Source organism: Sparus aurata, chromosome 19, assembly GCF_900880675.1.
Source record: "Sparus aurata chromosome 19, fSpaAur1.1, whole genome shotgun sequence".
Classification (NCBI taxonomy): Eukaryota; Metazoa; Chordata; class Actinopteri; order Spariformes; family Sparidae; genus Sparus; species Sparus aurata.
Genome location: NC_044205.1, coordinates 14,091,570 through 15,104,824, shown reverse-complemented (window position 1 = coordinate 15,104,824; position 1,013,255 = coordinate 14,091,570). Strand labels below are relative to the sequence as shown.

The following is a 1,013,255-nucleotide window of genomic DNA, read 5'->3' as shown; positions in this document are numbered from 1 at the left end:
TTATTTCTAAAAAGCGACTAGCAACAAATTTAGCGACTTATGCAGATCATCAGGGGAAAGGCGAGAAATATATTATATTGTAATTCTCCTGCTGCTCAGAGTCATCGCAGTCTGCGGCTCCCCTGCAGCAGCGCCGGCTCTCTGTCCTCTCACACGGCTGCAGGCGGCAGGTGTGTGGGGGGGCTGGCTGGGGCAGCAGGAGCGGACGCTGCGGCCGCTCGCTCTGTAGATTTGAGACCGTATAGCTGCCGTCTACTCTGTTTTGATCCGTTAATTCTCTGACTTCTTAGTCTTTCTAAATTCCACTGGTACTTTACCAGCGATAACCTGAAGCTGCTGAGTCTCGATCTTCACTCTCACTCGTTCTCTTCAGATTAGGATGTCATCGTTCATCTTGTAAAAATACACATAGTTCGTTTGATCTCCTCCCTCCCTTCACTGTTGTTACTTCAAATATATTTGTCTCTGTAGTGAGTTTGTGATTATTTGGTAAAGATTTCTCTATCAACCATTTGTATATGGCTTAAAATAATCTCTTTATTTAAAAATAAAGAGTAGTCATATCGTATCGTATCGATATTGAGATATCTGGCATGAATATCAAGATATGAAATTTTGTCCATATCGTTCAGCCCTAGTTTCAATGATCGATAGTTTTTTCAGTTCAAAAATGATCATTCCATCCTAACATCTTTCACTAAATCGTGCAGCCTCACTGTGATGTATTTAAATATATTCTGTGCAAGAAAACACCAGCCATGTGAAGCAGCTGCTAATCTGTTTTTAACTGTACCACAACTTATCTAACACCACAGAGTCCTCACGTGGTTACTGCCCTGTCTGGTAAGAAATAAACCACATTTCTACTAATGAGAATGTCCTTTTCTTTTTCCAAGAAATGGCTGTGGGAGAAAACGGTTGGACTTATCAGTTTTTAAGTAAACCACATGTTGTAATAGTCTGTGGATTCTGTGAAATGTGAACCGTTTTACTCTTAGCTTTTGTCACATTTAGCTTTTTGGTAAAAGGGTTTGTTCATCAACAGTGATTGGGGTTTTTTTTTTCAAAAACATTTCTTCATAATGTAAAGCAGTTTCTAAATGAAGCATAGGAGCTGTTCAGTAAGTTAAATGACGCTCTACAGCTGTTGGAATGTAACAAGTAAGAATGTTTGCTCAAGTACTGCACTGTAAAAGTCTGAGGTACTTGGGAGTGTTGGAAAAAGTAACCAAAAGTCATACCTCAGTAAAATAAAAGATATTGGGTTGAAATACTGTGGTAAAAGTGAAAGTCACGAACAGGAAAAATACTTGAGGAAAATGAACGGAACTAAAGGTAAAATTAACCCATCAGCCTGGATCTGATTTGATATTCAGCATTGATAATTTAATGTTTAAATTTAGTCATTCTTTGATTTTTAGAATCAAAGTAGTCAGTATTACAAAATCTGTATTTTTATTTTGGTTACCAATTACTTTGCAGATACAATACAATAATACTGCATGATCAGACATATTCTAATATGTTAAAGGATGATTTATTTAGTGGATAAAGATAAGATTTTATTGATCCTTTAGTGTACTTCACAAGCTACACAGCTTTATTCAAAAAGTAAAGTGAAAAATAAGAAGACAACACATTACTGTGTCGATAATTCTAATTCAGTAATCGAAATTATTCTGATCATTCAATCATTTTGCAAAAAGAGTACTTTTACTTTTTGTACTCTGACTATATTTTGATGCCAATACTTTTGTAGTTTTGCTTGTGTGTCATTTCTGATGCAGCACTTTAGCTTGAACCCGAGTAGTCGTGCACTGTATTGTATTGAAACTTTTACTTTAATGAGAGATCTGAGTACTTCTTCCACCACTGCACCACACGTCTGCAGTACATGGTCACGTCTAAACACACACGACCATCCAAGGCCCGGTGTGACTCCCACTCATACATGTAAATTCATGAGTGGGAGTGATGAGATACACCCCAGTTTGGTTGTGTGTGTGTGTGTTTTTTTTTGGGGGGGGGTGGGGGGGGGGGGGGGGGTGCAGGTTCCTGTTTAAGTAGCGTCCCCTCCTCCTATCTCTTGGTCAGGAATGATCGGGGAGAAGAGGAGGCAGGATGGTGAGGGAGTGCAGGCATGCGTAGGCAGCAGATAAAGAGATAGTGGTCACAGCAGTGGAAGCAGCAGGAGGCTGACGGCTGCTGGACTGTTGATGTAAATCAGCTGGCTCGCTCTCTCTGTGTGTGTGTTGGAAACTCCAATAAAAGAGGACATGGACTGTGGATCAAAGATGGTTTCCTTGTCTATGGACTGTGATTCCTGTGGTAAAACTATCTATCAGACTGAGAGGATTTGAGACTCACCCCCCTGCCGCACCTGGAACAGTCTCTCACTTTAGGGTTTTTGGGGATCGGTTCTGTCTTTAAGAGAGAATGTGACAGTGTATGAATCAAGAGAAAGTCCTTATCCATGCAGTACAATATCCACTGTGCATTCTGATGCTTTGTGAAAAAACAAATGCAGAACACTCACATGGGTCAATCAGAAGAAGGGAAACTGTGCTGCAAATAGTTGGCTGTTTAGAAGGTAAACAAGACTTCTGCAGGAAAAGCAAGAACAAATATTTAGTGGTATTCAAGCAGTGAGCTGGCCAGTAATTAGTCAGCTCTTTAAAGTAAATCTAAATATCTCCATTTAATTTACTGATGCGTCTCTATTCTTAACTTCTATTTCACATTACAGATGGAAATATTGTTTTGTTTTTTGCCATTTATAAAATGGTCAAAATTAACCCCATCCCAAACTGGAACATTAAAGCATAGAGCAGTTTCATTTTGCAGTAACATTTTGAGGACTTTCACTTGTCATGGCATATTTGTTCTCTGTGGTTTGAATCCTTCTACCAGAGCTTCTTCAAATTTTAGGCACCGAATAACTACAGAGCCAAGTAAGACAGGTTTCACACACATTCCTAAACATCCTGCTCAAAGTTAAGGACCGAATCCCACCAAGTTTGAGACACAGATCAAGTTTAATTACTGTTAGAAAACTGGGAGTTGTATGATGAGAACCAGCAGGCTTAACGGCCATAGAAAGAGAGGCCTTACACCTCTCAGTCGAGCTGTGTTACAGTAATGGCAGAAAACTGCGGGAGAGACAGTGAAACGTAGCCTCTGCTAACATTAAATGCATAAAAATATCAAATGAATTCAATTTCTGTTCTTGCACAAACGTGTAGAAACTGACTGACCTATGAAAAGTGATAATGCGGGAATCCAACATGAACAAATACACAATCAAAACAGAATAAAGTAGATAGAGACACACACACACTCACACACACAACACTGAGCAGCAGCAGTTAAAATACACAGCATTTTATTACATACCCTGTTCAACTCCACAACCTTCTTTTTGATACTTAAACATCTGAGCTGCTTTCACTTCAGCCCACTTTTGTACAAACCTTTGACAAAGACCACAGGAAAATGGTTTTAAAAAAATACCAACAATACATTCACCCGTCACTGAGGCAAGACATTTATATGCAATTTCCCTTTAGAATATGATCCTATGGACATCAATATAGTGCAAATAACCGGCAGTGCAAGGTCCACAGGAAACACTAAAAAAAAACTGAGGCAGATTTCTGGTGGTTGTATTGTGGTTGATTGGTTGACTGTAATCTGAAATGTAGCTTGTTTTCTTCACCGGAAGTAGATTTTTTTTTTTTAATCTGTAAACACAAAAATGAATGAGCCAATTATAGGAAAGGCATTGCGGTAAACAACTGGTCCTGTATTTCATCGTCTGAACAAACAACACAACGGATGTTTCCCTGTAATTATGCTGGTTGTTTACCTGATATTCCGTTTAAAAGGCTGGCAAGATAATCTGTCAAAAAAAGATACTAATTAAAAAAAAAAAAAGTATATTGCATTGATAGCTTGACTTTTACCATTTGTACCATCTAAAGCCCTGCTCTTTTTTACATGACTGTAAAATTCAAGATTAAATCCAATAAAACATTCAGCTGTCACAACAGGTAGACAACAAATTCATGGGGATAATACAAAAAAAAAAAAAACAGTGCAAATGTGATCGGAGGTGCAAAGAGCCCGTAGTAGTACACACTCCATTTCATTGGAGGACTGAGGTAGATACTTGATTTGCTGTATAGCTGTTTGAGGTACGTTTTCTCCAATGAATCGATGTAGTCAAGCGTGCATCTACTCATGGGCGAGAGGGCTCGCCATACGTTACAAAGGCTGATATCCTCCAAAACTCTGCAGTGCACACCAAAACAATCTAGATGGATAAAAAGCACTGCAGCTAAGGAGAAAAATATGTATTTGCACTGTCCCTTTAACCAGTCCACCTTTCTTGAACTAGAGGTAGTGACTGAGATTTAATTTAGGAAGGAGAATTTGCTGCAGAAATGTGTTTCCTTTGTGGATCTTAATTAAACCTGCGTCATAGTTTTTAGCATCTTTGCATTTCGGAGTGTGTCTCAGCCTGCTTAAAGGAGTCAGTGTCAGAGTCAGTCAGTACTGAGGGTACCTGTTTAAAGGAGGCCCGTTCTGCAGGCCGTACTGACTGGGCGGTTGATGATGTGAGTGAGAGTTCTGATTGGTCGGCACTAACGCGTCAAACACACTCTTATTCGGAGGCACAGACTGCAACATGTTGTCCAGGTCCATGATGAGGGGAGGTGCTTGGACAGAGACTCGCCCGCTGGGGAGGATGGGCCAGTAGGCGTGGCCTAAGAAGTGACCCGGTGCTACAGGAGAGCTGCCATAGCCGTAAAGAGGAAGTCCGCCGTGCAGAGGCATTAGAGGACCTCCGTTGAACCGCATGCTGGGTGGGGCGACAGCGTTTGGCGGGGCGTATTTGGCGTAGGAGGTGGGGAGCTCCCAGGGAGGTGCAACACTCTCCCGTCGGGCCGATTTGTGCAGCGGCGGTCTGTAGTCGTCGTACCCGTCTGAACCGGCCTCGCCATCAAAAGGAACACGCTTCCCAGACAGTGACATCCCCTTCCACTCCTCATCAGAGGAGGAGGAGGAGGAGGTGGAGGCCGGGCTGGCAGAGCTAGCCGAGGCACTTCGAGCAGAGGAGGCGTAGCGAGGTCGTGGAGGAGGTGAAGACCGCGGGCGCTCCACCTTCCCCCAGCAGTCCCTGGTGGACACATCCATGTCCCCAGAGGCACTTGGCGGCCGCAGGCTGTGCAGCAGAGAGTCGATGGCAAACGATGAATCCAGCTTGGGTCGGAACAAATCCTCTTGTGGTGGGGATGGGTTTCTGGAGTGCATAGGAGGGAGGGTGGTGACGGGGGCGGGGGCTGGGGGTGGGGATGGCTCCGATTCTGCCTTGTGTCCCTGCAGGATGTAGGGCGCCAGGTCCTGGGCGAAGATCGTCTCATCCTGGCGCGACACGGCCGTGTTTTGCCTCTTGAGGAGCTCCAGAGGAACACGGCTCAGCTCCACCGCCCAGAAGTTGCCTTTGCCCTGAGGTTTGCCCGGGTCCTTCAGCACCTTTGGGTGGAGGAGAGGAGAAAGGGAGGTGAGCACTTGGCCTGAGAACCTGGTCAGACAGGCCCTGCCTAGTTTCACAGTTAACCATCACAATGATAAAAGATTAAAAGATAAAAACCAGTTTGGAGATTCAATTGAAGCCCTCAGACGGTGTTTAACGTTAAAGAGAGAAGCAAACCTCTCCTCGGGACAGTTGCACGCAAATGATTGCTGATCTTTTTACATGGAACCCACTGGCAGGACCCAAGATGGAAAACATGAAGGTGCTGTGAACAGATTCCATCATTAAACTTAAGAAACAAACACCTAGAGCGTTTCCTTTCTTCTGTTGGTTTACATTTTGAATCTCTTACAAGCCAGAAACACCTTATGTTCACTGTTTAATTAACTTATTTTTACGGTGGCATTTTTTACAGCGTAATTCCAGCTTTTTGCCTTTTCAGGGGTATTCCTCTTCGTCAATCACACAGATATCTTGGTGTGTCATAGATGTTTGTCTTGCAGTGCATCACGTGTCACAAAATCGCTGTGCCACAACATGTAAGCAACGTATCCTGATAGTCTCTATGATTTCAACCCCTCAGTTCCGACACACATACCTTCACAAAGCAGTCATAGGAGGAGAGGTTGTGTCGCACGGAATCTCGCCAGCCCTTGTAGTTTCCTTTGAAGAATGGGAAGAGGGTGCTGATCTCCTTGAGGATCTGGAAATAAAACAGGATAAAACGTCTGTATGTCAGTCTGAAGAGGATGCTCCATATCACTGAATGTCAACACACACAGCTGTGGTTACGTTAATATTACAGTCTGAAAGTTAATGTTTAGTGCACTTCACTTAAAAAAATAATAATAATCTAAAACAAGACAAGAATTAGGGGATTACACTTGCAGTACAGGGGCTGAAGTGGAGTATGTATGAGACAGTACCTTAAATAGTATAGTTATCAATGATTTGCTTAATGAAACGTGATGTCACCGTGAGCTGTGTATCTTATCACTTCAGTGATACAGATCAGCGTCTGGTTTCACTGCAGTCCAACCTTATCAAACCAAACCAAGAGTGGCAGGGGGTGGAAGTCACCCGAGTGTCACCGAGAGGCTGCTGCTGTTTAGTGTCACTTTATGAACTGTGCACGGTCTCAGCGTGTTATCCATACATTCAACAGGAAAGTGGCGTTAACCCTCCGATTCAAGTTGTTTTCCCTGACACAAATACACGCGGAACCTTGTATTTCACCTGAGATGCATTTCAATAAAACACTGCAGATTTAAAAGTAGCTCCTCGCGTAAAATCCCCCATGCGCCGCCTGTAGCCAAACTACCTGCAGAATAGCGCTGTAGACTCGAACACGTGAGCAAAAGAAATTCATCTTACCTCCGATAGTGTCAGTTTCTTCTCTGGCGATCTCTGGATGACCATAGCGATCATAGCGAGGTAAGAGTATGGTGGTTTTGGATACCGCTGATAGTTCTTTTTCTTCCCGGTGCCAGTGCCACTCTTCTCCCGTCCACTGCTCCACGAGTCCCCGGCGATACTTTCCTGTTTGTGTGGGGCATCTTGAGGATTCCGGTATGATGCGTCTTGATCCATGAGTGCCGGCGCGCTGGTGAGGTGTTCGTGGCGCGCTGCGGGCTTCTCGTGACGCGAAGGCTGCTGGGGAACCATCTGAGCCGGGTGGTGAAGCCAATGCTGGGCTTGAGTGCTCCGCGCTACGCCGCGGAGGGGTAAACTGTGCTGCGCATTTCTGTGGAAGTCAAGTTGATGGTCGTGGTGTTCTCCAAGGTGGGACAGAGAGGGTACTGCCAAGAGGCTCTGCTCCGGCCAGTGCTTTGTCATGCTGATCAACAAGAGGGGGGAAGATCGGCCCGCACGTTCGTACAGGAGAACGGACTGATAGGGGGGAGGGAGGTCAAAGAGTCGGTCCTTAACTTCTGGCAGACTGCTGGCTCCAGGCTGACTCTATTTGAAGAGCAAACAATTAACAGTTTCATGTAAATCCCGCTGCGTAATCGAGGGGAGAATGACGCGTTATCTGAGAGCAGAATGAGTGATCATCCCGGGGGGCTGGGGAGGGTCTGTGTACGAGGAGGGGCGACAGAAAGACAGTAAACCTGTAAATAACCCTTATGATAATATCAACATGGCACTTTAAACGCAGAGATTCTTAAGGGTTTGCTTTGGAATCAGGGCTTAGGAGGTTTACGCACGAACGCCCTCGAGAATTACGCGCGTATTTTGGACCTAAAACAAGCAATGAAGTTGTTGGGTTTTTTTTTTTAACAAATCCAGAGACGATGCCGACATCTTCATCTTACCATCTCCTTTTAAATCACAGAACATGTCTTAACTTTTTTTAAAATATTAAATCGTTAAGCCTTTATCGCGAGGGACGCTTGGGCGCAGAGCAAAACTTGTGGGGGATGGGGTAGGGTGCATGAGAGCGAGGCAATTTCGATTGAGGCTTACATGCAATCAACAATTTTTGCTGAGCAATAAACATAAGGAAAGGCTAATATACAAAGGTGGAAACGTTAGAAGTTGGTTATTGGAACAAATTAGGAATCATTCCTATTACTTGTTACATCAAATGAGTTCCCCTCGAAATGATTTGAATTATTGGAATTCCTTTAAGATTGTGAGGAACAAATGAAAGTTGCCAGGTTGGTGATGTCGGTTGGATCAATAAATTCCACCCATGATACAGACTATTATATTTTGGATGAAAATATACAAATTGGACTTATAAGATGCAGAATAACAAGTATTTGGTGGTGCCGTGAGTGCGCAAAAGTCGGGGGGTGTTTTTACGCACAGTAGGGACTCCATGTGACTATCCAGGATGTCATTCGGTGTTGAATGACTAAGTTTCGGGGAATGCACGTCTTTTGTTCAACTTAACGTAGTGCTAATGTGCAAACTCTTTCTTCCCAGCAAGGCAGTGAAAACAAGTTGGATTAGCAGGAACCCCGTTGGCAAGCTGGAGACTGTCCCTTTCCCAGAGGAGCTGCTTAGCATGTGAGGAAATACAGGGGCTATTCAACACCATTTGTGGGTTTTCTGGCGCTTACAAGCTGTTAAGTGTCGTCGTTGGGTAGGACGTTCACACCTTAAAACAGGAGCCATCACGCTTTCCCGAACAGCCTCAAGATGCCTCTCAAACAAACAAAAACTCCCTTTGCCCAATCCAAGAATCAACAAGCTCTCTGTACCACAGCACACACTCTGAAGTCCAGCTCTTTATTCCAATAACGGATATATTATTACACCTGAAAAGAAACAGGACTATGTTGAATCACGTGATTGTGCCAAAAAAGATTTGTCACCAGAGCAGACACAAAAGAGTTGGAAACAAGTCCATGTTCACATTGTGAGACTTTTCTAACTGATATCACACAACTGCCCATCATTCAGTGACAGTCATCCTCCATTTGGACCCATCTGCAAACAATTCACCTTCACTTTAAAGTATCTTAATCTAGCCTGAAATGTCCAATTAACTGGGCAGATTGTAGAACATTTTTTCAGCTGATTGCAAAAGAATTTGACAGTTTGCAAAATTGTGCAAAAAAAAACTTACCACGTGAATTTGCTGCTTTTGTAATTTTTGCAGCAGAAAAAACAAAATGTTTGAGCTTCCCAACCATGGTGAGTGACAAACCTCCTTCACCTGCTGCAAGTTTGCATTTTTCTTCACTGGTTGCTTTCCACACACTGTTTGCATGGGGCCGGAGAGTGGGTCCCCCTCTAGTGGTTTCACCCAAACATGACAGGCCTGAAGAGATAAAGCACCCAAAAGTAAAGAAATCCTGTTAAAATATTATCCTGGTAAGAGTGAAAGTCAGTCAAATGAATGGCGCTTGAGCAAAAGTCTCAAATTATCTGGTATGAAATTAACATATTTTAAAGTAATTTTCTGGCAATAAATGGACTTAAGTAAGTAAAAGTAAATCGAACAGATATTTACATGTGGGCAAACTGTAGACTTGGCCAGTTATAGGCTCTGATAATCATTTTTTTTTTTTTTTATCTGATTGCAGTTAAAGTTTAATAATTTGGAAATGTAACTAGTAACTTAAGTTATCCAATAAATGTAGTAGAGTTAAGAAATGCAAGATTTGCCTCCAAATATATTGTAGTGGAAGTAAAAAGTGGCATAACAGTGAAATACTGAAGTACAGTGCAGTACAAATACCTCAACGTTGCACTTGAGTAAATGTATTTAGTTACATTCCATCACTGTCAAGCAGTGGTATAGAGAGCTTTCTCTTTTCTAAAGCTGAATTTGAGTTAAAAAAATGGGAATAGTGTCTTTTTATTTCTCTGTAAATTTAAACATGTGCGGGCGAAACTCCCTCACCCATCATACCAAATGTTTGGGCCCAATTTACATGCCTTCACGTAGAGAAGTGCTCACCGCATAACACGCTGATTTGAATACAAACTGTCAATCTTTCTCTTCCTGTCTACCAGAGGGCCGCTTAATAGGTTTTGCCTGGATTAGTGAGCCGCGCATGAGAAGAATGGGAAGCCATATGAATAGGATAGCATCCAAGACAAGGCTGTTCACATGGGCTGATTGTGTCCGGACAAATCCCCGCTAAGCTGCCCCGGGATGCATCCTGAAACTGACACGATGAGGAGGAATTAAGGCGCGGAGAGAGAAAGTGCTGCAGAGTTTTAATTGTGCTGTCACAGCTTAAACACTGAAAGAGTGTTGTTGTGTATAGTTTGACTTTTGTCTTTGTTTTTCCTGCAATTTATTTTGATTTTTTTTTGTTAACTACTGCAACATATATAGAGGAAAGCTTATTTCCATCTGTAAATCATGTGCAGAGGCCAACGGGGATGTGCAGGTTGACAAAGTATTATGTAAAGTATAATGCACAACTGAAGTCTTGTTCTGGGTGTTAAACATTGGTATTTCTGGTGTTCACACACATGTTTCAACCAGTTGTATCTGGGAAAACAACTTTGGAGATATCAGGCACCGAGTCTAGTTCTGGTACAACGGCAGTATAATGCAGGTACTCAGAGCTTGAGAAAGTTGCACGATTAAAAAAACATTCAACAGCAACAGTCTCTTTTCAGACATGGTTTCCAAGTTTCTCCACAGAACGTACGGTCAAAAGTTTTGACAGGGACTACTTTTCAGTAGAAAGAAGTTCAGATATTTAATTCAAGTCTGTAGTAGATTATTGTTTCTGAAAGGATGCATTGCTGTTGAAGTTTTTATATACTGAATGGGAATCCCTTTACCTCCTATTACCTCCAGCAAAGGCAGATACCTAAAGGATAGATGTGTAAAAACCTGGGCACATCAAACCAAACGTTTAAACAGAGCTGAGTTATTGTGTTTTCATTAGAAGTTAGGCTGCTTCATTGTTATTTCTGACAGGTGAAACAAATACTTGAATGTATTTTAAATGTATTCATATTCTATACTCAAATATTGCAAAAGTACAAACAAAGAATTTAACAATCTGTAGAAAGTATATTAACGTCATGCCCATACCAATCTTTGCAATAAAACTTTTGACACACTTACTACATAACTGAACTGTAGTACACTTCATAGAAACATAGGGGAGTAAAACCTCAAGGGAAAGGTTTGTGTAATTATGTGTAAATTGTACTCATTTGAAGTTATCAACTTAACGTATCGTTTGTATATTTTAAAATGCATGCTCAAAATTATCATTGTAACAGTGAACTGAAGGCATATTTTAAAAATACACATTTCAATATCCTGAAGTTGTAGTGTATTTCAAGTTATATTTAAGTTAATGGGCATTCATACTACTTCTATGTACTATGTTCTTTTCTACCATATTGTATGGCAACATTTCATTCAAATCTTCCAATATTTTAAACACTGTAAAGGTACTACGTTGTAAAAGTAGTTTGTGCTCCGAGGCTGTTTCCTCGTTGCGTCTGCGGTGTTGTTTGGTCAGTTCACTGCAGGGGTCAGCAGATCACAGGGTCTCACTATCACACTGTCTATCTGTTTCTCTGTATCAGCAGCTGGGAGCCTCGTGTGGTTTAAGAAACCAGTCAGACAATCCAGCAGCTTGAAAACTGGCCAATTGTTTGGGCGGTTCACTTTGTTTAATTGATGTTTAATTGCAGGGATGTTAAAAGAGCACGTGTGCAGGCTTGTATGGGAACTATGACCGAGAGGGTAAACACACCCAAACAGTTTACTGTGAAAAGACTGTATCCGTACTTGACAGCAACCTGTACAAACACATACTGATACACACAAACACACCTGTTGCATTCGGCTTAATAAGGTGCGTTCACACTATGGCATGTCACACCTGCTTGTTTTTGTCTTGACCATGTGCTTTCCTTTCCTAACGTGCTCTTCAAATTCAGATAGACTGAAGCTTAGTGATGTAACACAATTTCCAATAAAAATAATTACCTAGTCTAAATATTATATATCATACAGAAATTGTATGCTGTCACCCAATTTTTTTTAACTATTAACTTCACCTGGTGGGTGCTGAAGATAACATTGCCACTGCCCCCTCTCACCAAAGAGGCCTGTGCTGTGTGTCATCTGATAATTGTGCTCAAAGTGTGTGTGTCTGTCTCATGCTGATTCTATTGCAGGATTTTCAGAATGCCTAAATGTTATTTGTGATATTGCAGCAAACTGCTAGGGGGTTGAACACGACAGCAGTTCCAGCTTCATCAGGGATACGGAAAGGGAAAAGGCGTCCACTGTCTCACCCCTGACTTTGGACCACTGACAGGTCTCGACTGGCTGGATTATATTTCCTCCATGTTCATTTTAGAATTCAGTTTCTTTTCATTACTTTTGTAGCCCTCCATGGCTTCATATCATAGGTATTTGTGATTTTGGACTCCCTTTTCTGCACCAGTGCCCCTAAGGTTTGGCAGCCAAGTGTTGTAAGTTCACATGTACAAGATTGCTTTACTGTTTTAGCTCAAACACTGCAGTACAAACTTCTCCTCAGCATCATGACAGCTGGGTGAGTCTACTTCAATATACAGTGAGCCACATGTAACGGCGTTATCTCTCTATGATAAACCATTCCCTGAAATTCTTTTTGTGTTTCATAGTATCTTCTGTGCAACTGTGAATGACGCTATAACTCTTGAAAATTAAGTTTATACACTTACATCGTCGTCAACTTTTACACAGGAGCAATAGAAGGCAATCTGACTGGAAACATCACAAACTGGCATGGTTCAAGCATTTTTTCCCCCAACTTGATCATTACTTATGAAAGAACAAATATTAGATCTGACAATCAAATTGATCTTGAATCTAGCATACATGTCAATGTACTATGGAAGCCCATTTCTACCAGTTAAAAAATTATGAGAGAAAAAGGAAATAGCATGAATTTAATGTCATAATTATGGTTTACCAAGGGAACATTTTTTTCATCCATGTTTCATTCATTTTTCCATAACACTGGCATGTATGTAACATTCAAGATCCATTTGAATGTGTATTATTATCAAACATTGATAATGATTGTATACTGAAATGATGAGAAAAAAATCCTACTTTTTACTTTTTATCTCATTATTTGGACTTTTTTTTACTCGTAATAATGACTATATCTCTTAAGTTGGACTTTTTAAACATCTCATTTGACTTTCTGTATCTCATAATAATAATAATCTTTTTATGAACGCTAAGTTTAAAAATAATTTTCTTCTTGGTGGATATGGTCCTCCATATATAACAGTAACGCACCTACGGTACATGCAGCTTTGCCGCCCTCTGGTGGCGGTCGTCCTGCGGGAGGAGAGGGCGCAGGTCCGGTTGTTATGGTGAAGCATTTCCCCAGAGGGTTGCCTGGAGCAGGAGGACAGCTCAACTCATTCAGTTTCACAGCCGCGGACCTGCAGGAGCCACTGACTGTCAGCTCAACAGGTAAGATGTGTCCACATTGTTTCCTATCGCTCTACCTCGATGTTGTACAAGCCTTTGCCCGGTTTAAGTCGCCCTGTATGAGTTAAAGTAAGTCGTCCCTGCAGCGACGCAGCATTTAATTAGCTTGCAAACGGGTGTCTGCCGCGCGGCTGAGAGGTGAGCTAACCTGAGGCTAAGGTAAAGTTAGCATGACACAACGTCAGTGTAGCCGACTTTATCGCCGCTCAGCAGGTGTCCTCACCATTTTTCTAACAATTACGAGTCGCCAACGTAGGATAAACTCGCTGCTATTAACTTTATCCGCACCCTGTATCGCCATGAATGAAGCCAGGTAGCTTAAATTAAGTGCTTACGTTACCTGTCAGACTAGCCACCTGTTGAGCCCGTCTGTGGACCGCTAGGTAGGTTAGCTAATCTGCCGCTCACACTTAATCCTACAATCCCAGTGAAGGGACGAGAGAAGACGCTTCTGCTGTTGTTGTTGCTTCTGCTGCTGTTGTTGTTGTTGTTTTTTTAAAGCTATTTGAAGTGATTGTACACAAAATGTTGTAGTAAATACAGGCTAACAATTACAGTTTAAGTAACAACCTGACCTTTAAGTCAGGCTGAAGATATCACAGAGAGCTTTGTGATGGGGCAACTCGTGCAAAGTCTTACTGCTGTCAGTGCTACATAAGCTGACATAAATACTATATGACACTTTATATTGCTGGCCGCAGCTCATAGTACAGTGTCAAAGAGGTCCACTGTAATCCAGCACTGTAGCCCTGCAGTAATAATGATTGTTGTCATAATGTGGGTGTAAGCCTCAACAACAAAATCACACACTTTTTCCATAGAGTTTAATCAATATCCCTTTAACACACTGTCAGTAAACTTTAAACATCAAAAGCATCAGATAATGCAGAGTTGTTGTATTAAATTAGATAAGCTCGTACAGCTCCTCTAGAGTAATCACAGACTATGTTGATGGTTGATTTATCGGTTTGAGCAAGAAAATAAAGTTGCAATTCTACAATTCCAGCTTCTTAAAGGTGCACTGTGTAGTTTTGAGGAACAGTATTAATCAGAGGATAAAGATCTTCATTTTTAATGCCTAAACAAACTGGATAAGCAAAGCGTTAGTTTTCTTTACTGAATAAACAAACTGACACAATTTCATACTCTTTTACTTCATTTGTATGTGGTGGACCCTGCCACTTTTTTAGCTTCAGATAGTGTTCTGTGGACCCTGTTTTCCTGCCAAGAACAGCTTTTTTATTCAGTTATGGAAAAATAGTTTGAATTTCTTCTCCAAAAACTACATAGGGCCCCTTTTTGAATATTCAGGTCTTGTCGTTTCTTCTTCTGCTGTGACAGTAAACTGAATATCTTTTAGTTGTGGACAAAACAAAAACACTGAGTGTGTCATTTGGGCTCTGGGAAACTTTCATTGACCTATTCCAACATTTTTGACAACTTTTTTTTAGCATTTTATAAACCAAACGTTTAAGCAAAAAATGCCTTGTGTTGTAGATCCTCCAGTGTGAGGAGTTGCAGCTTTATGTAATATGTGGCAGTAAACAATCAAATTAGTTGCAACCCTTGTTGTGTGTGGAGACAGGCTGTTTCAAGTAAAAGAAAAAAAATATTATTGTGATTTGATTTTTGCTTATCTGTGTGTTTGTTTTCCCTCTAAAGATCCCTGACTGGAAGCCAAACTGTAGTTTATTAACAATTTTACTTAAACTATTACACCATTAACTAAATAAACTCACAAATATATTCTTGTCAAGCCAGTCCTGCCAATCATGCTCACAAGTAATGCCATGTGTGGTCAAAGTACTTCTTCAATAGCATTTCCTCGGTATGTATAGTCAAATATTTGCAGGTTTCACAATATAGACGGAGATTAGCTTGTAGGCTCCTTGAAACACAAAGTGGCGGCACATGCACAGACGTGCATGGTATCAAAGATCTGGGAGGATAATATAGAAGGTTAGATTATATTTCAACACTACTCATACTTTAATGGACTGTAGTCTCTGTGATGTCACAGGGAGGCACGTTGACTCAATTTGGATTTAATGTCAGCATCCTCCATTGCTTCAACAATAGCTTATCTCTACGAACAACTTTATTCGATACTGTAGAAGGACAAAGACCTGCATGAGGTAATCATTATACAAAGATATACTTGTCATCCTAATTTAGTGTTTTAATTCGTCATGATAAGATAATCCTCACAAGTCGGCTGACTCAAGCATTTCTTCAAAGGTCAAGCTGTCTTTGCTAAAGTTTGGCACTCTGTTACATTCCTTCTCGCGCATAAACTCCCCCTCGTTTCTCTCCATCATTCCTCACTAAGGCATTACGTATGTACTGCATGCTAAAAATGTGAGAGATTCAGACGGCGGATGTCCTACACATCATATCATCTTGTGGCGAAATTTAACGATTGTTTATTCTTGTTTTTCTCTCCACGTCCGTGCCTTCATTTGACCTTACTTCCTACTTAGGAGCAGTCCGAGAAGTTAAAGTAGGCTAGTTTGCCTGTCTCCTCCCCATCCTTCCTCCTTCTCCTCCTCATATCCTCCTCTATCCCCTTCACATTCTTTCCTCCACATCCTCCTGCCCGCTCATTCCATATCCTGTCCTCCAGGAAAAAGCAGTGACTCTTTGTCTGTTTGTCTCTATATCTCCAGATCTGTTTGAGTGGTGTGCATCATACATTCATACTCCCTCTGTTTTTCCCATGGCCTCTTGCTCTCTCCCTATTCTGGCTATTCTGCGGCATTACTGAGATTGCTGAGTGATTATATGGAGCAGCTCAAACCATTACACATGACAGGACTTAATGTGCCCACCTCTTCTCAAGCAGACCCCCCCTCCTGCTCTCAGTTTTGTCCTTCCTTCAAGGGCTCTACATAATGTGCTGGCAATTCTCGCAATTGATAGTTTGGGCTGTTTCTCAGAGCACAAGATCTTTTCTAGAAATGCCTCATTTTCAGTGGTGGAATACAACTATCTACATTTACTCATCTTAATACTTGAATATTGCAATGTGACGATTTTAGACTACTACTACTACTATATTGTACGTTGTTTCTTCCCTACATCTGAATAAATAACAATGCATTATTAAAGGTTAAGATAAAACTTAAGTGATCCCAGAGGACAAACTACCCAGCAGTATATAAAGATGGTTACCATCAGCTTCAGATTGACTTGCTGTAATAGTAAAGGTGCAATTTCTAAGATTTAGCCAGAATTTTAGTTTAAACATTACATAAATGAACGTTATCAGCAGAGGGGGAAGAACTCTTTAGTGTCTTTTGGAATTTGCATGCTATCCAGCCAGTCCCGGCCCCACATTCTGCAAAATACTCTCGTACTTGACTCTTACTGACAAAAGTCTTTTTACACAATGGTATTACTATTTAGATATTATTTTTTTTACATATTTTCATACTTCCCTCACCTCTACTTGTCAAGTAATCAACAGCCTGTTTCAGCTTCATTTCCTTTTCTAAATCCGTATTAAGTTGCACAATAACAGAAAAAGCAACCTTTCTGAATATTAGGCAGGCAGTTTAGGTGACTTGGCATTGGTTCAGATAGCAGGCGGGATCGTTCCCGAATCATCAAGCTGCATTGACTCAGCATTGTTTGTTCCAGTAAACAGGAAGGTCCTGCAGGTCACATCAAACAGCACACTGGGCTGGTGGTCAGACACAACAGCTGAGCGATGTCATTTTATGGTGGCAAACCATGAACGAGGCACAAAGCGCTGTTTGACTATTTCCAGTGAAGCCAGATTTAAGGCTGAGCTGGAGTTTTAGCTGTTGTGTTCTTGTAAATTCAGTCATAAGCTTGGACACCACCCACCTGATGGATGTATGAGCTTTAGTTTGTGTGTGTGTATTCATAGTGGTCTATTCATTCCAGCTGTTGAATGAAAGTTTATGTTCCTGAGCAGCTGAGGACGGCCCTTCCTGTTGGGTCATTAGGTGGAAAAAGTCAGACATGTACAAAAGTCAGATTGATGCTGGGACACACAAAATGTTCAGTCATATTTTTACAGTGTGCGTGTGCAGTGCTGCCATGCCACAGTTTGTACAATATGGATGAGCTCACCTCGTCTTTTCCCGTCCGTCTGGGCTCTGCCTGAGTCAGAGAATCACAAGGCTCTTACACAGTTTAGCCGACAACAAATTCCCCATTTGTGGAGGAGCTTATTTTGTATGGAACAAAATTTAGACTAATGAAATGCTAGTTTAGCTCGCTGCATCCACTAAAAGCAGGGCACGATTTCTGAGTCCGCCTGTTATGGTACAGACTATTGAGAACTAGCTATATTTGCAGGACACTGATAGATGAGGTAAGACCACAACATCTCAGAGAAAGTATTGCTTATATTTGTTTTCATTTTTACTTTTACTATACTTGACACTGAAGTAACCCGTTTTGTCATCTTTGTGTATTCTCTGTTTGTGAGGCTACTACTCTCAGACTCCTCTTCAGCCCCAGGCTCCAAAACATACTGGGCTGAGAGGCTATGTTTAAAATGTACAGATACACACCCAAAACCTGGCTTCAGGAGTTGTTAGCAGTCTGTATCACCCCAAACTTCTGCATATTCCTCATCTCCATTTTAATATATTTATTTGAGTTGCTGGATAAGTAATATGTTACGGGCCATAATGGTAATTTAATAATAGGAACATAAATTAGTTTAACACTTGTGTGCTGTGGAACTCCTCAGTCCAGTTTTGATACACTGTCCAGAGAGCAAGCACATGATGTACTGTTAGATTGTACAATGTTTACTTTACGAGTGTGTTGTGTCTTCCAGTGAAGTGTTCTTGCTATGTCAGTATAAAATATTACAAAATACTCTCCTCATCATCTAACCCCTTTCCTTTCACTTGAGCCCAGTTATTGTCCTAGGGAGATGAATCATGACTATACACTGCTGAACGTATTTGACCCTACTTTTATGTTTGTACTGTAATATTGTCCATCATTTGGCTGTCTTGCATTGCAGCTCAGTATATCTGAAATAGTGTGGAAGCAATGAAGTCTGTGGTTCATACAGAGATGGCAGTCCAGTCCTGTTTCAGGCATGTCAAGGGGAAAATGATCATTACTCTCTACTGCAGTGTGCAAGCAGAGCTGGTGTACTTCCAGAAGACAATATGCTAACCCTAAACTGTAGAGCTGCTGCGATTCTTTTAATTTTTGTAGTTGTTAATCTGATTATTTTAACAATTGTTTTGGTCTATAGAAAGGCAAGAAATTATGAAAAATGAGGCCCAAGAAGCCCAAAGTGACGTCTTTGAATTGCTTCTTTCAACCAACCAACTGTGTTTAAATCCCAAAAACTCTACCTTTCATTTCATAAATCATAAATCATAAATGACAAAGAAAAGCAGTAAATCTTTACATTTAAGAAGCTGGAACCTGTAAATGTATGATGTTTTTGCTGAAAAAGTGTAGCATCAATAATCAAAATAATCACTCGCCTTTTATCAACTGTACGACTGAGATGGAGCGGATTTCTATACAACAAAAAAGCATGGCTATTTGGACATCTGATCTTGGTTGGACATAATGTGTCTGTCATGTTCGTGACTAACCAGACATGTCTGAGCCTCGGCCTCAGCTCCATTCCCCCAATACTTCACACTGATTGGCTTTGGCTGAGATTTGAGTTGTCTGGCTCCCTCTGCTAAGACAGATAATCAGGAAGTGTGTGTGTGTGTGTGTGTGTGTGTGTGTGTGTGTGTGTGTGTGTGTGTGTTTGTGCATGTAAATGTGTTATGAGTGGGAGGATGAGTGTATCTGTGCATGTGTGGCTTTGCATGAGTGCATGTCTCGTAACAGATTTTTTTTCCCTCATTAAATCTTATGTAATGAATTAACCTGATTACTTCAGCCACTTACCTGACCAATGATCCATCAAATAATTTTATGGACCCACATTCTGCAAAGCTGATCGCTTGTGAAATGTACCAGCATATCATGATACAGCCTCAGTAAGGCATTAATCAACACTTAAAAGACTCCATAGCTTTTAAATTGTATTCAACCTGTTGTCAGGCACAAGATTGTGTCCTTGATGACATTTTTGAAACCAGACAGCAGTTTCTTGAGAGATTAGAACCTTTTTATGGATAGAAAAGGTCTTTGTTGGTTGTCTCTGTAAAATACCATGATTCTTTCAACATGGATTTCTGTATGTCTATGCAACACAGTGTGGCCCTGCACTTACAGCTAAGTGTACATTGTAAGAGGCTCAGCACAGACCTTGCAGTCAGGTGAGGCAGTGTGTTTTTGGTGAGGGTGGAAACGCATGAAACAGGTTTTATTGTCGTGATAAAAGTCAAATAGATTGTGAGACTGGAACACACTTAAGTTGTCTGCTTAGTATGTTACCCCGTCTCCGACCAGCTTTTTACACAATTTTAGAATAAGAACACAGAAATCTAATTCACCTCGAGCAGAGTGTTATTACTAGGTAATTCTCTTTAAGAAGAGCACTGTCAACAAATTCAAGCTGACGTAATATTTTAATTCCACTCGTTTGTTATAGCATATTCAGCAAACTTGTGACATGTTAATGGGCTCTGGTTAAACAATATAATTAACACTGGAAGCATCTTGTTTGCAAAAATGTAAAAAAAACAAAACAAAAAAAACATGTCGAGCTTGGTTGTTTTGGAAAATGATTTTTGTTGTTGGCTTATGTTTGGAAGCCATTTCTTCACCACTGCATTTCATATTTAGTCAAACAATTGTTAAATAAAGTCTGACGTGAGAAATAACAAAACAGGAGTCAATACTTTCTTATGAGGATATATATATATATTTTCTTTATTTTTTTATTTGTGTCATTTCATGAGCAACACAGTCCTCATGTTTAAGTTTGTGATCTCTGCTCCACTGATCTTTCAGATTGTGTCTGGTATTATCCCACTAATACAGCAGTTAAGTTCCTGCAGGGATTTTCCCTGTTTCTCCAATCCTTTCTCACTTTAAAGCCCCTTAAAATACCACAAAACATGCTCCCTTTTTTCATTTGTTCACTGTGGTTAAGAGCACCAACCAAAAACTGGTTGGACTGCTATATGGCCTGGCTTTAATTGTTCTTCAGGTGTTTGGCATATAATGTGTTTGTTTCCTGTTGACCTTTAGACATGAAAATGGACTTCGGATATCATGGCTTTTTCCTGTGGGAGGAAAACGGGTTAAAGAAAGTTGCCTCATGGATCATTAGCATTATGAATTAACCTAACATTCATTACCCATGTCTCGATCCTGTGTTTCAACTCAGTGTTCATGTGTGTTGTTTGAATGAATGATCCATGTGGTGGCCTGCCAGCCTATGAGAGGGAGTAAAGCTGTTGCCTCAGTCCAAGGAAATCCTTACATTGTCGCTCGTGACAAAGGGTGAGAGGTTAGGTACGCTAAAAATAGAAAAATAGAAGGAAGGAACAAATGACAAAACTCGGTCTATCCCCATGGCAGGAACCATTAAGAATTTAGTTTGCCAGGTAAAAAACCTTATGGAAACAGTGACTGGTAGGTCACTCTCTTATTTGTTAGGCTTTTAGATATAGCCCTTACTTTGTAATAAACAAATATATTACTTACTGTTCCTTAAGTAACAATTGTGTGATATAGCTATTCATAAAGGATTTATTTGAAACATTTTAACTAATGACCGTATGCGTGGTAAATAACTCCTGTACTAATGTCTTGTGTATTAGTTATATAAGAAGATGTTTTTTATTTTTCTGGATTATGCAGACTACCTCAACCAAATTCAACTATTAACTACTTAAAAGACTACTTTGCTGGAATATGTCTGTTCCTGGTTGTAAGTACAAATTCAAATTCGGTCCCTTCCTCATGGCTCAGCAGTCGAGTCAGCTAGAGGTAAATTAAGAAAGGGAGCGTCATCGGCAAAACATTATTTGTGATTGTTTCACAGCAGCCACACCTGACCTGCTGCCGTTTTTGCATCTCCACCACTTAGGGATGCACGATCTATCGGCCTGACATCAGTATTGGCCACTGTGGTGGGTGGTTGACTGACATCGGCCTATCGAAAAAAAAAAATGAAGCATACGTTGTAGGATTTCATTATTTGTTGAGCATATTGGGAAAACAATGTTAACACTTAAAACCCTGTAACAGCACTGGGGCTGCAATTTAAGTTTATGCTCATTGTCAGTTAATCTGGTGATTGTTTCACGATTAATCATTAAGTTGTTTGGCTCTACAAAGTGTCTAGAACATTTGTCCTGCATGTTTTAGAGGTTTCCCTGCTCCAACAGACCCAATTCAAATGATGAGTTCATTATCAAGCTCTGCTGAAGCCTGATAACAACCCATTCATTTGAATCAGGTGTGTCGGAGCCTCTAAAACAGAACAGGGGGCCACCAGGAACAGGACTGAAAGCCACCTGTCTGGAAAATGGTGCAAAATGTCAGTGATTCCTAAAGATGAAGATGACATCTTCAAATGTCTTGTTTTGTTCACAACCCAAAGATATTCAGTTTACTTTCATAGAAAAGTGATGGAACCAGAACAGGAATCACATATAAGAAGCTGTTAATCACAAACTTTCTTTCAAACTGACTAATCAATTATCAAAATAACACCTCTTCACTATCTCATCGGCTGATTTATGGAGCGCTGTGGTCCAACCACCTCCCACCTTTTCAACTAGTTGGCTGCTTGCTGCATTGGCTTCATGGCCGAGGACTACCGTCTTGTCAGTCACTCTCTCTATCTCACTGAGTGCCTCTAGTTGACCTTCCTCTCAGCGCTCACAGGCCCTGGTCTAAATAATAAATGAGTAGCCTGGAAAGAGCCAAGTGTGTATGTGAGCCACGTAACTCACCTGGGAAGTTAACGAAAGGTAATGAGAGTGATCTTGCTGACCGAGGTTGCCGTGCTCAGTACTTGCACTGAAACATGTTATACTAGCTTTTTAACTGCTTTTCTGCAACGCCTCCTCTCTCAGTGTTGCCCTTTACGTATGCCAGTGGTGGCGCAGTGTATGTCGGGCTGCAGGGTGTGTCAATCATTAATGAAAAGCGTCCCACCATCTCAGGTTTCCTTCGGGAGAGGAGTGGGAGAGGAGGGAGTAGGGGGAAGGAGCTCAGGGGTTAAAGATAACAGGATTAGGAGAGCAGTGTACGTACATTATACTGTAACACAGCACTCACATTTTCTCCCCCTGCCTTTTTTCTCTTCTCTCTCCCTTCAGACAGAAGACAATGTCATTGAAGAACAGATCATTGAAATGTTTGTACCCAGCTTATCCTGTTGAAGACCTGCCAAAAAATGCACCAACAACAACAACCAAGGGATGTGTGAATCCCGTCACTGTCTGCCTTAACTAAAATTGGCCTGCAAACACCCCTTTTTCTGTCGTTGCTTTAACTTCCCGGTTCTTCCTACCCTGTGCATTTGTCCTTCACTGCCACCATATTCTCACCATGTATACTCAATGATTTACCCCTCTTGGACACACTCGCCACCTCTTTGATTCAGAAGCTCAGATGGCACATCTAACATGGAGAGCAGTTTGACTCTGCCTTTCTAGGACAATATTTTTTCGCCGTAACTCTGTTTCCTCCCTGTGAATCATTGGCTAAGCTGCCCGGAGTTAATATGGATGGGAGGACTGACAGTTGCTTACAATCCAAAACTTGGATGCTTATGTTTTGGATACGCCTTTCCTCCATGGGACGGTAAGAGTTACCATCTGAAAGATGGGAAAGAGACATTGCAACTTATCTACGTGTTGCTCACTTTTGAAATCATGGAGATATCCGCCACCTGATCGTATCAAATAAGTTTTTTTGTTTCATCACTCTTTGGACATTTTGGATTATTTTTACAGATAAACTAAATCATCTTTTTGTGCTCTCCCGCAGGCCCTTGCGTGGGCCTTTTCGACCTTACAGAAGGACCTCTTTAAGAGGTGAAATTTACATTTTGAAACCTGAAACTTTTATGTTTTAATATCCTCCTGGACTAAGAGAAACAAAGAGAAGTGAAACCTCAACTTTTGCACTGGCATGGCAGCAGAGCACGGCGAGCTGCTGGCCGAGATGGCCACGGTTGGCCGTCTGAGTGCGACCGAACGCTTGAAGCATGCCCAGAAGCGTCGGGCTCAGCAGCTCAAAACCTGGGCGCAGATGGAAAAGGATGCAGCACGAGGGTCAAGGGCCAAAGCGGATAAGAGGAAGGCACGGACCACCAAAATTAAATTCCCTCATGCCATCACACTACTCGATGCAGCTGCGCGCAATGACGTAGAGGAAGGTAGGTAGAAACACATACTTACTCAGAGGAAAGTCACATTAGAGACCCTTACATTGTATGTACTGCAGAGCCAACTCTAAAAGTCGGGGGATTCTATGACCTCTGCATTTGGCTTCTTTGAGTTATTCAGTTGCTCTTGGCCTTTGCTGAGATATAAGCACTTATCAGCCTGTGGCTCTTAAAGACACGATTCCAAGGAAGTGATTGATGCATAACTACACCGGATACATCACACTTTATTGGAACAGTCAATTCATTTTTGTTTTCAGTGATGCTACTGTCGTTAGTAGGATCGAGGCTGATTATAGTAGCAAATATTTTACGTTGTAAGACACACACACACACACACACACACACACACACACACACACACACACACGCCAAATGGATATGATTTCTTAAGTCTATTTAGGGCAGACAGACGTACCAAGTGTTGTACTGTTTATGTGGAAAGGACTATGCCCGGGCATTCAGTCATAACACTGTGTGTTTCTCTGTGTGCATGTGCTTCACCCAGTGAGGGAGATGCTCAACAGTGGCATCAGCCCAGATCTGGTCAACGAGGATGGACTAACAGCCTTGCATCAGGTACACAAACACCAGCTCACATATACAGAGTTACCGGTGAAGTGAAAATGACATGATCCCTCACAGTCCTCCCACTTGCTGACATTGTTAAATATATTCACTGGAATTCACAATCAAGCCAGTGATATGGTAGCAGGAAATCAAGCCCCTGAATCAAGACACACCAGAAAAACTTCAACATCGTCCACAAAACATTTGTGGACCTTCACAGCAAAACAGAGTTGCAACATTCACCTGAACAACTAAAGTAGATGGGGAGTTGTTTCTTCTTAGTGAACATAAAAAAAAAAGCTTGTCCTACATAATCCAAGTCTCTGGAAGCCCCAAAATCTCCAATTTATTGGGGAAAAGGTTATTGACACCCTCAATGCATAGTTGAGCTTGAGCACCCATTTCGGATGGGTTGTGTGCTGACACTTTTAGCCTAGCAGCTGCAGTGAACATTTCACCTTAAAAAAAAGGCTGTAAATATCATCCCTTCAGGTCAGTTTGGGATATCGGGGCCTCTGGAGACTTGGATTATATACGATAAACTGTATGGAGCACTTGTAGGTTTTTACGGTAGTTTTATTTTTACATTTTAACACAAGTCAAGTTGTTTGGGAAAATGCTGCAAACATTCTCTATTTTACCGTGAAGCTCCAGAAATGTTTTGTGGCCTTCAGCTGACTTTCCATCAGTATGGAGAATAGATAATGACTGAATTAACATTTTTGGTGAATTTATCCTGAAAGTGTCAAATATACACAAGTACCCATTTGGTGCATTCGATGGGATGAGGTTAACTACACAGTTTTACACCAACACTTTGTGAAAGCCCATAATGTAGTAGGTCACCTTTTGTGCAGTGTGTGTGTTTATGTTGTGTGCGGTCACAGCTCTCAGTTCCCTGAGAACTGTTTGCCTTTATTTTGTCTGAACCGTAACTTATCTCAAGTCAGTTTACATGAACACAGTGATTAATTCCCATCGTTTTAGTTTGAGGGCCAGTGGCTTGAGGAGTTAGGACAGTTTGGTTTGGTTTACGCTCCTTTTCTGAACAGTTGTAGTCAGACTATTAAGAAACCATCAAATTAAGCATCATAAACTATGCACAATCTTAACACTTCAGATACTTTCTCTCCATTTCTGTTCTGCTCCCTGAGTCATTTATTGCTCTTTAGTTAAGTTAACACAAACGCATGCTACTATAAATTCCTGAGAGGGGTATTTGTGAGCACAGAAGAGTCTTTATTAAAGCAGTTGACTTTGCTCTTCCCCTTGGAAAACTTGGTGTTTGCACAGCAGAGGGCTGGGTCAAGTATGCAAATGTTTTCTATTACACTAACCCATGTATTAGTAGCTGTGAATAATCATGCCTAGATTTATCTGCTTATTTGTTTTTGATTGTTGTCTTTTCCTGTTTCTTGTTCTGTCTTGATGTCCCCTTGCATTCATGTGTATTTATCTTTTCACACATATCTATCCTCTCAGTGCTGCATTGATGACTTTGTGGAGATAGTGCAGTGTCTGCTGGATGCTGGTGCCTGTGTGAATGCCTGTGACAGTGAGCTTTGGACACCGCTGCATGCTGCTGCCACCTGTGGGCACACTGGATTAGTGCAGCTCCTGATTCAGGCGTGAGTTTCCCATCACTCATTTACCCTGTTTCAGTCCCACAAGTATGTTTTTCCTTTTCTCATGCTCTTCTTACAGTAATGAATCAAAACATAGCAGTTTAGAAGGTGATTTTGTTTGGAGGTTTGTCTTTATTCTTACAATCAGGCGGACTGGATATTATTTTCTAGACTGAGAGCTTTCTTGGCAAGAGGATCTACTTTAAATAAACAATGCAAATACAGCTGCGGCTCTACTCTCAAAACACTTTGCAAGTGTATGAATATTCTTTAGTGGCGTGAGTACTTCAGGGTGTGTCACTGTGCTGTACTCTAATCCAGTTATCTTTGCATATGTGTGCATGTATCCTTGTGTTTGTGTGTATGCATGCTTCTAGTGGGGCTGACCTGCTGGCTGTCAATGCAGATGGCAACATGCCCTATGACCTCTGTGAAGATGAGGCCACCCTGGAGCTGCTAGAGATGGTTATGGCTGAACAGGGTCAGTAAGCTGAGTCAAGAAAAAAACCTGTTGTTGAATTGTTAGAATTTATTTAATTTATTTCTTTTTCTTTTTCTTTTTCGTGTGTGTGTGTGTGTAGGGATAACCCAGGACCGTATAGATGAGTGTCGTGGTGCTAAAGAGGCGGCCATGCTGGCGGACACTCAGGCTCTGGTTCAGAGTGGGGCAGACTTGAACACTCAGGACGATAACGGAGCGACACTGGTGAGACAAAGGGACATGTACAATTTAAGATGACATTATTAATAATAATTTTTGTAATCCCAGGGTACATTCACAGTTGTGGAAAATGTGGTCTGGTCTAAATCACGGATGTAAATCTGCCTTTGGACATTGTATTTTACAATACTTAAACAATCCATGTCTAACATCTCTCCCAGCTCCATATAGCTTCTGCTAACGGCTACATATCTGTGGCGGAGCTGTTGCTTGAGCACAGGGCTCAGGTGGAGGTGAAGGACTGTGATGGCTGGACGCCACTACATGCTGCCTCCTGCTGGGGACAAGTAAGTGCTGCATGCAAACTAAAACACAAAAACCTTCCACTCCTCTTGTGGCCAATTTCCACTGGATACGTGTCCGCTGCGTTCCGTCTCCGCTACGCCAGCGGAGCTGATAGGTTTCACTTTAGTCTATGTGTTAATCCCCACCAGGTCCGCTGCGCTGCGTATCTGCTCCGTCCCAGCTCCGGCAGTCCGGAGCCCTCCAGAGCAGATACGCAGGACTTCTATTTCTGGCATTACATGTCACAATAATAGTGTTTGTGTTTGTATTACAGATCCAAATGGTGGAACTGCTGGTGGCTCATGGAGCCAGTTTAAACAGCAAGTCTATCCTGGAAGAGACACCTCTGGGTAAGACCAGAAAGTCCTTTTCATCCTCAAATAATGTAAATTACCTTTATATCACCCTTAATGACGTAATACTAATTTTCAGCCTCAAGTGTAATCACAGCCTCTGTTAAATGAGGAGCTAATTACCCTGACCCAGTTCGTAAATGTCACTCAATTATAGCTTTCTTGTGGCATCTTTACCTACCTATCTTCCTACACCTTCCTATACCATACCTTCCTATGTCTAAACCTTTTTGTTGCTGCCTTTTCAGATGTGTGTATGGATGAAGAGGTCAGAGCCAAACTGATGGACCTGAAGCACAAACATGATGCCATCATGAAGAGCCAAGACCGGCAGAAGGGCACGCTGCAAAGACGAGCCTCTAGTACTGGCAGCCGAGGGTGAGGGGACGTTAGGGCAGGATAAAAAGAGCACATGGGAACGATGACAATGATGGAAGAAACCCATAAGAGTGTAGTTTAGTGCCTTACTGTTCTCTCTCTGTGTCTATACAGTAAGGTGGTACGTCGTGTCAGTGTGAATGAGCGCTCCAGTCTGTACAGGAGGGAGCACCACAAAGAGGCCATGGTGTGGCAGGAGCGAGGCCGACAGCCAGAACCACAGGATGACGATGAGGACAGACAAACGGACAATGAGCTAAACCAGCATGCATCCACGGTGAGCAGGCTGAGTGTTGTTTTTAAGAAAATATGTCAAAGAGTTGAACCAGCTCTTTAATACTCCTCATTTGTTTCAGGCCACTGGTGGTGGAGCCACGTCAAGGTTAGAGGAGCTGGAGGCAGCAGACAGGAAGATCGTGTCCAGCCTTGGTAATGGAGGGACCTCTGTTTCTTTGTCCTCCTCTGTACCTGGAGAGCTGTGGAGTGGTGGAGGTCTGATGGAGCGCAGTGCCTCCTACCAGCTCAGCCCTGCATCCGGGTCTGGAGAGGGCGAGGGGGCGGACAGTATGACTCGGGAGAAATCACACCACACCCTGGCTGACCTGAAACGCCAGCGGGCAGCTGCCAAGCTCAATAAGTACCCTGCACCTCCACCACCCCTGCCACCTCCCTTAGAAGAAGAGCCGTCTTTCGCAGCGCCCGAGGCGACAACCACTCAAGCCCAGCCAGAGCTCCAAATGACCCCAAACACAGAGGAGGTTGCCTCCCCAAGCCAGGTGTACTTCACCCCAGCTAGTGGAGATCCTCCACTGCTGAAACTCAGAGCTCCTGAGGAGGAACAGTCTAACAACAAGGAGCCTTGCTGTGGACTGATGTAGACAGCCTGACACACATTAAGACACACACTGCCTGCAGAGAAGAGAATCTGGGCATGTTACAGTCCAAAGTGGCAAAAACCTTTCAAAATGCTTGAAATCAGTGAAGACTGTAAGTTAAGGCCACATGCCAATGAGGGTTTGATCTACACTGCACCCTTTGTCGAGTATCATGAAAACAGACTTTACACTATAGGTCCTAGCATTTCCTGTTGCTCCTTCTTATTTAGGGGCTCCATCAGGTGTCCATTTAGTGACTCAGATGAGAACTACAGATTCCAGTGTTGCAATCACAAGCAAGTACTTTCTTTATTCAGTCTTCGTTCATTAATTTACTCATTACACTACTCAACTACTGTAGATTGATGTTTCCTTGAAAAGCCTTAGAATCATGTAAACGCTGAATGAAATTTTGATTTGAGAGCTAGAGATGATTTGTTTTAAATGAAGAATGACGTTCTATTTTCATTACTGAGTGCTATTAACGGGTACGTGATCAAGGTTTGCGTAGATTTATATAATAAACAAGAGGTTTTTTGGAAGGGTTGGAAGATCGTTTGGTCATGATGGTTTCAAACTTTGACACTGAATTGAAATGTGTAAACAAGGACTGTTTCCTTGCTTGATTTTTTTTTTTTTTCTTGGACTGAAAATATATATCTTTTTTGTAACTTTTCCAGTGCACAAAAAGCCTACATTTCAATATTTGTAAAGCTGCAATTTGTAAATTATGATTGTATCTAAAAGAATGTGAGCTAATCTATATTTAAATCAGCCCATCATTATCACTTCTAGATTTCCATTTTTCTGTCAGTATTTCTATTTTTCTATCTCTGAATGGAATCACATTATTTATTCTATGTGATCCTGAATATGGCTTTTGCTGTAAAGTTCTTGGACCATTTTTTTAAGATGAAAGTATGAAGGTAAGATATTTATCAAAGAGGATGATATATAATTTCATTCATTAGCTTGTCATATGATTATTTGTCAAAGGTTGGTGCCTTGTTTAGGTGGCAGGTTTGATACACTGTAGGTTTGCAATGCTTGCACACAAAGTCCCACATGTTAGTTTGGTGAGAGGTGGGATCAGATAATCTGACATGGACTCCAACTTGACGTGCTGTCACGATGCACTCCAATTTCTGTATTGCATTTCAGTTTTGTTAGTGATTTTTACTGAGCCCTGTTTAGAAAAACAAAACATAAAAACATGTTTTCACAAATGATTTTTGTATTAGTTTTTAATTCAAAAGGTCTTTTTCATGTCTCTGGGTCCCTGGGTTTTGTTTAAAGTGAAGTTATTCAGCCTTTTTATAGATTTCTCATGATAAATGCCATCTAGGGGCAAATACTTTGAGGATGTCTCCCCCTTCTGGTATGATTGAGCAGTTGCACATTTTGCAAACTTATTCATCAATGTTTTTTCTCTTCCTGTTACATCATGTAGTCCACTCACTTCGAGCGCATCTCGAATGTCAGAGTCCGATGCATTTGCCAGGGCAGCACATGACACACATAGTGTTCGCTCCTGTACACTCAAGTTATAAAAGTATTACATGCAGATCAAACTATGTTCCCTTGTCCTGTGTATAACATTACAAGCTTCCTTATTGTCTCTGAAAACTTGTTTCACAGGTTCAGGTCGAACTTCAGATTTTCAGGTCTACACTCTCAGACACAGAGAGTGCACAGATTTGTAAAATGTCTCTGGTGTTTTGTGTGGCCTTGGTAGCAGGTGAGCTTGGCATGTGTTTAAAAATGGAACCTGCTTATGTACAGACATGTTATGACTGTGAGCCATGGCTACTGAGCTACTCCTGTAATTATTCAAATCCTAATGTTTTAGTAATAGGACAGCCTGTTTTTAAAAGCATGATCTATTATGTGATAACCGTCTTTTAAAATTAGGTACAGGAAAGTACGTACTGCATGACACACGTAAGTCACTGGGGAATCACATGCTTGTATGTGAACCGTTTTAGTTTGGGATATCAAATGTCTTTCCCAAGCCCTTTCCAAGACTGTGTCTCACACCCTGTCCCTTTCACACACTAACACACACCAAGAACTCTGTGGTTCTTGTTCTCCTGCCCAAACAAAATAAATATTTCTGCATGTCACTGTATAACCTTAGATTAAATCCTGCCCTCTTGCCCATCTTCCTCTTTCACATTATGCTCTGGCAGGTTTAATAAAGACCTGGGAGGTACTGTGAACCATGGAACAAGGCTGGAAAACGCAGAGATGGCTTGTGATTAACTCCTGGTCTAGACAAAAAAGGTTCCTCTGTCTTTTTTTCATGTTAACCCAACCTGACCCTGCCTCAACCCCAGTCAGTCACTTCTACGACCCCTAACCCCAACCATGAAGGGAGTTCCAAAGAAAACACTATTTTGAAGGGGAAAGAGACTCAGACTCTATAATAACAGGTATGGGCTACACTTAAATTATCTCAACTAAATTATTTTAAAGGTGCCGTTTGTAATATAATATAAGAATTGGCCACCTTGTGGGCAGCATATCACCTGAGCAACCACTAAATGCTGCTAACTGTAGCTGAAGTAGCTCAGTTATCCGCAAGCAATCCAGACTGGGAGCTCACAGCAGTATTACAAAACAGGACAGGCAAGTGTTGACTTGGAGTTCAAACTTATTTTTTAACATTCTCTTAATTTTGGTTACTTTAAGAATGCTTTGAATCTAAATTATTACATATTGGAACTCCTTAATGTCACATATTGTAGGAAGTGTCATTTCCTGTGTGTTAAAACCAGATCTAGGTACGATACAAATACTATAAAAGTATCAAAATGTTCAAGCCTGCACAAGGCCTGCGAGAGCTGCCCAATCAGAGCATACTTGTTTTTTCTAAAGGGGAGGCCTTAAAGAGACAGGCACCAGAGTATTCAGACAGAGGGTGAACAGAGTTGCAGCAGAAACAGACAGAATAAGAACAATAATGTGTTATTGAACATTAAAGCATGTGAACATTATCAATTCAAATACCCAAAATAAAAAAAGGTTGAATCTTAACATGAGTATATATATAATCTTATAGAATCTTTAACGATGTAGCTTAATAATGAGAATGTGTGTTAACTTTTGCAATCCAAGGGTCTTTCTCAAAATTCTCCTTGTTCATTGCGAGGCACATGACGGATTTAAAGTTCCCTAACAAAACATGCAGCCCCATGACTCCTGACAAAACCAACTCGCCAAAGCAGTGTTGTGTTCATGTCAATTACTCAGTTAGATTTTTCAGAACTTTGTAGTTGAACATCTTGTACTTTTATACAACTATATTCATTTAATGACTGAGCTCCTTACAAAACCATTATGAACAACTAAATGGTGAGGGATTATTTGTCAGGATGGCTGAATACAATTTCAAGAAGTTGCTCCACGCCTGTTTGCTGTGTTAATGATCAACCAACAAATTTGCCACTAAAACGTGAAATGTCAGTGATGTATTTATAGCTTGTTCCAATGCATCTTTGTACTTTGAAAGTCAATAGGATTGTTAGACTTCTGCATTTTTGTTTAAAACAAACTAAAAATCCTGTCAGGTAATTACATTTTTTAAGGCCTGCCTATCACTTGCATTTATTCTGGAATTAATTTAAAACTGATTCAAAAGCAGTTAATATCTAATTTCTCAAAAGCTGAACTATCCTTTATGTGGCCAAAAATGACAAAAACCTATTTTGAGATACAATAGTGTGTTGTAATCAAGATGAGGCTTTGAATGCAACAGCATTTAAAAGCTCTGTGTTTCGCATTTAGAATACATTTTCCATTGCTGCAAAACACTTGAATGACGAATCATAATACTCAGATTAGTCTGTTGCTCATAAAAGTTGCCTCTTAAACATTACATCATTCATTATCATTCCCGTCGTACACGCGACGTACGCTTTGGGGTAAAGTTTGTCCGACCGCGCATGAAGGCGTCACTTGGCACGCTGAAGCCTGAGGCGCAAAGTTAGTGAAGAATTCCAGCCAACCGCGAGCAGGAGCGCGCGGAAGGCGTGGCGTGGCGGTTGGGTGGGAATATGAGCAGCACGAGAGGCGCGCGAGAGGCACAACTGTCAGTGAAGACGACAAACAGCACGCGAGCCTAGTGAGCAACTGGTAAGGACTCACACTCTCTATCTGCTCTCGTGCAGCCACAGCTCCGACTTTCTGCTCACTCCTCAACCTCTCCTTCATGTTTCAGATATCAGTCCAGAGGGTGACAGCGGCGGAAAACAACAACAACAACAACAACAAAAACAACATGTCCCAGCAGGCGGCGAACGGGGTTCCGTGCCGGGGCAAGGTGCTCACTGTGGACAACATGAACCCCAGAGTGAAGAAGGTCGAGTACGCGGTTCGTGGTCCCGTAGTCCAGCGAGCGGTGCAGATAGAGAAGGAGCTGAGGGAGGTAAGAGTGTAGTGTTGGAGCTGTAAAGTTCAGAGCAGCGCTGATGTGGCACCCATTAGAGAGTGTGGAGGTGTTATGAAAGCTGTTTTCAAGTCAACCTCATGGTGTCATGTCTTAATGCGTCGCAACACATTTTGGATTTATTGTTTTTTAGTGATAAGTGTGAAAATGGATAGAGTAGATACAAAAGTGTATTTATTCGACTTAAAGTATAAGTTCATCCAAAAACTCAAATGTAGTCATTATCTACTCACCCACCCAAGTAGATGGGAAGTTGGGTTTTGCTGTGATGCTCCAGATATGTTTCCACCTGATCAGCATGACAGTGAATGGTTAATTTTCATTTTAGGGTGTAGTTATCCTTTAACTTGTAATCTTTCATCTGAAGCCGATCATTCCGTCCTTTCTTTCAAGCACTGTAGCTTTTTAATGAAAACGCCGCAGGTCCACAAATATTAAAAGTGCCTCTGGGTGGATTTTGGCACACACCAGCTACTGTGGACAGTGTGCACAAAAAAGTAATTTCCCTGCTCTGTTTCCTCATGATATGGTCAGAACTTCAAGAGAGAGGAAAGAGAAGTTAGTAGCCCAGATGTCAAAGATGCTTGCCTTGGATAGTTTCTGCCGACGCAGACAGTAGGTCAGCTTTTAAAAGTCCCAGCATGACAGCAGTGGTCTGGATGTTATGTTCCTCTTCTGCACTGCTGTACATAACAACTCAGATTACATCCTGCTGTACTAATATTGATCCACCGTGCTTTCCTTAAGAAGGGCAAGTAGTTTAAAGAGGAGTGTCTTTTTAACTGAAATGCAACCCTCTCTGCAAGCATACGAGACACGTGACTAGCTGGAGGGGGAAGTTTTAGTTTGAGTACATTACTCCAGGGTCCAGAGTGGAGGATGTGTATCGTGCAGGGTTATTATGTAAGATGAAGAGGGTACATTCTCTGTCCTCCTTTGTCTCTCTGGGTTTACCAACCTCCCTCCTCCCCATTGGGGAGAGAGTTCATTGGACGGAGCTGCAGCTGTGAGGCCCAGCAGCGTCACAGGCCTTTCTCTGAAGAAGCAGTCCTAGTTATGCTGAAAGTGCGCAGGTTCTCAGTAGTGCACTTGTTTTTCCTTTGAGCCAAATTTTCAGTGCTTGACTAGAGTTACTTAAAACATTTGCTGCTTCATAAAGGACATGACAATAGTGTGCTGGGTCCACTTTAGTTCCCATTTTATTAATATACTTATTTGTTCCAGTTTATTTTCACTGATTATGCAATGCAATGTCACAGTGAGTGAAAACAACTTGAAATGTGAAATCCTGGAGTTTTGTTGGCTGCAGCCCCTCGGTCATCTGCTGATGCTCTTCCTGTCAGATCCATGACTGGAACACTTTCACTTTTACTCAGCAGATTTTGTGTGTGTGTGTGTGTGATGATGACTCTTATAAATCCTTACCCACACCTCTGGTACAACAGTGCTTGCACTGCAGTAAGCTAATTTAGGCTTGGTTCTCAGCTTCTAGTAAGTCTGCATTGTCCCAGAACAAAAGAGTGGTGACAACAGAGAAACAGTTCAGAGTTCATCAGATCTCATTCCTACTTCATGTTATGTTTTATTAACTTCTTCTATTTACAGCGGCTGACCTCTGCAGAGTAAATTGGAAGGATTCAGGATTTTGATAGTGTCCCACACCTACATGCATTATTCCCTGAGAATTTAATGAAAATGTAGAAAAAAACACCCTATATCTCAATGTTAAAGAAGGTGAGAAAAAAAAAATCCTATTCTCTGCAAACCAACCAATCAACAAACACATAGACGGGTAAAAACATTACATCCCTGGTGGAGACAAATCTATGCACCCTTCCAATACCATGTAATCTGTAATCGGCAAGCAACCCGTGTAACTGCATAACTGATCTGAACTGTTAGACGGAAGTTGACAGTTTCATAAGACCAAGTGAAACGTGAATTCAGGCCAGGGTCTGTTAAGCCCCTCAGGGTTTCTTGGCCTGGTTCACTGGTCCGGCCTGTGTAATCAGTGCCTGGTGCTGAGTGAGCAGTAGGACGCAGCGCTGAGCCGGGGGAACCGACTGGCTCCACTCTATCCTGGAGAACAGCGGCCTCTTTGTTGCACGAGGACAAGGCGGGGAGGAGGACTAAAAAGGAAACGTGCTTCATCCACTTAGGTTTCAAACAGGCCCATATCTGAATTCACGCTGACCCAAAGCACATCTAGGCCTCGCTCTTGGAGTCACACAAGGACATAGAAGTCATGATATTGACTGAGTTCTAAGGAAAGCTCTCCCTTTGCCCTGTGAGGCCTTTTGCCAGGTATTTTATTATGTATGTAGAACAGACTGAATCATGACAAGGATCATGTCAAATGCAGAGAGAGATTCTTAATGTTGGTTTAAATCAAATAACATGTGTTTTCAGTCTGCTTAATGAGCACCTTGTCATGATTGCTCTCAACTGCATACACTTGAGGCAGGTTTCAACAAAGAGCTTGTTACATCACCATTATCTGCTGGCAAACAAGTGAAGACTAAACAGGTTTTTTTTCACTCGAATTTTTTGTCGAGGTTTTATGAAGGGGATCAGGCATAATGCAGAAATCTAACAGAGACAGGGCGAGGCAGTCTCAGTCTAAGTGTGTTTTTTTTTTATTTTGACTTGGGGTTTGCAAAACTAATATTGTTTGCAGTCTGTATATCTGGACTGCAAATGAAAGTCCTGATTTGGATGCGTTTAGTAGAGTAAGGCATCACACATCTTCCGTCACAGCTGGCCACAGCTGGGGGAAACTTTTCAGTTTTCTGAAACTTTTCAGTTTTGTTTTTGACGTTTAGAATTGTATCATTTTCACACCAGTGCGCAGTAAATTCGATTTATGAGGTGGTTTTGAATGCACCGTCAGAAAGCCCAAAAACATCCTCACAATTAACATGTTATCTATTGTTTTAACCTTAGTGCCAGGCCCTTGTGCGAAGTAGCAGGAGGCATCTGTTGTCACATTACATCATCTGAGAGAGAGCAACAGGTGCAGCACGTGACCAGCAAACAGACTCACAGACACCAATCCAGAATTTGCAGGTCCAATTAGACCAAAGAGATGAAGACGAAGGACTTGCTGAGTCAATGACGATGAATAGTGACGTGATGGGGAGGAACATAAAATGAAAAAAAAAAAACAACAACTTGAGTTTCGTCATGGGTCTGAATTAAGCCAGCAAGGCTTGAGTGAGTCCACAAGCAGAAACAGAGGGGTTTGTGTCTCTGTGAGCCCCAGCAGAAGCAGCGACGTCTTTCCTGCCCGGGCCAGCGCTTCCTGCTCAATGAGCCAAAACAGACTCTGTGCCAGGGTCTTTGTAAAACAAATGGCTGCTAATGAGAGAAGATGCATATGTGAGATGAATGCAAGTGTCTCTAGTCTGAGAGTTGAAGCCAGGGTTCCTATGGATACTTGAAGTCCTTGAAGGTTTGTGAATTTGAGAGAAAAACAACTCCTTGAAAACGTTTAAAAAAGTTTAACTACAACTGGAATATTGGAAGTCTGTGGATTTATTGTTGCAGAAATAGAGACTAAGTTATTTTGGTATTTCAGTGTTTCCAAAATGGTATTATTGCCAGCACCACTGTAGCAAAGAGAACCATGTTGTTTTGCATTTTACCCTGAGTTCACAGCTACGAACAAAGTACATGATTAAACATGAATTCATTTATTAATTTTCTCTATATTGGAGATGTGAAAGCTCACAGAAATAGTGCCAGCCTGACTTCATCTGCAGCCAGCCTGCATTTTCCTTTTACTTCAATAAAAGACTAAATTTAAAGTAAGGTTTAGGGAACCAATCAAAATGCAAATGGTGTCATTATTCTATAGCCATTTCATTGTGCAACCTTCATAACTGTGGTCTGTAAGGTTCTTTAAAGCCTGCTAGCATTAATTATAAAACATTTGTGTTGTAACTGTATTTAACTCTAATCCTTATTTCAGAATTTAAAAAATCCAATTGGGTCCTTGACTTTGAGGGAATTTGGCTTGGAAAGCCCTGAGATGGAATGTTTAAGAAAGAAGGTGTCGTAATCCTGCGAAACATGGGTTGTAGAAGAATGTCTACATGCAATGCCTCTGTCAATGAATCTAATACATGACCTGAGAGTAGTAATGTAGACTGGCTAAGCTTTTCTCCAGACAGCCAAAACAATACAAGCCAACAGTTTAGACACACAGAGCCATTTCTTTGGGGCCACACGGCTCTTTTACAACATGTTTGTTGCAATGTTTGTTGTCTTCCTTGATGATGAAAGAAAGAAACTGAAAAATGGACATATGAGGGGAACAAGAACTTTTCTCACTGTAGAAAGAAGTCCTCAAGTATCTTGACTCATACGTCTCCTTCACACCCACTTGTTATTGCAAGACACAACACCAAGTCACCAGGTTCTCACTTTTTTCCAGGTGTAGAAAATTCCTGTATTTTCTAAAATACAGTATTTTCTACACCTGCTCATGAGAGACTTCACTTCCCAGATTCTTACAGTTCTTTGTCTCTTTATCTTTTTCAGGGAGTCAAGAAACCTTTCACAGAAGTCATCAAGGCTAACATAGGCGATGCTCACGCCATGGGCCAGAAACCAATCACATTTTTCAGACAAGTAGGACCACTTTTTACATTCTCTCGTCTCAAGTTACTTGAATGCTTGTGTTTTAAAAAGAATGTGGCTGCATGTAGAACTTCCAGAATCATGCATTCTGAACGTGTCTAGGTGCTTGTTGAGATTTGCTGTAAGAATTTGTCATTTTCTACTGCAGGTCTTGGCTATGTGTAGTTACCCTGAACTCCTGAAAGACAACATGTTTCCAGAGGATGCCAAACAAAGAGCACGCCGTATTCTCGAGGCCTGCGGAGGCCACAGTATAGGTCAGACAACTCCCCCTCGCTCCACCAACCACATTTATTCCCCCTCCTGCCAACACAGGGACAGCACCCACCTCCATTTGTCTACACATTGCGCATTTATTTGGACAGTCCGTACACTATTTAAACAGAATGTGATCCCCTGATCAATGTAGCCCCTTGTGTTTGATTCAAAGTTCATTTCTATGTGTCCAAGGGGCCTACAGCGCCAGCCAGGGCATTGAGTGCATACGTCAGGATGTGGCGCGCTACATAGAGAAGAGAGATGGTGGAATCGCCTCCAACCCTGACAACATCTACCTCTCCACTGGAGCCAGTGATGCCATTGTGGTAAGCATTACAAGAGTTAATATGTTGCCTTAATTCATTACAAGCCGATCACTGTGACACTTTAATTTCCCTTTGGGATTAATAAAGTACTCTATCCATCTACCAGTATCCCATATAACTGGCAGTTTTAAAAGTGGTATTTTTTATTGGGTTCACTCTGTACTAGTAGCTATATCTACATACATTTTAAGCTAATGATCTTGACTAACCGCCATACTTTGGTGGTGGCATCACTGACTGATCCATTAATTTCAGACTGCAGCAGAAAGTGCCACTGCGCTGAGCTTCAGAGATGTTTGGAAAAATGTAGCTTGTGTGGATGCTACCGCACTACTTGGTCAATAAAAGAGCTAAGCTACTGAAAAGCTATTTGATTCAGAAAACAGCGACGCTACCACCACGCTACTGAGAAATATAGTTAAACTAGTAACGCTGCTTCTTGTAGCGATGTCATGCCCAACACTGCCGATTCGCCACAACATTAAAACCACTTGCAGACGAAGTGAATAATTTTGATCCTTTCGGTGCAATATTCTGCGTTTCAGGTTTTTCACACCAATATGCCAGGTGTGAGTGACATACTACATACATATAATTGGCCTATAAATCTTGTCTCTATTCAGCTTCTGTTAATCATACACCCAGCTGTACTTTGCACATTAGTGACCTTTGTCACTGTCAATACAGATTTCTCTTGTTTTATGCAACCTAATCAGACTACTGAATAACCCTAAGATACACTTTACTGCTGTACTGTACAAGATATGTGCTTTTGCTTGCTAAGCTCAACTGTAAGATTACTTGCCCACAGTGTGTTCACCAGATCAGATTGATTGTACAGAAGGGCTGCAGCGATGAGTCGATTAATCATTACATTTATGTTTCAAGCAAAAATGTCAAACATTTGCTGGTTCCAGCATCTTAAATGTGAGGATCTGCTGCTTCATATTGTCATTTACGACACTAAATATGAATCTGAGTGAGTGTTGGACTGTTTGTTGGACTAAAGAAGCAATCTGAGGTCGTTCCTTGTGGCTCAGGATGATGAGCATTTTTCGCATTTTTCACATTCTGTAGACAAAGTAATTACTCAGTTTATCCATTATGAAAACAGTCCTTGATTGCAGCACTGTTGTACATCTACCTTCCTTTTTAAATACTGTAAATGCTTTTTCAACACTGAAAGGAGCATCTTGTAATGCTATATATTTTACATCATGCCAGTTTAACTACTTTATTTCAAATCTGGCCAATGATCCGGACTTTTATATTTATAAGTAGACATGTAAAGCTCATCTCTATTTTTTTTTTTTTAGGTTTTTCCAAATATAATGACTTTTGCACTTTTTCTGTTTTCCTCCTCTTTGTTTATTTGTTTATTAGTTTTCACATTTGAAAAAGAAACATTATGTATTTAAAAGTACAGGAGGATTAAACAGGCTGGGTTAAAACTTTTTAATGAAATAAAAACATTTTTATGACTAACGACAGACGTAACTAACGAATGGGCTAATTGGCATGCTAACAAAATGATCAAAGAGCCAGAATATCCTTAGAAGCCCCCCATTAAGGCTAGGACTGGGCGACTAAATCAAATATCGTTATATTTTATGCATCAATTTTGTTACAGTATTTTCAGGTTGACTATTGATACTTTTACATAATATTAACACAATGAGACTTTTGATAAATAATCATCAGTAAGGTGGATATAATGACCAAAGTTGGTAAAGAAAAATATAAGAACAGGTTGAACTTTCTATCACTTGACTGTATTGCAGCCTTTAAAACCAGGAAAAGACAACACTTATGCCATATCGCAATAGAACAATACTCAGCTGTGTTTTCTTCTTTCCCTCCTTCTTTATCCAGACCATTCTAAAGTTGCTGGTTCGTGGTGAGGGTTGTGACCGTACAGGTGTGATGATCTCCATCCCCCAGTACCCTCTGTACTCGGCCGCTATTACAGACCTGGGTGCTGTGCAGGTCCACTACTACTTGGACGAGGCCAACTGTTGGAGCCTTGATGTCGCAGAGCTCAGGAGAGCCCTCAATGCAGCCAGGCAGCACTGCAATCCCCGTGTCCTCTGCATCATCAATCCTGGAAACCCCACCGGTATGTCTGGTGATATTACGCTCTGTGTGTTACATGAAATTTTGTACTTTTGTATTTCCTCACTTGGTTTAAATCATCAACCTATGGTTGTCCTGTGTGATAGGTCAGGTCCAGAGCAGGCAGTGCATTGAAGATGTGATCCGATTTGTTAAAGAGGAGCATCTTTTCCTCATGGCTGATGAAGTAATGCACCAATGTCCTTTCCTCAACACATATGTTTCTCTTTCATTGCTTCTCCTTTCTTAAAGAACAAAACTAGTGACTTCAAAGCTCCTGTCTTATTTTTCAAAGACTGACCACCTTGTTTGACATTGACGGTTTGTAATGCAAATAGAGTGAATAATAATAATAATAATAATAATAATAATAATAATAATAATAATAATAATAATAATAATAAGCTTCAAAGTTTTCTGCTGATTATCTAACTACGATTTTTAATGGAGAGGTGTCTCCATGAACCTTCCCCAGTAGATTATTCACATCAAGACAATTATTTATTGCATTGCAAGATTTATAGATATAATGTTTAGATATGAAAATGAGTTATTATCTTATTAAACTGCTCACATTCTCATCTTTTCCCAAAACAGACATCTAAACATTGGATGAAGCCAGGTTCAAAATTCTTGTTCGACTTTGCCAACCTCTTAGAGTTGAGGACAAACAAAGGGATTTTTGGAAATCTATTTGTTATTTATTTATAAATGAGAAAATCCTGTCAACATTCATACAATTTGTGCCATGTTTTTAAGAATAGAAAGTTCTATAAATCAGGCTAAGAACGATATATGAACAAACCCCTTGGTTAAAAACCCCCCCAAATATACTGTAAATTGGAATAACCCAGAAGGTTTGGTGTATGCAAGTGCCAAAACTCTTTGAAATAATAAATATCACTAAGAGGCTTCCCAACTTTACTACTGACTAGACTATAATTTGTTGTCTATCTGTCTATACAATTTCTATCTAATTAAAGGTACAGTATGTAGCTAAGAGCTAAGACTAAGAGCTAATTAACGGCAGCTACAGTTAGTGGTTACGTTGGTGATATGCTGCTTCCCATTTGTTCACCCATTTGATGTGTACAGTGACAGGTTTGACAGGTGGCCAGATGTTGCATATAATACCTCTCTAAATATTCAGATATATTTGTAATCTCAAGATTGACCAGTGCATGATGAAATAGTGCTTTCACCTGTAGTGTCTCCCCTTTAAAATCATCATACTCAGCAGATTGACAAAGTAAAGTCAAGAATTTAGCCATCAATTATCCTTGTTGATGACTACTGATTTATTTGGACCACTGACATATTTAATGCAATTCATTCCTTTTTTGAAAATGTTAACATACTCACCTTTTTTCATTAGATGTGCAAAAGTGAAATACAGTATGTCATTCACTTTTCATGACACATAAAGGTTCCCTTTTCATTCACCTCTGCACATTAAACTTCATTCTTTTGGGTACAGATTTTTGTTTTGAACTCTAATGAGGCCTTTTGTATTAAAGCTGTTTTTTTTCTATTTTAAGGTCTATCAGGATAATGTGTACGCAGAGGGCTGTAAGTTTCAGTCCTTTAAGAAGGTGTTGTTTGAGATGGGACCAGAGTACTCGAGTACAGTGGAGATGGCCTCCTTCCACTCCACCTCCAAATGCTACATGGGAGAGTGAGTATCCAGGCAAACACAGAGTTCCCTTTGCTGACATGTATTCACCTGTACTGTGGGTAAACTTTGTGTTTGGCGTCCTCTGTTTGCTCTCCTCAGGTGTGGATTCCGTGGCGGTTACATGGAGGTGATTAACATGGACCCTGAGGTAAAGGCCCAGCTCACCAAACTGGTGTCGGTGCGTCTGTGCCCCCCAGTTTCTGGACAGGCTCTCATGGACCTGGTGGTCAACCCCCCGCAGCCTGACGAGCCCTCCTACACAACATTTATGAAGGTCTGCGAAAAACACACGCCTGCTAGCGCACATCCTGGCAATGCACTGAGTGTATGCAAACACGGAATTTACTATGTAAACACTCGCAAACACCACGCCATATAATCCATGCATATAAAGCCTGTATTGAGTGTGCTGAAGTCTTCGAGGGCCCCGAGTTGGTTGTGAATAATCAGCTTTTGAATTGTGTAATGTCGTGGTGAAAACTACTACAGCACATGTTCAAATTGCGATGTTTTACGTCAACTCTTCAAGAGGAGAGAAGAGGTTTGACCTTTACAGACATTGTTATGCACTATGCATGCCGCCGGAAGCCTGTGTCCATCCAACCTACGGTGAAGTGAAAGCTTTATGGTCAAGGAAGTCATTAGGTTGATGGTCCTTAATGTGCCCTTAGGAAATATGAGTGTCCAGCTGGGAGAGATTTGTGTTTGGAGTTGCAATGCATGTTTCTGCATCGACTGTATAACCTGTCTGGCCAGAGATTTGATTATAGCAGGTGCCCAGATATTTCGCTTACTTGGCCAAAACTGAAACTTAGTGGTGGACCAAGGGCCAGAGACAAATATTTATTGTATTGTGTTATATTGTAAAGATGCAAAATGGTATAATAAGTTTATGTAATTGACTGAAAAAGTGTCCCTCTGAGCGCTCATGCTCTGATTGAGATCAATTCTTTAAGATGCTGTAAGCCTTAATTTTGTATTAAGATACGCTGTATACTCCAACGGTTTCCTTTCCCACTTGATCCAATCAGGACGGAGAACTCCATAAAGAGGCGGTCCTGTCTGCTCAGGCTACACGCAGAGAGCAGGATCCTCTTGTTCAAGACCTTGTCTATAAGGAGTCTGGAATGGTAGCGAGAGAGATTCCCATTTTCCTCAGTATGAGGCAGCCCCCTTTCTCTGACACCTCTCCGTAGATGAATGCATGTGTATAGGTCCTGTGTGTGCCTATTTCTTTTACAAACACAGTCCTGAAATATCAGGACTGTGTTTATAAAAGAAATAACAGTGGAAAATGTTGGCTGGAGGTGAAAAACTTGTAAAATTAAATGTTGACTTTACGAGTTAATGTGAATGCACCATTACGTTTTGTGTGAGTTCAACAATCTTGTCCTTTACCTGTTGCCTCCCCCTTTCAGGAACGGACAGCAGTGTTAGCAGAGTTAGCAGAGAAGGCCAGGCTAACAGAGCAGATCTTAAACACAGTACCCGGTATAACCTGCAACCCTGTGCAGGGGGCCATGTACAGCTTCCCTCGCATCACTCTACCTCAGAAGGCCATCGACAAGGCAAAGGTCTGCGCTTCACACACACACACACACCTCATCTCACTGACGAGATACACCTGTCTGTATGAATGTGTTTAAATGAGCATGTGTCCATCCACAGGAGGCAGGCCATATCCCAGACATGTTCTACTGTATGAAGCTGCTGGAGGAGGAGGGGATCTGCCTGGTGCCAGGTAGTGGCTTTGGCCAGAGAGAGGGAACTTTCCACTTCAGGTACGTAGTCCTACTAACAGTTAATTCCTTAACTCCTTACGGGAAGAAATCTTACCACAAAGTGATTTTTTTTTTTGGTCTAAAATCAGCAAATATTTACATTGCTTCTGGTTTAGCGACAATGATCTAACATTATCAACCACATTCTTGTTGTCTTCTGTCCAGGATGACCATCCTGCCGCCCACCGAGAAGCTGAAGGTTTTGCTGCAGCGGCTCCGCGACTTCCACCAGCGCTTCACACAAGAGTTCTCATAACAACCCCACCACCTCCATTTCTGAACCACACCTCAAGATCCAATTCATTCAGTGCCAGTATCTTCAAGTGCCTTTGTGTGAAGGAGGCGGCGTCACAACGTAGCCTCCTGCAGCACACACCTCTCACCTCGGGGCTGATTTCACACTAGATCTGATTTTTAAAGAGATTTTTAATGTTTTGAATCAGAATCATGGATATTTCTGTGTCTAGACAGCTAGTCTGTTCCTGCTGATGTGTATATGATGATGTGTATATGATGATGATTTCAGGGGCATCCCTCTCCTGCCAAGTTAGTTGGAAGTTTAAATTTAAACACGTTGGGTCACTACTTGAATAACCTGAAGGCTGTAGTAGAGCCATTTGTGTTACTAATGTTTAAATTGTTCTTAATTGTGATTAAAAACACTACTGAAAAAGTCGTTCCGTTGCAGCTTTACAGTAACAAAGAGTCATACGTAAGTGCTGGCCCACAACGAGGCCATAATTTTTTGTTTTATTTAAAAAGACTTGAAATCTTCAACAGTGCTTACATGCTTTTAGAAACAGAAGAATCTCTTGGAATGAACAGAAACTAAAAACGATGATTGAACATTGTAATCATCACGGTAACTCAGTAACACTGTTGTGTTCCTTCGCCTCCTCAGCGTCCTCTAAGACCCGAGCGTGTTATGAGTTCTCAGCTACTTGTCGAGACATTTTCAAAGTTCGTCTCTGTTCTGTGATAGCTTTGTGGCGTGCTGTTCAATGAACTTGCTGAGCCCCTCCAGTGTTCTGTCACCGCCTTCAAATTTGACGGGGCTCTGCTTGCTGTTGCTCGGGGCGAAGTATATCGTGGGGAAGCCCTCCACCTTGTAGCTGTCGTTTGGCACATCGTTGGCTGTGGAGTCCATCTTGGCGATCACCAGGTTCTTCTCACTCTTGTACTTCTTGCCAAGAGCCAAATAATCGGGCTCCATTTTTTTACAGTGGCCGCACCAGGGAGCATAAAATTCGATCAGGACGTCCTTCTTGGAATCCATGACGATCTCTTCGAAGGTCTTTCCTACCACGACCTTCACTGGTCCTTTGTTGTTCTTTGGCACTGGCTGGGATTTGATGATGGGTTTGAGCTTTCCTGAGGACACGGGAGAAATTGAGAAGTGTAAGTTTATTTTAAGAACGACCTTAGAACTACTTAAACTGAGTATTATATTACTAGTATAATATCTGAAATGTACTGTGTCATGGATTTGATCAGACTACATTATGTTATAGGCCATACTTTTGTGTAAGATAATATTAATGATCAGAAGCAGTTTATTTATTCACCATATACAGAATGTTCCAATGCAAGAGAGGCATTACTGCAACTAATCAGATCAGAAGTTGTGAATTGCTGCCATCACATGGTGGAAATATGCATCTACACCCATGCAGCAGACCACTCCAGACCTGGAAATAATGTGATTTATTTGACACTTTCAAAAGTCAAACTGGGCTTTTCAAAAAAACATTTAAAGCAGCTTTTAGGACCTTTTTTGTTTTTTTCTCCGATTGTGGTGATCCCTGATCCCCAGCTTTGTTTTTAACTTAGATAAAATTTTCAAAATCTGTGCGCTGACAGGCTTTAAGAATAAACTATATGGAAATATATCTTGCTGATGGTCTCGTGTTCAGGTCATGTGGAGGCATCAGTGTAAAATTGAGACTCTTTCATAACCTGTTAAAAATTCCTAGTAGCAGTGCAAGTTAGTGAAGGAACACTTGTTTTTTCTATACTTGTGTGAATTTCGAAACATCAAAAACTCACCTTTCTTAAAAGCAATGACAAAGTCTCTCAGCACATCAGAGTCCATTTCCTCTGGCTCCATGGCAAACTTTTTGCCTCCGTCTGCCAGAATTCCCACATTCACGTCCTCCCCGCTCTCGCTGAGGCCCAGGCTCTTCAGCTCGTCAGCGAAGTCCTCCTCATCAGCGATGGCGAAGATGTACTCTGGGAAGTCCTTGGCCACCTCGAGGACCTTGGACCTCCAGAACTGTGTAGCTAAAAAATAAGAAGTTCACCTCTGGTTATTTTATACTCCTGCCTCACCCTACTAGATTAATGGGCCACATAAACAGCGTGATGACAGCATTACAGACAACGAATGAGCAAAGGACAACTTTATTACACCGGCACACATAAGACAGCAAGATCTCAGGTGAACTTCAATAGAAGAAACAAACCTTTCCTGAAGTCAAAGCTGAAGTCTACTCCATAGTACACAACCACCAGGGGTCTTTTGGTGTAGCGTTTGGCATCATTGCTTGGTTTCCTGTGTCCCACCAGAGGAATCGCATGCTTTTTGAAGAACTCCTGCACTTCTGATACTGATGTAGAGTCCTAAATGATAAATACATTGCTTGTTGAGGTCATATGATAGAAGGTAGAGACTCTTGAAGACACGCTATAGAGCACTTCAGTTTAGAGTGCACTTCAGGTGAAACCTTTTATTGCTACTGTGCTCTATTTAAAACACCGATACTCGAACTGAAAGACAGCACAGTCGTGTATGATTCAGAGTTTCACACCCCATGAAACAAATTCAAATCACGAAAGATAAAACAGACAGTACCTTCACTGCAAGCGTGTGTGACGCTGGCTCGTACTTTGAGTGGAACTTTTCAGGCTGCACGATGACGATCTGACCTGGTGACGCTTTGAGCAGTTTGGACACTTCGGAGCTGAAGGTGTGACGGAAGGTGAAGTCTTCCCTCAGTGCGTGACCTGACAGACAGACAGACAGACGAGTGAATGTGCCATCAACGCCACACGTCCACTTAAAGAACAGCATTCTGCGTTTTCATCACACACAGATACTAGGACTTTGACACTGATGGATACTCATCTCGATCCAAGTTTCCTCTATGTTAGGATTGTATCGACACCAGTATCTGAAATGTCTGACACAGCCTAAATCGCTGGATCGGGTATGCCAAGTATGACAATTTATGCACCAATCAAACAGGTGTCACCTTAAGATTTTTTACTGCCCAAGTAGCCATTAACCCTAAACGCAGAGCAACTTGGGGTACATGTCTGCCCTTTAGTCATCCATTTGGTGATGGAATTACACCAGGTCATGAAAAAAAAAAAAAAACAATAATAATAAAAAAAAAACTACTTAAAAGAAAAAAAAAAGGTGCAATATTTCAGAATTGGCCACATGACAAATTCATACTCAAAAGCAAGTAATGAGCAGTATATCACCAGAGTAACTGCTAACTGCCTTTCACTGTATCTGCCATAGCTAGCTAGTAAGCTCAATTAGCAATGCAGCTAGTGGTCCAGACTGGGAGCGCAGTGACCAGATGTGTGTGATGACTGCTTGCACCGGGACATCCTGGGGCAAGATGGTTAGCATGCCAACTCTTCTGCAACACAGTACATCTAGTTTTCGTGTCACTCAGTGGTGACATCATTTGCCTAGGAACAGATCCTCCAGCTCATGGTACTCACAGGCCTCAATGTAGATCTCGTAGGCTTCGTCCTGTTCACCGGAGAACACGCCCACTATCACAGCGTCGTCACCGTCCTTGATGATCTCCTGCACCTGTTTTCCTGCCTGAACCTGCTTGGAGGGAGGCCCCGCCTGTTCACTCATGTAGTCGACAATGCCTGGCGGGAAAGAGAACGAGCAGGAAATGAAACTAAATCAGCTGGGACGGATGAAAGACAAAATTTGCACACTTGCTTTACACACTAATCTTAGCATATATGGGAAAACAGAGGCAACAGACTCGTGATGCAAGTGTGCTGTAATGACATCAGAAGGCAAGTGACCTACCATGCTGCTCTCTGGGTCCGTTGTAGTCGAACACTTTGCCTTTCCTGAAGATCTTGAGGGTGGGATAGCCTGTAACCTCAAATCGTGAGGCGACCTCGTTCTCCACGGTGGCGTCCACCTTGGCCAGAGGAATGGGAGGAGTGCGCTGGCTCAACTGCTTGGCTGCCTTCTCGTACTCTGGAGCCAAACGCTTACAGTGTCCACACCTGAAGGTCAGTCAGGTCACAGGCAAACAAGGAGGAAATGTTTGATTAGTCTTAGCAGCTGCTGTTTAAAAAAAAAAAAGCTCAAGTCGTTTATTTCTGCATTTGGTCTGCTGACTGACCATGGAGCGTAGAACTCCACCAGGATGATGTCGGCCTCATTAACCGTCTCGTCAAAGTTGTCCTTGGTCAGCACCAGTGTCGCCTCAGGAGGGGGCTTCCAATCCGGGGCTGCCACTTCTTTCACACGGGCCACGATAGCTGCAACAACAGGGATAGACTATATTAGTCCTAGTTCTTTTAAAAACTAGTCAGATTTGGTTTGAAAGGCGCCGAGGGGACTTCAGTGAATTAAACGTTCCTACCCTTCTCTGACCGTTCCCCGTCGTAGTCCACAGGCTCCCCATTTTTCAGGATCTTGATGGTGGGATAGCCCGACACTTCGAACCTGCTCGCCAACTCTGTGGCTACTGTCGCGTCCACTTTGGCCACAGATATAGGAGGGTCATTCTCCTTAAGGGTCTGAGCGATTTTTTCATACTCTGGGGCAAACTGTTTGCAGTGGCCGCACCTGAAGGGGACAAAGACAGAATTACTGACAAGTTTGCAGGGGGTATGGAAAGTAAGAGGCCCCTCCCTGTAACACAGGCGTGGGATAAAGCTGAGGAGAGACAGGCGTACCATGGGGCGTAAAACTCCACCAGGACTGTGTCTTTGCCTTCCATGAACGTTTCAAAGTTGCCGTCTGTGAGGATTGACACCCCGTTTTCCTCTTTCACTTCTGTGTCATCCTCGTCTTCTTCATCCTCCTCATCATCACTCTCCTCGTCATCAGTCTCCTCTTTCTCGTCGGCAGCATCTGACATCAATGAAGAAAGGGACACATGCTGAGTCGAGTAGAAAAAAGCTCATATAAAGTGCTTTCCCATCACACTGCTGCTTGTTTCACTCCTCATTGATCAAGGAAACAAAGCAAAACAGGTTAGCCACACATTTCCTTTTTGTAACTAGTGGATATACGTCAATATGCCGAAATGCAAGGATTTAACATAAAGAGGGCACGCTAATGTAAGGTTTGGGATATGTCTAATGTTAGTGTCAACGCCCGCAGGCCACGCAAACTGCGTATTTGTACGCGAGCTGCTGTCCTGTTGACATTAGCCAACTTGCCCCCTGTTAGCTCGCGTGCTAACAGAACTAGCAAAACCAACGGTAACTTTAGCTAGCTAGTTTGGGGTAGCAGTAACTTTCAGGAGAACGGCGCACGAGCTGCGACGCTGCTTCACCCAACAGCCCCCATTCCGCTGGAGCAAACATGCAAACATGTCAGATGGCTCTCAGACTCACCATCCTCACATCTGCTGACAGTCGCAAAATGTGCAACGCCGAGCAACACAATCAGCAGCAGAGCAACCTTCCTCATTGTCCACACAGGTGATGCGGCCCGCTGACAGTAACGACGTGCTTCTTCCAAGTAGCCGGCTAATGAACTTAGCTAATAATGCTGATGAATGTCATCAAAACACTGCTGCTCGCACAGACACGCTGTCCGGATCAATACTGACGTGTGGCAGTAAACGCCTTTGGCTCGTGCTTTCATACACACTACGGCGATCACTTCTGAAATCACGCCGCCGCCGCCTCCTCCGTCTGGAACTTGTCTGACTTGCCACGTTCCGATTGGTGCTCATCATCCGCCGTCCGCCAATCACAAGTCGCCACTCAATTATACGTTGGAGGACGCTATTGGTTGCTTGTATTTATTGTTTCCCTCCCGGACTTGAAGGTTTGAATGTGTGCCAGCGGGTGACAAAGATCGCACGGGCTATAAAAGTTTTATTTTGTGATACATTACATGAGACAGTCCACCTTATATGAAGCACAAACAATGTACAGTCATCACAATCCAGTCTTTGCAGCCTCAGGGGACAGTGTCAAATATTTAGATAGCAAATAAAGCAATATCTTGTGGGTTTCTTTCCTGACAATACCCAAGGAGGACTGATTACAAGGTTTAATTATAACATAGAAATGAGAAACAATTACTTGTATTGTTTGCAGAGAAATAATGCATTACAAATGTTGATTAATCACAACACAAATAAATAAAAAGAACCATTTGAAGGTTAAGGATCCCATCAGTTTCCCATATTACCCAGGAGTCTCTTAAAGGGTAACTTCGGCCAATTTTGCACATTAAAGTGTGTTCGCAGGTATTTGGGAGAACTACTGCATACTGTAATTGAAAAACAGTTGTGTAAACCCTTCTGAGGCTCCAGAGGAAGCTGGACGTAATCTGATAAATTTGCTTCCAGTGATGTCACTCACTGGCTTAGATGCATTGTGGGTAATGTAGGCAACAGGTTAAGAAAGGGAAAAAGAATGTGTGGGATAAAAATGGTTATATCTGTTCTTCTGCTATATTGATTTGGATCACTTTTTTTGTCCATAATAGGGCCCCTCCCTGATTCCTTCTTGTACAAGGGTATAAAATACTTTTAACACACTTTTTTTAAATAACATTTTCCATTAATCAATTACAACTAGATATAAAGTTTTTTTTTATGAAGACAATGTTTGTAGTGTTCCATCCAGAACTGCATCTGTATAAAGATCCTAATGTTTATCTGGCTACACTCACGGGTTCCTCATGGACCAGAACTTCCACCACGACTTCCGTATGAGTGCCCTGACTTTTACTTAAAGAAGAGTTATTTGTTGTAGTCCGTTCGTCATCCTTCTTATCCAGAACAGCTTCTTTCCAATCCTTGATGAGTGATCCAGACTCTATAAGGGAGAGGCAGTTCTGTGCATCTGAATAAGACTGGAGCTCATCGTCTGTCGGGTTTTCCTCAGCTCTTGTTCGAGGTTGTTGTGAATTATCTGATGCCACAACAATGTCCAAGGAATTGTGTCCACTTTGGCATCTCTGCTGCTGCATCTCACTTTTGGCATCATCTCTGCTAACCGTCTCTGGCTCAAGCTTGGACCTATCATGCAGAGGAATTAAGGAATTCGTAGCATTTTAGCAATTTACATTGAATATTTTGCTTAAGAATGGTCTCATAGCCTAAGTAGTTGTTGCACAGTTCTTATTACCGGCTCAGGAGAGATGCAGATAGTGTTCCTCCATGACCACTGACATCTGTGAGGTCACTCTTCTTCTCTTCTGTCATTTGTGTTCTGATAAAGTCCTACAGCAGTCACAAAGTCACAATATCAACACCTTTTGTAAAAAAGAAAAAATGTATTGAGTGCAAAAGAATGTAGTGTTGGCATGTGTCTGTGTGTGGTTTCCTATGGATATTTGACATGAAGCCGACTCACCTGTGTGTCCAGGTTGGATGGCTCCTGTCTGGGCGAGATGATGCTGCTGTCCTCCTCCCTGTAGCGATGGGCTTTGTAAGGCAGAGTGTGGTGCAGACTGTTCGAGAGGGCGTTGAGTCTGAACAGGAGTTCATCCACTAAGCTTTCAAACTCCTCAAGGTAATACGTCTGAAAAAAACAAAAGGCGTGTGTCATTTACTTTTACGTAAAAAAGTGTATTGATATCTGCTGTTTTGAGCTTTTTCTTCACCTTCCCTTCCACGCGATTTTCAGTCCATGCTTTTCTTCGCTGCCCGGTGAAGTCGGACACCCTCTGTCTGATGTAGCTGACTAATTCTGCTGCGGTGCAGATGTTTTGCCTGCTTTGAGATCTCTTGGCACGTCTGATCAACGACGACACCGCAACTTTCACCTTTAAGAAAGACAAACAACTATTAGACACTCATCTACACTCTGACAAATTGTGAGGAACTTAAAAAAATACACAGTACCACTGCTGTCCAGGCCACAGTGAAGGACAGATGGAGAACTCCATGGTAAAGGAAATCACTCCAGGGGACGTGGAGGCCTCTGACAGCCCTGGGACTCCATCGGTGACAGAGCAGAGTCTGGAGGAAGCGGGGAAGTGAGCTGAAGGCCCCGGAGCTTTGTATGAACACCAGATTCCCCTCGCAACACAGCGCCACCATTAGTATAAAAGCTGAAACCTAGGACAGAAGACAGGAGAAACCACTTCAGACTTGACAGTAGTGCAGTACATTACCAAGGCCGCAGATGATCTGACAGTCAGGAAGAACCTCACGCTGCAGCACAAGTGACAGTCAGTCATGCTGTAAAATATGTTTTACCATTGGCCAGAAAAGGCTGGAGAGCGAGCGGGTGAGGAGTGTAGCAGAGGCAGCCAACGTCCTGTTAACCCTCAGCACGGTCGCACACTTCAGGGTGAGGAGGAAGAGCGTAACGCCCTGAAGAGTGCGAATATACTGCGGAAACAAAAGACATCTTAATCAATCCTTTGTCGACCGCTGCTGTCATCTTCAAAAGCCTCACTTGTGTATTTAAAGGAACAGTTCATCTATAAATGAAAATTCACTAATTATCTACTCATCCGATGGAAACTCAGATGAAGTCATAGTCCACGAAACATTTCTGGAGCTTAACGGCAAAACAGCTTTGCAGCATTCTCCTAAACAACTGAAGTAGATGGGGACTTGCTTTGAGATGTTTAAAAACAGCAGAAGAACAGCTGCAGAAATATTTTGTGGACTATGAAACTTCCACTGCCTTCTCATCAGCATTGGGGTGAGTAGAAAATGACCAAATTTTTATTTTTGGGTAAACTCATCCTTTAATAAGGGCACGTTTAAAAAACAAACAATAAACCTTTCATAAAGTGTGTCTTGCTTTATATTCCACATAAATGTGAGCAGGATGTGCAGTAAATGTGTTCTTGCAACATTAAATATCAGTTTTCCTGTCTCTCCTTGCCCTGCCTTCATTCGCCCCTTCCCTTCTCTCACTTGTTCCCAGGTAGCCAGGACGCCGACATCAACATGTCCTCTGTGATTGTGTCTCTGCAGCAGCTCCGCAACCTCCAAGATAATGACGGAGTGATAGATGTAATAAACATAGTAAACAAGGGTCACTGTCAGCAAACTGACCTGTAAAAGAGAGAGAAACGGGTAAATCATAATGAGGTACATTTCTGTTTCTGCTGTGTGCTTTGACCTTCACTAATTCACAGGTTTGTTAGTTTAAGAGCTACAGGTTACTTTGCCCTGTCGGCTCGGTCATTGTGATCTTGTTTGCTTTGGTGTGCGGCCGAGCGTGTGTTTGTGGCTTTGTAAGCTGTATGTTCCAGCGTTCAAGTCTTTCAGTCTGTTTTTGGAATTATTCATATTTTTGGTTGTGTGTTTGTGTGATCGTTCACACGTGGGACACTCACTTCCAGCCAGTTGCAGGGTTTCCTCCAGTATCCCATCAGCCCTTGCTGTCCGACAGTGTACATTTGATCCCATAGTTGCAGCACAGACAAGAGAAGGAAGATGAGCTGCAGGGAAGGAAGGAAAACACAAGGAAATTTAAAGGGACAGTTCACCCCAAACCCCTTAAAATCACATTTTCCTCTATCTACGTATCGTGCTATTTATCTATTTAGGTTGCTTTGGTGTGAGTTGTTGAGTTTTGGAGATATCAGGTGCAGAATGTCAAATATAATGGAACTAGATGGCACTCGATGGTACTCAAGAGAAGGTAAGCTTCTCTACGGGCGTTATGTCAAAATTCAGCAACTCACACCAAAACAATTTAGATGGATAGATAACACCAGAGACGAGTCGAAAACAAAATCCAGATGTATGATTGGCTTTATGATGCCGTTGAAGCTTGTTTTTTTGCAGATGAAAGGTGATGTCACAGTTTACCTGACACACCATAACAGTATAGTCCCACACAGCAGGGGCGCGATACACCCTAACTGACTGGACTTTGGCAGAGGGCAGCAGGACACCAGTGGGGCTCTGCTCAGAGAGCAAGGTCACACCGGTGAACAAGTTGGGTGCAGGGCTGAACAATGTGAACTGGACCTTCAGGGCCACCGTCCGTCTGCCCAGCCAGCCACCTGAATGCAGGAGCTTCAGTTTGGACGCAGCGTGGGACCTGCAGGAGAGCAGAACGACAACTGAACGATGGCGGTGTTGCAGACCATTGATCTGTCACCACAGGGATAAAATTTGAAAAACTCAGATATCATTTCCAATATATCATTTGTGTGTTAATCTGTGCACTTCTCACTTTGTGCGACTGAGGCCAACTGTAGCACCCGGTCTTAAGTAGCAGCCCAGGTGACCACATGTCTTTGGAGGCATTGCCGTGGGAACAAAGACACCGGATTGTGGGTGAGTGGATGTTCTGCTCCCGGACGAGAATAGGCGAAGACATTCTGGGAGAAGAGTCAAACTCGAGACCTGAGAATAAAAGGCAACTCCTTTAGTAACTGAGACATGATGGTAGCTTTAATAAAAGTACACTCTAAACCTGACACACTCATCAGTGCACTAATAGAGTATACTGTATGTGCTTACAGCCTGGGTCCACATTTGAGAAACAGCGCTCTCTACAGAGGGAGTTGGTGCAAAACACAGCAGTGAGTGAGAATATCATGTGACTGATTACTTGTATCCCTTAATTTTACAGGTGCTGAATTGTCATGGTAATTAGATGGTAATCACCAAGCAACATATTTGAAATATCTTCAAAATGATCTCAAATTACAATAAAAATATGTTGCTATTTTCCAACAAGCAGTAAATAATTATTGTCGTAACTGGTGGGGATGCTGGTAAAATTAGTAAGTTTAGGTTAAATAAGTACAAGTGGAATACTACATGCAAAAGCAGAGTACATGCAAAGTCTCCTTTCGTTGCTTACCTGGCCCTGAAATGGACTCGACACCTCCGCCTTCCACAGGATTGGCTCACCAATCAAGATGTGTGACTGCTGGATGACACCAAATTATTGAATTATGAAAGAGGTGAAGATGTTTGTTTGGTTCCATGATGATTACATATAAAATACAGTCATTTACAATTTTTTCAGTGGGTTACAGAGACACAATTTCATGTTGTCATTGTTGTAGCCTACCTCAGGTGCAGCTGATGCATTCCTGTACAGAGAATTAAGGAGACTGCTCTGTGCCCACTTCCACCACTCGTTGTGCGTTTGTATGGACATAAAGGCATTATCACGGCCTCTGCTGAAAGATAAAACATGACCTTAATTTGTGTTAATCAGAGAGCAACATGGACACACAGAGTAACAATGTGTGTGTGCGTGTGCAAACGTTACCTTACAAACTGTCTTCTGACAGCTTTGTTGAGGTGGTAATGGTCCGAGAACGAGCTGCCATAGTTTATACACACCATCAGGAGGAGCATGGAGCCACAGACAGACAAATCCCTGGATGACGAGAGAAAGAGCTGATTCCTGATACAGCTTTTAACCATATGCAGGCTGGTGCACACAAATAGATCAACACACGCAGATTTACCTGAGGGTTTTATGGAGAAGTGCCTCTCTTCTTTTCTTCCCACGAGCTACCCTCAGCTCTGCTGCAGTTGGCGGGCGCACGAGACGGAGGTACCGTGCTCGCTGACGAGCTCTGAGCAGCTGTCAGTCAGAGATAATAGACTTGATTTATTAGAGCAGAACAGAGAACAATAATATAGAAGAGGGTCTGGTTCTGACCTGTTTGAGGTATGAACATCTGTCCTGGGAAAAGAGAGTTGTCCCGTCTGGTTGATGAGCACCATCGTGTGTCCGCAGCTGTAGAGTGTCCGTCTCAAAATCTCTTATAGTGGAGAAACTATGAAAGTCTGCTCTCTTCCCGTACCATAAGGAGACAGTCACTGCCACTGTAATTATCTGCAAAACACAAAGAGAATGTTCTCAATGCAAGAGGGAATTCAAACTTATGTTTACAGAATATATTCCCATTTATCTGAATTACAGTTTACAAAATGCTGGTAGTAGATTACCACAGCCGGCTGGATGAGGAAGATGCAAGACATCAGGGAGAAGAGAAGAGAGTGTATCCACAGCAGAACTTTGCTGCTGCTGAACCTAACAGACACAGACACAGACACACACACACACACACACACACACACATAGATTTTGATTATAACACAGGTAGGACATTAATCAAGTTGACCTACCTGACATTACAAAATAAAATCAAAAATTCAGTTCTGGCCCTCTAGTACAGAAAACTTTGTGCACCCCGACTATAAATCATAATCCACTAGGGCTGCAGCTAAAACATATTCTCATCCTTGATTAAAAAGGTACAACAAGGAGAAAAACAGTTGATTGGTGAGTGCCACTCCCAGGTTGTGGTATTTGACGATCCGAAAATGAAACTCAACAGTCAACTATTTTTCATACTGCACTTTTAATCTGTGGATTATTTTCTCCTTCAACAGATTAATCGTTTCATCTACGAAACATCAAAAACATTTTGAGAAATGCAAATCACAGTTTCCTTGAGCCCAAAGTGACGCATTGAAATTGCTTCCTTTGTTGGACCCACAATCCAAAACCGAAAGATTCTTCATTTATATCATAAATGACAAAGAAAAGCAACAAATCCAACATTCAAGATGCTGGAACTAGCAAGTGTTTGACATTTTTGCTTGGAAAATGCCAATTTAAACGATTAATTTTCTTTCAATAGACTTATCAGACCAGCTTTATAATTCACGTTATCCCTTATTAATCACCCATTTATCACATATCTCCTACCTTGTTCCCAACACAGCAGAGAGCAGCAGGCAGCAGAGGGACAACAGCAGACACAGTGTCCAGGCCAAATAGTGACACCACTGAGAGACTGGTCTGAGTCCTCTCCTTTTCAGCCTGTCGGCGATGTGATGACTACTGCTGTGGCAGGGCCACGCTGCCTGGTGATGCCTGCCCTCATTCCTTTTTCCTTGAGGATCTCCCTTCTTCTGAACTGCCTGACCTCCTTCCCTTGTACCAGACAAAAAAGCCTTCTGGGCTCCATAAAAGCTGCTGCGTTCACTCAAAATACCAGACTCTTTTCCCTCAGGTGCTTGGTGGACATTGTTGCCCTCGGTAATCAGCAGGAAACTTTGAAGTGCTCGTCCCGTATTGTCCTCAACTGCCTCCTTTCTCACGATCACATCTGTTTGGATTACAGGTTCGTTATCTGTGTTTTTATTATCCACTATCGTAGCAGACGCTGGAAGCATGTCCGTGCCCTACAACACAAGACGAGGGGTCAGAAAGGGATTTAAAAAATGATGTGGAGAAAAAGAAAAAGAGAAGACTGATGCTCGTAGTAAAACCTGGTATTTCTTCCTCCAGGTGTCCTGTGCCCACTGCTGCAGACCACTCCAAGAGAGATGTGGCTCAGATGTACTGTCAGAGACTGAAAGGGCATCTGTGAGGACACACAGCAAGGATGGAATGAGGAGAAACTGAAAGGGAGGTGGGGAGACAAAGAAAGAAATACTTTTTTCCAAAGGCAAAAGAAACGAAAGCAGCTGCAATCACAGATGCAGAACTTAAATTTGTACAGTACCTGAGCAAATATACTTAGTTACATTTCATCACTGTTTGTTTGTTTTGTTTTCTTTTTTATATATACATATTTCCATTACAATCCCTGTTTTGTAGTGCAATTATTCAGTTATTGCTGGTTACATTGAAATCCAATTGAAAAAGTAAAAAAAAAAAAAACTACTTAAGTAGAAACTTCACCTTCGAGTGACGCCTTTTCAGTCTTCCTGCCCGTCACTTGTTGGACTCCTGACCGCGTCAACTCGACATCACGCAGTCGAAACAGGAAGGATATAACTCCTGCAGCAGGCAACACTGCCAACACACTTAATACTCCTGCTCTCACGGAAACAGCTGACACATCAGTAAAACCCAACTCAAATGGCAACTGCAAGCAAGAGATAAGGAACAACATAATAATAATGATGGCAAACGCGTTTCGGAGCTGCCCTGATTCGCAACAGGTTTCATAAACCCACCTGATCATCCATCTGTGATACGATGGCTGCGTTGACACATGCGTACCCCAACAGGAGCAGCAGGTTCACGCTAAGTCTTTGAGTGTGTGTGAATGAGTGATGGCCGGGGCAGCTGAGCAAAGGTATCCAGCTGTGGTGGTCGGCCAAGTAGTCAGAAAGCTTGAGACGCAACATCTGCAAGGCGGAGACCCAGGGTCACATGGGAGTAGAAATAAAGAAGTGTTTTTTTTTTTTTACAGATCATGGAGTTTATACATCTGTGCGAAAGGTCTACCTTAGCGAAGCCTATTCCCCGAGTGCAAACTCGCAGCCTTCTCTCCACCTGGCCATCGCCTTTGACCACAGCCAACCAGCACCGACCGACAAAGAGCCACGCACGTCCCTTCACATGCCCTCTGCTCACCTGGAGACAAACAAATCATCTTGATGGTTAAAGTGAAAGTCCAAGCACAGAAGAAACAGCACATTAACACTGAATAGATAGACTTTACCTCAGATACCTCTACATAATTGAGGTACCAGTCTGGGGAGGGTCCAGAGTTGTCATGCCAGATGTGGACCCCCCACACTGGGCCCAGGCTGTCTGCTGCACTGTGGTGTCAGAGACAGAGAACCCATGGAAATATTCAATGCCACAAATTGCATCTTTTAAAGTTCAAAAAACACATTATGTTCATAATCCCTTCCATGTCTTGATCATGTCTTAAATCTACAGCAAGGATAATGTAGTGTTGTATTAAAGTGTAACATTCTGATTATTTTCTGAAAAAAAAAATGAACACCTTATTCCTTATCTGTTTGAGGGGGAACATTTGAAGATATTGAATTTTACCTGAATATAAAGGTGTCTTGAGAGTTCCTCCGGAACAGAGTGCATCCTGGGACTTGTAGTTCTTTTGTCAGCGAGACCCTGTCGTTACCATTCAGCACTATGTAAACCTGGCAAAACACGTGGAGATGGTTTCCAAAACACATTAATCCTAGATTTTATTGGCTTTTATGAAGATAGCAACCAGAACCCTTCTCTATATTTAAACCACTAATTTCATTCTGAAAGTAAACATTGTAGATTCTTTACTTGTGTGTATTTAAAGTGCATAATTCAAACTCCTCATCATTCTTTTTGTTTTTTTTCTTTAGCATCAGCTCTGTGTTCAAGGATGCTTGGGGTTATTTTTGAATTTGTTATCAAAGACATCTGTTTAGTTCTCATACAGCTCTTGGGTGACCTGTTTGCCGTCTACATAAAGACGGGTGCCTCATGAGACGTGTCAGACTGCATCTCGCCGACTAAGCAGTTGATACTTCATGATGAGAAGAGCCGCAGTTGTTCTGGCACTGCTGCTCTGTCTGCAGTGGACGTGGGCTCAGACAGATGGCGAGAACAAGAATGCAGAGGTTCTGTTTGAGAGTCGGAGCGCCGAAGCAACCCCTGATCAGAGCCGGACCAACGTCACCCCTGACATCTGGGCCAAGCTGAAGGAGCTGAGACACAAGATGGAGAAGCTGGAGCAAGAAAATGCAGGTGCTGCCCAGATTCATGTGACGTTTATTACTGGCATCAATTACTTTAGAGAGTTATCTATTGCTTCATTTTTTGTTTTGTGTGAATACAATTCATGCATGGGATTATTTCTCTTTTTCAAGCTCCAGAGTAAATGTGTGTATACTGTGTTTGTCTACTGGAATTAAGGTCTCAAAGTATACTTAACAGTAAAAAGAAGGGAGAACATATGTAAGCTTCAAAATCTAAATGTCAGATTTGTTATTATGCTGTGTATTAGCAAATACGATATACTAAATGAGACTAAGATAAAGGTTCATAATTAACATTTTTGTTTTTGCAGTACTGGAGGTCAGATTGAGGACAGAAGCCTTGATCTTAAATGACAAAAGACTCAGCTGAAACATTTTCATTTGAATGACTGTATGTGGTTGCTGATCATTTATCCTACCCACTGATTTCTCACTGTCCAAACTGACACAATAATTCGACTTGACTTTAAAAAGTTTAATGTGTTCAACAGCTTTAAAGGCCAAGATGAGCTCCAGTGTAAATGAAGTGGAGGAGATGAAGAGAGTGACTGCAGGTATGCTAAATAAGCCAAATTAAAAGTCAAAATGTCAGATCGTGTTAGTAGTTAGAATGGAACTAGGTTAAGTAAGTACAGCAGGATGCAGTCTAATATCAACGTCAAGGACTACGGCTATAAAATTAAGCAGAAGTGATGTTGCTTAGCTGTTACCGATTCTACTGGAATTCAAAGTCTCGGTCACATTTGTTCATAAACTCATCAGTAACGTTTCCTCTGTGTGCGTATTGAATATCCACAGACCCTACGAAGGTGGCGTTCACAGCAAGTCTAGCTATAGATGTTGGACCTGGTACTGATGCCACACTTAGATTCCTTAGAGTCCTCACTAATATCGGCCAAGCCTACAACCCAGATACAGGTAATCACCTTTACAAATGTACATAAAAGTTTTTTTTTGTTTTTTTACAGAGGGTGAGTTGTGATCGTATTAAGCTTTTGGTGGTACTATCGTTGATAAAGTAGTTAAACAAATACCCTCTCGTTTTGCTTCAGTGACACTAATTTGCAGTATCGATCTGTTAATAAACCCAAGCCAGAGAGATTAATTCAATGGCAACAAAAGCGTCAAGAGACAAACTCCCTTTAAACAAAGGGGGGAGGTCACGCAACAGTGAAACAAAGACAGTTTTAACGTGCTGATTTTCTCGCCTGCCACAGGTATCTTCACAGCCCCGGTCAGTGGAGCCTACTACTTCAGATTCACCCTGTGGAACCGTCGTACAGAATCTCACGTTGGTGCTTCTCTCCATCACAATCACAAGAGCATGATGAACAATTCAGATTTCAATGATTATATTGCCTATGTCTCTCTGTCTAATGGAATAGTTCTTCATCTAGAGGAAGGGGATGAGGTCTCCATGACTATAGATTCACAGTACAGTATTTCGGATACTGGAGATAATCGTACCACTTTTAGTGGTTTTCTACTTTTTCCCCTGTGAGTGCGGCTGTTAAAATATAAACGCATTTAAAAAAACAAATAACTTTGTGTGTTTTATTGTCTGGTTTGAGGAACAAATAGAATATTAAAATACAACATCTGCTCATTTTATCTGAAAAAAAAGGTACATTTCACTGTTAAAAACAGTATGATCTACAGTACCTGCAATAGAACATATTACTCTATTGATCCATTTATTGTAAGCATACTACTACAAGTAAGGGATGATGCCAGATGAGGTCATCATAATCAGGAATAAATGGACGGCGTGGAGGCCAGAAATAAATTCCTGGTAATGGACAACTCGAAGGCCATTCATAAATATTTTCATGCATTTTGCGATCCAAAGTTTTTTCACACAACATAACTCCATTTACCCAGAAACACTTGAGGGTCTGACTTATAGCTGAAACACCTTTAGCAAAAAGTAGTTTATTCAAGTGTACAACAAGTATACTTATTTTATACTAAAACTGAGGCAGTATACTTGAAGTGTACTTTTTATATACTATATTTTATATACTTAAGAAAAGTATAGTGAAGTATACTTGGCTTATACTGAAAAGTATAAAGAATAGTCTAAGACTAAGTACATTAATACTTAGACTTACACTTATACTTTAATACTTAAGCTTATACTTGTACTTTAGTATACTGTAATGCCCCTTGTGGACTTTTGGGTATTCTGTTGTTGTTGGTGTAATTATGGTTCGTGAATGTGGTTGTGAATAAGATGATGTGCAAGACGGTTGCAGGTTAATTCACATCCTTGTTCTGTGGTCAAATTGTGTCAAGTTAACAAAGATGATAAAAATGTTGGCACCGTGAGTGAAGGGGTTTTTTTCCGGGAGAGACTTCCCGTCTGTTAATCTGTTGGTGTGTGTGGTAATAAATGGCAAATTTCTGGCGAGAACTTGCCAAATTAAAAGCACTAATACTTAGTATATCTTGATGTAAGTACAGATTAAGGTCAAGTCATTGACTTGTGATTACATTTAAATTAACAGAATAAAAATGTTTTTCACTACACACATTTTGCATTGAGGTATTACCCCTGTTATAAACTTATATGGTAAACTAAAATGTGGAGTAGAAGTATATACTTAGTACACTAGTAGTATATAGATGAGTGTACTTGTTGTATACTTGAAAGTGTACTTCTGTAAATTCAAAATGACCTTATAAAGTATACTTAAAGTATACTTTTATAAACTTAAAATGTTCCAATTTAGTCCGAAGAAGTATTAAATTAGTATACTTTCTAGTACGCTACAAGTACACGGTCCATAGTATACTTGCTATACTTATACTTATACTCAAGCATACTTAAATAAAATGAACTTCAAGAATACTACTTTTTGCTAAGGGCAGTCTTTAACATCCAAAAAGGGTCCCGTGTCACGAAAATATTTGACGGGTTTAAAGGAACAGAAAATGACGTCACCTTTGCGCTCATACAGGCTGCAGAGCAGGGACCAGTGTGGACAGTCACAGCATAGAGAAAAGGGTCACACTGGGAGTTGTCAGAAAGGTAGTGGACTCTCCGATTAGCCTTGGAGATGACATCCGCCTTCTTGCACGCCACCAACCCCGGGATGAACAGGCACACACACAGCACCAGCACACCCAGCACTGTCAGATCACTGGTCACACTGGGATGACAGAGAGGGAGAGAGGGAGGAGCTGGAGGACATCTTCAAACTTTTTCACTCTTGGAAACTGATCACTATGACGCTGATTATCACACTGTCTTCGTTGTATTGTTTTCTCTGGTTAAATGTATTTCAGTCTCAGGATGAGGTCACCTTAGGAACGGGTCCAGATCGGTTGCGTCATGGCTGCTGTGGATCCGGTGCTGCACCACAGTCAGCGGCCTCAACTGGTGACAACTGAGACAAACAAGAAAAGAGCGATTCAGCTGTGTGAATCTTCAACTTGTACAGTTGCTTCTTGCATGTGCGTGAGTGTTTGTGTGTTTAGTCCACGGTTTACCTGCAGCTGACAGCAGTGGTCATGTCTGCTGGCTGTGTCCTGCAGCCGTGGTGTGTCCAGGCCCCCTGGTGGTTGTCCCAGGACAAACACAAGCTGCTCTCCACTGTGAGAGTGTAGCTCACCTCTTCACTCAGGTGCTTGTGTCTGGGGGCTTTCCCCAAATCAGCATTCAGCAAGGCCAGGTGAGCCACCCCTGCAGCTATCATTTATATGCTTTAGTTACTCCAGAACCGAAAGTTTCAAAACACGCTAATAGGCCTACTGTCAGACAATAATAACAAGTGAGGATTGTCTTGGTGACATTAGAAGGTTGTCAGATGGTGACAAAAACTCATAATCTCTGGTGTGATCACAACTGGTTTTCTCTCTTATCATTTCCTGTCACCAAAACACAGAAAATAGGCTTTTGACATTTGGATTATAGCCATGATAGGTATTTTTAACATGATACCTCTTTGATAATGTAAACATAACTTCACAATTGCAAGAGTGGCTATTTGTCTACTTGACATACTGCTGATACATACTGATATATGTGGTCAGACCCGAGCGCAGGCGTTAATGATAGCAATATAAAAATAGCAGTCTTTTGCGCTGATGGTCTGCTTTGCTGTTACAGGTCATTTACGAGAGGAATCACGAGACAGAAACACTAAAAAGTTCCTTGTAATCACTTTAAATATTCAAAATGACCTCAATGTCTTGTTGTGCGTGCTGTTATTTAAATGAAGGCACACATGCCTCTGCGCCTCTATGCGCCTGTTTACAATCATTTACATAATATGTTAAGAAAATAAATGTATTACTGGGTGCACCTTGATTATGTGCTGGTGCACCTGAATGAAAAAAATACTCTAGACTCCTGCTGACTTAAACTCTCTACATGATTTATATGAATGGACTAAATTTCTGCAAAGTAAGTTACACATTCTGTATAAATATTGTTTTCAAAAAGGTGAGGTTGATTAAAGTGCTGCATACTTTATATAATGATCAGGAATATGAAACACAGGGAGACCGGGAGGGAGAACGAGGGACAGAGCTTAAACACCGGGGACATTTCTTACCACTGAGGTAGGATGAGGGCAGGGTGAACTGTGTGGTGTTACTCTCCCAGCGGTGAGTCCTGTGCAGGTGGTGCATGCTGGGAGTCGGCCTCTCAAACATCCTGCCACAACAGAGACTCATGGTTTGTTTTTGTTTTTACTCAAAGGCTAATTTAAAAAAGATGATGATGGCAGCTGCAAGTCTACCTGAAGAGCAGCAGGATGGGAAATGGCTTGCTGAGTGGCGGGGTGAACGCCACACTCAGCTGGATGACCTGCTGCAAGTGCTCCTGGGTAATGTTGAAGCTGTGGTAGTTGACCCCGCAGCGCTGGAGGACGTACTCATGCACAGAGCTCTTCTGCAGAATGGATGTGAACACGTGGTTATCTACAACCGTTAACAAAGCTTTAAAACATCACATCTCCCGTGTACATTCCTGCCGGGTTGTTCAACAGTGAAGACACCAACTCCCATGATCCCACGCTACTTCACCACGTCTGCAAACTACCAACTGTGCTTTTTGCACTGTGCTTTACTGTAGTGACTTATTACAAATGGAGTCAACGCGTGCAGAGCAACAGGAAAAGAAGAGACAGCGACGTACGTTTCTTGCCGGTTGTTGTATCTCAACGTTTATCGGCTGCACGAGGGAGCGAACAGAGATCTTCCTCCTCGTGCTGCATTCGTACAGACTCAGGTCGATCACCGGTCCGCTCAGCTGGAAATCAGCAGAAGAAAAATTAGAGCAATGCCTTAGCCTTTTAATAAATATGTTCATCACATCTCGCCAGACTCACCCTTCTTGGATAGTGGGCCCAGGTGTAAGGGCTGTGCGTGAGCTCGGTCAGCATGCTGAGAACACACGGTGGTCGATGCCATCTGCTCTCAATCTCTCCATTGTGACGACCAAACAGATGCTGGATCAGGGAGGCAGGCATGTAGAAGGCGGCTGAGCCACTGCTGATGACCGTGGAGGTTTGGTTTTGGTATTCGGCGTATAAGGCGATAAAACCGGTGTTGACTCTGTGTTCCCGGGCCTTATGGAACATGATGTATTTCTGGAAAAAAACGAGAATTAATAGTAGAGATAAATGGAGGCAACATGTTCATTCATAAGTAAGAACATATTTGTTTTCTCTCACCAGCATCATGTCTGAAGCGGTCTGCAGAGTATCACCTACAAGCTGCACCACCTGCTTTGAAATCGATCCTCCCTTCCTGATGTAAACACCACTGTTTTCCTCACTTGAGTCTGATTCTAATGGCAGTTTAACATCAGCACTGTTGGACATTTCCGGTGTGAAGTCATCATATCTGACAGCAGCTTGTAGGCTATTCGAGAGCAGCACGATCAGGGTATGGAGCGTCTTCTCGTCCAGATAGTACCACACTGGAGCGCCGGACTCTGAAATTCCGTCCGAGATGGCCTGAACATGAAGTGTCACCTGTCTCGCACTTGCAAATGTCACCTAAATGGGATCAAGCAAATGTGAGAAACAATTTTCATCTTTCAGCTTGAACCTGTCGGCGTCTATATCGAAGAAAGTGCATAAAAGGAGACAATCTTCCACTTACCTGACTAGTAGCTTGTAAAAGGTGTTTGAGGATGCAGATGATGTCCACCATTGATGCCTGGGATTAAAAAAAAGACATGTAGTGGTAGTAAAAGTTTGTTGAAATCTGTGTGATAGAGCGTGTAACACACCGTGTTAGAGATGATTTGTTGACATCTAAACTGTGGTTGTGTTAATCTTTCAGTTTAGTATAATTCTTTGCGTGTGCGTGTGCACCTGTTCTCTGCTCTCGAGCTCACACATTGTGCGAATGAGGATACTGCGTGTGCGTCTCTGCGCAGGCGTGTTGGCCTCGGCGTCCAGGCTGAGTCTGTTCAGAATGCCGGCGAGTAGACTGATGTAGTTACGGACCTCCACACTGTTCCCAAGCTGCACCAGAGCCGACAGGTTCCTCAGGCCAGACTCTGAACTGGACAAAAGAGATACTTAATATCACAGCAATACTGGGATTAAATAATAAAACAGAGGAGGGAGAATTTTTAAATTTAGAATTTTTAACCACACGCACACACCCTTGGTGTTGCTCACTAAACTTCAGCTTGCGGCTAGTGTACAGTAAACTGGCATTTCGCGGCAGATAAACACTGCACGGAAGTAAACGCAAATGTTCCTGCGGTCAGATTTGCTTCACTGATGATGTATGCACCGTTAAACAACCGACACTGCTGATGACAATCTCTGATGTGATTCAGGCGCCTAATGTTTAAAAGTTTCATTCAACTTAAATCTCGTTCGTCAACTTCCCTAACGACGTGATCACACTCAGCGTTACTTTGAGTAAGCTTATGGATTTCTCTGTTTGAGCATAGTTGGAAACATTTGGGGTGAGAAAGAACACAACTCAACAAGTTAATCAAAGGTCTAGTCGTTTTTTTTAGAAATTTTAATGCAGGATTCTTACTTCTTATTGGTTAAGTTTATCTGTATTTCTATTCTTTTTTGTTGTCGTTATTTGTTGGATGTTGTCACTGTTTGTTTGTATTGCCTTGTCACATATACGCATATCTTTTGTGTTCCTTTTAATCACGTGTGTGGTACTACTAATAATTAAAAAGACACACATATTAAAAGCTTTCTGGCACTAATGGACTGTACCTTTATAGTAGGGCTGTACAAACAGTAATGCTCTTAAAAAACAAAAATACTTCAACATAACATATCCTGGTGTGACGTGTTGACATGATGACACTTACAGCTCCAGATCTGGATCAAGATGGGAAGAAGAAGAAGAAGAAGAAGAAGAAGTAGAAGAAGAAGTAGAAGAAGAAGAAGAAGAAGAAGAAGAAGAAGAAGAAGAAGAAGAAGAAGAAGAAGAGTTGTCTCTGAAGAAGCTTGGTCGGACTCGAACTGTGACAGGACAGGGTTTAGTTGCCGCCCCGTACTTGCTGCTTCTGATCTCCGTGTAAATAGTCACTGCAGGAGCAAAAATCAATCACGCAATGAATGAAAAGGAAATCCCTGCGATACATTGTCATGACAACGTATGCTTGCACACTGTGCGTCATAAATCAATGTGTGTGTGTGTTTACCTTTATAGTCATCGCTGGGGTCACCAGAAGGAAGACTGAAGTAGTACTCGAAGTCTCTCCCCTGGTACAGAACCCTGGGTGGTCCGTCGCCTGCATGGATGCTGTACTTATACACTAGGTCCTTCAGCACACACACATCCAAACAAACACATGAGAGTTGAAATGTAGCCTATAAATAAGAATATGACCTTAACTGAAGATCAAAACCGCTAAGTTTTTTGAGTTCATAACCTTTTCAAGTTCCCTTAAATGATCTGGCCATGAGAGTATTCTTTAATCCATTAAGTGTACAAAGCTGAAGGCCCTCCCTTTTAAAAGGAGAGTCACATTTGTCTCACATGTGAAGGAACTTTCTTTGTGTGTGCATGGGTGTGTTTTCGCTCTGTAAGACAGGAGATACCTCTTTCCCGGAGGCGCAGAAGATGCTGAAGTGTGTGTATAACTCCCTTCCTTCCGCTGGTTGCACCTGGCACGTCATGCCTTTCGGAGCAGGGTTGGTTCTTAAGAATAGCTGAGTCCGGCCCAGAAGGCCATCATCAGATTCTGAGTACAACGGATGAAAATCAGGTTAGCATAAAGATCCATCCCTTTTATTTTGATTTGGAAAAATAAATGGCTGATCTTGAAGGAATGACAATCACATCATATCCTTAAGTGCTGTGAAACTTACTGGCAGCGACCTCCAACATGTACCTGCTCCCAGGCCTCAGACTGAAAGGCCTGAAATCAAGCAAAGAGGAGGAGATTCCTGGAAAGAGAGATTGAAAGAGAGAAAACGATGACTAAAGAGAGAGGGTGAAAAAACAAAGGAAATGGGTGTCTGGGAGATTCCTGAATAACGTACCTGTGTAAGTGTAAGACTCAAAAAGTCCTCTGTCTACCAGGTCTCGAGATAAATCGAGCAAGATCGGCTCCTGGTTCACGACAGACGGCCTGGAATCTACCAGATCACTCCCCTCGTCTTCATGTAACGACGGCTCAGACACCGAATCATCTCCTGGACTGAGGTTCTCACCATCCACACCTGAATACATACACGTGTTAACGCACGACCTCCCACACTAGTGATTCTTAGCAAATAGAGACACGAGCTGTACCTGTTGGTCTTCCTGCTGAAACTCCCGGGTCTCCCTCCTCTGCGGTCATCCAGGGAACATCGTAATCCAAATCTGTCGAAGACTCATTTTTAAAATCACACACTGAAAACCTGCACAGGATTGAATTTAAAGATAAGATGGTTTAGTTTAAGTTCAAATAAAAATCAGTGCGATTAATTAAATGAATGCAAGACAGTCTTTGTCGGTGATGCCTTTCTTTTGTGCTAATTTTAGCCAGGTGTGGTACCCAGTCACCTATGAAGATGCTCTGCTCTTATTGTTAAACATCAGAAAAGCGTCAGAGTAAAATAAGCACTTATTCAAATGATACTTTAGAGTGATAATGATCCCTTGGCAGTACAACTGAAATTAAGTGTACAGGGTTGCAGCGCCTCAAATTCTGTCTCTCAGGCATCAAATGAAACAGTGGTGTGATTTTGATTGATTTCTTGTGCTTTCTACACCAGAGCGGCTTCACAGCTGCACACATCTCAGCTCACTTTCGTCTCACCTGATCGACCTCCCGAGCCACCGCTCTCCAAAACGGGGGAGGAAAACTCCCAGTCAGCGGAGGAATCAATTGTGAATTTGCTGATAACGTCACTCTGGCCAAAGTGGTCTAAATATAGGACGCCGCTGTTGTCAAGGGCGAGGGGCTGGTATTCACTGGGAGAGTACAAAGGCTCCGGAGGGTCAAACTCCCCCAGAGGGTGATAAAAGGGCTCCTCTCCTGGACATAAAGAGGATAAGCTGTTAAATAATTCATAAACTGTCCATTTTACTGTTACTGTGACCTTGCGTGTCATTAGCTCTTGTTGATTTTCCTCGTTGAATGCTTTTGAGCTGAACGTTGTGAGCATGGTAGATGCTATTTCGCACTTTTCTTCACAAAGTCCACCCACAGGATCGATTGATTTAATTTAAAACAGCTTAACCATGACAGTTTACACAGCTTACCTGATCCTGAAGAGAACGGCTCAGGCTCTGGTTCTGTGAAACCTGTACGAGGAGGACAAGAGAGGGTCTCACTATCTTTATTCCTATTTCGGTACAATCTGCTTTTACAGCACCAAGGTCTCTGTCTTTCTCGCACCAGTCACATTTAATTACACACCAGCCACAGTCGTCTTCTTCCTGGCATTCTCTGATAATGTTCCGCTGCCGGTCACGTTCAGATCTAGCTTCTGGATGCTGGATTCGGAGGAATTGTGGGTGGTAGTCACAGAGGTCTGAGGGGAAGTGGCAGGACCCTCTATAACGGTGGATGGAGCAGTGAGATCCACTGCGTAACAAAACGGGACTAGAGCAGAACAGAAAAGAACTCCGGTGAGATTTATTTCTTGCAAATTTTTAAAAAAAGGCAATTTTACGTCACATGTTCAATATATATATATATATTTATATATATATTTTTTTACCTTCTATGAGAGGCTTGGAGGACACATTGACTGAAAAGAGGCGCCAGGAGTACTGGATGTAGCTCGGGTCAATATCACAGCCTTCACACGAGGCGCTGACAGAGAAAGACTGATCCCAGTTCACGTGCTCTCCCTGGCAGTGAGGGCAGTACACTGACAGCCTCCTGGATTGGAAACAGTCAAACACACGAGTCAAGGCACGGTACTTGTTACTTGAAACTTCACTTCAAAGCAGCCAAGAAGGGGAAAAAGCCCAGTGTGTTTTCTGTTAATGCACATTCATAGTCGTCGGATACAGTGCTTGGCCAATAGGGATTTTCTTTGTAAACGCTCACCCGATCACGTTCGCTGTCAGCGTGAGGAAGGTCTCTGACGAAGCTGAGCGCTCGCCGCTGTGGATGGTGAGCGTGAACTGGAACTGGTCAAAGTTCTGCTTCAGAAATGTAGCTGGAAATGTGACCACGGGGAACGAGGTGGGAACGTCTCGGTGGAAACAGGAGCTGGCGATGGAGCTGACTGGCTTACATGACCAACTGAAGCTGCGGAGAGAAAATCAGACATTGTTCAGTTGAGTTAAATTTTCCCTTAGGTTGAGACAAATTACACCCACTGAAGTTCTTCCGTACCTGACTGGGCTCATGGGGAAGTCCGGGTCGTAAGATCTCTGCCCGTCCAGCGCGACCACAGTGGTGTTCCTGTTCCTGATGAAGACGTTGGTGCCGCCCTGGATGAAGGCCACAAGAGGGCTCGGCATCACCTGCACTCTCACGCTGTAGTTACTGTACACCACGCTTCCAATGACCTGAACCTGCAGGGCAGTGACAGATATGTTCAGTCAAGCCACCCTCACATTTATAAAGAGCCCCAGATCCCAGTTTGAGGTCCAGAGCGTCTGTCACTCACCCTGGCTCTGGCAGTGTAGGTGTCATAACGCAGGATGTAGCTGGGCAGTACCAGGCTCTGTCTGTGCGTGTCTACGAGGGGCAAAGGGAAGTCCCGTCCTGCAGAGTCCGACAAGGTCCAGGTGTAGCGAAGGCCTCCTGAAACGTCACAATCCACTTCCGTCTCATAGGTCACCCCAAGACGGATCACCTCGTATCTCCGCACCTTGAAGAGGGAAGGAGATGAGAAGATGACGAATTGTAATTATCTTTTTGGATACCGTATCACAGAAACACATTAAGGTTGAGGAAAATATACAGCACCTGTATTTTAAGAGGCCCCATGTGTTTGACTGGTGGAGGCTGACAGGGCCGGTCCACGGCAAAGATGTGACTGCTTAGGGAGGCGGAGCTGACCAGGTTGGACACGGTTACCGTCACTGTGAACTCTCCTGTGCTGAAGAGAGTAAAGAAGCACATACAGTGAATACACACGAGCAGAAACACACATTGCAGTGAGGCAGATATTTAAGATTAACAGGTAACCAAAGAAAAATGAAAAAGAGGTTCATTATATCAAGATCTAGGAGGGGAAATTCAAGGTCATCGGGTCCAAATAATTAGACACTGTAGCTCGACGGGCGCTGGATTTTTGAGGCAGATACTGATGTTTAAATTATAACTGTTTTATTTTTCAAAATGAAGTGAGAGCAAGCTCTCTTTTGCAGTATCCTGATTACAATATAAAATACAACACATATAAAAGGACAATACCTATAAAACAATTGAGGTGCATCAACAAGATACACAACAATCACTTTAAATATAACAAAAATAATGTATTATTATCTTACAATTATTAGTAGGAGAAGTATTAGTATTTAACAAAATGTATTGTTATGTCAAGAAAATAATGAAAATAAATAATAAGAAAATAAGAATAATGAATGTTATATTTTTACATAAACAGGTAACAGAAACAAACATTTTGGATAAGAATGCTTCAATTATCAATAGTTATTAGTTTTGTTAAAGAATTCTGACCAAAATATAATATCTTATTATAGAAGCTATTATATCAAAAAACATGTGCACCAATACTAATACATAAAACAGATGTTTGGTGCTGCAGGAGTACTTTCGAAGCGGTTTTAATAAATCGTATACGTGTATTTGCCAACTTAATGTCCCTTAAAATGAAATCATCTTGGTTTTATCACACATAAAGGTTTCACACTACACACTACCAATCCCAGTTTGTATGTTATTTATCTTGTGAAATGTCTTGTCTATGATCTGGACCTTGAGTCTGTAATAAAGTTGTGAACTGAACTGAATATATCTGGAAAACATCAACACTGACAGTGAACTTCACCTGTGGAAGATGTGCTGCTCTGTGCTCTGTCCCAGTCTGGATGATCCGTCTCCGAAGCTCCACAGGAAGCTAACGTTGGTCCCCATGTTGACCCGACAACTCACTGTCGCCATTTGGTTCTGCAGGACAGACGCCTGGTGCATCAGACGGTTGAGCTTCACTGCTCTCTGGACCACCAGCGGGAACGCATCGGAGGTGAAGGAGGTCCGGCCGCTTGACATGACTGCAACTACATCATACCTGCAGTGAAACGAAAGGGAGAGGTACAACTCTTACTGCTAACATGTCTTTTTTTTAGCAATATAAACAACTTTAACATTAAGGATTTTAAGGTTTTTTGGATATGAGGATCTATTACTAAAACTCTACACACACAGCACTTTGTTTACATGCCCTAGTATATGTTTAATGTACAGGTAACACTTCACATTACAGCTGATTAATTACATGGTAGGAGTGGACAAATAGTTCAATAAAAAAAAGAGGTAATAAATAATAATATATGATATATTTTCCAAAGTAATAACCAGGTAATATTTTGGTATCAAAAATGGTTTTATCTGGGTAATACTAGACTGAAATGACAAGATAACAAAGATGCAAAAATAAAAAGTGATAATGGGAAAACACATTTAAAGACAGCAACAAGGCAAAAACTATTTAGTATCATTATAGATATATTTTCAATATGTCAACCTGCTAACAATGAAATGGCTATATCAGTGCAGAATTTACAAATGGCGATTGTGGATTCTTGATGTAAGGGAGTGCATTTAACCGAATTAATCTGAAACAGTATTTTAGTTATTTGGAGTACACTGATCAAGTCAAGCGTTACAGGAGTCAAAGGTGCATCTTCGCCTTGTATTGAATACGTCAGCTGTTTCCCCATACCTGCCAGGTTTGTGGTATCTTGTGGTGGTGGTCCTTGAGGTGGTTCTGGCCGACGTCGAGTCTCCAAAGTGCCAGAGGAACTCCACGGGGTCTGCTACTTCAGTCACAGCCTGGAAGGTTACATCTGTATTTGTGGGGTAGGCTTGCTTTGATGCATAAATCCGCACTGTCAGGGGACAAATCAGTCATCACATTGTATTTATATTCATAACATTTTATTATTACATTGCAAAATAAATGTAAAGTAATCCTTTACAGTTACTGAGGAAAAAATATGCAATCAAATTACAGTTACTAGCACATTTTCAGCATTGCTTTTGATTGGTTCTCTTGTTTGCATTTGCAGTGCCTCATGCCTGACAAATGGACTTTCCTGTAGCTTGGTTTAAAACATTTATTGGAAAAGTGCTTAAAAAGTAACTAAATGTAACAGGTTAGCCTAGATCACTTCAATGGAGCAATTAGAATAGTTGCTAATTACATTTTAAACAGGCTAACAAGTAATGTTTAGCTTTTTCAATTTTAAAAGTAACCTTCTCTACACTGTCAGCGATAGATTAGAAGACGATACATGAGCGTTAAACAAACACTCCATTCTCTTCGACAGCATTAAAGATGCATGAACCAAAGCCAGAAAATAAAAGCTGGTCCTCAAGAGCTTAGCAGTATCACATTCAAATAAAAGAATGAGACCTTTATTGAACTAAATCTGCCTGAAAGAATGTGAGAAAAATGAATTATCAATTAATTCAAGAAATGTGAAGATTAAAGATCTGAATAGTGATTAAATAAAGAATGTGAGACATTTATATCAAAATAAAAAAAGTTTCACTTTTTTTGAAATGCTTAATTAAAGTCCAAATGCTCAGCGGGTGTTAGAAATCCCTCACCTCTGTCAGCCGGGCTGTGAACAGGACTCTGACTGGTAGGTGGTTGCCACGTTGGATTAACTCTAACTTGCGGTGACGGCTTTCTGTTTCCCTTCACACACAGCCTCAGGCTTTTCTTCTGAGAAGACACTCGGTTCTCAGCTCGAAGCTCCACCACAACCGTCTCTGTGTGGTTGCAAAGCAAAACCACTGTCGCCTGCTCTCCTGTCGTGTAACTGCTGTTTCTGTACAGCAGTGCTGCATTCACCAGCAGAGACAGGGTCACATTTGACCCTGCTGTGACGCTGAATAGAACAGAGTCTTTTTGATTTGCTGCGATCATGCTTGGAGCATTTAACACCAACCCTCCTACTTGATCTTGGGCAAGGATGTGTGTGGAGAATGATGCAGAGCTGACTGGGTTAAAGGCCTCAACTGTCACTTTATAACAGCCTGCCAGTGAAAGAGACGCTTTTATGCTCCACTCTTCGGTTGTCCTGTTCAAAACGATGTCATCGTCCAAACTAAAGGTCCAGATCACTCTCGACCCCACTCGGCTGGCATTGCTGAGGACCTCCAGGCTGAATTCTACGTGTGTTGAAACTTCTGACTTCCAGCTCCCAGAAGGCCTCAGTGCACATATATTCTTGTACAACATCAAGGTGTCAGAGAGCAGCACTGACGGAGGATCCCAAGTGGAGAGAACAGAAGCTGTAAGGTGATGCTGTCCTGCAGAGGGGTCAAGGCAGCAGCAAAGATGGAGGTTCAAATGGCAGCTGGAGCGGTTGTAGTTGTTGAGATAGGTGTCAGACAGTAGATATAAATGGGTGCCAACATGACAACGGATGTTATTGTGGTTTTGATTGAGACTGTGACCACAGCTGATGCTCCTGTTGTTACAGCCATGATCACTGCCGTTTTCCTGCTGAGTCATTTTGCTTGAACAGTTTCCATCTTTATCAATATGAGCTGTGTTGTCAATTCGGCCGTGCTCAGCGGTCAGTGTGAGGTTGAGGACGAGTAGGTGCATCATGGTGGCGAACAGCTCCACGTCGACAGGAACACCCTCTCCTGAAGTCGGCTCGTTCCCCGATACACTCACTCTGAGGTCAGACACGGTGGGACGCACCACCACCTGCAAGTGTTGAGATTAAAGGATGCGTTTGGTCATCATTTGGAGCTCTCTTAATGACCAAAAATCCCATGAAAATCCAAAACATCAGCAAATTGATTCCACTAATGTACTGGCTGCCAAGATCTGATATATCTAATTACTCTGTGCCACGCGTCCACCACACGCCACATTTTGTTGCTGCAACTGCATGCTAATTCTCCAATTGTGTATTAATCCGCAGCTGAAAATAGTCCCCTACAAATGCTCAATTTTCTCCGGTTTGAGAAACATTTGCTAAAAACTACAGCACCCAGCCTGTTATATATGTGTGTGTGTATATATATATATATATATATATATATATATGGAATTCTTCACTAACTTTTCGCCTCAGGCTTCAGCGTGCCAAGTGACGCCTTCACACACTGTCGGTCAAACTTTATATATATATATTGGACACATGTTTCAAGATTTATGTTTTCAGAGGTAACCAATGGGCTTGGTGCGGTGAGCCACAGACAGGCTGGGTAAGTCCTAAATCTTTGAGAGACAGACTAGATATTTTTGGTTTTGGTCTTTTTATGGGTTTTTAGCCAGTAGGACAAAAACATGAGGATAAGACTGCTGTGGTGAATACTTCCTAAAACAACAAATTATTATTAATCAAGACCTGAAAATAGTCCCTAACAAATGTGCAATTTGATTCTGTTTATGTAACAATTGTTTAAAAACTACAGTGCCCAGCTGTATTAGGAAATTACAGTGTCTTTTTTAAAAAAAAAAAAAACGAAAAAAAAAAACTGAAACTCCATTTTTGGGACATTTTTAGTAGGAGCCAGTGGGTCTTGTGCTGAGAGCCACAAACAGGCAGGGGAAGTCATAAAGTATTGAGAGACAGGCTAACACATGTTTGGTTTTGGTCTTTCAATAGGTTTTGTTGACAATGGTACAAATCTAAAATATCACCAACCACATCTTTTAATCCATTATAAACATGAGCAAAAAGACTGCTGCTGTATATATTAACTAACTCTGTGTATTAATCCACAGCTAGAAATAGTCCCCCAAAAAATGCTCAATTTGAAATGAGTAACATTTACTAAATTACTGCAGTGCCCAGCTGTTTTAAGAAATTACTTTTTTTTTAAATACAACTTTAATATTCGGAAATGTTTACTTTAGATTTATGTATCTTTGTGTGTGAACCAGTGGGCTTGGTGTCATAAGGTCTTAATTATTGGGAGACTGACCAACCTATTGCTGCTTTTTTGGGGTTTCATTTATTTTTTTGACTATAACACAAATTCAAAATATAACCAGCCTTATCACTGTCAATCAATATTAAACATTAGAATAACATTTCAGTGAATGAAGGCACAGTACTCACAACATGTATTCTCTCCTGTGTCCATCCAAAAGCACCTGAGGCGTTCACTGACACCCTGTAAACTCCCTCCGTTTCAAAGGTCCAGTCCTGGAGGCATTTAGAATTTGAGTTTTTAGTAAATCAGATTGAAAACATGACGGTGAGTCAGTGAGGAACATTTCAGATTTAATATATTTTTTTGCTTTCATTCTTTTTTTCTCTCTTTTTTTTCTTTTTCTCTCATTTATTTTTATATTACAGCATTTCTCTCTTTAACCCTATCAGTGCCTGTCGAACACTGGCGTTCTACCTGCTGTTTAAATACGATTTTCACATGAAGTGGGGATATCAGTAGTTTTGGTTCTCACATGCAAAATGAGCTATCATATTTGGTTGCAACCCCTCACTGTGTGTAATTATAGTGATCAAAGAAACACGCGTGGATCAGATTTGATCATGTCCTAAAAAGACTGCGCAAAATAATTAATTTGATAGTTGCCTATTATTGACTGGTTATGATGCTTATGAGAACTTTTACCATTTTAGGTGTTGACCCTTGACCCCACATAAATAAACATTATTTAAAATAAGTAAAAAATGTAATAGATGTTTATTATGTGTGAACAATTTGTGCCAGTGTCTGTGTTATATCTGATGAGACGCCTTCATGATTCCAATAAAATGCATATTGTAGCATATTTTTCTCACTAAACCTGACAACAACATATAATCAATCATAAATCTTGAATGTAATTATCATACACATACAGTCGTACACATTTTTAAGCAAGCCCGGTTATTTAAAAAAAAAAGAAAATGTGCCATAAATCCATAAGTGAAGCTAATGAGAAACTTTGAAAGGCAGATATTGTTTTTGGTTGTTTTTTTTTCATTGAAAGGGTTGTAATATTATAAAGCAGTCACAAACAGGCTGGACTATAAATTCATTGGGAATCAATTCTACACTTAAAAAATAAGAAACAAAAAAATAAAAGAGAACTCTTGTTGTCTTTGCTTCATTACGCATAGACTGAGATGGAGTTGTGTTGAGTCACTAGAGAAAAATCCATTATTGGACTGAAAAAAAAAATACATAGTGATCAATTTGAAAAGCCTCAAATTAAAAACCTTTAATTTAGTGTCTCAGCCATACTTACCACAGTGCCGTTCGCACAGTCAGAGCTGTGAGTGCAAACTGTCCTCTGATCCTCCATGTTTGTCTCTTTTTCCTTGTGAGTAAACCACCAAGAAAACTCCTCAGCTAGACCATCGCCCACGTCTGCCTGCAGTGTGACAGGGTCGCCCAGGTACACCGCCTCCACTTTAACACTGTTAGAGTCTTGGGGCAGGAAAGGGATGCAGGAGGGGACGCCCATGGGGCCGTGAAGCACAGAGATCACCGGGGGCTGAAAGACGGAGAGGTGGAGGGTGGAGGAGAGCGTGGAGAGGGGGTTGGAGACAATGACGTCTAAACAGAAAGTGTCAAGATAAGAGAGGAGAAGAAGAAGAGAGGATTACTGCATTATAATATTGAATATTAGTTGACTATTTATTCACCATCTTATTTAACAAACTGTTCTGTTCTTGCTGACTCACCGAGTTCATATTTTCCCGGCGTTTCCAAAATCCAGCGAGACGACACAACAAAGGAGCCGTCAGCCAGCACGTTGACACGACGTGAACTTTGACCTTTATGGGTCGTTTCCTGAATCTCAACGGTGACGTAAGAGAAGTCTTGCCTTCGCAGAGCCAGAATCCCTAAAGATCACAGAAAAACTTGTTTGAAACAGGAAACAGTAACAGTGATATGTGCCACAGATATTTTTCAATAATCATATAAACATTAATCATTTATTTGGATATGTTTTCTCTGGATGTAAATATGTTCTTTAATACAAAAACTCTTTAACAAGAAGTACAATTGAATTACACCATTGTATATATTTATGTTTATGTAATTAGGTATTTTAAAATGTGGTGAAATTGAAATAGTTTTTGTTGATAATTTTTCACCACGTTATACTATATGTCCACAGTCGATAAAAGGGGCACTTAACCTCATTTAGCTTGTCTTAAGTTGAGAACCAAACATGAAGAGTTTTTCCAGAGTGGCTTTCCCTTTTTTTTCCAGGTACATAATTTTTTGTGAAACAATTGAACCTTTTAAAAAATGTTATATAAAAAAAGCAACACATAAAGACTACATAAATTCTATCTTTTTAAAATTCTGCCTACGGTTAGCGCAGCACTGTGCATGGACAAACACACTTTCTCTTTGTAATAGTCTCAATAACGCTAATTATTATTTAAGATAGTAAATAATATGATACATGTACTGTAATTATATGTAATATAACTGATAATATATGAAATTCCAGTTAAGCAAAAACTCAGATTGTTTAATGTTAAACCATGAAGAAGATTCAACAGCCAATAAATAAATTGAAAAAATTTGCAACAGAGACACAGAGAACACATGTTGAGTCAATAAAGATAATAGAATAATTTCCACACTGCATGGTCAGAACTACATGTGTGTAAAATACAGCAGCAGCTGACCTGTGGGCTGGTCAGGGCGTCCAGTCAGGTTTCCTGAAACTTTCACAACAAAAGTCTTCCCAGCCTGCACTCTGTGTGGAGAGTTAGACAGACGAACCCTGTGCAGAAACGGTCCTTCAGTTCTGTAGAGAGCCACACATCCCCGTCCATCTCCTACAGGCAAGGAGAGGATGCTGGAAAAGGAAAGAAAAGAAAAGAAAAAAATTTAGATTTAAAGCATTCAGCACAGGTCAAACACAAAAAGTGTGAGGGGCTGTGACATGCATATGCCAGCTCAGTTTACACACATTTGAATATAATGTTTCACTCAGACGGACAACACATAGGTCTGTCAGACACAACAGATCAAGAGAAGACATGGTTGGGCACAGAAAGACAAAGGAAGAGGCAGCAGTCTGTCTCACCTCTGTCTTTCTTCCCCTGTGACGTCCTTTGTCTCTCCACTGGAAGATGAGTTGAAACACTGGCAGGACACCAAACCGTGCTGCCGGCTGCCACAATAACAACCCTCTGAGCTCACGGCTGCAACCTGGAACCTTCAACATCATATACTGACAGTTAATACAGCACTCTCCTGAACACAGTTATACAAAATTCAGGGCACATGTAGGGATGTCATGAGGCACTTTTAGAAGGAGGGTGAGCAAAAATCAGTGGAGCTTGTTTCTTTTGTTTGCAGCAATAAGCCACATGTGATTGCAAAGAATAAAAATAGACATTTCCAACATGAAGTCTGCCAATATCTCCAAGGCGGCCACTGTATTTTAATATTGAGGGCTTTATGAAAAAGCAAGAAAGGCAAAAAAGATTATAATTTCATGTTTTTACGCCCCCTTCAAAGACAGAACAAAACACAGGGAAATGTGGACTTCCACATCATTTATATATATTTTTCAAACTGCTCTGGTGTTTGAAATTAAATGTGTTTTAAAAGACTTCAGAACAACACAGCTGCACAAATGCAGGACTGTGTTTTTTTTTGTTTTTTTAAATCTGATTTTTAAACTCTACTCCAAGTTATTGGTGTCAACATGTAGAAATCCTGGGGTCCCCAATAGGGACTTTATTTTTATTTTTTTAATAACATGAGGTGGATTTTCTCAGCAACCCCCCATCGACCATGGCGCAAACAAATTCAGCTGAAATCCACCTGACTCAACGTGTTCTTGTACAGTCTCCCCCCGGCCCCCATCCCACCGAAAAAAACTCACCCCTCATCCAGGCAGCGCACGGAGCAGGCTACCGGGTCAAGGTCACGGGCGCCTTCGGGTGCTCGGAGCCCCGCACTGCCGGCGCTGACGCACCCCGTGAACCACGGAGCAGGCGCCGCCGCGGACAAGCGATGAAAAATGAGCGTGCAGACGACAACAGCGAACATGTCTGAGGCCCGAGAGAGAAAACGAGCTGACGAGGAGGACAGAAGGACAGGAAGTGCACTGAGGCCGCACACTGCATACAGTACAAGGTGTGCGTGTGTGTGTGTGGGTGCTGGAGGTGTGAACACAGAGACTGTATGCAAATTAAGCATCCACATAGGTGAGAGTTTCATACCAGAGGCCGTGGCGTTGCGCGTATCCGGTGATGCTGCTGTGAACTCACCCTGCGGCACTTTCTTGAATTTTTTTTTTTTTTTTTTTTTTTTTACTGTGTTTCATGCCTGTTGTGTCACGAGGGTGAAGAATCTAAATAAATGTGGATCTGCCCTTTAAATGGGATTCTTCTGCTTCAGAGTTATTTTATTTTTTAACGCCATGTGTCACACGCACAGTTGCAAACGAGTCTGCCCCCTCCAGACCTGCGTTGCTGCCTCTTCTGTCACGAACGCTGCAAAAATGATGCGTTCAAATGAGGCACAGAAAATACCACATCAAACAAACAAACAAAAAGAAAGAAAAAAAGAAGAAAGAATAGAGGAACGGGTGATCTTTTTTTCCCCCACCTCCAGCCTCGTGCACTCTTTTAATCCAGAGATGTGAATAAAATGACGCTGTTCATCTGTTGTCATCACACCGCCTCGTTTGGATAGATCCAACTGGCCCGAGAGTGACCTGGCCCCGTGCCCAGGTGCTTTGGAAAGGCCTCAAACTGGATGAGAAGAAACAACGGGGAATTATTCCTTTACAGCAACGCGTGAGACACGAGCCACGGAGCAAATCCAGTTACTGACCCGTTATTGTCCAACAGCCCGTTTGAAGCCGACTGGACCACTTCAGGGCCAGAACTGATCTCTGTTGTTTCACCAGCATTTAAAAAAAAAAGAAAAGAAAAAAAAAAAAACGCCAACTGGGAGTCTTCAAACTCGTCCTGAAGTGATCACGTATCTTATTTATAAAATGTGGCGACAACGTGTTTTATTAAACAGTTAGGCTGTCATCTGAGCCATTAAGCCTGCAAAGCAGAATAACACGCACCATGAGCTGAATCAATCGTTCATGCCGGAGCGTTCAAATTAGATTTTTTTCTGACGCGTAAAAGGGACAAAAATGGTGACATGTGTTACACCTGAGCGTCACCTGTGCGCATTAGTGCGTCAAGGTGCCTCTGCTCTTGCGCCGGGGACGCCATTTATTGTCTTAACTCAAGGAAATTCTTCCAAAAAAAAAATCTGAAAATGATCTCACCAGCAGTGGTAGCCCATTTTGAACTTGTTTTTTTTTTTTTTCTTTTTACAAAGGTATGACCGGAAGCTGCAGCACGAATTCCCTCTCATGACGCACTTCATTTTTTGCAGAACACCTAAAAGCTGTTGGACTGAAATATACATTTTTTTAAAAAGATACAAAAACAGACCAGTTTGCCCTGTGAGCCCTTCGGTGAAAAAAACCCGTCCTCGCAGTGCTGCTAACTCCACCGCTCCACCTTAAAAAACTCTTCCGGTTTCCCAGACATCCCCTTTAAGAGAATTGCGCGCTCCTCGGCGCGGCCGGCAGGGGGCGCTTTGAGACCGCGCCATCTCCTCGGGCTGACTGTACCGGAGAGAGGCACAGCGGGGGGAATCAAACACATTTTCTGTCCATTTTTCATGCGGAATACGCGCATATTTGGACGATTTCGTTTCGTGTCCGGCCGAACGTTTGGACGCAGTGAAAAAAAAACCCAGCGCGCGGACACACGGAAACACAAACCAATCACATTTTATTTCACCAAAAAAAGAAAAAATAAATGGTGGTAAGCTTTATTGTTACTCAAATATAGATTAACGGCACAGCACATTGGTTGAAATATTAAAATGTGGCACCTCATGATTCGGTATTATAAATCAGGATCGTTCTTGTATTTATTAATTAATAGTGAAAATTCATTAAGTATTGTTGGCCGTGGGACCCCCCGGAGTCCATTCAAGCACCTCCTGGAGGTCTGAGGAGCATTTTCTTAACCCAACCCCTCACATCAATATGCAGGGTTGTGCCCCGTGACAGTGTATATAAAGCCCACCCCGGGACCGGTATACCTCCAATAACCTGCCTCATTCGTTAAGCGCACGCTGGGTTTTCAACGTGCACACGCGGTGACACAATTAACAAACCGCCAAGTCAACGAAATCTGTCAAATAAAAGGGAGGGGAAGCTGGTGGATCGGCGCTGCGGCGCTGCGTAACGGTGGGAGTCGCAATAAAACAGGCAAAGTGCGCGGGGTCTCTCCGAGGACGCGGAGACCGCTGGAGGGACCGGTTCAGCGGACTCTTGCGCCCTGTGCGGAGCCGGGGCGATATCAAATATAGATAATGTCAGCGGAAGGGTTGTCGCAAAAAAAACAAAAAAAACAGGGACGTGCTGGAAGGAAAAGCAGCCCGTTAATTCAGCCTTCACACCTTTGTATTTGCATATATTTGTGCGTGTTTATCAGCTGACATAAAACCCTATGAGAGGAAATTAAAGAGTTACACCTCCACACGAAGATGAACAAATAATCCAAGCCGTCCATGTGATGATCCTTGACTGGACTTCCACCTCTTTATTCAGCAGCCCCATCACAGACTGAAGTTCTCTTCATCTGGGTGTAAATATTTGAAGAAAACTCGTTCAGTGGCTGCCCCTCCGCCAAAAATAGATCCGACAGGCTTCCGCTTTTCATACCAAATTATTTCTTGGCTTTCAGGAGGCTCCCTTTGCCTCGCATTTCAGAGGACTTTTCTACTAATTGATCTATTATTTAGTTCATTCATCTTTGATCTCAGCAGACACCACTTTCAGAACAGTGAGCCACACAGAAGCTCGGATACTTTTTTTTTTTTTCCAATCTATTAATGAATTTGATAAAGAAGTCGTACGCTGGAAGGTTTTCATGAAGAGAGTCTCTGGGAGCCTAAAATAAATACAGGACCCACAACCCCCTCTGACCAAACCTCACTCTGAAGCAATGGCACGGCCATTTTTTAAATAAAATCACGCGCAAACAACTGATAAAGATGTCCAGGTGTGGCCACGGATGTCCTCTTACCTCCTCCGTGGTCTCTATCTAAATATGAATTATCTGCGACCACAGGCTGTTCGTTTTATCAGCTCTGTGATGTCTTCAAAAAAAATGGACTCAGGCCAACGTTTTCTATTCGGAAGCGGACGAGAAAACGAGCTGCGTCATGTTGCCAAAACAGAAATGAAACAAGATAAGCAGCAGATTAGGCCGTCATGGCAGCGAGAGGCGAAGGGACGAGCCGAGCCTCAATAAAAAGCAAATGAATCATGTGGAAAAATAAAGTGTTTTAATCCAAGGAAGACTCAGGAGAGGGGAGAAGAGGCTGTTTAGAACCTTTCACAGAAATGAAGCAGCGTGTTTTGGCTTTATTCTTCTCTAATCTATTCACTTTTATGTATTTTAAATTTTACTCACATGTAAACTTTATATTTCAAGCAGCTGATTATTGTGGCTGTGCAGTAGTTTGAGTGTTTTTGTGTTAATCTGTAACACAGGACTTTCATCCTTCTGTCAAACATGAATAAGAAACGACTTATTGCAGATTTTGAATGAATTTAGTAAAGTAATGGACCCATATATAAAAAATATATATATAATGTCCTATGTCCCGTTAGTCAAAAGCCCTACGTCATCATGTGTCACCTTCTTTTTAAACAGGAGCTTAAACTGGAAACGTTATCTGCAAATGTATGGGCATGTTATTTGTAATTTTACAGCAAACAACAGCAGAATCTCAAACTGCCAAACTTTATTTCAATCCCCAGTCTATGTTTAAAATTAATATAACCTTTACAACAGGATCAGCCAAAGCTAAAGCTAAATAGGTGCCCCCATTTAAATAAAAGTCCATACCTGACACATGTTCTGCTTCAGCCTGTGCATTCATTATTGTGTGTTCTGTTCTTGCCCCATGTGCTCTTGAGGTACATAAACACAGAAATAAATGACATTTTCCACTGTGTGTAAGTCAATTAATGAGGCCGAACTCACAATTAAGACGTAGCCTAAGTTGTTATCCAATCAGCTGTCTTCAGGGACAAACGCTCCTGGGACCCGATGATGTTTTTTCTTTTTCTTTCTTTCTTTTTTTTTTTTTTAAACATAGGCCTACCTGATTCTTGTCTTTGTGCTGTTCAAGTCACTCAGTCGTTGCCTGGTCCTAAACTCCCTCTGCTCATTTACAAGCTGCTGGACCGAGAATCCAAACAGGAGGCCTGAAAAATTTTTCGAAGTTCAGGATAAACCAAATCGTCTGCAGAAAGGTCACATATTGATAAGTGACGATCTAGCAACGACCTAAAATTCACGAATGGATACTAACGAGAGGAAATGGCTGAGGTAATCGCGCAGACAGACAACAGAGCACGGATGGTTTGAAGGTCCTATTTGTAAGAAAAGCTGATTTTTGAGTCTCATTCCTAACTTCTCAGAAAACTGACGCTTTTTGCCTTCATCCCAAAACGTCAGTTTTTGACGATTTTAGAAACCCCGAGTGTCATTATTTGACGAGTTGGGAATAAGACTCAAAAATAAACTTAAAAATAAACAGCACCTTTAATGGGTCTATAAGAAAAACGCATATATTTGATTCTACAGCTTTAAAGCATGAAAAGCACCCTTATAATATAGCTCGCCTCTGTGCTTCAACGCGTAGCATAGAAGTTAAACATCCTTATCTTAAAACCTATTTGACGGACTCTGTCGCCCTTTCCTCTCCCCCGGGGGGAGGAGAGGGAGCTCTGCGGGCTCGTATTACCCTCCAAACAAGCCTCAATCAGGCCAAATTATTAAGGAGGATCCACTGTAACATGCAGATCTTATCAGAGCAGGATCACCAGGGTCTGACAGGAAGGGCCGGAGAGCAGAAAAAACACATCAGAAAACGCGTTTAACAGGATATTACATGACTGTTAATATCACAGGAAAGAAAGACATCAGATCAGCAGATTACAGGAACATCACGACGTTAAACAATATCAGTATTTTACGGCAAATGAAACATTCTGCTGATGCTGTATAAGGTTACAAAATAACCATAAACTGATAGCTCAAGGCAGTGCATGTTACCTAAAGGAATCGTGTTCCGTGGCACGAATTCTCAGTGTTTTCCGTGACAGCCCAGCACGACTTTAACATGGAGAATTCGTGTCTGTGTCCACGAACCCTAAAGATTTAAAGCACTACTTGAAAAACAGACTCTAACCTAAAACCAAAATCACGAGCTCTCCGTGCTCCTTAAGCAAAGGGAACTTTCTCTCACATGGAGTGTTTCATTCAGGCGGAGAAAACGTGTTGCACGCACGAAATATCCTGACAGTCGCTAGAAAGGTCAGAATTTGTGTCCATGACAGTCTCACCAGTTGCTGTGATGCTAAGATGGACAGAACTAACTTTAAAAAATAAAAAATAAAAATATATAAACATAACCGCCACATTTTAAATCTCTAGCACAGGATAAAGTGATAAATTTAATATGACCCTTGGTGCATTTATGGGCACTATAGAAATACCTTAATGATTTTTAAAGGGCACTTCTACCTATTTTTCATTCTAAGTTGAGCACACCTCAAATTGGGCCTAAATAAGCAGTTAGTTACAATGAGTCCCGAACTCACAGCTTTCCCCTTTGTCCCACATCCTGAACACTCAATATAAAGAAGCGGCTGGAAAAAAAGTTGGCTGAAACCTTATCTGGCAAAGGCCCAGACAGCCCCTTGAAAAAAAAAAAGTGTCCTATTATATTTCTCAACCACCCAATTTAAGAAACTTCACTTGAAGAGGAGAAGAAAGGAATCTCATCCAGCTCAAATGTGATTTTGAGGCATGGTGTCTCCTGCCTGCACACCCTGCAGCGAGGCAGCGGGCCACGTTTCTTCCCATCCGTCTGACGTTTGACGTGTAGCCCAGACTGAACAAGAAGGGCTGTAGGTGAGAATATCTGTCGACTTCAGTACTGACACAGTGATCAATAATCAACAAGCTGTGGCCTGAATACACGCAGGCCTCCGGTGGAAATCCAGCTCTCTTTCAGTCAGTCTTAAAGAAGGATTACGTCTTCTCCTGTGTGTGAATGTTGCAAATTAAATACATTTTTGATGTGTCAGTGTGGTTGCAGCGGTGGAGGAGGTCCTCTGATTGTGTGTGTGTGTGTGTGTGTGTGTGTGTGTGTTGGTAGCTTTTATCCCCAATCAAGCCTGGGCTCCTTGTCCTAACTCCCTGGTATGAGGGGTCAAAGGTCACCGCCGCTTGTGGCCAGTGTTCAAATCCCCCTATAGTGTGTAATGTTCTCAACATTATAAAGAGAACCAGTGTCCAGATATTAGTGTCCAGACCGTGGAACATTTTAATCAGCCAAAGTAAAGGATGATTGTCAACTAATTGTATAGCCCCATAGGACTGATTTATTCTTTTAATTTTAAACAGTAATGATGGTTTAATTCTTTGTAAATAGTTCTACAAGAGACCATTTTTTCACTCTTTTTAGCCCAATCACAAACTACTTTTTAATGGAAATTCCATTCCCCAGCACAGGTCAACCTTTAAATAAATGTGGCCCGCAAAATCAGTGAGATTAACCATTTTCGAGGTAATAGACTGTGAAATTTAAAGAGTTTCTCTGTACAAAAAATATGTAAAAATTGATTTGAAGGCATACCTTCAGATGCTAATAATGTGTCTTTTTCGCAAACAAGTTGTTTTATTGTAGCTTGCAACAAAGAAACCACTATGAGATTTTGTGTGTTCGTGTGTGTGTGTGTGTGTGGAGGAGGGTTCGGTTTGAAGAACGATCATATATTGATTTGACAAGAAAAACTTTTATTTTTAAAGGCCTTTAATCAACAGCAGTCCTCCCAATTCATATTTTCAGCGCGTTGTTTGATTTTTATTTATACATCAATGTGTTTTATCTGAAAGAAAGCAACAATATCAATTGATAATAATGAAGAGAGAGTGATAATCATAATCATGATGTTAATAGCCTGACATGTTCGGGACGGTTGTTGAAACATGCTCACACCCGGCACATGTTCAGTCATTCATGTAATGGGATTAGGCAGTTTTTGTTTTTTTTTGTTGTTGTTGTTGTTTTTTTTTTTAAATGAACAACAGGAATTTCAAAGTTGAGCTTTGTTTATCTAAAGTGTCAGTCACCACCAAGAAAACAACAACAACACACAAACATACGTTTGGGGTTACATTTTGTCTTGTTTGGTTAGTTAGGCTGCATGTCTTCATCTACACTTTTGCTTCCAACTGAAAACTAGCCTTCATTTCTTCTGTGCCACAAAACAACACCGACCTGAGTAGTGTATGGTGTTAAGTTAAAGGGGCACTATGTAGTTTTGGGAAGGAAATTCAAATTCAAACAATATTAATAAGGTGATAATCCAAACTCAGATTTTTTTTTTTTTTTCTTAGCTGAACAAACAAGCTGTTCTTGGGGGAAATTTAGAGTCGGAACACTGAGGATTGAAAGGCGGCAGGGCCCGCCACATATAAGTAAAACAGTATGAAACTGTGTTGTCCTTTAAGGTCGGTTGTTTATTTAGTTTATTTAGTAAAGAAAACAAAGAGAGTTTATTTAGTTGTCTTTCTCTTCTGATTAAATCTCTTCCCCAAAAACTACACAGTGCACCTTTAAAGTGCATTTTCTCACCCTTTATAAACATCCCGTCGCATTAATATATAAGAGAGATGATCTCCAAACACTTTTGCATTTGAGAAATGTGTAGATAGTTTTAGATCTCTAAACCGATGAATAGTTCATAGATAAACCTCTTGTTGGAAGCCAAAGGCTGCATGAACACGACAGAGAACAGGGCAGCATGGCAGGATAACAGCCCTAATGAGCGGAGACTCGCGCTGGTCGCCTCTTACGCGTCCCTCGAACCACGGGGCTCGTTGATCACTGATTGAATTGTATGTTAAAAGTTGCTCCAGTCGCCATGCCCCTTTCAACATTAAGGCTACATCTGGCTCTCTCCTGTCCGCAGAAAAGCCTTTACAAATGGAGTTGAGCTCCATGACCGAGCAGAAGCCCTCTAGTGCTGGTTTTCCCCTTTCCTCCCCCCAACATGCAGTCCCTCTGGCCAGGGAAGTCCACCAGACATCAGCTCCCCGGGCTCCCCGTGTCTCCGCTCAACGTGCTCTCAGCTCTTTGGGGTCAGTTATTAACCAGAGAGCGTTTTAATTTGATTTACACATACAGGCTTGAAATACTCCAGCAAAAAGTAGCCTCACTAATTAGGTGATCAGACATTTTAGTCAGAGTTGCGCTTTAGTAGACTACATAATATTTACAATGATCACAATATAAACTATACTACTAGATAGTTCTAAAACAATTTGAATGCAGGTTACTAATATTTTTGTAAGGTTTGTTATGCTTTTCTGGTCATATTTTATATAATAATAACAATAATAGTAATAATATTACAACTCACAAGTCTCTAATGGCAATAGGCTACATTTTTTGTCAATAAATAAAAAAGATATAATGATGAATAAATGAAACAAATAATAATGAATGTAATCTATTTTGCTGTTTCCAAACCGATAAGGTTCTGCAAAGAATATTTCAATACTAAATTTTTTAAAAGTTGAATGCCTCATTTTGCAGAAAACGCATGTCAACCCCTCAGTGCAGCTAAAGCGCGATTAATCGAATAGTTTAAACTGCGGTGATAAACTAACCGACACCTTCACCGGTACTTTCAAACACAACATTCGGCGTCTGAATGTGATTTTCAGGGGGAAACGCTGCTGCAGCATCACAGCAGCGGCAGCAGCAGCAGTGTTGCTCCACTCTCCTCTCCACACAAGCCGCCGTCCCTCCCTCTGACCCCGGCTCTGTGCAGGGGGATGCCGGGTAAAAACCCAGCAGAGGCAGCGCTGTTTCCCACGGCTGCCTCCACCTCCTTCACGGTGAGCCACGATCGCGCCGATGGGAGGCTTTACTGGCGAGGAATAAACACGTCGTTAGTGGAAATCTGAATGCACATGTGGGGATGTTATTTTCGGGGATTGTTCCATGGATCTGATTTAAAAAAAAATAAAAAATAAAAAATAAAATAAATAAAGGGCTTCTCACTCCTACTTCTGCGTGACTTCGCTCTTACGTAATGGCAGCACGATTATATTAATATTATAATGCCATGAGCCGCTGACCTTTGCACTACTTATTCTGAATTCATGGAGATCTGAACTCTCAGGCGTGCTGATTGATTGCTTGTCACCACACTCTTAAAAGTGACACGCACACAGGCTACACATGGAGAAGTCTTTTATTAAGAGATTTTAAGCCGAATTTACATTAAACTTGGGGTGGAGATAAAAAAATAAAAAAAAGAAAAGAAGTAAAACTGTAAACTTTCACAGCTGTTGAAGCATGAACCTGCTTACAGCTCCTTCTCCAAGGGGTCAACATTTTAATACACAGCGGAGAGACATACAGTGTTTTATTGTGCCTTTAATCCAGCCTGTTTCTCAGATGTGTAGCTGGTTATAGGTTTTTGTTATAGTGAAAAGCACATGGGTCACACAGACGAGCGCTGATGGCTGAGTCCATTAGATTAAAACAGACTTCACTGGATGGGGAAAAGTTTGTTTTACACCTTAAACAGAAGCTCTCTGCCGCTTCAACTCCCCGTCGTGTTTCACTTAATTAAATGACAGAGCTTTTATTTTGAAATTACACAGTGAAATCCAAGAAGTCCCCCCTCTATGAACATATACGTCCGAGTAGGAGCTGGAAAGTCTCTGTCAGTGTTCAGAATGTATATAACAATTCATTTGAGTTATTCTGTTCGAGTATCCTGAACTTTTTTCTTGATTCTTGACAAACAAGGGAACTTCTGGGGCTTTATCTTAATTGTAATTTGCAAATGTTATGTCACCCTTTTTGAGTTTTTGGTTGGGCTCACAGATTTAATCACACACACCCAGAGAGCATGAAAGCTAAATCTTGTCATTGCGTTAGAAAAAATAAATAAATTGATTAAAAAAATCAACGCACACAATCACGCAAATCTATCTAAAACTCCCCCCTGAGCGCGTCCCACGCGTCGAAAGACTTGTTTTGCTTATCAATATATATATATTTTTTTTTACACCTAAAATATTATGAGCTCCCGAGTGACCTTGCGTGAAGGGCCGAGTGGCAGGCGAATGCTTCACAGCTCAGGGATTCAACATAAAAACGTCCTGACAGCTTTTATCGGTCTCCGTGTATTTAATTGTCTCAAAGATCAATGCAAAGTGCTGACCCTGACGCGGCATGTGTCTGTCAGCATTACGCACAACTTTGTCCCCCCAAAAACACGCAGTCAGATATCATTTTGAGCTCTTTACAAAACATGAACTTTCTTTCTTTCCCTTTTCCCTTTTTATCTTTTTCTTTTATATATTAAACCAAATTGCGCCAGAGGCATGCTTTGTCCCTTTTCCACGTATTCCTTCTATTGTTATTCTATAGAAGTTACAGTCTACTGGTTCCCAATCCGCACTGGAATTTAACCCTGAAACGCCAGCAGCAGTATAATGGCCTGTCTCTGCTCCTAGTATGGCCCCTGCAGGCTCCAGCAGCAGCAGCAGCCATGCTATGCCGGGGCCAGACAGCCTGCCAGCCCCGGCTCCCCTTATCAACCTCAGGGCTTTGGCCCGGACCATATACCGCAGAGTCCCATTAATCAGGGAAACATCACGTCAAACATGGCAGACTGAGCGAAGGGCAAGTCTGGTCAGAGCTTCTTATGGAGAAGTTACATGGTCCTGCGCTGCACAGTATTGTGAAAGTCGAATAGCCTGAGGCGAGTTGATTCCAAACAGCAGGTACATATACTTGTGAATTGTTTATTTTATTGTATTTCATCCCCTAATGTCCCGCATACTCCGGATTTACACACTACCCTGGCACATATAGCTGTAGCTGTGCTGCAGGACTTGTAGAAGGAAAGTAATGATGTTTTTCTTTATTCTCACAAAAGAGCCTATTGCAGGCTGCTGCAGGATTGTTTCACTGTTGTTCGTCCAGCTTACTGCAGCGTATTAAACCGGGTAGGCTCGCACCACCTCATGCGCAGTGGTTGGAAATGCTGCATGCGTAAATATCTGCGGTTTGCCTCTTGTTATTATTGCAGGCTCCGCAGGCCGACCACTTCTTCCGTCACACAGCCCTTAAATACACCGGGGAAGGGATTCCCCCGGTGCTGGAAGAGTTGAACAGAAGTGATGAGCACGCAGCCGGCTCTTTGTGGTGTATTCGCCATCAGTCATCATTAGTTCTATTGTTAGTTTAAACTGCCCACAATGTAGATAAGCGCTACTGTAGATCTATTTGGGCTCTTTAACTTTCATTTTGACACCTCCTCGCCTCAGGGACGAAACTCTTATCTCGTATTTAATTGCAGACTGGATATGTCTAATTTACCCTAAACGCCCTTTAAACATTTATGAAATTACTCGTGTTGCGGAGTAAATTGAAAAGCTGGAGACTCAGATTTAATGACAGAGCAGTGAAAGACATATCAAAGATGAAAAGCAGCAGCTGTGTTCCCAAAAGATTTTTTTTTTTTTTTTTTTTTAAGAAAAGCAAAGGGAAACCCCATAAACACAGTTAAAACAAATCTTTGTTTACATAACCCTCTCCCAACGCAAATCCCTGGCCAATTCCCCCATCATTAAATCCGTTTAACCCCCCTCTCCTCCAAAACAACACACGATTGTCCAACTGAAAAGAAAGAGAAGGAGTCTGATAATTACACTCAGTCGCGTTTTAATGAATGCTTCATAATTATAAAAAAGAAAGGGAAAGTGCTTCAAGATCCGCCGTTCAAGTTTCCATTTCGAGTGCAGTTGTCCTGTATAGATATTCACAACAACAACGACAAAAAAAATCCATGTACAAGAAAACCCCAGAAAAATTCACAAAAATAAATATTCAGTTTCATATAAACAACCAGTGACTTCAAATTCCATGTCAAAAACCTGACCTCAAGTATTGTATCAAAAAAGCGAAGTAAATGAGTGGATGAGGAGGGCAGGGGGGAGGAGGGGGAGGAGGAGGACGAATGGGGGGAGAGTGCACGCAGCCCCTGGCTGCAGCACGATGCAATTGTTTACATTGATAGCGTCACTGTCAGAGAGCTATTTGTCTTAACGGTGGAAAGGCCCTCCCAACAGGCCATTACCACCATCTCCGTCCCTCAGCCGCGCATTGTGAGTACTGCGTGAGAATAGGCTGGTGCGTCAGGGGGGCAAAACCCGCACTGCTCTGGGCGCAGGCTATTCCTCTTCTTCCTGTGCCGTGCAGCCCATGCTTTTGACATGCGGATTAAAGGTTGAAAGCTTCGCTCTCGCAACACAGCAACTTCCCCCCTCTCAAACCCTGTGCAACCCCCTCAGTTCTTCTTCTTCTTCTTCTTTTTTTTTTTTTTTTTACTGCTAGCCCGCTCGCTCATATGCCAGCTTGTGTCATGGCTTCAAAAACAAACAAACAAAAAAAAGACAAGAAAAAATAGCCAGCTGAACAGGCTGAGAATATAAGTTCAAGTTTGAATTGTCGCTTCCAGCCGCAGGAATAAGGCCCATGGTGAGTTTTTGGGGCTTCATGGCTGCAGGGTGGTGCTTTAATCACATGGCTAAACATCTACCATATGTGTCCACACCGTGTTAGGCAGAGTGAAACTCACTTTTTACACATTTCATTCCTTTTTTTTTTTTTTTTTTTTTTTTACTTTTTTTTTTTTTTTTACAATCACCCATTAAATAGTTTCTACAATCCTCTGAATGAATGCACCCCTTTGCTGTGCTTGTGAGGGGGCTGACATCATTCACGGGCTTTGGGTTTGTTGTGATCTGGCTCGCCATAAGCTGGGCCTCTCTTTGTCGCGGACAGAAAAGCCTGCCAATTAGCAGAGCACGTCCTGCACTGCCATTAAAAAACATCTACACATTTTTACCTAAAAATACCTACATGTGGGTGCAGCCTCGACCGCTTGACTCACTCCTGTTTAAAAAAAAAAAAAAGAAAAAGAAAGAAACAAAAAAAAGAAAGAAAGAAAAAAGGTGTGTCCACTGGAGAAGCTGAGTGAAACAGGTCTGGGGGGCGGGGGGGGGGGCACTACATTCACTGAGCGGCCATATTCAGAAGGTGGTGACAAAAAGAAACATTTAAAAAAAATAAAAAATAAAAAAATGATTGTATTCTGGGTGTCTCAGAGAGGAACAGTGCCAATAATTAGAAATAATTGGCGTTTTTTCCCAACTAAAAATAGAATAATGAACAGCAGTGGCTTCTCGGAAATCAGCATATTATTACATTACAGGAAACCAGGAAATGGCATAGGAAAACTCACGTATGGGTACATCCTAAATATTCAAATAAATGAATGGAGTTTGGTCTTTGTATCTACATCCAAATGCATCTTTAGCTGTTTTTTTTTTCTTTTTTTTTCTCTTTCTTTCTATCAGCATCACTCAGACATCATTTCACAAGCTAGGCAGAAACCCTAAAGCTGAAACTAGACCCCCACCAGTATCAAAGTGCAATGCATTTAAGCCTATCTCCTGTGCTTTGTCGCATTGTTTCTGAGCAGCCAGGGTAGCTACAAGGTGTTTTCACGCTGTTTTGGTGCTGTCTCTCCCCCTACGGTGACTCCTGAATCACATCCCAACCATATCCTCTCTTGGGCATTGTTACCATCTCTGTGATTTACATTACGTCCGTGCTTCCAAACGCACACACACACACAAAAAGCAGGCTGATCCTGGCACACATGTCGATGGCCAGAGTTGGATCGGGAGGGGACGTGAACAGGAGTCTATCCTGGGACTTAACGTGCTGAGAAGGTCTGAGCCTTATTCCTTTTTTTTTCATTTGATTGTCTGTACGTAAGGCCTGTGTTGTGTCTGGGCCTGCGTCTGTGCGCACTCACACAAACCAGGAAATACTCGGCAGAAATAAAAACAAGGCAGAAAACCAGATCACAAGGACTCTAGAAAAAACCCTTCAACCACCACGAATAAATTCCTGTCATATCTAATAAAGGCTTAACCGTGAGTATGTATAGATAGACATTAGTGAACCATTCCTTTTTTTCCCTCAATAATTCTCTGAAATTGAACACTTGGACACGTGAGCTTCTGAGGCCAAGCCTGACAGAAAGAAACAGCTTGGATATATATATATATATATATATATATATATATATATATATATATATATATACACACACACACACACACACACCAAGTGGCACAGAAGGGGAAACCCTGATTTTGTTTTTGTGATTTATACAAGGTCAAACTTGCTCTCAGTCTCATCTCAAGGATTTATGTTTGTTTTTCTTTTCTTTAACCCTTTTCCTCTCTTAGACAAAGCACAAACCACTGAAACCCTGGCACCATACAATCCAACAGGTCGAGCATAGAAAATCGAAGAAGAAGAAGAAAAAGTAATAAGGGAAAAACAAAATGAAAAAGTCAAGTAAACACAATTACGAGAACCTAACATATTGCTTAGGACTGATAGCTTATTTTTTAAGTTCTTGTAAGCATAAATCCAGGAGCGGTGTCTCACAGTCCTGTGTGCGTCTGAGGCTCCAAAAAGGGCGATCTCGTGGATTTCTTCCCCCCCTCGATCAAACTTCAAAACAAAGCGGAATGTAAACCCATTCATAGAAAGAAAAAAATAAAGAGGGAGAAAAAATAATAATAAACAGCGATAAAGTTAAGACTCTGGCTGTGATTAGGTTTCATATGGACACGCTGGGGGCTTTTTTCCCTCTTCTCTTTAAAAAAAAAAACAAAAAAACAGCTCAGTATTTCCTCGTTCTCTGAGCGTGTGGGGGAGGGAGAATCTGGCCGCCTGGCTGCCACCTCCACACGGGGTGGGACGGAGGGGGAGGCCCGGGGCCCCTCAGCGAGTTCAGGGAGTAAGCGGGGCACAAATCCCCGTCGCTGCCAACAACCAGCGATGGCGGGGATGGGAAATTTGCCATGAGGCTGAAAGGCGTTTTTGCAGGCGATGCTACAGTGCTGGCGGTGCTGCGTTTGCGTCTGCTCGGCAATTCCTCCGTGGATGCCTCCTCGCAGCCCGCGGAACGAGAAGAAGAAGAAGAAGCAGAAGACGAAGAGGAGGAAACTGAGGAAGAGGAAGAGGCAGCCTTGTTGACCCTGGGCACGTTTTGTTTTGTATGCACCCTGGAAACTCGGGATTTCTTACTCCCTAGCACCGGAGCCCTACAGTTTTTGTTCCTGTGCTCCCCCTCGTCGATACATGGGCTTTCCTGGCCGCTCCAGGGTTCCTGAGGACCACAGGGGGACCTGGGGACCACATCAGGGCTCCTTTCTGTGGCTTTAACCCCGCTGCTGCTGCTGAAACAGTCCCCTTGTTTGATGGCTCCGCTCTCTGCCTTGTCTCCTTTACATTTGACTACAGTGGCCTGGCTCTGGTATTCATATTCATCGCAGCTTTCCTCCACTTTAACTTTCACATTGTGGAGGTTGAAGGGTGGCGTCGTGGCTGTACTGTCGCTGTCCGGGTGGGGGGCGGCGGTCACGCAGGACTCCTCCGCCTCGGTCTTTATCTTTTTCACAGGAGTGGGTAGCTTTAGGCTGGCGGCTTTCGCCTCCCTCCTGCCGGCACATTTGGGGAGGTTGTCGTAGTCACACCTAGTGCTCAGTCCCGGGGGGCACTTGGTGGGGTAACCCGGTGTCCTGCGTGAGGGGTGAAAGGCCTTACTCCGGTTGGGCCCCGGTGAATAGGAGGCCAGCTCGTCCGCGGGGTCAGTCCCGTTTGGATCAGCCTCAAACGCCCTTTCTCTTTTGGACTCGGTGAAAAAGCTCTCCCCCACCAGAGCCGAGTTAAATTTCGTCGTCTGCAAAGGTCCCAGGTCCTTTCTAGTTTCACTGCATATAAATTCACATTTCTGACGCCTCTGCTGTCTGCTGTCCACTGTCTGTGAGGTGGCAACATGACCCAGTGTCCCGTCCTGCCTCCCTTGTTGCTGCTGGTTGTTGTAGTGGAACGTGGGCTGCAGGACCAAAGGTGCTTTACAAGTGGTGAGAGTTTTCGCGAGGGAGCCGACCCGGGCCCGTCGGAACCGGATGCTCTGGACCGAAACACGGCTAGACACGGAGCTGGAGTCGGACTGAGAGGAGCTCTCCTCCTCCTCTGAGCTGACCTCTGAACTTTCTGACTGCGTGTCATCTTCCTCGTCGGCCTCCTCCTCCTCTTCCTCCTCCTCCTCGGAGCTCCCCGAGTTGCTGGTGGTGGAGAGGCCGGAGCCGAAGTCCGAGTCCGGGTACGCCCGGTCCGAGTAGGTGCTGGACTCGGTGTCGCTGCTGTAACTCTCCGGGAAACCCTGCTCGTGGTGGTGATGGTGGTGGTGGTGGTGATGTTGGTGGTGGTGATGGTGGTGAGGTCTGGGGTCGAGATAGAAATCCGGACCGAGGTGGAAAGCACCGAAAGACGCGCCGGGGCCGCCGGCTGATTTGGGTTGAACGAGCAGCACCGGTGGTACTTGGTGCTGTGCGTGTCTGCTCCTGCTCCACGAGTGCCTCGCGCTGTCCCTGCCGCCGCCGCCGCCGCCCCCCTCGCGCCTCCTCTTCCTTTTGTGAAGTAGGTCGCCGGCTGAGCGCGAGAGCCTGGACTGAGCAGTTATGGCGGACTGAAGCACCACCGGCTGCCGGCTCACCGCGCTCCGGAAAAAAGAGTGCCTTTGGCTCAAAGTAACACGGTTCCCTGTTATTTTCGTTGTTTCATAGTTTTTAAAGTGTTTGTGACCGGACTTGGTCACCGAACGGTATTCCCGTCCGTGGGTTTTGTGGTAAATTTGAGGTAGTTTGGAGTCGGTAAGGCAAGGAGGCAGCTCTCTCCTCCTGCCCGTTTTGTTGTGAAGTGTGAGAGTCTCCGGGACGCCGTGCAAACTAAACCAAACTTTTTCCCTCCACAGCTCGGCGTCGGCACGGAGGAGCCCCGGCGACTCATCCTCAGCCCCGGGGGAACACGCCGCTTTCGCTTTCCTTTTGTTGGACTTCAACACCCGCTCCGTCTTGCAGGAGAAATACAGAGCCTCCACGTCCTCCCGCGATATGAGAGTGCATTTAGCGGCGTGGAACGCTATAGAGTTTATTGCTTTGAGCTTCCGCAGCTCCTCCAGGTCGCAGTGGTGCTTCTTCACCTTCAGGTGGTCCATGCGCTTGTGCACCGTGGTCCGAGGGATGTTCTTCAGCAGGTCGGTGAAGACCTGAGACAAAGCAAACATTTGCTTGCCTTTGATGAGCAGGTATCCCAGTCTCACCCCTTGCATTTCCTCAAAGCCACACTCCAGGTCTCCCATGTTTTATGTCTCCGCTCCAATGTATTAATCCATGTATTCACTCTCAGTATATTATGGATTTACCAGTGAATGGCATGGGGGTCGCGGGCTCAAGGCATCCTGCTCATACCTTTAATCCATCCACACCGCTGCTGCTGCTGCGTCATGAAAATGCAAACTTTGACATGCAGAGTTAAATGGAGCTGCCGGTGTCTAATGGGCTGAATGAGCCGACAGCAGCATCCACTCGTCGCCTCTTGCCCGGGTCCGGCATGGTGGAGGAATGCGACGGATGCGTCCACCAAGCCGGGGCTGCTGCTACCTGCCTCTGCCGGCTCCACTCCCCTCTGGACGGCAGCAGGACGAGGGGTAGGTGTACACCACTGCCTCAGCCAGAGGGATAAAATAGCGAGAAGAGAGAGAGAGAGAGAGGGAGAGGGAGAGGGAGGGAGGGAGGGAGAGGGAGTTGTGAGGGTGGAGGGGAGGGAGAAAGAGAGAGAGAGAGAGAGAGAGAGAGTCCGAGACAGAGAGAAACAGAATAAGAGCTAAAATGCAGCTGCTATTCTGGCTGCTGGTTGAGCCACAAATAAAATGACAGAGAGGGGAGGTGCGCCAGTCTGGAGACACCTTCATCAATTAATGCCCTCGGAGTCGACGCCCATTGGACGCTGCTGACAGGTGATGCAATAAAAATGGATATTCCATCCCCACCCCCTTCCACACCCTGCCATTACAATAGTTTACAATTGTGCCCACGGGCCCCGCTGTTTGAGTAAATAACGCAGTTATGACAAGTTCATATTTCAATAGCTGAATAAAAAGCAAAATCAGAGCCGTTGACTGGTGCGTGTGCACGAGCAGAAAAGGTAGCCAGAGCCTGCACGTTGTCATGATAAGACTAGAATGTATGAATGTATGTATGTATGTATGTATGCGCTTTTCCCCTTTCGGTCTGCATCAGAACGCATGCGGTGGTGGTGCTGTATGGAATCGATTCTATGCTGGTAAAATGACTCCACGCTCCGACTACTTTAGACGGTCTGATGTGTGTCAACGCAGCGCTGCTTAAACAAAGACATTTGCTTTTTACACTTGGAGAGCTGCTTTTCCTTTTCCTTCAGGCTGCTGCCCTGACCAAGGCTCAACTCATCTGCTTTTGTTGGCTCAATAGCTTTTCCTCCATACGCAGTTGACTATAGACTGACCTACTTATCCTACAGTATTTGTCCGGACTGTGTAGGCCTATGTCCATTTTGTCTGCCTATACCCTAATTAATCCACCGGTATTTCCGATGGTTTTTACACCTTTTCCCTTTACAGTTGTGTGTGTGTGTGTGTGTGTGTGTGTGTGTGTGTGAGAGAGAGAGAGAGAGAGAGTCGGTGTGTCTCTCTGTGTGTGAGTTATAATTTGACACGTGCTGTAAAGCAGGGTGCAACGCTGTTAATATATCGCGTATTTACGCAAGCAGAAAAAAAAGTTACGTTACGTCAAACTTAAGAATTTATATTCTCGTGAATTTAGTGGAGTCGTAACGCTAAACAGGCAAACCCCTGTTAAATTGTATCCCACTTCTCGCCCTGGTGAAAACAACGTACACAATGATTGGACGGACTAAAAGTGCAGAGTCAGGGTTGCTTTTACCACAGGATTTTCCTGACAATGTAAGCTGCAGCCAATTAAATAATACAATGAAGATCTCGCGTGAAAAACCCCCACCATTTTCACGTGGTATACTGAGCAGCAATTATAGAATATAAATAAGACATTACAAGATTATATTTATAGTAGGCTAGGAGCAACAAGTAGCTTTCTATATCATGGGGAAAAGGAACATAACGTTGTCACTTACATGCTTTTTTCCCTATGAATTATTTGTGTGTCATGCGTATGAATCTTTACACATTTTCACATTTTGTCTATGCGCATGTGCAAACTGAAACACTTCTCTCTGTATATATATATATATATATATATATATATATATATATATATATATATATATATATATATATAAATATATATAGTGCTATTCTTTTCACGGAGCATGCACACGCTGGCACGTACGCACACATACGAAGAAGGAAACACACACACGCACACAGTCTGAAAGACGCACGCGCACGCAGAGATGCGCACGGACTCCATAGAAAGCAGAGGCTGCAGCCACCACCCACAACGCTGTCCAAATAATGTGACTGCGCTGTATATTATGTAGGCTAATTGTGTGAATTACCGGTAGGCCTAATAAAGCTAGTTTGGACGCGCTATTGTGTTTCGACCCTGAGCCGCATTTTACCAATCCTCCCTGCGTTATGTTCCCTCTTTGTTATCTATAAAACACGTGAATCCCTTGTGGCCCGCTCTTCACCGGCAGCGCTGCGAGCGATGGGGCCAAACTCGAGACTGGGCATGCTCATCTTCTCAACGTTAAGCCCGTTTACTTATTTACAGATTATTGACTGTACGTTGAACAGCAGCGATGTTACCTCGGTGTTTCATCAAACAGCGTGTTTTAAACATGTAGGCGTTATTATTATAGATGCTCGTTAAATCTTTCAATGTGATTGGACCGTGTCCAGATGAGCCACGCAATGATGGACTGTGGCACATAATCTGTAACATGGTGGACTCGGACAACACCGAGATAAAGGAAACAGTGTGTGAATGGGCCCTAATGCAAAATGAATCAATTATGTGGGGATATGAATGTCTGTAGACTAGATTTTGACCACACACTGCGGTACCTGTGGCCCTAACACGCACGCATTTGAAGGATTAGGGTCATAGTGTTGCACCTTGAAACGTCAGGCTATTTATAGGGACTACGCTTTGTAGTGGACCAAAACTGTTTATCTCTCTGTACGGGTTAAGCCTTTTGCTTCCAAATGATGAGCTTACATTACATCCGCTGTGCGTATCGCGGCGCAGAATCGTGGAGATAATTAAATATTATAATTATAGCAGCCTCTAGTGAGAAAAATCCCCCCCCTACTAATGAAGTAGGTTATATTGTAGTCGATAAGACGAGTTACTTGTAGACGGCCGGGGTTAGCAGTTGAGACACCAGCAGAGATCATTGCGTATGTGTGTGCCTGAGTGTGCGTGTGTGTGAATCTCGTCTCTGTCTTACATGCTTCCCAATCACTTCACAATCAGTTAACTCCAGTTTAACTGTTGGGTCACCCACGGGTCACCTGACCTGCATTCTCATCGCTTTAAATACAAAGAGCTGCTGAGCTGTCCTCGCGCTGGGTTGCAGCAAAAAAATAAAAATAAAAACTCGCGTTTCACGTACTGATTCCGTATGACAGCATTAATACACGGGGCATGTGGAGTTTTCACGGATGCAGCAGAGTGAAGTGAGAGGAGGGGGCAGCAGCTTGTTGAGGTCCGGATCCCCGGGGAATAACTCCCAGAGCCCGCGGTGCACACCGTGCCCGGCCCAGGAGATGCAGAGAGGAAGAGACAGTCGAGGCTTGTCTCATCTCACTCCCTGACCACTGCACCTTCTGAGAGTCTGAGTTTCTTCTTTGGTCGACCCAGTGCTTGTTCATTCTTTTACCCGGATCACACAGTGTAGCCGAGGGTTTCCACTGGAGACAGACGAGTTAGACCAAATGTGAACAAACCAGTTATATTCTATTGACCTAAATCGGTCCACATCCAAACTGACCTGTTTCTTTGCGTAGTCGTCCTGTTACACAAATACACAATACTGAGATTACACACAGCTGTTTGACGTTTGTAACGTTACTGCAGTGGAGATCTATAAACAGTTTCTCAACCCTTTTTTTCCCTCAGTGTTGTCACGGGTCTCTTTTGACCAACAGCTTTCAAACTCAAAATATATTAAATGACTTTAAGGAATGAGCGTACTGACGCAGTCTTAACACTCACATTGTATTTGCATGATGATCTGAGAATTTTCAAACATTTTTATTTTATTATCATTATTATTAAATTCCTGGAACATGAGCAATTTAAAAAAAGCATGTCAGAATAAAATTCCGGCTTCAATAAATAATTAAATAAATAAATAAATAAAATACTTAAACTGTCTTACCTGCGAAAACATCTGCCGGTGAAGTTCCTCATTCATCGCTGCTGTGGACATTTAAGCACCCCATGCTGGCCGCATGATCACTGTTTATGAACCAGAGCTCTAGTGTTATCCCAAGATCTGAATTGAGGGCCATCTAAAGACAATAATATAATATTGTCATAATTACTGAATAACAATAAACCTTGTGCATATATACATATTCGAGTATTTCCAATTAAGACCGGGGGACTCTTTGTTATGCAGATTCATGATACACCAGATGCCACAGGCCACTTATTCCGCTCTCTCCCTCTCTCTCCTGCGCCTGCACGGGATGTCGGCCGGGGGACCGGAGGTGAGGAGACGAGAGCGAGTGGCCGAGAGAGAGAGCTCATGCAAGGGGGAGGCTTCTTACAACAGCCCGCTGAAGGGGGGAAAAGCCTCAGACGACCAACTCTTTCAGGACATTGGTACACTCCTGTGGAGGCTTGGTGTGTGTGGCATGGCTGGGGGAGCCTGGAAGCATATTAAGAATATCTAAAAGTGATTTAAATGAATTAATAAAATGTGTATTTCAGATTTAAAGTCTTGAGATAGCCTAGTAGTGAATCCTGACTGTTGTTTCAGGCTACCTACTTCTTCTTTTTTTCTTTCTTTTTTTTTCCACTACTTCACTGTGGAAGACCGGCTTAATGGGGCAGATAGACGGATTACGGTAAGGACACTGCCTACACACACACACACACACACACGCACATGACCAGTGAGCACACACGACCAGTGCAGTGTAACCTACATTTCAACAGTGGTGGACTCATGGCATACAAATATGAATCGACGAAGCTCACTTCAGTTTAACCATCTTGTAAAATATAGTGTGCGCACACACACACACACACACACACACACACACACACACACACACACACACACACACACACATTTCATGCAATCGCGACGCGGAAACCAGTTTCCTGAACGAGCTCTATGTAACTGGTTTATTTATTTTTTATAAGCTCACTCTACATAAAATTCCGTCGGTGCAGGAGAGCCTCCCAAAAAAAAAAACAAAAAAAAAAAACAAAAAGCAAAAAAAACAAAAAAACAACTCTTCCCACTTTTTTCTCCAGCACGCATCAAACCCAAACGTGTCGCTCCCACAGCACCAGAGTCATTTGTTTGTGCATTGAGTTTTATGGAGACACTTGGTCAAGGAGGCGCAGGCACTTGTAAGAGCACGGACCTTTTATGACACAAACCCACTGCCCCATGCCAAAACAATGAATTCCTCTCCACCCCCCAACCACCCGGGAGAATGTGATTTTACATGCAATCCGAGCCTGAAGTGTGTGCGGACACTGGTGGGGGGAGGGGCTCGCTTCACCTTTCACCCCGCCGTGTTGGGACTATTTTTTTTTTCTTCCTGCAGGCCCCTGTGCTGGGTTAGACTCGCCGACGAGAGAGGAGACTATAGGTAAATACTGATAGGGAGAGCGTTATGTCTCTCTCCTGGTTTCCCACTATTCAGGTCATTTCAGGTTCCTCTCCACATTTCACTCTTTCACAGATCCGACTCGGGATGCAAAACACAGGCATTTCCATTTGAATTTGATCATTTGAATGTCTGCAATCAAGTGACACGAGTTGAAAAAGCGCATGGCCTAACAGCAGAAATTACATTAACCATCAACTGTCATAAAACATGAGAGAGACTTACACAATCAGCCCAAGTATGTGCATAACATAGAGATAAAAAAGAAAAAAGACCTTATAAAGGCAGACACATAGCCTATAATTACTGCCTTGATGAACACCAGGCTCCCTTAAATTTAATGATGCATGTATGGGGTTGCTGCAGGTGAATAATCTTAACTAGAAACTCACTGTATAAGTTGTATTCATGCAGCAGGGAGATGGACAGAAGAGATGTGGAACTTACACATGTGCTGCTAACTACACCACTGATCCGTCTCTCTTAAAGGGCCACTATGTAGTTTTTGGAGAGGAAATTCACACTCAGATTATCAATATTTACAATGTCAATCAGGAAATAATACAATCTGTCTATTTGTTTTTGTTTTTTTTCCATAACAGAATAAACAAGCTGCTCTCAGGGGTCCATAAGGTCCCCAGAACAGGAGCTAGAAAGGTGGCAGGGTCCGCCACATATAAACAAAGTGAAATAGTACGAAAAGGAAAAGAGGTTTTATTTTATTTCAATGTGTTTAGGCATTTTTTTTAAAAAAGTCAAAAGTAAAAGAAAATCAATCTTTCTCTTCTGATTAAAATTTCTTAGTGTACCTTTAAAGAACAAATCGTGAGGCTAAATGTACACATCAGATCACACTGTGTAAAAGCTGATCAAATAAGTCAAACAACACGCATTTTGCTCAACCTAACGTAAACAACGTGAGGCTGTTTATTTGGTTTAGCAAGGTCTACACGACACCCACGAGAAATACACTGCTCATTAATAAATTGATCTGAAAACAGGCATGCGGTGCCTGTTTGGGAACACAATTGCTTCAAAATAAAAGTCCTATACTTAGCTGTCAGTAGTCATTTGTTGAAGCTTATGAGCTCAGTCTGTGAAAACATTCCTCCCAGACTGCTTTAGTTTTCTGCGGAGTTCCCCTGCAATGCACACACATACACACACTCACACACACACACACACACACACACATTTGGGATGCATGTTTAAGGACAAGAATTCAGAGTTTATTACTTGTGTGATGTTACTAACAAACATTCCTCGCTCCTGTGTCTTTGGGAGAATTTAGAGTGGTCAAGAAAAACACACAAGGTGGAGTTGGGCAATCTATAAAGAGCAGTAACCATTAAACAAAATAAATAACATGCAGGCGGTTAAGTAGGTCCAACATTTGTGTATATACAATGCCTCAACACAATGCCATTTCAGCTGCGGCTTACATATAAGTCTGTGGGTGTGGGGGCTGCTTTTCCCAACTATTGCCTTTCTTCCCTGTGCTTCTACACGTTCCCCATTCTGCACAGGGAGACCACAAAACTTCTCTCAGCCTATGCAAACATGCCCAGAACCCAATCATGAGAGCCCTTCTGACTTTTTAAAATCTCAAGTGCTGCAAAGTCACCTCTCTGACAATTAAATGTAGACCAAAAGCGAGATGAATAAGAGGGAATATGAATGAGCGTACCGCAGGAAAGCCAATTAAGCTCTTTTATTTCCATGAACTGCGTCTATACAGTCCTTTTGAACGCTTGTGAACGGTGAAATCAATGAAATGGGGAATACCACAGTCAAATATTTTATTTTTATTTTTTTTAAGATGTTGTCTCAGTCTTTTATTTCTGTGCTCTCTCTCACAAAGGTCCAGCTTCACTACAATAATGTGCAAGTGAAATAGACTGTGCTGAATACACAGGCACAAAACTTGAAAACCCTGACAGAGGCAGTGGCCTATGACAGAAATCCGGCTCCATAGGCTACATTTAAATTGCAGGAAAATACGGGAAGGTTTCTTCAGTGTGTTACATTGTAATAATTTCTCATCCATATACATCTTTTATATAGCAAAACCATACAGCTGACTGTGGCTGGGTTTATCGATCCTCACACAAACAACAACTCTGAAATGAAGAATGAACAGCAAAGGTCTGACGTAGTATCTAGCCATTGCCTGGTTGTAATCACAAAATAACCTAAAATTATATAAAAGCTCTTAGTGCTACACCGTCTATACCTTGAGGTCATCCACAGTGTTTGAAAGAAGACAGTGTCACTGCAATTTTCTGTCTCGGAGACATCTCTTCTCTGACAGCCCGAGGAACATTATACATGATTTGAGCAGACTTTGACTTAATCAAGTGCAAGTTGTAAAAATCATTTGCCATTTTCAGTGTTTCAGTAGCTATATGGGCCCCTCCACAACCGCTGCCCCCTCCTTCGCCTCCCTTTGTTCTCTCCAGCTCTAATAGGTTTTCCCCTGCCACACACAATTCACTTTTTTTTCTCCTTTTCCCCTATGCTCCCCATCCCTCCCACACCCCCTTTTAGTGCAGTGCCCAGTGTCGACTGGAGCATTTGAGCAATTTGAAATTAAAGCAAACAATGGGCAGGCACTCCCAGGGACCTCTCGCTCACCATATTACACGGAGGACGCTCGTGTGCTCTTGCGCATTATTGGCAAGTCATTACGTTTCTCTGGAAACCAAGAGCGGGAGCTCGCTCAGAGGAATCGGTGATGCAAGCAGCAGCTGAGTGCTTGGAGTACGTGTGTGTGTGTGTGTGTGAGTGTGTGTGTGTGTTCTGGAGCATCCTTGGCAACAGCATGGGGATGCTGTCAAAACAAAACTGTACATTGACAGGTCTGATATGCAGCCTGATGTACAATTCTCAAAGCCTGGTTCATATTTTTTGAAAGATAGAAGGTATTCATCTTTACAATTAAAAGATTTTCGAATAGAAGTATGCAGTGTATTAGCTTTATGCTGACTAGGTCTATACCTTTTCAATTTACAATCATGATGAAATGGCACAGTGACAAACATAAAATATTTAAGTTACTTAAAAATGATGAGTCCCACCCAAACCGCAGATTTTTTCAACAGGTGTAGGTATACACACATTAATTCAAATTTGTTATATATATCAGCTATCATTTTGTTTCAAAAAATTATTTAAACGTGCATGTGTTTTTTGCCATCTAACTATTGTCGTGTTGTTTTGAACATGTTTAGGAAGATGCAATAAAACATAATAAAACACCCACAAGCCTAACATTTAAGGATGCATGTATGGATGTGTATAAGCAACAATAAGCAACTACTCAGCATTACAGCTTGATAATTAGTTATCAAGAATATAACCTAATTACAAACGTGCACCGTCGGACTATAGAGTGGTAGTAAGTGATGTGACAGTGATCTCAATGGCCTCACACAGCATACATCAAATCTTGAATGTGGAAAAATCCCAAAGTAAGGTACAATTAGTGTAACAACTGATATAGTAAGGGTTGCACTGTGGAATATATAAAATCATGATTTTCATACAGAGTGTGTTTATTTTAAGGTACTAAATTCCATTGTGGTTGTGTTATAAATAAAACATGTTTTAAGTTTAACATTGTTTTAAATTTCATGTCTGTCAGTACATAATAATAAAGCATTTCAACCAAAAATCCCCTCTGTCTTTATTCTCTTCAGGACACTTGTGATTTACAATTATAGCACATAAAAAAATTGTAGGACCATGATACTATGAAACAGTGAGACTTTCTGATAAGCTTATTACACCATATAAACGTCATACCATTGCAACCCTAGCATAAGTGTGGATAACCAAAAACTGGTTTAGACATTTTTTCCAGGCCTGCAAGTAACGATTATTTTCATTATTGATTGTTGGGCTAATTTTTTCTTGATTTATCAGTAAATGGTTAAGCAAAGGGTCCCCACACTTAATAGTTTTTAATTTGAATTTTTAAATAATTATCAAAACAGAAAATGTGTCTGACAAATTTTCCAGAACCCAAGTTGATGGATTTATTATAAAGATATAAAACATTATAATCTAAAAACCAAGCAAAACTGCAAATCCTCACAGTTGTATAATCCGTATCAATGATTTATAATTTGCCAAAATAATAGCCAATTCATTTTTGATCAACTAGTGGACTGATCGACTCATGATTTCCACTTTAAATTCAGCTTTTTTTGGCTAAATAATCAAACACGATGCTCACACTAAACGCAAAGTCTCTGATTTTTAATCTTGAACAGAAAACATTCACATTTGTTTTTAATGCAGCTGTGCTCTATGCATTTCAAATGTATCTTGGTCCACTCAGTACATGAAGAGTTACAGCCTTTGCAACAAACAAACACGTGGTAAAATCTCAAATCTGTTTTAAATAACACGTGGCCCAGTAAACACACATCTGTTTCCTAAACATGGTGCTTGTAACAGCTGCTGAGCTTGGTAGGTCTCTGTCAGTAATACGACACATCTTTGCCTACCTCCATGTTGCTACACTGTTGACAGTGAATCGAGTAAAGTTAAGCCTCTTAACTACAAAGTTTCAACCCATCTCGGCCATGTGGAACCAAAATGGAACGTTGCTCTCGGCGATCCAATCACATCCGTATTTCACTTCCTGTCAGGGGGCACGCACACACACGCGCCTTGCGTCATTACGCATTTCCTGTTCTTTACGAAGTCCCCCCTCTTCTCCTCTCCGTCGCGCCGTGAAGTGGATGTTTTGGTGAAAAATACGGTGTCTAAAGGGGACGTAAACACGTTTAAAACATGACATTTCGATCGAGTGGGACCTAAAGTGCCGTAGTAGGGGAAAGAGGGGCGTGTTCAGCGAAGGTTTTGTGTTTATTCGTGCATCGTATTCTTTCCGCATGTCCGCTTTCTTCGTAGATGGTCTCCGGCGAGCGTTGTCTGGCGGCGGACGACGAGTTCTCGACGAGTAATATGAAGGAGATGATCGGCGGTTGCTGTGTTTGCTCAGACGAAAGAGGCTGGGCGGAAAACCCGCTAGTCTACTGCGACGGACACGGCTGCAACGTCGCAGTGCATCAAGGTAAGCTGTGCCGTTAGCTCGGCTAGTAGTTAGCAGCTAGCTTGCAGGCTAGTTAGCGTTGTGTTGTTGCAAGGTTATGGAGCGCTCCGTGTGTAGCCACCTCCTCCGCCTGCCCTCACCAAGGCCAGGCTGAGGTCAGGCTCGACTAATGCAGCGGGGCAGTCCGCTGATTCGGCTGGGAAGTTCATTTAGGCTGTTTAATCCGCCATGGGTGATAGTTTGCAGCTACCTCATGAACACCCTCCTGGTTGCGAGTTGTGCTACTATTTTATAAGCCTGTCAGAAGCTGTCAAGTGGGACATATGGAACGAGGGAAATTTCAAAGTATGTGGATCGCCCCACTGTATACTTAACAAAACTCCATCCTGCAATCGATATGGATGCGGAACTTCATCAAACTCAGCTTTTTAAATGTTTGAAACCAATATTTTGAACGGTGCATACAGCAAAACAATGATTACAAATGACTACACATTAGCTGCCGGGACAGTAACAGTGATGTTGTGCTGCCAAACCAGTGCTCACCCTGGATGACTCAGATGATGACGTCCACTGTTTACAAAGTCAACAGCTGGCCATGTGCACATTTAGTAAACATAGTAGGTGTTACAGTGTGAACTTGGAACATGGGTTTGTTTGTAACAGCTTGTCAGTGATTGGATGGTTGATAGACCAGACAGGAGCACTTCTGTAGAAGAACAGAAAAACTGTTTGCTACATGGTAACATTCAGTTATCGTTAAATGATTTGTCTTCGCTGGTTCAAAGTTGCAGAACCTAACCTTACACCGTGAAAATGGTGATAGGACTTGGTGTTTTATTATCAGAGACACAGTTGTTTTAAATCTCGCAGCATTCTACATCGAGGTTGTATCTTATTGTAAAGGACGGTAGAGAGATACTGAGTCACACTGAGCAAAGTGAGTGAGCAAGGAATGCTATGTGTCTGGGCTTTGTTATACTTAATATCAAACGTACACTACCAGGAATCACAACTGTATTGTATCATCACAAGGTCTGTCCATAATAAAAGCAGAGCTTTGAAGCTTCAATTCAAAGTGTCACTAAACACTTAAAGCTGTTGAATGTTTTGGATATCAGACGTCAGATAAAATGCGTATCAAAACACAAACCTACTGTTAAACATCAAGTCACTTCCCAAATGTGGTCTGGTTAAATGTCTCTGCTTCAATAACTGACCATGGAGCACATACCATACTTTATTTCATGTGTAGTGCGTTGCAGAGACACATACTTGGGGATGGTGGGAAAGATACACAGGCAATGTGACATGAAAGCCACATCTTCATCCTTGAGTGAATTATTGGTAGCAGACAAGCTGCATTGTATTAGATAAGAATACACAGGATATTGATTCAGATAAGAAACGACACTCTGTCATATCATACGTTACCTTGTCTAGATCTGCCACAGACCCACAGTTATGACGGCTTCTTTTTAATTAAACATGTTTGACAGAATTAACTAGAGAGAGTCAACAGTGTCCACAAAGGTTGCAACAGTATGACATTTTCATTGTAAGGTCACTTCTAAGAAAATATCATGGTTTCTTGGCATCAGGATATTACACAATTATTATTTTTATGTTCAGTTAAAGAGTCTGTTATAGGAATAAAGACACATTTTTTTGTTTGATCGAACAAATGCTTTATATATGTATAATTTCACAAAACATGTCCTGACAGATAAAGTAAAACATGATCTAAACTCACATTTTTTAATCACACAAATGTCATACAATCCAGTACTGGTGATAAGCAGATATACACTGTATGATAACAGTTAAGTTTCATACCATTGCAGACTGTGAAATTGCTATACTGCTGAAACCCAAGAGCCCAATGAGTAGAAAAGGATTTTAGTATATATATATATATATATATATATATATATATATATATATATATATATATATATATATATATATATATATATATAATGCAATTTAGGCAGGGCTTGGGTATGAGTACTTTCCTTGTGAGTATGGCTGCATGCTACACAGGATGTAATAGACTTTCAGAAACAGGCACAGCCTCAAACATTCGATAACAAATCTATGATGAGTAACAACATGTCTCCTGTGTGTTTGAGTGCTCCTTTGAATCTAAGAAAAATGCTTAAAATAACAACAAAGAATTCAAACTGTATAATTAATGTGGCATGGGTTAGCGTGGCAACAAATAAAAAATTGTAGTGATTGAATCAGCCAGCCATTATTATTCAAATTAATCAGGCGTTGGTCCAGAATGTCCTTATCAACCAGGATGATTTGTCTGTAAATCTGGCCACCTGTTTCTTCAGTTGAACTTGGTCACCTTTGGATGTTTTGTTCTCAGGAATCTGGATTATAACTCTTTATATCATTGGATTATGGGCTCTGGTCAGATCAGACATAATCTGAAAATGTGTAGAGGTAGGCTATTTAGGGTAGTGCTGCCACATCTAGGGTAGCACAGACCGTATGGTGCACTGCATCCTCAAGTCTGAGTCGCATCAGCGTCAATAAAATCGAGTTATAGCTCACAAAGACAGAATTATGTGTGTTTTGAAGTTAAAGTCCATCTTGTAAATCATATTGTTGGCTAACCCAGTGTCATGATATTGAGAATTGACAGAATTTTGTAGAATGTATGACAGTGAAGAGACACAAATAGTGAGCGTATCTGACCTTGTGAGAACATTGTAACATAACCTCTATCTTACATTTGAAAACTGAATAACAAATCGTTAAAATAAAGTTTTTGCATCTGATAATTGTTTTGATCTTTTTCCATTTGATTATGTGGGGGAGACACGGTAAAGATTATGAACTGTTTGAAAGCAACATAAACGTAAAGCAAACAATAATCACTAATCACTACTTGTGTTGGTAATAATGCATCGCCACTGATTCTGCCATGGTCCCATGGGCTTAAGATATTTTCTTGCACAAAGTGTGTCAGCTGTTGGTAGCGTGATATGAAAACAACAACGGTGTGTTCAGCAGCCTGTCAGATCAAAAAGCTGCTCAGTTCTGCATTCGAATCAGCTCAGTCACAAGTTTGCCTTCTTGCAGGTTTGAAGGTAGTGTGATATTTGTTATTTTATCAGTTGTTATCAAGTTTGATGTGGTTTCATTATCACAGTGTTACTGAATTCTGTAGTCTTTTGCTGTGGTTGTAATGACTCACTTTCATGCCCTCACTCCGTCTCTCCTCAGCCTGCTATGGCATCGTGCAGGTCCCCACTGGTCCTTGGTTCTGCAGAAAGTGTGAGTCTCAGGAGAGAGCAGCCCGCGTGGTGAGTCACACGATCCAACTATCCATTCATCATTTATGAGTGAAGTCCTGGAATAACAGGACTGTCTGGTAAAAAAGGTGGCGCTCATGCTAATCCTTGAACAGTGCTTTCATTTAAGTAAAACTAAGAAAGCAGTGGCAGGTGAGGGCTTGTAGCAGACCAGTTGAAGTAGCACAATGCGTGATGAGGTCACTGTAATATTTGTCAATGTCTTTAGAGTCCCACTGTTGGCAGCCCTGTTCAGTGCCAGTCCTTACCTTTCAAGGAAGCACAACACCTAATCATCATCAACAGAACCTCTCTGGGTACTGAAGTTGGTACTGAATGTGATGTGTCCACTGTTTCTGAATATTTTAGCTGTCCGTTCACTCTTGTTTTTCCCCAGTTTCTGTCACTCTCCCTCCTCTCCTTTTTTGCCTCCTCCGTCAGAGTAAAGAACTAGTATCTTGTCAGTTAAGCTGAACTCTTTGTTTAATATTTAAACAGGCAATAGGAAAGTTTCTGCTGTACGGTCACATGATGAGGTAACGGCTGATCGTAATGACTTTACAATTCCGGTATCATTGACATTAGATTGGTTCCCTATAACGGTTTTGGATTTGCTTATATGTCTCTGTTATAGACTAAATGAATGAAAAACTCATGTTTTGTGTCTGGTGTTGTTGGATGTCGCTGCTCTGAGGAAAGGGAGAACAATGCCGCTGTCTTTGTGACAGTGCTGGCAACAATAATACCACTTGGAAATGCAACAGAAAAACTGTTTCCACTTTAAAATATAAATAAATACAATCGTACACAAATAAAGATATTGGTGTATTGCCCGGCCATACTGTAAGTCTTACTGGATGTATGTGGGATACGGCAGTGCAATAGTCCAGGTGTTTTGGAAGATGTCTATTACACTTATCACAGTTCACCTCACAGAGCTTTCATTTGGCTTTTTGGAAAATGAGGAACCTGAGAAGGACTTGTATTGTACTAAATAACACTTTAGATCATAGACCTGTAGTATGATTTTTGTTTGAGACTTGAAAGCATGCATGTGTTGTTTAGCCCTACATGTCTATCTTTATTCTATTTCTTTACAGCTTTGCAGAAGCTACTCTATCAAATGCATTGTAAAGAGAGAATTATATCAGAGGTTTGCACACAGCTGCCTCTTTACTGCCACTTTTTGTGGAGAAACGGCCTCCCCCGGCAGGATTTTCTATGGCATGTTCCATCTCCTGCTGTCTTTTGAGATTAGCCTGCCTGAACCTCCACGATCTGTATTTTCTGTACCAGTTACCATCATTTCCCACCACATGGTTTTTAATCCAGATTGAAATGCTCTGTAAAAGATCATCATAAATGCTGTTTAAGGGTTGCCAGCCACTATGGCGTGCAAACATTATGCTCTTAATTCTGCATCCGCATATGAAGATGTTACAGCCCAGGAACATGGGGCCTGGAAAGAACTGCATTTCTAACCATCGCTGCTCTCCACAGATCTCTGAATCATGTCACCATATTTTATATGTTTTTACTCAAACTTAGCACAAAAGCCCCAAACTGGTGAGGCTTGTTGAGTTTAAACTTAATATGACCTCGGCAAACATCTAAGAGGCTGTCGAGATTTTGTCAGGGTAAGATTTACTTACGTAGCTGTTGATACAGGTGCTTGGAATGATCTGCCTACTGGCTGTATTCATGTGTATGCACATGGCAGAATTTAGCGGGACAACTAGGTTTTCCTTGAAACACTTAATCTGATGAATTTACATGGCATTCGAGAAATTAGTTAAGGGCAGACATCTGACAATAAGAAGGTCGCTTCCGTGCATTGTAAATGCTTCAAAAATTGCAGAGCTCTTAAGTGTACACATTTCTTTACATTGAAGCTGATGCCTGAAGTGCTTAACAGCCAGACTTCCTTCACCTTGAAGGAATCTGTGTACAAACATGTTTTCCCTGCATTCCAGACAGACAACATTGGGGAGGTGGTCCTTTAAAGATAATAAAATGTTCTCGTATAAAATAGTTTATGGAAACCCATGTATTTATCTATATTCACAAGAAATGACATTATGTGGAAGGTTAGCTTGTAATTATGAGTAATTTTCTGATTGATAAAGTGCCATCAGGAAAATTAAAGGTTCATATAATCAAGTAAAATTCCCAACCCGTGCAAATCATTATTTGAAAGGAATGAGATAAATAATGACCACAAATCCGTATTTTACTCAGATTTACCAATTAAAGCATCAGCTGCTTAACCTGAATTGAGTTGTCTGAATTGAGTTGACCATTAGAGTTGATGTCTTGTGATTCTGTTTTGTCTAATGAAGGCTAATAAGCGAAGGTTATTTACACCGAAAGCATTTGAACAGTAAATCACGTCGACAGCCCACAAGTGCAGATTTTGACACATTTTGGATCGAAGAGGAGATAAAGACATTAAATCACACGCTTTCCCGAATAGAACTTCATAGTGAATAAAGCAGAAGCACAGAAGAACTGTCTTGTTTGTGAGGCGTGAACGGTGGGAAGAAAAAAAGAAATGAACAACAAGAAAGTCTTTCTGGTCCGTTACAGATCACACACACACAGTGCTCTTTGTAACATGTAACTGAGGCCTTAAGATGAGCAACACCAGTTTATTTGAGTTGAGGCTCAGAGCAGCAGAAATAATTGCATGACGACTGGCAATTGCAGACGCACACACAACGACATTGGAGAGTTTCTGCCCTTGTGCTCCAGTGGGGATAACTTTCAAGTTTATCTCCTATACTGTCATCTTTGTCATGCTTGTGTGTTTACCTTATTCTATAAGTAGATGAGGTTGGTTGTTTCTGATCTGGTGATTCCTCTTTCCTTGCAGAGATGTGAGCTGTGTCCCCACAAAGACGGAGCCCTCAAGAGGACAGACAACGGAGGTAGAATCCCTCTCAGCTGCGCGCACACACACACACACACACACACACACACACACACACACACACACACACACACACACACACACACACACATCTGTGTTGAGCCTCTTGTGTATTTTGTCATTAGTTGCATGTCACCGGCAAGTTTAAGGGGTGTGAGCGTGCTGGGAGAGTTATGTTGGTGTTTGTTGTGTGTGCGCAGTCTCTCTACCGTCCTTGCCATTCCATGGTTTATGAGTGTGTGTATGTGTGTGTGTATGTTTATGAGGGGGCGGGCCAGGATGGGTATAGTGCATGGCCTGTGAGGAGTCTCCTCTCTGGGTTCATTGGGAGGTCAGCTTGGTGGAGACTGTAAATATTCTGTGTGTGTGTGTGTGTGTGTGTGTGTGTGTGTGTGTGTGTGTGTGTGTGTGTGTGTGTGTGTGTGTGTGTGTGTGTGTGTCAGAGAGAGAGAGGCACAGCTGTGGGATTGTGTCCAGGCCTGCAGGGAGGCATCAGGACAACACTAACACACACCGTTTTACTACTTTCTCTTTTACTTTACCCTTCCCATGACCCCTCTCTCCCTCTCTTTTTCCTCCCATCATGTCTTTTTCCCCCCACCGTCCATTTCTCCGCTCATGTCAGTTCCTCATCACTTGTTGCTGTTATTTCAGGTGGGACAGTAATCAAGCAGAGCGAAGGTATTAGTCTGTATGATCCAGGATCTTAACATATAGCAGACAGAGAAGAAAGAGAAGACATAGAGCGGCTTGTTATGAGCTTCTTTAAGTTGAACCTGTCTGGTAAATGTTTGCCCTGTTTGCTATTGGTGCTCTAACTATAGCAGAAGTTTGATGATAACGTAAAAAGTTGAAAGAATTTGCACAACAAAATGTTTAGCATCTATAAACTGAAGTGGTTTAGATGGGAAATCAGGAAGAGGACCAGTTCCTACAAGTCAGTGCTAAGAATACTGACTTCTGGCAGCTGTATGGAAATTTTTAATCAGAGATTGATACTGTCATTCTTTAGCATATTCTTGGTTGTTCAGATTGGAGCTGCAACTACTGATTATTTAAGTTATTCATTAATCTGGCAGATAATCCCACTATTAATTGATTGGTTGAAAAAAGTCAACAAATTGTTCAAAACGTCAACAAATTGTGTAAAATGGTCATCGGAGTTTCACATAGCCCTGGATGACCACAAAACCCAAATACTCTTCGTTTAAAACCATAAATGACAATCAAGAGCAGCGAAAGCTAACATTTTGCAAGCGAGACCCAGCCAATGTTTGCACTTCTTCCTTGAAAAATGACCAAAACAAGTACCACATAAACGGTTTATTCAAATACATGTTTGTTTTCTTTTAAATAAGATGTAAAATAACAGGAGATTGTGATTTTCTCAATTCTTCAAAAAATCAACTACTAAATTCGCATAGATGCTACCACTGACAATGTTTAGTCATACTGAACAGATTTTTAGATGCACGTGCAACCAAAACAGTCACACCCTGGAGTCCTGTGTCATGGTTTTGGTTTACCACAGAAGCTCATAAAGGGCATTATCATGAACTGAAAGTCTTTTGTTTCTTTTTTATTTTAAAAATTGACATCGCAGTGCTTCAGATTGTTTATCATCAAAATTGAAGCTCCCAGTCTCCACACATCAGACTCCGATAACTTCTTGGAGTAAAGGATGTTTGTGAAGGGATGCTTTGTTGGGTTTTTAGGTGGTAAAAGTGTGAATGCTCAGTTTGAGGAGGAAGGCTGTGCCACTTTTATAGTCCTGTTTTATAGGCCTCTTTCAGATTCTTGGAGGAACTTCAAAACAACAACATGCCCCCATTTTACACCCGCCGCCTCCCCTCCGTCCCGCCCTCTGCCCTCCTCCCCCGTCCCGCTCACCAGGTCAAAGGCAGGTCAGGGGTTCAACTGTAAGTTTAAGCCTGTTTTTGTTTCCGCTATGGGGGAAAAACAGACACCTCCAGTGTGGCAGTAGACTCCCACCTCCATTTGACCTCCCACCGACCTCCTCCTGCTCCTCCTCGGCTCGTCGTCAATTCTGCTGCCACTCCACCATGCCCCACTGTCATCCCACCGCCCCCAGTTTGTCTTCACTGACAGGCAGCTGTGTGTGTGTTAGGGCTCAATAAACGGCTACTCAGATAGATTAACTACCAGTTTGCAAATTAAAAAATTTACTGCGCCAGACCAAGTTTAGGTTGTGTTTGGTTCTCTAGGTTGAGGCCAGTATTATTCATTATTGCCTTTTACTTTAGACCACTTTGGTCTAGAGAAAAAGTTTAATGGGCTGACAAGGAAATTCACAGAGTCTGAAGGCTTTATTTTATCTTCATAAATGGTCACAAAGAGGTTTAAAAGGAAATACCTTGGACATAAGCATTCATCAAAGCTCCACTGGACTCTGTGGACTTTAATAGCTTTGTGCAGATAGAGTCAGGGAAAATGATGTATAATGTGAGAACTGGGACCATTATCGGCTGTCTTGGTTTGATTGTTTGATTCATGGCAGAGTTCAAAAGGCGGCTTCTCCCCCCCAACTCAAATAAACCAGCCAAAGCACAGAAGCATAGCAAAGTCAGTTATGCATCTAGTGAAGAGACGTCACATTTTTTACAGTCTGTGTCATGAGTTACAACTCTAAAGAATGTGCGGCAAAGGGCTTGTTTTTTTGTTTTTTTGTTTTTGTAATTGGCTGATAAAAATCTGTAGGTGATGTATGTTTTGTGCTCTTCAGGTTATCAGCACTCTGAGCTTACTGAGTTTTGGCACATTGCTAAAACTCGCAACCAACCAATCAACTGCGAGGATAAATTACATAAATTCTTCACATGTTTGTTACAATTAAAGACCTTAACAGATGGTTTATAAATCTTGATGCAAACCCTGAAATGCTGCCACAATTACCTTGCTGTCATACACGTTCAGAGACTGATTGTTTTTGTGTGTGTCTTTGCAGGCTGGGCTCATGTGGTTTGTGCCCTTTACATACCTGAGGTCGAATTTGCCAATGTCTCAACTATGGAACCCATCGTACTCCAGTCTGTGCCCCATGAACGCTACAACAAGGTAACTGTACTCAGCAAATTGAGACATTTACAGTGTAAGAGCTTTCAATGAAAATTGTTCTCTGAACCATATGTGTGTGTTTGTGTAGACATGTTATATCTGTGAGGACCAGGGCAGAGAGAGTAAAGCAGCCACTGGAGCTTGTATGACCTGCAACAAACATGGCTGCAGGCAGGCCTTCCATGTCACATGGTGAGACACACTCACATCACATTAACCTCACAAAGACAAAGAAGCAGATTGTTTCTTCAGTTCTTCACTGAAACTCTACTAAAGGCTTACACATAAGACATGATGATGAGTACTGTAGCGCAGTGATGTTGATAGGTACGCGTCCTGCGACTCTGACGTGAGGACACGGTAAACTCACTATCCATATTTGATCAGTCATATTAGGCAAGGCAAGGCAAGTTTATTTGTATAGCACAATTCAGACACAAGGCAACTCAAAGTGCTTTACAGGCACACACAAATTACATTAAAAGACATAAACATTTCATTTAAAAGACATTAAAAATGGCATTATAAAAAAAAACAAAAAAACTCAGAGTAATAATGCAGTTCAAAGACTTGAATTGCTTCAGTTGAAAGCAGTGGCAAAAAGAAATGTTTTAAGTCTTGATTTAAAAGAGGTGAGTGTTGGAGCAGACCTGCAATTTTCAGTGAGTTTGTTCCAAATATGTAGCGCATAGTAACTGAAAGCTGCTTCTCCATGTTTACTTCTGACTCTGGGGACTGAAAGCAGACCGGTACCTGACGATCTCAGAGGTCTGGATGGTTCATAACGCGGCAGCAGATCAGAAATGTATTTTGGCCCGAAACCATTCAATGCTTTATAAACCAACAACAGGACTTTGAAATCTATTCTTTGATAGACAGGATATTAGATAGATAATTCTTTATTGTCATTGTACATGTACAGCAAAATTGAGATGCAACTCATTGTTAGTGCATATTATGAAAGTGCAAACATAAAAACATTAATACTAAGATGAAAATAGATAAATAAAAAACATAAATACCAAGGAGAGAGAGAGAGAGAGAGAGAGAGTTGAGGTGTAAAAATCATATTTTGTCATGTCCAGCACTCGCTGGTATTGTTACAATATTACACTGGAATGTTGAATGTATTTTTTGTTTTTCACATCCCTTCATGTCCTTCATACATCTCTCTGCCACAGCGCCCAGTTTGCAGGGTTGTTATGTGAGGAACAAGGATCGGATGCAGACAATGTCAAGTACTGTGGCTATTGCAAATACCACCACAGCAAGTTGGTAAGTGTCCTCTCATTTTTTTTGTCTTTTAATATTCTAGACTTCAACACTCTCTGACTGACGCAACATTAGACAATATATACAATACAATGTTCTTTTGTGTATTTTATTATGATTTGGTATTAATTTAATTATAATTAATCATTCACTGTAACAGGAGCAAGCATTTTTTTGTAAATAGGCTGGAATAAATGAACAATTTGACATTTTTTCATAGTACTGTACAAGTCTTGCTCTCCAGCTTTTATGAGACACGTATACACACTTTCCCAACAACAGAGCATTGATATCAGTATTGGTATGAAACTACGTTGACTTGTAGCAACACAGTGTTAGTTGCATGTGACTATACAATATATATGATTTCTGTTTTTTTCTTTCCACTAACTTACTATGTATTCAACATACTTGCTTCCCCTGAGAGATACCTTTCATCCTACTGAGAGATGACCCACCATTACTTCTTCCAAACCTTTTTTCATTTCTGTTTACGGCCCACTCCTTGGCCTCTTTTTTCCACCTCTCCGCCAATTTTTCCAACTTTTCCTCTGTTGTCAGTTTCCTCTCGACCCTCTCCCTCCTTCAGTCAGTTCCTGGTCTCTGCTGGCCTCTGCCCTCTTTCCCTCCATCTGTCTTTCTCGCCCATATTTCCTTCCTCTTTCACCAATGAATCAATTCCTCCATTGCTTGCCTCTGTTCCACCTGTCTTTTACCCTCCATGTACCCCTTTCCATCTACTCTTGTTCCCCCTCCCTCCTCATCTCTTAAATCTCTGTAACAGTGGCACATCACCCCTCCACTCCCGTGTCTATTAAGCCCAGAGTGGGCACAGCAGGTCGGGTTTGCAGGTGCTGGATGGGCCTGGTTTTTACTGTAAGGTCAAACCAGGCCAATAAGGTTTAATGATTATTTATGTGTTTCAAATTCCTTGGGAAATAGAATTTCCGCAATTTATGTCTTAGTTTTCCCACTGACGTGTCTCGTCAATTAGCTTTTATTATTTGGTGAGCAGGTTTTGTGCTGCTTTGCTTGAATTGGACACATGGTTTAAATAAAACAGTTTGGTCAGTTTAGGGCTGTTTTAGAAGCCTTGTCTACTCCTTTTCTCGACAGTATAAGAATAGTAAGAAAAGTAGAAATAATAATGTGATTTTGAAAGTGCGCAAAGGTTCACATACGTATGGTTTTTCTGTACAGTTTTTCTGACATACAATTGTCATTTACTCCTTAATGACAGAATTACTACTTTCTTGTCCATGGTCACACCTCATCTTCTGTAGTTGGTCTGTAGTCTGATAGGTGGATAGCGAGCCATTGTTGAGCAGAATTCAATCACATAATGGGGGAATGAAAAGGATAGGCATATCAATGTGCAGATACAACAACTGGATACACAGAGGAGACGTGTTTTCAGCACACTCATCCACTGTCGAGATGTCCTGTTGTGTTCCAGATGTTGTTCTATCACCGTTAGTTAACAACCTATCACAAGGTATTTTGGGGAGGGATGCAAATATTTACAAAAACAAAAACATGGCTTGATTAATATGATTTCTGGAACAGTAGTAGAATGGAACCACAGGACCGACTTTAGTATCCACACACACAAACATGCACACATACACGGATGACATTTTGCAATGTTAACAAACGCTGATGGAAAGACTCATGCTGTTATATTGATCGTGTATGAATGGCTTTGGATGAAGGGGCATAATGTCATTAAGCTGGGATTGTATGGATGACAGGAATGCACGAGAGGGAATCAATGATGAGGAAAGCAATGTTGTTAGCAGAGTGGGTTTCATATAACACCACTTGATGGATGTTTACGGCATGTTAGCAACATATGGGATTTGACTGGACTCAGTCAGCAGCTGAATCTAATTTCAAACTTAGATTATCCTTGTTTAGTCTGGACCGCAGTGTTTTATCTCAAGACAACGTATGAGGGGTGTCACGATTTCAATTCTGGATCCAGAATCGATTGAAATGAGCATTCATTTTCAATTATCAAACCAAAAGCAGGACCGGCGATTCTCACAGTGTTGTTTGTTTTCTCTCCATCCTTGCTGACTTGAATGCGTCCAGCAGAGAAACATTACTAGCAGCTTGTACACACATGCACGCAAAAGTGTCATTTTAGTTCCCCTCTTCTGTGTAGTGATTGTTCTTTTGGTTTTGTTTGTTCCCAATTGAGTGGGGATCTAACTGTATTTTAAATAAATATTGTTGATGCACTTTAGATAAATTATTTAAATTTGGCAATATGGCAAAGTGGTACATCAAAAAATATAGTTGTTCTGAGAAGAATTTGGAAATGTGAAATGAAACATATTGTCTTACGGTGCTTAAACATCAAGAGTCAAATGTCTAACAATGGTATAGCCGTAAGATGTGAAAAAAATACCTGATCAATTTATAGTTGAAAATAGGAAAATCTTGACACCCCTTTTATGTATTAATTTCCTTCAATCTAAGGAGTGTAAATGCACTCACTGATGCATCTGCTTTACTTTTTTAAGTCTCCATTGCTGGCACTTGGCTAAATTTCAAATCTTTGTTGATAGTTATTGGCAAATATTGTTGTATAACTTTGTGTCACTAGCTGTTTTGGTCTTTAGCAATAAAAATATGTTGGCGATTGAAAGTGTCTCAAAATAGATTGCTACAATATGTTGTTTTTTTTCAGCCTCCAGCTGTAAGATTGAATGATAATCTAGTGTTTATGAAGAGGTTTTTAGTGTCGTTCAGTAGGAGCAGTAAATTCTGAACTCTGCTACATGTTTACTTACAGCATGTCAACATGGAAACTAGATTTAGACTTGTACAGCAAAAAGATCGCCATGCGCGATCAGACAGTGAGCTGTCTGTGAGGCCAGAGGAGGCTCTTGGTGCCTCTGAGAGAATCAGTTTTTTACATGAAATGCCAAAAGTAACCGCGTCTGGTCATAGATCTGTACTTTTGAATAGAGACTGGATAAACATGAGCCTTGATCTATGCCTGGAGGTAATATGGCTGTAATTTGAGGATGTAGTTGTTTATCGCCATGGAAACGGATACTATGAGCTGAAGCGAGCTGGCTTGGGATGAGATCGATAGACCCGTTAAAAGTGTCCCATGATGCCTCTTTAGATCCTAGTTTTGGCAAAGGAGCTTTAAAACAGCAATAAAACCACAACTTATGGTTGTAGTTTCCTGTTTCCCTCAATCCTTTTTTTATAATGTGTAGAATTCATGGTTGTTCAATTGTTACATTTTGTCCGTAAAAGCTGAATATGGACTGGCTATTTTTCTTTTTTTGACAGTGGAGGAATAATGTATTTTTGTTTTAAATACCTACTACCATCATGCATTTTCTTACTCAGTAGTGACAAATAAGCTATTTTCTGTGATCAATGCTCAATCAGTGACAATGTTTTTTGAATGTTTTTACTTTTTGAGTTGTCTTTGAGTTCAGTCACTCTTTTTTCTAGCAAAAGTTTTTTTTTTAATATCACATAAGTCTCTTTTAAAATCTTATTTTAGCCTTTTTTTCTTTGGGCTTCATCCAGTAACTTGGAGTTCCTCTTTACTTTTTTAGCGAAGGAGCAGGGGCCGTGGTAGTAGGTCTCAAAGCTTAAGTGACACTTCCACTCAGTGTATGGATAGACCCCCAGACGAGGACAAGAAGGTAAGACAGCCCTCAGATCTTACCCTCTCTATGCCTTCAACCCACAGCTGCGACTCCATCAGGAACATACGCCTTCACTGTTACACGCTCACACTGTGGAGGGACAGGCAAATATGCAGTAAAAGCAGTGATCAAGAATCATTTTCAGCTGCTCTTACAATGACTTCATAATGAGCATTTGAAGCATTTCAGCAGTCTTAAAACATATTTGCAGTACGTTTATGGCCAGTGGAGTCTCAGAAGACAAATTTGTTTGAATTAGAATGGCAAACAAACAGTAGGTGTGATGTTTTTGGACATTTGTTGAAGAGTCATGTTCACAACAAAGATGGCAGATTTTTCAGGCTCTAACATGTTGACAACTAATCAAAATCCAACTAATAACTATCTTGTGTCTGGAACATCACTTTTAAGTCCCTTGGTTACATTAAATGATAATGAAATGTTTTGAAATGGATGAATGGCCTTGAAAGTAATGCACTTTGTATCAATATTTTCCAGAGTAGAAACCCAAGCTTTAGATGTTTTTGATTTGGGCATACTTATTTGACAGAGGCCTAGAAATGTGTTGTACCTGAGAACAGATTAATCTGTCCTTCAGTTTTACTAACGAAGGCCATTTAATATCACTGAAGTCCTTTTATCTGATGCTTGTTTGACTACAGCCAGCCTACACCCACCAGCCTCTAATGAATGCTACATTAGTGTGACTTCATCAGTCACAGCTGTTAGCAGAACATGTAATCACAGGCTGCGAAAAATCAGTATTTGCGGGAGGTGTCGAGTCATCTGTTCCACTTTTTTGATTTTGGTCATATGTACAGAGCCTGTTTCACAGCAGAAGCCAGAACCTAACTGAAACTGAATTATTGCCTCATGTTTAAGTAGTCATGAACACTTGTGATGGCTGAGACTCCCATGTCCAACTTTACAGGCCTGTAATTGAGTATAAATGGGGAGGTACTCAAGCAGACACATGACTGTCCCTTTACAGTTGAGTGAGTGAGAGAGTGAGTGAGAGAGTGAGAGTGAGAGAGAGAGAGAGAGAGAGAGAGAGAGAGAGAGAGAGAGAGGGAGAGAGTATATGTAAACAAACAGGCATTGTCGAGGTCAGCATCAATGATTGAGCTCATGCACAAATTGATAGGTCGAAATGATATATACGAAAATGCATTTAATATCAGTGGATGATTCATGTGACAGACCTAAGATTAGTGTGTGTAGTCAGGTTTATCAAGTTACTTGTAGCACACACAATTGTCGCAAAGTGCATTGCAGCAAACAAAGGACAGTCAGATAAAACAAACAAGGGCGATTAACATACTCAAACATGTGAGACACGGTGTGTGTGTGTGTGTGTGTGTGTGTGTGTGTGTGTGTGTGTGTGTGTGTGTGTGTGTCCACATGCTATTGAGCCCCTCTGCCTGGCTTTTGTTAATGCTGCCATATTTGCATCAGTTAGAGTACCCCCTTCTCTCTTTCTCTCTCAGACTCTCTCCCTCTTTTTCTCCCCATCCACATTCCAGGGTCAGAGATCAGTAGGCTCAGATGTGTGTGTGTGTGTGTGTGTGTGTGTGTGTGTGTGTGTGTGTACACATGCATTTGTAATGTGGTTTTGAGACTCAGATGTATACCCACCTCATGTTAGACCCTGCAGTCAAACTACAGCAGGGGCTAAAAGATCCCCCACACTGGCCGCTTAGAAAAGGCCTGCAGGAAACACACACACACACACACACACACACATACACACACACACACACACACACACACACACACACACACACACACACACACACACACACACACACACACACAAACACATCCATACATACACAATAGCTGGTCAGAAATCCTGCAGGAAACTGCACAGGGGAATTCCTGCCAGGCCAGGGCGGATTATTTTCCCCCTTACTTCCTGTTCCTCCGTATCCCCCCCTCGTCTTCCCTCGCCGCTCCTCAACCCCCATCACCTCTGTGTCTACACCCTCTCATCTTCCTCCTGAGGCAGCTGTGTAGATTTGTGAAGCATTTAAAATACGTTCTATCAAATTAACAGGCAATGATTTGTCATTGACACGGGCCTTCTATTTGTGATATAACAAAACAAAGTTTGATTAATTTAAATCTTGTCTTTTCACATTACAAAAATGAAAGGTAAACAATTAATGGACTGGACAAGTAACCTTTATTTAAGTGGTGTAGATAAAACATGCTAAATTGTATGGAATTTCTGCTTTTCTTAATTATATTTGATTTGTAGTTAAATACTTTTGGACTTGGGAACAAACAAGTGATTTGAAGATGCTTATCTGTTGGCATTGATCACAGTGTTCTGTCATTTTTTGATGAAATTATCAATCCATAGATAAACCAATGGCAAATATATTGATAATGATTATATTCGTAAAAGCCCTAATTGAATACATTTGATTATAGTGACCAAATGTAAAATGACACCAAGAAAAATAAAAAACTAAACTTGCATGCACGTGTTTTTAGAACTGTTAGGAGACTAGTTATATGGAATAGTGTTTATCTCCTGCAATTATTATTATCACTCATGAGAACCGAACAACTTCTAATATTTGAAAGAAAAAGATCTAGATGACGCATTTTGTTGGCATCTTCTGGTGTCGAAATTAGCAAGCGTTAAATAATCATTATCAGAACATAGAATCTTTGAATATGAGCAGATAGTAAAATAACCAAAGTGACCAAAGAGATTGATTTTTGTGGGTATCAAGGAATTCTTTTGAAGTACTTTTTTTACAACTGCCTTTATATGCGATGATAAAGGCTTCAGCAGTCTGGACATTTTTGTTTTCTCTTAAACTGTACAAACCCTGTGAAAATCAACGTTTTCAGAGCTGCATGGTCAGCATTGGACATAGACGGAGAGCATTTTCAGCCCACCCTTGTGTTGCTCATTGCTCGGGAGTTTGTTGATAAATAGACGTGGCCCTCGTCCTCTGCCACCTCTTATATTTACCCCACACAGTCTCAAAGAGCACTCGGACATGTCAAATGATTAGGCTGCTAATGGTCAGCAGCAGAGAAAGAGGGGAAAGGACACGCTGAAAGGCTTTGTCACTGCCTGTATAATCAATTGACCTGATTGATAAGGGTGTGTCAGGGTTACATTGTGTGTGTGTTATGTTTCCCACGCCCAATGCTTCGTGTGTGTATGTGTGTGTGTGTGTGTGTGTGTGTGTGTGTGTGTGTGTGTGTGTGTGTGTGTGTGTGTGTGTTTGTGTGTGTGTGTGTGTGTGAGTGTGAGTGTGTGTCTTTGTGTGTGTGTTATCTGACCCTCTCCGCTCAGCCTCTGTCCATCAACACCTACCTCTGGAATGTTAATGAAAAACAACAAGGGAATCCCAAAGAATTTACCTCTCTGTCTCTCGCGTTTTCTTTTCTCGCCACTATCATCTCTCCTTTCTGTTGCAGTTCACCATGTCTGTCCTATGTTTTCCTCTTGTTATTTGATTTTGTAGCCCGTTTTCAAGGTAGGCACTATTGGTTTAAAGAAGTTCTGGACAGTTGGTTGATGAGTCAAGCGACAGGAAATTATGGCCACTCCCTGAAAGTTGAGGACTTGAGTCGCTAAGCAAGAAGACTTGTAGTAATTTTTTTTTCAGTCGTACCGCTTCTCTTTTTTTTAGTGTGCATCCCTGCACATAAGAGCAGTGCATGAGCAACAGCATGGCATGCCATAAACTGGTAATCCTGATTTGGGGACAGCACAACAAACTGAAATTATTTTAGGACTAATTTATTGAGCAAAAGTGAGAACATTTAGCTTATTTCAGTCCCTTGACTTTTTGTTGCTGTTGCTTTTGTTTTACATCACTGATAAGTGATTATCTACAGGTCCAACTGTTTGACAAAGTAAGCAATCTAAAGACACCACCTTGGGCGTGTAAAGAGAGCTGCAAACAATTACAACTATTTAATGATTGACTAATTGTTAGAAGTCACTTTTAAAGGATAAATATTAAACAATGGCTGCTTTGTCATTTATGATGAAAAATTAAGAGTGTTTTTTCTCTGGGTTAAAGGGGCGTTGATTTGGAAAACAAAGGGCATTTTATATCTTATAATGTGTGATCAAAAACTAATCAGCAGATAATGGATAATATAAAATGTAAAATGTTAATTGATTATTTGAAAAAAGTAATCACCGTAGGTTAGAGCCCCTCAATAAACAGTGAAACGCCTGTAGTTTAGTCAATGCTAGGGATTGGCCATCTGGGCTAATATTGGGCTTTTTTCCAATTATCGCTATCAGATACAATGAATTTATTTAAGAATGCAATACTATGGCCCATGTGCGGCATTCTTCCAGTAATACCCTATTGACATTGAATAATCTCGATCTGCAACGTAACTATTGTCTTAAGTAAGAGGAGGGTGGAAGTATAAGCAGCAGGAAATTGTAATACTGAAGTAAAGCACCTAGAAAATGTACGCAAGTAAAGTACTGGCTTCATTAGTTGTTCTAAATCATGACACTAAGGTTTTTATTTTTTTCTTCAGTGGTGTATTGGTTCCAAATATAGTTATTTGTTTTTCTTGATTACTCGGATTCTGTATCGGCATTGGTTGGTAGATCCCTATCAATGTCAACACGAATTCAACCATTGTTTCATATCACACAACTCCTATTTTAATGAGAACCCCATGTTTGAAAAATTATGTCAGCTTTTTAAGGGAAATGTGTATAAAATCACCAAACTGATACAGAATATATACCACTGTCAGGCACAGTGGAATACGGTGATTTTAAGAGCTTTAAAGCTACTGAACAGAAAACGAAAACGAAAAATATTTGCTAGTTGCTGCCTGAGGTCAAGGATATTACAAGAAATACACACACCATCAGAACTCTTAACCCCTGAGCGTGAGCGGAAGCCAGCGTGCAGAGAGGTTACAGTATAGCTGCTATCTCCTGATTTGGCTGATGGTGTCTGTTAACTGCCAGTCACAGAGGAAGTCTGGTTAAACTGTCACCAGCCTCTCCTCAACGAGACCCTGGTGGGGAAGATGAAGGGGGAGGGGCAGGTACGTGTGTTTCAGAGTTGTCATGACACTGAACATTACAAGCATGTCGAGTCCCATGTCGTCTCTCAGGATCGCTGCATATTTCCAATGCTCCTCAGAGAGTGTGGGTTTGTGTGCGTGGGTGTGTGTGTGTGCGTGTGTGCACGCGGGTATGTGGGTGGGTGTCCACGTTAAAGTGTGCGAGCGTACGTGCACCTGTCTGCAGAGAGGTGTCAGGGTGCGGGGCGTGCGTGCGAGGTGTAAATGCGCTGGCACCCCGTCGCCACATCAGGGGTGCGAGAGGAGGGTGGCAGCACGTGCGATAGCAAGGGTGTAAATTGAGCTGTGATCGTCCAAGAAGCAGGATATGATTGGATGAAAAGACGAGACCTTGTGGGCTTCGGCGCGAGGCATTTATATACACTCTCCCTTAAACTGTAGCTTGCTGATTCCCCCCCCCCCCTTTTTTTAAAATCTGTCCTCCGTCACTCTCTTTGTGTTTGTGGATCTCCAGGCTTTCATCTCAGACCGAGCCTTTGAAATGCAATGCTCTCTCTTTCCGTCAGCCACACACATACTCGCTGTTCTGTGCCCATATCCTAATAACTCCTTTAGTTTGTTTTATTTTTTGCCATCTCTTTGGCTTTAATCTTCCACAGAACACTTGCGGTGGTCTCCACATTCAGAGTTTTTTCCTAATGTTTCTAAAATGCCCTAAAATAATGGTTGGAGAAGGTCTGATTTTCTCTTTGTGTCTGTCTTTATTTCTCTACTCCCTGTATCATATCTTAAGCAGCTTCACCCATCTGTTTCTCCTTTTTCTTTTCTTCTCTTCTCCACTTCAGAAACACAAGGAGCGGGACAGACACAAACCGAAACACAAGAAGACGATGGACATGTCGCCCTCCCTCGTCCTACCAAACATCATGGTCCCAGACAAGGTTAGGTCACTCCTCTACTCCTCACTCCTTTGTGTTTGTTAATTGGGGCCAGGCTGGTTAAATATTACAGCAGGGGCGTTTGGTTCACTTTTTCTTTTCTTCTATTAACCTTCATTGCTCTTCCTCTTTATCCCTCACACATCCTGATCTTCCATGGATCTTTCTCCCAATTTTGGTCCTCCCTGTTCCGTTGCGTCCTCCCTTTCCGTTCAACCATAATTTTTCATTGCACTTCCTCCTGTTTCACCTTCCTCCTCCAGACCTTCAACAGCAGCAGCTCAGGGGGAGGCGTCAACTCTCTGCCGGCGCCCTCGCAGAAGCGGATGGACGACGGCACGGCCCGTTTCACCACTGCCAACTTTCAAGAAGTGTCGTCCGCACTCTCCAGCGGCAGCTCCAAAGACAGCTTGGCTGCAGACGCTGGGAAGGTGACGTCCGAGGCGAAGAACAAGAAGAACAGCAGCGGCAGTCACGCAGTGGGACAGAGGGGCGGCCGCAAGTCTCTCACCTCCTCAGGGAAACCCCTCCCCTCCGCCGTGGTCACCATGGCAACCTCCTCCACGTCTGCCTCAGTTTCCACTGGGCCTTTCCACCAAGGTGAATTGATATCTGCAAATGGTCCTGTATGTTAATTTTCCCAAAGCTGGGAATTAACCATGCAGTTAGAAAAAATGAAATAACAAATCACCTGGTGTTCCGCTATCTGAAAATCTGCAAATGCAGCACATTTGCAATAACACATAAGTTATTAAAACTCAAATAAGAGTGTGATTCATGTATTTATGCGTGTGTGTGTGTGTTTGTGTGCTGTGTCATTTTCTGGATCTTGGCCAGACACCAGACTTTAGTGTGTGGCCATGATAACGGTGTTTCGTCTCGACTGGCCTCTGGCTCCTGTAATCGGGGGCCCAGTCTGGGAAAAGAAACACAAGCGCATACACAGAAAGAAAGAACATGTGGGGAGGTCAGGACCTGAAAGGAGTCGGTGCTCACACTGAGCTCCTGTGTTTTGTACTATCGGGACCTTGAAGCCCTTGTCAGGTGTGTGTTTGTGTGTGTCTATTAGACAAATGTGTGTGTATGTTTTAAGTGCATCCGTCCATTTGTGTGCTTTCAAGGCAGTTGGTCTTTTAATGGGAGGACTACATGATGAGGTAGGGCTGACTGTACTGCAGATAGACAGCGGGAAAGCAGATAAAATGCTTATTTTGGTTATCTTGTGTCTGCTGCTCCCATGATGATGGAAGGGAGAGTAATTTGGAAACTTTTGCAGCTGTAATGTCTGTTTCTCTGCTGCTTCTTCATCTCACATGCCGTTCCATTTTATCTCCACTTCTCTCTTTTGTCCACCTCATCCTCTCTATTTTCCACCTGTCTTTCATTCCTCCAGGCCTCCTGTTGACCAGTGCCAGCAAGACGCCCTCTGCTCCTTCCTCCTCCGACTTCCTAAGCTTCTCAGATTCATCGTTGCGTCCCGGGGGTGGGACTAGCTTCTCCTCCCCGCCATCTTTCAGCAGCTGCCTTGTGAAGCCGAGCTCAGAAGGTGGAGCTTCAGAGGGAACAACGACACTCTTTGGTTCTCTGATGTCCGCCACTACAGCTTCTGCAGGTACCAAACGTTAATTTACAACATCATTAACTTAGTTCTTTAATAATGTATCATTTTGGCACCACTAAACATTACAGCTGAGTTAAAAGCCAATCCAATAGCCCTAATAAATGTTGGCAAAGCAAGTTTCTACATTGATTTTTGCTGCAACTGTATGTTTTTTTTAGCTTTCATTTTTAGCTTTCATTATCATATGACAACACTGTGTGGTGTGGTTAGGTTTAAGCACAAAAACCACTTTGTAAGGGTTAGGAAAAGATCATGTTTTGGCTTAACATATCTCTTTTGGTCGCCACAAACATGGCAGGAAATTGTTCCAGCGCCTCTTTTTGAAAAAGTCCAGTGGTGTCACACTTACAAATGTTGAAACAAGGCAGGTAAGCAAAGTAATATAAGGTACCAGCCTGGTATTAATGTTGGGTATATTTCGGTAATACAATTGTAATGAAGGGCCAAAAACAAAGATTGATAACATATTTAGTAATTTAGTAATAACAATAGAATTTTGGTAACCATATGGTAACCTGATAAGAATTATGTGGTGATAATAATGTAATGACACTATATAGGTTGATGTTTTCACAGTTTTACAGAATTGGTAATTACCATTTTTATAAGGTTGAAATCCATCCAGTAGCACTCATTTTGTTCATTTTTGGCAATTATTACCTGGTTTCACTTTCTAAAATGTTAATTGCATGTTTTTTATGATAGTGAACAGACTGTGTTTGGGTTTTGGACTGATGGTGAGATAAAACAAGCTATTTAATTAAGTCAACCTTTGTTCTTGGAAACTGTGATGGGACTTTCCCAAAGTCTCTGACATTAGATCAAACAACTAATAGATTAAATGAGTTAGTAACCAGCCGATTGATTAATCTGAACTAATCGCAGCCCTGATTTACAAGAGAACTGATGAAACAGGAAGTTCTTTCCTGTTAAAGTAGATTCTTTGATGATCTCAGCCCACCAAACCACAACAAAACATCAAGAGACTGCAAGCTTTATGCTTAAATATTCAGTTCTGCTTTCTTATCATTTCAGTGGGCGGGAAGCTGTATGAGAATTCCCACAGTCTCACAGCCAGCGAGACGACAAGCCTCGGTGGGTCCGCTGGCTACAAACGGCCCCAGCCCTCCAGCTCAGGGCCAGGGATCGGAGCCGCCGCAGCAGCAGGAGGAGGAGTAGGGGATGATGGAGTGAAGAAGAAAAAGAAGGGCAACTGGCGAAACAGATTTGGACCTTGCTTCACCACGGACGTGAAGCCTTCAGAGCCAGCTCCTTCCCTGACTCTACCCGCCTCCTCCGTGGCCAACACCTCCTCCACCGCCTCCCCGTCCTCCTCCTCCTCATCCTCGACACTCTCAGGCCGGCCGGGCTTAGTCTCCAGCAGTGGATTAGGAGTGGGAGTTGGGGGGGGCGGAGGAGGAGGAGGAGAGAGGGGGCTTGGGGTCATGGGTGTCAGCAGTGGGATTCAAAAGTCCCCGTCACTCCTCAGGAATGGGAGTCTGCAAAGCAACAGCGGCTCCACAACCACTGGGCCAGGTGAGGGGGACACAGCCAGTGAACACACCAAACACAAAAATGTTTTACAATAGTGACAGTTTTTAAACACTTGGATACAAAAGAGCACACAAAAGAAAAACTCTCTCACATCTTGGATTTTGGAAATTATCTTCACAGTTTTGCTGTGGCTAAAAGCCAGAAATAATTAAAAATAGTTTGGAGCTAAAAAAAAAAAAAAAGGCAACAGGCTGGTTTATTTCAAGATTTTTTAGCAGATTATGTCCCAGTTGTGATCCACCTCCTGATGTGCAATTCACCACCAAATACTCATCAATGAAACAGAAAATGCTTGCGCCTTGGTGCAGCAGCATATTAACAGTACCAGTCACAAATAGCAGGGCTTTGACACACCTTTGTGATTGACTCCTTGTGTGCATGTGTGTGTATGTCAGAGAGCCGGGTCTGTGTGTTATTTGTTCACACACACGTGGAAGTGGTCTGTATGTTTTTCTCTTCTTTTTTTTTTATCGTGTTCTGTTGCTTGGCAACTGTCTTTATGCTTTGGAGTTTCCCCTCTGCTGATGGAAATGGCTCCGTCAGTGCAGCCCACACATCCCACATCTCCCCTTCCTTCCAGAATGGCCACCCTTTTGTTTCTCTCTGCTGCCTCTCAGCTGCTCTCTCTTACCTGCTCAACCCCTCGAATCCTCCTCTCACCTGTTGATGCTTTATGCAGTCGACGGTGTGTTAACAAGTGTAAATGTAAATTAAGAAAATAAATGCTCTAATCAGGATAATGTCCATCAGTAATCGTAAGGATCACCTGGTCCAACACTGATCACCAATTTGTTTCTGTTCTCTAATAACATTTTTAATCAGGCTTTTGCACGAGAGGCCCGTATGGTTCTTATCTGTTACTGAGTCTACTGTTTAGAGCCCAGCTGGTGCTGACACTGATATTTGTGAGTAAAATATATCGATATGTAGGCCAAATTTCTTGTATGTAAATATATATTCTTAGAATATAAACCTAAACACTGATCCCTCAAATGTGGCTATCAAAGATATGTTCTTAATTTAGGCAGGATATTTTATATTTTAAACAACTTTATTGTCTTAAATGGTATTATTGCATTGAAATGGCAAACTTATTATGAATGACCTCTGGCGCATATCAGACAACATACACCATTATCAGTTTATCAGTATATTGATCAGGCTTTGCTAATTTTGAAATAGTTACACACAGTATGTTTTTCCTTTTGCACTACTCTTTCCAAAGTGGTTCATTATCTTGTTATGTTTGCCTTTAACCTTCTTAGTCTATTGTTATGAATATTAAGACTTATAGCCCAGGGTCACATTGATTGGAATGTCCATAGAGTACATTAGATCCATCTTGTTTTTACTCATACAGTAGCAGTATAGTTCTTAAAGTATAAAAATTTTGCATTTGCTTAGTATGAATGTAACAATACACAGATTCTCAATTCATCAAATGCTCGATGGGCATTCAGGCGCAGAGAGTAAATTATGTTATAGTCCAGCTTATGAATTTATTTTTATAATTCATTGTCACAGTTCAGTGAGGTTAATTGTGAATTGACTGAAATTTCCCTCACGTATATCGTGTTAATAACAATTTTATGTGACTGAGGGAAATATCCTTTTAAAGTAATGTAATTTTGCGTCACTGCAGGTTTATTTTTAATTGTTATACACATTCTGTCTATCATACATATTGATATGCAGTCATGCCTTCAACAGTGTGTTTAGTGGCTGTTTAATATTTGCGTAGCTTTGAGCATTAGCTGGTGAGTCAAACCTGAGGACCGGTGCCGTTTGCCTCCAGAATAGAATTTCTTTCTGCAGTATTGGTCGTGGATAATTTTGTTTGTGATATTTTTGATGTTTGTGCTTTTCCCTACAGCAGTGGTAGCATTTCTGACCGCAGCTGGTGAAAGCAGATAGGGGAAACAAACCGGTGGTGTATGGCTGTGTGCATTTGCATTATATGACTGCGTGTGTGTGTCTGAGGATCATGTGTTCGTCTTCCTACTGTAAATATTTAGCTGAGGGTTAATGCAGGGCAGTAATGGGGAGGATCTCTCCCCCCCCCCATCCTGTCTGCTGACTCCACCGTGCTGATGGATAGATAGTTAGCCTGATATGTGTGGGGAGAGGCGGGGGGTTAGATTTTGGCTAGGTTAATGTTTGACGGCAGGGGGGTCACCGATAGGACGGGCGAGCTGGTAGAGCGCGGTGGGGGAGGTTTGGTGGACATGAATTTATTCATGCTGGTGGGTGTGTATAAAAGAATTTAAAAAAGAGACAGGATATCTTAAGATGCTGATTGCTGTTGTTTCATGTATTGATTTGCTTATTTATATGATGTTATGGTCATGTTTTTTGAAGATTTCTGTGGCTGTAGTTTTTGTTTCTTACCCCAGTGAAGACATAATTATCAGCAGCTTGGTCTCGCTGCAGGACACGTAAAGGGTAGTTGTGAAAAGCAGGGAGATGTTTACTGAACAGACTTCATTTAAATACCAAAATAAGCTTGTTGGAAACATGGAAACCTGCGTTTGAAATTTCTTCATCACTTCTTTACTATTTAAAGTTTGTGTGTGTTTGTGCCAGTGAAATGCTTTTCCGCATAAGCAGAAATTATTTGGATATTCATAAACAAAACCATCAAAATCACAATTTTATAAAAGTCTATTTTTTAGCTTAATATTGTAATGTTTTTGCTGTTCATTTTTAATCTGTGCTTTTAACAAGTGTGGTGGGTGAAGATTGAAATATTTTTGGAGAGCAGGGCATTCATCCAGAGCAAAGCTTGCTAAACACACTGTAGAAAAACTACACACACACGATGCAGAAACTCTCTAACAAACAACACATCTGAAAATTGGAGATGAACATTTTCAAAGTGACAGCTCTTTCATGTCCTAATCAGTAAACTGTGCCAAAAACATAAAAGGTAAAACAAAAAAAATAATATTTTCAGTTGGCATTGCACTAGTTCAATCACCCCTCAATTTGAAGCCTAAATGTGTTTTGTATCCATTTACCGTCTAACTGTGCATAATTGCAGACACTTGTGAATTTCATTGTCTGCACAAGCTGTCGTTGATTCTGCAACTGATGTGGCGTCATCAGTCTATGCTAAACTTACATACATTTTGTGATACATGCATAAAGACAAGGATACACATATACAGCCACACACACATACACACACACACACACACACACACACACACACACACATACACACACATACTCGCACAGTTACATTGCCTGCCCTCGATGTGGCTCTGCTCCCTCTACATGCTGTGGTCATGTTTGAATGTATTTCTGTTTGTCTTTGCTGGTAGAAACTTCTCAGAATGTCTTTCCGTTGCCTTGATGGTGTTCGATGTTTCCACATTCCTATTTTAATCCATGATTAACTGACTGTCTGTGCAGCTTAAAAAGTAAAAGACAAGCTGTAGGGCCCTGGCATCAGCCTGCAACTTTGATGTAAATTTCCTCTTAAAACAGAATTTGGAGCAAGTTCTAAGTGAAAACTCTGATTCAGCTGTTAAATAACAGAGTATGATGCCGTCCGCTTGGTTTTTAGATCGGACTTAACCCTCCCCAAACAGACAACATAGATTTCCTATGGAGATAATACCAGCTTGAACTAATCAAGGTGGATATTTTTGAGGCTTACAGACGTACTGAGCAGGAAGGGAAAAAAGGAACAGGAAGGTTGGCCGATTGGAGGCAGTTGTGCTTCAGGGGCTTAACGTTATTGATCACACAGATACAGTATAAATTTTACAAGCTAAGGCTTGTGTGTTAGAAGAAATGTTATTGGTCTTTTGTTACCCTATGGGATGTTTTAATTTCTGTCAAAAGCAGTAATCAAATAACAATCTTTTTATAGAGAAAAAGTTTGTCTGAGTAAAAGCATATGCAATTAAACTCATTTAGAGAAATGTTTTTTTATAGATTGCTTTTTAACTGAGCATGTAATCCTGCTTTTCACTTAAACCTGATATTCACCTCATCTAGAGCAAGACTTTTTTTTTTTTTTTACAAAAAAATTATAATATTTAAAACAAATGAGTGATGAAAATATAATGCAATTAATCCTTAGATTTAAAAAGTTTTAACCGATTTACACTTTAGTTTATGGATGTTAATGTTTTAAATTCAGCTGTCATTTCCTGCATGATTAGATTTTGCAGTGTAGTTTGGTTGTCTTATTTTGAAATATCCATGAATTATGAATTCTTTTTTTAATGCAATTACTCTTCTAATAATACAGCACACATAGGCTGTGATTCATAAATAGCAGTCAGTTTAGCGAGGTATTAAGTGACCTGTGCATTGTAACACCATAAAGTCAAAAAGAGTTCAGATGAACCTGTATTTTTCCCTGTCGCTGCCTCTGTTTTTGCAGCCTCTCATTGTGTTTCCCCTCCTTTCATCGATGGCGTGAGCTAAACTCTGATAAACTGTTGGTTTGGCCTCTAATCCAGCTGCTAAAAAATCTTGCAGGAGCTCGTGCCCCCTGAGTCACGGCAGCCCTGCTTTGGGTATCAATTTTTCTGGTGCATATTACAAAGCGTTATAAATAGTATGTAGGCCCATGTAGTGTTCGGATCTCTCTTGCTCCCCTCTCTCTCGCTCCACCCCTCCCCTCCTGGCACAAAGATCTCTTGTTCCCCCAGTGAATGTGTGCTGCCCTGAGCCATTCAGGCTTTTGTGGGGCTGAGGGGCCCTCCACCACCACCCCCACCTCCACTGCTGGGGTCAAAGGGGGGCAGGGGCAGGGCTTATCCCTGGTTAGTGGGCGAGCGCAGGGGTGTGTGAGGGGAGGGAAAGGGGGGAGATGGAGAGCAAAGAGATAAGAGAATGAAGCATGCGTATGGGTGTGTGAAAATGAAGCAATAAGTTTGCGTAGGTGATTTACAACCAGAATATATTTTAAATATAATATTCATGATTTTTTGGAATAAGTTGTATAAAATCATCTGTTTTGTCTGAATTGATACAAAGAGCACAAATAATACATGTGAAAGGCAGAAAACATGCCAATTGATTTTCCTCTTTGTCATCTGTCCCAATTTGTAAAAGCTTTATGCTAATGATTTGTGTCATCAGCCCAGTGTTTTTGAACATTTGAACATGAATTAAGTATAATGAAGAAAATTATAACTACTAACACACGTCATCCGACTGGACACTCAAACAGGCCAGCTGAACTAATCATGCGTTGCATTTGTTGGTTTTATAAATCATGCATTAAATTGATTAAGTCAACACATCTGTGCCTTGATTAAAACTTAAATTTAGCTGTTCCATTATCTCCGTAAATGATTCATGCTCTAATGTTGAAGCAATATGTCTGTTTCTCCAGTTATTAACATTCATTTTTTGTTATTTCATTGTGAAAAGTCTTTTAAAAAAATACAGAGATAATTAAGAAAGTAGTAAAAAAAAATAGTACAATTTTTAAATGACATGTTTTGATTATTCAGTTAAAATGTGTCAAATTCTAATTTTTATGATAAGAATATTGCTCAAAACTTCATCAGATGCTTCTAACAATTAGCAAAGTAATTCATGTACCAAACATCGGGATCCATGGCAAGAATCCCAAAGATTTGAAGAAATGGAATGGCGCCTAGTAGAGTGCATACCTCAATCCCAATAGTCCCCTTTAATTCAATCAAGCCTAATTCAATATCAAAATATATTTGAATCCGCCTGATCTTGATTTTTTTTAGTTGGATTCGCATCAAATGGTACTCCAGCCACCTTAACGACCCTGGGTTTTTTCATGAAGTGCAATATTCCCTGAGAAATTAACAAAAGTATTGGAAAATATCCCATCTCGCAATGTCAAAGGAAGTGAACATAATTTCCCGTGTCTGTCTCTTCATCTGGATCTATGCCAAAAGTAAATGGGGGTCTGTTCTTGGCCTAAAACCCATCATCCATCCAAGTTTTTGAGAAACTGTTTTGTATTTTTTGTTTAATCCTGCTGACAAACCAATGAACCATTTGACAAAAACAAACAAACTGACACAGCTGAAAACATTACCTCCTTAGCTGCTACTGTGACTGCATTTACAGGCACCAAATATTCTGTTTTTTACTCCTCTTTACATTGTATATTCCCCTTATAGTCTTGATTTCATGGAGCCATGCATACTCTGATTTAAGAGGATAAACTTAGTCTTTCATTCGTTCAGCCACATTTTTGAGAAAGCAGGTGAACGAATGAAAACTTGTTGATATCTTTAGTAAAGTTTCATAGCATATGTGTTTCCCATTCTGAACCAGAGATGTGCGCTTTTCTTTTGTGCATGCTACCTTACCCCAGACTTGCAGACTGCTGGCTATTCATCGCATAGCATGAGATATTCCCAATCGCTGTATACATGTCCAAAGACTGCTGCTACAACCCGAATAATATCTGCACGTCTTTATCAGAAAATGCTACTTTTGTCCTAATTCAGAATATCCAAATGAAACATGCTGTTTACACAACCTTAATCAAATTCTGAATATGGTTATAGTCGGAAAAATAGTGGAATATTAAAGGGAATAAATGGAGTCTATGTCAATGACTTGTCATAGTAGGAAAAGCTCAGGTGTTACTGATCACATTTACAATGACTATTTTTTATTCAAGTGTCCCTGTAAACCGTGACAGTGAGCCACTATGCACAATAACAGGACCCTGAACCTGCAACAGATAATTGAAACTCAGCCATGATATATTTTATCTATTTGCATTTGTGCTTTTCATATTGTAACAATTATGGTCTCTGTGGCAGTTTTTCTAGATGATTTAAACGTAGTTTTAGTTGAAGATAACACGGTTAACCTCTTTCATCTCTGATTTCTCTACAGGTGTTTTCTCTGGCGCAGATGGGTCATCGTCTGGGACAGGAGCCGTCGCCGTGGGCGGGGCCAGCTCCGAGTTGTCCCAGCAACAGCAGCCCACGCCTTCGCTAGCCCCTCCCTCCCCGTTCACCGCCACGGCACCACTAACCAGCACAGCCTCCACACATGTGAGTCCACACACGCAACCCCCTTTGCTCTCACATACATGACAATGCATGCTCATTAAACACACTCAATCTCTTTCTTTCTTCTACAAACCCACACACACACACACACACACACACACCCTCCCTCTTCATTCAGCCTCCCTCCACATCTGTCTATTCACCCACATCTCTTGCATGTTTGAGCTGAAGTGTAGCTGAACTGTGGGAACACAAATAAACCAAAGCACGCTAATTAAACGTCTTCCGCACCAAATCTCTCGGCACTATTATTAATCCAAAGCATGTTAATTATGTGTGAAATGTGTGTTCTGACCTTGTGTGGGTTTTGTTTTCTCAGCTCAGAGATTTTATAGCTGATTTTATACACCTGTAGAGGGTCTTTCTGCTTTATTCAGGGCGTAAAAATAAGTCTTGTTAATTTTTGTCACAGAATATTTCATTGAATCCAGGCTTCTTCAAAATATATTGACCTTAGTGAGTATGGTCTGTCTTATACTATGAAAGTGCCGTTTGATTATTAATGTAAATATGCAGAAATGTGTTTATGTGACCAGAAAGATAACACACAGGGAAATATTGTAAACCATCATGTTACATGCTACAGAAAAAAGTTGAAATTCAGTATCCAGTATAGAAGAAAGAAATTCCCAACGTATCGTTGTCAGATATGAAAACTATATAATTTTTTTTGTAAAGAAAAAATATGTTTGGGGTAATTTATATATCATTTGACTATAGTGAAAGTTTAAATTATCCATCCTCTGGTACCTGTGTTTGCTAACCACGTTTGAGGAATACTTATATAAAATGTGTGGATATTTGGCATTGTATTGATTCTTTTACTCCCTATTCTCGGTATCGGTGGGACACTATCTCTGACCTTGATTTTCTATTCTAAAATCACGTGGTGCACTTTTTGATGTGGAGAAACAGAAAATCTCTTTCTCCTTTCTTGGAATTATTTAAGATTTTTTTTATGTGCGTGAAATCCTTTAAAGAGTTTTTATACCACTTCCAACATATTCTGATTCACCCCTCAGATGTTGAGGCAACAGTTTAGCAGGTTTACCCAGATCAAAATGAATTATGGTGATTTACAGACATAGAAGTACAATTTTTATGCTTTTCCTCAAAGTGTAATAGTTTTTGGTGTGATCCATTGGCTTATATATGCTTATATTCAAAACTGAAGGCATTGACTCTGATTCGATCAGCTTAGCCCCCCTCCAGTAATCACTTCCCTCCAATCTCCCCCTAAAAATAGAAATAAAAACTCATCTTCAATCACTGACCCCAGTGTCTGTCCGTCTTTTCAAAACCTCCCCAAAGACCGCGTTCTGTCGCTGTCCACCCAACTCCCATTTTTCTCCCGTGTCCACTTACCACCTCTCTTTCTGTTTTTTTTTTCTCACTCACACACACACACACACACACACACACCCACACACACGCACACACACACACACACTTTCTCTCACCCTCGACCTTCCTTCTCTCTGTCCCCATCCATTTCTCTTTTTCTCCCTCCGTTGTCCTGTGATGTAATGACATCTGACAAGCACCACAGTAGGGATGGAGGGATAGATGGGAGGGAAGGATCAGGCCTGTGTGTGTGTATGTGATTGTATGTGTGTGTGTGTGTGGGGGGGGGGGGGGGGGGGGGGGTTTACTGGCCTGGCCTTCATCTTGCCCCCTCCTCTCTGTTCAGCACATATTATAGAGGACGGGAGGCCCAGGGAAGCGCAGGATATCACGCCTGTTTGCAGCATGTATAGATGAGTTTGGTGTGTGTGTATGTGTGTGTGTGTGTGAGGAAAATAGACGGAAAGAGAGCAGCGGAAAACCAGAGTGAGGAAGACTTTGATAGAGAAATAAATGTTTTTTTCCCCTTAATTTCCTTCAGTCACTCCAGATTGTAAAAAAAAAATGTGTGTTGGTTTGCATTGCTCTGGGCATCTGGGACACACACACACTCCGAATGGAAGCTGTAGAAATTACGCAACTATAGAAGGACGCCAACAACAGGCTTCCCTCAGAGTGTGTGTGAGTGTGTGAGTGTGTGAGTGAGTGAGTGACAGAGACCATTTGCTATTTTCAGTCCGCTAGCAGACTCCCGGCCTACTGTTATTGGCTATCAGCCCAGGACAGAGAAAGGGAGTGCGAGAGAGACTTTGAATGAAAAATGAATGAAAATGAAAAATGAATGTTGATGGGAAAGGGGGCAGGATTATGGCACTGAGGGTAGGAGGAGGAGGAGGAAGGGGAGGGGGGAGGTCTAGGAAGAAATCTGAAGTCATTTCAGTGAGGGGGGAAAATTAGACAGAGGGTACAGGTTCTTTCTGCAAATTTATCATTTAGCAGTGGTGAGAATTTCCAGGTTTTTTCCCAGATTTAGTTATTTTAGACAAACCACCATGAAATTGTAACATGAGAGTTTGACTTTCTGTGGTTTTCTTTAGGGTGCACCCTAAATTTCAGGAAAAATAAGTACTTTACAAGCAGTTTATAAGAAAGAAAAGCGGGCAAAGCATGTGCACACTGAAGCTTTGTTTTGTTTTTTATTTTTTTTTGGTTTTTTTATTGTTTTCGGGTTCCAGTTATTGAAGTTTTCAGCCTTCTATGTTTTACTGCCAGTCACACCATTCTTAACACCATTCTTAACACTTAACACATAAACCCATCAGGTGTTTATAAAATTGGGTTTCAACAACAAGTTAGAACTTTTTCTGCGGTCATTTTTAAAAGGGATATCTTCTTGTGCTTTTCAGCTTGACCTGAAACTTTAATAAGTTTCTGCATGCTCACATGCTTTGGTTGTAGCTTTTCCAGGCAGCCATTTTGTCCTTTTAGATAGACCTGATTCCCCTCCTGATTCTCCACCCTTGGTCTCCTCCTTCTAACCCCACCCCACCCGTCACTCCTCGTTCCTTATTTGGGAAATGCCTTAATTGGATTAAACTCTATGCATCAGAAACACTTTGTCAGCATGTCAGCGCACTGTCGTGGTGTCGAGGCTCTCTGAGCCCCGTGTGTTTGTTGTGTGTGTGTGTGACAGAATTATGAGCTGTAAATTCATCATATATCTACCGCAATGAGATAACACATAGATGTTTCTGTGACATGGCAGAAATTCTCAAACCAGAATGATCAGATTAGTTCGCAGCTTTGGGCTCATTAGATGTGTAATTACATGTCAAACAAAATAATACAAGAAATGTGAACTGTTGCAGCTGATTTGTTAAATCCACACCAAAGAAACATCTGTGATTTGTGAAACAGCTCAGTAACTAAAATTCCCTCTAATACATAGATGATGTTGCTTTAACATTGTTCTTTTTTGTTTTTAGAAACATATCGTGCTTAAACAATAGACCTAGAATCAAAATTACTGGTTTCATACTCTAAAGTGTAATTAAGTAAATAAAAACAAATTGCCCTATTTGTGACAACGTCAATCCACTTATTTTTTTCACCGGGCTCTGGAAAATTGCAATCAGCATTTTTCAACATTGTCTGATATTTTATACAATTAGCTCTAAATTTATGAACCAAGGTAATAATTATCAGATAAATATATAATGAATATAAATCATTGAAATAATTATTCATGAAAATCAGCATTTATTGTTGCCCTGAAAAATCTTTTTGTTAGGCTTGTGGTGTTCTTTTAAAAACACCATTTTACAGATGCTCTTCGGTGCTCATTGTTCCCACAATTTAAAAACCTCCTGATAGGAAAGCCGTTCAGACACGTAACACATAACTGCATTGTTGAAGCACTTCTTTCTCGCTCCTTGTTTCCTCTCTTTTTCTATAATATCAGCTAATTAATAGTGAACTAAGATTTCCATCACTGTTAAACATCTTGTGGCTTATTCTTCTCTGTCTGCAGGCGAGCGGTCTGCCGGGGTCCGTCTTCAACCTCGCTCCCTCCCACATGTTCGGTAACAGGCTGAACCCCAACTCGGCCATGGCGGCCCTCATCGCCCAGTCTGAGGCCTCACCAGCAGGTATGACAGCATACCTATTGTGACAAAAGTGTGTGTGTGTGTGTGTGTGTGTGTGTGTGTGTTCGAAAGAAAGAGAGGGAGATAATGGATAGGTCACGCCCCCTCAGTCCCACAAAGAGGTCAAGGGTCAGCACTCGTGATATTTTCAAGCTCCTCCTTCACAGCTCAAGTTACATACCACGATCGCCCCCTCCCCTTCTCTCTCTCTCACACACACATACACACACACATACACACACAAACAAATACAACACATTAGTTCACACACACATCATTTACATGTAAAACATGGAACTCTCCTCTAAGCTGTCGTCGGTATAAAAGAACAAGCTGGGTTGTGTGATGGAGGAGCAGAGTAGCTGCCTTCAGGGAGCTCCAGCAGCAAGGAAGAGGTGGTTTGTCGTCCGCCCAGCGCAGAAGAGCTGATGAAGGAGTAAGATGCGGCTTTAGTAATCAGAGCAGACACTTCCTGATAGAAGACATATGGTTGAGCAGAGCGGAGAGAAGCAAGAGAAAAGAAAGGAGAGGAGAGAGTTAAGAGCGAGGAGGAGGTGGAGGAGGAAGGTAGGTAGTTCCTGCTGCCGGTCAGCAGTCATCAGAGCCAGATCCACCCTGACCTGCAGGTCAACTCACTAATCAGGCTGAATGACAGGGGGCCACAGGGCTGCGTGCGCGTGTGTGTGTGCGCGAGACTAGGCAGGTTCTGTGTGTCACACAAGCGAGCTTTGTTTTGTGGCTTTAGAAACAAATTGTCACACCATAGTGGCATCGTTTTCTTTTTACCTTATCATAAAAATATTATATTTAGTCAGTAAATTACTTATTGTATTTATTAAAGTAGAATTTTAGATGTGTATGAGAAATTTACCAATACCAATCAATTGCTTGATAGGACATTTAGGACAAATGTCACACATTTATTGATTCCAGCTTCGGAGATCAGAGGAGTGTCTGCTTTTTATTTTAATTTATTCTTTTAAGTCATTGTAGAATAATTTATCAAAACCATCATCAGTGCAGGGCTGTAAATAACAATGATCATGTCAATTAATCCACAGAACATTTTCTCAATTAATTGATTAATTGTTCTATATAGGGGAAAAATGTCAATCCGCACAAGAAGACGCCCTCAGATGTCGATGATATTCAGTTTAAATTTTGATTATTTATTTAATTGATTTCTCAAATTTCTTTAAAAAAAGTCAAACCAGTTAATCAGTTGTCAGAACAGTTGCCAATTATTTAACAGTTGACAAGTTATCATTGGTGCTCTACATCACTTTTTCAGATCAGTCAATTAAGCAACTCACAATCCAAAGGGAAACATTTTTTAGTTCACTGTTTTTAAAGAAATTAGTTAAGAATCAGAGCAGAGAACTTTTGGGCATTTCTGCCTAAAAATGGACTGAAATGATAAATAGATTATCAAAATAATTGCTGTTTTTTTTTCTAATCGATCAGTCAACCAGTCAATCATTAAATCTCACTCCAGTAATTTAAATGACTGTCATGAATCCATTGTGATATGTCCTGACCGACACAGTCATGTACAGCTGCACAGGCGCAGCGCCGTGTTTGTGAACTCGTAAGGGTCGTGTGAGCACAAACATGCAAGGTGTGCATGTGTTTGTATGCATGTAGGCTGTTTACTTTGGCAGCCGCGTCTCTTTGCTTTTGAGTGTCTAGAGGGAGGTGCCAGGACGGAAAGGGTTACAAGAGAAACAGGGACTTGAAAAAGAAGGCGAGCGACGGACTGGAGTGGTGACCTCGTGGGGGTAAAAGCTGGGATTGACTGTCTTAAGTAGAGGGGAGTTTGTGTGAGTGTGTAAATGCAAAAGTGTGCGTTTGCATGTGTGTGCATGTGTGATTCATTACTCTTACTGAGGAAAATGAAAAGAAGCGTCTGGCCAGGGGCCCAGAGGGAGGAAGTAGAGACTCTCACAGAAGGTGGAGGGAGAGAGGGAGAGAGAGACGCACATGCAGTTTGAATGAAGGCTCGTGTGAAAGAGATCCAGAGAAAGAAAGACAAAGTTTTGGAAGTTGCAGATCCATAAGTATTACAGTGTGTCCGCAGTGCAGCAGATACATTCGAAAGCTTTTTGTGTTGTTTTGCCACCAAGTCTGCTTTTTCTCACCCCAAACTGAGCTGTTCATAGTGGATACATCTCAGAAGAACTGCACTGTGTTTCAGTGTGAAGGTGAAAATCATGTACTGTAAGCCTGTTCAGGGGCTGGGTGGCAGTAAAGTTAACCCTTTAGTTTGGTTAACACTGGCTTCACTTTCTCATTGTTTTACGATCCCACAGAAAACACTGCTGTGTGTGTGTAAAAAAAAATATATATATATATATATATTGATTGATTGATTGACTAAAATACAGTACTCACAAGTCACATGAATTATTTCTGCTATGATAAATTGATTAATCGAAAGAAAATTACCTGCAGACTATAATGATAATTGATTAACCATTTAAGTCGAGGCTTCTTAAATGTAAGGATTTGTTGCTTTTCTTTATCAGGGATTATAGTTAATGAAGAGTTTTTTGTGTTTGGACTGTTGGTGGGACAGAAAAAATAATTTGAAGATGTCACTGTGGATTCTCTCTTTTTTTTCTTCATTTGTCTTCATTTTATAAACAATTGTGAAAATGGCCGGCATGCATATGTGTGTTATGTATTTGCTACTAAAATCACATATTATATTATTATCCAGTTGTGAATTTAATTTTACAAAAACACGAGTTCGGAAAAAGTCAGAAACAAGGATGTTTCACTGTGATTACTTCAGCTACCAATTTCTCAGTTTAAAAAAAAAAACTATTCAGAGAGAACTGCAGAAATGTGCTTCTCCCTACTTTGCTCTCTGCTTTTAAGACTTGGTTGTTTCAGGAATTCAGAACACTAGCCCTCGTATTTAGGCTTTGAGATTCCCAAACAGACTGAAAATAGCTACAAAAATAATACGTAGACCTTGGAAAACCTTGTACACTCAAGGAAATTTTAAACTGTTTAACCGGGAATCAATTCAACTGTTTAAAATGATTGGACTTAATTGGACTTAAATGGGTTCTTGGACTGTTGCTTTTTGGTTGCCATCCAGAACAAATTCAGTACGATATCCTACATCATGCCATTAGGGACAATCAGACCCGAGCAGAAACTCCAGTACAGTGTTTTTCCTAGGTTTGTGGAAGACTTAGATGCAGGAATTTGGTGAGCAGTTTGGAAGGATTTCACATTCATTTTGAAAAAATATTGGAAAAACCAGAAAAGTCTTAATGTTCAAACTTGTTAAAGACATCCAGTGGGGACTAACTACAACCATTAACTCTGGAAAAAGCCATTAGTTAGTTTCGAAGCTCTCCACTTGATTTTCCATTCATTTGGCCCAATACAGCTCAGTTGCTGTGCTCAAACCTTATAATTGTAGGGAAAAAATCCTGCAATAAAAGCAATCCAAATACACACATTTGTCAAATAACAAATTGATATTGGGATTTGGGAGTGTTAGAGTTGTGTCAAAACCAGTCACAGATATAGAGCATATGATAATCCTTCCTGTCAACAGTGTTTTACAGCTGGAGTCATTGTCATTGTGTTTATTGGGATGAACAAATAAATAAATAAATATATATTTTGACAGATATTGCAATAGAGCTGTGAGTCATGATTTTAGTGGAAATGGTCATGTTCCTGTACAACTCACAAATAGGATTTGTTGTGTCACATTTTACCTTTATCAAAAATTTTGCAGCTCCTGCGCTTTGGATGTTACACTTGGCCATGTTGTGATTTTTTGGATAATAATTTTACTAATTGTTCCTCCATGTTTCTCCTTGTTCTGTTGTTTGACAGCAAAAACAGGAATAAAATGTAAATGAGAACATTTTAATTGTGAGTTAAAAAATCAGTTTAGGTGCAGTGGATGGCACAGAACCTGTTTAACCAGTATACACTCAGTACGAACGCGCAATAACCAGACTGCTGGTGTCACTCCTCACCAGATCTTGGCTGCTATGCACAGTTTTGTTGTTTACTCGTCAAATAAAACAAACAAGACTTTCAGCTCTGTTCCTCCTTGCAGATGAGAGATCTTTCCAAAAATGAGCTGAAAATGCAGCTGCGGAAGCTCGTCATGTTCACAAAATCTTGTTTTCAACTTTAGCCAGCTACGTGCGGACTTGGTCTTAGATGTACAATTGTGTGCGTGTGTGTTTGTAGATCAGGAGGCAGGAGACGGCAGCGTCGGAGCTCAGGGCTTCTCCATAAGAGCTTCTCCGAAGACCACCCCGCGGTGAGTACACACTCGCACACACTCACACAGATGCCCTCCCCATTTACATTCCTCACTGCCCTCCTCCCTCCCCTCCCTCCCTCTCCCATCCCCCCTTCTTTTTGCTTTTCCCTCCGCTGGCCCCTCGTCTCCTCTCTCTTCCTCTCACTCCTCACACACACACATGCACACTCTCCCTCTCGCTCTCACCCCTACAGGCAATTCTCGCTCTCCCAGCGAACGATAACTTGTGTTTTTGAAGGTGGCAACCATCCTTCAACTCCAGTTAGATTTTTTTCCCTCGGTTTAATCACACATGGAAGGACAATCCGATGATTTTCCGCATTGCCTACACTTGGGAACATTTGCACGGATCTTTCGTGATGGGAGTATTGACAATAGAAATCTGTTTTTGTTTATTTCTACGTCTGTGTGGGAAGGATAATGTCACTTGATGAGGTTGGTCCGAATTTTCATTATTTCGCAGATTTGATTTAATTGACATAATTTGTCTTGTATGGGCAGAATTTGATTTTAAATATTGTAGCAAAAAAAGTGTTGAAAGTAGCTTATTTGACATCATTTTCACTTCATTTAGGATTACTTAATGTAGTTAATGTCTGATTATAAATGTAGTTGATAAATTTTTTTAATCCAAACTTCAACGCTGTGGCATTGACATACAAAATCGCAGTGTGTTTACGTTTGTGGTGTGATTTGAAAGTGAAAAACGGATGGCAATAGCAACTTTTTTCCCCACCTTTTCTCCACATTGAGCATCTCTCCGTCCACTCTACTCTCCTGCTGTCCCTCATTTCCCCTCTTTCACACTCAACAGATTGTCTCAGCACACACACCAAGATTTATCACATTAAGACAGTCCACTTCCCTCTTTCTGTCTCTCTCTTGCACGTCCTCTTTCCTTCTCTCTCACTGTCTCACACACACACACACGCACACAGACAGAAAGCCTGGCCCCTTTTCATTAGAGGCCACTGTAACAACAAATTGATGTAGTTTTATAGCCAGCAGTGTCTATGTTTGTCTGACGTTTATGTTAGGTCGTTAATCTCCCCATTGACCTCTCTATCTCTCCTTTTCTACCCATGCTCTCTCTCTCTCTCTCCCTCTCTCTCTCCCTTCATTCAGCTCTCCCATTGGCGGCCTGCAGATCCGCTATGACTCCGCGGGGTCGTTGCTGGGGCCGGGGTTGCTAGGGGCGGGGGGAGGCGGCGGGGACACTGTGCCCCCGGTGGCCACCAGCATAGAGCAGCTCCTGGAGAGACAGTGGAACGAGGGGCAGAGCTTCCTGCTGCAGCAGGGAGCGCAGGGAGATGGTGAGGACACACACACACACACACACACACACACACACACACACACACACACACTGAAACACACCTGATGCAGCATGAGAATGTGCTCATACACACATGGCTGGGTATGATGCGAGATTTTCCAAGTCTAGTATCAATTTTTCCTAGTCTAGTATCAATATTATATCTATTTTGCTACCTGGCTCAGAGGACTCAGACGTTCTAAAGGATTCCTCAGCCAGAAGTTTCTTTGGTTCGTTTGTTTTCTTTGTTTTTTTTTTGTTATTCATTAGCATTTGTGATGTCGTTGAATGTTGCCTCCATCTTGATAAAGCTTTGCAGACTTTGGAAACACACAGAAAAGTGGTGGATAAAAGAGACTCTAATTCTTTATGTGAGGAAGTTTGATGTGCTGTATTTTATAAATATAACATTGTTAAAGAAACAAACCAAATCAGAATTTATAAAAATGTCGTCAAAAACGTAAACTAAAAAAACAAATTGTTAATAATGATAATGATATAATATCAAAATATTGTCAAGCCCTGTGAACAAGTTTACAAATCTGACAAGACATTCGCTGCCAGCTTTCGGTATTTGTAGCACATTTGGCACATTTCTGTGGTTCAATAGCCTTCAACACCCACACTACAGCTAGTCATTATTTCCACCTTTTCCCTGTTTGCCTCATTTCTCACTTCCTAGCCATTGATCCATCGCCCCTCTGCCTCCTAGCTGTTGCCATTTGCTCATTCTCTCGCTCCGTCTCCTCAGTCACTTCCTCACTTTATCTGTTATTGTTGCATCTGTCGATCTCTGTCAGTTACCTCCCTACCTGAGCATCGCTGCAGGGATCTATAAAGTGAAAATGAAATAGGGAAGGCGGCCCCGTTGTCCGAAAGGTCGTCCTTCATCTGGACAAGTCAGGTTTAAGTTTCTGTGTCGCCGACTCCTCTGTGCTGAGTCTGCACAGGCACCAGGGTCACTGTTCTGTAGCTGATCTTGACCTCTGACCTCTGTGGAGTATATCTGTCCAATCAGTCACTGAGTTGCATGGTTGTGCCTTAAGGAAGGAGTGGCATGTCAGGAAGTCAGGGCATCGTTAAGTTTAGGTTTGAAAAGGTCTGCTTTGACCTTGTCTTGCCACAGAACGATCACTTTTATTTATCTCACACACGACTGGACAGCAGTAAATATTTTTAAGCAGGAAACAGAAAGAGCTTCCGCTCCCCTCAGATCAATCACATCAGATCAATCAGTTTTCTCCCTCTCTTTCAGTGGTGGGCATGTTGAAGTCCCTCCACCAGCTGCAGGAGGAGAACAGGAGGCTGGAGGAGCAGATTAAAACTCTGACCATGAAGAAGGAGAGACTGCAGCTTCTCAGCGCTCAGCTATCAGTGCCTTTCACCCCCTCCACGGCCTCTTCTGGTACACAAACCTTAAACTTGACTTAACATTTTACGGTGAAACAAACGGTCCTGGTGTAGTCATTTGCAGTTACAGTTGTTATTAATAAAAGATTGTGCAGAAAAATCTGAATAAAGATAACATCTATTTATACTTTTCAGACAAAACAATTAATGATTAACTGAAAGAAGCAGAGACTAAAGCCAAAGCTAAGCTTTTGTTAACCTGTGTTTCAGATGTGAAAGGAGCCCACTATGGAGGGACTGACTCATCGTTACCTGCTGCAGCTCAGGTAAGAACAAACCCCCAACAAACACATGATGGTCAGCAACGAATCGCTAATGTAATCACTGAGTTAGCCCCTGATCTCCAATGATTAAAGAGACTCTTTCTCTCTCAGGACAGTACGTCATGTGGTGGCCACAGCAGTAGTGGTTCCACCTCGTCCCTCTCCACCCCTCCCTCTGTCTCCCAGAGCCCGCCCCAGCCGCAGCTGAACGGCATCGCCAACGTGGGAGCGGCCCCGGCTGGGCTGGCTGGCGTAGCAGGGCTGATGGGCGCTCTGGGTGCAGGGAGCGCGCTTGGAATGGGGGGAATCGTCGGGGCGCTTAACGGGGTGATCCAGACGCCGGCGGGCACCGCAAGCCCTCACACACACACCACAGGAGCATCTACGGGCGTCACGTTGCCCGTTAATAACAGGTGTGTCCAGAAAGCTTTTTCATCCTTGACGTGAGGGAGCACCCAACCTCATCTCTTGGTTTCTTAAGGTGTTTGAATGTGACCTTTATTGCATCCTCTCCTTTCTCTTTCCTCTTGCTTGCGTGTTGGATTGTAGCAGCTCAGCAACTAGTAAGAACAGGTGAGACAGAAGTCTGTTCAGTATCACAACAACCTGTAGTCTGTCAGGGGAGAGTGTGTGAAGATGTCACAATACTGCTTGTGTTGTGTGTGTAGTTATGTGCATTCATGTCCTCTTAAGCTATATTACTTTCTTGCAAAGTTAAAGTCGTCTTAATAAATAAATACATAAACAGCAATATATGCAAATACTTCTGTCGTCTGTTGGTTTATAAGTCGACATACTTATTTAATGTGTGTTGCTTTTTGCAGCCCCCGTGTAAACCTCTAATGTTTTAAAGTTGTGTAAAACAGTGTGTTTACTGTGTTGTGTTCTGTCTCGGAAGCGCTGCGCGGCTTGGCCTGCTGTCGGAGCAGCAGAGACTCATCCTGCAGCAGCATCAGCTCCAGCAGCTGCTGTCCTCGCAGCATTCAGCGGTACGACACACACACACACACACGCAGTTAAACATACACAAAGGCACTGAGCTACAACTTTGCTGCAAGATTAACTATTCTCAATCCCTCATTTCTTGTCCTCCTTCTTTCCTTGCCTGAAACTTTCACTTCCTCCTAATTTTATCCTCCTCCCCCCTCCCTTCCTTCCTCCGTCTCTCTCCCCCAGGAGCAGCAGCAGGTGTTGCTCTACCAACTGATGCAGCAGCAGCAGGACCTCCAGCAGCTGCAGTCCCTCTCCTCCTCTGCCCAGATTCCCTCCATCCCGCTCTCCTCTGCTCAGCTGCCCATCAACAACCTGCTGCCCGGCGCCCAGAGCCAGGGCCAAGGCGCCATCGCCGCCAACCCCTTCCTGGCGCTGCAGCACGCACACCCTGACACACACGCCTCGGGGGCACAGAAGCCACGTCTAGCAGAGAAGGCTATGGGCGTCGGGGGGCAGGAGAAGACATGACGGCAAATGCTCTTCTTTTTTGTTTTTGCTTTGTTTTATAAATAAATATGCAGAGTCTTCGGGAGATCTGACTGTTGGTCACCTTTTGTAGTTCATTGATGAGAACACTTTGTGTTCCTGGTAGATTTTTCTTTCCAGTAATCTGTGCTAATACATTAGCACGCTGTAGTTTACCTTTTTCCGGGTTTATTTTTACAACCTTTCAGGTTACTGTCTTCATTTTGTGTTCATTTTTATTATTTATTTCCATCCAGTTTTAGATTTAGTTTATTGCTTTAGTGCTGCTTCAGGTTATTATTATGTCACTGTTGAGATAATTATTTTCATTTGATATCACTGGTAGCAGCTTAGCTTCAGTAAATATTCACACGTTGTGTCCGTTCTCGTCTCTCAATGGGTGAGTTGACTAACAGGTCAGCTTTAGCTTTAGTTTCTTCTTCTCTAATCTCATTATTCTGCCTCCTCCTCGCATTTTTGTCTTTCTCTTGTTATTGTGTAACATTTTTTTTTTTTTTTTTGCTTCCACATTTCTCTCACCACTTCCCCATCCTCCACACTCGCATCCCTCTCGGTCTAGTCTCTCTGCTGTCTCACTCTCTCAGGGGCCTCAGCTATCACACAAGCTAGCACAAAACACACACACACACACACACACACAAACACACACACATCACACTGTACCACAAGTGTAAAAAGAAAAGAAAAAAACTATCAGATTACGTGAATATAAAAAAAAACTACAATTCCCTACCACAGGACTGAACAGTAGCAGATGTATGTTTGACATCTGTCTCGCAGCAGTCCTGAGGGGGAATTGTGAAAATATCCTACATGTTCTCGCCGTTGCCTCTCTTCCCGTGTCTCTTTCACTCCGTTTGCGCAGATCCATTAATGTCAGTAAGCCAAGCCTCGTACAGTCACCGCAGAAGCCTTGCTTTTGACTGTCTCTTCTCTGGGCCAGATTCAGGGGGCTCACTCAGGGAAGTGAAATGAAAGAAGAAGAAAAAAAAGAAAGAAAAAACAGCCAGTTGAATGTTTAGAGGGATTGCGTTAATCCACACGGCACAGACTCACAAAGAGAAATTATGCAGTTGGTGTTCAGCACGTGGAAGTCATTTCTATTTCATCTTCCTGATTGAGCCCCCCGCTGCAGCTACCTCTCGAGCAGGACCAGCCTATCAGGACCTAAAAGGCCGACAGCAGCGGCCGCTTCAAAACAAACTCACAAACAGTCAGGACTGGCCAGTCAGGGTCCAAACCCCAAGTGCCTGAGGCCAAGGAAGGGAAGGCAGGATTTACTTTTCCTTTTTACCTGTGTCCCTGTCACTTACATCGCTACTGGTAATTAAGCTGCGTTGCCACGGCAACACGTTACAAAAAAAAGACTTGTCTAACGTCTGGCTGGACGTGCCGTCTCTCTAATAAAAAACAGGAAATATTCTGCTGCATTCTCTAATATCAAAGCCAACTTTGTATTGCGCTTTTTATTTATTGGGAGTTTGTCTATCGGGCATAAGATGATATATTTTAAAAGCCTGCTGGTGTTGCAATCTAACATCATTTTGTACTACTGTGTAAAGTTTTGTTTGTCTTTTTCCTCATACAGTCGAATTGTGCTGTAAACCCTTTTAATGACTTCTATTCTGTGTTGTGAAAGCTAAAAGCTACTTGATAGTTGGCTGATTGGGGAGGGGGGTTGCGGCTGTATATAGCTGTTTGTAGGGGGGAGGAAATGTGTCCGGAGGGGTGTTCAGTGGCACAGTTTTTACCTCGTTAAGTGTACATAGACCTTTTCTCATTGGCCGTTGGTGTACATAAGTGATTGTGATTGGCCGTGTTGGTGTGAAGGAAAGCCAATGAAGCCTCAGTTTGTGTGTGTGAATCTTTAGGACCAGAAAAAAAAGGTTGACAGTGACTGGACACACAAAGTATTAATTTATTTTTATATGTTCAGGGACATTGTGTTTCTTTTTTAAGTTTTGCACCATTTTTTTTTTTTTTTTAATTTTCATTTTGATGAGAAGTCATTTTATACTTGGGGAGTGGGGGGGGCACCGTGTTTTCATCTGTGCACACATTTGTTTGGATCAATTTTGTACAAGTGGAAAAAACCAAGGGAGGGTGCGGGAGAAATTTTGACATTGTATTTCAGAACACCAAATTAAAGAAACACTATGGATAAAGTATCAAGTTTTGGTCTTTGTGTTCAGGAGTTTATATCATTTTGTACCATTAATTGTCAAGGTGGGAAATGTATTTGAAAACACAGAGCTATTTAAACGTGGATATTTCTGAATATACTGAAACATTAATGTGTTTTATATATTATATACAATTCTCGACAGATTTTGCTGTTTTAGTTGAATAAAATGTGTTTTTTTTGCTAACAAAGTCTGTAGATTTGATTAGTCGCAGGAGCAGCAGTGGCTTCAATTCAAATGAGCATGAATGTTTAAAGGTGCACTGTGTAGATTTGGAAAATAAATTCAGAAGCTATTCAGAAAGGTAATTTTTACAACACTGATCAGATAATAATGCAAACACAGAAATATTTATGAGTTCCATAACTGAATAACCAAGCTGTTCTCAGAGGAAAATAAAGTCCCCAGAACACTGTTTGAAGCCTGAAAGGAGGCAGGGTCCGCCACATATAAACAGTAAAACAGTATGAACTTGTGTTGTCCTTTAAGGTCAGTTTGTTTATTCAGTTAATTCAGTCATGAAAACAAACACAATTTGATTATTCTTTGATGTAAATATTTTTTTATTTAATTTCAATTTTATAAAATTTGACAGAAATTTCCTCCCAAAAACTACATAGTGCACCTTTAAGATGTATTGTTTCCAAAGATATAATACATATTATTGAATGATTACATTTTACACACGAAAACTGAAGTTGTAAGTATAGAAGTTAGCTGAAGTTAGCCAAGGAAAGAAGGCATCCTAAAATAGAATAAAAAATAACATGCAGCTTCGTACTACAGTACTCATACACCTATGAATAACACTCCACTATAATACATGGTAAACAGCTTCAGTCCATTCTAAATAAATGAAATGGACCCCAAATAAAAAGAACACTTTTACGATTCAAGTTTTTTTTGTTTTTTTTTTAGTTTTCAGGTACAAATCGTGACCCCATGAGGTGACTGCAGATACACTGAGGAGAAACCAGAAAATATTTCAGTATTATTTAAAATTAATTGACAGAGGGGTGTAATGGCTTACCTGGTTTATATTATATATCATTATTTATACAGAAAATTCTGGAGGAATTGGCAGCAGCGAGGTGTGATTTATTCAGTAACAAGGCGGAGGGAAATGAATAATCATGGAACTGAGAAGTGCCAATAGAAGCTGAACATCTTTAAATTTAAACAATGTGCTTCGAGGCTCCTGTCCTAACAAATATGCACACACACACACACACACACACACACACCCTGAAGCTGATGACTTCCAGCTGCCAAGAAACAACCAGATTGTGTGTGTGTGTGTGTGTGTGTGTGTGTGTGTGTGTGTGTGTGTGTGTGTGTGTGTGTGTGTGTGTGTGTGTGCGAGGTGGGGGCACCATTCTGCTACATCTGCTTCTGCCCTGGTAATTAAAAGCTCACTTTCCTCCTGCACCCCTGCTCCCCCAGAAATACCCCCCTTCCTCACCCCCCTCAGGAGTTTTAAGTCGCCCCTCCTTGCACAACACACACACTCACACACACACACACACACAATCTAACCTGCATTCAACAACACAACCCCCCTTTTCTCTTCCCCTTTCTCAAGCACTTGCTCACACACACCCCTCCCACTACCAAATATCCCTCACTGCGCACACACACACACACACACACACACACACACTCACTCACTATCAGCCCTGTCAATCACAGCCAGGCTGTTTAAACAGCATATACCCCCTCCCTCCTCCTCCACTACCACCACCCAGGACCATCTCTTTTATAAGCCTCCACCATCAGAGCTGCCTCCCCTCCTCTCCCCATAATAGCAGCACCACCCTGCCACACACACACACATAGGGCAGAGCTGCTGTGTCCATCATCGATCACACTCCCCCTAGAAACCCTCCCCAGGGGTAGCAGGGCTTACCAGCTGATGGAGGACCCCTGTGTGCGGCCCGACCAGGTGCCTGATCACAAAGTCAAAACACTACTAAGCCCTGGTGTTAGGAGACAGGAGGTTTCTACCTCACACACACACACAGAGCAGATAGCAGGCCAGCAGGAGGGTTAAGCCCTGGATGATTAGACAAATGTTAGGCAGATATCTGCGGCTTCAGAGGCCGAGCTGTGCTGCTGTCACCCAGGAATGCACCGCAGCAACATGGATACCTGCCTCCGAGTGAGCAGGCTCTCTCTGTGCCTGCCTTCATTATTCTCCCGCTGCAAAATGAAGCTTCTTAATTGTTTGGCATTTTATTTAGAGACAGCAAAGCTGGAGGACACAAGTGCAATCAAGACAGCTCTAAGCAGAGTGAAACCGAGGAGAGGAAAGCTGGATTTGATTGTGGATTTTATTTGTACAGTCTTGATTGGATCTATGAAAACCAAATGACACAGCTTGAAATGATTTGACAGCCGTGTAATGCACATGTTGCTACATTCACAAGTCAGGTAAAACGGTATAAGTTATCACAGGTTGTTATGAGGCTAATATAAGTGTTCTTGTATACTTATGAGAACAGGATATATGTCACGTATTATAAATATATTTAAAGGATTCTCTCATACCCAAGCTAACTGATAGAGCAGGAGAAAAATACCACAAATCAGTTTTTTTTTTAATACTGTATTTTTCTTGAAATTTTGTGTCATTTTAAATAGATCCCCCAAAATTACATTACTTAAAAACACACACACACAAAAGGAATGCAGAAATATGAAAAATACCCCCAAATGTTGGAAATTAATGCCAGAGAATGCCAAATTGGTGGAAAAAAAAAAAAAAAATTTTAAGAGTTCGAGACCGTGATTAATGCGAAGGTGGTGTGTATCTAACCGGTCCTCAAGACTACAGGGCCAGAATGCTGAAAGTTCATCACTGGTCAGATTTCGAAATTATGAATTTTGATAAAAACTTGGTTTAGGATAGTCTGTGTGAGAGACATCCATTTTGACAAACATTTTACAACAACACTGTCCATAGACAAACATAACAAGACATGACAAAAGTACTCATGGCTCCATTGATGAGGACTTAAAGGAGAAGTTCACTCAAAAATGCAAATTCAGTCATTAGCTCCTCACAACCATGCTGATGGAGACTCGGCTGAACTTTTTTAATCCACCGAACATTTCTGGAGCTTCACAGCAAAACAGCATCAGAGCATTCATCTGAGCTACTGAAGCAGATGGGGACTTGTTTAAAACTTAAAAAAACAACAAGAAATAAAAACATAAAATGGCTCTGTGCAGCTCGAAAAAATATGGTGAATTTCTTTTTTTTCTTTTTTTTAAATGCAATAGATACATACATTTGCAAAAGTTTGCTGATGGCTTGGAGATACATGTTTTTCACAGGACATTGGTCATCTCTTCCCATCCTGGAAAAACTCAGATGTCACACGACAAATGACAGCGAAACCGTAAAACAAGTTAACCAAGTGCCATGAGTAATTCCTACACGGGTTTTGGCGTATGTTTGGTAATTCAGTTAAATGATTTAATTAGACCTCAGCCTCAAAGAGAGGCAGCGAAGAGCAATAAAGCTGAGAGAGGCTCCGCTGTAATAAACCATTAGCAGGAGGAGGCAGCCGCTGGTGTGTGTACAGTAATGCAGTGTAAATCATCACAAGAGTGGCTGCCATTAGGAGGCTTAATCCTGGCCAGAAACCTGTAGTCAGCTGCTAGGGGCCCTGATCCGGTGCAGAGTGGAACCAGATCCGGCAAAACAGAGGTGTTTAGGAGGAAGAGCAGGAGGAGGAGGAAGGGTACAAGGAGAGTGTAAGGGGAACAGCTGAGGAGATTCCCAGGGTGTGTGTGCGTGTGTGCCCGCATGTGTATGTATGTGTGTGTGTGTGTGTGTGTGTGTGTGTGTGTGTGTGTGTGTGTGCGTGTGTGTGTGTGCCCCCCACAGGTCTCTCTCCTGTAGGATAATGGTGGCGAGGAGAAGCAGCAGGATTCAGCCTCATCCCTCTTCACTCTCAGATAGCTCGTATTCTTCTGCTCAGTGACACTCCTCTGTCACCCCCCGACAGACACACACACACACACACACACACACACATCCTTCCCTCTCTGTCTCTCCCTCCTCTCCCTAAAGCCTCTGCTGCCACAACACACATGCAGTGTCGTAAGGGTAAACACAAAACAGAACAAATTACAGTAATTACAGCGCGAGAAATGCACCTCAACTTATTTCACTTTGAAAGGCACTTCACATCAGTTGTGTTTATGTAGCCCAAAATACAAATATGTGTTTCTGAGGGCTTCACAGTCTGTATCTCTCTGATTCACACTGCACCATATGGGTACCTACAGTTAAAATCAGTAAAAAAAATAAAAATAAACCAGTCACAGTCACTATTCAAACTAAAACATCCTGAGGCTGAGCTGAGAGACAGATACTTATACAAATCAAGTAATTACAGAGATAATAAAACTGCAAGCAATTATAAAAAAACCTGCACAAATGTAACCCAAGTTCACAAGCTGTGAGGAATACTAAATATTTGGATTTGTAGCTGTATTCTATCTATCTATCTATCTATCTATCTATCTATCTATCTATCTATCTATCTATCTATCTATCCTTGTTGTATATGTATTTGCTCATATGTACAGCCATGGCTACCCTTAGGGTAATTGCTTATAAACAGCCTAAATAAAAAAAATTAGTTTCTCTAAATACATAATTATTGGTAACACAAGGGTAACTCTACTCCTCATGTATTGTAAATTACACTTTGGATTAAATTAAAATTCTTCTTTTTAAAAGTTTACAAATTAATAAAAGCCTAAAAAGTTTTTAAATAATATGAAAATGTTATTCAAAACGTAGAAACCATTAGCTCATGTGAAGTGAATCTGATTCTGTTGGCTACATGTGTGGATAAACGCTGATCAGCGGTGTCGTGTAGCCGCAGCGTTTTCCCGGGACTCAGCGGCCCCTCGTCTCGTCCTTCTGCCGGAGTGAAGCGCTGCGCGGCCGGCGAGCCGTCCCTCCTCCGCTGCCTGCGGCTCCCACTACCGGCGAGAAGAAAGGAGCTCCGAAAACCGCACGCAAGCGGTTAACAGCAGGGTAACACCGCCGAGTGCATACATTCAGTGGTGAAGGGGGGCGGATACATTTTTCAAAGCATGCATTATTTTCTGCAGTCTGCTATTCCCCTCTATCAGAAAGGGGAAATGCAGCTCTGCCGCGGTTTGTGCAGCAGGAAGAGTTCACGGCTCTGCGGGTCAGATCACCGGGCACACTTCGCCTCGGCCTCCTCCATACCGACCACATTTTTAACATTTAAAATCCCGTCAAATGTAGGAAAAACTCTCAAAATAATTAGCACACATTTTTCCGGAATAATTGTTACAAATGTTTTCGTCTTTATCCACTTACAGAAACAGAGACTCTAGTGGCTCTGGCGTGTATTTCATCTCCTTTATACTACACCTAGGATATATTCTATAATCTGAAGGCATTGTGATGTCATGATGTATAATTTAAAATGAATAAATAATAATAATAATAAAAATACACACAAGTCAGATTATGATTATGTGACCTTCAGTATTCCCCTCGTTTTAAAATAATATTTTCTAAAATTCATAAACTGACTTGTAGCAGCCACGTTTTAATTGAATCAATTGATTCTAAACTATATGTGACTATTAATTGGATCCAATTGTTTTCCTGTCTTGGTTTGTCCCTCTATTATGGCGACTTCCAGTGTGTTGTTTTATTTTGAAAACCATCCACCGCAGCGGCCAACTCCAGGGAAGCCACATGACCCACACACAACAGTAATGCACTAGATTATGTATAAATTCAATTAAACTCATCTCTCCTCTGCAAGTGGTATTTTCCCTGTTGTTTTAAAAAAAACATGATTCGTCCTAATTGTGGCGCAAATGTGTTTATTTATTTTGAAGGGACAAACAGCCACCATGCTGATATCACAGGGATGTTTGTATCCATAGTAACCTGTTAGATATGGATACAAAAAAATAGAATAACAAAAAAAATTAAATTAAATTAAAGGCACAAAAACACTAAACAACATGCACGTTCTTATTTAAGATATTTACATCCTGCCCGGATAAAAAAAGAGGAGAAAAAGCCAACATTGTATTTCCTGTATTGACCATCAGTGTGAATGGGCTGCGGGGTGAAGAATGAAACACCATTACAAGGACAGGTGGTGCTGGCAGAGATGAATGTGATCTGGTGGGGTTATAATGAATGTGACAGGATATAGATCTGAGATGAGATCTGGTTTGATCATCAGGTAAAAATAGATCAGTCAGCGGCAGATCATTACTGATAATTACTTCCAAGGGGGGTCTATTTTATTAAATAATTCCAGGCCTGGTTAGTGGTGTGTGTGTGTGTGTGTCCATATATAATAATTACAGTAAAAGCAATGTCTTTTTTGCACTTGCTGTCAGCTGCCAAATTTGATTTTAGCATTCATCAAGCAATTTTAAAAAAAAGCTTCCGCATGCATAACAAATCATAGATCCTCTGATATCCGCCCCTCTGCCCCACCTGTGTTTGCATATTTTCACAATTAGCTCATAAACATCGGAAGGGGTGAGGAATAGAAAGCTGCTGAGACAGGGAGGGTTTCACACACAAACACCTGGGGGCCAGGTGGAGGATAAGTGCCTTGCTCAAGGACACTGCAGTGGGCTGTAAAAAGGAAGACATCCCTGTGGAGACTTGAAAGTCATTTTCCAGGGCCGAAATCAGAACGTCAGAGGCTGAAGAGGAGTCGAACCGCCGCTGCAATCACGATAAATGAGCCAGCGACAAGCATGTAAAGAGACCTGGGAGTTCTCTGACGGCAACAGCTGTTATATGGTAAAGACCCGGGCTGCATAATGGTACAGGCTGATGTGTGTGTGTGTGTGTGTGTGTGTGTGTGTGTGTGAGAGAGAGAGAGAGAGAGAGAGAGAGAGAGAGAGAGAGAGAGAGAGAGAGAGAGAGAGAGAGAGCCCTTCCCCTCCCCTGTTCATCCACCTATCAGCAGGCCTCATTTATTATGCAGACTGGAGACCCCTGGGCTGGAGGGGAAGGCTAGTGTGTGTGTGTGTGTGTGTGTGTGTGTGTGTGTGTGTGTGTGTGTGTGTGTTTTGGAAATGTGGGGGGCTTACATGTGAGCACGCACACACACACACACACACACACACAGAAACACAGAAACACACACAGCTGATTCAGTTTCTTTGCCCACAGATACATGCTGTGGGAGCGAGGGGCCGAGAGAGGTATGAAGACAGCAGAGAGAGAGAGAGAGAGAGAGACAGGTGATTGTGTGTTAAACGCCCTGCATCAACTCTGATTGAAATGTGAAGCCAATGAAAGAGGGCTGCAGAGTTTTTAAGGTAAGTGTGTGTGTGAGTGTGTGTGTGTGTGTGTCTGTGTGTGTGCGTGTGCACTTGTGTAACTCTATAACAGGGGACCTCAGGATCGTAACACACACACGAACAGGGGACTTGTCGGCTAACAGGGGACATTTTTCAGGTCCCCTCTTGCACATGCCTTCAATCATGCTAGAATCATGCCTAAAGCCTGCTGGTAAATTTTTTTCATATTTACCAAGAGGGGACCTGGAGTCGTGTGAATGTTTAAATCCATACTTAACACTCTCCTGGCAGACTGGAGCAGGAATTGTAAGGATTAACTCACACACGTCGTATTTAGCACTCATGCATATGAATGGCCTGCATCGTCGGCGGGTCGTTCAGACTGCAGAGGGGACTGGAGAAACCAGTCTCTTAAAAGATACAACAAAATAGAGAAAGCAACTACACTGCATTAAAATTAAAAGGTACCCACAGAGCAGAACAATAATATTGATTTTCACAATTAAAAAAAAAAGGAAGAAACTGGAAAACCAGAATAAAATCACAAAAAATAAATTAGCAGTAAGATCATTTTGTTTTCTTTTTTGGTACAAGAAAATAGTAACTTCAACAACAATTATGAGAAGGTTTTTTCATAAAGCTAAATAGGTTTGTTAGTAAGCTTATTATCAAAAAAGATTCAGGTTCAGCTTTCGTGGATGTCTTAAGTTTTAAGCAAAAAACTACTGAAATAAATAGCCACCAAAAAGGCAGGAGAGCATCAAGTAATTTAGAGGAGGAAAAATAACTGGCATAAAATTAAAATAATTAATGTGAATACTTGAATACAAAGTACTGTCACATTAAGTTATATGTTTTTGTTTGGCAAATGTAGAATGTATATATGAGGGTGGCCAAGCCGAGCAGTATCATAACAATTGGATTGATAAATGTGAATGCACATAACAATACTGCATCAGGGTTCAAAATAATACTGTCTAATAGGTCTTTATATTTGGCTTTTTGTCCAAAAAGCTGTAAAAGAGTTAAGTTTGTCCACAGTGTAGAGTTGCATTAGTCCCTTTCTCTGCCTGTACAAAATTGTACAAAAAGTCCCCTGTTGGATGGTATTGAATGACACTTATCCTGTGGCTGTCTGTTTTTCTGTATATTTCTACAGTGTTTTCAGTGCCCAACAATGTTCATATTATACAATGTTCAGATTATTATAACTACAAATAACAAAAAAACACAGACGATTCAGAGCTGTGTTAAGCCAAAGTTTATTTAAAGTGCTTTTAAATCCACACACACTCATAAACTGAGAGTTTCTCTCTTGCTTCTGCTGTATTCCTAACAATGGAAATGGCTCTCCACATGATAAACTACATGGACAGATTATCACGTGGAATCTCATCTCAAATCTCATTAACTCACTATAAGAGCTCCCCCTGTGGTAGTACAGTCTTTCCTACCTCCAAACCAACCAAAACGTTTCAATGTTATGACAGAGTGCTGTTTACATGACTACACATTTTATGATACACTGATGCTCCGTTCACATGAAAAAACAATGTTTGGACCCTCACACTGATGCTCTGTAATGCGAGCTCCCAGTATTCAGGCACATAACAATGATAATCCAGAATGTGGCTCTCAGGATACCGGTGCCCAGTATTAATGGTCTTAATACTGTTGGGTCAACTGTCGCTTGACAGCTGTTACGTTATTGTGCACAAAATATTTCACTGCCTTCCAGTCTCACCCATTATCCCTTAGTCTGGTGTTCTTTTAGGAATCGCTGACATTCCTCTTTTCCTGGGGTCTTCATTTCCTTCAGGGAGCCCTTGAAGTAGTGTTCAACAAGTTCTCTTTCCATCTTTGACCAATGCCTTCTCTATTTCCCTGAAAATAAATGAAGAAATAACGTGAATAAATGGATGAATGAAAATGACCACCATTAATTATTGTCAACAAAAGTCATTATGTTTCATAAAGATAATCTTTCAAACTAGAGATGCACCGATCGATCGGCAACCGATCGCAATCGGCCGATAATGCCCCTATCGGTTTTGATCGGAGTTCTCAAAATAGATCAAATCAGGCCGATCAGCTGACGTTTCAATAAAGAGACAATGCACTGACTGCATGCAGGGTGGGAATTTCACGGTGGCCATGGCCGCTGTTGCCTCGCACTTTGGCCTTGATGCAGTGTGAAAAAAAAATCTCACCGTACGGCCACAGTGGCCTCTGTGCCCCTGGCCCGGTCAGCGTAGCGAGCTTGCCTTTAATTACAGCCACCCGAGTGCACAGTAGTCACTCACAGTAACTTCAGTGAGTCCACGGTTCGCGCAGGTGGAGTCTCATCATCACGATGATCTTACGTGAAAGCCTCTCAAACAGCAGCAGCGTCTCAAAACAGAAGAACGAAACTTACAGCACAGCGAGCGAGCTCAGCCGGTTTTGACATGATACGTAACTGACTTATGTGGTAGGATTTAGTCCGGTAAAGTTGGAAATATATTCACAGATTCGAACTTCCCGGATCAATAACTCATAAGTGAAACCTTGTTAAAACACAGCTGACGGCTCTTTCCTACCGTAGTAAGGAAGACAACGAGCTACAACTGTATGTTAATCAAAACGAGCGTCTGGACATTAACTCTGGTCTGTATGGTCAGCCGTCTGTGAGACGAGGGCGCAGGGACCGTCTACAAAGTGCAGCACTGAAAAGAGAAACTACAAAAAATATTCAGTAACTTCACTATTATTCAGAGTGTATTGTCACCAAAATCACTTCACACATCAGTGGTCTCCTGCTGTTATTCTACAGATTTTTTGTTTGGAAAAAATGTGCTTTGCCATAATTTTGGGGAATTTCTATTTGGGAGAAATATTCAGTAACACTAATATTCAGTGTGGTGTCACAAAACTCACCTCACCCTAACCCTACTTAAAAAAACTGTTTTGTAATGTAACATTAACTTGATATTGGTATTTTAAAAATGTTTTAATACATAATCCATGTCTAACTATAAATTAGGATGTTATGGTATCAGTCTGAAAGGTAAATCAACACATTTTACTCAGTGGCCTTTGTGCCCTGTCATGTGGCCTTGGTGCCCCTGAAAAAAAAAGTGCAGGCCAAATGGACTTGCCCCTAAAATGAGGAAATTCCCACCCTGACTGCATGCATTCCCACTAGTAATCTACAGTTACTCTATGTAAGCTGAGTCCAAGTTGTCTCTAAGAGTCTCTAGAGTGTGAAATATTGCACATTGCCTCAGCCTGCAATAAAACGGTGGTCAATTCATGATACTTTCTCATCTCCTAATTTTTATACTTAATAATACAATGTCAATGTTGTGTAAGAAGAATCATTAATTAAATATATGAAAGTTACACAAGACAACAATATAGAAGAATTTATGGATTTGACACTGTGATCGGTGATCGGCAATATCGGGATCGGCAGATACTGCTTTTGGTGATCGGTGATCGGCCCCAAAAATCCTGATCGGTGCATCTCTATTTCAAACCAATGGAATAACATAACGCTTTGACTTGATGGTGATTTCTCAACTTCCCCTGTTGACTTTCTAGAGGTAGCAGCCCTGTCTTCAGAGCCTCCATGCACTGAGTTTCATGAAACCATGAATAATTGAAAGTCACGCTGCATTTAGTGAACAGATTTTTCTTTACCTGGATACAATATGTTGTGCATCTTACCATTTCGACTTGAGGTTGCTGTCTGCTCAGGCAGGACATCTTCTGCATCTCTGTCGCTGTCCTCCTCTTCAGCTGCAACAAAATATTTAAAGCTTATATTACACACTGTCTTTGATTTCTTTAACAAAACAATAAAAACAGATATTCCTAATATCCTTCACTTACAGCTGATGTTTGGTATGATGTCTTCCAGGGACTTTCCTTTAAATTCTCCCAGTCCACTTTGTATGGCAAGAAGAAGTTTGCTCACTTAAGCTGTGTGCAGTGTTTCTTCAGGGAGTCTGTAAAAACTCTTATGGACCTCGACATCGTGTTCCATGAAACCTGCAAGCTCTTCCTGTTTGTAAATTGTGAACGATCTGTGAAACTGTGGCAATATGCTTCCTTAATTTCGTTGAGGAAATATTTTCTGGCTGTCTGGCCCCACATTCTTTGCATATCGCCTTATTGTGTCAGTTCCACAATTGTTTTCACAAGATCCATAATTTGGGCGGGGAAAAATGTAGGGATTGCTTGGGGAAATCCCAACTGCTTCCCAATTTTTTATCAGGAGGTCAACTGACTATTTAATATCATTTGGGAAGAGCACAGCTACCTTGCGGCTCCTCTTCTCTTGTATTTCTACCCTGGTGACTATCTTGCATAGTTCTCCCTCTACCTTTGACAGGCTGGCCAGAATTTCATCTCGCATACTCCATTTGTTTCGCTGCAGGAATGTTTTGAAATTCATCCTTGAAACTTCTCCGAAACGTGTCCTTGTAAAATCGATGTCACAGTCACAAGGGAATAGCGCAATTTCAGTGCAGTTGAAGGAACTGAAAACCGGCGTGTTGAGTCATCAAACCCAATCATCTACTTGACAGGATCAAGTACTGTGTTAAATTTTTCTTAGCTAATCAATTCCTTCAAAAAGACAATGTCTCTATCAATGTCTCTTGCTGCCACAAGAAGTCTTGCAAGTTCCCTCATCTTGTTTCTGATGTCTGACCATTGTCTCACATTTTCTCCGTTTTTGGCAAACATTCTGTCTTCCAGTGAAAGAATCAGAGTGTCAGATTTCACCACTTGGGTTACTGTGTCGTATGTCATCTGTCACCTAACTTCTTTTTAAATCCACTGGAAACTGAAGCATCCATGGGCAACATCAGGCAGCAGGATGTCTTGTTCATCTTCATCTGACATTTCCAGGAAAAGGAAAACTTGTTGCTCCATGTCCTAGAATAAAGAAATGTGAGTTACTTTTTAATTTGCACAAATTTATAACAACACCTTTTTCTGCAAGAATTGTCTTATACATTTGACCCATCTATGTTTATCTAATTAAAAGCCCTATTGGGCCATTCTAACACATAAATATGATTTGATCTAAACCATTCCATTGTAGCTCTGGCTGTATGTTTAGGCTTGTTGTCCTGCTGGAAGGTGAACTTCCGCCCCAGTCTCAAGTCTTTTGCAGACTTTAACAGGTTTTCTTCCAAGATTGTCCTGTATTTGGCTCCATCCCTTTTCCCATCAACTCTGTCCGGCTTCCCTGTCCCTGCTGAAGAAAAGCATCCCCACAGCATGATGCTGCCACTACCATGTTTCATGGTGTGTTCAGGGTGATGTGCAGTGTTAGTTTTCTGCCACACATAGTGTTTTGCATTTAGGCCCAAAACATCAATTTTGGTCTCATCTGACCAGAGCACCTTCCTCCACATGTTTGTTTTGACCCCCACATGGCCTGTGTCAAACTGCATGGCTTTGTTTCAACAATGGCTCTCTTCTTGCCACTCTTCCATAAAGGCCCGATTTGTGGAGAACATGACTAATAGCTGTCCTGTGGACAGATTCTCCCACCTGAGCTGGTGATCTCTGCAGCTCCTCCAGAGTTATCATGGGCCTCTTGGCTGCTTCTCTGATCAATGCTCTCCTTGCCCGGCCCGTCAGTTTAGGTGGACAGCCATGTCTTGGCAGGTTTGCAGTTGTGCCATATTCTTTCCATTTTCAGGTGATGGATTGAACAGTGCTCAGTGAGATGTACAAAGCTTGGGATATTTTTTCATATCCTAACCATGCTTTAAACTTCTCTACAACTTTATCCCTGACCTGTCTGGTGTGTTCTTTGGGCTTCATGATGCTGTTTGCTGTATGTTCTCTAGCAAACCTCTGAGGCCTTCACAGAACAGCTATATTTACAGAGATTAGATTACACACAGATGGACTCCATTTACTAATTAGGTGACTTTTGAAGGCAACTAGTTGCACTGGATTTTATTCAAGGGTATCAGAGTAAAGGGGGGATTACTACTTTTGCACACCACACTTAACTGTTTTTTATTTGTAAAAAAAAAAAGTAAAACCATGTATCATTTTCCTTCCACTTCACAATTATGCACCACTTTGTGTTGGTCTATCACATAAAATCCGAATAAAATACATTTACATTTGTGGTTAAAATGTGACAAAATGTGGAAAGGTTCAAGGGGGGTGAATACTTTTGCAAGGCACTGTAAGTGGCTTCCAGAGGAGAAGTGCAGGAGCAGCTGAGGTAAATGAACAATGAGCAAACGAGTCCAACCTTTTTTTAACACGTTTGACTCTACCTCCCCCAGCCCCCCTGCTGCTCCTCTGAGCAACAACTCCAGGACAAAACCCACACAGCTCCCACAACCCCACAGCATCCCCCGCAGCAGACACCACATCCCTCACGACCACCCCCCTGCTCTTACCCACCACAAACCCTGCCACACCCCCCACCCCTACATGACATGAACGAGGAGGAGTTGGCATGGAATGAACTTCAAATAAAACATACAGAATATTTAACGTGAAGAGAGTGTTAGTCTTGGCACTTACATGTGAAAACCTGAAGGCATTCCTCAATGGTTGGACGTTCTTCAAATGAACTTTTCAGCATTCTGGTAATAATATCCTTTAGGCTCATCCATTTTTCTTCACAATGAAGAGTGAAGTTGCCTATTAGGACATTTTGAGACAGCCCAAGTGGATCACTGGAGTAGGGTGTTCGTTCTGGTTTGATAGGGATGTTGCCCATCAGTCAGGATGTAATGCACCACGCACCCCGCAACCTAAAATGGAATGGAATGGAATTGAAATAATGTCAACTAACAGTCACCAAAACCACTCTTTACATTAAACTATTTGCATTTACCTAGTCAAATTGTAGAGAATGAGTAACAATAACAATAATTTAAATAAAAATCAATCATGAGTTCTTCTGACTATGCAAGACAACTTCAAATGGTATATTTTACATTATTACATTTGAGAAATTCAAACTCAGTGGTCATGGATCAAAATAGCATCATGAATTACCTTTAAATGAACACTTTCAAGCTCAACTCGCTTGGATATCTGATTCACCTAGGTTGTATCCACAGAGAGGGGAGACAAAATAGGCAAATTAGGCATCTTCCAACACAGAAATGGGTCGCAACAGATGCTCAAACTTGTTCCACTGCCCTTCATCTTCAGTGAATATAATTGAAGAAAGAAAGCTTAATATCTTTACCCTGTTGTCTGCATGCCCATCACAGGATGAAGCAGTGGTATTCTAAAACAAAGGACATTTAAAGCATGAAAACAATAATTTTACTATGTAAAAAATTTGACAGTATTTGGGAATAAGGTTCTATTGACATGTATAATATTAATCCTACCAACAGCAAGTGTAAATGTTGACTGATAAGATTGGTTACATCAATGAGATCACAACTATATGAGTGTAGACTGTCATATCTATAATCCATTTTCTCTCTTTGTTATTTCTCACATCAGTGACAGACAATTAAGATACCTTACAATTTTTCTCATACTTTCTCAATATTTTATACTGCACTATGTAATGGCAAGTCTACATTTCGAGTTTCAACAATGAGCTTAAAAAGAATTTAAACCAGTTACTAATCAAATCATATCCACAATATTGGCATGGATGAGAGTCCTTACAACTTAGTTAAATGATGAAATTTTGTGTGTCAAAGAAACAAAATGTGTAAATAGAAATAGACATATACATACATGTCGCCCTGGACAGTTAGGGTCTCCATAGTCATACACAAGTTCTTCTCCTGTGTATATGGCTATATCTTTGCCAGCAGCAATGAAGTGCAAGGCTTCCTTTTCAGGTTGAACCCTTCTGGATGTCATTTTTCTGTGGAGTAATTAAGATGATAATATACACGATGCACTGTCTTCACAAATAACAAATATATTTAAATTGGCTGTTTTATGCAATTTAATGACAAGCATGAAAGCCTCAGTGACTTCATGAAAGCAGTAGTAGTTACTGTACTGCCAAAATTATAATGTTCAATGGAATTGAAGTCAGGCAACTGGGGGGAAACTCAATGACAGTCAGGACTCCATTGGTCTTTAAGTACTTTAAGTACACTTAGTATGGCTAGATTAAAGGTTTATAAGGGGGCAGTACATCAAACTCTAAAACACTAGACAGAAACTGGATCAGTTTCCAAAACACGACCAGGTAGAGCCAAAGGGACCTCACCATCAGAAGATCAATATATCAATTAATTGGACCTTGCAAAACCATAGCTGTACTCAAAATAGGGATTAGGAATTTTTTCAATTTAAGACAAAGTTTCAGCATTTCTGTTATTATTTGTGTGTGTTCTAAGCCTCAACGATCACCTTTTTGGGTCAAAATAACCCCAAAAGTGGGTGTTTCACCTCTGGCCCTATATTTAGCTGTATCTGTGTAGTTTTATATGGAGGACTCAAACAAAAAGACTGCTTGTTAATTTACATGAATTTTCAGCATCAATTATTGAAATGAAAACATGTGGCCAAGCTTCTACAGGGTGTCTTGGATGTTCAGGACTAATTTCGATCCAATCCAGGAAAGGTGAAGGAGTAGCTTAGGGAAATGAACAATGAGCAAACAAGTTCAACCGGTTTTTCACCAGGTTTGATTCCAGCTCCCCCATCTGCAGCAACCCCGACTGCTCCTTGGAGCAACAAATCCAGGACAAAAACCACAAGGATTGCATCATACAAACAAAGAATCACTAAATGAGTAATTTTGGTCTGAGGCCTAAACCTCACAAATTCACTACTCAAAAAGTATTTGGAGTACAGCTGTAGGATTTTGCACGGTCTCATGAATTTTAAATAGGTTTCAACAAGATTATTTTCATGAAAATCCGTGAAATGAAGTCATAATGAAATTTATATTATTACATTTAACAAATATGCAAAATGGAGGTGTTTTGACTTGTGGAAAAAAACCTTTGCCTATACTGCATCTACTCTAAAGCATATTGATTTTAACAGACTCAACTGATTCATCCATACAGAGGTATATGTAAAAATGTTGAACTTACCTGTCACTTTAGCCGCGAAGCTGGTAGAAGGCAGAAATAGGTCAATGTTCGATGTTAGATTTCTTAAAGTCTGTAGTTGCCAAAGGCTGGCAAACTTTCTGTGAAAAAAGCCCAGAATGTATACAGAATCCTGAGCAGATATCTGGACAGTGATTGGTTCCTGAGGTTAGGGGATGCAAAGGTATGCTTCCACAGTGATGCAAATGATATTGAGCAGATATCTGGACAGTGATTGGTTCACTTGGTTAGGACTACGATGCAAACGTTCGCCTTTGTTTGCAAAACAAGGTCATGTAAATTCAAGTAGACCACAGGCATCTTTTGTCCAACTCTCAACTTGAGGTCACATCACTCTCCCTTTATCAGAGATAAGACAGTACGTTATGATACCTTTTGCCTAATGTTTTCAAGGATGACATTAGTTTTGGTAAACTCAAATCTGGCTGTGAAAGAGTGATCAATATGTCATCTGCAAAAAGGCATGTCTTAAACACTGTGTCTTTAATCCAAATTCCTCTTATGTCCTGGTCTTCTCTAATAGCCTGAGCCAGAGGTTCGATAAATAGTTCAAACAAGGTCGGACTTAAGGGACACACCTGCCGACAGGCTCTTTCAAGTGGCACAGGGTTGGTCAGACTACCATTTATTTTGATTCTGGCTGAGGGGGAATAATATAAGATTTTTAGATATGAGATGACTTCAATATCAAAGCCAAATATTTGTAATGTTAAGTGTAAGAATTCCCAACTAACTGAATCGAATGCCTTTTTCGGTATCAAGGCTGAGACCAATGGATTTATCTTTATTTTTGCTCATATGCTCCATTAAATGTAAAGCCCGTCTTACGTTATCTTGTGTCTGTCTGGTTTTAAGGAACCCTGTCTTGTCCTCATCTATTATATCCGGAATAATATTTTCTAATCTTTTTGCAATTATTGAGGCATATAGTCTATAGTCGAAGTTTAAAATCGATATCGGTCTGTATGAACTGCACTCAGATTTATCTTTCCCCACCTTAGGAATTACAGAGATGATGGCATGTTTCCAAGAAGCTGGTGTTTCTCCTCCATTAAGAGTAAAGAGGAGTAGAGTAGTTTTGTACCATTCTGCAGAGTATCCATTCTCACCTGGCATTTTATTTGTTTTGAGTCTCGAGATAGCATTATCCAGGTATGTTTCTGTTCATGTTTACATTTATGTATATTGTGAAGGAAGAAAAAAATCCTCTAAATTAATGATATGATATGTGTTCAAAATAATTTCAAATATTATCACTTGTAACAGTTAAAATTGTACTGACAGCAAATTTGTTTGGCCAGCATGAACAAAAATGTATATTTTGGATTGAAAATGGGCACTTACTCTTCCCTCTCTGCAGTTGCTCCACCATGCTTGTCTTGTCCGATATCTGTCACTCTCTCTGAGCATGCTCAAAGTCATGACATGATTTGTGATTGGATAATCAGGATCCAATCAGTAACCCGCATTGCTGATATCAATCAATTACAGAGTATTTATTGGTTTTGAGACAGAAATATGACATGACCATTCCAATGGACACAGGGTCCGAAGGAGTTAATTCCCCAAGTGTTTGTCTCCTTCCACTATTGTGTTGTTGTAGTTACTGTCTTGAAAAAAATCACCGCAATGGTCAGCCCTCCTGACCGAGACTACAGCAAACTTTCCCCAGAAAACAGCATCCCTCCCCACAAGTGAAAGAGTCAGACAGCGTCCTCTTTACTGATGGCGATTATGTAATTATGTAATTTAGAGCGAATAACGTAACTTTGTCACTTTCCAGGATGATTGGTGGGTCAACATCTTAATCACTACACATTATAGCTGCATCGATATGATTAAAACAGTCACCGGGTACATTAACAGGAGGACACTGGGGGAAAAAACACACATAGATCTCAATGTCATGATCTGTATCATCATGCCTCTTTTGGATCTGCAGCGCTGGCTTTCTGTGTGAATTACACACTGGTTCTTCTTTACACTGGAGCTGCTTGGTTCTGTGTGAACAAACAATGGCAGAGATTCGGCAAACCGCCACTGCGGTGATAATGCAGCGACTCTGTGTGAAAAAGCCTAGTGCTTGAACATGAAAACAACAATCTCACTACTGATCATCTTTATTTGAACTTCATCCAGGTTGTTCCTTTTTTAAATTCTTAAATTAACATTGGTTTTTTTTCCGCCTTCCCTGTACTCCTTCACTTACATAAAGACTGAAGCTTTTACCTGGGAAATCCACTAAAGTTGAACTTAATGTATTGTTATAAAAGACAAAATTTGAAGAGACAATTCAGTTGAGTTTGAGACACTCCATGTTGGAGTGTGAGTGTCACTCCATGCTATCCAAGAGGGAACTTTTGCTGTGATACACTAGCTAACAGGGGACTCCTGGGGATGTTTCAGTAGCCCCATCCTCACGGCCCTTTGAGTGCAGGAATCCTGCACCAATTCTCTGCATCCTACAATGTGTGAAAGTCTCAGATGCGGTGAGGGGTGAAATTCTGCTGCGCTCTTTTGGATTCAAATGTGAAAAAGGCTTGTGCTTAAGCATGAAAACAATGATCTCACTGCTGATGATCTTCATTTTAGCTTAATCCAGGTTGTTCCTTTTTTAAATTTTAAATTAACATTGTTTTTTTTTTCCGCCTTCCCTGTACTCCTTCACTTTACATAGAGACTGAAGCTTTAACCTGGGAAATCTACTAAAGTTGAGCTTAATGTATTGTTATAAAAGAAAACAATATTTGAAGACACAATTCAGTTGAGTTTGAGACACTCCATGTTGGAGTGTGAGTGTCGCTCCATGCTATCCAAGAGGGAACTTTTGCTGTAATACACTAGCTAACAGGGGACTCCTGGGGATGTTTCAGTAGCCCCATCCTCACGGCCCTTTGAGTGCAGGAATCCTGCACCAATTTCTCTGCATCCTACTATGTGTGAAAGTCTCAGATGCGGTGAGGGGTGAAATTCTGCTGCGCTCTTTTGGATTCAAATGTGAAAAAGGCTTGTGCTTAAGCATGAAAACAATGATCTCACTGCTGGTGATCTTCATTTTAGCTTAATCCAGGTTGTTCCTTTTTTAAAATTTTAAATTAACATTGTTTTTTTTTTTTCGCCTTCCCTGTACTCCTTCACTTTCATAGAGACTGAAGCTTTACCTGGGAAATCCACTAAAGTTGAAGCTTAATGTATTGTTATAAAAGAAACAATATTTGAAGAGACAATTCAGTTGAGTTTGAGACACTCCATGTTGGAGTGTGAGTGTCACTCCATGCTATCCAAGAGGGAACTTTTGCTGTAATACACTAGCTAACAGGGGACTCCTGGGGATGTTTCAGTAGCCCCATCCTCACGGCCCTTTGAGTGCAGGAATCCTGCACCAATTCTCTGCATCCTACACTGTGTGAAAGTCTCAGATGCGGTGAGGGGTGAAATTCTGCTGCGCTCTTTTGGATTCAAATGTGAAAAAGGCTTGTGCTTAAGCATGAAAACAATGATCTCACTGCTGATGATCTTCATTTTAGCTTAATCCAGGTTGTTCCTTTTTTAAATTTTAAATTAACATTGTTTTTTTTTTTCCGCCTTCCCTGTACTCCTTCACTTTCATAGAGACTGAAGCTTTAACCTGGGAAATCTACTAAAGTTGAGCTTAATGTATTGTTATAAAAGAAAACAATATTTGAAGACACAATTCAGTTGAGTTTGAGACACTCCATGTTGGAGTGTGAGTGTCGCTCCATGCTATCCAAGAGGGAACTTGTGCTGTAATACACTACCTAACAGGGGACTCCTGGGGATGTTTATAATAGATCCATTGTTAGCAATGAATTAAAAATGAAAGGAAACTATATTCCTTTTCCTCTTGACTTTATCCTGATTGTTTTTATCCTTTATTGGAAGTACTTGTTACTTCCTTTCATTCTGCTTGGCTCCTCAATTTAATGCAGAGAAGATCTGGTAAATGGCTAAGCCATCCACTAGAACTAAACCTTAATATTTTGATATTAAAACAGAATGACAAATCAGGTTTAAAGAATATAAATGGTATTATTTAGTAGATGACTATGCATTCCCCTTAAAATTAGTGTCCTGGTGTAATTGATCTCTAAAATGTAACTAAGTAGGTTAAGTTGCTTGTACTAATATTTGTGCATGCAGCCAAATCACTTCTGATTTACAGGTAAAACGTATTTTCCATTTTCCATGGAAATGTTTATATATTGATGACATCAAAGTTAATTAACAACTTCAGAAAGAAACAATGAAAATCTCTTTCGTAAACAAACTATCATTAGGTGAAAGAATGGGTGCAGACAGCTCCAATGCAGGATATGGAAGTCCCCTCTTTGATAGGTAGACATCGCTGAAGGATCCAAGTCCCCTCTTGGTTTTTTCTTTAAAAAACTTAAAAGAACACATTTGAAGTACTATTATGGTAAAAGACCTTAAAAGAAGCTATACTATTATATTTTTGTTTCTTCAAAATGACCAGAAACAGGAGTCCCCTCTTAGATATTGGAGTCCGACGAGTGCCCTGTTGCCCCTGTTCACGTGTATGTGTGTGTGTGTGTGTGTGTGTGTGTGCTGTCGGAGCATGTGTGTATGCAATCACGCAGACCTTGAGGAAGGCGCACAGAAAGGAGCTGTAAATGAACCGCACCTCAACCCTGACAAGCATCTGTGTACACAAGTAGCCTCAATACAAGATGTTTAATTAACTTGCCACAAAGATGACACATCAAAACAGCTGTGGCACCTCTGTCTCCGATAATGCACGGCATGAAAGGCGCGAGGTTTTATTCAAGCAGACAGATTAATAATTCCGCTGGAAATGCGATCCATTAATTGACTGAAAAATGTGCCTTTTTCCCATCGAGGGTTTGGACTTTAATGCAACCACAAACGTTCTAGTGTTACATGCAGGATATGATGATCCTCCCATGACGTAAAGCAGCTCGTAAAGGCACAAAAAGTGATGTAAAATCCTGTCTAATGGTGGAAAGGGACTTTTATTTGACAGCTATATTTACTTTTAATACACTCAACACACTATAATATACTCATAAGCTTATAAAATAAAAGCTATTGTGGTTTCCAACCGTTGCAGCTCCTTCATATCAAAGAGTTGTCGGTTCGTCCAAACAATTCCCCACTAAAATTCTCCATTGGTAAAAACATTAGCACATTTTTCACCCAAAAGAAAACAGGGTCGAAAATATGAAAACTAATTTCTGTTACTGGATTTTTTCCTTCTTTCCCATATTCATCTGGTGACCTACTAGAGGGGCTCAACCAATCAGCCTGGGATACACTAGACCAGAGGTTGGCAACCTTTTTTGACATGAAGCGCCATCTTAGAGTTTTCTTATCAGGTGCCATATGAACCCTGACGTCGACACTGAGTTTAGTCATCACGCTGTATCATGATTTAAATCTCGAAGGGATCTGTCATTCTATTTAATCAGTTTAGGCAAGCTGTCTAGCAACATTAAAAATAAAAACAATTCCTATAATCAGAACATTTTGATAATATATGAGAGCTGCTGTCTGTATCATCAACCCACCGATCGTGTTGATTAGCAGCAAATGTAAATAAACAGTTGTTGTTACTTCCTGTGGTTACAATCGACATGCACACTTCCAGTTTCAGCAGACTCTCTCGTTTGGCTGCAATGGCAGCAAATGTCAAGTGCAACAAACAAGAACCAGCACTGTTCAAGAATGCTGCCGTCCGCGTACAAAAACATCCACGTCTGGGTTGAAATGAGTGATCCTGTTCTTCAGGATTAAAAACTTCCACACTCTTGAAGACTCGCCGCTAATGTGCCAATGGTTGAGCTGAGGCAAGTCAATGGTGGCACACTTAGGTTTAGGTTGCTGACCACCGCACGATTAATTGCTTCACAAACCATTTTTTAAGGCCAGTGTTGCGGTTTGTAAACATCAGTATCAACCGCATGAACTACGTAGTATTTATAAAAGATTTACAAAGTTTTATAAATATTAGTTGCAACTTTTCAATAAACAATTGCCTAATACTTAAAACGTTATTATAGTGTGACCTTTGAATTCAGGATTTTTGCCCTTAAATACGTTTTTGTTGTTGTTGTTGTTGTTTTTTCTACATTATGGTACTGGTACTTTACTTGAATACAGCATTTAAATACTTCTTCCACTTCTTAAATGTGCTGTTTGTAAGAAAAGTTGATTTCAGAGTCTCGTTCCAAACGCTTTGGGATGGCCGTCGACAAGGAGCACCTTTCAAGTGTCTCCGTTAAACAAAGGATGACCAGGAAATGAGTGTTTTCTGGAGCGCCAAACACCGAAGTAACAGGTCTCTTGACGCCATTTTAACCATTACATTATGATACAACAGATTAGACCTTAACATGTCACTGAGCCCCAGTAGATCTAAGTTACATGGAGCTCAGTAATCTGTCCTGACACACTGTGGTTGTATAAGAGCATAAAATGACTAGAAAGTGTATTTCTGACGCTAAACACTAGCGTTCTTCATCAGTCTCCCTCATTCCAAGCTGTTGACATGCATTAGTGGCACAATTATAAGAGCTGCGGTCTAATCTTTTAAAAGTCCCAGGGTAATGTTGGAAGTGGCCAGAGGAGAAGGGGAGAGGGGGATGGAAGGGGGATAAAGGGAGGAATGGGAGGAGAGAAACTCAATCTAAAGCACCAGGTGCACCTTTTGTCGACATAATCTCCCAACCCTTGAGACTGCGCACACACTGGCCAACATATACAGCCTTTCATACGTACACATGCTGCCTTTCTGACCAGGGGGATTTGGATCCTGGGTTGGCTCTGGTCATATGTAAAAGGGGACTCTCAGGTCACTGCGCTGCCAGAACGTGGGTTTAGTCCATTTTTGATTTATGTAATAATTGACAGGACAAGGCCTTGAACTTTTTTTTTTTTTTTTGCATTGAAAGATGATATGGGTTTTTCACAACAAGTTGACACTGTGTATGAAATTGTTGTCAAAAGAATACCTGTGCAGGTAAGCGAGGAATCAGAGAAAAAGAAAAAGAGAGAACCGTCAGGAGAAAAATGCTGTCACATGTAAATTTAAAGCACATGTGCCCCTCTACACAAGTGTTTTCATGTGTGAACCAGCTCTCACATTGTATTCTGACATCCAGTGCTTTTACTCAAGGCCAAAATCCATGTGTTTTTGTGTGTGTTTGTGTTCGGCAGCTATGGATTAAACTCCCATTTATCATTATAACAGCAATAAACGAGTAATGAAACACGCTATGATGTAGTGAAAGCACATATAAGTACGTCTCATGGTGTTTACCAATGCATTTGTCAACAACTATAACTCAACATATGACTTCATGGGTTTTCAGCACATTCATTAAGAGTTTGAAACTGTTTTGAACGTGTCTCTGAGTGATTTATATAAACACTTAATACACCCCAATTTGATCTTGTATAAAAGCATGCATCATTATATATGTTTAGAGCTGTGATCTCCAGCGTGGAAGACTTTACAATGGTAGACAAATAAACACTCGAGGTGAGAATGTGTGACTTTTCAAAGAGGAAATAACACTCTCTTCCTCATGCAAATAAAATGTTAAATCAAAGGAGGGCTATGTAGGCTTGGGGAGGAAAATGTCATTAGAAGAGAAAAGCTTTATTTTTTTATGCCTAAACAAACAAAATAAATAAACCATCTTCGTTTTCATGATTGAATAAACAAAAATAAACAAACTCACCTTAAAGGACCTTTTTTTTTTTTGTTCATATGTGGCGGACCCTGCCACCTTTTCTAGCTTCAAACAGTGTTCTTGGGATCTTATTTTGCTCTGAGAAGAACTTGTTTATTCAGTTATGGAAAAAAATTATATAACTGTCAGTATTATTACCTCATTAATACTGTAAATAATTATAAAAAAATGAGTTTGATCTACATAGTGCCCCTTTGATAAGGGAAAATAGGAGGGAAAAATTTGGGTAAACACACTTATTCACCTTTATTGCTGAGAGTGAAATAAGAAGATCATTAGCATGTCTGCATGCTAAATATGAAGCTTGACTAGTGGCCAGTTAGCCTAGCTTAGCATAAAGGCCTGGAAACGGCTCGCCTGGCTCTGTCACCAGCTAGCAAAAACTACATATTGCTTCTTTAATAAGCAATAAAACACAGCCTCGCTCAGTTCAATACACACAGGGGTTTTGTCTCCACAGCCGTACTTTGTCTGGTGGCTAATGTCAGCTAATGTTAGCAAACTTCCTGCATATGTTGCCGTGACGTGTCTGAGCATTTGCTCCTCTCTACTTGCACATAGGTCAGAAATAGGTCACATGTAGACAGCAAACGCGCTGGATAAGATTTGCCGGTGGAGGGATTGAAAAAAACACATTCTTAAAACAGAAGGATATGCAGAGCAGCGCTGGCTGAATGAAGGGGACAGGACCTGAGCTCACACCCATTGTGAGCCTACAGACATGTATTGATGCCTGTCAGTCAGCCTGCTGCACTGCACAGGGAGGCAAAACAAAGATCTGCCTTTCAGAATGGCAGCAGCGGTTGTTGTGGTGCATCTAGAAAGCTCAAAATGTTTGAATACTTGCAAACACACCCTTGAATAATGCTGCAGCGCATGTTAATCAATGGCTCTTAGCACAGTGGATTTAAGCGGGCCGGGCGCCCCTTGTCCACAATCCCTCACCCGTCATCCTTTAAGCTCGACCCCTAAACTCCTGTAAAGCCTCAAGTGGGGACGAAGCCAAGGACGGAGCAGGCTGCTCATTGTGATTTAATCTCTCCTGGCCTCTCCCTCCACTGCCAGAACAAACATCAAATATTGCCTCCTTATCAGGCCCGTCCTGCTCTATCTATCTATCGCCAATCAATATCTGCTATTCTGTGTGTGTGTGTGTGTGTGTGTGTGTGTGTGTGCAGGCTTGTAGGAATGTGTGAGTGAGTGTGAAACAGGTCTCAAGGGCTGCGCTAACTAAGGTCAAAGATCAGGTATAACCCTCCAACGTGGAATGACAGATATGGCCGGAGGAAAACAAGATAAAAGACAGGGAGGGGAAAAAGACAGATTTATACCAGTTGCTTTTGTCCTAAACAACAGATCATGCAAAAAAAAAAGGGTTGTTGTTATTGCGCCTGTTGTCTCTGCTTACAGGTATAACATCACCTCAGGTTAGAGGCAGACATCGTGTCGGCTTACCTGGTTGAACATTGGCCTCGACCAGCGAGCTTTCAGCTGCCGAACGAGCAGCTGTATACGGCCGCACACACGTTGTGAACACAGCTCTTTATTGAACACCTCCTTCAGTCACAGGGAAGAGGAATGAGAATCAAGACAAGGCGTCGGCTTCTCGTGCTTCCTGTTTGCAGCGAGGAAGGAGAACCGAATGTGAGGCTGAAGCCTTCGACCACACACACTCACACACACACACACACACACACACGAATCCAAAGGTGGCATACATGCATGAAAGCCACTTTTCTCTCTTTCCACGCCACCCACCCCCCTGCATGGGCATGGATTTACATAGGAGAGAAAATAAGTGTATGCATATGCATCAAGATGGGGCTCCTGAGGTGATATGACACCCTGTGTGAGCCTCTATTCACCATGAAACAGCTCCATAAAGCTGCAAAAATGCTGCCAGAGCTGCTGCAGCCAGGCTGTTAGAGATAGATGGGAGAGAGGGGGAGAGACAGAGAGAGAGAGAGAGAGAGAGAGAGAGAAAGAGAGAGAGGGAGAGAGGGGAAATCCTTTGTTCTGTCAAGGACTTAACACAATCAGAGTGTACAGTGTGTCAGGAGCGCACAGGCATATATCAACTTCAATCTCTTTTTAATGAAAAATCCTGCCCTCTCTAATATGTGCAAATTAACCTCTTCTCCTCCCTACCTCCCTCCCTCCCTCCCCTCCTCCTGCCTCCTGTTTCCCCTCCTCTCTCTCCCCTCTCCCTTACAGAGGCCCCTCACTCACTCCCTCTGTCCTCTCTTCACTCTCTCCACCCTCTTCTTCTTCTTCTTCCTCTTCCTCCTCCTCCTTTCCCACCGTCCGTCTCGCTTCACTTTCACCAGCTTTTCCACGTCGCTCTCATTCAGAGGTGGAGGGCCCAGGGAGAGAGACTGATAGAGACGCATTTCCTGCTGTCCATGCGCTTGTTGCTTTGGCCCCGGCACAGCAATTATCTACACTCACAAAATGATCAGAAAGCAGCAGAAAAACATCCCAGAGTCAGTGTCCGGAATTTAAATTCACCCTCCATCCATCCATTCATCCATCCATCCATCCATCCATCCATCCATCTATCCATCCATCCAATCCGTCCTCCTCTACTCTCTTTGGTTGTCATCTCCGGCACACACACTCTGGATCATGCTATTACCCTGATTATCCTGATGAGTTGGTCAGATCCTCGCCTTCTCATTCTGCCCATGCTGATTGTAATTTAGAAATTACACCTAATGAGGAATTTTTTAAAAACACGGTGGCCGCTCTGTGCTGCCAGCTCCACGCCGCTCCCTGCCCTAATGGATTTCCTGGTATGGAATCCATTTTTCCCCCCTTTCTGCCCTGCAGGGGGTCCGGCTAGCCAGGCCCTCCCTCCCTCCCTCCATCCTCTGCTCCCACCCCCGTCCCACATCCCCTCCACCACCACCACCACCCCACACTCCACTAATTGGGGGCGACTGGTTTTGGTGAAAAGAAGTCATAATCATTGTTTCTGCTGCTAATTTAAGTGGTTAAGTGTACGGGATCGGCTCGCAGGATGAGGAAATGAGTATGATTAAATTTACATTTTTTAATCTTAACAGCTTAAAGTGCCAATTTCCTTCTTCTTCTTTTTTTAATGGTGTTTCTTGTTAAAGTTCAACCCCGCACAAGACAAAATGCACATGTTGGGTGTTTCTGTAGCGTCTCAAGAGACTTTTTCTGGTTTTGTTTGCTTTTCATATATTCTTCCTTTTTAAGTGGTTCAGACGTAAAAAAAAAAACAACAAAAAAAACAACATTGATTGAGACAAACGACAGCGTCACAGCATATAAATGAAATGAAAGGAATATTTCAATGAAGTGAAATGTTCCTTTAAAGACATCTCTTTTTTTCACATAACTTCTCTTTATTTTATAGAGGAATGTGACCGTGATTACAGTTTTACCTATTAGTCTCCCAAACACCTGTATGATGATGATGATGATGTGTGTGTGTGTGTGTGTGTGTGTGTGTGTGTGTGTGTATTGGTGTGGGGGGGGCAAACACACAAATAGGCACACATGCAAATCAAAGCCATCAACAGCTTGTGATGAAGTGAGACGTCGTGGCATAAACAGAGTGTGCCGTTACCATGGAAGCCACTTTCACCTCACAGGCCGAGAGACAGAAAAAAAAAAAAAAACACAAAGAGCCAACGAAGCAGGGAGGGAGTGACAGAAAAACAGTAACAGACAGACAGACAGACAGACTCAGGCTCTCCTTCAGCTACGTTTCATGGCTTTTCAATCCCCTTTCGGAGCTTTTCCACCAGTTTCCTTCTCCCTGGGAAAAAAGAAAGCCGCACTGTATTTGTACAGTGAGTTCATTGAAACGTTGTTTAATAGCTGATGGAACATTCACAAGTTTAATGAGCACACTGCAGATCTACAGAGGCAGATGCACAGCGGCTGTCGGAGGGGGATTTTTGTGGTTTCTCGGGAGCCACATCTGTCCCTTGTTTTGGTCCGCTCTCTTTTTTTTTTTTGCCAGGTCACAACCTTTTGGACTCGGGGCTCCTTGTTGGAAAGACAGCAGGTTTACCTCGCCGCACTTCGTCCATCGAAAGCGGTCGTACATGCACTCGCCAGGACAATCCAGTCCAATTTCCACCATCGCTTTTCATTTAAGAGGGGAGCCATAAACAAGATTCACTGGGCCAGAACTGGAACAAATCGCTGCCTGCATTTTCTGCATTGCTCCGAATGTCCACTTCACTCACCAATTTATTATAATAAAGCACGCTGCAGGAAATTGAACATAGCGACCCGGTCACATGACGTCACGCAGGCCGTCCAGGCGGAGAATCGCAGGCGAAAGGGGGACTCTTGATATCTCCTTTAATTTGGCAGAGGCACTGATGACAAATTTCCTTCCTTTATACTTTATAAATGATTCATCTGAGCCAAATGGGAGCCTTTATCCATTTAATCCGGCTCATTTTTTCTCTCTCAGATATGAAGGGGTTACATAACTTCCAGAAAAGGGGCAGCTGAGAGACCGAAAAAGACGGAGAAATGAACTTAGATGTGGTTTCAAAATGTTCTGCCATTGCTGGGAGAAAAATGTGCACATCTGCTTGTGAAGACATGATTTACCTTAAAGGTGCAGTATGTAGTCTCAATCAGAAGGGAAAAATCTTTTCTTATGTCTTAACAAAGTGACCCTACAGGACAATTTCATACTGTTCTACTGTGTTTATATTTGGTGGACCCTGCCACCATTCTATCTTAAGAACATTGTGCGTGGGACCTTATTTAACTTGTTTATTCAGTTAAGTAAAAATAAAAATTGCGTCATTAACCTCATTATTATCTAAATATTAAAATTCTGAGTTTGAATTTCTTCTCCAAAAACTACGTAGTGCCCCTTTAAGTCTGTCAGGCCAGTTTAATTGCCATTTTTCCCATCATTCTGCATGTTGAGATTCGCCACAAAGCCTGATTGCTGCCGAGTGAAGGAAGCAACCAGCCTCCGTACGTTCTGCCAGAAAGGTCGGTCGAACGAGTGAGGCCGCCGCAGCGAAGCTAGCTTTCAAGGTTTTGCCAGAGAGGCTACAGGAGGTAATCAGAGGAAAATATGTCCTCTCCTCCTCCTCCTCCTCTTCTTCTTTTAGACCTCCATTAGACCAGCCTGCCTCTGTCTGGGAAAATTGATTTTCTCTCCCTCCCCTCCTCCTCTCCTCTCCTCTCCTGTTTCTCCTCTTTCTTCTCAGGTTCCATTTGAGGCTTGCTCATCCACTCTCAAGAGCAGTTCTGCAAGACAGAAGGAGAAAAGAGAATAGTTAAGCCGCGACAGGTTGTTCACACATATAGTTACCCAACCCGCCCCCCCAAACGGCAGCCACCATGCAGGACTCCAGCCTCATCTCTGTCATCTGCTGAGGCCTGCAGTGGTTTCTTTCTTCCTCTCTCTTTTTTTCCTTTACTCATCTGCCTAATCCTTTCCTTCCTCTTCTGTTCTTTCCCCACCTCTTCCTTTTTCTGCTGCTCTTCCATCAGTTTTCACACTTTGCATTCCCCCCCCCCCCCCCCCCCCCCCCCCACACACACACACACACACACGCCCACCCTCCTCTCTCAGAGCCAAGTCTTGGATCAATGCACCATTGATTTTCCTATCAATGAACATTAGTATGGATCAGACTGCTGCCTGCACTGCCCTGCCCTGAAAACTACACTCTCACACACGCACACATGCACGCTCACACACATACATACATGCATGCACTAAGAGCGCCTGTTGCCACAGGGACCCCAGATTTCATCACTGGGTGCTGTGGACAAAAGGAGAAACAGCAGTTGAAATAAAGGAGGGTGGGATTGATAAAAGAGAGGTTCTAGTTGAAAGCACAGGAGCCAATCAATGGAGGGAGTGACAGAGAGGGTAGGAAATGAAATCAGACCAAGCGGGGTGAGTGTTTGTTTCTCGTCGTTGGTCAACTGCCTGCAAGTCCATTCACTCCGGAATCATTCAGTCTGTTTGGCAGCCGGCTTAGGCTTGTTGATCATGACAATGAATGGATGCATGTGCTTTAAATGCACCTTTGGCTGTTTATTCAGACAAACACGCACACACACACACACACACACACACACACACACACACACACACACACACACACACTCAGGTGGAGATTCACACTTTTCTCTCTGCTGTGCTCCTTTTGTGTCCCACATTGTGTTCATTCCATACAAATCAACAGCAGCCCAGAGAGAGAGAGAGAGAGAGAGAGAGAGAGAGAGAGAGAGAGAGAGAGAGAGAGAGAGAGCACATTTCTGAACACATCAACTACCTTTTGCATCGACAAACAAAGAATCCATGCGTGTACACTCAGCATCACCATCTTCAATTAACCCTGCATTTAGGGGAGAGGAGGAGAAACAGGATAGTAAATAATCTTCTGCTTTTATTGTGTGGTGCTTTAAAGGAGCACCGTGTAGTTTTTGAGAAGAAATTCAAACTCGGAAAGTGACTGAGATGATAAGACAAACTCAGAAATATTTATTTGTCCGTAATGGAATAAACGAGCTGTTCAGGAGGTCACCAGGGCAGCTTGAAGCTGTTTGAAACTAGAAAGGTGGAGGGGTCCACCAAATATACACAAAGTGAAACGGTGTGAATTTGTGTTGTCCCTTAAGGTCAGTTTGTTTATTCAGTTGTGAAAACAAAGAGAGTTGTTTATTTAGTTTGTTGTGGCATGAAGATCTTTCTCCTCTGATTAAAATGGCGTCCCCCAAAACTACATAATGTACCTTTAATAAATGAAAGACTAAATAAAGGATGCTTATAATCAATCTCTCCTTTGTCACTTGGGCCCGGGATGTCCTTGCGACTCAGCGTATGAATGGTCTTCTTTGGGGTTTTTTCCTGAGGTAATGTTGTCTCATTCATAATTACGCTTCCTCACATCCTCGTCTCTTTCTCTGGTCAAACACAGAGAGGAGCTGTGTGTGTGCAGACTGGTCCTGATAGAACAAAGAAACATCCTTCTTCTTTGGGAGAGCTTGCATGAAAGTTGATCCTCGACTAAGACCCCCTGCACAAGGAAACTGAGATGCCCCAGGGCCGTCCTTCGTCCTGCCTGATTGTAAGGCGTTTTAATTTGGGCTGCAGTGGACGACTGCCTGCCTGAGCACTTCAGCATGTGTGTGTGTCTGTGTGTGTGTTTGTGTGTGTGTGTGTGTGTGTGTGTGTGTATGTGTGCATACATACAAAATTAATAAACTTTACCAAAGAGGATTTTTTTTTAATTATTAATTTAGTCAGCATGAAGGACAGTTCATTTATTTTTTTGTGTATTTTTGTATTTCATTTATTAACTGTGTGCTGAATATTTCTTAATACAATATTCTTTATGATTATATAATTTCAAATGTGAACAATAATGTTTTTGGTTCTTCTATCTATGCAGTATGAATGGTGTTTAGTGTGTATAAAATGTTGCAGCTGCAGCAGAAATCTAGTATTGCCTGGACTGCTGCTGAAACTGTAGCCTGTACGAATGGATTTGTTTTACGAAGTTACAGGGAAGACATTTGAAACAGCCGAGAGAGATCTTTCTTGACATTTTTTATATGCCTGAACAAACTTAACACATAAACTCTTTGTTTTCATGACTGAATAAACTTTTATTACTTTGTTTATATGTGACGGACCCTACCACCTTTCTAGCTTCGAACAGTGGTCTTATGTCTTATTTTCCTCTGCGAACAGCTTGTTTATTCAGTTTTAGGGGAAAAAACATATTACTGTAAATATCAAAATTCTCAGCGTGTATTTCTTCTCAATAAAACTCCTTAGTGCCAAAAGTCAAAAATGTTGCTTATCATATTTTTTCCTTTCACAAAGTATGTTGTTTGTCTTATTATGGCTCTGTGCAAGCCTGAAGGAGAGTGCAGTCTGCAGGATAAAGAGGCTCACAGTATATCACAGACCTATATAGGTTCTGAAGGACATGGTTGGTTCCTGAATGGGCAGACGGCCTTCAGAAATACGAGGGGCTATGTAAGCTGACTTTCACACCATGTCACAAAATGGAAAAAAAAAAAAAGAAACACCGTCTCTTAGTGTAGCATCACAAAATGTCTTCCACGACAATGTAATGTACTCATAATCACAACAATCCCTTTAGCTGCCATTCAGGAACCCTGCTCCAGCCACCAAGCTGGCCTTGAGCTTCAACGGCTGTATTTCCCATGTGCTGATAGAAACAACGTTATATTTGCTGGTGTAACAACTTCACTTTCGCTGGGCTTCACAAACCCCCCCCTCTCATTCATTCCTCCTGGACCCAACACAGATGGCCAACCCCTGAGCGTGGTAGTGCTGCTGTGGAAGATGGGAGAGACAGGTGAATGGAGGAATATTCATGAATTGTATTGTTGGATCAGTGATATTATATAAAGCAATGCAAAGCTTTGACCCAACATTTACAAATTCTCTTCTCCTGCAAACTTCAGGACACACACACACACACACACACACAGAAACAAACAGTCAACCTGTGGGAGCTGAGGAGAAAGGAGGAGGGGGCCCTGCAGATTTTTCTGGCAACATGTCAACCCAGACTATAACCTTTGTAACCACAAAGTTCAATTACTCACTTAGCTCGCTTTGATCCAGACTTCTGCCTCTGATTGAGGCTTTAGCATGTGGACTGACTGAAACGAGGCTCAGTTCTGAATAAACCAGCAGCAGCACGGTGCTCGGTGCACGGTGGCAGCAGATCCCTGTGTGATGGCCTCATCATATGGAAAACACGACTTAACGCAGCGGCGGCTGCAGGGTTGGAGAACTGAGCGGGTAGTGATTAACTTCACAGGTTTTACACTGCTTTAGAACAGATGTGAGATCATGTAGGCTATGGGGTTTTTATTTAAGGTAAAGATACGTTTGTGCAACATACAGAGGAGGGAAACAATGTTCCTAATGTTGGCAGTTCAGAGCCAAATGTGTTGAACTGTGAGAGACCCGAGCTGCCTGCTCAGTCAGCGGCAGGGTAAACATGGCGGGTCCACCCTGAGACTGTAGGGGGGGGGGGGGAAAAAGCCCAACAAAACACATTTTTAGTTTCAGTTTTACTCTAAATACGTTTCATGACAGCGTTACATTCGCTAAACTATTCCTCTCACTTTGTCGCGCTCGTCGCCGCGCCCGGGAGCCGGTCGGGACGCGAGGGGGGGGACGGAGCTCCTGCAGCGGCTGCAGCAGCGACAGCAGCCGGCAGGAAGCTGCTATTCACCGGCAGGCGGGAGAAGGAACAGCTGCCCCTGCGCGGACACGGAAACACCGGCTCTCACGCCATCTATGCAGCCCGAAAAAAATTTAAATACCATTAATAATTTAAAAGACGAAATTCTAAATACATGACGATGAGTATGGTTTTGTATTTTAGCCAGTATATTAAAGGTTACAGACACAGTTAAATATATATTTTTTATTTTTTTAAATAGAGGCTGAAAATATTCAGGAATAAACTGCAAAATTACAAATAATTATACTGATATGTTTTATTTACTGTGGCTTAATTATCTGTATTTAAATTAATTGTCATCTAATTTTCAACATTGCCCATGTGTGATATTCGATATTGGCGGACTGTTCCATTGTTATATTAGAATATTATCTTATTTTCACAGCTATATAATATGCGACTGCAGTGCAGCACATATGAAAAGGTGAACGGCAGGTTAAAGACTATGATCCCTGTTATTGAATTCTACGTCAGGTAATATTTGCATTTAATATCCCGCCGCCACACATGGGCCTGCCATATTGTTACTGTGATAGACAGGCTTAAAGGGCTGTAATTGCAATCACATTGAACTCCGAAAGCTTTTATTGTCTGAGTACGAGCTCACACGAACGCACGCACGCACGCACGAACACACACACACACACACACACACACACACACACACACTCTCTCTCTCTCTCTCTCTCTCTCTCTCTCTCTCTGTCTCTGTCTCTCACACACACACTCACGTTAGAGAAGTAACAAAGCCTATTTTAGATGTATACGTCTATGACCTGGAGCCTCTCTCCTGTCACGTTCGGGGCTCCTGCCTACAGCCTATGACTGCTGTTGCCGCAAGTCATAATGGTAGCTGAAGGTGGTGATGGTGGTGATGGTGCCGGCTATAGAGATGGTGAATTAGAGCAGGCATGCGCGCTCTGGTAGAGGTGAATGTGAGCCATTCAAATTTCCATATATGTCCTGTCACAAGGGAGACCCCCCCCCCCCCAAACCCCGCCCCGCCCCGCCTTTTCCTCACATACCCCCTAAATACACACACACACACACACACACACACACATTAGCCTCCCCCCTCACTCTCCCTCCCTCCTTTCTTTGTTCCCCTCCGATGATCCCCCCCCTCCATGAGCTCCCCACAGGAGAGAGAGAGAGAGAGAGAGAGAGAGAGAGAGAGAGAGAGAGAGAGGAACCACGCCACTGCCACCCAGCGGCCGCGGAGGCGCGCGCGACCGTGCGCGCGAGCCCTCTGCTTCCCCCGACCTCCGTGACTGTCCATCAGCTGGGATTTCTCTTTTCTTTTTCTAAACAACTTTGCCACATCTTACAAGCATATTCACGCAACGAGGCCGCTCTCCCGCCATTTTGGTTATGTTTTTTTTTTTTTTTTTTTTTTTTTACCAGTGTCTGGGCTCGAGCCCGCTGCTGCGCCGACACACGCGCGCACTGCTGAAGTGTCGTTGAGCAAGACACTGACCCCATGCTGACCTCTGGGGACGGGGAGGGGGACTGGTCCTCCTGAGATGATCACATTAGCGCCATCAGACGGATGTGTCCGCTCTTCTCTCGCTCCTTCTCAGCACCATATCTGATGGATGACACACGGAAATGATTGAGTGAAGAGCAGCTATAGGCTCTGCAGGACAACAGTTTAATTAGCTCTATATATAACCGAGTTAATGAGGTACTTAACGGGGAGACGTTAATTACAGATTCTATATGGCCCCGCTCCTTTCTGCAGGGCACCCTCTCCTCTCTGCGCCTCTAAATGGGATTAATCAATCATATTTGTTTTAACCCATCCGTTCAAGATATTTCTCTTTTATTTATTTGTTGTTGCAGCTCCATCATATTTTGTGATTTAATCAGACGCATCACTCTCAAAAATAAAACAAGCCATCGTGCGTAAAAAAAACAAAAAACGCGAGGAAGATTAGGCTGTACGTCAGGGGATAAGATGATCAGCCTGTTAGTCAAATAATAAATAATTTAAACGTGATAAAAGCAGCAGAGGAGGAGGAGGGAGGAGGAGGCTTCTTTTTCCAACAGGGGGCAGAATCACTCTGCAAAAAAAAAAAAATCTCTCTCTCTCGTTTTCTCTGACGCTGTGTTTCTCTATCACACACACACACACACACACACACGGGCAATGCTCCTGGATCTGTTGTTTTTTTCCCTGCGAGCAATTTTCATCTCCTACCAAGCTGCCTTTAAAAAAAAAAAAAAAAAAAAAACTCCCTTAAATACACCGATCCCAGCCCAGAGTGTTTGTTTGCTCAACAAATAAACTTTTGAGCGAGATCACGCGAAGTGTAGATTAGTCCCGGGGGGGGGGGGGCGGGGTGTCCAGTCCTGTTTAGCAAGTGAAGCTGAAGGGTTGCTGAACCTCAGTGTTTCAAACGTGCTGAGATGATTAAACAGACTTCGATGTTTGACAAAGTGCAAAAGCAAGTTTTCTTGCCTTGCCTCCCGGGAGCCCAAATTAAGTTCTCCTCCACTTTTTCTGATTAGCCAAGAGATTTAAGATAATAACCAGATATGAACTTCGGTGAATTCAGTTATTTTTCTCCACCAGGGGCCTCGTGGTTACATCGGGGTCCTGACCCCCGGAGCTGGTTGCCTTGGAATTGTGGTTTAGACGATCTTACCAGCTTCATTGAGTATTATTTCAAGCAAAAATGTGTTTGGTGCTCATAAACCATAGAAGAAACATCGCTCATATTTCGTATCATTTCATGTATTCCTCACATGGTTATTTTTAAGCACATCATAAGTGGCTCGGGCAATAAATTAATCGCATATTCTAAATCAATGCAGGTGTGAGTCCGTCAAGAAACTACTTTTTTTTTCTCCACGTTGATTTTTTTTTTTTTTGGGGGGGGGGGGGGGGGGAATTCTGCTTCTCTGACAACTAATGTAGATACTTTTGGGTGCAATATGTAGGAAAACTAAAAAACAAAACAAGCAAACATTATCTTGAAGGAGAGCTCACACACACACACACACACACACACACATCCACAGAGACCTCGGTTTTATCAGAAAATGGAGCAGACACTAAGTCGGAGACAGGTGAGAGTGAGATGCTAACTGTTACTATAGTAACTGTTGAGATCTTTCTCTTTTGATATCAACATATCAGACAAAACCTTCCTCACTGAATTCGCGCACAAGTTGTCTGCGTGTTCACTGCGGGTATATTTAGAAGACAAGCTTTTTTCTGTTTTCCTTCCCGCATATGTTTAATAAAAAACGGTAAATATGAGGCTAGACGACTGCTTACCAGTGACTTTTTAGAGAGAAAATAACACAGTAAACTTCGGGATTTAAACGAAGCTGAGGGGAAACTTGATTTTTCTTTGCATGTGGGGTCTGTGGAGAGGTGAATGATTTCCGCATCACGACACAGTGATCTATTCCACAATTAAGAAAACTCATCGACTAAACCTTTTTCCACCGTCTGCACACACTGTTGATAATAACGACCAGATGTTCTGCTGAACTTCTTCAAAAATAATCAGAAACAGGACAGTTTAATGCAATAAAGCCTTTAATCCCCTGATCCCACTGAGCCTCAGTGGAAGCTATGACATGGCATGAAGAACATGGATTCTAACCTATTTAAGAAATGATGTTGCAGCCATCTTTTGTCAGTGTTAAAGTGAACTCTCAGGCGACCTGTATCTCTCTGCCATGACCCCGGTATCCCCGCTGTGGACTGTTGATGCTGTGCGGCGTTCACGGCCCTTTGAATAGCCTCTAATTAAGGTTAAGGTCAACCCGTTGGATCTCCACTCACCTCCTCTGTCTGCATGCAACTCCCCCTTTCAACCGCGCACAAACCTCAGCATACGCAGAGAAGAGGATCCATCCTGCAACTGTGAAATGACTGCTTCTGGTCAAAAATTCCTGATTTTACTGTTATCATATGCAGCTGTGAATAAAAAGGGGGAAACAAACCACCGAGCCAGACCACAGGAGCAGGCCCTGACTGACAGTTTATTTTACGAATCCTTAACGCCCACCGGGAGATCATATAAGCCTTCACTTTTCTTTTTCTTTTCTTTTCTTTTTTTTTTTGGGAGACATGTGCTACTTGTTTTTACGGTGGAGATAAAAACGTGGCGAGCAGAGAAAGGGGAGAGAAATGTGACAGTACACGAGTGTCTTCTAGGCTTGTGAGAGTTGTTGCAGTCATAATTAAATGTGCATCGAAACAGCTAAATGGAAGCACTCATTTGGACACTTCTCCTGCCGTAGGAGCTGCTTCTGAAAACGATTCCCTGTTGTTGACAATGCACACATTTCCCAAGGTCATATTACCGCAGCGTCCTCTTAAAGGGGATGTTTCCAGCGTGTCATTGTTAGTATGTCAAGACAGTCAGAGAGGAAGGGACTCATAACTGAGAGCAAAGTGATTATACGACTGTGTGGCTACAGTCGATTGGAGATTAACGACAAAAGCGAATGAAATAATGGTATAATTAATAATAATGGATTTTTATTCAGGTTAGACATCAGCGTGCCAAATCTGCATTCAAACAAAATCCGTCAGCAGGAGCCCAAAGATCAATTTTTCATTTCATTTGAAGTGCATAGATCAGTTTAGACCTAAAACTACAACATCAGTTTATTTCGAATGTATGTCCCTTTTGTGGCTTATCCAAATGTGACACTGGAGTGGAGACATCCGAGCAGTTTGGACTTTTTCACAACACATCTGTCGGTTTTGATTTGGACTTTTGAAGAGCTTCACAGCTCGACTGATGAATTCGGGGAAGTCACGCGTGTTTTTCAGTCAGGATATTATGAAATGTGTGTCCGATGTCCTAGAATAACTGTGACATAAACTACTGAGAGGTAAAAAAAAAAAAAAAGAAGAAGGGGGAAAAAGAAGAAGTGAAGTGGCTTGTTGGTATACCAACAGTGACACAGATGACACAGGATCAGCAGCAGAGCTATTTCTGACAACAGAAAAAATAAGCTCATGTTTCCGTTGAACTTGTGCGCTTTAATCTTTAAATAGCCTCATCAGAGAAGCAGCATAATGATGGAAAAGAAGCGTTGTGTCAGCTGTTCGGTTGTACGGTAAACAGATCAGGCTGAGGGCGCAGTTGCAAAGACAACCATGCAGAAACAGAACCAGGCGGGTACTTTCAGCCACGTAGACAGTGTGGATTTATCAGGATTGTCGATCCAGACACTCGATATCAGGATTATATTGCTCAGCAGGACTTTTATTTTGAAGGAGTTGCATTAACGTGTTAAGAAGCTGCACATGTAACCACGTTGGTTTGAATACACGGCAGCACACAAACAAAAAACGGGGAGACATTTGTCAAGCAAATCCATTCTGACACCGGGCTGATGACGCGCAAACCTTTACGCATAAAGATAAAAAGGACGGTGTAGGCCTGATATGACGTAAGAGACGTCGTAATGACAAGTGGGGATGCACATCGAGATAAGACACATGTCTTTGAGGAGAGAGAGAAAAAACAAAAACGAAACAGCAGGGAGAGAGTGAAGGTTAATCTATTTCACAACCCAACCCGGAGCCAAAATGGACTTTGGACAAAGCGCGGAGTCAGAGGTCACTGCGATAGCTGCTGCGTGTGTGGCCGCGCTGCCATGGACGCAGTCCTCCTCATTTATAGATAATGAACGACAGGCTGTGGAGGTTTGCACTTATAGGGGAAATGATGCAGCCCAAAATGCACGTCGTGGTTAATAAAAGCGTTGCATGCCGCCGGGACAGGCAACATTTGAGAGCAATGAAATAGTTTTTTTCCCCACACAGGAGTTTAAAACTACTGAGTGAGCGCTGAACAAAAAAAATCAACAGCGCAGAGGCTGAGATAGGGGTGTAACTGCGCTAAATAATGCGAGAATTAAAGTAAATAAAATGAATTTCTTCGGGACTGTTCCTTTAAAATCTGCACTTCTTCACCGAGGAGCAGTTTGTCCATGCGTGCGCCATGATAACCTGGAGGATCGGTGTGTTCTGCGCTCTCAGCTCAGTGAAAAGCAGCCTGCACCATCTGCATACAGCATAATCCTGCAGCTAATGATGCAGTCGCGTTTTTTTTTTCTCTTTCTTTTATGCAAAAGGGAATTTCCTTCTTCTGCAGAGTTACAGTTGTCACGTGGTTCCAGTCTAGGCTGCATTACACACTGATTACACATGTTTTAGCTGACATAATGGAAATTTAGAAGTGCTGCTCACCAGCGCTCTACCTGAAGACTGCCTCTTGGAAAACAACATCATGTGCAGGAGAAGAAAAGCAGAGTTAAAGTGTAACAGCCAGAAAGCGCTTTGGAGCTCATTCTGCCATCGCTGCACACAAGTCGAATGCGCGTTTGTTGTGAAAATGAGTTCATGTTGCGCATCCTTTCACCTCTCTTTAAAATCATTGAGCTCCAACTGTTGATCTGGAACTTTACCAGGGCAAATCAATAAAACTCATTAAGTTTTTGCAAGTTTCAAACCTTCTAATGAAATAGAAAATGATGTCAACATGGTGACACTGGTTAATTAAAGGTGCACTGTGTAGTTTTGACTTTGGAAAGTTTTGAATAAGAAAACCAAATTCAGAGCCGTAATATTCACCATATTAATGAGGCAATAATAAAAACTCAGATATTATTTTTTCTATCATTGAATAAACAAGCAGCTCTCAGAGGAAAATAAGGTCCCCGGGTAATTGTTTGAAGCTAGACGGGTGGCAGGGTCCGCCACATATGAACAAAATGAGAAATTATGAACTTGTGTTGTCCGTTCAGGTCCACTTCTTTATTCTCTTTATTCAGATATGAAAACAAAATGAGTTTTTCTCTTTTTTTTAGTTTATTCAGACATAAAAATAAAAAAAATCAGACAATGAAAATCTTCCTCTTCTGATTAAAATCTCTTCTCTATAAGTGCTGCTTTAAAATCCTTCAGCTCAATTTTTTGATCAGGGCAAATGATCAAATCATTCAAACCCTCTAATGAAAAGAAAATGATCACGCATTGATGATGCTGGTTAGTTAAACTGTAAAAGGTTTCAGTTGTCATTGTGGTACAGCATTTATTTGTAAAACTGTTTGAAATGTAATGTACACAAGCTGGTGCTGACTGTACAGAAGGGGTACAACATTCAAATGATCTTAATTGTCATGTCATATCAACATGTCTCATCAGCTTCATATCATCTCCATAGGTGATGTGACACTGTCTATTTCCTGGTGGCAGCTCTTTACTGTATGTAACGAGTGCCCCGGACAGTTTGCATTCAATGTGTCCAGGTATAGCCAGTGAGCAACACCCCATGAATTAAATATCATCAGATTTTATATGATGGCAGTGGCCACAGAGTCCTAATCCTGTTTTAGTTTCAGTTTTCTTTGAATGTGTAGCGCTAACTGAAGAGAGTGTGGCCAGAAGTATCCAATAGGACTCTCAATTTATTGTTGATTTCAACCTCAACATGAGCACACTCTTTCTGTTGTTTTTGTTTTATTCTATTCAAAGTCAAAGGTTGTCTTTAGCCTCTGTGTTAAAGTGCAATTACAGGGTAGTCTTAATCACCCAACCTGCACTGGTCACCTTACAGTTAAAACCTAGACTTCATTGGTTTTATTTTCATAATCTTGTTTTTACTCTTATATTCATATTTCAATTTTTATTCTTATATCATTGTGTGCATTGGTGTTTTTTGTTTATGTCATACAAGCTACTGGATAAATAAAATATCTATCTATCTATCTATCTATCTATCTATCTATCTATCTATCTATCTATCTATCTATCTATCTATCCATCCAGCAGTCCTCTTCTAACTAAGTTTAAACTGTTTCTCATCAATGACACAAATTAGACCCCTGGCCCCCATTTGATAAGACTTTGTCTCTGGGTTCTCCATCTGACCACACTTCTGCTTTTACATGTTTTAATACAAAACAGCTGTTAAACTCGTCCCTGAAATAGTCAAACATTAATTCGTCGTCCTATTGGAGGGAATCAGAGTGAAAATAAATGGTTCCTCTTTCTGCTGGTGGACCCTCAGAAGCATCCCCAAGGACCCATGCGTGTCCTCGGACCCTACTTTGAGCACCACGTGCCCTGAACATCTCTCCTCCGTGACGACCCTCCGGTGATCTCTCTCCTCAGCCTCTCCTCTGAGTCTCACTCAGCTCTTCAGCTCCTCAGCTTCTCCACACGCTGCATCAGCTGATCCGTCACGTGGTCTCGTGTCGTGGGTCACCCCTTTTACAAAATGGAGTTGTCTGAGTCTGTGCAGAGAGGGCTGCAATCCCTCGCCGACCCGTCCGCCTTCGACCAGAGCTGCTTCCAGGTGCTGGTGGACGTGTCTTTCCGGAGCCTGCTCTCCTCTCGGGGGGACCCCGGAGTCCTCGGTGAGCCGCCGCCTCTTCCCCAACCGCCGCCGACGACGACGCTTTTGTCTCCGCGGCTGCTTCCGGTTTCTCTCCGTGTTGAAAGTGTAGACAGGCTGCCTCGATGTTTGTGGGTTTTCATTTGCTCTCCTGCGAACCAGCGCTCGCTCCAAACCGGTGTCCCCCCCTCCCGTGTTTATGTGAAGGATCCGCACCGAGGCGAGGAGGATCTGCGGCAGACAGCCGCCCGTCAGCCGCCGGGGCTAAAGCGATGTTAGCCTCCTGTGCTGCCTGCTTTACATGCAGCAGCACACACACAATCACACGGCCACTCGGGGTGCCTTTTGTCATTTAAACCGGCACCAGGTCTCCTCTACACAGTATCAGACTATATCCATCACTATTAGTCCAAACTGTTAAGCGATACACATGCGATGGTTCGCCTTCGGCCGCTCCTTAGCAGGTCCTTGAACGCACCATCGCTTATTTTGAATTATTTCCAGGGATTTGAGCAGCGAATATTAAATCATGCTAAACGACAGAGGGGCTTCCCGTCGCAGTGGTGTTACAGCTCCTGCTCTGTCCTGGCTCTGTGTGTGTGTGTTTGTTTGTGTGTGTGTCTGCAGCAGTCCAGTTCTCTTTAATGGCAGAATGATGTAGAAAGTGAAATGTTCAGTATACAAACAAACAAAGGACACCCCCCCTTCTCCCTCCTCTCCCCTGGCTGATGCAGCTCGGGGGTCCATTCACATGCAAATCATCATTGATTTCCATTCCACACGTCAATCTAGAACGCACGAGTATGGGTCGCACATTAAAGCAATCAAACGCGTCTGTTCAGTCCACAGAGAGTAAAAAATACACACACACATATAAACCGCATGCTCCTCTTGACTGCACACTTGCACCCTCACTGCACCGTGTTGTCTTGCTCTGTGGTTTTACAGATCAGCCCGAGCTGAAGCGGCTCGACCAGATCATGCTCAAGCAGAGTCACACTGCGGCCACCACCTTCATACTGGAGGCGGTCAAACAGAGCGCGGACAAGTCAACGATAAGGTAGGCGTCATCAGACAGAGCAGGGCTTCCTTCCTCTGACATGCAGTGCTGCTGCAGCGGTGAGCCGTCTAAAAATAGGCTCATTATTAGCCGTCTGTCTGTGGCTCATATCGCACAGCGTGACAGGAAATATGTTGTTTCTGCAACTCCCAAAAGAGCAGGACTCTAACAAAGATCGCAGTAGTAAAATTCAAAGATTGCAGCAATGAATTTAATAGAGTGAATGTGTGAAATGTTGTCTTATTTTCCTGTTAAAAACGAGAAGAAACTTTGAGGCAGATAAATGTTGTAGAAACGAGCTGACTTGCAATGTTGTGTTCTGATTGGGTGGCCCAGATGTCCCAGATGTGTAGCTAGAATATGTCCTGCATGCATTGTGGTCAGAGAGGTTAACATGTTTGGAGCTTTTAATAGAAAGAAATTAAATAATGTGGTCTGTATTTATATTTGACACACTTGTCTTGGATTGGTTGAAGTTTAAATGAAAAAAAAAAATGGCAGCTTTGCCTAATTGGCCATCTGCATTGCTTTGTTGCATTAAGCTGTTTTTGTCATTGTCTCATGGGATAATATGAAAATGTAATGTCTAACATAATTGTTATTCAGATAATCTATAAAAATATTCTTTAAACTTTCTTAAAATCACTTGAACCTTCCCATTCTGCGAGGAGACAAATGTATAATTATAATAAACACATCTTCAATCTAAGAAGCTAAAATAAGTAATCATAAATCATATAAGATCTTCCTGCACATAAAAGATTGTAACCTCACCTACCTGATGATCTTTGGTTTGATTTTCCACACATATAATTAAGTGTGTTCAAGTCATGCCTTCAGCAGCAGTGACAGGCTTGGGCACTTCAAAACAAATCAAGAAGTCAGTGAGTTAGACATCTTACCTGTGAGGATATTCACCTTTAGTCCCATCATGAAAATTCACCACGATCAACTAATTGTGACTGTTTTTTTTTTGTTTGTTTTTTTTTTCAATTTAAATCTCAATCCACGATCAGATCTTTTACCGTCCCACCTATGCTTTGGGTGCTTGAAATTAGAAAGCGGAAGTGTTATTCTGATCACTGCCAGAGTGAAGGATAAAGGGCATAAACATTCAAGTGGTAGCTGTGTGTGTGTGTGTGTGTTTGATCATCCAACCAACAAGAACCAAAATACAGCTGAAGATTCATTTTGACTCATTGAGTTTTTTCCTCTTTTCTCTTCCCCTTGAAAAAGAAAAAAAACCCCATACTTTTAAGTGGTTGTCTTTTATTTCTTCCACAATCTAAATTGAAATGTGATTACAAACCCCTGTGTTCGCTAAGACAATGGAGACATCAACAGTCAGCCTACACAGGACCAAAGCACTGGCTCTTCTTTGGAAAGGGGGGGGGGGAGAATGCATGCTGGTGTAAACTTTTTAAAAAACGTTTTAAAAAAGACAAGTAAAGTTTGGTGAAATCGGTGTGTTTTGTTCCTACAGCTCCTGCCTAGAAGAACTCACGTTCAGTGCAGAGAGAATAGAAATATTCTACAGCACCTATCAGGTGATGGCTCCAGCACTTTAAAATCCTATTTATCTTTTCTTTTTTTGAACATACAGTCTTGTGTCCCATCTTGGCTGATTTTGTCCATCACTCACAGAAGCATGTTTGTGTTTCACAGAAACATAAAACAGAGCTGGACCGTCTGTTAGCGAGGTAAGCCTGCAGAGATCAGCGAATGTGGTGATGATTTTAGCTGAAGAGTTTAACCCTCACCCAGGGAGATTTTTAACACATTGCAGCGTTCTGACTGAAAAATTTTGCTCATTGATTGTTAAAAATGGAAGGTCAACGTTTTCCCCCTTTTTTTAAAATTCCCCTCTTAAAGGCGCACTATGTAGTTTTGAAGATTTTTAATATTCACAATATTTATAAGGTAATATTTATTTTTTCTTTAAATGAATATTTAAGCTGTTCTCAGAGGAAAATGGGGTCCCCAGAACACTGTTTGAAGCTTGAAAGGTGGCAGGGTCCGCCACAAATAAACAAAACAAACTTTTGTCCTTTTGAGGTCAGTTTGTTTACTCAGTTTATTCAGCCCTGAAAACAAAGAGTTTGTTTGTTTAGTTTGTTCAGACATTAAAAAAAAATCAGTGAGTGAAGATCTTACATTTCCTCCCCATAACTACATAGTGCACCTTTAAAGACATCAGATTAATTGCGATGTAAATGCTGTTTATTTTTTATGACGCGTCCTCAACAAAAACGTGTCTTTATTTGTAAGGGACAATTTGTCAATTCATATTAAACACAAACGGGTTTAATCAGTCACAGAAAAGTCACGGCGCACAAAACTTCGGTGCGTCGTTAAACCACCTCAGATGGCCCTCTTATTGAATCCTGAGAGGGTTCAGAGAATCGACTTTTTCGGGGACTTTTTCTAAGAACACGTGTCCTCTGTCCAACGCTTTCAGCATCCAGATCGTAAGATTATAGTCGGATTATAGAGGTGAACCTCCCCGAGCCCCTTCTTATTAAAGTGCATCTACTCTTATATACTCGAGGTCACAGATTACACAGTATAACTGTCACCCTCTCCCAGCATAGGAAGGTGTCCACCTCGGGTTAACGACGTGTCGTGGCGTCTACAATACCACATGAAGGTACTGGAGATAAAGTTTTAGATCTTAACTTTTGTGTTTTCTGTTGCGCGACTTCCTCAAAAAAAAATGTTTGTCTTCCCGACAGAACTCCCAGGTCGACAAGGTCAACGAGCCTGTCTACCTGATCTCACTGGACACTGAGGTGAGACTCGAAACACATCTTTATGCCTTTTCCGGGTTCCCTTCTGTGTGATGATCTTTCAGTGAACCGTGTCTTGTTCCTTTTCTTCTCAGAATGAAGGGTCCTCGGAGGATGTCAACTTCACCTGCACGATGGAGCAGCTACAGGTAGAGGAAGGGTTTAAGTCCATGTGTATTCTGTATCCTCCTTTTTTTTTTTTGGTAAATCCACTTGTTCTCCGCATCTTTTTTCTTTTTTCTTATTTTATTCAGACTAAAAAATAAAATAAAATGAAAGAAGTCGATCCATTCAAAAATAAAACATCTGGGAAAATGTATCTGAAAATAAATGAGAGCGGTGTCTGCGCATGAGGAGGATTTTCATCGCTGCAGAAAATAAATACACGGATCGTAAAACCGATAGATAACGTTGATGGTGATGCGGATGGTGCGTTTTCATATGAAAATAAATGTGTTGTGGACATAATATATCACCAACAATGTCTTTTTTTAAATAGAGGACACAGTCCCGGTCTGACCTGGTCTCCATCAGATCCACGATGATATATTTGGTGGATTCATTCAATTCAGCGTGAATAATAATAATAATATAAAAAAAAAGTCCGAGCGATTCTTATTTATAATGAGGACTCTTCACAGCGCTGATATGGTTTTATTATCAAGCGGTAATTATCATTTCCTCCGACTTAATTCCCTTCCTTTGTCCCTGTTTAGGATTTGGTGGGAAAGCTGAAGGACGCTGCCAAGAGTGTGGAGAAAGCCAGTCAGATGTGATGTCCTGCTCCCCGCGCCTCACAAAGCACTGAACTTCAGCAGCTTCCAGCGCCACTGCTAAGCTCTTAACGGCTCCTGTTTTTTTTGTACCTGGCATTGACGTGACATTTCATTCCAACTTGTGTTTCATTAAAAATAAAAAACAAAAACGCCAACAAAACGGATAAAAGTCCACCTCGTGCTTTGACTGATTTCACTCTGACCCAGATGTGTGACTTTCCCATCAGGTGGGAGGATATTTTCCACCGTCATGTTGTAGGTGTCGTGTGTGTGTGTGTGTGTGTGTGTGTGTGTGTGAGAGAGAGATGTGAAACGTGCGGTTTGAATATGGAGTCGGTTGAGTGACTGTTTTGCCTGAATAGGATTTTTTTTTTTGTGCTAGAGTTGCTAAAAGAGAATCAGCTTTGTTTTTTAAATTCTGCAGGACTCAGGCTGGTGATGGCGCATATCTATCTACATCTAGCCTATAAGAAATCTCTGACTTTTTAGACCGAGCTGGCCGTTTTTTTTTCCTCCTCTTTTATCCCTCTGCATCCACCTCAGCTGAAAGTTCAAAGCTCCTGCAGCTGAAGCGCCACAGCGGCTCAGATTCCATAAACATCCGACATGCTTTCATTTTCTGCGGCGCTGGCTGAAGGATAAAGACTCCGATTCATCAAGTGGAAGCTGTGGCGCATTTTTGTTTTGTTTTCTGTTTTTTTTTTCTCTTGCACATGTCAGGACAGCCAGTGACAAAGGTTTGACAGCAGAGCCATTTGTCACATGGACGTGTTTTTAAACCGAGTGTGCGTGGGTCTTTTTTTTTTTTTTTTTTTTTTCAAAAGCACCACGGATGAATGAGGTGGCCCCTTTGAGCTCCGGCAGACCGATGGAGAGAGAGAGAGAGAGAGAGAGAGAGAGAGGATCGAGGCATTTTGAGGGGTCCTAAAAAACGACATGAACGTGTGTGAGTGCGTGTGTGCCGCAGTTATTTTTAACCCCAGAGAGACGAGGGAACACCATCGGCAGCCTACTTTCCGCACGCCCGCGATCACAGAGCGAATTTGAGCGCAAGTAGGAGACGTACGAGTGCATGATTTGTGTGTTTTTCTAGCCGGAAAGTGAACCAAACTGCGTGAACGTGTGTGATGGGGGTTATTTAAAAGCATGCGTCATACATGAGAAAAGAGCAGAATACACCGACAGTACATTTTTTTTTTTTTTTTTTTTTTTACGCGCCCTTAACCAGCTGCCTGCTGTCATCGCGGCTCGAGTAAAGCACACGCTGCTTAGTGCTTTACGGTATCTAAAGGCTGTTCACATGTACATCTGTGCGTTTCGTGTGTTATTTTGTATCATGCGTAGTAGATTAGAGGGGAAAACAGCGTACACCGACAGTAATTCCTAGGCACCCTTAAGCAAAGAGACCACGTGACCAAAGCGGGGCGGTCGAACTACAAGCCATTTTGGGGACGGTGTCAGTTTCCACGGAGCACACACACACTGCTGCATTTTACTGGGGGTGAAGCGGATATTTTGGAGGCAAAGTTATCAGTGCCGAAGTGGGAGCCTTCCCGAGCCGAAGCCGGACGACCGGGCTCTCCAGACGCCGCGAATCGGATACGCACACGGCGCGCAGGCGGCGAGGAGAAGAGGAGTTTTTATTCGCACGTCTGAAATGCGCTCCGGTCCGCCGTGCGCTCTCCGCCACTGACAGCGTCTGCAGCCTGCTTCAAGATGGCGGCTCGGCTCCTATTCATTTTCTGCTGATCGCCTCCCAACTTTCATTGTCTATTCGACTCAAGACCCACCGTTCCCCAGCCGAGCCTCCAGGTACGTCTCATTCGATATCGTCTCTAACTAACGGGGGCAGAAGGCGACGCTCGGCTCGGGTGCTTTTGTGTTTTTGTACGCGGCGATCCAGCGGTGGATGTGGAGCTCTCAACGGTGGCTGCAGCGATCACCGACGTGGAGCTGCCGTGTGTGTCTGCGCACCACTTTTTTTGTGTGTGTTGTTGGTAAAAGATGTTCCCCGCACGGGCACACACGCGAATTAAGATCCACGCACACGCGCCCCGGCACGATCTCGCGTTCGGTAACGTGTCCGTATAAGTTGATCGCGGTCGGGTTTCGCCTTGTGTCGTTTGGATTTATGTAAAGTGGGAGATCTCGGGCGAACCAGGCTGTGTTGGCTGAGATCTTAACAGCAGCAAGTGCTCCAAATGCCCCTGCCGTGCCCATACTTCCACACAGGGTCTTCATTTTATAGAATCGGGTAGTCTGGGGTGTTGCGAACCGGGCGCTGTGTTGGCTTTGGGTGTAAGTGACCCGATGTCTGATTTATTAACTTAACTTGGACGGCTCCCATGGACGTGACAAGGAGGCGAGCCATTTTTAATTGTGCATAAATGTTTCGTGACTGCTGCCTGGTAAACACTCGGATCATCGTTCATCACGCACCCTGGCTAATCGTCCCCCGGCGTGCGATCATCTCAATTAAGAGGGGTGGTCGGCTTTTGGAGAAATTTTTAAAAAATGCAGGCGACACGTCGGCCAGGGGAAGCCCACAAAAGGCTGGTTGTTTCTCGCGAGCAAGCCAAACGCATGGGTAAAAAAAAAAATTCACTTTATTTCATGTGGGCTACGGCCAGCGTGGACTGTTTGTTGACATTTAGTCTCAATATGGATTTCCATATTTTCCCTTTCATGCGGCTAAATGCTGGAGGACAGTGTGACTCGAATGTGGTGACACAGGACAGGCAGACATGAGCCAGGCGGGCTCCTGCTCCTTTAGGGGGGTTAGGTCGGGGAGGGGGGGAGGATGCAAAAAAAAAAAAAAAAAAAATCTCATTGGACTCATGAATGCTGTTGGGCAGCCTCAGTGTGCGTAATGGGTTAAAATGAATGTTTCCCCCCCTCACTCGGGTCTGCAGATTGACAGGCTCACGGGGTCCATGTATGTGATAACGCAGCCTCACAGATCTGGGAGGCTTGCAGGGTGAGGTGAGCACAATTTAACCCACCGAATGACAGTAAACCCTGGTTTGTTTCTACTCTGGTTATTTAGAAATCTCCAGCTCTTCATTGTCTAAACTGACAGACAGCTGTAAATATGAGCTCTTGGTTTTGTGTGTGTGTGTGTGTTTTTTTTTTTTTTTTTTTTGCTCTCCCATTTTCCCGATTTTAATTGGGTTATTTCCAGCTGCTGTTGATTTACGTGCAAGGGGGAACCTTTACAAGAGGAACTGGGCTCTTTTTTGGGGAATAAATGAGGTCGGCACGACTTCTGGGTCACTGCAGGAACCGAAGGAGGGGAAATCTCTTAATTTGTCGCTGCTTTATTGGAGGAATTAAAGATTCATCTGCGTTAATTTGAGGGTGTGTTGCCAACGCCGGCTCCAGGATTAAACCGAACTGTCTTGACTGAGAGGATACGTGATGTATCTGCTCCATCTTTTCTGTGTGCAGCCAGTGCTTCTGTAGGACAGCTGGATCTATAACGGCAGTCTGGACCACAGTTTGGTTTAGGCGTTTTGTTGGTTGATGCTTTTTTTTTTTTTTTTTTTTTTGGTTGCCATTTCGCAAGCATTCGTTCCCACTCTGACCGAAACTTCCGTCCTTGTGGATTTGTGGAGTGATTGACCTGATGTCTTATAAAGTCAGCTCCCGCAGGACAGGAGGGAGAGCAGTTGTCCAAACACCAGCCAATCGATTAATGGCGCAACAGGCTCCCTGCGTATATGTAGCCCAGGACATTATCCATCATTATCCATGTGTGCGGCATCCCTTGGATCGGAGTCGCCGTTCCAAACTTTGTCTGCAGTGGTCTGTTGAGAGACGGCCAAGAGGAGAGGTCGGTCTGAGCACTGAAGCCCGGCCGGGGCTCGGGCATGGTGCCGGCTGTGGCACCATGAAGTGGCCGTGTGGGTTCGGGGCTGGAACTGGCTGGCTGGCTGTCACCCAGAGTTTAAAGAGGGTCACCTCATCATGTGCAGTCTATAGGCGACAGTCAGACTTTTAATGATGCCGTTAAATTATTTCCTTAAGGGCGCCCAGCTTTTGATAATGCGCGCCGACACGGATGGAGGTTTTCCAACCTTTTTACAGACAGCCTAGGTTTGCTTCATGGCTCGTAGTAAAATGGATAAACGACGATAACTTGACACCGGAGGACTCATTTCAGTGTTTCAGAGTGGTTTGTGTGGTTTGCCAGAACCGGGCTTGTAAAGTTAAAATATCCACTTGGCACGACCTGGGTAAAGTTGTCGCGGGTCTCGTGTGCGACTCTGGTTCGTAATGGCGCTGAACAAATAAGTATGAGCCAGTGTGCGCTTCAACTTCTTCAGCACGGTCGCTGCCGCCTGGCCATGTTGGTGCTGCACGGTTGCTGATTATCGCGCACACGCCATGAAAAACACGACGCGGAATAACAGCAGAGATTATTCTCCGACTTCGCCGCGCCGGAGCTGCTCCCCAGTTCCGTCCGTAAAGATCTGAGAAGCTCGCGTAAACTACCCGGATACTGTTTTTATTCGTCTTCTCTCGAAGGAAACCCCGCAGCCCGTCGAACCGATACGGGCTTTTTTTTTTTTTTTTTTTTTTTTTCTCCTCCACAAAATGGCAGCCGTGCTGTCGGCAGCCTGGCAGTCCAGCGGCTGTCTGTGAGCGCGGAGGGGACGGGGGAGCCTCCGGTCCCTCCTTGTTCCCGCTCCGCACACCGGAGAGCTCGCCCGCGCTGTTCTCGGTTGGAGATCCTGGCTCGTCGCGGTGACTGGCGGTCAGCCATGTGGGCTAAACAGCAAAGGGAGTTGCCATAGAAACGCGCAGGTTTCCCCACAAGCCTGTGTGGCACACCTGACGCAGCGAATGTGTGTCTCCTATCATCTCCCACCCCCTCTCACTCCATCTCTCACCCATGCTCACCCCAGGGCGCCACAGATTACGCACGCATTATTGTTTTAACCAAAATCTGGGCACACGTCTGGTTCCACAGTGGAGCGGCCAGCGACACAATGTATTCATTTTATCGGATATTTACCTCCTGGAGCGTCGCAGACATCTGTGGCGCTCCATCGGTCCGATCTGTGTTTATAACCGTATGGATTTCTGCCACTTTTTTATTTTTATTTTAAACCAAAACTGCATCATCAGCCCAGATTTTGAAGAATACTCCCGGGTCAGGATTGAGTTATGAAACCCAGAATGAATCCGTTTTTCTATATGTTTTTTATTCATGGTCTGGTGCCACCATGTGTTAAACGCTGTTGTTTTAGGATGAAGCCTCCATCGATCCCTCCGTGGAGGCGATTGATTTATGATCACTCACTGCGCCCCGGTCAGGTGACCCTGCTGCTGCCCATCAATCTGCCACCGTCGCTCCTTCCCCTTCGCTTATTATCGGGATTAGCATAAAAGATGATGTTGCTTTAACACAGTCAAACAAACAGCAGCCTTTTTTTTTCCTTTTCTTCCCCAAATGGTCCGCCCCGCGTTGTAAAAGATTGCGCTCCTCTGGTTGTCTCCTTCTGTCCCGCCACGCACGCATTGTTTTGACCTGCTCTCTCTCTCTCTTTTTTTTTTTTCATTTTGGTTTTGTTATATATTTTTTTTCCACGCAGGATTGTTGTTCCCTCCTCTCAACATGCATCGGACGACCAGGATAAAGATCACCGAGCTCAACCCTCACCTCATGTGCGTGCTGTGCGGGGGATACTTCATCGACGCGACCACCATCATCGAATGTCTCCACTCATGTGAGCAGAGCAACGACTTCTTTCCTTCGCAGACATGGAGTTGTGTGTGTGTGTGTGTGTGTGTGTGTGAATGATTGTGAGGATATGTTGCAGCAGCTCCTGGCCTGCAGGGACCTTCTCTGCAGGTACACTGTGTGAAGTGTTCAGCGCTGCAGATGAGATTCCTCCTCGGCATCAAGAAGCCTTTTTTTAAAAAAAAAAACAAAAACAAACAGATTTAGCGTCACCAGTTCAGATTCAGGATATCCTTTCAGATGACATCTGATACTGACTTTGCTTTTTCTTTCCTTTTTCTCTCTACTGTTTGCAGTTTGCAAGATGTGCATTGTGCGCTACCTGGAAACCAGCAAATACTGTCCCATCTGTGATGTACAAGTGCATAAAACCAAGCCTCTGCTCAACATTAGGTGAGACCTGTGGTTATTATCTTTATGGGCGAAGGAATCTTTCTTTAAGATGCCTCATCATGAGTTAAACTGATGCACCTTCGCATGCTCTTTTCTGTCCTTTCTAATATATGATTGGTGTGTGTGTGTGTGTGTTGCTGATGTTAAGCAGCCATGGCAATAGTTAGAACATAGCTTGTTACCTTTTTCTTGCCCCTTGTTTTTTTTCTCCTCTTGTTTCCCAACTCAGCAATGTGTAAGTGGTTTAAAATATTCAGACAAAATAACACTTTGTTTGTGTGTGTGTGTGTGTGTGTGTGTGTGTGATTCTGAAAAGCCTTGAATACCCATAAGGAATGTCTATATTTTTGCATACCAGCTGTGCCATAATGCAAGGAATGACTATTCAGGAATTTATGTACATGTAAGCGTTGACACTTCATCCGTCTTCCTTCTCCATGAGTTTAATAGAACAGCCGTTGGTATCAGTTGTGTTGACGCTGAGAATCCCAGTATCGCAGCTACTTGACTGACGTTTCTGTTCCCCTTTCAAGGTCTGACAAAACTCTACAGGACATTGTGTACAAACTGGTCCCCGGCCTCTTCAAAAGTAAGAGCATGACAGCAGAAGCATCTCTGTGTCTAACGCGTTTCCTTTGACTTTTGCATGCTTGTCTTTTGATTGAGTTGTCAGATCCACAAGCTGCTGGTAGTATCGAGACAGCACAACAACTGTGAACCTGTGAATAAAAAGTGTGAATAAGAAGCAGTTCGACCCCTAAAAATTAACAAATGTTCATACAGAAACATCCTTAGAAACATGTTTGTCTACAAGCTTTTAGAAGTGCGGTTGCTGAGCTGAGATCACATCTTCTGCTGCTGTCATCACGTTTGGTTGTTTGTGTTATTATTAAAGTGTTGTGTTTGTCTTTGTGTTAAAGGAGGACTGTGTATTTTTGAGGAAGAAATATTGATCTGAAGAGAAATGTCTTCATTGACTTATTATTTATTTTATTTTGTTTTATTTTATTATTATTATTTTTTTTTTATGCCTAGATGCACAACCTCTTCGTTTTCATGACTGGATAAACAAACTGACCTTAAAGGACAGCACACTGTCACACTGTTTTACTTTGTTGATATGTGGCGGACCCTGCCACCTTTCTAGTTTCACACAAGTGTTCTGGCAACATTTATTTTCCTCTGAGAACAGCTCCTTTATTCAGTTATTGAAAAAAAATATTCACTTGTATTTTTACCTCATTTATATTGTAAATATTTAAAGTCTGCATAAGTATTTCCTCTCCAGAAATATAATAGAGCCCCTTTAAGATGTTTATGCTGCTGAGCAAACCTCTCAAATGAGTTCAGGCTAAACTGTTTCAGTGCCAAGTCTCCATATTACATATAATGTATATATTACATCACAAACACTCATGAGGTAGAATAACATGGAAGTGGAATGAATGGCAGGTGTTTTATTTTTTATTCAACCAATATTTACGCAGGAGGTCCTTTTGAGATTGAGATTGAGATTCAAATCTCTTTCAGAGGGAGACCATGCGAGATAGAAGACCATTACAAAGTTAAATAAATTAAACGGAGCAGGTCAAAGAGGAGCACAAATCGTCCCAATTTTATAATTTTTTTCTATTTGTCAGTGTTGTTGAGGTGCATGCCAATGTTGCGGTTTTGAAAAAATCCATAATTTGATTTATCAGATGTATCGGCCGTTAATTTATTTTTTGTTGCGCTCTACTGTTCTGGTGTCATGTGTCCTGTTGTTGTATTGTACTTTTTAATTCTGTGCCAACTGAAGTCAAACAGACTTGCTAATAGCTCATCTCTCTCATTGTCCTCAGATGAAATGAAGAGGAGGAGAGACTTTTACGCGGAGCACCCGGTAGACGGTGAGTCAGAAAATGTGTTATTTAATTGACCTGCAGTCGAGACAGTGAGGTGAAAAAACATGCTTCCTGGTGTTCAGGACTACATCAAAGAGGCGTTTATTTGCAGTCCAGTGTTTCACTTCATATTTTTCAGTCATCCTTTTATTTTTGTACCTTGATTTTCGTGGTATTCATCCGTGTGTGTGTGTGTGTGTGTGTGTGTGTGTGTGTGTGTGTGTGTTCTCTAAAGCTTCCAACGGATCCAATGAGGATCGTGGAGAAGTGGCAGACGAGGACAAGAGAATTATCACAGATGATGAGATCATCAGCCTCTCGATTGAGTTCTTCGATCAGACAAGGTAGGCTTTGTTTTTTGGTTTAGCCCCAGTCACGGTGTTGTGGCACTCTTATTCATTCACACCATCAGACTTGATTAGTTATAAAAGACTTGGATGACGCCCTGCATTGTTGTAGATCAGATGTGTGCAGAGTGTTCCAGTGTTGCTGAACCTGTTCAGTTGTTGTGATGCATGAGAAAGCACGTTAGTTTTCCTGCATTCCAGCACAATATATAAACACACAGAATCAGTAATATCTGATCTGAGTTCGATCCTTAATACACATTTTCTGGAGGTTTCTAAATTGGCTTTTTTCCCAATAATGGTTTTTGGATGTCACTTATCCTTTTTCTGAGGAAGTAATTTAATATATTGTTCTGTGTTTCAGCCTTGATGAAATTTGTTGAAGATATTTTTTGAGTTATTTTATTTCTTTTAATAATTCAGTAAACATTTTCTTGCTAATTTATCCGCTTGTTTCAATCGTTGACAGCCCTACTCACTTCCCTGCTATACTGAATGCATATTACAAAGGCTGTTGGCATAAATAATAAGTTAGAAATGCTGGATGTGACAGATGCAGTCAGATAAGGAGAAGATATAGGAAAAAGGGGGGGAAAGCAAAAAAGTGTTTTTCATCAAGAGGCTGATTCTGTAGTTCCACCCTATTTTGAAAAGTCACATTTTCCTGTCGATAATCACATTTTGTCATCACGCGTAGCTGCGGTGTTGTTACATGAAAAACGCAAATATGACAGCTGTGAAGTCATTATTATTTTCTCTTGTTTTATTCTGAGCAGACTGGGAGTTGGAGTGGAGACCAAGACGACTAAAGATCAGGTATGGCAAGTTGATTTTTCTGCCACAGCATTATTGTTTACTGTCGACATCCTTTTGGATAATGAATATTTTATTTTCCACCTCTCTTGTGATACATTGTCTTCCCTTGACAATGCCTCATTGTTTACGTATCTTCCTGTTTTTAAGGTGGACCACACCGTACTCGTTGGGATAACTTCTACACATACACATTTGAAATTAAACTATTTTGGAATCCTTTCCTATTTTACAGGTGGCTAACAAGAGGTACCTGCAGTGTCCAGCAGCCATGACAGTCATGCATCTGAGGAAGTTCCTGCGCAGCAAAATGGACATCCCAAGCACCTACCAGGTCTTTATTAATCCACTCATTATTTATTCATTTCATATTTGACTAACAAACTGGACATTTAATCTCATTTTTAAAATCTGTTGATGCATGATTCTTATTTCATCTTTCTTCAGTGCAAATACATTTACTGATTTATTCCATTTAAATAAATACTTTTTTTTTCTCTCTCTCTCTAGGTTGAAGTCATGTATGAAGACGAACCTCTGAAAGATTACTACACGTTAATGGATATAGCATATATCTACACTTGGAGAAGAGTAAGATTATTTTTCAATACAGTACATGATAAAATAACTTTATTCCGATTGGTTTATCCTAATTTTCTTCATGTTACAAACAGTAGTAAATAATAAATGCTGTTAGTGTGCCTGTTAATGTATAGGATGTGCAAAAGTAGTCATAATTTTTAAATCATCTGCATTTTTTTTTTCAAGTTAAATGTGGCTATAACTAAAACCACCTGGAGTATACATTAAAACACCCTGTAATTTTTGGTTGAAAAGAAAAAGATGTTAAATAAAGGTGAAATAAAGGCTAAGAAAGCACCCATGTTGATCTTAAAATGATTGTTTTTACATTTTATTTAAAAAAATTAATAGCCAAAATTAGAGATCATAATTGATTCCGTTTCCGTGCAGAAACCATTTTTTACCTATTTACTTTTTTGCCTATTTTTATTTATTTATTTAGTTATTTGTTTTACCTAAAACGGGCTGACTGGAAGTTATAGGATAAGAAGTTTATGTACATTTCCACATTTTTTAATTTGACTTGTAGGCCCACACAGGGGTTATTCCCCGAGGATTGGAAAAATACAGCGGGGGGAGGGAGAGACTGTTGTTCCTGAAAATAAAGGGGGATTATGGCTTCATCCGTTGCATCAGAATATTTTTTGGGATGTTATGAATTGTTTGGCATGCCGTTTAAATTTCAAACATTTACAAACTGGTAAATGTGATCGATGCAGGCATTGCTGGAAAGTGAGTTGCTGTATTTTGGCTGCTTTAAAAGTTGTGTTTTGTGATTTATTTTTGTGTTACTTCTTTGTTGCGTGTGGATTTGTTTCATATGTTCTGTCACCTGATGATGTCTGTCTCCGTCCCTCTCTGACAGAACGGCCCTCTGCCGCTGAAGTACAGAGTCCGACCCAACTGTAAGAAAATGAAGGTGAGCCACGCGCAGCAGGAAGGCCAGAACAGCGCGAGCAGGTCCGGTCCCGAGAGCGACTCCGCCAGCGACAAAGCCGGAAGTCCCGCCGGGGCTCCGTCCACGTCCTCGTCGCTGCCGAGCCCCGGCACGCCTGCGCAGTCCCCGCACCCCCACGGGCCCAATAACGTCAACGGGACCCCGGCCGCCGCCCCCCCGACCCCCAGCCGGTCCTTCACTCAGTTCGGCAGCGGAGGCAGCGGCGGCAGCAAGCCCCGGAAGGTCTCCCTGAACGGCTCGTCGACCTCCTCCGGATGACGCGGGGCTCCGGACCGTACCGGACCAGCCAACGCCAGAACCCCGCTCAGCTAATACTGTTTTCATGCCAACGTAGTTCCATTGTGTAGACAATGTTCTCTCTCTTTCTCTCTCCATCTGTTGTTCTCAATATTCTGGCATCACGTGTAAGTTTAAAAACGTAGTGGGATCGGAGACATTTCAAAATAAAAGGAACGAGGAAGTTGGGTGAGGTGGGGATCTTTTTATTTTTTTTATTTTTTTAAATACGAAAGAGTTTTGATGCCGAGAAAAAAGAAAGTTGGAAAAGGACAAGCATTTATCCCCTTTTTAAAGCTACATCTTTATTTTACAGAAGTGACTGAAGATAGACTTTTATATTTTCGTTTTTTCTCTCTCAAATATCGTGTTTATCATGATGATTTCATGTGTGTTGGGATATTTTGAAGCTGTCAATTTAAACATGCATGCTCATGATAACACTTTTGTTTTCTTTTTCTTTTAATGAAAGGGGATTCTGCGTGTTTTCCCTCACCCGTCTCGTTTTGACGGGTTTTTTGGGAGTGTTTCAAGCGTCAACTTTTTTTTTTTTTTTTTGGTTTGTTTGTTCAGAAAGAAGACAGACAAACATGTTTGTGTAGCGCTGCTGGCTTCACGGGAACATTGCCTCTGGAGGAAAAAAAAAATCAACTTTAAAAATTGCCTTTTACTGGAAATAAAATAAAAAAAATAAAAAAAAAGAAGAAGAAAAAAAGTTTCTTGTAGCTGCAGTGGAATCGGATTGCTTATGCTCCACGTCTTTAACACGTATAAGCAGTTGTAGAGAAGCCACTTGTAAATAGAAACAAAATGCATATTTAATCAGCGATGATGTTATTTCTCTTATTCCCCTTTTGTTCTGAGGGAATGACTTGGGCTCCTGTTCGGCTCCATTTCATGCTCAATGACAGATGTTTTGATGTCTCCCGTGTTTTCCGTATTTGTATCGCTCGATTGTATGGACAACTTATTGTATTGTTACTGTTGCACAGTATAAAACATCTAAATAAAAAAAACATTTTACACTTATGAATAAAACCGGCTGTTTATTTTTCTTCTTTTCTTGTTTTTTTTTTTTTGTGTTCGAGGCTAATCAGTCAGGCTGCTGCTGCCATTCACCGGACTGAATAAAGGAAGAATAGAAAATGTGCAGCCGGGTGCAAAGAGTCACATCATGATGTAGATAACCGAGTTAAGGAGGCCAGCCCTGAGCACGGAGGAGGAGATCTGGCCGGGGATCAAATCATGTTTCTGAATACATCCAATTAAGATGGAAGCCATGTTGATATTTTTTTTTTTGTTTGCAAATGATTTATTACACGGATAATTGCATTTTAGTGCTCTGAAAAGAAGCGTTTTGAATGGAAACAACCACTGATTAGGCTGTTTTAAAATAATAATAGTAACGATAATAATAATAACTACCAGTATAATTTTCGTGCTCAAGTATGATTCTAGATATAGTGGATGATAAAAGTAGGACACTAAATTAAAGATTAAAAGAAAGCATTTTCATGACTACAATTTAATTTTATTTTTGTTTTAATTAAAACGTTTAATTAATATTTTATACCTCCAAAAATGAATTAATTATAAATGATATAAAAATCCCGAAACACACACAGTTGGGATTGTTCAATCAATCATCCACGCGGCTGAAAACAATTGGTTCACCCAATTAAATCCAGTCAAATCTGATAAGTAAGTTAAACAAGAGGGAACAAAACGACGTCATCAGATAAGCGTTTACGCTTTATTTTATACCCAGTGTTTCATAGACCGACTTTATAGCTTCAGAAAATTTAATAATTAAACCATAAAACAAAAATATATATTTCGTATTTGAGGAGCAGAACAATATGTTATTATGGGCTGAAGAGCTTAATAGTAAGGCTGATTCATTTGAATTCTATAGGCACATTTTCCGTCCAGTTTAAAAAAAAGGGACCTGAAACGGAATCAATATCTGTAGGGTTATATAGTGTAAAGACAAACTAACAAAAAACAAAAAAAACAAATAACTAATCAAATAAACACACAGTCTCAATCAATTCAAAAGTTCAGCATGTTGGTGGGTTAAATACGTCTTTGAATGACTCACATTTTAAAATACTTTTAAAGGAGTTGTCACGGATGCAGAAACTTTGGCTGTAAATAGATGACAGCTCAGCCGTCATCATCAGGCGATGTTGAAGAAAGAAAAACTGTTCACCCCGAATCTGCTCTTCTAGAATAACTTTCACTGAGCTATCTAGTAACACGACCGAGATGATGCAGTGTTATGTGTTATTGGACCTATATCTATTCACACCTTTGCGAAAAAAAAGACCTCGCGCATTCTTTTAGTCTACCATATTTCTCTTGAATCCATCCTGTTTTTTTGTTTTGTTCTTTGTTTGGTGTTTAAGCACACATACCATACTTTACATACCGACGTAGGGACGATCGCATTTCATAATACATTTTAATACTAGTGATTAAAGTTGATTGGCATATCATCTATCTTAAACGCGCTTTACAACGAGCTCGGGGTCATTTGAGGACATACTCCTGAGCAGGCAGGAGAAGGTTAAAAGTAGGGGGAACAAGAAAAATCTCTCATGATGAAATGTTGAGCGCCGCTCAGAATCGGCTCAACTAGTCAGCTTGTTCCCTTTATGAACCAACGGCCGCTGTGAATTGGCGCTTCTGTTTTTTTTTTTTTTTCTTTGAATCCTCCATGGTCAGAGTGTGCGGTTGTGTTTTTCGCGGGAAAACAAAAGACTGCGCGGACGGAGACGAGCGAGGTAGCCGGAGGAGCTCCCACACGCGACACGTTTTCCGGGAAACGCAAACACTTTGCGAGGGGCGAGCGTTTTGGAGAGTCGCGCATCCTTTTGCAGGAGACGATCTTCGGGCGAGCCAGCGGCGGAGCGTTGCGCTTCCTGTCTGTTGCCACGGCGACACGTAACAACAACACGACCTAGGAACCTGGAGACGACCGGGAGAGACGCTCCGCCGACTCCTGGAATACGTTCAGTGTGAAAATAAACCTAAAGAGCAACAATGAGTCAACGGCAGATCATTCAAGGTGAGCCTCGTGAGCTGCTTCCATCATTAAAGGAACATTCAGCTGAAAGTCAAACTGTATTTGTGTCTGTTTCGCGCTCCGCAGTGTTTGAGCAGTATCAGAAATCAAGGATGCAGTTCGTGCAGACCGTGGCTGACCTGGCATCCCGACCTCAAAACATAGACATCCTTCAAAATGCTGGTGAGAAGCAACTTTATAAGACTGTGTTAGCTTTAGTTGCTATTCCCAGTGTTTATTCCTCTCCTCTCCTCTCCTCTCCTCTCCTCTCCTCTCCTCTCCTCTCCTCTCTCTCCTCTCCTCTCCTCAGGTGTCTTGTCCCTGCTGCGTCCCCTGATGCTGGACTCGGTCCCCAGCGTCCAGCAGACGGCGGCTCTGGCCCTGGGCCGCCTGGCAGACCACAGTGACGACCTGGCCGAGGCCGTGGTGAAGGAAGACATCCTGCCCCAGCTGGTCCACTCTCTGTCCTCACAAAATGTTAGTATCTCAACCCTTTCGGTCGTACACACAGGTTGTCCCAGGACTCAGTCTCCACCCCTTCGGGCCGGTGTGTGAAAGACCCCGCAGGACCTCCGGGTCAGCCCCCCGAATGTGAGAGTGTGTTTTGGGCTAAATTGGCAGTTCGCCTGGGGGCTACTTCAAAACCTAAGAGCCCTTTACCACAAGAGCAACCCGGCCTTTGTTTTTTTCTCTCTCAGCCCCCCTCAGAGGCTCAGACTGGAGGGGGGCACTGTGTAGTTCTTGTTATTAAAGGGACATTGCAGTCTCATTTAATATACTCTTAAATCTGACACTAATTGGTTTATATTTTTGGACATTTCTCATCAATTATGGCAAGAATTCAGGTTAGTCTTCCACACTGGGAGTAAAAAATGTTTGTAATAGCTTTTAAAGTGAACATTGCTTTATCAGCTTGACAGCTCAAAACTTCAAAATTGTGTTAACACTTTACAATAAGGCAACAAATCATGTTTATTATTTCTTGATGCCTGACTCATGATAATGTAGGATGTGTCAAATGATCAAATCACTGTTTGTGAATAAACACTCCTTAACTGATGATCTACTGCAGTCAGTTTATACATGAATTGATATTCAAACAAATTAGCTGGATTCCTCTTAGATTAGGGTCTATTACAGGACCAAGCATTTGCTCAGTCGCTCTGATAAATAAAGTTGCTCAATATTTCTATTAGAATAGGTTATATTTTGCTTTAAACCTTATGAAAATCTCTTTATTCATATATATTTTTACCTCTCTCTGAATTCCACCACACATTAAAAAAAGTGCATTTAGAGTACAAATGAAGATTAAATGTGGATACATATTGATACCTTATTTCTAGCTAAGTTGAGCGCCTCCTTCTTAGCTTCAAAACAGAAAGCTCCACAGATAAAATCTCTATTAATGTTTAATAGGAAGGAGTGTGAAGTGGCTGCCGGCAACTTCTTTTTAGCAACAGTGCGTGCCTAAAACCCAAAGTTGAGGTGCGGTTCAGAGAGTTAGTTATATTCATCATAAAACACACGGCTTTGGCTTCAAATAGGTCTGATATATGAAGTTCAGAGCTCTTGTTGTTTTAAAATTACATTTGTGTTGTTGAAAAAAGTGTAATAGAGCAGAACATAGTATCGGATTATCATTTTGTTTTATCAGCAAGATAAACATGAAAAACCAAGCTAATGTGGTTGTGTATCAGTTAATGTGCAATGTAACTGTGAGTACACATTCCTTTACTGATGAGCTATTTCATCATTTGTTAACAGTTAGAAACAGGAAGTCATGATTCATCCTGTATTAAATAAATCACCAAATCACAATGTGTCATGCATTAGTACATCATTACTTACAGTAGATATATCATTGAAGTATGATTATAAAATGTCACCTAAAATGTTCTGAGAACTGCACATAAGTATGATTTTGAGAGTTAGACGTACTGTGCAGGTTAACTAATCCAAATCTGCAACATTTAACATCTTTCTATTTTCATCTATGTGACTTATTATTGTGTGTAGCACCACCACACAAGCAAATTTCCCCTTGGGTGACAATAAAGTATAACTTAACGTAAAACAAAAGAAATATGACTTAAAACTTACGTTTGTGGTTTCTGAATTATGTTTTTGACTAAAAGAATCTATATTTTATGTCTAAAGATTCAGGACAAATGAAAGAGCACATTAACCCTTACAGTAAATAAAACATATTTCTTCCTTTGGTGTTATAACAATGCTTTTTATAGTCATTTACACATTATGTCATTTTTCTCAGGGTTTTGATTTAAGCTCTTCTCTGTTGATTGGGTCAGAGGAAAAGAAAAAAACATTTCAAATGAAAAATTCTCATATATTTTCCTGACACATTTTTATTCATTTACATGTGAAATGAAGACAAAAAATCACGAAGGGTTAACAGTTCAGGGAAAACTCATTCATGCATTAGATTTTTAAATAAATGATTTGCTGTTACAGGAAAAAAATATCATCTCATTGATGATGTTACATGGCGGTTTGTCATGAAATCATAAACTGATATTACTAAAATGTCTGTTGTTGGTTTGATCCTCTGTGGTGGTATCTGTGTGTTTGCATCCAGAGGTTCTATAAGAAGGCAGCAGCGTTTGTGCTGCGTGCGGTGGCCAAACACTCCCCCGAGCTGTCCCAGGCTGTGGTGGGCTGTGGGGGAGTCGACGCTCTGGTCCTCTGCCTGGAGGAGTTTGACCCCTGGGTGAAGGAGGCTGCTGCCTGGGCTTTAGGCTACATCGCACGTCACAATGCGTGTAAGTGAGACACACTGACATGCTTGGATCTCTATCAATTCCCTTGGCTTTTCTTGGAGAACTATTTTAGCCCATGGTAAGATTATTCTCTCTCCTTTAAATCTGGGCACATGCTCACTGGACACTTTTGTCCATCACTGTGCAGCGTTGGCTCAGTCGGTTGTGGATGCAGGCGCCGTCCCCCTGCTGGTGTTTTGTCTCCGGGAGCCCGAGATGGCCGTCAAACGCATCGCAGCTTCCACCCTCAGCGACATCTCCAAACACACGCCAGAGCTGGCCCAGACTGTGGTGGACAACGGTGCCATCGCACATCTGGCACAGATGATCCTCAACCCAGACGCCAAACTCAAGGTGGGACAACCTCACTTAAAAAAAAAAACCCTCACTGCGTCATTTTGTGGAATGACAGCAACCTTTTTCTTATTTTTTCTCATTTAAGAAAACAATAAGTGTAAAAATACTGTTCATAAAATACAAGATACTGAAACAAACCAGTTAAAACAGGCACAAACAGCGGTGGTATGATTTGAATACATGAAGGGATACCAAAGTATTAATTTTTCAGATGCTTTGTAAAGATCTTCCAAGCTCGGCACAAACTTAAGGAACTTTTACTGCAAGCCTGTCATTGTCTCCAGATGTGATATAAGATGGCACCTTTGCAATAAGGGCCTTGTAAATAAACACAAACAGATGCCTATCATGTCTAACAGAGAAGAGAGGAACACCTTTTTGTACAGGAGCAATACACATCACCGGTGATAAATAAGATCAGAGTTGTTATCGGCGTCCAAGGGATTAAAGAGGCACTATGTAGTTTTGGAGAGAAACAATTTAAACTCAGAATTGTAATATTTCCTATATTAATGAAGTAATAATGGAAAACTGAAATATTTATGATTTCCATAACTGAATAAACAAGCTATTCTCAGAGGAAAATAAAGTCCCCAGAACACTCGTTGAAGGTAGGAAGGTGGCAGGGTCCGCCACATATAAATAAAGCAAAACAGTATGAAATGGTGTTGTCCTTTCTGGTCAGTTTGTGTATTCAGTTTATTCAGTCATGAAAAAATCGGTCAATGAAGATCATACTCCTCTGATTAAAATGTCATCCCCTAAACTACACAGTGCACCTTTAAGAGTAGAGACGGATAAACTCGTCACCACAATCTACAAGAGAAAAAGAAAAATAACTTCAATGATCCTCGTCCTACCGAACATAAGAACGTTAGTGCTGCATTCAGATAAGAAGACAATTTTTGTAAAGTAATTTGTTGATGAGATTTGATACAATTTGAGGTATTTATGTACTGTAACTCTCTCAATGTTGAATATTTCCACAGTGAATACAGACACGTTTTTGCTACAGTCATCTCTTGCTCTAGAAAACAACATACATTTAATTCTGGAGAACATTAACAGGATGAACTTTGAAAGAATGTTGCAAATTAGTTTCCTAATACCTGAGATATGCATGTTTAATATTCTTGTAACCTATTATTTTGATAATTAAAAAATATCATAATTTATTATAAAAGGACCATTTTGAGCAGATGGATGAAAATATATTTTTTATATTTATATTTGGACTATATTTAAATCTCATCTTGATGGTTTCTTTTGGGCTTTATGTCATTCGTTTGTCCTTTGTCCGTGTATTCTTTCCCTTTCCCCTTTGTCCAATTTGAAATCAATCTGATAAATTGTATATTAATTTAAGTGATATAGAAAGTTTTGTCTGACATGATTTTATTCAAAATAAATGGTATAAAATAGTTTGTCAGGATTACAAAACATTCTTCATCATGGACTTAAATTGAACATGTGCTTTTTGAATTATTTTTTTTTTTCATTGAGTACAAACTGTAGTAATTTATCATTTCTGAGTAAACATTGTGGATTATCAGTGTTATCAAAAGAGTAAAAAAAAATCATGCATAAGTCAAGTTTCTATGAGACGAGAAAGTGGTGAATTTTGAACAAAAAGCAGCACCTATCTTTAAAAACCATTTGAATTGAAAGAACCATTCTAACATTGACTACAGGTAGATTCTGTAATTATTACAGTCAGATTAATTTAATATAATCATTACAATGCATGATTCAAATTTAACTAGTTAAAGTTACAAATCAAAAACAGTGAAATGTACAAACAAGAAGCTGTTAAATTTTCTAAAATGTGAATTAAATCTTGTTTTTGTCTCCATCCAGAGGCAGGTGTTCGCAGCCCTCAGTCAGATCAGTAAGCACTCGGTCAGCCTGGCAGAGATGGTGATCGAGGCGGAGATCCTCCCGGCAGCAGTGACCTGCCTCAGAGATCAAGATGAGTACGTCAGGAAGAACGTCTCCACGCTGATGAGGGAGGTGGTGAAACACACACCAGAGGTATGTCAGGAAACACACACTTAAAGGCACACGTATAAAAAGGCTGGACATAAAGTAATGTGTGTGTGTGTGTGTGTGTGTGTGTGTGTGTGTGTGTGTGTTTTCAGCTGTCCCAGGTGATTGTGAACTGCGGTGGCATGGTGGCAGTGATCGACTATCTGGGCAACTGTCGCGGAAACCTTCGCCTGCCGGGGATCATGATGCTGGGATACATTGCGACTCACAGTGAGAACCTCGCCATGGCTGTCATTCTCTCCAAGGTGTCCATCTCTCCTCTTATTCCTCTCAACAAGCCACTAAAACCAGAGGGGCCCCCCCCCTCCATCAAGTCCAGTATGTAGGTCACGTTAACTGAGCTGGTCCCCTTGTGCTGTGTGTCCTCCACTCCTGCAGGGGGTGCCCCAGCTGGCCCTGTGTCTGTCCGAGGAGCCTGAACATCACATGAAGGCGGCTGCGGTCTGGTCCATCGGTCAGATAGGTCATCACACGCCAGAGCACGCCAAGGCGGTGGCCACAGCCAGCCTGCTGCCCAAACTGCTGGAGCTCTACATGGATGCGAGCAGCTCGGAGGACCTGCAGGCCAAAGTAAGAAGTGGTGGAGTGAAACTAAGTAGGTTTAGACTTATAGGACTGTATTCTAGTACAGATCTGAGGTATATACATATATATGTATTATACATTAAGGCTGGTTTTTAAATGCTGCTGTAAAATTCTACTCCAGTACAGTTCAAAGGAATACGTTAATAAAAATAAAAGAAATGTTGAATTATTGTACTTTTTACTCCACTGCATCTGAAATATTTAGTTACTTTACAAATTAAGATTTGTTGCACTCAATAAACATTAAAAAATTAAATTATATTTTTCCAAAGTGCAAAAACATTTCATGCTTCCAGCTGTGATGATTATTTAAATCATTGTAATGTATATACACATATATTGTAATAAAAAATATATAATTTAGAGATTAAGGGCCAAAAATATTCATTATTAAACTGTTTGTAAGAATATTTACAAACCAAGCAATCAGTTGAATCATGTAGAAAATAATTGTCAGAATAAAATCAAATTTAAAAAAAGTAGTTCAGTGAGCACTGTTATAATTAGCTATGATTAATCATTAATAGTTTATTCATGTTTAACTTCGGAAAACTGGATTTATAGTTTCTATTTTTGGCTAATAACCACTGTCAGTTGTGTAATTAAATTGTTGTGTTCCTGGGTGATAATTTATCAGCCTACAGTTACAGTGAAGCACACATCGCTTATGTCAGTAATGGAACTTTGGTGTGTTCTTAGTGAGCAGTAAAAGGCAACAAGATTAACTTTTTTAGAGCCCTATTTGGTGAGATTCCAGTCAAAGGAATAAAAGAACAAGAAGAAGAAGGTTGACGTGATTGTAATGGCTGTCGGCTTCCCTCCTCTCGTCTTTTAAAGTGTAAGAAGGCTCTGAAGAGCATCCTGCAGAAGTGCACCTACCTGCCAGGTCTGGAGCCGCTCCTCTACGACGCTCCCAGCAACATTCTCAAACATGTGCTCTGCCAGTTCAGCAAGGTGAGTGAGTGGGTGAGTCTACAGCCAGTATGACAAATGTCAATTCATTTCAGCTTTAAAAAAAAGTTTTTGTGATTCAGATCTCGGATTTCTAACTCTGTCCCTCCTGCCGTCAAAGGTGCTGCCGCATGACAGTAAGGCTCGCCGCCTGTTCGTCACCAGCGGGGGGCTGAAGAAGGTGCAAGAGATCCAAGCTGAGCCTGGCTCCCTTCTGCAGGAGCACATCAACGCCATCAACAGCTGTTTCCCTGAAGAGATAGTCAGGTGTGCTTCCCCCACCCCCTCCACACACACACAAACACACGTGCATAAACAGTAATCTAAGAGTGACTGATCAGATCACATGACCATAAAGAATGTAGGAGTTCCAGAGCTCTGTGATGACTCACTCAAGTTTTTTAGGACCATTTCCTCATTCCTCCCTGTCATTTCCTATAAATACCAGCTAAAACAATCCTTAAAAAATCAAACAAAATGAAACAATTTTACATTAGATAGATTAAATATAAACTAGCAGAAATTGGAAATTAGTACACTTCAGAACAGTATTTGAGTGAATTGTACTTAGTAACATTCTGTCTCTGGTTATTCTAAATTTTGCCAAGATTTCTTTTATTTATTATTTTACCACAAATGTATCTCTCCTCCAGATGCCAGTTATCAGTCTCCATGATGACCAATTATCAGTACCAGTACTGGCCCTGAAAAACTCACATCAGTATATCCCCTAATTAAAATACACAAATGTAGTGTAGTGCAAATAAAAAGGTTAAACTGGGTTTGTAAAAAGTCAATTTAAAAAGAAAGACAACATATTCTCAAGTATAAAACACATTTTTCTGTGTGTGTGTGTTGTTCCAGGTACTACTCCCCTGGATACTCGGACGTCTTGCTGGAGCGGTTGGAGACCTACCAGCCGGCTTGATGTCACTTCAAGCTTCCTGCTAAAACGCTAACGTGCATGCGTCTTTTCAGTAAATTTGCATGATTGTATCAAAAAGCAGCTTTCAGTCTTTTATATTTGTGTGATCGTGTAGTAGGAGAGACATCTCTGCCAATGTTGTCACTGTATGTTGAAGGAAGAGAGGCTGAAGATTTAATAAAAAAAAATAAGTGGCACCTTTAAATGGCACCCCACCCTTCTGAGGTGAGGAACAACCTTGGCCCTCCTTGATAACAGTCATTTCACAGAAACTCTCTCTCTTGTGCCTGCTACACAGAGGTCAAAGGTCAGGTTCAGACACAGCAGCCAGCTCGGAGTTGGTATTCTGCTGCTCAAAGACACTTAGGAAGGCTGGGAACTCGCTAAGTCGTTAAATTTGAACCTGGGTGTTTCAGGTTCAGCTCGTGCGTATCTTTATCTTACAATCGCAAACTGATCATTCATACACACTAATTACTATGTGAGATAATGCTGTAGTTTGCACGGGTCGCACTGCCCCCTGGTGGCCGCGACCGCTCACTGCACATCAGCTGTGTGTATGTGCGTGTGTGTGTGTGTGTGTGTGTGTGTGTGTGTGTGTGTGTGTTGCAGCAGCTGCAGCGCACATGGCGAGCCGCTCTTTGTTTATTGTCTGCCTGGTTTGTCTCTGCTTGTTCTCCACATTGTACTGATGGTGCAAATGAGCCTCCGCCTCTCACCGCAGTGGAGATCTGAGCATGTTATGGCTGCAGCTGCCACCACCCCCACCTCCACCTCCACCACCAGCACCACCTCCTTACATTATTTCTTTTCTTTTTTTTTTTTTTTTTTTTAAATCTGACTTTACATTCATACAGGGCAGTGTAAATGTTTGCTGTGTGGTGGATTAAATCTGCCCCTGACTTCCTCTATTCAACATATTTTAATACATTTAGGTTGATATATATCTATATTTAATTTAATATATGTTAAAAAAAAAACAACAAAAGAAAAACATTCAGGTATATAATAAAATTGAGTATATTGCATGAGAAGATTTTTTTGACAGTTTAATATTTTCTAAGCCCTGGGAGCCTAACACTGACATTTAACCAACATACTTCATTTGTTAGAACAAGAAGTAACATTTATTCTAATGCTTAAATGAAAATGTGTGAACCTGTTTTTCAAAACATGAAATTATACATCAAAGGCATGATATTCATATATATTTAAAAAATTATGTGATGAAGCTATGACTCCTGGGAAAGTGTTGGTGCGTGAGTGGCAACAGGAAGCAAAGCGAACGAGACTTTTACAGTCAGTCACAGGTTATGTTCACACATCTGTCGGGGTGATGTGTTCCAAGTGCAGGGCATATAAACGATCAAAGGGGGAATTCGTGAATGTAAACCTACAAGCCGGGGTGTTTTGGGAAGGGGGGAAAAATAGGCTTAACAAAATGGGAGTTGATTTAGTTGAACGACATTTGAATTTGAGTTTGAATAATTCAAATGAAAGCAATGGCGATTTTTTTCCCCCCGCAAGAAACAAAATCGCCCCAGCTCAGCCTGTGTTTTAGGTAACGTATCGTTTGTTTCTCATTTATTTGTGACATTTGACATGCTGCGTGTAGAAGAGACATTTCACCTCGGTCATTTCGTGTTCAGCCTTTTTTTTTTGAACAAAAAAACCCTAAACGCAGTGACGATATTTAGTTTTTTCCACTAACACATTGTCCTCCGTGTTTTACCTCATCTGTGTGTTTGAACAGTCCCATCACAGAATCTGCATTTTACACAATGCTCCCAAAGTGTAAATTATGCATGATGCCGTTCAAAGCGCCACGTCCTCATTCATTTATTTATGTATTTTTGCAAAATGTAACCGCATAAATGACGCATTTCAGAGATGGAGACATTATACTCATTATATACGATCTAGAGATGAAGACTGAATATTTCCTCACTTTGTGTTGAGAAGCGGTGGTTCGCATAAAGAAAATAAATGGTCTTAAACATATGCGATCTGAGGCAACGTGATGAGGTCAGAGCAGGAAAATAACCGCAACATGGCGAATCAAAAGTCACTTTATCTCGTTTGTAACACAGCATGCCTTATTAAAAACTATTTTCAGCACATTTTTAACTAATAATGTTTTTAGAAAGTGATAGGGATAAAATTGATAATTTAAAAAAATAAATAAATACCTCTGGTAATAACTGCAATTAGGCGAAAACCGAACTCGTTTGCGTTGTTGTTTTTTTTTCATGATGACGATCCAACAAACCGATAAAAAATACCATTACAAGCACTTCTTCAAAACCTTTCGTTATGGTTCACCTTTCCGTTTATAGTGGATACATTTCTTAAAAATAAAAGAAATAAATATTAGTTAACATGCATCAGTGGCAACGGCAGATTGTCTAAATGAGTTTGAGACTGACACAAATAAAACAAACCACGCCTCTAGTTATCTTGGCAAAATAGACAAACCCTGACAACCCAACCTGCAAAGCTTATTTTCTTCAACAGACAATATTTCTTTAATGTGAAAGAAATATGTCATTTTAACTACAGAGCACAAGTGTGAAACAAACGAAGGAATAAATGTGAGGCATGGAATCGTGAAGAACCAAAGAGGAAAACATCAGAGGTAGACTTTGAGTTAAGCAGAACAAGTGCTTTAATTGGTTTGAGTGAACGCTTATGGAATGGAGTGTATTATTATTATTATCATCATCATAAATGTGAAGAACAATAAACATACATCAACATTTTGGCCCCTCTGCCACTGAAAGGGAACTCTCACCAACCGTTGTCAGACAGCAATGCACAAACACACACTCACACATACACACAGTAACGCTGCAACCAATGCCCAAGTCTTTTTAGGTGTGTAGTTTTAAAAAGGACTCAGGACTGTTGTGAGACCGGAGCTCGATCAGCAGGAGGGGGAATGTTTCCCGGCCCGGTGTGTGTTCACCTCCCACATGCCTCAAAATTCAAAAGATTTACTGATTTTAAAATCTTAGAGCCAGAAGAAATGTTTCCAGCTCTGCAGATCTCGCCCGGCCTCCTGGTCAAATCTAATTTCCCTTAACACTTGATATATCACATGAACTCAGGGGCTGTTTCCCAGAACTTTGGACACTCCATCTCCCAGTACACGTTAAAACAAACAAACAAACAAACAAACAAACAAACAAAAACAATTTCTGTTCAAACGGACACATTTTTACGATACACAATGTTCTTCAAGCTCATGTGGGGTAGTTCTGGCTGCTGAAAGATGCTTTTGGCAAGTTAACAGTGGCAGCAGGTTGACTGATGGGTGAAGGAGCTCATTCATGAGAGAAGTCACAAAAGCAAAGGATTCATTTTACGGTACAGCAGCAGGGCGCGCGTGTTTTTTATTGTCTTTAATTTGCATCTGTTAAAGTCCGCCGTCGTCACCGCCTTCCTCGCATGGAGATCCAGAGTTCATCTTCCCAAAACAAAGCTGAAGAAAAATCACTCTCCCAGCATGCACTGCTCTGTTTTCTATTTGTGTGACTAAGAGGGGAAGCCTCCAGGGCCGACCAGAGCAAAGCATACTAGAAGAGGAACCCCTCAGTCCCTGTTTTCTGTATGACACAATATGTACAATATGAGCTACGTGACAATAGAAACAAAACAGCCCATTAATAGTGAAAGAACACAGAAATATCAACTATTCAATGACTCAGGATGAACTATAACCTCCCTGATAAACACGCACGTGATCTGGGTTACACAAAAAGAGATGGAAGCAAGAAAACGGAAACCTGTTTCACAAATGAAGAAGAGTTAAAGTGAAATGTTGGACAAAAGAACCCCCCAAAAATCACATTCCTGAAATGCGACCAATATCTGTGGTTAAGTGGTGATGAAGATGCTGTCGGATAGGGAGAACCAGCACAACAAAACACAATCACGACACGCACGTTCCACAATGCACTTCCACACACGCACGCACGTTCTTTATAAAGGCCGGACCAGCGTGAAATGAACAGGGGGGTTAATATCAGCGGACACCGCCGCGCGCCTCGAGGAGGAGAAGGCGGAGGAATGGGACGCCTGTACACACCGAATGATCAGAATGATGGATTTGAATTTACAGAACTGAATCCACCAAAATTTAAGACAGCTGTTCACTTTTTTTTTTTCTTTTTTGTCGGTTAAAACACAATCATTAGCATGGTTTTGTTTAACTGACTGAAGCTAAATACAAAGGTGTCGAGGGGTGGAGGGATGTTTGAGCAGGAAGGGGTTGAAAATAAAGTGGGAAATGATGCATGTTAAAGAAAACACCCTATTATTAAAATAACCTTTTTACTTTTGTTTTAAAAAAAGATTACAAAATATAAAATTAAATAATTTTGGAGTATAAAGGCACACATCTTGCACAGTGTATACAATGAAAAACAGTTATTTAAAGCATGGCAGGGGACTATTTTTTACGCCGAACAGCTCACGAATCTGGTTAAAGTGTAGGGACACGACGAGAACCTGAACAGCGAACAACACAGACTAGAGAGGGAAAAGGAAACTTAGTCCGGTGACATGCAATTTTTTATGACTTTTTTTTCTTTAGTTACATCTATAGTAAGCATTGTATAAATTCAAGCAGTATCATTCTTCATTTACCACAGCACCATCATTCATTCCTAAGGGTGGCTCCTTTTTTGTTTTTTGTTTTTAAATACAACTACATTTCATGACTAAAATTCAATGTAAAAATATAAATGTGAATATAATCTATGATATCTAAACAAATATCGTGATGGAAGCTTTTTGCATGGGTTTACTTGTTAAAGTAGGTTATCCACAAGTGATACACAACGTCACACGCACAACAGCTTTTTCTCACTTACATACGAGTATATTGCATTTCCCTTGTTAAGACCGTATCAACTAATTGGGGTCGTGTTCGTAACATTTGGTTCCTTTCCTCTTGTGCAAAATATACAAAAATGAAAAAAAAAAAAAAAAAGTCAAACAGAAATTATTACCACATAAATTCATAAAACCTCCAAATTCAAACACAGATAAACCACTTTTAAAAAAATGTCAACAATAACAACACACACAACGATGAATAACAGACTCACAGGCTAGGTCAGAGAAGAGAATGATGCAGTTATCTTCTCAACCTCCCTCCACCCCTTTCTTTTCCCAACCCTCTCCCTTAACAACGTTTAAACACTGACACACACATCGCCATCACTGGGTGTGTGCTGGTACGATGCTGGAGGTAAACAGTCTTCTGTCTGCTCTGAACGCACAAGCAAGCACACTGTTGCCTGGCCCCAAAACCCGCCACCACATTGCCAGCACGGAGCACTTCAAAAAGGGATTGGAAAGGTTAGTTTACAATAGCCCTGTAAACAGAACTCGTCCACTTTCCTCATTGAATATTGCAGTAAATTCTTCCAAACCAACCCCTGCAGGAAGTGGCACCCGTGGGTGAGAAATGGCGGAGGATCTGAGATCGGGCCTCTAAAGATTCAGAGTTCCATTTCCTCTTTGTTGCAGCGCATGTAACAGAAGAGAAGAGCTTCTAACCTCTAATAACAAATAAAAGTGCAACATGTTTGATTTTTACTCATAAGGTGCTGATGGCAACAGAAAGTTAAGGGCTGCTGATGTTTCAATGAGACGCCCCCTTTTTTTTTACAAAGATATAACAAGGACATAATCACTATAGCCACAAAGGACTTCTGGGTCTTTCCCTGCCACGGGAACAGAAACCAGGCCTACATTACAACAATGCCCAATGTATTCAGAGTGTGCTCGAATCATGCCTCTTCTCATTTAAAAAGGTCCTTCCCTTAATCATTCTTAACCGCGACAAAGCAAAAAGGGACAAAGCACCGACGACCACTGAGGTGCAACTAGCACTGGAAACAAGCGTTATAATTTACTGCAACAAGTGAACTCATCTCAGCTAATGAGAAGTGTTTGGGTATGTGGAAAGAGGATAACCTGAAACTGTACAGGAAGGGGAAGCAGGAGGGGGAGGCATATAAAGTGTGAGTGATGGAGGAGGGACCCAAATAGGAAGATTTGTTTGGCTGAGTACTTGTGGAGCATTTGGGTGGGGAGTCTGGCTCTTGCCCTATTGGAAGACTGCTTCCTACTTCCTGAAATGAAGCAACTGCATTAGTCGAGGCTCAACATAAACTTTCCTGTTAAGCCTTCTTTCTGCAAGAGGGACCTCACTTTGTGCCGCAATCTGACCTCTGCACTACCCTTGACCTTTTGCTATTCACACCATACCCTCCGCCCCTACCTCCCCTGCAACATCGTAAGGGAAACACAAATACAAACATCAAAATAAAATAAAAAATGCAGGGCTCGGGATGTTGTATTAGAGGGCAATAAAAAAGCCATATTACCACATAAACAGCCATACGGACAAAAACAAATAATATAAAAAAAAACAAAACGTAATGACTTGGACACTTACTTTCAACACCCTTATCATCCAAAGTAACACATGAACAAAACTCAACAGAGGAGAGGTTTAAATGTAAACGAATGATGGTTTTGTTTTTAGCTGCAGAGCGTGGCAACCCGCTGACAGAGAGGGAGACAAACAGGGAGGGGTGAGGAGAATGGATGAGGGAGAGTGAAACAAAGCCATCACAGCACCTTATTAAATCGATGTTTTTTTTCCTTCTCTCCGTTCACTTGTCTTCCCCAGCCCTACTCCCCTTTTGCCCTCCCTTTCCCCCATGTGCCTCTGTGCCTCCCGTCGCTCCTGGAGGCTATGATAGGATAGTGGTGATGAAATCGTAAAACCTCTTGGAGTACTGCTCTGGGTTCACCGTGGAGATTTCCGCTCCGGCCTGTGGAGGGACATGCAGATGACTGTCATTCACAACGTACATCGTTTTCTGAACAGAACCAATTTAACACAGAGTATTATTTCTGCTGCGAAGAGTCTCTAAATTAAAACATTACAAATGAGAAAGCAGTGTGGGATTATGGGAGTTGTGGTCATTTTTGTTTGTCTGACAATTTTTATTGCTGATGAAAGTGTATCTATGAGACTCAGGTAGAAATGATCATGGACAAGTTTTATTCACGCATGTTTAGTCATGTGCACTGGCTTCCTTCCTCCTCCTCCGACTCACCAGTCATAGTGTCAGGTTGCAACTTTACCATCAATCAATTTAATGTTTCTCTGTGTTTAATCATTGTTGCAAACATTAGGTATTTATAGCTCAACAATATATTCAACAAAGGTCTAGGTTTTACTTTTCGTTTCTTTTAGACATTTACATGTAAAGATTTAAATCTTCACCTCTTTAAATAGCTCCGGCATGCAGCTACAATTGTCTAAACATGTATTTAGCCTTCATAAAACCAGGTGAGATCACATTTCTTATTTTACAAGGCCCAGAATGATAGCAACATAGAGTTACAACAGTAAATTAAGAAAAACACACCAGATGAAACATTTTCACACAGAAAACACAGACTCAGTAGATTTCACCATAATTTCTAAAACTTATCAGTAGTAAATATTTTGAAGTTTAATCTCAGTCTGTTGATTTCTTCAAGCAGTGGGTGCCGAAAAACCTACAATCTTTCTTTCCAAATGTAACAATGGGAAGTTTGCCATGAATGGCTTTCTATATAAAAACATACCAGTGACAGAGGCAGCGAGCACCTAAAGCAGACAAATTTACTTTTGAGTGTAATACATAATGATGAGTAAGAGAACCACGGTTTGTAATGAACATACCCCATGCTTGACAGTCTTGGCGGCGTGGGCAGCTTTCTTCTTGGCATCGTAATGCTGAAGGATGTCTATGACAGCCATGAAGTACACCTCCTTCCTGGGAGCAGCTGTAATTTAAAACAAATGCACCATGAATTATGTAAATCAGGTACTGTTAAATAAGAAGAACAAAATGCTTTAGATATTTTTGACAGGTTGGAGAACTGGAATAAGGACTACAAATATCCAGTAGGGGGAGCCCTCAGTACTATATTTAATATGACGCAAAGATTGTATGGTACTACACATGCATTTGGCTGCTCACTTTCATTGCTTTTGATGGCGTAGACGTCAATGGTGGGATCAAACTCCCCAGGTGACAGAGGCTTGTTGCTGTCCAGGGTGTTGCTGGGACTGTCAGGGGGCGTTCCGATGCCCCCTCCGTCGCTCTCGCCCTCCTCCTCAGCCTCATTGTCCTCGCTCTCCACCTCTTCCTGCTCTGCTCGCTCAACATCGTGGATCCCCACCAGCAGACTGTAGTCCATGAGCTTCAGCTGGGCCAGGAACTGAGGATGGCGGAAGACGTTAGGACAGGAGATGAAATAAAAGTGAGGCGATGACAGGAGGACAGAGATGGGACCGAGTAGAGAGGAGGAGCCAGAGAAAGAGGACAGGTATTAATACAGACAGTAAGGACTGGCACAGAGGGAAGGGTTTTTTTTCTGTCACATCTCATTGTTAACACATACCTCCACATCTTTCCTGAGCTTCTCCAGGAACATTTTCTTGTTCTCCCCATCGATGTGGATCTTCTGCCCGTCATTGATGAAGTCATTGTCCTTGTAGGTGGGCAGCTCCTTTGCCTGCCCATTATTATTCGGGATTAGCGACCAAATAAACAACAGTCAAAACCACAACACTAGACTGTTCAGACCTGAGTGGCACGTTAGTGTAGGCGGCAGACCTGGGCAAAAATGTGACAGAATTCTGGTGCTCATATCAAGTGCTTTAGAAGATGAGTCCGTAAATATCACTCTATCCAATCACACTAAGTTGATATCATTAAATATTGATTGATATATTTAAGTTAAAGGTCAGAAATTGACTAGAAAGAAAAGGTTTACTGAAAGCAATGACACCAGCATCATTATTCATCATCCTTTCCCCCAGAATACTACTGTACCATACTTCGCATATCATTACACAGGACTTAAAGATAGCATATACCCGTCTTCTTCAACTGTAATCAAGAGGTATTTCAAAATGCATGATGACAAAGATTAATTCTAATCTCAGTCATTAGTCAAGTCAGCTTCTGGTTTTTGCCCGACAAGACAATCTTGCATGTTGAAATACCCCTCTGATATAAATGAGGCTTTCAGCCTGTGGTTTGTCAGGTAAGCCTGTTTCATTTAGCCAAATACAACTTTTATTTGTGGTATGAAAAAAAACAAAACACAGGCAGTCTGTCCAAACCACGGCTGACCTCTTTTTAAGTGATCTTACTGTGTAAAAGAGTACATGCAGCATGCTTAAATCAGGGCACAGATCCATCTGATGCATTGATTCGCATGTTTTCCATATTGTTTACAGTGAAATTTCATACTTCTTGTTACCATTTTTTGGTGGTACAATGCACAGATGCGGGGACAGCTTTTTAAATGCATCTGGTAGATCCATACACTTAGTGTCATGAAAGTCAAGCCATGAAGTGTCCATGTTGGCACTGGGATGGGATTTGAAAAGAATCCCTCCCTGAGACAAATCAAACAAACACTGTGCATCCAAGATGCTTCTTTGAAACCAGATTATGTTCTGTATCTAATATAAACTTTTTAAATAATTATCTCAAGCCAGCGTAATGTATCTTTGTGACGGCCTCTCACCGTTCAGCTGACAAGCAGCATCTATTTAAGTGTCTATCTACTGGGATTAATTTCCTTCTTAAACTGGCTGCTGCAGAACTGCTAGCAGCCCGTAGGGGGAAGAGGTGTTATGTGAGGAGGGACGGGAGGCCTAGTTCTGAGTCACAGAGGAAAAAGAGAGCAGGAAATGTGGTAACAGGGCAGCAGTAGCAGTTTAGCTACTATGGTGTTTCTATGGCAGCAGGAGAAGAGCAGCAACACAACAGCACTTTGAAGCACTAGAATGAGCTCAGACAGCACACACTGACACACATACATACACATACAGATTAGACCTTTACACAGACAAAGACAAAAATACATATTACAAGATAGGACACTTGAGCACATATATATACAGACATAGACCTCCAATTTGCTGTAAATATGGAATGTACAACTTGTTAGACTGGATAAAGATGCAACATAAAAAGTTAATGAGAACGCAACATAAGTCCGACTGCAAAAAGTGAAGATAACCTGACAGCACTACGCAGGCCTGTCGCCTAAACTGACACCTCAGCCTTTACATTCATACATCTCTCGAAGCTTTCATTTTCAACTGTCGTTTATTTCCATCTCAAACATTCTCAGTCTTTCTAACCGCTTCATTACGTCTTATGTCTTTTCACAGTCATGCATAGGGTTCTATCAGTTGGCCTGTTATAGATTTTCTGTTCCTACAATGACATGTGTCTGACTCCTGGCTGGTTCACTATATTGTGGAAGCAAGTAGAAAAACAGTAAGATACATTAGAGGCTGGAAGAAAGGGTGAGTTGCCGATGAGCCTTGTAAAGCTGTGTGACAGGTGAGTTTCTCCATGTCCTCAAAAAGAAATGAATCTCATTTCTCTTTCGTTCTCCCGTCAGCTGGTTGGAAAATGGATCTTGGTCTTTTGACAACACTCATGTCTTGCTGTGTCAGAAGGACAAAGGTTTGCCTCTTTGAAGGATTTGTGATACGCAGTTTTACAAATTATGAGTTCTGACTTTTACAAATAGCAGAATTCCTCTGGAACGTTTATCAGCACTCAAAAAACAGTAACTGTCAAAACTTCATTTACAAATCACTTCATGAGTTCATTTCATATTGTTATAGGGGAACACAGAGTGTAAGCTTTGTATACCATTATTTGTGCATAACTACTTGTTATGATAACAACTTGCCCTTGGAAAGAAAACTGAGAGTATGTAAACTGGGCATAAACAATACAAATCTGTTTGGTCTGCAAGTTAATTAATTTGCCATATACTGCCTTCAATAACCAGATTATTGCAGCTTCTACACTAAAAGCAGCTACATCTATATAAAACCATGATGGCTGCCATATGCTGGACTTGAAAAAAAATCCCCTGAAAAACTAGAAACAAACTAAAAACTGGGACACTGGTAACAACGCGACAACACTAACTGCTTACAAAACACTTACTATTTAAGAAGGCTGTGGTAATCAAAAACACATTGAATCACATTGCATTTGGGCATACTATACAGCTTTAACATCTTAAAAAAAGAAAAAAAACCTGATTTATCTCTTGGACTAGCTATTAACTAATGTCCCATGGCACCTGCTCACCCACTGCCAGATATACTCTATTTCACAAAACAAAGGCTGCAGCGGGGTGCATGACATCGAGCCAGGAAATATTATCTGCAATCCTAAAACCTTTCAGAAAAACTATGCTTCACTGATTTAGAAGACAAATCAAAATGTGTGCTCACTTTCTACTGCAGATCTAAGGAAGATTTTGTGTAAGTCGGTTTGAATCAGACTTTCAGTCAGTGACTTCTAAAAACAAAATGAAGAAATTCTCAGTCAGCAAAAAATATAATTTCCAGCAATGTAAAAAAGTATGTACTTTCTCTTCCTATCTCTGTTTCCTTAATTTCATTTTGACCATGCAGTCTCTCCTTCCAGTTCATGCCGCCACCTTTACTCTTCCGCTTCTCACTCTCAAGTCTTTCAGATGCATGGTGCCGTTGAGTGAATAGTGGCAACAACAACAACAAAAAAAACAAACTGTCTGGCAAAACTAAAACTGAACTAGCTGACACGTTGAGCAAAAGGTGACTGTAAATGGATGAAAAGTGTGCAAAATATGGCCTTGAAATAACAGTGTATCAGCTCAGAGAAGGCGAGGAAACGGGAATGCTCGGTCGTACAAAAAATAACAATAAAAGAAGATTGGTTTAATAGATCATGCCTGGTATATGAGCCCTGGTTCTCTTACATCTCTTACGTGTTTCATGGCGCAGTAAAAGCGCGTGGCAATCCGCAGTGTTTGCAGCCTTTGCTGAACGTTACCAGATTTGGGCCGCGGGGGCACATCCTCTGGTTGGGGCGGCTGCTAGAAAAGGGGGAGCGAGGGTAGGGACGGTAGGGGTGGAGGAGAGGAGAGAAGAAAGGAGAGAGGAAGGGAGGAAGGAAGTTGGAAGTAAAGGCAAAGTGTTTAAAATGTAACAGAACACAGTTGTTTTTTTCTTCAAATTGGTAGAGGGTTGGAAAGGGCATGAACGCGAACGAGCCGTACGACCAGTCTGGATGTTTATAATCCTCTGATGTCTTTACAATGGCTGGGTCAACAACGTGTTTATCAGTGTCCAACAGATTCATCCAATGACGACGTAAGTGTTAAGATTTTTGCTATCATACCATTTCGATGCTAGTGGTTTAGTAATTCAGCAGGATTCAGACTATGTCCCTAAAAATATTCCTAATTGCTCAAATAAAGGAGTTATATAGATAATGCTTTATAATTAAGTCCTTGTAATAAAGTGTTAGTTAATAGGTAATAAGTCCATGAGATGCTTATTAACAATAAAAAGACAAAGCATTAATAGCATCATATACATATTTATTGCTAGACTATATGACATATTTACTATTTTCACAAACATATTAAAATGTTTATAAACAGATTAAGTTTATGTTAATAAAAGCCTTATGTGTTTTGTTATAATTGTTTATAATAACAAAACAAACATTTATTGACTTTTTCAAACTTACCCATTATTTTATTGTTTAACTCAAAAGGCTTTCATTGACATTATCATGCCTCTATAAACTGTTTTTAAAGCTGTTCCTTATAAATGTTTTATAATCTAGCAATAAACTTCCTTATTATTCTATTAACACTATATAGTCTTGATAATAAGTATCATATAGGGACTTATAAGGGTCTTTATAGCTATTAACTGACACTTATTACAAGGAGCTTAATATAGAGCATTACTGTTATATTCTTGGTCTGCCTTCACTGGTATTATGACTGTTTCCTGGCATAAATGCCTGGTAGAGAAACAAAGTGCTACTGTAAGGAGGCTGGGAGGTGGAACTACAATGAGCAAGGAAACAACTGTATTAATATGCATATGAACCTGTATACTGCAAAGCATCTATTCAAGTGTAGCACTATTTCTAAGGGCTTACAATTACTGGATATGGGGCTACTAGTAAAATATCTATGCAGTTCACACTCATCCAGACAGATTAATGCCATGTGACTGCACCAGAAGATGCCAGCTTGTGCTGGCATGAGGAAAGAGAGGTGAGTAAACAAAAACCAACGAAACAACTGTGGCAGATAGCTACTGAATAGAGACCTAGTGGAGACAGGTGGTATTCCACATACCAAGGGCCAGTGGCTATCTCATAACATACAAACACAACCTCTACTGTTTCCAGGTAATATAAATACAGCGATCGCACATCTCCTCTAGTAGTGGGTTATGGACAGGTTTTTTAGTGGTTAACCACAAATAAAGGAAAATGAAGTATGATTTGAAGGGCCCAAGTAAGACATAATATACCTAGTTGGGGCTCTAGTCAAGATCATTTGAGAGTAAAAAAAAAAGAATGCTTAAACCCACTGATCATCTGCTTGGTAAAATGCAGAACATCTGTCAGGAAGCCAATTGCTGCTGTATGACAGTCAGAACCTGAGACAGCAGCTACAAGAACCTAAAAATGTATTTAATGAAAAGAAAAATACATGTCATATGTGGGTAGAACAGAACATGTCCACAATGTGCAACAGAATGGGGCTGGTGTTCATACACATCGGAATGTGTTAGAAATAACGTAACTTGAAAAAAGATGCAGAAAAACATTATATACCATGCAGACGCATGCATGAAAGGGAGACGGTCATGCAGTCAGGAGAGAATCTTGCCGTGCTTGTTGTTTGTGTGTGTGTGTGTGTGAGATGCAATTTTGTACACACATACTCTGTACCTTCTGAACAAAACACTTTTCTTTCTTCTATCATTTGGCATGATGCACGCTGGCCAACTGCAGTGTGTGTGCTTACATACTGGACTTCAACTGGAGAATAACTATTTAAAGGAAACATGTATTTGTAGCCACTGAGCACTTATATTGGGTAACAAACATAATTTTAGGCATGTCTGTATTTGAGTGCATGTACAGATGTGTTTCATATGAAGAAACCAGCATGTCCATTGTCAGATCATGGTCTTCTGGACCTTAGTTGGTCTCTTGAGACATGTGCACATTCCAAAGTATATATGAGATAACATACTGAGCAAAAACAGTGAATAGCTTCAAGCAATTGAAACTTTATGAAGCTTGATGTATTAGTTGGATTTACTGACGGGTATGATGGCAAATAATCTTTATTCGTGTCAGTTTGGCAAAATGCACTGTGATGCTTCTTAATTTCTATTGCTCGACTATGTGCGATGTTTCACACACAGCTAAAGTCACACAGTAGGCTCACATGAGTGTTAAATCCACAGCAGCTTTGTTTTTCCACTCATTTAACCCCTCACTTTAACCCCATTAACGTTTTGTTTCTTCTTCCATTTACACTAGGCTATATTTAGTTTGGGGATTCCCTGAAGTCTTCTATGCCTCACTGAATGGTGCCCAGCGGTTAAGCCCCTGTAAAAACCAGCTGGAAAGTTCAAACCCCTCTTGGTCAAAACAGTGACACTCATATAAAAACCTTTCTCATGGTCAGATGAAGCTTTGCAATGTGACACGTGGAGACATGCAATGAAAAATAACCTTGGACAACCATCCCATTCCAATACTGCTGAGCTGACAGTTCAAACGAAGAGTACTCCAAATTCACAGTGTTCAAGGACACTATCAGCAACTTCCGTCACTCAAGTCAAAGCCTTTTATGTATAGTGTTTATAGCAAATCATTAGCTAATACAATTTTAACAGGAAGCACAATGAACCATCGGCCTGTCACAATTTTAGCGGCCAAGAACCAAAAACTCAAAAATAGCCAGTCTCACACAAACAGCAACATTTCCATGACCATCATTCACACTAAATCTCATATAACATTTGAATATATTGCTCACACGCGCACATAGAGCTTGACAGAAAACACATCATACACAGGACTACTCAAAATCATGAGGCATCTGATTGAATAAATCTCTAAACATATACCCAGACACACATAACCCTCAAACTTTCACACACAGACAGCAAGCAGGGGAACTAATGGAACAGCAGAAGCGAGGTTAGAGGGGATGAAGCAAATTAAAGAGACACAAATAGCGTGCAGGGGCTAGAAACGGAAATGGGGTGATGAAGTAGGTGCTAACTGAAGGAGATGAATATCTGCTACTGTCATCCCCACCAAAAAGGAAACAAAAGCTGTCACTGAAGCTGTGTTTGTTGGGATTGTTGGGTGATGACAGTAGCCCTAGAATCGTTTAAAGCTGTGGTGGTTATTGGAACCACTGGAAACACAGTTTCTCTCTCTCATTCAATAATCGTCCACAAGGCTTTTAATAGGCATGGAGTTCAGTCAGAATACCGGACATTTTTATAATATTCATGTTTTGTGTATTTGTAAAAAAAACAAAAAAAAAAACCTTTATGATTTGCCCTTGCTCCCTACATGAAAAATGACACCAGTATCAAGACTTCAGCGGTGCGCAATTGCTATGTGTCCATCTGTTCAATCCACACTGACTCCGACCTCCACTGTCATCAGAATCCACTGTCACTTTTAGCAATGCACCTCCTGATGTGCTGAAAGGACACCAGCCTGTCTAATGGACAGACATAGTTTTCCACTAAGCTACATGAAAACTAATAAAAGAAGAAAATGGGCACTGTTTATGTTTACTGACTCACTTGTTTTATTTACTCCACAACAAAGAGAAAGTTGGACTTTGCTATATTGAGTGCACAAATAAAAGAGACTTTAAAAAGGGCATTAAAAATGGTTTAACATTGACATGGAACAATGTGGTGTCGGTGTGGATTGATACATTTGTAAGACATCAGTTCTGATGCTTTAAGAACAGCTGGGTGTGGACAGTCTTGTTGCTTTGGATGTACTAGTAAATGTATCATATGTTTCTATGTGTTTACTTTGTTTAAAAGCATTGTTATTATCGTGATTATTATTATTATTATTATTATTATTATTATTATTATTATTATTATTATTATTATTACTACTTTTATTGCTTCTTCAAAGTACTGAGTAAAGGCTAAGAGGTCCTGCCTGTGCTAAAGATTAAATTGTGGGTATGTATAACATTGTATCCTGGCTCACGACAGCTGACTGTACCTTCTCCTTGTCGCTGGCCTCTCTGGCAACAGTGGAACCCTGGAAACAAAAGAAAGGAAATTACTCACCAAAACCTAGTTTTTTAATGGCAGCACTGGAAAGTCTTACTTTAATCTTTCCTCAACTAACTTATCCCTGCAGATACCCATTACCCTGCGCATGTTTAACACAGAGGGTAATCCAATAAGAGATACACGGCATAATGTCTTATAACAGCTTAAAACGGCTTCACGCTGCCCTGGGACTGGCTACCTAAAGTCTGTTGTTGGACTAGCATTACCCGATGGATAATGCCTGCCATCTCAAACATGCATTCAAACCTTATGTACAGTCACAAAATATTTTTTAGAGGATTGATTTCTACATGACAATTTATAAAACATTTGGACTACAAGCGGGCTAGTCTTGGGAATGAACACTATCAAATTATTCTTGAACCAAAAGCAGGTCTTGAACTAAAAACAGGTCCCTAAAACAATGAGTGGCAACAAGCAATATCCTAGTGCAGCTATTGATCAGACTGACATAACTTAATCTAATACATATGTCATTTCTGATCACTTTTTCTTTTAAAAATATTTCTCCGCCTACCTTGAGATCATATTTTTTGTAGACGGAAAGCCGGTGAGAGAAGACATTGCGTGTAACAATCATGTAGGTCTCATCTCCATCCACAGTGAGCCTGTACATCCCCAGAAACTGAGGCAGCAGTGTGTTGCCATGGCACTCCACGATGAACTACCAAAAGAGAGTGAGGAATATCAGTTTATGGCCCCTTTATAGTTACAATATACATACTTACTACATGCCTCAAGGCTGGAGGCTGTGAGAAATAAAGGTTTATAAAACCTATGACTAACGGTCACTCGTGTTCAACTGTATGGTGATAAATAGACATTGGCTTATAACCTACTACAAGAGCTGTCCTAGGAAATCATATGAATCTGTACCCTGAGACTTTTCGACATTTATTGACCAGTCCAAAATCAAAAGGCAAACAAAAGTTTTAAGATCTCACAGTGAATGTTGACACTGGGTAAAAAGTGTTTGACTTGTGTGTGCTGCAGGCCTGAGTGGTAGGTTGAAATTAAACTTCTGCATGTGTGTTGATAATGTAGTCCAATTTGGTACAAGCTCTCTAGTGTCTCTAAAGTCCTGTGATCCCTCTCAGAGATTGGTGTTTCTTTCTATGAATCTATGTTTTAGTAGAGTACAATTCTGAGGTACTTGAGTGTTCTACAGATAGAGATGTTATCACCTGGTGGTATTTCTTTAGAATGTTATGCATCTCAGCAACATCCTCACTGCTGATGGTCTTGATAACGTAGCGTTTGTCATAAGAGGTATGGAAGCGGGCTCCGCTCCGTCCCTGGGCCTCACTGTTCAGGGGAGCACTGCGTGTCAGAGAGTTCTGCAAACATATGGAGCAAGAACAGAAGGACAAATAAAGATCATGTTTATCAGGATCTACACACTGAGATATGATCAGCTTGTCTTCTTGACATTTTGACAACACGTTCATCTTTTGCACTGCATTCAGAAAACCAAAATGATGAACTCATTACTTCAGTTTTACTTTTTCGAAAAGTCTGTCACCAAAGACAGAAAACATTTTAGTTTTTGTAGCTTATTTTACTGAGTCGGGACCTTTATTGCCATCTTATGTTAGAATAGCTGCTTTAGCTCTCGTAGTGTATTTGAATGGATCCCACAATACAGCATCTACCTCCTTGTTGTCTGACCACCTTCCAGTCACCAGTCTAAACATGTGGGGTTCTGACCTTTACTCCTGCTGCCTGTCCAAACCTACACACAGACGCAAACAGCTGCTGCCCAGACTTTGGAGCTCAAAAGTAACATGATCCAACACCCCTGGCTCAATGCCTCATTCTGCAAGAATTCCTCATGTCCTCTGCCCTCAGTTCGCTCTCCCCTCTTCCAGACATAGCATCTTTTGCTTGTATTGCAAAGTGAGGACTAACCTTTAAACCTGAACCAACTGTTAAGCAACATTAGTTTCTTATGTTTGGACCTAAAATTGGTTGAAGTCTTGTTTCTGGAGGATCTTAAAAAGCATGTAGAGGACTATTTACAGTCCAGTTCCTGGTATAAGATTGAAGTGGTTTGTGTCACAGGCAGAAAATGTTTAAGAGGCCCTTGGCCTGAGGCTGACATAGATTAAAAGCTTTCAACCTAATATTTTGGTTTTAGTTAGTCATTTTCTCCACCATGCATTAATCATAATGTGGGGGAAAAAAGGTTAATCTGTTTGCACTTCAGTTACGCACTGCCAAAGTTTAATTTAATACTACTAGAATTGCTCATTAAAACTAACACTGCCGCGTGTCTTCAAAAGAGAAGGCCTGCAGCTGGTGGTACCCATCGACTGTAATGAGGAATATTACCATTATAATTAGAAAATAATGCCAGCCAGCCTGGTTTTAGTGCAAGGGCAAATGCAAACCAATAAACTCACATTCACAATGTGACTGGTGCCTAATGTAGGAAAGGAGTTCAATGTTGAGAATGTCATGACATTCCTTTGCACTGGCCAGTGTCTTAACACCCCCAACTGCCCACTCACTGCAGCCAGCCGAACCCTAATGTAAACATGCAAGAAGGACAGCTGCACTAAGCTGGGACACAATGACCTCCAAATACTGCCAACTCATTGCCTGCACTAGGAGTGGGGATTTACTATGAAAGAGTATAAAGTTAAGGAAGGAGTGGGCTGAAACAAAAGACGGAAAGGAAAAAGTGCAATAAAGTAACATTTTACTAGTTAAGTGTGTGATCCAATTTGTTCGCCAATGTTTCAGCCTGCTTGTTGCATTAGGTGGTTATGTTTATCAGATACATAAATATCACATCCATTTAAGGATAATGTTTTGCCTGTAAAATCATCTGACTGTCCCTAGGAGCTGGCAATCTCTTGTGTGGCAATTCACAATAATCTACTAATACAAAGTATAACCAAAAAAAAGATTTCCGACTCAGAAATGGGAGTAATGTTGTTTGGATTTTCATACCAAGAAGTCCTGATCATCAATGCCAAACCTCTCTCTGAGGTTTCGAAACACCAGAGGGCAGTACTCCTTGAACTTGAAATGGCTGGGCATGTTCTCCCTGTGCAAAAATCAGAAAACACAAGTGACATGGTGTTTGAGATGCTCCATCTCCTAAAGAATATAATGAAGAACTTTGAAAATGATATATATTTAACAGTGTCAACATTGCAATCATATGAAATACTTAAAAAGACCTTACTTGTTGAAGAGGTGGTTGTCCACTTTGATCTTCGAATAGGCCTTGAAGTCGTCTGGCATGAGCATGATGGGAATCTGAACATGGCTTAACTCATTTATCTGGGCATAAAAAAGCATAAAGACGAAGGGGATATCAGTAATGTATCTGAGAACACAAATACGTCTAAAACATGTCAGTCAAATCCTATGTCAGATTAGAAATGTTACAGTTAGGAACCTAAACACACTGGGATAGTGAGGGGAGGAAATGGTGGGGCCTAATGTGGAAAAAACTGACTACTCCTTCATTTTATGCAAATTTGGTACAGGAGCTTTGCAACCATCACAGTTTTCTTTAAATATTTTCTATAACATGTTACTGTAGCATCTTGAAATGTTCAAACAGGAATTCTGCAGATATTCAACCATATCCTTTCTGTGAATTTCACGCCTCAACTCACGTAATCTTTTCATGATGCAAAATGATCCCACCTAATAAGGTGCCAAAGACTGGTGCAAAGATCAGCATTCACATAACTTCACATGAACACTCACATGACTATACCCTGCCTCTGAAAAAAACCCGAAACACATCCAGTGTGACAGTATGCACACAAGTATCCCTTGTGGTATTTGTAATAAGGTGAAAATGTTGCGGCGCGCAGGTGGTCGAGTGGTTAGAGCGCATGCCATATACGCAGCCGACCCCGGTTCGATTCCGGCCGGAGGTCCTTTGCTGCATGTCACATCCCCCTCTCTCTCCCGTATTTCCTATCTGTCTACTGCTTAATAAAGGTGTCTATGCCAGAAAAAAATCTTAAAAAAATAAAAAATGTTGCCCCAGATGCCAGTAACTATTATGTTAAATGTTGTGGCACAAAATCAATTCACATAAATAATGTCCCTTTTTCCTCTGAAGAAAACCAAAATGTGGTGTGTTGCAAAACTAATCAAAAAAGCACCCACAATAGGTACAAGGATGAACTTGCAACTGAAGATTTTTCCCTAAATCAAAACCGATGGGTAACAATTTATTGGCAGCGTTGTTCCAATACCACTGCCTAAAGTACTGGAATTGGTATCAGCAAGAACACAAGCTGATCAGCAATATCACATAATAAAAAAAAAACTGAACCCTGCAACTTCCCTGCAATGTCCTGTATACCTGTACGTTGTATGCCGAACGTATTTCTTTATACACAAGTAGCCAATATCCATAAACAGCGACAATCCATACTATCCATACTGGGTTAGTAGTATACAGCTAAGAATACAGTTGGGAAGGGAAAAATGGTATTTGTATATATCCAGTTATTGGGGTTAAATTATGATTCTGGGCAAGAGCTCTGGGACAGGTCATTGATCAATACCATTCTTGGCACAGAACACCTGGTGTTTTGAGCAGTGTACAGATTGGATTTTCCGGATGGTGTAGCCCACAGAGTTGAAGGACAGCTCAACGGGAAAGGAGAATGGAGAGGTTGCCAGAACTGCCAAAGCGTCAAGGTGTCTCCAATGTAGAGATAAAGACAAGATGAGAACTTGTAGGTTATAAAGCAGTGAGAGAGTGAGAGTGACAGAGAGAGGGCGATATGACGTGTATAAGTGAAAGCTGGGGTTATGTGTCGCTCGTGGAGGAGAGGTAATCTTAATATCCTGCAGTCTGTGATGCACTGCTGTTTTCTAATCTTCTAGTTTGAGTGTGTTCACGATTCAAGAGCAGATAATCACTATTCTCTCAATGTATGAGGACATTTCTCTTTATCAGCATTTCTGTCAACAGATGTTGAAATGCATTCTTAAAAGTAATTGGTGAGTTTGTTAAAATGGAGCAGTCATCTTACTGTTTTCAGATGAAATGTGTCACAAACAAATCAGGAAAGTAAAGGCAGTGCCAAGAAACTTGAGTTTACAGAATGCTTGTGTTATTTTAAAAAATTATATGACATTATTTGACTCTTTAGTGAAACTATAACTAAACTACATATTGTGTACCATCAGGTATCCTAGCCTGTTACACTTGAACGGTGATGACTGTTTGTACATTTATGGCCATGATAGCTATCCAATAAAATGTTAAATTTTAGACCATTTCAAGAATCATTGCACATGGAATAGACAGCGGGGCTTCACACACATAAGGTACATTGCAGGAGTTTCCATTTGGAGCTGGTCATGCGTCACACTGCTTTAATACGTAGACCTGACATTCGTTATGACTCAGGCACAGCTTGACACAAATATGATGTGTGTGTGTATGTGTGCCTGCCTGTGCATGTGCATGTGTTGTCGGCTGCAGGCAGGAGTGCTGGCAGGTTGCATGAATCTATTAATAACCGGTCATTCCACAAAGCACACTGAAAGACTCACATTTTGATTGACTAGAGCATTAATCACAAAGGGAATGTGTTCCTCTACATTACATTCCCGCATTTCACGTTCTTACATTTGCTCACAGTTAGGATTGTGCAGACAGACAAGAGGTGGTGTCATATCACTATTCTAGTAGCTGCCTTGAAGGAATATTTTTCATCATTGGAGATACTTTGACCATGTAATGCTGCAGGAGTATTACAGCAGATGGTGCAGAGAATGGCCTCAGCAGGACTGACTGACCCATGAAAGCATTTGGCATACTTCAGGTTGCCGCCAAGATGTATTATTTTCAAGACAGTGCACCTTAAACATGTTCATATTTATTCTTATACTTTAGTGTTAGACCAATACAAATACAATACATGGTTAAGATTTTAAATTGGATGATTACAGCTAACTTATGCCAAAAAACAGATTATGATTAACAGGTTGACCTGAAGAGTACCTTCTTGATCCTATGGCCTCCCAAATTAGTAAACTCCTGTAATTAGAACTAACGTTTTAACATTAAGGACTGCAAATAAGTCTGTAAGACACTTACTTATGTGAGTTAACTGACCAGTGAGAGAAATGGAGCTAGTTGCCAAAACATCTTTGTTTGCGTAGCATTCACGATACACACTGCAAAAAATAAGCGCACCAACGTTTTCTGAAGTTGCTCCATGTTTGCCCCTCATAGTTCACTGTAACTGGCTTACTTATAAAAGCTTGAACATTCAACACACTCAATACCCCAGACAGGAGCTGACAGCAAACAGAAAGTATGTGTCGGCAAAGGTGGTTAGCTGAAAATGTCCTATCAGAAAAACTTTACATATACCATACTCAACTTCTGTAAAAGCTACACAGTAAAGCACACTCTTGTTTCCTATGATTTGTTATGAGGACTCCTCAGTGAATACAATGTGTGTGTAAAAAAAAAGAAAAATAAGAACTCTGACCCCCAGCTTGACTGGTCAAATGTAAAACAAATCTTACTGCTGAAGTCTGCAAAAGCTTGACCAGTGATGGGCAAAGGTCTGCCTTTGTATGCCATTCAAACTAGCTCAGCAAACATGAACAAATTGAGCACAGTTGCTTTTCAAGAACAAAGCTGTTTACTTTGCGTACAGCACTCAAATACCCCTCCACTCTAAATATCCTCTAGGATTATTGTAAGATTTTTAAGCAAATTAAAAGAAAAAAGAAGACGCATGAGAACATAGACTTATTGTGTCATTTTTGGTCGTTTTTGGAAGGAAACCTTTGAGATAAAGACAGAGAAAATGGACAAGAAAGCACAGGAAAAGAAATGCATAAAGGAAGGCATTAAAGAGAAAGAGCAAGCATGGGATCTAAGTCCACAGATGCCATATCGGAACAGGTTTCTGTGCCCTGGTGTGACAGGCACGGACGTCACAGTGATGCTATTGCACAGATGAATCCCGGGTACTCAGTGGGGAGATGTCGCCTCATCACAACAAAGCTGTTTTTCACACAAAAGCAGAGACAAAGCCTGATCTTACCACGCACACATGCGAGGACACCAGTGTACTGAATACTAACGCCAGTCACAGCAATTAAAACACAAACATACATGCATGCACGTATAAAGATTAGGTGGGAATATCTTACTAAGTGAGGTATGAATGCTTGTCCCTAGCAGACTCAGAAAACAATCTGCATCAGTTTGAAATATCCCCAAACTAAACTCCTGCACCCATGTTTGTACTGTAACTGTTTAAGTGAAAAAAGTCCCTGTTCTTGCAATTAAATTCATGCTGCCCTAAAAAACTATGAAGACAGCATGAGTAAGACTCTGAGTGGTAATGACTATATAAGGCTATTTTCTCAGATCATGCTTCTGACAGGATCAATTTTTTTGTACTTTTTTTTGGGGGGGTAGTTGGCACAACACTGATTTTTATAACAGACACACTGCCCTTGTGTTACATGTTTTTGCAAAAATGGAGTTGTGGTTAATATCAACCTAACCATCCCTCTGAGCACCTTACTACATTAAATAACATTAAGTACTCAGATTTTATCTGCTAGACCCTTGTCATAGTTTCTATCTCTGGCATAGTGTAGCTATGTTTTGTTTAATCAGCTCTGCTTATCTTCCTGCAGCTAACAAACATAGAGACAAATTTCACACCACCACTTCCTGTTTGTCTCCATGGTGATTAAGACTGGTTTTCCGGCCCAGAGTGAAGCAAGTGTGCGCTGTTGCTCCATTGGACAGGAAGTCGGTGAAGAGAGCATGCACTGTCAGCAGCATAGCATAACCTTATCTCTCTGAACAATGACAGACAGAAGAGGCAGATGACAGCTCACTGACACTGATGACAGCAGTAAGATTACAACACAAAGACATTTTGGATCTAATAATACAAAGGAGGGGGTCATTTCTTCAGTGCACGGAATAGAAGGGTAATGAAACTATCCGAGTGGAGAGAAACCTCTCAAAAAGTTTGAGAGGACAGAAGCGAGACTAATCGGGCATGCCATCAGGATATGTAGCCTAGAGGGAGATATTCGACAATGAACAGAGAAGCTATTATTGTCACCCCTTTTTTCTTTTCTCATATCTGATAACTCAGGTACTGACTTGCAAGCTACAACTTGAATGAGTCACCAGTGAAAAAAAGACACTATAGTGATGTTGAAATTCTGTCCTTCAATATCAATGTCTTCAGGCTCTATCTGATTCATTCTTAGTACAATATTCTATTTCTATAAAACACCAAAGACAAAGTGACTGCATTATAATACACATCATTAAATGAAACTAGTGGCTGATGAATTCATTTTGTGCTCAATGGCTCACAATAATATAATTTAAAAAGATTGCTTTTCAAAAACTCTAAACATTTACTTTAATCATCACTGTACATGCGATAATTATACAATGGCACAATGCAGCCACAAGCACAGCAATACAGAATCAGTAACCACTCAACAAGTGGTTAAACTGACATTAAAATATCACTTTCAACAGCCAAGCTAAGATAAGTATAATACAACAACCCTGTTTTCAGACAATTTTAACATATCCATAGCATACTTTTGGGGCCCAATCTAGCCTTATAAAACACCGACCAAGTTACTGCAATACTGCTGAGGACAGGACAATCTTCACTCCTGAGTACAGTATTTATTGTCTTTAGGGCTGGGATGATGCGTCGACGTAATCGATGACATAAATTCGTCGACATGAATAATTTGCGTCGACGCATCGTCCCAAACAGGAAGTGGTAGTACCTGTGGAGGCTGAGAATAGCCCCTCTCACAAAGAGACGCTGCATTAACGCTGCAGCTGCGGTTCATCAATTCTCCGCCGTTGGTCATTCACACAGAGCGAAGCACCACTGGAATAAAGACGAACCGCCATGTAATTCACACAGAAAGCAGAAATGTGACGAAGAGTTGGTAGGACAGGCGGGAGGACAGATGCTGCTCTGCCTACAACGGTGGTATTTTTTTCCTCATATAAGTTACCAACGACAGTTACAGTTCCTACGTTACTTTTGTTTGGTCATGTAACGTTAAATCAATTATTAGATTAGTCGACTAATCGAAAAAATAATCGCTAGATTAATCATTTGAAAAATAATCGTTTGGGACAGCTCTAATTTTCTTATATATACAGCTCATGGCAGCCATCTGCTCTTGCAATTTTCCTTGAAGGTAGCAGGAGTCAGGGAAGTAAACAAAACGGAACCATGCCAATATATAAAATTGTGTTTCAAGTAAAGAAATGCAACAGCCAATAAGTGTAATGTATTACCACAGAAAAGGAGCTGCCATTTTAACTCAATCATGACTTACAAGAAAAATCGAAACTGTCAAGATGAACAGGAGCCTTGGGAAAAAATGAAACATAACATATTTTCTATTAGTATTATCATGCTCTAGTTTTCAAGCTGTCAATTATGAGGGGATGAATGTGCTCCGAGTCTGAAGAGGTGACTCCTAGACAGCGTGCTTTCTCCATGCCTATTTACAAGATGTTACAGTCTAAGTGGTTCTAATTAAGGTGTAATCAAGACAGACTGAACATGCAATTAACCAGTATGTAGAGACGTAAATACACTTGAAGCTCTCCCAAATAAGACACACATGCGCGCGCACGCACGCGCACAGTACCAAAGCACTTGTATAGCATCAGTTTTTTTAAACCATTGAGTGTTATATACTGGCTCAATGGCTATTTACTCACCACAACATGACATGATATTCATAACCAACAAGAATAATCATATGCAATAGATATTCCCAATGAAATGGAGATTTGCCCTTTAATGGTCAGATAGTGAGCATCAAAAGGTCACCTATAGCTGTACTAGATTGTATTGCATGTGGACTTGACCTTTCACTGACCAATAAACAAGACAATTACATCATCAACTGACGTCTTATGAATCCCAGAACTATTCATAGTATAACAATGGTATCTTGGTGTTTGTATCAGTGATTTATTGGCTAGACCGTTAAAAGGAATTAACACAAAACAGGGTGGGTAGAGAAAACGTTCAGAATGTGAAATTTACCATTATTAGTGTTTTATATAGCCTACTAACTGAACATCCATTTTAACTCTAAATACCTCAACATGATGGGGAAAGCAGGGTTTCCCGTACATGTAATTGACTGTGGCGCACTGCCATGGCAAAATAAAAGTCGCCACACCTTAAAAATTCAGGCATAAATAAATCCAGTGTTAGAGAAAGGAAATATTTTACCGCCATTTTCCACGGATTAAAATGGTCACTTAGAGCAGAGTCCTGCACAGGTCACCGCATCCGACCCGTTTTCCGACAGTAGCACAAATTACATTCCGTACCCGAGCCGATCCGCTATAAATTGGTACCGACGCCCGAAGTTAAATTGGACGGACGCAATGTTTAAAAGTAAGCCAGCATGGGGAATGGGAGTTCTGGGAGGGAGCAAGCACGCATGAATGAGCTCATATGAAATATAAATGCTTATTATTTGTGTCTGCTGATAAGTGACGCCTTGAAAATGGCAATCGTAAAACCCAACCGCTTTGCCAGGCGTCCAACCTGATCCGCATCTGTGTCCGACACAGTACATTATTTTTAACCCGTGCAGGACTCTGACTTAGATAACTCCTCTCTTGAAACAAATAATAAAAATAGTATTTCTTTACAATATTAGAGTTCATGATGACTATGTGAGAGCATTATAACCAGAGAAAAAAAATTAAATGCCTATGACATAAGTATAAATATTACAGTATGATGACCCAAACTGCACCAACCCCCCACAGCACCACAGTCTTAGAAAATACTGGGGGAAACACTGGAAAGTCTTAATTGCATGCATTTTATGCACATTTAATCTTAACATGGTGCAACATTACTTTAATGCTTTTGGAGAACTTTTAACTAAATTCTAGGAATAACAACTACATCTTCCGCTTTATATTACATGCTATGATTAGCCCTCACAATTTAACTACAAATGTGACCATGACCACCTGTCTATGACCTAATTCTGTGGCGCTACTTTGACAACTTTGGTGTCAGAGGTAGTTCGCATTCCCTTACCTCCCACTGCTCACAACCACAGCGTGGACAGGTCAGCCATAATGAGGCCACACAAATGATAAAAGTGGAACAGTGGTAAGGTAGAAGGACTGCTGCATCTGTGTTGGCAAGTGAGAGACAGACAGACACTGTAGCCGTTTTTAGACAGGGCACCAAGCCGCCAATTTGCCCGTCCTTTTGGCGGCTCGGTGTGCGGTTTTAGACAGAGGCCGGCAAATTAGGGGTCTGTTTTGGTCCGCCGATTTTCCGGCTCAGAGGGTACACTTATTTCCGCCTCACCTGCTATCTAAAAATGAGGCGGCAATGTGCCGGCCTCTGCGTGAGGTGGGCAAAGGTGTCAATGACCTGCACTGTTGTGCGACCCACAGCCGGGGAGTTTTAAAGCCAAGAAACAGCTGATCACAGCAGTCAGTCCATCATTTCATTCGCGGACATCAAGATGAGCAACTGGACAGCCCCTGAGATCCAGGAAATGCTAGCGTCTCCTCGGTCTTTGTAGCTGTCTTCGTTGTGTTAGCTTGTTGTTGTGTCGGCAAGCTAAGACCGGTCGCTACTTTCAAATGAAAAGCCCCCCGCTAAGAACCCAGTTCTAAACTCCAATGGGGTGCAATGTAAAGCTCTTATTTTGAAGTCATATTCGTTGTCACTGTTCACAGCCCAACTTCAAGCTTCAAGTCACGTCACATGTTTACGCCTACCTCAGAGGCGGCTTTTGGAAAAGGAGGAATATTACGCCTCCGTTTTAGAAAGACAAGCCGGCACATTGCCGTCCTTACCTTGGAGCAAATTTGCCGCCTTTTCAATCTAAAAAAGACTAGAGAGAGAAACACTTGCAACCAGCTACCCGAGTAAGACACCAGCAATTAAAAGCTTATAGTAGTCATCCCTTGAAGTGTGAGACGCTGCATTACATCTAACAGCCCATTCTAGTCTATTTTAGTCCATGTCACTCACTCAATCACAGAAATACACAAACACACACACTGTGCTAAGGAAAGGAAATGTGTTTTTCCAAGTGTTATACTACATTAAACTATGCCATGTATATCAAACCTAGTGAATATTAAGACAAAAATTAAATGTCAGCACCTCGTTGCAACAGACAGGCTCCTATCCATGTTGAAACACTAAATGACTAATAACTAATGTGGAAATAGGTTACACATACATTGTAGTTGTCATCAACAGCTACAGCTTGCTTGTGCACGCACACACACTCACTCACACACTCTCTCACACACACACACACACACACACACACACACACACACACACACACACACACACACACACACAGAGACAGCTCAGTGTGTCTGTTGTGAAGTCAGTACTATGAAAGGCCAGATATTAAAGGATATAGTGGTTTAAACTGACTGAGCAACAAACAGGCTTATAGTATACTGCCTATCCTGTTGGCTAAATCAAGCTACTCAGCAACATGTCGCATTGCATTTGGGTAAAGAGAGTGCCATAAGACAGTGACTTTGTCGTGAAGGACACACAAAAACACAAGTAGACACATCCAGACGTGTTTGCAAGCATGACAAAACCAAAATGTTTTGTTTAAAGGTTTTTTAAAACAATGTGACTGCAAAAACAAGATGCTTTCCATAAGTTTCTCTATCTGTCACTGCCTCAGTGTGTCAGGATTTAAGGCTTCAGCTTTTTTGTTTTCCTCACCCATAATCATCACACATATTAGCTGTAGGTTACTCCTAAAGATATTTATAGATTCCCCCTCTTATGCAATCTACAGAACCAGACACAGCTCCTGTGAGTCACACAGCAAAGAAGAGAGGGGAAAGTATGCCAGCCAGACAGGATGACACAAAAAAGGGGCAATCACCAAAACAGTGAATGTGCAGGATGGGGAGAGGTTAATGGAGGTACTGAAAGAGAGGAGTGACACACAGGAGCGAAACCAAAAGGAAAACCTTAAACCCAAGGAAGCCCAAAATAAAAGGACAAAGGAAAGACAAATTCTCAACCCCCAAATACAGTCTTTAGATTTAAGCAGAGTTTTTCAATTTAACAAATAACCTTATTTTTCAAAATCATGTCAGTGCACTAAAAAAATAAACTTTACTGGGAATTGATTAGTCTAATTCTCAGAAGCATCTTTTTCTGCATTCAATCTGAATAAAAATTAAAAACATCCATCCATTCATCCATCCATCATCCATTGCACAGTCGATGGGGTCTGGAGTTGATCCTATTCAATGGCCAATTCATCATAGGGCAGACTCTCATTTACAAATTGTGAAATACCAACACTTTGGTCAAATAGCTCAGGTCTGATGCCAACCCAAAGCATCGGTATCTGAAGACTTGGGAATGGGACACAACGATCATCTAACTTTCTACAGAATCACTATCACAGTGTTGCTTTAAACCTTAGAAGTAGAAAAAATAAGTGAAATAGTTGTTGGGAGGAATAAAAACATAATGTATCACAGTTATCATGATGAATTAAGTGGCTGCTACACTCATTGTTTCTCACTGTATTCTACTCAGGATTGGCTGAGTCACATGTCACACCTAGAGCTAAAATTAAGTATTACCTGACCGGTCTGGTATGTGACCTTATATACTATATCTAAATTGTACTTACTCTATGCCTGTTATAATAAAGCTTTGTGCAACATCAACTCAATGCAATCTTGTTTACTTTACAAGGACAGAGGAAGGTGACATGCAGCAACAGGTTAGGAGCTGCTGAACTCAGAAGGTTGGTGACACAGTAGGTGCCTTTCAGCTTTTCAGCCAGTGACAAATCTCATAAAGCATCAGTGAACACATTCTGACAACTTTCTATTACAAGAGTATATTCAGACATCCCTATGACTGACAGACAAGCTAGGACTGTATCTCTTTTAGGGATTCCAAAATGATTTAATGAAGGTGTGAAACTCTGATCCATTTGTCCGGCTGAAATAAACTCCTGACATGTGTTCAGCACCTTGAAGCATTTTTAGAATTAGCCTGTCATCGGTAGCTTAGACGAGTGTATCTTTGTGAAATCCAGTATTTTCACCTGATCCACCACTAACGGCAATGTGTTCCTGTGGTGGTTTTGCACCATTCACCCATGCAGATGTTAATTTTTCAGTAAGGGCCTAAATGGGCCACTAATTCGCCCCAGGATTTTTGGTCTTCTTTAATGATCATTTTACTTCAGGCCTTAATATGAGAATTAGTGTACATACCCAGGATTTACAGTGTTTTTGTTTATACTTAAATGTTAGAGCAACTATTTTCATATTCTTACATATCAAGAATATACAGTATATTACATGATACAACAAACACAAAAATGGTCAACTTCCTCACATATCCTGTGGGCTGTAATTGTGTTTAGTCTCTATTATGTTCATGTCAGCACATATCCAGCATGGGTGTGAAAGAATGATTATTCTTCTCAGGGGGAAAGACACTCATTTACAGAATACACTTTGAGGCAGCGCAATCATCACATGTGAACTAGGTGCAGCAAAATTTTTAAAAAGACAAGAGCAATTCCTTATTTGTAAGATCATGCAGACTTAGAACCAGGAGATGCAGACCCTAGTAAGTTTGAGCTTTTGCACACACTAAGCTTCAGTAGTTACAACAACAATTTCCTCAAAAAAGAAATACTTTTCAGCTTTGGCCTCAATTCATTGCAGTAAAACCATGAGATATGTAACCTATTTGTACCGAGGGGTGCAAGTAAAATTTCAAAGTATGAGGATTAAAGTAAAAATGGGCTACCTGTCAGGAAATATTATTTTCAGCAAGCTGCCACACATCTTTTGCCACACAACATATCTTCATATTGCTTATTATTGGCTTTTCTCATTGTCATAAAAAAGAGTGATTCTGATGACATATCCTGAATGTTCTGGGCCATATAAATGTCTCACTTATTTCTATACACCCTGGTAATTAATTTAAATCATTTTGCATAACCTCTTTGCCTCCTTAAACCAATAAAGAGGTGGAATCTGTGGTTCTTCTGTATTGCGCTGAGTAACCAACTAGCCGGTCTTTCTTCTAAGATTGTTCAGGTCACCACACACCAACACTGTAATAAGTCTGGTTTTCAGGGGAACCAAAGTGGATGCTATTGACTGACAAGCCACATATGGGAAGTGGGGGTCACATTTTGCAGAACATGTGCATGTGTTTGCATGTTGCCTCTGCATTCTGGTTGCATTCTCATGCCCATCCCCCTTATTCATTCCTTTGCAGTGTTCTGTTATTTACAGCTTGAGGTTACTTCTACAAATTCCATGCTGTAAAGCAACTTTACATTAACCCTTCCAAACTGCAACCAGCACACCCTCTGGCAATAACTGTGTGGCTCAACCTGGTTACCTGACATCAAGAGTCATTTTTACATTGCCAGTGTTAAGAGAAACAGAGTACCTTATCAAGTAATGGGAAAAACAGCAGGGGAGATAGCCTGAAGCATAAAAAAGGGAAATGTGCTGTTGGCAGTCCTGCTCTGTGTTATGCAATCAAATAGAACAGTTTGAACATGTAGATTCTCCAAACTTGTGTAGGTTTTTTCCTGGTTTTCAGTTGCCCATAATCCAGAGTTCTAAGACATCCTAATAAAATGGAAGAAGTCTATGATATGAATCTTTATTACTCACTGTGCTGGACGAACAGAATCTAACTCAGAAGATATCAAGTTAATTCAAAATTAGTCATTTGAAGACTTGACAGAGGCTGCAGTTTATAACTATAACATTAAAGAGAAACATATTGTGCGCTTGACGAGTCTACTTTGTGTCGCATTAGGAATGGGAATGGATATGATCTTATTGGTATCATTTTTGATTCTGCTTATGGGTCTGATTCTTTATCAATTGCCCTATAGATTCTTGATCAATTTTCTCTGTGGAAAAAAGTATGCTTTCACAGTCACATACATGGCAGTCCTGGAATTTAAGCCCATGTTACATAGAAGGATATTTCATATTTGCATGTTGCTTTTGTTTGCACGCTTAACTAAAATGATCATTTTACAGGCATTACAGCTAACACTCGTGTCATTGTTCTTCTCGAAATGAAGCCATTATTTTAACCATTGCCTTCTCCTTCTGACAGCTGTCAGAAAAAATGCTGGCATTAATAAATGTAATTGATACATTCAGAGGCAAACAATTCTGCCAGATTGGACAATTTGGAGTCAGTTCTCTACTGGAACTGATTCCATCTGATAATGAAATAACCGTTAGTGAGAGGATAATGTATCAATTTCCGTCTTTCTCAGGCTTACATTAAAAAAAATACAATGATTGCATAGCTGCATTGAGGTCAACCTCTACCTTATGTTGCCCCCTCAGGCTTAACTCCAAAGCCAGGTGCCTGTAATCTATTGACAGATTACAGCTTAGATGCAGAATAACAGCTTTGGATCTTAACTGTCTTGGCCACACATACTGTAAATCAGGCTATGAAGGCTGCGTAATCCACACTAAACTGCCACCCTTAACTAAAAGACAAAAAACAAACAAAACTGTCTAAAATTAACTTGCAGGTAGTGTCTGTTGCAGTGATGTCCATCAAACACCCCAGGTTTCCTCAACCGAATACAGAGATGTGGATTTAAACAAAACAGACTAACTAAAAATAGTATCTGAGTTTCAAAGTATGAGTTTTTAATGTAGCAAGAAACAACAAACAAGGATCAAAAACGGCCAAATCATCTGTGCACCAATCGCTGCTGCCTTAGCCTTAAAAATGCAATATTATTTTATATATCAAAGGGAACAGTCTCTGATGTCATGAGACATGCCAAACTGCATCAACAAAGAGAAACAGTGGTCAAAAATTTAAATGTAACGATGAGAGGATATGGCCGACATATACTGCTTCTAATGAGATAGATGTCCAAATAGAATTCCTCTGACCCACTTACATAGAACCAAATTAATATTGACGAGCAACTGCATGCTATGGAACTAGTCAAAAAATACGTATATTCTATCAATAAGGAATTTCGAATTAATTTGCTAAAGCAGTCTCTGCTCGCTCGCCTGTTTCATAATGTCTGCTAACCACAGCCACACACAACAAAACCAAGCAGGACAATCACAGACAGACAGATATTTCGCAAAATCAATTGTCTTTCCTCTGCATTTTGGCCTTTTGCAAACCACGGTTAGGCTCACTGATGAGCATTTGGGAAACAATAATGTCATCACTGCCATTCACACATGTCCGTTCCTTTTTTTGAGCATGCACCTGAACATCAACAGCGACTACCAATTTGTTTATGTTTTCCACACTTTACATACTGTGTTCTAAGTTAACAACTTAACTTTGCGGTTTACAACAGAAAAAGCTCACTAAGCATGCTGAGAATGCTTTTCTTTGGTGTTTGATGTATCATTTACGTAGACTTTATTGCTGCCTATCAGCTTAGCATTAGAGTGTTTGGAGTCATTTTTGCCTTCTCTTGTGTTAAGAGATATGTTCTAAAAATGACCAGACATTATAATATACCCACATATGGACAAGGCAATAAATAAAGGGCAAGAAAGCAGAGCAGTACACTGCATCAAAAGGCCTATACACCTTTTTTATTTTCCATAAACCATTGAATTGTCACTTTTTACACCATTAGCAACTCCATGGGAACTATTTCAAACCAACATATAAATAGACATTTATGTACTGAAGGAATAAATGAAAGCTGCTGCTCACTTATTGCTCAGCTCCATTTGTTTACACTTTGGAGCGCAGTTCTCCTCAATCTCAAACACCAGATAAATTCTTCAGTAAACAGGCTGGTTTTACTGTAATAACCACGTTATGATTATTAGCAGCAAGCTAAGTAAAGGATTAGGACAGGCTATATATTCATAATAAGATTGCAAGAGTGAAGGAACCTTAAGTACTCCAGATTATATGCCTTGGCCTGTTGACAGAGCGTTGTCTCTTTGAGTTCAAAAATAATGTGTGCAAAACATCGGTAAAGGGTTTAATAATTGGGATTTGGTGCTAAAAATATCTCTACATCCTCAACTATCCAACTTTGCTCTCCCTCCAACATATGAGTGTTGGCCCAGCGCAAATATTCAGCAAAGGAAGGGAAAGAGAGCAGAGCACAGAGATAAGCTGTCTTGCATGGGAAGATCTCTTATGACACAAGGCCCTAGGAGCTTATCCTACATGTGCACAACAGGAAGCCAAAGAAGAGTTCACTGCTCAGACTCAGACACACACACACACACACACACACACACACACACACACACACACATACAGTGTAGTGCTTACATCAAAACCATGCATATATCATGTGAGATATAATTGTAAAAAAGCTTACTAAAGCAAAAATAAGTAATGATTTCAGCACAGTCACTCATTTACACTGACAGTACCTACCAACCTCTGGACAGCTGTCATCTCCTATCTATCAATCAAATGCAATAACACAAAGGCACATAGCTGACAGCAAGTGGGACTTAATGTAGCACATCAGAGGGTCAAGATAGACACAACTGTGGGGGATCATAAGGACATTAGATGGTCTGACTCACCGAATGGTTGACTCCCCACATAACCACGCTGAGCAGAGGGTCGCTTGCACGGAAGAGCTTCACTTTCTGGGCAACGAAGTGCTTTTTCTTGGTCTTCGTTTTGCTCGCAATAGATGCAGCGATGCTGGCCGCCGAAGCCATATTTAAGCAAACTGGCTGGTTATTGCAGTCTGTGCGATTATCTTGAAAGAGTGTCTTCCCCTTGAGGTTGGCACAGCGGCCACCAGCTCACGACTCAGTATTACCAATACTATTCATTTAGCCAGCTTGCAAATCAAAGTGCCCCAATTCTTCTCTTCATCCGACGTCCCACACAGCTTGCCCGTCGCTATGGCCCTAACTCGACAAGAACTAATGTGAGAAAATAAGATGTCTTTAAGCTAATACTGCTGCTTTCCTTTGCCTAACAGTCCGCTGCTGTCCTCAGCCCACATCATAAGTCACCGCTCTTCCTTCCTTGACTGGTCTGGAGCTCTCCGCACCCCTGTGATGTGAGCTCTCACTGAGCTGGCGTTAGCATAGCCGATTAGCTTGCTAGCTAGCAAGCACCAACGATAAATTTCGTAAAATTAATAAACGTATAAAACAAAAAGTATGTGAAGCCCAGTGACAAACGACACACAAATTACGCGCAGCCGTACAATCGATTACTAAAATGACACATTAGTGATGATGAATGGCTAACTAAACGCTCCTGGCCATCAGCTAACCTTACTCCCTCCGACCTTCGCTAGCGAGCTACGTAACGTCAGCCAACTGACGGCACAAAGCAGAACCGGACTCCGTTCAGCTGCTAGCTACCATTAGCCTGCAAGCTAACTATTAACATTATCAGCTCTTAACTAGCAAAGCGGCTCAGCCCTCGTACGCGTCTGTTGTCAGTCCGTAGAGATGACAGGGGTACCGTGTCATATTCCTGCCCCGCTTGAATTGAAACGCCGAGGAGCAGCTATCTAGTCGTCAAAACCAGCGGCCAGTCAACTCCGTCTGCAGCGTAGAGGCTCATGTGTGCTGCTGTCAACTGACAGCTCGACGGAGGAGGGGAGGTGACAGACTGCGCTTTGCAGTGCCTGCTGCGCTGATTCGCTGCAACCCCCTCCCTCCGCCGGGTTAATGCTACTTTTTCTGTGGCGTTTAGCAGCAAAGAGGAGTCCTTTTTTTTCCTATCAGTCTAATTTTGCATTTAGATTTCAATTTCACGTTGACAGCTGAAAAAAAACAAAAACCCATTTGAGTGTGAATACGCAGCATTCGCTGGACATTTTCAGGTGGGCCGGTTCTATGAATGTGAGCGTGCATGCGTGCGTGGGCGAGCGTATTTGCAGCTCGTGTAATAATAATTAGCAGTAAAAACCTGTACATCATCACAGCCACCCCCCATCCTTGATTTGCTTTAGTTTAGATTAATCGGAGGCTCATTTCAGGCTGCAGAGCGATAATGTCCCACACCACCAGCGGTAATGTCTTTAGAGGTCATTTGATTTTCTGGTGCATACTGTGCTGTTTCCACTGGCACATTGCTGTGTCAGTGCCTCTCTAAGAGCAGGAGGCATCAAGTGTGCTGATGCTGTATAGAAGCTCATTTGTTTTATGACTCACCCTTCACAGCAGCGCATAGGTCCACCATTGCTATGACCTACAGATGAAAGCCCCGCTCTCAACACATACACGCACACTCTCTCTCACACAATGGCCCATATATTCCCTTGTCATTTTTCAATATAAACCCTGTTCATTTTTATGAAGGATTAGCCCACCTGTTCATGCAAATGTGAGCCATGACTGTTTATTAGTAGGCTAGATCAGCAGACCTAAATAATATAATTTACATTTTGTTTTGTCATCTTTTGCAACTTTTGGTGTTGTAATTTATCATTTCGTTGTACACTATACATATTACAGGAGTGTCTGTGTGACAAATTAAAATCGTTTAATTAACTGATACACTCACATTTGTGTTGCCAAAATATGCATGCAGCAAACCTTCTCCAGTCCACAATTTAAAATCAGACACGTCGGATATGTTTTAACACTAAACTGTCTGCTAATACAAAACTAGCCATAAAGCTAACAGGTGAAGCCCTCGTTAGCCCAACGTGGCATCCGTTGCCTAGCAACGCAATGTCAACCTCGTTTTCTAAAACACCAAACTAGCTACTAGCCTGATAGTTTATGCCGGCGGTCGTGGTTATTATACATCTTTAACTTGCTATTTAGTTTGGAGAGAAATAGGTAAGGGATATTGAATATTTTAGATGCGGAGCTGTTTGTCTGTTTCCTTTGAATGCGTCATTTGTGAACACTGCAAGTGTAGCCGGCTAAACTGTCAGGTTAGCTTCGGGGTTTAGCTAGCATGCCTAACTAAATTCATGAGTACAAGACAGAGTTGATTGCATTGAACAGCGTATGTGCCTTTCCCCGCCTCTAGGACACAGAATGGGGAAGAAAGTGAGAAAAGAGAGTGAAACTCCATGCAAGGAAACGGTGAGAGATTCCTGCTATGAAAACCTTATCATCTTTACCCCTTTGATGAATGTAGCTTGCGTGTTTGTGACGCGTTTATGGGTTTCGTGTCCGCTGAAAACGCTATCCTGAAAGCATACACGGGCACGGACACAATAATATAAAGATATAGCACAGATATAAAGCATTAACACATCTCTCCTCACGTTACCAGTTTGAACCACTACCTGTTGAGGGAAAAAACCCAGCAACAGTCGTGCTGCTGCTGAGCTCACCAGAGGAGGACATCCTAGTTAAAGCCTGTGAAGCAATCCACACATTTGCAGAGAAAGGTACAGTAGGGTTTCGCACTGCTGACACATTTGTCTTTGTTTGTTTATGTTGAGCAACTATGCAGCTGAAAAGCGCAAAATATATTTGTGTTTGACCACTGTCCTGTCTTATCTCCTGACCTTTACTGGGAAACCATCTGTTTCCATTCTACCCTCATAAAACACGTGTATGCTTTTGTATATTAGGAGCAGCTTACATGTTTAAAATGTTATTTCGAATCAAAAGTCACTGGATAATAAATGAGTCTATGTCTAGTCTTTTTCTTTTATGTTTAATCTCACTGCAGTGTTTATCCTCACGACTTCACAGATACACAATAAACGCCCACATGCACTCAGGTCTGTTGGGCACCACACTCAATTTCCCTGTTCACTGTCTCCCCCTGTTGTTAGGAGATGAGAACAAGGTTTCACTGCTTGGACTTGGGGCATTGGAGCCTCTCTGTCAGCTCATCAGTCACGACAACAAGCTAGTCAGACGCAGCGCCCTCATGGCCTTGGGCATCATGACCGCCAACAGTGAGTCAGACAACATAGGAAATCAATGCAGACTCGCCTTCTCAGTCATTTGGTGGCGTACAATGCAACCAAGTGACTGGAGTTTTGTTGACTTCCAGACTGAATGGTGGGTTGTGGTTAACGCTGTCTCATGTTTTCATTGAAAGGCGATGTAAAGAGTGCTCTGAAAAAAATTGATGTCATTCCATCAATCATCGATAAACTGTCACTTGAGGGTGAGTCATTTTGATCATGAGATGCATAGACCCAGAAGTATATATTTACTGTGTATACGCGGCAACAAAACTAACAAACGACACAATTTCCTCTCTCGTCTTCAAGAAGATGTAGTTGTCCATGAATTTGCAACACTGTGCCTGGCCTCTCTGTCAGTGGATTTTGTCTGTAAGGTCCAGATCTTTGATAGCAAGGGCCTGCCAACTCTGATCCAGCTCCTATGCAGTCCAGACCCTGATGTTAAGAAGAACTCGCTAGAGACTATATTCAACATGGTTCAGGTGAGTCAAAGAGGTTAAGAGGCTATATAATTATAAAACTAACAATTGTAAGGATCTCACAAGTCATAGTCTTGTGATTCAGAAAATTGTTCTTGCCTGTTTTTCTCCTCTGTTATGCTATACGTATGAAGGACTACCAAAGTCGCCAGGCAGTGCATGAGTTGGGCGGGATCCCTCAACTTCTGGAACTGTTGAACTCGGAATTCCCTGTCATTCAGCATTTGGCTTTAAGGACGCTGCAGAATGTCACCACTGATAAAGACACACGCAACACCTTCAGGGAAGAGCAAGGATTTGAGAAGCTAATGGATATCCTCAGTAACGCGGTAGGATTGTGTTCCAGAGAGAAGACATGCTTTTGTTGTGACACTCTCATGTATGCTTCATGTTGCCCTGTAGTTTTAATAAAATGCAATGAGGAATTTGAAATAATTGCTAATGTGTGTATCATTAAGTACAAAAAGGTTTCTTTTGAATCAGCACTTGTTCTCACCTCCTAATACCTTCTTGACCCCATTCGAGGTCTGTTTCCTCTACATCCTCTGACGCGCATCATTTTTAATTTTTTACAGGACTTCAGTGACCTCCATATTGAGGCCTTACAGGTAGTTGCTAACTGTCTGAATGACAGTGAGAGTTTCCAACTAATCCACCAGGGTGGAGGGCTGACGAGGCTGACAGAGTTTATTATCACCCCTAACATCACTGAAATCCAGTCCTGTGCTGTTAAATGCATCGCCAGGGTTGCTCAGAGCGGTAAGCAGAAAAGGAAACAAAAAGATAATAATTTTCTCTTTTTCTACTATAAGTTTGGAAATCGTAAGGGTACTAACTTAACATTCCAACTGTGTGTGTAGCTGAGAATCGCAAGCTGCTCCACGAGCAGAATGTGGAGAAGGTTCTGGTGGAGCTTTTGTCCGTGTCGGATGTCAGCGTGAAAACAGCAAGCTGCCAGGCTGTGTCCAAAATGAGCTTTCATCTAGCCTGCAAAGACTGCTTCAGAGACCTGGGTACATGAACTTGAACAACAAAAAGCCAACATAACATCAATACTCACTAAGATGATGTGTGAATGTGTTGGTTTTCTATGTGTTTCAGGTGGTATCCCTGAAATTGTACAGTTGCTGAACAATGAGAGCTTGGTGCTGAGAGAGGCAGCAACGCAGGCCCTTTCCAACCTCACACATGGAAACAAACTCAACGCATTGTGAGTGACAGACAACCTGAGGACATTTCTTTTTGTTATTCTTGGAATGAGTTTGGAATTTTGTGTTCCGTTAGTTATTTGAATGTCATAGCTACAATAAGTTACTGCAAAAAACCTAAAACTTTATTGATTTCAAAGTATTTTGAGTGTGTATTCCACAAAGTGTTAATGATATGTATACCTTATTGCCAAATGTGTACAAAACACTTTCTAATACCCAAATTTTAAAGTTGAGCAGTGAGCTCTCCTCTCCACTTTTTCACAAATGATTTTATGCTTCATCTGTCCTCTCTGTCTTGCTTCATGTTTCAGTACTACTTTCTCCATCAGTTATTGAGACTACCCTCACATGCATAATACCCTCACTACACTGACTCTAAATGTTTTCCCCTATATGCTACTAATTCATGCAGTCACATGTGACATGCAAGCACTACAGAAATACTATATTGTATGCCGTGTTGTAAGACTACGTTTATAGATTTGAAGCTGATATTCCATAATTTCTGCGGCATCTTCCAGTGCAGTGTACGAGGCAGGCGGCCATGAGATCCTCGTCCAGCAGCTCTATGGAAACTGTGCTGGGACGGTGGCCAATTCTGCCGCTACACTTGGCAACATGGCAGGACAGGGGGTCATCCGCTGCAGCATCTTGTTGCATGGAGCCATGCAGGCTCTGGTGGAGCCCTTGAAGTCCACAAATGTGCAGGTCCTGGTCAACACCACACAGTGCCTTGCAATGCTGGCCTGCGACACAGAAGCGAGGGCAGAGGTTGGTGTTTTTTGTGTTCAAAAGGCTGATTATTCTGAAATATGGACAGGTGTGTTTGTATAAAGCAAATATGATTTAGTCTTACTGTTACTGTTTTTGTTTTTTTGACGGAAAACACAATCTATAGAAATCTACCTCAAATTTACTCCCTGTTCTACATAGCTCCAAACTGCTGGAGGCCTTCAACCACTGGTCAATTTGCTACGCTCTTATCACAAGGAGGTGTTGCATAATGCATGCTTGGCTATCAATGTCTGTGCCAGTGATGAGCCCACTGCTGTTGAGATGTGCAGATTTGGGTAAGACACTGAGATGACAGATGACAATTACATCAGGGCGTGACTGATGAATCATGAAATGTAGAATTGGTGGATCATTGTTTAAATGTGTGAAGTAATTCACAGTAAAGTCAGAGTAGTATCTTAAGTAGCCAGTAGATGGCAGTATAGGACAGTATTATTGCCAAATACAATAATGTATGGGTCATTTTGTTCATGTGTGTATGTTAGTGTGTGCATTTTTATGTTTATTATCAATAACTGAATATCTATAGACGTGCTTGTATTTCTGTTCTGTTTGTGTGTGTCTCAGAGCCGTGGAACTGCTTCACGAAATCAACCAATCAGTGAAACGTAGGAGTAGTGTCAGCAAGCTGGCCATGACCAGCCTGCTTAACTCCAATTTGTCTGTTAAATACAGCCTGACAGGCCATTTGTCCTCCACTGACATTATTAGGGATGGCTTCTATGATGCTGGAAAGGTGAGTGTATGTGTGTATACTAATGCAGTTAATGTGAGGTAGATGTCTCCTGAAGAAAGTAAGCAAAAAGGAAAAAATCCACAGATGTGCTCATAATCTCATGTTCATTATTCTAACAACTGTTTATTGTCTAGCGGTAGACACACTGTTATAAGGGGCATTTGAACATTTTAACTTCAGGATAACTAATAATGTTTCTTTTAGGCTTGTGGAGGTCAGAGGATTCTGACTTTAGAGGAACTGTCTGAGCAGCCTGTCAACCAGCAACGGCCCATTATATTTGTTAACACAGCAGCTGAGTATGTTTTCCTGAATTTTTTAGAATATCTATGAAATAGAAGTAAACCAATGTTGGGGAATCTACTTTGAAGCTACCAATGACTTCAAGTGGAAGTAGTTTAACTACAGCAAATCTACCCAAGGGAGAACTCTAGTTTGGTTAAAGAGTTAGGAGTTAAGAATTACCCACCTGTTGAACTCCAAACAATGTATAATTTTTTCTGTTTAAATAGGTGTAAGAATATTTCCCTTTATTACATTTTTTCATGGCACTTTTGAGTGTATTTTGTTTATATATGAGAATTAAAAGCTTAGAGAACTTGTGGTATATAGCAAATTACCTCATGCAGACATCTGCTTGCTGTAACTGTCATATATGTTGATTTATTTATTATTTATGTTTAGTTATCCTTTTGGAATATGTCCTCCTGTGGGACAAAGTGGAATCAGGAGTCAGAGGCCAGAGCTAACTAGTTAGCATGCTAACTGCATTAGATGTCTCTGCAGCACAAGATGTCTTTTACACCAGGTCAAAATTATGTTGATCATTATAGTAAATGTTATAAAAGAAATTCTTGCATTGCACTTTAACTAAGGCTACTTCAACAAAGAGTTTAAAACTGGTTTGTAAAAGAAAATGATCAATCTGACTATGTACGTATGATACAAGACAAAAAGGTCACATGTCACATGGCAAAAAATGCCGCTCAGTTAATTTATTGCAAGTGCCCAGGTACCCCACTATTTATGAGCAGGTGCAAAGACTGTCAGTTTTGAGTTACAGCAGAGAAGCTGTGGTAAAATAAAAAATAAAAAAATAAATGAAAATATGCCTTTTCCTCTATGGCCTTAGTAGTGTAAAATAAATGGCAAAAAGTCATTATACAAATATGAATGTAGTTAAACAACCAACAAGCTACTGTAAAATGTAGTTAAACTACCAGTTTGATAACATGTAGTTCACTACCTAACGCTAACTTCACTTCTTTTTTATTTTATTAGTGTATCATATTCCAAACTAGTAAACTCGTCACATTTACAGCCAAACAATGACAGCAGCCTAGGCCTTTCACACTACAAGCAGAGTGAGACATTAACAAGAACAACCACACAGATAGTGATGAAGCATCGGCTGGGACAAGTTCCCTACACTACCAGCCTACTATGTAGTTTGTCAGTACAATTTATTGTAGCTGTTAGATTACTATCACACTCCCCTTGTGTGCTCCAATCCAGTGCTCCACTTTTTTTCCTTTCTCTTTTCCCCCTCTCCCCGTTGCCTTCAGTGTGCCCCGTTAGCAAGGCCTCTCAGGGTAAAAGATCCCATTTTTTGAGGTGGACACACACTCAGGGTAAAAGAGCCTTGTGTTTAGACAAATGGACTTAGACTCACAACCATGAAAGTGCACAAGTGCACACGTATGATGATTCAGCTGAAGACGTCTCCACGAGATACATTTTTTGTGTGTGCATATCAGCAAAAAATCCCATATGTATTAAAGGCTGTACATGCACACACGCTAATGCTCCCACAAGCTTTCAGCATTCTGATGAATTAACGTTGCCAAAGAGAGCAGTACCCCCTCAGGGTACCTCAGGTTCACCCTATTGTCCCCCGTTCAGCAAGCAAACACACACACACACACACACACATACACACACACACACACACACACACACACACACACACACACAACATCTCAGGCATTCTTAAACAGTGTGTTATGTAAGGTGGCTTAGTATGACGCAAGTTGAACTTTTTAACTTTATAAAGCAAAATACACCAGACATGTTCTACCTCGATCTTGTATATGATCATATTGTGTGTATATGATGTAAATCTGCAAAAAAAATGAAGAAAAAAAATTGTTTTGTGTTGGCACCTTCTAGTTTTCTTCTGTGATTGATTATTCATTATTATGCTCATATGTGTTTTCAGCATTTTGCATATATATACTCCTCTTGTAGATACTGGCAAACCATTTCAGAGATAGTACAAGATATAAAAGGATACAAAAGAACCTTGCATAATAACAACCATCGTATGTTGAAGTAACAGAACATGCTCTTGGTTTTGAAGAACCAAAATATAGTATATGCACAATAAAGCAGAGTAAATTACACCTAAATGTTGCACATATGGCAATAACTAAAAAATATACAAAAAAAAAAAAAAGTTGAATGATAAAATAACACTGCTGTTTTCAGTTACATAAAGCATTTTATTCTTGTCCTGTGGCAGAGAGACAGTGGATGTGCCAGATGAGAGCCAGAGCAACCAATCAGAAACAGACACCAGCAGTAAGAGAGACCGCAGAACATCAAGGTGAGAGTGGCTGTGCATGTGGGGGAAGGGGATACATTCAGTATTGTAAATGGACTTGCATTTCTATAGCACTTTTCTAGTCTACAGACCGCTCAAAGCACTTTACGACACTTGTCACATTCACCCACTCACACACATTCATACACTGATGGCAGGGGCTGCCATGCAAGGTGCCAACTGCTCATCAGGAGCAGTTTGGTGTTCAGTATCTTGCTCAAGGATACTTCGACATGCAGCTGGGGGAGCTGGAGATTTGATTCAGATTACTAGACGACCTGGTCCACCTCCTGAGCTACAGTCGCCCGCACAGTATCATCATATCGAACACTACATTGCATATTTTTGCTTTTTTTTTTAGTGTTTTCTTATAAAGATGTGCATAATTTAGGAACATATTTTTAACATAAAAAGATGCAGTTTCAGTTGTTTCATTTTAGTATAAGTTTAAGCATAGTCTCGTAAAATCACCACTTATTTTCCTGCCTATTTTTCAGACACTGACTCAGATTTTGGTTTAATAACTCCCCTTCTGGACAGGAAGAAGAAGCAGAAAGATGAGACTCAGCCTGAGTCTCCAACAGAGAAACAGTGGAAGATGATGGATGATGTCTCATTACCGCTTCTGGTTAAAGAGGTCAAAGAATCCATCCTCCCACTGAGTGAGGAACGGGAGCAGTATGCTGCCTTGGCAAGGTGATGATTACTGCAGCCAGCACATTACTTACAATCAGAGATGTTGCCAAAAATATAGAAGAAAATCAACATTACATTAAACGAATGGTAGTTATTGTTTTCAAATCTCCAGAATGCATCTGACCCACACATGCAAAACAAACAATACACATTTTGGTAGTTCCTGCGTTACAATGGATGTTGTTGGTATGCATTTTGGTGCCAGGCTGGTGAGTGAAGCCATGGGCGGAGCAGTGGAGATGGAAAAGTTGCACGAATTCCCATGGGTGCTGCACCTCAGCGAGCTCAAGTTTCAGCTCCAGTCTAATGTTGTTCCCATTGGTTTGATCAGAAGGGGAATCTACCGCCATAGGGCACTTCTCTTCAAGGTACTGCTGACTTAACTACCGCACAGCATCAGCTTCATCAGCATCTCTCAAGTTTCATATACACTATAACCATCTTCATTCAACCCATTTCTTGTTTTTAAGTAATCACTCCCTGACATGTCTCCTCTCTTTACCTTTTCAGTGTCTGGTTGATTGCATCGGACTGAGCTGCACACTTGTCAGGGGTGAATACAACCGTGCTTGGAACGAGGTACTCCTCTTCACAGGGAATCCATCCAGCAATGGAAGGTCATCACTGCCCTGTCGGTACATAGTGGACCTCCTGCACCAGCCTGGAAGCCTGCTGAAAGCCAACACCCCTGCGGCTGTGCAATACCAGACTATATAGACAAACACTGTAGTGTCAGTGACATTTTACTGAGATACATTATAGATTATTGATCTGTATTGTATGTGTATTTGCTGTATGGTAGCTCTTTAAAGCATACAGTATTAATCAAATGATCAGTTGATTATTTTCGTGCATGCATGAGCCTAAAAGGGGAGCTACCTATGTCAGTGTTTATCTTTGAATGTTGAAATGTGAATGTGAAAACAGTCAAACTAGAGTTGATATTATTATATTTTTGTTTTCACTTTAAATTTCAGTTCAGTTCAGTTTGCTTGTTTTAGTTTCATTTGTTTCGTTTCATAATTATTTTTCTTATTTTTAATCATTATATTGTGGGTATTTAAGATTGTAGGCGTTCAGAGTAGAACTAACTGACTGTCATGTAGACATCCCAGTAGTAAACATGCAGCAATGTCCACTTATGCTTGTTGTGTTGATGGAAAAGCGCTGTGAATGTGCCGTCTGCCACCCTGGTAGATAAAACATGATGAAGTGCCCACCCCTGTGCCCCTCCAGTAACCTTTGTGCGCTCAGGTGCCCATCTGTTTTTATCATACTGCATGCTAGAATCAATCAGCACAAAATAAAGTTTCCAATATGACTTCCCATTACACCTTTTGGTTTATAATGACTTGACAGTACTTTAACAGGACATGTAGTTATTTTAATGTTTTTTCTTTTCTTTTATTGTAACACATAGGCTAACATAGCATACCATATCATTCTACCCCAAGTCAACTTCATTTTTCTAGCCATAAAGCTACGATATATGATGCTCTTTGCACATTGTCCGGGCAGTAAAAAGCCAGGGAACCCACTTCACTTTGACCTACATGAGTAATAGTGTGAATTTTGACCGGGTCACCCAGCACACAGCCTGCATCAGCCTGCATCAGCCGGGGGGAGGACCAGCGCGAACTCGCCGCAGCCCGGACAATCCCGCCGCACTGAGCGCGCTGAGCTTCCTCTGATAATGTGCGCTTGACTTCAGAGCGCACTTGACTCCGCAGCTGCAAACATGTCCCGTCTCGTCGTCCGTCTCTGCGTGCGCGTTTCTCAGCAGGCGACAGCCAGATCCGCGGTGTCGCCGAGGAGGATCCCGGCGTTCATCCGTCCCGTGTCCACATCCGCAGGTTCGTTTGACTTCTTTTACTGTGGCGTCGGTCTTCTGTGTGTGTGCAGCCTGCAGGAGACCACAAGGCACATGCAAACTCAGGCAGGTGCACCGTGCTCCACTTTTCCCGTGAGTTTGAGGAGTCGGGCATTAAAAGAATCTAAAAAGAGGTGGTGGAGAGTTACTAAGTACATTTACTTTCTGTTCTGTTCTGTGCTTCTGTATTAAATTATTTCCACCTTCTACATTTACGAGGTAGGTCTCAATAGTGTCCTTTTTGAGTAAAAAAAGAAAACATGATATGCTCATATGGCAATAGTATGTAACTTATCTACCCAGTTGTTTACAAAGCAACTAGAATTGGCTTCACATTTTCAAAATACAGTATGTAAGTGCTCACGAGTGAAAAACATGGAATAATAAAACATTCTATAATAATATAACAGATTGAAGAAGCCATGCTGGCTCATGAGTACTTTCACTTTTTATACTTTTAGTACGTTTCGCTGACAATACTTTGGAATCATGACATTTACTGGTAACTTGGTATTTCTACTTTTACATAAGATCTGAGTAGCCTACTTCCTTCACCACAGCACAGAATGGATCTGAGAATAAGAAAGAGGCAGCCACAGGTTACTAGTTGTGCAAAGAAGAATGTAGTTAGGTTGTTAAATACTTCATTTTTAAGTTAGTTGAGTTAGGGCTCGATGATATTTAAGGACCGTCTCCTCTCCTCTCCTCTCCTCTCCTGTATACATCCAGCAAACAGTTAATTTTGCTCCAAATCCTATGTTAACAGTCTTCAGGGTCCTGCCATATCTCATGTTTTTAATTATTGATCAGCTGACACTTGATCGATCATGAACACAGGATTGAATGCCCTTCTGGTATGTTCCATGCGCACATCAGAACTCTACTGTGACTTCTGCTCTCTGCAGGCCTGCGCTCTCTCACCCGTTATGATGAGACCACAGACTGGCAGAAGAAACTGACCCCAGAACAGTATGTAGTCACCAGAGAGAAAGGGACTGAGGAGGTGAGAAGTGCATGCACATCAGCAAAAGCAATCTGTGTCCAAGCAGCAATATCTCAGTGTACCACACTGACATACATATTGTGTCATAACTATCTGTACAGCTCCTGCTGGACTTTGTTCATCACTGTACTGTTGACCTGTATCTGGTTTGACCTGCCCCGCTCCAGAGAAGCTGCTCTCAGCTTTAAACAAAGTGTCATTTCTACATGTAATAATGAGAAGAAGGAAAAGTTACTGTAATGCAGTAACAAAATCATGACTAATAACATGGTGAAAACATTTTTGACTACCACTACTGTGTTCATGCTTTAACACTCCATGTGTATGTGTGTTTTTAGCCCTTTAGTGGGATCTACCTTAACCATTCAGAAGTGGGGATGTACCACTGTGTCTGCTGTGATGCTCCACTATTCAGGTAACAATACTTCCTTTAATAATACTTTTATTCACTAACGTACTCTGCTTAGACTTGAAAAGAAAGAGGGAAAAATACCTCAGTCCATCTCTACCCCAATGACTTTGAATAGGCAGTCAAAGGCAGGACTCCTGACTGGTAAACAAGTTTAAGACAGGCCTGAGAGAGTTTTTGTGTTAGATGCTCACTGAGGAAATGTTCCTTCCTCTCTTAATAGTTCAGAGGCTAAGTATGACTCTGGGACAGGCTGGCCAGCATTCAAAGAGGCTCATGGGACATGGGAGCGGGACGAAAGCCATGCCTCCATCATCCGTCGCCCTGACAACAGTCTGGGTAGCACGGGGACAGAGGTCCTTTGTAAAAATGTGAGTTGTATTCTGAGCAATGAAGCCAAAGTTAATGTTTGCTTTGATATAGTTGTCCTAGTTAATAAAGCTCAGTGCATCTGTATCTCATTAATAATATGCATTCAGAATGTCATACTTAAGTTTCTTTTAAAAAAATCTCATTATTTCAGTTTGTTTGTGTGCTTGATACAGTGTGACGCCCACCTGGGGCATGTGTTCGAGGACGGACCGGACCCAACAGGTCAGCGGTTCTGTATCAACAGCGTGGCCCTGACGTTTAAAGCCAGAGGAAACGGCAACCCTGAGGAAAACTGATGAATTACACGGACTTGCAGAAATCTCTGAAAACACACTGTTTCACGTCAGGCCAGGCAGCATGAAGGTCCAGAGTCAGAGGGTTCAGTCCCTGTTTTTTGACCAACACCGGTCTAGAAGTGAGAGACATTAAAGTGTTTGAATGTTTGAATGTAGGTAGGAGTGGAATATCAAACTGAAAGACACTGAACTGAGATCTTTGGACATGTGCCCTGGAGAGAAGTCTACAAATCTGCTGATCCTACATGATTTACACAAACCCTCCAGTCACTTAATGAAAAACACACATCCCAACCAAGTATGATTGTTTTTTGAATCATTTTGAGAGGCAAATTTGATCACAATGAATCTTAAGTGAATGGTGTTTGTCTCTAAGAGTAGTTTGGATGAATAACTTGTATTGGACATAGTGGCTAACCCCACGATGTTACAGAAGTTCATAACGTTTGACCTGTAAAACTAAAAATGGCTGGCCTCTTAATGATCTATCCACTAAGGCCTTTTTAATAAATTATTTCTTCTTCATTTGATAACTTTTCTTATATATGGATTGCCTCTGCTTTTAAACAAGAACACCATTTATATCTTGATTTTTCTAGCTAACATTGTGTTACGTAGAGCAACCAGTCATCTCTTTTCTTCTCAATGTTTGGCTCGTCTTCATGTCTGAAAAAATGTCTCAATACACTGGGCCTGCATTAGGAAGACCTCTCTTTATGCAAAGCTTGCAAAACACATAAAGGTATGAAATTGCATCTCTCTGCTTTGCAGATCAAATTACTTGTCCGTGTTGAGACTCATGCAAACTTGACTCATAATTAGTCAATAAATGCACATTTTACTTGCTCTCTGAATCTACAGTTGTGCTTTACTGACTGCTGAGTTTATGAAGTTTTTTAAGCCAGTATTTAATGAGAATTTATGGCTGCCCCACTGCAGTGTGGCGGCATGTCACAATTTCAGCTGCAGCATGGCCTCATTTCTGCCTGTAAACCAAGTTAATATTTAACTTAAGAGGCCATCCTGTCTCGTGTTGTTTGTCTCCTGCTCCCTATCTATTCATGCATTTCGCCTGCGCCTATGTGTTTGAGTTCGAGTAAAGAAGACTGGGATTAGTTGACTGCAGACAGAGACAGAAGGGACAGAAAACCCCAATACAATAACAAGGGGATTGAGTTGAAAAAGAAAGAGCAACCCCTACGAGAGGAAGCGTGATTCTTCAGCGTATTTCTGAAGCATATTTACTACGGACAGATACACATGATGAAATTTTTATGTGCACACCTGACTGAACGCGCGATCCCCTCTGGGCTTGTGCTCGGTTGAGATGATAACAATTTGTGGCTGCCCCCTATAGTTCAGAGGCACACATCACAGTGCTGCAGCATGGACTCATCTCTGCCAGTAAACCGTGTTAATATTTAACTGAACGGGCCATCCTCTGCTTCACATGCTCCCTGTCTATTCCTGCATTTCTTCTGTGTCTGTGTGTTTGAGGTTGACAAGGCAGATTGGGAATAGTAGACTGCAGTTAGAGACAGAGAGCGACAGAAACTCCAACACGAAAAGAAGAGAAGAGTTTAGAAAATAAGACCACGGGAGCTTCAGTAATCCTACAGGAGAGGAAAACTGATTCTTCGAGCGTAGTATTGTCAGCGCTAGGATGGCTGGAGTATGGCGTTTCATGTTGGCAGCGGTGGTGTTGACGTGCGTGTGCCTGTGGGGTTCCACTGAGGCCGTGGGGGGGGCTGTAAGTCGACCGCGACCCCAAAGACGACCTCCAAAGAAGACCAAAGTCGATCCTATTGAAGTGACCCCATCAGCCCAGAACATAGACATACAGCGGGTAAGAAACGAGAGGAAGAGGCATAGCTATAGATCAAATACAGCAGCGTATGTCTGCTTGGTGTGTCTGCATTCGAGGTTATATAAATAATCATTTTGTAGTTTTTTATATTTATCCCGTGTTTCATTACTGCCTTTAAAACAAGTTACAGAACTAGACAGGCAGAGAGTCCAGACTGCATGTGGCCTTGGAATAAGGTGACCATCTTCCCCACATATTATTCAAGCCTTGTAACGATTAAGATTCCTGACAAATTAAGAAAAAACAAAGAGCAACACTGAAAAGGTCTCCTTTTGATTGATTAGAGGTCAGTTTACGGGCAGAGGATTGCAGCTGCAGCCTGAGAGCACCACGGTGTGCCGTTATCTGACCTTTGCACACTGACAGTTCGATTTTGTTCCTGACTTGTTTGTCAGCATAGCCAAAAAGTGCTAATATTGCCTTAAGAAGAACAAACTGGAAGTGGACTTCTTCTGTGTACACTTGCAATGTATTGACTAATCTCCTTATCTGACAGGAAATCCAAAACAGCTGGGATGTAAATGCTACTTCAGCAAACTCCTGTCCAAGGCTACTTACATATTTTCCCCTAAACATAGAAACATTTGAATGCAAGTCTGCTCGGCTATCGATCAGTCTGGGGGCTGGCAGTGTGGACATGCTTGTGTAATTGTGTCAATATGGTGTTTTAGGCAATAAGGTTGTTTTTTTCCCCAGAGAAATAATAATTGATCAACAGAGCAGGACATATGAAACAGATGTGCCCCTAAATATTCAGTTTGGGTTCATTGTGTCCTGGTACAATCGGGAAGGGGAAAAGGGATTTGCGGGATCTGGATCACATGATAACTTCCTGTTCTGAGAGGGCCTCACAGATTATTTTTCCATTTGGAGACAATAGGTCACAGTCTTAGGAGCCCTTGTTGTTTTTCCTCTGTGCCTGATCCTGCGTGTATGTGTTACAGATGACAGGAATGTGGTACCTGCTAAACACGGCCTCTAAATGCTCCTACCTGATAAATCATGGAACCAGCGTCGAGCCTACAGTCATGAACCTCACACGTTCCCCCGACTCCGACCAAATACTGTCTGTTAGCACAAAAACACGACAGTAAGTACCACCGTCTGCATGTGTGTGTAGCTCACTGTGATTCTTCAGTGGTTTGATGCATCAGCAGAGGGGGCAAATACACCACACTGACTTCATGCTCCGACCACATGTGTTCGATTTTATTTGCGTATCCTCAAAAACAGGAAGAACGAGGCAGAACAGTTAAATCCATCAGCTTTCCTTCATCGCTTAAAAAAACGTTAAGGTCACTCTGACCTGGCTTTCTCAAACACACAGGGATGCACAATTCAAAAAGAATAAGGGGCGTGTTGTTTTTGTGGGACATTCCGTGATATATTTGTTATGATCCGAGGGTTATAAATCCTGGTAGCTCAAGCGGGGAAGCAGTTTCTTGGGTTCTTTTCTCGTAAGATATTCGAAAGCTGAGGGCCTGAGTCATGTGGTTCGCAGTAGACAGAATTCAACTGTCAATCCACCACAGTTTACAATTCCTCGAGCAAACTATGAACACACACGCACGTGTTTTGAACAAGCCAAATCTCAAATCTACTTTAGAGACAAAGAATCTAGACTACGAGCTTCCAAACTTTTAAATAGACAGTTTGTAAATTCATAATCACAACGTCTGTTTTTACTGAATATTTGGTGCCTCATCAGACACACACTCTTCTCTCTGCAGTAATCACATGTGTTGGGAGATATTACAGGTCTACCATATATCACCCACCCCGAGCCGGCTAACACTTAAAGGTCAGTGCCTGTCTTTTACTACCTTCTCATAGTTCAGTGCAGCATCTCTTTGTTTGAACCGCGCTCTCTGCTGTCTCCACCAGGAGCTCGCCCGGAACTGAACACTGAGATAGTGATCGGGGAGACGGACTACGACTCCTATGCCATCATGTACTACCACAAACTGGGCAAGATCACCATGAAACTCTATAGTAGGTCCCTGACCATTTCTTTTTTGTTATAAAGTTGAGATTGCAGCATGCATTTGTAACCTCATAATGTTGTTTTTTGTGCTCTGTGTGCAGGCAGGACTGTAGACGATCTCTCCGAGCCAATGTTGACCAAGTTTGAGCAGCTGGCAGCCAAGCAAAATTTGGGACTGGCATTCCTTTTTCCCTTCCCCACTTACAGTAGGTCCATATTTACCTAAAAAATCAAATCAAACTATGTTCGCAACTGCAATATTAAATGTAAGCTGGCATAATAAACCATAAGAATTGAGCCCGAACAGATCTCCAGTATTCAGCCCATTTGTAAAGGTAAGTGCGTTTCTTAACTGTTTGTTATTTTTTCCCCCTTCTAGGCCACTGTGGTGCTGTGGACCGGGACCATGTGATCAGTAAGTCGTGAAATAACAGCTCGCCACAGTCCTTTGATAGGAAGAAATAGTCTGATAATTATGAGTCTAACATAAATAAGAGACACAGGCCAACATGTGTGAATTGCCACTTTCAGAGGAGAAGAAGGCTTTTCTGGAAAACAAATGAGTTTCAGTCAGTGTAGCATGCAGGCTTAACGTAAAGTACATTGGGTATTTTCACAGACCATTGCACACTGCAGTATGCTGTATCTCGTCCCCTCTGTAGTGCTTCAGACTTATTTCATCCCGCTCAGTGTAACAGCCAGAGCGTTCACTGTTTCAGTGAACATGACATGTCGATCATCATTTCACCTGCACAGCTGCACCTCTGCTGCGTGCCGGTGGTTGAATGCACTCATCGATCTTTGCTGCATAATGAAATTTGTTATCTCTTCTGTTGCTCATTACTACTACCATGTGTGCAATTATATTCAATTACAATGTGGCAACACGTTTCTGCAGTAAGGCCAATGAGCGATTACAGTACAGTTATTGTGACATTACATGTGGGAAATGTCGGCGCCGGGTTTTAAAATGCAGTCCTCCTGTAAGACTGTTGGAGCCATCATGGATAGTCTGAAAACAAATGATCAAACTAGATACAGCGGAATCAGATATATTGCTCTTTTCTTCCTTTTCAAAACCTCGCTCTGACATTACCCAACATGCAACTAAGCCACTGAGTGACATCACTGAAGACAGTTTATCAGATCACGAGCCTCTTCCAGTGGAGCTGCGAAAGGTCTTATACTCCTTTTTTTCCACATATGCAGTGACACTCCCCAAGACCTGTAAACACACTTGTATAATGTGTCCAATTGGTTACCCTTTAAGTCACAGTTTCCCTTTAGATAATCTTGCAGTTTTTAATATTTAAACATGTTTCATTCGAATATATAAGCAGTGCCTTCAATGTCAGCTTATAAGAAAAGGATTCTTGGTGAGGAATCCAATAAAAAACATGTCAGCAAAATCGAAAAAGCACAGGAAACACGGCTTAGGTGGAGCGAGGGGGAGAGAGACTGAGAGATTGGTGGAGAGCAGATCTTTGAGGAATCCAATGACCTGCTGCCATGACCTTCCCCAACAGCTTTCACGTTTGCCCCTCAGGCTGCACGTGTCGAATTTGACTTGTGTAACGATCAGTTATTCAAACTTTGTCAACAACATGTTATTCAACCTCCGCCGTCCAATTAAAACGGGAGCACCGTTTCCATGTGAGTTATTTAACCTGTTGCCCTTTTCTATGCAGACTGTGTCCCTACATGCTGAGGAGGCAGAGCCATGCAGAAGACAGACTCGGCCTCGCAGTGTTGGGCAGTTCTCAGCAAAATATCTGAATGTTGTATCATTAGTCGGACATTTACATTTGTAAAACTGTACACTTGAAATGTTATCAGTTGCAGATGAATAAAACAAAACGGAGCACGATCAAGTTATTGTCAAATGTGTTCAGTTTAAAAAAGAAAAACAAATCCACAACGAGCCTTATCTGCCACCGGCTGGTTCTGTGGTGAGTGTTATCATAATGTTAACTCCATCCTTTGTTTTTATCCTGAGATTTAACATTCACAGTGTGCCTGTATGCATGCATGCATGCTTTGGTGGGTGTGTGTGAGGACACAAAGAGGGGGTAGGGAGTAGGGCTAGAGTTAATGCAGCCCAGATGTGAAGCCCAAAAAGGGGGTTGACAGAGTTGAGTTACAAAACTAGGTTACCAAATGTGCTTTTTTACCACTCAAGCCTCTAAAGCTCCACCCAGCAACTCTGTGCATTTGTTACATAACCAGCTGATTGCAAGTCGGTGCCTGTCAAAAGGAGACAAAAGGAGCTCTGATAAGTCCGTCAATAGGTTCTCTCAATGTAAACTGCACGGGGTGGTAAGTAGGGGGTATTATTTGCCACATAATGCAGAGATTTGTGCAACATTTGATGTCAAACAAGATGATACAGCTCATCAAACGTCTCTTCTCAATGTCTCGTTACAAAACTGAAAAAGAGTGAAAGGCATCTCTGTTAAATTCCCAGCGTTTCATAAAGTTTAATGGAACTATTCACACTAGAAATAAGAACAATCCAGTCATTGTGTGCAACGCTGGCAGAGCTTTTTATGAGTAATGTTAAACTATTTTTCACAGGGAGTTCTTAAACATCACTGCCAGTTGGCTGCAAGAGAAAGCATATTTACTACAAATGATATCCAGAAAGTTCTAATTTGTATATCACTTCTAGCTGAGTTTATTGGCTATAACAGAGCTGATTTGAACTCTTTTTTTAACGATGCTAAAGCTCGGCAAAAGTGTCTCAAATCACTTCTTTCTTATCATCTATGTGGTGTCTTTTTACGCGCAACACTTTAAAGAAATGTGCGCTCTTACCAAACAGCTGTTTTGATAGTCCAGGCATGCAAGAGTATTTGTGAAGGAGGCGGGAGAAGGGGGAGAGGTGTTAAAAAGAACCCTATTATGTAGCCACTCTCCCTTTTCTTCTCTCCTCACCTCCCCCTCCTCCATCCGCACGTGCCAGTTGTGTAACGGCACTGATTTGCATGCCGGTGGGTGAGGGCCAAAGAGTTTTTGTAATGCACAGGCGAGCGGTAGGAGGGAAAGGGAGGAGGAGACAGGAGGAGGAGGAGGATGGGGAGCAGGACTCTGCAGGATATAAGAAGCCTCCACTGGCCTCTTCCTCCTCACCTCGTCCTGATCCTTCACTTCACTGCAGGAGAAGCCCCAGATAACAGCGAAGCCATGAGGAACACACTGCTGAGCATGCTGGCCACCCTGATGTGCACCCTGGCTGCCTGCATCGATGTTACGCCTATGAGCGGCTTCGACCTGGAAAAGGTAAGAGAGAATCCTTAAACTGCAAGAAATTTGGAAAAACACAGGAAAAAAAGCACTGACAAGTTCTTTGTATTGAACTCAGTGGTTGATGCATGTGCTGCTGATTAGATAGCTTCTCACCCTTTGTTTCCAATTTTCTGTCTCTCTTTCAGGCAGCAGGCAAGTGGTACATGGTCGGCTTTGCCACCAACGCTCAGTGGTTTGTGAACCACAAGGCAGGCATGAAGACAGGCACAGCCATGTTGGTGCCAACTGCTGGAGGAGACCTTGACCTCTCTTATGCCAACCTGAAGTGAGTGACTAATATGCCAAACTAGTTCAAATATCCTGAAGATTCTCATGTAGGAAAAAAAAAATTATGAATAACACTGATCTGGTTTTCTTTTAGTTCTGATGGTACCTGCTGGAGAATGACCCATCTTGCAAAGAAAACCGAGACTCCAGGACGCTTCACCTTCCGCAGCCAGGGTGAGTAGAGCACAAACACAAGCATTAACAAAATATGCGCAATGTAAACGCGGAGGTTCAACAGCCTGACTTTTGTATTTCTACTTTCCTCAGTCTGGAACAATGAGAACGACATGCGCATTGTTGATATTGTGTACGATGACTATGCCCTGGTCCACACAATCAAGACAAAGGACGGAGTGTCTGAGGTCCTCAACAAGCTTTACAGTAAGTCTGCGATCAGTCACACCACAGCAGCTGGTGTTGTGTGTCCCTGTGGGGGGGGGGGGGGCACTTTGTGTTGAATTGGTGGATTCAGGATTGAGTTTAAGCATCCCATTCTGTGTTTGCAGGTCGCACTCTTGAGGTCAATCCTGCCATACAGCTGAAGTTCAGACAGTTCTCACTGGAGACCGGCATCCTCGCCGACAACATTGTCTTCCTGCCTCAGAATGGTATGTCATAAATAGTGCTATGCGTGCATTTGAGCGGTTTCTGTAAACAGCTCAGACCCTTGCTCACTGACCTCTTCCATATGTGTTATTACAGCTGAGTGTCCTGAGGTCTGAGGTGTCCCCTGCTATTCTTCATCTCCTGCTCTCTGAGGTCGCAGGCTTTCATCTCAGAAGAGTCGTGTGCCCCCCCCCCCCACCGTGGTGTCTGTCTGCTGCATCACAAAGTTGCACCTGAGACAATGAAACTCAAGCGTTTTGCTCCGATCCCTGCTGCTTACCAAAGACCATCCCTGATCCCAATTCAGACCTCATTCTCTACAACTCACGCATTAACTGTGTGTCATCAGAGCGGAAGAACAAAGGGCTGGTCGTAAGACAAAGGGAAGGAATGGAGGAGACTGTGAAAGTTGTCAGTTTACTTGTTTGTTTTTTTTACAAGCGTGACTTTTTTAACTGCTGATTGTCTTTTTTAAGTGTTTGATCTTTTGTTGAAATAAGCCAATAAAATAATAAATACACATTTAATGTTCTGTGATTCCTTCTTGGCAGAGAAGATGCAGTTTTTAAAACTGCTTAAAACCATAAATCATGTTACATACATATTACCATATGTCCCCTACTGGTAATCAGCAGAGAAAAAAAAACCCAGATCCCCAGAAATACTAAAGGCCATTAGCATAGTGCATAGTGTTTGTTAGGAAGTTCTTTCAAATATTGCGAAAAGAAGCGTCTGTAAAACTGTGTTTACTTTTTTTGAGCGTCACAACCCCGAAGAAATGACTTGTTTGACTTACTTGGTGTGGCTTGGTCAGCTGAAGATCTGGGTATTTCATATCCAGGAAGTTGAGCTTTTTTGTCTTCAAAACCATAACACCACTGAGCAGCTTTCAAAGGAATGAACGCAGTGTCCAGATGTATAATGTCCTTGGTTTAAAGCCAGATTAGTCTGTGGTGCATTATGCATAATGGGTAATGTAGGTGATAGTTTTGACAAAGAATAGGACTATTAAGAATATTTGCAGTAAAAATAAAAAAATATATATGTATAAAAGGTGCCACTTTTACAAGGATGCAATGCTAATGCAAACACACACACACACACACGCACACACAGTTGAGCTCTGAGCAGTGGTCAAGGTTTGAAATCTCATTGGTTGTGAATGCAGGAGGCAGCAAAGTAGAGAAATCTCCCCTTAAAATCACCTCCAAATTGAATAAAATCAGGTAAGACTTTCATACTGATGTCTTACTCCATCACAGGCACACATTTGGTTATATTTCACTGCAGCAATTTGGAGAAATCTCACCTCATAATCACCTTCAAACGAATAAATTTGACCTTAAGTCAAATCAATTCCTTTACAGGTTAGGTCATCATCTTCTCCCTGATGCCTTACTGCCTTACCCTATCACAGGTACACATTTGGTTACATTTCACTGCAGCAATGTTGATGATGAACCTGCTGATGTGGTGTAATCCTGTTGTATACACTGGCCCTTACAGTAGGAATAAATACATTTGTATTTAATAGCACTGAATGCTGTTTTTCCATGTCTGAAAGAAGTTACACTATGTGACCACAAGGGGACAGTCTATCACCTGTCTCTGACAAACCCTCACATTTTATTGAACTGCCCATCATAAGCCAATGTCAATAACATCACGTGACAATAGCAAAGTAAGACGCTAAAGCCTGCACACACAAAATGAGTGTAACTTTTAAATGTGTTGAAAATGAGCTGCCTCTAAAATCCTCATAAGGACAAGAGATAGCTAGATAGATACACTGGATATACATTAGATAAAATTACAAAAAACGATTGTAATTTCTCTCAGAATGTGATGTATTGAGTGAGGACAGATAGGTTCAGACAGTTAATCACCAGTAAGACAATTTGTGTAGTCATATGCATTCCCTCTTCACATTTTTCAACTTTTGTTTAATAGATTTCAGGCCTGCAAACTCAACTGGGATGAAAATGTGCATAGGCCAGCGTTCGCTTTGACACCCACCGCTGTCAGTGTGGTTGTAGTAGCCGGGCCGGACAAAGTGAACAGATTCATTACAAAAAATGAGGTCGAGCAGGGGCTTTTCTTTAGTTCAGTCTGTCAGCTGAGCCAGAGTGAGGGCCACCACCAATGAATCTTCAGGGCATCACATCTGATGATGCTTTTGTGGCTTTGTGATTTATTGGTAACACCTAACCATAACAAGCATTAATAAATTGTACATTTATGGTTCATTAAATTGAGAGTAAGAGTAACTTCGCCATTGAAAAAAAAGAAATGCTCTCTAAAACATTTATTAAGCAATTGTAAAGGTTTATAAAACATTTGATGCAACTTTATATTGGCCCTCGAAATGATGTTTAAAGATATAATTATCAACCATTTAAAAAGTTTATCTTTTAAAATTAACATAAGTTGCAAAATTACAATTAACAGTTGCTTAATAAACAGCATTTCAGTGTTTGTTAACAGTTTTTATTAACTATATATTTACCATTTATCAATGGTGTCTATTACAGTAGTAATGGTTTTGACTCATCTTTTAAAATAAATGATTTACTGCATTCGTAAGATTCTTAATTATGTTTTTAGTCTATGTCAGTTTCACTACATTAAAGGCTGACATGTACAGCAGCTGTAGGTCATGAGTCAAATTGAAAGGCATGTTATGATTATTACTGTACGCAGTATAAGGCTCCAGATGTCCTATGAATGTCGTTTGATACGTGTCAAAGAGATGCACAGAATAACACTGAGATCAAAGATCAAACACTCTTTATTGAACTCAACAGAACTGAAAGAAAAACATATGAGTTATGGTTTTGTCTGTTGGAGCTGATAATCCGTTACCATCGTCGCTACGCTCTAACCACGTGTCAAGAATGTGTGTGCGTGTTTATGTATAGTCCGAGTAATATAATTATTCAAAAAAAAGAAAGGAAAGTCACTCGCTTGCCTTCATGGATGTGATGTGTGGACTGAAAAAGTCTTCTTTGAGGCCGCAGAAGAAGGCAGGCTGAGTTCACCAGCTGTCCTAATGTCTTCGATGAAGTGATCTATAGTTAGCACTCAACCACGAGGTGACGAGGATGTACAAAATCATTCATGAAACAGGGCGACATGGCAGCAGTTTCACCAGACAGACACACGGTAAAGCAAATTCACAACAAAATAACAAAGTTGGCAGCTGGTTTCCACTGGAGCACGCCGTTCTGTAAATGCTACGGTAAGGTAAACATATCCAACAATGGCAGGAAAAATAACACGGTTAGAAAATATACATTGTACATGTTTTGAACGTATGTAGGACAACAGTGGCACTGTAAGAGTGAAGCTCAATTCGGTGTTGACAAAGCAGCCTCCTCATCCTGAACACTTGTTCTTGAACGAACAACCTTGACTTATGCTCTATCCGGGCATGCATGTTTTGCGTGTGTATGTGCATCACAGAGCGTAGGTGTTAACGCCTGTTGTACCGTATAGGGTGCAGCTCTCCTGCACGTCAGTGTAGCTGATCCTTCTGCATAAGAACACACAGAGCTTTGTTTAAACAAAAAAGTCTGACTGTTTTTTGGATTTAAGAGAATTTTGCTGGATTTTTTAATCCGAGCATTCTGAATTCATGTCTGACTGAGAGCCATTGGTAAGTGAAAACAGCACCACTTAAATCAAGAAGAACAAAAACGCCTGAAAACTCTAATTAATGAGAATTCATGCAGCAGCAGTCACGTATTTGTAGTGAGCTTGTGTTAAGCAGTCAGGGCCAAGGTGACATCATGGCTCGACACCTTGAAGGCACACAATGGATTAGTTAGCCAATTATCATCTTAACTCACGGATCTTGAACAAATATTAGGTGTTAACAATTTTATCTGTTAAATTCTGCTAACCAACTGAATACATGGAGTTTAGCACATCAACACAGCTCATCAAGTGTCAGGAAAGTAGTCTGCTCTCATCTGTGTGACTTTCCAAAGTCGGAAAGACTTTTCTGTCTTTTCTGGCCATCTGTCTGTGCAGTAAAACAAATCCTATTCATCTGACCTTCACATATATGCGCAGGTGCATTCACGCACTGTAAACCCACTACCCAACGTCGGTCTAAGATGTAATGTCAAACTGAAAATCTAACTCTCAACGTAACAAATATCTGAATTCATTGGTAAATGACGTAAGACTCAAGTGTTTGGCAAAGAAAGACACCGACTACTCAAGTCTGAATGAGTAAAGGCTCCCAGTTTCATCCATTCCAGATTAAAAGAAAGCTGCCGTGCTGAGCTGAACCAACAATGGAGTGTCATGATTTCCCATCATGCTGTGAGAAACCCCTCGCTGCCCTTCCTTAGAAAGGAATGTCCCATACAATCGAATGTCATAAGATTCAAACATAAAAACTCTATATTTCATACATATATAATGTAATGGACAGACATATGATATCACTGTTATATAGATCTTCATCAGTGTTTATGTATCGGACTCTGGATAAATCTTTGAAAAGAAAAAAAAAAACCCACAAAATTTTGTATTTACAAAGTGATTTTTTTGGCATCCACATTCACCTCTATATTACCACAGGGTACTGTTGGTGGCATGTCGATATGTCGAGCGTTGAAAGACTGGTGCAACCACAGCCTGATAAATGATGGGGAAAAAAAGGGTTTGGCATGTTGATTTGATCATTTTTGATATAAGATTCTTTGTTAAAAAATAAAATTAAAATGCAACAGAGACTGGCATAAATCTGTGCTATCACACGACCCAGTAAGTATAATTATTTGTCATATACAGTATTCAAAGGACTCCTGAAAACTCCCAAGCACAATACAAAGAAGGACAAGCCGGTTAGTATATACATGTACAGTCTCTTACTGCTGTGCTCTGCTGCATAACTGTCCCTCTTCTCTTTCTAATACTCTGGATATATAAAAAAAAACAAAAACCAACAAACAAACAAAAAGATTTCTGTACACGTCTTCCCCACGTCCCCGCCCTCTCTCGGAGATTATTGTCCTATTGAATGGCCGTTCATTCATTTCTCGCGTGATTCGTCACTGAATTAAACCGCCTCCATCACTGTGGTAACTGGTGGTCTGACGAATCACTTCCTCTCTAAAAGTCCCATAATCGGCTGTTAGATGAACCACTCCTTCTTTGATTCGTCGATGGTCTCTGGGTTGTCCGTGCCGATGATGGCCGTGTCCGCGGATTCGCCGGCAGACTCCCCGCTGCCCTTGGCCTCGTTGGTGTGGTAGGTGCCTTTGTGACGGAACATGTAGCGGATGAGGAACACCAGAGTACATAAGATGGTGAAGATCACCACTGCGATGATACCTGCAGAGGACACGGACATCGAGTTATTGGGCATTTTCAATCACAGCGGCTACTTTTCAGCTCACTAACTTTGAAACGAGGTTTCAGGGTAGAGCTGAAACATTTGCTCGGTTTACTTATCATTTCATTGACAGAAAATACATCTGATCAGTCATCTGAGGCATTTTATAAAGAAAAATGCCAAACAGCCTCTTGTTCCATCATCTCAAATGGGATAATCTATTGAATGTCTCTGGTAATTAATTATGAGCATTTTCACTGCTGCTTTCACAGTTGCAGCCCTAAAAGACGGAACAGGTCGATTGCTAATGACTACCAAAACAACATATGTTATCTTTGGAGAGTAGGCCTCCCAGCGACAGACAGAGCGGAGCTTCGATGTCACATCATTACTGTTGTGTTTGCTTGGATTTAAGGCACCCGACTACTTGGTTAGGTCTCAGAATCAGATCAGATCATGGTTTGGGTTAAAATAAGCACGCTAGTCAAAATAAGAAATGTTTTTGACTTACATTGAAGATTTGCTTTAATCATAATCATTTTAGACCCACTGTAGTGTATGGCCGTGTCTGTATCTGTAACCTTGTTAAGGTTTTCAGTCTTTAAATAGTGGTGTTTCACAAGGAAGTCTGGCCTCCTCTCACAATGACTGATTGATGATTCTTTTAACAATCTACGTTAGAAGACATTTATTTTTCTGTGGTATGACATTATAGAGAAGGTCTAATACTTTTTACATTGCTTTACAACAACTCAGGACTACAAACATCTTAAATTACGTATCAGCACTAAACTAATCAGTGGTTTCTTCTGATGTCATCTTTGAGCGTGTAATATAAATTCACCTCTCGACACCTCAAATCTATACCTACCTCCAATGATGGCTGAGTCTCTGTTGACTCCATCAGGTATCACTCTCTCCTCATTGAACGGGAATTCTGCATCTGAGTACAGCAAGAAGGAAGAAATGTTAAAACCAAATATTCACACATAAATAGACTAAAAGAATGTCTAACGTGTTTTTCATTCATGCTAGAAAAATAACTAACATGAACACTAGCTACACTAGAGTAATTTGTGCAAATGGAAATACTGAAGGGATGGGTTTCAAGGTCAGTGAAATACACACAGCCACAGTACTGCTCGCAGCAACACAAAAATAAAGGTCGAAAAGTCACGTTGAATAAATGCAGGCATTACTCGTGCTGAATTATAACTAGAAAGTTTTGATTTTCAACATATAAGCAAAAAGAGAAAACACTTCATCATAGTAATAATCTAATAGCTCTGATTCACCCTTAATGGATAAGAGTGCGGGGCGAGTGAGTGAAGAGAGATGAGCAGAGTAGATAGTAACATCAGAACTAAGAAATTGTTGTTATCTCCAATAACAGTTTTTTTAATTTCACCATTTTGTCCTTACAGAAACGCAAGTGTAAAAGCATAGATAGAGCAGCAGACACGCATAATCAAACATTTTCAGCATGCAACAACCTGCAAACACGAGTACACTCCCACAAATGGCTTAACCCTGGAATGAGCTGTCAGCTATTTCTGCTGCTGACTGCATCGTTCTCCACAGAGCATGAGTAAGAAGGAGAAGAGGAGGCTGATGAAGGAAAAGGGGGAGAAAACGGAAGGTGACAGTGGAGAAGAAAGAGCAATCAGACTTATTATGGCATGTCAGCAGCTTGGGCGTGCTTGGCTAAAATGTCAAGAACTCATCATGTCTCAAAAGATGAGAGACTAGGACAGAGAGAGCAGAGAGGAGAGGACCCGTCAAGTGCAAACTTAAAATAAACAGAAAGTTCAATCAATGAGAAGACAATGATCATCGAGGGAGGACTGGATGAATTATAGATTAGATCTATCTATAGAAAATGTAAAGCAGAGTAAATACTGATCCTTCCTGTGATAGGATGGTGGAAAGCTGACTGGGAGTTTGGACCTGGAGCCCAGGTCAATGTATGTGATCGATCTCTGATAGTGCTCAGAGGATAATGTTCCCAAAGGCACTGTTGGAAGTGAGGCTGAGGAAAACAGTGGCATACACACTCTGAAATACTACACACTAGTGCAGTATTTGAGCATGTACGTGTATTTACCATGTAAGCCTACATGTCCCAGACAGAGGGAGAGTATGCAGGTATGAAAGGGATCAATTACTGAGGTTGTATGAGCACACAAGCTTCTTTATGTCACCATTCCCAAGACAGAACTACAATTCATTTGCAATTGTCTGGTGTGTGATGTTAAAGTAGGAAGCCACTACTCATCATTTCTTAGGGATATTCTGGTTAATCCTCACCTGTCTTGTCCAGACGCCAGGGATCTGTTGCAGCAGACATTGGTGGGATGGTTAGAGGTGACGCCCCACAGTTGGACTCCACCAGTTTGCCCTGGTAAGACACCGGCAAGGCGGCTTCAGGTTGTCTGTCCGGCTGAGCGGCGGTCGGCGTAGCCTGGGCCTGCGCGGCGGTTCTCAGTGCGGACTTGAGGGGGGCGACTCCGTTGAACTGTACCCGCGAGAGACAGCCGACGAAGCCTGGGGTGTTGTAGCGTTCGATGAGGACCGGGTCTATGTGTCCAGTTTCTGCACAGAGTTTAAAAGAAGCTGGGAATCACTGGAGTGCTTAATTTGATATTGGAAGCGAGGACAAGCAAGCACTGACCACAGCAGTTTTTAAAGAGAAAGCGTCAGCACTGACTATCCAAAAAACACCCCAAAAAATTCCACGCACACTCTCCATGAACACATACTCACAAACTGAGCTTCTTAGACACAAATACTGCTGACGTACAGATGCAGTAAACCATTAACTCTGCAAGTCCAAAACACTCGGTGAGAATATGACTGCAGATAAATTAGGAGGGAAGAGAGACGGGGATGATCTGGAGAAGGAGGAGGAGGAGGAGGAGGAGGAGGAGGAGGAGGAACATACACTGACCTCTAATGTCAAATTAGAGGATGAATAATGAATTAAAAATCCCTCCGCCCCCCACTCTTCTTTGTCATGTTTCCTATTACCTTAGTAGCAAAATTTTTTTATTTTTTAGTATCATTCTAAAGCAAAACAAGATATTTGTTTAATAATTTGACAACGGAAACATGTTGTCATTGCTGTGTCCACACAAGGTTTGTTCTCATCTCCATCTGTCCGCCCTGTACAAATATCTTGGTAATGTTTGCACTGCTCAAACGCAGACGGATGCTCGTATGTTCTCAACCATCATTTCTCCCCGGGTGTAACCTATTGTTCTAATACCATTATGAAGTGGTGGAAATAGAGAAAGAGCTGTGTTTGTTCAAATAAGAAATGTTGCGCCTTCATTTTCCTCAGATTTCACTTTTAGGTTTGCCACCTGAGCTTGACTTAAGTGTGGACTTTAAAGAGCTTATATAGGCTGTTTGTATGTTACACAAAGCATATTTTCCAGAGTTGGCAGCTATGGATTTTCACTAACTGTTGTTGTTCACTCAGAGCGAATTTGGCCAAAGGGGAATTCATTAAAAAAAATATCTTAAGTGTTAACACAATCATTCAGTGTATTGGAACACTACCTGACTTATGTGAGCTCACATTAACGGTCACATCACTCATCCAAAATGCTGCTCGTTGCTGCTTTGAATCATTCAAACGCTTCCTTACATCTAATAAATAAACTGAATAAATACAGTTAAATGATGATTCCTGTTGGATATTTACACACACACACACACACACTGCTAAAAAACAAACCATCCTCAGACACGCCCTGTTTCAGCACAAAACCTGGACTGATTTCAAAAACAGTCTTCAACTCTTTCTGCAGGGCTGCAAAATATCTTATTCCTTCACAGGAACTCTGGCTGTGTGTGTTTGTGTGCGTGTCAACTTTGTGTACAGACAGGGCTGGGTTCTCTGCTGCTTCCCAACCGCGCCACACCCAGACGGAACTGCTGTTTGGATGATCCTGCAGCAAAATATGAACAAGGGATGACTAACGAGAGTACTGCTCTGTGTGTGTGTGTGTGTGTGTGTGTGTGTGTGTGTGTGTGTGTGTGTGCGTGTGTTCTGTGTGTGTTATGTGTGTGTTTATTTAATGAATCATGTTATCTTAGATGACAGGGTTCTGAGCATCTGGACATGGCTTATAATGTAATTCTCTCGCTTCATTTCATTTTGATGGGTCCAAAACAAGTGTGTGTGTGTGTGTGTGTGTGTATCAGTGTGTGTGTTTGTGCACTATTGATTGTGATTCCAGGAATAGAGCTCAGCAGTATCTGAGTCTTCTATGTATTCATCATCTGACCAGACCTCCCTAGGACACTTGCATTGTGTCTGTTTCATAAATCATGAGGTTCAGGACGCAGCCCTTGCATGCATGTGTATGTGTGTGTGTGTGTGTGTGTGCTTGAACTGAACTGTGGCTCAGCATCACCAGTCTGATGAGGCACTGGACTCTTTTTCACACGAACAGTCACAATCTGCCATCAGTCTCTGCGCACCTTAAAAAACGGTGTGGATGTGTGAGTGTGTATGAATTTGCATATGCAGGGATGTGTGCAGAATAGGTGGAGAGACACGCGCACACACAGTAGGGTAAGAAGTACCTCAAAGCCCTACAGTAAGGACAGTGAGCAGAATACTGATAACAACAGTCTTGTGGATACAGAACATAAATATGAATACAAGTCCTGCCTCCTCTGTATGCCTCAGCATGTGTTGATCACTGCAGAGCCCTGTTTGTGAATACTAATAGGCTGTGTGTGGGGAGCAGAACTGGCTGCTTTGCATACAATGCTGCTGAGGATGAAACAGCCAACAAGCCTCCCTTGTTACTGATTGTTTGGGGCCAGTGATTTCACGAGAGAGCGTTCCTTAAAAGGCAGCTTGGTTTACAGTGAGAATAACACAATGTTTCACATAAACACATCACACATTTAATAGCCACTGAGTGCTGGGTTGTTGTTGGCCTTGATGGTTTTAATGGCATCACGTCCAATAAGAGCAACACAGCGTTGGAAACATTTACAAAAGATCCCTGCACTGTCCAGTGGAATCCAATACATGCAAAAAAAATAAAATAAATTGCAAAGAAACTACCTCTGTGAAGTCGTATTTGTGTGGACAGGTGTTGATTCAGCTCTATGAAAGGAAGTAATGCTAATAGATTATATATTGCTGAATGATATGGTAACAAAAATAATATTGATATCACACAGCTGACAGCCCTATTTGACCACTGTTAGAATTCATATTTGGCAAGAGCCAATCAGCTAAGTAAAGAGAAATGACAGTCCATCACTACTTTAAGAACTGAAGGTCATTCAGTCCGGAAAATTGCAAAAACTTTGAATGTGTCCCCAAGTGCAGTTGCAAAAACCATTAAGCGCTACGACGAAACTGGCTCACATGAGGACCGCCCCAGGAGAGGAAGACCAAGAGTCACCTCTGCTGCCGAGTCACCAGCCTCAGAAATCGCAAGTTAACAGCACCTCAGATTAGAGCCCAGATGAATGCCACACAGAGTTCTAGTAGCAGGCACATCTCTACATCAAATAGCTGCTAAAAAACACTGCTAAGGAAAAGCAACAAGCAGTAGAGATTTGAAGAAACACAAGGAAACACAATGGACATTAGACTAGTGGAAATCTGTGCTGTGGTCTGATGAATCCAAATTTTAGATCTTTGGTTCCACCCACTGTGTCTTTGTGCGACGCAGAAAAGGTGCCATCCCATCCGGTTTGTGGTTAGTTGGACCATCATTTATTTTTCAACAGGACAATGACCCCAAACACACCTCCAGGCTGTGTAAGGGCTACTTGACCAAGAAGGAGAGTGATGGAGTGCTGCACCAGATGACCTGGCCTTCACAGTCACCTGACCTAAACCCAATCGAGATGGTTTGGGATGAGATGGACCGCAGAGTGAAGGCAAAAGGGCCAAAAAGTGCTCAGCATCTCTGGGAACTCCTTCAAGACTGTTGGAAAACCATTTCAGGTGACCACCTCATGAAGCTTATCGAGAGAATGCCAAGAGTGTGCAAAGCAGTAATCAAATCAAAGGGTGGCTATTTTGAAGAATCTAAATAAAATCTAAAAAACATTTTTGTTCACTACATAATTCCATGTGTTCATTCATAGTTTTGATGCCTCAGTGAGAATCTACAATGTAAATAGTCATGAAAATAAAGAAAAACCATTAAATGAGAAAATGTGTTCAAACCTTTGACTGGTAGTGTATCTTGAGAAATTAGCATGCTAACCTGCTGGCCTGAGCCCATCCTGTCTCATAATACCACAAATTAGCTTCCTGTGTGGAACGCTACCTGCACAGCTAACTAGCTAACAGTGGCTACAATTAGCAGCAGTTAGCGATTACTTTGGTAATATGCTGCCCCCTAGTTTGGAGAATGAATTTGAGAGGCTGACCACTTCTTACATATGGCACCTTTGAAATATAACAAAACCACAAAAATGGGCCTATTAAATTACTAGTTGAATCAATAAGTGTATAACCGTTAAAAGCTTTCCTTGTCTTGCTATCACATGAATAAATGTAACACCTTTTAAGAATATTTTTCACCCCCAGCATTTAATGCCACGCAAAGTAAAAATGTGAATATCAGCAAGCAATATCAGCTTGTCCAAGCCAGTCACCACTCACTGATCTTAAGCCTTTATATCCCTTACTTTGCTTGCCCTGAGGGCTTCTAAAGAGGCTTTCCAGACTGATCAATACAACAGCAATACAGACACTCATCATTATTAGAAAAGAGCTAATCCATTTGGCTTGAAATGGTAATAATGAAATGTAAGATAATATATGACAGCTAGGTCGTATAGTCATGTAGTACCACGTGCCATATGTGACCCCTCACACATCCAGCTGTACAACACACACACAGACACACACAGACACACACACAGACACACACACACACACACACACACACACACACAGCCACAACAGCAACAAGGTCAGCATGTTGATCAGAGAATTGCACCTTCGGGTGGCGCGTCACCAGGCTAGCCAGTGACATCACATGAATAATTCAAGATGAGGCAGTGCCTGAAGCTGGGAGGAGAGAGCTGGAGTAAGGAGAGTGGGCTGGGGTAGGTTCAGGGGGGGTCGCATGAACGGGAGAAAAAAAAAAGCTGGATGAAAAAAAAGAAGGGTGGATGAAGAGAACTGCAGAACTAGCAGAGAGGGAGGGAGTGTGGGGCTGCTTCCACCCAAAAGGGCTGCTGGTGAGAGGGAAAGGTGAGAGATGTGAGGGAGGGAGGGAGGACAAAAGACAGAGTCAAGACAAGAGTGTGTGCATCTGGGTGAGTGTCTGAGAAAAAAAAAGAAGAGTGGGGAAAGAAATGGGGTAACAAGAAGGGTGCTCAAATAGAGGGGCAGGGTAGAGGAGATCAAACACAGTTGCCATGGCAACAAATGGAAGCTGATGCAGGGGTGAAGTAGAGAAAAGGGAGGAGGAGGCGTTAATGAAAGTATGATGTATTTGAGACACATCAAAAGAATATTAATGTCAATCCCTCCACCACACCCTTTGTGAAACAAAAACAAATATGTATCATGTTGCAATGCACACACACACACACACACACACACACACACACACACACACACACACACACACACACACACACACACACACACACACACACACACACACACAAACACAGTGGAGTACCACAGATAGGGGCAGATTAAAGGATGAGATAAAGCTGAAGAAATCAGAGAAATACATTAGAGTAGTGAGAAATGGTGCATGACATGTCCTCATTGCTCTATATCTTATAAATACACATATTATATTCTCTTCCAATTGATGTATATATTCTATTTGTTGAATTTTTCTTTAAAGAGTTTTTTCTTTAACAATATCAATATTTATACTTTTTCTCAAAATAGTATAATGCAAAATTTGATAAGAAAGCCCAAAACTCAAAACTGACCATAACTCCCCTGCCCCCATTTTAAATTTTGGTCCTTTTTCACTTCAGTATTTGGTCTTCTCGAAACTGAACAGAGAGACTTGTGAGGAGAGCAGGTGTGGAGTGTGTATGCTTCTCCATGCTCTCCTGGAATGATGAATTGTAAAAAACAACAGAGAAGGAGGTGGAGGTGGAGACAATTGACGAGAGGGGAGATACGCGCTGAGGTAGATGTATGACTGTTAGTTTAAGACGTGGAAAATACACCTTCCCTACTGAACACACACACGCACACACACACACACACACACACACACACACACACACACACACACACACACAGGTGTATTCATCAAAGCCAGCTCTAGCTGCTTCCTTTTTAACCAGGCTGTACAGACACCGAGCCAAGTGACACAGACATAACAGAGACGCAGCAGCAAACAGACCGATAAAATAATTAATTTCACACTCTCTGTGACGACTCACTTTCCCCTGTGACTCAGACGCACACCAGGGTGTGCAGTTTGCCTGCAATCTGATTAATTCAGGGGGTGGACTGCATTTAAAATTCAAGAGCAGCACAAATGTGGCTTTATTTACATAAAACATCATGAAAATGAAAGGCTATATTTCTCATGTTTAGAAGCAAATCCAATTAACATTTAGAATAACAGACACTAAGAATGAATCACTCAGACCTTGGCACACTCATGTACGCATACAAATGAAGACACACAGGTATATTAGCACACACATGCATCCAACTGTTGTTACCTGTCTGGAGTTTGCGTCAGAGTCTGTATATAGCTTCCTCCTCCTCGTCTTCCTCTCTGCTATGTGGATCTTTTAGCATGAAAAGCACTGGTAGGCATCTCTCTCTCTCTTTTTCTGTTTTTACCTCCGTCTATCCCCCTCTCTCTCTCTTTCTCTCTCTCTCTCTCTCTCTCTCTCTCTCTCTCTCTGCAGTGCAGTCCCACCCCCACTCTGACTGAGCAGCTGGAGAAAACCTGGTTCCTGGACCACACACTGCCAGGGATCAGGACTCAGCAGTATAAAGTACAACTAGTGGTGGTAGCCAGGAAGGATGGCATGATGTCATCCTTACACACACAGACACACGAAGCGGTGATAACAGCACAGGTACGTCCATCTCAAACTGAAGGGACGCTGAGATTATAGAGATTATAGAATTAGCATACAGATATACAAAGCCTGGAGATAGATAAGGGAGAAAACCACTCCATTTTATCAGGCTCATCTAACAATCAGGGTTCATCAGCACTTTAATCAGAGTCAGGACGTCTGCGCAAAGGTCACAGCACAATAGTCATCAAACCCTCGGATCCTGGAAGGGAGAAATTAACTTCAGCACGCCATGCTTTGGAAAGCTGTCTGCAGTGATCCATAGTACAGGGGGTTTACAGGGAGTTTGTGCATTGTCAGTTATAGAGAATCAGTGGAGGCAGCTCTATGGATACAGGCGCTGAGGGAAGAATCCTCCCAAAAAACGTCATCAGCAGAACAGCAGCCCAATGAAATGACTTGTTAATGCACCAGTGTTTAAAGTTTCCTTGGTATATAAGAGCATAGATGGAATGTAACTTAATACATTTTCTTCTGTATTTAAGTAGGATTTTAGGTACTTAACTATTTAACTTGAGCATTTCTTGAGTATTTCTCAAGTATACTTGAGTATTTAAGTATTCATATTTAATAATATACTTTTAGACTTTAACTCAAGTACTATTTGTATAGTGACTTTCACCTTTATCAAAGTAGTATTTGAACAAGATATCTCTACTTTAACTCAAAATGTACTTTGGGTACCTTATATAACACTGTTTAAGTGCCCTGACACACCAGCCTTCAGTAAGCATCTGTGGCCCTAGGGTGTGAGGTCACAGTTTTTTGGCTGACTGAGCTTGTGGTAGAGAGAAATCACTCTGATTGTTTGTTAAGCTAAGCGAGTCAGTGCCTGAAAAGATAAACGGAACAAGAATGTGAAAGCCTCTTGAGCCTGTCACTGTAGTATCCATGATATCATGATTCCACCCAATTCCACCCACATGGCTTCTCCTATTTTTTGCCTTCACCTCTTCTTTTAACTCTTTATCAAATTTATACTTTATTAGAAGTGACTATATTAGTGAGAATAATGTAAAAGAATGCTGCGTTATCAGAACAACAGTATACCCGCAGTTTCTTATTCCTTTGGAATAATGACTACAGAATTCCACCACCTAGTGGTATGGAGAAACACTTCCTCTCACGTAGGTGCAGAACGCACAAGCTCGCTGGCCATCTGCTGTAGTCTTTGTGGTGTGTTCAAGAGCAGCTTTCTGGCAAAGACAAGGCAACATTGGCCTCTGCCATTGCCAGTTCTATGATGTTGAATTTGTTTGTCTGGGCCCTACAATGGCAACTGCTGACTGTTGGTGAGGATTGGACAAATGTCAGTAAAATAGGGAGTTTCCTCCTGCTATTGCATTTTTTAAAATTATTTATGTTGATCAACCACACCACTGTATTTCAGACATGCTCATGTTCAGGTGAAAGGGTTTCTGAATGCAAATATACTTTCAAGTACTGTCAGAATATAGTATAGTATAGTATAATGGATATCATACATAGTCCTGAAATGATTCTGAAATATACTGAAGCTCTGCCTACTGCATTGTATTAAACATGTGAAGATTCTGTCATGATTACAACAATAGTATAAGTAATAACTTCACCATACTTGCAGTAAAAAACATGTAATGTTTAACTGTGATTGAAATGGATGTACTGAAGTTTAGGGACTTAATGAAGGAAATATATCATCAGTAGACAAGCTGTTCTGAGCTGAGGCCAAGAGGAAGTGACAAAAGACTGTTTGGTTTAATAGGGGAAGTGTATTCATGGAAGGTGCCAAACCAGAGGACGCAGGGTAAATGTTCGGACTCAGGCAGTGAGAAGCTAGGCAAGTCTCCTCACTACCAGCTTAAGAAATCCCTATTTAAATTCCCACTTTTAAAACAACCTCCTGTAGGATTGGGGATCTAACCCTTTATAACGGAGAGCTGGTGCAGTGACTCCTAGACAGGGGCAAACTCGGGATCTAACAGTACACAGTATGTAATTTCTGCTACTCGCTATTTATCAAAGCAAAACAAAAGATGTAAGTAGCGTGGGATTGTGGGAGTTGTCTTCATTGTTAAACAAACCACCACTGCTGATGAAAATCTATCTATGTGACTCAGGCAGAAGGGTACACAGCAAATGTTTTAAAGTCATATTCACGGCATGTTAAGTCGCATTCGCTGACTTCCCTCCTCACTCTCTGACTCTCTCACAGAATTTCTCGCGCCAAGCGACCAAATGAAATGCACCTACACCTTGACTGAAATTATGGATTTCTCTGGGTTTGAACATATTTGGAAACAACAAGGTATACAACAAATTTAATTTTAGACATTTAAATGCAGAAATCCTACATATTACATCTTTAAATTTGGAATTAAATATGTATATATACAGAATTAGACAAATAATCTTATTTGAGGGATTAGAGGGATTTTTTAATGTCCTTAATCACATTTTGGAGCTTTATCATATTTTCTATTTGGTTATCAAATAATGTCAGGCAAATATCATATATAACTACAAAACACTTGTACATAATACCTATGCTCTTTAAAAATTTATCTGATTAATTCTTATCTCTTGTTAACATTCAATCTGATTTCCATGTCAAAAACTGACATTATCTTAATTTGCCACACGACATATTGACAGATGGATTAATGGAGAGGGATAAATTATTCAGTGAACAGATCTACATGTGCAGTGATGACATTAATTGGTTATAGCAAGTTGTCGTTAAAAGGCTGTTCCTTTATCTTAATTACAGTTTTCTTAAAGGGAGGATTTTTTTGTAGTGTGGTTGTATGAGGTACTTTTCCTTAAAAAAGAAACATCTTATGTGTATACTATATAAGAATATTTTCACCGCTTCACCGTCGATGTGAAACTGAGGCTTTTACATCCATCTATGCTCTCCTCAAAGCCACCGAACTCCTTTGACAAAAACAGTAATTTTAGCCTGCAGAACATAAGGGTTGCTGATCTACCGCCGCTTCAGTGGGTTAGCTTGTTTGTCTCATTGTGTGACTTCAGCGTTTTAAGCGGTAAATTTAGATCTGCAAGGTACAATGACAAGTAATGTCAAAGGAGTCTGGTGGTGATATTCTGGCTTCGGTTCACTGCTGGAATGGGCTGTCTGATGGCATACATATTCCACATATGGAGTACACTTAAGCTGGTATTGAGCCTTTTCTGGTGGAATACATTTTGCTGCCTCCCCTGTTGACAGCAGTACTTTGCCTCTTACATCGGCACTCTTGTCTGCCTCTTCAAACTGGGGTGCGCCTACAACCATCTACTGTGAGTTATAGATTAACCAAATAGCTGGAACATCCCCACTTCAGAAAACAGCAGTATCCACTTTGAATTCCTTAAGTGCCTTACAAAAATGTGACTGCTGAGTGTGCCTGAAGTGATAAAAGGCGCAATTAAAAAATGAAAGCGTAAAAAAAAACAAAACAGAGAAAAGACCCCTAAATGTTGAAAAAGACCCAAAAAAAATTACAGTCAGTAGTCCTCAAGGTCTCTAAGAAAAAAGCCATTATACCTTAAAATGCCGAGATGACTTAGAGCCTGTGTGAAATAATTGGCAGCATCCACGGGGAGCTACGTGTGAAATGTGTGTGGAAAGAGTTAACAGCACGAGAGAGACTCAGGGAATAGAAGAAAAAAAAATAGATGAGAGAAACCAGAATTTCAGTGTGGGACTGATGTACATGTCCTTTACAAGCACCCTCAGGGCTACAATCATCTGTCTCTAATAGCACTTTCACAGTGTTGCTATTTTTTTCTTGCTCTCTCTTTCTGCCTTTGGCTCTGAATCTATTTCCTCAGACAGATACACTCATGTGCACACACACTCACACACACACACTCACACACATACACACACACACACACACGCACACACCCACACTCACACACACACACACACACACACACACACACACACACACACACACACACACACTCACAGACAGATTTGTAGCACTGAGGACTGGGTTGGGAGCGTGCCTGCTGCTCTGGCTAATGTATGACTCATCTCCCCCATCTATTCCACTGGGACACAGCGATCTAGGGAGGACAGACCCAAGCGCAATACATCAACCCACACACCGCACACCTAACACACACATACACTCACTCTCTCTCTCTCTCTCACACACACACACACACACACACACACACACACACACACACACACACACGGATTGCATCGTGGAAGGAAAGACATGCACACCTACATCCTAACCCTACACCTATAAATATGCTGCTGTTCAGCACTGATGCAAGTATACAGTTGCCCTCCATACACTGCACACTATAACATTAAACATCAGGCCGCGGCAGTTACAGCAGCACGCGGCACATGTGCTGAATCATCCTCGTGTTTCATGATCAATATCACTTAAGCACAATTACCCTTGGCGGCAAACACAGTAGAGCTCATGACCGTGAACCTGAAGATATTCACACCGACAGCTCCAACAAACATTACACAAACACAATTAAATAGACACTGTGCAGACCACAGCGATGTAGCCTGACTCTATTTTTATATACAGGAATAAAACACATAGATAAAACTTTGAATGTGAGGTGATGTCAGCTTTTTGCGTTTAACGCTACTTCAAGCAGTGTGGCAACATTTCTCTTGTGGGCAAGCTAACCTGGGATGTGTCATCAACCAGATGTTGCGTACTTGTGTAGAACAGATATGACTATTAACAGCATGAATACGACTTTTGTCTGCAGAGCAAGGTTGATATTAGAAAAGGAGGACAATAGAATTATTGCAACACTGTGAGTTGTTTTAAACGTGTCATCATGGCCCTATGTAGCATACTGACAATTCCACAAAACTTGACCTGACTTTCAAATGGGGAGGTTGAGGGGAGAGCAGGGGACCAACAGGCAAGGAGGCTGCCAAGCCAGTGTTCAGAGTTCCAGACCAAGTGTCAACATTTGAAAGCGTGACACTACTATATTTTTTTTAAGTAGACCGGGACATCTGTGACTGCATTTGTGGCGGCAAAAAAATGATATTCTTGAAGAGGGTCGGGACATTTCTGGCTGCGCTTGCAGTGACAAGACAAAATGTTTTTGACGAGACCCTGGGACATCTCCAGCTTTATTTTGTGGAAATTAAGGCAGGAATGTTAAGCCAAAACATGATTGTTACCTAACTCTAACCAAGTGGTTTTCTGTGCCTTAACCTAACTGACCATAAGCACAACATTGTCACAACATAAAATGTAAAATTAAACCCAAACAAATGAAAGGTTTCAATGTATCTGCAGTTTGCAGAAATCCGCATTGGCAATAATTAACTGACAATTAATATCTTATGCAACACATAGCTCAAACAAGTGCAACCTGCTGACAACAAATGTCTGCCCTCATATTTGCTTATTGTTCTGCATAGTATTAAACATGTGATGATTCTGTCATGATTACAATAATAATAAGTAATAACTTTGCCGTACTTACAGTACAAGAATTTGTAATGTTTAGTCGTGATTGAAATGGATGTATTAAAGTTGAATAATAAAACATGAATAGCTCTTGAGTCAGATACGGCCACCAGCCATGCTGTTAATGGCAGCTCTCCTCTAAATGATCTGTGCACTTGGTATGGTGCTAGGTTGGATTTTAGGGGCTTTTTACTTCCATCAACGAGACATAAAAATATCAGTGACTGAGGTGTGACACTTCCTCTTGTCAACCGAACAGTCTTGTGTCACTTCCCTCTTGGCCTCAGCTCAGCACAGCTTCTCTACTGATTTAACATTTCCTTAATTAAGTTTCTAAACTTAACACGTAGCTCAAACAAGTGCAACCTGCAGACGACAAACGTCTGCCCTCATATCTGGTTGTTGTTCTGAAGTCACATTTGATCCCACATGTTTCTGTTAGAAGTTTCTGCCGTCATCACTCTGAAATTGTTCAGTATCACAGCCATGTGCGCTCCTGTGTCTTGGCTGAGTCATCTGATGTGTGCATTTATATGATTAAAATGGTAAAAATCAGTTTAATCTGTTGTTATGTTAACAGTTGAGACTTGTAAACCTCGAGGCACAAAGGAAATTAGGGAGGAAAAAAGGAACTGCTTATGAGCACAGTGTCTGATGTGGAAGAGACAAAAATTGGTTTGAAATAATAAACATATTCCATCACTATACAGGTCGTTCATGGTATTTATACCCTGTGCAGCCTGCTTGCAAAACGTAGGATCAGTTAATGAAGGGCCGAATAAAGGGTTATTGGATTTTGGGGCCTGAATCAATAGTCTTTAGTGTTAACCTTGGGAGCAGACATAGGTAGACAAGCACACTGTACGGAATTGTTATTTAAGGAGTTAGTCAATGGAAAATAAATCCCACATTTTAACTGTATAATAATGATGACTTCAGTGTTGTTATATGTGCATCTCTATGCTCTTTATGCTCACTTATTTTCTACTATCTTTATTCTAGCCAACTTATTTTGTCCCACAGTCGGCAGACTGAGGAGATGGAGGAGACATCGCTGTGATCAGTGTGTGTGTGTGTGTGTGTGTGTGTGTGTGTGTGTGTGTGTGTGTGTGTGTGTGCATCTGCTGTACCAAACACAGAGTCTCTGTCTCCCAGAAATAGAGAATCTGATAGCAGCCTGACAGCCTCTCTTGTCTCTGTGGTCCCAACACAGAAGTGAAACAGATCTGATGAGATGTGTAAAATCAAATGATGGCTTTTGTTTGTGTTTCCTCTTTGTCTCTGTTTTCCTCATCACAACATTCCTGTCATCCTTCTGTTTTCCTCCTCCCTGTTCAATCTAATTACCTCACTTTCCCCTTGCTATGTCTATATCTATTATTCTTTTATGATGTTGCCTACAATTGCTGAGACTTGGCTGACTATGTTGAGTCTACTGGCTTCATATAAAAAGATGACTCTCTGAATTGTTCCTGTTTTTCTCCTGTGAAGTGACTTTGACCTGTGTGTCCTTAAAGCATCTGTGGTGTGTAAGTCGGGTTGGTTAGATGGATGGCTGTTATTTGTGTCTGCATGCACAGTGTTGTATTCCCAGGGGTTCTGCGGGTGTGTGCAGCAGTCGATAGTTCTGGCTGGTAAGTGAAGTCAGCCATTACTTCAACCTCACTGACTTTCTCAGCACTTGAGGTAGAGGACAAAAGAGATGAGGGGAAAAGGAGGGGAAGACAGGAGAAAAAGGAAACCAGGACAGAAAAGAAGAGGGCAAGCTGCACACATATTGAGATACAACCTTCTAGCTTAGGTAAAGTATAGGTAATTAATGAAGCTATAAAACCAATCAAAATCAAGCCATCAACTATAGCTAATACTTACAAGAACAAGTAATTGGCTGTTGATAATTAGGATAATTACTGTAATGTAAGTCTAAGGTGTTTGTGCAGATGATTAATGCCTTTTTTAAGACCTTTGGTCTAAGTAAATCCAATGGAAAAACTGATGCTAAACATCACATTTTAATCAGCTTCAGAGGGGTAGTGCTACCAGCAATCTGTCAAAATAGCTGTGGCTGAGTGACCTAAATAGCTACATCAAAGTAAACCTTGGGATTATTTTGCTCTGACAGCTATCAAAGCTGGTCAAGCATTTAGGGAATCCGACACCGGGGATGTGTGTGATTACTCGATTAAAGGTTGTTACCAATGTAAGTTGGTACCAGAAATACTAGTTGGTTAATCTCATTATCATTTTATAAGTGTATACCTTTACATTACAAACTGAAATACTTTGCATGGAAATATCATGCCTTCTTGGTCAAACGTTGCTCCGTTGCTCTCTGCTGCAGCTGAGATCATGAGCTGCACCAACAGCCGTCTAAAGTCCTCTGGTAGCCTCTGGTGGACAAAATCAGTAATTACAGCCAATTTTCTCATGAACAGAGAAGCACGTAGAGCTGGCTGTGGGTTGTTTGTGTGCATTTGGATTTTAATTAATTTATCTTTTTCTCTCGATTTGCCATAATTTGTGGTTTAAGGAACCATGAGTAAATCCACAGGGGTTTAACTTAGTGTGAAATTACATAAACAGAGCGGTATAACAACTATGTATACTTCATAAACACATAATCGAGAACCTAAATATGACAACAGCTGAAAAAACAACTCTGTGTTCACACTTCAAGTCCAGGTTTTTACTTTTGGATGAAGAAGGGATCAACTGACTACCTCTTGACACAAGTGGATAAACCTGGAGCTCCAGTTGGGGATTAGGTAAACCCTACATAATTCAATTACATTTTAATATCTGCGCAAATGTTTTATCATCCTGAAAACCCAATTTAGTGGGAACTGAATAACCGCATTTGGACACTTATTCATTAAAAATGACAATGATTAGTAGGAAGATTAGAAACCTGAGCTCCTTAACAATCTGACACACTCACTACTACACGAGTAGCTTGAATCATGATGGAGATAGAGTTCATTGTGTGAAGATGGTTCAAAAATGTGTACATTTTAAAACAACTGTGAGCAAGAGAAGGTTCAGACGAGCTGAGACACTCACCAAACACTTTGCCCAAGAACAACGTCTTGACCAGGTTGAACTGTGTGTCTGAGGCGTCGGGGAGGGTGTAGCTGACAGGAGGATAATGGTCCAGCTGAAACAGTGGGAGAGAGAGCAAGAGACAGAGACACAGAGAGAGAGAGAGCGAAGGATAATATATGAGTATCTGCATATTAACGAGAGTCTGGATCTAAAACTACTTACCACAGCCTTTTAAAAAGACCTGCGTCAGCACATTAAACAGAGTACACAAGACGATGAAGAAGAGACTGTAATTCATTGCAGTCAGGGTTTGTACAGCAACCAAACAGTACCATCAAAAAGCTTAACAGCTCCCCCTTGTGGTTTCAAAATGTCAGGGAATCCGCAAAATGTTCAGCAAAACGGAAACCACTCAGTTAATAAACCCTGATATTATTTCCATGAATTGGACACTAGGTCTGAAACATGTTTGTTATCAAAAACTAATCTGAGAGTCAGTTTCTTACTTCAAGGCATAAAGAATAATCACTGTCTCAGCCACACATCACAGATATTGTTCTTATCGCAGTATATTTTACTGTTTATCATTAAAATTCATTTCATTCTATTATCATTTTATTTTTAATCAATTTTTATGTGTAGTATTTCACAATTTAATGCCCGTCTTTATTTCTATTGCTAGTATTATCTTTTATTACCTTGACTTCTTATCTTTTATTGCTGTCTTATTCAATTAACCTTTGTGAAGGCAGGCGTCAGAGTGCATTCGTCTCGAAGGCCATTTTTGTTTGATTGAAAGTTTGATTGAGTGGTTTTAAAGACAGGTTATGCTGCACAGAAAATCAAAAATTTGGCATGTGAGTGACACTTTACATTACACGTTCTGGACACGATTTGCATCCAGATGATTCAAGTGGTACGTAAGTAAAGTTTTAATAAAGTCTTCTCTCAAAGAAATGTACCAATATTCTTAAATAAATTATTATTCACTTTATCTTTTACAACTTTTATCATCTTTCTTTCACCATTTTCTAAACAGTGTGAGATAAATGTGTGAAAATCCCCACACTGAGCGTCGTCTACAAAGCTCTATCCCTGTTAAAAATACCAATGAGGAGACATCTATCCTCACAGCAAATACTTTATGAGAACTGATCCTCACTTCAAAGCATCACTCAAGATGATTAAAGGAAACCTCTTATTTGGAAAGCCGTTAATTTATTTTTTCATTTTTGTTTAGTCAAGCCAGTCACAGCTGAAAGCAAACTGAAAAGCGATCTTCCATAATGACCCTGCAAACAAACAGCTCTTCACAAGAACTAGACGTAAATGAGCACACATCGGTGCAATCTCTGAAGTCTGGTGGGGTTGAAAGCTTCTCCCCAGAACCTAAAACACAGAGAGAACAAGCAGCGTGTTTACAAAGACGAGCGTCGGTGGAGATGTGAGAGCAGGGAGGGGTGATGGAGGGAGGGAATACACGACTTTAATATCCCTGCAACATAATTAACTTGTTATTGCTGTTTCACTGAAGTTTCTAATTAGCTTGAAGGCTGCAGCCGGTGCTATTGACGAGAATCATTTCAACCCCGCAAATTGGTTTTGGTGCGCCCCAGAAATAAAAGATCTTCCTTCTTCCTTTCCCTCGGCTCACAGGAGAACTGTATCTCGGTGTGCACCGGTCTGCAGCATGCATACCGACGGGCTGGAGCTGGGAGAGGGGAGGTTGATTGGAAACAATGACTTTTGTTAGCGTGTGTTTTACTGGAAATTTGTTCTATTCATGTGTTGAATAGCTGTCGCGGCCTGTTAGCCGTGAGCCAAGCTCGACCGTCACGAAAGGGTTGAGATTCATGTGTGTGTGTGTGCTCTCTCTTGTTTACAGGTTGGAGGCCTCCCATAGAGAAAAATCACTCCACCCACTATGCTTCCAGACTATTTTCTCCCTCTTTCTCACTACACACACGCGCGCAAACACACAGAGCATATCCTAATTTGATTCTTTCCAAAAGCCTGGTCTCAGTGGAGCATTGTGTGGGTTTTGTTTTCCACGGTGACTGGAGGGTGGGATAATGGGGCACAATTAAATTGCGCTCAGCTTATTTACTTTTATCTGTGAAAACAAATTGGCTTCACAGTCAGGGATGGTGGTCGGAGTCCCAAAACCCCACAAAATGGTCCGTGGAGTGAGACAGCCGGCGAAGAAACCTCATTTTAACCAAAGTTTGTCAATTACAACCGCAATTATTGGGATCCTTTCCTTTTGTGCTGCACCATTTAGACAACACCATTTTCTCCTTAGGTTACATAAAGCTTACATAAGCAAAGTAATAAGGGGTTAGACAAAGAGAAAATTAACAATGGGTGAAATCTATTTCCCTAACTATGTGCTAAGAAAGAATCTAATTTAGACAATGTGCTGTATATATTCAAAGTAATTTACAGTAGGCTGAGCGCTTTCTCTCTTTCCCCGGCAGTTCTGTTTGCTTAATGATATCTGAGGGACAAAAAAACACTCCCATCACAGATTAAACATTAGTGAAGCTAAGTGCAAATAAATGCTAATTTCTTTTCTTTTTAAGGAAGTGAAACATCATTATCAAGCGAACTCTTGAATTATTGTCTTGTTCATCCAAAGTGAGACATTCACACCACTGATGCCGACTGCAGCAACAACCATCAGCGACGTAAAGAGGAGAGGAGGAGACAGAGATGAGCTGTCTGGTGCCTGAAGGGATTCCTCACTTTCATCTTTAAACCCTCTCAGTGTGTGAGAGGTTGAGAGAAAAGGGAAAGCCAAAGATGGAGAGATGGGAATTTATTTTGATCCAGCCTTGGTGCGTCTTTGATAGCGAGCTAACCTGAAGAGACCTCACAGACAGCTTAAAAAACCAAACACCGGCTTTGAGCACTGCTCTGTGTATGTCTGCACGTACATTTCGGCAGGTGTTTGTTTGCATATGTAAATCCACACATTGAAATAAGCCCTCAGGACTATGAAGGTGTTAGATAACCTGAAAGCATCAAAGTGATCTTTGTTATCATATTTTGTGGGTCTACTTTCTTTATCCAAAGACACCATCTTTCTATTTCAACCCCATCCTCTCTGGCTCTCTATTCTTTTCTTTTGCGTTCACTTTCCATCTCTCTTCTGCTCCTTGTACTCTCAGATTCCAATTACAACACTCCTACTTGTCTTCCCCCTTGTTCTCTGTCGTGTCTTTAAACTAAACAGTTGCTCGTCTAAATGCCTTTAAGATTTGCAGCCCTGATAGCAGAGAACTGAGACCTCCGCAGCCTCAGGTAAACACTTGACTTGCTCTTTTAGCCTGGAAATTGAATTTGATCCACTGGCAGGCCCGCCAGCATAACTGACTTTTATTGCGTCTGACTCATATCTCTGCCTCTCACTCTTGTTGTCACATCTCAGATGAAAGCAGCTGCAATAAACTCTGTTGAGCATGTTAGCCAAATAATAATTACTTTTCAAATGCGGATAGTGAGCTGTAAAAATAATGCCATTTTAGGCTTTAATGCATAATACAATTTGTGATTCAGTTTCATCCCATTTTATGATAATTCAGTCTGAACATTAAAAAGCAGTGCAAGTTCTAAAAGCTCCGTCTGACGGATACATTATAGAAAAGGTCTGAAGATATTTGGCAATGACTATTTAAACCTGTGCTAATTACTTTCAGAGCCTCCTGGGGGCAGCGTAAAGAAGCCATAAACACAACGCTAACATATCACTGCCTTTGAAGTTGCTATAGCAATTAGCTGCTCATTTACTCATGCAGTAGATGCAGAGCAACATTAGCTTTCATTTGGAGTCTAATTTTTGGCAACCTGATGAGTGTTGAATGAAAGTTCAAAAGAAGTGACGTGCTGCTCTTCAGGTTGTTGTGCACTGAGTGCCACAGGAATTAGTCCTAAAACCTGGGAATAAGTTGGCATTTTTGAACTTCCGGTTTCATCACCTCTAAGTCAATCGTTTTTTGGTTAAAACAATGTCTGCTGAAACACAACTTAAGAGATTTTCACATTTTGTTTTACATAAAATATGTACAACCAACAGCAGATGCTAACAAGTGGCTAAGCGGCGAAATGAGACCACAGAGGTTGTTGGGAACATCAAATGTCATTATGCCGAAACACAGAGACTAATTTATTGTCCGTCTTTACTGCAATTTAGCTAATTTAGCTGCAAACTATTCTAGTGTTTCTGGTATGAATATAATGATAGTGGTGACGTTCATTTGTGAAAATGATCTTGCTGAACAAGAATCATAAACTTATTTTCTGCAATAATCCAAAATCCAACTGAAAAATCCAACAGGTTTTTTTTCATCAAGGGAACCACGCTCAGGTTAGCCTAAAGAAATATGTCATTCTGTGCAACACCATCCATTAAAGACAGATCATCCAATATTATGAGGGCTCTGCTCAAGACTGGTAGAAACGCAGCTAGTTTACTCGAGATAATTGAAATAACCTTGAACAAAACTGGCCCAAAACCCAGAGATAATTTGGTGGAGGAGGGCCGTATTAGAGCCATGAAAGTGAACCACAGCAGGCTGTTAAACCAGAACAATGAGCTGAAAGATGATTGATGATTCATGAACCCTTCTAGTGCTCATGCAATCCTTTGTTTACATGAAATAGACATTTCAGAGGTTCAGACATCTGACACATCACAATTCTTGGTCTGATATGATCATGGCATCTACATCAGGACAAGTGGATTTGATAGTGATAACTTTTCTGTGTATGCTGTATTTGAGAACCAAGCAAGCAGACTGAGAACTCCTGTCAGGGCCATGTTCTCACTCCCTAGTCTTGCTAAGCGTTTCTCTTGCTGCTGTCATCCCGGGCAGAAAATGTTCCGCTCCTCGCAACTCATTAGCGAGAATGTGAGCTGCAGTCATGGTTCCTGGCGAGAAGTAAATAAACTATTACCAGAAACCCCTCAAAGGCACGAGAAGGTAGACGGCGGAGGTATGGAGAGATAGGGGGAGAGAAGTAGAGTGGACAGACAAATTAGACTGAGTAAAGTTGATTTTGTAGTGTAGCAGTGTGAAGCCTTTGTAGTGAGTTGACCTGACAAGATCTTGCTTGTGCGTCTGTTGGTATGCATGTCCGCATCTGTTTACGCGTGGATGTTTGTACCTTGGAAAGAGCCCGAGGCAGCAAGGCAGCATGAAAAAGTTTCGCTCATCAAAGTTATCTTTGTTAGCACACCTTCTGACTCTACTTTTCATCTACTTCATCAATTTTTTTCTCTCCATACCTCCCACCACAGTTCCTTTACTGATTTCAGTTTTTTTTCCTGGAATCCAAATTATGCCCACCAGTGTTGCTCTTAATTCTCTGAACAGTCTTTAATGTTTAAGTGCCAAACCCATCATTTGAGTACAAAAATATTCAAAGGATTGTTATTTAGAGTGCAGCCTGGGCACGCGGGGAGTGGTAAACTGGGGATATGTGCCTGACAGTTAATATTTCAGTCACACACTGAACGCTGGGCAGAACATCGATATCTAGATACGACTAAACTGCGATCAACCAGTGGAAGAAGACAGGGTGTGCATGCATACGCGCGTGTGAGCCGCAAAGAGTCTACGTCCAGTTGCTCCAATCACTTTCCATGCCAGTAAAAAGAAATGTGTTATGTAAAAGTACTCCCACCGGGGTGATCAGCAGCTGCAGGATGTGATTTGCTTGGAAAATGAGGACGGCTTTCCATTGGATGTTTCGATGTAATTTTCTCGCTGTCGGAAATTTTTCACTGTGGGGCTTCAGTGCAGGTGATGAGATTCCAGTATGGATGGGGTCATAGATCCATGAGCATGTGCAATCTAACGATTATAGTTTTGTAACTGTACTGTAAATCGTTTTGGCCAACCTTATATTTCACCTTAATGAAAGCAACAGTGAAGAGGCTTCATTTGGATCTCCAATTATCACGACAGAGGGGTGACATCTTGACCACTGTTGCCAGAATTAGAAGGAACACAACTGAATATTTACTGTCTATTATGCATGATACGTACTGCACCAAACTCTTTATATAAGACTAATTCAATGAAGAAACTCATCATTTATTAAAGACCTGTCAGAGAGGCTCTTCATTGTAATTTCTAGATTTATAGTCTTCTATAGTATCTTTATTATTCCACTCATTCCCTTTTCATGTACCAAATGCATTTAAACGCCCTGCAAACATGTTGTAATTCATGTAAAACACTTGCGTTCTTCCTGTCATACTTAAATTCTTCTAACGTGGCAAAACAGCAATTGGATTATCCGTGCAATGTCTCCCCACTGGCATTACGTCTCCCTATGTTTACTTATACAACATCATATGTGCTGCATGGATAAGATGATACTGTAGATAAGATCAAACTTCAATGACGCCTGCAGGGAAATTAGGTTCTGTCAGCGTGAGCATTGCAATCCATACAGAATAAACAATGCAGTGTGCGATCAGATAGGTGGAGATATTTGTAAAATTGGGGTGACGCAAAATTATTGACACACTCCAGTTTTGCAGGGAGGAAGGGGAGTCAATGTTTCTGATTAATGCCATGCCGCCCTCTGTCCATTAGTGGGTCGGTGGGCTCTCCAAAAGTGAATCTGTGGATGAGTTACTCTCTGGATTCATTACAGAAGTGTAAGTGCATACAGAAATGGTTGTGTAGAGTTCAAGTCTTGACAATTGTACTTTTTGGTTCTCATTTTAGAAAACGACAAGACACACATAACTAGAGTTAGGGTTAGGGTGACTACCTAACTACCAATTCCACTACTTATGTTGGTCATTTTAAATGCATATCTTCATTTTGCACAAACCATACTGTGTGCCCCGGATTGCTTTTGGAGAAGAATTGCATTTTATATTTTTTATCAGTGTATTCGTATCCAGAAGCAACCGATAATAACAACTCCATTTTACAGGTGGTTTCCTTAAATTGCAGCCTGCAGCCAAATCTCAACATTTCAGCCCTGAACAAAGTCTGTAATAGTTTAGCTGAATTCTCACTCCATTCTTGACAGCCACTGACTGAGGCTTGGCTGTATTGATTTGCACTAAGCTGTTTAGCTGCAATAGCACACACCACCTCCCCCCAACACTCACAAACACACACATACAAACAAAGATACACACGCATATTTAAGGGCAAACACAAGCATGCACAGGCGCAAACATGCAGTCTTTCTTTCTCCATCTCACACACACACAGCCATGCATGCTCTTCAATAATAAATACATACATTCAAACACAAATATATGCAGCCACAGTCACACAACAGCCTGCACTCATGCAAACACACACAGATCGATGTATTCTCTTTTTTGCTATACTTAGGCTGTCTACTGGAAGTGGATTAACAGTGGCAGTTTCATCACAGTGGAGAACAGAGCAGGACACCACAGGACGGTGACTTAATGCAAACCACTGAGCTAACACTGGCCGGGTTCGGTGATTGTGTACTAATGACTGAGTGTGTGTATGTGAGTGTTTTGAAAGCACGTAGCTGGTTGGCAATCGCATGCACTCCATGGCTGCTTGTTAGTAGGAGCTTGAAATATAAACATAGATCTTTCTCGTTCTCAGCGTAAAAACAATTTTTTGGAGAGTGCTCAGGTGTGTGTGTGTGTGTTTGAGGTCTGTACCTGGATGGTGATGCTTCTGTCAACTCGCGACATGTTGATGCTATGTGGCTGTCCGTTGGCGAGGTTACGCTGGTCCACATCTATAGCAAACGCTTCCCTCAGACCTCCCAGGTTATACCGCACCTGCAACGAACCTGAAGACATACAAGCCAGGGGTGTGAAGAGTGGTGAGGTTGTATGAAACTTCACATCTCTGCTCATCAGCTCCTTTTACACTTCTCTAAAATGATTGAGGCATGAGATCTCACCAGTAAACACCTACGTTTTCTAGCAATGGCTGTAAAAAACATGATTGCAAACGACTCCACAGGGAGTTAGTGTTATACTTCTTGATGAGTTTTAGAACTAGACATATTAACATCAAGTTTGTTCACATTTTTTCCTTCTGAAGTAATGGTTGTGAGCAGGGATGAGGAATAGTTGGGAAAGCTTGGCAGGGAATTATAGCTATTTACTGTCCCTTGATTGTGTGGGGGGCCATGAACTACTCACAACACCCCTTGGTAGCATGAGTGATTTCTAATTTCATTTAGCTGATTGTAGACATTGATTGCTGAAACGCTAGATGGCACTGTAAAATTTTAATTCTACATTATCAAAGCCCTCAGCTGCCTGTCAGCGACTCAGTGGGAGGTCGCTGACTGAGGAGGATTTTTGGAGATTATAGAACTTTCCGAACTGTGCTGCAGGGACAGCCTTTAAAGACGTACTTTGCAGCACTAACAAGCATTACAGTGAGCCGTCTTTGGATACAGATTCCATGTGGGGACCTTACCATTCTGCCTTAAAACAACAGCCAGATAGTCCTGCGTCTTGGAGCTGACATACATCAGAATGGCTGGGGCACTGGAAGTGCTGAAGCTAAAGGCCACTTCCTCCTTTGTCAGATTCACTTCATGTGGTGTCAGCTGGTGCGTCACAATCTTTGTGTCCCTACTGGCTCCTGCAACTGCTTCAGGCATGAAGTTGTACTTGACCAACGTTCCTGCTTCGAAAAAACCTCCAACATCTGGGTGATACGACAGAAAAAAAAAAAAATATATATTTTGTATTAACACAAGAAATGCAAGCAGGTGAACAAACACAAATGCAATAATTATTGCTTGTCGATATGTCTACACCACAGACCGCAGAATTAACATATCTCATAAAGCTATGCAAATCACAACAGATTGCATCGACGCAAGCAAGGACGAAAGAACTGACAGAAGTAAAGATAGAAGGAAAAAAACAAAGATGAAAAACACCTTCCATCAGAGGGACGCCACAGGGAAACTCACACATTCCAAGACACAACAGGGTAGACTTGTTATATTGCCCGGGAGAGGTAAGCACACACATAAATATGGCTGCGTTCATGAGGTGTAGTAAAGTGGGTGTTAAATTGCTGCTCTCCAGCATCTGAAACCAAACAATGCATTGTTTACCAGTACAACAGACTTAATGGCATATTCCAGTTATTCCAGGGGGCTTATTGATTCTTGTAATCAAGTGTTGAGCAGAGGGGATCTGCTTTTTTCTATTCTCCTGTCACCCTCCTCGTGTGTGTCTGTGCGCATGCATGCACAGTGTCAGTGTGTCAGTAACAAGGGAGATAAAAGGCAAAATGTGCGTGAAATGAAGGAGAATGGCTTCGGCGGGAGCAGCGGCTCAAAGGTTGCGTGTGTATGTGTGTGTGTAAATGTCATGGAATATTTTTTGACATGTTTGCCTCTCCTTCAGTGGCAGCAGTGAAAATGTAAAGCTACACCCAGTGTGAGTGAAGAATACAAAGTGAGCACATTTACGCATCTCGCTTTAAAGCTTCACTTCACCCATCGTCACCCAGCAGACACATTACAATAAATACTTCAAGCTACATAACTTAAATTTAATAGGCTTATTACTAGAGAATAACAAGTTCTGTGACTAGTATCGGCATATAGGCTAAATCTCACCTCTATTTAGCTACACCCCAATTTTATCCTCTATTCTGCTGTGCACTGATATAATTTAAAGCTGGAGGGAACATTTTACCAATTGTTCTGTGTTAACTAGGCAGAGAGCTTGTCAAGATTTCAAATAGCCTGTTCGCACTTTATTTTGTGATACCGCTGGATTGTTCAGTGTCTGCCAAAATCCATGCTGCTGGGTATTAAATGAATCAGACTTAAATAAGACAAACTGCAGTATTTCCATCAAAGCGGCACGCTTCACTGAATTCTTCTAACACAATATCGACAAAACAAATGCACAAAACAAGCCACAGCATCTATGGGTAAATTGCTTCTTACCTCACAGCTGCGTTCATATGTGAAGACCTGACTATTAACCTCTTGTGATTATAATATTCAAAAGCACCGCAGCTTTTGCTCTAGTTCCAGTTTCACACTTGGTGAGACATACTGCTTATTGTTTCGAAATGCAAGTAGTACTTTGTTTTATTTAGAAATTTAAAATGAAGTATTTTTGTTTCAGAACTGCTATCTTAAAATTCATGCATTTTAGAGGGAGTCCGAAATATCTGATTAAGCTAACCTAGCTAACTTTATTAGGTCATTGGTAGTCTTGCTCACAACACTGACTGACTCTCATTTCACATAACTGCAGCTGTCAGTATGACCTAACTTTTTTTTAATTAGTTTTCTGTGCCAAGGTGACACTGATTGACTTTACACAAATCTAAATGGTATTTTATCTTCACAAAAAACATGCAAAATGTTTTCCTTACAAAATTGTTCTTTTAATCTACATACATTCGTGAAATTCATGGCACAATGCAAACAAGATCAAAATTTGTCTCTCGCCATTTAGCACTGTACAAATCTTTTCCAAAATAAGCTCCCATGTGGCACGCTGCGATCTATCTATCTTGCCACCCCCTTCACTTTAAAAGCTAAACATTCACACATTTTATCTTTTTTCCACACATATTGTAGATTATGTGTGGCCTGTCTGTAAAAAAAAAAGAAGAAAGACTCAGAATATCTGCCCAGAGCCTCAGCAGCAACACATTGTCTGGAAGCATAAGAGGGAATGAGAAAACTCTGCTCTAGGGCAGGGACTCTTTATGTGTGTGTGTGTGTTTGTGTGTGTGTGCGCGCGTGTGTTTTATGTCAGCGCATGAAGAAGTTTTGGAAAGTGGATTTGTGCAAAAGCGCAAAGCTCTACAGGTATGTATGTGTGTGTGTGTGTGTGTGTGTGTGTGTGTGTGTGTGTGTGTGTGTGTGTGTGTGTGTACCCATGTTTATGTATGTACATGTGCACACTGTGACCCTCAAGGGCAGAAAAGCAGAAGAATGAGAGTGTGTAATAATAATACGGTGGGGTCCCCTGAGCAGCGTGTAAATATGGATACAATGGAAATGCACTATGCAATTATGGCTGGCTTCATGCATTTTTCACTCGCTGGGAGAATGGGGAGAGAGGGGGAGATTAAAGAAAGTGAAGGGGAGAAATTCAGAAAGAGAAAACAGGAGAGGGGCAACTGGGAGAGGAAGGAACAAAGGAGAGGGCAGAGAGAAGAGACAAGAAGGGGGAAGAGGCTGGCAGGAAGTGGACATTTGCAGGGGAAAGAGTTAAAGAAGAGAGAGAAAGGGCAGTGGAGGCAAGAACAAGAGAAAGGAAACCAGACAAAGTTGAGAAAAGAAGAGGAAGGATAGACTTAGTGATGATGAAGGGGGGGAGAAGAAGGAAGGAGTAGGTGAAGGAAATGAAGGAAAAGTGCAAACAAGGAGAAGAGAAAAGCAGAGGTGGAGAAGAGCGAGAGGATTTTTATGGTAGGAGAGTGGCACAAAGAGAAGCAAAAATAGGGAGGGATGAGTCATAAATAAAATGGAAAGGAAAGGGAGAGGAGATGAGACAAGAGAAGAAGAAAATAAGTGTAAGAATAGTGAGGGGAAAAGGGAAACGCAAATGGAGGGAAAGGAAAGGGGAGAAGGAGGCGGAGATGAAGACCTGAAGCAGTGATGAGTGAAAGTGAAGGAAGGAGGAGACATGCACAGAAACAAACAGACACAAGGGTGTGCTCTCTCCCTTTCTTTGCCTCTATCTTCTTATGACATACAGACAGTCAAATACACACACACACACAGACACACACACACACACACACACACAAACACATGCACACACCCTCACGTAGACAGTAATCTCTATTCTTTAAATCCTGAAATGGCTGATTGGTTATGACAGAATTCAGAGGAGGTCTTCTCATGTCTTACACTAGCATATCACCACACACTGTCACCCTGGCACACACACACACACACACATGCGCGCACAAACACACTTTGCTTTTCTGTCATCTTGTCACCCCCCCCTGCCACTAGCACAGGGGAAAAACACTATTCGGCTTTAGGAAACAAATTAATTCACGTGTCGGGGATCAACTCTCTGACTGGGAGCTAGCAGAAAGCCTCTGACAGCACCGCTGCTTTTCTCCCCAGAGCGTTTTATGAAAACTTGTTTTGGAAAGTGGAACTTTAATGCTGTATCTAATGAATCCCTGTGAAACAAACACGATGTCGGAGCAATATGCCACAACGCAGGAGCCGTGTGACAATTCTGATCTCTGAACTTCAAAAAACCTAGAGATACCCGGTGCTTACGAAAGAGACTTGCATATTTGTTTTTCAGTTTGATCTCTAAGCTCTGTGTTTTATCATTCAGTGAGTGCACTTTAAAGTCGGGGAGAATTGGTGGGTAAGCACAATATCACTCTCAATCGATGCCTTTTATCATAAGCCCAAACACTTTCCACACAGACAGCTCCAAACTGAATAGGTAGTCAGGACAATCAGAGAGTGCAGCAAAAAAATCACAGTGGACTGTGAGGCAATGAAGCTCATTGTAACACAACAACACCAGCATTAATCCTGATGCTGTGAGATTCTGGTTTTGTGAACGGAAGTGTCACTATGTCTGTGATAAAGTGGTTTCATAAAGGTGCCCTTCCTCAGACAAAGGTTTTGAGCAAAGGAATAAAAGAAGAAAAGAATCTGTTATCTTCTACTGTTAGATACCTTAGGGAACTGCAAAAAAACCCTGCAGCGCTGGCAAAAAGAGAAATAAAATTGGACGTAAAAAAATAACTGAAAGCCCACACAGGGAGAGATAGATTTGTCTCAGAATTGAGGTTTTGAAGATGAGAAGCAATGTGACGCACTATAGTGGCATTTACGTACAGTCACATGATCTCCCATCAGAGACTGAAATCGTCTTTCATAAAATGCCTCTCACCTCTGGTGCAGAAAGGGCCGTCGTAGGCAGTGGCGGTGCAGTCGCACAAGTAGCCGTTGTACTTCTCCACGCACTTCCCTCCGTTCCGGCAGTACATCCCAAAACTAGTACAGTGGCCTTGGCAACCGGGCTTGACCCCAGGTGTGACCTTAGCCCTCTCGTCCAGATCGAGGGTGATGCCGTTCATCCGTAGCGCTCGAATACAGCCCAGGAACCCCCTCTGTCCACCTGCAGCACCTGAGAAGCGAGGGAAAGCAGCAGGGAAAATGTGGCATTGTGAGGCAGGAAAGAAAACAAATAAAGTGAAGGAAGGGAGGGCGAATGGAAGCCAGGGTCATGGGAGTCATTTCGAATGCAAGAGGCTGTTTTAATCTCTTTAGAAAACGTTAACATCCTAACGCCCGGAGGAAGCCACTGATGTCACGTTAATCGCTCCGACTGTGACGCCGTTCTTGAAACAACCTTCAACTCGTTCGATTTCTTCACTAATTAAAACACCCTAATGAACACAGTGTCTTAATGAACATCTCACACGCATAGACATGCAAATGGTTTCACGAATGCATGTATACTACATCCAACACACACATTTAAAAACACACCACACACAGCGCACCTGACTTGAAGGAGTCAATAGACGCATCAATGCTTAGCCTTGGGGTGTCGATAGCCATTCCTCTAAAGTGCTTCCATCGTCATTCTGGCCTTGCACCATTACAGTCTAACTACCCATTATATTGGACAGAGTAGGGGTGTTAAATAGATTAATGTGGACCTAAATGACTATAGCAATAAACACACTCATAAACATACACCCACAGGTATAGATTCTAACGTACACAAGCTCACCCACAGAGGATGGTTACACTGTATGGATAAACACACGAGTATCGGCACACACTCACGCACACTATCATTAACAAGAGCTGAGGGGCATTTTAGTTATTAAAACCTCCCAATTGCATCCTTTCGGATTACGTAGAAGCATCCATTCAAGAAGATGTGATAAGGAGACACACTCTGACACGCACAGTGTCCTTCCTCAACAGCTGCATTATCATGCACACACCTGCCAGGTTAACCACACAGCTACAGTACAGATAAGGTTACTAATAGTATGTCTTTTGACTTTTATGCAGTATTCACACATCACAATGCAGCTGCGCTTTCATACACATTCTCCTCTTTTCATTCCCACAATGAATTTGACTTTTAGTAGACCTGTTAATTAATCTATTTTGTACCACTGATTGGCTGGAGGTTTCTGCCACCTGTTTACCCGGGTCTAAATCAGTCTCTGATTAAATGGACAGCAGGCTCTGAGGCCTGCGGAGACCGAGGTGGACACGTACACACACACACACACACACATACACATACACACACACACACACACACACACACACACACACACTCACAAATACAGGTGGATGCGGTCTCTGTATAAATTACAAATGGTGTGTAATAGAGCCTGACTGATGCTGACTAGAGTCAATCTCGGCTAATCACCTGCTTTGGTAGATATGGTGGCACACACTGTTGGCAAAAATCTGATGTTGTGCAATATTTGGGTACATTTCTTACAAGAATTTGATTTCCAATGCATCTTGTAATTGTATGTTTACATTAACTGTAATTGTTGAAAATGTAGTTTACTCTTCAATTAAAATTGATCTCTTGTTGCAACCAAAGCTGATTGGAAAACGTCTTACCTCGCTGATAAATCATTATCAGATGTTTAATGTTCAATTCTCTTAAATCTCAGTATCAGCCTTATATATTGAGTATTGGTCAGGCTTCAGAGTTCATATTTACACATACACACAAAGCACATAAGAGCATGACTTCACAGAAATACTGACATGGACGTATAAATTCAGACTCATATGCAGTAATTTAAAGCTAAACACCAATGCACATGTGTTTCCACCTACATATCCATGGATGTGCTGTGTGTGGCTCAAGGGTATGTTACCCTGTAATGATGTGCTAATAAGCACACATATTTATATGCAGCCAACTTCCTGATTAAAAGAGAAATCATAGAATGAGACCTTTGACCTCCAGCGTTAAACTCCTCCACGGTGTGGATTCTACATTACTGAGTAATAATGCACTGCAGAATAAACCCCTGCAATATGTATACAGTTACAGGGATTAACATACACTATCTATCTATCTATCTATCTATCTATCTATCTATCTATCTATCTATATATCTATATATATATATATATATATATATATATATATATATATATATATATATATATGTGTGTGTGTTTTCTTTTAAGCCTGATCCAACCACATAGATAAATTTCCCATTTAGACTCACAGGCTTCACATCTGCTGCACCGCTTCCTTCATTATCATTGTATGAGTGGGTTAATAGAATGGTGGTATGCCCTATATATTTTCGTTTGTCTGTTTCCTGCTCAACATTGAGGAGATCCCCTGAACGATCTTTACCCACTCCATGTTTATTACTTTAGAATGCCATTTGTATTGGTTTTAGATGAGTATTTTTGATTCATACGGCCTAAATGCCATTCCAGAAGCCTCCCCTGCCCACCAGAATTTCCAGGGGGGTAGATATTATCATATAAATCCCATTTTACCGGCCCAGTGCTTTATATCTGTTGGGTTACAGCAATGTTTTTCTTCCCTGACTATCTCTCTTAAAGGTCCATAATGGGTTTACTTCAGACGGATCCCTGCATGGAAATTGTTCCCGTGTACTGCAATAAACAAGAGTCTACAGTAATTCCTCACACCTACGTGTTAATGTAGAGTATAAATCAAAAAAAGTAGCGCAGCGCATGAGCAGTCACATTTCAGAAGATAAATCCTGGCTTAACTTTAATCAACGCTGGAAGAAAATCGGATGCAAGAAAACACACTCCGTTTGAACTGTAGGTGAGATCTTCATGCATGCGTGTTCATATGTACTGTATCGTTATATTTGTATCTATGCCAGAGGGACATTTCATTTCATTATACTCATTAAATGTTACCTACTGTCTTGGCAGGTGAGCGAGGCTGGTTTCCCTGTGACAGGTGTCGCACACATGCAGTGAGTGGCAACAAGCAAGATGTCGATCCGTGAAGACAAAGGCGAGGCAAAGAGAAAATAAACAAAGTGGAAAAGAAAGACAAAACAATCCAACCATGAGAGAAAAACGCAAAAACATGCAAAACCATAAAACAAGTGTAAATGTGAGCATTAATCATGAGGGAAATCAAATGAACAGACGGTGGCATTAAATGAATAAAACGTGGAGAGATTTACAGTTATGTGCATGTATGAAGTGAATTGGTGAACTAAAAGTTAACAGTCTGAAGTAAATGACAGCAGGCTGATGGTATAACATTTACTCTCAAGGCCATTAGAGCAAATGAGCCACTGTGCAGTAAACACTAAAGCAATCAAATGCTTGATGAGGAGCATATTGATTGAGAAAGAGAGAAGGAGATGATACAGAGACGGATTTGAGAACAAGTTGAGCAAAATAAAGCTCCCTGCTGTATCCTTCTGTGTGTTTGTGTGAAATCGTACAAACAGATCTATCATTTTTCAAATTCTTTTCAAGTTTTCTAGATTGCATTGTTTTTTTTCTACTTCACTGCCTTCAAACAGCCACATCAATATCAAACAGAGACAACGTGTGAGGCGGCAGAGGATGTTACAAGGAAGAATCAGGCGAGTTCAGACAAAATCTTGATGCCTGCAGGGCTCTGCCTACTCCTTTTCTAAATCTCTCGATCAAACACAAAAGGATCCCTATCTTTTGTCACAGGCCAAATCTAAACCACTTCCCTTCAGTGGCCGGGTCACTTCCTGTGTGTCACACTGTAACTTCCCAAAAGCAATCCTCAAATGAGGATTACGAAGGGATTAGACATCAGATATGAGAAGGTGCTGTCACCTCTGTGACTGTTGTTACATACAAAGCTGTGACTTCACTGCAGGAACTTTTGCGAGGGACAACGAACATTTGGAGGAACTCAATGTGTTTCTACAGTGGGGAATAGAAAATTCCAGGGACATTATTGGTAGCACTTTTTCAAAAGGGACAGGGACATTTGAACATTTCTGACTGGTCAAGCACTTACAGCATTTTTTTCAGCCACCATTTTTCAAAGTCCTTTCAAAGCCACAAACCAGTCAGGCATACAGGAGATAGGCTGATGATGATCATGTGCAAAAACAGCCGCTTTCATACTTTGGACTTCGCCTAATCTCTGCAGGTTTTAAGGCCAGTTCCTTTAAAATACTACAAGGACAAAAGTTTGCGGTACTTTTGGTGAAAACACAGCTCAAGTCTTCTTTTTTTCCCCTCTTTCTTCCATTACCTTCTGTGTCTCTCACACACAGCAGGCCTGAACCTTCTCCTCTCTCCCTTTCTACAGAAAAAACAGAATACACAAATGCAAATGAGGTGATGGCCAAGGTGCTATCTGGAAGCCATTACGTCCCCGGTTTCATAGCTGCGAGTCGCACAGTGGCAAAATCTCTCTTGCCCGCCTTTCCATTTCACTAAATGAAAGTACAAATACACTATGAGGCAAATTGGGACATGATAAGGTGAGGATGTTTCAGCAGCGTTCGAATCAGCAAAAGTGATGAGACGATGGAATTATATTCTAAACGGGGATCAGGGAGGGTAAGACTATCACATCGGGATGCCTGATTGGACTTTGGAACAATCTCCTTTGGGCAGAACTTTTTCCATGAGACAGTAGGAACTCTGTGATCCGGCTCAGCACTTTCCCTTCCATCCGCAAATCCCTAAAAACTATTTTAGCCCTAGAGTATTGACAGCTCAGCACAAAAGGTAGAAAGAGAAAGAGAAGTGAAAGCATAAGGAGAAAGCTGGACAGATCTTCTGCCATATGAACTGCTGATGAGCTTGAGAGGCGTCGTGTGGAGAGGAAGATGAAGGCACGAGGAAAAAGCAGCCCTCTCTAACAAAACGAGGACCTAATTTGGTGTGATATTACGGGATCGATCTGTCTGATACAGAATGTTAACGTGTGTGTGCGTGTGTGGCAAAGTCAGAGGGGTTGATATCCTCTTTGTGCAATGACAGCTTCTTAATCCTAAAAATATATAGTCAAAGTATCAAAGGAACGACCTCTACAGTAAGCGAATTAAGTCACATGCCCTCACAGCCAGCACAGGCGCTAAGTTTCATCGTTACTAAAACTCTGATCAATTATACGGATGAGTTTCTGAGGATGTGCATGTGTGTCCACGTGTGCATATTCTAAAAGATGAAGTGTGTGTGTGTGTGTTTGTGTGCTGGATTAACATTAACTCAATTAGCAGAGGCTGTGGCTAAGCTGAACTGAAGCCTCTTAAGAGAGAACCCAGTGATTTCCAGGAAAGGCTGCTACATCTTTAACTTCTAAAACAATCCTCACAATGGAGGTCTGTATGAAGGGCAGTATTACTGCAAATACAGACGGCACAGATAGTTTATTAATTTAATCCAATTACATGAATGATGTGCACTTAGGCATTTGCTTTCCACTCATAAGAGCTCCTAATTACAGCCTGTTTGTCTGAGTTTCCCTCCTTCACAAAACGGATACTAAATGTTCAAATTGCAGTAAAATTGTTGTATGTGACTCATTCGCACAGATAAAGGCTGTCATTTGTTTGAAATGTGTGTGTGTGACTTACCCACGTAGAGCTGGCTGAACAGTTCAAGCCGTGTGTGCCCCTGTGCAGGAGCGAGCTGAGATGCCCGATACGTCTGATCCAACTGGAGGACTGCCTCCTTGACGTTTCGCTCGGCCATCACGCGATGCCACTGGTCGTCATTGAGGGGTGTGTCAGAATGCACTGTCAACTCCACCGGTCCGTTTCCAACGTCGAAGGAGAAGGAGACGACTTTAGGAGCTGTAGAGAGAGTGTGAGACAGAAAAATACTGAGTTCACCTCGATTCCTGACAAACATCAGAACTTTCTAAAGCCTATAACTCCCTGTTTCTGTCATAGTCCACTCTGCAGGTAAATATGCGCTCAATTTATAATCTAATGGCTCATTTGTTTCAAGGCCATTCGTTTGGCTGTTATAGATTTCAGCTTTGCAATACACGACTGCTCACAGCTTTGGACAGGGCTAATCTCACCGACGGTCAATAGATGCCAGGAACTGTTGGCTTTGCATGACATAAAGTTGTATCACAGCAGTTTGTGTGTGTTTTTTGTTTTTTTTTGCTGTTCTTGAACATTTAGAGTTGTCCACTCGACAAGTGAGAGACGAAAGAGCTGAAGAGAAATTACTGTGTGTAGATGAATAAAGAAAAGAAAAGAGAAAGGAATGAAATATGAGTGCAAAGAACAAAATGGCCTTGTTTTTCTGCATGATTAATTTTCATTATCTCATATTAAGTGGATCTGTGTGTGTGTGTGTGTGTATGTGTGTGTGTGTGCGTGCGTGCGTGTTTTGAATATGTTATGAGGAATGAGGCAAATTGAAATGCCGTAGTTCAGTAACCTAATATTTGAACGGACCAATAGGGGGCACTGTTATGCTTTTATGACCACAAAAGGTCAAGCATTGATTGATATTTTGGAATTACCATGTGTGTGTCTGTTTCAGCCCACCACCTGTCCATTCCAGATGTTTTTGCTGCTGCATTGTTGAGGTCAGGTTGTCTGATGGCTTTTAACCTCTCTGCAGCAAACAGTGTATGTGTACACGTTACGTCAGAAAAGGAGAAAGTACAAGTATATTTACAAGTACAAGAAAGTATACAGACTATTTAGGCGTGTGTGTATATGTGTGTGTATGTCAAACTCTATCCCAACTTGATGCAGTCAGATAAATAATTAATTTAGAGACACTACTAATGAGACATGATGGGTACTATACACTCACTTGCCACGTCATTAGGTTCACAATGCAACTGTTCTGCAGTCTATCTTCTTGATGCCTATAATGTTCTGTTATGCTGTCCTTGAAGTGTTGATTATATTATGTGATCGCATTGAGGTTGTAGTTAGTTACGTAAAATTTGGAGATAATCCTAGTGTAATGCAGTCCAATACAACTGCAACTATGACCTCAGCAGTAAACTTACAGGATAATTGAATTGAATCCATTTCCGAAAATGTCGGCATAAACTGAACGTTAACTAGAATTTATGGCTGAGCAGTTGTATTAAAACGCATCATATTGTAAAGGTGTACCTAATAAAGTGGCCACTGAATGAACATCTTTATGAATACGTTTTGAAGCTGAGTGTCGGTTTGAATCCAAGTTAGATAGCACGTCCGTGTTTCTGAACACACATTTGCTGTGTGGGGACGCGAGATATTGACTGAACGCTTGCCGCTGCAAAATATCTTTCTGCTTTGACCCATGAAAGGAATGAAGCAACAATGGGAAAACAATGAGGGAATTATTTTTGCTGCTGGAAAGACGATTTATAATTGTCAAATTAAAACCCAATTTGACTCTTTTCCTAATGGCTGGCACCACTGTGAGGCCGCTGTATAAAAGCTATATATTCTGGGTGCTGCCATATGGCGGTTATTGGCACCAGTGTGCTGCAGTCATAGAGATGATATATAACCACTTCATAGCTCTATATGTTACTGCTTCATTATAGCTTCATTAGGCTCAGATATTAGAGTGGATAATTTTATGTAGTAGTCAATGGGGAAATGGACTTTCTTCTTTCCCTTTGCCCAATCAATATGCCTGGCCTTTTTCTCATTTTCATATTGCTTTCATCTAATCATCTCTTTTCATCCCACTTATTCTTCCATTCTTCTAGTTCTCGCATCCCTTATAGTATATACATCTAGTTTTTTTCTTCCCTCTCTTTTTTGTTTATTCCTCCATTTTTTCCTCTCACTTCTTTGTTCTTTTGTTAGCTTGCTCTTTCTATTCTTTCCTCCTTTTATCCACCTGTCCCCTGAGTCCACCCCCTTTCCTATATATCATTTCCTTCTTTCTTTCATTCCTTCACAGTTTATTCATTTGTTTTGTTCATTTATTGCTTGCATTCTTGCATTCACTTACACATCCTTAACAAGTCTTATCAGTCACTTCCCTCCACTCCCTCACACCCTCCCTTCCTTCTTTACATTCTTTCTTGATCCAGCCGACAGTATCATCCCCACTTAGATGAAATGCAAACACACCAGAAATCATCTCACCAAAACACATTTCTGGACATGCTGAGTGCATTAACCCATAAGATAAATCCGAAAAAGTGCTTAAACATTCGACCGTCCATGATACATGACACAACACACGGCCGCATGCAGGCAAATGGCATAAGTCCTTTGGCAGGCTTAGTACACTGAATTAATGATGTCTGTATGCACAGAGCAGGTCTGCAGGGCAGAGAGGAGCGGCATCAGTTATTTTAAATGCTGAACGAAAGCCAAACATATATCAGATATATATATATACCGCAACAGAAACAAAGCTAAAGTAACACTGGACGGCATGTGAGTGTGTACGTGTGTTTGATTACCTGTGTGTTGTTTTAGAAGCACAGCAAAGCAAGATGGATGCCCTACAACTTTCTCTTTTATACTCTGTCCGCAGGCAGGAATGAAAACTAAAGTGCTCTCAGAGCACAGCGCTTGCCTCATTATTTGCATAGCCATGATGGATGTTGTAAGTGTTGATGTGTGTGTGTGTGTGTGTGAATGTAATTCTGTGTATGTTTGATACACTTGCATGTTGGCCTGGAGAAACCCCAGCAGAGCTTTTTATTTTCGCTATTTGTTTTTCTGTTAATCTTTTAATATGGAGGCTGCAAGAGCCAAATTCTAAATTATGTGTCAGCCCAGCACCACCAAACAATGATAAATAGTGAAAGAGATTGTGTAACGTGTGTGTCTTTGTCTTAATGATCGCTGCTTGTGTGGATTGCGCATATTTGTGGGTGTGTGTTATTCTAATGTGAAGTTTCATTTAGCTGTTTATCTATTTTCTGATGGCTGGTAGTGTATTATCCCTTCAATCTCTTTCCCGTTACACTTGATAATCCTTTGTATTTAGCCTTTTTGCTCCATGTTTTCCTCTCCTGGGACAGCTGGAACACTCTGGCCTCCTTAAGGAGGTAAACTCTCTTTAAGTGCGAGCCAGACTTGAAGTAACACAACAAACCTGCTGCTATTGAAGCTGAAAAAAGATTCAAAGCAACTTCTCAAAAGCTAAGCATCTCTTTGTGAAAAAAGGCTCTTAAAATAAGTTCTTCATGCTTACCAGTGAAAACCTTGCATTCACACAATTCAAGGAATGCTGAGTATTTCTAAGCATTAGTTGGAATAGATATGTTGAGATAAAGATCAACTTCTGAAAAAATAGTGGCGTCTAGATGCTTTTGTCTGTAGATGACGAAATATTACTTTAACAAATCACAAGGATGTATGACAACTTTGAAAAGAGCTGCTAAACTTCAGATGTAAACTTTGTGTCTGTCTCGACTTCACATAAAAAAAAGCAATAATAGAATTTCATAAGCCGAGGTCTCTAGCGGGAAAAGTACATTTCTCAGCGGGATCCCGGACTGAAGCGTTTATAACATTTGGGCAAGACTATCACTAAAGTTGCAGCCCCTCAAGGGCTCAGAGCATGGCACATACATACTTTCTGCTGAGCTTCAGAGCAACCCAGAAATCAAGCATTTCTGTATTTAGGGACCTTTCTATCTGTCCTCAATCCTGTTACCAGTTCAGTTCACATGGTTCTGAAAATGTCTTCAATGCTGCCCCTTCAAATGTGTCCATGCCAACTTCTCACTATTAAGTTTCAAAAAGGAATAGTGCCCACCTGAGTCTGCTAAGGTCACAATAATGTGCGCTTTGTACAAGGTCGCGTGTGTGTATGAGCTCCTGCAATAGCACAGCTATGCTATTCTAGCCTAATGCTAGTCATTTCATGCCCTGACGGGATTGCAGCAGATACAGTTTTTGCACCAGTGAGAGGGCAGAGATTATGTGTGTGTTTATGTGTGCGAGTGTGTGTTTGTGTGCGCGTGAGTTGTTCTGCGATCGTGTGTCTAAACGTGTGCTGTGGGGCAAAATGCAAGATGATAGCAAGGGAGAGGAGAGAGGAAATCGATGTGGGGGCATTTTGAAAGCCTCAGGAGACACACACACACACACACACACACACACATATACACACACACACACACACACACACGCTCCCTATCTCCTCCAGCCTGCTGTGCAGCCGTGACAGACTAGATACTTACTGCATCTCTGTGTGTGTTTCCTGTGCATGTTCCGAAGACAAATACCAACCCCCTTTGGCAAACTTCTCGCAGTACTTGCATGTACAGTATAGTGTCAGCACATTGTTTTTTCTGCAAGAATAAATGTGTGCATATATAAAAGTCTAGTTTAGCTGAAGTATTTGGGATATAAAATAAAAAACTTACTAAAGTTTTAGGCCACAAACCAGCAGACATAATTCAGTGTAATGGCTTTAGAAAGCACTTTGGCTGTCCGTTGACTTTGTGTCTATTCACTGGTTGGCTTTTTGACACAAAATGGTGGGCAAGGCACACCAGCAGGAAGTGGTGAGCGAGCGCAACGTTCAAATCCATTTGAATCCCAATGAAATGCAATTAGTCTGTCGACTAGCCCTTCTGTGCCCGGAACCCCCTTCACAATACAGCGCTACGATTAACTTGTGGCCCGAGATTCTAAAATTCTTGATCAGAGGGGCTTCAACTGAAGCTTGTCTAATTTGAGCCACTGGAACGAGATCATAGAAACCTGCTGTGCGACATTACAATCATAATTCTCAGAGAGGACTTACAAATTGTAAAATGGGGTGCTGCAAAGCTGTTCATGGGATTTAAAAGTTTCGTTCTCCTCTGCCTTGTCACAATCTTTCTAATTTCCTTCATAATATGTAGGTACACATTCAGCACTGAAATACATACAGTTTACCCATTTAAGTTACAGCATGGTGCATATGTGTATATGTTGTGAAAAGGTTGTGTAGGAGATTTAAGTGCTCCTATTTGCAGGATTGATTTTTCGAAAAAAAGAGAGAGAGAGAAAGAGAGAGAGACTGCGTGTGTGTGTGTGTGTGTGTGTGTGTATGAGAGCTTGTGTTTTGTCATCCCTGAAAATCGGTAATTTGGTTAAACAGAGGTTCATAATGGACATAATTATTGCACACACCAATTACCTTAAATAAATGATTGCTCTCTCTTGCAATCACACAAAGTAGTGCACCATAATCAGAAAGGCAGTTGACTGTTGTGTGCATCTGTGCGTCTATGTGATTGTACGAGCGTGCGGTGGCAGGTTTGCACCCACTGCTATCAGACTGGCCGTTGGATTAAAGCTCACACTGGACTGACTGCTGGATTAAACCTCACAGCAGCCTAGATAAAGAGTGATAGTAAGAGTGAGAGAGACAAACGGAGAGAAATGACTCTCGCAGAATCACTTGGATGCATCTTACATTTGAGTTCCAGGCGAATGAAGTCAGTGTTGCCCAAGTTTTCCAGGAAGACGCCGTAGGGTGCGCTGGTCTTGAAATAGAAGGAGATGTCGGCGCTGGTCTCACCCTGAAAGGTGGCGAAGTGCAAGTAAGACGAGGGGGTGGTGAATGATGCAGCGTTCCAGTAGTTATCTGTGGAAATAAACAAACAAGAATTACAACTTTGAACCGGCCAATCCCACCCGCATGTACCGTTCCCTCCATTAGCACTGTGGAAAAACACGATAATCCATTCTGATCTGATAAGCTGGAAATAAATTCATTGTCAAAACGGTTTCATTTCAAATGGTTATGCATCCATTTTCATTTCATTCCAAAGAGCGATCAATCTATTCTGGATAAAACATTGTTATCTCACGTCCATTGTTTAATGTGGCTCATTTAATATTGCCTCAGTAAAAATGATTTCATCACATAAAACTGTGGTTCAAACGTAGCCTGTAATTTCCTGCAACTTCAATAGTTTTCCAAAGAAAGTTGATCATATCGTAATAGCAGAGAGAAACCTTTTCTTTTCTCCTAAACGAGGACCTGAGACGAGGACAAGGGTACAGAGACAAAGTGTTGCAGGATTTTTGATGACAACTTTTCTAATGACTTTTATGAAGCGAAACCAGCGGCTGCTAATGAAGACAAAGTAGCAGCACGTTAAACAGCTGCTGATGAATTATCAGACTGTGGTTGATGAAGTGACTTCTCTCCTGTCTCCTCTCCTCTCGCTTTGCCATGTCTCTGTCTCACCCCTATCACTCATGGAAGATGAAGAGTTGAGAAGAACGAAGAGGAGGTGCAGGTGGAGGAGGAGGAGGAGGAGGAGGAGGAGGAGGAGAGGAGTGGATGGAAAGTATCACTGAGGGGAGAGAGGACAGAAGAAGAGGAGAGAGGCCAACCACGGGTGACAGGACGGAATACTGAAGAAGTGAGGGAAAAGGGGAGAGGTAAAGTCGTGCAGAGGGCAGATGACAGGTGAGGAGGAGGAGGAGCTGGAGGAAGAGAAGAGTGAAGGCTAATGTGGTATCAGCTGTGTGAGATCTCTTTGATGCCTCAGAGGATTGGCCTCAGGCTCTCAACCATAACCCTGGAGGAGCAGCGAACAGCAACAGTGGAGCAGAGGGAACATATGTGTGTGTGTGCAAGTGTGTGTGTGTCCAATGTAACTATCAATGAATCTTTCGATTGTTATTATCTGACTTCAAGCGATGCATCTACAAGATCACCAGAAGTATTCAATTTACAATAGAAAACAAAGAAAAATAGATCCAAACATGTGTCATTAAAAATGTGTTGTTGATGAATATTCTGTTGCGCAGCTCATGAATCAATTGACTTATCACTTCAGCACCACTTTGCTTCCTTTCATGTGTGATTTTATAGCCAATTATGCTGGCAAATGCATTCATGTGTGTGTGTGTGTGTGTGTGTGTGTGTTTGTGTGAGCGCGTGCCTCTAAGTGTAGGTATGCACCACTGTCCATGCATCTGTGTGTGTCTGCTGGGCCAGTGCGATAAGCACTCCCCAATGACAAGGCTGAGCTCCTCCCTTCTCCTCCTTGCCTCACATCCTGTCACCAGGGGCAAGGGCAGATAGCGGCCAAGCACGCACACACATGCACACACACACATTTCGCACACACACATTCGCACACGGGCACACATGGCCACCTACTGATGCTGTCTTTGTGATTAGTGTGTTTGAAGTTGGAATGCTGTTCATTTCTCTATGGGAAGCCCAGCCAATTATTGAACAGGGTTAATTGAGGACTAAACAGGCGGAAGTCTGCAGAGGCCACAGAAGCAAATAATTATCTGTTTACTAAGATGTTACATCATAGCAAGAAGGAAAACCAGGGCCATAAGTTGGTGACACTCAGATGTACAATCGCTAACTGATGACAAAGGAACCATTTTGATTTTTGCAGCATACGGTGTACAGAGACTGAATCCAAATAAATCAATGCACATCACTATTTCTTTGGTGTACACTGCATTAACTAAATCCCTCATAGTGCAAATATGTAATAACATCACAAATGCATACAAATGTCTGTTTGGATATACAGAATGAGACCTATAGACCTACTGAGCAGGAGAGTAAAAAGAAGGCTGACAAAGACATAGAAGCAAGAAGGACACAAAGATACAGAAACACAGCCGGGAGGCGAGTCACGCTTCAGAGGGAGGGAGAGAAAACAAGAGGGAAAGAGGGAAGTGGGAGGTTGGAGAGAAAAGGACCCAAAAGAGATCCATGGTGTGAGAGGCAAAGGAGAGAACAACAAATTAGGGGGCTGACAGAAACTGTGTGTTGGAAAGAAAGCAGTGTTAGAGAAATAAACATGCATGCCAAATCGTAAACCTCAGACTGCTTCTGTGCCAGAGCCACAGATGCAACTAGTTGAACTGGCGCTGTGGGACATTTATCACGGCCATATTCTAATGTTTATCAAACAATGTTTCAAAAAAATGTCTTTCTGAGTGAGACGCCACTAATATTACACTGTTAACCACAGTGCCTAATAACCTTGCTTAGTTATGTGTGTAGCCAGAGTTCTATAAAATGGGTTTGATACGAACGAACCTCTGACACACAGAACATGGTTAGATCGGCCATGGAAGACAGACCCTTCTTTCATGTGTAACCTGCTGTGTGCACTCAAGCAATGTTTATGCATTCATTTGTAGAAAACACACAAAAAGATTGTGAACCTTTTAAAGCCATGTCAATGCACAGGGTTGGGCGCTTTAAAGACTGGCAGTCTTCAAATGGAATCTGATGTGGTTTTCTTGACAAGCCATTTTTCTCAGGTATTCTAATCCTGTCATCACTTTTTCTCCCACATGCCCTCAGTCTCATTTTGTCGTGCGCCATTGTGGACAACACAGCCAAGAGTGGTTTATTTTCCAGGCTGTGGCCTCAGTTGCTGAGCTACTTGACCATCAGACATTTAATTTACAAGAGAGACAGGATAGTGGCCCATTAATATGCATTTTCTTCCTTCTTTAAAGGTTTGGAGCAAATGTTTTCTGGTCTTCTGCTGCTCGGTGTTGGCCTCTAAGTTCACCTTCATCATGTGGACTCGGAAACTGCTGACTGAACTGCATGCAGTTTGGTACAAACAAGATAACATCCTGTCCGTATCAAGAATTATCATGGTCGCAATCAAGAAACTCAGCACATCTGCAACTCCCCTGTCCTCTTCTTAATTATCATTAATATGATTATGTTTTGCACTCTGCAACTAGATGCTCTTCACAGACAGATGTTTCTTACATGCATGTTGTGAACATCTCTTGGACCCATCGACTCATTTGACTAAAACGAGCTGCATTAAACAGCTGCGTGCTGACCTCCGGATTAGGCCACAGGGACTTGTGTTAAAAAAAAAAAAAAAAAAAAAAAAAAGACCTCAAGCTCACTGAACTGTTGCAGCTGACATGATGTGAGATGTGGTTTGAGGTGAAGTTTGGGTCTGGAAGCCAACTAGATGATTCATCTGTCTATGCTTGACCAGATGGGTTATGTGCCAGTACCAGCAGATGGTAAGGATGACTGACTGCACTGTCTCAGGTCATAAACAAGGACATTTCCAGGCACACACACAAACAAGCACACATATAAAATGTATGCGTATACACATTAAAACATAGGAATTCTTGCATACCGTCGGCTGAAGGCAGGAGAGACCACACTTACTGCCACAATGGCTCATATTAATAACCTCATCCTTGCACATCGTGCATTTACTCACAGTTTGATAATCGATAATGTCGATGATGACATTTAGGGGCCACTTATTGCTCAGGCTGTTGTAGCAAAAACACGCAGTGGCTTCTTATTTAACTTTATGGTTGTCTGGCTTTCCATTCTGCTACCTACTTCAGGTACAAAGTTGTTGGTAGAGTTTTTCATCAAAGAGGTAATGATAGTGTCATGTAATAAGAGAGGCAGCAGCACTTATCCTGGAAGGTGATTCATCTGAGAAGGAAAGGGCCCCCTGAGGGCATGGCTCAGATATTATTGTTCAGAACACTTGAACCTACATATATAGATGTGAAACATGTTGCACTGTGGCACAGCACACGCTCTTCCTTGCTTATTTCTTAATTTCCATCGAGACCTGATTTTCATCTCATTTGTGTGTAATTGAGCCATTTGTGGCATCCAATTTGATGGTGTAGGTACGGTATATTCACACGAATACAGCATTGGAATTATCAGGTAATTTGTGTCTGTCCTTAGAGGCCGGCATAACCTTTATCAATCTCACTTTGTAATTAAGCTGCTTCTCTTTCATTTTTAGCACTATTCATTCAGAGGTGTAATCATATAAATGGAGATATAAAAGGAAATACAAGTCAAACTAAGAAAGAAAGAGAAATTATTTTCTTTTAAGTTATTTCTCTGGTTGGTAGTAAGGAATAGATGTCCACCGTCTTTCATTAATGTAATGCTATACTAAAAATTGCATGTGAATGCAGGACTGTGAAGTGGGTAACAACCTCCATCATGTAGTAAACATATTTACAGATCAACATCTTTGTAATCATCTTTTATTTTCCTTCTTCAGGGTCACTGGAACTGGTTGAGTTTCAACAGAAACATCAGCATCAGTTGTAGATAATAATCCTATGACCTTTACTGTTGACTAATTTTGATGACCTGTTCCATGTAGACAGCCACTTATCCACTTGTGATTATGTGAATTTCTAATTTCAATATACAAAAGGCTTATGCATTTTAATATCAGTATGTATAAAAATGCACTGGGTAAAAAATCACTTAAGAAAAGTTAAATCACAAAAAACTTGCTGTGCAAATTGCATTTTTAAAATCTGTCTTTTACCAACATCTTTATTTTTTCCTTTTTTTTAAAAAAAAAGAAACCTTCAGTAATAACCCTTACTATCTTGATAACTGTTTTAGACTGACATCAATTATGTATGCAATATATATTGGCATATGGACAGTGACAAATGGGTACAAACTAATTAATTAATTTTGAACCATCATAGGTGACCCTTGTATGCTTTCATTTAGGGCCAGTCTTGAACAAGCATGCCTCATAGCAGGTACATTACATTATAATAATAGAATATATGTTGCTTTGCTTCATTTGCTGTCATTTATTTTCATTCCCATCTATTAAAATGTCCAAACCCTTTTAACATCAATAAATGGAACTAATTCCTCTCTGTCTGCCTGTGACTCTATAGGCTGCCATTAAACTAGCCATGGAAATGGGCTTCATTAATGCTGGAGCACATACTGCACACACACACAGATGCACACGCACACGCACACGCACACACACACACACACACACACAGTGACACTCTCACTACATAAACACAGACAGTAATACGCACACAGAGGTGTGCACATGCACATGCACGCAGACACATAAGTACTCCAGTACGAAAACTTTCCCTGACTGCCCAATACATTAGTCATTTGCCTATGAAAACCCATTATATGGCAGCCAATCATCATTGGTCTTACTGAGACAGAGCTCCATGCACAGTATGAGTAGCATCAATCATACACAGAGCACCTATTCACGTGTGAAATTTTTAATATATGTTTAATATGCCTTAATGGGCCAATATATAATGTGTGCTCAATGTTCCGGTGCCCTGGCCAGCGGTACTGCAAACATACTTCAAAGTCCTTTTCATTTTAAAGTTAGTTTGTTAATCTGGTCACTCCATAAAAGAGGATAACTCTCCCTTTGTCTCTCACACACACTCGGACACACTCAGTGGATAATAGAGTGAGACAAAGAGAATATGGCTCCTTCCAAGTGACAGAAGGATCCATCTTTGGTAATTGTGTCTGCCATACTGCTACATGATAGAGCCACACACACAAACAGATGTGATGTCATGGGTCATTAAATCATGGTTTGTTTATATGTTGGCAGCTCTGTGATGAAGGGACATTAGCAAGAGTGGCACCAGATTGTTGATGAAGGTACCATAATGAGTGTGACACCAATGAGGAGTGAGGGTAGGTGTTCTGTCATGTTCTGCCCCCTCGACAGAACCAGGCCACTTCCTGTCTGCCGGATGAATGGACGGACATACTGATAAAATGACAGTGAAAAAGCTTGTGTTCAACATCTATGGTGGTCTTAGATATCCCGTAGCAGTTTAGAATACAGCGCTGTCTCTCAGCGGCAGAAAGTACATAGCTGCACTCACCGTCCACTGAGATTGCATAGCTCCACTCTATTACTCCCTTTACTATGAAAAATGAGCAGCCAATAGATAAAATATGAAGCATTATTATCGTAATGATCATACTGCCTTGCACTAAAGATTAAATCCATGTTTGCTTTTCCTCTCCGCAGGATATTACTTTCCACAAAACCTCTCTGGTATTTTCTTACATCACACAGCAGATGCCGGGGTTTCTACTTCTCTGTGCTGTTTTAATCTATTTCGTCTTAGGAGACAGAAAAAATAAAGAGAAGAGGATGAGGGAAGAGGAGGCAACCTCAAAAGACAAAACCACTTGATTGAGGAGCTCACACAGTTCTGTTCTGAATCCTCTCAGTGGGTAATCCATTTAGGATGTGAAAATAATTGAGGTTGCTTTCTTAAGTGTAGTTTGGTTCACTTGTTCCAAAAAATAACAAAACATGGAAATACCTTTTACTCTAGTCCGTTACGTGTTCAGGTCACATTTAGGAGGGATGAAAGAAACGACTCATAGTTGGCCTGAGGCATAGTAAGCTAACAAAACATATTCTTGGCTCTAAGCCAATTGGTTTTCTGCTCTACACCATATAGTGTGACATATATCTATTTTATAAACTGCACTATAAAGTTTATAAATATCTATGACCTTGCTTGTGCAATGCACTTTTGCTATGTCCTTACAAATGCCCCATTTTGCAAGCCAAAGGAGCCAGACACCAGTGGACATCCCCAACCCACAGTGCGTCCATCATGGATCAGACTTGTTGTAGGATATGCCACGTCTGCACAATCTGATTGGGATCTGGGGAATTTGGAGGCCATGTTGATGCCTTGGGCTTTGTCACATTCCTCAGGTCATTCCTGAACAATTTTTGACCTGCAACAGTATTTGGGCAGTACTGTCCATGTCTGGTGGCATCAATATGAATGCCAGGGCCTGAGGTTTCCAAGAAGGGCACTGCGATGTAATAAGATGTTCAAAGTTATTCACTTCACCTGTTCGTCCTTTTAATGATCATTTTGATAATCACCTTAGAGTGTTAGATAACCATCGGCAATATTAACTGGTCACTCAGTGCAGCAACAAAATTAGTTGTCAAGGTGCATTAACCAGATGTTGACCCTGGGCGGCAAATAATGAAAATGCTGCTTTTCTCAGAGTTGACATTCATGATGAAGTAGAACTGTGACTGACATGTCTTCAAGCGTCATCCTGCACAATCTTAAGGTGCCTTGCCGACACCCCTGGTGTGCAGGTTCACATGGAAAAACAGTGGCTGTGGGTGTTTTGCTGTGAGTCACATGCTGGTGTGTGTTTTTTCAGCCCTACAGCTTCTCCTAGTAATGGGAGCCATTCTTTATGGTTGTGTGGCTTTATATCATTAGGATAAGGCTTCCATCATCCATTTGACTTTTATGAGTTTGTGTGAAAGCCCACTCTGATTCAGAATGAGAAATGTTTCATTTACCCAAGTATTACAGATGCACCAGGAAGGTGAGGTAATTAATCCATGCTGACCTGACAGTCCACGCTGTGGGACCGACACACCGCAGGTAGGTTCCGGACAAAGTGAAGCAAAGTGAAACAGCAAAGGTTCAAGGGTGAGGAGGAAAGGAAAGTGGTCCAACTGATGGAGCGGCAGAATCTGTATGTGTCTCCTAGTTGACCCAATGTCCCACAGAGAGCAGTGTGCCAACACTGATTAGAATAATAGACAGGAAGAGAAACAATGAGGAATAAACTGCCTCCCAGTATGTGTATGTGTGGGTTTCTGCAGCATCTGATGTCTGGTGTATACCTGACAAACAGCCAAAACTAGAAGCACCACATAGATGTGAATAAAAAGTGGATTTGGCCACACATACATACATAAGCATCAATGCATTTGCCTGCAGACAAAAAACACACACACTCCCACACACCCCATTCACATAATTTTCCAGAGTAGAAAGACAGAGATGAAACAACATTTTCCCTGACTGATGGAACAATGTGAGCATAAGCAATGTGTTATTTTCACACTCAAGTGCAACCCAAGAATAACAATGTGTCCAATTGTACTCCGCTATGCATGAAGTGTTTTCTCTTGTTCTCTCTCACGTTAGTTTTTAATTGGGCCCCCATTCAAACCATCAACAGCAAATTCTAATTGTCAAAAGATGTTCGTTACTTTCCAAAAGTTTAGCTAACAATGTCTGAATGCATTGTACAGTTCAAGACATACTGATAATGTTTAATTTCCATTGGGAATAAAAGATGAGGAAAGAGGAAAACATTTAATTCCACAGTGGATAAAGATAATTAAGACCAAAGCAGCCTTTTTCTCTTTCTCTCTGTTGATTAAGGTCACATAGCGTAGCCAATTCTGCGTGAGACCATACCTTTTTCTATTGAATTTTAGTAACAGACGCAACTCCTTATTACCATGTTTTTCTACCAGCGATAAAGATATACAACAGGTGGATTTAATTACGGGTTTCCCAAAAGCCTAGATGTGTGACTGACTGCTTCTACATGGTGAAATACTGGCGTACACCACCATGCACACCATGTACCCTTCACCGGAGTCAGGCTTCTTCAGTAAATGGTACAGTGAATTTTATAAACAAAAAGAGAGATTACTTTCTCATTAACCATTCTCTGTATGTCCTTGCTTTAAATGATTTTTTTTTAACCAGCAGTAGGCCTATAGTATAATATTAAAGTTTCTATGCTGAGCTCCCCAAACTGCACAATATGCACCTGCCACTTAATATAATCAATTCAAGTAGTAATAGGAGTTTAGGTGTGTAAATGTAGGCAGGTATCATTCTCACACTCCTGGCACTTTGCTCTCCAGTATTACACAATTCTTCCAGCTTCCCCTTATTACATACCTGAATGTGGCAATAGCGAGGGAGACAGATGACACTGACTTGGTTTCTATGGGTCATTTTTAACCTCAGTACAAAAAATGCAGTGGGAAAGTGAACAGAAATAAATCCAATATTCTCACAGTTCATTTTATCCAGTCTTTTTTTTGTCTCTATTTTAGAAATATTCCACACTGGTTTTAGGTAACTTCCTTATATGTGAGGCAGATCTCCTGAGGGACCCTCTTTAGGTAAAAGATCTAGGAAAATGCGATTGTAGTATTTTTAGATTATGTTCCATTTTCCATGCAGTGCTACTTGACCTCCTCTAGCAATGGTATTCAGACACAACACTATCATGGTCCAACAGACACCAAGGAGCAATCTTAACAAGCAAGACGACCTTTATCTACTACTATACTGTTTAGCCTGGAGACTTTTGTTGTACGCACTGTCTCATTTACTCTATAAAGTCTGCCATGTAGTAAAATGATCACACCATATAAATTATTTCAACAGTGCTTTCTAGTGCCATCAACAATTTGACCAGGAATTTCCGACAGCTTGACATCTGATAAAAAAATGCCTGTGTGCTCTTCCAACTGTTCAAATGCTACACACAACATCAGCAGGAGCATTTTAATAGGGGCTGTATTAAAGAGACTGGAGGTGATCTCTTGATTCAACCTTTGATGAGTTGTTCACAAAGGTTATGCAGTCATGCTCCTATATCCAGCTGAGATGTATTTTGAAATGAATCCCACTCTTCTCAGCGGCTGACTTGGAGGAAGTCATTAACACACATACCGTATTTCCTCTCAATTAAGCCATTGTAGTGCAGATCTCTTGCCTCAAAGGTTCCTTTTTTCACCTCTCCAGAGTTCTGAAGCACAGCATGATTTAGCTACTGGCTACCTAACTGACCTTTTCATGCTCTTTGCAGATCCTCCTTGAAGTCCAAAGTCAGGACTAATGGGGAATACAGGCTGTCATTTTGGTTATAATACTGTTTATATTATTACTATATCAAAGCAACACTGTCTACAAATTTGGTTTCAGTGACATTTCTGAGATAGATTCCTTATCCGTTTTTAATTAAATTGTCATGAACTACTTAGCTTAATTCTAAATCAATAACCTCCACTATTATCAGCACAGCAAGAGCACTAATTTAACCAAACTGAATTATCAGCTAAAGTTTCTTATTGTATGTCCCAGATTCAGTCATTAATTGAATACGTTTCAAACACTTTGGAGCACCAATGCACCAAGCCAATCATCATTCTGGACTCTAACATGGCTCTGGTTAATAATTGTCTAGGCTTCCTGTCAGCCAAAAAGGCCTAAGATGGCTGCATAAGGTTGCATCAAGAGCTACAACTCCACAATACACATGTACATGACGCAACACTTACTATCTCCTTGGCAACGTAGCGGTCCGACAGTCAGCTTGGCCTCAGAGCCTGGTCTGTTGGTGTCACCCACAGCAACCTGGCTGACTGGCAGATGCTCTTTATTCACCAGAAGACCAGAATCTTCTCTCCTGAGTGAGTTAAAAGAAACATGCAGACAGTGGAAAGAGGAAAATCCAGGTTAAATACTGTTAAAAATCTGCAACGTCTGCATCTTCTGCTTGTATTTCAGACATGTGTGATTATACACACACTACTATTCACAACTATGCCAATGCTGCTTTTATAGAGTAATAATTGTAGTTTGTCAAAGTGATACTGATATGAAGGGCAGGCTACAGTTGAAAATGGAAAATGTTAGGATGGCATGGTGAACATGTATTGCAAATGATAGCTGTTAAATCATCTTACATTAAGCATAGCAATAGTTCATACTACTTAACATACAGTACACACTTTGCATCGTATCTATTGTATTGTATCTATTGTTATCGTAACAATAGAGGCACTGTGCAGAGCCAAGTCAACCAGTTTCATATACGGACGGGTCCAAAAGTCTGAAATCACCAGTCAAGATACTCCTATTTTGCATTTGTCGGATGTAATCCCATTTTATCTTCTTTTTATTACAAATGATAAATTGAATCTTTAAAAATATATTCATGAAAATCAGAACATCTTAGTTATTGGTATAGGGCTGATTGCTGTAGCCAAATAAATTCACGATAATGATATTATCGTGATATCTTATAAAGATAATGCAAGCTAAGCAATCAAACCCAACTTTCAATTTTATGGGTACGTATAGGAAGGTGGAGAGAGTCTGGATCCATAACTTATGAACTGAACTGACCGGAACAACTGCATCGCTGTCTTCGTGTGTAAATTGATTATTTACACTATTTTATCATTCGTCCATTATTAACACAATATCAGAATTGACATTTTTAATATCACAATTATCGTGAATATCTCGATATCATGCCACTCGTTAAATTTGTATACCCCCCTTTTTGCTTTATTGGCAGCATCTCCAGCTGGCATGGACTCCACAAGTTTGTGCAAAGACCTACTGACTCAGGTTTACCAGTCAGGGCTCCTTGGTCTCTGTTGGTCTTTAAGTACTTCTTGCAGGGCTTTAATGTGTGTATAGAGTCAATAATCCTTCTGCATGAAGAGAAAGATTACTATACTGGTTTCAACCTTTTGGATCCAGCTATATAGACATAAGTAATGGTATGTATGCATTAATAGTATTCTTCTGGAAAAAGGAATCTGGTGACCTACATGATCACAATATGACAATACATTTGCCCCTGTGCATTAACCTCTACAATATTTTTAGCACATAAATTGCGACTCTTTCATTACATTTTTTTAGTGACTTTAAGACAGTATGGTTGCATACAATATTGCACAGGAGTTTGTATTTATATATATTTGAAAATGTATGTCTTTTCTTTCTTCCCCCTTTATTGTCTTAAAAATGACACATTTTTAGTTTTGCATATATATTTTTAGTTATTGTTACTTTTGTAAATAATAATAATAATAACAACAATAATAACAATAATAACAATAATAGAGATGAGAGGAAAAAAAAACATTGGCCATTGTTGTAAAGACTTTACATAACTTTACACAATAATTAAAGAACGGGGTGTGTATAAAAGACAGCAGTAACACATATAGGATGTGGTTAAATAGTAACAAAGGACGGATGCATGCATGAATGGGTATCTAAATTAATCTACGGATGAGAAGGGCAGTGTACGTATTACAAACATTGAATATTTAAATCCCAGCCTTCAAAGTGGGAAGGAGTTTGAATAGGACGTGTTCCTAATTCTTCACATAACTATTTGACTTGAATTGTTTGCAATTCATTGCAGTTTGGAAGTAAAACAGTAAGAATCCAATTTATGGCTTTGTGCTTTCATATGTGGTTCTATGTGCTGCCTAAGTATGGGTAATGAGTGGAAATAGAGTTATCTGGGTAATAATTCAAAAACTCACTCAGCCAAACAATGAGACATTAATGCATATAATATTAATGGGGAGAACGAAACAAAATAAGACATGTGTAATCTAATCAGCTTCAGAGATGAGGGGGGAGGACATGCAAGCCAATGAAATCTCCTCTTCTTGCTAACATACAGTGCGCAAACATACAGCATGCACACACGAAGACAGCGATGCAGTTGGTTTAATGAGAAGATCAATCTACTGGCCAAAAGAGCTTCGAAACACAAACTGTTCAGGAGGCAAACATCCGTCCTAAATAAACGCATCATTGATGGTGGCATTCATCATTCAGTCACTTCAGCCTTTGAAGTTAGACACCTTGTCAGACAGTCCGGCTAAGGCAACGTCTGAGCTGACGGATAAATGCAATCGTTCGCATTAGAGTGGTGACAATTTTAGTTTCAGCACAGTGGGTGATGACATGTTTCTCTTTTAAGTTCAGTCGATAGAGCAATACCATATGGCAGTTTTTCAGGCAAGAGGTTCAGTTCTTTGTTTCAGAAATTCATGGGTGTTTTTCTACATGAATATCAACCAGAATTAAATTCTTCATCTACTTATGTAACATAAAAGGCTCTCAGATTGACACTTTACAATCCCTTTTAAAAAATAAATTTATTTAAAAACAGTTGCAAGCCTGAAGTAAAGTACTGTACAGTACTGAAAAACATTTATTATTGCTAAAGTTGAATTGAAGTTCAACCAGTTCACCTGACCAGCTGAGGGCATCTGCGGGAGGGCTAACTGAATGTCAAACACTCCTGTGTCCCTCAACCACCTTTGGCCAAGACATTTTAAGTATCTGCTGTCCTGTGGAGCTGCTTTCTGGCAAATAGTAAGAGTCCTTATTAGTTAAAAAGCATGTTTTCACTGAATTATTTATCATTGACTGTGATTACGGTAATTGACCATTCACTAAGCCCAATCCTCCTTAGTTACAGGTGCTATGTGTATCAAGCTGTACATTCAATTACTGGACGTTTGCAGTTTACATCAACACTTTCTTGGTCGATGATTGATTGGAGGAGCTAAGAGGAGCTTCCTATTTCTGGTCGACAAACTTAGAACTTTCTATTAAAATTACAATCATCCATCGCAGATTTAATCAGCTCTGGCTAGGTTGTATCAACATTCAGTATTGATTTTCCTAAAATATGAACTATATAGTTACATATGTGACAACGTACTAAAAGACAAATGCTAAAGCTACATGCAGAATACAGAAGCAGTATTGTTCTTGGATTGCAGTCAATTGCTTTTGAGTGTTATGGTTTATAATGACATGAACACGACCCATGATCTTTGGGTAAAACTCTGGTGTAAATGTACTTTTTAGACAGTGTATAATACCATTGACCCTCAGATAACCCAGATGTAATCCTGCATTAGTGATAGGGCACTTTATAGCGCTAGCTGTTGCTGCAAACTTTCTCTAAAGTCTCGGCAAAACTGAAAGTGAGGGGAAGTCAATCAATACGACATAAATTGTTTGTGCTCCTGCTGAACTTGTTCGTGATGGTCTGACTTACCATTGTTTGTTGTCTGCGTCACAGTTGCAGTCGTACTTTGGGTCAGTGCAGTTCCTGTCGATGCCACAGGCGCATTTCTGGATGCCGGGCAATGAGCCACCCCAGTAGAAGTGCTTCTCGCTGCCCCGACCCACCCACCAAGTGTAAGGGGTCCCATCTGGGGAGTAAACACAGACACAAACAAAAAACAATGTGTGAGTTCCTTTCGAGAGAACAGTCACGTCTCTCGTGGTTTATGTCTCAGTACTACTATGTTAGCTGTGCCCTTTTAGAGAAAAACACAGCAGAGACAGGGATACAAACTTTGTGAAGGCAATTAAGTTGTGTTATTAAACTGTCCAAACTCCTTCCCATTAGAAGTGATTAATTGTCAATTCATTAACTGTTTGAGACTTTTGTCACATTAATGTGATTTATATTGACAGCAAGCAGCTGCATGCTGAATGAAATTCATTTGTTCAACATGTTTAACACAGCTGGATGGTAAATGCCTTTGAGACTGGCAGGCACACTTAGTCACAGATCACACCTGTGATTTTAGAACTGATTAAAACACAGATTGAGTGCTACATTTACATCCATCTTTCGCATTATTATGTGTCAATCTTTGTGTAAATAAGTGTTGGTGTTAATAAGTGTTTATGCTGATGTAGGTACTTCTAAGCACAAGATGTGCACAACAGAGGTGCTAAAACACCTCTTTGTGTGCATGTGTGCCTGTGAGTGTGTGTGTACTTTAATGAGTTGATAAAAGGTGAAGGACCGCCGCTTTTCAATAAGAAATGCAATATTGTTTTCTCTGCCTTGGATAATGTATTCTGGCAGGAGACAGTAACTATAGACAGAGAGATAGGTGTAAATATTTTGGTGCCAGGATATACATCACAACAACAGCAAGAGAGAATGAAACAATATTACGTTTCCATCTTTATTCCAGGAAAATAAGCCGCATTGTCAATATCGCTTTGTCAAAGTCCATCAGACGATGAAATCTCCGGAGCCATATTTTTTACAGAAGGGGATTGAAGAAGACTTGATGCAGCACAATTGCATCGAGTCGTATGATATACTGTATTATTACACTTTTCTAGACTGGGGCTAAATTCCAGTAAACAACCACGGATGTGACTCTTTGTGTTTGTATATATTCTGTGTGTGTGTGTGTGTGTTGACCTTGGTGACCTGGGGGTTTATTGTCCTCATAAAAAGAATTAGCCTCATCTCTCTTCAGGCCACTGTTCAGACAAGCCATTGTCAATAGGATTAACAGTACCTCCTCATGAGACTTCGCAATCCTCTTCCTTTGTGTGGAAGCATGTGTGTGTGTGTGTGTGTGTGTGTGTGTGTCTGTGTGTGTATATGTGGTTGTGTTGCACGGCCATATAAGTGAGATCCAAGTTTGCATTTAAGACCTTCACAGAGAGGTCAGTGACGTCCCCAACCACACCCAACCAAGCTAAGCCTCTGCCCTCCCAAAACGGCAACCATCCTGCCCCCCAACCCAATTAGTGAGTGTCGTGTCATCGTCCTTGAAGCTGATGTGCGGCCACTATTCAAAGTGAATGGCGAGTGGCTGCAGCTATGCTGCCTGTAGGTCCTGTCCGATGAAACGATTGCTGCACAAGTAAAAAACTCTCATAATCTCCTATAATCAGTGAAAAGCTTTTAGCATCAATCATCTCCAAACTCCCAATCACACCTAAATAATACCTCTGTTTTTGCGAAGATGTTCCAAGATACTATCACCATAAATGGAATGTAGCTATAAATAGTGCTGTAATTAAGTACAATTATGATGTACTGAGTATGAGGCTGAGTATTTTTCTGCTACTTCGTACTTCTCCACAACATTTCATAGGGTATTATTGTACTTTTTACTCCACTACATTTGTCTGACAGATTTAAATACTAAGAAAATTCCGATTACTGATACATAATATAATCAACTGATAATTTATGATGTATTACTATAGAGCTACCCATGTGAATATACAAAAATAAATTGTGCTCCATCACCAACTGCAATATTAAAGTATTACAATATTTTAAACAAGTACTATAATAAATATTTTTCTGAAATGGGCCTTTCTGCGTACTGATTACTTTACCTTTGGTACTTTAATTCTATTTTGATGCAAATACCTTTGTACATTTACTTAAGTAAGGTTTTGAATTCAGGACCTTTACTTGTAACAGAGAGTTTGCAAAAATAGATGACTGAATAATGGACTGTCTTGCATTAAGAATCAAGTTGCAAACATGGACATGTAAGGGTGGGTGCAACTAATCATGAAAGACAACAGTCATGCTGTCTTGTGTTTGAGAAAGAACATGCAGTGTGCAACAGTGAGTGAAAGCTCATTCTCTCACTTTCTGCCTGGCCTCACTAACCCTGCCATGTCATAACACACCCGATTTGAGTCTTCAATCTGCTAAGTTTTATTGACAGGTAGGGATCAAGAAGTATGCCACTAATTTAATATAATAATGAGTAACTACAGGAGAGAGGAGGAGAGGAGAGAGCAGAAAGGAGAGAGGAGAGAAGAAAGGAAGAACAGCAAGGCATCAGGTGGATGGGGAGCTTTGTATTGTGCCAGTTTAAGCCTCCTGTGTGATGCTGTTCAAGCTCTGCCAAAACAAACCACTGAGGAGTGGAGAGTAAGGAAGACGGCGGAGGTGGAGATAAAAGGGGATGACAGCATGGATAGATGGAGATATATGGGAGGAGAGATAGAACCATGCTGGTGCAGAGTTCGCACAGTGAGCAGCAGATAAAGGGCAATGCCAAGATGAGGTCTAGCAACACGTTTGCATGTGTGTGAGAGGGACAGTGTGTGTGTGTGTGTGTGTGTGTGTGTGTGTGTGTGTGTGTGTGTGTTTACAAAAGTCCTGGGTTTTAAAAAGCAGGTGCACTATAATTATCAGAAGTCCCCCAACAGCATGATCAGCCCAAGGAGCTGTAGCTGTATGTACCTGTTCTCATGAAACATTAAAAACAAAAAGGGATAAAGACAAAAGGAGTACTTCGGCTTTGAATTTAGTAAAAGCAGTCTTGGAGGGGCAAAGGTTTTGTTCCACAGATTTTTTCGTTGAATAAAAGCAGTTAAAAAGGGACAGACGTATGTCTTGTATTGAGAACTGTAGCTTTGACCTATCGCACTTGCCATAGTGTTGCACACACTCATATCCTGGCAATAAGATGGCTGCAACTAATGATAATTTACTATAGATTAAGTTGTTGATCATCTTTTCAATTAATCTGTTGTTGTTATTGTTTGGTCCATAAAATCACTTCTTGAGGTGATGTCCTCGAAAGTCTTGTTTTGTTCACAACTCAGAGACATTCATAGAAGAGTCATAGAAGTGACATAAATCTGTGTTTTTTCTTTAATTAATGCACTCATCCTTGCAACTCTAGATACGACTAACAGACACATTTGGCAAAATGATGATCAAGGCCATAATAAACAAGAATTAAGCTGTGAAAGTTTCAAGGAGCCATAACACAACCACACGACAAATCACACAACAAATCACACAACAAACACACTAAATGGTCACAGGAGAAAAAAAAAAATAGATATGACTGTGATAAGGCCTGGGGCTGTGTTCATCTTCTGTCCGCAGGGACGGCAACACAACTTTGTGATGGCTTTATTCATTTGTTATTTTTATCAACACGTAAAAACATGCATGCACTCACAACTACAGACACACACAACTACTTATCCCCCCTTCTTATCTACACAGGTTAATGTCTCCATCTTCATCTTGTCTGCTGTATCACACAGACTCATACTCTCCGAGCAAAGACAGATAGAGTCGTGGAGGGAAAGACAAAGACACAGAGCAGGAGAGCGGGAGGCTGTGCGATAAGATGAACGGCAGCAAGAAAGCACAGCAATGAAAAAGAGACAGAGGGAGAGAGCACGATCACAGTCTCCATAGTGATAAGCTGAACCAAATGTCATTCTTATTGTTAACGTAAGGCCTTACCTGAGTGTGAGCACTAACACAGGTGCACCACTGCATGTTGTGACAGATTCATCAAATTCTGTTCTTTGAGAATTCAGTTGATGAAGATTTGGTTTTTGCTTTTAATTATTGTGCTCTTTATATCAAAGCAATGTGATAAGTATAATTTCAATCATTAAGCAATTATTTACAGGATATAATAGTATGCATAGTTACCTGTTAATAAGTGCATAGTAAAGGATCAACTAACCCAAACAAGGCATTGTTCTTTCTTTAGATCTGGTAGGTGTAAAAAACATTTAGTTAACCGTTAATATGCTCAAATTCATATGATAAAGTATTATTCAAAAGTTAAGAATGAATTTTAATAAAGCAACACAAAAGTTTAGTAAATAATTGACAATGACATGATGAAAAAAGAAATGTTTGTAACACTACCATAAACAATTATAAGGCTTTTATAATGTTAATAATAACTTGATATACTGGAAACAAGTTTCCTATACGTGCTCATTAAATGTCTTACCATCTTATTTATTTTGATGTTCTCAATAACCTTATAGGGGTTAATTCACTTTAAAGCAACCCTTATTATAAGCCACAAGAGCACATGGGCCACACTTAAATCATATCGCACCCCTGCCTGACACAGCGTGAACTGAAAGGTCAGTGGATCCAAAATGGCACTCGACATGCTGAGTCCCATATTTCCCCCCATCTGGAAAATAATGGTCTTTAAGAAAGGTGGTCAGCTGGAGCTGAAATGCCAGGAAGGTATGACCCTTGACTGGCTTTCTCATAAACCTCTCTTAGATATAAGCTGTACTGCAATCATTACAACTAAAAGGCTGATTATCATTGTCTTGACTGACCCTGGTAAGTGACAGGTGTATCTCAGAGTGCAAATGTTCAGTGAAAGCGCAAATGCACGAATGGTGTATGCATGCTCAGATGATAATATCAACAGTTCACCAGCTCTCTGCACTGATCCAAGGAGTGTGAAAGGAAATCAATACTCTTATTTCCTCTCTTCTAACAAGCAGCTACTGTATTATTCAGACAAAAAAAAAATAAAAAAGAAAGGGCATGAAGAAGTCTTAAGCACACTGTACTTGCTGGAAAACACCCATCAGGAGAGACACAACAGAAACGTGTACACACCCATTGACCGCTCTCGCTCTTTCTCATGGGCTCTGGACAATGACAAGAACACGCCCCCTCATATACACAGGCACACATACATTTTCTGTCTTGGAGGGTCTTTACGCAAAGCTGTGAATCAATTTGTCTTTGAAATCTCGCCGCTGGTTTCTGTTCTTTGTTGTCATCATTTGTTTGCATTTCTGTTTGTTGTGCACAGAGCCTAGTGTCTCCACTCCACACCCACTGGTCTTTGTTAGCCTCCTATCTTCTTAACATCTCAGTTTTTTTGTGTGAAGGCCGTGGAGACGCATATTAGCCATACCCCGCGATCTCTTGAGAGAGCTACAGATAATGCAGTGTGCGTTTGTGTGTGTGTGTGTGTGTGTGTATGTGTGTGCATTTGGAGGACAAGAGAAAGAGAGAGAATTTGTGTGCCTTTGTGTCTTTGTCTCTGTCTTTTTGTTTATCTCTTCGGGTATATGTGTGTCTGTGTGTTCTTCTCTCCGCTCCTTTTAATCTGTCTCAGTCTTTGCCTCGCTCCCCTGTCTCTTTCTATTGTCTCAATCTTTCTCCTCTCCCCGACCACCCATCCATCAATTTACTTTCGAGGAACCTCTCCTACCTCCCGACCCCTCCACCGTTTACTCCATCTCTAAGGCTCCCACATATTTAGGCCTCTCTCTTCTACTCGCTCCCCACCCTTTTTCCTTGCTCGCTCATATCTCTTGGTCTCAGAGGCCTCTTTCTTTATATCTTTCGTCCTATTATGTCTGTCTACCGTCTAACTTTGCTACCCTGGATCTCTTGCTCTACCAGGTCACTCTTTCTCCCACCTCTTCCGTATCTGCCTCGGACACCTTGTCCTTGCATTCTCGTATCAGTTGGTCTCAGCTGCCTATTTCTCTCCCCGTGCTTCATATCTGTCTATCTATCCCATGTCTCTGCAACTCTTTCCTGGCATCTAATCTCTTTATGTTCTCATTAGCCCTGTAATAATCTGCCTTTTAATCCATGCTAATTGCGTACTCCCTTTTACCCTGAATGTGATCTGCGTGAAGTCACATTTGAACCACCTCCCGCCCTCCCTGTCTATCCCTTACAGTCCGATCTGCAGATGACTATGATGCATACCAAAATATCGAACCTGTGATCTGTAAGTCTTTGTAAGTCTGTACACCTGATTGAGTGAATGTGGGTGAAATGAGTGTTGTATCGTTTTTGACGTAATTTAAATCTTGTGAAGTTTCTGACCGCTAGTAGCACCATGGAGCAATCTTTTGAAGAGCAGGGTTTCCTGCCAATGTTTGACACTATTCCACTGATCGACATTTGGTGGCGATAACAAGGGTCAAAGAATGAAGTGAAGCAGTAAAACTACAAATAACGTGAAAACTGCTGACACGCAAAACGGGTGTAAATGGATTACATTTACAAGAAATCTACTCTGCAAAGGTTTTATGAGGAGGGAAATGCAGTCAGCATGTCACATAACTTTGCCTGGTGGTTGGTATTGTCAAAACTCAAGCACAGCATTAAGAGAGGGAAACAATAAGTTAAAATGTATGAACAGATATCAAGGATATTAAGTATACAGATAGGAACAAAAGATGAGCTTAAGGTGGTGCAACCGAAACCCACATTTTGGCCTAGAATGTGAGGAAATAAACATGTTGATACATAACACGACCAAACTTTCCCACATGATTACTCGCATTAAGAGAATTATCCTTTTTAGTACACATTCTCTGATATTTTGTCTAAATATGCAAACTGGGCTACATAATTTCCAATTTGCATACACTTGCAGAACAGAAATCTCAAGTAAAATAAAGCAACTGCTATATTCATTTCACAGGTGAAGCTGTGCCCATTAGACAGGCCTGCTATTATTTTGAGTGCTGTGTTGAGGCCACTAATGGATCAATTCTATCATCAAAGGAAATAATAAACGTGGATTTATTTTCCCTTTGTCACAAAAAGCAAAAACAATTCTATAATCATTCATTCTGGCAGTGAAGGGAGGAGGTTAGAGAGGAACACAGTAGAAATTAGTTCACTGATGCTTGCAGTGCATGCGATGTCAGATGAGACATCTCCGTCGTCTACATCAGAACACACAGCAGAAAAGGCCCGGGAGGAGTAATGAGTTATTTCAACAATTTCTACCTGAAAGCACTTATAATGCGATCCAGCTTCCTGACAGTTCAGATGCCGAGCCTCCTTCCTCCGTCCGCTGTTCAGCACATAGCTATGCTCTACACTAAACTCTGCATACCCCTGCACCCATCTACAACTCTTCACAGGCCATCACGGAGTCTATTCGGCCATTAAATGAAAAACCACCCAGGAGAGGTGGAGAGAGGGGGAGGGAGGGAAAATTAATATCAATGGTTGTGTCCCTAATTGGCTTGTCTGCTTGATAAAGGACACAATAACCTGACTCTGCTGCAATTACCCCCTTTTCCTGAATCTAAAGTATGCACTCGAGTTGGCAAGTGAATCCACACAAACATGAGCACAGACTAAGCAGAATGTGTGCACAAACAAAAACACACACCTCCAGCAGCCATTGTAACTGACAACAGTGTAGGCTAAAGAACATAAACAACTATAATCATCATTACCGCAGGGTAATCTCAATCAGAGTGTGTGTGTGTGTGTGTGTCTCTGTGTTTATGACTATAAGTCAGATTTAGTGCCGTATCCCCTCAGGTCAAGGCCGATGGACAGATGTGTCATGAGGAAAATGGCTTCTGCCAAGACACACTCGTTTTTCACTCTGCTCTTTTACTCACACCATCCATCTCCCTGCATATCCGTCAGCTCATCATATGGATGGGGATACAGTGAACAACACTCATAATTACAGAGGTGGATGAACGGGGCATAAACAACCCCGCACAGATGAGGGCAAAGAGAGAGCGAGTAAGAGGAGGAGAATGGGAATATCAGAGAGGAAGGCAGGTGGAGGGAAAAAGAGAGCTGGAAACGAGAAAACAGAGCAGTCAGAAATACAGAGACAAAAAGGAAGTACATGAAAAGGGAGAAAGGGTAAAGCGAAGGATCAGTTGTGACGGAGGCGTTTGGAGGGATTGGGGTGAGAGAGAGAGTTTGCCACCTTTCCTTTACTGTGACAAGAAAGCCTGTCACAATTTGTGGGTGTCTTGAGAAATAATCATCCTGTCGTAAAAGGTTATTTATCGCCGTCAAACTTTTTCCGTCTTGATTAAGCAGTATCTAATTAATGTAGTTTAACAGGGCAAAAAAACAGTCCATGCTGTCATGTTATTTGAGCAATAAGTCAACACTTTTTAATGCAAAATCCCAAGTATAGCTCATGCAATTATTGAACTTCATCAAGTCTGTCAACGCTAGACATTTTTCTAATTTGCTCCTTCAAGAATAAAACTCCTGTGTGCGTTGAAATTGATGTGCCTATAGACTGTAGAAAAAGACAGCATCAAACAGTGTTACCTTAGACTTCACGTAAGCAATCATGATATCATGCAGAAACTGCAATAAGCACAAACTTTTCAAAGGTTAGCAATATCATAAAGGACTAATGATTTTTTCAAAGTATTTATCAAGACACTTTGACAGGATGTTCAACGCTCAGCTGTGATGTTTGCTGCTCGGTGAACAACAACACAAGAGGATTAGGATTATGTAGAACAGAGAGATGAAAAGGCGTTTTATAGCATTGTCAGTAGCATAAAAACCTTGTGTGACTAGTTGGAGCCATATTATTGTTTTCAGTAACAGTACATGGCTGAATATTTTGCATTTGGTGGAAGCTTTTTAACACAGGTCTCAAATTAAGTCATTTGACCAGAAAAAAAACTTCCAGTGGTTTAATTAAGATTACACAACAGCCTTAATTAAAAGCATCTGGCACATCACAGCTCAGCACAGAGGGCAGATGTAACTGATAAACCGACTGCACTTGGATGAATGCAACCACGCGCTCAAACACACGGGCAGGCATGCACACACCTACGACAAAGTCTGGATGTCTTTTGTGTTGCAGTGACACAATACAACACAGACAAGTCTCTCTACTGTCGCTCAACTATCAAAGAAGCTCTCGCAGCCTTTTAGGCTTCGTATTACTCATGAAGGGGTTGTGCATCCTGCTGACAACTCGGTGCTACGTACATTATTGCACCACTTTGTTGTCAGAAGCATGATGGATTTCAGGCTTTTGTCCTCGAAGACAATTTTTTTTCATGAATTCTGACTTTATTCCCTTCCATGGTCAAGCTGCACTCCCTTTTTACTGTCATGTGAAATGATTAAAAATACACAGGTATCAGGTCTCATCCTCGGGAAAATGTATGTGTACATAAACAATGAGACAGAGAAAGAAAATTAAAGACTAATTGTGAACAATCATGTTACTGTCAGGGTGCCATTACGTTTTACATGTGTGTAAAACCTACTACCACTCGAAATCTTTTATTCCCTCTGCGGTTGGTCCTTTATTGATTTGACTGTTTTTTATTTTACTAATTGATGATCAAAGTATTTATTAACATTTTCCTATATTATCGATTCCTTTATTCCAATCAACTACGTGGCACATTTTATTTCATTTAATTTTTTTAATCTAATACTCATCTATTTTTGTGGCTAAATGTTACTGTATGTTTTAGTGTGTGCGCAAGGCAAACTGTTCAAACAGAGCGCTCCTAGTGGGATAAACAAAGTCTTCTCAATCTGATTGAGAGAGGGCTGAATGCCTTTCTGTACTTTATATTTTGTGTCACTCCTGTCAATACTGATCTAAACACTCAGATACTCGGTACAGAGGTTTAGCCCTGCTCACGGCTTACCTTTGGCGGTGTAGGTCATTGACACTCAAAATGTTCTGGCCTCAAAAGTCTCAAGGATACAGTACAGTATCAGCCTTGAGAATTTCTTCTAAGCTTTTATTACAGTCTCAGAGACTGAGAGCCACAGCTTTGTAAGAATAAAAGTTGGGGCTGCTTCAGACAGCAGACATTTCAGAAGTCTACATGGTGTCTTTCAAGGGAGAACAAAGGATAACCTATGACTCTCTTCTCTCATCCTGCCTGCTACATTCTTCTCCTCTGCTTCATTTCTACCCTGTTCTTTGTTTGCTGTCGATCCGCAGGTGAAGAGGTTGACCTCACCGGTCCAGACACTAACCCGCTGGGCCTCTCCCTGGGCACACAAAGACCCACCAACCTTCTTTATCTTATACCTCTCCTACTAACTCTCTGTTTTCAGCTGTCGGCTCCTCTCAGCTGCTTTCTCTTTCTCCCTTTGGTATTCTTGTTTCCCCCTCTCTCCGTTCCCTCTCCCCCTTCTTTCCCTCACTGCCCTTCTGTCTCCATCTTAGCTTGAGTTATTGATTCGTGTAAAGGTTGACTGCGGCTGCCGCCTTCCTTTCTCTTTTCTCTCTAACTTCTTCTTCTTCTTTCCTCCCCTGCTTTTTTCTTTCAGCCTCATCTCCTCTGCTGAGTCTACTACTTTTTACTAAACCTCACATTCTGTTTTCTTTTAGTGTTTTGTTTTTGGTCTTTCCATCCATGTCCTTCTCTCTCTGGGAGGCTAAACTTTAGGCTCAAACTTAGTCTGTATTGTCTGGTCCTTTGTCTCCCACCCCTTCTCTACCTTGACTTGGCCTGGACAGAGTGTGCTGAAAAAAAAAACACTGCAACCTCACATTTTCCTCTTTCTTCAAACATAATTTCAAAACATCTTTCTCTATACCCTTCAGAGCAGTAAAGGGAATTAAACATACAAAATAAAAGCTAAATTAATGTTGAAAACAAACAAAACAAGTATTGTGCACATGTAAGCATCTATTTAATGGGCAACAGCTTGTATATTAAAGAAGGTTCAGTCCCTTGAGGCAGGTTTTAGGATGAAATATTGACAATGTGTCTTTTATTAGTGGATTTCTCACAAATATGGTAGATGGAATTCCTTATCCTTTGAGTGATTATTGTTATTGCTTTCCTAATAAAGTTTGGAAAAATCATTAAATAATGTATCACAATTTCTTTTCTAAATAATGTGGGTATACCTGATGTGACTGAAACATGATGATGGATATAAACAGCTTATCAAACCTCCTTCTAAGGGAGAATTTATCCAGGTTGTGATCATATTTTATCTACTCTGTGTCCTCAGCTAAGGGCACTCAGCATGATTTACTGTGACAGTGATTTGTGATAGTCGTCCACTTGTGTGACCTCATATACATTTATTTTTATCATTTTATGTCTCTCTGAGAGGACACATTGTTATGAACACAGTGACTTGCTTCAGAGGTTTTCCTTTAGATTTTGGAAGACGTTCCTGCATAGATCTGCATATTAATGAGGAAAAGCTGATACTGCTGAAACTGCTCCAACAGTTAATGCTTAAAGATAAAGAGCTCATATTAATGCCAGCCGTGTGGTATGTGCAGACAAGTAAGTTGTGCATAAATATGCATTAGTGCATTAATGGGCATAATGAATGGATTCAGTAATAGGTTAATAGGATTATGTTTAATACATCATGGTGATTATTGGGCCACGAGGCAGCAGCAGTGACTCTTCATTTAAAGGTATTCTATGTCTGACCCAATTGACAGGCTACATTTGGGCATTGTAGGAACTTCTGCAAGCCACGGATTCATTGAACTCTACATTTCTTTTTAACGCTTGTGTTTATTTTCGACTTTAAAGTGAAACTCTTGCCAAAATGCAACCAAGGCTTTATTTGTGATTGAATATGAGTCAAACCTTCGGGTAAATGCATAATTATGATGAAAGAGGCACTTTTAAGATTTACCGTAGTTTCGTTTTTGGGCAAGCTAATTTTGAACGGGAGTGCTAGTGCTATGTGCTATGTATAGCATACTGGCTTCCGGCAACAATTATCCATGCAAGATGTCATGTGACTTTTCCGGCTGCTGATTGTCGTATTGCTTGTAATATGAGGCTCCCTTTTCAACGTGGACGTCAATGTTGCTTTTCGCTAACGACAAAACAATGAATTATCCGTGCATTCATATGGAACTAAGCTTGAGGAACGTCCCACCATTACTCTCCTTCCTGATGGTTGCACTCGTGGATCGACACTTTTTGCCTGCCATGACGGCCGCGCGCCGGAGATGCAGCAGCTAACGTGAGTAATTCAAAAATCTTATTTTTCATAAACTTTGTGTACACAAACAATGTTCTCAATGCTCGTGTTCATGAGTAGAGACCCTGGTGATACTACGAGCAAAGTTTCATGTTGTGTCGAGCCTTCTTAGTGTTTTAAAAATAGCGATTTTGATGCCATCGTATCCCTGCCCCTAGCACTCCCGTTCAAAATTAGCTTGCCCGAAAACGAAACTACAGTAAATCTTAAAAGTGCCTCTTTCGTCATAATTATGCATTTACTCGAAGGTTTGACTCATATTCAATCACAAATAAAGCCTTGGTTGCATTTTGGCGAGAGTTTCACTTTAAATGTTATGCTGTGAGGAGGCTGTGCTTATGGTTTGGTTATGTTTGGGCGCGACAATCCCTTGGTTACGGTCAGGAAAGGACCATGTTTTGCTTTACCTGATTCAGTCACCACAAACATGCCTGGAAATTGTCCCAACATCTTGTAAAAAATAATAAGCTAAGTTGCCACAATCACATATCCAGTTCTTCTGTGCTTACAGATGTTGAAGCACAACCTTGAAAAGTGGTTTCTGTTATGCAATCACCAATCCCTTACATTAATGGGTGCCATCACCACTAACTTTACAGTAAATAAACAAGGAATGAATTGCACATTGAGTAATGTAGTAGAGAAACCAACAGCCATACTGTTTAATACATGAGAATGAATGGGATGCTACCCTCATCAGAATTGTGAAATTTAGAAATGCAGGCAGTTATGATCTAGACAATAAAGGGATATAAAATTGAAAACTTTAAATTGAAATCCAATATCAATCTTGATTGCACTGTCACTTGAAATTTCAAACCACCCAGAACTGCTTGACCATAATTTTTGGAAGATCTCATTTGGTATAAGATTTAAAATTGCGAAACATTCAGCAGTTGAGGGTTGTCATCTAGTCTAGTTTTTCGTCTCCCCACAGATCTGGACACAAAATCTGTCATCTGGTTAGATATACTTCTCATTATCATATAAATCATAAAAGATAAGTTAAAACTGTTGATATCTCAGAAAATCTCTATTACCTCAGCTGCACATTGGTTTTTATCCTTATTTGTTTCTGTAAAAATCACAATCCTGTACTCGCTCATAGATGCCAGCCACCTGAATACCCCAGATTGTCAAAAATGTCAAAAAAGGCCTTATCTTGCAATGTTAAAGAACTAGTCCCTTTATCTGGATCTGCACCAAAAGTTAGTCTGGCCTTTTCTGGGCTGAGACCCATCCTCCAGCCAACTTTTATGGACATCTGTTCTGTAGTCTTTGTGTAATCCCGCTGACAAACCAACCAACCAATTAACCAATAGACAAACAAACAGACACAGTTGAGCTAATACAAATATTTTCCCCTCAACAAAGCTTCAGAAAAAACGTTGAGGCAGTAGAATTAATCGAATATCAACACTATTATTTTACCATAGCTGTGCTTTGTATAGCTATTATTGCATAGGTCATGTTGAACTTCGATAAAAACCTGAAGCATTTTGCAATGAATTGCCAATTTATTTTCAGACGCATTGCTCAACTGCCTATCATTCCCTAATAACCTGTCCATGATGTCCAGGGGAACATGATGATCACATTAGTAATGAGGACGTGGCTGACAGGTGAGGCTGCACCTGGCTTCTGGAAGCTTATTACAGAGTCTTAATGATCTGCTATGTTCCATAATTAGGAAACTTTTCAGCTCTCTGTCCAATCTCACTGTTTGGTTGCTGTGTTGGCTGGGGGCAGTGCGAGAGCTTTGTTTTGGTTTGACAGCTCGAATGCGGTGCAGTGTGTCCCAGAGATTTGTGGAGCGCTCAATGGATGTGCCAGTGAGAGGAAGGGTCTGCAGGAGGGGAGATGAGGACACATACAGGATGATAATTTGGTGTGCGAAAGAGTGAGTTCGGGGCTTATGGTCAGAAAGTTTGTTTTTTGTTTTAATGTGTGTAATGAGCAAATGTGTGTATTTCCCCCTTAAAATGAGCTGTACGTTCTCTTACACTTGCCAGGAAAAGAAGCTTCTGCAAGAATAAATGTGGATATGCAACTGTGTGTGCACAGTACATACTACATGCAAGCCTGTGGGGGCAAAGCTCCTATGTTAATACTTGGGTTAGGTAATGGGGAGGTAGGTGTATGGGAGCTAGATGAGGCCCAATATGGAGCTGGCTCAGGTCGGTTAGGGTTAGGGTTGGGTTAGGGTTAGGGTATACACTTGTGTGAGTCAGTGAGTGGCAGAAGCATTGGGATTCATTTATTCAAGAAATAGTTCCAAGTTTATTGTTTTTTGGGTTGGGTATTTTGGCTTGACCACAAATATGACAACTACAAACAAAGCAGCTGATTAATTAGACCCACAGGGTTAGGGCTTTGTTTGCAATGAGGTCAGACAGCACTGCTGCAAGTTCTGAAACTAGATGAATTAACTGTTACAGTTATTTTTGTATGTGTGGGAAAGACATTGATGTACAGAAATAACTGTATACATGCGGGTGGATAGTTGAGGTATAAAGAGAATCTAAATTTGACTGTAGATTTAAATCCCATTAGAGTATAAAAGCCTGTGCGTACCTATTATGAATCACCAAAAGGTACTGTAGCAGGTAGTGTATTAAGTGCTTTGAGTGTGTGTGTGTGTGTGTGTGTGTGTGTGTGAGGCTGTGCCAGTTAATGAGGGCCGTTATGATTGAGTTGAAGTTTGCAGGTCCTGTCTCGCTGCAGAGGAGAGCTAATGATGAATACACTTCAATCATTTGGAGACAGGCCTTCATCATTTGTTGGAGCTGTCAGACAGTTATCAGGGCTCACTGTAGGCAGCTGGAGAGGACGCCTCGCCCATAATTGAAAATTGAGTTTAGAAATGTCACATGTATCCGTCCATCTGAATTTCAAGCCGGGAAATCCCCACTGGCGCACAGCATGTAGAGGCCTGACAGTACCTATCAATCCAAGCTTCAGCATTTTAGTCAATACAGACAATTGCCAGTGGGGCATTTGTTCATTTTTAACAAGGGGCATGTTGGGCAGCGTCAGTATGAGAATATGCCGCGGGCAGACCTCAGTACTTTACTTATACATCCTTCTTTGAAATAAAAGTTCTCTGCCTTCAGTTACATTGTAGACAATTAAAAAATTAGCACATCTCCTATTTATATAATGTTTTATACTATCTCTCGGGCCCTGCAATTATTCTTTGATAGCTACTTTAGAAACCAAAAACAGATGGTTTAACCTTTAAATCATCAGCTGAGTAACCTTTATATTCTTTGCTGCAGGACAAGGCTGCTTATTTCACAGATTAAAAAAAACAAAAAAATCTAATCAAAATGTGCCAAGGTCTGAGGCTAAGCCTTCAACTTTCCCATATGCTCTCTTTTTCCAAAATCCACAGTGAAGTCAGTCTCCAGTATATACATTCACCTTAGAGTATCCAAGGTCTAACTCCTCCGCAGTGGTTTCTAAGTGAGCAAAATAGAACGCTAATCTATTCTGGTGTAATCATGCTTTGACCTGGCTAATGGAGGCAGCATACCCTGGGGCAAGATGTAATCAGGGAGACAGTTAATAAAATGAACAAGACCGCTTTACTGATCTTACTAATGTCCCTGACCTTCCCCGAGGGAGACTTACACACATGCAGACTCACACTTATACATACATGTATGTGCCCTAATGCCCGTATACATCAGATGCGGTCTCAGACATGACCATTCAAACGGGCTTATTAATGTAAACACACGGATAACAAGGAGACGGCAATACCACAACTTAATTATCATCCTATAAACCTTAAACTGTCTCCCCATTATCTCCGAACTAAATCGTCTGTAAAAGTAGGGGTGGATAAAAAGGACAGATGAATCACCTGCCGGCACCTCACAAAAACTTTCACACAAGTTCACATTGTGAGTTGAAAGAGAGTTTCAAGGCGTCATCTATTTATGTATGTGTGCTTAGTTTACAGCCGGCAGGGGATTGTCTCTACTCGGGGTCACACATATCAACTCCAGGGAACATAGTCACGACTCCATACACAGCTGTCAATCAAATGTGTAATGACTGACAGAGCAAAAACTCATGTCACTTAGTGCCAGGCTATTTTTACATGAATAACACAGTAAACCAGAGGTGTTAATGTGGATCTACATACAGCTAGAGAAGAGGTGTAAGAATGGGTACATGTACCTGCAAATGCAGACACATGAAAAACAAGCTCTCATAACTTAAATAAAAGTGCTAACTTGAGGGGGAAAAAAAAACAATGAAGAAAAAATCAAATCAAAACATGTCAAAAAAGCTGTCAGTTCATGTTCTCTCATGGAAGTTAGACTTGGTTAGTGCTGTCATGACTGCAGTATGTGCACTTATAAATGCCTGACAGCTCAGCTGTAACATTTCACATCCATGTTTCCAATTAAATACTGTTTCACAGTCTTTCGTCAATATATCTCTTTTTTTACCTCTCTCCCTCACTGTTCACTGCATTTTTGCTACTACTGCACAACCAAATCTCACTGTGGGAGATCTCTGGCAATTATTTTCTTTATAAGCAATGTGTTCTTCCATTTTCTTTAATGTGATATTTTCCCACCTTGTTATCATTTACTTTTTAAATGCTAATACAAACGATCTCTTGCTCTATGTTATTTTCCTTTTTAAATACATACAGTTGAACAAAACTCAATCCTCACCCTTAACATAATAATCAAAACACGTAACACCAAATCAAAAAACAGACAGAGCCTTCAAGGTTCTCAGTTTTTTAAGGCGGACGTACACAAGTAATTTCTCCTGAATGTTGCTTCATATGAGTGGGGGGTTGAAACAAAAACAAATCTGCCTTTCCAAGCATAGTTATTGGTCTTGTGTGTTAACACTGTATAACAGAGAAGGAACATTTTATATGTATTTTGCCATAAACATGATTTAATACTGTACACTTTCTTGCTTGCTTCAACAAAGTGCTTCAACAGCACCAAGCGTGTTTAACAATGTAAAAGGCTTGATGTTGCAGTTTGCTACTTAGACATCACTTCTGTTTATATAGAGAAATTTAATAAAAGATCCCATAACATTAACATAATTGCAATGTTTGCTACAAAGAGCTGCTGGAGGGTTTTATGATAAGACACTCATAACATGCAGTACAGTTTGTGTGTCCATATGCTGAACCTCAGTGTATTGATAGACAACATTCACATTCTAATCATGGTTTTATGGTCTTAGCAGTATAGGTACAGCCGCAGCTCCATCCTGGTGTTGAATGTGCTCCAGCCACTTGGTGGATTACAGCAATGCATCAAGGTGCTTGCAGCAAAATGAAAATGTAATTCTCTGAGCGCTTGCGGGAAATACAAGACGAGAGGTCAGGAATAATTGCTTGTTGGAACATGATCACTGGCTGCCAAAGGGAAGTTGTCCTGTAGCTCTGACATTCCCAAATGACAAAGCCCCTGTTATAAGTTCATTCCAGGAATATGTTTTGCAGGAATATTATGGCTGATGAGTGATAGGCTACATTCAACGCGGAGGAGGGCTCTCTGTACGGTATGGAAGCAACCTTGTCAGCGCTGTATCACCTTCTGACATCTTTTAATCAAGGCATACATGCTTGAACGCATATTCATGGACACCACCAAATTAATATAGTCATGAGGGGGCATATAGTTGACAGTGACAGTTGACAGAGTTAAACACTATTGGCAGTGTGAACGGTTATTGAGTGTCAGCGTCTGTAAAAGCTGGTGTTAATGGAGGATGAAGGTGGGGGTCATTTAAAATAATTAGCTGTTATCCTTGAAACGAGCATATAGACTCTGAAAATGGCCTTCCACACCTTCACATCAAAACACTTACAGTAACTGATTCCTGTGTATTCATCAACAAAAACTATGTGTGAAAGTGTGATAGGTACATTCTGCAGTGTTATTACAGATGAGGATGAAATGCATGACAAGTGATACTAAAAATCAAGGCAGTATATGTAGCCTCATAGCTGAATTAATGACAACATCGACCTGTGATGAATCAGCCATCAAGTTGCTCCTCTCTACATACAGCTACATGACCCTCAAAAAGGTTAAAACTCCATAGAAAAGTGTAGAATGTGTACATTACATTTTAATAAGTCTTAATAACCTCATTGAACCAGAGCAACCCAGTCACCAGAATAAAAGCAATTAGCACAGCAGTTAGCACAGAATGCATCTGTGTTTTTACTCGCACATTGAAATAAATCAAATCAATGTGTATCGATCATCTATTCTATAACCTACATTGAATGACAGAGGAACAAAACAAGTATTTTAAAAATATATTCTCTTTTCTAAATAAAATCGGTAATATATGTATTTGATCCTATGAGGATGTTGAAAATACGGTAAGGAGCAGAGGTGTTCTTAATCGTGATAATAAAATTGTCACACTCATCTCATACATTATCCATCTTTCTTTTTTCTTTTTTTCATATAACTTACTTCCCATTATAGCTGTATGTATGTGAATTAATAATGTTTTTTTCACTTGCATAATTTCCATGATCCTTTCTTGAGATCTCCAACAAATGTACTAATTGCCTGACTCAAGTTGTGATGCACGAGTCAAACACGAACACTGTAGCAAACTACCCATAGTACACAACATCTGTCAGCTTCAACAGTAACGCAGTTGTGGGAGATTCTGTTACCAGTGGGTTTCTGCAAGTTTACTGCCATGATGGCAGGCGTGGTGGGTATACAGCGAGCATGAAGACACACTCGTCAACAACCACAGTGCAGTAGAGTGACAGAAATTTACACACACCAGAACAGTCGATTGTTTTGTGATAGGTGGAACAGTGGCAAGCAAAGGAGATGGACTGTCATGACCTTCATGATTGTTGGCAGCAAACAGTAAACAGAAATCATATCAGGGGGCGAGAGAGAGAGAGCAAGAAACAGAGTATACGGTAATTGGACTGAGGGGTTATATTTGAGAAGAGAAATACTGATATTAAATCACACTGGAGGGGTCTGGGAGCTGAATATGGCAGATTCCGCGCTAACAAGCCACAGCAACGCACAATTGATGCTCCTTGTTTTTCTTCTTCTATTGAATTCTCATTGTATTTCCGCTCCATGGCAACTTCTCTTATGTAACCTCCCTGCCAGTAAAGCCTCATGAATTCAGCTGCATTGAGCTAAGAGCAGATGAGAATGAATCCGGGACACAGACATGGGAAAAAAGTGCAAGTCTAAAGCTCAAATGCCAATCCCCTCTTTCTGAAAGTGTTCCTCTCCTTTGCCCTCTTGAACTCATCTTACGTTTATCTTTGTTTTTCTCCACATATAGTAGAGAACAGAGTACTGGAGAGAAAGGCTAATATACCAGAGCGGGAAATGATGACCTAGCTGAACTTATCTCTTTCCCTCATAAACTTGCTCTGTTTCCAGCTTTTCTTTTTTCTTCTTCTTTCTTTACTTCCTAATCTGATTAAATGTATTAAGTCATACACTTTACACTTCATGTTTGTCAATTTCTTTGCAGCGCTGGATTTTCGGATTTCTGTTTTCTCTCTTCCTCTGCAGTCCATCTGACAGTATGAAACACGACCTCTCACTTTGGTTGAAATCCCTGAAATCTCTGTTGTTTTTGTAAGAAAAAAGAAACATACACCAGGCAGGCATAGGCATGCGCACACACGCACACGCACTAAGACACACACACACACACACACACACACACACACACACACACCTGCACAAGTCCCAAATGCTATTTCCAACAGCTCTGGAGCTGGAGGAAGACAGGGGCTTATTGAGATGAAGCATGGGGCCTTGGGGGTGACAACGTGGGCATGATTGTCTGCCCTGCAAGCCCCCTCTTCCCTGAAACTAAACCCCACCAGCGACCACAGCTTGCCACCGAGGGAGGGAGAGAGAGAGAGAGGGAGCTGTATTTCAATTCTCTGCTTTTTGCAATTCATCACCGGCCTCTAACGGCAATCTGTGCAGTTAAGCTATTGCTCCCTGGAAGAAAAACAGGGATTCTTCAATCAAACTGTCTGAAGGAGTAGTAGTGCTGGTCAACCCAACTTATATCATTCCTGCAGAACAGCTTAAAATAGATCTTATGGAATTATGAACATGCTATGCTTTCCTGCTGCGACTATATTCAGAAAGTCTAAAAGTTAATGATCAGTGAAATTTGCAAAAAAAACTCAAACTCCGCACTGACAAGTCCTGCAGACGACTGTGACATTAAACACTGAGAGCCATTCGTGCAGCTGCCTTTGAAGAAGAGCTAAACGCTTTGTTTTGACAGCACAAAACATTTATACATTTTTTTGTGTATCGCAGTATAATGTTCCCTTGAGAAATACCTGAGAATCTTATTTGAATGCTTGAATGGTCTTGGCACTTAGCAAGTTTCTCATCCCACAACATATCTACTGACTTGTGTTTTCATGTGTGAGGTAGCGGTGCTAAGACTGTTTGATACATAACTGTAGGTGTGAGTAACACATTGTAGCTGCGCCAGAGGACAAAGAAAAACACAGGAATGAATGCGCATTTTTTTCCACAGTTATTATAATAAAAAAAAATCAAAAGGACAAAGGAAGACAATGCCAAAAGTCATCTTGCACAGGTTTGCCAAAGCCGGTCCACTGATGTGGCAGCTTTCACAGCACCAGGTTAGAAAATTATCCCTTTAACTTCAGCGTACCTGTGACACCTTTCACAGCATATTTATTAATATTGAAAGATCAGAGGGGCCATCTGATGTGCAAGACAAGTACAAATCAACTAAAGCAATGCTGCTTAAGAAAATCTCTAAAAAAATTGTCGAAAAAGCTTTGGCTCATCATTCGGCCTGTTTCACAGAGAAGAGTATAAAGCAGGAACAGACAGAAAGAGAGAACAGAGAAAGGGAAGACGTGAGGGAGACAACAACGAAAGCTTGATGTTGAACAGCACAAAGAGACAAAGAGATGGGCAGGGGGAAATCGTAACATTTTGAAGCGCAGATACAGGAAGACTGAACAACAAGGCAAAATCCACCGTTGGTGTTCGCAATAGTCATGCCACGTTATGTGATCCTGTTAGCTTGCCTGAGTTATTGTAGTGGAAGCATTGTGGGGCGGAAAGCACTGAGGAGGCAGTACGCTTCTTAGAGCCACAGGGATAGAAGGCTAAATGACAGATGATACACAGATTTAAACACCACAGGATAGCCCAAGGCAAGCTGGGAGCCACAGACAAGTATCCTTATATGGTAACGCAGACACTGCAAGTGCATACTCAAACAGATAAACTCTGAGAAACTTGCACATTAGACATGCACGCATGCTGATGTGCTTGCACACACTCAGACACACTTGCGGTGTCTCATTTCAAGGGCTGCTTCCTTTGAAATCTGCATTTTAAGAACAAATGCATCTTAATAGGCTGACAAGGTGCAACATTCTAAAGGCTCCTCAATACGTGGCCTTCACTGGCTCAAAAAAACAGCCAGCATATCCTTCCTGTGCCTCGGTTTCTGGCTCTACAAATTGATGATGACTGCTCAAATGCACCATTAGTTGTTACTGACTTACACTTGGCTTAAAAATACATTTTGATGATGCGAAACTGCTGCTAGGAGGTCAAAGGGTCAGTAAAAAGTTATCAGACAACCACCAGATTTGGCAGGCTGACTGAGAAATCACAAATATCTTAGGAACTAATCAGTATGGACTATTCCAATGGCTGGTTGCCCCTCTACATACAAGTTTGACGCACAAGTTTGTCACTAAACCGACCACAGCGTCCTTCAGTATTGCCACATTTTCCTGTTACATCCCTTGTTACACTACAAAAGTTATGTGGCCAAATGCATCCCACCTGAGCAAATGGTCTAAGTGATCTCAAATTGTCTAGGTGGTCATTTACACTTGTATTTAGCGTTGTCCATTTGTGATCTCATTGCCCAAGGTGTACTGTAAAACCAATGTAAAAAGTATCTATGAGAAACTCACAATGATTCATCCTACTACTTTATGTCCTCAGAAGGCCACACCGTCGTACATCCTGTCCTTTGAAGGCGCTGGCCCCTAAAATGGGACTCTAACTAACATCCCGTCTACATTTGCACGCACAGAGGTGCCTCGATATCAAGCTGTGAATCTAATCTCAGTTTACAGCCCACCACATGGCATGAGTCTTCCAGTGCACCCTGAAAATGGATTATGATAATTCCATAACTGCCTTGAAAGAAGCAGTCGGGAGTAGTTGTGCGGAAACATCAGTCGCCTCCTTATAACCTCCCGCAGAGATGCACAGCAGGAGGCATCAGTGAAGCGATCCACTAACACATACTTCTGTACAACCTTTCATGTTCCTCCTTTCTCCTTGTTTTCCTGCTCTGCATTTTATTTAAAGTCTAAACTTCCAGCATTCCCTCCATTCTAACTGTGTCCTCCTTACTGGTTTTCAGTCACTCCACCACTTCTGTCTTTATAAACGCACGGCACCTTTTGAAGTGTGTGAAAGCTTTGCGACAACATCAAGATTCTGTTGTGGCTCCCATTGTAAGTGTGCAATGTTGCTGACAACTAGGACAGTATAAAAACCCCATGGCCTCACATTGAAGCAGAACGTATGGAGAGTGACATGACATCTCTGAGTCTCTGGCTGTAATATTTCCCCGAGTGTTGTGATGGTGTGCTATTTTCCACTCCACAAGGCTCAAAAACCACCATGTACCAAACAATACATCCTTTAGTGAGAAGTTGAAGGTCCCTACTCGAGATACAATAAAAAAGCGTGAAAGCGCTAAAAGAAAATAACCCAAGTGCCGTTTCTTCCAAGCAGCTGTGAAGAAGCTGCATTTGTGTAAAGAGAGCGGGCTGATAATCGGGCGATGACATGAAGCACCGGTACACGAATGGAGAGGCAAGAATTTTAGTGTGTAGAGAGGGAAACATAAACTGGAGAGAAAAATGAACAAAATAAGTATCATCTTTTATTGGTTCATAAGTCAAACTGCAATTTTCTTTCTAATTTTTTTAACTTTAATGTTTTAAAATTATGGTAAAAAAACTGGCACGATGTTTGGATTACTTAATGAGTGCCAGGTTACCAAATGTGTTTATTGACTAAATCTCTGTAGAGGCATAAACTCAGCTCTGATATTAAAAAGCGACAGTAAAAACATGTTGCTTTCTCACCGCTCATCATACAATTACGCAAGCTCAAGTCATAGCAACGTGAATGCTGATTCTTAACTACTGTATTTCAATGAAGCTTGTTATTTGCAAACTGGACAGGTATGCTATTGGCATTCATCTTCTCATAAAACGTTCTGTTTTTTTTGACAATAAGCTTTAATGGATGTGATCTTCTCTTTATTCAGGGACTGCAGCAACTTCAACAACAGCATCAGCTGCTTCTGTGGGACGAGCTGAGGTTGGGTACGGTGGGACTGTGTAGCATCTGGATGGGTTTTACACAAAGAGATGAGGTCACTGCAGGGGGCCTTTTAATTTGTGAGCATGAGCAAATTTGGATGGATTAAGCCCCTATGAATTGTTCATTTTGTGTTCTCTGTTTGCTTTTTGAACACATCTATGGTTATGAGTTCAGCCCCTCTGTGATCTGACTTGAGTTTATCCTCTGAGGAAGTAATTTGGACATCAGCCCCCCGGCACTCTGATTGGACTCACACTTTATGAACTGAACTGCTGTCCTGAGTTGACACGTACCTATATGAGCAAAGAAGCGCTCACACATCACATCAAAATCTTTGCTCCTGTAATTGGATGGGATTAGTCTGGGCTGAGGAAAGCAGCCCTAAACATGGCTGAGCCACAGACACAATTTGCATAATTTAAAACCACAGGGGTTTGTAACAAGTGAATTTGAAAAAAGGAATAACAAAAGGGAGGGATTTAGTTACTCTAGGTCCAGGTAATCATCAAGCCACAGATGAGAACTTGATGTCATGGTCGGAGAGATTTGGCCTTGTTAATTTATACTCAAATGGAAAAATGTAGATTTAACAAAAGAAACTTAATCTCACAATCAAAGACTGGTTATTCTGGAGCAGGAGGAGTCGGTCATTATATCCCTTGGAGTAATTTACAATCAGTTCAATTGTTGGCTGCGATTTCTCCTTATTTATGTCTTGCAGGCCGCCATTTCAACAACCAAAATACCAGTTCAGTTTACAGAGCCAACCACACATTTTACCAGATACATTTTCATATTATATTTTCAAATACCTTTACATTAGAGAGAGAAAGAAACTTTTTTTATCTTCACATTATGTATTTTGAATTACAAATACAGGGTTCTGAGAAGTTATTTCTTTTGATGTTCACGCTGTATGTACATGAATGCCAGAGATCAGCTGGCCTTCAGATGTCGTCTTTGTGGAGTGTTCAAGTGCAGTCTTAAATAGAAGACATAAGTAGATGCAAAGAATTTGATCAATCAATCTATGTGGGTGTGAGGTCTTTGAGGTTAGCTCATGTGTCAGGAACCTGAGGCGGATTTCCTTAAGCAACCTCTACAAACGACATACGCAGATGTACTAGCATCGTAAAGGCAGCTGCCTCCTGCATTTCAAATATGATAACTTCAAATGCACCCACGGTATAATCAAATGATGTGAATTCACTTTACACTGTGAACAGTCAATCTCTTTACAGCAGAAACCCAACGGAGGAATAAGAAATCCATTACCTACACTAAGATGAACTCTGCAACACCTAATATCAAAAAGTGCTTTTCTATCCAAATGATAGCACTGCATTGAGCTTAAGTCATTCGGTTTCTTAATTGCCTTTCAGGAAAGCTTTGTATAGCAGGGTTGTTGTGGCGGCCAAGTCAAGGTTGAGGGAAAAGTGTGTAAGGAGGGTCCACTGCAACGCATCAGAATGAAAACAAATTGAAAATGGCTCCCACCTTTGTCGGGTCAACGATCTGTTAGTCATGTATGTGTGTGTGTGTGTGTGTGTGTGTGTGTGTGTGAGTGTGTGTGTGTGTGTGTGTTAGAGATAGAGAGACAGAATGATGAGAAAATGCATGTAGAGCACTTTATTGAGCAATGGAGTGCATCTGCATGAAAGGCAGGTTGAAATCTTGGAATCCTCATAGTTTGTTAGACATATAAATTGCCTTTCACGGTGCTACATAAATCAAAAAGGACTATGCAAGGGTGGCCCCTCTCTTTCTTCTCACCCTCCTCATTCACCCTTTTTTTCTTAGATATGCCTAAAAGAATACATTAGCCCTTCAACGCTCCTGTTCCTTCTCCTCCATTGGTCTTGGTGTGAGTGTGTGTGTGTGTATGTTTGTGTGTGTGCATGTTGTCTTCTGACAAAAGCTGCTCTCGACAAGCCAAGCCTGCCCCCTCTCAACACCCGTCTTATCCGCTAACATCGTGATCCATCACACTGGGGGTCCCCCCCCCCACTGTCCCCCACCCCCCCCTCAAGCTTGCCTGTCTGACCCAGCTCCATCCTCCCACTCACCTTCCTCTCCTCATCACACTCCCTCATTTCCCCGCTCCATGTGCCGCCCTCCCTCGATCCCACCCGTCTGCGCTCGATTTCCTCCGCCCTCTACTCCCTCCAAATCTCCCTCACTCCCTCTCACCCCTCTCCCCCTCCCCCTTCCCCTTCTTCAAGTGTTGATCTCGCCGCCTGCACTCCAGTCATCCAGGCAGCCGGGGGAGAGACAGAGAGCTCTCTCCCCCCGGGTTGCTGACCCTTGTCAGGGGGACAAACTGCCCACTGCTGCTTGCCTACACAGCTGGAAAATTAAGGACTTGTAGGGGCGAGAAGGTTCAGCGTGTTCATGCGAGTGTGCATGTATGTGTGTTATAGAGAGTGAGCGAGGTACTCATAGATCAGTCCGTGTGTGGGAAAGAAAGAGGTACAGACGGAGTGGTGCGAGAGCATTGAGAGTCTGTGCGTTTTTTGTTTGTGTGCTGAGGTGTGTGTGTGTGCAAGATCGGGTTAAACAGTCTTGTTTAGAGAGGAAACATGCTGCAGATGGTTGTGGGTGTCCAGCTGTTACTCCGTCTAATGATTTAATGAGTATCACAGATTTCATCCAAGTCACTATCTCCTCCTCTCTTTGTCTCCCTCTTTCAGATTAGCTTGTTGGCACACAACCACACAACTATTTCGCAAACAGAGAAAACAGCACAAAAATAAAAACCATTAAAACTCCCGCTCCATTTTTGTTCCCATCTTTGCATTTACAGTTGATGCCAAACGTTAACTGCTGTTTTATTTTTCTTCTTTCTGTGAAGATATAAACTACAAAGCTAATGCCCAGGTTCTGTTACTGTTGCGTAACATTACCGCTGTTCTTAGATCGTAATCCAAATCAATTGCACTCTGGGACTGCAGCAAACACTAAAGTGAGTCAAGATGCTTTGTTCTTGTTCTTTTCAGGGGGCTTTGATAAAACTCATTCCTATGTGCGGATGAATTTAATTGTAACACAATAACTACGTGAACATCAGCAAGGAAACCAGTTTTAAAGGGGTGAAATATGAATCATTCATTACGCAGTTTTAAGGAAGAAAATGACATGTGTATATATATATACACATATACACATATACACACATAAACACATACACACACACACATATATATATATATATATATATATATATATACACATATACACACATAAACACATACACACACACACATATATATATATATATATATACACATATACACACATAAACACATACACACACACACACACACATATATATATATATATATATATATATATATATATATATATATATATATATGTATATTTACATAAACATATAAAGTTAAATTGTGCTATTCCCAGCACACAGGAGACTCAAACTATATGTCTGGATCTTGCTGCGCCTCAGAGTAAAAACACACTTTCACTCAGATTGACTGCCTCTTTAATGTCCAGCCTGGTTTTGGGTCTTTTCATAAGGGACTAGTATAGATGTTTATTAGACAGGTGCCAAACCAAAAGAAGTTAAAGGTAAATGAATTCACCGTCTTCTGACTTCAACTGACTCAAGTTCAAGTACACATGCAGAGCGACAGCATGTGTGTCTGGAGTTGGGTCAAATTACTCTCGGCCAAGTTGAGGTTACATTTTCATGCAGTTTGGACTTGTCTGTCTTGACCAGGTGCAACATTTAATCATGCAAAAACAACTACATGGCTCTCGCCTGACATCCCTGCCAAGCTTTTTCATTCAGTCCAAGACCTCCATGTCTTGCCACATGGGTGCAGAGTACTGTACCCCCTCTCTTTCTCTACCTACAAGACCGGCTGACTGCTTTTTCTTGATCCAATTCTTTTTCTATCATCGTCAGCCTAGAGCTGCATGCTGTTTGTCACTCTCTGATGAGCTTTCGGTGATGCAGCTCTGTTGGTGCTCGCCAAAAATAATTTCTTCCAACTGAGCAACAATGTATTGACTGATTTCGTTCAGATTATATATAAAAAAAGGGTCCTAAAGGAATACATAGATAAAAGAGAAACAAATCTTTACATAATTAAATATTACTTGTTAAATAGCACACCTAACAATAATCATTAATAATCTTGGGACAAAAAGTGTAAGCTGCACAAGGATTTTATTGTACTTTTCAGAACCTGATTATTTTTGTAGTGTTTGTAATTAATTATATCTTTAAAAAACATTTGACAACAGCATTGAGACTCTACGAGACACAAATTAACAACAGAGAGCAATGGGCAACTCTGCAAGCAACACATCATTAAACAACTTTACAATGTAATCATATTATCGAAATAACTTCTACTTCTGCATAGCTGCAATAATAATTGTTTATGGATAAGGCTTGTAATATACTATATTTCATGGTCCATTCATTTGTCATTCTACAACACAGCATTGTGGGGGACAAATCAAGCTGTACTCCCTTTATGCTACGCAAGAAAAAAAAATGTTTTTCTCCAGTCCAGAGGATGAGTTAGCAGAAGAAGTTAGAGAGTCACAGCCTGAGTAAAGGAGCTGTTTACTTCTTTGTCTCTTCCCGGATGGCAGCAGGGTGAACAGACTGTCTGGATGGGGGCAGTATCTTCACATCCTTTGGACTCTGTGCAGACACTTCACCTCACCGATATTGCTAATGATCATTCAATGGGTACAAATGAGTAAAAGGGGGTAGAAGTATAACTTTTGGGGAAAAGGCATCTTAAACCTCAAAGTTTTTCATTTTAAGCGTTTTTTTTTTATCAGATTTGACTTGTGATTCAATACAGTACATGCAGTTTTTATGTCCAGGTGATAGGGAGGTTCTGGCTCTGTCTCCAATCGTTTGGATAGGAGCCTTGTCTTGAATGCTTGAAATAACTGCCCTGGGGCGTTGCCAAGATGGCTGCAGAATGGCAAGACTTGCCTAAAATGACTTTGATTTCATCCAGTGCTACAATGTGGATCTTTTAAATCTTCTTTTTATTTGTTTTTGCACAACAGTGGAGCTATATGACAGAGGATTGAGATGATTGTGCTGATTGAGCTTGAAGTCTCTGTTGACAATAACAAACTTCAACATCTTTTAAAGTTATTTTTTGAAACATCTATTTATTATTTAATGGTCAGGGCCACACTATACGACAGTTCTCTCAGAGCGGTATTGACTTACCGCTCTGAGAGAACTGTGTTTAGGTTTTGTTTTTGTGTTAATTTCTATTTGCACAATTTTAAGTGGTACTTATTAAACATCTTCGCACACAGGTTCTATTGGAAGTCCTATTAGAATTTGGTATCATGTAATAGTCTGTTAAAACGTTCCTCTTGGCTCCCTCTTTTCAAGTTTGAGATTAATTAGGGGGCCCACATCTAAGACTCAGATATTGGGAGCATGTCAAGCTGATGACGAAGCTGTCATCTGTAGATACCCAGGAGGACAGCAGTTTTCGGCTGTGTGTACAAACACGAAAGCAATATACACACAAAAACACACACGAACAATTGGAGCTGAGCAATTACAAGATGGCATGGTACACCAACATTCGATGAGATAAACATCATGAATATTCATTAGTTTGTTTATTTTCCCCGAGTAATAAAACTGTTCCAGAGATGTATGATGGGCTTAAATTAACATCGACACAGGCATAAACACACACACAGACATGCACATACACACACATACATCGATATAAACACCCTGGTATTAACATGCTGCCACGCACAGACATCAAGTTTATGACAAACAGAGCCAGGCACATGAACACTCGCACAAACACACACACACACACACACACACACACACACACACACACATGCTCCTCCCTCCTCTCGATATGATAGCTGTAAAAATCTTCTCCAACTTTGTCCCTCTAACTTTCCCTGGGTTTGTTTTAAAGCCCCTCAAGGTCAAGTCGGATAATCAACTTTCCTCCCTATGTTGCTTCATTAGCGCCACTGAGTGATATTTCCTCTGTTTTTCTCCCGTTGTTTTTCCAATTGGTCTAATCTCTCTGTGCCCCAATATCCCGCTGTAATCCGAGAGCTGTGTTAAAACAGCCTCCAGTGATCGCCGCACACACACTCGTAGATGCCAATAAACCATGCACTTGCTGATGCAGACACCGTGCTGCATGCACACACGCTAATGATGCTGGGAATACTTTTATGGTTAGTAGTATATATGAGTGTGTGACGAAGAGACAGGTAAAAAAAAAGGCAGTCGGTGCATTAGTATGAATATGCAAATGCGGGGATGTCTTCGTAATGGAGCGGGATCCTCGCGCTCGCGTGATCAGTTGCTGAAACCGCAATGTTTGATGATCGGTTTGTGGTCATACTCCACAGCTCACCGTGCAAGCATTGTCACCAGCAACCTTGGGGAGGACAAATGGAGAGCGGAGGATAGTCTTAGAAAGCCTCATAATTGAGATCAACCCCTCAGCTCGTGGCAAATGAGAAGACAATATTATAATTACTCCTCAAGCGAGCTGTTTCTATTTTTCCATTTGCCTTTTATCTTTCCGCCAGGCGGCGACCATATGGCATGTTGTTTATGTCTATGTGCTTGGTTGGCTGTGTTGGTGTGCGTGTGTGCACGTGAGAGGGAGCAAGTACAGCTTAGAAAATCCCATTAAGGGGGATATGTATTGGTTTGCTGTGTTATTCAAGGCTTTCTGGGACATTAGTACCGACGTATCTTTCAGTGTCAGAGCAAGCGGCAGAAAACAAACTAATCTGCCCCTCCTTCTACCCTCCTCCTTCTCTCTCTTTCCCCTCTTTTACTTGTTTTCTTTCCTCTCTGTCACTCCACATCAATCTCTGTCTTACGCACCCCCTCCTCTCTATTTCTTCCCCCTTCTCATCGCCGTGCTACTGCTTGTCGCAATGCTGTCCTTCGTCCATCTTTCTGTCCTTCTCTTTTCTTTGCACCATGAAAGTCTGAATTGTTAAGGTTATTAGGAGTTGTTTCTGGAGTTGGACACAGTTGCGCTTAATGTAATACTGTCAAACTCTGAAATAAGAAAAAAAAAGAAGATGTAACTGGTTTACCTTTCTCCAGTCTTGTAACGCTGGCAAAAAAAATTCAAATCCCAAACAACGCAGACAACAAAACAACGCAGGAACACGTCTCAGTCTGTGAGAGAAGCACACAATGGATTAAGCCCAATTATGATCCATGCAAACTAAAATCCAGGTGCTTGTTTTGTTCTCAGTAAGTTCACAAACAACAAAAACACACGAAAACACACCGAAAAACCAGCATACAAGCTGGCTGTTGCAACAGCTGTAGAATAGTTTTTACATAAGCACCATGCTGAGAATGACATGGCACTCCAGATGTTTTTCCTGATTTCAGCTATTCACAACCTACAACCTACACAACAGTGTCATTAAATCAAGTTAACATATCTGTTATTATGTTGTTGAAGGTTCTCAGTCATCCAGGTCATGGTAATTCTAAGTGCTACATTGCAGGCAGCTGGACTTGTTTCCATTGTTGCATCTGTTCTTTTAGTACTGCAAGATCACAATAGCTGTAACTGCAGAAACAAAAGCAGGGAAGAAAATGTAGAAGACAGACGGTAAAGAAAAATAAAATGTAATCAGTAATAGTAGAAGTGTTGCATGATATCCAAACTCTGTACAGTTACCATTAATAGACATGTATGTCCCTGTGTTGTTATGAACTATCTCCATCACTAAACACATGTAATGACTTTTGTTTGTCGTTAGCGCCTTCTTTATGTCTGACAAATTGTTACAGACCCAATCACACATACATGTACATATAATTTGTATCAGACATTCTGTTAATGTAACTTGCAAACTGTGATTTGTTGCTCATTTCTGTACACGCAACATCTATTGCATTTCTGTCCGTCCTGGAAAGAGGGATCCCATCCCTCTCTGTGGCTCCTCCTGGTGTTTCTTTCATTGTTTTTTTTACCCTGTTAAAAGCGTCTTTTTTTTTCCCATCAACATTGCAAGTTTTTCCTCACTCGAATCGAGGGTCTAAGGACAGAGGATGTTGTTCATTGTACAGATTGTAAAGCCCACTGAGGCACTGTGATTGTGATTTTGGGCTATATAAATACAATTTGATTTGATTTGATCACACACAATGACAACTTCTACATAATATTGTTAAGTTTCAATATTCACTTTGCAAATGTCTCTACCTTTATTCCATTTCTATGCATGTTTAAAAAATGCTTAATGAAAGTAACAGCTGTTGATATCTCACTGATGGGAAAGAATAAGAAAAAGGCTCGAAGAAAAGAAAGAGGCAAAGAGAGCTGCCACGAAAAATGAATGGAGTTGTGCCAGTGTGGTGATGTAGAGCAGAGGGAGGAGACTTCTGACTGCAAGGAGAGTATGTTAGTGTTAATAATAGTATTCGAAACACATTTATTGTTAGATTATAAGACAAGCACTTCAATAAAATGGAGTGGAAGCACTGCTGGGTGTAAATGGTGATCACGCACAGGTTCTCTTTGAAAACTTCTCTGCTTATTCCATTTTGTGAAGGGTTCATTGCAAGAGTGAAATATACAGTAGCATTGATTAAATATATGAAATGCATATGATTTGTGTAGGAAAATGACTTGATTCTATATTTTAATATTGATTTAAAATGACCTGCTTTAGTGAAAGCATTAAGACAAGTATTATTTGTGGTGTGAAAAACGTTGATCTAGGTTTAAAGCTGCTGTAAGTGTTGCTCATGTTGCTGCATGAGTGAGGGGAGGAAAGACATGGGTTACTGACCAAGTTCCTTGGATGTGGATCAATGATTATTAAGCTGATTAATCAGTACTTTTAAAAAACTTGTTATCAGTTTATAGATGCCTCATGAATGTCTTAGAATTGTTGATAATAGCATTGCAAACACATTTGAGTTTAACTAACTCAAATGAATATGTACATGAATATGTACTTACTCACCTGAAAATAGACAAACCTGGCTACATCATTATCACACAGAGTTAATGAGATTTTATCGCTAACAGCTTTGTCTTATCTTTAAAGGTCAGGTCCGTGGGTGCAGTAACACAATGTATGATAAATTGAAAAAAAAAAAAAAGTTTGGAGGGACATATACGACCTTGTGTTCACTTAATAGGTAGCTGCACCAACAAGCTGATATTCAAAAAACTTGGTGTATCCCGTCGAGCTACACACTGAATCCCCCAGAGCTGTGAAAATGAGAATTTCCCGAAGGAGATCAATAAGCTATCAGGTTCATTTTTTCATCGCTTACACCAGAAACCTCAACAACTTGAATGCAAACCGCGCAGTGGTTTTTCTCTGAGGAGCGTTCCGTTTAATGTTGCTGACTGACAACAATCTCCACCAAGTAATATCAGTAGCGCGGACATCCACAGGGGACAAACTCACAGTGGTAATAACCAACACACACAAGTGCGAACACACTCTCACACATTCCCATATGTAACGACATTGAATTGAATGAATACTTTAAAATGCTTACTATATTTGGTCCATCAGCCAGAGTACCTTATGACATGCACACACACACACATCCACACACACACACACACAGACACCAGCATCAACACAAACACCAATTTAATATATGCTGGATTGGCAATTCTTCTTTAAAGACATGGAGCCAGAGCAATAATACATATTAGATCTGCTGGAAGCTCTCAGTGCATTAATGTGTATACGTGTTGTGTTTGTGTGTGGTGCCTTTGTATGTGGTGCCTGAAGCCCACCCTTCAGCGTCAAGCATTTCAGAGAGCAGATGAGATAAGAAAGAAGAATAAATATACGGCAAACAGAGAGCAAGACATATACGGGGGGGGGGGGGGGGTGTGAAGCAAACAGAGAAGGTTACGAAATAAACAGAAAAAAAACATAAACAGAAATAATAAAAAAGAAAGATAAGACATTTGCGTGGATGTTTGTGGAACTGCATTGAGTGCACGTCACATTGCATGATTAAACTCCCTTTTGGTGCTTATGGGCTTGTGTTTTTTTTAAAGATAGTTCTGCTTTTTTGAATAATGAACGTGTGTCCATGAGTTGCAAGACCCTAATTTGACGTAGTGCAACTCATGTACTTTTTTGCTCTTTCTAGAAAGATCCTTGTTTTCTGGGAATTTCTTCTTCTTCTTTTTTATAGCCGTGGATTTATGCGGCGTATGCTCTCACAGCTAAAATATGAAGTAATAAAGACACTGACATCCTCTCCTATAACTCACCTGACATGCCTATATTTCACTCCCATCGTTAACACGTTTAATGTGTCATGTTGAACTGAAATGCACACAATGGCAGTAACAAAACCATTTGCAAATTGTTCACTATACCATGTGCTGAGTGCTTCCTTTTGTGTATGGATAATGGTCTCCCTTGTAGGCTCTTCCTATTGACTGATGTCTAATTTAGGCTGGAAAGAGCAAAGGCAGGCAAAAATAGTCTGAGCTGCGAGAACCTGCTTGAAACACTAGCTTGTAATCAGACATGTGATGTGCAGCATATTAAAGCAGCTTCATGTAACAATCTGCAGCAATTTACACTTTTTTTATCACTTTTTTTTATTGGCAGGTGTGAGTGGATTGTAACATGAAGTGAAAAATGAGATCTACACTATCTCTTTTGGTTGCCTATACAAACTTGCTGATGATTTGTGCAAATTGTTTATTGCTGCTGGACTGTGGATTTCTTTGTGGAGGACTTGGATTTTCCATAGTCCAAAGAATAAGGCTTTATGCACATTCTCAAGTGTCTTGCCTCAGTGGCTCTCTCCACATCGCTAACAGAGAGCATCATCAGCTAAGGTTATATTAGAAATGAAATTCGCAAACATAAACTTTGAAGCAACACATCACAGAAGTTCCACAGAACCCCTTTAAAACACCAGCATCCTTTTCACTGAGACAGGCAAACAGCCCTTTTTTTAATTTGCAAAACTCCTCAACTCCTATATATCTGTTCTATGTCCAACACTGACATAAATTGAGACATTTATAAAAGTATCATTCTGTAATTTAAGAGAAACCATTATGTGAATGTGTGAGAAAAAGTCATGTAGTGCTTCAACGACTATTGCTGTGATACCAATGACACAAAAACTCTTTGAAGGGTAGGATGGTATTAAGTTAAATTAAATTAAGCTGCAGTATTAATTATGTTCCAAGCCTTTTCTTTTCTTTCTCATGTATTATGGATTTAAAAGAAAAAGTTAATTAAGGACAAACGTGATAGAGATGAATGAAAATTGGAACAGGTTGTTAAACAAACACACAGATTTCATTCAGCATGTTCTCTTAGAAAGAACGGTTCACAGGCTTTCACAAAATACACAACGTTATTTAATGACAATCCAGTCGCTATGTCAGTGAAGAGACTTAGGATTCATATGAAAGTTTTCATCTTGGATGCTTGGCTGAGTTAGTTGAATGAGTTATTGACATTCTGATTTTCTCCATCTGTAAATCTCCATATTGCCTCTCTTTTCCTTAACAGTGCACCATTGTTACTGACAGTGTTTGATTTTTACCTCCAATTAAGTGCACCTGGCACTGCCTACTTAAAAGAGGTCGCATTGTGTCAGTCACATAGCCCACATGCTGAAGAAGACATAAGCCTACACATTTGTGCTTATTATTCTTCTGCGCTACAGACAAATAAATGCACGGCAAATGAGGACTTCACAGGACTGCATTTACCTTTAAGCGTGAACCAGCTTACCTCTCTCAAAGCACAGAGCAGCCCATACCATTTGATCTTTCGCTCTGCCTTGAAACCGAGTGCTAATTTCAGCTTCTAGACACTGCAAGAACATAACAAAGATTCCCCAAGAATGAAAAATATGACAATGTGTAAATTGGTTTGAAGGAAAGCATCGGAGCATCTCTCTTCGAAACATTGCTTGGTCGGTAATATTCTTGTATGACTGGAAACGCTAATTGATCCAGGCCCATGTCAGGAGAAGATACAAAATCCCTTCAGAAGATGCACTTGAGTTTTATTCAAGTTGGTACCAGAAGCGAAAATATACTCCTGCTTGATACTCAAAAAATATCCTTAACTTTTCTTGCACTATTAAAAGTGTCTTGTTAATTATTTCAGGTGTTTCAGATGAATGCATTGTTCTTCAGGTAAGTTCCATGATTTATGTCTCTGGTTGTATTAAAACAGAATTTGTGCACTCTGCCCAACACCTGGCAGACTGGGAGCAGAGAGTATTTAACATACTGGGAGAAAAATGACCAGCAGGCATGTACAGCTCACTTTATGGCAAAGCCAATATGCACACACATACACACACACACATGCAAACACGCAAACACACGCATATTGACTGAGAAAGAGACACAGTAGTGGAAAGCAAGTACATGATTATAATTTTGAGAAAACTGTTTTTTCCTCGAGTATATCGGGTTTCTGCTACTTCTCCCTCAATTCAGAGGCAAATATTTTACTTTTTACACAACTACATGTATTTATCAAGATACTTAACTATCCTCCAATTTAATAAAAGCCCTTTTGGTGGTAGAGCCTTTGCCCACAGAGCTCTAATTCTTTGGAATAACCTATGACTATACATCTTGGATGCAAGGTGCTGAGATTTTCAAATCCAGACTGGACACTTATCACTTATCTTATCTGGACACTTATCATACATGATTTAGAAGTTTTTTTTTACCTTGAGTATATTTTGACACACACACACACACACACACACACACACACACGCACACGCACGCACACACACACACACACACACACACACACACACAGACGGTAATAAGTTTGTGTGACGTTGCAGGAGAGAAAAACGGAGCACAATGAGAAAAAGAAGAAAAAACAAAAAAAGGAAGAAAGTAAAAACGCAAAAGCGCAACAAAGGAGAAAAAAAAAAGAGATACTGCCCTTGCAAACACCTTATTACTCCAACTTAATGTACTGTAAAGTGTTATATTCGTTCCCTTCGACACCGGCACCTGTGTGGCTATGAGCTGTAAGTACTGCACTCAGGTAGACAGACATGGAGCCGGATAAGACGCATGACTCTGTCAACACAACATATGACAGCATTATCTTGGGCAATGACGCATTACCACGGCAACAGCAACCAGAGCGCACACCTTATTGGATGTAAATGATGCGGGCCTCTCTGTGACAGATCACACTTTGTGCTCTATTTCTTGTACAGTCTCTCTCACTAAACACCACTTTGTTACAAAAAAACCCTCACCTATCTGCCTACCAACACACACATATGCACTCACATACGCCTGCTATTTCCCATTAGCGAACCTTCTACCACCACTGCAGATGTCATCAGTGTCTCCTGTTCTAACTCATCTGAAAAACAAGTAGAAAGCTTCCAGGCTAATTCCATTCGTTAATTTGCTGTTCTATATAAAACTTTACACGTCAACCTCAAATGCCTCTTATCAACTGAGTGAACACCCTCAGATCCGCTGCCTATAATAGTTGGGAGCCAAAAGTTGCCTGCAACCTTGAGGGGAGGCGGATTCTCATCAGTGCATTTAAAGCAGGGAAAGACGGAGAGGATAATTTAACGTTAATTAGCATCTCGTCTACGGGGGGTAAGAAAAAGAAGGGAAAAGAAAGGCGGACACTGGGGTGATGGGGAGAGCAAGAGAGTCGCCTGAGGACCCTGGTGATAGTCATCCTTTCTCTTGTCTTCGATATATTAGTTCTTGTTCTCGCTCTGCCCCCGACTCGCTTCTTGCCGCAAGTGCTTTCACAAATTAATGACACTGTAACCAGAACATTAGTCAGGTAATGAAAGACATGGCACAATCGGGCAGAGTGGGGGCACAATAGGCTAATAAAAAGGGATAATACATGAAATATAAAGGGATATCAAAATTGATAATGACATAATCGCAAACAGTAAAAAATCCAACGACAAGCTCCTTGATCAGCATATTATCTTTTTCTTCATCAGCAGTAAAACAACTAAAACTAGAGAAGTTGTGAATTCTGGCAGTTTAAAAGCCGATGCCAAATGTGCATTTCTGGCTTTACAAAGTGTATTAACAAACAAGAATATTTAAATAATGGGGAATAATTTAAGGTTTGTTGAAACTGAATTGCTCCCTTTGATTTATTTGAAGTCACATCCGAAGGAGCTTTGCAGGTCATAATGGTGAAGTGAAGCATTTAAAACATATCCGAGGCTGGGAGCTAACCATCATTTTTAACTTGAAATTTGACGGTGGTAAAAAGTCAATTAGTATGAACGGGACAGAAAGGTTGAATGCAGGCTTTAAGAACGAATGAGCAGATAAAAGCTAAATATAGCATAAATTGTTTGGAAAGTAGTAAAGAATAATACTACTACTAATAATAAGAGATACAAAATATAGTGTGTGTGTGTGTGTGTGGTCATGGTTGCATACTTACACGTGCATGTTTGACAGTGTTGATAGGTGTGTGTGTGAGAGTGTGTGTCAACCTGCACTCATTGGCAAATCCTTGCCCAGTTGGTATCAGATGCTGCAGTGATTTTACCTGCTCTTCACTCATAGGGCTCTTTTTATAGATTTTAGCTGAGGCTCAACTCAAATTATACTCCTTTTACCTCAGAGACAGCAGCTGCTACCACTTAAATGGCTTTATGGCATAAACTATGACAGCCTAGTGAGCACATTGAGTTTTTTTGTGTGTTATGTCAAAAATGTAGCTAGTGGAGCAGTTATGAGAAGTGGATGTGTATGCATGCCTCAAGATATTCTTGTAATAAGAATAGGAGCAAGTTGAAGAAAAGGTTTTTGGAATTCTTTCTGTCCTCCACATTCTGTCCCATGTTAAAAATCTGAAAATTGCTCAAAAATACAATGATGTGCAGTGTAGAATGAATGATGATAAAGAAAAAATGGAAATAATCTTTGTGAACGTTTCAAAATTTGAATGGAGTTTCTATGTGAATATATGAAGGACTGGTAATAAATTGAAAATGAGTGGGTTTAAAGTGTTTTCTAATTGACCTCCATTATAAGCAAAATTTGTAAGCTGTATACCAGCGATCCTCAATAGGCGGCCCCTATTCACTTTCGTTTTCAGAGCAGTTCGCGTATTCACATTTTGCCGGTGGTAAAAGATTGAAAATGGCGTGTTTCCAAGTAAACTGCTATTACAAAGTGGACAGTGAAAATCCGCGAATCAGAGAAGTTGGGATTTAAAATTTGCATTCATTCTCCCTCTGACCAGGACAAGACCCACATATTTTACAGTGCAGCAGTAACAAAGGCCAGACGTAGTTTAAGTAGTTCTACCCCATTTCGTCATGTAATATCAATCACGCAAACGTTGTAACGGACGGGGAGTTTCTCCCGGCAAATATCCTTTCACTCACGGTGCCAAAATGTTTATCATCCTTGTTAAAACTCAACTCCATTTAATCAAAGAACAAATGACGTGAATTAACCCACAACCATCTTACATATCATCTTATTCACAAACACATTCACGAACCATAATTACACCAACACCAGCAGAATACCCAAGAGTCATTGCGCCACAGTCCACAAGGGGCGTTACAATATGCCAGGAGAAGCTGTGATGAAGATTTCCAATTTGAAACGGCATTATGAGACGAAGCATAGGAATTTTGAAGAGACATTTCCTCAAAATTCAGAGATAAGCACAACAACAATAAATGCACTGAAATCATCATATCAAGCTGCAAGCAGGATGCTTGTCACATTTATGTCACAATGAAATAAAATAATGCATGACTGAAGTGATGGACACAATGTTTGAAGGCAAACAAAAAGAGGAAATATTCAACTATGTATTTTAATTTATGTTAAAATGGAAATTACATTTTATTTTAGTTCGTATTTTGTTGTTTAGAATGAAAAGGACATTTTGTTTTGAATATTACAGTATTATTGCATGTGGCCTGACCGACCTCAATACATGGACCTTTGAGTCATTGAAAAAAATCTTTGTGGCCCTTTAAGATTTGTATTTGAGTACCCCTGCTGTATACTATAAGTTTTGATGGGATTTAAAAGATGAATCACACCTGAAATATAAGATGTGGAACTATTTGAAGTTGAGTTTCTAGCGGAAAGGTTTTTGGAAGATTTAATTGAATGGGAAAAAAATGCCAGAAAAACACTGAATATTTCTGAAAGTATGAATACTGATGGAAGTCACGGCCAATATGTCCTAATTGAGCTGAATGTTTTACTGTTTGAATGAGGTGTGTACATTGAAAAAATGTGAAAGGACTTAAGGTCTCAAAAACGTGGCTGAATTCATAATCAAATATAAAACAACAACAAGGTAAGAGGTGTCACATGAAGGCCACACTGTAGATGAGTCAGGAACTGCATATTTTCCAATAAAACATAATTAGGAACAGACCGTCCAGCCGTTTCAGCCGGATGTCAGCTAGACATGTTCACAGCAGTGCACCGTTATTGCTACCCGTTATTTTTGCACAGAGATACAGGGGCTTAGGAGAGAGAGAAACATGGCAATGGTTTGCTGCTGCCTCTTTTGTAAAGGTTAATGATGAACATCAAAAACCAAAAGGAAGAGAAAAAAATAAACAAGTGGTTAACCAGCGCTGCAGAGTAAAGTCATTAGGGTGTAATGCAAGACCTGTGTGTGTGAGTAGGTGTGGAATATAACGGAGACTTTCTGTGACTTGTGAGGCAATAATTGAGTCCAGAAGTGCCCAAGGAATGGACTGTAACATTGCCACGCATACACACAGCCTCATTATCCTGAGCTGCACTCCTCTCTCATCTCTGGCTACCCTTGTTTCTTCCTCTGCACCATTGTCCATCCCTCTCTCTCCTCCTTTGGCTCTTATACCAAAGAAACATTTTTAAATCTTGTTTGCGGTAACAGTTGCTTTGAACCTTTCTTTAACCACACTTCATGAGCCATTTACAAAACATGCTGTTTGGACATGAGTCAGGTAGTTTGGTGCGTTTCATTTATCTGCCAGTGTGGAATATATCAAAAAACGAAACAAAGTCATATAACTTTTGTGCCATACGACGCCTGGAGGTGGATGGTTGCTCTCACCTCCAATCTTCTCCATACAGTGTCCTTCTGTATATATAACATGCTTGTCAGATGCTGATACCAGGATCAGAAGTCTATTGTTGGCCACACCATAATCCTTTTGTTCAACTTCCTCGGGGTCTCCTCCCGGAGGGACATGCCAGGAACACCTCCCGAGGGAGGCGTCCCGGGGGCATCCGAAACAGATGCCCGAGCCACCTCAGCTGGCTCCTCTCGATGTGGAGGAGCAGCGGCTCTACTCTGAGCTCCTCCCGGGTGACAGAGCTCTTCACCCTATCTCTAAGGGAGCGCCCTGCCACCCTGCGGAGGAAACTCATTTCGGCCGCTTGTATCCGGGATCTTATTCTTTCGGTCATGACCCAGAGTTCATGGCCATAGGTGAGGGTCGGAACGTAGATTGACTGGTAAATCGAGAGCTTCGCCTTTCGGCTCAGCTCTCTCTTCACCACGACAGACCGATACAAAGACCGCATTACTGCGGCCGCTGCACCGATCCGTCTGTCAATCTCACGCTCCGTCCTTCCCTCACTCGTGAACAAGACCCCAAGATACTTAAACTCCTCCACTTGAGGCAGGAACTCTCCTCCCACCTGGAGGGAGCAGGCCACCTTTTTCCGGTCGAGAACCATGGCCTCGGATTTGGAGGTGCTGATTCTCATCCCAGCCGCTTCACACTCGGCTGCAAACCGCCCCAGGGCATGCTGGAGGTCCCGGCTCGAAGGAGCCAACAAGACCACGTCATCCGCGAAAAGCAGAGACGAGATCCATTGGCTCCCGAACCAGATCCCCTCCGGCCCGTGGCTGCGCCTAGAAATTCTGTCCATAAAAGTAATGAACAGAACCGGTGACAAAGGGCAGCCCTGCCGGAGTCCAACATGCACTGGGAACAGGTCTGACTTACTGCCGGCAATGCGAACCAGGCTCCTGCTCCGGCAGTACAGGGACCGCACGGCCCTTAACAGAGGCCCCCGACCCCGTACTCCCGGAGCACCCCCCACAGTATGCCACGAGGGACACGGTCGAATGCCTTCTCCAAGTCCACAAAACACATGTGGACTGGTTGGGCAAACTCCCATGAACCCTCGAGCACCCTGCGGAGGGTATAGAGCTGGTCCAGTGTTCCACGGCCAGGACGAAAACCGCATTGTTCCTCCTGGATCCGAGGTTCGACTATCGGCCGAATTCTCCTCTCCAGTACCCTGGAATAGACTTTCCCGGGGAGGCTGAGGAGTGTGATCCCCCGATAGTTGGAGCACACCCTCCGGTCCCCCTTTTTAAATAGGGGGACCACCACCCCGGTCTGCCAGTCCAGAGGCACTGTCCCCGACTGCCACGCGATGCTGTAGAGACGTGTCAGCCAAGACAGCCCCACAACATCCAGAGACTTGAGGTACTCAGGGCGGATCTCATCCACCCCCGGTGCTTTGCCACTGAGGAGCTTACGGACTACCTCAGTGACTTCGGCTTGGGTGATGGATGGGTCAACCTCTGAGTCCCCAGCCTCTGCTTCCTCAATGGAAGGCGTGTCAGTGGGATTGAGGAGATCCTCGAAGTATTCCTTCCACCGCCCGACGATGTCCCCAGTCGAGGTCAACAGCTCCCCACCTCCACTGTAAACAGTGTTGGTGGAGGACTGTTTCCCCCTCCTGAGGCGCCGGATGGTTTGCCAGAATTTCTTCGAGGCTGACCGGTAGTCCTTCTCCATGGCCTCCCCGAACTCTTCCCAGACCCGAGTTTTTGCTTCCGAGACTGCCCGTGCTGCCGCACGCTTGGCCTGCTGGTACCCGTCAGCTGCCTCAGGAGTCCCCCGGGCCAGCCAGGCCCGGTAGGACTCCTTCTTCAGCTTGACGGCAACCCTTACTTCCGGGGTCCACCACCGGGTTCGGGGATTGCCGCCGCGACAGGCACCGGAGACCTTACGGCCACAGCTCCGGACAGCCGCGTCAACAATGGAGGTGGAGAACATGGTCCATTCGGACTCTATGTCCCCAGCCTCCCTCGGGATCTGGTCAAAGCTCTCCCGGAGGTGGGAGTTAAAGATCTCCCTGGCAGAGGGTTCTGTCAAACGTTCCCAGCAGACCCTCACGATACGTTTGGGCCTGCCAGGTCTGTCCAGCTTCCTCCCCCGCCAGCGGATCCAACTCACCACCAGGTGGTGATCAGTTGACAGCTCAGCCCCTCTCTTCACCCGAGTGTCCAAGACATACGGCCGGAGGTCAGATGACACGACCACAAAGTCGATCATTGATCTCCGGCCTAGGGTGTCCTGGTGCCACGTGCACATATGGACACCCTTATGCTTGAACATGGTGTTCGTTATGGACAAACTGTGACTAGCACAGAAGTCCAGTAACAAAACACCACTCGGGTTCAGATCGGGGAGGCCGTTCCTCCCAATCACACCCCTCCAGGTAACACTGTCATCGCCCACGTGGGCGTTGAAGTCCCCCAGGAGAACGACGGAGTCCCCGGTTGGAGCACTCTCCAGTACCCCTCCCAGGGACTCCAAGAAGGCCGGGTACTCTGCACCGCTGTTCGGCCCATAAGCCGAGACAACGGTGAGAGCCCTATCCCCGACCCGAAGGCGCAGGGAGACGACCCTCTCATCCACCGGGGAGAACTCCAACACATGGCGGCTGAGCTGGGGGGCTATAAGCAAGCCTACACCAGCTCGCCGCCTCTCGCCGCGGGCAACTCCAGAGTGGAAGAGAGTCCAGCCTCTCTCAAGGAGTTGGGTTCCAGAGCCCAGGCTGTGCGTGGAGGTGAGACCGACTATTTCTAGTCGGTACCGCTCAACCTCCCGCACCAGCTCAGGCTCTTTCCCCCCCAGTGAGGTGACATTCCATGTCCCCATGGCTAGAGTCACCATCCGGGGATCGGGCCGCCGGGGCCCCCGCCCAGGACCGCCACCCATATCCCTCTGCACCGGCCCCTTCTGAACCCTCCCGCGAGTGGTGAGCCCACGGGAGGGCGGGCCCACGTTGCTCGTTCGGGCTGCGCCCGGCCGGGTCCCGTGGGCAGAGACCCGGCCACCAGGCGCTCGCCTGCAAGCCCCAACCCCGGGCCTGGCTCCAGGGTGGGGCCCCGGTGACGCCGATCCGGGCGACGTGCACGTCCTTGGTAGTATAACTTTCATCAGGGGCGAGTGAACCGATCTTAGTCTGACCCGTCACCTAGGACCTGTTTGCCTTGGGAGACCCTACCAGGGGCATTAAGCCCCGGACAACATAGCTCCTCGGATCATTCAGGTGCTCAAACCCCTCCACCACGATAAGGTGCCGGTTCAAGGAGGAGCATATTTACCAGTTACATAAAAACTTTTTAAATGGCTGAACAAAAATTACATTATGACTTAACCTCAGATTGTCTATTTGCTAACAGGAATGGAAAGCTTTCCTTAGCAGAGAGAAACAGGCTAAATCTGCAGCACTATTATCAATATTATTTTAGGCTGATCAGGTTATCATGATGTGGATTGTGAGGCTAAATCTGCAATTGGCCAACTATTTCAGGTGGCATTCTCTTCTCTCCTGCTATCGGAGTTTTAGTGCTTTAAAAATCCCTGTTTCTACGGGAAATAACAACACAAACCTCAGAGCTAGTTATATACACAATGGAAAGAGCAAGTTGCTCTTACCTGGTTGCTAACAAGCTAGCAGTTTTGCCCTTAACTGTAGAAATCTAGCAAAATGAATACAAGGACTCGCCACCACACATGCAAACGTTCAACCAACGCAAGGAGCACCAACGCTGCATTCTGTACTTTGCACCATCCAAGACAATTGTGAAACAAGCCAGTGTTTTTTATGAGTTTGGTGTTACTTTTGATTTGAGTAATAAATCATTTTGAATGACTGAGTACATGTTTGGAATAACAGTTATGTTGTTAGTCAACAATGCTAAACCCTGTCAATAAGTTAAACTTTTACCATATGTGTAACTTAAGGTCTCACACTTACCAAATGATGAGTTTATGTCATTATCATGTTATTATGGACTTAATTGCACTTTTTAAGGAACAGTTCACTGGATTAATGAAGTCATTAATTTGATGGAAACATTTCTCTCTCCATTAGTCTGGATGCTATAAATGATTCTATCAATCGCTGCAGGCAAGACTGAGAAGTAAAGAGGGAAAACAACATGTATTTTTACGAGTTACCAAAAGCTCTGTGAGTCAAAGTTAGTGTGTGCACATTATGGGAATAGATTTGGCAGCATCTGTGTGAGTGAGAAAGAAATTGGAAAGAAACTGGTGTTTCAGTAGTTTTACTTAGTAAGGAAACACACTATGTTGGATGTCCCCAACTTTTACACATGTGGGTTAAAGTGAAGTGCAGAACAGTGAGTCTATAATGCTGTCGGACAGATCAGACTTTGATTTCATGAACATGACATAATGTGCATTTCCTACTGAAAAAAGGAAGCAAACTACTCTTTCCTTTCACATCAGACATTATGGACCTTACTGTCCTGACTGACTCTTTATCCTGCTCCTTTTTGGTCCTGAGTACGTGTGTCAGGGAATAAGAGATGTGTGTGTGTTTTCTATCTGGGTCTGCATCTGCGCAAGGGCTTGTTTGTGCGAACCTTGTGCCATTGGTTGTTTACAGGTTGTTTACGCTGAGAGGAATGATGCTAAATCATTAGTGAAGGGTGCTAATTCTCCTCTAAAAGCTGTGATTCCAACACTAATGGCAAGAGTGTTCAACTGGGTGAGTGAGAAGACAGGGGGAGAGAGATTGGGCAGGCAAAAAAAACGAGCTTGATAAAAGGAAGGCAAGATAAATACTATGAGATAATGTTGGTGGTAAAAAATGGGAGAAAGGCATAGATGGAGACTTGAAATAGTGAATGGGATGAGAGAGAGAAAAAGGGGAGAGCAGGAGAGGTAAGTGGGGAGTAAGGAGATAATGGATAGATATAATGGATAAACGTGGATACAGAATGTGATGGGAGGAAGTGGAGATAGGAAGAGATGTGATGGAAGAAGGACAGAAGATGGGGTTTCGCATCTCTTAGAGTGTTTTGATGCATGCATCAGCATCAAGCTCCTCCATTATTTTTTTCCCACCCATCTCGTGAATGAACTAATGTTGGCTGGAGACGAGCTCAGTGCGTGTGCTTGTGTTTTGCGGCCCCAGGACGTGTTTGAGTGAAAGAGAGGTGATAAAAAAAAAAGATAAAAAAGGATAGAATATGTGATGGAGGTGAGAAGGAGGTCAGACAATTAGAACAATTACTGCCCATGTTCCAAATTAGGGGTGTCACTGGTGGCAGAATATAATTCCCATTTAACGGTTCGTTTAGCTCTAAAATGCCAGCCCTAGTGTAATAGATGAGATCTGCATGGGAAAAAAGAGGTGGGAGTGGAAGGGTAGCAAGTGTGCATCTGTGTGTGTATAGCTGTATGTGTGTGTGTGTGTGTCTGTGCGTGTGTGCACCTTTGGTTCACAGTGAAAATGCTGTTGACAGTGTAATTTGATGAAAGCTGACAGCTAATTTATGAAGCATATTTTTGGGTAAATGATTTTTCCCCGTCCTACTTCCTCAGTCATTCTAAACTGGTAATTGGATTTCCCTAACTTGCAAGGTAGTGAATTGGGAGTAAACTAGTTAATGAAAGACTGACGGGCGTTTGTGTGTGTGTTCACATAACAGCATTTTAAGTTTGAATGTGAAAAAAAGGAGCGCACTAATAAAGTGACTGGATTTTGTGTGCGTGTGGATAAACGCACACACTGTTTGTACGTGTAGGTGCCATTTTTTGGTGCAGTGGAGGTTAATGGCAAAGTTTCGGACCGCTGCACTAATACCCAACTAATACTAAGCACCTATTGCTTTATTCCTACTCAGTCAATCAAGGACCATGGACACACACAAACACACGCACGCGCATACACACACACACACACACACACACACACACACCCACACACGTAACAACCCCCCAAATCCCCTCTCCCTCCCTCACCCTCTTTCTATCTCCTCTCACTCACTTTAATTGCCAGGACTGTCTTGTCTTTATGAAGCTCTCCCCAAGGTGGGTCTTTGTGTGCATGTGTCTACAAGTGTGTGTATTATGTGTGTGTGTGTGAGTTGGCCAGAGGAAAAAAGAGGAAAATGACAAGAAACGGTTCTGACAATGACAGCAAGCTTGTTATTCTCAAAGTGAAAAACACACAGCACCATGAATAATACTACACACAGGCACAAGCATACGAATACAAAGTTGTCTCCCTAAAACAAGATATTAGACTAAACACTAAGCGTTGGCAAAGACTGAGTGAAACAAGAGTAAAACACAGCTGCAAGCCCTCCTCTCTACTGCATAGAAAAAAAAAACTATTCAAAACTGTGTTGAAACTTCACTAAACCCAACCATAATGCAAATCAAACGTATCTAATCCAGGGCAAACCTGACACAACTCGACCATTTTGTAAGCCAGCCTAACTAATCCAAACCAAACTGACACAAAACCCAACCAGGCATTGCTCAAGTACATTACAGCCAAAAAGACTGGGTCCAAACAAATCTAATGCAAATGAATGTAATCCAAGTTAATCTACTCAGAATGAGCCCAGCCAGGCCACAACTCATTTCCAATGGTGTGTTTCAAAATTGTCATCAGTAGTTCTAGCGCTGGGTAAAGACAGAATGAAGGCAGCAGTTCAAACAAGCAGATGGGTGACAAATTAAAGAGGAAAACCAATACATGGCGTCAACCTAAGGTGTTTGGTCCCACAAAGCCACCAGAACAGCTTTAAAGCTCCTTGGTGTTAGGGAAATTGCCATGACCACACATTATGTGTCGTGAAAAGTAAGTATAAACGCTGGCAAAATTAAAACCAAGAAATATACACTGAATAAAATGACATGATTTGATTTAAAAAAGAAAGCAAGATAAAATGAGTCAATCCCTGACAATTACATTGTGTAGCCTTAACTAACATTTATGAGATGGAGGCAATGGTTTGGGGAAAATAAGTAGTAAGCACATTAATTGTTGACTCAGCAACACTGAAACATATCAGCAGAATTCTAGAAGGTACCTGTCAGGTTGGAACTGGCTGTCTTTCGGCATACGAGCCATAGACTTGTTCTTGTGAATCCAAACATAATCAAATCTGCACTTTCCTGGCAAGGTGCTAATTCACATTACTTAAGAAAACAAGCACCAACTCAACCAATGTATAATGAACATTACCTCATGCAGAGTACATGAAATTATTAAAAACAGTGCATCCAAACACGACTCTACAAATCCTGTTCTCTCTCCTCTCGACAGACAGCAGGAGATGGAGGAGAGCATTCTGTTAATAAGAATTTCTCGTCAACTTCTGACTATGTGACAAAAAGAACATCCTGCCTGTGTCAGTGGTGCGTACTTTTGTCTGAGTCAGTGGTGAATAAAGATACCATCCTCAGCCTTTACCTGGAGTGTTGAGCAGTCTGGACATGCGACAGCTGTAGGCGATTTGCTGCTCACATTTTTCTGCACTGGTGGTGATGGCTGTCACCTGGAAACACAAGCAGGGATATGTGTTTTCACTTTATCTTATTCCACCAGACAGGTTCATTCCATGTAAAAAATTATCGGGCAACAGAATGAGGCAAAGTGTGTGGTAATGTTTTAATTTAGCTGATTTAGAGGAGCTGAAAATGGAACAAGTGATCCATACAAATTATAATGGAACATAATTACAGGAAGGATGTGCCAGTCAGACTCTGTCGTCTCTTGGAACAGTAGTCTTACGCACACTGAAGGTAAATCTGCTGTCACTGCTCACTGGAGCGTGGAAACCAGTAAAGTTCACGCACTGACTGAGAGTGGTTAATACAATAGATAACCACTTATCAGAAGATATGTAGTAACATCACAGCAAACAAATGGCAAACAAAAGGTAAAACACTTGTTATGATAGATTATCATTTTGCATTTAGAGGAATAAGGAGTGCATAGTATGACGATCATATCAAAAGTCCTTATTGGTTTGTAGCATGAATATTCCCATAATGCCAGACTTCAATTACTGTGTGTATTTATAGCCATCACAAGATCCAGAGAGAAGTGACCACATCACTCTCATTGATAAAGACAGCGGAAACTTAAAAAAAAGAAAGAGGAAAGACTTTCATTTCAAATCCAATTTTTTTCTTCACCTGGATACAGAAAAACCCCAAACCCAGTTTGGTGAGATTCCTTACTCATACTCACCTGAGTTTGAAAAGAAATAGAGGGAATCTTTGATCAGCAAACAACCAAGAAGGCAGCCTGACTCAGGGGAAAACACTGGCCCAGTGGAGCGGGCATAGGTGTCAGACAAATGGCTACAAGTTTCAACCAACAATTGTGTTGGAAAAAGGTCTTGTTGAGGACCTTAAGTGCACAGTCGAGTTAGTCCTGTGTGGATATTGTCTCTTAGCATGAAACTGGGATGGATACAAGTAAACACAAAAACTTTTTTGTCATCTCACAATAAACCTTTTTAATAATAATAATAATAATAATAATATTTTTTTTTCAATTATAAGAACAAGATCACCTTTTTGGAAAACAGTGTATGATGGCAGTCAAAAATACATAGTGTTACCTACGTTACCTACCTTTTTTTTAATATATTTTTTCCAGTTGGTTTGTATGAATTTATAATGTAATATTAAATAATTTCCCAGTCTGGGATCATTAAAGTAATTCTATCTATCTATCTATCTATCTATCTATCTATCTATCTATCTATCTATGAAATATAAAATGTTACACAAAGCATGTTAAGACTTTTAAATATGTAACGCATGCTCATGTGTGTTACCTGGTCCATAGAGGCACTGTAGTTAACCTGTAAGACGGTGCGTCGCTCTCTGCTGGAGCCAGTCACTGTAGTTCTGGGTGGCAGGTTGTTCATAACTGTTGTCCACACTTTGTCCTCTAGACACACAAACACGATAAACATGTTAGCATGTCGACTGGAATGATCTACTGCAAGCATAAATACAGTTGGCTGTGGTAAATTATTCATTTAAGCAAGTGTACACACATTGCACACATTTACACAAACAGCGAATTCGACCACATGCTGAAATGTCAACACACACACACACACACACACACACACACACACACACACACACACACACACGCACACACAGAAATCTGCAGTTTAGCTGTCATGGTAGTGAATTTCTTCCTGTATAATCTAAGTTACAGCTATGAGACTCCAGGGTTTAATAGACACTTCTGTGCTGTTATAGCATGAGCCAGTCACTCAGACATCTCCCTGTTCATTCACACTGTCAGTCATGGAATGAATGTGTGTGTGTGTGTGTGTGTGTGTGTGTGTGTATTTCAGGTTTCTAAGGTGTGTGTATGTGTTGGAGAAAGAGAAACTCTTAACATTTCTGAGATGTGCGAGTGTGCCATTCAGCGTGACTAAGGGGCTAGCCAGCGGAGTGCAGTGACATTTCATTAAAAGTCTCGCCTTTGCTCTGCCTGCTTGCTCTGCTGTTCGAGACTTATTCCACTACGTGTGTGTGTGTGTGTGTGTGTGTGTGTGCGTGTGTGTGTGTGTGTGTGAAGGAGCATGGAGATGGGCATGTGCATGAGTCGGTAGGGGTGGGTGTCTGTCACTCAAACCGCTGGAGCACTCTTAGGTTTGCGGAACAGGTCCTTTTCATGTGTGTTAGCGGTGAGTGTGCATACGTATAAATGTGTCTGTTGTGGCTGCTCCTTCAGAGTTAAATGTCAATAGCTGTGGCTTATGTTGCCATGGAAACCCCTAGGCATAGCAGTTTAAGAGTGCCGCTGTCTGAGGTTAAGAATGAGGATGGCTGGATTTTCTTCCCTCACAGGTCACTGGGTCTAGACAGACACATATACGTATGCCTGCATGCGTATACACAAAGATGCATCGGAGATGGAAGCACAGACACAGAACAGTGACTTCAGGGCGCTCTCACACACACACCTGTCATGTTGCAGTTGACTTTGAAGGGGCCAAGGGGTCCACTACCATCAGGATCGATCCAGTAGGTTTCAGAGGACCTTCCCAAATGCTTGTACGCCTCACACGATGGCTCATAGATAGCTGGGGGTGGGGCAGGGGCAAAGAGAAACATAGGTAGGAGATGATCAGTTGGAGGGAACAAGACTGTAACTCAGGCTTTAATGCTCCTTACATACCAGACCCACTGCTGCCAAAAGGGTCTATTTTGTCCACCTTAATGATTCTGAGCAAACTTTTAGAATGAATAAAACAGGCTTACAATCTGCTTAACAGTGAACGCATCTTATTTCTTTGAACACCAATTTGCTTATTCTACGTTGTGTCATGCTGAGAAGTATGTTGTTGATGTTGGAATACTTTTTTGAATATGATTTCAAACAGCGCTGTAAAAAATGTATGGTGGCGGTGTCAAGACCATGTTTTTTTATATCTTAAATCAAGGGGGTTGATCCTCATCCTCTGGTAAACATGGAAGTTTTCAGAGATTTGCATGGCCGTCACTCTCATTTCCTCTCCTGTGTGTGATGCTGGAGTAGAGCTCATTACAGTAAGCCACTCAAAGCGATTTTCGGACATCTTGGGTAGGCTTAGGAATAACAGGGCATGTCATGATATTATATTATTACCATATGCTGCCCACAGTATGACACTAAAGATGATAAACCACTCCCAAGATAGCCTCCATCTGTTTCTCTGCCTGCATCTCATATCCACACTTGAATATATTTTTGTTGAGCAATAGACTAAAGATTAATTAAACTGGAGAATGGATCTAAAATAGCACATCAATGTCCGCAGTTATTTTTCTCCCTGCTTGCAGAAGGCAATTTCATGCGGTTGCCAGTCTCCATTCAGAGCCTGTCAACGAGCGCTGTCTTGTCCCACACTCTCTAGCAATCTATCTGACAACATATTGACGTTATGTTTGTGTTAATCTACACAAAGACAGAGAGGGGAGGAGAGGAAGAATTACACTTCAAAGAGTAATGTGAAAGTGCAATTCAGAGTGAAACTTTCTTGACTGAGGACTGTTCACAGGCTTAACAAAGAGTTTAAAATGAAAAAATAAAAAAATCCTTTCTCCCTTAGCTTTCTTAGTCATAGCTCTTAATTACACTCTGTATTTTATGTCTCTTTTTTCTTTTTTTCTGAGATTTCTTTTCTTGTTTGTTACATCCTCTGACTACTCTATTATTGTATTTTTCCACTTTGATATCCACCGTGCTCACACAGGAGTTAAGTGATGCAGTTGCTTGCTGAGAGGACATGCTCTTTAACAAAACCAGTGTTGGGAGGAACTGACCCTGCTGAACTATCTCAGAAGGATCTACGCAGAATTGTTGAAGCACCACTTCGGGTTTGAGGCCACTGGTCAAAGGCTGTAACACAGTGGAAGCTGAATAACCAGTAGTTCTCCTAGGACTGAAAGGTTAGAGCCACAGCTCTAGAGGGAATGTGTAATTAAAAATAATATGTTTGGAAAATAAACCTTCAGAGTAAAATGCCATAATATATCCAGATAAAAGCAGCAATTTCGGCGTGACCCCATGCTTCATTTTAACCTTAACCAGAACTGAAAAGCACAGTACTATGATAGATAGATAGAATGAGTGGAAAAATATCAATATTCTTGTACATACATTTTCTGTTGATCCACTAAGTGATTCAAACTTCTGGTCTTAACACTTCAGCTACTTACGTCGTCAAATATGATGCAGCAGAGGTTGAGATATGCTGACTTACCTAAGTGTCAAACTCTAAAAAAGACATTTCCCAAAATGCAACATAATATTGTAATTTTGTAAGACTCTCCCTGCTCCGTAAAAGGGTTTTACCTCATGCCCTCATATTGTCGGGTGCCCTGTCGATGAACATAGTGGTAAATGTGTCGCTAACTAGTATCCAATATCTTATCTGCTCTTTCCTTTGTTTTATTTTATCCTCTCTAGGTCCAAAGGAAGCACTAAAAGCACAACAATGGTGTTTTACAGCCGTACACACAGTACACTCACAGCCGTTTACAATTGACCACGGACCATCTCCGCTGAAGCAACAGTTTTGAACCGCAGGGGAAAGCATTATTCATCCAATCTCCCTGCCCACATCATTCTGGCTGGTCCCCAGATTAAACCCACGACTTTCAAGTCCCAAACGAGGCAGTTTGACAGGTGCCTCTAGCTCTCTCTTATTAGTGAATATTGACAAACACATACAAGGGAGATATGTGATCACACAAAGACATTGCTCACTTTTATTGTGTGTGTTTATTTCATTGTTTTATTGCATATGCTTTATTTCCTTTCTGGTGTTATTCAAACTCATCTGTCCCCCTGCCCTCCCATCCTACTGTCTTTTCCACTCACTCTATTCTTCTATCTTATGTTCCTCACACTTCATTTATATTAAAGCTGTTGATTTAGGCTTATTGTTCACAATGTTGCCAAAACATTTCTCTCACATCCTCTCTTAAAAGAGAACAATATTTGTGGCATATGGGAGGAAGGATGGCCTTCTCAAATATTTAAGCCTTTTCAAAAACCCTATTCGGCTTTTTCTCTCTTTCTGACTCTGTTCTCTTTGTGCACTGCTGCTTTTGGTTGGTTTGCCTCTTCTCAGACCAGAACAAAACACAAAACACAGTCAGAAAAGCCTAGCCTCTGAACACTTCAAAAGTTCATCTGTCCCTTTGCTGAGGATTGCGGCTTTGGAAGGAGAAACAGCTTAATCACTCAAAGGCGAACAGAGGAAGGCCAAATCAAACCAACACACAAGGAACAGAACACAGTGGTGTTTAAGTGAGGGACAAAAAAGAGAAAAAAAAAAAAGAAAGAAGAAAAACCAGATGGGCAAGGACACACAACTGCAGGCACAGACACTCACATACTCACAAGTATGACAGGTGGCTCCAGTGTAGCCTGTTCCATCACAAGTACAGCTGAAACCGTCCCACGTCTGTTTACACCGGCCGCCGTGTTCACAGTGATTAGGCATACACCTGGACACAGAATAAGAAAGAAAAAAAGAGAGAAAGAAAGAAAGAAAGAAAGAAAGGAAAGAAAAAAGAATGAAAGAAAGAGTTTTTTAGAGAATACTTTTTAATAGCAAAAATGCTAATAATTCTACTTAATGCATTAATCAAACTTTTTCCTCCTGATCTTTATTAAAAAATATGTCATTAAAAATTATCATAAATGACTGATAACAACTAAAATAAAATATTTTATTTGATCTTTTTCAGTGATATCAACCAGTCCTGGTGAAACATTTAGATTTTCTTAATGACACAAGATCTACTTTTGACGAACAATGTGTCGAACGTGTAATTCTCTGTGTGTTCACATATAGTGACTGTCATGTTGAATGGTATTGAGGATCTCACAGAGTGAGACCTACTGAATACTCTTGTGTATAATTTTATGGTGAATATGTTCCTCCGTGGGATATTTAACTGAGACTGCCCAAAAAAATAAGTTCCATATCCATAATGTATGCATTATGATTTAACTGACCAAATGTACATTGGTGTGCAAAGAATCTGGCAAATTCACAATTGGTGGAATTCATACTAGGTGGAAAAGAACACATTTAACAATAGAACAGCAGCAGTAGGATCTTGCTTGAACTTGCCAGATAGTGAGTGTGATTAAATATAGCAATCAGGAAGTGCTCCCATCATCTTAACTTACTGTGAAAGGCCTTTTACTCACAGACATCCTTTTTTCACATCAAAAAATGGGGCTTTTAGACAGCTTATTTGGAGGGGATCAACATAAAACACCACTGCTGAGATCAAAGTGTCAGCAGGAAAAAAATTATCAAAAATTGTAATACGTGTCAACTCAAACATGAGATGTAATTTCTCATTCTTTTTGAAAATGAATGACCAAACAAAACTGATGATTTTAATTGATTATTTAGCATCATTGAGCATTGAACTGGATGAGTCAGTTCAGCAAAGCTAAATTACTGGTCAACTTGTCAACGCTAACAGCAAGCAATTATGAGCTGTTATAAATCATTATTTTATACTTAATATATTGTGTGACGACATAAACGAAAATACGACAATTGATGACTAAATGACTAAATTACATGCCTTTTTTTAGTTTTCCATGTATATGGAAAACTATTCGAGTGATCATGGAAAACAGGATGTGACAGAATTGGAGTTTATTGTAAAAGATACACAATTATGTGTATTCAGTATAAAACTTGAAATTGGAAGTGTTATGCTAGTCAATTTAGTTATCCGCCTTCATGTAAAGACAGCATTAAGAAAACAGCAGTCAAGAAATCACTGCTTTTTTCTTGTCAAAATTTGAATACCAACTCAAACCCTGAAAACATCAAAGTTCTGTGGTTTGATTGGTCTACAGGCTCGCTGGGGATGGAGCCCGAGGCACTGTAGTCTCAGAGCTGGGATCTCCCACACACATACTCACATGTACATGTACTCAAGCACAAATTATGTGATTAAAATATCTGAGTTTGCTTATTTGAATGAATCAAAGTGATATCAAGAGGAAAGCCAGCTGGAGGAAAAACAAACATTGACTCATAAGAGCTGCAGGGGGTCCTTTAAAATGCTGAGTTCTTCTTTAGTCATGTAAGAAGTCGGGCAGTTTAGCAGCACAGTGTTCAAGTTCACATTCAATCTCCGGAGGGAGACAAGACGATTACTGCTGTCATACCTCCAGTCACTACAATGCTGACATGCAACTGTGGGCTTGTTCATATGATATACTTTGTGTTTACTGACAGAGGAGCCTGAACATTTTTTTCCAATGTATCTGTATATGAGCTCATGTGTACTTACATGTGTACATTTACACATGGGGATGAGGTGTGCTTTTCTCACTCTCTGAAGAAATGTTCTTGCAAAGCAAATAAACGCAGGTGTGCTTTTTGAATGTACTGTGCAATATGTGTACCTTAGCTATGTGCATGTATGTAAGCAATGAGGGAAATACTGTATGTAGCTGCTGTAGAAACATATGGACAGAAAAATGACATTTGCAAAATAATCAGACACTTCTTAGAATATCTTTGCTCCGACTGTTGACGGGTGCAGAGCCAGAAGACACTATGGGTAACACTACTACATGTGTACACGCCTGTCATATTAACAGTGACACTGCTATGTAAGGACAAGGAAGTTGCATTGACAAAACGTCAGAAACTTGATATAAAGATGAGCCCTGACCCCACCCATTGGTATTTAAATCATATTAAGCCTTAACTTTACTGCAAATGGAAATAAGTCTACTGTGCCAGTGATCCAAGTATCTAAGTTATGTAAATTCAGTAGGCTACAAGTGCTGATGAAAATTGATTAGCTCTAATGATAATAAAAGACAAGCCCAATGAACTAAACCCTGAAGTACACTGATTATACCTTAAAAGCTCTGGGGTTTGCATGAGGAAAAAGAACGTTTATAAACAGAATGGGAGACACCTCAATAGTGTGTGTATGCTTACATGTACCAAGCTGCATGTGTTATTATGGTGCCCTTGTAGAATAACAGTAAAGTTGTGGAATATTAGAATCTGCATGCACGCAGCCTTGTGTGTGGCAGCACCAGAGTGTGTCTGCGTGGATGTGTGTGTTTTGCTCCCTCCACGATCTCAGCCTGAACAGAATCCCACAGTGGAACAGCATTGATCAAAAGGAGGTCAGACAGGGCTATTGAACTGCTTTCAAAGACATTCTGATTAGTTAGATGGTAACACTGCACTCATTCATCTTCCATGGCAGGACAGGGCCCACCTCTAGTACTGCAGGCCTGCTACATAACATTTGAAGTAATTGCAATGGGCAATACTGTGAGCAGCAGGGATAGGGAACTGTTGTGGACATCTTAGTTTGTCTCAAAATGTGACAACACTCAGCCTGTTGCTAGCAACAATCAGCAGCACTAATGTATTACAATCTGCAATAATAATAATAATTTCACACTACATTAATTCACACTAGCATTACAAAGGCAAAACAAACGATAAAAGAAGGCTTCAAGCACAGACTGATTATCATTATAAAATTGCATGACAACATATCTAAAAGTGATGACTTCAATATCTAAGTTATAAAAAAAGTCTGTGTGAAACTAAAATTATTTTTTATAATTTGCAAAGCGTAAAGAAAGAAGTTAGATTTTTGAAAACTGAACTGGTATAACAAACCTGTTTCATTTGAAAATGCTCACACGTGACTGCTTTAAGCTGTGAGCGGCTATAATGAATATTATCATACCATCAACTGATCATATGAATGTATGTAATGTGGATACCTAACACTTCCCTATTTTGCATCACTCTCACTGCTCTCATTGTGTTGTTAACTTCTTCACAAATTGTTTGCTACCCCCTGGGTGGTCAAAAAATCTTCACACATACTGATTTCTGCATTTAAAGGCCAATAATCAATAGACACAAAAACTTTCTGTAGTCTCCCAGTTTCATATGCCAACTACACTAGAGGACTTCGAGAACATAAAACAAAAATGCCACTTCCTGTCATCTGACAAACAGTCAAATTATCTCTGTTGTGAGTTCAGCCATAGAAACACAAACCCAGAGACAGAAATGACAAAATCAAACATTTAATTGTTAAAGAAAACTTTAGGAAGTTTATCTGAGATTACTTTTGTAAAAATGTGTCTGTATTAGTCACAACGTAGCTGATGCTGTGGTCTAGCAAGTCAGACCTTTATTGTAGTAAGGACAACATTGAGCTTGAAACTCAAGCAGTGGCAGTTGGTCACTACACCTCTGGGCAGAGATATTGATGGTGGTAAGTGTTATCGACAAACCTGACCTGAAAACAAATCGCTAGGTACAGGGATAATGGTGTTCCAATCAACGGGGCCTATTCCTAATTGTAGCGTCTCAGTCTGGTTCACCTTCATGGTGTGATACATGTCATTTCAAATAAATCCTCAGTATGTCTTTTGCATGAAAGAAAACCACTAAACTGTTATCTAACACTGGACTACGCTTAATCCATTAAGTTTAAACCAGTCCATGAAATCTGAATGTTTTCATACAAGCATCTGGCTCAGTTTTAAAAAAACACTCAAACTGAGCTCCAGCCATGGATGATTCCACATATGGCACATCCATCCCAATGTGTGTGTCTAGTCTATGACAAGTAAATAAATTGAAATGTCAATAAGTTGAATGCTTCTAGTAAGCCAACGCTGGGATGAACTGTACAGAATTGTTGTTATACGTGGCAACGAAAGAAATGGCAAATTTCTTATGTTTGATTAAGATCATGCAGTGTTTGGATGAAACCGACAATTTTCTTTCCATTTAAAACAAAACAAATGTGTTATTTACACACATCCCCTCACACTGTGAATCCACCCCATCAATTATATCTATTTATCAGTATGACAAGTACACAAAAAACAGTCACACACACAAGGTATTCTTCTGCGGATACACACAACAACCAGAGCTCTGAGTCATACAGCTCTGGATTAGAATTCACAGACTCTGTTTATGTGACTCCTCCAATTTAAAACCAATTGATTTATGACACTCATGACACATTGCTTTAGTGCTTTGAATGAAAATTCTTTTCATTCACAAATGATTGTGTCCTGCATCCATGAATTATCACTCTTACCTGTCAATGATTGCACACATGTCGAGGCTGACATTCTCAAATGCCCCCACAGTGCCTTTTTCCACCGCATGCATATCAGCTGGTTGGTCATCCACCAAGATCGCTTGCATGCAGCCCTGGAAGGACCGCTGGGAGGGTGGGAAAAGTGTCTGGAGAAAATACCCTGAAACCAGCCAAAGAAAAAACAAAGACACAGATAAAAAGTTAGAGGGAGAGATTTGAGAAAAAAAACCCAGAAACAAAAGGATAAAAATGTACGGTACGTGTACACGAGTTATCATAAATTAATGCAAAACAACTTAAATTATGTAGTACTTCATGAACTATCAGGAATGGACAAGAATTAATGTATGCATTTATCGCTTTTCAAGATGGACCAGGTCATCATTTTATTCGAAGGCTACAAAAATGATGATGCAATGTTAATCATGTTTACAACACTTAGAATTCAGCAGGATACTTGTGCATTTTTTTGATGAACATCGTTAATAACTCAGAAATTATGAGGATTTAAAAGCCTCAGTTGTTGAATTAATTCATGAATTATTCTTACATTAAGTTATGCATGAGATGCTTTAATTCTTGTACATTACTGATAGGTCATGAAGTACTACAGTAATTAATTCATTCTTTTTCATGCGTGAATCTATGATAATAGAAGTACCCTTACCATAAACTGTGACCAGAAATGATATGAACAGCAGCTTGCGTTTGAACAATGAAGGAACCAAGGAATGATGGAGTGTTTTTGTCCATGATTTAAAATGCATTGTGAAGAAAAGACCTCCTGTAGAAGTAGATATCAGACTTAACAACAACATCAGCCTTGAAGAGGAACAACTGACCTGGTCATTGCCTGGTTATTGTCGCTTTTTAAAGCCATGAACCTTCATCAGTCCTTTTGTTTTAGAGCTTCTCCACAAGGCCCATTAGCCTTAATACCAGTGCTAAGGCCGCAATACACCAGAGGACATATAGGTTTTACTATACACAGTGCCTTTATGAGATACAAGAGTCAATGGTCCGTCCAGAGGTAGCACTGGGCCTTGACTGAGATGGGGACAAGGCTAGGACAAAACTGTGTGCATATGGTGTGTGTGAATGTGTATGTTTGTTTGTTTGCTCAATCTGTCGCACAAAATCCACAGATGGGAGGTCATGTGTATATTCTACATGTACAAATCTGTCTGTGTGCACATGTGTACAGTATTTGTTTACTGAATACAAAATGTATGTACACACACAGGTGTTATTATGGCGTACGTGCACTGTCAGATGTAGGAGATGAGGGCCTGGAATTCAATCTTTGCCACGAGCACACAGGTCACTCATAAAACACCACCGCTCAATGACATCTCCATCATTGTGATGTTATAAGCTGTCACGCTCTCCAGCCTGCCTATTAGCCTCAAGGCCAATGCATCAAAAAGGCTTATTATAGAGGGCCTATTATGCACTGTGTGCATGTGGGCACCAACAAAATTGTAGTTTATGTAGTTGGCTGACACGCCAGCAAATAAAGCAGCAGAAGAGTAAAATGCCTGTGTGTGTGTTTGAGCTGGACTCATTGTTTTCTTCACATCTTCAGATGATCATTTTTCCCCCCCAAAAGTTTCTGCTGTCATCCTCGCCATCTGCCTCCTCTCCTGCCACACCTGTCTGCTGTCTTTCCAGAGGAGTGGTAGACAGACAGAGAGAGGAGAGGGGGAGAGCTGGAAAGGAAGAGAGAAGATGGGAAGCGGAGCAGACTGCAGCTGGCTGGCAGCGGTTTGAGTCCCGTGGATAGCATATGAATGCAAAGGAAGCGCAGCTTTCCTGACAGCTTGGCAGAAGAAATGGAGCAATGCATGGAACGATGGATGGGTAGATGGATGTAGGCTGTGAAAGCTATCGGGGGGCTGGTTGCTCAGTTATTCTATCTAAACCACAGACAGGGTTTACCTTATTTAATTCTACCAAAATATCCTGTTTGTTGGGGTGTCATCTGTTTTTAGCCTATGTACTGCTCATTCTGTATGGAGAGAATTGTTAAGGCACGAAAATGTTAAATACTACTAAAACTTGTATTATTTACTTGATAAATCAATTTTGCAAGGAAAGCTCCTAACTGAACGACACAGCAAGGACACTAAATCCTGATGATGTCTGATAGCTGGTCTTGGATAGGAAAAAAACAAACAATGTAATGCAATTCACTATTCAAAAGCACCTCTCAGTAACTCCTGTATCCCCATGGAGAAATTAGCTGCTGTACTGGAGAGCCCCATTGTGTCACTTTGATTTAAACTATAAATGTTCGTCTGGGCACTGCACTACACAAATGTGCATATTAAATGAATATTACTGAGCTAAATAGGAGTAAGAGCAAATGTATCCCAACAGACCTCATGCTTTAAATTTGGACAAAGCACCATGTTTTCTCTTATTGTTACTCTGAAGCCATGACCAGCAACAAATAATGTCAATACTACTTGCAGTCCTCCTTTATATGAACATTTTCTCATAAAATGGCATTTTATGCTTTTCAAATATTTGGTACTGTATCATTAAGAATGCTGAAAACGCAGAGGAAGACACAGACCAGATTAGTGAGATGGAGTCCAATGGAGACAAACAACTGGCAAACTAGGCATTGATGTGGTCAAACATCTGCACATCCTCAAGCTATCACACACACACACACACACACCAAACAAGGATTGTCTAAACACATTCAATTTTTTTTTTCCTGAATGCAACGATGCTGTGTGGTTTTAATTTGTAGTATAAACAAAGACTCTCTATCTCCCATAACCCCTCGGAAACGGCAGCAATAAACCCCTGCAGGCTTGCTGGCACCCTATCATATGCTCCCTGTTGTGCCCAAAGAGCTTCACTTACAATACACACGGGAAGACCAGCACCAGCTCTCCACAAGCTGAACAACATCAGACTGGCACGGCTGGCTCTCAGGCTACAGAACACTTGTTTCCACATCCCAGCACATTTAAGCGGGATGTATCTACTTTCAGATGAGGTTGGCTGGAAATCAGCCAAAATTCTGAGATGTGCAAAAATTCTAACAAATATTCGGAGGATTCGACACAACATTTTTAGAAAGACAAAAAAAAAAAAGAAAGAAAGACAGAGACAAAAACTATTGCCAAAAATTATATTCTCACAAAATCCAAAATCTACGATAAAAAAGGACAGATAAATGCTACAGCACATACTTGAAACACTTCAGAGAGCACCTTCGAGCAAAAATAGGCTGCATGCCTGTCAAACATTACTGCACACGTGTCAACGACAAGATGTACCTGCTGTGAAATGTAAACAAGAGGGCACGCATTTATGTACACAAAAGTACACAAAGCACATGTACAGACATAGTAGGATGCTCTTTGATAAATGTGGGTTTCACAGAGTCTCATGTCTAATTCATCACAAGCTTTAAGATTAAGAAGGGGTGACAGTATGTGGAAGCACTGATGGAGGTGTGCTATGTCACAATGATCACCAATGCATATACTGTGACTGTCAATTCATTCTATACTGTATGTGTTGGGAGGGTTTTTCTTCACAGCTGAGTGAAAAATTGTCCATACTGAAGTGAGCAAATAAACCAACTGGAGTGAAAGCAGCATTGCAACACTTTCTTTTAAAAGGTCAGAAAGGTTTTACATCATAGTATACTGTATAGCGTAATGGGAAAGCTAAGTTTAAGGCTGTCAGACATTATGAGACTGTCATTTATTCATGCACATAAAATAAATGTGCAAGAAAAGAAGCAACGAGCTAAGAAATTCTGTGATACTGTGTGGAACAACTAAGCAGAGTTATGAAAATGGTCAGGAAGATTGCAGAACTAATAAAAGGAAACACAGAATCTTCCTTCCCCCCAAAATTATCAAACAACAGCATGCTTCAGGGTGGAACACCCCATAATTGACATCTCTCTCATTAGTATATCCATTTGTCCCACGCTCCTGAGGGAAGGAGAGCATGACTTTATGGCCTGGTGTATGTGCGTGTGTGTTTGTGTGAGTGTCCGTCTGTCTTGCCTCTTGAGAAATTCAATTTGTGGCTGTCTCGTGTCAGTCACTTACTAATTTCTCTAAGCGCAGTGTCAGGAGTGAGGAACTACTCCCCGTAAAATAGGCTTTGGGTTCAGGAGGCTGATTTTAAAAGCAGACGCTCGAAGGATAGAGGGGCAGAGATGAGAGGAGGCAAAAGAAGGGGCCGACCCGGTTAAAGAGGATAACAGGGATGAGCGGAAAGAGGAGAGGTGGAGGGCCAAAAAAGAAGAAGGGATGATAAACTGAGAAAGAAAAAAATGGGAGGAAGGGAGGAAAAGTAGAGCAACGAAAACAGAGGAGAGAAGAAAAATTAAGAGGGCGTAGTTGGGGACAGGATGACAGAGGCTTAGAGCCAAGTCTTGTCGTTGCTCTGACATCTAAAATATAGTATCCTGTAACCTTGGGTTAAGGCAGTGCCTTGTGCATTTTAATGCCATAGAACAGGAAAAGCAGGGCAAGTATATCTGCCTATTGTCATCTGGCCGGGGACTACAGCAGGATATTAGCCATGTTGGCTAAAGCTGCCCCTTTTTACTGTTGTTGATGCAGTTAATTAATTGGGATTGTCTTCGATATAATAAACTAATAAACTAAAAAAAACAAAAAACTAATCTACAGCTTACATCAGTGACTGGCCACTAGTGACCTCATCTGTCTGCCAGCTTTATGTATTTTTGTTTTCAAATGACATTAAAATCAAAGGTTTTAAGCTGCATATTTGTCACAGCCTTTAAATTCTTTGGGAATGCTACTCGAGCAGCGTAATGTCCCACCATAGTCATTAAAATACATTAAACATAACTGTTTGGTTAAATTAGGTAATTTATTACCTTAATTAAAGCATTAATTAGCAAATATTTTTATGTTGGCACGCTTGTCCTCATATTACACATTGCTAGTATTAATATTAATGCTGATTAAAAGCATTAAGGAACTCTGTTCAGTTAGAAAAAAAATGATTTTATTAATTAAAAAGAATATATCTGCATTAAAGTACTTCTGTATCAACTGCTGTACATAGGGAATATGTAGTTTAAATATTGCTTCTCATTTCTGTTGTAAAAGTGTCACAACTGATCACTGGTAGGACAACCAAACAGTAGCTGGCTTGTCTTTTTAGATTATTTTTTTAATTTCTTGAGCAAACAGTAAGAGGACGTAACCCGCCTCTGGCTAACTGCTTTTCTATGTTTCACATTAAATTGAGCAACAGTATTTGGCCAGCAGGAGACTAAAAGTAATTATGTCCCACTGGTTATATTCTGTCCCCCCTAAAAGGTAGGATCACTTCTGCCTTACCTACATGCACACACGCACTTTCAATATGATTAAACACAAACAAATTATTACCTTACATAATGCCCCAATGTCAACAATGTATGTGTGTGGGTGTGTGTATGTGTGCGCCCTAATGGTAAAAAGACCCATTACCCAGGTGCACTGATCCCCTCTCACTTAACCATAATGTATTACACTTTAAGTGTCATATCAAAACACTGAGCTTCAGACTTTGCATAATTGTGTGGGCAGTGCATGTACGTCTTTGTATAAGTGTGGCAGTCATGCTTCAATTAAATACTGATTACCCTTAATGTTAAGTTTATCTGGCAATTGGACATGGTTAATATACATTAAGCCACAATGGGGAAAAAAAAAACATAACATGAAGAAAATAGAAAACGGACACATAATAAAATTTAAATCTCCACTGATATCATTTCTTATACTGAGCAAACATTATAATATTATACTACATGCGCCACAATTAGAAAACAACCAAAACAACAACGACAGAAGAAGCAGCAGATATATTGCGATTGTCAAAGTGAGTGTATTTTAATCGGACAGATCATGTTGTAGTAGCAGTGTTACTTTCCTTACAAAGTTTGGCTCAGTCCGTGGTCACTGATCAACAACTGTTACCAATGATATCACAGCAGATTGATGCCTTAAAGGAATGGAATCTGAAGCAGATGGCTGGCTACCTGATGACTGAAACTACACAAATGACTCTCAGCAATTATCCAAGCCCTCCTCCCATCTAAATAAGAACATGGTTTGTTCATGATACTGAGGGGTGTCTGCTAATTGGGCCACACTGACAGAACAGTCAAAGCCACATAGAAACTGCTGATGGTATACTGTTAGAGAGCTTTAGGACAGCTTAATGTGCTTGGCCTCTATGACTCATCAAGCTGAGCGATCAGAGAGAGTAATTGAGGGCAAGCCAAAGGCTAAACTATCTTTTTGTGCACTCACTATATTATTCTCTTCCCTCTGTGCTGGGATGGAAATTGGCCCCCGAATGTGGTGAGGTGTGAATGTTGTGAATGAAAATTATGGATATTTTGTATGAGTGGTAAGTTATCTGGGCTTCGAGTGTGTATGTGTGCTTGGGAGTTTCAGAGTAGTGGTCCAAACCAACAGACAAGTTCAAAGGCTTCACACTAACCCACACAGGCACAGGTTCAGATGGCTTCAGGCCTTCATTGTAAATCTGAAGACTGGGGAGGCAAAGCATTGACGAAGAGAAAATAAAATCTGGTCCTGAAATTGGAGGACTGATATGTGCACTGATGGTTCATGCAAGGTAGGAAGATGGCAAACGTCACTATACATAACACCGTTCAAAAACATCGCCTTGTCCGTGAATATTTCTGCCTGTTTGTCTCATGTAGATAGATTTTCATTACCATTGGTGGTTGATGAACAATTAAAACCACAACAAGAGCTCCAAGTAAAATCCAAACCTAATTGTGGAAAAGCTAAAAATAATTCTGCAAGCTAAAAACAACCTGCAACAGCACACACACCTCTTCCTATTAAAAAGAAATCTCAAGTCTGAACTAAGAATGAAGTGGCTGAAGTGGTTCCAGAAGTGTCTTGCTTAAGACGTCTCCCATTGCCTATGAAGTGGTGGCCCAAATATTACTTTGTACTCTTTGCCATAATAATAATCAGTAGTTTTGAATTCCCAGCGGCCTCCACACTTCTGTTTAGCACCAGCCCTTCCTGCTCTTCGGCAAGGATTATGCAGACTTGCCAGCCTTAAAGAACGCTTTGGGGTACCACCATATGCGGCCAAAAATCTAATCTCTTATCTGTCTTTTAAAGCAATATATAATTGCTTTTCCAAAAAAATACAATCTTTTTTAAAAAAAAAGATAACATTCAGCGCAGGATTAGAGTTTATTCACTAAATTCAACTAAATGTCATTTCTAGAGAAGCAACAGTAATGTTTATAACGTCACCAAGAAAAGTCGATACTATCTCAATGGAAACAAATCTCAGATGTCAATAAAATCAGTTAGTATCATTTATTCCTACTGTCCTCTGTCCTTCTCCCTCTGTTTGCAGGTAGCTACCACTGTCAGAGGGATGAAGCCATATGTAGGAGACAAGAATTTGCCATATTCCAAGAGACCTGGCAAACTTAGCTAAACAGTAAGTCTACATACAGACGTCTTTTTGTATAAACTCATTGTAAAAACATGTTATTAGCTGAGCTAGCACACAGTTTGTGTGTGGTGGGTGTGAGAGGCTGTGAAAAAAGTAGCTTGAAAAATCTCTTTTCTACATGTTAACACGTTCATGCTGCAAATAGATAAAAGCCCTGTGCTTCATATTTTCCTCAGGATGAAACCAAAACAAAGGATATGTACATAACACATACCAAAGAGAGTGATGTGTCTCTCTATTTGTATGGATATTGAATACAAATATGTGAATTATGTGTTTTTGAAACTATATGTTTTCTTTAACAACGTGTAGGTACTGCCTCTGGGCATTTACTTCTCATTGTCACCCTTCCTTGCAGTTTCTCAGTTCCTACTAGGATATAGCGTTCACCTTCTTCTATTCTCTTACGCTTTGCACTCACTTACGAACCTGCTATCTTTTAAATTCTCCTGCCAAAAACTTTGCCCTCTCCTCATCTCCACATTCTCTTCTTTCCCATCTTTTATACATCTTATTTTCCCTTCAGTCTTCTTTTTCTCTCACTCTCTCTGTCTCCTCTTGAAGATCCTCTCCTCTTAGACACTATTGATTCCAAGCTCGCTTACAAAAATCAATAAATCAGCAATTGGATCAAAACGGAGAAAGGAAGTGTGAGAGGGAAGAGGCGAAAAGAGGAGACAGAGCAACCTGAGAAGACATACATAAAAGGAAAGATAGGGGAACAGTTAGGGTGAACAGGAGTAAGTGATTATAAAAGTGTTGATATTGAGTGATTTTGAAACACATCAGGTTAAGTAATCCAGGAATACCCCAGAAAAAAAGGAAAAAGTGATAGTAAAAAAAAAAAAAAAGTTGGACACTTCTTTAGTGATTGCAATTAGCATATCAAGGCCTCACAAAGTTGGATTCCATAAATAAAAAGTACAGAGTCATCATGGGCTTCAGGGGGGTTCACTCAACAGCAGCGAGGAGTAAATTAAGATGGACAACAGAATAAAAGAATGTGGATATGTGTGTGGGTGAGTGTGTGTGAGGTGCTCTGATCCTTATTGACTGGCCTGGGGAAATGGTTTGGCTTGATAGGGGAGATTTTACTCTGATAGAGAGAGAGGGATGGCGGCCTTATGGAGCTATCAGAGCCCATTTCTCTCAGTTACTGTAATTTCATACAGGTGCCCACACACACCAAATGTACACACACACAGTCACATATGCACACATAGATACGGACCATCTTCCAACAGACGGACAGCGGTGTCTGGCATCATTAACCTGGCGTCTTCCTAATTCAGACAGATTGTGTCTGTCTGTGTTCTCCTCTGCTTGGGTGTGTGTGTGTGTGGCTGTGTCTATCTAGTGGTCTAGTTGTGTCTGTGCCCTTGTTTAAGTGAGCAAATTCCTGAACTCTGGCCACTGCTATATAGATTTCTGGTGAGAAAAATCATTTGCAGACATATTCAGCGTGAAAACACACACACACACACACACACACACACACACACACACACACACACACACACACACACACACACACACACACACACACACACACACACACACACAGACAACATGGAACCCAAACATTAAAGACAAATGACAGCATTTCTCAGAATTCCCTATTGACTGAAACACAACCTGGATGAAACTGGCCGCTACGTTGCATTCTTACCTCTGTAGCCGCAGCCATCTTAAACTCTGATGCACCCCTTCCCTCCCTGATGGCCACTGGAGAGGAATGTCATGAGATGACGACGAATGGAGGTTGGAAAGCGTGTGTTTGTCAAATCTGTGGTGATGGTGTTGTGTTCGACCCTTACCTCCCAAGTGATAGGTTCCTCCCGTGGTGATGGTGAGAGGTGAAGTGGAGCGCACTGCAGATGCCTCCTCGCCATCTATCGTCAACATGGCAAAGTTCTCCTTGGCGACCAAACGTATTGCGTGCCACTGGCCATCGTTAAGCCCTGAACCTGAAGAGGGGGAGCAGAGTGTAAAGTGCCTTCAGAAAATGCCAACACACTTTTGAACATCATGTTCTTGAAGTGTAAAGTCCTCTTGGTGAGTAAAAGGTTTGGCTGACTTACTTCTTGGAACAACACATCCAAGTTTATCAAAATGCAGCACCACATTCTTTTGTCATTTGTGAGCTTTAAAACAGGTCTAACCCACATTGTCTTTTGACTGTGGTTGCTGACTTGTAGTTTAATCACACAAAAAAAATCAAGACTGATTTCTTTTACTGGGTCAGAGTTAACTTTCTTAGAGGAGGATATAGTATAATATCAAGGGCCTGACAGGGATTTAAAGAAAAACCACTGGGTGACTCATCTTGGGTGAGAAGTATGTGGGTGGTGAAACTAGGAAATGTAATTTCTATCTGTGATGTGTGGCTATCTCTCTCTGTTTACCATCTACTTTATCATACAGTTGTTTTTTCTCCACAATCACTGCATCCCTGTTCTTTTTTTACCGCTCGTATGGCTCCATCCTCAGACAGAGTTAAGACATCCTCGGCGGAGGATTGTATTCCTGCCTCAACCACATTTCCTCCTCACTTCAACACATTCTCTCATCTGTATGCCAATGCTCCCCAATTCTTCGTCCTTCCTCTTTTGTTCTCTCGCTCCTTCTTTTCTCTCTTCCCCCTGCTCCAAGCTGAGTGAGGCTTCCAGTCTCAAGGCCCCTGTGCCTCAACTCCATTAACTCTCAGAGAACCCTGTTTGCGTCTGAGTACCATAGTGCATGTGTGTGTGTTCTCTGTCTTTGCATGCGGGCTTTGAGCACTTGTGGAAGTGTGTTCGAGTCTGTAATGTGCTGCGTTGTCTGTGTCAGTGTAGAGTGTGTGTGTTCGTGCACAGGTTTCGTGCTCTCCTTTTCTCTCTCTTCCCTTGTAGCTGTGCTCCATTAAATTTGAGTGATGCTTTGGAAAGGGACATTACTACTGGAGCCGAGAGAGAAGCCAGCTCACTCTCATCACCCTCTCCTCTATACATCACCTCTTACTGACACCAATCTCTATTCATCCTGCCTCCCTCTCTGTCCCCGATTCTTTCCTCCATCTCTCCGTCTTTATTTCCTGTCCTGTATTTCTGCATTTTACTTTTTACTTTTTTCCCCTCACTGTCTTTGTATTCTTCTCCTCTGGTGGCCATCTGCTGCGTTGTCCGTCTTTTTCAATTAGGCTCTGCTCACTGCTTCACTGACTGTAATACATCGATGGTGAGGACACTGGAGCGGAGTTCAAGGTGCGGTCACGTGCAACTCAAGGATCTCAAGTCAATACACATGTACCTCAGCATACTGCATGTTTCAATTCATTTGACCCGTGCATGTTACAGAGTGCACAAGCTTTTGTTAGTGCATCTGTTTTGTGTAACAGTTTCCGTGTGTTTTCTATGAGGCTTTTGCATGGTTTATTTCTTCCCCGAATGCTATCGGAGACCTAAGCTTTGATGTCAGTATGGGGTCTGCACTAATTAATCTCAATCACCAGGGTGTCCACATGTACATGCGTGCGTCATCATAGCAGTGACCGAAGAAATGAAGAGCCAAGATGGCCCCCTGCTGAGGGGGTGACTGCTGTGGCCTCGTTCAGTGAAGTGCTGGTTAAATATGCACAAACACACACATGCAACACGCACACACACAGTACAATCATGAATGTGATTATGCATATTTTGACTCTGTCAGAGTAAAAAAACAATGACACAGCTGACAGCATTTTTGTTGTACTTGAAAAGCCATGAACTGAAAAGTAATATCGGCAGAAATATAGCGTCTGCTTTGTGTGAATGACAACAAAACATTCGGTTCTGGTAGAAAGTGACCTTGATGTGCTCCTCTGCTGATAATCACATTTCTGACTGTATATTGGTTTGATGTAATCACTATCAAGCACTCTGCTCCATCCTATCCCTCTCTATAACCTCTTGAGTGTAATGGAAAATAGATACTGTGTAACCTCGTGTCCTCTCATCTGTTTTACATCACCTGCAATAGCTTTGAATGATGAGCTTATCAGTGATAGCAGTGTTGAATCTTCACTCTGAAGCACAGACAAACGCAAATATGCGGTATGTCGCACATTCTCTCCCACCTCCCTCTCTCCCATCACACATGTCAAATGCACAGGCTCCAATCACGCCATGCCGGCTGTCTGCCACAGATAAAAAAACAGCACTGATAATGAAGGAGAAAAGAGAGAATTTTTCAGATTTGACTGGATAAAACAGTCCGATGGCTTAGAGTTGTCATTCAAGCCCAGGGGCCTGATTACAAGGTGAAAGGCTGACTGGTCAGTTTGCTCTGTTTTTGTTTTGAATTAAATGGAAATGAAGAAACTGAAAGGTTGAGGATGGTTTTCGTGTGATAAATTATTAAATGGGACCTACATTGATAATATCATTTGAGAATTTTAGAACATTGAATTCAGCCATTTAGGAACTGCTACGTTTTTAAAAAATTTTTTAAAAGCCACTGTCATTTCATAGAGGATTGTTTAACATTCAGCAGAGGCAATAGTTCAATGACTTATGCAGATTTTTATGTAACTAATTACCATAAGCATAAAGAAGATAAATCATTATGTTAGACAAACACTACTTAAGTGCAAAAGCAATAAACACAACTACATGTTGCATGATCTTTTTTGAAGATGCTTAATCGGTTTTGGCTGATATCTGTTGAAGTCGTTTTGGGGAAAAAAAGTTAATGGGAAATCATTCTTGCATTCACAGTTGTGGACATTGCATCAGCCTACGTTCCTACATATGGTCATGGACCACTGGATACAAGATAGTTTTCTTTGACCCCTGTGGCTCACTTAGAGTGTTTTAACAGCCTCTGCAACAATCTGATTCCATTTCATTTCTAAGAGGTTTTTCAAGAGCGGTTACAGTTTCACAATAGGGGCTCCTCTGCTGCTGGTGTTGCTGTTTGTTTCTGTCGTGGGCTCAAGCAGAGAGTGGAGGTGCCTACCAAGATTTACAGAAGAAGGATATGCGGGATGAGCTGAGAGCTTTGAGGGACATGGTGGTGGAGCAGAGGGTGGAACTGAGCAATACCGAGGCTGAACTTTAAACCCAGAGAGACACAGTGGCTGGTCTCAAGAAGGGGAGAACAAATCATCTGTGATTTATCAGTGATGGAGTGATTATTAATCAAAATTCTTCTAATTATTTACATCACCATTAGTGCTGAAATGTCCATCGCAACTTGTCAAAATCAAAGTTAGGGGAGCCAAAGAAAACCAGCAAATGCATCACATTTGAGAAGCTAGAACCAGCGGATTTGAGGGATTTTTGCAATAAAAATCGTTAAATGACTTAAAAAACTGCTGCAGATTTATATTCTATCGTTCGTTGAAACCACATCACCGAATTGATTTAGCTCTAGATAAGACTAAACCCAAATAAAGGGAATCTAGTCATTACTTTTAAGAATTTACATAAATGAAAAGTGAGCTCAAAACTTAATTAGACATGAATATATGTTTAAATCTCTCGGAATCTGATTAGCTGAATGCTGAAATCATCATGCACATTTGAGATTGTGAAAACTTGAAAAAAAAAAAAGAACTACAATACCTGACACTAAAGAAGCAGGGGAGTCAAAACAGATCTGTAGACTGGATGTAAGTTGAATATTGTTTCATATCAGCAGCAATAAACAATAACACACCAGAAATGTACTTGTATGAGAGAGGTTTTGAATTGCTTCTTTAGACAGCCTTACTTAAAGCATCTATGGTATTTCAGTGATGAGATCCAGACTGACAGCCACTGAAAACAATGTGACAGCAATTACAGCAGAGCTAGAAGCGACTAAGACTGAACAGCAGCTCCTGAAGAAAAATGTGGAAGAGGCTGAGAGGCTCATTTCTGGTATGTATTTACCAAAATCACAGACTTCATGATGCTAGAAAATCTCAAAAGTGCAGTTGAGAAATGACTGGCTTTATGTTTCTAGTGCAAGCAGCAGAACTGGCAGCTCTGGCCTCCCAGAGGGGTGGGAGGGGTGCAGGAGCACAGGAAGGTGGTGACAGCTCTCAGGGATGAGCTGGATATTTCTAGGACTGAACTTCAGCTCACAAAGAACAGAGTGGATGCGATAGAAAGGACAATTCCAGGTATCCTGATAAGGGACCTGAAATATATTCTTCAAATGCAGTCAGCTAAAACCATACATTCTAAAAATATATGTCTTTCCCTCAATGTTTCCATTCTCTTTTATTGCTGTATTCAAATATGTTACCATAATTTGGCACTAAATGTTAGTCTCTCTAATCTTTTGGCTCTGATTCGCTTCATTAAATGCTTCCATTCTGTGTTTGTAGACACTCCCAAGCTGGCTCTCTCTGCTGGTTTTACACACCTCAGGAAAAACTGGACCATTTAATATTGCAACTCTGCTCATCTAAAGTAGTCTTCACAAATGTAGGCAGGGCTTACAACGCAGTCAATTTCCACACACAATGTAGTACAGACAACGCTGACCTCCCTGATGGTCTGCGGTTGCAGGTATCTTCACAGCACCTGTCAAAGGGAGTCTATTTCAGATTCAGTGCTTTCAACAACAAGAGATGAGAATGGATGGCAGTAAATTTACATCATGATAATCTGAGAATTTTGTATGAATCTGAGGTGACAAATGGTTGTACTTGGATTGAGCAACACTGAGCAATTGTGCATGCTAATGTTTAATGTTATGGGTTATTTGGCTTATTATTTGTTGCTATACACAGTCTATGACCTTAATCCAAGTAACCTAATTACTTTAGGTTGTTTGAATAAAATATGTTTCAATAGAGATTCTCTTAAACAATTAAATCGAAATCAAGCATTGCTCTGCAATTACATGGTAAACAGGATACATGTGTATTGAATTATCCTCAATATTTAGGACAATGCAACTGACGGCATATTCATGGATGCATTTTTGAGTGAAACCCCTTGCATTTTTTCATAGATATTGACATTAGTGATCACATTCTAAACAAATACATAAAATATAATAATACAAAAAACAGGTCATGGTTTAGCCTTTTGTTTAGTTGTTTCCAATCTTTTGTTTTACTCTTCCTTTCTTTGTCTTTTTCCTGCCTTATATCCTGTGCACCTGTTAATTTGTCAGTTTTGTGAGCAGGCTTATATACAGGAATAGCTCTACAATGTTTAAATCATAGGTTTTGGTGAGGTTCAATGACACAACATCGCTAAGGCAGCTGTTGGCCGCATTTTTTGTCTCTCTCCATTCAAAATGTATTCCGAAGTAAGGTGTCATTGGACCAGGAGGTGTGTAACTTCAACTCTCTTAACTGAACAAATCTGACATTATGCAGTACAATAACACTACATGAAGAAATGTGTGGTATCAGAGGTCCGTTTCACAAAGCAGGTTTAGTGAAAACTCTGAGTCTGTTAACTCTGAAATGAGGGAAACTCTGAGTTTTCCGTTTCACAAAGGGAGGCAACTCAAACCAGAGAAAGAGGGGTAACTCTAGCCTGTTTCACAGAGAGAGGTAACTTAAGCTCTCGGTCAGTTACCATGGTAACATATGCTGATGAGGCCTAACATTACATTCAAAGTTATATTAGGTGGCGACTATTTTCACTACCATGGCATGTCCTTTTGATAATGATCCCGTGGATGAAGGTGCAGCATTATTGCGCAGAGAATTAAATATTCGTCGGGAGATGATTATCAGACCGCGCATAGATGTTCTTGCATTTCCAGACAATTATCTTTTCGAGCGGTACAGTTTCACGTCACAGTCCATCACAGAAGTTTTCCATTGCACAAAGTTACTTTCACTCCTGCCGTTGTGTTTGAATGAGACATGTGCTCTGGTATAAAGTAAACGTGTCAAAGAAAGTCTAGTGAAGCATAAAATGTTTGAGCCAATCCACAAACAGACAAGTGGGCCAGCCAGCAACACCAACCCTGACATCTGGGCTGAGCTGGAGGAGTGAAGAAACATAGGGATAGAACAGAGGGTGGAGCTGACTGTCACCAAGACTCAACTTCAGTGCCAGAAAGACAAAGTGGCTGATGTGTAGACTGAGAAACTGAGAAACCAGGCAAATACTATGTTATATCTAATGATAGAGCTGGCTGTACATGGTGTTTTCTTCACTTTAAATCTCTGTCACAGTGGGAGGATGTGCTTTGCATTTAACATTTTTCATTGAGTGACTCAATTTATGCAGTAGCAGGTTTAAGTAGCTCGATGCATACAAAGTCAGAAGTTTGCGCTGAGCTGTGCTCAGTATACCTGTGGTAAACAGATGGCTTTCATTATGTTCATCATCAGTCAAATTAAACTCTAGACAAAACTTTATTTTCAGTAAGTAGTTTGCCTCAGTAACATTTAACTGCATTTTGTCACCATTATTGTTTTAATTATCATCACCATTTTTGTCAGCCTGAGTCGGCAAATAAAAGCCATTTCCTGGACCGGGATAACAAAATGGAAAATAACTTTTTCCATTTATTGCCATTTATTACACAAACTGTACAGTATTTTCTAATATGAAGTCATTGACAATTAGCAAATTGCTTGGGATTCATTTAAAATACAGTGTTGGGGCTCAGAGAAGATCAGTGGCATCATAAAGTTAGAATGTCTAGACCCTGAAAGCCAACACCCCAGATCCATGTATATTTATCTGTCTGTGTGTAAGTGTGCAGGTATTGTATTGCTATTGATTTTAGCTGCAGTATATACTGCATACCATGATGGATCAATGATGTCTAACAGACAGGAGCATCGGACTGATGCAATTTTGTGAGCGAGGGAGAGCTAGACAAAGCTCACATAAATAAATAACAGGATTTTTTTTTGGTGAAGCAACACATAATAACTTAGGATGGCATGTCAATGTAAACAAGTAAAAAGGGCAAAGGTGAGAAAGAAGCGGAAAATCTCATAAAGAAAAATAGTCCATTCTTGTTGCAGGGATTTTGAACTGATTTGAGGAAAACTGATTGATAACTGTACAAAAACTCACTGAGATGGACTTGGAATGAAAACATCAGAAAAATAACAACTCTCACATGACGCTCTTTTTGAAGAAGAGCCCAATACTACTAATAATGCAGTTTGTTAACTATCTAATCCATATTCAAAGACAGCTGTAAAACCAAGAGTAGGAGATACGGATATGTTTTACAGGGTTTTAACCAAAGCAAGTGAGATGTTCACCACTTCATAAACTACTAAATACACCATGAAACAGTTACATGGGTCCTTTTAATGAAGAATCCCCCTGGTAAAATGGAAAATAGGAGGTGGGAGCTATTATAGTAGATAGGAGGTAGCCAGGTGAATGCTAATCAAATTCTCAGAGGCAGAAGCTGATTACATTGATTTCAGAAAGTAATATACAACACTTATCATATTATCACATTACACATGGGGAACAAATATAATTTATGGCTTGTTTATTCCTCAGTTTCATCTCCCTGTAGAACATGCTAGGAATATCGCACGGTGCACAAAATATTCTGAAACATTACCCTCCTGCTTCTCTTCCCTTTCTCCTCCTCATCCTCTCTCTTATTGTCACTGCTCCTCCTCTCTACTCACATTTCTTTCCTGTCCTCTCCTCCCCACCTGTGTCTATTACATATTGATCCTGTATGTACAGTATAACTGAATTTTGTCTGCCATAAATTTATGGGGCCCTCTGGCATTCATGAATTTATCCTCCCCCCATCTCCTCCACTCCTCAATATTCGGTCTTTCGAGGTAGCTTGAAGAGCTTTGCACGTCTTCACGAATGGCAGCATGCCAGCCACACAAAGCCTGAAAATATAACGTATTAAGCCTTGCCTACGCACACATACACACATATACACACAGACACAAATGCACATATGCATCGGGCTGCACAACCACACACACACACACACACACACACACACACACACACACACACACACACACACACACACACACACACACACACACACACACAGGGGGAATGAAACAATATAACATTATAATCAGGGTGGCTGAAGTATGTTTTTCCCCCTCAAATCTGTGCCTCAGGCCTTTCCATTATTGTAATGCCTTATGCTTCCTATTTGGACTGTGCAAGTAACCTTGTGTGTGTGTGTGTGTATATGTGTGTGTGTGTGTGTGTGTGTGTGTGTGTGTGTGTGTGTGTGTGTGTGTGTGTGTGTGTGTGTGTGTATGTGTGAGACTGATGGTATATCTGCATCTCAAAGGAACTGATGTTATTACTCCTGGCTGAGTTGATGGGTGTGAACACATGCATGCAAGAACACACACACAGTTTTCAACATAGTAAAATATTTCGGCTTTAGAGGTAGCTGAATCAAACTGTTTATGCTGCCCGTGGCTTTCTTCTGTTTTGGAATCAGCCTTGCCTCTCAACTGAGAGTAATCTGTGGTATGACAGATTGTACTGATGGCATTAAGTACGCTGATTTATAGAAATAATGAAGGAAAGAATCAATAAGCGCAAAAAGGGTGGTGACCAAGAGAGCAATGCAGATATACATATAGAAATGTTTTTAAAAACAAAAGACATTTAGAATACAAAGATTATTAGTGATAATAATGTGAAAATGATGCAAGAGACTGATAAAAGTATTGACATAAAATTAAAAAGCAATGAAATGTTGGACATATCAATGCTGTGACGCTATAGGACTAGATGATGACAGCAGAAAGATGTCTAGGAGTGACAAAAAGGCACAATATTGTCTTCTAGCTCTTCTGAATTTGCCTCATGTCAATCCTAAATTCTCTGTACAAATTATCTTGCATCTTTCTACTGGTCACTGTCAAAGAGTTTACAAGGAGGTGCAGAGAGCTAAATCATATTTCTAAGTAGTCATGAAGCCATAGTAACAAGATCTATTCAATTCAAGATTAATCACCAGTACTTACATCTATTGTCTTCTGTGACAATGAAACAGGAGTACAAAAACATATTTTCTCACTTTGTTGCATGAGGACCCTTTTGGTAGATTAGATTTCTCCGTCACTGTAAAAGCACTTGAGACACAAAACATCGTTTCCATGGAAACAGTGCTTGCGCCCAATAATTTGAGAATTAATCAAGAGGGGCGATCAGAGGATAGCATCTTCGACACACATGCTCAAAGGCAAATAACAACACTCACCAGTTATTTGTATCAGGTATAAAAGGAGCCTTTTTTTTTTTTTTTCACTGGCTTTGCTTTATCAGATCATTTCATGGTAGGTTAATGTGGAAAATAGGAGCTTGATTTGTATTTGGGCACATCAAAACATGCTTTGGTCCTGCTGAACTGCCATCAAGGCAACATTTTCCAGGCCGGCTGAAGCAAAGCTGTTGTATACTCTAATTCCAACAAATGAGTGATGAGAGCAAAAGAGAGGCGAGTTGGAGAGTTAATGAGTAAGTAAAAGGAAAGTGATGGGAAAATTAGATCAGAGTCCCTGCAGGAATCACAACTAAGTACTCTCTATTATCGCTCACACGCACATGCACACACACACACACACACTGTTAAGGGGACACCCGCAGTCTAATCTGGAGTGTTCTCTCAAAGGCCTCATCTTCCCTTTAGCTTCATCCTCTGTATCTCTGCTTGAGAGGAGGAAGTGGATGAAATGATAGAGGTTTTCTCAAATGAGAGAGGAACATGTTCCTGCAGGTCACGAACAGCCTCAGGGAAAGTTCTCGATCTGTATCACACATACAAGACTGAATATCTGCGGGGCACACACACATTTTTCAATAATGCTTGTATGCATATGGAGATAGTTTTATGTGAGTATCCAATAGCAATTACTGCACATATCGCTTTGACTCCAAAAGAGACAATAAAAAACGTTCGGAAGAAATTCAAGGTGATCGGATTCTATCAGATCCATGAAGTGTTACTCCACCACCTTGCCTTTTTCAAACTGCACCTGCTTAATCACCAAGGGTTAGCAGAGACAAATCCTTAAGAACAGAACTACTTAAACCTGCAGTTTCAGAATATGGCTCACAACACAGTCAAGCATAACAAGGCTGATGAATCATCCATTTGGTCTAGAACTGAATATATCCTTACAATATAAAACATGCAACACCACCACAAACATACACTTCTCAACAGAAACACTGTACAACACCCCCCCCCCCCCCAAAAAAAAAAATAAACATTGTGACACCACAAATCCAAAAGAAGTTTGGGTGTGCGCATTACTGACACACCCAGAGAAGAAACAGTGACATAGGCATCATATAGTCAACCAGTTAAATGTCCAACATTAATTAGCAGTATGGCCAAAAACATCTGGGTCTTATAGTGGCGGCTGTAGCTCAGGAGGAAGAGCGGATCATCTAGTCATCGGAAGTTCGCTGGTTTGAATCCAGATACTCCGGGCTGCATGTCGAAGTATCCTTGAGCAAGATACTTGCACCTGGTACCTTGCATGACAGTCTCTGCCATCAGTGTATGAATGTGTGAATCTGACAAGTGGTGTAAAGCGGCTTTGAGCGGTCAGTAGACTGGAAAAGCGCAATAGAAATACGAGTCCATTATTGTCTCTAAATTACGCTCTCAGTAAATCCATCTCTCTGCCTTTTTGTGCAAAACGGTAATTTAATAATGAGAGAAAATCTTCAAACTAGGGAGCTCATCCATCGTGGAAACAATCTTAATTTCATTTTCTGTTGATTCTGATGGCTCGTGTGGACAACAGCAGTACAGCCATTTTCACTGAGGGTGAAGTTGTTTGTAAAGATATTTATGGTTCTGTGCTTAATGTATTGTCTTTCAATCCTGGTTCTAGTGCCCTGCACGCTTTAAGCGTTTCTCTGCTCCGACACACTAGTTTCAAATGAATAGGTCGTTATCAGGCTTCAGCAGAGCTTGGTGATGAGCTGATCATTTGTATGAGGGCTGAGTCTTCGCTTCTTTAGTCTTGCGTACTGTAACGTGTTCACTGTCATCATGTCAATTCTGCAGGTGATTAAAGCTGCAAGGAAAATATAAGCTATCGATATAGAGAACTAAATATGATGATAAAATGCATTGTGATTACTTCTACAGTCTACACCATTCTATTAATGGTATAATAATGCAATTGTTTCACATATTCATAAAAGGTTCTACAATGTCACATTTATACTGCAATTAATTGTGGGTGAGTTAATTCCGTGAAGTCTGCAGCCCAAGCGGACTGCCTGGAAGTCTGCAGAAAGTCCACTTGAGGGCCCTTGTGGACTGAATGAAATGTGATTTTGGACAGCCCTCAAGACTCGCAGATTTTCCCAAAACAAGCCTGGACCAGGACTGAAAAACACTGCCTCAATGTATCAATCTTAAGCTAAAATAGTTTATATTTAGACAAGCCATCACGGTAGGTGGGAAAGTGCTCGAACACTTGGCTTATCAGTTTTCACATCACATTTGCACGTCTGTAAACAACAGGTTGTGCATGTGATGAGTGCTGCAGTACAACCATTCACCTAACCATGAGGTTTCTTAAAGAGTTTCTTCTGAGGACTGACACCTGATAGGAAATAATTACACCAGTGTGATACCATTTTCTGTGATTTACTTTATGTTAATAATGTATGTCAGACATACATTTATATGGTGGAAATGTCAAATGGGTTTAAATCGGAAAATGAAACCATCAATGGAGAGAGCCTCTCTGGTTTTTCCTTCCAGCAGATGCCTGATTATATGTCTGAATAAGCCGTCGCTAAACAGCTTCATAAACAAACTATCCCCACTGGGAAGAGAAAAATTGATTCTGCAGACTCCGTGAGAACCTTCTTTTTTCCCACTTCTTCTAAGTGTGTGCGCATCGACATGTCTCTCCCAAGTATATTTGCCATTAAGAGGGACTAAGCATTTCATTACAAGTCTACTGAGCTCCCACTGTGTTATTGAAGCCAGAAGCCAGTGTGGCTTTCTTTCTTAGAGATCCTAATAACAGAATCAAAGGAGGGTGCTTGTGTTTGAGTGTGCGGGTCTGTGTTTGTGTGTCTGCATTATAGTAATACTGATGTAATCGCAGGCTCAAGCCCAATTAGCCTAGAGGGTAACTCTGTAATAATCCCTACCCCTGGGCATAATGGCCTATTAAAGCAGCAGTGGACAGAATAAATGAGTGTGTCTAAGGAAAGGGAAAGAACGGGAGAGAGAAAGAAGGAAAGGCAGGAAATAGGAATAAGGGAGTAAGGGAGGAAGAGTAGGGTAGGATGGGAGAAATGAAAAGGAAGAGGGTGAAGACAGAAATGTTGAAAATAAAGTAAATCATTTTTATTTAAGTGATAAATGTGTATAGCAGTTAACTACAATAATAAATCGGTGTGTTCTTGCAATAGGGCAGCACTTATGCTCCAGTTAAACATGCTTTAATTAACCAGTTATGATAAAGATTTTTAGTTAAGAGTTGTTGATGTGTTTACTTGGGTTGCTGCTATTTATGTCTCAGGAAGCAGAAAAGTAGGATCCCATAGCTACAGCTTCAAAACATCTTCTATGTGTCTCATTAGTTGGAAAGCATACTCTGACTTTGGACTATTTATTAACGTTGCTGGGCTCAAGACCACATAAATTGAGGCCATGTTACGCTACGGTCTGTGAGGAGGTGAGATCCAACCCAAACCAAGAGGAATATCTTAATTGATATGACAAGAAAGATGGACAGTCCATGTTACTAGTCTGCATCTCAGAAAATCCTGAGATGTTCAAATATAAAACAAATATATATATATATATATATATATATATATATATATATATATATATATATATATATATATATATATATGTATATATATACCCTCAGGAAACAGTAAATGCACTTTCTGAGTGCATAACTTTTTCAGCAATTTTCAGAATTTGAAAATGTCCTCAAAACACCCGCCGTATAAACATACTGTATGCAATAAGTCATTTTAGCTTTTGTTCTCGGTTGATATGGCCTATTTTTAGGCTATATCACGATATGCAATATATGTCTTAATAATTTGAATTATGTTGTTGCTAGCACTGGGCAACTTAATCAAATATCACAATAATTTTAGACCTTATACCTTAAAAGGGACAGTGTGTAATATATCAAGTATTTAGCGCGATCTAGCTGTGAGGTTCTATATTGCAACACTCCTTTGCTCACCCGTCCCGTTCTGAAGACGTTGGAGACGTTCCTGAAGCTACGGTGGCCCTGACGGACAAGAAACTAATTTTCAAAATATGGACTCTTTCCCAACAGCGTTGAGTATTTCTACTGATTCAAGTAATGAGGTAAAGATGTAGTTAGTTATTGTTATTGTTAGTGACGAGCGCTTTCGCTGAGCTCCCTCTCAGTTCTGCAGTCAAGCTGGCTCTGAGCGAAAACGCATTAGCCTTACTACGTAGTACCACGTAGTGCTTTGTGTCCCTCTCGGCAGTCCATAGTTTTTTTAAAACCGGAAAGACATGAAAGTCAGATTGTTGGCAGAGGTAATTGTACACCAATGAGGACTTACTTATGAACGAGGACGTTGATTTGAGTTAATAAATTACTTAAATCGTTACACACTGTCCCTTTAATATTTATAATGAAACAATATTGTGGGGATTACATTCACAAAATATTAACACAATGAGATTTTCGATATATAATCATCAGTAATATGGATATAATGACTGAGTAGAACAATATTAGCACGAGTTCAACAGGCTGCTATGTTTAGAAAATGTATATCAATTTACTGTAATGCTGTCTTTAACACCAGGGAAAGATATGTCACAGCATAAAGACATCTAGAATCTAAGATGACATATAGCCTCATAACAGGATAACAATATATTTTTGTGAATTTACACGCAGCCCTGTGTTTTGTAAGAATTCCACATTGCTATTGGCCCAATTGTTTGTAGAGTTAACCAAAGTTGTACTAGATTAAACTTATGTAATATAAGATAAATGTTATACCAAATGAAACAGCTTCACAGTTAAACTCACCTGACGATAGGTCTACCCGGTTGTTGCTGGTCGTCCTAGTCACATTTATGTGAACTACAACCTTGCTCTCCTCAAGGGAGATCTCCAGCGTGCCATCATCAAGATTACTGAAGAGGAGGAGCCCATCCGGGTTCCACGTTCGAAACTGGAAGCTCACTGATATCGTGTTGTGATTGGCTCGGCCCGGCAGCTGCAGGAAGCTGGTGGCGTTGAAAAAGACTGGGAAGGTGTGGGTCTCGACACAGGAGAAGGACAGGTTACGCTGTCAAGACAGAGATTCAGAGAGAGAGATACAAGAAAAGAGAGATAACAGGAAGTTATCAATCAACCTTCAAAGCGACAAGTCAAAAGCAAAGCGAATCCTTTGAATGCGGGCTTGTATGTGAAGTTGTCTGAATATTTTCAATGCCCCAACACTTTAGATAATCACGCATTTATTCACCGAGCTTTTGTTGCTTTGAATCTAGCTTCTGCATGTTTACCTTCAGATTTTCCTGACTGAAGCTAGACTCAAAGACTGATGTTGTCTGTACACATTACAAAAATGTCGCTGTTTGGCTCGCCCTGTCTTTGAAACCAGGGCTGAACCTGGGTGATGTTTGTCTGCTGGAGGAAAACAAACACTATTGTAGAATTAAAGCACTAATTACCATTGAGCTTCTCCAACCTTGTGCTGTTAATCAAATCATTAACTCTCAATACTGAGCTGCCTTACCAGCTAAAGATGATTCCTGATTGCCTCTGCTGGAGGTTGTGTTTCTGATATTTGAGAGCAGGTCTGTTTTGATTAGAAATGAATGGCTGTGCGAGTCATCAGAGAGAATTAGAAGTGCGGCTTTAATGAACTTGATTAGTGCCTCCATTTGTTCAATCAGTTCAACAGAGATCGAAGAAGATACACTTGTTGTCCACTGGTTGATGAAGAGCAGGAAATGGGGAGAGACGAGAGCTCTGAGTCTATCCAAGGCTTTTCAGTAACTCATTTTGAGGATGGCAAAGCACCTCCACAGAGCCGTGCATTTGATGAGAAGAAGCAAGTCATTCAATATGTTTTTTATTCTGTTGAGATAGGTTTAAATTGTTCCGCAGTGAAATTCCCTATTCGTAGGTTGCAGTGAAATGGCAGCCAAAAGATCAAGAGGGAGGACAAGGACAGGAGGCAAACACACAGAGAGGCCACTGATGGATCAGCTGTATCTGATTAATTATGAATCTGTTAAACTATTTTCGCATGGTGGATTATTTGCCCTCTCACTCAGGTCAGATAAAGAGTTAGTGTGACAATAATGAGCATGTTCGGTATTCAGCTGCCTTTACAAGCGTGCTATTTCAGGCTCTCAGATTTGTATGTTTGAAAATGAAGTGTTGTGTGTGTGTGTTTACACATTTATATATGAATATATATATGTATATATATATATATATATATATATATATATATATATATATATATATATATATATATATATATATATATGCAGGTGGTGTCTGTGTCTGTGTCTGTGTGCCTGTGTGTGTGTGTCTGAGCATGCATGCACAATTTGCTTACAAAGCTGGAGGTGTCAAGCTTCTTTCTGCGAGCCAGGTCTGTAATGTTGTCTCCGTTGTAGTTGATACTTTCCATGCAGCCTTTAAAGTTCTTCCTGCCTCCTCCCACTGGCTTCCCACTGTATGGCATCCCCCCGAAGCTCAACTAGAGAAAACAGAGGGAAAAGAGGTAAAAACAATTACTTTACATAGCAAAAAGCAATCCATTTGCTTTGCTGTTAAATAGAACAGGAAATTAAAATGCTTTGTTGTCTAGCTATTCCCCACACTGAAAGGGATTACAGGAGCAACAGACAAATGATCAAATGAGGAAAATTGCAACAAATACTACAATAGGTTTCAAAACACACTCCCGAACTAGTGCCGCTTATGTTCAATTTCTATGGAGATTTTCATATCATACCATAACCCTACTTATACACATACCTGCATATTCAGTGGAAAACAGTACAAAGACAATATATTCATGTTTAACTATACTAACTTTATACATTTTTTGAATACATGCTTAGTCAAAATTTAATGCCAGCAACATCCCTCAGGTGAACAGGTTAATCGATGATGGTGTATGACAGGGGCATACTTGAAAGGCTTAGTCATTCCCAAGCAAGGATCGGGTAAGAGTTACCATTTTGTCTTTCTAAAAGGATAATACTAGACTGGATGTGAGAACATTTGGTGAAACCCTTGTTGGTAAACAGAGTTAATTTGAGAATGATTGCATTCTATTTTGTTGTTTTTTTATGTTAAACACAGTGTCCCAACTGCTTTGGAATAGGGGTTGTAACAGAAACCAACCACTGTTTATGGTAGAAAACATAATAGTGAAATTAAGTGAAGACTGATTATGATAACAAAAAGATAAGAATGAGGGCAGTTTGATCAATTCTACATGTATACTTAACATTTTTGGAAAATGTGATGACTTAAAACTAAGCTTATGCCAAATGTTGTACTACCACCCTTAAACTACCACCCAGTTACTGAATGCAAAGACAGCTGGACAAAGTATGATCCACAGTCACTCATCTAAAGTTATAAATAGGAAATTTAGTGTCAACCACAAACTAAATCCCAAGGTATTTGGTCTGCATTAGAAGGGGAAAATGACAAGTCTTTTACATTTTTTAAGCAAACACCTTGATGTAAGTATGTTATTGACATATACATTACATTCATAAAGGGTTGTGAGACAGCATTAACAGGAAGAAGCCAGTGGCTTGTGGGGAATAGATGCGATGACAAGAGAGTTGAGACAAAGAGATGGAGGCTAATAAACAGGCATCTGGTGGGAAGCGCTGAAGGACACAAAGCTGATGAAAACTGTGTTTCATATTTTTCTACAGTTGTACATAGGCTTTTTTTTGCTCCTTCAGACATAGCTGTGTGCTCTGAGGAAGCCAAGATGATGGAGGGAGGTGTGCAATTACCAGTTATGTGTCTATCTGTGTGTGCGCATTTGTATCTCTCCATGGTGACGCTCCAGTAGTCTTAGTAATTACTGCCAAGGGTAGACACAAATGCACCCGGATATTTAGTCTGCAGGTTCAAATTGGAGCAGAAAATGTACAGATGTGCACACACACACACACGCGCGTGAACAATCAAGATGGAGTGTGTGGACTAGATTGGAGTACAGTGGTACACTTTGAGTAAAAGCTGGTCACAATTTGCTTTTGGTAGAAAAACTCATTCAAGCAGTAACACTGCCGGGATCCATTCAGGTTTCACCACAGAGACACACACAAAACCTCCCGGCTGACTGTGTCTTGCAGATTTCCCTAAAGATCCCTTAATTCACCAGCCTCAGTTTAATTGGACTGTGGTTTGACCTGCCCCATTTCTCAGTATCCTACTTAACACTGGAACGGATCAGCCATATCAGCAACGCCTGATAAATGTCAGATGCTCACACACAAACATATCGATATATACACATGCACACACCGTGCACGGTCACACACATCCATGCACATGCTCACATTACACACAAGTGAGGGTATTTCATACCCATTATGCATTCCAAAATCAATTTCCTGTTTTAAGTATTATTAGCTGAACTCTTTGCATTCCATTACTGACTTGCATTAATTATGTGAGTTTTATGGATTAGCATTATAGCACAGAGTAAAACCAATATCCAATTTCCTGTGTGGTATCAATGCAAAGTTTGGATAGCGGAGGCCAAGCTACAACCTGTGATGAGTACTGCACTCTAGTTTTTAAAGATGCAGCTTCAAAATCAGTGAAGCACCTAAGGACAGGTAGAAACACTGAGATAACGAGCAGCTGAAGAAAGAAAACAGCATGATAAAGACAAACTATAAATAAGTAAAGGTGAGACAGTGTCTCTCACAGGTCTGAAATGATCAGACAGCACTGTTGAGACCCCCAGCAGTTGGAGGGTTCAGATTTGATTTGAGAACTGCTCACATTACCAGAAAAAGTATTCTGTTTTCATCACTGGGACTGCCCAACGGTCCTAAACCAGAATTCTTACTCAGTTTTCTGTTTGAGGACTGATATTCACCAAGCTCAAGTTCCAAAATACAAATGCACAACTTCTCAAACATTGATGAAATAAGGCCTGCAAGCTAGTTTCATGCCGATAACCCAAGTTTACCACTACACATCATGGTCCAAAACGGGTCCAAACAGGTAGAATTGCATGTCAAAATTAGCCATTAAATTGGATTGCATCACCTAATGAGCAAAAAACACAGCCTCAGCTGTGCCACCTATGCACCTTGGCATAAACAAGTTTGTTTGGAGCCAAGAAATTACCAAATAGGCTATCGGCTGAGGGAACTTGGAAAAGGACCATGTTTGTACTACCGCTGGCTTTGCCCATTTATAGGGCTTAACTAACTTGACTTAAACATTTACTCATTAAAAGTATAATGAGAGTGCACATTGTGACAACCAGCTAAATTAGCATGGTCATTGACAGATGCTGTGCTTTTACAATTATAATACAACTGTATTTGATTGAGAAAGTAAATATTCTTTGGTTTAACTAAAATGAATATATTTGTTCTTTTTTCAGTAGCCAATCACATGTATAATAGACAGCTGCTCTGGACTGGCACACATATTCAAGCTTTACTCAGGCAAAGCTTAGGGAGCTGAATAAATGAGTTGACATTTTAGTTATTCACTTCATTCATGGTCTACCAGTTTTTTTTTCATAATTTAACCTACAGTGACAGCTGTTGAATCATTTGGCATCCAAAGGCTTTGTTATTAATATGATGTCAGGCTGAGATTACCTATAAATGAAGAGCTGAAATGCACGTTTATGTAACAAACATGCTTTGCACAGCTGTACTGTACATTGAATTGTGTCTGTGATTGGACACGAATGTATGTATTATGTTCAAGAGCAGATTCATTCTTACATTTATCTCAAAGGGCAGACTACTGTGTTCTGTCTGTATTTTCAGTTTACATTATCTCTCACCTCGTAGTCCAAATCGAGATGGTCAAACTCTCCGTTTGTCCTGAAGTGCTGAGTGTGTCTGTCCAAGGTGAAGTTGACATTACGACGGTAGCGCTCGATCACCACTGAGTGCCAGTGACTGTCATCCAAGAGGCTGCCGGTGGTCACGGAGGTATGACCCAGGATAGAGCCATACTGATTACTGCCTGTAATTAAGATATCAAAATAATTTTAGGTACAAAACACAGTCATTGGACACTGTAAATGAAGACAGTCATTGGACACTGTAAATGAAGACCAGTTTTTGGCAAGCCTAAAATAAGGTTGGGTATTATGTGTGTGAGCAACAGTTGAATATGCCTTTACTCTTAAAGCTCAAGAACAACCCTTGAAAAATTAAAGTGTTTACAAAATCCTGGAGCTTAATAAAGACTAATGAATGAAACATGTATTATTCAGAAATGTATTAAACTCTGGGAGACATTCGCCAAAACAGCCACTTATCATTTTCACTGTTCAGCGAAAGGGAAATGACTTTACCTTGTCCACGTGTTTCCTAAGTTGGTTTTACACATTTAAACATTGTGCGTTAGTTTCACTTGTTTGCAAATTAATTCATACCCATTAGAATACAGTTCTATGCAACAATAACACATCTAACAATCAAAAGTGTGTCATAAGACACTGTGCTGCAGTGAGGCACAGGCTCAGCTGGTTGATAGTGAGTGATGCTCCACATGCTTATGGATTGTTGTGGCATTTGTTTACAGTGTACAGGGAAAAAAGCTGTGCCTGGACACTTTGTCTTTGCTCCAAGATAATGCTATCTTTTGGTCTGTCAAAGAGCTGTGAACACAAGTGTAGTGCAGCTGTATGCATAAGACTGAGTACCTTTAAATCCAAGGATCAGAGCAAGACCTGACCCATATTTACCTTAGACATGTCATTTGGGTAATTCATTCCCAATATTTAAAGACAGCTCGAGCTGTATTTGAGTTGTAATATGTTTTTTGTGACAGGAAAGATCAGCATAAAGAGAATCTTTGCTTTGCATTACTTTGTCTAAATAAATGGCATACATGTGTTGCTTACCCAGGTTTATCTGTAGCAGAAGCTTTGCCTTGCTAAGCTCAAGGGTGATATAGTCTCCCTGTTGGCCCTCCCCATGAAGAATCACACCCTCGCTCTCTGACGTCTTGAACCTCAGGGCAATAACATCCTTAATGATCTTCATCTTCTTCACCTGTGCAAAAGTGAACAAATAACATGAACTCAACAGGAATGTCTGCTCATTATATATACAGTACATACATATACATATATATATATATATATATATATATATATATATATATATATATATATATATATATATATACACATATATATACACACACACACGCACCTATGCATATATATATGTAGAGAGAGAGAGAGAGAGAGAGAGAGAGACAGAGAGAGAGAGAGAGAGAGAGAGACATAGATAAATAGATATATAGATTGGTAACTAATAACAAATGCATGTCAAGGAAGTAAATCCAGTACCTTAAAACGATATGAGATCACACCCTGTCCATCAAAGTTGATCACACCCGCCCCTATAAAAAGACACAAACAGATAGACACAATACAGGTAAACTGCTGTCAGAAATAGGTAAGTGACCTGGGTACCTATCTGACAGAGAGCATACTAATGCCAACACTTTTCTATATGAAAACAAATCCATTACAATATATATATAAAAAAAAATGTTCATATATTTCTGAGTTGTATACATTTTTGTGCATTAGAACATGTCAGCTTTATAGGTCATTACTGCTGCAAAATAAATGGTTATTGTTTCAAATGATTACAATGTCAAAATATCTTTTGGAAAAGGCCTATTGGACACACACTATGAAAAGCACAGGGGTAAGTAATAAAATGAATGATCGCTGAACTCCCGTTAGCTGCTGTTGTTTGGGTTCTGATCATGTAAATGCTGGCCCACCTTCACTTGGCACGTTGGGATAATTGACGAGAGCCGGGCCCTCGTTTATGCAGTAACACCTGTGCTTTTCCTAATTTGACAAGTCAAAACGTCTGCTGTGAAAAACGCTGAATAATTTCTCTAATATTTCCATTATACATGCAAACTAGATACAGGTGTAAAACACTACTGCTGTGTACAACACTAAGTGAGGAGTGACACTTACTCACAGTTAATGTATTGTATTTTCATACATACAAGGGAGACCTATATAATTCTGTGGAAAATAAATGATATAAATAAAATACTATTGATTCATTTACAATATATCTTCCCCATATAGTGACTTTGTAAAATTGAGGTGGATGAAAAGATGCTTAATGATTATGAATGTGTGCATGCGCATGAAACAAAGAAAAACATGGAAAGGCAGGATGTGACATAAGACGTCCTCCAGGTGTTTTCATGTATTAAGGCTGATCAGCTGTTAGGCTGAGCCAAAACTCTGCCAAGCTTCAACCTGAGCAGAGGTCTACTCAGACAGAACTGAAAACACCTGTGGCTCTATGAAAGCCTTATCTACAGGTATAAAAAGCTCAGGTGAACAGGTGTTTGACTTATAGTTCAACTCACTCCATACTACCACATCATACCGCTGAAGTTACAGATAAAACGTCATATACTCAGTTAACAAGCAGCAGGACATTTACGATACAATTAATGCCAAAGAAAGACTTACATGTTCAAATAAATTTGACTGAAAGGAGAGGGGGTGGAGGAGGTTTTCAGATCTTGAGAAAATAAATAAAGTGCAGTGCTTGAAGACCCAATCACTCCAACTGTTCTAGTTGTTAGTGGAGATTCCGTGTGTGTGGAAGTGTGTGTGAGTCTCTGTGGTATGATTGGTTGGAGAGGGTAGCAAAGGGCGACCAGATGGCAGGATAAAATAAGTAAGGAAAGATCGGATCATCTTATATGCACACACACTCATGCACGGTCACGCTGTCCCTCAGTCTTTCATGCTGTATGGCTTTTGTCACTTATATAAAAACACAAACACACACACACAACTTTGCCAGGCCTGTCCTTTCATGATAAACACCTGTGGAGCTGGCTTGGACTAAAATTACATTGGTTGCCTTAGTTCCAACTTCAGTGCTTCCCAAATGATCCCATGCTGCCTCTCACTGGGTAGAAATACATCTTTCCATCTCTTTTCCACTTCACTCTTGTTCTTGCACTAGTTCTTGCTCTCACTTTCCACTTTCATCTTTCTCTATGACTACCCTCTCTTCTCTACTCTTCTTTTTGCTTCCCTCTTTAGTTTCCCCTCCTTCTTTCATCACTTTATTCTGGCTCTCTCTCTGTACCACTCTCATCATCTTCTCCTGTCACGTTTATGGTGGAAACAGTGGTGGTAGTTGACAGTTTTCCAATTGTTTTATGAGATATTGCAGATGGAGGTGTGCTACTCAGAAAAGGACTGCCAGCTCAGCTGAGCGCTTGATGTCAGCAGGGAGGCTTTATGGAGGATGGAGAACGTTTCTACCATGTGCAGACCACTTTGAGATGCAGAGAATGAGATAGAAAGAGGGGGAGAGGTTGACCCACTGCGCTGCAGAAACAGGGGATGACTACTTGGGGTCTAGCCAGGGCAGCTGGGATGGCTTGCACACAAGATGGCCGAGGTTTTCAGACCCCGACCCAAGAGACTGCACCATTCTGGACCCTGACCCAGATGGTGGATTTCCACAGAGATGTGAAGTGCCAGAGAGCGACTGAGTTCAATGTGGAGGTTCAATACAGACAGCTGCATTTAACAGCTGATATAATCTTCAAATATATTATACTGGGTTGATTTACCAGGAACTGCAAATAAGAAGCTACTTTTACCCTCACACAATGTTGTTTCACAATGTTGTGCTACTAAATATACACTAGAAATCAGAAAGAACATAAAGATTGAACGCAAACGTTACAAAAATTATTTGTATATATTCTCCACTTCAAATGGCAAAGTAACATGTAGAATATTTACTGCCAATGTTGTCCTTCAGACTAACTATGCCTTCTGAATGTGTCACTTTGGATAATTGCCTGATCTTACGGTTTACAACAAAACAACACAGCATACTAAAGCCTCATTTTTTCCTTTTCTTATCCTTATAGCAGACTTGTCACAACCTGTTACGTGACAGCAAGGGGAATTAAAGTCTGCACAGTGGGAGAATAATAGCAGAGAAAGGCATGATTGACCAAAGCTGACCAAATGGTTGATCCATCTAGGTGTGTGTGTGTGTGTGTGTCTGTGTGTAGTCAAGGCCGAAATAGGTGACTCACATCAGAAAAAACCCCATAGAACTCCCATAATACAGCAGTAATTTACTTTTGTGTTAATCATGGCACCATGCAGGTCCCTGTACCCCCTGACAGGCCATGAGAGAGATGCACTGAACTGGTCAGTAGTCTGACTACATACACACATATCTGCAGTGTTCTGCTCATTATTTTTGCTAATCAGCCATTGTAAAGCAACACCACAGAGATGCCACCTGCATCACGCTGCCGGCAAATCGAGGGTGCACTTAAATGGCAAGTGGTGAAGAAGTGGTTATAATGTTAAACTGTATCCATGGCTACATGCGTCAACAGGGCTTACAGCAAATAAGGTGGAGGTGAGCACAAAAGCAGGTCCCTGGCAGTTTGACCTACCTAGACTCAAGGATTTGCATGCTTTTTATATAATTGGTATTTGTGTATTGGCTCTGTTGGACTGTTGGTAAGACAGCCAAATTAATGATATGTAAGATACTTGCTCTGGTATAATTGTTATCAATGTTTAATAGACAAGATTATACTGAAATTACAATAATAATCAATACATTTCTCCATAATGAAAAGAACTGCAGGTCTTTCATACTGTATTTATTGCAGTACATGGCTGTGCTGTACATATGTATACCAATCCTCAACCTGGAGGCTAAAATGATGCCCTTTAAACTGTTTGTCTTAGGGATACATGATATTGTTTTTTTTCCAGCCAATGCCAATAACTGATAATTACCTTTGTTATGACCCTAGGTCATTTTTGTTGTGTGTGTGTGTGGGTGTGTGTCGAGATGTGATGCTGCCCTGTTCCTCCTCCAAGTGTGTGAGCAGTCTGCTTTGAGTGTGTTTCAGATGATTGATAGCAGGTTGGACATGCTGATTGGCTGGAGCCCGCCTGATTGCTGCTGCCGGATTGGCCAGAGGCAGGAGAGGAGCCTTTTTTAAATCACTGGCTGGCTGCACTCTCCCTCTCTCCAACCATTCACCCACATCCAACTGGGACCAGTGTCTAGCCTGATAAGGATTTTGTTGTGTTTTGTGAAAGATGGTGTAAATTGTCACATTGTAAACTTTGTATGTTTAGTAAACTGTGTAGCCTAGTAGGAGGGAGATGCCTTTTCTTTAACCTTTTCTCCTGTTTTCATTGTTTAGGAGTTAAGTAAGCTTTTGTCTTTTTGTTAATATTTTGGATTTGTATAGGGAAGGTAGGGAGTTAGCAGATTTTGTTTGTTGTTTTGGCCTTCTCTCCCTCTGAAGACAAATAAAATGCTACCTTTAATTTAAAAGTTCCTGACACACTGGCCTTCTTGGGAGTGGGAAGAATGGGGAGCAGCATATCATGTTATGTCTCTGATTCCCCTAGATCAGGGGCGTAACACCTTCCTCTCATGGCCGATACCGAGAAGATAAATGATGACTTCATTTTTTTGCATTTTAAAAAAGTCATTCCTGACCTGAAGGCAAGAAAGACTAGGATGTCTTGCTGGTGGGGCCCATAGAGCCTATGCACTAGAGACTTCTGACAGAGCAGCTGGCTAACTTCCGGTTTACTTCCGCAACTTAATAAAATTAATTAATTCTGCAGCTTTTCAACTATCCAAATATCATTGGACCCTATTGGACTGTAGTATTTTGGGGCCCCAGTGCATAATGTGATAAGGTTATTACACTGTTCTGACCACTATGTATGTAATTGCTAAAAAAGATGCTATCTGTACACAAAACTATATAAATACATTGCTTAGACTCACAGCTGATGATGGTGATACATCATGTTGTAAACTGATTTAGAGTATTAGTGGCATAAACAGTTCACAGGTTGAAGTCAGATGTGATATGCTTGCATGCTTTTTAAATTCTACTCACATGAGGATAATTTTGTTTGTATAGAAAATTAAATTTGTACTCTGTTTCTGTCTGACTCCCCCTTCGCTCATACACTGGCTGTACTATTTCCTGACTCATCTATGAAATAATTGATTTTCTGTTGATCCTGTGTTAATCAAAATGGAAATGAGCATGTAAATTCCACAGCACGGTGGATCACAACTCCTTTATAGCCTCTAGCTCTGACACAGACACATACACACAGACACACAGATACACACACACACACAGACACACACAGACACACACACACACACACACGCACACGCACACACACACACACACACACACACACACACACACACACACACACACAGCTTTTCATTGCACAGTCCTACATGAGTCATAATATGGTATTGCATGTAATTATCATATATTTTCAAAACCTAGAATTATCATCTACAACCAACATATTTGGTGATTATGCCTAGAACATAACATCTATATTTATCTGCCTCCTTCTCCTCCCACTACTTCTCTTTTGTGCTTTCTTCTTTCATCCTTTTTTCTTTCTCGTTGCCCAACATTGTACTTCTCCTCTCTTTCATCTTTGGATGGGGAAAGCAGGAAAACATTTGGAAGAAGTTGATTCCAAGAGAACCAGAGTGTCTGGGAGTGAAGGATGTGTAGATGAACAGACAAAATGTATGAGTTCTCATTTTCTGACTGAATGCTGAAGAAAGCAGCAGTGACAGCGTAATCATGAGAGAGCGCTGTGGGCTTCAAAGCACAGCTGACAGACAACTCTGAGAGATGACGCATCCCCACGACAGGGAGTGTGTGTGTGCGTACATGTATAGATGTCTGTGTAAGTGTCTCTGTGTTATCTCTGATATCTGAGCTGTAAGCATGTGTTCACCTGATTGTATATTAATGTGTCTCATCTGACAGTTCTCAAGGCGTGGTGGACAACATTCATATCTGTCAAAAACACAGAAACGCAATGTACTTATTTGGCATGAAAATAGATAAGTTGTTTTGATGATATTGTAGTTTACCTCAATCACTGTCTAACAAATGATCTGTTTGTCTGTTGGATGACAGGATATCAGGGCCAGAAATCTATTCAAGTGGAGAAAGGGTAACATTTTAACTTAATAGATATAAACGTGAAACTTCCCCAGTTGATTTCTTACATGAAGACACTTATTACGTTTTTTTAGATTTGATGTGTAAATATGCAAATGAGGTAATATAAAATTAAACATTCTCTTTTTACATAAATCCAGGACAGAAATCTGGAGTGAAATGAACACCTTCATATACATTTTGAATTTAGAACCTTTACTTTAAGGTGCTGTATCATATAGCTGCTGACGTTAGCTCCAGGTGAAAATGGCTGACGTGATTAGTAATTGTTGTGAGGCAGATGACATGCTCAGTGTGGGTCTCGTCCAGTTTGTGCTTTCCAGCAAGGTCATAAAATCCGACCTGTGCCCCAAGATATCAGTTTTAAAATAATGCGCTGAGTTTTTTAATCGCTCACAGATGGCCTCTGCCTCCCTTCAACATACATACTACATAAGTAACATCTGCCTAATGTCCACCGATAGGAGCAACATTGGGATGTAACTATATTGTCCAGCTGAGGCCAGACAATCAACATTCAATATCAGCGGCAGACTCTCGATTATGCTGTCTCTGCACCGATACAGAATGTTCCACGTCCACATTGTGATGCATCTCATAATTGAGAATTTTCCACACCTCTAATAGACACGCAAGTCCATATACCATCTGACTAGGATGTTAGCAGGCTAGCTAAAGTTAGTAATGTTAGCTACATAAGATGAAAAAAATGCTCCCTGTCAGTGTTTAACAGTGATGTATTTGGATTAATATAACTACTGCATTAATCTTTGTGTTGCATTTCACTGCTGTGGATGTTTAAGGTAATCCTGATTATCACACAAGTTCCCATTCAAATCTATTCATCAGACACATGGTTTTCACTGGACAGGAACAGCATGAAAAATAAGAAAGTTACTAACGTGACTAAAGCTGTCAGACAAATGTTGCAGAGTAAAATACAACATTTGCCTTTAAGATGTCGTGGAATAGAGGTATAAAGTTCTATAAAGTGAACATTTCCCTCAAATACAGTACCTTAGTTAATGTATTTTGAAAGAAGACATGTTAAATGAGCAAACAGAACAAAATCTTAAAATAAATACTACCTACTTTACCTTAAATAACAGCCTTATTTAACTGTAAGAAAACTGAACTATTAAACCACACAATCTATTTCATCATGATTTATTTATTTCAAACACCTGAAACACAACTGGGATTTAAACGTAATTACAGTGTTCTCCTACTGACCCACTATGGGGCTCCAAAGTAGCAGGTCGAGGTCCAGGTTAACGTCAGCAGTAGCTGTTTTTTTCTTTTCTTTTTTTCCTTTTTTTCTTTACAGGCAGGATAATGTGAAACTCATTATCTTTTTGTGGCCGGATTTTGCTTAACCTCAATCTAATTCTACCGTTGGGGGATTTTGGAGAGCAAATTCTCTGTTGTACTGCATCTCCCATTATGTGTGATAGCGCTGGCTGAAGGGGAGTTTCAGATACAGAGAAAATTATGTATTCTGCAAGCAAATGGGCCTAAACTGGGTACAGTATCATTCAAAGAGATAAAACCGCCTTTGCATCATGTGAAAAATGCTGCAAAGGACGGCACAAGTAATTGTAACCTAAAGAGATGACATTTTAAGCGCACAAATCTGCCATGCATCGAGCCAGTAGATTTCAACAGACCTGCTATGGGAACATTTGTAATACCAGCTACACTGTCTGAAGACTACTGACAAGTCGGTGGAGAAGCTGCAGAATAAATAGGTCAGTTAAAATGTACATAAATCTAATCTTTAGTCAGTGCAGTTCCAAGTCTAAGTGTATTTGCTTTAACATTTAGCAAGTTAGTGACAAACAAGCAGATTGACAGCATTAAAAAACACAGATCCAACCTAATTTGCCAACTGTCTCTGTTGTCAAAGTCAGCTTGTAACCTTTTCTGAAAATGTTTGCTGGTATAGACACTGTTGCTGATATGAAAATGTAGAGTTTAGCACTCATGTACAGTAGTTGCTGGTGCTACACTTACCTCTCTGTTTATTTTTCATTGGACCGAGCCTAATAATGGTCATTTTGTTATACTGAAGTTTTTGGAAATGTGCATATCTTTTCTACCTTCTTTATTGTCTTTTAGAGAAGCAACGAATACAAGATCTGTGATTGTGAACCTGCAAGACACCATTTAAGTGTCTTAAAATCAAATGTGCCTTCAGGAAAATGCCACAGTAATTTGACACTGTTAAGACAATAAAGAGGTAGAAGCTATTCTACAGTCAAAAAATAGCAACAGCAACAAGTCGACACTATTCGAGCACAAAAGCAATCACAATTATTTCCTACTCAAAGTTGTTTGTGAGTGCAGTTGCGGTTTTGTTTGAGGGAACAGGTGATGAGTATAAACTTAATGTGGGCTTGATTTATGTGCTTTATTGTTTGTGCATTCATGTGTGCGTCTCTCTGTGTTCGTACCACATCTTGTTGTCCTTATCATCACTGACTTGCTTTTCTTTTAACATGGGAAGGAAATGAAACAAGGGAAATATAATCAAAGGGGTGAAGGCTGACTGGAATGCAATACATACCCTTGTATTCACACACACTGACACACACAGTGTAATCGCATCTCCGGAATGAAAGATGTACGTGTGTCACTTCTAACAGTAATTTATGCAGAACCTTAATTGAAAATTGTTATCAAAATCAATTTGGCAGCCTTTAATAGGATGAGAGCAAAGAGGCTGCGAGAGTCAGTTCCCTGGGTGATACATTTGTTAGAAAGTGAAAGACAGTGTGTAAGTCTGTGTGCATCTGTACGTGTCCGTCAATCTGTAACTGCGCTCTGCATATTTCTGCACGTGATATCAGAGACCAACAAACAATGGATTGTTGGAGCCGATGCTGATACCGATAAAAGGGATTCAAAAATTATCAATATCGGCTGATATTTTGATCGAAACAGAACATACTCATAAATCGTCTAATGGACGCAGGATATTTTACAGTTTGATAATAAACTTAAACAACAAGCATTTTTTTCTGCTTTTTGTCCTTTAACATTTTTTTCATACACTGAAACAGATCGATATATTGGTCAAGCTTAAATCAGTATAACAATACTGTAGTGACAACTATTGGTAGTCCTCAAGTGTTAACAACAGTTTCGGAAGTTGAGAAATGATGATGATGACAACTATAGGCTTATATGACGATAACAAAATCATATCAATATATTGCCCAACCCTAGCATGAGGATTAAGGTTGCTACAGGTGTCAGAGTGAATGAAAACAAGAGGATGTGGAAGGGAAAAAATGGATGAGTGCTAAAGACTGGGTGTGTTTCCGTGTGTTTGTCTCCACTCACAGTAGGAGCAGCCATAGACTTCTATGCGAAGACCGATCCTTCCTTCCTCACTCCAGTCCAGTGGGACAAGCCTAAGGAAGCGTGCCACGATTCCCTGCTGCAGCTCATGGCGAACTGCGCTCTCCGAGTTGGAGTTCCCAGAGAACGCCTGTGAACACAGGCACACACACAATTACACATACACAAACACACAACGAAATTAAATACATCAAAGACACGAGCCTGCAGTCAAACAAGCAGCTTTGGGACTAGGAGCAAGAGCATTTGTTCCACTCACCACATCCTGCCCTGAAGGTGCTCACTCACAAAACATACAAAATAATTATGGGCCTACACATCTAATATGCCTGCCATAAGACAATCTGACTGCAGGGGACTTAAATAAGAAATAACATATTGTATTCAACTTGAAGACACGAAGACAAGATTTCTGGGTCTCAGAAGATTCATGGAGGCTTGTAAGTGATTAAGTTTACAGTTCCTTGTCATATTAACACTGTGTTACACACTCAGAAGGTGCATTTTCTGCAAGCTCAGCCTCAGCAAACATGATGTTGTCTACAAACAAAATAAACAAGTGAAAAGCAAGTGAGAACACAATATTTCTCTGCAAATTTGTCAAAAGTCTGTTGATTTATTTAACTATGCACATACACAATAGTGTACGAGACACTGGCTTTGGCATTTGTGTAAATTAAATCAAAATAATGCACTCTACTCACATGCAGCTTAAAAGAACAAAGTTTGACTATGTGTCCGCAGAAACAGCATAGGAGCAATTCAACAATGTCAGTTAACATCAAAAAGGCACAAACAATAAAGTGGTATGATTTTGAGGACACCAGGCTATATGTGGAAATGTTTTCTGTTCTTGAGAAATGTAATTGCACTGGTCCTCTTGGAGAACAACATGTATTGTGGCCACTCTGAAAGCGTGGGCTTACGTCAATGGGATTCATTTTTGTTTTGATGTGATTATGACTGCCTTCATTTCTGCATTGCTTTGACAAGATCCACTGATCTATTTTTGCAAGGCAATGGCATGCTGTTATCGAGGGGCAGCTGAACGTATAAATGAACTGTTGTTTTTTTTTTTAAGATAAAACAGGAACGGTTTCATATCATACAGTAGAAGAAAACCTAAGAACAATGCAGAGTTCAATTTAACCCCTTCATTAAAACCGTTTCTTCCCTCCTCTCCTCTGCTTCTCCTGCTCACTATCTCTTCCTTCACTTCCCCTGGTACATAATGGGGAGAACTTCTAACCACCCACTAATCCACCTCACCACACTCCCTGAACTAGTTTGACTTCTGCACTCTCCCCTCCTCTCTGCAGCAAACAATCACACAACCACCACTGTCCCCCATGCTTTTCTTCTACACACATACGCACAGAACAGTCAGCAATAACCACTGGAGAGAGCCATCATTTTTAAAGCCTAGCAGGTAACTCGATGGAAGCAAGACACTGGACAACCATGTGTTATTTTAGATAAGACATGAAGTGGGCAGGGCTGTGTATGAGCGTAGGGAGAGAAAAGCTCTCCTCAGACGGTCTGCTTTGAGCTGACTTCTCTGTGACCCGAGTATGTACCCCTGAAGATATGCTTTCTGCAAAAGAGGAGTTGGTCAACAGTTCACACTAAGCTCAGAGCCACTGAACTTCCATGCTGGCTAAGGGAGTGGACATGAGGTGAACAGTGCTTCCATCTCCTCAGTGCCTTTCCTTCACTTTTAATCTTTATTCATCTAGACAAGGTTAACTGGGTGCACAAACACACACAAGCTTTTTTATTAAGCGCCCCGCTTCACATACACACAGCTCCACATGACTCATTGGGGAGCTCTTCAGTCCGCTTTAAGTGCACCTTCTACTCTCTGCAGGTGCACAGGTCCTGAAGATCTGGGTTAAGTGACCTGCTCAAGGGCAGCCGTGCTGTTTTTGATGGAGATGGCTGCAACTCCTACTCATACTACTGTATACATGTAACAGCCATAAAAATGACATCTCTAGTTAGGACAGGGTTCCCCTTCATGTTGTATTTAGTAAATGGATGCCATTCGTAATGTTCTCACTGTATTTCCTAGGATTTAATCGTCAAATTCATGATGATGAGCACATAGGATCACTTGGTTTTGTGGGGATTTTCGCCTTTTCCTTCATAGCACATTGTTTAAATATATGTACATATTTTTGGTTTTCCTAAGCTCATGGATAAAATAGAAACTTTGCGCAAGAGTATGAAAATACACTGTACGACCTTTTCAAAGAAACTTAATGGTTGGCCACAGGCCGAAAGCAAACACATATTGTATTGTCTTCAGATGAAGAATAGTACGAGGATCTCAGGTATCCTTTGACTGACTTCCTGGACAAAGTGTCACTCTGCCCATGCATGCTCTATTATTCCTGTGTTTAGTGATGTGTTTTTGTACTTTATGTTTCAGAGTTGCTTGGTGAGGCTGAAGTAATGATGTAGGCCACCTCCTCTGTTCAAAGATGGGTCATTCCAGTTCGACGTGGATGGGTTCTTTTACACGTCGCTCATACTGTCTGTCTTCTCTGGCCAAGATGTCCTCAAAGGAATGATTTGCTCCTTCTGATGTAAGTGGACAGACAGCAGACTCTTGACTTAAGGAGTTGACCCTCCTATGTTGCGCCATTCGTTTATGGAGAGCTAGTTTCTCCTCTCTGCTCTGGATCTTTTAAGGGATTTGAAAAAGGTCTGGGTATCCACAGGTTTTAAGTGCTCCCCTGATGTGCTTCTGTTCCTTCTACCCTGATGTGCTTCTGTTCCTTCTCCTTCCCCTCGGTCTTTGTGGGCACAGTTTCAGCCCGATGGTTTGGGGGCTCTGATGGCCCCCAGCTTGTGCTCTAGTGAGCGATGAGACTCAGAACAGCAAGTATAGATCTGTGTGTGTAGGCCTTTTTTTTTGCACCTCAATGTTGAGGCATTTGTCTTCTTCAATGTGTACTGTGAGATGTCATGTATTTCTTTATCATAAAGCAGGTCTGGGTGCTATATAACTACTGACGAAGAATCATAATGCACAATCCATGGACAGATGCACACAGTATTCACAAACTGTGCCTTCAAACAAGCCATCACTACTTAAGTAAGGTTGTCATGTCACAACTTGACAACATTACTGCCCTTAGCCACAACCCCAGCAAGGATGTGTTAATACAAAAAAAACCCCAGCAGATGTAGAATAACATTGGGCGGGTATCTGCTCAGGCCTTTGAGAGCTGACCAATCAGGGCAGACTAGGCTTTTCAGGAGGGGCGCCTTAAAAAGACAGGCACTTAAACTGAGCAATCAGACAGTGGGTGAAATGAGGTGCTGCAGTAATGGACTGAAAAAGTAAACATTTTGAACCTTCAAGCAAGTAAACATTTTCTAGTAGACCCCCAAAATCAAAGTACAGGCTTAAAAATGGGCAGAATATGGTACCTTTAAGAGTTACTGCTACCTAATTTAGGAGTTGAGCTAAGTAAATTCATAGTTAAATACACCTTTAAAACTACATGCCAAGACATAAAAGAAAATCTGAAAGAAGAAAAACTAGTTAAAACTCTCCTCAAAGCTGAAATATTCCTTTAATCACTGGGGCTAGCACAACCCTGTGGAGTTGTTGGTACGTCTCTTAGATTTTCTCTCATCCCACTTTTCTCTTTTCCTGTCAAATCTTCTAAATCCTCCTTCACATCCTATGCTCTCCATCACATGTTTGTCCTTCACTTTTCTGTTTCCAAAATGCCTGCGGTCCTGGCTCAGGATTTCGAAGCACAGAAAGCACAAATGTATCAATTTGCATGCACACATATGCTTAGAAGCACATACACACACAACCGCCCACACACCACCTTGCCATTTAAACCCCTCTGCAACGGTAAAACCTGATATCACCAGTAAGCTCATTTCATAGTTAAAGTAATAATAAAAAACTGTGAATACTGTATATCTACTGAGGATTTGGCTGACTGCGTGCAGAAGACTTTACTTCTTTTCGTCCATTTGACACTTTCCTCTCCTTACCATTGTCAAGGTGTGTGTGTGTGTGTGTGTGTGTGTGTGTGTGTGTGTGTGAGAAAGAACCATTTTTCATCTCCACCTAAAAGCTCCATACTCCCATCCCGATTTTCCAGCTTCCTTCTTTTATTTCTCTATTGTGTTCATCCTGCTATTCGGCACTTATCTGTGCTTGGCTGAATGAACAGCTCAATTCAAAGGCATTACTATGCAGAGTGGAGTGCAGAAGGCTGGATAGGGAAGAGAGGTAGAGAAGGAGGAAGATGAAGAAAAAGTTGTGTATGCTGAGCACCTCGCAAAAAGTCTGCCTAGTCAACCATTTAATTCCCTCTCCTCTAAAGTCAAATCATTAACCAGCAAACCAATGAGTAATTAGGAATTTGTATGTGTGTGTGTGTGTGTGCTCTTGTGTGTCACTTCGTATAGCGGTTAAGTGTTACCATTTATTTTGGTGTATGTGTGTGCAAGTGTTAGGCAACTTAAGAGCTTAGACACTTTGAAGTTTTGTTTAATCAAGAACTGAGGTAATTTGCGGCAACAAAGGCCACAAAGTACCCGAGGCAACTTTCAGTTATTACTAGGTGTATGTCTCTATATGCGTGCACACGCTTTTATGGATTTGTGTGTTTGTCTCCCCTTGATGGATATTCATGCAATGTACGTCAAACTACTTTTGAAATTTCAGCAATAGTATATAAAACAAAATTTTAAAAAATAAAAAACTTTCACTTGGGAATCCTTAGTAGATACAAACCGCAAAATATTTACTTCTGTTTTGTACACCAGTGGGGATGTGCATAATGTTTAAGAATATTAAATACCGAGCTTCTTGCGTTTTAAAAGCTAAAAAGCTAGCGAGGAAAAACCTTGAATGAGAATCAAAACAGTGCAGAGCTGTCACAAGATTTTAGCAATCAATGAGATCAGTGGAGAAAAAAAAAAAAGCAATGAGGGGAAACTTGACTTGGAAAACAAAAAATAATGAGGAAAGATGAGAGCCAGCCTGTCCTTGTTGGGCATTTGGAGCACCATGGCTGCTGTCATTCAACAGCGAACAAGCCAATCACTTCACTACAGCTGGTCAACAAAGACCCCTGTGGTCTGCTCCGTCTCACACACAAACACACATCGGAAGTAAACAACATACACACACATGTTGGCATGCCTGTATCCATAAACCAATCCTTGCAGTCAGACACACATACACAAACACGTACATATAAACCCATTATCTAGTTGTTCAGCTGCTGTCCCTCCTTCTTACACCTCAGTCAATTACTTATTCTTATTCCTGGCTGCATGTTTTCATTTCCTGAATGTGCATCTGCCTTTTCTATTTGTGTGTGTGTGTGTGTGTGCGCGTGTGTGTGTGTGTGTGTGTGTGTTTGTCTCTGTTTTGACAGCCAGAGACAGGCCTTTCCAGAGAACAGATCTCCAGATACTGAGAAACAACAAGTGGAAGCTATTTTCTGGTTTGCTTGTTGCTGCTGGAACCGTTTTTAGAGCAGCCCAGAATCAGTGCCACTGTGTGATTGTGTGTGCGTGTGCGTGTGTGTGTGTGTGTGTGTGTGTGTGTTCCTTGCTAACGGAGGCAAGGGAAATCAGTCTGGCCTGGTCTGGTCTTTTGTTTTTATCGACAAGTGTTCAGGACAAAACAGAGGGGCCATAGAGAAATTTGTGTTTTTGTGAAGCCCTGTGGGTGGTTGTGCTTGTGTTGGTATGTGCCACAGAAAACAGGACAAACTATAGTAATGCTTAATAAAAGTTAAGAATGTTTAAACTGTTATGATACGGGAGAAAAAATGAAATTATAGGGATTTCTGAGTGTTACAATGCAGGAAAAATGTATTCCAATTAGAGGGTAGAATAGAACAGTCTCCTGTTCTAATCAATAAGTGTAAAGTCACAGCGATAGTGTATGTGTGTCAATGCCTCCAACACAGGCTTATTTTATAGAATAATAGCAAGTCCATGGCTTTTAGTGCGGCCACTGGCCTGTGTAGCAATTACAAGATGTTTCCAAAATCCCTTTGTAACTTTTAAGTGTAACACCAACTTGAGAGGCTGCTGTGATCAATTCATGTCTTCCCCTACAAACCACTTACGAGAGGAGTTAGCTCCACTGTGTGGGCATGGCTTCGTCTGCCCTCTTTCCAACATACTAAAGCAGTTTATGAATCCAAAAAGGGTGATATCTGACACTGTGTGCCTCCAATGGTCGGGTTCATGTTAATCAGGCTCCTTGCCTGCAACTATATGTCGGTAAAATACAGCAGTTGGGAACTTGTTGAACAAGAAAAGATGCCTCAGTGCGTGCGATTCTTCATGTCCTCTGGCCAACCACTTCTTGACACTTGCACACAGAATTAAAATTCTGGGCTACACAGTCAATCAAGCCCCCCACTAGGGGTGGAGACCACAACCAAGTTCTGCTGCAGGCAGAAACAAAATGGGTTTTTGATCTTGGTCTACATCTCCAGAGAGGAACTTGATCTGTGCTATATCCTGTATAGTTTAGGTTTGAGTTTTTTGATTGTCTGCTTTCCCCTTTCCTGATAGTTCCTTGTTATTCCTTTAAATCTGTTTTTTCTTCTAATTACCAATGTAAGTGATGCTCATTATCTAATGTTCTTCCTCAATTTTCTATGCCTGTATGCAGCAACTTTGAATATCACTGATTATGGTCTATACCACTGGAAAGCTCACATCATTTCTCCTTTGTTCCTGCCTCTTTTTCTCATTTTATGGGTACTACTCCATTACTCTTTAATGCTATTTGATGAAGAACACACAAACTGCATATCTGCATGCTTCATTGTCATCATTTACTGGCTGATGTCTGGCTTATGCTTTGTACTTGTGTTGATTCCTGCTCCGTTATGGATTTAACACATATTTTTACATGCACAAGCAAGGTGCTTCCAATGTACTTAATGTTATTTTATTGGAGCTGGCACATTATTAAATCCTTTTGTATCGGTTAAAGCCATGTGCCGGAGCATTGCTTCTCAGTTCAGTGTCTCATTAACTGCTCTCACCTGCTACCAGGAGCTCCCAAAGAGCTGGCGACAAAAGGAACAGGAATCCTTTCTTTGCTTCACATACATTATTAGAAGAAAAATGAGAAACACTTCCAGAACATTTTATTCTGAAACATTTCTATGGGCTTCCATTTTGGCTAATTGCTGCGGCGTAATGAAAAAAAGAAATAAAGTGCTTTCAAACTCCAGGAACATTTTAGCATCATACAATCGTTAGTATTTCTCCAACTAACTTTAAAATTATCATTGGAGTGCAAAATATTCCCATGCACGGAATTAAATTTTACACACACACACTCAGGCATGCACGCACACAGGGGTGCACACACACATACACACACACACACATACACACAAAGCTTTAAGAGCCCATTACTCAGGCTGTGAACACTCGCACCTTCTCTCCCCTCTGCTCACCAGGAACAAGCGCTGATGGAGTGAAGGCTGCCTCCCTGGCTCTGCTATTAAACCTCACACAAGCACATGGAGCTAAGTTGCCATGTTTGTGTGTGTATGTGTCTGCGCCTGCTAACACTTCGCAAACCCATTATATGCAAGTGTGTGTGTGTTTTTGACATGGTTTTCAGGGGGCCATCATTTTCACACTCATTCATGGTTGACTCCTCCTAGTACATCACGCTGCCTACTCACTCAAAGCGAGTCAGACAGACGCCACTCATCACCAACAATCTAGGAGACCAAATAAAAAAATTCTATTTTAAGCGGTAATTGGGGCACCACCTGTGCACGATCTAGAGATAGTGCAATACATAATATGGCAAAGGTATAATTTGAAAAACTTTTCAGTGCCATGTCTCATCCACTGTCACACAAATGCAATGTTCATGTTCCTGACAGTACCATTAAAATTTCAAAGCAGCCACTCAAGTTGTATCATATGAGATTTCCATGACCCACTGGGAAGAGTCCTCTCTATCTATTTCAATTCATCATCCTCCTTATTCACACTCAGCAATTTTCAATTTCCATACAACTCTTATCTGCAATGGAGTAAAGTGACATTAAACAGACTGATGTTCGAGTCCTGTGAAGTCACTGTGGCGCATCAAGATACGGAGCCAAAAGTTGGAGGAGAATTTTTATCAGCGCAGATAAAAAAAAAAAAAAAAAAAAAAGCAAGAAAAGTCATAACCATGCTGCAATCAATATGTTCCTCTGTGGAATGATTACTTGATTTCAAACATTTTAGACTTTTTTGCTGAATGTAATAATTCCTTTACAATGGCAAACTGACAGCAGGAGTGAATATGCGTGTTGATGAACTTGTTTTGCATACATGTGGGTGCCTGGTTTCAGCAATTCATGTGGGGGTTGGTCAATATGAGTCAGGATCAAAACAAGGGATAATATCTAATTATACACACTTCAAACTGAATGCTAAATGTCTTAAAGATCTTACATTAATATAAAATGAATGCACCTCCCCTGATGTAAATGAATCTCCTTTGATCCCCTCTCCAATCCATTTCATCAGCTGGCACCAGTTGCTGTTCGGGTGGTAGCTATGGATCATCTCCATCTGCCAATTGACTTGTTACATAGTGTGTGTAGTATAGATTCCTCCTCTTCAAATTGATGCTTATCTTTGGAACAATTTGGAAATCAAGTAGAAATGTGCATTCAAGTCCACTTTGACAGGACAATAATGCTTTTCAACAAGGCTGTCTGTGTCCCTCGTGTCACTGGCAAAAGCAATCACTTAGCACTTAACTTAAGAAATTGTTAATTTTATGCTGCATTTATCATGACAACAAGGACAATGTCACTGATATGAAGCACTACTATATAGTACCACTAATGCTGTGCATGTGGTCATCTTGACAACATAGCAGGAGGTTTGGGTGGAATGTTGGGCTGGGAGAATTGATTTCCAAATGAGTACATGACAAGCTATCATTATTCTAACATCTGAGGCTTTTCTTAACAGCAGCTGCACATTACATGTGGTTGCTGGCTGGGTTGCGCAGCTATAATTAGAGCAAAGAAGTTTGCCAAATATTTCTGTAAAGAAAGGGTGTCTGTCTACTACTGTACTCCTGATATTATCACAGCAAAGCTGACCCTTCATTCTCCCTTCCCCTCACACAAACATGATTTTTGTTTTAGAAGGAACATGAAAATGGCCCATGTCTTTGTCATGCCAGACTGATTATAAGAGAAGCTTAAAAATACCATTGTGTTATGACACTTTCAAGAATTTACACAAGAACATGTTAAAGCATAGTAAATACAAAGAGACCCTATAGTAATGGCATTCAAATGATCATTCAGTTACAAGCTGACATTAAACAAACTGCAGGTTAAAAGGCATCAAAGGGGCCTCCCCAAAAGATTTGGAAATGATGGAGCTATGTACCTAATTCAGGATAGTGTATTGCAAATGTAATTCTAAGTGCTGTGTCTTAGGCAATTGGACATGTTTCAGTTTCTTGAAGATGTTTTCACCTCTCACCTCCCAGAGGCTTCTTCAGTTCTAACTAGAGGGGAGTTGCAGGCTTTTAAACTCTGTCTAGGAGTGTCCTTACAGAATCGTTAGGGACACATATGAGCTCTGCGTTTCAGAGTTGTTAGGGCCACTTGGGTCGTTGACTTCATGTGGTTTGCTAGGACTAAATGAGCCCAGGTGTAGCCCAGGTGTAAATGTTGTGGTATTACTTGTGCTAAAATCAGCTTGTCGTCATCTGAAAAATGATCTTATAGGTCACATATACGGTGGCCGACAAGGGCAAACGCGCAGCAATGGCCAAACGCTGCATATACATAAACGATGCAGAACCAAAGACTCCGAAAACACATGCAACAACCAAATGCTGCAAATACAGAAACGATGCAAACGCACAAAACACATGCAATAGAGAAAAACACATGCAACAACTAAATGCTGCAAACACAGAAACGATGCAAACACACAAAACATATGCAATAGAGAAAGCTAATTACAACCCATATTTACATTTATTGTTAGGTGGCAACTTTTGGTGGCTGTTGTAATTTTTACAGCAGTGAAAGAGAAATTCAGGCGTCATGGTAAAAAGTGTAATTAAGTATTCATAGGGAGGAGGACATGATGGACGATTGGGTCAAACAAGCTATGGACACACAAAGGACACCCATCAGGCTGCTGTTCTTGTCACACGTGAAACCAAAAGTCAATGTTGAGTTATTTATTTTGACTGAGTAACATACTTAACTTATGTCACATACATTATGTGGCCTAAGTTATGTACATAAAGCACACACACACGTGCTTTAATTAAGTAACCATTTTTTAACACAAACCACAATGTTTTTCACAAAGTCATTGCCGCTAAGCTGCAACGGCGACATCATTTTGGCAACGATCATATGATTTGTTTTGGGAGTCATTGGATGTGTTGGCTCAAATTGCTCAAACAGCAGCTGCTGCGCCCTTTAGTGGCCCAATGGTTGAGTCCAATACCATATATATTAATACCATGTCACCCAGGGGACAATTGTATGTCATACCCCTGTTGTCATACTCCTCTCTTTCTATCTGGTCTGACTCTTACACTGTCACTGTCTAATAAAAGGCAGAAACGAAGAATAATAAAGAATAATTTTAACCATATTTGCTCTTATTCTTCTATTAAATTGCTATATGTAGCCCGAGACTAGCCCGAGACTTGTTTAAATTGCAGAACAGTTTCCTGCATCTTTTTATGGCACTTTTATACATATATCAAAGAGATTTTGAGCTCTCTTTTTTAGTTTTAGTAGTATAAACATTTTATAAATTTTTCCTCATCCTAGTCTTTCTTGTTTCTAATTCACACTTAACTTCCTGGCTTTCCTAATGTAAGCCCCTCTGAATATAAGTGTCAGCTAGATGCCTACATATAAATGTATGAGGCACTCGATGTCTTGAATTTAATCAGATGCAGAAACGTGGAGGATGCTTTAAATCCTGGAAAAATCAGTTAAGTTAAAAAAGGTCTGTACTGCACTTTAATTTCTTTTGTTGCCTTTTTTCCCCTCAGTACTGATTGAAGTATCACTGATTAATAAATTATGCTCCAATCTTTTAAAAGCGAAAACCAGAGATAGGAAGTAAGTATGTTTCTGTTTTAGGAGCCTTGCTGGCTGCATTTTAATATATGTATTCAGAACTGAAGAAACCTGCTTTGAATTGCAAGTTGGAGTTTCTAATTTTTAGCAGGTCTGCCTCCAAGGACAGTCAATGGGTCTCCGAACTCAAGGACTAAAAAAAGCCATCTGTCATATTGCTTATTCTCCAAGTAGGGAACATTTTTACTAAAATATCAGTGAATTTCGAAGTTACTAATCTTATAATGTGATGTTAGAATCACATATTTGAGGTTACTGTAATGAGGTCAAATATAGAGCTGTGGCATTAGACACAACAGCATATGAAGAAGACGATCGCTATCAGAGCATCATTTAAAATGTGGCATTCTGGTTGTTCTAGGATCTTGTGGTGTAGTCTTTTTCTCGGTTTCTACAAGCCGCTAGGTTGGGGTTTTGAAAATTGCAATAATAACAATAATAATACTTTTTACAGAGGTGACCTAGTTTTATGAAATGACCCTCACTCCAGTGGTGAAAATCCTCTTCACAGTCTAGAGGACACTGGCAAAGAATTTTACATGTGAAGATCCAAATAAGTAATACTTCAGTATATGTGTTAGATTAGTAGGCCTGTCAGGGTTATGGGGAACTACAATTCGCTTGCCTTTTGCCCTGGTTTGTTTGAGTGTGGGCCAAAATAGCTCACAGGCCAGCTGACAAGATAACAGGGTCAGTAATGTGTTTCCAAGCACAGTGGATGTTGATTTACGGTTGAAGATTAATTTTATATACTATGCTTTTTCCTATTTTGAGGTATCTACTGTTAACCCTTTAGGCGCCGGGTTTTATTTTAAAAAATACTAGATTTTGACATCTAAATTTCAGAAGGCTCTGGCTTGAATGTAGTTTGAGATAGAGACAAAGTGTAAATGAGACAAATATTGAGAATGACCTAAAGTTTATGAAGGGAGTAATTTTTCCCATCTAATTTGCATATTATGACGTCATATGGTGGCGGCCATATTGGATTATGTAATTTCCATGAAATACCTGGTATTTTGAAAGAGAGTTGAACTTATTTCATCAGATTCATCCCCTCCATCCATTTGTTATGTTGTCCACACATCAAATGAACAGGGAAAAAGTAAATTGTAAGCCAATAGTCGTAAACTAGAACTATAAGTACACCACAAAACTCATGTAAACAGTATGCGTTTTTTTTACCCACCATCCCCCCCATTGGAGGACACTTTTTTTTCTTCCCTTTTTCTTGTTTTCTTTTCTCTTCTTCTTTATTATTATTATTATTATTATTATTATTATTATATGATAATAATAACAGTAGGCGTCTTTTAGCTGCAGAGGCCTTATCTGTGCCCATCTATCCAGATAAAAGTTTGTAATATTTGTAGAGTGTGGAGCCTCTCATTGCAAGGCATAGAATAGAGACAATAAGAATTATATATATATATATATATATATTATATTTACATTTACATCATACCATTCATGAAACCGTGAACTTGGAATTAGTTCATGTCAGCCTAAATACTGATGAGCATTGTCTCCATTGTTATGAGATTCCAGAAATCATCAGTCAGAAAGAGGGACAAAAAAACTATAAACCTTGAATCATTGCTTAGCTTTCTGTCACCACGACATCCAATTTGCTCATCAAAGGGCTTTATCCATATACTTCATCTCTCAAGTAAGCCCAGCCACCATTACCATCATCATCATCATCATTTCCAGCCCTGTTCTGCCTTCCCCTGTTGCCCCTACGACACCCATCAGCCTTTCTACGAACACTTTGCCCACGTCTCCCCCTGCTATCTCCTCTAGTATTGTGAGAAGAGTTGGACTCGTGTGTGCTTTGTGCTTCGTGAACACTGCTGCGTCGCATAGCTGCACCGCTGCCGCGGATGGAGGCTACGTGACCGTCGCGGTGGAAAAAGTGAACACTAACGCTGACACCCAGCGCTATTCTCACCACCCCCGCTACTTCTACCACATCCATTCGCTTCCCTACTGATACTAGGAGTTCGTGTATCATTTCCATTCCCACCTATTGGGCAAAGGATCGTGTGTCAGTGCTTGTGCGTTTTCCTCGCTCTGCGCGGCACCGCCATTGCTATGCAAAGACGCACCGCGACTAGCAAGCTCACTAATCAACCGACCGTCATCTCCCAAAGCTAGATTTTCCACTTCAGAATCAGAATCACCGAATAGGAGCTCAATCACTTCCCTAAGTGTCAACTTTTTGCATGCCATTGTCGTTTATTTCGTCTCAATAACGTCTGAATCCAGCAATACCCCTTCAGCAAAATGGCTTCCTGGCGCACTGTCTGCGCTCTCTCACCCCACAGTTTGCATGGGACTTCCTCGAACATTTTGCATTGAAGCAAGATGTTTTTATGAGCTAAGGTCTAAGTATAGGATGTCTGCCAACTAGTGGTGGGGAGTATGAATGACATGTAACACTCTATTGGGAGAAAACAGCTGTTTTGTTCAGTACCGCGGTGTGTCGCAAATTTGCGACTCTGGCGCCTAAAGGGTTAAGTGCCAAGATACCTTGGTGAGTATTAGCAACAACTACGCCTGAATACTATAATCAATTTGCTGCATAGGACATCATCATATATTCAGCACTTTTTAAGTCATGCACTATGTCTCCTTTCCTGTAGAATTATGGAAGCATCTAATCTGTGACACATGCACAAAGTGGGTTCAATCCAACCCTATGCTGTCTACACATCTCATACTGGGTAAAGGCAAACATGACTGGAACATGAAAGTGAATTCTTTTCTCAACACACACAATAATATACTACAGTAAGAGAAACCAGTTGGCAGTTTTGAGTTGCCATATTTATGAATTGTCCAAAGACCAAAAATAACATATAGAGCTATTTGTCATTGGCCCAGTGAGAACCCATTATTTCCAAGTCCCCTTTTGATCTTATATCAGCTCAAGATTTGCGACCTTGTCTGTGCTAGTTTATTGGATACATACATTACTGTCAACTGACCTGGTGTACGTGCAGCTTCAAGCTCCACATGAATAAACAGTGTGAGACTGGGCCTGCTGGCATTATCTGAACAAGAGTTATGGTAAACAAGTGTGTGGAAGTAAAACATGACTTAAAATGTTTGAGTTAATTGAGTTTTAATGGGCCGTCGGACAGATAGTGTGCTTTTTGTTTCTGTGCTTTCACATAATTCACTACAAACCACATTTAACTTTAAAAGTTCCCACTGTGACAGACATTAAATCATGATGCTGTTACTTGTTACTTAAAATGTCTAATGACATTAAGTTGATCACTTGGGTTATAAAGACATACAATTTGATGACAAATAGTCACCCTTCATTGAGTACTCCAATTTTCTGAAATACATGTTATGCTGTATTTCTTACAACTGCCTCTTTTTTACGAGGAAAGGTTTTAGGGAGGTGCATAAATAAAGTACATTTTTCATTGAGATCACTGTAAGAGGAAAAGAGAGGGCAATATAAAATACAAGATAATAAGGTGATAGATGATATTAACATGTATCATTAAGGTCAAACAACCATATTAAATTCCCTTGGTACCTCAAAAAACATTTGTAAAGTATTTTTTTCAGAATTCTTTGCATCTGCTTGTCATCCTCATTCTCTTTTGGTGCACTTTACACAGCGCATTACCGTCAGCTGTTATCAACTTTTGTAGCATAGCAGGAATACGTATAAAGTCACCAATGTGGTCAAATTTGTGTGCATCCTGGTAAAACGGATGGACCTGTAAATCAGCATTTTTCTCTGCAGCGCACTAGAGGTCAAAAATCCACTTTTCATTTACAATAATTGTCTATGCTTGGAAAAATGTTGCACCTTCCATGACAGCCAATGAATGTTACCCATCAGAATGATTATTGTGTAACTGATTAATTCAAGTTTGCCAGTATTGGCAGCCTCTTAGGCATTATCCTCTTGCACTTGGCATTTGAATTATCACAGCAATTCATCAATGTCATTGTGACGTCTCAGTAGTACATTAGTGAGGCATTAAACAACATTTTTCCCAAATACAATATTGCAATTGCCAGGACTTCACCAATTATCCTCCCCAGTGAATTACAGTCTAGAGTGAGCTAAGCTATCATTTGACACCGTTGCTTTGACTGAAAGTGTTTGTCTCAGTTTGACAGTGAAAGAGTTAAGTAATCAGTGCGGAGTAACGGTGGGCGGTGATTGGTGGCAAAATGTTCCTGAATAGGACCTTCATGCATAAGAGTGCAGGACAGGTGGTTTTCTCTCTGGGGATCGCTGTGTGAACCTCATCTTGCAGTGAATGGGATTGAGCCGAATGTGATTGAATGGGCTGAAACAGGGTCTGATGGTGGCAGTGTGTGTGTGTGTGTGTGTGTGTGTGTGTGTGTGTGTGTGTGTGTGTGTGTGTGTGTGTGTGTGTGTGTGAAACATTAAGTTGGCTTAAGCGGCCCATCATCCCCACCCGTCCCTTTGATCAATAGCACTGATAGCTCCAATATTATCACCACTTACACACAAACAGACACACACACACACACAAACACAGAGTCACAAAAAAGGTCTATACTTGTGCAGAGGCACATCTGTAGCTTAACTTAAGGCGCATGTGCATGCATGTGTCCCTCTAAATAAGACAAGAGACTGAGAGAAACAAATGGCTCTGATTTTGCTTGTTACTGCACCAGGGGGTTATTAATGGTCTATGTCCGGCTTAAAATGATTGGCTCTGTATTTTGTTTACATAAGCAATATTTAAAATTACACTGGCGATAAATTAAAAAGCAATATATATGTCACATTTCAAAGGCAAAATGGAAAAAAGTCAGCTATAGTTACAAAAACATCCAAAAGATGAATGTGTTTTGCAGTATTTTGCCAAAATATTAGGCAATGAATCAGGGTTAATGGCAGAAGGAAAACGCTTCTGCATATATAATAATGGGCAAACAATTATGATGTAGCACACAAAAACAACAACTTAATTTACTTTCAACTCCAAAGGATCCATAATTGTCACTGCAACCAATCCTAACAGTACATAAAGAGAGAATAATGATGAAGCTATTATGGGCTGAATGCAGAGCTCAATACCCACAGACAAAAATGTACTGCTACGTATTCATGTTTATGAAAACACACACTTACTAGAGCTTCTAATTCTGTGACTGTTAAACAAGATTACTGAACTTCACATGCTGGACATTTTCATCAAGTTTGTTGCCTTTTAAAATAAAAGGATATAGTAAGTTAAAAGAAACTGCCCTGAATTTAACCTGTCAGGAAACACTTGCTCATTAGTTATACAATAGGTTGTTCATGTTGTGTATTGACTGTACGATCCGGTTTTTACTGAGCCCAAGAGGATGAGTTGCTGAGAAGGCAAGCATTGGGCTACACTTTCAATTAAGAACACTAACAGGAGATGAACTTGCTAGTTTACGCTAAAAATGCTCATGATTATTTTACAAGCTTGAGGAAAATGGGATCAGAAAGAGAGAGATATTTGCACTGAAACACTGTATTTTTCCAGGAACAAATAAAAAATTATAAAGATGTGTGTGTGATATCCAATACTATGAACCTAATTTTATGGAAGGAAACAGTTAAATGTGTCATTTCTAGTTTGAAAAGATTATTTTCATTTCTTACCGATACTGAAAACAAAACCAAAAAATAATTTGATGTTAAGAGAACTACAACTTACAAAATATGGCAGCCAATTACTGAACAGCCTTGAATCTCCAAGCCTTGAGCAAATCAGACAGATTAGTAAAAGATAATCTTCTGCACTCATGACGTGTAACTGCTTGATTTCTTTTTGATTTGTCTCGGGGTCAGCTTTTGTTTATTCCATCTGTTTTTAATTTAATCACTTTCACACAACGCAGCACTATAACTAATCCAGATGATACATTTGTAGGTATATTGCGATAAAGCATGATATTGCAGGAGATGTATAATGGCATTATGAGTTTTCCTTTTCATTTGTGCTGCATACTTCTATGGTAAGTCCTTGAAGCCTTTTCACTTAAGCTGACACTCTTACATCATGCGGATGGTAATGAATGTGCGTTATACCTGACTAATAAAGTGAAGTACACAGACCTGATGGTCTTTTACAGGAAATGCTACCCTGTGGATTCAACACTGTGCCAATGCTTCTGCAAGATCCTCGTGGCAGATGAGAATCAGATGATCTGGGCACAAAAGAAACCTGACATATCCTATCTGACACTGTCGCTGGAATTAAGTATGCAAGCAGCGCCTCGCCTTTACTTCATGTTCTATATTTCTGCTGATGACAGTAACTTGGTCAATCAGGAAAAGGCTATTCATCTCTTCTTTCTTCCTCTAGCTAAAAATAGATCACCTGTAGATATTCACCATACAGCAATAGTGAATGGTGTGGGCTATTCACCTATCATGTAATCATAATAATAATAATATAATAGCTAGCTAATTGTCAGAGGTTCCATTCAAGTGTTTGCCTACAGTGAGGTCACAGAAGTCTGTTTGTTTGGAATAAGCGACGTATACAATAAAGAAAGAGACAGATCACATCAATAGAAATTCTAGGAATAAAGTGCAAATGGCTCATTGTATTTTACATCAAGAAGCCGTCAATTCTTGAATAAGGCCTTTGGTTGAGATGACATATCAAGGAAAAACCAAGCTAATTAACTGATGAATATTAATGAACCCTGCGCTGTGGTGCTCAGTTTTCCTCCCACACACTAAAAAATAATTAAACATCACTATGCATGCAAACAGTGATATGGTTATCTACTGTGATCACCCAGCAAAAATAAAAAATTAGCTAACTGTACAGCTCAGTCTTTGATTGTCTTCCTGTTTTTAGATGGAATGGCAGTGGCTTACATACACACCTACACACACACATTTTTTGCTCACTGACCCAAATGTTGCCATCTTGGTGATATGGTTTCCAGTTCCTTCCTGTGTCGCTGTAGAGGAGACGGTACCGCGTTGTCCAATCAGAGCTGCTGTAGCGACCCTGCGTTGCTATGGCGCTCACTTGCTTTCTGGAACCCAGGTCCACCTGTAGCCACTGGTAATGGTCACTGTCCAGAGGTGACCATCCACCTGCACCTGCACAGTCAGAGACATTTTTAGAATGATTGAGGTGTCAAAGGTTGTTTTCAAATTTCTTACATTACCTCAACAATATCTAGTCTGTGGATTTTATGGCTTGCCACATAAATAAATACATTATTAGCAAAAACTGCCTGTAGCACGTTTGGCTGAGTTGCTGCTGTCCACAAGCACAGAGGCAACACAGTATATCCATAATGATATTTTACAAAGGAAATGTGGAGGTATAGTCTGTCCCATTGTTAATGGTCAGTGTCCAACAGATATCAGCGGGAGATTTGCTTCCGTAATAGCATGGGAGATGTGATGTTTATTAAGAGCTGTGCATACAGGGCAGAACCCTGCTGGCTATAAAGTTGTTTCACAAGAATAATGATTACACTCTTCTTCACATTCATTATCACGCACTCTACAACACAGCAGAAATCTCGACTTACAGAGGAGTGGCATTAGTGTGCATGACATTTCAGGATGGATTCTTTTTTAATACTGGTATTCAAGGCATATGACATTTTATAAATGCTGAAGAGCCCTCTGCCATGCACATAAGTAGGGACATTTTTCGGTTTCAGCTCAAAGATGAAACTGGCCAAGAATGAAACTAAGGATGTATCTCCTGGTGTGGCATGGGTGACAGCTGCCAACCCCCCCACAAAAAAGCTACAATACAAGTAATGTCAAGCACAAATTCAATCCTTTTCATACTGACAGTTACATATGGTTATCTTCACTTATTTCCAGTGGAGCTCTGGGTTTATGTGCATCCTTGAGTGCAGAGTGACTGTGGAATATGCATTTTCATTTTCAGGGCACATATTGTCAAAATAGCTTTTTTACAAGTCTCAATGGACAATAAGAACAGGGTAGACTTCTAAGTGAAAATATTTGACCATCCTCTTAACCATCTGAATTGAGTACGGAAGGTAGCTATCAAGTTTAATTTTTATAAACTCCTTTACAGGCAACAAAGTTTGAAAACATTTTTCCAAGGTGAAAAATTGCCCTGACGAAAGTAACCATCTCTGAAAGCATCAAAGAAGAGCGTTTCAATACTATTTTCCCATGACTTCAGTGTTGACTGATGGAATAGATGGTTGTGTTTATCTCGTAATCCACTCAGTGGCAGTCTGTGTCCTTGTACTAGCCTGAAACCTCATGGCTCTGTCTATATTTCGAGACAGAAACTCGTGTCCTCCAAAGGTTGGTCCCACTTCACTCCTCCAGGTGTCTACCTGAGGCAGGGCCACACTCCCCTGGACCTTGCAGGGTAAACGAGCCTCAGGTTAAATGAGGCAGAAACAAAAGAGCATGGCAACTGCTTGGCAGAAGGCTAAGAAAGTCAATGGGCACAATCCCACTGACATGATTTCATCTGCTATTAAATTGTAAGAACAAAAACACAGGCTTGATGCCAACATTTTGTATGGAGGCAACTGTGAGAGTAGTCAGACCAGTGTGAGAAATACGAGAAAAAAGAAGACAGATTGGCGCGCAGGTGGTCGAGTGGTTAGAGCGCATGCCATAAACGCAGCCGACCCCGGTTTGATTCCGGCCGGAGGTCCTTTGCTACATGTCACATCCCCCTCTCTCTCCCATATTTCCTATCTGTCTACTGCTTAATAAAGGTGTCTATGCCAAAAAAATCTTTGAAAAAAAAGAAGACAGATTGAATCAAACACGTAAGAGCAGCGCACACTTTTGCATTCACACACACACACAAACACACAAACACACGCACACACACACACACACACACACACACACACACACACACACACACACACAGGTGGTCGAGTGGTTAGAGCGCATGCCATAAACGCAGCCGACCCCGGTTTGATTCCGGCCGGAGGTCCTTTGCTACATGTCACATCCCCCTCTCTCTCCCATATTTCCTATCTGTCTACTGCTTAATAAAGGTGTCTATGCCAAAAAAATCTTTGAAAAAAAAGAAGACAGATTGAATCAAACACGTAAGAGCAGCGCACACTTTTGCATTCACACACACACACAAACACACAAACACACACACACACACACACACACACACACACACACACACACACACACACACACACACCAAGCATTGAAGATGTATCTGTGCAATAAACAGCCAAGCCTGTGACAGAATGCTACTGCGAAATGATTATTGGGAAGAGTGGGTGGTGGACGGTCTGCGAACTGGCCATGTCATGGTCATCTCCTTTGATTCTCTGTGATGGATTTTTTTTTTCTAAAGGACACAAATACAGATAAGAATTTTACAGGCTTGAAAGCACAAGTGAAGGAGAGTGACTGATTTGGAAATGACAGGGAGCGAGAGAAAACAGAAACATGGGGACAAAGTAAGAGAAAGGGAGGGAGTCAGATCAAGAAAGTACGGGGGAGTTTGGAGAAGAGCGCCAAGTGTAGCGGAGGAGGCATGAGAGATGATAGTCTTATAATAAAATAGAGGGTGAGGCAGTTTGCGATGTATCCCTCCACGACAAAAATCCTATATCTTATCCAATTACAGAGCCATTACACTCTAGCCTTGGCCTTGACAGATAACCAAGCCGGTATCAGTGGAAACGTCAATACCTCAAAAACCCGTTGCAGCAAAGCCATTCCCTTGGGGGGATAAAACACTATCAAAAAGAGGAGAAAGGGTGAGGAATTGGGTATGGAAGGGTTGGGGTGATTGCGATAAGTAAACAGATAGCATAAAATAAAGATTAAGAAAACAAGCAGAGCGGACAATGACCAAGGAAGTGTGACACCACAAACAAGATCAAGGGATAGGCTGTTGGACATTATGACGTTGAGTGCGTTTTGAGACTCTGACAAGAGAGAGGATGCAGAAAAATGGAAACGAGGGGGTGTGTGAGCGACGAATGTGGTGAGGAGAAGAGGGAGTGATGAGGATTTTATGGCTCTGTAACTGGGGAGGCCAGAGATGAGATAGCATGCGTATGGTGTGAAAAAAAAACAGGACACACGGGGAGCAATGCAGTCATGGAAAAGACTGTGATAGATGAGGCCAAATGTGAGGAGTGGAGGAGGAACGGGGCAGAGTGGAAAAGGATGGGGAAACTTGAGAGAAAAAAATAAACTGAACCCATTCAACAGTCAATGGAGAGTTAGATTGCAGGTGGGTCCAAATGACATGGAACAGAGGGCATAGATTGGAAAAGTTATGGATGGAGCTCAGAACAATAGAGGAAAGAGAGAGATGCATGGTTAGAATATATGTGCAATGTACGAGGCCATTACTGTACATTCCTCTATAGCAGCGCAGTACATTGTAGCGGTGGGGATGTTAGCAGAATAAGGATTTCAGTGTCAGCTCATGTGAAGGCTGAGTCTAGATGTGTGGCTCTATTTTTGTACAGTATACATTCTCAAACATCGACATAACAACATGGTAACATGGCAGCTCATCCAATATCGATGAAATGTATGTACACGGGTCATAGCCATGTAGAAGAATTCCTAAAAATTATGTTTTGTCAGTATTGTCAGTATACCTATTTTTGTAAACATATAACCTAAACTTATAATCTCTCAGTAAGCAGTAACCAGGTTTGTTGCCTAAAATTCAAATGTAACTGTTGTGATACTTCATTGGACCTAACCATACAAAGTACATTGTCATAACATGACTTCTTCCTTTTTATTCATGACGTTACAACTAACAATGGCTAACTGAGACATTTTGATGAATACATGAAAAAGTTTTTCTTCAAAATGACTTCACTAAGTGCAGGCTGGCTTGACGTCCTCACGTCCAACTACGATACAATTCTCTACACTGAGGATGTAATTGTCAAACATTTGCACACTGTGCGGGGGTCACTTAAACTGGTTGCTGGGAACCGATTTTCAAACCTCAAATATTCTCTGACCTGTGCTGTATATGCTACAGCCACAGTGACCACAGTGCCTGTTAAAATAGGCATTTGAAACTTAATATTGCATGGATATCAAAAAACACAATAGAGTGCATTGGTATTTGGCATGACTACACATTTCTATCTGTATTCTCCACCTCAGCCACTTCACACAGCCCCAGAATTTCTTGAGAAATTTTGGGATCTTCCATTCACAGCTTGCATACCATACGCCCCCTGACTCTCCAGCATATCCCTGTCACACAAGTCCCACACCCACCAGCACACTGACACCGGCCCTCGGCCAAATTGGGAATGCTGCCGTTTACCTTTGAATATTTCTACTTGTACCTGCATCTTTACCTGAACCTGTACATACCTGCACCTGTTACCTCTGTTTGAACCTGCTGTCTGCACCTGCAAGGCAGTTCAACTGCATTATTTATGGTATGGGTCATTTTATTAAACCTGCTCTGGCTGTGAGTCTGCGTCTTCCCCGTTGCCTCGTAAATAAACCACGACAGTATAGGTTTATGGATTACAGCATGTGTTGCTGATGTGAGATAGTTGAGTTCAGCTGAGAGTACATCTACAGTGCCGTATGAGTTTGACGCCGTATCAAATGCACAATAAAATGATGAAATATGTTTCGCTAACTCTAACTCTTAATCTGGGTTTGTAGCACAATCATTGATCTTTTGTCCCGACAATCCAGGACTAAACATTAGAATTGCAGCATATACATTACAATGTAACGTATGAGTTTATATCGCCATTGGAGTGCACTGCTGGATGATGTTGCATGGTGTTGCGTCAAAAGTTGCGCTCAACTTTTCTGACGGGCAGATCTGCCTCTCTGTGACAGAGCCCGACTCCGTGGTGTGTCACTGAAGTAAATGAGGAGGGCGCCTTTTTGAAGAGGTGCTTCTGTCGGTTTGAACATGGCTTAAAGGGGTGAATGAAAGGACAGGGTGATTGGTAAGGCAAGAGGGGTTGAAGAGGACGGGTAGAGTAGGAGGCATGTTAAGGTTACAGGGTTACCAGAAGTAACAGATGGGAATGAGAGAAAGATAGATGGATTGAAAAGTCCACAGAGACGTAAAGGTTCAAAAGATCGTGCAAGTGATGGCAAGCATTTGGGAAAGGCGGACTAAAAAAAGGATTGAGTGAAGAGAGCTGTGGCTAAAGAGCCGGATGTTTGAGGTCAGCGGAGGAACAAGGGACAAGAATAAAGGAAGGAAAAGAAGGGGACCAGAGAAGTGAGATTGGCAAATGCTGTCAAAGACTGAAGAGGGGAGAAGAGGAGAGGAGTGGGCTTGAAAAGAAGAACAGATGAGAGGTGAGAGGGGAGGAGGGGCAGCTTGACAGAGGTTAGGAGGGGGGTGAGGAGTGATATATATAAAAAAAAAAGAACAGAGGTGCAGTGAAAGGTGAGAGCCGGAGGGAGAAAGCGCAAAGAGGTTGACAGAATAGAGTGGAGATGGAGGAGGAGGCTAGTGGTGGGGAAGTGGAAGATGAGAGAGAGTAAGAGAGGGGCAACATCAGTGAAAGAAAAAGGAGGAGAAGGAATAGGAGGAGAAAGGGGAGGGGTGGAGCGCCGGGGGAATGTCACTGTTCTCTCACCTGTCACATGCACAGATGTTTGGGGAGGGGAGGAAGAGCAGGAGGAGGATGGGGAGAGAACGGGGGAGCAGAGAAGGTCAAAGAAACCACCTCTGAGGAAAGCGACGAAGAGAAGGAGAAAGGAAAATAACATGGAGGAAAAGATCAGGGGATAGAGCTCAGGACAAAGATTTGAGAAGAAGTACGATCCAAGAGAAAGACAGAGGGAATAAAACATTGAAAGGGAAACAGGATAAGAGTAGAGGAGCACTGCCACACAGATTTCTCTCCACTAAAACTGATAGAAGGTCCTGAAACTGCTGCTGAATAAAAGACACTTAGAGCACCCATTTGTGCGTGTTTGTGTGTGTTTTGACAATGAGGCAAGCGGGGTGAGAAATGAAAAAAAAACAAAAAAAAGATTCAAGATTGCGATGAAAGATTGGTTATTTAATCCATTTATGCATTATTTCTTCAGTCTTGAGTCAACCAAAAAATAAAAAATAAAAAATTCCCTGCTGCAGCTCTCAAAATGTGAAGCTGTGGCGCTCTCGCCTGTTTCATGCCCAGGACAGTAAGAAAGTAAAAACATGAAGTTTTGGACTGTTCAACAAAAGCATGTTGAAGCAGCACATTGGCATCCAAACACTAATGGATCAATAATAAAAAAACTTAATCTGCTACCTGAAAGCTACCCCGGTGAAACTGTCTCCGTGCGATGCCCTTCACAGGTGTGCACTGGCAAAATGTAATTCACACAGAGAGGCTCCTTCTGAGATAAAAGAAACCAACAGAGGCCGAAAAACATGCCTGTATTTTCTCCACGCTTTCAAAACAAAGTTCAGGCTATCTGTGATGACACAGATAACCCTATATTGTAGCCGTGGGAGCAGCGGTGGTAATAGAGTCAGAATCAGACTGATATTTGTACTGATTAGGACCATAGATATTCTCACATAGATAAATGTATTTGTGCGTATTTGTATGTGCGCACACACAGACACAAAGATGCCTGCACACACACACACACACACACACACAGGTGGTGGAACGGTTTTTATCGCTTGTTTATTTTTTCAGTGGCATAAAGGCAGTATCTGTAGACTGCAAACAAAGTGCCAATAGAAAGTTAGTTATTGCCCATTTCTCATGAAAATCCACAACAATGAAACAGTAAAAGCCACAAAAAGTCATCTTGGGAATGTGGTGGACATAGATAAATGTAGCGACGGTAATGTGCTGACTAAAGGAAGGCAGGGGAACATAACGGAGAGAAAATCAAACGTGGGAGGTGCCCTCTGGGAACTATAGCCAAAAGCGTCTGTCTTTTGTAGCCGTCAACCAATGCAATCTATGTGGATATATTTCTTGTATCACATCACTCACAGCTCAATTCAAACTGTCTGAGGAAGCCTCAGCTACATGTCATTAGACTAGACCACAAGCAAAGATATGAAAGCTCCCTTTGGTTGCTTTGAACGTGAATCAAACACTGTTCCACAGTCTCAGCAAGTCTCACCACCGTCTTTCCTCTGCTCTGTTCAGGCTGTCAAGTTGACTTCCTCTGTTGTTCCTAGTAGAGAAAGATGATCACAGCTCACCTAATTGGACAAGTCACAGGGTTGTCCATCGCTCTTGGGCAGTGAACCACGAAAACATACAAACAGTACAGTGTGTGAATATAATCCGTGAACAGTAAGAATCTGAATTCAAGAGTGAACATCTCAGCATGTGTGTGTGATGATGACAAAAAAATGTCTGAACTTCTACAGCCCAGCAGGGAAATGTGAAAAATATGTGGTTTAATTCAACTGTCTGCCTGGGTAAATGGCTTTTACAGCACTGATGGTAGAAAAATGAGTTCGACCAAGAGAAGAAAAGAGTAAACAGGGAAGAAAAGCACAAGGAGCAAGGGAGCAACTCCGAACAGAACAGAACAGGAACAAAAGAAGAGATCTAACAAGTGTAAGTGACTGAGAGAGTACAAAAAAGGAGATCAAGACTCATAAAACACACAGTAAAGACTCAACTTCCGAGAGTAGGCAGGCATGGTCAGAATTTGGACGAGAGCAGCCGGTGACAGGCGTGACACAAATAAAAGTGACATCGGCAAAGCCGCGCATCAAACAAGAAAAAAATCTCTCCTCTGTCTCCCCTACTCTCAGTGTGGGAGTGTGTGTGGGTGGTAGCGCACACCAAACAGAATTTTGTTTCCGTGCGTTTAAACCCTTTCCTTGTCCGCCTTTACATTTGTTTGCTCCGGCACCCAAGAGAACATGTGCGAGCATGTTTATCAAGGTTGCTGTTTTTGACACAAAACCACATTAACAGAAAATACAACATCTTAATTAATTAAAATGTTATGTCGCCGGAAAGAGAGAGAATAGAGAAAACAGCTGGTTAGCCCTCTGCTGGTACTTCATCTTTCTGTCATGGAGCATTGGGAGCGGATGGAGACGGAGTAATTTAATTAGGAGCGGACCGCCATTATCGATGGATGACTGCAACGGCTAGAGACATCAAACAACTTTGCCAGATGACAGAGAGTGAAAAGCAATGCGTGAAGAAGGAGGGAGATCTGGTTAATTGTGCAGCAAGTCAGAGCGCAATTGTACTGCAGCACCGTGACACATCGCGTCTGAATATGAGGGGAATACAGTGCAACTTAATAAAACTTTAGAAAAACTTTGAAAAGTATGTATCGAGGTGAGAATGTGAGAGAAGAAAAAAAAATAGATAATGAGGTCTGGGAAGAAAGAAAGGGGACAGGCTGAGAAAATGGAGTGTGGGATTGAGAACGTTACTGTAGAAAATAGAAAGTGTAAGGAAGGAAAATGAGATGGAGAAGGAGAAAGGGGAGACGAGAGAATGTGACGGAGGGTAGAGAGGAACGAGGCAGAGCAGGGTACAGAGAAACACAGAGGAAGAGGGATAAGCCGAGAGAGCGAGGGAGAGAGAGAGAGAGAGAGAGAGAGAGAGAGAGAGGAGGACATGAGAAAATGGAATATAAAGATCAGTGGCCACGTGATTGTGATTAGAAGCTCAATCTCATGCTTGGCCACTTCTGCACGGCGCAGCAACGTGCATGCATATGCGCATGCCTTCCAGGGATATCCACGCACACACCATCGGTTCACCAATTGCTCTCTCACTTTCTTCACAAATAGAAGGTGTTCATTGCTCTCCCGTGTGCCCAAAGCCCAAATCACTTTTTGACAAGTTTTCTGTGTGAATGAAGGCTATGTAAAGCAACTCATTATCAAGTACAGTTTCCAAAGTAGATCCAAGGGTAAGAAGATGCACCTGCGTGAGCATTTGGTTAATACATTTGTATGATTAAGACTTGAGACCCCACTGTAAAATTTGCAGCCGACTTTCAGTATTTGCAGAATTTTGACTAATATTTCAACCACACATGACTTACCATTATTCATTACATCATTATTAATAATGAATTATTAAAACATTCATAATTGTCCTCTTATCTGTAGTGCTGTTCATCAATCTGGATTGTGTTGTTGCATACTGCTGAGTTTTGGAGTGATACCAGCTGCAGAGATATCTCATGATTTCTAGAAAGAAACATTAGTGTGAAGTTGTTCAAAAGTATTATATGTCGCTTTAAGGCAAATGTCAAATCTAGTTTCATCTTTTTCTAGAGAAGGCAGCCTTTCCCTACAGCCAATACAGTCAAACTTGGCATCTCACAACAAAACTATCTAGATGGATACATAGAACTACAGGTAAGAAAATAATAATAATGGACTAATAAAAGGAACACATTTTTGATTTGGGTGAACTGTCCTTTTTTGTGTTCCTCGCTAATCTTCACATCTTTATTTTTGTCTAGACTCACCCATTCAAGAACCTGTCTTTCACTCCATGTCTTCCATTCCTCTTTTCACTTCATTAAATCCCTTCCTCTCTCCTTTGCCATCACCCTCTCCACGCTTCTTCTACTTTAACCTGCATTCACAGGGCATCTGTCTTCAGCTGGCTGGACCGAACACAGCCTCGTGAGAGGTGCAGATCACAGCTCGTGTGGTTGCTATGTGACTGCTACAAACCATTTGGAGCTCATCACTGTTGTGTCAAAAAGTTAAAGGAAAATCTCTTTAAAACTTTTCTGGCATGTAGCCTTATTTTTTAGGGCAAGAGTTGTCAAAGTGTCATGTGAATTTGAGTTTCACTTATTTTCACAGTCTGGTCTTAAAGGGGCGTTCCAATGTTTTAGATGCCAATGTCAATTCACTAGTCATAGGAAGTATTACTCAGCCAAAGACAGCACTTGTCTAATTTCCTCTGTGGCTTGGAAGGAGCTATGCCAAGTCTAAGAAAATCTAAGGAGGAAACTGGTCTATCACAAATTTTGGTTGCTTGGAGTTTGACAGACGTGGGCGTTTACCAGACACACAAGGTCTAAAATGCCTCCCAAAGACACAATTTCCAAGAGATACGATTTAGTTGCATCAATGAAATTGCTTTCACAAACTAGGGACTAAAAGCAAAATATCTTAGCTTTTGTGGCATTATTTTTGGTTATGCTCTCTCACAAGTCCCCAAGCCACAAGCCTACAGTAGTGAACCTATGTGGTCGAGAGGTTTGACATGACATATGAGTAAAAAGATGCTGTTTTACTTTGTTTTAACTGTCATCTTATCTCTTTCTGTCTTCCTCCCTCTCTCCCTCTCTCTCCACACCCCCCTCATGATTTTGGCTAGAAGGTCGTGGGCTCACCTCCCCGTCTGTTTCACATTCTTGAGATGTGCAGGGTGGTATACAAGAACCAGCAGCAAGGAGAGACAGTGAGGGGGTAGAAGAATGTACATTTCAGGGAGAGTAGAGGAGGAGTCATGACCATGAGAGAGAAGAGCAGGGGTCGAGGTATGATTGAATGAAAATGGAGAGAAGGGGAGAAGATGAATAAGAGGGAACAAGTGCAAAGAAGGAGGTGGAGGTGGAAAAAAAAGAAATGGCAGAAACTAGAGGGTAAAACAGGGGAGACTGAGAAGGATGGTTTGAATGAGATATTAACAGATGTAAAGGGGCTAAAAGAGAGATTGAGTGGAGAGAGGCACGGAGACAAAAACAGAATCTTTCTCAGTCCGTTCGGTCTCTTAAACCCAGTGGCAGGAACTGATTTACCCTACTACAAAAAAAAATTATGGGAAACATCTAGCTCATACTGCTAATGGAATGACAGACTACAGCAGCTGACAATCAGATCGAGTTGGTCTTGAATAAGATGTCATGAGGTAATTCTAGAAATAGCGCTGCATACAGTAACAGCTTGTGACGAATGTTGTTTTACAAATGAATAAAAAAGACATTTAGCATTATGACGGTGAGCGTGTTGATAAAGAATGTGACCCTGACCTGAGGCATCAAGCGAACCTTATCTTCTAAACGAAAACATCAATAAAGCAATGAGCACAAGCCCATTCCTGGCATTTATTCAAACATGCACATAAACATACTTTCCTTTGTAGCAAAATCATAGCAAATACACATGCTTATATTATAAATGAATGGAGAACACAGTAGTCGACTTTCTATCAAATTGTCTAGCAAATTTGAAACGTCGCAAATCGGTGCACAAAGGAAAATGTGAATTAGATAAGTTTCTATCAATCAGTTCAAAGTGAATCAAAGTGGCTAAGCAAACAGTTGATCTGTCATGTGATATAGATATTCGGTACATAACAGCTTATTCAGAAAAGGTGTTTCCAATGCAGTGATAGTAAACTCTCTTTGAAAAAAAGGTCAAAACACATACAACAATTTTTGATATTGAGAAACCTTTCTGGACTCATGCCATTTCCATCGACATTTTCAAAAAAAATACTTCAAAATAAATTAACTCGGTTGGTCGGGCTGGTTATGTTTCGGTATGAGCGGTGAGATTGGCTGGGATTAGGGGAAGAATATCAGGCTAAGCCAATCAGAAAATAAATATTGCACACTGGATGGAAACACAGGGAGGGTACCAGGGCCCTGATGCTTTGCTGGACTACATCAGATAGCTGACTGCTGGAAAATCATTACAGCACCATTTTACCTCCCTCTTTCACGCACACACAGGAACGTGCACCAGAAATGGATATTCATACAGATGCACACACACACACACGCACGCACGCACGCACACACACACACACACACACACACACACACACACACACACACACACACACCACACACAGATGCCTATGGTCCTAAAACTCTAATAGCTGTCAGCTTGCACAACACAAGCTTAATATGAGTGGTGTGTCCCATTGATTTTGTGCCTCCCCTGTTTCATAGCAGTGGGAGATCGGAGAAGATTGGCTTCTCAACGCACAGTCATGCCACTGATACATTTGGCTGCCAAATGTAGCTGCTTGGAGGGACTCCTCCTTATGGTATATCTGTGTGGGCATGAGGTTGCGAGCCTGTGTTCTTTTGAATGTGTGTGTTGAAAGTGAGCAGTTCCATGCTGCTTCTGCTGCCGTATTGTTTTTAAGAATAAATGTGTGGGTTACAATCCTGTTTTTGCAATTGCATAATATTGAAGGTGTGGACTTCTGTTCTTCATGCCTTGTAGTTTTTGAGAACGTGTACATGCGTCATATGCAAGCTTGATTGCTTGTTCCCTGGTGTGCCGTTTGTCTACAAATGTTTCACTGACATTCTAAACATATGCAGTATGTACATTTGTTATGCTTGTTTGTTTGCATGCATGCGGATGCTTATTCATGATGTGTGTGCATTTGCGCTCTACGGTGTTTTCTTTTTCTACTTTCTATGTTAGAAACTGACATGAAAATAACATTGCTGATTTCAGTTCTAGGCAGCAGTTTCATCCACGGCAGATAGAATGAGATTTGATCTTATGAATAGAAAAGCTGATTTAATGAAAACTGTCTAATCCTAGTGGAAAAAGTTTTCTTAGGAAGTAACCTAATCATCCCTTCTCTGCCTTTTCATTTCCCCTCTAATTTTATATTCCACCCTTGTCATATGCTCTGTGCTAACGAGGTGATGACCTCATCATCTGAGCACAGTGTCATTCTCTAGAGGACATAAAGACATCGAGGATGAGCCAAAACTTTATGTCCTTTTCCCTTATTTCGCTCGCTACTTTGACATTTGGCCCAGTATGTATCCATTTCGGGAGACTTACCATTAAGTCAACATCTGATAGAGTTTGTCAATTTATTGCTTTTCATAGTTATGGCCCAGACTGTCATCGAATGTCCTTTGGATCACTGGAAATTGGAGATGTGTGAGAACTAGGTCTCGCTAGACATGCCTGGCTCCTAATTACAAGTCAAAACTGGCAGGTAGTGAAAGAGGGAGAGAGCTGAGTGGTTCTTTTTTTAGGCAGTAAGATACCCACTGCTAAAAAGTTCAGAAAGAGAAAATGTCTATGGACATATTCAGGCCAAAGGTTTTTAGCCATAGTACTTCTAGATTTTGGGGGTTAGCCGCCTTTACATATGATTGAGTCTGGTTAATGAATCTTGTAATTCTCTCTTAGAATTAGGTAAATCCGCCTCTGGGTCACAACATTTCACATTTTTAGCCCAAACTAAGTTCAAACATTTTTTAATGAGTGACACACTGGTAGATTGATCTGCCATATTCAGACATGCTTATTCTGAGCAACTAGTCCTTCATGGAGGAAAAATAAGATGACTGACTAAATGCATTTCACACTGCGTCTATGTGTCACTAACATTTCCGCACAACAACAATCCCCAAGGTACTAGATTTCTATGCTTAACCATTACACGTTCCCCAAGGAGCTCCATCCTTGAGGATATTTATTAAAAGGGAGCATGTGTGGAGAGAATGCACCAGCTGTACTGTATGTGTACACTCATCCATTATTGCTGTTGTTCATTTCTTTCTTTTTTTCTCTGTCTTTCTTTTTTTCTTGTTGGTAGGTGTCGTTGATGAAGGCGGGGCACTCCTGTACCTTTTCAGCAATAATTCTACTTCTTATGATTAAACACACCAGATTACCTTGGCTTTATTTGCCAGCTCTGAGCTCTGTTGCCTCAGCTGTAGTGCGACTATATTAGATGGAAAAGTATGAATTATTAATTGTATAAACAGAGAGGGGTGTAATTGTCTGGTCCTATCTCTCACTGCTGTGGACTGATGTGGAAATGAGCCCCAGTCTGAGTCGCTGAGATAATGACTGGAGCTGAGGGAGGGAGGAGAGAGTGGAGGGAGAAATATAGAGAAGAAGTTAGATAAAAAAAAAGAGAGATGGAAGCGTGCCGCTTTATGCAGACTTGGACATTTACCTCTCAGTGTGTCATCTATAAAATCAGTCATAAGGATGGATGAACATGAGAGCTCATGCGCATCACACATCTTTCTGTGTATGTTTGTGCATGTGTGTGTCTACCTCCTCTCCTGTTGAGCTTGGCGTATCCAGGTGCATATCCACTGGAGAAGACGGATGAGCTGGTGAAGGCTGTGTGGGCCAAAGGGGAGGCTAGAGCCTCGTCACACTTCTCTGTAGAGAGAGGAAGAATATGAAGACCCAGGGAGAGAGAAACATGAGAAGGAAAAAGAAAGAGCAGGAGAGGGAGAAAATGGGACAGTTAGAAAAAAAGAGAGGAAGGGAGAGAAAAAAGACAGAAAATGGTGAACATTAGTATATATTTACATTAATTAGAGAATATGTTCATGGAGGAGTTCACAGCAATTCTAAATTACAACTCTGTTAATTAAATGTTAAATAAATGACTTCTAGGATAAGAACTCCTTAACTCAATTCAAGTACTCTCAGCTGAAAAATCTTGAGTCTTGTACTTCTCGCATGGTTTCACTCAGTGCATTGTCTAAAAGAGATGTGCTCGCAGGAGGGGAAACACAGGCATAGCTGGAGGTTGTGGAAAGCTGTTTGCGGGTCAAGAACCAAGTTAGGTCAGTCAGACTTGAACCACGGGGGCATTTGAAAAGTTGCAAAGTTCACTGGTAAGAGTGCACTGCAAAATATCCACGATAACAAGCAACCTGGCCTTGACTTAGATGCAGATGCATAAATGATTAGGAAAAGAGGAAAGGTAAAGTGAATTAAGTTAAACCTTGAACTGCTCTTGTCCCATTAGATCAGGCTCAGCCAGCTTATTCTGCCTTAATTATGCTGCCATAATTAGACAGACAGCACACAGGTGACTAGCACTATCTCACACAAACACTGAGTAAGTGCATCAAACAAAAAAATGGTTGTAGGCGCTGGCATTTCATCCGGTTAAAGAAAGACAAAACTGAAACGATTGGATCCAAAGGAGAATGATTAACACATCAAAGAACACAAACCCGGCCTAAATTGGTGTAACAATTTGTGCAATCCAGAACTCAGACCTAAATTTTAACATTCAAAGAAGAATTACAAAATAAGCCTACCGTCACCTTTAGAATATATGAAGAATGAAAGGAATTATGTCTCAGCAGGATTTATAAATATTGTCCATGCATTTATCTTGAATGTCATGCTTGATTTACAGGCCGACCCATTTCAAGTCGATAAGACAGATGCAGCTGACTCAGAACAGTGCTTCTGGGCCTCTCACTAAGACCAGTAAAATGAGTCACATCACAACAGTCCTCAGATCTTTACACTGGCTTCCGGTTTGACAAAAAACTGACTTTAGAATACTGCTGTTGGTTTATAAAGCACTGAATGGTCTGATCTGCTGTACCTGTCATAACTCTAAGATCATCTGGGACAGGTTTGCACACTGTCTCCGGAGCCAAAGCTTAACATGGAGAAGCAGTATTTGCACTGTAAAATGTCTCTTTTCTATTTCAATCTTCTATTTTACCTGAAAACCTTTTTATGTTTGTCTTTTTTACTGTCTTTTCCATTGCTTTGTGTAACTTTTATATCTTGTCTGAATTCGTTTTATGTCTTATGTAAAGAACTTTAAATTGCCTTGTTGTTGAAAGGTGCAATACAAATACATTTGCCTTGTTTTGACTTGCATATTGTCGATTCTTGAATTCCTGAAAAAGTGAAATTCCATTTGAAATAGGGATCTATCTCAGGTATGAATATGAATAGAGCTCAAGAAAGAGAACAGCAGGTAACTGGTGCGAATAATAATCTTCTCACTGATGTTTGGGACATTTTGGAGTATACACTATTCACTGTATCAAGGTAAAACTAGTACTGCTGCACACCAAATGCTTTGCTTTGCATTGTGTTTTTTGTGCTACCCTTTTTTACTCTACAGCTCCTGCAGTACATTCATATATGATCTCAATCTTATGCTTTAATGTCGGATATTTGTACATTATAAGTTTGAGATTTTGCGTGACTCATTCATTCCTTTCCAAAAGAATGAATATTTTAAAACAACAGCTTTTGTTGACCTTTTCCACAGCAGATGACTTTGAGTGTAATCGTGCAGACTGAGTCCAGAAACACATTACCACCTTTCTAGCTGGATGAACTCTGAACCCAGTGACTTGGTGTGAGCAGGGAAAATAGTCAGAAGGAGTAGTAGTGCAGTAGTGTGCCCAATCCAAGCTGACCTCAATATCAACTTGCAACTCCTTCTACTCTCAAAAACTATCTTGTAAAAGCTATAAAGACAAAAAAAAGGAGGTGAAAAGGTCACAAAAGTCACCTCGGACAAATGCACAAATACATATTCCTGACATGCAGGCACACAGTCATTAAGTAGTTTTCCTTCCTTTATTTCAATTCCTCTTCACTCACTCATACACACAAACACACTCTTTCAGCACATTATGTGTCACTCAAAGAGAAATTATGAATGGTCTGTCAAGCCAGGTAGAGGCAGTCAATAGCTCTCTGTCGTGCCAAGAAAGAATTGTTTGTGCTTCTGTGCATGTGTGTGTACAGTATCGATGCGTGTCCATAGTACACTGAGGTTGTGTTTCTGTATGGAAGGGGAAATGGTCCGCAGCCTCCCTCATGGCATACGAGAGAGGTATATATATAACATGACAACCAGTTTTGGCAGACGCATACACATATTCTCCTTTATCAACACACAAAAAGAAATGAGGTCTCTGGAACACTGACTTTGGACTGGCGTAGAAGTAAAATCCACCAGCAAATATTCAGTGTCTGGCTCACTACTGCAGACATAAGCAGTGATATACTGTACACTAGAGGGGAATATCCTGTATATTCGGGCACAACATTAAAACCACCTGCCTAGCATTTCGTAGGTCCCCCTCGTTCTTCCAAAACAGCATCCAATAGATGCTCAATCAAATGTGAGCTGCAGAATTTATGGGCCAAGTCAACACCAAGTCAGGATTTGTCATGTTCCTCAAACCATTCCTGAAAAAATTCTTGCTGTATGACAGGGCATATTATCCTGCTGAAAGAGATGATTGCCATCTGGGAATACTGTTGCTATGAAGAGTCTGCAACAATATTAAAGGGATATTCCGGTGTAAGAATAATCCATGTTCTAACACACCGTGACACAGAGTAGGACCGCAGTTCTGCAGCTCAATGATGATCATTACTGCGGGACTCTACTGCACTCGGTAATCGACTCACAGGGCTTCCCCACAACAAGGAAGGCTTCTCGGGTGGTGAGATTTGTTTATCTTTTCCGACAAATACGGCAACTATATCAAATGTTTGATGCCTCAGAAGTTTGGTGCTGTTCTGAGCATTATTTGTGGCTTTTTGATGGCGGTTTATACGTGGACCCATTTACTGCAATGTATTGTTGTCGTGCGGTCGTTTCTGAGGTTGCTAAAACTACGTTAGCTAGCGGTCTGCAAACTTTATCTCTTGAGGGGGGGTCCTACTTGGTGTCACGGTGTGTTAGAACATGGATTAAACTTACACCGGAATATCCCTTTAAGGGAGGCGGCATGTGCCAAATCAAAATGGACATGACTGTCAGGGGTCAAGGTTTCCAAGGCGAACATCATCCGGAGCATCACACTGCCTAGACCAGCTTGCCAACTTTCCATATTAAATGCTGGTGCCATCTCTTCTTTAATGACACTCACAAATACCTAGCAATCCACATGATCTAAAATAAAAGGTGACTCAACAGACCAAGCCACCTTTTTCCACAGTTTCATGGTCCAGTTCTGACGCTCATGTGTCATTGTAGGTAGGGTCAGCATGGGTACAATGACTGGTATATAGCTATGCAGCGCCATACGCAGCAAGCTGCAAAGCACTGTCAGTACAGACACCTTAATATCATAACCTGAATCCACTTTTTTTAGCAATTTGTGCTGCAGTAGCTGCTGAAACGGATCAGACCAGGCGAGCTAGCATCTGCTCCTGATGCGCATTAATGACACTTGGCCACCAATGAGCCTTGGGCAGCCTTGACCCTGCTGTCCTACATTGAACCACTTCTGGTAGGTACTTACCACTGCATACCATTAACACTATACAATTCCTGTCATTTTAAAGATGCTCTGACCCAGCTGTTTAAGGATCAACATTTGGCCCATGTCAAAGTCGCTCAGATCATTACGCTCACTCATTTTCTCTGCATCCAGCACATTGACTTCAAGAACTGACTGTTCATCCCACCTTGTGTATACCACCCCTTGAGTGGTGCCATTGTAATAACATTATCAATATCATTCACTTCACCTGTAAGTGGTTTCAATGTTGTTGCAAGTTGCTGTATAATGGGTTATATTCGCATCTCAAAACAGATCCTAGCAGGAAAGGAATCTGCTCCGAATAAGATTAAAGTTCATTGCCAAGTAGGCTTTCACATACAAGTAATTTATATTGTGGTAGGCCTATATAACAGTAGACAATGTAAGGAAAGAAGTAAAAAAGTATTGCAAAAGTAATTTACAAGCAGTTCTATGAGTCGCTTAATAGATTGGTCAATCAAAATAAAATTAGTTGCCAACAATTTTGAAAATTGATTAATAACCTCCTTTTTCAAGCAAAATGTCACCTTTGCTTGTTCCAGCTTCTTAAATTCAAAGATTTGCTGCTTTTCTTTGTCATTTATGCTAGTAAATTAAGAGTTTTGGGGCTGTTGGTTGGACAAAAGAATCAATTTGAAGATGTTATTTTGGACTCTGGGGAATTAAATTGAATTTTGTTGAACATTTTTAGACTAAACAATTGACTGCAGGAACAAATCAGCAATTTAATCGACAATAAAAAATAACTGTTAATTGCAACCCTAAAATTAGCAATAAAAAATATAAAGAATAAATAAAAAAACTGTACAGTGTTTGAGAAAAGGAAGTCTAGCTCTGTTTTTTACTATCAAAGTGTTTGTGTGACTTGCAAGGCAGTTCAGTTCTTTTATAGGACTCAGATGAGCAGATGTCACAGGATGTGACTCACGCCAGCACACCTAGTGACAAATTCCTAATAATCTCCTTCTGCAAGCCAGCCATAGGTGCACCTCTAATGCAACAGCATCTGATCATGAAATTGGGAGATATCTTTGGTTAATGCTCAAGTGTCTCAGAAATTATTTCTGCACTTTGATTTATGAAAATAAGAGTTTGCCACCATACGAACAAACGTTACATTACAACTCAGACTCACATGTGCAGGCATACATTAATCCTCCTGCACAAACACTTGGAATGAAACAGATACAGTTATATACAGCCCACCTCTTATTCAGTCACACAGTATGCACACACACACACACACACACACACACACACACACACACACACACACACACACACACACACAATGCATTTTTCAGTCTCAAGATTGTCCCTCTAGGTTCCTCAGTGACTTTTTCCAACTGCACATGAACATGCCTTGTTGGGCACACACACCCACACAGAAACATAGAACTGCACCTAATATGTGCTGGGAGGGAATGAAGGAATGGGAGAGGGGAGTTAATGGGGAGAGTGGATTTTAAAGGAATGGAGGTGTGCAGAAAAAATATAGTGCATTTCTTCAGTGCCTCCAGTTATTTCCTCAGAGGCCTCTTAAGTCTCTGATGGGGGAAAAACCGGTATGTGAAAGAACTTTAGTGACCGGTTAATAAAAAATTATCCCTGCAATCAACCGGCTCATGCTCCCTTACAAGATATAAATGCTTTTGAAAAAAAAAATGCAGCATATCACTGGCTGGATAATGTGTGCAAACATGCTTGAATGAAAATATTTTTTGCCTGTGAAATTGGAAACCTGAATATACCCAGCTTTTATCATATAAACCTCTTGAAACCTAGGTTTAACAGTCTCTAATTGTGATAATGGCAATCCCCCCTGAGGCAGTGTTACCATATTACTGGATTTGTTTACAAAACGACTGATTAGATTTAAATATATTTTGCCCTCATGCAGCTTGCATTGATTTTGCCACAGTGCATGTGCGTTAAGTACTGTGTGCAGCATCCATTGACAAAGCTGATGCGAAAAATCTGCAGGCATGTTGGATAGTTTTGAGTTCAGTTTAGCTGCCAACACATTATCCTCTTTGTTGCCCTGTCTGTGAAGCTTATTCATCTACATGCTGTTATCACTGGTGGTGCTGATCCTTCACTCTCCTCCTGTTCTGGCTGCATAATAATAACACATATTATGTGATCCCTTATATATTGTATTGTATTATATATTAAAATGATATGTCTGCTGGCTTCTGTGCTGCAAATTACACGGCAATCAATCTGACTGCTAGTTCAATGTTTAGCATGCTCCTTGGATTCATGTGTGGACGAATGACAAATAGAGCTATATATTTTCACATCATGATGTACAGTATTCATAACTATATGTAGAATTTCCGCCTGTCAAGCTTTATTTTGTTTTGGCTACATTCAAATGAAACAATCATAGAATGGTTCATCTTCATATAAATCCTTCAAAACTAAGTCTGTAGTTTAAATATATAATTAGTTATAAACATATTAAATAACTAGCTTGATTGTAGCTTTAGCCTTTAATGTACAAAAGGCTGTTATAATTTGAATTTGTTACATTCACTGCAAACTGAGGCCAGCGACTAATTTTCCCAAAATTTAAATTTGCTTCAAACCCTAAGAATTGCACTGCTTTAGTACTGCACTGGACTGTGTAACAGTGTACAGATGGAATCACACAGTCCATTACACTGTCCTGTTTCACATATTCAGTTATTAAATTGAAACCTCATGCAAAGCTTTCACAAAGGAAACTAGATCATGAGAATTCTACACAAAATCGTAGAGTCCACCATTGCAGTAGTTGCAAACAGTTTTTCAAGTTCCTTTTGTCAAATCTGAAACACTTTGACGATGAATAACAATCAATTGTCTGCAGTGGACAATCTTTTGTACAGTGTTTCACATACATAATTTCACCTCCTTTATTTTTCCACAAAGACTAAGTGATAAGGTAAGATGTGTGTTTGTACTTTCATGCTTTTTGTGAACTTTAAAGTTGAAATATCAAATGTATTTTAAGTATGGTTAGATTCACATAGTACTTCCTGAATTCTTCGTTTTTAAACTTTACAATTTATAATTTTGGTCTGGTCAGGATGGTGGAAGAACAACAAAGAACCGAGGCACATATGACCTATTTTGTGCACTCTTTGGTACTCTACTTCATATGACAGTCTGCATTCCTCCAATATGTGGCCAATGTTTGAATAAAATGACCACATTTTCTCTGCTTGTCTGTTTTAAGTGTGAGTCTGCACAGGGGGTTTATTATGAAATATGACCAGATGCTCAGATGTCCTGTGACAGACTTTTTCTCCCTGGCTCGATCTGCTCTGTGCAGCTTGACATCGCTTCAAAAATACTCTGCATGTATTCTCTGCTGAGCTGTGGCACGGCTGGTGGAGCCACGAGCATTGTCTAGGGCGGCCACCGATGTTGTGGCCGGAACTGTTTGCAGACATGCCCAATGGTTGATTGATTGAACAATTTTGCAACTGTTAATTTTGGGACAACAACTAGTGCACACTTATTGTAACATTAAATTTAAATGTACAAGAAATATACGTTAACCTGCAGAAAATTTTAAATACAATGTAAAAACTGGAAACATACTACTTTTAAAGCTGAGCAGTAGGGCTGCACGATAAAACAATAATGATATCTATCGCGATAGACACGTGATCAATATCAGTAGAAAATACGCTCGATAAAGGAAGAAAACCCCGATCCAGATCCGCAAGGCATTCTGGGGGATGTAGGCAGAGGAGGAGCTTTAGCCTCTCGACCTCTCCCGGCCCAGCTAAGCAAGGTTGGTGGCTTGAACAAACTCACTCGCTCTTTGGTGACCTAGCAACAACCTGTTGAGTGATATGCACGGTAGCACTTTCACGTTTCGCCATCGTGCCTCATAACTGCTTTAACAAAAAGAACGGCGTGGAGTGAAAGGAGAAAATGAGTGCCACAACGCGAGAGGAAAGTGTGGATATAAGAGGAAAGGTCACGTTACAAGTTTGGCAGTATTTCGGACAGTGTTTCCTCTATATGCATTCTGCTGGATCTTCAGTGCCGCAGCAAAAACTAGACGTGATTTTTGTAGGTTTAATATCGCGAGTGAATGGCAAATTTAAGTTGCACACAGTGAAAGCACTACACCCTAAGTTATCTTGAAATAGATTATTATTGTCATTACTGCTATTTGTATCATTTCCACAATTCACCGTTAAGCTGAGTGACTGAAACCCTCTTCATCCTATTCAAAGGCTGCAACAGGCGACTCATCGAAACGGGGTGAAGTTAGTTTTAGGTCGGATATTCGGCGGATATTCACTCAGGTCCAGCCGCGACTTTAGTGAGGTTTGCCCAGTGTCGGCAGCAGGAGGACGGTTAGCTCACCTCCCAGAGTCTCGCACTAAATCGCTGGAGACTGATTTAGGGACCGTCATTAAATTACTTATCATAGATATATTAATACAAAATAATTGCAGTTTTTTCAATATCTTTCATGTCATGTGGCCCAGTGATTCCCAACCAGCAGGAGATTGTATTCGTAAACTGGATAGTTGAGACACACCGTTTTTTATTGTACTTTAGTGCTTCCTCTACTTTATATGAATATTAATATACATAAATTATGATTTTTTCTAAATAGAAACAGATTCTGTTTCCATAAAAAATATATAATTATAATAATAATATAATAATAATTTTCTAATGCTCAATTAGCAAAATTTTTCAAATAGGTAAACAAAAAAAATCAACAATTAGCGATATCGACTGATATGAAAAACTTATATCGTGATACATTTTTCAGCCATATCGCCCAGCCCTACTGAGCAGGGAATTTTGTTCAGGCTACAGCCTTGAAAATTACTGTCTATGTCCGACATAGTCTGCTTTACCATTTTAATGCACCTTCACCAATAATATTTATATTCAATAATACACCTGATGCTTTAACTGCTTTGAGATATCTAGCAGTACATAGTTGCCCACACAATTATGTGTGTGAGAAAAGGCAGCCTCTGAGTTTATCCTTACAATTCATCTCTGAAAAAGATCAAGGATCGAACTAATCAATATTCACTAATACAGTAGATCACAATGCAACCTGCTGCAGAACACATTTTGTACACCAAGGCAAAGTAAAGAAAAATAATGTGTGTTATTTAAGTAAAAGGAATGAAGAGCCACATGCACAAATGCACCAACAGAAGGCATGGTTACATATGGAAAATACCTCACATAGCGCATGGTTGCTGCTTGTTAGATGTGACCAGTACCCTGGAGAGTGGAAAAAATAGGTTGAACACATATATGAATGCAGACCTCATTGTTGTATACTCAGGACATTGTGAGATTGTAGTTGCTGATATTTGCCCATGTCTCAAGTGCAAAGTAGGGTTCTGTCTGTTTAGGTACTTTAGGGGAAGCAAATGACTACAATATCCAAGTGCAAATGTCAGCCAATTCCCCAGAGAACACGCGACAGATAGTTTTACGCATGATGGTACGATAAGAGAGGAGGAAAGGTAGGAGCAGTGAGGGAGGCTGGGAAAGAGAGATGGTAAGATGAAAAAAAGGGAAGAGAGGAAGACGACAGGAGGTGAGAGCAAAGGAAAATGGCTGCCTACCAAAGTCTTCTTGGTGACATTTCCTGCTAAGTAAATAACAAGTATGTGGGGGGAAAAAAGGAACCTTGAGATGTGTCAGCCGCCTGCCACCATTTGGGAGCAGAGCCATGGATTGACAGAGTTTGGCCGGCTCGTTCAAAGGGCTTTACATCGCTGCCACATCTCTGGAGCTAAAGGGAGTTGGATACAAATAGAGCCTAATACATTCATGGTGAAATTCATGACATCCTAAGATCAGCTGGCATAAAATCCCAGCCATTGCAGCCACAAAACTCAATTTTGGCACCCAGAATGCGGCTTGATAACATGGAAAGCAGCCAGGTCCAAACACCTTTAACAAATTGATGTACCTGCCACACAAGCCGTTCAGGAGGTTCCTTGGCACAAAGGCCTTACTCCACGCATATTTCCGAAAACCTTTTTATAAGAATAAATTACATTTGGTTGGACTTCTTAAGCAAGTCTGCTAAATTCTCACCCTTTGTATGTGTGTTGTAACAATAGGGTCAGTAAGTCAGCCAGAGTAGAACACTGTGTTCTTTGCCAGGCTGCTGAGCAGACTACTCAAGAATCTGTATTCAATGACTGTGAAACCATTGTGTGTGGAGTTTTGCTATGGTGCTGTCAAGTCTGTCCTCAACAATACTGAATTCTCAAGTTTGGGGACTTGGGGGCTTTTTCTGGACTCAAGTCATGAACACAGTGGAGGCTGTCAAAAGTGCCAACAGCTGCATGGAGATGCAGCCCGACTCTCCAGACTGCCAGTGAGTGTGAGAGTCTCCGTCTGTGCACGCCTTTGGTATCTGGTGTGGCTGGGAGAAGTCTAGGCCTGTTTTTCATGTTTTCCATTTTTTTTTACCACATTCATCTTTCAGTTTGACAAAGTCCATCTGGAGCAGATTGATAGGTGAACTTTGACTAAATTGTGTTTGCTGCTGTAAAAGCCTCCTGCAGTGACCTCGTTTCTTCTGTAATATTTATAAACTTAATATAGTCCATCACAGTTATTTTTGTCTTGCTGATCTCCCTCAGTCTAGGAGAGGGTTTATTCTGCAGGAGATGCAGGGATAAACTGCTGTTGCTGATTCTGCTGGCAGAAGGCAATATGTATTTAGTACTCAGTATTGATTACTGTTGGGATTACAGTTGTCTTGGCAGCCTACGAAAAATAATGCCGTCTACAAACCTTTGACAGCAGAAATATTTATCTTTTGTCGCACCAGAAAGCTGACACCCTCCAACTGTCAAACAGGTTAAATATGAACTATCTGTGCTACAGTGAATGACCATTCCTGTCTTGATCGAATGCCTTGTACCATATCAGTGTAACTTTGCCACATCGAGTTCTTCCCAGAGTTTTCAAACCTGGCACAGTAAAGCGATTCTATTTCTGAAGATTGCTTACAAAAACTCATTGAAGTTGCTCCTCTTTTTCATGGGGTCACAGAGAAAGAGTTTAAAAACCGGTCAAATGGCCATTCGCTAATTAGCAAGCGGTTACATATGCGTGTTGTCCTGTACACCTGGAATTGCATGACAGCTGGTCCCTGGTGGGCTTCGCAAAGAGGTATAGGACACAAATTAACAGATGTTCCGCAGCATAGAAAAGGCCTGGGTAATTGGCATTACAGATGGTTGTTCCTACAGTACAACTTGCCAGTGCTTGCACTCTAAAACAAAAATTGTGAAGTAAACACGTGGATGACTCACTATGTGACGTGATTATTGCTGACAGGGTAAATGCTGTACTTTTTTTGTTAAAAAAAAAAAAAAAAAATGTAAAAGTTTTAAAAGACTCATTCTGGAGTTTGTGCCCCTTAGTAGCACTATGTGACTGTGTTTTCTATTCTTTCCGGTTTTGTTTGTCTCATACACACGCACAAGGCATGTGAAGGCGCATGTGAGTGATGTCGTACACAGTCCTGTCAATGGTTTTGCATCTACCCTCTAATCTGTAGACAGCAGCGGGGTATCCAGAGATGTGCCATTAAAGACGGAGACATAGAAGACTGCAAGCCTTCAACATAGATGTGAACAATACCATATTTGATTGACGATATGTTTAAGATTTGGCCTTTGGAACTATTTTATGAGACAGGGAACACATTTAATACTTTGTTAGACTTCAAGATGCACACAATGCATTCAGCCCAACAAGTGTCGGATACACAGTCACAAAGTCTGAAGCTCATTTCTTGAATTAGGGGAAGAATGTCAGATAACCAATATACTTTCTAAAGAAAAAAAAAAGGCGGTAGTAGTGTCGCTGCTTTAATGTTCTACAGTCAGGAGCTTAGCAACAACGAAAGAAGTGAAAACACCAACCAGATCAGACTGATGACTTGAAGAAAACTTCAATGTATATTTGTGACTGTGGACTGTGCTCTGACATACACAGTGTAAAAAATATTTCCTGACTACTTGATTATCTCTCTGGTCCTCAGAATAAAAGACAAACAATTTCCTGACTGTGTCCAACGTTTTTCATTCACAGTATCCAAATCAAATATAGTTTACACATTCAGTGTGTATTTAGTTGTGTTTCGCATTCTGAAATACTGTAAATTGAGTATGAAGTCACAAGATTTTCAGTGACTCATAGGTGCACAGGTCTCCCACAGCCTTGCGGCAGGAAATAGCGGGTGTAGGTGGAGTGAATAACAATCATCTCGCCCCCAGGGTGTGAGCCCATGCAATTTCAATTCACACAATACCTTGCTGGGAATTAAAATGACCATTTAGCTCTATGACAAGGTGCCTACTTTTCAGAGCATATGATTTTTTTCTTGGGAAATAGAAAAGAGGGAGGAAGGGGTTATCACATTTTTAGAGGAATAAAATCCCCTCAGGAAAAGATAATACAAAATGTTTTCATTGCTAAAATACATTTACTCTAAATTAGATGATAATGAAGGCTTTCACTGAGAACAGCTATCTATTCAATAGAAAGCTCTCGTCTCAACCCTATTGTTGGTCTTGAAAATGAGTTGTTTTTCAGCTGTGTTCCTGGAGAATGATGTGTTGCTTTCCCCAACTCTCTCTATTTGTAAATGTGTATAGAGTATATGTGTATTCTCACTCACTTTGCCCGGGGGTTAGCTACCTTGTTATTATATTCTCTGTCTATTCATCTTTCTCACACTTATTTCACCCTTCTTTATAGCTTTCTTCTAATTCTTTCCGCCCTTTTCCATATTAGTCTGTGGGCTTACATTTGAGCGGGGAAAATTTCAGATGTAATTAGCTATTTTTTGCTCCCTGCTTCTTGGAAGATGCTTCATTAAAAACACAATCTCTCTCCATGCAGCTCATTCACTCATGCACTTTCACTCGGGCTTTCAACCCTCCCATCCCCTGCCTTTCCCAACCACTCTCCAACTACCCACCACCACCCCCGGGCTTGCCAGCTCTTTGCTTGAGCCGTTAATCTACATTTTTTGGTCCAGATTCATTTTTCATGTCTTGGAACCCTCACCAAACAATTTTTGTCAACAGATCTGGTGCCCTGCGCCAATGTGAGCACAGACCAAGCGCATAATGAGATGTTTTGGATGAAGCAACCACACATAAAGACAGACATCCTGCCACAGGCGCACTCACACACACACTTACCTTTTCTTGCCTGCTTCATTCTAAATTTACATCTGTCAAGTGACATATAAACTAACTTCTAAAATGCTGCAAAAACTAAAATATTTCCATGGTGTTTCCCAAAAAAATGTTGCTTCCTCAGAACACACAGCGAAACCAGGAAAAGTTGTAACAATAATCAGTGCTGGACAAGTGGATATTGTGCTTTGGCGTCAGCAAACGTTGGCCATATTTCACGCTGTCTGAAAACAAAAACTAAGAAACACATTTGGCAGCATTCAAATGCACCGACTACTACATCCATCAATGGGTGCTTTATGAGTTGCTGTCTTGGACGGAAATTTTACAACCAACATTTGGTCCCGACAACATTTGCGAATGTCAAAAGCCGCTTTTCACAAGTGTGACAATTGACAATTTGACAGATTATAATTTACATGAAATAAATCCAGTGGAAACCAATCTCTCAGTCTGTCCCCTCCTTCCTCTTTCAAAATAAATGAAATCGTCTGGCAGCAGTTCCCACTCTCCTAATCAAGTCCTCGCAGTCAGTTTGCTGTTTGTAACACTGGCCAACTCTTTTTTTCAGTTTGTCCAATGATGTAACCAAGCAGCCTACTCAGTCTAACATTCAGTTGGCCCGGCCAGCTCAATAAACCCTTGTGGGTCCGCTGTATAGGTCCATCTATTATTTATCCCAGTAATTAAAGGGCTGCTCAGGATGACTGATTCTGTGTGTCATTGGTAATCTATGGAGCCTTGGGCTGGTTTATGGGAGGTCGGTGGTGACAGGATGGCCCCCCTGGTTGGACTCCTCTTGTGTTTATTGATTCAGTTTTTGGAAAGAGACATTGGGCAGAAAGGAAGATGAATACATGTAATTTTTACCAAGTTACCAGGTTGTTATAGAGAGAGGTAAGAAAAGAGAAACAGAAACTAGGTAGAAAGGACATTAAAATGAAGACTAGGAGACAATGATTAATCATTACAACCACAACCAACGCCAAGTAAAAGGTCAAGCACGTGGACAAGCAGCACACAGCACACTGTGTACAAAAGGCTCGGGTAAAGCGGATTGTAGATCGGACAGGTAAGGTGAATTATTATCATCAGTCAGATGCATGCTTTTTTCAGTCGTTATGGTGCATGATAAATGAGCACAGACCAGATTCTTCAAATATCATTGTCCAAGAGGTTCAGAGTAGGCCAACAAAAAATGTATGGCATTGCTTTGCTGGCTGACCTGAATCAAGTGATTACTAAGCTGGAATACAATTAGATTTAGTTACAGGTGAATGCAATAATTACAGCAATAAAACTAAAAATGTGAGGAAATCAACACTTTGTTGAAGCTGTTGGATGACTTTTGTAAACAGTTTCCTCAAAATTGCTCTGTAAATTCTCTCAAATAATAATAAAAAAGTTGGAAAATGTTTCAGTTTTTGCCCTGATACGAAAAAGACAATGTTGCCATTAAGCTGTTAAGCGTGCGAAACATGGTTGATGAAAAATTAATATTGCATTTATATTCCAGTTTAAATGTATCTCCACTTACTCTGACGGTCCCCTCTTTTGTTAATTAGACCCCCTTTTTGAAAAGGTTGTTGTAGCAATATCTGTTCATAACCAAATCTTTTCTTAATGTTTAAAAGAAGGTGTTTCTTCTTCCAACTAGAAATGTCTCTACCTCAGCCTTGCAAACTGTTGGCTGGGCAACGCTGGCAGATTGAGAGATAAGCTGTCTAAAGAATGTTCCTAATACCTGAATATTACAGGTGTATCCCACATGTCTAAATCAGAATATGCTCCATTTGAAAAAAGGCCTCATTTTGAATATTCAAACAGACTATTCTGTTTACATGATTTGCATCAGTTTAAAATACTGTCAAACGCAGTGAGATAGGGTGCATGTAAACAGAGTTGCTGTTGGTGAGAGAAGGTGAGAGAAAACGTATTACTCGCTCAAGATTTAAGACCTGTGTGATTTTTTTTCCTCCATGCCACTGTGTCCCACATTTGGTGGTTTCTGCAACACAGGCAATGTGAAACTGCCGAGTTATAGTTAATGGGGTTATTTTGCAACAGCACAGTGATGCTCCTGTTGTTTCAACAGGGTTTCCAGGCTACAAGTCTTCTTTAAGACTGCAATAGCTTTTGTCACTGATCAAGTCCACATCTCTGGTTGAAAAAATTTAAGCATTTAAGGGAAATTATCTTTAAGACATGGAATCTCGTCTGATCTTATTTCAAAACAACAACTTCATCAACACCTCGTCACTCTGACTTTTTGTCTGTCTCTGTCACCCTGGGGCGATATGCTTGGCCTGCACACTTGGTGCCAGGTCAGATCAGTTATACCTACCTGATTCAGTGAACTCTCAACCAGGACTGTTCTGCTCAGAGCTGCATGAAGCATAACCCTCTGTCTCTCACTGATACATTCTACCTTCCAAAAACTGTATGCATGGGTGTGTGTCTCAGAGTGAGCACAAAGGAATGGTATGTTAAAATTGGCAGGGAAGGAGAGAGTGAGACAGTGTTTAGAAACATTTATATTTGAGCATGGCACAAGGGATGGCTGGCAGAAAAACAGAAAGCATGATAAATGTTTGTGTGTGTGTGGGGGTGTGTGGCCCTCAGCATGGCCATTAGTGACAATGTAGTAAGCTTAAGTGGCTCGCATAATAGATGAATAGGTGCGGTGAGGGTTAAGTCCATAAAAATTTGTGCCACAGCATTTATAAAATGTGCATTCACAATCTGAATGCAATTAGCACCTGCTTTACAAAGTGAACCACTCATTATGCAAGCAACGACTGGGACTGCCTATTCTTTGAGAGAAGGAGAGTTCAAAAGGTCGGCGCTTTCAGGAGAGGAATCAAAATGTAGTGATTCTGTGGCTAGAGTCAAATATGTTAACTTCCCAATCTAAGGCACTAGGAGTCATTTAAAAATGACAAATGAGACCTATAAAAAACAGCTTTGTATCTTATAAAAAGTAAATATAAGCACAGCATCCAGTTCTGCAGTTGTAGACACAAGTGACCCAATCGAGCAAACGATCCAGCAAAAGCACAGATTTGCACTCATAGAAGCGAGAACGGATAACAACTTCCAAGTTAACTGCACCGTAATGTACACTAAAAACGTCTTACAAAAGAAGAATGCAATTGCCAAAGTGCATTAGAAGCTCATGTTTAGTGAGCTGAAAAACTACAACATGATTGTGCTTTGAATCATTCATTACTGTTCTTTCTTTCTTCATGAAAATGCTTTTGTCCACTTGATGTTTTACTATATTTCTGTGCTCAGCGCAGCTTCATAGATGATTTCTTTGTGTGCCTTCATTGAGATTTTAGTGGCGGATAGGTTAATTGAGACTCTGCTCCCATGTATAATACATTGGCACTATTTTGCGACTTTCATATTACAGAATGTTATATTCAAATTGATAATACTGTTAATGTTAATCCAAGAGAATGCACTCAGCCACACTTTTCTCCTCCCGTTGTTGGTGCAATACTACCTCATGATGTGTAATATTTCCAGATAATGGTCAAAATGCGCATTCAGGTTGCTGCACCTGTTTGATACATTGCATGCACAACTCTAAGTGCACGATATGTGTAGGAATAAGGAGCAAACAGCTTGGCAAATCTTTCCCTGAGAGATCCTTGTAAGTAATTATGGCTTTTTCATGCTAATGTGGAGAAACAGAAAGGCGACTATGGTGGCCAAATGTTTTCTTCCAGTCAAGTGAGGTTGTTGTATAATGCTCATAACAGAGTATTATTAATTATTTCCCATAGTTCCTTGGGTGGGAATGGCTTCCATTCCAGAGGCCATTAAAATGCCATCATGCACAGACCATTGTGTGAATGGGGATTTGGCTTATTGGTTAGTGGGTATATTGGTATCAAAGGAGTTCAAACCGAAACACAAGCGCAAGGATTCTCTGTTTTAAGAACACTGCTGTTATAAGAGTAACACTACTAACACTAAGCTAGTTTGGTCTATAATAGGTGTAATAGTATACAGTATACAGGGCATCTTTCCACATTCAACATCTGGATTTGTCTGAATGCCTTTCACTGATGGGTGAGTAAGTGAGTTACCAAAAAAGTAAAAGTGTTACTATAGTCAGTGTAGAGTCAGCACATTAACATTCTTAGACATCAAAACTATTTCTTGAAAAACATGCCCCTTGCTCTACCTCGAAAAGTGGTTTTACATTTTCTCCAGCCGTTTACAGGATAAGAAATAGACAGTCTAGTGATCAGATAATTGGGGGAGTGAGATATGCGTTACAGCAATGCTAATTATGCACTTTACAGTATTTGGTAAATTAAAGGGCTGCAGTGGCTATTCATCCAGGAAAGCTGCAGGGTTGAGGAATTTTGAGCTGCCACTCCGTGTGCCAGTTGTAATTAGGTTGATAAGCATAGTCCATCATGGCGAGAAAGTAAAATGGAAAGATAATCTATACCTGCATATATCCTCAATTACACTACTGGATTCCAATTAGCAGCTTGAGAAAGTGAATTCATTTATACAGACGGGTCCTCCTGCTTACCAAGAGTGTTGTTAGACACAGAGTTAAAGAGATATAAACAGTTTAAACAATACCATTAATAATCAGTGTGACTGTATGTTAATGTAAATGTTATAATTTGATTGTAAAATATCACTTTGCTCGGAGCTGTGTATTTATATCTATGTCTACCCTCAGAGGACATAAGAATTAATTATCTGGGATTTTCCAGTATACTGATTACTAATCACACACATTTGCCATGCAGAGGTACTAACTTGCAGGCACCAACACATTCACGCACAATCTCAGCTTTCCCTCATATCTATGAAATTTAACACAAAACACGATTTCACAAGTGGAACTTTTAACAGACAGATGAAAGAAACAGAGAAAAGGAGAACTGAAATGCTAAATAACAAAATATGCTCCGTTTGTGTCCATCTTCCCCACTGTGAATAGCCGCAGTGGGGGTCAATATCAGAGCAATCAGTGAATCACTCGCTGTTGGTGTGGTCTGGATGGGCCTCACTCATTTCCTCTGTACAAGTCAGGGAGAAATCGTGAGGCTCTCTCTGCCCTCCTGTGTGCTCATAAAGATGATTTGCTGCCAATCTGGCAACTGAAGCCCATAATATCACTCCCTCCACTGCCCTCCACCCCTTTGTCAGCCCTAAACTCTGCCATGCTGAGAAACAATATGTTCTGACTGGCAGTAAAAGACAAGTACAGGGAGACGGGACGAGACAGAAAGGGTAAAAGAAGGGAGCTACTCGAGAGACGAAAAAAAAACCAGTGTGTCATATGTGTTGAAATCACACATGCATGCACCTGCTTCCACAGAGTTACATTATGCACATACCCAATCAACGTTCTCTACAAAATAGACCCATGCTGGTGTTCAATATGGCCAGTTTGCCTTACAAAAAGAATATGGACAGGCTGTTCTATGCAGGAAGACGCATAGGCTATGTTCAGAGTACCAGCCCAGATCTGTTCTTTAGCATAGATTGATTTCAGGAAGTCTGGACAGCAAAAAAACAAAACAAAATGGTCATGTATCTAAAACACTGAAACAGACAAAGTCTACTTTGGAACCCACATACTAGAAGTCCTGAATCATAGCTACTACAGTTTTAATTATTAATAAGTCATTCATGAAAGTTTAATGGAGAGGGTTTTTAATTTAAAAAATAATGTGATGCAATCTGTAACAACATTTCACCACAGAAAGTTCTGTTGGTTTGGTTGAACTGCAAAAAACACACAAATATTGGCGTTTCTTTTCTATGAGAAACGAGAAAAGACACCAACTTGAAAAAAATCACATTTATTTTTCTGTTTGAACAAGTTATTTATAGTAGTACTGTTAATTAGCTACAGTTAATATAATCTGTTGCTGGCATTATTTGTCTTTTTAACCATTAAATGTGACATTCAGCTCTTATTAAAGTCTGATACTTGAATGTTTTATACCTTTTCTCTTCAAACAAAAAGAGTAAGAGAGTTAAACCATTTAATAAAAGTTGTGTTAGCCTTGAAGCAACTTAAACTCAAACTTAAGAAAAAAGAGAACAAAAAATGGTATCAGCAATCAAAAGCCAATACTGGGCTACAATATGTTCCAACCTGTGGATTCCTCCTGGATAAATTTGTTTGTAGACCTTCACTTTTAAAGCTGACAGCGTGACGATCTAGTGGTAAAGACAAGATGTCTCTCTGTTTTAAGGTGTGTGCTCTGCTGATCGGTCCTTGAGTAGAATGTTGAATTTTCACAACAGCTTTCAGGGTGCTGCAGTTTAACCAACCCTGACTTTTGACTCATATCTGGCTGACTCATATATCATCACACTAAACCTCTAAGATCCAGAATAACTATGAATTCCTGACATATATTGAGAATCAGTGTGATTTAGCTGAACTCCTGGAGTACCTGGATGGCTTGAGTATTTAAAAAAAAAAAATAATAATAATAATAATTATCTTGGGCTTAGGGCTAGAAGGAGAGAGAACAAGGAAGGGCATGGATGACTGTACACGTTTGATAGCTTATGTAATCCTTATAATCAATAAGTCCTGTTTTCACTCCAACCAGACAGAGGGAGAGAGAGGGAGGAATAAAGGAGGGGAGGCAAGCAGAGAGCCAGTAAAAAAAAGTACGCCACAGTAGAGAACAGACATGCAGAGTCATAGAAACAGAACTGAAGAGATGTTGACAGGATACAGAAGGGAGAAATGGCAACACTGTATGAAACCTTCCATCTTTGTACTCATAATTAAACACTGTGGATAGTCTGAGTTGAGTTAGAGTCCACTAAATGAGCAGCCAACTGTTCTGCTGACACACAGCAGAGACATGAATGCAGCAACACAATCAAGTCAGCCAGCACATATATATTTTAGTGTTTGGTGTTGCATGTGCGTTCACACTAATGCACTGAGGTATAGAATACGCAGGCACGCACACATAATGTGCACTCATGCTAAGGGAAGTCCAGCAGTAATTAGAGGTGAACTCTATTTGCTCACGACCTTCAGCTCCCAGACCCACGGCAGGCTGACAAATTAGGGTTCTCTCTCCCAGCCACGCAGGGGCTCCCTCAGGTTAATGGGAATCAGGGGGCTGAGTGTGTGTGTGTGTGTGTGTGTGTGTGTGTGTGTGTGTGTGTGTGTGTGTGTGTGTGTGCATGTGTGCGAGACAATGCTTTTGCTTGCGTGTGTGTGTACATCTATACTGCCAGGCTAATGGAAATGCAAGCTGTGCTAAGCCCCTGCAGTGGCTGGGGTTCTCTAACGGGGATTTAGCATTGTTCTCTGTGTCAGTAATACCTGGCAGCGTTAACAGAAATTAGCATTGCTCCTGGCCAAGCAATACAAAACGAGGCTTATGGTGGTTAGCTTTGTTTGTGCTGTGGCAATAAAGCGCTAACTGTGTTTGCTTATCATGTATTAACTGATGTTTCTGGAGCGAGGGATGTTAACAATATCCGCAGCTCTCAGATGAGATTATTACCTTTGCTGCTAATAGAGAGGATTAGAAATTGGCTAAATTTGTTTCTGAAACACTGCAGTCAAGGCGGTATGGGAAAGCTCTGCAGGTTCTCACACTCTTCCTCCTCTCTGAATTTCTCTCGTGAACCTTGCCTCTTCAATACTCAGATATTATTTTCTCTTATCAATATCTACCCTTTCTCCATTCCCATGTTTCCCCCTTTTCCCTGCCCTGTTGCCCCCGTTTTTTCCTACACTTTTCCATCTACACTGTCATCCAGCCTGCTATTGCTGGTGATCCTCTCCCTCTCCATGTCTGTCTCTCTACCATCTTAGGGTAATTATTTTCAGAAGCAAAAGAAGGCGGAAATTAATTGGTTCTGAAGGCTGCTGAAGGCGAAGGAGAAAAAAAATGCTTAGAGTAGGAAAATGGCCATTGATGAAGGGCGACAGCAATGAAGTCGAACAATCATATAGCGTAAGAAAGTAAGAATACTGTGCATGGGAAGCAGAGGAAGAGTATAACAAAAATTACGGTAAGATCAATAACAATGGGAGATGAAAAGGAAGGAACATTCAGATACCTGTGCCGTGTGAACAATGGGGTGCAAGCAGCAACATCCCATGATGCACCAAGGCGTGAGTCATTTCCCGCATGACAGGAGGACACAGTAGAAGGTGTTATCCTGATGACAAGTGTGAGGTTTGATGTTTGCCCAAACTGAAGTAAGCTCCCATCACCTGCACCTCTTCGTCTACTGCAACAGCTTACTGTGGCTGCTTATCGGTTTGTCATTCCTTTTATTAAAATATTCGAAACTGATCTGCCAGGAAAAAAAAGGATTCCAGATCTAGATCACTAATTTCCACACCAGTTAACACACTGGCCTCTGATCTTGGTGACTAACTTGAATTCCCTGCAGCTTCTTCACTATAAAAAGGTTTCTAGTGGTTTGCAGGTAGGGGGGTTTAACAGTAATTCGAATCAATAGCTGGAACTATTTGGATCCCGGCTGAACGTAAGTAGACTTCATTATGACTCCAAATAGTGCAACACAGGAGATCTGACAAGAAAAACTGAAAGCTTGGGAGGTAATTAATCTGAAGAAAGTAAAACTCCAAACCCAGGCAATTCAAGAGTGTAATCTAGTGATCCTTCAGAAAACAATTCTGGTTTCTCGTGGCCATTTCAGTCACACTTGTTGCATTGGTCGGTTAACAGTAACCACACAGCTCGGTTGAGCGTGACGAAGGTCACATATTGGACCTGTCTCTTGGCAGTGCCATGATATTGTGGGTCAGTGTAGTTATCACCTGTTGTGTGGTCGCAGGGGGAATGCATGCATGCACAACCACATCAAGACACGGCGTGGGATCACTCGATGTGTGCCAGCCCTGAGGAAAATGACATATGGCGAGGTGGACACATGTAGAGCTTACCAGTGTGGGGCATTGTGCACAGCCTAAAAACATTTGGCTCATGAGCATTTTGGAGATCGCAGAGGACTACAGAGAAAAAATTATGTCTGGCGCTGATTTAATGATTTAAACGTCAAACACAGTAAAAGAGAAACAGACACAGAGAAGCCAAAACAAAGCTTCAAAACTGACAAAGCATGAATGTCAGCCTTTAATCTTTAAAAGATTTTGCAGACGCATCCACTTTTAACAAAAACATTACCTTGCTATGCTCCAACTTTTTTGGTAGAAGATGATTAATTCTGAAATACCAGTCTGAGGAGTGAGGAGTAGTTTGTCTCAATGCTCTTTAGCAGTGCAACCATGCAATCTGCAAAACACACACCATAAAAAAGAACAAGGAGCTCGAGGTTTTGAGAAAATGACACTAAATTATTAAAAAGAAGCAAATTAGAGTTTGTCTCACTTGCTTTTTTATGATTAAAGACAATGTCTGGGCAATATCATATTTTCCTTTACTGTGTAAAGAAATACAAACTACTTTGATGGAGTAGTGTAATAGCTACTGCGTTGCTGCCATGTCATTCTCTAGCCGAGACACAGTGAAATTTTTTAATTAGCAGCGTGGCGTATCATTAGCTGGCAATATTGTCCTGAGATATTTTGCCTTTCATGTGAAATTAGTCCCACTACGCAAGAAGCAGCAATTTCTCCCTGGCATTTTCCACATGGAAAAGGCATGAAATAAAGCCTCTGTGATGCTATTAGGGAACTGGAGTTAATGGTCTCAACATCCACTAACTGAAAGTCGTTCATTTCGGCTGAACCATGCTCTGAACCAATTTTCATTGTGGATGCATAAATGTAATGAACGTCTCTTTGCGGATTTACTTAACTCCTTTTCAGTGAATATGGAACCTCAAGAATACCTTCATTTGTTTTTTAATGTTATGAATTGCCATATACTGTTGGATTGCTTAAGTGGAGAACAGGACTTAAACAGGACAAAAAGTACACATAAGTTGTTCTCGAAAAACGTCAAACTATCAGTGCAATTGAGCATTCAGTACAACTGAAGCTGTGTATGTGTGTTACTTTATCAGGTCAACTGTGACAGCTTGTTATGACCCATATTTACGTGTCAGGTTTGGCAGCAATCTCTGGTGGCCGAGGAGGAAGTCAGGCAAAGTAATATAATGAGCGACAAGTTTTCGGTTTGGTCAAACGGGCACAGGACTTTCACCCAGGTGACTGCTGTTAATGTCCAGTGTGAAAGCGGAAGGTGAGGTCACAGTGATTTATTTTAACTTACTAATGTAGTCAACGTACATCAGGTGCATTATGTTGCTGAGGATACATAAGCTGTGAGCTGTAAAAATGTGAGCGTAGGATGGAGGAATGCCTGTTTTTTGGATACTGCAGGTCTCATGTCGTTTTGGGACTCACTGGCAATTGACTATTCAGTTGTTTATTCATGAAGATGTGTTGACAGGGGGTGGCCTGTCCATGTAAAGTCTAGGTGTGGGAAACACTGAGATGACATTTAAAGACAGCAGAGGCCGATGTTTATCTGTTGTGTCACATCAATATTGAACGTCTGTAAGCTCGCCAAATCCCTGCCATCAGTAAGGCCACGTAAGTAGTGAATAATTCTTCTTATTAAGTAGGTAGTTGTATAGCAGCTTAAAAGAAAGGCTTTTAAAAAAACCCTATACATGTGAAAGAAGGTAACATATCATACATTTACATGATCAGATTTGTAGTCTTTCAAAGATTGTTTAATGAATGACAAAAACAAAACAACTAACTTGTTTGCATGAGTGGATGCAAAAACACATGTATACAGACATGTTCACATGCCTGTCCTCTCCTCTTCTATCTCTTTTAATTGGAAAAATTCATTCAGGCTTAGATATGAATTTAGATAGAATTTAATAATGTTAACACATCTGAAAATAATTAATTCCCTATTGACTCTTTCTCATCGTTATGAACTGACAGCATAGTGAGTGTGTCCATGCATGCATATGTGTAACTGACACACTTCTTCCTGTGTGTCTATCACAGAGCCGTCTTTGTCTTCACTCGATGAGCTCTGAATTGCTTGGTGTGTGTGCGCCTGCATGTGCGTGATTGATGGAGCTGCAGTGGTACTGCAGAGAGAGCGAGAGAGAGGGATCAGATCACAGTAGCTGTAAATGCTGAGCAGTGGGCAATGAGGAAGGGTACTACAGAAGAAGTACAGAGGACAGTAGAGGAGTAAGCAGTCGAGAGAGCTAGCGAAGAACAACATTAAAACTCTTGAAAACAAGATGGATAGATTGCAGAACACATCTGTTGTAGCTCATAAACAACACGCGAACAGCTGATTTGGTGATGCATCAAACAAGGCAGATAGCGAGAACAGCAACATTAGTTCAGCTTGATGTAAGGCAAACAAATGCAGTTGATGTGATTTGACCTGCATCCTCTGTCAAGGATGTCATGATACACAACACACACCTGTGATCTTATTGATCCCTTAAAATCCCCTCAGATTTCCAAAGCTGCTTTTTTAAACTGTCTCAAGAAGTGATTCATTTCACTGCTTGCACACAGAGTCACGAGAAGATTTAAGTTTGGTGGAGAAAAACAAGACAGGGTGAACAGCCATGCATTTTTCAATTGTCAGGGATTATTTGCTATTTTAACTCTGTCTTGGAAACAAATGGTTTGCCGGTGAATCTTTAAATGGTTGACAAAGTGGGATTAAACCAATAATACAGTGACAAAAAGTCTCAATGGAACAAGATTAGATGTCAGTTCAGTTCAATTTGACGCAATAAATCTCAACATTCCTATGAAAATTGCTTTGTCTAAAAGTGCTAATGCTGCATTGTGGAGGAATATGCCTGATCATGCAGATGTTTTGTTTATCAATGACTGTGTGAAGCAGACAATCACACAATTGTTGTTACTGTTGCTGACATGTTTCATCAATAGGCATATACTGTAGGGCTTTAAGAAACCACTGCAGTCCATCTTTAAGTTTACATCTCCACAGGGGCTAGTATAAAAAGGAAGTGAAAGTCTGGGAAAGAACTGTATTTACATCACTATACCTAAAGTTTTTTTCAACCCTTTTTTGGGCATTCCCTCGCCCTATGCTATCCAGAGTCCATGTGCTCAGCACTGAAAATGTACTATTCACAACATGATGTGGCGGTTACAGTGGAAGAGTAAGGAGAGACAGAAAATGGAGAGGGCATGTTTTAGCAATGAAAGTGGGGAACGACAAAGGCACAGTACAGTATGTAGACTCTGGGGAGACTTTGGGAACTCACAGTTCTCAGACACAATGTATAGACTCCCTGTTGCAGAGCTGGAGTAAAGATTTGACAATGAGTTTTCTTTTCATTTCAGTCTTGAAATAGTGTCATGCCTCTGAGTTGTCGTTTTTTCCCCCTCCACCTCTCTCACTGTCAAAGTGGACCCTGGTACTTAGCAAGCAGGACATGCATGTTTTAATAAACGTGAACTTCCTTGGCATTGCTGCATAATGACAAGCATGTTATTATAAATCCCAACAGACCTGTGTGCTGGAAATGGGCACGTCAGCTGGTTTGGAAAACCATAACAATGAATTATCTCCTTTGGAGTGTCATTCACTTTGTCCAGTGTGCATCTATACATTATTGTCAGTGCTTCAGTGTATGTAGTGTGTGCGCAAGTATGTGCAGAAATATGTGGATCACATCCCTGTCATAAACATCCGTCATGGGTATATAGCCAGTGGTGAGAGTTTTAGGACTGTAATTCTGCAGAGAGACAAATAGCGAGGATGTTCTGAACGTGCCCTGGTTTCACATTGGGATAGGCTAAGGTAGAAATCTACATAGCGTTCATGTGATGTACAATCTGCAGTGAAACTCCATGCATGTGAAACTTTAGGTTGCCACCCTGGGGAATAGTTCAATAGCAAGAGCTGATACAGGTTTTTAAAAGAGCATAACATGATTATTCACCTCAGCTGCTTTTTCTCCAAGTTACCCCAGAAATTCCAAACTACAAGGCATCATGGTATTAAAAAAAGGCAGCACAGAGTCTGAATCAATTTATCAGACATCCAGCTGTGAAGAGCAGGTGTGTAATGAAAGAGTAAAGAGTCCACTGGGTGAAGTAGAAACAGCATTTTGTTCTCTTGTTGTTGATGGAGAGAAAAACGATCAATGACAATCTAAGAGGTGACACCAGAACTCCTTTCACTTCTAATCAGCTAAACATGATAACACTGATTCAGTCAGTGTTGGCTGAATAGTTTCCCTGCTCAGGGAGTTAGTTTAATACGATACCTAATTACTGGAGACAGAGAGATGCTGATATGTCTAAGGGCAGAGATAAACACAAATAATTATACATTGGTCATTTTAAAGTTAAAGACTAAATAAGAGATAATCTTGTGAGCAGAAACAAAAACCGCAATTTATTTTGACCTCACTATGAGAAGGATGTGAAAAAAGACCCATACAAGTGTCTGAGAAATCAAACAGCATTCAAAGGAATCTCCACACCAACCTACCCCTCAAGAGGCAGGTTGCGTGCTACCATTCCTTTGTGAAATGATGAGCCTGAGTAAAAGTCAAACACCTTGAGAAAGAGACCCTTATATAGTTCTTGAGGAGGTTGATGGAGCAAACCACAGATTAAAGATGGCTGAACACTGGACTTTAAGGTATCTAGAAAAATCATGGGCTTAAGGAAGCTTAAATCCCTTGGTAACATGTTGACTGTATGTTCACATTTGTGTGCATAGAGATAAAAAATATGAAACGCAGTTTTATTTAGCGGTTATGTTTTCCTACTGCTATGCTATTATGTTATCGAGGACAAGGTTAACATGCTGATGTTTAGCATTTATGATATTGACCATGTTCTCCATCTTAGTTTAGCTTGTTAGCATGTGAAAATTAGAAAATTAAAATTAGCTAACACAACTGAGGCTGGCAGAAAGGTCATCAGTGTTGCAGGTTTTTTTAATCATAGCCCAAAGTATTGGACACATTCAAATTATTACCTGACCATGGCTTAGCATTGTAGCACCTCATGTAGAGCTGTTGGTAGTATGACTAATAATCACTGGCTCATTCTTAGTTGTGTGGCAAGTAACATCCAGTCATAATCATGAAGGTGTCCAGAGAAAACATGCCATTTATCACTGTGACTGTGTTCATTACACCTATGCCAACGCAATTTGCCATTTCTCCACCTACCACCCCAACCTTCTCCTTATTTGGTAATTCATATGGCTGATTTGGATTTATGTGGATGTTTATTGTTAAGTGATGATTAGCTCTCCCAGCACAGTCCTCCTTGATGCTCTGATTCATTGAGACCTTCTTCAAACAGCACAAACTATATGACCATTTGCTACAAATGGTTATACACACAAGTGTCTCTGACTGATTCACTTGATAGATAGAAGCACTGAACTGTTGATGGGGCTGGAGGTAAAATCACTCATTACTGAATTATTATGCTTCCTCTTCTGGGGACCACACATATCTGTACAGAATTTACTGGCAATCCAAACTGAGATATTTCAGTCTTGACCTAAGCGATGGATTTACCAACTAACAGGGCAACAATCATATAACCACACTGCTAGTGTGGCTAAAAGTGAATCACAGCTTTAGCTTCATATAGCAATGAAATGTAGCCTTGATTTAAAATTACTTTTTTGTTTTGGTAACTTGTTTTCACTTGCTTTTATTTAGACACTGGGAGGATTTTCACAACTTGACAGATGGCACAGTGTTAAAGCAATGTGCAAATGATTGCTCTGGAATTCATCCCTTTGAGATGCAGTGAGAGGGAGATGTTAGAAAGGAGACAACAGCTGCAGCTTTGAGAAAGTCTCTAAGGCGGGAAAACAAGGCCTCTGATAGACGGCCTGTTTTCTACACAGAACCCTCAAATTATATTCGCCATCAGGGACAAGAGTCATATGTCGAATTAGAAAAGTATGAAAAATGCAGACTACACAAACAGCAAGTGGAGATTTTTGATGTCACTGTTATTCTCATGGGACCCTTTGTCACACCAATTAAGAACTTAAGCTCATAAAATGTTCTTAATGAACTCATATCTTCCTTTTCCTCTGGATGGATGGTTTGAGCATCTGCAAGTGCACTGTTGTGAGAGTAATGAGGATGTTAGCATATGTACAAACATATTTCTTGTATGCGAGAAGTGCTGTGTAACTCTGGAGGCAGTCAACGCCAAAAAAAAAGCAAATATATTGCTAAGCTAAAGGTTTAGTGCAGAAAATCAATATTCAGTGTGCCCTACAAAGGTCAGGAGGAATGCTGATGGTCAATCCTCAGTCCTAATTAAAGCTTGTAAAGCAGCCACAGCTGAAGGATGAATAGTTATTCTGAAATGTAGATGGACGTTGTTTATTTTATCCTACATCAAGTCATTAAATGTTTAATGCCATCTGATCATCTAGGTCTTGACATCGAGTTCTGTTTTTCAAAAGACTGAATTATGCAAAAATATCTTTACGTAAGCACACTGGCTAGTGGGGAACTCAAAACTAGCAGTACTAAAAGAGCAATAGTATTACCTGAGCAGGACAGTATCAGAAAATAGGGATTCACACTTTTACATGCAACTTAATATACCTGGTTACACCTTAAACCACACATCCAATTTAAGTATAGATGGTACTGGTGCAGTACATACACTTGTGAAGAATATTTACATCATGGTAGTATTGAGTTCCAATGATTTTATCAATAATGAATTGTTTACTTCAATAATGAATGTACTATTAAGTAGGTCTTCTGAAAATGTGAACAAATCTGTGGGGTCAAAAATATACATACAATAACTTGAACAATCAATTTAGATGATTATAGAAAGTTGTGTGAATCAAATTTGCTCTGTAGAATGGCCTCTTAACTTCCTCTGACTGATTATGAATGATAACAGCTGGTGACTTTTCTGTGCCAATTAGACTCAGAGACAAACAATACAATGGGAAAGTCTAAGGGGCTCAGAATTTATCTGTAAGAGCACATTGATTTCAACAGGTCCAAAAAGTCACTTGAAGCCCTTAGTTACAGGTCCCAAGATCAACTGTGCAAACAACTGTTTGCACGAATAAAGTGTATGGCACAGTCACTGCCATGATCAGGAAGAAAATGCAAACTATCACTTGCTGCTGAAAGAAAATTGGTCAGGAAGGTCAACAGTCAGTCAAAAACCACAATGTGGTTGGAAGTGGCTGGAAGTCAGGTGACAGTGTCCACAGTTAATCGTGTTATGCATTGCCACAAGCTGAGAGGTTGCCGTGCAAGAAAGAAGCCTTCATTCCAGATGAGGCACCTTGAAGCTCAACTTAAGTCTGCTGATGATCACGTGGACAAAGAAAAGTCCTTCTGGAGCGAAACTCTGTGGTCAGATGAAATAAAATTGAGTATTTTGGCCACAATGAGCAGCAATTTGTTTGGTTGCAAGAAGGTGAGGCCTTTCAGCCAGGAATGCAAATCACCAAAAATGTTCAAAATATAGCATACTCTTAAACAGATATACATTTTTTTAGGTGTGTTTGCTTTTAGGTGGCTAAAATACATCTTGCTGATGGTACTGTTTAAAGCAGTGCAATACTCTGCTTCCCTGTTGGTGCTACTTCTTCACACAGGAGGAGAGCTGACAGTCATCTACTGCAGGTAATACACTGACTACGGATAAGTACCTCATACAACCACACATCAAGAGACCTGAACTATCACTTGAGTGGACAGCAACTGATTCACATTGTAGTAAAAGCTCGAAACAGGATTTTTCAAAGCCAGGAATTTCTGTGGGTAGTGAAGCAATTGCTGAGTCACAGATATTGATCAACAAACCTACCAACCCCCCACTGATGTATTATACCTAACTATCATTATTACAGCTCACTTTGAGCTGTGTGAGAGAAAAAGGTTGGTGCATATTCTGACCCCCTCCAAAAAAAGGCCCTCTGCAGTAAAACCACCAAACAACTGATTTGTACTATGATGGTCCATCTTAAAGAAAGGTAGCAAACCATACATTACTGGATATGAGCAAACCTGTGGTCAATGAGAATTCAGCATTTCCTATTTTAGAAGTGGAAAAGCTTGAACCTTGAGCGGGGCCCAGAACATGCTCACAAGCTGTTAGATTTGAAAATACATTTGATGGATTATGACTCAGGTGATCAAGGATAATTACGCCCTGCTAGCTTTGCATAAGAGGCAACACAACACTTTGAAACACTTCTCTGGGAAACAGGAATTGTCATAACATTTAATGTGAACTTCAGCGGTTGACATTTATCCTGATGTGTTGAACAGGCATACCTGTTCCTGTGCTTTGGCCATTCAAAATGCTCTCAGCCTACACAGTTCTGTGGCAAGAACTACTTGTTCTGATTTACCACAATTATTAAATGTATTTATGGGTTATACCATGTCCATGGCCATGTGTCCTGCTACAATAGTATAAGGGGAATTTTTGCCTATGGGCTGAGGTCTATTTCTCCCACACATTACAGCAACCTCATCACATTCATGTGTGAAATCATTTGAACCTGAAAAAGCCACATTTCCTGCAGGAATATATATCCACAGTTTGCCAGTTTTCACACTGCAGCATAAGATTGACTTCAACTTCACTCAGTGTCAAAGCCCGAAACCTCCCAGAGTCACCGTCCAGTGACACCCAAGTCTGTGCCAACCTGTTGTCGCATAACTATTGCAATGTCATATGGGATATCCATAGCTCATTTTGATTTCAGTGCATTAGGCAGATGGGTTGGTCTATTTAGAAAGCGTGGGGCTGCTTGTAGCCTACAGTATAGAGCACCCAATTCTCCCACGCTTGCTGTTTAACTGACGCTGGAGCAGATTGTTTATGACAGCTTTCCGGCTGCAAACACCAGACTGTGTGCTGCAGGACAGCTTCTATTACTCCAGCACACATCAGCATGAACACACACACTCATATACACACACGACAACACATAAACAGGCTCACAAATAAAGAAATAATATCATGAAAATTCAGAGATCAAAGCGGATGTTCATACACATTTTCACCCACACAAGTTCACATGTACATACGTATATTGTAGAATAGAATACAAATACCTTATCACTCTCATGCATTCTCACTGATGTAGCCATCAGACATCCTTCTTTTTTTACATCAAACATCACTGCCTGTTCTGCCCCAGAGAGAGATGGATTGGACAGTTTTATAATTCTGCTCTTTTGACTGCTGTCAAGAACAGGTTTAGCAGCAAGGATTTGAAATGTGTGACACAGGTTGTCTCCTCGGCTGTTCTTTTCAGAGATAATAAAGCACAGACTTTGTATAGAGGAGAGTTCAAAATTATGTCTGTAACCACACACAAAGTGCAGCACTGTGCGGTGCACCGTTTTGAAAGGTCAGAAATGCTGAAACATGCAAAACATGCCAAAATGTTCCACAAAACCATTATAGGAATATGTCACATTAAAACCCACCATGCGAATATTGTGTACCATAAACCACTAGTACTTATGACTCATTTAATATAAAAAAAAGAAAAAGAAATTAAATTAAATTATTTAAAATTCTATCAAGATCACAAAAACTGGGTGGACTAGCTTGAAAAGTACCCATTAGCAAAGCAGCCACCATTATTTCTCTCTGAGAGACATTCTGGTGCATAATCAGCAGCTCATTTGCCTTTTCTCTCCATTTTTCCTCTTCCCTGTCTTTCGAAATCAAAGAAAATGCTAATTCCGGGAACAAGATGTACTAAAAAGATTTTATGAAAGATTTTTTTTTTTCTGGATGATCCTTTTTTGCTTACAGGTAAGCTCACTTAGCAGTATATTACATCTTTAAATCTCTAGCTTCGGGTCAGGAGGTCATTTAATATGCAGACAGGGTCACAGAAGATTTTGAAGGCTGATATACTGATTATTCAGTAATATGTCTCCATTAAAATAAAAGGATTCATCTTTTTCTCACTTTATATACTGTACTTATGTAAATCAGTGACTCCAACTGTTACTTCTAATCTTATGGTTCCTCGCCCCCTCTCTTTCCCACACCACAGTACTTGAGGCCACCATAATTCCTTGTCTCCTTATCGTCTGTGCCGCACATGAAGGGAGCTGAAAGATGACAGGTCTCAAGTTGAGAGAATTTCACTTTAAGACAGGAGAAAGGGGGGGACAAAAAGTAGAAAGGGATAGTAAAAAGTATGTTTACAGCTACAGCTTCCCTTGCATCCCTCTGTCCCTCAGTCTCTTTTTCTTGCATTTTATTTCCCTCTATGTTTCTGTGCTTTCCCCCCTTTTCCCTCGATGTCTCTGGCTTTGTAATTCTCACTGCATTTCTCTTGTTGTGTCAGTGTGACAGAAGAAGATGCAAGGCTGTTCCCATTGGCAGTGTGGATGAAACAGTTTACTCTGTGCTCGCGGGCAGAGTGAGAGTGCAGGCTGAAACCAAGACCGTCTCCTTTGCATGTGTTTGTGTGCTAGTGAAAAGTGTGTATCTCAGTGCATTTGTGTGTGTGAGAGAGACAGAATGCTTGTATAAAAGCCAAGGTAAGGAACTCACCAAACAGCATTCCCCTGTGACATCTCACAGCACGTGGGTATTGGGAGCATCAGTCTGTGTTGCTGGCCTGGACAATGATTGCAGATACTTTGGTTGTGTGCTTTTTTTTTTTTTTTTCTGGCCTGCTCTGTGTGAATTTAAGTTGGGCTGTCTGTGTTATCAAAAGTGGGAGATGAGCAAATGAGCTGGCCTACCATGTGTACAGGGAAGTCTCCAGTCTGTTTCAGGCTGGAGCTGGGTAGATTTGGCCAGCGTACAGTAAAGTTGCAGAGTTATAAAACAATAAGTGAGCTGTTAATGATGGCAAACATAATATGTAAAACCCAGAAGTTCCTTGTGCATCTTGTTTTTTCTGTATAAACCTATTCCAAAACTGTATAGTGACGTTTATATATGCAAACATATTGCTAATTTTAACCACATGTAAAGAAAATCGGCAAAAGAAACTGTGGACAAATGCAAGTTTCCACCCACTACCATTATGTGATTGTTGGATCACCATGATAAGCAGCATGTGGCACCGTTTTTTCAGCTAAACCATTGCAGAAGAAGAAGTTTCAACAAAATGATGTAGCAGTGAGTAAAAATCAAATGATGAAAAAACAATTTAAGACTAGGGATGTCCCAATCAGGTTTTTTTACCCCGATCTCGAGTACCTTAATATTTAGTAAATGCCGATATCGGGTCCTGATCCGATACTTAGCCTTAAGAAATATTTTCCTGGATAATACCGCTGCATTCAGAAAAAAAAACCTGCATCCGAGCAGTTCCTTAAAGCCCCTGTACGGAGTTTTTAACTGGATATAGTAAAGTCTGTGGTTTCTGCTGATGTGTCTCTGTTACCTACAACAGCAAATGAGCCCATCAGCGTGAAGATACGCTATTTCTAAGTAGTCTAATTCTATACCTCTGAAAGGCCTTGGTCGGGTCGGACCACTGACGAAACGATTTACGGCAGTCAGACCGGAACTGACGACATTCAGGATACGGCATAGCTGTTTTGTTGCTACGCTAGCCAGTGCTAACCGAGCTAAAACTTTTGTCATGGCTGATAATGAGACAAAGAAAAGAAAAAGAATTCGAACCGAAGACCAACGAAAGGCCGAGAGGGAATCCGATCGAGCTAGGGCTAAACACGGATAAACATTGGCGATTCCTTCGAGAGATGGAGAGAGTTGCGGGGCTTGAAGGGAGGGTCGGATCCAGAATTCGCCCGATTCCTCCTAGACAGGTTTGTACATTTTATTTCATTTATGAAATGTAATGCGGGACGTAGTTTACAGCAATACATGAATTTATGTTGTTACAACAAAGCTGGCTAACGTTACCACTAGATTAGCTTTAGATACTAACGTTACACTCGTGAAAACGACAACAAACGTCTTAGATCACGCATCCATTTCAGCTGTGTGTATCAGCCCAGCCGACCTGCAACGATGCATCGGTAATATCCTCTGTCATTATAAATGATTCAGTTTCTTACTTAGAACAAAACATCCATCACAATCACTGTGACTTTGCTGTAACGCTAGCTCCCTAGCACCGTGGGTAATATATATAGCTGGGAAATTGCAGCGCAACAGCAGCATTACTTTGTTTCACCGGCGGCATATTATATTAACAAGAAATACAAATAGACACAGTACCTCGTCCATATGCACGCTGCAGATAGCTACTAAAAAAAAAAAAAAAAAAAAGTTTTCAAAGCAAGTCCCGTCGTCTTTCCGACGTTTCCAAAACAAATCTACACGCGCCGGCCAGACAAACGTCTTCACGACAGTGGGCGCTAGAGCTCATGGGAAATGCAGTCTTCATTCCGGCAAAACACTACCGCTTTCGTCCAGCGGGGCCGCCAAAATCAACACTAAATGAAAAGTCTGTACAGGGGCTTTAATAGAGTTTTCTATTTTGTTGAAACAAAGTATATACTTTCATATGGCTCTTTCTTATTCTGCATATGCTATGATATGGAAATGGTCGTATTGCAGATGTTACATGTCGCTGCTGGACTGCTTTCGCTTTCTAATTTAAGTTATTTCCACAACGCAGATATTTTATCCACAGGTTTGCCAGTGGAACCTTATGCGTGTCTGAGTTCTGCCACATATTGTGCTCTGACGTAAAAACAAAAACTTGGGTCCCCGTTCAAAGTTGCTGATCCCTGATCAGTGGAAAAATGCCCATATAGGCCCCGATCCCGATCCTGCAGATCAGATCGGGACATTTATGTATAAATGTGTGGAAGGATACATCAGACCTGTATGAAGCAATGGGGAGATTGTTTTATCTTCTGTTTTTTTTTGGTCTTTGAGGCACAAGCTTCAGTCAGAGACACAGCTGATCAGTTAAATGCTTGCTGTGTCATGGCCTATTTGGAAAAGGTGTTTCATCCCCCATTGAGCACATTAACTCTTTCAAAGCCAGGAACCACTGATGTTTTTATTTTAATGTTTTCATCAACCATTGCAAAGCCTGAAAATGCGTGTAAAAATATGTTGATAGAAACACCGCTTATGACCCTTTCCAACTTCCCAAAGTTGATTCCCCAGTTAAAGTGAGAAACTCTCACCAAAAAGCAACCAAGGCTTTATTTGTGATTGAATATGAGTCAAACCTTCGTGTAAAAGCATAATTACGACGAAAGAGGCACTTTAAAGATTTACAATAGTTTTCGTTTTCAGGCAAGCTAATTTTCAATGGAGTGCGGGGGCACTTGTACGCTAGCATCAAAATCACTATTTTTAAAACACTAAGAAGGCTCGACACAACATGACCTAACAGGCAGGAGAGTAATGGTGGACCGCTCCTCAAGCCTTTCTCGCACTCGGGGATCGACACTTTTTGTCTGTCAAGACAGCGGCGCGCCGGAGATACAGCTACTAACGTGAGTTGTTCAAAAACCTTCTTTTTAGTAAACTCTGTGTACACAAACAATGTTCTCAAGGCTCGTGTTTATGTGTAGAGACCCTGGTGATACTACGAGCAAAGTTTCATGTTGTGTCGACCCTTCGTAGTGCTTTAAAAATACCGATTTTGATGCTAGCGTACCAGTACCCCTGCACCCCACTGAAAATTAGCTTGCCCGAAAACGAAAATATGGTAAATCTTAAAAGTGCCTCTTTCGTCGTAATTATGCTTTTACACGAAGGTTTGACTCATACTCAATCACAAATAAAGCCTCGGTTGCTTTTTGGTGAGAGTTTCACTTTAAGTAAATTTTGCTCCATCTTTGACCATTACAGCCATTTTATAAAGTAATTATCTTGTGAGCTGAAGGAAATATCTTCTTGTGTGTTCTAGTAGCTGTCACAACGGAGATGGACATGAGTTTCTTTGTTGAGGCTGAAAAATACCTGTACCTGTAAAAGACACAATCTCTGCATTGTAAGGATGGTTTAAAAAAGACTGTCTGGTGAGTCAGAACTGGGGAGATTGGCTATGCAGGGGAGGATTCAAGTAAAATAAGATACAAGGTCCCGATAAATCCAGCCCAACACTCAGGATTTACTTTATGAGATACATATTTTATGCGTGATATGCTGTGCAGTAATAATTAGGCTCATGTGGGAGCTTTTTCTTCTTCCCTGTGAGAGTCTAAGGTTGGAGGTAATGTGCATACCGTTGATGTTGTGAAGCCCTTGCGATGGCTAACAGTGATTAATGGCCAATAAAAATAGAACTGACTTGTGATTTAATAATGCAGCTTCATTTTCTTTTAATTCATGTTTGTTTTTTAACCACCTAAGTTATTATGTTTGCATTTTATTTATTTATTTGTTTCAAAGAAATGTTTTAACAGTAGTAGTGCACTTCCAATTACCTTGGCTATATTATATACTTTACAGTATTTCTACTTATACTGTATATTATTCATCACAATCAAAACAATAATTCTGCAATAGAAATACAGAAATTGACAATATTAAGGGAACACTTTCAGGATGTTTATAACCTGTAGGGTACAGATAGGGTCCACAACATATCAGTGTTCCACAGACATGTACAAAAACTTCCACACAAACATATTAACATACAAATACTGTAAACAGGATAAACTCATGTGTGAAATCTCTTCTTGCTGTTCGGCCATACTGTCTGATAGGAGGAACGCCTGAATAATACCAAAAAGGTCGAATTGATTTTTTATCTGCCAGCATGCAAGTAAGCCGGTTGGAAGTCATAAAATACAGCTGTTACGTTCTAAAGATGCCTCACTGATATTAAAATGTTGCACAGAGATTAAAGTCATTGCTATCTCTGCACATTCATTTTGTTTGTTCTTAACTACTAACAATATGCTTCGGAGTGTTGTTGTTTTTTTGCCTTACAGTAAGCATGTTGTGCATCAGAATCCACATAAATGTGCTTTAGCAAAAGTCTTACTTCCCCTCAATGACAAACCCAACCCTGATCTATAAAAAAGTGTGTAGATTCTAGCACTCTCAGGACTTCTCACTAGACTCAGTTATGGGATGTTGGATGATTCATCATGTTTTGACAGTGCAAAAAACATTGTGTACCGACATAAGAAACACATTTCCATGTAGCGTGTTTTCTTGTTTTAGGGAATGCTTTGTTTTTGTACTACAGCTTTGGTGTCTGCAGTGAATGGATTTAGGTTTTGACCCTCCTTCCAGGACTTTCTCTGTTGTGTTCTGGCATTTTGTAAAAGACACTGAGTTAAATGGCAGAAGCTGGGAGATGCTGTACTTGCATTAAAGCTAGACATGAATCAATCCTAAAGTAATGAATGTACTGTATATTCTACAATGGACTGTATTGCAGAACCCTCTCGATCTCTGGTATTGATTTCAGAGGCACAAGACTGAGTCCATCTGGGCAACAACAAGAAGTCTACTGATGACTGGCTACTAAAAAGGAACATTTAATCATTCATTTATTTTTTACATGTACTGTCAAGCAACCAAACACATTCAAGTGTTCACTGTGGTAAAACAAAGTAAAAAATGCTTGGTATCAATTGTTGGCATTCTTTATTCACGCAATATATTCTTTTGATCAGGAACACATATAAAGTATTAAGTAAGCGCAAGCCAACAAAAAACTATTTGATGTCAGTTTTTCAACACATATGCAAACAAGTGTAATGCAGCATTTGACAGTTATTTGGCACTAATCGGGCAAATAAAACAAAGCTTTGGCTTGTTTTGAGGTTATATTCACTTGTTTTGACCTAATATGAAGTTGCACAGCCAACACTGATATGAAAGAGAACAGAGGGGGGCCAGACAACACAGACAAAGAGATGATGTGTAGCTCACTGCAACATGAGACACCTAACTTGGCTTTTCAGAGAGTGAACATATTCTGACAATACACTGACTTTTGTAAAATTCCAACAATGAAAAATGTTTGTCTTTTAATAAGTTGTGTTAAATTGATATTAGGTGTAATTATAACTGTGTATGCATCATAATCGATCTTCGAAATCACGTCTTATGAATCTAAAGACGCCTACTTCTGTAAACTGTAAATGTCTGGTGATAAATATGTAGGTTCAGTGTTCTTGATGACATGTATTGTGACTTTGCAACAATACACTTTATTCCATGTCATGCGGACAGTAAATTGTATATTATGCCATGTTTAGAAGTGTAAGACTGGTTGCAGCAGTGTTAAGTGAAACAGGAAATTAACAGGCCATTTGTCTTTAAGAGTTTGCTCTAATTAAATGCCATGTAGTGATAAGGTTCTATAACTTAAGTAACATGAGTTCAATTCAGTGGACAGAGGCTCATGACTTATATTGTGTAGAACACATTTGAATTATAGTTTTTGTTCAGCATGGAAATATAATTCTGCTCCAGGGAGATCACTCTGAGGTCACAGTTTAATAGACCAAACGGAGAGTTGTACAGTGAAGCCAAATCAATTTATGTAAAGTCTTCACATTAAGACAATTTTAATCCATGTGCTGTATAGAGAATCAATTTATATTTAGTTGCCTAATTAGAGTGAATACATAAATGAATATATAAGATACAAAGGGCACAGAAAGAAAGTGAGAGGAGTAGAGAGAAAAATGAACTCTCGTGAAGATTCAGTAACCTTTATGCAGATTGAAAAACCAAAGTAAAAAGATCAGACAAACTTTAAAAATGTGAAAGGAAGATATATTGGAGATGAGTGCGCTGTCCCACAGCCGGCAACAATGAGAAAAGCACAATCATGCTTGGATTTTATCTCGGACTGTAGAAAGGACAAAATTAATTGGACGGAAGATCAAAGTGGTTTGAAGGTGGAATAGGAGCAGAGTAAAATAGAACCTTGTGCTACTAAGTGAAGGAAGGGCACAGAGGGAGAAAAGTTTTCACTCCCTCGGTCCAGTTAGGGAGGGAAGCCACTGGCAAACCGTTGCATACCATGTCCATAACTGCCAAGCACATTCTTGTTGAGGTCCAAATGATAAATGTGTAAAGGAAAGGCATGACAGATATTAAACCGAAGTGATAATCTACATCAGAAGACTTTGTGATGAATTTTAAATAGCTCTTGTGTTATTTTTCACTGAAATATTATAATATCTCAAATTTGCAATGAGCATGTGCAAAAGCGATCTTCAAAAGTGCAGCTGTAATCAAATATTCAGCACCAAATTCGCAGTTTCAAACATGGTTGTTGAACAACAGCCTTCTTTGCTATGCAGTTTAAATATTCAGCTAATCTTATTTCAGGTTTATCAATTATTTAATGTAAATGGGTTTGAGGCACAACTAAATTGCACATGGTCAAAAAAATAACAATCTAGGCCTTTTAAAATAGCTCACATGGTAAAAAAAAAAAAACATTCAAGAGTGGCTGACTAAGTTGTGCAGAATTTAAAGGTTAGATGTTTGTGATTGTTTTTGATCCTGACAACAGCTGTGTTCAAATTTCTGATTCAGTGAATCACGTTAGCAGTTTGACACCTTCAATTAAATTCGACAGCACGGCATTCATGGATATACAGCATCAGCCCTCCATGGCATTGTCAGGGTTACTGATGGGACACACATATGCACTATTGGCAATCTATTCTTGTAAAACCACCACAATGAAAACAAAGATGGTTGTCAGGCGAGAAATTGCATTAATCAGTCAAATAACACTTCTTCGTGTTAAATTATAACAATTATATTTATATAAATAATTATTCATACAAGCTTAGGGACACTGAGACACATCATTCGATACAGTTGTGGAGGTTATCTGCTACTATTTTATTATACTGTAATACTGTGTTAAGAGGGAATTTTTAATACTTGGCAAGATCTGTAAATTGTACTTTTATAGCCTACAGACAAACTACAAGATCTTGACAGCAATCAAAGAATACAAAACTAAGGTGAGATGCATTCTTTCTTAACTAATTAATGACCATATAAAAGTGGATGTCCATCCATTGCCTTCAGATATAGATGACAATAATGGGATGCAACTGTAACACATAACTTACATTTGTCAATTCTTGGCTCTCACGTTGCTCTGAAAACTTTTCTAAATCACTTGTTCCTTCTTCTAAATACTCCTATAAAACAAGGCATAATGAGAAGCATCAGCTCAATTTAAATGTGCCCCAAACCAATGTGGCTGCTTGATTAAAAATACCAGCTATACAGTTTCTACTCATGACTGCCTCCCTATCCCTCGGCTGAGCAATTAACACGCATATCTGTTCAGTGAAACCTTATCCTCGGGCGAAGGTTTGCAGCAGCAGGAACACACACACACTTCCCACAGCTCTTTATTTTTATTTATATTACATGCTGACTCTACATCCTCTGCCTCCCTTTCCATCTGCCACTCTTTATTGACAGCAAAAAAATCCAGCTCCCTTTCCTCGTCCCTATTGTCTCTTTATCCCTCTCCACCAGCAGAAGAGGTGACTCATGTTGTAATTTCGGATATTGATGTTTTTTATTGTTATTAGAAGAAGTTGGATGAGGACAGTTATTGTGTTAACGCAGTGTGAGTTGTAGACAGTGCATTCAGTTGTGTTTATTTTGTTACAATGTCTGTCACTCTTCCCAGCGCCATAACTGGTTTAGCACAATCCTCTTCACTAAAGCCAAACCCTCAGGCATGTTCCAGAGCAACTTCGAAAAAAGAGACACACTTAGCTTTTCTTTCCTTATTCATGCTGTGCGTATATTCTCCAACTAGTACACCGTTTTAGCAATTTCAGAAATAAAAGAAAACAGCCAGTTTTATCCCTAACTTTCTTCTTAAAGTGAGACAAAACAAATCTCTTCTTTCCACTTGAGTCCTTGTCTTTTAATATATTTGCCCCCATTGTTTCTACCAACAATGTTTAGTTTATAATGCATACAGATCAACAGACATTCATGGTCGAAGTTGTTAAATGTAACATGTGTATCTGTACCTGTCATGCATAAGAGTGTTTTGTCAGATGCTGGGTGACACTGTGGGGCTGTACAGTAGCAGAGAGATTCAGGTGAAACAACAAAAACATGATATAAGCTTAAACTTTTTAAAATGAGAACTGAAAATGCCTTGACTATGTGCATATGTATGTGTGAGAGAAACATGTCAAATGACACAGAGAAACTACTGATTTGGTGAGCCACAGTTAAAAAAAAGAATACCAAAAAAAAAAAAAGTTAGTGTTGCACCAGGAGGTGCTACCCTAAGCTAGCGGTTGAAAGTGGATAGGCCCAGAGCTAATACAATTAGAATTAAGTGATTAACAGTGTAATGAGTCGACTGCTGAAGAGCTCAACTAAAGGAAAGCTGTGAGAACTCAAATGGAATATAAAAGGTGACCAGTGGAGTCTCATCATTGTTTTCTTCTGCTGGCAAATCCACTGAATTGTTTTTCACTTGGTGTAGTGAATCTGATTTAAAAAGAACGGAAGGGATAGCATTACACCATGTTTGCATTGTATTGTTTGTAATTAATGTAACATGGTATTGTTGAATCTAAAATGAATATACAATGTTGAGTTAAAGGTGAAATATGTAAGAATTTTAGATGAAAGCATTCAAACATTAACTAAAATTGAAGAAAAGAATGTGTTGAAGTATTCTGTTGAAGAGAATCTACTAAAGTTAGCATGCTAACCAGCTAGTCATGGCCTGTCCTGGTCCGAAGCTCCCATACTAGTGCTGTAAGCACCTACACTGACCTGGTGCTCCAAACTCGGCGTCTGGACCACTAGCTCTATTGCTAGCTGAGCAAACTAGCTAATGCTGCCCCCTATTTCTTCTGATTATGGTGGCCAATTCTTACATACTGCACCTTTTAAATTGAAATTTAATTTAATTACTCAGAAATGAAGAGCCCAGAACCATGGCTCTTTGACCTTATCCCCAAACATCCCGACCTAACCGGAGCCCCAAGGCCAGCACCCATAGGAGTTACTCATAAAACAAAGTTTGACAGTTTATTACTTAACTTGCTTGACACACACTAGACCTTCACATGCCATATTGTCATGTCACACATCACCCTATTTCATGCCATCACATCTAACGCCACCCATCGCTTCCACCACAAATAAATTCTCAACCTGTGGGAAATTTTGTCTGACTCCTTACTTGAACTTAGACCTCAGATAGCTTCCAGCTGTGTGCTTAGATTCGATTAATAAAAAGATGCTGAGGCATAAAACAACTTGCTTAGGGAAGTGCCGAGGAATCCGTTTGTAACACACTCACCTGTGATCCATGGACCGAAAGAGACATTCAAAGTTTTTGATCAACAAGATCATGGTGCTGTACATATTACTCAGTGGACTAAATGGGGGGTTGACAAATATCAATGTGTTTTAAAACTCCTAATTGTTTGAACAGTCAACTCACATTATCTCAGCACACATACCCACCCTGCCAGACATGCCAGAGGTTTCTACAAAGTTCCTCAATCTATAGCACAATCACACAGCGCTCCGTATTGTTTTGAGCCAAAGTTGCGAGGAACTCACTTCCAGCTCAGATTACATGGGTTATGGTATATAAGTGCCTTCTGTATAAAAAAAGAATATGTAAAGTAATCTGTTAGCGAGGAAAAATGTTACTAGTCATCTTTCTGATTTAATGTGGTTGTATTGCCTTTATGTTTTGTGTGGACCCCAAGAGGAGTAACTGATGATGATGAAGTTCACTACAGGAAAAGAACTACCCCTGAATAAATAAAGGTTTGAAGAAAGGCATTTTAAATATCTATTTTCGTATAAGTCATACTTCACATCAAAATGTATTGATATACTATTTTATAAATTAGGCCCAAGGACTATGGTCAAAAGCCTGGTCAGGCAGCCCAAAAGGATGAGATGAGGATTAGAGATGGCATAGTTTCTGATAAAACTATCAGCTTGACTCTGTACTGTACAAGTAACCTCAAAGGACAATGTAACACACTGAAAATGTATTTTTAATCGGAAAGTCAGCTAAAATTACATTATCGAATAATTATATTCTCATTCTGAACTGTAGAAGAGGTTTGGTGGTATTTGCAAGAGAGTCCTATTCAGAATGGCCAAGACTACGACAATGTGAAATTTTGAGTTATTTGGAGTTGCTCTCTTCAGATGGTGAGAAAATACACAAATCAAGGAAATTCTGATTCTTATAAAGTAATTTGAGCTGACATTCCATTAAATTTTCTTTCCAAGAAGCGAAGAACATGATGCTATGATTTGCTCATACCGGCCGATACAGATGCCAAATGTGACTGACTGGAATACTGACATTTATTTTTTTTGTTACACTGCAGGAATATATTCTAAAATGTACTTAGTCATGCTTTTAGACACACACATTTACACAAGATTTAATTTCTCTGAATCTCCAATCCTAAAATATTAAGAAGCTAAAATGTGCTTACCGGCATGCACATTTAATTAAATTCTTCTGTCAACAGCACGCAAATTCTCCAAAATATTCACCTTTTGCTTCGGATAATGGATTGTTGTAGCATTTCCCCCCTCCACCTCATTTGGTCCAAGCTGTGCATTATGTTAATAGCATTGCCCTGAGGAAAATATGCATTTAATTCTACTCATGTACATGAAGAAAAAAGGCAAAATTCCTTTTGTCAGTTTTTATGTTTATAAAGCAAGTTATGCAGGATTAAGTGGAAGGAAGCAAAAAGGAATGAAAAGACATGTCCACACTTCCTGCTCATGCATGCACACACATACACACAAGAAGAAGACAGTTATGGCTACAGACAACAACCTGACACTATGGATCAAGAGGCTAACATGCTCTGCACTAAGTCTTGTCAGTCTGTAATTGACTTTGTCTATCATTAAAGGACATCAAAAGAGAAAGAGTCTGAGGTCGAAACTAAATTTACTGGAGTTTGGGATTGACCACAGGCTTCTGTCTTTTTCGTCAATGCTCTCATTTTTTTTTTTTTTTGGTTGCCTCTCCCTCTCGATCTTTTTGTGTCTCTGGAAAGTACTGTTATAGCCTGCGGTCAACTCTATCATCGCACTCCAATAACAACTCCAGCTGGCTCCAGCTTAATATGAGAGCCTCAACCTCTGGAGTTTCTTAAGTTTCGCAGTGGCTGATATGTGCTGTATGTGTGTCTAACACCTTGTGTCGAGCTCCTGTGAGCTTATACCTGACAGTGGTCTACATATACTTGCATGAGTGTCTGTGGCCTGTCAGTGAGTGATGGATTTGTGCTTTACCCACAGCAATGCACAAATGGGCACTCATGTGTGTTTGTATTTTTGCATAACCGAATACAGTGTGTCCATGCATACGCCTACATATTCATAGACATGTGCCAACATATACAAAACTGTGAATGTGTATACCATATGTGCGTGTGTGTTACATTGCTTTACCTGTGCTGTGCGCTCAGTCTGTGTGTGTGTGTGTGTGTGTGTGTGTGTGTGTGTGTGTGTGTTCCCAGTCTCCCGCTGCTCTCCAGTAATGGAGAACATGTGGTAATAACAGTGATCTATCACAGCGATGGTTTGGCACTGCCAACCACAGTGAGAGCAGAAGCTGCAACAGCATGGGACAGCGGATATGACAGAGTTGACAACAATAGAAAACTATGAGCTGAGTCAAGTGTAATGAGCTCACTCCTGAAAGTTTTGTACGAAATTTTAATCAATCGGATTGAGAACAGGCGACACTTCCTCTTAAAGTGAAACTCTTGCCAAAATGCAACCTAGGCTTTTTGAAAGAGGCACTTTCAAGATTTACTGTATTTTCCTTTTCGGCTCAAGCTCATTTTAAATGGTAGTGCTTGGGGCACTTTAGGGATCGCAACAAAATGGCTATTTTTAAAACACTAAGAAGGCTCGACACAACATGAAACTTTGCTTGTAGTATCACCAGGGTCTCTACACATGAACACGAGCATTGAAAACATTGTTTGTGCACACGGAGTTTACTAAAAAGAAAGTTTTGTGACAGCTTCGTTCCATATAAAAGCATCATTTCTTGCCAAAACATTTGCAGAGATGGCTCACAGTACGTATCAAAAGTTATGAGCCATACGCAGCTATACAACAAAAAACGACCTCCAAGAACCTCCAAGCTGCTGCTAAGTAATGTAACACATGACCATTTTATGAAATTAAAAAAGAAAATCCATACCGTCTGTTTACCCTAAAGCCAACAGTCATTTTTGTTTGCTGATCATGCCATGACATTATTCATCAAACTACAAGCTGTCTTTTACATTTAATTGAAAGTATCCCAAGTGAAATCAGTAGTGATAGACGTGTGATAGAGTATTTGGAAAAAAATGAACTAGATTAAGCCTGGCAGGCTCCCTTAAAGCATCCTTTCTCTTAAACAAACAAAACATGTGTTATTATCACAAGGTCAAACAATGTTGTTTCAAGCAAGCATAGAAGCATAATAAAGGTGTTAAAAAATTAAGCACCTCAACACGACACCTGTATCCTCATACAATACAGCTGCGAGGGAGTGACAGCAGTGATGGCTCCTCTTGATCGAAATAAAACACTTTTTCACAGACAAATGCATTATGCTCCCTTGGCCTGACCTCCCCTTTGAGAATGAACATAACTCAAAGAAACAAGATAGAAAGATCAAATCAATCTCACCTGGTGGGCGTGGAAGTAAAAAGCAAAGCAGAAGGACGTCTTTTTGGTTTAGCTAGAAGCATATAGGTAGCCCACGTTATAGCAATTCATTACAGCTGCGCATTCATTTACTTCCCTCAAAAAGAGTCTCTCTGACAAAGAACACATGCTTTTATCCGTTGTGTCCCTGAGGTTTTTATACAGGCTTAGAAACCCAACAGACAGAACTGCTCTCCATCTCCTACACCACACACTTGCTCACCCTTGTTTCATTTTTTATCCCATCTGTCTGAGCTCCCTTCATATTCTCTCACATGCTCCATCACTCATTTCCCACCTTTTCTCTCTTTGTCTATCACCTGTCTCCATACCCTTGTTTTATTTTTTGCTCCTCTTTCTGTTACTCATTTCTCATTTTCAACTGTGTCTTTCTCTCACATCCCAGCGACCTCCTTCATTGCCTGTCATCGCCCTGGCTCTCACAGCTCGAGTCTTTATCCCCTGCTGAACTGCTTATTTTGTGATATTAGTGGTTACCAAGGTTGGTCTTCTCTGCTTCTTATCCCCCTCCATCGACTTGTCCATCAACACAATTTAAAATACCCTCTACTGCAGAAATAGTAAAAAAAAAACATCTCAAGCTAAAGCAGTGGCAGATGTAAGGATTTGATTTTTATGAATGCCCTATCTAAAACAAATCATTACAAAAAATGACCTAACCCTAACCCTAACCCACAGATAATCAGAGTCTCTCTGACAGCAGACATTATCATTGTTTAAGTACTGAGATTTATTCATAGTATGTGCTGTCATTGATGTAGCAGGCGAGTCATATTTTGTTTTGTTTACATCCTCCACCAGGTGTTTGCTTGTTTGTGTTTCTCAATATTTTGTTGCCTATTTACCAACTTATTTGAAACATATTGCTGGCATCAAATTCAGAATAAGCATACTTTTACAAAGATTAATGAAGATGATCAACAAAGTGTTAAATATACTGTCTTTCTACGGTTTTCAGTTTGGTATATGTCAAAAAAGAATTAGCAAATGACCACATTGTGTTTTATTTATGTTATACACACCGTACACATGACAATGTACTCACCAGCGTGGATGTGGATTGTAGAGGTGAACAACATGATTATAACACAGTTATACAACAGAGTTAATGAGTCCAAGAAATACCAGCCTGCAAGCCCATTCAGTCATAGGCAACATAAACCTTCTTGTGTACGCTTGATTTAGAGCTGCGTGTGAATCTACATGACATAGGGAGGCAGGTATTGAGGTCAACTTGAAGGTTGAACTTCAAGTATCTGTGCAATGCAACACATGACTGAAATGGAACGGGGCTGATAACTTTCAACGTTCAAAAACCTTCACACCTATAAAAAGGCTGCTTGACACCGAACGTGTTCCGAAGCTGTTTGAGGTTTTTTTGGACATTTCTCACAGCAGAAATATTGACATATAAAAGAGACGAAGAGCACGAGCGTAATTAATAAGATTAACGATGGGTGCAATCCATTCAGGTGTTGTAATGCTGCGGTCATGCTATTGTGCATGCAGCCTCAATGCTACGGATTAGTGGCACACTCATATGGAATTAATCATTAATGTTATTAGTTACACCTGTGCTTTCACTGCTGTGACGAGTCAAAATGTCTGCCGCTAGTTACAGCCTTGATTCAACCAGGCACGTCTCTATGACCCCGCGTGTACGACACTGTTTTGTTCCCCTCTCCGCTCCCTTCATACCCCACTGGGAGCTCTTCAGGAGCAGCGGGTCAAGCCTGCCTGATATTCTTGACTTTCTCAGTTTGTGTTTCTCGTGCGGCCACACTGATATATCCATTGGCTTATATTATCAGCCGATATTGTAGATATATCTGTGTAAGCCTGTATGTTATCCGATATGCAATCATATGAAAACTTTTCTTTTTCAGAGAATATAAAAGCATAAAAAGATTCCTGGGTTTTATTTATAGATGTTATTTGAGACAAAGTTGATAGTTAACCCGTTCCATATCCTCCCTCTGTAGCATCTTTTTCACAAGTGTTTAATTGCTACATCTGAGGTGCATATTGGCTGATATATTGATAGTGATTATTTTTACTCCCTTATATTGGTTTTGACATTGACTCCTAAAGTGTCAGTCAGGCCAAAATGTATTTAACAATTTTTTCCCTAATTGCTGAGCTTCTACCATGGGTAAGTAGACTATAGAGTCAAATGCTTTCTTTTCTGTGCGTTTTAATTGTGGCTATCGTTGTTATTTCCGACCTAGACCCAGAGTCTGCACAATGTGTTTTATTTTGAAGACATGACCAGCTGCTCTATGCCCCTTCCATGTACTCTGCATGGTTCAATCTGCTCTGTGAATCGTGATGTGGCTTCTTTCTACTTCCATCAAAAATAGACTTGGTGATCTACCATGCAGCAGAGTGGGTAGTTGCTTCTGGGAGATGCCATGGAACATCTGGTGGAACCAAGAGTATTGTCTAGAATGACTTTGATCAGCTCCAGCGGCCGTGTCGTGACTGGATTTTAACACAGATGTGCCCTGTGGAAACTGGGGTTTAAAGATGCTCTTGTCTGCCAACCCTACAATGGCATTAAGTACAATATCATACTAGCCCGTGTTTATAGGACATTTTCAATAGATTCACAGTATTTAACTGATCAAAGAATAAGGAAGACATCATTGAAGGCTGCCATGGAGACAACAGCGTGATCTGCTTTTGGGCGGATTGGGGTATAATTTCTGTTCAACAACGTTAACATCTGGAAGGCAGGAAGAACTTTAAGGACAACATGACACATGCTCTTTTACTGTTCAGATTCTTAATAAATCACAAAATATGATTAATGGGGATGTCAAAATGACACTATAACATGAGATCTACTAGGGCTGCCCGATGAAAAAATATTCTGTTTACATGCGGCATGCATGCACCTTGAGCATGCCAACATTTAGCCTATCAGACGGAGCCCTGGATACAAGGGCCAATCAGATGAAGCCCCAGCTAGCCGTTAGCTTCCCTGACAAAATTAACCGGCATCAGTTCGGTGGTGATTGCCACGTTGTGATGGCTGAGGGAGGAGAGAAAAGCCATGAAAATGTGGTCGAGGAAGACCTTGTGGTGAAAAGAACCAGCACTTCTGCTACATGGACTTATTTTGGATTCAGGAGAGACGACGTGTTACAAACACAGGTACTGTGTAAAACATGCCGAGCAGTTGTTGCAACTTCTAGAGGAAACACAACCAACCTCCATCACCACCTGCAATACAACCATGAAGACCTACACGAACAATTCAAAATTAACGTTAGCCATCATTAACTGTATAGTTAATAATATGCAAACTTTAATATTTGTTTATTTATCACAAGTTATATCGTCATTGCAATGTTGAACAGTGTTATCGCACATTGCAGATTTTCCTCATATCGTGCAGGCCTAAGATCTACCTGCACAAAGTTGACCTGTCTATGGAGCTGGATACATGTTGAGTCATGAAATTATAGTATATGGCACATATACACACAAACACATACATAAAACAAATACACACATCTTATGTATCCAGTTAATGCTTTGTGGCACACTGAATACAACACAATGTTGTAGTCAAATATTTCTGTTGCACGTCTTCTTTTCCAACCGAAGCATAGCACACTGATAATGTAGAATTCATTATTTACTGCTATTTCAATAATGAACAAAAAGTTTTAGTTTTAATGAGCCTTGTGGAGTCGAGAGACTGCTTTAGTGGATAGTAACTTATTCGTAGCTTGAAGTTTTGAAGTAATGGCCTGATCCACTTCTATTAGTCCCCGTGTAAAGCCTGGAGAGTTGAGACATGACAATAGATTTAGCAGGAAATTAACATCTACCGACTGGCAGGCTGATTTTACTACCTCACAGAAAAAAAGTTAATATTGTCTTATAGTATATGCAGCTACTCAATGTCAAAGCAAAATTCTGACACATACTGTGACATATGATTATATGAATGGATAGCACATAACGCTAGGGATGCCGACACATTTTCTGTGTGTTCTGGCACCGCCATCTCTCTGTTCAGGGCACTGGTTATCGCTTGGGTCTTGTCTCATCTCCCTCTTGGCTCTCCAAGAAGAAAATTACCTTCCTGCTTTAGTCATAAATGACACTCCTTACCTTTGCAACAGAGGCTAGAATCTCATCTTTTTGAAGAATAACCTTAAAGCAGCCTCTCCCCATTTAATTGTTTTCCCCTAATCACACTAAATAATAATCTTCAGTATTTTTTGCTTAGTTTTTAATTTTACTTTTAACCTAAAAGTCCACAGTTTAAGCTGAGGTCATCATGTTATTGTTGCTGGGATATCATACAAAACATTTTAATGGTTCCCTCTTTTTTGGTGGCTCATAACTTGTGACTTATGTGATGTATACATTCCTATCCAAACAAATAATCCTTCAGACAAAACAAAACAAAAAATAAATAAATAAGACAATTTCAAGAACAATGTCTATTCTCAGTACAATCCTAACCAACCAAGGCTAGGCTACTCCCTGAGGCTCTCACGGAAAGACTTCCTGCTCTTACTATACATTAGCTCTCTATTCTGGAAGGCTTTTAACAGCACAGTGTGACAAAGGCCAGACTCACTCTTTCTCTTCAGCAGTGCTTTATCCCTGTGTGTGTTGTAGGGAGTTGCACAAAATAAAACAAAGCCACTTTAGATTTAGATGCACTCAGTAAAACTGTCAGTGTGAGTAAAGTCAAAAATCTATTCACATATTTAGTGATTGGACAATTTATTTTGTCCTCCCCAGGTACCTGAAAGAAAGGCTGATGTGATTTGGGCTTTTTAAATTTTAGACCACAGCAAAATAACAAGACAGACTTGAATATATTCAGGCATGATCAGCTGCCATTGCCGCTGAAGCAGTCCTAAGTAACATATAATCAAAACTGACAATTTGATGTTTCAACAGCAAATAACAACTTAACTGAAAACACAGCAGAAATTGTGTGTGGTTATTTATTGCAGGAAGAAGTTTATACATCTGGTGTCTAGCGATTGAATAGCCTCTTAGACTGGTAAAGTTCCACTCCCGTAGTTACAAAGTCAACACATTAGCTTGTATGAATGTACTCAGGACTCTGTGTTATAGGTTCATTGGAAAGGTAGAAAACAACCTTGTCAGTGAAGTACTAATATTAGATGGATGTTAAAAGCTAACAGCACCGCCTTTGTTTACCAGCGGTGCATTCATTTCAGCATGAGTGGCTCCAATAACACAAAAGATCCTCTTTGTATCATTGGCAACATTTTGTTACATGTACTGTCTTGTTTTTACGGTGAGAGTTGCAGATGCGTAATACATCTATATCGCAATTATGAAGTGTGACAACTTGTTTGACACAAGAATAATCCAATTAGTGAGTTTTATCAGACAAGTACGTAAATTAAATGTATAACCTCAAGGTCTACTTGATAATATATTTCACCCCAGGAACTGAAGGAGCATTCTATACTGTCTGTTGGTGTGCCCTCTTTCTCTCCCTGTTGTTAGAAGCTGAAATCTTCATTTTAGCTGCTAAGCTAAAAGCGTTGGTGCACACCCCATCTTTCATGACATTTTTTAAGACTTTGGGACTTTTAGAGACTTAGAATACACTTTAACAGCTGTATGAAGCCATTTTATGTTTTTTTTCCTTTGTTTATTTTTTTTTAATTCAAAAACAGGGCCCCACCTTCCTCCATTGGAGATTGCTATGAGGCTATTTTGCTGTGAAGTGCCAAATATTCTTTGTGGACTACAGAACTCTACCTTCAGACTCCAATTTTTCTCTCCAACCTTGATTTTACCCATCTTTTACTTTCTCTCTGTCCCTTTTTTGGTCTCCGCACTCTTTAAACTCTGTAAATTGCTAATGATAGCAACAGCCTTGAGCACACTTCCCAATGACAGAACTAATGAGAGGACGGCTGCAATGATAGCATATGTCAGTGTTGCTGCAGTTGTATTAGCATTATGCATTATGTATTCATGTTTGTGCTCCAATGGTCTTTAGCACCACTTGTGTGCGTTCTCCTCTGGAGCATTTTTAGCCTCTTCCCACCCTTCCCCACTCTCTGTCTCTCACTTTTCCGACATCCCTTCTTCTGTCCTTCATTTCCCAGCAAGGTGATGCATCTAATGAAGGGTGAGTTTTGCCCAAGGATCATGATGACCATCACCAGCTGTACTCCTCATCTCTTACACTGTCTATTACCTTGGCTGCCTTGCACCTACAGTACACTTCTCTTCAGCTACCCCCCCCCCCCCCCCCCCCCTTCATTCTTTCAGTCTGTCATTCCTTTTCTCGCCTCCTCATCCCTAATTCCACCTTCCACCAGCTGTTGGTGTCTCCTAATAGCTGTCATGGTGATGTGGACAGACTAGGAACCTTTCGTCTCGCACCTTGCAAATGTGGCTCATTAAAGTGGAGGGTGGGGTAGGGGTGGGGAAGGTGACAGGATTCTGCATCAAGCTGCTCCTTTGCCTGCATTTTTCTGACAAGCCGATGCCCGGAACGTCCCCGCAAGGTGGTCATAAATGTATAATGGCATTAAGAAGTGCTTGATCGCGACAAGCTCAAGGTGTTTCACGGTACATGGTGGACATAAATTGAGACAAGGTGATGAATACGATTAATAACTTGAGGAAGTTGAGTTTAAGCCAAGGGTTTCATGTGGGCCAAAATGAACCTGACATATATTCTATGACAAAACGGAGAATTCGCACTTATTGTACATGTACAGCTGGATAAGGCTGACGCAATCACGCTCACATCTACAAAGAAATGTGTGCAAAACGATCTAATCTCTACAGGCACAGATGTGACAAGCACGCATAAAAGCATGAACCCTTACACACGCATCTGCCATTACAAAAGAAAATCAATTTAATGCCATCTGCACGACCTTCCTTTCTGCCAAATTTCAAAGAAACTTGCAATTCACTTTGAAACACCTGTGACAGACAATAGAGCACAAGCAATAGCAATCACATCGACACATTTCTATCCAGAAATTTACCACAGATTTGTCCATGGTGCTGGACATGTAGAACTCATAATTACTACAGAAGACTATAACATGTACGTTTTCAATGCCTACATCTAACACAGGCTCAAAAAATGTTGCACGAATACAACCTTAAGTACAGTGTGATATATATACCAGATTGAATGATGAAAAGGAGGTGAAACATCGACAAAAGGACAGAAAAGTACACTAAGGAAGGAGAGTGTAAATTATGACAGGAGGGAGAAAGAGCCTGTTGATGTTTAATTACACATTTCACAAGCGAACCATGAGAAAACTAACCAGGAACACCTTACTCACAAGTACCCAGCTGCCACCCACCCACACTTCACCACACAGAAAAGAAACACTGCAACAAAACACAGAACAAAAGATCAGCTGCCACCTAGCCTTCCAATAAGAGTTATAACTTATTTAATCTCTTTTGCTCTGAAGCCATTTTAATGTAGGCAGCAGAATGAATGTTCATGGAGACTTAGTATTATTGGCAGGGTGCCACTCAGCAGACACACAAATGGTAGCTTCAGGGCAAAATCAAAAGAAAATCTAGTTAAAGCCATCAAAACCCTATTCAATGTGGATTTAACTTCAGCTTGTCAAAAGCAATCAGACTGATGCAATCCGTTAATTTAGCCCATAAATACAAAATAATAAGACTATAATTTTCTTAGAAGGGTAATCAAGCCACTATTGCGAAAACATTTTTTTGGTTTCTCAGTGTCAAAAGTTGAGTTTGGATTGTTGATGAAAACACATTTGATATCATTAGAGTAAGAAAGTAAAACTGCACGCAGTAAGAAAGGAAGACAAATTCACACACCAACAGCAACATACAGCAATCTACAAGAGACTTACCTGTGGATGTCAGTGGAGGGTTCGTCAGCAGGGCGCATGAAAGAGAAAAACAGAGATTTCTTTTAGAAAAAATCATTTGATTTTTTTCCCCAAAGTCCTCCAGTTTGCACCACACTTGATGTATTGGACAAAGGACCACAAACATATCTGAATGATTTTAAAAACCGCCTGACTCCACTATCAGTCAGACAGCTGTTTTCTGGAGAAAAGCAGCCAATTGAAATTCAATGTCAAAGTATTCCATTAAATAAAGTTAATAAAGTTGCACAGGGTTTTATGTTTTCTGGTTCCAGTTCAAACTCTGACACCACTGACCCTGTCTTACCACCTTAATATCTATTAAATGCTCTGTAAGTGTTGTTGGTTGCCCTCTACCCTAGGCATGTCTCACTTAAGTACACTTGCCTCAGACACTGCACTCATTTAAACCCGCCAATAAAAAGGTAGTAAGCAGCAGTATACTGTATGATACATTGTATGTAAGTTATGATAACTCCAAGCACACTTATTTTCACTCCTGACAACCTTTGATCAAATCTCAGGTTTTCTTTGCCCTGATCAAAACAATTGTTTTTCTTCATCGAATCAGTTTTAAGTTAGTTTTAAACAAGGGAGGTTTCATTGTGCTGCCTAAGTCAGGTATGCATCGAGGAGGAATCTCAGTTAACAACTTGAATATTATTCCCTTTTGTGTATTAGCACGTCTTTAATTTTCCAAGTTTTCCATTTTGTTCGATGTGTTCTTTGTTTGTTCTTTTGCATTTTTAAAGCACCCCTGGAGGCCTTATTTTATCTATGCAAACTACCAACTGTCATCTCTGATTTAGGAGTAAATTGGTTTGACTTTTCTCCCTCATCTCACAACATACAAGTCATTCTTCAGAATTATACAAAATGGTAAACAACTCATAATAACAATACACTAATTGTGCAAAATAAGCTTCAATAGGTCAGTTTCTAATGTGGTTGTGATTCTGGCAAGAGTCTTTCAGCACAACAGCAACTGTATGTAGGCAGTGTGTTACCACGGCAATGTGCTCATTAACAGCTGCTAAGCTTCATTACTTCCTGGTCATCAGCCCAGTGACCATGATCCCACACAGGCACTGAAGTACAGTATGTAGTCACACGTTCTCACACACACACACACACCCACACACACACACACACACACACACACACAGAGCTGTCATCTTGAAATCTGACAAATGGCAACCACTCTTCTTCAGCCCACATCTAATGTTGTCAAAGAGGCTGTGTATTTGCATGTGTGTGTGTGTGTGTGTGTGCACGCAGGGCAGAATGGACTCATTAGCAGCTCATTTAAGGTGCCATATCTCAGCTAAGGCAGGATGTGCAGTGCAGTATCATGGCTACCATAAATCCTGCTATAGCGTGCAGGTTGTCATGTTTTTGATTCACTGCTATATTTGTTGATGTAAGCCTGAAATATACTAAGAGTTTTATTTTGGGGTGAAATGCGTCTTTTTTTTAGTCAGATTTTAGATTTAATTATTTTTGCGATGATTAATGAGCAATTCTTTCTTCCCACCATTTCATGTTTGGAGTCTCTGTCATGAACAGAAACACAGTTAAAGCCTGGGTGTTCAGATGGTCTTTCAGATTTATTCGGCAGGAAATGCAGCTGCTCCCTCAACCCAATTTTAAACAGCCAGGCTTCCAACATGATGTTTGGTTGCTGAAGTCAGGTTACTAAGGAGGGCAGACAATTACCAGATTACCTCTAAGTATGTAAATGCAGTGAATAAGCATCACACAGTCTCTTTCACAGCTCTCTAGGCCATCTGCTAGGCCTCTCAAATTTTGATGACTAAAGCCAGAACAGGGATAGACACAATGGCATATGTGAAGAGCAGCCTCTACACAACCACACAAATACCTGCTCATTAATGCACACTATCAAACACACTTCACACATGCTCATACACAAACAATCCATCTCTTTCCGACCCTGCCAAGAAGTGTGTTTGATTTCTCTCTCTCACACACATGCAGACACACACACATACACATATGTGCACACACACACACACACACACACACACACACACACACACACAATCCTTCAATCCCACTGCACTGCTCTCAAAAAGACAGCTGAGGGAAAGTGAAAAAATGAATCACTGTCAGGCAAAAACATGTAATTATCAGGGACCTTAATGGACAATGAACAGTCTAAACTAGCTGCCTTGTCTTTCCTGCAGCAACTTTTTCCTTTACATTAAACTCTGGTTCAATCATGCAGTAGTGTAACATTCTTACAATTAAGTGTAGGGCTAAAAACTAAAACTAAATGAAACTTTGTCAAGTTTTCCTCAAGTTTTTGAGGGAAAAAGAAAGAAAATTGTGTGGCCATGCACAACTTGCCATGACATAAAAAGTTTATAGACTATATATATTTACACAAAATATGACTTTGCTGCATTTTCAGCGCTAAAGGGAGGATCAGGACGTGTCCAGTGTAGTTGAGGAGGGTGATTTCTCTCAGGATGTGTCCTATTGCTTTTGCTGACGATGTGTCCTCAGGCCCTGAGGAGCCTGACAAGGATTGCGCCAATGGGGAAAAAAAAAGCCTGGGAGAAAGAAGGGCAGCAAGGTCAGCTTCTCCCTGACCAGACAAATGCTGCAGCATCTCCATATGCAACAGCACCGCTATTCAAAGATCAAGGCATGCATCCTGTCACACTCAAGACCTGCCAAACTGTGAAACTCACAACCACTGGGTCAACCAATCAAACTGGAGGACACACCCCCTCTCCTTTCTAGGGGACTAATTATAGGGACAACACCCTCTTAATAAACATTTTTTAATACATTCTTCCTTTCAGGCAAAACACAAAAGGCCATCAGAATATAATTCATCCTTGCTATACTGGGACAAGTAACATTTACAATACTATTGAGGTTTCTCTGTCAAAGTAGTTTTGAGTAGAAGTAAATAAGTTAATCCCCCTGAGTAGGTGCAAGATGATACACTAACTGCAGCAAATTACTTTAATGAATTATGCACCAAAATAAAAGGATATCATTCTGTGATGTCACTACTGTCAAAACATAAAGCTGTTCAATGTCAAACAAACTTTGCATCCCCTCCACTTCCTCTTCACTGCAGGTTTTTTCCCTACACGTGTCATTCGGGGTAAAAAGCTTACCAGCAATGACTTAAGAAGTATTAGACATATAATAACTTATCAGATGTAACACGTATTAGCCTAATAGCTTGCTATCTTGTTGGATTGTCCTGAATACCAATTTGGAGCATTGAAGCATCAGTGAGAATTACCCCTGAATACATTTAAGCTTCGCCCCAAAAAAGGTATCAATCAAGTCTTTGAGAATACATGACAGAATCAGCCACTGTCCCTGCATCCAAAGTCTTAAAATCCAGCTTGCAGAATGAGTGAGAGCTTGGAGGATCAAGCTTGCACTCATCACAGCCACAGAGACCGCAGATGTGCACATGAGGCAGGAATGCTCCCCCTCTGGTTTTTATGTGCATGGGACTGCTTAAAATGGCCTTTGTTTTGAAATTCTGCTGTGTCTTTCCAAATGCACCACCTTCCTCAACATTCAAACAATGCTCGTGTCAGTCAGATAATGGCAAGCAGCAAGATGATGAGGGTATTTACTCGCCTCCTTAAAAATATTTAAGAAATATTTTGGGCTTGGGATAAAACGGGTCAACAGACAATGGGACTTCCCACTTAGCAGTCCCCTAACTTGCTCTCACTACGACAAATGAAAAAAAAAAAAACTGCATGTGGGCTGAAATTCAACCTTTTTGTTCTTTAGGGAGACACAATGACTTAAACTAGCCGTGAGTCAGGAAAAGTTTAAATCATGCATGTAATCTGTAAAGCATGAGTAGGGGAAACATCTGCTTACTGCTAGGCTAATTTATGTAATTTAATGTGCCATAGGCTTTAGCCAATAATGGTAACTACTAGCAAAGAAAACTGTTGTTTTGTCTCACTTACTATTGAGCTGCATTGCATACTCTTGATTAATGTTTTTTGTTGTCAAGACATGTTTTACATGGCTGGTGGAGTCAGTTTAAAGTAAATTTAAATGCACAGTTATTCAAAAGTATGTATTAGTTATTTTTCAATGACAAAAGCAGGAATTTGTGGCAGCTTCTTCTGCAGGTATGTGAAATAGGAAAATGGTCTAATATCAATTGTGGGCCCCTGAGTTGAACTGAATTGCAGACTTTTTGATATTGGCATGTATCATATCATTGTCAAAAAAAATTATATAATATTGTATGGTGATGAAACTGCTGATTTACACCCCTAATGGCAACAGTTTCAATCATTGAGAGAAGTGGGTCAGCCTAACCATCTTGTCAGATTTATACATACATTTATGCATACAAGAAAGCCTCTCCAGAAATGACCTCACAAGTAGGTAAACATGGAAGAGTCACAGGTTATTGGAAGTTTGCTCAACCGATGAGTTTGAAAACTGCCCAGTAACCCCACATCTCTTCATTCTCATGCCATCCCTCCATCTCTGCCCTTGGCAAGCGAAACTCAGTTTGACAGTGGATAGATGGATAGTGCAGATAAATGGATGGAAAAGAAGAGTGATGGAAGGACAAGCATAGGGCTCGCCTCTTACTCCCAATGCTGTGTCAGCTATGCCATCAACTCATCAAAACCGCTGACACACTGCTGACATCACTCTCTTTTCTATCCCTGTCCATACACATATACAGCACATTCCTCTATGTCCATCAGTTTATCTATCATCCATGACATTTGTCTAGCTGCCTTTTTCTGTCAGAAAAAAACTATCCATCTATAGATTTACATGCTGCAACACGAGGAGAAGGATGAAAAATTGCAAAGAAAACAGGAATGAGATAGGACAAAAAACATGGATGAGAAGTGAGAAGATAAGATTGGAGGCTGAAAAAGGGTCTATGTACGAGTCTATCTTCACAAGCTGACAGTGACATTTAGTGAATTGCTATATAAGTCCATTAAAAACACCCAGTATCAGAGACCACACACGCACACACTGCACACATCCTACACACACATACATTATGGATCTGTTCCTTTCCCAGAGAGATGGATTATTGTACCACTTCATTCTGATAAACAGAGAGAGGCCTGCAGGTACAGTCAGACAGGCAGTAGGGTAGACAGAGTAGCAGGTAGACAGATGGCTGTAAATACATGCACCAAGAGAATGAAGAGTCTGAGCCTCAAACTGCAAATGAGACCCATACAGAACATTAAGTGCTAGTGGGGAAAAACACACTCCAAATGACAACTTTAAGTGCAATATAAAGTGCTTCGAAAAAACAAAAGGATTGTGAAATGAGTCACTCCAGACAGTAGCTCTCTGCTAGAGAGCATTAAAGTTGCTTCCAAGGTAAAACAAGCAAGACGGAAAAAAGGGAAAAACACGGCGCCCTGCTTTAAGTGGAAACTAGATGACTGACTTAAACAAAACAGAACTTCACATCTGCCTACCTGATTTTCTGTGCTTCCTTTATGGGGTAGTTGGTTTTCACCTGCCCATACCTGCCTTTGCTTGAATCATTCATCTGTATCAATCAACAAGCTATTCTTTCTTATGTTAAAGTATCCAGTACCTAGAATCCAGCACAGACAGGAGTAGAAGCCTCCCAAACAAGGACAAAACAATACCACAGGCATGATCTGGTCTTTTGATCCTATCTGAGAGCAACCTCCCCATACGCACAAACAGATTTCCAAGTTTACTTCCCCGTCAACAACACTCAGCAGTTTGTAGTATCGCTTACATCTGTGTGTTGCTTTTAATTAGCCGTACGAGTGCCACAAGACAGCTCTGTAAGCTCACTAATTATGCAGTTCATTAGAAAATAACAATGTTGACTGACAAAATAAGAGGTTGGGAATTGTTTACAGGAAGGAGGCATTATGTGTGTGCCAATTTCTAGGTTTGTGCTCGCACACATACGGCAAATTCACAGTACGCTTTTGCTGCTGTTAATCAGACTGGGTTGCATATAAGACTACTTTTAGCACTTTATTCCATGTGCCATAGATCATTTAACCTGGGCCCTGCATCTTTTTTAGAAAGTAGTTCCAATGACATTGATGACTGTGGATTATCCAGGTAACTTGGACAGTGTTTCTGGAAAGACATGATGTTGATTTTTTCAAAGCTGATGGCAGCACAAATATCTAAAAAGGGCTAATGAAAGTGAACAGCATATCTATCCATGAAATTTGGTTGAGCCAACTTTTTAAATTCTATTGTTGGAAACAGGCGTTAAGTATGCTTCTGTATTTTGACTTATAGGATTATATTTTGCCAGGATTTTTATAAACAGTAACAAAGATCTGGCTGACATCCTGCTTGTCTTACACAGCAGCAGTCTGTCTAGCTGCAAACTTTTTTTAAGAAGCAGTCTCATCACACTGGTAGTTGCTCAAGGCCTAAGCTCAGGCAGGGAGCAGCAGTCAGGTATAAGGATGCCAGCGGCATATACATGGCCACTTTGATTCATAAGAGCTTTGAATTTGCTGTAACCAAAGTTTGTAAAATGATCTAACTAAATGTTTTTGTCCACATCGAAACACACCATATAGGTCAACCACACAGGGGCCTGCATAGATGCAAACACAGAGTAATGTACATTTATACCCAGAACCTTCGTGTTTTCTCTCATATAGACACAACCCTTCACACACAAACACACACACACACACAATCATAAACAGGCAAGCAAGCCTGTTTAGCAGTCCGAGTCCAAACTGTGCTGGGAGTCTCTTACTTTCCATATGACCTTTTGTCACTTTGCCAGTGACATTTTAAATATGCTCTCGCTCACCTTTGTCAGCAGCCTTGTCTGCCGGTTGCCAAACAAAGCAGAGCTGCTGAGGGAAATACAAAGAGAGAGAGAGCATGCGAAGACAGAGTGTGTTGAAACTACAAGAGATAAATACAATAGACCCAAATGAGAGGTAGGGGTCACAGCTGAGAGCAGGCACAGATAAAGTCAGGTGGAAAGGTTTAGCAGATGAGAAAGAGTAAGCTCAGCTAGTGAATGGAGAGGCAAAAACAGAAACAGAGAGAGAGAGTGCAAGGGGGGAGAGACCGCAGAAGGGAGAGCTAGCTATTAGGTGAGACGTAAATGTAAGAAAAGATAGGCTGAAAAGAAAATGTGATGACTCACAAAAAAACTGAGCGAAATGTCAAAAGGAGGGAAAAAAAAGAAAAGACAGAATTCAGAAAGAGGCAGAAGGGACTGATAACATGAAGTAGCCAAGAGCAGAAACTCAGAAAAGGGCACGGGTAGGAAGAGAAAGACGCGGACTGAGCGAGTATGAGAAAAAGACAGTGTAAGTAGGTGAAAATAAGAGAGTCAGGAATGGGTTCTGTCGCTCTGGAAATTACAGCCATCTGTGGCGGAAATGTCAGAGGTATGTGAGGGCCCATTTCGAAGCTGTGATAATATGTAAGCGCCATTCATCTCCAGCCAGAAGGTCTAGTAGGATCAATAAAGTCTTGGTATTAATAGAGACCCTTCTCCTGAATTAATAAGACAAACCAGTGCCAGCAGCACTCACTGACATTCAAGACATTTCCACTCTTTTCTATTCTCGTATGCCTGAAACATCACAATGTTGACTGCAGAGCAGGTGCAACATCATTTAGCCCAAAGGCCTAAGAAAAAGTCTAAACTCACCGTGGAGGTGTGACAAGTAAAAAAGATAGATTTTTTACTTTAGATCAATACAGAATCACAAAAAATGCACTGAAGTAGAGAATGTGCTCTAGCTTACAATTTATGTCAACTAAGTTCCATTTAAAGGCCGGGGCAGCATACTGATGGAGACGTGCGCTCTACCAGTGGTTTCAAATCTTCAAGAGCATGCATGTCCGTTTTAGGCCAGCTCCTTAGACGCAGGTGAAGGATATTTTTGAGAGGAAGAATGCGAATTGTAAAGGTCATGGAAGGGTTCCTTCCTCTGTCAGCATCTGTTTTGTCACTCTGTAACTCCCCGCAGGCTAGGTGACATTTTAATAAAATGTTCAAAAGGGCAATTAACACATCAGTGGCAAGACATGCTACGCTGTTCTTGCTTTCATTATCACCAGCATTAAAGTGTGATTCTTCCAAAAGTGCACATGTTTCTGGTTGCCGGCAGGTCGGCTATAATTTTCTTCTTTAGTCACAATTACTCTTGACCTTTGGCAAAGTCAATCCAGTAGGTTTAAAGTGATACATTTCAAACACACACTCATAACACATGAGATCAAGTGTCCAATAACCACACCTTTAGTGATCTAAGCAACTTTCGAGAGGTTAAGCGACTTTAGTTCCGGTTTCACGGATAACAGGTTGATTTAACAGCTGATATATAACACTTAACAATTTCTATTACACTACACTTACAATACACTTTTCTGTGCAAAAAAACACATTATTCCAATTTACTGCAGAAAAGAGAACACATTTATTTTTTGCCAAATACAGGGAAACATTTTCCTCAGCTGGAAAGAATCACCCTAGCCCAGAAGTGCTCAGACCAACGGTGGAGGATGTTCCCCCAGCATGTCCTCAGTCTGCACCTGGATGTCCTCCCACATGGCCTGCTACACCTCCAGAGAGAGCGTCTGAGGAGTGACCCCCCTTAGACACTACTGACCTCTTCACCTTGTCACTATCACTCAGTTTAGCCTAGTTAAAAAAAAAGGAGAAGCAATCTGATTATTGCCATTTTCTGGCCATCAGCTCGTTTCTAAAAATTCATTGTCACAGCCCCAACCTAATTTCCAAATCCTTGTCTATTGTTTTTCCTGTGTTTTCTTTCCTCTCCTGACCCGAAGATGTTTTATCTCTAAGACTCTGCTACTTGTGCTAACTGCTGTACAGCACTGTTAGACCCCTAACTCCTAACCTATTGCTTCATCCTACTGTCTGATACATACACTACATGAAAGTGAAGCAGACAGACTCGCCTTACTTTTTTTACTGCAGCCTTCAGATTTATGGCCCAGACTGACTGCTTATGTTTCATGAGAGTTTGTATTGTCCTCTGGTTTTTATCACAAAACAGAAACAAAAAGGTCAATAACGGAGAATGTACTATTTAAAGTATATGTTGAACTTTAAAGTGACTCAAATTTTGAAATCAGCAAATAAAGTCAGATGACAAATTAACAGATTTCTCCACATTTCCATTGGCATTTGAATGTAATCCCTCTACTGTCCGCAGTGCGTCTGTGGATGACTAAAGCTTTGATATTTCAGAACTTTACATGAGTTCAGATAACAGAAGGATTCAGAGGCTTTGATCAGTTTGCTCTACAACTTTGGTCGTATCAGTTTCAAAACTCCTACTGTTCCATGAATCAAAGTAGTAGCTTAAGTCTCCTGTGTCCATTTTAAAGCTCCAATCCCTGAGATTAAACACAATACCAAAATCCAAGAGACAGAACACATCTATATGCGTTCCCTCATTACCATATGCACCGTCATGATCCACACAAATTCACTAGGGCACACAGTGATATTAATGCAGTGAAAGTGCTTCATTATCAACTGCATAATTAACTAACTTGGTCAAACTAAACTTAATTTGCCCTGATGAAGCAAAGCAGCAGAGGAATTTCTCCTGACAGCATGAAATGGTACACTGTCAAACAATACACACTTGTGAATTTGCTGACGTGCTCGCAGACGTTATGACTCGCTTGCATATATGCACCGATACACACACAACTCACAGTGTTGTACCGTCACATATGCACTCGCATACACACACACACACCACAGAGAAGAAGAAGACCTGAGGCTGTCCGGAGGGAGAGCCGGTAATGAGAGAGGGAGCAGGGGGACAGAAGTTTTGAGTGTGTGAAGCAAGGAAAGTTGGTTCTCACTTCTGAGGCTGCAGAGCCCACACGGGGAACGAGACCGTGTCACGAACAGTGAAGCTCTGAAGGAAATGTCAAATCACTGGTGTTTGAAGCCGGGGATGTATGCATAGCTACGAGCGCAAATGAGTGCGTGTGCATGTCTGATAGAGAGATAGTTCAATAAAAAGAACTTCCAGCGTTGCATGCACAACTATATGCACAGCTGTGTGTGTGTGTGTGTGTGTGTGTGTGTGTGGTGCTTGTGCGTGATCTGGGCCTGCAGCGCACACTTGAGAGGGTAAGTGGGTGATCTGGGGGCATGATTTGATCAAAGGCACTTTGATCGTGTGAAGACTTGGTCCAGTACCAAATACTGTATGAGTTTGCTTCACACCAATACCCCCGTCCCCCCCACCACACACACACACACACACACACTCCCACACACACACACACACAAATGCTCACAGCCATGTACACACACATGTCCACTCGTACGAAAGCAATGGGATAATGGGAGAGCAATAACACTGGAGGCCCCATGTAATGGCAGCTAAATTTAATCCCATGACAGCTCCCCAACTTGAGTGGAGAAAATCAATCAATGCAAATGGAGGCTCAAATTGCCACAGTCAAATGTTAAATGACTGGCAGAGTGATGTGGCATTCTGCACAAGGCCAGTCTTGGTCTGTCTCATTCTATCTTTTTGTTGCCCCTCTCAGCCTGGTAGGTAGTGTGTATTATTCAATTTCAAAGAAATGCATCCCTCTTGAGTAGCAAAAAGATTATATTTACCCTGAAATATTAAGTGTGCAAAGCCATGGCATTGACTTCACAAGCAGTTCATTCTGACTTTGTATCAGAGGTTTTTACAAGCTGACAGGGTTTTTTTTGTTGTTGCAAATATTCAATTCACTATGTCGCCTTTGTCTCACCTCGCAGTGTTAGTAAATGTTTATTCTCAGTCTACATGCAGTAACCACAAAGGTAAAATGTTCACCTTGACACCTCTTTTATCAACAATATTTTTTCATATCTGTTTGCCTCCTAACACATTTGTATTGCCACCACATGCATCTCAGGCTTTATCTTCCTGCCTGGTAGAAACACAAACAATCTCCTCGATCATTTCCCGCTCACAGCAGCTCTTTTATAGGAACATCTTCACTCCATTTTTTTTTTCAATATGCTATTCCCCTTTTATGCCAATTTAACTGAAAAAAAGGTAATAGTCATACTGCTTTTACCTCTGAAGGTGACAACATGTGATAGTGTCTTGCAGTGGATTACAGTAGTGCTATGATGACAAAGAAAAAAGGGGGAGCTGTGATCTGTCAGTTGCTCGAGATAAATCACAATAATCAGACACTTAAAAAAAAAAACACAAGTGCTGGTGTGTTGTATTACTAAAGCCCCATTCAAACAGGATTAATATTCCAGAGTGACGTGGGTAATGAAATATCTGCTATGCTCCTTTGGAACTACAATCATGAATCTGAATGGTTTTCAGCGACTCGGAAATTACAAGAAATTGATATTCAGTGGGGAAAAAAACCCATAAAATTATTTAATCGACTTCAATTATTTGGAAATAGCTTCCAAAGGGTTCTTTCTGAATACATGTTAACATGCATTTTAATGTATGGACAGGACTGTCCCCGTTCCAAATGGTTACATATCTATGAGTCCAGGAAAAAGTAACTATAAAATCCTGCCAAAAACAGAAAGTGTACTGTAAGCTTTTTATACAACAAAGTAGTATGTCCCATTCCTCCTTTTCCTACTTGTTCCCAAACGCTGATATCTGTAGTCGGTGTGCAGCGTCAGTACCTTAGACCTCCTGCGTGCTAACAGATTCAGCTGACAGCAGATAGCAGAGTGCACTGGAAGCAAAGTGAGATTGAGAGGAAAGTGTGAATGTGTAGCGCTGGTGGTTCAACATGCTTTTATGGCGTGTGGAAGAGTCAACATCAGAGGACAAGCACATCGGCTTTCATCTGGAAAAGGGAGTGCAGCGGTGCAAACACAGCAGGCCAGGGATCTATGCAAAAGCCGGTCCAAGAAACACACATACACACACACACACTCACAGACACACGCACAAAAAACAAAAAACATACATATGCCTTGTCCACACAGTTTTTTTCCAGTGCACACAAAAAACCACACACATTAACACTAAACGAAAGCACATACATTCAAATTCTAAACTGATACATTATTCGTACATCCATGCATTCTTCATTCATACAGCCATGATGAATATTCTATTAGGAGATAAAAGGGGGTTTGCCCTGCTACTTCAGCTTGATGATGTAATCCTCTGACACAACACTGGCCAAATGAACACCACATACTGACAAAAGCACAGCCAACACGCCTGCATGTACAGGATGTGTGATTGTACTCTCTTCCGCACTTTGACTTCAATTTGCATGTAAGCCTTCAGACTGAGTGCATCCTGGATCGCCAAAAGAAAGGCATTTTCATTCATTGCCTACTGTATATTTGCCTCTATCTGCAAAATCAACTTATCCTCTGAGTGGGCTTCGGGAAAAGGCACTCAAAGCCATTTAAATGGTTTGTCTAAAACAAAGAACAAGGCTGAAAGGCCATTTGAGGGTTTTTTTAGGCTTGGTGTTTCACACAAGATTTTTCATACCCTGTATCAAAGCACTTTGATGCTTCCTTTCACTTATAATCCTGTAACCCTGCCCTTTGTGACAGGGTAATTGTGTATGTGTGCATGCTCTGTCTGTATATGTATATAGCTATAGACATTTCTTAAAATTCAGGGAGGAAGAAAGAGGAAGTGGCTATGTTTTAAACTTTTAAAATTGAGCTTGAACTTAGGAGGAACCTGAGAAATATATTTTACATGCACACAAGTGGCTACCAGACTAATAGGAATACAAAAGGAATTGGAGAGACTATACATAACATATGAACTCCTGTTACTTTCAGTGCTGGTTGTAGAACAGATAGGACTTTCATATCTCCTCCCGCCCTCATTGTTACCCTCTTTCCCTGCAACCTTCTCCCAGGACCGGGAGAAGGTTGGAGGAAACCACTTGTTGAGACAGGCAAAATGGTGGGTGTACAACAACAACATTTTGCTAAAATCATCATTGTACAATGTTCATGTGAGAAATTACACAGTCTTCCTGTTAGTGATCAAATGTGCTGTAAGGACAGGAGGAGGAAGGGAGAGTGTCATGTTGCTTGAGGTGTCAGAAGAGCCACAGGTGGGGGCACATCCCCAACATGGGAAGATACACAAGTTTAGATAAGATAACATTTGCTGTCCCATCTGTTACATCAAAGAGTCACTGTCCTGGGAAAGACAGGATATACCCAAGCATCAAAGAGTCATTGTTTATGTAAAGAAAATGTTTTATGGCTGTTGAAAATGTAGGTAATCTCCTCTCTGTTCTGTACTTAAGGGGTAACAAGAGTTCGACAGAGAACGCTTTTGCCTTCTTCTCCACGCTGCGTGTTTATTAAAAGAGATCTGACTCGTGCACTAAAGTCTGAAGTTCTTCGGAGACTTAGCAACTCCCTACCTCACAAAGGAGAACTTCCACTACATTCATTATAGATAAGAATTAATACCAATGGTAATGTAGCTGCTCACTTGTCTGATTCTTTATCAATCCCTTTATTGGTTCCTGATCAATTTCTTTGAGGAAAAAATGAAGCATTCACAGGTTTTCAGTGTCAATGCAACTGTTTTATTACCTCTGAACAAGGATTAGAAACACAGTTAAACTTGCCAAATGGCAATACTGCTACCCTTGGTAGCAGTATTGCCATTTGGCAAGTTTGGGAAATGCCAGAGGGGCTGCCTGAGCCACAGAAAAAAAAAGAAAAGAATGTATGATTCTTCTATTCTAGCTGTTTTTTAATCAGCCATTTTATTTGATTCTCAAAACATCTTTTCTCACGATACCCTTATTGCTAGCCTTTTAGGGTTTATTATTGTATTGTTTACAGAATGCCCTCAGACAATTTATGGTTAAATTTATTCAAAAAGTAATCCTGAAACTGGATTCAGATTCTATGACTGACAGGGATCCTGACAACTTGGCTGCATGTAGGTGAAATATTGGGGCTGTGTGACATAGTGTTCCTATTAGAGGTTGTATTGCAGCTTAAAAGCTAGGATGAGTCAAATACAATCTAATTGTATTTGTTGTTGTAAATCAGCATTCTTATCGTCTGGCATCTGAGGTAATCCTTTTTAAAGTGAAACTCTCGCCAAAAAGCAACCAAGGCTTTATTTGTGATTAAATATGAGTCAAACCTTCGTGTAAATGCATAATTACGACGAAAGAGGCACTTTTAAGATTTACCGTAGTTTCGTTTTCGGGCAAGCTAATTTTCAATGGAGTGCAGGGGCACTCTTATGCTAGCATCAAAATCGTTATTTTTAAAACACTAAGAAGGCTCGACACAACATGAAACTTTGCTAGTTGTATCACCAGGGTCTCTACACATGAACACAAGCATTGAGAACATTGTTTGCCTAAACAGAGTTTACTAAAAAGAAGGTTTTTGAACTACTCACTGTTGAAGCTGGATCTCCGGCGCTGCTGTCAAGGCAGACAAAAAGTGTCGATCCCCGAATACGACCTAACAGACAGGAGAGTAATGGTGGACCTCCTACCTGTTAGGTCGCAAATCTTAAAAGTGCCTCTTTCGTCGTAATTATGCATTTACACGAAGGTTTGACTCATAAACAATCACAAATAAAGCCTCAGTTGCTTTTTGGTGAGAGTTTCACTTTAAGTAATTAACACAGTTTTTACGACATAAACTTTCAAGGCAATGATGGACAATGCAATTTTTTGGTACTGTTAGCCTACACGCATTATACCTGAAACCAGTTCACCTGTTTTATGACTGAACAAATTCTTGCTTGTGGATATCCCACCTTACTGTTGTGAAAAGCGTGTGGGTTTCCAATTTTGATGCAGTTCATCAGAGATAGGTACAACTGCTTATATTGAAAACTGGACGGCTGTATGTCATAAATGCCAGGGCTGATTTTTGATCCAAGTCCTTCAGGCGCTTTTCGACAGTTTCTGCGCATACACACACACAGGTGTTGCAATGTGCAGCTGTCAGAAAAAAACATGCCTTCAATGCAGTGATTAAGGGAAGTGATAAAATTGGAGGCGTGTGATTCCAGTGGCTCGGACAATCTGGGACCAGCCCCCACATCTAATGCTCACACTGCCTTAATCACCTCCCCACAGGGTACTACTGTTGCAACTGGTCAAATATGTATTTTTACAATAGTTTGCTTCTTGTTTAATAGTATTTATAAGTCATGTCTGCTGCGACCTTGACTTCTTGTTCAGCATGACACCAACAGATCTGAGGCAGTAGTGAGCACACTAGCATTTCTCTGCAGCACTGTATTCAACAGCAGTCTGAGATGCCAAGTGGATTTCTTTTGGCTTCCCTCTCATTCTCCCACACACTTCACAAACACCATCTCCCAGCAAATTTAATCTGCCGGTTACACGAATACAAACACCTCTTACCGCACACAGGACACATGCACACTCACATACTACAAAAGCCTTTTTTTTACTTTGCCTGGTCTTAATATTCATGGCTTTAGAAGAGGAAAACACATTCTGAAAGGATTTCTAATCAAGGTAGCCTCTTAACCCCCACCTATGCTGCTCCATCCAACTACTGTGCAGACAAACATATGCTTTCATAAGTCTGAGTGTCAAAGAGAGTCAGAGAAATGGAAAATGGCTAAAATATTTTTTCAGGTTGATCTGTGCACTGAGAAAGACAGGAAAAAAACATAATAATGGACAGAGGGAGAGAATGATGCTTGCATAGAGCGAGAGAAACAAAGAGACAAACAGGAGGCCATTCATTTGTTTCTAAAGTGACTTTGTGTTAAAACTAATGGAAAGTGTCAGCACGCAGACTGTAGAAGAAAGATATAGCACAATAAAACAGTGTGGAGCACCAAGGGCAGATGACGTGCATCAGAGTATGTGGCTATTTCCTCTCTCATTGATCCGCCATTGCGTGCTTAACAGAAGTATTGATTACAAATTGAGACTTGTTCTGCCTGAGATGTGCATATCTACCTCTTATCAATAGAGGTCAATGGGCCGCTTTATCATTCATATTAGGTTTTAGTCGATGGTACAAGGGTCACTTCATTTGATTTACTCACCTCCTTTATCTTAAACTGTTATACACACACAGGAGGACTCTGTATTTCACTGTGTGCATGTTAAAACATTGACAGACCAGAAACCAAGAGGCTGCCAACAGGAGACGTTTCTCATCAAGATACAGAGACAAAAGCGGCTGTGATTATCCCCTTTAGTTGGGCCAGTACAAAGACAGTTTCAAAGCTGACCTTCAAAAGCTGGGCAGAAAGTCAAAAAAACTTTTCTCCTTGTTATCAGTTTGTGTTCAAACTTTTAAAACTCCCCTTCTTCAAGTGGAATAGAACTCTGTTAATAAGAGCAGAATGGTGTATAAAGTAAATTTATGTTAAATAAGGGGTGTCCAAAAATTTCCGCTAGGCGGGCCAAAACTGAAACATGGTGGGCCTCAATCCATCATTTCGTATCACTTTGTGTTTTATGAGACCACTCTTGTGTCTATGTGGTAAACTACAGCTATAGCCACCACTGGTTAGGTAAGCTTGGCATAAAGAATGGAGACAAGTTAGCATGTCTCTGTCCAAAGGTAGCAAAAAGTACATTTTGAGTGCTCTGTGAAAGTGTTAAAAAGTTGCGTTATGTGCCAGACTGTTTCTCAGCCAGAAGCAGTGACTTCCTGAAGTCTCTACATGTTGCTTGACAAGAAGTTACTCAACATATAAAGTGTTGATTAGTGTCGCATGTAGGTGATGCGAGGGAGATTTTGTTACCTAGGACACAGAATGAAGCATTAACCCCCTCTTTCCAGCCTTTGTGCTAAGCTAGGCTAACCAGCTGACTGCAGCTTCACATTTACCATACACATGTGGGAGTGATACTGTATCAATCTTCCCGTGTACCTCTTAGCGAGCTAAGTGATTTGCCATTATTCCTTTAATCTCTCTACCTGCCAGGTGGTAAAGTGTTGGAAAGTCCAAATTTACTTTGGCTTAAACAGCAAATCTGTTACATCCCAAAAGATTTAAACACTGCGCCACTATAAACACAGCACGTCTGTGGTGCCCAGTGGTTGAGTAAACCACTGAGTATTTGCATGGCTTTCTGCCCACATAATGTGGATGAATGGGTTCACTGTCCTGCTGCAAGGCTCTCCCTTCCCTCTGCAATCCAAGTAGGTAATTGAGTGCTAATCGAGTGTAACCTCAGAGAAGAAAAACAACATAAGCAAATGAAAACACAAAAGATTAGGCACCAGCTCGACATTTAACAGATTCAACACTTATTAACACACTATCATAAGGTATTCTCTCTGACCAAATGAGATGACAGGCTTACTAACTTTCTTACAAGCTAACGTCACCCCTCCTCTCTCTCTCTCTCCACGCTGTCCTCTGTTCTTTCAGGCTCCCCTGTCCTCATCTTATCTTTCTATCATCTTGCCATTACCCTCCTTCATATTCTTTTGCCTCACCCTTTCCTGTTTCAATTTTCCTGCCTCAAATTTGCCTTAGTTACGTGGTACTCTCAGCCTCAGTTGTTCATATCCTCTCCTCCTCCTCTCATTTTTGCATGCAGGTCACCGTAGTTGTGGGTGAAGTAGCACAACAGTACAGGAGGGAGCAAAAAAAAAAAAGAAGAACGGGACACAATGAATAGTAATTTATTGGCGGAGGAAGAAGAAGCAACGGCTTCCTTCCACCTCTCTCTCCTTGTATCACTCTCATTGCCCAGCAGGATTACACATAATATATGCACACCCACATAGTTGCTCTGAGACAAAAGGCCAAAAGAGATAGACAGAGAAAGAGACTGATGGAAAGAAAAATACAGAGAGGGTGACAGAAAAAGACAGACAAGAAGAGACGGACAAGTCAAGGTTCAGTTCACTCATATAGTTCCTCCGAAGTTAGTTTGTCAGAGAAGTAAATTCTCTCTACTGCGGCAATACTCATTTCATCTTTGTATGTAATTTCTCTCTGCAACAGCTTTCCAACTCAGACACAAACACCTCTTATCAACATTAAAGTAGAATAACAATTGCCATGGGAATACGCCAGTGGGATTATACTCGCCCTTTATAGGAGCACCTCTAGATTGACCTGCCATGCAAAAATTATAGCCCGCTCATATGGGATGTTGCACAACATGGAAAATGAGATCCCGGCGAAAACCAGTCTGACTGAGATAACGCACTAGTAAAACCGCAAGGGACCACCACTCCAGGACGATGTAATTTTTCTCTCAGACGAAAATCAAACTGCATGCTGATTGAAGTGTTCATACGACATATCTTAGTGGTTCAGACAGTTATATTAATACACTGTCTCTCTGACAAATATGCTCTTTGATTCACTACAGAGAAAAAAAGAAAAAACAGATCGGCAGTAGTCTTCTTAGAGTTGAAAGTGCTATCAATCTTCCTACTGCACAACAGTGAGGTGATCAAAGAGCTTAATTGCGTTCCTTCCTGGAGCAATCTATGGGATGGAGAGACTATTTGAGTTTGAGTCAGCATTTTGACCTGTGTCACACGATTTTCTCTCCCATCAGTCCTGTTTTCTGTAAAGAATTGTCACAAAAGTTAATCTAAAGTTGATATTCTGAGAAATTAATTAAATAGGCTCCTTTAGAGTCCAACTTCAGTTAGCTCATTTTATTTGAATCGATCGTTTAATAAGGACAGTATATATACAATTGATTTCCATAATGCATCAAATATTCCTCAGAGTGTTGTGTTCTCACACAGAGTTACGCCAATTTATCTTCTTAGTAGCCTCAGTGGCATGTTCAGCCTGTTACTGTGGCTTTGTTAGTTTAATAAAGTTCATACAGAATTTAACTGTAACATATAACAAATATGTTGATCAACCTCAGAAGCCACACTCTCTAACTTTTCTGCATCAAATGGTTCCCAGAAACAGCCTGTCCCTGCTTTTGAGCAGTTTGCAAAAAGCCAGAGGTATTTTTTGTTTTCCCCTCAGCCAGACACAGAAACAGTAGGAGCAGACTGATAAATGTCATACGCAAATGATTAACCTAGTTGTAGTTTAAAAATGTATCAATTCAGATTCCCAAAACTGAATTGACCTATTTTCTCATTTTACATTTTAAGAAATACGTTTTAGTGGATTAGTTGGTGAAATAACTTTCTGACCAACCTGCAGCCTTTTTCTAGGCTCAAGTCTGCACACTCAGTAACCTTACTGCCACTCAAAAAGGCATCTGTAAAATTCTTTCAGAGCTGTGGCCATACCCCAGCACGATAACTAGTGTTTTCGAGTGTTTCCCCTTCCCTGTGCTTCTATTGCTCCCCTGTCTGTCTCTCTCCGTTTGTTTTTGTGAGTGTGTTGGCGTGAGTATGGTCGTCCTCATTTTCCTGGCTCCTAGGCTGGCTCTTTCACACGCCTGCTTGCAAGTGGTTCATCATCTCTCCTGTATAAACCTAAGTTCTTCTCCCACTGTTCGTCAGATCATCTCTCAGCTACTGCAGTAGTTAAATGCTTCTGGCCCTTTGATTAGATTATGCTCAAAACATTTCCCTGTGTTAACTGTCTTTTATTCGTGTACCTCAGGTTCACCTCACATCACACCTGCCTGCTTGCCTGCCTGCCTGCCTGCCTGCCTACCTGTCTTCCCTTCACCTTTCTAGGCAGCTACACTCAGACCCTTGCCCCTGTTCCTGCACGGCCACGCTAACCATCTCCCATTGCTCCTCAGTCTTAGAGCCTGCAAGCTAGGGCTGGGCGATATGGCCTAAAAATTGAATCTCCGATTTTTTCACACCAAACTCGATTTACGATTTTTAATCGATTTTTTTTTTCCTTCTCAAAAACAAACTTCAAATTACAAAGAAATTATTAAAAGCATTGCGTTTATTTTTTTGCTATGATTTTAAACAAATTTGCCCTGCCATTGTAAACAGTGCAGCTTCAAACTCACTTGAAACAATATAAAAAAGTGCATCCTTTTGAAAAGACTGTGTCCCTTTATGATAAAATGCTTTTGTAAACATATTTAACATGTCAGATTGCTTGCTATTATAAAAACAGATCAGTTTCCATATTGGTATTGATAAAGTGTGAACATAACTTTCATTAAATACTTTATTTTACAAAAGGTGCCTTTGTTTACAAAAAATGATTTTATATCCCTGAAGATATGTAATCTAAATTAAACATCTGCATGCATTGCATAATAAACATGACATGTTGGTAGATGTACAGGACATGAGGTGTGCTTGCTGTCTGTTTTACACATTTTTGACCAGAAAGACGAGCGCGTCTGCTTCCTCTGGTTTGAGTCAGGACCTGTTGCGGCTTTGTAGCACAAACCTGCGGTCGAACATTTTCAGCATGTGGATGAACCTCCGGCTTTTCCACTGTAAATAAACGAGCAGCATGTGTTTAGCGATATGCAACGTGACTGCATCTGTCCACCGGGAAACTTTCTTGTCATACGGGACACAATTATTACATGATCCCGCTAATGTTGGCTGCTTTGTAGCGGATACGTGTGGGCTGCCGTGGTTTTCTCGTAGTGAACAACAAGTGTCCCACTGTGATCCAGGCGTCTATTTGAGATGCTGAAATAAATGTTTCGGTCCGCTGCCTTTAGTTGCAAAAGCCTTTGAACAAACTTTGCAGTGGACGGTGGTTTGTTCGAGGTCTGACGCTACAGAACCAAACTACTAACGAGACAGTGACTTTTTAGGAACAAGCTATATGTTATGTTTGTTTCTCTGTGGAAAGTCACTGTCGGGGAGGGCGGAGCCTACTATGAACTACGGGAGCCCGTCAGGAGCGGCGGCGGAGCAAGTTAAATAAAACATCGATTTTCATTTTTTTAAATCGTCCTAAAACAAAAACTCGATAATCGATTTTGCCGATTTATCGCCCAGCCCTACTGCAAGCCATGATCCTTCAACTCCATTCCTCAGTACTTTGTAATTAATTTCAATAACCACCTCACCTCTATGTACATGTCCAAAGCCCAAAACAGATTTAGACAGATCTATGAATTTTCACCATTTTACAGAAAGCAAAATACCCATAGTGTTTTTCAACCGAAGTTGCTGCTGAGGTATAATTTATTTTCAAAGCTGTTGTAAGATAAAAGTTGCCTCTTTGACCCAGATGTCTACTGAAATTGCTACACAGAGCATCATCATTGGCAGCTGTGGTTTAGGGGTAGAAACAGCGTTTTGTTACTGGAAGGTTGCTGGTTCGATTCCCCACCATGTCGAAGTGTCCTTGGGCAAGATACTGAACCCCAAACTGCTCCTGATGTGCTGGTTGGCACCTCGCTTGGCAGCCACCGCCATCAGTGTATGAATGTATGTATGAATAACTGTAAGTCGCTTTGGACAAAAGCATCTGCTAAATACCCTAAAATGTAAATCATCATGATTCATGTACTCAGTAAAGCATGTTTAAAACCCAGGATGTAATGCCCGCACGCACCTACTTCTAAGACCCTTTGCTCGGGGGCCATGCCCATTGATTTTGATCGCAACTAGACACCTGGGAAGTTTCATAACGACATCTTTCAGGCTTCTGATTCTTCTGTGCTGACAAAATCTGTCCACAGACAGTGACTCAGTTGCCGCCAAAATAGGTGTCTCCAGGACAACATTTTGCCATAACACACACACACACAAATACACAAACACACAGATTCCCAAGAAGACAGAGATAACATCTGACTGTGTCACGGCTGATAATTATGGCAACAAACATTTGTGTTTCCCAGACTAAGCGTAGTAAGTTGTGAAGTCAAAAACACAGATATCTAAGACTCAACTTTAATCAAATCTTCCAAATCTTTCAAATAAACATTGTAAAAATGTAATTTCACCTAGCTTGTGCTGTCATAAAAGCAATACAGATAGGGTTACAGCTACATATGGTATTCAGTGCCTATTTCTACACTGGCCAGGAGAGATAAAGCACGTATGGTACATAAAAACAAATACTCGCACAGGCATTCAACCTTTGAATCTTTAGAAGAATGGGCTTGCAGTGAAATAGTGTCGACATAATCAGAATGGAAAGCCAGGTTGAGAGCCCTTTATCCAACTGTCTGGTAAAAATGATAATAACACAACAGTATTTGGGTCATGAGGAAGACTCAGACAGACTCAGGGTGAAGAGGGCACAACTACTTTATGAGGACTATTCTTCAAAGTTTGACAGCTGCAGCCAACTCAGACAGGGAGTACATAAATGTCTCCCTTTTCCGAAATCATTCAATCCAAACATCCGCCCTGCTTAAAGGGACAGTTCACCACAAAATCAAAAATATCCATCTACTCAGCGACAAGAGCTTAGCTAAGACAGCTAGCTAAGTTAATTAACGATACAGCTCAGCAGAGGAGGACACCATGACTGTTTAGATCCCACTGTCATAAGCATGAGCCTCTAGTCCATGACTACAGGCATGCTTCCTTCTGTGCTGGGGTAGTTCCTACATGAAACTACTCACAACATGGTCTGTGGATTATCTTGAGTAGCTTCTCGTAATTTCCGGAAAGAGAAATGTAGTTGTTTGCTGCTTTGCTCACCACAAGCTGCGTACCATCTAGTTACATTTTTCTGGAGAGAAGGCAGATGTCTCTACGGCCAATAGCTCCAAAACCTGGCAACTAACAACAAACCATTCAAGATGGCTAAAGGTAGAGGGAAAATATGTGTTTTTGTGTTTTTAAAACAGGCTTCATAGTATTCTCTAGTGTCTGTACCGCTTCTGTGTGTGTGCTCACATGACTGTGTATCAAAATGTATTATCACATTCTAAGCTTGCATGTGCGCTCAGGTGATATAGGAGGTATGAGGTAAGAGTTGAGAGTACGTTCGAGAACATCCTTTGATGAGCCATGCATGTGACTGTGTGCGTGAACACACATAAGTGTGTATGCGTGTGTGTGCGTGTCTTTGTACCACCCTCCACCCACGGGCTTACAGTCAATCCCACTTTGGCAGAGTAATGGCCCAGGTCTCGATTGAAGTTACCCTTCATTAGTAGGAGAACAACGTCAAAGAAGGGATAGTTTGGATGAAAGTATTACGCTGTAATTCAGAAGGGCTGAGTTCTTTATCGAGTCCTATGCGAGAGGGAAAGGGCCTAATGGTTCAAATTGCTGAAAAATTACAGCTGCGATTCACACTTCAAAAGACTCTGATTTTCCCCTGGCCTTTCTGCTTAGATGTGCTGAACTCTCTTTAGACTAAGGCTGTACTTCTCAGATACACTTTCCAACCCTAATTTCAGACAACCTCATACCCATCTGTCATCTTGACCTCTGTACTCTTGGGTGATTCACTGGGTGTGGAAGTTACCTGTAACATCCTGTAAAGGGCACCAACGATCTGTAAAGGTTTAATAAATGTATTCGTACAATCTTCGATAAGATCATGTCGTCTCAAACCCTTCCCTTCATTGTATGCAGCTTGTGTTGTGTACTGCGCCGGTGACATGCCTTGAACCTTATTTTAACGGCGAGCATCAAAATGCGCAAGTGCGCTGTTTTCGACAGCAAGGTGACATATGAAGAAGGAGGCGCTTTTATCAGAGGGAAACTAAACTTTCTAGTGAGGTGTCCTTGAGCAAATAGCTGGTGTCTATGGCTATGGCTGATTCAAGCCTCCTTGTAGATTCTGAAAAGGAACATTTGAACTGAAATGTTCCACAAAGTATCCAGTCACTGCAGGTTGTTCTAGCTGGTAAGCAGAGTTGTCAAGTGTTCATTCACCTGTTCACTTATTTTCTAACTTATTGGGGATGATTTGTCAGCAGCAGTAAAGTTTGTGTAACTAAACACGGCACGATGCAGTTAGGGAATCAGAACACGGAACGGTATTTCCACATCCAGTGCAAGAATCTTGACCTGTGACCTATTGCTTTAGATTTAACTCCCCCTTAAGACATGTAACCTTGCAAAATTACAACAAATCAAAACAATGGAATGAGACTGAATAGTAAAGAAATGCTATTATCAGATTAATCTACCATCAAGGTTTTAAAGTCTCAACTATGTGCCAACAGACATGGTCTTATTTCCCATGCCAAAGCTTCTTTAAGGCCAGTGGGTGCTCATCAAGACTTCCCCCCGCTGAGAGTGCTGCGCTGCAAAGACCTTGGGTTACGGGAAGCAAGGCATGACGCAAGACCCCTGCAAATGGATACTCCGAATCCCAGGTGGCGTCTGTTAAAGAAGGGGCGGTGCTCTAAGGAGGAGTGCATGTGTGTGTCTGCCTGTGAGTCTGTGTGGTTAGGTTTGCAGGTGTGCTGTAGGGTGCAGAGGAGATCTGTGTGGAAGGGAGTGCAGAGCACGATGGAAGATTGTGTGAAGCATGTGTGGGGAAAATCACAAGGCAAGATGAAGAAAGTAAGAAACAAATGGAGAGAAGAAAATACAGCCAGTAAGAGGGGAAACTGGAGGGTTAAAACACGAGTCAGGTAGACAGTCCTTTCAGCTTTCAACAGTACTTTCAGCTTTCAACATGATGCCCTTAACCAGCCTGTCTGGGTTTACCCTCAAAGGACTTTTCTCTAAACTCATAACCCTCCTTCCACCTTTATCTCCGTCATTGCTCAATCTCTAGGCCTTTCCCTCCGTCTCCCATTCAATCTCTCCATCTGTCCATCTCTATCTCTTTATCTCTCTCTACATTTACATCTTAATGTCTCTGCCTTTCATCTTTTGGGGTGCCTCTCTCCATCTCTGTGTTTCAATCCTCACATCTGTTCTCTTCCCTAAACAAATTAAATGCTGTCTGCAATTACCCCCTTCACTTTGCATCTCCTGGGCTCAAATAGCTTTGTGAGTATGTGTGTGTCTCTCTATCACTTGGGAGAAAAGGTTTTCCTATCTACTTCCAGAATTTTTATGTTGTCTTTTGCACTTCAAAAAATCTTGCAATCATCACCCTGTGCACAGAGGTCCACACACATGCTGAGGTGTGAGAACATTTGCTACACGCCTATACACATTCACTGAGGGGGACAGTTTGTGAAGCAGTCAGAAGAACACCTCTATCAATTTTCAGGCCCTTTTTCCTCCCCAGAACATTTTATTGTTCTTGAATCCAAGCTGCAGCCATCACTGTGGTTATAAATAATGAACACAGCTCCTGCTGTAACAATGCTCTGAATACCTTCTTTCTCGGTGGTCCTATAGAGAGAAGAGTTCGGGAAGGGTATATTAACCTTCTGTATGGTGCGATGCAATTTTTTTAATCATCTAAATTACCCCAGCTATTTTGGCATTCCACTGCATCACACAGCTCAGCGGGTCTGAAACAAACTTCGTTGCACTATACCAAAAATTGCCTGTGATGTTGATGCTTGCCATATATCCAGGCTGCTGGGATGTGCATTTTAATTGGATACCACTGTAACTACATCTGTGTCGAAAGCACTGATTTTGAATGCTGCACAACCACTCACAGCCCCTTTGGGGAAAAAAAAACTGGAGGAAAAAGGGAGGAGAGAGGAGGAAAAATGAATGAAGATGGAGGGGAGGTGTGAGAATGTAATTATGAGGAAAACGTGTGACAGAAGCAGGATAAGAGAGAGGCTGAATGAGCCTTTAGTGAACAACCAAGGTGCTCTCCGCTGTGCTGAACTCACAAATGAGCCATGCAGCAGGGACTGAAGCTGTCCATGGTCCTGAAGGTTCTCAGTACTAAGAGCTGCAGCTGCAGCAATAACAGAGATGCAGGACTAGAAGTTGCTGCAGCAACAATTTTGCAGTAAAGTGATTTTGCTAGTTTAGTCAGGAGAAGCAAAATTAGAGGTGGTTACTATTGTAGTACTATAGTCCTCCTGGAGCCACACTCTTCACATACATTTTATAGAATTTACTGTCAGACGGATTTCGTGATTTTCAAGAAAAAATGCCAAACTTTATATTAGGATTTAGCTCTTTTTTTGTCATGTACAATAGTAAACAAAAGAACCTTATTATTACAATGGTTTGTATAGCAGTCCAGATTCTTCTTGTTGCCCTTTTGAATGAAAAATAGAGACTTTTGCCACCTGGTGGTATGGAGAATACATTTCTCTCGCGGAGGTGCAGAATGCACAAGCTAGTTGACCATTGGCTGTAAATAGAGGCAACATGAGGTGACACATTTGTTAACCTTTGTCACCACTAGTTTTGTGATGACAGTTTAGTGCGGGCCTATTTGATGGCGACTTGCAGGCCACATGCTGCCCAGGAGCAAAAAAAAACACAGTTTGCAAGCCTTAGGAAATTCCTACAGTTGTACAGAAGCTTGTCGTTGTTGTTGTTGTTGTTGTTGTTGTGAGTGTGTTGGTAGTAGCAGTAATATAGTCCTATGATACGACCTCAGAAAACATGTCTTTGTCAACCCTTCCGTCAATCTGTCAATGAAAAGCATCAGTTTAACTATGCCTTTCTTGTTTTCTTATGTACTTTTAGATGTGTGTTTAGTGTGTCTGGGTAGTAGTTGCTCATTGTCTACCTGAGGAAGCCTTATCTACTTCAGATATCCTGTCTTTATTTCTTGTTTACAGTGGACAATTGGGAATACCACTGTTAGCTTCACCTTGCATTTCTAAATGGTTCTCCCTAAGTTCTTAGTTCATAATCTTCATGTCCCACAGTTCAAGATTTCAACTCAACAGCAGGAGCAGCCATAAAACATCTAATGAAAATCAATGCACTATGCCCAGTTGCATGATGTGACTAATCAGTCAACACTGATGGCACATCTGTTGTATCCCTGGAAATTTAAGGCATCACACAGGGAGTAAACTATGTTAGCGCTTTCTTTGAGTCAGTGCTCTGGGTAGGTAATTTTGTCCATCTGCATTGACACCTTAACTGGTCACAGTACTGTTAAAGAAATGTGAGCAACACAGAAGCTGCAGCTTGTTTAATGTGGCATTATATAATCCGTATTTATTTATTGTCTAGAGATCATAAGTCTAGATTGTCATGTGATTAAATTGCTCTGTGTTTATAAAAGAAATGTAAAGAATGAGAATAAAGGCAGACAGACTGTTTAAAGCACACATGTTGACACACAACTGTTTACTGCGTGTGACACAGCTTCCCTTCTTCTCTGTCCTTCATTAGATCTTTGGCTTTTATCATATCTCACCCACTTACAGTTTTTTTTTTCTCTCCCTTCCATTTCTCTTACTTTCTACCCTTTCTTGTCTCCCTGTCTGTGTTTTTCACTTCCTTTCTCCTTTCATTTCTGTTCATTCTCGCAGAGCATATCCACTAAAAACTGATAAAGAGTCTAGACAGTAGTAAGATCTCTCCGACTCGTTTCATCTAAATAGGGCACCTGCTGCGATCCCTCTGCATCTGTGTGTGTACAAACACACATCTGCATGCTGGTGCGTGTTGATCTGCATAAATGTGTGCCTGCATCTGCAGATCTGTGTGAAGCTGATGTGCATACTGTGTATTATAGCAGGTTTCTGAGTGAGTGAGTGAGTGAGTGAGCGTGTGTTTGTGTGTGTGTGTGTGTGTGTGTGTGTGTGTGTGTGTGTGTGTGGGTGTGTGTGCTGCGGAGTGTGTGTTGGTTTAACCGGATAGGTGGTAAGCAGAGAGTCCCTGGGAGAGGTGGGGAGGGTATCCATGCAGCAAATTAAAACTGGCCTTTTTCACTTCCAACTGTCCATCATGAAGGATGGATTTAGAAAAGCTCAACCATTTAAAGAGCAGGAGGGAAACAGATACACCCACATGAGTGACGTCACACACTTAGGAAACTAGAAAACCTGCTCCCCCCACCTCTCAAACACACACACAATCACAATTTCTCACACATCATTAGGCACAAAGCATTATCAATACCTAATCTCAGCACCATGTAATTAGTCCCTATAGATCCTTTATTGAACACAATCAGGAGGCAATAACTCAAAAACTGACATCAGCAATAAAGTCATTTCTGCTGATCAAACGTCTGCTGATGTAAACCACTTCAGACAGTGGCAGTTTTATAAAGGGTAAGCACGATACAGATTCTGGCAGATTTCCTAAACAACTTCAATGTAATGTAAGGCCGAAATCTGCAAGAGCAAGTTTCTGGAGGTACTTCTGTGGCTGTCTTAAGAGACTGTTTTTCATCGGTGCAGGATGTCTGCCAGAATGTGCCTCAGCAAAACAAAAGATTTAGACTTTTGTGGACAGGTTCATTTAGGGTAAATCTTAAAAAAATAACCCACACTCAGCTTGTCAACTGAATGTGGACTTTGATTAGATTCAGATCGGACTGGTTTCAACTCAAATGCACTCACCATATCCTTTTTACTCTACTGGAACACCACGTCTGAATGCCAGTCAGTCGACAAAAACATAATAATGTTTCAACAGACCTGCTCTTTACTCCCATAGTTCATGATCTTGATTGGATGAGCTGCATTAGAATGACCTCACGCAGCAATTAAACCCAAATACCAATCCATGAATAGTAAATACAGAAAAAAGTTTCAACATTAAGCAACATGAGATCAACATTTACCATATATGCTAAATAATGTTTTAAATGACTGTCCCTTTAAGTGATGACCTGCAGTTTGGTTACTTTCCCATTTAGTTTTCCACTATAATGCCCTTGTGCATTTCAATAAAGCTGTATTGTATTTTCCCATCAATATTCAGCAGCTGTATTTTAGTACCAGAGAGCATATTAGGTATTTCTTCTTTACACTGCAGGATCTTGTATGTATCATCAGTCTGTGTCAATAAAGCTTGCTGTAGATATGAGAAGATGACAGCACAATCTCTCCTGTGAATACTGAGTCCTCTCTACCAATCATCATGCCTTCGCTTCAGGCAGTACAAATTAATCTTGCAGTGTTCATCATTATAATAGTGAAAATAAATTACCTTCTTACCTAGCAAGCACCAGGAAAAAAAGAGAGCCGTGATTGTGAGATTGCGAAGGCCTGAACATCAGAGAGTCATTGTTTTTCAATACTACTGTGAGGTACAAATGATACAGGACGGTCCATTTCATTATCTATGAGTAATAGCACAATCTTATTTCATAGGAGAATGTTAAATCATTTATATGCTGATGTGTAGTTAAAAGGAAATTAAACTTTTCTGTTTTTGTGCAAATAACTTCCATTTGATTTTTATATTAACAGCACATTAAACGTACTTAACTTATAAAACAACGCTGACTTCTTCTGTTCTTCTGTATCTTTGTGTCGGTTTCCACCACTTATCCAGTGTTAAAGAGTCTGTTGCTTAGGGTGAAGGTTCAAGTCAGTGTGTGCTTGCTTTTTATTCAGTGTATTACAGTGTACTTTTATAATGAGATGGTTGAAAGAGAAAACCTAAGAGAGGGGGGTCAAATGCTGTCACCCATGAGCGTTACGCTTAACTCCTAACTTCACTGCTATGTCCAAACCTTTTAAAATAATGGTCCTCTTATAAAAAGCCACTTCTTTGCTAGAAACTTTACCATAAAAATATTTTGATGCCTCAGAGATCCAACCCCCTCCCCTGTGTTATGCTTTCACCCAATGACAGACTCCAACTCTTCCCTCTCTCACGCTCTGCCTCTTTCCTCCTCTCTCATCATTCTGTATCACCAGTAGCGGCTCAATTATGTAGTGACCACAATAGACCATGAATACCAATTTGGGGGAAGATGGATGGAGGGGAGGGGGCGGAGGGGGGTCAGAATTCCTGCTAGCCAGCAAAAATCGACAGCGACAGAAGCTTGGCCTCGTTTCCCCTCTCTAGTGCCGCTGTAATTCACCTTGCGTCACCTCTATCTCATCCTACACTACGCTGCACTTCAATCTGCCACTACGTCTCTCCCTCAGCTTCCACCCTTCTCTCTATGTCTTTCTCACCCTCCTCGCCTTCCCCCCTCAGCCTCCTTTCCCACACCAAATCTCTTATTAGTGATTCATATGTAAATGATGCTTAAAATAATTATCTGACCTGGTGCCATCAGGTGGGATGAGGATGCAATCTGTGCAGGCAGATTCTGCAACGCCTCTTTGCGTGCCCAGTGTGTGTATTTGTGTGTGTTTGTGTGATCTGATCTAAATTCCCCGCAAGGCTTCGGTTTTTGCTGTGGGTTTGGTGTTTATGTATATGGCCTTTCAATACACCAGAATTTCTCTCCCCCTCTCTCCCTTTCTCCCTCCCTCTCCAAATCTCTCCCTCCCTCCCTCCCTCCCTCCCTCTCACAGACATAGTTTCAGTTGGTTGCTCCACTTTCTATCCTTCCTCCCCCATCAGCCCTCTCTCTATCCCTCTATCCCTCTATCTGTGGGAGGGATGAGGTGACCATCTGTTGTTCAGTGAGAGCTTGAGAGGGATTGAGGGGGAGAGATGGAGTCAGACATAGTGGGGGAGAGAGAGCGAGCGAGCAGTGCTGTGATATTGTAATTTCAGTCAAAGTAGAAGTGAAGTGAACTGAGGGGAAGAAAAGGGAGATATGTGCAATGATAGTGTCACCGCAGTCAAAGGTAAAGAGGGATTAACAGGGATTGAAAGAAAGACTGGGAAAGAAAAACAGAAGGAGGGAGAGGTGCTATGATATTGTCATTGCAGTAAGGCAGGCACTGGCAGCCCCTTAGTCTTTGATTTATGTCTCCTTCGCAGTGTGTTTGTGTGAGTACGTGCGCAAGTGTATGTGTGATTTATCGTTCGTTAACGCTGAGGAATTAAACCTTGTATCCCACTGAGCTGCGCACATCAATTACTAAGCCAACAAACGGCCAGGCCTCGCCTCAATTCACCTTTAATGAGGAGAGGTGGCAACTGACACACATACAAACACTCTCACACACACAGCGTTTCAGAATCATGCACATACGCACAAACACTGAAGCCTCCACGCGCATACACAATAATCCATACACATTTATATACAGTTGGTGTAAATTTACACAGGTGGGCGCTCAGTTACCTTGGCTACTTGCAGAATGTGAGAAGACTGAACTTAAGTTGAACTTTTCTCCAGGCTATGCATGTTGCCTTGAAGGAGGAGTAAGGCACATGTGCTTCGTGACCTCAAGGTGAACTTCATACTTCTTTCATGCCACCCACTTGTAATAAACAAGATTAAATTAACCAATATCAAATATCATCTAATAAGACTCTGATTTCCAATAGGACAGGTTAAGGGTTTACCTGAGAGCCAATTAAACAAATATAACAAGGTAATCCAATAAACGGTCATTAGCATAATGCTATTATCCTATTTGCATCAATAATAGCACCACAGGTTTCAGACAGTTTCCTGACCATATGCAAAACAGGATCTGGGCATCAAATTATCATAGATATAATCCGTGCTTTGAATCCTCACCAATTATGTCTGACTTCAGGGGTGATTAGTTTGGGGATGTAATAAACAGCAAGGGAGCGTGAAAAGAGTGGTATTACTGATGGCTCTGAGAGAAAAGTGAAACGAAAAAGTCAAAGTCAATGGGAATAAAAAAGGAGATTCAGGTACCATCTGTGAGGGACCTCAGATTGAAGGCTGCCATGGCAGATGAAATGTTTGCCTTTCTTGCAAAAGACAATATTTCTAGCTGAGCCAGATGTGTTTGCCCTGCACCATGGAGAAGGAGTACTACTTTGCTACAGTGGCTGCCAGTGTGCCAGAAGAGAAGAAGTATTTCATATTTACTCAGCATCCAAGCAGCATATAAGTATTTCTCTGTGGGGGGTACACTGAGAGTGCTCATTAGAGTAGACAGAAGGATAAAAAAAAAGAAAAGCAAAGCATAAAAGCATTCTCTTTACTGGATTTTCTTTTAAATGACAGTTGAAAATACACTTGTGTTGAAACGTGTGTTAGAAATATATGCTAAGCAGTTTTTTTTAAATAAGTACTTGTGCATTTTTGGGCGGAGGAATGATTTTCTACTCTAATTTGTGAGGAAAAAGAAGACGGAACAGTTCAGACTAAAAAACCTCTAATGGTTTTGTTCATTATGATCGGTGATCACAGTCAGAGTTTGTCTTGGGGCAGCTTTTAGCATTCCCCTCTTGAAGTGAAATGGTTATATGAAACTCATGGAAATTCTGTGACATATCATTGAACGGTGTTATATCATTTGATACTGGAATGATGAAACAATCCCTTTTACTTCTAAATGAAGCTGTAATCTAAGCATTTATGTGCGCACATGGCTGTGATAGGCCAGATGTATCCTAGATAATTGTGCAAGGCATTAGGACAGTAGGAATATAGGTCACTAAGCCTGGAAAACATCACTTAACAGACGCTCTGAGAAGGAAAAGTGAAAAGAAAAAGAGGCAGAAAGAGATGAAATGGAGGACAGAAGTACTAAGAGAAAAATCTCCCAAAAGGTGTGTGTCATGGAAAAATGTAGGAAGAGGTACGTTGTAAAGAACAAGGACATAAAAAGAAAGATGAGAGAAAGCTAAGAAGTCGACAATAGTGAGAATTCATGGAATTAAATGTTGAGAGATTCTTCTGGATGAGTAACTACTTCTTCTCTCCCTCCTCATGCTCATAATCAGTCTTTTGCCCCCTTTCACTTTATATCCCTCTATCTTCCTCTCTCAGTTTCTCTCCCTCTTGAAGACAGCCAATTACATGTGTCACTTTTCAGATGCACTGTTTTTTTACAAGTTGTAGAAAAACAGTGCATCTGTGCAAGTGTGAGGGAGCTCACTGACACTTTTGCTCATTTTTAATCTTCACAGTGTTGCACAGCAGACATGCACACTCGGAGCACACTCACACTTCAATCTCCAAGAACACTCACACAGTGAAAGACTGAGACACTTGTGCTGTTGATGAGGAGACAGAGAAAGAGAGAGTGCATAACACAAAGGGAGGAGTGAAGGGAGGAATAAACACGAAAGTCTGTAGAGAAAGCACTACAGTGAAACATAAAAGAATTTGAGGGCTGAATTTACGGCCAAATGAGTCACAGTCACGACAGCCCATAAAATTTGAATGAAATGCTGTAAAACTGGGATTTATAATGATACTATCAGGAGGAATAATAAATCAGAATTTTTGCCTGTTCAATTGTGGTGGGAATGAAGTCTGAAATTGCCAGAGCTGGGATGAAACACAAGGGTATAATAACTCAATATATGAATCCATTCTATTTGTGTATTATGGTAGTGGTTGTGCTAGTTCTGCTCTGTGTTTCTTTGGGTGTGTATGTGCTCTTGTGCTTCTATCTTTGTCAGGACCGATTTGAGTTTTAGGTGTAAGGACATTTTGGCTGGACCTCATTTCTTTAAAAGGTTGTTTGACGGTTAAGATTGAATTATGTTGCATTAGTTGGGAACATGAAAGTTCATTCTGTCCTTGGAGGTTATGATCATTTTTTTCTTCATAATAATTCCTACACAGTTGACTAGTGAATTTAGCGTAATCTAAATATTAGAGATTTGCAAACCCAAATAGAGGCTTAGCTCCCCTGATTGAGGCCATGTTGACATTAGATACTCAAGAACTGCAGGGGAAATTGTTTCCCTTAACTTTACCCACGTGATTGTACATGCTATTACAAAACTGCTCTGAGACATCCCACCCTCCACCATCCATACAGTTTTGACCAAGCTTGTATCTTGAGCTGGCACAGCACTTACTTTAGGTGAAACCATGTGTGAAGTGCAGTCCAGTTATGTGAGACAAACTTAAGTCTCATGAGACTGACCACAGTCTACTCTACAGGGCTATGCAAGGTTGGTATAAATGTGCTCATGATTTAGTTTATATGAAGTATTTATTGCACATAAATTACATCATCTAGTTAAAAAACCTGGTCTGCATTCCTGGGAAAGCGAACATGGGCTGTAGACCTAATAAATAGCTTCATTAGATCTTTTTTCATCATGCCACAAGGTGTTTTGTAAAACAGGTGCACATTCTCCTAAATGTCTCAGCCCTCTGGAAGCTTCAGGCTTCCACACATTTAAATTGTTCTGTGTCTTATCTCACCATCAGACAAAGAAAAAATTAGTGTGTCAGCAATTAAGAACAGTGACCATTCACTACTTCAACTGCTAAAAGAACTTCTTGCCAAACTGCTTGTTGGTGTTTTTATAATTACTTCCCACTTTGTGCAAGCAAACACTGTGATGAAACTCACATTGCACCCTTTTTCATCATTACTACTGTGCTGTAGCAGTAGAAAAATGTTCTACAACCCTGATTACAAAAAGGGTGGAACTATGTTAAACATAAATATAGCAGAATGTGTTAATCTACTAATCCATTTTGACATATACTCAGATACTAAGAAAACAGTACATGGACAACATATCTAATGTTTTACCTCATCAGCCTCAAGTTGGGGACATAGGGGACAAAAGACATTTTGCAATGCTCAAAAAACACCTGTTTGGTAAACAGGTTAATTAACTGGTGACAGTATCATGATTGGGTTTTGAAAGGGCCATCTATGAAAGGTGCAGGCAAGACAAACCCAGAGGGTAACACTGTAATGCTACTGTGGAGCATAGCTGACTACCTCTGAGGACAGACAGAGACACAAAATACACACACACACACACACACACACACACACACACACAAATACAAATACAGACACACACACACACACACACACACACACACACGCACACACACACACATACAAACAGAGCTCAATAATGCATAATGCTCATTAACACTTCCGATGACCAACTTCGGAGTGTTTAGCTGCCACTTCCAGTAATCCAGAAACTATATCATGCTGAACTTACAGTATACTGTGCCAGATCACTTACAACAGATGGAACAATTTGCAGTCACACTTCATACTTACCGTCTCAGAGCTCACACAAAACAAAACTGCACATTTAAAGCACACGTGCATGTGCGAACATCACAGTACATGGATGACTTCACTTTCCGTGTGTATGTAGGCTGTGTTTTACCACATGAATCTTGTAAACAAATGAGTATAGTTTGAAACAGAAGTGGACACTTTCTTTGGAGTTATTTTTGTCATTATATATGTTTGTTCATGTGTTTTCTGTTTCAGTATGCTTTGCCAGAGGCAGTCGGCGAATATGGAACTGGTTGGTTCCTGTGGGGCCTTCCGCTCTCCCTCTCCCGGACACATGTACATGGCGGAGGTAGCTTTTCTTTGACATTCATACTACAGGGTTATACTGCCTGTCAGTCAAGATGTTGCACATTGCAACACAGACACAATATCTAAAGAGGCGAACACCAAACAAGCTCATGAATACTGTAACGTTACTGGTCTTCAGTTGACATGAGTCAGCGAGGACATTGCAGTGGATACAGGCCATTTAAGCACATGGGGGGTTGCTACTAACTGCTAACAGTCCATTTATGCAACAGCTGCATGAGTGCATACATTGTTATGATGGTTCTAAATTCAATCCACTGATAATGATAGTGTTTTAGCCAGGTGAAATTGAATGATCTACAGGACTATGGCTATAATGCAAGCACATAATATCAATATCTTGCTACAGGCCAGCTGTATTAAAAACAGATGAGTGAATAACAGCAGTTTACTTAAATCTCAAGAGGAATTTTATAAATTTTAAAAAGGCGAGAAAAATAAATGATGACAGAGTTCTTCAGTAAGGTTCATCCAGAGTTGTTGCACTTGAACACACCACATGTAGGTCTATATATTTAATGTTTTAGCTTTTATAGTTTGAATTGGCAATGCGGCTGTACAAATAAAGACTTTTTTCAAAAGGTATGTCATCAAGGTGATGGCATTTCACTCTGAAATGGACACAGTTCACAGTATATAGATAAACTGAAGGAAAAACTCCTCTTTTCATTTTTATCAAACACGCTCTTGAATCTGACTGCATTCACCTCTCCGCCTCACAATTTAGATGTCAATATTGGAAATAGCTCTCTGCTGCTTAAAGGCCATTTCAGATCCATTTAAAGTGTTTACTGAAATTTTGAACCTCAATATTCGTCCCATCTTTGTTTCGAAGCTGAATCTAATTTGTGACATTCAAGAAAAGGTCTTTCATTATTATCCATTGATCATCCACTATATTTTGTATGCCAGTGTGTATGTTTGTGTGCGTGTATGTATGCTGTATGAGAGTGAATTAATGAGGGAGGGTGCATGTGTATGCCAATGTTGACGAGACATTATCGGAAAGTCATCTATTCAGCCATCCCTCTGCTTATCTGGTTTGAGATTTCTGTGGCTCCAGCAGCCATATATTTTATAAGTTGCCCTGGATGAAAACGACCCCATAACCACAGCAGTGTACAGCAATTAATGAACTCTGTTCTAATCCACTTGAATTCTGATACCTTCAGGACATAGATGTTTGTGTCTTTTGTTCCTGGCTTCCTTGTAGCTCATGTCATCTGGCAGCTAACATTATGTAGCTGTAGTATTAGCCACATGGCTACTACTAGCAATCTTTCTGCTGTCCAAAGCAAGAAACAACCGTTAGAGTCTGAATTTTAACTAGAAAACAAGATCTCAAAGCTATAATGAAGGCAGAGTAAACAGCCGGATGTATTAAGAACTAGGCAGGTTTTGTTGTTTACTGATTTGGTTCGACAGATTGCCAACTGAATGTTGGTTTTTAACCCTCTCAAGTCCAGATTGTAAGGTGAAACACATACTGACAGGGGAACAGACTTCAGCACAACAGCGGAGTTCTCTCCATCAAGTGAATGCTGTCTGTTCACTTTTTATATTCTACATTGGTTTTAATTTCTTTGACTTGATGTAATTATTGTTGGAACTTTTCGGTCTCAGACCGGATCGGAGCCGTAACACAGTGGACACATATCTAGTGGAATCTCAGGGTTATTTTCTTCCCAATAAGTCTAGTAGTGTGCCAGAGTCAAAACCTAACTCAGAGGATGAGTCAGAGTCTGAAGACACAAGTGTGGCGAAAAAGGGCAGAAAATGTGAAGATTGGCTGCGTGACTTTTGCTGGTTAAGGTTTCTCAGAGAGACAAATTCCATGAACTGCAAATTTTGCAGTCGATACCCTCAACATGTAGGGAACACGAAATTTGCAAGTAATGCTGGCACTACACAGTTAAAACATAACACATTGGTCACGGCATATTTTATGTCGTAAGAGGCTGTTAATCAGTGTGGTGAGGAGGCCGAATTAATATTTAAGTTTAACACGGCCTTTTTATTTGCCAAGGCAGAACTACCCTTTACCAAATATAAAGGCCAACTCGACCTGCAAAACCTGAACTCAACATATAAAAATGTCTTAATTATATATATATATATGTATATATATATATATACAAAATTTAGGAGTGCACACTGTAAATCAATTATATTGACTATAATATAGTCAATATATATATATATATATGTATATATATGTATATATATATATATACATATATATATATATATATATATATATATATATATATATATATATATATATATATATGTATATATATGTATATATATGTATATATATATATATATATATATATATATTGACTATATTATAGTCAATATAATTGATTTACAGTGTGCACTCCTAAATTTTGTGATTGTGCTCCTAAAATTTTCAGTTAGAGGCCACTGTGCTCCTAGTAAAAAAAAGTTAGTCTGGAGCCCTGTGGTGTCATTTCTATGTTACAATGTACTGAGCAGTACTCTCCCAGACCAAGGCCTACACAGACACACATGCACAGGGAAGGCACTCTCTCTCACCTTGAAAATAACTGATTGTTTGAGAGCTTGCCATGCCTGTAGCAACACATTGGACACATTGCTAGACATCATTACCTTTCACAGATCACAAGATAAGGCCCACCTTGTGAAAGTCCCATAACTATGAATCAATCTAGGCAAGATGGGAACCGTATTGATTGGTCGTGCCAGCCTGTTAGATGGTTGGAGATAAGGGCCATGTGAGGGAGTGCACATCAAATCTAAAAAAGGAAGTAGAAGAGGTAGCTCAATGAGAAGAGATTTTACCAATTAATATGATGGAAAAATTATTATTGACAGAAACTTTGGCACATTACTCTAACGCTGATCCCAACTCAGCGCTCTGTAGGAGGCTGTCTGAGTGTGCCCCAGCGGGGAGTCATGAGTCATCAGCACTCCTCGTTGGGGCAGGTCGAGCTGCGAGGCTGGCATTCAAGATGAGCAACAGGGAAAACACAGAAAAGGACAAGGTTATGACTGGGAAGAGGCCCAACACTGAAACTCAGACAGTGATTGGAGGGATGACATGAAGCAGGAGATAGAGTGCAAGAAAAGGGGCTAGACTTAAGTGAACAGCATGAATGTAGACTTGGCTCAGTATCATCCTTGAACTTTGGGAAACTTTTAAAGAATGAATGAGCAGACAGATTAAAAATGTGTTTGTGTATTGGTAAAACAAAAAATAGGAGAAAAGACATCATAAGGTTAGCTGAGTAGATAAATGTGAATGGAAAGAGAGGGTAGGTGGGAATAAGTCAAACAAAAGGGCAAAAAGGGGGAAAACAGCAAGGGGTCCTGAGTATTGACACATTTAGATCCACTGTCCAACACACACATAAACAGACAAACACATCACATTCAGAAGGCTGTCAATCCTCAACAGCTCTATTTGGGTATCCATTTTGTTCACTGTAGCTGTAGTAAAGGTGCTGCACTGATCCAAATTGGCTTTTTGCTTAAGAGCAAATGGCTTACATTTTTATATATAATTTATGTTTTATTCTAATGAATACATCAAGAGAACAACCAAGTAATTGTAAACAATTATGAACAACACGATGTAGTATAGTATGGGAAATGTGTTTTGTGAAGACTATCCAAATGTTCAATTCAAGACATTCATTGGGATCTGTCTGTTATACACTGAAGTATTTTCCCAATGCCCCATTCCATTAGGATTTAAGCATGTACTTGGTAAGAGGAGCACATGCTATGGAAACTGTGCATCTTAATCATACAGTATAGAAGGCCTTCAGTGACATCTTCACTCTTGGATATTGTGACTGTTATATCACCATGCACACCTACATGCAAGGAAGTCAAGAACAGCAGATAAATAAGGTGAACAACCAAAACACAAAAGGTCAGAACTGAAATGTAATGAAATGAGCAAACCAATATCAGATTTGATACATTTTCCAATCGTTGCACATATCTAAGCAGGTTAAAGTGATCCTCTCACCAAAAAGCTCTACACACCTTCTTTTTAGTAAACTCTGTGTACACAAACAATGTTCTCAATGCTCCTGTTCATGTATGGAGACCCTGGTGATACTACAAGCAAATTTTCATGCTGTGTCGAGCCTTCTTAGTGTTTTAAAAATAGTGATTTTGATGCTAGTGCTAAAGTACCCCTGCACTTCATTGAAAATTAGCTTGTCCGAAAATGAAACTACGGTTAATCTTAAAAGTGCCTCTTTCGTCGTAATTATGTGTATATTCAATCACAAATAAAGCCTTGGTTGCTTTTTGGCAAGAGTTTCACTTTAAGTAACAAGTTTCAGCTATAATTTCTTTACTTTAATGAAGAATAACGCCCAGCCTGCTCATTTCACAAATGGCCAAGAGATCCTGTTCCTAGGTAACTAATTGCTCACACATTATCATTACACAACTGAGCCTCGACTGACTCTCATACGCACATTAACATTAGATATTGACCATAACTGGTGGGCCAAATTCATTCAACCAATCAACAATTTGTCACAATTAACTATCAAGCTAATAGCTCAATTTAACAAAAATGTTTGATTTAATAATTTCTCCGTCAACTGACTTGGGGTGTCTTAAGTTTTCTTTTAATGAATTCTATTCAAAGTCGTTCATATGAAACAGTAGGTTGACATCCAGAGATTAAAAAAAAGGTTTTCTGGATTCTGTTCTTCATGGAGACATAAGAGCAAAGTAGCATCCGATTAGATAAAAGGTCACAATCATGCCCTCTTAATGGAACAACTGAAGACTCTTGGAAAGCAGAAATACAAAAATAGCACTAGATGAAATATATTATGACTGATAATTAAAGCGAAAGGTTTGAAAAGTTGCATTTTCTTTCACACTTTTAAGGCTACTGAGACAGCAGCAAAGACCTTTTTGACCTGCGTTGAACAGGGAACTCTGGCTATAATGAGGAAATTTTCTCTCTTGTAACTTTAATTTATTCCAATTTGGATAAGAAGGGCAAAGTGTAATAGTTCAAAGAGTTTATTTCTCTAAATAAGACAGCTACATTAGCGCAGCCACAAACAGCTAATAGTCTTTGGTCGAGTGATAAAAGCTGCCAATCACCTTAGGCCTGCCTGATAAAAGTTACCAATCCCATGAGGTCTATGGTGTGAGTGAAGTTAAATGATGGGAAAAGGCAAAAGGGAAACAAAGATAGTGGGAAGTAAATTAAGACACCATAAGGCTGTGAGACCCCGTAAGAAAAAGCAAGCTACTTTAAAGAAGATGAAGAATTTGTCTTAATATATGTTCTGTTGTGGTTCAGAGAGGCAAAGTAGGGCTATTGTTGCCTCAGTGTGAAGCCTCAGTGGAATATGGTTAATTACTGCTTCTGGTTTTCCGGCATAACACCTCTAATTACTGTGGGTGTGACAATAAATGTATAACCTGCAAATGAAGCTGTTTTCATCTCATTGTAAACCTGGGATGACCTGTGTGAGCCCGATGAATGACTACAAAATGGCATGGTGATTAATGTTGCATTAAGTTTTGTTCAAATTCAAATTCATACCCAAAATGTTTTTAAAAAAAACCTGATAAGCCCTAACAGACCACACACACGCACACACACACACACACACACACTACACACACAGCCAGTTATCACTTTTAAAAGCCAGACACACTTTGTCTGCATTTCAGTGTGTCTGTGAGTCCATTCATGCTTTGGCAAAAGTCATTATTTTGCCAAAATTTCAATTAAGTCTGTAAATAATGAACATTTGGAAGTAGGGTAAGGGAGCGTGTAACAGTGTGTGTCAGCCTCAATAAGCCAAATCAAAGCCAAAGAAATGTTAATCTCTCTGATAGCTGTACTCTGCTTTTTGGACCCCAGCAGATTTTTGAAGATTTGATTTGATTTTGATCATTAATGCATAGTAATCATTATCTATTACAAACACATAACTTATACCCTGGAATAATACATTATATTTGGTTCCCACAACTTAAATTATACTTAGAATTTTATTTTTTCCATTGCATTACCTACCTTCTTATAACCATGATTTATTTTTTGCAATTAATGATTCATTGGACTGTAATTTCAGTTTGATAAACTGGTTTCCATTAACAGCCATTCCCATTTATTTTTAAACTGTTAAAAATACTTAAAAAAAATATTAAATGCATAAACAAAAAACTTGTGGTAATTCTAATTAAAATAGTCACAAATATGGATGTGGAAGTTGCCTGGGTGTATCACAGAGGCAAAAATAAATGTAGCCTCCTAACAAACGTTGTTTACAATGCCTTGGCTTTCAGCAAAGCATGAGCAGGCAAAGAAAGAGTATATCTGGCAGCAACGCAAAAAAAAGAAACCCCACCACCAGCAAACACACACAGGTAGAAACACACACAGGTAGAGAATCATGAAGGACCAAAGGCAAAAGCACTCTCTGGGTTCAAAGAGCAGACTTCAATGGCCCCTCTTCCCTGAGCGTCTTTACCTCTCTTTCTCTTCAAAGTATCTCTCCATTGTCCTCTCGTAAGTGCAGGTCTCACCTGTTTTTCACTCTGTCTACCATCCAACACCTACTGACTGGCCTTTCATCACCGCCCTCTCACCCCCTTCCCCTCTCCAAATCTGTCTCTATTTCCTTCTGTCTTTCCTCGCCTCTCTCATTTCCTCACTTTAAACTGATCTTCCATTGTACCAATGTAACAAAGCCTCACCCCTCTCTGTTCTATTTCTCACCCTCTCTCTCCCACAAGGTTCACAGTGTGGTGAGCCTTCCCCGCTGACTTCACAGTCACATCTTAAATTGGACTGCTGATGATAGCTATTCACTGAATTTCACTGCACCCCTCAGCCTTCATGATGGGACACACAACTGTAATGCAACAGACATCACAGATTTCACTCCTTTAAAAAGTTATTATGCAGTCTTCTGATGGCCTAATCACTAACATCTCATCTCATTATATACAGTATGACTCCTTCCATCGCTACTGCAACTTCAACACTCCTACCAGCAGTGGTTTAAGAGATTGAAATGGATTATTATGTCCAAGTGTAGATGCGTTGTTTGGAAATGACTCCAGTAAAAGTGGAAGTTACTTCTCAGTAAGTTAAACATCTAAAGCGGCTGGTATTTACAGGTAAAGTTCATTAAAGTAACAAGTCTTTTGTTTCAGTTTATTTGTCTTTTATCTTAAAGTTACAGACTGCCTTCTTTGTATGTTTGCTTTTCCCTTCCTTCATCAGTATTAATGATCTTTTGTTTCACTCATCCTTAATAATTTATTATCATTAATTATTAATGAACATATCATACCATGCCTTTTAATTCCTCAAGTGACCTTCAAATGAAGTAAAAAGCTTCAATCTTTAATACAAAAATGTAACAGTTTAATGTTTTAATTCAGATTAATGGAAGTAACCAGAGATGAAACAACTGAGAAAAGTTCTTAAAGTACTGAAGCACATTGCAATAACTTGTACAGTACAAGTATGTATGCTGATATTACTCTGGAGCACAAAATGAGCTTCACGTATTATCAGCTTATAGGATGTTGACTATTTCTACACTCTCTCATTCGCACAGTACACACACCGAAGAACATTTTATATTGATCACCACAGAAGGCACGACAGCACATCTGCCTGCCCCTTCAATAAAGTCAATACGGCAATGTTATTAAAACTGCATTCTAAGTTGTTATATTTCATTTTCTGCTAGATATTCAGTTACAGGATGCTTAATATCTTTGTGCAAATGTGACATTACTTTCCATCATTTCCATGCCATCAGAATAGAAATAAGAGCGCTGTCAATATGTTCTCAAAGTTTTTCTATCAATGTAACGTTTGATGCTTATAAAAGTAAACTACAAGTACGTACAACTACTACTACCACCTACAACTTCTACCACTGTTGCTGCTGTATAAAACTGTTCTATGCTTTTAAGTTACATAATGTTAGCCTGGGATGCTGTAGATTGCGTCTTCCCCTGCTGTAGCTGTATCTAAAATCAGCCTGCCAACAGCAAGGCGTTCTCTGTAATTTCAGTGGAGTGTTACCTCCCAAAGGATTCTCATCAGTCATTATTTCACTGCAAAAGAAACCTGGGGCATTAGAGCACGCAGGCACAAGATCAGTGTCAGAGTCCAAAGCAGCGTTCTATGTGGTGATACTGGAGGGAAAAGTCATGATTATCCAATGAAAGTAATGTGATAAGTTGTTAAACCTTTACAGTGAGCTACACAGAGAGGGAAACTTCTTCTCCTGAACAGCTAGGGATTTTGTCATATTTTAGATCCAAGTATGTTCATTCTTGTCGTTCTCTTGTGCTCTCTTGTGTCCTTCTCTGTCTCTTCTGCTCATCACCAACACGCAGGCCTCAAGGCTTAGCAAAGCTGGCAAAACTAATTCAGTCACATAAGAAAACAAGCACAAATGAATCCAATGATGATCATTTATATTTATATCTATATCTATACACCTATCCCTGTCAGTCCATCTTATATTGTATATGCTGATGCACGTTGCACACCTACACATGTGCTGTAATGACACCAATGTCAAACATTTGCTCAAATTAGCATTTAATTCAGCAGCTGCTCTCTCAGACATTGACATTTGGCACAGACCGAATGGAAGCATACACACGCAACCACACTGACGCGCAGAGATGTATACAGTGAAAACATCACACACACACACACACACACACACACACACACACACGATATAAAAGTATAAAGTACACAGCTGCTGTAGCAAATAACCACTAAAAACAAAAGACAGCTCAAGAAAAACTGAAGGGAAAATGGAGGGGAGGTGGAGGAGGAGGTGAGGAAATGGGCAGACCCAGGGGAATATGAAACTAAATCTGTAGCCAACAAAGAAAAACATGTTGAAATATCACAAAAGAGAGACTTGTAAAGGTTAGGGAAGGACAGTGCAACAAAGAGGCAATCCAGCAGGAAAAAGCAGATTATTTTTGGACTTGTTGATGCATCAGTGTGTTGGATGCCATACCAAGTAGCAAGCAGTCGAGTGCAACCAGAATATGTATCTTGCTCTAACTGACAATACAAGTTCCTTGAAGTGACAGTCATATTGTGCCTCAATCAAGGAATAATAGGGGAGAAATCTTTTCTGCATCTTCTTCCAGCTTTACAGCTTCTATTTATCTTTCCTAACTTTCTCAGTCTCTCTGCCTTTATGTCTTGTGCGTCTGTCACTTGTTTCCCTTCACATCACTTTACAAAAACACACATGCATTAACACACACACACAGTATGCATTATCTGCCAATTTCCCACTACACAGTGCGTCACGTAAAAGCGAAGTCAGCAGGGCCCTCCATTTGAATGATTTTCTGATTTCCGCCACAGTGACAATCAGCCCATGAAAATCCAGTGGGAATGTGCGTGGCAGTACGTGCTCACTTGAAGGCTTGTGTGTCTCACTAGTTGTAGATAAAGCTATGAGTCATATCAAATAAGACCCTCAAAATTCACTGTCCTTTCTTTTCCTTGTTGCAGAGTTTGGAAGCACAAAAGAAATATGTGCAGGAGCAACCCAGTGGGAAAAAGAGAAAAAAAAAATAACACAATTTCTTCAGAGTTCTTTGAATAGGGGCACCGTATTGAATTAAACCACTGCTGCCCCATACATACAGGACATTTTCAGCCTGATACTCAAAGGAAAAACAGACTGAAGGAAATAGTGTCACTGTGATAAAACCTCACACAGTTTTTCAGCAATTTGCAGGTTTTTAATCTTGGCTTGGTAGACTATAAATATTTGGATTTATGGGCAGTTTTCACTCGCAACATGTGTTGAATCTTGAATTAAACCATTCTGTATAGTAGTGGGGGGATGACAAATGGCTGCCACAAGGAGGCTGAACGTAGAAACAGTCACATTATTAAGTGGGAAACAAAGGAAAACATCTTTCTTTCTTGTCCAAGTCTTTACGGTAAGAAACTAGCTGGTACAGTTGATTTTGAACTAACCATTAACAAGAATATAATCCTTTAAAAGAAAGGGATCTCAGTCGTATAGAATGAAAACAGTGTTTTTGGCACGTAGGTGGAGGTACTACAAAAAGAGAATTTTCTGTGTGCCAAGTTGACATCATATCCAATTCAATCAAAGTTGTTAGTTTATACAAAAAGACGTTTCTGAATATATACCATTTTGCTTTACACTCGTTGTGAAGGGGAAGAGCTTTTTTGGGCCAGAGTGTGTCACATGTCCTGCACTATGACTGTTGCCTTGTGTTTATCCTGGAGGGCTTATGTAATGCACCTATATGCAGCTTAAACAGATGTCAAGCCTCATTTACTTTGTGAGCCAATGAATCATTTGATAGAAATGTTATGGTCGTATGGTATGGTTTATGTCATACATCTGTATGGTTAATAGAAATGTTAGGAAATGTTGTTACGTATATCCACACAGACATCCAAACCTAAAGTTAAACACATCTAACAAAGCTGCAAAATGCAGTTCAATGTAAATTTGAGCTTGATGTTGTCTTGAGAGAAGGAACATACACATTTGAAAATCAAATATTTACACATATTTACTCCAATTAATTTGGAAAACTGCTTTGTGTAAATCTGTTTAGAGACGAGAGAAGGAGAGAGAGATGCAGAGAGAAAGAGTGAGAGAATGGGAATGCATGCAGACATCCTGCATAAATTCATATTTTCACTTTACATACACAAGCAGTTTGCATTCAGGTGCATGCACGGCAGGGTAAGGAGGCAGGAAAAGGCAGGGGGGGCGCATATGAATTAAAGAGCTGGAGAGAGGAATAAACATGGGGAAAAAGAAATACAGAGCGGAAAGCAAGCGAAGATATGAGGTGACTGTAGTAGTTCTTGTTGACAAAGCTCTGCTCTCCTAAGCCAAGATCTAAATCATCCCCATATAAACACCTCCAGGTTAGGGGGGATTTATTCAAAAAGTGTTTCTCTCATATATATTTTCCTCCTCAATCCTTTGCTTTGTTATCTTTCTGCTGCTGTGTTTTTCTCTTATATCTGTCTTTCTGTTGTCTTCTCTCCTAACACCCACACCGTGTCTCTTCTTCCCTCTTTTTCTATGTATCACTGTCATTCTGTCTGTGTCAGTGTCATTGCAGAGAACAATCAAATAAGATGATCCGCTTGCCATTGATGCAGCTTAGCTCTCTGTGAGCCCGGTGCCAAACGGAGCAGAGAGTCAACCGCTACAGATTTAAGCTACATGCAAACAGGCCTCCTGCACAAATTACATCTATAGTTCACATTTGAACCTTTATATTAGTGGGAGTTCATCTGCTAGCTGAGTCCTTACATAGATCTCTCACCTTTTGCCTCTGGAGCACTTTTACTTTTCGATCTTGGTCACTGTCGTTGCCACTGCCACGACGTTTTAAGGTATTATCATTGGACAAGGGATGCAACAATGACAACATTGTCCCCCAAGTTTTTACCAGAAAAGATATGTTTCAATGTGATTCAATATCTGTACAGCACTCAATTAGATCTTTAACATCCGATTTGAGTTGCCAGGTCTGTATTACATCCACCACACTGAACCCAATGACTGTATCGTCCAAGTACAGTATGAGTTGTAAAGTAACGCTAATGTTTATACACACCAGTTTTAAAGTTAGCTTCTTGTCAAGTCTAGCTTACTGCAAATATGAACCAGCTACAACCTTCATGGCAACGTTACAACATAATATTCACTTTTCTATCTGCCCGCACCCAACAACTCTTTGGCAGTGCTGGGGCTCTGTTTAATTGCCTTTCCAGCAGATTGGGCAATTTTATTTTTGGCAATTGTCACCTGAAGTATTTTTCCATCATAATCTTGCTTCTCACAGACAGTCTGCTACAAACATTGATTTTCTCATATGCTATAAATCCGGATTTCTGCTATGTCATTATTACTCAATAAAATGTTGCCTGTGTGTGCCTTTAGATGGCCTCTAGGTTTTCCAAGCTTGCGTCCTCTTTACCCTTTTCTCCTTTGCTTATCCATTCCTTCCTTTCCACCTTTAATGTGTATTCATCTCTAGTCCCATTACTTTAATGAGAAGCCCACCAACACTTTTCACTTATACTCCAAAGAGAAAATAGATTAAAACAGAAGGAAAATAGGTGATTTAATAAATTAAGGAACAAATGTAGCTACTGACATTTAAAATATATGAAAACATTTAAAGATAGAGGATCGAGCAACAGTTACACACTGTGCGCCAAGCTTTTATAATGGCTGCAACACTATATTTGTGTGTGCGTCTGTGTGTGTATGTGTTTATGTGCTTCATCATGCAGAGTAAAATTTTATTAGAACAAAATATAAAAAACAACTGTGTTCACAAGAACAAATTGCACCATGTGTGTCCTTTCATTTCCACACACACACACACACACACACACATAAACATGCCCACAAGATGTTCAGTGACAGCCACAAAGTACCTCCTGCGCAGTGAGACTGTCCCAGTTCAAGGCAAATCTCAGTGCTGATGTGTTTACACATGGAGATCAGAGTTAATGTCTAATCCAGCTCCAAGGCACTACTACTAATATTTTACATATTGACATGATGCCACAAACATCTCTGCCCCTGTCCTTCTCTCATGCTGTTTTCCATCTGCTCCATGTGTCCATCTCCTGCCCTCCCTGTCTCTTTGCATATCCTCATAGTACATCAAAAGTGCCAAGTTTGACTCCCAGCAGCAGAATTGACTCAGCCGACGGACCGAAAGGGTGGGGCTAAAAATAATGATGTGTGGGCTGTCTCTGTAAATGCTGAGGCTTAAACATAAAATTTGATATGATGAACAAATCCAGTACTTCTGTTGTTTAAGGTCCTACTCTACTCTCTCCATTCATCATTCATTTTCATCCTATATCCATGGGTTAACATTACGACCAGCTGATGCAGTTTGAGGCAATCATTGTCACATATTTATGCAGTGAAATGTAAAAGAAATAAAGACAATTGAATCATTTTGAATTCTGTATGCCACACCATTACTTCACCTGTACCAGCGATACATAGTTTGGCTTAAAATAGATGCTTGTTGTATTTGAAACAGGTGTTTATTCATGTATCTATTAGACAAAAAAACTAAGCTTGTTGAACATAGCGAACTAGCTGCTGACACACATCTCCCAACTGGCCAGCAAGAGCTATAGGGCATTCGATGTCAGTATATATGAGCTAAGAGCATTCATGTGTTTCAGTGGACTTGTTCTGGTTATTTTGCCTAACCTTACCAGACCATAAGCACAGAATCAACATAATTTTAGCATATCAAACAGTCTCAACATATCCTCAGTTTGCAGAAACGTACATTGCCAACATCTATTCTGGCAACTGGGTTGCTCTTCTTTTTCTGTCTATTCACTCTATCTGCCTCTGTGTGAAATGTTTGTTTTCAAATCAACCCCTCTTTTATATTCAGCCCATTTCCCATCCCGGGATGAAAACCTTACAGCCTTTGGCACACAAGCCTCTGAGGTTCAAAGCTCCTCGTCCAGACAGTTGAACTCTGAACTGTGACAGTGTGCAGCTTGGGCTGGACTCGGGTCATTTCAACATTTGCCTTGCCCAATTAAACATTCTGTTGGTGAGAAGAAAATAAGGGTTTTGTGCACACCACACTCACTCAAAATTTGCAGACACGTGTTGAAAATTCAAAGCACTTGTACACTATTAGCCAAGCACAATCAGAGATCTGCCCCAGTTTTCATTGTAATTGTGAGTCATTCTCAATCATACAGCTTTTGTCTTCATTTTCATGCAGACTTTGTCTAAAGCGCAAGTGTGAACTGTGCATATTGTGTGATATACTGAGTATGCATGCATACATGTAAAAGGGAGGCACCAGATCATACATTATCCTGGTCGTTAAAGCATAGTCAGGCCCTAGAGATACAGTACAGACTGTTTGATCGGTCTTCTTTCACAACCTCCCAACCACCTGGTTCATCTGTACAGGCCTTCCCACACAAATAGAGACAAAAAGGAAACCAGAGAGACGAAAGTAGCAATGATATTTTCCAAATACTCCTCTACACTCTATGTTGTAAGCGTGTCAGTCATTCCATCATTCATCAGTTTGGATATTCTGGTCCACATTTTGTTTTTACTATGTTTTTCTCTGAGCAAAAAAAAATGTTGAAGACACAGGATCAGCGGTATAATAACAGGCAGTAGAGACATGGAACATGACATTGTTCTTCATTTGAGGTATCTACAGGCTCTTTACTAAACATAACATCCACATAACAATGACATTTCTATCCTCCAATTCACTGCAGCAAAGTTGCACTTTGTCAGCTAATACATAACAGTGTTTGCCCTACCATTTATTTCGGGAGGCTGCATGTGTCAGTTACATGAGCTGAAGATGTATGCTCAGTATAACATTAAAACCAAAATGAGCGAACGCCGGTTCCAGAGGGAAATGCAGGCAAAAATATCGGCTTTTTTTAAATCGCATCACAACTCCAAATGCTATCACCTAACCTATGGCGACCAAACCTGAAACAGGAACCAGTGGCGAGGGTGCTTTCAGCTCCTCCGCTGTGGAAGGGGATGAAGTGAGCCCTGCCCTGTGTGCTGAAACAGTTATACACACCAGCAAGCACAGAAAGACAGGCTTTTAATCGCATATAAATATTTGACCTGAGAACAGTGAGAAGCAATTTTTTTCACATGGATTTTAGTATACCATTGAATAATGACTGAATACAGAAGCTTAAGCAACAAAACATTGTTTTTTCAAGACCAACAGACCAGTGCAATTTTTTAATATTTTTTTTGTCCTTTTATGGCTTTATTGACAGAACAGCTGAAGATATGACAGGAAACAGGGAGAGAGTGGGGGGGGGGGGGTGACACGCAGCAAACGGACCCAGGTCGGGAGTCGAACCTGGGTCTGCTGCAGAGCTTTGGCACATGGGACGCGCGCTCTACCCACTGAGCTAAATGCTGCCCCGACCAGTGCAATTTTTGCCATAAAGTGCAGCAATAGCATGCTCTTGTCTACACTGCCATCTGTCCGCTTTTGAAAACAAAATTTCCCATCCACGGGGCCAACCAAAGCAGTCTCATCTGCTTCTTCGTTCATTGTTGTTGTCTGAAGTCATGAACGTTAGTTGGTGCTCCAGTATAATCGGTACCCCTGAAACTCTTCCAGTGAGAAACGTTCCGCGGTGCAAAAATAAGTGCGATTAAAATGCGTTAATTTTTTTAACGCGTTAATTTTTGTGTAATTAATTAATCGTAATTAACGCGTTAAAGTCCCGGCCCTAATATATATATATATATATATATATATATATATATATATATATATATATATATATATATATATATATATTTTCTTTTTTTTTGCACATATATATGTATTATGTATTGCATAATATACCATCCATAATTCCATAATTCAGAATGAAACCTCTTGGGGCAGATATGGCTGTAAAGCAGGCATGTAAGAGATGAAAATACATGTTTATATTACTCTTGGCAATAATGATTCAAGTTTCTCTATTTTAAAAGTATCCAGGAAATTGATTTTCTGCACAAAATGATGTTCAAAGCACCAAAAGCAATACTTGATAATAAATCTGCAGCAGAAAACATAATGTGTGTCACTTTCTAAAATGACTTGATCAGGATTCTGGCTAGTGAAGTGGAACAGGAGGCTATTACAACACACAGTTGGACTGCAACAGTGGCACCTGTGTTCTCCACAGGGCATGCAGAAATCTAGGAGTTTGTGAGTGTGTGTGTGTGTGTGTGTGTGTGTGCGCGGGTGTGCGTGTGCGTGTGTGCGTGCGTGTGTGTGATAATCCCAAAGTATATTATTGTTTCCAAGTGTATTTATTGCTTCTGTGACTACCATTATGTCAGTGAGGTAAAAAGAGAACCTCATACACAGAGACAAATCCTGTAGCAAGAAATAAAACAAGACATAGCCAGGTTAGTGTTTACGACGTCACTTGAAACATGATAAGTCAGGACTGCTTATTGACCAGCATGATTCACTTCCTGTAACAGATCCAACAGCATGAGGCACATCACCAGAGTTCGACTCAGAGGGAGCAAAGACTGCTGACTCAGGTCGTGTCTCAGGTTGTACGGCTTCACATGGAGTAGGCAAGACGAATAGAGATAGAGAGTGAGAGAAAGAGCATGGAAGACAGTAGCGCAGTAATGAAAAAGGTAAAAGGATATAGAGAGACGGAGGGCAGAGTGGATGACGAGAACAGAGAAACTGTGGTCTTAAAGGAGACAGTGGGTGGGGATAAAAGACAGTGAGGATAGACTGTATACATGTACACATGCCCTGTGAATAAATAACGCTCTGCATCGTCATGAAGGGCAGATTGTCACATCATGTCATATTTCAAGATTTTCCCTCACATCATGTCATATTTCAAGATTTTCCCGTCACATCATGTCATATTTCATGTCATGTTCATTTTCCCCGCAGTAATTCTTGACAAGCACAAGTTAACATTCAGCAGCATGTAAACATATATTGTGTATACATACATGAGCTGCTACCAGGCTTTCTTAAAGCAAATGCACAAGCCTTGACTGCCATCAGCACATGTATGCAAATGTACACTTATACTGAAAGGTAAATTCCTCTCTGTGACTACTCGTTTGTGCTTGTCTAAGCCCAACCTGAACTGTTGCAGTTTATGGTAAATCTTTCTCTTTAAATACATCATTACTCACTTGAGATGAAATGTAGACTGTGAGGCTGCAATTCACAAAAAGTACCAGTATTTTTGATGTTATCTTGTGTTTTTGTGCCAAGCCCCTGTAAATTTACAACACAACAGGCTGCTGGGGAGCCACAACAAGGAATTGCTGTAAGGTACACACAGTGTGTAGCTGTTTTTAGGGTGTTTAAGTTAGTAAAGGGCTGTTTTTTAAACTAAAGAGAATGGTTAGTAAAATCTAAGAGAATAAAAAGTTTGTGTGGGTGTCTGTTGCAGAAGATAATTCATGGCATCCATTCATTTGTTAATGGTAAAGATAAATGCAAATTATTGCTGTCAGGATGAAGAACTGGGCTCTACTACTCATGATAAGAGGAAAGTGCTGTCTTTAGACAGTTAGTACAATGTAAACAGGGGCAATGGCACTATAGAGCAAAAGCAACCAATGTGACTGAAACAGCAGAGATGATTCATCGCCTCAATTTTTAGAAAAAGTAGTGTGAGGTATAGATATAAGACATTGCAACATAAGTGTAAAAGAAGCATAAATAGTACATGTAGCCAAAGATCAAAGTATAGCCTTAAGATGATTTTGAAAAAATACAAGTATATTTTACCTAAATGACTGGATATATAACAAATAAATGTCACGCAGCCTCAAAAGCAGAAGAACAAACGAATGCTTGAACCTCAGTGCCGACACTCTGAGAAGTGATAAGCTATTTCTCAAAACACCTCTTTGTTGCATCAGAATGTTCTGATGTGAAGGACCTAAAATGTCAGAAATATTATCAACTTAGAACATGACAATACTCCTGTGCAGTTTGTTTAGCAAGTCAGGATTACAACCAGTAGTTTCACTGTCTATTCTGATCCGCTGTCTAGCATATTGATTGTCTCTTCAATCACTATTTCTCTCATCTCCTGTCTTGCCTACAACACAAGTCACAGGCTGTCACAACCTGAACTCTGTCAACCAAAATTTCACTTAATATCCCACAACAGTGAGACTTCAGTTGATTTACTATGTTTTTCTACTAGAATTTGATTGAGCTATTTACAGACAAGTGGTGATCGTGATGGCTATGCCGGCAATAATCACTAGCAGGTCCCATCAGCAACAGCAGGAAATATATGTAATTGTATTACTAGGACATTTATCAGAGAATAACCTTGACTCTTGATTTTAAACTCAACTACCTCGTCTCAGGGCAGCAAAATTATCTGATTGTTAGATGGACAAAGATGGAGTTACTTATTAGATTAAAGACAAAAAGGGACTCAAGTTTCTCTAGGCTTAGACCTTGTTTTTGTTTGCACATGGCAGTGTGGGGGCAAGATTAAAAATTTTAGTTTTAACACGACAACTTATGATTGTTCTTCTACGTGACACTACGCTATAACTTCCCCATTTCTCTACTCCTCTGACTCATCATATCACCACCCTTGCGTCCCTCTCATCGGGTTCCCTCAGACTGTGCCCCTGAGAGCTGCAGGAGAAGTTTTTGTCCTTCGTCTGACACACTGAGCTCCGGTGATTTATACCTCTGCACCTCTACCTCTCTTTTTCTGTCTCCCCCCTTTTGTGTCTTTCTGTCCCGTCCACTTCTACCTCCTTGTAGCTCTTGCTCATTGTCCATTTCTTGTGGATCACATACACCTGCAAAACACACTGACACAAGGACACATGCATGCACCCACATACACACGCACACAAAGAAATAGCCCCGAGCCTCGCTGAGTGTAGGAGAGAGGTCTCTAATCCTGTCCCAGGGAGAGTGGGCCTGCTGGGGGATTAGAGTAGGGCTGTGGGTGGCTCAAAAGATGGAGGGCATAGAAGGGTGGACAGCTAAAGAGAGGGTGTGGGAATGAATAATATCGCTTTAAGATGGAACCAGCGATGTGGTTAAACCTGTGGTGGGGGTTAACCTGAATAAGTCAATGTGCATCGTCTAAACCGACTGCTTAAAAAGGGGTGGGGGGCAGATTGCTTGTGGGTTGGGCCCATATGCATCACCTTTTATATAGTCCATCCAAGAGGTTTCAGCTCAGTTTGCAAGTGTTAACTGTGGAGGTTTAGTTCATCTGACAAGGACATCCCCTTCTTTCTTGCCAATTCGGAGATACAGAACAGTGCATAAAGGACATTTTTTCTCACCTTCTTTCTGCATGACTTTCAAATACGATTTGGTTGGAAATGAGTAAGTGTGTTGATGAGTGTGTTTGTGTAGAGAGAAAGCAATCATGCAACACTAATCCCACTCTCCACTCTCTGGCAGGTTCATGGCATAGTGGAGTAACCCAGAGGATGTGGGTGTAAAAGTCCCTCCATCCTACATTTACTTTGTGTGTATTTGTGGAGTTAGAGTTAAAGAGCAGCAAACATTTAAAAACACAAATTTTACTCTGGGTATGCACACACCCTTTTATAAACACAGGAACAGTGTGCATAAACACAGACTCATCCTTCCAATAAAAAAGATCTACATATAGTGTTTCCAGCCATGAAATCTGGTTTCTCTCCAAGTAAATAGCATAAAACAAAGTGGGTTTCTTTTCCACCTCCTTCCTGTTGGCATGTCTCCCACGCCAGCACTACTTTGTGACAGGAAACAGCATATGTGCCATCCTTCCCTTTGATATGGAACATCAGGAGCGGTTTCACCGCACCACCAAACACAGTTTTGCTGTTCAGAAACACTTGTGTGTCAGAACAGCATTCAAAGGAAGGCCACTGTCATATGCCTGCTGCTTTGCTTGGATGACTGTTACACATTCAGACATCCGTGCAATCTACACACATATGCAAAGCTGCATGGCATGTGTAACAACAAAGTAAAACTGAAAACAGAGTTAGAATGGTAACTTCCATGGTTTCTGTTAGAATATCCATATACGTGCTAATGCACACTGCATCATGAAAATGAGAATAGCTCCCTTAAGCTTTTTCTTATGATTGAGATGACTTGCACAAACCTGCACTTTGCATGTGTCGTGCCCCCAATTACGTCTCCCAATGATGACAGTTGGCCTTATTTAAAAAAAGGCTCTCGTGTATGGATTTTATGCTTGGGGCCAAATTCAAGCCCAAGTTGTTTCTTTTTAAAAAAAATATAATGATGCCAAAAAAGCTTGGATATATTTTCTAAAACTTTTAGTCAGACAAATAAACACCATGCAATCATTACCCAGGGCATGACAGTCATAATGACATGTGGCTGTCTTATTCATTAACATGGTTGTACACTGGAATCAAGGATAATGGTACAAGAGTGGTTTTGGATTCTGTGTCCTGTTCCTTTTTCATTTTGATAGCAATATAATTCTAGCTGCTATTTGTATTTCTTTATCTTTAAATACCAAATTTAAATCTAAATGAGTTTATGTTATTTAAACAAAGAAAATCTATCAGTCTATGCTCTTTTTCCACTCCCAGGTTAAGAAAATGATTGGAGACATCACTAAATATTTGCTCATCGGCCTGCCTTTGCATGTTTTTTTCCTAGTGCACTGAATATTCTTAAATGTGCCCCAGTTTAACTGAAATGACAACTAGGTCTTACACAGATTGCTTTTAAGGGGCAATTAACATTGTCTGCATTTAGTTTCCCTCTGTTACAATGACTTTGTTTTATAATTTCGGCTGATTTGCATTGTTGGACTCAGCTACAGCATCACTTGAATATTGTGCAAGGTGATGCCTGAGCCACCATTTACCTTCTGACTTGTGTGTATTATGCTAAAATACAAACCAAATGACCATTCATGAATGGTGATTTTTACACAGCTTAACCCCGTCTATCAATTTTAATTCTGTGGCTACAAATGATATATGGGGGAGGGGGTGACAGCTGGCCTTGTGTGTATGTGTGAGTATGTGGTATGTGTGTGTGTGTGTGTGTGTGTGTGTGTGTGTATGTGTATGTGTGTGTGTGTGTGTGTGTGTGTGTGTGTGTGTGTGTGTGTGTGTGAGTTTAGGCGAGGGGACTTAAATCCAGACCGAATGCAGATGATGGGCTTAATCCGGCCGTTCAGTAGGTCATGCTGAGGATAGCTACTGTGTTTTAAAGCTGACCACATCGTATCCATCTGTGTGTCTATCTATCTATCTATCTATCTATCTATCTATCTATCTATCTATCTATCTATATTACACTATAAAAATAAACATGTTGCTCTTTACTGACAAGTTGAATTCCCTAATCTATGAACAAGCAGAAGAAAACTAAATGTACAGTGAATTCTGTAGTTTGTCAGAGAGAACATGTGATGAACAGATGGGACAGACAGAATAAAAGAGTGAAAAGAGAAGAGAGGAATAAAAGGTAAAGTTTGAAAAAACAAAAGTAGCAGAACGGTAGGGAGGTAGACAGAGTGTGACAAGAGACGAAATAAGAGTAAAAGTGGTGCACTCTCTGTCTGACCCCTGTTACATGAGCCTTCCAACAACACTAGAAACCTGTTAACAACAGGAGTCCATTTAGCTTGGAGTGACTACAGTCAGAGTTCAGAACTGGACTCTGCACCACCCTTTCCATTAGTAACACAGTATGTAGAGGAACACACGTGCACATACACACACAGAGGAATCAACAAACACAAGTACATTTACATGAAAAGAGACATGCACCCTTTTCTCAAATGTGAGGAATGTTCACCCTCTTAACTATTAAGCCTTCTTTCGCAGCTAAGTCCCTATCACAAAGTTCACAAAGAGAGGGTACAAAAAGGAGAGGCGTGCAAAAGTGGAGGACTTGTATCCTTCTAGGAAATCAGCTGTGAGCCCAAGAAAAAAACAAGAGAGGCGAGGAGAGCAAGTGGGCACAAGAGAAAGGTGAAGGAGAATAAGAGGTGAGAAGAGAGATGAGAGGAAAGGTTAGAAAAATAGAAGAGATGAGAGGGAACTTCAAATGTCAAAGTTTAATATATCAAAGTTGGGACAAGATTACTGATGGTGTGCAATTGCACATACAGTATAGTGCTTTCAGTAAAAAAAAAATTAAAAAAAGTTAAAGGGACATTCTAAATCACTCCAAGGAGGAGGCAACATAAATGGTCGTATCTTAACCAGAATTTTAAAAAGTATGAAAAGTACTAACTACCACTCTGATGCAGAAGTTCATGTTTCTGGGGTGTTAGAATATAGCACTGAGCCTTTCTGAGGTGTTGCTGGCCTAATTCTGTTGAAGAGATGTGTCACATTATAACTTTTTCCTTTCCACTCAAAGATAGAGCAGGTCATTGAGTAGGTCATTGATGAAATATGTTTTTCTCCTGTACTTATTTGCATGAATGCATATTTTCCTGCAAAACTTGAGAATTTGGCCTTGACATGAATGGCATTGGAGATAATTTGAAACTATATGCTTTTTTATTCTCTTCTATGTGTACCTATTCATGAATGTGAGAAGTCATATCTCCAGCAAACAGGTAAAAAAAAAAAAAAAAAAACATCACGTAAACTGAGAGCGAAGAAATAATAGTAGCCTCAGTTATGAAATTCTCCAAAAGGAATAGAATGACTAACAAGGAACAGTTCTGCTAATAACAGGGTCCAGCATTCAGAGGATGAACACGCCACCAAAGCTACTGGCAATAACTCTGCATTTGCTTTCACACTCACAAGGAAAATAATTGCTCATAATCATAGGCCAATACACACACAAATATGCACCAAAACATCATGTGGTCATAGATACATGTTAACCAAGCGGACACATCAAGTCTCACGCACACTTGCATTTATAATATGTCAGAATTGAATCAACAGCTTTGCTTACCTGCAAATGTGTTTTTGGTAAACGTGATTGATGATGAATGTCCATAATGTGTGTATTTATCTGCATCTGTGCACGTTTCTATTTCACCACAGAGACGGCCCTTTCCATCTTATGCAGTTTTCTTTATACATTTTCATGAAAGAAGAATGCTAGATAGATGCTACATAGAATATGTGTGCATTAAAAGTGATAGCTAGATAAGGTGAGCTCGGAAGACAGACAATGTAAGGGGAGTCAGACAAATAGAGAGGACGATACAGAGACAGGTTCTAAGTGATGAGACAGATGAGGCAGCCAATGAGTGACAGAATGCAAAGGGGGGCGAAGGAGACAGAGACAGAGAAAAGAAAGGTTTGCCTTAATGTTATTCCGAGCTTCAATCAGCGCTCACCCTGCTCTGCACTCACCCAATCATCTTAGCAACACAGTCCCGCACACACGCACATGCACACACACACACACACACACGTGCACCAGCACACGTACACATACACACACGTACAAGTATCTCTCCGCCCATCAACTTTGTCCGGACAGACTGAGTGCCATGGCAACGGTTCACATATGTATAGGTTTAGACAGAGCAAGGTCTGAGAGAAGAGAAAAGAGTATTGGGGATTTGGGATATGGTTAAATGCATGACTTGGTAGACTAAGGAACAAACAAAAATGTAATGGAAATAACCAAATAACCGGGTGGCAGCCAGGTGAGGTGGTAATGTTGAAAAGCCAATGTGGCAGAGGGAAAAGTGTGTTTAAAGAGAGTGAGGACACCAGCACTAAAGGAACCAGGGAAAGGGGGGTCGACAGACATGAAGAGAAAGTGATAAAGCCTGGGTTTAGACAGGCCTTTATGGGTTCACAGACACAGACATCCTTTGAAGCTCTGAAGAGATTTTGGGCTTACAACTCTGACAACAGTGACTGGAGGAAGAAGGATATTTGATTAAAGTTATGCACACAGACATGATGAGATACCAGAAATCAAGGAAACAAGATTGCATCAAAAATGGATTATGGGAAGAAGAGGATGAAGGAAAAAAGAGATGGGCTACAAAGGACTGGACGCATGTTCTGCAATTTCAGAATTTGAATAATGCAGACACTTTTTGAAAGTCTTCGGTGAAAGCCTCACACCACAGACTTTGGATTTATCGTCATTAACATCAGCTGCTTGTAGTTGGAATGGGGGAAATAATGCCTTCACTACTGTGAAGTGAGGGAAACAACCACACGAGTGACGACCAATAAAACAAGCATACTATAAACAAGATAGCTGTTACTCCTATATAGTTCTACAGAGAATACAACGAACTGTTTAAATGTGCAACATGGTGTGGTTTTGTTACTTAAACACCTGTTGCAACATTTCTGGAGTCTAACACTTTTCCGCCTAGCATGCAGCAAACATCAGCAGAAATTAGTTTGAAAATTGCGCAGTGATGTCACCAATTAGGCAGATTCAGGGTGGTCCTGCTTTTTTAGCACTGAGAGTGGTTCTGAGACCCTACAAACTATTGATGAGCCAGGTGGAGGCATCATGTGTTTCTCCAGCCACTGCCCATCCATCCAATTAAGTACTGCGCTCAGTCTTACAGAAATACCACATACAGAGCAGCACTCTAGCTGAAACTTTAGAAGCATTTATTTCTAGCGTTATAAAGTAAATAATATAAACTTAAAACAAAAGCATTTCACTACAGTATTTTACAATTTCGAGGTACAGGGTGAATGATGCTGGCGGAAACTAACAAAGTCGGCAAATATAGCACAGGAAGAGCAATCGGACAAAACATAATTAGCAGACAGAGCTTGTTATCAAAACACGAGTGTAGTCCAAAATCCCTCTGGAAATAAATAATTGGGATTTTCAAGAACAAAACACAATTCAGGTCGAGTGGTTTACATGCTTTCTTCCATCAAACAAAATACATCAACTAATGCTTCTGGGATTTATGAACTTTCAATTATTAGGAAATAGGAAAACAAATTCAATGGAACGAGCTTGCTGCTGATTAGAACAAGCCAAACGCAGTAAAACTTTATATACTATAATAGAAGAAAAAAAAATGTTCTTAATCTTAAAACTTGCATGTGTGGACATATAATGAGATGAGATGTAAAACAAGCTGCTCATGATCAGTGTGTAGAATGTGCAGTGGTGAAAAAGTGGGAAATGGTGGAGTTAACTTTGACTATTTTTTACGCTGCATGGTAACTTTAGATTCCACCCAAAGTCTTGTTAATAAAGTCTTATCTTCAAAGACAACGCGATGAGACCAACAAGGAAATTGAGGGAAAAAGCTAAGAAGTGACCAAACAAGAGACATGAGAGGGGTATTTTGCCTTTGCACAATAAATGGCGGAGTTGCTACGTCTTGTGTTGCTGCACTTTTTTGATGTTTGGCTGAGGTGGTAAAGGTGACCACTTGCTAGTTTTTTATCAGAGTGTATAGCTGTCCACAGCTGTTTTGGTGCCAACATTGGTGCTAATATCTTTATATGGATAATTACAATAATTATGTCTGAAGTGCTACTCGATGCCATATAAGATCATTCAAAATAGTGATTTTTTTGTAGCAGATCACTCAGTAAGCAGATATTACCACTTGAGGCGGTACAGAGTTTTTCCCCTTGATCTTTTGTTCTAAATAAGCTACAGCCAGACTTCAGCCCCCCAAAACACACAAAACCAAAACACACCTCTCCCTCTCTGCTCATGTGCTCTGCTTCATTATTTTGAAGCCCTTCAGGCGTGAATTTGGCTCATAGCAACCTCTGGCTTTATTTGAATAAAATCGATCTACTCTTGATTACACCGCTGAAAATTGTGTCCACGCTTGACAGCATCACACCCTCAATTTGTTCTAACAAGCAATAAGATGAGAATACAACCCAAACTGCGACACGCAATGCCTAAATGCAAATAAGTGCACACTCGCATGACAAAGACCACACATATACACATGTACCCAAAGCGGAAGACAAACTGATGTGGAGAGATGGAGGCAGATAAACACATACATTCCAGAAAGCTCAATAAAACACACATAAACAGAACAAGCACGCTTAGCACTAGCTCATTAGAAAGCCCGCAAAGAAAGAAGGAAAGGGAATGATTAATAGCTGGAGGCTTCCAACACAGTACAGGCTGTGTTGTTGAATGTATAGAAGGTTTATTCGTGACATTTGAGTCTCTTTTAGCATTTTTCCTAAAAACAAAACTGATGTAATGTGGGCCAATATTTCATCCAACAAAAGGCAAGGTGAACATTGAGATTTATTTTTAAATTTGGTGAAAGGATATGCAAAAGGGTGTGTGTTCCATCTACTATTTTTGTTTTGTAGATTTAATTGAACTTGAGATGCAATATTAATCAAATTAGTAATTGCAATATGGCCAAGTGCATCAGCAACATCTTCTGATGACACCAAAATGTGACAAAACAGCACTGTTATGATGTACTTTAGAGCTGCAGAGATGCCCTGGTCTACAAATCATGTTCTACAGATTGTTGAAAACATGTTTGTTTGGTACAGACCCCAGCAAATCATGTTTTTCAGTGAAAGTTGTGATGCAGAATTGATCTCAAATTGTGAATCATCATCTGTCAAAATAAAGGCAACATGATTTTTTTTTTTTTACCTGTATCGTGGAGGTGGGTGATCCTATCGTTCAACCCTTAAGCATTCAAAGCTTTGTCACACACTGTGTTCAATTAACAAGTGAATATCAGATCAAACAAACCAGCAACACAATCATCATGGTGAAACTTCTGTTGTTTCAATATTTTTCTCATCACTTCTATTTCTGAGAGAAATCTGTGCACAGCGCAAGAGACCTTGTTTATAGTAATCAGCTTCTTTGTGCATTAGGAAACAACTTCTGGGTGCATAGGGACATTAAATCTGTCTAGAATGTGGCCCTTTAAAAAATGCTAATATTTTTCAGTGACAAGAAACAACAGTCTAGTGAACTATATCTTCAACCAATTATAGCCCTTGAAGTAAGCTTTGGAGACCAATGGGACGTAGCAGTGAAAACACAGAGAGAGAGAGACAATATATTTTACTCCTTTTGGGATCCAGGTAGCCATATTCTTCACTAAAATACTTTCTCCTTTTCTTTTCCTAGGCTGCCTGTTCCTGCAAGCATCTCTCTGCAACCATTTCTCCTTTCATTGTATGTCATACAATGTCATACTTTCATGTACTGTCTCTCTTTTTTGTGCTCTCAATCTGTCCCTCAGGCTCACTCTTTATCCACTTTAACCCATATTGTTGTGAGATTTTTCAATCTTTCTTTATCTATAGAATGTCATATCTGTTATGAAATATTGTTAACTATTAAAACTCGCACAATAAATGATGTAAAAGGGGGCCTGGAAATACAAAAATAAAACATTTGAGGTCTGTGTCCTGAACGTGTGTGTATGTGTGAGAGCAGTCACTCATTTTACAGGAGGTTTTCAGAACTGTCTCCACTTCAGCTGAAGATTTTCCTGATATTCTTTCATTCACCTTGTTTTCAGCTCCTCTCCTGTAGTCCCTTGTTACAACGTGCTAAAATTGAATGTGCATCTGGTCTGTCTGCACATGCTTTGTGTGTGTCTGTGTGTGGGGGGAAATGTTTTTATGTGTGTTTTGTTCTTCTCACCGTGGCAGTTGACAAAGAATAGAAGAGGAGGTTAAAAGAAGAATACCAGAGCAGAGGAATCAAGGAGAAATTAGAGAAAAGAAAAAAAGAGTTGCATGTGGTGAGGGTAGAGAGGAGAGAGGAGAGAGACTGCATTGAGCAGCGGTGAGTGGGTTGCTTTCACAAAAGAAAAATTTGAAGAGCATTTAAAGAAGAAACAGTCAAAGCCGCAATGAGGGATGTGAAGGTTTTTTTGCTCAGTGACAAGGTGAGGTAATAAAATGATGATTGCAATGATACCGGTAATGATTCTTACAAAATCCGATATCAAAAACTTTAATTACAAAGCTTTTGATACTTTCTCAGATGAAGATTATGAGTGCATTGTTTATCATTTAGCTAGAGAGGAACTATTGTATTAGAGCAAAAGAAGGAATGTAAGAAACAAGACATAATGGAACATGTTAAATGGGAGTGAAAGGGAGGGGTGATCGACGGAAGGCATTTCAATTATTGTAAGGTGAAGGAAAATGTGGCGAACAACGGGGTTGCATTTGATATATTATTCATTATTAGCCGACTTGGTACATTATTTAACAAACACAACCTCAGTGGAAGAGTGCTACCTGCAGCCACCTGTTCGTTATTAATGGGAGTCTGGAAGAAGTGACTTTCTATGAGTTTATACACCACAAAAGCACGTCGCTCACAGACTTTCACTTTCACAAACCCACCACACAGACTACATTCTGCATATAACAAAGAAATTGTCATCACACCGGGAAAGCTCTGCAGGACTTCAAACATCCTTGATCATTCCTCCAGTGCGGCAGGTTGCAGCTGTTTTTTTTTTTCTTTCCTGCGCTGTTCTCAAGGCATCAATATTTACAGCCATATAAAATCTTGTTCACAGCTCTCATAGGGGTGGGGAGAAGGCCCTGGGCATGCTTGGTTCTGGACAAAGCTTACTTTCAACAGTAGAAAAAGAAATTAGAAGGTGTAGTTGTTACGATCCCTACCGCTGGAACCGCACGTACCCACTGGCCAAGATTGATTCTTCTCTCCAGTGTCTCCTCTACTCATCTGCACTACTTTCTCAATAAAGAGATGATACCAAGGAGTGTGGATTTCCCATGCTTCTTTTAAAGAATGCTACAGAGTAGAATCCTGAGGGTATTTTTGTTTGTGACAGATTTTATTTTTACCTTGATATGAGAAAGAGGTGAAAGGATTTCATTTTTGACACTGTAGAGGTACTTGGATTTTAGTGCATTTGTCTAGCAGGCCATTCTTTCAGCATTGTCAAGAGGAGTACTCTTTTGTCGAGAGGCAGACCTACTGCTGTTGTGCTGCACTTGAAATGGGACAATCCACGCATGTGTTTTGCAACCTAGTTGGCATGAGTCATTTTGTCTGAACTCATATTTGACTCTAACCAGGTTGTTTTGTAGCACTTCACATTGCAGCTCTGTGATAATAAGAAAATAATGGGCAGATGTTGTTGTAACTGCAGATAGAAGAGCCACTGAAACAACAAACAACTGTTTCCTCTTACTTTAATACAATATATTACTATAAACTACATACCAAAAGCCATTTCCTAGAAACATAAATGACAAAGTCTATGTACTTAAGATGACACAGGGCTTGACTGCTCTAATCACAAACCTACAATATCCCCATTGTAACTTTTGTAGGATTTGTCTAGATATCAGGACTGTACTGTTTTTAATAATAATACTGGCTGAATCCCCTCAGATGATGATTACAAATGCTTGACGGAGCTTGACAAGCCTGTCACTGATTCCAGCTTAAGTGTAGCAAAATTACTACTTCTTTTCCAGCCTCTGATGCAAGGCAAATTGTAGCCAGCTTAGAGCCTTATTAGAGCATAGCTTATAGTCACACCACCAGAGGGGATACAGTAAGGGCCATCACAGTGCCAACCTGCTTTGACATGAAGACATTTCCTCTCACTTGCTAAAATGTCGAGGTATACATTACTGTTTGATAGTAACAACTTCCAAAAAGTAACAGTATACCTTGTTTACAGATGAATGCCCTTGTTGTGTCCACAGAGAAATGCATCCTCGGTGAATTCTAAAGGAACCATTTTCACTTAGATCAAACAGTTTAAATAATAACCACATTTCAGCAATTCAGCAAAACAATTACACACACATGGTTGTTTGAATGCATTTTTTTCCACTCTACCATATATGCATTTATTACACAGCTCTTCTTAATGCTGTAGAATGCTCCATTCACTTGAATGGGCCTTCCCAACGTTCAGCGGTCAATTATTTTCGTATAATTGACCGCTGCTAAGCATATTTGACCGTTGTCAAGGACAGTGGCCTTTTTGCCTCTGATTCACGTATTTCATAGCACTCCGCGCTCTAAAATCTTTGCCCCACAAGTAGTCTGATCACCTTTCACCCCAGCGTTTTCGGTCACTAAGCGATGTCAGCTGATCTGTAGTCTACTTCATGTCGGAAAAAACGTACTCCTAGGCCACTAGTATGGATGAGTTTCACAGTAACTTTAATATTTTTGGAAAATACGGTGATTTCAACTCTTGGCAAAAGGCTGAGTTGTCGTCACCGGTCAAGAAAATAAAAAGAGAGGAAAGTAGCAAAGAGGGAGAAGCAAAACGGCGTCGGTTTGGCAAACTATATTTCTCTGCTGAAAAACACTATTGACGGTAACAAATAAATTGAAAAAAAGACACACTGTGTCAAGTTTTTTTTCGTGTTGGCAAGTTACCGTGTAATAAGCGGGATAATGGGAAAATAAGTCCCGACGGAACCGTTCTATACATTTCCCTTACATAACATTCTGCACACGTTATGCATTCAACAGTGAAGCGCACAGAGCTGGATAAAGGCACGAACAACTATGCAAAACAGAAGATACATTTAATTTCAAGCCGTGTTAATATTGGACCCTTAAACAATGCTCTATTGCAAAGAAGAAGTACTGTTGGGAAAAACAGTGACCTCAGATACTGCAGCAGATATTGATTATTTTCTTAAGCTAATGTTTTTTTAAACAAGCTGTATTCCCACTATAACAAAACAAACAACAAAATGTGGTAGCTCCTAGAATGTGTCTTTCAATTAAGGCCTAAAAGGTCACTAAAATATTGAAGTCAATAAAATTTAATATTATTGGGTCATATCTCTCAAAAAAAAAACCCTCCGGATTCTACTCCGTAGGTTTCTTTGAAAGAAGCATGGGGTTTCCACATTCCTTGGTATCATTTCTTTCTTAAGTAAGTAGTGCAGATAAGTCGAGGAGACACTGGCGAGAAGGATCAATCTTGGTCGGTGGGTACATGCAGTTCCAGCTGAAGGGCTTGGGACAACTACACCTTCTAATTTTTTTCTACTCATCAATTACATTCTGCAAGTATGCACTGAGTCGTAATCTATTTTATCACTGTCGCATATTAAGCATACTTTTTTTTTTTATTTGTTTGTGTCCAACATTAAATCAGGAGCTTAAGCATGAAATTTGGCCTGACATTTGGTGTACCTATGAAGGCTTTGTTTTGTCTATTTCACCAGCAAGGTAGGTTCAAGTAACAAAGGACCAAATGTGCAAAAACAACTGAAAAAAGGCACTTTCCAAAACACACTGTTGAATTAAAGTCCCTTCTATTTCCTATGAAACTCTGACATATGACCTTCGTCAAGTATCCCTCACATGATACTATCATTAGCCCTTCCTCACACACAAGCGCTGGCTCTGCCTGACTCCATTTGACTCTGTATGTCAGCCTGGCGCAGTGAGGATTTGCATCTCCATTACAACAGGGCTACCCACTTGACGGTGTGTCTTCAACCTATGGTGTGCTTGTTTTGAGTCAATAATGTTTAAAAGTGCCCTCCTAAGTGCTGATTATCATCATGGATTTCTGAGGTTATTGCAGTTTTGCTTGGCATCTCCTGACTTTTGCTTGACAAACAGTTCATGAAACGGATCTTTAAGAGAAAGATGAAGCTACAATTCTTTCGTGAATAATGACAAAGCTGTCTAAATTCACTCCGCTTGTAGGACCTGTCTTCAGCAATGGTCCATCTAGAGGGTCAGCAGTACTCAGTGAAATTAAAACTAGTAATGGAGACACAAGTCACCATAACGCAGTTTTACTCAGCACAGCCAAAAGTGTGACTGGTGAAAAAAAACCCTGCATGTTGACTAATCATTTCCCATCTAAAAAACATACAGTATAAATTATTCTACAAATCCAGAGGTTATCAAAGTAATATTTACTTGGTTGATTAATCAGATATTGGAGAGGTTCTGTATTTTATTTATTGCTTTCTTGTTTTTTCAACCTGCAAGATGACAAGAAGGAAAGAAGACAAGTTGTCATTCCCACAAACACTAATATACTGTAAATACTGTAGTGTTGGCACACTGTCAGCTGCTGCATTGTATTTCATTTATCACTGCTGTACAATACACATTCAGATGTCCCCTCTTGGGTATTCTCTGAATAAGTCTTTGTCAAGTACACCACAATCACAAGCATTTGTGGTGCATTATGTAGCTCCTGTGATCTGTTCTGTAGCAGCATACTTTATGTTTGAAACATGTTTTGGTAGTGAATCAAGTACAGCAATTCCCACTTTGGCCCCAAACAAAGCAACAACTTACCAGTAGAATGTTTCTCACAGACAGTTCAGTGATAATTCTACTGGCTCAGTGGTGGGATAAGTACTCAAATCCTTTCCCTGAGTAAAATTATCTATAGCAGAATGGGAGAACAACACTAAAAACCTCACATCAAAAGTGTTGGCAATAAATTGTGCTTGTACATCAAAATCTAATGTTCATAATAACCAGAAACTGTCAGTTGGCGCACATAATCACTGTTTTTAGAATACCTGAAACAACAGCAATAATTTGTGAGCCAACAATTAAAAATTCTGTAAATGAATTGATAAATATGGTGATGGTATATGGTATTTCTTGAACACACTTGCCCTCTAGCTCTAACTGACAAAATCTTTAAAAAAATAAACATGTTCTAAAAAGTTCAAATAAGGCTTGCCTGCAGAATTACAAGATAGCAAATAACTTGCTTTCAGTGAAAGAGTGGGATGACATTTTCCCTGAGCATGTTTTACTGAACAGTGGCTATCAAAGCCAGAGAAAAGTATTACATTTACCCTTTTTAATATATAATTGAATCAGATCATTGCTGTGAAGGCAATGTGATTTCTTACATTTTTGGCAGATTAAGTTGGTTTGTGGGCCATTTATAAATAGTTAGCAGTTTGGACATCATGCATTCATTTGGCTCATGTGTCTTAGTGTGATTTATGCCAAAGCATAACCGTTGAGGAATTAGTTTATAGAGTATAAGCATATACAATATAGTGAAGGGCCAAAAGAATCAGTGTAATAAAACAGTTGTTTGGTTGTGTAACAAAAGCACCTTTAAAATATAATGTGAAAATAGTCTTTATTTTAGTGTAATGCTCTAATGCCCCATGCATGGTGGCTAAGCACATCTGCATTACAATCTGAAGAAGCAGTTGCAGTGATACAGAGCGTAACACACAATCATTTGACAGCTGATCAGTGCCTCCAGTCTGGTGGCCACTGAATTACTCTATTGAAAAACTTGAGGGGTTAAGTGACTTGCTCAAGAGCACTATGAGAGCTGTTGCTGGAAAGGGGAAGTACACTTCAGAACTATTCTAATGCCCACTGCAGTCTTGCTGTGATTATGGTTTGGTACTTCTAGATATAAGCATTAGTAGGGCCCTATGAAATCTGTTTTATTTTTTCCCAAATTCCGTTTTATTTTTTCCCAAATTCCGTTTTTTCCGTTTTAATTTTTGGGAATTCCGTTTTTTCCGTTTTAATTTTTGGGAATCCTGATTTACTCTTATTAAACTACTAAAAACAGTGTGTTTTCAATGTAAATAACTCAAATGTACACAAATTAAATAGAAATTACCTTAAATTAATTGAGGGGACAAACATATTTCCTCAATACTGTACCGTACAGTACAGTAAAGTGCATCAAAAATATTTTGACTTCATCATGTCTTCATACAGTAGTATATTTTGTGTTTTTATGGGTTTCATTGAATAAAAACATGGTCAGCTCTCAGGCAGATCCAGAAAAGCCTCCCAGCCCAGGCAGAGTCAGCTAAGAAGGCTGTGGCTAACAGGGCTAGCTAGCTAACAGCAGCTACTGTTAGCAGGTCTACTCTACTACAGGTGCGTGCACTTGTGGTGCTGATGCTGTGCAATGACGATCACGCGGCATGCGAGTGCATTAACACCGGCATAAAATCGGCATATCTCTGACTCATCAGCCGGTCATGGCCGATCATGTGAAAATCGGCCAATTCCGGTCACCAGCCAATCAATTGGTGCATCCCTAGTTGAAAGCTTTAGAAGACGCAAGATGGTTACAAAGGACTGCAGAATAAAGACATGGGACAAGGTGAAGATTCTTACTGTATGGGCAGATTTGTGATCCAGCAAATGCCACTTGTGCATTTTCACTCCTTTCAAGATACCTCACATGTACTGGCATGAACTTTCCAAGGTACAAGACCAGGGTTCAAATCAAGATTTACAGGGCACAGTGGGCAGTGACCCTTTGTGATGAAGTGGTTATATGGCATTTAAGAAATCTGGCAGTTACAAAAAAAGCCAACACAGACCAAGTGGCACACTGAGCCAGCATTGCTAAACACTGTTTTAGCCAACTGAACTGCTTATTCAGGAGCATAAAATAATATGAAAATAGAATAAAAAGAGCTACCACCTTGCTGACAATGCAAATAAACATGCTGCACATCCAATAGGCTGAGGTTAGAAAAATTTTCTGCACTTTACATAAAATGCTTACAAAGTCCAGAAGTGTAAAAGTGAAAGGTCATTGGAACATCACTTTATGCTTATTATAAAGACTAACACCATGTCTATATAGAAGGTAAGAAGGTAATAGAAGCATAAGCAGCACATTGGCAGCAGCAGCAGCAGCAGCAGTTTAATTCCTCAGTCTGTGTGGACAGATGACATGTTCAGACTGAGTGTTGAGCATAGATCAGTGAACAGTGTTTTGGGAAAGCTCAAAGCCCAATTGCAGAGATGCACTTAGACAAACTTCAAGCATTAGAATACACTCAGGGTTGTGTTGAGCTGTGACATGGCCTGTGAAGACAGCTGGATTGATTCATATTGGATTGTACCTGTTTTTTTTTAAGGTGCTTTGGACAGACAATTGAAAAATGCAGCTGAAACACTTAATGTCTGCAGATGCCATAACAGTCCAGCATGCTTACAACCGCTAACTTGCACTAAACAAGTACAGCCGACGCTCGTGATATTGTTATACATTTTGCAGAAAAATCGATCACACTGGATTAACAGGTGATGGAACTAAACACAATTTAGGGGATTAACGTTCTGAACCTCACATGCAAAAACAAGCCCGCAATAAGCATGCACAGAGGTAGACAATACACACGCACAGAGGTAGATAAAACACACATGCACACACTGTACATTAGGGTGGTTTCACAGGACCACCTATTATCACCCTTTGAAGTGGACTAGTTGCTAATGGTTTTGGATCCTATTCAGGGAGAGTCTGTGGCCTGTCTTCCCATTAGCTGGCTGACACACTCTGCTGACTAAACACAACACTTCCACTGCCCTTGTCCTGTTTCGCTCTCGTATGCCCACCCTCACCCCTCTTCACCTCAGACTTGAAAGTAGCCCGCTAAATTCTGTGTCTCTGTATGTGTTTATGTGAGTATGTCTGCATACATTAAGTACAGGTGTGAGTATGCAAGCCTGGTTTTGTTAATAATTCAACAGACAAAAAGGGAAAAGGAGCACAGAGAGCAAAGGACAATTAAAGTCTTCACTAGGCCTGCACGATATGAGGAAAATCTGAGATGTGCGATAACACTGTTCAATATTGCGATGATGATATAACTTGCAATAAAGAAACAAATATTGAAGTTTGCATATTATTAACTATACAGTCAATGATGGCCAACATTTGTTTTGAATTGTTCGTGTAGGTCTTTATGGTTGTATTGCAGGTGTTGATGGAGGTTGGTTGTGTTTCCACAAGGTCTAAATGTTGGCATGTTCAAGGTGCATGCATAGCGCATGTAAACAAAATGATTTTTCTTATTCATCACTTGTCAGGCAGTCTTTTGTGATGTGTTTATTGCACATGTTCATATTGCGATTTGGTTAAACTGTTGGATGAGTACGGACTTTGATTCTTTTTCTAGTTACTTTGTGCATTTTGAATTAGCTAGCACTTATGTTCTGACACTGATCTAACACAGATGTATTGTATCGCAGTATATGTTGTCCGATATATGCCAATATGACAAACTTTTTTATTATAATGTCGAAATAAGATGCCTTGGGTAATTTATAATCCTAAAATCCCTGGTTAATCTTAAATTTTCCGTACATCATGTAATTTTAGACAACAACATTCATTGTTAAACTGTAATTGTTAAAAAGCAAATCTATTACTTTTCCAGTCTATTACATTTACATTGAGTTGTCCATATTTATTCACCTTTATGGCAATTGGCTATTTGGCTTTACCTAATCTTCTAAATTATGTTAGGTTCAGATTAATCCCACATTATTTTGTATTTGCAAAGCCAACAAAAAGACAAAAACAATAAAGCTACTTACGCACAACAAAACAGACTTGAAAACTCAGTCTCAATGTTTCTTTCACAATGAAGTAGTTTGTTGAATGTCACATAATAAAGCCAAAGAATAATCAACAAGTTTGTCAGAATGGCAGAAGAAATGAGTACATGTGAACAAATCACAGTATAAGTCTATGGGGTGAGCAACTATCAGCTTCAACAAATGGAGGAACCTATTCTAAAAATAAACCAACAAGTAAAAAAAAAAATACAACAGCCATCTGCCTGCAAAGCTGACTGCCTATACTGCTGACCGCAAGGAATTATATTTAAGGACTCCACACCTGGATGTACAGAATACACTAGCTTCACATCAAGCCAAAGAACCAGACCCCACACTGAGCTTTTAGGGCGGCACTTTGCACTGTGTCCTTCAAAGATTGCCAAAGAGCATTCGCCTCTGCTCCCCTCTCACAGTCAATCGATAGCAGACGTTTCTGCCTCCTTAGTAAAAAGCAAGGAAAACCTCTGCTGCACTATGTATGTGGCTGTATGTGAGTGTGTGGATGGGTGTAGTTTATAATTGTGCATTCCCCAAACAACAAAAACAAACTTGGGTATGAGCACATGCAAGCACACACGTACACACACTCACTGGCCCATTCACAGTCAGACGTGCACACAGGAACAGGAATGCTTACCTATTCTATCCATCACTCAAGCTGGTGATATACAGGAGCATGGTAGGGTGCTGGCTGAGAAGATAAATCTATAAATCAGATTTGATATTTCCTGTCTGTCTGCCTGCTTATTTGTGTGTGTGTGTGCGCGTGCGCTAGTCACTCAGCATCTCTGTTCGTCCCAGACACAGATTAAAGAGCTGAAACTGATCTGTGATCAGCCATGCAGTAATCCCCTTCATGTTGGCCACCATCATTTCATCTCTAGACAACTGATAGAGATGCCAGCTGATGGAACAGCTATTTATTAAGTAATGATATTAAAACTAATCTCAAATATTTTCATTTGGGATCATGATTTGGAAATGTAAGGCATTCCGTGAATTTCATTGGCAGGCACTCATTAACCAACAGTTTAATGGGGATTTCATGAAATTCCAAATTAATCAACTGAGCTGCAAAAGGATTGACCTAACTCCATCTACTGTGCTGCTGTCTTTAGTATCGTCTTCGTGGCACTTCCAGCGCTCTAAATTGAGCTCATTGTTAATAAACTCACACAGAATATATTAATTAGTAATGTGACCTCTTTCCACAAAGGGCAGGATTAACTGGAATTATTGCTGAAGAGCATATGAACTGACTGTACTGTGTGAAGGTGGAGGGACGGTGGCCGGAAAAAGAAATTTATTTTATTGAGTGTGAATACTAAGGGGGCTAAATTCACATGAAGTTCTTCATCTTGTTGGACTTTTTGGTTTCTTAAGACGAAACTGAAGTCTCCCTTCGATCATGACATTATTTGTTTAGGTTCTGTATAAAAAGGGACACACGTTTGCTATCCCAGTTTCAGAATAGAAAATATTTGAAAGAAACCCAAATCTTTTAAAGAAATTAGAAACTTTACTTTATTTTTCCCAAGCAGAATCTGGTTCATTAAGAATTTTTCTTTGGCCATAGTTCCTTTGTCCTTTCAAAAACTCAGTTTGCCTGCATGAGAAATGCACTGATATTTAACTGAGGAAGGTTAGGGCTAGTGTCTAATATTGATGCAGATCTTGCAAACCAGGTCATAAAGATTATCAGTCTGATTAATAGTAGATTGGTGTGGGTGGGTAAAACAAATCTTTAATGAGGAAAATATTAATTACATTACATGCAGCATTCCCCCAGCAGCAGAAACAAAAGTGTGTCTCTCCATTCAGGGAGACCAATACAGCAGCTTAACTTCAAATCTCTTGACACTTCGACAAGATAAGTCAAGATCTATGGTTAATTAATGTCCTGTGTTCTTCTACATATCCAAAAGGTCACACAAACATAATGTGAAATATCTACATAATGAAGCAGCCAATATCTTGCTAAATCCTGAGCTCAAGCATACTTGTTCGAAGGTAGAACATTTGAATTCAGTTTCTGTCAGTGTAAAACCAGAAGTCAGGTTTCACACTGACCAAAATGATGATGTTTTCCTCACCCTATGCAAGTACTTTTCTTGCTGAAACCTAACCAAACTGTTACTGACAACGAAGGCTCGCTGCAACAGTCATGTTGTTTTGGGAACGGTAAAAATTGTAGTTTTGGGAGACGCTGACAGTCGACCATTTAAGTCTGCATACAGGTATGAGGATGTGTTGGAACCAGCCCATGCAGGCTCATCTTACTATCTGAATAATACGCCCTTTAAATTGAGGACTTCATGTTGTTCTTTTTTTTGTAATGTTGCTAATATTTTATTAAAAGCACTCTGATTTTTCCTTTGTGAATAAAATGTACTTTAAAAATAAACTTGCCTTCCTTTACCTTATTTCATCTTGATGGTACAAAGGACATAGCTAACATTAAGCAGCTCCACGTTTATACTTAAACTGAAATGATCTGTAGGCCCAGAATCAGTGCCATGGTCAGCAAACCTATGCTTGCTGCTTTGTCAAGTAAATGTAATTGTTGTGCCAGTGCTGTTTAGACATGATAAACTAGATATCTTGAATGAGAAGTGAATAGTACTGGGTACAGACTTTAAGATAAGGACAGACAAAATGGTAAGGGAAAGTCAGATGAACAAGACATGAATGGGGAACCAATTCAAAAAGAGACAGAAATGTGGTGGCATTAAATAGAAAAATATAGTGAGTAAGAGTAAGAGGCAACCTGAGCGAATAAAACAGTCTGACAAGCACATAGACAAAGACAGATGAGAACTGGGAGGAGAAAAAATCAAAGAAAGTCACAGTGGAAGAAAAATACAGAAGTCAGAGAGAAGGCAGGTGAAAGAAAGGTATAAAGAGGATGCAGTGACCCCTGTCTGACTAATCTTAGCTTACACTGGAACAGCACCTTGAACTAGAGCTAATGGACCACATCCACATCTAGCCTCAACCCTCTCTTTTTCTCTATCTTGTACACACACAAAGCATTTTTTATCACACAAGTGTCCATACCTACACACACCTAGCCTCTGCTGTAAACAAACACACACTCAAAGATGTGTCAAAGTAGGTGGTTTGTGGTATAGAATATGTACATACTGCTTTCTACATGTACTGTACATGCATATAAGCTGAGGCATACAAACAACATTACTAGAGTGGATCCTTTAATGGATCCATACTGGCTACAATGAAGCTGGTCAAAATGTGAACCTTTTCCAACGGAAATCTTCTGGGTCTTGTCATTGATTTATCATCCTGCCAGTGTTGCAGCACTGCTCTTGAGAGCCTACAGTATAGTATTTCATTGCATATGCTAGTGAAAATTACAGGGGATGGGAAAACTTATTTGGTTGCAAACTACTCTGAAATCTAACAACACAATTTTAAATACACAGATTTACTGAGTTCTGATGGTAACAAATCTATTAAAGCAAAACGTTGTGCACGAAACATTCAAAGAGCAGTTTCTAATTTCTAGCCAGCTCAAGACAGCAAAGACAAACAACAAACTTTGTAATTTGTTAAAGTGGCAACGTGGTGGTGGTAGCAGGTCATATCAGCTGTGGCTAATTGAACCTTGATTCCATGAGTAACTTGATGGCAGGCGAAATTTAAACTTCTCGGCAAGCTGGTTTCTATACTCTGCCGAGGGTTATTTTTTAACTAAATGACTGATCACTCCGTAACACCGTTTTACACTCCCACAGGTCAAGACAAGACAAGACACAGGTCTTCTCTCTAGTGGATACCATCACTTATTCTTCAAGTTAAATTTTCATTCAATCAATAATTAAAGCTTTTCATCTTAATAGTTCATAATCAGGGCCTACAGTAGTTGGACCATAAGCTAATTTAAATAAGGTGGACTGAATTTAGATGGCTAAGACCAGTATTTCAATGTTTCACACACATGTTTAATCAGCATTTAGTTTAATTCAGTATAACTGTTCAGCATATCGGCAGATATTAAAGCTTAATAAAGGACTCGGATTGGGATTGGTGACAAAAATACGTAAAGACACTCTCACACACACTGTTGTGTGAACCCTGGTGTTTTTTGGCAATCCCGCTAAAGGTTGTTCCAACCCTACTGGAGACCAAGCCTGTCTGACACCCCAATTATTGTGCACTAATAATGCAAAGCACATCTTCTTTTCCACACTTACATTAACTTCCTTACACACACGTTCACTGAAGCACACCCAGGATGAACATCTTTTCATAAAACAGCAGACACGCACACACACATGCACACACACACACACACACTTCTTACTAAGCCAAGTCTACTGAAAGCACTGGTGTGATTTCAGCAGAAATGTTGCTCACATTAAATAAGGCAGACAATGCCTGTTTTACTTTCCCATTTTCTCCCTGATATTTATTTCCACGAACAGTCATAGATGCACCCCAGTGAGATACACACACACACACATGCGCACACACATAATGACCAAGTCCTGCACCCAGTCAGGACATGCACATATACTGTAGCTTCACTATACCAAAATAGAGACACACACAGAGAAATACAAAGGATATGTTTTCCAAGTGACTAGCTGGCTACAGTATGCTCCCATTCTGTCTTGTGGTTTTCCTTTGAGTCTAAGGAGAAAAAGGAGGAGTGTTTCCTGAATGGAAGTAGCCCAAAGATTAATTCACTTAATCTTGGGCTGTAAATGGGGTATTCAAGCGGCTTAAAAAACAAATTGAATGCAAAGGCTGAGAGTAATAACAACATTTGTCTTAGCTGCGGCACAATGCCCTTTTCCACAGTACTCTTCCACATGAGCTGGTAGCTAGATTTCCAACATCCATTATGACAGAAGGGGACTTGTGCATACACACATGCACGCTCATGCACAGTCTGACAAACAGACAAACTTGCTCCCTCACACATATACATATACACACATTCTGAATGCGCTACCTACTGTACATAATGAGAAAAATATGGAAAGCAAAAGACAGATATAGCGTGGCTTATGGCGAGAGTATCACTGTATATGTGTGTGTGTGTGTGTGTGTGTGTATGTGTGTGCATGCGTGCGTGTGTGTGTGCATAACAGACAGTTGTACAGATGTTTGCTTTTTATTGTGTAATCCCTGGATTCATCATGCTACTCTATCAGGCATGTGCAGATGAAAGGGTTAATATTGCAGAATATAGGTTAAACTCGAAGAGAGACACAAACTAAAGCAAAAGTTCATGTATATTATTGTTAGAAATTACAGCTTTCTACAAATTTCTTGGATCTTGGCTAATGACTTAGTAATGTATGATCATTATTTTTAAATGACCAATAACTAATTAGTGAAGGTAATTAGCTCAAAGTCTCATTAAATCACTGTATGCACTATGCAGTGTACTCATTATGACTAAATAATGCATGTTTTTCAGGCAATATACAGTATAAGAAACTCATTTAGGCTATCATTGGTGTCGTCCCCTTTTGCATTTTTTTATATTTGTGGCACATAAATAATCTAATATCACGCTCATAGCAAAGCAAATCAAATGTTTGTTTTTCTCAATGACTAAAACTATGACCTAAATTGAAGATAACCCTTTATGCAGAGCAGTGAGCAGACTGAATAGTACAGTGGTACAGTGTCATTTCACGTTTACAGAATGACACTATGACACCTCTTTGCAGTTTGGATCATCAAATGTTTTTTTTTTTATGACTACGCTAAGGCTAGGAAAGGCTAATAAATGTGTGGTAACTTGTGGAAACCCCTATTTGTGTAAGGTTATTTTCCCTGACCTTTCAATAGACTTGGCATGTTACTATGGATCATGCTTTCCAAGTCATAACTCACATTAATCATGCTAGATTAGCTCAAAGGTCAAAATAATGATTACGAAAGCATCAGATTTCATCAAAAATGGAGCAAGTTAATCATCAGAAGGATGTTAACTGATGAACAACCAACTTGGATTTGACAAACTTCAACACAAAGACACAAGATAAAAAAAAAAATTTTCAAGGTCTGGAGTGCAATCCCAGAAAGACAACTTAGGTGTTTATTGCCTCCATGAGGCAAGGGAGATCAAACTCAAAGTGAAGACAACTCATACCGCATACCTACTCAACAATCCAGGAGGGTGAAATTAATCAATGAATTATGAGAGGCTGTATTTAAAAAAAAAGAAAAAAAAGCAATGTGTAATTAAGCAATAACACACCACTGTAATTAAAACATGCTATACTTTCATCAATGAGAATTAAAACAAACAATAAAAAATTGATTTTCTTATTCTACCAATTAATATGGTGCCTCTAGTATAGGTATAGATCTTTAGTCACCTTTTACATGAACAAACTTGTGCCTTAATTAGTCATTTTACAACGCTTTTGAATGAGGCACCTGAGTGACTAGATGTGTTTTCCCACCACAAGAGCACCTTGGATTCAGTCACTGGCTGCTAATTGAACATACACTGACCATGATTAGCAGTAAATATGGGTGGGATGCCAGTGAGGGTTCATCTCATTTTTGTTGTACAGTTAACTAGAATAAACAGTATTAATAGTTCTCTGGTCAGTGTATCTAAAGTTTAGATTTTTTAAACAAAGTGTTTGGACTCTAAACCTTCTGCCTGCTGTTGACAGAGGTGATGGCCCAGTTTTACTTTGTGCCATTTTTGACACTGTTGTTTTGACAGATGATTTGGGTCAGGTTCACTTACAGTGCTTTTTACTGCTCTTAGTAACACCTTCAGTGCCCCAGTGCAGCTCAATTCTGGCATTCCTCCAAGAGAAATCCAGGTCAGCTGTAGTACCCTATCTATTGGCTTCCTTTTAGTGAATTAAGTGGTAAATTTAAGGCTAAAACAAACAAGATTTCAAGTCCATTCTGTATAGTTTTGGTAAGTAGTTCAGATCTCAATATAGAGGGTTAGTCAGCAAGGTTTCCAGCAGATACAATGAGCAACACCTTTTCGAATCTCATGTCTCCTTTATAAAAAGGGCACTCATGAGTTCTTTCCAAACATTCAAATCAATTTTAATAATCCAGTAAAACTGGTTTATAAGTGAATCTGAAGAGAGAAAAAACAGACATACAGCATTGCAGTTATGAAGATTAATTTTAGGGTTCGGTCGTTGCAAAGGCTGCAAAGTCACATCATCATCTAAACCGCTTTACATAGTCTGCTGATGGAGCAGGTTCACCTGCCCACTTCAAATAACTCCCTGTGGATTTCTAAACCAAAATCGTGTAGCACAGACTAAGCTCCTGAGATTTCTGCTGGCTTTGCAAGGCTAGTCTTCTAAGGCTCAGAGAGGTCTAGCCCCAAGTTACTGCTCAAGATGAACTCAGGTCAGCAAAGTGTCACCATATATACCTAAGGTTACAACCTTCTTTGAACAAGTAAAAAAAACTGATAAATCATTATGTTTTAATTTGTTGTCCCACAATTTTATAACTTATATTTGTTGTATATTTGCTATTCAGACTTTACTTGGTTTCACTTTATTTTATAACAGTTTAATCAGGTGTTTTATCCCCTGACACTGTGTTCATAACTCGGGTCCTATAGAGACAAATTGATGGTGATGATGATAATGGTGACGATGATGATGATGATGATGATGATGATGATGATGATGATGATGAGGATGATGTACAATAAGCAAATTTTAACTGTGATATTCGAATTGACTGCAAAGCAATTATGAAGGTTGTATATGATCAATCAAGTGGTAAAACAGCCAGGTACTACCAAAGGGAAGTGCAGTATTAGTTGACGTGGCAAGGACTATTCTCTGACTAATGCAACGGCTGCGCTCCGATACAGCAACAGATTATAATAACAACGGTAATATTGAATGACAAGGTGTCAGAGAAAATCCTCGCCTCCTGACCATCTTTCCCTCGAGCTGTCTCTCCTCATCCTTCTCTCTTTTCTGATAAATGCCGCCTCCTTCTCTAAATGTCCCTCTTCAATAGTGCCAGCCCACTCTCCATCTCAGAGACCCATGTCTAATGAGGTGGACAGATTCTGACGGGTTCTAATGAGAACACATTCCACTAGAATAACTTTCAGATCCCATAATTCGAACATGCCCACGCACACACATACTTACAGTCTCATACAGTGAAGCGCGCACGCACATATTTGCAACTTTAGATGCAGAATTACCCCATCACGCGCCTGCACTCAAGTCCCCATTATGGGTTCAGTTTTCAATGAATGCATGTGAAGTCAGTAGGTCTGTATGTACACGTGTGTGTGTGTGTGTGTGTGTGTGTGCGCACACACAGGTGCATGTGAGAGACTAAGCACGGAAAGGAGGACAGTGGAAAGGCAGTGTGTCTGCATAGTGCGAGCCTCTGTGTGTGTGTGTGTGAGAGTGTGTGCGCGTGTTACGTTACTGACATTGTTAGGGGAATTATGCTGCATGACTTGTCAGTGTACATTTGTATCACTCAGCCTTGCTCCCATGATGAAACACAGATAGCCTTGCAGTAGGATTCACTTCCAAGAGAGAAATTTCAATTCTTCAAGGAGACCGATTCAGCAGTCTAAGTATAAAGCTGAGAGGGAATAGATAAAAAAAACAGTCATGGTGTTCTGAGAATTAATTTCTTACCAGTAGATGTTCATTATTCTTGAGATCTGTGACAATAAGTAAATGAACAAAAAGCATCTATGTAAGCATGCAAATATGAATATTTTTAGCAATATTTGTCACAACAGCATAATGTCTTATGATGCAAGTCAATCATTTACATTCATTATGGGCTGCGATGAAATGAAGCAATTCTGATTCCATGTGCTATGGAAATAAAGTGCTTTTTGGGAACGCAGTGGCTTGTAGGTCAAGCATTTTGTCTCAAAAGTGTTGTTGGGAAGTCATGTTAAGTGAGCGAAAACATTCATATGCTGATGGGGCATGTGAAATTTAGGGGTTGTATGAGACTGAAGAGGAGACTGCACTGTGGCTGTCTCTGTTTGGCTGTGAGCCGTGTCAGTTTGGTTGTTGCAGTGGTCACACACATACACTCTCACACACAAACAGAGTAGGTGCTGCTTTGAAAGTTTGCATGAGCATGCACAAGCAGACACATCACATTACTCGGTCGAAAAGTGGCTAGTGGGGACTTTTTTATCAAACATATTTGTAATCAGAAGCGGAACGAGAAGGGGACAGATTGTGAGCAGAGACTGGTTGGATGAAGAAAGAAGATGAAAAAATACAGGAGGGAGGGAAGTGATTATGGCCAGATGATAAAACCACTGAGAAAAGCCAAGCAGGGATAGAAAGAATTAAAGACGAGAAAAAGGGCAGGAGACAAGAGAGGGGAAGCGACAGAATCAAATGATAAGAGAATCAGAGGGCTAAGGTGGAGTAAGAGTAAGAGGGAGCAAGAGGAATCATCAGGGGCAGTTAGTGATGAGACAGCTGAAAAAAGAGAGCATGGCATGAAAGGTTTTTTAATGGATTTTTTGTAAAAGAGGCAAAAAGACAGGCAAGACAAGCAAGGAAAAGCTATAAGGAGAATGGGGAAAAGAGGCTGACTGAGATTTATTGAAAAAAGAGGGAGTGCAAACTAGCCGACAGATTAAGAAAAAAGAAGCAGTAGCAGGAAAGCAACTTAGACTGAGGATGACAGGGTGGAAGAGAAAAATGGCTGTGCAATTAACAACTGCACTTTGTTTCATAGCTCTGACTCACTTGACTCGATGCCTGAAAAATCTACAAACGTGGACACACACGCACACGTGGCCAAAACACACATGGATGCACACATATAAATACATAGGGCCCAAACAACACTAAATACCAAGTATTGAGCTGATCTAATCGCTGTCAAACCAGTCTGCTTCCTCTAGCCCTAATCCTATTATTACTACCTCCTACTGGGAGCCATCGGACACACAAGCACACATACACACAAAGTCAAAACACAGACCATCAGGTTTACCTCAATTTGTTTGAGAGTTCTTTTTTATCTTTAAATCATAGTATATCTCAGTGACATTTTCCCACAGTGACTGATGATAACAATATCAGTGACTCATTTAAAGACATTAGGAATGAACAAGACTGCTTTCACAATTGTTACTGTGGTAGGATTGTGAGTTAATCCCACATTATTATCTTGTTTGCTCTAGACCCATCACAACTTGTCATATCTTCAAATTCGATACAGAGGCTATAGGCAAAATAGGCTTCCCTTATGCAGACTCCAATAAAATATAATGGGAAGATCTGCTGATGCCTCATCCTCAACTAAGAATGTCTGTGCTGTCAACAAGATGCAACAGCTACTTTTTTCACATGGCATACAACGAATCATGTTGAATACCAGGAAAGCCTGTCTTACCCTTTGTGGCCCTGAAGGTGCAACAAGACTGCATGCTTAATGAGATAAGAAAAGGCTAATCTGATTCTATATCAGACAGGCTCTAGGGGCCTCCCATTTAGCCACCCATGGTGTCAGTAACACAGACTTAAAAGCACATCCTTCACGTTTCAAAAACTGGTGCCGAGAGTGTTAAAATGCAAACCCTGCCCTTTACACAGGGAGTGATGAATAGTGACAGTGTAAAGGACAGGAGCTCAGTGCTGATTAGAGGAAATGTTTTCTGGGTTTTTTAAAAAAGAAAAAAAAAGGGGGGTTGTTAAAGTAAACTGTTGAAAAATATAAACATTTTTACAAAATACACTTACACAGTATGTCACACATTACAACTCTATTGAGCTTATTTTCCATGTGAACTATCTTAATCAGAGAAACATGTGGACTTAAATGAAAAAAATGAATGTCTAAATGATTAGAAGGCATAGTACTGTAGCTAATGAGAAACAAACGCTAATTTACATACTGTACCTGAGTGTACAGCTCAAATACAACAAGGGAAAATTTAAATGTATGCTATTTCAGTTGAATGAATAGCTGTAGAGTAATTCAGTGTCCCTGAGGGGCAACTTGCCTTGCAGACATCAGTCAGTCGCAAATACTGCAAATGATAAATGAAATGGCTATGGTTCTGTGCGCACCTTTAAACACACTATGCACCTTTGCAAGTTATTATTTATCAATGTTTTTATATGCACTCATTTGTGTCCGTTTCAACTGTGCGTTCGCTTAATTTTGTCGGACCACAATAAATGTGAAGTTGTACTGTAATGCACCATAAAACTGACTCCTCAGGCTTGCGTAGGAGAAAATCCCTGGATTACTGTCTAACACACAAGCATTTGTTGAGCCGTACATGCATGAACATATGAAAGAACATGCAAAAGCACACAAATCCATATGGAACGAAACATGTATAAATCCCTCATTCCTTTATTTGTACAGAAGCTTGAATTTTTTTTAATGCCTTTACCTTGGGATTACAAGTTTATTATTTAGCCATCTTGAGAAAATGAGTATTGTTATCCTGAGAAAAGGAGATAATATATCTGTAATCGTGAGAAAACAAAAGTTTATTCCTGTTTATGCATATTTAAATATCTCAGTATCAATACTAGACATCAGGAGTGCAATGCTAGCATGCACAGATGGCGCATTGACAACTGTAGCAACTGATTTAAGATAGAAATGTCAGATAAAGGAGTACACATTATTGATCAACACCTCTGACTGTATATCAATCTTGCTATACTAACCCATTTTAACACCCATCAATGTAGGTAGTGTCCTCTCTAGTTCCTCTATGCCAACAAGAATATTTTTTTTATTGAAGCCAGCAGGACAGTAAAATATCTGCTTTAAGTTGACAAGTGCATGTACTGTAATCCTATCCCTTAGAATAATTCATCATAATGTAAATACCCTCACATTAAATTACTAGGGAGTACATTCTTAGAACCAAAATGTTCATAAGACACTCCTTGATACTCCAAAACCCACCTCACAGAGCAGCCTGTCATGATCCACTCTTGTGAATCTTATGAACTCATTGTTTTTCTAACGATTAATCATGACGTTATCATGAGAAATTGGGCTTTTGCTTTCTCAAGGTAAAGAGGAAAATCAGTCCTTTATCTCAAGACAGCAAATGTTCATATCTTGAGATCACAACATATTTATCTTGTGATCTCGAGATAATGGCATTAAAAAAAAAAAAAACAATTGTAAGCATGGCCATTCTCAGCATCCCTACACTGGTTCCTCACAAGCATTTTCAGAGTGCAATTGGGAGACTCCGCACAGTCGGTGGGTCAACCAGCTCATTGACTTTTAGTGTGCAAGTGTGTTTTCCTCAGTAGAATAAAAATGTTAATCTTTTTTACTCCATGCCTCAGACCATTGGTCACGATGACACTGTCTATTCCCCAGAGTGTTTCACATCTAGTCCATGGAGGGATAAAGTCAACACTCAGATTTAAGCTCAGCAGTGGAACTGCTTGTCTGATTCAACATGCTGCTTATATTACTCTCTCTGTCTGTCTCTCTCTCTCTCTCTCTGACAAACACCCGCGTGCGCACACACACACACACACACACACACACACACACACACACACACACACACACACACACACACACACACACTCGGACAGCTGTCTTTCAAATTCTGATCCACACTTGGTTATTCCTGTTGTGTTGCAATGTTGTCTTATAGGTGTAAGATGTTTGTCTTGCAACATATGTCTATCCGTGAAGTTGTCCTATCTTTATATATCTGAAATAGTTGTGGGTCTTATCATTTTGGTAGAAACTTAGAATTTAAAAGAGCAAACATTTATTGAAGAACATCAACAAGTCATTTAGCTAGAGTTTGAAAAAGATCAACAACCTTGCGCAATTCCTCAGCCAGGGTTCCAATTTAACAAGACACTGAATCTGTTCTTGCTCCAGGGACACTGAAGCTGCCAATTGACAGGAGCAAGAGGACTAAGGATTTCCATAGTGGGATCAATAACTATTTTTTTTATCATCATAGTGATATGCGACTATTTTCTGTGTAAAAAGAAAAACGCACTGCCTATCTCCTCTCAACTCTCCTTCTCTCCTTTCTCTTCTCTAACACTCGCTGACATGTACACACACGCGCGAGCGGCTCGCTGTGGCGCTTCTCTGTTGTTGTCTGTCGGAAGGGATGATTAATGAGGCGCGTCCCCGGACACATTCATCCGGGACCCGAGAAGCCCTGGCGATCACCGGGGGAATCAGTCATACCGGCTCAGTCACCGTCAGCAACATCGGGAAGACATCGAACCAAGCGTGGATGATGCCAGGAAAATACCAAAAATAACTGGTCTGTTTAAGACAGATAGGACCAATAAAGCCAACAAATATAAAACATATGGTAGGTTTCAAAATAAAACATGGGAAATACCAAGAGAAAGAAAGAAGTACGTATAATAAGCCAGTGTCGATGAGAATACCAGTGTGTAAAAAAATATGCAATAAAAGGGAATGTGTAAAATACTTATGATACTCAAGTTGAAGCTTAAAAAAGATCATCCTTGAGTTTTCCAAGTGTTCAAAATCGTGTGTATGCACGAAATGTATGATCAGCTGAGGCACATACTCTTAAGTTGTTCCAAAGTTTTCAAGTGACTGTTTTCTAGAAAGGGAGATTGGATATGATAAGTCCAGCTCTGGTTACAGAGTCAATACTAATCAAAGTCGAATTGCATAGAAACCTCCACAACAACCTAAATGAGAGTGCAAAGGCGATCGACTGAAAATCAGAAATCGTTGTGTGCCTTCTGGGTCTCTGGCAGTGAAAACTCTGAGTTTACATAAACTTTATTAGACGATAACTCCATCCTGAAAATGTGGAGGTTCAACAAAACCTCTGTATGGATTAATGTTGGGCATATGCAGTGCAATCCACGCTAATCCGATAAGAGCTGAAAATAGTCATACATAACATATAACACTTGCGAATGAACCGCTTCAAGCCATAGTCTAAGTGCACTTTCGGTCGTGCACTTTCGGTGGAGACTAAACAAAAAAACAAACAAAAAACCACAACTGATACATGGACATGTCATTCAGTACTCCAGCACTTCCTAGAAGCCCTGAAAACCCGCGATCAAAATCACCAAACGGGGATAAAAATCCAGGGCGCTAAAATCAATGGAGCAGAGATCCTGAAGAGTTAACACGTGTAGGTCTAAACTCAAAAAGTCAAACCCGCTCCCTCTCCCTTTCCCGTGAGCAGCCTGGCTCTTAAGCTCCAGAAAGCCCCAGCTGGCACCACCGTGGGGGATACCTGCAGCCCCGCCGGTACACGCACCGTCTCTGCCTCTGTCGTGGTGCTCCATGGGCAGGCTCGGTCTGCCTCCCACCCATATGTGAACTCACCCTTTCAGCGCAGGGAGACACTTCCAAAGAAAAAATAAAAATAAGAAAAAAACAACTTACGGGTTGTTGGCAAAGCTCCATGCACGGCGTTGACATGGCTGCAAATCCACATAGCGACCGGCACTAACAACGCCAATCCCCGGGCAGGACGGTGCCGGTGCATCTTCACGGCCGGTGTGGACGCAGCAGAGCAGGAGCGGGAGAGAGGAAACACTCGGGAAAAAAACAGCGAGGTGAGGGTAAAGCCAGTCGGTCCGTCAGACTCGCTTCGCAGTTGAGGACTGGCGAAGAGGAGCCTGACTGCACGGACTCACTCGCTCTCACACATACACTCTCTCTCTCTCTCTCTCTCTCTCTCTCTCTCTCTCTCTCTCTCTCTCTCTTTCTCTCCCTCTCTCTCCGTGTCTGCTCTTTCTCTCTCTCTCTCTATCGCTCTCTCTCTCGCTCCCTCCAATAAAGAGATGATGTAAGGATCGCGCCGGCACACAGGCTGCCCTGCGTTTGCAGACGCAACGCACTTCTCCCTGCAGCTGTCTCGCGTCCTTACTTAGCGATTCCCGAATAGAAACAAAACAAAGAACAACCGGGTCTCCACCTGCAATGGACGAGGATGACTTGGTGCGACTGTAGTGTGCAGTGCAGGCTCCAGTAGTTCAGGGTGGCATGACTGTGCGCAGCTCCAATCCACTGAAGTGATTTCTCCTCTCCGGCGCTCTGGCGCGCTGTCCGTGGTGCTGAACTTATCTCAGTCTATCTGTGTTGCTCTCTCTCTCCCTCTACATGTCTTGTAGCCAGACAGTGCCCCCCTCCTTTACTCGGTGGTGGTGGCCTTTTTCCTCGTGCATTTGTCTCATTTCCTCACAACAATACCTTGAACAAATATCACACACGACCAACAGTCACTCTCAAACACATTGTTATGGGGGAAAGCAAATCCGAACTGTCTTGTGGTGAGCAATTCAACTCCCAAATCAGTCGTTGCCACAACAAACATGTCACAGCTCGGCTCAATAAATACATGGTTAAGCTAAAATGTGAAATTACTTCTGTGAGACGCAACTTGTTCTGGCAAGTTACAGGGTTGTGGAGAACACGAGAGTTCTTGTATGAGATGCCCAGAAATAGACCTGACAAAATTAAAAGACTTTTCACAAATTACACTTTTATTGAAAAATAAATCCTCAGTACTGAGACACCTGTCAGTGATTATGTGCATTAACTAGTCTTGGATATATCAGTTTTTATTGCCTCCAGATTGCACAAGCTTAAAGTCTGCAAAACAAAACTGTTATTTTCTCAATTTTAAAGGGATCAGAGCTGGATTTGGTTCAACCAGTCAATGACTTACATCTTTGATATGAAGACGATACAATTTTTATTTAGCTCTATTGGAGTTGTTGAATGTGACAGAAATTCTGTTTGCAAGAAAATAATTCTTGAGTGTCTTTCTTCGGCTCTTCTTTTTGCCCAGAGTGCATGGCTGAGCATCTCTAGAAGACATTAGCTCAAATTTAAAGCCTAGATGTGACTGAGTGACTGACAGCTGAGCTCCCAAGCACTTCAACTATTTTATATTTTCCCGCATGCCTTCATCTAATTCTGTTTCAGAACTCTCAACATTTCTTTTGGTTTTGTTCTGTCAGCATGAATAAGTCTCAAGTACTGAACACACCAGGGTGTTGACTTTCCACTGAGAAGCTGGTGATTCATTTGTAGTGGTGTTTTTTTATATGTATATATATATATATGTATAGACACACCACTACTATATATACACACACACACACACGAAAGGAAAAAAATCTGGAAATATCCTTTCTAAGCAAATCAAAGGATTTGTTCACAAAATGACAAATTGCTTTCCGTATCTGGCTGTCCGGATTTGTTATTATCATGTACCAGTCATGTCTCACTCATTGTTATCTGTCCAGAACATAATCTGTGATCATCATTACTGTGGAGATCATTTTTCTAAATGAAGAAAATGGAGAATGAGAATGAGCTCCATCAGTGGCAATAACATTTTATGAGACTGACACTCACTAATGTACAAAAAGAAGGAATGTCTTCATCAGAGATCAACAGCAAACAGTATTTCCCGCTACACTAGAATTTGTCTTAAATGAAAAAATGAAGATACATAGTTCTCTTGATAAGGTGTTGGCTTAAGCTTCTGAGAATATACTCTAGTTTCAGTTACTGTAAAGGTAATATCATGATGTGATAGTACTTTTTGTTCAACTTATGTATAAAAGGACTGCAATTCTTCTAATCAACAAAACGAATAAGAAAAGTTATACAAAAGTTATACACTAGGTGGTTATACCATAAAGAAAGCTGTGCGTACACTCAAAAATATACCGCAGGCTATGCCATATATGACATGCAGCTAAAAATTTCCCTTCACATCATGAGAAGTAAAATAAATACTGGATGGAGCCATTGAAATGCCGCTCATTGGTTTGTGGACCATAGTTTTAGAGCCTTAACTTGGGCATTATGGATGTCACCATCTTGTTTTTGTAGCCAGATGTGGCCATATTTGGATGAGACCATGGAGCCAGGGAGAATATGCATTTCTGTGCCTTTACAAAATGCAAACATGCTGTTAAAGACGACTTGAAACTAGCGATTGAGACCATAAACTCATTAGGAATCTGATTACTGAGCTAATAAATCCTGTGAGAAGTGGAATCATATTATCATAATTGTCCATACAATTAGACTACTTTTGCAACTAGTGGAGTCACCCCCTACTGGCCATCTTAAAGAATGCAGGTTGAAGACATTTGGTAGCGGTATTTAAAGTGAAGAAGAGTCAACTTTTCAAATTATCCCACCCTTGTCACAAAGACCGAATTGCTTTTTCACATTGTTTAGCTCTCAACATTTTCTTCATAAAAATAAGTCAAAGAAAGCCAGTTTATGCTAAACACTACATTAGCACTCTTAAAATGCTCCAATGTTATAATGGTTATAATGTTCATCGTCTTACTTTAACATGTTAGCATTCTATAAAAGGTACAGCTGAGATGATGGGAATTTCATTAAAAGTTATTAAAAAATGGTTGGGATGTCTGTACCAATTTTCAAATTAACCTTTCCAGTAGTTGTTCAGACATGTCTTTCAAAAAACACTTTTGTGGTTTTTGAAAGTGGTGGTGCTAGTGAAAATGTCAGGAGGTTACCAAAGTCAGCAGAATTCATCACCTGGGGACTGTGAATGACTATAAAGAATTTCAATTTCAATCTATCAAATTGTGGTTGACATACAATATATCAGCCCGGACAAAGTCATGGACCACGTAACTGAAAGACTGAAATTGCCATACATTGAGCCATAGTATTAAGTATGACTTCTTTACTGTGGTCAGCAACATGTCAAAGAATGAGCTTCTATATTTTTCTTCTCTCTCCCTTTTCCTCTTTTTCATCTCTTGTTCTCCCCGTGTCTCCCTTCTCTGCTTGTTGATTACTCCGTCCAACCCTTAACCATGCCTTTCTCTGTATGACAGTCCTCTTTCTCCCCAAGGACTGCAAATGGGTTTGTCAATATGTCATGCATTGTAATTTACAGCCATCATTCATCTTTAAAAAAAAACTGTGATGACTGATGGCCCAAAGATTCTGAACAAAAAAAAAAAAGTTGATGACAGCAGTGATGAATCTCCAAAGGAAGGCTGTTTTGTTAAGTAAAGCGCTTGTGAGAAAGGAGTGATTTTCACAGACAGTTGTTATCCTGGCTACCTCCCCGCTGCCATCTATCCACTGTAGGACAGAGAAAATAAGGCTCTGAGGAGATTTCACATAGTGTTTAAGGGATCATTAGAAAAGGGACCGCCTTTGTGTCTGTTGGGCTATACAGTTTTCTTATTTAGACCTGAACAAGACTTATATAAGGAGCTGTGGTCTGTTCTATGAGAGGAACTTACTGTGATGATGACGTGCATTATTACAGACCCTGACTCAGCACAATAAAGTAGACTCTCAATAAAGTCCAAACACTGGACTCTATTAAATATACACTGGAGAGCAAATGATTGGATAAACGATGTAAGTGGTCCAAGGTAGAAAGGGAATTCATTGTTGAGATACCCAACAAAATTGGAGGACTAGAGACAGATGCGACCAAATTGCTACCCCAGGGAGGAATTCACCAGTCATCTATAGAGTGATTCACTGCTGTGGAGAAAGTAAAAAAATAAACCCAAGAAACCTTCCTCCGAAATTTCATCAGGAACCAGTATTATCGAGTTATTGTGGCAAACTCAATTTCAGAGTGGGATAAAACCACCCGTTTTATTTGGTGTACGAGTTTAATTTGTTTCAGGCATCTCAAGTTAAGGAGAAAACCATCCTACTGACAATAAAAGGGGAAGGGAAGAGTTTCCTATGCGTGACACAGGGCCCCTTTTTTTCTGAAGTGCCATTAGGCAAATGTTTTGTCTAAATGTTTTATCTAAGTGACCATCTCTGGTGCATTTAGTGGCAGATCACACACAATAAACTGTACACACTGAATCCTGCTGTGTTTAAATCGCAGGGAATGTCACACAGTCAAGTGAAATGGTACAAACATGACACTCCTAGAGAAAAAAGCTCCTCACACATAAAACTTTAAATAGGTCTGGCAAGATCTCAGAGCAAGCAAAAGTGGGGTTATTTTTAGGGGTTTAGGGGTTTTAACAGATTTTGCTTACAGTCTCTCACAGTGTGCTTCATGATATCAACAGCAACTTCAAAACAGCTACGTTTTCATCTGTTGTTACAAATCCTGAAACAAAAGCAGCATGAGTCCCGACGCCTCTGTGCGCATATGCACTGTTTACAGAACAAGTGAAAGAATGAGGAAGCATATTTCAATTACTATTTACCTCTTCTTTAAACACAGCCATTAACAGAACACAGCAAACATTTCCCATTTTTGGTTTTACTGAGCAGGTCTTCTGCCCGCTAATCATGTCCTTACCTTAATGGATGGTCCGAAGTATGCAGAGACCATAGATGGTGTTGTTCTTGAGTGGACACATGCAGACTTAAATGCAGTAGTAGTATCAGAAGATGTTTCTTTGCTCCTTGACCTGCACATAGACACAGTAGTTAGGAGTAATTTATCTGATTAGCTGTCTGTGCCATTTAACAGATAACAAAAACAAAAATTTCATATTGATATTGTTTTAAAAAACATCTACACAGCCAGTAAAGCCCTCTGACACGACACAACTGCTGTAGATTTATTATCTCTGCCAGGAAGTTGTGTTTTCACCCGTGTTTTGTAGGATTACACAAAAACTACTGCATAGATTTTCACGAAACTTGGGCGAAGGATGGGTCTCGGCCCAGAATAGACCCCTTTTTCTCACTCTCTTTAACACTGCGAAATAAGGTGCTTTTCAACATTAAGGTTATAATTCATAGTGATACACAGCTACCAGGTTTGATATTGGATTAGGCTTGATTGAATCAAAAGGGGACTGTTGGGCCTTTGCTGAGGTATACTCTCTACTGAGTTCCAGTCTAGTGATCATTGACGCTGTGATCACAAACTATTTTTCACCAAACACCAGACTCAGCACTCTTCAAATTCATACCCACACTTCAGTTTCTAGAGTAGGAACACCAGTCGCTTCAGTTGTTCATGTTTTTTTTACCATGAGTTTGCTTCGTGGAGAATATCTAATGGAACATGATGACTGTGAATTTTGCTGAGCCACAGCACACTGTAAATACAGCAATAATATGAAATCAAAATAGCTTACTTGCAGCAGACTGATGTGCTGTGAAGGTACTTCAGTTTCACATAACTGAAAATAATCATAAACATATAATGCAATATAATTAAAATTTCACAGTGTACATAGAGCTGTCTAGATGTAAGGATTATTATACCTCCTACTGACACAAAGTACAGTATGAGAGCCTCAATTTGCAATAAAACTGCATAGCCTAGTGAGGTTGCCCCATATCTGTCTATTGACTTTTTAAAAACTTTGACTGTCAGGAACACTTTGCTATTAAAATAAAAAGCTCTTCACGCTCTCTTAGAAAGGCAAGATGGAGTGAAATAGCTCATTAAACACTTCAGCATAGATAAACCGGACCTTATCTCTCATCAGGCATTGACTGCTCAGCACTAAAGGCTTTTTAGCAGACCAGAGTTGGCAGAAGACATATCTTGTTCTAAAAAAAATGTTGCCATGCCCTCAGTATGCAATTAACACATTTAGTAAACATAGATCACACTGTCAGGAACTTCAGGAGAATGTGATTTCCATGTGTTTCAGCTCTTATATCGGACTGATCTGTATTCAAGCTCGCCACAGCCAGCGTTTTGACTTGTCAGATCGGCAAAAGCACAGGGGTAACTAATAACATTAATTCAGGATCCTTTTTATTTAGATATACCAATAAGCGACGTCAGTGCGCCGGCGTTCACGATACCAGAGCTCTACCTGGTGCACATGAACGCATCTGTAATTAACGTGATTAGTTACACCTGCATTTGAAAAAGTTAAATGTCCGCCGCGAAAGAGGTCATAAATTAGACCTACTAACATTACCACTGTGCTTGCTCTTCTTGATAGTTCGTTAAGCTTTTGAAAAAAACATAAATACTCCCTAGTGGTTAACCCCAAACGACCTGGAATATCTGTTAGAGAGCTCAGAGCTGGTACCGAGGCTTGGAAAGATATTGTGGCGCGACTAGGCTTAGCTAGAAAGGCTGTTAGCACTTCCGCTTATTGGGTGTTTTTAGCAGATGTGCTGGCCAACATTACATTAGCATTAGCTTCTCTAACTTGTCCCACTTGAAAACAGGTGAATAAGTCGACTATGACTGTACCTCTAAATTGTGCGCTGTTTCCTGCTCTTCTTTCTGTTTTTCCTGCGCAACCTGGCATCCTGGACGGTAACCGGGGAACAAACCGGCTGTAGAGGTGAGTTTTTTTCTTCTATGATTTTTCTTCTTCTATGATTTTCTGTAAAATAACCGTGTTCTCATGCACGCTTTTATTTTTTTATTTTTTTTTTTTTCACTTTACCTTCTTCCTGCTCACTCATTTCCTCATGAGCGCTGATTCGCTTTGTTAGCAGTCTGTCCCAGTGCAAACATGTATTTGTTTTATTAAACAAACTTTTTAAAACATGGTACAGAAAGACAGAAAGATACCAACTGCAAATGAGAAGTCTACCATTTTTTGGATGTAGTTGTTTCAACCTGTGAACAAACATGAAAACAGGCTGAACAAGAGCGCTTAGCATCCCAAATCACCCACCCACATAAATTGCACTCAACAGCAGCAAGGGAGGAAAAAACAGACGAACAAAAAAATTCAAGAGATGAGTTCAAATGTGATGGTTTCACATATATTCCATATTCTACCAAGATGAACAATTAAAAACACACCTGTTCACATCTGACATGAAGAAAGAAGAAATCATTTAAGAGGGAGACTTGATCGTGAAATGTCAGCCACTCTTGGGTGATCTGTATCATTATAAATGTGACATTCAGCGCAATTACTTCACAGCTTGTTTTTCTCACATTCAATGAGTGAGCCCACTGTAGCTTTCCATTAGATCTGGCTATATTTGTGGAATGACTGTCCAGCCCCCAGAGGAGTAACATGAACTGACTGCATTTAGCTTTGTGTGGCGTTGTGTTGTGGTGGCCTACATGCAGTTGTCGCGACGGCTACCTCTGTTTTTAGTTTTGCTAAGTGTGCCCCTCTGTTTCTGCCTCAAGGCTCTTTTCACTTGGTCATATGTGATTCTGAGGAACTTTCCAGGCCTGCAACTCCTTACCTGTCCACCAGATGCCACAAATCCTGGTCAGCCGACTCCCACATCAGAGATATTCCCAGACCTGCTCACATTCCCAAATCATTCTTCCCTGATAACACACCTGCCTCTCATGATCTCATCTGTCCTTGGAGTGAATATACTGAACTCACCAGCCCTTGCCTTTGGACAGTTTTTCATCTTGTCAATATGTATTCTTGTTTCAGCAATCTGCACCTGTGCCATATTCTCTGCCTGCTGCCTGCCTTGCCCCTCTGGATTTGTTTGTTTCTCTTGACTGCTTTCTCATTCCTGACTGTGGGCCTGTTCATTTGAACATTGGTTTAGTAAAGTCCCCTTTTTTCCGACTCGTTCTGCTTCATTGGGCCCTCAATCCTATTGACTGATACACACATTCATGACAACAGTATGTGGATCAAAAGCATGATAGAGCAATAAGACTAGACAGAAAGAACAAGAGAGTCTGCATGTAAAATTAGTATACGGGCTTCCTCTGTAAATGATCTGTTGATCAATGTCAGTGTCGACTGAGTCTAAGAAAAAAGAATTGTGGTGGTGGAGAAATGTCACCTCACATGGAGATGCAAGGTGCATTGCCAGTCGCTCACGATAATGGTCCTTGAACAGAGGTGCTGGTTACTTTCCATTTTTCATGTAGTCAGGTGAACGGTCTAGAGCTTTCCTCCACCTCTCACACCACTTGGAAAGTCTCCAGTTCTCTGTGACCCTGAACAGAGGGAGCTGTTGAAAAACTGAATGAACCATCACCAGTAGACCATTTACACAGATCTTTTGACTTGTCAAAGCAGCTAAAGCACTTGTGTGTCCAATAACGTTAATAATGGTGCCATACTAATAAGTGTCTCAGTAAGCCATGCCAGTGAGTGAGAATGCACAATACCAGAGTCCTAGAACTAGCTCACCTAAATGTCCAGCAGCCATCAGTAATTTTGTAAATTCACCCGTTCTTTTCCTGCCATGACAAGTCAAAATATCTGCTTTGAGAGTGGTCTACAAGCAAACTGGTGATAAGGATGGAAATGCCTTATAGCCACTTGCCATATGTATGTGATGTATATAGCATTTGGGAGCTATAATTAAAAGTAAAACACTTCAGCCCTTTACTCTCAATTTATTGCATTTGCTGTATACCACAAGTGACTGCCTTTTATTTGCTTTGTATGTGCATTGAGAGAGAAGGTAGAACACTGCTACATTTCACTCCCAGAGGAAGCACAGTGGAATTGACTTATGTTAATTAACGACCTTTGGTGTCAATCGTTCCAGGGATTATTTGCATATTCTCAAAATAGCAGTGGAAAAATCAACATCTGCACTTCTGTGAAACTCTCCTTGCTTCCCTCCCTTCATACATATCATAACACTGCATTACAAATCACTATGCATGTTGTACAAATCACTGTGATTTATGCAATATGTTGATGAGCATGAGCTGATTCGCCTCATCATTTCAGTCTTGGTAAAAAAATGTTTTTCGCTGTGTAGCAAATAATGTAGGATCGTGAACCAAAGTGCGCATTGTTTATGGATGCTGAAGGAATCTCCAGCCACTAATGAAATATTCATGTCTCAGTGTTATTACTTGAGCATTTGTAATGACCTAGGGCCCTATGATTTCCGCGATCACGGAATCGCAGACGGAATCGCGGAATTGGCAGATTAAAACGGAATCTATTGTTAAACGCGGAATATCGCGGAATTTGACACAATTTCACTGAAATGTTGTTTTCGTGTGGAAGAGGAGCGTATGTCTGAGGAAAACTGCACGGAGGGAAGCAAATCTGGGTGGCACAACAAGTCCCCTCCCCCCGTCAAAACAATGTTAGCATGGAGAAGCGGCTGCCCACAGCTCCGTCTTCGTCGGCAAAAAAACTGAGAAACTCGACATTAACCCCTCAGTACAGAGCCAAGCAGTTCCTGAACGACTTGTATGTGTCAGGTGAACTGTTGTTTTGCAAAGAAGCAGACCTGAGAAATCATAATTAAAGTTGTAATGCGTGAGAGTTAGCCACCTGTCCGATTCATATTATCGGCATATCACTAAAGTGACTTTTAACTGCTGCTAGCAGTAGCTGCTGTTAGCTAGCTAACCCTGTTAGCCACAGCCCTCTTAGCTGACTCTGCCTGCGCTGGGAGCTCAGAGGACAGGGGGAGGGTTGGTGTTTTCACTGCTAGCTGGTTAGTATGTTATTGACATAACGTCATGAGTATAATTTCTCATTTTGTTGGTCATCTTTGCTAATTTTTTGAATATTTACAACTTAAATTTTCAGAACAATTTTGGTATGCAAACATTTACTGGATCTGCCTGAGAGCTGACCATGTTTTTATTCAATGAAACCCAAATTAAATATACTACTGTATGAAGACATGATGAAATCAGATGTTTTTGATGGACTTTAGTGTACTCTACAGTACAGTATTGAGGAAATGTGTTTGTCACCTCAATAAATTTAAGGTAATTTCTATTTAATGTGTGTACATCTTGTCATTTACATTAAAGAAACACTGTTTTAGTAGTAAAATAAGAGTAAAAGGTAAAAAAAACAAAACTGGATTACCAAAATTTAAATGGAAAAAACGGAATTCCCAAAAATTAAAATGGGAAAAACGGAATTTGGGAAATAATAAAACGGAAATTGGCAAAAAATAAAACTGATTTTATAGGGCCCTAATGACCCATAATTGGAATAAACAGAAGCATTAATAATCTATGCTCACGCTGAGACATCCCCACCACAACTCAAGAAGTTCCCTATTTAGAAAATAAATACAACATACATGTCTACATCTGATTGGTCCAACTGTAAGATATATCTTACAGATTGTTTCAGGCAATTTACATGTGGAGAAGTTGGTTTTAAAATTCTGATTATTGACTTGTTTTGCATCAAGACATAATCGTTCAATAGAAATTTGTGATGCAGATTGAGATTGTCAGTCGTACTGCACATACAACACAATACATGTTCACATTTTATCAGTGGGGTAAGGTATGATATACACAGATATTCTCTTAAATACAACAATGTTTCAGTGCTTTGAGTAGGAAAAACCTCCGCTGTGATATTGACAATAGACTCTTTTAGTTTAAGACAAAAGGCAACACTTGGGTGTAAAAAACATAAACTAAATCCTAATGGTTGGAGTCACCGATATCATGCAGAGGACGTAAAATGCCCCTGTACTGCAACCAGATTAATAAACTTTATTGCCCACATCCTTAACTACGCGTAATATTAAGGATGGATTCCCCTTTTAAGTCTCAGCAGTTTTTGGAGTATTTCCCTAAAAAATCTTCATTTTCTGGTTTCAATACCCCCAAAATTAACGGCAGATCCTATCAGTGGCATGCATTGTCAGTAATCTGATGTCAGACCCTTCTTATCCCTAATAGAAAATCCTGTTGCAAAGAATGTCCAGGTCCGTCACTGCCACGTCAGAGTTTCTCAAGTTATATTGCAATGAAAGATAATGTGGATCCACAGGTGAATTCAAAAGGAAAACAGACAAAGGGAAGAAAAGTTGCTGATGCTGCATTTCACTGTATAAATCCAAACCCTATTTCAACGGCCGCTTAGGTCAGACAAGTTTCTTTTCTCTTCGAAGACAAGAGACAGACACAATCTGCACTTACAAGGAAAGGTGGTCTTTTAATAAAGTCACTGCATAATTGGTTTCTGAAACATTTCATGGCCTTAATTAACTAAATGAGCCTAAAGGAATCGGCGAGGGCCAGAGGAAGAGAGGAGGAGAGCAAGGAGTAATACAACCGATAGAGATCAGATACCTTATCTCTTCAGTTCACACGTCTGCTATTCATTCCTGGTTGTCCTCTCAACTCTGCTCCCACACTCTCGATGGGTTTTCGTCTCTCAACTCAAATGAATGTTCTTCACATTCAGAGGCAGTCTCTCTGGTAAAAAAAATTGCAGTATGAGTATGAATTTTTGCAGAGTTGTTGAACACTTTGAAATGCTCTTCACATATGTCACTGTAACCTCAGTGCTACAGCATAACAAGAGGACACAATGGCATTTTTCATGTCTCATACATGCTCTTACCACAAGGGCTATGTGTAGGTTTTGATTCAACCTGGTCTTTTAAAGTATCATTTAAACAGTATGCAACGACTCTGCATGAGTAATTAATTTTCTGGCAAAACTGGTGCTGAAAGATGCACATGGACCGCACAGATCTTCCTTTTTTTTAACAAACTCATGACATCAAATTAACATCAAAGATGTTCTTTATAATGCACAATGCACTTAGCCCAGTGCTAAAAGTATCCTAAGAACCAGCTTAGCTCCAGGCTAAGAGTGCTGTTAGATACAGGCCAAGGAAGATTTAATGCTGGTGTGATCGCACTGTTCAAAGTGGGCTAACCTTGACTTCAGCCTAGGGCTTGCTGGCCCTGCCCTGAAGCAGGATTAGCTCTGAGTTTATGGAGTTTTTCCCTGAAAATCAACTAAAAGGTGCCAGTGTGAAACGAGGCGAAGGGACACAAAGGAGTCACACATCAATCTAGAAGGTTAACATAAGTTGAACGTTCCAAATAGACCTTTAACCCAGGGCTAAGAGAAATACAGTGTAAATCATTTACTGTAGCCCTGGGCGTTAAGAACGCATGTGATACATATACAAATATACAGGTTGAGAAGCCCTATAGAGACTTAAACCCTAACCTACCTTTAGGTGTTGCATAACCATACATTATTTGCCATGAATATTTTAGGAGATACCAAGTCAACAATAATAACGGAACATATTTAGTTTTTCCCCCAGAAAATAATTACCACTGTAAAACTCTTATAGGAGATTTGGCTGTTTTGATGTTGAACGAAGGATTTGTTTTATAAGCTTCTTATTTATTGACTGACTCTTCCTTTTTAGTTGGGTGCTGGTACTGCTGGATCCGTGTGTGTGTGTGTGTGTGTGTGTGTGTGTGTGTGTGTGTGTGTGTGTGTGTGTGTGTGTGTGTGTGTATATATGCATTATGTGCGCAAAAAACATTAAAGAAACAAAGAAAAACAGGATTAGACTGGGTTCTGTGCTGGCAGAATGAATGGCATTTTAGTCCAATCAAGTTGATGTTTTATCTCATTACAGGAATGATTACATTCGTGTGTGGGCTGCATCCTTTTATTTGATTATACACCGCATACTCTACTGCACGAATAGTGTTAGTAGCATGGATAGTGCTACTGCCTGTGATGGGTTTTGGTTAACACTTCAACATCACTGCAGGCTACACAGTCATTTTGTCTTGATTACTTACAAGTTGCTCACAACTCAGCAGAAGTTGACAATATATTAACTCTTATCAGGGATCTAAACTTATTGTAGATAGATAGATAGATAGAATTACTTTAATGATCCCAGACTGGGAAATTATTTTGTTACAGCAGTAGTAAATAAGATAACTTGAAATGAATTGATAGTTGCTTAGGAACCAAAACCAGCCAATTTTAAGCCATTCCTTTTGTGTTATGCAGAAAGATTATAATAAAATTACATCTACGAGGCTGAAGATTGAAAAAAGCAATTGATGTAATGCGTGGCATTACAAAATGACATACAATCTAAGTAAAGCAAGTATCATGAATCAGTATCTAAACACAATAACTCCCTCTTCCAAACAATTAGAAAAAACATATTGCTTGGGTCTGAGAGTCAGTATTACTCCCATCCACACCAGCTTGTGGTTTTCTAATGCAATTTCTAAGGACGTAAAACTGTTCTTTGAGACCTACAACTTTTCATAAGTCAGCCTCATCAAGTGTCTTGAGAGACGTGGCGTGACTTCAAGACGAAGGCCTCGGATAAGTAGTGCGGTCACAGTCATTTTCAAGGAGTTTGCGTCTAGGAAAATCTCACAGGTACCGTCATGAAGAACAAGGGTGATTGGGGACATGCCAGACACTACCAGTCTTTACACACACACACACACACACACACCCTCCCCCTTTTTTTTTGTAAAGGGTGACTCAAGGAGGAGCCAGACTTTCTTTTCCCTACACTTCTGCTTTTAACTTCCCATTTGGTAGGTGTCAGGTCCATGGCCGGACAGGCTTGCACAGTGGTGAGTGGATCCAGCTAGCGGAAGAACAAAACAAAGACAAAAATGGCCTAGACGCTCACCCTTCAGGCTTGATAGGTAGGCTGGAGGAGTGAGAGTCATGTAGTGACTGAGCTTTTATATTTTCCTTTTCAGGTGCAGCCAATCTCACTGAAGGCTACAAGAAGGCCAACCAGACTGTAGCAGACAACTAAAGACAGAGGGATCATCTGATACAGTCATGGACCCCATGTAGGTGTGTAGGTGGCAAGGTTATAATTTTTCTCTATCTCCTGAATCATTTTCATCTTTTCCCCCTGCCAATCATATTTTGGTCTGTTTTGCTTTTGACAAGCTGAACTGACAATGACAGACTGATTGCACTGAGTGTAAATTGTGACTGAATCAACCGATTATGCAGACACAACAAGCGCTGTAGATGTATTCTCCAAAATGAGGTGTACTTTGGAAGCTGTTCTCGGAAGCAGACAGATTGAGGAGCTTCGAAAAAAAAAAAGACACATCATCCAAAAAATAATGTCCCTTTGGACTGACAGCCCTTTGTTGCCCATAAACTAATTTGAGGATGCAGGAAAGGACAAAGTTAGGGAAAAAAATTGCGAAAGTCAGGTGACTTTAATGGCAACAATATAAGCATGTGAACACTCATCCGGTAGCTCTCCGTGGATGAATTAGATATTTCCTTGAATACCAATGTTGATTTAAATATCTTAATTTACTGGTTTTGTCTGGTTTGGGCTGCCAATTGGACATACTGTATCATTTTTTTTGTTCCACTCAGCTCAAAGTAATAGATTCCGATCTCATAATTTACATTAAAGTGACACATGTTTGTTCGCTTTTTTAAATGCGAAAGCAGTCATCCAATTATGTTCATGAAGCAACAATTTTGGAACATTACCTGGTCTCGCTTTATGACTGAGTGGAGAAGAAGGGCCTGGAAAATTGAAAACACTAATTGCATTTTCAGTATGTGATAAAAAAGGACAACTGCTTGAGCCAGAGACCTGTAAAGAATATTAAAGTCTGCAAGGAGCGGGAATAATAAAGCTGTTGAGCTCATTAACTTTCCCTCCTTCCCTCTCTCCTTCCTGCTTTCCTTCCCTGCTTTAGGTTTTCTCCTTGTGATCTCCTCAAACTTCTTGTTCCCATCCTTCTCCTTCAAATACTTTCCACCTACGTAACTGCATATTTACATCACCTTGTTCTACTCACTTCACCCTCTCATGCGGTGAGATGATTATAAAGCATGTTTCATCTCAGTTGCTTACTGCTAAATGCTAATGACTGATCACATTAGCCATATCCTTTATCATCTCAAGTGCCATGGCGACCCCAAACCCAGCCAATCCCATCGCTTTGTAATTAATGAGCGTTCCGTTAACGATCCTATGTACATGCTCTGCTGACTGATGGAATGTTTTGGGAATGTGTTACCAGGTCACTGTGGTTATTGGGCGTCTCGTTAATGATGGAACGCTCTCCTCCTAACGAGGGGGCGGGGTGGTGGTGCGTGTCTGAGCAGGTGTGGCCAAGGCACTAAGAGATGGCTAATCAAAATGGGATTAGCAGGATGATGGCCATCAGATTTGAATGAGGATGTCCCTTAGTCAATGTGCTCTCTGTGATACAGTGACGAGGAAGGAAAATTCATGAAATTACATCAACTACAGGATAACTGAGTGGGGGCAGAAACTTTACTTAAAGAAACTGACCCACTGGATGCAAATGACACTACCTGTCTACCAGTCCATGCTGGAGGCTCTATGCGTTGGTCAACTACTTTGGTTAGCGGCTGAAACACTCTCAGCAACCATGGGATGAAATGCAAAGAGGATGACATTTCTGTTTCTTGGTAACTAATGAGGGATTGACATGAAATTTGGTACGGATATCCATCCAGAGTATGAATGGGTAATGATGATCCCCAGACTTTCCCTCTAGCACCCCGGCAGGTCAAATTTTTCACTGATCCTGAGAAATGGCTCAACATCGACTTTGTGGATTGGTTCAAAACCCTGACTCCCTCTTGCGTCACTGTGAGATTGACACTTGGTTTTGAGTGAAATATCTCCCAAACTACTTGGTAAATTGCCATTAAAACCTGGTATGCACAATAATGACTCGGTCAGGATAACTTGAAGTAACTTTAGTGAGCCCTTAGCTTCCACTTAGTGGCTTTATCAGGCCAGAATTCTAATGTTCCCAATACTTCTGTTTATGACAAAAGCATGATGTTCATTCAGTACATTTTCATCCATCCATTCCATGTGGCTGATATGCCAAACTAAAATGGTGATGATGGTAAACATTATACAGTACCTGCTTAACATTAGCATGCTGTGTAGTTGTAGTTGTATGGCTGTAGATTCCAGGTAGCCCCAACTCAGAGTCTCTTTCATTTCTCTCACCACATTTATTTAATTCCCTCCTTGAAATGCCTCGCCTCTTAATGTTTCAGTCTTTATTGCTCTCTCCCCCCACAAAGTTCAAATCGGACACCCTTGCTCTTTCTAGCCCTCAGCATTTGTGATTTTGCTGTGAAGGCATTTTCTCTGTTTGTGGTGGCCATTCGTCCATAAGCTGGATTTATGGTGGCAAATCCAAGGCTTTCTATACCAGCTTGTCCTTACTCTCAACTAATGTGAGTCTCAGAGAGTAAGTCAGTGTGTGGATTTGGGTGTGTGTGCACGTATGCACTATTTGTTCCAGGATTTTACTTTTCATTGAAGGCTGAAGGTCATGATGCCTCCTAATCTGTGATGATTGGCCGGCTGCTGGCTACCTCCAAATATGGACAGCTGCCCTTTTGCCCTTGTGCTGCTGCACTCCTCAAGTCTAAAATCTCAAACCCTGCTCCCACTTCTTCCTGTACCCCACCAGCCCCGCCTCCAAACACACACATGCAGACGCACACATACACACGCACACACACACAATTCTTCTCTCTCCTCACATCCTCCTGCCAAATCTGTCCAGTGCGGCCCATTTTCCGTTGAATACATAATGCATACTCTACTTACTGTATTGCTACATTTTTTCACATCGTGTTGACCCTACTAGGCAATTTCAACAACATTGATGCATAATTGAATAATTTATAACCTTTTCTGTTTTAACTGTAGTGTTGAGGTCAATAAATGCAGGTTTAAACACAAAAGAGTAATGTTATCCATTGATGGGCTTTTCCTTGACGGCGAATGACTGTGAAATGGACAAAATATGCTCCTGGGATAAAATAAATTCAATATTGTTTCTGTCTACCCTTTTTCTGCACTCTAAGAAGAGATTTGAATTGAGTTCTCAAAAAAATAGAAAGGCACAGCAAAATGATCTGATCCTGCCTGTGTTTTTTCTGCATAATGCTTTTCCCATTTCATATGTTTTAATACTCAGTCCACTGAACTTAAGCTTGAACCCTTTGAGGGAGTGTAACTTTTACAATTGCATTTAATAATGGCCACATCACTCAGTGGCATTAAAAAAATGTAATGGGCACCCGAGTCTCCTCAATATTACGGCAATATTTTCCTCGGAGAATTAGCCAAGCCATCTCATGTTTTAAAATATGCATAGATTTGGTAGATAGGAATTCATCAGAACTGCCTTTCACATTCATGTATTCTCTTCCCCAAAAATATTAATTCACCTACCACCCTCATTATTTCAGCCATGAACTCAAACTCACCTCACACCATACCTTTTAATATCATTATCACCCCTCTCTCACCGCCACCACCACCACCTCGCCCACGCACTATTTTATTATTAAAACTATGACGGTGTAATATTTTCACCAATGATGGTAATGTCTTGTCCCAGGTAATTCCAATTGGGAAGCCTGATGACTCATTTCAGTGCAGAGTGTGGGGCTAATGGGAAAATGACCAGGGCTGAGGAAAGATGGAGACCTTTTCAATTACTTTAGAGGTGAGAGGACAATCCATTCCACTATATATATGATTGGCAATAACACCATAATAATCAGGAAACTGGGAGACCAGGATAATTTCACAGTCATGTTCTAGTATTTTTAATAATATAAATGCCAGGGGCCTTTTGCCTCTAAGGGTTAAAACTGGAGGGACTGGATGAGCTACTGCAGAAAACTACATCGCACTGTGTATATGATTCTATGGGTGTGTGATAAAATATAACATTTTATTTATTTGCAATATTATGCTAAGCTTCAAGCACAAGTAAATATCTAATTTCCTTCTACCATTTTCTCATCTGTGGAGGAAAATTATTTGTAAAAGTGTCTTTAAAAGCTTGATTTGTAGGCATTTTTTAAAAAAACTTTATACCCAAAGATCATCATTCGGTCGTCCTCACAATCAGTAAAGAACATTTCCAACATCTGTTTTTACAAATGTAATGTTGTCTAATAAAGGCTGCAGGGACACAGAGTTTGTAAGTCAACAAAACAACATTTTTGTTTGAATTTTATACCATCAATTACTGTGCAAGGTGTTGCTTTTTCAGGCTGTTGACTTCGCATTTTAGAACAGCTTTCCCCATTCACCTAGTTGCACTGAGTGTAGGTGGTAACTCAATGTTGCGTAATGCAATGATGCCGTGTTGATACCAAACTGCTTTTTCAACTCCAGATGTGCCTGCAGATGTCACTTGCTTGCAATCTAATGGCATGTGGTAATGTTTTTTATGGCAACTGCACTGAACCGATGAGCCATCATTATCCCCCATGAGAATAAATACCATTATCTGTGTACTGAGATTGGCATTAGTAATTAGGACAGGGGGCAATTACAGGATGAACCTGCCCAACATGTACCCATTTGTTTTGTTTTTTTCATCCTGTGTTTATCCACGCAAAAGTTTCACTGCTCGTATGTTATTGCTCAGAATTGCCCTGTTTTATATTCACATTAGCGCACATTCAAGCATAGGGGGAAAATAATTTCTTTGTTTGTAACTGAACAGCACTGCTGGAGCAATGGGATCATTGAATGCCTTGCTGAAGGGATCTCAGGTTATGACTGAAAATTAATCTTGGAGGCAAACCAAGGTGTAGGTGAACTGAATTTCTACGCTGTGTGAGTTTAATTGAGAAATAAATAACACAGTCCAAATGCCTGATGAATTACGTGCAGCAATGGGAAGAAATGCCAACAAACAAAGGTGTTATCTTGGGTCAGATAGCTCTGTTTCTGTCTGAGCCTGCTTGTCCCAAAATGGCTCCATTAGCAAATACAATTTCAGCCGTTACAGACGACTGGAAACCCTATCAGAAGGAAGCACACATCGCACAAAAATAGGACACACAGACGCACAGCACTACCCAAAGGCAGGTGTGCATGCTTTTACACGACGCGCACACACCCACACACACTTCCAAATACAAACACATACACACACATGCACGGACAGGTAGACAGCAGTATGATTTCCCTCTTAAACAATTTGATCTGGTGCCAGTTCCCACCTATTTAATAAGAGAGGGGAAGAAAAAAAAAAGCCAAGGATGCATCATAGATCTGGCAGAGAATGATCACAGAGGAGAAATATTCTCTAACATCTCACCTGTGTATTCCTCCTGTATGTGAGCTGTTTTTGTGAGCGAGAAGCAGAGATTGGGGGAGAAAATGTGGGGGGGGGGAGGGAGAGGGCATAAAAGTACAGAAATGTTCAAATGAACTGATAAAAATGCATGAGAGAAAATAGCCAGACCTTCTGGAGGAATAAACACCCAGAGTCATATCGGATTTTGCTCTAATCCTCAGCCGTTTACCAAAAGGATGAGCGCTTTGTAAATTTTGGAATCGAAAAGAGGATTCACCTTCACACCCTTTGTTGGATGTTTATGGACTGTAATGTTGACTGGAGCTGGAGCCGCTAGTTAGTGCTGAGGTCTGTGAGAGGTCGACCTCAGTTAAATCACAGATTCTTCAGGGAATTCAGACCTGGTGTTAACATTGGTTCTGATTGATCCGATCACAAGCTCTTAGCCCGTCAGTTAACACCTGACATAACACGCATCTTAATATGCATTTTCACACATCACTAGTACGAACAGTGTTTTTTAAAACAAAGACTTTCAAGTGAGACAAGTGAATGAATAAATGAACATTTTTATTATTGCCGATTTATGTGATAATCATTTTGTAGCCTAATCCTAGCATTCATGAAGTACTTTTGAGGAGATTTCCAAATATTTCAAAATCATTTTAAGGCCATAAAGCCTCTTCGTACTAGAAACACTTAAACCTGCATTGAATTACTTTTTTCGGCACTTGGGGGCAGCCGAAACAGGATTTAAGCAACAACAACACTGACATATTTTAAGTTGATACGCTAGGTTGTCAGCAAGTTGCCTAGTTACACATCCCACTAATATGAAGCAGCATTATCATTGATTTGAAGTCAAGTTTCAGGCTAAGTCCACTACCTCTTAGCTGTGATTCTCCACAAATTCCAAATGGAAATGTCTGGCTTTTCAGCAGCTAAGTGCTCTGTCGTGTTTTTAGAAGTTTTTCACCGAAAGCAGCTGTCTGCTGTGGTTGAAAACATCAGTGATGAGGAGCAGTCAGAGTGGAGCAAAAAACACATGCTGGAATATCAAAACAATGAGATGAAAGATGAAATGGTCCACGGAGCTGAAGGTAACTGCAGAGTCAGGTGAAAATTCTCTGCGGGATTGTCACAACAAACAAGCCCCTTTCACGTACAAGTAGTCATGTGATCCACTGTTAGCATAAAAAGTTTGATTAGTCTCTTTCAAGAGCTGCCCTTGTGGTCATGGCAGAACTGCTTGTTTCTCAGGGTTTATGCATCTTCACAATTAATCTGTTACACACTGTCTCTCCTGGCATCTGCAACAGAATTTGACAAAAAACTCACTGCAGCATAAAAACAATTTTTTTTTTGGCTCACCAGTGCTAGATGCCAGCGGCTAAGTCTAATGATCTAATGAGCTAATGATCCGGGTATGGCAGCCAGCGGCATTGCCACCCATTGTTTATGGCTCAGTGATACACTAAATAAAAACAATCAATGATGCCAACAGAAACAAGTGAGCACAAGTAAACTAACTGATTAGTTAATCCGTGTTTGACTGTCGGATCCAAACCATGTTGATCCCAACCATGGATCACCTGTAAAACACACATCCATGCAGCACAGTGGAACAACTTTATCGGAACCATGATATATGCTTATTTTGTATACATGAATTGCATTGATTTCATGTTATTTCTGGTTAATTTCTGTGTTGAATGGATAGACTCAATATGTATCGTTATGTATTCAGATTGCAATCAGCTGATAGCGAGGCAGCACAAACAAAGGATGGATGGGCAGATGGAGGGAGTGAAATGTTCATCAGCCTTAAAAGTCACAAAGGAAAAGCATGATGGAGAGGAACTCTCTTTTCTCCTTGGTTTACCCTTGGAGCAACTTCCTCTGTGTACCTGCGGCGTTCATCCAAATTAACTTCTCCACAAGCTTTCTCACATACGGTATGACGGAGTGATTCTGGTGGATTTGTATAGCTTATCCAAGTACGGTCATCCAGTCAGCACGGCAATGTTACAAAAATGAATTCAGAACCGGTTTCCTTTCAACAATGAAAGAGAGTAAGCTTGTGCATTTTCACTTGTGATTATGTGTGTGTGTGTGTGTGTGTTTTCTTGTTGTTATTAATTGTGTTTGACAGCCTGTATTTTCCTCATTCTCTCTCCAACTGGAGACATCTGTTTTTCATTTAAACCTCAGAGCCATAGGGGACCCCTCTCAAGACACATGCACATCTGCTCACTCACAGAAACGCACACACACGTGCACGCGCTCACACATACACACACATACACACACAGATCGTACATGCACAAGAAGGCACAGGGCTGCTGTTTGCCACTAATCCACAGATGCCACATTTCAAAATACAAAGAACACAAATGTGAATTGGAAGTGTACAGGAAAATACTGCTGAACAATATTTAAAGATCAAACTTTACTGTTAAAGCCAATTTGAAGTAAGTTTTTAAAAAAAACGATTTCAGGAAACACAAATGTCAAAACGACTAACACATGAAATTGCTCCATTAACACAGGACACACAGATGAACTGTCTGGACATAGTGGCTGAAAAGATTTGTAGAAAAATGTCAAATATTCCATTGAAAAGAAGCAAACTACATTACATCATAGTTTTTCCCTTCACCCTGCCCTGAGACACAAATGTTGATAAGGTTCAATAAAATCCCACCATGAAGGCCCACAGTAAAATCCAAGCTGCTGATGCTGGTGTTCCGTCCTGTTCTTGGATAATTATAAACTAATCACCGGCTCAACCAGGTCAGTCCATGGCCAAATTAAAATTGGGAATAGCTCCTTGGCTACGGCATGTAATCTGTGTTCAGGGAGGTGTGAATGCAAGGGTACCCCTTCCAACTGATCTTAACACACACGCCTCACTAGCCTACAAACCATTATACTGTAAACTCTCCAAACCTCAAGGCCCCTCAAGAGTCCTACCAGAAACACCTAGGTAATAGCTAATGGCCTTGAGACCAGGATTTAGTTGTGCTTCTGGATATGTTCCTTTGTTTTATCAGACCTGCAGCGTATATGGCACACATGGGTATGATTGTCAAGGCACGTGTTAACATTGGTTTTTTTTTTTGTAATGCACAAATTACCACATCATGGAGCATGTTTTAGGCCATATATACTGTAGATCACATATATGACACCCAGACACCCACTAGCTTCAGTTTATTTGAGTAAAGTATGAAAAAAAAAAAAAAAGTTGATACTTCAAATGTCAGATGTGAAATGTGTCTTCTCACAAGGGGAAATCACACTTAACTTCATATTTTCATGTGACTGGCTTTTTCCGTGTGTGAACTAACATGTGCAACAATGATACAACACCACATATGGCTTCTTTCTTGTGATGTCTTGTCTCTGTCATTCCGCATTATGGCACGATGGCATTTCTCTTGCAATTTATGCACAAAAAACAAAAACTATATAGACTATTAAATACAAAAATAAAGTCGGAGAATTGGTGGAGCGCTAAAGATGGGTTCAGGAGTCCCACAGCCTCAGGAAAGAAGCTGCTCTGTAGTATGCCAACGGATACTGTTTATTTTGCTAGATGGCAGCAGGGTGAGCATACTGTGGCTGGGGTGGGTGTCGTCTTGTCTTGTTGCCTGCTTATTTTGCTGCTTTGATATCGTTTGTAAGTAAGAAAGCAGTGGATATTCTGGACGAGACGTCGGGACAGTTTTCAGCCAAAACTGGGTATTTTTAAACGCAACAATCCAACTGTGGTTCAATACCACAGTTGGATTGTTGGCTTGGCCATTGTTGGTGACACTCATCACAAGGTAAACAACATGTTTGCAATTCGTCCCCCCCCCCCATTCTTTCACTTATCTCATGTTCCAGACAAACACAATACAAAAACACAGTGAGGTACAGCCGAACCATTCTTCTCTTCAAACCTTTTCGTTACGATGGCTTTATCAAAATATTACAAATGCATTAAAAGAAAAAAATACCAAGTGCATGTTAGAAACACATCAATTTTATCTATCACTTTATGCTTTAACAATAAAATCATTTGTGGCAATATCAGCCAATGATGCATGACAAAAGATGTCTATTAAAGTCTTTATTGAAAGAGAAAACACAGGTGAAAGGTTCTCTGTAAATAAGAATGTAAGGACAGGGAGCATGATGAGTGTGTGCAGGTGTATACTGTGATCATCAGAGTTTGGGGCTGAACATTTTTGGCTGTTGAGTCAGCACAGTATTTTTTTTTTTAATCAGCTTTACACACCTCGGTTCTCCCCTGTGTGCACCCCATCCTCCACTCTGAACTCTTCTCTCCAATATTCAGATCAAGTCTTCTCTCCTTGTTCTTTATATTTCTTTAATAAGGCTCCCCTTGCCTCCTCCTCTGCTGCTACTGAGAGCAAACGAACATCGTCTCAGTGGAGTTTGTCTTCTTTCCCTTCGAGAGTACTGCAAACATTTTTGGACTAATGATGCTGCAAGCTTGTTGCACATAAGCCCCTGCTGAGCTTTTAACATCATGATTGATAAAAACATATGGTCAGCCCTCCGCTTTGGTCCATATTTAACCATCTCTGTTTGGATTGAGATAAAATTTGGTCCAGACATTCATGTTTTTTTACATAATGAATGTGTGACTTTGTTCATCTCCTGCCTTTACAGTGCCAGCAAGGGGGTGACATTTGCTTTTTTTCTTTTTTTTTTTTTAAATCGGGTTGATTAGCTTGGAATTCAGTCAGTGTTCATATCAACTACATTGGCATTACAATCTCAAAGTGCCACAAGCATGGCCGTAAACTCTCGTTTAAAAGGGACCTGTTGTGCTTTTTTGTATTTTTCCTTTCATTTATTATTTCATTAATGTTCTTGTGAATGTAAAATATCTTAACAGTAAAAAGTCAAAGTCTGCATCAACAGAAGCTCCTTTCTCTCACAGAAATCCCTGGTCCTGAAACACCTCATCAGTATTCTTGACGTTAACTTGCACCTAGTATGGCACACAATAATTGATTTAGCACAGCTGTACTGTTTGTAGGCATTGCTGTGTCGGGCATGTGTGAGGTGACCAATCAGAGCAGACTGAGTATTTGAGAAGGGGGGGGCATCCTTAAAGAGACAGGAGCTAAAACAGTGTTTCAGACAGAGGGGGAATAAAGTGCATGTAAAAATATTCTATTGGTAACCCAAAATAAAATGGATGAACCTGAAAATGAGCATGTTTAAATGTAAGGCATACACTCTTCAGACAGTTTCATGCAGTCTTTAAAAAATCAACATCCAACAGGTGAACAAGTGACCTACTCTGAAAAGAGATTAGTCAAGAGTGTTCGTCTGATTTGACGCATGGACCCAGATGACACTAAAATCAACTATGAATAAAGCAATCAGTCCTGTATTGTATGGCTCCTTGATTAATAACACTGAAATTGTTGCAGCCTCAGTTAAGATAACGATAAAACACACCTAGCTTTATCAGTCACAATGGAATGATAATTGTTGTAATTATTAGGAATTTTCTTCGAGTGTCACAGTGTTTCCAAGTGGATGAAATGTGTTATCTTCAATGTAGTAAACCTCTCATCCCTGTCAGATTCGACACTAAATGTGCATGGATGGTTGTGAGCAGGTATGCAGCTTTCCAGCTTTCCACATTTAGCAGTTGGAAGCAGTTTCAGAAAAAACAGATCTTTCAGTTTTCAAAACAAACACATATATACACACACTCACCCACACACAGTGTAATGATCCTTGTCGTTCGTATGGGGCTGATATTGTCTCCCATTGCAGATCAGCTGAAATCAGGTTTGGGGAAATTACTGTTGTTCACCAAAGGTGCTCATATGCCTGCTGATTTGCAATAAAGCAGAAGAACAGATTGAGCACATAAGATGTGGTATTAAGTAGATTTATTTGCAATAACCCTGAAAATGTCAATGCAAATGTTGTTTAGAAGACATATAAAGTGTAGGATTTCATGTCAAGTTAACTTATCAAGTGAAAAGACTGCACGTTGACCTCTGAAAATAATAATGTTTTCGATTTAAACCCCTGCACCAGATTGCATGTGCCTTAATACACATCTTTAAAGCTCTGTGTAGCTGACAACCTCCCCTGAATTTGAAGTTAAATTAAACAGGAACCTATGCTGCTCCTATTTGAGGATTTCTTTTGGTCTTTGAAGTTGGTTATCTTCTCAGCAGCGTTTGCAGCTGTGGAAGCCACTGTGCTTAAAATTAATCCATATATTAATAATGTCAGGGCTCTGTCTCTCTGTCTCTCTCTGTGAGATGCAACATTAGGGGAGAGGAAAAGTTTTTAATCCATGCATAAATGATTAGAGAGTTTTGTTACCCAAGGATTATCGTTTCTATCCCTTCTGCCTGAGTACTTTTTGATCCTGTCGCACACAAACGCGCAAACAGTCACCAACACACACTTACATTTTTGACCGGCAGTGCAGCGATCTCCACAGATCTATACGTGTGCACAGCCAGCTCTGTGCATCTTAGAGGCGTGAATGTTTGTGCTTCTGTGTGAGAGACAATTTATGTGACACGATCAAAGTTACTCGTGCGGGAGGGATAGGAATGATAATTCCTTTGTAGCCTAACTCTTTAATCATTTACTATGCATGGGCTGATACTTTGCCCTCGCTGAAACAGTGCACACCGGGGGCAGAGAGGAAGCAGGGGGAGAGCGGAGGAGGGTGGCGGAGGCAGACAAAGAACAGGAGGAGATAAGAGGAGGTGAGCAAATACTAAGGTGTGTAAACAAATGAATATTTAAATGTATCTTAGCGCCCAACGCACTCTCGTCTGAGAATTTGCATGAGCATTGCTCGGCTGGATGGAACACAAATGTTTTTTCAAGCCGAGGTAGACTACAATTTGACTGTCTTTATATAATTTGAGAATAGTGAAAGCAGATTTTTCCTCTTTTAAATCGTGAAAGAAAGCAATTGTGTTGTCGTTTATGAGCTGAAATAAGTCTCTCTGTGTATTTCTTGGTTTTTAATAAAGTTGATAAATACAAGGAGGAAGTCAACATTTGCGGTTAAAAAACAAACAAAAAAACTACACCCACCCCCCCCCCCCCCACTGCAATAGTGAGATTTCGCTAATGTTTTCCACATAAACTGGCCTGTGAGGGTTGTTGTGAGTCGTCTTCTCTTTTCCTTTGTGGCAGCAGACTCATCATATGGAGATTGCAGACACAATTACACATTATATTTCTCCCCAGGTAGCAGGCCTAGTTTGAATTACTTCATCGGAAGTCAGACGATCAACAACCGACTCCAGAGACTTTGACAAACGACCCCATGCCCGATGGTTCAGAGATAACATTTCACTTGCTTTGTCTATAAATCATCGGCTAAAATGAATAAGAAAAAACTTGCAGTGTGGCTACTGCCGCACCACCTTTACGGCAAATCTCCCAGCAACAGCAGATTGAATTTGGTCTTTCTTGGCACTAAGAATAACCTCCTGATAATTGCTACCTCGGTGGACAAGTTCTGTTTTCAGATTGTCAGGCGCTAGCAAAGAGCGCGAAAGGATAATTGCAGCTCAAATTATGCCTTTTAATAATTGCCCAAATGAGCTCCACCATAGGTTTCAGTTTTTATTGGAATTCTAATACGAGCTATTTTAAATGTTTTTTCCCCTCCATACTGCTACTCTGAATGAGCTTTATTGCTGTCACTGCTGAAGCCACTGTTCTGATATCATTATTTGACTGTGCTCAGAACTCAAATATATGAATACATGAAATGAAAAGAACATTTTACTCTCTTCAGAACATTATTACATGCAATTTGAGATCAAATGCTTTTGTAGCACACCTAATGTGCACGTATATTGCGCTGATTGTGTTATAAAAGCTAAAAAATCTTTCTCTGGTCAAAAGTGAATTCTATTTATTATAACAACAGCGCTGAGGGCTATATGTAGGTGCAGGATATACCTTTAACCTTTGAAGTGCTAATTGAGACAACCATGCACGCTGCAATAAGTAGATGTCAATATTTGCTTAAACCTAATCTCCCATCCTGTAAACGATCTCACCCGTGTTTTGCCCGGTTTGTCCGTATGTGTGTTCGGTAAGTGTTTAAGGTGGCAGCTTGTTCACTGCCAGCGTGCCTCTGCTTTTGTCGAAATGAAACACATTATTCCGCAGTCAATATCTAATTTTCCTGTTTTGCCAGGTAGAACAAACAAGAGAAAATACTCCTCGCCAGCCCCCCTCGCAGTCTACCTGTTACAGGTGGCTGCACTGCTTCCTCTCGTCGTCTGTCTTTCTTTTCTTTTCTCTTTTAACACGCACTTTTTTTTCATTCTGTGACTGACAGACCCCCTCATCCGACCAAAGTGTGTGCAGCTGGGAGCGAGGAATAAATCCACTTGGTTTCTAATTGATTAGTTGTCCTGCGCCGACTAATCTTATGCCGCACTTACCACACTCTGCTAAGACTTAAGCTGGTCACATTGGCCTGGGGATCTTAAAACAAATAAACAGGCAGACAGCACACAGTCAGACAGGAGAAACGCTCAATCACACGTGCAGACAAACATAATTTGAAAACGTTTGATACGTCCGCACTGCCTGCCGCTTCTCTGTGTGCCTGCCGCCACGCTTAGTAGCACATTTACATCAGTGTGTGTGTGTATACGTATTGTGCGAGGACGCTGCGTCCACTTATAAATTATAGAGAGAGCGAAAGAAAATATGTGTTGAGGTGGAATGGATCGGCCAGGCGAGACATTAGTATTTTTTGTCCTACTTTCCCCTCCAGCTTGTTAAAAGCAATTGTCTGGACAATCTGTCACCCGGCCTGTAACGGCCTGCCCCTCGTGAGGCTGGAGATACACACACGCACACACACGCACACACACGCACACACACACACACACACACCAGTGACCACCGTGCCACCACCAAACAGGAGGCAAGGTGGCACGCTAGTTAGCCTGACAAATCGGCAGGCCGAAGGGATGTGGACGATAGTGTATGCTGAGCTGCCTCCTGAGATGAGGTCGCTGAGGGTGATTACTGTATTATTATGCCTGGTGCTCGGTGGGTTGAGCCTGCTGGCTAACTTGACGTGGCGTTAGCTGGTTGTAGTTGTACACTTCAAACAGTGTTCTGGGGATCTCGCTTAGCTGGGAACAGCTTGTTTATTCATTTGTGGAAAAATAGATATAGAGAATGGTGTCACTTGCTATGTGCTTTGTTATGGATCTTCAAAAGAAAATCTCCCAACTTTCAATACGTGTATTTATGACTCCTCATTGAACGGATGATAAAGGCCTACCTTATCTGATCTGAATAATGCAAGGATAGAAGAGAGATCAAAAAAACACACCATATGTGTGCCTGTTGTCGACTGTGCGCATTCGTGTGCATGCACGCATTTGGGTTGTTCAAGCGCTCCAGCGTAATCCAAACGCCATAAAAGTAAAATCAAACAAGAATTGATGTTTCTTTTTACACACAGCCGAAAAAAAAGGAATTTCTCTCAGACTGTGAGCTCCCAAAGACTTTCTCCATCTTCCCTTTAGCTTTTAAAGACAGATCCAGAGCAGAAATAAAGCCTCTTACAGAGTCCCCTCTAGCCGTCAACTGCACTGACAGGATCAGATTTAACACCGCACTTGATTTTCTCAGCCCTCCAAGAGAAGGTAAGAAATGACTGTCTAGCATTTCTCTGCCACCCCTTTGTCTCGCCGGAGATCAAAAGCGAACTAGACAGATAACTGTGTAGTTAAAAGCGACATAAAGGGCTCAGTGCTGGTAGCTACAGCTGCTCCTGAGAGCTACAGTATGTGGTGAGGGACCCAGGCTTCATGTGGCTCTGTCCTGTCACTTAAGCTTTTCTTAGCCTGTGATGTGGTGATAAGTAGTAGACGAGCTTCCTTGACTCCCTGAGGGAGGTCATCTTGTGATTTTTCTAATTTGTCTTGTAAATAACTGTCTTTGTCTGGTTATTTCAATATCACATAATACCGCAATTACAGTATCTTACCATGTCTATTTCATGTGCTGCTTGATCCAAGTTTTATTTCGCGCTGTACTTATTTTTCATTACTTGATCCTCATTAGTAAAACTAAAGTAGAGTAAATGAGAAGTAATTGATTAGATGTGCACTTGAAAATGAAGCTCAAATATATTATTCATTCTGACCATCATCATCATTATAAGATGCAAACTTTATCTACTGATGGATACCTTCGTACAGCTGACACATTTTTTCTCTGATGATTTGTAATTTGGGGTTATTTAGCATCTGTTTTTTAGATGTCAAACAGCTAAGTACAAACTTTGATCGTGAGTCATATGATGTTAAACAACGGTCAACAGCTGTGCAGTGAGATCGGCTAGATTGATGTATAAAATGAGTGTTGATGGACGGCTGGGAGCAACAAAAGGCTGATATATTCAAGTAAAGCCACAAAACATCTGTCACTTGAGCTAAATGAGCGGCAAATTTGTATTTATGCTTCTAACATATGCAGAAAGTGGCAAAACCATAATATTAATGCTGCTGAAGAACACATGCTCCACTTCTGGAACGTTGATGTTGTATTGACGCCTTGACTTGTGCCCCGGGAGATAATGTCTTTAAATTGGAGTATAATACAGAGTGCATCCCGTGTGAATGCAACACATGAAACCTTAATGGATGGGGGGGGGGGGGGGGTAATTTCCCAATCACATGAGGTCCCCTGGTCATACCATTCCTGTGCGAGCTGGGCTTAGGTTATAGAAAGACTGTGACTTCTTATGTCTGAGCTCACAGCGGACCTATTCTTTAATATAACAGACCATGACCTTTCCCTGACCTCAACTAAGTGCTGCCAGTGCCTACACATATAAAAGCTGAATAATGCTGTAGTCACTGTGACTGGATGGTGTGACGTAAGATTATCAATTTTGGTTGGAAAAAAAATTTAATGGGCTACACTCAAACAACACTCCATTGATATGTCCAGTACATTACTCACACAGGCCAGGTATGTTCATTGACAGCATTTTCTCATTACGGTCGCCATAAAGTCTCCTCAAAATGTGTTGCGGTTGTATACTAGCTGTAGGTGAACATTATTTTTATAACAAAAGGGGCTGGCTTCCTCATTTTGCTATAGAAAGCGAGGCGAAAATAACTGCTATGCTTTATTCTGCCCTGGCTTCAGAGTACAGTGTAGTTTGCAGTGTTTTCCCTACCTGATGCTTCGGAGAGAGAAATGCTCAATCATCGTATCATGCCGGCTTGCTCAGCTGAGTCTCCAGTGCCACATATGGATAACACTGCCTCACCCCCGCGCCTCGACAACAAGCAAGGTCAAGCTAATGAGTGCTCTTAAAGGCCGGAGGAGATGGTTGAAGGGGGTGGGGGGGTTGGCGTGGTTGGGGGGGAGGCGGTTGCTGATTATCGAGCTTCTTTGATGGAAACAGCCTCTGGAAAGCCAAGCTGAGTGAATCAGGGAAGAGTGGGATAAGAAATGAAGATGGAAAAAAGCAGGGGATGACTGTCAGTGATATTAAAGGCCTCTTCTGGTCCACTGATGAAAGACTAATCATGATAAATGCTTCTTAAGTCTCGCTCATTTTGTACCGGTTGACACACACACACTCGCTCACGCTCACACAGACATACAAAACCGTTTCACTAACCAATACTTCAACTATTTTAGGGTAAAGCCAAGTCGGGCTTAAAAATAGGGAAAAATGGTGCAGAAGAGAGACGGTTTGTGAAGACACTATTTGAAAGATGGCACTACTGGGTGTTTTTACTCCACCCCTGTGGCTATAAATCACTTATAATAGTGCAAATCACTAATAGGTCCGTGTGCCTTTAATGAAATACATGCATCAAAACACAACACAGTGAACACAGGCACATATCTCTCTGTCATGCGCTGCAAGATGTTGTTTATGTTTTTCTGCTTTTAACTGCATCATGGGAGAACAGGTTTTGAATATGAAAGCGAATGCAAATGATATTTGGCACATGTTGACATTTGCAGAGACTTAACCATCTCTATTTTTATTTTTTTTAATAGACTGAGCTTGGCATGTTCAAGTGCAAACTGCCGTCAGTGTGTGTGAGGGCAGATGTTTTAATGGGAATCTCAGTTTGTGTGTGTGTGTGTGTGTGTGTGTGTGTGTGTGTGTGTGTACTGTATCTGGTGTCTGTTGCTCTGTGTGCGGCAGATGAATAAAGAGAATTCACACGACTCGCATCACTCACACCGCATCTCATCACTGACAGCATCTCTGTTCTGCACCGCATCCCAGCACAAACAAAATACAGCTTATGGCGTTTAGGGTTTGAGTCATGGATGCAAATTACCGATGCGCACACACACTGATGCGAGCGTAAAGTCATTCTCTGTGTCTGTATAGCGCGCAGGCACACAAACACAAAGGCTTACTGTACAGTTTATGGAAGCAGACAGGGACGTCTACACACACACATACACCGAAACACACACTCCCTCATGCACCACCGCCTTTTTTTATTTTGCACGTTCAACTGAGTGAGCTGGATTTCCCTCCCCATCTCTCCTTGTCTCTGCTGTAGTTAATGACTTCTGCCTAATGTCTCCATAAGCTCTATTGAGAGGAATGAATGCCAGGTAAGACTGCAGGCCACATCACATTTCTGCCTGTCTCTGCTAAACTACACGGCCTGCCTACAGTAATTATCACAACACAGAGAAGATTCAGCACCAGAGAGAGAGTGTGGGGCATTAGCTCGAGGGGTTCATATGTATGAGCAGTTGGTTTTATTCAAATTCCTCCCTGCATTTTGTGTGTGTGTGTGTGTGTGTGTGTGTGTGTGTGTTTAGTATTTGTGTATATGATTGATTCACTGCCAATGCGAAGGAAAGAAAAACAATTGCCAGAAGGAAAGAATTCAAATCCGACACATTACTGAAAGGGGTCATTTTCGTTCTGCATCCCAAGTGTCGCTCGAGAGGCAGAGAACATAAATATGTGCTGTCAAATGAATTGATTTAGGAATTTTAGCACATTACGTGGCTATTAAGCTCCTAGGGTTTACTGATTTTCCCGTTGAACATGGAAGGTACATAAAAACAAAAGCCGAATGGAAAAGCCTCGATTGTGTCATGCTCCCCCCTCCCCATATTTTTCTCTCAATTATTTCTGTCTTTTTTGTCGCATATGGGAATTGGGACGAATGGTCTAATTCTGAACAAATAAGGAAGTCAAACTCTGGGGTGTCAATTTGACTGATGGCACAGCAGGCAAGGTATTATCAGCTCCAAGGACGGTTTTGCTGTCGTTCAGCTGTTACAGCTCTCACACACCGAGCTGACAGTTGGCCATCGGGGGCTGTGGTGGGCCATTGTCTTTGCAGCATGCCCGGCGCTGTTGGCACGGGTTGGATCTTGTTTTATTCAGATGGAGCGTGTTGAACGAGTGGTGATCAATTGCAGTCGATGAGAGAGCTCTCGGACTGGTTGTTCAGTCAAGCAAATCTGAGAATCAGTCCAAACCTCTTCGTTCTTCTTACACAGTTAACACAAAAACACCAATTCTAAGCAGTGCTGAACATTACAAGGCCAGTTTCAATCTATCTTCATCATATTCCAGGCATATAAACCCAACTAGTTCAGAACAGTGTCTTGGTTTTATCTTTCTGCAATGTTTTTGTCTTAAAGGCACAGATTTATGAAAAGTTTCGCATTCTCTTTTAAATATGTGTATTTGCTTTCCTGCCGAGAGTTAGACAAGAATACATTCTTCATGATTGTACTATAAATATGGAGCTACTGCCATATTTAGGACAAAGACTATCAACGGAGGTAAACGGCTAGAATGGCTTCATCCACATTAAAGCCCCAAAGCTCCTTGCCTGTGCCGACGAACTTTCCTCTCTTCTTCACATTGCCGCTGCATGAGCTAATCAGACGCTCTACAGTAATTAAATCTCAGATGCTTAACAAGGTTTGTTCACAGGTCTCCCACACACATCTCATACAGCGCTGAAGTTAATCTGAGAACTGCAAATGCGGCCGTCATAAATCAGTGGCACCTTTTTTGCATTCATGGAGCCGGAGTTTGCCTTTGACTATGAGAGGCGAAAGGACAGGTAGTACCTATCAACCCGTAGGTGATTTGGACTAGATCCTGCTGATGGTGTAATCACTTGCTAATTGTTGTTGATGATAAAAAAACACCTCGAACTGCTGCGTTTACATATCATTCTTTTTATTCTGAAAAGTCATCGTAGAACAGAAATGTTTGGGATTTGAAGTATCGATATTTGCAAAGTGGCGTGCCACTTAGACGTCTAATCTCTGTTTAAGTAGAGTAGAATATGTATTGTTGTTCCAGAGTTGATATTTGTCTTCAGTGCAGTGCTGCAGTCTGTTGCGTCAAGTTAAGAGACATTCTGCTGCGCATTTGACAACCCGACAGCTTAAAGAAGAAACTAGGAATTAAAGTGCCAAAGTAGTTAGTGCTCAGGTGTTTGAGTATATGTGGCACACTGCTCTATTTTAAGATTTAGCATTAAAGTTGAGCAGCTCGATGGAGGCAGAGTTATATTCAAGACAATTCTTCAATCAGGTCCAATTACTCTCTGCCGGTTGCCAGACAACTGGTTGCTACATTGGCAGTAGCTACATATTTAGACACGAAAATGGCATCAGTCTTCTCATTGAAGTCTCTGCAAAAAAAGGAAGCATGTTCCTTAAGTGCAGCGGACAGCTGGCCATCGGAAGTAATCAACTTCCAGAATGCATGGCTTTGCTTTTTGTCCGGGTGTAAATGGGGAATGAGGACCATTAGACAGGCGAAGACAGGGAAGGAGAAGCTGTAATGTATGATGGAGATGGGCTTTCAGACGGAGTTTGTTGTGGGTTTCTCTGAGTACTGATGTTTAACTGTATGCATGCGACGGAGAGAGAGAGCAAGATTTGAATCAAATCACATTTAACCTCTCCCTCCATCCATGCATCCCCCCACCGATCCAGGGAAACAGAAAGGGAGATGGAGAGAGCGCAAAAGTGAGTGAGTGTGTGTTATTCCCACATGATTTACCACTCATATTAATACAGGAATATATTATATCTCAAATTCAATTTGAGAGGAGGGCGGTGTCAGCATTTTGCCTGTCATCTCCAGCGATGGGAAGCGACTGGGATGGATGTGAATGCCTACTCTTATTTAACTCTGTCTGATTCTCCCGTGGCATGAGCAACTGCACACAGCCGCAGAGGCAAATACACACTTCCTGGGGTTCATAACCTAATCCTGGTTAACATTTGGGAAATAAGCTGTCCTGCAGCCTTGACTGCCGAGTGAAACAATTGCATGAAATGCAGCAGAGAAACATTTCTCATCTGACAGTCAAACACGGATTTTCAAACAACGTTACTGTCATGCCTTACCTTCCAGTCATTAAGTATCAGTGCTTGCATATGCAGAGGTTTGACTGGCAGACCATCATGCTCATAAATATACATAATATATACATACTGCATCATTGTGACGATGTGCACTCTGACCTACACATTCTATGCATATGAAGCAGCTGTAAAATGATATATGACGGGCGAGCCCCTTCTATCTGACACATCATGTGACTCCTCAGTGTGATCATTCATAGAGAGGAAGTGAGGAGATGGAGCGCGCTGTGTGCATGTGTCTGCATTCAGCCCAGTCTCCGGAATGAATTGTTGGCATAGTACATTTTCTGCAAACCAAGGACACGTCAAATTCCTTCTATACCTCTCACATCAGCATTTCTGCGGCTGCCAAGCGAGGGACTACTTTTTGAGGCCACTTTGAGACCTCCGTTCGGTTACTGTATCAGCTGAGACCACTGGATAATTTTCTTTTGGAGCCTTATTTTGGGTGACAAAATGAGGTGTTTGTAGCAAGATGCTGGAATATTTCTAGCCGTCTCTGTGGCAACAAAATTATTTATTATTATCATTAGATGTCAGGATGCTTTCCAGGCCACAAATCTAACCCTTTTCCTAACCATAAACCCAACCGTACCGTACAGTCTTTTCACCACATAAAATTGAAAAATTAAATGTGAACAAGCGTTCAGCGCAAACTTGATTTTCCCAACTCTTCATATACTGACGCTTTGGGATCACGGCCGACCTGATCTATAATCCCAAAGCTTCAGTATTTGACGAGTTGGAAGTAAGGCTCTAAGATAATAAATTCAAATGTAAAAGAGTCCATGGTTTCCAGAAACTCACAATGCCAGCATTAATTCTGCTGATTGGGTTGCTGTGTTTAGTGGTTGGGCAGGATGTCTACATGAGGTCATACTGTATTTACAGTTTCGAGCTGATTTCTAGCCCCTTTACTGGCAGCAACTCATAAAAATCTATGCAATGATGCTGCGCTGACAAGGAGTTCTGGCAATGTAAAGAGGGCAAAGGCCGACAAAACTGGCAGTACTGCGCTTCAGGAGCAGGGCAAAGACAGTTGCTAAGGGTTTATTTCAGTTCATTTTGGGCCGAAGAGCAGAAAAAGAAAAAGAGAAAGTAAAAGGAAGGCCCGAAATAGTCTGGGGTGAGCTGTAGCCTGAAGTTTGCATTATACAATAGATGATAAGGAGTGATTCTGCTGTCTTGCCACTGACAGAAGGATCATTTCACCACTGAGAGCCCAGGAGGGCGAAACGTCCAGACAGCGCAGTGATAGTCGGTCGCCACAGGGAAGAGAATGTTGAGCACCTATTAACTACAGAGTGCAATGCTGGAATATAAGGTTGAGCCATTGCCTGGAGGCAGGGGGTACACTTCCTGCCGGATCCTTCATATTGTTGTCAGCACTAAGGTGACTTGGAGGAATTTAGAGAAGTGGTGTAATGGGTGAATTGCACGGCGCAGACAGAAGTGCATGGGGAGCCAAGCCAACAGGGGGTCTAGTCGGGAAATGACTAGGGCTCGGACAAGGACTTGAGCAGAATCCCTGGTGAGAAAAGGCTGGATTTGACAGATGTTGTAAATCTCTTGAAATGCGTCGTGGCAAAGTGGGGTTTTAAAAGGTCACTGGTGGTCAGACTGGGATCGTGGCCAGACAGGGAGCTGGGGTCAGGGGAGTGTTATTACTAGAGTTCTTGCACAGGCTAGGATTTTCAATAGGAAAGTAAGAGATCACTTTTTTTTTTTTTTTAAAGGTGCTTGAGCTGTCGATTTGATATAGAGTCATATGTGAATATGTAGAAAATTAAAAGACATTTCCGCTAATAAAATCCGTGAATAAGAAAGCACCTCAGGGAAAGAGGGAACAATAGAGCTGTGGAAACTCATACAGAGAAGCTCCTCGACTTTAAGAGTGTTAACAGCTAGAAGAAAGGCAATCACGATCTGAATGGATGCCTGAGTAATATGTGACGTTCTGATATCAAAGGGTGAGAGCAGGCAAGGGGTGCAAAAAGCCTGTCGTTACACACAGACCATTGGGGACTTGCCATGAATACATTTCCACTGGCAAAGTATCTTTGAAGGTGATAAAGTCCTTGAGTGCTGAAAGAGTGAATTTAAGTCTGGATGTAGGGCGCAGCGATGTTTGTATGTAATTGTTTTCCAATGACAGCCGTCTGTTTGCTGCACAAAGCTGATGATGCATCTGTCCCTGCCAGATTTCTGTCTGAGCTGAAAAGTTTGAAGATGCTGAACTTGTTGGAACTGAGGAGAATGTTTTTCTTTTATGAGTTTTCATCATCCTTTTAGTCTGCAGGATCAAGGCATCGCTTGTGTTAAATATATTCCAAAAACAAACCAAGAGGACACTGAAACTTCTGGTGTCCCCTCGTTCAGTGATGGATCAATGTGACCGCAGTAGCAGAAGTAGAAGTGGTGTGGTTACTGTAGCACTGTTGTTTTAAACTAATACTCCCTTTTTTGTTTTATTGCGTGGTTAATGTTCTCAGTATATGGGGCTATCCCCAGGTACATTTTCTATGTCAAAGGAGACATATGATGCTCATATTTAGGTTCACAATTTTATTTTGGGTTTCTACTAGAACAGGTTTACATGCTTTAAAGGTAAAAAAAAAAATAATTCCCAGACTGTCTCTTTAAAGCCCCCCTACATGAATAACCAGTCTGCCCTGATTGGTCAGCTCACACATATCTGAGCCAGCACCAGTCACTATGTGTCCAGTCAGCTCTGTCCTGTTCTCAGTTTCCACTTCCACTATGGACAGAGGCAGAAATTATGCAAATGTGTGACATGTTGATGTGTGATGTCACAAAGTTGCAGAATTTAAGGCGGGACTACTGAGGAGGTGTTTTAGGCACTTCAGGAGCAGGAGAGAGGAGCTCCTGTTGGTGCGGACTTTGGGCTCTCCTTTAAATATTCCTTTGTGACAATGCTGTGCGTGTGTTCCTTTTTTTAGACACAGAAAACCAATTAGTTTGAACACTTTAAAGGTGTATCTGTGAATGAAAAGATATCAAACCTAATATTTACTTGAATAACAAATCATACAAATCTATTGATCCATCTCCTGTCTAAACTTTACTGGCAAACTTCTTAATCACTCCACTTCCCCCCCGGCTGACTCGTGATTTTAGATCCGAGCCGTGCCAATTGCCATTCATCGAGGCGAGTCATAACTCTGACTAAGAGCACTCATTGAGGGCAGAGGCAAGGAAATGGGCTCATATATATGCAAAAGCTAAAGGTGTGAATAGCATGTAAATGACCAAATGCATCGGATCTTGCCCTTGTAAACACAGCAAACACAGGTGTCGCTAATGGAGAGAGTCAGTGGTCATCGGTGGGAGGAGGCGACTCGTGGCTGAGCAGGTGCTAATCACAGCTCAGGTCATGTTATCTGCCCCTGATTAGAAACACTCTGAATTCATTACTGCTGGGCCAGTTGCAAAAGTAACCTTTTGATGATAAATGTATGGGAGAATAATCTGTGTGCATATGAGTTTGAGAGTGTGTGCCACTGATGATACGAGTCCGCATTCCACTCTTGTTCTGTAGTGTGGGGCTCATAATGGACCTCAGTGGCTGCTGCACTTTCTCCCTCTCCTGCTCTGAAATGATAAGAGGCTTTTACTGTAAATTCAACTTCAAGTAATGACAGTTTGTTGTAAACATTTTCAGTCTTGCTCACTCTGACAAATTTAATTTGAGCAAATTAAATCAACCCAATTTGTGACAACGTCGTGCTCATGCTCTGGTTAGGTTGAGGCAAAATCATGTTATTGCGTAAAGTTTCTGTTTGATTCACCACAAACACAGCTGGAGATGTCCCAGCCTCTCATCAAAGCATCTACAAACCCGGCAGGAAATTGTAACCTTAACATCGCAAATGTTGAAATGCCACGGTCCCTGGTCAAAGATATCAAGATTTACTGAACACTGAAACGCAGAGAAACCTGCCCGCTGACTTTGCAGCCTGTAACCACGCCAGCATCCCCCTCCTCATCCAGATGTGAAAGTCAGAAACAGAAAGATGTCATGTGAACATCATCTGACACTTCCTTTACAAATGTCAATTTGGTAGGTAGAAATGTGAACATATCAGTAATTTGCAGAATTCCGGGGGGAATGGGCTGCTGGAAATGTCCCAACATCTCGTCAAAGTGATCCACTTTTGTCACCAAAAAAACATGGATGGAAGTGTGCCAGTGTCTCGTTGAAAATACCCAGTAGTTTCATGCTTACAAATGTTGGAATAAAATCTTGAACTGTGGTTTTCCTGCTTGGCAGTTGTCTCCTAGCATCCCTTCTAAACATGATATGACAGCCATTTTAGAAATGTCAATATGATGTGAATGACAAGTACAAATTTGAACGCCTCTGTGATTTGCAGTTGTGTAAAAAAAAACAAAAAAAACTGGGGGTTATTTGGGCTGAGTAAATCTCGATGAGGCACAATTATCTTAATTTTAAATCATTGTAGAAAGTGAATCCACTAACCCTAACCCTATCCACAATCTAAGAATTTTGATATGTGTCTACATCTGTGATCCCCACTCCCACTAATCCCCTCGCTCAGTGAAAAGCCTCAAAGATAGCCGCACTGTATGTAAACTTTTCATTTCTTATCCAATTCCCACTCTGACTCTTTCTTAATACTTTTTAATACCCTGCCATTTCCTAGTGGAGGGCTACATGCTGTCTCAGCAGCGGACAGACAAAGGCGGCAAGGGACATGGAGAGAGATTCAGGGGCTTAGTGTCTATGGGAGGGTGACCCTATATTGTTCTGAATGCATAAGGGACCAAAGAGAAAACCCGTGGATGAGGAGCCTTGGCTTAGCGCATAATGCATAAAATGAATTTTCTCCCCCCCGTCTACTCGCTTGCCACTTATTCACTCTAATTCCTCCCATCCCGCCTCCCTTCCCCACCTCCCATATCTTGCTTTGCTTTCGGCTGAGCAGCTCGTAAAACTGATGTCAGAGCGGGATCGCGGGTACGTGCATGTGTGCATATGAGGAAAGTGGTGATAAATTAGAAATTGTGCGTATCTGATAGCAAGAAACGAGGAGTCAAAGAGCAAAAGAACAAATGTGTAAATGTATGTGTGAGTGTGAGGGAGTAGCTAAGTGTGTGCGTAGTGTGTGTGTGAGTGTGTGTGGGGCGGAAAGAGACAGTGTCCCAGGTTTTAAAGGCAGGTACAGTTGCAGAACGCTGAGCGCAGTTAGCTTTTTCTCTCGGTAATTGCTCCTCGCCGTAAATGCTAATTTGGTGTCATGACTGCTTGACTGAGTCCCAGATGGGATTTTAAAAGTACCCAGCCTCTGTCTAATTTCATTCTGTTTAACCAGCCCATCCACAGGGCTCTTTGTGCATGCATTGTGGGCTTCAAACTTAAACCATCCATTCTGTTTGTGATTTAACAATTTAGCAAAAACGCCTGTGGTCCCCTTTGGTTTTCCTCTCATGTTAAAATCAATTTACTGTTGCACACAAATCCCCTGGAGAGCTGGTTCCATTGAGCGAAAAAAACAAAACAAAAAAAAATAATGCATATGAGTCATGAACCATATTGGACATATGCCCAAGGTGTAGGAAGGTATCGGTATAGTATCCATTTGTTTCTCTGCTTTTGGAATAGGTGTGAAGCACCGTGTGATTGATGCTGTGTTGCCGTACCGTCATTGAACGCCCCCGAGCAAAGCGATTTGAATTAGGTATAAGCTTGTGTTGAAATGAGAAATTGTTTTTTGCTATTACAAGGGATTTAAAGTGCTCAAAGCAGCAGCTCCAAGTCCGTAAAACACTGCTATTACCGGTTTAACCTTCAAATCATGAGCTGCTATGTTTGAGATTCATGTTTGGAGCATTGTGTTTGTGTGTGCCTGAGCATATGTGCGGGAGTTTGTGCGTGTCGGGGGGTTATTTCGGCAAAGCTGTTTTCACAGTAGGTCCTCGTCTTTTTACTGTCAGTCCGATGATTACTCTGCTGGCTTTGCAAGTGCCCTCACTGCGTGGGGGTGGGGGGGTGTGAGGGAATTTATTGGTGTTACTGGTTAAATGTGTGGGCTTGCACTACGTGTGTGCCTATGGATTTGCATTCATGATTTGTATAGCTTGAGCGTACGCGCAGTGTCAGGGTTGTCACATTAGGGTGCACACTAAGAGCAGCAATTCTGTTTTGCAGATATATGGCTTCTGAGGAGAGAAGGTTTTAAAGCTCGTAATTGTCCGTATGGATTAGGCTGTAACGAACTGAGTCTACATCATGCCTCCGGCTCCACTTCTCACAACTGTTGACTTCAACAAAGGGCTTATTAAGGACTACATGGTAGCTTGCCTCTGTCCACATGTCATCTTCTATTTATTTTTTATTAGTCCCTATGGACTGCTCCTTGAGTTTTTCGGTCCCTTTCCCAGAGCGATGCTGTGACGGACGTTCAGTTGAGTCGATGCTGAGTTTGAAAGAGAGACTGAAGGAAGAGACAAAAAGAAGTAAGTCACTGGCCTCCTGAATGTCACAACTGTCGACGGAGATGAGAAGAAAGCGAGATGGCTCACTCTTTAGCTGCTCCGGTCATCAGCTCTGGAGCAAAAGTATATGTCTAATTCAGAATGTTATCAAAACTTCTTTAAAGCAGTTTTTTTTTTTTTTTTTTTTTTTTGAAGTTTGAACGATTCATGGATGCAGTCAGATTAGGTAAATGATCTGCTGCTTCCAACTGTCCTCCGTTTTCCGCCTCGCCAAAAGAAAACTACCAGTGACAAGGTTGAGTAATTTGACGGTTTTATTGGGTGTACCTGCATATTTTAAAAGCGTAAAGTGTACCCTCCGCTAAAATATAACTGATTACAGGACATGGATTTCACATGCTTTCTATAATCTATTTTTTTCTGTAAAGGCTTCCCCCCTTTAATTACAGCCTATTGGGGTATTATAGTTAGTACGTATATGGATATCTATGAATATTGAAAGCACGTAACCTTTTGTGTCATCTCATCTCCTGCTCTTTCATCGCTTCATTGACTTGTATTTATTTCACCTGGTATGTCATTATCTAGGTCACGTTAATGCCGCCTATTGGCTGTTGCTACTTTCTAGGTCGGGCCACATGCATTGTTTGGTTTGGTGCCCTGATAATGACCAGATGGTCAAAACATGATGGCTCTTTTAATGATTGCCCTTTTAATGGGTTAGCCACAACAATAAAGGCTTTTTAATATTTCCTACCTCGTTTTTTTTAGGTTTTTCTTTTTTGGAGGGGCCTGGATTGCCTTTGGAATCACCCTTTTCTCCTGATTTCTTAGAGTACCCGATATAATTTCTGCCTGCGCTGTGTTTAACAGAGCAACCAGTCATCTTCAACTTCAAGATGCTTATTGTTGGTTTGATCGTTGCTGATTGTGTTGGATATTCACATTTAATTTCAGCATGTTAATGTATAAACTAATAAAAGCTCTCTTTTCTCTGGCTGAAACAGACTGATGGGCTACATCCAGGTGAGGACTGTGATCTCCATTTAATTTCACCTGTTAAACCCACCTCAATCAGCGCAGATGAAGGCAGGGAGATCTTCATTACAGACTTTAAAGTCTTTGCACCCCCGAGACTCTTGATTTTGTGAGTGAGGGAATGAACAAAATAAGATTTATGTGCCTTTGAACAGAGTTTGATGGAGGGTCTCAGGATGGTTTGAGGGAGCAAAGAATTGCAACACTGCTGGGCTTTTTCTTTTCTTTTTTTTAACCTGAGCACTGTCTTGTGTGTATCTAGATTGGTCTGCCTCCCAGAGGACATGTGGCTACCAGCAGGACTGTGGTCAAGAATGGCTCCTTAATGAAAGAGGTCAAAGGAGGCTGACACACACTGAGCTCACAGCCCACAGTTAGTTATTTCTGAACGTCCGGCTCAATAATTGCTCTGAAAGAGCCGTAAAAACAATGTCCAAATTGGTGCACCTTGACACTAACAGTGTATGGCAGCTGAAAACTTTACAGAGAGCAACATCTATCAGAATCAAAAAAAAGAAAAAAAGCATTGTTTCAGTGAATAAACGCTCTAGGCTCTGGAGGATTGGGCAAAAATTGCCAGGACTGATAAACCACAATTCCAGCTGTTTCAGTCGAATGCACAGACTTGGGTGTATGAAGCAAACAAACAACAAAACATTCATACCGTGGGTCAGGTATTGTATTTGTGACACACTCCATGGTGCTGTAAGCTGTCAGGGTCTTTTTTTTTCCTTTTTCTTCCTGCAGAAACTAATACTGCTTCTGCTGAGACAAAAATCCTTCCGACTCTCTCTTTTGCAGCGAGGTGTACCGGTTGAGTCTCGAGGATGGGACATCTCATTAAGATTGGCATTAGAGGTTCCCTGTGACAGGATTTGTTTCCAGGGTGAGGGAACTGCGCACTCCGGGGGAGACTTCCCACATCAGCCGAGACCGTTATCCCCTGGATCACCTTCACACTGTCTGCTGAATATCACCTTATCAAGACTTGTCGTCGCCGCTTTCTTTTCCCGAGTTGCTTATTTTCCATTTGAGCTGCCTTTCACTTCTCTCTTTTACATCTGATATATGCAGATCTGGCACCTGTTATCTCCTTAGCGCTCTCAATATGCCACGCATGTGTTGTGAGGCCAATTTTTAGCTCCGTGTGAGTGAAATATTTCACACTGTGTGGGGAAAAAAAAAAAACCGTGAGAAGGGCATCAATAAACTGTTCTCAATATTATATATTTTTAAATGTTTTCCCAATTCTTGCACAAGTATGGCACTTCGTGACAGTGGCAATGCCTCATGCTTTATACTCTGCAAATAATACATGTATATTGCATATTTTTCTTCTACACTTGCATATTGCATATTTTCTCTCGATATATTGAGGCAGGAGAGAGCGATCACTCTGTATTGTTGTCTTTCATCTGCCCTATATTCTAATGATCTTACACTACTTTCCCTCCAGGGCAATGACGATGATGCATCTCAACTTTGCCTTGCACAGATGCGAAAACCTCAGAGTAAATTATCCGGTTGCGTCGGAATAATCATTTTGCACGTGAGTCCGTGGGGAGTCAATATCTCAGCAGTAGGCAATGAGCAAAACCATACAGTTGTGGAGAGACTAAATTGCTATTGCCTTACCCACAGAGACATCGCTCTTTTGAATTGAACCCATGGAATCTCAGTCTTGTTTCTTCTTCAGCATAATTCCCCCCTACCCTCTACCCCGACTTGTGTGCGCGCTGAAACAAAAAGATAGACACTTACTCATATTAGCCTGCGCTGCTGCCTTCCTCCTTAACTGGAAAGGATCAATAATGGTGATGGCTGGCAGGTAGGCAGACTTACAGGCGGGCTAGCTGAGGAATTTTAGATGATAAGGCCAAAATGTTCCACTCCAGAAGCCTTCAATAATCTTTATTGACCACATGAGAGCAAGACAGCGATGACTCGGTGTGGTCATCCTGCCAAACCTCCCACATAGTTCCTCTTCTTTTTCTACAAAAAAAAAAAAAGAAAACGAAAAATGGTCTCTTTTACAAAATACGTTTCTGTGGATGCTGACATGTTTATCGACTCCCTCTAACAGATGGGAGAGGCTGGGTAAAGTTCCTGACTCTTGGCATCCAGGTCTGGCAAGAAAAACTGACTCCCACATTTGATCAATATGTTCCCTGTCATGACGAAGCATCCGTTTGTCACAAAGTTTGCAAGCCAGCCAGTCAATCATCCAACTGCATAGCAGGACCAGTATGCAAATTCTATAACATCAGGTCAGTTTTATTTATAGAAGACTTGATCTGCATCGATTATCCATCTCAAGGTCAGAAAAGGAGAAGATTTGTCATCATTTTCCATTGTTGAACAGCAATCATGACCTCATCCAAAAGCAGCAGTAGCTGTTACGAAGACAATATTAATGTTACCTTCCTTCATAAATACTGGCATTGATTTTGGACCCTCTCTGTCATCTCATCCAGGACACTGGCAAATGTCTTCAGATTTATGACAATGCAAAAAAAAAAAGTGGGGGGGGGGGGGGGGGTGAGGAAAGGGCCTAAATCTCCTAAAATGATTTGCCAAAACTTTAGTATTGGTTTTTAGACAAGTTCCAGAGCACAACTGACCATTTGAGAGCCCTCCTTACAATACACTGCACACTGTCAGGTAAAAACACATCACCAGCACCAGCCCTGCCATCAACGGTCCAGATCACTCTGGCCTGAGGCCCATTGAAAGGTCTATGGCTGACCCTTAAACGGGATCAAGTACAACAATTACTTACTGACACAGATCGCTGAGAATACATGTGAAATATAACCTGTCATCTTATACTTCACCCGCGGCTCTTATTGCGAAATGGTTTAGTCAAAACACTTGGCCAGTCTGATGTGCGGAACAAACGTGCTAAGGTAAAGCAAACTGAAATCAAACTAAGTCCAATTGCCTCACCAAAAGTCAGAGGCTGAAGAAGAAATAGAGTATATAGAGGAAAAAAAAGATGAAAAGGCTAACATGGCATTCACTGCCCTTATAAGGCTAATATACTGCAGCCTGCTGTTATTAATGCTGGCTATTAGTGAATTGTTTGGCCTAAAGTCAGCAACAAAAAATTATTGAAATGTTGTGAAAATGTTGTCCTCCTAATGATGATACCTAATGGCTGCTCCGACCAGAGCCTCAGTGCACAGCTGGTGGAGCGGAAAGAGAAATCCTTCAACAGGAAGTCATCCTGCATCTTACTGTCCATTTTAAACTCGCAATAGAGACCTCTTTTTGGCAATAACTTATCATTCTGAAGTAATAATTGATTGCGCACGGTAATGGCTGCAGGGGAATGACACCATTCCCGTATAAATTGGTTCCCTATAAGCTTCTCTCTCAGTAAGCTATTTGATCTGCCACCAGGCTGCATATTTCCCAGAAAAAATCAAGGTTGAATTTTGGCACAAAAGAAACGTGTCTGCCATTGCACGACCAAAACAGGACGAGGCTTTTTTTCCTGGTGGCATTCATTGCATAACGATGGCACTACTGGAATGACTGTGGAAACTCTACAATGCAAAAGAAAAAACCTGTGATAGAGACTGAGGTTGAACAAGAATGAACGGACAGGCGGTGTTGGTGTGCTCCTGTTGAGAAGTGTTTCCTCTTATCGCCCGGACTTTAAGCGATTCAAATCTGGCATTCTACCAGATCAGTAAGTACAACTAAGTGTTTTACTCTGCCTCTTCATAGCACTGAGATTTGCACTGCTATGGGTCAAATTGGGATTCTTACGATTCTGCTTTGGACAGTAGCCAGGCTGCTGAAGATGTCTTTGAAGGGGAAACTTAAGCCGTCTATTTTTAACTTGTAGTTCAACCTCGTTCATTTCTGAAGACAAATATTTGTTACTGTCTCTTTAATTGTTAACTTACAGACACGTCTCACAGCCTGACGTAGCAACCCTGAAAGATGTCTGTTAGGCGCCCTGCTGAAGAACCTTTTAGTTGGGATAGTAGTAGAATAATAGCTTTTGGTGCTTGAGCTCAGAGTTTTGTGGCTGAACGCTGCCAAGTGCTTTGTGCTTTAACACTGCAGCAACATTTTCTCCTCCAGCCTCTTTCCACTAAAAATCATTACTACCCCTGTGATGTGTTTTGTTTAATTGATATCAAGGATACAACAGTGCTCAAGAGCAAAAGCAAATCCATACTTGTGAAAATACAGTAAAAGCTGCTTTTTATTTGCGTGTCCTCGATGGCTATCGATTGAATGCTCTCCTGGTGCAGAGCATTGTAATTCTTCAGCTGTTGGTGCGTCACCGCAGCAGTCAGCCAGGCTGCAACGCAGGCAAGTCTGTCAATCAAGGCGACCAATCTGCCAGCCAACAAAGCTGCAAGCCAGTCAGTCAGCAGCTCCAGCACCTTGTGAATTAGGAAACCAAAAGCCTGCCAGCCTCCCGGTCAATCAGCCAACCAACCAGTCAGTCAAACATTTCCTTGCATCACTGTTTTCCTAACTATCATATACCAGCGACATAAACAGAAACATCTGGTGTGCTACCGGAGAGAAAACAAGTGCGTGTGATGCCGTTATAAATACCTTCAGGGCAAAATCACGGAACAAGTTGGGGACTGTTATACAACATATGGAAACAACTAAATGTGTTTATATTCCCTGTTTTTCAATGAACAGGAAGAAAGTGCTTGAGAATAAATATGCTTACCACATAGTTTTTAGTCCTACTAATAACTCAAAAAGAATGCCACTGGCCATAAAAGCTTTAGATAAATTGTCAGTTTTCTTTGGATTCTACAATTAAAAGAGAAATTATTTGACGCTGTGACTTCTCCTTATTCTCATGGGAATGAAGAATTATACATTAGGGCTGGATAGACAAAGTCATAGGAAAATTAATTGAAAGCCTAACACAGCGTTCAGCAAAGTTAATACAGATTCACATATCACATCAACCCTAAGCACAGTTAGTGAATAAACAAACAAACTGATAAATTAATAAAATGCTAACCTCTAAGCTGGAGCATAGGTTATATTTTGATTGGCTCACGTTCCATCGATTCCCGCAGAAAAACAGCCCAATTATCCCAGATGCGCCTAACACATCCAAGCTCAATTCGGTTTACAGCTACAAAAAATAATGCTAACCATATGTAAACATGTAGCAAACTGCTCGGAAAAATATGCTTCCAGCAGCAGGAGGTGAAAAGCACAGTCCTGAAACTACAGTCAGAAAAACACAGAAGTAAAGGAATAGTTTTAAGATTTGGTGATTTTGGGTGGGTGCATTTGATCAGAGCCAAGCCAGCTGTTTCCCTCCCTGTCTCCAGTCTTGGTGTGAGCTAAGCTAATTGGCTTACTGTACAGACGTGAGACTAGTATAGATCTTGTCACTTCTGCTTTTCCTTTAACAGTTAGGTCTGGATTTTTAAAAGGCGACAATAATGAGCCCTGTCATTGTTTCGCAATGCTTCCCAACTACCCTGTGTTGGAGAAATTGTGCAAAACAAAATAAAGGCTGACAACCCAATACTGACCCAGTTCAAAAGCATTTTTCTGGTTAATACAAAAAGTTTTTCGCCGATCCCATCAACCGTGTCAAAAGAACATTTCAGGGTTGAAGCTAAATGAGATTTTTCTTTGGGGGGTGGAATTCACATTAAGAAATCAAAACATAATGCACGACCTATCCTACTAATAACTCCGCCGAATGCACTGCGTCTGCACAAGGAGGAACGGAACTCGTCTGGGATAAAGTGTAACGTGAGAACTCGAGAAGTGAGGTGAGTGTGTGTGTCTAAGTGTGTGTTTTCTGCAGTCTCGAGATAGAAAGCGTACAAGAGAGGAAAAAGGAAAAAGATGGAGAGCTGAGACAGTGTTGTGCTGAGGGATAAAAGAGCTGCCCCAAGAGACTGCAGAGCAGAGTACAACACACACACACACACACACACACACACACACACACAAAGACAGACACTCTCCAGGAAGATTGCTTGTAGGTTAAATCTAGCCCCAACAAGCAGCTCTAGCAGGGTAATCTATTCTACTCTGTGTCTGACAAAAGAAATCTTTTTTCCTCCCTCCTTCCTTTCCTTCCTCTCTAAATTTTTTTTCTTCTCCTTCCTGCCCGGTTGTTCCTTCCCTTCCCTCCTCTTCAATCCATCAGACTCTTTGCCGTCTAACATGAGCTGTATTTTAGAATCTTATTAAAAGCAAAAATTAAACATTCTCAGCATAAAAGAGACGATTGTGAAATATATAATAAACCGTAGATGGGTAAAAGATCATAAATGTGACCATAAAACTATTTGAATAGAGCTGATCTCCCTGGCCTGCATGGTCAATTGAAAGCCCCCTGGCAGTGATGTGAAATTGTAATTGCCCATTATCCCCCAGTGTATATTCTGAACAATGAAAGAAAAGATGTGATACACCTCCTGCAGTGCAACATCGCTTGAAGAAACCAATTGAACAAAAACAAGACTAAGAATTGGAACTTCAGAACAAAAAAAGACAAATCTTGGGATTTTATTTTTTTTTCACAAGATAAAGTTATCAAAGCAGTTCTGAAAGTCTGATGTTCTTTCGTCAATTTATCCAGTTTAAAGTTAGGACTATCAAAAGTCTTTTCTTTCCACTTTCCAGTTCCTCCATCCAGTGACGGACTCCGGGTGTTTTAGGGCCAGGGACGAAAAAAAAAGGGGCAACAGTTGTATGTGGTGGGCTGCAGAAAGTTGTGTGACATTTATAGTGAACTGGATGGGTACTCTAAAGGGCACTATAACCTTTTTTGTCCACCCGAAGGGCACGTTGGATGGCACTTTATCATGTGTTGGTCCCCTGGAAAGGCAACCAGTGCCTCCATTAAATCTGTTGAATAGCCGATGCAATGATGCAAAATAAGATCACCAAAAGTAATCAAACCCTTTTTTCCTCCACACACCCCTTGTTTTCTCACTGATGTGACTCCAACCAGAACCAGAAACAAATCACACCTTCCCCGACTGATGGAGACAAAAGACTCTCAAGGTGAGCGTGCACGTTGAATAAACATCACGAACACGTTTACTAAACCCCAATAATCCTCTGCACTTGGTAATGATGTCATCACCGAGCACTGGCTTAATCCGGAGTTCCTATTTATGAAGTGGAAGAGGCAATAACTTTATTATCCTTCTGAAACAACGACAGATTTAGGACTGAAGTGTGTGTGAGTGTGCGCAGAGGAGAGTGTGTGAGTGTGTATGTTTGTTATAATATAGCATATATTATGTGAATGTGTGAGTGACTGAGACACCGTTTTTTAATTAGAGACTTGCTCTCGTAATTTTAAACTTCCCTAAATGTCTGATCTCAGAGGCATTTTCCTCTGTACTCGTCAGTCAAAACAAAGCTTTGCCTGCATCAGAAGCAGCTTTTCTAAAATGGCAACTTTGTATTTCAGGCACAAAAAGTGTCTCTGTTGCTCTTGGCTTCTTACTCTGATACTCTTTTTCATTTTGCTGTGAAGTCACATCCAATATAATATTAATATAACATCAGACAGAGTTGGATTTCAGGTAAACAGCCATTTGGAAGGGATGCTGATTTACGGCCAAGATTCAAACCTGCGTAATTACAGGCACCGCCTAAACTAAGCTACAAACTCTCCACCTTGCCGAGCTAAAAACTCTATCCGTGTGAGCACAGACTGATCGAAGATTTAAGCCATGGCCTTGGGATATATTTTATGAAGAGCAAAGTTATTACATTGCCGTTCTGTCACAAGTTCTCCCTGTTGCTGAGGCAAGAGGATTTCACAGGTTCTTTCCCTCTTTACCCTGATACTTTTTCCACACAAATTTGGGCAGCACTAACCAGAAGATTTGAGACCAGAGCTCGGGTCCACAAGATTACCAGTTCGAATCCCTGGACAAGGTGTGAAAATGTGGACAGGCGAAAAGGGGAAGTATTTTTTTATCCTATGTGGGAAAAAAAAGAAGTGTCATTTAAAGAGTGGCCTTGGGCAAGGCACTCGACCCTCATCTTCTCCACTCCACTTCTGAAAGTAAAAGTCTCTTATGTATTTAGACTTTGCAGCTTCTTGGTAAGGCTTGGTAGAAAGTGCGACTGTGCAGCGAGGAATATACGCTCAGAAATACTTCTATCAGCTAATAAAAGCCTATGCAAAAGTAGGATTTTCTGTATTTTGGTGAACACACCCGGTGACATCGGTGCGTCCAGTGTTCCGAAATATAATCCAAACCTGGAACCATTTGAAAATCTATCAATTACTTTTACCTAAGGCTTCCTGGAGAGCGACAGTGACTGGGTTGGCTTTGGTGAAATCAGACTGGAACAGAAAATCAGTTTCACTTCCCAAAAGGAACTCAGTTACTGTATTTGAAGAAGTACAATGTAAGTCAGAACCGAACCAGAATGGAGATGTGGCAGGGAGGAAATGATAGTCTCAGCAGGATGATCTGAATAAGCCTGTCGACCAAAGGTTGATGGGTCGAATCTGTATCATGTGCTGTGTGTCTCCCTTTTCTCATTACTCTGAATTTTATATAAACACAGAATTTAGATTCCTCGACGCTTTGTTTCCTGAACAGTAAATTCACCATGCAGCTGCCTTGTTGTGAGGTCTGAAAGGTAAGCAAAATGTAGCACGATGGTCTTTTTCTCTAACTGTATAAAGAACATCCCACAGGGAGTGCTCACACACACACACACACACACACACACACACACACTCACACACGCACACAAATTACCCCAGAAAAACCCTCTCCTGAGATTACAATCCTCCTTTCAGTGTGACTAAAAAAGAAGGAACAAGCATCTTTTCTGTTCCCTTCACCCATGAAAGAGAGCAGTGAAGGTAAGACAAACATGGGAATCACAAATGGCCCTCCCTGGAGGCCATCAGCACTGTGTCGGGAGAGTTGCTGTCACAGTTTCATTTGATCCTGCATTTGATTTGCCCATAATGCAGGAGCCAATGTGACCCACTCCTGGGCAATTACACGCCACTCAGGAGCTAAGAAAATTAGTGTAATGATCATAAACTGACACGCAACATCATGTCATTTTAAAGATCCACATGAGCACCACAGTTAGAGCTGACTTGGTTCTGAATGAAATGGATTAAAAAATCGTCCTTCTAAGACAATAAAAATGTCGTAATGATTGTGAGTTAGTGATGTAGAATGTATAAAAGAAGTGGATGCAGCCACCATGATGTCACAGTTTGTGGACTACTGTTTTGGGGCATCAGGTTTGGCTATTTGGCACTCGTCATCTTGTTTTTAGGGCTGCAAGTTGCAATATTTGGACCAGAGGGTGGAGCTAGGGACGAGTAATGGGTAGATGTATTGCAGAATTGGGATCATAGGTCTCATGTGACCTCTTTTGAGCCAATCATGCTTGGTGTAGGCTATGATGATGAACGGGATTCGGCTGACGTTCCCCTCCCGCCACTCGACACTTCGTTTTGGAGCAACTTGGTGGAGGTGAAGCTTGAACCTTCTCTCTAAGGTATGCTGTGTTCAAGTGAAGTTGTAATGAATGTGCCAGTCATCCCAGTATTTTATTTTAAAGATGTGCTCTCTAAAATTACAGATTTTCGCAACACTGATGGGTCTCACTGTGAAAGGGTCTATGTCTTGAGACGGAAAACTCCCCAAAATGAAATTCACAGCTATTTAAATGTACACAGTGGCTTGGATATGCATCGCTGCGCCTCTATCCTGATTGACAGGTTGCCGTGTTGTTGACACAAGACAGCCAGACCTTAAAGCTTTATTGTCAGTTTCATATTTGGGACCATTATTCACTTAATGAACATCATGCTGTATCGAAGAAGTCTTGAAACTTGGGACTTGGGACCATTACCTCATCAGGAAACTGTTTACTAAGGTAATAACTCAAGTGAGTAGTAGGGTAATTTTCGCATAAGCTTACATACAATCTGACCTCTTTTTGCAATCAGTGGAGTTGCCTTGCTGCTGGCTCTCACACGCGCACCTACCGAACCTTGGGCCAATCAGAGATTTGCAAAGTAGATATTAAGTATGAGTCAATATCTAACCAACACCAAGGGTGGTGCGAAAGAGCCAAGAGAATTAAATGATACGAAGGAAGCCTCAGACATTAAATTTGGTTGAGGTCATTTGAGATTGTCAGTCTCGTCAAGAGGACAAGAGAAGGTTGAAAAATGATAGAACGGAAAGAGAAAAGAAAGCGAAAACATTAGAGCGGGAGAGGTCTTGCAAATAGTCCTTCAGAGGAGTGGCAGTGGAGAGTCAGGAGACACTTCATTCATTAAACTGATTGATTCATTGTCAGAGTTTCTGTTGGTCTGCGTGTTTAGACAGAGCTGAACCCGAGAGACTGGGCAGGCGAGGGAGAGAAAGATCAATCGTGTTTTGAGGACGGAATGAAGTTGGAAGGGAGAAAGCGAGAGCATACACAGAGCTATAAACTGATGGCTTTTAATGATCCAACAAGACAGTAAGACAAATAAGGTCTAAAACAACTCGAAATGTATAAGACACATCTTAGAAATCTTTATCACTCATCGATTTACATGCTATGAGATGGCAGTATTACATTTATAATATTTTCTGATTATGATTTTCAGTCAGTCGCAAGATCCTGCTCACTTACTTTAGATTATATAGAAGGCATCAATAGTCATGTTGAAAATATCATTAGACTGTCACATCATTAGGTAACAGCTCTACAGATTATTGATGTTGGCTTATTAGAGTCAAGTATTGAAAGTATGATAAACGATATGATATATTTGATTTTGATTTCCCAGCTCTAACTCAGTCCTGTTACGCAAGCAAACACAAGCTGACAAAAGTAGCAGAAATCAAACACAAAACCCACATCAACCAGCATTACTGATAATGAAATGCATACAGTCGGACCTCTGCCTCCCGGCATAGACATATATTGCATTTCATGGGCCCCAAAACACATCACCTCCTAGACAATATCATTTCAAGAGTAAAAACAATAAATTCTCCTCGCCCTCAGGCATGCTGAGAACATCTCGTTCAGCTGTACCCAGGATGTGACCACTCATCCTCATCTGGGTGAGTGGCTAACTTTGCTTCGGAAACGAAGAATTCAATGAAGCGCATTGGTCTTTTTTCCATAAAGAATGCAGTACATGCGCCTGATGACGCCTACCCAAAGTTTCCCTCGCTTACTTAGCCAGTTAAAGCACACACATTCGCCTGCAGGCAATTTTCTTCCAGTTATTTTCTTGAATTACAGCCATCTGCAGGTTTCTTGACCTCTAAAGGACTTGTGGTGCCCTCCTGCCAACGGAGGTCTAGGCAAGCTGTTCAAGTGTTGACGGAGGTTCAAATTTCACCAAATTTTCGGTTATGGAAATGAGAATTGAATATTCAGATCGCAAAAGATAGCTAAGTATTTTTAAACCTAGAGCTATTCTGTCAGAATTTTTCAACTTTCTCATTGGAAGTATTCACTGTTCTGACAATTTATCATCTTTATGACATTAACACAAGCTGTGTGCATGCCCCCCTCTTTGTGTCTGTTGAAAAATAACCCATGCACACATCATTGAACTTTTTCCTCTATCCCCCTGCCAAACCCCAGTTTCTCTTAGTGCCACAGGGAGCACAGAAATCTCCTCCCCCGTGGCATCACCCGGCACCATCTGCACCATCCCTCACAGCAAACTGGCAGGGCCACTGGCAGCTCCCCCGTGAACCCCTCTGGCAGTTTCTAGGAGGTCGGTCCAGTCCAGCTCGGATTTTCACCAATAGGTAACAGAGGTTGGGCTCCAACTTTGTGATTTCGGCCCTCACAGGAATGTTCCTTGGGGGTTGTAGACACACACACAAGCGGATATATTAATTTTTTGGGGATGACAGGTTTCTACAACAACCCCATCCATTCACTTTAAACCCCCACATTACACCATCCACTAATGTATACCTCAGCAGGAGCCAAGCCCTCAGGACAGATGTGTAAAATAAGAGGTATGAGTGATTAATAACCTGAAGTGCTCTTTTTGGTTTTATGTGGGGGTGGGGGGGGGGGACACGTCTAAACTGCCAGCCCTACTCCTCTCTAAGAGCACATCCTCAACAGATATGAGTTCATGAGCTGCTGGAATGGAGCCTCAAGGTCGCTCTTTATCCCTACTTTTGGACAGGCAGGTGAGCGACACCAGCCCTTAGGCAATGATATCGTGCCCAAAAAGAAATCAGACCAGTTTCCCCTGGATATATGACAGGAGGCCTCTACTCTGGGGGGAATTTTAATATAGCACAGTTATGCCACAGGGGGAAATGTTGCCAAGTTGTTGATAATCACCAGCCGGCCAATGAGTTAAAAGAGCTGCCACCTCCACTTCGACACCCTGGATCCCAACACCTGGAATATGCCCTCCTTGTTCTCAGAGCTGATCTATACCTGGAGTCATTTAAGACCTGTCTCTTTCTACTGAGGCCCATTTGTGTGAGAGAGTAAATCCCAGTCCAAGCAGGATATTGCAATATGTTGTTTGTACCCTACTTGACCATGGCAGGAGACTCAAAAACATGTGGAAAAAGAGGCTGTCCTCCTTTGCCCTTGTGTTTCATTCATTCCTGGCGAAAAATGGGTCATAATACTGGCAGATATGAAAGAAAAATGGCCTACTTAGCCCTAATTCAGCCGCACATGCCCCCTGCAACTACTGTGTAAGGAGTTGACCCCAGACTGAGCAGAGCTGTGAGATCCCCTGAGTAGCCGTTAGCTGGCTTGTTTGAGCTGCTATCCACCTTCATCAAACATGAAAATAATCATTATAAGCACAATAAAAATGCAGACATAAAAAAAGAAATCCAAGAGCACATTGGGAAAGAGCAGACAGGCAAAATGAGGGAGAGTAAAGCTGAAATCAAAAGAAGAGATAAAAGGGAGCGGGTAGCGGGGAAAGGCAAGACAGATAAAAAGGAATAAAGGCGAGACAGAGAGAGAGCGCATTAGTGGGGAAAAAGGAACAGGTGAAACAGAAATGACAGGAAGGACTAAAGGTAATGATAGGGCGTATTAAAGCTAGAGAGAGTATATAAAGGGAGAGAGAGTCTGAATTTGCATATCAGTTAGCGTCTCCCTATTTTTGTTTTTATTATCCGTCACAATAACAGGTGTATTCTGCCAGGGGTGATGGGGGTAATAATGTGACCTGTGTATCCACTGATAGGAGATATTAAATTGAAGTCGAGACGAACACGCTGTGACCTTGAGTAGAAAATGAAAAAGAAATGTACACAGCAACAGTTTTCACCAGAGTCTTCTCTGTGGGCAGGCGATATTTTAAGAAAAAAAATGGCCAAGCGTGGTTTTCTGAGCTTGAGCGGCTAATGCTGGTATTTGCGGCCGACATCACTTCATCATTTCCTGCAGGTGAGAAATTGGCAACCGCCCCCTGGTTCTGATGTGTCAAATAGCGGAGGTAATTAGCTGCACAAGATAGATAGCCAAAAACCTGGAGACCAACCACAATGTTCTGCAAAGGGATAATTAAAAAGCAATTGGCAAGAGATTTTGATACAATTCTATTATTACCTTGCACAGTAGAAAGAAAGATTGCAAATGAATGTCTGGCAGAGGTTCACTTCTTGGAATGATATTTTTCTATGGTTCAGCCCTCTGCCAGCTTTGAGAAATGTTCCTGCTGTGCATTAAATGTGATTCGGTTGTCTCTTTATTTTGACTGATGGACCTTTCAGTCAGACTTGTACAGAAATCATGAGGAGATGTGGAAAACAGGGGACGCATCATTTTAACTAATGGACTTTTACACAGCCATGGTAATGTTTTTTTTTTCTTTTGTTTTGTTTGTTTTTTGTTATACAGCTATATTGTTGTAATGTTGATCTTATTTTAAAGGTGGAATATGGAATATGAGCTGAATGCCGCCATCTAGTGTCACCGATATTTACTCTGGTTTTTGCTCTTCTCCGGTCACTCAGCTGCTGGGACAGATAACGCACTGTTCGCTGGGGCTCTGAAGAGCTCACAGACTCCGCCATTTTACCCAGTGTCAGCCTAGCTGTGCCGAGCTTTGCCGAGCTTTGCCAAGCATTGGCGAGGTTGCGAAATTGGCAACCCGCAATGCCGGCCGCTATTTGGCTGGTACGATGTAAACAGGAAGTCATTGTTGAACCCGTCAAAATTTCTTAAATTATTTATTTTAGACTAAATAAAATGTTTCAAGGAAATGCATTACTTTTAATCTGCGCCCCTCTAAACGCCCCGTGGATGTATTATTTTTGAAAAAATATAGATTTTAATAAGCATATTACATATTCAACCTTTAAAGGAAGAGTTAGACATTTTTGGAAATATGCTTCGTTGCTCCAGGTAGATGATGACACTCAGATCGTTATGTTGAATATGTTAAGAAAGCAAAAGAGGAAAAATGCAAGGGAAGTTGAAAATGTATGTGAAAATGCAAAAAAAAAAAAAGAGAAAAGTATTCAAGAAAGTGCAAAACGTGAAATGAAGCTATTTTAATGTTTTTAAAAAATAATATTGTTTTTGTATTTGATATTGTTGGACAGAGCTAACGTAGCTTTCTCCCCTGTTTTTGTAGCCCGAGTGTTTCATATTTAATCTTTAATTATATACTTTTATGTTTTGTTTGTATTGTATTTTAAAAAATATTTTTTTTAATCAGCATCACATACATGTCATGTGTCTGCTTCGTTTCAGCTCTTCATTTAAGCTTCTTTGTGGTTATTATCTAAGCAATATAATATGCTAACAATATGATATTCAAACAATTAATACTTCACCTTGTTTCAATATGGAGGCAATCGTTTCATCAAATGGAAATATCCTAGATGTTGCGTGCATCGCTTCATGCACATCTGCTCAAAATTCATCCTGCGGTGTTATAATTGGTGACTTGGGGAGCGCCAATAGAATTTCATATAAATATCTGTGGGTTTGAGCAGTGCACACGCAGGGTCTGTGAGGTTTAAATGATTAGATATTCCACATGAATATCAATCTCATTTTTTTTTGTGAGGCTATCTAATAAACCTCCCTGTTAAAAGAATGTGGCTGCATTGTCTCCATCTTTACTGCATCGCTGACCATCTTTTTCTTGCAAACCTGGGAACTTCCCCGTGTATTGAAAAAGTGAGGGGAAGAGTGCTGCTCCCATGAAATGAGGGGAGAGTAAGACTAAGAGAAAGACAAGACGTTGTTCTAAAAAAGACAGAAAGGTGCCAAAAGAGGAAGAAAGGAAAATGGTAAATATTGGAAAGATTGATGGACAAGGAAAGGTGAGCTGGTTAGATGGATGCAGAGCGAAGACAGATCTGATCAAACATTCAGGTAGTGTGGCCTTGTATAAAAAAAAAGTGCTGCCAAGAATCCTGAAGAATGCACTCAGTCTTGAATTTATTCATAGATGTATTTATAATGCATGCCCACAGAAGGGAATGACTTCCCATGCAGCATGGCATGTGTGCTCATTTGTGTGTAGTGTACACATGCCTGTGCAACACGGCGTGTTGAGTGTGTGGTTTTCTTCCCATGTGCAGTCTGTCTGGGAGACAGGAAAAGTGCTGATTGATGAGGGAGCGTTTGCTTTAACGAGCCCCCGGAGTGGATTCACCTTGAGAGAGATTTGGTTTCTCGCTTTACACTGGTTCAACTGCTGTCTCAAGATATCAGCAGCATATGCCATCAGTCCACTGCTTGTGTGTATGCGTGTGCGTGTGTGTGTATGTGCGTGCGTGTGTGTGTGTGATGTTGTTTGCCTGTATGTGATTGTCCAGTGTTTGTGATATTTCTGTTATGTGGCTGCATTTTCTGGTGGTCTGGCTGTTGTTTGCAGGAGTGAAGTGAATGTGAGTGTGAATGTGTGCGTGAATGCGCATGTGTGTGTCTGTGATAAATAATTGATTGTGGACCATTAAATTACCCAAAGATCAGTAGTTAAATCTTAGTACCACTCTTTTTTTTTCTTTCTTTTTCTGTTAACATTTCTTTCACTCATATCCTAAATAGAATAAGAATTAATCCATGAATTGGTCACTTTATTAGGTAAATACCAAATAGTGGCTCCCGTGATCGGCAGCAGTCACAGTCAATCATTATACCTAAAGAAAGAAATTGGTGAGAATTGGTGTGTTGGACTAACGCTAACCTATCCGTCTCAAAGTTCTGTGACATTTTAAAGATTTTAAAGCTCACATATGCTCCCAGAAATAACCACATTAGGACAGTGGGCCCTGTTGTATGAGATTAATTGTACCGATAGAATTAAGTTGTTGTTTTGTTTATTGACACTAAATTGAACAGCTGTTCAATATCCATGTTGTAATGGGGCACATGATGATGGTTACTGTGAAGAGGGGGAAAGCAGCGATTGCAGTAGTCTCTCTCGTATTACAATAATTTCCACTGAATGAACCTGGGAGTGAAATTAAACTATTTCTCAATTTAGTGGAAAACCCTAGAGTCTCCTTAAAAGAACCTCTGGAGCTGCCTTTGAGGATTCTCTGCTTTAGAGCGGTCTACAAAGCAAACGCGTTTCCACTTTTGGCCTCTAGATGTCCCCGTAACAAACTCCCGCCACTCCTCTCCCCCTGATGGGCGCTCCCTGTGCTCTCTTCGACTGTTTACACTGTCAATGGCGGAAGACGCCTCATGCCGTGAGTTTTCGTTAAATATTTACATCATATAGCAGTGACGGCTTCAACGTGTGATGTCGCTTTACTCGCAGTGAAACATATTGTCGCCATATGTGGTGTTTTTGGACGAACAGTGCGGTTTTTATGTGTGAATAACGGGAGGCAGCCTGGTCCATCGCTCCGCCGTCTCCTCCCACATTAGCCACGTTCAAGGGTTGAGAAAGTGAATGAGAAGCCGCTGGTAAGAAGTCCACTTCTCACATGTCCTGCTGCCAAAACGGTTCGGTTACCCCGAAAGGAGCTTACGGGTCGGCTGCTGTCGTTTTAGTGTGGTCAGGTATTTGTGCAAACGGATAAACCCCGGAGGCAAAACACTAGTGACTGGCACTAACGTTACTTGTGGTACAGCTGCAGTGGCATTACATTTAGCATATTCATCAGGGGGCTGTAACGTTACTCAGCTGACCGTCTTTCAGTGGCCTACCAGTCTCAATGGGCACATACTGTCATGTGCTGTCGATACCCATGGCAGCAAATGTTAGCGATTCACTGGTAAACTGCAACAAGTTATAACTAAATAATAATCAGTTCATAATATCTATATCAAGGTTGTGGAAATGTGCATTCAGAGGAAAAAGTGATGGCAATATACAAATTACATAATTCCACTTTATGGCATCTAAAGTTCATTTATTTATTTTTTTTATGAATGTAGTCCACTGGGTTAGGAGGGCACGGTAATGATTGACATGTGACATTTTAACACAGACCGGCTGGCACATGCAGCATGTCTGCAGGGTTAGGGGAGGAAGGATCATTATTAAAGTTCAGCTAAGGTGGAGTCACTTTTGGGACTGCTGTGAATAGCGCTTTGCTTTATTCTGTTAGCTGCATTGCAAAGCTGAAAGGTGAGGAAGGGGATTGTTGGCTAGATAGGGTACATGATGTTTGTTCTATGCTTTCATTCTTCGTGTGTGTTTTCAATGTGGTGGAATAATTCAATTGTAATTAATGGAGAAAAAATTGGGCAGTTTTGACTACAGGATTTCTTAATGTGGAAAGGTTGTTTACATTTCATTTTAGATATGATTTTGTTGGCGCAATTTTAATTTCAGGTTCACTGTTAGACTTAGTCTGCAGAAAATGATACATAGCATTGCTAAGTGTGTCTTTAGTTACTTTTTGATCCCAGTTATCCATAAAACTGAGTCAAACTTGAAGCTCTTTATAATGCATTGAATGTTTGTATTTGTCAGCTGCCGTCGTTTAAGCATCACAAACTGCTGCTTTCTTTACACATGTCAGTACTTTGAGCCCAACTGTTCTGAAACGCAGCTCAAATTAAGGTTATGTGTTTGTGAAAATGGATAAACCTCAGAGGCAAAACATCTGTCACTGGCAGTACTCGTGGTAAAACTTGCCCAGTGTCATTACATTTAGGATATTCATCACAGGGCTGGACTGAACTGACAGCCTTTCAGTGGCGTACAATAGGGCTGGGTATCACCAGGTACCTCGCGATACGATACTATCACGATATTTTGCCCAAGATAACGATAATATCACGATACAGCGATTCTGCGATAATCGATACATTGCAAGGAATTTCATCCACGATACATCACGATATCTGTGTCACTGAAGAAATTCAGAATTTATTGACTGCACTGAATCCATTTCACAGGAATTACAAAACATTGTCAATCAATTTCACATGAATGACAGCCAAGTAAACAAAGAGTATATTGCACAGTGTCTCTTCTTAACACACACACTGACTACAACTATCATTAAATATCTATATGTGTGGGTTTCAGAGCTACTTAAACCATTTTTTTTTATTTTATTTGGTTGTATACCTATGTTTGAATAAAGATAAAGCTGTCCTCCTAAGAGGGGTGGTGGTGGTGGGCCAAAAAAAAATATATAATTTTTTTATTTTATATATTTATTTTTTTTCACATTTTTAAATATCGATATTTGGCACCAGTGTATCGATAACGTACCTCCAGACGAAATATCGCTATATATCGTAGTATCGATATTTTGGCACACCCCTAGCGTACAAGTCTCAAGTGGCACATACTGTCATGTGTCAGTGGCATACCAGTCCAGGGATGGGTATATGCCACTGAGCTACGATTGACATACAACTGGCCACTTTTCGATCTCAGCGCTGCTGCTATGTGAGGTGGCTCTGCAGTAGACATTAACTTTTGTTTAATAACCAGCTTTAAAATTTGTATTTACAGCATTTATGTTGAATAGGCTGCTTTAGAGCACTGAACGCTTAGACTCATCACAATGAAAAGAAATGGACCAAATTATTATTTTTTTTACATCTGCAGAGACACTAAAACACAGGAAAACATCATTTAGGTGATATTTGACAGCATTGTTGTTAGCCATGGCAGCAAATGTTAGTGATTTACTGTTGAGTTTAAATAAGTTATAATGAAATAATTATCAGTTCATATTATTTATATCAAGGTTGTGGAAATGTGCATTCACAGAAGAGGTGAAGGAAATTTAAAGATGACATAATTCCACTTCATGGCATCTCAAGTTAATTTATTTATTCTGAATGAATAAAGTCCACTGGGTTAGTAGTGTAAGGTAATGATTGATATTGTCCTGTGTTTTTTAACACAGACTTGACGTGCACTTGAAGTTGAGAAAGGTTCTTAACAGTTTATTTCAGATATACATTTTTTGTAGCAATTTTCATTTCAGATTTACTGTTAGACTTAATCTGCAGAAAATTAAACTTGGCATTGCTTAGTGTATATTTAATTTTGAATCTTAAACGTTGTGTTACTGTTTAATCTCAGTTTTCCAGTAAACTGAGTCAAACTTGAAGCTCTTAATAATGCAGTGAATGATTGTATGATAGATCCTTGCTCACTAAAAAGACAGTTTAGTGCTGCAGCAATGTATTATTTTCATTTATTTTGATAATCTGCCAGTAATTCTCTCTTTAATAAATCATAACAATTTGAATTCTGCAGGAACCAGAATGTTGCTTCCAATCGCTTGCTGTTTCAACAGTCCAAATCGCAAAGTTATATAATGTACTATCATTTGTGGCAAAGAAAAGCTAAAAGCACACATTGGGAAAGCTAGAACCAGCAAACATTAAGTAGGTATTTTGACATGAGAATTTACTGATAAAACACAAGTGATAGATTAATTGGACTATATGAATCATGTATCAAAATAGTCTCTGATTAAATTTCTGTTTACTAATTAATAAATCTTCTTTGTTCATTACCTCTAATTACTTTCTAGACATCATTTGCTAAAGGGGAAACAAACCTGTACAGCAGCAGAGTGATGACTGTACAGAAGTGTCTGTGTGGTGATATGATTACTGCCCTGTGTATTATATCTGTCGTTTCGTTATCAATTAATTGGCAGATTATCAATCTGCAAAAACTTTTAGTTCTAGCTTCTGCAGTGTGAGCATTAATCATTATAAAGGGAAAACCTTTTGGGATTTGGACTGCTGGTCTAACAAAACAAGATTTTTTTAATTCACATTTATAACAATTTTATGAACCAAATGGTTAGTATAGAAAAGATTGTGCACGAGGTCTGGTAAGGATATCTTTATTGGGATATGAGACTATACAGTATATTGTCCTAGATTTTGGAAATCATTATATTGTAATATGGCATACATGTTGTCTTTTCCTGGTTTTAATGACTGCATTACAGTGATCTGTTGTAATATTACCCAGGTAGTCATTGTGTTAATATTCTGTGACGGTATTATTCCGTATTGTCTCAATCGAGCTACCTGGTCAAAGATATTGTATTATTTGTTCTGTTTTTTTTCGCCCAGTCCTAGTATTTATGATGTGCTTTTGAGCAGATTTCAAAATACTGAGAGCTATGCTGTGTATCACAATATAGTCTAATAATTAGGGCTGTAACGATACACCAAACTCACGATTCAGTTTGTATCACGATCACCAGTCTCAATGGGCACATACCGTCATGTGCAGTCGATACCCATGGCAGCAAATGTTAGCGATTCACTGGTAAACTGCAATAAGTTATAATTAAATAATAATCAGTTTATATTATCTATATCAAGGTTGTGGAAATGTGCATTCAGAGGAAAAGGTGATGGCAATATACAAATTACATAATTCCACGTTATGGCATCTAAAGTTCATTTATTTATTTTTTTATGAATGTAGTCCACTGGGTTAGTAGTGCACGGTAATGATTGACATGTGACATTTTAACACAGACTGGCTGGCACATGCAGCATGTCTGCAGGTTTAGGGGAGGAAGGATCATTATTAAAGTTCAGCTAAGGTGGAGTCACTTTTGGGACTGCTGTGAATAGCGCTTTGCTTTATTCTGTTAGCTGCATTGCAAAGCTGAAAGGTGAGGAAGGGGATTGTTGGCTAGATAGGGTACAAGATGTTTGTTCTATGCTTTCATTCTTCGTGTGTGTTTTCAATGTGGTGGAATAATTCAATTGTAATTAATGGAGAAAAGTTTGGGCAGTTTTGACTACAGGATTTCTTAATGTGGAAAGGTTGTTTACATTTCATTTTAGATATGATTTTGTTGGCGCAATTTTAATTTCAGGTTCACTGTTAGACTTAGTCTGCAGAAAATGATACATAGCATTGCTAAGTGTGTCTTTAGTTACTGTTTGATCCCAGTTATCCATAAAACTGAGTCAAACTTGAAGCTCTTTATAATGCATTGAATGTTTGTATTTGTCAGCTGTAATATTACCCAAGTAGTCATTGTGTTAATATTCTGTGACGGTACTATTCCGTATTGTCTCAATCGAGCTACCTGGTCAAAGATATTGTATTATTTGTTCTGTTTTTTTTCGCCCAGTCCTAGTATTTATGATGTGCTTTTGAGCAGATTTCAAAATACTGAGAGCTATGCTGTGTATCACAATATAGTCTAATAATTAGGGCTGTAACGATACACCAAACTCACGATTCAGTTTGTATCACGATTTTTGACCCACGGTTCGATACAAACCTCGATTTTTTTAGAATAAAATTAAACATTTTATTTATGTAACATTTCAATAACTTCTGTATATGAAACTCGTCTGATAGTATCAGAGGCGCAGTACTGGGAAACTGAACCAGTGTGAATGGATGAGCCAGCTGTGCATATGGAGGGGGTGTCGTAAAGTCTGATGACTGCACAGGTCCCTCACTCAACTTAATAAACAGAAATGTCCCACAAAGCGACGTTACAGAACCAAACAAAAGTAACGTTGTAACTGTAACTGTCTTTGGCAACTTATATGAGGAAAAAGATACCACAGATATAGTGGAGAAGTGTCCGTCCTCCCGCCTGTCCTACCGACTCCTCGCGACATTTCTGCCCGAAAAACAGCGTCTGTCACCGGCAAAAAACTTTAACTCAGTGTTCGTGATGAAAAAAAAATCTCCGCGACCGGACCTCCGGACCGAGACTTCAGTGAACTTTCGGAAAACAGCCTCCGTCCCGCGAGATTGACAGAGCAGCAGCTCTGTCAAGCAGCGCCGGCTTTCTGTGTGAATTCACGGCGGAGATCTTTCGCTCTGTGTGAATCACCATCAGCAGAGAATTGGTGAACCGCGGCTGCAGCTTTTATGCGTCTTCTCCTAGTTCCTCTTCACTCCGGCGGTGCTTCACTCTGAGTGAACGACCATCGGCGGAGAATTGGTGAACCACCTGTGGTGTTAATGCGGCGTCTCTGTGTGAAAGGGGCTACTTATTGTTACTCATAGGGCTGGATCTGGACAGGAACTTGTGTCGCGATTCTGCCTTCTCACACTGCGAGACAGGTTCCTGCATTTGAGTGTCGCGATTTCGGTTTTGATACGTGTGTCGTTACAGCCCTACTAATAATGTATCACACTATTACTTTATACCATATCGCCAGCCCTAGTATGTAAACATTAAAGCAACATTATGTAGAAACCGGCATTTGACACCCACACTATTATGATTGCAACAACACTGTAATAAAGACAAATCCCACGTCTGTACCAATTTGTCAGTCAGAATGAATGGGCTAACTATGAACAAAACTCATTATGTCATAACAGTGTTATGTCCTGAGAATTTGTAAAAGTTGCACAGTGCAGAGACAAGCGATAGCAGTGACAAAGACTCTGTTTACTGTAACACAAGACAATGTACCATCAAAATGATTGTAAAGCTGTTATTTAAAATAAAGAGATACATAATGTTGCTTTGAACAACAGCCAGTATATTTTGAGTCGCAGCCCTAGTGTCACTATTGTGTCTTGAGTTGCCCAGTCATCCTGCCTCAGTGTTATCATGCTAACATGTGTATGTTAGAGATTGAATTCAGTTAGCTTGTTTCAGGGGGAATAATTAGCCCAGAGCGAGACTGGTGATAAACTTTGAATAGAGGCAAGTTGGAAAGTGAAGTGACTTTCTTTGATTGGTTTAACACAAAAGAATGAAAGGAGGAAATAAAAAAAACAAAAGGTAAAAGTCAGAAGAGTGGCAACAATGTCTGTCCTCCTCTCTTCAGTTCCAGGTGAGTCGGCTGACTGAAGACAGGGCCCCTGTGGAACCAGGCCATGGATGAAGAGTTGACGCCTTTGGACTGCCTGCTGCCCTCAGGTAGCGTCTTTCAAACACACATTCCCTTGACACAAACACATATGCACGCAATCAATCAAATAGGCAAGTCCATGCATAGACACATATGGTGTGCACACCCACGCAAGTCACATCTGTGTGTGGGACATGCAAACACAAGACTAATCTGTATGCGTCTGATCAAAACACATCTCTTACTCACGTCACTGTCACACTTGTCTTCCTCTCTCTGCTGCTCCCCCTCACTTTGACACACACAAACTGTCTTGGGGGAATTAAAACTCAAAAACAAATCACTGGCACTTTCATGACAACAGTGTGTATATGTATGCGATGCACTTCGCTGTGTCTTCTTTTGTTAGGCTGCGTACATAATTAATCTTTACCGAAGGAGACCTTGATGCGTTTGCTGTTTTAGGAAAAACACACACTTTGAAGATTTTGAAGATTTATCAGCATATCTAAAAAAAAATATGTCTCCCTTGCTCCCTGTCACTTTGTTCAAACACACTACTAGAAACCCAGGTGTAATCTGACATTTGACAAGAAAATCCCCCCGCACATTTATTACATTATTGCATTACATTTATTCTCTCATTTTGTTGCAAGATGTTCTGTATCTGTCGATGCTCGGGAAAAAACAAACTCTCCAGATGGTGAGCACTGACTCCTCTCCAAACCTGAGGAGGAGGCTGGTTATAGCTGCCTTTAGCCACGACTCTCAGGTCGAGGCTTATGTGAGCTCCCAGGTGGTCTGTGTGAGTGTGGAGGAAGGAGAGCTGATCTGAGCCAAAGGGCAGCTTTTACACAGAGCTGCAAAGGTCAACAGGATCGTACAGCAGTTTGGCCTGTAGAGGAGACGGCAGGCACATGTAGCTCCCTCCATCTTTAATGCCTGTCTAGTAATACTCCTGCAGTAACATTTGTTGTTTCCAACTAATTTTAAAGAGCTAATTTTGTGATTTACATGAAAGATATTCCTGCCCCACAAGCTTGTAAGTTAAAATGTTGGTGTTTGTCTGTCACTGGCTGAGTAGCAGCAGATACACTCTGTCCAAATTGAATTGTCGTGTGGGACTTTGACACTGGATAGAAATATTGTCCACCCACACAAAGATATAAATAGAGAGCTTAGGAGTGATAAACAAACATGAAGGCCCCAGAAAGCTCAGCAGTGTCAACTTTTGCCGCTCTCATCTGTCCTGGATTCCTCGCCATCCAGCGATCACAGATGGGCCTGGTTCTTGAAGAGACATTAAGCATACCGTGTGCTGACAAGATACAGAGGAATCTGAAGTCACTGAAAAATCCCCTCTTTAATATATCTCAGCAATCTGTGTTGTTGCATTTCTGGTTCTATTTAGATGCTGGAGTTCGGTGCAGCCACTTTCCCTCTACCTTACATTGTTTGGATTGCTGAAGGATCTTTTATTGACCCGCACTCTAGATAAACAAGAAATACCCGACTCTTGTCGTCTGTGTTTACCCATTTACAGAGTAGAATCTGAAAAATACAAAAACACTGGCCAAAGAATGTAATGACAAGAATTGGTTTTCATGGGTGTTGAGGTGATTTGATATGAGCACGGAAATCTCATGGAAAATAAACTGTTAGAAATGAAGGTATGACAAAATTGTTAATTGTCTCTACTTTTAAAAACTAAGATTCCATTTAAATGACAAAAAAAAACCAACTTGATATTTACACTGATAACAATTTTAGCTGCAATGATAAGTTGATTTGTCAATAACAAGAAACATAAATCAGGGTTTCCATGGGGTTTTAAAAAGTCTTAAACAGTTTAAAATTTGTCAATCTTAATTATAGGCCTTAAAATTTCTTAAATAAGTCCATATTTTGCATATAGGACTTAAATTACATTTTGTTAGGTCTAAAATATGTACGTTCATTTACTTCTTCCGTCGTTGCCTTTGTTTTAATTTTGTATTTTCTTTTGGGGATATGTGTTGGTGAGATTCACCATCAGTTACGTGTCTTGAACTTCTTTCTGAAGTATCCAGGACTGAAGTGGCATTTTGCCAACAGCCTGGTCAGAATTTATTACCGTACACCTTGCCAGTTCCGGAGCGACGTCGAGAGCGGAATCTGCTACAACTATGGGAAAGTGTAAATTCAAAGTGTTGGCTCGAACAACCAGAATTCAGTTGGTTAAAAGCCCTACCTCATAATGAATTTGAAGTGCAGTGTATTCTCTGCAAGAGGACCCTCAACTTGGGCACACTTGGTGTGAAAGCGCTGGTGTCACACACAAAATCAGAATAACACCTGTTAGCTTCTAAAAGTCTCTAGTGAAGTCACGCTATCACACACTTTTGTATGCCTTTGTCACCAGTTCCCGGCCCAGTCAAGCGACACTCAAACCATCTTTGGCTCAACTTCGACGTTGAAAAGCATTTTGAGCACTGTTGCTAAACATTTTGGCAACAGATTTGGATGTAAAAAGTTATACCCCTCTCTCCTACAGTTTGATGTGAGGGGAGGTATGTGACAGCTCCTCCTCTCCTTTCCTTTCGTGCAGCATCTCGTCTCCATTGTTGAATAAACTGAGTGGAACTTCTCTCTCACACACACACACACACACACACACACACACACACACACCAGGGTTATTATGGCTAACTAAATTAAATTAAATTCCCAGATAAAAACTAAACTAAAACTACTTAATGACTTGTTAAACTAATTAAAACTAAACTGAAACAAAAACTAAATGAAAATGAATGAAATTTTAAAACTCTAATAACCCTGACACACACTTACTCACTCCAATTTTTCATTGTTTGAGTTGCTCTGTGAATGGCAATAAGTTATTTTTGAAAGTAATTCTGGGACCGCATTTTCCTTACTTTTTCATACTTCGTGTAAGTCTGAAATTAAGTTCAAATGGTCTTTTAAAGGTCTTTAAAAAGTCTTAAATTTGACGTGTTCAAACCTGCAGAAACCCTGATAAATGTTTATCATGAACTTTTTTGATGTGCAATTGGTGAATGAAGTGAATAATGAATGACTTTGCAATAAGCAAAAATGTTAAATACTTTGAAGGTTCCCGCTTCTTAAATGGAATGGTTTTCTGCTTTTCACTGTAATTAATTGAGTAAATGAAGTGTCTCTGGGTACTGTTGGTTGGACAAAAGTTTGAAGATGTCACTTTGGGCTCTGAGAAACTGTGCAGAGCATTGTTCATGTCAGACTAAGCAATTTATTGATTAACAGTGAAAATAGTCAGCAGAATAATCAATAATGATCTTCCTGTGACTTCAGTGACACTAAACACTTTTTATTGACTGCAGACTGGCTGATTCTGAACTGCATATGGGGCTTCAGATTGCTTTTGATTCCCATCTGAGCACAATCTGTTCTTTTGTATAGACAAACATACATAACAGGGCTGGTGATTTACCTCAAACATGTGCACTTCTTTTTATGTCCAGGTGCTGACTCCAAAAAGTAGGTACCACAACCCTGATTCCAAAAAATGTCTGGATGCTGTGAAAACATCAATAAGATACAGTGTCATAATAATTTGCTAATTCTTTTTGACATATACTCCAGTGAAAACAATACAGAGACAATGTACTTAATGTTCTACCACATATGCTTCATTCATTTTTCTTAACTATTGTCGGTAACTATTGTCCTTTGCAAAAAAATGTTTTAATGGAATTGGGGTTGCATCTGTGTCTGAAGGACTCTCAAAAGGTTTCTGAAAGGGAGCATACTACAAGTCCTTGTGCTACCTGATTGAGCAATTTACAGTAAACATTTTGTCCAATGATTTTGATACTCGTAATTTATCAAGTGTACCATATATTTAAAATAGTATAGTTTGTGTTATTTTACATTGCTCTCTTTTCTCCCACTGCCTTTGCGTCTCTCTTCCTCTCTGTCTCTATTGATCCAATTAATGCTGTTGTTAAACTACCACGGCCACTGTAATTGTGCCTCTGTATGCACATATGTTTGATTATTCTTGACATTCTCGCACATGTTTGTGATCTACGCAGATCAGGAACACAGCAACAAGCAATGTTGATTTTCTATGCTTGTACAGCTCTAAAATCAATAGCACACAAAGGTCAACATCAGTCAAGAGACACTCACTTCTGATACGATGTTATCAGCAGTTGTGAAGCATCCATTGAAACAAACATTTACCCAAACACGTTAGGTAGGCATTACAGGCTACACTCTTGGGTTTATTCACTGTAGAAATCTGAGATTTATTCTTAGGATTTCACAGGGTGTTCAAATAATACGCCAAACGATTGCAGAACAGAACAGATCAGAGCACAACCACGCACAACCACATACAATCACACAGCCTCCTGATCATTTAATTTCATGGATAAATCTGTCACTTGCTGTCAAAGGTAAAATACGTGTTTTGAGATTCTCTGTATCATACACTTCTAAAATCTTCCTCCCAACTGTAGTTAAACACTCTCTCCCTCCATTATATAAGTTAAGAGTATATTTTTATGGCTTCTTTAGTTTAATCTCTTTAATGCTTGTCTAGACTCTCGTTGGAGAATATAAAAATAGCCCCTGGATGTCTGCATTTTGAAATCTCAAGGGTGCATGGTTAGCCTTTAAAATGTGGCAATTTTAATTATAAATGCCTATTCCTCGAATGTCTGTGTACTAAGTTGCATGTGTGTGTGTGTGTTTATGTTGTGGTATTTATGCTGTCTGGTACTTTTAAAAGAATCTCAAGGTGACATTTCTTTGAACGGAGTGCACAAAAGGCTGTGCACCTTCCTTGTGTGTGTGCGCATGGGGAGATGAGTGTTTGTGTGACGAAGGGTTATCTGAAAAGTCACGGCTGGTTGAGTTTGTCTTTTGTTCTTTGTACACCTCCAGCCAATTAAGAGACAAGAGTGACAAACCTGCTCCTCCTCCTCTTTCTCCACCTCCTCCTCCTCCTCCACTACCCCTGCCTATGTCCTCCTTTCTTTTCCTCCCCTTTAGTGTCTCCTCTTTATCCTCATTTACCTTCCTTTTCCTTTTACCATACTCTGCTGGAGTTGACTTTTCGTATTGTTATGACCTTCCAGTGATGTGAACTTTTTAACAACATCAAACCGATGCTGCAACAAAGTCACAAACCTAAAGGACATTTTTTTTTCACTATCCACACTTTCTCAGCCAAGCCAAAATGCTGTCTCTTGAGGATATAAATCCAAAAAAAGATTTTTTATTTTTTATTTTTTAATTTCAGGACTCAAGGTGATGCACATTTTGCAACAAGAATTTCATGAAGCCTGAAATATATTCATTTTATTTCTTCTTCACTTTTGCTTTCTCTGGCCTCCCACTGCCTTTATGTTGTATTAGGAAAGGTGCACTGGGGAAGATATACAATTTGTTAAATGCGCCATGTTTCGGTCCTTTGTCATTTTTGCTCTCATCTAAACTGTACGTTTCATTGTGTTCACACAGTGTTGATTAAGATGGAATATGACAGTTTGGCTTTGCTACAAATGGCAACAACTTTGAGAATGTCTTAAATTGTTCATAAGTGAAGACTTAAAAGAAAAGATAAATGAATAATGAAATGTGTGTGAAGGTGAAGGGAAGAGAGGAGAGAGAAAGCTTGAGTATTTGGTCCATTAAGGCTTTTCTAGGAGCACTGTTTGTACTTTGTCGGTGAATGCAGAGTTTTCCCTTATTTTTTTTTTTTTCTTCTACAGATAGAAAAATGACAATTCTTGACTATTAGTCAGGGGATCTGCATTAGCAGCAGAGCAAAAGAAAAGCTTAAAGCAAGATGGATGGGGGGAGTGAGGGAGGAAATAGATTTGTGAAATGATGCACCCAGGGACAGAGACTTTGACAGAGGAGCATTGAGGTACACTGAGAGAAAAGAGAGAAGCTATAGGTTGGCAGGTAACTTTCATTTGTGCTGTTTTGGAAAGATTCCCTCTGTTGTCGTGTAGTTACAGATGGTGTGTCACCAAGGTCAAGGTAATCAAATGGGTATCGATGAGAAATGTTCCTTTGGAAACAACTGAAACTTTGGTATTTGTGACCCTGGATGAGGAGAGTTATTGTCATGAGGAAAATTGTGCATAATTTGGATACACATTATGTATACATTGGTTATGTTTTGTTATATTCCCATGTTGCAAACAAACCACTCACAGCTTAATTGGATCGAGAGGGAAAACATTTTGAACTTTCACAAACCTCGATTCGACATCCAGACATGTTTTGGTTGGTTTTTCATCCTCCCTCTTATTTTTGCTGTCTCCGTGTAGAGCATAATAATGACTTCATTACCACGCCATTGTTTTAATTTTGTTCCTTATTTAGCACCTTATGTCCCACAAACAACAGCCTCAAATCTGTATTTTGAAAGGTATTTTTCAACATGAGAATACTGATAGTGATGTGTGGTGATTGTGCACCATCCTCCGTCTGTCTGTGTCTTTATCTGATTGTGTATGATTCATACCCTTCCCTTCTCCCCTCCACTGTATCATCATCTGCAGGCAAGCAGAGGATCGGTCTGATCATTCTGAACCAGCCTTTGGATAAGGACTACCTAAACATCCTCTGGAGTAAAGGTATGCAGTATCCCACACATATGTAACACAGATCAAACGAGTCCCCTTTACAGTTATAGCACATTAGGTCCGGTCTTCATTGGTTTGCACTGAGCATCCCCTCTTGTTTTTTGGGGGTTTTTTTTGACTGTGCTCTCCAGTCTACATAGCCTCCACTGTGCAAAATCTTAATTGCTGCCATGTCATTAAAAATGCCCCATCCCTGCCCTCTGCCCACATTTCCTGTGGGATGTGTTTTAATGAAGTTAAAGATGGCATCTTTTTTTGGCAGGAAATGATGTGCCTTTGTGCAGGTGTGATTTCTTTTTTTTTTTTTTTTAATAACTCCTGGCTGTATGACTTGAACTATGAATATAGTCCAAACGAAGATAAGAATACACATCAAGTGCTTTCATTGGCTTAATGTGCAGCATGATCTTGTTGCCCCGGAGACACCTTTTTTTTCTTCTTTTATTTTCATTATTGCATCATTAAATGTCAAAACAATTTTTGTATGAGAAATTTTAGTAGAATTTCAGACACAAGCAGTAAGCATTTCTGTGACGAGCTGAAATTGGGTAATTTAGCTTCACAGACGAACTTGAAAATGTATATGATAGCACATAATACCTTAAAAGGTCTGTATTTGATTCATTATCTTCATAGGTCGTTAGCTTTCACAGCACACACTTAACTGTACAATTTGTGATTATTACAGACATTCAACACTATTAAAATCACAGTTATAGCAACCGTGAAATCTTATGTTGGTAAGGATGCCGCATCCTCTCAGATTCATAGATAATGGGTTGTTATAAATGTGAATACAAGCAATGGCATTAAGCATCCACTTAAAACAAAACAGTCACATTTGCAGAAGACCTATAATAAATTCATTATTGAACCAAACTTCATGATTTTCTTTTGTGACAAGGCAGTATGTGTTATACTAATTCCATCACAGAAAAATTAGTGCTGTACAAATCCTTGGAACTCAAGACTGCCATGATGTACATGTTCTTTACAAATGTATATAAACTTTTGACTACAGCTGTATGTTTAATTTGAAAGGAACAGAGTATTCAGTGGAAAAGGCAGAAAAGGACACAGGACTATACCCTCATATTCAACCATACAGTACTTGTTGCGTAATACAAGCTCACTGAATGACTCCACTTCAGCAGTTTTGGAGTAACAGTCATGCCCAAGGGCAAATTGGTGACTGATGTGAAGAGCTGTGCTCAGTCACCTCCACATCATCAAACTGATGGTCATAAGTTTGCTGGCAGGAACTAGATTGCAACCACTTATTTGTAGCTGGTAACAAGAGGATATAAAATGGATGTGATTTTTCTTCTTCTTCATGAATACTCCAAGGCTCTTTATCAGAGTAGAAGACACTCAGATATTCAGAGAATTCAAAAACATGTACGAGAGGCTAGTCGTTAAGATGAACAATTTGAAGGGAAGTAGAGCTCCAGACTCCCTGGGGTGTCGCTTATGAGATGTGGTGATGCATAGCAGTGGTGCTACTTGTCTGTGATATATTAAATATGCAAAGCTGACTTTGAGCCAGTAAACCAGACAGTCATCTCAACCTGTATCCTACAACTTAGTTTTTCTTTTAAATCGGTGAAATGTTTAGAAACAGAATTACTCGAGAGTAGAATGAAACAGGGCTGAATATTTATTAAGGAAAAAGTAGAGAGAAGTGGCCTGGATCACTGGTTCTCAACAGTTTTGAAGATGAAAAGAAGTAAGAACACTAAGTAATGAAAAATGTGATGCACATGCTTATGCAATCAGGGAGGTTAGTAAACACAGTAACTTTGAAGGGAAACCACATCAGATTGAATTTGAACGAACACTGCTTTGATATTCTTATCAACTAAACTAAAACATTGGCATTAGACAATTTCCTCATCTGATCTCACACCAGAGGTTGCTTAGTCTATTTTGTGAAACGAATGCATAAAAGAAAGAATAATAGTCTGTTAAACAGTCCAGAGGATTTTGAAGCTGTTAAATGAAAAGGGAATGGCTTAATTGATGCTAAATCTCATCAAGGTCTTACACTGTATATCCAGAGTGAAGGGGAAAGCCTTAGAGTTTTCTATAGATCTGCTCACTACAATCAAAAATCACATTGCCTGTTTTTTTCTTCAGTAAATTGCAGTTGTTATATGATTTGAAATGCATTTTAAAATGTTTTCGATGCAAACAATTTCTAAATTGAAGAGCATTTTTCAATACTCAGCCTATATTGTCTGTTTGCTTCTAGCATAGGGAGGTATTAAACTTTACGCCCCATTGATTAGAACCAACCCTTAACAGTATTAGGAGAGTGATATTTTTTAGTTTAATATCCTATTTTCAAACTCAAACTGTGACAAGACCAGCAATGTGTAACTGATTTGGTTACACTGCAGGGATTACATTATACACAAATGCATTGTGGGGCTATTGCATATCCTTGTCCTGATTGTTTTATAGAGAATTCCAGTCATACAGGAACAAAACAGATTTCAGATGTACTTTGACAGTATGATGTAGCTCGATAGTGTCTTATGACAGATTTGGGCATTACTTCCCTCTTAGATAAGTCAAGCTTATAAAAAAGTTTCAGAGACTTTGGGTGGTTTCCTGAGTGCCATAGGCAATGCTGTGGTGTGGATGTCAGAAATCGGGAAGCTTTCTTCATCAGTTGACAGCAGTGCACATGGGACTTGAAGAAGCTTTGACAGCATGATGATGGTGCTTGAATGGCAGATCTGAGATCTCCCGCAGTGTGATGGTAAACAGGCTTGTAGTAAGTTCATCGGTCCTCACTTAATATGCCATGTATTTTTAATGTTGTAGCTGATTTAAGTGTCTGAGCATTTGTCACTCTCCAGATGGTTGTTCACCTGGAGGCATCATAGCCAGGTCCCCACCTTTATATGTACAGACATCTGCACACACACACACACACACACAGACATGCTCGCAGCAGTCTCAGGTCCTCTGATGTGCTACCCCTGGGCCCCCTCATCACCTGTGGGAGAGGTAGAGCAGCGGGGGAGCAAAGGAGCGATAGTCTGGAAAGCGCAACACTGATCAAAGGGAAACTCATTTACAGGTGCAGAGTGTGATGTTGTGAAGAGGGATCAAGCCCCTTATCTCACTCATGCACCCTCTCAGTCATCTAGGCCATCAGTCACCCACTCACTCAGTCAGTCACTCATTTACTTACAGATCGCTCACTTTGTAACCACACAAACAAGCAAGTCAATAAAGTAATCAGTGAAGGCAACTCTCAACAAGACAAAACACAGGCCCGTGTTTACTTCAACTGCTTCATTTCATCATCTGTTGATGAGGAGCAGCTTGCTGAAGTTGAAGTTTTTGAACATCACCCATCAGCCGGTCAAGTGTCAGCCTTGTAATCAAGGCTGGTTGGGGGATGCGGCTGCAGTGTGCTGGCATGAACATACGCACTTCCTGCACTTCTGCATTCAAGCACAGGTGTCAGATGGAGTAAATAGGTATGTGGAGCTATTAGCAATGATTGATGAGAGAAATCCAAAGAGGGCTGAAAAGCGAATTTTAAGACTGTCAATGGGAAAGAAAGGAGAACACGTGGAAGAGCTGGTGAAATTGTGCGACCGGGAATAACACGAAGAAGGATAAAGTGGAAGAATAAAGAGTAACAGAGTAGAACTACAAAGAAAGAAATTGAGATGTTTTTTCGGGGAATCAATCAAATTTGAGGCAAGGTGTAGAGCGCAGCGTGGATCAGCCGACAGGGTGACAGATGCAAGGGTAGAGGTGGACTGATAGATGAAGGGAGGGCGTCAAGGCATCATAATAAGGATAATAATCTTTTCACCGCTCTCTGTGACCGTTTGCCCTCTCCTGTACTGCGGTAAAGCCCCGGCCTGACAGGCATTAATCCTTACCACTAACCTCATCAATACAGGGGTGCTATAGAATATATCCCGCGTGCGTGCGTGCGTCTACATGAGCGTGAACATTCATCTTTTCTGCATCAAAGTCAGCAGCGAAATAGAAGAAACAGCAAGTGCTGAAATGGCAGATTTAGTAGTGTGTGTGGATCTGCATTATCGCCTGCCCACCATATGTATCCGTCATACAGCAGGGTGAGTGACAGGAGAAGTTGGTAGTGAAGCCTGCAGGGAGGGATTATTATGGCTGGTTAATTTACAAGGTCATCTCCCCCGACTGCCTCTTCTCTGTCCTCGCTCAGCTAACATCATATAACTGTCCGGATTCAGAATTTGTCTTTTCTGCTGGGCTTGTTTGTTAAACTCATATGCTCTAAAGAGAAAGAGAAGATGGAGTTGGTTTGGCTGCTGCATAAACAATTGTGAGACTTGTACTGCAAACAGACAGCAATTCATTGGGAGGATCAAAGTAATTCTATCTTCACTGCCTTTGGATGGAGTGCAGATGGAGAGATAATCTCTTTCAAGTTGAGTTTACCCACTTTTGTCATTAACTGTGATAAAGACAAATTGAATGATGAGAGATACGAAAAGAAAGACGCCCCCACAGACGTTTGAGAAAGTTTCTCTTAAAATAAAAAATAACTTTTAAATAAGCTTGGCCTGTTTTATTTGAATCTTCGGAAGTTGTTTAAATAGCAGCAACCTTTAAACGGCAGAAGAAGCGTGCCCTTGACTATTTGACATTCAGATACTTGGACAGTTAAAGGGATATTCCGGTGTAGATTTAATCCATGTTCTAACACACCGTGACACCGAATAGGACCCCCCGTCGAGAGATAAAGTTTGCAGACCGCTAGCTTGCGTAGTTTTAGCAACCTCAGAAACGACCGCACGACAACAATACATTGCAGTTAATGGGTCCAAGTATAAACCGCCATCTAAAAGCCACAAATAATGCTCAGAACAGCACCAAACTTCAGCAACATTAGAAACAGGGTCCCAGCACATATTTGGAGGCATCAAATATTTGATGGATTTGTCGGAAAAGATAAACAAAACTCACCACCCGAGAAGCCTTCCTTGCGGGGAAGCCCTGTGAGTCGATTACCGAGTGCAGTAGAGTTCTGCAGCTCATTGAGCTGCGGAACTCTACTGCACTCGGACCCATTCACTGCAATGTATTGTTGTCGTGCGGTCGTTTCTGAGGTTGCTAAAACTACGCAAGCTAGCGGTCTGCAAACTTTATCTCTCGGGGGGGCGGGTCCTACTCGGTGTCACGGTGTGTTAGAACATGGATTAAACTTACACCGGAATATCCCTTAAAAGCAAAATCATGTATAGTTGGCAACTATACATGATTTTGCTTTAACTGTCCAAATGCACACTCAAGGATACAACCATAATACAAGGGATAAAGTGCTTTGCTGTATATAAAATAAATTCCTGATAGATACAAAGCAGAAAAAGTATAGGGTCTCCTTAAGGGAACTGGTTAGCAGTTGAGCTGAAACTATTACTTGAGTAACTCGAATAATCTGGTTACAAAAAATTGGTTGAAGCAAAATCTCTGCCTCGAGGCTTTGTTTAATTTCTATCACCCGCGTTATTTGGCCTACTTAGCTCAGGGATCTTTTTCCGCACGGACTGTTATTGCAGACATGTACCGCTACATTCAGAGTTGAGTTAGCGCGATGGCGGAGAGCCAAGAAACCGTCCGTAAAAGACAGTGAATGTCCAAAGTTTGAGATCATTTCACACTTAAAAAAGAAGATAACAAAGTGCAATGTGTCTACTGCAAAGCAGAATTGGCGTACCACGTCAGCACGTCAACAGTGATTCAACATCTGAACCTAAAGCATCCAGTTGTTAAGACCAGCTCACCAAGTGTCACCGACACAAGGTCATGTAAACATTGATGTTAGCTAATTTAATGTAGCCTTCCATCGCTAGTTAGAACGTATGGTATTTGTAGAGGCCTGATGTCGGTATGACTAGATATCATGTTAAGATGTGGAAACTAATTCATGTTAAATTGCAAGAGAGTAATAGCCTACACCAAATAACTCCTTTCCACACACACACACACACTCATCTCTCTTGGAATAAATACCTGTATGTTTTTTTCAGGAATAAAAGCTAATTGCTTGGTCTATTGAACAGGCCTGTCATTTTCATTATGCATTATTAGGTATTGTTGTTTAATAATGAAAAATCTTTTTTATTAGATTACTCAATTCATCGATGGGATAATTGGTAGAATACTCGATTCTAAAAATATTCGATAGCTGCAGCCCTAGTTAGCATCTGTTTCACTTCTTTCCTCGCCTCTAACCAGGATCGCCATTATAATAATTGCAATGTATAAAGGTAAATAATGAACACATGGTATAAAATGACCCAATCTCCCTCCCCCATTGTCAAACGCTTCAAATATTTGTTGGTAATTCTCACTGAAGCCCCAAAAATGTGATTCAGGGATAGCCCTACAAATAAGTATCTGACTGTGACTGGGTACGTTTTTAATTAAGATTACTTATTTTTTTTCCCCATCATTGCAACGTGCTGCTTTATTACAACTACCTTATGCTGTTCCTGATACATGGTAGTAGTACAAAGAAATGTTTTTATCTGTGTTTCTCCTTTTCGTTTGTATTGTGTACAGGTTTGATGCTATTCCGCTGATGGTGGTTTTAGAAACACGCAAAGAAGTGTATTGATTGAAGCGCAAACAAAGGCAGTGAAGAAGACTGCTAGCAATAAACGTGAATGTAACAATGCAGGATTGTAAAGATAAATAAGAAGTAAAAATATTCAACATTTTAGACAACAACATGTTTTTTGGTAAGAAAGACTGAAAGTACAAATATTGTTTACAAGGAAACTCCACAGGGCACCTGTAATTGCTTCAAAGCACACAAACATAGTAATCTATGAATTAATGACCTGCTGAGCAGAATCAGGCACATCCTGCATGTCATGTCATTATCAATGTAGTTACTAGATTACAGTTTAAACAACTGTCTGATTTGTCACTGTTCATTCTTCCCGAAGCTTAATAAGGCTAATACATTTGAAAAAACTGTTTTTTCTTTTGATCTACCTGTAAGAGTTTTCCAGTTGTTGTGAGGACATTTCAATCACAAATAATGTGGTCCTCACTTCCTTGGATAGTGGGAGGAGATAAAGATGATGGTGAAGATTCCTTCAGACAACAGCAGAGAAATTGGGATGCTCTGTTTACCTTTCACATGTTTGTGTTATCAAATTTGACATTAGCAAGTAGTAACTGGATGTAGCTTTAGTTCTGTGAGTACATATTTATCACTCTAGCTGCACGTTATGGCAGCCACAGTAAAGAACATTATTTTTGATAAACCAATACAGTTATGATGGTAAATCCTTGTTGTGGCCGAACATGACACTGGCAACGATAATGAAACCGAAATACTGCCCACCCCTAATGCAAGGCAAAATCATGGTCAGGAAACTCAAATTATTGTCAAATGATATAGATGTAAATAGATGATTTCAAAAGATTGTTGTAACGTTGGTCATTAAATGGTCAAAAGCCTCACTAGAATGACTGAATCAAACCTCTGAAGTGTGTCTGTGTGCATTTTAATGGCATACCATGCAAACAGAGCTGAGGAAATGATTTGCAGACAAAAGCAACTTTTCTAAAACACTCCGTCTGAGAATACATTTGTGTGTGTGTGTAGATACTCATAAACAGATAATGACTGATAGCTTTACGGTCTGTCATCATGAGGCTAAAAGAAGAGTTTCACTGTTTTTCGAAAAGTTGTCATTGGAAAAGTTTCTCAGCCTTTGCACTCTCTCAGAGATAATGAGTCATTTCCATTCCAATTCCTTTCTTGATGTGAAACATCGACAGCAGGTGGTGGGGGTTAAGAATGAAAGCACTACCTTGAGTATAAGTGTCTTATTTACATCAGTGCAAATGCCTCTGCATTCTCTTGCTTTTTAAGCGCCCAAGGCAATGATAGGTAGATTGTGAAGGATTCCATCTTTGGAAAATGATTCAATGTTTAACTCTATCAAGTCTACCTTGTGTACGTGTGAGTCTGTGTGTGCTTGTTAATTTGCGCTATGTAGGTGGGACATTGTGGCATGTTGCGCATATTTTGGAGGTCATGGTGAAAAAAATGTGTTCAGAGTTGTGTGACTTATTGTAATAATGGTTGTGGAGGTTGCAGTTATGCTAATCTTAAAAACGCCTGACCTGGATTTGTTACTACAAGGTACACTTTGGAGAACAGAAGTGTGAATTTTGATGTTCTCTAAATGCTACGATGTGCCCTGAAGTGCGGGAAAGTAGTCACATGGGAACTATCAGTGTTGTACTAAAAACTGAACATTGATATTTACTGAAGAAAATGTCCACTAGCTTGAAGTACCTTGTTGGAGTTTTTGACCATTAGGGGCACTGTCAAGTAATGTTTCTCCTCTACTCAATCACAAGAATGTACCATTTGACAACCCACAGAAATGTTGCAAATTTGTGTTTATTTATCTTCAGTTTTCTATTTTATTTTGTGATAGCACTGTGCTTATGGACTTGTTGGGTTAGGTTCAGAAGTGTATTTGTTAGGGTCAGGAAAAGATCATGATACAAATACCCAGGTTTTTGGCTAGAAACTGTCATATCTTTATACATATATCCAGCCTTGTGAAGATAACGCAGGTGGAAAAAATACCTGGTTTTCATCTGAAGTGGTCACAACCACTGGTAACCTTCAGGCAGTTCTTGCTCCAACACGTCAAAATTTCTGCTGTAAGAAAGGTTTCTAAAAAAGTGTAAAGGTCCCACCCTAACAAGTGCACCAAATTTAACGGAGAATGAGGGAGAAGTCACGCACCAACAGGAGAAGAGACCTAATGAGGCTACAGAATTGAAATCACCTTTGTGAGTCGGCACTAGGTGTGCATGGCTTTTAAATTTCTTGGGTCCGCCTCAGGGATACGCAGTTTGTTTCGGTGAAAAACAATGAAATTAAGCATAACTTTTGTATGTTAACAGGGAAGTCAGGGTACCTCTGACTGGATACTATGGCTTTTTGCCTGGATTCACTAAAAAACGATTAAATCGAGGTCTATGACACAGGGTCTCACAGCCCTGGATAGTTACAGAAGCAATCATGTTCCCCTCTAAATGGATGATCCAGTACAAATATGCTGTTCAAGTTATGAAGTAAACTACCAGCTATGTGTGCTTGCCACCACAGACTCAGTGTAGTGGTGTAGACGCTGCGTTGTGATGGATTTATTGCTGCAAAAGTTGCTGGCCTAATGAGGTTTAGGTTAGCCTGTGTTTGGCACGTTGTGTCAGGATTTTTGTGACTTATCCTCTTTCCCCTTTTTTGATGTAGACTAATCAGCAATATGTGCCCACCTTTCACAGGGTTCTGACTATTGCAGTTTTTACAAGATAGCCTGCCTGAAATCCATAATGCTATGAAGTCAGGCTGTTTAGAAGGCAACACAAGGTCAAAACCAGTATGGGCAAAGACAAAGTGGGGAATGAGTTTAAAGAAAAATGGCAACTACGTGCACATGACTCATTTAGTCACCAGATCACATATGTAAAAGAATGCTGTGACTAGAGATTCTTCTTCAAACTAGGTCTCTGTTTTTTTGTTTTTTTTTTGTAACAAAAACAAGTTACATGCACAAAGGCATGCCTACACTCAACAATGGGTTCAAGGAATGGACACATTTGGAGTAGGAAATCCAACGAGACTGAAGTCACTCTTCTCTTCTGTGCAGGAGCTACTTAGTTTATAACAAGGTGAAAAAAAGAAAACTACATCTAATTCTTTGAAGTTTTTCCCCCTGTGTGCACCGCAACAGCTCCAAACAGGAGAGGGCTCTTAAAAAATAGGTTGCCTGTTCAATTTGAATAGAATAGAGGCCATGAAAGAGCATACATTTGCAAATAGTTTGCATCTAATTTAGTGCAACTTGAACACCATTTCAAGAAAAGTAAATAACCCCCTCGTTTGTCTATTTTTAAATTCAGAGAAGATATGTGCTACTTTACTTTGTCTTAACCTGATCAAAACACATTCTGAGAGACTTTATGTGTCTGAGTAGTGTGCTGTTTGTTATGTGTTCAACAGCAGAGAGGTTGCTTTATTCCTACCCAAGTCCTAACTTAGTTTATTGCTTGACCAAAAACTTTGGCATCAGCCATGCTGGTGTCTAAGCTAGTGCCGTTTGCTTTTTCTTTGGTCTATACATTTTTTCCCCTGCACCCAGTGCTCCGACAGCTGTATAAAGCAACAAAATCTGCCCAGAGTGTCTCGTAAAATTAGTTAGTGAATTACTTGGTTTGGTGACCAAAGCCAGGAGGCTACAGAGGCAGTAGGCGTATTCACAGAAACCTTGGACACTTTTTGAAAGGAAACTGCATCTCAGGATAAAGGCAGAGCATGCAGTATTCATTAGGAGTAGCACTCGAAAGATGTCACATGCACAATATGGCTCCTACAAACTGCTCACCTTAGTATACAAGGCCATATATGAGAGTAGGCTCTTAGAAAAATCCTTGTACAGCTTGCACTCACTGGCCAGTCACATATCTTCATTTCTTGTTTAACATTATGTCGAATATGTCATATCCTATGGCAGGTGTTATTAGTATGTGCTATCATTTTGTTTGTATGCTACTCCTGTGGAACTGAGTCAGTCTCTGAAAAGAGGGAGAAATCATTTTAAGTGTGTGGAGAAAATTACATCAGCCAGGCCACTAGTTAAGATGAGACTTGATGGTTGACATACAGCATTTAGTAACATACAACTTAAGGATCAAAACATCCAGAAGTAAATTGAACACAACCACCCTAACCTCACCCCCGCATAAGTGGCAATAGTGTCTATGGTTATATTTCAAAAGGCATAAATGTGTCAGTGAATGTGCCATTCATTTAAAACTAATTGCCTTCACTTACAAGCATCTCTCTGTCTGCCTTTCTGCAGCTCTCTTGAAGGCATGTGCTGATGGAGCTGCCAATCACCTTTATAATGTCACTGCTGGAGTAAGAGATAGGTGAGTCTGCCTTGTGTTCACATTTGCATAAGGTGATTTATGCCTTCACATATATGTCTTCCTAGTTGTGTGGTTATGTTTGAGGGAAAGATGATGAAATTAGAAAAGTGCACACTGTTTGTGTGGCAGCAGCAGTATTGGTTGCGTATGTTTCAGGGGAGAAAATGCATGCCGTTTATGTATTAGAGTCGTGTGTGTGCTCCTGCCAAAGTACTATATGTGTGCATTCTGCATCCACATTTTTTGTGTGTATGGCTAATGGAGGACTGCTGTCAGGACAGAGATGGATCTGGGGTTCTCTGTGTCCCTGAAGTGTTGAGGCTTTCACATTAACACCCAGGGTGTGAGCAGGAATGTGTATTTTTGTCAGGGTGTGAATGTGATGTAATGCGTGTCTGTTTTTGTTGATGTGAATTCTACCTCCCCAAACAGCCATTTTAAGATGTAGACAGCTGAGGTGAGGACATTTTTCCAAAGTGATGTCATTTAGTTTCACTTTTTCACCATGCAAACTTATTCTAGTCCTTGAAGTTAGGACTTTCCTTGAAAGCTAAAACTGAATCTAAATCCAAAGTAGGATTTTAATGCAAAAATGATCTCAATTGGTTAATGATGGTTAATAGTGTCAAAAGTTAAACAAATAATACAAGAGAAAGTCAATATTTGGTGATTTATTTGCCGCACCGACAAAGCATTGTATTTATTTTTTATCAATCCCTTTTTTTTCCAGATATATTCCCAATGAGATTCAAAATCTCTTTTAGAAGGGATTCCTGGCCAAGACAGTAGAATTAAAAGTTTCACATAAAAGAACGACGAGCAGTCTTAAAACAAGATTAAATAAAGTAAAAAAAACAACATAGAAATTTTCATACAAAAGAAACGAGTAACTTGAACTTAAAGTAAACTTAAAATACAAATCAAGCTTAATAAGCAAATTACATCAAACAAGTACGTGAAGATATCCAAAAAAACAAAAATGATACTTTTAGTGCAGCATTACAACAGTTAATTTGAGGACAGACAGTCTCAACTATCAAAATTACAACTTGGAAGAGGTAGAACAATTTAATTTCACACTGCGGTGGTGACTTAGATTACCACAGTAAATGTGTAACCAAAGCCAAAGTTTTGTTATTTCAGCTTCTTAATGGGAATGAGCCTGCACAGTTGTGGTTGTAACCAAGATTATAACAGGGTTCGTACGGGTGCTTGAAAACCTTGAAAGTGCTTGAATTTGAATGTTGTGTTTTCAATGTCTGAAAAGTGCTTAGATTTTAGTTTAAGTGCTTAAAAGTGCTTGACATTATAACTCTGTGTCTTTCACAAAATTGGAATCAGACTGGATAATTAATTTCTGAAGTTTTTGCCATTATGAAACATAATTTTAGATGTTTAAAGCATAATATAATGTACATAATTGTGATAAAACGTGAAGAATAAAATCATGAGTATATATATTCCTGTAGATAAGTACTTTGCCCCAGCAATAAGGTGCTGGAAAATCTTGAAAATTAACCTTAAAAGTGCTTGAAAAGTGCTTGAATTTGACCTTGAAAAATGTTACGAACCCTGTTATAAGCAAGTACGAAGAATGACAGCTTTATTTGGATAAATGTCCTCTTTATTAGAGAAGGGAAAACATACATGTGTCTGAACGGGCATGTACATGTATTGTTTTTCCTTCTTTTTTGTTTGCAACTTCGAAGTATAACTAGTCATGTATCTCTGTCTCAAAAAGTGAGTTTGAGCATATAAGATGTTGGTAGAGGCATTACTCATATTTCTGTCTGTTTGTGTGACACGGCAGATTCATCTTCTGACCCTTCAGTCCGCGCTCTGTCAGCAGCCTGCACAGTGAAGCTGACAGCTAGGCCTCCCTTTTAGGCAGACCGCATCCAGCTCAAACTTAACTCTGTCCCAAAAAGTTACACATTATACAGAGAAGGTGGCAACTGGGGGGGAAAATGACGAGGGTGGAGATGTGTGAATCAATCACCAGCAAGTTAAGATGTATTTAACCTAACATTACCATAACTAATGGACTACAGAGAGATAGAGGAAGGGAGAGGGAGGTGCAAATAATCAATCATAGCCAAGTTTTATGAGTGCTTGCAATACAGACAATGGCAGCAGCATTTAATCAATTAGAGGGGGGTATTTGTAAGAGATATGCAGAAAAAGAAAAAATAACAATAAATACAAACAGATTTTTTAAAAATATATAAAGCTAAGCAGTGCTCTTCTTGTGTGTGGAATTTCCCAGTTTCCCAGTTTCTGTGTTTTTGTGTGGATGCACATCTTAGGAAAGTTGCTTTTTTACAGGCTCTGACGTCGTAGTGAAAAATGTAATATCAAAATATCTAAAGTGGACTGTTTTGTTTGTCAGATACAAGCAGAGCTGATCCTGCCAAGAGGTCCAACATCTTAACTGTACAGTAGCTCACACGTCAACAGACTCATGAAAGGATAACCCCTCATCCCCACCCCTAAACTACTGCAAGTAATGCTGACAGATGTTGCTGCCTCACTGCAGGGGAACACGTCAGCTTTTAAGATCCAGTTTTAAAAAAGGGAAGCCAGCTAAAGTGCTCCAGAGTCTGTGCGCTGAAAACGCTTTGACCACATTTAATGCAGCTGAGCTGTTGAACTTGTAAGTTTTGTCACTTTATTCATGAAATCAAGGCATTTCTTTTGCCTGGAGGGAAACCGTGTCTGATGCATCATTTTAAGGAAAAAGCTAAATTAAAACTTGTAGCGCTACAATTTCTTTGACATTTAAATGATGGCAAGCCCGTCTGAAACAGCAACGGCCTCAATAAGTGAGGTGTTGTGTGTGTATTTGTCCACATATCTGCTTTTGACAGTGTATTTCCATCAGAATATATTAATGAGGATAATAAAGTTTCCGGTCAGCTTCTACAGCCTCCTGCTCTGCCACAAGAACGGAGTGGGCAGACGGCCTCTCACAGTTAAAGAAAGGTGCCATGTAATTTTCTGTCAAAACAACCTTAATGGGAGTCATTAGGGATGAAAGAGGAGTAGGCGCGTCAGGCTAAGGCTTTCTGCCTCTCATGGTGAGTCAAGTGACAATGATTCGACCTCGCTTTATGGGTTGGTAGAAGACAAACATTTCATTTGTATTTTCACACAAAATCCTGATGTCCAAATCCACTGTGTAATTGTTTCAGTCAATTTGCAACTTCGAATGAAAATTTGTGATCGCTTTCGTATTCATCATTGATTGCATTCATATACACACACATACATTGGATAGCCACTACATTAAAACCACTAACAGTTGAAGTAAACATTTAACATCTTGATACAATTCAATATTCTGCTTGATAACCTTGGGTCCTGGAACTCATTGAACTCAACTGACAACGCAACACTTACCCAAACACTGTTCCAGGCTGAGTAAACCCCCAGTGGTAAAGGCCCTCCTCAGTGGCAGTAGTCTGCTAGTAGGACAGTGTACCCTTCCACACCAAAAACCTGCTCAGGAATGGCCAGAGGATTGTGACAAAAAGCTCAAGGCATCAACCTGCCTACAAATTCCCCAGATCCGGATACGATCAAGCATCCATGGGACATGACTGACTAAGTCTGATCCGTGGAAGCCTCCCCATGTATCGGACTTGACTCTGACCCATTAAGAGATGGACGCAGGACCTCTGGGGTTGTCCTGTAGTGTCTGGCATCAGGGCAGAGTGCTGAGGGTTGTGAGGCCGATTCTCCATTGATAGGACTTGGTCTGGCACGTTTCATGCACGCTTGATCAGATTGGGGTCTGGGGCCGGCGCATATCTCATTCCTTGGACCATTCCTAAGCAGTTTTTGGTGTGTGGCAGGACACATAGTCCTGCTTGGGGAGCAGTGGAATAGAGGACTGCTGTTGTCATAAGTGGTTCTACTTGATATGCAATGATGTTTGGGGAAATGGGAGCCAAGGTTTCCCAGAAGCATTGTAACGAACTCATGAATGTTATTCACTTCACCTGTCAGTGGTTATAACACTGTGGGTGATCGGTGTACTGTACATTTAATTAAAGGCCTCGAGATTGGTAAACAGGCGGAGTCATCCAGTAATGAGAGCAGAGTTTCATGCAAGAAACAGCCAGGGTAGACCAGGTGAATGTGGAACTTTTCTAATCTAGAATAGATCAGGCTATGTTTAGCTGTTAATAAAGACAATGACAACAGTTTTTGTAAGACCATTACAACAGCTGTTTGTTCATTAGACACACACCACTGCCCTGTCTACATACAGTTGTAGACTGCAGCTGCTCTATAGCTTGTGCAGTAAGCATCATTATCAGTAAATGATTTAATTCTATCCACAAGAATGAAGGAACGCAATGAGCTAAAACAACACTCACAAACTGATATGCAAAACATTTCAAGCTTAAGCCACTGAGCAACCCTCAGCAGTATAAAAGCTTTCAGCTCATAAAATGAATTGCAAAATTATTATGATATACCAACGTTGCAGTAAAATTGCTTTCATGGGGGTTCTGACTCTTTTGTCGCAGCTGAGACCTCCTGACTCCCCTGTGAATGTAAGCTTGTATTTTCGCCATTTCTAAATGAAAAATCAATTTCGTCTAATTTGTGCATTTTATCAAATCTTCTGAGAGAATAAGAAGTCAAGAGTTGGATGAACAAGTAGAGAAGCACAACTGAATGTGGGAGGAAGTGAATGTACACAGGCGCGGCTTATAAAACTTGCAGGTGTGTGTGTGTGTGTGTGTGTGTGTGTGTGTGTGTGTGTGTGTAAGATGCAGACTGCGAATGTGTCAGTATTTGACTAAGCGTGTGTATATATGGAAGAGATATTCAGAGCATAGTGATAGTCAGCATAGTGTATGCATTTTTGTTTGGAGAAAAAGATAATGCTGTCAGCCTCAGCAAATGAAGTTGTCAAGAGTTACACTACTTATAAGACTTAGTGGCAAAGAGATATATCTGACAGTCTCTCTTTCTATTTTTTCTGTCAATACATGTTTTCTTATCCACATGTCACAGGTTTCATTCTTTACTCTCACCAGACAGGCCAATATCTATGTGTAAGGATTATAGTATGGTTATAAGGTCGGTAACTCTAAGCGTTGTTGTCAGGGGCCCGTGTGAGTTGGCATGATGTGCTAATTTGGTCAGCAAAGATTTCTGAGGCTGTTATGTTGATATTTGTTTAAAATACTTTAGAAAGATATGTATTTTGATCTTTATATGTTCCATTTGATGCTCCTTTCAAATATACTGTAATCGAAGTTGCACAGCCTGGGAACTGTTGAAATGCCAGTATTGCGTGATCTAAAAAACAAGATCATAGGCCAACAATAATGAAGGTTACACTGCAGATTAAACCAGAGAATAATGGACCAGCTGACGACTGGCAACTAATGGCCCTTCCTCCTCATTTCTTTCAGTGCTGTAATAAAGTTTTTCATTTACCTTCAACATACATTTATTTTTGTGATAGTATAATTAGTTTAATATATATTGTTACTGCAGTAGGTCTTTGCTGTGTGCAGAAAGTGCCACTCTTATAGTAATAGCTGCATAGCCAAACTAAATTTCTTCCTTCTTTTCCTTCTATGTTTAGACTCACTAAACGTTCTGTCCTGGGAAAACATATTTTTCTACAGCTGTTCATCAGTCATAAACACAGAACACCACTTAGATTAGATTTAAGAAATAGATCCTCACGTTATTTATTTCTCACTTGCCTCTCAGGACTTCAGTGCTATGCTATTATTAAGACTCCATGTAGAGTTTGTCGTTGATGAGCATGGGGAATTGGGTCTTACCTTTTAATGTGATGGCTTTGTAGTTTTGTTATCACATAATCTGCGATGTGATATCATTAGTTTTGTTAAGTTTAGTGTTTTAAAATTGTAACAATTAAGGTCAATTAAAATTACAATTACCCCCTGCTTTTTCTCTAGTACACCTCCTAGCCCTAGTAATAATTCTGAGAGTTAATAAAGTAAGGGTGTGTGAGTGTGTGTGTGCGTGTTTTGGGGATGCGAAGTCTGTTAAATTATGACCATGTCTGGTTATTAGTCAGACATCCTACAGGCATTGAGCTGATTAACTTTGGGATTAGACTGTGTTGGACCACGAATCACTGGATCACTGTTGGATGAACAAATCCAGGTAGTGCAGGCACACAAATACATTATCATACATCCAACCACACCAACCAAACAAGTGTTTTTAATGGTTTCTATACAGATGAACATGAGAATGTTCGATACACGTGCACTTCAGCGTGCAGGTAAGCTCATACTCATGTTCCCAGAGGTCTTGCTTATTAGAGTCTTTGTTGCAGTGGGATAAAACGATCTCTGTTAGCACTGATTGGTTGTTCTTCATGCCTACTTTTGCAGTACTACTTTGCTATGAAACCAGACATGTAAACCACATCTACAAACTAACAGCTTAGAAAATACTGCTCCTTACACACACAAACAGACTGCATAAACGGAGAGCTATTGCATTCTCTCTCTGACAGGAATGTTCTTGTCAGTGGTGGCCTGTAGATTTTGGGCTGTTTTCACTGATATCTGCAACAAACCTTGTTAATTCCTACACCTTGGGAATGCATGTTGCCTCAAAACACGGGTGTATTTAGATGAATGAAACACATACATATTCATAATGCAAAGCTGGCTTGCGCATATATTCCCAAACCTCCATCCCAGTTTGATTTTCAGTTGTAATCCCCTTAATTGCTTGTATTATCATGGTATTTCGACCAGATTTATGTAGTTAACGACTAATATTCTGTATTAGTTCATTTTGTGATCACTGTGCCTGTTCAACTCTGGGTTGTTTGAGCCAAAAACCACAGGGGAAAGTAGGACTCTGTGAATTTACGTTTTGCCTATAAAATGCATTTTGATTTTCTCTTCTTTATTTCATAATCAGTTATACAAATAAAGTGCAAGAACAGTGGCCCTAAGTAAACAAACAACACGCTTTCCAACCCAGCTGTCCAGGTTCATTTACATCCTCAGGCACATATGTTCCCTTACAGATGAGTGATGACATACATTAGTTATATGAAAAATACACTGATGCATGCTATATTCTCCAGGCTTATTACTTTTCCACTTGAAATTTGCATTAATGAAGTTTGAATGTGTGTTGTTTCTTGTTGTATGAAAGGAGTGTGGTCCTTTAAATGAGCACACATGTGTTGTTTTCTCCCAATTGTCCGTTCGGATCAGCAAGAACTGCCCCTAACCTTCTTACCTAATGCTGCGTTCAGACCAAACACCAAAAAGATGTTTGCGCAAATACAAATAACTTCAAACTACATCGATATGAACCCAAAACGAAGACATTTCTCTGTGATCTGACTGCAATACATGGATCAGAAAGACACTGAAATAACAACATCATAATGCCGCCTTTTAAAAAGCCTGAATTCATGCTTTGGCGGTTCTGTCGGCCAGATGACAAGTAAACAGCTCTTAAAATGATTGTTCCCTGAATGGAGTTCGGATTGATCAGAGCTGTGCTGTGCTGAGGCCTAACTTGCCAGGTAGTCTTACTTTTTCAGTTACTTGCCTCCATGGCAGTTCCTTATTTGTCCTGTCTCTGTGCAGGACAGTAGATATGTTATCATACAGCCCTGGGTGTCCGCAAACAGCCACAATAGTGATTGTTATGCTTAGAAAAGTTGATGCTGACTGGAGATCTGATCAAAAATCACTTTTCATACGTCAAAAGTTTGTATGTGACTCTGTTTGGCTCTGTGTGTACAGTTCACATTAGTGTTCATATGATTCAGGGAGCTGAACGTCTCAAAATGCTTTGCTTTGGCTCATTTATGTGCGTGGTTCGTTAATGATATCATCCAAAATAATTCCTCCACCCCTTCACCGGCTCTCTTCCTCTGATTGGGAGATGGGAGGAATGAGAGGCAGTAATCCAGGCCGCATCTCTTCAATTGATGAAAAGACAAGAGAAGTGAGAAAAGTATTCATCATGCTTTTTATCGAGGAGATGGTGAAAGATACGAGAAAGGGAGAGTATATATAAACAAAACAACATTTTGTAGTAATTAAGTGGTCGTATGGAAGGCTGGTGTCAGGTTTATTTAGTAAGAAAAGGAAAGAAAAGAATGGTTTAGATGGAAGGAAGTTGCCATAATTACACAGAAAAGTAAGTATTGCAGAGCAGAAATGACATAAGATTGCAAGGGAGTGTAAAAGAGAAGGCAGCGTGGGAAGGAGAGGTGTGGGTTGCCTGGAAGAGGAGGCAAAAGCAGGCAAAGAGGATCCAGAGAGAGGCACACACAAGCACTCTGATAGACAAACACACACACACAAACAGGCAAAGGTCACACAGCCATCCGCTGCCCGATACTCAGACAAACTGGCGCTAAAATGCTCTATTTCCCATCCAAATTAAAGTGTCAGTTAATATTAATGTGGAAGTGAAGACTGTCAGACAACCAACACACGGACACACACACACACGCACGCGCGCAAACCGCATTTACACTCATGCACACAGACAGAATTTAGAATCTCGCCTGGTCAATTACTATCAGCCGATGGAGTCACGCATGCAGGTCACAATGGAATGTGTGTGTGTGCACTTGTGTGTGTATGTGTAAAGCTCTGATCAGGCCCAGTGTCACGTCTCGTCCCATCTGTCACAGAAAGGTTATTTCTGAATGGAGATGCAATTGTGGTGTGCTGTATTAAAAAGAGGGAAAAGTGTGTGTGTGTGTGTGTGTGTGTGTGTGTGTGTGTGTGTGTGTGTGTGTGTGTGTGTACACCCTCTTATTTGCATATTTTTGAGCCTTTTGTTAGTGTGTTTGATTGTGTGTCTGTGTGTGCATGCACATTTCACTGCCTGTCAAAGTATTTGTGTGGATGAGGCAAGTTTTTTCATAGTTCACATTTTTTGTCCAGCTCAGGTAGGGTTTTGTTTCATTGTCGTTATGCTTGTTTGTGGTAGGTGTGTGTGTGTATGTGTGTGGCAGCAGATTGCATACAATTGCTGTTCTGTTTGTCTTGCTGTATCTTGTTGGTGTAAATGGGAACGCTGAGGAAGGAGGGAGGGAATAATCCCTCTGTATCTCTTTCTTCAACCGACCGGAACATCGTTCTCGCTTCTTGCTGGGGAACACACACACACACACACACACACACACACACACACACACACACACACACACACACACACAGACACAACAAACACATTGCCCAACCAACCATGAAATCGTAATGTCAGACCTGTTAATGCCTCTAGATAGTGGCTACTGCATCCCTGCGTGGTCCTGCACCTTACACATAAACACAGACACAGACACATGCACATACACTCACAGACACACACACACACACAGGGAATAAGCAGAGAGCTATCTTTCTCTCTCTGACAGGAATGTTCTACTCAGTAGTGGCCTGTAGATTTTTTGCTCTTTTCACCGATATCTACAACAGACCTTGTTAATTCCTACACCCTGTGAGTGCAGGTTGCCTCGAAACACAGTTGTGTTTGAATGAATGAAATACTTCATGAAATTTATATTCAGAATGCAAAGCCTGCATGCAAATATATTCCCAAACCTTGTGCCCAGTTTAGTTTTCAGTTGTAATCCTCTTAATTGCTTGTGGTAATGTAGGGTTAATTAATCCTTTCTAGTAATTCATTTTGTGATCGTCGTAGCTTTTATTTCATAATCAGTTATACGTATAGTGTGCATATACAGTGGCCTTATGTAAACAAATGGCAAGATTTCAAACCTAGCTGCCTGGGTTCATTAACAACCTCCAGCACACATGTTCCTGTTAAGAAGAAAGTCGGTATACATTTATTTCTTGCATGCAAAATACTGTCAACATTGATACTATGCTATAATCTCGGCACTTATTGCTTATTAAGAAGATGGGGAATATAGTTTCTGTTTTAATCATTTGAAATGGCTGTCATTTGCATTTATAAAGTTTGACAGTTTTTGGTGTTTTGTTATATAAAGGGACTGTATAAGCAAACATTTTAGGCTTTCTTCCTTTCTATTTTTGAAACGTGTTTGAACTTGACATCTGTAAACTATTGCGATCAGCATTTTCCCTGAGTTGAAGACACAGGACATGAAATCTAATAGAGAATCAGCCAGAAACAGTTTGACTTTGTATACTTTATGATATTGTCTTATAGTATCAGAATTTGGTTGATAGTCACTGTCAATATTAGAGTTTATTTGAACAATTTCAGGGTGGGAGCACACAGGTCTACGTTTTTTTGACTTCACTCTCTGCTCTAACCGCATATCAGTAGTCTGCATAAGTAAACCCATTTCAAAAATATACACATGGATTATTTGTACTACCTTTTTTCACCATTTGCTCTTACCATATACTGCATTAATTGAGCGCATGATTCAAAACATCAATTTGCACTATGACCTGAAGTAATGAAACCAATACTGAGCTCTAATGGAGAATGTAGTCAGTCAGTGTAATGGAACAGGTCAATATCTGATGAACACCAGGTACATTACGCTGTGTGTGTGTGTGTGTGTGTGTGAGTGTGTGAGTGAGATTTAGGACTACATTTGCTTCCAGTCCTATCATTACTCTATTGTGTTTATGTGTTTGACTTGGATGTATGTATCAAACATATCAGATTTGCTTGTAAATATGTTGCTATGTGCATTTTGTTTGTGTGTTTTCACATCAATTTCAGTATCTCTGCAGTTAGTCGTGTGTGTATGTGTGAGTAAGAGGGGCAGCATCAGCGCCAAAGAGAATCACCCTGTCAGTCTCCATGTCTCTTCGTCTTTCCCCCGGCGGCGTCACTCTTCTCCCTCGCCACACAGATCAAAGAGCTGACACATGCCCCCGATGTCCCCTCTCTCCTCCTCTCTTCTATCTCTGCCTCACACTCTCTGTCTCTCTGTCTTCCTCGCAATCGTAACCCTCTCCCTCTGTCACTCATCCTCTCTTTCTATCCTTTACATCCAGCTTCCTCCCTGACTATATCAGCGGGGATTTTGATTCCATTACTGCAGAGGTCAAAGCTTTCTTTTCAGACAAGGTGAGTGGAACACAACCTGCACACACTCTCAGAGCTACAGGTATACACACAGAAACACATAAAAAGTAATAGGACTTCAGACAGGCATAACTTGAAAGTTTGGACTAAAGAACCACATGCTATTCTCAACTTGAAACTGGACCCTTTAACCACCTTGACATAACTTCATCTAGACGCTGACAATATCCAACATGGATTCCTCTGAGATGAGACCTTTCCTATCTGATGCAAAGTGCCACCACAATGTAGAGCAGTTTTAATTCACTACCATCTTAAAGCTTACAGCGACATCAAAAGTTGTAGCTTTATGTTCACTATAGCTGCGCATTGTGCCAAGACGTAGAAAAAAGTAAACCATGGATTGTGTACAGGACTTTTGAATAAATACACATCAGTTATCTCCATTTCTGATTACTTTCTGGGATATTCAACAAAAGGAATGCAATATAGCATAAATTGTAGCCAGCCTGTCAAACCCAAACTTGGCTTATCTTATTCCTATGTGTCTTCTCTATAACCGCTTCAACTACAAAACCTTGACAATCAGTTGAACTGGCATTGCTTGGCTCATTGCACTGCTTTAATGAGCTAATAAGAGACAAAAGCAATGAATGTATCAGACAGGATAGTCGGTAACATAGGAAATTAAGGTTTTTTTTTGTTAGTTTTTTTACTTCTTTGTCCGTGTAATAAATTCCATTGTCATGATGCAGTTATGATCCTGAATAGAGGCACACTTTCCCAAACTGACCCAAACAATATCACTGCAATCGGGAAAATAAAACCCGAGGGGACATTTTTTGCACTAAAATGTCAAAAAGAAAAAAACAAGACCCTACCTTGAGGTATGACATTTTCCTCAGAGAAATTCGTAAATTAATTCAAGCTAATGGTGCGTTTCATTTGGTCACTTGTTGCCATAACATCCAGGAAAACATCAGATGATAGGTTAGGAAGTGACAAAGGAGGCCACTGACCATGACTAAATATAACGTGACTTCAGTTTAAATACATCTGTCATCTGTGAACATTTTGTTTTCATTTTCATGATTAAAAGACCCCTAGAGGCAACAAATGACACTGACATTAGATATTCATCAAGTACACTGAATAGTCATAGAGTTGATGTCAAACTGTGTGGATGAATGGATTGAATAATATCCAAACTTGACGAGGGTCAAACAGCCTTTTAAGCTCAAGACTCAACAGGAGTTCCAACTACAGTGACACGAACATGGAGACTGAATCATCAAAGTGGGTACAACCGAGTGGTCTGACATGCCTTCAGCTGTCAGTGCTCTCCAGATTTAGACCCAGTCATCAAAAGCCTCCTCTGGAGGTGGTCAGAGTGACATTTTACAGGTACATTTCACTCTCTGACCACCCAGGATCAGGCAAACTGAATACTTTTTTTTTTTTTTTTACTTTTAACAAAAACCATGTCCCTGTTAACATACAAAACAACTCTTGTTGCATATTAGTCTGCTAATAGCCTAAATGCCATTACTGGCTCTTAACCTCACAGTAATCGTCTTTAACCTCAGCATAATAGATGTAATGGTGGAGCTTGTTGGGAGTGTTAACAGCCTGGCAGGAGGCACACTGCTTTGCATTTAACTAAAGCCAAAGATCAGTGCAATTGTTGATCAGTGCAATCAGTGCAGAATGTTAGGAAAATATCTGCATGTTTGATCAGGGGTCATGAGATGAATGCCCATAGATATAAAGAAAAAACGTTATTCTTTTGTACAAAACTATTTTTATTTTCTTGACATTTTCTCTAGTAGTCATATTAAAGTGTTATGTGTACACCCTTTCAGGCCTCTGAAAATTATTCAAAATAACCAGATGATTTGAGTGTTGAAAGTCACACTTTGCTTTCATTGCAAGAAGACATTTCTTTATGTTAACTGGTCACAAGGTGTATACAAACAGAGAGTACAAAATGTATTTTAAAGACCTGCAGATGGGCTATTAAATCATGTAAATATAAAAGAAAACACATTTCACTGGGGTGTTGCATGGGATAGTGAACAGGAGTCTGCATTTTTGGACAAGTTCTGTTTTTTTACTCGAGAAACATTTTGAAATAAGTTGTAAATGCATTCAACCATAAATACAGTATATAAAAATACAGTCTAGACACAAGACGATGCTTCTCCACTGTCCTCTGAAGACGTCCTACGTCATAGTCCTCCCTCCCTGCGTCCCTAGCCGTCCATGAAACTTGTTCATAAGGCATTTTTTGACTCAGCTATCCAAGGTCAGAAAAATAAAATGCAAATTCTCCTGTGAAATGGACTACCCGTTGTTTCTAACAAGCAAAATGTCAGGCCAGAACACTTGAGAGATGAAGCTCGGTTCAATAAATAATAGATACATGGTAAGTTTCACATAAACACACACACCTTAGAGAAAAGAAAATGCAATGCCCATGTAATCTTTTGCTGTGTTTAGCTGTGTGTTACTGTGATCAGAGCCCCACAGATGCACACAGTTTAAAAAGCAGATCCAATACTTAACAACACACATGCACAACCACACATGATCACACACTCACACACAGAGATATTGGTTGCCTTTAGCTGTGACACCCTCCTTTTCTCTCTCACCCTTCTCCCCTCTATTTCTCTGTAGCTGTCTGTAATATTAGTACTTTTTTTCATAAGTATCACACAGGTTGCCTCAAAAAAATGAGCGAAACCGTTTTTTCCATGAGAGAGAACAGACTTTTATGGTAATGCTTTGGGAGCAGAACAATGGGAAAGTTTGAGGCGTTCCCTCAGAGATTTGTCGGAAACGGTGAATAATTCTGCATAAATGGAAAGGAGAGAACAGAAAAGCAACCGCAAGGGAGGGAGAGAGGGGAGGAGAGGCAGGGATAGAGGGGTGAGGGAAGAAGGGGAGGTGAGGGAAGAAGGGGAGGGGAGGGAGGGAGGGAGGGAGGGAGAATGGATGGGATCAAACAGAGCACAGCGAACAAGTTTGTGTGTGTGTGTGTGTGTGTGTGTGTGTGCGTGTGTGTGTGTGTGTGTGTGTGTGTGTGTGTGTGTGTTAGGGAAGATGGTGTACTTTGGGAGGAAAGTGACAGTGTGTGGATGGAGAAGGAGACAGAGGGAGAGAGCATAGTTGTTTACCTGGATGCTGTAGTTTAGGGCCACTGACTGGAGCCTCTGCATTATTCAGCAACACAGCCAGCAGACAGCAAGACAAGACTCAAACACTGATTTATACCTCTCTGCATCTCTCTATCTCTTTCTGTTTTTCTGTGCTCTGTTATCCCCCTATCCCTTATATCTGCCTTGGTTTTTGTTTTGCCCTCTGCGTGTGTACATCTATCTGATTATGTTTTGTTGCCCGTGTGTGTCTCCATTTTTCTTTTGTGCGTAGGGGTGCAAGCTGATAGAAACAGCAAAACAGGATCTCACAGACTTCACCAAGTGTCTTACAATTATGGTGGAGGAAATTCAGAGACGACAGTTGCAGGTAAACATCCACTGCTCATAACACACTGAAAGTCTGGCATTTTTACTGCTAAAGTCCCATATTGTAAAAGTAACACTTCCCATCCTTTTTTGATTTACAGCAGGTTTAGGTGCTCTATAAATACTGTGAAAGTATCAAAATGCTCAATCCATGGTGAATTCAGATACTGTACCTTCAAGACAGCTGCCATGACTTCCATAAGGTTGTGATGTCACAACTATACAGTCAACATTCTCGGGGCTGGGGCTGCAAAAAAGCTGGCATGATATAGAAACACTGTGAGAGCTGACCAGTCAGAGAAGACTTGGCACTTAAACAGAGCGTTCGGACAAAAGGTGAATAGAGGTGTTGCAACAACGGACAAGATGACATAAATAATGTATTTTTTGAACATTTAAACATGTAAACATTACCACTAGGCACCTAAATTAAAATAACTAATATAGAAAGCAGAATATGGGATCTTTAATGGAAAGTGAGACATTTTGTCATTTGGTTTAATTGACGAGAGTTGGATGAGAATATAAATGTCCTAGAAGCTAGGAGCAAGAAACTATTAGACAGGTCTAGAGGGATGAAAATCTGCTTCACTAATTAACACATTATATATTTTTTTGTTTAATGTGCTATTTGCAATGCTATATGGTCTATGATCCTTGGTCTGGACCAGTGACTTTCTGTTAAAAATAGTAGTTATTGTTATAATGATCACAATGCAATACTGGCAGTACTGTAGTTATAGCACTGGGTAAAATTAAAAAGTACAGCTCTGTTCTCCATCTTCTGAGAGTTTAGTGCCCCTAACAAGGCATTCAGTCCTCAGGTACTTAACATAAGATGTTGAGAGGTCAATAATATTTGACTGTGGTTCGCTGTGGGCAGATCTGAGGTGCGGGCATGTGTGGGTGTATGAATATGAAATGCTGGAAAAGAACATGCATGCTCGCTCGACATTCCCTGAGGTAAAGAGTGTGGAAAAATATCATTGGAATGACATCAGCCAAATTTATCCCTACATATAGTATTCAAGTGTAACTGTGGTTTTTGCGCTGATGTGAAATGAAATACTTTACTCTTGTTGTGATCTTTGTCAAAGTGTAAAGCATCTCCTAACAACCTGATACCCAAAACTCTGAAATGAGCTGCCAGCCAGAGCGAAGCCCCGTGCTCAGCCAGCTGCTGCAGAGCCCAGACACATGGTGATCTGATCCAGAGATTGACTCCATTTCCATTCTGACTCACAAAATGTCAGCTGAATTGCACAGAATGTACATCACACGATGGGGAAAAATATGGAATACAGCAGTGAAACTCTCGCCAAAAAGCCACCAAGGCTTTATTTGTGATTGTATATGAGTCAGACCTTCGTGTAAATGCACAATTACGACGAAAGAGGCACTTTTAAGATTTACCGTAGTTTCGTTTTCGGGCAAGCTAATTTTCAATGGGGTGCAGGGGCACTTTTACGCTAGCATCAAAAACCTGTTGTCCAAAAACCTTCTTTTTAGTAAACTCTGCATACACAAACAATGTTTTCAATGCTCGTGTTCATGTGTAGAGACCCTGGTGATACTACGAGCAAGGTTTCATGTTGTGTCGAGCCTTCTTAGTGTTTTAAAAAAAGAGATTTTGATGCTAGCGTAAAAGCGCCCCTGCACCCCATTGAAAATTAGCTTGCCCGAAAAGGAAACTACGGTAAATCTTAAAAGTGCCTCTTTCGTCATGATTATGCATTTACACGACGGTTTGACTCATATACAATCACAAATAAAGCCTTGGTTGCTTTTTGGTGCGAGTTTCACTTTAGTATCTTGGAAAATTATATTTTTTATATTCATCTATGTATGTGTATATTTATTAGTGTACCTATCTTCTTTCTGTCTTTCTTTCCCCTGTCGTCCCCTTTTTCGGTCTCCATTTGATCTAATATTAGCCTTTGTTAGCAGCATGGCGAGTGTTGCTCCAATCACTGATGAGTGCGCCAATCACTTTAAACCTTGAGGCTGATGAAACACCACAGAGAAGATGCTTGCAGCCACACAAAAATGCACTTCATCTCATACAGAATGCACATGTGTTGTCACATTGTGCATTTGCACTTTTTTTGTTCTTTGGTGTCTGGCTTCAAGCGAAGATATACTTTTGTCCTTTCTTTCCATGGACGTCTTTTGTTGTTGGCCTAGCTAATATTTACTCTGCCTTTTAACTGGTGTTTGTCCGTCTGTCTGCCTGAGAGAGATAGGAGCCCGGCAATCAGTTTTTTCCCGACATTCTGTAAGAGTTGCTGATGATGACTTTTCCTGTTTGTTTACCAAGGTTTTTCTGCTTTTCTTTACTGACGATGACTCTTATTTGAACTTTTGTTCCCTTCAGCACTTTGTGAATAGGAGTAGTGTACAGAAAACTTTTATCATGTTTTCATGTCACATCTTGTCATTTTCTCATTTGCTCACCACTAATTTTCAAACCACTTAGCCTGTTTAAATGAATTTACACATGGATGAAATCACTGCAGAGTGATTTGCAGATTGCTGAGCATTGTTCCCCTGTTTGGGCTATTTAAGATTCAACATATTAACCCCTGAATGTTTTCCTCATCACAGCTTAGCACTTTCAGAGGATTATAGTGGGTGGATGAGAATGTTTGTGTGTGTGTGTGTGTGTGTGTGTGTGTGTGTGTGTGTGTGTGTGTGTGTGTGTTCATGTGTGTGTGTGTGTGTGTTCATGTGTGTGTGTATAGATATAGATATAGAGATAGATAGATAGATAGATAGATAGATAGATAGATATTCATTCATACACACACAAGCATGTGTCTTTGTGTGTATATGTCTACATTGTGCATGTGTTTTCAAAAGGCTAGTTTGTGTGTTTGAGCATTTGGTACCTGTTTACATCTGTTTGTCGATGAACATGTTGAAGTCTCGTCTGTCTGTATTCTCACATCTCTGTCCTAGTTAGCTTCTCTCTCCTTGCTTCACTCTTTCAAGCATAAAAAGCATTACTTTTTTTCATTTTCTTCTCTCTTTCTCTCCTTATCTGTTCATCATCCACAATAAATGGATGTGAGTGTTTTGTGTTGATTTCCGAGTCGCTCTGACTCCCCCAGCCAATCGGGAGAGAGTACGGCCGGATCTGTTGAGCCAGCTTGTTGAGTTTTATTCATTCAGTTGTGAGATTCTCCTTGCCCTGCTTGTTTTTTTGTTTTTAGTAAACAAACATGAAATAGGAACAAATGAAAATCCAGATTGATGTAGGGAGTTTGATATGCGTAGCGGACACAACAGCAGTGTGATGGAAAGCGGAAGATTGAGCAAGCTACTGTGTCATTGGACGCTCAAACACAATACACCTCTAGTCGTGGCTCCTTGTTCTCTTTCACCATTCTTTACTTTCTTTGAGCTTTTCTGTCCTCTGGAACTAACCGATACTCTTCACTGATACTGTTCTCTGTTGGTTTGATCCCTCCACACCTCTCTTATTCCTCCTTCTGGTAGCAGCTTTGTTCCTATCATGACCTTCTTGGATATAAATGATTTGTTCTAAGTAAGCAATAAGAACGGTGAGGACATCAGAGGTGTAGCCTGTTGTAGATAAAAGATTCCACTTAAATAAAATGGCCACTGTCCGTATCCTCATTTTGGAAATATTAACATTGATTTGAAAATGGATGTTAAGTTTTTTGAAAAACTTAACCTTAAACTTAAAACTTAACATGAATAGAGAAAAGTGACATACTTTAATTATTCAGAAACTATTAAGAATATACAATTTCAATGAGCCACCCCATTACACTGGGCTACCCATTCCTGGTACTGTCACTCTGATTCAGACTATGGTAGGGATGGGATCAGTTGACTAGTTGATTAAACATGTCTAGCTTTACTAGTCGGCACCAGATACTAGTCGTTACACATATAATTTGCGTATTGACATAATGTGCACTGATATGTCAAGTCTGTTGGGCAAATGTTGCAGCAAGCATCTGTTGCTTATATTAACAATGCTAGTTAACCAAACATGGATTAATGTATTTGCTATGCAGTTGTGTTCACCCAATGAACATGCCATTGCAGTCACCAGGCACATTTCCTAAAAAATGTTTGTTAGCTTGATTATTGTTTTACAATAAATATTATTTGTTAACTATTAGATACAAATTTTCTTCGTTTTTGTCATGTTTTGTAGTATAATGTGCGATTTGCCACTATTTTTAGTGGCATTTAAAGTACATTTTAGTAATTGAGGAATGTGATTACAATTTCAAAAGGCTTGCATAATATACATAATATTGGCAATTGTTATCTTACATTCAATTCATTTTAAGTTTAAACACCCATTTCAATTTCAGGGAAATTAGCAATTGGCATTGATGAAAGTCATAAATTGTGTGTTAATCTGTGGCTAAGAATGGTCCCCATTAAATGCACCATTTATTACAGTTTGAGTTTTGATTTCTTAAATGGGAAATTTTTAATGTGGGTATTTGAAATCTGTTTCAAAAGATTTGCATGTTTTGTAGGGGTAAATAAGCTCACTCCTGACCCACAGACACCACAACAAGTTGTTTGGTTTTGAGAAACATACTAATCCCTTTTGGCCTCTGTGTTTTCATGGGATGTGTTGACACTAAATAAAATTTAGATAGAGTAACCCTGATCTTTTCCTGTAAAACCAGGTTAGGAAAAAAAATGTTTTTGTTTCCATCTGTTTGAAGGAACACATGGATCTTCTCTTCATAGGTTAATGCACTGAGTTTCAGATCTGGCTATTATTTTGTAATTTTTATTAATCAAATGGAAGTATTTGACTCAAAGATGATAATTTTTCTACTTCATAACATCACTCTCTTTTGGTCTCTCTCTCAGACGTGCAGAGGGGAGTTTGTTTACTGAGTGTTGTTGTTGACAGTGTCGCCAATGCCTCTGCATGTGGGGGCGTCAGACAGATGTTGAAATAACCCTCAATCTCAGCAGTGGTTAAGTTTTAATTCCATAGCCTGATGCAGGAAGTTTCAATACGTTCAGCTCGGTAAACAGTCCGTTCAGGTTATGTACAGTAAAGAGCTGCTGCACAAATTTGATCTGAGCTTGTTCACCTTGTGGGGAAAGCTGAATTCATTTAACCAAAGGCAGCTTGTTAACATGGTAAAAAGGCAAATGGAAACGCATTTCACAGTGGCGTAGTGGGTTTCCTGTGATGTTATTTACTGAACGGGTTAATGCATTCACATAAACTTACAGAACAAAAAACACTCACAAATCTGTTATCGTAGCAGAGGAATGTGGTAAATATGAACTGGCTGATATGAAGATGTAGGTGTAAGAGCAGTCATTTCTCAAAGTTTGAAATGTAGTTAGTAAACTTTACATGATTGTAAGTTATTGGCTGCTACTGTCTATCTTTGTAATGTTTGGATACAGCCAAGCAATAACAGACAAACTCAGTGAAGGTAATAGGAAATAAATTAACCTCTTCCGTTCAGTTTGTTTGTTATTCGCAGTATGTGTGTTAAGGTGAAAACACTGAAGTGATATGTGATTGACTGTCAGTCGTCACCCTCTGACAGAGCCTCTGCCCTCTTGACTTTAAGGCTGTCAGCAGTGGAGCTTGACTGCTCAGGGACTTTGTGTAAGAATATAACTGCTGAGAGCTGTAAATATTGTGCTTAAGTGAACTGCTGGCTCAAAGTTAAGACAGACCTTATTTTGGCACTGAGGTTGCAGGAAATTGTATAAGTTTAAGTAATCCATTTAGCTTTCTTGATTTGCTGTTAACTTGTTTACCTCTTAAATCAAGACTGTTGTTTACCCTCAATGTAATGGCCCAAATTCCTTCTTTGATCTACCGCTGATTGTGTATCTCTCCTCCATCTCAGTTTTCCCTCGAAGCTCCATGTCCTTGCCGTTTCTTTCCTTTAATGTTTACTTGTCCCAGTGGCATTTGTTAATGTGCTTGTTTGTTTGTTTTTCATTCTTTGTTTAATGATGGCTGGTGGTATTCTATATTTTGTTATTGTCAACAAATCCCATAAAAAGACCAAAGCCAGCAAAATTACAAGTCCATCTCTCATTACATTCTGACTTCATGTTATGGAAAATAAAGGAACAAGCTGTAAAAGTAAAACTGCGTGGCTCACTGTTGCATTCTTAGTAGTTTATAGACAACAACGGACCTCTATGGCCCAGAGGAATGAGATGTATCTGGATTTGACTACACAAACGGTATAAGTTTTGATCTTTTGAGGGATTACTTTGCAGGACATCGTTAAAAACTACTAAACAAGCTCTGTACCCGCTTTATTTACTCATATCTGAAAATGTGTCTCTCAACAATTCATTCAGTCTTCACCAACTTTTACACACAAAAACGGTACAAAAAACAATTTTTTATTGTTTACCTCCTCACCTTCAATGATTTTTCTAAAACATCCTTATCCTTAATATAATACTGCCAAAATGTTTTAAACACTTCAATTCTGTTTGCCTTTCCAGGTGGATGCCATAGTGACACTGGGTGGTCTGGGTGGCAGATTTGACCAGACCATGGCATCTATTGAGACCCTCTATCACGCTCTGTCCATGACACGACTCCCCCTGTTGATCATACAGGGGACTAGCCTGGCATGCCTACTCAGACCCGTAAGTGTACTTTAAGCACACTGTCCTTAGCCTTCACATTGTGCGCATAGACAAACCACTTTGTAATGAATTTGCCCTTTTCAGTGTTTTACATTCATTTTCACAGGTGTAAAATACAACTAAAAGGGAGGTTATAACACTTCTACATTGGTTGTGGCCTGTCATTTTAGTGCACTTTTCATGAAGCTCAAGGTGCATTTATTATGGGTATATCTGTATTTGAAGGCAAGACCAGCAGTATATTTTCACCACGCTGGAATAACAAACTGCTCTAACATCCTCTACCCCCCCGTCGCCTCGTCTCTTCCTGTCAGTCTCTTCATTTTCTGTTCTCTCAAAAATGTTCTTTCCCTTGCTCTGCTTCCACCTTGATTGGAGTGTTGAACACTTTGTTTCTTTGTTAAGTAATCACTTCAAGAACCCCTGCACGCATGCACACACACACACACACACACACACACACACACACACACACACACACACACACTCGCGCTCTTTTGGTGCCCCAATTTGCTGTTGTACATGAGAGAGTGTCTTTTGATACTCCCAAATTGTTTTTCCTCAATGCCAGCCACTTTCTCATGCTCCTCAGTTGATTGAGTTTACAAGTGGGCCAAGTAGCCGTCATTTGGGACACACTTTTTTTTCCCTGCCTTCTTTTTTTTTTTTTTCCCCCGTGTTGTTTATTTGCTGGATCCTCAGGACAAACAACTAAATGTCGCACTTCTTGATGACACCTTGTAATACGTTAAGTAAACCTTTCTCTCATGCACTCCCTCCCTACCTCTTGTCATTATTCCAAAGGCGCGTTGTCATTTGCTGCTTCATACCTCGACACCTCCAATTAATCTTACTTCAGTGAGGGTAAATTAAGCTCGTTTGTCAACGCAGCTCCAATTCGCTAGCGACTGATGAACGCAGACGCCTGTACATGAAGGTGAACGCAACCTTCGAAAGACCCAGTGCTATTTGTTCAAGTTACATCTGTAATTGAAGTGTTTACAACTTTTGCCAAATATCCTCACCGGCTGTATTCCATGCAATCAAAGCTTTGTTACGTGCTGAACTTTGGGATTTGGTGGTACAATCAATACATAGAGGGTTGTTGACGTGCTGCGCACAAACATAGACAAGAAATTAAGACCAGAGGTAAATTGCCAGTCATGTCCGTTTTGCAAATTTGACAAGTATAAATGCAGTGTCCCTTTAAACATGCACATTTTAGAAAGTAAGTGAGACTTGCTTCTTCTTTCCAGAGAAAATCAGTGCCAGCTTAAGTAACAGATATGCTCTGACTTAATCAGGATTGCGTCTGTTGTTTTAGCTTTTGTTTCCCAGATGAGGTGTCAAAGTGTTACTATGCTATCTTTGGGAAATATGCAGAAGTCCTGTGTTTTCTATAGCTGGCTCAGGGCTTTTGCATAATTCTCATGTCTTTTATTAAATCACGGGTGGGGACATTGCAAGGGCTGCAGGCTTGTTTATTCTGAGTCCCTACACGACAGGAAGATGTTTTAATCAGTCGATGTCCCATGGTGAGGCTAAATTTACTCAAATTGGGTCTAAAGAAAAAAAGTTGCACCGAGTTCATCTGTTTTGTTGTTTTTTCTCATTTGTCATTTGCTCTATTGAGTCTGGGTCCAAGGGCCAAGCAGAGCCACATTAACTCAAGTTAGTATCCCAACACCTGAGGATATTGAGAGAACCTGCTCTCTGTGTCGTGGGATAGGAAAGGCACAGTGCTGCGTCAGCCCAATCCGTGCTATAAATCATTCTAGAGGCGCGCACACACTCTAGGTCAAATGTACAAGCTTGTTTTGGTGATGCCCTTTTGAGGAGTGAAACTTGTCAGACAAGAGCTGATTTAAATGATAAAGTGTGATAGCTGAGGTATGTTAACTCATTCCAACTTCTGCTGTACTGGAGCAAGTTAGCAACTATATGGCATTTAAATAAGAAATGAATAAAACATGAGGTAAAGAGCTGACTTGATGTTCTATTCTACAAAGAAACCCAATGACAATTGATAACAGTGGCCTTTTGATATTATTTTTAAAGCCAAAGAACATTTAGGGAAAAATCATGGCAATATTATTATATATACTCTATATACCTAATTGTGTTATTAATACCTTATCTCTCTGTCTCTGCAAAATACATAGTCTTTTAAACTAAGTTGATGAACATGTAAAAGATTACATGTGCTTCAATATCAGTGTGTTAGCATTGTCATCATCAGCATTCTGACATTAGTATCAGGGTTGTTTCGATTTAAGTATCACAAGTGGGAGTAAGATCTACAGGGAGTTCTACAACCAGAAAAAGGTACATTCTTCCACTGCCTACAGACTCTCCTGCATATGTGTGCGTGCATGTGCAGGTGCACATGCATTTGTTTTTCATTCTCTCTGTTCCTCACACACTGTCTCTCTGACACACTTGCACAAAAAGACTGTGTTTATGTATAGAAAACAACCTGAAGGATGTTTCCTTAACACCAAACGCTCCAAAGCTTAGAATTTTCCCATGATTCCTGCCCTCCGGGTCTGCAGCTCCAGGAAGCCAAGCAAAGGAAACTCTGCTTTAAACATGTCACACTTTCAAGATTTCAAACTCCTAATTTAATGTGAATGCCTTTGCTGTCTCTGTCTGTATCTGTTTGATCCTTTTAGATGTCGATCTAAGCTCTATCCGTCAACGCTTTTTGTCTTTTTATTTATGAAGTGTGTGACACCTTGAGCATATGAAGTGTTTATGATACAAAATCATCAAATTTCAGAGATTTTTTGTTTCCTCCAGATGCAACATTTCTTTACCACATACACATGTATAGGCTACAATGAGGTGTCGAGTTTCTTTGTATCTTTGTTTTCATGCGTTGTCAATGCGAGAAACTTTGTTTTGACCTTTTTACATTCCAGGATAAGACTTCATTATAACCACTGCATTCGTAGCAAAGCCATTATTCAACCTGAAGAGCCTGACACTACCTTGCACCTACACTGTCTGATGCTTGCTTTTTTTATCTTCCAGCCCTGGTTTCCCAAGAGGATACTGACATTTTGAAATTTTGTTCATGTTTATATTTTTGTAGAGCATTTTATGAAAAGATGTCACTGTATCTCAAAAACATTTCTTCATATGACCCTCAGACTCCTTAACACTGCCAAATATCCTCCTATTGATACTGTTTTTTCTGAGCTAATAAGATATGCTATAGGAAACACTGCCTGTCAACTCCATGTGAAGAATTCATGAGAGTGCAACCAGTGGCTGTACTGTTGAAGTGAAAAGCTGGTTGTTCTTATGGTAATCCGTAGCCAGCGCAAAATTCTTTTGACTTACTGTGACACACAGTAAAATAGAGTATAATTCATATTGGCAAGGTATCCTTTTTAAGTGTGGATTGGAGCTGAAAATGGGTTGCAGCATTGACAGGAGCAATAATTTATTTTAATGAGCCGTGTTCCCTGGGCGGAGAAGCTCACTTTTCTCATTTGGGGCTGGAAAAGTTTAAGAAGTCGTGCTCCACATTTGTTTTCTCTTTTGATTTTTTCTATCTCATTGTTTCCACCTGTCATCGGCTCTTGGACACACACACACGCAAATAAATACTCATTATATTCATTTTTGCACTCACGCTGTGTGTCAGCAGGGCAGCCACAGACTGGGAGTGAACACAGGCCTGGAGGGGGACTGGTGCAGTCTCATTCCAGTAGGTGGACCCTGCCAAACAATCACCACTGGACTCAAATGGAACCTGAGTAAGTCCCCTTTATTCATTGTTATCATCTGTGTGATGCTACACAGCCAATAACTAGATTTAAACATTATTACTTTATTCTGCATATGTAGGTTATTTTAATTTTATTTCTGTATCATATTTAAACTTCACATTTCTTTCATATGACTTGTACAATGGGTGTAGACTACTCAAGAATCTTGTTTGTACCTGTACCTTGTTTGAGAATAGATACATTTTGGAAAGATTGCTGGAAATATGTAGAACTAAAACAGAGGTCTATATGTGAGAGGAAGCTCTTGAAGACACTCTGCTGATATCAGAGGGGGAATTTAAAACCAAGTGCTAAGAAAAGTTCGACTCCCTTCCCTAACCATAACTGTTAGCTGCCAACACCGCAAACATTTGCATTCTCAGTGGAATCAACCTTGCATGAATTTTCAACATGCATAATAAGACACAGTTAAGTACAGATGCTTAATTTGCTTCCGTCAAATGAAGCTGCGGTTTACATAAGTTGCATATATTGAAGACATATATACCACAATGAGCTTTTTGTATCCTTGAATATTGTGTGAAAATCTAATCAGACACCCGACTGAGGACCCCTGTGGTCTGAGCCCACTCTAAGCCTTATGGCCAGCTGTGTTCTTAATGAGTTGTCACGGACCAAACTGCCACCAGAACGAGGGAAACCTGGACCTTCTGTCAGGGGGGTTGCATAATGTGTCTGCTTCGTGGTGGGTGTCCACTCTCGATGTTTGTGTGTGCATACGTGTATGTTTCTGGAAGTCTACACACCTGAGTGACCATGTTTGTGTGTCTGTGCTTCTTTAAACATGTCTGTAGGCTTTTTTGCGTTGTGACTGTGCGTGTGCCTTCCAGCCTGTTTATGAACCTGCTTTATGTGTGTGTGTGCTTTTTGATCAGCTACTGTGTGCTGTATATTTACTCAGCACACCTGTGAGATGGCCTTCTGAATGGTAATGAGAGGGACTTTATACATGAGAGTCCTATGCAGATTAGCCAGTGATAACAAGATGCCTAATTAATCACATGCATATTTAGAAGGCTGGAAGTAATGATTTCCCGTTGGGGTTGGGAGGAAGGACCAGAATATGAAACAAAAAATTAGGAATATATATTTTGTTTTCGTATTTATGAGTGCTGCGTGTATTAGTGTTCATATAGCAACAGTGCATCATGTAAAACCATCTTTTATTAATTTGTGCAGTTGTTTTTACTGTTTAAATCTGTGTCTGCGCAGGGTTCTCAGTGCAGCGTCCTCAGGGGCCCAAATCAGCTCTGTGCTCTGGCATCACTCTCGTGTGACACTGAGACTCTTCAGAAGTTCATTGAAATGATCCCCCACACTTGGGTTGAAAGCCGGTCTGTGATGAAAAATATATGATCTTTCTATAAAGAAGGAGTTTTGGGCTGTCAGCCATTAAAGCCTTGCTGGCCCAAAGGAGACTTTTTGCTCGCATCCAGAGCTTGTTTCAACTTTTGCTTTAAAGAATAAAATTGTGTAATGATTCATACTGTTTTGATCCAGAGCATACATTTGAGATGAGTAGCCGGTTATTGAGTAAACTTTATTTTTTTCTGGTTGTCGTACTCCAGGGGAATGTGCAGGATGAGCTGAAACACCCTTGGCCCAAGTTAATTATATCACATGTTCATTTTTTTATGGTAGTTGATCAATAATGTAGATTGTTGTGAAATTAGATGAGGAGCAGTGCATATATGTGGAGCTTGCTATAAGAAGATACCGTTTGTCTTTCTGAGTTTTTGTCAAAGAGTTTCTAACATTTCTATTTTCTCTTGAACTGTGTAAAAAAAATGGTATAGCTTGGTTTTTAAGACATAAAAGGCTCGATAAAATGATAAAAGATCCTGGTATTGATGCTTAATGTGATTACATATTGAGATATTTAAAATTATATGATTGAAAATTCAAATTAATGTACATCACATTGAATCAAATAGTTATGACCAAAGTCCAACAACACATTTTACATTCACCAACCCATTATCACCCCCAAACTGTGTAATAGTCCCGCTGGTCCACAGTGTCGCTTTTGGTTTTGTCTTCATGTGAAAACAATCCATTCTCATTCCAAATGAACCTAGACATGAATATGCAACATCTGGTAACACTTTCAAAATGAAGGCACTGAAGCTAATCTTGTTGGAATTGCACCGTCATACACATGTGTACTTATTTTGACAGTATCCTCCAGTGAAACACCAGAGACTGGGCTGTAGATTTGCATATTCTGGTCCATATGATCTCATATGGCAAAAAATCTCAATGAAATTATCTCAGTATTATTTATGATAATGCAAAGAAATTGTGAACTACAGTATCTCTATTTTAGAATTTTACTCAGTGAACTATACCTTACTTAGAAAAATCTTGTATTATATTAACATCAGAAGTTTAACTGTGGACATCTCAAGACCTCAAGAAATTACATGGCTACATTCCAGTTGGTAAAATTAGCTGTTTTCGTTTTGTTTAAATGACCCTTTGAGAAATGAGGGCCTGGCAGATACACCAGAGCGTGAGCTATACTGGAACCTTGGAGCACAGGGGTCGGTGGCCCATGGTAGATGTAGAAACGAGCTACTGCTGGCAGCACAGTCAACTTTTGAAGGTCGTGGAAGGAGCAATCTGCTCAGAAAACTTCTGCAGGCACTCTGAAAATAATGGCATAGAAAAATAGTGGCAGGAAAGTAAGTAAGTTGATGGTTTCCTTTTTTGAAGCTTTCCAGGGCAAACCACAACACCCTGACCAGCTTTATTTTCTTTCTTTTTGTATAAATTCTATATCTCACGAAGGATTCATCAGATGAGCATAAATGCTTATGCACACTTAAAACGTGATTCTATACACAGATTTTTGATACACACTTGTACTGTGGCCTCCCGGGAGCTAAAAATGTACTTGAATAAACAATTCATTTCGAACTTGTGAATTTCATCATTGTCAAGTTGAATATATAAAACTGTTGTGATACTGCATTTGAGTCACCCAGCACCTGCTGTAGAGGTTGAGCCTCCAGCCTGTTGGGCAGTGATAGAGAAAAGAAATTGGAAGGTAAGGCAGCGTGCAACGTGGAAGCAGTGGAGAAGGCTGCTGGATGGCCGTGGCTCAAGAGAGTCTTTGTTGAGACTGCTGTCTAATGAAAGGACTGCACTGCGGTAATGATACTAAAGGAGGGGAGTGTACTACTAAATAATGAAGTGACTGCAGTGTAGTATAGGTAACAGTGTAGGAGGGAAATGTACTATGTTCCTTATGTGCTAATAGCCATGCAGGAGAGCAGTGTAGGCTGTCTTTTGTGTCATTAATGTAATGTGCTAATGAGACTGCTGGCTGGAGAAATTAAATGGACTCCCGCGAATCGGCATGAATCTGGCATATGTAACACTTCTCTCACTCACATACTAAGCTGCAATTATTCACACTGCGCTTTTTTGCTTTGTTCTTCCCTTTACCTTCTAATTTGCTCACATTCTCCTCCTCTCTCCCACTGCTATCTCTTCGTTCTCATTATTAAATACTGTGACAGCTGAGCTACTTATCACCTTCTGTATGTGACATTAATTCTCAATCATCAGTTGTAAAATCCCCCTCGGAAATTGTCAGTAAATACTGTCTTTGTGTGTGCAAATCTAGTATATTATCATTTTATTGCTTGTGTCTACGTGTCCATGCATGACTGAACTTGCATTCATGCATATGTGCTTATTTTAAGATGGGTTGTGGGATTTGGAAAGTAGCTCAGGGCGATTTCCCTTAATGATATCATTTCCCATGAATGATTTTTAAAAGTCATTTTAATATGTCACATTGCACACACGGTTGTACAACCCACCCTTCCACTTAAATGTGATAAGTAGACAGAGTTGTCTCCAGAAAATCTCTACTTTTGTGTCATCTAGCCCTGGGTAGGCAGAAACACACACCTGAAAACACGAGTTCAGAAGCAGCCCATGTAAAACTACATGGAAATACTGGATGCATATATAATACACGATCATATAATTTCTTCTAAGGAGGTGTCTGTATATTATTTGCATTCAATGCATGAGAAGAATTGAGTTGGCCAAGCTGACATAATTTAGAATTAGGTAACCATGCAGATTAAAGGTGCTATTTGTAAGAAAAGTTGATCTTTGAGTGCCATTCCTAACTCGTCAAATAATGGCACTGACGCTTGGCATTGCAGCTGACCCGTCCTACAATCCCAGAGTATCATTACTTGACGAGTGTGAGACTCAAAATGAGACTCAAAAATCAACTTGTCTTACAAATGGCACCTTAAATTCCTCTGAGCTGTTTTGGATATAAACAAGTCTGATCAGGAAAGAATACAGTTTGAATACAGTATGTCTTACTATGTATCTATCCATCTAATATGATAAGACCAACAGACTTTTCAGATGTTTATTCTCAAATATAGGCCTGTGAAATTAATATCAATAAAACTCAATACTTCCTGCAAATGTCTCACAATAAAAACCTGCGATGAGAGGGGTTGGTATCGTGGTTCTGGCTGAAGTTGATTGAAATGAACCACAACTACTTGAGGTTTTACTGTATGTATATTAACTGTATATACATATAGTGATTAATGTTTATACCACCTCCATCCTGTTTAAAAATATTGTAGCAAGAGATTTCTTTAACATGCAAGGTGCCAAATCTAATTCTGACACTCCAACAAAAGTGCAAATACATTCACTAGAGCTCGGTGATTCATGATGTGATCAAGGACGTTGCATCACCAAAATTTGTTCAAACATGTGGCAACAAGCAAAATGGTTGGATTAGTTGAATTGTGAAGAGGGAGAAAGGGAGAGGTCAACGGGGTGGCAGTGACTGAGCTGGTAAAAAAGAAATTCAAAGAGGGCAAAGATTAATTTTGGGAAAGAACTGAGAGCTGGATGAAAAACAATTGTGATGAGGTGAGATGAGAAGGAGAGGAAGAGACATGGCAGGCGTCTCGTTTATTTGATCATTAAGGATGCTGACGCACAGCAGGAAATGGAAGATTATGGAAAGTGTATGGAAGTGCATGGGAGCTTTTAGCAGCAGCTTGTGGGCATGTGTGCACACATACAGACACCTACATACAAGCACAGCTGTAATGTAGTCCATTTCTAATAAGTTACTCTTTTCTCCATTAGTACAAGAAGTTCTTGTTCCCTGATTCCCGCATATGATTGTCCTCTTTGGGCTCACTTGTATTGTTCAAATTATTTGATATCAGATTAAAAGAAAACCTCATAGACAATGTTTTTTTTGAAGATGGGTGAGATTTTACAGCAGACACCATTCCATATGCTTGCCAGTACATTGGCCAAGAACCTTCATTCAGTATATTTATTGCTTCTAGTTTCACTTGTCCCCAACCTCCTTCTATTTACTATTTACCCGCTCACTGTTGAGACTTTTATTAATCCTATATTTCAGACAGAAGCAGTGCATTTATTTTCATTTCACTAAAAGGGTAAATTCATCCTATGCAAACTGAATAAACAGCTGTGCTCTTGCCCAGGGTTTAAGCTGGTGTGGCACTGCTTAGCTTTGACAGGACTAAGTGATCAGAGGATTTCTCAAGTAACAAAAAGATTAGTTTGTGGTTATTACGGGTGTACTGTATCCTAAATAAAGTAGCTTTCTTCCAGCCCCCTTCCAGATTCTTATAGTGTCTCAGATATTTCAAAAGGATTATATTATACGAGTATAACTTATTGTATTGAAGTAACAGTTTGACAGTTTGGGAAGTGCACTTAATTGCTCTCTTGCTGAGAGTTAGATGAGATGATTCGCGTCCACCTTCTCTCAAATGAGACAATTAAGACAAATGAGATGATTACTTGTGATTAAGAGTGGTTTTTATCCTTGGCGCTGCTCCTCCTGTCCTGGTCCCAGCAGTGTCTTGTTGCATCTGCCTGAGAGTAGGACCTGCTTCAGGGTTTATATCCTAGGCCCTTATCCAGTGATGTATACCTTGAGCTTTGGAGTGAGACACTCACCACTCAATTGGCTGCTTCTTTTTTTTGAACAGGAAATCATAGTTCAGACTGAACTAACTTAGAGTGCAGGCTCAACAGTAGTTACACTCGACCTCTCTCCTGGTGAGCCTGCTCAGTGGGTTGGCCCTCTGACCTTGTTTCGTTCTTATTGATTCAACTGTCCCACCTGTTAAAGGTAGAAGAAGAAGGAAAAACAAGAAAATAGTTTAGACGAATACGAAATAATTCTTCTCAATTGTCACTTATGACCCATTAGAAGTGTGTGACTATGCCTGTATCTACCCCGCGCTCTGCCTGTGATTTATTAATTTCTGTACCTAACATAGAGAATGACAACCAAGGCATCTGTATTTGATGACTTGGAGCCTGAAGCTTAACAGTCAATTGTGTTTCTACAGTAACAGTTACTGTACCTGGTGTTTACAAACCGCAACCAACTAATTCTACATTGTATACCTTAAGGCAAACAGTGATTTAATTTGGTAATTTAACAGTTTTCATAGGGACCATAGTCTCACTATTATACTCCAGCAATCTTTTAAATAATTTGTCTTTTTAATTCTACATAACTACACTTTAAAAGTATTCCTCTCTCTCTCTCTCTCTCTCTCTCTCTCTCTCTCTCTCTCTCTCTCTCTCTCTCTCTCTCTCTCTCTCTCTCTCTTCATTTTACGTGTCCTGATTTGCTGCTCTATTGTAGTCTTGTACATTTGCTCCATTAGTCTCTAGTTTTGTTTGCTCAAATTGTCCTTATTCTAAATGTCATGCCGCACAGCTGTTCCTTTGGACAAATTAATACAGCAACCATCTGTGGAGGCTTTCCTGATGTTTGTTTTTAGCTCAACTTGCTTGTTCACATGCAAAGGATTCAGCCCAAAGATTTATAGCTGTAATTCAAATGCTTCAAGAATGGGTTTACAGTTTAACATTACACATTTCAACGCAGGCTTTAAATGTACCACACCCTGCGTGAGTTTTATTTGCTGCAGAGAGATCTGACTTTGTTCAACTTATGTACACACATCAGAGCTAAGTTCTCTGGAGAGGTTGAAACAGTGTCAAAACCTTTGAAAGATGAAGCTTTTAAGGTCTTTGGCACTCACCAACAGGCTGTTTTTAATGGTGTTAGTGGTATATGCAAAGGTGGAAGTGCAGTCCTTCACTGCTTTAGTCTGGAGATGGTAGACAGTATTGGTTGTGAGCACGATTTTGTATCTCATTAGATACGGTCTTTATTTAGTACCAAAATAAATTGCAAGGTCCTGCAAAATGTTTTATTTTCTTACAAGCTTAAAATATTTGTAGCAGAAGCAATGGGAGACTCGAACAAAGGCAGTTCTTTCTTTTACGAGAGCCCAACTGATATTAGCCTATCCCATGATTGGGTGATTTATAACCATTAAATGTATTGATTCAGTGCTCAGAAGGTAATTTTAGACAATAAAGTTTGTTGTTAAGCTGTAAAATATCCTGCCTTTAGTCATGTACACATATGGATGCACAGTATGGAATTGTGTGTGGGTTGATACAGATAATTAAATTATGACCTGCTTCTTATGTCCGTACCAATATGATGAACAATAATTTCATTTTTTTTTGTATTAAAAAGAAAAGTTCCCAACATGTAGTTTATGCACACCAGAAGAAAAGAAAGGCTAGGAGCAAGAATGTATAATTTGATATTCCATTGTTTTTATAAATTTTGCTGTGTTAAAATTCATAGACTTTGCCGCCTCTCTTATCCTTTCCTCAACATGTTTTTAAATGTCAAATGTGTTGTCTTCCTCTGAAACTGTAAAAATTAAATGTCTTAACCGGCAACATGTTTGACTCTCAACAGGCTGCACTCCTTTTTCTTCATCCCTTTTCCCTTCCTTCTTTATGTTTATTGGTAAGTTGTGAAATCTACTTATCTGCAGACAGCCACCTACTGTGTCCAACTTTGAAAATACCAACTTAAACTAGTCATATTTTTGGTTCCATCTATTTACTAGAATCTCACTGATAAGTGGCAGATAATTAAAAATGTCCCATTTTGTGTCGATAATGTATGCACTGCTATGTACATATCTTTGTTTTGATTCCCACATTCAAGGGATCATTGCAAAAATACTTGTTTGTACAGATATGTTGTGTATATGAGAAGACCAATATATCAATATCGGCATTTCTTTACTCTCTAATATTGGTATTGGCAGTGACCCAAACACTCCAGTGTCGGTCGGGCTCTATCCTCTACTGTAGAAGCTCACTGGGTTACTGATACCAATGAATATGCAAAAATAAGGGCGAGTTCTTTGCACTCATGATTAGTCATGCCTGGACACATAAACCCACACCAAGCTCTTGTTGGCTCGGCCCTGATTCTTGATTGGTGTTGCCTGCAGTAACACTTTAAGACCCCTGCCAATTTTATTTGCATTAAGTAGCCCTAAACTCTGCTTTTCCCTGCTCATTTTCTTTGCTGTCGTGCTTTCCATTGCCCTTGCTCTACCCTGCAGAAAATGAGTGGCAGTGAACCGCCCACAGCAAATAACCGCTGTAACACTAATCTGACATAAAGGGACACCATTGAGTCTCCAAAGCCATGAAAAGAGAAGAGGAGCTACCCACTGGAAACCACGGGCATGCTCTGTTCCAGCACAGCAACCTTCACATCAAGCTGGGCCTATGTGTGAATCTTAAACCACATTCGTGCATCCGATTTTTAGGAAGTTGAAGTTCGCTTTACCCTCTGGATTTATTTACACTGATTATAATGTTTTACAGTGCTGGGCATTAAATCTTGCAGAGCTGGAGATATATTCAGCTCAGCAAGCCTAATACATACATTGATATTGCATTTTAGATGAAATGAAGTGGAGCACTGTAGATGAGAGTTTTCATCCATGTTATAACATGTTGTGTTTGGATACCAGGAAAACAACTGTATCAGACTCATGAAGCCAAGGTTAAGATTCCTTTCATCAATCCCTGCTACGCATACATGCATTGTTTTTCCCTTGAGGCATCTGGAGAACCGGACACAAGCATCCATAGGTTGCACAGAGCACGCAGCAAATTTCCTCATTTACCCCTTGCAGATAATTAGGCGTCTTATCCTTATGCCAAACACACATTAAAGATGAAGTGTAATGAGCAGCTCATTATTTTTTATATATTTAACCCACTAAGGCCAACTATTATTTATAATTCAACAGATTTAACTGCCTTATAATGTTGTCTTAAACCACCCGACATGAAGCTATAATTATATAGACTCTTTGAAGGTTTGAAGATTCAATCTTTTCACATGAATACAAACTGAGCCTCCATGCTGAGATCAGATTTTGGGGAAAGAGTGGGCAAATGATGGAGAGGAAGGGGTTCCCATGTAGGTTTAATAAGCATGTATAACACTTCGGCTCAAAGAAATATTGATAAATGTTTAGTCTGCATGTGTTTGAAGGCAGTTTCCAATGACTGAAATAATGCACTCCAGAACAAACTGCGTCATACCACTTTTAGTGTTTTATTCACGAAGGGGATTGGAGGGGGTCTATTGTGAGGAAATGTACTCATGAATTCATACAGCAGGACACAGTCATAAACATGTGGTCAAGTGCCCAGTGTGATGATGTTCCTGTACATGGAAGGGAAGCTGGTGTCAGTAGGTGAAAAGGGAATCATATCTGATGCATGTGCAGGGGCCATATTTTTATGGAACTGTTCAATTTGAATAGAGATATTTATAGGAAATAAAAAGTATTATATTGCTTTTACATAATGTGGGATGGTTTGCAACACTTACAACCTGCTGTGTCACATGGATACATTTTATATACTTTATTACTTTTATAACTTTGTAACTTTTTATTGGTCAGTTGAACTTTTAAAAATCTCCAATATTGTACAAGCTAGAACCTGTTAGACGGTTATGTCTTAGTTTCTTTTCCTTTCCTTTGCTTTTATGGATATTGCCTTTGCATAGTTATTGCAGGGCATTTAGATACTGACATGGAGGCCTTTTGGCAGATAAAACATTCCTTTACAGTCATTGAAAGGGTTTGTAAAACCCAGATATTTTCATTTTCATAAGAATTCAAGTTAAACAGACACTTGCATTGTAAATGGAAGTTATGAAAAAGACTGGATATCTTTGAGAAGATGAATGAATGTTTTAAATCAAACATATTGTACTCAGTTTAAACGGCTGACACATTCAATTTGTTTCCTCTGGCATCAGGCGATGTCTTAGAGGACAGCTGTCTTGCATAGCTTTTATGGCCTGTGTATGTTCAGCGCAAATTTTATATGAGAAGTCAGGGCAATCTTAGGATGTCTGACAGTCCATCAATACTACTGCTGTCTCCTCTGACTAAATCAACCCATACTATAAGCAGATTCTCAAGGTTGAGCATGTCCTGAATCCAATTTCTTAAGCATTTTTGAACGTGTATGATATTCAAATTAAGTTTGTGACCTGTTCTTGGAGCTCAGCCTTTGTCTTGAGTAGAGGCCAGAGGCCACTGCTGACATATAACATATCATCACCCCTGATGAAATAAACGAACAATCTGAACTCTCACACACAGAATCATCCCTCCAGTGGCTTTGAAATCCAATGTGGGGGCTCAGTCCGAACTATGGCAGCTGCAGTTTTAATGACCAACACGTGCCTCAGTCTTTATGCTTTGTGTCTAAACAGCCCTTTGTCACTACGCTTCTCATTGGCTGCCATTTATTATCTTCCAGAGGTAGACGGGGGTCGAGTGCTATTGTCTGCGGATGAAACTCCTTCCGGCATGAATTTTGAAGATTTTTAATTCACCACAAAACTTTATTCTAACGAGTAGAAAGCAAACCTGTTATGGATGATTATAGTTATGAAGGTCAGTGAGACAATAGGTCTTCATTCGTGACTGACAGGACTGCTATCTTGTGTGTGTGTGTAAGTGCGCGTGTGTGTTATGTGCTGGCATGAAGAAAACCTCCTTAGTCATTTCATTGTGACTCAGCCCTCTCCCATCTGACAGCTTAATATTAAAAAGCCTTCATCCTGCAGCAACACAGTCTGAGTTATGGCTTCTGGCACGGTGTGTGTGTGATTGTGTCTGTTAAAACCTGCTTGGTCATGATGTTTTCGGCTTAGCGTGGATCATAATGAACAACAAATTTGAATAGCTGTCATCCACAAACCATCTCTTGCCCGCAAAGTGTGTGTGTGGGCGGGTGGGTGGTTATGAATGTATCTTCTCGTTTGAATGCTTGTGTTTTGTATTAGTGGGTGCTGATGTGTGCGTGTGCATTGGTTTCATTGTGCCCTTGTTTGTGGCGTATGGGTATGCAGCTAGATATAAGTGTGTGTGTGTGTGTGTGTGTGTGTGTGTGTGTGTGTGTGTGTGTGTGTGTGTGTGTGTGTGTGTGTGTGTGTGTGTTATACATGTGACAAAAAGCGAGAGAAACTTCTGTGGACGAAGAACAATGGCTGTCAGCTCACTGATGACAGAACGGCTGAGGAGGTTTTCCTCTGTAAGGTTTCCATTCAGCTTGATATGCAAATGAGCTGCTAGTACTCCACAGCACCGATTTCCAGCCCTGTTCCTTATAACTTCAGTATCATCAGTCTCATGCATCCACACATTACCCATTGAGAATCAGACACTCATACACACATAAAAGACCCAAATGAACATGCAGACTTGGGCATTAAATCAATATAAAATCTACATCAGGACAGAAAATTTGCTATTTTATTTTATTTTTGCAATATCTAGAAATATCTCTCAACATTCTTTGATATTCATTACTTTTTTGGCTTATTTTGGATTTTAAAACCCAGGCCCAAAGTTCTGTTTTAATTCCCAGGGCACCAACTGGGTGGCACATAATGAATGAACCAGAGTTTGATTTGCATGTGACAATGGCAATGCTCAAGGGGGGTGAAAAAAAAGCATAAATAAAAGAGAAGAGCAGCGTAGTGTTTTATATCTGTTGGCTTAGAGAGGATTCATCCCATCATATTGTTAAATTAAAGAAGATAAAGACGGTCAGTGTTTTGTACATGGTAATACACGAGCCCATCTTACAAAAGTGTCACGTTGTAGCCGAGCAACTGCAGCAGCTCCAGTCCACACTGGTTCAGGTGGAGTATTAAGTGTAGGTCCTCCACCTTTTTGGTAGAACTAACCCTTAGAACCCAATATATAATTACTTTTTTTTAATTGGTGAAAAGGTGTGACAAAAAAGCAAAACAGACGGGTAAATTGGATACATAAACACAGTAGATGCCTGATCAAAATGGAGAAAAACAGATGCAGAAACATCCGCTTGTGTAACATAAAAATGCGGTCTACAATATAAAGGTGCTATTCAAAAAATTTAAATATATTGATTGGCTCATGTAAAATATAAATATTTCAGTCAAAAGTTGGGTTTGATCTGAAAATCTTTAGTATTACGACTTGAAGGCTGAATGAAGTGATTTTCTAACTTTATTAGTGTCTTTGTCCAGTTCAATTAACAGTGAATCCAGCTGTTTTGGCATCATATTTACATTATCAGTTATATAGTAGCTTTTTAGTGACTTTGGCTCTTTTAGTAGATGTTCTTGAGCTTTTGATCACATCACGTGATCTTCTCCAGTAGATGGAGTTTGTTTAGTTGTCGGTGCTAGATGAAAATTGAATACACTGAAAGAGTCGCCATCGTTTAAGCCAACTTCCTGTCCATTTTACGGTTAGAAGATGTTCTGTATCATATCTGATCACGATATGAAATTACATGAACCATCATTAAAGATTTTATCACTGTGATCCACTCCTAAAACAATGTGACACAAGCAAACAGAATGTCCATTGAAGTTCAAGACACACACACACACACACACACACACACACACACACACACACTTCCATCTGTAGATCCATGTATCCACACACATTTTCTTTAACTCTCATTTTCTTTCTCCAGCCAAACCAACCAACTACCACACTTACTGCACACGTAATTGCACTCTCACAGCGTAAAATGTCATCAGAATGGTAAAAGACCTTCAAATGACCCACCAGATGGGGTTTCTATACTCATTCTCCCATTGCTGCACAAAGACACAGGGAGATGCATAACATTTCAAGGCGCCAGTGCCTGTGAACACACACATCCACCCTTAAACTAGTGCAACATAAGACTCACAGACACACACGTACAAATCCAACACAGGTGCAGAGTTTGATAAAAAACAAACACGTGAACACAGATGGATTTCGGCTGTGAAGTCTCTCAGAGAACCGAAGCAATTGAGAAATCTTAATTAAAAGTAAACTTTGGGCAAGATTAGAAAGCTTGCCCTCACTGTTAATGAGAGCATGCTGTTTATGAAATGTAAGCCTTCACAAACACGTCTGCATGCAAATGAGATCCTGTTTAAGTCAGGACTTCACGACATGTTCCATATTTTTAGTAACACTCTGAACATGAGGAGACAGATGCGCAATATTTTCACAATTCAGACATGCAGTATGTGAAGCATGTAGCCTTATTAGCCAGTGCTCGTTGTTGGTCACGTATAAGATCTTTATAAGACCTTAAAGCACCTTTCGTGCTTCACAGGCACATTTCTGTAACTGGCCCTGATCTGTGACCTACATGTGAAGGCAGCGATGAAAATTGTTCATAGACGGCCTTCCCACTGGCCTCTTTGATTTAAGTGGAAAACATCCTTTGCAAAGACATAACTAATACATACTATATTGACTAAAGCAGCAGGGATTTTGCTTGTGTTGAGTTTTAAGTGAGGTTTTTTGCTGTGATGTCTGGTTTAAACTCTCCAAGAACATCAACAGCAGCCTTATTAGAAAAATACACAAGACACTCAGATTTACTTTCTGTAGCTGTGAAGCAGCGGGGTAAAAAACACATTGATATAAATGCAGAAACAATAAATCCACAAATATGTTGATGGGACTGCCTTTAAAGTTTTGCTTTAGGTACTGAGATAAAGCCCCGCAGCTGAAGCCTTTAGTAGTGTGTGTGCAGCATGAGATTTCTGTATTCAGGCTGCGTTCTAAATACTGGAAAGGATTGTTTTCAAAGGTGGGTAAAGAAATGTACTTTATCTTGTAGTCACACAAATAGAAGTGTCTGACAAACTTGGTTCAGTGAGGTCTTACCCAGTGTCCCTGCCAGAGGCGGACATCTTCACCGTAAGATCTCTCCTTTTCCTTCTGTTTCTCGTGTTGCAAACACGCACCCTGACCTTCTCCTTTTCTTTTCATATCTCGTTCCTTCTTTTGCTGCCTGTGTTTTTCTGCCAATACCTTCGCCTTGTGTTTTTGTCTTGTTCAATTCAGGGATTTCGTCTAAAGAAATTAATCTATTCCTCTTTTATCTCTCTGTTTTGCTTTTTCTTTCACATCCCTTTCTACACGTGTTCTCTCTCAATCTCTCCCTCAGCTACACATTTCTACATAATGACGCTGCCACTCTCTGCCCTTCATACCCGCCCTTCCCTCTCCGAACTCTTCTTTCTTCCTTCTCATTTCCTCCCTCTCTCCTCTGCTCCCACTCACCAAGGTCCTAGAGAGGGGAAATGAAAAGTGTATGTATTCTGTAGCAGTGCAGTGTGGCAGTGGGAGGCAAAACTGCTGTTTTATGGTTTTATTTATGGATCTGTAGATTTTTGACGCTGTGCACATCACATACGGGGGGCAGAGGGGGAATGAAGAGCAGCCTGATCTGAACTGCTGCTAGTACCCCCAATGGAGCTGGACCAGCAAGGAGGCATGAGTTTGGACCAAATATGCATTAGCTACAATATTATGTGGAGACAGACACACACACAGCCATGCACATACACACACAGTATACTCAAGTATTCATGACAGGATATTAATTTTCACAAACACATCAACCCTATCAATTTATCTACTCCTCTCCTCCATTTAGAAAAACACATGAACAATGACATATCCTTGCAATCGCCCTCTAATATCAAAATGTATAATTTGCTCTCCTGTCTGTTTGTCTCTCGACTGACTGATACCACGTTCCCAGCGGAGCTGGGTTTTCTTATCTGAAGGTCAACTTACTCCGGAACAGTGTTTGTCACCTCACACTCTTAGACAAACCCAGCAGTGCCATCATAAACATTTAATGGAAGCGGCTATCATTGCACAGCAGATGGTGCTAACAGTGCTGGTGCAAGGCTTGGCTCATGTTGTGGCCAATAAATAGCCTTAAATATAAGGAGAGTGTCAGGTAGAGAAAGTGAAGGACACTGCTGTATATTGAAATAAAAGGCTGATACAATATGCTCTGTGCATGATATCTGAAACAAAACAACCATAGTTTTCAACTCATTGATAAAAATTGTGTTATTTTGCTGTAGTTCATTATCTCAACTCAAATTGGAAGTACTTGAACATTTTATATAATATTACCGGTGTTTTTTGTCCATGGAGTGTGATCATTTTCACATTCCGAAGCATTTGAATCAACTGTACAAACAAAACTCTAAGAGATGCTATTGTGGTTTTGGTTCAGATTGTTTCAACCAGGAAACTGAAAAATGTGTCCCCCCACAAAAAAAGACGTAGAAATCAGTAGCCTGGAACGCAGATGAATCTGCAAGGTAATATTTTGTTCGCATTTGCAGATACATCTGGCCATCTTCCCATTCAGACAGACTTTACTCCATCCTGGTTTGTGACCGGGAGTACTAGTACTCGCAGCTAGTACTCGCAGAGTTTAAGCAGAAGAGCATTTATTGACCACTAATTACCAAAAAATCGCTGCTCTGTCTGTATATATTCTCACACCCAAAATGCCCACCCAAAACTTACTGGAACTATCTGAGGTGTCCGTGAATCTTGTGACGATCAGCATTTTGAACCTCTGTAGTCACGACTTTCTCTACTCAAGGGCTCTGGGTGCAGTCTTCAGTTCCATGAAGGCTCACAAAACTCAGATCGAACTGTCAAACTAGGCAGTGCTGAGCAAAGATGGATCAAGTCACTGCATTGCCTATTTCTTGATTAAAATGTTTTCAGAAACACATTTTAGTGCACTGTTTAGCTGTAATTTGGGAGAGTTTGTGACCAGGTTACCTTTTCATACCTGCTCAGAGAGAGGTTCCAGACTAAAAAGAATTTGGGGAATTAGTTTGACCATGCCAGGCTAAGTAATGACGACTAGCTTGTCTACTGTTAAAGTTAGATATAACTTGGCCGGATGATATGAATTGTGTATTAACTGTAGTCTCGGCCTTATCCATCTGCAAACCACAGACGATTGTGTGCTTGTAATTCATTCATTTCGGGTTTATGAAAGATTAAGCGTATATTCCCCAAGATTGTTTAGTGGATTTAAGGTGAAACAGGCCTTTGATCAGAGCTGATCAGACAGTCTCGGATATTCTTCTCTTATTACTCTCCTGTCTTGCCTTAAACAAGCATAGATTCAGTACAGTCTGTTTATTTCAACGATCAGTTTCTTTCTGAGGGAGGCAATAGAACAGCCGAGTTTGTGCAAAAGGCAGTCATACATTCACCTCATTTTAGTAATTGGACAGCTCAGTATTGAACAAACATGATTTATAGAAAATGATTGTCTCTCTCGAACTGTGAAGCGTGATGAAATTTGATAGCACACTGGTCTGAAGGAGTGGAGGATCCACCATCTGAATGAATGAGTTCAATTTGCCTCCCGATGACAAGTCGTGTTAAAGGGGGACACGTGTTTGACGCTGAACACATTCAGATGTAATGGGAAAAAGAAAGTTATCTTTTCGTTCATGTTTGAGTACCTAGGATCACAGTGACTAGCTCAGTCTTATTTTAAAGGTGTGCTCTGTGACATTTTCCTGTAAATGAACAATTATCCTTCATTATAAGTGATTAGAGAAATAAGAAAAATGACACCTGTACAGGAAAGAGATGTGAAACAAAGGTTTATAGATCATTATAACCTTTGCAGGAGAAATAAACATATTTTTCTCAGCATAAATGAAAGCTGTAGATGGAGACCAGTTATCTTCACTGTGGCCCCATTTGTGATTACAGTGCACTTATATCACAAACATAATTTGACAGTAATGCTTCAGTGCTTAAAAAAGGCTTCCCGAAGCACCTTTAACATGTCATTGGAGAACCTATTTTGAGAAAAAAGGAGAGGCAAAAATAGAGCAGCCGCTATCCTCTCTCCCTTTCGAAAATGCCCCCTAACACCCATAATTCCCCTCTCTACCTGTCCACTGCACTGCGAGTTCTCTTCTCTCCTCGCCCACCCTCTCTCCTGGGTAATTTGTTGTGTAAATACGGTCTACTTACAGCTGACGGGCCCTTTCGGCTGTGGCGCTGGAAATGCAATTACAGGCAGCAAACATCTCCATTGTTATCACTGGAGGGTGCGACGCTCATTTCGGTCCCCTCTGCAACGGGGGCCGTTATTGATCGGTATCAGCTTTGAGGAGGGGATTACTAATGAAGCCATCTGAAAGCCTTTTGTGCTTGGTAAAGAGCCTGCGTGTGTGTGTGTGTGTGTGTGTGGGTGTGTGTGTGTGTGTGTGTGTGTGTGTGTCCACAAGTTTATATGTGTGTGTCCGCAAGTGTGTTCAAGTTTGTAAATGGATGTGTGAGAGAGGCAGACAGAGATAATGTGTCTTAGTAAATGTAAGTGCCACTATCCCCTCCTGTTGAGTGTGAAGCCTCCCAATGCTTCCTATTGTAGGGCTCTGCTGCCCCTGGTGATGGTTTTCTTGATTGCAGCAGCACTTATATTTTACCCATGAAAACATCCTCAATTTTGACAAGTTCCCCCTCTTTACGACTGTGACATAATCACAGTCGTAAAGAGTGCTGAGGAAGAAATCTTATGATACATTTAGCCTTGGCAGCCTGCTACAAAACCTAATATTTGTGGCACACAGTTGAAGTGATGCATTCAAAAAAGCTAGTAGCTATATGCTTTTGTCAGACGTCGGCCATTTCACAAGCAAAAACACTTTCTGGTTTAGGCTTCTCAGATTTAAAGATTTGCTGCTTTTCTTTGTCATTTATCGTGGTAAATGCATCTTTGGGTTTTTGAACTATTTGATTGGGCAAAAGCACTTTAAAGATGTCACTTTGGGCTCAGGGAAATTGTTATGGGCACTTCTGTAATTTTTTTACATGGTCAGCGGGCTAATTGATGACAGAAAAATAATGTTTAGCAACCCCAGTGTACAGACATAACCTTATTTTCTGACTGGAGCCCAGTTGCTTTGAAGCAGTGAGGACAGAGGAAAGTGCATATGAAAAAATCGGTCCAAACTTCGGCAGAAATCTGCATATTAATGTAGGGCGATGTTGCTCTAAGAAGACGCTGATTGAGAGAATTGGTTTTCATGTTCTTAAAAATTCACATTTTGAATGAGAATCCACACAAACATGTTTACTCTTACATTTGCCTTTGACCACTTTTTGATCCTCCCAAAGAGAGCTATAAAGTACGGATGAACAACATTTTTTTTTTTTCTTTTTCAACTGAGTCTGATCATTAACACTGTGTGCCCTGGCTGATACTGATAAGTAACTAATCATTTTTCCTTTTTATGTTTAATAAAAGAAGTTTATAAATTGTACTTTATTCACACCTGAGGAGAAGAAAAGCTAAGATGTAGTTTGGTACGCCACAGCTCTAATAAAATTTGTTGTGTTAAAAACTGGTAGACTTTTTCACGTTGGACACCTTGCAGAACAAGTACTGCGAATTGCAATCGATTTTTACTTCTTCTGAAACCGTTAACAGTTCATACTGGCAAGGACATGTTCTCTCTACTCTACACTGCATGACCCTACCCTGGTGCATACCACCACCCACTGTACTAGAGTGTGTGCATGCTGCGCTTGGCAAGTCAATGAAAGCAATTTGACTAATGTAAGTGGTTCTATTCATTGGCTAATAATACACATTCCCCAATATGGGGCCAATAATTTATAAAGCCCATGTATATTGTGCATCCATTCTGTAAACGTATACATGCCCGCTCACACACAGTACACCAAAATCTGCCTGAAGTTCCTTCTGTTTTTCCGGCTCTTCGGTAACCCTCGTGGCTCCGCTGGTGTGAACCCGGCAGAAACACATTACCCTGCAGAGTGAAAACTTCAGGCCAGCACTTTAACACAGCCGGACATTATTATCATAGCATAGTGACTGTGCTCACTCAATAATTAAGTACCCCAACTTCACATACAGCTTATTTTCTCCCTGTTCTGAGTCACACTGGTCTAACACCATGCTTGTGTGGCAGTCTTTGAAGCAGAATAGGTTTTTGTTTTTTTGTCCATGTTTGATGTGCGTGCAGGCGCCTCTGGACAAATGATTTGCTTCATTCTCTCCTGTCTTCCTTCCTTTGTGTTCAGTTTTGCCTTTGTATGAAAGTGATTGCCCCACAATTATTTTTAGCATACTCGTACAATACTTATTTTCTTAATGCCCTTCGTGTTTTGTCTCTTCTAAAACATTTTGAAACAATGCAATTATCAGTTGTTGGTTTGGGTTAATAGCGTGCAATATACTGTGTCGTGTTTGAGGCGCAGTGTTTACTTAGGACTGGTTGAATGATTAATTAGTTTCCCTATTCTTCACAGGAGAATAAAATCTGCACTACTTTTAGAATACTTCTCTACAGTGAAGTCGTTTTGCATTTTTAAGACCTTTGCTTCATTGGCCTGAGCGCAGAATATTGGATCTCATTTCATCAACATTTACATAGCCCACAAAAAAATTGACTAATCTATTTAACACTAATGATGTACCACATTTGCCTTGACACCCAATCTTCTGAAAATTGTCCTTTCAAATGTGCCTGGACTCGAGGTTTAATGATTACTTTAAACTTTTGTTCAACCAGTGCATTGGAGAACTGAGTCAAAGTTTGTATGAAGGAAACATGACATAGGAATTTTTCTTGCACATAGATTTTCACGTTTTATTTATACACGTTCTGTATATAGAAAATGTAAGCGTCCGATACACAGGTGCACACTGCGAAGATGTTGAATTCAGTATTTTTCATTAGCGAAAAAGCTGTCTGGTTGCATTATGTGATGCAACGTGGATCAAAAATGTGTCAGGTGCTCCTGGAAAATGCAAAAAAATTAAAAGGAATTCAAAACAAGAAGGCAGTGCAGGCCCTCTGGCAACCGCTACACCAACAAAATAATAATATTTCGTTTCATTATTTTCAATTTGTTTCACCTGTCATGTTATTATATGGGTCATACGATTGCCTCCCATTGGCTGTTGCTAACACAGGGTGGGTCCATACCAGTGTTTTTTTTGTTTTGTTTTTTGGTGCCCTGAGGGGGTACTACAAAGCAAAATTAGTGAGTTGGCGAGGTATGTTAAGCCTGAAGCCAGAGTTTTCAGTGTCACAAAGGTGGCCCTCATTTGACCTAGCTAGATCACCATGGTAACTGATGGTGCAGACATTACCTGGTCAGGACCAGGTTATGTTCAGAGGTGCCACTTAATTTCAGCTGAGAAGCGCCTTTAACTAATCAGTTCCTTTGGAAATAGCATGTCCTTACAATCAACAGTCAACAGCCATGCTTGCTTTCAGCTGAGGGAACACTTACTTATACATGCAAACTTGCTGAGCTGTAACGTTACATTAATGCCACCGAACGAGGCCACGCAATTGCAGAAGGCTACTGTACTGTATGTAAATCACATAACTATTAGTGCAGAAAATCTAAATATTGTTTTATTTTATTTAAAAGGTTGTTCTTGCTCTCACTGAACAACTGAATGGGTTTGCTGTGTTCCCATTTATCTAGGCTGACTACAAAAGAAGCCTTCTATAAAATAAAAGAATATTAAAGGTACTCTTTTATCAATCACTTGCATGTGACGTTTATTTGCATATGATGTTTGTTTTCTGTCCTGATTTACTGAAGTATGCTGGTAGGCTACATTACATCTAATAGAATGCGGATTAAAAAAAAACATTACAGTTACAGTTTATTGGTATTCGTCACAGATAATACTGAATCAATGAAGAGAATGTAACTTTGATTTGGCTGTCACTAAGTAAATACTGCATGTCCTTTATTAGATGACAGTGTCCAACTAAAATGTAATTCTTGGGTATAATCGTTAAATATTTCATATCAAGTTTACAGTTGAATGTGCAGCTGTCACGTTAGAAATAAACGGCAGGCATTAGGAGGACTAGGAGAGTAATGTTGTTATATTCTTAATCGGAAGTAGTTGTTTCCTTGCATCTTGTGCAGAAGGAAATGTCAAATGACTTACCAAACACAACTTTATGGGGACGTGAACAGAGCCTGAAGAAGACCGCCTGAGTAACCAAAGCAAGTTGATAACCACTGTCTTGGTATCTGTTATCTCTGACTGAGGCTTTAGGTTTTGTAGAGCCGGCTCCCACAAAGACCTAGTGATCAAAACATTTTGACTATTCATGACTGAGCCACTTTCATATAGTGTGTTTTTGTTTCTATATTTCTTTCCTCATTTATGACATTTTCTTATATTTGAAGTGCCTGGATTAGCTTTTTCTTCTTTTTTCTTCTGTAGTATTTTCATTATTATATTCTTCTGAAAGGATATGGTGCAAAACTAAAATCAAAGCATTTATTGTGCTAAATTGGAGACTTTTTCTGCTGTTTAATAACGTTGATTGTAGGGTCCAGATACAAGTACAGTTGTTTAATTTTGTTTCCTGACTAAATAGCATGTCAAACTTAACTGCACAGCGACCACAATAAATAACTACATGATAGTAGCTGCATGCTCTTCTCTGTGTCGTCTGACTGTGTAAAAATTACAAACTCCCTTCCAAAGTCATCCATCCGGTCACATTATATTTACAAGAGCAGATGGCAACGCTGTTCCAACAAATGAATGTAAGAGAGTTATTAATGGGGTGGAAATGATTGACAGCCCACCTGGTTACAGCTGTGGTTTGTGCCACTCAGAGCACTAATCCTCAAACTCACTTTCAAACACTGCTCATGGTCCACTGACACAGAGAAAGCAAACCAGATAATTACATCAAGATGGCTACAAAGGTTGAGTCAGTGCTCACAGCAGCCAGGGTTTAGATATAGAGACTAAAAAGAAGACAAATAAAGGGGAAAACTTCCAGCAGAATGTTTGACCTGACCGGTAGGCTTAGAAGTCATTCAGAAATGTTGTCCATGTTGTCCAAAACTTTTGCTGCAGATTTTAGGAAACTCGGTGACAAGATAATTGCGAATGAATAATAGAAAGCCCCAGGTGCAAATCTCCCGAGGTGAGTTTGCCCTTTCCACATTAGACACGATCCAACAGCTCCACTCTCAGGGCGTTTGTCAGCTCAGTTTATTGGGAGCAAATGTTGCGTGAATAAATGTAACTGTTAATGGAAAAAGTGACGCGCAAAGTCGTATTTCTGACATTTGGGCCTGTTGAAGCACGGTCGTCGGTTTTTGATATTTTCCTTAAAGAGTCAGTCATTATTGTGCATGACTAAATTCAGACCTTGCTGAGCGTCACAGCCATCAATTCGTGAGGTTGTTTTGAGGTATATCTTCACCAGTTTGTACTAATTTAAAGTCTGAAATTCTGATAAATTGATTTGCCACTCGTGCAGACTCCCACCGGTAGATTTTTATGTCCCCATTCACAACAGATACCACTGAACTTCCTTGTTTGACCACTTGATGTCAGTGTTGGCCAGGTGCCCTTTTAGGACGAAATGGTTTGGTTCAAAAAATCACTTTAGTGCTATTGAATGTGTAAAACAGAGTGCACAATTATGAGTGCAGATTAATAGGGCTTGAGAGTAGAAATGTCTGGGGCAAACTACAATATCAGTGATCATACTATGGTTGAAAACGTATCTAAAAGAAATCTGAACTCAATTATTTCCTCTCTTAAAAGGCTGTCTCCTTGAGGAGTTAATTCTCCCTCACTCCCCTCTTATCATTCTAAAGGATGCCAAACAAAAAGCCTCAAGTGACTTGTACACCTCAGTGGTCACCTTTCCTGTTAGTAGCAGCTGAAGGGTTTCCTTTGAGAGGATTTGTGAGCACTTCAATAACCTCAAAGTGGGGAGTACGCTCAGTGGCTTTAGCATAATAACCTTTGTGAATGTGTGTGGTTTTTGGCTGCGTCCCCTGTTTTGCCTAAGACTGTTTCGCTTGGTCTGGGAGGCAGAGTCACATGGACCGCCTCGCTTCATGTACACAGGGACACACACCGATGCGGTGCGAGGCCTCGACACATTCATTATTAATATTTAAACAGCACAAAGTATAGACGGCACTAGTCACGCTGAAAACTAATCATCTGCTTGTATTCATTGAATAATTGAACCAGACTATTTAAAGCAGCCATTACATGTAGTATCACTGAGTAGGCCCTCATTACTGCCACATTTAATTACATGTCTTGTTTCCTCTGTCCAGATAACGATGTCCTGCAGTTTGGGAAGCTAGTGAGCACGTCCAACACCTATGAACCGGTTGGCCCCGGAGAGCCAAGGAAGCCTGTAACTGTGACAACAGACCAACCTCTGCTCTGGTCCATGGGGATACATAATGATAAGGAATGACACAGAAGAAATCAGATGTCACTACTTTTGTAAAGCTTTGACCAAATGGTCTTATTTTTTAACACATGGCCAAAAATCTCACCGAAGTGTTTTAAGAGTTATGGAGAATTTGAATTTACGGCAGGAATCTTTGAAAATTCACAACTGACCAAATCAAATGATTACTATTTTTAGTTTTTTTTTTGTAGGTTTTCTTAGTGGCCATCCTTGCCAAGAATATATTTCTTTTTTTATCTGTTGTATTTTTAACAGTTGCTCAGGTTTGGATGTGCTTGCTCACTGTACAGGGTTAGATTTAAAGTGAGCCACATGGAAATGAATTTCCATTCCTGTATATGCACCTTGTATGCCCAGAATCCTTACTCCAAACCAATAACTGGTTGCTTTTTACTTATGACTTAAACGAGAGCTTGTTGCAGAGAATTACAGACTATACACATCCACCATACTGGCTGAACATATATGCCTGTCAGTGTGTGCAATAAGCTGCTTTACATCATAGCCTACAGTATGCGCTTTTGCTGTCAGTTCACCTATTCAGCTGCCATATTACAGTATCTTCTACAGTAAGTTCTATGAAGATGGGTGTTATGTGCCTTTTGATACTTGAGTTCATACAGTACTTTCGAAACTCAAGTGGTTAAAATGTTGCCATTTACATTCTACAGTCATAGCAAGGCTGCGTGAATAGATGGGACAAATCAATCTGGGTTTCCATTTGTTTTATTTACACAGAAATAGAAATGTTGTGCACAGAATGTAAAAATGTCATCCCTTCAGTCCCCAAATCACACCAGCCCATTAACGCTTGTCCTCTTGACCATCTCCTGTCCCCAGATGTTGTAGTTTGTTTTGCTTGAGAAGGATTTAACCACCCCTATAGGAAAAACAAAAGAGTGTTAGAGTGGAAAAATCCAAATGCTACATGTGAGACACAAATATCAATACTTGATAAATGACCAAGCAAACAAACTAATAACTGCTTTAGGAAATCTACTCGACCCTTGCCAAAAAAATACAATTGTGTACTATACTATTGTGTACATCAGTTACACATTTTTTTCCCCATTTTCTTTCAAAAACAGACAATCCAACTTCTGCACTTTGCGATACTGTATTCTCTGGCAATGATGAAAATGGATGACATGATTGATATTTGAATGTAACATCCTACTGTGCACAAAAATAAAAACCACGAGTGCTACAAGTCTGAGAGGTTTTTCCCCCCCCCCCCATCTTATGTATAATGATAAAACATGACATGAATGACAATTTCTATCATTGTATGAACACCTATTAAGAATTGTGGTAAAGGTAAATAACCTTTGGTCCATAATGCTATAGTATCATGTAAAATTAATCAGTCACTCATCAGTGATTTTTTTTTTTTTATACGGTTACTGTTTCTCATGTTAATTACAGGCTTGATAAAAGAGTTTGGCAATTGAATTTCTCCGCTTTCTGGTAATTTTCACTACTAAGTGGTAACACAGTCTAATGCTGAGAAAGAGCTTTAACATTTTGGTCAGTAAAACATTAATCCAAACACACAATTGAAGGCTCATTAAATAATGTCATTCTGGGGTCAAGGTTTTTGGGAAGCTATTTATAAAATAAAAAAAAGGTACTGCACAACTATAATTTCCCAGTCTGGGATCATTAAAGTAATTCTATCTACATTTACATCAGAATACAAAGAACGGGATTTATTTATATCAAGAGTAAATTAATGATTAAACATGTCATTAGGCACCAGAGATATAGTGAATTCCTGCATTTGACCGTTAAAGCAGTGAGTGGATAGAGACATTAAAGCAGTTGATCAAGAAAAAGAAGTACTGTAGGTGATAAACTCTGAGGAGTCGTCAGACTCGTCACTGATATCAGTGAGACACTGGGATAAAGATGGTACTTTCCTAGACAGAGCACTGCAACATCTAATCATCTAATCTCTTGGGCCACTTCTTCACTGTTCTTAATTTTTAGTCATTACTACTCTAAGAAATTTCTTTATTATTAACTGTAAAACGACTTTAAATACCACTCAGGCCATTTGCATGACACAGTTTACCATGTATACAAGTCATATGTAACCACTACTTACACAATGATGTTGTTGATGGGGATGTGGATCAGTTTGACGAAGAAACCGATGAAACCCATGATGGCAAACCCGATCGCTGTGGCCATGGCAATTTTCTGGAATTCTGAAGGAAGGCAAACACGAGTTTAAAAACAGGAACATCTAATAAGCTCATTTAAGAAAATCACTTATTTCAGGCCTCGGCAATCAGTCGCTGCTCAAGCACAATAACGACTGGGCCAAATGGTGTGAACCTACCTTTTCTGTCGGGTTTTGTGCACCTCTTTACGAGCCTGATGGAGTCTTTGACGAACTGCCGGCTAGGCTCAACAAACTGCATTACCTGGTCCATGGTGTTTAGGCTGCGGACGGAATAAACACATCAGTGGGTGAAGTTTGGACTGCTTCAGTGCTGACGTTGACTTCAGCAGCCTGAGCCTTTCACTACTCCCGAAGCTATAAAATCGTTACTATACCTTACATATTCTATGTTTGTATCAAATATCGTGATGTGTATTTAAAGGTGTGCGTCACTGTCAATAAAAACCTTGTTTTGGGGTTATTTGTGTTGGTAAACCCATCCTAGCTAGCTAGCTAGCTAGCTAACGCTATCGTAAGAAAAGCTGTGAAGTCGATGAAACCTTAGGTTAGCTGATAAATAGACTGAATTAAACATATGAAAGTCTAATAAACCTTACACCAGTTAATGGGTTGTACATATGTAACATTAATACAGCAGTGTTTAATAGAATGGCATGTCTTACCTGTTTCTGTCGTGTCAGAAGAGAGGACAGTCGGAGGAGTGAGTGAGGGCCACGTAGCTTTCACACAGCTTGTTAGTGAAGAAGAGCTGACGTAGACTTGAGATGCGCATGCGTATGATGCTCTTTCTCTATTTTATCTGAGCTTGAACTATTGCCCACAGCGCCACCTACAGGCAACGAGGTTAAAGAGAACATAGCACAGGTTAACCCCATTTCACTCACTTTCTTGATAATATCGGGCTTTATTATTTGTCCTTTTAGTCAGGCTGCAAGATAAGAAATCCCTCAAAACCAGAATTATTTTTAACACTTTAATGATGACTGACCTTTTTACATCTGTTTTATTCTCCCACATATTGTTATAGGCAAACACTTTCCTATTCAATGTGACTTTCTCAGTGTAATCTTTATAGTTTGATCATTGAAATTATATTATGTAATTTAATCCTACCTACAACTTGCAATAAGGGAGTGCCCCATGTTTTAAACGTATCTGAAACAATGGCTTAAAGATTATCAGAGCTGCGACCACTTTTAAATGGATATAATAATTAATGTGTTCTTTTCATCTCGTAATGTTACATTTATGTTAACTCCTGAGGGACTATGGATGTGAATTAGCATCCATAGTCCTGCATGTTAACATTGAGTGTTTTTTTTTATACTGATGTTCATTACCTTGCTCTGTCTCTATCAAATAATTAAATACAGTAAACCAAATATAAACAAAGTACATCATTTGGCACTATGTTTCCTTTTCTTGTAATAATAAATGAATACATGTTACTAAGAAGACATACTCCTGTTAATCCCCTTTTCAGGGAAATTCCACCCCACCCCGTTTGTTATTTCTTTTACATACACAGGAACATAAACTGGATCTGTACACATGCATTAATCAAGAGGTGTTAGAGCACCAAGGGTGTTGCTACCCTGGTTGGTCGAGAACTTGGCACCCTCCGGTCCCCAAGCCAAGTCCCTGTGGACTGAGGTACTGTGAATAAAACAACCCATCTACCGTTCATTTGTGTCACAGCAGGGGTGATAAAGGAGAAGACAATTCAAGATGGTAAAAAATATAATAAAAAAAAGCAAATCCTGACTCATTCTTTTCTTTGACAATCTATTATGGAATTCAATGTAGTGAATCAAGCTGGAATATTTTATTGTCAGGGTTCTAGGAACAAAGAACAGTTTCCAGTACCATTTTGGAAAACAGGACAGCTGATGGGATATTATTTGGTTAGTGTGTATAATAATACACTGCATTGAGGGAACGCTGGTCCTGGACTCCTCGTAGCCACTCCCCTTTTTCATGCCACATTCCTTTAGTCTTAAACGCTCCCTCATGTGATTTAGATTTAGTTTCTAAATAGAATCCTGGCATTTTCTCTTGATCTTTGTTCGCTGTTATACTGCTTCTGTGGTGTGACAAGTGCCACTGCCGACACACTAATACTCATGTCTGCGGTTGATTACACTCTGCTCACCATATTCCATTCATTATTGGGACCATGGAGTAAGTCACATTGAAATTCAGTCATCTGTTTGGGTGGCACTGGCTCAGACCTTTAAGACCCTAAATTCACTCGTTATTGTTACACTAAATGTACCTCGTCTCCTTTAATTCCCAAAAACATCATGCCTGTGTCACGTTACCACAACTGAAACGTCAACTTGGAAAATAGTTAGATGAATTGAATCCACTCAGAATGAATACATGGTAACTTTTATGTAAAAGTCACAAACAAGCAGCACTTTGCAGTGTGTTTTTCCAGTCCAACAGGTTTAATTTTTACAGTATGTACATTTTGTCACATTTACAGAATCCCACGTCAAAAAGGTCGCCACAGCCTTAGCACGCCGACACACTGTAACCGTACTGTGATTACATTCCTAATGTAGGTTAAATATAAGAACAGGAAGGGATCTGATACTGAGGTTTGCATGACAGGAGGCTGTCCAATGAAACAGCTCAATGCTTACAAAAAGTAGACCAGCGGCTCATGTTGTACTGTTCAATAAATGGACACTGTGACACATTAAGTGCTACCAAAAGCAGACAGGACCTCATTATAATGCTTTAACTGTCTACCACAATGCTGCGTGTGCCCCCAAAGTACAGTAATTCATACAAATATGAATGTGTTTGTAGGCGGCTCTCGTAAAAATTCCACTGCCACACTAAAACTGACAGTTTGTGAGGGACATGTAAGAGAGACATTTCACAAACCAGGCCATTTTCATCCAAAGTGAGACCATGCCAGCTAACGTCTTTACAAGCAAACAAGATAGAACAGCGTCTGAGCACTAGATACAAAACTGACTAAAATGCCCACATCAGTTAGCAAAAATACAGTTAAAAAACACACTTGAACAGAATCTCTATTTAAACCTTTTTAAAATACAATCTCACTAAAATGCAGTGTGTTCCGATCTGATAGTCCATAAAATGAAGGAGCTCTCGGTTGTGTTCAGGTGACAGTTGGACTACACTGTATTTTGATTAATAAAATACACATTTTTCACAACAGCAACAGCAACACCAATGCCTCTTTAAACCCTTTCGCTGTGCAGATCATCCGTCGCTCTTCACTGCCAGGTGATGCCGAGCAAGTTGCAGCTGATCTCCCACAGTTTTTGGGCGGAGTCGTCGTCAGAGGCGGCCCTTGAGCACCTGGCTGGAGTGCAGTCGCTAAGCAGTAAGCACACACGAGGACAGAGAATGGCTGTTACACACTGTTCTGGGAATAAAAATAGTTAACCTTCAACTTCATTCCATATAGCCTTTTGTTAGCCAGCAGGTAGTAATACTGAGCGGCATGAAGTCTTGTATAACCAGTCGTCGGTTACCTGAAGTACCCTCCGCTCTGGCTATCCAGCTGTGGCTCCACAGCACAGTAGATGGTGGTCTGCGCTCCCTCCACTGTTGTCTTGGTGAAAATCCTAAAGATCTTCACTGCCACCTGGATGCACTGGTGCTGGTGCCTCCACAGGTCAGATTGCACCACCCCCGGGTGCAGGGAGAAGACGCTCACCCCCGTGCCTGCAACACATATCCAGTCAAACATACCGTGTACTGATGTCAATAAATATGCTGTGACTTTATGTGCAATTAGACATATTTCTGGGCAAAATATGCTTCTTTTTCAAACAGTAGCTGCATGAGCGACTGAGAAAGGGGACAAATGTTTATCTAATTTTCATTTTGTTCTTTCCCTTCATTTCTTCCTGTTGTTTCTCAGTTAAATGGATGGACAGAGTTTTGATAGCTTTTTCTCCAGACGCAGGCCATCAACCCTTAGACGTAGGGCTGTCTATTAAAGTAATTTCTTTCAGTTCTTGGCCATTAGGCTGAGGAACAAAAATAACAATGGACTGAGACTACCAAATGGCAAACTTCCAGTTAATCTAATACTCAAGTAATTGCCGTGCTTCTTCGGAGGGAGAAAAGACAACTGAATAATGACCAACACTGACGCCAGCAAGCGTGGACTTGAAAACATGTCCATCGACCTCAGCTCACCTTGTAACCGTTTGGCAAGGGAGCGTGCGAAGAGGACATTAGCCAGCTTGCTCTGTCCATAGGCCTTCATGGGATCGTAACTCCTCTCACTGTTGATGTCATCCAGATGAAGCCCGGTCCAGGTGTGCGCCACCGATGCCACGACGATGATACGGGCGGGAGCCGACCGCTTGATGAGGTCAAGCAGCAGGTAAGTTAACAGGAAGTGACCTGGGGAAAGTTATGGGACACGCATTTTTTTTAGTGTCATTACCTCACTGTGGTGGATTCCTACACCTCAAGGTGCTCTGAGAATCTGATGCTGGAGTTTAGGCACAAACTGATTTTTAAATAGTCTTAAGTAACAGGCGAGTGTTTCGTTATTGTCCAGAGAATACGGACAACCCCCTGGCTGATATCTCCAAAACTTGGCAACTTGGCAAAACTTGGCAACTCACACCAAAACAATCTCGATAGCAGTAAGCAGGGAGAAATACATTGGTGCATCTAATGGAGGGGTACAAAGAGGAAAAGGACAATTAAACACTTTTTGGATCTTTGCAGTTCATACTTTCATAGCCAAATGCGTATTCTGCTGCCGTCTAATCCAATCTAAGTAAAGGGAACGAGTGTGACAGCCATGCTGCCAGCCAAAAACACAATGTGGACAAACAACTGGGAAAACACCCAATATAAGCCACTCTTCACACAAGACTTAACAGAGAGCACTGTGACGGCTGGAGCCTCTGCAAAGGTAGCTCTGGGAGACATCGCCGTGACACGATGCTCTCTGTGCTGTTGTTTGTGAACTCTGAAGGACACCGCAATCTGGTGCGGGTATCTACGCTTTCCGCACTATTGTTCTCCATTTCCTGCTTTACTGTTACCCCAGCCCCAGTTTATCGCTATTTAAAGTACATATGTACATGTGGAGGATGTTTTCGCGAATGTGTAGGTGTGTATTCACGTATGCGTGCGTGCCCGCATACAGGATTCGCATGTGCATGTGCGTGGGCGACCAAGTTGGAGCACAGAATGTATTTCTCTCTGTCAGCCTGTGGCAAAAATACCACTGAGGAATAGATCATTTGGAGGGGAGCCATGGTCCGACACAAGGGAAACACAGACAGTAACTGTGGCTCATCTGTTGGTCATCTTAGCTGTACACTTGTGACACCACCTAATGTGGAAAAGACAGGATTTTTTTTCACATTTATTAGTAGGAAGATCCTCCTTATCAATATGCAGCTGCGTTATTAAATCGCTCAAAGATCTGACTGCCATCTGTTTGTGTTACATCAATTACCAAGACGAGGCGGTCCAAAAAAACCCCCCAAAACACTTTGAAGCCCCTCCACTGTTTATCTCGCTGACAAACACCACAGCCAACTGAGCCACTTCACTGCATTTTATGACTGCCTGTCAGAGCCTTGAGAAAATTTGTGCGTGAACATGAAACATCAAATCAAGGGAGACTACGACTCCCAGTAGTGACTCACCCAGATGATTGACTCCCAACTGCATTTCAAAGCCGTCGACAGTCTTGGAGTGGGGACACATCATGATGCCCGCATTGTTTATGAGGATATTCACTTGCTTCTCCTCTGAAAAGAACATCCCACGCAAACAGGAACAGATAAAGGAGTGTTAATAATTTAAAAATAAAACAACATTTTGATTTCTGTGTCTGCAGTGTTTAGCTCAGAGACATGTGGACAGGAAGTGCTTGGGACCGAACCCCCAACCGTGCGACTAATGGAAAACCCACACTGCCTCCTGAACCAAAACTACCCCATTAAGGTAATCATCGCTGTTTCAGGAACATTCTGAAAGGGAGGTGAATAGCATTGATCATCTAACACTACAATGTCCTGCTGGGAAACGTCGGGTCCTGGCACTGAAATGCCTGAAATACAACTGAAGGCCTCAACGTGGATCAGACTTGGCTCTGACCTGTTCGAGGCGTGGACAAAAAACTCTGGGGGTGTCATGTGGTGTCTGGCAGCAGGGCATGGTGCGGTGATTCTTTAATTCCTGTGGGTTGGATGGTAGGGATCTGATCTTGCACATCCCACGGATGCTTGATTGGATCGGGATCTGGGGAGTTCTGAGGCCAGAGTGACGCTTTGACCTCTTTGTCATATTTCTCAGTGTCATTCCTGAGCAGCTTTTGCGTTGTGCTGTGGCAGGACTTAAGGTTTCTCAGCAGAACATTGCATTCTAACGAGATGATCGATGTTTTTCACCTCTCCTGTTAGTCCTTTTATTGTTGTGGCTGATCGGCGCATACAGTGACGGTTCTACCTTTGTTGATGAGTTCGGCAAACGCTCTGATGGACTTGGTGTCGGACAGATCCAGTTTCCTGATGACCAGGTTCTCATTTCCTGTGTCTTCCAAAATTTCCGTCCGTGCCTCCTCTGCCCTCTCCAAGTCCCTGCACGCCATCACGATGCGCGCTCCTGAAAAACAACGGCCGAAGAATCGTGATGATGTCACATTTCCCCCCGTTTCACACAAACCTTTCTCCTACATTCTGCTGCTCAGGTGGAGCTGAAACTTTATATTTCCTCGAGTTTGTTTATGTGTGCTCCCTAGAGTACGAACAAGCGATTATAGAGAACGCAATGATGGATGGGCATATAGAGCACTGTGAACTCCCTCTTGTTTTAGTAGAGGCTTTAAAGTAAATCTCATGCACAGAATTGTACAGGACAAAGGCAAACAAACAGCTGTTATAAGGAATTATATATCAAGGAACATACTGCACACACAGGAGGTTTAAATCCTTCAAAGGGTGTCCAAATTCAGCTGTAAGCTTCAGAAGTTTTGCTCGTTTGCAGGCGCACAAAGCCACCGACGTCAATCAAGGCGGAAGTGCCTGAATGTCTCTGTGCGCTTTTGATCCTCCTCTAATGTTCTCCAAAGTCTCGTTCCCCATCTCATTTAGCCGACCGCTGCGCTCACACGAACACAGGACCCTCTCGACTGTGTCGTTCTCATTCGCCTCTGACGCAAACCACCATGCATTCCCCTTAATGAGCCCGGAAGAGGGGCTTTGAGGACACGTACATACACACTCTCACTCTCTCTCTCTCTCAGACACCCATGGACATGTACGCTAACGTGCACGCGTGCCCCTACAAACAGCAAATGGGCAGACACAACTCCCCCACCACACACACACACACACACGCACGTACACTGCTGTGCCCAGCAATTATGAAAGAGGAGAGCCATTAATCAGTTGGAGCGTAGCGTCTGCATCCCATCACAGTGTCTTTGTTTCTCCCCTGCTGTTCCCATGTGGGAGAACCCAATTGTTCTCACATTTCCCTCGAAGCTCACTCACTTAAATGAAATGGCAAACAAACAGTGAGAATGGAGGGTCACACTGAGTCGAGTTAAAGATCATCCATGGTGACTGGACAGCGTCAGCAATGTCAGTATACGTATGAGGGCAAAGTAAGTACTGATTTAAGCAGAGTCTGATCACATTCTGTATATTCAGACTCCCCTATTCCAACTTCTCAAACAAGCTTTTGTCTCTCGACACGGATGAGTAACATTTCACTTTGTCAGCCTGGAAAACGCTCTTACAAGTAAATGTTATAACCGAATGATTAAAAAGGTTGAGATTCAGTTTGGTCTTCCCGATACAAAGCCCCGAGGAACTGGCTTCTGTTATGAATCCTTCCAAATCTAATCAGGTTGTCATCGTGTTATCACATAATCCCATTTACTGAAAGGTGATACAGTAATCTGACAGTGAATTCTCCGGAAGCAAAGGAACACGGTAATATTGCGAGCCCCTGGCAGCGATCATTCTTCTCGTGCTGTCTCCCCCACCCTCCGCCATTCTTCTGTGTTCATATTTATTTTAATACAAAAAAAAAATAATCTGTTGGGAGAAAAATAAGATTCTTGGATTTTTCTGACATGTGTGACACAAATGCACTTTTTCAAAAAAGCAGAGGTAGATGCCATGCAGGGCATTTCAGCTGCATACGGATGAACAAACTGAATCTCATATGCAGAAGCAGTTTTCATGTTACTCACTCTCACTGTGTTTGTGTGTGTGTGTCTGCCTGTGTGAGTGTGTGTGTGTGTGCACTGCCGGGTGCACCCTCCCATCGCTCTTTGTTGCCTGTCTGCAGACCCTCACAATGCTCCCTCTGTCCCCCTGATGCCTCGCCTGTCTTCCATCACTGCCACTAATCTCCCAATTGGACGGCTGGAAAGTGTGCACCAAGATGCGTTCCCTCGTATCTCTCTTTTCCCTCGGCCGCCTGTCTTGGTTTTTGGATAATGTAAGTGCTTATACAACGAGCGTGACATTCCCACCAAAGCGCACTCTCACACAGCACACTGGAAAGCCAAACAAGTAGGATTAAAGCTGATTCTGATTCTGAGGCCACGTTTAAAGATCACTATTAATACCCACTCATTAGAGGTGCTTAACTCTGGGGGGAATGTGTGTGTGTGAGTTTGGAAGTGAGTGAAAATGAAAAAAACAAAGGGAGAGAACACAGGTCGGAGACACGTCGATGTGGCTGAGACAGAAATAGATACAGAGGCGAGAGGAGACCAGACATGCCCTGAGCAGTACCTCTCCTCGCCAGGTCCCTGGCCGTCTCCTTCCCAATACCGGTGTTGGCCCCGGTGATGATGACCGTTTTCCCATCCAACCTCTCCTCACATGACCAGCGGTTACAGCACACACTCCTGAGCAACAACACACACAACAATTAAAGGAGAGAGAGTGAGAGAGAGAGAGAGAGAGAGAGAGAGAGAGAGAGAGAGAGAGAGAGAGAGGGAGAGAGGGAATGATGAATAGTGCTGCATTTCCCCTTCAAATATGGAAAAGATCCTTTGGGGGATTTTCCACAAAAGTGAAGACATTTGGAAAAAATCAATCATGAATTGATCATTAACACAATGAGGACATATGTGTAACCTTTCAGGACATGGTTGTATCCTGGTTACCTGTATTCATATCCCCTATTAAACTCACTGTAACATTCACAGCAGCTCAATTCAGCTGTTCTCCCATTTACTCCACTTCAGTAATAATCCACAGGGAAACAGAAAAGGTCTGGATCGACACAGATCTACACATTTCCTACACAGATTTTTGCTGCCTATTCTTGGGGGGGCAGGCAGTGATCCCCCCCTAAACATTTCGTACATTCCTTGTTATTATCAGAGCCAGCTGCTTAACCTTTGCCGTTTGTGTTTGTTTGCGTGTTTTCATGTCTTACCTGCAGGACATTCTCCCCCACCTAAGAGCCAGATATCTCCACCTCAGGAAACACAGGGAAGCGCCACTTTTTTTTCTTTTTTAGCAAAGCAACGACTTCACCTCGTTCGATCCTGCCAACAGTTAGTCCATCACTGGGGTGTTTTTTTTTTTGTTTTTTTTTTCGTGCTTGTCACGTCTTCTCCACCCAGCCGCGCTCTGTCATCACAATATCCCCCGGCTGGGCCAATCAGGAGCGAGCTGACGCATAATTGATTCACAAGTTCCCAGAGTCTCTGAGGCTCCCCCGCTGCCTCCTGCTGTCGGAGGCAACCAAGTTGTGAACCCAAGAGGGCGGCAAGAAACACAAAAGGCACGATATGAAACAGCGATATGAAACAGTGCACACGAAGTAAAAAAATGTTTAATTAGACTGCTTACAAAGAGGAACAGCGGAGTGTTGGCAGCATCAGCGGCGAGGCTTGATTATTGCTGTGATACTGCATGTTCACCGCACGTTAATCGGGATCACACTGTAACATCGCTTCCCGGCCACTTGAGGTCCCCCCAGTCTAGATTTCAGCAGGCCGCCAGAGACATCCTGTCAGGAGGGGTTTGTTCATAGACATATATGTCTATGGGTTTGTTCATTATCGAGCTGTAGAGTGAAGAGCACAGGGTGAGTTGAACCCGTGATGATTCTGGTTTGCCCTATCTGGTCAATCTTTAAATACCCATATGTATTATTTGTATTTGTAAACAAAAATTCACGGCCACGCTGTTTATAATTACATGTTCATTTCGTACAACATCATGTCTATATGTACAAACGAGTGTTTTCTATTTCTTACCTTTTTAATTAGATCGTTTACTTTGTTTTACTATTGTTATTGTTTTTCGTAATGTTCTCTCCTTTGGTCGCTGTGGCAAACACATTTCCCCGTTTGTGGGACAATACAGGAATACTGATCTGATTCAGTGTTGTGAATTCCAACAAATGACCTGATCAGTTCTCAGACAATCAATTACAGTTTAAAAAAAGGCTCAGTTTCTTCAAAAATGAATTTATAGTAAGCGATGAGATGTAACTAAGTACATTTACTCAAGTACTCCACTTGAGCGCAATTGTGGGGAGCTTGTAGGCCTACTTTGCTATTAGAGTATTTCTATTTTCTGCTACTTTGTACTCACCTTTGTATTTTGTATCTGCTACGCACTTGTATTTGATAACTTCAGTTACTAGTTACTTTGAAGTCAGATAAATACACAAAATAAAAACTGATTCCAATAATCTGACAATTGCTGAAAATCAACCAGGCCAATAATCTGTTGGCCCATATAGTATATACATATACATTATACATATATGATTTAATTTCATATGTGCTTTTGATACTTATGGACATTTAATATCAGAACCTTGAGACTAAGTGTTAGTCATGTGGGTGTCTTTTATGAAAGTAATATTTGAACATGACGTCTTTGGTTTTACTTAAGTAAGACTTTTGGGTGCTTATTGCAACACTGTTAATGTTCAGTTAAATTAGCAGGACTCCAGATATTATTTCAGACCCGTGTATTTGCTCAGCCTCCCTGAAAGCAGGACATAAAAATATGAAGCTATAATGTCATGCATTAGCTTAGCCTTACTTAAGTGTATGATTAGTGCCTTTGTTATAAAGTGTTACCAAAAAACACACTCTTGCCTTATATTTCCTCAGGCTGATTGCGCTAGCTTGCTTTTTTGGGTGAGTCAAAAAAATAAAACACACGAGAACGATCAGCAGTTCGGAAGATTAATGATCATTTTATTAGCTGCGTCTATTACGATTTCTTTCTCCAACCTTTCAGATTTCATAAAACTTCCAGTCAAATGCTCCAATAAGTAGATTGTATTCTTATCCTATACACCTACTTACACAATTTTCCATCCATCACATACATCACAGTATAAGCAGTCACTAAACACAGCATCTGCATAGTATTTGTAGTGCTTGTGCATGTGGCTTCACGTGCAGCACGTGTGGAAGAGCCTGTTGAAGTGTGTGCGTTTATCTCCAGCGGATGCCGAGCAGGCGGCAGCTCACAGCCCACAGCTTTAAGGCGCTGCCGTCGTCCTGACCTGCCCTGGAGCTCTCTGCAATGGCACAATCCCTGTAAGGGAAAAAGAACCAAAAAAAGATGGAGTAGTAAGTTCTTCTTCTGCACATGCAAGTTTCAAGCTGATCGTGAGACTTCAACAGCGCATCAGACTGACTTGTAGTATCCTCCGGTGAGCATCTGGTTCTCAGGAGTGACGATGCAGTAGATGCTGGTGTAGGCTCCCTCTGCTGGGCTCTTAATCAGAAAACCGAAGGTCTTGACGAGTTCCCCAATGGGGCGCATCATGTGCCTTGAGATCTCAGTGTTCACAACGCCGGGGTCCACAGAGTAAGCCATGACACCTAGAACTGTAGGCAAAGGGACACACAGAACTCTGTCTCATTTGCGCTGTGTACGTGAACCTATCAAGGCAGGTCGAGTTTTGTCCTCTAATGTTGTTTTCCTCAGTCTGATATGAAGGAAAAACCCATCAAAGCAACCTAATTCGAGTTGAACACGGGTCACAGAGTGCAAAACACACCCGATCACTTTCAGGATCCACAGCACGATGATCCCTGACTTTTACCTATGCACACGGTCCATCTAGAGTTTGGTACAACGTGATAAAACACATAAAAACATGTCATTATCTTAATGGTGAGAACGGCAAACAAGGTGTGATCCGCGGGGCAGTGATTCACTCGTCAAGTGTTTTCCACCGACATGTTTCTCCTTGCTGCGCTTCTCGCCCAGAGGGGTTGTGGTTCAGGCATGAGACTCTCACACTGGCAAGAGATGCAGATCGATTTTTTACGCACCGAGAGCAAGAGAAGAGGCACAGAAAGAGACAGAAAGACAAACATGCTGTACATGATGCATAGACTTTGTCGCAAACACACACACACACACATGCCCTACCCTCAGTCCTTTTGGCCAACTCTCTAGTAAACAGGATGTTGGCCAGCTTGCTTTGCGCGTAGGCCCGGACAGGGTGGTAGCCCTTCTCGCTGCTCAGGTCATCGAACTGGATCTTGCCCAGGGAGTGAGCCGCCGATGACAAGTTGACGACCCGGGATGGGGCCGAGTGCTTCAGCAGGTCCAGCAACAGAAAGGTCAGGAAGAAATGACCTGGATGTGGGAGAGAACGGGTTGGAAGTGGAAGGAAAATCATGGATTTTTTTTTTAGAGCGGGAGGAAATGAGACACAGAGGGAAATATATTAATAAAATACACAAAGGCTCTGGAGATTTGCTCAACGGGGGCAGAGACACCAAAAAAACAGCTGCTCGATAATGTGTTTGCGTGCCACTGTGCCATGAAATGAAAAGTAGGGAGGGCGACTGCAAATTCATTTCTAATCATTACATGGCCCACGGAGTTCAATCAGCTAAACACAGGGACGATCTCCCCCGAAACTGGTGTATTTCCTGGCTGTTTTAATCTCGTACCCAAGTGATTGACTCCAAACTGCATCTCGTATCCGTCCGCTGTTGTTCCATACGGACACATAGCCACACCTGCATTGTTGACCAGGTAGTGAAGAGCCTTCTCAGCTGCAAAGCAAGATGTGTCACCTGCATCACAGTCCTCATGAAAAATGCACAGTGTATATGTGTGTGTGTGTGTGTGTGTGTGTGTGTGTGTGTGCATGCGACCCACTGTTGTAGATATTCTCAGCAAAGTGGCAGATGGATTTGGTGTCAGCCAGATCCAGTTGCCTGGCGACTACCTTGGCCCCCCGCACCTCCCTCATGATGTCACGGGCAGCCTGCTCTCCCTTCGCCATGTCTCTGCACGCCAAAATCACCCGCGCACCTACGGAAATTCAATACCTCTTAGCGGTGACTGCGTGTGGGTTCATGTTGAAATCTGAGCAGAGGTAAGGTTGCTGCCGAGCTCAAACATTTGTGTTTCGGCAGTTTAATATTTGAGCCACCTCATTAGACTTGTTATTCTTGCAGCTCAACATGTTTCCCACGCAGGCACTCTGAGCCTCACAGCCAGAATGAATATTTAAAAAAAAAAACACAAAGAGCCTATAAGACATCATTGAACTCTCTTTAGCTTTGTGTGCTTGCCTCTGCCGGCCAGATCCTTAGCCGTCTCTTTGCCTATTCCAACGTTGGCCCCCGTTACTACAGCTGTCTTCCCGTCCAGACGCACGTCTGAGGACCACTTGGGGATAAACAGAGACCTGAAGAGTGAGGTATGAAGATGATACTGTCAACAATTAAGGTGAATCCTGGAATTGAGTTTTCACTGTCAACAGGAGAGAGAGAGAGAGAGAGAAAAAAAAAAAGAACTTCGCGAGAAAAATAAAGGGAATAAATGACTGTTTGTGTGACATGTTTGTTTAACCTTACTATAACTAAATTACAAGGTGGGTGAGGTTTACCACCTGAGGCAAAATAGCGAATGCCAGGAACCACAATCATCGCTTAAAATGTTGAGTTAGAACGTCACGGGCTTTGAACTGACTTGGAAAAAGCAGTCGACATTTCAGGGTTAGTCTAAACTGAGGTGAAGCAACAATCTCCATTCAAATCAGGGTGGATAAAACAACGCCGGCTTAAACACGGCCAACTAAAATTCCACTGAGCTAGTTAAAAAACATTTCTCGAAAGAGGTGATTCTACTTTTATCTTATCTTTTTTACTGCCTACTGTCTACTGTGATGTACTATGCAGGGAATGTCTTACCTGAGTGCTTGCATTTCTTAACTTTACGACCGAAAATGGTAATATCCTAAAGTTTGAGTAGCTCCTTATTTCACCGCTGATGTCTCAAGACTCCAGGAATGTGAAAGAGAGGACGACAGACAAACGACCCAGATGGAGAGATTTTCTCGCGAAATGATTCCCGAGCACTTGGAAGTCATAATCAGATACAAATCCCTCCTCTGTTCAGGGTTTATTGTAACTAATCAATCGAACAGAATTTCAAACAGGGTTCCATCACATGATAAATACTGCGTTATAAGCCCGAGTAACAGAGAGCTGTTTGTCTATTTGTCCTAATTTACACTGACTATTGACTCAGCAGACTGTATCTTACACCATTTTATCTCCATCCTCTGCCCCTTAACTACCATTATGAGAATCATCGTTGCCTCGTAAGAATAATACTCTTTTTCATGAAAAATGGAATGAAACATGTTTCTTATGTCCATACATTAAAGGTGCGCTGCGAAATTTTGGGAAGGGAAATTTTAGGTCTTCATTGACTGACTTTTTTTTTTTTATTTTTTTTTTTTATGTGTAAACATACTAAGTAAACAAACTTTCTTTGTTTTTACGACTGAATAAACTCAGCTAAATTCATTTGTTTTACCTTGTTTACCTTTCTAGCGTCAGACAGTGTTCTGGGGACCTTAATCTGAGACCACCTTGTTTATTCAGTTATGGAAAAAAGTTAGTCCAGTTATTACCTCATTAATTGTGATATTAACTATCAATTAATAATAATTGGAGTTTGAATTTCTTAGTGCCCCTTTAACCTTTAAGCAGCATTTTAAGGTTTAAAGTGGCGTTACTTGAATTGAATTATTTTAAGCAGTTCATTAAAATTCTAAGCTCCTCACATGTCCTGCGTGCAGAGTCACTATCTGTGAGGTAACTCGACACTGCATCTGATGAAGAAAAAAAAAACGGACTATTGGGAAAATCTAGCTAATCTAATATATAACTGTCTGTGCAAAAGAGAAATCGAGATGCTGGATCCACAGGTGAGCTGACTTTAATTTCAGCATTTCACTGCTGCGGATTTTTCTGGTGCTTTCCACAGGAAGGTCTCAGCTGTCACCTCGACTGTTATCCTAACTGTGGATCGGGGTGATAATGACCTCCCTCCTCTTCTTCCCCTCTATGTTAATATAATTTAAAGGGGCACCTTGTAGTCTTAGAGAAGAAATTAAAAGTCAGATTTTTGATATTTACAATATTAATGAGGTAATAACACAAACTCAGGAATAATAACTTGGTCCGTACCAGAATAAGTAAGCTGTTCTCAGAGGAAAATAAGGTCCCCAGAACACTGTTTGAAGCTGGAAAGGTGGCGGGGTCCGCCAGATATAGGTAAGACAAAGTGAGACAGTATGAACTTGTGTTGTTCTTTAAGGTCAGTTTGTACACGAAGAGAGTTTGTCTGATTAAAAATTCTTTGCCAAAACTACGTGGTGCACCTTTAAAAATAGAGTGTGTGCTGGTAAATGGGTCGTATGTTTGCATCAGTGTGTTTTAATGCCCCGCTTATAAAAAATTGGACCAGCAGAGACCAGCCTTGTCTTTAGATTTCTTCTCTTTTCGTCTTCCTCTCATACAGTGACCACTAGGAGGTGCACTGTCACAGCTTCCTGCATACCGTCCGTCAACTGAGAGACTGTTTTGTCACACGTGGAAGGTCGGGTGGGGGGTTGTAGAAAAAAAGCCGAAATGATTTCAATCTACAGTCAGGTTCTGTGTCGGCCTGGCCAGCCAAGTCTCATGTAAACCATGTGAAAGCCAGTCATAACTTCCTGTTTTCCCAAACAACCATAAAATAAGCTGAGACAAGATGCACACTTACACACATGCATGCACGCACACACGCACACACATTTATAAACATACTCCTGCTGACCCAAACCAGGCCTAAATGAGTGCTGCCAGCTCCTCTCATGTGGTCTCGCTGTGACGCTAGCTGGTCTGACTGCTAGATTAGTTTCTCCTCACAGCTGCTCGCCATCCCTGGGCCTGATGAAAGGCTGCCTGTCTGTCTGTCTGTCTGTCTGTCTGTCTGCCTGCCTGCCTGTCTGTCTGTCTGTCTGTCTGTCTATCTGTCTGTCAGCACGGGGACGAAGACAAAGCGGCCTTGCCACATGTGTAATTAGCGTTGCTTCACAAAGATTATAGATCATCTTGAGGAGATAAATGACTGACTCCATTGTAATTTGTCGATCCCAGAATAGCAGAGCTGACATAGAGAAACCACAGAATGCAGGATGGCAGCCATCCCCGGCAAGGATTAGATGCAAAACATATTTAATTTTGATCAAAATATTCTTTCAGTCGTTCATTGCAAATGTTTGATTGATATGTACATAGTTAGTGAGAGGCTGCATACATATGAGGTTGTAATTGAACAGTCCCTTTTAACTCCTCGAGCGTGAGTGTTTGCCTGCTGTTAATGGCTCCGCTCAACACATCCACAAATCAACTGAGAGAAGGCACAAAGAGGGTATTCATTCTTATTTTCACAGAAAGATCAAGCTCCTTTTGAAAATATATACAAACATTGATCACATATGCATCTTCTGAAACAATACATAAACAATCTACTTTGTGAAAATTAATTAAAACTAAATATAAACAGGCTGACATTTAACCTTTCTTCATTAAGGCTTGCACATTAAAACATAATAGAACAACACAAACCAGTATTAAAATAGCTTATCAAATGCACAGCATTTTTTTTTAGACACAAACTGCACCTGAGGTGCAATGAGAAGAGAATAAAAAAGTCTACATACAGAATAAACAAGCATCGTACCCAAACTGACTGTCTCTCTTGAAAATTAGCTTTTGTTAAACCCTGAAAGCCACAAGAAAGGGAAATTCACTCAGTGAAATGTTTAAATTTCATCACAATTGTTTTATTCTTTAACAAACTTTGAGATTACCCTGCCAGATATTAATGTAGCAAATCGATTAACTTTTCTACCATAGAAATATTTACTTTGGCTTGAAGCTGAGAGAGCAAACACAATTATTTCCACACAGTGGATGTTTTGTTGTGCAATGGAGCTCATGAAATCATCCAAATGTCAAATTTAGGATTAAAAAACCAGGATAGTACAGAATTAACCCAGACTACTCGGTGACAGATGGTGGGAGATTCTATCAATTACCTGGCTGCAGTTTTAATGCAATAGTAAAAACATGAAGTTCCTCCAGTCTGAACTCTCGTTCCACATCCAATTCCCAACAAAATTCCCCATCACTGTCTGGAATGAAGGGGGTTTCCATTTAAAAAAGCCAGCAGCTTTCCACTGGAAAATGAAGAAAAGGCACTTAAGAAGATGCCTGAGACAAGATTCAGCAACTAATGTATGAAATAGAAAAAAGATTACATTCCATCATTTAGTTAAAAACCTTCCTTTCATTGTTCATGGAACGCTGGTATGGAAGACAAACTTTGTTTTATTTTCTTGTTTTTTTTTTTCCTGTGATTTCATTAAGAGCTAAGATTCATCGGGGCATTTGTGTGACGTCTAACTGAGGGAGATGATCTTTGCACTGACAAATAAACAGCCATCGGTTGCTTTTCACTTGCGCAGTGGCCGCTTCTCCATCACTTCCTGGACTGGCAGTGTCTCGTCTTGCAAGGTGCTGTGGGAAACGGAGTCACCTTGTGACCTCGGGCAGCTCTGGAAAAACGGGGCGGTCTCGTTGGCCTCTTCCTGGACGGGGCTCCCAAAGGCGTCGTCCTGGCCCGCCCCGTCGCTGCCTAGAGACGTCTGGCTGACGTAGACGACGATGACATCGCCGCTGAAGTTCATCACCTGACCACTGGAGATGAAGGTGGTGTTGTGGTTCCCAGACACCTGACCTGAAAGGAAAAAGATTGCGATAAGTAAAAGGAAGGCATGTGAGTGGTAACAGGGAAAGAGATGGGACGCCATTTATGGTCAAGATTTGCCTGGTATGTAAATTTTTTCTTAAAATGCCTACACTTTTAGCCACAAGTGGGCTAGTGTGACAAAAGCCTTTGTTTCCTGACAAATGGATCAACATTTCCAACCAGGAAATGACAAGTGCAATGACGCCTCGTTGTGAACTCTGTCGAAATACGTATATAAATATATATGGGATGGTCGCCTGCCTCAAAATTTCCCCCTACATACGAGCAGATAGAGCTTCCTCTATCCATGATGCAAGTGAAGAGGGGACTATATCTTGGCTAACCTCAGATGACAAATGGACAGTGGGTGTAATGACCATGCAGAATGACCACAGAGAGGCCACAGCTACATAGACCGCCATATCATATCCTCTCCGCCTTATTTGTTTCAGTGTCCGGCACTTTTTAGCGTGAGAAACTCGAGACCTCTGAAAACAAGCCATTTGTCAGGGTTAAGGGTTTTTACAGACGTGGCTGAATAAATGCTAAAAAAGTGTTGTTCAACTCTTTCTAACCAAAGCAGAACTTTCCATGGTTTATCTCGTGCATCTACAATGTGAAAGCCACATCAAAACTGTTTGTACAAAACGACAAATGTACATCCATGTCTTGTTCATGTATGGATTTCAACAAGGTGAATTAGGAATCAAACTGTCTGTTGTTCTTTTGTAAGCCACCACTCACCACATTAAGCCTCTGGTTCCTATTTTACCCAGCCTCCTGTCTGACTTTCCAGCAGACAGGACCGGCCGACCTTCTGTGACTCACGGCTCATGCTTCATCTATTCACACATGTGTGCGCGCACACGCATGCACGCCAGCACAGTAAATGTAAGCAACACTCAGACACTTTTACTCCTACACACACACACACACACACACACACTAAAAGGCACAAATAGCCCTATAAAGTTGCGAGGACAGACAAGCACAATCACACACTCCCAAGAAAGTGTGTCTCTGTGTTCCCCAGCTGAGAGCCTTTTCCCGGAATACCAGTCTGAGAGGTCTAGCTTGCAAGAATGTCATTTCACCGCAACTTTGAAAACAAAGCTCGATGGAATCTGCTTGGGTTCTTCTGTTTATCCTTTCTTAATACTGAGCTGATTTTTCTGGATGCCCAAACAATTGCAGCAATACAGTCCACTGACAGGGGTTTTGAACTGAAGACTAGAGCTGAAAAACCACAATTGTGCACAGTTCTTGAGCTTGTTTTACCTGGACGGCTGCCGGGTTTTAATTCCTTGACCGGAAAAATATATCAGGGTCATTACTTGAACAAACTGTTGCGGTGGCCAACGGATTACCATGGTGCTCTATACTAGACAGCTTCTACGCAAAAGCTCAGGTTTAGAAATATTTCAGGTGGACAGGTGAAACCTCTGACCCTCGCTCGACCTATAAATAGCACGTGCGGGAACCCCTGTCATTACTGCATGATGGGAAATGTTGTTCGTGTCAGACCGGCAAGCGTGCAATTAAAGTACCCAGTCATCAGTGAGAGTTAAAAAAAAAAAAATGTGCTTCACAAGTTTGTGTGTGTGTGTGTGTGTTTTTGTTGGGTGGGCAGGGTTATAAAAGTATTACTCAAGCCGGGCACATCTTGCTTCAATTAAAGCTGTGGTCACTTTGCGCAACCCTTTGGAGCTCTGGGTAAACAGGAGCTTTGTAGATGGCACAGTTCACACTGACACACAAACACACAACACTGTGTTGGAGTGCGGTTCTGGTGGTTCACTAGCTCCTCAAAACACTCACGTATCGTATTCCTGCTCCCTGTGTGGTCCCCCCCCCCAAAAAAAATGTGGGCTTGGGCTCCGACTATCAATTCTGGCTTTAATAAAAACATATTTCTTGGAAACAATCGCCCGAACGTCTTATTCTCATGCTGAAACCAATCCTGTGTCAGAAGTTTCGTTCACCTAATAATACCCCAGTTTGAGCTGACCACTGTCCCGCTCAGACGGTTCTGATAATGCTGCTTTTATAACTCACCATAACCGCTCATTGTTTGGGTCGCAATAAATGCGTTTCCCGGAGATTTTTCTCTTTGGCAGCGTGTTAAGTTCCTGGTGAGAACAATAGAAGTTCAACCATGTGGCAGTAAAACTTTCCATTTAAACCAACATATATTTCATTCTGTTATTCTTGGTGGCTGGTCCCACCTATTTTGCGGAAAGGGAATGCTGCTATGTAGTCCATCAAATCGTGTATGGCTCCGACCCTGTGGCAATACAGTGGCGACTGCCTACACAAACAAAGAACACAGAATCCACCTGGCAAACACAACTGTGCTCCCACAGTCTTTGTAATGAGCCGTTCTCCCCGTAGCACACTGCCGCCGTGCATTCAGCTTTCAGTGACACTGTCGAGCGGTCACACCAAAAGAACCCAGGAAATATCCAGCTCCATAGCAAGTTTTGTGTTGCCCCAAGACAGCAATAAATACCCTCTGGGAATCTATCCACAGACGTACAGAAGATCAAATGAATGGAGAGCTAAAGTTCAGTAATCATGAAAATATAAAACATTGACAGTAGTACAACGTGACAATTATGCGATGCCGAATCGGAATGATGAGATGGACTATCCAAGTAAGTAAAAAAATATACAATAAGTCAGACTTTTTATTTTTAAACCAAAAATAAAATGAGAACAAACGCTTATCATGAGTGGTCATAACTTTAAAATAAAATAAAAATGTTGACTTGTAATCCACATTAAGGAAGACTATCTCGGAATTTTGAGATAGTGAGACAAATTTAAAATTTTGAACTATGACTTGAGGTCAAAAAATGCATTATTATGGGGTGCCGTTTAGCTCAGTTGGTAGAGCGCGCGTCCCATGTGCTGAGGCTCTGCAGCGGACCCGGGTTTGACTCCTGGCCTGGGTCCTTTTGCTGCGTGTCACTCTCTTTCTCTCTCCCTGTTTCCTGTCTTCAGCTGTACTATCAATAAAGCCATAAAAAGGCCAAAAAAACATACTTACATTTTTTTTTTTTTAAATGCATTATTATTATCATTATCATCAGTATTATTCTATTATTTTTCTTTATACATTTTTGATTCACAAAATTTTGACCTTGTTTCTCATTATTTTGACTTTAAGCGAGTAACTAAGGAGGCTGCCTAAGTACAAACTTAATGTGTCATTCTTTGAAGATTAACAGTCATAATTCTGACTCATTATCTCACAATTTTGACTTCCCATTTCATAGCTTTAAATAATGTCACAAGTATTTTTTTGAAATTCCTCATTTTCATTCTTTTTTCTGGCAGAAATGGTCTTTAATGCAAATTAGCTTAAATTCGCGGAGTTTTTACGTTTTCATCTACCTGAGGTAAGAGTTGGGTCAGCCAGCTGACTATGGAGGCTCTCAGGTGTGCACTCCAGTCCTGACTCCACAGAAGAGAGTTTGTTTCCCTTGCTGTCCCCCCAGGAAAGTCCCTGGCCTTGCTCCGGGCTCGAGACCTCAGCCGGCTTGTCCAGGTAGAGATCTCCGACAGATGAGGCAGTCATCAAGGGGCTAACCGAGGTCATCGTGAAGGCTGCACTATTATCTGTTGAGGTGGAGTCTGTGCTTGTCAGCCTGTAAAATTCCTCCTGTTTTACCAGCGGCCTGTCACTCAGGTGAGGTTTGAACTCCGGCCTCACCTGAGCCTGAGACAACGGCAGGCAGAGTTCAGGATGTGGACTGGACGGAGGGATTGCCGCGGAGGTGTGGAGGAGTGGAGGAGAAAGAGAGACAAGTGATGTAACACCTGTCTCACACTTGGACGAAACCACAATGTCTTGGTTTCCATTCCCCTTTTCTCCGCCACTGTCGGACCTTACACTCTCACTTTTCTCCTCTTTGCCACTTTCGTCTCCATCGAGCCCTCCACACGAGCAGGTTCCTGCAGTCCCGTGGCTGACTGCCTGGCTACAGTCCTCATTCTCCCCTACCTCCAGTGGCTCACGGATGGGAATGATGCACACACAAGAACCTGCCAAAAGAGGAGACACGCTTGTGACCTCCTCATCTTCCGACACCTCCTCCGGTTCTCCGGACCCTTCACTCTGAGCCTCCGTCTGTGTCTTCCCCTTGGTCCCTTCTTCCTCTGTGAGGGGCAGCGACACCTTGACATCGGGAACTGAGGTGGGGAATGTACAAGGGGTCTCATCAGCTGGACTGTGCGGTGCTTGACAGATGAGTTTGCTTGTTTCACATGGTATACATTTGGGGCCTCCTGGACCGCCTCCTCCGGCTCCACTGTGGTAAAGAGGGGCAAGGGTCTCCTAGAATGGCAGAAACAAAGAAAATGTAACTGTTATTACTCAAGGGCAGCATTTGCTGTAATGTTTCCCTGTGATTCATGATCACTTTAGCAGGTTTATGGGATTACTTCTAGCATATTGGCATTGCTTTTTCAATTAAACTCCACTTTACCTGTTGTATCCTAGTTCTCTTCAGATTCTGGACACAGGACCGCAGATTCACTAGAGAAAGAAACAATTTATTGCACCTTAATACTGGATGAATTCAGGAGCAGAGGTCTTATTGACAAGAAGGCAGGTAAACAGTTTGAATACTATGTTTTTTTAAGTCAAACTTGAGGATAATATTGAGTTTTTCTGTACTACAATGTACACCTATAAGATGTTGTCAAGATTTATATGAATTTGAGTCCCAATTCTAATGAAAAAGAGTACATTTACCCACACATTTTCACCTTTGTCTTAAAACACAACTTTCTCTCGACATCAGGTCTTAAAAAAGGACTTTGAGACCAAAATGTCGACGTTCATAAGGAGCCTCACTGTGAAAATCATTACTGTAATTTTTCAGTAGATTACTGGCTAATAGTGGCAGTAAATTCACAGTAGTATATTGTAATGATCTATTTTACTGTATTTTACAGCAATTAAGATGGAAATCCCAGGAATGTAGACAACAAGTATCAATGTACTTTGATGTAAAACTAAATTACGATACTGTCATAAGCTTCCGTAATTGTTATAAATATACACACTTGCAGTACATTTACAGCTAGCTTGTCATGTGTATCTTGTTGGCCCACTTGTAGGCCTGATAGTCCCTTTGTTAGTATGTTAGCATGTTAGCCAGTATACTACTGTGTTGCACCTGTGCACAATGTTTGTTTGCTGTTAGCATGTGTACCATTGTTGGACCCCCTTGTAGGCCTGTTAGCATGTTGTTAGCCTTTTAGCATGTTAGCATGTGTACCTTATTGGACCCCCTTCTAGATCTGTTAGCTTGTGAGCATGCTGTTTGCGTTTTAGCATGTTAGCATGTGTACCCTTGTGTAAAGCTACAGCATACTGCTGAATGACTGTGTTGTGCTGTACCCTATTTACAATATTTACTTCTCTTATGGTTGCTTCAGAGTGCCGCTAAAATTCGAAAATTCCAAATAATTACCCCTAATGCATTGCAAAAGCACAATTTCAACCGAGAGAATTTGCTGTGAACACCTGCTGTTCGATGACAGTGTTCATTTAGATTTTGGGGGGATTTGACTCCCCAAAAACACACAAAAAGGATACAGAACAAGTGGTGTGCATGTTGCCTTCGACATGCATGCTGGCTGTGAGACCTACCAGAGAGTAATTTCAGTTTGTCCTTGTAGCAGAAGAGGAGCAGGATGAGGAGACACAGAACAGTGATGACTGAGAGCACAGAAACTATAACCCAGGAGGGCGCTGGAGCTGTAAGAAAGAGGAGTTCGGACCTTACTTTTCAACTCTACATCGACTGAAAGTCATAAATGTCTCCTAAAGGAAGGAATCAGACCACCAGCCGCTGCTTTATATTGGCTTCATGTCTTCTGCAGTGAATGTGTCCATGCCATGTCTTACCAGGTGAGACAGGTGGTCCACACATCGCATCGGCCTGAGCGCTGCCGGGCTGTATTTCACTCCTGCCTTCAGCTTTACAACTAGAAGAGAGGGTGAAATCACAGAAACACAGAGTAAACAGGAATATCTGTACACGCTGACAAACTGCATGTGTTTTTTTCCTCTCTCTACAATTAACTAACCAAACCGCCCCGCTTTACAATGGGACCTGCAATGATGAAGAACAGACAGATGGTTGAGGAAAACAAAATTCTCTCTCTGTCTCTTCGTCGTCATCATCATTATCATCGTCATTACAGATCCGGCCAGCAAGTGGAGGCTGGTGTCTGGTCCGGGTTTCAGGGGAAGTGGTGTGAGTATTACTCATGACAGCTGGCTGGTGATGGGGCTGGGAGCAACTACCCAAACCACCCATTTCCCTCCTCACAACATTAAATGATTCCAGGCTAACAACCTTGTGTGTCTTCATATATACACTTACTTAGTCCATGGCTTGCATTGTCCAGCGCTGTTAACCTCAGAGAAGAAGCCTTTCTTACATCCAACGCAGATCTGCCTTCCATTAGTAGAATCTGCAATTAACAACATACATTGTAGTATATATATAAGTGACACACTCACTGTAAATGTTTCATTTTGATTTGGCTCAGGTGTGTCTCACCCGGGTCCATCTCGAGTCCCTGTCCGGGGCTGCAGGTGGGTATCCTCTCACAGAACTCACAGTTGATGGGATAGCACTGGAGGCCGGCATCGCATCGGCAGGGCTCCTCTGCCACTGGGTTCTCAGGCCTCATCATAAAACCCTTCCCTAGGGGTCAGAGCGGGAAGCGTTTCAGTGGAGAGGTAGATCCAAATCCTTTGAAAGGAATGACATTGTGTGGTGCATCTAAAACCCCAACCCACAGGCTGAATCTGTGTCTGTGTTTCGGCTCGTGTGGAGTTAGGGAATTGGCTTTGTCACAAAGAATTTGAGTTATCCTTATAATAATGCAAATTGATGCAATTGAATTTTCATATTTTCAGTCTGCAAGACATTTTCCTGGAAGTCGCTTTAGTTTTGAGTTCCCTTCCTCGTAATGAGACACAGGAACATTTTTGTCATGATCAGAGCTTTGTTTGAATAAAAGGAGATGTCCAAAATCAATACAAAAGCATGACAATAAATACTTTTCCAAACCACTCTGGTTTAACTTTGGCTTAGACTGTATCAGAGGTGTTGCCTGCAAGGAGACCTATTGTGCTTTTTCACTGTTTTTATTTCCTTCAGTGTTTTATATATGTTCTTGTTCTTGACCTTTAAAGTTAAAGGGTCAAAGTGTGTACCAACCGAAGCAGCTCTCTCCAACAGAAAGCACTGCTCCTGAAACACCTCGTCAGTATTCCCGCCATTAATTAAGTGACTCTGTGACATCACACTATATCACCATGTCACACATTTGCATAATTTATAACGGAGGGGGATCGCAGTGCCACAGCTGAAGTCCTTGTTCGAGCTCCGGGGACTCACCTGGGTCACAGAACTTCTGCTGAATACAGCGCATCTCTTCAGTCCAGCCGGGCTGGTATTCACCACGACTGCATTTGATACATTTAGTCTGTTGGGAATCAGTGCAGTGAGTATACACACGGAAGCCTGACGGAACAGAAAGAGAGGGAGAGGGGTAAAAAGAAAGACAGATGGATTTAACAACCCGTGCATAATCACAGTAACCACTAAAAACCTAATGGAAAAAGAGAAAAGAAGAGGGAAATTGACTAAATTAGAGCCCTTTTCCTCTTTTAATAAAGTGGATATTTTTAGCGGATCAAATGTCACAGTAAATTGTGCGTGTATATGTGTGGTTGTGAAAACACATGTGTATTTCGGAGCCATTTTTAAGCCAAATGTTCCCTTTTTAAACATCCTTCTTTTGATTCAGGATCTTCGCGAGCGGAAATCTATTTCTATTCCATGCTGCTTCCATTGAGAAAACCAAATATGCAATATGTTCACACCGCTTTCTGGTGTTTTGCTTTCATCCGTGTGTAAGTGTGTGTAAGTGTGTGTCACTGTGTGTGTGTGTGTGTGTGTGTGTGTGTACATACGTTCATGCATGCATCATATTACCTGGTTCACACTTTTCGCAGCATCTGGAGTTTTTTTCGTAATGTTTTTCATCACATGTGAGAGATTTGGAGACCACGTTCTAAAAAATAGAGAGATGGAGATAAAATTACTTTGCTGTTATTTTGTGTGAACAGGCAGTGCTTCACAACTTTCCTCAATGAACGTGTCGCTTGTCTAATGCGAGCCCTCTTCACTTTATCCTTCAGATCCACACGTGATATTTTGAGATGAGTAACGAGAGGAAGAGGATGGTTAAAGCTTTTCCAAGACATGCCCAGGAATTCTTTCCGCACTCTCAGAAGCACCTGACCACAGCGCTGGACTGTACAGCATCCGAAACCAGTAAACCAAACCTGAATGGTACCCAGTTACGTAAGGGGAACCAAATGGAACTGGTGCAGTCAACTCCAGTTAGCTTGACATGTATAAACACGTGTTGCAGATACTGTCTTGGTTGCCCACTAGTGACAATCGTCAGTTGATAATCGGTGGGAATGAAATGTGAGAGATGAGATAAATACCAAGTTCATCTCTAAAGGTCTTCTTTAGTCCGCAGCGTTAACATGGATAATCAGAGCTCTTGTTGAAAAGGAAACATGGAGGTGGACCGTGAAACATCTGCGTGTGTTTTAAACTATAAAATACTGGGAACTCTAGTAAAAAAAAAAGGCCTCAAAGGTAAGCCAGGCAGTCTCTCTCTCTCTCTCTCTCTCTCTCACACATACACACACATACACACACATACATACTGAACACGCCCTCCAGCCGACCCAAATTAGGGGCTGGTAAACTCCTTGCCACATTGCTGAATTAGAGAATCTGGCTGTTATGACAGAAACTGTGCCAAAGCCACAGTGTCTATATATAAACGTAGAAAAACACAACCTATAGACCTGCCTGCACTCTGACCTCGGACCGACCGCCCGCTTTTTGTCATTCAGCCCTTCTGACAGTTCCTGTTTCCCATTGAGTTATACACGTATCCGGTCATGTATATGGTGTGATTTGTACATCAAAGACGACGCTGCACAAATCCAGTGACATGTGACCGATCCATCCTCCTGCCCTCGTCTGTCTGTCAGTATCAGGCATCTGTCTGACTGAAACTCACGACAGATATCTGAAGATGTCGGTTTCCTGTTTGGAACACCAATTCTCAGCAAAACACATACCCGGAGGAAGCGCTGAATTCTGTTTTTTCTTGGCGTAAGATTAAAAATATGCACAGTAATATTATTCATGTTATAATGTGTTATTGGTCAGTTTCTTTTTACTTTCTAATATCTGTACTGGCCCCCAAAATTGGTCGGGCTCAGATAAAAAAAAAAAACAACAGCAGCACATGACTCTGACATTGTCTTTCCCACCCTCTCCTCCTTTCGCCCATGTTGTTGTCTTTCTCACACCTCCACGTTTTCAGGCTCTGTTAGGTCTCAGTGTCTGCCCGGCCTCAGGCTACAAACATGAGCACTGCCAAGCATTTAATTAGCTCCACTCAGCCCCTCACACATCAGCCAGTCTTTGTTTTATAATCTAACCAGAGGGATAATGATGCACAGCTCTCGTAGTGTGCACCGCAGCGCTAACCAGGACCATGTGCTGCTGCAGACAGGAGCGACAGGAGTAGGAGAGGTTCCCATGCTAAAGAGGTTCAAACTGCAGTTTAGAGATAGACGTGGAGGCACAGCTGTAGGGCCGGTGGCGGTCAATCCGGACAACTGGGCCAGAGTGCGCAGGAAGCCAAAGGAATGCTGGGAATTGTATTTTCCTTACCGCCACATCTAAACATTGGGTCTCAGTAACGCGAGGCAGTATGTTTTGACACACTAAATATATGAAAGAGGGAAAAAAAGAGCTGATCCACCCTATATGATTATAGGTTCTGACACCGGCCAAGTCGGAGCATCCAACCTCAGAACTAACTTTATCTGCTGTATGGATTCATCTGGTCACTTCTGTTTGAGAGAACATGGAGAGGGGAGTGGGGGCACAGTCAGATGCATTGGATTGAGAAAGGAAGACAAAGGGGGCCGAGAGTCTCCTGTTGTTCCAGAGATATTCAGTTACCACACCCCCTTTTTTTTATCACCTTTTCTGAGAGGTTTTGTTTACCTTTTACAAATCCTTTACCGGTAAGGTGAGTGTGAGCAGAGTGCATTCCATTGCTGTCAGAAAACTAGAGGATTTGCATAACGGCCGCAGCAGCCGCCGGCACAGAGCCAAGAGAAGCACTGTGTGACTTTAAGGCCTCCGCAGGTTTCCAGCGATCCATGATAAGGTGCTGTAAAAAGCACAATCCAATCTCTGTGTAGTGTGTGTTTGCACCTGTGATCAGTTCTTTAAAAGGCCATAAATACAAACGCTTTGAAGTGGCACCTGCACAAATCTGGACATGGACAAGTTTTGAAATCGATAAGTCCTTTCACAACTTTAACCACACGAGCAACTTAAAAACTTGAGTAAGAATAAGCTTCCGAATGTCTTATCTCACAAAAAGGGTTTGTGATATTCTCGCTACCCAATACAACCTGGGTATCAAATGACAAGCTCTGTAAGTTTTTCCAGGGAGAAAAAAATAAATAAATAAAAAAATCCATCAGTGCACATGAACTGACATATTTTAGAATTGGAACAGGAAAGAGTGGCTTAAAGAGGAAGGGGAGCTGGGAAATCAGCAAAGACAGCCAAGAGCCCGTGAACACAACAATCGCAAATTATGAAAGTCGACTCAAAGCCAGAGGAAAGCAGATACTGCAATAACGTCTGGAAAAGAAGTCCTGAGACGACTATTGTCTGTGCTGATTGTTTTTAACTGAGCTAGAGAGGTATGTTAGAGACGTACTGAAGGCCTTAAAACAATTATAATGTAGCCACACATGCTTCATCTGTCAAGGTAATGTCTCTGCTGTCCATGCATTTAAATTAAATTTGGATCTGCAAGCCTGAAGCAATGTCCTGCTGTTGCTCAAACTGAGGTAGACACAACACAGATCCCTGACGCGCCAGTAGATGGATGGATGGATGGATGAGTGAATAACAGACAGATTAACTGATGAATGCATGGATGGCAAAAGAAGCGGACCAATAACAAGTTCGGAAGCTATGAGTCGAGGCAAGTAAATGAATCCACCAAAAGCCCTGTTCATGACATTCTGACTTTTTTGTGCTCTCCACATCTTGAAGTAATCTTGTATTGCACAATGTCGCACAGACAGTTTGAAATGAATTTGGAAGAGATTGGATGAAGCGGTTGAAAACCAAGAAAATGAAGGGGAATTCTTTCGGGATATTGTGAGTCAGTGATGGCAAGACCACGGTGAGAAACAAAACCAAAGCCAGAGGTTTGCAGTGTCACCTTAAAACGTACACGAAAACTTTCTGCTTTCCTTCCACGCGGTGACTCCTTTTCCAGGCATGATACAAATGTGACTTGAGAAAAACATTTTTGGGTTTTTTGTTTTTTTTCTCCCCTCCTGTACCATTAGCTCTCTGGATCTCCACAGGATGCAGTGCCCTCCCGCAGCATTATCTCATAGCAACATATTTTGGAGAGGCAGAGAAGGAAAACAGGGAAGAAAGAGAAAAGAGGGAAAGAAAGAAAGAAAGAAAGAAAGAAAGAAAGAAAGAAAAAGAGCGCCTGTTCCAGTCAAAGTCATAACGATGCTGGTTTACGGTAATGCAGGCCAACAGGCAGTGATAGATCACTGGTGCCCAGCAGTCCCACCACTACAACCACAGCTTATAAACTACTCCACCTGGACAGAGTTAGCTGCCTGGACTTAACAACAAACATGGACAACATGATAGGGGCCATTCACTTTTAGTTCCCTCAGTGAAACCGTGGCAGAGCATCAGCTGGGGTGTAGTGATTATAATGATTTTATCAGTATCTTTGATCATGCCACTGGCAAAAGAAAAAAAAAAGAAAGAAAGAAGTTCCCACAAAAAAGAGATTTGGCCTCATGTGATATTAACAGTACAGCACTTTTCTTTTTTTTTGTTAGTCTGACTCCACATGGGACCCCCCGCTTCTCACTTTGGAAAACCTCTACTCCGGCGCAGCTAATGAGCTTCCTGATGAGCCGCTTGGCCCGCGCCGGTCCCCTCTGGAGCCGGGAGGGAGCGCTTGGTGAGGGGAGAGGAGCATCCAGCTGCCAGCGGCGTTTTTGCGGTCAGAACAGGGGAGGTGGACTCGACCCAAACACAACTGTTTCCAGTCAGTGTCCGGGCGTAGAAATGCAACCCCTCCCTCTCTTTCCCCCTTCTGACCCGCGCATACAAATCATCCGATGTGATGACACTTATTCTGGTTTACGGTCACATATCTTCTTGTCCAACAACATCAAGCAAAAACAAACCATCCTGACTCTCTGTCTCCGGGTTTTAAATTGCCAGTGGCAGCCCTTAAAACGTTGACAGCTGACAAAGCATAAAAAAAGTAATAACTGGTTTGACTTTTAAATTGATTGCATCAGTAAAGTGTTTAGCCCTCTTTTTAACACCAAGAGTGTGTTTTTACCTGTGCGTAAAAGCCGACGAGGACGCACGTTATCCAGCCTCGGACTATCCAACTTGTAGAAAAGTTCGGTCTCATCTCTGCAGCTTAGTGAAGTCTACTTCTGAGGCAATTTTTTTCTGTCTCAGCCAAGACTCTTAACACCGAGAGTCACTTCTTCTTGTGTGCGTAACTGCGGCGGTTCCTCCACACCGTCTCACAGCGCATTCTTGCGCCTTCATTCCCGGGTTAGGCAGCTGCAGTTCCCCACCTCTCTTCTCCTCTCATCTTCCTTCTGCTTTCACCCACGCGTTGTGGAGAGGGCTGCATGCAACAGCTTGTAAAAAGTGACTGACTGACTGAAGGAGGGAGGGAACTCTACCACGTCGTCATGTGTGGAGGAAAAAGTTCATCCCACCTCTCTCTCCTGCCCCCTCTGCTCTGACCCCCCCGAATGAGTGAGTGTGACTGTCAGTGAGGCAGTATGAAGATTTATAAATGAGAATTAGAGGTGTGCTGTCACAACATGTTTCTGTGATAACCAGTCAGTTTATCGAGCAGAATTTTCATGCGATTATCCAAACAAGATGAGTCACGACCTCGTGACAGAGCCACATTCAGATGTCTGACCCCAGGCACTGTAGGCAAAGCATGTGGTCACTTTCATAGGTCTCCCTTCCTGCATTTCATCATGGAGGTGAGTGGGCGGCCCAAGCCTAGTTCCTGGAGCGTGGGCCCTGGAACGGCCGGGGCCATTCCTGCAGTCTACAAAATGCATGAAACAGTTAAAGAGATTCCCCTCCAGGAAACAGCCCTTCTCTACTGCCAGGGCAGATAGAACGAGAAAAAGCACTAGGTGTGTTTCCCTCTGAATTTGCATGGACCCAGCCTACCTTTGGCAAGACATCAGAGGGAAGGCCTGCGAGTGGAGAATATGTTCTCCTCAAGGTGACAGTTATGCAAATATTAAGTTGCATGTGGGGGCCGTGGATGGATAAAACAGGGCCGACTGGCACGAAAGTGGAGAGGTGAACAATGTAGAAAAAAAAAAAAAAAAAAAGAGATGCAAGGAAATTATTCCTCGATGGGAGCAAAGAAAAATGAGAGAAAATTGTGTTTATGTGCAGCACTCAATGTTGCATGTTACACGTGTCTTCTTCTTGTTCCTACCATTGAATGTTTGAGCGTCACCGTATAGAATTATATATGTTGGGGGTCTGACAGGAGATCTGCTGATTGATCTGCTGAAAGGGGAAAGTTTCTGTGTGCTCATTAAAGGGCCCAAGAGCATGATGTGTGACATCACAACTACTTGAAGAACCTAAAGAAGAAGGAGGGGTGTTAACATCACCCTATCTGGCTTTGGTGCCAGCTGTACACTGCGAACAGCCCCTTCCTGCACAAAGTTGAGGAACGATCAACATGTTGATAAATAAAAAATTGTGTTGGTAAAAAAAAATAATAAAAATGTTAACCTACTCTCTGAAGTGCGTTCTATCATTTTGTGGAGGCATTTCTCCACCAGCAGTCACACAAAGTCAATCCATCTGGTTTTATCGCATTTCTCCGTGCACCTCCCATGGACTTCAATACAGCTGGCACCAAAGCAAGATTCGGCGATGTGATGACACTTCCTACGTTTTTTAAGTCCCTTGCAGCTTCTCTGGAAGTCAATCTCGGCACAATACTCAGCAGGTGTGATGTGGAAACCTGAAGCCTGCAGTGCTCCTCCAGGCGGGACGGACGGTGGGGCAGGAGCGACCTCTGTCCAGCAGTTTAACGTGTGAAATTACAAATGTTTGCATATTCAAATACATCATTAGTCAAAGTAAAGTATTTAATAGGCGTCTTAAATCATGTGTTGAGGAGAACTTTTATTTTTTTAACAAATCAGTGTGGATTGGTGGAGTGTGCGTGGACGATGCATATCCAGAAATTCTCACGGCTGGTGCTCAATCGAGGTGAGTAGACAGATAGAGAACTTTATGAACTCGTACGGTATTATGGTGGGAAAAAAAGGGAAACATAATGAAGGTTCTAAGCCAAGCCGGTGGAGGTAATGGGCTCTGTCCTCCCTCTCCCCCTCTTCTAGTAAAAAAACATGCTGAGAGAGGCTGTTTTGTGGCGAGGCCTCTGCAGCTTGCACAGTAGCAATAAAGAGCCGGATTGGACTCTTAGCAATCAGAAACCTCAGCTTGACTCTGATCTCAACCCCAAATATTCACAACGAGGCCAGCCCCTAACAACAAATCTGAACAGGAAACGCAGAGAGAGAGAAGCCCCTGTTGGGCCTCGCTTCAAACACAGAAGTTCAAATGTAGCTCGTTTTGATGTGTAAAAACGTAGATGCGCTGGAGGCGGAAGCCACGCTGCTTTACAAGCATCACACTTGAGAGTGACCCGGGTCAGAGCGCAGACTGTGTAGCTCTGTGAGCATGTGGGTCGTGTTGCTTAGCATCACTTAAAACAAGTCAAGAGTTTCACAGAGGAGGCCCATTCCAGATAGCTCACATGCACAAAAATGCATGAACACGCCATGAGCTGCCCATTTCCATTTAGAGAGAAAGCAGCCACAGCCCATTTTTGGTACCACGGTTTTGGAGGAAGCTTCAAGGGTTCGGCACGGTCTCCCCCGAAAAGTATGCAGGGCTGAAAAACAGGCACATGGCAGTCACATACGCTGAGAGCAGAGTGGAATAACAACATTAAGGCTCAGCCACCATGTTCCGGTGGTTTCAGGGTTGAATGCGTGCTGCTCCTGCTTGCTTTGGAAACAGATGCGATCCGTGAGTCACAAATGTCAGCAAGGGCTGCCCGCTGACGCCATTTCTGAAAGGAACAGGAACAGAAACACACACACGCCCAGGTACTCATATTACCATGGTGACAGGGAACCTACACTGAAAAGCCAACAAGTAGGATGCACAAAGAACAAAAAACTACCCAGTATGGATGCAAATCACATAGCAGGCCTCTGTTGTCACACACATATCTACACACACATACACACACTAGCTCCACCTCTTGTCTTGTATCAATTATTTGTCCACCTGTCGATTTATCAGTAAGGTGGTTGAATATTAGCTCGAATATGCAAATGCTGTTCTTTATCAGGGGGTGTTCACTCGTGCAACGTTCAACCACTGAATGAGTGCAGTGCTACGGGTCAGCCCGACCCACTTCTACCTTCGACACATCTACACGAACAGGATTACACCAAAGGTCAGTCAGAAATGTGCAGAAAACTGGTGCGTTATTGTCAAGGTTTAAACTGCAAACACATATTCTTGCCACCAAGATATATAGTGCTGTCAAAGTCTTGCCCTGAATAGCATGGATTAAGAGATAGCGCAATCTTGACGGCAGATCTGAGCTTTTACTTGCATGTATTTATTTGGGGTCAGTTGTTGGGAATGTCCCTTAGGATGGACTTTGGTTTGCTGTACCTGGCAGACAATAGAGCACATCAAAGGGTCGGACGCGCAGAGTGTGTTTGTCTGTGAAATGACTCCGTTTTACAGCCTCCAACACCTGTCGGCACTTGGAGCCATAACTCCTGAAAGCGCACAAGACATTCAGCGAGGCCTCCACCAGCACATTTAAGTACACAACTCCATCTTTTATTACACCATGACACCAATTTCAAATATACACAATGGGTACCGTCCTCATCAGTTCAGTGTATGATACAGTTATTTACTGTTTCTCTTAGAGCATATTGAAAAAGAACAACATAAAAATAGAACCAAATACCCACTTTAGAAAAAAAACAGAAAAAAAAAAAAACAACAATTATAAGAGACACTGCAACACGGAGACAAGATGCAACGGACAGAGAGGGAATAATTATGACCAGTGTTCTCTTCAACTACACATCGCCAAAACGGATAAACAAAAACAAAACAAAAAATCCATTAACAGTAGTGATCATTTTCATTATGTATAAGACTGAATTAAAACAAATATATATATATAGATATATATTTAATAAAGAACAAAACAATAAAGTGAAGTGCAAATTTCTTTGGAAGTTCGAATAAGGTTTGTGTTTTCTTCATTAAGACATAAATAAGTTATAAAATAGAAGTTATCAAAACGAAAAAACCAGAGACAGACTTTGAAGAAATAAAGGCAAGACAATTCTTTTTCATAGCTTCAAGTAGGCGATACTTCCGCGCCGCACAGACACACCGTACAAGGCATTCTTATCAGAGCCATTTTGTTGTTGTTCAGGACAGATTACTCGAGAACAAACGCAACGCGACGCATCCGCTTGTCGCACAACTCTTCCCTCCAAAAAATGGCGCTTAAAATTGTAAATAAAATCCAGCAGGCCGTGCTCAAGAGTTTTTTTTGTTTGTTTCGTAGAGACGTGTGAAGCTCTTCCGATACGAGAAGTACTGCACTGAAATGGAATTAAATTCTGTGATGCTTTCAAGTCCAGAAACTTCCAGAAAGCAGGTCCCTTGTTATCGCTGCGGGTGAATCTCAACACTGTCCAGTTTCGCCTTCACCGCTCTATGCCCTCTTTCTGAAATGACAATGTTGACAACACTGATTCATAAAAGCAAATCCCTAGTCGTCCACAAGACTCTCGTCATGATTAAGGAGATAAGGAGAGGGGGGGGGGGAACCTCGGCTTCCACTGCAAAGAAACCATTGCTGTTCACCTTTAAAGTGCATGGAGTCCTGCTGCCCCGGAGATCTGAAATCAACACAACCTTCAACAAACCTCCATTTCTTTGAAACTGAATCAACAATACACTTGGTCTTCTTCTACTTTAAGCTGAATCAATGCTTTTTTTCCCAGTATAATGAAATGCTCCCAAAGACAGCAGGGGGACCCATCAGTTAGTCGCTGTGGTCGATCAGTCAGGTTCTGTGATTCACTTCTTTCTCTGGAAGACGTTGGCCAGCATCGCGCCCGAGGTGGTTAGCTGCCCCATCTTGCTCAGGAACTTGGTCTTGGCATCCTCACCCACCAAACTGGAGGCGATGGACATGGAGCTACAGAGAAAATATAAAAAAAAGAAAAACAGGATGTAAAGGTTGGATTTGAACATCATGAAGCAACAAGGTTTAGCACTGATTTATTAACATTCATGGACTGACATGACAAAATACAAACAGAAGCACGTAAGAACAAGAAAAAGAAAAACCCTCCACAATCATCCACTATCTATTGTCCAGCTTATGTCAGGTTTTACTAGAGGGGAAATGTGTTTGCCAACCCCACCCCCTGATTTTTACAGTCTAACGGCTCCATAAGTTCCTCTTTTGAGTTAGCTGGAATTCAGACTTACACAGAGGAGCAGTTACAACATTCTGTCAAGCTGCTGCATTGCTCAACAGAAGAACAAACATCGTATCTCAACACCAAAACTAATGTCAATGGACATCAGGGGGCTCACTCTGTTGACGGATGCCTTGTGGCATGAGGACCTCAACTTTCCTGCAAACTCCTTTAGATCACAGCTTCTTTTTAATCGCTTCACTTGTACATACAATCTCACTTTGGCATTTCAGATTAAGGTTGTCTAAAGCATTGATACAATGTGATCTTGGTTAATCATACATGCGACAGTATCCAGTAGTACTGAAGTAGAACTGTACTGAAGCTAAAAATAACAAAAGATCGACAATCAGATGTTCAAACCAAAGATGCACTGATTTCTTATGGCATTCTCTCCAGCAGCTAGCCCACCTTGTGACTGGAGGTAGAGGTACAAGGAGGCAGCACTAATGAACGTCATAACAGCCAGCAAGTGATGTGTCACTGTTACTCAACAACCAAGCTAGACTTATTCAGAACTAACATTAGCTGACAAAGAAAATGGGCGGAGTGAGGCGGATGCAGAAAGAAAGGCAAAGGATTTGCAAAAGCTGCTTAATAACGGTAACAACTGAGGCACCTACAGATCTGTTCATATAAGTGCACAGTTATTGTCATTAAAAGGGTAACAATTTTTACACATTAAAGTGTGTTTACAAGTTTTGGGGAATACAACTACATGTGGGAATAAAATAGTGCAAAGTCTTTTGTGAGGCAAGAGGAAGATGCACGTAATCTGATAAACTGCCACATGATATCTCTGGTTCTGCTGTATGCATTCTGATCATCATTTATCTAACACAATGGTTGTGCAATGTCAGACCAGTCGACCGCTTTTCAAAACCTGGCGCCGACATTTCCCACAATGCAAATTGGCCACTGAGTGACATTTTTCAGATTACACACAGTTTTCTTCTGGAGCCACAAAAAACTCTATACTACTTTTTTCACATATGTAGTAGTAATCCCCAAGACCTGTGAACACACTATAATAGTTAATATCTAAAATTGGCGAAGTCACCCTTTAATCAAAACCCAAGTGACTTATGATATCTAATCTTGATTAGCTTAGAAAGTTTCCCCCGTGCCAGCTTCAGTTAATGTTAAGATAGCTTAAGCTTGGCACAGCCAATGTTTTAGCTGGCTAGCTTGCGCACCAGTTAATTCAGATTACCCAACCTTACAAAGCTCAACAGCTGTGGTTAAACAACATTACGTTATGTGTATCCACACTTAACACATAACATCAACAAGCTATTTGTTTAAAGGGGCTCTGTGGAGCTTCTGTGTTGTGCTGGAAGCCAGTCCCAAGTTAATGTTAGCCTAGAGATCTTAGAGTCCTGACAAAGAAATCCATAGTCCAGCAGCATTAAACAACATAAACAAATAATCTACAGGCTTTTATAGGCAACCGACAGAGATGGGGAAGGTTTCCATTTTCATATCAGGTTACGATCCACTCACATGTGGCCAGTGACAAAGCTAAATAATATCAAAAGTTAAAAATTCTGGCATTATGAAAACATTTTTAAGACGAGGAGAGATGGACATGCACATGTGTAATGTAATACACTGGAGTATGGAAACTTTAACATCAGACTCAGTGATGAAGAGCAGCAAATAATTACACTTAAGTTACGTGATGCCACTTCAGAAAGTCGCTCTGACAGACCGCTCGCTGAGCTGTGACAGCCACAGAACATCAGGGTTTCCAGATTATTTCATACCAGGAAGTAAATAATCAATCAAAGAAGAGAAGGGGGGAGAGAAAAAAATGTACATCCAACAGGGCCAAAACCCCTTAACAGATATGTCCTGTGAAAATAACCATCCAAGTTATCAATAACAGTAAGAGAAGTCGAAGAAAGACACGACTGACCTAAATGAAAGCGGCCTTTCCTTTTGCACAGAGATTTTAACCTCAGAGTTTAGCTGATGGTTGTGGGGGGGGGGGGGGGGGGGGGGAAACACACCCAAAGCTGATCATATACCCATAGAACGAAGCAGACATATACACACTTCTTACATCCATATAAACACGCTTCTCTTTTTAATGAGCCCCAAACACATGTTAACAAGATGGGAGAAACATTTCTTAGAAGACTCCCACAGTATGGCTGCTGTCCCGGCTCTCTGAGCGGTAACAAAACAACTCCTCTCATTTTCTGCTCTCCCTCTCTGTGAAGATACCCACATAATGAGTGTGGTTCCAACACTCTTACATGTTCTCCTCTACCCACGGGGGAATAAAGCCACAAAACGGGCCCAGTCCCAGTGCCGTTAAGCGGCCCCTCTCCTCACAGTAGGCCTAATTCTTCTCCCTGCAAATTTTCCTTAAATACGGCTTTTGTCGCTGTTGCAGCCTCGCATGCGATGAGAAAAGGATATTTTGCAATTCTTTTCAGAGGAAGTGATGCCGTGAATGGGACTGTGTTACTGTGCGTTTGCTCTCACCCTTGTGCATCTGCCATTCCTCTGTTTTCCACCTTGATTTCACACTCCTTGATCATAGAACTCAGAATCACCTGGGGAGAAAGTGACAGAGAAGGATTCATCTGAAAAGTTGCATCTACAAAAAAAAAATCTCTCATAAAAAGGTAGCTGAATCTTACAATTACTTACGATTACTTCAAAGAGTGCAATGCCATCTGCACATCCTAATAAACAGCTTGGTTATGACAACTAGAGCGTTACAGAACAGGTGTTGTGGAACTAACTCAGTCCCTATGTGATAAAAAAAACGATCTTGTGGTATTTGTGTGTTTTAAATACATGAAAGTTCCAGTTTGGAAAAATAATTCCCGTCTTCTGGTATGTAGGCCTTACAGACAGAGCGGATGTCAGCTGATTGTTAGTCACCTTCGGAAAACGCTCACAAGAAAAATGCATCGCGTGAGATTCGGAGACACAAATAAACACGGTGGAGGTGCGTGTATGAGTGTGTCTGAGAAAGAGGTCAAGAGTCAGACCGCTCCATCGGTACACCAGCATGCAGACAAGATACTATATGCGGCCGGTGTCTGAATGTATGAATGAAATCTCCCCATCACCCCCCCCCCCTCCACTTCCTGAGTGTGAGTGCATGTCTGTGTGTCTCCTGACCTCGTGCTCAGGGGAGAGTTGTTCCATGTCGGCGCGGAGGCACCTGAGGCCGGGCAGGAAGTGGTTGACCATCACCTCCTCAGAAATGACTGCGCAGGAAGTTAAGGACTGGAATGAGAAACTAGAATGACTGCCTTCCAGTTGTATGGCTCCGTGCAACGTAAAGTTTACGTTCATATCTGTCCTTACTCAACACAACCAGGGTTCGTACACATTTTTCAAGGTCAAATTCAAGCACTTTTCAAGCACTTTTAAGGGTCATTTTTAAGATTTTCCAGCACCTTACTGCTGGGGTAAAATATGTATCTAAAGGAATATATATACTTGTGATTTTTATTATATATAGCAAAAACTTCAGAAATGAATTATCCAGTCTGATCCCAATTTTGTAAAAGACACAGAGTTATAATGTCAAGCACTTTCAAGCACTTAAACTAAAATCCAAGCACTTTTCAGACCTTGAAAACACAACATTGAAATTCAAGCACTTTCAAGGATTTCAAGCACCCGTACGAACCCTGCACAACATATGTGGAGACTGTGAGGGAGCAGAATAAGGTTATGTGTAAGAATAAGTGTAGTGCTTTGCTGATCAATAAGCTTGTGTTGGACTACCGCTGTATGTCTATTAGTGTGTACGTTCACAGAGTTAATCAAAAATAAAGCCAGCCAATGAATTATTTATTTCTACCAGAACATGAAGAAGCTACAATCTCTGAAATGTGATGCTATGTGGAGATAAGATGTCATCCCTTAATCATTTTGTCCTGTGACTCATGTGTGTGAAATGTTGTCACAATTAGCGTATGAACTTCTGGGTTATGCTCAAAAGCGGGTCTCGTGGGGTCACAGTGATCTTGATCTTTGACCCCAAAATTTCGAATCAGTTCATCCTCGAGACCAATTGGACATATGAACCAAATTGGGAGATATTCCGCACAGATGTTTCTGAGAAAACCTGTTTCCCAATAATGAGACATGGCTAGGAAGACATTGGCATGGAGCCACAAAAAAAAAAAAAAAAAAAATCTAGATGATCCAATGTTCCGCATACATTAAGGTTTCATCATTCATACAGAGGTAATCACCATTCCACCTTTGCACTATCCAGGTTTCTACGTAGGTCTCATACAGCCAAATGTGGGTGAAAATAACCCAAAATAAAACCCTGTTTATCTGAACAGCTGAATGCATCTTAACAAAGCTATTCTGCTGATGGCCCGGTCAGAAAAAATACAGATTATCATTATTCATTCTTCTTTGTAAGAAAATGGAGGCAAATCCTACTTTGTAAATTGTGAAAAACCCTCTAATGTATTAATGTTGGACTGGAGCTGCCCCGTCCATCTGGATCATCTTGTTTTTCAGTACATGTTAAAAAAAAAAATGCTGTTTTCGAGGCCCAGAAGCTACAGATACTATTTGAATAGCGCTTCCAGGAATTATCAGATGGGTGGAGTTTACGTCAAGATGATTCAAAATGTCAAAGCTTTTTGGAATATTTTTCTTTTCACTGTGCCAACATTCTACAAATAACAGTATCGCTATAAGGAACCGAAGTAGGTTGACACAAACCGAAATTCTCAGCACAAGAGCACTTTGTCCACCTGTCACTTGCCAGCGGGGCTATATGCGACACAGTCAACGTATCTATATTTGTGGAGATGGGAATGTGCAATTTCAAAGCTCGTCAAACTGATTACAAGAGAAAGAAGTGAAGTGGGAGGTAAAGCCGCTGAGGTTAGGGCTATACCTCCTGGACGCTACTGCACTGTGAAATCACAGCCTGACAAAGATCCACAGGAATGAACCTCAGACCAGCTGTCCTCTACGTGTGTGTGTGTGTGTGTGTGTGTGTGTGTGTGTTGGACCCGGGTGCGGTGGGGTTGACAGAGGAGAAACAGAGAAAAGAGAGAGAAAAACAATGTGAAAAAGGAAAAATAGTATGAAACGTAAGAATCACAGAAGAGAAGGATGAAACACAGAGGAGAGGTAATGTAAACGTGAGGCCTCTCCTGGAAACTGTTAGCGACGATTGAAGCCGATGTTCAGTCCGCTCCTTCTCTCACGCTCGTTCTCCCTCTCTCATCCTTTCCTTTGCCTAACCAACCCTGTAATTACCTCGGGCCCAGAAATGGAGGCAGCTTATTTTCCCTTTCTCCGCCTGCCAAATGACAGGCGAACTGTGCCAACACACACACTGAACCACACACTCAGGCCCCCGGGGCCAAGCTGATACGTACCCACACAGTCAAACAGGCGAATTCAGGGGGCACATGTAGCCAGTGCAGCTAGCATTTGACCGGTTATTCTAACAGCCTTCCCGGTGACTCAGTGTTACAACAACTAACCCTGAACCTGAGCCAACCTTGACAAAGCTTTCGAGTAAATCCTTCGGAAATACATACGGTAAAGTAGTTAAAAACATATGAGTGAGCTGGTCACTGGGAAAAGGTGGTCACGCTCCTTTTTCCCTTGAGTTCCACGAAGTTATCTAACTGTTACGCATTCAGTGCAAGTAGTTATTGTCTTCCTCAGTAAGGTAAATCCAAACTGACCACTGTGTGGCCCAGCTTGCCCTGACCACTAAGTATGACACATGGAAGGATACAGCAGCAGGAGAGGGCACTGTACGCCTCGAACAGCTGGGTGGCGATGTCAATCCTCTTGCTTTCCACCGCCTGGCTGTTGTTCCCCAACGCCAGCTTGTGAAGGTGTGGCAACACAACTAGAGGAGTCAAAAAAAGGGGGAAAAGTTAAATCACATGAAGTGCACATGAGAGGAAGAGCTAAAACTTTAGCCCTGGTTCACTATTCGACATTTTTCTACATTATTTTGCGGTATGCTTTTTTTTTAAAGCATTCAATATTTGTGTCCTCCACATACACTCATCCCTAAAGCGTGGCTCTGCATTCGGTCCGACCCGTCCAAATGTCCTGATGATCTCCATGTGCAACGAGTGCTGGTCTTGGTACTGAGGGTCTTCCAGGAATGATGCCAGCTGCATTTTTACGCGCTCCAGCAGCTACACACACACACACACACACACACACACACACACACACACAGACAAAAACACAAACACAAACACAAACACACAAATGATATTTAAACATGTTTAATGATGATATGTAAAAATGTATCTAATAATAAAATTCAATGTCGGCATTTCAGGCATGTGTGCAGTCTAGCAGTTACCTCTTTTTGTGTCACAGTCTCCATGATGGTACCAAAGGCAGGGATAGTGGATATCCTCACTGAGCTAAAAGCAGCAGGAGAGCAAGACAACAGTTTTACCATTTATAGTCGCTGCGTCACTCTCACTTTAGGTGTTTCTTCATTCGTGTGTCTTTATGCATGAATCAGAGAGTGTCAAATATTTTCTGCAAACATTTAGTAAATATTATCGCTTTCCTCGTGGCCTCAGGTTATGTCCCCATCAAGTTTCTGATCTAATCCCATTTGTTCAAACAACTCTGTCAACCGTTTTAAATACTGACATTTGAATCTATCAGAATGGAATATCTAACGCCAAGTAAACATTCACGCTAAAACCACAAAGAAGCAGGTCTGCTGTGGCTAACACATGTTGTAGGGTTTATCCAATGAACTAATTGCATAGAAATGACGTGCTAGTAACCACGGTGGTGACTGATGAGGTGCCTGCTAACGTCAAGGACTGGCAATTCAAGCTGCATTCTGCCTAAATCATGACATGACCAGAGGCTGTGAAATTTAACCAAAATGAACCGTCAAAGCGAACCATCAAAGTTTTACTCACTGCTGCAAGTCGGGCTTTATTTTAAATGCCATACGTCTAACTGCTTTGGTGATCTAGTAAGTCTATGGCTGACGGGGGTTATGCAATATAACATCTATAATCAATGTCTGCCAGTTTACTACTTTATAACTTAATATATTCATATTATTCTTAAGCTAACGAACAGTAAAAGCTAGAAATCCTGGAGATAAAGAGGTCACTACTATAAAACAAGATCACTTAATTGCAAAATCCTTAATTAAAAAAAAAAAAAAAATGTTATTCATAATAAAATGATCTAACAATAATGAGTGATTATAATATATTGCCACAAGCAGGATTCATTTGGTGCCGTTAGGGTGATGTTAGATAATCATTCCGGTGTCAGTAGGAGTAGGAAAGACCAACAGATACACATGAGCCATGTTGGAATTGGTGGAGTGCAAAAACAGTTTGTCATTATATCTTTAAGTTTGACTTTACAGTGTGCTGATCGTGGACACAGCAAAATATGTGAAAGGTGACATGCCAAAGATTGATTTACTTGCCAAAAAGTATAGTTACAAATTTTTAAATCAACATATGTTGACTTTGTGTGTACCCATTAGCACGGTATTTCAAACCAGAGAGTGATGAAATGAAAAGGGCTGCATACCAACAGTGTCGGCACTAATTTCACATCATCTTCTCTAATCACAAACATGAAGGCCGGATGTACACTGAACTCTTTTATGTGTAGGAGGTCTGATCTTGGAATAATTATTATTATATATATATATATTATATTATATTATATTATATTATAATTATTAAAGCGTGGCTAAGAGGATTGTCCCACATTTATACGGTGATGAAAAGGACAATTATATGCCACAAGATGGATCCAGGGGAAATTTAAGTATTTACTCGTTCAACTTCGAACGTTAAAATGTTATATAAAAAAATCACTTTGGCAAAAAATCAGTGGACAGTCACAAGAATTTCTTTTTCGTGCCTAGTCAAGCCCAGAAGACTCGCACTGTGAGTATGCAGCCCACAAAAATGACAATGTTTACAGAGAGGTTTTCTTGTGTCGATTGACTCACAATTCAGGCCCACTGCACAGAGTTATAAGGGCCGGAGCCGCCCGGCGATCTACTAATGCTTCACTCATGCCTCGGAGAACCAACTGCAAACCCACCACACAGCAGGATGAGAGAGAGGGAGAGGCCGGGGGGGAGGAGACAGGAGGAGGGGAGGGAAAAATAGAGGGTGGGGAGCAGAGAGGTGAAAGAAAAGAGGCAAAGATAGAAGGTAGAAGGGAATGATACCGGAGAGAAAGAGAGAAAAATAGAGTGACAGGATAAAACCGAGAAAGACGGGGTGAAGAAGACAACCAACCACAAGCTGACGGGTCGGTCAGGAGGAGGGACCCTGCTTAAACTGAGTGGGGTGGGGAGGAAGAGGAGGAGGGAACGGGTTACAGATGATCATGCAGGGATTGTGCTATTGCTGCATGCAGCAATGCGCACGAACAAATCTGGACGGGTTAGTGTTGTCGACTGATGAGGTGACGAGAGCTGGAGTGGGATAGTATTGCAGATTGATGATGCCAACATGCAGGGGTGTTAGTGTTAACAGTGGTGATGCTGATGAACTACCTCACTGGCCAGCCTAAACCTGAACAGGAGCAACTCCACACAGAACATTACGCCAGGCAGATTTAAAGGAGAAGTGCAGAAGTGCAGAACTGAATCGATATCAAATGAATTCAACCATTTATCAACGAAGATGCGGTTCTGAGAAATTGTTCTGTGCTGAATTTGCTCCCGGCAGGCACAGGCTTGTTTCAGTGTGATAGTTCTCTGGCGGCAGAGAGAAGGGGGGAGAGAGACGCGGCGCGGTTTATTGTTTGTTGTTGTTGTTCCACTTACATTTCAGGGTCGGAGGACAGTGTGATGAGAGCCGGCACCACTCTCTGAGCTACCAGCGTCTCATTCACCCCCTTCACCAGCAGCTGATCGGATTGGACAGAGCCAGCCGTGATGTCACAGAAGTGGGCAGGGCAGTGGGACAAGAGCGAGCAACACCGCCAATAGATAGAGAGAAAAGAAAAAAAATACAAACAAAAGAAGCAAAACAGAAAGGGGGAGGGAAAAAGAAAAAACAAAACACAAAAAAGATAGGAAGAAAGTGATATACAATGACAAGAACCATAGCTGCAAGGCACGGAACGGCACTGCATGTATCAAGCAAGTGTGTACACAAACGCACATACGCACATACGCACAATCACACACACGCAAACACACGCACATGCACACGCAGGTATGCAGAAGAAAATGGCAAAGCCAACATAGCTAAACTGCACAAAAACTTTTACAGTATGGTGAGCATAAAGCTGTGGGCTCTTTCCACAGTCTCCAGGTCAGATTACTCTTCCATTCGTTTTAACTGCTGACGGTAAATTGATCTGATCTGGGATCTGTGGTGGATGGCACTTCACAGTTTTGACAATGGTGAACAGCTAATCACTATGGAATGGTGACAGTAGGGTGTGCTGGGGAACTTCACAAAACAAGGGGGGGGGGGGGGGGGAAGACATGAAAACCGCCTACCACTCCTCCTCCCCAACGTTTGATCAACACAGGCCCGGTTCTACTGCTATACCTAGATCCTCATCCCAACATCTGACCTTTAAGTGTGCACAGATCTCTAAGAACATAGAGATGTGATTTGTCATGGTTGTTTTCTCATTATGCCAGGACCTTTGCTTTGGGAGTCTGGCTTAAAAATTGAAAATCAGTGGAATAAAGTCACAAGGAAGAAACAAGGGAAACAGTCATCTCCCATTAAAAATAATAGCAGTACTATATTTCCAAAAACCCTGAAACATCGAAAGAGTATATATATATATATATATATATATATATATATATATATATATATATATATATATATATATATATATATATATATATATATATATATATATATATATATATATATATATATATATATCTCGTTATATCTATCTATATATATACACATATATAGATAGATATATAGATATAGAGATATGTATATATGTATGTATTTATTTATTCATTTATTTATTCATTTATTTATTTTTTCATGACAAAACATTTCTAATTCAATTATAGTTTCCAATAACACTGAACAGGAACAGGTTTTAAAGTTTTCTCCTGATACTTTCTGATTGCTGACTTTTAGCCTCTCTCTGACATGCAGCAGATATTGACATAGTCCGTCTGAGATCTGTGCACAGCAAAAGGTCTGATGCTATCTCTAGGAGGGTCTCCCCATACAGCTAGAACCAGGGCACTGATACAGTGCAGAATTCCTCACTCAGACTCATAAACAGAGCAGCTAAATATGAAATGCATGTTAAACAGCAGCAATAGCAAGCAGAGCTAGCACATGTATAGCAAATAGGTAAACATACAGTAAATACTGTAGTATCTATAATGTAGAACTGCACAATTGATTTATCTGATTGGAACATATTTTGTACAGTGTGTACAATTTCATTTAGGATTTATTGTCTATCATGTCTATCATTAAGATGCTTAAAAGCATAATTATATGATCACAAATTAATTTGGATCACCACTGTATCCATAATTGTGCAGCCATGTTGTATTCTACTAGTATAATTCATTCAGTGATTATTTCTTATGTTTTGCTAAAATGGAAAAGGAAAAATTCTATCAAAGATCATATTTTGGTGTAATTTAACTCTAAAAATCCATGATTAGCTCATACTGCCTGTATGTGTATGTGTGTGTGTGTGTGTGTGTGTGTATTCTGTACCTCAAACATCCGTGCAGCAGTACACCGCACCAGTGCAGATGTATGGACGACCCCATACCACAGAACAGTCAACAACAACTCATGGTACACTGGGTTGGCGCTGAAGAGAGAGCATAACATAAATACTGGGCAATATTATGCTGACTGTGTCAACAAACAACTGATTTTCAAACTGTTGGATGATGTTTTGACACCCGTAACAGTGCAATAGACTGCAAATCAGTTAGACTTAGGACACATTGGAGGTCCACTGTTTGTCATAGCTTGATTCATTGTATAATCATGCCCTTGTTTTACCATTGTTAACTGTGCAAAAATATAATCAATCACTTTTTTGTACCTTTTCATCCTGCATTAACCACAGACAGTTCTATTGCGGGCTATGAAGTTTTAAAAAAAGAACATTCAAATTTTCCTAAATTTTCTATTCTATTCATTTAAATTAATTGGATACAATGGCCCACACTTGGTCAGTGTAGCATAACAGTCAACTGTTGGTAATGTGTATGTGTGTGTGTGTGTGTGTGTATGTGTGTGTGTGTGTGTGTGTGTGTGTGTGTGTGTGAGCATGTGCATGTCTCACCCTAGCTCCACAAAGGAGGCCTTCAGGCTGTCAAGAGGTGCATGGGACAAAGACAGGGTTGTCATAACATCCTCCAGGAAACCAACCAACAACTTGCGATCCTCCTCCTAAAACGACATCATAGAATGTTATGCAAGTAAAGAAATAGATAAAACTACACATTGCAATACATGTAAGTGCGTGCATATTTCTACAAATCATTTTTGATTTGTAGTATTTTGGGACAGCAGACATCTTTTGTCAGTTTCAACATTGCTCTGAGCATGTTTGAATGACATGTTGTGTTGAAAGGTGAGACAAAATACAGCATGTGCTGTCCATTGTTTTGCAAGTGCTCACGTCATTTTCTGAAACTAAAATCAAAACAAAAACAAGTGGCAGTTTGATGTGTTTTGGAGTGGATTTTCCCTCATGACAAAGAACAGTAACCACAAATGTGACATGGTTCACTCTACATACTGCAACATAGACAACAAAACAAGAGCTCAAACTGTCTTACTTACTTACTTATATAGCGGACATAATTTACTTATTTACATAGTGTAGGTTTTTTCGAGCAACACACTGAAATGGGCCATGAGGTATGATTCTGACTCTTCTTCAGGTATTTTCAAGTCCCCCAATACTTGGCTGTGGTCTGTTATTAATTTACCTGGTTGTAACAAGTCAGCACTCCAGTGGCGTAGATTGGGACTGTGGCTTTGGTGAGAATGTCGTTCCCTGCTGAAACATCTAAGAGAGGAAAGAAACCCGAACAGCATAAGAAAAACAAAAAGCAAACGTCCAATAGCTATTAAAGATTTAAAAAAATGTTTTTATATTTTTCTGCATCAAACCGAAACTTTTATTTCTTGTTGCTGCATTGCATTATAGTTTATTGATGCTTCTGCCTCTCTCCTCTCTGACTTTAACTGTGTGCTATTAAACACTACTACAACTGTAAAGAACATGTCATTTTCTGACCAATTAATCAGAAAAATTAAAAACACAATAAAACAGGGGGAATATGGGCCAAAAAAGTGACAAGACATGATGGGGTGAGGTATAGCCTATTATACAGGCATTTCCGTAACGTGACTGTGTATGTAACACTGTGTCTACAGCATACATGCATTGTGGTCTCACAAAAATCTAGTGAAAGGATCATTGCATTATAAGGACACAGTGACCCCTTAACACAAACTCAATACAAAACACATTTCATAAATGCCACAATACCAAAGCTAAATCACTTGGCAGCCAGCTGAGACCAAGCACCTCTTTTAACTACAGAAACATGTCCGGAATAAAAAAAAAAAAGAGAGAGAGCGAGGGGAACACCCATTACTGACTCCAAATAGCTTGTTTACATCAACAGAGTCTGCGTCTGAACTTCACCCACGGACATTCTCTTCAGACAGCTGAGAAAACCTCACATCGCATAGACGTGTGTGTGTGTGTGTGTGTGTGTGTGTGAGTAGCTTTTATCTGCACTCACCGACATTCTCTTCAGACAGTCGGAGGATCTCCTGGAACTGTGGTTTAACCTGAAAAAGGTCATGAGGATAAAGAAAATCACTACATTCATAAATATTACTGACATTAAGTGGAAAATACTATTTTACGTACAGAGCTCAATACCTTGGTGGAAGGTGGAATTTTGATGAAAATATAATACAAATATACATTCAGAGAAAGGAACGGTGATAACAACCACTGCTATTGGATTTAGGATGAACTCCTATTACAGCAACATTATTGGCTTAAAATAACAGCTGATGATGAATTCTTGTTGTTGTTAGCGCTTACATCATATCTGTCAAATTGTTACAGACGTGTGAATTGTATTCACAACAGCGGTGTCGCACCTAAAAACTGTGGGCACACCAAATCGCATAAAATGCTTATTTAATTTAATTTTGCTTGAAAGATATAGTGCAATTTAAAAACACCAATTAAAAAAACAGTTTTTTGTACTCTCGGAAGAATGTTTTATTTTGATGAGTCAGGTGGTTTTTACCTTAGTGTTGGTAAAAATCTTTCCGAAGGTGCGACAGAACCTCCAGAAGAAGCGAGAGAACTCGTGCACGCAGGTCGACGACGTCACATTGATACGACCCACGATCTCTATGAGCTGAGGGAGGCTAGGGACAAAGCAGACAGATAATCAGCGCATGTGGGATTGTCCGTTCATGCAATCCTGGTATCATGTAAAATGTTCTGTTGTGTGCGTAACTGTGCAAGCTTGCTGCATTTCTCACAGTTGGTTGACCACCCATAGCAGGCTCTCCCAGCCGGTGGTCCCTTCATGCTCTAGCTGGTGGTCGTAGAGTAGGAGCAGGGCACTCAGCATCTCTCTGCTGCCGATGATGGTCGCCACGTCCTGGAGGGGAGAAGCTGGCCTCGGGAACCGGGTCACTGCAGAACCAAAGGCAGGGGAACAGGATAGAAACTCAGGAAATGTTCTGGTTTAAGAATGACCACATCTGCTTGTGGCTTTGTGTTTGCGTATAGTCGTCCTACCCTCTATTGCAGGTATGTCTCCGTGGAGTATGGCTCTGCTGGTGAAGGGTGCGTTCTGCAGCACCACAGCAAACAGAGGAGGGATGAGAGACTGCAGGGCCGACAGGAACACGTGTAGCTTGTGTTCATCCAGACCATGTTCTCCTTGCTGTTGACACAGGGAGGACAATTTCATTTTCTGACATATATATATTCACATTGCATGTTGCTATATTTTCACACATTTACAAATTTACAAATGTTATTATCCTCTGACTTACTGACCATTTGGATGTCCTTGGCTAAACAAACTAAATTTTTCCAATCGGTGAATGTTACAGTACATGTAGCTGTATTGTATTTGAATTCTCCTTTTTGTTTGCCTTTTCTGTTTTTCTTTTTACTTTTAAAAAGCCTTCAGTAGACAAGACAAACATGTAAACATGCACTTACCATAAGTAGTTTCTCTATACGTGCCAACAGAGAAGGGATTAGTGCAGTCTGCAGGGTGCCCAGCTCTGTGGTCCAGGCAGCAAAGGCGGGAATGAAGACCTGGTGGACAGCGCTGACCACCCGCTCTGATGGGTCACTGAGTGACAGCAGCATCAGCTCAAAACCCTGGAAGACGCACACAAAGTCACAAAGATTGACAAAAGATGAGCATGCAGATTTAGCCACAACAGCAGGAGGGAACTGACTAAAAATAATACTTAGATACAGAAAGCTCACTCAACATACCTGTGAGTACTTATCAGAGTCATCTATGTAACCCATGATAATACCCAGACTCTTGACCACAGCCTCTCTGACCATGTCAGCCTTGTCCTCAGCGAGCATCTGCTGCAACATGGACAACACCAAGGAGCTCCGGATCTCCTTCTGCAGACACAGACAGCGTACAGACGGAGAAGTCATTTATATTTCATTCCTCTACATAAATCCCTTTTTAATTTTGTATGAACAATATGTTCTTACAGGCAGGTATGGTGCTAAGGCTCCACAGGACTCTGCCACTAACAATCGTCTCTCTGGATATTTGTGGTTAATCTGCAGAAGAGGAGAACAACATTTAGAGGGAAATTAGTGTTGGAAGAAACACACGGAACAGAAGTTGAAAGGAGGCGAGAAGTAGACTGGAGGGCAGCCACCGTGGAACAAAAACAACGCATGTATCGTCAACATGCTGACCCTGTGCAAACCGCTACTGGTTTTTCTGTCAGATTCTCAGCCTCCAAACTGCTGGCAGCTGTTGTTGCCATAAATGTGTTGCACGAGGTGACACAGGTGGCAATGAAAACAAAACTGATATCACGTTTAAGTCAGGGACACTTATATATTGTAGAACGGAAATATTTTCCATTTGAGCTTTGAGTTTTTCTTGCATAACAGATTTTTTCTTTCTCTTTACATACACAAGAGACAAAGTGAAAACAACAAAAACAGACACGGTTAATATTATTTCTCTAGCCTTTTACTAAAATAGAACAGGAAAAAAGTGTCACAGGCGGCTTAGGGGTAAAAAAACAAGCAAGAGTAGGTGAAGCACTTTTTGTGTTACTATAGAGATTCAGTGACAGTACATTCAATAACAAAGGCCACCTGCAGAGTGTGCACCGTACCTGTTCCCAGCACTGAGGAAGTAGTTCAGCCTCGACACGCGTGGGGCCCACGTGCCTCGCAAACGCAACACAACCCGTCAAGATCATTTGTCTTTGGAAACACACACAGAGGCACAGAAGAACACACTATTGGATTAACAGATCTGGTATTCCGCATTTTGTTAAAATCACTCAAATATGTGTTTCAAAGTCAGATTGCCGTTAAAATGAATTAATCTGAAACAGCACTACTTTGGATCTGATGCAGCTGCCTCTCTCTCTCTCTCTTATGCATCACTAAATATCCCGCTCACAACACTATCTGATTGGTTAGTCACCTTTCAAGTAATAGCTTAACAGGGAATAATGTGAATCTACAAGGTAACTAGTAACTAAAGTTATCTTTTTATGGCTCCAGAGAAGGCTGCATGATATCTCAGTACGTGGCATTATGGGTAATGTAGTGACCAGATTTTGAAAAACAGTACACTGGTTGAGCATTGCACTCCTATAACAATATATACATATACAACGGATGAAGATATACCCTGGTTTTACTCAATGCATTCTTCTTCCTTTTGAAAACCTGGTGCACACATTAACCATAATGCAACTGAGCTGGTGAGTGACATCACTGGAGACAATTTATCAGCTTACATGCAGCTTCCTCTGGAGCCACAAAAGGCTTTACAGAACATTTTCACATAAGGAGTAGTACTACGTACATGTAGACACACTACAATGTGTAAAATCGGGGAATTGGATACGACTTTACTACAGTAATTGAGTAAATCGTATTTAGTTACATTCCATCACTGGATTTTCAAAACGCTGCAAATGTATATCAGTTAAAAATATCTGTTATTGGTCTCATTAATCCAATCACTATCTGCTCTGAAAAATCCATACACACCTCTGCTCGTCATCCGGTCTCTTGATCAGATTAAAGAGGATGTGGAGGAGCTGGTCTCTCTCTTTAGGCTCTGGGTGAAGGCAGGCGGTGCACAATATGAGTGGGATCAACTCCTGAAGGAGAAAACAAAGAAAAGAAAAGACAGAAGAGAGAAGAGGCATCAGTAAAGATTACTCTGCATAAGGAGGGCGAGGTTGAAACACACAGGGAGAGGCTGGTAGCAGTCAAGCAGGCCTGAGAGTCTATGAAGAACAGGGGGTAGGAAAGGGGGAGAAGGTTTTTATTAAAAAAGAGGAGAGAAAATGGGAAAGTGACATGGAGAGGAAACAAAAGGGGGTCATCTTTGAAACCAACAGGAGTCTGTCAACACCGCTGGAAACATGCTTACCTTCAGTTCCTCATTGGTGTCATACCCTGACTCATTTGGCTTTGGAGTTACGGGCATACAATTAGAACCACATACTGGAGGAAAATAGTGCATGCACACACCCAGAGACAGCTGCATATAGATGCACACACATGTACCTACTGCACTAGTTCCCCTACTACAAGGCAGCTCTATCCCAGAGTTCACACAGAGTTTATGGACCTTCCAGCTAGAGGGGAGAGAGCTCAGCTGCCCTTGATACAGGGCCTCCATGGCCAAATTGTGGTCAGCCCTAAATTCCCGCCACACACACCCAAATTAGAGAGTGCATACAGAGTTAAAAATATGTTTTTTTTCAAACAAACTCTGCTTTTTTTTCCAGGAAGATATCAAATGTTCCTGCCAAGAGCTGGAAGAACGAGCAAAACCCCAACGCTGGATGGACACATGGACCTGACAGAGACACTCTGGTAAAGATAGGCTGTGATGAGTCACTCGCTCGACGCTGGACAAACCCTCTGAAGTCAGTGCCATGTTGGCTATCTTTTAAGATGTAAAAAATATGGCATTTAAGAACCAGAGGGCCATTTTGAGCGGTTAGATGAGGAGTTCAGTTTGGGTGAAAACAGTTCAAGCGTCAAAATGCTGCAAAAACCTTCAAATTAACTAAATTCTGCCCAATTTAACCGTCAAATTCAATAATCCTCTGCCCTGGCCTTTGAAAATACCATATATCCTCACAAGAGACATTTTTGGAGACTTAGCAGCACTGGCCTGATAAAGCACGTGAAGGAATTCATAAACAGAACACATCAGAAAAGCCAGAAGCCATGCTGACTCTGTTCTATTTCTGTGTGAACTCCTGTGTTTCTGATGTGAAGACTCCTTCAGGATGTTAAACATCTGACCAGTCCTGGATAAACATTGTGGGCAGGTAGAGTGGACAGCATGACGCCAGGACCCAGAGGCCAGGGGGCCAGATGATTTACTTCAAAGAGCACAGCTACTGTAAAATTGCAGGCCAAGGACCGCTAGGTGCAAGGGGCTGAGTCCAAATTAAAGTTGTGACAATTAACCAATTGAAAGAAAATTAGCAACTAAAGATTATTTTGATTATCGATTAATGCTTTAAGTAATTTTTCAAGCTTTTTTCCTGTCATTTGTGTTAGTAAATGACAAGTCTCTGGGTTTTGGACTGTTGGTTTGACTCGCTGCATCAGATGTCTATTTCTAACGATCCTCTTTCCAGTTGTTTTTTTATGCCTGATGCCAGTTTTTTTGAGTCACACCTTAACTTTTCATCTTTTTTCTTGAAAACAGTCCTGACAAAACTGTCCGTGTTTGTCTGCCAGTAGATCGTTAAAGATCGGTTAATCTGGCCAGCAGCAAAAGGAAGTCACTGATTAAAGCATGTATTTACCCTCTTTGTAGTGACACCGCCTCTTGGACATAACTAGACAAACTGTTTATTGTATATAAAATGGAATAAGAGATATAGTTCTGAAGCACTACAGAAAAAATTAAGCCTTAATAGAAAGATGAGGAAAATTCAAGTAATGCAGAGCTATAAAACAAATGCTCAGAGCATTAAGTACAGCAATGCATATTGAGGAAAAACATTATGTTTAATGATTTACAGTCTCTGATAATACAGCCAGGTGGCAGGCAGAGATTCGTTGCATCATTTCACCGTTTCAAGTCAAACACTTTTTGTTCTTAACTGGGTGTCACTTTCAGACAACAAGGTGTGTTTCCAGGGTTGTGGCAGTTGCAAGATGGAGGTGCGCGCAGCTGTGTGTGTGTTCACGGTGTCATGCTCGGTGAACCTAACGGACGAGTGCAAAGTCCACACAGCTCAAGGAGGACCCCGAGCCCCAGTGTTCTGCTGTGTTTTAATTCCTCGCCCTCATCTCCCCTCAGCTTGTTTATCTTGATCGTGCAAAGAGATCGAGTTCTCAAGAACCATGGTGATTTTATTCAAATAACATCACCATAATGATATGCAAAGCAGCCTGACTGAGAACTACTCCAACCAGACTTACCTCTTTCAAACACTCCATTCTGTGTTTTATCAAGTTCAACAATCTGTGTGCAAAATTCAGGCGCACAGTACACATGAGGATAAACAAAGACACAAATTGCATGCAAGCAGATATGTGTAGATAGGACACCTGTGCAGGTGTTGGCATTACAGCTCGCAAGGACTGATACCTCGTTATTGCCTAAACCAATGAAAAAAAAAAAACTCCTTCCCTCGTCTCCTAAGAAGAAATTAACATTCAACTCGGGAAAACAAAAGCAAACATTTCCCTCAACAGTTCTGGGAAGAAAGCAGGTTTTACATTAGTTTCTCGCTGCACACATCAAAGTTAAGAAAACAAACACTTATTAAGTAAGAAGAATAAAGCATAAATCTACTTTTAAATAAGCTTCTAGAAAACGTTATCAGATTAACTTGTAAAGTAACTCATGAGCTGCAGCAAATAAAACAGACAAGGAACCAATGAGAAAAGGGTAAATATACACAGCACATGACCCATCTCGGGCTAAAACTGCATCATTTAGGCCATCACTGCTTACATAGTTTGGCTACAAATCAATTTCTGTATTTACCTTCATGACAATGCAATCTTGTGTTGTCAGAGTTACTGCTAATCAACAAAACAAAAAAAGTATTTCTGGCAAGTCAGACCTAATGTGGCAGCAGTTGTAGCCAACAGGAGCTGGGCAATAGTAATGTACTTTTTGGTCTACAGGGTCATGTGAGAACCATGCAGGTGAGTGCGTGAAAGACTCACCTGGCAAAGATGTGCAACCATTCTCTAGAAGAGAGGCATGCATGAGAGTGAGAGAATGAGTGAGACGAAAAGAGAAGAATAAAAAATAAAACCAGTGAAGGCAAAAAAGGACAGCAAACGTGACTGCGTGGGGGGGGGGGAGACAAAAGACGATGAACACTGGTGACAACAAATGCCATCAGAAAAAGAAGGTGGAATCTTAATCAATAGATAGACACATGTCAGCTTGGTATAAGAAGCGCACTGTATGTTAACACTGCACAACTCTAAATGAGCTCTTTATTCATGCATCGTGCTGGAAGACCAAGGACAACAATGATAAAGGTGCTATGTGCATCTTTAGTACATCAGGCTGCACATAGCAGATTTAACCAGGTTGTTTAGAATCTGTTCACTGCCGGTCAATAAGGACAGAGTTTGGTTGTAGATTATCATTTTCCCAAATGTTCACCCTGCTTCGCCTTGCTGCTGTGTGTGTATCTATTTGGACACTAAGAGAAGAAGCCTGTGATGATGACGACAATCATGAGAGGGATACAGTGAGGAGAGGCTGATGAACAGGAGCAGCAGAGGAGGGGGTTACCTCTCGTTTAGCCAGGAGGACATTAGGGACGATGTGAGGGAGACAGCGGCCCAGCATCAGCATCACACTCTCCTCGCTGTCTGCTATGCGTGACACCTGAAAATCAGAGATATTACTATCATTTACGTTATGAAGGTAAAGCTTTTATTGTGTCTTCATGATAGAGCATGTGCGCTGACCTCTGCTCCCAGGCGGCTATCGGAGCACATTCTGCAGAAGGACAGCAGGGCTTGCAGGAAGGCCGGAGATAACTTCCTGTGACACGACAAAGAACAAGAGACCAAAAACAGTCACTTCAGTCTGGACCGCTTAATCTGTGCGCCACAACTGGAGATTGCCCGACCACTGAATGATTGAGGCCTGGACTGGGCCAGCCTGCCAGAGAGCTTAGTGCTGCCGCTCTCCCATGTCACTGCTGTGTTTTTCAGTAAACGAAGAAAAAAAAAAATCTAAGGATGATTGGTGTTTGACTGAAGGATATTACAGCAGCACTGGCACCTGCTCAAAAGCAGACAATGCCTTACTGTATGGGCTACTTGATTTCTAGAACTGCACATGAACTGCAAATGTATCGATATTTATATGAGGGTATATTGGAAACACAGCATTCCATTGATCAGATCAATTAATTGTAGGTGCACTTAACACCATGGGTGGGATGGTGGTAAGAAGTGTTTATACATGATCAAAAGTCAAAGCTTCACTTCACCTCAATGTTCTGAGGAAATTAACTAACTTACATTTTGACACAAGAGGGCAGCAATTCACCTAATATGGTGTGTTGTGTTGCCCATAGACTGGTAACTACCTCCATCTAGTGGCTACTTTTAGTAACTACACTGAGATGGGCCGATTCAAGTAACTCACAGATAAATACAGCGTTATAAACAAATAATTATCATCTCTTTCTAGTGTCCATTTATACTTTTCTATGCATATACAGAGTATTTTAGGATAGTTTGATTGTTGAATTTTACATTTATTTAGGTTTTCTGCACGTCTCCATTTCCACTCACCTGTTTGGTTGATCAAACTGGACAGGAGGTCGACTCTTAAGCTTGTTGTGGGACTGTGGGCGGGGATGTGATGTGTTCTGAGTAGCGGGGGGGTCCAGGTCTGTTTCAGGCTCTGAACCCCCTCGGATGTCCAGATACTTGCCGTTATCTGTAGGAGGCTGAGAGGAAGACTAGATTAAGTCTAAAAGGCTTAATGGTTTCTGTAAAACTACATCAAGAAACCTGCAAATACACTAGAAGAATTTAAATGATCCTAAAAGATCCCTTTTTTTCATTGCAGGACACTAGAGCTAAAAACAACGTACAAATTAGCATTAATCTGCGTGTTGAATATTGAGACTGGCCACATACCACAGAGAGAGGGTCAGTGGAGGAAGTGTTGGTGTTGGAGCAGGAGGAGAAGGGGTTGGATGTATTCTGGGAGCCCAGGTCGAGAGTGGTTGGAGGTGGGGAGGAGACAGTCCTCTTCAGTGTCTGAATCTCACTGTGAGGAAGGGAAAATGGGACCGGAGATGACGCGTTCACAAAACACCAAAGTGACGTAGCCTTCTTCCATCTAAAAGTACTGTTGGAACACTTCAGTAAAATGGCTCAACAATTTGGGATTGTGGTAAAGTAAATTTGTCTGCATCTTGATGGTAGCAATTAAAGATTCCACATGGAAGGAAAAGAAGTTTCACTAATGCATCAAAGCAGAAGTTCCTCTGTAATTTTATGCAACAGCTGGCTTTCCATACTGGTTCTACCTCGTGACCTGCTCTGGTCACAGTTATAGTTATTATGTGGACTGAAGCGCTGGAGACATTTTTAGACTTTGATGGATGCTTCTCAGGTCTCCTGGTGAATGTTCTTATTGTAAAGGCTTGTAACCGCTATGAATAGAGGGAATGGTTTCAGCATCATCGCATAGCAACAGTGGTCATATGATAAATAATATTTGGCATCACACTGCAGGCAGTTTCTCAGCCAGTCTTACAAACTGACTTACTCACTCTTACTCATTCAGACAATGCATTATTATAATATAGGTTATTCCTACATCCAGCTGATAAATGAGCACAGGCATGCACTCACCTCTGCAGTTTCTTGATCTGCTCAGCTAGGCTCTGCTTCTCATTGTTGAGGAGGCTTATCTGGTACTCCAATTCTTGGACGACTTCTGTCTGCTGCTACGGATGGAGAAAAAAGGATTTACAGACACTTTATTGCCTCAGCTCAAGGGTAGGTGCTCCAAAAGTCTTGGTTGATATCTTGGACCTCACTGAAAGGGTGTCCACTTTTAATTCATTTACACATCCTTTTTAATGAAATGAGGTGAAAGTAGAGGCGAAAGTTAACTTTTTTTGTATCTTATGACTATCATCATTGTAGACCACCTCCACTACTACTGGGATAATGAGTCAAAGGCAACTGACCTTCACTTAAAAGCATGTGAACGCACTTTCTATTTAGCTAGTCTCAATCTACTATAGGACTGCACTTCTCTCATAATGGAATCTCCAATTTTCTGATCACATAGCATGTTGACATATAATACAATTTGATGCGATTCATGATTAGTGAGAATGATAATTTGTACATCCCAACAAAAAAAACTATAAAATGAGGATTGTTCACCAAAAAAGCTTGTTTTCCTACAACTGGAGAATGAGATTTGTAGGCCAGGACATCTCTGCAGACCTACAGTACTTCATTTAATGCTCCCTCACTGAGATAAAGCAAGAAATCCAACCTAGATTCAAGGTACAGCTGATGAAGACCTGTGCATTGATGAATTACACCCACAGATGTACATACACACCCACATACAAACCTGTTGTGAGAGGTCAGGCTTCTTCAGGGGAACTTGGGCGATGCAGTTTCCGGGAAGATCGCCAAAATTCACCTCCACTGACACATCGACTGTGTCCCGAGGAGAAGGGAGGGGGGTGCCACAGTTCCTGTAGAGCTGTAACAGGTCAGGGGGCTTTGGGATGTTGAGGCCGACATCATCCCACAACTCAAAGTCCTGGAAACAATTAAAACGACAATGCCAGTTTGCTGCAGAAATGGGGGCGGTTGTTTGCATAGATTAAGCAGAACACAGTGCAAGCTCAGAACAGGACAGCTGATCTGAGTTGTTGAATTTATCTATGGTCACATGACCCTACCAGTGCTCTTAGACTGATGACCACATGCATACAAGTCTGATAGATCCTATTCTGCCTTAGTGATACAAAAAAACCCTTTGCATTAAAAAGCAGGCAGAAATAAATGATAAAAAAGGTTCATTTCTTTAAGACATTCTATCTTTAAAACATGTGCCAGCACAGAAAAATCTTTACCTGATCATCATTTTCATCAGAGAAGGTGATGGATGAGAGTTTGTATTCATTTTTCAATAAATATTCATTCACAAGGAAGTTTAAGGCTCTTTTCTCCAGTGGGCGTATAGGCTCCTGAGGTAGAGAGCAAAGAGAAGCTGTGAAATTATTCACTCAGGGCCGAGCAGTGATAACATCACAGGGGGTTTAAAGGAACACATTAAAATCTCTCGACTCATTTGAGAAGAGGTAAGAAATTCACATATCTTTTCATTTCAAGCACTTAAAAGATTCCCCACCTGAATTTCAGGACTTGACTTGAAGTTTTTTCTCTCCTGAGAGGGCACTTCGCTCTCTGAGAAATTGAGAAGATATTAGATGAGTTTAAAATGGCGCTGAGCTTTAATCATCTAGAGGAATTCTCTTAGGGAAAAAAAGACAGAAAAGCTGTAACAAAAGAGGGTTCAGGTGGAGAAGAAGTTAAAAGTACGCCACACCTGCTGCCTGAGTCAAGTTGGCGCGCAGAGCCTGAATGGTCTCCTTTGCTTTCCGTAGCTCAAACTCCAGCACTGGACAGGAAGTGACAACACACACACACACGCACACACAGGAAGTGCATACAACCGAAGACAGGGAACAAACAAACAAAACAAAGATGGGCATGAAAAACAAAACGACCACACGAAAGATCGTAAGAGTCATAAAACAAAACAACGAAAAAGGGGGCATGCAAATCATGGGTCTAAGAACACATGCAGCAGAGGATCATGGTAAAGCCGGCTGGATGACAAGTGTGTGTAATGCATTGAGACACGTGGTACTCAATGGTAGGATTTCCTGCCCTCATTTTCCTCTCATTAATAGCACTGATTTAAAAAAAAAAAAATTACTTCATTTGTAGCTGAGGTGAGCAAATCTACAGGTTACAAGCTACTGAGATGTAGCCCTGATAATCTAGGAGCTGTCTGACAAAGGATTTTTTCCAGGCAAATGACTTACTAACAAGCAATTAAATCATCTGGTTTCAAGCCACTCAAAAGGACAGCCACTGCTCAGGTTTTTACCTCTCAATAGTTTAGCCCATTACACTTTGTACAACAATGTCATTCAGAGCAAGGTAGGTTACAGTTTTAGAAATGTTTTCTTTGTTTTCATGAAAAAAAACAACACAATTCAGAATAAGTAAGCAAGCCGTTTCTGATTTCTTATACAACCAGAAGCAGCAGACATTTGGGATACAAATGTTGATTGGTACATTAATATTTCAAAGGCTAAACTAACACTGAATAAAGAAAAAGAACACACAAGATTCTTAAACACGTTAGATAAAAAAAAAAGGAAAAAAACACACGCAAAAAAGTAAGAAGCGATGGAGCAGGGAAACTAGGTTGCATGGCTGTGCACTGAAAATCTGTCATCTGATCTGTTCCTGTTGTCCCATAAGCTGCCGTCTAACATCGAGGACTGTGGTTCATTCTTTTTATTAAGGACTTGCTCTACCAGCACAGGAGATGCAAAAGGCAGGTAAAAGTTGCTTCAATATTAACTGAAAGCAACATTCTATAATTTCCTGTAATGCTGTTGTCAAAGTCCAGCTTCCACTACTTAAGAATATTAATATTTCTGCAAAAGGATTTTTTTGGACCAAATCCACTCACTCTCGCTCCGTCATCTCCGATCTTTCCAGCAGATTGAGAGTGCACAGGATGCAAGCGCAACAAAATGGAAAACTGAATAACGGGGAGAATTAAAAAAAAAAAAAAAAAAAAAAAAGCTAGTCTGGATGGAGTGACTTGTCCAGTATAGTTCACTGGGGTTTGATCAACGTCAGGAGAAAGCCAGAAAACCCAGAGTCAGACAGCTGGGGGCAGGCATCAGGACGGGCGGGGGGGGATGAGAGTGGGGTTGGGTGAAGAAGAGGGGAGAGAGGAGGGGGAAGGTGCCAATCTGGCAGAGTGGACTGTATGTGAATAATAGTCATTTAAATAAAAAAGATGCAGAATTTGTGTAGTTTGGAGCACTGAATCAACATCTCTGCTGCATGGTTTTAAAAAGGTGCCCTTACTATGCATTACTGTACAGTACGTCTGACAAAAGCCCCAAACGATGAGCAAGCTGGGGGCGATCTACTGGACCAATCCTAGAACTTTTGGTAAGGATGAATTAAATACACACCAAAATATGTAAACAGGTCCTGGTTTAAAAATATTGGAGTTAGACCCTTTAGACATTTCAAATTTATGACATGTTAACATTGCCTTTATAATAAAGGAAAATATCTTTATTCTCATGCTTAGCAGTCATTTAAAGTACAGAGGGAAACAAATGAAAAAGCATACAATATGTCCATCTGACACTTATGGATTGGGATTTTTCAGCTGTTGTTATTGTTGTTTTTCAACACTTACCGACCAAATGCTTGGATGACTACAGAAGGCTGGTAATGAATAATGTTAACCACTGTAATAAGCATAGTGTGCAGGGCTGAAAGGTAACGTTTTCATGTTGGCGACTTCAAAATAGAAAGATGAAAACAGGAGACAGATTATGGTAACATAATAATATAAATGCTTCCTTCATGACAGCACTGTCCCCTCTGCAGTAAAGTCTTATTCATCTGTTTCTTTCCCTTAAGTCAAAAACATTCCTCGCACAACATCTGAGAACCAACAAGGTACTTGTAACGGAGCAGCCGCTCTTAAAACCAGTGTTCTGTGATGAGGCGTCGCCGACGTCACACTCGACTGTTAATGTGCTTGGCTCAAACCATCTGATGGTGTGTCACGACAGAGCCGCAGGGGGAAGGGGGGGGTGTGATTTCAAACAATGCTGAGACGGGTCCCATTACCAAAAATAACCACAGACTGACTCGACAATGTGACAGTTGATTGGGAGGAGGCAGGGCAGCGGTTGAAATGCATATTCTGTTAATTGACTTAATTTCTACTTGAATGGTTTAAAAACTCTATGGCAACGAAACGGTCCGTAGGACAGTGTGAAAACTGTGTGACACTTTTTTGCTCATTATTTTGTCATCACTACGAAAGCAGCTTTTGGACAGTGGTACCACTGTGACAACATCAGAATTAAAACATATTTTAATTTTGTAGTGAAATGGATTTCACAGAGATCGCTATGACACAGTCTGTGATGCAGCAGTGAGGTTTTATTCCCTTTTGTTCAACGCCAGCCTCCGATTATATCTCTGGATCTTTTATCTCCCCAAGGTAAGCTGAATTCTCTTGTTTTCCGCCCAGACAGTGTGGTTCATCTTACCTGCCACCCGCTCGTCCGACTCTCGGTTGCCGTCATCTGAGTAACGGGCAAAGTCCAGAGAGTCCAAGGTGCTGATGCTTCCTGCTCGATCTGAACAGAGACACAGATGAAGACAACAGTGAGACAAGTACACAATCACATATCTGCAGAGCTGGATAAGTCTACTTTCAAGCTGCTCACAGAGCTCTAAAGTGTGACTGATCCTCGGAAAATGTTGCTTCATAAGGACAAGGTCAGCTGTGCAACAGTAGGCCCGCTGCGGTAGGGATCAGGTACTTTACTAAAGGCTGGACGCATGCTGACAACGGGCTTGAGCTAAAGGATGCTGACTCAACACTAGGCCACACTTCCATAAAAAAACACGGAAACTTTATTAAATTCAGCTAAAAGCAGAGACCTTTAAAAGCCAGTGTGGGAAGGTTACACTTCAGCCAAGAAACATATGAGTCACTGCACATGGAGGAAAACAAATCAATCATAAAATGTTAACTTTGCTTCATGGAAACACCCATTTTCCAGACAAGCACCTCCAAACAAACAGGCTTACATCCGAGTACGGCAACGCCAAAAGTATTGTTCAACCAAATGACAGATACACCTGATACATAAGCATACCTGTACTCCTATTTCACTGAGCTAGGCTGGCCTCGTAGCTTAGCCAATGGTGTTAGTTTTCCTCCACTGCAACACAAGCGCAAGATTGGCCTATTTATTCTCTGATATCCAGATAGTGGAAGGTCAAGCCAAATGTGCCATGTAGGCTAGCTTAAAGACCATGGCATGCTCTGCTTTGCAGAGCTAAAGAGCAGTGAGTGTGAGTAATTAACCTGAGAATAAAATCATTGTTGGTGCAGCATGTGGGTATTTAATTCGGTATTCAAGCTTTAAGTAAAGACACACATTGGAGGTCGAGACCTTTGGCTTTTAGGTTATGCTTAAAAAAACAATTAGAGTATCAGTGTGTCTTCAGTGTATGTGTGTGAGTGTGTGTAATGCTTTAGATAATACAATAGGCCGTAAAGTATTACATTTGGGAAGAAAGCATACATGCTTACGGTTGTTTCACTTGATTTCTTCAAAATTCATTCATTTATTCTTCTTGTGTGTGTGTGTGTGTGTGTGTGTGTAATGCTTTAGATAATACAATAGGCCGTAAAGTATTACATTTGGGAAGAAAGCATACATGCTTACGGTTGTTTCACTTGATTTCTTCAAAATTCATTCATTTATTCTTCTTGTGTGTGTGTGTGTGTGTGTGTGTGTGTGTGTGTGTCATTGTTCTGTCATGCTGACATCACATTAACCCCCTTTCCTGCGGAGAATGCTTCCAACTGTGCTTACTTCCTGATCATGTGTGAGGATGTTTGCTGTGAGTGGTTGCAATCTACTTGGCGAATCAGTGGATTATTGTGCATTTGTGTGCATGCATGCGAGTGTGCATGCACAGATGTCTTTTGTGTGTGTGTGTGTGTGTGTGTGTGTGTGTGTGTGTGTGTGTGTGTGTGTGTGTGTGTCTAATTTTGCTAAAAAAGCAAGTAGTTCTTCCTGGCTGACCTTTCAGCCTGTGTGCCTGTGGCGTGTTTTGTCTGGACTGTGATCGATCTGACACCTCTTCGCTGCACTCCTGCTGCTGGGTATGTACAGTGTCTCTCTATGCTCTTGAAAGCATGAGTGCCACCGTCTTACATTTACAAGACACACTTCAAATAAGCCAAACAGGCCTTTATTTGCTGAATCAATCAAGCCTTAATGTCCCCCGGGTAGTTTTTAAATGGAAATACTAATTTTACAAAAAACAATTGGGAGGCCAACAGGAGCTTTTTAGGGAAAAGGGAGAATGTAGACTACCATGATGACGGATAGTTTTTTTTTCTGCTTTTGCAAGTCGAAAAACAATGCAGATAAGCAAGAGTTTAGCCTGAGAACAAAGGAAAGAATGGATTGATTGTCAGGAGGAGGTCGCGGACAAGCTATCATTTTAACGGGCGGAATGTTTTGGCAAGACTGTCAGCTATTTAGAGAACATAATTGGGATGAAACAATGGGGCATGAATCATATAGTATGCACCAATGCACGTGTCTCACAGTATCACAATTATGAAAATACATTCAAAGGTAAAAATGAATGAGACTTTGTATAATGTGGAACATGGGTATCATTCATAATCACACGTATCCTTTGTGTAACTGAACTAGGTTGAAGTCTATATCTGCAAATATGAATGTTACGCATGAATGTAATAGATGGGTGATAAATTGGTGTGACTAAACATCAATAACAGAATCAATGGAAAATATTCATTATGCTTATTCAGTTTCAAATTTAAAAATGTGAAAGGGTACCAGACAATAATAACCTATATCCTGGTTTGGTCCACTGCTAAGAAACATACACATGCATGTGTACACACACATACTGTAGAACCACCTGTATTCATGAAGACACACACAACACAGAGGTCAATGACAGGCAGGGAGTTATGACCGGGCACCCAGTCGGAGCCGGTCCAGAACTACATGAAGCTTCGCCAACACTCCGACAATATTATTTAACTCCTTCTCGCACAATACCAACCCCCTGCCCCAGACAGAGGAAAGGATGGACTGACACTATAAAGTAGGGGAAAATTGTCAGCTTTTGGGCCAGCTACTTGGCAGTGCTGGTAAGGGAGCGGTACACCGGGTACATTAGTACTGATTCGACAGCCTGACAATGACTACGTCTGAATTTCAATCGAATAAAGTCTACTGGTGTTAAAAACCTAGCTTTATGTTATGTAGTAAAGGAAGTGGTGTGTGGTTAACCTGGATTGCCTTTGCGCAGATTTGCAGCAAGCGAGCACATAAATAGTGGTGACAAACAAACTAACCTGGAGTTTCTCATGTGAAGCTGCTTCGAGGTAGCAGATGCCTACAACCACACACCAACTTTCAGGTTGTTGTCCTGGGATGATATGCACTTATCCTGTATTATGTGTGCAAACCACACAGACATGTGGCAGCTTACTGTCAACCTTGTGCTTGGCAAATTAAATGACTTGAATGCTACCTTAAAAGCTCCTCGAATCATATAAGCAAATAACTATATCTGACAAGCCAATGATGGGCGGAGAGGGGCTCATTCATGCTTCCTTGCTACAAATTAGCAAGCTGGTGAGAGATGCCTTGCTGTGTCATGTGGCATACAGCAACAGCTGCAAATATGATGCTGCTTGTGGCGCAGCCATTATTCATGCAAAAGCTCAGCAATTAACAGCTTGTTGTCGCTAGTTCCGTACTTATAATGATCACATTAAATGTATTCTATTAAAGCATTGTCTCTGGCACTACAGCAAATGGGTGTTAGCGTGTTAACAGTTTACAGTCCTTCATTATCACACCGTTAACTGTAAGGTAGCCAATTGAATGTGTTGCTACTGTTTGAACAATTATGTTGGAAATTGCCATCTTAAACGGCCAGCTGCTTCGTCAACAACAGAAGACAGCAGACATCCGATCACCCTCCTAAACAAACACTTAACTCTATCTTTTGTCCTGCAAACATGAGGAAAAAGATCATGCCGGTGATCACATGAGGTCGTGGCTATCAGATTATGCTGGAAAGAAAAAAGAGACATTGCCCCGGGCTGAGTCCATCGATTTCCCGCTCGTCACCTCCCGTCAGCTGCTTCATAGTTTGCCCATCTGCATATGGTAGATTTTACTTATCAGGAGTGAGGGCTTTCATATTTTCAGTTACCTTTACTCTCATCATTAGCTGGCAAGTCTGAGATTACTGGTTCTGCATGACCTTCCTGTCAGTGTCACAACAGGGGAGCTGTCAGGTCCTTTCAAAGACATCATCACAAAACATTCATCCTGTTACCAAGCTCCAAACCTTTTGGGGGTTTGTATGATAATGCAACCACCAGACCTTTGCAACACATAGCTAACAGGTTGTTGTTGCTGCAATGGTCTATGTATGTAGAGTCAGTCTACCTAAGTATTTAATTGTCAAGGGCGTTTCATTCTGACACGCGAGGGTTCCAGCGAATCTGACTAGCTGTCATCTACTATCTGCTATAGCTAGCCTCAGGCCAGTTTCAGTCATAGTTATATATTAGTGTCCATTTCTACAGTATCTAAAATAGGGAAAGGAAATCTTTTGACCCAAAAACAATCAAATCTGTTTAAATTACAATTGCAATGCCACTGTCATGACATATTGAACACATGGACCATTTGTAAACCATAACGCTGATTTGAAACCTGGAAGTGATTAGGAGCAAAGCCGCAAATGAATGACTAAAATTAACCGACTGTACAGCTGCTAAGATCTGTGACAGGAAACACAATATTTCCAATCCACTCTGCCTTGTTTCTGACAGCATGTGCCAGAGCCAAATCTAGCAGATACTGAGTAATATTAATTCTCTTAATTTGAAACTTCAGCAAGAGTAGCAAGTGTGATATGGCACTTGGATTATCGACAAGACGCATAGAGCGTTTGCATTCGCAGAGACTGGTAAAACATGATAAAATACCAAATTACTATTTTTTTGGTGGCAGGGGACTGAACAAGGAATGTAGGTTTTACTCAATTCAAATTTACAGCCTCAAGGGCTTCCTGCTTGCATGTCCATGACTGTTTAAAAGATAGGGTGGGTGTGTCACTGTCATCGTCGCTATCCTTTCTCTCCTGGATCTAAGATAAAATATACTTTGACAACCCAATCACTGTAGTGGAGAATACCAAGCTGAGTCATGTCCATTAAAACCTCAGAGTCAATAAGAGGATCCAATCTAAAAAATGTGCAGACAAGGGCATTTTATATTACAAGCTGTCACTTTAAAGTCACACACGAGGCTCTGAAGAGCTCAATCCTCAGTGGTAAGTAAAAATATCGTCATGGTTTATTTTCCCTTTCTAGCTCTCTTTCATCGTATCCAGTTCGCTGCTTTTAGACAGGAGAGGGCTTTACAATGCCTTGTGGGTCTATAATAAGTGTGACTAGATTTGCTCCTTTCGTCTCAGTTCAATAGGGCCACATATTCCATTTCCATGTAAACCTTCCCATGCTTTGCAATAGTTGAGGTAGAATTAATGGTAATACTACTCCAGCTGCTCTATGACAAGCTTTATTTATTTGTGGCTTGGTCTGTCACCATGGTTACCATTTGCATTGCTTGTTCGTTTATGGCTCCAGACTTTTCAGCCACCATGCAATGCTGCAGGTTGCTCCAAACAAGAAGTCCTATGTGTATGTGGATGAGGGTGACACAGATATGCACTCTGACCCGTAAAACGAGAGTAATACCTTATCTCCCCCGGCCTGAGGGTGACAACAGGTGCAGAGCAACAAAACCACAAATAAGGCACGGTCCTCATGAGCAAATTGATGCAGGTTTAAACCCAGCTCATGTCTGTGATGCCTTGCTCAATCTCCTTTCGCAAGATTGCAACCAACTATCCCTCCATCAACCAATTATAGATTGCTTTATAGACCATAGTTAAATACAGCATTGCAAAAGGAGGTTATAGGCGCCATCTCTTCTTTTGTTCGCCTTGACTGCTGATCCTGACCTCTGACCTCCCTTTGGCCAACAGGAAATAGGAACGTGTATTTTCCTACGGCGCTCAGTTACACTAGAAAAGATCATTAGACAACAGGTCTGTCATAATAACACGACGCATCCAATCTCATCCAACCGGATAGCGTGGTAAAGCTTAACCTATTCAGACTCTGATGCTTTAGTCTGCATGCCACCAAACACAGCTGATCCACAAAACCCGCTTGTTGGCTGCGGGCCCTTGAACGGGAGAGCAGGTGCAGCAAGCGGATATCTCACGATCGATTAGCTTCTAAATAAAATGTTTTAAGCTAACGTTAGCTAGCTACATGGCTAACTTAGTATAATGCACCATTAAAGACAAAGCTAGCTGACAGCTAGCTACGTGACTAACACCGGGAGCATACTCACTCAGTGGTCCTCCAGGTCCGAGTACCTGGTCCTTGGCAGGCGGAGTGCCGCTCTGTCGCTCGAAGTTGCCAGGGTTGGAGAAATAATCCCTCAGCCTCGGGAGCTCTCTTCCTGCTTCCAACAGTTCGGTGTGAAACTCCAGGGCCGTGAGGATGTATTGGTCCCGTATTAGCTGTGCAGCAATAACATCCACAGATACCCGTGTCTCGGCGCTGCCTGCCATAGCGGAGGTGGCCGCGACCGAGACCGAGATGCCCTCACCGCTGGGGCTCGTCCGGTTGCTAGACAGCAGGAGCGTCGGAGGCTCGGCGTCCGCTGGCGGAGAGAACGGATTGCCCGGCGGTGGCCCTGGCGCCCCGTCACTCGGGGTTCTCTCTGTGTCAACTGTTTCATTAGGGCGCCGCTCAGCCTCTTCCTCAGAATCACTGAGATTAAACGGGTTGACCGACGCCATTTTTGCACTATAAAGATTTTTAGCAACCTAAGCTAGCTAAGCTAATCAGACCCGCTTCTTCCTGAATAGATTCCTAGCTAAGGGTTTGGTAGGTGGCTTTGAGAAGGGGGAACGAATGCGAAGCTGTGATTCGTCAAATGGATGAGACGTTTTCCCCCAAAACCCGCCTCTTTCATGGGATCACAGAATATGATTGGGTACTGGCGAGACAGAAAGGAAAACTGGGCAGGGCACATTTGACAGCTGATAGCGTATGCTAGGTAATGTGTTATCACAAGAAACTCAAGCTGAAAATGATCATTTCTAATGAAACTGCACTGTGCAAATGCACTGCATTTGATAGAAAACCGAAAGGAGCATATTTACATTAAAAGGCGTTTTGAGAGAGGTGCTTTTTTAAAGAAAAGCTCGTTGATATTGATATTTTAACTACAGTACCCACAATTCAACTGCAAAGTACAAGCGTCGACGTAAAACGTCAGTCACAACAAGGAAGTGGATGCTTGTGGTACCTGTATTTCATGTACTAATCTCCTTACACACAGAGGGACAGTTGGTTTTGTAAAGCGACGCACTTAAAGATTACGTTGATCTTGTCTTGTGCAACAAAGCCGTCGACTGCCGGGTTCTCTAGATATATAACAGTCATCTACGAATAGAAAGCGGAGGCTAAATCAGGTGCATGGGTGAAATGAATGGTAGCAAAGTTAGATAGTTCTACTCTCTCATTCATTCAGACAGAGAAAGCGTCCCCCGTTTTAATGGGCAGATTCCGCTGACGTTACACGCAGGTAAGACTTTTTCATGGCCCATAGATTTATCTTGTCAAGAAGCTTCACTGACTGCTGATCCATTAGCAACTGAACCACTGAAATGTACAAATCTAACTATTGAAGCCAGTATTTCTGCACAAAGGTTAAAGGCATATGGGAGCATAGGATTACCTCTGCTCTTAAGCACACTTTGGCTTAACTGTTCTATTTCACTTAACCTTTATGGCGCCTGCTGCTATTTGAACTAACCCATTAACCCCGAAAAGTTAGGATGTTAGACTGCGTAACTTTAAGTTTGTCCATATTTCCTGTAGTGATCTTTATTCTGTCTTAATTTCTGTCTCTTCTCGTATCTTCCTTTCCTCCATCGCCACCCTCCCTGGTTGCTCTGCAGACCCACCTTGGTATTGACATTCAAAATGAGGATGATCACCTTCTTCCTGATTGGGCTGACAGTCCACGTGGTCTTCTTCGTCTCCATTTTCGACATCTACTTCACCTCTCCACTGGTCCATGGCATGACACCCCAGGTCACACCACTGGGACCCCCTGCCTCCAGGCTAGTGTTAGTGGTGGGCGACGGCCTCAGAGCAGACAGTCTCTTCACACTGCTGCCCAACGGCTCATCCAGGGCCCCGTACTTGAGGTTGGGAAACTGATAAATGTTTACACTGTGACTTTTTCTCATGCTTTTTCCTTTCTTCCTGATCAACTGGGATTTCTGTGTATGTTTCCCGATATCAGGAGTGTGATAGAGCAGAGGGGTACCTGGGGCGTGTCACACACGCGCGTGCCCACTGAGTCTCGTCCCGGTCACGTTGCTCTCATCGCCGGCTTCTATGAGGACGTCAGTGCTGTTGCCAAAGGTAGGTGTGCATCTGTGCATGTTGGTTGACTGATATTTGTGTCTGTTTGTGACTGCGAGTGCACTGACCTTTTTCTGTGTGTGTGTGTGTGTGTGTGTGTGTGTGTGTGTGTGTGTGTGTGTGTGTGTGTGTGTGTGTGTGTCTGAGATCAGGCTGGAAGGAGAATCCTGTAGAGTTTGACTCTGTGTTTAATGAGAGCAGACACACCTGGTGCTGGGGCAGTCCTGATATTCTGCCCATGTTTGCCAAAGGTACACACGCATACACACTCATACAAACAACATGAACAGAGCTACTAACTTAATCAATGAGGCAAAAGGTCACAGAGTGACTGTGTAAAAAAAAAAAAAAGGAAATTAAATAACAGAAGTTTAATAACTAATTACTTTGAATCATGACTTTTCTTTTATTCCTCATTGCTATCAAAGTAAAATGAGGTAATGTAATCCCATTCTGCGCTGTGGTTCATCCAGGTGCCAGTGGTGACCATGTGTATACACACACATACCCAGCACAGGAGGAGGACTTTGCCTCCACAGACGCCTCCAGGCTGGACAGCTGGGTGTTCAATCAAGTCAAAGTATGGTAGCGGAATTAGTAATGATAAATGTTGCTGCATATCTTTTGATAAACACATAACAATGTTTTAGAAGTAATTCTAAGAGACTCCACTGGTATTATTGGTGCAGCTTTGCTCATTGATACGTCTGTTGTTCTCTCTCCACTAGTCACTCTTTCAGTCAGCGAAGTTTAACTCCAGCCTGAAGGAGAGTCTGCTCGAGGATAAGAACGTCTTCTTCCTGCATCTGCTGGGCATCGACACGAATGGACATGCTCACAGACCAATGTCACAGTGAGAGACACGTTATTACGATTCTCTTGTTATTTTTACAATCATATAAAATTGAATTGCACTTCACATAACATAACACAAGTTAAATGATTGTTTTATTCTTTCAAAGTAGTGCCATCTTAATCATGTTTTTGTCATCTTTTAGGGAGTACCTGGAAAACATTGCTCTAGTAGACACTGGTGTAGCTGAGCTGGTGTCAGTAGTAGAGGAATTCTTTGGCTATGATGGCAGAACAGCCTACGTGTTCACCTCTGATCATGGCATGACAAACTGGGGTAAGACTGTTGGCGTATTGGTCTTTTTACTGTCTACAACTGAAAAGACTTAAACATATATTCTTTGTTTACGAATTCACTGGAGTCTTTGACATCATGTGTGTGTCTCCAGGTTCACACGGTGCAGGCCACCCCTCAGAGACACTCACTCCATTAGTGGTGTGGGGAGCCGGAGTTCAAAGTGCCCACAGAGTGACTGAAGCCCAACCATACAACGATGTGTACCTGCAAGGTGCTGAACTTGTGCTGCTTGCCCTATAATCTCCAAGCATGTCTTTTAGCTTCAGTTTAAGACCCAGGTTCTCCTACGAAAGACATTAAATTACTTGTAGGCAGAGTGGAAATTTATATTTAATTATCAAAAAAATTATGAATATTCTATTTTATCAACGTTTACACACTATGTTTATTGGCTCATATTCTCTCTCAGATTGGAAACTGGAGCACATTCGTAGAGTTGATGTCAATCAGGTAAGGCCCGTGACACTTTTAAATACTATTGCACATAAAATGTACACTGCAAATTAAACAAAACACAAGGTATTTAACGCTTTTTTTATATTGTTTACCTTAGGCGGACATCGCTCCCCTCATGGCTTCTCTCATTGGTGTGCCCATTCCTGTCAACTCTGTTGTAAGCCCAGAGACATATTTTATCTTATGTAACTCTATCCATGTGTAAGTGTTTGCTGCATTCTCAAAGTTGTATGTGTTATTGTGCTTTTGTGTCTCTTCAGGGCGTGTTACCTCTTCTCTACCTTAATAACAGTGAGCAGTTCAAGGCAGAGAGCATGTACGCTAATGCTATTCAAGTACTAGAGCAATTCAAGGTACAGAGGCATTCAGCTCTGCTATTACTCATCATTACCCTAATAGTTGAACTTGGTAAATATGAAATTGGTTAATACGTTTATTAATAGTTATGAATTAGTAACAATATTACCAATATTACAGGATGTTTGGAGATATCTCCAGTTATATGAATTTGATGTATTACAATAACTTGAACATGATAACTTTAAACACCATGTTGTCATCGACTTATTCATTATTTAAAGATTAATGTATCCCTGCACATGTCTTGTGATATAATAATTAAGTTATATAAATCTATAGTGATTGATTTTTTTATAGGTGAAAATGACCCAGAAAAAAGAGACAACCTTGTCTTTTCTCCTCACCCCATATCAGTAAGTACAACTAGTGAGTTCATGACTTGTAATAAATGTGATGTGAATCTAAAGATGTCTTTTTCTTTATTCAGTTCGGAGTTCAGTTAAAAATGTTATAACATTATTATAACATAATGTATGTCATGTCTGTGGCTTGGAGATAGTTTCAGGTGGAAGTTGCTGTGGCATTCTATTGCTGGCCAGTGCAAAACTGTATCGGGCCAATACATTGTTAATAACATTGTGGTTGTGTCGGTATGAAGGCAAATGAGGCGCACTGTGTTTGGTTAAGACCACATTTAAATGCAATGTCATGCACTCTGTCTTCATTGCGCTGTCTCACTGTTTTCACAGACTACTGACTGAGTCAAAACAAGCAGAATTCATCCACAAGGCCAGAATACTGATTCAGCTGGAGAAGTACGGGGATGCAGTGAGTATTTGGGAAAAGATGGTCTGCAGCTTATAGGTGTATTAACTCATTTTCATTAAAGTCAAGCACACATAATGTGGTTATATAACATAAATCTTGTGTATTAGATGTTGCAATAGAAAGTTCACTATTATGCCTGAGACCACTGCTATGTTGTACATGTAACATTTGGAGGAACTCTGCGTTTCCACCATAAACAACAGTCTAAATTAAAAAGTGGCAGCTGGTAGGACTTTCCAAAAGTGTAGGAACTTTGGGGTCGGGGCTTCATTTTTTTTTTCTAAATCTGCAGCCATAAAACCAGTTTGTTTTTTGTTCATTGTGCTTTGACTCATCAACATTGATTTACAGAGGAAAACAAATGACAGACGTTTCAATGACCAATTCAGTGTTGATTAGTTTGAAGACTAATGGAAAAATTTGGTTATTTTTTGATAGGTCAGTGGGCTAATTTGTGGGCTGAATGAACTTCTAGTTCCTTGAAAAAATGTTCTGGATACTTTGGGTGAATAATAAACAGCTCAGTGGAACCAGCTAAAATGTGGTGAATGCTGTCGACATCACCAAACTTTTATCTGCATTGTTGTTGTTTTTTTCAATGGCCACTTTCCTTCCAAGTTTCCTTGTTTGTTACTTTAAATTCCTCGCTGATTACCCCCCCGGTCTGTCTCCTGCCAGATCTCTCTGTGCCGTTCTCTGATATCCCATGCTCTGGAGGGCCTGGTCTACTACCACACCTATGACAGGTTCTTCCTGGGTTGCAGTGTGGTGCTGGGATTTGTAGGCTGGACCTCATACGTAGTCGTCGTCATACTCAAGACTCACGCCAGCCTCAACAGACACCCCAGCCTCCTCAAACAGGTCAGGGTGTGCACTGTAATCCCTCTTTCTCTACCTTCAAAGATTCCCTCCACCTCAACAAGTTAATGAAACTCGATTGTCTCGTTACGTTACATTCTTGGTATTTCTCCCCTTTGTGCTTGCAGATTCCCAGTCATACCTTGGCGAGGCTGTGCATGTGTGTGACAGCGGCGATCACTGTGTTCCTGCTTATCCAAAGAAGCCCGGTTACCTACTATATTTACTGCCTGCTGCCTGTCCCTGTATGGTACTCTGTCCTCAAAGAGTGAGTAACACACACATTCGAGAAAAAAAAGGGACGGGAGGGATATGAGAATCAGATACATTTGAATGTAGAAGCTTTTAATTGGATGTAATTTCCCTCACACATACTTGCTCATGCACTCGTGGACCAGCTGCAGTGAGGTGTTAATTAGATCCTTTGAAGTGGCGTTTGATCCATTCATCCTTCTCTTCTGTGAACGGATAAAAGGGTGGTCTTTGTGTTTTCTCTGCTATCGGAGGACAAATAAGCTCTTTAATGATCCATTTTAGGTCTGCAACTCTGACAGATTTGATTCGCTCAGCTCCCTCCCTGCCACTGTGGAAATGCTTTGGCTATTTTCTGCTGGTGGCGCTGGGGATCGAGCTCCTGGTAGGTGTCTTCACTGTACCTCCACATATAGTACATTTTACAGATTGTTCACAGTGTGCATTATTGGGCTCACAGCTTACCTTTGCTGCCCCCAGGTGGTGAGTTTCTTCCATCGCGCCATGCTCACTGTGGGCCTGGCCGTCCTCTCTCTCTGGCCCTTCCTGTCAGGACTTTATGGCAAATCCAAGGTAACTCCGTCACAGAGCGTGGCTACTGCAGTCACACCAGGAAAAAGTATTTGAATATTTTCAATATTTTAAATGTCGACAACTGAAAGGATTATTGGAAAGGTAGTTTCTCCAGGAAGTTTGGGCATTCCAGGTAGAGTAAACACAGAAGAAAACCTTCCTGCTCACAGAGATCTTGACTGATGGATTTCTACCTATTAAAAAGACAATTCAGTTAATAATCAAGAATCAAATGAGTCCCACTGACTGATCAATAGATAATGCAGCAGGATTAAACAAATAGTTAGATAGGTCGAAAATATTTCTTTTTGTTTCACTTCCTTTTAAAACATTTTTTAGACCGTATTCCAATAAATAAAATCAATGGTTATCAATTAAATATTTTATTCTTCCTAGTTCTGACAGGTCACATATTATTTGCTCCTCTGTCCCGACTGTCTTGTCCTATTGTGTCTTTTATTTCTTGGATAACAGCAATATTATACAGAAAACTATTTGATGTATAACTGACGCACAAACAAAAATGAAACACATGATTAGTTGTGTAAGAAGTGAATAAATTGTCTGTTTCATTTACAGTATCTCATTAATATAAACTCATTGTGTCTGTCACCCGTGAAGTTCCGATCAGTGAGCTGGTTTCTGGGCTGTCTGTGTCTGGCTGCTTTCCCCCTGATGCCGGTTGTGGGCAGAGAGCCTAACATACATCTGGTGTAAGTGCTTCCTCTTTTTGCATATGCTTATCGGAAAAGTTAACCACATGCGTCCCACCATAGAAAAACAATTCGGTCAGCTACAAGGAAATAATTTGTTACTCTAAATTGAGGAAATGTTTAACTTCATCTCTGAAGGGTAAATTAGCTTCTCTAGAAATCATTAATGGATTGACAATGTAGTTGTAAACCATATCACGATATTCAAATGATTTATGTGTTTTTATATATCGAAATGTGGCAAATTTATGCATGATCACATAAAATACATACGCAAAATGAAATAAGACCGAAATGGGTTGCATCATTTTGCAATTTATAACAGCAACAATGCAGAGTAACTGGTGAATTGTACAATTATTACAAATAGTGAACGCAATGATTGCAGGAAGTTTGTGTAAAATGAGCGATTTGGATACACAAGACAATTTCCTGTGATATTTGCTTGAAAAACGAGTTTTCCTGATATTTAAGTGCATTTTATGTAATTTCACTGTCTTTATTGATATTGACAATTTTTTTTAGCAATCACACACTCAATGGGCTTCTGATCTGACAAATTAGGTGTTTTCAGGCCATATTTTCCATCAGCTCTTTGGTTGGTTTAACTTCAACATGACATGTAAACAGGATATGTAAAATCTGTGTATTTCCCCTTTTAACTAACCAGCCAGAAAGCCTCACAATTTACCGTATTCTCCCAAAATCCTGATAAATATGCAGCTGTATGCCATGAACATGCCTATAACAACAAAGTAACATGTGATTTTTGTTTACTCAGCACCTGCGCCGGTCTGCTCACTCTCTTCACTTCAGCCTGTTACCTGTGGTCATCAGGACGGAGAGCGCCGCTGCACCTTAGCGACAAACAGCAGTTTGTCGCCCAGGTAACTACAGTGCACGTCCTGTCGTGTGTGTGTGTGTGTGTGTGTGTGGGATTGTGCTGGTGTGTCTTCTAAAAATAAATTCTGACCTGTCAAACCCAACAGATGCTCCATGTGGCCGTATGTGCGTACGTGCCATCCCTCACACACTCCAGCCTACAGCAGAAACAGGGCCTGCCCCTTCTCAATCAGATCATCAGCTGGACCACGCTAGGTAGGTCGGTATGACGAGAGATCGCGAGACTACTGGGTTTTTTTCCATTGTCATTTCTTAGAATTTCCCCTGGAGATTATAATCATACTCGTGATTACAAACGTCTATGTGACATTTTTAAATATTGATCACTTGAGATATAAATTTAATTATCGTAGGCGTGTCTATGTCCCATCTCATTAACTTAGGGTTAGGATGTAGTTTCACATCATATACTACATAACTTTCTACCCACACCTCTCCTGTCTTTTCTTTTTTCTCAGCATCTTCTATGCTGGTTCCATTGTTGAGCTCCACACGTCTTTTCCACCGACTCCTCAGCATCTTCCTCTCTCTCACAGCCACATACCTGCTGCTCAGCACTGGGTAAGACAGGATATTGCTCACAAAGGGCTGCAACTAACAGTTGTTTTCATTGGCGATTAATCAGTCAGGTATTTTCTCAAGCTAATCAATTAGTTGTTTGGTCAGAAAATGGTGAAAAATGTTTATCAGCCCAAGATGACATTCTCAAAGGCCTTGTTTTGTCCACAACCCAAAGGTATTCAGTTTACTTTCATAGAGGAGCAAAGAACCAAAATATATTCCTATTTCTTAAGAAATACCAAAAACTGATTAATCGATTATCAAAAGAGTTGGTGATTTACTTAATAGTTGACAAATAATAAATTCATCTAGCAGCTCTACAGACACATCATGCAGCTGAACTAACACTTCAAATTAAGTCTTCGTGTAGAGTTTCGTTGGCACACTGGGATTTCTAATGCATTTGTTTCCTTCCCCAACCAGGTCAGAGGCCTTGTTCCCCCCAGTGTTGTCTTGGTTGATGTTTGTGTGGATCAACATTGAACAGGAAGCCATGCTCGCTCAGGGTGTCTCTGGCAGACAAGAGGTAGAAACCATTAAGCGTGTTTCCAAACTTAGATTTAGATGCTACATAGGAAATGAGATGCAAATTTTCAAAAGTCTGACAAGTGCTTGTCTATGCATATCACTGTAGGCCTGTGTCAAATTTAGATCACATCTACTGTATATCATACAAGCACTGGAATATCTAAGTGGAGTTTATTTTTCGCTTTTTAAAGAAATGATAAAAATGACTTCTGGAGCTTCTACGTATCTGATCTGAAATGTTCTTTTGTTAAATTTCTAGTTTTCTAACCAAACAAACAAGGAAACCCCTGCTCATGATAACAATCTGTAATTTGTGAAGTAGGTTTACATAAAGCTCAATAAAATGTACATAAAACCTCAGTACTGACTGATTGTTATCATGTGAGTAAATGTCTTATTGGCTTGCCTCTGTGTGTGTGTTTCTTTCCAGCTCTCCACTATTGATTTCTCTGCAAACATTGACATCACCAAGATCCGACAGCTGAAGCTGGATGATATCAGAAGATCGTATTTTTTTGTATCCCTGTGAGAGTGTTTGCAACAGTGACACGAGCTAAACTACAACAAACAAACCCTCACTGCCAACGGTTAGTTGGAGGCAGTGCTTCGGTCTCAGTGGAGTCTGCAGGCGTCATTCAGGCCAAATTTTGCAGACCAAATTGTTATTTACAAATTATGAACTGATATGCTTCACATTGTCCCGGGTCTTTCCTTGACTGCACACTTTCTTCAGGTATTTTTTATAATCACAGCCTTCTTTGGGACGGGGAACATAGCTTCCATTAACAGGTACGTACATCTTTGTGTGTCTCTGTGTGATTGTGTCTAAATGGCAGGAAGTTGTGTTGTGTTGTGTTGTGCTGTGGTATAAGCTATCTTTAGGTAAAGGTGGTAGGGGGTGGGGTTCGATCGTGGGTATACATGGTTCAGCCTGAGCAGTGTGTCTGTCTGGTGTTCTAATCATTAGCAAGAAATCATTTGAATACAGGACAGAAGTAAGAGTTCTGTGGAATTTAGCCTTGGCAGACAGTTAAGACCAGAGGTGATGATAAATATAGTGTTTAATCCAGTTGTCTCTTTTGACTTTTGTCCAGTTTCGACCCAGCGTCCGTTTATTGTTTCCTCACCGTCTTCAACCCCTTCATCATGGGAGGCCTGATGATGTGGAAGGTACCATATTTAAACAGTTAGTTTTTTTAAGGTATATGCTGTGTGGCTGTACACGGTTTATTACCCCCATTTAGTCGCTTTCTTTCAGTCTAAAGGTTAAGTTCACCAATTTTACATATTAAAGTGTGTTTACAGGTCTTGGGGAGTAGAACTGCACATGTGGGAAAAAACAGTAGTATAAAACCTTTTGTGAGAAAGCAGCAATGTAGGCGACAGGTTATGAAAAGCAGTTTCCTGGTCTCCTATTGAACTTCGAAGTTATTTACTAAAAAAAATAAAATAAAATAAATGGATGCAACAGAACCAAAGATCACATTTTCCATTCCACGCATTCTTCTTCCTTTTCAAAACCTAGTGCCTCCATTACCCACAATGCAATTTAACCAGTGGGTGACATCGCTGGAGTATATCTATCAGATTACATTCAGCTTTAATACTTTTTTTCACAGATGGAGTAATATTCTTCAAGACCTGCAAACACATTTTAATGTGTAAAATAGGTGGAGCTACCCTTTAAGAAGTATTTTCAGAGAGAGGGAACTAGTCATAATCTATTAAGACATCTGTCTGGGAAACACGTTGCAAACATGACCTCTCAACGTGCCGGCTTTTTCACATTCTGTTACAACCACCATCGCCAATGAATTGTATTTCTATGGACTTAATCACTAAATCTTAAATATTTTGTCTCGTCCTTCGTTCTTCCAGGTTATCATTCCATTCATAATAGTGATGTGTACATTCGAGACCATCCAAGTTGCAACTCAGCTTTCATCAAGAAGGTAACTGCTCGCTACAATAAGATACAAGAGCGAATGCATCGAACTATCTACCATGTAATGAGTTCAAGTCAGCTCGGATACCAACATGAAGTGTTTTTTCTGTGGTTGGCTGTGAGTGAAGAGGGTGTGAAAGGGATGTTGGTTTACTGACGCACAAGACATTAAGCATATGTGTGTAGTTGTGGGTGATTTGCTGTAAAAGATCTTGCTTGTAAGGCTTTCCTAATTCTTCTTTTCCAGTCTGTTCCTCATCGTCCTTGTCATCTCCGACTTGATGGCACTGGTGAGGCATTTCCTGTTAATTTGAAAAGGCTCTGGTTGCGTGTCACAAGTGAAAGTTGGATATGCACTGAGTGTTCCTTCTCTACCTGTGTATGATTAATTCTAACCCACTCCTTCTTCCCTCAGCACTTTTTCTTTCTGGTGCAGGACTATGGCAGCTGGTTGGACATTGGCACAAGGCAAGTTAACTGGCAAACACCCGTTTTTTACATCTTAATTAATAACTAGACTCCCACACACAAACACACACACACACACACACACACACACACACACACACACACACTGTCCCTCCTCTTTCCTTGTGCCTCCTCTTCTTTACTTCGATTGCACACTTTTGCACATAAACACATTGAACTTGCTTCTCTGTCTCTTGCAGCATTAGCCATTATGTGATTGTGATGTCGATGACCATCTTCCTCATGCTGCTCAGTGTTGTAACGCACATCTTCACCTCCCAAAGACTCGTCCTGTGGAGGAGGACCAAGATGCACTTCCCCTAAATGAACATGTGCACACATACTGGTTTCCAAACCAAATGTTTAATATTTATTTAACATTTTTTTCTTGTTCGTTTGCTTTGTTTTAGGGTTCAATTTACTGTGTAGCACTGTCCGAAACTCTCACACCATGTGGGATAATTTGTACTTATTATATTTCTTAATTAGTCAGATGCTTTATTTTTTCTTCTCAGAACTGCTTGAAGAATTTAACACACTGAAAATGTTTACCATAGAGAATTACTACAAGTTTAGACAAAGATCAAAATCACACTTAGAAAATACTGAGTACTTTTTCTGTGCAGTTGTTGTCAAATGTATACATATTTAAATGTAATCAGGACTTTTCTTACTGTGTCGATAAATGCTTTTAATAGGACATTTTACAGAGTGGCCCAAGACTTTTGCACTGTATTCTTTTGTACACCATGTCTTTGTTTCAATGGCATTTGGTTTGCATTAATCATTGATGAACTGACTAGGGCTGCTTGAATATTTGACTATGAATAATGCCTTTGCCAAGGGTGCGGATTTATGATCCACCAAAGAATGGTAGCTTGATGACCCTTTAAAGGGGCACTACGTCATTTTAGGTGAAGAAATTCAAACTCAGAATTATAATATTTATTATTAATGAGAAGTTATAATACAAACTCAGAAATATTTATTTTTCCACAACTGAATAAACAAGCTGTTCTCAGAGGAAAATAAGGTCCCCAGAACACTGTTTGAAGCTAGGTAGGTGGCAGGGTCCGCCACATATAAACAAAGTATGAAATTGTGTTGTCCTTTAAAGTCAGTTTGTTTATCAAGTTTATTCAGTCGTGAAAACACAGTGTGTTTATTTCATTTCAGACAGTGAAGATCTTTGTCTTCTGATTAAAATGTCTCGAAACTACATAGTTCACCTTTTCGTATGTGACACCATTCCCTGTAAAGCTGCCTAAAACATATCTGTAATAGAAAGGGATGTTTGTTTTTTTTATTCACTGTGTACTACGTATGTACCAATTAAACTGAAGGAGTGGTCATTAACGGAACTAAACCAGGTACTATTGCAGCTGTTGCGTGCTGTGTTTGTACACCAGGAAAAACTGTCGCCATGGCCTGGGCTTAGGAAAAAACAGTGCCCAGTGGCCAGCACTAGGACTGTGGTTGCATTTGGAAACTCCTTTGCTACATTGATGTAACTAAGAATGTGTAACAATGTGCTGCTATGGTTAGTATTGTTTTCTCTGAGCAAAGAGAACAAAATAAAAGCCAAACAGAAAAAAACCTCAGTCTCACGTGTGGCATTGTTAATCCTTGTGTTATTAAAGTGGGCTGATGTTTGCTGCATGTACTGACTAAACTCATTATCTCAAACCATTACTGATACCTTAATAAAATGGTACCACCTTACTTCAGGATGATAACTACTCTCTGACCATGGTAACAAATAATATGTCTATACATTTTCACCCCTATTGGAGACTCAAAGGTCCTTTCACCTGCAAGCTAGACTTCAGATGCCCTGCATAAAAGATAGTGCTTGCTGAGAACACATGTCAACATCACAGCTTGTATTACCACATCCTCTTTCAGTTCTTCCCCATTTTGAAGTAGCCAACACTTGGACGTTCGGTACGGCCATTGCCTGTCTTCTTTGATGTATCAGTCTCAGTGATCTCGATGTAACGTTTTAAGAGATTTAACATTTGAGTGGCATGTAAAATGTTTCTGGGAACTCAAGGACAAACACGACTTCTGCAGAATTTTTTTTATACATATGACAGGAGTTAAATGAATGGGTTAATTAATGGGTTTCAAGCTAAAATGCAGAAGTGGCTGTAGGTGCTGGCAGCGCATCTGCATCCATCCGTGTTCTGCATATGCTGTCATATGCGCTGTGTCAAACCCAACAGTAAACTTTTTCTGATATGGTCAGCTACAGGTCTGCTTTCAGTCAGTCCCTAGAGTCAGAACTAAACTCGAAGAAGCAGCGTTCAGTTATTATGCACCGCAAGTCTGGAACAAACTCCAGAAAAACCGCAGACTAAATCCAGACTGAAGACCTTTCTGTCTGCCACTGCTTTTCATTGAAGCAATTTTAAGGCTTTTTAATATCTTTTATTGGTATTTGTATGCTCCTATAAAGCACTTTGAGTTGCCTTGTGTCTGAATTGTACTATACAAAAAAATTTGCCTTGCCTTATTAAGGTCACCCCTAATGGCAAACCAATATATAATATAAATATTTTTGTGGTCAGGCACCAAACTTTCCTTCACTTCACTTTCCTCCACTCACCTAATCAACAGTTCAATAATGCATTCACTTTGTGTACAGTGAATATCATTCTGACATTTGTATTCAGATGATTAACGCAAAAATAGAAAAAAAAAACAGGCACACATAGAGGGGTGACCAGAAGGAGGAAGCAACCAGCTCTGAGGTTTTGCTAGTGTGTGTATGAAGTCACCTCCTGCTTCTGGTGGAACGCACACACCCACCACCACACACACACACACACACACACAAACGGAACTGACACGGCATGCAAAACCGGACAGTAGTTTATAACAAGACACACACGGACAATTCATTTTCGTAGCCTTAACTTCCGCACAAAATTGCCACACAGTCGCACTTGAACACACAAAACACATACATGCATCATATGCGCACTTGCATGCCTAAGCGAGGGAGACACACACACGCACACACACACACACACACACACCTCTGTTTTCCCATGCGTGCCGGCACAGTGTGAGAACAGAACAGGTTGATGTAGAGGACGTAAGCGTCCTTCAACGCCTCATTTTCACGCACAAGATCACTCGGCAGCCAGTTCTCCTTCCAACCAAAAGGTAAGTCTGCTAGTAATCTCTCTTGATGTTCATTCATGATGCAGCTTCCTTTGCATTATTATTGTTGCACAATTGTTCTCTTGGTAATAATTCAACTTTAAGCTGTAAAGAGTATCTGTATTTTTAATATCGGTGGTATTCATGACATTACATTACTGTATAGTTTTGTTTCAGTTTGTTTTCAGTTCCATTTCCTGTTAAACCGTTAATACGTGACAAAAGCTTGTAACCAGTTGATGTTGTGCAAGACAGCATGGCAGACTCAAATCACACTCGACTTTGATTATGTGAACACATATGAGCAACACATTGTCAGTAATTGTCAGTTTTACTTTTATTGCTAATTTATCTCATGGCTCTTTACAATATGCAAATCTGCATTCGACAGATGCATTCATGAGGAAAAAGATACGGAAGAAATCCAACTGATGACAAATTTGTTGTATTTCTTCCATATTTTCATAGAAATTGTTCTATTACTTATTCTTCAAAACAGTCTGTCCATTTCTTCCATTTTTATTCTTATCTGATGTCGCCCTCCCTTTCTTTCTCTAGCAGAGATGAACTCAACAGTAACCCCAAGCGTACAGTCCATGACCACAAACGCCACAGAGCCAGAGAGGGATCCTGACTACGTTCTTGTGGTCATCTACTCTGTGGTTCTGCTCAGCGGTACCATCAGCCTGAGCCTGATGATCCACATCATAAGGTCCAGCAAGACATCCCTGACCTCAATCGCTGTACTCAACCTCATCTTCACACACTTCATCTTCCTTCTCACCGTGCCCTTCAGGATATACTATTACGCAATTGCTGAATGGAACCTGGACAGAGAGTGGTGTAAAGTGGTCAGCAGCATGATCCACATCCACATGTACATGTCTTTTATCTTCTATGTGATCATCCTCATCACGCGCCTGTCATCGTTCTACCACAAAGCTGAGCGGGAGACCTCCTTCCGGAGAATTCACGCTCTCCTTGTCAGCTCTGTGGTGTGGATAGTTGTGCTCATCTCGGTCCCTTGCATCCTCTCTCTTTCCTACGGCAAAAGCGTCAACAATGGATCCTCTGAAAACCAACAGTGCTTTAAGTTTGGCAGTAGCATAAATGCTGGTGCCAGGGCCATCAACTACATCGTAAGCACAGTAATCATTGTGGTGGCTACAGTGCTGACAGCCCTCCAAGCCAATGTCCTGAGGATTTTGTACAGGACGCACCACCAGGGATGCATCTCTCAGCAGGACTTTGGGGCTCAGCTGAAGAGTCTGTGCTTTGCCCTCATCATGGTGGTCTGCTTCATTCCTTACCACCTGTTTCGGATGTATTACGTAAAACACATTGACGACTGGGAGCATTTCAATGAAGTGTTTCTGAGCCTGACCACTCTCAACTGTTTGGACATGCTCACCTTCCTGGGGAGGAGAACCTGCTACATGTGCTTGCCAGGACAGGCTGCTTGAAAACAGCTGGTAGGACACCCAAATCGGTGGAATAAATGTTGGCAGTGTACGTCACTGCACACTAAAGATTTAATTGTTACATGTCTTTATGTCGCAACTTTACATGGCTTTAGGTTCAGCTTCATGTTGCGCCAACACTGTGCGCATGGACAAATAAGGTTGGCCCAAAATTCCCTCCAAGGCCCTATCCTACAGACTGTTATCATCATCCCACAACCCAGTTTGTTTTGTTTTTGTAGCATAAAGGGACCTAAACTCAGTTTTGTTTTTGCAACCCTTGGTGGTAAAATGACAAATAAATGAATGTTTAACCTTTATGACATGTACAAAGTTTACTTGCTTTAGTTTTCTAACTCTGTTTACAATACTGTTTTATAAATTGCTCATGTGCATCCTCATAAAGGTGGTGGATAGGACATACTGTCCAAAAGCACATAAGAGCATTTTCTAAAACAGATGAGATTGAATTAAGGAATCATATTTAAGCACTGAATTTAAAAAGTTACTGAAAAAGTGCAGAAAGGGGGTCAGAGAGTGACATCCAGTACTGTTATCTGACTGAGCATCTGAGAGCAAAATCTGAGCAACACCAGGTCGCATTCAGAGTGTAATGGTCTTACTTGGCAGTCTTTAAAGTAAAAATAAAAAACTGAGAAATTAAAGAGGATGTGACCTTATTCAGTTTTTGTTCCCTGTGCGTGAAGAAAGGTCACAGTTCTCTACCCAAGGTGCGAAAAAAAACTTGTCTGACTCTTCCCCTCTTTAGCAGTTGTGCTGCATGAGCCTCAGTGTCAGATAGCTGCATTGTCATATACTTTTTTTTTCATATGAATGGTGTTGGTGTGACTGGTGTTGGGGGTGGGGGGTGGCAGACCTTGGGAACGAAACCAGATTGGCCAAAGCTCCTATCTGAGTTCTGTCAAACGTTTGCTCTATTAATCCAACCAGTGTTGTGTCATCTGTAGTTTCTTTTTTTGTGTTATTCATTGAACTGTGTTACTTTTTTTTGTTTTCTATGTTATTTAGGGGGGAATATGATTGCATGTTATTTGATGATTAAAAGTGCAGAGAGAGAGACAAAACACGGGGCAAGAGAGAAGAGGGGCATCTGAGGGTAGAACTGAGCTGTGCTTGTTAAAGGTTCGTCCTAACTGGCAGACTGAAGTGGTAGAAATTGTGTTTCCACTGATCACAATTCTGAACTTGTCTCAACTGGAAACTGTCTTTGGCTCATGACTCAAAATGATGAACTGTTGCCTCCTGCTGGTCTTTGTATATACCACACAGGCTGTGAACCCTGATTGTGCCATTGGTCTTCATGTCCTCTCATTTTTCATCCAAACTTGTGATTTAATGTAAAAGACATGTGCGTGGAAAATGCAGAATAAACATATCCCATTGTGTTTGCTAACACTCGACATATGTGTACATGGCCGTGGCGTTCAGCTCCACGGCTGGGTAGAGAAATAGATGTCTAGAATTGTTACTTTTTCACCATTATTTTGTGAAACATTACCTCAACACCCTTGGATGTCTTACCTTCGGCCCTCGGAGGTGGTGTGAGAGGCCCCGGCTGACACACACACACACACACACACACACACGCACACGCGCGCGCGCGCTCACAAACACACACACCTGGTGATCCTTTTCCTTTTGGTTTTTTATGGCGCTGGGTTACTGTTTAACATCCCCACCCTACTGTGAGTTTGTTTAGTAAATCGATCTAATGACAGGGCTATGGTGGCGCCATCCAATGTGTCGCTCCATGAATTATAGGCTGCTCAGCTCTCCAACCTTTCTCTTTTAATGTCGCTGAGCACCTTTTTTAAAACCACTTTCTTAGTGTCACTTAGACCAATGTTGCACTGAAGGGAGGTTGCTCACTACCGGAGTACAACGGTACACCTGGATAAATGCACATCCCAGACAGAAATAGAAACAAAGGTAAGTCAGACGCCTCCTGTGAAGACTTTTGTCACTGAAATGCTAAATATCCACCTTAGCTGTTGGAATTCTAAGGTTGCTTTTGTGGAGGAAGTGAAGTTTACCTTTAGCAGTTTCTTGAGGAAGTTTGCTAACGAGTTCTGCTAAATCACGTGATTTAGTATTTTGGTGGTAATCCCCGTTCACCAGACACTTGAATTCCATGAACAGAGCTGGTGTACTCTTACACTGTGGGACAGATACAGTTTGTGGTCGTCCAAGTGTTGAATTTGTCAAGAGTTCTTAATGACATAGCTTTCTCGCCTCTCTGTCCGCCAGCATTTTGGTGAGATAAGACAGGCTCACTTTGTCACGCGTGCTGTGCTGTAAAGATCATGTGATAACCCGTATCATCCGAACAAGCACGTAATCTGCAACAAGAGCAGTGTTCCAGAGCAACATATCGCTAAGAGGGAGGATGGCAATAAAGTCAAATTGTGTTTTTCTCTTCAGATGCACTAAGAATAGCATACTACCACTGAAATATCATAAAAATACGTAGAAAAAAAAAATTCTTAAGTACTTTAAAGTGATTTATTTTTTGGAATTTACAAGAATACAAAAATTCCTCGCCCCCAGACATTTAATTTTTCGACAGAGCCTCAGCCAAACATTGGATTTGCATCAAGTGGCCACAGTGACACACACACACACTTACACAATATGATTCAATCTAAAAGAGCTTAAGAACAGCCCTTGAGTAAACTTACCTTTGTAAATGCTGCACTGGCGATATTTTGTCAGATGATTTGTCAATTGATTTCTGAGGCTGCTGCGTGTGTTGTTGTATTGACCGACTCAAATTGTGCAGGTGACTGGGTTCACCCTGTGTATAGTGTTTACAGTTTGAAGACAAATGGGCATCTGTAACAATAAAAGCATTTCCATTTTGAAGGGTGAATGTTATTGACCAGAATTTTTACTTTGCTGGCTACACATGTACATTTTAAGTAAACCATCTGCTGTAAAGTGTTGTTGACTAGTTAAGTTGATTTTTTAAATTCACATGTCACTATTCATTTGTACAGATCCATAGGTTTTAGCACTGGTATGAGAACTGATCAAGTAGAAATGCTGCTAATGATGTTTACCCTGTCAAAATAAAAGCTGATGGATCCTTCCATAGAATTCTAAAAGTAAATAATATTTAACTGAACTGTGTATTTTTTTTACTCTTCTACTATTGCCAGGCATCAGGAAGTAGTGTTTTACTAGAGTCAGTTGGCCGGTTGCTCATCATCTGCGACTATTAAAACCTCTAAGCTAAACAGAGGCGACAGTATTATGGCCAGTTCACACAGAGATGGCCTCTTAGCACGGGGTTTTATGGCCTCAAAAAGCTTTTGGTTGCTGGGCGGACAAAAGGTTTCTGAATTATGTCGTGCTTGGGTTTCAGCTGAAGAAGTCATAACAGCTTTTATTATTTTAAGTATTACCCTACAGTTCCTGGATGTTGTTAAATTTGCTGTGATGCAGGATTGCACGCCATCATGACTAGATAGGCTTTGGTCATGGTATATGTGGCGAACAAAGCCGACTAACGCCAATGTTTGGAATGTTGTATCATGATCCAAACAAATATTGGTATGATTTCTCAAGTGTTCAATAGGGATAAATCAAAAAGATCAAAGCATCATTGCACCAAGAGAAATGTATTCCTATGCCTGTTGTCGTTGCACTTAACAGGAGGGTGAGGCTAAAAAAAACCCAGAGGTGGGAGAAGTACTCAGACATTGTTTTGAAGTAAAAGTAGCATTACCATAATAGTACAAATGCTGTCAAAGCTCACCATTCACCCTGTTACAAGACACTGTACCATGAAAAATATTTTGAAGCTGTCATTCTAAGGGAAAAGTTACACAACATTGCTTTGATATAATATAATACATAATAATATATTTGTTGATTATAGTTGTCATTATTAAAGTACATCTGCAAAGTAACAACTAGCTATAGTTGTCAAATGTTGTCGAGTAAGCAGTTTAATATTTGCCTCTGATTTGTAGTGGAGTGAAAGTATGAAGTTGCAGCAAAGGGAAATACTCAAGTAAAGTACAAGTAACCTCAGAACTGTAAATACGTACAGTACATGAGAGAATGTACACGGTTACTTTTCAACACTTGCCTGGTTTTAACCAGTAGCAATGGATTAAAATGACATCCAATCTGAAATGAATACTGGATTTAATGTGATACTTTACCTGAGTACAAGCAAGTACAACAAGTCGCGCTTTCTTTGTGTATGTTAAAGGTGCACTATGTAGTTTTTAGGAGAGAATATGAATCAAACTTAAACCTCAATCAAATCTTACACAAAATAAATAAACAAGCTCTCTTTGTTTTCCTGACTGAATAAACTGAATATACAAACCACCCTTAAAGGACAACACAGTTTCATACTGTTTTACTTTGTTTATATGTGGCGGACCCTGCCACCCGTCTAGCTTCAAACAAAACCCGGGGACCTTATTTTCCTCTGAGAACAGCTTGTTTATGCACTGATGGAAATAACAAATAGTTCTGAGTTTGTATTCTCACCTCATTCATATTCTAAATATTACCTTTCTAAGTTTCAGATTTTCGTAAACTTACATAGTGCACCTTTAAACCCATCTCTATCACATGATACTCGCCACTGACACGCATTATGTGTTCACACAATTGACCCCACCTGTCTTAATACGTTTAACCCAGGTTTATACTTTCTAGCCGTGGTTTAAATTGAGTACGCTCATGCTGCAGTGCTTTGTGTCAGTCTTTCCATGTGTTTTGTGATTGTAAAGATCCACTCTCCACAAACCTGATGAGTCAGGAGGCCTACCTCACTGCCTGGTTAAAATGTAATCCCTCTATCACTTCCCTCTCTCTCTTTCTTTTGTTACTGTCTCTCGACCCCTCCATTTCAGCCTCCCCCATTAACTAATATATCTGTTGTTACCTTGCGACCGGGTACTAATTGCTCTTTTCTCTCGTCATGCCTAGTAAGCAATCTGTGATAATATGTATTCTGATTCACATTATTACCCCCGTACCTGCTAATGTCACTGTAGGTGCCTCTCTGACTGGCCCACTCATGACTGATGTAGGGCATCCAATCTCCCACAATATAACCTCTTATCATTTACAGCCTTCTAACACAATGCTCCAAACTGATTACCTTTAAGCCACACAATAAGATTTAGTGCAATGAAATTTCCCATGTGAGATGGGAGGGTTGGGACATTTTAACAGGTTTATAGAGCGTTTACAGCATTCCCGCCCCGAAAGAGGAGGCGGCTCCCTGACAACTGCCTTCAACTGTTCACCTCAACATGCATTTCAAAGGAAATCTGGCCTGCTTCTATAAACAGAGGGCTGAGGGGGTGCTAAGTTTGAGAGCTCTAAACTTGTTTGATTACTACGCTCTGCTCCTCAGTCAGTTCTCAATATCCCCCCCCCCCCACACACACACACAGCAGATTGGCTCATTATTCCTAAAAGGAATGAACAAAGATAAGTGTATCACCCTGTCTGAAAAAATCTCATTCATCTTTAACAGTGACACTGAAATGAAATGCACAGAAAGATATTCAAAGATGTGGCATTAATTAAATATTCCTCTAATTAACCAAAAATTCAAACAATAGCAGGTTTGTTTGCGGTTAGCGACTGTATATGTCCTGTAGATTTTGAAAAATGTAGAATAATGTTGTTTCAACAGGGGATTGAAGTGTGTTTGTGGAAGTTATTGGTATTTTCCACTTCACTTTGTGTCTTTATAGATTATATCTGCTGAGGTGGTGGTGTTATTACTCCACTATTGATTAGATTAGGTTGGCTGGGAAGGACAGACACACGCACACACACACACGCACACACGCACACACGCATTCATAAACACATGTACCTTTAAGACTAAACCCCTTGTCATGCATGCAGACACACTGACATGCACATAAAAAAGCATGCTGTCCTCCAAATGGTGACGAGATCAGTCTCCTTGTTAAAAAGATGAGGTGTAAAAAAAAAAAAAAAACAGAGGCAGAGGCAGAGGGGGGAGATGGGAAATATCTCCTTCACCGTTATCTATCCATCCCTGTGATAAGTGTGAAGGAGAAGGACAGATAAGTAATGTGCAATAAGGTGAGAAGTCTTAACCAAAGCTCCACCCCTCTCCTTCTTCCAAGCCCAATCAGATGGGATTACAGATCTTTTATGCTAGGGATCTCTCTTGCCATGACTGTAAGAATTAGATGAGGTACAAACCAGCAGAAAAATAGAAAAGGAAAGAGAAAAGCTAGAGAGAACTGGGGGGAGAGGAGAGAAGAAGGTGAGTGGAAGACCAAGCCCAAACAGGAATGAAGTATCCTCCTGCTCCTCAGAGTAAATCTCTGTTAGACATGGATGTAGCCAACTACTGTGAAGGCCTAGATCCCTCATACAGCACGCTGGGCTTTGAGAATGCAGAAGTGCTCTATGGAGGAGGAGGTAAGTGCGTGTGCATGTAGCCACATACACACACATGCACACACAAACAAAGGATGTACAGCATCTGTTTTTGTGCATGCGTGTTGTCAGAGGATAGGTAAAACAGACACTCCATCCTTCTCAGCACTGTTGCATAGAAACAGAGAAATTGTGTGTGTGTGTGTGTGTGTTGTGTATCTGTTTGATCTCTGGCCTCTTGATTGACATGGTGTCTCTGTTAAGGAGGTTTGGAATGAGACATCCACCTCAGAACCGGTTGAGGAAGTGAGTTAGAAACATTCTGATGAAGTGAGACGAGCAGAACGCAAATTTGTTTCTATTTGCGGAATATGCAATCAGCATGACATTTTAATGTTGGCCAGCAGTGCGTGTATCCAGTCGTCTGTTTACACTGACAGTAGCAAAATAATTCTACTTGCCTGTTGCTTGTATATGAATATGTACGCGGAGTACTCGCACTGGTCATGAAGGAAAGAACAGGGCTGGGTCGAGGTTGTAAAATCATATCGTTAATAAAAACTGTTTGGGCAGGAATTGCAGGTATGCATCGTAAAGACATTTTATTGAGGAGCTAGCATGCAGCTCAGTGATACACTGATGTCACCTCAGCATGTGGATGGAAAGCGAGTCAAACATTGACTCATCTCGCCTTGGATGTTGGGGGGGGGGGTGCATGTGTCAATGTTCCTGTGCTGATGAGTTTTACATGCACATGCTATGATCTTGTGTTCGACGGGACTATAACTATGCAGACAATGATGATGATTATGGTTTTGATGATGATGACGATACCTCTGCTTCTAATGACGACGATCATGATGATTATGAGAATGTTGATGACAGTGAGTAAAAAAACAGACAATGACGCTAACATTTTAAATGGCTGCTGATTGAACTTCCATTTGTTCTTCATTCTGATTTATGTTTTGCGGATGCATCGACTGTAATGTGCAAACCAAACACGGCACAAATGACTTTGCAGTTACAAACCGAAGCATACATCTGCAGTTAGTCTGTGAATTATACACAGATTACATTAACTACAGCAGTGAGATGTGGCTCAGGAGGTAAAGTGGGTCTACCTCTGCAATACTGTACAATTGTACTTGTGAGTTAATTTGTGTCTATAACAACATATGTACAATACAGATGTGTTGTGTGTATCTGCAGTGTTGGAATGTAACTAAGTACATTTGCTCAAGTTAAATTTTGAGTTACTTTACTGGAGTAGTCCCATTTCCTGCTAATTTATACTTCCAGTCCTATACATGGTGGAGGCAAATGGTGTGCCTTTTAAGGTGCAATATGTAAGAACTGACTACATGTTGAATTCACAGGCTACTCTAAAACAAACAGGCGGCAGCATATCACCAGAGTAACCGCTAACTGCTGCCAAGTAGAGCTGCAGTTTTCTAGCTAGCTTGGTTAGCTGTGCACTTGGTGGTCCGGACTGGGAGCTCAGAGCTCTGCGAGCACAGGACTGGGACAGGCTAGCTGGTTAGCATGCTAACTTCAGTAGATATCTCTGCAACACAGTACACGGGCCTCACAATGTGAAAAACTGTTATTTCTCCCCATTCTGATGACAATTTTGATAATTTTTTTGGAATTTTTTCAACTTAAATTCTTGCACACTGCACATTTTCCACATCGTTTATTTGATATTTTGATTCACTTTGCAGATTGCGTCCTGTATTTGAGCCAAAACATGCACCTTTTTTTAAATCAATTAATTGAATCGACAATCTGATTATAAAAAGGGTCAGGCTAGGATTAGGGTTAGTCAACCTTTGAGTACATAAAAGTAAACATAATTATGATTTATAAAGGTAATAAGGCAAAGTAAGGATACTTAATTACATTTAATATCTGATACTTTCAGACTTTTACTCAAGCACCATTCACATCGGTTAGTTTCACGTTTACCAAAGTTATTAATTACCATGATATGTTAACTTTTACTCAGTTATGATGTTATGCTACTTTAAAAAAAAAACTGCACACATATATGTGTATTTACCTGCTGGAGTGTTTTTGTGTTGTTTTTCAGACAACATGCCGACAGAGCAGAACCTGCCCGGTCCAGACGGAGTCAGCACTAACTGTGCCATTTGCGGAGACAAAGCCACAGGGAAACACTACGGAGCCTCCAGCTGTGACGGCTGCAAAGGCTTCTTCAGACGCTCCATACGCAAGAGCCACGTCTACACCTGCAGGTACAGACGACCAAAACATATACGGTTTAAAAAAAAAACATACAGCACACGTGAAATCATTTAAGCGACGTCGTATGAATGTGCATAAAAACATGCTCTTACGCTTCTTTCTGACCACGTGCAGTAGTCTGAATAGAGCTCCTACTGATAACTGACTTTTTAGCCCACTCAACATTTCATCATGTTACAGTACACTGTTACTGTTACTTATATCATTTTTATGTTCGTTGCATGCAGGTTCAGCAGGCAGTGCATTGTGGATAAAGATAAGAGGAACCAGTGTCGTTTCTGCAGACTCAACAAATGCTTCAGGGCTGGCATGAAGAAAGAAGGTTTGGAAACCAATGACCTTTATGGTCATGATTGTATTCTACCATTTTGAACTACACTTAAAGTATTTTGACAAACATGACCTGATGGTCATGGTGTGTTTGCCAGTAGTTGATTTTTTCCCCTACCAAGACAAGGTATAGACTTAAGTAGTGGCACTGAGGGGAAACGCTATCGTCAGAGAATATGTAAGCGACTTCAAGATGGTTGAAACTGGCTCAGCCATAAAATAAGTGATTACTTAGTCTGTGTGTGTATTTATGAGGGGTATAACCTTGGCACAAAGTTTTATGACACCTAATCATGTGTTATTCAAACATGTTGTTCTGGATCGCCACTGGTTAACGTTTGACTCCTCTTGCTGATGCCAGCCTGTATGGTTATTTTTCCTAAATATTAACTGGCCCAGTGCCTGTCTCAACAGCCCCGATTACAAACTCGAGCACATTCTTGAGAAACTAGGACGTGAATGTTAGCAGGACTACTGGATATATTCTCGTTCGAAAGTTAGTTAATTTTTACAATAAGTAAACAGCAGGAGTTTCATCCTGTTCCTCTTTATTGCTCTTTCTGTTTCATCCACAGTAACTTTGGCTGTCTGTTCTCTCTAAGCTGTACAGAACGAGAGAGATCGGATCAGCTCCCGAAGAAGTATCCCTGACTCCCAAGACTTGCCACCTATCACCATTTTGGCCCAAGCGGAGTCACTGTCCCAACAGGTGACAGTTCTTCTTTATAATTTCCTATGATGGCTGTATGTGAGCTGATTATAAAAGTACAAGGAGAACTACGAATCGTGACTGAGAAAACTCGTATTATCGGTGTCCCTCCAGATCACTGCTCCAGTTGGACATATCGCAGACATATCTGAGCAGAAGTCAGCCTCTGTCGGGGATGTTTGTGATTCCATGAGACAGCAGTTATTGGTGTTGGTGGAATGGGCCAAATATATTCCTGCCTTTGGAGAACTGCCACTAGACGACCAGGTAACATGGCTCTGATTCTTGGGGCTTTAATCGCACCTTTAGAAGTCAAAACCAACACATTTCAGACTTGAGTACTTTTGCTGTCTTTGTATTTTGCCTGTGCTAAGCTCGTGTGGGCGTGCTTGATTCTCTAACAAAGAGCTTTTTCCCAGTCAAAGCACTTTCAGTTAGAAAAAGATCCTCTTAAATCAAACAAATGCACTTGCGGGTGAATTTTCATGCTGAATACAGTAAACAACTCTTAAATTACATTATGACCCCTGTGTGATGTGTGTGGGTGATGCATTGTTGCATTCCTCGCTGTTATTTGTTTAACTGTGTGTGTGTGTGTGTTTGTTTGTCTCCAGGTGAGCTTGCTCAGGGCTCATGCAGGTGAACACCTTTTGCTTGGGGTCGCCAAAAGGTCAATGCCGTTCAAGGACTTCCTTCTTTTAGGTACAAACTGACCCGACAGAATGGCATCTTATTTATGTGTGGTGCAGTCAGCGCTGAAGTGCGAAGACTGATCAAATGTTGTGTTAGCTGACAATGATTAACTAAAGGTTTGTGTTTTCTTTGTGACTTCAAAAAGTGTCTCATGTAAACGGCATTACTCATTACCGGGGCATGTAGCAACATCGTACTGTAGGCACATCTGTCCACTGCCAGCACGCACACATGCACACACACACACACACACACACACACACACACACACACACACACACCCCTTCAAGGTTAAAAGTACAAAACTATTCCCCTCCATGCTTCCACACCAACACACTAGCCTCCTGTCAATTCCCTTCAACACAACCGCTGACTGATTACACTCTGTGTCCGCAGGTAACGGCTGTGTGATCCACAGGAACAGTCCTGAAGCGGAGATCTGTCGGGTGGCCAACCGAGTGCTGGACGAGCTGGTCCAGCCCTTCCAGGATATTCAGATAGACGACAACGAGTATGCGGCGCTCAAGGCCATTGTCTTCTTTGACCCAGGTAACAAAAAAGGTCATCTCTCCACTCTTCCTGGGGATGAGTTCATTCAAGAACTATTATCTGTATTTGTAATTAAAATGTCCATCTTCTTGGTGAGGTAAATGATAACATGAGCGAGGTATTTCTAGTAGCAACACAAAAGAAAATGATTAACCTGAATATGAGCATAATATGTCTCCTTTAAAACTGAATTACATACATTTCTTGTTTGACATTTCAAGAAAAGGTTGGAGCATAAAACCAGGAAAAACAGACTGAAAAAGAGTGAAAATCTAGCCTGAAAAATATTCTTAATGACACCCGTAGCCGCCTCTGTGCAGATCCCTCTTTTCCCATCCAATCCCATCTATCTGGTCACATTTCCCCCCTCAGAGTTGGATCCCAATCCTGATGTCTCCTATGCCTGGTGTGACCATCATCCCTGCCCCCCATTTTATGTTACCTGCCCCCCTTTACTCTCCCTTTCTCCAAATCCCCTCATTTTGCCTTCATGCCCCAGTTTGACCATAATCATTCCATCAATTCCTCTCATATCCTCAATCCCATCCCTGATCTCTCTGTTTTTTTTTTCTTCTTCACCCTCCTGTCCTTCAACCCTTAAACCCCCCCACCCTCTCCAATCCACACCCCCACTTCACGCTTTGCCTCCCAATCTGCAGATGCAAAGTCTTTACGGGACCCGTCGAAGATCAAGGCCATGCGTCTGCAGGTAGGTCGAGCGTTTGACCCTCGTAGCTTATTGCAGAGCTGCAGTTCTTTTCTATAATGCTCTGTTATAATTTCCAATAAAAAAAGAACAGCCTAACTTTCAATATTCATTACACACTGCATTCTATTTTGCATTTTTACGCAAATATATGAGGGCAGGGTAACTTATACGGAGACATGGCCTTGTGTGCACAGGTCCAGATGAGTCTGGAGGACTACATCAATGACCGTCAGTATGACTCCAGGGGTCGTTTTGGAGAGCTGTTACTGCTGCTGCCCACCCTGCAGAGCATCACCTGGCAGATGATCGAACAGCTCCAGTTCATCAAGCTCTGCGGCCTGGCCAAGATAGACAACCTGCTGCACGAGATGCTGCTGGGAGGTGAGACTGGGCCCACGTCCGTGCTTGTAAAACTGTAGACAGAAAAATAGCTTGACCTTCAGCAAGACCAACAAATGCTCCAGTGGAGATCCTGTGCACAAGTCAAGCAATGTGAAAAAAGAAAACAACTAAAAGTATCGGCTACATATTCAGAAAAAGTGTTCCTGGATATATACAATGGGTAAAAAAGTTTTGTGGGATTTTGCAGAAATTTAGCCTCACTCTGCATTTACAGTACATTAGACAAGGCCAAAATAGACAACTTGGTACATGAGATACCGCTCGCTGCAAACATATATAAATATGTATAAAAAAGCACGTCTGTAGTTAAAGGTAGCATGCATCAAACACATTCTAAGCAGGGCCGTGACAGCCAACTCAAGCACAGGATGAGGCGTGAGAATAAAGTGCCGAGTCATCTCCAAATGTGTCTTCCATTTTTCACCCTACACGCTAAAAACAACTCCAGGATATGACACCCTGGCTTAGAAGACTGTGTACAGAAAGAGCTGTGTGTGTTTCACATTTCCGCAGCCTGCAATGTGGAAGTAACACAACAAAAACACTGCTATTCAAATATTGTAACGATGATATTATATTTAGTAAAGCGAATAAGCAACTGATATATGTATATATAAAACCAAAAAACAAGCTAACCAGACAATCAGGCAAATGAAATGATGTGATCTTTTGCAGAATTGAAGGGTTATTTGTGTTTGTGAGTCGAGTCAGACAGGCTTGATTACTGAGTCCATGTGTCATGTGTTCAGGCCTTACGTCAGAGCCAACGCACCTGCACCACCCAGCACACACCCAGCTGGCCCAAGACCCTTTGACCGGACACACACTGGTCATCAGCACCATGCCCGTTGCTCACACTCCACTGATAGGTAAGAGCCGCACACTCCGTGACTGCGAGACGTGCGTTCGATCACACAAACTGCGTTCAGTCGGGCCGGCACAAATGCCCTGACAACCTTATATAAGATATGTGAAAAGGCAAGCGCATGTCCAATCTATCTCTTCTGTTGAAATGTCACAAAAACTGTGTGCCAGATGTGTTTCCATTAACCTAACTAATAAATAGGCATCCTGAATATTAAAGAAACCATAAAATGTAATGTTTACAAGAATTGGTGAATACTGGCCATATTGTGTGCTTTCATTCAAAAATAAAAAATGCATTTGGCTATATTACACCACCTAATGGCCACACAAGATTGATGGGAACTATCTATAAAGCAGCAGCCACAGATGTAAAATGTCCCGTGGGCCGCTGTGGATACATTTTCCAGACTATATATATACTGTTTTTTTCCACACAAAACATTTCAATTTGCAAAAAGACTAAATAAAATGTCTCTTTGTCCCTGCAGCCTCTCCAGACACTCCCATCCCATCACCCCCTCAGGGTGCTGCCCCCGAGAAGTACAAACACTTCCCCCAGCCTCTTTGTCCTCCAGCCAGCCCCTCACCTTCCTCACAGACTGATCTCTGACTTCTCTCTGCACTGTGTCAAAGAAGCTGACACTGGATCAGTTTCCTTGTCTCATATTCATCGTCCAAGTTATGGTATTAGCAACCCCTGTTCAGTGTCTGCGGTTAGACTTTATCCTGCTGCTTCTTTCCCCCCCGTGACTCTCGGTGGGGTTGCAATAACTAAGAGCTCATCAAAGCTGCAATGTGCAGCACTTTCAAACTTCAGTATGTCACTTTCAAATTGAACTAACGAAATGCCAAAATAAGGGTTTAACAAAACATGCTGTGCATTTTTGTGGTCACCTAAAACTAATAGACCGTTTTTTCAGCTCAGGTTTTACAACAATTTCATGCCAATAAGGCACAAGTTAATGGCAACATAATGGCGATTCAATCTTACTTAAGATTTTTTGTTATTTCAAACATGCCATCTGTTCAAACGGTAGATTTTTTCGGACTAATGTTTTGTTTGATTCGGCATCATAAAGTGAAGAAAATGGTCTCCGTCCTTCTCATTCTTTATGTGCAAGTCTGCCACTAAGGAACATCAAATGTTGATTTGTGATTATGTGCAAATGTATGAAATATCATCTCATGATAAACATCAGAGACAAACAGAGAAACTCTGAAATTAGATTGTCGGTTTTGTATGCATCAATAGGACCTAATGTGCCTGTAAACTGGTCTAAGATCAGTAATTGTTTTCTAAAGAACTTCAGAAATGTTGCTGATTTTCAGGATTTCGATTCTTTTTTTTACACAATACGGAGTGTACAAAGGAAGTGACTATTATTGAATTTGTGAAAGAAGAAATCTCGATGGTTTGTATTGAATACAAGGCCTCGAATACATTTGACTCACAGCATGACACCTGAATGTTCTTGATAGTAGTCAGCAGCTAAAACATAATTTAACGAGGAACACGATCAACATCAAAATAAAAATAATATCATTCCTAAATAGATTGTGAAGACATCATGTTAAATGCTAAAAGAAATGTGGAAAAAGTCTGATATTTTAATAAGTTACTGTAAATAGTCAAATAGCAAATATCTGGATAATTAATCTTAAATGATCTTGCTTTATTCAATTTATCTTTTGAATCGACTGTGTATTTTTATGTTGGTTTCTACTATTCTGCTTTGATTAAAATGAAATCGTGAATATTTCCTAAGTGTTTCATTTGGAATGATTTGGTTTGGTTTGGTTTGGTTTGCTCATTTCAGTTAAACTATTATACAAGGCACATAATACAATATCACCCAAAGCACATTCCTTGAACCAAACAGGTGAAGGAAGATGGAAAATGTATATTACCTGCCCCTTTCGTAATTAAAACATAGAAAACTGGAAATACAGATGGCCAACCCATCATGGTTTACCTTTATCTCTTCACAGATCATTTCAAATTCAGCAATTTACACTCAGATGCAATCAATTCCAGTCATGTTAACATAAATGTTACCCAATAAGTTCACGATGTGCAATTGTTTTTCCTTTATACATTCTTTTAGATTGCATAGTATTTAAGCATGTTAAGAGATTGTCCAGAGAATTACACAATTTCACACCATATACTGAAATACACACGTTTTTTTATGTAATTTAAAATTACGTTTCCTTCTAAGATCATCACCATCAAATCATCATTCGATTACAAAATAAACAACCGTTGTAGATTTTCAGGTACCAGCCTATTTTTGGTTTTACACACAAATAATAATGTTTTCGATCAAATAAATCTTTAAGATTGTTGTGCATACAATGAAAAACTCACAAAAGTCCCATGATGTGATGGTGCAGTGACACCCTCCTGCTGTCACGAGAGGAAATACAACAGAGTACCAAATGTAAATGGACCACTTATTGTATACGCTGTACATGTGTCAGTACACCATGTGAAATGAGTATGCATTCATTCATTCATTCCTCTAAAGTGGAATAAGTGTGAGATGGTAAAAGAGAAATTTCCCTCCCAATCAAACATTTATCTGTTGCCACAACAAATCATTTCTGTGGACATTGCTTGGAGAAAAAAAAAGGAAATAGACTTTTTTTTTCATATTTGATCCTGAAAGGAAAACAATATAGACAGACAGATGATGATAAATTGACAGAATGTATTTCAATGTGGTTCCCCCACATGCAAGAATATTGAGTGTGGTTTGTCCATTACTTCCTTCATGGAAGTCATCATGTTCCCCCACAGTTCCATTGGTCAGGGGTATACAGTTTCTATTCAAAGCTTTATTGGCAAGCTATTGAGACTGCATTGGCAAGTGGTGCTGCTCATCTAAAATCAAACTAGTTTCCCCCGTCGTCCATGTGAGAGAACACACTTTGAGACGAACCCTGCGGCCAAACTAGAATGTAAAATGATAATTTAAGCCGAAACTGAGCTGTGCCGGGGCCAACTGTACTTTTAAATCTGTCGTTTTGTTCATGTCTGTCCACACACAATCATTTTCTCGGGGGTTTATGTGTGTGTGTGAGTGTTTGTGTGCAGTGGATGAGGCCGGGGGATAAAGCTAAAAGCTGTTATACTCTGTATATTGCTGTGCGACTTGGAAAAAACCCCAAAAAAACACTCCGATTATTTATGGCAGAGGAGACGATGCTGTCTAAAATCAACATGGCCAAATCCTACTATCAACTCCATAATGGACAAGCGACCTGGCTTAGGTCAAAACAACACCACCCACCCACAACAGGAGGATGTGTGTATGCATATATACTGTATGTGTGTGTGTGTGTGTGTGTGTGTGTGTGTGTGTGTGTGTGTGCTCCGACCTGCCATTTATTTATAATCTGTGCGGGTGCACGTGTGTACACTCCTGTATGTGTGTTTTTTTTGGGAAGTGTGTGCATGCGTGTGTACCCAGGGAGCTTTAATCAAAGGCCTATAGTGGGGAGATGTGGGGGCCCTGTCTCTTTCTTTTTCCCTCTGATAAAACTGTGTGTTAGCATGCCAGTCACATATCTCATCTGAGACGCACCGCTCTCCTCCCCACACCTCGCCGCTGCCCACACTGACAGCACCCTATTACACACCAGTATGACGCTCGCTCCACCTGAGGAGGACGACGAGGGGGAGAAGGATGAAGAGATAGAGAGATGGAGGAGCAAAGGATGGACAGGAATATGACATTTATTTTTTGTCTTCATAGTAGCTTATTTGACTTGTTGATTAAGGGTGTAGTTTTCAAAATGATCTCATTTTCGTCACAGGCTAGGTGGTGATTATTTTGGATTGAGTACTTTTCTCACACTTTCTTTATTTCAAACTAGCACTATGTGGTCAATTTTTTTTTCCCTAACTGAATAAACAAGCTGTTCTCAGAGGAAAATAAGGTCCCCAGAACACTGTTTGAAGCTAGATAAGTGGCAGGGTCCGCCCAAATATAAACAACGTAAAACACTACAAAAAGTGTGTTGTACTTTAAGGTCAGTAAATTTGTTCAGTTTAGTTTGATTGGGCATAAAAATCAGTCAGTGAAGATCTTTATCTTCTCATCAAAATGTCTTCCCAAAAACTAAAAAGTGCACCTTTAGGTATTGGTGCAAAAGTACAGAAATACCCGAAAATGTGGCTCTTATTGGTTATGAGTAACTTCTAAATACAACTGACTCTTAACTCACCTGATGATAAAATGTATGAACTATGAACTAAATGAACTGATTAGGGTAGTGAACTTCCTTTAGACATATATTCATTTGAATAATTCTAGAAAGTTGTTTAAAATCCACAAAAATTGGACCTACTCTGAAGACAGTCAAATCCTCCTTTCTGGTCATCCGTCCTTCAAATCACTCCTCCATCCACTGTCCATCTACGCATCTGTTCACCCATCACTCCATCATCCACTTTCTCTTGTGACCACTAGATGGCAGTACAAGTCTGTGGTTTCACAAAAGACAAATTGCCCTCTAATGGCTGTTATCAATGTACTTTGCCCTTCCTCTGTCATTCTGTCACAATAATTACAAAAATGGAAAGAAATAAATGTAATTTAAAAAGCATTAATCATATTTTAATCATCGCTTACTTAGTAACTTAGCTGCAGCATTAAAAATGGCGCAGAGTGCATATCAAACATTTAGTTTCCAATCATGTCAACAAAAGAGAGGAACATACTTAAAGAGGTTTGCGTTTTGTAAATCGATAATCTTAACAAGTTATTTTCATCTGCTGTTTAACACATTCGCTAAAGATGTTTAATTAAGATAGTTAGAACAACAATAATTATTCGAATGTCGAATGTGTGTTTCAGCGTTTATTTTATTTAGCTTCACATTGCTGTTTCCATCATGTTTTAATAGATTTTTGTCTCTAAAATAGGCATAAAGGATTGCACAGTGCAGGGGGACGTATTGGTACAGTCTGAAATGAATGGCATGTGTCAGCGATCCCAGATTAGAGCCGGAGATTGCGGACTATCATTCCTCACCAGTGCATTTACCCATAATTCCCCTCTGTCTCCAACGTATCCGATGATTCCTCCTCCAGGAGACAAGGTGAGGCTGTGCGAATCTCTGCCTCCAACTCTGGAATGAATTTAAAACCTCTCCTGAGTGATTTTCTGTGTCTCCGTCCTGCGACTGTGTGTGTGTGTGTGTGTGCGTAAGATGAATGCATGTGTGGTTTCTGATTATACCACAGCATGGGTGAAGGGAAGGAAAATACAGTGACAGCTTCATTTCCAAAGCTGAGTTCACATAAATGAGGGATTAAAGCAAGCAAGCAGGAGGGTTAAGGCTCACCTCGGCCTTCAATGACAGCTTTCCCTCCTTTAAAATCTCTCTCTTCCTCTCGCTGTTTGTCTCTTTCCGTCTCACCCCTCTTTTATTCTTAAAACGTTCGCCTCACTTTTTCTTCCTCTTTTTATTCCCTCATCTGTTTTGTCCTGCTACTGCCCATTTTGCCCGCAGAGATAATACGCACACAGATGAAAAACAATAAAAATAAAAACGCATACACAAACACACGCGGTGATTTACACAATTGCAGGGGGCTGGGGTGCGCTCTACATCATCCTGATGGGAACCAGGTTAGGGCAATGAAACTAGGGGTTAGGGCCAGGGTAGGGTGTGTGTGTGTGTGTGTGTGTGTGTGTGTGTGTGTGTGTGTGTGTGTGTGTGTGTGTGTGTGTGTGTGTGTGTTTGGGGGTACATTAGGGAAATGAAAAGGGGTGGACCACTGATGGCCTCTGAGATGCAGACTTGTTAGAATAAAGGAATATAAAAAAGACAGGAGACAGAGGAGATGACAGGGTGGATGATAAGATGAGTAGTGCGGTAATGAAAACGGTCCTCTGTACCCCGAGATTACACAGGGAATGAGATTGGAGAGGGAGAGAGAGTGAGAGTGTGTGTGTGTGAGAGAGAGAGAGAGAGAGAGGAGAGTGGGAGAGAGGGAGAGGCTGAAGGGGGCACACTGTGGAGGGGGAAATGGGCAATATGGGAGCGAAAGAATGGAGAAAAATGGAGACTCATTTATGATGAACCACGGTGAGACTCAGCTGGAGCAGACATGCTCCTGGTGTGAAAGGAGAAAAAACTGAGTGAAGAAGAAGAGAGAAAAAAGAGAGGAAGAAGAAGTAGTAGAAGAAGAAGAAGAGGTATTACAACTCAGGACGAAGCAGCCCCACTCTGAATGATAAGTGTCTCATGCGCAGCGGGTTATGGGAAGTTCACACAAACAAATGACTCCCATTTGCCAGAGGCGAGGGACACAATTGAGAAAGAAGGGGCGAGAGAGAAAAAGAGGGGAAGAAGGGAGGAGAGGGAGGAAGAGGACTAAATACTAGAGTCGTGATTTCAGATAACGCCATCTGCATTGAGGGAATGCTTACCTTTTTACCCCTCTGATGTTTTCAAACGGAAGCACCTTCAATCCAAAGGATATTAGGAACCCTGCAGTGAAGTGCAGTAAAAGTCTGTGCTCGGTACATTAAATTACAGGTTGCCTATGGACCTTGGTCAATAACACTAAATGTATTGCAAATTGTAGCATGTAGGCGGGCTCTGTTTTGCACTGTAAGAGGTGATATCAAACAGTAATAAGGGGGCATGAATACTGCCCTTATTTATTCACAAAGCAGCATGGAATCAAAGTTAAGTATGTCTGGAAACCTCTCTTTGAAAATGCCTTCACTGCAGTTGTTTTTAAACCGTGCGACATTCAGGTAAATGTCTGCAAACAAGCAGCAGATTTTGCGTCTCACTCCCACTTTTCAGGTTAAAGGTGTGTTTTTATCACTTAAATTAGATACCGTAGTGTTCGGCTCAAGCAACAACCTCCACACTTACAGGGGCCCTCTGCTTAAAAAGCATCGGGTAGGAGACCCAGTAGCTTCAGTCTGATTGGGCTGGATACACTGGCTATTGCAGGGATCCGACGCGTGACCTTCAGTTTGCTGTATGTCACATTTCTGTAAAGTGAATGAACAACACTGAGAGTCTGCGGCCACACTGAGGCTCTGAGAGGCTGAAACTTGGCACAGTGAAAATGCTAATGACTTTGTTAACATGTCGATGTTAAGCAAGCATCACGCTTAAAATGTTCACCCTCATATTTTAGTGTGTTAGCATGACAACATTTGCTAATTAGCAGCAGCGTCCGATATGCGGACGTCATTAGTCTTGTAGGTATTTGTTCATAAAGCAAAATTACATTGGTCTGATTGAAATTTCGGAAAGTCTGCTATTAGTTTTGTACACTGTAGCGTCTGTAACGGTAACGGCCCAGTGTATAGGGTTTAGTGGCATCTAGTGGTGAGTTTGCAGATTGCAACCAACTGAATATCCCTTGCCTTCCAAACGTGTAGGAGAATCAATGGTTGCCAACAGTGTTCAGTCTGTCTGTTCTGGGCTACTGTAGAAGCATGTCGGTACAACATGGCAGACTCTGCTGAAAGGGATCTGCTCCTTCTGTATATAAAAAGGGCTCATTCTTAGCTAACACTCATCAAAACACAATTGCGAATACAATATTCCATGTTTACCAGTAGATGCTCCTAAATCCTGCGTTCTGGACCTTTAACACAAGTCTAATTTAAACCTATCCACAACAATGATTCTTCCAAAAAAAAACTAACCAAGCTGCTTTTTGACGTTATTTGACGTTACTACATGTTGGAAAGGCTTTCTGGCAGGAAGGCATGCTGTGCTCAAGGTACCTCGTGCATCTGAATAAGAAGCTGAGGTCCGGTAAAGAGTGGTGTAGGTATTTCACAACCTGCAATGAGAAAGTGTTGGGAATTTTAACCAAATGATGGCACTAGTGATTAATTTAAGATGAATCTATCCAACAGTTATCAAGACGCGTCAGTCAAAACCTGTCAACCTCAGCATTTCACTAGAGGACAAGTCACAAAATCACCAAAGTCATTAAGAAACATGAACGTAGGTCATATATTTCACCCAATGTGGTGTGTTGTTCACCCTCATATTTGATGAGGGGCATGCTGCTAGCAAGGCAACACATGGCTCTCAATGTGGGAATTACACAGAAGAAAACATGTAAAACATCACCTTCGAATTTCAGATGTTGTAGTCAGCCGAGAATCAAGTAGGAAGGGGCTGTTGGCCATTTTCACATTCAGCAGTCAGAAAAAAATCCATCACAGAAGAGGCAGAGATGGCAATTTCTCCAGTGACAGTCGCATCAATAGTCCATAATGTGATAATGCAGTCACACGACATGTTGTGTCTTGAGTAATTGGTGACCCTTACTTTTTCTCAACTGGAAAGGCTTTCCTCCCTCGCTCTTTCTGTCTTCATCACGTCTTCTTCCCACTCATATAACGCAACAGCTGGATCCAATAAGTTGAAGAACATTCTCTGGGGGTTTTCAAGAGGCATTTTGGGAAATGTAGGATATTCCGAACAGAATTAGATGTGAACGAAATGGGCTGAAGAAGAGTGGGTGTACCACAAAAAGGGGAACAGCTAAACGACATTATAAAATAATGGCAAAAATATATGAATATATCAAAATGTACAGGATTATACAACTAGCCAAGTACTTCAGTGGAGGTAGGAGCTGGTCAGCATTAGCATGCTGGGGGGAAATCTGTGCAAGTATCAGTGTGAATCAGGGCATTACTGAGTAAATGAGGTTTAATCATGAGACGGGAAAAAAAAAGATCAGAATGTACCTGAGGAAGATCAGAAGAATTAGACAATAGCGCCTTTTATCTCCAATTCAAGAGACTGCTCGGTTTCCATTTTGAATTTTATCATCAGAAACAAACCAAGTGTAAATAATTTGCCTTTCATAGCAGAGGCGAGGCGTCTCATTTCCAAAACAGCTTCGGATATAATTATTTTACCCCGAAAATTAGAACTGAGCTCACTTTAAGAAGTACAAAGGAATTCACTGTTAGCGTGTAATTAATTTTATATTACTATTTACCTTTACGTCAGTTAATTATGATCTCTATAGATGTGTGCGCCACACACATACACACCAGACGCACACTACCTTCACTACGTACAGAGAGGCAGTGGCGGTAAAAAGTGTGAATTTTACACACATGACTTCCTGTCCTAATCAAGGGCTTTCTCAACTCCTATCTGAAAGACACACATGACTGGCTCCTTCAGCGGATACCTACACACCGTGGATGTGTGTGATGAGACCGCAAGCGCATGTGTGTATGCGCGCCTGCAGAAGCTCAGCGACCCAGCAGTGGAGTGGTAAAGGATATTAGGCCGCAATTGCGAAAAGATTGCAAAAAGTGACATCCTTAATAGAGAAAGATTACTGTGTGCAACATCACTTTGATTTGAGCTGCATACATTTTCCTCATGCAGACAGGCTTCCGGACAGCTCTGCACTCTGGAGTTCCCCCGGAATGGAAGCAGCGGCTTTCTGTGTTCGTGTGTGCAAACGTGGATGTATGTTAACGTGGATGCATATGTAAAAAGCAAGCGAGTGAGACAGCCCTCGCAACAATCATTTTTGAGGGACGCATTTGTCACACCTGTCAGTTTTATAGGGGATGTTCTCAATGGATTTTGAGGTCTCTCTTTTTTTGTTGTTGTCAGTGAACAAAAAAAAAAGCTAATTTAAACTAACATGTAAAGTGGTTTTTAAAGCCTCACTGGCATGTTGGTCAAACGAAATGGACAGCAGGAAAAGGGAAGCTGAGAGTTTTCACCACGGTTGGTTCAGCAATAAATGTGTCAACCATGTTATTACTGTAAGCACATATAGCATGAAATGACACAAGTAGCTGTTTTGACAAGTAAATGGTCTTCAACGTCGCTGCTGCATCCTGGAAATACATCAACCCAGTCTCACGCCGAAGCCTGTAAAAGACCTGCTCGTAGATCCACTGGAGGAGAGGCTGTGAGTGTCAAGGTTTGCCACGGCTTGGCGCGAGAAGTACACTAGTGTATGAAGAAGTCCCGGCATGGGGTGATAATGACGGGAGCAAAGAACAAATGTAGTTTAAAGACAGAGAAAGTCAGCTTAGGGAGCAGTTGGAGTTGATGGGTGAGTCAGTCACAGGAGACCAGGGTTCAAATCCTGTGGTCAAGACAATGGTAATTTTTACCTTTCCAAACCCTAACCAAAAAGTTATGTTGGCTAAACCAAGTAGTTTGGTTGCCTTTATTTTAACAAGTAGTTTTGATGGCTAAACCAGGTAGTTTTGATGCCTTTGTTTCAAAAGTGTAACCAGATGTTGCATATTTCTCATCGCTATCCTGACCACCGAATTAAAGCCTTGTATTGACAGATAAGAGAGGCCCAACGCGACAGTGACACAGTTGACCCGCGGGTCTATTACACATTTTGGCGCGATACTGGTCAAGTTTCAGGCGAGTTGTGGTAAAAAATATGCGTATACAAATAGAACGTCTGATCATTCGAATTAGCTACTTCTTAAAAAGATCCCCTTGTTGTCTTGACATCAAATCCAACCACGATGAAATCATATTCTCAGAAGGAATCAGTCAAAACTTGCTGTAGTGTTGTAAAAAGTAGTGAATACTTTTTGATTTCCTTTGATTTCTTAAAATAAACACCGTTATCAATCTTGTGCGGTACACACCGTAGAATTTGTCAGCATCCAACCCTATAGGCCAAATCATTTGGTTAATTAGAAAACACTTCCTAGAAGGTTTACCTCTCATTTCCACCTCATTAAAATAACAATCTCCATCACAATAGCCTTCAGTGCAGCTGGTGTCAAGTACAGCATTAAATCTGGGATTGTGCCAGGGGAGGAGATGTCAGAATAAAAGTCCCCCGCCTCAGGTCAAAATATTCTCAAATCCCCGCGGTGGACGATCAGTATCAATCAGAAATAAAGTTTGTTAGTGCAGAGCCTGGAAATCTGAGCAGGACAAAAGCACCAGGGAGGTCCTTTATTTAGCTAATTCTCCTCTATTTGAGATGTACATATTTCTACAGTGCTTTGATAAGGCCTTGGGGACATGCATGTTTTAATTAGACCTGAGCAGCCTGAGCAGCCTGGTTGAACAGTTCATAGAAAACTTTGAACATTTTTGCTGAAAGCCCCTCTCTCTTTGTGACAGGCAATGTGTAATTAGCGGCATATGTGCATTTGCATATATGCACCCTGTGACATGTTGCATCTTATTTGAATAAGTAGACATGTCTCAATGTGATATCCCTGAAGTGAATACATGAATATGAGCCACTAATTATACCAATCTTGCAAATGATCTATTTAAATATTAATATCTTTTCACTTTGCATTGTTTGCTGGAAGCTTTTTTAGTCAGCGAGCTGTGCGTGTTTGTTTGTGTCACTTCCATCTAGGTTGCGGTGGGTATTGTCCTCTGTGCGTAAAGAGCGTACGTGTGTCTCTGCATGTCGTTTCATGTGAGGAGGTTTGTACTGTCTGGATGCCTGTACACGATCTCCAGTGGAGACAGACAACGTGTGATTCTCGCATCTACACAGACAACAAAAGCCAATCAGTGAGGCCACTGCTTGTGACAAGCCGCGGAACAGGAAAAGAACACTTTCTGTGATTCAAGCTCAAACATACGGAAGTGTGCAAACATCCACCTGGCAAACGCGTTGCCATGTTTTTTTTCTTTTTGTGGAAACTAGATCATTGTCATAATTATGTTTTGAGATGCTGCTTGTTACTAAGTCTTTTCTCATTATTTCACATTCCTTGTTACATTCTGCAGCATAAATGAAATTGTACAAGAGTAGCATGATGTTGTGATAATGAATTAAGCATTCTCGGAGAAAATGTTCAACATATTTTACTTGCTTACTCTCCATAAACTGCTATACAGTGCGGCATTGTTGATCAAGGTCGATCTTGCTTCTGTACGTCAGTAATATCAACACTACACATCGACTGATTGTGATAGTTTTACTGCTTACTAACCTAATACAAGGCAAAACCATTTCGTAAATGTAAGACTGTGACATATTTGCAGCAGCTGAAAGTACAAAAAAATGCCTGAATTTCATCCTTTGCTCACAAATACAGCAATATGGCGGCTGATTGCCTCTAACTTCATTGAAACCAGTTTTTTCAAGCTGACAAAATGGGTGTTAAAAATCAACAAAATACAGTAAAAAATGAAAGTAACCAAACACTATTTAAGCTATCCAGATGAATCTTCTTCTGATGATCCTTCAAACAGCTGTTTGACTGATGTCTTGTAATGTCTATGGAATAATCAAAAATGAAAAACACAGATAATTGTATGCAATAAACACCTACCTATACAGTGTAATACGAATGACAAATCATCATGTATATTTAGTCAAACTGATGGCAACAATCCTTAACCAGTTCACAACATCACAAAATTTGGGCTCAATCACCTGTTTTGGGTAGTTGAACAAGTTCCTGAACAAAGACATCAGTCAGATGATGTGCATGCTGTGTTTCGATGTGGTCAAGCTGAATACTTATTGTAGAGGATGGCAGGAGGGATGTTTTGGATGAGTAACGCTGGAGAAGGCGATGATTTAAACACACCAGAGTTAAAAAGAGTGAAATAATGTAGCTATGAGTTCCATCACATTACCATATTATGCCTATTTATATTATACAATACTGTTTGCTCACTTTGTGTTTAAACGCACTTCATAGTGATATTGTTTCCTGTGTTTTGCGTCTTCGGGGTGAGGCCAGCTGCTTGACAACGTTGTATTTTATTTTTATTCAGAACTCAAGGGCTGACTTTTTTCTTTTTTTTCCTTTTTCTTTATACAGATTGCTGATATGTAATTGCATTCATCTTTTGATTCTCTTCACTGATGTTTGCTGTTAAGTGTGCCGGACAATGAAAAGCCTCTGGACAAAGCACGGCTGGGCTGATGAACACTACTCAGCCTTAATTGCATGCTAGTTTTGATGTAAGGCAATCATGAGGTCATCTGTTTGAAGTGGATAGGTTTGTTTGATCCATCTTTGTGTGAGCGCGCACATGTGGGTGTTTGAATGTCTTATCATCAGCTACCTGGCGCGATTAAGCCAGGCATAAGGAACGAGGGAGAGCGAAATGTGTTTTTTTTGTGTCTGCATGTGTAAACACACATAAATGTGTACGCCCACATACACATAGTGAGGTTTAATAGAGGTCTGTCTGAGCCTGCACTGTACGCTGTAACAGTCAATCAATCAGCGCAAACTACAGGACACTACTGCCTTCAAACTCATTAAAATGAGCATGGCATAACAGAGAAACATACCCTTCGCAAATTAAGTTGTGTGTCCTAATTGTTTTCGTGTTTGTGGGCCTCTCGACAACTTCAGAAGGCATTTGTTGTTGCTTGATGTATGCTTGCTGCGCCCCAGGCAATGTTTTTTATGACCATTATTATTCAAATGAGCTAGAAATGTGTTTTGAAAGTCCTAAATCATTGAGCATGAATGGCTACCCTTGGCGTTTATAAATGACTTTCCACACAAGCAAACCTCCGCCTGTATGGCTTACTCCACTGAGCTCATTTGGGTGTTTGAGTTCTGTCAACAGAATTTTGTGTCAGTTGTCCGTTTGCACGACAAGTTGCATTATAAAGTTTGACGAGATTTTTCACCACTGTTTTTTTACTTTTGGAGTGATAAACAGTGTTGTATTGGTTCATAAAAGAGTAGGTAAAAAATGAGCTCCAGTTGATGATTTGCATTTGGAAAGCTGAATGGGGTCCATATGTGTCAGATAATGGAAATACTGTTGCTTTGTTGCTGTCTGCTGGTCTTTACTTTAGAATCTTTAGAAAGACACAGATGTTAGTGGTAAGACTGTCACTAATATGAACAAAGGATGGTTAATGATTGTTTTCATCTTGAATTATTTTCTTGATTGATAGATCAACAATTGGGTCTTAATGCCCCTTCACAGTACCCGAAGCCTGAGGTTATATATTCAAATTGCTTGTTTTGTATAACTAATAGTCCAGAACCCCAAAAGTCTATATTAGCAAACTAAATGAATAGCAAATATCTACATTTGAGGTTACAACCAGTGAATTTTTAACATTTTGTTGCCAAGTAATTTTCTGTCTGTCAGGTAAATGACTAACTGTTACAGCTCTAGTATAACATCTCAGTCATTGTGCTCTAGAAGGTGCACAAATGTATATATAAATGTATCTGACTCCTCATTTCTACGTAGCTCTGTCTATGTATGCTAGTCAACTCGAAGTCCTTTAATTCCTATTGGAATCTCTATGATCTCTAAATTGTTTGCAAAACTCCTTTCTTGAGTATGTTGAAAAATGTTTACTTTTGGATGTCAGCCAGACCACATACACTGTGTGCCACATGAAGTTAGCATGAAAAGGAATTAGCTAGCTGACAAAATGTCAGTTCCCAACTGAAAATGACTCACTGATAAAGGTGATACAGCTCTATTTATAGATTTTTTTTCAAGTGAAAAGTAAAAAGCTGGCTAAACAGCTGGGAAGCTAACCTCCTGACTTAGTTGTTGAAATTGATTATTTGGTTGTGTTTTGGTCTTGATAATGCACCATGCACATAAAAATACAGGGAAAATTAGCAACTGAGACAGAACTGTGTGGAAACGAGCCGTTAATGTGTGCATTTCCACTATTTTCATACATCTGTTTGGTAGTTAATTAAGTTTATTGTGAATACATTTGTATCAAAGCATTTCTTTATGCTTATAGTTTGCCTAGTTTAAAGTTGCAATGTGTACTTAATTCATACAAAAAAAAAAAATAGGGGGCAGCGTACATTCACATCACTTCATTGTCTGCTAACTACCGCTAACTGCACTGGCACTTAGCTAGTTAGCTCAGTTAGCCGTTCGGCTAGCGGTTCAGACTGGGAGGGAAGTTTCAATGCTTGCACAGCAGCTTCAGGCTGGGACAGGCTGGGGTTAGCTGGTTGGCAAGCTAATTTCAGTAGATATCTCTGCAACACCATACATAGACACCATCATTTCAAAATCATATTTATTCACAATATTCATTATTTGTTTCCTAAAATTCTTATGCATTATATGTACATATTGCATATACGTGTTGTACATACATATTGTACATACATATTGCACACTGTAGGGTATATTTGAATATTACGAATGGGTCATGACACTAAAATATAAGCACTTCACTTAAATTTTTCATTAGACAGACAAAAGCAACTCGACTGAAAAAAAACAGTTCCAGTGGGAGTTACAATCGGAGCGTTTTCTAAGATTATTACCCTCCTCCAAAGCCACAGAACCAGCTTCTATCTCTGCTGATAAGATTTGGTTTGTAGATATTTTTATATTGGCGTAACTGCTCACAATCTGTGTAAAACATTCTGCTTACACTTGGACAGAAGCTACACACACATGCACACACACAGCACACACAAGTGTATGCATACCAGCTCGCACTCCATGCCTCATCTTGTGTCCAGACACACACTCTCTCTCTCTCTCACACACACACACACACACACACACACACACACACACACACACTGAGACCACATCTTGATTAGGTTTTCATAAAGTCTGGGACTATGCTGAGTCTGTAATTGACTTTGACAGCAGAAGCCTCCATGTCCTATGGCTATGTTAAACGAACAATTTACATCTTCATTTCAAATTCTACATGGATAAAAAGCTATTAATTACATTAGTCTGCGAAGAGTCATTCCAGCTGGGGTAGAATATGTGTGTGTATCTCCGTCTGTGTGTATCTCCCATCCTTACGCATATACACTTTTTCTCATTTGTATATTAAGTCTTGCGGCCAAACAATGCCCAGTAAGCGCTTCTCCGGAGATGAGTTTGTAAGTGTTGAAAGGACTTTTACTCACGTGTATTGCTTTGCAAAGCAAACACACCGGCTACTCCTATATGAGCATTTTATGGACGGGGGAACGTTTATTAAATCTATTGACTCGGCAGCGGTTGCAGAGGCGTTGACCCTTACACCGCCTCCCATTCATTGCTTGTTACGATGTTAGTTAGGCGAATATTTTACTGTGGCTTGTAAAATATAATCGCTGCATAAAGTCATTTCACCTGGTCCCAAGATTCCAGTTGGAGATGCTGTCGCTTAAAGAAGCGGCAAGAGCGAATGGATAGATGGATAGATATGAAAGAGACAGAAAGACAGAGAGAGATCAGCCCAATCAAAGAGGGGCAAAAAAAAGAAAAAGATTCATAACCAAAAAAAGGGGGGGGGGGGTGGAAAGTGTTTTTGCATATGACGATCAAGCAACTTTTCTCTCTTAGAGTGCTTCCTGTCAGCTTCAAAGAGCGCTTTAAGAGGCTGCGAAAGTGGCTCTCTGAACAGCAGCGAGAACAGAAGCATCTCAGCCATCATCTCCGAGCCATCTGCGTGATGGGGGGAACAACACAGACCCCTGTGTTTGCTTTGGAGATAGAACGATCAAAGAACAACACTAACCATATAATGAAGGGACAGATGGACCTTATATGAAGTGGAGAGAGAGATACAGTGGAACTGAAAAAGAGAGAGAGAGAGAGATAGAGAGAGAGAGAGAGAGAGAGAGGTGTAGACAAAATCAAACCGCAAATGCAACAATCTTTTTGGGAGCGAGAGAGAGAGGTGTGCAAGGGGGGGATATGATGTGGTGAGAAAGTGCGAGCCATCTCGTCGCATGCAGACTGCCTGCGCTGAATGAGAAAGCTAAAAGGTAATTTCACGGATAAAGAGGAGGCCTAATGCATAGAGGTAATGTAGCAGGGGATGGAACAAAGGCAAACTTTCATCTCTTTAAGCTTGGATGGAGAGAGAGTGAGAAAAAGCGCGAGAGAAAGCTTTGATGCTTTGAAAATGATAATAACAATCTCAAAGTCAGCCTCAGAAGAGAATGTGCTCCCCTCGCTGTGCCCCATCCCCTCCTCTTCTGCCCCCTACCACTTAATACAACTGCACAATGACTGTCTAGGACAAGGTGGGCTGTGGGTGTGGGTGTGTGTGTGTGTGAGAGAGGAGGAAGGAGGGGGGCAAATTGTGACACTTACGGCCCCCCAAATTACTCATGGAACAAACACAAAGATGATGAGAATAAAGAGGCTCATTATACGTGAGATTAGATGACTTTTGTGGACACACTAAGGGATGAATTTATGTAAAGATGATCTTTCACATAGGTGGTATACGGAGCTATATTGAAATATGAATGCCGATGAAAGATTCATGGATTGCGGCTCCTCATTCTCTCTGCCTCTGCTCTGTATTAAAATGAAGAACTGAAGTTGTTTTAGTCACAAAGCTTTTTCTATCTCTGCAGAAAAAAAGCCCATTTCGTTCTCAGAGCTTCCTTAATGCACATCGCCAGCAGAAATGATGGGCATTACATCCCATCTGCCTCCAAAATTATGTAGGTGCATGAAACACAGAGCCGTCGCTGAAGTGGGAGTGCATATTGTCTTTCAAGTCAAAGAAACGACGGTGCACAGCGGCAGATTTGGAATGGCGTGTTCGAGCACGCAACATTTTTACTGTAGGTTCGTTAAATAAAGGTCCAGTGTGTAGGATTTGGGGGAGGGTTGTGAATATTTATGAGGGGAAATGGAATATATCATTTCTAATTATGTTTTCGTCAGTTAGAAAATCGCCTTAAGGCCCTGTTCACATGTGGCCTCATCATCCAGAACAAACATGTGTCCTGGGCCAGACTGAAGGACCGCCTACACAACTGACGTCCTCTGTGCAGCAACATAACGAGTGTTTAATCATTTGATAGATGAACGTTGTCCAATTTCCATGTGGTTCACTGTAATGTTTGGACTCTCTTCACCTGCCGTTGTTTGCGGCAGACGTTTGTGAACGCCCTCGTCCGTCCCAACTAACCACTGACCCAGTAACAGCGTTATCCCCAGACTCCCTTACAAATTGCGTGAGGAGAAACTTAAAAAACTTTGTGAAGCGTAAATTCTAAAACACTGCTGCCTCCTTGTATATTCAGCACTGAATGTAAAACATTTACTTGTTTCTTACCTTAAAAAAGTGTCAGTTTGTTGTGACATCGTCTCTTTCCATGTCTGAAGTGCAACCTGTCTGCTTCCGTGTTTGAAGCGCGTTATTCCTTCCAACAGCTGTCTGAACACACAGCTCATCATCTTTCAACTGACTTGAACATTTACACCATATCTGTTAAAGAATACAACATATTGACAGATAGCATGTCAAATTTCACAAATATTACAAAAAACTGTAATTAATGAAGGCCACTGATGCCACTGGAGGAATCCCCAGACCCACTTAAAAAACGCTACATTTTGAGACTTGCTGCGTTAGGAAAAACTTTATAAACGTCTTAAAATGCTGTCTACCACAAACTCTCAAATATATGGGCCTAATTTTTAATTTGGCAAACGTCATACATGAAGGAATTTCTTTCTTTTTGCAAAAAACATTTGGCTTGTTCAATGGATGTAGGTGTATATTTGCATACAGTATAGAGCAGGGAGAGTAAGAGGGCAATTGAGATGCATGTCGAGACGCATTTACTGTAATAGCAGGTGTGAATTGACTGGCTTAAGCCTGTCTGCTTCTGATCAGGTCACTCAGAGCGGATGGTAAAACCAAATCCGAGCAGCCTAAAACCTCTGAATTGGAGCCTTTTACACTGTATGCACAGATGAACTGGGTTCTCTTCCATGGAGTTCGCCATGTTGCTCGCCCCGTTTTCATACAGTACTGAAGAATGGGCGAACCAAACGCTGGCTCTACAGAGGGCCTTTTTAAAAAAAATGATGAGCGACTTCAAAAAGAAAAAACAATATGTGAAATATACGGAAAATCATATAGTGGCAGGTGTATTTCGTAAATCGTTGTTTTTTTCTTTCTCCATCGGAGGTTGGTGGAGGATAAATACAAGAATACTAATAACATCTACATCTACTGTATATCCATAGAGCCTGACCAATTTTGCAAAACAATAATGACACCTAAGTGCAGCTGTATCATCTTCTAAAGACAGCTCAAACAAAGGCCGGCGCCTCAAAAGACGAATCTTAAAATCGCTTGTGTCATTATGGCCCAAATTTCCCAAATTATGCGGCGAGGTACAGCCCATTCTGATCGCCTTTTATTGTCTTTAAATTGAACAGATGATGCATTTAACTGCATCCAGCAGTCTGAGTGCTTGAGCTCATGATCTTTGACCCTCCCGTGCTGGGGGGGGGGGGCGACCATTAGTAGACTGTGTTTCAGCTACTTTGTGTGTTCTTGTCTGTGTCTGTGTGTGTGTGTGTGTGTGCACTAGTGTGTATGTCTATCAAGTGGATCACCTCCCCTCCCCTTCTTCTTTCATGGAAAACACAATTCAACACCCCAATTTTAAATTATTCAAACCATTTGCTTCGAATACAATCTGACCCACAAACGCTATCACACATCTCCGGAGTGCCGACCGCGAATGGATTTAATTTGCTAAATTTGCAATAGTTTGTACTAAATAAGTGCACCATAAATTGACTAAATCTACAACTCGATATAGTATTTTAAGCGAAACATTCGTTCTCTGATCACACTGAAATGGCCCATATCATTCCTGCTTTGTTCCGAGGTGTTGCCTGTTGATGGAGAGAGTTTAAGCTCTGATCACAGATTGAATTCCAGCGTGAAATGTCCTTGTGTCTTACCTCATTGGTTATTCTGTCCTGGTTAGCGCCAATTGCACACAGAGAAAAGACCTTTTTTATCCTCCCTCCCTCATTTTCGTTTTTCTCTACTGACCCCTCAGAGTATCACCAGACCTCAAAATTGCATTGAATATATAAATGCTAATGCTAATAACTGCTAGCAGGAGCAGATAATGTCCTTGACTGGTACAAGAAAAGATCCTTTTCTCTTACATGATTCACTGCCTCTGAATAACATTAGAAGAGTTCACATCCCAAGCTCTTATTTCTCTCCTATTCTCCCCCATTCTCTTTTCCTATTTCTTAATTTACTTGACTCTCCCCTCAACTCTAGCCTTCGTGTGGCAGAAAGAAAAAAATCCAGCTGAAGTGTAAAATATTAATTCATTTATCTGTGCGATAAGATCTTGCTGCCTGGCTCGAAATTCCAATGACATCCATTTGCCATTAAGTCAACGCAACACACAAGCAATGAGGCCTCTGGAGCTTGTCTGTCTTTGCACCCCCCACCACCCCTCCCCATACCGTGGCTCCGTTTTTATGCCTCTGGAAGCTTTTCATGGTAGGAATTAAACTATAATACTTGTTTCAGTGGCATGCATGTTAATGGCTGCAGCAAAGCTGTCATTTAAGAGACATGAGGAAACAGCTGCAGCGAACAAAATGGCCTCTCGTGGAAACACCCAGGATGTCTTTGGGACTTTTTATTGTCTCTCTAAAGATGGAGATCATCCTGATACCAAAATCCCTGCAGTTCTGGAATGAATGTTCAACTTGTTATTGTGCATTCTGATTGGTCTATGTTTAAGAGTGTCCAGTGGGGTCCAAAAAGCCTCTTAGGCCTTCCCAGTAGGGCCTGTCAGTAACAATAGAGGAATTAAAGGACCCTGCTCTGGAAAAAAAAAAAAAAAAAACCCATGACATGAATAAGAAGCCAAATATTCCATTGTTTCATATAGGAACTTGGTTCTCTTTGAAGACGGATGTGAAGAGAGCTGCGCGGCAGAATTTGCCCTTGCCTCAGTTTCTTAAAAATGAATTATTTCTCGTCTGGCAGGCAGCTCTCCGGAGGTGAGAGGCTGCCTCTTAACATGAGCAGGTATCAGTCTTAAAACCGCTCAAAGTAATTGTAGCTTTGAAGTCACACACATCACAGATGGCACAGTCAATATTGCACCAACTTGTCTGGGTGCTTTCCTCCCAACTCTGCTGCTGCACTCCTGCTCTTTTCCTTGTGATGCAAAATACATTATTTGTCACAAACTTTTTATTAAAAGAGGCCAGCCATCAATCAGTCCCGCAATCACTCATGCAATCACATTAATCATTCTTCTATGCCTTATTTGCGTCATTTGGTATAAGAATGTTGAGAGCCCCAAGTGAAATGTACTTCACAGCCACATCTGGCTCTGTATAGTCTTCTGAGAGCGAACTTCTCAAATCACGTCAGCAATATTCAGTAAGAGCAACTGATAACTGCTATTAGATTTCTCAAAGTTTCAAATAAAGTAACTTCTCAAGGCTATTTCTCTCTTTCTTCCAGCTGCTTTACTGAGGCTTACAATCGGGATTCTTTGTGAATAAAAAGAGTCAGACACGTAACTCGACCCAGTGAGCGGCAATCGGGATTTCAAGGTTGATTTCCAGTTGAAAACTTCAACATCAACGTGTCCCATAACACAAATTTGTGTAGTCACTTTTGTAGATCGAAAGAGAGGTGATATTGATCAATGTGAAGGCATTCATCCAGAGTCATATTGCACCGCAGGCGAAATGTGGTCTACATGAAGACGTAATGTTAATGCATTTAATGTTATATATAAAATGTCATAAATATGGAACTATATAGGCCGTGAGCTGCCAACAAGAAGCTTCCAGGACATTCCTAATGGGAGCATTTTTAAGGGAGTTGATTTCCAGCTCAGCGAATACTGGCTCTTTGGGATTGTAGATTGGGTTGGCTGCAAACTAGTCCTGAGGTGCAACTCTGTCTGTTACTGTGTGTCCACTAAAAGTGCTTGTTTTTGCCACAAGGAGCACCATGAGGAGCTTGATTTACCGGGCAGTCGTCTAATCATGACGATGCCTTTTCCAGCGTGCGCTCACATACTGGGTTTTGTTACACAGACACTCGTAATGTCAAAATTGACAGCACTGAACACTATTTACTCTTTAAACTGAAAACATAATATGTGCATACACAAGTCATTCGTGTCATCGTGTCTCAATTGAAATCATCTCAGGAGTCTTTCACTTCCAAGTTCCAAGTCAAGTGGTGAGACATTTATTTTTAGGTCAAGTCAAGATGCAAGTCATCAAAACAGTGATCCGAGTCGACGTGAGTATCAATCACACATGACTTGAGTCCACATCTCTGGTTGGCTTTTTAAGGATTCAGCGCTAAGCAACGGGACCAAAACATAGTTACCGTACTCCACTATTAATAAATCCAACTACATTCCTACTATCATTGTATAGGGATGAGATCACTACTGAAAGAATTGACAACAATTTCTAGTGGCAACGAGTCTGACTCTCTTTGCACCTGGTCGTATTTTGTAGAAAATCAACCTGGAATGTCCGTTTAAGGTGATTAATGCTGGAAGCAAGGACCACATCCTGTCAAGTAAACGAATGAACACAGACACAAAGCACTGCCAGGATAAGGGAGTTGTTAAAGAAGTTCATTGTTACAGGAAGCAAAGGTTTATAGAAAAACGTGGCCTTTACCACATACAGCCTGCATTACACAAACAACCACAACCAATTGTTAAATACCACAAAGAGAAGCCTGATAAGCACCAAATAGTAAAATAGCCACAGGAAGCCACAAACACTTAATCACGGCCGACCACAAAATGCTGCAAATGAGCACAACTCAGCTCAACAACAACAACAAGGTTTTAGGGCAAGCAGTACCAGACATCAATCCATCTGTGGCCATGTAATGAGAAGATGAAACAGATGAATCATGGAGACACAGGAGTTCTTGAGTCTCCACAGGTATAATGCTGTAAATCATTACCACCTTTCAGGGTCCCTGCTTGAAGAGGTATTGTTTTGAAATTCCCTGCGCTGCTATCTGTTCTTCTCAGAGACAAAATTTATCAGCAGCGCACGCCAGAGACACGCGGGGCAGTCAGGTAGGCATCGGGAGAGAGAGGCGAGGTAAAATAAGGCCGACAATGCGAGTGGGGGGGAAAGAGCATTGAGACGGAGAAACAGACATCACGGCGAGCAAAGTCTTTAGGCCAAAGCTTTGAGAGGTTGCACACGTTTCCTGCCTTGATTAATAAAGTCTGGCTGGGGCTCAGGTCAGCTCACTGCTCATCTAGCGCCGCTGAAACACACACGCTCACACACACGTTCCGCGCTGTCTGCCAGCATTCCTGTATTGACTGACATGGCCTAACCCCTTTTAATTGTCCTCGAGCAGAAGCTGTGCCAAAGGCTGAATCTGTTAAAAATACGGAACCAGTGGTTATACAGTCTGTGACCGTCTCCAGAAAGTATCTGATCTGTCAGATTTTGTACATTTGATATGCCTGCATTCTTTATTTTTTCCGTGGAAGTCTGCGGATGGAAGTGTGTGTGTGCATGTGGGCGTCTTCTAGCTTTGCAGCCCGACCAATGATAATACAATAAAGAGGTCATATCGGTATTCATCTCACAGGCCGGAACAGGGTGGAGTGTTGATAGAAATGATATTAGGCCATCCAAGATTAAGCACATTTACTCAAATACATACTCAGGTACTTTGAGCCTAACCGTTCATAATGGGTCCATTCGTCCACTGCATAATGGGGCTCCTATTACAAACTGCATTTAAAAGAATCAAATAAAACATGTAATTTTGATCAAAAAGTAAGAAACACTCACCAAAATGCATCATTAGGGCAGCCCTTGCCCGCAGTTTAAGACATTAAGGGCGTTTAGCCATAAGGAGTGGTGAGCATAATGGGCTGGGTGTGGGTTCATCGGGTTGTCTGCTAACATTTTTATTGCCTTTTTGCTCCATACTTTAGCCATTAAAGAGTTGGAAATGTACAAAAATTGTGTGCCAATTTGTCAGTTATTTGCCCGCTAAATGTCGAAGCACTTTGCTGTCATTTGGGGTGATCAATGCTTAATGAATTAGTCTGTTTTTCACCTCCGTTAAAGGCAGACGTGCTTAGCACCTTCCCAGTCCCTTGGAGACCATGTCTGATGGAAGCCTTCCACCCCTAATTTATGAAAAGTGAGGAGCTAAGCAGTTCATGCGTCTAGAAGTGCTAGCTTTTTGGTAAATTGCTTTTTGTGAATTCACTTGAGTCCAAAACGGAACTCAACCTCAACTTTCATTAAACAGAGGATGAAAGAATGTCTCGAGAAGTGGTGGAAATAAGGGGGAAACAGAGACAGAGAGACCAGAGGATAAATGGCAAGAGCTCAAAGCAATGTTTACATGATGGGAATGAGCGTCCTAATGCAGTGATGATTGCAGAGTGTTTCCAGTGATTCCATTTAGCCTATTGAATTAGCCAGAGCTGGAGTCAGCGCTCTGGCCCCAGCGCTCCAGAGACAGACACCCAGGCATCGAAATCCAATTAAATACATTTGTTAAATAATGTAATGATTGCCTAAGCATACTTCTCAGTTGGACTCCATTCATTTTGACCCATAAAAATGCCATTGTTTTCTGAGCTTTGGGAAAGGTTATGCAGATTGATAGAATTAATTGTCTGGCAGGCGAAAAATGTCATTAGAACACTTAGATGGCCATGATGGCCCATTTATATCCCCAGTCTGTTAGCGGCCAGGCATTTTAATTTGTAACTTGACATGATAATGTGGCTGCTCCCCAGCTCACAGACACAAATATTACTCACATTGATTAAAAGGGACCATTCCTTCCTCCTTCCTAGTGGCTGGACATGCAGAATCCATACGCTGTTAACTTTATCTAGCTAACATTTAGCTTGCCGTGACTTTTATTGCTTCAGTTTTAATGTAGAACGTAAAATGAATATGTAATAAGCAGATATAAAGTCATGCAGCCATGTGCAACTGGACATTAGTATTCATGGTAAGGATTAAATTGGCTATGTTCTCAATTATTTCTCCAAACTTGTGAACAGCTATGCTTATAATATGGAATATAACATATATGTTTAAACAACACATTAAAACAGACAATATGCTAACATATTCACTCAGAACTCTTAAGAATTGCATATTGTCCACTGAAATAATATGACCATAAATATACAAAAAGGTAAAACAACTGTTTAATATTTACTTAAAAGACTTTCATTTTGCGCCTCTTATTAGTTTTTTGATCATGTAATGCAAATGTTGCCGTCGTCTTTTATTGGGAACACTGTTTTGCATTGAGTATCTTAGCAGTGGTCACTGCCAATTACATTAACTGTACTATTTAACCTGAAGAAATTCTCACATCAGCTTCAGGGAGACAAACAGTCCGTCCGTGGATATACTGCTCAGACTGCAAACACCCCTTCAGAGGTCATCGACTTGGCTTGAGACTGAATTAGACATGGATGGAAAACTCTCCTGCATTATAAGCGAGGGGGGAAAAGGCTATGTTTCCATGGCAACATATTCAAGGGTGTGAGAGGATTGGTTCATTAAACCTGACTGGAGATTTCAAGGTCAAAGGTGAGAGGCGCGGCGGTCCAACGGGAGCAGCCTGTGAATCTATCATTACACCGGCCGCGCTCATAAACATACAGTGCACAACACACGTGTGGTGGAGTGTATGGACACGGATGTACAGACACACTCTCTCACACACACACACACACACACACACACACACACACACATCTTGATTCCTGGCAATTAAAGACAAGATTGACATCACCGTTTTTCTCCTCTTGAGCATCTCGGCTTGGACATTATTTCCTCTCCTCATTTCCATCTCTCATGAATCCACCTGTAATGAACACATTACAGTTGAGCTCATTGTGGAACGTTTGCCAGGCCAGTGGCTGTGCTTCAGTTTAAGTGATGGTCATAATGTGAAATGATGAGGACTTGGTTTAAAGTGGTCAATTCTTCTTTCCCTCCCGCAACTTCACAGCTCACCAATCTGACTATTCTTCATTTTGCGGTCCTTGTGTGAACTGTTTGTTTGATTCCAATAACACATTTAAAATGATCTCATTTGAAAGAGAGTGAAAATATGCATGTACATGTACATGTGCAATTTTAAAGATAAGTCTGAAATTGTCACTAACAGCAGCATCTCCAGTGCAACACTTCAGTCATTTATGGACAATTTAATAATCTACTGCTGTTTTGTGGCGTGAATTTGCATAGCTGCAACTCAAAGATATTCCTTTGCTTTACTTGGTGAAAGCACAGAAAAACTTACCTGACAGAAGTCAACATTTACAAATTGCATTCACCTACTTAAAGCTGTGGACCAGCTGGAATAAGCCATCAGCAAAGCACAGAATAAGAACACAAACAGACATGTTTGGTGCTTAACAACAATGAACGCCTTCATCGAAGCTCCATCTCTTCTCTCCCGAGTGTCACAATTGCCTAGCTCTTGTGACACTTTTTTTTTTTTTGCAACATCGTCTTTGAAAGTGATAAAGCAGAATGATCAAAATGCTTGGAGACAAATGGAGAGCCTCTGGTTTGGAGTTTTGATTCGTGAGACTGGAAGGTGCTACACAAAGAACAAATGATGACAGTTCCTACTGTAGTTCTCTATATCATTATCAACCCTTATCAACTTTTTTTTCAAAGAAACCACATGTGTTACATGTCCCCACTTTGTACTGGGTATCGTACACCAAAAGGAAGAGGCAGCTTGTGTCTTGTAATATGATGTATGGGTGAAGACAGCTCAAATTAGGGCTTCAGCTTCACTAATAAACACCGAGTGTACAAAATATTAGGCATGGCGTTTCAATAATGAGTTCCATCCGTTTTTGAACAATCCACGTGTCAATTTGCAAATCCTTTTTTAACCTCTGTCTTTCTCATAAATCTGAATCTCGTCCTCAGGAGAGACGCAGTTTAAAAAGGTGAAATCAATAAAGGATTGAAGCTTTCATGTTGAATCCCTTGATCAGCCCGTGTCTGGGGAAAAAAAGCACACATTCTCGATATTTTGCACGCCTGGTTTTCAACTGAATTTTGACAGGGCAGCTCAAAAAGCATGTTTTAAAGACTGTCTTGAAAGATAGCTATCAATGACACAAAAATCAGTACATCTGATACATTATTAAATATGCTCAGGCCCAGATAAACTGTGTGTGATATTCATGGAGCATAAACAACTGTGCATCAGCTACTTCTGGATTCTTTTTGACCTATACACAAAAGCAAAAATTTATAAAAATGTTATTTGGAAGTGCAAAACAGGATTTCAAGTAGCAGTGGAGCACAAAATGATTTTATTTCTGCTCGTAAAGCCAGATCAGCTCAAAAACCAAACAGCCTGCACAGTGAAATGTCCTGTATAAAGTGGATTTTGTTGATTTTTATTATTCTCAACATACCAAAGAACAGCTTTGCTTCTCACACAGTAATTTTAACTTTTTGTCGACCATCCTGGAAGGCAGTTCCACTTGAGGTTGACAGAAGAAATGCACTGTTCTGCTGCTTTACATGTGTATCATGCACAGTTAGTGGGCACATTTTGCTACATTTATCTGACACTTTGTCCCTGGATAACGATTTAACACTGTCCTCTTCTATCATTTCATCCAGTTCGATATTGTCCTCATCTTCAAGAACCTCATTCACAGTTTGTTGGGTCTTTATTGTGGTGCTACCATAGGATGACAGAATGTAAAAGAAGGACAGATACACACCAAAGCTTTAACAACTAACTAGGGTTAGGTTCAATGTTTTGATTGTAATGTTTGGCTCCCATGGGGGATGTGACTGTAGCTGGATTATTTCAGTCGGATGATAGTCCTTAATCTTGTTGTTGTACTGACTTAAAGCTGCTACAAGAAATGTTCTTTTTGTCGATTCTGATGGCCCCTGGACAAAGCAAAAAAAAAAAATGAAAAAAATGAAAATAACAGCCATGCCGTACCTCTAGACTACAGACCAGCTTCTTCATTCATGCTCTAAAACCCCTCAGTTCACCTTTGTCATCTTGGAACATGGTCTGCACATCAAGTTCTCAAGTTCATCAGCTTGATCCGGGAGGTCGTGGTGGAGACAGGTCTCTGTAAAGATGTTCTGGGATGTTTTGGTGGAGGAAAGTCTCTGTAAATATACTCTGGGATGTTATGGTGGTGACAGGTCTCTGTAAATATATTCTGGGATGTTATGGTGGACACAGGTCTCTGTAAAGATGTTCTGGGATGTGATGGTGGAGACAGGTCTCTGTAAAGATGTTCTGGGATGTTATGGTGGACACAGGTCTCTGTAAATATATTCTGGGATGTTGAGGTGGAAACAGGTTGCATTAAATGCATTCTGGGATATTATGGTGGATACAGGACTCTGTAATTATGATCTGTGATGATGTGCTGGAAAAAAGGTCACACTAAAGATGTTCGAGGATGCTGTGGCGGAGACAGGTCTGTAAAGATGTGGGCACAACGGTCTGATTTCCCTGTTGTCTGGCCAACTTAAGTCACATTTTCTCCATTTAATTTTCCTGTGAGGGGACATTAGCCAGGATCAACCTTCAGTCCAAGCTGGATTAGCATGGCTCCCATTTGCAGATTCCTCCCCACTCCTCCTTGGGTCAGTCTGGCTGGTCAGGTTGGATGGCCGAAAGTTGCCGTCTCAAAGTCTGCTGCTCTTAATTCAAAATGTTCCTCTCCAATTCTGATTCATTTATTTCTGCCACAGGCAATAGGTTTTTTTTAGCAACAAGGTCGGGAAAATAACAGTTTGAAAAACAAAAATGTAGCAAAATTTCAAAATTTGGACCTTCTGGACACTGCATTTGCATGTGCCTACCTTCCAAGAAAAATGCGTGTCTTCCATATTTTTTAGGGAGTATAGGTGGTAGGAAGGTGTTGTTTTGGTTTCTCTGTTCAGCTGGATAGTGGTGATGAAAAAATGTGTCAATAATTATGAGACATCATTAAAATTCTAAACCTTGTAAAGCAGCGGTATGAAAGCACTTTTAGAGTTCTTATTCACATTGATTAATCCCTTCATATTGCTATTAAAGGCCAACTGTCTGAAGTTGTAGTGAAGGCATGTGACACTGTCATCATTTCTAGCAACTGGAAGAAAAAAGAGGCAAACCTAAACCACCAAGCTTATTTCAAATCAAAGCTGGTAGATGCAGGAATAGTCGCTAATTGGTCTTGTAACTTGTCACAAATTTACACATTTGCAGCAAAGTGTGAACAGCCAAATCCAAAAATGAAAGCTTATTATTTTCTTTTGCAGAGATTGTTGCAGAGAAGTGTTTTATTTGACCGTCTTAATGGTGGAATAAAAGGATGCCACAAACAATTTGGCAACCTACCGTGTTATCCCTAAGCAGCTGAGACAAGGGGGCTCCAGGAGGTTTGTGTCAAAAATTACATTACAATAACACACAAATTAAATTTTATAAAGACACATAACAATGCAAACTAAATTAATATTATTTCTCAGGCTATTCCTCAAGTTGCCTCCTCACAAATAACTGAAAGAGAGACGATGTGTGATTAATAGTTGACTCTAAGGTGCTCATTGTCAGTGTTGTTAAACAGTCCGTTGATCCATGGTCGAGGTGAACGCCTAAATTCAAATTCATACAAATGCAGATATGGACAATCAGAGGCTGTTTTATCTTTACCTCGCATGAGAAATCTGTGTCAAAGAAGAAGTTAGTTTGGCAAAAAGTAATTCCAGCCGGCCGCTCCTTACTTACATCTCTGGTGGCACCTGCATATGGTGGCCGGGCTGAACCTCAGGCATTGAAAAGGGTGTAGAACTGACTCCATCATAGCCGAGGGTGACTGGATAACAAGTGTGAGGCAGTGAGGGAGAGGTGGAGAAAATAACCTCAATTTACACTCATTTTCACTTTTCTTTGGCAAATGTTGCAACATATTGGGTTCTCTGTGGAAGAGCCTGCTTTTTCTGTGTGCCGTGCGTGCATGCATGCTTGTGTGTGGCATGTGTGGACAATGGGCAGACTCTCCTGGTCCCCTTGTTGTCCTAGCCCCCCGTGGCGAGGCTGAATAACACACCTCATCCTGGGCTTCTTTTTCGCTCGCTCGCTCGCTCATTTTCACACTCTCCTTTTCTCTACTTCCAAAAGGCTGAGACAAAGGCGGGCCTGTGGTATTGCCATTTCGTCTGGTGCGTGTATGTATGTATGTGTGTTTGTATGTCGAGGTCTTGTCTTGCTCCTTCAGGAAATGGTTCTTCAATGGGCATTATGTAGATGTTTGAATGGCTGCCACCCGGGGCCTGTCTGTCTATCTGGGTCTCCATAATTCTGTCTGCTCCTTGTTGTCTCTTTACCACTGAGGATCTTAACAAATGCTGCAACGATTGACATTTAGTAACTGCAAATGATGATAACTCAAAGATCTATATATTGTTGTTGATGCATTTAAAGGGATTTTCAAATTTAGTTTCCCAAAATGTTTTTTTTTTCTCGCTCTTCTTGGCCTTTACTGATTCATATCAATCTAAATATTATGTAATTATTTCTATAGTAAAAAATAAATGTCTTTATTAAGAATAAACAAGCAAGTTTAGCGCCTTTCAAAAGTGCTAGATCCAGCTACAGAGCTTTAAAAAAAACCCCACAGAAACAGTATGTTCGTTCTCTTTTATGTCTTTGCTGTTTCGTCTTTTGTCTCTTTTGTCTCTCTTTTTTCGGCCTAATTGTTTCTCCCGTTGCGTCTGCCAGTAGCATATAATGATGATGATCCATATTTAACTCCCTAGCCAGCCAACATTACACTGAACACACAAGGGACTATTGTAAACAGCAGCATTAGCCTGTGAGGACAAAGCTCCTCTTCATGTGGGGCAAGTTGACTGGCCTAGCCGAGAACGCAGGGCCTTCATCACAGACGGATCCGCAATATGTGACATCCCGCCCTAGACGGTCATACGGGAATTTAGTGGAATCAACTCATTTACTCGACGCACATGTTTAAAAAGATTTACTTTCAAGCTGATTACATTCTTAGTTGTTATTATCAAACCACTTCAGAACTAATAAGTGAGTGTGCCTAACTTTTAACTTGAAATGATGAGATGGATGAATGTACCATACAGAGTTCAAGCAACTCATTAAATTAAGCATGATCAGAATCTAAGCAGACTTCCCAGCCTGCAGTGTGTGAGCGTTAAAACTCTCGTCAGAGCCCCTTCTGTTCCACATTTTGAAGAAAACATGACAGAAACTTTTACACACTTTAAGACTTTGTTTTGACAATAATGAAAACATTGCAAATCATAATTACGATTAGTACTGAATTCAGCCCATACTGCCTGTTCGCTGAAGGCAGTTTAACTTATTGTTTCTGCAACACTCACTCAGTCAACCTAAGATCATTTAAAGGAGCGGTTCATTCAAAAATCTAAATTCAGTTATCATCTGTGCACTCTGGTGCCGATGGAAAGTCAACTGAATATTTGTAATTTTTCTGGAGCTTCACAGCAAAAAAACGTTGTTAGCGTTCTCCAAAAGACCTGAAGCAGATGGGGACTTGTTTTAAAATGAAAAGAAAAAAAAAAACAGTCAAACATAAATAGCTCCATAAAGCTTGTTTGGTGTAATTCAAGTGTCCTGAAGCCGAGAGATCCCGAACTGATTAAAAAATAAGTCATGTACACCTTGATGCGCAGTCCATCAAGTCCCTTTAGATTGGGTGTGTGCTGACTCTTTCAGCCTGGCAGCCACACTTAAGAGTTTGGGCTCAAAAAGGGGGTTCAAAGTACGCCTTTTCAAATCAATTTGGGATCTCTGGCCTTCAAGAGACTTGGATGGCGCAGGAAGAGCTGACTGAGCCATTCTGAGGTTTTCAATTTGGTTGGTTTGTTACGTTTTAAAACAACTACTGCTACCATCTAAGGAGAATGCTGCAACACTGTTTCACTGTGAAGCTCCAGAAATGTTTTACAGAATACGAAACTTAATTAAAATTCCTGCCGTGAACATATCCTTTAATTCACATTCTTAGGGCAGCAGATACATTTTTAAGTTAAACTAGCTCAAACATTTGATTTACTGTGGACATTCTTTCTATATCAGATATTTCAGAAAAAATAAAGTATGATGTCTACAAATCGCTCTACCTGGTTCCCTGGTCTACATATCTGTGTGTCCATCTGTCTTACTATCACAGTAATATTTCACGGATATCTATATTATGCAGTCATTACATGTGATTACTTGCCAATAAAAGGCAAATCATCACCAAATTTTTGATCTAAATTTGCCTCCGCGCGCTGTTATTAATCCTTCCACATCCACCAATCTAACCAATCTCGAAGGCTGTCTCCCAATGCCATTTTATGTCCATTTCAATTTTTCACAGGACTTTGTGATGAACTACGATATTAAACCAGGTAGAATGCTCATTTTCTACTCATCAACAGGCCCAGCGTGTGAGTGCGAGTTTCCCGCAGAGTAGTGGAGGGAAACGGATCACTGAGCCTCCCTAAGGTCCTGCAGAGTGATTAGGCTTTAGATAGGAGATCATCAATTCATACTGGGATCCATACCTGCCGTAATGATCGGGGTGTGTGCGTGTGTGGGCAGGGTGCATGTGCGTGTGTGATGTGTGTGGGTGGAGCACATGGGAGATAGTCAATTAAAATGTAAGGCAGGCTAAAGAGAGTGCTGACCTTTCCAGCAGTTTTAGACACCCTGACCGTGAAAGGGTTATAAGGGAGCCTAAATGGAAGTAGACACACACAAACACACACACACACAGAGTGAAATGCACACTTCCCATACACCACATGCCCTATGGATTGAAATTAATTAAACTTCTTGGTGATGTGGCGGAGGCTGATTGGAAGCTAATGTCCTTCTGTTTACCTGCCCAGAGCTGAAACAACGCGCACCATATCTAATGGCCTGAGGAGAAGGAAGGAGGGTGTGCAGCCGTACACACACACAACCAATCTCCCACACACTACTGGGCAATTAAAGGCCCATTTCCTTAGCTGATACTGTGGATATTGCAACAGCTTGCTAATTCTGTGTGAGCAAGTGGGGTGATGGAAAAAGTGTGAAAATGCGTTTTTTTTTGTGTGTGTGTGCGCACATGCCAATGAGGTGTGAGTCGGACTAACCATTTGAAACTGTAATGAAAAACTTGTGTCCAACATTTTGAGACTGTTAGGGAATGAAAGTGAGGGAAGCTATGTGAGTGTTAGACTAAAGAGAAATAAATACTCCTGTTACATTGAGAGCAGTTTGTGTAAGTGAATTGCCAGAGGCATTTAATGATGTTTACAAAGAAATGTTTAAATATCAGTGAGCACAACTCCCCACGCACAGCCGGTGTTTGCGATCAGGTGCTGGTCGGCTTCAGGAACACGTAGTGAAGATCAAAATTAAACACCGCTCGCTGAAATGACTTTAATGTGAATTCATAAGGAGAGCTACAGGCGACACGTGTTGTTCGCTTCTGATAAATTCAAAGTGTTGTGGTTAATTTTTAAATTTCAAAATATATTAGGTTAGGTCAAGATGGCAAATGCATAAACGGTAAGTGGGATGCAATGTAGTTACAAACAGAGTGAAAATGTGTTGACTATAAGCTAAAACAATTAAGCTAATATCCAGTATGTCGGCCTTGAGTGGAGACAGTTCTTAACCGGTGTTTTCAAGCTCTACAAGATGATATGTTAAAGTTGCAATATGTACCAACTGGCCACCTGTCGTGTTCATGCTCAGAACAAACAGGGCAGCATATAACCAGAGTAACCGCTAACTGCTGCTAACTCTCCCTGCCGTTAGCTAGCCAGCTCGGTAAGCAGTGCATCTAGCTGTCCAGGCTGGAATCTCAGAGTACCAGGGGAGCGTTCGCACAGGAGCTATAACTTCAGTGGATATCTCTGCAACACAATACGTAAACGTATAAAGAGGAGACAGCTGTTCCTGTCTAGTGCAAAACCAGAAGTCGTAGTGAAGTTACGTCACATACACAATGTAAAGTTAGTTACTTAGGTCCCGTAGGTGCATTTGGAAGGGAATTTATAGATGTTATGTACTGATTTGAACCCAAACCACAATGTTTTCCTACACCTAACCAAGTAGTTGTCTTGCCTAAAGCTTCTTTATGATGAAGGTTCTGTATGTATGTTGCTATTATGCTGCAACAGTCGCGTTGTATTTGTAACAGGGATCTGTGTCGTTCTGGGATATGCTGAAGATTCACTCGTTTAGGTATGAGGATGTGTTGGACCTTCAAATTCATCTATCAGGCAAGAATGTCAAACATTTGCTTTTTCCAGCGACTCGATATCACTGCAAATGGAATATATGTTTATTTAAGACCACTGCTCGACAGAAATGCGTGTGAAACGGGCATTTCTCAATATTTTCTCATACAGTATGTTAAAGAAGAAACGATTAAACAATCACCAGATATAATAAAATAATTGCAACCTTAAATTGAACATCCTAAATAATTGTATCTAAGGTTGTATTTTTCCTTTAAAACGACCACCTCTTCGTTGCTCATCCATGGGGATGGTGTGTCCAGCTCTCCGGATCTCGGGCACCACGCCAACGTTCATTTCCCCCAAATGGCATTATCGCAGGTCATACAGTAGCCAAGTTAAGTGTGCCAACCATTCATGACCATTCAAGAAAGTTGATTTGAAAGCACTCTCTCTAATTCGGGCCGGGGAACATTACATCGGGTGTAGACAAAGATAGAAAAAAAAGGCAACGAGATAGCGATAACTGGAGGAACAGAGAGACGGGGGAGGGCGATAAAGGGAAGAATAGCGTCAGGTGGTGGAGGTGGACGTCCTGTATGGGAGACAATCAGTGCGCAGGTTGGCTGTCCTTTACGACTCTCAGGGCTCATAATAACCTGGCTAAACGTTTATATTAACACAGCATATCAGCCTTGCCATCAGAGCAGTCAATGATAGAGGGGAAAAAAAAGCACACATAATTATACCCAGGCCTCGAAATGAACTGTCGTTAGTTTCATACACATGCGGAGGGAGGGAGGGATGGGAAACGTGAGGGAAAGAGAGAGAGGAGCGAAATCTAATTTACCCCTTCAAATCACATTCATAGGCTGGGACTGTCAGGTACCTCCTGAGAGTAAAAGATGACAGAGAGAGAGAGACAGAGAGAGAGAAGGAAAGACTTAGGAGGCTGAAAAGGTCAAGGGACCTCAGCTTAGCGGAGATAGCCAAATATTATGTTAATATGGACTCCATTTTACATGCAGAGCTAATCAGCGTGGCCCAGAATTAAAGGGGCAGATAATTAATTCTAGAGTAAGGGGTTATCCCGGCCGCCTATTGTCTTGGCAGGGAGAGGAAGAGGAGTCCCTCAGCCTGTGTTGAACATGCAGCGATAAGGGGACGAGCCTGGACATGAAGGGAGGCGACACAAGTGACAGAGAGGAGCGAGAGAGGAGGGAGTCAAAGGAGGAAAGTGCAAAAGTATGTTGGGCGGAATACACACACAAAGGCTAATCATAAAAAAAAGGTCTCAGTGTGGGAATGATGTCTGCAAGGGTGATTTTTTTTACACCTTCCCCTCATCCCCTCTCTCATTTCTATCTGTGGATGAAGAGACGTGGTGTGGTGTTGTGATGAACTGCCTGGTTTGGGCAGGTTGGGTAACCATCAACGCGTCCAGAGGTGTGATAATGGTGTTTGATAAGTGTACCTGATATATATCCTGTCAGCAGCAGTGGGAAGTATAGGGCAAAGGTGGTATACTTAGAGGTTATCTGCCTTAACAGAAAATCTCAGTCAGTCAATCATACTGAGCCTTTAATTCTAATTTTGTCTTAGAAAAGGTGAAAAATAAATGACAGAGGGATGAGATCATTGGATTCGTCTCCGATCCGGTTTCACTTTATTACTCGTCTCTTTTCAGGACAGTGCTGCTTGTTTTCCCAGATTCCTGAAAGAAAGTGGCCCTCTGTCGAACAAATGACTTTATCTCATCACATTTGAAGACCCCCTTGCTTATTTACAGTTAAATTGCATTAGAGAGTACATCGTATAGGAAACATAATACCACCTGGGCTATGTTATTCTTTTAGCTCAAGATAAAATATTTGTCATACCTTAACTTTTAAAGGGACAGTTCACCTCACAATCAAAAATACATGATTTTACTGTGTTTTGGTGGTGCTGAGTTTTGGGGGTACCAGCATAGATTTGTCTGCCCTCTCAATAGCATGATGAGACAAGATGACACTCTTAAAGTGCAAAAAAAAAAAAAAAAAAAAAATTTGAAAAGCCTCAGCAGCAATGTCTCTTTCTAGAAATCATGACCCAGTTACTAAAGATAATCCAAAAATCTTGTTGTGAGCAGTTTTATGTGAGAATTATCAGAAGGAAAGCCGCACATGACGGTGCAGTAAACATAAATGGCGTCCTTCTCGGCTAAGCTGTGACGTTAGCTAGCTTAGTTAGCGCTCCTTGTGTCCATGACAAGATGCATTCTTACTTCCGCGCAGTTCACAACAAGGTCTGTAGCTCTTTTTTTTTAATTCTATACTCAAATGTATTTTTATTTTTTGTTGCCTTTTTAACCTCTAGAGCCCTAGCGCATCCTGTGCAAGGGGAGGGGAGTCATATTACACAACACACCATTAAAGGGCATGTTAATCATGTAGCATCGTAGTCATGCAGCATTGTAGTCATGCAGCGTACCCCCTAATGGGAAGAAGCTAAGCCAGAAGTGCATTATAATCATCATAGTATTTTATGCTTTCACTGCAAATGATATGCCATAGAAAAGCTTAGATTCTACAGATCCAAGGCCAAAAACAATCATATGTTAGATGGAATGAACACCTATAGTGAAATGTAAGATATCTAAAATAATACATTTGCGGATTTCGCCCGCACATAAGTTGTGCTGTGGTTTCCCAAAGGTTTGGGGCTGCAACCGCACCATTCCAAGGTGATTTTTGCCCAACACTTTTTATTTAGACATTGTAGTTGCAGAGATGTACTCAGTGTGCCATCCAGTTTAATTATATCCGAGAAAAGGCACACGACGGACATCTCCAAAACTCGGCAACTCACACCATAACATCTAGATGGATCAATAGGACTACAGGGAAGAGGAAATATAAGTATTTGAAGGGTCATGCTAGTCATCTGAAGGCAATCCGATCGGGAAAGATTAGGAAAGATCAAGGTCTTGGTTAATTATTTTAAATATCCAATGCAGATCTAGAAGGATTACACAGGAACCACTGACCTTTTCAGTTATCAACCAAAACATCAATCCTTCCCAAGCGCAGACCAAGTGTTTTAGCAGCGTAACCTTAACACCACAGTGGGACGCAGGATGCAAACTACTGCCTCTCATATCACACCAATCCTCCTTCGTTTGACTTCTGTGGAAAATTCCTGGATTTGAAAAAATGCTGCCAGTGATGACAGACTATATCTGGCAAAGACAATTAATAGGACAATAAAACGCATTCTGAAGATGGGGTCGAAGACAGAACGCAGGATACAGTGACACATGTGCCATATGGTGTGATCATCAGGGTCACACGCAGCCTCTCAATGGCCTTGACAACAGCCCAAACATCCTGACAGCACCCTTGCAATATGCACTCTGAAATGTTGTTTTTATGATGTTTTTCATGCCTTATGCACTCCAACACAAGCCATACAAAAGTCTGTAAAATGAATCCATGCAAAGATGCAAAAAATGCATCTTTTTTTTTTTTTTTATCACTGGGATCTTCCTTGCAGTAAAAATGTGGCAAACTGTTACACAGCTGAAGGCTCGGTCTCCGCTTCGAGAAACTAAACTGACTCCCTCTCTCTGTCTCTCCTTCTTTCCCGTGCTCATGTTTAAACCATAAGGGAGACAGCCTCATTACGTTTGACTCTCTCACCTGCCACCACGGAGACAATATGACATGCAAACACGCTGCACACACTCGCGCATCCGCTCAAACGCCGTGCGCGCATGCCGAATTGTCCGGCGCGGCGTGACATAACGTTGCATCTGCACACGCAAACACAAAACTGCACCACACAGGTGTGTAATTGCATTAATATTCCATTGCACCGACACGCGCTCGCACGGCCGAGATGCACTTGCACATACAAACACACGTGCAACTACACACCAAGCTTAGGTAGAGTATGCCCTGTTTACATGGACTAATGTCTGTTAGCAAGTACTTACTTTGAAGTATCATCCCACCATGCCTGTAGAGCAAGCCCAGATTATGTTGAGGCTGTCACTAAAGGGTATAAACACAGGCCTGCACACATACACACGGCAAAAAAAAAATACCACACACATGCACGCCGAGAGCTTACATTGTATCAGTCTCTAAGCAGTCTGAACACATCGTCTGGCTGGCCTCAGAAGGTGTGCATCGCTGTTCTGATTTACATACATGAAGTGCGGCAAATGCAGCCTGATGTTTTTCACCTTTGCAAAAAAAAGAAAAAAAAAAAAGATTACACCGGCTGGCGCTTTGCAACATGAAACGTTCCAGCTAAAATGTAATTTTCACCCCCATTGTTGGGGGATGAAACCAGGCAAACGACAAAAGATGGGATATGACAGAAAAGATGCGGCGGTGGGGGGGGGGGGGGGGGGGGGGGGTATGAGGGAGAAATTAAAGGCTGGAAGGAGAGAGGGAAGGGAGGATGAAAGAAGGCAGATCCAAGTCTTTGATACTCCGGTAACAGAATCTCAACAGGGGAGAAAAACATAGTCGGTAAAATACGATTATGCAAACCTGACCTGTGATAGATGACGGGGAAAAAAAAAACAAAACAAAAAACAAAGGAGATCGCTTCTAAGTTTCATGTGAACCCCTCTCTGCGCTTCCCCTCCGTGTTCCCTTTTATTCAAACTTCGACATTTAATACTGTATTTAACACTGTTAATCAATTGACCTCCATTGTGGGCTAATCCTTTACTGTGCCTAATTCATTGAGCTGAAAGTGTCATTCGACTTAGCTCTGTTCACTATCTTTTCAATGACACTTACCCAAATGGGACTAATATGGCCTCAATGGATTCACTTAATTTCCATCTGCTCAATTTGGCGGAGGATAAGTATTAATATGGGGCAGAATAGACTTGATTCAACCTTGTTTCTCTTGTCTTTGAAACTGTCAGCTGGAGATTTGTGTCTGACACGCATATGCATATTGCAGCACTTACTTTTCGAAGACACCAACTTAAAGAAAAAAAAAAATCAGCAAAAAAGATTTGCATTTTATTCAAATCTACCGAGGAGTTTTTTTTTTTTTTTAGTTTTTTTAGGATCTCCGAGCGCAAGAAAAAGTGAAGTCCAGCACTCCTAAAGTAGTTCAAACAAGAGAAAATATTTTCAAAAATATTGATTTCCTTTGCTCAGGTCTGGAGTGTTAGTGTCTTTATGAATTTCAGCCAGCGTATTTCATAGAAGCAGTGTTTTGCTGGTTGAATCTGAGCCGCGCTCAATGGTAATGCAATCATCCAAGTTTTACTCCATTTTCTGTCTCTTCCAGCTGAAAGACCCGAGTGTACAGCTCAGACAGGCGCGCATGCATGTAGGAATACTTAGACACACACACACACACACACACACACACACACACACACACACACACACACACACACGTATTCATATACTGCAGCAAAGCCTTCCTTTGTCTCACTATCAATCCTTCCTTTCCTGGACTGTCTTATTGAAACATGTTTCTTATCCTGTCAACCACCACTCCGGAGGGAGGGGACGTGTTTGCGAGGGAGAGATAGAAAGAGGAAACAGAGGAAGAAGAAAGAGAGGTGGAGGAAGAGGCAAAGGGAGAAAAGGAAAAAGGGGAAGAGGTGAGAAAGAGGGAGACGTGCAGGCGAAGGGGGGGGGGGTGAAGAAAGAGGACAGAGAAAGCGGAGAGATAAAGGAGGCGAACGAGCTGATGAGATCCCAGTGTCATTATCATCAGTGCCAGGAGAAACCACCTATATGAATCCTGAGACTTCATCTGATTTTATGGTTACTCTGGAATCTAATGAACATAATACACTTCTGCAATGGCTCCGAACATGATATGATACCTTTACTTGTTCTCAGCCTTTCTGGGAATCACACTGACATAATTAAATCTCAATAACTGCAAACAATGGACGGATAGAACAACATTTCGCCTGCTGAAACCAGCCTGGAGATCATTTGCTGGAATTACCATGCTGTCATTAGTGTGTTAGCTTGATGTCATTGGGATGGCATGATAGCAGTGTAAACAACATACACCGTAGTGCATGTATGGTGTTGTTTTTCAGGCGGATATTATCTGCAATTTGCCCGCGTATTGCATATCTCTTCATCTCAACGAGGTACACGAGGTTCATCGGTTTCCGACGAATCAGGACTGGAGCAACATTTACTCGGAAACATATCTTCGGTTGTTGGCAATAACAAAGTTCTGGCACAAATGAACTCCAGCTATGTAATTGTAAGGGATTTTTTGTTGTTATTGAGAAGCGTTTTTGCACAATTATTCCCATTTCCACTGTCAGATGTCTCAGCCATTGGAAGGGGCAGACTGTGCGATGGTTATCATAACTCAGAAATCCATTAAAAAATAACTACACCGCGGCTGTCAAAGACAATTGCGTCCGCACACAGGCACACATTCACACATGAGCGAGCACTCGGGGCGCACACACGCACGGATGCAAACGTGCTCGGAGCGAATGTTTAAGTGCACACACACGTGGAGGGAAGGTGTTCCCACAGATAGTGGAGTCGATGTTCTTAATCCGAAGCAGACCCCATCTGTCTCCCATTATAAAGACTCTGCCTTAGCCCCAAGAATGTCTACATTTCATAAATATTATCTGGGCCTGGCAAAGCCGGCCGGACAAAAGCCAGAGCGCCGAGCATTTCTCAGGGCTGCATCAGAGCGTAATTAGCAATCATAACATCATCCCTACATGCCATACTGCCTTATTTTCTGGAAGCCACTTAATTGCCTTGAGGTACAAAAGAAAAAGAAAAAGAAATACATGCTTCCCTACCCTAGAAAACATAATTAGATAGAAGTAATAACAGCTCGAAAGTGGGTCAAGTAATCCTCAATAAACAACAAAAAAAAAAGTTTAATGAAGTTACTGCACTGGACATGAGGGCAAGTTCCTCCCTCCCTGGCTGAAATCCCCGTTGTGCGCACGCTGTACCAAAGGCAGCAAAAGCCCCTCAGGGAAATAAGGTCTTGGGTCAAATATGTTCCGCCGTATATATAAATGTTGACCTTAAAAACCGGAGACACTATAAGGAAGCAAATAAACTGTTCACATTTATTTATTTATTTATTTTTTTCCTACGGCTTGAAACATCCCATAATAGCTGCGGAAGAGAAGGAACAGCAGATGACATACTGTATATGGTGGCAGCCGAGAAAGGGAAAAAAAAAAAAAAAAAAAAAAAAAAAAAGATGTAAGCTCATTACTGAGACAAGTTTAAAAACCAGAGAGTGAGGAAGAAGAAAAAGTAAAAGTTAAGCACTTTCGGAAACTTTGCCTTCCTTTCTATCTATCTTTCTTGAAGAGTTTACCCCCTCCCTGCCATCACCACCACCACCACCACCACCTGCTACCCCCCTCCAACCTCCTCTCTCTCTCTCTCTCTCTCTCTCTCTTTCTTACTCATTCTCTCTCTTCACTCTCTTTGAGTTAAGGAGGGTAAGGTAATCGTAATGAAATGACCCCGCAAGGTACGATGGCAGCCCTCGCCTGATAAGTTATTCCTGACTGGCTTTTAAGCTGCTGTCAAGCAATTTCCCTTGAAACCTCGCTTTGTTTTTTAGGGATTGTGTGTGTGTGTGTGTGTGTGTGTGTGTGTGTGTGTGTAGTTGTGGTGGTGGTGGTGGTGGGGAGTTGCTTTGACATCCCTGCTTCTCTCCCATGAGGGGTACAGATGACAACCTGAAGGTATAGGTATGTGCGGTATGCGTGTGTGCATGTGCGCACGCGTGGGTGTGTCTACGTGTGGGTGCAGCAGGAGACATCTCACAGATGACAATCCCGCTAATTGAAATGACAGATTATTCTAATGTGCAGAAAGTCATTAAAAACCCAGCCGCCGTTTTTCTTCCTTTTTTTTTCTCTCTCCTCCCTGTTTTCCCCCTCGCCGAGAATATTTCTGCCTCCAAGTCAGAGCTGGAGAATCTGCACTTGAAGGAGATGTTAGCTTTCCTTCCTTCAAGCTCATGATTATTATCAGAATCACCTGCCACATAGTTAACATCCAGGAGGTACTTTTTTTCCGAACTTTCGCTCGAACGAACAGTGCCGCTAAGTGACGGAGTTCGTGGGGTCGGGCAGTTTTTTTTTCTCTCGGATGGGTTGATAATTCGCAGCATTAGCGTTTATCCAGGGTAACCACCGTATGTACAGCAGGATTATTTCAGCTTACCAGTGGCTCTGAGAGCTGAGACACACACCCAGCACTCCCTGTGTTATCTCACCGAATATAACACGCACGCTGTATATTGCATTTTTATCAGTTCTCTACATGGGACGGCGTTGAAGAAAGCCAGAGTTGAGCTCAAACAAGCCATAAACCATTTTGGAGATCGGTGACATCCAACATGCCTGCCAGAACCGTGGAAGCTGAGGTCATGCGTCAAATGTGTGTTTTTTTCTAACTCGACCCTACGGTGCTGGAAAAATTGCCTTTCCAGGCTATCCAACACGATGCAGCTCAGCATTATGTGGGATGCAAAAATAAAAAATGAAAAAATAAAAAAGCAAACAAAAAAAGTCTGCCAAAAGATGCAACGCACGGCTTGATCCCAACCCATAGTAAGTCTTTCTCTTGGTTTGCGTTGATAAGTTCTGCCCAGGCTCTCTGCAGGAGACCTCCTGTTCATATCTGAGTCAAAGGCCTGTCAGCACATCGAGGTCTGACATGGTGCGGCAGGCTTGAAGATCATGAACACGAGGCAGGCAGAAACTGCTGAATTTCCGTGCATCCAAACACTTCCCTTTTCCCCTGTCTGAGTCACAAATATCCAGCTATTTTTCAATTTCCAATTCTCGCCATATATATATATATGTATATATATATATATATATATATTTTTCCCACTCAAGCAAGCCAGGCTACATTGATATGGCGTCACGATATCCTAAAACATTCTGCTGGCTGATATGGAATTTCTCACAGACTGCCTTGCAACAGATCCAGACAGCTAAAACACCAACCGGGGACACATTTTTCCATTTCTCTCCTCTGTCTCCTCTCCTCCTCTCCACCTAGTCCTCCTCCATTGACATTCAGTGGAGGTAAATATTTAACAGCATGCTATTGAGTGCCGTGTGCAGTGTGGCACAGGCCGGGCTGCGGTAGAGATATGTATATAGACAAGACTGTTTTATTAAGAGTCGCTGCAGACATATTAAGGTAAAGTATGCCTGACACCTAGGGAGGAAATTGCCAGTATATGACACTATTCCTCAATACGGTGGCAGCTCGCCTCAGTGCAATTTTGCACAAGGCGAGTGACAGAGAATGACATGCAGAGAGGGAGGGAGAGGGAAGGGGAGAGATGAAATAGTGAGAACGCGTGCGGGGTGGTTCGAGACCTGAGGGGTGTGTGTCTCCGAGCGTGTGCGCGGATGTGTGAGCATGATGTGGGTGGCATGGCGGGGTGACATGCAGAGTTTGTAATTGCCTTACCCCATGCGAGGGATAGGGCCGGAGATAGTGCTGTTTACCTGTGGCCCCGCTATGTTTGCTGTTTGCGGGTGTGATGGCGGGAGAGGGGCTGCGCTGAATGATTAAGTTGTAGGCGGATGTGTGTAAGTCGTAGGCAAACACACTCAAGTGTATAGACAGACGGACGGACGAAGGTGCAGAATACTGTCCACGCATGGACACATGCGACACAAAACTCAGGAGGGCCTCCAGCTGATGACTCTCATTCCCTGATCCTGTTCTTGTCGGCCGTATTTTAGAAAATACTGTGATTGTGAGTGCAACACGTTCCAGCCCACATATAACATCTGCCTCAAATACCTCTTTAGCCTTTTCAAGATAATGAAAAAAAATGTTCACTAATCATTTATTTAAGGTTTTTAATAATATCTAATTTCATTGCAACTGTGTCATGCCTGAGAAAGGCTTGACACAGACTGTCCCTGACCTCAGAAAGCCCCCCGAGATACACAACTCTTGATAAACGTCAACTAAAAGTGCTCATACATGAGGAGACTGGGTAGATTTACACAGCAGTGCAGCGGCGAGGACGCAGACCTCAGACATGTCGTGTGCAGACCGAATGAGCCGCGAATGCTTATAAGGACCACCTATTGGGACGGATATGTCATGGACAAGCACGATGGTGTGGACTCTAAAGTGACGGTTTTGCCAGCTTGTGCGGCCACAAGGCTCCATTTTTTTGTGCAGATTCCATCTCCCTGCTTACATTATCGTCTGAACGTTGTTTTTAAAGCCTTCTCTGCACTGTGATGGAACATTTTTAAAAAATTCAATCCCAATCCAATTTTAAGATATTCATTCTAAAAATATCAGAATCAGTCTTTTTAAACAATATGTGTAATGTCTGTTACATCATACAGGAGAATTATCCTGGGAAGTATAAAGATAATATGTTGTTATCATGATATGGTATAAATCGTGTTTGTTTCTGGTTTTAAAGGCTGTATTACAGTGAAGTGATGTCATTTTCTGAACTTATCACTTGTTTCAATACTTGCCTTCGCCCACTTAGTCATAATATCCACATTATCAATTATTAGTTACCAGTAATCTCCCACAATATTGTCACATTAGACAGGGTATCTGGTCAAACATATTGTAATGTTTGATTCTGTCTCCATGTCCTGGCATTAATGAAGCGCTTTTGAGGAAGTGAATTATTGAAATATGTATCGTGTATCAAGATATAGCCTAAAAACATTGCAATATAATTTTCAGGCTATATTGCCCAGTCCTGTGTAGAATAATGATAAAGTATAGCTACAACCCTACATAAACTTGCCCTCAGCTTAACACTAACCCTGCCTAAACTGAACCCCAAGTTAAACTTAACTCAAACTGAGCTAAATCAGAACACAGTTCAGACAAATCACTTTCAAAACCACCATATTTGACCCATAACACTAAATCCAAACGTAAATGGTGTCTTAACACACACGCAAGTACTTAGATTCATAATCATTAATCAAACTATTCCTCAATAAAAAAACGAAACTGTATCTTTTCCACCATATTTGACCCATAACACTAAATCCAAGGTAAACGGTGTCTTCACACACACACACACAGTCACACAGCCAAACACACACATGCAAGTACTTAGATTCATAATCATTAATCAAACTATTCCTCAATAAAAAACAGAAACCGTGTCTTTTCCCTACAGTGTAAAGCCTGCTCTGCAACACAGTTATGCTTTAACAAACACGATTATCATTCCAAAACCTCAAAAACTCATTTCACCAGGAGAAAAACCTGTTACCACACATCCTCAGTGTGTCCAAGTACAGGCCTAGGAAATGGATATTGCTCTATGCGTGTTTGTGTAAACCTGTGACTCACTGATGAATCATTTTGCAGTGGAGCAAATTTTCAAATGGAAGATTTTTTTTGTTTTCCATGTTGACACACTTTGCAAAAATCTAACACAGGGTTACACTCACACACAGATCGTCCCACTATAGGCAAAAAAAAAAAAAAAAAGGCAAGTTTCAGCACACAGAAACAGTCATACAGTTCCCTTTTTGACATCTAGAGGGCACTGTTGCCTACAGTCTCAGCCACATTGAAGCTGCACCGCCTGTGCTGTCTGATGGCCTGCATTTCCCCTTGAAAAGACACCAGTTCTCACAATTACATTCTAATTAAAAAGAACAACCTAATTAACCTAGGAAATGTATTCCATAATTCGGTTATATTCACATGATCATCCTCGTGCTTGTAAATGATTGGTGATAAAAGCAACAGCAGAAATTAATGCCACTTACTAATTAAAATGAGGAGATAAACATGGGCTTATGAAAATGGGGGAATTGGGAGAGACTTTATAGTTTTAAGTAGTTTTATTATTACCGTGTCAAATATGAATTTGAGTCATCATATTTTCTTTGAAGAGTCAAAGCTGTGATTAGGATGAGCGGAGCATCACACAGCATGCTTTGCTCCCCGCCAACTCCCCAAAGAGACAGATACTCAAGTGCTGCTCTATATCTTAAACATGCAGAACAAGAGCCTCACTGAAAGTGATACACCAGATCAAATTGCTATCATAAATTCTTCATAATTCAATAAAAACACAGCACAGACTTTGTGTAACTAATACATTTCCACTGTCTCCTTTTAGTATTCCGGGACACGCCGTTGTGCGGCGGAATGGCAGCACTTGACTGCTCCTGACTTGTGATTCGTAAATTGAACCAAAGGACAAAGAGGTGAAGCGACGATGAGGTGGAGAGACACAAGGAGAGAATTGAAAGCGCAGAACAGTAGCACACTTCTGTGGCTCATCATCACCACCTATTCCCGCATGGCAATATATCTGTCAAAGCCCTCATCACTATCACAAGGTAGAGTCTTCCACTGATAATGACCCATTTAAAGTAAATAGCTCTGATCATCAGCATAGTAACCATTATCATAGATATATAGCCAAGCATGTGACTACTGGGGTGTCACCGGCATACTGAATGTTTGTAATATGCATATATGTGTATATGGGGAAGGTGTGTGTGTGTGTGCGCGACTAAGCATCCGTTTAAGCAGCATTTAATAGCATATAGCTTCTGACTTAGTATTGATTCAACTTTCAGAAGGAAATAGTCAAACCTAGATTCGTTCAGATATCTGTTATTGTGAAGCATCAGTTTGAATGATTGATTCAAGCGCGTCGGTTATGCATTTTTAAATTACCTTGTGGTTCATTGCCAAAAATCATGCTGCCAATGATTGAGTCCATAAAATATTAAGGACGCTACACATGAAAACTGCATATTGAAATACTTAATTGATTCAAACTGCAAAAGAATGAGGATGAAAATATTCAAAACTCCCACGTTTGTGGGCTTTTCGGTATTACGCAGCAGCAGAACACACAGTTCTGGAGTACGTCCGCCCGCAAATTTGGATTAACGAAGTTCTCATGTATACGTGCTACTTTTACACTCTTTCATTTTTATAGGCTTTTGCTCTCGCCAATGAAGTGTAATCAGGATAAGGCTGGTGCTGAGTCTGCTCTTATGCATCTATACATTGTGAATCCTTCAATGTTAGTCTACACTTAGCAGACTTAAAATTACACATGTCCATACGTAGATATAAATGAATGCAAATGCTGTGCATTAGCATAATTCCATGCATATTGCATGCATCAAGTAGTGCATCTTTTAGTGCTGGTCACATTCAGTTGAGGGACAGCAGAAAATGGAGCATTTGTTTTGATAAATTATTCTGTTGCACCACCACCAGAGAGCTGTTTCACATGTGTATTAGCTAAGTGTAATGTCCAGGAATTAGCCTGAACACGATGTGTGGAGTGTGCACATTTCCCTGTCCTTCATTTGAAATGTAATAAATTATGCCGATGTAGCATTTCAATGATTACTATTTAATAAAGCAGCATAATTAAAATGCAGGCTTTAAAGACGTGTTTTGTGTCGATGTGTGTATGCGGCGTGCTTCTGCTGGATCACGCGCATGAACACGCACACACACGCTGTCGCACACACACACTGACACACACACACACACACACACACAGACAGTGCAGGCCGCGTGTGGCACAGCCTGAGGCTATCTGTCTACCGCAGTGACTCTTGACGCCATCCTACTTCCATCAGACCGCCAGTCACAATAAAGCTGTTTTTAAACATACGTCTCGGGACAGAAAAAATGTCATGGACGCGTTTCGAAATGAGAAGACATCCGCTGTGTTTTAATGACCCAGGGTCCGAGGGTTGAGAAAAAACACACGGCCAAAAGAACCCCTCTTCTATAAAGCCCATATAAAACTGCAGCTTTAGAGATATCGGCAATCAGAGGGAATGTCAGAACTGCCAGTGCTGCAGTTTCGACCACATACAGCATACTCTCTAATATGTGGTAAATAATGAATGGATGTTTATGTTTGATTTTATCCAATGCTCGTGTGCTATCATGACCCTGCAGTGTTTTCAACCCAGATAACCAGTGTTCATCTGTCTTTAATTACAGTTACTGTACGTGGAACTGCAAGTGCTGCACATGGGGCTGCAGGCGGCTGGGAAAGGTTTTCTCTCTCTCTCTCACACACACATAATATACCGTGCACCAGTGAATACATATGTAACACTACATGAATCAAACACCAACATGGGCGTTATCCTTTTCCTTTATACTTCTCGTGCTTTCCTTCAGCCAGATATCTCCACCAGGACCACATTTCTTACAAAGCTCGCTCGGGTTTTATAGCCCTCAGATGCAAATCCCAGGTAGCTTTGTTATTAATGTACAAAATTATCGGACTATAACTTTGCATTGCCGTGCATATTCTCTTCATTACGCTTGTTCCCTCAACCATTCAGTCTGCGCACTCTTCCTGAGGTCTGGATAATGAAGATTTACTGTATATTATGCAGATAGGGGACCCACTTTCCTTCAAAACAGCCAATATAAACTTGCTGTAACTCATTTTGTGTCAGGGTACACTCAGAAAATTAATGCAATAAAAACACACATGCGTCCTTATAAAGGTTAATGAATATAAATATAAACAGTGGGACATCGGCATAATTTCATGTACATTTGCGAACGGGGCTCAGGTAGTTTGTCTGGCCCGCGCCTGGCAGCGGCGAGCGCTGGAGAGGAGGTAGTTAGGGCCTGGTGCTCTGCCAAGCCAAACTCCTGAAGCATGCAGAGGGCTAATGCTCTGCCTCTGATGTGTGGCACTGAAAAACCACAGGACCGCTCGCAGGGTCCACTAAAACTCCATCACTCACTCACACCCCGGCAGACACGGGGAGATGGAGCAGGAGCGCGGCGCACCGAGGGAGGAGAGAGATAGAGGTGAAGAGAGAGAAACGGGAAGAAGGTGGTGGTGATGGTGGTGGTGGAGCAGGGAGATTGGGGGGGGGGGAGTACAGTCACACTGTTACAACCGCATGATTGAGGAACGGCTGCGTCTGAGGAGAAAAAGAAAAAGGGAAGGAAGGCGAGGCGGAAAAATAGAGCGACTGTACAGTCAAGGTGTCTTAATGCATATTCCATTCTTCTTTTTTCTCCTCCGAAATTTCTCATTCCTCAGCGGCGCGGGTGAATCAGATAGCCTGTATCAGATGGAAACCAATGGGAGATTCTGGAGTAGATCAAAGGTGTGGCTGCGGTTGAGATAAGTCTACCCGCCATCCAGACACAGTTCATCTGTCTTAAATGGCTGCTCATTTCTCTTGTCAGATAGGAAGAAGGCTATATATAGCTGTGATTAAGATGTCTGGAGCGACTCTCTCAGTCTTTAGTCAATAGGAGACTTCCAAGGCCTCCGCTGACATTGCAACGCTGCCTATTAAGGGCATTTGTTTTAAATTAGCGGTCGTTTCGGAGAGCATGTTTTTTGACACGGTGATATCGCAGCGCTCTAACAGCCTCGTTGTCTGGCGCGCGTCCACGTGGTTGCTCTCGTGAAAGTACAAATATTGGCTGGCCTATAGGTACCCATAGTGATTTCACTGTTTGCCTCCTAACAAATGTGTGGCCAAGAAAAGCAAAACTTCTGACACTTTTGCAAATTACTGCAACACAAAGCAGATACGTTTTTTTTTTCTTCTTTTTAATGTGTATTGTGTTGGAAAAGTTGCTTAAGGTTTTCATACAATTACTGAAGACGAGTGACACAAAGCATCTGGCCTTAAGCTGACTTCATTCACTCCAATCTCGGGATCAAGGACTGTGTCTTTTAAAGGATCATCATACTTGTCTCACAATAAGACTTCAGAGCAAATAAGTGTGAGTGTGACAATGGTGGATGTGAATGTCTCTCCGGTCTCTTCGTCAAGAAATTACTGTGGGTCATCCATTGTGGCATAGAAACTGTAGCAAGAGGGCAATTTCATTTGTATTGCACCATCCATCTGCTAAATGTTTTGTACATCCTGCTGCAAATCTTATAGTGGATAAGAAACATGACTTAAACTATCACCTGGTTATCTGCATCTATTACTTATGTATTTCTTCAGAAGTGGGAAATGCAAACTGATTCTGCATTTCAGCTTAAACGTCTTTGAATTGTATTAAAGACATGAGGCTCAGTTAGCTTTGCACCGAAATGGCCGATAGAAATGTCCTTCAGAGGGAAACTTTTGACTTTTTTCAGAATTCGAGTACATTTCAGACCCCGCACTTTCTTACTTTTACCAAGTTTCTGTTCCTCTACCTACAAAACAAACATATGTACTCATGTGTACCTTACCAGTGTATGTACAAATAAAGTTATTATGACATGTTGCATGTTTCTTAGGAGTAACTTTGAGACAAATCAATTCCTGTGTTGAATGCAGTGGGATTTAACCGAAGAGCAATCGGTGAAAAAAACGTCTAAGGTGGAACAGCAAAAAAAGCATAAAAAATGGTTTTGGTACTCAGCAACCCTGGTTCCTACCCTTCATCTACCGGGACACCCCAAACTTAACAAAGCTAAATGGTGAACCACGTGCCAAAAGCAAACACCTATTGTTTTGTATTGTTGAGCCGAGTCCTGAATTAACTGACTTTCTGAACAAATTGACACTCCGCCTGTTATACCAGATTATAAAAATAATTAGTAACTAGGGATCCTACATGTTTAAAGAGGATTTTCACAACTGATTTTTTAAAATCAATGTTTAATTTTCATTTTAATGTGTTTTCAACATCTTAAATTTAACTTCATGGTGGGCCAACTCAGGCCCCTGGCCAAACTTTGGGCAGCCCAGGTGAAGACACTCTCCATGCAACCGAAACAGTTTGATTTCTCCCAGGGACCTCTGTTCCATGCCGCCTTGCCGGCTCTTCCCTCATTTCCTCTCTGTCTCTGTACTGTTAATGCAGTAATACACTTTAATAAAGAAAAAACAATGTCCCCCAAAACTGTGGAGTTTAAGAAAGGCTGTGGAATAGTTTTTGTTCTATGCATAGGACCTCTTAATGGATTACTCTGTTTTGTTTTAGCATGCTGCAAATGTGGAAAACCAAAACGAGCTTAAACACTGTGATTGGGTTGCAGTTTTGTTCAGCTGGCCTCTTTGGTGGCCTTTTGGATTAGAGGGCGCCGAACACAGCGTCTGAGGGAACCCTCGGCTCTCTCTGTTCATCTTGCGAAGCCCACGGAGTGTTCTTGCAATCTCCGATATCCCCTTCACCACTTTAATAGGGCACAAATAGGACCCACGCGCTCGCATACACACTACAGGCGTGGAGTCTCCTGCTACCGCTGCATGATGTCACTGGCAAACACTCAATGTGGGGAACACACGGCCAAACAGCGAAACAATTTGTTTAATCATAAAGTGCATTTACATAAGGCAACGGCTGCATAAATGAATGCATAATTGAACAGGTTAATGCATAATGTAGTGCTCCCCCGGGACAATAAATAAAGTGCCTTTTGAAAACGTGTGAGACAGAAAAAAGATAGAGAGTGTTACAGAGGGAGAGAGGGGGGGAGAGAGAGGGAGAGAGACAACACTACCCGCCAAGCGTCAGACAAAACATGAAACACGTTCGGCGAGACAATGCCAAGGCCACCAAGGTAGAGAGAGGAAGGGGAGAAAGAAAGAAAGGAATATGGCAGGAAATAAATAAATAAAAAGGTGAAGTCTTGCTAAGAGGATTTCAGGACATGCTTCGTTTCTTTCCATAATCTGTCTATTAGCACCAAAGTATTTTCAGCTCTCATAACCATGGCAGGGACACTATTAGTGACAAGCTCACACACCAATACAACTTAACACTGCCTCCTGGGAATTCATCCTTCACTCTCTGTTTGTCCTCTCGTTTCCTATTTCGCTCTCTTTCCTTGGCTACCACTCCTTATAAACCCATTTTTTTTTCTCCTTCAGCAGTGTGTCTTTCCTTCCTCCTCTTCCATCTTCTTTATACGCTAATTCTCTGAGCCCGACGCGATTTACTTTGTTGGGACACAGTTGGCTTGTCAAGCAAGCCTGGATATTAATAAGTGAATGTTTTTTATTCAAGAACAGAGTAGGGGGGCCACCGACTGATCAGCACACATCCCTGATTTTAGTTCTGCTACACTGTCATGCTACATTGCAGCTTCTTCTTCAGTAAAACTATAAAAAAAATAAAATAATAAAAAAAACATGAGAGGATTTGTAAACGAAAATCACGGCTCTGTGATGGTCAGAGTGTGAATTTACTTATTTAATTTTCGCTACTTACTCAAAGGTTCTTTGATCGGTTATGAAGAAAAGTTTGCACAGACAGCCTCGCTCAGTAAAACTGGAGATGTCAAATGTGTGTTACTCTGCTCAAACTCTTTATTTGGTCCAAAGTGTTGCAACCAAATGTTGGTCAAGCACAGCAACCGTAGTAGAAATTCCCCTTTCACTGTAGGTGTTGTTCCGGAAAATCTCACATCTAACACGGCAAAACAATTAGACGGTGTGAGTCGGTCGCCAAAACTGAAACCTTTTCACCGAAGCAAGTACTTTAAAAACTGTGACTGAAAGTGATCCCAGTGGAGGAGATAGCAGTACAACACAACCAGCTATTTTCATCTTACCTGTGTACCGCTGCTCAGGATCATCCGGTTGTGTTCTTTTGTTCACTAAGACATAGCTGGTCGACAACTTTTGGAATAAAACACAGACATGGTAACAGTTTTTTTCACGTAACTTACATTTGTCAGGCCCTGTTCTAAACTCATGCTAAGTCAAGCGTTAGCCGATAATGCTCATGGGAATCCTCAAGTCTGAAGCTCGACTACAGAATTCAACTTCTAAAAGATTAAATGACAGTTCTACAAATTAAAAACTTAGCATACTTGCTTTCACAGCAAGCTTGACTTTTAGCTATGACGAGTAACTAATGTCCGCTTACATTAGCAAACTTTAGACAGTTGTTTTTCTGGACACGTGCCACTGTTAGGCCGAAGATATGCTTGCTTTTAACAACATGTCCGGGTACGATTAAGATCTGGCTCTCGCATCCTACTTTCATTTGGAGCGTCAGTTGTGCATGTCCTAAGAAATGAAAGCTACGCGTACGCAAGATGCCATACGCACATGAATTGTGGGAGCAGTGTGGCGCCAGCATGGAGATGTGACGGGGGTCAGGAGTCAGCAAGGCAGCAGGGACAGCAAAGGGTCTTTGGTGGCATTCAAAGAAGTACGTTCGCCACGCAGCATGATCGTGTGGTTTCTCCGGCCTTACACAACATTTACTACCACTATCCAACAGTTGTCACTTGTGGCTACAGCTGCTTTTATTGTGCACAAGTTACACAGTTTTGCTCTCGCGTCACGTAGGCTGAAGTAGCAAGAGTCACCAGACTGAAGACGAAATGAACATTCTTATCTCTCTGATTTTTTATTTACCATTTTATACAATTTTACAATAACAAAATGTTGACAATTGGGAAGGTCTATCTAGACACAATTAACATACTGTATGGAAGTCACTGTTTTTTCTACACACGTACCTGCAAGCATGCACAGTGGCACGTTTTTGAATATCTGAATTTAAAGAAAGACAGATGTACATTTGGTTATCGATTACAACCTACTGTATACACAAACACACTGTGCAAACTAAGTAAACTAAAGCAGTTAGGGGCCTTTTTTGACCTTTAGCCTATTGAAATGATTAGCAGTGATACTTGAACATAGCAAAAGGGACTTCCAGGCTTAAAGGACATCGCAGTCCGTCTCCCTCTGCACGACTCCCACGTCTGCCTCCTTTAAAACCCTGATAAATTCAGCAACAAAAAACAAAAGCCCAAACAAAACAAGCCGGCTGTATTCATTAAAGCCGCTGTTATGTGCATCTCAGAATATACTAAGATACCTGTCAGTGTCTGTTCCTGTCGCCGTGGTCCGCAACGCAAACATTGCATGTGTGTACGTGTGTACGTGGCTGTCAAGTGAGATTGCAGCATTTACGCTGTGATGTGTCACACCTGATTACGGATACATGTTTCCTTCCCCCCCCCCCCCCCCCCCCCCCACCTCCTCCCGCCCGTGCACCGCAAATATGTGTGATGCGCGCACGAGTGTGCGAGCGTGTGACAGGCAGGCGTCAGCGGAGGTTCAGCGCTTGATGACAGCGGCGCGACCTCTGATGACGCCCTCCATTTTTTCAACGCCAGCTCACACAGATTACCCCCAGCGCCATCTTCTTACTCTGTATGCTAATGAACAGAGAGAGGGAGTAATGAGAAAAGAGTGACAGATAAAAAAAAAAGAAAAAAGAGAAGAGAGGCTGAAAAGAGAAACAGAAGGAAAGGCATCGGAAACAGTGCATGAAAGAGCATGTGAGAGGACGAGGGACATGAAACAAAGTGCTTGAACGAGTGTGACAGAGAGGAAAATAAGAGAGAGAGAACAAAAAAACAAAACAAAGAGAGGGGCACGTGTGTGAACATACACAGTGTGAGAGATGAAAAACGAATACAGTAGGTAGAACGTGGAAGGTGGTGGTGGTGGTGGGGGGGACTAATGAAGGTCATCAGCAGCCATATTGGGGCTCCCTTGGATAGAAATTTAGGTGGCGAGGTAGGGGAGGCTCCGGCAAGTGTGATGAATATGATTATAGGTGTGTGAGTGCGTGTGACAGTAATGAATTCAGGGTGTGGAATAGAAAAAGGGATATGGGTCTCCGAGAGTGTTGAATTTCAAACAGGGACACCGACCGGTCGCCGCTGAGCCACTGATCGCTCTTGATGTGTGTGCGTTTTCCTTGTGTCTACGTGTGTGTGTGTGTGTGTGTGTGTGTGTGTGCGCACGCGCGCCCGTGTGGCTGGCTTTGTGCCGAGGTAGCGGGTGAGAGATGTGGTCCGGCCTGCAGTAATTTATGTGAAAACTAACAGAGCTGTCCCGAGATGTCATTAGCTAAAAGGCAAATTTCATTATTTCGCTAATATGGAGCATGATGACTCTTTTTGATGTCTACCCTCCCCTTCTCCTCTTCCTCCCTGCGCCCTCCCTTTTTTCCACTGTATCCACGCCTCCCGCCGCCTTTTTGTCTATTTACCCCTCCTTCCCCTCTCCCCTCCTCCTCCTCCTCCTCCTCCTCCTCTGTACCCCCATTCAGAGGATCTCCTTATTCAGAGCAGCTTTCCCTTTCAAGGTTGAAGAAAATGGCCATGCGTCTGTGTATGTGGGGGAAAGTGAGAGTGATTTTCATTCGTGGTCCCGCTGAATGAGGTGATGGTGACTCACCTTCAGCCCACAACCATGCACACACATACACACACACACACACACACACCCGCACACACACCTTGCACTCCTTCCTCCATCCCCTCCCTCCCGGCCTTTGATGTGCGTTTGAGTCGATGGCTAATCAGGTAGCATCAGGCCTAGTCCTCATTTCCCCTTCACACCGGCCCCATTAGGGAGCAGGCTTTCTGGAGCAGGCCGATAAGGACAATATGCTCTTCTTTGGCACTCTCTCTTCCATATATACCCTAAATCTCCCTCAACTCTCTCATTCTTTCTTTCTCTCACTCTGCTCTTCTCCCATCTCGCCCCCCCCCAGCTAAATCTCCAGTGTCTCCCTCTCTCCCTCCATCTCTCATTCTGCCCGTCACATGCTTCTTTTACCTTTCACTTTTCTTTCCGTCTCACCACCTTTCCCTAAATGTCCCATTACTCTCTCCCTCCTCTTCTTCTCTCGCTCATCTTTTCCCGTCTTAACCTCTCCGCTCTCTAAATCACACCTCGGACCTCCTTCCCTTCATTCTTTTGTCAGGCTCCCTCTGCATCCATCTCTCACTCTTGCTTTTTTCCCCCTCCTTCATTCCCAAACTTATTCCCCAAATCCCCAGCAACGTTCTTTCAGTCTCTTCCCCCCGATGCATCCCTCTTTCACTACTTCCTTTCCTCTTTCCCCCGTAGTCCTCAACTTTTTCCCTCTCCCTCAAATTGTCTCGTAATCTCTTTCTCCCTCAAGGTTTCCCACTGTCTTCCCTCTTCCATTTCCTTTAAACCCTTTCCTGTCCTCCTTGATGTAACTTTTATTGGCCTAATGGTCAACTTATTTAATAAGAGCATAGCTAACAAAGGCACAAAAATCTTATGTCGTATGTCCCCTGTGCTGCCGTACTCAATGCTATTGTATTGAAATTCACAATACTTAATAATCGAAGGTAGCACTTGACATGTAAAGGCACAGAATGTAATTCCTGCTGCAAGTGGTCTCTCGATCAGAAACAAGAAAAAGAAAGACGTAGTTTGATACTGTTGCAAAGTAGCTGTAGTAGATGGGATCATGGGAGTTGCTGTCTTCATTGATAACAACCAAAATCGCAGATGAAATCCTATCTATCTAATCTATCTATCTAATCTATCTATCTAATCTATCTATCTGACGTAAAATCTGTTGCAGACCTGGAAGTTGTCGCGACAGCCGACCAAATGAAACAAAAACTCTTACCTATATAGTATTAAAAAAACGACTCGTAATATTTAACCAATGTTTTGTCGTTTTTGTCATTTTAACCCAGAAATGTTGACATGCTTTCACACTACAGTGGCTCTCAGTAGAGCGCATGCCTCTGCCAAGGCCCAAACGGTCCCCTTTAATTCAACTTTCACCTTTCAACTTTATCGGGATCCGCGCCAAAATGAGTGGGATCTATTCTGGGCTGAGACCCACCCTCCATCCAAGTTTGCTGACAAACTGACACACCAAGCACCAAAACGCAGGTGAAAACATCATCCGTGTAGTTAGTTGCTGTGACCCTGAGGAAAACGGAGCCAATCATGTTGTCCTCACGACTGCGGCGCAGTAATAATACTGCTTGAAAACACTAGGGGGGCATTTATTTTTAAAACTATTTAAATGGGAACCCAGTTTTGTAGATTTATCCAGGAAATGAGAGTGAGGGGAGAGGGGGACAAAACATAATTGTCAATTTCCACTCGGAGCACGGGAACATCTAGAAGTGACAACCAAAAACACTTAGTCAACAAGCTGTGCATCTTAAAGAAGCAGAAAAGCAGTCTTTAGACCAATGTTTGTATCACATCGCATGCATTTTATGTGTTTTTTGCCCCTTATCTGCTGGGAGCTCTCCTTGATGTCACATAATAATGTCACACAAATCGATGTGTCTGATTAATTTTGAACTTTTACTTATCATTTAACAAGTTTGCTGGCCACTCCTGAGGGCTGTTTAGCCAAGTCCATGGTCTAACCTTACTATAGGGATCAGGTCAAAGCTTAGCTTATCTGTTTGTCTATCAAATCAAGTGCTTATGGGTATTGTGGCTGCTCCTTCCTCTTTCCTTTCATCACTCACGACAACAAATAGACAAAAAGATGTGCTGTATCTCTGTCGGTTGCCAAATGCAGCATCGGACATTGGAAACCACATAAGAAGGCCTTAAATAACTAGACACAAAGAGAAAAAATATCCTACCAATTATGAAGACAGATCCGACCAGTCAGTCAGCCAAACTAACGCAGAAAGCATTGTGTACTCATTTTGCAGCCAATCAGACAGGCGCTTGGTTTCCAGGACGCGGCGTACCCACATCCCATTATACAACAAAAACACTGACAATTACTCCACAGTAGCTCGAGACTGACTAATCCCTACTGTAAAAGAGTTCCACCGATGTGAAAATACCTCCTCACTGTTATTTTTCTTACAACTCAGCAATGGGCGTGGGAGTTAAATAAGTAGTACTGGTTATGGCCGCTTCAAGTCCTCCTCTGGGATATTTGAGTTTACGGCTGGTTGGGGGGTTTATGTTTGTGGTCTTGTGTTGTTTATTGGAATATACATGAGCATGATTTTGGCAATGCAAATGGTTCCCAATAGGGCCACACACGCTGCAAATGAAATCATTATACAACACTGTAAACTACGGTTGTTTAAACATATTTAATGAACTGTACACTTATTTATACTAAGTCCTAATCGCTGAATACAAATCTTTAACATGCAGGTTTTTATTTATCTGGATTCTTTTTTGAACACTACTGCGTCTTCCCACTGCCTGCTTGTGTTATAGTTTAAAGGTTATAGTGGGATGGATGATATGCATATGAATGTAATTATGACTTCACAGTGGCAACACTTTTCTGCACAATATCTGAAGCTGCTGGCTAAGCAAGGTAAGGAAAAATACCTGAGTAAATGACTGAAACAGAGCCAAAACTGCAAAATGTGCAAAAATGATTTCCAGTGCAGGAATTCGTTTAGAAAATAATGAAATAGAGCATAGGATGGTCTGCTGCAAAGGCCACATAAATGTATTTACAGATGAAAACAATGATTTGGCACTGATTCCATCTTGATTATGTGACATAATCAAAATGTAAAGGGTTGATGGGTTTTAGGGCTTCTGTTGGGACATTTTGTCAGTATGAAGATTTATATCTGCCTCAACCTTAAGCCTTAATTCAGCTCCACCAACACAATGTCAGCATTTTGCTATAGTGTGGCTGTACAGTCTATAATAAAAAAACACCACAATAAAAACACACCTTTTCAGAAGTGAAATACTGTGTGAATGACTGTCTTCTTTCTCTTGCTTTCCTTTCTTTTCTTTTTTTGGAGTGACCTAACTTTTTTTAGAGGAGATTCTTTACCGGCACCCCTGTCAGTTGCATTTCTTTCTCACCGTCTGTTGCTGTTCTGTCATTTTCTGTTTGCGGGGTAACAGAATCACCTCCCCCCTCCGAGTCGTTTAAAACAGTGGCAGAATCTTGAGCTGGTCCCAGCTGAAACATTTCACGCACGACAAAAATGGCCGTCCCGCGTGTTGGATGGGTTGTTGTGATGGGAGGCAATTATCTATAAAATATTTCTTAAAAGTCAAAAGTCTTATGTGAAATTCTCAGTCACACATAAACCCGTGCAAATTATGTTCACAGAATGCAAACCACTGGGACTGAGGCTGTCACAATAGCAGATGATTAATGTGGTCAAAAGTATTCACGTTACCTACACAGCGTCAGACTGTCTCGCTCTCGTCTGTCATCTCCTCCGACCTCATTTTACGTGGCAGTAGTAGCCACACGCGGTAGCTAGCTAGCCAGTGACTATGTCCTCGTGTTCTTCTTTCTGCAGGTGGCACGTGGCAACCTGTTCAAGGATGGGACAGCAAAACAACTTCATTGTTTGTCTTATATATTATACGGAAGCCCTAAACGGCCATGCATTCATATATTTTATTTCCTCTGTTTTCCCGTGATAACGAGTTAATTTCCTCCGTTTTCCCCGAGATAATGGGATAATTTTCTCGAGATCTCATGATACCAAACTTTGTTTCCCCGAGATAACACACCTTCGGACAAACCGTAAGAGCTTGTACCCTTTATCAACCAGGTGCACAGTAAATCATTTCATCACGTTCAGCAAAAATCATGCAGGCACACTTCGAACACGCGCACACACGATTCACAGGAACACAGATGTTCTCAGTTCACAGCGAGACGCTTTCAAAATAAAAGTCCCGCATTTAGTGTCTTATATAATTAATGAAATAATAACCTGGCTTCAAAGAATATCAGTTAACTAAATGAAAACAAGATGTTCTTATTAACAATTCACATTAAAGTTATTTTACAGTCGTTACACTAACTGACTGACTCATTCACACACACACACACACACACACACACACACCTTATTATATCGTTATCTCGGGAAAACAAAGTTCCGTTATCTCGAGATCTCGAGAAAATGATCTCGTTATCTCGGGAAAACGGATGAAATTATCTCGCTATCACGGGAAAACGGAGGAAATAAAATGTATGAATGCATGGCCGTTAAGGGCTTCCGTAATATTATATTGTATAAGCCTTGAATAGTCTGCAGCCCAAAAATGAAGAAATAAAAAGATAAAAAATAATAAATTTACATCACAAAAAACAACTGCATTGTGAGAGAAACAGAGAAAAAAGAAGAGGTAAAAGTTTTGCAGTGTGGAGTGAGGAGGACGAGCAATTGAGACAGAAGGCAAATGTCAACAAGGGGGGCGGTCTTGCACCAAGTGCTCCAAATTTGGGAGCATATTTCTTCTTCTCGGGACCTGTTACATCGACTTTCAGCGGCAAACTGGGCAAAGCTGAGGGCTTGAGCGAGTGCACAGCAAGTGACACACGACAGACGGGTTCATTACGACAGACTCACCTCTGCCTCTGGGTTGGGTTGTCAGGTACAGCGACACACAGAAACTGAGAAACACCCATTTGATTTGTGTGACTGTGACATCAGGAGCACTGCGGGAGAAAGGGGTGAAACTTGGGAGGCTCTGGTGAAAATAGGGAGTGAAGTGTCCTCTAGGGTGCCCTTCCAGTGCCCTTTCTGCGTGCTGGTTTTTCTGTAAGAATCGCTCGACTAACAGTGATCCTAGAAAATTATTCTTGGTGGGTATATATTATCACATTTGTGAACTACCCTGCAACCGTCTATCTCCCCCCATCTGGTGCTCCAAGTTGGCTAACACAAGCTATTTGTTGCAGTGCTGCTTACGACATGCACGGCTTGGACTCGTAAGCTTTTTGTGTGAATATTTGCATGGGCAACCACACACAGACCTACAGGGAAGCCCAGACTGGAGCTGATAACACACGAGCACACACACACAGGCACAAACACACATCAGAGGCACAAGCACCCCAATCATTTGTATCTTGAAAATGGGGGATCAAATAATGTCTCGTAAACACTGTAATGAGTGCTGTGATGATCAACAGCTACTCTGTCTCTCTTTCCCCGTCTCTCTCGTGGTTGAGGGCCCACACTGTTCACAAACAGCCTGACGCTAATTTGGAATAAAAAGAAAATACTGACTTGCAATATTTTGCTGGTTTACCACAGATTTCCAAGGGACCACACATACAGCAGTGAAGTACCACCCACTCTCATTTGATGAAATTAGGTTAGGAAGGAGCCTGTTCTGTGCTTTTCCGCCTTTTGTGAGAGACGAGCTCATGGTGTGGAAATTAAGAGCCTGTATGTGCTTGGGTGTGAGTGTGCCGACGTGTGCATTCGCGTCTGTGTGTGTGAGAGGCTGACTAATCCCTCCACAGAGCTGAAACGAGTTAAAAACACATCAAAGGGAAGCTTAACCTCTGTGAAACCTCACCGGGTTTTCAAGAACAACAAATGATCATTCTCCTCATTGTTTCCACGGGGACTCTTTTCACCGCTGCGCCACTGACTTTTCCCTCAGTCCTGGGAGTTTTCAAATAAAAAAAGCCTGTGGTTTCATTTTTAATGACTGTGCCGTTTGTGTAAGTGTGCGTGTGCGTGCGTGTCTTTGCGAAAGAATATGAATGCGCGCTGATCTGTGAGTGGGTGCACGCATGTGTGTTTGCACATAAAAGGAGGGTATTTTTGAGTGTGACATGGCAAATGAGGAAAACCAAGCTAACAAGGACATGCAGCTCCGCTCGAAATCATTAAAATGTATGACATCCTGACCAGCTATACAGCAGCTATGTATGTACAGAGCCAGTGAAGGATGAAAAAAAGGGGGGGTTCGGAAGACAGGTGGGGGGCAGGGGGAGAGAGTGTGGGAGAGGATGAGGAAGCCAAATGTGGCCTGAGACCCGCTTTCCCCACAATTCCCATTATCACAGTATAATACTGCTCCTTCTGTTTGAGTTCAGATATTAGCATGCTTCTATTCCTCGTCTCTGCTTGTGTGAGCGAGCGACGCTCTGGTTCAACAGCTATAAACATATGAAAAGAGCCGTGAGTCGCCTGTAGACGCACATGTAGAGACAGCAGGTCAATGTGGCCTGAGTGTGCCATAGAAGCTGCTCCAAAACTGCATTTTAGATAATCCGCAAAAAAAGGTGCTGCTTATTAGAAATGTTACTTCTGTCAAAATCTTTGTGTGTCACGAAAGAATGCCTAATTATGTCGTGTTAAGATGTAGCTCGCTGGCCTGTTAAAATGCTAGAAGTAAGGCTTTGCAGGCAAATTAACAGAAATGCACGACCAATCACAAATGTGTCTGTTTTTTTATTTATTATTTTTCCGTCTTTCCAACACAGGGGGCTTAAACACTGCGACAGAGAAAAATCAATAAATACTCACAAAAAGTATAAAACAAAAAATACAAAACATCTATGATAATAAACATCCAATCGCACACAAGCACACACTCACCCACAGAGGCAGGAGCGCACAGACACACAGCGTACCAGCGCATGAAGACACGCGGCCGCGTTCACTGCAGTCGATGCAGGACACATGGCGCACAGCTGCAGCGCAATCAGAGACCGTGTTACAGCCACTCGCATCAACATCTGAGGTATGTCTGTGGATACTGATGATGTGCCGTCCCTCATTTATCCGAAGCTTCGAATGAATGAGGAAGACGCATTCATCAACGCTCAAGAACTCGCAGTCAGTCACTGGTTCTGTTTTGTTGGTTTAAGTTGAATTAAATTGATTATGGTTCCTCAGAACTTTTGGAATTTTCAAGTAAGTGCAGACACAAAAAGATGTGTTAGTGCTTAGTGCTACAGTTTTGTTGAGAAATCCCTACTTGAAGAAGAAATGGCTAGTGTTAAAAGCTGCCACTGCTCAGAGCAGTTTAAGAATGCAATCAATTCCTTTTTGCAAGTTAAATGTAAAATGCTGTTGACGAGAGATTTTATTTTACATATAAAAATGTGGAGTAAATGTCTTTGTGGCACAATAGTGGAGACATGATCAAGTTGATTTTTGACAATTTGGTGAAATTCCATCATTTGCTGGTTCTAGAGGACCCCTCTGGCAAAAAGCACCCTGGGACATGACTTTGACCTGCAGGACATTAACCTCATACTGAGCGCGCTCCCTGGTGAGGAGCTGTAGGTCAAGAAGTCATGACAGGTCAAAGTCTTCAGGGGGCTTCATTTGGTCAGATCCCTGCTTGTCCTCCCAGACCGAGTAGCTTCCGGAGACACAGAGGCGGTCGGTCTGATCCTGAACGCTTCAGCTGAAGCCCGGGACTCACCTGGCCTCTCTAGCCCGGCTCTGCCGAGCTCGGTCCGGGTTAGAATCCCATCAAAGTCCACCGTGTGCAGGCTCAGGGGATGAGGGGGGCGGAGGGATGAGGGTAGGGAGGTGGAGGTGGAGTTGGAGGTGGAGGGAGGAGGTGGGCGGGAACTGAGGGAGAAGACGGAGGAGCGCTGCTGGGAGGTGGGAGGAGGAGGAAGCAGTCGCATGGACCTCTCCTCCTCCAGCTGCCTACGCAACTGCTTATTCTCCCCGCTGAGGGCGTTTAACTGGAGAGAGAAAGAAAGAGACATATGCACTGAGGAAGACAAAGACAACAACAACATATTTGACAGAACAGCCTCACATGCGACCATGAAACAGACCGGGGAGAGCGAATCTCTGGGCGAAAGTTTCAAGGAAGTTTCAACATCACACTCATTTAGTGAAATCAACCAAATTAAAAAAGCAATCATTTGAAGTTACCGATAAATATCCGGCATCAAAAGTCAACAAGCTATCAGGTTGATGAGGTAGCTGACACCCCATTATGGGCCTAATTTATCTTTCACAGCTACTTTCATGCCTGTTGAAACAGAAATGCAAATGGAGAAAAAAAAAAGTAATAAAAAAAATGTGCCGGGGTTTCAGGAGAGGACTGCGTTCACAGTTTGAAATGGTTGCAAGTGGGAGTCACGCAACGGTGTAAATTTCTACATGAAAACAACCAATTTGAGCGATCATTAGAGGTCGATTTGACATAAAATCATCCGTGACACAAAACAAATCGCACGTCGTCAGAACATGATTGGGCTCCCTGGAACACAATTACAGACTAGCTAAATTGAGGGTGTTTTATTTTTTTTGACAAGGACATTTGGGTAAAGGCAGGGAGGAGAGTGAGTTAAAACACGGCTTTAAATGGCAAAGAAATAATAGCATTTACATTTTGTTGTAACGGCGTGGTAATTATATGCAAAATGTGCCAGTCGAAAAAAACTGTAATAAGGCAGATAAAAGGGAATAAACGATTTGAAATTATGTATTTTTAGCTACGAGGAAGAGTAAAAATAAGAAATTAAAGGACGGGGAGTCAAAGAGACACGTCGGGTAATGACAGTTGCACTCGTCCACATCTGTTTTTTCAGTGTGCGCGCGTCTGTGTGTGTCTGTGTGAAAGCTGCGGTTAAAAGAATGATGTCACATCGACATGTCTGGCCATGTGTGTGCGTGTGCAGGCGTGCGAGTGTGTGTTGGGGAGAGAGAAAAAACACAAACGGAGATGAGACAGACACATTTCCGGACGGTTCTGCTAACATTACCCTTCCAGACATCTCACACACACACGCACACACACACACACACACACACACACACACGCTCAATAAATCTGAGCAAATGTATTACATCTGATGACTAGGAAAGGCAAGGTCTTAGGCTTAACCCTCGAAGAGCCAATGACATGTCGATGTGTCAGAACTATCCTAAGACGCTTAAGGAGTATTTGCTATCTTCAACAGGCAAACATCCGACATCCCTGTTCATTTTGTGTGACGCCAAAAGCAATAGAATTTCCAGATGAAAAACACTGAGGTTGACATTTATAATTAACCGTGTATTCAAGGGGACCTGTTTAATTTTCCCCCCTCCGTCTTTGGATGCTCTGGATGCGCTCCTAATTGCAAGGGAGGGGGGTGAAATTAAAAATCACAGCTTGTCTCCTCAACCCCTCACATACAGCGGGCGAACTGGTGTGCATATGTTCGGATGAAAAGGATGTGTTTAAGTGGGGGAGAAAGAAAGGAAGGAAGAAAGAGACAGACAGAAAGACACGGAGGGGGGTGCTCCGTTGCCGGCGCAGGAGTGTGTTTGCACTTTTTCTTTGGTAAAGCCGGTTTTCCATTCAAGTGTTTTAATAGGAATTGTGAAAATTACTGAGCTAGAAGAGCTGAACAAAGAGGGCAAACTTCGAAGCAGGTTTCTTCTCCTCTGCAAGAAAGTTTTTTTTAAAATTTGGTTATTTTTGAATGGGGTTTTGCAAAGGAAGTGGGATTTTTTTTTGGAAATGCTGTGCAATACTTGTCAATCCCCCGTCTAATGCAGCTGCTTGTATGGAAGGTTTTCTTGGAACGACGCGCGTCTTTCTCATCATCGCACGAAAGCATGAAACAACCTGGACAATGGCTGACACTGAAGCACAATAACTGCTCGCCTAATGCTAATCAAGTCTTCAAAGAATCTCAGCTTTTTTCCGCTGATGTGCATCTTCATCCAAGAAGATGAGAAATCACTTAATTTGCATCTAATTTTGTGTGACACTTCAAAAGTTTGCATGAAATTTGCCTGACAGTCGGATGGAAATCATGCGTGAGACTGAGACTGATCTGAAGCAGAGACACGGACCTGATTTATAACCCTTTTACGTAGATAGACTGAGACATCCTGTTCAGCCTCTTCACCGATATCTGTACGTGTGTGCGAGTGTGTGTCCAGTGGACAGTGAAGGGAATAGCCTTGTGGAAATGCACTGTCTGTATCTCATCCGCTCCAACTCTGCTTGCATGTTTGTGTGTGTGTGTTGTGTGTGTGTGTGTGTGTGTGCCGACCGTCCATGTTCGATCAATATGTGTAATGATTCACACTAGAGATTAAGAGGTGCTATTACACACCTGACCTGTTAAACAACACCTCTATCGTCCTCTCCATCTGCTTTCTTCCTCCATCCGCTCCACCTTCCTCCATCTCGTCGCTGCAGCTTTTTGCCATCTGCTTCTCCCACCGAAAAACAACGCTGCATTATAAACTTCAACAAGTACTGGCTTTCTTCGTGGCCCGTCAATCAGCGGGCCATTCTGCAGACTAACAAAAGTCGGGTGAGCCGTTCCCCAGGCCCTGGAGTTTTGGAGAACTGAGGGGGCTGAGGAGTACTTTTGATTCGTCTCTCCTTTGGTGATTTGTTGACTCTTGTGAAGTTCAACACAGTAAAAAATGTCAGCTTTTCCTCAGAATATTCCTCTGTGTTTTTCCCCCCACATTGTTTTATCACAGCGGGCCATTTCCCTACGCTGTCATGGAGAGATCAGCGCGGCTGTATTGATATACATCCCTCTCTCAGTTTCATGAAAGGGAAATCATTTACCAGTGGAAAGAAACGTCACTGCTTTTTCCCGATACGATTTGTCCCCCCTTCCCCGCGCTGCACACACACCCCCACCCCGCTGCCGACTTTTTACTTTTATCGTAGGAAGGGGAAATGGATGTCTGCGTGCGCCTGTGTGTGTGTAAGTGCGCGTGTTCGTTTGAAGTTGGACGCATGAAAGCTTCCTCTTCTGTGTGAGCTCAACAGCAGGTGGGCCGGTGTGTGGGTGTGTGTTTGTATCTGTCGGGTAAAAGGACTGCCAGGACCCGGTGTGTGTGTGTATACTTGTGTGTGTGTGTGTGTGTGTGCTCTTACTTGTTGATTTAGCATTCCGATGGCCTCCAGGTTGCGTCGCAGTCTAGTCTGCATGTCCTCGAGTTTGCTGAGGTTTAGAGCTACACAACCCTGCTTCCCCATGCTGTAACACAAGCATACGTACATGCAAAAAGAAACATATATGAGGAACTGACTTTGACATCTTTACAGTACATCTTAGCACCTGCAAGTAAAATAAAAAAAAACTTTGCTTTCTGGCTGCTGCTTGAAACCGGCTCATGTGCACAATAAGGAGCACACTCGCTCCCGTTATGGTAAAAATCTGAAACTCGTTTTTTTTTTTTTTTTGCACGATGATACGCACTTGCGAGACGAAACAGTTGCGATCAAATGTCCTCGAAATCTGGGGCACGAAGAAGTTGGCGCACATCATCTTCATTATAACCATCTTCATTATAACTTATTACTAAACTCAAAGATGGGGCGAGCAAATGGGTTCCAGAAATCATTAAATTATATATGAAAGCGCATAAAAAAAAAAAATACAAAAAAAATACAAAAACAAAACGAACGCAACCGCAGCCAGGGAACATTAAGAGTACAAGAAGCCATTTAAGATTTTAACTGTTTATTAAAAACGTTTTGGGAAATGACAAACAAATGTTAGGGTCTGCCATCTTCAGACCCAGGGCTGACTTAAGGAATGTCTATTAAATTAACGACGGTGGATAATGGTGCTCTGTTCGGGCTGAAGAGCTTGCTGCCCCCGCTTTACGCTCTTTCTTTCATGCCCCAGTGAACCTGTCCAGTTAGCATTCGGAAAAAAAAAAAAACCTTCTAAATACTTTATTGAAGACTTCTTAGCCCATTAAAGTAGCACTGTACCTCCCCAATGTTAATTTTCTTGTAAAAGAGCAAGCTGGGATTTCCTATCAGAGCAGCGGATGGAGAGATGGTCCCGTTTTGCTTCAGTTGAGAAGACGCGCACGCTCCCTCGAAACGCTAATAAATGGCATCATTGTTCCTGCAGACGTGGGCGAGCTGACACACACACACACACACACACACACACACACACACACACACACACACACACACACACACACACACACACACACACACAAACTTTCGGCCCTATTAGCCATATCTTTAAACATTTAAGATCTGAGGAGACACTTGATGGAGATGCTAATATGTGAGCTGACATTTTTGTCTAAAAAGTTTATGAGACTCATTAGTGAAACCATTGAGCTCCCATGTATTTGTAACCGTCCATGGTAAACCTCAACCAAAGACACAATAAAACAGCAACATAAACAAAAGTGACAGTCACACCACTGCATAGAAACACTATCCACTGCACTATCCCCAGTAATGTTTTTGTTTTTTTTAATTTGGTTGGCAAAAACTCTAAAGTCAATCCACTGACTGATGACTCTAATCCGTTTTCTAATGAATCACTGTTTAAGTCTTAAATAAAAGATGAAGGCAAAATCTAAAAAAAAAAAAAATATTTAGCATGTTTATTTTCTTACAATTAATTTGCCCGGATATGTACAAACAGAAAATGAAGCGTGACAATTAATCTGAGAAGAATTCGATAGATACACCGGCTGACAGAACATAATCTTCATCCCGGCCTTTTAACTAACCCACTAATTAAGCTTGTCCAATGTAAGCATTTTTTTTTAAAGAAACCTCATTTCCTGAAAATGACATCCATAAACTGAACATAATTGCGGCTGACCCTTCCAAATCTTTTAAATTCACACCATAATGATGACACAAAGAACATTAATAGGAAGAAATGCTGGGATTTCCTTTGATCTCTCAAAATGTAAAAGTTTCCACTGCTACATATTGAAGGAAAAACAGGAGCCGTTAGCTGCAGCTCCATAAAAAATCCAAAGCGCCGCATCTCCACAGCTTCTTCACATGATTTAAACTCTTTCCTCGATGCTAATGTGGTCTTCAGCACATCATGAAACATCACCGCCGCTGAGACAACTGTGTGAGATTTATGCACCCGATGTGAGAAGGCAGCGATGCGCTGAGCGCTTGGCATGACGCCTGTGTAAACATGTGTTCCTGTGTTTACACGCAAACATGGATGTGTGTAATTAGCGGCCTAACCCAATCAGCATGTGTATAATTACAGTCATTAGTGTCAAAGCCAAGCTGCCGTGCTCTCTAAACCCGGCAATAAACTACATGGTTCCCCTCTTGCTCCTATCTCCACTCTCATCGTTCTTATTTACTGCTCTCATCTCACATTTTATGCAAGACTTGACTGTCTTCTCACACAGTCGCCCTCTTATCTCCTCTCTCTGTCTCTCTGTCACTTTGGCTCTCTGTGTTTGCACAAATGCTCTGCTGTGATCACTGGCTGCTCTTAATTGGAAGCACATTGTTAGTGGTGCGACTGATGATGCCTGATGCTTTATGAGCGCTTCCCCCGCATGGGTTGTGTCACACAGCCACAGCAAACAGCGTCAACCTCTGCATCCTCCACTTAGTGCGTATCAGTAGGCACTGCTGTTTTAATTTTTTAAGGTATATGCCGAGATAATTTGAGGGGGAACATGAAGGATTTTGATAAATCATTTAATTAACTTGAGATTGGAGTATAATTGCATTGTGTTCTTTGCTTTGAATTGCATGCTATTTGAACATGCACAAAACAAAAGCTTTTTTTGCATGGTACGGGCTGTTGTCAGAGCTCCTTCTGCTTCTTGCTTTATTTCCACAACATTTTAATGCTGAAATGTGACAAATTACATTTTTTAGGCAAACGAGCATTGCTCTCAAGTTCAAAAGCCCAGTCTTTTAGAACTTTTTTCCTCTTTTACACGGCTAATAATACAAGAACAACTGATGTTGAAGTTGTGTGGTTTTAGCTATTAAAAGCGTTATTGATAACATTCAGCAATCTCTCCTCTTCCATTGCATTCACGTCGCAACACTGCTGTTCTTCGAATCGCCTGCCCTCTCAAGTGTTTTCCAGTTTGTTGAACTGGCTCACACTGTTTATGCGAGCCAATGATTGCTACCATTGTTAATGCTATCTAGCAAACGTAAGCTGACACGAGCTAGCTAATACAAGCAAGTTAACGTTGCTGGCAATAGCTAGCTAACATTAGGGCAGTACTATTGCATACTGTAGCCAAACTCGACCATCTTTAGGTTTTGTTTTCGTACAAACTGGTGACCACCAAGACTCTTGATCGCTGACTACACACAGATATCACGGGATACCAGTGTTGTTATTCTACTGGCTGACAAACCTTGTCAGAAGCCGGAGCCTTCAGAATTCATTTACAGGGATAAACAAAACAATCAAACAAAATGTATTTAAATAATTCATTTACAATCACAGTAATGTTTTTAAGGAAGAGAGACACTTTTATTCTACACCTTATGCATGCTCTGTAGATGTATTATTTTCGAAAAAATGATGCAAAACTGAATTTGAAAGTTGATCAGAAAAAATTGCACATTCATCCACAATTTTATAACATTGTCCTCATGATCGAAAGCTCCAGAACAGTTAATAAATGGATCTGGAAAACTTAGATCAGAAACATATGGTTATAATTGGTTGGGTTTTATTCTGACATACACATGCTTTGTGTTGAAATGTTAGCTGCTGCACCGTATTAAAAGCTCTTCCTATAACCGTGTGCTCCAGATGTCATCTTTCTGGATCCTGCAGCGGTTGCCGTGCCTGTTGATGCACAGGTTTGACTGATACGCAGAGATTTCTTCATAATAAAAGCTAGAAAACTGACCTTTGTGGTCGCATTGTTCAATATAACTGGCAGTAGATATATGGGGTTGCAAACAAATCACCTAATTCTAGTTCTGACTTAGATTTTCATTTTCAAATGTGGTAAAAAATAAAAAATAATCAATAAAACTGCAAAGTGTAGCTATGATTTGTTGCCAAACTTATTTTGTGGCAAAGCAATGTTTCAGACTTAAACGTAACAGAGAACTCTATCTTTTATTAATCTAAATTTCTATCTCCTTCGTTCCTCTTCTCTTCACCTCTCCGTGGGCCTCACTATTACAAACTGCCATCCACAAACGCAAAGCCTTGACACTCCAGCTGCTCTGGAACAGTAGGCCATGTAATCATAATAAATTTCTTTAATAAAGGCATATCTAATGACAAAACCTCCGCGCCGTGTTGATTGCTGTCAGTGATAGTGACAGGTGGGAGACAATGTGCAGATATCCCCTTTGCCACCCGTAATGAGATTTATACACTGAATGTATATGGCAGAAATCATGACATATCTGTTGCCTTATAGATGCATGATTTTCATACATATGGCACTTCTGTGAGGGAGGGCGGGGAGGGCGGGGCGGGGGGGGACGGGGGGGGGACGGGGGGGGTGCAATAATGAAATGAAATAAATTAGGAATCCTCATAATAAAGAAAATAGGGGAGAGAAGAGAGAGAACGGATGGCGAGATGCTATGGAAGAGGCTTTCATTCACTGTTTTTATCTCGTTCCATGTTATTATATTCGCTCAATCAAAACCCCTCTTATGCATACATCTATACGAACTGCCTCTCTCGCTCGGTCCCCCCTCTCTCTCGCTCATTCGCAATTATGAGGGAAAGACAAAGAAAAGCGATTCATCTTTCTGTCGCGGCCCCTTAATGATATCATTAAAATGACTGACAGCTTTGAATAGCATTGGAAACCTAGCCCAGTCAAAACAAATCTGATCCGTTTTGGAAACAGTGCCTGGTGGTTCGTTAGGGGAGGGGTGCAACATGCGCGCGTGCAAAATGGGGCGAGGTGGGTATGGGGGGGGTTGTTAATGAGGGAGACCTCAGGGAGGTCACACTGGGGGTACGGGGAGAACTGCTGCAGGCAGGTGCCCCGGCAAACACCCTCTTCCCAAATGCACTCTCTGTTCTCACTTCCATCCTACACCCAATCCCATCTGTGCCACATTCATTTTAATTGCCTTAATGAAGGTAATAAATATATCTCCTCTCTATTGATGAATGCTATTTGACAGCCATGGGGGTGGCAGGCAGGACAGGATGGGCCCTTGATTGGAGTGTAATCATTGTTAAAGGCCCAGCATGAATAACGTTTTGAGATTGAAGAAGAGACACACACACACACGCGCCCGCACATGCAGGCACACACAGGTGGCTAAGCCCACGGGGTGTTTCATTCACAACTTGGCACTCCAGCTGTTATTATCATCATCAGCTTTGTTCGGGCTAGATTGCGTGTGAAAGAGCGAAACATGATGGGCAACACTTCTGTTGGATGTGAATGCTTAACTCTGATCAGCTGGCGGATGCACACAAATGTATGCGCTCATATGTAGGGTCACGCGCGCACGCGAGCTCACATACGCGCAGATGACTCACGTTCTCTCGTCCTCCTGGATGCAATGGTCTCGGATCTGGGCCTGCAAACAATAATAGAATGAAAAAACAAACCTGTTAGTGATTGACTCTCTTTTGTCTCCCTGTTTGTACATTGCTTTTTTTCTCCACTCTGCACTTGTTCACCTTGAAGCGTTCCGTGTCTCTCTCCCTCTCATCCGCCACTTCTTTCAGCCGCTTTACCTCCGCCTTCAATGTGTCATTAGCCTCCTGAAGATGTCTGACAAAGCCAAGGAGATGCAGAGCCAGAGTTAAACAGAGAAATATACATAGAGAGGCAAACGCGGAGACAGACATACACCCATTATCATCAAGAGACTCTTGTTAACATGGCAGACAAAATATTCTGCCACAAATTTGGCAATGGGGTCTGTGTTTCTCTGCTCCCGGAACAGACTTTAACTAGCAATTCGGGCATTATCTCCGACACACACACACACACGCACGCACATACACACACACACACACACACACACACACACACACACACACACACACACACACACACACACATATCCTGATCCACTATAACAAAATGCTGTATTTCCACTGTGCAACTAAATCTCAGTATCAACAACTGTTAAAACAAGTTCTTATTTGTTTGTCGTACTGCAATATGAAGCATCAAAAGCATGAAGTAGTTTTATTTAACTGGTGTGGAAGAAGACATATTTTTTGTACCCTCGACCTTTTTCAATGGTAACAGGATGTTTCTGTTGTTAATGATGCTTTGTTACATACACTAACTCCGCTGACCTCACCAGGAAAGTACTCTTAACATTCTGCGAATCACAATGCCCGCGTGTGCCAAGTGTGTAAAGACTGTTACCATTGCTACAGGTTGCCATGACAAAAACACAAGAACCAAACACACAGAAACACTTAAGTCTAAGTTAAGAGCGAGAGGAAGAAAAAGGAAAAAGCAGACACACAGTGGTGCTGCTGGGCGGGGCTGAGGGAGGGATGGCACCGCAGGGGGGTGGCATGACAGAAGACGGCTAGACCACTTTGATCTCTGGAAAGAGGGATATGGCACGCCCATGTCTCTGTGTGTGTGTGTGTGTGTGTGTGTGTGTGTGTTTGTGCGTGAGCGTGTGTGTTTGGTTGTTTTTGTGTCTGTATGTGTGAGCCATGATGATGCAGACATGCAAATTGACTGTCAGGTGCGAGTGTGTCGAAGAGTCCACCTGATACACTCAAACACATGCATAGAAACACACACATGCACACACGCACACACACACACACACACTGGTGGGAAAGTGACCCAGTTTGCAGGTGTAGCGTTTAGCTGAGCTGTTTTTTCACCATCTTTCGTGGTCTTTATTAAACAAATACACCTCACAGGATTGACTCACACACACACAGATGCCCAAACAAACAAAAATGTGCTCATTGATCATTGATCAACTAGTATACCTACAGTTTTCACGCTGAAGTAAATACTCACTCTTTCTCTCCTGTGATGATGAGCAGCACCTCGTTTTGGGCTTTCATCTGTGCAGTGAGACTCTCGCCGGACGCTCTGAAAAGAGAAGATAGACCTCCATCCATTGTCTGTAACCGCTTTATCCCTTTTATGGGGTCGCAGGGGTTTTTGCTGGAGCCAATCCCAGCTGTCTCTGGGCGAGGGCAGGGTACTCCCTGGACAAGTCGCCAGCTCATCACAGGGCCCTCACTGATCGCAGAGGCCACCATGCAAGGTGTCAACCGCACATCAGGAGCATTTGGGGTTCAGTATCAGGACACTTCGAAATGCAGCTCAGCTCAGCCCGAAGCTAGGATTTGAACCAGCGACCTTCGATCACTAGCCAACCCGCTCTACCCGCTGAGCCACAGCCACCCCGAGAAAAAAACTCTGAAATCTAACCATTAACTTGAAACTTTTCTGAAGATATAAACGGTATTTGAATGTAAAAAAGTAAGTAGAGAGCTACATTTTCTCACACGGCGACAGCAACGTTACAAACACAGAATTCTATGATGCATTGCTGTAGATTAAAACTACTTAACCGTATTAAAATGAGCTCTATCACAAACATCTACAGCAAACACGTCATATACAACTGTAAATCACAGACAGGGACCACTGTACTGCAAAATCAGTACTCAGTACACTTTACATTGTTGAGAAAAAATTATGAAAAAATATACTGCAAACACACACTACCTGAGAAAACATACAGGAAATGCTGATTTATTACTGTTTATAAGCGTTTCTAATGTGAAAATGTCATGAAAATAGTGTGCTCGTACTTTTGTTCAGTAATCCAACGGTTGACATTTGTCATGACCAGCTGGCTCTCATGGCGAAGGTTTGCATTGTCAGAACGTGTCCCCTCCAGCTCCGACCGGAGCGTTTCCACCTACAACACACAGTCAAATTTTATATTATTAGGACAGTGTTAATGGTTTCAATGTAAAATGCTGTGTATAGACTTTCACATTTTCCCTCTGTTTACTCATTTTCCTAACTTTATACACCCTCATCTATTTTCTGACTGAACACCAACATTCACACCAGCTGCGTTTTAATATGCATTCGTTAAAACAAAGTTTTGAAGCTTATAAAATATTACCTCCACTTAGGAAAGTATTAACATCTAACACTGGCAAATGGCAAGAGGGAGCCAAAGGTGTCAAAATAAAGAAATGTAGAGGGGATAAGTAAGGCTCTGATAGATGGGAAACAGGGGGGAGGGCAGGGTGAAAATAAATGTCAAAAATAGAGCATAATAGCAACACGAGAGAAAAAATTAAGTAAGTGGAGAATGATGGTGGATGAAAGACATGCCATTTGCAGACGAAGGTATAAATAGCTCGGGTAGGTATTAAGCAGGTTTTGCACCTGGAAAAAATGGAGGATGGGGGAGAGCAGGAGAAGACTGAAGACAAGATTGCAGGGGTAAGAAGATGGCTGAGGAGTGGGAACAGGGATGGGATGGCACTGGCCAAACTGCTGACTTTTTCATTCTGCTTATCAGTCAGGACCTTTCCAGGCCTAAACTCTTGGGACCCTGACACATTACCCCTTATCGCCATGGAAACACCTTGATATGCCATCCCATCTTCCCACAAAGACTTGGGCAAACATGAAGGGAAAAAAAAACAACTTTCCAATATGTGGCCCATGATTTAAGTATCCAAAAAAATGTCATATGATTAACCTAAAATGTCAGAATATCAACTGCTGGGTGAGTTGAATCATGAACTGTGTGCATGTGTGTGTGAAAGTATGTGTGAATTCCAGACCAAATATTTTCCTGTTGATGTCTATCAGGAACACCAGAGAGTTAAATGGTACAGAGATGATAAGACACTGTTGATGAAAGCTGGAGCAATCAGAGAAGTGATTGTAACAATAAGAGCAAAGTCCGGTGACTTGCGCTGTATAGTAATTGCTAGTGGTTTATCAGTGTGTCTTTTAATAGCAGTCAAACTTCTATCAGCCACACAGAAATTGGTTACAGGCCTCCAGCTTGTGCAACCCACGTTTAACCCTTGCATGCATGGATTACTGAGTCACAGAGTAATGATTTCACCTGAAAAAGTGAAAAAACCACACCAATACTTTTTTTTCTCCCAATATATGTTATTTTGAAAGCGTTAGATAAATGTCATGCATCCACGTCATAAAAAGTGATTCTTGAATAACTGTTAAATAATTTTATTCTCAGGTTTTCTTTTAAAATTATTCTAGTATAAACCCTATCATAATTCAAATTAAAACATACAAAATGATGCGACATCTTCTTAGGTAGAGCGTTCAAAGAAATGGAAGGATTTCTAACACCTTATGTGGTCAATTTTCTTTTCTGTCTTTCTATTTATCTGTCTGTTTTTCAAAGAGTAACAGTTTTCAGAGGTAACTGGTGCATCTCGCCTTTACTCCACCATTTGAATTTATTAGAGTTACAAAGATGAAAATCAACTATAATTGTGGACAAGGCTCTGCGACGTGGTGCTCCATCTTAAATGAGTTAAGGTTTCTTCAAAAATCAGTCCACTGTAGTGGACACCATGTGTAGAGGGGTAAAGTGAAAAAAACTGTATCTTGCTTTCAGTTGCCTGAGGTCAAAGTCTTTTAAGTTATCTGCAACTTTATCTAAGAGAGGCCGATCTTTAAGTGGGCATCTGGTTCAAGGGTTATCAGGCAATTTTGTCATATATTCTATGATAGAAATACACAGGGGTCGCTAGTGTTCTTTCGCAGCAAAATGTGCAATCTTCTATCAAGATCTGCTGCAACAGTGAATGTTTTGAATGAAAAATACTGCGATGGAAGCCAATGTTGTACCAGTCTTCTACTACCTGATACAAGGACAAATGGATGCATTGCTGGAGGAGCTCCAGTCCCAGCCAGCATGCTGACATGAAGTTTTGTGTGTTTCAGAAGTAACTGTCAGATTCTGGTCAAAAGAAAAGCAGAAAGGTTTCATTTTCATTGAGACAACCTCCTCTTTTGTCACAATGATGTGAGATAAATAAAGGCGCAGTTCTGTTCAGAGAATGATCCTTCAACAACACAAATTAATAGGCTGCGTTCGATTGTGGAAGGAAGTTGTGCGGATGACAGTGACGCATAATCAATAATTCAAATGTCCTAACATGATTAAGAATTAAACTTTTAATTTAATTTAGATTAAGGGAGGGCTGCATTCCAACAAATAAAGCAATGAAGACAGAATTGGGGGAGGAATGAAATTACATGAAGCAAATCATTCAATTTTGAAGAGTTAACTGAGTCACACCATCAATTGTAACTCCATTTATTAACGATGGCATAAATATTGAGACTCCCCTGTTGTTTGTGATTTCATTGCTGTTTTGTCTCATCTTGGACACATCTCCTTGTGAAGGAAGCTCTGTTGTGATATAATTGCACCCAAAACACACGGTTAATACTCCAATATTAATTACATACACAAAAAATATCAAACCATACCGTTCAAAAAACTCAAAACACACCCGAGCTCACGATACGACTGCACACACCTCCACACGCACACATGCACACACAGCGGCAGGATCTGTGGCACACTGTAATGACAGTAATTACCTGTGGTCTCACATTAACATCTCCCTCCTGACTGTCTGACTGCCTCGGCTGGTGGAGGGATGTAAATCGCAGCGTAAGTCTGATGTTGTGATTAGGACTAAATTACACACCATCACTCTGTTTCCAGCGGTGTCAAGGGAGGCAGTGAAAGGGTGTGTGAAAAAGAGGGGGAAAGTGTGAGAGAGGGAGAGAGAGAAAGAGAGAGAGAGAGGGAGGGAGGGACATTTAGAAAAAGAGGGACAAAGGAGGTGTGATTGCGGGTGGGGGGGGGGAGTAAAGTACCATACCTGCTTAACATTTAGATTGGTTTTGTTGCACAAATATTTTAGCTGATGATGGGGGCTAAAAGGGGCAACAAAATTCATTTGGGACACACTTATAACCGAGTTTGGTGATTCCAGCGGCCCTTTCAGGTCTAAGCTAGAAAATATGAGTTGAGTACTGCAGTGCTGGTGAAGGATTTGGAATCTGCTGTGAGAGTATTTATCATTTTGATAGTTTATTCTATCAGAATAAGGCCAGGCTGTACAGTCCACAGCCCACATTTTCATTGACAAAAGATACAAGATGGACTTTGTGCGAGTCCACAATCTTTTTCTGAACTTAAACATCTGAATGAACTTTCATGGCAAACCACAAAGAATACCTGCAGACAGAAAAAAGAAAAGATTGTGGGGACTTAATGGATTTTCCATCTTTTCTACTCTCCATGGAGCTGTGGACTGGTATCACATTGCACATTAGCTGTAACAGCACAAAAGTGCATTTTCACTAAAACAGACCAAACTGTCCAAGGTCGTGGGATAAACATAATTCAAAGTTAACTTTTTTTTTCTGGGTAAAGAGAGGAGCATGACGATGAGGAGAAAATCAGAGACAGATAGCCTGGTTGTTGCTCCCATCACCATCAAACCGCCAGAGCTGAATACGAGCCATTACTCTGTTCCACTCAGCTCATCAGAGCACATCCTCTCATCAAATTAATGAACACATTTATTGTTAAACACGTTTTTATAAAACATTCATTCATTCTGTCTAATTAAAAGACCCAACAGGCCTGACATCACTTAAATATGCATACTTATCACTCACAGAGTCTGAATTAAAGATCTACAAGCGCGTGTGTGTCTGTGTGTGCGCGCGCACACGTGTGTGTGTGTGTGTGTGTGTGTGTGTGTGTGTGTACTGTATGTGTGTACGACGGCAGGAGAGAATGAGGTTTCCTAAGCAGGTCTTCTCACTCTAGGCTTAATGGTGATAATCATGGCGTGACCCAACATTAAGACAGTGTGTGCGTGTGTTTATGTGTGTCCCACTCTCCCTAATGGTGACGATGATGACATGTTCTCCATTAGACTAGTCAGTGGGCCACGGCAGATCTAGCATATTAATGATGCTGATGATGGCTTCTTTAATTACCTTCATCTGCTGCTGCATGGCCTGACTCCTCTCCCCGAGTCCTTTCATCTTGCTCTCTCCTACGCATGCTGCTGGGTTGTTTATCAGTGGCTGCCATTATTCAAGTCCCCTATCTTGCATCTTGCCTGCATGAGCACAACTACATTAGCAGCCTTGGTAGACTTTGCTCAACCACTTCCCAGGCAGATGAAGTTCCCCCCATCTGTCCTTTTAGAGGGAACTCAGGCTAGGTTTTTGGGCGCAGACGGAAATGTGTCCACATCACTAAATGTCAGGAGCTGCCAAACACAGAAAGCTGGCATGGAACGCTTGCCCAGATTCATAATCGTCTTTACTTAGCCTTTGGTCAGAGAGTTTATAACATTAAATCCTAAAAGAGACAGTTTTAGACTGCATGTTATTTCGGAAAGTTGTAAGGATGCTTCTTTTAACCTGTTAGGGCCGTGCGTAACCAACTGGGCAGGTTTTTCAGCACCTATGGTAACATATAAGTGAAATATATAGTTTGGTACCTGAGGAATTTTAAATGGCACAGATGGTGCCAAAATGTGCCAAAATGGCACATTTGAGATTCTGCCTGAGTGCTCTGTACTAAAACCTCTCTAATTTTGTTCTGATTCCCTTTATTAGCATAAAAGTTGGCGGAGGTAGTGTTCAGATGTTGTCCTAGAGATCTGAATCTGCAGCTGCACCATTCATAAGGGATATTCATTCTAAAATTGTAATTAAAAATCTTTCATTTATACTGTGTGCCAACTTAATTTACTCAGACCCAGTGATATATATACTCACATTACACATCTGACCAAATATTTCAAGTATTCCGTTTATCATGATATCTTGATTATTCAGATGGACCTCGTAGTTGCAGAGATGCACTCTGTTAATTATCGAGCAGAGACAAAAAATAGAGGTGGGTTGTTACCAGGTTAAATAACATTTTGCATTTGTAAAGTTTTTTTCATTGTTTATTGATTTTTTTTTTTCCACCATCCACATGTAAGGCTCATAAGAGGTGGGCAGAGAATGTTATAGGTTAGACTTCCCTCAAGTGTCCTACATAGATATTCACAAATAAGTCACTGTATTACAAAGAAAATACAGACTGGGACAATATCATCGGAGAACCTACCATATAGAAAAACATTCTGTACATCTTTTTGAACACAATGCATCAACAAAAAAACTGTAATCCTATATGTACCAAAACATAATGTTTGATATGTTAGATAACACACTGCATATCTAACAACAATGGAAATTGGAGCTGTATACAATAGTGGACGATGACTCCTGGGGAAACATTTGTTCTAGATGTCACAAGAAGGCTAGTAATTTGGCTCAAAGGTCAAAATAAAGTTCTTCAGGACGAAGTTTACCACATTTGACTCCAAAAACAATCCCAGTAACAAATGCCGGAGGAACTACGGTATTGTTTGTGACCATACTCATATATATTGGGAATGGGCCTTCCCTAGACCTACTTGTAAGATGTATTTCCTGACAACCTGTCTACTACAGAACAATGTTATATATTGTATAATATATGGACTATTGCAAGAAAAATGTTAATGAATGAACCCCGCCCTCCCATGAATGCTAAATGGTTACAAAAAGTCAGACATGTTTACATAATGGAACACATGACTTAACTAAAAGTGACGATTTTACTGTCTTGGTTAGGATTCTTGCCCCTTTTTTTTGATCTTGTCTTTCTTTACAGGTACAAATCTAGGTAACTGTATGTGCTCTCTAGCTCTATATGGGGTTATTTCTATATGACAATCTCAAAATGATTAACTTTTTCTTTTATGATTGCTGTTATTGTGCATCACAGGCTGTGAAGTTAAAGACGAGAAAAATAATAAAAATGAACACATAAAAGATTTTTTTTTAAACTATCTTGGTATATGAATGGAATAATATCACGTTACAAGTATAGTACATGTGAGTAACTTAATATTAGTGTGTTCATAGTCAACAGATTCTGCATTTTTTAGGGTATTTAGTAGCACAGCAGGAATACTGAAGTAAAATATGCAAATAGTGTTGCGCAGCTTTCAAGACTGCTATATTTGTTGGGAACCTCCAACAATAGAGAGCTTTATATGCGTCCTGGATATGAGGGATTCCCATTTGGAAATCTGGCCAATGTTTAGTTGACCAGGTGACCACCCTGCAACAGTGCAGCAGCCGCACAAAAGAACAATTGTAGAGTTTTATTGTTGCTGTTATTGTTCTGAAGCAGCAAGACTTTGGAAAAATACTGGCAGCCCTGTTGTAAACAACTGTAACACACAGAGTGCACCTTGCATTTCCTCAATTAAACAGTTGAAAAATAAATATATAGCAATGGGAATCTCCTACATGACTGACTTATGGGGGGAAAATCTGCACAGACAAGACAAAGTCAGTTCACTTTACCCACTTGTAGTATAATGGTTTATATTATCTTAGACAGAAGTATCTATACGAGATGTGGAACTGATACTGACACAAACAATCTCACAAAAATAGGAAAAGAAAAGTATGCTGCTGTGGTAAATTGGTGGGATGAAAAAATGAAGCACACTTTCATAACTCCCCATGTTTGATGTTATTAAGTCTTCATTAGTTTGGAGATTAAGAATAGGGTGATATTACACAGGTCTTTTGGAATTTGTAAAGAGCATTTTAGCAGAGTAAAACTTGCCACTGAGGTTAGATGATTAAAGGTTAGCCTTGAATAATTAGAATAATAACTTCTTTTCTTACTTACTCATATAAATTTGACACTGTCAATGAGTGCCAGGTGTGATTTGTAAGGACTTATTTTCACTCACTGAATCAAGTGTTATAATCCTTGGCCAAGGTCACAAATACGCAAGTATATAAAATTGTGGAGTTTGAACATTTTGAGAGAACAAAACATTTCATCAATTCAATGCTTTTAGAAAAATGATATCTATCAAACTAAACTAAACATGACCTGAGAGAGAAACAGCTTTAAACATCATACAATCTATCACATCCCATGAACCTTTGCATACAGCAATTTCTCCTAATTCATCCGATTCCATGCACATTAAAACAGACATAATGGCCTTCTTTTCAGTGAAGAGATGCAGTGTGACAGCTGAGAAGGACACAGAAAAGTTATCACGACAACGTGAGAAAAATAATTAAAACTCTTGAATGAATTACAGGGCTGGCACTTAATGAGCTGAGTTTGAGGGTGATGGGACACAAGGACACACATGCACGCACACGCTGAACAAATACTAAAGTCCATTCCGTGGTTAAACAGTCCGACAATTGGTCCACTTCTCTTTATTCATCAACTGAACAAATGAGCTTCATTTGTCTGTCCTCATTTCTCTATCATTGAACCTGCGTGTGTGTGTGTGTGTGTGTGTGTGTAAAAAACAGTGATCTAGTGTGGGTCATTCTAAGGTAATCAGGCCAGGCTGAGGCTTTCTATCAGGTATAATGAATGAGATCAATGAACATAAGACCGTTCCAGAGATCAACTCTTGGACATATACACAACCGCATTTCAAATCAGGTGAGACACTTACAGGTGAAGAACAACGAGATAACATCAACGTCCGACAGCAAAATCACTGTCTAACACCACTGTAGTGCTGAAGGAAGAAGGAGGAAACCAGATCAATTTATATTTTGCTTTCATCCACGGCCATGTGTGACTACTGTGCAGATTTAACAGAGTTTTGGAGCTATTTGTGATTCAGTATCTTGCTCAAGGATACTTGAGCAGGGACCAGACTTGTCTCTCTAATCACTAGGAAGATCCCCTGCTGACTCGAAGTGATTAAAAGCTACTGTCTAATTGTATTTCTATAGAATGACATCAATAGTTGTAAAGATTTTGGGCAACTTAGAAAAGTTTGTAGGAATGAAAACACGCTGACAAACTAATGCTTTCTGAAAACTTTTCTGCAAATTCTCATTAAAACGGTTTGAAATCTTTTACTCACTGCTAAAAGAAGTTGAGGTAAACACACTAATGACTGTGATTGTGAGTGTGTGTGTGTGTGTGTGTGTGTGTGTGTGTGTGTGGTGCAGAGAGAGAGAGAGTGAGGGAGAGGGGAAAGGAAAGAGGAATGATCTGATCAGTCAAACATAACGTGTTTACCACCAGCCTTATTTGAACTGGACTCATGCAGGGACAGGATTCCCCGCATGAGTCCAGGATCGACTGAAGTGTGTGTGTGTGTGTGTGTGTGTGTGTGTGTGTGTGTGTGTGTGCTGAGCAGCATACATACAATCATAAAACTGACCACCAGATAACATGTAAATCCTTTTCTCCATATCAGAAAAGAAACACAAAACTGACCCATAAAGCGCAAACAAGTCTTCTCACACACACACACACACACACACACACACACACACACACACACACACACACACACACACACACAGTTTCTTACAAAGACATACACACAGAGAAAGACAGAGCTATCTAAGGTTCAGCTACTGTGCACTGAGGCAATTTGTAATATAGATTTCCTCTGTAGGCCACTGTAGTGTACCATTTACCATTTCAAACCCTTTGATTTTTTTCACCAGCGGATAATTCATCTTCTGCTGGTCAATAACAGAGATTGGGACCTAATGAAGGAGTCATAGTCAGAACGGCCATCACGCTGGTGTTTAAATACTGTTTGGAGTCAAATTCATTGAAAAGCTCATCTGTTGTTGAGATGATGGAAGACAGCAAGAAGGCAAAGTGGGAATGTAAGGGGTTTTGTACAATATGATCACGGGAGACCAGTCAGAGAATACACATATACAGACACACACATACAGTAAGTACATACACACACTCCCATTTCACTGCAGATGTGCGGATACAGCAAACAAAAGGAATAAGATGGATTCATCAAATAATTTAAAGACAATGATAGGATGATTTTGACAGCTTTAGTTAGCAATAAGCAGCATTAGTTAACACATTTAACAGAAAAGTGTTGAATAGCTGAATAGTAATCAGCCAAAAGCATAAGTGTATGTCCACAACTGACACTAGTAAGTTTCTGTATTCCTCTAGTTTGTCAGTCCATTAGTGACAGGGGGTGGGTGGGATTGTACTGTCTGCTTGTAGCTATCCCCATGAACAGATACCTGCACATGAATGCAGAAAAAGGGGCCAGAATGTGTTATAAAAAATGTAATTATGTCATATATGACCAATTATGTCATATCAGGTTTTTTTTTTGCTTGCAGACAAACACGCAGCCAAAACCAGATAAACACCTCTTCTGTGTGGGGAGGAAAAGTGGTGTAACTCACTGGTTGAAATGCAGTCTTGGAAGCCATCAGCTACTGCCCAAAGGCGATCTGGCGATTAGCTTAGCCAGGTTTTTGGCTACTTGTGAAACAATCCGGTTGTAGACATTGTCTCTTAACTCCCCCGCCATTCTCACCTCTTGAATAGCAGATTAGACTGCAAACCAGCAAAGAGCAAAAGACTAAAAGTCTGAGCCCGAAAATCTGTCATTTAGATGTCCGCTGGCAACAGCAGAAGCTCCACAACATTTGCCGTTGCCCAACAGGCTAAATCTTTGTCAGACTATCATGGTGACGAGATGCTGCTGGCTGTTGTTACAGGCAGAGCATCTGCTCGTGGTATAACTGCCTCGAAGATTAGTTTGACATTTTGGGAAATGAGTTTATTTACTTTCTTGCCAAGAGTCAGATGACCAGATCGATAACACTCTCATAATTGTCTGTTAAATGTAAGGCTACAGGCAGGAGCCAGTAAGTTTAGCTTAGCATAACAACTTTAAACAGCTAGCCTGGCTTTGGCTGTAGGTAACAGGACTAATGCATGGAGCGGCAACCTCCAGGACGTCACTGCATCAAGCCAGTCTCTAGCCGTTTTTATACTTGGCAAAAAGCCGCCAATTTGGCTGTCTTTTTTGCGGCTCGGTCCGCGGTTTTAGACACAGGGCAGCAAATTGGGGGTCTGTTTTGGGCAGCCAATTTGCCACCTCAGAGGGTACACTTATTTCTGGCTCCATTGCTATCTAAAAACAAGGCGTCAATGTGCCGGCAACTGCGTGAGATGGGCGGAGGTGTCGATGACCTGCACTGTTGTGCGACCCACAGCCGGGGCTGATCACAGCAGTCAGTTCATCACTTCATCCACAGACATGAAGATAAGCAACTGAGCAGCCGCTGAGATCCAGGAGATGCTAGCATCTCATACCCCAGATCAGCCTGTTTCCAGTCAATATGCTAAGCTAAGCTATTATGCTACCCAGCACATATGACAGTGGTATTGATCTTCTCACCTTACTCTTAGCAGGTTAGAGAATAAGCACATTTCCAAAGATGTGAACTTATTCCTTTGAGAATGAGAAAACTTGATCTGCAAATTGCTTGAAAATAGTGAAAACGGTAAAAGAATCAGAAATGATTCATTTTCAGGTAGGACTGGGTGATTTCTCAGTATCATTGTTTACTCACTGTCAGTGAAAATGAATTCTGATGATATCTTTATGTCATGTTATCATAAATAAACATATTGTGGATTTAACTAACAGATCTAATTAAGTAGGCCTGAAGAGTTTTGATTGAGGCATTGCAAAATGGTGGTACAGGGTTCATTGTACTGAACATCAACTTGATTATCTTGAAAGTAAATATTTATATATATAAAGTAGATATTTTGCCATATTATGATATATATCAATATAAATAAATATGTACCTTAATATTGTGACATTCATTACAACCATGTTTGCCCATATTTTAGCCAAAGGAACTTCCAGAACAAATGAAACAGAGCTTCACTTTATGCTTGTATCAATACACTGGTAGCCATTTCCATAGCTTCTTCATGCATGACTCTGACTTGACAGACCCGTGACTAACTCTGACATGTCCTGCAATACGTTTGATCATAAATTGTACAACAGAGAAAAGAGATGAAAGGAATTTCAGCAGTTAAGACATAGATGAAGAACTGTTGGCAAGCACTGACCTGGCTACTGACTGACCAATCAACTGACCTAAGTCAGTGTCTTACTGGCCCTGGGCAAATTTTTATTGTTGAGAAAAAAAAGGAGTGCCATGCTATGTGGGCTGCATTATTCACAAGGACAGAGTGGATAAAAAAAAAGGAGTAAGGTGAGCAAGAGCGAGGAAAAGGGAAAGAAATGGAAAGAACATGGGAACAGAGGGAGAAAAATAACGTGGAGGGAGACAGAAAAGGAGCAACTTTAAGAATCTGAACAAAATGCAAAATCAAGATCTGGAGAGCAACCACTGAGCACGGCTGCTCAAGGCACAATTCAAAGTTTGTCGAATCTAAATGAACATCACTTCCCCGTCCTGGCTTTACCCTTAATTATCCATTCTGCCTTTGTACGGCTGCAGCTCAGCTCTGACAACCACTCTCCCCTGAGACCCCCCCAACCCCCCGCTCGCAGGCAGAACATTAGGGAATATCAGGGAATATTACACCCAGGAATTAACGCTCCAAATCACCTTGCCAGGTTTAGGTCCCGCATACACCCCTCCCTGTCTTGGACAAGATAATCCAGGCTCTAGCACCGGATATATGCCACTAATCATCAAAAAGGTAAGAGGGGGTGCAGGGAGAGGCGAGGAGGGGAGGAAGACCTTGGAGGGCATGAGAGGAGAGGAGAGGAGAGGAGAGGAGAGGCATACTTTACATATATGTATTAGTATTCATTTTTAATGTAGGACAGTAGACCTGGCACAAATATTTCCTGAAACAACTTTAAGTACAGTCAGTAACAGAAATCAATAAGATGACTGACAGGTGGATTGGATAATGACATTTAAAAGATATAAAGTGGTAAAATTGGTCAAGCTTTCTGTGAGTGCAGACAGTATCTCAGTGGTTCGGATGACAAACACCTCGCCTGAGCTGCGCTACAAGCGGATTTAAACAAACACAAATATGTTATTTGCCGAGCCTATGTCACTCAGGTCTAGTGTGTATTTATATTTATTTACCTGGTCCTGTGCATCCCGCTTCTCTCGCTCTGCCTTGAGTTTGTGATCGACAGCCTGCTGAAGATTCCTCCTGAGCTCTGCCATCTCTGTCTCCAGCCTCACAGCCAATGACCTGCACACACAAACAGAAAAAAAAACAACTTATTATGATACTGGAAGAAGCATAAATAATACAAATCCTCAACAACTTCGATGCATTTTTTGAAAGTCATTTGAATTCTCTAACATTCAACATTTATTATTACCATAAACATTCCCCAAAACAAACACAAATCTTTTTTAAAGTACACAATTCCGATATTAAGTTTTTGGGAAAATCCCGATCTGTGTTTAACGTAAGCAACAGAGAGCGTGAGTATGTGTGTGGCAGCCGAGCTAAGGGAATGTGAAGGGGATCAATACGAAGGGGTCTATTCCTGCCACGCAACTATGCGTCTGTGTGCATGTGAGTCAGTTAGTGTCTGCGAGTGTGTGTGTACATGTGTGCGAGTGAGTTTGTGCGTGCCAGCTGCCCTGGCTACAGCGAGATCAATACGACAAATGATTACCATTTCCACAAACCTCCCTCCACAGCCTCGCTTCGGCCGCTCAGCGAGTCTCAAACAGCCCCACCGACGCTTACACACACACACACACACACACACACATACACACACCGCAGACCAAAACAAACCAACCCCTATCTTGACCCATTCCTCGAAAAAAGCAAATATAAAAATGAAAAACTACATGTTCATGAATAGTAAAAAAATGTTTGGGCCTTGTGCAGGCAAAAGTTCTGGGAGAGTGAAGTGAAGTTGGTGCATTATGGATTTTACAGTTTTTTTTTTTTACAGTAATGACTATGTAGGGAAAGACCAGAAGGTTGATCATTAGTTTTTATTGCCATTTGTGTTAATATCCAAAAAATGAATGCACAGTTCAATATTTCTCACTCTATACATCATTTATTTTTTTTTCTTCAGCTAATTAGCTATTAAGACTAACTGACAAAAAAAAGACCTATAACAAGTCCTTTTTCGAAGGGTCAATGTTGTTTTATCAACAATTAATCTTTTGACTGTTTTATCAGTTAATCAGTTCATCTATAATATGTCAGAAAAGACTAAAAACTATCAATCGAAGTTTAAGTTGAAGGGATTTGCTCAAATGATATGTTTATCCAAAACAAGATTTTATTTTAAACAAAATTGTTGCCATTCTTTTTTATTTTGTCAACTAATTAACAAAACATTTCAGCAACAATGTAAGGTATATTTTAATATATGTGTGTGTGTGTGTGTGTGTGTGTGTGTGTGTGTGTGTGTGTGTCATGCTGACATGCAGAGGGGAATTTTTTGCTTTCACAAAGTTTGAACTTTAAGCTCAAAGAACAGTTCAGTTCATTAATTGATATGAAAAAAAAAATTGTTGCAGCTGTGAAGGCATAACCAGCAAAGGCTTAGCAATTTTAGTCATCTTTTCAAATGATTTCCACAAGATTTACTACACAAACGCCTAAATATATCATCAAAATAAATTAGAGTTCTGTCTGCATCTCAACACAGATTAATTGACTAAATGCCTCAGCACAAAATTTAAAAGTGATACTGATAAAGTAACTCAGTGGCAGTAAAAAGCTGAAGCTGGAGCAGAACAGCCAAAACAAAAAGGAAAGAAAACGCCTGATAGATCTGTCCGTGGAGAGAACACATGATAGGATGAACAGAGTGGGAGAGAGAAAGGAAAGAAAGAGAGGAGGCATCCTGTGGAGAAAGGAGGGGATTTCCCACAGCACAGATGGAAGCCATTAGCATGGTGTTGTTGCTTAAAAACCTTTCATGTCTTTGCAGTTATTAGATAATACTGGGTTAACTGTAAACAGCATGAATCTGCAAATGGATATAATATGCAGACACAGCGATTGTTTTACCATTTGGTACCTAAAATTGGTTTAAATGTAATAAAGTGCAATAATTCAGAATGTAACCTATAAAGTCTCCATGCCGAGTTTTAAATTGCCGGTTGACGATGAAAATGTTCCATGGCTTGACTTTAACCGAGAAACTCCCTAAGACGGAGACCGTTGCAGTGAGGTCATGTCGAAGCCAAAGCCACAACCACAGTTATGTGCGCACAAACAGGGCGCACACAAACACACACTCGGCTGGGTGATACATGCTTGCTGATGTCATCACCGCAGCCCTGGTGACACACAGGGGTCAACCAGGGGTCTCACCTCTGAACTCTGAACTTCATGACCTGACATCTGCTTACCTACCGTGTCCCATCGATACACGTTTTGATATTTCTGTTCGGAGACGTGCAAAGCGGATCAGTCGTTTTTCAGCCACGATAACACAACGTATGATAGACAGAGAAGTTGGATATTTTGCTTTGTAGACTCTCTTAAACAACGTACGTATTAGAGCTCAGGGCTGTTCTGTTCGACACATGTTCAGTTAAACAGCCTACTGTATGCCGCACATAAAAAAGCAAAAATGTTTTTGATTACCGAGCTTACACGGGGGACGATGGGAAATGGGACAAGAGAGAAAGCTTCTTTGCCTCTCTCCCTTCTTACCTTATTTTCCCCTCTGCTAGCTTTCCCTCATTCAGGCGCCCCTCCATCCGCCTCGCCTCCTCTGCACGGGCTGCCAACTCCTCCACTGAGCAGGGGAGGGAGAGAGGAGAGACAGGGGGGAGAAAAGTGTGAGATAAAGAGCAACAGTTCACTTCAGACACTGTTGGTTAAGATTCATTAGCGAACAGGCCTAATTTAAACGTCCATGTGACAGAAAAAAATGACATTTTCCAGCTGAGATGTTATTAAAATTGTGTAAAATAGCTCTTGAGGCTGAGTTGATTTTTCTTTTAAAACATATTCAAAGAGAGAAACATATAAGATTGTTAAGATCAACAGTACTTTGCATCTTCCAGCAGACCAAGGTTAATTGAACGATTCACAAAACATGCATACGCAAAGGTGATTATTGATTGAAGTTCAGCACGAGTGGGAAAATATGCACTACGAGTCGCCTTCAAAGCCGAGCGAAGAACTCCGGCACAGGAGAGGCACTGAATGCCTTTCAGAGGCAGAGGAGGAAGGAGTGAAAGTATTGCACTGCTTACACTGAGACGGGGCAGCAGCCCTTTTGTTGGGAGACAAAAGAAGCGCTCCCCGGCTCCGTCAATAGATGGCACTCTTTACCTTAAGCAGGCCACTTGAGCTCATGCTCCTGACTGCATCCCTTCAATCACATTCCCTTTTCAGCCGTCTTCTCCGTCTACATGCAATAGAACCCCATTGTCCTACACTTAGTAGTTTAGCACATTGAGTGGATGCATAATAAACCACTAGTCAGGTTCCTTGGTCAGTTTTTGCTTTTGCAGGCCCTTTTTTAGTTTGAATTTAAAATTAAGGATTTGCTTCCTTCTCCGCATGTTTTTTTGTTCTGTATGCTGTTTTGTGAGTCAATGTTTCCCCGTAGCTCTTAAAACCTTTTCACTAAATTCAGTATTCATTGAATATAACATAAACTGTCAGCCATCGGTGGCCAAGGCTAGTGAATATTGAGAAGGTGTGTGCACTGAATATGTAGAGGTGTGTGTGCTCCTGAGCAAGTGTGTGTTGTGTGTGTTTGTGTGTGTGTGTGTGTGTGCGTGTGTGTGTGCGTGTGTGTTGAATATTTACAGGACGGACCTTGACTTTGTGGGTGTGCTTGCGTATCTGAGTGTGTGAAATAGAAACAGAGAAATGTGGTATGTGTATTGCTGTAAAGCTTTTAGGGCCGCGCACCATGCTGTGTTGGAAGTGGTGGGACAGACTGAATAGGGGGGAGGCTAAAACCAATAGTAGAAAAGGAAGAAATAGAGAAAAGAAAATCTACATTTAATAAAACTATGATTAATTTATGGCTCTGCAGCATCCAAACTGTTTAAACTGAAGCCCTGGGAAAATTGAAGCCGCAACTGGAATTGCTAAATATTTAACGATGCACAAACACTTTTATATATGTGTGTGTGTGCATGTATGCGCCCTACCTTGGCCATTTGCTCAACCTCAAGGTTAAAGTTTGCTATGAATCTCAATAATCAATAGAGCAGAGATATGAAAACTTGAGATGGGGATCAAATTCGCATTCAAGTCATTAGTTTTGAGGTGACCTCAGTGACACCTCCCACCAGGGCAGGGAGAGGCCACAGAGAGAGCAATTAGCTGCATGGACTGAACATTTACACAAACACTCCTATTTGCACCCAAATGCACACAGGCGAAAGCACGCGCACACACAAACTACACAGCTGAAACACACGGAAAAATTAAGTGAAAACACGGACAGCCTCCACTTTAATTTAAAAAGTATAAAATGTATAAAAACAGCAAGCAGAAATAGCTCACATGCGGACATACACCAGGTGTTTACCTGAGACAAATACGTAAAATGTGGGGTATATGTAGCTTAGCAGGGATTGATGACCAAATGCTGACAAAATGTTCCACATTAAACTTGTATCCGCAGAGGATTGTGGATCAATTCCTCCTAACAGCTTACGGTAGAACAGTAGTCCATATTCTGAGGCCTCAGCGCCTTTACAACCTGTTTCTAGTTGCTCCATGAGTCAAGTTATGACATTAAGTCTTCAATCTAAGATCTTGGGTCCCTCACTGTCTCACTTTTTTGACCCTTTTATACTGGCTTCACAACTAAAGGTGTGACATTAGTCCATAATCTAACCCTCTCTTTCGATCTCTCCCTCTCATACGAGCTTCAAAGCCCATCATACAGCATTGGGCCTATAATCACAGATCTGCGGTCAGATTACCCCGCTCTTGCAGCTAACCTTTAACATGAGAAGGACGAAAACTCGTCTAACCCTGAATCAGTGGTTGGGGGTAGAGCTGGGCCCTGCCTGGCCCTCATAAAAGCTTCATAAGGCTTCATAGGGGCTTCCTTTGGCTTTGTTGGGGGATTCGTAGCCGGCTAAGGTGCTCCCGCGAGACGTCCTAAAGCCTCCCAAGACTCTTTCTCTCTCTTTCTGAAGTTTCACGGGCTTGCAACACTGCTTTTGGGTATAAGCCAAAAGGTGCAGGCGCACAGCCGCACACCGTCATGCACACAAATACACCACAAGAAAAAAAAAATTGTATGCACACAACACTCACAAAGACAAAGACTAAAACACACACACACACACACACACACACACACACACACACATAGATTCTAAAACTCACACACACACATACACCCCAACGCACTCCCCTCTTGCTCTCTCCTCTCCGCTTTATTTACAATCCTCTGGCAGCGGTACAAGGGCCCGGGGCTATAACACACGGCACCTAATGCTCAAACTGCCAGGTAATCTCATGTCTGACATCCCCCTTTGATAGAAACTGATCAATAGACTCTTGTAAAGGAGTCATTTTCTCTGATGTTTCTACCAACCACTTCTCTCTATTGCTATCTCTCTCCCCTTCTCTCTCTCTCTCTCTGTTTCCCCCCTTCTCTTTTATTAGCCATACATTTATAATTCATATTTCAGCAGGGCTGAGTTTGCTCTGAGACAAAGGGGGGCTTCTTTGTGTAATAAAGAACAATGGTGGTGAAATGATGGGGAGAAATGCCAGTGTTTGCTGCTGGTTCCGGTGAACAACAGTTTTGGGGATCGATAGAGTGTGAAATGGGATTATAGCTAGTAATAGAGGTGAATTGGAGGAGAGAGGCCTGTGCACGTGTGCGTCCAGGGATCCAGATTGGATAGCACAACACACGCACGCACGCACACACATACATGCGCACACACATGCGCACAATAATGATTTCATCATCTTTAGGCAGATGAACATCAGCAGCACAGAGGGGAGGTAATATCACATTTCTGTTTTTGTGCAACTGTGGAAATATGGATATTGTGTTTTTGTTTATGCTGTTATTTCATTTGTTGTCACACAGCATCACATTTATTTCACATTAAGGTCGACGTTACAACACATCTTATTTAAGTTGCAAGATGATGCTATCAGCCATGTTTGAATATTCCATTCATCTCTGCTTGGGATCGGCAGGTGGGTGCCATAGGCATATTTTTATAAAACAATTAAACAGCTAAGTAGAAGATACCACACAGAACTACAAAGGAAACTGATCAGTAATCTTAACTTATCTACACCTTTCAGTTTCTTTTCTGTACACATAAAACAAACAAAAAAAAGGGAATATCTCAGAGTTCAACAAAATCATGCCACAAATCAGTTCTCAATTCACTTTAAATTACTCATATATATACACTAAGTGCTATATTGTCTACATCAATATATGCGCTGCACACACTGGCATTCTCTGAGCACCATATGTAGTTTATTAAGTGATGTGTGATTCACTCTCTGGACTCACTATTTTTTTGCACGAAACAGAATATCTACTGAACTGAAAATGCATGCTGTCAAAGAGTGACAGTAAATCTGACACGTACAGTCATAAGCCAAGTTTAAGGACTTTTTTTCCCCTCTCCTTTTTAATCACCCCCTTCTTTCACTCTTTTCAGCTCTTCATCCTCTCCTGCCACAATCTGATTGAATCCAGCTGCCTTCATTCTCATCCAAATGACACCTCTGTGGTTCCTAACTCATCCTCCTATCCTGTTTCTTTCTCTTCCTTTTTGCCAATCCTTCTCTCTTTGCCACAGAGACCTTTTAATATATATGAAAAAAGGCGATGTTTTCATAACACAGAAAGGACCTCTGCGAGGGCTCCATGTTAATAAAAAGGCCTTTTGTTCATGACAGTAATTTCTCAAGCTAACTCCTCACCCACTCTATTCAGGCCACTGCTATATCCAGGTAAACAATGCCCCCTTTGTTATAATAATGCATCTTTATTCTTCTTAAGTCATTACAATAGACTCTACATTTCTGGATTGTATTTGCTGAAGGTAAAAGCGGAATAATATGTGGTTTTTGTGTGGAGCGTAGAGTTGAGGGAATGCGTTTTGATCACAGACAAAGGCCAAGCTACACAGCGTTGTCCTTCTGTCTCTATCTTGTTAATGAGCAGTGTTCACCGAGCAAGCCAGCCACTGTCTGCCACGGAGAGAGACCTCAGATTCATCTCTCTGCGGACAATAGGTGAGTGTCTGTGTGTGTGTGTGTGTGTGTGTGTGTGTGTGTGTGTGTGTGTGAGAGTGTGTGTTTGTGTGTGTGTGTGTGCGCGTGTGTGTGTGTTTGTACCTCGGAGAGCAAGTGTGTATGTGCTAATTAAAGCAGTGGGAGTTGGGAGAAATGGCCATGTGTGTGTATGCGAGGTGTTTGCCTGGCGTGACCGTAGATGTGTACGTTAATTCTTAATGAGACATTTCTGTGCCCAGAGAGACCCAGCCATCACCATTCCTGCACTGACACACCACTACAAAGGCCACCGTCGGCTACGCGCGCACACACGCACACATAAACCAGATCATTACCATACAGCTAAAGCAGTGCACCACTAAATCAACCCTTTATCTAGAGTGTGTGTATGTTTGTGTGTGTCTGAGTTAACACTGCGCGAGGAGAGCTAGCAACCGAATCACCATTGCTGTGCTATTGGTGGCTAATTTGAGCTAACTGTTTGAGCAAGCAGCACTGTGGCTGGCTCTGCAACAAAAAGGCAGGGCACGCTGTAAAGCTCTTCCAGCATGCTTTATGCTCCTGATGGACAAGAAAGCCCGAATGTTCAAACTAGAAAATCAGATCAACTAGTAAATCAAACAGTGTCAGGTATAATCATGTTAAAGACATAATATTTTATATTTCTGCCGTAGAATGTCTAAAAAAAACTAAGAACTGAGTTGTATAAGTCCCCATGAAATGGCTAATAGATTGTTAGATACTTTGGCATAATGACATGTTTCCTGTCAAAACAGGCAGCAGCCAGTAGTGCTGAATCTATGGTACACCCCACCTGAACCCCTAACCATCAAGTCGCCAAAGCTGACTCTCCTTGAACGGGCTGCTCCCAGTGAACATGGTCAGACCAGAATGGAAAACGCCTCTTCTGAGGAGACGGTAGTTTGATAAGGGGAATGCATAACGGAGGTGGTTCTCTTGTCAGGTTTGGAACCTGGCAACTGCGTGCTGAGTCAACAAGGACCACTCACCAAGCTAACTACATTTAGCACCAGTATAGCGCTTACTCTGTTGTCTACATATGAAACGTAAAATATCCCGCCGGTATTGTAACTGGCCTCCAACGTCATTCTCAGAGGCCACTTATGGACCTGGTCTGGAGCTGTTCATTGAGAATATGCTGATTATCAGTTTGTTAGCAGCTTCAGCAACAAGTAAAGCTATCTCTCCAGAGTTTTTTCTCAAGGCAGAGCAGCCTGAGGGCAGCAGAAAATATTTCCTCCATAAAACATGACCTAGTTTCACCCAAATCAATGAATAAAGTTGTGTATTTTTGCACAGTAATCGGTCAAGTCCAGTCTCTAGCAACACTCTGGCTATTGCCTTTCGGCCATTGTTTGGCCGGATGTTGGAGCATAGGTGAGATATGGAGCAAGACATATGTGATGAACAGCAGTTTTGTCTTCATGGGAACTTTAAGTTGTGTTATTACTGAACATTATCCCAAATATTTCCAACAATGTTCAAACCCAGAGAAATCTGTAAGGTAACGGTGCGTTTGGTTGCCTATCACTGGAACTTCTGGTAGAGAGTCAGAGAGTGAGGTAAAGTGAGTAAACACAAGTGAATAAAACTTTCAAACATTACCTCATCCATGAACATTTCTGCTTGAATCACATAGATGTATTTGCATCAGCAACAGATCCCACACTACTTAGATATTTTGTTTTGTTTCGATTGAGAGACCTCTAGCGGCAGAAATTACATGTTGCGCATTTTACCATTTGCGTGTGCACCACCTGAAAACTGTATATGTATATACACTGTATACTATATGTTTGTGGTGGTATAAAAAGTTATTCATTGATGGATTAATAGACAGACTGAAGGATGAAATGAGATACTGATGAACTGATTACTACCTGTCACTTGGTACTTGCTGCGCAGCTCTTCCAGCTCTTGACCCAACTGTCTGACTTGACCGCTCAGACTCTGTTTCTGTCTGATGGCACATCTCATCTCTTCCTCAACCTTCAGTAACTGTTCTTGAAGTCTCTGCACCTCTCCTCTCTGCACGCCCACCTCGCTGCTCCTTCTGGCTGCCTCTCGTCTGGCCTCCTTCAGCTCCTTTTCTGACTGTCTGAGAAGTGCCACATGTCCCTGCAGCATAAGTGAGAGGAGCAGTGAATAAGTGAGGAAGTGTGTTTTAATGTGCGCACACATGTGGTGTTTGTGGCCCTGTTCAGATCAAGTGTCTTGCTAGACAGTGTCAGGAATGCACTTCACACTTTTTATCAAGTGGAGCCTGAAACATGTATTGAGTGACTACTTATTATTTGATTTTGCATCCCTGCTTACATTCACTTTTATCCATGGGAAACCTTGGGAGACGCTTCAAAATGTAACCGTACAGCTAGAGAAACACAGGTGGTGGACTTCAAAATGTTGCCTGAGCTGTTTGGCATAGGCAAACCAATTGTGTTAGGGGGTTTGCAAGGCAAACAGAAGTCAACTCTACATATTATAGATAATCAGAAAGTCCTTCACAGCAGTAATGGATAGATTTATGTTTTTATATCCACATACTTATGGCCTATTAGCATGATTTGTGACATCACAAAGAGTGAAAGGCCATAGAAATAGTGCCAGGCTGCCGGCCTGACTTCAGTGCCCAGTGGCAGAAAAAATTATGTGGCACAGTAGATGTGAGGTTTATAGGGAACCTATCTAATGCCGATTATATCAGATGACTGAACAGTTAGACCTTTAAAAATGATACACATTTGCATAATCATAGATTCAGGAATCTTTAATGAGAGAGAAGGTGTAGATGCAATTTCAAAAGTTTAACAAGATAACAAACTTGATTGTATGAGAAACATATTATTAGTCAAAGTACGGTGTTATGTATACATCTTAAAACATGTCTGGAGGGGATCTTCGAGATTTGTCTACTCGTGATCGCTTCATCCAGGATGCGTTTTAGTGCTAGTTCTGAATAGTGGCCAGATCTGTGTATGTGGCTGTGAATAACAAATTAACATTTCATTTGCAAAAGCAGATCTCTCTATTTTTTATTAATTTCCTTAAATCATGATGATGGGTTGTTTTGATTAAGAATGTTTTTTTTTTTTTTATCTATCATCTGTAGATGTAACCCTCAGTACATGTGTCCTTTAACGACACAGGCTCATTAATTGATATTCCACAGGGAACAAAGCTGGATTAATGGACAAGAACTGACAGCTATACCACTGTCGCCTATGTGTCTGTGTGTTTGTGAGAATGAAATGTGTGTGTATACATGGGATCTGGGTAGGCATGACATATGTACCACTTGAATGTGCCAGAGGACGCACAAATTAATGTGTAAAATCAAATGTTCCCACTCCCACCTACACATAGACTACGCTACACTCACACACACGCGAGCGCGCACACACACACAAAAATGATGTGTCTATGACTGCCAGCAATGTTGGCACTCTGCCAAGCTACAGTCACCACTTTGAGTAATTTGAATATTTAGTGTCCCATTGAGCTCTTAATTGGAGTCAATTTCACCAGCCTTGGCACGTTTGGTGCTTTAATTAATGGCAAGGCAATTTGTTTCTGCCAGGCAATCACGGGACAATCGCATGAGTGGTGGGTGTGTGGCGCCGGTGGAGGTGGGTTGAGTACTCCTCTTTAAAGAACTTGAATTGAATCTCAAGAAGCTCATGTTCTTAGCCTGAGATGCACGCATACAGGCAACATGTTAGGGTGAGGCAGAAGTGGGAAAAAGAGCAGAATGAGGGAGAAAAGGTCAAAATTATATGGCTGTCTTTACATTAGAGAACAGGTCAGTGGATACGCATTACTTCCATACCTTTTGGGTGTCCCCCAGCTCAAGCTCCAAGCGTGTAACTTCCTTTTTCAGACTAAGCACGTCCTGTTCAAGCTGGCTGCGACTGCTTATGTGTGCTTGGCGGGACGCAACAAGACTTTGCTTTAGACCCACTTTTTCCTCGGCTCTACAGGAAGGAGAGGAAAACGTGAGTGGCCTGTCCAAACTGTTAAGAATGCATGGTGCACATGAGTACAGTGAAAGGCAAAACATGTCTCCAACATGAAAAAAAAGACCAAAATAAGAGTTTAGCAATATAGGAAAAAAACATATTTAAACAGGTTGTGTTAAACCTTCAATGCAACACATATAATGTGCTACTGTATGCCATTTAGCAAGTGAGAATGTTGAGAGAATGAGAGCGAGTAGGCAGATGGGAAGGGCACAAGAGGAGAGACAAGGACAGGAACCAGGTTCAGCAGAGGAGAATGAGAGGTTTATAGACTCAGTTATTACTGTCTCTCCAGCTCTGACTTCATCTGAAGAATAGCCTTTTCACACTCTGCAAGGTGCTCAGCCTGCTCAGCACAGCACTGAAACACACACACATGCAGAAACACATGTACACACACACACAAAAGCGTGCGATTAAAAATATGTAGGTGTGTGTTAAACGTGAAACTACCTTCAAGTAAGTATAACTCTTTACTCAGATGTATCTCTGTGCTTTTTGAATATTATTATGATTCTTCTCTCTGAGTGCATCTGTAAATACTCTATGACATATACAATGTATATCAGCATGAAATGTTATCTGTAATGTGTAACCTCAAGGTGCAGAGCAGTAGAAATCTCACCCTCTGCAGCTGTTGTCTGTGTCTCAGCAGACTGTGATACTCCTCGTCAGAATGAGAATGACTCTGTTGATACAAGTGTAGGTCACACTCCAGCACAAGTTTCTGTGAGTAGAGAGCAAGTGAAATGGGTAGAAAGAGAGGAAAAAAAACAGACAATTTTCAGCATTTTGATAGGATAATTTCAGTCAATGATGCACTGAAAATATAACAACCAAATTCCAATACAGCTGATTTAACAGAAAAAAGACTCTTAAAATAGCAAAGCCCCAAAAGGGGGACAAGTTTGAAATGAATTGCATGTCAACAGATTATATGCATTTTGGTTTAATAAAAAATGACAATGACACTGATGTGCCCTTAAGGAACCACATCATTATACATCACACTCATTATGTGAATTGATTTGTTGCATCGCGGAGCACAGAGAGGCTTGGCCTCCATGTTCCAAGCACAGCTGACAAACTCCAACACAGCTCGCATCACATTAAGTGAAGTCAGAAACTACAAAAGGCAGGAGCACCTCACGAACTTAGCAATGCTCACTTAATTAAAGACCATGTAGCTCATTGTGTTTTCTTAATGTATGGCAGAATGTATCACTACCCTTAATCTTAGCCTATTAGCTGCTCTCCTTTATATAGGCAAATTGCGTAACTAATTTGAAAGTAGTGACTTTGTAGGAAAGGACAGAAATTTGACTTCTTGTATTCATCTTTATGTTATAGTGAAATATTCCGTAGACAGAATACAAATGAACCAGAAAAAAGATAGCATTAAGATACTATATTCAAGCTATTTTGTGAGTTTCCACTCATTTTTCTTATGCTATAACCTGTACATTGATTTTATATTAATTCTTTAAAATTTTAAAAGTATTTCACTTGTATTTTTTAATTTAGATTTTCTTGTAAACAGGGAATGAGGACATTAGTGATGTTCAGGTCAGATGAGCCCAACAGTGGCACGAGGTAGAGAATTAGCAAGACGTGAAGCTCCATAAGAACTCTTAACCTCTTGATAGGCGCCTCACAATCAAAGTCATTAGCCAGTGTAATAAAGGGCCTGAGATACAGCCATTCTTCAACAGCCTAACTCTTTTATAACCAACAGATTAAAGTTGATTGGATTAAAATGACATTCTGCCCGTCTGACCTTGGCGGCGGCAGTTAAGTTCATCCAAATTAAATTTCTCCGTAATAAAGATGATTCATTTGTTGCCTGACGTAGTAAATATAAAACAGAAAGAAAAAGGAGAAAAGATTAAGTGACACACGCCAGTGCACACGTGCACAAACCCACACTTGTACATACACACACACACACACATACACACACACGCATGCACGCACACACACACACATGTGTACAATGACTCATGCACACACAAAAATATACCCATGCACAAGCTCACACATTGATGGAGCTGGCGAGCACCTGGCAGCGCACACAAGAACATGAAGACGCCCTAAACACTGATGCATATAAGCCAATTTTTTTCTTGTTGGGAACGTCCTCGTCTTGAGGTCACATGAAAACTTTATCCTTAAAAAATACATCACTGTATAGATTATAACAATATTCATTTCTTATTCTCCCAAGCAGCTTCGTTGATTGATACATGGAAGTATTACAAGGAGTTAGTCTGTATAATGAAACACATTATGTACATTTTCAGGTTCATATTTATATTTTGATTTAATAGTAGAAGGGGTTTACATGCTTTAATGCTCACAAAACACATATTTTTTCTCATACTGTCTACAGCTGCAGCATTATGTTCCCCCTCTGTCTGAAAAGCTCTCTTTTAGCTCCTGTCACTATAAGGACCACCCTCCTGACTACCCAGTCTGCTGTGATTGGTCAACTCACACATCCCTGACCCAGCCGGCCAACAACAACCAAGTAGCTGCGCAAAATCACTTCTTACAAGACAAACTAGCTGCGATGCATTAATCCCGCAACTGTGTGACTCTGTGACATTGTGTGATGTCACAAAGTCACGGAATTAAGGGCAGGACTACTGACAAGGCCTTTAAGGAGCTCTGTTTTTCTGTAGGAAAAAACTACATATATAATGGGTCCCCTTTAAATCTCATAAACACAGTCTTCCAAAATAGGGATCTCCACAGAAAAATCAACAACAACCTGAGTGCTGGCCGTGTATTTATGCCTGCATGTATGTATTCTGTCTGTCCGTCCTTATCCTGACCTGCTGTTTGTGTGTGTCCACCTGCTCCTGCAGGGATCCTATCAGGCCTTTCAGGTGGTCCACTTTTTGCTGACTCTCCCACAGTAGATTCTGATTGGCCTGGAGCTCGTCCGTCATCTGGTCAAAAGCCTCCTGTGAATTCTCCCATTGGCCGACCTTTTCCTGATACCGCTGCGCCATCTCAGCTAGCTCTTCCTTCACCAAATGAGTTGCTGATTGGGAATCTCTTAGCTGAATAAGGCAATGGTAGAAGTCTCAAAGCAAGTTACAGCCAATAATGCCAATATACCATATTAATGTAAGTAACTGTCTACCTGTTGCCGTGAGTACCGTAGTTCCTCTTCTACAACCTCCACCTGCCCTTGCACCCTATGCACCTTCTCTATAGCTGCTGTGTACTTTTGTTTAAAAATGGCTGCAGTTTCATTCTGCCTCTGGGCTTGCAAACTGGCAACTTTCAGCTCCTCCTTGGCTCCTTTGAGCTGCTGATGAAGAAGTTCCATCTCAACCTCCTGCTTCTTAAGCTTCCCTTCAAATGTCTCGACCTGAAAGCAAATGCAGTCAAATGAAGGGCCAGCGTTGATGGGAATAAACAGTTGTGTTTTATTTAAGTGGAACAGCCGTAGCCTGAAGGTTTAGTAGAGTGACCGACGTGCTGTTTTTTTAAAGGAGAAAAACACTTGGACTCACTCATGTACTGTATACTGTAGGTGCTCTTAAGAAAATGTACTGAACAGCTGCCAACTGTTAAAGTGTGGAGTGTTACTGTTTATATATTAGTGCATTTATGTGGTGCTGAAAAAATCTGTAAAAAAATTCCAACTGGGAAAATTCATGTGAACACTGCCTCAATTCAAAACAAAAAGTCAAAAAGTAGGCGAAAAATTTCACATATTGAATATCAATTTTGTGCTCATGAGTAATTTGTAATGTGGTTGTAGATTTTAACCATTAGTTGTCGTCCAGGTAGGGTGACCTGGGTTACTTTGAAAAGTTATCTATTGGGGTAATCTCGATAACAGTTCTGATAATGCCACATTTAAATGGTTTTAGGGAATGCACTGGTGTAGGAACAATTCTAGGACAAAATCAAAGACAGAGCCTGGCTGATGCTCGACTTTTGGTGTCAATTCCATGTCAAATATTCTGACATGGTATATTGATTGACATACATACATTTTTTGCAGTGACCTATCAAATGTGATTATCAGACACGTGCGACAAGGATATGTGACAGAGGCAGGATATTTCACAGTTAAACAATACACTTGCACAGTACTCCACTGAAAAAGTCACTAGGAATTTAATAATTATAAATTACCCTAAGCATCTATGTCCATATCATGATCTCTAAAAACAAACTGGTATTGGTGCAAAATGGATAACATTTTGCACCAATACCATATATCTTATTCTTTCAGCCTATAAATGCGGCATTCCATCTCCGCCCTTCTAGTGCATTCGCCACAGCGGTGTGGTTGGTTGGTGGTTGCCAGTTTCTGCACTAGGCAAACATTTGGGCAGTATGGTATTCTGGGTGCATTCTGTGGATTTCCACCATTCTTCTGTTTAGTTTTTTCACAAACCGGCAGCTGTTGATCGCTGACAGAACACAGATACCTTATGACACCTACGGCGCCATACTATTGGCTGACAAACCTTGGTAGAAGCTGGAACCAACTGTCAGAATTCTTACACAGACGCAAACAAAACAATCAAACTTTAGTTCTGCGCCATTCTACGAGCCTTGTTCCTTTAAATGATTCATCTACATGAAAAAGTCATTAATAAAATCTTTAAAAAAGCTCATGAAAACACTGAAGTCGGAAGAGCGACTTCCTAACTCGGGGAAAAAAGTCTATCCAGGGTGCAAGTGAATGCAAGGAAGGTTGCAAGTAACTGCCCTAACTTATTGTATGCGCGCATGAAGAAGGATGAATAAACTGAAACCATTACAGCATCATCATCATCATTATAATCCCATAAAATCTATCAGTGAAACAGGACACTTGAAATTATGCTTTATCATGACTAAATGTACCTGAAAATACTGAAATTGATGCTAGTTTGGTGTAATGGTGTAACATATCATGCTGCTCTACAGTAACCTCGCTCATAATGAAAAAGGAACCAAGGAAGTGAAACCAAGCCTAATCCCGGTGTTACACAAGGAATCCTACCGTAGCTCACCTTTCAAGCAGAGAGGTTGAGAAAGTTAAACCCGCTCTAACACTCAGCCCGAGTTCATCCACATTAATCCCGCTGTAATCTGGATCAGAACACGAGGGTTTACAACTAATGACAGCCAACTAGTTAGATTTCAGCGGTTCGCCGCAGCTTGGTTTAACCAGGGATTAGCTGGGCCCATCAAGGACTAACGCTGGGTAGGAGGCAGCATGACTGAGTAGAGAACTTGCTCACGCAAAGGAAGAAAGAAACATAAACCAGAGCAGAGGAGAGGATGGAGGAGCACCATCAACTTTCATGCCCTGCTCTCGAGTCAAAAACTGAACAACCTGTGTAGGTGTGTGTGTGGACTGTTTAAAACCATTGACTCAGCCCATGTGCACTTGATTTTACTCAGAGTGTGATGGCGAATGTTTTACCCAAGGTTATGCAAGGTAACAGATTTAAAGTCGCAGACACAACATAAAGCAAGTTGTCATATGCCAACTTAATCTATAATAAATGCTCATCATTCTTTTCTTAATGTATTCTCTACCCTACAGTCCAAACACTAATGGTGGATTTAGCATTTCTTTCTGTCTCAGGATGAAAGGCCTTATAACAAGGCTTAATGGGAACACCACGGCTTTCTTGTGACCATAATCAGGAGCTTGTGCTTTGGGGAAACAAACAACCCTCATTAAATATGATGGAAGACAAATCGCTTTGACCCGAATTTGGCCTGCCGTTTCAGCATTCATGGCTGTCACATGACTACCCAAGTTGACCCTCGGTTGATAATAACTTTATTCTACTATTCTCTTTTTTTTTTTAATTCTCTTGATCTATCTTTCCCTCTCTGTGCTCGTGTTTGGGTCCAATTGGATGTGAGAGGTTGACAAACAGAGGGGTCATCTTGTCTTGTTTGTTAATTCAGATGATGTAGATGGGAATCTATGTAAGTTGACTGCAAAGTAAAGCTTGTCTGCCAGAAACGGGTCAGTTTGTTGTTCCTGGCAGTGGACTGACTACTTGATTGTCTGCTGTGATTTAGATCACTTGCTCTCAGACGGATAAATGCATACCATTTTTCTTTTTATGCTGTCCACTATATTAGCACCATAGATTGTTTCACTGTAGTATCGCGGCTCAATTGATTGACAACTGAGCAAGCAAAAGACTTTTCCGAGGCTACGTGCTGCTGACTTAAATCGTCCTTGAGCCTCCCGACCTCTGACTCTCAATCATTCAGGCTGCTCTGCATTTGTCTGAGCTCAGAATTCAGTCGGCTGTGAAGCAGGATGCTCTGCATCAGTCTCTCGAGCCTGTTTGACAGCTTCCAGGTCAGAGTTCAACTGAGATTTCACCAGAGATTTCACCTGCAAGGGAGGTGGAGATGAGCGCAGGTGAAGAGGATCGGTGAAGATTCTTCCTTACCTGTTGCTGACTAATACAGAGTTGACCATGTAGCTGCAGTTGTTCTTTCTCCTTCTGGTCTTTAAGGCACTCGATATCTCTGACCTTCTCGTTTAACTGACAGGTCTCTTCCTGGTGCCTTATGACCTTGTGTTTCAAGTGTCTTACCTCACCCTCCAGTGCTGCCACCTAAGCAAGAAGAAACAGAAAGGGAGGAAAACTGAGAGGGACGGAAATGGAATAACTTCATGTAGGAACACAGAGCGTGCACACAGACAGATAGAAAAGACAGCGAGGGGGCGGCAGTAGCCTAAAAGTGAAGGGAATCGGGCTTGAGTCAGAGACTTTCCCAGTTTAGTCTCAGGACCAGCTGGGAAAATGTGGGCACAAGCAGACATGAATGAGTAACGATTCCCCTTTTCCTTAGCTCCAACTTTCGAGGAGCCTTTGAGCAAGGTGCTATGCCTCCCACTGCTCTAATGGAGCTGCTTAGCAGCCAACAGTAGAAGACTACTGCTGGTTTGGGCACTTCCCTCGAGTGGATGTGTGCAACTCTGTGGGTGTAAAACAGGTCATCGTTGGAAAAAAAAAAAAGACACAAGGGTGCTCATTCAACCTAGCCTCGGCATATGAAAGGAAAAACAAAAAATAGTAAGGCAGGTTTGAAATCGTTGTAGTGCTACCTACAATTGAGTTTAAGCCCTGAGAGAAATTTAAATCCCCAAAAATCTGAAAAACAAAAACTTTTTTTCATGGAACATAGCTGGGAGACCTTAAATTTTACAATATTAACCAAGTTTGATATTTTCTAAGCTGGACACAAATCTTTTAAAACGTAGTAACCTAAATTATAGTCAGAAAAGCCTTGATATGGACATAAATATGTAATTGACTAGCCATATTATAACTGCATACGACATACAGACAAAAACATGCCACCACACCTGTTCCTGTGTTGTTTCATGCTTTTGTTCAGCTCTCTTCATTTCGGCTCTTAACTGCAGAATTAACTGATCTCTGCTTCGAACCTACACAAAGAAAATAAAAAATAAATTGCATGCACTGGAATTTGAGCCCATAATGTGCGTGCGTTTGGTTGAATATTGGGTTAACAATGCAGGATTTGGCTGCATAGCTCTGACCAACGCGTGCACGCAAACGCACACAAGTACATGAGCGCATGCACACAGAGACAGAGAGACATGGACCTCCAGGTGCAAGGTGTGGAGCTTCTCGTGGCTCAGAGCCAAATCTGCCTCCAGCCTCTCTTTGGTCTGGTCGAGGTGGACACACTCTCTGCCCCAGTCCTCCATCTTGGCTCTCAGCTCATCCCTCTCCTCGCACAGCTTCTCCGAAGCCGTCTCTCTGTGGAGCAACTGGAAAATAAGCGGTACAATGAAGCCACTCGATCAGTACTATATTCTCTGAGTAACACCCACAACAAAAATATACAAAAAATAAATAGCATCCTAATAAACCAGAGTGATAACATGATATTAATTCTGGCATCCCAAAACCTCAACATTCCCTCAACATAATCTAATACACAATACATGAATAGTCTAATTAAATTAATTCTGATTCAATTTTTATTTTAATAAATGGAACAAAAGCTACATTTATTTGATAGTGGAATCAAGTATCAACCCTTTAACACAGTTAACATTAATATGACTCATGAGCATTAAAAATAATCTGTTTTGTGAATAATGAAGAGGTTGTTGTTTTTATTTCTAGTTTTCATTTCTATTTTACCTCGTTCTGACATTCAGAGTGCTGCTTCTTGCTCTCTGTGAGCTCCCTCACCAGAGCGCACATCTTAATCTCCCTCTTCTGGATCTAGAAAACAAAAACAGATTTCTCCAGCTTGAAGGATGTCGGACATGGACACATTTTTTTTTTTTTTTTGACAAAGTAACATTGTGTTAAGGATCACATCTGCCCGGATCATCAAACTGTATCTCAGGAAACAGGGGGACCTGGGTCGATGTTTACAAAACTTGAGATAAAATATTCAGGTCTTGTTTTCATATTTGTGTTTTAGGTAACGGTGGTGGTGGGTGGATGACGGTACCCACAGAGAAAGGGTTGTTTATGTATCTCGTGAGTATACAGTATGTCTGAAAATTGCTTGTGTTTGTCTGTTTCCTTGGTGACCTCCCCTAATTACCCCCTTCAATTCTATGCCAAATGAGTGTGCGTGTTAATGTGTACGTCTGCACGTGCTTTCGTGTGTGCGTTTCTGCACAAGTTTGCTCAGGAAACTTTTTTTTTTTATCTCCTCTGTATGTATTTACCGAGTCTGTATTTTGTAAAGATTTTCCTCTGTTGGGGGTCAGTCAAAACGGCAAGGTATCTGCTATTATGTGCTTGTTTTTTTAAGTTTCTTAGCTATTTTTGTAAGCACTCATGTTTTACTTTTTCTTCTTCTTTTTCTTTTTTAGAGATGCTTAGGTTTTTGGGTTTTTTTCAAAGCTTTTATGAGATAAAAGGAGAACAAGGTACCAGGACATTTGACTGTTTTATTTTCTGGATATCTTGAAAAACATGGGGATAAGACATGGGGATAGCCTGGTCTCCACAGCATTTAAAGATAATCATAATAATAATGAAGATTTATCACCGGTATACACATCTGATTTAGACGTGGTTTCCACTTTCGTTTTATACTAACACATGAGAGCCCGAGCCAAACACTTGCTCTCTCCCTCCCTCCCCACCTCCAGTCCGTCCTGCATGATCCAGGGATTGTTTTGACCAGAGTTGAGGGCTCGTTTGTAACTGTCCAGGGGGATTGATGGAGTTAACTTGGCTCTTTGACCTCTCACCTCTGGCTGTCAGCGGTCCGGGCTCGCTAAACACACTAAACCTGAGCTACGGCAAAGGGAGGGAGAGAGAAAAAGAAAAAAAAAAAGAACACCGCATACACACCGACGTGCACATAGCAGCTAAATCACAAATGAGCGCTCATGTAAGCACTCGCAGAGGTAGTAAAGAGGTGGAACACTGGACAGGAATAATACAGGTTGTGTTTTGCATTTCAATGGACCTCAGACAAAAGAAAAAAAATGACCAGACCAGTCACTACTGTTACAAATTCAAGTCATTCCACTTACCCGCAGCAAACACAACACTTACTTCCTGCCAATTTTTTTTTTTTTTTTTAAATCTTAGCTTGATTTATCTTTGAGTTTGCATGTGTGTGTGTACGCGCGTGAATTCCCAATGTGAGTGTGTGATAGGCAGAATGGATGTTGATAAACACCGGAGGATGTCGTGTCAAAACAGACAACTTGTCAAAACGACACACTAACTAGGTCAATCACAAAGTTTAGGGAGAAACTTTGGAGTGGAGCTTTGGTTTATGCATATCTCTACGTGGATGTCTACGTGCGTGTGTGATAAGCTTCTGAACGAATCTGCAGGAGGGGACCTCCAATATCGAAGGTATTTTTAAATCAATGAGCTCTTAAGTGTATCTCAGTCTCAATGTGTTCACAGATACGCACGCACACAACACACTCAGCGCAGATAGAATCCCTACTGACAGGCAATGACAAGATAAAGAGAAGGAGGGAAAAAAAGGGGGGAGAGGACGACAGGAGGGGGAGAAATAATATTTGAACAGTTGGGGGTGGGTGGGGTTGGCGACAAGGGGAGGGGGGGATGAAAGCCAGAAGTGGCAAGGCAAGAGAAGAAATGAGCAATAAGTGAGATCAAGAGCGAAAGCAGGGAGAGAGAAAAATCAGTAAGCTATTCTGACGGTTGTAAAGCATTGTGAGCAGGACCAATGTTTGTCCAAGTCCAACCTTGAAGGCTTGAACAACCTTCACACAATGCTGCTTACAGTCCGCTGTACCACGCTTTCCGTCCTCCTTTCATTCTTCTGTGCTTTCTCACTCCCACCCGGCTGCCCTTGTCCATTTTAGATAATGTGGATTTTGAGTTCTTTTACCATAATGCACATTACAGAAGAACTATGAGTGCATTCTTACACACTGAAGTCCCGAAGGGGAGGCTAGAGACACACTGCGTTCACAGTAAATCAAATAATTGGACAACACGCAATGAACAACTCCATTCACGCTGCATCTTACAAGCACACGGAAGTGAAAATGAGTAACACAGGCTATCCTGTTAAAACAAAATGGTAACACTTTACAGTAAGGGTGCATTCAATAATATTAGTACAGCGATAAACATTCACTAACAGTTATTGAACCGTTAAACATTGTGTCTAACTGTGTTTGTGTTAACTTAAGTTAGTTATTGCATTATTAAATAGTTTATAAAGACGCTACTAACATTAGTTGACATACTAATAAGCCTTTTCTAAAACTACGCTACTACTGTTAATATAATAGGAAGCATTAAGTAACTGTTAACAATCTCATGTTAACAGTTATCAAGGGTTTACATGTTTATTAAGATCCTAAGAGATTAAAAAAACTGTTATTTAATGCTTAGTTAACACGAAAACCATTAGTAAATGATTATTAGTCACATCAGTTAAAGGTCATATTGATATCAATTTTAAGTAGATAAATCATCATTTTACAATGATACATCTACAGAGCTTGTAGAAAGGTGCAGAGTAAACCTATTTTCCTTAAAAGCATTATTAAGAATGTGAATCAACAATTTAAAAATGTTTATCAGGTCCAAAGTAACAAGGTTTGTAAATCAATAGTATAACGCTGTTGGTATCACCTGGTATCTGTGTTTCGTCAGCGATCAACAGTCCCGGTAGCTGTCCTGGTAGCATTAGCAACTTTAAAGTTAGCTAGCTTTGGCAAAATATACCAGTGCAACAAACTGGCAAACACATGATGGGCTAGATGATTCGATGTAACCTTATGTTAAAGTGTTACCAATGGAACCGAGGTAATCAATACTTAGTAGTAGTATTAGACATTAAGTAGTAGCAAGTATTTTTTTTTTACTTTAACTTTAACTTGCACATGGTTTTTACTGGCTTTGACGGGTCTCCATGTAGATTTGAGTAATTGAGCAGCTCCCACTGGTATATTCAGAATGAGATTTTGTAAGGATAGAGAGACCCATCATAAGTGACGGCCTTAACGTTCACATGTAGTTTTGGTGTGAAGAAGCTGTTCAACCTGCCTGAACATAACTAAGATGCGATGGCCAAATTTCATGGCAATAACTGTCCCAAATATAATGGCCACGGCCCAGTCTGTTGTGAGATGACGGCTCTTCCCACCGGATCAAAAGGTGTCTCCCCTTATCTCTACTTTCCTTCCTCCCTACAACCTACAACCCCTCTCCCTTTTTCCATGCCTCTCACACTAAATCCATCCATCTGTCTAACTCGTTCCCCCCTTTTTCTCCCGCCCATCCCCTCCGGTGTACATCCATGACCTGCAACTTCAAAAACGGAGCCTCCAGAGAACTGCACATGTGACTTTTGGTTCTGAGAATACGAAGCAGATCATCTCTGAGACAAAGCCCCTTGTCATGTTAATGGCTTCACTACTTTCAAGTTTCTCAGTGGGGGGAGTTTGGGCCAGTATAACACTTTAACCACATGTTAAAACTAAAGCAACATCTGGCCATTTGCATGATGATGATGTGTGTGCTGTGTGTTGGTGAGATGGAGGGAACTACTAATAGAGACAGAGAACTAGTAAAAAGGGATACAGATAAATAAAGGATGAGGGCTTAAAAAGACATTAAGGAGGATTTTGTGCTTAAAATGTTATTTTTGGGGGAAAAAACATGCAAACATCTGCTTTTATTTAGTGAACTTCCTCTTTTATTTTTGATGCATTCTCATAACTGAACTGGGGATGTGTTCTGAATATAAAAATCAGTGTTTAGTCAGGGATCATTTAAAATGTTAATGATTGAAATAAAAGGAAACTCACTACTAAAATGAAATAGGATAACAACTTGAATGTACCACTGTTCATGTAAATGCTGACTTCTTTCCTATCTGAGCCTTTGCGGGGGAAACCAGTTTCCCACTGATTAGAAGAGCACTGTTAAATAGACCCTCACAGATATAGACCGATATAGCCGTCGAGTGGTCAAGTAGTCTGACCTCTACAACCACCCCCCCACCCCCCTCTCCCGACTCAACTCAGACCAGTACTTCTTCTCCTCTACTTCATCTTACGTCTTAGCAGTTTCAGAGAATTATATGTGAAAAAAATGGACTGCCTTCTCTCTATAGAAAAAGGCAAACAGCGTATCTTTTTTCTGAGCGACAGAGTCTAAGTGCGAGGGGGAGAGTGTGAATCAGCAGAGTACATTTCAGACAAAGGAGAGCGCGTTGACAGTATTAAGGACATTTAGGGCTGCAGAGGAAAATCCTTAACACGAAGTTCTCTCGGTTTTGCTTACATTCAAGTGGGAGCAGGCACGCTCACTCTCTTTTACACACACCTACTGCTACTACTGTCCATACGATGAGGGACTGAAGGGAGTAATAGTGAATGCAAAGCTGTAAATGTGTGTGTCGATGTGTGGGTATGTGTGGGTATTTGTGTGTGTGAGAGAGAGAGAGTGAGAGAGTGAGAGAGCTTGTAATAGATCAGAGAAAGAACAGTCTCAGTGCATAAAGCAGGGCCAGATGTGGAGCTGAAACCAGATCCTTGTACAGAGTATGATGATCCATCCCTTGGCATCATCATAGGCAACTTCATGTTCACATAATACACATGTGCATATAGAGTCTCAAATATTTGACCAATCTCTTACAGCTTATCCTACAAGAGTTGTGAAATCCTGATGCAGCAGTTCTGTCATGATATGCAGGATGACAACTGAATTAAGGCTCACTCCATCAGATCGAAGTAAAAGAGGTCAAAAATATGCTCTATAATTTTTAATCAAAATGAGTAATTTGACCAAAACTCATCGGCTGTCATATAATATAAGTTTTAAATGATCTAATCTTTTAAATGTGCACTCTATAAACTGTGAGACTGTTCCAACAATGCCCGAAATGATAGCCACCAAAATCCTAGCCTTAACCCTAACCCTAAAAATATTCTGCAGTGAGTATTGTCAGTGAAGAGGCTTGCCAGTGAAAAGGACTAAACCTCACGTGTTGCTTCTCCTTTTTATAAATCCAAGCCCTTGAAATTCCATCAATGGCTTCATGAAAAGTATCTTTCCAAGCTGGTTAATTGAAGGTTAAATACAAACCCCTGAGCAATAACATAAGCTTTTGATAGGTGGCAAAAAGGGCAGAGGATAGATGGTCTAAAAAGCAATACAAAATATGAACATGTGCAGTTTATTGTTGCACCATAGTCCAAGCTGGGAAAATAAAATAAAAAAATCAAATTTTAGCGGAATGATCCACATTTTTTGTCAAGTCTGTCTTCGTCAAAAGTGTGTGTTTTTAATAAGGCTCTAAATATCAGAACATCCCATTACCCATTATCTAAAACCTTATTATCAGCCCCATTGTAGAAATAGACAATGCCTGTCACAGAGAATATTACATTTGAAAATTGAATATTTAAATGAATCCCTCACCTGTGCGACCCTTCTTATCAGCCCCATTGTGGGAAAAGACAATGCATTACATTAAAGTGAATATTATATTTCATCTCCATCCTGTAGAAATTGCATGTTTTCAGTTTAACCATTTTTTTTCTCTGACATTGTCCACTCTGTGCAGAAAATGTTTTTTGACCTTGTGAGCAAGCAAACCTGCAGATTGTGCATCAACAATACAACAACAGGGAAGACACATGTGCCTGTCCCACTTAACTATTACAATACCATTGCAAAGTTTTGAAAGAATGTATATACTTTAATATCAGAATGAAGACCTTGAGTAGGAAACCAATCACCTTCTTTTCAGTGGTGTGACGCATGTGGGTCAGTTCCTGCTGCAGACGCTCCGTCTCTTTGTTGGCATTGTGCAGCTGCTCCTGGATCTGCTGCCTCTGCTGTCTTTCCGTGTTCAGGATGGTGTTGGTCTGATCCAAGGATTCACTGATGTCAGTCAACGTGCACTCACTCATTTGCAACTGAGGGCGAGCAGAGATAGAGAGAAGAATACGTGGGATATGTCAGGTTTAAACCTTCTCCAAAAGCTGAGAGTCACGGTCACATGCATGCAGAAAGCTGTAAAGAGAGCTGAGGAGGCAAAAGGGAGAACCAACAAGATACAAACAGAAGAAGAAAGGATAGTTCAGGGAGGTTTGCCCCTGCTCTGTCTCTATAGCAGTGAGAAGGAAAACCATAAAGGCTTTGTGCCAGGCTGGGAGACCCTACAGTTACTGCTAAGACTCAGGGCCAATAAAACTGCTTGACTACATGTCATAAAGTTGTAGGTAACACTAACTGTAGACTAGTGCTTCTTGTACCTTGGGACGTGACCCCTATCAGACAAGAGAAACAATATGGTTTCATTCACATGGGTCCTTGGAAAACACCACATTGCTTTGATGAACCCCATGGCAGGTTTGAGAGGAATGTTTTCCATAAAAAGAAAAGCAAATTAGACCATTATGATAGCCAGAATGGGCAAAAACTGGATTTTTCAATTTCAGACTGTCCTTAAACAAATCATGTGCTATGAATGTTTCCATCAGGAAAAATAATAGAATCTTAGCTAAAATACTGACCTTGCATCAAAAACACTTCACTCTACATGTCTCATTTTAAATTTCAATAAATATGAAGGCATTGCTCTAACCAGATTCTGTAAAATAAACATGTTGAACTCTTAGAGTGCCACAGCATCTCAGTTGGTTTCCTCACTGCAATGGCCCAGGGGTCAAGTCGGAACTGTGGCATTATGGCATTATCTATCGAGCTCTCCCCCACTTCTAGCCATGCTTGTGCTGTTTCCATTGAGCTGTAGGACAAAGATACTGCAGTGAAAAAAATAGTCCACTACAGTCGCAACTACCTCCAGGTTTGCAACCTCTTCAGTGTGGATGTTCTACAGGTGTGTTCAAGTGAAATATCTGTCATAGGCCAATTCTGGCTGACAACACTGGCCACCCAATAAAGCGGTCAGGCTATATTGGAAAAATCTAATCATACATAGTCTGTAAAAGTATCAATAAGGGTGTAATCATTCAATGCATCTAGTCTGTACTAGATTGTATGTGGGCTCGTGTTTAATTGTGTCCAATCAATTTCAACTCAATCGTGTACTGTGGTACTGTAACAGTATTTACTGTATCAGGTAACACTTTGCAGTGGCATATTACTTTTGATTCTGTAAAAACAACCTTTCTATCAGTAAAGGAGAAGGTAAAACAGACTACTTTTAACCCCACTCAAACCTGTGGCACTTTCAATATGCAAAGTGTGTACCGGCACTTGAGGATGAAATTGTTCAAATGATCACATTTAAACTGCTGCCACCTCCAGAATTCTTCAATGATGTCAGTAAGTTGACAGATAAATTAATCTAGTTTTTGAAAAGTGAGGGCATGAAGTCGGCATCTAAGAGAGTTCCGGAAGTCAAGTGACTTATGCACTTTCATGTTGAATACACTTTGTTTAGTTGGAACCCGCACCACTAAAACACTAGTAATAAATGACTCGCTTTGGTCAAGGACACAGTAAATGGGTTAATTTAAGTCTAAAACACATCACTGCCACGCGCCACTCTGAAATACCTAGAGGGGCGAGAGGAGGGGGGAGTGAAGGAGAGAGAAAGAAATACAGCGGGAGTATGGGAGTAAGACACAAGGAGAGAGAGAGAGAGAGAGAGAGAGAGAGAGAGAGAGAGAGAGAGAGAGAGAGAGAATTACAAGAAAGAGAGGAAAAGGACAATGAGAGAAACCTAAAGGCCATTCCATTCATCATGCGTATGACTCTTTAATGTTCCCATACATTACCCATTGGTTCTCATTGGGGCGAGGGTGAGACTGGACAAGGGAGATGAGAGAGAAAAGGAAAGAAAGAAAGAAAGAAAGAAAGAAAGAAAGAAAGAAAGAAAGCAAGCTACAAGGAAAAATAATGAATGGATTAAAGAAGGAAACAAATAATGGTCAACCCCTCCCCCACTCCCGCGCCCCTCTCTTGGCTAAGTGATATTCACATGAACACGGTTTTTTATTGTACAATGAGCCAACCCTCTGTGGAGCTAAGATGGTGGCGATGAGTTATTAAATATGGAGAGAGGGCGAGCGAGGGAAGGCAGAGGAGGAGGGGAAGAAGGACGGATGATTAACTGTGAAGGAAGTAAAAAATGAGGAGAATTCCCTGATGTACCTGACTGGATTTGATTTAGAGAAGGTTGCCCAATTCTGTTCCTTATTTAAGAAGAGCTCCCCTTCTGTCTGTGTGTGTGTGTGTGTGTGTGTGTGTGTGTGTGTGTGTGTGTGTATGTTACCTACTTTACTCTGCAGTGACGCCAAGCTTTCTTTAAGCTGTGTGTTGTCTCGGACCAGCTGTTGTGTGTGCTTCTCCTTTGCAGCCAAGGTTCTCTTCAGAGAGTCCTGTGTGGCTTGCAAACGGACCACATCCTGGTCCAGGTGCCTCACATGCTCCTCTCGCTCTTTCATCTAACGCACACACACACACACACACAGATGGACAACAGAACAGTCTTTACCGCACATTCACATATGCCGACATCTTTGACAAACCAAACCTACCCAACATCTCGATCCTGCTGCCCGACGTATTAGTAAAAAGTACTTTTACCTTGGTCATGTGTTAACCTGTGTCTGATTGTTGGTTGGTTGGTTTGGTTAGTTTTTTGGTTGGTTGGTCAGCATAATTACAAAAAAACTACCAAACACATTTCCACAAAACTTGAATGGAGGAGGCTATTGTGGGTCTACAATAGACTGTTGGTGCAGATGAGGTAAAAGGCACGAATCCAGGATTTATTTTCTCACTTTCTTTAACATTGTGAGATATAGTGTTTTTAGACATTCTTTTTGTCTCTCGGGACAGAATACATGGGGAAAAATCATATTTAGGTTGCTGGTATCAACGGGTGGGTGCAACTTGATACAGGGACGTTGAGTTTGAGGAGGGATAAGGTTTGATTGAATTAAAGGAGATTGTTGGACCTTGATGACAGTTATGGTTTCTACTTACAATACAATATGCATTTTATGTATGAGACGTACACACTTTGAAGTACCATCAGGAAAAAAGAGCGCCAAATTGTACTTGCACACCTTCATGCAACCTCAAAAAAGAATCTACAGAATCATTTTCACTGACACAGAATGAAGCTTGAAAAACTAAAGTAACTGTTCCTGTGTGTTACTGTACAGAAATTAGTGCTTCGAGTGATTATTGGGGGAAAGGGACTGATTATGTCTAAGGAAGCAGACAGTGGTTGAACTCCTCACCCCGTGCATGAATGTGAGTGTGTGTGTGGGCCTGTGGTTCAGAGCCCTTCGCCAAATCAGAGCCCCTATTCATTAGCACTGTGTTAAATGAGCCCTGTGTTGGATTAGTAAGGAGGCTCCACAGACAGTCAACAAACACACAAACAAAACTCACAATCACATTTACATATACACATGCATACACACTAGACAAATACACAACCTTGCATGTTGGACTGGACGATTTTAAGATTTATGAGACAGGGAGACCACATGAAAACATAACCACACACAATAAAGACTCCCACGCACACACACACACACACACACACACACACCACACACACACACACACACACACACAGAGACACACACACACACACACACACACACATACACACACACACACACACACACACACACACACACACACACACACACACAGTGGGTACAGTCGGCGCAGCATTCTTCTTAACTTTTAATCTCTCTCTCTCCCGTCTCCTCCTCTAACAGCAGATCCTGGTTCTGGACTTGGCACTGATGTAGCCCACCTCTGCCTCCTTCAGATGGCTCTCGAGACTCTCCAGTACATATTTCACCCAAACTATTGAAAAAGCGAGCTAGAGATGGTCTTTTGCGCAGTTAACTCATCTACAGCATGGCTAATGGATGGTAACAATTATAAGCAATGGGGCAGCCAGTATTGCGACACTGAATTAAAATGACTCTTTTATCTGGATATTCCACCTATTTTAGTGTGACTATTGGGAAATAAAATAAGTTTCACAAAACTGCGACAATAATGTGTGAATTCCAGGCGCTTCAGCCAAGTTCAACATATTACATAAGACAAAGTCCTCTTTGTGGCAACCCATTTATAGTGCGAGAGGGATTTCAGGTGAGAAATGATTATGAAGCAAAAGGGTACAAATTTAAAACATTTTAAATGTTATTACCATTACTGTTAATATAAGTTAGAACAATGAGTTCTCCTCAAATGTAGCTACTGTAACTGTTTTACTGTACTTTTTCTGACTACAATTCATGCTAGGATGTTTTATATGCACTAGACATTATGGTTTATATAGTATATCTAAATATTGCATAAAAATCTTCTGTAATTACTACCGTCAATCCATTTCTATATATCTTAATAAAAGTGCAAAGCATATGCTTGAGGATGTACATAAAAAAGGGTCTAAGGTCCTGCCGATTCTCAGTGAGTACAAATATTCACAAGAAATCAGGGCAGAGCCATGTAGTTTGCTAAACTTAAATTCGTACAGGGCAGGTCAGATTCATACACATTCACACAGGAAACCCAGTCAGGCCTTTTCAGCAATATAAAACATTCTGTCAGAAACGCTCAGGAAAACTACACAACTGGGCACTTCAATGCCACATTCCGCCACTCTGTTTCACATCTGAGTCCATTTTAACAAATCTATTATCAGTAGAACTATGTCAACTTCGTCAAGTGAAAGGTTAAGGACAGTCTGTTTAACTAGTTAGCAGATCTAACACGTATGTATATGTATCTAAATTAAAGTTCCCATGAAGTCAAAATTGCTGTTCAAGTGTTTTTATTAAATTTGTCTAGCTCCATTTTTCACCCATGCACCAGTATCAGGCCCAACAATGTCGGAAAATTTTTTTTTGATCTGTTTTATTTTGTAACTTTCTTCGAAAATGATTAAAGACTTTGATGGCTCATCCTGGACTCGGGGGAGTACGTTCCTTTTTCGTCCAATAAACGCTTCCTTTATTTTATGATGCTACCATGGACGAATAATCAAAGGAATGTCGCCAAAGCAGTGTGTTGCTAAGGGACCAGACATCACGCATTACTGTACAACGCACATTTCTGTTTATAGGAAACATGTCACCATGTCTAATCAACTAGCATTCTATCAGTAATTTCATGGGGACTTTAAGGTAGTTAAAGTTGTGTGCTGTAGCTATATTTGTCTTACAAACGCAAGCAAGTGCAAAAGAAAGCTAACGATTTAATGGCTGATGCAGCACTGTGTGAATATTGTTGCAATGGTGACCTGGATCCTCCCATGGCAAAGCACATGCAGGGTAACATGTAGAGCCATGTAAGATAACCAACAATGTGTCAAGCTACCAAACCTAACATTTGTTATTTCTTAAGAGTGAGTTTTATCACCCACGGTTTATTTTGGGCTGTGATTCATCTCCAAATAATCTCTTATCTTAGTTCTTAAAGATCAAATCATTATAAACTCTCATCAGTAACTTTTAACAATTGTGATCTGGTGTGCTCAGGTATTAAAGTCACATTAGTGAAACATGTAAAACATAAGCATTTCTTTTACTCACTGGGTCCAGTATTCTACTCATGTAATAAAAATAGTATATTGTATTTCCACAATCCCACTCAGGATATGGTCAGTGTTATCTAACCATGATGCAGCTGGTTAAAGACCAAAATGTCCATCAAAATCCCTCCTATAGCCCAAGGACTGTGCGGCACTGACTTTCAGAACTCCATAATATTGTTACATAATTAATACATCACAGTGATTTTTCTCATCTCCAAATCTGCCACCATCAGAGATGATTAAAGATTCCCATGTGGTCTGTGTAAAGTCTTAATTCTCCAGTGGGGGAGTATAGGACCTTGGCTGGAAGTCCTGAAGAAAGAATATCAGATTTGTGATTTTATTTCAAATTAGAGCTTAAGCCTTAGACTTTCATATTAGTAGAGTCCCTATTGAGAGAGAAACCTCAATCTGATCAAGTCTCATTACTTTAGCAATTAAAGTTTCACCCCTGGGGTCTTCCCCTTAACTCCTGCCCCCCGCCTCCTTCGCCTCCTCCTGTCTCCGATCCTTTTATTCTCTCCTCCCAGCTGTCGCATGTTTTTTGCCACCAAGGTGGAGGAGAGGAGAAAAGGAAGAGTGGCTCGCGCAAATCCTTGATTGACCAAAGTCTATCCTCCATCTAGGATTACGAATAGAAATGGAACATTTGAGGACAAAGGAAGGAGGGGTGAGATGGGACGAGACAGAAGAAAAAAGAGAGATTGCGAGTGTGAGTTGCAGAGTTATGGGCAGAGAGAGAGAGAGATAGAAAGAGAGAGAGAGAGAGAGAGAGGGAGACAGAGAGAGAGGGAGACAGAGTGAGACAGAGAGAGAGTGAAGGTGGCTAATATAATTGAATTAAAAAGATGGAGCAGGGCCATTTCTAAGCAGGTGGGAGTGTGGAGTGAGAAAGAGCAGGCGAGATATTAACTTCTAATAAAAGAGAGATTAGAAAGTGGCTAGGAGGACTGCTCTGTCTTTACCTGTGGGAGTGACGGCCCCCACATAACCTTTCACTGCAATATGCACACTGATATTGGCCGCTATATTCTGAGTCTAACCCCCCCCCCCCATACACACGCACAAAGACGAATGCATATTGCTACACAAGCATTCATGCATGCACCTGACCTGCACATGAATGCCTGTGCATGAATGCTTTGCACCCAAACGCACCATACATTCTGTATATACACACACGTATGCGTAGAAATATGTGATATTTGTGGAGACACATAAGCACACACACACACACGCGCACAGAGTCATGAGTGTAGTGTGACAGCAATGCATTATCAGCTCTTATTCAATGATCCAACAGGCACCAGCCATCAGATAATGAAGACGCAGCTCTTTGGGAAGCCGCCGCTATACAGACAATTAATTAACTAATTGGTCTAACGAGCTCGTTAAATCCAGGCTTTTTTGGCAGCCAGTGTGAATACATTAACAAGGCTAATTCAATTAAACAGGTGCAGATTTCACAGCTGCCTCTCTCACGGCCGCGCACACACACACACAAATCCTACAGGTGTTGTGTACATGTTCGCTCCATTTGACTCTGATGTCTTTCTCAGCGAAACCTTGGCATGCAATCAAATGTATAATGATATGCAGATCAAGTGGCGTGTAGTTGGGTGTTTGTGTGTGCATGTCTGTCAGTGCTTGCGCCTCAATGGGCCAATGTGCCTTTGAATTAAAAGTACAGCTCAATAGGCTCGAGCAGCAATGGTAATTTGTATAATTGAAAGAGTGCAAAATGCGTGGGTGGAAATAACTGATTGAAGGGCTATGAAAGAACAGTTAAAATTTAAATAATTTTTTTTTTGAAGCACCTTGTAACCTTCTTATGAAAAGTGCTATAAGGCTTATAAATATTTGTATGATCTATTTTCACACGGAAAGCCAGAGGTCAACATATGTTGTCAACGAAAGCTTCTCAAAGGCATATAACTTTTAAATTGCTCCGAAGATTTTGAATATTCTACATTCATGTATGTTACAATTTGTAATGTGTATCATTAAAAAAAGATTGACGCATATCTATCTATCTATCTATCTATCTATCTATCTATCTATCTATCTATCTATCTATCTATCTATCTATCTATCTATCTATCTAAGGGAGTGTCAGGGGACAGGAGCTAAAACAAAGCGTCTCAGGTAGAGGGAATACAGTCATGCTGTACTGGACAGTTTGAAAAATGGATGCGTTTCTTGACCATTAAAGCATGTAAACCCATTCTGGTCGTAGCCCAAAATAAAATGATGAACCTAATGCTAGCACTGTACAGATTGTAAAGCCCACTGAGGCAATGTGATTGTGATTTTGGGCTATATAAATAAAATTGATTTGATTTGATTAAAATTTAGCATAATGTGTCTCCTTTAATATGATGATACCACTCACATAAGAATGGCCCAACACCTTCATAACCTTGACATCACATCTGTCATAAACATGAAGGATACTTTATGAATGTCCACGATTGCTGTCATCAAGTGTCATTTTTGTCAGTAATTAAATTTCTATTAAGGTGAGGGTTAATTGACTGAATGAGATTGCCTATATTCATATGGAAGGATAGTATGCACTGAGATTACACTTGCTGTACGTACACGCATAAATCCTACTTGAGTCTACACACAAACACAGCAGAGTGGGACTATTGATGACACAGCTTGTCTGAAGGTGATGGGCTAGTAAGTCGAATGTGTGATCGTTGTGTGTCTGTGTCTGCACGGTGATTTGGTGGGTTAGGTTTGTTATGGCAGCAGCGACAGCAGAAGCTCCCTCATAGGCTGATAAAGCGCTGAGGTCGGTGGTTAGCTAAACTCCCATGGAGATGATACCACTGATTAATTTCCTCCGTCTTCATCCCACCCCCCATCCATAGGTCCACCTTCCTTCCCTTCCCCCAGCCCCTTCAGCCACGGCTGAATATTAAATCAGTCCCCCTTTTTTTAATTTCCAGATAACCACGGTTCATTTTTCTTCAAGTGTCATATAGCCGTGACATGGTGTAGCAGCCTATATATTAGGGATGGCTGATGTGAGTTATTGTTATTGTTATCTTGTTTCCATTCGCTGCCTGTGTGTCCTACTGTACACTACGCATGGCTAAATCATTACCTGCACATGCGGTGCAAATATCGAATAACGCCATTGGTAATTTGCGGTGAAATTTCCTATCTTGACAGTTAGACATGCTCGTGCCCAATAGTCTCTGTTTGTACCATAAATATTGCCCGCAGCATTTTGTGTAGTGTTTGTTTCCTGCTAGTTAATAGTGATGTTTGAGTGTATATGACTGTTTGTGTGTACATGTTGGCCAGGGAGAAGAAGCAGAGAGGTGAATCTATACGGCTGCAGTGTGTTTCCTCATGATTTGGATTTTTGCTGCCAAGCTGTACCACTTATAGGCCAATGTTTAAAAGGTAACAGACACACAGAGAAAAAACACACAAGCAGTCCCGAGAGCGACCCTGCAGTTTGTACAACACATATATACATACATACCTTAATATAACATTTGGTGTGTGCAGCCACACCAAACACACAGACAGACACACACCGCGGGTGTCATCACTCAATGTCCCAGCCACAAATGAAATCTCATTCTCTCTAACAATTTGAGTAGCCCAGTCTGAAATATCTCTCTGCCTTCTGCCTCCCTACCCCCATACTTACTTGAGGTCTTCACTAAATCACACCCTATTTTTCTGCTCGCACTTTACTCCATCCTTTATTCAAAACACATGCTGACAGAAATCTTCACACACACATTTTTTTTATTTGTCAGCGTGATTAAATATTCATTAACCCCTTTGTATTTGCACATAAGTTAACATGTTGCCACCCCACAACTAGGCTTTGTCTTCCGTTAAGACATGTAACAACAAACAACAACAACAGCTGCTCTCGGCTTCTAGCTTTCTCCTTTCTTGCATTGTTGTGCCTTCCCATCATCATATTACTCCACATCACCTGCTTGCATAGCCTGGAACCTCGCCCAGGAAACTGGGGAAGTGGGAAGTGATTTGGAAAAATGAGGGCAATAAAAAAAAAAACAAAGGGATGAATGGGGAGATGTGATATAAGGTAATATGCTAACCCAATCAGCAGGCTGCTGTTTGCCGACAGTATAATCAACATATCGGCCTAATGTCATTACGGCTATATGAGAAATAATATTGCGTGAAATGATATTGCGTCGCGCGTGCATGATCGCGTGGTGCACACATGAGCGAGCGCACGTGTCCAGACGTATGTATCACCTACCAGTTTCCTGACACAGACAGGCCTCCACACGCTCATGGTGACACAAAGATACACTGCATGAATTACTCTAGTTATTCCTGCATAAAGACTTTAAAGAAAGGAAGAAAGATGAGGAGATTCCACTTGTTCAGGACGATTAACTGACTTGATGATTGATATTGATTAAATTAAAGAAGTGGTATTATTTTACCCCTCTGACAATTCATTTCATTTGTTTTAAGCTACAGTTTTAAGAAGTTAAACTAGATTTACTTGAGAGGGTTATTGGCTAGATCAGTTAAAATCGATATTTATCACTTTACACGCGCGCACGCACGCACACACTCACACACACACGCCCACACACTCACACACACACATCTGCATATTCGCATACACAGATAGACTGCCCACTGGCTCCGACACAAGAGGATATTAGTTAGTGTGTGGCTTCCATATCCTGAATGCATAAGGTCGCTGATGGCCTCTATTGACGGACACTGGCGTGAAGCCATCACTCAAGTTATGGAGCTTTAATTGGAGACAGCATAAAACGATAAACCAAGAAACATGCATGGCTGAACAGCCCAATGTAAACCATTAATCATAGAACAGGCAAAGACAAGTGGCCGCCACATACTGTACACGCACACACACACACACACACAGACACGCACAGACACACGCAAGAGGGTGCACACGGCTGCAAAAGCACACATCTGCTGCCCTTGCACCACACACCTTGCATTTGTGTGCATATTTGCACACACACGCACCCACACATGCGTGGCAGAGACAAGTGTCCCAGTCACATATTCTCATGATAGATGACCCATTTAACTTTGATTTCTGAGAGAAATGAGCTCGCCAGCGATACAGGGTTACCACACACACGCACACTCACACACTCACTCATTCATAACACACACACACACATAATATACATGGGCTAAATATATGAACTCACCGTGTACATTTTGTCTATATGTAAATAACAGCTTGCATTATTTTGTGGACACATGTATTCATGCCCTCTCTGCACACCTCACACACACACACGTGCGCACACACACACACGCACAGTGCCACTTATTTGCACGAGAAGGGTTATAATGTGGGGATGATTTGTGATGTAAGCAATCAGAAGTGAGGTAATTCATCAGTAGCTGTGTCTAACGCACATCTCCTCTGGTCATAAATACAAATCTGCGCACGCACGCACGCACGCACGCACACACACACACACACACACACACACACACACACATTCACCTGCTTGTAAAATCTGCACGATTCCATGGAGGAGAGAATAAATCAGACATGCAAAAAGTTGGCATGAAGGCAAAACCGTTAATAACGCAAACCCACATAAATGTGCTCCCACACACATCACACCCTCTGCAGATACTTGGAATAAAAGAAAAAAAAAAACCCTGACAGACACATGATATGTTTTAGGAAAGTTGGATTGTGTGTAGCCGTCTTCACATCTGTAAAGCCTGGGAAACAAGCCACTGGTGTTGTCAATATGAGTTAGTCTAAAATGTTTGTTATGAACACAGTTTGTACAATGTTTCTTTAATCTTTTTATATAAATAAATCTGGCTTGACTTGACTTTGTTTTATTACTTGACTACTGTATATTATGAAAAGTAACTTTCAAATATGCGGCTCAGCGCTGCTGTCTCATCCAGCACTCACACAGGGTTGGAAAAAATATGAAACAGGAGATAAAAGAAAGGCCTGAAAATGATTAAGAGACGAGACTGTATTACCTGTACATTGCACCTATGGCAATATGTGGGTGAAAAAAAGCCATGAAAATGTTCAATAAAAACAGGGAAATCCGAGGAAAGACAGGGGACTAGGAAATATAGAGTTTGTTTATTACGCAGCAATTGGAGTTGATACAGATGTCACTGATTTAGGGGCGGCTGTGAGGAACTTCTTGAACAGATGAATTCTCACATTAAAAAGGAAAGATGAGAAGTGGCTGCTGCTCCGACTGGAGCTGGAAGGTTATTTTTCCAATTGGAAGCGAGTAGAGGGACTAAGAAAACTCAAGGTCTCAGTGTCAATAGGTTAAACAACTCATGGAACCAGAGCAGGAGAAAACAGAAAGTACAAGCATTTATATTCTGTTCTGTCTGTAGCGTTTTCCTAATGTTTTTGTACAGAAAGTGTGGCTGCTGCCAAAAACAGAAGCCTTTTTTCTTCCAGCTTTAGTCCCAAGAGCAATTAATTTTTGCAAAGTGATAATGTTGTAGTCCAGTGTATTTCTCATTTGGTCCTTGATTGCAAACGCCCCACAACGCACTGCACCCCGCCACAGCCACTGTCCGGTGAGATATGAGACAGTGTTGATATTTAGACAGATGGATGGCGCATTAGAAGGATAAAAACCCTTCCAAACACACACAAACACGTACAGCACGTGCACACACACGTTCCGTACAGCGGTTGCAGCCCCTCAGCGCTCCTCTGTCCTCACATGCTTGGTTTCCCCATCTAATTGCTGCCATTCGTCAGTGTGTGTGTGTGTGCGTATATAACAAGTGCCCCTGTACTTTGTGTTTTTTTTATTTTGTGCTTCTTCCGTGATTCTGTCACTGCGCATTTACAAACAACTGTGGTGAAGAGAGAGAAAGTAACAGATGATCAGACAGACAGGTAAGACTGGGAAGAGAGAGAAAGACAGGAAGACGCAGAGAAACACACACACACGCACACACACACACACACACACACACACACACACACACACTCTCTCACAGAACTGTCACAGTGCCATAGGGCATACTAAAACTGTCAGCATTTAAACCTGCTGGCTTGTACTCTGGCTTGCCAAGTGGAATTAGTCTCACATAATATGCCAGCCTCTTTATCGAAAAACAACAAACACCTACTTTGGTTATACTACATAAATACAATAGTTTAAACACAGTCATAATCCGTCGCACCTGTTACGAAAAAAAAGTCTGTGTTTGTTACTTTCAGCCACTCTTCCCGCAGTGAAGACGTTAGGGATGTGATTATGCAGATGCAGAAGCTGTTAAAAATCAGCAAAAGAGATGTGTGTTAAATAAAAAAAAAAAAACCACACCCTTGATCATTGGTGCAGAATCTTCCAAATAATTCTTCAGCATGGAGCAAATCAAAAACTCTAAGTGCATAAAACAAGTTAATTGCAACTTAACTTGACTTGCATCTGATGCTGACATGTAAACAAGTGATTGCTCTCTTTTGGGCAATCATGAAAATGTGACTGTGCTGATGAGTAAACCTGTTTACGTGCCGTGTGGCCGGCTGGTGTGTGTGTGTGTGTGTGTGTGTGTCCCCGCAAAATTACGTTTATATGATAGTGTGTCTGCGTGTGTTTAATAAGAAGGTCCACATTATTACTTTTTTTTTTTCTTCACGTGTGCCCGCGTGCACCTACGTGTGTGTGTGCGTGAGTGTGTTCAACATGATAATTTGTCAGTTTATGTTGTGAGGGGGGCTAAACAGATAAGCAATCCACAGCTCAATCCTTCATCCTGCTCTGATTATAAATCAGCTGGAGCTCTCAGAAGCAATCAGCAAGAGCAATCTGCAGCCGGCACAGACACCTTATCAATCAGAGGGCACCATCACACTGTCACACACGCACGCACATAAACCAGCCGAACACACACTCGCATGTTTGTCCTGCACCCACAGACGGGGCTCACACAAAAGCGCACACACCCGTAGACACAAAGACAGGTATGCCGCAATTGTAATTCTGCATCACCGCCCTGCAGCCTCTTTCCTCCTTTTAAAACTTCCTTCTCTTTTCTCGCTTTCTTTTTTTTTTTTTTTTTGTCTTGTGAAACAGGATCACAGAGTTGCAACAAGAGTTTCATCCAGCGAGCTGCCTGGCGGCCACGGAACTGTGCCAAGCGAGACACATCACTCCTAATTACAGTCTGATATTAATAACAGAGAAAAATATTAATCTTGGAGGTAAACACTAAGCCGCTTAAAGGAAAATTGCAAATAAATCAGATTATCTTATAGGAATATCCTCCGAATGGGCCGAGGGGGTAATGAGAAACCTGGGCCCAACCTCTCCCTCCTTCCCTTCTTCTCTCTGTCATTTCCCACTCCCCACTCTCCTGCGGGATTGAAAAAGGTGTGACTGTGTGTGTTCGTGTCTGGGTGTGTGTTTGTGAGCACATCTGTGTATTTATAAAACTGAAGTCCCACCCCACCTCCACATCCCCTCCCACCACCACTTTCAGCATCACCTCCCTCCATCTCTCTCTCTCTCTCTCTCTCTCTCTCTCTCTCTCTCTCTCTCTCTCTTTGCTGCTGTATTCATTTTTCACCTCCAATTTTATTTTTTCATCAGTCGGGGGGGGGCGCCGCCGAGCAGATTCAATTAGGTTCTATGATTGGGCCGCTGGCATTCAGCGGGGTCATGGAAAGGTTAAAGAATTCAGTGGCACAAACATGATTATGGCTCTGTAGCATTTGATCAGAAGTAAGGTTTGTCACGGCAAAGTGGAGCCCCCTCTGTTTCTTGCACTGGGACCACCGGTTCGGCCCGAGTGTGATGTGAGAGCTGTTCCACGTGTTGGTTCAGTTGATTCTTCCACCGAATGGTAATTACATGCTGAGGATGCTGGTTATAGAGCAGGTGTAAAGAGGCGTACGGAGATATATGCACGAGCGCATGTGTGCGCACAGGTGTGGCATGCTGCTACAACAGCAAGCATGAAAACACACTAACATAAAGGCAGAGATACACTATTCTCTCTCTTTCCTTCTCTCACACACACACACGCAAGCACACACACGCACACACACACGCACACACATTCAGAGAGTAGCAGAGTAATAAAGCCCACCCTTGCAGTGAAATTAAAGCTAGTCAATGACACTGCGTGCTGAGTACACACTAAATCATTTTTATACCCAGATGAAATAGCCAACATAATACCAGCTCTGCACATGTATCCAATATCACCTGGAGACTATGAAAAAAAGCTAACAAAAAAACCCAACAACTAATCAAATATCATATTGGATGTGTCAGACTCATGTCAGAACAAGAGATTAATACTAAATATAGGAAATATGGTACAATAACAGTGTGAGATCTTTTTATATTCAAAATGACCAGGCAGCAGAGAGCACATTATGAGATATTGGATTGATAAACAGGCTGCGATGCTGTTGTTCGGTGAGTATAATAGAACAATAACGTTGCTCCTGGGTTAGCAAAGATTGCATTATGATTTTAATGTGTTTTACAGACACAAGCCCTTCACTGAGAGGAAATTATGTCAATAAATAAGCAGCCTTACATTCTAAAACAAAGAGAATCATAGTCAATGAAAAAAAAGAAAACGTGCAAATATAGGATGGGGTATGGTTGTGTGCACACGAATACGCACATCATCCTGACACATTGAGAAACGCAATGTACTGTACTGACGTTTATTCAAACAAAAGTGATATCTGAGCATATGTATGTTTTAAAATATGAATCCCAAAAATTTAAATACAGGGAGCTCTTGTGTGAATTCTTTGATTATCAATATCTAAGAGCGACACTTCACCAATGAACCTGTATCCACATGTGCACACACATATTTCTTTCCACTTACACCTGCATCTGCTCACGAGCAGATTCATTTCGACAGTGTGTGTCAATCATCTCATTTCGGGGGTGACTGTCAATCATCTCCTTCCCTCAAATCACCAGAAGCCATAGCCATCAGGGAGCTTTCCCATCTGCCACTATCTGCCACTTCAGGTGTGGAACAGCAGCCAGACGCAGCCAGTCAATAGAGCTGTTTGGCACTCCAGTCCCTTGCTGCGGCCCTAATTGCCGGTGCAACACTAAAATATGTCCTACACTCCCCAATTCTTGTGAACCCCCGTCCGCAAACTAAGCAATCCCCATTCCATACTCAAGATGGGTATTTACATGGCCCACACCGCGGAGAGCAAACAAGCTCATTTAAAAGTTCACATGCTAATGTGTGACATTTAATCCAAACTTTACACGGGGAAAAGGACACGCAACAATAGATTTTGATTCCTTTCCTGTCCGTGAATCTCATCATCTTTCGCCTTCCATATTTATGAGCTGAAAAGGCGGGACACCTTAGAGGGGAGGGAAGGGAAGCGACCGGGAGTTTACTATTTGGAAATTGGGCTGGTTAGTGATATTTGCGCTCCACAGTCTCCTTCTTTGTTGATATTGTTTATATGCAAAAATGACTGCCAAATGGCACAAATCCACTGAATACTGCAGTTGTTAAGCAGATCACTTCACAAGTATGTAGTATTTCATCATTACATTATCATCAATTTACTGCTTTTCTTTTGCTTTTAATGTCTGCAAGCTTCGGATTTTTCGCTGTCGAGTTTCAGTTTCACCAGCTGCACGACAACTGTCTGCAGTATCAGCTGCAGCTAATTAATGCAGTTAATTTCATGAGCTGGCCGAACCACAAAGTGAAAGCCTTAACAGTTGTCTGGTAAATGTGCTATGAAAGGCAGCGTCTGCGTGCGCGGCCAAAGACAATTTCCTAGAGATACACCACTCTGTATCATTTTCATACTTCAGAAGTGTGGAAAGAATGGAGAGTGGAAAAACGGAAAAGTCAGCCAAAAGGGCTGCGGTTGGGAGGGGTGGCTGGGTCTGTGTGTGTGTGTGTGTGTGTATTTATTTGTCTCCAGCTGCATTTTTGGTTTCACCGGCAGACACATAGGCACATGCACCACATATTTTGTTCCCATGCAGATTTATGTTTAATCTAGATTTTATTTGTAGGTGTTGACTATGAGGAATTATTTTGATTTTGAAACCTTCACTCCTGGGTCACTCCCATGATCATGCGCTGTATTTACTGTGGTTGCATGTTTAATTTGATCATTTATTTCCCCCTTGGATGTGGGTGAAGAAGATAAGATCATACTGCACTGACCCCCATGGGGAAACTAGGCCTTATGAGGCCAGATGAGACCAGGTGATGAATTTTCATTGCATTTATAATTTTTTTTTTTTTTTTTTTTTTCCAGGCTGTGGAGTCAATTTGCAAGCTAAGGGTAAGGACACACATGAATGCATTGAATGTTTTTTCCTTGTCTTTTTTGTCTCATTCATCTGGTGAGATTCTGACAGCCCCCTGTCGCTCCACCTGCTTCCTGCTGACCTTCCAACCTCGGAGAGACAGAGTGACTGTGACGGGAAACGGCTCAGTAGTATTTGAAGAATGACAACGCAATAATCCCTATATAACCTACTTCGAAGCTTAGTTAAGATGCATGGTGATTACATTTCATACACTGTATGCGTCTGTCACGATTTAGGGCATCTGAGGTTCAAAAAGAGACAGTGTGAAACAAGACTAAATGGAAGTTGGTCAAATGAACAGAATGAAAATAAAGACAAGATGGACCGACAGTGTGAGATTTGTGTCAAAGAAAAAGGTTTGTGATGCACAAATACACAGGTTCTGTCTCTCTCTCTCTCTCTCTCTCCATCTCTTTTACACACACACACACACACACACACACACACACACACACACACACACACACACACACACACACACACACACACACTCTCTCATGCACCCACACAGATCGACCAGGACAGGCCAGGGATGAGCACACCCCATCTGATCTGTGGCCCGTTCATTCATTAGACCCGTGCTCTCCCCTATTGATTTCAGCTTAAATAATGAGAAAGCTTATCCAAAAATCTTTAGCATTTGGGCTCCAACTTAAGGAAATCGATGGGGCCATTTCCCATTTTGAACAGCACATACGCAGGGGTTTTATGTACGGTGAACGGGACAAATCCCGATGCTGATAAATCAATAGGCCTTTTTGTCGATGGACAGGCATGCTTGCACACACACATACATGCATACATGGACACACATGGCTGATAAATGGTATTTTTGAGGCAATTAAAGTGAGCTGTAAACATATGAAGGCCAATCAATTGGTCAGTGAGGTCTATTATCAAGGCTTTAACACTGATTTAGAAGGGGCTTTAAGGAGCCATCGGCTTTAAGTGTGGCACAGTCACTTATGCAGATCAGCGGCAGCTAGAGACCTGCACAGATCAGTGGTGCAACGGGCTAAGCTGCTCCCACAGTAAGATAGTATGCATGTCACCGGTACAGAGCCCCGGAGGAAAAATAGGGGACTTGTAATTGTTGACAGTGCTGATGACTACAGATTTATCCATCAATTGATTAGCTGTCAACTATTGAATTAATAAGCAACTATTTTGATAATCAAGAAATCAGTTTGTATATCTTTATTTAGAAAAAAAGTGAAAAAAATAAATAAATGTCAAGGTTCTTAAATATGAAAATGTTCTGGTTTCTTCTCTTTAACTCCTCTACAACAGTTAACTGAATATCTTTGGATTGTGGATAAATCTAGACATTTGAGGACATCATTTGGGGCTTCAGGTGACACTGATTTTTCACAATTTTCTGATACTTTATAGACAAAACACCTGATCGACAATGAAAATTATGATAGTTGCAGCTCTGCACATGACAAATGAAAGGAAAATGTGCTTCTCAGGGGCTTAATAATCACATTTTTGTTTGTTGGCTCATTTTAGACATAAAAGTTTGATCTTGACCAAAAATAGTCAATATCGTAGCTAAACACCCATGAATTATATTTTTGCTGTTTATCAAATCTGCGCAAACAAACGCCATGATCAGGAATGGCCTCCCATATTAGCCCCCTCTTGGCCATAGGCATTGTTGAAGAATTGTATCACACACTCTCTCCATAATTCATACAAAAAAAATGCAGTTTGCATCTTGGTGAAATAAGCAGAGGGGTTGGGGAGGAGCTGCGTGGTGGACAATTCTATTTTAGCAGGGGTAGACAAGCTTGTTAGGAGGAAAACGAATACATCAGTGCTGTCCACCCTCCAGGCTTTCCCCCCTGCTGCTTCCACTTTGCTAAAGGTGAGACACATGCGTTAGCAAAGCTAACCTACAGACAACATTTCCCTGAGGTAATTGGTTCCGCATTAATATTCATTTGATTCTGTATTCAGCGGCTACGACAAGCCTCTCTGCTTTGATGCTCTGTGCCTATGTCTCCTCGCCCACCACACAATGTTAACCCCACTTTTTCCTGCTATCTGAAATACCACCGTGATATAAAGCTCAACGAAAACCTTTCTCCCGTCTTAGTGTGTTACTTTTGTCTCTGGTTTCTCTCATTTTGACTTGTGCGACGCACCCTGTTCTTTTCATTGCGCTGCTTCAGTCCGGTTGATCTGGCGCGTGTGCATGTGTGTTGCTGAGGCATGACATTTCAATTGTGCATCCAATCAAATTGGCAGAGAGGCAGCAAGGAAGGTTGGGGAGTGATGAGGGGTGCGGGGGTGTTCTGAGGGTTGCAGACCAACCGTTACCATGGTGAACCACTTCTGTCAAAACCACCAAGGTCACAACTGCTGACCTGCAGTGTTATGGGACTCCTGAATAGCATACAGTATATGGACACGAGGATTTCTCTTTCTTTCTTTGCTTCGTTGTTCTTTTCTTTTCTTTACACAAGTCCCCTCCTTGCTTTCTGTTTTGCTTCTCTCCTTTCTTATTCTTCCTTTCTGTCTTTTTCTCATCTGCCTCTTTTTCTGTTTTCATGTCCCTATCTGTGTAACCACACCTCCTTCATTTGCCTCTTCCTTTCTTCCATATTTAAAATTGACTAATTGTGCCATTACGGGACCTGTGGTGTTGCTGAATCCATTATGTATGGCCTGCGCTGGCAGTGAGTCTGAACACGGCCTGTTTTGAGTCATTATAATTCAGTTTGCTAACACACAGCCATTGTGCGAGAGCGGGGTTAGGGGAGATGGTATGATAAAATATTGAGGGCGAGCAAGGCAGCTGCAGATGCTAGCTGTCATGTGTGAGCGAATGAATGTTATGACAAGCATGTTTAAACATTCATGCGGGGAGGAGAGTTTAGGAGGGCTTTTCATTAACACCAATATGTCTTCGTCTCCCCAGTGCAGACACTGCTGGTGTAAGCATGACAACAACAGGGAGGAGAGGAATTAACATCCTGAGAGGGAACTGTCACCGACACACGCATAAAGAGAGGTAGAAACACTCACACAAACGTAAACATTTTATATCGGCTGAGCACTCTTCGCTGCCTCACATCTAACATGAAAAGTGCTAAGTGAAATTGACATTCTACTTTCAAACTCTTACAGACAGCTAAACAACTTTCTCTTGTTTACCAGAACAGCCATGTGAAAGTGTAACATTGCGTTCTGAGCTGATCAAATAGCTCACAGAAGAACTGAGCAACACATTCAAATGGAAAGAGTGCAATGGGTGCTCACATCTAACTACAACAATCACACAATAGAAATGATTTTTCAAAGGAAGAATGGAGATGTGGGAGGTTTCTAGGCCAAACTTACATCACCCACCACGCTGTTAGGTTGTCAGGAGATTTGACCTGGTAGCAACAGTGCAATCTCTTGACAGTTCCTGGAGACTAGAGAGAAGAAAAGCTATTTGTGGCATTTGTTGAGAGAGGAGCATTGGCCAATGTGTTTACATAACCTCGACGCAGCTAAGCGCGGAGACACTTTAACAGGTCGGGGGTTGAAATAACAGCGCTGTGGTAAATGGGTGAACACTGTGTCCTTGCAGAAAAGGTTCATGTTCTTTTAATCTCTTACCTAGGCCTGTCAACATATCCGAGGTATGTCTATCTGTAGCTTTTGGTATAAAGCACATGCACAGCAAAGTGGTGTAGAAACAAAGCTCAACATAATTATGATGTTACTGAGGCATGTTATTATGGAAGAGGTATACACATTTAGCTCACTAAAACTCTATCAAATGGAGTGCAAAATCAATACCTATGCTGATGATCTCATGAAGTCAAATCAAGGCAAAGGAGAAAAAAGAAGCATCAACTTTTCTCAACATAAGTGGCTTTGACTTACAAGATGTGTTTGCATAACATGAGCTTAGGATAATGTCATAAATGGCTTTAAATGCTGCAAGGTGCATTAAAAATATGCACAGTCATCAGCTTTACCTACACCTTGATGCAAACATTTTGAATTAATCTAGTTTCCATTGGTCAAGCAATTCCATTTTGATATTCAAATTTGGCGTGTGTGCGTGCCAGCGCATGTTCGTGCGAGACTGATCTAATCAGTCTTAAATCAGTTAATAAGCCAAGGACACAGAGGCGATGACTCAGCTGATGTGAGCATTAAGCTAATATTAGCATCTCACCCTCCGTTCAAGACCCGCAGCGCACAGAGAGGCATCCAGTGTTTGGTCTTCCCATTACAGAAGTGCAAGCTTTGGACGTCAGGTTAGCTCACCGCGGTGAATTCCATTAGCACATTAGCAAATGTGCCATGACCTAGTGCTAATGTTGGAAGCGGCATTAAATACCATATTCTTTTTTCTTTTTGCGTGTCAAGTTTGAGGTAGCCCTTAAACTCTTCTAAAAAAGAAAACCAAGGGCAATCCACATAAATGAGTTAGTAAGTGTTTTACCCAGAATATATTGTTGCTCCAGGATCATCATTTTAACTTAACAAAATATACCATATTCTTGTATTATTTATTTTTAATTTGACAATAACTACCCTTATTATTTCCTGTATATTTAAGTTTTATGTCAAAGTTAGGTTAGGGTTAGGTAACAACAATAATTGGTTAGGTTTAGGCAACAAAGATACTTGATTAGATTAAGACATGTAGCTGACAGATGGTTGTATGTCTTGAGATGAGAAAAAATCTCAGTTTTTAGAGATACTTGTCTCTAATGCACAACTCACCTCAAAAAATCCTGACACTGTGTTTTAATTGAAGCCCTCCCACTGTCAGCCATACAGACCGTATGAGGGCTACTCTGTCAAAACTAATTTTCAGTTACATACTCCACACGATAAACTGCATGCCGAATGTTGCAAACACAGGCGTACACACGTGCATGAATACTGGTACATATAAACATTCACTCAAGCGCGCACACAGAAACTTAAACTGGCTATTAATTAAAAGCCAAAACATGCAGCTCACTCGGGGAGGGGGGCGGCTTGTGACACCACAAATGTGGGAGACTTCCTGTTAGACATAAATCTGTTGTATTCTCTCTCTCTCTCTCTCTCTCTCTCTCTCTCTCTCTCTCTCTCTCTCTCTCTCTCTCTTCGCTCTCTCTCTCTCTCTCTCTCTCTCTCTATCTCTCTCTCTCTCTCTCTCTCTCTCTCTCTCTCTCTTCTCTCTCTCTCTCTCTCTCTCTCTCTGTCTCTCTCTCTTTCCTAGGCACAACAAAGACAGTCTTGTCCGGGTGTATCCCTCCCCTCTCTCCCCTCGCCATTCATTAGAAGCACAAGAAGTCGTGGTCAAGTTCAAAGAAAAATCATACATTCTCCCTCCTTCAGTCAGCCATTCATTCCCTCTGTCTTTTTCTTTTCCATGTTGCTCTCGCGTTTACTCACTCTCTCCCTCCCTCTTCACTCGCTGTCCCTTTCCAAGTCTCTCTCCCACTCCTCTCTAAACACCGTCTCCTCCACATGGCCCGGATAATGAGTGGCGAAGCTAAACGAGAGGAAACACGGCTCACTATTAGGATGGGAACGCTGACTGAAGGTTTTAAATAAACGGAGAGAACTTGAGGCCAAATTGTATTTCCAAGGACATAAACTAATGGAGCAGGCAGACATTCTCTTGAACAAATACACACTCTGTTTAAACTACCATAATAGTTGTAAAAATATACATGTCCATGTGGATCTAACTGAGGGAGAAGCTGGCGGAAGGCAGCAGGAATGCATATGTCCTCACATATGCATGTGGAAAAACAACAAACACTCTGAATGAATGAATTCAATACCGCTTATTTCCTCGGTGTGAAAAGCCTATTACCTCGCATTCAAAAGCAGAACAATAAGGACACAAAAAACATAAATGCTTGTCTACGTCATTGAGAACTAATTAGGCAAATGTGTTTTCTTAAGTGTCTCTGATATGCTCTCAGGCATATAAATCCACACCCACGTACAAACACAAAGAGGAGCCCTGCCTGCCTCACTCTATGAGGTTAATTGGGTTATCTAGGCTGATTAGCATAACTAATTAGGATGCTTGTTAACAGATAAGTATTATTTATTCAATTAGCGCTCTGGGTGTATGTTAGAAGCTGTGCATGTGTACAGATCCCCTTCATCACTGGCACAAGTTCAAATGGAAGATGAAGCAAAGCTAAGTAGGCATGAAGTGAGACCTGTGGGTGTGTGTGTGTGTTCACTCCATCATCTATCTATTCGGCATACACAGATGCTCACCATCAGGTGCCAGACACCCCCCAGACACACACTCACACACACACACACACACTCACACATGCACGCGCCAAGCTTGCCATATTGCCGCTCTTAAATCCCTAATCATCATCATTAGGCTTCTGTTTAGCATAATTAGCATTGTTAACCAGATGAGCTGAGTCGAGTCAGGCTGTGCCAGTCACAGCAACTGACATATGTCACCCTCCCGGCACCTTTCCAGGCTGTTGAAGAGGATACTTGTCTCCATCAGGTGGGTTTATGGCACATTTGCATGTTTTCACTGATTGCTGATGGATAACGCAGCAGCCGATGTAGCTGGCACATTCTGACACAATGTGTGCAGAAAAGAAAAATGTCCAAAGGGCTGATTCCTTTTTTTTTGAGGGCAAACGGCTTGTAAAGTGACACAGCTCTTGCAGTTATATCAGTTAATGGAACAATACTGAGCTCATTTCACCAATTTATTCATTAATGTTTGCAAATGCAGGCGCTGCCTTTTGTTTGTGATGCTTAACATGCGCTTCAAGCCGACAGCAAACACGAAAAAAGCAAATCAACAGCACTCCTCTGGTCTTCAGCTCACAAGTGAAAACTCACAAACACACTCCAACACTCACAAATAACCAGAAAGGGAAAATGAAAGAGAGAGAAAGAGAGCGGGAGCGCTACATTTACTGAAATTAAACATTTTCTCATCAGCCTGAGGGTGCAGCAGGCCCACTAATGTATTATTCATCCCCACTTCACAAAGGAACATTAATCAATTATGAAGATATGAGGATCTTAAAGTATAGAGGAGAGACGAAGAGCGGCCCGTTCGTATTAATATGCGGCCGCAATCGTGTGCCCCCACCCCTCCCCCCACCCTCTTGCTCCTCAAATCAATATTTTGCAGATTAATTTGGAGCGGTTGTGGCGAGATGGCAGGATGGAAGGAAAGGGGGGGGGGTGTGTGGAGGCGAAGGAGAGTAGAGTGTCTGAGGTCTAAATTAAGGTGAAGTGTTTTGTTGGGCTGCTTTTTTTTTTTTTTTTTTTACAAAAATACTCAGTAATGTGGATGCATGTGTGTAAACACGTTGTCTCCTGCTGTAAGTAAAGATACTAAAACAGCTCAATTAAGAAGAGTGAATTGTACGAAATGTGACTCGAAGTTCAAAAGTTCAAACATGTCAATTATGTTATTAATTGAATGAGTTGAGTCATGAAGGAGGGGCATGATGCAGGTGTGATATTGTGACCTGAGATCATAAGTATCTTACCCTGGTTTAACACATCTTAGATTTGAACCATCATTTCATATGGAAATGTAAAATGAGGACACATTTTGAAGTATAAATCTGTACACTAATATCAGTATGACATTTTTTAGTTGCAGCTAAGTTCACACATTGTTTTCCATCATTGAGTAGTCTGGTTAGATACAATAAGATCTACTTTGTACATTAATATTCTCACCTCAGAACTCAAAAGAGCAGCCTTCTCAGCCCACTTTTTAGCAGCTTCAGCATGGGCCCTTCTCTCCTCCTCCATTCCCCTCTTCCACTCCTCCTCCCTCTTCTCCTCCTCCTCCTCTCTCTGTTGTCGCTCGTGACTTCTCCTCTCCTCTGCTCTTTGACGCTCCTTTTCATACTGCAGTCTCCGTTCGTCATCTCTTTGCCTCCATTCCTCCTCCTTTCTCCTCAGCTCCTCCTGAAGCTCCCTCGCTCTCGCGCTCAGCTTGGAGAGCTATGGTCAGAAAGGATTAACAGAAAGGGGGGGGGGGGATGTGCAGGCAGTTACGTCTCTGAACTCTGTGAAACAAACGAGGTAGCAGTCACTTAATCTGGAAACTTATCTGAAACATCAAGAGGCCCATTACAACACTGCATCCTGTAAGGGAGGGAGGCTAAAAAAAGAAGTTTGAATTGACTGATTGGCAGCTAGCAAGCAGCATTCATGTTTATATCATCAGCTATTTTTACATCTACAGAATCTGTTGTGGGTGAAGATGTGTGCAAATAAGAATCCCAACTCATCAGTGTCAGAGAGCACTCATTAAACTTTAGTTAGCAGTTATTTGACTGTTAACAACAATGAAACACTTTATGTAACATTTATTAAGCATTTGTAAAGGTTTAGATAAATCAGCTGCCACCTTATAATGGCTATCTAAATGATCTACATGAAGTACACAGTTTTAATTAACCATTTAAAGTGTATAAAACATCAGTTGCAACTTTGCAATAACAAGTTGCTTAACAAATGGTTTGGAAACATTTCATTGTTTGTCAACAGCGAAATAACCATTAACTTAAGTTAATTTAACTATAAATCATAAATTAGTATTTCTTTACTGATGGTTATTATAAAATGTTACTGTTGAGTGTTACTAACGATTTGACATTTCATAAAACATTTTATTATGTAACCACTCGTTTTGAAACTGAAGTCCGTGTCTTAAAGCCCTTTTCATGTTTCAGATGTCTATGAACTTCTCCCATGGTTTAATTTTAAATGTTAAAAGATTAGAGATTAGAGAAAAGTCCAACAGATTTGTGTATCAGAACTTTGTTTCTGCCTCTATCCTCTCTAATTATTCTTCTCATGACCCCCTAACATAAATCTTATGACCATTTGGAGGGGTCACAACCCTTTGGTTGGCAAACTCCTGAAATAAACTGCCTAACTGTACAGTAAAGAGTAGTTAAACATGGCTCCACCTAACACAGCATTATCAAGGTTAAAGATTGATTTGATTTCTTTCTTAAAAATTCTTCAGATGTCACAATAATATAGTTATTGTGAATTATTTTGTCCTCAACATTCTTGTAGTGAAAATCTTATACCACGGAAGCCCTATAACACACTCCTGCATCAGTTTTAACATTTTAAGAATGTTAAATATTAATAAATCAGTCATATGTGACATTTTACAGAAAAATGAGTACTTTCATTTTCATACTTTTAGTAGATTTTGCTGGAAATACAGTACTTTTACTTAAGTGGGATTTTAGATGTGGGCTGGAGTATTTTTAAATTGTACATCTCTGCCCACCTGAGCACATGAGTCGGCCCCCTCTTGTTGCAGCAGCTCGATGTTAGCTTGCAGTCTGGTGATGCAGATGTCTCTCTCAGCGATCTCCTTCATGCTGTCTTTCTGGATCCGCTGCAGACAAGAGAGCTCGCTCTGCAGGTGCACCAGCCGCTCACTACTCTCCAGCACCTGTGTGGCAGTCTGGGCCATGGCGGGGTTTAAATGGTAAAGATTCTTTTTAAAGGAGGAAATGTAGCTGATTACTTAATCACATTTGTCATGCAACGATCTAATCTGCTTTTTTTTTCTGTTAAATGTGAATTAACTTATATCAAAATAAAGGCTGTCATCTACCATTAGTTTAATTCGTCTAAATGTTTATATTCAGTCCTGCTCAAGTACAACAGCAATCTTTGTCTTATCATAATTTTTTGTGGCGATATAGGACTGTACAGAGGACACACAGTGGAATGCATAACACATAACACGATACAATAATAATAATGCTGTAGGTTATATAAAGGGAACTGAAACCATGTTAGTAAATCATGTTTAATTACAGATGAAAAACATTCTGCACTGGCAAATTCAAAGGAATCAAATGTATGCATGTATTGTTTCCATTGTTAAGGATATACAGTTGTTTTAATTGGGCCTCTTGTCTTCTGGGCTTCAAATTCTGGGAAATTATTCAGTTCATACAGAGACATTTCTATTACTCACAAATACAGCTGAATTTCTGTGGCAATCATCTCTAGCATATGTGTGTGTGTGTGTGTGTGTGTGTGTGTGTGTGTGTGTGTGTGTGTGTGTGTGTGTGTGTGTGTGTCTGTGTGTGTGTGTGTGTGTGTGTGTGTGTGTGCCTGTGCCAGCAGATCCATCCATGCATCTGCACTGCAGGCGTACCAGTTAAACAGAAACACACAAGCAGGATGAAAAAATATATCAACATTTGTTGAAATGTGATTAGCAGAACAAGCTCCAGTTACTCTACTTGTTTCTCTAAGGCTCTGTAATCACACAAACCACTAATTAGCAGCAGTGCAAATGAGTCAACTTGCAAGCAGCATAAACAAACAGTAACCAGCCAACACACACATAAACAACCAACAAGCCTGGGTTTACCACAAGCACAAATCAATGTCTGTGTGTGTGTGTGTGTGTGTGTGCGTGCGTGTGCATTTCTGCAAGCCTGTGTGTGTTTACGTGTGTCTTAACCGTAAGCCACAGAAGACAGTAAAACAGCAGTGGGTATAATTTAGTGACACCCTGTAAGGAGGTGTGGGAAGGCCGTAAAAAACTCTCCCTTTTAATCCCGGCCGGCGACGCCATGTTTGTTACCCAGGGCTCTGCGATATGCTGGTAATTCATCACACACGCCTCGGCTTCCTGTTAAACCTGGCTGCACATGGAGCGCTTCTAGCACAGCTGCCAAACCAATATCGTAAAAAAAAAAGACTTCTCCACCTTTCAGACAGGCTTCTAAACAATAACAAGCATGCTGCAAAATAAGAAAAAAAAATCACCTTAACAAGTCATTTAATTGTGTAGGACTGTGGTGAAAGATTCACTTTCCTCCTTTGCATTGCATGTCTGGACGGCACATATTGATGCCATCTTTATTGTGTGATTCTGTAGTTAATCTTTTGTAAATAAGCTCAAATCAGGAAGAGTGGATCTGTTTACCTTTTGTTTTTCCTGGAGATTCTCTCTTAGCTCCAGCTCCAGATCAGAGATGACCGTGTCCTTGGTTTGCAGCTGGATTTTCAGCTCCGCTAACTCAGCTGCAATCTGGACCAAGGGACCAGTACTAACAGGATGAAAAGGCAGATAAGGATGAAACAGACGAAAGATGACAAAGAGTTGGAGAAAAATATCGACACACACGTTTTTGTTGTTTCGTGTACTGAAAGAAAACACTATAAAAACTGCGGATATGTTCACTGGTAGAGGGGTATGTGTATTGAATATGTTATAAATGTGATCTTAATTACAGAGGTGAAAGCCTAATCAGCATCATATGACCTCAATATGGTAAATGTTTATGAAAAAATACAATGAACAATTAACACAGCATACGGCGATGTAATTACACTGGTATTAAATATGGCAGACATGTTACACATCATAAATTGAACCTTGGATGAACCTTGATGGTTAATCAACGTCTTTAATTATTTATTTCAATGCTTTCTAACATAACAAAGGAAATAAATAAGCAATCCACCATGTGAGCATGTGGTGTGTATACAATTTAATATGATTCAGAAAGAGAACCTAATTCAAAAGCAGCAAAGAGATGCTGAGCCTGGTGAATTTTTTGCTAGGTGACAGCAACTGGAGCTGATATGCGCGTGTGTGTGTGTGTGTGCGTGTGTGTGTGTGTGTGTTTCCCAGCGGTGAAAAAACGTTAACTCTGCCCAGACACCTTTCTGAGTCACCAGTGACAGCTGTCACACACCCAAGATGGAAGGAGAAAAAAGAAGGAGGAAAAAAACAGATCACACGGTACTGTGCGGTAGTCTTCGCAAACACACACACACACACGCATACCACACACACACACAATTTCATATTTACCAGCAGCCTCGTGAGATGAGTTATTCTGATGAAACTTTGCGCAGATTAAAAATGTTAAACTCACATTTGATCAAGCGTGTCTACACGTTCGCACCAAGCAGGGAAGGAAAGGCAAGATTTGACAAAAGTGACATGTGAGTGGATAGAGAGCGCTGAGAGTTAAATCTTTCACTTCAGGAGGAAAAAAAAACAAACTTTTCAGTCAAATGGAGTAAAAGCCACAGAGGAGTGTGTAAAAAAAAAAAAAAAAAAAACGACTTTAGATTATAGTTGGTTTCTGTCTCTAGAAGAGAACGGGAGAGTGCGTGTGTGCCGCTGTGCTACTAATTCACTTTCTATTCCACTCTAGCTACAATGCTCCTTTGTTGTGAATTATCACTTTTTTATCACTTTGCTGAGCATTTCACTAAGAAAATGCTTTTAAAAAAAGAATGTATAAAAAGAGTGTGTACTCTGAAGCATGAACAGAAGCTCCTATATATATAGAAATAAGTAGATAAAGGCAATCTTTCCTCAAAGATACACACCAATTTCAACTCTCAACTTTTACAAAGAACAAAACCTGCATTATAATGTCATTTTTCATATTATTTTGGGGCCTTTTAGAAGTAGAGGGAAAGCTCTGTGTATTTATTGGCATTTTCCAAACTTATTTCCTTGTCAGTTCAGTGGAAAAAACACTTAAATTATGCCAAACACGAGGACGGAGTCTGTGGGAACAAGTTGAAAATGGAAAAGAGGATTTTGAATGAAAAGTAACTGCAGCCAATTTCATCCCTATTTTCACCTGCACAGTAGAGGTGGAGGTGAGTTTAGAGTGCTGTGTGTATGTGAGTGTATATGCATATGTGCACTACAGAGAGCGGCATGATAAGGAACATCATTTTTGTTAAGGCCAAGTATTCTTTTTTAAAACCACAAACACATCAAGTTAATATATCGAAGACAAATATAAAAAAAATAGAAGAAGAAAATGTGCATAGTTAAATGTACATAATGTTCTTTTCCCTGCACTATTAAGGGATGAAACTGGTTTTAATACCACAGGTGGAATTTCATTTTTGTGTTGGGGTTTTTTTTTTGCTTCTTTTGGAAAAATAAACACAAACACATTCTGACCTGCAACAAGTCAAAATGCAAATACACTCAAGTCATTAAAAGTGTGCCCTTATGTGCATCATGTGCACATTAGGTCGAGATTATGCACGTAACAAATGAGGCCATGCGATTTACCATATTGTTTCATACGATACAGTAGTTGTGCAAAACAAATGACACAATGTCGAACCAACAGATGAACAGGGAATTCCTATTTAGAGCCATAAGTGTTGTTATGATTACTGTGTGGACAGCGAGAGAGGGCAGGGTGACTGAATATGACTGAGGAGTGTGTGTGCACGTGTGTGTGTGTGTGTGTGTGTGTGTGTGTGTGTGTGTGTATCACCGCGAGTGTGTGTGATATTAAAGCAGGTTCTCAATATCTCAAGCTGTCACTCAGGCCTATTAGGCAAGGCTAACAAAATTAGTCATGAATATGCAGTAATAACATGCAAATTGCCACCCCCTTCCCCCTGTGTCTATGCGCGCGCGCGTGTGTGTGTGTGTGTGTGTGTGTGTGTGTGTGTGTGTGTGTGTGTGTGTTGTGTGTGTGTGAGAGAGAGAGCATGTAGCATGTGTGTTTGCCCTCAGGGCTATAGACATTGGCTCTGTAAACCCAATTCTTTCTACATCATTACAGCAACAAGACATAATTCATAAGACAAATATAAACATGCATGTAGCCTGGCATACACTCACACGCACACACAGCACACGGGTCCCCCTGCGCTGCCCTCTTCACATGCCAGGGCTAATGCACTGCAGGTTGCTGTTAACCATTTTAGTGTTGAGGAAAGACTTTTAGGGTTTCCAGTGCCACATTTTATGCTTAAACACACACGTCTGTGTGTGTGTGCGTACACAAGCATGCAGATCGTCTGTTGCGTCTGTGTCCCCAGGGTGATGTTTGACACAGCCTGGGTGCTGCCACAGCAATTAACCTCCCTGTTAATGAGAAGAGCTCTGTCAAGCAGCCAGATGGCACCGCCTGGCACGCTGCCACACACACACACACACACACACACTCTCACACGTAGACATGAACATATACACATTTATACACATGCACACACAATCCTGTTTCCCCCTGCTCTACACCTAACTGTTGCTGGTTGTCAGTGCCCCTCACCCCTCCCTCTTCACTTCTCCCCTGCACTGTCTATCCATCCTTCCCCTCCTCCCTCCCTCCCTCACTCTACCCTTCCCTCCCTCCATCTCTGGCAGCTGCTTATCCATGTCGCAGCACTGCAGATGTCACAACTCACCAGCTGGGAGAACAGCAGGGGAGGAGAAGAGACGAGAGAGAAGATTTGAGAGGAGAGGAGGAGTTGGTTGCATCTCCATATTTGACAGAGCGGCAACCGACTGGATGAAGATTCATAGATTTGTGCATGATTGATTGATTGATTTAGTCATTAGTTGTGTTAGGATTTGCAACTTTTATTACAGACTCAAGGAAATGTTTCCACTGTCAGTTTTATCATTATGAATGTTATATATACTTATCTACTTCTGAGCGAGCATGTGTACCGCACATGTCCTGCGCTGTGTGTGTTAATGAGCCTGGCACTTGGCCGGGGCACGGCCCGCTGTGTATGCCTGTCTGCATGTCCACACAGCAGCCCACCAAGCCCGCGTATTGATCAGTTAGCTTGGCCTAATAGGAGAAGAGGAGCCTGACCTGGGAAAGTCAATATGGAGAAAAAGAGACATATCCTCCTGCCGTCCTGAGAGACAAGTGGGAGAGGGAGGGAGGGAGCGAAAGAAAAGAGAGTGGGGAGAGATGGAGACCGGGATAGGAAACAATGTGCATCTACTACTGTCCTTGCGAAGAAGAAAATTGGAAAGGGAAGACTCAAGAGACTGTCAGAAAAACAGCTGGACAATAGAAAAACAAGCAAAGCCATGAGGAAAATAATAATGTTACAATAATGAACCTCCAGTCTCCTAAGCCTAAATATCTTATTACTTTTGTTAACAAAGAAAAGTTGGGCGTTTTGAATTAGAGCAGTTACACTGAGGGATACTGCCGGAGTGTAAAATAAGTTAAGTTCCTACATTTCCCAAATGAGAATCAGGATATTCTGTCAGAGCTTCTTTTTCCTTTTTTTTTTTTTTTACCTAACTAACTTTCAGCATTTGACTGCTCTTGGCAAAGGAAAACAGCACTCGAGTTAACTCAAGTGTAAAAAAAAAAAAACTCTGCAGGAGATTATACCAAGGGAAAATAATTAAAAAATTGGAGGGAGATGGAAAATAAAAAAACTGACACCCACTCACACATCAATACATCGATAGATCAATGTGCATGTGTGTGAGTGTGAGTGTGTGTGTTCCGTGTGCCGTTTCCCCGCAGAAATATATAAATAAATCTGTAGATAAACAAAAAACCAGAGGAAATGGAAAAGTAGATAAAAGACTTAGGTTTCACCATGAACACGCACACACTTAAACACACACGCACACACCTGGCTGAGTGATGCTACCCTGGAGGGTGGCTTCAATCTGATGTGTTTAATGTTGACGCTGGTGGCAAGAAACACACACACTCACCCGCTGTTTCAACCTGCCTGTCATTTCATTTCATGAGACCTGATTTACTCATTTCATTTATTTTTTTTATTATTATATGTGCAGCCATTTAAAACGCTCAAGGTGTGATGCAAATCCCCGCGCCTCTGACAGCCAGTGTGCTGACTGAGGATCCATCACGCCCTTCAGTGCCTTTCGCAGGAACGGCAGAGAAACCCTGTACAGCCATACACTCAATTGTGCCACATTGTGCCAGACCACCGATTCCTGCCTCGCAGGGTGCTTTAATTGGCTGCAATGCGGGCTGTCAAACTACTGACTAGTTATTTGAGACCATATTTGGATGTGTTCTTAGTGACAGCTTCTGAAAAAAAAAAAAAAAACATTGACTGTAATATTATCCCTGTGTCTGTAAATCAGTGGATTCAATGGAATCACAGAAAGAAATTCAGTGTCAACTTCTAGGAGGTAGTATCTCAAAGAAATGTATTACTTTATATATATCGTCAGCGAAAGATGTCAATGTAAAGTTGACATAAAGACATGATATAAAAGCGCAAGGCCATCAGGTCAATGTGATTTCAGTCTTTTCAATAGTTTTCACTGACAAAAACACTGTGGGCCCGATCCTTCCGCATTATATCACACCTCTCATTGCTGCTCAAGGCCCTCACTATACATACCACAGCTACGTGTATTCAAAACTATCAGCAGGTAACTTTCGCTTCAGCAAGGGATGTAGATTGCCAAAAGTCATTTTCATATCAAACCCCTTTCCTGGTCGAGTGAGTTCAGGTGCCAGGCTACCCATGCAAAAATCTGGAACAGGTACATGCAGTATGTATGAGCATAAAGATTTAGACTCAGAAAATGCGTCTTCATTAGTTCTGTCAAAATGTGTGAAACTTGAATAAAAAATGTGTCTTTCCAGAAAGGTCTTAAGTAAAGAGAGAACAAGTCTTAGGGGCCTCGGAGCGCTGCATGGTGGGAAATATCATATAGGGATTCGCATATCGCCGTGGGGACAGTGGTGTTGCAGTGACTCCCTGAGGAGCTCAATCTCCCTGAGGAGAGACAGAGTCCCCGAGGCCAACTCTGTTACCTTTCTCTACACTTGGGTACCTGTGCATGTGTGTGAGTGGTCGGTTCATGAAGGTATTATGCAGAAGTTATTAGAGGAGTAAACTTTCCCTGCTATGCTGATAAGAAGAGACACTGAGTAATTGATAGTGATTAGGAGTCAGCCACAGATGACAACAACAGGCCCCAGTTACTGATTGTATATGGGCGGGCGATATATTTAACATGTTAGACACTGGTTACGACAATCTATCAGTGATGGAGAAAAAGTCAAGTACTGTGTAATATAAGTAAGTCAATCAGAGTTGGGCATGGTGAGGAGTCTATAGAAGGCTGCGGATAACTTTTATATAATGGTATCAAAAACGTCCAAGAATTTGATTACAGCAGATGGAAAACTTGAACGGTGACATACCATAGGTCAAAGCAGGTATAGCAGCCACAGTCAACAGCAAGGAGATGGAGAGGGAGAAAATTCCCCAGACTCCCATAAAAAAACCCCTCAATTTTGTGAGTTCTTTCTAACTTTCTAAACTTTGTAAAGCAAATTCTAAGACATATTCTGAACTATTCTGCCTTTCTTGTAAATTCAGCAAATAATACACATTACGTTCTGCTTTTCTTTGTTTGTTTTGTATGGGTTTATTTGCATACATAGTGGGGAAATGAGATCAGATCACAAGTGGGTCTTGCGGGTCGAGACGTCTAATGTAGTGGTTTAGGGATGACGCATTTTTGTCGACCATCCTGGAAGTGAGCACCGTCCTGGTTCCGTCAATAAAAAGCCTGTGGGATTTTTTAAGTTGGATTTTGGAATATCTACGAATATAATAAAAGATCATCTTCACGCTGAACACCACATTCTGTTATTTTCAAAGCATGAATAAACAAAGTAAAAAGCTAACCTTAGACAATAGTTAGACAGCACTGAAGTCACATGACTTAATCATCACCACCACTTGTACACCACGCGTTTTACTACACAGTTACAATCCACATTTACTGTAAATTGAGCAATCCACAAGTTAGAAAGTTAGAATTAGAATAGTTTGCAATTCAAGTCCGCCTGTAAAGATGGACCGGTGAGTAGATCAGTAGATCATGAAGAAGTTTAATGTCCCTGACAACTTCTATAGTCTCATTTAGCCACTTGTTAGCATCCACTTTTTTAAGGAAAACAAGTGCTTTATAATTCAATTGTGAGACATTAGGTGATGTTTTTTTTATGTCGTATGTAACTATCTTAAGCCTGTGGTAACAACAGACATTATTTCAGGTATTTAAACAAAAAACCATTTTAAAAAAACTACTTTGAGGGAAGTGCAAAAATGCTAACCAATTTCCGTGATTTAGAACTCATTACTATACCGCTCTATTGCAGGCGTGAACTAACTAAATACTTACTACTTATCAACTATGAGATCATCAAAGACACATGTTAATGCCACATCTGAAAGGCCTAATAGCTGTAATGCAGTGCAGTGAGGACAGAGCATTCTCATAGGGAAACTTTGCATAAAAACTCAAGTTAAAGTAGAAAATCATTTAGTTTTCAGGACAGTATATTGTGTAGAGACACCACAGCACAGATTTATGTTTACATACCCGTGAGCTCCAGGTCCAACAAGCTCATTCAGCATCAAAGTCTTCAGATCAAATGTAGCCACCTGGGAGAGATACAAAAGTCAGATTATTGATCATTTAGTGTTATTATTGATTATTAAGCTGTTATTGACATCATGCTACACATTACAAAATGATACTTTACTGCACTTTCTTTTCAGATGCAGAACTGACTGTGACATTTTCAAAGGGAGTTACATCCCCCTAATACAATTTTGACTTCAATTTATTAATTAGACACTGCTCAATAAAGGAAAATCGTTATGTGGGAAGTGATTTCCTCAAAAGCTGTAAACTGCGATGAAGTCTGACAGTCCACTGGAACAGAGGTGTTAAGTGAGTGCTCACAGTGACTGATCGCTGGGAATTTGCATCTAGATGACCATGGCAAAATGACAATAGTGTCATTGAATAAAAAGGACAAGAAATTCAAAATAGAACTGTGTGCGCCTGAAAAAAACAACTGATAAAAAAAAAATGTTTCTGCTCTCTGCTTTGCTCATTTTCCAAACAGGGCCGACTGGACTAAATCTAATCAAAAAGCCGACAACAGATGATCAAAGACAAAGCTCAAAATTTGATTACTCCAATAACTTAATAATTTGGGTTGAAAAATAATGTACAGTATATGACAAAGTAGCAGCACAGGAAGGACAATGAGATGACGACTGCATGAAACAACACACACTTGGGCTCAAATAACCCTTGCCATTACCATGTCTGCCTGTCTCTTTTTCCTGACTGAACATTTGTCTGAGGAGGAGGGTGGGAAAGTCAGCATTGTGTTTGTGAGGTCAATTCACTCTGTATCTGTACAAAAAAAAAAGGATATAAAGAAAAATACAAATTAACCCAGCTCATTAGATAGCTATGGTGGCCACGATTTTTAATTCCAGGACCATTAAAAAGAGAGAATTAACACATGGGCACGAAGGAAACGAGGGGGGGGGGGGGGAGACAAGGAGTTCAAAGAAAAAGAGGGCAATGCGAGTACAGAGAGAGATAAAGAGTCGGACTTACAGAGAGAGACGGGGGGCTCGCGCGAAAAAGAGAGCGAACCGGCAGTACTGGTGAAATATCGGCCACTCTATCGCTGTGGTGACAGGGGTCACTCCGGGAAAAGGAAATCAATACTGACAGCAGTGACTCACAGGTCAACACATAGCCCTGCGTGTGTGTAAGTATGGGCTTGTGTGCGCTTTAATTATGCATACGCTCGCATTAAGTGTGTGGGCAACTGCATGTTTGTGTGAAGGCAGGATGCAGGGATGTAAAATAAAGAAGCTAAACATACACCGAAAAAATGAATTGAACTGTCAACTATTCTGATAATCGATCAATTGTTTGTCAAAATGTCACACATTTGTCTTTTCCAGCTTTTTAAGTGTAAGGATTTGTCTGCTTTTCTCTGTCATTTAGATGTCAATTGGGGCTCCCTGGAAATTTTGATTAACATTTTTTCACAATTTTCTGATATCTTCTAAACTAATTTCAATCATGAGAATAATCGGCAGATTAAAACCACTGTAAGCAATATTTTTTTATTAGAACAAAGGCAAAATAGGTCTATATTTTAACAGTAACAGTAGCAGTAACCCATGTTCCTCCTCCCCTTGTGCATGCAGCAAAAGAGAAAGGAAAGTTTCTGGTAACCCTGCCCACTTTATCTAATGCGGGCAGAGACCTCCATAAAGATGCTTGTGACTCACAAACAGCAGGAGCCCCCTGTTTGCTGCTATTTCAGTAATTACTACTGCGTGTTCATGCAAGGCGTACAGCAAGTTAGCTAAAATGACATCAACACTTACCAGCAGCTTTAATCAATCATCAAAAACAATAGTTACTTGCAGCTCTAATGGAAAAATTATATTTACTACGCTATCTGTGGGGTTAATTTTTGATGCAGGCCGCCTGGCAAATACTACCTATAACTCATTCTTGACTCCATTATATAATCTAATCCAAGAACTAGAAGAAAATCAGTTAATTTGCATTTTAACACCTTATGAATTTAACAAAATAAAGGTGTTTTGTCATGTTTTAGAGTGAGAATTAAATCTATTCAACCATCTTTTTGTTTCCATAGCGTAAACTATGCTTAGTAAAAATCACTTGTTAATCAAAATAAAGTGGGCTTGGTGGTGTGTCTCTAAAAGAACATACATAAAGACACACATGATTTTCTCCCTCAGTCACTAAACATTCATATACCAATGCAGCTGCAATGTGACAATGAAGAGACCTGGCACATGTAGAGGTCAGCAGCTAATTTAGGTAGGCTGCGAGGTTTGGATGCGTCAATATCTGTGTGTGTGTATGTGTGTGTGTGCGTGTGTGTGTGTGTATGCATGCCTTATATACCCTTGGGTTAGCAGGAGTTACGACCTGCTTACATTATTAAGGTGAGTAGTAGGCTGCGTTATGTATGCCTAAACAGCCATTCCATTCATTACAGATGCAATCCCCTAAGTACATGAATAAGCACACGGCCTACTCGCTCTCTCTCGCTGCTGCTCTGAACTGTAAAGGAGACAAAATATTGGTGTGATGCAGAGCGCTTTAGATAAATCAGAAACAGGAGCAAATTAATAATAAGGAATAAAACAACATTAGCTGATTAAGTATGTATGGCAGAGTGGCGGGTGTAATTTACAGGCAGCTGGGGGTGGGTGTCCGGAATAAGGTCTCATTACGGATCACAGTGTGCGTGTGTGTGTTCGTGTACGTGTGTGTCCATCCCGTTAGTAATCCGTCACCAGTGGTCTCAGCTTTATGAAAAGGCCTGCAATCTATGATAATGAGTGCTGTGAAGGTTATGACCACGGTAAACTCATTTGTTAGAGGGAGGGCATACGTGTACCTGTGTGTGTGTGTGTGTGTGTGTGTGTGTGTGTGTGTGTGTGTGTGTGTGTGTGTGTGTGTGTGTGTGTCTTTGTGTGTTTATGTGTATTATACCATTTAAGAGAGGTAGAGGAAATATACTGTAATGGTCAAAAGTGTGAGTGCTGAAGAGAAAGAAGTAAAAAAAGAGGGAGAAACACAGGGAGCGCATTACACAGATGTTGCATCACATCAGCTTGTTTTCTCACTCAGTTTTTGAGACAAACAGAACAGGCATATGCAACACACTCTTATCGAGGGTGTTCTGTCTATAACAAGCATTACCGATACTTCCAAAGTGATCACATCCTAGTCTCCGGGAGAGGAGGCAAGGATGTAGAAGACACTTAAACAAAGCCTTTCACTGTGGGTCCTCACTGGAGAAAAGACAGCGGCAGACGCACTCTGGCAGTGGCAGTACTTGTGATACTAGTGATAGAGGGACTGGTGATATTATAGGTAGAAATGTTAGCAGTACTTTAACTGTAAGAAAAAACAAAAACAAACAAAACGTATTAAATCATTCACAGATTCCATTCACTTTGTTCACCCTTTCTGCTGCGTTTCTACTCTTTTGTTTCCAGCCTCCTGCCTCCTCACATTCTCTTGTCTCCTCCTTTCTCATCCACTTGCCCCTCACCCATGCCTCCCTCCACGTCTCTTCCCCGTTCTTTTATTTCCTCTTCCCCACCTCACTTTCGCTTTTCTCCTTTCTTTTCTATCTGAAAATAGCCATCCATTTACGCAATCATTCCATTTTTCCACTCCCCATCCATTCCTTTTGTCTGGAGCTAGGTCAACTGAAAGCAACAGAGGAGAAAAAACAAAAGCAGGAACGTGTGTGCGTGACTCACCAGATCACAACAGAAAGCGAGGAATGGGGGGGGAAAGGGGGATAATGCGACTCCAGTGATGGTGACTGGAAGGAACACGCCAGTGTCTTGTTATACTATGTCAGAGTGCTCATGTTTAGAGTGAGTGTGTGCTAAAAATGTGGGCTTCAATTTTGTCCAGAGTGAGCTTGATGCGAGTGTAAAGTGATGCAACTATGACGAGAACCTACAAGAAAAACACACACATCCTTGCCTTATGTTCAGGGCCGTTTTTCTGCTACATAAACTGCTACAGAAACTGTATGGAATCGAAATGCACCCAATGAACCTAAATAACAGTACGGAGTATTTACCAACACAGGGTTCCTCCATTTTTCATTCTACATTCTGACAGTTTCTTGCAACATCATCTGAAATTACATTTGTCCTATCTGTGCATTCTGCAGAGCACGAGTCGTATTCACAACAGTGATGCAAGTCTTGATTGTAAAGGGACTCAAGTGGTCCAAAGTCATCATGTTTCAGATTCTACTGGCAGCAGCTTTGAGATATAAAATGTCCGACCATGCCAGTTCATTGCAGAATGATTGGGTGAGCATATATATACTGTATATAAATGTTTTATGAACCTGCCACCTTTCCATAGAAGATGAGGGATTTTTACACACAGCAAATGACACTGAGCAAATACAGTGCTTGTATTTTGGTACACAGCTAGCAGGTTCAATCAGAACAGGACAGTGGAGAGATAAACCGAGTGGTTTTGGTGAGTTTTATGTTGTTTCGGTCAAATTTGAATGAACTCAACACTTTATTTTTTTAATTCACCACAAATTTCAGCGGAAGCAGCAGAATTATCCCGATCGCTCCTAGGTTTATTTGAGGATGTCATGACACGCACACACGCAGATACACACTACCCACACATCAGATCACATCATTGATCCAAATTGAGTCATTGGAAAAGTACATACTAGTTTCAGTAAGTTCCACCGGTCCAGATCCTGGTCAGTTTTATCACACTTTACCACACGGTTTTATCACACTACACTGACTATGAATAGCCAAACAACCATTTAAACACCTTCAAGGATGCAACAAAACGCAGGGGAATAAAATCTTTTCCAACAAATTTTGATTTGAGTTTATAGTGGCAAACATGATTGGGACAACATGAGGTCAGAAGTGAGCTTGACAAAGGTACTGTAAATGCACCAACTCAAACTACAGGAAGCTACACTACTGGACTATATCATACTGCACTACACTACAAGACAGGACAGGCTGGGGCTCAATGGTTAGCGCACTAACTTCAGTAGATATCTTCTTTCTGGAAGTCAGCTGGTCATTAATCTACTTACTGATTGTATCACATTCAGACCAAACACAGTAGGTGCTTTTAATATTCGTGTTCCTTAAGTATGAACGTTCTGTCCACCAAACTTTTGTGTTAAATGAAACATAAATAAAACAATTACCATACAGGTTGGAGAGCCACAGTCCTCCCGGTGTATCAGACGAACTAGTTACAGTCCCATCCTGTGGCTGATATATTAACAAAGGTTTACAAGGGCAGAGCACTACATATGTAAGTTTGGCCTTATGGCTGACCTTACAATGCACTTAGTATCCTGTACAGGGAGTAATGCTGCAGCCACTCCTACAAGCCATTTATTCCAGCTAACGACCGTCAAGCACTCATAAATCAGCATTAGGAACCTCTTTCGCCCTCTCTCTCTCTGTTAGCGTCCCCTCTCTTTGGCTCCCTCCTTCCCCCTGATATTTTCTGTCTCTTTCTCTTGTGCTTTCTTTTCTTTGCTCTTGTCCACTCATTTTTAAATTTTTCCTTTTAGTTTTTACAATTTTTAAACGTGCAACTGCCATCATCCCACTTGCTTCCCCTTTGTCCATTTCTACATACCAATCTCACCCCATTTTTGTCCATCTTGGTCCCTCTTTACAAATGACTTCTTCCTTGTCTTCTGTCTCATTTTCTTGCTTTTCTTCCCCTCGCACCTCGCCTTTTTCCACCCTTCCTGTTGTTTATGTATTGCTCCTCTTATCTCCTGCCATCCATCCTCCTCTCCCTCCCTCTCCCTGGAAATTCCTTCCCCTGCAGATAGAGACGGCATCCCTGAAATGTCTAACCCTAGTATTGGCACCTCTATTGATTTTAATTAAGCTAATTAGTTCATTATTTGAAGGATCAAACGGGGGCATCCATTACTGCATGGAGAGGAACTGGGGGTTGGGGGGGGGTCTTGGGAGGATGGGGGCAGTGAAGTTAATATGGTAATGAAGACGATCAATTATCACTCACAGCAAAGTCATTAACAACAGCATTAGCATAGTCAACCATCGCAACCCCCTGACCTCCCCTGCTCTGTCCTTCTCGCTCTCACTCCCGCTTTCCCTACAAGTAGCTTCTACACACAAAAATGTGTGTGTGTGTGTGTGTGTGTGTGTGTGTGTGTGTGTGTGTGTGTGTGAAAGAGATGGGGGGTTCGAGGGGGGGTGATAAAGGTCACACAGTTCACAGACTGTTTTTATTGCAGACCTGAATTGAGTTTCCACCTTCTCTCATCGACTTGAGCTTAGCACTCACTACTACATGGGGTCAGCCGGGTTTGGAGCAACCGCTGCAAAAGCATAAATGCTGTAAAGGCTAGCCAGTCTAATTCTGTTCCTAATCAGTTATAGCAAATACAGTGCACCAATAATGCTTTTAGGATCAACCTTAACAGAATTCCTTGAAAGATAGCTGTGACGTGGAAAAGCATTAAAGCTTATCTCAACAGTGTAACTCTTAAGATATAGCCACCAAACGTATAGGGATGGGCAAGTGAAAACTGCTGCTCTCTATAATCTTTGCTGTAGTCTACTATCTTTGGCTATAGAGACTACCAGCTGTTAGCAAGTTGCTCAGGTAGTGTGACCTCAGATCACTGGGGAAGTCACTGTGAGCTGAGATCACTTCGGGCGATTACAGCAGGACAACGGACTGGGCAATGCCTCTTAGACCTGTGGATGCCATTTTGAAAACAGATGATACAGTACAGAGGTGATTTACAATAGGCTTGGGTGAGATCCAAACTTTTATTTCACAACATTTTCCAACCATATTATTACAATAGAGGCTATTATCAGTATTGTGAGAGAGAGTCGGGAATTGGCAGCTCGCGAAAACAGCATGTAGACCCCGAATAGTTAACTTTTGGAACTTGGGAACTTATTTTAACTAAGCCAGAGTTGTCAATTTTGGAAAAGACTAACCACAACTGTTTTGGTGAGTTTTATTTTGTTTGAATCAAGTGTGTTTTACGATGAGTAAACAAGGCAATCAAGCTTGCCTGGTTCGGTGAAAGAGAGAAACTTGAATTTACTTCAAACTAAAATTCTGGCCATATCCTACATTTCGCCCCTTTAATCCTGCAGATCACAGTATGTGTGGTTCAGAATCTGTATGAATTTAAAAGGTGAGGTCATTCTGAGAAGAGGTCTGTTTTAATTCCATAAAAATTCCTCTTTGGAGATCAAGACGTTTTCATCCAACAGCTGAGCAGAGTTTTTCTTTTATGTACTGTTTTGAACTCGGTGAAGCTAAATGGGTCTTAAGAGTGCTGCTATGGAGGGTGCTCCACATGACAGGAAAAATGATGTTCTCATTAGCGTGGATTAAGTCATGAGACCAATTTTGTCTTTTGGTTCCCGAGCATTCAGTTTTTAATAGCCCCTGTACTGTCGTTTATGGGGAATGTCATAAATAGTCACTTTATAAATCACACACAAAAAAATTGGAGACTCTCATCACAGCTGGAGATGTTCCCGGCACTCAGTTAGCAAATTTGTACCCGACACTTGTTATAACCTATTTGTTTCTTCTCCGATACAAATAAGACAAAAGAAATTGGGTCTCCTTTGCTAACCCTCTATTTCATAAACAAAGCGAGCTAATAAGCATAGCAAATGGAATGCTTCCAGTTGAAGCCGCAGCACAACAGAATACCACACATCTCTAGTGCAGACACAGAGTCTCAAAAATGTGTTTACTAACATGTGGGTGTTTGGGCTATGCTCTGTATGGTAATAATTTGAGCATTGCTTGGGAATGGTGAAATGGCAGGATGAGTGGATCAAAGAGAAGACCAGTGATCCCAAATGATCCCTACTGATCTGTTCTGATCTACACTGATCCCCCTCAGGCCTTCACAGTCCCCCATACTGCCCTGCAGGCCAGGGGCTAAACTCTGGGAATTAAAAAATCTACCCAACAGACAACGACAAACACACACACACACAAACAGTGCAAACACGCAAAAGAAAACGGTGCAAAATTGCAAACGTATACTGAAAGATGAAAAAACATCATACTTGAACAGAGACACAAAGAATCAATAAATAAAGGAACAGAAAGAAAAAAAACTTGCTGTGCATTTGCCCATTATCCTCGATGAATTGTATAACAGAGTCTGACCTTAGATCTATTATCTCAGAGAACAGATCACACACTCTTTGCTCCAGGGCTGTCCTCTGTTGATTCAGGTCTTGAAGAAGTAATTGAGAGAAACTAAATTATGAGAGCCAACTGACTGTCTGACAACGTGGAAAACACATAAAATTATATAAAATCCATGAAATCTATTTATGTGTTCACTTCCCTTTTAAAGAATAAAGTTGATTGTTATTGAGGGAGGGGGGTTCCAAATATCGAATTATGGATTAAAGAAATTTGGATTTGTGACCTTTTTGTAAGATTTTGACAAATGCAAGAATTTATACCAGGGAACATGTTTTTTTTTTTTTAGGCAAATTCTTTCAATAATTGTTGAGAACTTTTGGAGAGACTCTTGACAAAATGTAGCTCTATACAAAAGTGTTCAACGAACCATGTCTGAAATTGAGGCAGAGCTTCCACTTTCTTCATCCTCCAACTGTCCTTTCAACCCAACGTTTGCAACCATCTGGCCAGCAAAAGTGTCTTCAAGCAAGACACTGAATCCCTGCCAGCTGCAAAAGCTGCTCTGTAGCTGCCCTTCTGCCTTTGACCTGCCTGGAATAGCACAAGTGGAAAAAAACATTTCTACAGAGATCAGTAAAGTTCCAGTTTTATTGCATTATATGATTATTAATCCCTAAGCTGCCAAAATGACTGTCCAAAGAGAGAATAACACACAAGAGTGAAGGAAATGACTATGAGAAAGTTTCCCAAAAACTTCTTGGCACTCATAATAATGCTTTTTATTGTAACCGAATGACACAAAGAAAGTTCAGCATTTTCCATTATTTTTAACTACTTAGCTGGAAAGCTAGTTAACTGTAGAAATTGATACTGGCTAGAGCACTGCAGGAACTGGAAGTGTACATCCTGACACTAAAACAGATTCTCTGAGTCCAGCTGTCTTAAGAACAACTAACTATACATCCATATCATTCAAAATCCATGACAACCTGTGTCAATGAACACTGTTACAAGAGACGCCTATTGCTACATGTCACATACAAAAACAGCTTCAAAAGATGTTCAGTGTTATTCTCAATTTGATGTTTAGCTCAGTTTTGTATTGCATGTGGGAAACAAGATGATGCTATATCTGTCTAGCCATGGATAATAAATGGACAACAGGCTAATTGCAGCAGTCTAGAATAGAGAAAACAAGCCTTGGATTTCATGATATTATGACCACAAAACAAACTCTGTTTAGTGTCCATTACAGTTCAACCCTATTGTGCATCAACAAGACTATACACTACGATTCAATCAGACGTTAGCCAAGCTCCTATTACAGAGCTCATTGCATCGTTTACATGGTGGAACGGTCCATAAGTAGCTCTAAATGCTCTTCATTTGATTGGATTTCACATTATGGACATCAGAGCAGAAACACACTGTTGTCCCCTGACTATCCTAATAGACTGTTGAGTGAGGCAGTCCATTTGTTTGGATTTGTTTACCAATCTAGACCCTGAAAACATACAAAGTAACATAAACAGACAGCGAGAGCAGCATTTAAGACGGGTGAAAATGGAGATTCAAAAGCTCAGAAAACGGGTCGATAGCAGGACACCAAACTATTATGTTCCCTTGCGCTGTGTCCCTTCAGCTGCTAAAGGAAGCTGTTGCTGTCACAAACAAGAATTAAAATTGTGCAACTGCATGAACTGAAGGAGGTGTCAGAATGTCATTTAGTTAGCTTCACAATCTTTATCGTCACCTTCTGCGCTTTAGCTGTAATTTTTGAGAGAACTACATAAATTGTGCCTGAATTTTTTTGATAGCACATCTGTGCAGTTTGCAAGAAACATGAACTGTACACTCTATTCGGTAAAGGCATCTGAGAAAGCCCTGTGGAGGATGAAGTGCATAGATGCTGGTATCTTCTGTTGCTAAAGCAGTGCCATTGAAGGAAATGAAGTTTTAAATTGAGGGAGGTTCAAATGGACAGCTTTGAATGTAGAGAAATGCAAAACATTGTATTAAATTGACCTTTGTGACCAGAGTAGAGCACACAAAGCTAACCCTCTGGCCTTCTCCATAATAGCAGATAAGTACTCTGACATATAATAGGCTGTAATTACTTTTCTGTGTGTAAAACCCACTCAGAAGCGCGAATATTGATGGATGCCTGGCCATAACTGAAATGGAACAATACCTTAAGGTCACCACATTAAGTGGCGATGTCTTTATAGTCCTTCCTTGCGCTGATGCAATCTTGAAATAAAAAAAGGGGGGAACACATCGAACTGGCATTATTGTTGCAGAGAGCTCTCCACCTCCATTCTACAAGGAATCAAAAACAATTTCTGATTTCCTTCAGTCAGTGGTTGGGGCCACAAAATAAAAAGATGATAACAGTGGGCCTCTCTCTGTTTGACTCTATGCATGCTGCTAATCCTTAAGAGTTCACTGCATCCTTAACACCAAGTCTCAAGGCAGGATATTTGCCATTATGCTTTAAATGACTTAATTCGCATCAATATTGCTTTTCTATATACCCATTATTCTACATGATGATATTATTCTTTCTAAACAATGAGGGCTTCTCATGGACTTAACTGTGAACCACATTCAGTGTGATCTTCGTTGATTGGATTCTGTAGTCGAAGAGGCCTTGGCCTCGAGTAGTGTACACAAACAAAGGATCTCGGAGACGATGGTAGCACAGAATAGAAAAGAAAGCCATGAGCTGTTATTCTCTCTCTCTCTTGTTTTCTCTCTTTTAAATTAATTCTACTGTGTTTGTGCCTTCTTGATATTTGCGTGTGGATGGTGTTCGTGAGCACACATTTTATTCTATTGACATGTGCTGCTCGATTTATTGCAGAAAACCAAGTAATGTCCCTTGTTAAATGGGTAATAAGAAAAGAAGTAAATGTATTTGTTTTTGGGTTTATAACCAAAATTCATTGTGTGTGCAAACACAAGGGGAGTCATGGCTTTCTTCAGGTTGAAGATCCCATGCTTCAAAACTTCTTATATTAAGAACTACATTTACAAACTTGTGCTTTATCAGCCCTTGAAGAAGTTTTCCAGTTTATGTATCTGCCTGTACAGTGACATTTCCTTGCCACTGTGGTTATACTGTGCAAAATTAGCCTGTATTTGCAGGTATTTTTGATATGGGTTACACAAAAAAAAGGGTAATTCACTTTTCTCCCTTTTCCAGGAGACAAATTTGCCTTTCGATTCTGTTCTGGGGTGTCATATGTTTGACTTCAGGAACATGCTGGAAACTAGAAAACAGTAGAAAAGCAGTACAGTAACCAGGGACAATGTTACAGTAGCTACTGTTCTATATCTTTTACTTCAGTAAAACTCAACAATGACAGAACAATTTTCATGTGCTGTAATGGATCGTAAAACAATTTACAAGCCAACATTCTTGATTTCAACGCATGTCATAGCATCAGAAAACAGATGTAAATAGGCGCTAGTGGGTTTTTTTTGCCCAAGTGAAAGTGGTATTTATGTATGCTTGAGCCTGAGACTGTACCTCCTGCAGATGGTTCTCCTAAAGACATAAATGACTAATGGTAAGGAAACAATGATACTTCAGCTGGGCCAACTACTTCATCAAGCCAAAATGCTTCAAAACATTTGCAAAATCTTACTTGCAAGCTGCGATCAGATGTTGGTAGCTTCATTCCCCAATTGGAAACCTTGTTGTCAGCTTCCTTTTGCAGATCCTCGATGGTCTGAACCAGCACCTGGTTCTGGTCTGCGAGGTCATCCACATAAGACTGCAGGAAATTCACTTTCTTCTGCAAGAATAACAGCACATCAGGATCAAACGCTGGTTTATTTGATGTGTTTTAACAAGGCAACAGTAGACCAAGTTCTACTTTATTGAGTCAAAAACGGCAAACTAACATTCAGATTCCTGTTTAATACTATAGAGAGCGGTAAACATGTAATGTGTGCATGAAAAATGAAGTACAATTTGAGTTACAGGCAAAGCAAATCTGGTTCTACAGTAGTCTTAACCACCATTTAAAAATTGTGCCGTATAGTAACACGCAATATGTTAATTTCTGTATCCCCTGTGTTGATATTTAAGATTCAACCATCATTTTTTTAGCTGAAAAGAACTAAGAATTCTGGTCACTGGGAAAGGTGGGGGATCAAAAAGACTAGCAGGAGAGCAAAGATAAAGAGAGGTTGTCGTTATAGTTAGGATCAAAGGAGGTTTAAATGGAGGTGAGAAAATTATTTATAATAAATAGCGATCACATTTTATCTGACAATGTTTGGCTGGGGCATAACAAACCGAGGTGGGCTCTCCTGGGGAAACACTCTTTTTCTGTATCATTCATACATTTGACTTTCATTTCATGTCACTATGTGAATGTAAATTAATATACATTATAATGCATATATATTACCTAAGTGATTAAACATTTATGTGTCATGCAATGTCAAAATAATACTTCAGTTCTTGATTTTCACATGTAGTGTCTTCTGTATAATGAATGCAAAGGGCAAAACACAGGTTAACTAATAAACATTTGGCCAGGGAACAAAACAAAATTCTGAAGTTCTGACAATGAATTGCAATGACATACAATTCTTTGGTATTAACTCAATATCCTCTGGAGTAAACATAATTAATTTTTTATGAACATTTTAACACCATGTTTTGCCACATTTGTATAGTTTTTTATCCTACATCCACGTAATTCTGAGATGTACATCATATTTATGATAATACTTAGGGAAAATACATGGTTGAAGCAAGAGAAAGATCGAATACAATAATTGATAATGGAAATAATCATAAGTTGCAGCCCTACTTTCCTCTCAGCAACTTTTCACAGTGATGTAAGAACATCACACTGTCTCCTACATTGGGGCCCAATAGTGGGGGCCAATGAACTTAAATCACTATTTCAAATTAGTTGCAATATGAACGCAGCTCCTAAGGGACAGAGTTGCAAAGACAGCATGTCATCTTCGCTGACCTATAAATGTTGTACTCCCTCTTGGCAAATCAGTGTTTTCTTTTAAATTGACAGATTACAGAGGCGAGATGCATAATTTCCCTGAAAAATCATCAAACGTCAAAGTGATGTCAGATGTCACTTTGACACACAACTGAATAATCACAAAAACAGGGACTAGCTCTACGCCTCGAATGATGATCTCACAAGGGAAACATGAGAGCTCCCCAGACAGACAGGATAACAGAATCTGAAAACGTATGTTTTATTTAGTTTTATTTAACCCTTGTGTCTTTAGGGTGGTCCCACTGAGATTAAGAATCTGATTTAATAGCTAGATACACAGGGTGGGAGCCAACAGAGACATTCACACACATCTGAAGACTACGAGCTGGAAATGTGGTGATGGTGAAATCCATGGCTGGTGGCTACAGACTCTGGTTCCACCGCACCAAGCAGTCCATACATTTTTAACATCTGGAGTGGGATCCACAGAAGGAGAGCAGCAACACCTTGTGTATAAGGGAAATTGAGATATGTAATATCCTAAAATGATTTCATCAAAGCTGATGATGACTTCATTGCTTATTGTGGTTATATGTGTATATCAATATGCTTACATTAAGCTTGCTAACACATGTATTATAAACATTGGCTTGTCGGACTAGTAGGACTGAATTTCCTGTCTAAATAATTGCCCTACTTTCATCACAAAGCCACACTTTCACGAGGGGTATTGGATTGGTTTTGAAATTTAAAACATTGTTTTACTTCCCAAAACCTCTAAAACCCGCCCTGCCAGACAAAGAGGTCAGATACTCTTGGCTTTCATACAGCAGCCCACCTAGGATTCACAGTAGATGACCTCTGAACTGCATTATTAGAAAGGAATACTTTATGAGCAGTCAGGCGGTCAAGGGTTAGGGCTAAGAAACATGTTATTCCCTGTTGCTGTTCTGTGTCTAGAAGAAATGCATTTCTAAGTTCACATTTTGTTGTTTACAAAGAAAATAGGTCACCAAAACATGCTCTACAACTGACTTGGTACGCCAAACAAAATATAAACACAACACTTTTGCTTTTTCTCCCATCTTCATGAGTAGAAGTAAAAGATCTAGGACTTTCTCTATACACAAGGCATATTTCTCTCAAATTCTGTTCAAAAATGTGTCTAAATCAGTGCGAATAAAATCCTTCGTGTTGTCTTTCGGGTCAGTCTTTTATCTCAGCACCGCTCGTACACTTGTTCCTTTTCAGGATTGTACAGATAGCCAGATAGCCTATACAGTGTTTGCAGCTCTGATCAAAGGGAGCATCACTGACATTCAGAATTCTGTTGCCTTAAGAAGCACCTGTACATCTCTGTTCATAAACGTCTGTCCCCTAAAGCCAAAAAAGTCAACACGCGGTTTATACCATCCCCTGACGCGTAATATAACACTGATGTATCGCTTCGGGGAGAGTAACTTTACAAAGATGGTGGATGTGACAGTATCTTAGATAACATCCTGAGGTTGACATTGTGTTTTTTAAGCTGTGAAACTGAAAATGCATCCATTATTCAAAACTCAATAGCATGTTGGTTTCCTGTTTTTCCAGCTTTAGAACAGAAGAAAAAGATCCTTTGTGTATACTTGATTTGAATTCTTTAACTGAGAGTTTGTACAAGTGTTTCAACATGTCAGGAAACATCATAAACCTACAATGGGTTCATGGATGAATGGGTGCTGTATTTTCAATGGACAAGGTTTGTGATTAACTGTCCACATCAACCTTTAGGACTTGGGAGCTCCTGGGTTCTAAACACATAACCTTGTTAAGGAGGCCCGCGACTGGGGCCGGCTGACCGAAACCCATCTCCGAAACCTTGTTACACTTGCTTTGATGCACAGCCCAGCTCACACAGGCTACATTCTGTAGCTAAATGATGTCACATGACAATCCTGATGATTAGAAACCTCTCTTTTTTAAATATGAGTGTGGATCTGTGTTCCTGATCTCTGCCGCTCAGATGGAAACATAATGCAATTTGCCACCTGTTACAAGTGCTGCGGCTTTATGAAAGCACCCCTGCGCTTCCTCCTACCATTTGTCTGACAGGATGGAGGTCATCTTCTGATGCCCGAGACACGCTGGACAGGATGCTCTTTGATTTGTATCGGATGGATGATAACCTAATGACAATGGATGTAGGCAGAAAACTGCAAATCTTGTAGAGACTTTGGGTTTCTCAATAATGCTTGTTTTTTAAAAGCATAATTTAAGATAGTGCGTGGACCCATGAACACAATCCAGGGTCCAGACCCTTGGGTGCCTGCCTATGTGGGATACAGAGTGTGGCCTGTTAAATTAGGAATTGTTTGATTGCAACATTAATTTAGTCACTACAACTATCAATAGGTGACATACTAAGTATCACTAGGGGGTCAATATTTAATGTCTGATCAGATATTTGATTCACTCATTAGAGCTGCAACAACTAATCAATTAGTTGTCAACTGCTAAATAAATCACAAACTATTTTGATGTACGATTGATCAGTTTGAGTAATTTCTTTAAGAAAACATGACAAAATTATCTGATCGCATCTTCTTTAATGTGAACATTTTCTGGTTTCTTTACTCCTCTATGGCAGTATAGTGAATATCTTCCAGCTGTGGACATAGCAGGACATTTGAGGATGTCATATTGGGATATGGGAAATGCTTTTTGTCATTTTTCACCATTTTCCAACAATTTAAAGAACAAACAACTAATCAATTAATCAGGAAAATAAAATACAACTTTGTGACATTTTATAGACCAAAGAACTAAACTTTTAATTGAGAAAACAATCCATGGTTTAGTTGACAATGAAGACAATTAATAATTGCAGCCCTACACACAACTTTTTCTTGACCAAAAGTTATCTGAGTGGGAGCAGGTGACATTAGCTGGCCTCTGATGTGAGCATATCTGAAGAGAAGTGTTTGGGATTGATAGACATTAACAAAACGGCCTACAGTCCAAGAACTATATAGCAGATGCAGTGTACTAATAATTCACTCTCCTAAATGGCCATAATGGCAGCGGTGGGATTCGAACCCACGCCTCCAGAGAGACTGGAGCCTAAATCCAGCGCCTTAGACCGCTCGGCCACGCTACCGTTGTGACGCTCAGATCTGATAACACCTGCACAAAGTTCAACTCACTTGCAGCAGCTCCTCTTGGGTCACATTGGTGTCCAGTTCCAGACATCTCAGCCTCTGCTCGTGAAGTCCCTTGACCTCGTTTATGAGCAATTTAATGTTGTTCGTTTCAGTCCCAGGGCGGCGGACAGTAACTTTCAGCTCTGTTTCTCCCGAGAGAGAGTCCAGAGTGTCACTTCCCTCACCAGGCAGCTGCGAGCTCCCTCCTGACTCTGTTGTCGGTGTATGCTGGCTCATGGCTGAGGAAGTTTCAGCGCTCGTTAAATAAAACACCCGCACTGCTTTTTAAACAAACTGTAAGGTGGAGGAAGCTAAGTAGCTAACTCATAATCACAGCGTGCCACTCTGGTTAAATCATAGTTCATACTGTCAGACAGCTGCGGAGCGACCTGAAAACAGTAAAAGCATGGCGTTTTGGGTGAATGTTAGACGTTGTTTGTGTTATTTTGAGTGTATTACCGTGGCTTCACCAACAACTTGGTCGCTATGTGCCGTTACTACAACGGAGGTCCGTGAATCATGCTGTGAATGAAGTTTTTCCAGACAGACCGACGCTTACCCCTACAGTTTGCCGCTGCGTTGGCGCTGCGTGATCCGATTGGCTAACTTTGACAATCGGCGTCGCAATCTTGACGTAGATGCACACCATTGGTGAGTTTTCTGTAAGGGGCGGGGTATCTTTTCACAACCCGGAAATGCACATTGTTTTCGTCGTACCAGGGAGGAATGGGCTACTGAGTACACCTTTCCCCTGAAAAGAAATGGGTAAATATGTCGCCGTTGTGTTGTTTAGCGAAGATTCGACCCTGCGGTGTATGTTCTCACATGCTGGTATTTTCACACGAAGTCTAAATGTGACTCGTGGTCTTATTTTAACCGTGTAAAGAGCACTGTTATCGCCTTCTTGGAGCTGTTTAGTGTCAGTGTTGTCTGCAAAACAACATTTCTCTCCTTGTCTTCTGCATGTTGGCATTTAGCCTAAAATAAAAATCGATGTGTATAGTGCAGACGGTTCAGATGGATGACTAACTGTTGTGGATTAATATTCATCACGAGTCACCTCCAGGTATATTTACCAAGTGCAACTTTTGATGGTAACCTTGTGAGAGTGTGTACCTTCAAAAGTATGTTCTACTGCTCCGCACATAATTCCATTATTCCACTAAATAATCAGTGCCAGAGATCAAACCCTTCCGCATTGAGATTCAAGGCAAAGTTGATCTTATTGATTTTCAAGAGACTACTCACTTCATTTCTCTCATCCCAATCATCACTCCTCTACTCTTATCTGTGTCTTGGTTATATCTCTCCTTTCCAGTGGCTTTGACTGCACTGCTCTCGCACACTCTGCCAAAAAACCTAATCCCCGCTGTGATTATCACATAATGCTCTTGCCTTATTATCAAAATGGAGCAGATTTGGGTTTTGTTGTTGTTAAAGACTGATGGGCATGGGCTAAAAAAATTAAGAGACAATGTCATTATGAGGTGAATGCGGAGCGGCTGATTGCATGAGATTGAAGTATAGGCGCGGGCCTCTGGAGCTAAACACTTAGTGTAATGAGTGCGTTTTTAAGGGAGTCACTGGAGTTAAATTGAGCTGTGATCTCACTCTGGGGTCACAGGGTCGCACAGTTTCCAGATGAAGGCGAGTGATAAAGGCAGCGGGGTTATCTGGGCTCATATTTAGAAAGACTTCCACCCCTAGATGGATTAGCTTTATCGTTTTAGTCATTTAACAGAGCAAAAAAAACACGGTATTGCACATAAATCATGGCACATATGAAGAAAAAGACCAGAACGAACGATTATTTGTTTCTGTGTTAGAGGTTTTTAATTTGAACCGTTTTGATTTTAGAAGCTTTAACCAGCAATTATTGCGCATTTTAGAATGTAGAATCCATAGTTGGCAGCTTTAAATAGATTGATAGATATTCCCAGGCAAAAATCTAGCTGTTATTACAGAAAGCCGTGTAAGATATTCTCTAAATATCCAGCGTGCTAAATTAAAAGCCTATACATTGCCAGAAGCCACTTTTTCCTTTATTTTTGTGGGAAATCAAGGCATTACATTTCAATATTGAGATGAAAGTTTAACATGTCATTAGGGGTCCATCTTGCAGCAGCAACAATCCAATTCTCCAAATTGATTCACAGATGCACAATGAAGATGAATCCTAACAGTAGCATCGTTACAGTGGGCTGTTGTAGTGAACTCTCTCATCCTGCAGTGGCCTTCACATTCTCACTTAATTTGTTTCCACTCCCACAGGCATTTTAATTGTTGCACGGATAAACAGACAGAATGTTTTATCTTTTATCTCGCTCCTGTTTTTCATGCACAAAGGGAAGCTAAGAAATGTGCTGATCAAATATTCCTCAGCATAACACGCTCTGTTTGCATGAGGTGAAGCTCCACTGATCTCTCATTGACTCCCTAAGAAAGACACAACTTCTCTTCTCCCTTTTATTAGCTGTTCCGCTTTTGCTTCCGCATTCATTGTGCCTCCCTTCCCTCTAAATGTTTCATCACTTTTTAAGTTGTTTTTTTGCAAACCCCTGTACTTATTACTCATACCGCCTTAGCATACTGAATCTCCGTACTCATGAAATCAATTAATTCTCTTAAATAATTTACCTTCAGAGCAAACCAGATTAAGCAGAGCACATCTTTTGTGTGTAGGGCTGTTCTAACGGATGTGTGTTTTTTTTTTTTTTTGTGTTCAGACATTAACTTGGCCCTCACCCCATGGCTCGGAGGAGTCTTGGGTGATTAGAGAAAGAGGAGAGCCTTGATAAAGCATTAGTGTGTGACACACACACACACACACACACACAGCCTGAAGACCCCTCTGTGCATTTGCACACATTCATTTTTCATGAAACAGACTCATAACAATTAGTCTGGTTACCGCCTGGATAATCTTAGCGTCCCCGTAATGCCTGTGGTCTGCTGTATGACATCACTCTCTTAAAAGTTCTAAATCTGACATTCTCATCCGTTTTCATAGTGAGGACATTAGCAGGCCATGGCTAATAGGCCCGCACTCGTTCCTGGCGAAAGAAGGGCAATAAAGTGAGGGAGCGGGAGAGGGGGGGTGGCGGGGGCAGTGAGACGGGAGTGCTCAGAGAAATAGGTTTTATTCACCAGAGCTTTTATACAAATTAATTTACATGAGCGGAAGAAAAAAAATGTAAAGTTGTAATCCAGCATGCTTTGCCAATGCATAGCCTATTTCTCGCTACAAGCATCATAGAGAGCCAAGTGAACGTTTATGCATTATTTCAGCAAATATATTATGCCAACAGCCATAGCTAAGTGCCCAGGAATTTGAGCGCTACACCACGCCAGGAGCTAAATCGAGACTTTTGGACACACACTTTCCAACTGGCATGGAATGATAGCCTCGTGTGCGGCATCAGAGCACTTGTCCGCCGCAGAAAAACGCAATCCCCCTAGAGATATTCCACCTTCCCGGCATCCCTCAGTCTTTAGTCCCCCTTCCCTAAACAGCCCTCATCCCCTCCCAAGACACCAATGCCAAGGTCAAGTAGAAAAGTGCAGCATTCCTCTGTCTATAGGCTATTCCCCGGATGCCCACACCTCAGTAGGGCTGAGTCGTGTACGCTCCAGGAATGTTCCCTCCTCCTTCATTGTGACCGTCAGTCTCAAGGTCAGCTCCTAGGGAGAGGTTTGTGCTTATCTGTTTCCCCCTCCCTCGTTTTTTTCTCTTTAGCTCTCTTTGCCCCCAGTTTTTTCTCCCCTTCACTGTATCAGTAGACAGTAGCTCAGAGCTCCCCATTTGGGGTTTTTATGACGTGGTGTCTGACGTGTCTGTCTTTTTTTGTCTGTCTCTTTGTCTATCCGTCTTTCTGTCGGGTAGCTGTCATTACAGCCCTGTTGTCTAGTTTTCAGAGGACCCGGTGCAGCTGCGAGGCTTCAGTCTGATGCTCGGTATGCTTTTGTTGCCTCGCCTCTCCCTTCCTCACACTGGTCATGGCCCCTTTTGCCTTGAAGCTATGTTGCAGTGTGTTCCCGGTTAGATTGGATATTGTTGTTGTTGTTGTTGTCTGTAAGCTATGGCAGTCAGCCTTGAGTCAGTGCACTATCTTTGTCTGAACAAGATGCACAAGCTAAGGGAACAAGGGGAGGGAAAAAAAAACTCTCATCTGACCTGAATCAAAATAGCCCTTTAATATTCCCAGGAAGATGTTTCTTTATTTTATACAGCTCCACTAGAAAAGCAGAACCCCAGACTTTTCAGGTGATTTTCTGTTGATTTAACCCACCTTCTGACTCTTCTTCTGTCGTTTGTCAGCCGCCGACTCTCCGAGAGAGGGCACTTTGTCTCTGGGTCGCTTGGTTGGCTGACCCATGAGAGAATCATCAAGTCAATATATCTCATCAGGTGTGTGTGTGTGTGTGTGTGTGTGTGTGTGTGTGTGTGTGTGCAAATGCTGTCGTGTCTGTCCTCTAATGCACACACACCGCACCAGTACTCTGTAAACACTGGCATTGACTGTGACTTTTGACTATTACATAAGGAACATGGATTTCCAGCTGTCCGCAGCAAAAGCCCTGTAAATTCAAATGCTTAATTTTTATAGGCAGCCCGGCATTGACTGAAGTGTCTGCTTGTTATATATTTGGCAAGTGCTGCAAGTCTGAAGGGAAGCTGTCAATAGCAATCCCAGCTATTGATATGGCAGTGGGCAGGAGATGTTACTTGGCCCCCGACTCCGGCATCCCTCTGATCCCTCTACATCATAATTACATTAATATTGACAGACCCTTGACAATAGTCACATTACTATTGATAGGTGGCTGTCAATACCGTGTTTCCCCAAATAAAACATATTCATTCATAACTTGTAAACTGCTCGATAAAAGGCTTTGAAAAGAATATTGGACCTGGCCGGGTTTGCTCTCCCGAGAGGGCTGCTGCTGTGATGGGGATTTCCACCACCTGGCTGTGTATGTGTGTGTGTTTGTGTGTGTGTGTGTGTGGAACTATGGACTGATAGATTAATTTAACTCTATATTAGAGCTCTGCATAGATCAAGTCTCCATTTGACAGAAATACATATTCACACACACACACACGCGGAAACATAATCTGCACATTTTCTCCCATCAAGGGAAAAACTTAAGCTAAACAAATGGAGCCTGTTTATTGGTTACCATACACATTCACACCACCTCTATTTCTTTTTCTAATCCAAACTCTACTTCCATCACAGGCGAGGTTCTAGTCACTAAACATGGCAGCATTTCAAATGCAGCTCAATGAATTTGTCACACCTGCTTACTTCGGCGTGAATTCACTCTTTTTTCATTCATTTGCTAATTCTAACTTAGTTGGACGGTGTATCCTGGCTCTATTGAAACATCATGAATACACAGATGGTCCTGTGCGCCACAGTAAACCCGAGCATTGCCACCGCATATTAGGTATTTATTTTTTATTTTTTTACCTCCTCGAGAAAACGTCTAAAGTGACCATCATCTCTCTCTCTTTCTGTCAAAACTGCCATATTTACCAGGCTGAAATCTCTTTTAAAGCCTCGTGACAAATCCTGTTCAGCGAGACACAAAAGCCACTGTCAAAAAAAGGCCTCTCTGTCTCTCTCTCTCTGTGGGCCTCTTGCTCTGTCTCTCCTTGCGTTAGTTAGTCTCCCACTTCTTAAGCGTTTCATTTGAGGAGAGGGCAGATAAAACTTGGGGGGGGGGGGGGGGGGGGGACTCGGAGCAGTTTGGAAAACGTATGCGGCGCAAAATAGCCCAGACCTCACAATGGCAAGATCCCATATGGAGTCGACTCTAGGGGGAAGGAAAATTGTTCCACATTTGGCAGATGTTTACGGTGTACCAGAGACTGTGCCGTTAGCCTAATCCCTAGTGATGTGATTTGTACACACACCCCTATCTCCAGAGGGAGCAGGCACCAAGAGCCCCTGGGCTTCGCCTCCTCTGTGAGTGTGTGTGTGTGTCTGTCTATGAGTGTGTGCTGGATTGTGTGTGTTTATACACTGGAGAGAGCAGTCTAAGACCCCCTGCTCCTCTGCATAGCGCGGCTCAAAGGTTGCATTAAGGACGGGTTTTACATGTGAAAAGTGATTTCCGCTCCTATGTATAAAGAAAAAATAACCTTCCTAACAGGATGGGCCTCACCTCCGGGGCCTCATTCCTCCATACAACCTCGCTGTCCTTTTAATAGTTGTGCCACTGTGTATATTTTGTTCACGACTTTAATAAATCAAGTATGGGGTTGCTGATATGTTAATAAGGTTTTTGATAGTGGAAAGTCCTGAGACATTTATGTACTTGATCATTGGAAGTTTTAGGAAATATTCAGGGCTTTTTATAACAACCGGGATCATATCTTTTCGTAGTTTGGCCATCATCGGGGATAGCGTTACTTTAGACCATTAATTTTGAAGAGTGCTTGGTTATGAATATACTATAACCAATTGTATATACCCTATGCTTTATAATGGTTATAGCCTGATGTTTACGTAGCATTTACTTCTATTTTTGTATGTCACATCTTGTTGTGTATATTGTGAATTTTGTGTAATTGAGGTGCTTTGTGTTTCCTGACTATCTCGTTAGATACTGTGTCTTTAATTTGTAGTCCACCTTAACCGGGACTACAGTACCCTTGATGTTTAGCCACATATGTGTGTTCTGCATTGATAATGCATTCATGTGGTGTCAGAATAATTGGAAGGAAAACATATTTCCCACTGGGAAATTCATGTGAACGCCCGCTCAAGTCAGAGCACCAACACGGAAAGCTGAAACACGGCGGACGAAAGAAAACATTGGGTTGATGGTAGCCTGCATGTTTGTGCAATATGTTACATGGCTTACATGATCCGTTCCCTTTTGCTCTTTCTTGTCACTCAAATACTGGAAACGGCTGTCAATGTGGTGGTTAAACTTTCTAAGCGATTAAATGCAAAGCAACTTCTTTTTGGCACCCGTGTTTCCCCAACATTCCAACCTGACACACATGAACACACTGAGCTCGGAAAAACGACTTCTGAACTCTGGAAGTGGGACCATCCAAGAAGCCCTTGACTGCAGCATAATGCCAATTAAGAGATGTTCTTTGAATCTTTTGTACTGATGCATTCATTTGTTAGCTGTTCATACCCTGAAAAGGGTCAAAAACCTTGTTGAAATCCAAAAGATTTTACACAGATTTTAGCATGTGGATGCTTTTTTTCATCCAGTAAGACACATTAGCAGAAAGTCAGATCATGGCTAAGAATAATGGCCCAAACTAAACGAAAATATGACCCGGCTGATAAAGATATCAATCTCATTGCCTTTTCCGATGGTGTGTAAACAACAAAATCTACTCAAGAAAAACCTTAAAAACATGATTAACATGTACATCGTTGTTGTTTGTTTTCCCAACAGATTTGGAGAACAAGCACGATGGAAAAAGGACAGCTAGAGGTCCAGAAACTGATGCTGACCCGCAGACGCCGGTATTGCGCATCAGCCAGCTGGATGCCCTCGAGCTGGATTCAGCCCTTGAGCAGCTGCTTTGGACCCAGTTCTCCCAGTGCTTCCAGAACTACCGCCCAGGCCTGCTCACCCCTCTGGAGCCTGAATTGAGGGCACTGCTCCAGCTGCTCCTGTGGAGGTTCACACTGTACTCTAGCAATGCCACAGTGGGCCAGTCCTTACTGAGCCTGCGCTACCACAACACCCTCTCCTCGTCTCCACGTTTCAGACCTCTTTCCCGCAGGCAGAAGTTGAGTCTGTTGCTGCTCACCGCAGGTCCGCGCTGGCTTCAGGAACGCTCCCACAGTCTGCTGCTCGGTTTGAGCACAGGAGGGCCCATGTCTGAAGGTGGTTTACTCCAACAGGGTCTCCGCAAATGCCTGAACCTTGTTTCTAGTATCGCCCAGCTCACTAGTCTCATCAACTTCCTTGTGTTCCTAAGAAAAGGTCACCATCCCGTCCTGGCGGAAAGGATCGTTGGAGCTCGGGCGGTTTTCAGCAAGCCCAACGTGGTCCGGGACGTGACCTACCAGTACATGAACCGCGAGTTGCTTTGGCACGGCTTTGCTGAGTTCCTCATCTTCCTGTTACCGCTGATCGATACAAGGAAACTGAAGGCAAGAGTATCTTCGATTGTTTATGGGCGTGAGAAAACCGACGGGGCGGCAGCACCGGAAGGACAAGGGGTGTTCAAAGAGTGCGGACTGTGTGGAGAGTGGCCGACCATGCCTCATACGGCGGGCTGCCAGCATGTTTTCTGCTACTACTGCATCAAAAGCCACAGCATTGCAGACGCTTACCTCACCTGTCCCAAATGTGGTGTGGAGGCGGGAGAGCCCAAGCTGGTCAAGATGGAGGTGGAGATGATTGGCAGGTGATGATGATGTAAAGGAGCTGTCATGGCTGAGTTTGTTTTGAAATTGTAGGGACTTATTGTATTATTTGTATGATGATGATGAACGTGTCTTAAAGTTTACCACATTTTGATAAGATATGACTAATAATTAAACTTCATTGTGTAAAGACACTTAGATTGACAGTAATATAATGAAACATAAAGAAAGCGGTGCCTCTTTTGGGCGCAGCCCTCGTTTCTGGACGAGTCACATGGCAGTCATGTATGAGTCTGTGACTGGACTTCAGTCTGTATGATGTCTGTGTCTTTTCTGTACACACCGTCCTGCTATGTTTAATGTATGTGCGCATATATTGACAATCCTCTGCCCCCTCTCCGTTTCTCCGGCTGGACTTTGGACAGAACTATTTGTCTTTGGTGCACTGGACAGACTACGGAGAACCACACAGAGCATATATTTGATGAGTGAACGTGTTGATTTATGCTCCAAATTGGCTGCCTGTTAGCACATGTGTATGCGTGTGTGTGTGCGCGTGTGGGTGTGTATGTTTGTACGAGTGTGTGTGTGTTTGTTGAAATGGGAATATTTGTTCTGATGAAAAATGCAGAAAGTCAGCTGAATAAATAATGGGAGGAATTTCTGATGCCTCTCATCATGGCCAAATTAGCATTTGTTGTGTATTTTGTGCCTAAATTGTATTTCAACATCATTAAAATTGATAGAGTGCTACCTCTTGGGTGTTTATTTAGTTAAGTGGAGGAGAGAGAGATGAGGGAAAGTTATAACAATCAGCACACTTCTCTCTAGACAGGCCCGGTCGTTCTAACTCCCATTATCCGTTTTCACAGCACCCCAACATGCTCAAGATCAAGGGGGCAGCCGGGGGCTTGGATTGACTCACACACACACACTTGACAGCCAGCCTCTCTTTTCCCTTGGCCTTTCTCTCTTTTGCTGCCTTTCCATCTCTCTCCCTCTGTAATCTCTAGGGCCCTCGCCCCTATAAGACTGTAGTAAACTGTACCAAAACCCTGGCAGTCGTCTCCTTCCTCGCAGGCGAATTACTCTCTAATCCCTGTAATGAGTCCAAAGATGCTTATTTATGCTGGAGTTAACCTCCACCAGTGAGCCCAGCCCCGGGCCAAACGCACCCCAGCTGAGTGAAGCCTTTCCTGGGCTGACAAGAGAGGAGTGAGGGTGAGGGGGTGGTGGTGGTGGGGGCTACCTCCCACCTCTCCTTCCCTCCCCCTTCCTCCCCTCTCCGGCTCTGATCACTAGGGCTTAATTGCTGATTGCCGAGACGATCAATCGGAACTGCAGGCGTGATAGAAAGCCTATTGCGGGGAGCCGGCCTCAGATCTGGCGGCTCAGAAAGACGTACACACAT

The 1,013,255-nt window shown here is 41.0% G+C and overlaps 27 protein-coding genes, 1 long non-coding RNA gene and 1 other non-coding gene across 76 annotated transcripts; 16 read left to right on the top strand and 13 right to left on the bottom strand.

The window, feature by feature from the left end:
- Positions 1 to 3,365: 3,365 nt before the first annotated feature.
- Positions 3,366 to 13,393, bottom strand: foxh1 (forkhead box H1). 5 transcript variants are annotated; one of them, XM_030397596.1, is made up of 5 exons: positions 13,272 to 13,393; positions 9,114 to 9,308; positions 6,911 to 7,495; positions 6,135 to 6,239; positions 3,366 to 5,535 (listed from the first exon to the last, which is right to left on the bottom strand). In XM_030397596.1, the coding sequence occupies exons 2-5, from the start codon at positions 9,255 to 9,257 to the stop codon at positions 4,549 to 4,551; spliced, it is 1,821 nt and encodes a 606-aa protein (XP_030253456.1). In that variant the 5' UTR covers positions 9,258 to 9,308; positions 13,272 to 13,393; the 3' UTR covers positions 3,366 to 4,548. The 5 variants fall into 5 exon arrangements, with proteins under 5 accessions (XP_030253456.1, XP_030253457.1, XP_030253458.1 ...); XM_030397597.1 differs by having other exon boundaries at positions 9,204 to 9,308; XM_030397598.1 differs by lacking the exon at positions 13,272 to 13,393 and adding an exon at positions 8,643 to 8,802 and having other exon boundaries at positions 9,114 to 9,232.
- On the top strand, positions 13,329 to 29,820 carry ppp1r16a (protein phosphatase 1, regulatory subunit 16A). 2 transcript variants are annotated; one of them, XM_030397602.1, is made up of 11 exons: positions 13,329 to 13,451; positions 22,712 to 23,775; positions 24,293 to 24,363; positions 25,837 to 25,982; positions 26,357 to 26,460; positions 26,561 to 26,685; positions 26,862 to 26,987; positions 27,260 to 27,335; positions 27,587 to 27,716; positions 27,831 to 27,993; positions 28,073 to 29,820. In XM_030397602.1, the coding sequence occupies exons 2-11, from the start codon at positions 23,529 to 23,531 to the stop codon at positions 28,592 to 28,594; spliced, it is 1,710 nt and encodes a 569-aa protein (XP_030253462.1). In that variant the 5' UTR covers positions 13,329 to 13,451; positions 22,712 to 23,528; the 3' UTR covers positions 28,595 to 29,820. The 2 variants fall into 2 exon arrangements, with proteins under 2 accessions (XP_030253462.1, XP_030253463.1); XM_030397603.1 differs by having other exon boundaries at positions 13,378 to 13,451; positions 22,716 to 23,775.
- Positions 29,821 to 32,598: 2,778 nt separating this feature from the next.
- si:ch211-217a12.1 (alanine aminotransferase 2-like) lies at positions 32,599 to 44,507 on the top strand. 2 transcript variants are annotated; one of them, XM_030397604.1, is made up of 12 exons: positions 32,599 to 32,725; positions 32,811 to 33,017; positions 37,581 to 37,670; positions 37,828 to 37,936; positions 38,130 to 38,263; positions 40,136 to 40,379; positions 40,483 to 40,562; positions 41,914 to 42,050; positions 42,150 to 42,324; positions 43,469 to 43,624; positions 43,719 to 43,831; positions 43,997 to 44,507. In XM_030397604.1, exons 2-12 carry the CDS (start codon positions 32,871 to 32,873, stop codon positions 44,085 to 44,087), a joined length of 1,476 nt encoding a protein of 491 aa, XP_030253464.1. In that variant the 5' UTR covers positions 32,599 to 32,725; positions 32,811 to 32,870; the 3' UTR covers positions 44,088 to 44,507. The 2 variants fall into 2 exon arrangements, with proteins under 2 accessions (XP_030253464.1, XP_030253465.1); XM_030397605.1 differs by lacking the exon at positions 32,599 to 32,725 and having other exon boundaries at positions 32,787 to 33,017.
- A 37-nt stretch (positions 44,508 to 44,544) lies between these two features.
- Positions 44,545 to 49,769, bottom strand: pdia4 (protein disulfide isomerase family A, member 4). Its single transcript, XM_030397595.1, has 10 exons — positions 49,445 to 49,769; positions 48,779 to 48,956; positions 48,463 to 48,668; positions 48,220 to 48,358; positions 47,895 to 48,100; positions 47,567 to 47,725; positions 46,683 to 46,834; positions 46,294 to 46,450; positions 45,878 to 46,111; positions 44,545 to 45,202 (listed from the first exon to the last, which is right to left on the bottom strand). The coding sequence occupies exons 1-10, from the start codon at positions 49,518 to 49,520 to the stop codon at positions 44,787 to 44,789; spliced, it is 1,923 nt and encodes a 640-aa protein (XP_030253455.1). The 5' UTR covers positions 49,521 to 49,769; the 3' UTR covers positions 44,545 to 44,786.
- Positions 49,770 to 49,916: 147 nt separating this feature from the next.
- On the bottom strand, positions 49,917 to 81,560 carry pkd1l1 (polycystin 1 like 1, transient receptor potential channel interacting). Of its 7 annotated transcripts, none has more exons than XM_030397587.1 (57): positions 80,903 to 81,560; positions 79,947 to 80,820; positions 79,140 to 79,271; positions 78,736 to 78,908; positions 77,773 to 77,934; positions 77,334 to 77,644; positions 76,198 to 76,284; positions 73,718 to 74,831; positions 72,828 to 72,993; positions 71,934 to 72,173; positions 70,883 to 71,015; positions 70,581 to 70,784; positions 70,304 to 70,485; positions 70,013 to 70,216; positions 69,678 to 69,841; positions 69,374 to 69,559; positions 69,217 to 69,258; positions 68,771 to 68,989; positions 68,260 to 68,331; positions 68,007 to 68,186; positions 67,833 to 67,910; positions 67,563 to 67,705; positions 67,163 to 67,283; positions 66,827 to 67,046; positions 65,850 to 66,042; positions 65,635 to 65,691; positions 65,202 to 65,528; positions 64,857 to 65,117; positions 64,664 to 64,777; positions 64,266 to 64,417; positions 64,080 to 64,180; positions 63,013 to 63,211; positions 62,826 to 62,909; positions 62,465 to 62,672; positions 58,817 to 58,923; positions 58,476 to 58,575; positions 58,259 to 58,387; positions 57,985 to 58,158; positions 57,707 to 57,893; positions 57,292 to 57,386; positions 56,726 to 57,204; positions 55,960 to 56,044; positions 55,670 to 55,846; positions 55,473 to 55,591; positions 55,271 to 55,381; positions 55,067 to 55,178; positions 54,854 to 54,922; positions 54,218 to 54,390; positions 53,848 to 54,082; positions 53,370 to 53,474; positions 52,945 to 53,085; positions 52,273 to 52,407; positions 51,916 to 52,131; positions 51,675 to 51,836; positions 51,425 to 51,592; positions 51,197 to 51,291; positions 49,917 to 51,087 (listed from the first exon to the last, which is right to left on the bottom strand). In XM_030397587.1, exons 2-57 carry the CDS (start codon positions 80,282 to 80,284, stop codon positions 50,721 to 50,723), a joined length of 10,308 nt encoding a protein of 3,435 aa, XP_030253447.1. In that variant the 5' UTR covers positions 80,285 to 80,820; positions 80,903 to 81,560; the 3' UTR covers positions 49,917 to 50,720. The 7 variants fall into 7 exon arrangements, with proteins under 7 accessions (XP_030253447.1, XP_030253448.1, XP_030253450.1 ...); XM_030397588.1 differs by having other exon boundaries at positions 81,357 to 81,560; XM_030397590.1 differs by having other exon boundaries at positions 54,854 to 54,919; positions 79,947 to 81,560.
- On the top strand, positions 59,117 to 61,063 carry LOC115569602 (complement C1q subcomponent subunit B-like). Its single transcript, XM_030397606.1, has 4 exons — positions 59,117 to 59,509; positions 60,012 to 60,074; positions 60,319 to 60,438; positions 60,738 to 61,063. Exons 1-4 carry the CDS (start codon positions 59,293 to 59,295, stop codon positions 61,019 to 61,021), a joined length of 684 nt encoding a protein of 227 aa, XP_030253466.1. The 5' UTR covers positions 59,117 to 59,292; the 3' UTR covers positions 61,022 to 61,063.
- Positions 81,561 to 91,907: 10,347 nt separating the features above from the next.
- On the bottom strand, positions 91,908 to 100,852 carry skida1 (SKI/DACH domain containing 1). Its single transcript, XM_030398059.1, has 2 exons — positions 100,769 to 100,852; positions 91,908 to 97,855 (listed from the first exon to the last, which is right to left on the bottom strand). The coding sequence occupies exon 2, from the start codon at positions 97,491 to 97,493 to the stop codon at positions 94,968 to 94,970; it is 2,526 nt and encodes an 841-aa protein (XP_030253919.1). The 5' UTR covers positions 97,494 to 97,855; positions 100,769 to 100,852; the 3' UTR covers positions 91,908 to 94,967.
- Positions 100,853 to 107,694: 6,842 nt separating this feature from the next.
- Positions 107,695 to 153,447, top strand: mllt10 (MLLT10 histone lysine methyltransferase DOT1L cofactor). 5 transcript variants are annotated; one of them, XM_030398054.1, is made up of 21 exons: positions 107,695 to 108,090; positions 111,310 to 111,389; positions 114,250 to 114,304; positions 117,272 to 117,381; positions 117,470 to 117,573; positions 118,563 to 118,656; positions 122,241 to 122,330; positions 128,216 to 128,311; positions 128,572 to 128,908; positions 129,702 to 129,920; positions 130,965 to 131,465; positions 138,342 to 138,502; positions 142,395 to 142,512; positions 146,737 to 146,809; positions 147,938 to 148,125; positions 149,383 to 149,532; positions 149,748 to 149,803; positions 149,912 to 150,213; positions 150,353 to 150,373; positions 150,699 to 150,789; positions 150,977 to 153,447. In XM_030398054.1, exons 1-21 carry the CDS (start codon positions 107,928 to 107,930, stop codon positions 151,259 to 151,261), a joined length of 3,294 nt encoding a protein of 1,097 aa, XP_030253914.1. In that variant the 5' UTR covers positions 107,695 to 107,927; the 3' UTR covers positions 151,262 to 153,447. The 5 variants fall into 5 exon arrangements, with proteins under 5 accessions (XP_030253914.1, XP_030253913.1, XP_030253917.1 ...); XM_030398053.1 differs by having other exon boundaries at positions 150,350 to 150,373; XM_030398057.1 differs by lacking the exon at positions 122,241 to 122,330 and having other exon boundaries at positions 150,350 to 150,373.
- A 41,579-nt stretch (positions 153,448 to 195,026) lies between these two features.
- bmi1a (bmi1 polycomb ring finger oncogene 1a) lies at positions 195,027 to 211,915 on the top strand. The gene is made up of 18 exons (XM_030399099.1): positions 195,027 to 195,279; positions 196,206 to 196,317; positions 197,801 to 197,864; positions 197,983 to 198,017; positions 198,904 to 198,964; positions 199,050 to 199,106; positions 199,199 to 199,252; positions 199,820 to 199,875; positions 201,384 to 201,691; positions 205,477 to 205,611; positions 205,922 to 206,018; positions 206,552 to 206,607; positions 207,860 to 207,907; positions 208,137 to 208,245; positions 209,025 to 209,064; positions 209,297 to 209,395; positions 209,572 to 209,652; positions 210,509 to 211,915. Exons 1-18 carry the CDS (start codon positions 195,141 to 195,143, stop codon positions 210,857 to 210,859), a joined length of 1,902 nt encoding a protein of 633 aa, XP_030254959.1. The 5' UTR covers positions 195,027 to 195,140; the 3' UTR covers positions 210,860 to 211,915.
- Positions 211,916 to 213,785: 1,870 nt separating this feature from the next.
- spag6 (sperm associated antigen 6) lies at positions 213,786 to 221,793 on the top strand. 2 transcript variants are annotated; one of them, XM_030397705.1, is made up of 11 exons: positions 213,786 to 213,947; positions 214,032 to 214,127; positions 214,255 to 214,421; positions 216,544 to 216,727; positions 216,873 to 217,078; positions 218,939 to 219,112; positions 219,220 to 219,372; positions 219,506 to 219,697; positions 220,550 to 220,678; positions 220,785 to 220,930; positions 221,528 to 221,793. In XM_030397705.1, the coding sequence occupies exons 1-11, from the start codon at positions 213,923 to 213,925 to the stop codon at positions 221,589 to 221,591; spliced, it is 1,536 nt and encodes a 511-aa protein (XP_030253565.1). In that variant the 5' UTR covers positions 213,786 to 213,922; the 3' UTR covers positions 221,592 to 221,793. The 2 variants fall into 2 exon arrangements, with proteins under 2 accessions (XP_030253565.1, XP_030253566.1); XM_030397706.1 differs by having other exon boundaries at positions 213,788 to 213,947; positions 220,550 to 220,666.
- A 2,436-nt stretch (positions 221,794 to 224,229) lies between these two features.
- pip4k2aa (phosphatidylinositol-5-phosphate 4-kinase, type II, alpha a) lies at positions 224,230 to 257,732 on the bottom strand. 3 transcript variants are annotated; one of them, XM_030397577.1, is made up of 11 exons: positions 256,496 to 257,732; positions 241,055 to 241,152; positions 240,817 to 240,913; positions 239,046 to 239,198; positions 238,379 to 238,525; positions 237,788 to 237,826; positions 233,463 to 233,570; positions 230,067 to 230,180; positions 229,643 to 229,883; positions 229,342 to 229,445; positions 224,230 to 228,439 (listed from the first exon to the last, which is right to left on the bottom strand). In XM_030397577.1, the coding sequence occupies exons 1-11, from the start codon at positions 256,634 to 256,636 to the stop codon at positions 228,359 to 228,361; spliced, it is 1,323 nt and encodes a 440-aa protein (XP_030253437.1). In that variant the 5' UTR covers positions 256,637 to 257,732; the 3' UTR covers positions 224,230 to 228,358. The 3 variants fall into 3 exon arrangements, with proteins under 3 accessions (XP_030253437.1, XP_030253436.1, XP_030253438.1); XM_030397576.1 differs by having other exon boundaries at positions 233,454 to 233,570; positions 256,496 to 257,729; XM_030397578.1 differs by lacking the exon at positions 233,463 to 233,570 and having other exon boundaries at positions 256,496 to 257,610.
- An 837-nt stretch (positions 257,733 to 258,569) lies between these two features.
- On the top strand, positions 258,570 to 267,674 carry armc3 (armadillo repeat containing 3). 3 transcript variants are annotated; one of them, XM_030398647.1, is made up of 18 exons: positions 258,570 to 258,727; positions 258,924 to 258,979; positions 259,173 to 259,290; positions 259,684 to 259,809; positions 259,956 to 260,024; positions 260,134 to 260,306; positions 260,438 to 260,632; positions 260,879 to 261,062; positions 261,164 to 261,316; positions 261,405 to 261,513; positions 262,036 to 262,285; positions 262,448 to 262,584; positions 262,877 to 263,045; positions 263,250 to 263,344; positions 265,567 to 265,650; positions 266,188 to 266,343; positions 266,549 to 266,711; positions 266,854 to 267,674. In XM_030398647.1, exons 2-18 carry the CDS (start codon positions 258,932 to 258,934, stop codon positions 267,058 to 267,060), a joined length of 2,436 nt encoding a protein of 811 aa, XP_030254507.1. In that variant the 5' UTR covers positions 258,570 to 258,727; positions 258,924 to 258,931; the 3' UTR covers positions 267,061 to 267,674. The 3 variants fall into 3 exon arrangements, with proteins under 3 accessions (XP_030254507.1, XP_030254505.1, XP_030254506.1); XM_030398645.1 differs by having other exon boundaries at positions 260,131 to 260,306; XM_030398646.1 differs by having other exon boundaries at positions 258,602 to 258,825; positions 260,131 to 260,306.
- Positions 267,675 to 267,948: 274 nt separating this feature from the next.
- Positions 267,949 to 271,140, top strand: msrb2 (methionine sulfoxide reductase B2). Its single transcript, XM_030398648.1, has 5 exons — positions 267,949 to 268,196; positions 269,119 to 269,216; positions 269,555 to 269,631; positions 269,849 to 269,996; positions 270,171 to 271,140. The coding sequence occupies exons 1-5, from the start codon at positions 268,082 to 268,084 to the stop codon at positions 270,291 to 270,293; spliced, it is 561 nt and encodes a 186-aa protein (XP_030254508.1). The 5' UTR covers positions 267,949 to 268,081; the 3' UTR covers positions 270,294 to 271,140.
- A 613-nt stretch (positions 271,141 to 271,753) lies between these two features.
- On the top strand, positions 271,754 to 276,015 carry c8g (complement component 8, gamma polypeptide). The gene is made up of 7 exons (XM_030398643.1): positions 271,754 to 272,139; positions 273,105 to 273,250; positions 273,891 to 273,961; positions 274,045 to 274,152; positions 274,246 to 274,350; positions 274,524 to 274,559; positions 275,833 to 276,015. The coding sequence occupies exons 1-7, from the start codon at positions 271,957 to 271,959 to the stop codon at positions 275,850 to 275,852; spliced, it is 669 nt and encodes a 222-aa protein (XP_030254503.1). The 5' UTR covers positions 271,754 to 271,956; the 3' UTR covers positions 275,853 to 276,015.
- A 1,186-nt stretch (positions 276,016 to 277,201) lies between these two features.
- ptgdsb.1 (prostaglandin D2 synthase b, tandem duplicate 1) lies at positions 277,202 to 278,845 on the top strand. The gene is made up of 6 exons (XM_030398644.1): positions 277,202 to 277,423; positions 277,576 to 277,715; positions 277,812 to 277,891; positions 277,985 to 278,098; positions 278,224 to 278,325; positions 278,420 to 278,845. Exons 1-6 carry the CDS (start codon positions 277,217 to 277,219, stop codon positions 278,437 to 278,439), a joined length of 663 nt encoding a protein of 220 aa, XP_030254504.1. The 5' UTR covers positions 277,202 to 277,216; the 3' UTR covers positions 278,440 to 278,845.
- A 2,248-nt stretch (positions 278,846 to 281,093) lies between these two features.
- Positions 281,094 to 609,229, bottom strand: cntnap2a (contactin associated protein 2a). Its single transcript, XM_030397660.1, has 26 exons — positions 608,540 to 609,229; positions 469,351 to 469,461; positions 455,287 to 455,480; positions 437,193 to 437,340; positions 428,119 to 428,171; positions 427,666 to 427,816; positions 426,595 to 426,779; positions 423,136 to 423,279; positions 421,587 to 421,848; positions 407,434 to 407,583; positions 398,099 to 398,261; positions 393,357 to 393,463; positions 390,430 to 390,549; positions 389,278 to 389,393; positions 387,900 to 387,984; positions 339,647 to 339,803; positions 336,096 to 336,223; positions 325,592 to 325,762; positions 319,819 to 320,037; positions 314,133 to 314,369; positions 309,688 to 309,921; positions 308,913 to 309,046; positions 301,256 to 301,349; positions 285,978 to 286,262; positions 284,542 to 284,613; positions 281,094 to 283,669 (listed from the first exon to the last, which is right to left on the bottom strand). The coding sequence occupies exons 1-26, from the start codon at positions 608,640 to 608,642 to the stop codon at positions 283,470 to 283,472; spliced, it is 4,023 nt and encodes a 1,340-aa protein (XP_030253520.1). The 5' UTR covers positions 608,643 to 609,229; the 3' UTR covers positions 281,094 to 283,469.
- LOC115569642 (uncharacterized) lies at positions 407,581 to 411,726 on the top strand. 3 transcript variants are annotated; one of them, XR_003981577.1, is made up of 4 exons: positions 407,581 to 408,858; positions 409,107 to 409,686; positions 411,370 to 411,495; positions 411,581 to 411,726. It is a non-coding gene; the product is annotated as an uncharacterized LOC115569642 (long non-coding RNA). The 3 variants fall into 3 exon arrangements; XR_003981578.1 differs by lacking the exons at positions 411,370 to 411,495; positions 411,581 to 411,726 and adding an exon at positions 410,350 to 410,948; XR_003981576.1 differs by lacking the exons at positions 411,370 to 411,495; positions 411,581 to 411,726 and having other exon boundaries at positions 409,107 to 409,959.
- Positions 609,230 to 615,242: 6,013 nt separating the features above from the next.
- tpk1 (thiamin pyrophosphokinase 1) lies at positions 615,243 to 741,505 on the top strand. Of its 7 annotated transcripts, XM_030397663.1 has the most exons (10): positions 615,243 to 615,414; positions 622,515 to 622,614; positions 674,076 to 674,167; positions 680,660 to 680,734; positions 691,660 to 691,729; positions 702,724 to 702,796; positions 706,187 to 706,282; positions 712,777 to 712,923; positions 716,576 to 716,687; positions 740,153 to 741,505. In XM_030397663.1, the coding sequence occupies exons 3-10, from the start codon at positions 674,125 to 674,127 to the stop codon at positions 740,296 to 740,298; spliced, it is 762 nt and encodes a 253-aa protein (XP_030253523.1). In that variant the 5' UTR covers positions 615,243 to 615,414; positions 622,515 to 622,614; positions 674,076 to 674,124; the 3' UTR covers positions 740,299 to 741,505. The 7 variants fall into 7 exon arrangements, with proteins under 7 accessions (XP_030253523.1, XP_030253525.1, XP_030253521.1 ...); XM_030397665.1 differs by lacking the exons at positions 615,243 to 615,414; positions 622,515 to 622,614 and adding an exon at positions 667,467 to 667,558 and having other exon boundaries at positions 716,579 to 716,687; XM_030397661.1 differs by lacking the exons at positions 615,243 to 615,414; positions 622,515 to 622,614 and adding an exon at positions 667,467 to 667,558.
- Positions 741,006 to 743,292, bottom strand: sec61g (SEC61 translocon subunit gamma). The gene is made up of 4 exons (XM_030397668.1): positions 743,146 to 743,292; positions 742,640 to 742,743; positions 742,403 to 742,505; positions 741,006 to 741,175 (listed from the first exon to the last, which is right to left on the bottom strand). Exons 2-4 carry the CDS (start codon positions 742,731 to 742,733, stop codon positions 741,166 to 741,168), a joined length of 207 nt encoding a protein of 68 aa, XP_030253528.1. The 5' UTR covers positions 742,734 to 742,743; positions 743,146 to 743,292; the 3' UTR covers positions 741,006 to 741,165.
- Positions 743,293 to 744,903: 1,611 nt separating this feature from the next.
- On the bottom strand, positions 744,904 to 752,533 carry LOC115570497 (retinol dehydrogenase 12). Its single transcript, XM_030399116.1, has 8 exons — positions 752,329 to 752,533; positions 751,910 to 752,207; positions 751,258 to 751,373; positions 748,955 to 749,110; positions 748,150 to 748,254; positions 746,672 to 746,881; positions 745,999 to 746,191; positions 744,904 to 745,840 (listed from the first exon to the last, which is right to left on the bottom strand). Exons 2-8 carry the CDS (start codon positions 751,918 to 751,920, stop codon positions 745,738 to 745,740), a joined length of 894 nt encoding a protein of 297 aa, XP_030254976.1. The 5' UTR covers positions 751,921 to 752,207; positions 752,329 to 752,533; the 3' UTR covers positions 744,904 to 745,737.
- A 1,141-nt stretch (positions 752,534 to 753,674) lies between these two features.
- On the bottom strand, positions 753,675 to 756,803 carry LOC115570496 (retinol dehydrogenase 11). The gene is made up of 7 exons (XM_030399115.1): positions 756,669 to 756,803; positions 756,048 to 756,163; positions 755,629 to 755,784; positions 755,418 to 755,522; positions 754,888 to 755,097; positions 754,145 to 754,337; positions 753,675 to 754,041 (listed from the first exon to the last, which is right to left on the bottom strand). Exons 1-7 carry the CDS (start codon positions 756,680 to 756,682, stop codon positions 753,939 to 753,941), a joined length of 897 nt encoding a protein of 298 aa, XP_030254975.1. The 5' UTR covers positions 756,683 to 756,803; the 3' UTR covers positions 753,675 to 753,938.
- Positions 756,804 to 758,970: 2,167 nt separating this feature from the next.
- tnfrsf11a (tumor necrosis factor receptor superfamily, member 11a, NFKB activator) lies at positions 758,971 to 773,489 on the bottom strand. The gene is made up of 10 exons (XM_030397538.1): positions 773,113 to 773,489; positions 768,594 to 768,672; positions 767,994 to 768,119; positions 767,148 to 767,294; positions 766,968 to 767,058; positions 766,487 to 766,566; positions 766,229 to 766,336; positions 765,057 to 765,106; positions 763,963 to 764,905; positions 758,971 to 760,554 (listed from the first exon to the last, which is right to left on the bottom strand). The coding sequence occupies exons 1-10, from the start codon at positions 773,185 to 773,187 to the stop codon at positions 760,271 to 760,273; spliced, it is 1,983 nt and encodes a 660-aa protein (XP_030253398.1). The 5' UTR covers positions 773,188 to 773,489; the 3' UTR covers positions 758,971 to 760,270.
- A 3,197-nt stretch (positions 773,490 to 776,686) lies between these two features.
- Positions 776,687 to 811,552, bottom strand: relch (RAB11 binding and LisH domain, coiled-coil and HEAT repeat containing). Of its 8 annotated transcripts, none has more exons than XM_030398031.1 (31): positions 810,976 to 811,550; positions 805,015 to 805,104; positions 802,236 to 802,307; positions 802,038 to 802,093; positions 801,760 to 801,873; positions 801,249 to 801,443; positions 800,510 to 800,604; positions 799,787 to 799,919; positions 799,436 to 799,593; positions 798,599 to 798,674; positions 798,420 to 798,515; positions 797,837 to 797,860; positions 794,672 to 794,784; positions 793,780 to 793,870; positions 793,136 to 793,207; positions 792,899 to 793,039; positions 792,614 to 792,778; positions 792,182 to 792,329; positions 791,920 to 792,076; positions 791,679 to 791,802; positions 791,157 to 791,205; positions 790,332 to 790,411; positions 789,680 to 789,786; positions 789,097 to 789,196; positions 786,369 to 786,451; positions 784,722 to 784,785; positions 784,410 to 784,548; positions 784,134 to 784,250; positions 781,523 to 781,611; positions 780,875 to 780,945; positions 776,687 to 778,095 (listed from the first exon to the last, which is right to left on the bottom strand). In XM_030398031.1, the coding sequence occupies exons 1-31, from the start codon at positions 811,427 to 811,429 to the stop codon at positions 777,975 to 777,977; spliced, it is 3,594 nt and encodes a 1,197-aa protein (XP_030253891.1). In that variant the 5' UTR covers positions 811,430 to 811,550; the 3' UTR covers positions 776,687 to 777,974. The 8 variants fall into 8 exon arrangements, 7 of the variants coding, with proteins under 7 accessions (XP_030253891.1, XP_030253892.1, XP_030253890.1 ...); XM_030398032.1 differs by lacking the exon at positions 786,369 to 786,451 and adding an exon at positions 787,197 to 787,279 and having other exon boundaries at positions 800,510 to 800,601; XM_030398030.1 differs by lacking the exon at positions 786,369 to 786,451 and adding an exon at positions 787,197 to 787,279 and having other exon boundaries at positions 810,976 to 811,549.
- A 41-nt stretch (positions 811,553 to 811,593) lies between these two features.
- pign (phosphatidylinositol glycan anchor biosynthesis, class N) lies at positions 811,594 to 823,612 on the top strand. Its single transcript, XM_030398038.1, has 29 exons — positions 811,594 to 812,220; positions 812,597 to 812,848; positions 812,947 to 813,068; positions 813,221 to 813,319; positions 813,542 to 813,648; positions 813,797 to 813,921; positions 814,067 to 814,197; positions 814,310 to 814,429; positions 814,628 to 814,668; positions 814,772 to 814,831; positions 814,935 to 815,027; positions 815,332 to 815,387; positions 815,724 to 815,802; positions 816,481 to 816,663; positions 816,789 to 816,928; positions 817,198 to 817,297; positions 817,393 to 817,485; positions 818,107 to 818,198; positions 818,980 to 819,085; positions 819,188 to 819,296; positions 819,560 to 819,662; positions 820,086 to 820,188; positions 820,621 to 820,707; positions 820,924 to 820,979; positions 821,285 to 821,360; positions 822,069 to 822,142; positions 822,383 to 822,425; positions 822,551 to 822,603; positions 822,804 to 823,612. Exons 2-29 carry the CDS (start codon positions 812,622 to 812,624, stop codon positions 822,925 to 822,927), a joined length of 2,802 nt encoding a protein of 933 aa, XP_030253898.1. The 5' UTR covers positions 811,594 to 812,220; positions 812,597 to 812,621; the 3' UTR covers positions 822,928 to 823,612.
- A 1,826-nt stretch (positions 823,613 to 825,438) lies between these two features.
- Positions 825,439 to 828,647, top strand: gpr141 (G protein-coupled receptor 141). 2 transcript variants are annotated; one of them, XM_030397489.1, is made up of 2 exons: positions 825,439 to 825,774; positions 826,333 to 828,647. In XM_030397489.1, the coding sequence occupies exon 2, from the start codon at positions 826,335 to 826,337 to the stop codon at positions 827,232 to 827,234; it is 900 nt and encodes a 299-aa protein (XP_030253349.1). In that variant the 5' UTR covers positions 825,439 to 825,774; positions 826,333 to 826,334; the 3' UTR covers positions 827,235 to 828,647. The 2 variants fall into 2 exon arrangements, with proteins under 2 accessions (XP_030253349.1, XP_030253348.1); XM_030397488.1 differs by having other exon boundaries at positions 825,440 to 825,774; positions 826,330 to 828,647.
- Positions 828,648 to 828,970: 323 nt separating this feature from the next.
- hnf4g (hepatocyte nuclear factor 4, gamma) lies at positions 828,971 to 841,932 on the top strand. Of its 2 annotated transcripts, none has more exons than XM_030397487.1 (11): positions 828,971 to 829,181; positions 835,738 to 835,903; positions 836,141 to 836,235; positions 836,846 to 836,952; positions 837,067 to 837,219; positions 837,567 to 837,654; positions 838,042 to 838,194; positions 838,854 to 838,903; positions 839,098 to 839,284; positions 840,055 to 840,174; positions 840,661 to 841,932. In XM_030397487.1, the coding sequence occupies exons 1-11, from the start codon at positions 829,151 to 829,153 to the stop codon at positions 840,780 to 840,782; spliced, it is 1,272 nt and encodes a 423-aa protein (XP_030253347.1). In that variant the 5' UTR covers positions 828,971 to 829,150; the 3' UTR covers positions 840,783 to 841,932. The 2 variants fall into 2 exon arrangements, with proteins under 2 accessions (XP_030253347.1, XP_030253346.1); XM_030397486.1 differs by lacking the exon at positions 828,971 to 829,181 and adding an exon at positions 833,383 to 833,687.
- Positions 841,933 to 902,157: 60,225 nt separating this feature from the next.
- LOC115570329 (trichohyalin-like) lies at positions 902,158 to 1,004,091 on the bottom strand. 9 transcript variants are annotated; one of them, XM_030398816.1, is made up of 27 exons: positions 1,003,953 to 1,004,091; positions 1,003,497 to 1,003,732; positions 998,980 to 999,129; positions 987,140 to 987,201; positions 979,931 to 980,054; positions 978,266 to 978,445; positions 976,687 to 976,956; positions 954,339 to 954,506; positions 951,828 to 952,007; positions 945,754 to 945,837; positions 945,207 to 945,374; positions 944,943 to 945,026; positions 944,020 to 944,187; positions 940,731 to 940,961; positions 940,417 to 940,647; positions 938,208 to 938,309; positions 937,867 to 937,943; positions 937,393 to 937,537; positions 935,447 to 935,684; positions 929,001 to 929,085; positions 926,438 to 926,549; positions 914,224 to 914,333; positions 913,418 to 913,492; positions 912,094 to 912,187; positions 911,950 to 911,990; positions 906,588 to 906,690; positions 902,158 to 903,423 (listed from the first exon to the last, which is right to left on the bottom strand). In XM_030398816.1, the coding sequence occupies exons 2-27, from the start codon at positions 1,003,728 to 1,003,730 to the stop codon at positions 903,049 to 903,051; spliced, it is 3,891 nt and encodes a 1,296-aa protein (XP_030254676.1). In that variant the 5' UTR covers positions 1,003,731 to 1,003,732; positions 1,003,953 to 1,004,091; the 3' UTR covers positions 902,158 to 903,048. The 9 variants fall into 9 exon arrangements, with proteins under 9 accessions (XP_030254676.1, XP_030254681.1, XP_030254685.1 ...); XM_030398821.1 differs by lacking the exons at positions 1,003,497 to 1,003,732; positions 1,003,953 to 1,004,091 and adding exons at positions 995,757 to 995,920; positions 997,521 to 997,579 and having other exon boundaries at positions 998,980 to 999,103; XM_030398819.1 differs by adding an exon at positions 905,803 to 905,902 and having other exon boundaries at positions 903,263 to 903,423; positions 1,003,497 to 1,004,091.
- Positions 1,003,369 to 1,003,450, bottom strand: trnal-uag (transfer RNA leucine (anticodon UAG)). Its single transcript has one exon. It is a non-coding gene; the product is annotated as a tRNA-Leu (tRNA).
- Positions 1,004,092 to 1,004,150: 59 nt separating the features above from the next.
- Positions 1,004,151 to 1,012,534, top strand: pex2 (peroxisomal biogenesis factor 2). Of its 2 annotated transcripts, none has more exons than XM_030398827.1 (2): positions 1,004,151 to 1,004,258; positions 1,010,922 to 1,012,534. In XM_030398827.1, the coding sequence occupies exons 1-2, from the start codon at positions 1,004,255 to 1,004,257 to the stop codon at positions 1,011,887 to 1,011,889; spliced, it is 972 nt and encodes a 323-aa protein (XP_030254687.1). In that variant the 5' UTR covers positions 1,004,151 to 1,004,254; the 3' UTR covers positions 1,011,890 to 1,012,534. The 2 variants fall into 2 exon arrangements, with proteins under 2 accessions (XP_030254687.1, XP_030254686.1); XM_030398826.1 differs by lacking the exon at positions 1,004,151 to 1,004,258 and adding an exon at positions 1,007,813 to 1,007,901.
- Positions 1,012,535 to 1,013,255: the final 721 nt, after the last annotated feature.

Bases quoted from the DNA above. Each gene is read 5' to 3' on its own strand.
- pdia4 (XM_030397595.1), bottom strand. From the start codon at position 49,520: ATGAGGAAGGTTGCTCTGCTGCTGATTGTGTTGCTCGGCGTTGCACAT. The intron at 48,101-48,219 runs GTCAGTCAGCAG...ACTGACCTTCAG, and splicing joins GTGGAGTTCTACGCTCCATG to GTGTGGACACTGTAAGCGTT. The intron at 46,835-47,566 runs GTGAGTACCATG...TCTGTCTGTCAG, and splicing joins CGAGATCTACATTGAGGCCT to GTCACGCACTGAGGGAAGAC.
- si:ch211-217a12.1 (XM_030397605.1), top strand. From the start codon at position 32,802: ATGTTTCAGATATCAGTCCAGAGGGTGACAGCGGCGGAAAACAACAAC. The intron at 42,051-42,149 runs GTGAGTATCCAG...TGCTCTCCTCAG, and splicing joins TCCAAATGCTACATGGGAGA to GTGTGGATTCCGTGGCGGTT. The intron at 43,625-43,718 runs GTCTGCGCTTCA...GTCCATCCACAG, and splicing joins AGGCCATCGACAAGGCAAAG to GAGGCAGGCCATATCCCAGA.
- cntnap2a (XM_030397660.1), bottom strand. From the start codon at position 608,642: ATGCACCGGCACCGTCCTGCCCGGGGATTGGCGTTGTTAGTGCCGGTC. The intron at 469,462-608,539 runs GTAAGTTGTTTT...CTCTCTCTACAG, and splicing joins TGGAGCTTTGCCAACAACCC to AGAAGTGTGACGAGGCTCTA. The intron at 309,047-309,687 runs GTAAGGTCCCCA...GTATGTCTTCAG, and splicing joins TGTTGTTTTAAGGCAGAATG to GTTCGTTGCAGGTGCGGTAT.
- mllt10 (XM_030398053.1), top strand. From the start codon at position 107,928: ATGGTCTCCGGCGAGCGTTGTCTGGCGGCGGACGACGAGTTCTCGACG. The intron at 114,305-117,271 runs GTAGAATCCCTC...GTGTCTTTGCAG, and splicing joins CAAGAGGACAGACAACGGAG to GCTGGGCTCATGTGGTTTGT. The intron at 128,312-128,571 runs GTTAGGTCACTC...TTCCTCCTCCAG, and splicing joins ACATCATGGTCCCAGACAAG to ACCTTCAACAGCAGCAGCTC.
- ppp1r16a (XM_030397602.1), top strand. From the start codon at position 23,529: ATGGCAGCAGAGCACGGCGAGCTGCTGGCCGAGATGGCCACGGTTGGC. The intron at 23,776-24,292 runs GTAGGTAGAAAC...TGCTTCACCCAG, and splicing joins GCGCAATGACGTAGAGGAAG to TGAGGGAGATGCTCAACAGT. The intron at 26,988-27,259 runs GTAAGTGCTGCA...TTTGTATTACAG, and splicing joins CTGCCTCCTGCTGGGGACAA to ATCCAAATGGTGGAACTGCT.
- c8g (XM_030398643.1), top strand. From the start codon at position 271,957: ATGGCTGGAGTATGGCGTTTCATGTTGGCAGCGGTGGTGTTGACGTGC. The intron at 273,251-273,890 runs GTAAGTACCACC...TTCTCTCTGCAG, and splicing joins GTTAGCACAAAAACACGACA to TAATCACATGTGTTGGGAGA. The intron at 274,560-275,832 runs GTAAGTCGTGAA...TTTTCTATGCAG, and splicing joins GGACCGGGACCATGTGATCA to ACTGTGTCCCTACATGCTGA.
- pex2 (XM_030398826.1), top strand. From the start codon at position 1,007,868: ATGAGAGAATCATCAAGTCAATATATCTCATCAG. The intron at 1,007,902-1,010,921 runs GTGTGTGTGTGT...TTTTCCCAACAG, and splicing joins AAGTCAATATATCTCATCAG to ATTTGGAGAACAAGCACGAT.
- tnfrsf11a (XM_030397538.1), bottom strand. From the start codon at position 773,187: ATGAGACCGAACTTTTCTACAAGTTGGATAGTCCGAGGCTGGATAACG. The intron at 768,120-768,593 runs GTAATATGATGC...CTGTTCCGTCAG, and splicing joins CTGCGAAAAGTGTGAACCAG to GCTTCCGTGTGTATACTCAC. The intron at 766,567-766,967 runs GTAAGTGTATAT...CCTCTCTTCTAG, and splicing joins CAATGCAAGCCATGGACTAA to TTGTAAAGCTGAAGGCAGGA.
- LOC115570329 (XM_030398816.1), bottom strand. From the start codon at position 1,003,730: ATGAGCCAGCATACACCGACAACAGAGTCAGGAGGGAGCTCGCAGCTG. The intron at 976,957-978,265 runs GTGGGCAGAGAT...TTCTGACCATAG, and splicing joins GGGCCGACTCATGTGCTCAG to CTCTCCAAGCTGAGCGCGAG. The intron at 912,188-913,417 runs GTGAGTATTTAC...TGGCTTTGTCAG, and splicing joins ATCATCACAGGAGAGAAAGA to ACATCTTCAGGAGGCTAATG.
- gpr141 (XM_030397489.1), top strand. From the start codon at position 826,335: ATGAACTCAACAGTAACCCCAAGCGTACAGTCCATGACCACAAACGCC.
- skida1 (XM_030398059.1), bottom strand. From the start codon at position 97,493: ATGGGAGACCTGGAGTGTGGCTTTGAGGAAATGCAAGGGGTGAGACTG.
- LOC115570497 (XM_030399116.1), bottom strand. The intron at 746,192-746,671 runs GTGAGCTGAGGT...TATGTGTTGCAG, and splicing joins CCTTGCCAAACGGTTACAAG to GCACGGGGGTGAGCGTCTTC. The intron at 745,841-745,998 runs GTAACCGACGAC...CTTACTGCTTAG, and splicing joins CAGAGCGGAGGGTACTTCAG to CGACTGCACTCCAGCCAGGT.
- pkd1l1 (XM_030397587.1), bottom strand. From the start codon at position 80,284: ATGAAACTCTCACCTATGTGGATGCTTAATTTGCATACAGTCTCTGTG. The intron at 77,645-77,772 runs GTGAGTCAGCAA...CTTTCTGTTTAG, and splicing joins GCCGGGAAAATATGAACTCG to ACGTCATTGTCTCCAACCCC. The intron at 52,132-52,272 runs GTAAAACATATT...CTTCTGTCCTAG, and splicing joins CCAGCCTTTTCTGGCCAATG to GTTTCAGCTTTTATACTAAT.
- hnf4g (XM_030397486.1), top strand. From the start codon at position 833,558: ATGAAGTATCCTCCTGCTCCTCAGAGTAAATCTCTGTTAGACATGGAT. The intron at 836,953-837,066 runs GTGACAGTTCTT...GTGTCCCTCCAG, and splicing joins CGGAGTCACTGTCCCAACAG to ATCACTGCTCCAGTTGGACA. The intron at 837,655-838,041 runs GTACAAACTGAC...CTGTGTCCGCAG, and splicing joins CAAGGACTTCCTTCTTTTAG to GTAACGGCTGTGTGATCCAC.
- armc3 (XM_030398645.1), top strand. From the start codon at position 258,932: ATGGGGAAGAAAGTGAGAAAAGAGAGTGAAACTCCATGCAAGGAAACG. The intron at 258,980-259,172 runs GTGAGAGATTCC...TCACGTTACCAG, and splicing joins AAACTCCATGCAAGGAAACG to TTTGAACCACTACCTGTTGA. The intron at 262,286-262,447 runs GTTGGTGTTTTT...TGTTCTACATAG, and splicing joins ACACAGAAGCGAGGGCAGAG to CTCCAAACTGCTGGAGGCCT.
- LOC115569602 (XM_030397606.1), top strand. From the start codon at position 59,293: ATGATGAGAAGAGCCGCAGTTGTTCTGGCACTGCTGCTCTGTCTGCAG. The intron at 59,510-60,011 runs GTGCTGCCCAGA...TGTGTTCAACAG, and splicing joins GCTGGAGCAAGAAAATGCAG to CTTTAAAGGCCAAGATGAGC. The intron at 60,075-60,318 runs GTATGCTAAATA...GAATATCCACAG, and splicing joins GATGAAGAGAGTGACTGCAG to ACCCTACGAAGGTGGCGTTC.
- tpk1 (XM_030397663.1), top strand. From the start codon at position 674,125: ATGGATGAAGAGTTGACGCCTTTGGACTGCCTGCTGCCCTCAG. The intron at 680,735-691,659 runs GTATGCAGTATC...GCCTTTCTGCAG, and splicing joins AAACATCCTCTGGAGTAAAG to CTCTCTTGAAGGCATGTGCT. The intron at 691,730-702,723 runs GTGAGTCTGCCT...CTTTACATCCAG, and splicing joins ACTGCTGGAGTAAGAGATAG to CTTCCTCCCTGACTATATCA.
- msrb2 (XM_030398648.1), top strand. From the start codon at position 268,082: ATGTCCCGTCTCGTCGTCCGTCTCTGCGTGCGCGTTTCTCAGCAGGCG. The intron at 268,197-269,118 runs GTTCGTTTGACT...TGCTCTCTGCAG, and splicing joins TCCCGTGTCCACATCCGCAG to GCCTGCGCTCTCTCACCCGT. The intron at 269,632-269,848 runs GTAACAATACTT...CTCTCTTAATAG, and splicing joins TGTGATGCTCCACTATTCAG to TTCAGAGGCTAAGTATGACT.
- foxh1 (XM_030397596.1), bottom strand. From the start codon at position 9,257: ATGCAAACAGTGTGTGGAAAGCAACCAGTGAAGAAAAATGCAAACTTG. The intron at 7,496-9,113 runs GTAAGTTTTTTT...CTCTTCAAATAG, and splicing joins AAAAGCAGCAAATTCACGTG to AGTCAGCCTGGAGCCAGCAG. The intron at 5,536-6,134 runs GTATGTGTGTCG...CTCCACCCAAAG, and splicing joins CCTATGACTGCTTTGTGAAG to GTGCTGAAGGACCCGGGCAA.
- LOC115570496 (XM_030399115.1), bottom strand. The intron at 755,785-756,047 runs GCAAGCACACAA...GAATTTCCGTAG, and splicing joins TAAGGATCTGGCCGGCAGAG to GTGCGCGGGTGATTTTGGCG. The intron at 754,338-754,887 runs GTAGGGCATGTG...CTTTGCCTACAG, and splicing joins GTTGGCCAAAAGGACTGAGG to TTCTAGGTGTCATGGCTTAC.
- pign (XM_030398038.1), top strand. From the start codon at position 812,622: ATGAGGATGATCACCTTCTTCCTGATTGGGCTGACAGTCCACGTGGTC. The intron at 813,069-813,220 runs GTAGGTGTGCAT...GTCTGAGATCAG, and splicing joins CGTCAGTGCTGTTGCCAAAG to GCTGGAAGGAGAATCCTGTA. The intron at 814,430-814,627 runs GTGCTGAACTTG...ATTCTCTCTCAG, and splicing joins CAACGATGTGTACCTGCAAG to ATTGGAAACTGGAGCACATT.
- spag6 (XM_030397705.1), top strand. From the start codon at position 213,923: ATGAGTCAACGGCAGATCATTCAAG. The intron at 214,128-214,254 runs GTGAGAAGCAAC...TCCTCTCCTCAG, and splicing joins AGACATCCTTCAAAATGCTG to GTGTCTTGTCCCTGCTGCGT. The intron at 220,679-220,784 runs GTGAGTCTACAG...CTGCCGTCAAAG, and splicing joins TCAGCAAGGTGAGTGAGTGG to GTGCTGCCGCATGACAGTAA.
- bmi1a (XM_030399099.1), top strand. From the start codon at position 195,141: ATGGAGTTGTCTGAGTCTGTGCAGAGAGGGCTGCAATCCCTCGCCGAC. The intron at 205,612-205,921 runs GTGAGCAGAGCA...TACTGTTTGCAG, and splicing joins CATCGAATGTCTCCACTCAT to TTTGCAAGATGTGCATTGTG. The intron at 206,019-206,551 runs GTGAGACCTGTG...TCCCCTTTCAAG, and splicing joins AAGCCTCTGCTCAACATTAG to GTCTGACAAAACTCTACAGG.
- sec61g (XM_030397668.1), bottom strand. From the start codon at position 742,733: ATGGACCAGGTAATGCAGTTTGTTGAGCCTAGCCGGCAGTTCGTCAAA. The intron at 742,506-742,639 runs GTAGGTTCACAC...GCCTTCCTTCAG, and splicing joins CACAAAACCCGACAGAAAAG to AATTCCAGAAAATTGCCATG.
- pip4k2aa (XM_030397576.1), bottom strand. From the start codon at position 256,636: ATGGCTTCGGCGGCCAGCATCGCTGCATCTATTGCGAGCAAAACGAAG. The intron at 241,153-256,495 runs GTGAGTCAGACC...TTTTATGCCCAG, and splicing joins TGTGGGGAGTCAACCATTCG to ATAAATGAGTTAAGCCATGT. The intron at 237,827-238,378 runs GTAGGCGGAGAA...TTTTGTTTCCAG, and splicing joins ACAAAAAATATGATCTCAAG to GGTTCCACTGTTGCCAGAGA.
- ptgdsb.1 (XM_030398644.1), top strand. From the start codon at position 277,217: ATGGGGAGCAGGACTCTGCAGGATATAAGAAGCCTCCACTGGCCTCTT. The intron at 277,424-277,575 runs GTAAGAGAGAAT...TCTCTCTTTCAG, and splicing joins GCGGCTTCGACCTGGAAAAG to GCAGCAGGCAAGTGGTACAT. The intron at 278,099-278,223 runs GTAAGTCTGCGA...CTGTGTTTGCAG, and splicing joins GGTCCTCAACAAGCTTTACA to GTCGCACTCTTGAGGTCAAT.
- relch (XM_030398031.1), bottom strand. From the start codon at position 811,429: ATGGCGTCGGTCAACCCGTTTAATCTCAGTGATTCTGAGGAAGAGGCT. The intron at 784,251-784,409 runs GTATGTGGAGGA...TGACTCCTCTAG, and splicing joins GCCACGCTTTAGGGATGAGT to TTGTGTTGCCACACCTTCAC. The intron at 780,946-781,522 runs GTCAGGAGACAC...CTTTCTCCCCAG, and splicing joins AACTCTCCCCTGAGCACGAG to GTGATTCTGAGTTCTATGAT.